Below are 1,138,181 nucleotides of genomic sequence, written 5' to 3'. Positions count from 1 at the left end.
ACTAATATACAGACAGAAGGCCCAGTAACTGCCTCTATGTACCTGTGCTCTTTTTTGCTCCTTGCTAAAATCCTTAGTTCAAATTATTCTTTTCCTAGGTTTTTATTTAAATTCCAGTTAGTTAACATACAATGTAATATTAGTTTCAGGTATACAATATAGTGATTCAACACTTCCTTACATACATTGTCTGGTGCTCATCACATGTGTACTCCTTAATCCCCATCACCTCTTAAACCAATCCCTCTCAACCACCTCCCCTTTGGTAATCATTAGTTTGTTATCTATTAAAAAAAAAAAAAGAAAAAAAAACATGAACAAGAGCAAGAAAAAGAAGAATTTTGGGCTTAATAAAATAAAACTAAAGAAAATCATAAAAAAAATCCTTAGCCCAGACCTGTGAATCACTGGAATTGCTGCAAAAATTGCCAAAATAACCTCTGAGAAGCAGATGGTTACGAAGGCTTCTGTCCAGATGCCAGAACCCCATATGCTTGCCAATCTGTGTTTCCAGCATGCACCATTATACTTAAAATTATATTTTTCCTTTTCCTGCCATGTTCGCTCTACCATAATTAACAAGGTTCTAATACTTTTCCAGGAAACTAGAAACATCACAGCCTGTTCACCTTCCTTTTAGAAATAGAAAGGTGAAAAGCAAGCGTTAGATGCCCCAAGCTTTCAACATAATCTGCGGCTCAACTATTTGGGACTCGTGTTGTCTTCATGAAGACTTTTTATAGTTTTTTATTTCAGCTGTACTATTGTCTCCCCAGGGCCTTCCAAGGATCTCAGTACTGAGAGGGCCACTCTGATTCCTTTCCAAGTTGACTAGCAAGCAAACACATGAAAAACCCCAATAGTTTCTGGAAAGAAACTCTTCACAGGTCTTCTGTTGTCTTTTTTTCCAGAAATATGAGGGAAGATGTTAAGGAAGCAGTTTTTCAGGACAATAGTAGGATTTCTCGAGCCAGCAATACCAATGAATAGACTCCATATACCATGACACCAGAACCTTTGGCACCAACCCAGAAGCTAAACTTCTAGATACCAACAACATAAGCACTTTGATCAGCACCTAAGGTTACACACCACAGGGAAAATTAAAATATTTGCCAAATCCAGTATTTGGCCCTTTGGAGAGTTCAGAGAAACACCATTGTTCAAAGGTCAGTCTTTCCAATGATCAGTTTCTCTATTGACTTGTTTATTTGGTTCTGGACTAGATTGCTCACCCCCTCCAGGGTCTGGCACTAATGAACATGGAAAATGTCCAAAATTCCACAAGTTGTCTATTTCTGTAATAGTCAATTTGGCATATTTACATGGTGTTCCATTGTAGGGCTTTGAAGCTACCAATCATTATACACAGCATTCTCTCACATTTTCTATTTTCCCTCTAACCTGTGTACCATAACTGTGATATTGGAAAGGAAATACCCTTAAACATTCGACCTTTTAACCAAAAAGAAGCTTAAATTCCTTTTACTGAGTATTTTGGAGTTGTAGAACTGAATGTTGATTTCATTAGTAAATCTAAAAAAAAGGTGGGTTTTTTTTGTTTTTGTTTTTGTTTTTTTTTGTCTCCTGTAAGGAGGCATGATGTTCCAGAAAATTTTCGATTACATTGCAATGTATAAATCTGAATCAGCAATTTTAAAATAAGCATTATGCACTTTAATCACATTTTAATGATTAAACCTTGGAAGTGATGCTGATAAAGTCAAAATAACTTTTGAAGGTGTTTTTCTTGCCTCCAGCTATCTGGATACCTGACAGGAAGGAAATAAAAAAAAAGAGAGAGTAAAAAGAAAATGGTGTTCTAACCATGAAAAAAAGTGGGTTTAGGGGTTCTGTTTAATAATTGAATTGGGGCGGATCCCTGGGTGGCGCAGCGGTTTAGTGCCTGCCTTTGGCCCAGGGCGAGATCCTGGAGACCCGCGATCGAATCCCACGTCGGGCTCCCGGTGCATGGAGCCTGCTTCTCCCTCTGCCTATGTCTCTCTCTCTCTCTCTCTCTCACTCTCTCTGTGTGTGTGACTATCATAAATAAATAAAAAATAAAGAAAGAATGTATGTTTAAAAAGAAATAATTGAATTAGGGCTAATAACCACAATGGGAAGATCTAGTTACAAAGAGCAACATTTGGACATGTTTCAGCATGCAGGACACTATGTTTTCATTTACTTTATGAAAAGCCAACATTAAGGATAAAAAATTAATAACAAAGACAGGAACACATAATTTCTGTACATTTACACACCCTTCATCCCACTGTCCCATGATCTTATGTTTAGTTCTGCTTGGACCACTAAAAAAAGAAGAAAGATAAGTTTGGAAAGAGTTTCCTCATCAGAAAACTGAAACTAAAATTCAGGGGGATTACGTGCAAACACTGAAATCCTAGAACATTTTGTTCTCAGCATTTCTTCCTTAGGAAAGAGGCAGCAACTGCAGAAATATAAATGATAAAAAATGTTTACTTTTGAAAGGTAACAATATGTGTTAAAGGTAAAGCCTTCTTAAAACACTGCATTTAGGAGTGCTTGGGTGGCTCAATCAGTTAGATGACTATTGATTTCCGCCTAGATCATGATCTCAGGGTCTTTGAGATCAAGCCCCAAGACAGCCCCAAGTGTGGTTCCAAGCTCAGCAGGGCATCTGTTTAAGAATCCCTCTCTCCCTCTCTTTCTGCTCCTCCCCTCACTCGCACTCACTCATTCTCTCTCTCTCAAATAAATAAATATTTTTTGAAAATTGCATTAAACATACTGGCTTTCTATAAAAACTAACAAAGGGCTAAAATGAGTCCAAGCATGAATAATCTAAAACAAATTGGAATGGATAGATAATATGCTTCCTTTGGAGACTGGTGTTTTATTTATGAAAAATTTTTCATTCATTTTGCTATGAACTTCCTAATGATATTTGTAATTTTGGTCATAAACTTAAGGCTACAACTGCTCTAAAATTTTGCATTTTATGAAGCACACTGCCCGTGCTTCTGGGCCTTTGTACATGTTAGTTCTTCTGTGGAGAATTTTACTCTATATAATCCCTGCCAGACAGAAGATTGACTAACAATGACATTTCTCATTCAGATAGAATGGAAGAGAACCCAAATAGTGATGTAGGTATAAGATAATTTTTTTATATTATAAAGATGGTAATTCAAATCAGTAGGTTGTTTAGTCCATAACTGGTATTTTTAAATTTGCTAATTACTTGGAAAATTAATAAATGTAGACCCCTGCCTTAAAACTAGATTCCAGAGGTTCAATGGTATGAATAAAGAACAAAATTATATCATAAAAATATTAGAACATTGTTTAGGGAAATAATTTTTATAATAGGCATGTACATGAGGAAATTCAAGGAAAAAAGCAAATAATTAATAAACATATGAGAAGACAAACTCAGTAATAATCAGTTAAATATAAATTGAAATACCTAATCTATACTAGCTTTCAGTTATTATAATAATCTTACTAATAAATGAGGAAATAAAAAAATCATCTCAAATGTTGTGTGTGAAATTCTAAATCGGTATGAGGACTTTAAAGGGCAATTAGACAATAACTTAAAATTCTGAATATGCATACATATTAACCCAAAGCTTTTAGTTTTGGAGAATCTATCTTATAAAAATACTCCTATATATCTATAAAGGCACACATGCACACACATACATTAATTATAATATCTTTTGTTATGGCAACAAAATGAAGACAATAAAAGTCCACCAACAGGAGGTTGGTTAAATCAATTAGAATTCAAATATACAACAACAACAACAAAATGGGACCACTATTAAAATGAATGAAGTACATCTGTATCTACCTAGTTGGAAAAATGTCCCAAAATACACTTTTAAGCCATAGAGAATGTTTCAGAACAATATACACTAAATCTTTATATATACAAACACAAAATGTATGGTTTGAATGTTTTATAGGTACACTTACAGCTGTTATAATTATATATGTATGCTTCAACCTGCATAAGTGCCATGTCCTTTTGTCCTTTCTTGATCCCCCTATGAATATGATCCCCACCTCTTCACTTAATTCCATACCTTATACATACACCTATAATTCCGCTACAATCACACCCTATAGTTTCTGATCAAATAACAATCAAATTTTTTTTCAAAAAAAAAGTTTTTCAGTGGGTATAGGGTGCTGAACTTTCAGAAATATATGCTAATTTACCACACTATAAATATCAAATCCATGTTGGAAATTTAAAAAATCAGAGACAATATCCCAACAAATAGTTGGATTCTTGAATGTTTGCCTAAACAGTCTCCATATGATACAAGAGGTAGGATAATGGACCACAGCATGCCCATGGGCATGGCACTCCACACCCCATAGAAAGCAGACAGATTCCTGGGAGGAGAGTGGGGGAAATCTCCCCTCTAGGAAGCCTGCCCTTTGTAATGGTCCCTGACTTTTAAATATCTAGTCAAGGGTGGGCAGGTAAGAGCCAGAGAAGAAGAAAGAGTGTGAACACTTTCCTCACTCCCTCCAGCACCCTCAGCAAGGAACAGTGGGCAGTTCAAAGAGATGTTCCACAGCTATTCGCCTAACATCTGCTCCCATCAACTCAGTTGCCAGGCAAGATTTTACAGACATTAGGATTATGCTAGTGGCTATAAATCTAAAGATCTGCTTGGTTTGAGGAGGACTGACTAGAAAGTATATAGTATGAGGGAAAGAAAAGCAAATATGTTGAGTCAATCCAGAGTAACCATTCACATATACCTTACATTTTTAAATAGCACCAGTCTCATATATTAGAACATCTCAATGCTGAAACATCTCTGTAAAAGGACAGAATTAGGCAAGATATATGATGTCTTTAAGATTTCCTACAAATTTTCCTTTCCTATCTCTCTGTAAAAGCCAATGATGGGTCACTCACCTCCACCTAAGAAAACTACTGTAATATTAAAGCCTCAGAGGGGCTCCTGGGTGACTCAGTTAGGTGCCTTTGGCTTGGGTCATGGTTTCGTGGTCCTGGGATCAAGCCCCATGTGAGACTCCCTGCTAGGTGGGGAGTCTGCGTCTCCCTCTCCCTCTCCCTCTTTCCTTCCTACCCCCCTTGTGCTCTCCACTCTTTTTTGTGCTCTCTCAATGAATAAATAAATTTGTTTAAAATTAAAAATTTTTTAAAAGCCTTAGTGATTTTCCCCCAACTTCCAATCTGCTTCTAACCATTCATTTCCAACTTTAAGCTTAAAATCGCTAATATATTTAGAAGTTTAACAGAATGCAAATCAATACAGCATAAAATTATATTTTATAGATGATAGATATTATAAAAACATGTATATTTTGGTTATAAGTGATTCATTTTTTTGTTGGTAGATGAAACCCAATGTGAAAATAATTGCAGAGAGCATCTTACAGTGATGTTATAAAATGTTAAGGTCATTTTTTTCTGATGAATTACACAGAAAAAGTAAAAATTCTAGCCAAAGTGCAAACTGGAATAAAGCAAAGAAATCTTGTCTTAAAGTCAGAGGGATCTTCTAATGTAATGGTTCTCATAACGTGACCCCAGAAAGCAGTATCAGCAGTATCGACATCTCCTGGGAACTTGTTAGAAACGCTGAAGGTGGGGCCCAACAATATGGATTTAATGAGCCCTCTAGGTGATTCTGATGCTCACTCAAGTTTGAGAACCACTGTACTCATGTTTATGGTTTTTTAGGCACTGATAAGCTCAGCTAGGGGTAAAATTGACTATTTGTGTTTGGTTGAGTTGGCTTACTGGGCTTATTCAGTGTCTAAGAGGGAATCATTGGTCATTATAAATACATATATTTTTAAATGAGCAAGTATTTGAATATGAACAACTGCAACAGTGGAATATGTAGTCTAACTTTTTTCTGATTTATAAATGCTTAAATTTGAAGACATAAAACTATGACAATTGAATACATTGATTTCTAGTTAACAAATTATTTTTATTGAAAAAATATGTGGTAATTGGGCTTATCCCAGTATATTTCAATAGCCATATCTAAATGAAAAACTAGACAATATCTGTTCTCATTATAAAAGAAGGCTATTGGTAATATGTCTCTTCCTTGAATTCAACTCTACTTCTACAGCTCTTTCTTGCTATCAGAGTAAATGGATGATTATCTTTCTTGATATCCTCAAATTATTAACAGTCCTTTGTGGAGCGTACATTAAATTTATGACACAGATTAAAACCCAGTACTTTCTTATTACAAGTATGTTGGGGGAATTCTTCTTCCTATACAGCTTAGTGTGAGTTTTTCAAGTCTCTAAATGGTCTAAACCTCGGATGGATTTTATATAAAACCATGGTATAAAGTCAATGCTCACATTTCTTTCTCAAGTAGTTCAAAGGTTAATCAATAAGATGAAAGGCATAAAAATGTACATGTAAATTATTAGTATTTGCCATTGAGTCTAACTAAATTTGAAATCACAAATACCCCAGGCAATATTGTAATCTTGATTATGAAAGAAATAAGTTGTATTCTATTAACTCCAAATACTTTGATAGAAACACTAATTATATTGTAACTTAATTGAAATGGTCAGAAGTTCAGATGATTATATAGGGAAGCAAATAAAAGCAATAAATTAACAAACGCTTTATAGAATTACTACAGTGTTTAGGACACGATTAAAGTGATTTTATTCTTATTTCTGATTTGTCTTACATCCTTGCATTAATATTCCTAAAATGAAGGTTAAGTAATTGGACATTCCCATAGCTCTCTCTATTTTAACTTGCTGTTCATTTTGTCTCTTCAGTTTAGTCTTTTAACATAATATATATAAAATAAGCCATAAATATTACAAGCTATGGGTTAAAGTCTCCATTTGATTTCTGTACGTGTTATGTTCCTTTAGATTCAATTAATCTTAATTTTCATATTCAAAATCAAATAACTCGGTGATCCCTGGGTGGCTCAGCAGTTTAGCGCCTGCCTTTAGCCCAGGGCATGATCCTGGAGTCCTGGGATCGAGTCTCGCATTAGGCTTCGTGCTCAGAGTCTGCTCCTCCCTCTTCCTGTGTCTCTGCCTCTCTCTCTCTGTGTGTCTCTCATGAATAAATAAATAAAATCTTTTTTAAAAATCAAATAACTCAGCAATTATAATTAAAATTTTCTTTCAGCTGGGGTGCCTCGGTGGCTCAGTCAGTTAAGCAACCGACTTTTGATTTTGGCTAAAGTTATGATCTCAGGATTGTGAGATAGAACCCCACATTGGGATCTATACTGGGCATGGATCCAGCTTATAATTTTCTCTTTCCCTCTGCCCCACCCCCACTCTTTAAAAAGAAAAAATCTTTCACCTAATATCTCAATTTAAAATGCCAAACCATGGGTGCCTGGGTGGCTCAATCAATTAAGCATTTGCCTTCAGCTCAGGTCATAATCCTAGAGTCCTGGGATCGAGCCCCACATTGGATTTCCTACTTAATGGGGAGTTTGCTTCTCCCTCTCCCCCAAGTGCTCATTTTCTCTCTCTCAAACAAATAAATCTAAAAAAAAAAATAAAATGTCAAACCAAAAGTAATATTTATCTTTAGGGAAACATGACATGTTAAAATGTTTTACATGATGTGGATTACATAGAGACTTGAATTCCACAAGCCCTAAGTGAAAAAAAAAATATCTGCCACCATATGAATATACATCTTAATTTTGAGGCAGGGGGTGATAAATAACTTCAAAATATTATTTAATGTCTATCTTCTAAGCTTTAGTACACCTCTGACTCTTTCTCATTCAGCAAAGCCAGTGCTGAGAATAGGTGGCAGTAAAAAAGAAAGGCTGCCTTTGCAGTTTGTTTCTACTCTTGGCTCCTCCTTGCCCTGAGCCTGACATAAGTTGCAGTTGTCACCAGCAGCTCAGGTAACAGACAGAAACCCCAGCCTGTTCTGAGACCTTGCCAAGAGCAGCAATTGTTTAGCACCAGTGGGTGCAGGAGTACGCCTGGCACCTCCATGGGAGCATTCTGAGCTGAAAGAGAAACCTCTATTAATGGTGCATACTAATGATCTTTACATTTTAATTAGAAATGCTTGAGTTAAGATCACTCGCTGAAACCTTAATGAGCAAAGGAAGGCTTACTACCTCTTGCTCCTCTGCTTTTCAACTGCAAGAAAAAGCAATAAGCTGACCTGAATCAGGTCAGAGCAAATATCAAGAAAACTCATTAGAAATCTGTGATTTAGTCCAAGCTGGAAATACCAGATATTTCCACTTCAAAGCCAGGAAACATAAGGTTAGCAAAGGAAATAGTCCACAGAGGTCTCTCTCTCTGTTTCCATTCACTTGCACGCGCATACATTTTTGACTTTGCCATATCCAATCCTTTCAATATGCAGAAACCAAAGCCACATGCTTAAATCAATGTCTAGAGGCTCCATCAAGTTTGAATATTTTCCTAAGCAGTTTGAAGGTTTTTGTTTCCTTTGTCTAAAAGCACCAAGTTTATGCTAAATAAACTCAAATTTATTCCTTAGCTATTGAAATAACAAAAAAGGGTAGATTTAATACTTTGGAAAATATTTTTGGAAAATTTCCTTTAAACTGAAGACTAACAGGCCCCCTTTGAAAATGGAGACAAGACATAGGCAGTTTTAAAAGATGATTTTATTGGGGAAGAAAGTTCTATGAGGTTCTGCTTTCCTAATGCCAATGACTTCTAAAGCACCATCATCACCATGGAAGCTATTGAACACTTGGTAAAAAGCTCTCAAATGTGGAGAAGAAAGTATCAGCTCTCGGCTCCATACCAGGAAATGGCTTTGAGCTTCTCCACCAATAGAAATAAATGCATGATGAGCAGCATCTCTTAACTATTCCACTTCTGTACAATTTTAACCCAGATGTTGCCTCAACTTTTATTCCTCAAATTTGTGGAGGAGAGTTTCCTGAAGTGAAGTTTCCAGACATTTAGGGGTCAATCAAGTAGTCTTCAGCTAAACATGAAAGCTTTAGAAGAAAAAGCAAAGGGACAATTATGTTAACAAGCATTTCATAAACTTGTGATGTGAAACAATTTGATTTTCACAGAAATCTTATTACATGTAAAATCATCATCTTATGAAAATTTGTCATAGGCACCATAAGTGTGTTTATCAATTCTTCTTGCTTATTTTTCGGTTAACAGAATACATTTTTGTTTCTGCTGGTGAATCATTCCACTATTTGTGGTATATTTTTTCTAATCATGAATTTAATATTTTCTATTTTAAATATCATGCTGAGTTAATGCCCTTATTTGAAAATTTGGATCAATGACTCAAAAAGGGTTCAATGATGCATGAAAGTAATGATGACAATAATAATAATTTCTATATCTCAGAAGGTCATTCAAATAAAGAGAAAATGGAACTCCATGGCAAATAGAGATTATGAGTTAGTATGTATTCGAATCTGCTTTTGTGATGATTTTCTATAAGCAGATGAAAGGAGACGTGAATAACTGAAAATGGATATTTTAGGGAAACAACAAAGGTATTGGATCCTAGTCCAATTCTATTTTCTATTTTGAAACTTTTTCCCAAATAATGACATAAACCCACAGAAGTTTCATTTCTAAAAATAGCAAAGTGATTTCTTATGAAAACAACTTGACTTAACACAATACAAATATTTAACAATGCTTTTCAACATAAAGTTAATTTTGTCATCTGGCCAAAAGGGACCAAACTAGAGTGGCATCATTCACCTTCCCATAAGCCTAGATCTTTTTGTTCTAACAATAGTGTAAGTCTCTTAAACCATTAATAGTCTTAAACACTTGCTCATTAAATTCTTGATTTTCTATTTTAGATTATTGCATCATTTACATATAATGATTTTTGCCTCTGCCTTTCCAATAGTTCTCATTTCCAATAGTTCTCATTTCTACTTTTTTTTTTTAAAGATTTTATTTATTTATTCATAGAGACACACAGAGAGAGAGAGAGAGAGGCAGAGACACAGGCAGAGGGAGAAGCAGGCTCCACGCAGGGAGCCCGATGTGGGACTCGATCCTGGGTCTCCAGGATCACACCCCAGGTTGCAGGTGGCACTAAACCACTGTGCCACTGGGGCTGCCCTACTTTTTTTTTTTTTTAATTCAAACGTATTGCTTGGGCTTAGTTCTTGAGTACAGTGTTGAAAAGCTGCAGTAGTAAGATCTTCATCTTATTCCTAAGAAAGCTTCAAAAGTTACACCATTTTCTGTGATGTTTGCTATAGTTAGCCCATGTTACCTGTTAACACATTAAGAAGCTTCCCTTCTTCAGAGGTGCCTGGGTGGCTCAGTCAGTTAAGTGCCTCCCTTTTGCACGGGTTATGATCTCAGGGTCCTGGGATCCAGCCCAGTGTTGGGCTCTCTGCTCAACGGGGAGTCTGCTTCTCCCTCTCCCTCTGCCCCTTACCCCACTGCTTGCATCTCTCTCTCAAATAAATAAATAAAATCTTTTTAAAAAAGAAACTTCCCTTCTTTTCCAAGTAAAGAGTTTTTAGTATTAATTGGTGTTAGATTTTATTAAATGTTTTTACAGGGCATCGATTGAAATCATTATATGGTTTTTTCCCCTTAATTTGTTTCTATGTAGAATTGCATTAAATTTCCTGATGAAAAATCTGAATTAAGTTATAACCCCTACCTACTCATACCTTCAATACTCTGCTGCAATTTCCTTGCTAATAACTTATTTGAATTTTTGCATCTTTATTTATAATTAAAATATACTAGAAGTTTACCCTTTTTTGTATTAAAATCATACTGTTTTGATATCACTCTAAAGCTAGCTTTGGAAGGTTGATTAGATAGCTTTCCACCTTTTTTTTAAAATTTATGATAGTCACAGAGAGAGAGAGAGGCAGAGACATAGGCAAAGGGAGAAGCAGGCTCCGTGCACTGGGAGCCCGACGTGGGATTCGATCCCGTGTCTCCAGGATCGCGCCCTGGGCCAAAGGCAGGCGCTAGACAGCTGCAACACCCAGGGTTCCCAGCTTTCCACCTTTTTAAATCATCTGGAAGAATTTCTAAAACATGAGAATTAGTTATTCCTTAAAATTTTTATAAAACAGTAAACCATCTGGCATCAGTTTTTCCTTTGAGAGAAATTCCTGACTACGTTTCCAATTTCTTCTACAGTTATTTATTGCTGATTTTAAATTTTCTACCTATTTTTGAGTCATTGCTGTTAATTTACATTCTCTTAGAAAAATAATAGCAATTTTATTGGCACAAATCTGTAAATAGTATTTTGTTCAATTTTGTTCGTCTTCACAGTTCCAGTTAATAGCCCTATATCTTATATTCTATCACTATTTTAGTATTCATGTTATTCCCCTTTGATCAAACTTAGCAAATATTTATCAATTTTGCCATCTATCGCTATTATTGATCAATAAGATTTTTATTCCATATATACTTCAAATTTTATGTGTATTAATTCTTTCTCATTATTTATTTCTTTATTCATCTCATATATAAGAATTGGGGCATAATTTCAATTTGATAATGCTATTCACTTAGATCACCTGATTAACATGGGATCTATCATGTTTCTCTAAAGTAAAACTTCTTCCTGTTTTATGAGAAGGTACTATGAAGCCATTTAAGTACCCTGTTTCTTATCAAGCTTTTAGTCCATTCATTTAATTGTATTATTATGGACTCATGATTTCCTATTTTATATGGGCTATAATCTACTAATTGTTTTGATACTCAAATTGAACTTTGTTTAGCCAATGGGAACCCCTCCGAGAAAGCTTTTATTTTTTTGTGTGTTATAAGATGACAGGCTTATCAAACTTCCCGCCTCAGGCCTAAAAGCAGCATTTCTCAAAGACCCCTGAATTCTTTCTGTGGAGAATGGTTGCTCCAGGGTACTCTCAGCAAACAGACCTAGGGAATATGTATACACAACACATTCATAGACACACACACACACACACACACACACATATCAATATTCAGTGAGTTTATAAATATATAACTATATTTATTTTTAGTTATCTATCTTCTTCAATCTATACTGAGAGTCATAAATTCACACCAACAGTGAAAATCCAATCTACAGGGTCCATTCTAGTTTTCTCTCTTGCTATGTTTGTAATGCCTTTTCAACCATGGGGAACTGACTCCCATTATCTTTAATATATGCGTTTATTTAATTATTTCTTCTTTAGTATAGCTAATGTTCCATCTCTGCCACCACCCATTCCCTTTCTAGAGACTCAAACTGAGCCTGGATATTCTCTTCACCCCAACTGGGTCCTCACTTCCCATGCCGGCCACTCCACATACCACACACACACACACACACACCCCCTCAGCTTGCTTGGACTCTGACACCCTACAAAAGGCTAGCCATCCACATGGATTTTTCAGGTTCTGAATAACCATGAGGGGCCACCCTTATATGTAGAATCTCTTCTTACCCTGTGAGACCCCTGACCCAGCCCACTCTGGACCACCATGGCTCCCCATTACTAATGACACCGACACCTTTATCAACCTCATCTGAATTATTAAGGAAGGAAAGGGAAACAGGAAAAAAACCTTCATTCTATCCTACATTGATATTTCTTAAATATTATTAAAAACTCAAGAAAAGTTTTTACAAGGATAAGTATTTATTCATATAACTCAATCAACAAACATTTTTGGAACACCTGTTGTGTGCTCAACTCAGGTAATGAGAAAGAAATATGAAAAGGTTCTTGTCATATAGCTACTTGAAATTAGATTGGAAACTGAATAAGGAACAGAATAATAAAGGTTCATTATATTTTCTATAACAACAGGAACGCAAAAAGGAAAATATATAACTATTAGATTCTCAAATTGTTATAATACATAGTTTGCTTTGAGGTAACCTTTTCACACCTGATGTCTACGCCTTTTCTTCCAATTGCATGGAAGCTCACTTAGCACCAAGCTTTTTATTAATGCTTCAAAATGGATGGTGGTAAGTTTCACTCTGTTAAATTACTGGAGCAGACACTATTATTATTTTAGTAGTACTGTCATCAGAACTAAAGCATAATAAAGTCACAATACAATGCAAAAAAATCATGACTTAAAAAATAAAAGAAGAAAAGAAATATATTGCAGAGTAATTCTTAAAATGTGCTTGCTGTAGGTTGGTCTGACTCAGAAATGCAATTTATATTTTAATCATTTCCATAAAGGTCTACATTTCATTTTAGAAGTATAAAGCCAAAAAGCATAGCTCCCTGTTCTGGCTGAGAGGATGGAGGTTGTGATTGTGGACACATGCAGTCCTCTACAGGAGGATTAAAAAACAGAACAGGTACCCGCAGGGAGAGGAAAAGGTGAGGAGCCAAAGGAAACAAAGGAAAAGAACAGTCTGCTGGGCAGCCCTGAGGAGTGGACGGAAAAAGGAAGTAGCTGCTGCCAATTGCTACTGTCACCACAGCTATCATCATTTTTGATGGTTCAAAGAGAATTGCGGTCACTGTGTCTTAGTCTACATGGATTTTTTTTTTTAAAGAGTGATTACAGTGGCTAAGCATATAACGTCATAGCTGAAGGCCAAATACTGACTAATGTCCATAGCAAGACATGACAACTGTTATGAAAATCATTAATTGTTGTCCTCAGATACTGCTTCTGTCAAGGTAAGTGTGTGGAAATTATCATAGAAGCAATTATTCATGCTTTTCTATTTTACAAGTATGTTTGAACATTACTCCCTTGCTTTCTACAGGAGTGAGTGAGACTCAGTATTTTTTTTTTTTTTGAGAGGGGATAAGGGCAGAGGGAGAGGGTGAAGGCAGGTGCTAAACCACTGAGCCACCCAGGCGTCCCAAGGGCACAGCTTTAATTAAGGTACAAAATATTTCCCCCAAAATATATCCTTCAAAGAGGAACTGAAAGCTGATTCCTGAATGCTCTGGTTGTCCTTCCTTGTAATGGACAAAAGCTCCCATCTGGTCTTCACTTACTGCAAATGTGTTCAGTCTTACATTCATTATATGAGATCTTTATAAATGCTGCCTCTACTAAAAGCCTTTCTCTGAAAGCCTACCTGGTAGTCAACCTCTAGGACTCCATCTCTTTTGCCTAATTTTTTCTGTTAGGTAGATACTCACCCAGGCTGGATTTATGTGATCCTCCCTCCTGTGAGTTTACATTAGGACTCAGGGACTCTCATCACTTACCTGATGACCCTGAATTTTTAAGAATCTCTAACTGTAGGGACTGAGGCAACATGCTTCATGTTTGTATTTGTAGTTTTTACATGAAGAAGCAAAGAAAAGTGATCTAAACGTGATTTGAAGGTGAAGCAGACAGGCATGCAGAAACAGGACATCTGTCTGTCACGTTTCCATTCTGGAGCCTTCCAGGGGGTGAAATTCCACCAATTCCTATTTATTTATTTATTTATTTATTTATTTATTTATTTATTTATTTATAAATTTATTTTTTATTGGTGTTCAATTTACCAACATACAGAATAACACCCAGTGCTCATCTCATCAAGTGCCCCCCTCAGTGCCCGTCACCCATTCACCCCCACCCCCCCCCCTCCCCTTCCACCTCCCCTAATTTGTTTCCCAGAGTTAGGAGTCTTTATGTTCTGTCTCCCTTTCTGATATTTCCCACACATTTCTTCTCCCTTCCCTTATATTCCTTTTCACTCTTATTTATATTCCCCAAATGAATGAAAACATATAATGTTTGTCCTTCTCCGATTGACTTACTTCCCTCAGCGTAATACCCTCCAGTTCCATCCACGTTGAAGCAAATGTCCACCAATTCCTTGTAAACAACCCCCACCTTCATCCTGCCTTATATTTAATCTGACTAGAACTAGACAGAGTTGAGGAACCTTTTTGTTCCATGCATTTATTTGTCAGTGGTTTACAAGTCTAACCTCTCACTCATTGACCTATTGTTCTCACTGGTGGCAGCATGTACATGGAACACCAGTGAGATTTGTTTATAGACCTACAGGTGGCTATCAAAGGCTCCCTGAGCACCTGATCACAGCCTCATTGCTCAGGGCCTCCTTTCCACTCAAATTTAATACCATCAGTCCTGGAGCAGATGATCCAAGTAGTAGCACCCAAGACTGGGAAGTTCTAATCAGCAGCTTAGAGTATCTCTGTTCGAGGTACTTACTGGAGATTTCAATGTTTCTTTCCTACTCAGGTCCTGAAAAGTCCATCTAATTTTATTAAGGCTATGGAATATGCTAGTTAATTATGCTAATCATCGGATTGATTATGCTAATTACCTAGTTCCTCAAAGAAAAGCCTCAACAAACAAGTTTTAATTACGTCAGAAACACTGTGCACCGTGTTCCCTTAGAATGAATGTACAGGAGATTGCCTTAATGAAGCTAGCTTTTTAGCTTTCTTTTCCCCAACCCATTTTTATTATTTGGCTCTTATTGTTTCACTTTGCTTTTCATGCTTCTTTGTTGTTTTTTAGTTTGGTTTTTATTGTTTCATTACTGTTTGTTTTTTGTTGTTATGTTCAGTTTTATTTTATCTATACTTTTTTATGGTTGATGTCCTCAAATTACTCTTGAGTAAAATAATAAAAACATAATAGTGAAGTTAACTATGAGAGGAGAAAACTGTTTTCAGATTCATCCTCTTTGCTGATGAAATGTCCAGAGATGTTGGAGGCACCATGAGATGAAGCATCATGCAGAAAAGAAGCTACTGGATTCTTTTTCCTGCAAGAGTAATGATACCATGTGCTGCCATGTGCTTGGGCCTCTTTCAGGAAATTTTATCCATGTGAATAATTAGTGAATTAGTGAACAATTACTCTCTACACAGGAAACAGAAGTGAAGAAGAAAAATTCCTTGAACTTGAGGAATTTAGTCAGTGATAAAGACATGAAGTTACCTAATAAGAACATAAGAAAGAATGAAATGAGCTCTAGTAGCAAGGCACATTTGCATGATAAGATAGTGAATAAGCAGCTGTGTCATGGACCGGACAAACAGGGAATGGTATTTAAATCTGGCCAGAAAGGAAGGATACGTTGAGAATGGAGGAAAAAAAACCCTTAAGGAAATCAAGACATCCCAGAACAAAGAGATATTCTGAGCAAAAAGGTACAAATGCCTAAAGATTCATCTTCTGTTTGAGAAAGAGTGAAAAGCCAATCAGGAAAATCTTAATTTTTTAGACTTTGTTAGAAGTGTAATCTGTTCAGAAAGCTATGTTAGGATATTTAGACTGAAGACATATCAGATCATGAATCCTTCACTCATAAGGCTAAGCTTTTGTCATTTCAAGGGCTTCTGAAATAAAAAATAATCTAAAGAGAAGGAATAAAATGAGGAAACTCAAGCTGCATTGGTGGGAAGACAAGTGAAGAAAATACACGATAGGCCTCAGGACTGAAACCTGCTGTTGCTGTTTTTGCTGTTGTTGGGATCCCAACATCAGTTCAATCACGACCTGAATAGCTTCATGTTCTACCAACTGGGCGAGTCAGCTGAAACCCACTTTTTAAATACATTCGTATCCCTTATAAATCTTGAGATCAAATGTCTCCAAGGTAACTGATCTCCTCCCCTCATATGCCAGATGACCAATGTATAGCTATAGTGGCATCACATTGGGATTCTTAATCTTTCTGGAGTCATATACCATCCGAGAGTATAACATAAATACATAGAACAGTCATCTCCTTTGATAAAGTAAGCATCCCTATTTTCACTAATAAGACAAATTTGTACATAAATACAGGATGGACATTTAATGTAATAAAATCACTCATTTTTCTGTTCAAAACACTTCATTTCTTATAAACTAGATATTAAAACTTTTTTATATCACATAGACATGGTTCTTAATTCAACACAAAACAAATTAACTAAAAACTAATTTATAGTTTGTGCCCCAGGAGCTACTTCTGTCTTTTTCCTGGAGGATATATATTCAGCACATCACATCTCTTCTTGTCAGTGTATGGGTGACAATATGCTACAAGGAGACACATAACTAAAACTGTCAAAACTAAGCTACTGACAGCACATTTGTGTGACAGGACAAATCTAGGTTGACATACTGTGATAAGAAAGGCAACCCAGTCAAAGGGCCACAGGGCAGCTATTCTAACACCCAGTGGATGGTATCTGTCCAAAGCACAAGGCAGTTCTCACATGTTGAGATAAATCCGTAATTTTTAAAGGGAGTTTATGGGATGGCCTTACATTGCAATTTTTCACAAGTACTCATTTAGAGGATACCTTATAATGTTGGGTAAGGTAAGAAATGGTGGAATGGAGAGGAGAGAGAATTCCACTGCCAAACAACTACGGAGGCTACATAATCAATTCGGTGCAAAGGCAATTGCTCTTCAGTCATCTCACACTGTCCTCCAAGGCCTTCTCTCTCACTGCAGTCACAGAAAGTATACAAATCTGCAAGGAAAATCTGTACATGCACAAGCAAGCTCAAGGAGTTTCGGTTTAGTTCTTATCATTTATTTTGTTTCTGGAAACTACAGTGAAACAACACATACGATCTATCTACTGGAAATCAGCCAGACTTTGGCCCCCCTCTTAGCACCTTCACTTGTACAGCTGCCTTTGATCTATCTTCATACAAAAAAAGAAAAAAAATAAGTCAACAGGAAACTTCAGAGGAACTGATTACTAAAGGATTTGAAGGCAGATATAAAGATTTATCAGTTCTTGCAGAGAATTTGCGTAGTGACACATTTATGATGTGTCCTTACAGAGAAGAAACTCCTATCCAGCCAAGCAGAGATTGGAATAGGATTAAAAAACAACCTCATAACAGCGTCCTTTGAGGCCCACTGTTCTCTTGCCAGCTGGGCTGCTCCCTTCTCCTGTTGAGGAAGCAAACAACTGGGTGGCAGAGGTGCTTCTGGACTCGTGTCTAGGGCTGGACTAAAACAGATCAGGGAAGAGTGCTCTGCCCATTGTCAAGTGTATCAGCATCGCCCGGCTGTATGGGAATCCCCCGCCCATCATCCTGCACCTCAGAGACTCTCCAGGCATAAATAAAAAACATTCCACCCACAATCTATTATTTACAGACCTGGGGCTTCTCCAAGTTTATCAGTAGAGGCACCAGATGCTCCATTAACCCCTTATCTCTGAGTTCTTCCATGGACAGTAAGGGAGCATTAAGTATATGATTACCACAGCAATTATCTGACAGTCAGACTTCCAGCCACTCAACTATTAAAAACAGCTCCTCCCTGTATTAAACAAGGAGAGGTCTCTGAATGACAAGGAAAGACTTATTTCCTTTCCATATGGGAGAGACAGTGGAGCTATTATAAATATTCATTTGACCAAAAAACTATTGATTTAATATTGTACCTAAAATGAAGGCTATCGATTGAATAAATTAGATTATGTTCATGCTAAGCGTTCCCATTCTACCCTAACAGAGGAGCACACATTAGAAATGGCAAAGGTTGATTGAAGCAGAACCAACTGACAAAGGAAGCAATGATACTTGAGAACAAGAAAGGAAAGAGGAAAAACACCCAAGCTTGGTAGATAAGAATGTAGGGCCCAGAACCAGACTTTCTGTGTTCAAATCTGTCTTTACCATTGGCTGCTTTATGAATTGAACCAGGTCCTAAACTTCTCTGTGCCTCAGTTTCCTCAGTTATAAAGTAGGAATAGAAGTTCACACCTCATCTGGTTGTTTTGAATGAGTTTAAATGAGTTAATTCCTGTGAAGTGCATAGAACTGCATTTGGCCCAGAGAAAGTTCTTGGTAATTATTAGCTATTAGTAAAGATGGTATCAAGGAAACACAGGGTTAAGAGAATTTGAATAAGAGCAAAGGATCTTACACATCACAATAAAGCCAAAGGGGACTCTGTGTTAGAGTCTACAACAGACAGTAGTTGGTATTTATAATACAGCTCCTGAGTACTTCTATAAAAAAAAAAAGGTTCAAACTGTAATTAATATTCTATAGTCTGATTTTTTTTTATTTAAGGTTTAGAGAACATATTCCTGTGACATTAAGCATAAAATTCATCATATGGTCATGGGCATATCTTGTGCCAGTTTCCCATTATCAAGTTTTTTTCAATTTTTGATATTGATAGATGTAGTGAGAAGAAAAACATCAATTTGAAAAAAAATATATTACACAGGGCTATTTCTATATACCAGCAAAGATGGTTCTTTATTTAGGAAAATATTTGGAAAAGTTTCTTTGGATATGAAAAATAATAATCCATTAATGATCTGAAAGAAGAGGAAATTTCAAGAAGAAAGGTGACTGCCTTGCATAGTAAGGTGAAAGGAATTTTGTTTTTCTTTGGTTGCCAGGGGAGAGTAGATGGGGCTTGGGATTGAAGAGGCTCCACAGGGGAGAAGTGCTCTGGCTCCATGACTAGAATACATGAAGTGTGGTAGGGCTCTATTGAGGACCTACTGGCAAGAAATTTCCCAAGGTGTAGGATGATTTTCTAGTCATGGTAAAATTTGACATTGACATTAAAGCTGTTTCTGGTTAGCATGCTATTACTTCCCACTGTTATCCCTAGACCCGATTACCTCCAAGCAATACCTTCAAATCACTGGTAACAAAGGGAATTGAAGGAAGATCCATGTCTACTGTGGAGAAAAACAGTTCACCAAGAAAGGTCAACAGACAACTTTTCTAGCAGTGAGATCTTTAGGAGAGTCACTAAACTGCACTGTGCTTCAGTTTCCATCTTATAAAGTGATGATACTGACACTCATTTCAGATAGTTGCAATGTAAAGTTTAAATATTAGAAAGTGGCTGGCAATAGTTTGTGTTCAATAAACATTAACAATAAAATCTACTCCAGGGATCCCTGGGTGGCGCAGCGGTTTAGCACCTGCCTTTGGCCCAGGGCGCAATCCTGGAGACCCGGGATCGAATCCCACGTCGGGCTCCCGGTGCATGGAGCCTGCTTCTCCCTCTGCCTATGTCTCTGCATCTCTCTCTCTCTCTCTCTCTCTCTGTGTGGCTATCACAAGTAAATAAAAATTTAAAAAAAAATAAAACTTTAAAAAAAAATAAAAAATAAAAATAAAATCTACTCCAATGATTGTACACATCCCTAATTCAATTACTGCCTACAAAGTTCCCAAAAGAATTTCTAATAAAAATTTCAGGTTTTTCTTCTTCTGCAGATAAAAACTGAGAAGGAGTCAAGAATTCAAGTGAATACACAAATACTAGAACAAATGTGATTAACTACATATAGTATATAATCTTTCCAAATTCTTTTCTGTAAGAAATATGCACATAAGATAAACATTGTAGAGATAAAGAATAGACTCCTAAAAAAAGAAAAGAAAAGAATAGACTCCTATTAAGGACCCTACTTCGTATCAATAGCCTTTGTTTACATGTGATATTTTTCAACCAAGCAAAAATTATAGAAAAGAAGACTCCTAAAATATCTAGAACTCTGCCTAATTCTAATTATTTCTAAAATACAGTTTTCACTAATAAATATTGAGTAATGTTAAATTATACAGTATATATTCAATTTAATAAGGCAGAGAAGTAGGCCACCTTTTAATTGTTACTTATTTTTTCTAGACTTTATATATTTTTTTAAGATTTACTTATTTATTTGAGAGAGAGAAAAAAAGAGAGAGTGGAGGAGTGACAGAAGAAGAGAATCTCAAGCAGACTCCCCGCTGAGCGTGGAGCCTGACACTGGGCTCAATCTCAGGAACCTGAGATCATAACCTGATCCAAAACCGAGAGTTGGTAACTCAACTGACTGAGCCACTCAAGTGCCCCAGGCCACCTTTCTAAAGAGGGCTTATTCAAAAAGCAAATATATGCTTTGAAGAGTAAGTTTCACTTATTCAGAAAATTTAGTTATCTAGAATAAGTCATCTCCTAAAAGTGCCAGCTAACTTAAGTTCTAGTTTACTACTCTTCTGAGCTTTGTGCATTTCATCCCCCTCATGAAAAAAGCAACTTGCAGAAAGTTTTTCCAGCTATTTATTCTTTCACTGGCTGCAAGTATTCATTTACCCATTCATCATGAGGCCAACAAATACTTATTGTGTAGATACCATATGTCAGGAATTGGGCACTGTGTGGGGATATATTCTGATTTCAGAGTTTGGTTTCACTGAACATAAGTCTACATATATATGCTGTTGTCCTTTGGTTATGCAGAGTACATACTCTTTTTGCTTGCCAACTGTCATGAAGGATAGCTTGGGAAAATTTCAACAAGGTCATTAGTGCAGACTAAAGAAAGGGCTTCACTGGAGACATGTTCAAGCCAAGCCTGCAAGGCAAAGGCCCCACCTTTTCATCATTCAGCAGACATATGTGCCTGGACACACCATGGGTGAAGTTTCCAGACTTCCTATTTATTATTAAAGCTATCATATTATTATGTGAGCACAATATCAGTGTTGTCCAAAATGTGCAAGAGATGATTTTACTTTTATTTTGATGTATATTTAAAAAATATACAACCAGTGCTTCAAATTTTTGCAAATATTGCTTGGGATGAGGCCAAAGGAGCAATAAATTTTAAAAATAGGTGTGTGTGGGGGTAGTTGGTTGTTAAAATGTGTAAAGGAAATAATAAGACAAACAGAAGCCAGATATAACTTTAAAATGTTGCTCATATGGTATGTGAATTACAAGTATGGGAAACACCACTCCCGGCCACTGAATCCTAGCAAAATTCTGTGAGGCAGGCATTAATATATATTACTGTCAGAAAATGGGCTCAGAGAAATCTAGAACACTCTTGAGTTCCTCAGGACATGAAGGACAGATTTCCTGGCTCCACAGCCCTGCACTGACATCAGGAATGCCAACGATCATCAAATATTCTAATTCATGTAGGATTTTCCCAAATGCTAACCCTGTGTAATTAACTCTCTATCCCACAGAGCAATCTGGAGCCATCATGCTGAGGACCATGAAACGAGTGGCAACTTGCTTCTCCCTGCCAGGAATCAATTGCTCCGTGCTAGTAGCATTTACTGTGTCTGTGCCTGTGCATCCCCAAAACCTGAGGGCAGTTACTTTAAAATTCAGGAAAACATCTACCAATAATCGGTGGTCCCATGGAGAGGTTTTCCACCATAGGAAAAATCAAGGAGAAGAGGAACTAAATATGGAGTGAGAGAAAACTGCTGAGCTGGCTTCTACCATGAAAGTCATTAACCAAGTTGGATTAGTAAACTCTTCCAAAGCCACATCTGCCCTATTAAAGCTTTAAGGGCCATATGCCAAAGTGAAAATTAAATAAAGCAACAAAAAGACTGTGCCCAAATGAATTTGGTTTTATTTTTACTACACAGAGTGAGGCTCTGCACTATAAAGCAACCACAGAGAGACCTTGCCAAGTTGTGGCGGTTTCCCAGAATGCATTAAAAACTCAGGAGTCTCCACCATCTCCACTAATGATGCTAGCTACTGGATCACAAAATGACTTCTATTCTGACTGTTACGGAAAAGCCCATCTAGTGAAAATTTCATCAAGCAGTGTGAAATTTGCACATCAATTTCAGGATAGTCTGTTAGACATGGCTTAGAATCCTGCAACAATAAAGGTTTTAAAATGCCTTGTTATAATCAAAAAGTCTTATTCCTGTCCTAATCATCTCTTTTGCTTCCAAGTTTACTTAGTGGTTCATCCCATAAGAGAAAAAAAAATCTTGGCTCTACATTTGATAAAGGACAAAAGATATATAGCTCCACAGAATTAGATCCTATGCTCAAATGCTGCTATGATTGCAAAGAACCTTCCCTGTGTTGTTCATTGCTGGTGGAACGCAGCATCAGAACAACTGTAGCCCTAGAAGAGTTTTAATATTGCCAAGTATTGAAGCTTAAATTATTTTCAAATTATTTTCATAGTATAACTTTTGTGTATCTTCACCAATTTTGGCAGATGATAAATCTGAACTGTGAAATATTTGTTTTGCCTCGCTTTGCTTCTTTCATCATTTTTTTTTCTTTCAAGTATATGCAGTAACTCAAACCAGACCCCCAAATTTTCCTAACAATCTGTTTCAGTGAATAAGAATAATAAAAATGATTTCTAATTAGTGCAATAAATGTTCTTGCTCTCAAGCGCCAAGAATGGTTTGTTCACCAAATTATAAAGATGTTTTTAAACCAAATTATCCTTCCCAATCTTTGTTCTATAATCAGTAGAAAAATCAAATTGGTAGACTATTACATAAAAAAAAATTCTAATATAAACATTTGGAAAAGCTGGATGAAATATAACAAGTTCATTTCTCAATACACAGAATAGCTTAATAAAACATAAGGGTAGAATCTTAGGTGTTAAAACTCGAGAGAGTTCTGAAAACCAATGCAGTGTGTGTATGTGTGTGTGTGTGCGTGTGTGTGTGTGTGAAATAATACTGGAGGTATTCAGGGAGACAGCATCAGTCTTATTAATCTAGGGACTTGGCTTTTTGTGTTCAGATAGGGACTAAAAAGTAGTGGCATTGGATTCCCCATGGTCTCAATGCTTGAGACCCCAGCAAAAAGTCATAATATTTGAATCACTGGCCACTCCATGAATTGGTGGCTTTAGAGTATAGGGGAAAAATTATTAAATTCCTATGGAGGGACCCACTCACAACTTAAGCCACACAAAACTAGTGGAAAAGCCAACCTTGCTAAAACTTACTTTGCAACCAAAGGTAACATAATGCATGGAAAAAAATATATCCAAGCAAGACTCAAAAGACATGACAAATAAGATTTGATCCCATAGAATTTTATGTAATAGAACAATAACCCAGTTTCTAGGTAAGCTGGAGTCACTTATGGCAGACCAATATTTTTTACAAGAATAATAGGAAAAGCTGGATAATAACAAGAATGATATGTTTGGAGATAGTATTAGAGGACTACAGATCAAGGAAATCCAAGAGGGTCTAGATTTGGGGGACAGTAGAACCATAGAGAAATGAGCTGACTTTTTACAGTTGTCTTTTCTCTAGCCTAGTTGCTGATTTGGGGAACCAGATGAAAAGCGAACCATTCAGATTCTTCCCGGGCAGAAAAATTCTTCTAGGAATAGAAAAAACATCAGATTTTAGTGGTCTAAAAAGATAGATAAAATTGGAGACTTGGTGGTTTTCTCCTATTGACATTTGCCAAATTATGAAGCAACACAAGGAAGGACAATGAAGGTGTGCCAAAGAGGGAGCTCAGAAAAGCAGAGCAGAATTGTCTGGGAAACCCATGTTTCCAGGTAGAAAGTAAGCTAAGGTTCAAAAAGTTCCAAGGAGAGGAGTCCCAGGACCTAAAATAGGCTCCCAGATGAATGCTCTGGAGGGCTATGACCTAGAGAGATGAATGAGGGGTAGACTCCACAAAAACTGTAACCCAGTTTTGAATCAACTTAACTTCTGATTGAATTAATGTGCTCAGCCCCACTCTATCAGACTTGTGAAGGAAGAAATAAGTCCCGATGGAGGAATACAATAAGCTCTGGATCTCTGTAATTTAACTTACGTGGTATCAGGCATTCAGTCAAAAGTAACTAGACTTTCCCAGCTTTTAGCTACTGTCCACATTCCTTGGTTTGTGGCCTCACTGCCTTCAAGACCAGCAACCACACGTCTCTAACATTGCTTCTATTCTCACATCTCCTTCTCTTACTCTTATACCTTCCTCATCCATCTTTGAAGGACCTTTGTGATTTTATTGGGCCTACTCAATTAATCCACAGCAATCTCATAAATATATGAGATTATATATATCTCATAAATATATGAGATATATATCTACACACTCATATATTTATGAGATATATATAATTCTGGGATTAGGATACAGACATTGTTAGGGGACCATTTGTGTGTCTACCACAAGAATGAAATTTAAAAAAATAAAACAACAACGAAATCTGTTATACAGCAGGTTAGAAAATATATATTCGCCTATTGACAGCAAATCTTGGTAAAATGTAATGTAAAGGGAACTTTTTACACACTACTGGTGAACATGTAGAATTTTATAGTCACTTTGGAAACTATTTTGACAATATCATTTCTTGGTGCCTACCCTAGAGAAAAGAGTACATGTGCACAAGGAGACAAGCCCAAATTTACTTATTGCAGCTCTGTGAGTAAGAGTGAAAAGGGAAATAATCTGTTTTTTAGTGAGAAAAAGGGAAGTAATGGTGGTTTATTTGTGCAATGGAATTCTATACTTTAGATATAATCAATAAGATGTATATTAATACAGTAACATTTTATAAACTATTCTTAATAAATGTTAACATTATCTAAGTATCAGAAACAAAAAAATAGGGGGAAATTATTGGGTAAATTTATGGAAAATCATGGTAATGAGGAAGATGGAGCCAGTTCCCAGTACTACATTTACTTTTTTTTTTAAGACTTTATTGACTTATTCATGAGAGACAGAGAGAGAGAGGTAGAGACATAGGCAGAGGGAGAAGTAGGATCCTTGCAGGAAGCCTGATGCAGGACTTGATCCCAGGACCCCAGGATCATGACCTGAGCAGGAAGCAGATGTTCAACCACTGGAGCCACCCAGGTTCCCTAGACTTAACACTTTTAAAAGTACATGTGCAGGGCACCTGGGTGGTTCAGTCGGTTAAGTGTCTGACTCTTGGTTTTGGCTCAGGTCACAATCTCAGAGTTGTGAGATCAAGCCCCGCGTAGGCTCTGTGCTCAGTGTAGAGTCAGCTTGAGATTCTCTCTTGCTCTCCCTCTGCCTCTTTCCCATGCTCTCTCTCTAAAATAAACAATCTTTAAAAAATAAAAGTACGTGTTCATTTTCCGGTATATACAATAGTAGTATTTTGCATATGAATACATATCTGTATAAAATAATACCCCAAAATTTCATATTATAGTTGTTTCAGAAGTGGAAAGTGGCTGAAAAAATAATGTAAGAGAATTAGATTTATATATAATATTTAATTTTTTAAAATTGTGTAATAGTGAGGGATGCCTGGGTGGCTGAGCGGTTGAGCATCTGCCTTCAGCTCAGGGCGTGATTCCATGATCCTGGGATCAAGTCCCACATCAGGCTCCCTGCATGGTGCCTGCTTTTCCCTCTGTCTCTGCCTTTCTCTCTGTTTCTCTCATGAATAAATAAAATATTTAAAAAATAGATAAATAAAAAATTCTGTAATAGTGAAAAACTAACTTCTACTTAGTCTACCAGGAAGTGTATTTTATGATGTTTCCAATGATTTTTCTTCATATTTGCATTTTTAAAATAATAAGTATATATTAATGGTAACTTTCTTTTTATTCCATTTCCAAATTACACAACCTTGAAATTAAAGGAATCAATGTAAGTAGGGATTGACATAAGCCAAATCATATGCATATTCGTGAATAGGACATAAAATTAAGCATAACAATACAAGTGATTAGAAAACAGTGTTAAGAAAAGGAATTACTAAATCTTACTGTGTGTCACAAGGCTAGATGTTTTTATCCAAAGTATTACTCAATGTTTATGGAACTTCCACAGAAAATCTATCCAAGAATAAGGGTTCAAAAACTTTAATGTCTAGCAATGTATTTTTATATCTATCATAGATTAGCATTTTCTCTAGAATATATTATATTAAATTCAGAATTTCACCCTGCTATTTCTACTCTTTCCATCATTCATAATGAGCTTTTGTTTTGAGGGGGGAACTGTTGGAGAACCTCCCGCTCTCTGTCTCATACCCTCTCATGGCCCTGCTCCTGAGACTTGATTGATACAATTTTGTTCTTTTTGTGTATGACAAAGAATGTGAAGAAAAATTTATTGACAAACCTAATACAAGAAAATCCATGCCAAGTAAATTCCTTGTCACAGTCAAATTGGGTCTCATAATATTTGGATCACACATAGGACTATTATACCTTTTGAACCTGCCTCAATTTTCAAACTTTCCCTATTTTAAGATCTGCTTCTAAAGTTGGTTAATTTTCCTCCAAGCTCAAATTGAGAAATAAAAGTCTAGAACTTGGTGCTAGCTCCTTCTGTCTTGCTACAGGAGTTTTAATTTACCCATAGATGAACAATAATAAATGAAATAACACAATTGTAATATATGTTGCTTCCAAATTCCAAGTTACAGCAGCCTGTCCTTTATTTTTGCAGAAACTTCCCTGTAAGACCCAGACTGCTAGGCCTCAGAAATTGTAATAAGGAAGCAAGCCTCTGTTTTCATGGAATTGCACTCCAGTCTTCTGGCATGCATTTTGCATTTTTTAATCAAAACATCTTGATAAGAAATTTGCTCTTGGTTTTCAATGTTGGTGAAAGAAGAAACATGAGGGCCTTCTATATAGTTCCTTGTATCATAACAACTGTCACTCAAAGATTGAGGAAGCTACCAATGAGAATCTACCATTTGCCAACTATATTTATAACAATTATATACACAGAACTTGGAGCAGAGCCAGATAAGGGTTTTGAGGCACCCATGAGCTATCCATGAAGTTGAAGTAGATCAAAATTCCTTTCATTTGATCCACATAAGCCTCCATTCTGACTGGTGGATGAAAGCAATGCCTGGGACCCAAGGATTTATGTCTGTTCAAGTTCATTTCCAATGATGCCTGAAAGGTCTGATTATTTCTCTTTTCCTAGTACATAATTACTATGGTAAATGGCCACAGAACATTTTCGAAGAGACTTAGGAGGGGTCTGTACATGCTTGTGAGATTTGCACCTGCTCCTTCCTTTTGTCAGATGTTCTAGTCTGTGAATAGACTAAGATTTGAGATTTGGGTGAAAAGCTATGTCACTTAAGTCAGAATTCTGTTCACTAGACTCTTCTTTTTAGGTTATAAAAGTCAAGTAGGGTATTGGTAGACTTCTTAGTTTTTGGGGGGGGGCAGGGATCAATAACCAATTACCCTTTAACATATTTTACTGTGAGTTAAAGCTCTCTAATGATCACATCTATCCCTCTGTCAATTATTGCAGCCATGACTGTACCTCTCACATTTAAGGGCTGCTATGAGGGATCCACTGCTCCAGGACCCCATCTCTGCATTTGAAATGAAGCATTCCATTTCAATAGCAGTGTCTCCTACTAGTATCCCAGGCCAATAGGAAATAGTTTTCAGAACACTTATCAAAGATGACAGGGCAGCTCTCACTAATGCATTTTTTTAAAATTCTAGTATGTTTAATATACAGTGTTATATTAGTTTCAAGTATACAATATAGTGATTCCACAATTCTACACGTTACTCAGTGCTCATCATGATATGTGTACTCTTAATCCCCTTCACCTATTTCACTGGTCTCCCCACCCACCTCTCTCCGGTAACCAGTAGATTGTTCTCCATAGTTAAGAATCTGGTTTTGGTTTATCTGTTTTTTTCTTTGTTTTGTTTCTTAAATTCCACTTGTGAATGAAATCATATGGTATTTGTCTTTCTATCATTGACTAATTTTGCTTGGCATTATATTTCTATATCCATCGATGCTGTTACAGATGGCAAGGCTTCATTCATTTTTATGGCTGAGTAATATTCATATATATGAATATTCATATATATAATATTCCTATATATTCATATATATATCACATCTTCTTTAACCATTCATCTATTGATGGTCATTCGGGAGGCTTCCATAACTTGGCTGTTGGAAATTTGCTGCAATAAAAATAGAGAGCATCTACCTTGTCTGATCAGTGTTTTTATAGTCTTTGGGTAAATACCTAGTAGTGTGATTACTAGATCATAGGTTAGTTCTATTTTTAATTTTTTGAAGAACTTCCATACTGTTTTCCACAGTGGTATACCAGTATGCATTCTCACCAATAATGCATGAAGATTCTTTCTCTCAATAAACTTCCCAACACTTGTTTCTTATGCTTTTTGATTTTAGCCATTCTGACAGGTATCTCATTGTGGTTTTGATTTGCATTTCCCTGATGATGAGTGATATTGAGCAATTTTTCATTTATCTGTTGGCCACCTGGATGTCTTCTTTGGAGAAAGAACTGTTCATGTTTTCTGCCCATTTTTAAATGGGATTTTTTGGGTTTTTTTTGTGTTGAGTCATGTAAGTTCTTTATATATTTTGGATATTAACCCCTGATAAGTTCCATTCAGTAGGTTGTTTTTGATTTTGTTGATTATTTCCTTTGATGTTTCAAAGGTGCTTATTTTGATGTAGCCTCAATTGTTTATTTTTGCTTTTGTTTCCCTTGACTTAGGAGACATATCTAGAAAAATGTTGCTACAGCCCATGTCAACAAAATTACTGCCTGTGTTCTCTTCTGGGATTTTTATGGTTTCAGGTCTCATATTTAGGTCCTTAATCCATTTTGAGTTTATTTTTTTGTATGGTATAAGAAAGTAGTCTGATTGCATTCCATCCTTTTGCAGGTAGCTATCTAGTTTTCCCAACACTATTTGTTTTTTTCTTCCAACACTATTTGTTGGAGAGACTTTTTCTAATTGCACATTCTTGTCTATTTTGTTGAAGATTGATTCACCATATGATTGTGGATTTATTTCTGGCCTCTCTATTCTGTTCCCTTGATCTATGTGTGTTTTTATGCCAGTATCATACTGTTTTGATTACTATAGCTTTGTAGTATATATTGAAATCTGAGATTGTGATACCTTCAGCTTTGTTCTTCTTTTTCTTTTTTTTTTTCAAAGATTGTATTTATTTATTTGAGAACATAAGGGCACGAGCAGAAGGGGAAGGCAGAGAGAAAAAGAGGGCACAGACAGAAGGAGAAGGTAGAGAGAAAGGGAGGACAAGCAGGTTCCTCATTGAGCAGGGAGCCAGATGTGGGGCTCAATCTCAGGACCCCAAGATTATGACATGAGCCAAAGGCAGACACTTAACTGACAGAGCCACTCAGGGGCCTGTTCTTCTTTTTCAAGATTGTTTTGACTATTTGAAGTTTTTGTGATTCTTCATGAATTTTAGAATTGTTTGTTCCAGTACTATGAAAAATGCTCTTGATATTTTGATAGGGATTGGATTAAAACTGTAGATTTTTTGAGGTAGTATGGACATTTTAACAACATTTTTTCCAAGCCATGAGCATGAAATATCTTTCCATTTGTTTGTGTTGTCTTCAATTTCTTTCATCAATGTTTTATAGTTTTCAGAGTACAGGTCTTTCACCTCCTTGGCTAAGTTTATTCATAGGTGTTTGGGGGCACCTAGGTATCTCAGCATTTGAGAATCTGCCTTCAGCTCAGGGTATGATCCTGGGGTCTGGGATCGAGTTCTACATCTGGCTCCCTGCCTGTGTCTCTGCCTCTCTCTGTGTGTCGCTCATGAATAAATAAATAAAATCTTGGGGAAAAAAAAGGTTTATTCCTAGATGTTTTATTATTTTTAGTACAGTTTTAAAGGAGATTGTTTTCTTAATTTCTCTTTTTATCAATGCATATGTAAAGAGAGTCTTTTCCAAAGGCCACTTGGGAAATGCAGGGGAGTAAATTAATGTGTTTTATGTGAACAATCCACTTGAAATTCTGATTTCTCTAAGTCTTTAGATTCCTTCCCAAAGCCTAACTTTCACACAAGAGACCTGACATGGCTGTGAATTTAGCTGCAAATAGTGACAAATGCAAGGTCAAAATATGGTTTTAGGTATTTCAGCCCCATGATAGAATTAATAAAATATTTTTTTTACCAGGGAAATTCCATGGCTTTCTTTCTCTCTCTTGAACAATGGATTTTGGATTTTGAGTTTGTAATTCTTTTTAGGTTGTCATGTGCCATTAGAATCAAACACTCACTCTGTATTCCTTGAATTCTTTATGTTCCTGCATATGATTCTCTGGCTGTGGCTCTGGTTCCCTCAAAGACTCGCATTCTGTGACTACTTCATTGCAGGTGTCCACTGATGAAAATTAGAAGGCTGTTTCACACTGCTTGCCAAGAGCATTTCATATTGGCTGGATTTCAGAACTTTTGGCCTGATTCAGACCAGATAACCAATTCCAGATACCTATTTGCTGAGGTTCTGTTTTCTAATATGACTTCTGGAGTCATAATCTATATAAGTCAGAGTTATTGGTTACAAACAAAAGAAGCTAATTCTGATAGCTTAAGCAGAAAATGAGTTTATTATAAAGATTTGGACAGCTGACAAACTTTCGAGAGGGATGGAGGAACAGGCTAAAGGTTAAGATTCCAGAAATTATGCCCACAACCATATCACAGAACTGGCCCAAGGAGGGAATAGTCACTGGCACCATCACTGAGCACTTGATACTTGAATTTATATGACTGCCAGTGATAAGACTTTATTTGCATCTGATACTAAACACACTTCTATGTCAGGAATTCATTCCTGAAGACAATTCATCCCTAAGAGCCAAATGTTTAAGTACTGAACTAACGAGAGTGGTAGTAAAATGGATTCTTCACAGAGCCTCCTTTTCCTATGTTGTTCACTTCTGAACCACAGTCTGGCTCCAACTAGTTTAATCAGATTTACCTATATCACACTTTTGTGCCTTAAGTGCAAGAGAGGCTAACAAAATGATTTTTCTGATTTCTACATCGAGGATGCAGAACACATAAGTAGGAAATTCTGCAAACATAGGAAGTTTTTTAAAAATGCTAGATAACCAGAAAATATGATAAATATTCACTATTACTTATGTGTACTCTTTTATTTTTAATTTTCCTCTGTGAATAATTTTGTCTCAAGTTTATTAAGAATTAATAAATTGCATAAAGTCCTGTCTTTGGGTTTTGTTTTTTTTGTTTCTGGTTTTTCTTGTTTTCTTGTTTTGTTTTGTTTTTTTGTTTTTGTTTTTGTTTTGTTTTTGGTTTTTGGTATTTATGTTTTCTTTCACTTTCTCATTTTATTTTTCTTTTATAATATGTCTATGTTACTCAAGTGTTCTTAACATTTTTTTCTCATGTAGTTTAAATTTTCATTTTCAGTGCTTATCCTTTAAGTTAAATTAACTTTTAGAAGTTGAGCTATTATTTCTCTAGTACAATCAAAGAAAAGAAATCTCCCATCAGCAGGATAGAAAATTTAGCCTACATTTACTTCTTTCATTCTATACTCATGGTTTTCAGTAAAATTTTATATCTAAATTATTTTCTCTTACTGTGTCCTTTCTTGATAAAATAAGATCTTGACACATTATTTCATAACTATGGTAATGATTTTTTTGAAACTCAAATTTTCTGTGTAACTTATAGATTTATTTAGCCTCATTTATTAAGTAGCAAGAGAATGTTTTTTGGCAATTTTTTCCAGGAAGGCTATTTGGGTTGTCTACTTTCTAAATCATTGCCTGTCTAAAATTCCTTTATAAAGCCTTCACTTAAAAGTATAAATTCATAGGTTATAGAATACTTTGTTCACAATTATCCCCTTAAAACTGAAGAAACTATGTCACTGCTTCCTTCATTTAATGTTATGGGGAATTTAATGGCACCGTGTGTGTGTGTTTCCTAACTCCTTGTTAGGTAACCTGTTTTAGTTTTAAAAAGCTGGGAGGGAGTTTAACTATCTGCAAAACCATGAGTGGATTTTCTTTTTATTCTGGAAATCCAGTTTTTACCAAGATTTATTCTTAGTGTGTCATTTTTGTTAATTTTACCTGTTTTTAAAATCTGAAAGTTTGATGATATTCTCTGTCACTGAGGCTATAGGGAAACAGTCTCATATATTGCTCTGTTGAATAATAAACATAACTTCTCTGGCAGATAATTTATTAATATCTATTGAAATGATTTATATATTACCTTCTGATCAGAAATTCTAAGAATTTTCACCAAGATACCCTGGCAAAAGTATGAAGTCATTTACACAAAGTTATTCATTGCAAGATCATTACCTTATAAAAACCTAAGTGTCCTTCAATAGAGCTAATTAAATAAAGCATGGGTATATCCACAAAGAGGGCTATGCAACTCTAAAATGGAGTAAGGGATTAGATGCTAATATGGAATGACCTCCAAGAAATATAGTATAAAAAAATTAAAAAGCAAAGCGGAGAAAATTGCATACAGAATGCTATCATTTGTGTCAGAAAGGAAGAATATGAACATTATTATGTATCTTCTTATCTTAAAAAGTAAACAATAGAAAAATTAACCATAAACAAAGGCAATGGTTTCCTTCAAAATGAGAGAAAGAGTATAAAGAGTTTACATTTCCTTGGAAGTATCTTATTTTTTAGATTTTTACATAAGTAAAACTATTTTTAAAGCAATCCTTGACAAATGAAAATAAAAGTTGGGAAATAAACAATGTGCATTTAGTTGATGCTCAGAGATTGTTCCAAGAGACTTAAAAGAACAATAATTTGTATATCCCCAGCAGGATATACTTCAGAAAGTAAAAGAAATTAAAAACACACTTTTTAGCAATCATATTGGAGGTGAAATGTTGGTATTGTTAGGTTGAATTCTGCTGTGGGTGTATTTTGGGACAAAAAAAAATGTGAATGTGATATTTTTGTTCTACAATTTTTCCATATTGAGAAGCAGGATTCTCAGCATGAGAAAAAGGAGGTACAGATGTAATACTGAAACGTTTAAGTAAAATCCCTTATTATTTTGAATTGCAACTAAAAGCATCCACGCAGGGACATCTGGGTGGCTCAGTGGTTGAGCATCTGCCTTTGGCTCAGGTCGTGATCGTGGGGTCCTGGGATCAAGTCCCACATCAGGCTCCCCATGGAGCTTGCTTCTCCCTCTGGCTATGTCTCTGCCTCTCTCTATGTGTCTCTCATAAATAAAATAAAATTTAAAAAATACAAGTGCAAATTTGTGATGGGTTTTCCTTTGGAAAAAGCATTTCCTAACTCGGAATAGTAAAAAAGCCAAGAGAGAATGACCAATCCATTTATAACAAATGCTCTTAGCACCTAGATTATGGTAACTACATACTACTTCCCACTAGAAGTAATCAGGGCTCCTTGGAGAAATGACTGATTCCAGGGCTGCAGCAAAATTTTACAAATTTCCCACTATACTGTGCCATACCATATAGCAAGGAGACTCTAACACTACTATGGTCATATCAGAAGACTTTGAAGTCAACCTAAAGAGACTCATAGAGGTCAAAGATAGAAATTTTCAGGAATAATAAGATAAATAAAGTAGTGTGAAACTCATCATAAATACTTAATCTATAGGTGTCTATGATACAAAAAAATAAGTTTATAGGATGTTAGCAAAACAACTCATAATTTTAAAAACTAGTAATAAAGGGAAGGAATAACCAATCTCTTTTGCCTTTCCTTTATAACATTGCTTCTGGGTGACCAGATATTAATGAGGGAGATTTTTTTTAGATAACAATTCTAGCTAATAACTAAGGAATAAATGATAAAATTGTAACATTGCTATTTTTCAAACCATAAAGGATCTAGGCATTGATCATCACCGCTTGTAATATCACAAAAAGACAAAAACTCAAACACTATATGCTAAATGATAGAAACACAATGCTACTCATGAAGTGGCCTTTTTTTTTTTTTTTTTCAAAATGAAAAGAAAAGAAATCAATTTTTTTTTTTTTCTTTCTGCTCAAACCTCTCCATCCATGTATTAACTTTTAGGAAATTCAGAGGTTAGAAGGTCTTTTTTTTTCAACACACCAGGGAAGCAATTTGAAAAATGCAGACTAGAAAACTACAGTATAAAAAAACTATGCTTCTTCAACAAATAATCATAAAAATAAAGAAAGATATAGACAGGAAACATATTTTTAAAAAGGCACTTAAGATACATATTGGGCAATTCCTCTGTGAGGACCTCTTTTGGAGCTTGATTTGAGGAAGTGACAAAAAAATTTTATAATATTGAGACTAATGCAAATTCAAACAATGGATTTAATATTTAATGATATTAAAGAGCTATTAAAAATTAAATCTTAAGAATTATAATGGTTATACTTTTAAAAAGTTTTTGTTTTAGAAATAAAAACTAAAGTATTTATGGAGGAAATGATATGGTGTCTCTGAGATTTGCTTCCAAATAAATTGGGAGGATGAAATCGGTTTGAGTGTTTCACATGAAACATGATTAGCTAAGGGTTAATAATTGTAGCTGGGTGATGGATAGATGAGAATTCAATAACCTATTCTGTCTACTTTTGTATAGGTTTGCGATTCAACAATAAAAAGTTCAAAAGTATCTGCTACTTAATAAATTCTATGATTCTGAAGATGTGAACATCTGCATTTGAGGGCAACTAATTTAATATCTGTTTGATTTTGCTTTTCTATTTTGCCTTAGTTCTTGACATTTGGGATTCCTGTTGTACACATTTTGGATATACTGGCTCTATCTTTATGGGCTTTTGTGTTTTCTCTTATTATAGTCTTCTCTTCATAAAGGCTTTTTCTCTGATTTAGTTTTTGAACTTTTATTTAACCCTAACACAAATTAAATTAGGTTTTTCTTCAGTATCCGAACTTTTATTCACTACTTTTATTGCACTGTTTTATTTGCTATTACATTTGCCATCTCCAAAGCAATGAATTTCTTTCTCAATCTCATAGAGAATATTATTTTTATTAAATAATGATAGTAAAAAGAGTTTCATTAAATGTGATGTTTCATATAAATTTGCATCCATTATACTTTTACATTATTTATATTTAACAGACAAGAAACCTGGGGTTTATAAAGCTTTACTAATATCATAGAGATGCAAGTTGGACTTGGCTGGGCTCACTCAACAGTTCTGGGACTGATATAGGTTGGATGATCAAGGTGAAATTACCTCGGGTAGTTCAACTTTGCTCCATGTGTGTCTCTCTTCCTCTTGCTGAGTCCTATGAGCTACCCTACACACGGTCATTTCATAGTAATGGTAAAGATGCAAGGGGACAAGTAAAAACATGCAAAGTCTCTTAAGGCCTATTCTGGGAAACTGACACATCATCAGTTGAAGCAAGGAAATATGTATCCTGCCCCTTAAGTGGGAGGAATCTCAAAGTCACAGAGTAAAGTTCTCTGCACATGAAATGACAAAGCCAGAACTGTGGACAAAAACCTGTGTCCTTAACCACAATTTGCAAATGAGCTTTTTAAAGTTTTCTGCTGATTTTTGTGGTATCTTTCTTCCAAGGAGAGGCACTCTCATTGATATAAGTGGTTGTTGGGATCTGTTAAATCTATCCACACACTTGTGATTTTTTTTTTCTCTTTTCTCAAATAGAAGAGTGAGGGACATTTTTTTTTTTTTTGTACAGTATTATGAACTGGGATGGTTTTTAGGTTTGTGCATGTGTTGCTTTCAATTTTTTTTTACATCAGGTAATTAGAAGCATTCCAAAAGATCTCATAGGATTATAAGAATTAAATGCAACATCTGGAAATACCTGGCACATAGTAGTAACTTGATTATCCCCATTATCTCCCAAGAGTTCCTTCTTCTCTTACATGTAAACATGAACAATGCTTTCTCAATGTTCCTCAAACTTTCATCAACACTACCTTCTATTTATGTTCCCTACTTTCTCATGTCTTAATTATTTTTCAGTCTAACTTTCCCCAGCCTCCATCTCTTAGCCACCTTGAAAAATTGAGCTCTCAAGTGACACCAGTAATCCAATTTTCTTCAATTCCCATGTATTCCTCAGACAGCTAACACTTCATAAATTATTTTGGGGGTCACCAACATCCTCCATACTGCAAAGTCAATTATCACATTTCTTTCCTCATAGAATTCAAATCCTTAAAAGTATTTTACACAACTGATCACTTATTCCTTCTGGAAATACTCTCTTCTCTTGCCCCATGACTTCATACTCCTTGAGTTTTCCCCCTTATCTCTCTGGCCATTCAATCTTTCTCTCTTCTACAATTTCTTCTCCTCTACTCAATCTCTAAACACATGAGTTCCCCAAGGCTCACACCTGGAATCATTTCTAATTTTCATAATGTGTTTCATCCTTTCCAATGGCTTTAGACAACTTCCAGATGCTGAAAACTCCCAAATTTATATCTGAACCTAAATCTCTCCTTCAAATATCATGTTCTTCCCTGACATAACAAAGTACTTTAGTATGTCCATAGATAATTCTTGACTTCTACTATTGGCTCCGAACAATTCTGACAGCCATCTCTTGGAGACATTAACCTGAACTAACTATCCCAAAACCCTAATTCACGTCACTTTGTTTTACTGTATTACCGACAAGAAAAAAAAAATCTAAAATAATCCTTTTTCCCATTTATTTGCATCTTGATTGTTTTCTATCTGACCATTAGTGTAAGCTTCATGAAAGCAGAAACTTTGTCTGTTTTGCTTGCTGCATTATCTTTAGTAGTGAGAATACCGCCAGCCACATAGTAATAATGTAGTAAATATTTTTGGAATGAAAGATTGAATGTTGTCTTACTTTGGTTGGTTTTCTAAAGAACAAGCTGAGATATACTAAAAAGTATATTAATTATTGATAATAATTACTCACTTACATATGCTGTGTTATGTTTTACAAATATTTTAATTTAAAATGTTTCATTTAATGATCATAGCAACCCTGAGAATAGAGATTATTGTCCTCATTATAAAAGTGAAGAATATTGTGACCAAGAGGGCTCATACAGATGTGAAGCTGAGTTTTGATTCTAGGTTTCCTGATTCCAAGCTCACTGATGTTTCTATCATACCATCACATTTGCTATTTTTTCCTATGGTGTCAATAAGCAAAGAAAATTTTAAAATGCATAACTTAAAAGAAAAAAGTTATAAAAGGCACATAGTAATAGCCAATATTCATTCATATAGATATAAACCATGATATCGATAGTTTTTCTGTTGTTGAATTTTTTAAATACCTCCATAATAAAAGATATGTTTAGAGTACTATGCTCAGTGACTTATAGCATCATTTTTCACCTGCAATTTTTTTAATGGTTCAAAGAAAAAGTTTCATGAATCAATATGACTGGATCTAAATGACAACAACAATCACAGTCTTCATAACCATTATAATGTTAATGCCTTTGTATGATATTTCGTATATTTTCACTGTGCTTTTATGATATCTGCCCTTTTGATTTTCACACAGACTATAATGTGAGATATTCTGGCTAACCTAAGCAAAAGAGGAGCTATTAGAAGGTTATTGAAATCTTGCAACACAAAGAAATGGAAAAATGTTCCATGTTCATAGATTGGAAGAACAAATACCGTTAAAATGTGTATACTACCCAAAGCAATCTACAAATTCAATGCAATCCCAATCAAAATAACACCAGCATCTTTCATAGAGCTAGAACAAGCAATTCTAAAATTTGTATGGAACCAGAAAAGATCCCATATAGCTGAAGTGATGTTGAAAAAGGAAAGCAAATTGGGGAAGCATCACAATTCTGGACCTTAAGCTATATTTCAAAGCTATATTCATCAAGACAGTATAGTATTGGCATGAAAACAGACACATAGATCAATGGGAGAGAACAGAGAACCTAGAAATGGAACCACAACTATATGGTCAACTACTCTTCAACAAAGCAAGAAAGAATATTCAATGGAAAAAGACAGTCTCTTCAAGAAATGGTGTTGGGAAAACTGGATAGCAACATGTAGAAGAATGAAACTGGATCACTTTCTTATACTACACATGAGAAGAAATTAAAAATGGATGAAAGACCTAAATGTGAGACAGGAAACCATAATCCTAGAGAAAAATACAGGCAATAACCTCTTTGACCTTGGCTATAGCAACTTCTTAGTAGACAGGTCACCAGAAGCAAGAGAAACAAAAGCAAAAATGAACTATTAGGACTTTATCAAGATAAAAAGCTTCTGCACAGTGAAGTAAACAATCACCAAAACTAAAAAGCAACCTATAGAATGGGAAAAAATATGTGCAAATGACATATCTGATAAAAGGTTTGTATCCAAAATCTATAAAGAACTTATTTAACTCAACATGCATAAAACAAATAATTCAGTTAAGAAATAAGCAGAAGACATGAATAGACATTTTTCCAAAGAAGACATCCTGATGGCCAACAGATACATGAAAAGATGTCCAACATCACTCGTCATCAAGGAAATACAAACCCAAACCATGATGAGATACCACCTCACACCTGTCAGAACAGCTAAAAGTCAACAACCCAGGAAACCATAGATGTTGGGGAGGATTTGGAGAAAGGAGAACCTTTATGTACCAATAGTAGGAATGCAAACTGGTGGTATAGCCACTCTGGGAAGCAGTATGGAGTTTCCTCAAAAAGTTAAAAATAGAACTACCCTACAATCCAGCAATTGCACTATTAGGTATTTACCCAAAGGATACAAAAATACAGATTCAAAGGAGTACATGCACCCTGATGATTACAGCAGCATTATCAACAATTGCCAAACTATGGAAAGAGACCAAATGTCCATCAACTGATGAATGGATAAAGAAGATGTGAGACATGTATATGTATCTCACATCATATATATATATATATATATATATATATATATATATATATATATATATATGATATTCCCCATACTTGTATATATATGAATGACATGGATGGAAGTAGAAAGTATTATGCTAAGTGAAATAAATCAGTCAGAGAAAGACAAATAACATATGATTTCACTCATATGTGGAATTTAAAAAACAGATGAACATAGGGTAAGGAAAGGAAAAATAAAATGAGGTAAAAACTGAAAGGCAAACCATAAGAGACTCTTAATATAAAGAACAAACAGGTTGCTGGAGGGAAGGGGGGGGAATGGGCTAAATGAATGACGGGTGTTAAGGAGGGCATTTATTGTGGTGAGCACTGGGTGTTATATATAAGTGATGAATCACTAAATTCTATTCCTGAAAAAAAAAAAAAAAGAACAACAAGAAGAAAATAAGTCTTGCAATACAGTTTGAAGGTAGGAAGCCTAGTGAAGGAGTTGTGTAGGGAACAAACCAGGCTATATAATGGACAATCAAGCCAATACAACATGACTACCATGACGAAATCTATTTCTAAACATAATATTATTAAACTAGATTGAAGAGGGCATCCAAGTCACTTCTCTTGGGTCATGTGCTGCCTTTTGGCTAAGGGAGGATATTAATGTTAAAACAGACCCACAAAAAAAAATAAAAATTAAAATAAAAAAAAATAAAACAGACCCACAAGATCATATTTAGTGAAGAGGTAATTATTTGTGAGTGAATAGGAGGCTAGTTTAAAAAAAATGATGTTTTAATAATGAAAAAAATCTTCTACAGCCCACCTCTTTGACTACACATTATCTGTATGTCTGAACTGTCACATATACAATGCCAACAATATCCCTGTATGACAAAATTAATCTGTTCACCCAAAGAGACAATCAAAGTTCATCCAGTCCATGGTTTCTATCATTGTTCTTTTCCTCTTCTAGTTCCTTTATGATCCCCTCTCACTATTCTACAGTCTAGAAATCAAATGGAAAATGTAATCACCACCATAACATCTTTTATAAAATAGAGGGGTAGTGAAAGAAAAAGAGATTTTGATTTAAAATACAGAGATGTGTGCATGACACCCATGGAAGAAAATAATGGTAAAGTTTAATTCCATAATTTCTGCTACTGGTCTTGAAGCTGTTTCTTATTTCTTTCCTCTACAGGTTCTCATGGCCTTAAGCCAGTATCCCAGCTGGTAGAAGTTATTTATTTTATAATGTAATCCAAACTTCCATTCTGAGAGATCTCTGTGCTTGACAGTACTGTATATATAGGAATGTAATAGTCTTACATTAACTTATTCTTCTAGCCATACTAAAACAAGTTGATACCCTAAATAGTCTCCCAGTTTCCTACCATTCATCATCCTGTCTTGACCATATTGCAGAAACCCTAGTTCCCCTAGATAAGCAGGGCCAATAACCCTATTAATGCCATAATTTGTTTTTCGCAATTTTCCCAGTTTCATGACAAAGACCAAATTACTACATGGTAGTCCCAATGCAATGAACACATTGCTATGTTTCCAGGTGGAAACAAAAATTGAAACAAAACTAAAACCTGCATGGAAGAGTCACGGTATCAGAAAGTGAATATCAGCCCCGTCCACTTAGTTTTTTTGATTAATAAGTCCATATTTTCTAACACTAGGGAATCACCCATTTTACAAGATAACATTTGCCAAATGGAATCATAACTGAACCTTTAATAGTTTATTAAGCTATTTTATGACACTAGTGAATTCTATGGACATGAGCCTTTGCTTTTTACTTCTTTAGCTTAAACCAAATTCCTTGGTTAAAAGTAATGAAATTAGGGACATCATTACAGGGTATTAGGAATTTCATCAATATGCGGAGTCATGATGTGGAGAGTAAACAAATGCAAATTCAGAACAGATATCTATCCCAGTGAGTATGAACTGCAAGCAGTTCCAAGCATCATTAATCGGCCAGCATGGTCATAGAGGAACAAAATTATATTAAGACCCCAGGTTGTAGCTTTCTTGCAAACTGGACTCCCAGTAATTGTAATCACCACATCACCTTGGTGAGAAGTATATACTCATGGAGTCTATCCTACCAATATGGCTACTTTCTTTATGAGCTCATGAAACATTAGAGTGGCATTAGTTAAATGGTTGACTGAAAATCAAAGTGGACATCCTATCCATCTGATTTTTATGAACTTCTTTTATAATGGAGACTCAGATGAACATTTGTGGACTTAGTCTGAGAGATTCACCTAAATTTTTTTCTAAAACTTTTTGTCACTACTTCTCCAATTATATTGTTTTCAATTTTCCAAACATGTGGCTAAACCATTAGCTATTGCCCATTACTTTATATAAATCTCCACTTCATGGCATCATTCCTGTAACACAGGCCACATATAGAACAATTGTACAATATTAGGATGATTATTTCTTGGAGAAGAGGGTTGTCAGGCAGCCACAGGAGTGGAGGATTGTGCTGGGCATTTGATGAGCTTCTTTCTTTTCATTATCCAAATTCCTTTCTAACATCATCCCAGAAATCTTGACAAACTATTTCCAATTGAATTATTTTGAATATATTTTAAAACCAGAAAAACAAGACAGATGTGGCAGCCTTGCAACTTTCTGTCTTCCCAGCTTGTCATGGTAAAGGAGTATGTGGGAACCAGATGAAGAAGTTCAAACCAAGAATAAAGAGTACACATTTGACCCAAGAACTTCCTGTAGTTTATGGATAATCCTCAGTATAGTAATTGGCAATTGGACCATATCTATTTTACAAAAGTAATCTTAAAAAACAAAAATCAGGAGAATGGAATTCTAAAATCTAAAGAATCCTGACAACCAAATTCCAAAATAACTGCCTTTTCCACAGTATGATGTGGATTCTTAACAATCCTTGTTCACTATTTTGCGTATGTACAATATTTTATTCTTCATCATTTTAATTGCTTTCTCTAAGATTTGGGGATGGTTGGATACTTGGGAATATTGGAAGTTGCCTAGTTCTCATAATTTCTTATATTTCTGGAATTTTATTCTTTTTTTACATCAAAAATAATTATATTTCCAATTGTTCTAAGAGCACTACCATGTTTCCATGAATTTTAGCGATAACATCGGTGAACTTTTGAGTTCTAGTTCCAATAGTACTAGAGACAAAAATTTATTTGGGAAAGTATGTGATTGAATCTCTATAAAATATGCATTGCATTATAAATCATGACTACCAGTGGAAGTGTATTATTAAATGTGCATAAAAGATGCAGCAGTTATTAATGCTACTGTGCATTCAGTCATCTGTTTAAGAATGTAAGCTGAAATTCCTAAATTGTAGGTCCGGTTAATCTTTCAATCTAATGAGCAGACTTTTGTATCTATCATTTTTATATTTATCTTCATCTTTTAAAATTACAGGTTATTAATTTCTTCTGGTATCAAGCCATCAGCCTTAAAGTTAGTTTTAGATTCTAAAAATCTTTTCAATGACTGTCTTTATTATAGATTGCTGGAACTGCTAGAAAAGAATATATTTTTACCACTTTCCCCTTGAATATGTGACCTGTTTCTAGGAAAGTGAACCATTTTCAAATTCTCAATGATTCAGATCTATTTCCTCATCCTGAAATAGCTACATGCAATGAAAATGAGGAAAAATTTATATCTACAAAATGGTGACATATCACCCTGAAAAAATTTCAGCATTCATGAACATCTGATTTGTACATGAAAGCTGATAATTGAATTTCAAATAGGTTCGAATTATTAAATGGTTAACTTCACATCTCTCTCACTTTTTTTTTTTTTTACTAAGATTTAATTTTCATTCCTACAAAAGTAGTTGAGGTTTACAGTTTAACAAAGAATAGAGGTGACTGGGTGACTCAGTTGGTTAAGCTTCTGACTCAGTTTTAGCTCAGGTCATGATGTCAGGGTTGTGAGATCATGCCCCACACCAGGCTCTGTGTTCAGTGAGGAATCTGCTTGAGATTCTCTCTTTCCCTCTCATTCTACCCCTCTCCTGCCACTCTCTCTCTCTAATAAATAAATAAATCTTTAAAATTAAAAAAATTAAATTAAAAATAAAAATGAATATGCTAGACAAAATGATAAATTGTCTTCTGTCTCCTCTCGCCCTACTCCTGAGTCTCCTCACCAACAATTGATTTCCACTCATAAGAAGTATCCACTTTCATCATTTTTAGTTTTTTGTTAGGGCATTTGCATTCAGGTTCCAAACTAACATGATTATACTGATATTAATTATTTAATCCTTATATGAAAGAGAAAGATTAGCTGTCTTATGTGCCATTCTCTATACATGAGTGCATGCAAGTGTGCGTGTGCATGCACATGCACACTCACACTCAAACACTCTTCACCAAATATGGTGATGGTTATATCACCTTTTTGGGTTCAATTAGTATTCAATGTTTACATTATCATGACCAGGTAAATATTGTTTACAATTAATCTGGTAAGTGCACTATTATTTCATTTTCTTTCTTGTACAAACTCTGCTTCTCTGCAGATACATTTGCAATATATTTTGTATTTTATTTAAAATGTATGTATATTGGGGTGCCTTGGTGGCTCAGTCAGTTGGGCATCTGCCTTCGGCTCAGGTCATGATCCCATCAGGCTCCTTGCTCAGCAGGGAGTGCACTTCTCCCCCTGTTTATGCTATCTCTGTCAAATTAATAAAATATTGAAAAAAATAAGTGAAAATAAACTGCATGTATATCTACAATTTATCCGAATTGCTCCAACTTCTAAATACATTTACCCAAAGTTCTAGCAATATTATCTATTCATTGGAATTTCCCTACTAAATCTTTTGTCCATCTACTTCAAACTGCATTGTTTGATCTACAGATTTTATCCTAAAATTTTGTTTAATCAATTTTCTTGCAAATCCCCTTTATCTCTTTTAGTAGCATTCTGAAAAGGGGTGTTTAGGAGGTAAAATATTCAAGATTTTACATGTCTGACAAACACCATTCTTCTACATCCATGGCTGATTTGTAGTGTGGCTGGGTTGCATTATCAGTTATAAGTCATATTTTCTCATAATTTTGAAAAGATTTTAGGTTTCCAGGTGTTGGCAAATTTTCTTCTATAAAGAGCTAAATATTTTTTTAGCCTTTGTAGGCTGTGTGATATTTATTGCAACTACTCATCTGTGCTGTGGCAGCTCAAAAGTAGCCATAGAAGATGCATAAACAAATGGACATGACAATGCTCTCATAAAAATTTATTTACAAAAACAGGCCAAAATTTGTTAGTCTTTGTTTGGGATTCTAATGTTACTTAATGCCATTGTGATTTCTGATTCATTTGCATGTGACAATTTTTTTTTCCTTTTAGAACGTTTGAGTTTTAAAGGTTCTTTAGTCTGAACTTGACATTTGAACTATCCAGATGATATATTTTGTTAGGCACTTTAGATTTCTTGCTGAAAACTTAGTGGATTTTTCAAACTGGAGAGTCTAGAGAAGGTTCGTATATTTTGGTAATTTCCATCCATCTCCTTTCTTTGTTCTCTCCTTTTGGAACTCATATATTAGTGGAATGTCAGGCCTCCTGGATTTATCATTTTTAACTTAACTCTATTATTTTCATTTTACTTCTTAGAAGATATTTTAAAATTTATATTCCAAACTTCAGTTTGACTTTTATGTTACCAATTTTTTTTTTAATTTCTAAGAGCACTTTATTATATGACTGTTCTTTATTTTATGGTCCCTTGTTCTTATTTCATGTGTACAATCTCTACCAGGATTTTTTTTTTAAGATTTATTTATTCATTCATGAGAGACATAGAGAGAGAGAGAGAGAGGCAGAGACACAGGCAGAGAGAGAAGCAGGCTCCATGTAGGGAGCCCGATGCGGGACTGAATCCCAGGACCCCAGGATCGTGCCCTGGGCCAAAGGCAGCTGCTAAACTGTTGACCCACCCAGGGATCCCTCTACCAGGGTTTTAATTAAGGTGGGGTTGTGTGTGTCTATGAGAGAGAGAAGAGTCTGTTTAGGCTGCCGTAAAAAAAAAAATGCCAAAGACTGGGTGGTTTAAAAATAGCAAACATTTATTTCTCTTAGTTCTAGAGATTGGGAAGCCGGAGATCAAGGTGCCAGAAGATCCACTGTCTGGTGAGAATCCACTTCCTAGTTTGTAGATGGCTATCTTCTCACTGGGTCCTTACATAATTGAAGAACTTTTGGAGGTCTCTGTTAAAAGGGCACTAATCCTATTCATGAGGGATCCACCCTCTTGAGCTAATTGCCTTCCAAAGTCCCACCTCCAAATACCATCCCATTGGAGATTAGGTTTCAATATATGAGCTTGGGAGGGACACATACATTCAGGTTATAGCAGTGTGTGTGTGTGTGCGGTGTGCTCATGCATGTACACATGTGTTTGTCTGTCTGTTACCTCTATTTCTTCTGATTTTATTCTCGCCTTTTCTTTCCCTTCCCTTACTCTATTTTCTTTCTGTTACAGAGGTTTCCTTGAAAGTTGAGTGAGTTCATTATCCCTCAGTTCAGAACTTGTCTCACTATCCATAGTGAGAAAATTTGACTCTAGTCTTCTTTGTGGGTTGGAGAAAGGTAGTCATGTGTGATCAAGAAGGGAATCTAGAAGTCTGATGCTTTCGAGACTTTCATCAGATCTTCTTTTTTTTTTTTTTTTCAGTTCAATCCTATATCTTGTCCTGAGGTACCTGATACCACCAGTTCTTTAGTCTTTCCAAGCATCCATAGTATAAATCAGCTTAGTTCTTGATTCTCCCACTAGCAGACTTCGATTTAAGATTACTGTAGTTTGATATGTTAATTACCACTCATCTATCAGCTTCCCAGAATTTACAAATTTTGTTAATGTTTTTAGTCTATCACAGTTTTCTCTTTTATTCTTTTTTTTCTCTGTGGTTTTTCTTAAAAATCTTTTTATTTATTTGGTGTCATTTTAGTAGGATTTCAGGGAGGACCAGACATAAATTAATATGTTTAATCTAACATGTTTCATGTAATTATATTCCAAATTTTAGGAAAATCATACCTACACCAGCTATTTAAAAGTTCCAAAGGGGGGCAGCCCCTGTGGCTCAGTGGTTTAGCGCCACCTTCAGCCCAGGGCCTGATCCTGGAGACCCGGGATCGAGTCCCATGTGGGGCTCTCTGCATGGGGCTTCCTTCTCCCTCTGCCTATGTCTCTGCATGTCTCTCACCTCTCTCTCTGTCTCTCATAAATAAATAAATAAAACCTTTAAAAAATAAAAAAATAAAAATTCCAAAGGAAGCTCTGAAGCTGGAATGGACCTGAAGAGTTGCTCTAAATTAAAAAAGGAGGACTGGGCTTTTATATATGAGCATTGCCCAGTCAATGAATGCCAGATACCCTAGGGAGGTGACACATTCTTAAGCAAGGCAACTGAGGGCAATTCCAGGACAGGGCTTGGAGTTGAGGCCTGCTAACTCAGATAATGGGGACCTGGACAAGTACAGATATATCTGCTACATGTGTCTTTTAGCAAATTTAGTATATGAATTATCTGTACCAATAAGTAAACTTGAAAAAAATTAAAGATCAAGTGATTTATTTAGCAAAGAAAACTAATGCTTCTTTTGAGACAGGCAGGGTTACAAATTCTTTAATTGTGGAGATGACATATAATACATCTCTTTATAGCATATTGCCTTCCACTTGGTTCATAGTTAATCCACACTTAATATTTATTTAATAGTTAAGTGACATTAGTAAATAGGTTTTAAGAATTAGCTTCTATTCAAAACTTATCCCTCATGTTGACATTATCTTTTATAAAAATAAAACACTTTTTCCTGAACAAAAAATTCAGTGTGTAGCAATCAATGAAAAGAAGATTGTAATAAATGGAAGAGTTTGATCCATGAGACACATCAAAATCGAAAGGCCACAAAATGTCACCATTGTCACAAGTAAGAGACAGAAGAGATATCTCTGTCTCTGATGCCTACAACCATACCAATTTATTTTTTTGACAAAAAATAATTTGGCTTATTTAGGGAAGTAATCTAATGGCCAAGAATGTTGGGGATAATTTCAAGTCGATAAATGGATTATCTTCTCATCTTCAATAAAATCAAGGAATGGAAAGAGTCGGGATTAATGATGCTTAAAAAAAGTGATATTTAGAATGCAGGAATAGATTCCCAAGCCATTACTACATAGAGAAATAACACTGCAGAGAAGATCTCTCTGCTTTCAACTACCTGTTCTCTATTGGCCAGTTTACTACGTCTGGATAGTTGAGGAGCACAGATCCCCCTGGGCTTGTCCAGCTCATTTACATAGGCCAGTTGTCCCAGACTCAATGGTCACATGTTAAACTAGCAAATAGCTAGAAGAAAATGAATCCCTTTCAACACATATAGTTCAGAGTCATATTTTTCTCATGTTGATGGCTTGGAGAGAGCGCTGCTTCCCAATTTTGTACTTGATGCTTAATGTTATGCTGCATCAGTCAAATCACATTATATCAGGTTACAGAGCAGGTCAGCACAAATGGTCGTGTTCAAAGAAGTCTCTGTCTTCCTGCCAAGTCGTTTGGCACTGCTCAAGTTGTCATCAATTTGAATTACTTGTAGATCATTTCAGGAGATATTAAGATAATTATTGGCTGTTCTCATAAGAGTAGGAAGCCAGCAAAGCACTCACTGAACCTCTGCATTCATCTATAAATTGAGAAACACACTATATCTTAAAACAATATAATTCATGTCATGTTAATGTATGCACCATTTCAGTTTATATTCTATTATCCTACTCTTAAATTATATAATATATTTGGGTAATTTATCCAGTTGATATTAGAATGCATGCAGCCTTGTATTTAAGATACTTTCTCTTAGTGCTTTGCTGAATTTTCCCACAAAATAGGTATTAGAGGGTATACGGCACCTTAGTCAAGTTACATTCAAGAAACAATCGAAAATTGGGTTTCAAAATTTCTCTTTTTAAAAGAAATATGTGCACAACAACTACAGAAATACTCTCCATTTATAGTGAATTACATTCCAAAAGTCTGTTCAAACGTTGGTTGACTAAAATGACATTTCACACAGAAACAATACAATTATGGCTCCCATAATCTGGTTATGGTTCAATAATGTCTTAATAATGATGTCTTATTTAAAATGTTGATGCTGTGAAGAAAGCCACTCTATCCTAGAGGAAGCTTTAAGACCTCATATCCTGGCATGCAGAATGGAGAATAGCTCCTGGTAAAGGGGATTCATTTCCCTAAGTCAGTAACTTTTTCATGAAGAATGGAACTATTTACTTCCTCTCTCAATGTCAACATTTATTCCACAGTTTCCTTCTCTACTCCTTTAAAGCTTATCTTTCTGTCTCTTTTCTTTGGATTACTTATTCCAATATATCAAAGAAAAGTAGTTAAAAGTGCAAAGTCAGACTGGACTAAAATAGACTCATTGCCACAAGACAATTCTCCATGGGTCTCTCACATTTATGCACATCCCTCCAGCTAAGTAAGGCACTGACAGCCTTTACTTGGGAATTTTTTTCAAAGCTTTTTGTATGGTGAACAACCTTGGAAAACAGAAATAATCCACATGTCTCCAAACAGAAAGCATATTAATTTGCTGTCCACTACAATAAAGATAACATCTCCATCCAGGGCAAATGTTGGACAAGTTTGCATGCAACCCATTAAAACCACCTGGCTCCACGTCCACATTACTTCCCAGGTTTGGGGGCAAGGGTAACCAACAGGACCATGATACCCATGCTGCCTGCTCTGACCTTTGTCTTTGACCCAGGTGTTGCATGTTTTTGCCAGCACCCATGAAAATGAGAGGCTAACATGTTACTTACAAGTAAGGTAAATCTCAGACCTGACACTCTGCCACTTACTAGGCATGTGACCTTGGAAATAAACCTCCAGTTTCACATGGAAAGAATGAAGTTAATGATAGTCTTTGCCTCACAGGATTCTTAAATAAGAAATTGTACAAGAAATATTTAGGACAGTTTCTGGTACTGTAAATGCTCAAAAGTAAGTTAACTGTTATTGATTTTGTGTGTGTGTGTGTGTGTGTTTAAAACATTTTTGGCTTAAAAAGTATTTTTGTTCCTCTTATATGTGTAATTCATCTTTTTGGGAGTACATATTTATCTTTTCCTTTGTTTTAACCATATGAATATTTGTATGGAAATGGAAGGTAAAAGCATTCAATAAAATACAATAGAACCTAAGATTTGTATACCTAAGCACCATCCAGAGATCTCCAGAGGCGAGAAAAGGAGCTTATTGCTTTTGCTCTCACAACTCACACAGCTTTGGGTTTAGCTCCAGATATGAATACAGAGAAAGTAGAGAAAGTGTTGTGCAATAAAGAAAAATCTCAAACAAATTAAATGAGTGCCCCCAGGCACTGACAGTCCCTCCATATTCCCCCAGGTGACCTAATGTTCAGCTGGTTGAAAACTACTGTGCTGGTAGAAAGGATTTCTTTCTCATCTTCGAAGATGGTGGTTCAATCTTGATTGGACATACCTGGAGAACTTTAAACAGTACATATGGATGCCTATGCCACATCCCAAAAGTTCCAATTTAATTAGGTTAAGTGACTTTGGCATCAGGATATTAGAAACGTCAGGTGATTTGAATCTATAGCCAATGTTTTAAGCAAAAGAAGCAGCCAGAAGCTAGACTTCTCTTTTTGAATATTTCAAGGAGGTATGGCAAGGGATGTAATAGAAGTATGAAAAATTGAAAGGATGAACCCATACTTTCTCATACTTCAGAGTTTTTAATGTCCAAAATTAAGTTGAAGACTTTCCAAATCATCACTCCAAGTCAACTAGCTTTGCTTTCAATGTGGTCAAAGTGGTGCTGCAATTCTTTCCCAACAGAAAAACTAAATTGTGGCACATTGTAAAATAAGCATTGTGTATTTCCATGTTGATGATTCAAACAATTTCTGTAGCCAAGTGTGCTATAAGCAGGCATTAGTCAGACGAATTGTGTAGACAAGTCTGTAGTTGATCCTCATGATTTGGGAAGGTTGTGTTTGTTCTGAATGAACGAGTCTTTGTTTTTTACATCAGCATGTTTCACTCATATGTTTTTAAAATGTAATACTATCCAGGGTAAGAAACTCAAAACAAGATTGTTATTGAATTATCTGCAAAATAAACAGTTTCATCTAAAACACTCGGTTTCAGACCACCCATAGACAAGACTTTACAGGGATCCTTCAAGTTAAACATGAATGTTTAAACCATAAAAATATGGCTTAACAAATGCTGTTTGAAAATGAGGAACTTGTGCAAGCAATGTAGAAAAAAGTATTATTTAAAAATTTGATTGGTGAGGGACATCTGGGTGGCTCAGTAGTTGAGTATCTCCCTGAAGGGATCCAGGGTGTGATCTCAGGATCCAGGATCAAGTCCCACATCGGGCTCCCTGCATGGAGCCTGCTTCTCCCTCTGCCTATGTCTCTGCCTCTCTCTATATATGTCTCTCATGAATAAATAAATAAATCTTAAAAAAGTTTTTGATTGGTGATCAACCTCATAATTCTTCTCCCCAAAATCAAATATATTGATCAAGATAAGTGAATCAATATTTCATTTTATTCCTTATTGGTAACATTAAAAATGAATTAACATTTGAACAGTTTATGTATATGCATATATATGTACACATATGTATGTGTACATGTGTATTGTTTAAAGTTCTCCAGACACTTTACCAACATCATTTCACTTTCATGCAGACAATAGCTCTATTTGGTGTTGTTATTACTGAGGCTCATGGAGCTTAAATTGCCTGGAGTAGTGTGGTGAAGGTAGGAGTGGACCTCATCAGTCTCACATAAAATTCTCACTCTTTCCCATAACATCACTTGGCATTAACAGTGAACTCAACACATAAAGGTACCTAATAATGGTGTTATGAACTGAATCGTGCCCCCCTCCTTCACAGGTTGAAGCCCAAGTTCCAATGTGACTGTATTTGGAGACAGGGACCTTAAGGGGGTAATTAAAGTTAAAGTTAGTCATAAGGGTGGAGCCCAAATCTTATAGGACTTGTGTCATTTTAAGAAGAGACACCGGAGATCTCTCTGTCTCTCTGTCTCTCTCTCTCTCTCTCTTTGCTGCTGCTGCTCTGTGAATGGAAAGAGAAGAGGCTATATGAAGACACAATAAGAAGGTAGCCAACTACAAGCCAGAGGCCAATTCTACTGGTACCTTCATCTTGTACTACCAGCCTCCAGAAAGTAAATTTCTGTAATTTAAGCTACCCAGTCTATGATATATTGTTATGGTTATAAGAGCAGACTAATCAGAGGGAAATGGATCTCTGATTCACTTATAACCCAGCTATGTATGTCTAGAATCATGAACTGCTGAATAGTGAAGAAATCCCTGGACCAGGTGTTGGAAGATCTCATACCTTCTCCTACTAATCATATGAGCCCATATCATGTAAACTTGGACATACCAAAAACTCTTTGAGCCCCAGCTTACTTATTTGTAAATGGACATTCTGCTATCTGCTCAGCCTACCCTTCCAAATTATTATGAAGATAGAAGTACTAGGGGATCCCTGGGTGGCGCAGTGGTTTGGCGCCTGCCTTTGGCCCGGGGCGCGATCCTGGAGACCCGGGATCGAGTCCCACATCGGGCTCCCGGTGCATGGAGCCTGCTTCTCTCTCTGCCTGTGTCTCTGCCTCTCTCTCTCTCTCTCTCTCTCAATCTGTGTGTGACTATAGTAAATAAATAAAAAATTTAAAAAAAAAAAGATAGAAGTACTAATGCTTTATGAATTGTATGGAACAAAACAAGCATAAGGGCAAAGCATCAGTAAAATCTAAGTACATGTGCTATATACCCAGAAAATATCAACTTCCTTCAAACAAGCATGGAAAATATTTATAATACCAAGGTACTGACAAGAGTTACACTCAGAATAGATTTCAAATGGCCTGTTCTAACATATAAAATCTAAATTTCTCTGTCAAGTGCTTAATCTCTTAATAGAATGCAGGAGATCGCTTAGGAGTCTCCAGGTGAGCGGCAGTAGGTGTGCAGACTTACAACCCCTCCTTATGCATCACCAGCTTTTACATTCTCTTATTAGTCTTCCTTTCAAGGGATTTCTCTTCTACCTGCAGCATATTATAGGGTTTATTTCCTAAGTACCCAAGAATCAAAAGAGCTGCATTCTTATCCCAGAAAAACTACATTCTAACTATGGATACTGGCATGTTTAACCCCTGTGAACACAGCTTCTTTATCTAGAAAATGAACATGTTGGGCTATGTCTTGGGTTGCCAGAGAAAATACAAGAAGCCTAGTTAAATTTGAATTTCAGTTTAACGAAAAACAGTTTTTAAGATTTATTTATTTGAGAGAGAGAGACTGGCAGGGAGAGGCAGAGGGAGAAGGATAGAGAATCTTAAGCAGACTCCATGCTGAGCATGGAGTGCAACATGGAACTCAATCTCATGACCCTGAGATCATGACCTGAGCCAAAACCAAGAGTCGAATGTTCAACCAACTGAGCCACTCAGGTGCACCAAAAAAATTTTTTTAGTAGTAGTATATTCTGTATTTTTATTTACTACATTTTACAACCCTGACTGAGTAACTTTTCAGGTCTTGCATTCCCAGAATGGTATTACTTCAGAAGATATAAACTAATAATAACAATAACAATAGCTGCTTTTATTTAAAGTTTACTCTGTACCAGGCACTATTCTCAGTGCTTTAACATATATAGTCTAAGTCAACTTTCAACAAAGCTGTGTATGGTGGTATGACATTAGAAACATAATCCACAAGGCTACCCTCATTACTGACACTAATTCAAAGCTCAGAGGTCCTCAAGACAACTCTTAGTTTCAATTATTTACTAGAGGGACTCACAGAACTTACTGAAAGCTATCATATTCACAGTTTACACTTTATTATAAGCTAAAGAATGCAAATTAAAATTAGTCAAGGGAAGATACACATAGAGCAGAGTCCAAGAGGGTTGCACACATTGAACTTCTAGTTGTCTTCTCTCTATGGAGTCATGGATGATATTAACTTCTCCTGGCAATAATGTCTGATGGTATCCACAGAGCTTTGTCAACCAGTAAAGCTTACTTGAGCTCTAATGCCTTTACTGGGGCTCTATCAACTGCCATATAGCTGACATTAGTCTTCAGTCCCTTTATAGATCAAGCTAGTATTGTAGGACTCAAAGTCACTACCATAAATCTCCTTTTAGACTTTTTGACATGGCTCAAAACCCCCAGGTAAACAAAGACACTTTTATTAGACAGCATTCCGAGGACCTAGAGATAACTTCAACTAGTCAAGGGCAAAGGCCAGACCTTTCTTTGGACAATTCTAGTCTAGAATTAGGAATTCTTACATATTTAGCTAAAATAACATCATTACTAAAACCCAATAGTTATCACATATATCATGCTACCAAGAGTAGAGAAAACTGAGGACCACAGCAGTTATGAGGAGGCCAGAGTCATATATCAAGTCAGTGGCTATGCCATCTTTTGTATATACTGGAGGGGTAGGGGAGAAGGAAGATAGGAGAGAGGGAGAGAAGGAGAGAGGAAGAGAAGAAGAGAGGGAGAGAGGGAGCAAGAGAGCCAGAGCCAGAGAAAGACTTTACTCCAGATAACAGAAGATTAACCAAAAGATAACAACAGGAAGCAATCAGCTGACACTCAGTCAAACATGAAGTAACTAAAAGATTAATAGCTTAGGGAAGATTTTCTGAAACCAACAGATTTTTTTTTTGCTATTGTTGTTTACACTTTACATTTTTCTTAGCAACACGTCAATAAAATGGTCTCTAAAAGGAGTATTTTGTTGTTTGGACTGAGTTTTTTATTTTATTACTTTGTTTTTATTGGAAGATATAGTAAAAGATAAGAGGAGTAGAATTTGAATTGTTGGAAGTTAGACAATACAAAGGCTTTTTTGTCCTTCTAGTTTTGAAATAGTCTCACAACAACATACTACCACCTTTGTAGTAGTTCAGCCACCAGTATACCAAGGAAACCAACTAATTAGGTTCAGACATCACCAATCAGTCCATATGCTGGCCATAGGTCATGGGTTTGGAAAAACAAAGATACTGAAACATGTGAATGCCAATATTTTACAACTTATGAGTCCTAGTATTTATTGAGCATTATTATGGACTGAATATTTGTCTCTCCCTTCTTCTAAATCCACATGTTGAAATCCTAACCCCCAATGTGACGGTGTTAGGAGGTAGAGCCTTTGAGAGGTGATTATGTCATGACAGCAGAGTTTTCATTAATTGGATTTGTGTCGTCATAAAACAGACACCAGAGAATTCCCTTGCCACCTCTGCCATGAAGGACACATCAAGAATATGGCCCACTATGAACCAGAAAATAGGCTCTTACCAAATGCCAAATTTTTGGGCACTTCGACCTTAGACTTCTTAGCCTCCAGAAATGTGAGAAATAAGTTTGTTAATTTGTTGTTCAAGCCACCCAGTCTATGGCATTTTTCTTATAGTAGCCCGAACAGACTAATCAAGCATTTATTTTTAATGGGCCACCATTTTACAAACACCCTATAGAACTTAATATTCCTAAATCCCATTCTATAGATGAAAAAACTGACATCTAAAAAGGTTAAATAACTGCCCAATATTTCACAGCTAGTAATTGGCAAAGTTTGAATTTGTACCATTTCTGCAACTTCTGAACCCATAACACATAAAATTACCTCATTATATGGTGAAATAATAAGATATATTGGCTATTGATTGGACATTATTGATTGGATGGTTTGGCTTGGTTCATTTTGGTTTGTTTGGACTTAGTTTGGTTTTAAGCTGACAGTCCCAAAATAAAAATACTGGAATCAATATTTTGGTTTAAACCACTTTGTCTTGCCTCAAAGCAAGACATTTCAGCACATTTAACTTGTCAACCAAAATTCCACATATAACATTTCACATAATGAAGAAGCTAAAAGATTTAAACAAATAATAATAAGCACTTGTAAAGTACTTCTCATCTTCAAAGGGTTTACCAGTAGTCAGCCTATTAATTTTCTCAGACCTCTACATTTATTCTCACAGGTGACTGAGGAGTAAACTCCAGAATGAGGAAGATGGGCATGAGAGAGCTATGCTTTGTGGGAGCAACTATCCTCAGATCACAATATAGCTTTGTGCACCTGGCTATTTGCAAAGATTGTATAGCATGGAAATGCCACATTGATCTTCCTTCCTACATCAAGTCCAAGTGGACTCAGACTCATGAGGAGGGAGACAGTTGATTAATGCTGCACTTTTCCCACAGATGTTGGGGAGATCCAGTGCTCAGTAAGGTAATCATTCCAACATGTGGATATATAGGAGGATAAACTCCACTGAAACAAAAAGTATTACTGCAAGGCAGGAATTAACATTGAAATTAAATATGGAAACAGTTGTTTAAAGAATGGCTACATTAAAAACAATTCAAGTATGAAGTTATTTGGTGGAAGACCAAATCAGCATTTCTCTTTTGGTTATACTGAAATATACCAATGCCTGGTGTTACTTGACTATACTGCTTCAGCATATTACAGGAAAAAAAAAAAAAAGAAGTGCTAAGAGTCAGCAACAGATCAAGGAAAATAACATGGAGATGAGGGCACATTATTAATTACACTGTGGTAACAATCGTGTAAACATGTTGATAAAAATCTAAGCCGAGTGTTGAATGAATCTGAAAGGCTTTCTTCTCCCAGTGTTAGCTTAGATAGCAGTTTACCTGCAATCCGAGGACAAAAAGAGTAGAATATTTCTACATCATCATCTGTGTGGGTCACATACCTGGGTCTCTAAATTGGGCAGTGGAGAATAAAATAAATAGCAACCAAAAGGAAAATATTGGGGAAAAAAAGGACATATTCAAGAGTCATCAACGACAGTTCATCTAACACCTGTGTTTGGAACTGTGGGTATTAACAAGCCGAGTTGCAGTGTATATCCAAACTCCAAAATTGACAAATCATAGACATGCCGGTTCTCACAGACGCATTAAGTTCACACCTAAAATCATCTCATGAGACTGTTCATCATTCCAAAGCCTACGAACCACACCAAAGAGTGACAAGACCAAGTTGCATGATAATATCAAGGTTCATTCCAAAGGTATTTCTTTGGCTTCTGAAGGAATCTAGGATATTTTGTTTCAATACAAATGAAGTCAGACTAGCACGTTATGAAACAAGTGCACTACATATGACTATTTTAAGCAAATGAGCCACTTACAATTTCTTTCCATCATTCCATATCAGCATCCACTCTAGTAATCAGCACAAAATTGGCCCAGATAATAATGATTATGGTGAGGTTTCATCAAATAAATAGCAATGGTTAAAATTCTATGCCAACTTGCTACTAATATTTGCATATGGGAAATAAGTAGATTTATTAGAGATTCAGGGTTGAGGGTAAGTGAACCTCTTCATTTGAGGGGCAGAAATCATATCAACCAAATTTGCCAGAGATTGCCCCCAGCTGCTACAGCAGCCCCACACCAATCCAGAAGAAAGTTTAGCTGGGTTTAGTTCCATCTGGACTCCGAGATTGAAGCCAATGAAGAGAATTAAACATCACTGTAGAATGGAGACCCCTAGAGTCTGATTGATTTACTTTGGAAATGGCTGATGGGTTTGGAAAAGGAAACTAAATTGACCATTTGTTTACTTCGTATCAGGACGTTTTGGAGAGAAATTTACTGTAATATGTGTCAACCCCTGTGTTCCCTAAGATTGTGCGTGTGTTGTTTTGCTTTGTTTTAAAATTCTGGTTTCACTACATATGTGGCATGAATCCTACTTAATCAGGAATGGCTTATAGGCTGCAGTAGTGGCTGACATTAAAGCTGTCACTTAGTAAAATAGTACTAAACTCCTGGGAGAGAATGTGGCATTGGAGGAAGCCAGAGCCTTAGCAGTGGGCAAGGGCAGCTGCCTTATTGAGAACAGAGATAGATCAGAGGGGCAGAGGAAAGGAACAGACTACAGATGTTTCAGTGGATCCCAGAAGCCTATATTCAAAATTACCCCAATGATAACAATGTGGAAGTTCCTTAAATTTTAAGAGTTAAATATACAAAAATCAGCAATTTAACTTTAATTTCATAAGTGACATAAAATGTTTTTTTTTTAAAACCCCAATATTATGTCCTAAACTTTAAAGTTTAATTTACACTAAAATTCTGTCCTACATGGCTACGGGGTATATTACTTTCAGAAATTATTTCTTTTGCTAGAATATTTTTGTTTCTTTGTACTCAGGTCACCCTTCCTCATTCCCAGCCCAATCTTTAGGTAATTACTATTAGCAGCCCAGAGTTAATTGTTTCACATCTTCCATTATAAATTCTGCTTATAAATATAAAACAGTAATTTATAGTAATGTAGAGAAAAATGATTGGAAAAATAACTAACATTTAAAATAATTTAGTTTTTCTTGCCATTAAAAAAAATCAACTTTTTCTATTTTAAAAGCAATCGTGAATATAAAATAGAGAAAGAAAAAGAAAACTTCCACAATGGCTTATTCTAAGATGATTATGCTAATATTCTTGAAAATATCTTTCTTGAATTATTTCTCTTCATAGATTTAGGTTGTTTTCTATGGCTGATCTATCTATCTATCTATCTATCTATCTATCTATCTATCTATCTATGTATCATCTATCTAGTTTTATTATATAGTTTTAAAGCCTTATTAAATTTACCCACAGCTTTCAATAAAATTAAGAATTGGTTTTAAAGACACTTGTAAACATCTGCATAATATTCTACTAAATAATGCATTATGCATGTGGCAGGATGAGTCCACTCAGCACCAGTATCCATGTGCTTCACTTCAATCCCAAGAGTCCTTGCAGTTAGACCCACTATATTCTAGTCAGTGGAGCATAGATGAGAGTGGTGTTGGTCACAGCTAAACCTGTCCCCAGCCTCTTCCCCATAATTCCTTGTGTGCTGTCTTCTTTATTCCCTCACCTGGATACAGAAGAGCAAGTTGAAGACTCAAGAATCATAGAAGATGAAAAGAATCTGCATTGTTGAATCACTACACAAAAGGCCATTTACCCAATACCTGATGGGACTGTAACACGAGCAAGAATTAGGACTTTATTATATTATCTCATCCGGGTGGTTGGTTGTTACATCCTCAACCCTACTCTGACTAATGCAGCTTACCTTAAAACTTTACCTTCTAGACATATTGGTGATATGCTGTCATGGAGGTGTACTGCTCAGATCTCCTCCTGGAGGAAGTGCAGCAGTTAGTATAGTTAACTGACACCCCCAACTGACAGTTCCTTTGGCTCTGCCATAGTGTTCACACCAAGGACAGGTTCTCCAGGGCTGTTCCCAGCCAATGACAGACCACAGAGTGGGCTCTAGAGCCAGAATATTCCATTCAAAGCAGAAATCCCACAGCCTTTGTTCAAGGACCCTCATCATTATAGCCAAGACTTTCTAAGACTCTCCACTCCAGTCTGAGGCTCATTCTATCCAATCTTTTGTTCCTCCTCTCCTTTCACAGGTGTCAGAAAACTGTATCATAGTCTGAAAGCTCTTCCATCTCCTGCTTCCCATTATATTTCAAAGGAGTTTCATCCAATAAATTTCTGACATGCATAGTCTCATCTACATCTTTGTCCTGTAGGATCCAAGCTAATATAGGTTATTCCAAAACTTTTTCACTCCTATATATAAAATTGTGATGAAAATAGTTATGCATATTTTCTTGAATTTCAGACACGATTTTCAAAAGAGATTCTTTAGTAGGTAATATGAACATTTTTTAAAACTCTTGGCACATATTGCCAAGTAGTGTCCTAAATTGTTATATTTTACTCTGATACAAATAACAGAAGTATTTGTATCATCACATCCTCAACAGAACTAAATATTACAGTTAAAATTTTTTAGTAATTGAAAGGGCAAAAATCATCATTCATAGTTTTCTTATCATGCACTTCTTCAAACCCAGCAAACTTGAACATAATTCTAGATATTTATATATTAATTGCATTTATTCTTTTGTGAGAATTCTACTTGCATCTATTGCTCATTAACTCTTACAGATCCAGTTATTTTTATAGTTTTAACATTTATTTTTACTCACTAAAATCTCTAGTCTTTCTTTAATTTCCTTTAGAAAAAAATTAAAATGAATTTTAAAGATATAGTAACTAAACAGAAAATGTGTCTTTATACATACATCAATGTTACATGTGGCTAATGATAAAATATGAGCTGTTTTTAAATAACACCCTTCCAAAGTGATATAAGCTCCTCTTTTACCAGAATGTCAACATCTATTTTTTGGCAAATTTTAAATGTTAACGATGAAATATGTTGTAGAATTACCTATCATGGAAAAACAGAACCTGTGCTAAAGATACTTAAGAAAATAAATGTTTTAAATAAATTTTGTTTTCCTTTTCCAAATATAGCACTGTTGACTGTTCTTTACCTATTTCTCTAAGGCAATGAACTCAGTTGTGATTATTCTTCACCTGTATCTTTAGTTGAAGAGACCGTAAGGGAAAAAATCACAAGGAAAAAGGCTTATAGTTTTATACAAAATCTTTGTTAGACCATTGAAGTAACACATGCTTGCATGCACACACACATATACTTTTAAGTCCTAATGTTGATATACAAACATATAGAAAATAATGTTACAAACATCTTTGTACTCACCACAAGTTTAAGAAACAGACACTGCAGGGTACCTGGGTGGCTCAGCAGTTAAGCATCTGCCTTTGGTTCAGGTCATGATCCTGGAGTCCTGGAATCGAGTCCCACATCAGGCTCCCCGTGGGGAGCCTGCTTATCCCTCTGCCTATGTCTCTGCCTCCCTCTCTGTGTCTCTCTTGAATAAATAAATAAAATCTTAAAAAAAAATGAAAAGGACACTGTAGATCATATCAAGGCCTCAGATAATTTCTACATCTTTCCTGTCCACTCCCCCAGATATCTATTTGGAATTTAATATTTATCATTATTGTGCTTGTCTTTACTCTTTCGTGACATATGTCACACATCAGTAAAAAAAATATTTGCACTATTTAACTTTTATGTAAATTGTATCAAATCCTACATATCCTTCTGTAATTTATTTCTTTGCTCAAAGTTTTACTTTTGAAATTTATTTATCTTGGCAGGTATGGCTTTGGCTCATTTAGTTCTCAGTAGAAACTTACTACTCCAGGGGTGTCTGTGGATCATCAGCATTGTGTCCCCCAGGAGTCTGTTGGAGATTCAGAATCTTAGGATCCACCCGAGATCTACAGAATCAGAATCTGTATTTTAACAAAATCTCTGTGTGGTTTAGATGTACTCTAAAGTTTGAGAAATACTGGCATTCTATTCTATTATGTTAAAACTTTACAATTTATCCATTTTCTGCTAATGGATATATAGGTTTTTCCTATGTTTTTAATATGCTGATTTGACATTTTGCTTGTTTTAATGTTTTTAAGACAACTTTCCCATCCACAAAACAGTAAAAGTTTCATGAATGGTCCCCATTTAGACATGTAAATCACTTACTGAAGGAGTAGTTTTTTATCTATGGATAAAAATGGATTAGTAACGTATATAATCTTGCAACTGTTGACCAACATCAACAAAATGCTCAATATCATAGTTTTTTATGGCTTACTCACCCTCACACCCATTATATTAGAACCTAAATCCGCAAAGATATGTCTACCATGTGGATGGTAAGGATGCTCCCTGACAAGGCCTACAAAACCCTTTCAAAAGTCTGTGGCTCCACCACCCTCAGCATTAAGCACCAACAAGGATGAATTTACTGAGCCTAGTGGCCATCCACCTATAGGCAGACATTCACATCAAGGTCCTGTCACTTGCAGGATGCTGTGTCTCAGCCTTCCTTCATCAGATCACTTGCAACCCTTTTATTTCCCTTCTCAGTGCTTGAGGCATCAAACTCTAGGGTAGGGCGATTCCCCACTGAGCAAAGTATATCTTGCTCTTTGGGTCAACTCTTGCGTGCCTGAAACTCTGTTTTTCATGTAAGTCTGTTAATTCTCCTTTGGAGACAAAGGAGAGCTCAGATCTTGAGAAGAATCCCAAATTAAGTCATCTTGTTTCTTTAGGGAGAACATACAAGATAGAAAAATAATGCGAGGTACCAATTCATTTCTCCTAGCTTACTCTATTACAAGCTTAACATTTGCTAAAGTTAAAGGATCTAATTCAGGGAGAGCCAACCAAGTTCTCTTCAGGACCGACTGCCCTTAGCACTGAGTCACTATTATTTTGGTTTAAACCCATCTTCTCCACCTCAATACCTTCCCTTTTGTAAATTAGGAATTTGGCTGAAAAGAGTTTAAATGGATTAACCAGTGTCCCCAGCCTGCTCTGGAAAAGATGGAGTCCAGAGTTCTTCTGGAAAACATCACTTCAGAAATGGCCTCATTCTTTTCATGTAGCATAAAGTCCAAAAGGACTCCTCTTTCCTAGAACTATATGGGAGTTCACTCAAAATGCTTCTTCACCAATGAAGTTACAATCACACAACCAGCCCCTATTATCAAGGAATTACAAAGCAAATTTTTAAAAATGGAGCATTTGATGCCTAAGCAAAGTAGAAATGGATCAGAGGAATTGTTAAAATTGACAGGTTGTGTGAAGGCAAAATCCCATTAGTCAACAATAATTAAATACTTGTTAATGTGGAGAAGCTAGTTGATGGCAGAGCTAACAAAATTCTCAGCCTTGCTGCCCAGGCAACTAAGTCACTAAACATGTTCACCGCCTACGAGGTGCCAAGTACTCTATACTTTATCGCACTCACTCTATAAAGTCATCCTGTAGGGCAGTACAACAATCATCATATTACATATAAGGAAGATAAAAAAGGATTTATATACTTGATAAGAAACATAATTGGGTTTGCTTTAAGGGAGATTTCTGGTTGCAGGTCCAGCTCTCTTTCCTGTATACCTCACTAAATACTCAATAAAAATACCAGGCAGTTATCAGCCCAAAGTCAAATTAACAGTAATCATCCAGATCGCTTGATCTTTGACCCTTTACTGCTCTGTTTGACTCAATCCACCTGAAAAGAAGCTAGGAGACACGCTCTGGAAAATACCTGCTCCTACCCCGACACAAATTCTGAAGTATTTCTTCTGATCAGACAGGCACCATTTTTCTCATCAGATATTCACAGGACACTTTCATCTCTGGCCACAGCTGGGACAACAGAGAACTCAAGATTCCAGATTTGCACTTTGTTCTATTGTGTTATAACAAAGAATTTCTCTATCCCTCTCTCTTTCTTCTCAATCTCTCTCTCTTCATTCTTTTATAGAGATACCCAAATACAGCTATTATTATTCTTCACACAGGCCTTATATCGAAATTGCTAATCATTTTTACCGAGATCTTTGTCCCTGCTCCCAGTCACCATAGTACTTAGGCACAAGTCAAATGAGGGCTTTGACATATCTAAGGGACTAGCCGTCACTTAAAGTTATTTCCCCTATAGTCTCACCTGTATGATAAATAGGTAATATGTAATAGTCAGGCTTCTTGAATCTAGATTCTTCTTTTATCAAGGATCCCCATATTAAGAGGCTTCTGGACATCCCACACCACCAGTGTTTGGCAGATATGATCCAGTCCCATTTGAGGCCAGCCCCAGGAGAGCCTCACAAGGATAACAGAGACAATATTTATTGGGTTCCTGCCCTGAGTAAGCCCTGGGTCAAGTGTTGTATTTATATTAGTTATTCTTTTCATAAACTTGAAGTAAGTATTACGTACCTTCATTTTTTATAAGGAAACTGAGACTTGGAAACTTTAAACTGCCTGAGCTTGTACAGATCATAAGTAAATCACTATTATTTTACCTCAAATCTTCCTATCTCTGAAACCTAGTCTATGAGTTATGTCTCCTCAAAATTCTTATGTTGAAGCCCCAATCCTCAATAAGACTGAATCTGGAAATGGAGTCTTCAGGAGTTAAGTAAGGTTAAATGAAGTCATAAGGATGGGACCCTAATACAATAGGACTATGGGTTTTTGAGAAAAGGAAGAGATTTCTCTCTTCTCTTCTTTCTGTCTCTCTTTTTCTTTCTCACCTTCTCCTCCTCTTCCTCTCTTGTAAGGATACAGCAAGAGAAGACCAATTGCAAGCCAAGAAGAAAGGTCTCACCAGGAACCAAATCAACCCAGACTTTGATCTTGGACTTTCCAGCTTTCCGAAATGTGAAAAATAAATGTCTGTTGTTAATTCACCTGGTCTGTGCATTTTGTCAGAGTAGCCTCAGATGACTAAGACACTCATTCTCTTACTTCTATGTCTATGTCTGTATAATGTGTGTATGCATGTGTCTCTGAAGTAGCTTCCAGGCCTTTCTATTCTCCCCGCACAAACACTCACTTACCTTATGTGCCCAGTGCTGTGTGTGGGAAATATAATGATAAGGAAAAAAAGACATGGCCCCTACCATCATGGAGCATACAGTCCAGTGGAAGAAGTAAATAGGAATCAAATTACCATACACTATATATCATAAGATTATTAATATCAGACTCTTTGGCCCCCGAGTCCATCAGGCATATCTCTATGACTCTAAAGGCAATTTGTAAATTCAAGAGTTATTTTTCTAAGAGACTTCTTATTCCCTAGGTTAATTAAAAGATACATAAAAGTTTCATTAAAGAGGGACATGATTCACCCAACCCTACCACTCAGATTCATCCAAGTTCAGTTAGGGTAAATCTAGATGCTGCGATGTAGCAATTAGTCTTAAAATAAAAATTACTCTGGGAGAGGTAGTACATGACTGCACTGGTACACTGAGGTATAAATCTAAAAGCAGACATTCCTGAGAAAAATTTTGCCAACAGAGTACGTGCAACTATTTCCTATAGTATCACTTTGCCTTAGGCCTGTCCTGAAGGAGAACTATGACTTCAGAAACTCAATACAAGTTTAAAGTCTTACTAAGGTAATTGTATCGCCATTTTATAAGTCTTGTGTACATTTCAGATAGTTTTAACTGCCTTGGGAAAAAATATTAGAAATGAAGGTTGGAACATTTCCTTTGAAGGAAAACACTCATACTATTAGACTGTTTGGAGAAAGGTTACTTATGGCAGAATGATTAGGAGAATTTTAAGATAATTGCTGCTCAGTGCTCCAGTTTAGAATTTGAGGTTGGAGTTTGAAAGGGCAGAGTTGGCAGAAACTTTATGACATCTTAAATAAATTAGAAGAGAGCACTTTCACCATATTGAAAAGAGCATTATTTTTCAGAACCAGAGAAAGTCTCTCTCAAGGGCACATTGCACCTTTAACTGTTATAGGGTCAGTGAGTAACCTCATCTCCAAGATGCCTGCAATGGAGGGAAATGGTTGCTGGTATAGGGCCCTAGGATCTTTAAGAAAAACAAGTAGAATTTTTTTTTTAAGAAAATTTGATTGGGTAGGTCATAGAGGCTTGGCTGCATTATATATATATATATATATATATATATATATATATATATATATATATATAATATATATTATTTATATATATATAATTATATATTATCCCATATAATAAAGGGCCTATGGATTGGTCAGGGTGATCCTTCCACAAGCTATATAATTCTGTTTCCCTTGGGAGTTCGGAGATGAAATTGGAAAGGAAGTGGCTCAGAACTCTGCCCCTATCTTTTTCTGACTTGTGATAGCAAAACACCCAGAGATTTGATGAAGAAAAATCTTGTGGCTTCCTTGTACTTGGAGAGGAAATGATGTCATGCCAGAAACAATGCTTACTCTCACAGTGAGTCACCTTATGCTGGACAGTCCTTGAGGACATAGACCCATGTTTAATAGCACATCAGCTGACAGGCTTCAGTAGGGAATAAAGATGCTGCCAGTGAGCAGAGAGCTCATTAAAATAGCTCAATCTACACATCCAATCATGCCACTCTCCTGCTCAAATTTCTTCAATGGCCTCCTGATGCCCACAGAATAAAACCTAAACTCCTCAGTATGGCATATTTCTATCTAAGTGCCTTTTATCTACCTTAGCTCTTTCCCATACCTGGTGATTGAGGATGCCACCATACTCTCCACCATACTGTCCTGGCCTCTGGGTATTGTTCTCACATTTCTTCCCTCCTACCCTGTCCCCAACTTTGGAGTGCTTTTTTTATCCTTTGGGGCTTGACTCCAGTATAATGTTGTCTTCTCTGAGAATATTCTTGTTCTAGCAGGCAAGAATACAAAAATCACAGCACTCCCCATGCCTCCCTTATAGCTTTTCTTATCTCTTTGTATGGTCATCCTTTGCCTTGTTATGAGACTATAAGGTCCCTGAAAACACGGCCCATCCTGTAGTCTTTCTAACTTACTAGTTGGGTGACTTTGGGCAAACTACTTTGTATCTCAGTTTCCTTGCTGGAAGGTGAATATTTATGCCCTATTTCCTTGTACTTTGAAAAAAAAGTAGATAATTGTACGACTTGCTGATGCTGAGTGTAAAGAAGTTGTACATAAAATTCACAACAGAAAAAAGAAAAAATTCACAACAGAGGAGGTATAACTGAGAAGTCAGAACTCAAAAACTAAAGTGTATCCAGAAAACTAATTCCCTGAGATCTCTGGAGATATTGGGAAGGACCACAGGGTTGGGGTTCAAGGAAACCTGATTAAATCTTGAGGAGTAAAGTTGTCCCAAGAGACTGAAAGACTTAAGGTTATCTATCCCAAAAATAGCTATATACACCTGTATTCCCTAATACTATATTATTGGTTTTGTCCTGATAGTTTCTATCTTCAATCTTTGCCCCAGGAGTTAGTTCTAACTTCTCTAAAGCCTTCTATCAGATTATGTTACACACAAAAAAAGACATTGGTAAGGCTTTCATAAAGCTCGTCTGGGTACTGGGTAAATGCACATGACTCAGCACTAATTAATTCAGAAGGCAATCTCTTCAGAGTGTACCTCAAGACTGTAGCCTAGAAATACTCCAGACTAGGAACAGTGAACCTGTAACATCTCTAAATCTTGATCTAGTGATCTTTATACGATAAGTATAACCATTTTGAGATGGTTACCCTGGTGTTTTTAAATTCATGAGGTTGACTCCATTTTAGCACTGATAGCATCCTAAGAAGGATTATCGTCACTTTCATCTATAGTGTCTGAAACATCCTTAGGTTAGTCAGCCAGTCAAAATACAGACCCTTGATATCTCTGGATGAGAAAGATACTGCTACTGTGACTGTTCCTCCAGCCTCATAAAAATAGCATCATAATTGAGGAAGAGCTCATTGTCACCTTTATATTGGCCCTCCATGACCTAAACTATAATGGCAAAACTTCCTTAACCTCCACAAAAATGCAAACCATTTTGGGATGGAATCTAAGAAAAAAAGTTTTCCTCCTGAAACAGTCTTTTAAAATCAGTAATGATTCTTGACTCTTTTCTTGGTCACCTTGGAAATTTGGTGTTTTCTCCAGGTTTGAATATCACTATCTTTTCCAGATCGTGAGGCATTGTTTCTTGCTAATGTTTTCAGGTAAACAATATCTGAAAATATTATGTATGTATGGTTAACATCTTCTAAAATAATATTTTGCTAGAAATAGAAATATGGTTTCATGTGTGGATAGTTCACATTGAATGCTTATGACAGTGTGAATCTTGAAGCATGAAGGCAGGTGAGGTCAAAATCTATCACCTGGGAAAAGTGGCAGAGAGGTGGGAGGCTTCAAAGAGGAGAGTTTACTTTCATGAGTCCAGCATGGTCTTAGATTAGTATCTTTAGCTTGCTAGGTTCAAACTTCAATTGCCAGCACGCTGAAAGCACCCTCCTATCTAGAGGGGAAATCCACATGAGCTAAACACACACTATTATCAAATAAGACAGAGTATTGTTTCTTTCTTACATATAATAATTCCAGAGGTGAGAACGAGGGCTGTTGTAGTGGTTGCGCTATCATCATAGACCTAAACTCCATCTCTACTCCACTATTCTTACAATTGACTTCCACCATCAGGGTTGCCTCATTATGCAAGATGGTCACTGGAGCTCCAATAATTATGTCCACATTACAGAAAAAAATAAGGAAGAAGAGGTAGAGAGAGAGGGGAAAAAATGACGTGGTAGTTTTTGGTCTGTTCTTTAAGGAACGTTCTGGAAGATTCACCCAACATCATTACCTACATGTCCTGAATAATTGAAAAGGTAGCCTGGATATTTAATATTTTATTAATTCCCCTTGGAATAAAATTGGGGTTCTATTAGTAAGGTAGAAGTGGAGAATGGAGATTATTTGGTAACTAGCATATCTTCCACAAATGTATGAATCAGAATATTAAGTTACTAATTTACACCAAGAATTATTACTGCATTATATTTAGGAGTAGGCAAAATTGGGATGGAAAGTCAGATCAAGCCATTAAATAGGACTTGGCTGCAGGTATGTGGAAAGAAGTTGCCAAGAACTGATCCCAATCTAAGCAGGTGGCCACAAAAGAACAAGGGAGAACAGAAGTCAAATAAAAGAGGACAAATGAGGAAACGAATGTCAGTGCAACAGAATAGCAAGGAAGCAGACACAAGAAAGGCAAACCAGATCAAAACTCAAAAAAATGTGTAAAAGAAATACATTTGCAGAACTAAAAATAATTCTGCTATAATAAGGTGTCTCAATCTCAGTGTTATTGACATTTCAGACTGAATAATTCTTCATTGTAGGGAGTTATCTTGTATTGCAACATCCTTAGCCTCTACCCACTAGATGCCAGTCATGACAATCAAAAATGTTTCCGGATATTGCCCAATGTCTTCTGACCTGGGAACCCTGTTGAATACCATTGTACTGGAAGCTTTGCAGGTTTTGTAGTTCCAACTCTGAAAATGCTTTAAAGGCATCAAGTTACTGCTATTTCATAGATCTTCTCTGAGAAGATATGACTCTCAAAAGCACCGATTGTGGCATCAGGGAGTTGGAAGTGACCTAAGAGAAGTGTCACTAGGGAAGGAGTCATAAAGTGGTGTGGCTGCATGCTCTGGAATTCTAGGTAGCTGGTGGAAGCAAAGATCTAGATGGATGTACAGCCACATGGGTTTAGCTTTAAAACATGATGTTGTTTGTTTGTTTGTTTTTCATAATTAAGGGAGAATCTATCAAGTAAGTGTATAGAAGTTTAAAATACAGATACATACAGATTTTACAAGAATATAGATTTCTAAAGTACAGGTATCAACCATATTAGAAGGGATGCTTATGTAGGGATAGGGACTGGGATTGGGAATAATAGAAAACAAAATTAAATTAAGGATGAAGCCTTGTATAGTACAGTGAGTTAGTATGCCATGAACGAAAGAGTATAACTAAATTGACTCTCAGTAGTTGCTGTTCAATAAGAAAAAAAAAAAAAAGGAAGAAAAAATGACACTATCTGAAATTCACATTTTCACTAGATGGTTGACATATTGTCATGGCAAAGGTCCTCCTGGCACCAGGCAAGCTCATTATTTGTAGATAAGTTATGCAGCATCATGCTGATACCTTCCTAATTATGATACAGCTCCCAGGCTCTCAGTCATGTGAATAATCAAGACTCATGACAGAATGTGAGCTAAACTTCTACAGTACTAACTGAGCTCCATTTTGATTATTTTAATAATCAAGCTATTTTATCATCATTCTTTATGTAGACTCTGTATTCTCCTTCCCTGAACTGGACACAGAGCATTGGCGTATCACTTTTTGCCCTGATGAGTAATATTTTGCATGGAACTTGTTTTCAAACAATGGGAAGCATCTATGACTCAAACTGTTGACCAGCATTAGCCCCTCTAAAGTTAGTAGGTGGTCATAGAGATGATGTTTCAGCCGTGGATGGCTCAGGTGGTGAAGCCATTTCTCTATTCTAGAGTGATGCTGTCCTGACCCCTTCTTGAGCTGTTCATTACAATTGGCCAAAGTGATTGAGTCAGGAGGCATTGTTCAATGGCTTTATCATAAACTCAATATGCAAGAGAAGCCAATGAGGAAAATCTCCAAAAATGTTAGTGCTAACCTAGAGGTACAATTTTATAAGACTGACATAAACTCCCACAGCTGGCTCTTATGAACCTATGGCAGTTTAAACCTCTGAATGGTAGCTGGCTGTAGCAGACATCAAGATGCACCACTTAAGTTTCTTTAGGAAAGGACTCGCTGCTTATCTGCAAGGACTATGATTAGTAGATAGCCACCAGCTTATATCTCCTTAGGATTCCCTTTAAGAATTACCCCCAAGGTCTCACTATAGCCCAGAAAAACTTCAGTGATCAATAGAGCAAGGCAGCTGTTTAAGGGCCAAGCCATTCCTGCCCAGTGTGAGACTCCTCCAATAGACAACCTGAGCTGGAAAGTCCCCCACCATTGCATTAGCAGCGTTTTCTCAGTCCTACATAGTTATCTGGCTCCTCCTACCTGCCCAACCCTATTTCCTCCCCTTTTATTTCTACAAGTATTTTCCCCCCAAAATGCTTTAAATCTTCTAACTCCATCTAAGATCTACTTCCTGTGACACTTGTGGTCCTGCTGAAAAATTATCACTGATGCATTTCATATTCCTAGAGAACTTAGTTGGACTCAAGGGGAGATGAAAGTCTTCAAAACCCTAAAATCATATTAAAATATGTGTGTGCATATGTGAATTTTTTGAAAGGGGTCTTAGCTCTCAAAAAGATTCTTAAAGACATCTGTCCCATGGAATGATGATTGCCAACCTTCCCAATATCCATTCTTCCCTTCATTTTTGAAGACCAGAAATGGTCATTTCTGAGACCAGAAATGTCTTCCCAATATCCATTCTTCCCTTCATTTTTGAAGACCAGAAATGGTCATTTCTGAGACCAGAAATGTCAAAATAAAGACTGTATTATTCAGCTTCCCTTGCAGCAAGGCATAAAGAGGTGGCCATGTTACCAAATAAGAAGGTAGTATCTCCATCCTCCTTCTATCCAAATGATGGGCTGAAGCTTCACCAGACATCCTGGTATGTGAGGTGGAAGTCAAATGTTGAAGATAACAGGAAAATACATTAGAAGTCTACAGCCTTGGCAATCACGAAGGTGACATTCTAGTTACAGACTGCCCAGTTTTGCAGGAAGTAGAAATAAACTACCACTTAGTTTAAACCATAGAAGTTTGGGATTTTTCTGTCACTTCTAGCTAAATCTAATCCTAGCCAACCCAAGGTCCATGCCTTCCCCCCAAAATTAGAAACTATACAACAGTTCCTCAAATCGTCTAATTTGTAAACTTCTTGAGGTCAGAACCATCTCTTATTCATACTGTACAACAGTGTACCCAGCATCTAGTTGAAATTCAGTATGTATTTTGATCTTGAAAAATGTATGGTAAACGTCTAAGCCCCACATATTGTTGGGAGCTACACGTTTCAGCTCAAGACTTTCCATTTAATTTGTTTCTAAATTCAATGAAAGCCTCTCAAGCTATAAATCCCAGGAGGTGGGCTTTTGTCATCAAACTGTTGAATATGTCCCAAGATATCTATTTTAACCTCAGAATCTGATCTGGTTCCAATATTATTTCAGGGTTGATTTAAACTGTATACAATTATCCCGCTTTTTAAAATGGAATTGCCTTTTTATAATGGAAAAGATGCTCCCTTTATTGAATCTCTGTGAAATAACTAAGCAGATGACAAGCAGTTTGTCCCAAGATAGGGCTTCGGCTGGGAAATTACCATACATTAGTGAAGGACCCCTTTCTCTACACTGGCCAAATCACAGCAGCCCAGGAACTCAAAAGAGCTAAAATAAGAATACTGAAAGTTGATGTTTTATGACAATCACAGCCAAGAACAATTCAAAGTTGTTTTTTTTTTTTTTTCAACTTTCAGTATTCAGCCATAACTTACTTTCAATCTATTTCCCACTATCCCACTAACTATCAGTTCTGGGTTACATTTGAGGTATAAAATGCCCCCAGTTTTCTACTAGTAAATTCCATGTATCATTAAGATAAAACAAGCTCAGTTTGAACCAAGTGTCTCTGGCCAGTTTTGTATCTGACAGAGAAAATCTGAAATTTGAGTAAAGCAATCATTTCCCTCAAAGGCTTTGGAAATGAGTGCTTTTCCTTTTATGGCAAGTAGCTTCAGTCACTCCTCTGTTCTCTGGCAAGTCTAAACGACAACCTAACCACTTTTGTACTTTGTTCAAATCTTGGATAAGAAAAGTTATTCGAGGACACAGTGCTAATGCTTGAAGTTCCACCGCTTTCGCCAGAATGAATTACAACCTCTGCGAGATGCGGAAAGAAAGTTACAACCCCCAATGTTTTTACTTCCTTCCATGCCACCCTGGCCACCACAGAAGCCTCTAGAGGCTCAGCAGCTGTGTCAGCAAAGCCACACGAGGCCCCGTGTGCTGACTCTGCCCGGGGATTCGATCAGGGCTCCGGTCCCAGGCCCTTGGCTGGTGTGTCATGTTTGACTGCAGTGAATCCTGTGCTGACACAGACTCGAGAATGTGTCCTCTCTGCCAGTGGTGGCTTCTTGGAGCCTCACACTTGTGAGGCTTGTGACCAGGCTGCAGAAATTGCCAGAGGAAGTCTTGCACTCCAGTAACAGTTTTCCAAGAGAGAGAGAGAGAGAGAATCGCCCAGCACTCCAAACATGGTCCACACCCTTGGAGACACAGCGTGGAGCCAGGCTGACTGGGTTTGAACCTCAGGTCTGTCATTATTCACCATCTGATCCGCAATAAGTTACTTGCCCCTCCACGCCTCACTCTCCTTATCTGCAAATTTAGGATAATAGGACCTAACTCTTAGGCCTCTTATGAAGACCAAAGGAATTAAACTTTGGAAAGCACTTGGAACAAGGCCTGGCACATGGTAAAAATGACCTAAGTGTTGGTTAAATACATTTTTTTGTTTAAGGTTCATCCAGTAGAAGATGCATCCAAGGCCTCGTTTCTCACATGGAACAGGCTACTCAAGTGTGGCTTCTCATGAGATGTTAGTCTTGCTTCTATTCTCCAAGATAAAATTCACGGCGCATAGTTAAGATTCAATTTAGCTCATTTCAGCTGATTCGTACGGCACCATCAGTGCCGAGGCACTGGGCACCCCCGAGCACGCCCCAGCAGGTGCCACAACGGCGCCCCTCGGGGATGCTATCATGTACTAGGTGGAACAAGAAACTGTGTGATCTTAGGCAAGTCACGTAACCTTTCCCTCTGAGCTTGGCTGCCCAGGTGCCTGATTATAACCGATCTCAGGGGTATCTTCCAGCTTCTCAAAAATCAAATAATTCAAAATAAAAGGCTGACAGCAAAGAACGAAAGGAGAAGTGCAAAGTGCCGGGTGGGCCCAAGGGAGGGAGGACTCTGTGCTACTATTTCTCTAGGTTTAGTTGTAATAGGACGCTCGCCGTCTCACCTTGAGTTGTTGCCCCCTCTCTACTAACTGAAATCATCGAAGGCATGCAGGTTTAGGTCAGGGAGCGTATTCTTTAGCATCAATCAGTACAATTTAAATTATGAGCTATTTCCTAATTTTAATGACTGAGCTTTAAATGTGGAGCTCAGAGAGAAGTCCCTCCCTGGCAGTGTAGGGGAATGTTTTGCCCCTAGCCTAAGTCACGCAGGTCTCTACTTGAAGGGACCTAAGTTGCCCTGAGTCTGGCTCCCATCAGCTTAAGCAAGAGCTCTGGCACACCCACACCGGACACTCCCTGTCTGAGGGGTCCCCGTGAGGGGTGTCACGTGTGCTCGCCCACCCGCCTACACACCACCGTCCAAGCTGCTCCCCCAGGCACTGCTGTTAACCTGCTCACTGTGTCTACTTAGAACTTTAGTGCCTTCTCTGGGTACGGCAATCTCTCCCTTAGCTGGGACAGGGGCCCCAAGGTGCCAGTGACAGCTGCACCAAGCACCCAAGCTGCCTTGTGTTGCTTCCCCATGGGGGGTCCTCCTCCCTGGAGGTCCCTCAGACTCCGCACAGTCCCATCTAGGCGCCCTCCTGGGTCTGCGAGGTGTCGAACTGCAAGGTCATATTGTGCGACAGGAGGAAGCTGGCTCTCCTATTCATGTTGAAAGCTACTGGAATGGTTCCCCAAAGCAATGTGTCTTGGGTCAAAAATGTTACAGGTTTTGGTAAAAACAGTTCTTTGGGGTGTTACACAATGCTCCTCGTCCCAGTGACCCAAACATGCTATCAGTGGTTAGGTGACAGTCACCACTGTGCTGTAGCTGTGCTACCCCCTTCCAAGGCAAAAAGGCCTCTTCTTCAGGCCCTGCTGGCCTTCGCAGCCTTCTTGCCTTTGGATGAGATCTCCCCGGGGAGGTCCTTCCCTCTGCACAGACTCCTGTTGGGATGTTCACCAGTTCCCCCACATGCCTCGAGGTTTCTTAAACTTGGCAGTGAACACGAGTTACGTCCTTTCCCCGGCATCTCCTCGATTCTCAAGAAAATGGGCTTCAAATAATAGTGCTCAAGCTTTGAAGGAAAAAAAAAAAAAAAACACTTAATATAAACCAAGTCTTCAGGTAAACCTCTAGAGAGGTGGGTGGCCAAAATTAGGAGGAAAGAAAAACGTAAAGGAAGTGTGGCAGCTTGTGAGTTATTCCTCCAAAATCCATTCTTCCCTTCTTCCAAATTATGAAAGTTTAGCTGGGCATGAGGCCGCCCAGCCAAGACGGCTTTGCCCAGGGCCCACTTCTCCCAGAAGTCACTATGTGGCTGTGTTCTCACCCACAGGACATGAGTGAAAATCCTATGTGCATTACTTGTGCCATTTGCTTAAAATGAAATCTATGCTGCCCCCCCCCAACCCTTCCCATTGAAAGTAACCAAGTTTCAGTCACCCAGAAGGGGACAACACCCAAGGGAAAATGAAGCAAAGGTATGGAAAAGCCATATACTTGGAAGCTGCTAAGAGAATAAATCTTAAATGTTCTCACCACACACACACACACACACACACACACACACACACACGTACACGTGCCACACACAAGTAATTATGAGAGGTGATGGAGCTATGAACTAACCTTAGAGTGGTAACCATTTCACAATACATACGTGTAACAAGTCATCACATTGTACACACTAAACTTACCCAATAAATCAATTTTATCTAAAAAAAAAAATAGGGGAAGGAAGACAACAGCAGAGTCCCTACTAGGAAGATCAACACTAGCATAAGAATGTCTCTTGAGGGAAGAAAAGTTTTCTCTGGAAATCGAATATTTATGCTACTGGTTCTCGAACTTCAGTGTGTGAATGACCTGGGGAGTTTGTTAATATCAATTCAGAGCTCTGGCTCCTGAAAACCTCATTTCAGCCAATCTTTGGTAGAGGTCTTAGGACCACATTTTTAAAACTCTGCTCTCAGCAGCCACAGCTGTGCCATCAAACATCCAAATATGTCTGCAATGCCTAGAAAACCCCACAGCAAAGCATAATCAAAGAACTGAAGAGATCTTGAGGACAGGGGAAACCTGTAAGAAGCCTCAGGAAATAATAGACTCATTTATTACCTTCCAGCCAACTTTACTTGTAGGATGCTCTTCTGAGCAAATAATATTGCTTGTATTTTCTCATACAAAATATTTTCTACAGGGCATATATCATTATTTCGAGCTTTCTATTATTTGCTTGTTTCCAAGTTCTTCTTATGATGAAGATTACAAAGAGATCTCATGGACTCATCTCTCCAAATTATTTTTACCACCCTAATTATGGAAACCTGAATCGATGAAGTTCCCTCCAAATCTTTCTACCTCAATTTCTGTATCATTCATGGAAGATAAAACTGCTTGGTGCTAAAAACCTTTTGATCTTAGTCCATATTAGAATCAGAGATTTAGGGATGCCTGGGAGGCTCAGTGGTCGAGTGTTTTATGAGCCCCGGATCTGGGATCCAGTCCCACATTGGGCTCCTGAAGGGAGCCTGCTTCTCCCTCTGCCTGTGTCTCTGCCTCTCTCTCTCTCTTGTATTTCTCATGAATAAATAAATAAAGTCTTAATAAAAATAAATCAAATTAAATTTTAAAAAAAGAATCAGAGACTTGACAAATCATGAATTTCCTACCTGATCTCTCATTTTGATACGAGCTGTTTCTAACTTGTTAATCCGATAGGCTGCCAATTCAGCACTTGCCTCGGCTTCCGAAGGAGGAGTAGATTTAAGCCATGGCCCACTGGAGGCAGAGTGGTGCATGTCACCTAGCCCAGAGGTCCTTGAAGTGTGGAACCCAGACCAGCAGCAGCAGCTGCAGCATCACCCCGGAATGTGTTAGAAATGCTACTAAGCCCCAGGCCAGAACTACGGAGAACTCGGGGGAAAGGGTGCTTTTAGGTACTCCCATTGCTTACTGGAGTTTGAGAACCATCACCCTACACTTCTCTCTCCTGTGTTTTCTAAATAGTAAGTGCACATCATCACTGTATGCCCCTTACTATTTCTATCAGTTTCCTCTTTTCCTATCCCAGTCTAATCCCTTATCATATGTCATCCATGCTCTGGAAGACACCTCTAGGTGGTCTCCCTGACTTTAATCTTGCGCCTTCTGTATCCACCCTCCACAGAGACTCCAGAGTCATCTTCCTAAATGCTAATTTGCCCGTGAATCTTCCTAAAATCCTTCTGACACCTACAAGATAAAATCCAAATGCCTTACCTTGTCAAAACACCCTTTTTAATCTGGCCCCCCTTTAAGGCTTTATGCCTTGAAAAGCAACGCTCCTTCACCCTCTTTAATGTTTCTTGCCTTGGCATATGCTGTTCCCTCTGCCTGGAATGAAATAGCTAAGCCAGAAACTTTAATTTATAAAGTTGTGCACATCTATTCCCTAAAGCAGAATTTCCTCTCCTTAGTGTTCCCTATTCTAACCGCTGCTGTCATCTCATGTACACCCTGTAGCAAAAACAAAATCCTATTTATTTGTATAAGTCAGTCAAGTCTCACTTCCTCTGGGCAGCCTCCCGTGATCACTCCCGGAAGATTCAGCTGCTCCATCCTTTGTGCTCTGAGGTACTCTAAAAAGGTCTCTTCTGAGCCTCTTGTGGACTTCTTGCATCAATCACTATGATGTTCTTTCTACTGAGGACAGGGACTGTGTTTTGTTCCACTCGGAGTCTCAATAACGCCAGAACCTAGCATTGTACACAAGGACCAAAGAAACCAAATGAGGCTGTTAATTGGTAAAACCAATGAATGAATGGAGTAAATGAATAGCAAATGAGGGGAAAGGAAATATCCTGGGCTTTGAAGTCATTTACAACCTGGACTTCTATTTCCTGCTACGTTATTTTCCAGGTTGCAAACCAGTAGCCAGCAATCCTATACTCTCCAAGGCCGTGTCTTATTTTATCAGTACAGTGTTTAAATTTTTTTCAAATGCCTTTAGGTGGGACATGTACCCTTTTTCCAGCATCTAGTCCCCTCCATCCATTTTTGTCTTGTTTCTACCAGACCCACACATTCATGTCACCAGCTTGGTTCATGAAAGCATGTGAGTCAGCACAGGCCTCATGCATTTTCTGGACCTTTGGTCCTTTGCTCCTGTTTCTGGGCCATAGCTCTTGCACTCCAACTCAGCTGCTGCCCAGGTCCTCCCTTCTGCCACCAACTGGCACACTTACAGACGCAAGTACACATTCCAGAATTCTCAGCATCTCTTTCTGGCACTCCTGGTGAGCCTGTCTGAGTTTGAGACCTGCTATTTCTCTGGGTTGGTGCCTTCTCGTGGTCCCAGCTCAGGCTTCTCCCATCCCCCAATACATGTGGGGTGAACTTTAAGGCACGCACACCGGCTCTAACACATTCAAATTGTGTGCCCTCGGAATTCTCTATTTCTAAGCTTCAGTTTCCTCGTCTGTGAGAGAAAAATCATATCCTCCCTGTAGATTTGTTGGAAGAATTAAGAAATTCTTATAATTAAGAAATTATAAGTCAAAACATGTTGTATAGTACTGCAAACTAGTAGAGCCTTATATAATTCTATCTGCTTCAAGTTGGCTAAGGCAACACAGCTCCTATAACATAATTAAAGAGCATCTACTATGTGTTGCTCTGTTCGGTTACATATTTCAATGAATTCTTCCAAACAACCACAAATGTGAGCTGGTACTATTATTCCCATTTTATACAACAGAAAATTGAAGCTCAGAGAAGTTAAGATATTTGCCCATCAAAAGAAATGTTGTACACCAGTAAGGAATGCTACAAGTAATGAAAGTATTTTTTTTTAACCATCTTACAAGGAATTAGAAACGAATAACCTCAGGGTTGCGTCAATGAATTCAACCAGGTAGGGGCACCAGGTCAGGGTCATAGGCATCTTCTAGTTCCCCCTTCTTGGTCAGAAGATAACTACGACCATTTTATCCACTTACAGATCCAGTTCACAAAGAAGCAGGGGTGGTGGCAAACAGGAAAGGACTTTCTTCTCATGTAGTTCTCTCTTGTTTTAGGAAAATACTTTCTAGAAATGCCCTAGGACCTTCCCCTTAGAGCTGAATGGCCATAAGTGGACCACACAGCCTAGTTGGAAGGCAGGCTAGGGAAGATAGAGTCTTACCTCTCAGCCTTTCTGTGGAACGTTGGGGGAAGTGGAGAAGTCTGGGAATGGGTTTGGAAGGGCTGAACCAATCTGGTACTGAACCAGATTCCAGTACAATCCAGTTTGACTTCAAAGGTCTCATCTCGGGATGCCTGGGTGGCTCAGTGGTTAAGCATCTGCCTTCTGCTCAGGTCATGATCCCCCGGAGTCCTGGGATCAAGTCCCACATTGGTCTCCCTAAAGGGAGCCTGCTTCTCCCTCTGCCTATGTCTCTGCCTCCCTCTCTGTGTCTCTGATGAATAAATAAATAAAATCTTTAAAGGTTTCATCCCTTTCACTATACTCTATGTTGTTATATAAATGTAAATTATTTTACAGAAATTTAATATATTGGTAAAAAATCCAGACTAAGATTTTGTTTTTGTTTTACCATTCTGAACTCTTTCAAAGAAAGCCTGATTACTCTCTCTAGTGACCTATGATAAAAATGGCATGTTATAAATAAACCACTGTACCTTTATGGAATAGGATATAACCCTCTTAAAATTTGTTTCCCCTTTGATATCAAAAATATAAGTGATGGTATAAAGCAAGAGTCATCACATTGGCAATAGACTTCAGATAAATTTAAATTGGAGAAGGATGGATTACACGTTTTTCAAAGATCCATTTTATATTTTCTATCATAAATTCATGTAACCTAGGTAACATGTTTCCACTACATCTTTCAACCAAATATGTCTTCAACATTTTCAAATTTCAAGCCAGATTCTTTCTCCAAAGGATTTTTGTGTGTATTTGAGGACCCGAGTTGCATTTCAAATTATTTTAGCAATCTACTAATATTCATCAAGATGTGAATATATAGGAACTAGGATATTTCAATTCAATTCCTTAAAGATACATATTTACTTAACTCAATTGCAGTGCTGAAATGCAATTCAGATCCAAGTCTTATTTGAAAGTTAAAATCGCCATTCAGTTTTGTAAGAAATGATTGTATCTGCTTTATTAAAAGCAAAGAAAAGGAAATGTCTGCTTATTTAAAATTTAACAAGAGGTTAGTTAATTTAGGACATAAGAGAACAATCCCTTCTCTCAGTCTAAAAAAATCATCATAGTTAACTAGACTAGTTGCCAATGATGGAGTAGTTTCTCTGGTTTAATATTTCACATTTTGATTCATGGAATAACCTTCTCTGTGTTATTGGTAGAGTAGGAAGGGATGGATTATAAATACTGTGCTCAGATTTGTCATCTAAAAGCAAGACATTTATAAAAGAACACGAAAGCAATATCATCTGCAGGGGTGCTAAAAACACCCCCATTAAAAGAAATTTTTAAAAGACTTCATGTATCTAATGAAAACAAGGTTTATATTGAAGATGATTACAAAATACTTGATGAATGCTAACTATGGTTATTGATCTGACTACTGATGAGCAGCATTAAGTTTAATGCTGCAATCATTAGAAATGCACTCAGCTCTTTGCAACAAAAAACTAAGGGTGGCTTCACTATATAAGAGTGTATTGTTTGAGGATGAGGGTGCTGGAAAGAAAAAAAATTGCAGTTTTACACAATAAGAAAATGAGAAAAGGCAAGATGGCACCTATGTGATCTCATTAGGGGCCCAGGTCCACAAATCTTAGTGTACAGGCCTTCATCCTCATGATCAGAAAGTAGCAGCTTTCCTGCCAGGTAATGATTCTCGTTCCAGGTGAGATGAAGAGGAAAGGAAGGTGCGAGGTCTGGCCGGCAGTCCTAGAGACACCATTCTGAAATTTTATGACACAATTTTAAAACCATCGATTCTAATCCCCTCATTTTTCAGTGGAAAAAAAAAACCCTAAAATACTGTGATAACAAAGGGCTTGCCCTAGGTGGCCCAGATATTATATCTAGGACAAGAATAAGTCCTTTTAGTTCTTGGGCTGATGTCATCTCTCCTGCACCCACCACTCTCTGGCTGTACATGGGCTTCCTTTGGAATGCTAGTAATGACGTCGTTGAGGACCTCTCCATATCCTAAAGGGGACAAGTTAGGAAAGGTTGGGTCTCACTGATGCATTAGAACCTTTACAGTATGGATACCAGGCAAATGGGGCATTCTTCTCTCTCATCCTTCTCTATGATTCCATGTTTTTCTATTGTCTACAGAGTCAACTCTTGGCTTCTTGGAACCAAAAGGCTGGAGCATAAAGAAACCTCAGTGAAGATAGCAGTGGTCACAGTTACAATGATCCTCACAGTTAAGAGGATCATGATGGTAAAGATGGTAGGACCTGTGGAGGAAAGAGAATCCAATTTATTTCAAAATGTAGATGTACTTGGCATCCATTTTCCTCAGCTTTGGCTACCACATTGAAGCACAGGGACGAATGCAAAGGTCTTATAGGATCCTTTTACAACACAAGAGAAGAGAGCTCATAGTTACCATTACAAGTATACAGGCGGCCTAACACCTCAACCACTACCAAGCAGGTTCGGTAGTTCTGGTTTGAGAAGAGGACGGAATCCTGGTTATCAAAAGAACTGGGTCATGTAGTTCGATGGGATGACTGAGAGTGGAGCCACGTTGTTACTCAGAGCTCCATTTGGGGAAGCTGAGACACATCCTGCTCTGTGTAACAGCAGATGGCCTCAGCACGCCTTCATGCTTGGTCAGATGTTATTAATCTGTGACCAGAGAAGCAGGTGGCAACCCAACACCGCGTGATTGCCTTCAGAAGGCACCCGAGCTACAGAAAACTATGCACCGTCTCAACATGTTAAAATCTTCACAGTGCTTATTTTTAATAATTGCACTTTTTAAGCAAATGGAAATGAGGAACTGACATTTTATCTCCGTTTTCTTGGCATCTATGAAAGACTCCATTGCATATTTAAGTGAGTAATCACTCACTTAAATACTCACTGGACAAAAGTAATTCTAAAATAGAACATTAACTCCACATTTAAAGAAAAATTCATTAAATCTGAGTAGTTCATTACCATGAAATGCATTTGATCCTATTTTATAGCATGAATAGGAGTTTCCCCAGTATAAAGCATTCAGCCAAATGTTTTACAGATTAAGGTGTATTAGGAATGTAAATTATTCTAAACCAAAGACTATTTCCTTTGTGGTTCACTTCTCTGCAGCCCTAGGATATCACCCTAGGATGGGAGAGAGCAACACCTCCAGGAGTCTTCCTGGAGGAAGGGTCCTAATAGGCCTCATCAGTCCATCAGTCCGCATGGATATATTTCCGTAAAGCAGTTAAAATACCAGCATCACAAATTAAAACCTTAAATTTATTACCTACAGTTATTAAAATGCCATGGTCAGATGCTGTTCAGCATCCCCCAAATAGCTTTCCTTTCATATTATTATTTGTATTAGTGAAAGCCATTTAAAAAGAAAATCCCATTTCAATTTATCTTTGTGTTTAGATTGTTGTTCTGGCCTAGGAAAAAAAAAGAAAAAAACTAATCCCTTTACAAATGAAAATTGCCTTCTTGTGTTCTCAACTAATTTAATCTAAATTGTTAACTCTGCAGAAGGTGCATTCAGAAGAGAGAAATCTCATCCCAAGGGCTAGAGAGGTAACAGGTTTATCTTACTTATGCATCTGGTGCCCTAATTCATGAAGACTCTGAAACTCTGGACTTACCACACAGCTCACAGCCAGCAGCGGCCCCCTTCTCTTCAATAAATTCTGCAGTGGCAATGCAATAAGATAATAAGCTCAACCCAGTGGAGTGTCCAAGATAAATATGGAGCTACGACATAAACCTTCAGCAATTGCAAAGGAGCAGCTGTTCAGTATCACGGAAAACTGCCTGGGGTTGAAGTTTGGGAGGTAGGAGGAAGGCGACCGGGAAAGACAACAACTTCACTTTGCCCAACTTGCAAAGGGCAAATGCAGCATTCCAAAGCAAACAGCTCTGAACCATAAGTATGAAGTCTGGTTTTCCTATGTGCACGATGGCCAAAATATGTTTATTTGTAGGTCTTAGACTCACCTCTGCAAAAACAAACATATATTCTATATTTGGAGCAAAATGCTGAATGCTCTCTTAGATAAATCCACCCGAGGTCTGTTTCTCCATCTTGTATCAACAGAGAGCCCCAAGTTGATGGCCTAGGTTGCTTCTTTTCCACCTCCCACGTAGAGCAGCATTATATCTGGGATTCGGAAACCAGACCCTGACAGGAGTTTTAAAGAGCATAAACAAGTCTTCTATCTACAAGGAATTCGTTCCTTGCCACTCTTCCTCTTTAAAGCTCAGCCCCTGACACAAACAATTAGAAAACCCCATTTTACTGGATTGTGGTAAATGATTCCATCGTAATTTGCTTTCTAATTCCAGTTGATTTGAAGGAGGAGACATGGAAGTCATGGCTAAGATTTTCCCCAAGCCGAGCCCTTGAAAGAAGCGTCCCAGGCAAGTCTGTTCCTGCCTGAATATTTGTTTCACAGAACTTGAGAAACTTCTGTCAAAGTAAAGCTGTTCGACAGGTTCATGTTGGAGAGCTCTGGTAAACTCCACTCTTAGCTGCAATTACAGCACCTACTAAAAATAATTTACAGAGACTTGCAAAGCCCGAGTGTGAAGGTGAGTATTTGGAATATTTCTGCCTCCTGTAAGCAAGATAAAACAGCTTATCATTGTGGTTGATGAAGTCCACAAAACTACTGAGTACTCCCCTAACTCTGAAGCAGCTTGGATATTAAGTAAGAAGACATTTGATGTGTCAAAGCCCCCAGGTGGGTTCCAGCCGCCTCTTTCTTTAAGGAAGTCCACATCCATGAATGAATTCAGTATAGGCAGGAATACAGGACATTGTCTGGAGTCGTGTCTTCGCTCTGGGTTATAATGAAGGTGCCTTCATCAGAAAACAAGGAGCATGAACACAGATGGGTCCAGTGCTTCCAGGAGAAAGATCATGTTCACCTGTTCACATCAGCTTGGGGAGATTATAAATACAATGCAATGTGGCTGCTGACAAAACTAGGACTGTTGAAGCATCTGCCACTTGCTAGCGTGGCAATCTTGGACTCGGAAAGCTCTCTTTTACAGTTTCCTCATCTGTGAAATGTGGATGATAACTTCTGAGATTATTTTTAGGACTAAATAATAGACAAAACGCTCAGCATTGTGTTGATTCAGAGGATGCTTTACAAACCTTACTTTTCCATTCCAATCAGATAACCCTCCCTCTCTGTGGGAGGCTACAAAAGGAACCCTCCAAATGGTATCCATATCCTAATGCCTGAAACCTGTAAATGCAAATTCTTTGCAAAATGGGTCTTTGGAAAGGTTAGGGATTTTGAGAGGAGGAGATTTTCCTAGATTACCTGTGTGGGTCTTAAATCCAATCCCAACCATCTTTATAAGACAGAGGCAGAAGGAGAACATGCATGGAGAAGAGGAGACAGCAATAACCACACAAGCAGAGGTGGGAGCGATGAGGCCTTAAACCACGGAGAGCCAGCACCAGCAGCAGCAGGGAGAGGCAAGGAGCGATTCTTCCCTAGAGCCTCTGGAGGGAGCACAGTTCTGTGACACCTGAATTTGGGGCTGTGAAACTGATTTCAGATTTTGGCCTCCAGGACCGTGAGAGAATCAATTTCTTTTGTCTTAAATCATGACATTTGTGATTTGTTATAGAAGCTACAGGAGACTAATACTTCCCTAGCCTCATCAGTGTCACACACTGTGCTACCAGACACTGGCCAGCCTCCTTTTAAGGCCTTTTGCAATCCACAGATACAGCCATCTTGTCTACTATATGAAATGTTGTGCACTTTGGTTGGAACATCCAAATAAAAAGTATTCATTTTCCCTTTAGTTGCATACTTTTCACCTCAAAATAAAGAGGAAATCCTAGGAGGTTTAGGATACACTACACCATCAATTGTGTTGGTTAGAAGGCATTTTTGCAGCCTACACAATCTAATTCCAGCTGAAAGCCCACCATTTGTTTGCTCTCAAACCCTCCATTGTGAGGGCAGTTCCAGCAGGTACTCCAGAGCATCTGGCTGGCTGTGGCAGGACCAGCTTGTCCTGCACAGAAGAACGTCTATTTTTCTCTTAAATTCCATATTTCTATGGTCGTCAACAAAGTTCATCGAAATGATTGTAAGAAATATAGCAGATGGTTTTTAGTGGTACATGGACACAGAATTAAACAGCATCATTTCAATTCTCTTTCAATCCTATTTACATAAGGAGAAAAATCTAATAGCATGTATATTGATTATGACCTCCTAATTATGGCAAAGGTTTCTTTTTTAACCATTTTTGATAATCATACAAATATCTGTTTTTAAACAAATGTATTTAAGTAAAACATGGTGAATCAGTTTAAACAAAAGTATTAAAGAAGTGACACTACAGGTATCAGAGTAAAGCTAGTCCTCCAATGCTTAACATTTGGGGCACACTACCCTAAAAAGATAGGAACTTCTGTGTGAAGTCCATGAACGACTACATCCAACTCCAAACTTTCCCAGACCATATACCAACTCACAACAAAACCTTACCCCCGCCTTAAGCCCCAAACTGCTCTCAGACAGTTTCAGTAGATTTTGCCTAAGAATCCCAAAGTATACTTGAAGGGCCCTGTTTACCTGGAAAGCACCCTGGGCATTCATTTGATCCTGCTGAGTCAGGCTCTGGCACATCTGAACTGCATTGTCCACCCACTCCCTCAACTGTCTCTATGATTGTCAGGAGAGTCATGTATATATGACATATATATACATTTCTTAATATAGAATAATTATAATTATAATATAGAATAATATACTAATATATATATTTCTTAAATTAAGCATTTGTCCTATATGATTTTACTATCCCCTATCTTTCCAGAAATAGAAAAGTAATTGGCTTCTACATTTATCATCAGAATAAATTATGTGGCTGAAGAGATTTGTGTTCAAATGGTCATTTAAAAAAATGCAGTACAGCAATCTTAAATAATTCAGGAGTCATGTAATTATAGTAATTTTTACGTAGAAAACAAAACAGAAACCACTTAGATAATCTTTGGTTGAGTCATACTTCCACTTTTTACTCTGATTAGTGGAAAAACGATAACAACATACCTAGAATTTATTTTTTCCCCCTACGGATGGTAACAAAACTATACTCCAGAACCTTCAATGCACAGAAAAAGAAAATTACTCCCAGTCTTTTGGGTACTTACATTAACCACATGTGCAGGGAAAATGCTGCTCCCTTAACTTATCTATTAAGAGTTAGCTTCCCTCCTGAGTCCTACCCACAAAGTGGCAGAGAAAATAACCAGTCCAATAATTAGTCCAATAGAGTCATCCCAGGCCAAACCCATCATTGAAACATCAATTTAGGCCACATAGTCTTGCTCCGATAAAGGCTATTCTTTATCTTTACTCCTTTCTTCCTCAAGTTGGCAGTAGGTATGTGACAGAGACTGACATGCTATTAGAGCAGCAGGTGAAGAGGGTGGCATACTTGTATTTGTGTTTTTTGTGTAACTCTCCTTATGCTGAGCCTCCTAACAACTCTTATTAATTAGTAAAGATTAGCCCATCACTTATCTACCTCTTCATCTAACTAGGGTTCCACAGGCTTCTTAAGTTGACTCTTGATGATGGTCTGGACAACCTGAGGTCTAGCCCAGGCAGTTTGCAGTGTAGGCCCTGGTTAGAGGATCACTTCATTCTTAGCAATGATCATCCTCCAGATTCTAATCCCAGATTGTGTTTCCAGATCACTGCTTCCTGCCTGAGACCTAGGGTAAAGCTAGTGAACATGCTAGTATCTGGGTGTCCAAATCTATAAAATGGGGAGGGACTAATGATAATGGCATCTACCCATCAGAGTTGCTATGAGGATGGATTAATAAAGATAAAATTTTTGACCAGTATCTGGCACATTTAAGTGTTATATAACTATGACAAGTGCTGTCATTGTTGAGCTAGGAAGGTATCTAGCCAGAGAGTCAGCTTACTTCTACATCTGCTATGGGAGCATGTGAGAACCTCTAGATTCTATTTTGATCACATATGAGCCAAAGGAAAACCCAGATCGTTGCTATGGTAGGCCATGGTGCATTCTCAGTTGTAACCAGCTCCAGGATAGTAGGAGAGCAAGCTATGAGGCAGTCTTCTCCTAGGATCCCAAAATGAATCAGGGAAAATTTGGCCCCATCATTCCCCATGGCTTGTCTGATCACCATGCCCAGGCCAAAGCCAGAGAAAGGAGCTGGGGCTCAGGCTCACTTTATCTCTCTGGCCACTCCTCCTCTTCCTCTCCCAACAAGCCTCAAAATGCTATCAGGAACTTGTCCCTCACTTTTTCCTCCTGTCTTCCTTCCCTTGCATCGTATTTTCCTCTTCTAGACTCCAGGTTTATCAGCTATGGCACCATGGTGAAAAGATGAAGGAGAACTTATTAACAATGAGACCTAAACTAAGAAGCTTTCTAAAATATCATACATACTGCACTAGTTTATAAGCTAAAATATAGCCAGAACCATCTTCAAACACTTAGCAATAAAAGGGGAAAAAGGTAACAATACTCTATGAGACTGAAGCCTGGAATTCAGAGAAGTTGCAGGAATCCAGGATTTTTCAGCTCATGGGAGCAATCTTCTGAAGAGACCTCTCCAGGCCTTCTTCCAGTGACTTTTGTGGAGAAGGAAGGACATTTTCTGCAAGAAATGCCAATTTCTAGACTTCACAATCAATACTTATTTTTTTAATGATACCCAAAAAAATAGCTAAAAAAAAAGGAGAATCACTCAGCTCCTGGTAGCATCCTCCTGTGATCAAATAAGGTAGACCACATGACAGGTTCAAGACCTTCCTGCTCACCATTCTGCAATAGCATGAAAAACCATACTGTTCTGATACAAAGTGCTTTGGGACCTCTCCAAGCTACTCTACTAAAATATAAAAACAGAGAAGATTCCACAGAATATATAAATCTAGAAATACAGATATCTCCAAGCTTCAGAGCTGTAAATCACCACAAGGACCACCAGTCAACAAACTGCAGTGTCTCCTTATAAGCAGACGTCACTGCTGATGGTTCCAGATGCAAACTACACAGTCTCTTCTAGTAACACTGCAGCCACAGGTATGCTGTATATTTAATTTCCTGAGGTTCTATGTGTGTGTCCATGCACATGATGAAAAAGTTAAACAGGCTCAAAGTCAGAAAGAAAACTTTGGTACTTCTAATTGTGTTGCCTATTTCTGTCTGCAAGGTCATTCATTAGCTGCAATTTTATGAAAGTGGCAGGCCTTACTCATTAAAGCTATTGGTGTTTTTTAAATGGAAATGGTTCATAACAGTTTAACAGAAGAAAAAAGCCCTGGGGTCATGCAGAAGTTTCTTCATTAAAAGAAAATTAACCCTGAATTTGTAGCACCGTGATTTAATAAGCAATGGTAATGCTTGCCCCAAATTTACAAGATCAAAAAAGTACCATATGGCTTGATTATATGCAGTAATTAGGATGGAATTGGGAAGTAATAGAATCATAGAATTTTAGGCCCAAAAGAGTTGTAACAGATCATTTCATCCAATCTCTTTAGTTTGTTCCTCCCAACACTGTCCCCATCCCTCCCTCCCTACAAACACATTTTACAGACAAAGCAACTGAGTCCCAGAAAAAAACTCCTTTATCTAGGTTGCATTTTTAAATATTATAACTAAAAAACAGTATACTCATTTCAGCACAGAAAAGGACAAAAGAAATTCTAGTGTACACAACAATCTAGAACAAAAGTTTATATTATATAGGATAAAGTGGTTAATAATTTTAATATATAAAGAATTTTCCACTAATCAATAAAATGTTTAACAGCCCAAAGTAAAAATAGAGAAAGCACATTCATAGAGAATTGAGAAAAGCATCCATAGGTATTCTCGATAAATATTCAATCTTAATAGAAAGCAAAGAAATGAAAATTGAAATAAAAGTTCATGTTCACCTATCCATTGATAAAAGATTTTTAAATAGGTTAATAGTATTGCTGAGGGTTATAGAAAGGGGTTCTTGTATAAGGGGCTAGTACTGATGAAATTTGGCACAAACTTTCTGAACTTCGGTTTAGTAATATATCAAAAGGCTTAAAAATATTTACGTCCCTCCACCTACCAATTCAATTTCTAAGCGTTTATTCTAAGGACTAATTAGAGGTACACATTAATAATTATGTAAAATGCAATGTTATAGAGTGAAGAGTTGAGATCACTGAAATGTCCAATAATAGGGATTTCATAAATACATTTTTTACATTTATTCAACTGACTACCACACAGTAATAATGTCATATGACAAAATAAATTTCATGCCACAAAAAAGCTTATAGAAATATCAGATTATGGAAGAAAGGTACAGTGTGATTTAATAAATTATTCTATCAATAAAAATAAAATATATGGAAAATAGCTAAGAAAATGTAAGGTACTAGCATTATAAGTATTTTTCTTCTTTATTTTCCATAATTTTTCAAAATTTTACCAATAAGTATGTATTACGTAAAGACTGAACCCAAACGATTTAAATGCCAACAAAGCATCTATTAAGATAAATCTGACTTGTTTATCAAAGTGGAAGTAGAATGTTATAATCTCTAGGGACCCTTCTAAGGATATCATTCTATAGTTGAAAACTAAGACTTTGGAAAACCACTCTCTCTGTTGATTCTGCCTTAGTGAGAATAAGACAAATGATCACACACACACACACACACACACAGAGAATTATTTTCATACTGCATTTAACCTTTTGACAGTGTTGGGGGTGAGGAGAAGGACCCAGTGTCCTTTTAAATCTTAAGCATCACTTTGTAACTTCCATCACTGAAATAAGGTCACTGGTTTAAATGCCTTTAGCACCTGATTAATTAGTAATCAGGACAGAGTAGATAGTTTTTCTGCTTCAGAGCCAGTAATTATCATTCCTGACACAGAATTCAACTTTTGGTAGGCAGCAGGCACACTGCTGTCACCATTATACTCTGCTCCACACTCCAAATTTATTTTAAGGTTCTGTTTGGAAAAAAGAGAAAGAATCCTTGTGAAGATTTTACCCAAAACAGCCTCTTAGTGGAGTCATGTTTTGTTTTTTGTTTTTTTTTAATTTCTATCAGATCAGATTATATTATATAGGTGATGTAATTGATTATTTGCCAAAAGCAAAGAAACTGTAGAACACTAGTATGTAGCTCGGGGTTATATTAAACATTTTTGAAACTCATATCATGATTATTAAAACAAAAAAGGGAGGAGATGAAATGGCCACTGTATTATAAGAAAGATTCCTAAAGCAGCATGGAGAAATTAGAAAATCTGGCTTTCCCCTTTTTAATTTTGAATGTTGTACCTACAATCAAACATATGTGCATCTAAGGCCTCTTAATTAAGGAACCTTTTGGGGAAACACCTGTACTGAATGGCTAGCATCAAAAAGACAAGAAATAAGCAGTGTTGGTGAGGATATAAAGAAAAGGGAACCCTGACACCCTGTTTGAGGATGTAAATTGGTGCAGCCACTATGGAAAACAGTATGAAGTTTCCTCAAAAAATTAAAAATAGAAACAACATACAATCCAGTAATTCTACTATTGAGTATTTACCCAAAGAAAATGAAAACACTGATTTGAAAATATACATATACCCGGATATTCACTGCAGTAGTATTTACAATACCCAAGATATGGAAGCAACCTAAGCATATATTAATAAATGGATTAATAAAGAAGATGTGATACACATATACACAAACACACACACACACACACACAATGGGATGTTACTCAGCCATAAAAAAAAAAGAAAAAAATCTTGCCATTCATGGTAACATGGATGGATCTAGATGGTATGATGCTAAGTGAAATAAGTAAGGCAGAGGAACACAAATACTGTATAATTTAAATGTGGAATCTAAAAAAACAAAACAAATGAACAAACAAACAAAAAAAAAACAAAGGGACTCATACAGATAACAGACTGGTGGGAGCCAGAGGGGAAGAAGTTGGGTGCATTAAGTGGAATAGGTGAAGGGGCTTAGAGGTACAAATTTTCAGTTATAAGTAAATAAGTCACAGAGATGAAAAGTACAACATGGGAAACGTAGTCAATAATATTGTAATAACTGTATGATGACAGATGGTGACATATTCCTCATGGTGAACATATAGAATTGTCAAATCACTGTGTTGTATTCCTAAAACTAATATAAAAATGTATGTCAACTGTACTTCAAAAATAAACAAACAAGCAGATAAATAAATAAATACACCCATAATAAGTTAACTGCCATCGTATATGGAGTGCAAGTAACCAAACTACCAGCTATATGTCCATTTTTTCCTCTTTCAATGTTGGGTGCTGAAAAATACAAATGAAGAAACAAAAAATAAAACTAAAACACAGCAAAAAATCTTAAAATCCCTGTCCATGAAAGTGTAGTACCACTGTGCAGAGCCATACAGTCAAACAAGAAAACAGACAAATTCAGTGTACTATATGGCAGGTCCTTATCTGGAGCGAACCTTCAGAGTCCCATTCTAATTACAATGCTAGACCTTTTGTGCTCCACTGGCATTTGTTGCCTTCCAGTTGGAATCTTGGGATATGCAGAGTCAGGCTTAAGAGGCATTTTTTAAATACTGTAAGTAATGTAGGATTCCATGATCAAAATATCCTTTACAAGAGTCTAAGTTTAGGGGCGCCTGGCTGGTTCAATGTGTAGAGCATGCGACCCTTGATTGCGAGTTGTGAGTTCAAGCCCCACACTGGGTGCAGAGTTTACTCAAAAATAAATAAAATCTTAAAAAAACAAACAAACAAAAAAAAACAAAAAAAACAAGAGTTCAAATACATAGACCTCAGAAATGACGATTACCCATTTCCTTAAGATGCTGATGTTCTAGAGGGAGAGAAGGAAGCGTGTGTGATGCATAAGTGGTGGCTTGATGCTCAGAAACAGAAAAGTCCTAGGTCAGAGCAGCAATGCAGTATAGCAGTGACTCTATGGAAGCCAGACAAGGGGAGAAACATGCCAGCAGACAGCACAGTGACTCTGCGTCTTTGTGTTGAGTTTTGGACAAAGACACTGAGGATAAGATGAACAGGTTGTCTTGGAACCTGGCATGGTATTAATAAGGATCACTTAAGAAAATGCTAGGAAGGCTGTTAAAAAAGAACTATTGGAAGATGTGGTATAGTGAGAATGAAGGTTTCAGAAGTCTGCTCAGGTAGCCCGCATAATCATCCTCATATGTCCAGTTCTCTGACTTCCAGGAGCTTCCAGGCATCCCTATGGGTATAGTCATGTGACTATTTCTGGTTAATGAGTAATAAGCTGCCTATGGGAGACACTCAAGCTCCCTCTCACTTTTTTTGTTGTTGTTGTTCTTCTGGCATGGTAACTGGCCACATTCAAGATGGGCACTTTTCTCTCAACCTGAGTTCCTAAGGGGTTATGATGAATCTAACCTCCTGCAGATCCATAATACACATGATTGATTGGATGAGGAATAAAACTTGGTTATTCGAAGCCACAGATATTTGGAGTTGTTTATTACCTCAGCATAACCCAATATCCTAACTGGTATATACAGTTACATTCAAATGGATATAGCCTAGATAAAGCTTTTACTAGCCACTCAAGAAATCAGATATAAATGTTGCAAAAAGGCCCAAAGGGAGGATGCCTGGGTGGCTCAGTGGTTTAGCGTCTGCCTTCAGCCCAGGGCATGATCCTGGGGTCCAGGGATCGAGTCCCATATCGGGCTTCCTGCATGGAGCCTGCTTCTCCCTCTGCTTGTGTCTCTGCCTCTCTCTGTGTCTCTCATAAATAGATAAATAAAATCTGAAAAAAAAAAAAAAAGGAAATGTTTAAAAAAAAAAAAAGGCCCAAAGGCCATAAAAATCCTAGAAGATTTAGAAGTGAAGAATGTAAAAGGGCTAGCAACGCAGCCTTGAACTGATAGATTGGGGCGGGGGGGGGGGGGGGGTGTGCAGGAAACTGCCAGAAGAGGAAAGGAGTGAACCAAGAGCTACAGGCATAAATCCAATCCATAATTTCCACATAGAAATTCTCTTATGTTTCCTATAGTTTTTCAAGCAAAGCAAAAATAGCTCGTAGAATAATTAATTTTTATAAGTGCTTAGAAATAATCTCCTTACTTTTGATACATAAATGCACCATTCCATCATTCTGACACAACTGTCACTCATTTTCTATGAACTACCAACTGAAAAGCTATAGGATCATGGTTTTATTATACACACAAACACCCTGCCAACCAGTTAATCTTTCATCCTAAACTAGCTCATTTCTCAAAAAAAAAAAAAGAGATTAAAAAATAAAAATATGGAGGATATGGATTTCCATAAAGCATTTAATTCTGGTTTTACCTTGTTAATAACAAAAAAAAATCTCTATTAATTTTGAGAGATTGAATTTGTGCTACTTAAATCTGGTGGTTTCAGTATAAAAATATATTGGAATGATGATTTCTATGATAGTCTCATTTCATAAGTGAAGAAAGAGATGCCCAGAAGCATCATGAAGTCAGCGAAAATGCATTTAAGGATCCATCTTTTAGTATTATTCAAAACTTCTGAAATGCTTGACATTCCTTGGTTAATGAGCCCCTACCATGTACTAGGTGAGCAAGACATACTCTAATGGGTAAGACAAGTATCAGTTAGTAAAAAGACACAATGGTAAGAAAACTGGAAGAGAGAGAGCCACAGAGAGTCATGTAACCCAAGACAAGGGGCTGAGGGAAGGATTCCCAGTAGTGATATCTAAGATGACACCAGACTAAGGGAGCGAAGAGCGAGAATTTCTAGGAAGAGCTTAAAAGGAAAAAAAAGAAAAAAAGAAAAAAGAAAAGAGCCTTAAGTAAAAGAGAGTGTGGGCTATTGGTCAGTAGCTTGGAGTCCTCATAGGCCAATGGAGACTGCCCAGAGATGCAACAAAAGAGGTAAATTTGACAGGATTCAGATCTTGAAGCTCCTTTTAGACAACATAAAAGGAATTGTACTTTTGATTAAAAACCAGGAAGCCCTTGAAGGATTTTCAGCAGAGAGCCTGCTGTGCTTGTATTTGAGCTTCAACAAGGTCATGCTGTCTGTGCTCTAGAAAATGGATTGGACAGGGCAAACCTGGCAAAAGAGTGGCTGATTGGGAAGCACCTTAAATAATCCTAGTGAGCTAGAGTCTTCCAAACTAGGATGGTGGTGGTCAAGATAGAGAAAAGTGTATAGTTGGAGAGAAAAAAAGAGTCAAGAGAATGTCCACAGGTCAGAAGGTAGGAAGAACGGTCAAGGACATCCCCCAGGGACTCTGGGCTTACTTGCCTGGTGTGGGATTCTAGATGCACCGCTTACTATTAGGTGACCTTGAGGGCCTTTCTCAACCTCTTTTGCAAAAATTTCCTCACGTAACAAATAAAGATAACAATCATACTTACCTTATAGATTATTTTGAGTTTAGCAGTTCCATTAAGTATTAACACATAATAAGTCCTCAATAAATATCAGGCCTTAGGTTGCAAAGTAAATGAAATAGGATTAGGACCAAAAATATCCATTAATTCTGTGACTTTGGGGAAAATAACTCCAACATTGAAGGGAGAGAACTGAAGTCACGTTGCAGTGATCTGAGGAGTAAAAGAGATAAAGGACAGATGGACAAATATGGTTAAGTCCCAGGAGAAGGAAGGATAAGAGGCAAAATAGCTCCCAGAAGGAAATATGAGACCAAAGAGGGACTTAAAAAAAATTTAAAAGGTGATATATGTAAGGATTAAGTGCTGATAAAAAAAATAGACAATTCAGAGAGGAACATAGAAGCTTCTGGAGATAAAGGGCATAAGCAATGGCACAAGCTCCTCAAAAAGGAGAGAGAAATGAAGATCCAGAGCACAGCTGGGGGAAATCAGCCACAGAGGAAAGAGAAGAGCAGCTTTTTCAGATTCCAAGTCTTCCCTACAGCCTTTTTTCAGACAAATTGTTTATATTCCAATCAAAATATTTTTGTTCAGTTGGATCCTAAGAAGAGGACACTAAAACAAGTGACACATAGGACTCAACCCAAAAAATCACGTAACTGTGAGCAACAGTGAATGAACCTGAGTTGTAGGTTGTTTGCAGCTCACAGCGCCAGCTCCACCCTAGTCTTCTGGATGTCAGTGATAGAACCACGGGGAAGCCACCGTTCAAAGAGTCCTTATGAGGTCAGGGAGAAGGGGCAATGATGGATTGGTGAGCAATCAGGAGGATTCAGCAGCAGCACAGTAAATTATACCGAGCCAAGAAATATATAGATAACCAGAAATTAAACTCTGAGAGCAAGGATTTATATAATATAAGGAGAACAAAGTGTTTAGATACATTTAAAGGCTAGGGCAAGAACCAAGGTGGGTTCTTGTACAAAATATTTATCGGTAGAGAATATTTAGACTTCAGTATTTCCTCAGAAAATAGTCTACTAGGCTCTGTTACAAAGCAAAGGCCTAGGCTCACAATGCCTTCCAGGGTCAACATTCTATCGGGGAAGCTTATAATTGAAACTCAAGTTCACATGGTCATTTGCAAGGCTGTTAGCAATGTAGCGACCGCAAATGCCACTGGTACACAATTGATTTTCTGGACCACAGTAGACATATGTCAAACTTCATACTCTTATTCATGATTACCTCAGGTTCCTTCAGAAAGCAGCATATTAGAAACCTACTTGAATGAGCTTGGTTTATATTTTTCAGAAATTTGTCTAATGGATCGTGCTGTGAAATATCATGGGAACATGAAACTATCCTTTCAAATTATAATAACAGCACAAAAATAATAAGAGTGCTTGGATGTTAAAAGACCAAAGAGCAATTCTTTTCAAAATGTTAGGTACTTCACTATAAATAAATTTAGAAAGCAAGTTAACGATATGCTTGCTGAAATATTTAAGGAGTGAAGCGTACCAATATCTGCAGCGTCTTTTGAAATGCATCAAAAATTAAGATGCCGTGATGAACAGAGAGAAGGATGGATAAATGAGATACATAATAGAGCCAAAACAGGAAATGCAAAATGCTAGTCGTAGAATCTAGGTGATAGATACAGGGTTGCTAACTTCACAATTGTTTGACTTTTCTGCCTATTTTAAAATCATCACACCAAGATCGCTAACTTCACAATCGTTTGACTTTTCTGCCTATTTTAAAATCATCACACCAAAATGTTGTAAAAAAAATATTTGTGAGTAATTATTTCACTCAGGTTCTTGGTTTCATCAGCTACCATCCTCTCAAGGGCCTCGTTTCATACATTTGGTCTGTCTCACACCACTTTCTCATTTTCTCTCTACTTGTTCTCTCTACCTCTCAGCACTTTTAATTGTGTGTGTGTGTGTGTTATAAAAATAGAAACGTATTCCAATTAGTCTTATAGAAGAAAGGCTTCCATACTAGCAGTTTTCAAGCTACAGAAACCTAACTCATTCTGACTCAGGCAAAATGGAGAATTCACTTAACTCACAAGTCCCGCTGCAAGAGGTGGGGTATCTGGAAGCTTCAGGCACAACTGGAACCAGGAGCTTAAATTAGGTTGTCAGGTATCTGGCTTTCTCTCTCCCTTCCCTTCATTTTACTACGTTGGTGTCTTTTCAGGCACTGCAAGATTTTTTGAGAAGCAACTGTATAATGGGAAGGATTGTAGGACTGTCTGACAGGTCCATTGTAACGACCTCTCCTATTCTGGAAAACTCTACCTTTGAATCTGTGACCCCTTGTAATTATCACCTTATCCCTTGCCACATTTTTTGGAAGTTTCATCTGTATTCATTTTCATTCTTCCTCAGCTCAAAACTGCTCCTTGGTTCTCTGCGATCTGGATTCTGCTCCTGCAGCTTCACGGAAACTGCTCTTACAAAAGTGACCAATGACATCCCTTTTGAGGAAGCCACAAAAAAGTTTGGTTCTTATCTTATTAATCCCTCTGTGCAGCATTTGACTCTACTGGCCACTTGCTTCTTCTCTTACTTTTTATTCTCCCATTTAGCAGATCCTGAGACAGGATTTGGGGTCAAGCAGTTTATCTGAAAGATGATCTAAGAAGCATGAGTGAGGAAGCAGAAAGAGTGAGACACAGAAGGAAAAAATGACACTAAAAAGGCAGGCCTTCCTCAGTTTTCCTCTGGACTGCAATAATGGTGTCCTAATGGGCTACCTGGCCTGGGTTTTGCCTGCCTGAATCCATCCCTCAAAATGCGGTCAGGGAACACGACACACCTCTGACACCCCACTCCTTCTCCAAGGCTTTTCTTATTTAAGGTCCTACCAGATAAATCCAAGCCTCTTTGGCATTCAGCACAAGGCCTCCTACCACTTAACCCTCATTTACCTTTCTCGTCATCTCTTGCCCTGGTCTCCACCTGTAGTGTTGCACTCCAGTACTCCGTGACCAGGGGACACCCGATACTCTCACACCTTTTTATCTCTACCAAGGTTCCATTCCTCTGCCTACAGCAGTCTCCCTACTCTCCATGCCCAAAATGTCTTACACAACCTCCCTGACTAGACCAGACAGGCTTCTTCCGTGTCTCATTGCATCTTGAGCAAACTCTGACATTGGCACCATTAATGCTATCGTATCAACACAATCTGTTCTCTTTTTCCATCTTGCATATTAGACGGTGAGGACCTCAAAGATAAAGGTCATCTATTATTCAGCAGGCACTTAATAAATAACGAGCTGAACTGTAAAAATACTAATAGTACCATTACTGACATCTCTCAGTTCAAGCGTATAAAATTGATTATAATTTCTTTTTGGACAGCTACAAGAGCTATATCCTGAGGGAGTGAGGGAGTGCGCAGCAAAGAGGTCTGTTTCACTCTGCATACTAGTGTGTTGGAACCAGCAAAATGCCTATGGCGTAAAGGCTGGAGCTGATGAAGGGGGAGGCCAATAATCCCACTTTGTGCTCCTTGGCACATGCTGGTGAATTGGCCAGGGTTTCCCGGATGTGGAATTGGCTCTAGCTCCTAGACTGAAGATTTGTTTTTATAGATAAGTAACAAGAATTTAAGCTGCTCTTCATCTTACCTATTTTAGCTAGACATAAACTTCTACCAGAAAAAGTGGGTGACTTGGGGCATCTGGGTGGCTTAGTCCGTTAAGCGTCTGCCTTTGGCTCAGGTCATGGTCCCAGGTTCCAGGAATCGAGCCTCATGTCAGGCTCCCTGCTCAGCGAGGGGTCTGTTTCTCTCTCTCTCTCTCTCTCTGCCCCTCACCCTGCTAGTGCTCTCTCTTGCTCACTTGCTCTCTGTCTCTCAAATAAGTAAATAAAATATTTTTTAAAAAAGGAGGGGGAGGTGACTTGATTGCATTACTTGAGATTCCCAGAATGGGTTGTTAGTAGAAAATTTTTAGTCAACATTCTTCATTCATTCAACCAATATTTTGTTTTATTTTAGTTCATTTTGTGAAAAATAAACATAAATAGTAAATAGTAAAAAAAATAAAATAAAAAGGATATAAATAAAAAAAAGGATATAAATCAGTGCTATCCAAAACATCATTCTTCAATGAGGAAAATATTCTGTATCTGTGCTGCCCAATACAGTAGCCACTAGCCATATGTGGCTATCAAGAAATATGGCTAGTACAACTGTGAAACTGAATTTTTTTAATTTCTTAATTTTAGTTAAATCTAAATAGCCACATAGGACTAGTGGCCAATATCTTAGTGCAAGATAGATAATAAAACCTCTCTTGCCCTTTGTTTCCCCTCAACCACCAAGTCCTTCTTCTCAGAGATATCCATTATTATGAGATTCTCAAACATTTTTCCCGTGATACTCTAAACATTTATAAAACATGTTTGTGCACAAATAGCAACATACAAGTTATACACACAACCACTTCGAATTCTGGCTTTTCCCTTAAGATATTTCGTCAACATTTCTAGAATACATGATTGTCTCATACAGAAGGACTGCAGAGTATCCCATTTGGTGTGTGTGCCATCACTAGTCCTCTCTATTCACAGACATTTGGCTTGCTTTACAATTTTTCTATAAAAATGATTTATAATGAGTGTTTCACAGATCCCCAAGACCACCCATATATTTCATGATTCATTAGAACTTTCAGATCTCAGGATATAGTTGTGCTCACAATAAGGTTTATTACAGCAAAGGGGTACATAACAGGGTCAGCAAGTGGAAAAGACACAAGCAGAGCCTGAAGAAATCCATGCGTAGGCTTCCTACCATCTTTTCCTCCAGTGAGAGGACACACTGTGCCCCATTCCTCAGCAGCAAGACACGCAAGAACATGAATGCGATGTTTCTGTCTGGTGAAACCCAGTAGAGACTCACTGCTAAGGTTTTCCCTGGGGACTGGTCACATAGATACCCCCTGCCTAGCAACTGAAACTCCACATTTCCATCAAAAAAGCAGTTGTTCAGTGCTCCAAGTGGGTAAAACAGTCTTATCACCTTGGCAACATTTCATATCAGGGAACTGTTTACCAGCTAAGTTTCTGGAAGCCAACCAAGAGCCAACAGTGTAAGCAAGCCCTTCTAAGACAGCAGCCTCAGACTTGCTATGTGTGTACAAAATGGATATCTTTGCACATACCTGATTTTTCACATGTGCAAGTGTATCTGTAGAACGAACACCTACCATGAATATTTCAAATATTAGATCTTGCTGAACCACACCAATTTACACTTGCAGTTGCAATGCATTGGAGTATTCTCCTAATCACCACAAACACAGTGAAACAAAGATTTAAAAATATTTACTATGTACAAAGCAGCATTCTAGGTACTGGGAATTGAGCATTAAAGAAGGCAGAAGTTCTGGCTTACATTCCCTAGGACAAAAGGCAGAAACAAACAAAGGAGTATGTGAACAGAGTAATTTCATATAACAGTAAATCATATGAAAGGAAAAGTAGAATTAGATCACATAATATATGGGGGCAAAAAAAAAAAAACTACTTTGGATTCGTGGTAAAGGAACTTCTCTCTGATAAAGTGATCTTTGAGAGATCTCAGTTACACAAAAAGAGACAACTATCTCAAGACTGGAGGCAGAGGCCTGCAGATAAGCCTGAGGGAATAGTCCATAGGCCACAAAGCAGGAACAGAAGAAAGGTCTCTATGACCACAACACAGTGCTGGACCAAAGGAGAGAATGGCTCACGTTAAAGTCAGAGAGAACGATAGGGGGTCTCTATCGATGTAAGAACTTGTGGTTTCATTCTGAGTGCTGCTGGGAAAACTAACTCCATGCATGCAATCTTTTGATCCCCTTCTGGCTACATGAGAATGGGACCTGGGCTTTCCTTCCCAAAAGCTAAGTACTCACAGCCTCACAGTCTGTGCTGGGCTTATCACCTTGTGTGGATTTATCTTTCCCTGTTTCAGACTCAACGCATCCTCTCTTGGTCTGCTTAAGTGTGTGGGCCCTATGGCACCTGGTCTGTCCCATTATTATACCTGTCCCACACAGTGAGGGGACAGGAAGCCCAAGAAGGGCACAGACAGGCCAACTGCGCAGCATTGGCTGTGATGGAGGGACCCACTGGCCATCAGATGCCCACGACTGAAGCTGATCTTACTGTTTCTTCCCTTTATGAGTAAAGCGTTGTTCCACCCAGGGCTCGCCAGCATTGCGTTTTCTTGGCAACCCTGATACCAAGGTGCATGGGGCAGAAGTATTCAGACTTCCACCTCTGGTAATAGGTTAACAGAGGCCACTGGCTCATCAAGTACAATGTGACACTTGTGGAAGATTTTAAGTAGAGGACAGACAGTTCAGTAAACAACTGTGTAGAGAATAGATTTTAGAAAAGCAGAAAGAATTTGGAATTTATTACAGCATTCCAGGTGAGAAACGATGGTGATTAAACTGTAGGAGTGGCGGGGGGGTGGGGGAGCGGTTGGAGGAAATGAAGCCAACAGGAGTGGCTGAGAGTTTGGGTGTGTGTACATTGGGGACTGAAACGAACATGATTTCTGTCCCTGTGTCAAACAATCATAGGACCAGGCATATTTTCTTTTCCCTATGTTAAACACTAATGAGGACAAGCATAAAATAACTCAGCTAATTGCTTGAGAAAACACTTGCTCCTTAAGCACAGGATTGTGGAACCAACTTGATAATTTACCAAAGGAGACTAACAGTATCAATTACTGCCTTGATGTACCTATTTATCCAAAGCTATTATGTCATAAACTCTGTCTAATCTCAACTAGTTTCTTGCTTTGTAAGACCTACCTTACAGGGATCCCTGGGTGGCGCAGCGGTTTGGCGCCTGCCTTTGGCCCAGGGCGCGATCCTGGAGACCCGGGATCGAATCCCACATCGGGCTCCTGGTGCATGGAGCCTGCTTCTCTCTCTGCCTGTGTCTCTGCCTCTCTCTCTTTCTGTCTGTGACTTAAATAAATAAATAATAAATAAAATATTAAAAAAAAAAAAAGACCTACCTTACAAATCACCCATCCAAGGCCCTGAGACCCTGTAAATATCCTCCCTGAAGGTCCAGAAGGGGTTGGGAAAAAAGAGAAAGAAGCAAAGAGAGTCTTCTGGAAGATTATAATCTTATTGCTATTACTGTCGTTTCAGAATCTTAGTGTGAGATCCTGGTAGAGTGAGTCCTCGGTTAACATTCAAAATGCTTGGTCTCTGGCAAACCCATTGACTTAAACATCCCAAGGCCCCAAGCTCCTCTTCTTCTAAGTAATGTACAAATATAAAGTTAAACTCCAGTCCACCTTCAAATAATATGAAATAACGTATGTAAAAATGGAGTAGCTTGAGGGGAAAATTGAACTTTATGAAATCAAGAAACTGTATTATTTTCTGACTGGAGCGCAATGTTTGACTCACATTCAACCATCTATCTCTTGAAGTACAAGATGAGATTTTCTGATTCCTCAGGAAGTGCCTGGAAACCAACCTAATTATGTTTTACATGAATTTAGATTCTATCAAAATAGGTGACAGAAGTAGCATCTGGGTGCTAATTTTCCTTCACGTACTAGGAAATAGATAATAATCTCAGATCCAGCAGGGCCTTAAAAATAGACATAATCCTAAATCACACAGAATAATGGTATATAAAACAAGGAGTACAAATATTGGCAGGTAACCATATAAGGCTTTATTCAGGTTATGCGAAGTTCAATTTTAAGATATTATGTTTCTCAAAAGAACCCATGCTTATTATCATAGGTATATTAAAGTTTGGGGCTGACTTCGAAATGCATAGAAATCTTTGTTCAAACGGAGAGAAAATAATTATACTTCTCTGTGGCTTGAATTTATTTTTCAGTGAATATTTCTCATCCTTATACATTGCCTGGACCAGATGCTACAACAAACCAGTATAAATCTTTTCAATGAAAACACAATAGTTACTCAGAAAAATGAAGGCCAACAAACAGTGTGTTGTGGTGTACCATCTTGCAAAATCTAAATATAGTGCTGGGTCAACTCCTTTAGGTCACTAAACAGAACTGCTGGCACATCCAGACAATTACTTTTTGTATTTTTTCCCCTGAACATTTTCACCACCTGTCTTCATGTCTGACCTCTCCAGTCATTTCAAGCAGTTCACAAAAGGAAGAAGGAAAAAACCTGGCAAGCCCATATGCCAAACTAAATCATATCCAGGAGACCAAATGCCTGCTGAATCCAAGAAATGGTTATTTATAGACCTGTAATTAGTGATTAAAACCCCAGGGAGTATTTTGTTTTCCTTTTAACCTTAAACTCCTCTCAGCTTCTATGTATTCTCATACTAAATGTGATGCTGTACAGCTCTACCATTTATTAGAAAACAACCTAGTAATTATTGTGGGAAATGTGCACTTCACAGTATGTCTCGTTTGCCTCATGTTTTTAGTGGTCAATTATTTTCCAAAATAAGATCAGAGCCTAATTTTTCCTGATTGGCCATCAGAAAACTCAGCAATGTTTCCCCATGCAGAAATTAGGAGATAGATTAAAAAATAAAAAGCAACTTTTAATTAGTCGTGATATTTCGATATATTTAAGCCAAAATGGTGTTATTTAAGAAATGGGTGTACAAGCAGGAAAAACAGAACCACATGTACTGTATCATCACAGATTTAATAACTGAGAAGTGAGTAATGTTGGACTAAAAGTATGCCTATCTATTATCAATTGTTCAGAATATTTAGCAAGTCCAGGAGTATATATTTGCTTAATTAAAATGTGCCCAATAGAAACAGGCATTTCACATTCTAGCAGTGAGAAATCAATACCAGAAACCAGAACAAGAAAATGAATGACTAAAGATCCCATGCAAAGAATTTCAAATGATTCACTTTAACCTTTTACCTTAACCTTAACTCCATCTGCCTTCCAGGAGGGAGAACATAATGCTTCACCGCTTAAGTAAGGGCAGTGCACTGTGACTTTCTTCCAAAGAACCCAGGATGGAAAGGCGGAACAAGAGAGAAGCTTTGCAGTGGAGAAACCTGACAAACACTACCTCAGCCACATGATCAAGGTCAATACCAATAGGGATGACTCATGATGACAGTATGTACCCCTAATATGATATGATGAGAATGGCATTTCACCTCTAGATATTGCTCCCCCAAACCCATAACCCCAGTCTAAACATGAGAAAAACAGCAAATTCCAGTAGAGTTGCAGCCTATGAAATACATGGCCAGTACTCCTTAAAACCTTTAAGGTCATCCAAAACATAAGAAACTGTCACAGTCAAGAGGACCCCAAGGTCACATGACAACTAAATGTCATATAACATCCTGGATGCAATTCTGGAACAGAAAGAGGACATTATGCAAAAACTAAGAATATCTGAAGAAAGTTTGGACTTCAGTTAACAATATTTCAATATTGGTTCATTAACTGTAATAAATGCACCACATTAATACAATACAAACTCTGCAAACTACTTTTCTAATTGTATCCATAAATCTAAAACTCGTGTTGAAAACAAAATGCACTTAAAATGATAGTAATGCATATGAGCACGTGAGGGCCTGGATCTTGGTTTCTAGTACTAACGAATGTCAGTTTTGTTACAGGAATGTGACTTGGGGTACCCGGGTAGTTCAGTCAGTTAGGCATCCAATTTCTGATTTTGGCCTAAGTCCCGATCTCAGGGTTGTGAGATCCAGCCCCAAGATGGGCTCTCACTCAGTGGGGAGTCTGCTTGAGATTCTCTCTACCTCTCCTTTTGCTTCTCCCCCTCTGTGTTTTCTCTCTTTCTCTCTCAGCTCCTTAGACAAGAGGCTGATTCTTGGACTAGAGCAAGGAATAAAACCTGGAGCATCTTGTAACATCAGAAAGTAAGAAAATGGTCACATACGCAAACACACACACAATGAATAGCGCTCCTAACAGACAAAGCTGAAAAAATTAATCATTTAGCTTTTACCGCTGATACAAGGAGGAAAGAAATGAATATTGATGGCAGGCTGTTTGTGAACCAGGCACTGTGCTGAGCATTCATGCTGCATTTAATCCAAGGACGACTCTATGAGGTAGACGTGATTACCTTAACTTTACAAACGAGGAAGCTGAAGGTCGACAAGTTTAGTTAACTTGACCAAGGTCACACAGGTCTCAAGGACACAAGCAGGTTTTAAGTTGTAGGATTGCCTAGCTCCTACATCCAGACTTTTTTCACTACCCAGTGCTGCCTCTAATTCAAATTCAATCTTCTTCTGGTCATGAAACTCAGTTCTAAATCACCTAAAGTTTTCCGCTAAATACCCCTTAAAGAGTCTTAGAAAATGGATGAGGGAGGGGAATCTTATTTTAGAATTATTATGATTCTGTTAGTGATCATGATGGACAAATTATAAACAAACAAGCTGCAAAGTGGAGGAAATGATAAAGCCAATCAAGGGACTCATGGCTTAACTGTTCTGGGAACTATAATTTGCATCCCAGCAGTGACATCTAACACTTAGTCTGCTCCTTAAAAAGCCGAATGTTTCTGCTTCATTTCTGTTTACATAGCCTCCAGGAGGATCGGTTTGTACTACAAACTGTTCATGAGTAAACAGCTAATAGAACCTTGGTGTGACCTCGTCAGAAGAAACAACCCAACATACCTCATAAGGCTGCTCCCATCAAGCTGTCACTCTAGAAAAGCCAAGAGGAATCTAGTTAAATAGAGCATCACTAGAGTGTGTTTTACTGTAAAAACACAACCCAGCATAGTATATATGCCCAAGTTGGGATTAATTACATACCACATATCTCCATTCCCATCTCTCCTGCCTGTCCCCACCAGCCACATCACGTGTTTCTGGCTTACCTTGTCACCTAAAGGCCTCAGTACCCAGATGCTGACCCAGTGACTTGTCACTTTTGTGTTTTTTTTTTTCACTTTTGTGTTTAATCAATATTCTTCTACATTGCTTTTGTCGAAGCTATTTCTACTTTAAAGATAATTAACTCACATTGGTTGTTTTTGGACTGTAGGAGTTTTATTTAAATGTTTCTTCCTTTGACCTCTATACCTAATGGCCCATTTAATCACATTTTCAAGTTCTAACCTAATAATTGTCTTGGGAATTGTGTAGCCTGGAAAGTTTAAGTCCTAGAGAATGGTCAGGTCTAGGATGTATCCCTTAATATAGATTTCTCACTTTGGGAGTATATCCTTTCAGATCCCCTTTCTTCCTTCCAAATCATGTTCTTTACTGTTACTCAGTTGGTTTTCTATGTAGGTCATTCTCATTATGTCTTTATTAACAAGCACTATATAGTATATGAAAGAACTTTTAAAATCTTCTTAGGGTCATGCTATTTTACAATTTTCTTTTTTTTTTAAGATTTTATTTATTTATTCATGAGAGACACAGAGAGAGAGGCAGAGACACAGGCAGAAGGAGAAGCAGGCTCCGTGCAGGGAGCCTGTTGCAGGACTCGATCCCAGGTCTCCAGGATCACTCCCTGGGCTGAAGGCAGGCGCTAAACTGCTGAGCCACCCAGAGATCCCCTATTTTGCAATTTTCTCTGCAAATAAAACCCTAATCATTGAAGAACAGAGTAAGAGGTTGAAAAATATCAGGCCTTATTACACTGAGAAGGCATCTGAGGCCTTCCAAATTGGGTTTACAGACTCTGGGAAACTTTTATGAGGCCACAGACTCATGCCCAAAAGGCTTGATGTACAGTAAATCACTTCAAGTTTCTGTGTCAAAGAAAAAGTCCTGCTATTTGAGATCACTTCTTGGGGGTGGGTGAGGGCATTAACCAATAAAGATAACCAATCTTTTTGCAAATAAATTATGAAACAATTTTAAACAATTCATTTTCCTTTCTTAAAAAAATGTGTGGCTAACTTCCAAATAAAATGTATATTTTGCCCACCTTATAGAGATTAGCAAGAGTATAGGTGACAAAGTTTTATAATCAGAGTTTGAAAAATATTATTTCTAATATTTTCTCACAGCAACAGTCTGGGGAATATTTGTTCTTATGAGATAACCAAGAAGCTAATTCTGTATAATGTTCTGGCAATTTGCCTCTTTGGACAAGGGTGGGAAAAGCAAGTATTCAAACTCTGGGAAAAGCCATCTCCAAGGTAACCCCCATGTTTACCCTTCTTTGGGGAAGTTGTATGAGTGCAGGACAGTTGGTGTCTAGGCAGGTGACTGGCAGAAAGAGCTTTCAGAGAAGGGTTCAACAAAGCCCCTTCCCAGCAAATGCCTCAGGCAGTCATTAGCTTATTAGACTTCTTTGGTAATTAAATGTCTGTGTAACAGCCCAAAGCCACATGCTAACACGAAAAATGAAAACTCTGGGAATTTAGCCCCTGAATCTAATGGCTGACAGAGAGAAATGGCCAGAAAGAGAGATGGGGTTGAGGAAAGGTTGGAACTAGTTAAAAAATGAATGGGGTCAGAGCTCAGAGGCGCTCTCTCTCTCTCTCTCTCACACACACAAGCATCCGGTGTTTCTAATTAAATTTGGATTATTTGAGAGTCATTCCCTTTCCTGTCACAAACTATTTTAGAAAGGATTAAGCATGATGCTAAAGAAGAGATTTGGGGTTCACAAACCACTAAACAAACAGCACCCTTTTAATATGATAGGTCAAATAAAAGCCTGCCTGCCAGTACAGAAAAACCTGGGAAATGTACATACTGGGTCTTACTATAGTTAATATTAGATTTTGTACAAAAAAGGGTGAAAGAAATAGCCAAATGTATCATAGATGTAATTCTATGCTACTTGAATCCCACTCAAGAGAGCTTCTAAATTAGAAAAACAACTAAAAGGATTCTCACAAAGACTAAGATTCTATCATTGTTCATCAAAGGAGCATGTTGTCTGGCAGGGTGATGAAGAAAGTGTATTCTAGAGTCATAGCAGTAATGGGGCCCAGGGAATGTAGAACCTATAGGTTTAGAAGAGTAAGATCTTTATGGGCAAAGCATATCTGAAATAAGCTACAAAGGAGAAGAACATACATTGAGTCTTGCTAGGTGGAGATAGGAGAGATAGCATCCAGGGAAAAAGCAATGGTTAAAAATTAATAATAATAAATATTATTTTAGGTACAGAGAATTGGTAATTTGTTTAGGGCAGTGATTATTAAAGTATGGTTCCTGGACCAGCAGTACCAGTACTTGTTAGAAATGTAAGTTCCTCCAAGGAAGATATTCAAATGACCAGCAGGTACATGAGAAGGAGCCCAACATCACTAATCAGCAGGGAAATACAAAGCAAACCCACAATGAAATAGCATTCCACACCTGATTAGGCTGGTAATCATCAAAAAGACAAGAGATAACAAGTGTTTGGCAAGGATGTAGAGAGAAGGGAACCCATGTACACTCTTAATAGAATTGTAAATTGGTACAGCCAAGATGGAAAACAGTATGGAGGTTCCTCATTAAATTAAAAATAGGACTACCATACGATCTAGTAATTCCACTTCTGGGTATTTTTTCAAAGAAAACAAAAACATTATCTCAAAGAGATATCTGCACCGACATATTCATTGCAGCATTATTTAGAAGAGGCAAGACATGGAAACGACCTGTGTCCATTGGCAGATGTTTGGATTAAAATGTGACAGATATAATGAAATACTATTCAGCCATAAAAGGGAAGGATATCCTGCCATTTACGACAACAAAGGTGGATCCTGTAGACATTATGCTAAGCAAAATAAATGAGACCAAGAAAGACAAATACTACTCAATCTCGCACATACGTGGAATCTAAAAAAACCAAGTCATAGATTGGTAGGTGCCAGAGGCTCAGGACAGGAGAGGGGAAGGAGGGAATGACACATTTATTCTCCTCTTGTAATGGTTGCTATTCCTGCATTCTTTTAACTCTCTTATTTCATAAATATGTTATTTTTGGGGCTATTCCAATTCATTTTTTGAGATAGCTAGAAATTAATCATGTACATAAATATTATAAATCTTTCCAGTTCTGGGAAACAATAGATGCAATGCTGATTATTTCATTGCAGACTGTATCGTAATGAAGGGATGTCAGTATTCAGACACTAATAACTTTTAGTTATTTTTGAAGTAATTTAATGTATATGCAGAAGGAACATGTAGGAATAAACATTGACATGAGCCAAAAGAATTCATACTCCGATCGATATTCAGTGCCTAAGTGTAGTAATCTACCCAGGTTTTCTGGGCTGATTCAATAAAAGTTCTCAGTGTGAGAAAGCTTCCTTAGCTAACAAGCCAATAAATAGTAGAACTTATATCATTTATGGAGAAAATTTGTTACACTTGGAGAGAAGAGGGAACTATGAAGTAGGGGGTAGGAGTTTTGGCTTTGAGCTTGAAGGGGTTCACATTGATCTCCCCAATTTGAGTCTCCAAGTAAATAATAAATGCAGTGGATAATATTTCACTAAATAAAATAGGAATCCAGGAGCCTAAAACTATAATAAATGAGTGAATGAATGCATACAAGGATAAATGAGGGGTACCGGGGTGGCTCAGGCAGTTAAGTATCTGCCTTCTGCTCAGGTCATGATCCCTGGGGTCCTATAATCAAGCCTCGCATTGTGCTCCCTGCTCAACATGGAGTCGGCTTCTCCCTCTCTCTCTGCCCCTACCCCTGCTTGTGCTCACTCTTAAATAAATAAATAAATAAATAAATAAATAAATAAATAAATAAATAAAATTGTTTAGAAAGATTTTAAAGAACAAAAACTTTGATAAGAAAGTTACCTCAAACTGCCTTTGCAAAAATTACTTCTTAACTGCAAGAGGAAAAGAACAATTTTATGGTGGAGAGACCTGTCAGGCACCACCTTGATCAAGTGATCAAAATGAAAATCATTAGACATAGAAAATACTGAAATTATGTGCCACCTGATGGGATGCAATGATAAGAGCACACTATCGCTTCTGAGATAGGCCTGACAAAGATGCCCGAATCTAATTAGAAAAAAAAAAAAAAATACAAACCCATATGTCCACGTAAGGGGCATTTTACAAAATAATTGGCTGGTAATCTTCAAACATTAAAGCCCTGAAACGCAAGGAAAGACTAAGAAACTGTCTCAGACATTAAGATACATGACAATTAAATACAACCTATGATTCTGGACTGGATACTTTTGCTGTCAATCCATTACTGAAGGAAAACTAAAGAAACTAAAGACACTTGAATGGGATCTCAGAATTAAACGTTAACAATATGTCAATGCTAACTTCTTGATTTTTATAGTTGTATTATGACTCTGTGAGAATGTTCTTGCCCGTAAGAATTATATAATTAGATATGCAGAGGTGACAAAGCATCATGTTAGCAATTTACCCTAAAGTGGTTCTGTAAAAAAAAAAAAAAAAAAGTTCTTTTACTATACTTGCATCATTTTGAAAATGTTTCAAAATAAAAACCACTAATAAAAAATTAAATAAAAACTTTTGGTTTTGGAAAGGACTGCATTCATTGCCAGTGCTTGAAATCCAATGTAAAATTACAAAGCCAATGCATAAGCAGGGAAAGTTCCAGTTGTAGGAGTAGGACAGAGCACCAGGAAGTTAATCTGAGTCATTAAAGGAGGCAAAGTGCCTGTAGGGCGAGTAGTCAGTCCCAGGGCAAGTCAGGCAAGAGTCAAAACTGTATTACTAAAAAAAAAAAAAAAAAAAAAAAAAAAAAAATCAAAACTATTTTCCTATGTGAGGTTTGGGGAAGATTCCATGGAGTTTAAGGAAAGTCTGGCACAGCAGCAACACAGAAGCCCAGCTAGCCAACCAGATCAGATAAAGCACAGCGTGTCATCTTCTGAAGAGGACTAGGAATGGTGAGCGTCTGAGGCCCAGAGCATTCCTTCAGCTCTTTCCCTCTATTCATTGCAGGATTCTTTTTAATAGCAAAAAATACTAGGGAAAAAACTTAGAGGTTCATCAATAGGTGACTGGTTAAATACATTGTATGGCTGTATTACACTTAACACTTCACAACTATTTAAAAGATGTGCCTTACCATCCTGTCAGTCCAGGGAGCAGGCAATTTGTCTATACCATCACGTCCTGCTCTATACCTGGTGCCTGAAAAGGGCATGGCATGTAGCACTTGTTCAATAAATACTTGTTGAATACTTGTTGAATACCTTTTTATACATAAAGGAATAAATATTAATTTTTTTAAAAAGTTTGCAAAGTAGTATGAGTAGTCCTATCTCATCTAAGTTTTACATGGAGGTCCCAAGTTCTCCAGTTTTTTTTTTTCTTTTCCTTTATTCAAATTGAACTACTCTAGCCCTAATCACTTTTAACTTTTTTTTGTTTTGTTTTGGTGGGGGCACATTTCTAGGGGAGAGTGGACTTACCCTCTCTTAGAGGCTGCCTGTCACCTCTCATTCCAATTCCCTGCTCAGCCCCTTGCCAGCCCTCCCTCTGGCATGTCTGTGTCCTGTTCCCCACCATGTGGCACAAGCATGGACTGTCCCCTTCTTCATTCCCTCTATAGCTACGAAGAAAAGGATGTTTTATACCGTGTATTTTCATTGAAGATTTGTGAACAAGGGATGGTTCTTAGTTCAGAGAACAATTTGAAAATGAACATGGGGCATCACTCACTATTCCTAAAAGCACAGAGCAGGCTTTCTGGCACTTGTCAGCTTCCCAATCCCCATAAAACCCCTTCATCAGCTCTTTACCGCTGGGTCTGCATGTCCATCTCCTATTGGCCCATATCCAGGGCTCCCTTCATCACATACACACGCCTGTGTTCATGTAGCTCTAAACAGTGAAAACAGCACCTACTTCATAACGCACAGCAGTTTTGGTTTCTTCTGGGTCTTAAGCGCTCTCATTCACCTAATCCCCAAGCCTCTACTTTTCACAGCCACTACATCAACCCACTATTATTTTTCTCCCACCAATATGCAGGGATCTCCCTAAAACAATTTGTGCCTTCCTAGATCAATCTACTCAAAGCTAAGGCTGTTTTGGAAATAGCAAATGCCCTCCCTTCATTATGCACAGATATAATAAAAAAGAATATATATGACAAACTGTTAGCAGTAGTTGTGTCAGGCAGATAAAGCACCAAGTGTTGAAATCATAAATACCTACAGGACGAGGGAGGCAACAAAACCAAGCGAATCAGGCTGACCTAAGAAATTTCTTCAGGCGAAGCAACAAAGTTTGCAGGAGCACTGCTTTCCCAGATATGTGCCTAATTTACTTTAAAAAGTTACAGATATTAGTATAATGTAGTCAGGCTACCTCAGTGCACGTAGGTTTCCCTAAAATTAATGTATAAATACTTGCTTCAGATTTTCATAATTAAAGAATAGTCTACCTAAATCCTTAACAGAGCCCAGAAGAACCAGATCTGGAGATTTTTATCGCAGACATCTGAGATTCAGATAAACTCTTCTGACCTTTAAGGAATATTTCATTAAAAACAAAAAACAAAACAAAACACACACACAAAAAAAACAAAACCTAAAATCTGGCTCAGTCAGGGAAGTCTCTGCCTTCAGCTCAGGTCATGATTTCAGGGTCCTGGGATCAAGCACCGGGTCGGGCTCCCTGCTCAGCGGGAAGCTTACCTGTCTCTCTCCCTCTGCCCCTCGCCCTGCTCCTGCTCCTGTGCTCCTTCTCTCTCTCTCTCTCTCTCTCTCTCTCTCTCACAAATAAGTAAATAAAATCTTTTAAACAATACTAAAATGACAAATCACCCAAATGTTAGGCCAAATTAGCTAAGCAAACATTTCTCCAAGGAGGAAATACGGATGGCTATGAACAACATGAAGAGAGACCATTCACCATCAGGGAAAAATAAATTGAAACCACAAACTGAAAGAGGATGCCACTTCATACTCACTAGAATAACTAAATTCAAAAAGGCAAATAACAAGTGTTGGGGAGGATGTAGAGAACTTGGGACCCTCATAAACTGTTGGCGGGAACGTAAAACAGTGCAGCTGCTTCGGAGAATAGTCTCGCAGTTCCTAAAATGGTTAAAGAGAGTTACCCATGACCCAGCAATTCTACTCCCAGCTGTATACCCAAGAAAAAAGAAAACAAACATCCACACCAAAACCTGCACACGTATTTTCATAATAGCCAAAAAGTAGAAACCTCCCAGATGTCTACCAACTGATGAATGAAGAAACAAAATGTGGCTACACCTATACACTGGAATTTTTTTTAATATTTATTTATTCATAGAGACACAGAAAGAGAGAGAGAGAGAGAGGCAGAGAGACAGGCAAAGGGAGAAGCAGGCTCCATGCAGGGAGCCTGATGCCGACCGACTCCATCCCAGGTCTCCAGGATCACACCCCAGGCTGCAGGCGGCGCTAAACCACTGCACCATGGGGGCTGCCCACACTGGAATATTATTTGGCAATAAAACAGAATGCAGAACTGACACGTGCTACAACATGGGTAAACCTTGAAAACATTATACTAAGTAAAAGAAGTCGGTCTCAAAAGACCACACATTGTATGATTCTACTTTGATTAAATCTCCAGAGTAGACTTCTATAGAGAGAAAGTAGATTAATGGTAGCCAGGCGGTTGGGGGAGGGGGGGGATAAGGAAAAATGGGAGATAACTGCTCATGGGTACACAGTTTCTTTCTGAAATAATTGAAATTAGTTTTTAAGATGTTATCTATTTTTTTGAGAGTAAGAGAGAGTTTGCACACATGCTTGCATGAGCAGGGAGATGAATAGGATCCCCACTAAGCACAGAGCTCAGTACAGGGCTCTTCCCAGGACCCTGAGATCATGACCTGAGCCAAAACCAGGAGTCCGACTTCCAACCAACTGAGCCACCCAGGTGCCCCTCCTCAATTATTTTTATTTTAATAAAAATAATGAAATCTCTAGTTCCTTACAGTTTGGTTTTATCTTAAAGATTGGAATGTAAGCTTCATGAGGATGGGAATTTCATCACTGGTGAATCCTGGCTATCTGACATAGAGCTGGAACTCAGAAATATCTGAGAAGGAAGGGAGGGAGGGAGGAAGGAATAAGATTCAGGGACCTAGGGCTGAACTTGCAGGTGGGGATTAAGAACACAAAGCTAGGGATCCCCAGGTGGCTCAGCAGTTGAGCGCCTGCCTTCGGCCCAGGGCATGATCCTGGAGTCCTAGGATCGAGTCCTGCATCGGGCTCCCCACAGGGAGCCTGCTTCTCCCTCTGCTTGTGTCTCTGCCTCTCTCTCTCTCTCTCTTTCTCTGTCTCTCATGAATAAATAAATAAAATCTTAAAAAAAAAAAAAAAAAGAACACAAAGCTATAGCACCTATAGGGCTGCAGAAGCCAGGAGTCACGTACTCTGGGGCCTTCATCCCAAAATTTCACCTCCTTCATTCAGGCGTCAGTGTTTACCTAAGCCTAACCTCAATTTAAAAGATAGGCAGTGAGCTGAGGTATAAGTGATTCACCGCAAGGCAATCCCTGAGCCCTGATTTAAACAATTCCAAATGACACAGATGTAGTAAGGCCACCTACACAGCGACATGGATCAACACATTGAATCAGAGGTCAAGTGGCAGAGAGTCAGAACAAGCCTCTGTGTGCAAGGAGGCGACAGGGTCCAGTCCTGTGTCTTGGTGGACCCTGACAGCTTGTGCAGCAGCAGACAGTGAGGTCAGGGTGGGAGGCAATACCGCAAGCTTCCTGGGGTTTTGTCTGCAACTGGGTAGTGCCTATAACCCGTGTCCCTCATCTGTCAAGGACGTCAAGAGTTGCACAGCATCCCTGCGACAGCTGCATTCCCGTAAGCCAAGCTGCTGACCACATCTCAGGGTGCTCCTTCCGTGACTTCACCCTCACCTCGGCTCACATCACGGTCTCACGTCCTCGCCTCCCCTCACACTCCACCTTGTTCCTTGAATGGACTTCCAGAGGCAAGGGCTGACATGTTTTACCTAAGGACAGAGTCACAGCAGTGTCTAAAGGAATATCCAACCTGATTCTGCTTTTCAAGCACACAATCAAAGAACTCAGCAATTGGAGAGAAATTTCCAAGAAGCAGCAAAGAAACCAGAACAGTGTTTAAGTGGCTCTTGGCAAGAAATCCCGCATTATATTGGCATAGTTCTTGACACATAACAAAGCACTTTCACATATTTAGCCCATCTGATCTTTTTGAATCCTGCAGGCATTATCATCTGGAATCTGAAGCTCAGAGAAGGGAGATGATACAAAAATACTGCGGACTGAATGGAGTGTTTATGCGGTCCAGGCACTGCTCCTGGTGTTTAGATGTGTGAGCCCATTTAATGTTCAGGACAACACTGGTGGGAAGGTGGTTATTACCCGGCCAGGGAATGGGGCTCTCAGAGTGTAGTCAAGATCCCACCAGCAGACACAAGAGCCAGCAGACAGGCAGGGAGGCAAACTCAGCCTGGCTGGCCCCCGAGGCCCTGGCCGTGGCCTCTGCGCTCAGCCGCCTCCGTCTGTGTGTAGCAGAAGCAGAAGCCAAAAAAACATCCTGGCAATTCCAGAACTTTTCTCCCATCCGTTCGTCCAGGTCATTACTGCTGGAAGTGGTAGTGCTGGAGTGGTGGGAGTATTTGATTTGAGTTTTAATAAAGGTAGATGATTTATAATCCTGTCTTTCTGAACTTCCATATCCTAAAACTAAGTGCATATGCACCCGCACACATGCGTGCGTGCACATGCACACACACACACACACACACACACACACACTATACTTGTATGGACTCATGAATGAGTTTTCTTCTGCCTTTGGTCATTGAAATAAGAGGCATGCTAATTAGTCTTTGGAGAAAAGGGTATTATATACCTTCCCAACTCCCCTTCCTGAAGAAGAGGAAGGAGCTGGAGGCTAAACACAGTGGCTGTGCAGGTGTTAGTGAAAGAGTGGGATGGCTGGAAAAATAGGTGCAACAAGACGTGCTTATTTTGCTTCTATTATTATGTGTCGAACTCTGGCAACTATAAAGATATTCTTTTCGAGAACTGTCCCTTAAGAACTTTGCATTGTCAAGGGGACAAACCTTGCAAATATAAAATAATTAGAGAACATCACTAACAAAAGTGCTAAACAGTGTGGTGTAGACAAGTGAATCTCATCCTGGGCATGAGGATCTAGGGCCACGTATGGTTTATTATGTAAAAGTGATACAGTTGCATATGGCAGCCCTATAAGGAGCCTTTTGTACATGGGGGGGTGGGGCACAGGAAGGTGCATGATGGTATGATTATGATTATACTTTCAATCTCTAGTGATTGAGCAAATACATGTAAGTGTAGATGGATTCACGAACACCTTGGAATAAGAATGCAGATCCCCCTTGAATACAGAACCCTCATGCTTTAAACTAAAAAAAAGCAAAATGAGTCCGAAAAGATAGGAGACCGTGAGAATTAGGATATACAAAGAAAAACTAGTAAAATGTGGACTGAAAAATAAGCCTGAAATCATTCAGCGCAGAGTGAAGATGAAGCTAAGGCTTAGATGCAGGCATAAATTTTTGAATTTGGGGATTTTATATGGAGTAATGCCATTTTTGACTGTGACTTTTTTCATGGATTTCTCTGGTCATAATCTAATTTAGTCAAGCAAGTACCTACTTGGAATGAAATTGTCCTACATACTTTCTTGGACAAATAACCATGGAAGTTATTTGTGTAGCTGCTTTTCCCATCACAATGTTTCTACTTAGGTAATTCACAGCTGAAATGTATGGACCAAGCCAGATCATCTTTAGCACATTGTTTATATTCTCATTGGTTGGGAAATTCTAAAGTGAAAACCATAAAATGTCACATACTGATTTTGATAACTACCCAAAGACAAAATTGTGTATATAACTGAGATTCTTTTTAGCAACATCTAGTAAAATGGATCGTGCCACGTCTGGAGTAGTAAGCCCTCTGGAGGGGCACAAAGGCAGTGCTGCATTTACCACCAAGTCACCCACCTATTCATTGCACAATTGTCCTGAGAGATACCAGTGATTATTTCTGATTTTCCAAAGCAGATGAAACAATAGGGGGAGAAATGATTAAATTCTTCTCAGTGCACAGGGCAACCTTTTTAGCTTCATAGCTTGACATCTGAGATTACACACAGGCAACTTTCGGTTTCCTATAGCCTCAGGCTCACAATATTTTATATCCCAAAAAAGACTGTTGTTTCCCGGCTTCAAGATAGAAGCCCTAAAGAGGAAAAAAGATGTTAGACTCTTTTTTGTGTGTCCCACTAATCCAGAGAAATGGTGGCAGAGCCAGAGGTGCAGGACTTGTGCTGTTCCACAAGAGAGAGCAGAATGGAGAAAGAAGGATGATGTATCAGTCAGCTCCTGCTACAATAATGCAGCATAACAAAATATTCCAAAACTCAGGGGATTGCAACATAAGCATCATTTTTTCTTATACACAGGCATCCGGTTTGGCAAACATGACAGCTCCAGGCTGTAAATGGGCTCCAGAATGAACACTGGGACCAGATCTACCCCAGATGTCTTTCATCTTCCCTGGAAAGGTAACTACCTAAAGCAATTTCTTCCTAACACTCAGCAATTCATTATATAAAACCAAGAGTCAAATGTGAGAAAAAGCTGGTGCTTCTTAAGCATCTCTTGACACATAAGAAGAGGAAAAAACATACTATTCATGACTTGGGAATCAAGGTTCTCTCCAAACAGGGTTTCTGACCTCACATATTTGCTCCCACCTTCCACATATATTTTATGATGGGATTCTCAACTTTTTCTACTCCTTAAGATCTGCTGATATATGGCAAAATTCATAACTCTAAAAACATTGATGTTAAAGAAAAACAAAGAAAGAGAACAGACACCCTTCGATAACAAATAACAGACCACTCTTTGTAAATTACTCATTTCCTATGAGCCTCAGTCTCTACAAAATGCAATTTTTTGGTGGAGACAATATTGGCAGCCTAAAAGCAGAAAAGCAACTTAGAAGGGAATAGAATCCAAAGTCTTGAGTGCCTTGCTGAGAGAAATGCTAGAATTACACAAATTTAGCAGTATCTTTTCCATAAATAAAAATCACAACTAAGAGAGTTTCTAAAGCCCTAGTCTAAACCCAAAATAAATATGTTAAGAGATACTTAAGGGAAGGGGAGAGATACTTATTGGAACAACTGCCCTGAGAAAGAGATTTCATTTTGCAGCTGAATTTATGTTCTCCGAGGGTGGGTGTCAGGGTAGGGAGAGAGATGAGGAACAGGAATGAAGAAGGCCAGGAATGATTTATAGGACGCAGGTTTTTTTCTTGCAGTAATCACAGGTGCTGCTAGAACGCTATCCCCATCCCCATCGAGCTCTGTCTGTTCCCCACACTCCATGCAAATGAGTGAAGAGGGGGATCAGAGGGCGTAAGCCAGCAGAGCCCATGCAGGGGTGCTGGGTGCACTGGTCTACCTGGGTCGTGGCAAGTGGTCGGGTGCTGCATTTAGCCCTCTACAGAACAAGTTCACAGGCCAAACAGACAAGCTGCTGTGAGTTTCTTCCTACAACCACTTACCTCAGGTGATGAAGAGCAGAGCATGGCGGTGAAGCCACCTAGTCCTTGCCCTTCTGCTTGTGCTGTTCAGTCTGGGAGGTGTTACTGCCATGGGACTCCAGGCTAAGACAAACACCTCAACCTGCCGGAACAGCACAGTCTTGTGTTAATCCCCAGAGTCCTGTCAGCTGCTGGAGGAAGCGGAGGCTCCTATTCCTGGGCAGTCAACTTGGTAGGAGGCACCGGTAGGCAGCAGACCCAGTTCTCTGCTCTGGGAGCAAACGGAGTGGGGAAGGGGTAGCCTCATGTGATGGGTAGTGGGGAAGGTGCCAGCTCTCATGTTGCTGCCCTGAAGCTGGAAACGGATTCCCTGATAAGGTGAGCAAAACTCAGTCCCAGTCCTTTAGGATCACCTTGCAGCATGGGGATGGGGACCAACCCCTAGCCCAGAGAGAAAACAAGCAAGAGTAGGATCATAAGACTGCCAGCTGGATGATTTCTGTGCTCTGGGTGTTTCCTTGGTATCCTTTTCTTGTGTTCTCCCTCAGTATTGACTAAGAGCATTGTGAAAAGTCATGTCAGCCCATCTCAGTGGTGAAACTTGCCAGAGGAAACAGGCCTCCCCCAACCCAGGGCTGTGCGTAGTGGCAGTGGTCACTGCATGAGAGTGCCTCGGGGGCAACGGGGCTGGAGCTGTCCTGTTCAGGTGCATTTCCCCAGAGCAAAAGTGGTTAAGTTTCCATTTGAAGGGAAGGATCTCCCTCTCACAAGGGACGGCGTGTCATTTGTTGTATAGGGAAGAAGGTCATTCGGTGGCCAAAAGTGTGGTCCCTGGAATAAGACCTATTACTGAATTTGGTCCCAGCACTTACAGCTGTGTGATCTTGCATAAGCTTCTTAATCATCTAAACCAGTTTTGTCACCTATAAAATGGAGATAATTATTATAACTTACAAGGTTGTTGTAAGGATTAAATAATGTAATGCATGTAAAGTTTTTGGCACGAGGCCTAGGAGAACTGAATATATATTTATCAGCATTACTATTATCATTATTATTACTCCTTATGCTTTCTGGAAATTTGGAGAACAGAGGTAATATTGTCACTCAAAAAGATGTGGGATGAAAGGAATTGCTAATTCTTTCACTTCCCACTCCTACTTCTTTCTCCCCATCATAAGTGAACTGCTGATTCCAAATAATTTAATAAAGGCCACACTTTCCCAGGTGGGAGAGAGAACAGTCACTTAGCATTAGTGAAGCTCTTTTGTAAGACCTGCCGGCTCCTGAGATGAGCAGGAAAGAAAACGAGTGTTCCTCGTGTGTCCTGGTGCAGAACTAGGGCCTGAATGTTGATTAAATTCTCAGGAAAAACAAAAATGAAAAACAAATGACCCTTTCACCAACACTAAAATTTGCTTTTGGAGGATAAGCTTCTCTTATTAAGCATACATTTTATAAGAACTGTCCGGAGGAAAACTTAAACTGGGGAAGCCACAACCCCCGCCCATGGAAATGAAACCCCTCCTCTCCCATAATCAAAGCAGCAAGGTTCGCAAATAAAAAATAAGAGAAATGATCCAAGGGGCCAGATGTTTTACTTTGAGGATGGGTATTTTTAGATCATCTGAAAAGGACAGGAGTGTCTGGGGGATGGGAGTGGAGAACCTGTGCACCGGGGAGTCAGATCAGAAGAAAAAGGAAGTGTCACCAGAGACCTCCCTGCAACATATTTTATACAGTACCTCCGACTTCATCAGGCTTTCCCTATGAGAATCAGTAGAAAATCTAAAATAACTGCACTAGTCTTCCAGTAGAGAGAACTACTTATATCTCCAGAGGACAGAATGCCAATGGTGGTGAGACTGAAGATACCCGGTGGAAAGACGGAGGAAGGGGTCCTGCTTGGGCCTATCTCCAAGCACACCTGAGAGGCAGCAGCCAACTGTCAGGTGAACAGCATCTTGAAATTCCAGGTGATCAGCGGTACAGGTTAACGAGGTCAGCAAACTCCAAAGAGACAGGAAGACTCAATAGGTCAGAGAAACACTGGAGGTGAGGGGCAGGGAGACGTAGACATTAAAAAATGAGGAAAACTGAAATCAAACAATAGCTGTTACAGAAACAATAGCGAACCAAAGCTTGCTCGACCAGAAGAAATCAGGCTAAGAAAATTATGTAGGCAGTTTTATCAGAACTTCAAGTAACTGATATCAATCTTACAGAAATTGTTTCAGTGATCAGAGACAGTAAGAAAGCTACTTAAGTCGTTTCAGAATGCCAGTATAGCCTAGATACCACAACTGGATAGTGACAGCACAATGAAAGAAAAATTATCTGTCTCACTTTAAGCCTAGATTCAAAAATACGAAGTAAATAATAGCACATCAAATTCAGCACATCCCCCCCCCCCCAGCCTGTTTTAAAAAATGAGAAGGGTTACTTCAGTCTTAAAGTTTCAGGGTTTTGTCAAAAGGAAACAACCCTAAGTTTTTGAAAATCAGAAAATCAGGGCTCAGCGGTTGATCATCTGCTTTCAGCTCAGGGTGTGATCCCAGGGTGCCAGATGGAGTCCCACATGGGGCTCCCCACAGAGAGTCTGCTTCTCCCTCTTCTACCTATGTCTCCGCCTCTCTCTCTGTGTGTCTCTCATGAAATAATAAATAAGATCTTAAAAAAGAAGAAAGAAAGAAAGAAAAGAAAGTCAGAGAACTTCCAGTTTTTGCCAACCTGATGAGGAACTCTATTCCATAGTACAAAGCTCCAGGGAATGCATAAAGGGCACCTAAACAGGACCTTAAAACCATTTGCCTGATGCTTCAGTCACCGCATTCTGACACCAACCAATAAGAAGGGCATGACTCCGCCTTTAGGTGCACCGTCCTCAAAGCCTCATGGAACATACATTTACATACCATTGGCTGGAACTTTGTGAAATGTCCACCCTCAACTTCAAATGCAGATGGGAAATGTCTTTGTTCTAGGCAACCCTATTCCCAGTTAGCTCAGCAGATCCCCTAATAACATAGAAAGATGATGGATGGATGGATGGATAGATAGATAGATAGATAGATAGATAGATAGATAGATAGAGATAGGCACAAAATGGATAGAAACACAATAGTAAAAATGTGATAAGGGTGCCTGGGTAGATCAATTAGTTGAGCAGCCAACTCTTGATTTCACTTCAGGTCATGATCTCAGGGTCATGAGATCAAGCCCCCATGTCTCAGTGCAGAGTTTGCTCATCTCTCTCTCTTCCCATCTGCTTCTCTGCTCATGCACATGCACATATTTATGCACATAAATAAAACCTTTAAATAACTAATGTAAAAAATGTTTCCACTGATAATATGGTACGTAGGAGTAAATCTAAAAATCAGCAACAAAAAAAAATATGTGGGCAAGGCTCAGTGGTTTAGCACCACATTCAGCCCAGGGTGTGATCCTGGAGACCCGGAATTGAGTCCCACGTCAGGCTCCCTGCATGGAGCCTGCTTCTCCCTCTGTCTGTGTCTCTGCCCCCCCTCCCCCACTCTGTGTCTCTAACAAATAAATAAAATCTTAAAAAAAATATGTTGGCAAAGATAGTTATTAAAGAATGAAATGGAAAATTTGAATAAGTAGAGAGATATACCATACCCATGGAAAAAATGATTCAGTAGCACAGTTTATTCTCATAATATTAATCAATAAATTCAAAGCAATTTCAAGAAAATTTGAGCTGGATTTTTAATGAAATCATCAAGTGAGTCATAAAATTCACATGGGAGGGACACTGGGTGGCTTGGCAGTTGAGCATCTGCCTTTGGCTCAGAGTGTGATCCCAGGTGTGGGGATTGAGCCCCATATCAGGCTCCCTGCATGGAGCCTGCTTCTCCCTCTGTCTGTGTCTCTGCCTCTCTCTGTGTGTAGTTTATCGCTGTATACCCCAATTCAAAGGCTTTCCCTGTCTACTTCTGCTCTTTCTCACCTTTATCTTCCTCCCCAATAAATCACCTGTACTTCTTACTGTTTTAGCTTCTGCTTCCTGGAGGAACTAAATTGACGTTAAGAGAAATAAATATTTTTGCCTCAAAGGAACTTATAATCTAGACTATAATATGAATTAGAATATAATATAAATCTATATAATATATATACAACCCATAATATAAATTATATTACTATGGAAACATGCAAAATTTAAAAATACATATGGTCAGTCCACTGAAAAACAATTATAGCTTAATTCCCACCACCAAAGCTAATAAAATTCAATGACTTAATATATATATATATATTTATATATAAATATATATATATATATTTCTCAGTCTTTCTTTCTATGATACTCTGAGAGCAACAGGACAAGGTGGGGCAGTAATGCAGAAAAATATCCAACTTTTAATTATTGGATCCTACCATCACTAACAAGAATAGTAGCTATAGTTACTCTAACCAATGCTACCTGACACTATTGAAATACTTTCCTGTTTGAAGAATTATAGGGTGTAACTGACTTTTACTTTTCAATTCCAAGAGACCATTCTTGAGATTTATTGATGGCTTTTTGAATTGATACAGTACATACAAGCAAGCTATAAAAATGGTGTTTGAGAAAAATATGGCAAGATAGCCAATGTATTTATTTATTCCACCAATATTTGCTGTACCGTATGGGCAAGGCTCAACATTACTGCTATCCTATTGGAAAATTATAAAAATGAAGCAAATGTGCATTTCCTCAAGGAGCTTACAGTCCAGCTGGAGGATTCAAAATTATTTGGCTATTTCCTTTTGGGGGGAGGATATTTCTTTTTTAAAGTCATCCTTGCAAATTTGGAAATATTTGAAAAGCAAGGAAAAGTAGTCAGGAGAAAAACATTTAAAAAATAAAGTTGTGGGATTCCTGGGTGGCTCAGCAATTGAACGTCTGCCTTTGGCTCAGGGCATGATCCCAGAGTCTGGAATTGAGTCCCACATCAGGTGCCCTGCATGGAGCCTACTTCTCCTTCTGCCTGTATCTGCCCCTCTATTTCTCTGTGTCTCTCATGAATAAATAAATAAAAACTTTAAAAAAAATAAATAAAAAATAAAGAATAAAAGCATTAATTTATTTAAAAGCCAAAGATAAAATATTTTGGGAATTCAGAATTGGAGGAAATACTTCCATCCAGGTTGAGAGAGGAGAAAAAGATTATCATAGAAAATTTCACAGGGAAGATGGAATTGAAGATGGAAGGGACAGGATTTAGACATCAAACATAGACATAGAGCCATGCCTGTGGAGAGGGAAGTAAATATGTGAGGCAAACAGAGCAGCAAAGACATGAGGAGGTTATGGAGGATGGGACGGGGAGGACATTAATTCAGGTTTTCTGATACAAAGAATAAATCAAGACATATAGTGAGAAGTTGGGTTGGTGAGGTAAACTGAGGTTGGAATTGGCAGGCCTTGAGGGGTACCTAGATGGCTTTTATTTTTAAAAAGGTTTTCTAATATCTTTCTCCATAAAAATTATAAGATTTCATATCTGAGAAGGTTTGTGTGCAAGAGGACACAGCATATTCAAAGCTTCACTTAGCTTTGAGTAGCAGATTTAGGTTCTGCATTGTATCAGTTAGAAAGCTTTAAACTCTTAGGGAGGAAGTGAGGGAAGGGAGAAGGAAGGAAGGAAAGAAGAAAAGGAAGGAAGGAAGGAAGGAAGGAAGGAAGGAAGGAAGGAAGGAAGGAAGGAAGGAAGGAAGGAGCCCAACTCAATTAATAACGAATGACTGCTTCATATAACTAGGAATTCAGGGCAAAAAGTTTCTGAAACCGGTTAATTCAGCAGCTCAACAACATCATCCAGAACCCCTCAATTTCCATCCTCTGCTTTGCCATTCTCAGCATGCAGCTCCCTTAGGCTAATGCCCATCATGGTGACAAAATGGTCGCCTCAGTTCTCGGCACTAAATCTCATTGAGCAACGTGCAGCTGAAGAAAGGAGGGTGTGTGTGTCTGCTTTCAGGAGCTAGAGAACCTACACAAGAAGCTCCTCAATAGATGTTCCTTCCCACTTTGTTGGGCACTTACCAGCGGGGGACAAGTTGACAAGCCCCCTCTTAAGGCTGAGACCCATTGGATTAGCTCTGGGTCAGTAATACAAGGGCGGACACTTAAAAAAATCAAAATCAGCCACCAAGAATGAAAGGCCTTGGGTTGACAACCAACAACGCCTGCTGTATCATCTACCACTATGTTCTTGTATGATTGTGTATGACATTTAACATCTCTGAGCCACAATATCTTCATCTGTAAAAGAAGGAATTTCATAAGTTCCACATGTTATTTTTTTTCTCTAGTTGACACAATGTTACATTAGTTTCGGGTGTACAACATAGTGATTTGACAAGTCTATACGTTATGCTGTGCTCACCGTAAGTGGAGCTAGCATCTGTCACCACACGATGCCATTATATTCCCTCTGCTGCACCTTTCATCCTCCTGACGTAACTGGAAGCCTGTACCTCCTACTCCCCTTCACCCATTTGGCCCTACCCCTCACCCATCTCCTCTCTGAAAACCACCAGTGTATTCCCTGTGTTTTATGGGTCTGTTTCTGCTTTTTTTTGTTTGTTTGTTTGTTCTGCTAAGTGAAATAAGCCACATGTTAGTTTAAAATTTACTGTTAATTATCCCACATGAAAATTTATCTTTGTCTTCAAAATTCTTCCCTAGAGTTGTATGTGTCTTGTTTTCCTTTTGACTGAAATTCAGTAATAGATGAGTTAATGTTGCAAAGTATTTTAGATAAAATTATGATGAGCAGAAAACAAACTGGTAAAACAAAGCATTTGCCATTCACACGCAGAAAAGGGGCTGATTTCACATATATGTAATAAAGACAGAAAGAAAGAGAACTTCTTCAAATTGGAAAGAAAAAAAAAACAATTAAAAAATGGGTAAAGTTCATGAAGAGATAGATCCTGAAAGAAGAAATGCGTGAAAATGACACAAACGTGGTTGTAATGAGAGCAGTGATCATGAAGGCTACACTGTCATGCCATTTTTTTAACCTGTTGGATTGGCAATGGGCCAAAAGTTTGATAATGCCTTCAGTGGGCAAAACTTCAAAACAGCAAGAACCACATGTGTTGCCTGCAGGACCGGAGACCAGGGAGACTCCTAGGAGGATAACTTGCCTGTAGCTTTCCAAATCACAAATGATCTCTCTGTCTCTCTTATGAATAAATAAATAAAATCTTGAATAATAAATAAAATCTTAAAAAATAAATAAATAAAACCAAATCACAAATGAACTTGCCCTGACCCAGAAAAGCCAATTTTAGGAAATGATCCTGCATATGTACCTTTGATAACAAGATAACTCGTTGCAAATTTATTGTTTTTTAATACCGAAAAATCTAAGTGTCCATTAATAGAGGATTGGTTAAAAAATAAACTCTACAGTGTCAAAACAAATAAAAATAAAGTACACTACATACATACAGAAAAATGATATAAACCTGAGGAAAAGCAAAGAGAAAAAGAAAGACTAAAGTGATAATGTATATACTAAAGTGAAAATATCGCAAAGAAGCACATAAAAGAATGCATATAGTATTCCATTCACTACAGAAAAGGAGAAATAGCTTAGAAATGAAGTACATTGATTACCAGCGTGGAAGAAAATTTGACAACTGGGGAATAGAGTTGGGAGAAAGAACTTTTTTTTTTTTTTACTGTAAATTATTTTCTATTTTTTTGAGTATATGAACGTACTGCCTATTCAAAGGTGAATAAAAACACTTCTAAATTGTTATGAGAGATGCTTATATATTTAAAAAGGTTGTTCCCACCTATCTCACCGAATGTCACAGTATTCATCATAGGTTGAAAAAAAAACAACAACAATATATATTTCTATCCAGAAAAGGTCATTTCTTTTAATTTAAGAGAATATACAAATAGACCTTCTGACTTAAAAACAGTCTTTTGCTCTCTAATTATTGACTGTTCCTAGGAACAACACATATGGGGTAGCTGATGTTGATGCATAAAACTGTTCATCTAGAAATCTATTATGTACAGAAATCTAAACTTCAGAATTCTACAATCAGCTGCTGTGGCAGACATGTAGTCCATGCACAGGAGAGCCTTCAGGTCAGGAAAGATACCAGTACCTCTCCCTGTTTCTTGGCTCATCTGCCACAAACCAGGAGACCATGACCTGGCCATAGATAAAGATCAACCCTAAGCTTCACTTGTATCATTAAGGAGACTGGATTTTTCTTAAAGATGGGAATCAGGATGACAATTTAGGTGAGTACACATAACATTTATTTTGAATGCTGGGAAACAAGAAACTCCCCTCATTTTAGTTATAGCAAGCTATTTGGGGAAACTCTAAAATAGTGGGAGTGTTGTCCAGAACAGTCTAGTCAGCCACTGCCAGAAATGAAACTCCTATTCATACATTTCTTGTTGCATGGCAGCAGTGGAAGTTTCTTTACTTCATATCCTTCATATCCTATTTACAAATGAATTTATTTGCATATTATCTACATGTACTTCTTTAGTGATAAATTACATACATTATGAAATTTGCACAAGAAATAGCAATTTATAAAAGATCAAGAAAAAAACATATATAAAAGTTCTAATATTTTCTTTCCATACTCCAATATTATGTACTCCCCTTGATATGAACACCAACATAGGATATCAAAAATTAAGTAATTTAGCTATTTTGTCAAAATTTTCATACTATTGGACATTCTTCTTTGTGAGTATAATTACAATTAATATCTGTATCTAAATAGACATGGTGACTTATTTATCCAAAAAAAATCATAATCCTGAACTGCACAGAAAGCTGCATTCCACATGCTTTGAATGAAATGCTTTAAAGTTTAGAGGGCAGACAAAAGATAATTTCAATAGGAATCCACAAGAAAGACTTGACTAAAGAGGCTAGGTTATATCTTGGCTTTGAATCATAAGAAGGTTTTCAACTGATAAAGAAGGATGCAGGCAGAGCTGTTATTCCATGTGAGGAGAACGGCAGGAGCAATATGGTAGAATGATGAGAGGTCTCCGAAGGACAAGGAGAATGAAGCTGGAAATGTGAACTGGAGTTAGGTTGTAAAAGACCTCTAATTGTTGACTAAGAATTTTTTATGTTCACGTGATACACACTAAGAAAATTCTAGAGAAGTTGTGAAGGAATTAAAAGAATTCTAGAGTAAGAATTAGGGCACCTGATTCGAGTGCCACTTACATTTATTTGACATCAAGACCATTTCTCAATTTCTCTAAACCTCATTTCCCTTCCTAGATGAAAGTTTCCTGTATCACTAATAGTCTATAATTCCTCATGGACTTCAGAGCCTGCCTTGGCTTAAGCTGGACTCTGGTTATTGGTATATCATAATAATCCAGAGAAAGGTCATGGTGGCCTACATTGGGGATGGGGCAATGGGAGAAAGCAGCAGTGTCTATTAAGGCAAAATTGCTGTACTACTGGCTTTACTTACAGAATTGTTCAAGCAGGAATGGGAAAGAAGAAAGAATATGAATAACATTGCCAAGATCATGCCACTGGATCTTACTGAGTAACTGGAACAGGGCAATGGGGGAGAGAAAAATGCAAGAGTATTAAAAAATTGTTAGCCTACATTACCAACAGAATTTTAGCAACATTCACAGAGAGATTGGGATATTAAAAAATATGTATTCTAGAAGGAGGAGGTGAAGACAGTTAGGGCTTATTGAGTTTAAGTGGGCAGAAGATTGCTGAGGTCAAAATGTCCAGCAAGAAGTTGGTAACTTGAAACTAAAATGATTGATTTAAGAGTCATTCCCTAAGAAGGGAAAATTGAAAATCAAAATATAATAAGAATAAATGTTTTCAAAGGGTTTATAAATACATAGAAAATGTTCAGAAAATGTTTTCAAGTAAAAAAAAACCCCAAGATTATATATACATATATAATACCTATAATATATGCATGTATATTTTATATTATATATGGTGGCAATGAATGCTAATATATGTTCATAGAAAAAGGTTGAAAGAAAATAATCAAAATATCAGTTATTCAATCCATATTAAGAATATATGAGCAATTTTTATTCTTTATACTATTTTTTGGTATTCTAGTTTTCCACGATGAACTTATAAGCAGAAAAGAGAAACAGTTAAAAGAAAAATGCAAAAATAAAGTGGTGATCAAAAAGCTGCTATTAAATCTTGATAAGACATTTTAAACATAAATTTCTCTGAAAAACAAGTCTGTTTCATAAGTGCTCAAACTGACCAAAAAAATCACACTCACCTGAAGTCCAATGGGGCATAATGCAAAAATCAATTATTTCAGGTCTACATAGTTCCAGTTACAAGAATGAGCTGTTTACTCTCACATTCCTGGTAGAAGCAAGCACATTTTACCTGTCTTCTTCCATCACAGGTTTCTGGAAACTTAAAGGAGATGGGGAAATACATCTGGACACCGAGATCTCTGAGGGAGAAAAGATAACACTAAGTTCAAGGTAGAAAACATGAGGTTCAACAATACTGCCCCATTAAATTAACTCTATCAGCAAGCATTAAAACTGAAACTTCATATTTAATGTTATGGTTTAATCCGTGTTGGCAGCATGTATCTTGTTCCTTACCCCCTGACAAAAAGCTGTATCAGGTATAGGTGGAGTCTTAAGCTATAAAAGAGATTCTTTTACTTTATTTGTAAAATATTTTATTTATTTATTTGAGAGAGGAGGAGAGCATGGGTGCGGGGAGAGTAGAAGGGCAGAGGGAGAGGGAGAAGCAGACCCCCCATAGGGAGCCAGATGCCGGGCTCAATCTCAGGACCTTGAGGTCATGCTCTGAGCCAAAGGCAGATGCTTAACCAACTGAGCCACCCAGGTGCCCCAAAGAGACTCTTTTATTAAATCTAGAATTAAGCATCCTAATTCATTAGGTCCAATGTAACCAAAGTATAAAAAATAAAATAAGTAAACTGGTTTTGTCTATTTAGACTCACACTTATGCTGACATTAGGCTAGAGGATAATCCAGTAGTCAATAAGATGCAAAGTTCCAGGATTCTTCAGAATGTGGTATTTTCCCTTCCCAGCTATTTGAAAGGGAGCCATTTGTGTTACACCACGTGGCCTGAGACATTCATTTCTCCTAATGAGAACTCTCCTATCGCCACTTGGATGTAGGTAAAAACATAAGTGACTCATGTGATATCATGAATTTAAAAAATAGGGACAGAAACAATAGTCATTCCTTTGTATAATATTCAGGTGGGAGGTAGCTTGGGTGCTAGGTGCTCATCTAGAATTTCTTAGCCCCATGGGAGTGATCACTAGCTCAGCCTAGGCTGCTGGTCCTACATTTGGAGCACCAGAGTGATGTCCAGCTTCATACCGAACCTAGCCTAGAAAAACTCCTCAAAACAACCATTGCATCATTGTTGACTTTCTAATATCCTCTGCTTGTGATCTCTGTTGAATTTTACAACACAACCATAGCACATTAGAAGGTACACAGGTTTAGGAACTAAAGAGACATGGATTTAAATCCCAGTGCCACCATCTCTTATCACCTTACCATATGATCCTATAATAGTCATTTAATCACTGGGAACCTGAGTTTTTGCATCTGTAGAAGAGTTAGGGGGGAATCTACAACAGCAATAATCATGAGAATTAAGTGAGATAGCAACATATAAATGTTGTAAATATATCAAATGTATTGCTAATAAAGCAACTTGCCACGTAGCAAAGAACTACTAGTCGTCCACTTCTCCAGAGAAGCAGAATATACAGACACACAAATGTTGTGGGCATTTAAAAAAATATTTCAAGATGAATGCAAATCTGACAAAGCCACTATTAATCCTAGTGAGAGAGGTTTGTGATAAGGAATTGGCTTACACAATAATGGAAACTGAGGAGTCCCAAGGTCTGAAGTGAGCAAGCTGGAGACCCAGAAGAGCTGAGAGTATAAATCCCAGTCCAAAAACTGGCAGACTCCAGCCCCTAAAAGAGCTGACATGTGATTGAGTTAAAGGCAAGAAGAGACCCACATTCCAGCTCAAGTAGGCAGGAAGAGATTCCTCTTTCTCACAGGAGGCTTAGCCATAGATTCAAGCCTTCAACTGATTGAATAAAGCCCACCCCCACTGGAGAGGGCACTCTCCTTTACTCAGATTCACATGTTTGTCTCATCCTAAACCACCCTCACAGATACACCAAAATAATGGGCATCTTGCGGTCCTGTCAGGTCAACACGTAAAGTTAACCATCACTACAAAAACCTTAGTGATTTACAAGGAACATTCATCCTGCTTAGACCGGTGGCTACCCCAAGCATCATCTCACAGCGATAGCAGAGACACGAGAATGCCCACTGCATGCACAAACACAGTTAAGCATCTGTTCACATCATGTCTGTTAACACTTGATTAGCTAAAGCAAGCCTCATGGAAAGCTGAACATTGATGAAGCGTGGAAATATATCCACCTCTGGTAGGAGGAATACAGCAAAGCCATAGAGGAAAGGGCTTGGATACAGAGAATGCCAAAAACTGAGGAAATAATGCAATTTACCATGGTAACCCAGTGCCTGGCACCTGTCAGATATTCAACAAATTTTATGTGTATGCCTCTCCTATCCCTCTACTCCAGTTCTACTTGTTGTTTTTCTAAAATTTTCCCTTTTCTTTTTGCAATGTTCTACATTGAATGCAAATACTGTCAACCTTGAACGATGCAGGGATTAGGGGTGCTGACCACTCTCACCTCCACATAGACAAAGATCTACATAGAACTTTTGATTCTTCCAAACTTAACTATGATTAGCCTACTATTTACTAGAAGCCTAAAATAACAGTTGATTAACACATTCTGTGTGAGGGATGCCTGGGTGGTTCAGTGGGTCGAGCATCCAACTCTTGGTTTCAACTTAGGTCATGATCTCATGGATCGTGAGATCTAGCCCCAGGTCAGGCTCCACACTCAGCGAGGATCTGCTTGAAGATTCTCTCCCTCTGCCCCTCCTACCACCTGCATGCACACTCTCACTCTCTATCTCTTTCAAATAAATAAATACATCTTAAAATTAAACATATTTTGTGTGTTGTATATATTATATACTGTATTCTTACAATAAACTACAGAAAAGATGATGTTATTAAGAAAATTAAAAGGAAGAGAAATTACATTTATAGCACTGTACTGTATTTATTGCAAAAAAAAAAAACCTGCATGTAAGTGGACTCACACAGTTCAAACCCACAGTGTTCAAGGGTCAACTGCATAATATTTTTAAGAATTAAGATAAGGCTATTTTAATAAGAAAATGCTCTTTCACCCAAGGAAGGCTTCAGGTACCAGGCAAGTTGCTTCTTTAACCCACAATGTCTGTTAGTTCATTTCCCTGGGATGTTTTACAATCAATTAGGAATGTACAATGTGTGGAAGTAATTTATATCCTATTCTTCAGTGTGCCCTACTTCACATTTCCTTATGTTGAATTTCACCTGCTCTTATTTTGCTCAATTAACTATGTTTGTTCCACAATTATCTAATCTATTTAGTATGTTCTGGAAGTCTTTAAAGCTCCTTTCTCATCTTTTCCCTGACTAAATAATTTATCATCTGTTAACTGCCTTAACCATTCAGCCCTGCTTGTCAGAGAGGTCTTTGAAAATATGAACATTTCAAATCCCAGTGTAGAAGGCAAGGATGTTGTACAATTAATTTCTTTTCATGCTGTGACTTGCCTTTTTCTCTTCCTTGTTTTACTAATCTCTCAACTCGTTCTTAAATCCATAGTAGAATTTTAAGTCTCACCACAATGCTGCCAGTTTCTTTGTGTACTTCTTTATGGAACAAATATGAAGATCTTATCAAGATGTCAACAGTCACAGTTAATAACTTGAGGCAAAGTGAAAATCACTTATAAAGAACTGAAAGGTTCATATGGAATTTTAATCTTTAGAAGCCGAAGTCTAACATAAATGTGTATTTAGCCCATAAGATCTCTTATTTCAAAGGAAGAACATTAATCTTTATTGCTTCTTCTGGCATCTATCAAGCACCGTATGGGCATGGTCAGATAATTTATTTCAATTTAATTATCACCACAACCTTACCAAATTGTTATTTTTATATCTACTTTACAGATGAAGAACTGAGTTAATCTCAGTTTAAAGGATTTGGCCAGGGCTACCACCAAAGATGTGAATGTCCTAGTGATTGATTCCAAAATCCATCTTTCCTCTTCTAAACCTCACCTAATAGCTCTTTCTCATTCTATGACTCTTGGTGGTAAACAAAAGTTCTCAGCACCCCACAGCTATATTGAAAATTAAATATGTCATTTGAAAAATAAATTGAAGCAATAGGACAAAACATCACTTTTTTCAAACGATGTTCTTTCTCTAAAAAAAATTTATGATATGCATTACTATGGGAGTTTCCCCCTTTCAATTTGAGAATCAATCCCTTATAACATTAAAACCTATTATGGGGGGCAGACCAGGTGACTCAGCGGTTTAGCGCTGCCTTGAGCCCATGGCCTGATCCTGGAGACCTGGGATCGAGTCCCATGTCAGGCTCCCTGCACAGAGCCTGCTTCTCCCTCTGCCTGTGTCTCTGCCTCTCTTTCTCTCTCTGTCTCTGCCTCTGTCTCTCTCTCTCTGTCTCTCATGAATGAATAAATAAATTCTTTAAAAATAAAAAAAATAAAAAAATAAAACCAGTTATGGGGTGCCTAGGTGGTGCAGTCCATTCCCACATCCGACTCTTGGTTCCACCTCAGGGCTCACCTCAGGTGGAGATCTCAGGGTCTCTCAGGGACGTGAGTTGGAGCCACACACCAGGCTCCATGCTCAGGGTGGGAATCTGCTAAGAGACTCCCTCTCCCTCTCCCTCTACCTGTCCCCACTCCCTCTCCAATAAATAAATAAATCTTAAAAAAAAACAGTTATAAAAAATACATTCCCCACACCATCTGCAAAATCACTAGGGTTACCTATTGCTCTCACTATACAGTATCTGCACATAGTTTTGGTCACACATCCCTCTTACTAAAATATTTTTCCTATCCATCTCCAATGTAAATATATTGATTCATAAATCATCCTCATGGGCCACTTTGATCTGTATGCTAAATTTTTCATGAGGTTAATATTTTTCCTGTTTTTAGAAAGTTTTTAATATCTCCTCTGCCACCTCATTGTGGGAAGAAGGTTAGACACCAGTGCAGAATTACAAGCTTCTCAAGGTCCTCAACAATGTCTTATTTGCCCTTATCTGACTCTTCAAGACCTGGACCACGGTAGACACAGAATCAAGGCTTTTAAGGCAAACAATGAATGACAGAGCTGATTTCTTAAGATCAGAGCCAAGCCTTTGTTGTACTTCTCTAACTCCAAAATAATATTGTTTGCCAAGGACATATCAGACCTTACATTCTTTCCCCAAATAATATGAATTTTCCCTGTGAAATGAACCTGTCTTGCCACCATTACACTCAAATCCCCACTCTGAGATGGGATGGTTCCTAGGAAAGAGCACTGAAGTGAGACTTCCAGATTTGAGTTTCAGCTCCATCACTGAATGACTTCATGACTTGGTACAGGTCCCTCCAACTCTCTGAGCCCCTTTCTTATCATGTATTAGAGAAGCTTGAAATAAATAATTACGAGCAACCCTGCAGGTGTACCAATCATAATAGGAGAATGCTTATGATTTTTCTCTAAAAGTTATATTGTATATACTTAAATATTTATATAAATATCCTGAAAAAATAATTACTTGAACCAGTCTAATAATGAGAAGAAAAGTCCAAAAGTAGTTCTTCCTTCTTGGTAATCCTTAGTAAAGGATGATGTAAGGATGATGAGTAAATCCTAAGCAAATAATGCCTAGAGGTGAGTATGGATGTGACTGGATTTGGAGTTCTGCTAGATCAAAACATACGAAGTGTTTTGATCATCCTTCAGAGACTCCCACATACACCCCGTGTCTGTAAACTCCATGCTCTGTTCCCCTATGAAGCCTACCCGTCTGGTGGACTCTAAGGAGAGATAAACACAATCCAATTAAAACTAATGAATGATGCAATGAGAACCAAGTCATAAATTTTTTTGTGCTGGTCTGTTTCTTTCTGCTCAAGGAATGAATGCAACTTGATTAAATTACAGGATGCTATTACAGGAAAATACAAATAAAAGAGAGTGGGGGTCAGAGGAGAGATTCTTTCTTAGAATAGCTGAGAATTTCCATTTCAGAAGGAATAACATTTATTTATATAATTAAATACATCACATATAAATCTTTCTGCCAGATATACAATGAATCTAAAAAATGCCTCTTGGAGTTTTATCAGACTTTGATGTTTCAAAAACCACACTAATATGAAACTTTGAAATAAGTTATACTGTATAAATGGAAAATTCTACCATCAAATGGCAATTTTCTATAAGGGATCTTTTGTATTAGATCTAGTTGCCTTTCTGGAAATAAACATTCTTATCAGAGACTGAAGCAATCACAACACAAAAGAGAAAGTTTAAATACTCTAGAGTTTCACAAAGCAGGCCCCTGACTTCCCAGTATTTATTACTTTGACAGAGAGTAAAGTCACATGCAGAATAGAGGTAAAAATAGAAGATGGTAAATGTTAATGTATATTCAGAAGGGCTACAATAGAATCCTTAACTTTTTCTCCTCCACGTAATGGCTTACTTACGGAACTCCGTAATCAAATGTTCTCTGTGACAAAGGCTGCCCATTGGACAATCTCTCAGAAAACAGCAGATTGGGAAAATTCTTCCTTGTTTAAATGTTGCATTCTTTGCATAAAGGGTTCTGTTGCTTTTTTCTATTCTACTACAGCGCTTCCTACCACAGAGGTGAAATCCTGAGCAAGGAGTGCCCAAAGCCAACGTTTGGGTAACTACTAATAGCCAAGAGCTTTCAGTATGTCACCTAAGCATGGATAAGCCAGTATTTTCCCCTTTTTACAGCTAAGGAAAGGCTCAGAAAAGTTCAATGACTTGACCAAATCCAAACATCTAGCAAATGGCCAAGGTCTACTTACCTCAAAGCTCACTAAAGCATGCTAGTATGTGGACAAGCTGCTGACACTCTTGATGTTCCACTTTTGTTTTCACCTCAGCAATGATGGAATAAAATATAATTTCTTCCAAGCATTGCTGTTACCTCATACAAGGTTAATCCTTACTTTCAATGTGACTTTATGTTGTGGGTCTCTTTTAATATTCCAAGTTGGGCACAATTTTTTCTTCTAAAAACAAATCTAACGAAGCCCCAATTCCTTAATTAATCACGTGCTACATAAAGTTTAAATCAGAAAAAATGGGACACCTGTGTGGCGCAGTGGTTGAGCATCTGCCTTTGGCTCAGGTCGTGATCCTTGGATCAAGTCCTGCATCAGGCTCCCTTCAGGGAGCCTGCTTCTCCCTCTGCCTATGTCTCTGTATCTCTCTGTGTGTCTCTCATGAATAAATAAATAAAATATTTTTAAAAATCAGAAAAAGTGTGTTACATGGATGTATAAAGACTACTGTAACATGTAACATTTCTACTATAGTAATAACTTTCTCCTTAAGAACTTATGGTGTATCCATATCTATCATCCCACTCCTTACAACATCTCTCTACAAAATCTAATTACCACATCTCATGATTAGTCATCGTTTCCAAAGACTGCTTTCGCTAAGCTAGCTCATTCAAAGATGTGGGAGGAAAGAAAGATTTACTTCATTGTCTTAGCCTTAGCAAAGGCTTTTCCTAAATAAAAACAGAATCAAGGATGGAGAGTATATGTTTTAGTTGAATATAACTCTAACCTACCCATACCTACAGCTCAGTGGCTTTTCACTAAGGAGTACTTCTTTGTGTTCTGATTCTGCTGCTTCTTTACCTTTTTCCTCAAAGAAAATTAGGACATAATTTAGAATCATGATCAAGTGACTTTCTCCATCATTCTCGCAGCATACACAACGCACATGCTCCTTATTTTATTTACTTATTATGTAGAAAAAATACAGCTTAGAAAAGCTACAATAATATGCCTTTCCTTACTAAAGCCTGGTGATTACACAAGCCCAGGCAAGAAGAATTTATCATTTTCTCTGGGATTCCATAAGCTTTGAATTTCTCACAATTTTCTTTCCTTAAAAACTAGTGAGTAAAGCACCACAATTATACAGATAAAGCAGGGTTGGGGGGAGCCGATATACATGACTTTAAACAAAACTAGACTAGTAATTAGACTCTGAATTTGATAATGAAATCAGCCTCAGGAAGTTTCATATGTACTCATCTCATTCCACATGTCCTTAGCCTGCTCAAACATAAATTTTCATGGCATTTAATAGATATTCACTGCAAAATGGGCAAAGGATTAGAATATTTTCAGTTTCAAACACAAGTAAAATAACACTAAGATCTACTCAAAATGCACAATATGGCCCTACTGTATGGCTCAGAGTTCCTGGAATAAGAGGCTTCATTGCCCTCCCAAAGCGAGTTAACAGGTCACCATGTGAGTTAATGATGGGGTTTCACTACTCATTGTCTCACTACCATACCGAGTATCACTGATCCAAGTGATATTTGCTCTTATTAGGAAACATATTTCATCCATTTGCTAAAAAGCTGTCCTTGTGCTTGAAAAAGAGTCTTATAGAAAGGAATGCAATCCAAACTGGAAATAAGAACATAACTTGATCTCCAGCTTTTCTTTTAGATGAGAAAGATATGAGTTTAGAAGTATCTTTATGACTTCACTTCCATACACCTATCAAATAGGATATCACAAAGAAGGAGGCATGCATAAGAGGGCTACCAAACTTCCCTGATTTGTATCTATCATTGTGATAAATACCAATGAGTTTCCTGGCAATACACAACTCTTCTCTACGTGGTACAAATGACACTGGTCAGAGCCATGCCCATTTTCCCAAGACATGTGTTAGTTTGCTAGGACTAACAAAGTAACAAAGTACTACAAATTGGGTGGCTTAAATAACAAAAATTTATTGTGTCACATTGATAGAAGCTGTAAATCCAAAACTCAAGGTGTCAAGAGGCTTGCTTCTGTCTGAGGGCTTCAAGGAAAGATCTGTTCCAGCCCTCTCTCCTTGGTTTGTAGACAGTTGTATTCTCCGTGTCTCTTCACATCATTTTGCCTCTGTGCACACTCTGTGTTTAAAATTTCCCTTTTTATTGAGACACCAGTCATATCTGATCAGGACTCACCCTAATGACCTCATTTTAACTTGATTACTTCTGTAAAGATTCTAATTTTTTTAAGATTTTATTTGTTTGAGAGAGAGAGAGTACAAGCTGGGGCAGAGGTGGTGGGTGGGGGGTGCAGACAGAGAGGAAGAAGCAGACTTCCCATTGAGCAGGAGCCTGACGACACAGGGCTCAAACCCAGGACCCCAGGATCATGACCTGAACCAAAGGCAGATGCTTAACCGACTTAGCTATCCAGGTGCCCCAAGATTCTATCTTCAAAGAAAATCACATTCTGAGATACAGGACTTAGGATTTCAACACATGAATTTGGGAGTAGATGCGATTCCACCCATAACTAGAAATTACTAATTAAATATCATGTACACTTTAAGAGAAGTGGACCACATTTTATGCAGTAAGTTATTGATATTATCACCAAATTTTAAGAAGAGATTGGTGTGTGGGCACCCCGTTGGCTCACACTGGCGGTTTAGCACTGCCTTCAGCCCAGGGTGTGATCCTGGAGACCCAGGATCTAGTCTCATGTCTGGCTCCCTGCATGGAGCCTGCTTCTCCCTCTGCCTGTGTCTCTGCCTCTCTCTCTCTCTCTCTGTGTGTGTGTCTCTCATGAATAAATAAATAAAATCTTAAAAAAAAAAAGAAGAAGAGGCTGGTGTGGATACAGGAGATTCAAATAGCATAAGGCCCAAAGTCTGCCCTCAAAAACTAATCTAATTTAGAAATTGGATATATATACACAAGATAAGTAATAATATGATGTGCTCCTGAAGAATAATAAAATAATATTTTATAAGCTAATGATATTTTTCTATATCCTTTTGATTTTTTAAAAGGTTTTATTTATTTATTTGAGAGAGAGTATGAGTGATGAGGAGAGGCAGAGGGAGAAGAAGACTCCGCACTGAGCAGGGAGCCAGACTAGGGCCTTGTATTTCCTTTTGATTTTAATTATGCATTTACCAAACACAACCAAATCTGACTTGTTTGAGCAACCAGAGCAGCAGCTGCAGCCGTGATTTAATCAGAGGGAGTAGAAGCCAAATAGAAATAGAAAAAGTATCTGGAAATTGCCTAAAGGTGTAGTAGGCCAGTATCAGAGCTCAGCGCACCATTATACAGCCATAGAACCTTTATGTCTGGTTTACTTGCGCTCAATGCTAGCTGCCATAATTATGCTAGCAGTGAACACAAGTGCCTCCCATTACACAGGTCATTTTAGTTGGTTTCCCAACACTGAGAGATGTGTTGTAAATTTATAAATTAAGACACTGGAATGTGGGATCCCTTAGTTGATCTGGTCAAGGTTATACCAAAACTTGGCAGTAAAGACAAGTGTAGATCTTGAGTTCTTTCTGCTTCTCCACACTCATCTGCTTCTCATTCAGTGAAGGTAGAAGATGCCAATCTTACATGGGTAAGTTTGTTTTGTGCAGTTTTTCAGCTCATATATACCTGATCCAGGCAGCTGTCTCATAAATGTGTTTTGTGAGCTACAAGGCTTATCAGTAAAAGGTTGTGGGGGAGTCAATAAAAACAATTCAAAATTAATGCTCTACCAATTTTGGATCAAGAGCTACCTAGTCATTTTCTTAGATGAAAAATGTACTTATAATTATATTACAGATAACCAATTCAAAAACTGGCATTCTTTAGGGCTACTTCTGTTCCCATAGCCTTGATACAGAGTTTACAAATATGTTGCTATAAATCCATGCATTCCCACAATAAATACCTACTTTTCTGAGTCTTATTCCTCCTGGCTTTAAGGAATAAATGCAGAATCAGGACATTTGCAGAGTGGATGAAAGAGAGAAATACAATAGTCATTGGAACAGTTGAGTTTACACAGTGGTGATTCTCAAACTAAAGGAGTCATGTTCTTAAGGAAACCCCAGAATCACCTGGTATTTAGATTATGCCCCCAAATGATGGCAGTAATCCCCTTAGATCCCCCATGACCTTTCACAAATGTGATTATATCTTCCTCTCATGGAAAGGTTGTGTCTATTTCCCCTCCACTTAAAGTTTGTGCTGGCCTATGACTAAGTTTGACTTCAGTGCTCTTTGAGTTTTGGATGTAAGTCATACCAGAATTTATAATTTCTGTTTTAAACTTCTTGGAAGTGGTGCACCATGTAATGGAGCAGGGGCTAGCCTACTGACTGACTAATGGCCATTTTCTCAGCCTTCTAGACATCCTCTTCAATGCTCCAGACATATTAGTGTGGGCCAGGCTATCTTGAACCCTCCACTGACCTGGATGCCAGTTGAATTCAACAACTTGAGTGGCCCCAGGGAAGACTAGTAGAAGAGCCACTATGCCAACCCACACAATCATAACAAAATCATTGTGTTTGGATTTGTTTTTCTTTTAGCTACTCAATCGTCGAGTGCCTGGGTGGTGTAGTCAAGCACCTGACTTGGTTTTGGCTCAGGTCATGATCTCAGGGTCCTGGAATTGAGTCCCTGCATTGGACTCCATGCTCAATGGGGAGTCTGCTTGAGAGTTTCTTCTCCTTCTGGCCCTCCCTGCCACATTCTCTCTCTGTCTCTTTCTATAAAATAAATAAATACAATCTTTAAAAATAAATAAACTACTCCAGTTGTGGGGTAGTTTGTTATACAGAAATAGAAACCTGAAAAATCTGAGTTTTTCAAAAATACCCATACATCCCTAACTCCTTCTTTTGGAGTTGATTCACTACCCACCTTCCTAGGAACTTAAGACTTAACATGTGAGAATCAATAACATGACATTTCTTGTCCTCCAGTTGTTCATGTGAGGATAATTAGTCATAGTACAAACCAGCTTATAGTAAGTGCCACTTATAGTAAGTTCCATAATTTAGGACCATAAAAATTTTATACTTTATCAGGTGTGCACCTCACCCTGATTATCAAAATAAAAATTGAGAATGTCTGTTTTAAAGAATCATTAAAATTTATTCTTATTAAACAACAAAAAATCAAACAACCTGATTTTTAAGATAAAAAGTTTTGGTTAGGATATGTAGAAAAAGAACTCTCATGTACCATTGGTAGGAATGCAAACTGGAAAACACTATAACCATTCCTCAGAAAATTAAAAATAAAACTATCATACGATCCAGTAATTCCACCACTGGGTATTTACCCAGAGAAAGCAAAAACATTAACTTGAAAAGATATATGCACATCTGTATTTTATTGCACCATTATTTACAGTAGTCAAGATATGGAAGCAACCCAAGTGCTCCCTGATAGACGAATGGACAAAGAAGGTATGTTTTATTTATATATAATGAAATATTATTCTACCGTAAAAAAAAAAAAAGAATGAGATCTTGCCATTTCCAACAATACAGATGGACCTACTGGGTATTATGCTAAATGAAATAAATCAGAGAGAAAAAGGGCAAATAACAGATGATAAACTGGTGGTTGGCAAAAGAGAGGTGTATTAGGGGATTAGGTGAAATAGACAAAGGGTATTAAGAAGTACAAACTTCTAGTTTTAAAATAAACCACAGAGATGAAAAGTACAGCATAGGGAATATAGACAATAATATTACAATATTATTTTTGGTGATAGATGGTGACTATACTTATTAAAAAAATGGATAGTGGACTTGAATAGACATTTCACCAAACAAGATACACAAATGTCCAACAAGCACAAGAAAAGATGCTTATCAGGGAAATACAAGTCAAAACCATAATGAAATAACACTAGTATGGTTTTCACCCATTTTTATGACTATTATCCAATAAACCAGAAAATAACAAGTGTTTACAAAGATGTGAAAAAAATGGAGCCCTTGTGTACTGTTGGTAGGAATGTAAAATGGTATAGTCACTGTGGAAATCACTGTAGTATGGAAGTTCCTCAAAAAATTAAAGGATTGGGATGCCTGAGTAGCTCAGTGGTTGAGTGTCTGCTTTAGGCTCAGGGTGTGATCCTGGGGTCCTGGGATCGAGTGCCACATCAGGTTCCTTGCAGGGAGCCTGCTTCTCCCCTGCTTATGTCTCTGCCTCTGTGTGTCTCTCATAAATAAATACATACATACATACATACATATATACATAAATTCATAAATACAAAATTTTTTTTAAAAAATTAAAGGAATACCATATGATCCAGCAATTTCACTCCTAGGTATATAACCAAAAGAATTGAAGCAGGAGGGACTCAAATGAAATTTGTACACACATGTTCACAGCAGCATATTCATAATAGCCAAAAGGTGGAAACAACCCAAATGGCCATTAACAGATGAAAGGTTTTGGTATATACACGCAATGGAATATTATTCAGCCTTAACAAGGAAGTAAATTTTGGTAGATTATATGACATGGGTGAATCTTGAAGACACTGTGCTAAGTGAAATGTTGAGAATCACTATGTTCAATACTGGAACTATCATCAGTTAAAATACGGAGAGAATGGAGAGGATCACTGTAACTACAAAATCATATTTATATTCTTAAAGACCTTTTCAGTTACTAATATAATATTTGATTGAAGCTATATTCAGATGATGCTGAAAACTAAAGCCCACCCATTCATTTTTTCATTCTGCAGCAAATGGAATTGGTATAATGTTAGGAATTGATATAGTTTTAGGAATAATAAATACATAAATAGGTATCATCACACAGCCTTTATATTATATATAATTAATGTCACCCTCTCACTTCTTCCTCACATTGCTCCCAGTTTTTAATTGGCTTCTGCCCCACATGAGGTTTGTCCAAACTTGATTCTGCAAAACTGCCTAAATATATTAGACTCTGGGAAAAGAGGGGTTGATATCATTTTTACCCCTGAGCCATCCACTTGGCCCTTGTTTTTCCTCACCAAGATATTATCTGTATCATTCTCCAACCTGATCTATAGTTTATCACTTTGCTGGTGACCTCTAGAGTGCCTGGGTACCAATCCCCCTCAAAGGCATGCACATTCTCTGTGTGGGCATCCATGGTGAGCTGAACCAGGTCCATGCCATGTTTCCCAATATTTTCATGTCCCTCATTGCTCTCCCACACACACACACATCATGTAGAGCTGAATAGGCTTATCACAAATTACTGAAAATTTGGGGAGCTAAATGAAGTAACATTGCAGCACTGAAAACAACCATAAAGAGGATAATAGACATCTCTAGTTTCAAAAAGCCTTCAACGATGTGGAGCAATTAGAACTCTAGTAGGAATGCAAAATGGTACAGCTACTTTAGAAAACAATTTGGTAGCTTCTTATAAAGTTAAACAAACGTTTACAATGAAATCCCAAAATCCACACTTATATATTTATCCAAAAGGAATGAAAGTTTATCTTCAAGGAAAAACCTATTCACAACTATTCATAATTGCCAAAAACTCAACTACCCTTCACTGATAAATGGATAAACAAACTATAGTATATTCCTAGCATGGAACACTACTTAGCAATTACAAGGAGCAAACTGTTGCTACGATAACATGGATAAATCTCAAATGCATCATGCTAGGCAAAAGAAGCCAGGCTAAAAACTCTACATATTCTAATTCCATTTACATGATATTTTGAAACAGGCAAACTTTAGGGACAGATCGATGGTTTTCAGAGGCTGGGGAAGGAGGAAAAGTAGACTATAGGGGGGTACTAGGAAATGTCATGTTGGGTCATAGAAGTGTTCTATATCTTGGTTGTAGTGTTGATTACATGACTGCTGCATTTATAAAATTCTGGTAACTGTACACTAAAATGGGTGAATTTTATCATATATGAATGATACCTGAATCCTTGATTTAAAAAAAAATTAAAACTCTCCAAACATAGCAGGGACAATGGGCTTTATAACCCCAATGCTTATCACCATGACTAAAATACAGTCACTGTTCAAATAATATAAACAGCCTCCTGGTAGTACACTAATATTTCTCACCAGTCACCCATCTCAGCTGGTTCCAGCTGCCTGTCATGTCCTCTGTCTTCTTCTCTCTGCCTGCTCTTCCTCTTGCACTCTTTTCTTCCTCTCTACTTCCCCAAATTCCTATTTGTTTTATAGGCTGAACTGTTTACCTATTTCATTTTTTACAATTTAATTATTAGCCCCATGATCTTGAATAGTGCCTAATATAGAAAAAGAGCTAAGGAAAGGAGGTCTTCCAACCTTTGCCCAGGGACCAAAGGTAATAAATTTTGACCTTCAAAAGTTAGAAAAATAAGATACAGGATCTTGAAAGGTAGTAGTAGAATGGCCAACAGATCATCAATATATGTACATCTAAGGGGACACTTTTGTTTTCTAGAAGTACTAAATAACATAAATAGAATAAGATAATAATTTTATCAGAGAAATGATAGAATAAGATAATGTGGCAAAAGAATGAAGAAGTAGTTCTGGTAAACTGCCTCAATTTCCCCAATGCAAATGGGGGTCATAAGAGGAGATTAGGTCTGAGAACACTCAGATAGAAACATATGAAGATCTTAATTTTGTGAGAATGGCTTTCTAACATATATCCCATCATTCATCATGACCAGGAAGCTTCCTGGTAGAACTGTAAAAGGCAGGCCTATGCCATACCAACAATGGGTAACATAAGGGAGGCACTCTATATGGTTTCATATCAGTCTATTCTTAATCACAATGAAGAAATGAGATATAGATAGAAATGAAGAATGAATAAATGACCGATCTCTGTCCTTGGAGCTCAAGTTTAGGAAGGAATTACACACCAAGAAATGCTGACCATCCAATAGTACTTGGCGTAATAGGGGTATGTATGGAGAACCATGAGAATACAAGAATGATCCAGGCAATCAAAGAAGATCTAGGAGAAGAGATATGGGGGATTTTTTTGTTTGTTTATCTTCTGTGTGATAATAACTTTTAAAATTTATTCTCTTAGCAACTTTCACATGTGCAACATAGTATTATTAAGAGTTTTATGTTTAACAATCATGTTAAGCCATCAAGGAAATATAACTAACTGAAAGCCACAGGATACCATTTCACACCCACTAGAATGACTAGAATTAAAAAGACAGATAATTAAAAATAAAATTTAAAAAAAAGACAGATAATAAGTGTTTGAGAATTTGGAAAAATTGAAACCCTCATATACTGCTGGTGGGAACTTAAAATTTTAAATGCTTTTGAAATAGTTTGGCAGTTCTTCAAAAAGTTAAACATAGAGTTACCATATGACCCAGCAATTTCACATAGGTATATACTAAAGAGAAATGAAAACATATACTCACACAAGAACTTGTATACAAATGTTAATAAAAGCCAAAAAATAAAAACAACCTAAATGTCCATCAATTGATGAATGGATAAATAAAATACGATATGTCACTGCAATGGAATATCATTTGGCAATGAAGCATTTGTACAATATGGATGAACTTTGAAAACATTATGCAAAATGAAAGAAGCCAGGAGCTGGAAGGGAGGAATGGAGAACTTCTAATGGACATAGGATTTCTTTTGAAGTGGTAAAAATATTCTAAAATTTATTAAGAATATGAATAAAAAGCCATTGAATTAAATAGTTTAATGGGTGGATTTTGTGTTTTATGAATTATATGTTAATAAAAATATAAACAATTTCAGAAGAAAATAAGACAAAAATCATTGTTTCTAAATCCTTGGGTTGAGGGAATGGGACGAGGGGAGAGCAGGTTATTAATTTAAGTTCTTCAGAGGAAAATATAGGAAGGGAATTCCAGGATAGAGAAGAGCATTATCCAAGGCATGGAGGCATCAAAGACAATGTTGTACCGAGGGATTCGTGAAAATCCATATGGTTCTAGATGAGCACGCAAAGTGTGGAGGATAAGACCCGAGGCTGGGGAGGGCTTTGTATATTTGGTAAGTGAATTTGAAATTTGTTTTGAAGGTAACTGAGAACAATATGTTTGTAAGCAAGAAAGTGAGTCATTTTTGAGGAATACTTTTTTGGTGCATGAGGTGAATTATTGAGGCAGTGACTGGAGACAGAGAGACCAGTGGAGGATAGCTACAATAACCAGCATGACAACAGTCAACGATTTGACACACTGTCATAGCAGTTGAGATGAACAAGGGGAAAAGGATATGAGAGTTAGTTATGAAAAAGTCAAATAGACTTGAAAAGTCACTTATGATGCTGAAATTTCTAGGTTGAAAAACTAGGCCAACACTGGTATCAGCTTTAATCCCAATAGTAAAAACGAGTAAAGACCAAATTTGGGGTGTAGTGTCCATGAAAACGCAGCAGTGAGAGTAATGATTGAGAATTCCAGAGGCTCTGAATCCCCCACTGTGTTAGTACCAAAGCTGTGTGCTTCCCCCAGGCTCAGCCAATTAATTATGATGTGGTAGGAATACTAAGGCAAATCCTTCCTGCAAATATGACTCCTCTAATGGCAAATTTGACTCAAGAACTTCTTGCTGCAGCTTTCTTAGAACTATGCAGTGATCTGTGGTTCAGCCAGTCCCATCCTTACTCCTTCTGTCTCCTACACAGAGGTCAGACCTGCATTGGTCTAACAGCTCTTTCAGCCTCTTCCAGCTCTCTCCCAGGTTCCTCTTACAAATTGTTAATGATTGAATATGTCCCCCCAAACTCACATGTTGAAATCTGAACCACCAATGTGATGGCGTTAGGAGGTAGGGCCCTTAGAGGGTCATTAGATCAGAAGATAGAGCCCTCATGTATGAACCCCCTCCCCCTTACGCCTTCTTTCATGTGACAATACAATGAAAAGATGGCCATCTGTAACTCAGAAGAGGCCCCTTACCAGAATCTAACCTGCTGGCAACCTGATATTGGACTTTCAGCCTTCAGAACTATAAGAAATAAATCTCTGTCATCCATAAGCCACCCCATCATGGTATTCTGTTATAGCAATCCACACTAAGAAAGAAATCAGTACTAAGAAGTGGGGATCCTGCTGTAACAAATACCTAAAAATGTGGAAGTGGCTTTGGAGCCGGATAACAAGTAGAGTCTTGAAGAGCTTTGAGGTACATAATTTTAAAAGCCTGCATTGCCAGAAATAGCCTGGTAAGGGTGACTGTAGTGACAGCTCCCAAAAGAGAAGAGGAGAGGTGGGCAGAAAATCTCCATCTTCCTAGGGAGTATCTAACTAATCATGAACAGAAGGTTGGCAGAAATGTGGACAGTAAAGTCCATCCTAATGAGGTCCCGGACAAGAATGAGGAACATGTTATTGGACAATGGATAAAAGGTAATCCTTGTCATAAAGTGGTAAAGACCTTGGCTGAATCGTGTTCATGTTCTAGTGTTTTGGGGAAGGTAGAATTCGTGAGCAATGAAATTGGATATTTAGCTGAAGCAATTTCTAAGCAAAGTGTTGAAGGTGCAGCTTGGCTCCCCCTGACTGCTTATAGTAAAATGTGAGAAAGGAAGAAATGACTTAAAAATGGAATTGATAAGCAAAAAGGAACCAAAGCTTAAAGATTTGGAAAATTCTAGGCCTTTGGATACTACAAAAATAATGAGATAGCATGATAGAAAGAGAACAAACACTAAGGGTGTGGCCAAGTGACCACTTAATAAAGAGGTTAGTCTAAGGACCTAGTCAGGTATTTCAACAGAAGCCATTCTCCAAATGGAAGAATGATCCCGAAGGCAATTCAGAGAGCACCAGAGTTACCACAGCCACCACAAGCCCAGAGTGCAGGGTAGGGGTGAGAGGTGGGGGGATAGGAGGGGCTGAGTAATTTCAAAGTCAACAGACCGGTGCCTATGGGACCTCCATGCATATGAGCTGCCCAGTGCTGCCTCACATTACAGCTTCCAGTCCCTGCATTCCAGTGGCACTCCTTAGCCACCCCAGGCACAGCTCTGGAGGCCTTGGTGCATCACAGGCTACACTGGCTGCCCCTATAAAGGGTGAGGCAGCATCACTTTGGCAGCCTCCATGTGAGCTTGGGATGCATGGCTGACTCCACCGGGATCTCAAGAGGCAAGGCTTCCCAGGAGAGCCTCTGGCTCAGGACTCCAACCCAGGAGAGCCCAGAGGCCCAAGCAGAGAGCTGCTGCAGGGCCATCCCACTGAGCCATGGGAGGTGGCATTGCCTTCTCCATGGGCCTGAAGGAGAGACCAATCCTTCAGTCAAAGAGGATTATTTGCAAGCTTTCAGATTTCATAGAGTTTGCATGTAATTTGTACCTATTTGGGATCTCTGTTAACTCCTTTCTTCTTTCCTATTTCTCCCTTTCGGAATGGAAATGTCTATTCTGTGCCTATTCTACTGCTGTATCTTAGAAGCACATAATTTGTTTGGTTTCACGGGTTCACAGCTAGAGAAGAGCTTGCCTCGGATGAGTTGTACTTTGAGTCACTCATATCTGATTTAGATAATATTTAGATGAGACTTTGAACTTTATACTTTCGAGTTGATGTTGCACCAAGTTAAGACTTTCGGGGCTCTTGGAATGGAATGAATATTTTGCATATAAGACGGATATGAACTAGAGGGAGGGCAGTGGTGGAATGCTATCAATTGAATGTTTGTATCTCCCCAAAATTTACATGTTGAAATCTTACCCCTCCCCAGTAGGTTGTATTTGGAAATAGATTCTTTGGACAGTGATGGTCATGGGGATGGAACCCTCATAAATGGGATTAGTGCTCTTATAAGAGAGGTTGCAGAGATCTGCCCTGCCTCTTAGCCCTGTGAGGACACAGCAAAAATATAATTATCTATGAACCATAAAGCAGGTCCCAGAAATTTGAGAATTACATTTTTGTTGTTTTTAAACCACCTCATCTATGAGACTCTGTCGTAGCATTCCAAATGGACTAAAAACACAGGTGTTTTCTCCAAGCAATTTCTTACAGTCTAAGTTTATCTGGGTATCTCCTTCTCTGAGCACCCAAAATAATAAATGGGGGAAAAGAGATGAAAATAATGCTCCTTATTCCTTTAGCTAATTTTCATTGAAATTCAACATTCATTGAGCATGTATGTTCTGAGCACCTATACATACAAAGATCCATAGAATAACTGAAAGAATAATACAAAGAATTTCTTGGTGACAGTGTTCTCCAAGGTTCTGTGGTTTTGTTATTACATATTAATGACTTGGCCTTGGTTCAGTACACCTTTTATATTGTAGAGGAATATCTGTTATTATAGAAAAAAAAACACTGTATAATACTAAGAAAAAGATAACAAAGTGAAAACCTTAAGGTTGCCCCCAATTTTTTAAATGCATTTTTGTATATATAGAGAGAAGACCAAAAGAACATAACAACAAAGAAGAATGTTGATTTCTGAGTGGTAGAATTTTGGGTTATTTTCTACGTTTACTCTCTTCTTCATTATATTTTTCTAAATTATCCAAAATTTATGCAATAAACATTTTGGTAATGAGCAAGATTTCTATTTTTTGAAGTTACCTAAAGAAAGAACTAAACTTCTGGAAGCATATAAGATTATTTTCTAGTTTCAGAGACCTTGGCTAGACTCATTTAGTGTGTTGCCATGGGAATGAAAATAAAAATAAGAATTGCTATAATTTTTTAAAAATCTAGAAAGATCCATATATAGTGTTGAATCTCCTAGATTATCTGAATCATTCCCCTGAAGTTCTGTGTAAATGTTTTCTTAGGTCTTGTTATTAAAACCAGGTTTGAGAACTTACCGCTACAAATTGTGCTATGAACTAGGAGAACTAGGAGAAACCACCCTTTTAAATACAAGAATAAATACATGCCCAATGCTCACTAATGCTGAAGGGCTATTTAGATTCAACTCAATTCAATTGAATATTTAAATGCAATTCAAAAGAGAAAGTTTTGGGGTAGTAATATCTGCACCCCACATGCATTTCAGTTCCCTTTCCACCACACCCCCACTTTTTTTTTTCCTTTTTGATCTTTTTCATAAGAATTCATCCCTTCACCTTGGCTCCTTTTTTGCCCACAGCAAGAAAGTAAGATGTGGCACAAGCCTGTACCTAAAAGATAAAAAGTAAAGGACATTATACTTTTATCCTTGGGAGATTTCATTTTGCTTGCTTCATTATGTCCACAGCAAGCTAGTCTTTCAACATTTGTGCCATTCGATTTCTCAACCAGAATCCAGTCAAGAATAAAATATAAATGCTTTATAACTCTTGCCAACACCCTGAACAACCATTCAAATAGAACTCCAGTTTAAAAGATCCACTAGATACAGAAAAATGAAGGTTACCATTCAAGAACTTTAGAGCAAAAAAGCCATTAAAGTAAGAGAAATAATGGTGTGATTAGAAATATAGAATCATTTTCCTCTCTTTGAGAAGGCTAATTTAACTGTGTAAAAGACTATATTCAGTTTGAAGTATAGATCTCTGGGCCAAAATCTCCTTTTGGAGATTTTACGCAGCTTTGACCTCTTGCTTGACTTTCAGCCAGGATCAGTGGGTGCAGGTAGCTCTAGGTGAATGGTGAGAGCGATTTGATTTTGTGATAGCGCTAAGGAGGAACATGAGTTTGGAAAATATTGAGTCTATTCTGGAGGAACCAGAGTAATCTTTTACATATTGCTACAAATTTAACTAGTGTTCTCAATCTCAAATTAGCATCATTTTAAAAAAGTAAATGTTTCCATTACACAAAACCAACAGGACTCATTTCACAGCAACTACAACAGCAAAAATAAAGCAGGTTCTTATTATAAGGTGGACCTTAATCAGTCACAAGTAATATAATAATACTGGATTGAGAATTAAAGAAAGCCAAATTCTAATCTCGGACATACCCTCTACTAGTTGTGCTAATTAAAGCAAACAGACTGAACTTTCTTATCTCTTCATTTACAGAATGGGTTTAGTAATACTTGCTCTACCAAAGTCAAGGAATTATTTGAGATTTTAATAAGAAAACAGCATAGGGACACCTGGGTTGCTCAGCAGTTGAGCATCTGCCTTTGGCTCAGGGCATGATCCCGGGGTGCTGGGATCAAGTCCCACATCAGACTCCCTGGCAGTGGCCTGCTTCTCCTTCTGCCTATGTCTCTGCCTCTCTCTCTGTGTCTCTCATGAATAAATAAGTAAAATAAAATAAAAAAAGAAAGAAAATGGCATAAAAGTGCTGGGACATCATGAAGCATTACTCAAAATAAAGATGATTATTACTTCCAGCTGTAGTAAATAATTAACATACAGTAAATGGGAAAGGTGGCAGTGTGAATCCATACTCCATAAGTCCCCATGGCAAGGGACTTAGGACAGAAAGAATTAGATAGAATGCTTTCTCTCTCTCTCTCTCTCTCTCTCACACACACACACACACACACACACACACACACACACCCTAATCATTCAAAGTCAGCTATGAACATTGGGTGATGAAAGAGTAGTACTTTAGAGCAAATTAAAGATATTCTTTCATTCATTGAAGAAAAAATTCTTAGTATTTAATATATCAGTTGATAAAATATTTCTTTCTTTTTATATGCATACATGAGAAAAATAATAAAATTAGAACTCTACTTCATACCATTCACCAAAATGAAATCTACATGACAAGAAGAAAGAATTTTTTTCATTTAAACCAACCAGAAAAAAAAAAAAGATGACTAAACATCTCATATGAAAATGAAAACTTTCTGAGCACAAAAGCAAAGGTAAAAATCATAAAATAAATCACTGATAGAATTTAATGAAATTAAAACTTTATGTATATCAAAACAAAATTAACAACAATTAAAAGGCAGATAAAAAAAAAGGCAGATAGATGATGAATTGGGGAAATACTGATAACATATTTACATAGTATTAGTATTCCTTTTTTTAGGATTAGTATTCTTAACATACAAATAACTCAAAATCAATTAATATAAACATTACAATAAAAAATCTGATGACAATATAATCAATAAAACATATTTTTAAAAGATCAATTTCACCATAATGAAATGATAAATTAAAATAAAGCATAATCATTTTTCTCCTATCAGCTTGGTAAAGGTTTCAGGAAGCCCAGCATAACCATAAATGACTGATGGGAATTTAAGTTGTTACAGCATCTATAAAATGTCATTTGGCCATATAAAATAAATTATCTCATTTGTTTAAGATATATTTTCTGAGTGTTAATACAAATCAGATACTCTGCTACAGACTGGGGAGACAATTCATGCAAAATCCCATCAAAAAGCTCATGATCTGGTGGGGGAAACAAGCATTAAATTGTTTTTACAAATAGCTGTAGTAATGTAGCACCAGTAAGAGATGACTGAAAGAAGGAAATAGGACTTGAGATCTATTTTGAATATAGATTCCGTAGACCTTAATGTGCAGTATTTGCTTCAAGAACAAGTCTCTAACTTGAGCAAGTGACCAGTGAGTCACCTGGGTAGGCAGTGGCTCACTCATTAATAGAGGTCAAACCTCAGAGATGGAAGGGTGGGGGAAGAGGAGGAAGACATTGGGTCTGAAGATGTTAGATGTGTCATGCCTGTGAGACATTGAAGGTGAAGATGTGAAAAAGACAGGTCAGGAAAAAGATATGTATGGCCAATAGAAATTTTGAATTGTCAACATACAGTTTATATTAAAGGATTTTTTTTATTTAAAGGATTTTATTTATTTATTCATGAGGCACAGAGAGAGAGGCAGAGACATAGGCAGAGGGAGAAGCAGGCTCCATGCAGGGAGCCGGACGTGGGACTTGATCCTGGGTCTCCAGGATCACACCCTGGGCTGAAGGCGGCGCTAAACCACTGAGTCACCCAGGCTGCCCACGGTTTATATTTAAAGCCAAGGGAGTAAATAAGATAGGCTAAAAAGAGAATAGAGAGAGAAATTGGTGAAATTGCTGAATTATGGAGGAAAAAAAGGGTGGGTGCAACATTTCTGAGAAGTCAAAAAAATACAAGAATAAAAAGTGTCCTTGGGATTCTGCAACCTGGAGGTCATTGGTGTTTTAGTGAAAGAGTTTCAATCACTCTATTTCTAGGAATTTATTCAAAGGAAATAATTAAAGGAGCACAGAAAGCATTGGGTACAAAGATGTCACAGAATCATTTCTAATAGGAAACTATTAGAAATTATCTAAATGAATGAAAAGAAGTATTTAATTAAATTATGTTTCTTCTATAAATAGAATACTGTTTAGCTATTCAAAATGGTTTTGAAGACTATTAAAGTATACAGGGAAATTTTCATGACAAAATGTTTTACAAATCAGACAAAATATATAGCATGATTTCAAATTTTGTGAAAATGCAAATGCGAATAACATAAACTATATTTGAAAGAAATATATCAGATTCATCTCTGTGTAAAGTTATTGATGATTCTATTTTCTTATTTTTTTAAGGTTTTCTCAATATTTCTACTGTGACTATGGGTTACTTTAATAGAGAAGAAACCATAAGTTATATACATATTTTAATAAGATTCTAAAGATGCTACCCATGTACCTCTGAGCTCCCTAGAGTTTTTAGTGATACTAAAGTCAATTTTTACAATTCAAGCATAAGTTTCAAATGATGTGTCTGACCGGGCACCTGGATGGCTCAGTGCTTGAGCCTCTGCCTATGGTTCAGGTCATAATTCCGGGGTCCTGGGATCAAGTCCTCACTGGGCTCTCTGCGAAGCCTGCTTCTTCCTCTGCCTAGGTCTCTGCCTCTCTTTCTGCATCTCTCAAGAATAAATAAATAAAATCTTTAAAAAAAAATGATCCATCTGACCAATCCAAATGGTTTTTTTATAATAACAAATGTGGCAAATATTGGTCCAAAATTTTTTCACATGCGTAAAAAATCCAAAAATAGCAAAATTAAATCCCTCAAGTCAATAAATAGTATTCAGTAAGAGTTTACTGCACATATAAAACAGCTTCTGAGCTGCAAGTTTTCAAATTCAAAGACTGATATGAAACTCAGGGACGTGAAGTTACCAAATGCCTTACATAGTGAAAATGAGGAAGCTATTAACTCTTTACAATGATGGGTTATTACAACTCAAGTTTTTAGATGGCAGGGTACTGGTTAAAAGTGATCGTCTCATATAATTTTTAGGAAGATGACTTAAGTTCCTTTTATGATTGTCAGAGGCATTTACAAGTTAAGTTTAGCTTATGTTCATGAAATAAGCTAGTTTGCTTAAGGAGGCTAAATGGTTTTGTCTGCTTGAGAGGATTCTCAAGTCTGGTTTCGATTTTGTTTTTAATTTTAACACATAAAATAAGCCTATGTTATAGGAAAGAGATGGGAGAGAATGTATGACCCAAGGGACAGTCAAGGAGAAATTCTAATGTTACATAACAAAAATTCAATTGAGTAAATTTGGAGATCACATTGGCTTTATTCAATAATTTAGGAATCAAGCAGCATCTCATCTAGCAATATAAAGGAACTCTACCAAGCTGTGGAAAAAGGAAGTTTTTTTTAAGTTGGAAAGGGTGCAGAAAAAGGAAGTTATTGGTAAATAACAGATTGATTCAGACCAAGTCCCCTTTCTAAGGGGAATGGATGGGATCTATGGAATAGATTGTTTTACTAGTGCTGACCAGGTAATCCCATGTTGACTGGCTTAAGGTTATATTCCTTGGGATTTGAAACTGCAATTAGATTAGGTAAATCTTGATTTACTGACATGGGATTTAGCACAAGTAACTCTATTTTGGTCCTGCCATCTCTCCATTTAACATTCAAAAAGAAATAATCTCTTAGGTTTCTTACAAATACCAAACCCTAAACTCAGGAAGGCCAGCCCCTTGCATGCCTTCAGAAGAGCTGCAGAAACAGAGTGAATGAGCAAGCCTCACATCTCAAGCCAAGACACTTCCATTTCTATTTCTTTAGCCAATTTAGCTACTGAAACTGCTAACCGGTCGAAAAGCCAGAAACTCTCTACCAAGAGTTAAATTTCTGTATCTCTCTTTCTAATGTGGTATAAATTAAACTAGCAAACATCAGAAAGAAAAGGACAATAATTGATCTAGGCTTCTGGCTTCAAAACTCAGTGTTCAAATCCACTGCCTATCAAAATGACACTTTAGGGAGGAGGCTAATACATTTAGATAATAGCTTCCAGCTAAAAAACAAAAGAGCAATAGAGTAGGTTTTGAAAGGGTCATTGAGTTTCTGGCCTGGAGCAAGTCACTTTGCTTTTCAAAAAAAAAAGAAAAAAAAATCAGTTTTCTACACTGTCAACATGCTTTCAAAACAAGAATTGAAAAAAAAAAAAAAGAGGAAGTTTGTGATAAAAGACAATACCTCCTTGCAAAAAAGAAAAAAAATGTATGGTAAAACAATTATAGAAAATAGACAAAATTTTCATTACACAACCCCATCACAGATACACACACACACACACACACACACACACCTGTCAAAGATAGATGCCTGCTTCTTCATTCTGGATTGAAAAAATATTGAAAACCTGGTGGCAAAAATTACTGCCAGTATACCAAGACAAAGTTTGAGATAAGAAACCTAATATTTTGTTACAAACATCATACTTTGTTATTATTATTATTTAGATTTTATTTATTCTTGAGAGACACAGAAAAAGAGGCAGAGACACAGGCAGAGGGAGAAGCAGGCTCCTCGTAGGGAACCCAGTGTGGGACTTGATCCCAAGACCCCAGGACCAGGCCCAAGGGAAGGCAGACACTCAACCACTGAGCCACCCACGTACCTCCCAACACCCTTCTTTCTGAACACTTCATATGTACTTTTCTACCCAACCATATGCCCTCGAAAGTTCTCCAGCACTACTTATTAACATGGAAATCCCTTGGTTCTACTTCAATATACCTTAAACTGAGGTTATCCTTTATTATCTGCTTTGCTTGCTTCCAAAGAAATTCTGCATTGAAGCAAAGAACTTAAAAAAAAAAATTCAAGTATAAGTTCATCTGTTTTGTAATAACTTCAATCATAAAGGCTAATAAGGAAAATCACCTTTTTAATGGAAAGCATACATTAGCACATTTAAGTTTGTAATGTTAGAATATCTTTCTTGGTAATCTTACCGCCTTTCTTATTAAAAACCTATCATTTTTTAGTTATATTTAACTTTCTGCCTCAATTCTTAAGAGACATTAAATGTCTATCTTTCATTCTGACAGACTTCCAACTTTCCAAAGTTTTCATCAAAGTGGACTGTTAGTAGAAGCTTTAAGATAATTTACTCAGCATTTCCTTCTACTCTTTATCTCCTTATTACTATTGACTCAGTGTCCAGTAGGTCTCTAAAATATATCTGCAAAGTATGATAATCCTCTCAACAGACAGAATTGCTTATTTTCTAAGTAATGGTTAATTTTGACCACAGTAATACAAGAACTTACCCGTGATTTTAAAAGATTTAGCCAACTTATTAAATCTAAAAGATTTTTTTTCTGATTATTTAAAAGCTGATTGATACCTGAAACTTTAGTTTGATATCAAAGCAGAATATTTAATTTATTAGTTTTACTTGCTCCCTAAATCTAAGGACAGGTGCATACACAGACCAACTAGACCAGGATTTCCAAACGCAAATGCCAGCCAGAGTCAAGAAGGTCAAGAATGTGAGAAAAGAAGAACTGCATTTCTCAGTAAGATGACAGGACCCACTAAGGAGGTCACTACCTCTCAGCACTAGCCAACTTTTGCCAGGAGGGATCATGGACCAGATGAAACCAAGACTTTGGATTTACCAAGAAAAGCTAGGAACTCAAATTTATATATATTAGCTACTAATGATTAAGAAGAAAAATAAAAACTCTGAAGGTTAAACCAAACAAACAAACTAAAAATGTTTGTGGCCCATGTCCAGCCACCATTTTGCTTCTTGTGGTGTAGAAATCCATACATGAAGTAACTTGGTGAAAATTTTTCTCACACTATGCCTGAAACTCCCACTGTACTTCCTCCTTTAGACTATAAATGATATAAAAGATATAAATGAGAGGCATCTGGGTGGCTCAGTCAGTTAAGCATCTGCCTTCGTCAGGCTCCCTGCTCAGTGGGGAGTCTGCTTCTCCCTCTCCCTCTACCCCTCCACCCAGCTTTCTTTCTCTCTTGCTCTCAAATAAATAAATAAAATCTTTTTTTAAAAAAAGATATAAATTATGGTTAAATGTAATTATGCTGACAGGAAAAACATGAATAATAGCATTTATCATACTATCTTAGCTTATAAAATCAGAAAAAAATTAACCTGAAACTAACATAAATGAAACACAGAATCAATTAATCAACTGATAAATACAGTATAGAAGGAGAGTTGCTCATTTTTATTTTCATTGATCATGTTAAAATTAAACACTATGCAGAGCATTCAAACATTTAATAATCATATTATTAAACCACCACCAAGTCTTGGCAACCAAGACGCAACAAGGAATCAAAGCAAAAGAGGAATTTTAATAGGTCAGCAGCTGGTGTTTTTTGCAAGCCAATTTGTTTATAGGTATTGGGTAGCAAACTAGAAAGTTCTTACAGGACTCAAAAAGGGGCCAAATACTGAGATAAACCTAAATTACATATCCCAAGTACCATGAGGTCAACTCCCCCAATCTTCACTTCGATTACTTCTAATCTACTTGCACTCCTTTGTTTTTTTCTGATAAAGCACAAAATTCTCCTTTATTATGGCACTTACCATAAGCCGGCCTGTACTATGGTTAATTGTGTTCACTTGAACAACTGGAGGGCAGGAAAAGGTTATGTAATTATCACTAGCATACCTAGCAGAGTCCCTGATAGAGGACACTGGCTCGGCTCCATAAACTCTGACATGAATCAGAATAATGGTGGCATTTCCTAATGCTTACTGGTAGCTCCTTCTTCTTTAGCTATTCTCCACTAAACATCTGCTCTAGCTTCTTATCTGGCTCTGCTGCCAGCCTTATCAAGAATGGTCTCACTTCTCCCATCAGAATCTGCCATGAAGAAACTGTTTACAGAGTAGGCTTTTCATAATACTCTTACACTGGCTCTAATGTTGTGTTTTGGTATTGAAAATGGTCTTTTAAAAACTAGCTTATCCTTCACATTTTAGAAGTTATTCCTGATATAAAATTTTCCCAATCTCCTATAAAACCTAAAAACTATTAAAACTGTCCAGGATAGCCAATAATCTTCCTAAGGTTTTATGATGATAAAGACTTGAGCTCTGTCACATTTCACCTCTAAATTTTCTAGTTTTGCAAATTCCTACCTCTTCATAACCATTATTTAACTCTCTCTTAGGACACGATTTGGTCCCTAACAGGTACTGACTCTTCTTTCTGGCAGCTCAAAGACACCTTCATCCATAGCAATAGACAAGTTTTAATTTCTTTTCTCTCTGCTAAAATAGCTGCTAAGAGAGATGACATTGCTGAAAAGTGAAACCAATTCTTCAGTTGCCCAATAAATCCCTGTGCTTGAGAGGGCATCCTGAAAGCCTACCAGTGACCTCGGGAGAGCACAGAATCTCATTGTGCTTGAAAAGAACCTTGACAGAAGAAGCACACAAGATTGGTGCTTGTTAAACTTTAGTGTGCATATGTGTATGTGTGTACATATGACTTACTGGGGATCTGGGTAAATGCCCATTCTGACTCAGCAGATCCAAGTCTTGTATTTCTCACTTGCAACTGGGTGCTTCTGTCTGGACCACACGTACCACATACACCACACTTTGAGTACCAAGCATCCAGACAGTGCTATGAACTCTTCTCTGATGCTTTTTCCACTTTTCTTTCCTCCAAAGCACCCACCAAACACTGCAATAACCTGTCCAAGCTACCATCCATGAACTACCCCACCTCAGTTCCTTATTATCCTCTATCCATCCTCTGTATGATTCCTGTAGGGGCCTGCCCTCAGTAGGTCACAACATTGCAAGAGAAAGCTAGTCAACTAACTCACATGAAATATTAATAGCTGTTTTTTGACCTATCCTTTATTTTACCAATCTCTAATTGATCCAGAGGCAGTGAGAGAAAGATTCTAGAGCTAGGATAGGGCCTTTTTCTGGACTCCTTAAATAGCAATCCATTGAAGCTACCTAAATTCACCTGTGTCAGCTGATTCACTTTTGCTCTTGTACTACACTGGAAATTTCCATTATTTGGCACCTCTCAAGTTCCTCTGCCTGGAGCAACTCTGATTCTCCTTATTTTCTCCTAACCCACAGGTTGCGATGCCATGACAGCTTACTCAGGAACTGAGACTGTTAGAGAGGTTGAAGAGTTTCTGAAATCCTATCAGACTTGGCAATATTACAGGGATAAATCAGACACAGAAGAATGTTCAACTTTTGGCTGAAATGAGAATGTCTTTATCTAAATTCCATTAAACCTGGCACCTCTCAAGAGAGTTCTCCGACAGGAACAAAACTCAAACACAGTGTCTGCAAGCCTGCCAAGTTCCCCTTATCGGAATAACCTTCGATTTAGGGCTGGTCTATATCACTGACTTTAGAAAATTACCTGTCATTCCATTTTTGCTTCTTGTGTAATTTAGGTTTTGTTATTGTCAGGTTCAAGTATCATTTACAGCATAACATTAAAATTCCTTTATGGTCATTATTTTAACCTCCATAAACATACATGTCCATGAATGAGAAGGAGAAGAGATTTTAAAATTAAAAAATTTAAAGACTGCATGATTAACTGTTCTTGTACCAACACAGAAGAAACCCCAATTTTGGTTATATTTGTTCTTGAGAAATGTTTTGAAGCAGAGTTGAAGGTTGGGTCCTCCATGAGGACACTCCATCCATGGATGAAAGTGTCCTTCCTCTTTCATGGATTAACCATCAATAGACACAGGACACATCAAGACAACAATAAATGAACCGTTTCACTAGGCAATGAAAAATAAGAGGATTACCAGAATAGGAATCAGAGAAAGTAGGATATTTGTATCAGGTTTCTTCCTTAATCCACTAGCGTGATTCTGATTAAAGCTCCTATATTTGCCTCTTTAAACAAAGATTATCTTAATTATCCTAATGATTTTTTCAACAATTATTTAGAAAAGCATTGCCTCACTTTCCCAATTAAGCAAACAAAAATAGGATGTGATTTTACAACATGGGCAGGATGAACTCAGCCCCATCCCAAGGTCAGCAGAGCAAGGCACTGACAGGCACTTCTCCTGAACTCCTAAAGGCGCACGAACTGTTTCCTACTTTTCCAATTCTGGAACTCCCCAATTCTTTCTCCTTAACCACAGAAAAGTTGAGACCAAAAATGTCAGTCTAAAATGGTATACACTGGGCATGGTAGAGTGATGTGAGGAACCTCCTATACTTCTGAGTACGTCTAAAGCTGACCAGCCTTAAAAGCTGGGATGTTCAATCTCACAAAATCCTGGTTACCTATGTGACTGAATTATCAAGAAAACTCCCAGCTGGCTTCAAGGCTCTGGCTTGGAAGGAATAAGCAAGAAATCATTAGTTATGGAGCACACACAGCAAGCATGTGCTGGGAAGTTATATAAATCCAACTAGCTCTCTAAATCTGAGATTTAGAGCTAGAATCCTGGGATGACCTCTTAGCTTCCCACCAGCAGCCTCTGTGGGGTATGAAAAAAAAGAAGCAGTGAAGCTAAGGCAAGTTAGAAATCCACTGTGATGGATTCCTCTGTGACCTTGGAGGATGAAGAGAGGGCTCTCGGGTGAAAGCCCTGGAAGCCTGCAGCTGTGGTGACTGCCTAGCAGTTGTGAAACATAATCCCAGAGTCAGGAGCAGCATCTAACAAGCATGAGCTGCTTGCAGGTTCCATATGTCATCCTTAATAAATGCATATTAGGTGTCTATCATGTGCAGGGTTCCGGTCAGACAGAAGGAGAGATAAGTATAGCAAGGTCCTTGCCCTGTTATCCTCTTGTTTACTTTATCTATAAACACCACTCAACCCCTTGGCCCCCAAGAAACTCTTAGTGAGCATCTGTTGAAAAGGCATATAGCCCAGAACTGAGAATGGGAACATTTCAATAGATTAAAGGACAAGAGCCAACAGATCCACTTATAAATTAAAAAAAAAAAAATTGGAAGAAAGAATTGTAGACAGAAGTTGGCTTAGTGAGTCTGGAAATTAATCAAGTTACCATCAGTATTATCTGGATTTCAAAGACATGGCATTTTCAGAAATTGCCTTCTCTTAATTATAGAATGCCTAAGTTTTCCTTCCTGAAAATTACCAATTCATGGAATAAAATATGTTATATATACAATATATGGAGATGTATTTCTCCTCTATTCTGAACTCACATGAAATCTGGTCTGTTCTGTTTGAAAACACACTTAACAATACGCAGTTTTACAAATATCACCAACACTTGATTATTTTATATCACTTCTTCAGGAAGTAGGCCTAAGGTAAAATGACAGAAATATGTTTTACTCTTCACTCAGCAAAGACCATTATATGCCTAAGGCAAGCAATTATTTGCCAGACTAAACTATTAAAATATTTTATGACTCAGAACCGATTGTCAACAGTATAATGCAAATATTTTAGGAAGCTTGATTACATAAGACTAGCTCATGAATGAGAAGTTCAAAGTATATTTATTTAATAAATATAATAAATATGTATGTTGATCAATAAAATATTAGAGGTAGGTTAGGTTTTTTAAGGCATTTCCATTGCAAAACAGAAAAACAGCTATTGCCGTTATAGTGCATTTTGCTGTTCAATGTCCTCTACATTAGTAAAGTAGAATATTACCCAAATATATAGAAAGCCATACCCTAGAATAGATAAAGACAAGGGTCAGCAAACATTTTCTGTTAGAAGCCAGATAGTAAATATTTTAGATTTCATAGGCCATATAGTCCCTGTGGCAACTACCCACCTCTGCAGGTGCAACACAAAAGCAGCCACACATAATATATAGAATGAATGTAGCTGTAAGCCAATAAAACTTTATTAACTAAACAAATGACAGGCCAGATGTGATCAATAGACCATAGTTTGCTAACTCCTCAGTAAAGCCAAACCCCAGTATAAAAATTGAATCCCATAATGTTGTCAAGATTTACCTAATCATTTTAGCATTTGAAGTTTACTCCAACTGCATTTTCAAATTATACTGACCTTGTATTTTCACAAATAGGTAGGGAACAAAAAATTCTGATTAAGCATTAGGTCAACAGTTTTTTAATTAGTATCCATTAAACAAGAATACATCACATAATATTACGCTATTAGATTATGTAGACAACTGCATGAAAAGTGAATAATATTCTGCCAAAATATTATAATCATGACACATTTCAGGATCCTAAAATAGGCTGAAATGTAACATACACAATTTTCATTATATAATATTGCTAAAATATAATTTCAAAAAGGCAAATTGTGGCTCTCAAGCAAATATAGAATGAACATGTTAGAAGATTTTATTTAACTCGTTATTTAATGAGAAAACCAGTAAGATGGCAAAACTAATCCAAAGAGCATTTGAAAAGGTGTATGTAGGTAATTTAATAAGAAAATGTTAGGATAAGATTACTGAGTTAGATTTAAAACTGGTTAATGACCAACAACAGAGGTTATCTGTCCCACTGGACAGAAATTATTTGCATATCTACCTGACAAAAATCTGCAAGTTAAACTTTGTCCAACAGAGCTGTGAAAGGCTCATTCAGTAGAAGCCCATCACTGCATGGAAAGAACACCCCATAATCTCCTTTACCTGTTTGGAAGTTTCACATAATTTTCCTGACAATATTGGAGATTAGCCTATATCTTCTCTGCATCTATGAAACATCCCGAAATGTATTAACACATTCTAAGTCTTACCTTATTGTCCTATATTTTTTCCCCATTAAGAAAACAGAGTTAGAAAATAGGTGACCTTCTCTGCATCATAGCACTATGAAGACTCAAAAAATTAATGACAACAAACAGCCTTCTCCCAAGTTGCTCTGCACACCCATGTCCTTGGGCTTTACTGTTCTGAGAGTCTATTTACACAGCCAACGGTGGACAGCTGAATGGATGATGGGATATTAGCCCCATGGAATAACCGCAGCTGTTGCCGTCATGTTGTAGAAATATTTATTGGCATGAAAATATGTTCACAATACATTCACAGGTGAAAAAAGTAAGCTACTAAATGGTGCAGATAGGCATTTCTTTCTGTATGTACATTTTCTCAGTTTTCTGCATTACTTTTAGTTTAAAAGTTTATAGTTTTTAAAGTTTAAGATTCTCTCCCCATTCCTGTCATGTAAATCGTGCTTAATAACTTCCTTGCAAAAAGTCCTCTATGGAATGGTGGGAAAAAGGTAACTTTGCAGTGGAGAAACTTGATAAACATGACCTCAGCCAGGTGGTCAAGGTCAGTATCAACAGTGATAACCCATGTTGGTGGTATGTACCCTTGTCAAGATGTGATGAAATGGCATTTAATCTATGTGATCTTCCCCTTCAAAACCCATAGCCCTGGTCTAATCACGAGAAAAATTTCAGACTAATCTGAATTAAGGGGATATTCTAAAAAATGCCTAAATTATACTACTCAAAACTATCATGGTTATCAAAAACAATAAAAGTCTGAGAAACTGCCACATCTGAGAGGAGCCTAAAGGAGACATGATGGCTGAATTTAATATAGCATCCTGGAACAAACAAAAGGACATTAGGGGCATCTGGCTGGCTCAGTCAGAGGGGCATATGACTATTGATTTTGGGGTTGTGAGTTCGAGTCCCACATGAGAGGTAGAGATTACTTAAATAAATAAAAAAATTTAAATCTAAAACTTTTAAAATTTAAAAGTTTATTTATTTTTTTTTTAGATTTAAGAATCGCTATTTTTTGCATCATTATTTTTTCACTCAAATTTCTTTAAAATTTTTCATTCTATTTCATTTCATTTTATTTCCATAAGATATTTTAAGAAAGGGAGGCATATTCTGTAAATTTATGTATTTTCAAAGCTGCCTTCTCAAGTCTCAAATTCTCTTTTCTCAGGAAAAGAATGCTTATATATGTGTCACACCACAATATTTTAAACCTTTACTTAAACATTCCCTTTAAGAGAATTTTCCATGAAAAATTATAATTTTGTTTTTTTTTTTAAGATTTTATTTATTTCTTTATTCGAGAGGGAGAGTGTGTGTCTGTGTGTGTGTGTGTGTGTGTGTGTATAAGAGAAAGCATGAGCAGGGGCAGAGGTAGATGGAGAGGGAGAAGCAGGCTCTCTACAAAGCAGGGATTACTGGTGTGGGGCTCCATCCCAGGATCCCAGGATCATGACCCGGGAAGAAGGCAGACATTTAACTGACTGAGCTACACAACCCAAGAAGTGTAACTTTGATATAATGAGATTTAGAATTCTTCATAAGGCTCACATGGTTGATTTCTTATCACATCAACTATCTTCTGTAATAATATTTTACTTTATGAATATCACTCTGATAACCTAAGTTTAATCAATGCAGCTTTATTGGTAAGGTAAGAAATGAACATATGAAATGCAGGTTTTGCTTTATAAACATTCCAGAACAGGTTAATGTGACAGAGGAATCAAAAAGCGAGAAGTCAGAGTTGATTTGTGTCTCAAACTTCACTCCCTATTTATTGAGAAGTCAAATTATTTATGTGCTAATTTATTTTAAGCATAAATAATATGATATATATGTAACTTAATTTTAATCTATATCCCCACAGTGGCATATTAGTGTTTGGAAAAACCCTCCATTCAGAAATCTACATAACAGAGGAGTCCACTTCAAATGCCATCTTTGAAATCAATATCAGAATATCGTTAATTAAGTATATCTGGAAAACGATTTTCATGGGTGAAATAAAAGATGTTCAATGGTATTTTACCTGATTATATAGATTGCACCACATTTGAATGAAGTAGGTATAAAGTCGGGAAGCCCAACACTCTAAGCCTACTGCTCCATTGGGTTCTCGGTCCTCCCCATTCCCCAGGTGACCTTGTCGTCTGACTGCCCCAGAACACTGGTTGGTCCACTAGACCAGAGGATCATTGTTTGTGTCCAGGTCAGTAGTATTTAAAATACTATTTTAAAGTAAAAACAAACATTTGTCAATCACCTACTGTATGTCTGACACTGTTCTAAGCCTCATACATCTAGATACTCATTTGGTCTCTCTAAATCCTCTAAAATAGGCAAAGCTATATATCGCAAAAAAAGAAACAGGCACAGAGAGGTTATTTGACTTGTTGAAGTCTCACTACCAGTAAGTGATGTGAAGGAAAGAAGCTCTCCTAACTCACTGAACTTTATTATGTCCTGTATTCTAAAAATTAGAAAGTCCAATAATAATATCTTTAAAATGTTGACTCCCTTGATTATACCAGGGTGATATGAAAGCTCCAAGGTCACACTCTCCTCTGTTCTTCTGAAGCAACACTTGAATCCCTTTTATTTCAAATGGTTTGTTTATGGTGATACCCCTTCGTTTTAAAATGTTTGTCTAAATCTCTTTTGCAAATGTTTATTTGACCTTTTTTCATTGGATCTCCTAAAGTTGTGAAAGTAATACTTTGCTTTTATTTTTTTTAAAGATTTTTTTAAGATTTTATTTATTTATTCATGAGAATACACAGAGAGGAGAGAGAGAGAGAAAGAGGCAGAGACACAGGCAGAGGGAGAAGCAGGCTCCATGTAGGGAACCCAACGTGGGACTCGATCCCAGGTCTCCAGGATCACTCCCTGGGCTGCCGGCGGCGCTAAACTGCTGAGCCACCGGGGCTGCCCAATACTTTGCTTTTAAAGTGCTATATTGAAAACGATTGTGTGATAATCCATGGACTCTGGTCAAAATGATTGAGCCATCATTTTAGCCTCTAAAGTGACAAATATCAAATAAATTTCCACATTGCACTTTGGTGTAGTCTTGGCCTGACCTGGCATAATAGATCCTGACAAAGAAGAGATTGGCTATAGGAAAAAGAATCTCATGTAAAAAAATCTCACAGAAAAGATCTCGTGAAAAAAAATATCACTTCCAAAAACCTTCCTTGAGAAGTTTTCACTTCAAAAGGCTTTCATCATTTCAAGTAGGAATCATACTGAGCCCATCTTCTGTGTTTGCTTGTTCTATCTTCTATTCCTTCCCACCACTTAACATATTTTCTGTAAATATTTTACAAATCATTTTTTCTAGGTAGCCTATTTTCATAAATAGGCAAGACCTACTTAAAAAAAAAAAAAGATTTATTTTAGAGAGAGAGAACATGAGTGGCAGAGGAGATGGGAGGAGGGAGAGGGAGAGAAAGAATCCCAAGCAGACTTCTTCCCAATGTGGAGTTTGATTGCATGACTTGAGATCATCACCTGAGCCAAAACCAAGAGTCAGATACTTAACTGACTGAACCACACAATTACCCCCAACAAGACCCACTTTTTATGGGCATTCTCTGTCCAACAGTCAGAAAAGTGCAGCCCCAGCCTTGCACAATTATTTTTAACCGAATGGCCAAATGGACTCCATTCTGAATAATTGGTATACTAGAGATGACCCAAAGTATTCCTTTGATTACTTCTAGGACCATCAATGACATGAATCACCTAAGAGAAAACAGTTTTTTGTTTTTTTTTTTTTTTTTTGCCTAATAGAAAAATTTCATCCAAAAAAAAAAAAAAAGAAAAGAAAAGAAAAGAAAAATTTCATCCTGGCCAGATAAGGTCTGGTATCTATGGAAGAAGAAGCATACAAAAGAAAACCAAATTTTAGTTGACTCCTCAGATGCTGGAGTCTGGAAAGCTTAATGAGTACAGAGAGACAAGAGACAGAGTAAGACACAGAGAGACAGAGATAGAGAGAGAAGTTGGGGATAACCTTGTAAATCTATTAAAAGCCCCCATTCTCCATCCTTTATGGGGAGGCTCAGGTCCTCCCACCAGGCTATGGGAGGAAACACCTAACTGTGAAACACCTGGTATTGATGAAGAGTATCCAATAACCTCAATAACCTTATACTTTGTTCCTAGACTGATGAACCACCCATGCAGTGAGCCCCTACCAGCTTCCAGATTTCCTTCTTCAGAGATGCCAGAAAAGTTTCTATACAATTAGTTCAGCATAAGATTAAATATTCAAACATTATTATTGAAGTTCCTAAGCCCTGAGGAGGTCACACCTTAGAAATAATAGCCAGTAGTGGCTACTCTGCTTCAGAGTGAATGGAACAAAGATCAATCCCTAGGAAAAGTCTATCTTTCAGAAACCAATTCCTTTGCTGTCCATTCCTTAACTTTAACTTTTAAATGATAGGAAGTAGATCAAAATAACCATTCTCCTAAAGTAAGCCTGAATTGCAAAGGACTGTGAGATAAAAAAATTATTAGTCCAGCAGGAAACAGTGAGTACATGTTGATATCCAAACAAGTTTAATTGTAAGCAACTCTGCTTCAGGTTGCAATGTAATTTCTCTTTTATAGATAGATACAATTAGGTGTTCTCCCTAAAAATACATACATACATACATACATGCATACTTGCTTGGATAGTTACAAATATAAATTTACTGAATTACAGATGATGTTAAGAATTTTTTAAAGAATCTTAACTGCCTTTTTGGGAAGCAATACTCAAATACATTTACCTTACAAAATTTCTATTTTTAAATGTATATGGTTAAAAAGTATAAAATATGTTGAATCTATATTAGAAAATTTTGATGACTTCTGCACAGCAAAAGAAACGGTCAACAAAACTAAAAGACAACCTACAGAATAGGAGAAGATATTTGCAAATGACATATCAGATAAAGGGCTAGTATCCGAGATCTATAAAGAACTTATTAAACTCAACAGCAAAGAAACAAACAATCCAATTATGAAATGGGCAAAAGAGATGAACAGAAATTTCACCAAAGACATAGACATGGCCAACAAGCACATGAGAAAATGCTCCGCATCACTTGCCATCAGGGAAATACAAATCAAAACCACAACGAGATACCACCTCACACCAGTGAGAATGGTGACAATTAACCATTGTCACCTGTAAGGCAGGAAACCACAAATGTTGGAGAGGATGCGGAGAAAGAGGAATCCTCTTACACTGTTGCTGGGAATGTGAACTGGGGCAGCCACTCTGGAAAACTGTGGAGGTTCCTCAAAGAGTTAAAAATAGACCTGCCCTACGACCCAGCAACTGCACTGCTGGGGATTTACCCCAAGGATACAGATGCAGTGAAACGCCGGGACACCTGCCCCCCAATGTTTCTAGCAGCAATGTCCACAATAGCCAAACTGTGGAAGGAGCCTCAGTGTCCATCGAAAGATGAATGGATAAAGAAGATGTGGTCTATGTATACAATGGAATATTCCTCAGCCATTAGAAATGACAAATACCCACCATTTGCTTCAACGTGGATGGAACTGGAGGGTATTATGCTGAGTGAAGTAAGTCAGTTGGAGAAGGACAAACATTATATGGTCTCATTCATTTGGGGAATATAAAAAATAGAGGGAATAAAGGGGAAAGGAGAGAAAATGAGTGGGAAATATCAGAGAAGGTGATGGAACATGAGAGACTCCTAACTCTGGGAAACGAACAAGGGGTAGTGGAAGGGGAGGAGGGCGGGGCGATGGGGTGACTGGGTGAAGGGCACTGAGGGGGGCACTTGACGGGATGAGCACCAGGTGTTTTACTATATGTTGGCAAATTGAACTCCAATAAAAAAAAATATACAAAAAAAAAATTTTGAAGAAATATAACAGTTGATTTTTTTTTAGCCAGAAATACAACTAGTTGATTTTTTAACCAGATGAAATAAAACAATTAATTTCTTTTTAAGATTTTATTTATTTATTCATGATAGACATAGAGAGAGAGAGGCAGAGACACAGGCAGAGGGAGAAGCAGGCTCCATGCCGAGAGCCCGACGTGGGACTCGATCCGGGGACTCCAGGATCACACCCTGGGCCAAAGGCAGGCGCTGAACCGCTGAGCCACCCAGGGACCCCCAACAGTTAATTTTTAAACCAGATTCATACACATAAAGTGAGTGTATGAAAACTTAAAAAATAAAATAATCTAAAGCGCAGAAAGAAAAAGTTATCTTTGGTTTGGTAAAGACCAGCAACAAGCCAGTAATTGATAACAGGCTTGTGCCTGAGGCTAGCCTCTGAAAGTAAATAAAAAGAGAGGGAGGAAGGGAGAAAAGATGCCAGTTTACAATCTGCAAACAGCAAAGGCTTCAGCCCTCCAGAACTGGAGAAGGGGGTGTGACCTAATTACCTCCCTCTTTATTCATATTTTGTCTCATTTTTATTTCTCAAACATTCATGGCAAGTTTGAGGGTGTTTTCGTTGTTGCTGTTGTTGCTTCTGCTCTTTTAAACACCTCTGTTAGGAAAAACTTAGCCAATATAAGGAAAAAAGGCCAAAGGATGGCTCAGTCCTTTCATAGTTGTCCTGGAACATTGGTTAACAAGCCAGCTGCCTATGGGATTATACTTTTTGTTTGCCTTACTATTTACCATTGATTAAAGTTCAGACTCTGTGAAGTTAGGCATTAACTTGTAGAAGATTGATAAGCTGCAAATGTTTTTGATCTGGCAGAGATGTAAATAATTTCTACCCCATAGAAAATACACCCCCAAAAGATTAAAGCTCTATTGTCCCATTGGGCACCTAATTAATTACTCTTATTTCAGCATTCTTTTTTGAATCCTCCTCGGATCCAACTTTGCCACCCTGCTGGTTCCCTTTTTAAGGAGTTAAACATATCTTTGACTCACTTTACATTTGCATGAGAATTTTGTTTTTAACTATGTAAGTATTATATTTTGACATCTTTAAATCTAAAATTCCAATTTTAGAAAATATTGTATAATAAAAATGAAATTCTATTGGTTTACATAAGTTTTAAGAAATACAATTTTATATTGTACTCTATAGTTACAAGCGCAATTACTATAAAGTACGAAATTGGAAATCTTGAGCATGGTATATTTGTTCCATTTTAAGAATTTGAATTTCTGCACTATAACTAAAGAGCTAACATTTTATGTAAAACATGATATTTCTTTCATTTGAAATGAATTGTAACTGAAATGTGCTGCAGTTGTAAACCTGCATGTTTTTTATGAATACCATTCTAACAAGACCCAGATGATCTGAAAATTATATGAATCCACAGAAAAGTTTCCATTTGAATTTCTTGAGCATAAAATCTGCCACATTTTCCAATTATTTTTTAAATCGATTGCATTTTATTTTTATATACTCTTGATGTTTTTCTAACATTCTTAGTTGGATTTTAGAAGTCTGAATTCATAAGTCATAAGAGAATATCTCTTTGTATCTACCTAAAGGTTTCTGAAAAATAGTTGTGTTTATTAGACCTGTTATTAAACTAAGGACATCAATAATATATATGAAGTGGTTTTGACCCATTATTTTGACCCATCATGACCCATATATAGAAGCCTATATATCCATGTTTTTTGTTCTTTGATAATCGTAAGAGTTGTAACACAGGAATTATTGCCTTGATATTCCTGAAGCAAAATTAAAGACTTTGCCTGAATGGCTCAGTCAATTGAGAGTAGACCACCTGGCCCTCTGTTTGGGGTCAGGTCATGATCTCTGGGTGGTGGGATGGAGCTCCAAGGCAGGCTCTAAGTTCAGCAGGGAGTCTGATTGAGATAACTTCCCCATCTCCCCAACTCCCCACCCTACTTACTCTTGAGCTCTTTATCTCTTTCAAATAAAAAAATAAAATCTTAAAAAAAAAAAAAAAGACTTTGATGGCACTAGGTTAATATGATCCTAATTGGGAGATTTGGATTCATATACTTTAAACTTGTATAACAATGTAAGTCATGAGATGTTGGATTTTTAAGGGGATACGGTAATTGTAAAATAAAAAATAACTTGTAGCTCAGAAAAAGAAGCAAAATAAATTTTAAAACTTGAAAGATCAGGAGATGATTTAGCAGAGTTTAAAATATATACAACTAAATACATAAAATATATAGATTCTGATATTTTAGAAATTCAGTAATATTTATATTTATAAATATAGTTTAATTATATGTTTTTATTAGGGATGATGATGTTATAGATGATGTACAAATTTCAAAGATTGAGCTATTTGCATTTTATTTTATCTCAAGTAGAGCAGACTCTTCTCTCTTGAGTTGACAATAGCCACCAAGAAAAAAAACTAGCAGCTAAAAGTTTCCACTGCTTTAAGAATTTGGATTATGAGCTGATAATATACCAAAGTCCTCAAAATGAAGGCTAATGAGAACATGTGAACCAAACTATCAATCACTTGGTAATTATATAGACACACAAAGACTATACAATTCTAGAACAAAACAATTTACTGCAAATCCTTAGAGTAAATGCAGTTTAAAATTAAAAAGAAATACATAGAAAGTTTAGACTTTGTTCTAGTCATTTTCTTGTTTGTATTAATGTTGTATTTTTATGTTGGAACTATGATATTGTTAGTAAATAACTATGTTGATCGGGTTAGGAATCTAGAATTCTATAAGATATACACAAAAGTATACTATATATTGTATAGTACAAAAGAAAGGAGGCAATATTTTAAAATCAATAATTAAGTTTGGAACACTAATGATAGAATGGGATTGGAGATTTCCCAAGGGAAATACACCCATGAGGCAAAATTATCTCACGTCTTTATAAAATTTAAAAAACAATACAAAATGAAACTCCCCCAAAACTTTCTTTTCTAGCTCTGTTATGTCACTTCTAAAATGTCACTTCTAAAGCCAGGCACCAGGTTCTATGGCCTCCCATACTATTTTTGCCAGGCTTCTTAGAAAAATAGTTGATGCCTCGTCTAGGACAGGAAGGTACAAGGCAAATGAAGATCACTCTACTGGCCAATGAGCAAGAGAGCTTTTAAAGTTTATGAGATCACGTCAAAATTATACCAGAGCCAAACAAAATGAGGGTCCCATTGGCCAAAATTATGATAATCTGAGAATAAAAAGGAGAAAACTGGCTCAAGTTCATTGTCATACTTTAAATCTGAAAAGCCATAAATCCATAGTAATACATGAAAAAGGCTAAAAAAAAATAACCTCAGAGAGAAGAGCAACAAAAAAATGGGGGTTTCTACCCAGTTTTATATTCAGCCAAGCAGATCTTACTGAATCATTTTTTATATCCATGAAGAGTATAGGAACAAATAATTATAAATACATCAGTGAAAAGGCATATTCTGATTCATGGAAAATATCAGTAAAAAGACTCCATAAGGTATGAGGTATAAGGTAATATATGAAGTATTTGGGACTGGGTGGCTCAGTGGTTGAGCCTTTGCCTTCGGCTCAGGGCGTGATTCTGGTGTCCTGGGATCAAGTCCTGCATCGGGCTTCCCCTGCTTCTCCCTCTGTCTATGTCTCTGTCTCTCTGTGTCTCTCATTAATAAAAAAGTAAAATCTTAAAAGAAAAGAATATGAAGTATTTTTAAGAACTGTATGATTTGAAGAATATAAAGGAATACATGATTATATGAGATCCCAAGACTTTGTATTTCCCAGGATACCAACATGAGAAAGAGACTGACTTGGGTGGGAATGGAAGATTCTACGGCTAAGCAGAAGAATTTAGGCAAGAGAAATAACTGGAATTCAGGGATATGGGCTATAGGATCATCATTCTCTTGAAGTTACAAGAATTATTAAAATAACAATCATAAATGGGGCTTAGTATATCGTTGAAAAAACCATATGGTTGATGTTCCACACATATACCTGTGACAGTTTTATATGTCAACTTGACTGAGCCACAGAGTATCTAGATATTTAGTGAAGCATTATTTCTGGATGTGTGTGTGAGGGCATTTCTGAGAGAAAGTAAAGCAGATGGCCCTCCTCCACGTGGGTGAGGACCTGAATAGATCAGAAAGGTAGAGGAAGAGAGAATTCTCTCTCTCCCTGACTGCTTGAGGTGAAACCAATTTTCCCCTGCCCTCAGACTGGACTTACACTCTAGGCCTTCCTGTGCTCAGGCCTTCATACTAGAACCTACACCACCGGTCTTTCTGGTTTCAGGCCTCTGGACTCAGAACACACCACTGGCTTTCCTGAGTCTCCAGCTTGCAGATGGAAGATTGTGGGACTTTTCAGCTTCCGAAACTGCGTGATCCAGTTCCAAATAATTGCCTACTATAACACGAATACAACATGACAACAAGGAAGTCTGGAGTAAGTGCTTGGAGGCACAGGACAAATAACCTCAGGACCATGTTGTATATTTTAAAAGACATTCCCTAATAGTAGCTATAGGAGTCATTCTGTCTTCACTTCCATGATAGTTGTAGTTTGCTGCTGCGTGACAAGAGGTCCCTTCTAACCCACGTCTTACCACATTCACCTTCCTCGAGTGTTTCTTACCATGAACCGTGATAGGGCTTGGAAAGGTAGAGTTAAGACTAAAATATATATAAGCATAAATGTGTGGATTTTTATACCCAAAAAGGAGATACTATGATGACAAAACCAGTCCCTACATCATCAACAGAAATGTGTATGAAGTGTTGTAAAATTTAAAATAGCAATTTGTCTTTAAAAAATCCTTTATTTTTACATATTTTCATGGGCGCTTCAATGTCCTACTGTTTTTTCGTCCTTCCAAAATAATACCATGATTCCCATTCTTTTCAATGTGCATCTGAATTTTTTTCAGGTCTGTATTTACTTTATTTACTGGGTCTCCCTTTTTTCAAATATATATTTTAATTTTCTCAATTCCCATTTAATTTAGTGTTAATAGTCCCATTTTCAAAGCACATACTTGAGTCATTTTTAGTGTCCTAAGAACTGAGGTGTCTGATTTCTGGCTGAGAGATTATCCCTTGTTTTTTCCTGCATGCAAATCTTATACGGGTAACGAAAGATTGATTTTCAAAAGCCTGAGTCTATAATCTTTTTCCATATCTGTGGCAGAACCTGGGCATAAAATCTGATATCTCATTGATTAATTGATGACAGGGGATAGGGTGTTTAAGGTTCAAGAAGGTTATATGGTACCCCTCCACCAATAAGTAATGGTTTGCTTGATAGAATTTGCCTAAGACTTATTCTCATTCTAATATACCCCTGGCACATGGTGGTGGGAAACAGACATGGCCTACAAGATCTTGAATCACCAGAAGTTCCTATTATTTATTGGAAGAACCTAATGATTGGTGAACAGCTCTGATCATGGCACAAGACTATTTTACTACATTAAGTATTCTTACTGACTAGATCAAAGTAAATCAATAATCAGAATTCACACTGTATTTTGTGCAATAATATTGGGCAAAGTGATTTTTCAGCTACTTTTATAAGCACCTAAAAAATAAACAGGCTGGGCAGCCCAGGTGGCTCAGCAGTTTAGTGCTGCCCTTCAGCCCAGGATGTGATCCTGGGGTCCTGGGATCGAGTCCCACATCGGGCTCCCTGCATGAAGCCTGTTTCTCCCTCTGCCTGTGTCTCTGCCTCTCTCTCTCTATGTCTCCCATGAATAAATAAAATCTTATAAATAAATAAACAAACAGGGTAAAGTTTGTCGATTAATCAATAAAATATGTTTAAATTTAACATATATTGATTTCTAGTCATGTAGTCCAATTTTTAAAAAGTCCATATGCCCCTGGAAAGCCAGGAGATCCTAGATCCAATTCTCTTCCTGTATTACTTTGAACAAGTCATTTGGAGCTTAGTACCTTTTTTTATCATTCCTGTTTCTTAAACTATTGTGGTGAAAATCAAATAAGACAAGATATGGGAGAGTCCTTCAAAAATTTTAAATCAAATAAATAAGGCTACAGCTCTCAACATCATTTTCCTACCAAAGCACACATAGCAGACGACATTAACATACACTATTAACTCCTATGAGAATATTGATGTATTTTACAAACAGTCACACAGTCCTACTATATTCTAGAGAGCATTCTCAGCAATTTGTAAATAACAACTCATTTAATCCACACCCCCCAAAAAGTAGATATCCTTATAATTTCTATTTTACAGATGAGGAGACTTAGGCACAGAGAGTCATGTAACTTGCCCAAGATCATGCAAGCAGATGAGTCACAGAATTAAAATATAAGCCTAACACTGTAACTCCTTAAGTACCATGGGAAATAATCTCTAACAAAAAAGAAGAAGAAGAAGTTGTTAATCATGCCACTGTTTCTGTTTGTTGTTTGCTTTTGAGTTTTCAGCAGTTATACAAAGTCACATGAGAGATAAAGTCAGCTATTTGAAGACCCCAAATGGTAATTTTTCATGGAGAAAATAAAAGGCCTGTTTTAAAAATTAAACTTTTTTTTAAAATGTCAATTTTTAAAATAAACTCCTCTCTTCTCACTTCAAGGTAATAATAATGATACAATCACTTGGGAGGTACATGGCATTGGAGTAGAGAGGGAAGTTTCCAGAGTTAGACTTCAGAATAACTTAGCACGGGAATGAATCCCTGAAAGATCCTGTAATTGTGAGACTTGAGTATTTCAGGTCAAAGAATAATTTTTGTGATTTTCCTCAATCAAGACCTGCTGCTGAATCATTTCCCACAGATTCAGGAACCCCAGGGCCTTTTATCTATTCTACATGGGAAAAAAAGAATTGGACATGATGCTTTTCAGGCTATAATATAAAATTCCTATGGTCTTTGTTGTTTTCTTTCTAATCAGACAGATAATGTTTTAATCATTTAAAAAAAAAAAAAACCAAAAAGAGATCTTTTTTTTCAAGCAGAAGTTCTAGTGATAGCTGCTTGTAAGGTATTTAGTGCAGTTTAGTAACAATGGATTTCCTCTTCAGCTAGTGTTGTCACTGGTAGACACTCCATTTTATGAATATTTCAGCAAGATAATGTTTCAGAAATGATGCCTTAACAATCCTGCATCCTTAACAGAAACAAAGAGCTGTAAGCACTAGAGCAAGAATAATGTCTCAGTTCTTATCATACAATAACCACTCCTGCTCATCAATGCCTATATGTGTCAGGTCCCCCACTCATCAAGGGAAAACAAGATAAATCATGGAACATGTCCTAAAAGACACCCCACAGCAGTGGTGGAAACAGTCGTAGGAGTAAATAACAGGATGATATGATTCGTGTTCTGACTCTGGCATATAAAATATTGTAGAAACACTGCAGGTGAATAGCTCCATCATCCTGGGGAATCACTGATGAAATGACCTTTAGTTTTGCCTTGAAGGGCAGTAGAATTTTAATAGGTGCAGAAGGGAGGCAGAAGGTGTCGATATTTCAAGGAGGAGGAACAGCACAAGAAAGGGCACAGAGGAATAATAGGCAATAATTTGTTTGTGGGACTGATGATAATTCCTAGTGGCTGGAGAACAGTGCCCAGGGAGGAGGTTGGTGGGAAGTGAGACTGGAGAGGACTATGGGGGTGACTCGTGAAGAACCTTGTAGGGCATTTTAAGGAGTTTATATTTTATGCCATAGACAAATAGGGGATTTTTTTTTAAGTTTAAAAGCAAGCCAAATAACACTTTTAAAAATTGTAGTTTTCAAAGGTCGCTCTGGTGATAATGCAGAGGTTAGAGCAAAGGAAGAAATTAAAGATGGGAAGGCTCACTAGAGTGCTGCAGTAATCCTAATAGAAGATAATAAGGGAGTAGCCAAGGAGATTGAAAGGATGATCCAGGTGGACTTCACAAGTAGATCAGTGGTAGCTGGTGACCATTTGGTTAATTGAGATGAAAGGATGACTCACAGGTTCATGGCTTGATCATTGATACCACTAGCTAAGCTGGGAAGAATACAAAAAGATAAATGTAGCCATAAAGTAAAAACTGAAAACATACCTGGAACTCATGCTCTGCAAGAAAATGACGATGGAGAGTCAATGAATCAGTCTCCGAAAGGAGTATTTGAATGCAAAACACAGAGAAATAGGAGGGGCTAGCAGGCTTAGAGGTTGAGACCGTGGATGCAGGAGAGAAAAGGAGAGTGGAGAGAAGTCACCAACAGAGGCAAGAGCAGTCGAACCAGAGAGGGTGCTCCATCATTGTCAGAGCCCCTCCAGAGTAAGGTTGCTGGCTTTAAGGAGAAGAATAAGTCCTAGAGGTTCCACTGGGCATCCAGGAGTGCGGCAGGTCAATTCCTGACCTGTAATTGCTGACCATATGGCTGTTCCAGGTCTTCTACTCTTCCCCCTGCATCCTGACAACAAACACCTAGCACCTGCGTCAGCCTGAGCATGTCCTTGTTTCTTGAAAACAAACAAAGACCAGGAATACAATGTGCAGCACCTTTGAGAGTTTCAGGACAATTAAACTTTTCTTTTTTTTAATTTCCCTATTTATTTATTTATTTATTTATTTATTTATTTTTTTTTTTTTTTTTTTTTTATTTTTTGAGAGAGAGAGCAGTGGGGAGCAGGGGTAAGGGCAGAAGGAGAGGAGAGAGAATTCTAAGCAGGCTCCATGTTCTCAGCTCAGCATGAGCCTGATGCAGGGCTCAATCTCACAACCATGACATCATGACCTGAGCCGAAACCAAGAGTCAGACGCTCAGCCAACTGAGCCACCCAGGCACCTCAACAATTATACTTTTCAAATAGTAACTTACGTTATTTCTTTTTGGTGTTTTTTGTTTTCATATTGCATATTGTTTTCATATTGTCTGTTCACACAGACACACAAATACAATAAACTACACTTATTATTGACTTTAAACTCACGCCATTGGACTTTCTTAGCAAGCACCTCTAGAGATTTGATACTATACTGTATGTAATGATATTCAAGGAATAGATCCTTCTTAGAAATTAATTTCTGAAAAGCTCATGCTTTTGAGTTTAAAATTTCATGGTCATATGGATATGATTTTAATGCTGATGCAACTTCAGTACACAAAAGCTATCCTACAGACACTGTACATGGCTTGCTAATTATATCTGCCCATAAATTCTAATTCCTTTGCCTCTCACGTTAGACCAGGGTTAGCTGTAAGCTCTGAAGTTTTATTTGAATCTTAATAAAGAACTTGCTGTAGGAAAGTACAGGATAGATGATGTGGCTGCTTCAACAAATAAATCAGAGGGGAAAAAAAGAAAGAAAGGGTATGAAGCCCATAAATTGAGAGACTTAAAATCATATTTATCATAATGTGGGGGCCTGATTTAAGTTATTTAAATACACTTAAGTAAAAATGCAAGTAAATATAGAAAAACTATGACATTTATAAGACATTTGGAAATTTGAACACTGGGTTTTGATGGTGAGGAGGAATATTGTTAGTTATATTTATTTGTAATAATGCTTTGTAGTTATGCTTAAAAAAAACAATCCTTATCTTTCAGAAACATATACTAGTATCTGGGATTTGTTTCAAAATAATACAGGAGGAGGGAAATTGAGGAAATAGATGAAATAAGATCAGTTATGAGATAATTATTGAGGCCGGGGATGGAGATTTATACTATATTTTAATTCCTTTTGTGTATATTGTAAAATTTCTCACCATAAAAACTTAAAAAATCAGTAACAACCTTTAGCATCTGCCCTTTCTGAGCCTTGATACTATATAACATAAGTAGAGAATTTTGTCTCCCTCCAAATATGTGTTTATATGTATACATAAAAATATGATTAGAAACAAAATACCAAAATATTAATAGTGACTATATGTCAATGTTAGGTACTTTAGACTTAATGTATCCTTCCCACTACCAAAATTCTTATGTTTGAAACTACTCTCCAATGTCATGGTGTTTGGAGGTGGGCCTTTGGAAGGTGACGAAGTCATGAGGGTGGAGCCCTCATAAATGGGACTTCCAAAGAACTCCCCTGTTTCTTCAGCCATGTGAGGACACAGTGAGAAGATGGCTGTCTATTATGAGGAAGCACATCCTCACCAGACACTGAATCTACTGGCAACTTAACCTTGATCTTTACCTAAATATGTAGACATTCCCAACAATGAGACTCCCAGTGGAAATATATGTATGTGGGAATTAAGACAGAAACACAAGCAACTATAAATATAAGGCAAATATAGTGGGGAAAATAAAGGAGGGAACAGATTCCTTCTAGTGAGCTACTTTTGGAATTTTCTTGGAGTTAGTGGCATTTGAGCTGGGCCTTCAAATGTGGGTGGCATATAATAAGCAGAAATGCATAGAAGGATATTTCTCCCATTGTCTAGGAAAAGCACTTTGGTGTTTTCCTTTACTCATATATTTAATACCTCTGACACCAGATGTGTGGGTTTTCCACACATCAGGCAATTCTCTATAACACCAAGTGGATGCTCTATAATTCAATTCAATTGTAACACTATTTGAAGTTAGCATCACATCCCCTAAGTTAAACGCTCAGTCCCACAAGACTGCTTCCGTTTCAGACACCAGTCTCAAGTCTCAGATTGTCACCTGTATTTCTGACTCATTGTCCATTATTTGAGGTTCCCACTACCACCCCCTTGGGCTCAACACTTTGTTAGAATGGCTCACAGAACTCAGAAAAACACATTTACTGGTTTATTATAAAGGATACTATAGAGGGCACGAATGAACAATCAGATGAAAAGACATATAGATTGAGGTCTGGAAGGGTCTCAAGTATAGGAATTTCTGTCCCTGTGAAGGTAGGGTGTGTACCCTCCTGGCATGTAGATCCAACAGCTTTTCAAACCAGTATTATTGAGATTTTTACGAAGATTTCATCATATAGGAATGATCAATCATTAACTCAATCTCCAGCCCCTCTCCCCTTTCCAGGAATGGGGGAGGTAGGGCAAGGACTGAAAGTTCCAAGCTTCTTAATCACAGCTTGGTCTTTCTGGTGACCAGCCCCCATTCAGCTCACCAAAGGTTACCTAATTAGAACAAAAGACTCTCCTTATCACCCAGGAAATTCCAAGGGATTTAGGAGCCTCGTGTCAGCAACCAGGGTCAAAGACCAAATATTAGAACAAAAGATGCTCCTAGTGCTCTTATCACTTGGGAAATTACAAAGGTTTTAGGAGCTCTGTGTCAGGAACCAGTGGAAGTGACAAATATATATTTTCTATTATTTCATACTCTCTGATTAAGGGAAAGGACTAAAGAAGCAGTTCAGCAGCACACAGCATTCAAGAGTCATGAGAGACAGGCCTGGAGAGATGAATTAGAGTCAAATCACAGGCAGCCTTGGATGCCATATTGAAACCTCAATGCAATTTTTTAAAAATGCAACTAAAAAATTAAATTTTACTCCGATGCAGTTTTATTGGTGTTATAATGGTCTCTAAATGTAATTGTCTAGTTAATGATCATAATCAATACCATTGAAAATTTTGTTCAAGTGGGCCCCTCAGAACAATTGGACCCAATGCTTTGGCTGGATCAACTTAGTTTTCCACTGACAGGCTCATTCTTGGCAATATCTACATAGTTAAGAAATAAGTAAAATGGGAGGGAAAAGCATACTAATTGAAGGAATATCCCTCAAATTTCTTTGAGGTTTTTGCTTAAAACTCATGTGATACTTCTCCTCCCCATCACGTGTCCTCTTTCTGGTGTCTTATACATGCTTTTCCCTGACCTCCTAGTTGACATTCCTTCAACGGCACTGGGGTCTCTATGGTCACTGGGCATAGAAGACCTAGCTTGACTCTGAACAGGCCATATTCTGGCCTTTGTATCAAAGCTCATATGCAAAGAAATATTGTCCTTCTAAGGACATAGTTTTGATACTACCAGTGCCTGTGACAAATATTAAATTAGTAAAATTCCACCACCATACATCCCAGGTGGACAGAATGGAAAGCATTGTACATGATCCCTTCTTGAATAGAGCTGAAAGAACACAACTCAGGCTGGTCCATGTTCACTGAGCAGACCCAACTTGGAGCAGGACAGAAAAGCCCAAAGTGAGAATTTTATAATCAACAAATTTCTAAAACAAGCAGTTATACAAAGCAGCCTTAGGCGGCAGTATATACAACTGTGTGTAAACACAATGGCCAGTATTAAAATAAAATCCAAATGTCAGGCATAAAAAGTGCATTTTCTTACCTTATTCTGAAAGAATGCACCAGGGAGAAATTCAGCAAATAAAACTTGTTGAAAAAATGAGCCTTCCTGCAGGCTTATTTCCAGTGGGACATTAACACAGGCTTGCAGTAATACCTCTATTAATGAAGAGAATGTGTTCCAATGACATACTTTTTCATCAGATATTTCATAAGCAAGACAGAAAAAAACTACAAAAGATCGAGATGGTAGCTTCAGAACTTCATGTAGGAGGGTAAAAATATGACATATAATATAAAAATATGACAAAATACTAAAGAAAATAGCATCAAATCTGCTGGAAAACATGAAATAGGACTCCTACAATTTAGTACAGAAGTGAATGGGGAGAAATCATGCTAACAGATTTTAGGAAATAAACCCAACAGCAGCGTTGTTGTCAAGGTAGGTGGAAGGCTTGGGGGAAAGGTTGGTAAGCAAAGGTGCCCCAGGTGACCTGCTGAAAGGCAAGGCAGTGTAGGTTTCAGTAGGTCACAGTGATGAAGGACATCATTTCATCTAGATGCAGCCTTCTCTGTAGCTGCCACTGGTGACCCAGGGAGTAGAAAGAAGGGAAGAGTCTGGGAGGGGTATTCTAGGGAAAAAGCCAAAGTATCCAATAGAAGTAACTGGACTTCACTTTCATGACCTAAAGACCTCATGCATGACTTGAGTCTCTAACATACTTGTTTCCCGAGATCTGATAGTCTTTTAAGAGGAAACCAAAACTTTCCCTTCACAATTTGAATGAATACGTAAAGAACTTAAGTTCATAGGACGTAAGTGCTATTTAGGATAAAATTGTCATCAGATACAGGAGTCAAAACAAATGCTCATGAGGGCCAGCAGATGAAGCAGTTGAAGAATAGGAAGGAGACCCTTAACTGCAGAGGACGTGCCCTTCAACAGTGGACAGATGTCACTCACCCAGTTTCAATTGAAAGTGGCCAAGGGAAAGTCTAGCTGGTTACAAGGTGGTTCAAGAGAGATGCTGATCTTTATTTTTATGTAAAACGTTTGTGCCTTCAAACATTGGTTCCCAGCTCACAAAAGCCAACAAAATGAAACACCGCAAGGGCAACCAAAAGAGTTTTGCCGCCAAACTCAAGACATAGATTGCCATTTTGCAACGTGCTCATCAAAAAGTATTGAGTCAACTAGTCAAGCTGGTGGAAGTGAGAGTTAAAAGCTTCCTCTTTGGGCAAAACTGAGAGTAAAGAGAACAAGAAGGCACTGGTTTAAGGGGGTAAAGCAAAAAGAAGGTGAAACATATTTTGGAAACCTCACAATTTTGCTCATTCTAGTCCTGTCTGCCTGTATTTAGATGGAACAATTGGAAGCTGTGCAGATCCATTTGTCAAGCCTTACCACATACAAAGCTTCACTTCCCACAGTTTTAATACTGCCAGTTTCATTATAAAGTAGATTAGTTCCCAGAGTTCTCACTAATCAAGGTATCACACTATATGTTTTTTGGCACAAAGCATATTCATGAATCACATTAAGTTCCATCTACAAGGATGATTTTTCCAAGATGCCACAGACTGAGTGTGGTTTTAGATTCTGCAGCCCAAACAATCTGAGATACTGGCTTTTTTTTTTTTTTTTTTTAAGGAATTAAATTGTAATCTGCAATGCAGCAATAATTTACTACAGAGCTTTGGGCAAAAAGCCTGCTGCAAATCGTCAGTCTGAAATGTTATTAACACATCAGCTATCAAGGTCAACAAAAGACACTATAGAAGTTTCTTTTACTGTTCTTAGATAGTGAAATATATAAATCACTTAACTGGTGCACAGAAGTTGTTTTAAACAAATAAATTCAACATTTGCTATCAATCGATTTCAAGGAAAGGAGCAAGCTGACAAATAGTTCTTATGATAGTAAGAATCCTAAAGCTTAGGTTAGGTAGTAAGAATCATTCACAATGATATCTAAAGATACACATATACCTCTGAGTAAAAGGAAAGTATATATGTTTATAGGTATATGCATGAGGTATCTGTAGTATATGTGTGAGTACTTTCCTGGAGAAACTAGAAACATTCATATGGTTTCACTATAAATTTTTTAAAGCTGGTACTGCTTGCTCGCTTCCATGCTTTTTGCACTCTGCTGTAAATTTATTTCTATACAAATAAATATTATCTCATTACCAACCATCTCCATTAGAATCTAGCAGACCATGAAATAGGCTTTGCAAGATCAAGCAATGCACTTAGGCCCAAAAAGACATTGTTTTGGCTTCTAGCTTAAGAACTCATGGAGAAATAAAATTTTACATAACAGTTTGGAGAAACATACACTATATAATCCTTCCCAGTCCAAGGCATTTCTAAAAAGGACAGCAGATTACTCATAACTGTGAAAAATAAATGTTTCTATTTCTACCTACTTCTTCTTTGTCTACCTTTCTAGCATTTCTAACTTTTACATTGTTTTCAACAATCCATATTTGAGTATATTTTTGCTAATGCAAAAATAACTTAAGAACAAAATGTCCTGCGATTTAAATCTACTCAATTAAACAGTAAGTTAAGTGATCAATTCACTCTTCCATTCATTTTAAGCACATAACTTCCAAAGATAATGCCACTAAGAATATTATAAAATTCAAGAGCACGTCAGAGGTCACATTCTAGATGCCATTCTGAAATGCTGCTAAAATATCAACAATGATAGAACATATTCCATTAATTACGAAAATGATGCCTAAGAGCAACCACAGCAAATACACACAGTTGATTATGGCTACAGGCATTCATTTAAATCTTTATTCAAATTGCATAAATTTTAGTACCTTTCGTATAGTACATGTGCAGAGTTCAAGTTCAAAAGGAATATTTAAGTATCCTCCCAAAGAAACAAAGAGTTACGTTTTTGCCCAGAATTTAAAGTGAGTGGGAAATGTAGCAACATAAATTTTTGCAGCATAAGTTCTATTGCCAGGTTTAGGAACTGGCAAAAAACCAGCAACCATGAAAGAGGCTGGCAGAGAGGGAATGGTCAGTTTTGATTGGCAGAAGGCAAGCCTTGAGAGGCACAGGAAAGCACACAAAAGCACACTTGTGTTCTGTGTCCTGAGAGCCCCAGAAAAGAGGGATTGTGAAGGCCCCTGGACATTTAAACAGCAAAAGCCAACAGTTCTGCAACATGAACAAAACATATCAATATTTCTACTTACTTACTTATATTCCTACACACAGGAAAGTTTTAAAGGATTAAATTTATACTTGAAGAAAAATTAATCTGTTAAATCATTTGGTCTAATACCATGTTTCTATTGCTTATTATAGGAGGACATTGATTTGGGATGGCTATATTTCAAAGTCAAAGACATTTTTCACATACTCCAAGAGATTTCCAAAACTAAATGTATTTAAATATGAAGTTATATAGACAACTCTTTTTTAAAAAGCGATCAATCTAAAAGTTCAACTGCATGGTAGTTACCATAAAGCATTACCATAAAGACTATAGTTTGGATGGGAGAAATGTGGCTTTGTGGGGAGGAATCCGGCTAGGGCCTCTTACTCAGGGATCAGTCTTGGCATGATGATGGAGGGGCAACCATACATCATGTACTTTCTAATGGGATGTGTTAGGAGCTAGGTGGCTTCATTCCTAAAATATTTGTGCACAAAATGTTCAACCTGAATCTAATCACTCCTAAAGATCAAATTTTTCACTTATAGTAAAACAGGAGCTGGAAGAAGGAACTAAATCAGCACCATCAGGAATCAATTAAATAAATTTAAAAAGTAGGTTGTTCTACAAGTGTCCCAGTCTCATCATAAAGTTAATATCATGGAGAGGTAAGGAAGTAAGGGAAGGAGCGAGGAAAAAGCAGGTGTGGTAGATAAAAACAGTCAAGAGACATCACAAAAAAATGCACCATGTGTCCCTCTATTAGGATCCTGGTTTCAACAACTGGCTATAAAAGACATGTTGGGGACAGGACAGGATATTTGAATATGGGCTTAGTACTAGATAGTGTAAAGTAATTATTATTAAACTTTTAGTTGCAATAGTAGAATTGAAGGTGTGTGGGAAACTTCCTTCATTTTCTAAGAAATCCATTCTGAACTATTTAGGAATAAACTCTCATGATGTCTATATTTTACTTTAATAAAAGACTTAAGAAAAAATAGACAAAGCAAATATGGAAAAAATTTTAAGAATTAAAAAAATCCAAGCAGTAGGTATATATGTATATACATATACACATATAAGTAATATATACACAGACATATATATGTATGATACATATAGTATTCTCTGTATTTTGGGGTATGTTATAAAATTACAATAAACAAAACAAAATTATTTATTTTTAAGTTACTTCTGTTACAACCTTTCTTAACTTTAGATATTCAAAGCAAGATAGTCTCTGTATTGTATTTAGCTATCTTCCTGTCCCATAAGTTCTAATAAATATTTTTTTATTTCTATTTATTCATATTCTTTAATGCATTTCAAAAAAGCAGCAGCTTTCTATGCCTTGATTTGATAACTTGCACGAAACTTGTAGGAATATATCTTATTCCACTACTCTAAAATACAAATTAAACATATTTTTTAAAAGGTAGCAAGTCACTCAATACCATCATCCGAAAATGACTGTTAATTTTAATATTTTAATCTTTTTTAAGAGTAGATATATTTCTATGTACTCAAAATATTACATACACCTTTTTATTCTGCCTTTTTCATGCATTGTGATAGGACCCAGGCATTACAGTCTTTTTCTAAATAGTTTAAATGGTTTTAAAGGACTCTCTAACCACAAGGTAGATTCTACAACTATAGCACACTTAAGCATACAAAATAACTTTTTTCCTAGCCGCAGCAATCAGACAGCAAAAAGAAATGAAAAGCATCTGGATTGGTAAGGAAGAAGTGAAACTTTCACTCTTTGCAGATGACATGATACTATATAAAGAAAACCCGAAAGACTCCACCAAAAAACTGCTAGAACTGATAAACAGATTCAGTAAATTCACAAGCTACAAACTTGCATTTCTATACACCAGTAATGAAGTAGCAGAAAGAGAAATTAAGAAAACAATCTCACATATACAATTGCACCAAAAATAATAAGATACCTAAGAATAAACCCAACCAAAGAGGTAAAAGACCTGTGCTCTGAAAACTGTAAAACATTGATGAAAGAAATTGAAGACAACACAAAGAAATGGAAAGACCTTCCATGCTTATGAATTAGAAGAACAAATATTGTTAAAATGTCTATACTACCCAAACAATCTATACATTTAATGCAATCCTTATCAAAATACCAACAGCAGTTTTCACAGAACTAGAAGAAAGAATGCTAAAATTTTTATGGAACCACAAAATACCCTGAATAGCCAAAATAATCTTGAAAAAGAAAAGCAAAGCTGGAGGCATCACAGTTTTGGACTTCAAGCTATATTACAAAGCTGTAGTAATCAAAACAGTATTGTACCATTTTATACAAAATAGACATGTGGAACAATAGGACAGGATAGAAAATCCAGAAATAAACTCACAACTTTATGGTCAATTAATCTTTGACAAAGCAGAAAAGAATATCCAATGTGAAAAAGACAGAAAGACAGTGTCCAACAAATGATATTGGGAAAACTAGACAGATAGCAATATGCAGAAGGATGAAACTGGACCACTTTCTTACAACACACACAAAAATAAATTCAAAATGGACTAAAGACCTAAATGTGAGATGTGAAATCATAAAAATCCTAGATAGGAGTAGAGGCAGTAATTTCTGACATAGGCTATAGCATTTTTTTTTTTCTAGATAGGTCCCCTGAGGCAAGGGAAACAAAAGCAAAAATAAACTCTGGGGACTACGTCAAATTAAAAAGCTTCTGCACAGAGTAGGAAGCAATCAATAAAACTAAAAGGCAAACTACAGAATGGGAAAAAATATCTTCAAATTACATCTGATAAAAGGTTAGTGTCTAGAATATATAAAGAACTTATAAAATTCAACACCCCCAAAACAAATAATCCAATTAAAAATGAGAAGACATTAATAGACATTTCTCCAAAGAAGTCAGGCAGATGGCCAACAGACACATGAAAAGACGCTCATCATCACTTATCTTCAGGGAATTGCAAATCAAAACTACAATGAGATAGCACCTCACACCTATCAGAATGGCTAAAATCAACAACACAAGAACCAACTGGTGTTGGTGAGGATGTGGAGAAAAAGGAACCCTCTTGTGTTATTTGTGGGAATGCAAACTGATGCAACCACTGTGAAAACAGTCTGGAGAATCCTCAGAGAGTTAAAAATAGAACTATCCAACAATCTAGTAGTAAACACCCTATTTGGTGTTTACTCAAGATTATAAAAACACTAATTCAAAGGGATACATGCCTGCCTATGTTTACAGCAGCATTATTTATAATAGTCAAACTATGGAAGCAACCTAAGTGTCCACTGATAGATGAATGGATAAAGAAGATGTGGTGTGTGTACACAGTGGAATACAGTGTATTGCTATATATATATACACACACACACAGTGGAATACACATGTATACTATATTCCCCTGTGTGTGTGAGTGTGTGTATATATATATATATATATATATATACACACACACACATACATAGTGAAATATTATTCAGCCATAAAGAAGAATGAAATCTCACCATTTGCAACAACACGGATGATGGATGGAGTTAGAGAGTACAATATTAAGTGCTTCTCATTGTTTGCATCCAGCCCGAGATGCCACCAAAGGTTCATTCCCTTCAAAGCTGCACAATACTGACAACCAGTTTGCTTAGGTTTACACAACTTAAAGCAATTTACCCTCGGGGGATTCTCCTTTAGAAAGGAATAGCTGTGAAGTGAGATAATGAAAATTACATATAGAGATAAGACTTAGCTGAACCCAGAAGAAAGCACGGCATGGATACTTGGATTGGGAGTCAAGGTGAAGGTAAGAAAACAAGGGAAGTGATTGAGTTGGAGAAGCATTTGAAAATGGGTATCTCTGGCAGAGACAATATAAGCAAAGGCGCGGCATTGCGAAATGCACCTAGTACAGCCAGACACCAAGCTATAGCAGAGAGTATAGTCTGAGGAGATCTAAAAGACAATTTTTGTAAGTAATATTAGACCAACGACATAAGATGACCTGGAATGGCAGTCAAGTTCAGTTAGCTTTGAAACTTCAAGCAGGATAGTTACTGAAAGTTCTCCAAGCCGAAGAAAGCCACAATGAAAGCAATGTTTTAGAGAGATAAACCTGGCAAAAATGTGGTGAACTGGGGGTAAAGTAAAATCTGGTAGAGGAGTGAAATTCTATAACAATAATGAGTCAGTTGAGGTTTTGTAGGTATGGGACTAAGAAGCAAGAGACTTTTTTCACTGTAAAGAAAAGTAAACAGGACCCCATGGATAATTAAATAAGGGAGATAATGAAGAGGAAAAAATTGAATAATGCACCCCTTAGTGACCAGAAGAAAGGTATGCCCTAAAAGAAAAGAGAGTGGATGATGGGACAAAATTCCAGGTGAAAGGGAGGCTTGATTTGGGAAATCTGAGTTTGAGCTGGAAGTGGGACATGCATGTGAAAATACTCTGTAGGCATCTGGAAAGATGAATCTAGATGCAGAGTGTACTGGGGAAATCTGACAATAAAGTTAGGTAAAGAGTTTCATGAGTAGTTTGCAGAATCCAGCATCTTAACTGAATGGAACTCCTTATATAGGTCAATAGCTTAGGTGGTCATTGAAATGAAAGTAAGGGACAGCTGGGTGGCTCAGTGGTTGGCTGCCTGCCTTTGGCTCAGGGTGTGACCCCGGGATCCAGGATGAGTCAGTCCCACATCGGGCTCCTTATGGGAAGCCTGCTTCTCGTTCTGCCCGTGTCTCTGCCTCTCTCTGTGTGTGTCTCTCATGAATAAATAAATAAAATATTTAAAAAAAAAGAAAGTAAAAATGCATTCATTCATTCATTCATTCATTCAACAAATACACATTTACTTTCATCATCAATGACATCCTAATCTCATTCTCATTAAGAAGATTGACAAGTAAAATTCAAAGTACCTGAGAGTCAGTTCAGGATATCTAGGGAATATGTGCTGTCCTCTTCTATGTTGCAAATTGCTTGTATGTTAATCAAGGCAAACTGTTTTCCTATCATGGAAAATATAATGTGAGCCCATCTCCACAGTTTGACAACACATTCCGACCATTTAATAATATATTAGCAAACCCAGTCTTAAAATGCTATTGCATCTAAATTCAACATTGCATTAAACCCACTTATAAAAAATTCCCTGCAATCATCTTTGTGATAACCGTCAATATTACTCAGACCCCATTATCCACAATATGATTAAGTCCCATTGAATCTATTCCGACTGTCTTACATAATTATTCATGGCATTTCTGCTAAGTCTCTAACCCAGGTAAGTAGATCACATAACAATTCACAAAACTGTCAAAAAAAAAGTGAATCGAAAAGTCATTAATGTAACACCTTAATCATTCAAAAATGAGTGGTAGTAGCTTCAGACAGGCAAGTCATACCTTTTTAGTATTCTTTCCCACGGTATCAAATTATTGATTTTCTTTATCCTGTGCCATGATCTAAAGGTCTTAGCATAGCTTTAACTTTTTCATGAACATGTTAATAAAAGCCAAATATCAGAAATAACCATTTTTAGTATTTCATTTATCAGCTGATAATAGCTAGAATGTTTTCAGCTGCAAATAAAAATCTGATTTAAGCTAGTTCATATAAAGATATGTATCATCTTATACACCTAGAATTCCAGGGAAGGCACAGTAGTTTTGAAACAAGTCAATAGCTCCAGTCCTATTTCTCCATAATTCTCTCCACTGAATCCTATGTGAATTAATTTCATCCTAAGATTAGCTTCTGAGTAATGGAAAAAGAGCTGTGGCAGTTCTGAGCTTTTTATCTGCATCTCCCTGATGACCAGAGAAAGAGAGACTATCCCTTTTGACTGGCTCTTTTTTACTTGCAAAGAAATTTCTTTCCTTGAAACCCTCAGCAAGCCTTTCCTCACATCTTGCTGGCACAAAGGGTCACATCATATACCCATTTCTGAAGTAGTCACTGGCAAAGGAGAGGGATTATTTTGTTCATGACACTAATCCCTAGAACTGGGAAAAAAGGGTCTTTTTACCTGAAGCCCATGGTCTGGAAAGGGCAAAAGGGATATGTTAACCAAAAAAATGGGGGGAACCATGAGAAAGGAAGAAATGGATGCCAAAGCAGAGCTTGTTGGTCTGCAACTGGCCATTAACTTGTTTTTTAAGAGGGGATATTTGGTGTGTGGTAAAAGAGAAAATGAAAAAGAAGCCACTCGACAGTTCTTATGGTTATCCACTCCTTCTAATTACCTTAATTTTTCTGTTTTCACATTCCTCAAGATACTTTGCCTGCCACGGCTCTCCATGTATATGTCTAATTGCAAGTTTAATTTCTCAGTAAGATTAGTGACTAGGATCCCATATACTGGGACTACTTCTTCCAAGTAATTCTTTCATGTATGTATTTTTCTTTCTTCTATTTTTGGAAATATTAGTAAAGTTCCTAATAGTTGGAGGGAAAATTCATCAAGAAATAAAAACTTGCTGAGTGCCATGTCAAATCTTTTCCAGGGATGGCAGTTATGTGTGGTATTTTAAAAATAGCATCAGTTTATTGAAGGAAATCTCACATTATCACTGCTACAATAAAAGGTAAAATTCTAAAACACAATATACTTGAGACAAGTTGGATTTAATCTTTCCTCTATCTCCTACATGCTGCTTCTGAAAAGGCTGGAGGTTCATCTATTGCCTTCTGAGGGCCTTCAGGCACTGGGAGCATGCCATCATCGCACATGCCCCATTCTGCAACTGGGATGAAGGATAAATCCCTTGGCCCCAGTAGGAAGGTACCTCAGTTACTCCTCATATCAATCCTGCAACATAAATATTACTTAATTACTTTATTCCTGAGAAAACTGAGGCCCAGAAAAGTTAAATCTCACGAAGTTATCAGACAAATGATTGGTAGAGTCAAGATTCAAATAATGTTTTTCTGATTCAAGGGCCATATTATTTCCAATGTGTCAAATAGCTTCTCAATTCCAAATGCCCTTCAACATTTTTTTTAAATGAATACATTTTATTTTCTTAGAGCAATTTTAGATTCATGGCAAAACTGAGCAGACGCGGAACAAGAAGTACAGAGGTCCCAAGTATCCTCTGCACCCCACATGCATCACCTCCCCCACTATCGGTATCCCCAACCTGAGTGGTATATTTGTTGCAGTTGATTTACTCTTGTACATTCTATGAGTTCAGACATATGTGTGACACAAGTATCCACCATGGCAGTGTCATGTAGAATTAGCTTCACTGCTCCCAAAATCCTCTGTGCTCCACCTATTTATCCCTGCCACTACCCTACTTCTGGCAACCACTGATTGTTTTACTGTCTCCATAGTTTTGCCTTCTCCAGAGTGTCAGATAGCTGGAATCATAGTACGTAACCTTTTCGAATTGTCTTCTTTCACTTCGCAATATGCTTTTTAGGTCCCTCAATGTCTTTTCATTGGTTCATAGCTCATTTCTTAGCACTAAATAATATCCCATTGCTTGAATGTATCACAGTTTATTTATCCGTGCACCTATGGAAAGACACCTTGATCACTTATAAGTTTTGGCAAATATGAATAAAGGTGCTATAACATCTATGTGCAGGCTTTTGTATAGACATAAGTTTTCGATTGAAGCAACAATTTCCAATCACTTCCATCCCCAACAAATCCCTTAGAAATACAATTGTCACAAAAATATACTGCAGGCTTGTGCTCTGAGTGGGGTTTCCCAGGGACATAAAGAACTCTCTAAATAAAATGAAAATGTTTTAGAAATATAGATTAGCAGTTAATATTTTATGAGATAGTTTATATATCCTGATATTATAAAAATTGAATTTGAAGAATATTAGATTTATGTAGATTAATTTTCACTATTCTTCAGTTAATAGAAATGCAAGTCACAATGCCAAATGAAAATGACAAAGAGGAATTATTTTCCAGGAATTATATATTCATATACCATCCATTCTTCGTACATACTTGAGGGTAAACATATAAGGGAAGGGAAGACACTTGTATAAACAAACACAGGAACCTTATCCTCAGAGGTCTTAGATCCTGTGCTCTCATATGGCAGGTGAAGAGTGTGATATCTGTGGAGAGCAAAATAATTCCATATCATAAATTCTGCTGAGGGCTTAATGCCCAACATGGGCCAAGACGATCATGTTAAAACAAGGACACATAGGATAAATTCCATTCTTCAGTACAATTTTAGGATTTCAAATCAATTTGAGGGAGGGAGGCAAGATGGCAGAGGAGGAGGGATCTTGATTTATCTGGTCCTCCAAACTTACCTAGATAACTTTCAAAGCATCCTGAACCCTATGAATCCAATCTGAGATGTAAAGAGAGAACAGCTGGAATGCTACAGAGAGAAAAGCAATCACTGCTGACAATGTAGGATAGTGGAGAAGAGGAAAGGCAGGAGAGGGGAGCTGTAGAAAGCTGGGACAAGAAAGTGGAGCTAGGGACAATTGGGAACTTTAGAAATCTGTGCCTGAAAGAGTCTTCCCTGACTGAAAAGCACTCAGTGGGGAAATAGGGTGAATCGCAGGAGGGGCAGTGAAGTCTCAATATTCCCAGGGCCCAGGAGAAAGCTCACCACAAACCGTGGCTCAATGGCGGTAAAGGGCTAGAATACTGCAACCCTCCCAGGGCAACTGGGAGAAGCTGGCCAATCACCCTGGCCAGTACCAGAGCTCTCTTTACCCTAGAGCCCGGCAACGGACAGAGGCGGGCTGTCCTCCGTTCCCTTCAGAAGTGGATCCCAGGAGCATCAGTCCAGTGGTGCAGGGCCCTCCATCCAACGGTGCCCCAGTGGACAAAGCCAGGTATCTTCCCTTCCCTCCAGGACAGGTGGAACCGAGGAGGGCAAGGGACAGCAAGAATTCTCCTGTGCTGGGCGCCCTTCAATTTGTGCAAATCAGCAACCTGGTGCCTGCCCCAGGAGGATGTAGGCCAGTGTGCATGGAAGACTGCGGTTTGGTACACTTGGGGAGCTCTTGGTTCTGGGGCTGGAGATCTGGCTGCCACCATTTTTGTTTTTCTTTTCGCCTTTCACCTGGGAGAGGTGCATCCTCTAGGGAACAAAGGCTTTACAAGATAAACAGCTCACACTGAGCCAGGCCACCTGGTAAGGGGAGGAGCATCTCCACCTAGGCACAGACACCTGAGAATCAACGCAGCAGGCTCATCTCCCAGAAGAACTGCTAGAAGAACAAGGAAAGAGCAAGTTTATGGACCAAGCAGCACTGGAAAGCTCCAGGACTGAGGGAAAACAGTATATAGAACTCATAGTTTTTTTTTCCTTACAATTCGTTTATCTTTCAGGTTTAAAATTTCTAATATTTTTTTCTCTTTTCCTGCCTTAACTACAATATTTTACCAACTCTTCATTTTTAAGCTTTTTCCTTTTTAATGTTCATATTTCTATAATTACATGTCTTAGATATACTCTTCATTTTTGGATTCCTTTCAATGTATTTAATTTAATTTTGGTAGATATATTAGTTATTGGTTTTTGTTTTTGGTGGTTTTTTTCTGTCTAGTTTTGTTTTATAATGGTGAAAGTTAGTACCTTCTAACATATGGACCAAAATACATCCAGAACCAAGTGGGAAACTGTCTTAGTTCATTCTGTGAGACTATATTCTCCCTTCCCATTCTGCCCCCCTCTTTTATCTTATTTCTGTTTTTGTAGTAGATGTTGGGCCTCTATATAAGTTTTCCTGGTTTATCTAAGTTTGGAATTTAGCATCTTCTAACATACAAAACAAAATACACCCAGAGCCAAGAGTATCACCCTCTAGGTCTACTTGGTGAGACTATATTCTCTTTCCACCACCACTTCATCTCCACTTTTTAAAAAAATTCTTACTATTTTTTTTTAATTTGTGTTTCACTTTTGTGGTCCTTTTGTTGTATTTTGTTCTGTTTTTCTTTTTCTTTTATTTTCTGGTCTCTGGCCTCTTCTGAATTGTCAAGTGTCTAGTTTCCTTAAGTGGTTGATATTCTTGACTCTGCTCACTCATACAGCCATTCTGAACTGGACAAAATGACTAGAAGTAAGAATTCACCACAAAAGAAAGAACTGGAAGTAATACTCTCTGCCATAGACCCGCTAGATGTGGATTTATGTTCCATGTCAGAGACACAATTCAGAAGTACAATTATAGAATTATTGGTGGTTCTGGAAAAAAGCTTAAAGGACTCTAGAGATCCTTTTACTGCAGAATTAAGATCTAATCAGGCCAAAATTAAAAATACTTTAACTGAGATGCAGTGTAAAATGGATACTCTAACTACTAGGGTTAATGAGGTGGAAGAGAGAGTGAGTGACATAAAACACAAGTTGATGGAGAGGAAAGAAGCTGAGGAAAAAAGAGAAAAACAATTAAGAATCCACAAGGAAAGGCTCTGGGAATTAAATGATAGCTTAAGAAGGAATAATATTCATCTTATTGGGATTCCAGAAGAAGTAGAGAGAGAGAGAGAGAACCACAAAGTATATTTGAACACATCATAGCTAAGAACTTCCCTAATCTGGGGAAAGATACAGGTATTCATATCCAAGAGACAGAGAGGACCCCCCAAAATCAACAAAAACCAATCAACATCCTAACATATAATAGTGAAGCTTGCAAAATTCAAAGATAAAAGAAAATTAGTTGTGAGCTCTCCTCTTTCATTCATGATTTTTTAATTTGAGTCTTCTTTTCTTTTTAATAAGACTGGCTAGGGATTTATCTATCTTATTAATTCTTTCAAAGAACCAGCTCTTGTTTCTTGGTCTGTTCTAAAGTTTTTCTGGTCTCTATTTCATTGAGTTCTGCTCTAATCTTTATTATCTCTCTTCTTCTGCTTGGTTTAGGCTTTGTTTGTTGTTCTTTCTCCAATTCCTTTAGGTGCAAGTTAAACTTGTGTATTTGAGGGTTTTTTTTTTTTTACCAGTTTTTTGAGGGAGGTTTGTATTGCAATGTATTTCCCTCTTAGGACCACTTTTGCTGTATCCCAAAGATTTTGAACAGTGTACTTTCATTTTCGTTAGTTTCCATGAATCTTCTCTAATTTCCTGGTTGATCCATTCATCTTTTAATAGGATTCTCTTTAACCTCCAAGTCTTTGAATTTCTTCCAAATTTCTTCTTGTGATTGAATTCTAGTTTCAAAGCATTGTGGTCTGAAAATATGCAGGGGATAATCCCAATTTTTGGTATCAGTTGAAGCCTGCTTTATGACCCAGTATGTGGTCTATTCTGGAGAAAGTTCCATGTGCACTTGAGAAGAATGTGTATTCAGTTGCATTAGGATGGAATGTTCCGTGTATATCTGTGAAATCCATTAGTCTAGTGTATCATTCAAGGCCCTTGTTTCTTTGGTGATATTCTGCTTAGAAGATCTGTCGTTTCCTGAGAGTGCTGTGCTGAAGTCTCCTACTATTAATGTATTATTATCTACGTATCTCTTTACTTTTGATATTATTTGAAATATTTGGCTGATCCCATATTAGGGCATAAATATTCATAATTGTTAGGTCTTTTTGTTGTATAGACCCTTTAAGCATGATATAGTGTCCTTCTTCATCTCTTATTACCATCTTTGGTATAAAATCGAATTTATCTGATATGAGGATTGCTGTCCCAGTTTTCTTTTGAGGACCATTTGAATGGTAACTGGTTCTCCACCCCCTCATTTTCAGTCTGGAGATGTCCTCAGGTCTAAAATGAGTCTCTTGTAGACACTATATAGATGTGTCTTGCTTTTTTATCCAGTCTGATACCCTGAGTCTTTTGACGGGATCATTTATCCCATTCACATTCAAGTAACTATTGAAAGATATGAATTTAGTGTCTCTATACTGTCCCTGTTTCTGCAGATTGTTTCTTTGGGCTCACTCTTTCTCTTACAGGGTTCCCTTTAATATTTCTTGCAAAGCCAGTTTGGTGATCACATATTCTTTCTGTCTTTTCTGGAAGTTCTTTACCTCTCCTTCTATTCTGAATGACAGCCTTACTGGATAAAGTATTCTTGGCTGCATGTTTTTCTCATTTAGTACCCGGAATATATTATGCCAGCCCTTTCTGGCCTACCAGGTTTCTGTGGATAGGTCTGGTGTACTCTGATATTTCTCCCCATATAAATTAAGAATCTCTTGTCTCAAGCTGCTTTTAGAATTTTCTTGTTATCTTTGAATTTTGCAAGCTTCACTATTATATGTTAGGATGTTGATTGGTTTTTGTTGATTTTGGGGGGTCCTCTCTGTCTCTTGGATTTGAATACCTGTATCTTTCCCCAGATTAGGGAAGTTCTTAGCTATGATGTATTCAAATATACTTTGTGGTTCTCTCTCTCTCTCTCTCTCTCTCTCTCTACTTCTTCTGGAATCCCAATAAGATGAATATTATTCCTTCTTAAGCCATCATTTATTTCCCAGAGCCTTTCCTTGTGGATTCTTAATTGTTTTTCTCTTTTTTCCTCAGCTTCTTTCCTCTCCATCAACTTGTGTTTTAATTCAGTAATATGGCAGGATACAAAAGCAATGCACAGAAATCAGTGGCATTTCTATACACTAACAATGAGACTAAAGAAAGAGAAATTAAGGAGTCAATCCCATTTACAATTGCACCCAAAACCGTAAGATACCTAGGAAAAAATTAACCAAAGAGATAAAGGATCTATACCCTAAAAACTACAGAACACTTATGAAAGAAATCAAGGAAGATGTAAAGAGATGGAAAAACATTCCATGTTCATGGATTGGAAGAATAAATGTGAAAATGATTATACTACCCAGAGCAATTTACACGTTCAATGCAATCCCTATCAAAATACCATGGGCTTTCTTCAGAGAATTGTAACAAATAATTTTAAGATTTGTATGGAACCAGACCCTGAATAGCCAGAGAAATGTTGAAAAAGAAAACCACAGCTGGGGGTATCAAAATGCCTGACTTCAAGCTATGTTACAAAGCTGTGATCATCAAAACAATATGGTACTGGCACGAAAACAGACATATAGATTAATGGAAGGAGAATAGAGAACCCAGAAGTGGACCCTCAACTCTATGGTCAACTCATCTTTGACAAAGCAGGAAAGAAGGACACCTGGAAAAAGGACAGTCTCTTCAATAAATAGTGCTGGGAAAATTGGACAGCTACATGCAGAAGAATGAAACTGTACCATTCTCTTACACCATACACAAAGATAAACCCAAAATGGTTGAAAGATCCAAATGTGAGACAAGAATCCATCAAAATTCTAGAGGAGAACACAGGCAACACCCTTTTTGAACTTGGCCACAGCAACTTCCTGCAAGACACATCTATGAAGGCAAGGGAAACAAAAGTAAATATGAACTATTAGGACTTCAAGATAAAAAAAAGTTTTACACAGCGAAGGAAACAATCAACAAAACTAACAGACAACATACAGAATAGGAGAAGGTATTTGCAAATGACATATTAGATAGAGGGCTAGTATCCAAGATCTATAAAGAACTTATCAAACTCAACACCTAAGAAACAAACAATCCAGTCATGAGATGGGCAGACATGAACAGATATTTCTCCAAAGAAGACATAAACATGGCCCAGAAGCACATGAAAAAATGCTCCACAGCACTTGCCATCAGGGAAATACAAATCAAAACCACAATGAGATACCACTTCACACAGTGAGAATGGCTAATTTTTGTTAAATTAAAATTTAAATCTTGTTAACTTTAACAAGACAGGAAACAACAAATATTAGAGAGGATGTGGAGAAAGGGGAACCCTCTTACACTGTTGGTGGAAATGCAAACTGGTGCAGCCACTATGGAAAATAGTGTGGAAGTTCCTCAAGAAGTTAAATATAGAGCAACCCTACCACTCAGCAATTTCACTATTGGGTATTTACCCCAATGACACTGATGTCATGAAACGCTGGGACACCTGCACCCCAATGTTCACAGCAGCAATGTCCACAATAGCCAAATTGTGAAAGGAGTCACTATGTACTTCGACAGATGAATGGATAAAGAGGATGGGGTTGGGACGCCTGGATGGCTCAGTGGTTGAGCGCCTGCCTTTGACCCAGGGTGTGATCCTGGAGACCTGGGATCGAGTCTCACATCGGGCTCCCTTCATGGAGCCTGCTTCTCTCTCTGCCTGTGTCTCTGCCTCTCTGTGTGTGTCTCTCATGAATAAATAAATAAAATCTTTAAAAAAATTAAAAAAATAAAGAAGATGGGATATATATATATATATATATATACACACACACATACACACACACACACACACACAATGGAGTTTTACTCAGCCATCAGAAAGGGTGAATATGTACCATTTACTTTGACATGAATGGAACTGGAAGGTATTATGCTGAGTGAAATTAGTCAATCAGAGAAGGACAATTATATGGTTTTACTCATATGCAGAATATAAGAAATAGTGAAAGGGACTACAAGGGAAAAGAGGGAAACTGAGTGGTGAAAAAATTAGAGAGGAAGACAAACCATGAGAGGCTCCTAACTCTGGGAAGAAAAATGTTGCAGAAAGGGAGGAGCATGGGGGTACGGGGTGACTGGGTGACGGGCACTGAAGAGGGCACTTAATGGGATGAGCACTGTGTGTTGTACTACATGTTGACAAATTGAATTTCAATAAAAATTTAAAAAATCAATTTGAATCTGATGAATTATGTTTAATACAAATTTTTATTTGTAGAATTCATGTTTAAATCATTCTTTTTATTATAACTGTTAGAGTTACAGATAAAAATTGTTTATAGGAAAAGAAGTATTGAATCAAGTCCTTGCAACCAGTAATTTCAGAGTCACTGTATAGAGATTGTATAGCTATGCATCAACCAAGAGGGATCGACCCAGTGTGCAAATTGGGTCTAGGAAAGGGTAAGGATGGAAGGAAGAGAGCTGACTCTACTCTAAATCATGTGAAACACAAACTTGACAATGACAGAAGTGGTCTGACAAATGGAAATAACTTTATTTCTCCTTTTGAACTTAGAAGAGAAATCAGTCAGGTAACTCACATTCCTGCAAGGACCAGGAAGGTACCAGGTAGGGACTGAAAAAAACTGGAAAATTCATGCCTAATCTAAGGTGGCAACTGCTATTCAGTTCCAGACAACTATCGCCATGTAGGAATGAGGATTCAGTGTGGCTGGATCTTATTACTTGGTGAATTGTCTTTTCAACCCCTTTGCTCATTTTTAAATTGAGTTACTTGTTTTCTTATGAAGTTTTGAGAAAGTTTATATATGCTGGATGTAAGTCTTTTATCAGATGTGTGCCATGCAGATATTTTCCCCAAGCCTATGGCTTGTCTTCTCATTTTCTTGACAGTGACTTTTGAAGAGTAAAGATTTTTGCATTTGATGAAGTGCAATTTATCAGTCTGCTCTTTTATGGATTGCACTTTTGGGGTTGTACGGTAGTCCTCCCTTATCTGTAGGGGATACGTTCCAAGACCCCCAGTGGATATGTGAAACCGGGATAGTGTCAAACCCTGTATATACTATGTTTTTTTCCTATGTGTATGTGTCTATGATAAAGAGTAATATGTAAATTAGGCACAGTAAGAGATTAACAATAATAAAATAGAACAATTATAACAATATATTGTGACAAAAGCTATGTGAATATAGTCTCTCTCAAAATATCTTATTGTGCTATATTTACCCCTCTTCTTCGATGATGAGATGATAAAATACTCAAATTATAAGATAAAGAGAGTGAATGATGCAGATATTATGACCTAGGGTTAAGCTATTATTGACTTCCTGATGATGTATTTTCTGCTTCTGGATCACGGTTGACAGTGAGTAACTGAAACCTCAGAAAGCAAAACAACCTTAATCTAAGACCACAAAGATATTTTCCTATGCATTCTTCAAGAAGTTTTATAGTTTTAAGGTTTACACTTAAAACTCCATTTCAAGATACTTTTATTATATTGCATGATTATAAATCAAGTCCATTTTTTTTGCATGTGATTTCTAACTGTTCCACTAACAATTGTTGAAGACTTTTCTTTCTCCACTTTATCACCTTTGCAATTTGTTAACAATCAGTTGTCTAGACTTTTGCTACCAAGAAAATAGAGCTAACGCCCTTTACCCTATTTCCTCCTTGAAGTACAACTAGAGACTCTGAACATTGTATATAAAACAAGGAGAAAGAGACGGACTCTGAGGGATGGAGAGAAAAAGACAGATTGGCTAGTGAACTTGGGACCCAAGGAATGACAAAGCAATGGGTTCTATGGGCCCTCTTTTTGCCTCATATAGCCCAGGCTTGGAGCTGAAGAAATCAATCATCCAGAAATGGCAATGGATTCAGACAATCAAAAAAAAAAAAAAAAAAAAAAAACCAGCAAAAGCCTACTCCCTCTATCTTAAACGATCAGGAAAAGAACAATGTAGAAAACAGAATCTTTTATACAATTATCACTACACTCTGGCCAAACACACACACACACACACACACACACACACACAAGCAAGGCCTCCTTCACATCCAAGCCAGCAAAGGATGAGTGGGGAGCCTAGAGGTCTAGCCTGATGAAGATGTAATGGGGTGCTCCAACTCTCTCTGGCCCTACTGTCAAAGAAGGCAAAGTAGGAAGTAAAAACTTCCATACTAGAATAAACATCCTTGTCTTGCATAGTTTCTAACAAATCTGCTGTCAATCTTATCTTTATTCATCTCTAATGTGTTTTTTTCCCTTTTTTCCTCTAGCTGCTTTTAAGATTATCCTTTTATCATTCTTACTAGCTAATTTAATTATTATGTGACTTTCTGTCATTTTCTTCATGTTTCCTGTGCATGGAGCTTCTTGAATCTGTGGGGTTTAAAATTTCAACAAGTCTGGAAATTTTTAGTCATTGTTTATTCAAACATTTTTCTCTACCCACCACCCCCTCATTCAGAGACTCCAATTACAAGCATACTAAGATGCTTGAAGTTGTTCAAAAGCTCACTGATGTCCTCTTCTATTCCTTTCTCTCTCTTGGTGGTTCATTTTGGATAAATTTTACTGGTACATCTTCTGCTGAACTCATCTTTTTTTCCCTTTCAATAGCTTATCTGCTGTTTATCCTATTCAATATATTTTAAGGTCTCAGTCATTCTGGCTCTCATCTCCAAAAGTTTAATTTGGGTCTCTTAAAGATATCCTTTTTAGCTCTTTGAACATATGGAATTGAGTTTAATAACTGTATTAATGTCCTTATTTTAACCCAGTTCTGCATCAGCTTCAATTGTTTGACTTTTTTCATCATATGGGTCATATATCCCTGCCTCTTTGAAAACTGGCAAACCTTTTATGCCAGGCATTGTGAATTTTATATTATTGAAGGCTGCGTTACTTTGTACAAATACTTTTGAGCTTTCTTTTTCAACACAGATAAGTTACCTGGGAAAAATTTAATCTTTTTTTCTTTTGTTTTTCAGATTTGTTATGTAGAACTAGAATAGCATTTAAGTTTAGGGCTAAGTATTCTCCACTACTGTGACCATTTCGAGTACTCTGCTCCATGGCCTGTGAATTGTGAGGTTGTTCCAGTGTGGCTGATGAAATCAGGTCCTCTTCCTAAGTGTATGAATACCAGGTTCTATGACCTCTAATCTTTTTTTGGATGGTCCTTTCCTTGACCTCCGCTAGTTTCCTCACATGTATGTGTTGATTAGTACTCTACTAAATCCTAGAGGGGGACCCGCTGCAGATTTCCAAGATGTTCTCTTGGTGTAGCTCTCTCTTTTCAACACTCAGCCCTATAAACCCACTGCACTAGAATTTTTCTGGACACCCAGAAGCACCTTCTTAACTCAGGGAGTCCACTGCTCTGTGCCTTAGTTTTCCCTCTCAGCACCACAGCCTGGAGACTCTCTTGGACAATGAAACAGGTAATAGTAGACCTCATTTCATGTGTTTCTCATCTTCCCATCTTTTAAGTATCACTATCTTTCATTGCCTGATGCCCAGAGCCTTAAAACTACTCTTTCATATATTTTTGTCTTGTTTCCTACAAGAGGGTATCTTCAATCTCTGTTATTCTCTCATGGGTGAAAGAAGTCTGGTGATACCTTGAAGAAAACTAGGTTTGGAAATTGTAAGTCAGAAGAGAAAGGGATTCTTTAGTGGAATTTAGCATTCCAGTAGCCATCACTAAGCAAGTTTCCTTACCTTCCTAGTCCCTACCTTCACTGACTCCTAGAATGCCTCAGCCCAAGGGAAATGTATGATTAGGAAAAGGGGGATAATTAGATATTGGACCTGGATCATATTCCTCTGTATAGGAATAGACTTTTTCTGGAAAGTCAGTGGAGATTCACTCAGCATGCTTTCAACAGAAGCTTGGAACTAAGGATACAGACTTGAGATTAGGACCTGACATTTCTCTGTGAAGACCTCAATTTTTTTAATGTATTTTCATCCAGATCTGAGAAGTGCACATGATCTGAAGCTACAAACTCTTCTAGGGAGAAATCAGGAGGAACTTATGCCAAAATCTCCCCTTTCCTAATATATCATACAATAAGCATCTCAATTATTTAATTTTTCCCAGAATAGAGTATAAATAGTAGATTCACAAATACAGGGAGAAGAAACTGTGGTGAAAGTCACAAGTTACTAAAGTTAGACTCATTTGTTTAGTCTGAGAGATTGCTGAAACTCGACATTTAGAGTGCAGTGTTTCCTGGCTGTGCAGAAGCAAGTTTGTTCTTAGAGCAAAACAATTAAAGAAATGACCATTGCTGGGGTGCCTGAGTGGCTTAATCAGTTAAGCATCCAATTCTTGGTCATGATCTCAGGATCCTGAGAAGGAGCTCCGCATCAGGCTCCATGCTCAGCACATGTTCTCTCTGTCTCTCTCTGTCTCTCTCTCAAATAAATAAATAAATAAATCTTTTAAAAAAAATGACCATTGCAGAAAAAAATGGGGCATCATACTGCAACTTGCAACACATGTTGCAATGTTACCTAAACCTGCCATTCAAGGTGAAATTCTAGTAAAAAAAGTTAATGCTTGTGACTAACCAGCACCTTCTTCCAAACACTACTCAAACTTCTTTTTCAGAGAAATTCATTCTGTTTAAGTAGACATATATCTTATATCCTCATGAAGTCCATTCCTCAGGAAGACAGCCAAAAAGGAAGAGAAAAGGAAGAAAACTATACTTGTATTACTTTGTTTGACTCTCATAAAGAACCGAAGACCTTGATCAACTTTATGAGAAAACCATGAGGTCCTAACACTAACATTCAGTCTTAACTACAGATATCCTACCTTTTCATAAAATCTAACTCAAGTCTTTCAAATGTATAGAGATGATTTAAAATAAATTCTTGCTTCATTAACCAAATGAAAAAAATCTCTACTAGAAACCCAGTTTAGTAAATAGCTATAGTCACTTCTTTGCTTCTCAAAAATTCTTTGTCTTCACTTGAATCTGGGATATTTGCAATAGCCATGAAATAATAACCTGTAAGTGACGACAAACACTTCCTCACAGAGTGTATAGGTGTCTGGTGTGCTCCAGGCCCCTTTGTAGTAGTTTGAGTACATAATTTCTTGTCCTATACTAAGATTGGACCTCAAACCAGCTGGTAAGTCTTGATTTTCCAACTTCACTGAAGCATAGGTATAATAAGTACTTTAAGGCCCCCAATGACATGGGACTGGCAAATCCTGCCTCCAATAGAACTAGAAAGAACTTCCCTCTGCTCCAGAACATCGAGGTACCATATAATCTTCTAGCTCCTAGTGCTACATACTGCTCTTAGCTCCAACTCTGTAGTAGCAATCTATGCTCCTAGTCATTTATACAACAGATATTTATTGTGTACATTTTATGTGCTAGGTATTGTGCTAGATGATAGAGACACAAAGAGAACAAGTCAGAAAAGGCCTATTATGTCACAAAAAGCAGAAGGTGAAAACAGACAATAGATTAGTATAGAAATAAGATAATTTCAGAAAAGTAAGGACTTTAAAGGATACAAAACAAGGTAATTGTAAAAGAGTACTTTGAATGCGGTGTGGAGGTACTTTTAAATCGAGTGGTCAGGGTAGACCTCTCTGGATGGTGACATTTGGGCTAAGATGGAATGCTAGCCACACAAGGATTCCAGATAAAAGCATTCTCATAATTAAAAGAGCAAGAAGGGCAAGGTAAGGCTCTATAAGACCCGGGCCAAACTGCTAGTCCTTTTCTGGTGTTTTCATCTCCTGGACATCAGGTGTTATGAACACTGACTTTCTGATTTGTGCTACTATGACACACTTGTTCTATTCCCAAACTCTCCCTATGTTAAGTGCAAGCCCTAAGGATTCCCATCTCTTTCAGAAGAGTCACGTCCCAGGTCTAGCTGTCTGTCTGATAATGACCAACACTCCATCTGCCACATTAATTTTATCTTTTAAGTCTATGTAGAAATGATCTTTGTGTGTCTTCCCAGCCAGGAGTTAGACCTGTGCTAAAAGTACACTTACGAAAAGAAGCAGAGACAAGGGCAGCCCTGGTGGCTTAATGGTTTAGTGCTGCCTTCAGCTCAGGGCCTGATCCTGGAGACCTGGGATCAAGTCCTACGTCAGGCTCCCTGCATGGAGCCTGCTTTTTCCCTCTGCCTGTGTCTCTGACTCTCTCTCTCTCTCTCATGAATAAATAAATAAAATCTTAAAAAAAAAAGAGAAGCAGAGACAAGGAATGGGGAAACACTGATATTTTCCAGACCCTGAATTTACTGTCTTCCTAAAGCCTGGCCACATTCATGTTTTGGAGTATGAGACACTTATAATATAATATAATATAATATAATATAATATAATATAATATAATATAATATATATTTCACATATGCTAAATTGAGTTACTCTCTGTTACTTACAATCAAAGAATATTAACCATAGCACTCTCTCCACTTTTCCCTCTACCATGCAAGTATTTCTCTTTAGCTATGTACCCAGTGATTTAATATAATGATGAGCGACCACATTTGGTCAGCTTTCTCATGCACTTTCTTCCTGATGGTAGAGAAGTTTCACCACACAGTCTGCTATTTTTTAAGTGCTAGTGGCTTGTGCTCTTTTCCAAATATAATACTGGAAGTATCTAGCCTTCAAATTGCCCAGCTGCTATTTATATCATATTTTTCATCTGATGGCTGTGCCCTTTGATAACATAATGTGTTCATTTTCCTGGTCTTTTCATGTTTGCATGTTTTTCTTAATGTTCATTTTGACATTAGAGTCTTATTTTTCCCCCTATAAATATTTTAACAAGCCTTCTTATAATATTTGCCTTTATATCATTGAAAGTTTCTAGGTGAGTTCTATTGGAGCAAAATACCCATACTCTATTCTTTGATCTGTAATAATGTCTAAAAGAAATGTCACTTTTCCTTCCCACTTATTAATTTAGTTCAGTGTACTTGGTATGTAGTATAGACGATATCAATTTTAATCTCATATACAAATACACAGTGAAAGCAAAGTCAAGACTAGATGCTAAAATTTTACAGGAAAGGGGGCACTAGAAACTATTTCACAAAAAATAATTTAGAATCTTTTCCTGGTAAGGGCAAGGTTTCCTGAGGACACAAATTCTCTTTTCATGGTATCCATTATCATTTCTACTTGTAAGGAACAATTTTAATGGAAGAAGGTTGTTGAAAACAAACAATTGTTGCAAAGTTCAGACTTATAAGTCACTTTCCTTCTTACTATCAATGAATGATCCTTGTTACTATTTCTAAGATGATTTCAGCAATCCATCTACATTTGACTTAATTAATTATGGCAATAAATATTCTTAATTCAAAAAATAAACTTCATTTAAACAAGTGATATCTAATGGAAACTGGATCCAATTTCAAGTGTATAAAGAAAGACTTTGAAGATGTGATGTGTTCCTATTTGGTGTTTGAAGTTCAAAATGTAATGGAATAATCTAGGAATCTACTATATGTGTCTAAGTGGGATTGCTTATTTTCAAAATACTAGACCAATTCATTAGTCATTTACCCTATTCTCTTTCAAATGCCACCCCCCACCTCCAGCCCCAACACACTGAGCTGAGATCTGGCAGCCATTTCTGCAAGTGGCAATAAAAAATGAGCAACTGAAATACATAGTACATAGAAGACAAAAAGTGCCACGAGAAAAATAAACCAAGGAACAGGCATAGTCATATTCAGTGAATCTTTTCCACAGGAAAACATTCATGTTCTGTTTCAAATGTGAAAATAATTTTATTTCACAAATATTTGAGAGAAATTTGATGAGAATCATGGTGAGTTTAGGATCTAATAGAATGAATAACTACTTAGAAACTTAGAATAATGTGCAAAGGAGGGACGATATTATAATGCTTTAAAAATAGTTCCTATAAATAAAAAGGATTTACCAAATTCTAGAGAATAACAATTACTTAGCAACATGGTCATCCTCCACATTCATCTACATCAACACCACATTCTCCTCAACAAAGAACACACCACACACATACACAAATATGCATCAAAGCAAATATATTTCATTCAGATACTAAAAATCCCTCACAGGAAAGTATGGAAAAATAAGCCTAAGAGGAACATTATCCCTTGGTTTTACTGTCTGCATCAACATGTTTCTCATACAAAGTGTGCTATGACCCACCACAGCTTACAGAACATATCCAATCCTTCGCTAAGCTTTTAATATAAGTCATCTTGCTTCACACTATAGTTATAAATGTTCACTTCCCATCATGCTGACAAACTTCAATTCCTTAAAGGCAATTAAGGAAAGTATTTATTTATTGAAAGTATTTATTTATTGAAAGTATATTTTTAAATATTTAACAACTCTTCAGTAACTTGCTCATTAAGACTTATCCAATGATATAGTATTTGCTATGTTAGAACATATTTATTTAGAATATAAATTTTGAGAATTCTTAAAATATGGTTTTTTAAGTATATTCTAAAGACCACAATAACTTTATATCAACTTGAAACTATAGGAAATTGCAGCTGTAAATGTCCTTAGGAATAATTTAATCCTTCTTCCCTTTAAGAAGAGAAAATTGAGAATCAAATAAACAAAGTGATTTTCCCATGATTATTCAGCTGACTAGTGGTAAAGAGAAGCCTCAATCATGAGTATCCTGGTATCCAAATCATATCTCCTTTCTCTAAAACTTAGTAAATTCCTTCGGTCTTAAAATTTAATACTCTGAATTATTTAGCAAACTGAATCTTTTTAAAGAATTAGATAAAATATCCTTAAAGTGCTTAGATATACTCTGAGAATGTATAGCTCTAAATATATTCATAGGCACCACTAGTTTTAGCATAGCAAAATAGCAGCATTTAAATCTTCTCTGGCAAATCATGTTTAACAGAAGTCAACACAGCCTTTGCCTTGAGGTAGCAGCCATCCTGAACTTGTCACATCATTGTCTACGATGCAGACATTTAGGTAGACATCGTAGTAGCTCTCAGCAAAGAGCATCTATTCTGAAATCCAAAGAGCTAATTCAACCTTAAGGATGAGGCATTTTCTCATGTTATTCTCTAGGCTCCAACCTCAAAGACAAAGAGAGATTATTTGTGGTGACTCAGCTCTAGAGTGGCAGCAAAGGAGCTAAAAGGTGAGTGCAGATGGACTTTAAATCTGAAACATTATAAGAGAGGAGATTAAAAAGAGTTCTTTTAAGACCTTGGGGTCCATATGGAAATCACATTGAAGATTTGTGAAGGACTGCCTCCCTACATGTTGCAGAGTAAAGCACACAACTGGAATGTTATGTTTCTGAGTAGAGATCAAAGAAATGTCCAAATGCTCTCTTTCCTTCAGCCAACCCATCTACTGACCAAGCAGGCACATTTATTTACAAGGCAGCTGCTCAGAGGAATAAGGGGAAAACCCACAATTTCCCCCAAACTTTTAACTTACAGCAAACTAATGGACGAATGATTAACTGTGATAAGACAGCCCAAAGTGATGTAATTTTAACTCTCTTTAAAGTGGTAAAAGTGAACTTGCTTTCCTAAAGACTTCAGATGAAAATAGAAGAAAAAAAATTAATGAACGTGTCTCACTTTTTCAAATTAGGCTTTTCCATCCTTTAAGAATGATTTTCAACAGTCTCTTATTTGGAAACAGTCTAAAAATGGTTGGAGCATTTCTTCTTGGTCTTGTTGGAGACAGGAGGTGAATAGATGAAGGATAAGTTCCTGTGGTCACAACTCTTCTTCTTTATCTAGTATCTCATTTATGTAACTCCAGGTACATTCATCCACAAATAGAAATGCCCTCCAAAGAAAGGACAACCTCTCAAAGTGTGGTAACACGTACAAGCATATATTTTGTTCAGCTCAAGGCCTGGTGCAAACTAACTTTTTAGTGTCAAAAAATAAAATGGTGCAAGGCAAGTATTGAAGATCACATCACAGACATATATTTTTTAAAGCATCAAGTTGTCAGAAACTTGCCAAAAGGAAACAGATATCACACACACTGAAAAATCTTGCCAAAAACTTGAACAAAGTTGAAAGATCTGCAGACCCATAAAATTTTTTGCCAGTAGCATTAAATATAACCTAAGGTGGCATATAAACTCAAAAGCTAATCTCATCCGATGGGTCATTTTCTAACGTGACTTTAGAGTATCTTAAAAGCAAACACAAAACAGATATGAACGTTACTTTTAGCAGTTGTCAATATTCAGATTTAGAATTTTTATTAAAACCATATATAAAGGGTAAATAAAAAGTTCAAGGCTTGAATTCTTGGTTTTAAAAAATCACTTTTTTTATCCCTATAGAAAGCACCAAAAAAAAAAAAAAAAAAAAGCAGTAAGTAAATGTTTCTTAGTTAAAACAATTTAATGCTAGTTAAGTAAAAACTCTTATGAAAAAGAATTGCTGGGAATTTCAATTGGGATCCAAACTACTGACCTGTTTTTTTAAAAGGCTTCTTCATGCAAAATAATATGACATAAATAAATGTTATTTCAAGGACCAAATTATCTAGTTAGGTTTTTGACAGCCTGGACAGCATGTCAGAATAACAAAAACATTGCTAAAGATCTAGAGAACTTAATATTTTTTTTTGCCATGAGCACTAAGATTCCTCTAGTTTTTAGAAATGGTAACAGCATACTTATAATTCAGAATTTAGTTTTATGAATTCAGTTAAGGGTGAGCAAATCATTTTCTCAAAATCAAAACTGAAAAGCCTCTACTTGAGAAAAGTATGCATTGCAAGAAAAAAATTAGAATCTAGTGAGAAATTCAAAGATACTTCTTATAGATTAGAAATTACCAGAGCCTGGGGGAAAGGGGAAATAGAGAGTTATTACAAAAAGGGTAGAGTTTTGTTTGGGGTGATGAAACATTTTGGGAACGATAGTGGTGATATTTGTACAATACTATGAATGTAATTAATACCACTGAGTTGTACACTTAAAAATAGTGAAATGAGGGTGCCTGGGTGGCTCAGTTGGTTAAGTGTCTGCCTTCAGCTTAGGCCATGATCCTCGGATCCTGAGATCCAGCCTTGCATCTGGGTCCCTGCTCAGTGAGCAGTGCTCCCTTAGTAAAAATCTTTAAAAAAGGGTGAAATGACAAATTTTGTTGTATATATTTTACCACAAAACATGAAAAGGAAGAAAAAAAGACTCATGACATGCAGGGAAAACAGCACTATAAATCATCAATTATAATATAAATATTTCTTTGAATTAAAATTCATATCTCAAATTAACATTTGTTGTACAATCAATGGTGTCTTATACTTGCTGTTTGCCAGGCAGTAGTTGTGAAGCAGAGGCATTGCCTGCACATGTTCAAATTTGGTTGCTATTCACATTATTATTGGAAAGATAGAATCCTAACACTTCACTCAACACACTATTTAAGAACCATTTCTGAAGGAAAATGAGTCTGTTTTTTTGTTTTGTCTTGTTTTTATCTGAAACCTATTACATCTACTGATAAGTTCATGAAAGTGCCAGCATAAAGAATTAGAGAATTGGTGACTATGGCTTGAAAAAAAAATTCTAATGACAGTAATGAAGAAATATGGCTCTGAGAAATATGACTGCACCAATGTATTTGATGACACAGATGATATATAGTGTGGAAAAACATGTATAGCAAGGGCTCTGGACAGAAAAACTGAGTTAGGAGAGTTGCAAACTCCGAATAAAATGTTTTATGAAGGGGCACCTGGGTGGTTCAGATGGTTAAAGCGTTTGCCTTGGGCTGGGGTTATGATCTCCAGGTCCTGGGATTGAGCTCCAGGTCTGGGATCCAGTCCCATGTCAAGATCCCAGTTTAGCAAGGAGTCTGCTTCTCCCTCTCCCTCTGCTTCTCCCTGATTGTGTTCTCTTGCTCTGTCTCAAATGAATAATAATAAAAAAAAAATCTTTAAAAAAAAAGTTTTGTGTATACCTTAGCCAATCTGTTTTGCTTATATTTACCTTTTAGTATACATACCAAAAAAAAAAAAAAATCTGAGCAAGCTATTTCAATTAATATAAATTCTAAGTGATAAGACTCATTGTGAGATAGCTTACTTAACACGGTGTTTTTAACCTCCCCCCATTAGGAGTATATAAAATAATGGTGTCCTATAAGTAATGGCATCTTAATGGGCAAGGGAGGGACACCTGGGGGGCTCAGTGGTTAAGGATCTGCCTTAGGGGGATTGAATCCCCCATCAGGCTCCCCAGGAGAGCCTACTACTTCCTCTGACTGTGTCTCTGCCTCTCTCTGTGTGTCTCTCATGAATAAATAAAATCTTTTAAGAAATGGGAGAGGGATAAGAATAAGCAGCTCACAAAAAACTAAATGGCCATCAGACTCATTGAAAAGATGGTCAGCCTCACTGAGGCTGGAGCTGGAGTGTTCCGGGAAGACATGGACTTCCTACTCATGTTGGAAGAACAGTCTAAGAGCGGCATTCCTGGTGGGTCTTCCTCACTGCCCCAGTGACTCATCTAACTGGTAAGTATGGGAAAGGGAACTGATTGGGTGTAGTTCAGCCACTTTCTCTCTTTCCTTTTGGGATATGATTGTCTTATGAATCACAAATTCTGTTTCTTCATCTATGTTTTCCAAGGAGACTGCTAATGGCAGGTCTGTTATTTTCCAATATTGTCCGTGATAAAAAAGTGAGGAAGATTAATTCTAGGATATAGGATTCAGAAAACTGTTGTTATCACAGATACAGGCCAATCTGTTCAACAGCTTTATCAATAGCATAGGTGATACTCCATGTTTTGATTCCTGCATCTGCCTCTTAATTTGTTCTAAATCAGACAGGAACATAAAGGGGTGTAACAAATCAACAAATTATTAAGGAGTGCAAATAAAAAAAAGGACATAATATTTAATTTTGGTAAAAATAAAAAAAATGGTGTTGGCAGGTAGTAAGAGATCCATTTGCTTACAGTTTTGGGGAGTATAAACTAGTAAAGGCCTTTGGAGAATTTAGAAGCTATATTTATAAACATACACATCTGTAAATAAATGAATAAATAAACAAACACATCTTTGACCTGTCAATTTCACTTCTTACAGAAGTACTCATACATGTACAGGATTATTTATATAAGGATGTTCATAACAGTAATGTTTAATAGTGAAAAACTGGACATGATTACCTAGAGAAATAGTTAAAACAAAATATGATGATTTTTATGCAGAAATACTATGCAATAATTTAGAATAGTTTGGTCAACTGCAACCCATGGGCTAAACTTGGCCTGTTTTAATGGCAGAATTTAGTAATTGTAACTAAGACTACATAGCCTGCCAAGTCTAAAATATTTATTATCTGATCTTTAAAGAAAATCTTTGCTGTCTCGATTTAAGAAAATGAAATAGTCATTTAAACTAATAGGCTGTGAGGTCAATCATGAAAAACAAAACTGAAAACAGCTGAAAGCTCACATGATCCCTATTATATAGTAAGCATGATCTTCATTATATAAATAATCTATATGTGTGTTTACATAAATCCAGTCCAACACAAACAACATTAACAGCAGTTACTTATTTGAGGGAAATAAGGGCTTGGGTAGGGGAAGGGAGCTGATTTTAATGTGCATATATTCACGTATTCCTTTTGGACAGTTTTGTTTAGTGTAGACATCAAAAAGGGCAAAAAAAGGGTGGGGGGTGGCAAATTAAATGTCCGGATCTATCCAGGAATTTCTCTTTGCCTTCTGTAGGGTATCCAGTATCTCCACTAAATCCTTGCCTAACACCATGTTTTGTCAAGCCAAGAGTTAAACTCTTTATCTGACTCTACCATTTTTACTGGGACTGTCACTTTCCAATGAGGAGGGTTGAGATGAAGTGGTTTATTAGTAGTAGTAGTAAGATTGCATATTTTGCCATGTCTTTTCCCACTGTGTTTCCTCTTTTGAGAATTCTCAGTAACACTTAAGTTATACAAACTGGTTCCATTTAATTTTGATCAGATAAACTAAGGAAAATTCTAAGTGAAACCATGAGCTGAAAACAAGTAGCCATACCTAAAGTATCATGGTAACTTACCTTTTTTTCTTAGTTTTGATATTTCAAAAAAAAAAAAAAAGGTGAAAAAATAAGTTAAAGAATGAGAATTAACTTCACCAAAAGTTTGTGAAGTTTTTGCCTGCTGATTATAAATTATTATTCTATAAAGCAGGAGAAACTGGAATCCCTTAAAGTTATAATTTTGAATCACATCTTTGGCAATTTCACCTAAACTACAAAAAGTTTTCCAAAAATATCTGCTTCTCCCCTTCTGCTAAAAGGATTTAATCTGAGGGATGCCTGGGTGGCTCAGGGGTTGAGCATCTGTCCTTGGCTCAGTGCATGATCCTGGGATCCTGGGATCAAGTCCCATATCAGGGTCCCCACAGAGATCCTCCCTCCCCCCCTCTGCCTATGTTTCTGTCTGTCTCTGTCTCTCTCATGAATAAATAATCTTAAAAAAAGCAATTTAATCTGAGTTATAAAGAGATAAAAGTCATGGTGGTCATGCACGGACAGCAAGAAGCCAATTTTTAATTCTTAAATGAAGCTCCTTCTCTCTCTGGGCAAACCATCAATGTTTATTAAAATACACTTGTATACTGCTTTGCAGCTACAGTCTTACTATACATTACCCTATCTGTCCAGTAAACTTACAATAGAGTCAAAGAGGAAATTCTGAGTTTCCTTGATGTGAACACTGTCTCATAGACGTTAATTTGTCTAGGGTAAAAACTGGTAACTAGTAAGAGATTGAGACTCTCCTTCTCAGAAACATCTAAGTATACATTTTTAATTGTTTCCTCACTTTTTAATTGCCTTTTCTCAAATGACTTAAGAGAAACATTATATTGTTAAGTGTAAGATTCCTATTTATTATGGTTTGAATAACAGCAAGTGACTTTTTTTTTTTTTTTTTTTTTTTTAGAGAGAGAGAGAGAGTGTGCATGAGAGGGGTGGGGAATGGGGAAGATCAGAGGGAGAGGGAGAAGTAGACTCCCCACTGAGCATGGAGCCCAACACAGAGCTTGATCCCAGAACTCCCATATCATGACTTGAGCAGAATGCAGACACTTAACCAAATGAATCACCCAGGCGCTCCAAGATAGAATCTTAAGTAGGCTCCACAACAGCATGGAGCCCATTGTGGAGCTTGATCTCATGACCCTGAGAGCATGACCGGAGCTGAAATCAAGTCAGATGCTTAACCAACTGAGCACCCTGCAAATGACTTTTTTTTTTTTTTAAGATTTTACTTATTTGAGAGGGGAGGAGGGGCAGGGAGGGAGGGAGAGGGACAAGCAGACTCTATGCAGAGCGTGGACCCCAGAGCAGGGCTCAATCCCAGGACTGCAAGATCATGACCTGAGCCAAAATCAAGAGTTGGCCACTCAACCACCTGAGACACCCACGCACCCTGCAAATGACTTTTTAAAAGAATAATTGATCCTCAAAACTTCATCACATCTAAGAGTGAAACAATTATCATTAACTAGTTCCATTAAGGGCACAATCTGCTTGTAACTCAACTCTTAGCTTATCCTACTTTTCCAAACACTTGAAAATAAATGGTCTGAAAATCATTACATAAAATGACCACAAAAAATATATATAGTGTCCCAGTAAAAGTGAGAAAATCAAAGAAACTCAACCCATGGTATTACTATAAAAATATAGGCATTGATTTAAAATAAACTCTAAAAGGTTGATTTTTAAAGTTGCTGATGACAGCTAAAAACACAAGCTTTTAAAGCAAATCTCAGAAAATATATAATTTGGGCTGGGTGTGTTTTTCTCACCACTCCCTCCCCACCAACTCAGTATTACTGATTATTCAAAAAATGGAAAGACAACCTCCATAAACATCCTTGGAATGCTGCAAGTATAATGAAGTAATTTAGGTAACTAAAAAAAAAAAAAAAAAATGGATGAAGACATATTACAGGAAACTAAAATAAATAAGAGTACAAAAAAAATTAGAGTCCACTTAATGACATTGGAGGGCCATTAACTTTCAGATTAAAATGAAATACTGAAAGATCATTGCTTTTGTAGTCCTGTCTTCATCTAACAGCCTATAAGACTTCTTTCAATATTTACTTAAACATGTGATACACATAGAAAACGAAAAGCTAAAATTAACAAAACACCATGCCTAACTGTTGAGCTTAGTTTTTAATGTCCCCTTACAAGGGAGACTTTTTTACGAATATATATTCTTAGAACTTAGAGTACAGGACAAGGCCTACAGTTTCAACAATATCTGTGGGATTAAAAAAAGGTGAAAGTAAACAAAATTTTAAAGGCTGGTAGATTCCCTAGAGAAAAGATATTTGTAAACTCATTATGAGAACAGTATTGTGGGAACAGTAATCTTACTATATAGATCTAAGAGAAGTCAAAGGGAAAAAGATCTTACTCCTTTATGAGATTTTGTTTTCAAACCTTTTTCATGTCTCTTCTGAACCCTGACTTCCACTTCTTGACCTTGTCTGTATCTCACTTGGGATTGCACTCTCATTGCACTCATAAATCTCCTCCAGTAATTTATAGCAATTGAGGAAATGCATATGAATGTGTTTACAATTATATATACATATTCTTTCCTTAAACTATAACTTCTGATTCTCAAGAGCTGCAACATGGTATATAGTAGAAAGAATATTGAAGTCAATCAGAAAATCACTGTTGAGACCCAGGTCTGCCACTATTTTTGTGATCATGGGCAAGTAACTTTTCAAAAGAAAAAGAACTAAAATAGGGATGCCTAGGTGGCTCAGTGGTTGAGGATCTGCCTCTGGCTCAGGGCGTGATCCCAGGTCCCGCAAATGAGTCCCCTTTTCAGGCTCCCTACGAGGACCCTGCTTCTCCCTCTATGTCTCTGCCTCTCTATGTCTCTCATGAATAAATAAAATTTTTAGAAAAAAAAAAAAAACGAGAATACTCTTACTCAAAATTTAGACATGTAGTTAACTTTGTATAAAGTATATAACCCAGTATAGAATAGGTACTTTTGTTTTTTCCACACATTAAAACAAAGTACACACTAAAGTGGATGAAGTTATCTAAGATCTTATTGTTTAGTTGTTCGAATCTGTTTCCAGTTTTAAAGTTGATTTGTTCGAATCAGGATACAAAGGTGACATTTCCATTTATTCTGTATGTTAAGATTCTTTTAATGTGAAATTTGTTAAACAAAACCAAGTCACTTATCCTGCAGAATTACCCATGTTCTAGATTTTGTTGACTGTAGGTCCATGCTATCTTTTAACACTTTTCCTTGTGTTATAGATCTCCTATTAATAGATCTAGGGGCTTGATCTGATTTTTTTTTTCCTTTTCTTGCCAATTTTTTTTTCTCCTTTTCTTGTGGTGCTGGATACTTTTCTTTGAGTCACAGTATAAGGCACATCATTAAGATTGACCAGTGTGTTCAGGTCTTGTCATCTTCATCTATCCATACAAAGTTCCTCATTAGCTTTTCAATTAATGGCTTCAGTAGCAACTGATGAACATTGTCTAGCTCTCCTTTTATTAGGAATTATGAAATGGTGATATTCTAATACTCCTTCTGCATTTAACTGTTATAATTCTATATATTTTATGAATTCTTCTGGTGAATTATTTGATTACCCTGGGGTAAGGCAGGATGAATGCTTCTTTGTCTCCAAGTTACCAGTTAGTTTGCACACTAACCCCTTAATATCCTTCCAAAGGTGAATGGATTGGTTTGTCTTTGTTTGCTGTTAGTATTTTGAATGCATAATTTACATATTTACAATGTTTTGGTCCATTTTAGTTATTATCCTTATTGATCATCAAATTAAATCCCTGTATATAGCCAGCAGGATCTTGAGTTTTTGAGAAAAGACAGTGGTATTTGAGAATTTTCCTGCTTTGGTGATGCTGAGGTATTACTGTTAATTTTTAGATGTAAAATGGTAATGTGATTTTGTTGGAAGAGAAATGTATATCTCTGAATCAAATAACATTTCAGATTTGCTCAAAATAACCTGGGGTCAAGTAAGTTGGGACATAGATGAAAGAAGTTTGGCCACATGTTTGCTAACTTTTGAAGTTAGTATAACCATAGTTAACTATTGTTCCTTACATTATTCTCCTGTATACATTTGAAAAATCCCATGTTTTATTTTATAACTCCCATTTCAGCAGTAAAAGTTATCTATTACAGAAAAGAGTCTACTACAGAAAAACAGAAGAAAACACACAAACTTTAAGTCCAGCACACTACCAACTGGATAGTTTCTGAAAATGGTATCATAATACATGCAAAAGGAAAAAAACAACTTATCTACACAACCTCACTTTCCATTCAAAAACATTTGGATATTTGAAGTTAAGAGATAGTCTGAAAAGTGTGATTCTTAAAGTATTCTTTATTAAGATCATTAAAAGTTGTAGAAACAACTTTATATTATAAAGGCACAGGGAGACAGTTCTGATAAAATATTCAAATTAAACAGTAACTTACAGTACAAAAGACAATTTTAATGCACATACAAACCCCAAATGTCTGATTCAAAAATATTTTACTGTGTCTATTAATGGGCAATGATTAAAAATATAAATTGCTGCTGTATAATAAATATCTGATAGTGAACATCTTGATAGCAAAGTGAACAAAATATTTATTGCTTTTCACGTACATATTTTTCCCTGTAATTTAAAATTCCTAATTCTTTTACTATCTTCTCAACTTTTTCCAAGGATAAAAGAAATTCCACATAATCTCATGGGGGAAATGGTAGTTTTAAGAACTACCTCCAGTAGCAATCACTGCTGGCAGTATTTTCTCACTTCCTTTTCTGCAATCACAATCACTTTTCCAAAGTAAGATAAAGGTTTGCTAAGCCGCATAAAGACAACCCTCTGTGACTGGCATTCTAAAGTTTGTAATGAACACTTATCAAATATAAAAGGTGCTCTGTTTTGAAAATGTGTATTTTATTTGAAGTTCTGAGTAATGGTGAATGACAAATAATTTTACCTGCTCCCCTCAAAAATTTCTGAAGTTGTAAAAAGTCAGCTTTAGTAAAATTTCTAGGACTTAAGTGTTTCTTTGAGGGCTAGTTGATACCTGTAATATATGGATGTATAGAAATTAACATAATGCAATCTATTTTATAATGGAGAGACCTTACTTTTCTCCTCCCAGTTTTATACTGGGGTTAACAGTATTCATTTCATCATGCTTTTTTGTAGCAACCCAGTTATAGATGGTACAAGTAGAATTTCTATCACAACAGTAAAATAACATGAATGTACCACACTAACTCAATGCTATCTCAACTTAAATACCTACATTGAAGTATTTGATAATCATTGTAAAGTTACTTAACCATATGTCATGTTCAGACAGTGTGTAGCAGCTAGTAATGTGCCTGGCACAGAGTTGATGCTCAATAAATAGTTGCTGAATGAATGAAACAGAAAAGAAAAACTTGGCTTTGGTTGTGCATATTTTAATCACTTTCTGATTTAGAATAAAGTCAGTTTAGAACTAGATACTGCGTACTATACCAAATTTTGCCATAAGTTAAAGCAGTAACTAAAAAAAAAGTTATCACCTATGTTAGTGATAGTCAATTTATATACTGTAACTTTTTAAAATAGCCCACAAATTTCACATAGTTGTTAATTTTTATCCAAGTATTTAAATTTGATGTTTTGATGCTTAACAATGGGGTAATGAAGACCAGGCTGGGCAGACTGGCTAAACTATGCTTTTGAATAAAAATTACTAGTCCATCAATAAATAAAAAGTTATGATGCCCAAATAAACTCAAATGATGACTATACTGTGTTAATTTCTGTTACTACCAATGAATATAAAGTAGGATATCTTGAAGTCACATATGCTTGGAAGCAGTAGCTTACCTTTGCAACATAAAATAACCAGTAAGATGTGAATGTAATAATGACATAGTATTGGAAGTGTGACAGTAAGAATATGTAGGTGATCAATTTTAAAGTCTAACCGTGACACTAGATCTAACATTTCTTTGGCATATGCATTGGACTATATTGGACTAGTTAGCATTTAAAAAATACTGTTGTTTTTTTTCTCAATCAAAATTAACATAAAGGTGTAGATTGCTAGTATACTCTTCTTAAAGCCTTTTAAAGGACAAGATGACATTTTGTAACATATGCCAAACTTCCGTGTTTAGTGTACACTTATAGGCATAGAGGGATGTAACTGTTAAATAACCTTGAATGATTTCATGCAATGGTGAAACCACAGAAAGTGGGGAGAAAAGTATTTACATAATAAAATATTCAGCTCTCTGAAAATACAGTAAACCTGGGAATCTTGCCCTACCAGGAAATGTGTACCGCATAGCACTGAACAAAAGCTAGTTCAAATTTAAATAAACACCTAGAATAACCTGAATGTGTGAAATTTAATAAAAAACATAAAAATGGGGGGAAAAATACCTACACATCAGAAGGAAAAAGTGGCCTATAAAACAGGCCAATCTAACTTGACATTCAAAGTAAATGCAAGAGATTCACAAAATCATGATAGTAATGCAAACTAAGTCAAATACCAAGTACCCTTTGATACACAAGCCAATGTAACTATCAGACTCATTTCCAATAGCTTCACAATATTTAATAATCCACTCAGGCATTCAAGGGAGCAAAGCAGTCAATGATAGCTCAAGTCTCCAAAGTGTAAGAACAAACTTATTTGCAGAAGCATCATGTGATTTTTGAAGTAATGTCTTATTTTGATGTTAACATAAGATATCAGTGCAAGGTTTATCATTCTCTGAATGTATTACTTCCAAATTTCATTTTTCCAGATAGTTTTTGGTGGTTTAGTTTTAGCCAGTGCTATTTAAATGGAGAAAAGAAAAGTTCACCATAGACTACCTCACATTGTTACTCAATTGTGCTAGGTATTCACGCAGTTCTTTTGCAGCCTGGAATCTGCCATAGCGCTTCTTTGGGTTGGCACACTCGTCCAGCAAGGCCTCTAGACGGCCATCTTTGGCAATTTCACTTGGTGGATCATGAAGAAGTCCTCCAGAAGTGCCACGCCAGGTGGCATGTCTGGATAAGAGGTTCTGACAAACAGCGTAGTAATTGTGGTCCACAGTTGCACGAGCACAAAGAATTTCTTTTGAAAATGATAAGCAAGCCTCCTTATCACAGTCATCAAATTTGCTTTCGTACCACACATCCCAGTTTTCAGGTTTATCTGTAAAAGGGGGAAAAGCAGAAAGAGAAAAATACATTTTAAGAGAGTTTCCATTCCTTCCCAAAATATTTTACTAATTAACAGAGTAGTATTTGTTCCTAAAATTGTATTATAATTTTAAATACTGAAATTTATTGATTTATATATAAACATGGGAATTCATCAATGCCAGAGCAAAAATCAGAAGAGGTCTCTAACTATTGAAGGGTTCAGTCTAGATGGAAACTTTCTATCACATAGAGAAAGTGCCACACAGAGAAGCAGGACGCAATGCTTCAAGAATACAGAGAAGCAGTACTTCTGCCTGGCACTGAAGAAAGCTGTGTAGAAAACATGTGATTTAGGTCTTTACTAAGCAAATGTGAAAATAAATGAGGGAAAACTGTATTTTGGGCCCAGTATAGTTTGTGCAAAGGCATACACTTAAGGGTTTGTTCAGCTGATTCAGGAGACAGTAATAAGTTCATGGAGGCTAACCTGTGAGACAGCTACCTGGGGAGATGGTACAGATGAGGCTACGAAGAGATGATTATAACAACCTGTAGTCCAGGAAAAAAAGCCAAATTGTAGAAACACAGGAGTTTAGTTTTGAGTAAAGTTTAAGGTTCTAATTGGATGGCAAGGTAGATACTATTTACATACTAGTATTAATATTTTATATATAAATAGAGAGTAAATATAAAGTAGCTATGAGGTATTCAGGTGGGTATATCACATATGCAACTAGAAATAGACTTGAAACTTAGAGGACTTAAAAAAAGAAACTTAGAGGACTTTGAAGTCAGAGGTACAGTACACATATTTAGAACACATCAACATACAGGTGCTTAATGGAGCCAAGAGAAGAGCTGTATTATATTGGAAAGCATGTTCAAAGCAAATGAAAAAAACAAAGACAGGGCAGACCCTTGGAACTTAAGGGGTTGGCAGAGGAAAGATAAGTGAAAAACATTCATTCAGCAAGTAACTATTTGCCTACTCTATAGCAGGCAAGGGTATATACTGGTAAAGAAAATAAATAGATGGTTTCTGCCCTCACCAGCTTACAATCAACTATGTGAAACAGACATTAAATAAATAGATAAACAAATAATGGGAAATGCTACAAAGGAAACAAACCTTTTTATAGTAGAAAGGTTATGAAAGAAACAACCCTCTAGCATTAGATATACTGGTCAAATGTAACATTTAAGCTAAGGTTCAAAGGACAAGTAGTTAGCTGTATACAGAAGAAAGAGGAAGCATTTTTTAAATTTATTTTTATTTTATTTAAATTCAATTAATTAACATATAATGTAATATTGGTTTCAGAGGTAGAGGTCAGTGATTCATCAGTCTTAAAGAATACCCAGTGCTCATTTCATCATGTGCCCTCCTTAATCCCATCACCCAGTAACCCATCCCCCACCTCCTCCCCTCCAAGGAACTTCAGTTTGTTTCCTATGGTTAAGAGTCTCTTATAGTTTGTCTCCCTCTCTGATTTCGCCTTGTTTATTTTTTCAAAACTCTTTCTCTATGATCGTCTGTTTTATTTCTCAAATTCCACATTTGAGTGAGATCATACGATAATTGTCTTCTCTGACTGATTTATTTTGCTTAGGATAATATCCAATAGCTCCATTCACATGGTGAGATGAGGCATTTTAGGCAGAGGAAACAGTATATAGAAAAGCCCAGAAGCAAAAAGGTTCATTCAAGAAACCAAAAGGCCACTGTAGCTAAAGCATCAAGGGCAGTAGACAGTGGAGTATTAAAACTGAAGCAGATTGGGCCCTGATTAAGAATTTTTTTCCTGGGGATCCCTGGGTGGCTCAGTGGTTTAGTGCCCGTCTTCGGCCCAGGGCGTGATCCTGGAGTTCCATGATAGAATCCCACATCAGGCTCCCTGCATGGAGCCTGCTTCTCCCTCTGCCTGTGTCTCTGCCTCTCTCTGTCTCTCATGAATAAATAAATAAAATCTTAAAAAAAAATTTTTTTTCCTTTCTTTCTCTTTAAGGTTCCTTTTAAATATTAGAGAGTATTAGTCTACTTTTGTTTGAAACATTCACATTCAAATGTTACAAAACATAAAAAATTCGTTCACCCTAAGCATTTTGTAATTTAAGTATAATTAAGATACAATATTATGTTAGTTTCAGGTGTACAACATATTGATTTGCCAATTCTATACATTATTCAACGCTCACTATGATGCTGTCAACTGTCACCACACGTTACTACATAATTGACTATATTTCCCATGCTGCACTTTTCTTCTTTTGACTTACTTTGTAACTTTAAATTTATATACCTTTATCCCCTTTATCTATTTTGCCCATCTCCCCTCTGACAACCATCAATTTGTTCTCTGTATTTAAGTGTCTGGGTTTTTTGTTTGTTTTTTCCTTTATTTTTTTATATTCCACATAAGTGAAATCATAGTATTTGCCTTTCTCTTTGTGACTTATTTCACTTAGTGTAATACCTTCTAAGTCAATCCATGTCATTGCAAATGGCAAGATCTCATCCTTTTTTATGGCTAAACTTTCATTTTGTGTATGTATGTGCGTGTATATCATATGTATATGTGTGTGTGTGTATCATGCGTGTATACACACACATATACCCATCACTCCCTCTTTATCCATTCACCTTGAATTCCTTCCGTATCTAGGCTATTGTAAATAATGGTATAGCAAACACAGGGGTGCATTTATCTTCTCAAATTAATGTTATTGTTTTCTTTGGATAAATACACAGTAGTGGAATTACTGGATCATATGGAATTTCTATTTAATTTTTTGAGGAACCTCCATACTATCTATTTTCCACAGTGGTTGCACCAATTTATATTCACATCAGCAATGCATGATGGTTCTCTTTTCTCCACATCATTGCCAACAGTTGTTAATTGTCTTTTAGATACTAACCCTTCTGACTAGTGTGAGGTATTATCTCACTGTGGTTTTGATCTGTATTTCCCTGATGATTAGTGATGCTGAACATCTTTTCATGTGTCTGTTGGCCAGCTGTATGTCTTCTTTGGAAAAATGTTTAATTGAATTCTCTGCTCATTTTTTGATAAGATTACTTGTTTTTGTGGTGTTGATAGAATGTAAATAGGAGCTTGATTTTTACTTAAAGAATAATGGGAAGTTAACCCTACCATGAGACACTTGGAAAGAATTGGTGAGAGTTAAAGTAGCACTGGGGCAATGTTCACTGTATGAATATACTGGTGTGGCTGTGTTCATCCAAGATAAGGAATTAGTTGGTATAAAATTGTGACATATTATTCCAAGAATGTCTGCATAAAAAAAGTTACAAGAAATTATTTTTTTCAAAGAATTTTTTTTTTTAATTTAGTCAGGAGAGACACAGTGAAAGAGAGAGAGAGAGAGAAAGAGAGGCAGAGACATAGGCTGAGGGAGAAGCAGACTCCATGCAAGGAGCCCAATGTGGGACTCAATCCCAGATTCGGGGATCACACCCTGGGCCAAAGGTAGACACTTAAGTGCTGAGCCACCTAGGTATCCCAAGAAATTATTTATACAAACACATTTCAGTGTTTGTAAATTTGTAAAGTTTTGAAAATTTTAAAAGTTTAGGCAAGTTGCACAACTTTGTAAGTACACTAAAAACCACTGAACTGTACATTTTCAAAAAGAAAAGAATGGTATAGGGCAGCCCCGGTAGCGCAGTGGTTTAGTGCCGCCTAAGCCTGGGGTGTGATCCTGGAGACCGGGGATCGAGTCCTACATCGGGTTCCCTGCATGGAGCCTGCTTCTCCCTCTGCCTGTGTCTCTGCCTCTCTCTCTCTCTCTCTCTGAATAAATAAACAAAAATATTTGTATAAAAAAAAAGAAAAGAAAAGAATGGTATAAGTTACTGCAACATTCACAAATGTAGGAAGAAGTGGAGAATAAAACACTCCAGCAGGGTGTTTACTCCCTGTAGGAGGATCTATGTGGCAAGTCAAGAAATAATAGTTTCGTGAATATGGAATCAGAACAAGATACTGGGAAAAATCAAGTATTTAACAGGATCAAGGTAAGATCATGCCACATCTAAGCGTCAACATAATAAAATGCTGTTGTTGCTTTCACTACATTCCCCAGGTGCCACACATTTTTGGACTGGGTTCATCAAAAGATCCTTATATGACAGGGGAGAAGATTAAAAATATAAGACCCTCACACCATAAAACAACTACCTTTCAGTTTCTTTTATTAAGTAGATTAATTATAGAGTTACAGGCTTTGTCCCTGGCACTTTAAAATTCCTGTGCCATTTAATTTTCAAAAAACTACAGAGAGTCTGCCCACCTATACCTACCATACAAGCTCACAAACCAATGGAGAGCTAAGTTTGGGAAAGATGTAATATCAAACCAAAGTTAGGGGTCTGCAGTGCTAGAAATTATATAAATGGTTAAAAGAAAAAAAAAATCACCACAGGAACCCCAGAAAACAATGCACAGAACATCACTGTAGTGACCCCACAGAAAAATAAGACCTCCATGAGAGCATAACAGTTTCTCTGGTAGTCTGTAACTAAATAAAAACCTAATTCTTCATTATACTCCTAAACTACAGAATGTAGATTAGATTGTAAGAAAAAGATGTGCACATACACACACATAGACACAAAGTATATCTGTGTCTGTTTATATCCAAAGGATATTTTATGAAACATGGAGAAACTGATTAGGAGTACAAATGTAATAAACTGGTATGCATTTACTGATACTGGTCAACTAAAACAATGAGGCAAGGCTTCCATCTAAGAAGGAAATTAAAAGTTTGTTTCATATAAATATAAACTTTGACATAAAAAATGTATACAAGAAGCAAATATAAGTTATGTACTTACTTTGTCTAATTAACCTTTTGTCAGCAACCAAAACATTTTCAGCATCCACAATGATTACCTTCCCATCTCTAGGACCAACTGCAAAATTGTCAAAGCTGACATCCAGGAGGTAGAGTGCAAATTCAAAGTCATTGTTTGTAAGTTGCTCTGCTATTTCCATTAATTGCCAAGCGAGGTCAACTCGTTTCTCCCATGGTGCATTAAAGTAACTCCACAGTTCTTCTCCAACATAATTTACAGCCACCATTCTTCCACAAGCTCCAAGATATTTTGCAAATGGCCAACCTTCATCAGATGGAAAACTCTACAAAAGAATTACCTTAATATTATAAGAGATTCAGATGAAAATATTTTAGGTCTACCCCAGATCCTCTCAGCAGACATTGTTACTAGGTATATGCTTGGATGTTCTGTTATATTCAGGAGCTGAAAAGAGATAAACTTGATTTCTTTTCTAATTCTACCATTACTAGGGAGGGACCTGAAAAAACTTAAATAGGTAACTTTACATTATAAAGCTAAAACAGAATAAATAAGTCTTGCTTATCAAATTGCAGAACCAAACTGATAAACATATAAGGCACCTTCCTTATTACCAAATCTAGAAATATTTACATTTTCTTGTATCTTTTTGACTTAAGTACAGTCAACCATCCTTACTTTTGAATGAACAGCACTGCAGGCCTATTAGTCAGCAAGTATTTACCAGGCACCATGCACTGTGCTATGCTGGCAATTAAGAGTGAACAAAACAGAGGGTCTCTAAAATACAAATTTTTGAAGAGAAGACAGATACTAAGCAAATAATTTTGAGTATAAGCAGTGTTAGTTACTAAGAGTAGTATAGGCCCTAAGAGAGCATTTATTTATTTATTTATTTATTTATTTATTTATTTATTTTTAAACAGAATTATTTTTTAATTTTTTATTTTTTTATTTATGATAGTCACACACACACACACACACACACACACACACACACACACAGAGGGAGAGAGAGGCAGAGACATAGGCAGAGGGAGAAGCAGGCTCCATGCACCGGGAGCCCGACGTGGGATTCGATCCCGGGTCTCCAGGATCGCGCCCTGGGCCAAAGGCAGGCGCTAAACTGCTGCGCCACCCAGGGATCCCCCTAAGAGAGCATTTAATAGAGACTTTACCTAGCCAGCCCACAAGCAGGCAGGGGTACAATTTACAGAGAGATTCAAAGAAGTGTTTCTTAAGGTACACCCAAAGGTTGGTTAAGAGCAATCTGATATCCTATTGATGCAACCTGCACTCTACGTACCTTTCCCAAGTCAGTCTCGTTTCCCTTTCTACTGCCACTATATTTTCTGTTCACCTTTAGTTCAATTTCAAAATTATTTATTCGCTTAATCTTAGCAAGGTTTCCTAATGGATTTTATAAACACTGGGAAATTAATATCCTAAAACAAAAGTCTTTTGTGTTGATGAACAAGTCACTTTAAACTTAAAAGTAAGGCTTTATCTAAGATCTTTCCAGTGCTAAAATGACCACCTACAAAATAAGCACTGTGGTGCAAAAGGATGGGAAGTAATGTTTTAAACTTCTTGGAAAATAACATGACTACATGAAGTATAGAAGAAGCCTAGCACCTTTCCTTAAGTTGGGGGGAAAAAAAATTACAAGATGATATTTACACAAACACTGTAACAGAAACAAAGCAAGACACTGCAGAATATAAATATAGATTACTTCAATTGCTAAAAATTGAACAATCTACATACATTTAAAGAGCTAGCGATGAGGCTCTTCTTATGAAAATAAGTAATATTAACTTTACCTTGAACGTTCATAAAATTGAAAAAAAGTCAGTAATATCCTTAATATTTTTATCAACTATAAAACAAAACGTTCTTAGAACTAAACTTGATCCGTAATTACCTATTTTCATTTGTGCTTCCTTTCAACTATGACTATTAAGGCATAGTAACTATAACTTGTTTCTTTAGATGTGTAACTTTCTAAAGATTTTATGTATTTATTCATAAGACACACACACACACACACACACACACAGAGATAGGCAGAGACACAGGCAGAGGAAGAAGCAGGCTCCCTGCAGGGAGCCCGGTGCAGGACTTGATTCCAGAACTCCAGGACCAAACCCTGAGCCAAAGGCAGACCGCTCAACCACTGAGCCACCCAGGCATCCCCGTATATGCAACTTTCTTTTAAATTTTAATATCTGCAGTTTTGTGATAAAACACTAATTATGTAAATTAAAAATTTAGATATGATAGTATGAATCTTTAAATATAGTAAGTGAATTGAGTCCATCTTAATTCAAAGGCAACATCCGATTCTTTAGCAAGAAGGAAGAGGGAAACACATTTCTCATCTTATACATGAGAATTTTTTTTTTTTTTTTTTTTACTTCCTTGGGTACTGGGAAAAGTGAGATTGCTCATGTCCAATGTAAACTGCAAAAAACTGTCTGCTAACCAGGTTATTTTCAACTTTTTCTCTCAATTTTAAAATGCTTCCTTGACCTTGAAAATCTACACAAATTGCAAAAGATTTAACTCTTTCCCATTAGTATTCATGTACAAAGTCCCTGACGTAAAAAAAAAGGGGGGGGAGGGAAGACTAAAAATTGGTAATATATGAAAATGAAATTGTATAGTTTTGTCCCACAAAAAAGTAAAACAAAATTCCTCCATACATTATTGGTATATTATTCACATGCCATACTGTAAAACAGATACAAACATATCTTTGTGAAAATAAAATGGTCTTTGACAACAGGAGAAAAGGGAACCCTGCCAACATCTGCACATGTACAAATGCCTCCTTGTTTTTGGAGCCTTTCCAACTGGCAAATGACAGTCAAATATACACTTCATTACCCAAGTCCCTAATAGGAGAAGATAAAATATATGAACAAATGTCACATTGAGCAATTTTGTATTCATACAGTGATTTCTGACAATGTTAACTGAAATCCTGTTATGCCTCATTGTAAGAGCACTACAATTCTTTCATATAGCTTGTTACCTAATCTTTTGGAAGAACTTTAATAAATGAATCCACATTACTACTAGCTCAGATGACAAACATTTTTATTGTATAATCAAAATAGTCAGATTTCATTAATGATTAAGGAATTGTATTGAATACACTGTAGTACAAAGAAAATGCTCAAAGGAAGCCGAAACATAATTTTTATTTAAAACAATTCTGGCTTAGAACCAAATTATCATAGTCAAGCAGAGTTTGAGAGTTAAAATGTTAAGATGTAACAACATGGATTTGTTAAATATATCGAGCAATGAGAAACCTAACTTCTTACTTTTTGATTATCAAACTCTCAAAGGGCAAAATAAAATCCAGTGTAGCTGGAATAAGAATTTATTGCTGAGATCCACAGTTTTTATTTTAAAACAAATCTTAAAATCAGATTTTCAAATTGCCTACAACAGGCACGTGGTCTTCATAAAATGTGTGTATTTTAAGGAGTTATTTACAACTGAGAAAATATGTAAAATACTTTTCATTTGAAGGAAGGAGTCTTTAAACTTGGAATGGTTTAAATTCTAACTGGACTGGAGGCTCTTGAATTATCTGTCCAGGGCTTTAAATCAGGTGGAATGTACATCGAGGTGTAATATGTAAAGTTTTTAAAAGTAAATTATTAGTTTAAAATTCTACGGAGTTATAAAATAGTTATAAAACTATGTATTTCCTTCCATCACTGTATTTTTTTAATTAAATTGGTGAGCACCCAAAGACAACTTCTATGATTATAACTACCAATGTAAAAATTAAAAATGGAAACTTAAGATTAACACTCTCAACTGGTAAGATCTTATGATCCATTAAATGTCTCTTGTTATGAAATCTAAGATAAATCAGTATGTCCCTTTATCTCTCTCTCTTTTTTTGGTAACAGAAAACTGCAAGCTACCTCTTGGATACCATAAAACTCAATACTAATAACAGTATTACAAGCAGTGACAGTAGCTTAAAGCCAAAGTTTCAGAAATAAGTAAACAAAACCACTAAGGTCATTTTCCATTTTAAAAGAAAATGAAATCAAGGTGACAAAATGCACATACTTGATATTAAAATAACGATTAGGAAATTTAGGTATTTTATATTCTTTATGGTATATAACATTTTATAAAATTTGATATTTAAAAGACAACAGAATATACAGGGAAATAATGAACTTGAAATCACAAGGGGAGCTTGAAGGTCCACCTTCACTATGCATCTCATAAATGTGACTGTGGCAAAGCCAAAACTTCTTAGAGTTTTAGTCTCTTCCTCTGTAAAACTGGAATATTTGTACCACCATATATATTCATCAAGGCAATCCAAGAGCCAAAGGAAAAAAAGAGTATGAAGTGTACTTTGCAGATTATACTACCTTATAAAGAATTGCTTACCAAAACATATTATCCTTCCTATTTAAATAAGAAGTCCAGGTATTCATCAGGTTATGCTTATTTTCATATTACATACTAAAAGTCAGCTACAAACAATGAACAGCTTCCAAATATAGTCAAGAACCACCAAATTAGAAAAGCATCACCACTATCCTCTAGCAGTTTCTAATTTACAATGAAATATATAAATTAGCTACCAAACTTTAAGAAGGCTTACTGCTATGAAAAATGTATAGGGCATCCACAAGCACCAAAAATACAAAAAAAAATTAAACCTTGATACCATGTATACACATAAACTTAGCATTGTAATTTGATTTTCATTTATATGAAAATAAATTCTAAATGCTGAAGTAATCTATCATCTATTTATTGATCAAAACCATCATGTTAGGTTATGTGATTCATAACGGGGATATGAAATCTAAGAATTCTTGAGTTGGAAGTACATGAGTTGTAAATCAAGTTCAATCTTACAAGCACAGTTTAAATGATTTGCCTAAAGTCATACAGATAAAAGAGGTAAAGTCAGGCTAGCTAATACAACCCCTCAATCCACTATCTTCATGTTTCAGAAGTTTCCAAATTTTGGAAAAGTTAATAGTGCATATATTGCATACTCATGTTATGGAGAGTCTGGGAAATATTATGTTGTGAATATAATGTAAGCTTATACATCCTAAATGGGATAAAGTACATAAAAATCTCATGTGCTTTTATATTTTTTTAATTTGACAACCCCTATTTTTTACAGGTTTTTAAGTCTGGAATTGCAATTAAGGGATTGGAGGTTAACCCACATTTCACTGACTGCTTACGCAGCTAGAGTAAGAGAGAGTGTCACTGTAGAATGAAGAGAATACAAGTTTTGTATAAAAAAATTCTAGATCTACCCTAACACCATCATGAAATGCTAAGTAAACAGTTGTAAATAAACAGTCCCTACTCTCAGGAAGCTTTTTTAACTTGAGTTGGGAGAAAGGTTACTAAATACACATAAATTATAAATTACAGATTTATTACAAATTATAAGTAGAGTATGGTGAAAAAGAAACATAGGGATCTATTTCAGATTGATAAAGGGCAGCCTAAGAAAGTGCTACTTAGGCTGAGATCAAAAGGATGAGTATAATATTAGACAGACTGGGGAGGGGGCAGTAAGAATGTCCTAGGCATAGCAGAGTCAGAAACAGTATTCTCAGTACTGAAAAAAAGGCCAAAGCAGCTTCAGAAAAATGGATGAGGAAATGGCTTGAGGTAACAGTTAATAAGGGGAGGTAGGGATCAGATCATGTTGGGACTTAGAGAATGAAACTCAAAACTCCACAACATGGTTGATGTGCTTTGAAAAATAAAAACCCCAAAGCAACCAAAAAAAAATAAAAAAATAAAAAAATCTTTAACATTCAGAAACATTGTACATACTGGAATTTAACAAATATCCTGTGATATATAATGCTCTTCTTAAAACAAGGTTTTTACAATACCACAATACCCTTTGATGAATAACCACACTGTCCTACCAGATTAATAAGATCATTTTATTCTGTCAGAACACAGTCACTTTAAAGACATACAGCATGTGAGTAAAACTGATAGATTAAAAATAAAGTCAACTCTAGAACTTGTGATCTATTCTTTTTCCTTCCTTACATGACCAAAAGTAGGGTTTGCATACTAAATTTAAAAGACTGGGGCACCTGGGTGGCACAGTGGGTTGTTTCCAACTCTTGGTTTCAGCTCAGGAGGGGATGGATCTCAGGGTTGGGAGAGCCAGCACCTTGTTGAGCTTCCTGCCCAGCTTAGGAGTCTGCTTAGGACTCTCTCTCCTCTTCTGTCTCCCTCCCCCACACTCACTCCTGCCCTCCCGAGTGCGCTTTCAAGTGCTCTCTCTAAACTAAATAAATCTTTTTAAAAAAATCATACTTTCTTTAATACAAGATATGAATATTTTATAAAAATGCCATTTACTTCCTCACAACATTCCATTAAAAGGAACATAATAACTTTGTAGTTTGCCTAAAGAGATATATTATAAGACATTTTTTAAAGGAGGAAATTCCTAGTAAAAAGAGGCTGACTTGAAAAAAGATCTACTAATAATCAAAACATACAATCTAAAATCTAGTTATAGGTTTTCTACAGAACTAGCATTTCTGCACACACACAAATTTAAACTTGAGAACACTTATAGAAAGCAAATGTTATCAAAAGAATAGAAAATGCTTAAAGGTTCAATTTAAGTTTCAAATTATTTTTAAAAGCCCAAATCTGAACAAAATCCCATTGTAGTAACGCATGTTATAACAGCTGTTCATAGAGATTAGTCAACCATACTGGTGACAGACTAATGTGTTCACAGTTTTGTGAACTGTCTAGAGGGGGAATATAGTAAAATTACTGGAATGATTTAATGGTTACCTAATTTTTACTAAAATTTCTCTAAGACCGTTGCTTCTTAATTTTTACTGCTAAATAGTGGCCAAAATCCATTGTAAATACTGTAGAATCTTAATAATCTCAAGATTTTTCAAGTTACAGGATATGTTCCATTTATTTCATTAAATCATTTCCTGAATGCCATTTTCCACCCACCTAGAATTCCAACAATATTAAGCAATGCCTTGAAAATAGCAAGGTTATGTTATTTCTCTGAATATCATATCCAACAGCTGTTTCTAAAATTGGAAACTAATGTCAAAACGCATCAACAACAAATCTACATAAGTTTAATAGAAATTAATAAACTTTAAAACTAAATAGCTTAATAAATGCACCCCCCCCCAACCAAAAAAAATAAACATCTGGCCAAAGAGATGCCAATTAGTGACAACTTAATTAATTAATGCCATTTAAATATGCATAAATTTACTAGTCTCAACTGATGCTTTACCTACAGTCACAATCAGCAAGTGTGATCCACATTTCTAAGCTGAAATACCTATCTACAAACACTATACTCAAACATTTACTTCTAGTAAGACAAAACTTCAAAGAAAGAAAAAGGATATAATAAGCTTTTTTGGACCCAATAACCCAAGAATCCTTCCTTGCTTTCTTTAGTCAAGACCTGATTTCTTTAAAATCTGCCAAGTACTAACTTTTTTTTTTTTTTTTAAAGATTTTATTTATTCATGAGAGACACAGAGAGATGTAAAGACATAGGCAGAGGGAGAAGTAGGCTCTCTGCAGGGAACCCCATGCGGGTACTCGATCCCCATCCTGGGATCATGCCCAGACCTGAAGGCAGATGTTCAACCGCTGAGCCACCCAGGCGTCCCAGTAAGTACTAACTTACTCCCCTGGTTCCTTTAAAACATAAACTGAATTAACTTCGCCCTTCCAGAAAAAAACAAACTACCCGCTAGTAGCACAGTATCTCTCTCTAGTAAACCTGGTGCCTAGTTTTAAGATTTGTTTTCCTGTTGTTGCCTTAATTCAATATATACAAGACAAAATTCTTGGTTCCCCTACCCCAAAGCCATTCCTTCTCTGGGCTTACACATCATAAGAAGGATACACATCATAAGAAGGAATTATTCCAGTAGTTGCTCAGACCCAAACCTCAGGAGATATCCTTTATTTTTCCCTTTCCATCTTACCTTTCATCAGCAAGTCTTGTCAGCTATTTTTCCAAAATATTTTGGTTCTGACTTTTTATAACCTTCATCGCAACCATCTTAATCCAAAGCACTATACTTTCCCATAATCTCGCAAAAAAGTTTTTCAGATTTCTATCTTATCCTTTACAACCCATTCTGCCAAACCAAGTCCTACTAAAAACACCTCTATTGTTTCACATTACCCTGAAAATAAAACTCTAAACTCATTAAGTATGGTTACACAGCTGTATTAGGTATGATCCTTGTCTACCTCTATGACCTTATTATACATGCTTCCTACTCTTCTGGATTTGCCATATCTCTTGTCCAAAAACACTCCGCCCTCAGACCTTCGCATTACTGGCTATATCTCTCATCATCCACTACTCAGCTGAAATGTGACTCTTCCTGACCACCCAATCTAGAGTATTCTATCCCCAATCCAATTCTCTATCACAGGAGTCTGTTTTGTTATTTTTATAGTACGTAAAATCTGAAATTTCCTTTGTTTTTTGTTTGTTGCCCGCACATAGCATCCCAGAACACATCGGCTGCACGAATTGTACCCTGGCCTGCCATCTTCACTGTATCCTAAGGGTATATAGATCAGTTCCTGGAACTACTGAGCAATGCCACACAATTCTTGCCAGATCTTTTCACTTCAGTTAAAAATCCAAATGTGCTCTAGAAAGGCAAAATATGGAGAAGACCCTGAAGCATCTATCTTTTAAGATTCTGTCTCAGAGTCTAAGAAATTAGACCAGACTTAACCTTTTTTTAATTATCGCTTGTTACTGTACTAATTAGAATTACTAAACTATAATAACTTAGAGAAAAATTGAATTATTTGCTTTGTATTGCTGAATCTTTATCTAAACCCTATTTTCTACAATATTCTTTCTATTCAAAGTAATTCGTATGGGACAAATCCCTAACCCTCTTTTTAATTACTATTCAAAAAACCTATAGCCTGAAGCAGCAACTACATAGGTATTTATGATGTGTATATATGTAAATAAGTTAACATTTCAAAGTTTGTCATAGGAAGAGTAAAACATATATTTCTAAGATAGATGTCAACATAATATACTAAAGAAATTTTCAACTCTAGGTATCTAAGAATGAAGTAAGTTGATCTGCAAAGTAGTAACATTGTAAAAAACCTTTCCAATTAAAGATATTACATATATATTATCTGAATAACCCTATCTCCTTTAATCTTTAAAACAATATTCTTATAAGTAACTTATAATTCCTATTTTATTGATTAAAAAACTAAGGTTCTGGGATCCCTGGGTGGCGCAGCGGTTTGGCGCCTGCCTTTGGCCCAGGGCGTGATCCCGGAGACCCGGGATCAAGTCCCACGTCGGGCTCCCGGTGCATGGAGCCTGCTTCTCCCTCTCTCTGCCTGTGTCTCTGCCTCTCTCTCTCTCTGTGACTATCATAAATAAATAAAAAAACATTAAAAAAAAAAAAAACTAAGGTTCTAAAACATTAACCATTCAACAACTTTGAGTTAGTATAGAATGCCATTTCAATACTACCCCCACCACTCTGCCTGTCCCCCCACGCCCCTACCCCTGACCTCATTCATGGACAAAATCTCATTTATCCTTCAAAACTCAATATGCCTATGAAATCTTCCCTGGTATCCACACCTAGAAAGGTACACTCAGATGTCCCTCCCTAAATGAGTCATTTGACAGAATATAGGTATCTTTTAATAGGACTTATTATGCTATACTTATTATAATTATTCTTTTATATACCTACCTCCTACATAGTACACTACTTGCTGCCTAGACAGATCCTTTGAATCTCAAGGCCTTCTAAAGGGCTATTTACCAAATGAACAAATAAAGTCCAGTTCTTCTGATTCTAAATCCAGGGCTACAAAGTCCAAAGAGCTTCCAGGTATTTCACAGATAACTCCCCATCAAAAATCTATTTTAGTAAAGACATACAAATTGGACAAAAGATTTGCTTACATAATTTAAAACCTTTCAGGGTCTATGTCCAGGATGAATAACTATCCACATCTTACACTAGTAATTTACAATTACTTACTAAAGTTCATTGTATATGTAGGGAAACTGCAGGGCCTATATTCTAAGGTCACATTAGTTCAATATATGCATAATGAATGAAAAGTGAAGACAGAAATAAATATCAGCCGTTCTGTGAAGTTAGCAGCGATGACTGCAATACAGGAACTAGGCCAGAGATCATAAACCAGAAAAACAGAAAATAAAAACCAGTCTGATGATCCCAAGAAATTGACTACCCATGTCTAGAAAGTAGATACCCAAAACATAAGCTTTCTATTCCCGACTAACATGTGTGAGGAATATGTAGTTATCCATATGGTGGAAATATGAAGGAAAACAGTTCGAAAATTAGACGAAAGTACAGAAAGAAACTCAGAATTAATAATGGTGAGAAGCGATGAATAAATCCAGAAAATAGGCCAGTGGAGCAAAATAATTTTGCTCCACTGATCTGGAAGTGGTGCTATCCTAAGGGTGAACGCCTGTTTCTTTAGGCTTTCCAAAATAAAAGTCTCCTTGGATGTGAGGTACACAGAAATATTATTTTTGTTTTTTTCATGAAGGGTGTTCAAGTGTCAATGTCTCTTCTAATTTAAAAAAACAAAACAAAACAGGAGAACACTAAACCTCCAGATTTAAGGTTATGATTACATAAAAAGTGCTCTACTTAGAACTACCTATGCAGAACCACCTCTGAAAACTAAATATGGGAATGCAGTTACCACCTTACCACCAGTAGCATCCAGTGGGAAAGTAGGTGGCTCCCTAAGCTGTTTCTTGCAAAGAAACTCCTGATACAAAGTCTGGAACATCTTTTCATAATGCTATTACCCCACATGACACTTGGCTACATTTAACTCCATTTTTTTTTTTTTCCTTTAAAGGCAAACTCTGTTTTTTTGTTTTGTTTTTCGTTTTGTTTTAAAATCTGATTTCGTGTGTGTAAAAATTTGGGAGGAAAACAAGCTCAAAAACAGGGTTATCTACCTTGGCCTCCCTCCCATACCTTTTAGCAGGGACCAAGTACCAAACCCCCAATCCCCTTTTAGAAGTTTAAAGCCACTAGTCAAAATCAAACTCAGAAGAGAAGTAGAGAAACAGTAATTTCTCAAATCAAGGGTTTGAGATTCACAGGATACTGGGGCTAAAAAGGAAAGGACCTAATTCATTAGTTTCATTTTATAGGAAAGACCCATAAAATAGTTTACCAACTTGTCCAAAGTAAGGCAGCTAAATGGCCATAATCTTTTGTTTACTTCAAAACCTGTATCTTAGGCAGTGCACCTTAAAAATATTTTCCTCTTTAGGAAGTATTTTTAAGGACAAAACAACAACATTCACTCAAGGTTTTCTATAAAAACTCATTCTGTAATAAGGGATGAACTAAACCAATGTAACTAAAGGTACGGTTCATAGTCTGAATCGTAACTAATTTTAAGGTGATCCATATTCCAAACAAGCTTCAAAACAGCTGATTAAGCAGATGGTTAAAGTTACTTTTACCTTATTTAATGTCTAACACTTACTGAGTGCTTAATAGGCATTTAGCACTATACAATGCATTTTGCATGTACTATGTCATTTATAAGAATTGGAATAAAAGATAAAAATCTATGGCATAAGTGACAGCTACATACGGTAAAAATTAAGGAACTTCTATTAAAACCATGATTCAGGAAATTTAAGACAAAGTCCTATAAATGTAGTGAAACATATTCCTAAATCCTCCATCCTAAACAAACAGCTTTGCTTCTTTAAGTAAGATCATCGTCACTAGGTCTCTAGGTCATCAAGTCAGAGATAGTTTGGGCTTCAGGAAATCCAGACAGTATTTTTCTGTAACAAACACCCAACTTCTATAAATTCAAGAATAAGTAAGTGCAAATATTGGTAGAAAAATTTACCAACAAAGTAACAGAAAACATCTTGACATCTTGCCAAAACAGTTCAACATCTTGATTTTCCAATATTCCAAGAATGCTATTACACAATATAAAATCCACAAAGTCCCTCTCTCCATTTGCTTCATAGGATTATGGTACTTATAATCAAAACAAACTTCTTGGTGAAGTAAAACCATGAAGGAAGGAAGGAAAGTATCAGTGGAGAAGATAATAGTTCTAGCGTTATCTTGTTGTTTGAGGTTTATAAATTTTTTTAGAAAATGATAATTCTATGGCCAAACTACTTTCCTTTAGTTCAAAGGAAACTAGATAAGCTGCTGTAAACTAGTAAAACTATCCAATGATGGGAAGAGTTGTACTTTCACACCTTTTCATACTGGTTAAGTCTATATTACAAATCTACACAGCCTTAAGTAGATGAGGTATGTGCGTTAATAGGTCTTACAGACACTTAGTACCTTTCAAAGTCTTCTTTCAAGGCATAATAGAAAATGCAATTTGTTACTGTTTCTTAAAATCCGAAGAGGCAAATTTAAGTGAGCAAAATCTACCTACATTTTCAGTTCTTTCTTTAGTACCTATCAAAGGAAATCTTTAAATATTTATTTTGGAAGCATATTTACCACACTGAAACTTTTAAGAACAGTTTGATGAAGTCAGTTCAAAAGACTTTTTTCCCCCCTAAGTAGTTAATTTTAGGACAATATAAGAAAAATCTAATTTGTCACCAAGTGTCCAAAAATTCAATAAGTAGCTCCCTCTCCTGGAAAAAAGAAAAATGTGAGTTCCTCTTCAAGCTGTAAAATACATGCTTCGATCTTTAAAATATTTTTTAAGGTACATGAACCAAAATACATAGTCAAATTTGAGTGAGGTTTTCAATCATTGTTAATACCGCATACTACCATAAACAGCAATTAACAGTTTTATAGAAACCTATATAAATACCAAACTTGTATGTCTCGTTAGCAGAAATAACGAACATCATGATTTGACTTAATAATGATCTTTGTACCTGATCACACAATTTTAAGATTCACTTTAGTGGTTTTACTCCATCATCAAACCTCAAGTGCATTGTTTATACTTCTTAACTCACTAATATTTCCCCCAGATGAAGTAGTTCTATAAAGAAAGTAGCATCTCTGTGAACATTTATTTGAAAATAAATCCTATTCAATGTGCTTGTTCATCATATAAAAAAATAAACATAGCAATAGGAGTACTGGTATTAAAGACCCCAAATTTATATTTCACAGAGCACTTAACAGTTATAGAACTGGACTGCCTAAATTTCAAATGCAACACACAGAAGTCAAAATAAGAAATGTTAACACGTATTTCCTCACATACTAAAACCAAACTCTTATTCCATAACCCATCTATCCACTCATTTAGAGCAATTGTGTCACCAAGTCTAAATTACAAGACTATAACTGATTTTTTAAAAATTGTTTATCACCAAAGATGAAAATAGAGAAAGATTGAGGGAAAAGTTAGTCAGAAAACAAGATACAAGCACACCTGACTATCTCAACCAGAAAGTAAACTGAAAATGTCAAGACAGCTTCAAACTTCAAAAATTCATATAAAAGCTTCCCAAATAAAACAGATTTTCCTTAGTGCAAATCAAGCGCGAAGCTATCTTTACAAAGAGCTGGACCTAGAATGTTCTTAAAATATCAGTCCTAGTATTTGTTGTTGCAACACATGCAAATGTCCGTGTTGAATACATCAATATTCAGAGTTACTTGATAAAAATCTTTCGGTAGGCACCCACTATTACAAGTGCAGAAGATGTGTACTACTACTCAGATAGGTCCTTTTAAATTTCTGGGTCCCAGGGAATTTGACAGATTATCTGCAAATACACTGCTAAAGCTTTCTACAGGGATCAATCTTCCTAATATAAACATCTATTCCTCAAAGAGAAAAAAAATAGTTTAAATAAAAAAAAAAAAGTTGAGGCAAATGTGTACTACAAATATGATCTTAAGCTTTATAGGGTGACTAGTTGCATTGAAACTACTTAATAATTTCTTAGAGGAAAGTTTAACCAGTTTTATACCCCATTCACTGTTAAAGTGTTTAACATACAATCTGTACTTGAAATGTGACCCATTATGTACATCCTATCACAGCTTAAAATTAACTAAGATCCACACTAAAGTTTTGAAAAGTAGTTATTTTGTGTTGAAATTATTCGGCTGAACTAATCAAATGAAGCTGGTTTCCCTTACCTAAGATGGGCATTAGGGAACTTGAGAAAAGAAAGCAATATAAATGAATACTGTACATTCCTATTGCACTTGACTTTTAAAAAAAAAAAACCCACCAAGAATCCTGTTACAACCACACCCCCCCAATAGTAACATTCTCAGCCGCCCAAAGAGCATTAAGTATATCAAAGTTAGTCATTACTAATTTTAAGTCATGCCCCCCTCATATTTGATAAACAGCAAAACTGGTATGGAAAAGGGGCAAGGTAACTTTCCTGCAGTTACAGGAAGGATCACAAACCCACAACTGTAACCACTATTCAAGAACCCCGCACGAAAGCGGGAGGGAATGTGTGGAAACTTGGGAACTACTCCAAAGGTCAACAGTTTTTTGTTTTGTTTTTTTTTGGAGGGGGGGGGGTTCTTTTTTTTCCCTGTCACCTGTTAAAAAGATGCCAACCTATTCCCCTAAAAGGTGTGTTTGTTTTCAAAACAAAATCACGAGAAGGCCAGTAACTCAACTAGACCAGAGAAAAGAATCTCTTTCCCCTGTTTCTCACCCTGGCCTAACATTTCATCTCCTTCCTGCAGCCAAATCACTAGATGAATAAGGCAGGTCACAGAATCAGGATGCAAATGTCCGTGTTGACCTCAAATCCTCGCAGCCCCAAGTCCGACGATGCCTCACTTTCTTTCCTTCCTCTTCCTAATCCCACGCAAAGCACCGGCCGAGGATTAACCTGACCGCAGCCTCGATTCCCCCAGCTTGCCCCCCCTCCCCCCCAACGACCCGCCCGCCAGGTAAACGAGCTAAAGGATAAAACAAAGACTGTGGGGCCGAAGTCAGGCCAGGCAACAAGAGTACTGCTACTAGGGGGGGAGCAGACGCTCGCTCTCTAGGGGCTGGAAACACTGCAGAAGAACGAAGGAAGCTCCGAGGGCTCGTCCACAGACTGCGCTGGGGAAGTGCAAACCCCGGCGGATAAAAGCAGAAAGGCGGAGAGAAGGGCCCCCAAGGAACACTCACAGGAGAGACATTTTGGGAACGTACGAGACGAGACGCGCTGCTCCCTCTGGCGTTAAAGGATCCGCAGTCAAATGCGAGGCGCGCCCGAGTCGAGGTGCCAAGAGCCGGCTCTCCAGCAGCCGGGCCGCCGTCCGCCGTCCGGGGTCTCCCCGCGCCGCCCCCTTCCCGCGCTCGCGGGCTGGCCCAGCCGGGCCGGGTCCACGGCGGGCGACCAAGGAGCGCCGGCGGGGCCACTTCTCCGACTCCAGCCCCCGCGCCCCCGCCCCGCGCCGCCCCTCGCGGCAGGACGCCCCCCTCCCGGGCTCCGCGCCTACCTGTAGCACCAGCGGCTCGGGGTTGAAGGCCAGGGTCAGCAGCAGCTGCATGCGCTCCGAGTCCTTGAGGTTGCGCAGCAGGAAGCTGCCCGAGTCCTTGGTCTCGGCGTAGCGGCGCACCAGGCGGTCGAGCAGCCGCTGCGAGGGGCAGTGCACCAGGTCCGACCAGCCCTCCACCGCCTCGGGCGTGAGCAGCCGCACGTCGCCGTTGAGGCGCGCGAACTCGGTGCGGGGCATGGCCTGGAGCAGGTCGCAGCGCGGGCGGCCGGTGGCCCGCTTGCAGATGCTCTGGTCGAGCTGCGCCAGCTCGCGCTGCGAGCCGAGGCGCTTGAGCACCACTCGGCGGCGGCCGCCCTCGCGGGGCTCGCCGTACTGCGCGAAGTAGACGTTCTTCACGTTGAGGAAGTCCAGCAGGCGCAGGCGGCCCCACGCCTCGAACACCACCTGCCCGTTGAGGAAGCGGCGGCACCAGCTCGTGCCGAAGCACGCCGGGCACTTATTGAGCTGCAGGAAGCGCCGGTCGGCCAGCTCGTTGCGCTGCCAGGAGGCGAGCAGCGACGGCGAGTGCAGCACCATCAGCACCAACAGGCTGCCCAGCGCCGCCAGCTTCAGCGAGCGGGACAGGCGGCCCAGCTTCGGGGGCACCAGGCGCCACATCCCGCCCGCCGCCCGCCGCCCGCCGCCCGTCCGCACGCACCCGGAGGGCGAGGGCACCCCGCGGGCGCCCCCGCCGCGCCGAGACCCGGGGAGCGAGCGGCAGGGGCCCCGGGCGAGAGACGGCGCGGGGCGCGGGGCGCGGGTCCGGGGCGCGGGTCCGGGGCGCGGGCCGGGGCGGCAGGCGGCGTGGGTGTGTGAGGCGGAAAGGCGGGGAGCGGGCAGGAGCCGACCCGAGCGGGCTGCCACTTCCCCCCGCCACTAGTCTCCACAACTCTCGAGCTCCCTCCTCCGAGCTCCCCGCCCTCCGACTCCGGCGGCGCCTCCCGCACGCCGACCAAGTTATAGAGGGCCGGGCCGGGCGGGGGAGGGAGGGAGCGCGGGGACCCGACGGCCGCGCGCGCGCGCACGCGCACTGCTCGCTCGGGGCGCGGGAGCGGCGGCGGCGGCGGCGGCGGCGGCGGCGGCGGCGGGCGCCTGTGGGGCGAGCGGGGTCTCCGAGGGGCGAGAAACAGGGACTCACGGAAGGGGAAGAGAAGCTGGAATGTCTCACACCGAAAAGTAGCAACAGTGTAGGAAGGTGGGGAGGAGGAGGCGCCCGCGCGTCCCTGACGCCTCACGCCCGGATTCGTACGCGCCGGCTCTCCAGAGGGAGGGAGCGGGGCGCGGGCGCGGGCGGGGGCGGGGGCGGGGGGGCGGGGGCAGGGGGCGGGGCTCCGGGGCGGAGCCAGCGCGTCGCGCGCCGCCCGGAAAGCGTAAGCGCGAGCCCGCGGGGGAGGCTTGCGGGGCCCGCTCCGCGGGGGCGGGGCTCGGGCTGGGGCTCGGGCTCCTGGAGGAGGGAGGAGCTGGCGAGGTCGGGCGCTGAAGCGACTTTGGCTTCGCAGCTCATCTTTTATGACCGCGGAGGCTTCCTGGGGTGGCCTCTCTCTGGCCGTCACGGAAACCGTCCTGTGAGGGGGAAGGGGAGAAAGAGACGAATCGGCGGAGGCCGCTCGCCCGCCCCGGGACTGCGCGCGCCGGGGGAGGCGGAGGGGGCGGGGCAACGTGCGCCTCGGCCCTCGGGCGGGTGCGGCGCGCGCCGGGGGGCGGGGCTGGGGGCGGGGCGCGCCTCTGGGGGCGGGGCTGGGGGCGGGGCGCGCCCGGCGGGACTTGGCGGAGCCCGGGGGCCGCGCGCCTCCTGGCCGGGGGCGGGCCTGCGCTGGGAACGTGGGAACTCGTTGGGGGCCGCGGCCTTGGCGTCTGTTATTATCTGCGGAGGCCTCTCAAATTTCCTGAGCGGGTTGCGGGGGCTGGGGGGGCGGTTCAAAAGGCAGCTAAGTGGGAAGTGTGGTGAAGCGAGAGGCGGCGCGGCCCGCGGTGGCGGCTGTGAAGAAGCGGGGAGGAGCCACGTGGGCAGGTTCGCCTCGGCCCCCGGCCCCCGCCCCCCGCCCCGGCTGGTTGCGCAGCCCGCGCCTGGAGCCGCTTTCCCTGCTCGGAGAAGTGAGTTTCCCGGCGCCGTCCGAGCGCCGCGGGCTGGTGTTTCCAGCCCCGCCCGCGGCGCCCCCGGGGCTGGGGGCTGGGACCTGGGACCTGGGACCTGGGACCTGCCCCCGGGCCGCGGCGCGCTGCTGTGGCGGTAGCCATGGGGACGCGGCGGCCCGGATTCGCGCCACGGCTGCAAAAATAGCTCGGAAATGCTGAACCGTAGAGCGCCTAGTTTTGGTGTAAGTTTCGGGGCTCTAGCAGCAAGCCGGGAACACGGGAGCCGCTCCGTGTTAGCGCCCTAAGAGTTCAGAGGAGTAGCTGGTCTGAGAAGAAGCGAGTTCCCGAGTTAACTTTAGGGACCGAGCCGTGATTTTTAGAGGACGGCGGTGCCCGGCACGTACACAGGCCGACTGACTGCGGGGGCAGCCCCGCTGCAGGAGCCGAACCGCCTCCCCGTGGTGGTCGCAGCCGCTATTTGATCGTCCCAGTGAAAGGCGCAGCCATCCTCTCGTGGAGGACTATTGAGTCCTTCCTGATACAAGAATTCAAGCTTAAAAAAAAAAAAAAAAAAACCATCCTGTGGACAATTCAGTATATTCAACACAGAAGTCGTTTTTAAATGATGCTACATCGGATACAGGCACATTGGAAGATGTAGTGTTCAGTTTTGTGTAAAGCGGCTGAGAAAGCTGGCTGCTACAGCTAAGGACTTTTTGCCCCCCTCCGGCAGTAATTTTTACATAACTTGCCTCCCAGCGTCCCCCAAACTCCCATGCAATGTGAAATCATGAGCGAAATATCAAACGAGGACTTCCCAAAATAAAGCGTTTGTTGTGATTAGTCTGGATGTGTCCACTCTGCTGCCGCTGCTCCTACTCCTGCTGAATTGTAAACTAGGCAAGTCTTTCCTAAACCGCAAGTTTCCTATCCCTAATCTCTTTCTTACCTGTCCCGTAGGTGTGTTTGGTTAATACCAGATAATCAATGTGGAAATTCTTTTAAAAAGATAAAAGCATTACATACATACATTTTCGTATTTATAGATAGAATGGATGATTCCATTAGCATTCTTGAGGGTAAACTGATTAAGCTGAGAGAATTGGAGCATAGAGACTATTTAGGTGACTAGTAACAGGATTTAAGAGGTAGCGCTCCTCTGTATGGAAAAGATCTTGAGTTCTGAAACTATTCTCAGCCTCCAAATCCTTGGATTTTTATTAAGGCATTATCTGAAGAGTGGAAGTAAAAAAGGTTACTAGTTTATACAAGTTGAATTTTGAAAAGTATTTGCTTTGTCTCTAAATATTTTGCATTTGTTTAAAAGCTCCGATACTTTCAGTTAAGGTTTCTAGACCTTTATTAAGAAAGATCCAAAAATTTAATGACATTTTAAAGTATATTTTAAAAATGGCTTACACCTATAAGAGAGAAACTTAGAGTGTTCCAAGTACTTACTATATTAGGGTTTGGAGAAAGATCAGTAAGTGAATGTTAAAGTACGTTACCCACCTATCCTATAAATTACAGGATGCTTTTGGCTAATGGATTATAAACTAACATCCAAAGCTTTTCCCCTTAAGCTTAAATAATGGCAAATAATGTAATTTCCAGTGCACCGTAAAATGTTATAATATAATAACAGTCACTTTTAAATGTGTGCCACGGAGTGAAATACGGTATTTTGATACCCATCATCCATTTTTAAAAAGTGAACTAACACTTTGATTATGTAAGTATTTTATTGTATTGCTGTTTTATTCTTTGCAGTAGTGATTTTCAGGAACTATTGCCTCCTTCCCAGGGGACATTTGACCATATCTGGAGACATTTTTGGTGTCCTAGCCAGAGAGCAGGGGCTACTGGTTATCTAGTGGGAGGAAGCCAGGGATATTGCAAAACATCCTACATTGCACAAAGCAGCCTTCAACAACAAAAATTCACCAGCCGAAAATGTCAATAGTGCTATGCTACTGAGAAACCCAGGCCTACAGAATTCTGCTCTTATGTAGAATGGTTTGGGACATTAAAGTCTTAGTGTGGTTATCATTCTTTGTTGCAGCAAAAAAAAGTTGTGTATATTGCCTGCATGTCCTGTGGTCATAATGTTCTAAATGTTAAGTTAATCCAGGGAAATTTTTTTTAGCACTATGACTATTATTAATATACAACTGATCAATATATAAATATTGCAATTTTGAATAATTATAAAAAACTATACTTTATTGAGATGTATTTCTTGGTAAGATTGGGCTCTATCATTTAGCTTAAGTTTTCGTGGATGAATATTATTTATTGCTAGCATCTGACAGAGTTCAACATCAATTCTTTTTCTCCTTTTCATTTTGTGAGGTGTAAAGGCCTAAACATCTTGTTCTTTTGAGAGGAATAAAAAGAATTGGTAATATAGCTGTGTTGTTCAATTCCTTTTATTCCTATTGAGTTATCTGCCAAAAATCATGGCATATCATGATTCTGACGGCCCATCATATCAATTAGATTCTTCAGTTAAGTTCGGTTTAGAATGGAAAGTATTAGGATCACAACTTGGAAAATAATACCTGACCTAGTTGTTTATTTTCTCAAAATTGACTTTTAGTTGCCCTGGCAGTTATGTCCTGGAACAATGCACCATAGTGAGATTCAGAATAGATAAGAGGTATTTATTTCTTTTGTAAAGGCTAAAAGGGCAATTCTCTGTGTACTGAAGTATCTCAAACAGTATCTGATTTAAGTAGTTTATTAGTAATTATTGGACGGGTGGATGAATAAATAGTTGAAGGAACACTTTAGGATTAAATATTATTGTCATAATCCAAGCTAGAAATGATGGGTGATGCAAGGAAGCTGGTGGGAACACTGGATATATTCTGAAGACAGACCTGACATAATTTACTCAAGGTTTGGATGTGAGAGAAGGAAGCATCGGCTATCACTGTGTGGTTTTTATCCTAAACTACTGGAAGATTTACTCTTTGCTGCTATGGGAGATGCTGAGAAGAAAAGAATGAGGCAGTTAGAAATACACTTCCCCCTGTCCATTTTCTTTAGTGCCATATTTGTGCTTCTAAGTGTAAAGTAGCTGTTGAAGTTTTTAGTTACCTATCAAAATATAAATAATATTATACATTACTCTCAGTCCAATTAAGACGTCCCACAAAATGATGGGGTCTTTTCCTTTGTTTCTAATTCCATTGCTTAAAATTCAAACACTTGACAATATTAATTGTAACTCTTTGCTAAGCAATGTTAATCATCTGATTTGTGTATATTAGGTTACCTTGAGGACAGCTTTTATAGTTGAAAGCTGCTCAGTGTTTTATTTATTTTTTATTTTAGGCAGATTGTATTTTAAAACAATAACTATACACAAGTACTTTTTTAAGACAGGTTCAATGTCAAACAGTTGGCTTCATTGGATATAGAAAACCCAAACACTCAAATTATGATTTTATTTTGATAATTGAATCATATAGTTTTCTGACTTGTGCAAAACAATGCAACTTAGTTCAGATGCAACTGCAACCTGTGTTTTATGATTTCTATTAATTCAAATTAACCTTCGATATTATTGGCTAGCCTAACCAAGAGAGGCACATACTTCTCTCAGTAAATTTTTATACTTGCTTTTTTTCCAGTTTGTTTCAGCAAAGAAAATAATATATGCAAAAACAAAAATTAACACCATTTCAATGACCGGTTATTTTCATACTCACTTGTTACGATCTTTTGAAAAGTTAGCCCAAAATGTGTACACTTGTGTAAATTAACATTAATACTACCTATTTTACAGGTTGGCATATGTACTGAAAGTGCCCCTTAAGTTTCACCCAAATTCAAGAGTCTGGGGGTATGGGTTCTCAGTCCAGTGGATGAGACAGATACATGCATACCAGCTTTATTACATATCTGTGATAAATGTTGAAGTATAAACAAATATTGGAGCGTAAGCAAGTTGGAAATTCCTGTAGTTACTGGCATTATATTTGCATTGATAGCTCTCAGGAGAGGGAGTTGTGTGCACTAGGATAATATTGCTTCTTTCTCCTTTGACAGCCTGTTTTCTTCTTAAGCCTCGCATCATCCTATGTCTCTTGCCTCTCTGAATCTACTAACTTGTGCAGATGATTTTCCTGTCACCTCTAGTGGATGATGACAGCTGCAGCCCATTTCTCTAGCCAGCCAAGCATGCCAGAAAGCTTGGAGAACCTCAACTGCCCTTTACAGAGCAAAAGCATCCTCTGAGTAGCTGAAGCTCAGACTTCTAAATAAGGTATCTTTACCAAGATCCCTTTATGGAAACCACATGTAAAAGACTTGCCCTAGTCTTCAGCCTGCTGGCTGTGCCGGTTGTAAAGATGAGCCACAGGTGAAGAAGGCTATTTATGTTTTGCACTTAGGTATCAAATGTAATATGTATTTAGTGTTCAAAATTATATGGTTCAGATGTTTTTGTTTGTTTTCCTTACAAAAGGGCGTATAAACCCTGTAGTAAATAATTAAGAATTCCCATTTTGGGAAACTTAAAGATCCTGGCCAATTCTAACATGTGGGGTGTGTGTGTGTGTGTGTGTGTATTTATGTATATGTATGTATGTATTTATATGTGTGGAGGGGTGGTTTCCCACGTCAGCAAGCAATTCTCCCAACCCCAGCTGAGTATCCGACAACTTAACTCAATTCTGATACTATCTACCTGGAGATAGCATCAAATTCCACAGGTTAAGGGCTTGGTCCCATAAGACACCAGGTGCAAGTCCAGGTAGTTACCTATGCTTCTGAATGACCAGCTATAAGTCAGAGGTTCCCACGACTCCCCCCTTTGGGTTACAGGTTAAGGGTTCAGTCCTATAAGACTTTCTGTTCCCATATCAGATGCCAGTAGCAAGTCCAGGTTGTCATCTATGCTTCTCTCACATAACCCCTCCTCAGGTTTGATTAATTTGTTAGAGTGCCTCACAGAACTCAGAGAAATGTTTTATTCACTAGATTACTTACTTATTATAAAAAGACATAACTCAGGAATAGTCATATATATGGAAGAGATGCATGGGGCAAGGTGTGGGAAAAGGGCTAGGAACTTCCATGCCCTTCCCAAGTGTGCCACTCTCCCCTGACCATATGTTCACCAACCTGGCAATTCTCTGCACATCTTTTTGGAGTTTTATAGAAGCTTCATTACATAGGTATGATTGATTTGGTCTTTGGCCATTGGTACTGATTCAGCCTCCAGCCCCTCTCCCTTCTCTTTCTTTTCGTCAAAGAGTGGGACTAAAAGTTCTAACCCTCTATTCCTGGTTGGTTTCCTTGGCAACCAGCCCCCATCCTTCTATGCTATTCAAGTCATCCATTAACATAAACCTAGTTGTGGTGGAAAGAGTCTTGTTATGAATAAAAAGACACTCATTTACCTTTATGGCTCTGAAGTACTTTCAGGAACTGAGGACAAAAGACAAAATATTATAACAAAAGATGCTTCCATTGTTCTTATGCTCAGATATTCCAAGGTTTGGGGGATCTGTGAGCCAGAAACCATGGATAAAGACCAAATATGTATGTATTATAAATCACAGTATCATAGAAACTAATTGCAGGGATGTCCTGTCATCCAGTGTAATGTAATTACAGAATGTGGCCCATTAAACTATGGGTTTATGGCAGATTTACCATCTTTGAAATGTAACTGATTCACTGGTCTATCACTTTGACAGATCATCTACTACTTTCTATCTATCCTTGTGCTACCATGTACTTACTGTAGAGAGTAGACTGATATGCAGGGCTTTTTCCTACTCCCCCCCCCCCCCCAGGAAATAGTAATGCTTTAGTTATTTTTTTAAGAAGCCAGAAATTAAGAATTGAAATCACAGAATTAATACATGTCTTTATTATAAGTAAGCTTCCTTGAAGATTTGCCTTATTCTTAGAAAGTAGAACTTGAATATTTATAGAGAAAAAATACTGTGTGCTGATCTAATCACAAGATAACACCATTAGAATGTGTTGACAAACTAAAAATAACAACTTAGTAGATTAAACTGAAATTTCATAATAATTTGTATTTTTATAGACGTTATATCATTCTAAGGTAGTGTAACATTTAATTTCAGTTTTGAGTTTGCAGACTCAGGAGTAAATATAGTTTTGAAGTTATAGGACTTGTTTTATTTTTTTTCTTTTATTTATTTATTTTTTAAGATTTTATTTATTTACTCATGAGAGACACAGAGAGAGAGAGGCAGAGACACAGGCAGAGGGAGAAGCAGGCTCCATGTGGGGAGCCGGATTGGGGACTGGATCCCAGGACTCCAGGATCACGCCCTGGGCTGAAGGCAGGTGCTAAACCGCTGAGCCACCCAGTGATGCCCAGGACTTGTTTTAAAACAAGCTTTAAATTTTCTGTAAGGGTAGGTTTTAATTTTTTTATTAGGTTTTGATTCCCAAGTCTTTAAGGCACTAATACTTAATTTCGAAGAGTATGTAGTGAAAGACAATTGAAAAAAAAGTTATGTAATCTCCAGTATCAAAAAGAAAAAAATAGTTCCGTGTGTTAAAGTCTCAAATATCAAAGAAATGAGCAACAGTAAATAGTAAAAACTTTCCTACAAAAATTATTAAACTGTAGCATTTCTTTTATTTACTTTTTAGAGCATATGTTCCTACCATGATGACTACCAACGAATTACATTTTTTACATTGTTCTTCTCTTGAAACTGGAAATAACTGCAAAGGAAATTTCAGGGAAAATATTTTTTTAGATTTTATTTTAAAATTATTTTCAAATTCCACAGATCTCTTTAAAAGCCATGCAGGGAGCCCAATGTGGGACTCGATCCCAGGACTCCAGGATCACGCCCTGGGCAGAAGGCAGCGCTAAACCACTGAACCACCCAGGATGCCCTAGCCTGTCTTTTTTAGATTTATTGCTTGTATTTGGAAATAAAGTATTTTTGTTTATTGTGTTCATATTGGCAATAATGTTGCATTTCTTATTCTGATTGAAGATTCTTTGGGTTTTTTTTTTACACACACCATTCATAAATTATAGTAGCATCATTTAAAAAAATAATTTTTAGGAGTAAATCTAAAGAAAGAAAAATGGACAACTCAATATTGAAAATTACAGATCATTATTGAGAGACAAGAACTAAATAAATGGAGATAGTGATATACCATGTTTGAGAAATAGTAGACTTAATGTTGTAAAGATGTTAGTTGTAAAGATGTTATTTTATAATTCAACATAACCCCCATCAAAATCCCAACAGGTTTTTTAGATTAAATTGACAAGCTGAAAACTCATACAGATATACACAGAGCCAGGAATAGCCAAGTTGTTCTTGAAGAACAAAAAGCAGGAGGGCTGAGTAAATACAAACAGTAAAAACAAACACATAGGTAGTCAGCTGATTATAACAATCTTGACCTGTGTCTTCACATGCCAAATACCAAAATCCAAAATCAGTTCTAAAGGAATTAAAAACTAAATGTGGATGATAAAATACTAAAGTTTTCAAAGGAAACAACATTTGCATGACCTTTGATAGGCTATGATTCAGAAAATCCCTAAGACCACTCCCAGGTTCAGTAATTCACTGGAAGAACAGAATTCAGCAAAGCTAGTATACTCATGGTTTTAGTTTACTATAGTGAAAGAATACAGATTAAAATCAGCAACAGGAAAAGGTGCATAGGGCAGGGTGCAGGACAGACCAGTCACAGAGAGCTTCCAGTTTGTTTTCTCCCAGTGGCATTATGTGAACAGTGCTTGCTTCTCCCAACAGTGATATGTGGCAATGCGCACAGAGTCTTGTCAACCACTAAGCGTTAGTGTCCAGGGTTTGTTTGTTTTGTTTTGTTTCTATTTATATTCAATTTATCAACATATAGTATAATACCCCTTGCTCATCCCATTAAGTGCCCTCCTTAGTGTCCATCACCCAGTCACCCCATCCCCCTGCCCTCCTCCTCAATGTCCAGGGTTTTTAATGGGCATCAGTCCTCATAATCATGGCTCTCTTCCCACATTGCTAATCTTAGTCTCCATTTCCTCCAAAGGTCAGTGTGATACCATAGGGGCCAAGGCCCCCCCATAAATCACATTGTTACTATAGACTATTTGGCATAGCTTAAGACCCCAAGTAAACAAAGACACTCTTATGAGGCAGGACATTCAAGGCTTATGGGTTACCTCCTGGGAGTCAGGGATAAGGGCCATACTTTTCTTTGGACAAGATTAATCTTTTGCTACCCATAGGTAAACAGAGTTCTTAAACAGGAAGTATCAAAACCTCTAGACATAAATATAAAATGATAAATTGGTCTTTATTAAGAACTTTTATTCATTCAAAGAATGATTAAGTAACTCAGTTTAGGAGAAAGTATCTCCAATGCACACATTTAACAAAGATGTATCTAGATTATGTAAAGAGCTTGTAGAAATTAATAAGAAAAAAAAACCAATGATGGTGGGGGGTAGGGGCACAACAAGCAGAACACTTAAGAAGTTACTTTAAAAAAGATAAACTTCACCTTTATTAAATCAATAAGAAAAAAACTCAGTGATGGTTGAGGGTTAGGGGGACAACAGGCAAAAGACTTAAGGCACTTTAAAAAACATAAATCTCACCTTTATTATCAGCCTAACAAATTAAAGTCATAATACTACTATGTACTTAGACAAATGACTAAAAGGAAAAATATAATACTAGACTTGGCAAAAATGTGGAGCAATCCTACCTCTTATACAATGCTGGTGGGAATGTCAATTAGTACTTTGGCAGAATCTACTAAAGGTGAACATAGGCGCTGAGTGAAGTAAGTCAATCGGAGAAGGACAAACATTGTATGTTCTCATTCATTTGGGGAATATAAATAATAGTGAAAGGGAATATAAGGGAAGGGAGAAGAAATGTGTGGGAAATATCAGAAAGGGAGACAGAACGTAAAGACTGCTAACCTGCGAAACGAACTAGGGGTGGTAGAAGGGGAGGAGGGCAGGGGGTGGGAGTGAATGGGTGACGGGCACTGGGGGTTATTCTGTATGTTGGTAAATTGAACACCAATAAAAAATAAATTAAAAAAAAAAGGAAATTTGCCAAAAAAGAAAAAAAATTACCATAAAAAAATAATAAATTAAAAAAAAAAAGGTGAACATAGGCGTACCTTATGACCTGGCAGTTTTATTACTAAGTGTATACCCAAGAGAAAACTCATGCATTCATTCATCAACAGACATATTCTAGAATGTTCATTGCAACTCTATAATACAAAAAACTGAAGAATGGTCAAATGTCCTTTAACAATAGAAAATGTGGTTATATTCAAATGGTGGAATATGACAGAGCAATGAGAATTAGCAATCTACAACTGGGTAACACAATATGGATGAATTTCACAAAATGTTGAAGGAAAGCCAGACCGTGGATTCTGCATTATTGTACTTACATAAGTACAAAATCATAAATTAAGAATCAATTTAGCAGTTATTCTTAGGCAATACAAACGGCATATAGTGACTGGGAGGTGCACAAGAAAGGTTCCAAAATGCTTAGCTTCTCTGTCTAAGGTATGTACATTCAAGGTATCTGAAGTTTTCCTAGATGTAAGTAGGTACTTGATTTTCATTTGCTTTACAGGCCATTCTTAAAGAGACAATCTACTTTAAAGGTAATTAACTTCTTAAAAGGTAGACATAACTTATAAATGACTTTTTTATGGTTTGTATTTATGAAGGTTTCAAAAGCAGTGTGCCACCATTTTGCACAAACATGAGATGATAAAATATTTTATCTTTGTCCCTGGTTCCTGACACAAAGCTCCTAAAATTTTGGAATTTCCTCAGTGATGAGGCAGGCCCCTAGTAGCTTCAGGATGGGGCTGGTCACTGACTGGAAAGACCAAACCATGATTAAAAGCTTGGAACTCCCAACTTCCAGAAAGGGGAGAGGGGCTAGAAACTGAGTTAATCACTAATGACAGAATAATCAGTCATATCTATGTAATTAATATCTTCATTAAAAACCCCTAATTGATGGGGTTCGGAGAGTTTCCCAATTGAACTCATTAAGGTGCTGAGCATGTAGTGCACTCAGGGAGGAGTAGAAGCTCCATACCCCTACAACCACCCCTATATCTTGCCCTATGCATCTCTTCTATTTGACCATTCCTGAGGTATGTCTTTTATATTAAACCAGTAATCACCAGTAAAATGCTTTCCTGAGTTCTGCAAGTTGTTCTAGTGAGTTATTAAACCCAGGGAGGCAGTCAGAGGAACTCATAAATAATTTAGTTTTGCTAAGAAGAAATGCAGGTACCCTTGGCATCTGTTTCCCTAGCTTCTGAAGTGGGTGCAATCTTGAGGGACTAAGCTCTGAAACTTGAGGAGCCTGATGCAAACTCTTAAGAGTTGCTGCTAGAATTGAACTGAATTGAATTGTTAGATACCTAGTTGGTAGAAGAATTAGTTGATGTGAAATAAAAAACTCAACAAATATCTCTTCTTACAGTGACATTATTTACGATCTGAATTGTGACTCCTCTCAAGCTCCAGTTCATGGTGAAATCCTTATCCCTAGCACCTCAGAACGTAACCATATTTGGAGATAAGGTCTTTAAGGAGATGATTAAGTTAAAATGAGGCCACTAAGGTGGATCCTAATCCAATCCAATGTCCTCATAAAAATAGGAAATTTGGACATATAAGCAGAACCAGAGGTGTGTACACATGGAAAAAACAAAAAAAAAAAAAAACGTGAAGAGGCAACAATGTACATCCTCTACAAGCCAAGGAAAGAGGCCTCAGAGGAAACCAACACTGCTGGCACATTAATCTTAGACTTTCAGCCTCCAGAACTTTAAGAAAATTAATTTCTGCTATTTAAGTCATCCAGTCTGTGGTATTTTGTTATGGCAGCCCTAGCAAACTAACACAACAGTTTATTATTCTCTGATTTTATATGCTTATTCCAGACCAGATTCATTGCCACTGACTTTATATGCATATTTCAGACCAGAGGTGTTAGCCTGGAAATTTTAGGAGAGCCATTAACTAGTATCCCTATCTCATGCTATCCCAACCTAAGGATTTGAATCATGATTTTCATACTTAAAAACAACACATGAATCATACATCAGTAGTTGTAGCATGAAAGATCAAGTGGAGGAATAGCTCAAAGCACAGAACAAAAACACAAACAGATGGAAAGTATGAAAGAAAAGATCAGAGAACTGAAGGACACATACAGAAGACCCAAAACTAAATAACACAGGAGTTCCAAAAGGAGGAAGAATAAAGATGAGAGAACATCAATAATTAAACATTTTATGGGGAAAAAACTGCCTTGAACTGGAGAAAGCTGTTTGTCTACAGAATAAAAGAACTCACTCAGGATTGATGAAGAAAAATGCTGTTGTGGAAAATAAGAGCATAGGCTAAAACTTAAAGTAAGACTTTGTTGTTTACTAAGAATGACACGGCAGAAAAGGAGGAGAGTTCCCATCAGCTATTGCAGGGTGATCATAACTGATTTCTTAATATATCAAAATTACTGTGGTTTGCTTCTATACAATAGTGCAATCCAACCCCAATTCCAAGATTTACATTTATAATCAACAGGGAAGACACAACTTCAGTGACAGTTAACAAGAAAGGAAATACCAACAGTCACAAATCAGCAAATGATTACCTGAAAGAAGTGCCAGTATCATACAATTAGTAAGTGTCATGGAATCTATTAATATCTCAAGGACCTATCATTTTAAAAATGTTTTTAAAGATTTATTTATTTGAGAGAGAAAGCATGAACAGTGGAGAGGGGCAGAGAGAGAAGTAGACTCCTCACTGAGCTGGGAGCCCCACAGAGGGCTTGATCCGAGGACCCTGGGATCATGACCTGAGCTAAAGGCAGCTGCTTATCTGACTGAGCCACACGGGTGTCCCATTAAGGACTTGTCATTTTGTTGAGATTTCAACTTTTTTTTCCACATACTGGCTTAGTACAAAATTTTTTTATGGACATGTTAGAAATAATCTAGTTAAATTTCCAAGTCCAGAGAATAAAGAAAAAGAAACATTAGCTAATGGAGGAAGAATAATTATGAAAGAAAAAGAATCAGACCAGAACCAATTCTTTACTTAGAATATTAGAAGTTAGAAAGTTTAGTATAATTTATATTGAGAAAAAGGACTATATGTATGACTGTAATACAATCAAGATAATATTTATCCGCGTCAAAGAAAGTTGTTTATAAAGATGTGCTAGAATATATCAGAAGCACAACTGAGGAAATAGCACAGGAAAGGACAGTAACCAAACAGCAAAGAAAATACCTCTAGACATGAGAAGATGAGTAAATGAAAGAATGATGAGCTCTGACACATCTGTGACCTAGGAAGATATCTAAACAGATGTAGAGTGAATGAGTATGTGTAATATAAATACTAACTGGTGCCTCTTGAAATAAAAGTAGCATGCTGCATAGGAACCCTGATAATAGACTCTAACTAACGGGAATTAAAATATATCAACAAATCCTAGTTTGTAGGTGGGGAGAGGGGAAGTAAAAGTGTTTTAAAGGGCTCATCCAGAGAAGGAAGAGAACACACAGCAAACAGAAATAGTTGGTATCTTATTTGCTTATAACCTTTACTTTCATATGGATTTCATTTTGACTGTATAAAAATATAATCACCAGTTGCATGAAAAAAGTACAATAGAATTTCATAATTAAAAAGAGGAAAAGATAAATAATGATCAAACAGGAAAACTAAGGGAAATACTTAAAGTAAAATAGGGAAATATTTTTAAAAATGCAAACAAACAAAAAATAAATAAATAAAAAATAAAAATAAAAAATAAAAATGCAAACAAAGTAGGGTGAAAGGAATAAAATATGAATGATTAATCTCTCCAATGTATAAAATAGTTTCTCAGATTGGGTTGAAAAAAATAAAATCTATCAATATACTCCTTAAAAAAGAGAGTTTAAATGAAGTTGAAGAAATGTTGAAAATTTAAAAATCGCATAAAAGAGAAACAACTACATACAAAAAAATGGAGGAAAGACAACAATAATAGATAAAAAGAGTTAAGGTTAAAAGTTCTAAATAAGATAAAGACTGGGCAATGACAAGGCACAGTCTACAAAGAGCATGTATAGTTATAGCCACTTTTTAAATTATTATCTCTCAGGTTCAAATTTACTGTTCTGTATTTTGCTTTTTTTTTTTTTAAAGATTTTATTTATTTATTCATGAGAGACACAGAGAAAGAGAGAGGCAGAGACACAGGCAGAGGGAGAAGCAGGCTCCATGCAGGGAGCCTGAAGTGGGACTTGATCCCAGGATTCCAAGATCACACCTTGGGGGGAAGACAGGTGCTAAACCGCTGAGCCACCCAGGATCCCCTGTATTTTGCTTTGTAATGCTGGAATCAGAACTCTGAAATTTGCATTTCTTATTTGTCGGTTTTCTCTCTGTTAAGCTCTGGCAATAGGGGGCATTAAGGGTTATCACAACACAGAAGATAAAAGAAATTATTCTTTTTCTTACCATTTGTATCTTGTTCCTATTAGTATCATCTTAATAAGCTTTACTCTGAGTGACATTTCCTCAGTAGGAGCAGTTGACTCTAGTTTGCAGTTTTCTGAACACTGTGCTTATTGTGCCACTTCAGGTAAACCAACAGCAGTGGTCTTCCAGTTTCTTCTATGGTTGGACCCCAATCCCATGAATCCACTCATCTGAACTCAAATACCAGCATCAGCCAAGCAGTACATACACCCTTCTTTGGCATCTCAGCTCTAGATATTGTAGTTGCTTCCTACAGTTTCTAGAACTGTGATATTCGAAGGCTCTTGTTATGCCTTTTGGTTCTTTAATATTTAATTAACTTTTTAATATTGTCTCAAGTGAGATTTTGAGAAGATAGTCATGGAGATGGTAGCATAGATTTGAGATTTTTTTGAATTCCCACATAAAAGCAGACATTACAATTATATCATCATATTATAAAGCCAGCAACAAAAATATTTACAAACAAATAAAACAACAGTATGTCCTCACAAGCTTCAAAATACGAGCAGGTGGGAAGAAGCCATTAATAGTCACAAGACCTGAATCTTGTGGGTATCTATGCAGGGAAAAGCAGAAAGAAGCAATGGAATATCTGATGGACCTGAGGACAGAAGAGCCCCACATAAACTAAAAAGTATTCACTGGAAGTCATGGCAATTCAATTTGAGGACAGTTAGCTAAAACTGGAAGAGGTTTAGCATATTTCAATGACCAGTAAGTCTTAAGAGCTGAGTAGTTCTCATAAGTTCTCATAACTGACCCAGAAGGGCTTCCTCCAAGTTCAGGCTTCATACTGAAGAGAAACTGCTTTTATGAAACAAAATTGTTCAGATTAGGAACAACTGAAATGAAGGAAAAAGAAGGTCTAGATAAAAGGGAAAAGGAGGCAGCTAGAAACTGCCCCAAGTAAGCCATTGTAGTTATATGCACTACAATGAAATATATGAAAGCAACATAAAAAGGATCTCATAACTAGTTAGAAAAGCTATCTGAACTAAATCTTCTAAGAAGTCATCAAAATTAAATCTACATAAAAATAAGCATTAGAAAACTAAGTAAAATACTAGACAAGTAACTATAAGAAAACATGACAAACGAACTAGGGGTGGTAGAAGGGGAGAAGGGCGGGGGGTGGGAGTGAATGGGTGACGGGCACTGGGGGTTATTCTGTATGTTAGTAAATTGAACACCAATAAAAAATAAATTTAAAAAAAAGAAAAAAAAAGAAAACATGACAAAAATAGAATAACCCTGTGGCAAAGAAAACACACTAGAAAGGCATGCTTAACATATATGCACATTGAAACATGCCATTTCAAAATGAGTTAAAAATATTAGGAAAAGATATAAGATTAAAAAACAACAAAAATCAGAACTAGAAAAACTCAAAATTAGCTGATAAAACTCAAAAAGAATTAAAAAATGATTTCAAAATTAGTGAATAAACTAGAGAAAGCATATACTTCAAACACAGCAAATAATATCTTATTAGGATAGTAGATTAGGGATGCCTGAGTGGTTTGGTGATTGGGCTTCTGCCTTTGGCTCAGGGCGTGACCCCCAGACTGGGGATTGAGTTATGCATCAGGCTTCCTGCGGGGAGCCTGCTTCTCCCTCTGCCTGTGTCTCTCCTCTCATTCTGTGTCTCTCATGAATAAATGGATAAAATCTTAAAAAAAAAAAAGTAGATTAAAAGAAGAGAGTTAAAAACAAAAATAAAATGAAAGTATAAAAGAAATTTGAGAGAAAATGACAAATATTGAAGATATAAAAAGATTCAACATACAGAAATGGCAGTTCATAAAAAAAGGAAATCTAGGTAGTAGAACAAATATTTAAAACCTGCTGAAAGTATTATTATAAAATGCATTAAAAGATCACACTGTTACCTGATAATATCAACCCAGAACAACAAAGACCAAGACATATTCTAATAAAATGACTAGACTCAAAAGAAGAGAGTCCAGAGGAAGAAGATGGAGATAGGGCCATGACTAAAGGAATGTAAGAAATGCAGCTCTAATCTCTAGAAACAAAAAAGATCTCACCTAGAACCTTTGGAATGAGTATGGCCCTGCTGAAACATCTATTTTAGCCCCAAAAGATTCATTTCAGACTTACAAATATAAATTAAAGAAACAAGCATTCGTTTCATCTTTCCTAAATGAACCATACTACTTGGTGAGTAGTAAACAAGGGAGAATCTTGTTATTAACTTATTCCAGCTAATAAATAAAAACATTAGGATATCACTATTTTATAAATATCAATGAATTAATGAATTTAGACATTGAATACACATGACTACTAACATCAAAACTGAACAAAAACACACGAGGAAATAGAAAAAAAATAGAACGTGGAATTATACCATGAGTATGTTATCAAAAAAATCCAGACTGTGAGAAACCAGAAAGGAGAAACATCTTACTCCCTTAACAGATAAATAATAAAAGAAAGGACATCAAGAACACCTGTATATAAAAGGAGACTTTTAAAAGACAATCCTAGTTAAAAATGGGTTAAACTAAGCTGTAGTGTCTAAGGATGTCCACTTGGATGATTAAAAGTCATAACAACAAGGACATGGGTATCATAAAAGTTGGGATAGGGGATATAGGTGGGAGGAGACTGTCAGTGGGAAAGGACACACAGAAAAGTTTCTAGGATGGTTAACCTTTTTTTTTTCCTTTGGCAAGGTGGTGGTTATAAGGGTATTGTATTAGACCATTCAGGCAGCTGTAACAAAATACCACAAACTGGGTAGCTTATAAACAATAAAAACTTATTTTTTACAGTTTTGGAGGCTGGAAGTCCAAAATTGTAACATTGGCATGCTTGAGTGAGGGCTTTCTTCCCAAACACAGACTATATCGTCAGTAGGCAGAAGGGGACAGGGAGCCCTTTGGAACCTCTTCTAAGAGCACTAATTCAAAGTTCCACCTATGAATACCATCACCTTTGAGGGTTAGGATTTCAACATATGAATTATAGAAGAGGGGGACACAAACATTTAGAATATAGCAGGTATTTAACCTTATAGTAATTCACTAAGCTACATTTTCTTTTGTGTGTTTTTATGTAATTTTATTTTATAATAAAAAGACAAAAATAAATAAGCAAGTAAGAAGTACTGCACTAATGCTCCCACCATAAACAACTAAAAATTTGGACAAAATGTAGGAAAGAACTGTTTTGAGACTTTGGAAAACAGTACAATAATGTGATCCTAAAGAGAAGAGAAACAAATAAAATGAGTTATTCCATCATTCTACATTCCTAATTAAAGGCAGTTTACAAACTGGAAAGCAAGAAGGGAGAACCTGAACAGGCCTAGGAAATATTTGAGCCAGAATGGAGGACATTATTGAGCAATCAAGGCATTCAGTCGAGATCCGCAAATGGTCTTACTTTAGTAACAGGGTTAAATTATGGCCATATTAAGAATTCTGTCATCACATGAACAAGCTTTTTAAAAAACCTTGCATAGATGAAATACCCAAGCCACAGGGAAAATCAGCATTCCTTAAAAAAAGATTAAAAATTCAGAATCAGCAACATAAAAATCATATTCAGCATTGGATCCAAATTTACTACACATGCAGGGAAAAGTGTCTAATAACTAGAAGTGCAATTAGTTAATAGAAATAAACCCATAAATAAAATAGATGATGAAATTAGCAGACACATTCTTTAAAATAGTAATTATAAAGATTTTTAAAGATTTAGAGAAAAACATGAAAATGAGAGGAATGGAATTTATGAAGAAAATCAAATGAAACATTTAGATCTAAAAAATATATCCAAATAGAGAAAAACAAAACCCAAAAACTAAATGAGCTAAATAGTTGACTGTACACTAAAATAAAAGATATATGAACTAAAGATATAGCAAACAACAAACTGTTCAAACTAGAGGACAAAGAGCAAAAGGGCTGAAAATAAATGAACACATTAACTCCTGTGACTGTGGGACAATATCAAGTGATCTAAAATAAATATAGTGTCCCCGAAGGAGGGGGAGCAGAAAATTTTTGGATGAAACAACAGTCAAATATTTTTCAAATTTGAAGAAAATTATTTATGCACAACAGACTAAGATCTAGTGAGTCCCTAGCAGAGTAAACACCAAGAAAATCATACCAACAGACTTAAATTATTGAAAATTAATGACAAAAAACTTTAAAAGAGCCTTAGACAAAAAAAGACATCTTACTTGTATTTAATAGAATAAGAATTATTATTGACTTTTCATTAGAAATAATATAAGCTGGAGGGCAATGGGAAAACCTCTTCAAAGTACTGAAAGTAAGACTCAAAGATCTATAATCAGATTCTATATCTAGTTAAAAAATCCTTCAAAAAATGAAGGCAAAGACATTTTCAGACAAAGCTAAGAAAATATATCACACTCCAGCACTATAAGAAATGATGAAGTTATTTTAGGCTTAATAAAAGTAATGCCAAATGGAAATTTGGACCTCCACAAATGTTCTAACAATCCAATTAGAGGCAGAGATTTTCTGGCTAGATAAAAAAGAGAAGAAAACTTTATGGTGGGCACAATAATCACTTTGAATATAAAGACAATGGTAGGTTTAGCTGTAAAGCTAATATGGCTATATTAATATCAGAAAAATAAACTTCGGATGAAATGATCTTACCAAAGTAAAGAAGGTCATCTCATAATAATTAAAGGATCAATTCATCAAAAGAGTATAAAAGTCCTGAACATGTATTCACCTAACAACAGAGTTTCCAAATGCATGAAACCAAAACTAAGACAATTGAAAGGAAAATCACATTAATCTATAATTATAGTTGAAGATTTCAACACAGTTCCAAAACTGATAAAAGAAATTGACAGAAAATCACTAAGTTTATAGAAGATATGAATATCATCCTGCTTAGCCTAATTGAAATATAGATAACTACATCCAACAAAAATTACATGTTCCCTTTGAGCACACAGGAAATATTCATCAAGATAGATTGTACATTGAACCACAAAAAATTCCAATAAATGTAAAGTAATCAAAATCATACAGCATTACTCTCTGACTACAATGAAATGAAATTTAAAAATAACAATAAAATTTATCTGTACATAAATACTTAAATATTTGATAATTAAACTACACAGTTTTAAATAACCCATGATTCAATGAATAAATAACATGGTAATTTAGAAAAAAATGTTGAGTTAAACTGAAATGGAATGATATTATTTTTGAATTATAATGAGAATACACATCAAAACTTGTAGAGTGCAGCTAAAATGATTCCTGGAAAGAAATTTATAGCTTTAAGCTAATATTTAAAAAAAAAAAAAAAAAAGAGGAAACATTTAAAAGTCAATGATCTAAGTTTCTATTTTAAAAAGCTAAAAGAAAAAAAAAACTAAGCCCAATATAAGTTGAAACAATGAAATAAGGAATAGAATTATGAATTAAAATAAACAATAAAAGAAAAAATCAATTGAACAAAGAGCTGGTTCTTTGAAAGATCAATAAAATTGATAAACCTCTTGATAGACTAATCAGAAAAAAAAAATGAAGGAAATAAAAATTGCCAAAGATAGGAATGAAAAGGAGAAACCTATGGATCATACATTAAAAGAATGATAAGGACCTATTTTGTGAAAAAATTTTACTACTTAACATTGATAAAATTGAAAATAATCTGAAAGATCAGATTAATAAAACTGGAATAGGAAAAAAATATATATGTGAAAAACTCTCCCATTAAAAATGAAATTTAGTTTTTAAGTACTCCCTACCTCCAAAATAAAAACATCAGTTTTACATGATAGGACTGGTAAATTTAAGAAAATATTTTTTTTTAATTTAAGAAAATATTAAAAGAAAAGTAACACTAATTTCATATAGACTTGAGAAAATAATGGGAATGAAATACTTACAACTCATTTTAAGAGGCCAACATTATCATAATACCCCAAAACCAGACAGAGAGATTACAAGGAAACAAAATTACAGACCAGTATCCCTTATGAACATAGGCGCAAACATTCTTATCTTGGAATACTGTAAATCCAATCCAGTAATACGTAAAAATACTGTAACATTACCAAGTAGTATTTATCCCCGGTATGCAAAATTGATTTAATTTTCAAAAAGCACAGATATTTAACTTGAAATGGATCAGAGATCTGAACATAAAAGCTAAAACGTTATGGAACTTCTGGAAGAAAAACGAGGAGAAAATTATTACAGAACTGAGGTAGACAGATTTTTGAGATAAAACACCAAAAGGCTCCTATCATCAAAGCAAAAAATAATAAATTTACTTATCAAAATAAAAACTTTTTAAATTTTGAATGTCTTTTGTAAACTTTAATACATTATTTAATAAAACAAGGAATTAAAGCGACTGTGAAACTGGTCACAAAGGTTAAGAGAATGGGCAAGTGGGATCTGAGATGTAATTTTTGGATATGTAAATTTCAGGCATCCATGAACAGATCATCCTGACTCTGTTGACCTCCTGAAGTAATGCTCAATGTCAGGAAATCTCTTTGACCTTTAAAAATCTGTTTGCCAAGGTAAGGCCACACTTCATCCCAAGGTAGAATGCAAAAGCAGCCATATGCCTTAGGACTCATTTAAAATCTAACATTCCTTTGTAAACATCATTTACTTTTTGACTCTGAATCTCTTACTCTTTTTCTCCTTTCCAATTCCTTAATTATAAGCTGTTGGTTTACAATGCTCATCCAATTTATCCTTACTGAATTGTTCTTCTTTGCTTGATGCTGTAGAGATGCTGGAAGATCCTGTAGTGATAACTGCCTTTCTTCTTTTCTTCTGTGGCTTCCCATTCAGGATTGTTTTATAATCCTTTTCCTAGGTGTAAACCTGTATTATAGTGTATTTTGGGTTTTTTTCCCCCTTTTTTAAAAAGATTTTATTTATTTATTCATGAGAGACACAGAGAGAGAGAGAGAGAGAGAAAGAGAGAGAGAGAGAGAGGCAGAGACACAGGCAGAGGGAGAAGCAGGTTCCATGCAGGGAGCCTGATGCGGGACTCCATCCTGGGACTCCAGGATCACGCCCTGGGCCGAAGGCAGGCACTAAACTGCTGAGTCACCCAGGGATCCCCTATAGTGTATTTTGTTATGAGACAATTACACTCTTAGTTCCTTTTGGAGTGGTTTTAATAAACGTTATTATTTTAGGTTTTGCAATAGTATTTTTGTTTTATTTTTTTCTAGTTTTTTTATACCTAGAGATATAATTGACATATAGCACTATATAAGTTTAAGGTTTTTAGCATGATTCAACTCACATATTTGTGAAAGGATTACCACAATAAATTTAGTTACCTTCCATAATTTCATATAGATATAAAAGAATGAAAAAGGAAATGCTTTTTTTCCTTGTGATTAGAACTCTTAGGATTTATTCTCCTAACAACTTTCAAACATATCATACAGCAGTGTTAATTATAGTCATCATGTATGTTATATCCATAGTATTATTTATCTTATAACTGGAACTTTGTACCTTTTGACCACCTTCATCCAATTCCACCCTCCCTGACCCACTATCTCTGGTATCTGCAAATCTGATCTTTCTTAATGAGTGTGGAGGGTTTTTTTGGTTTTTGTTTCTTCAGATTCTGCATATAAGTGAAATCATATGGTATTTGTTCTTTCTGTTTAACTTATTTCACTTGGTATAATGGCCTCAAGGTCCATCACTATTTTCCCAAATGGCAGGACTTTGTTCCTTTTTATGGCTGAATATTCCTCTGAATGTATATATGTATATGTATTATACATGTATATGTATATATGTACATATTACATATGTATATGTGTGTATATATATATGTATATGTATATGGACACTTAGGTTGTTTCCATGTCTTAGCTATTATAAATAAAGCTACCATGAACATAGGGGTCAAGATATCTTTTTGACATAGTGTTTTCATTTCATTCAGATATATTCCCAGATATAGAATTGCCGGAGCATATGATAGTTCTAATTTTAGGTTTTAGTGAAACCTCCTTACTGTTTTCCATAGCTGCTGTACCAATTTACATTCCCACCAACACTGTACAAGTGTTCCCTTTTCTCCACATCCTTATGAGCATTTGTTATCTCTTTACCTCTTTGGTTATGGCGTGAGGTGATACAGTGATTTTTATTTGTAGTTTCCTGATGTTTAGTGAAGTTGAGTACTTTTTCATGTACCCATTAGCCATTTGTATATTTTCTTTGGAAAATTGTCTATTCAGATTCTTTGCCCATTTTTTAATTAGATTATTTGTGGGTTTTTGCTATTGAGTTGTATGAATTCTTTATATATCTTGGATATTAATGCCTTAGTAGATACATAGTTTGCAAATATTTTTTTCCATTTTGTAGGCATCTATTCACTTTGATTTTTTTTTTTTTTTTTTTTTTTTTTTGCTTTTGGTGCAGAGCTTTTTAGTGTGATGTAGACCCACTTATTTATTTTTTACTTTGTTGTTTTTTACTTTAGGTGTCATATCCAAAAAATCATTGCCAAGACCATTTCAAGGATCTTTTTTCCTGTATTTTCTTCTAGGAGTATATGGTTTCCAAAATTCTGAGGGGGCCACAGAAGATAACTTGAACTAATTTGCTCTTTTCTAAATATCAATATGTAGTTGATAGATTATACTTCTCCAGAGAGTATGGCCCTCCACACCAGAAGGTGATATCTTCAGGAGCGATTTCCTCATTTGGGGGCCTATATCTACTTAGATCCTAGCTATCAGATATCCTTAAGTTTCAGGGGAAAGGTAATGTTGAAATGTTGCTGAGAATAGCAATATAAAAACTGTTTTCATTTATCTACTTTCCATCATACAGAGGTTATGAATCATCAAAGCCTTATACAATTATTAGTAATTCCAGGTCAGTCCAACCATTTAATGAGAATGATCTCATTCCTGTCATATCCCTTTGTCTAGATAATTTCTTTTTCTATATTGTGTACTAACTGTTGACATAGAGTTATGGTTTGGGGTTCTTCTGGTAGCAGACCTTTTAACTATAAACTAGTTGCTAATTCTTTGTTACCATTTTTATTGCTAAATATATCTTGTTAGTATCTCCTGGAACCGGTTTTCAAATCTCTCCTTTAACCCATATGCAATCCTATGATTTTCTTTCATACAAAGTGGAATTTTCTGGTTTTTTCTCTTTAAGACCTAAAGAATTTCTGGCTATGACATTTGTACATTTTTCTTGCAGATGATCTGGTAGTTGTAACTAGTGATAGAGTGTTGAATTATATCAAGTATTAAAAGGTATTTGAGCAGTAAAATAGCACCACATTTTATATTTCAAAGTCCTATTGAACTGCTCTAAATCTCAGCCTTAAACAATCACTGTTGACAAAATGATGGATGTTATACTCCTTTAAAAGTTTCCTTATGAGATTATTTAAAATTCCCCCTGCTTACCCTCCCCCATCTGTCTGGAGTGTCTGTACTTCCTTGGCCCAAATCAAATATTGCTTTAGGATTTTGGGCAACATAATGGCCTCCTTTGTCTTTTAGACCCTTGGCTAAGGTAAAGTTTAAAAGTACATCATTGAATGTTAAATCATCCTCTGTTACACTTATAAAACTGGATCATATTCCCCAAGTCTATTTGCCAATGTTATTCCATATCTAGAATCACCCTATTGTTCTCTTAAAGTGAGAAAATAAAAGGTGCTTTATTATAAAGAGCATAAACATTTTTTTCACTTAAAGACTTAAAGACTGTACAATCTGATTCAGTTTTCCTTCTTGTTCCTCCTTAACTGCTTCTGAAAAACAAGAGACACAGCCCATTAGCTGATAGTTCCTAGGAAAGAGTAAACCCCTAAACAAATCCTGGGCATTGTTAAACACAAAGGACTTATTAAAATAGTAGTTGTATTTTCTAAAGTTGCCATAATAAAGTATCACAAACTAGGTGGCTTTAAAAAAGAAAATACAGAATGTATTGTCTCACAGTTTTGGAGGCTTGAAGTCTAAAAGCAGGTGTCTAGAGGGTTATGATCCCTCAGAAGTCCATATGGGTATCTTCCCTATCACATCATTCTAACTTTTGGTAGTTTGCCAACAATTTTTGGCATTCTTTAGCTTATAGATGGATTACTCCAGTCCTCCATCTTCATGTGGTGTTCTACCTATGTCTCCTGCTGGCAGCACTCTTCCTTTTGAAACTCAGACCTCTGGACCAGTAGAATGTAAGGTTGTGGGTATGGGAAGCAAAAATTTTGCTGGTGGATACTAGGAGTAATAGTGAATGATGCCTCTCCCATATCCTTCAGGAGTCTACTTATGTCTAAATTAGCATCCAGTATATGATGTTGTTTTTCCTTTAGCCAGGATTCACAGGTCCAGGAATCAAGGGATAGAAATGGGATTGAATCCATTTACCGTTTAATAAAACTATTTTCCATACTCCAAACGTTGACCAATAATAGTGTTTTGCTGATTACTTAAATTAACTCTTAAAAAAAACTTTCAGCAGTAAATAATTACTAAAATAAATAAATAATTATATATTTCTTATGCTGTACATTTTATAGGAGAGTTAAGTTGTTGCTTATTTGTCTTTTTTTCTGAATTCTTTATAGTTTTCTTTTTCTCCATTTGTCAGTTATTACTCTTTAGTCTTACCATTTCAAATATCTTATTTTTCCCTATAAAAGAGGGAAAAAGATACACCCAATCACCTTAACAGCTCACAAAAAAAATATAAACTAATACCACCAGAGAAACAAGTCAAAAAAAAAGAGAGACAAGATTTTTAATTTCATATTCTTGAGTTTGCTATACTTTTTCACTAGCTTATTATAGTGAGGTTAGCATCATTATCATTCACTTTGAGTTCTTGAGTACAGGATATTTATTTACCAATAGAAAAATATGTGGAGGGGCATCTTGGTGGCTCTGTGGTTGAGTGTCTACCTTTGGCTCAGGTTGTGATCCCATGTGGCTAGGATTGAGTCCTGCATCAGGCTCCCAATGGGGAGCTTGCTTATCACTCAGCCTATGTCTCTCCCTTTCCCTCTATGTCTCTCATATATAAATAAAATCTTTTTCAAAAGAAGTATGTGGACACTATATTGTGGTTTATTTACCTCTCTTTTATGTGTAATTTTATTTTTTTGAAATATTTTTACATATATATATTTTTAATATTTTATTTATTTACTCATGAGACACAGAGAGAGAGAAAGAGAGAGAGGCAGAGACACAGGGAGAAGGAGAAGCAGGCTCCACACAGGGAGCCTGATGCAGGACTCGATCCCAGGTCCCCAGGATCACGCCCTAGGCCGAAGGCAGGTGCCAAACTGCCAAGCCACCCAGGGATCCCCGACATATATTATTTAGACAAAAGACCTTTGAAGTAGATTTATTGCCTAAGAAAGCTAGATTCAAGGCAGTTAAACGATTTGTGGTCTGGTATGTAACTAGTTTATTGGGAAATATGAAGCTCAAAATCCTCTTTTTTTTCTTTTCCCTCCTACAACTCAGCTTTGAAACACTTTATAAATGGAATAGCCTAGGAAATATTGTAATAAAGATTATTTAATGTATTAAAATTCTCCTTTTAGCTTTTTAAAAATTGATGCTACTTCTATGACTCTCATTCTAAAAAATACAATAGCTTAAAATCTAATTTCCATTCATCATTTACTTCTTTTTTTAAAAGATTTTATTTATTTATTTATTTATTCATTTATTTGAGAGAGTATGAGTGGGGGGAGTAACAGAAGAGGAGGGAGGAGGGAAAGAATCTCAAGCACACTGGCACTGAGCACAAAGCACAAGGCAGGACTCGATCTCACGACCCTGAGGTCATGACCTGAGTCAAAACCAAGATTCAGAGGCTTAACTGACTGAGCCTTTAACTGATATCCCTTTTTATCATTTACTTCTAATAAATACTCTTGCATTATTTGAATGAATATTAAGTATATGATAAAATAACTTTAAGAAAAACAGTTATAGCTGAGAATTATCATTTCTTAATCATGAAAAGTTTTTTTAGTTATAGTCTAAGAAGACCTCATGTATCATCCAAAATAATTTTCACAATTACTTTCTATATCCATTCTAAGGACATTTAAAAAGTTGTAAGGGCAATATTCCCTTTTATATATGTTTTCTGTAGTAAAGGAGTGTAAGTCAGCAGGTGCCAGTATTTAGGTCATAGATATAAGTCCCAAAGGAAGTAATATACTGAGAAAGAAAATGACTGCCCCACTTTGAAAACAGTCTGGTGTGTTAAGAGAGAAAAAAAGTATACCTTTATGTAGAGATGATGATCTAAATATATATCTGAAGCCTTGATAGCTTCTCTGAGCTCCAGATGTGTGTATCTGCCATAATGATCTTATCCACTGGGATGACCATTAGGCACATCAAAACTTAATCTGGTCCTACCAGAACTCTTGTGTCAGCCTTTTGTCCTTGTTTTCATAGAAGCTAAAATCCAAGAGATTCTTATTTCTTCTTTCCTTCACACTCTATCTCCAACCTATCTGCAACAATTGTTGGATTTTCAAATTATATCCCAACCGCTTCTGGAAAACTCTACTGCTACTACCCTAGTTCAAGTTGCCATCATCTCTTAACCTAACTACTGCAGTAGTCTGCCTGCTTTTATGAGACTATCCCCCTACCATCCAGTCTTCTCATGGAAGCCAAGGTGATATTTTATATTTTTATAACGTAAATTAAACCATATCTGTAACTCCACAGCCCAGAATGTGGCCCAATGTCCTGATCTTGATTGAGGACCTAAATAGCCTGCTGTCTGGCCTCATCTTCTACCACTCTCCCTGTACCACTGCTGTCACCATACCATCTTTCCAGCTCTTTGTGTGAACACACCAAGCTTGTTCAGACCTCAGGGCCTTCCCATTTGGTATTTCTTTTGCCTTTCACTGGAGATATTTATGTAATTCAGTCCTTCACATCATTCAAGTGTCTGGCCAAATGTTCCCTGAGGAACTTTTGCTGGTTGCTCTATCTAAAATGCACTCCTCGGGGAGATCCCTGGGTGGCTGAGCGGTTTGACACTTGCCTTCGCCCCAGGGCGTGGTCCGGGGGTCACAGGATCAGTTCCCACATCGGGCTCCCTGCATGGAGCCTGCTTCTCCCTCTGCCTATGTCTCTGTCTCTGTCTCTGTCTTTCATGAATAAATAAATAAAACCTTAATAAACAAATAAATAAAATGCACTCCTCCACACTACTTAATTGCTTTTGACCCCTTGATTCATTTTTTTCATAGGAAGTGTTTATTTTTTTATTTTCACACTAATTGTTCCCCCTGCATGAATAGGTTTGTCTTTTTCACAGCTCCATCTCCAGCACTTGGTGCAATGCCCAGTGCTTAGACAGAAATAAGTATTTTTGAATGAATGGAGGAATGCATTTATTTAAATATTTTATCTAAAATGGAGGCAAAATAATTTAATTTAAAAATGTATAATGCTGGCTTAATAAAGAGTTACATTGGTTTGGAAAAATCATAGTTAAAATTGTCTGCAATTTGCTTAAGAGTTGATTGGCTGAGTGACTCAGCTATTATTAGGCACACCTGGTGGCAGATGCAGGCATTGCAGAAATAAAGACAAAACAGTCTGTTTTCATCTACTACAGTGGTTCTCAAACATGGTCATACATTAGAATCATCTGGGGAAGTTGTAAGAGTCTAATAACCAGGCCAAATCCCAGAACGAATAATTCAGAATCTTTAGGGTTGTATTTAGGATTCTATTAATATTTAAAAAAAAATCTCCCCATATGATTATAATGGATATCCAAAATTGAGAACTACTGATCCATGAGGCAAGGAGTTTTGCAAAACTATTCCTGTTGCCAACAACAACAGTATAGGAAGTATTCTAATACCTGTTAAATTAATTAGTGAGTTAGTTAATGAATGAATGGGTGAATATAAAGGGTGTTGATAGCCAATCGAACTGAATACCACTTGAAAAACATTCAGAGGGCTTGGCCTACCAATAGAGTTACTAGATTTAGTAAATAAAAATATAGGACATCTAGTTACACTTGAAATTTAGATAACATCTTTTTAAAAAGTAATGTAAGTCCCAAATATTTCAAGGAGCATACATATATTAAAAAGTATATTCATTGTTTGCCTGAAATTGAAATTTAATTGGGCACCCTGTATTTTATGTGGCAACCCTACCTATTAATGAGTGAACAGTTCAGGTTCTCTTGTAAAATGTTATTAAAATATTTAAAATAATTCACTGTTGAAGTGGCAATTTAATCCTCTCTCTTCAACTATACAAAACTTCCATAAAAACAGTCTATTATCTATCCTTAGGAATGAATTTAATTTTGCCTTTTTAAGCTATTAATAGAGTAATCATAAAAATGAGGTGAGTTCTTGCATATTATAGATTTTCCAAATGAACTTAGAATTAAAATCTTCAGTATCTGTTTTTTGAACTATCAAATCTAACACTCTAGAGTAAAAAAAGAAAATTCAGTGTTTTTAAGACCTATGCAGTATACTCTCAGCATAACTTCTGAATCAGAGACTATATCAGGTGCTGTATTTTGAATTCTCTTTGTACCTTTATGAAGTGTGAGAAAGACAGGAATCCTTCAGGCTATAGACCTGTATTTCTACCTAGCTATTCTCAACTTATTATACTGACCAATTAAAACTAAGATTAATGTGAATAAAACTGGAGTTTAATGCTGGAAAAATAAAGTGATTGAAGCAAATCAATTGAATACTCGATCATACAAGCAGAAGTCTCAAAGACACTACCTTTTTCTTAAAGGATTGATAAAATTCCCATATTTTGCAAATGGTGGATAACACCTTTCTACCAACAGGTGGCATACTCATGTGTTCAGAAACTCTCCCATGGGTGGGTGACCACCAAAGATATCAATTATGGTTCATCATGAGAGTGGAAAGAATGGAGTGATGACAATATAAAAAGGAAAAACTATTCACATTTCTAACATTTTCTTTCTCCATTTGGGTTGCACAGTATGGGGTAGATTCTATGCCCTGCAGAATTTGCAGGAAATGACTTGCTGAGAGTTAGTAAAAAAAAAAAAAAAAAAAAATTTATTTGCACAGTGTCTTTTATTGATTGAAGACCCCCTCTTCAAAATTTGCCCAAATGTAACAAAAAATAAACTTTTGCAGCAATTTTTCAGGTTACATGCCATTTCTTTGTAGACATTTTAAGCTACCATCCCTAAATCTAATGATGGATAAAAAAACAAAACCAAAAAATCTGAAAAGGATGAAATCTATGCAGACAGAAATTCTAATTCATCCATCCCATAATTCTGAGATGATTTCAACAGGGGTAAAGTCAGGCAAGCTATATATTTTCTGCATATCGCTCTGGCTGACCATCTGCAGTAAAGATACAAGAACATTAGAACTCAAATTGATTTTTCTGGCATGAAGTGTATCTGGCACCAGGTTCTTTCATAACATTAGTGCACCTTTCTTAGAGCTTGAGATGAGATAATTGCTGGATTTGTACATTTTCAGTAACACACACTATTTAAGATATCTGATCTAGATAGATATTACATAACTTTGAAATATAAAATTTTAAACTGTGTTTTTAGAAAGATTGTCCTGGGAAAGTGGATCCAGGTGGGAGCACTTAGCTCTATCTTGACTTTTAGTAGTCCTCATATTTACTTTGCTATTCAGTACAAAGGTAAATGCTCTCAATTCAAGATGGGACACTCTTCCTACTCTTGCTGATACTCTACTATATAATAACTGAAAAATACATAATTTGCTCTAAGTTTTTAGGCCTTTAAAAAAATCATAATGTTATCTTTTATCATTCAGACAATGGGAATATAGAGATTGCATAACCAAATGGGAATATAGAGATTGCATAACCAAATAAAAAAATAAAGAAACCAATATTTTTTAAACTATCCAAAATGTCTGATAAAATTATAGACTTAATTGTACATTTGGTGCATTTTAAGTGAGCAAGAAAGCTAGTATTTAAAACTAGAAGTATTTTGAACAACGATATTACATGGAATTATTATTTTTACTTTTAATGTTTAATTTTTACCTCAAGTATTTACAAAATGCACCTCGCTAAATATAAATAAGTCAATCAGTTAGTGTTCCAGATGTCTTGGGAAATATCCAGATGTTTGTGATCTTAAAAAAGGATATTTTCAAAACAACCATTTTATTTTCCCACTTTTCAGCTGCATGTGTTAGCCCAGCTATTACACTGACTTAGCTATAATTTGCTTTTTAGTGTAAAATAACCTGAATCTTTTCAAAGGGAAAATCCAATTCCAAAAAATATAAACTTTAGATCACTTTGAAAATATTTTAGAAAATCAGAATGGAAAGAAAAGGAAGGACTATCTAAACCAGGGATTGGTGAAATTTTCTGTCAAAAACCAGATAGTGAATACTTTAGTCTTTGTAAGTCACGTGATCACTCTTGAAACTATACAATTCTGCTTTTGTAGAATTGATAGGCATGGCTGAGTCTCAAAATTTTACTTACATAAGCAAGCAGCAGTGGGCTACGTTTGGTTGGCCTGGGTCTAACCACAGTGAAGATACCAGATATATTCTATTTTGGATAATAAGTAAACATTTGCCAACATAAGTTAGAAGAAATTTCAAAATAGTGGGATCTATCACTATCCATGTGGCCTTGAAGATGTAATAGTGATACTTCATTTGCCCCCAACTACTTACTCCTCCTGCTCTGACCTCCTTTGTCCTCAGGTAGCTGACTTTAACAAACTACATCCCCCTTAGACTTTTGGGTGACATCAACCAGATGTGAGAAGTTAGAAGAGAGAAATTCTTACAACTTTGGAGTGATTTACCTAGGTATATCTATACTTAACTGCCTTCCAAATCTGGACTGCTGTGTCCTAAGGGAAATTCACACTGCGCACAAATTTTCCCCCTCTCCTCCGAACTGCTTCTCTATTCTCTCAGGGTAAGCTTCCTGCTGATTCTCACTTAGAAACACGTGATACATCTGCTGAGTGTTAACTACTCCTCAGGGAGGGATTTCTCTTTATTAGAGGATTTCAAGAAATGTCTTAAAAAGTAAATAAGGAATTTATAAAGATGGTACTGACAGCTACTCTGTGGAATGTGGGGGCAAAAGAGCCATTCTGGCAACTCTTACCTTAGAGAAAATCATTATCCATAAGGTCAAACCTTGATACTAGTAACACACCAAGATTTGGGGACATTGATGTTTTTGTATCGTCTCACCAATTGCCAATCAGGCCTTTTTTAACAAGTGATGTAATGTTTATTCATCTTTGATACTGCCTTAACCAATATTCTCTTTCTATTTTTTAATTAATCTAAATTGCCAGCTACTATGGTACCCATGATGTAATTAAGAGATGATGACATAGAACAAAGTGGTAATTTATTTCGTGTTATCTTAATAACAATTAGAAATTGCTAGTTTGACTAAGTATGTGTCTACAAAGAATCTGCTGTTGAAAAAAAATTACTTTAAAAGTCTGTTAATGAACCATTTGTACTTTTATATTTCCTGAAGTGCACTTCTTGGAACACTAATCTTATGAGTCTCTATAAAGGAGTGTGGACATATTATCTATAGCCTGCTCTTAAAGGATGGCAATGCACAGGAGCAGATTGAAGGCTCTGAGAAGTATTATAGTAACTAATGTGTTTAAGTTTCTTCACAAAATATTTCCCAAGCCTACTTAACCATGAAATCTTATTTTGAATGTGATTTAGTAATACTTCATAGAACTTACTTTGGGAAATGCGGGTAAAGGGTATTAAAATATCTGGTTTGGGGGCACCTAGGTGACTTATTTGGTTAAGCATCCACTCTTGGTTTCAGCTTAGGTCATGATCTCATGGGTCAGGAGATTGAGCCCCCTTCTTCCACCTCACCCCCACCCCAACCCAGGTCCTCACTCAGTGACAAGTCTGCCAATAGATTCTCTCCCTCTACCCATTCACCCATGTGTACCCACGAGTGTGCTCCCTGTTTCAAATAAATAAATCTTTAAAATTTCTGGTTTTAATCACTAGGAAAATTGCCACTATTCCATTTGATTATTTTTGGCATCTATCAGTTGAATATTTGTTGTTTAAAATTCTTGTCTTTGAAAAATTTAGAAAGAAAATAAGTAAATAAGACATTTCCCCAAATATCTAGTAAACATAGCTTTTGCGTGCCTCCAGGTATTAGGACTGCTTAAGTCAGGTCACCAATAGTTCTTGAGAAGAAGTACTACCTATCCATGTTCAACATTCAACTCTGGTTCCTTTTTGGAAGCATTTTTGACCCATGATCCAGGTACTTGCCCCTTCCTTTACATTTCTCTTGTTACAACATTTAATGATTGTGTTTATAGTCCATGATTTACTTATCTAATTCCATACCCACTGGATCAGAAAATCCTAAAGGGTAGAGACTATGATTAATCATCTTTGTTCCTATTATATAACACAGTATTTGATTTTAAGTAGATATTTAACAAAGTGAATTCCTATGACAGTTCTACATGATTTGAGGCTCCTATAGAAATAGTTTGCACTCTCACTAGATATTTTGGCAGTTATATGCTGGAATTGACATGTGCCAACTCATGAGAGTAGATTGTCAAAATTTGAGGAAATTTGCAAGTTGGTTAATTTCACAGTGGTACCTTGATATCTGCTAATGGTGAGAGTCTTTTCACCACAGAAACTATAAATCAAGGCTTTTTGTTTGGTCCCAGAGAGCCAGTTGTTAAATATTTTCCTGCATACCACTATATATGATATGTTTTATTATTTTAAAATAGTAATTTAATAAAGAATAATAACATAAATTTAATGTTTTAAAAATAATTTCTAAATGAGTTTTTCTGTCTTCTCATTTGTATTGCAGATTCTCTGGGGAAAGGGCTATTGCTTTCTTTTCCACTGCCCCAGTGCCTAGGAACAAACATAAGCCCTCAATAAATAATTGTATGAGGAGGGATTAATGTCCTAAATAAGCTTTGTGTTTTGAGGAGTGGACAAAGGTGGGGTGGGCATGGCAGCATCTGAAAGGAATAAAAAATACAAGAAAATATTTTGAGTTGATCTTAACACTGAATTTTACGTTCAGAACTTTGACTATACCATATATTTTTTTCCTTCTAATTTTATATTTACTCTCAAATTTTAAACATGATGAAAAGTTTATTAAAACCAGTGACATAATCCTAGCCACAAATGATAATCTCAGGGATATAGAATTTTGTGGTGGTTGGACTACAGACAAAGACATAGTTTCACTGCCACAAAACTGCAGCAAAATTAGCTGGAGTTGTGGAATTGCATTAGCTTCCCATTTAAAAAAAAAAAAGTCTTAAAAGACCATTAATTTCCAGGGATATTATCCAACCTCATGAACTAATTTATTATATGGAATGTGATAAGAATTTCAATACAAGTTTATGACCACACATGAGGAAAATACTGCCTGCATATGTAATATTTATGCTTATGTTATAAATGAGACAATTCCTTGAAGTCAAAGGCATCTAAATCTAGAATTTTACCTAAGCAAAATATGTTTTTTAAAAATATTTTAAATTAAGTGATATTTTACATATAGAAAAATACACAAATGTTAAAAGTAAAGCTTGATAAATTTTTATGTACATACAAAACTTCCAACACCACTACCAGATCAAGATGTAGACATTTCCACCTTGCTAGGGAGTTCTTTTCTACTATTTTGACAATGTATTTTTTGTTGTTGTTAGCAAATATATAAAAAAGGAAAAATTACTGTTTGGGTACTAGTTTGGGACAAATGAATATAAAACAGATTAGTGGATATATTTAATAACAATAATAATTAGGTTGGACACTCAGGTACCTAGGAATACTTTATCAAAGTGATTTTTAAAATATCTACCAAGACTTTAGGTGTTGTCGGTAGCTACTGATTTTATTTACTCTTTGCCTACGGTTCAATTAAAGTCATGACTGTTACTGTAAGAAGAAGTTTTTTATATTCTTTGAGTCCATTGTTAAAAGACCAGAAGTAGAGATTAGACATATACACTTTTGTCAAGAATTTTATAATCTGATGTCTGTAGATCTTACATGCCTTTCATCATTCACCATTGTTTGCTTTATTAGGCTTTCTCTCCTAACTGGTATGTTTAAAGTCAGTCTAGTATTGGAATCTGGTTCTCCGCAACTTTTACCCTCGGGTTACATCAGCCTAGTAAAAAGAAAACTAAAAGATCTTTCCTTTAACAGTGGGCCACAGAGATGTAGCCACAAAGCCAAATACTCTTGTTCAAGTGGAACATTGTAGGCCCTGAACAGATGGTTTCTGGGAAAAACATAAAGGGCATGATTTTCCACAATGTGTCTGCACAGACAAGATGGACTTCAGAGGCTGGAATGATAATAATTATATTTTGTATGGTCTAGAATTTCCCTGCTTCCCAAAATGTTTTGGAGAAGGGGCAGAATGTGAATGAAATAAGCTCCTCAAGACAGCATTCTTTGGGTGTTGCTTTTCTGGGCTGCTGCCCAACTCTGAAACACCGCAATTCTGACTGTAATTGTCAATGGGGGTTCAGGGTAGAGATCAACTAGACCCTCTGTAACTTTAATCTCTTCATCCAGTATTCTATACTGGCTATTACTGTTGGCAGTCAACATCACACCCCCAACTTATCCCTCTATTCTCTTAATGGAGGGTAACAAAAGCCTTACGAAAGAAAGTATAGTGATTTCTGTATCTTCCCTTTAATCTTGTTTTAATTATTATTCCCTCTAAAAAGTCCTGTTTTTTTTCAAAGATATTCGATTCAATCTGGTTCCTTCAATATCTCAAACTTAAAATTCAAGTTAAAAAATGTACACCTGGAATTTTGCCTAGATAATTATTTTATTTCTCTTAGTTCTTTTTATTTTTTTTAAAGATTTTATTTATTTATTCATGAGAGACACAGAGAGAGAGAGAGAAAGAAAGAGAGAGAGAGAGAGACAGGCAGAGGGAGAAGCAGGCTCCATGCAGGGAGCCTGACGTGGGACTTGATTCCAGGTCTCCAGGATCACACCCTGGGCTGAAGGCAGCACTAAACTGCTGAGCCACCCAGGCTGCCCTCTTAGTTCTTTTTAAACTTAATTTAAATGAATTCAATTAAATAAATCTTTTTTGGTTTTTGTTATGTGCCTAACACATACCTGAAGTCCTGGGGAAACGACAAAGAAGATCATAGTCTATAAGGCATAAGTTCTCAGAGGAGCCGAGGTCAGGGAAAAGGAGTAGATCTGGGAACATTTTTCTTTTTAAAAATATTTCCACTGTACTGGGAATTTTGGGAAACAAAATGTAGTAAATATTGTGGTGTGGGTATCTCCCCAGCATCTATTTGTTTCTTTTTAGAAACCTTCCTAAACTTTCATTTTAGTAGCCTTGACTACTTCATACACCTCTGGCTCTTGGGTAGGGCAGGAATCTCAGGTCTAAGATAGATACCATATTTTCATGTTTTGATCTCAGTGATTGGTTAATAGTTGCACCACTATATGAAAGCCAGCCTCAGCATAGAAGACATAGAAAACAGAGACCTGGAAAGGAATGAGTCTTTAATTGAACCAATCCTAAAGCCCACTGAAGCCCTAGACTTTCCAGTTACATTAGTCAATAAATCTCTTTTGTTTTCAAATTTGTTTCATCTTATAGTAAATATTAAGCTACATTAGCTTAACAATTCTTTTTTTTTAATATTTTATTTATTAATTCATGAGAGACAGAGAGGGAGAGGCAGAGACATAGGCAGAGGGAGAAGCAAGCTCCATACAGGGAGCCCGATGTGGGACTTGATCCCAGGAATCCCAGATCATGCCCTGAGCTGAAGGCAGGCGCTTAACCTCTGAGCAACCCAGGAGTCCCTAGTTTAACAATTCTTAACAAAGAAATAAAAACCAAAACTGATTGTTAAAATAAGATGGTAGTTTATTTCTTGTGTAATAGTTTGACTTCGTTATTTAAGGGTAAAATGCAGCTTTGTTAAATGAAGTCATCCAGGGACTGAGAATCTGCTACATTATTACTCTGCTATCACTAGGATGACCTCCTTTGGGGGATGGTTGAAGCTGGGTCACTGCCACATCTATAGCCTAGCATACAGGAAAAGGAGAAAGAGAGATTGGGGAATATATCCCTAATGTTTTAAGGCCAAAGCCTAGAAATGGCAAACATCACTTCTACCCACATATCATTGGTCCGATTCATTACCTGGCCATATCAAACTACAAAGAAACCTGGGGAATGTAATCTCTAGCTCCATGCCTACCTAAAATTTTATTACTAAATAAGAAGGAGAAAATGATTTTGGAGATAGCTAGCAATCTGTCACACATGTTTAAGTTTTTTTTCTGTTCGTAATAACATCATAAGTTCTAAGACATAATAGCAAACATTCATGTTAACATTTGCATGTAATGAAGTAGACAATAAAGAGGAATTTTTCCTTCTAGGTCTTGCCTTGATAAAAATTACAATTCTAAGGAACTATTTCTTCCAACATTATTAGCAGGGCTGATTTAAGCCGCTAGAAATTTCTTGGTGATGTTCAGAAATTTTTCTTTGACTCATTGTCTCACAGTTCTTTCTAACCTGATCTATTATCTGTTTTTCATTCAGTCTCCTGCTTTACTTCAAAGCACAGTCTCCAGAATGGACATTTATTGAATATGTTGAGTCATTGTCTTTCTGAGCACATGCAAAACAAAACAAAAAAAATGTTTTCCAATGAATCATTACTTTTACTTGTTTAAATGAGAGTACAGAAATAGTCAATGGCATTTATAGAAAAGTACTTCAACAAAGCAAAACTTGGTTGATATTTATTATACTCTTTGGGCCATCTATGTGTAAATGGCTCATTTTGGTCATATAATTTCACTGTAAAATTACAATAATGGAATGTTTTAGTTAAAACCTAAGGAAAAGATATTATAATTTTATTTGAAAAAATATTTGCTTCCTATTAAAAAATAGTAGCATAGCATAGCTTATAGATTTTTTAATAGACTTTACTTTTTTTAAAGCAGTATTAGATTCATAGCAAAACTGAGAGGAAAGTTCAGAGTTCTCATACACTTCACTGGTCCCACACATGCATAGTCTCCTTCATTATCAACATCTACTGTAAGATTGATACATTTGTTACAATTGATGAACCTGCATTTACACATCATGATTACCTAAAATCCATAGTTTATATTAGGGTTTGCTCTTGGTGTACATTCTATGGGTTTTGACAAATAGATAATGACATGTATCCACCAGCATAGTATCATACAGAATAGTTTCACTGCCTTAAAAATCATCCTATCCTTGGCAACCACTGATCTTTTTACTGTCTACATAGTCTTGCCTTTTCCAGAATGTAATATAGTTAGAATTATACAATATATAACCTTTTCAGGTAAGCTTTTTTCACTTAGTTATATGTATTTGTTTTCTTGATCAAGAGATCTCAAATATAGCTATCACCTTTTTATAATAGTCCAGATGATAATTTTCACTTGAATTAATTTTTTTCCATTTAAAATATTCTGATTCCACATTAGATCTAAAGTGAGGTTTTTAAATGCTTTGGGAATCATTACTGAGGTTTCCCAAGAAGCTATTTTCTTCCTTTTAACTACTAATATTTTATTTAACCCTTAATCTCAAAGAATTGCTCCTCTATGAAAGGAATTTCCATTGTAGCATTACTTCCTTCTCTTTTCAAATTCTATATGGTTTATGGATACAAACAGAGACACAAATTCATTTATTTATAGATATGTATATGTTTTTAAATTTTGAGATTTTTAGTATCTTTAAAAATATTTCACTTTACTGAACATATCCTTAACAACTAGGTCTACTTGCCTTTTTCATTCATCTTCTAAAAAGTTTTTCAAAAAATTATTAGTATAGCAATAAGATTAATTATAACAACACCACTTCCCTTATTTTTTTAAAAAAATTGGGTAAAGAATCATAACTATTAATCGGTCAATATTTTATCAACTACATAATAGACACTATATAATGACTATTCTGTATATTGTATTGGTACACCATTAACTTTATTTCATATTGATTAGTACAAAGGTAAAGAAATAGTAAATAAATATTTTATTTTATAGCTCTATATTCTCTGTCAGAATTCTAAGCTGGGATATTTATTTCATGCCATATATCACTCGAGTTATCAATCTAAAATCGTAAGACAATTTGGTGTCTGGACAATTGTCTAAGTTTGAAGAGAAATATATATCTTCTTAAGTTGTTTTCTTACATTGACATGTAATTCTTAAATTCACATTACATTTTGAAAAAGGTGTATTCATCTGCAAAATAGTTCAATGGATACACTTGCACTTTACAAATACACTGTTTAAATATCAACAGGACAGATGCATTAAACATTGAACAACAGGTTCAGTGGTCTTCAAAGTGAGACATGCGAACACCTTAGTTGTCATGCAAATTGATCCGGGGGTGTGGCAAGAATATATTAGAATATGTATTTCTTACTAACTTTTGGAAATATTATTTATTTAAACTGGCTATTTTTAGGAATTTCCATAAGATATAAGATATCAGTATAGGAACACATTTATGTAATTTATAAATAAATATATCTAATGGGTATAGTACCTTTTCTCCTATTAGCATTGCGCTTTAAAAAGTTTGTAGACCCTGACTCTAGATATAAACCTCATTGTTCTCTGTTGTATGGCTCATACCTAATACAGTCCTTGATACAAAGTAGAGATGTTCAGTAAATATTTGTGAATGAATAATTAATCAGAATGGGTAAAGAAGGGCTCCATGCATTATTTAAATCTTGGAATGCCATGGAAATAGGCCCAATATATAAATAGGTCGCAAACCTTTTCTAGACCTGTTTTTTTTTTTTTTTCCAGGACACTTAGACTTTTAGTGATTGCTGTGAAGCTAGATTATCCCAGAAAGCACAGAACCCTCTAAAATGCATCCCCCCATTGTTTTCTCTTAGCTTTACTGCAGAACAACAACAACAAAACAAGTAGTTGATATACTAGAATCACATTTGGACTTAACAATGAAGAGACAATTATGTAAGAATTTACTATTGAATCTAAAAATGTTGAAAAGGAGCAAAATGAGGTGTTGACAAGGATACTTACAAAGACACATCTTCTATAATATTCAAAGCCTAAACCTTTAAGAACAAATCTGATGTCATTAATTTAATTTATTAATTTTAATTTTAATGTCATGAACAAATTTCTACAAGGCTTTATACCTTTAAGTTTCTACAGTTTTTTTAGGGTCTTTAAAATTAAGTGAAAAGGAGAAATAGGAATTTAGAGAACAATTAATTTTAAAACGGAGTGAGTGACAGCATGGCTTCTTATACAGAAATTATAGCCCTGTTATTTTGGAGAAAGTGGTAGTATTTTCTCAGGAACCTATAGTGTGGGACTCAGCAAGGTGTTGGAAATAAAAGAAATAAGATTGCTTATTGACAGTTAAACTTGAAGGTCAAAGCAGAGAGGATAATTGCATAGGTATGCAAAGTCACTGGAAAGACAGTCTTAGTTGTCCCCAGACTGAATGAATTATTATGTCCAAAGAAAGACTTGCTAATAATATGGGGGCTACTCAAAGAGCACAGCTTACCTAGCTGCTAGACTTGAGTATCTGTCCTCAGATGAGTTCCAGTGTAGTTATGGATGCAGGGGGTGTTGCCAATGGACTTTCAAGGGTGTTTGGGGTTTTTTTGTTTTTTTTTTGTTGTTGTTGTTGTTTTCTTAAACAGGATCTTCCCCATCCTGAGGTTCAAAATAATGTTTCTGCTTGATCTGATTTTATTCCCCCAAGGGGCCTCCTGAACAAGGGTCCTTCTTCTGATTTGGTTGCTCAGCTGTACTCACCTACAAGAAGAAAAATATACTGATTATATGAATTTGGGCCCCTTTCAATTCCTGTGATAGTGGTTTCTTAAAGTGAACCAATTAAGTGGTTTATGATGATATTTGGTGTTCAAGCTGAGAAGGTGACCATGCCAAAGATGCAGGCACTCCCATCTATAAAACAGAGTTTTTGTTTGCATGAGCTGGTGTTTTCCTTCAGTCTGGATTCATTTTAGGAACCATGAAAACTTCTCAGATCTTATTATTACTGAGAGAACAGAAATAAAGTATTTGGCTTTATTTTTTTTTAAGATTTTATTTATTTATTCATGGGAGACACAGAAAAAAGGGGCAGAAACATAGGCAGAGGGAGAAGCAGGCTCCCTGTGAGGAGCCCAATGCAGTGGTGGGGGGAGGGGGGCTCAATCCCAGGACCCTAGAATCATGACCTGAGCCTAAGGCAGACACTCAACTGCTGAGCCACCCAGGCATCCTGTATTTGTCATTTTAAAATGTTAAAAGATTGACCTGAATCCAAGATTTGGTATACAACGAGTTCCACCCAGCTTCTGCTTAAAGAATTTAGTTTGGCTACCTCTTTTTGTGTTTTCTCACTTACTCTGAAAGGGAATTGTGCACAAGCATAAAATACTTTTGTGTCTACCTAAAAGAACAAAAAAACTTGGCCTTTGGTATTTTTTTTTTTTAAAGAGTGACACAGTAATTTCACATTGTGCATTTTATTTTAATTTTTTTTAAGATTTTATTTATTTATTCATGAGAGACACACAGAAAGAGAGAGGCAGAGACACAGGCAGAGGGAGAAGCAGGCTCCATGCAGGGAGCCTGACATGGGACTCGATCCTGGGTCTCCAGGATCCCGCCCTGGGCTAAAGGTGACCCTAAACCGCTAAGCGACCAGAGCTGCCCACGTTGTGCATTTTATAGTAAAGCTTCTTCCAAATCTATTAGCTCTCCTCAATGTTTTCACCCTTGGAGCAGCTCTTTAAAAATCAATCTCTCTCCCTACCCCGTTTTCTTTGCAAGTGGTCTTCTTTCTTGTACACACAGTCCTCAGCACAGACCCTACCCCTTTCAAAGTCCCATCTAACATCAGGCCTGCTCTCCCCATGCGAAGAGCAGTCTTGTCTCTGAGTACTCTCCTTCTGCTGAACAGTCCCCCTAAGATTCTGAAGAAAAAAAATTCCATTACCTCAGTACAACAGTGAGAACAAAAACTTCCTTAGAAAGACAATTTGAAATGATGTAACATTTTTGTTTTAAAAATAAGCAAGTGGGGATCCCCGGGTGGCTCAGCGGTTTAGCGCCTGCCTTCGGCCCAGGGCATGATCCTGGAGTCCTGGGATCGAGTCCCGCATTGCGCTCCCTACATGGAGCCTGCTTCTCCCTCTGCCTGTATTTCTGCCTCTCTCTCTCTCTCTCTCTCTGTGTGTCTCTCATGAACAAATAAATAAACTCTTTTTAAAAAAATAAAAATAAGCAAGTATCAATTGGGTGATTTCTTTAGCATCGGCACAAATTCTTTAAAAATGTGAAAATTAAAGCAAGAGGAAATAATTATTTAAACCTTTGAGTTTGGTAATGAATGACCCTATCATATGTGGGTAAAGCAGGAAGGACTTCGAAAAGAATTCAAGGGGTAGGGATGTTTGAAATTGTTAGATAATGAAAGAATACATAAATAATTACATTTATTTTTTATATTATAAAATTGGTTAATAGAAAGACATTCCTCTTAATCTCAGGCCATTATCCAAGTTATTGCATTTTATTTTTTAAATAATTTGGTGGTCTTTTGTTTTTCTATTATTACATACTATGAGGTCTTTATACATATTTCCTCCTCTAGATTTATTGATATGTAATTGACATACAACATTGTATAAGTTAAGGTGTACAACATGTTGATTTTATGCACTTATATATTGCAAAATAACCACCCCAGAGCATTAGCTAAGACTGCCATCACACTCTCTTTTTTGTGGTGATAACATTTAAGATTTACTCTCTTAACAACTTTGAAAGGTTATTATATTTTGTTTTCATTTTATTCTAAGGAAAATCACTTGTCTAGTCTTCACCCAATGTCAAGCAATATGATACTAGGCAAGTCATTACATTTCATTGAACTTTAGTTTCTTCATCTGTAACAGGACTAATATTTGTACTGTTACAAAGATTAGATGATATAATTAGTATATGTATAATAAGGAAAATTTTAACAACTTCCTTTTTTTTTTTTCTTTTTTTTTTTTTAACAACTTTCTCCATAAACTTTTCCAGGGAGGAAGTTAAGGGACAATTGCCTATTTATATGCTAGATTATCAGGTGAGACTTTGGGTTTTATTCTTCCCCTCAACATCATTTATCCCTTCCAAAAAAATAGGAACCTTAAATTCAAGTCTTATACATCTTCTTTCAATAGTTTCACGTTGGACAACAAAGAACTATTTGGGGAAGATTTGTCTGAAAGAGCTTCGATCAATGTTAATTTCACTTGTTTATAAAGGCCACCTGAGAGGCTTAGTTATAAAGAAAAAAAAGGAGGCAAAGAAATTTAACTCAGCTATAATCATTATTCCCCAGGGTGACGTCTGATTGTAAGTGTTGAATGTCATTGTAAATAAGGCTTAAAGGTCACCTTAAAAAGCAATAAATTAAATGATTACAATGGGGAACATAAATAACAAGTTCATTCTTATGACTTGGGATAAAATTTCAGTATAAGCAGTCTGGCAGGATTAAACATGCTGTACTTCCAACTAGTTAGAAAGAAATGAACTTGATGTGTTTCGGAGAACTATGTTAGATGACTTAACAATGGCTCTATTGATGGCAAAGACACCCATGTCAAGTGTGAAGAATTTTCGTAGACTGTGAGAACAAGGATAAAAACCCTGTATTATAAAAAGCAGTATAGTCCTATATCATCTGTGTTTTTAAGTATAATTGTGTGATTCAATTGATACACTCAATATTTTAAGAAAACATTTGAATGTGTCTCCTATATCAATCATTTACTTACATATTCAAGTTGGTCGGAAACTAAAGTTTTAAAGGGCATCTTCTCTTTAGGAAAATGCATTCTTGGATCGCATATTCAGGTACAGATGGTATCTTGATGAGCATCTTGTTAGAGAATTTGTGGCTCTAGAAGAAGAGAGGAGTTTATTTGCCCCTGAAAGTGGGGAGCAAGAAGAGAAGGAGGCTATAATCACCCCAAAGTATGGGGAGATGGAACAGTGCACATTCCCAGTGATGGAGAGACTGAACGACAGGAAAAGAATAGAGATGAATATGTGCATCTAAGATTACCTGTGTACTGCAAAACCCCTCCCAAGTCTCCCAACACCCCCTAACTCTTCAGAAATCTATACACTTTCATGTGCTTTGTGAGAGTAGAGTTTTTTGTAGAACTCAAGAAGGGGGGGGATGTCTTACATCTGAGGTAGCACTGGAACTGGGGCAGAAGGAGCCTGGAGGCAAAAATGATCTTAAGAATATAGACTATTCCCTGCTCTCTCACCTTGTACTTAATGGAAAACTTGAGGAAAGCTCAGAGCTTTCACAGGAAGCCCGCCACAGGAAGGGGGCACCAATGACATGTAGGACAGAAACGTGTGTGTTAGGAGCACTAAAGCACTTAATAAAGTTATTATTATTATTATTTTCTGTCCAATAACTTGTATCAGAGTGTTAACTACTTCTGATATAAACACAATGGAGTATTTTAAGTGTCTAATTCCGACCTTAAGAAAACTTATTATGTTTGAGGCCTTTGTATATTTTTAGAACTCGGGTTAATTTTCTTTTATCTCATTTGAGACCTATTTTCAAAGAAAGAAATTTGAGTAATTGATTGTTAATTTGAAAATAAGTATTTATGAAATAATAATAGAGCGTCACAGTTTATTGAAACCAAACCTGTCACTAAGTGGGTTTAGATCTTCCTCACTTAGTTTTACATGAAAATTAAGCGCTTTTGCTAGAGTTGCACACTTTCTCAATTTTTCTGTGTACCAATTTTATAACTCATTTTTATTTTACAAAGAGTCATATGAGAAGTTCAACTTCATTATCTATGTTATCAGAGAGCTTTTCTTAGGAACATGAATACTGGGAGTAAAGAACATCTAGGTCATTGAACCCAAGTGGAGGAAGGCTCAGATAAAACATTTAGGAACATTACTTTTCAAAATTAATGATAAAAGCATTAGCTTTAAGAATCATAACCTATTCTTTAAAATCAACAAGATGGAATTCAAATATGTTCTAATTTTTTTCTAAAATGATCTTCTTTGTATATCTCTAGTTTCCACAACAATAAAAGGAGCTTTAATCAGTTTGGTAAAGAAAAGTAGCATTTTATAAGCTTTGGAAAGAAAAGCAGTTATATGAAGTTCCTTCTGTTATTAAGATTGCTAAATTAGTCTTATTTGAGCCATTTTACTTCTTAAATAATTTTAAGCATGTATCTGTTATGAAAGCATGCACCTAGCTTATGCAAGACTGAATGATTAAGGGAAAAAATCAAGTTAACAGCTAGAAATGCTTTGCAGTTTACTGTCCTGTACAGTAAGGATTTATTTTTGAGCATATTTAAGATTGGAGGAGTGGGGACGGGCTGAATGACACTTTTTTAGTCTTGAAAGGGCTTTTATCGTGATCCTTATGTTTCTTGTCTTGAATCTATTTCTGTAAAACTTGTAGTAGCTATTTTCTAAAAGAAGAATTTGAGGCACAACTGCTGATATATAATTACAGCCGTATTATTGTGTCTCTTGGTATAATCCACTATAATCAAAGTTGTTTACTCCCTGATTATATATCCAATTGTTCTACCAACCATGAAACAGTTGCTAGGAATGTTCTTGAGAACCATTTTTTTCCCTCCTTCTCAGTGCATGAAATCTGCTTCTGTGTTTCCTATAAAATCTGGAAGAACTTGTCTCTTAGACACTCATCTTCTATACAAATTTCATATGAGGAATTTCTTTCAGAATTTAATTTTGAGGCCCCCAGTTTTCTCTACTGACAGAGAAGAATGAGAATTCAGAGACACAACCAGGAAGAAGAAACTAAAAAAATAATTCAGAGAAAAAAATTATCCTTGGCCTACCTTGTTTAAAGATTTTTTTTTTTATTCATGATAGTCACACAGAGAGAGAGAGAGGCAGAGACATAGGCAGAGGGAGAAGCAGGCTCCATGCACCGGGAGCCCGATGTGGGATTCGATCCTGGGTCTCCAGGATCGCGCCCTGGGCCAAAGGCAGGCGCCAAACCGCTGTGCCACCCAGGGATCCCGGCCTACCTTGTTTATAATATTTTTGTTCTTCACACTGGAAAGCTTTTTTTGCTCATTCGTGAGGACTCCATTTTGTCCTGGGGTTGGAGTAGCATTTCTAATCCCAAGTTCACATGCTGCACACTCCACTTCTGTGCCTGTGACCAACGTTGCTAGATAATCTAGATTTTCTTTCATAACATGATCTCACAATCCCTGTCAATACACAGCATTGGCAGCAATTGCCAAGCAATCAATTGGCTTACAAGATGAAACCCATCTGTCACCTTCAGGTTAGAGAGTATGAGTAACAACTCCCCTTTAAACACTTTTATTGATGTTTGTGTGCAAATACTGCAACCTTCTTATCAAATTTGCAGATGACATCATGGTGTGAAGATTGATTGTTATAAGGGCAGCTTAGTGTTGGGTAGAGAATAGTGGCCTGGGTACAAATTCTGATTTTGTCCCCCTCCCAAATGTGTGACACTGCACAAATCACCTTCCTTCTTCTGTCCTATTTCCTCTTTTAGAAAATGAGTATTGTAATGTACCACTTAGATCTGTAGTTAGAAAATTTTTAAATAATGGATGTGACAAGCTTTGTAGATTGTCTAGTGATATACACATGGAAACTAGTATTATCTTTATGTTTTCCTTGGAAAACTGATTCAGGCATGTATTTTACTCTTTTGTCTTAGTTTGCTCAGGCTGCTGTAACAAAATACAACAAGTTACATAGCTAAAACAACAGAAAATTATTTTCTCACAGTTCTGGAAACTGAAAAGTCCAACATTAGTGTCTGGCAAGGTTTGAATTCTAGTAATGGCTTTTTTTCCTGGCTTACAGACAACCATCTTCTCACTGCACCTTCACATCGGAGAGAGTAAAAGCTCTGATGTCTTTCTTACAAGGACACCAATCCCTAATGATCTTGCTTAACCTTAATTATTTCTATTAAGGCTCTATCCTCAAATACAGTCACATTAGGGGATAGGGCTTCAACATATAAATTTCATGGGGACATGGACATTCAATTGATAACATCTGTATATCTTGAACCTTTGACCTAGGAAGGCCTGACAGTCACATCAGCCAGTATGAACCTGGGCACAGGGAAGCCATATCTATTTTTACTATGCCAGAGGAAATCCAGGAGGGCTAGCTTGATAAGTGTAGTTCTTATAATAGTAGGAGAAGGGACGCCTGGGTGGCTCAGTGGTTGAGCGTCTGCCTTCGGCTCAGGGCATGAACCCGGGAGTCCCAGGATCGAGTCCCACATCAGGCTCCCTGCATGGATCCTGCTTCTCCTCCCTCTAACTATGTCTCTGCCTCTCTCTGTATCTTGTGAATAAATAAATAAAATCTTAATAAAAATAATAGTAGGAGAAGCCAGAGAAATTGGAGTTCTGTTAATGATTCAAAAGAAAGAAGTGAGATCCGCCTTTGGAGGCTGGCTGAGGGTACCGGAGTATTGGGCCCTGGCTCACCTTTTCACAGAAACCTACTCAGGAATTATATAATGGAAGGCTAGAGGCCTAGAGAGACCCATGCCAAGGATAAGGAAGCCCTAGGATATAGCAGTCATGAGATCCTATACAAGGGGTAGATATGCTGTTATCTGCCCATTATCTCGACAGAACTAAAGTTAAACAGAGCACTCACCCCTAATAGGCAACAGAAGCAGGTTAGTCCATTAGACCCAAAGAAATTTTCTCTCCCTTCCTCTTCCCCAACCCTCTTCTTCCCTGTCTCCTTTTTCCTCTATCTTCCCCTCCTTTACATCTTTCTTCCAAAATATTTCAGGGGAATATTCAGCTAAAGGTAGAGAAGACTCCCTTCTCTCTGCCAGCCCTCAAATAAATTAATAAACGTTGATACACCAGTGAATAAAAGGTTCAAAGGCCAAGAGATAGACATTAGTCAAGTTTTTGATAAAGTTGTTTCATTGTCTACTCAAGAAAAGATGAAGTGATAATTATCAGATGTTACCTGCACAAGTTTTTCATCCCTGATAGATGAGTCCTTGCTTCTTCAGTTATTTTAAAGATCTGACCAAAAATGCATCTTAGGAAGGAAAGACTCGGATCCATGGTCAAGATTAGTGACACCTGGTTACTATTCCCCCCTCCCTGAGATGAAGTATCTCTCTTCTTTTATAACCCAAATGGATAATTAATAGTGAAGACATCATCTACAACTTTCCTGTTCTTTCTTGGGATGACAAGGTCAGCTTCCTTTATTCTCTTTTCCTTCTGACAGATTAGTTTACAATCATGCAAAACTACAGGACAAAGAGTGAGCTATAAGGAATATTATGCTTTTGTTCATTTCCCCTTGCTTTAACTAATGTAAATTACTTCATGGGAATGGACCAGGTTAAGCTTGCCAGGTAAGACTTTCGTGGAGAGCAGATTCCCATTGTATGTGTTCACTGACTGCATGAGCCCGGATGCTCTTTCTGTGTGCTTTACAGGATTAGGTAGAGGACCCTTTGAGTGGAACATAAGAGCCCATTCTGAAAATGAAATCTCACACAAGATCCCAATGTGAAGAGCAGATGGAAGTGTGAATGCTTTGCTGGGAGGGGAATGAAGGGGTGAGTTCAGTGAGAGGCACACTTTGAGAACCCTAGCTTTGGGCAAGGGCTCACCAGCAGACTCACTTAATGGATTCTATCAAGCATTATGGAGCTAAGAGGAAGAGCCTGGATGTTATAGGACAGGATTTAACTCAGTTTGAAAGAAAACAACAACAACAAAGAAACAGAAACAGAAACATCTTTGTTTACAGCCTATGTAAAAATGGAACAGGCTCTTCCACAAAGCAGTGAACTTCCCAACACTGTAAGTATTGAAGGGATGGTTGCCACATGGTAGTAGAGTTTTCCTCATCAGGTGAGAGTTTGGCTCAGATGACATCTGACTGTTTATTATAACTCTAATATTAATGGATTTCCTAGTTCTATAGGACATCTTAGCAGGGGACAGAGACCACAAACAACTGAAATATGGAGAAGTAGTTAAGTAAAATAATGTTGAGCATATATAATATAGAATTCTATGCGCTAGAAATGTATGTGCCAGTTCTAGCCACAGAAATTTATCAATACCAACCCACAAAAGCTGTCTGCAACTGGTGAGGGCTACCTCAGCCTTCCAGCATTTATATTAGGTCAGCATAATTTGCATATGTCTAATAATAGCAAGAGTGTAAAGAGCAGTAGTTCTGGGTGAAACAGTAATAGAAAGGAGCAGTTCCCTACAGAGAGCAGAACCCAGGCAGTTTCCTCAGAAAGAAAAGACATGCATACCTACAAGGTGACCAATGGACCAACGCAGCTACCCTACTGGAAACTCTACCCCTAAGGAATATACTGTGGGGGGAGGGAAGTAAAGTATTAATAGAAATGGTTATACATTTATAATATAACTCTATAATAACTGTAAGAGAAGGCTACTCTGGTCAATTTCCACTTATTACATCAAGGCCGTGGATATTACTCTATTCACTATCCATCTCAGACCCACCAGAAGCTTTCAGGGATTAATTTCAATATCTCAGTACTTTGGAGTCATTTCCAGAGAGTCCCCCACTCCAGGGTTAAACTCTTCCGGGAATCAGAGAGCACCTAGGGATTTTATTAACCAAGGTAAGTCTTACCCCCAGATCCACTCTGCTGAGACACTGAGACCATCACTGATAGATCTGCAGTCCCATTCTGGTTGATTCTGACTGTAGCAGGACCAAACAGGGGCATTAGGAGCTTTCATCTTGCCAATGGGAGGACAGTAGGAGGTGGAATGGGATGTAGTTTTAGCTTAATATATTCAGCAAGCCTTGGGGCTCTATGTATTAATAGCTCAGGTCTTCCACAATAGTAAGTCCCTGCATTAAGGGACTGATGAAAGTCAGCACTGTTTCTACCTCAACCTTCTGTTCACCACTCCAGTTCTCTAGAGAACTATATAGTCTTAAATAGTCCTTAAGCCTGGGTAGAAAGGGCCATTGCCTCAAGAGCTGGGTTTTGGGCAGCTTGCATATCAAATATCAAATTGTGGAGACTATGACAATTTTTTTTGGAAGATTGGTAACTGATACAAAAAATGCAAATTATAAGAGAGGGATTTATGAGCTGAACTGGGTGTCCATCAAAGCCAGGGGATTCAGGGCTGAGAAAACTTCATCTGTGATAGTGGTTGGAGGGTGGGGAAAGAGTGGGTAGAGAAAATCACAGATTCTGCCTGGGAAATCGAGTAGTTGTTTTTATTTGCTGCTGACCCCTATTCATTTAAAGTAGCACCTAAGCAAACTGGATTCTATAGATAATTGTCCCTTTCTCTCCTTTGGGAGGCACTACAAATTCTGAGAAGGAAAAATGCATTGTGGGGAGGAGAACTGTCTCCCTTCAGCATTCTAGGGAGCTGTCTAGGTCATCAGGCATGGGCCCAGTTTCTGCTCTGTGCTGCTATATCCCAACAGATCTGTGCAATATCAGAAGAGGGGCCTGATCCCTTTGTCATCAAGGCTCCAGGATAACATATGGAAAATTGGTGGGGGAGAGGGTGCCTTGCAGCCCCTCATTACACTTTTTCCAATTCCCTGTGCTCTGTTACATGAGAGAGACTGTTTCTTGAATCTCAGACTCTGATCATGGTGTGGGGTCTGATTCCATAAACTGATTACCTAAAAGAACAATGATATTGCCAACTCTTTTGGGTTTGAGTTGTTATTGCCTAGAACCTTCTGCTGCTATGTCCTTACCCCCTAACTCCTAACATCACCACATCACCACCATGACTCTTATATTGGGTCATCTTGGATAACTTGGTAAGCCTGAGCTAAACCCCAGTTTGCCTTGGCATATTGAATATCAGGTAAAATTAATTCTCTCTTAACTCCATTTTCTCCCAGACTTGATTTTCTAGTGAAAATTGAGGATTTCGGGATAGTTGCAGACTAGATGAAAATTCTGGGTTGATTACTATAATTAGTTTTCTAGAACTATCATAATCAGTAACACAAACTGGATGGCTGAACAGAAATTAATTTCCTTGCAATTCTAGAGGCTAGAAGTCCAAGATTGAGAAGTTGGCAGAGATGGTTTCTCCTGAAGCCTCTCTCCTTGACTCATAGATGATTGCCTTCACATAGTATCCTCACATGGTCTTTCCACTGAGAATGCACATCCTTAATGTCTCTCTCTTCTTATAAGGATGCCAATCATATAGAATTAGAGTCTATCCTAATGATTTTATTTTAACTTAATTACTTCTCTAAAGACCATGTCTCCAAATACAGTTACATTCTGAGGTAGTAAAGGTTAGAACTTCAACATAGGAGTTTTAGAAGGGACATAATTTAGCCCATAAGTGTCACTTGTAGACTATGTGATCTTTGGAAAGTTATTTAATCCTTCTGAGCCTCAATTTTTATAATTGTAAAGTGGGGAAAGGAATATCCACCCTACAAGGTTATTATGAGAATGAAATATATACTATATGTAAGTAATCAAAATGATCGTTGGTACAGAGTAAAACCAGAGACCCTGGGATGCCAACTTGACTACTGTGGAGTGGATGAATATGTAATCAATGGCTTCGCTTACACAGATCACTCATACTCCAGTGTCTGTATGTATATATGAATGTGGGTAGAAAACACTTGACTTCTAGATAACTATTCATGCATATGTCTTTTTAGTGTCTGATATGAATATTTGTAATTTAGTTTGAGGAAATAGCCCTGTACAATTTCAGAAATGAAAGTTGCAATCAAATTCACGTGTTAGAAAATGAAGGAAAGCGTGTTTTCATTTTGCTGCAGGTTTTTTTTTTTTTTTTTTTAATCTTTCAACACTCTAACTTTGGAGTGAAGCAATTCAAACTATGTTCCCTAATAATTTTTGGTGTGCATTTTACCAAGTTAAGAAACAGAGCAAAACAGAAGAGAGAATGTACCATTGGTATAATAGAGTTCATTTTTCTTGTTTCTTTTTCAATATTGTTTTTGAAGTGGATTCCCACAAGAATAGAATTTCCTTCATGAAAGTTGAAATGAAACTGAAGAGCTCTTCATATACAGAACACCGTGTGATTCCAAATGTGCTTCCTATTTCTTTCCATGTTGAGAATGGATTTTCTGTGACATCACTCTGAGGAATGTGTGCACTATGGCTGGGGTTATTCAGTAGGGGAAGGTCCATCTCAGGGAACAGCAGCAACAAAGAGAAAACGAGCTAGAGAATTTGCTTTTCCTTAGTGTGCTTGCCATGCACAGCTGGTAATTTCCAGAAGCTTTGGTCGAGAGCTCATCTGGAGACAGGGCTGAGCAGAGCCCACTCTAATTCAGGTCAGTAGAGCAATTCAGGAGGAGTGCTCAGGCCCAAAGCTACTCCTGCAGCCTGATACAGGGGACAAGGCGTTTGCACCTAAGGGAGGGTGTTCTATTCCATAGGCACTAGCACATTTAGGAAGTAAGGAAAGGAGGCCCTGCATTGCTAGTTTGTCTTTTTAAAAACATTCTGGGGACATTTTTAGGATATCTTTCACTCATTTTTGGTAGACTTTTCCATTCTATCTAATAAGATAGTTCTTTTGCCCTGGCAGTTAGTCAAAGTGCAGATAGCTTTCCCTTATGCCTATAATCCACTTCTCCCATCTCTCTGAAAGCCCAAGACCCAAGCCTCATCTCTGGGCAATGGCTATGTCTTCTCACTGGTCTCCCCAGCCTTTCTCAAATCCAAGCTCCATACTGGAACCAAAGTGCCCAAATCCTTTTTAGATCTCATAGTAATGCCAGATAAAATACAGGATACCCAGTAAGTTTAATTTAGATAACAATGATTTTTTTTGTATAACTATGTGCCATTCATATTTATTTTAAAAAGTTTTTTGTTGTTTATCTGAAACTGAAGTTTAATAGGGCATCCTGTATTTTCATGTGCTAAATATGGCAAATCAGGGCCCTACATACTCTGGCCCAACCTTACTTTTACTTTTTTCCTTATCACAAGTTCTCTCTGTTGGTTAGCTGCTTGGAATCCCCCAAACAGGCTGCTTAGTCTGAATTCCCCAGAGCAGACCTTCTAACAAGGACTGATGTGCAAAACCATGTGCTTATTTGGGAAGCACAGGAAACACTGGTGCAGAGTGAGGCAGCAGTGACACAGGAAAAGGAAGTGAGTGCCCACAGTGGGGAGTGGAGCCAAATCCCTGGGGAAATTCTGGGAAACATTGTGAAACACACTTAGAATTATTCTGTCTGAGCGGAGAATGAAGAGGGAAATTTACATATCAATTGCACCACGCTGTCATTGGTTGAGGACAACTCTCGGAGGTGTCATTCCTCCTAGGTTTTTTATCAGCATTTCCTAGAAGAAGGGAGGAAGCTTTTCTGCCTCCTGGGGGAAAACTCTCAGATGGGGATGCAGATGCAGGCAGATGAAAGTGCACTACAGAACAAGGAAATTGTCAGGCCCAATGGAAATGGGCAGGGCAGCCACCTGCTACACAGGTACTATTTGTCCTCTTCTAGGGCCTTTTCTTTGCTACTCTCTCAGACTGCTCCCACCTCCCCATTGCCCTGTGTTCTACTCATTCATAGTATTCAATTTAGATGTCACTTCTGAATGAATGCCTTCTTCTTCCACCCCCACTCACTCATACATTCAAAATTCAAGTCTTACCCACATCCTTGTGATAACTTCTCTTACAAACCTGAGTAATTTTCTACTGCAATGTTGAATAAGATTTTTCAGGCAATTTATGAGGATGTGTCAAAGGTTTATTAGAACTTTGCTATGAGGAAAAGACCTATAAGAGTATATTGGTCTACTTAAAGATGCTTTCTTGGCAAGAAATTTTACAGTTTGAAGAATGATTAGATAATTCTTGTTGAATCAGATAAAAATAAAAGAAAAAAAAGGTTAAAGATCATCAGACTCTTGATAGACAGTCATCAGGGTAATTGATCACTTGATTCCCTAGAGCAAATTTTTATCTATTAAAATTTGTAGGGAGGGATCCCTGGGTGGCGCAGCGGTTTGGCGCCTGCCTTTGGCCCAGGGCGCGATCCTGGAGACCCGGGATCGAATCCCACGTCGGGCTCCCGGTGCATGGAGCCTGCTTCTCCCTCTGCCTGTGTCTCTGCCTCTCTCTCTCTCTCTCTCTCTCTCTCTGTGTGACTATGATAAATAAATAAAGAAAAAAATTTAAAATTTGTAGGGAAATTGCTTAAAAATTAATTAGGAGTAATACTTTATTGCAAAAGAACATCATGAATTACATCACTCAAAACATGTTCTTTCTCAGATCAGGATTGGGATAACTTTTTCTCTTTTAAAAATGTGATTATATGTTTCCTTCTATCTTCCCTCCCCCCAACTCTTTGAGGTTGGTAATTATAACTGGCTTCTATTATATATGCCCTGTAACTAGTATAGTTGCAGAACCCTCAATACACAACTTATCCCAACTTTGTTGGGACAAAATAAATGCATGCTAAACAAATATTTAGTATTCTCGTAGTCTGTTACTAGGCTGGTAATATAGCCTTGAATCTTGCTTCTCAGCTCTTATTGAAACTATGTTTCTGAAAAATAGTTTCAGCAGGGACTTCTGGCAGATAGGCCAGCATGTAAGGAGCCTAGAAGTGCACCACTCTGTCCCAATAACAAATAAAAAGCTGAACAAACCGGAAAATCCACATTTCTTCTTAGATCCATCAGAGCTGTGAGTTAACAGGGTAATTCAGTGCCCTAAAAATCAATCATAGTCAGTTTGGGCTACTATAACCAAAATACCATAAACTGGGTAGTATAAACAACAAATGTGTATTTCTTACATTTCTGGAGGATAGGAAGACCAAGGTCATGGCAGCACCAAATTTGGTGTCTGGTGAGAGCCCACTACCTAGTTTATAGACAGCTGTCTTCTCACTGTGTCCACAGAATGGGGAAGGGCAAGAGAGCTCTCTGAGATCTTTTTTATAAAGACACCAAACTAAAGACCTCAATCTCATTCATAAGAGCTCTATCCTTATGACCTAATCACTTCCCCAAAGCTACATCTCCAAATACCATCACATCACCATCACATCCAAATACCAGGTTAGGATTTCAATAGATGAATTTTGAAGGGACACAAATATTCAGTCTAGAACTTTCCATCTCTGGTCTCCCAAAATTCATATCCTTCTTGCATATAAAATACATTTATTCCATCTCAACAATCCCCAAAATCTGAACTTAATCCCGCATTAACTTTAAATTCCAAATCTAAAGTCTCATCTAAATTAGATATGGGTGAAACCCAAGATAAGATTTATCCTGAGGCAAATTCCTCTCTAGCTATGAAAGTTATGTGCCTTCAAAATACAATGGTGGGATAGGCATAGAATAGACATTTCCATTCCAAAGGGAAAACTAGGAAAGAAGAAGGAGCTAATGGGTTTCAAGTAAGTCCAAAACCTAACAGGCAAATAACATTAAGTCTTGAGGCTTGAGAATAATCTTCTTTGGCTCAATGTTCTAACCTCTGGACCCACTAGGGTAACAATATCACCCTCAAGACTCAGTAGGGTGTTATCCATGCCTTGTTTTCTGTGGTGACACTGCCCTTGCTGCCATTTTCTGCTGGGGCCCCACCACTGGTCAGGGGCATTTTAGTCTACCTGAACTGGAAAGTCAGCCTCACTCTTTGAAACTATTCTGTTTCCTGGGCCTTTTCAGTCTGGGATGTGGTAGAAATGGCAGCCACAATGATCTCTGCATCACCTTGAGTGGAAGGGATGTCATTTGATCCTTGTCTTGAAAAATAGCACCTGGTTTTTGTTGAGATGGCTAGTTCTATCCATGGTTTGTATCCACAGTAATCTCTTCAAATGATCTCTTGGCTGTACCCTTAAAAGAGTGTCCTCTTCTGAACATGCTTCCTCAAGTTTTTATAATAAGGATAGCCTGAGAATTTTCCAAATCATTAGGTTTTGGTTCCTTTTTGCTTAAAAAAGAAAAAATTCATTTTCAAAAGATACCTCTCTTGTCAAATTTTATTATAAAAAGTCAGGAGGGACCAGGCTACTCCTTCAATATTTTGCTTAGAGGTCTCCTCAGCCAAATATCCAATTTTATCGTTCACAAGTTCTACTTCTATAAAACACTGGATCACAAATACAAATCAGTCAACCTTTTTTTTTTTTTTTTTTTTTGCCATTTTATAACAAGGATTTACCTTTTCTCCAGTTTCCAAAACCATGTTTCTCATTTCCATCTGAGATTGCATCAGAATGGCCTGTACTGTTCACATTTCTACCAACATTCTGCTCAGGATTACTTAGGTATTTTCTAAGAAGATTAAAGCTTTCTTTACAGCTTTTTTTTTTTTTTTTTTTCTGAGCTTTCACTAGATCATCTTTAATGGTCTATTCATGGCAATGTAGCTTTTAACTAGCATGTACCTCAAAACTCTTTCAGCTTCTACCCATTTCCTAGTTTCACAGTGCCTTCACCTCCTTGGATAGTTGCAATAGCAGCATTCCCATTTCTTGGTACCAATTTCTGTGTTAAGGTTCTCCAGGGAAACAAAATCAATAGGAGACTATGTAAATATGAAACATAAATATGTATAAAATGAGGAATTAACTAACAGGATTATGGAGGATGAATAGTCCCATAAACTGCTGTCTGCAAACTGGAGACCTAAGAAAGCTAGCAATATAATTCAGTCTGAATCTGAAGGCCTAAGAGACAAGGGACCTAATGGTGCAAATCTAATCTGAGGGCAGGAGAAGATGAGATGAGAAGTTCCAGCGGAAACAGTGAGGCAGAAAAAAAAAAGGAGCAAATTGCTCTTCCTCTGTTTTTTGTTCTATTCAGGCCTTTGATTGGAGGATGCCCACCCAAACTGGATCAGTCTATTTTAAAGATTCCACTGATTCAAATGCTAATCTCATCCAGAAACACCCTCAGAAATACTCCCAGAAGTGATATTTAATCCAGGCACCCCATGGCCAGACAAGTTGACATATAAAATTAACCATCACAATCAGAGACAACCAGATGGATACAGAAAATCACAATTTACTGGATTAGAAACCCATGATAACTAGTGCCAGAGTAGGAAAATTTAAACTGTAAATGATGAATTTCTAGAGGCTCAGTGTGGACGAGTTTCAGAATTAAAAATTCCAGGAAGACCCAATAATAGGGATGTCCCTATGATATTTTAAGGTTTACCTCCAGGAACTCCACCAGATCCTTATAGTGAATATCAGAGACAAATCCACTCATGCATCCAGCAGGAATAGATGAAAAGGAACATTTTCAAATACACCAGAGCATTCTGTTCTTATTAGCTAATCCTGCCCTCAGGAGAAAGTATTTTACTAGATCCTAAACTTCCAGGCAAAACCTAATCTATCTGGGGAAAGGGAAATAACCAAATCTAGCTGGCTCTAGCCTTCCATGGGGGGGATGGTTCTAGCCTCCCACGTCAAAGTAGGAAAATACCCAATTCTTGCCCCTTCCACCATCCTATCCCATCTATGATGGGGGAACTGAGAAGCACTGGTGAAATTCACAGTCCAGGGTCACAGGCTCATCAAAAGACTGAAACCTAATCATAAGACTGTAGAATGTTTCACACCTCCACACACCTTACCACTACATTATTAAAGGCCTGTTTACCACAGTTCCTTTTTACCCAGTGCACCGTATCAACCTTTCAAAATTACAAGGCTTGCTGAAAGGCAAAAAACATGGAAGAGACTAAACAGGTATTGGAACCATGTCAGTTATGGCAGAAATGTTGGAATTGTCAGATCAGGACATTTTTTTAAAGCTATGATTAATATGCTAAAGGTTTTGATGGAAAAATAGGTAAGATGTAAGAACAGAATGATAATATAAAGACAGATGGAAACTCTCAGGGTTGGGGGGGAATTTTAAAAAGGCTAGAGATAAAAAGCACTGTAACAGAAATGAAAACTGGCTTTGATAGGCTTATTAGTAGACTTGGCACGGCTGAGAAAATAATCTCTGAGCTTGAGGATATAACAATAGAAGTTATGTTCTATTGTTACATCCTCAAGAGATAAAAGGATATATTTTTATCTATAAAAAGATATATTTTTATCTTTTTTCTCAAAAGAAAGAGAAAAAGGGACTGAAAAGAAAAACCAGAACAGAATATCCAAAAATTATGGGACAATTACAAAAAGTGTAACATATGCATAATGGTAATACCAGAAAGAAGAGAAAGATAGGAACAGAAGAAATATTTAAAGCAATAATGACTGAGAATTTCCCCCAAATTTATGTTAGATATCAAACCGCAGATTCATGAAACTCAGAGAACACTAAGCAGAATAAATGTCCAAAAAACGCTCTACATCTGGACATACCGTATTCAAACTTCAGAAAATTAAAGAACAACAAAAAAATCTTGAAAGAAGCCAGAAGAAAAACATACCTTACCTAAGACAGAATCAAAAATAAGAATTAGGGCAGCCCGGGTGGCGCAGCGGTTTAGCACCGCCTGCAGCCCAGGGCCTGATCCTAGAGACCTGGGATCAAGTCCCATGTCAGGCTCCCTGCGTGGAGCCTGCTTCTCCCTCTGCCTGTGTCTCTGCCTTTCTCTTCTTTCTCTGTGTATCTCATGAATAAATAAATAAAATATTTTAAAAAATAAGAATTACATCCAACTTATCCTCAGAAAGGATGAGAGCAAGAGAATGAAGTGGAATGTGTAAGTCTTGAGACAAATAAACCCACCAACCTAGAAGGCTGTGCCTTGCAAAATTATCTTTAAAAAATGAAAGAGAATAAATACTTTCTCAGACAAACAAAAGTTGAAGGAATTTGTTGTCAGTAGACCTACTTTGCATGAGATATTAGAAGGAGCTCTACAGAGAGAAGGAAAATAATATAGAAACTTGAAGCTACACAGAGAAAGGAAGAACACTGGAGAATAAATTAGTGAAGTTAATTTCTTTTCTTATTATGATCTAACAGTTTGTTCAAAGTAATAACAACAATATTAAATTAGGAATGCTATGTATAAATGAAATCAATTATAGCGATGATACAATGGATGAAAAGGAGGAATTAGGAATATTTTATTGCAAGGCATTACACTAATTATGAAGTACTATAGTTTTATTTGTTTTTTTTAATATTTTATTTATTTAATCATGAGAGACACAGAGAAAAAGAGAGAGGCAGAGACACAGGCAGAGGGAGAAGAAGGCTCCACGCAGGGAGTGTGATGTGGGACTTGATCCTGGGACTTCAGGATCACGCCCTGAACTGAAGGCAGGTGCTAAACCACTGAGCTATCCAGGGATCCCCCCTCCTTTTTTTTTTTTTTTTTAAGATTTTATTTGTTTTGTTTTTTTAAGATTTTGTTTATATTTATTTGACAGAGAGAGCATAGGCAGGGGAAGTGGCAGGCAGAGGGAGAGGGAGAAGAAGGCTCCACATGGAGCCCAATGTAGGACTTGATCCCAGGACCCTGGGATCATGACCTGAGCTGAAGGCAGCTACTTAACTGACTGAGCCACCCAGGAGCCCCCTATAGTTTTATTTGAATGTGGATTGGATTAGTTGTTAATATATATTGTACCATAATCATTAAATTTTTTTAAATTACAACTGAAATACTAAGAAAGGAATCATGTAAAATCCTTAATTAAAGCCACAAAAGGCAGAAAAATAGCAAGAAATAAAAACAGGAACAAAGAACAAGGGCAATAAATCAAAAACACTAATATGGTAGATATTAATCAAACTGTATCAAGAATCATTTTAATAATTTACAGTCTATATATACCAATAAAAGGGAGATTGCCAGAGGAGATTAAAAAACAAGACCCAACTATATGTTTTCTATAAGAAACCCACTTTGGGGATGCCTGGGTGGCTCAGCAGTTAAGCATCTACCTTTGACCTAGGACGTGATCCCGGAGACCCGGGATGGAGTCCCACATCAGGCTCCCTACATGGAGCCTGCTTCTCCCTCTGCCTGTGTCTCTGCCTTTCTCTCTCTTTCTCTGTGTCTATCATGAATAAATAAATAAAATCTTAAAAAAAAAGAAACCCACTTTAAATATGGAGATGCATATAGATCAAAAGTAAAGGTGTAATAAGGATATACTAATCAATATACATTGCTATATTGTTTAAGATGTAGGATACTAATTAAAAAAAAAAACAAAACACCCTGAAACTTGCTATATTAATTCCAGACTGAATAAAGAGTAAGGAAAGTTCTCAGGGATAAAGAGGGGCATTATATAAAGATTAAGGGAAGATATAATCATTTTGTGTGCCTGACAGTGTATCAAAATACATGAGGTAAAAACTAATAAAACTACATGGAGAAATAAAGGAATACAAAGACTTTAACACTTCTCTGTCAGAAATGTACAGATCCAGGTGACATAAAATCAGCAAGGAGTTCAACAGCACCAGTAATCAATTAAATATAATTGACACAAATAGGCTACTTCATCCAACAACAGCAGGTTACACATTATTCTCAAGCTTAGACAGAATATTCACTAAGAAAAACCACATTCTGGGCCTTAAAAAACACTTATCAAATGAAAAACAATGGAAATTATACAATGTCTACTCTCAGACCACAATCAAATTAAATAGAATAAGAATCACAGAAAGATAATCAGAAAACTCCCCCAACACTTAAAGATTAAACAAACCACTTTTGTTTATTTTTAAAAATATTTTATTTATTTGACAAAGAAAGAGAGACCACAAGCAGGGGGATCAGAAGAGGGAGAAGCCCGATGTGGGGCTTGATCTCAGGACCCAAGGATCATTCTCTGAGCTGAAAACAGGCATTCAACCAACTGAGCCACCCAGGCACCCCAACAAACCACTTTTAAATAATACTTGGGCCAAAGAAGAAATCTCAAGAGAGATTAAGAAATTTTTGAACTAAATAAAAATGAAGACACAACTTATAAAAATTTGTGAGATCCAGCAAAAGCAGTGCTTAGAGGGAAATTTGTAGCCTTGATTTCTATGTTAGCAAAGAAGAAAGACGTAAAATAAATCCTTTAAGCTTCTAGTTTAGGAAAGTAGAAAAGGTGGATTAAGTTATGCCCAGAGTAAGCAGAAGAAAATAAATAAAAATTGAAGGAGAAATTAATGAATTGAAAACAGAAAATCAACAGAGAAAACCAAGGAAATAAAGTGATTCTTTGAAAAGTTCAACAAAATTGATAAGCCTTTAGCTACACTAAGAAAAGAGAGTATAATACTTCATATAGTACTTTGTAAGTAGTGCAAAACCTTATAAAATATTTCTAAACTTTTATTATTTTTATGTTTGAAAGTTTTATTTATTTATTTGAGAGAGAGAGAGAGAGAGAGAGAGAGAGAGCATGAACTGGGGGAGAGACAGACTCACCATTGAGCAGGGAGCCAAAGTGGGGCTGGATCCAGGATCCTAGGATCGTGACCTGAGCTGAAGAGAGATGCTTAACTGACTGAGCCCCCCCCCCCCCCCAGGTACCCTCCTAACCACTTTTTGATACAATACCAAAAGTACTGTGCATGAAAGAGGCAACTGACAAACTATTAAAATTAAGACTTCTGAAGGGGAGTGATGTCACCAACATAGTGACATAGATCACTCCTGACTTTTGCATCCCATCACAAGAAGGACAACTAGAAACTATTCAAGATGAGAACATCATTGAAAGAATTCTAGAATATGAGGGGGAGTCTGAGGCAGCCCCCTGAACCACAGAGACAAGATAGACTGCGTTAGAAGGATAAGAGAAGTGAGTACATATTGATCTCATTTCACCTCCCACAGAGAGATCTTCCCTGAGCCACCAGGTTCTCCAGTGAGAAAAGAAAACCCAGGAGGAGACAACCAGTCCACCCCTTCAACCATTGGGGTTGCTTTGTGGGGACCTGTACTCCAATCTCACCCCATGGATTGCCCGGGAATGTGGGGGCTTGACCACTGGGATTCTGACTGTGATGGAGAAGCAGGGAAGATCTTATAACAACCAGCACATGGATCTTGGCAGACTGAGTTTTATCTGCAATGGCCAAATTGTAATCTCAAACAGTGGTTTTGCTCATTTGAAGAACCACACTGGTAGTGCACTTTGACAAGGGAACTCAGTGGGGTGCAGATCTGCCTGATTTGGATTTTCAAATAAGGAATATTGCCAGCCTCAGAGCCTGGTTTGCCCATGCCCAGGCAAGGAGATGAATCACAGCCCTGTCCGATATGGAGAGTGTCTCCTGGCCATATCTCACTAGAGGAACACCTAAAAGCCATGTAGCACAGTGATGCTCAAACTAAGAGGGGGGTAGATAGAGCTGTCACCTCCAGAGCAAAGCCAGTACCAAACATGAGGAGTTTCTGTGCTACACATAGACAGGAGGATTGATCCATAGCCAAAGCTGAGGGAATTCCCAACTAGACAATCTATTTGGGAAATTGAAAGTAACCCCTCCCTTTCCTGGCCAGATAAGGGAGCAGGGACATAGCCCCACCTGCTGTGGCTCCCAGTCCCATCTGACCAGAAGGGCTGGCAAGAATGCTTAGAAGCCGTGTGCCTTAGTAGTGCTTAGGCTGAGACACAGGCAAGAAGAACCAATAGTTTGCAGAATAAAACTAGTGGTCCTTTTCAGCCAGGGAATTTGGGGCATAGGCTGGCTTGCATTTTAGACAAGAAAGAGCTTTATCAGCTTTTCAGCTGCTGCTCCCACTATGCCCAGATAGGGAAACTAAATTGTAGCCCCACTTATCACTGAATACAGCCTCCAGCCTGCATAACCAGGGAACCTAACCAAAGCACATTGGAAACTGCATAATCCATCCAGCAGCCCTACTTACAGTAATACTTGAACAGAATCATGTGTGGCTTTCCCTCTCTGCAGAGAGGAGCTCATCTGAAAAGTGAATTTAGTGCACACTTTTGCTTCATTCAGGTTCCCAAACAATGAGCTCAGGCCCTAGGTCCTATCCTGCTGACAAGCCAGGGCAGAAAAAATAATTCATAACCCCATCTATTAATGAATATAGTACCCAGTCCTGACCATCTAGTAAGTCTAACCAGAGAATCCAGGCAGCCATGGAGCCCATTTTACAGCCTCACTTGGGTAATGAACCAAACCAGTAGTCCTATCCAACTGTTCTTAGTCAGTGGCACCCCCCTCATAGCTGGCTTCAGAATGTGGAAATTGCCTCACTTCAAAATAAATCATGATAGTGGTTCCCACCTGCCCAAAACATTATCAGCAGACATGCCCAGAAATTCAAACTGCTGACTATTTGAATCTGACTGTTGAAGACCTATCTCTGCCAAAGCAAATCTGTAGTCTGGAAGAGGAATGTGATTACTCAAATGCACAGACACCAATATAAGGAATCAAGGATCACAAAAAAGCAGGTAAATATGACACCACCAAAGGAAATTAATAAAACTCTAATAGATGATCTTAAAGAAATGATGATCTATGGACTGTCCAACAAAGAATTTGTAATAGTCCTTTCAAAGTAGTTTAGTGCACTACAAGAACACACAGAAAACTAAACAAAATTAGGAAAGCAATGCATGAACAAAATGAAAGTTTAAGCAATAAAAATCATCAAAGGAAAGAAAGAAGAGAGAGAAAAGAAAAGAAGACAAGAAAAGAAGGAAGAAAAAAAAAATCTAGAGTTGAAAAATATAATACTAGTGAACAAGAAGGTGGCTGAGTAGGTGCCCAAGTCAGTGATGTTTATGTGTCTGGATAACCTCTGTCAGTCATCCATTGCAGAAGCAGTTTTCAGAAAACTTGTAACTGATCAAAAGCTTTAAGATAATTGGAGAATAGACAGTGTAGCAATATCCAGATATGAAATAGGAAACCTTCCTGATTATTGAGGGGAGAATTGCATAAAGAAGCATGGTATTCTCATGAATCACATTGCCTGGTAGTTTACCAAAGAAGACTTTGTCACATTTGATTATATATTATTTATGGATGAAAGCAATCTGGGAGACTTGAATAGAAAAAGTAATACCTAAACTGAAGAATTCAATAGAGTTCAAAAGCAGACTCAACCATGCAAAAGAATTAGCAACCTGGGGGATTGGACATTAGAAATTATGAAATCGGAGAAACAAAAAGAAGAAAAGAGAATGTAAAAGAATGAAGAGTTTACAAGACTTATAGGACACAATGAAAGGAAACAATATTCGCATTACAGGAATTCCAGAAGAAGAGAAAGAGAAAGAGAAAATATACTTCAAGTATTAATAGCTGAAAAATTTTCAAAACTGGGATAAGAAATGAACATGCAAATCCATGAGATCTGAAGGATCTCAAGTAGATTGAATCGAAATAGGGCTACACAAAGACAAATTATAATTAAATTGTCAAAAGTCAAAGACAAAGAATTTTAAAAGCAGCAAGGAGACAAGTACATACAAGGGAACCCCTGTAAACTATTGGTAGATTTCTCACCTGAAATATTTCAGAACAGGAGAGAATGGGATGACATATTCAAAAATATTAAAAGAAAAACCCATCAACCAAGAATACTATACCCAGTGAAGCTATTCTGCAGACATGAAGGAGGGATAAGGACTTTCCCAAAAGTTGAGGGAGTTCACTACCGCTAGACCTGCCATATAAGAAATGCTAAAGGGAATTCTTTGAATGGAAATAAAAAGGTGCTAACACCATAGAAACACAAAAAGTTAGTATAAAACTCACTGGTTAAGGTATATATAACCAAAGTTAGATTATGTAATTTGTAATTGTGGTGTATAATTTATTTACAACTATGGTTTAAAGTTAAGAAAGTGAATATAATAAAAATGATCATAACCACAATAATCTGTTATTGGTTACACACTATAAAAATATGTAAATTGCAATAGCAATGGCCTAAAATATGAGAGAGTAGATAAGTAAAAGTGTAAAATTTAGGAATTCTGAAGTTAAGTTTTGTCAGAACAAAATAAGAAATTATAATTTTAAGATATTTTATGTAAGGCTTATTATGGTCACCCTAAGGGAATAACCTGTAGCAATTATACAAAATAATAATAATAATGAAATCAATGCATACTGATACCAAAAGACATCAAAATATAATAAAGACATCAGGATACGAAATGTGGAACAATGGTTATACAAAACAACAAGAAAACAATAAGCAAAATGGCAATAGTAAGTCTTTACCTATCAATAATTACTTTAGGGGCACCTGGGTGGCTCAGTAAGTTAAGCATCTGACTCTTGATCTCAGCTTGGTTCTTGACCTCAGAGTTGTGAGTTCAAGCCCTGTGTTGAGCTCCATACCAGGCATAAAGCCTATTTAAAAATAATAATAACAATTACTTTAATATAAATGGATTAAATTCTCCAATCAAAAGACATAGAATGGGTGAATAGATAAAAAATAAGATCCAATGAAATACTGCTTATAAGAGATTCACTTTATTTTCATTCTTATTTTTTTAATAAACCTTTTACTTTGAAGTGATTTTAGGTTTTACAGAGAAGTTGTAGAGATGATGCAGAAGGTTTCTGTACCCCTTGCTCAGTTTCCCCTGATGCCAGCCTCTCAGGTTTCCACAGTACTTTTGTCCAAACCATAGAAGCAGCACTGGTTCATTGACTGACAGAAGGCTCTCTCCCCTAGGCATCCTTCTTAGGCCTGGCCAGGCCAGGCCCCACCTCACATATAGCAGTTCTTCTGAGCCTTCTTTGGGCTGTGACAGTTTCTCAGGGAGCTTTATTTAGGGTCTGCCTGATATAAGGTGAGGTTCTGGGCTTTCAGGCAGAAGACCACGGAGGTGACTGCCCTTCTCATCACATCATAGTGGGAACTTGCAACTTCTTGTCACCAGGATGCTGGCCTGTGGCCCCTCTGTAGCCACAGTGGCTTTCATTCTTTCTCCAAAAAGGTGTGGGCTTGCTCAAGAGAGTGGTAGTGTTTCCTCTTCTGTCTTTTTCTCCTTAGGAGGAAACAAGGGTCCTGCAGATAGGGTGGTTGGTGTTGTTTTCAATTGAAGGGACAGCTGGCATGTGCAGACTTCTCAATAGTGCCAACTGTCACTGTGCCTTGTTTTTTCCCTCAGGACCCTAGGTGTTGCTTCATTCTAGCCTTAAAGACAGACATAGACTCGGAGTGAAGGAATGGAAAAAGTCATCTCAAGCAAGTGGTAGCCAAAACAAAAAGAGAGAGAGACACCCACACATAGAGATAGAGACAGGGGTAGTTATACATATATCAGATAAAATATATATTAAACTGAAAATGAGAGAAAGAGATAAGGTCATTACATGATAAGAAAATGGTTAATCCATGAAGAGGATATAACAATTTGTAAATATATATGTGGCCAACATCTGAGGACCTAAATACATAAAGCAAAAACTATCAGAAAGGAGAAACAAACAATAATACAATAATAGCTGAGGATTTTAATACCTCACTCTCAACAACAGAGAGACCATTCAGAGAATCAATGAAGAAACAGCAGATTTGAACAAATTATGGACCAAATGGACCTAACAGACATACAGAACATTCTAACAATAGTAGAATATGCATTCTTCTCAAGTGCATGTGGAACATTTTCTAGAATAGCCATATATTAGACCACAAGTCTTAGAAAACTCAAAGAGATTGAAATCATACCAAGTATCTTCTCTGACCACAATAACATAAAATTAGAAATCAATAACAAAAGGAAAACTGGGTAACTAATAAATACTTGAGAATTAAATATTCTCCTTAACAACCAATGGGTCAGATTATATGATTCCATTTAAATGCAGTGTCTAGAATAGGCAAATCAATAGAGGCCAGAAAATAAATTAATGGTGGCCAGAGACTGGGAGGAAGGGCCATAGATAGTGATAGCTTAGGAGTAAGGGTTTTTCTTTGGAGTATCTTAAAGTAGATTGTGATGATGGTTGTACTAGTCTGTGAATGTACTAGAAACTATAGAAGTGTGTGCTTTGAACTTTCTGGTTTGTAAATATATCTTAATAAAGTTGTCTGATAAAAAAAAAAAGGATGAGGCAAACCAAGAACTAAAATGACCATGGGGTGTAAGGAAGGGGAGATGGGAAGAGAGATTGAAAGGAGAGGAGTTTCCTGGCTATCCTCTGAACTCCAGCCTCAGAGAAATCTCCACTTGGGGATTCTTCATATTTTAAAGATTAAGCTTCAAGTTTCTAAGAAACTATTGACAAATAAAAGTCAAGAAGACAATCCTGAATCTCAGTCTTTCTGTGAACTATGTAGGGATTGGTATAATCAACTTGAATCAAAGGAAGAGGCAATTTTGCACATACTTCTGGACTCCCTCTGCATGCCTGTCTATCTAACAAACAGCGAGGCTGTTTGGGACCAACTTCCATTCACTCTAAAGGGAAATTCACAATAGGGAGTTACCTATTTTTGAATTCCTCTTGATGTTTTAAATTTTAACATTGGGTCAAACATGAACCTTGGAGAGCTATGTAACCAGACTATATTCTTTGGTCCTCATAAAATTGTTTTTATTTAATTGTGCTTTGTCATTTTGGCACCTTCCACTATTGAAGAGTGTATTGAAAGAAACAGCACTTGAAACTCAGCATTATCCTTATTGCAAAGGTGGATCTTTAGAGCATGTTTGTAGACTTGACTACATCAAAAGCACCTGAAGCTCTTGTCAAATGCACAGATGCAAAGCTACTCAATCATAAACCTGAGACCGGGGCCCAGGGCTATGATTCTATATGTTAACATATAATTGTGTATGTTAACAAAGGTCCCCTTCTGTTGCATATCCCAGCTGAAAAATACTATACTACATCATATATTCTTCTGTTATAAGAAACTATGAAAAACATCGCCCTTACTTCAGTTCAAGGAACAACTATTTTGAGCAGATTATCCCACTCCCACCTACATTCTAACCACCACCAATATAGAAATTAAGAGACAGTGAATTTTATAACTGATCATATTTTTCTCTTTAATTCACCTATCAGGATAGTCAAAAAACAAATTTTCTACCTGTTTATATGTGATCTGCTTGTGTCAGACTAAACTTGTTTTCCTTTTATTCCAATTACTGCATTAATTTATTTGATTCTGCTTGTTATACATCTTTGTAGGTCATCTCAAATGCTTTTTTGTAACAAAGGGGTATAAATTTGTTAATATGCAGGATCTTAACCTAAAGCACCAGAGGCTTACTTCATCTAGTCCTATACCTTTTTTCCCTTGAATGTGTTATGGCATCATTGTCCCCAGGGAACAATTGTACATCATTCTTGTCTGAGTAGCTGAAATGCACATATGTTATTCCTTAGTTTATTAGTCATAATATTAATTATGGAGATACCATAACACCCCTACATTTTTAGAAGAAACTGAGGCCCAGAAATAATAACTGATTGGCCAAAAGTTACTCAGGGAGTGAGAAGGCTGGGATAAAAAGGAAATTCTTAATTCTTTTCTTACTGTACTTATATCCACATCACTTACCAATCTTCTAATTTCTAGGGGTCAATCAAGGAGGACTCTTACTTCTCATTACAAGTAGACATATTCTATACACCTCTAAACATGAGAGAGATGCTCTGGATGACTCAAGAATTAAAAACTAGTAATACCTTATTCTTTGGGGTTAGCACATGAATGGAGTTGGTAACTAAGGGACTCTAGAGAAATCAGATATTAAACAGACCAGAAGTCCACAGGCTTTTGCCTTATTGTCCACTAGGTTTGTTTGGTTCTCCTCCCCGCTATCCCTATAATTCCAGTGTCTCTTCTCCTTTCAGTGGGAATATCTCTTAGAAATAAGAAAATCCTCATAATTTCCTTTGAGCAGCTCAGTATAATATGAACATTTTCAAAGAGAAGATAGTTCTTTGAAGAACATATTATTGATGAGATTTTTCCCCTTAAGAAACAAGAAAGGTTTGGTCTGAGAAGTCCATGTATTAGATGGAATCATTCATACTTTGGAGTTTCCAGGGACCAAAGTGCATACAAAATTACAACACTCAGAAGAGCAATTTATTTATATTGTATGTTCATTAGTAATATGTGGATGTCCTAAAGTTGGTTATGGTTGTATATTATGATAATTTCTAATCTATTACTCATAAGGTGACCAGTGAAATTACAAAATACAGCAACAGACTTGATTCCTCTTGAGTCAGTCCACCCCCATTCTGGCTCACATGTTCACTTTTTCTCTACACATGCACACATACACAGAGTACATAACTCAATCACTCAAAGATGGAACAATTTGGGGATAAAAGTTTATACATTTCTAGGTTTGAAGGTCTCTTAAATAATTAAACACATTCTGAAACCACTTAAATTTTCATAAATCTCATTTGCTTTTTTCAAGTTCTCTTCTACCTAGTTCATCAAGGGGGAATGTCTTGAAGAAAAGCACTTGGGGTTAATGTCCAGATGGTTTAAGAAATAAACCAAGCCACATTAAAGGTGATCTACATTTGTAGCAATTATCCAACTAATTTGATTCAGTTGTTATTATTCCAGAATTTATGCAACTGAATATAAGACTAGAGTTCCTGGTCTGTTCCTTGGACAGATCATGTTTTGGGCTGTCCTGTAAGTTTTTGAGCCTTAATGGAAATATTGGAAATGTGACCTTACTTCCCAGAAACTGTCTCCCCATGTAGTAGTTTCTATACTACAAGTTTGTAGTGAGAAGTAGAGATATAGATGTAAATCACTTAGAATGTGCCTGGCACATAATAGGAAGTTATTATTATTATTACTGATAGTGGCACAGAGGATCTTATTCTACCATAATAAGAAAAATCAGCTTGTTTTATAGCACAATTAGAACAATTATATAGTCTTCCTCAACTTAGGAAGTTATAGAGTTGAGTGCCAATAAAACCATCATGAGTTGAAAATATTTTAAGTAAAAAATGAATTTAATACACCTCACCTACCAGACACTATAGTTGAGTGTAAACTACCTAAAAGGTGCTTAGAACAATTACATTAACTTACAGTTGGGTAAAACCGTCACAAAGCCAATTTTATAATGAGGTATTGACTTTTTTATGTAATTTGTTGAATATTGTACTGAAAGTGAAAGCAGAATAGTTGTGTAGGTAGAGAATGGTTCTAAGTGTATAGCTTGTTTACCTTTGTGACCACGTGGCCAACGGGAGCTGTGGCTTGCTGCTACTGCCCAGCCTCACTGAGAGTATGGTACTGCATATCACAAGTCCAGGAAAAGATTAAAACTCAAAATTTGAATTACAGTTTCTACTTAATGCCTATCACTTTCCCACCATTGTAAAGTTGAAAAAGTCATAAGTTGAACCATCATAAGTTGGGGACTATCTGTGTAGCTAGAAACTACTTTCCATATCATTCTACAAGCATCATCTTCATTTTCCTTAAAATTCCCTAGGACTTCTTCTTAAATGATTTTAGAGTATTTATACTTCAAAATTTTCTGTAAAATTATGCACTGGTAATATAGCATATTGACACTTTTTTTTTTGTGATGGTGTCTCACATCTATTTAAATAAATTAATGTTATCTTGATTAACATCTTTGATAGAAGTAAATGTAGGAGCCAATGAAAAAGCTGATCCAAAATGTCTTTATTAGCAAAATTCTGTTTTCACGTCCCTTACTTTAACATACTTTGAGATGCGCCAAGAGTTTCTTCTTCCTTTCTGGTTGTGCAGTCAGTTTTAACCTTCTTCTGGCATTTTGTATACTAGAACCATGTCACTAGACAGGTACTTTTTAAATAGACCTTATCTTTTAAAAGCAGCTTTAGGTCTTCTGACATCAGTCCTGAGCAAGATTTGATGCTATAGCTGCTCCCTTCCTCCATGTGATTTGGCACAAACAAGGTTGCAAAATGCCAAGATTCACATTCTAGGGAGATGACACAATTGCAATAAAATAAAAGTTTTGCCCAGCTTTTGTTGAGTGAGTTATAGGATTTATAAAGACAAAGATACATTTCTTTATATTTTCTGTTTTTTTTTTTTTTAAGATTTTATTTATTTATTCATGAGAGAAACACACACAGAGAGGCAGAGACACAGGCAGAGGGAGAAGCAGGCTTCATGCTGGGAACCCGATGCGGGACTTGACCCTGGGTCTCCAGGATCAGGCCCTGGGCCTAAGGCGGGCGCTAAACTGCTGAGCCACCCAGGGATCCCCCTCTTTATATTTTCTTAAGAATATGAAAGCTAAAAAAAATAAATAAATAAAAATAAGAAAGCTATACAACAACAAAAAGGATCACAAAAATATCAATGAATATCATCTTTTCCTATTAGTTCTTCTAGTATTCAATGATGAAATATTGATAATGAACATTGCAATACTTTATAATTTCCTTATTTGGATACATTTCCAGAAATTGATGTTTTAAAAATCAAAAACACTTAACAAGATCTATAAATGTTAATATTCAAGTATTGTATTAGCTCAAGTTTCCATAACAAATATCATAGACTGGGTGACTTAAATAATGTAAATTTATTTCCCAGAGTTCTGAAGTCTAAGATCAAGGTACAGGCAGATTCAGTTCCTGGTGAGGGCTGTCTTCCTGGGTTGTATATGGCTGTTTTCTTCCTGTGTTCTCATATGGTTGAGAGGAGAGGAGATCTATTCTGTTTCCCATCCACCGCCACCCCCCGCCCCCGCCCCTGCCACCAAACTAACAATCCTATCAGATTTGGAGCCCACTCTTATAACTTCATTTAAACTTAGTTATTTTTCAAAAGCCCTATCTCCAAATACAGTTACACTGAGGGATGGAATTCAATATATGAATTTTGGAGGGACACAATTCAGTCTACATAAGGTATGTTTTTAATATAAAAAATAGAGTAGGAAGGGAGGGCAAACAGGCAGGGAAGGGAGAATTTTTCAGGGTACAAAGAGGTAAATATTGGTGTTTTGGCTTTTTAGTTATCCAAATATGGGCTGGATAGTTTATGGACTCAAGATTTATTGGTACAAACAACTATTAACTAAGAAACATTTTCTGGCATGCTGTCTCACAAAAAGGTGTGAACCAGCATCCTTCTCACAAGTTTCCACAGAATTCTCAGCTAACTGGCATTGTTATAGCAACTGGAGTGCCAGTGGAAGCAGTCATGGTCTTTATCATCATCATGTATCACTATGGCAACAGGAGCCTCTGGAAACTAAAAGAAAAAATCTTAAACTGTCAACTGGAATCAAAGAGGTTTGTGAGGGAAAAAAGGTGGAGGCTGAAATGAACATGAAGCTGGAGCAAAGGCCAGAGCAAAGAGAAATGATTGTACAGAAACTGAACAAACAAGAGAGAAAGGAAACAATAAGCAAAACAGAGGGCAGAGACGTGGCTTGCATAGGAAAGAGGAAGGCAGGGAGAAACATGCAAACATAAAATAGTGACAAAACGTTTGCAGTGAGAAGGATTTGTAAAATTTATTGATTTGAATAGCTCAGCTATCCAGAGATACATAAACATAGGATGTTAAAGTCTATATTGTTGGAACAATCCAGTATGCTGTTATTAACATTAAGGAAATATTTAGAATGAGGCCACAGATAGTAGGAAAGGGTAAACCAATCTGTGGAGTGGTCTTGGCATAGCATACTGCTGACTAGGAATTCTTATAATATTTGGTGTTCAGAGGCACCACATTTAAATGCGGATCTTCCTTTATTGGACAATATGATTGCTTTAGACAAGGGCATGTTGCCATTTGGTCCATTACAAATATATATTTCCGTCATTAAAGGATCTTAATGGATTTTTTTTCAAGAGAGAATTAAGATAATTACTCTAATACTATTAAAAAGTAAGTGGCAATGTCATTTGGAATAAAACATTTTTACTTAATATTTTCTGTTTTATTAGTGGTCAGACAGATCAAAGTTTTTATGGCCCAAAATTACTTTTGTGAAGGGAAGTGTATAGTTTATTAAAAGGTGTCACTAAAATATTGATAATTTTTTTTAGAATTAAGAAATGATTTTGAAAATTAGAGGTTGGAGAGGAAATGGAGACAGAAGCAGGGAAAGAAGTGATAATTGTAGTCTTAAAGAAATAAAGCAAAAGAAAAATAACAAACCTTGAGATTAAACCACAGAAATAAACCCAATTGTCTGATCTGGGTGCTTTGCAGAAATTCAGTCCCAAGGATTTTAATAGGATTTAATATTTTTTCCTATTTTTAAAATATTAATTGCAACCATTTCTCTCCAGAACTGTATTTTAGGTGTCATTTGCTAACTTGGCAAGGGGTGGTTTGTGGCCATTTCTCTTCTGCTCAGGAAAAGTCAAATGGTTGACAGTAGGGACGAACAGACCTCTTTAAGAGGGCCTGAATTTTCAGTGGCCAGAATCCCCTGCTGACCTGCTTCCACCAGAAGTACAGACCAAGCCCCAGAGTACATCACAGGACAAACATCCATCTGGTCTTTGGATCCATTCCAAAAGCTTGGATACCAACAACAATGGTGCCTCTTTCTTCAAGTTCATGGTTTTCAAGCTATGTGAAGCTTTGTACTGGATAATTCTCACTTTAAAATAAATTTCATTCTTCTTTTCAATATGACAGCTATTTTTTAAAATTTTTTCCTATTTTTCTGCCAAAACACAAAAATGCCATTATTTATAAAATATGCATAAAATTCAATAAAATATGGAAATAAAATAGCCAATTCTAAATATTCTAGTTACTTAAAACATGAAACAAAAAAGTGAAGAAACATGCAAACAGAAGTCAAATTAGAGATTATACAAAATGTAAACTTTTTTTGAAGTATCCTGTATAAACAAAAGTGCATAAAAACTATATGTTGCTTGATGCATTATCTTGTAGTGAACAAACCAGTTTAATCATCCAAATCATGATATGAAGCATTATTATTATACCTTTTCCATGGTTTTCTAATAGTGTAAGAAAAGAGCTTTGACATACTTTGCAACTACATATATTTAGACTTTTAGATAAGCAAAACAAAAATATTCCATTGCAACTTCTAAGAATTTTTGAACCATGTGCAAAGAGAGACCCCTGCTGGAACAACTTTTTTTTTTTTTTTTTTTTTTAGAAAATGTCTAACCCAACCCACAGAAACTATAGAGAAAAAGAAATAGTTTTGACTCTACTGGCTTTAAAATAATATTTCTGAATGGATTTTATTACAAAAATAAAAATGTTTAATTTCTACAGAAAAAATTTTTAATATATTTATTCCACCTCTTTTTAAATTTTTTTTTATTCATGAGAGACAGAGAGAGAAAGAGAGAGAGGCAGAGACACAGGCAGAGGGAGAAGCAGGTTCCATTCAGGGAGCCCGACCTGGGACTCGATTCCGGGTCTCCAGGATCAGGCGCTGGGCTGAAGGCAGGCACTAAACCGCTGGGCCACCCGGGCTGCCCTGGAAAATTTTTTTTTCACAAGATTCTATTTATTCATGAGAGACACACAGAGAAACAGAGACATAGGCAGAGGGAGAAGTAGGCTCCTCACAGGGAACCTGATGGGGACTGGATCCCTGATCCCTAGATCCCTGATCTCTGGATCCCTGATCCCTGGATCCCAGGATTGCACCCTGAACCAGGGCAGGTGCTCAACCACTGAGCCACCCAGGTGTCCCAAACAATTTCTACAGTAAGGGAGGCTTTGGGGTTTTCCTTCATATTTACTTCTCTGATTTTCCTTTGATCTCCAAGCTTGGGTAAAAATAGGATCTAACTTTTTCTGCATGTCTTGAGATCCCTCCCTATTCCTTTGCTCCCTGCTGGGCTGATCCTACTCCTCAACTTCTCTTTGGCACTATTACCTAGTTTTCAAATGCACTGTCTATGGAGGTGGCAGTTGATTCTAGAGCATAAACCACAGTTTCATAGTTGGATGGGATACATATCACTTATACTTTACCAACTAATTCATTCCAAGTTAGATACTATGTGCTTGCTCTTTATCATGGTCCTGCTGGTGGTATATCTGGAGTGTGCTATTGCAAATCATGATGACCGATTTTCCTACTCAGTCCCCTGATGAGGAGTACCAGCTGAGATGGGAAACCAAGAGAATCCAGATTTGACATGATAAGTGCAGGAGGATGTTGCTTATCTTGAAGTAGGAAAGTGAAGGCTAGAGCAATTCCCTGCCCCAACTTCCATGCAGGTGGGAAGAATTTATCAAGAGTTCCTTAGGCAGAGAATGGGGCATACCCAGAGGGAATCAGGCGTACAAAATGTGGGAATGATGAAAATAATTTTAGAACCTGCACTGCTTTAATTTTACTTAAAGTCTCCTTCCCCTAAACTCCATACTTACAGTCTTTCTGTGTTTCCTGTCTCAGCAAAATACTACAAAATAGCTTTTCTCTCACCCCAAAATGCAGGCTACCTGCACACTCATCTCTCTCCTTTACCTGAACAGCTCTTAAAAAGTTACCAAGATCTACTGAACTCCAATTCCTATCATGTTCTGTATCTATTCATTTTGGCTTCTGGAATGCTCTGGGGTTCCCAGTGAAGACATCATGATCTTTCACCTGGACCACCATGACAGTAAAGAATTAGTGTCTCCAACTAATCAGTTCTCCACATGACAGGACTAAAATCATAGCTCTCTTATAATGAAAACATTCATAATGTATACAAATATTGAATTATAAAAATGTATACCTGAAACGAATAGGATATTATATATCAATTATACTTCATTTAAAAAATTAAAAAGAGAAAACCCATTCTATCTCAGTCTTCAGTGTTTTTATGGTCAAAATTTCTTGGTACAGCATAAAAGGCCCTCCATTATCTAGATGCTTTTTGGGTTTTTAGTTCCATCTCTTGGTAGGCATTTCCTCACAACCCTACACTCTGACATTCTCAGCTGTTTGGGGTTTTCTGAAAAGCTGTTTGCATAAGCTATTCTAATAGGAACATCATTTTCCTCCCTTATTTACCATGCCAACAGCTTGTGAGGATCTCCTTTTTGAAGGTTTTGTAATCCTTCCCCTCCCACTTCAATTAAAAAAAGCCATTTCCTCTTTCATGCTATTATTTGAACCTGTATATTCTTTTATGGTCCCTCCTTTGCCGATTTCTTGAATCTATTTATTTACCTGCCAATTTCTCCAAGCTGGAATAGAAGAGTGAACCACACCTGATTGATATTCTTAGTGTTTAGCCCAGGCTCTGACTTCTGAAAAGAGCTCCTTAACTATTTGTTAAATGTGTAGTAAGATGCTTTAAGGCTGAACCTTAGTTTTTCTGAAGGAATGATTGCAGGAAATGTAGATAATTTGTCATTTTAGCTAAAGGGCAGACAAAATTTATTTTAAGAAAATCTATTAACGGGCCTTTTGTTGTGCAAAGGTAAAGACAAATTCAATTCTAGAATGTCCAAGTCAGGACATAGAGAAGCTGAACTGAGCCACATTAGTACATGCAGATTGTCTTCATTTTGGCCAGAGTGGTACTTTGTTTTTTGTTTTCTGTTTTTTGGCTTTTTTACAGAGATTATCATGGCATTCATTCAATGGACACCAGGTGGGAGATAGGTTGAAGTAAGAAAATAATATTTCTTCACCTTTGTGACATGGTCAAAGGCACTTAGAGGTCTGGGCAGTAGGCTGTCCCTAAAACATAGAATCTATCTGAGGGCTAAAGAGATAGTGGAGTAGCAGATAGGCCCAAGGTAAGATAAGAACACTGATAGAGTTTTACTCTTTCTTGTTTCTTTTTAATTTCCTCTGTAAGCTCCCAGCCTCCAGTTGTATTTAGTAGTCTTTCAGTTGAGTTTTGGGGATTGAATGGTAGTGAATGGTGGTATCCACCTAGGACAAAGCAGCTTCTTGGAGCAGTGAGGGTACCTCACAATGTGCCCAGAGAAGCTCTGAGTTTAGAGCAAAATGACCTGGAGAAAGCTGCTGCTAGCTCTTATGGCACCCCTGTAAAAGTTAGAAGAAGGTGCCCATTCTTCAGGACCCCTTACTTACCTCTGCCAGGAAATTGATCTAATATACTTATGTTATGATTTTTTAAAATTTATATTTGTTAAGTGGAACACAGAGTGCCAGATGGTGATCTGCAGTTCAACAACAGACCATAAGAAAAATTCAAATAGAGAAGTTTATTATTCACAACCCTGGAGGAAGTATCTGGTACTTTCAACAGTTATAACAACTGTTCCGATGGTTAATGAAAATTGGAAATGGGTAATTATTTTTGAGCTTTCTATGGATTCTGAGTTTCTTTCCAATAAACCAGCTTTCAGTGTAAATAGAATGGAATTTTCTTGCTTGTATCTGAAAGTTCTGCTCTCCATCATAGCTAATTGTCCTTTGGTTTATAAAATGCAATATTCTTTACTTGCTCTGGGTGAAGGGTGTGTGTGAGCATATACATACGTGTGGGGGCTTAGGATAGGCAAATATAATGTTTACAGCTCTAGAACAAACTACCAATTTTGAAAAATTTGAAAATTTTTCAAATATTTAAGATACCGTATTACAGGATATGAGGAAAGGAACTAGCATTTGCTGAGGGTCATTGACTATACCAAGCGTGTTGTGTATGTTATTTTATTTAAACTCCAGAACAACTTTTGTCATAGGCATCAAAAATACTACAGAAAGTTTCAACATAGCCAGAGTTGCTTAGGCATGCTTTAATTGCCCTTTCTTAGAAATTTTAATCTCTACTTTATGTAATATTCTCTCCCTTCAATATCTTTATTCCTGTTTTGTTGTTATCTTTGAATTCTTCCCTGTGTTTAATACAATACTTCTTACATAGTAGGTCCTCAAAAGTGTTTTAAAAACAGCATTGAAGTCATATGCCATATGCTACCCCAAACTGCCTTTTTCAGAGTAAGTAAAAAGCTACTTTGTATTCACTCGATTATAGCAATGGGTTTTCATTTTCTCCTGGACAATGTACAACATAGCAATTTTGATGTCTCATCAAACTTGTTAAAAGAATTTACCTATGTATGTCTGTGTATGTATAGGTCTTTTGTTTTAGAAAACGACAGTGACTGTGATTACTATCTGCAAATATTTTAAATGACTGCTATATAGTTAGCCATTATTTTCTACATTGTACACACAAAGATTCCCATTTGATTTTAACCCATTGGTGCTATTTGTGGGCTGTTAACTTTTCTCATTGTAGATTGCACCACTCTAATTTACTTTCTGGCAGATTATTTTATGAGACAATTGGGAATCTCTTGTCCCAGTAGCTCCTAATGGTGCTGCATTCATTCATTCATTCATTTAAAGACTGTTTATGAAGCACATATTTTGTGCCAGGTGCTGGGGGAACTTTGGCACTATTTGGACTTCAATGAATTGTGAGCATTGCCTTAATCTTTTACATGGGCCCTTGGTTTTTATATTAGTAACATGAAAATCTATGTTGTTATAACGAAGAACCTAACAAACCAGTGGATTAAGGAATTTGATTCTTATGTAATGGTCCAGGATGGGTAGCTGGACTCTCTGTACCATATAGCCATTCATTCACCTACTTCCTTCTCTCTTGATTCTGCGGTAAATCAGCACCCTTAATTGAAGGTCAAAGGTCTGTTACAAGCACTTTCCTGTTCTAGTTCACAAAAAAGAAAAGTAGGAAGGAAGCTGCATGTACATTTTTTTTAAAGGCCCAGGCTTAGAGTGACGCACAACACTTCTGTTCATAGTCCATTGTCCACATCTGCATGCAAAGGGGCTAGGGATGTGGTAATCTCTAGCTAAGTTTTCACACACATAGGTCCAGGTACATTTGCACATAGGAAGGGAAGATGGAAATTTTTCTGTCACAGTCTCAGGACACCTAGGACTCCTTATGCTTTGCCTTTTGTCTTTTGTCTTTTGCCTTTTTAAAATCACCACCATTCTGAAGCCTCACTTTTTTTTTCTATTTTTTTAATTGAAGTATAATTAACATACAATATCCTATTAGTTTCAGGTATACAACATAGTGATTCAATATTTTGTATAACATGAAATAACCCCCACAATAAGTCCAGTTACTGCCTGTCACAAAATTGCTACAGTAGTATTGACTATATCCCCTATGCTGTCCATTACATTCCCAGGACTTATTTATTCTATAACTGGAAACCTGTACCTCTTAATTCCCTTTACCTATTTCGCCTATCCCTCAATTCTTCCTCACCCTGAAAACCAGTAGTTTTCTATATCCATGGGTCTGTTTCTGTTTTTTTTGTTTGTTTGTTTGTTTGTTTATTTGTTCACTCATACTATGTGATTTCACTTATATGTGAAATCTAAAAAATAAAACATGTCTTTTTCTGTTTGAATTTTTTCACTTTGCATAATGCCCTCTAGGTTTACCCATCTGCCACAAATGAAAATATTTTTTCTTTTTTATGGCTGAATAATATTCCATTATATATATACATATATATATATACACCAAGTGTGTATGTATATATACATATATGTGTGTGTGTGTGTATATATATATATATATATACCACATTTTTTTAAAAATTTTTATTTATTTATGATAGTCACAGAGAGAGAGAGAGAGAGAGAGAGGCAGAGACTCAGGCAGAGGGAGAAGCAGGCTCCATGCACTGGGAGCCCGATGTGGGATTCGATCCCGGGTCTCCAGGATCGCGCCCTGGGCCAAAGGCAGGCGCCAAACCGCTGCGCCACCCAGGGATCCCTATACCACATTTTTTAAATCTATTCATCCATTCATCCATAGGTTTCCATATCTTGGCTATTGTAAATAATGTTGGAAATGAACACAGAGGTACATATATCTTCTTGAATTGGTGTTTTTGTTTTGTTTTTTTGGATAAATACCCAGAAGCAGAATTGTTGGCAGTTCTATTTTTAATTTTTTGAGAAACCTCAGACTATGTTTCATAATGGCTCTACCAATTTAATCCCCACCAATAATGCAGAAGAGTTCCCTTTCTCTACATCTTTACAACACTTGTTATATCTTGTCTTTCTTATTATAGTCAGTCTAACAGATGTGAGGTGATATCTCATTGTGGTTTTGATTTGCATTTCCCTGATGATAAGTGATGTTGAGCATCTTTTCATGTACTTGTAGACCATCTGTATATCTTCTTTGTAGAAATGTCTATTCAGATCCTTTGCTGTGTGAAATGCTTATGTTTTATATTTAGTGTTTATTTTCTGATTATATAGCCGGGCCTTTCCCTTCCCCTGCATTGAGTTAAGAAGAGGAGCTATACTGAAACCTGGAAACAGAAGTTACCTGATGTTCTTGCTTTTAAAAATATGAGTTAATTGAATGGATTGTATTAGGTCAATCTGTCTCAAAATTAGCCTCCCATCAGAGTCACATGGAGGGCTTGTACAAACACTTCCTACCAGACCCTTACCTCAGAGATTCCAGTTCAGTAGGTTTGCAGAGGGCCTGATAATCTACATTTCTAGCGAGCTCCCTAGGTGCTGCTGATGCTGTAGCTCTCAGGATCACACCTAAAAATCCCTGTAAGACGGGTAAAATGGGGAGAAGAGTGTCCTAAGAGTATTTCAGAATCACGGTAAGAAAGAAAAACAATTTCCTTAGACTGAGAAGGAGTCAGAGGCTCCAGGGACCTGAGGCTTTCTAGATGTCCTGGGGAGATGTCAAATGTCACACAATAGCTGCCAGAGTCAACCATCTTAGCCCAAAGAGAAGCAGTGCCCCTGATCTCAAGGGAACATGTATGTTTTGCTAACTTACATCACAAAGAAGGACCCAACTCCTGGCTGCCTCCCATTCTTCCAAATGTTTTCTTCTGTGTAAGATTCCCTAGACCTTCCCATAACTCTCATGAGCAGGCCTAATAATCCTGAAGTTCAATTTCCCAACATCTCTGGCTGATCAAGACATAGACTTGAGACTGAATTTGATTTGAGTAAAGAAATATGACATTCTTGCACATCTGGATCTGTAGAGTAAAATTCTTATATGCTTTATTGACTAGGTTACTAACCAGGAATTGGCTTAAGGCACCAACCTTTCTCTTTATCCCTGTAAATCTTTTTAAGGCCACAGGGAGAGTACCTCAAAAGATTACATATAAGCCTTGTGATTTAGATCTGAAAGAGGACTGGAGCAAGAAGAATACATTCTTGAGCCTGTACTTATGACCCTGGCCCTGGCCCTCTGCCCATCCAGCTAGCACAGGTGTTCTGAGGGAGGTAAACTAGTACCCTGATTCAGCAGCCGTTCATTTGCTTTAAACTTCAGGGCTACACTCTGCTGCCAGACATCTAGAAACACTTTTACATTTAAGCACAGGTGGAAAACTTTTGCAAAAATTACTGTTCCCCATTCCTCCCAAACAAAAGGCCATTTTGTATATATCAAGATGTTTAAAACAAGTGTTCTAAATCAGAAATGCTTACTATCCAAACATTGTAAAGAAAGACACTTTTCCATTTGCCAGGTACTTACCCAAATAAAGTGTTTTCTGGAACAAAGTTTCTTCTGGGAAACATGTGTCAGGGAAATCTCCAAAATATCTGGAGTATGTCATATAATGCTTTTTTCTGTCCTTTCAAAATTACCCTTCATTTTGGCTTTGGCCTGTTTTTTACTGATTGAAGTTCTAAGCATAGCCAAAAATAGTGCCTGGTTTCTGAATTATTTTCTGACAGTTTCATAGAAACATGGAAGGAGAGGGTCACTATATTTAAAGGAACTGACAATAGAAAGAAAGAGTGTTATAAATAAGGCTTAAATACTCATCAGGTTTTGACAGTGAAGGAAACCACTGTGAAAGAAAATAGAAATGTCTGTATTATAAAAGCATGATGTTCATACTGGATTAATTCATATTTTTTTGTGTATAGACCACACAACTATTTGACATAGAACTTGCCAAGTTTGGTCCAGGGCTAAACTTTACATTATTTGTGTAGAGGCCACAACTCCTCACTTTCCGTACCTAGATGAACCCCTCAGGTCACATACTATATGATTCTACTGGGTGTGGCAAAAATGCAATACAACATGCAGCACCCCTTCAAAAGGCAACGCTGAATTATTATTTATCTACTGTAATATATTAGGTCCAATACACTTTTGGTAGCTGTGAAAGAAAATCAAGCTGCACATCAGAGACTGATACTACTTCACAGTTCTAAATTTGAAGTAAATCAGTAAATGTAGCAGCTTCTGCAGCAAAAGCATCACAGGATCCAAAACTTTTAGCAAGAAGAAAGAAATACAGTGTATGGGGGCACTTCTGAGTCAGCTGAACAGTCAGCTTCTGTCTACTGTGGTTTTCAGTTCTTTTTCGGTTAAAATGTAGGGAGTTCCTATATATGTCATTTGGTTACCATTTAAGGAATTTTTAGACATTGTGCTAGGAGATGCACATATATTTGTCATTTAATCCTTCCAATAATGCTATGAAGTTAGTACTTGTTTTAGCTTAGGCTACCATAAGAAAATACTATAGTTTGGGTAGCTTAAATAACAAAAAATTATTTCTCACCGTTCTGGGGTCTGGAAGTCCAAGGTCAATGTGTCACAAGAGTTAATATCTAATGAGAGCTCTCTCCTTGTATTAGATTACCACTTTATCACTGTGCCCTCACATGATGTTTCCTTGATGTGTCTGGATAGAGAGAGAGAGTTTTCTGGATGGAAAGAGAGTAAGTTCTCTGGTGTCTCTTCTTATAAGGGCACTAATCCCAACACCCTTATGACCTCATCTAAACCTAATTATCTCCCAAAGGCCTCATCTCCAAATAATATCACATGGGGGCATTAGGACATCAACATATGAATTTTGGAGGATACAGCTCAGTTCATAGCAGTACTACTAATATATCCATTTTATAAATGGAGAAATTGGAGCCCTGAGAAGTTTAGTTAATCAGTGAAGGACCCAGGAATTGTATGCTTTCTGATGCCTTAGAGACCATACTACCCCCATGGAGCCATCACTAGGGAAATTTCACTGGCTGTTGTCAATATCATTTAATTCCCAGGCCTCAGCAGCTTATATCTACAAATGGAGTCACAGTTCCAACTTGACATCTTTTCCTGATCATTCAGGCCCTCATCCCTTATAAAGTGTAGCCCTCCAGTCCTTCTGGGAGATGACAGGCAGATATTTCCTATGGGCAACAATAATTCACCTTCAGTAGGACTATCTCTCCTCAGGCACATATCCTCTCCACCCTAGTCCCAATGTCTCACCCTGGGCTGAGATCTTGGAGACTTCAAGCTTTATGACTTCCTACTGGAAATGTTTATTGAATGTTTTCTGTGTTTGAGATAGAATGTAAACAAATGAAAAATCAAGTATATATATGACTCCAAAATATAATACATGTTTGCATGTGTATTGCAGAGGGCAAAAGACATCTTTCTTCCCCTTTTTATAAATGTATTGAGGAAAAATACCCATACTCAGCCATCAAAAAGAATGAAGTCTTGCCACTTGCAATGACATATGGAGCTGGAGAGTATTATGCTAAGCAAAGTAAGTTGCTTAGAGAAAGGCAAATCCCATACAATTTTACTCATATGTAGAATTTAAGAAACAAAATTGATGAACACAGGGGGAGGGAAAAAAAGAGAGGGAGGCAAACTGTAAGAGACTCTTAACTAGAGAGAATAACCTGAGGGTTCCTGGAGAGGAGTTGGGCACTGTGTTGGGCTAAAAGGGTATTGGATATGAAGGAGGGCGCAGTTGTGATGAGCACTGGGTGTTATATATAAGTGATGAATCACTAAATTCTACTGCAACCAATATTACACCATATGTTAACTAACTAGAACTTAAATAAAATTTTGAAAGATAGAAAAAGAAAGAAAGAAAGAAGAAAGAAAGAAAGAAAGAAAGAAAGAAAGAAAGAGAAAGAAAGAAAGAAAGAAAGAAAGAAAAGAAAGAAAGAAAGAAAGAAAGAAAGAAAGAAAGAAAGAAAGAAAGAAAGAAAGAAAGAAAAAGGAAGGAAGGAAGGAAGGAAGGAAGGAAGGAAGGAAGGAAGGAAGGAAGGAAGGAAGGAAGGGAGGGAGGGAGACAAAAACATCCAAAACTTGGAAAAAAGCAAAAAGAGAACTGTGTGCTCTTTTAAAATCATATTCTAAACCAGGGGCAATTTTGTCCTCCAGGAGTCATTTGCTAATATCTGGAAACAGCTTTAATCGTTATGATTGGGAGATGTTCAGTAGATAGAGGCAGGGGTGCTGCAGAACGTCATATATGACAACCTCCAATAACGATTATCTAAATTATCCAGCCCAAAGTGTCAATAGTACTAAGGTCAAGAAACCTATACTAGAGCATTATCTACCAAGCCTGATTGAGGGTCATCTGATGTTCTAGCAGACTGCAAGTTTGACTTTCTATTTACTATTGATTATGTCTCCATTATGTGAAGTTGGATGTTAACTTCTAGAAGATTGATAGGCTGCCAGTGATTTCTGTCTAGTACAAAAGTTTTATTGTACTACTAGTTATAGTCACTGGCCACTTTTTTAAAATCTAGCTTTGCAATTTTATTCCAGTGTTCTTTTTTTCTCTGACTTATATATAATTGGTGCTCAGTATTTATGGCAGTTACATTCTATAAAGTCACTGTGAACACTGAATTAGTGAATAATGAACAATTAAGTCTCTACTCTGTAAAGTTGATGTTAAATTCTAGAAAATTGATAAGCTGCCAAAGATTTCTGCCTAGTACAAAACTTTTATTGCATAAATACATGGTTAGATTCCTTCAAGCTTCTTATCACATTTACATCAATTAACACATAACCTTGATTGATGTGTTTTTTAAAAAGACAATTCATTTAATATATATTGTTGATTCATTAACATTGAATTCACAGCCAACAGCACCATAACTCATGTTTGAAGGAAGCTTATCTAATACACATATTATCTCTGTAAGGCAAATCATAGTTTCCTTGAGCTAAAAACAATAGATGGCATCCCAACACTTCATGTAGAAATCATTTTGAACAGTATGATCATCAGGAAAAATATAAAAATTTTTAAAAGGTGGAAATAGGGGATCCCTGGGTGGCTCAGCGGTTTAGCGCCACCTTTGGGCCAGGCCATGATCCTGGAGACCCGGGATCGAGTCCCACGTTGGGCTCCCTGTATGGAGCCTGCTTCTCCCTCTGCCTATGTCTCTGCCTCTCTCTCTCTCTCTCTGTGTCTCTCATGAATATATAAATAAAAATCGAAAGAAAGAAAGAAAGAAAAAGAAAACAGACCTCAGAAAGGACACTCATTTATAGTATGAGAGCTGAATCAAGGAGGCAGTGTCTTACTCTTTGATGGCAGCTGGGAACTTAAGTGTTGGGAAACTTAAATTTTTTGTTTCTTTGCACCACACTACTGCATGTCTATGAAAGCTACATAAATAACCACAAAAGTGCCATGAGTATTGATTTTGGGGTTACAATTAAATTTTAGTGAGTAGACAAGTTTACAAATATGAAATCTGTGAATAGTGAAGATCTGCGATTTTAGTTTCTTATATTCTTTTTTTGAACCAGATTTTCATCCTGTTAATTCCTTCATTACCGAATTAAATATTTGACACATGCTTACTACATTTATAAGAGAGCTATGTTCTTAACTTTTTGAATATTAAAATAGAAAATTTAACACTTTTGGGGTATCAAAATTTATTATTAGGTAGACAAATGCATGATATCTTGGGGCATGAGCATAGTGGGAACTAGACCCAGAGACCAAAGTACATGGCAGATAATTCACTATGTTCACAGCCTTCTCTCTCCTCAAGTGTTTCTGAGCTAAGTCCCCTGTGGCTGTCACTTATGTCCCTCAGGGTGAATTTTCCATTAGGAGTTTCTTAGTCCTTGGGAAAAAAGCTTCTACTGAGCCCACTGCACAATTTCCAGAAATGTCACATATGTCTGAATCCCAGGATAAATGCAAGCCTGAGACTTCTAGAGACAGGTAGGAAGCTGCTCTTCGGAGTCACAACAAGAGTAAGGTCAAGGAGGCTGAGGTCAGAAAAAGTTCAACAAGATTAAACGAAGAAGAATTGTGAGGGGATTCACTCCCCCAGAGTGAATCTTCTGGGAACTAAGGAAATTTGCTTTCATCAAAGAACTTTCTGGAACCTAAAGAAGTAAGGCCCACAGCCTGTAGCAAAATAAATGTATAGCATCCTCAGCATACAATTGAGAATCTACCAGAAAATTAACATGTAAGAAGTCTTTGCAAGTAGTAGGTGCTACATTATATTATGCTGCTAAAAGGAAGGCTGATTTCTTGAGAACCAAAAGTAACTTTATGATCCCTATGCCCTTAGGATCCATGTGAGTTGTATATTTTGATACCATCATATACTTTTTGTTTGGAGAGTTTTTATATTACAAAGGTTATTTGTAGTATTTTCTTTCTCTTTCCCTTCCCTTCTCCTTTCTTATCTTTTAGCAACCTGGATTATCCTTAGAGTTTTGTGAAGATTGCAGGGGTGCTGTTTTCATCATCGGCAGCAGTCGTTCTCAATCTGGATATATTTTTGTTAAGGGTGGATAGGGAGTGATCCAAAATATCAATAGTATCAAGATTTTGAAACTGATCTACCTAGGGGTCAGCAAACTATTTCTGCAAAGGAATGGATATTAAGCATTTTAGGCCATACTCTTTTGCAACAACTCTACTCAGGTTGTAATGTGAAATAGACAATGTGTAAACAAATGAGCATGTCTGTGTTTCAATAAAATTTTATTTATTGATAAATAAACAAGGAGGTCATTAGGTTCAGGTAGCTCTATTGCCACAGTGGTCTACATAAGCAAACTAAAGTCTAAGCCTGTAAATGACTCAAATTTATGAAATTGAAACCTCAGGACAACCAGTTACAAACAGCCAAGTATAAGCTTTTAACTAGCCAATCAATAATTTCCTTACTTTGCTTCCCTCTTTTCTCTATAAGTCTCTCCCCGAGTCCCTTGTCAGTGGAGATCTGCTAATTTAGCAATGCCCAATTACAGTAGATTTTTGCTTAAATAAATTTATTTAAAATGTAATATGCCTGTTTATCTTTTAGCACCATTGAAATTTGAACTTCATGTAATTTTCTTATATTACAAAACATATTCATTTGATGTTTTCTCAAAAATTTAAAAATATAAAAGTAAAATCATTACTGAGCCTGCAGCCCATGAAATAAGAGGTGGCAGGCATGATTTGGCTCATGGTCCCAGTGAACAGAAAGCTTTTTGCTTCCATCTATTTCAGAGGAAGCACAGTATTTTCATTCAGCAAAGCATTTTTTTTAAACTCAAAACATTGTAAAGTATGATCTCTGTTGGGTATTAAATACCAGTGATTCAGCTAAGAAGAGCTGTGGATGAAGAATAGTCCTTTTTATGCAAGCAATCATGTTATGTTCTGGTCATTAAGAACTGAATATTTAATAGGTTCATGGACTGAGGAAAATTATTCTTTTTCTTTAGTGTTTATGATTTGCTTATTTAATCTTTGTTCCCCCTTTCATCCTTTTTGGCTTTTTTTTTGGCTCAGTACTGGATTTTCAGAGTGAAGCAGACCCAATTTTCTTTGGGGTTGATATTTCACCAGTGGTGAGAGTTCATTCAGATTCTGGGTCATTTACATTTCAAGCCTGCAATTTGATCTGATTATCACTGGCTGAAAAGAAACACTAAGAGCTTTATTATGTGAATTGAACTGGATAACCCATCCTAAGGGCAGGGGTAAAATTGGGAGAAATTGGGAGTCTGGAGAGTAGTTGCTTTCTTTTTATTTCTTTGCAGTGGAATATCATGGAAAAGTTTCATAAACACCATTTTCCAAAGAATAACTGAAAAAAACTTGAATTTTTGCTAAAGAATCAAGGAGGGAAAACTACCCTTTCCAGGGTGAAAAGAAGAAAGAACGGGAGGAGTACAAAGAGGGGTTATTATGGAATGGCTGAGACATACCTAAGAAGAGGAACCGGGTACAGTATTGTGCTTCTAGTGCTTTATCCTTTCCTAAGTGGTGTTAAAGGGTACCAGAAAAAAACTTCTAGAACTGATAAAGGAGTTTGCTACAGTACTCAGATATAGTATAAAATATATAAAAATCAGTAGTTTCTCTAAGTTTACCTATTAGAAGACATGGTAAGGAAAACACAGTAACCCATTCTTGATGTTAACAAAAGGCATAAAATAGCTAAGAATTAAGCTTATTAAGGATTATACAAAATGTACATGATGGAAACTACAATATTTTACTAACAAGTACAAAGAAAAAAATAAATAAATGAAGAGAAATTATTTTAGTCAGGATTCTATTAGTGAAGCAAAACTATTATAAATGATGGAGAGTAAAGGATTTATTAAAGAGCAAGACTTAACTGTGGGAACCAGTTGAGAAATCAATGTAAGGCAGTTGTTTTTGCATCTGGCACTGGCCTTGTGTCAGCAGAGTTGGCAAATGGTAAAGAAACATGGTCTGAAGTGGAAAGAAGAGCAGGGAAAGACTGAGAGTTGTGTTTTTCTCTTGTCATCTCCAACCTCAATGATATGGGTGACCTGTAGGACAAGCTGACATCCTTTCCCATGGTGATCCTGGCACATGAACTTGACCCAGATTCAGTGTGGCATTAACTGGAAGAGCTGTAGGCCCAGCTGGTGCTTCATTTCTTCCCTTCAAATCTTGTCTACATTTCTTCTGTGGACAACCATAACCAGAATATAGGGGAGGAGAGTGTGAGAAGCATAGGTCCAGCTTAGCTAAGTTGACCCTGTATAAAGCAACCATACATATCATGTTTTAATAATACAGTAATAGAAACACATAGCATGTGTTACATGTTAGACACTTTTCTAAATGTTTTTCATTTGTTAACTCTTTTTAAGCCTCACTACAACTATCTGAAGTATGATGATTAGCCTCATTTCATAAATGAGAAAACTGAGCTTTTAGAGGTATTAGCTAGCCCACAGCCACAGAGTTTACAAGTGGCAAAGCCATCATTCAAACCCAAATGGTCTGGAAAAACTGCACTTTTTAAAATGTCAAGCCTTCCCAGATTGATGGATTTTAATATAATCTCAATTAAAATTCTAATATGCTGAGTGTTGAGAATTTGTGACATTTTTCTGAAGATGGTATCTTGAAGAGTGAACATGTAACCACATACTATAAAAATTCAAATAACTGAAATACGGAAATTATATTTCATAATATGAAATTATGGAAACACCATATTTTAAAAGAATCAACAAAGAATCAAAGATAGCCCTAAGCAGAGTTTAACATATACACCTAGAAAAAAAAAAAACAAACAAACAAACATATAGGCCTAGAGAAGAAGAAGTTGAACTTGACAAATGCACCCTTGGGGATAACAGGCTTCTGGGTAAGAATCTAGTGAGACCTCATTCCCTGTATTACACTGTGATCGACATTGAAAGAGATGAGGCAACATCAGTCAGTTTCATACTTTTCTCACTGCCATCCTTGTGAACCTGCCTTGTCAGCATTTTTCTTCCCATATACCTGGGTACTGTCCTGGGCATGTAAGTCCCATCACTTATCCAACTATTTCCGGATTGATGTCATAATCAGTCACATTCAATCATAAAATGGAGCAGTGGTGAGGAACAGAAAATTCTAACTGACAGGAATTGAGGTATTTTGAGCCTGCTTGCCATTGTTGTTACAGATGTCTAAAACTGACCCTGTTGTGCAAGGGTTTTCTGTTTGCTACTCTGAGTCCCCTGCTGGGTTCCTTCCGCAGAAGAGCTTCCAATGGGCTAATTTCTACCTCCCCGCCTTAGTCTTTCTCCCTTTTCTCATGACTTCTTGATTAAGATGTTAGGTTACCAACCACCTTGATTTACTTGCGACTGAGAGGTTTCCCAGGATGTGAGACTTTCAGCACTAATGTTGGGATAGTCCTGGACAAATCGGGAGGGTTGGTCACTGGAGAAGGTCCCTATTAAATAATAACTCTGCACCACCATACCTGTCCACATCTGCCCCCTGAAAAGTAAGCACTTTTGACCCACTATTACTTCCCAAATGCAGGCTTTGCTGCCATGGGTTACTTTGGCTAATCAGTCCCCAGGAACTATTGGCAAGTGGCTTGAGTCACCCTAGTACTCTGAGTTCCCAAATGCCAGGGAACTATATACCTTGCTCCCAGGATGGCTTCCTAGAAGCCCTCAAATGGGCTTCAGATAAAGAGGAAGAGTTCCTAATTTGTGCCGTAGCAGTAGGTGTGGGACTTACACCAAGTATCTCTAAAAAGCCACCCTCCCTTGACTTTTCATTGTCAATCTCTTTAGGCCTTTTTCTATGGGTTGGTTAAGGGTCATGCTCTGGTGTTCGTCGCTCTTTTGCTAGTGCTACTAAGGCACTTGGGAATCTGGGAGCACTTGCCACCCTTTTGTTTTTGTCATAGCCTCTGTAGCCCTTAGACAAAAATGTGACAGGAAGAATTAGAGTTTTAATATCATGTTTATAAACCCATTAACCACAAAGAAAGAAAATATCAGGACAAGAGAGGATGAAAATAACTGACTTGATAACCTGGAAATGCTAAATCAAAACTCATATGTCAAAAGTCATATACCAGTTATGAAGGTTAAATGACAACCAGCAATGTATTTCCAACAAAATAACAAACAAGAGACTGATAAACATAATTATATATTTTTTAAAGTTTACAAATAATAACCTAGAGTTCACTTCTCATCACTTGTCACCACTTCCCCTTCTGGCCATGCTTAAACAATTTCCTGGCCTAGAAGCATAGAAATTTAGGTTAATAGATATCTCCCGTACCTCCTTATGTTCTTTTCATAACCAACAGTAGGAATGAGCCTTTAAACTTGTAAACAAGATCATGTCATTGCTCTATCTGAACTTTTTTTATGTCTTTCCATTACATATAAAATGAAATTCAAAATCCTTACACAGAGTGGCACAGAAGGCCTCAGGCCATCTGGTTGCTGCATTTCTGACCTTATTTACAACCTACCCCTCTGTGAAAACAGGGGCTTTGTTTATGGCTATCACTCAGCACTTAGAACTGTGCTTAGCATGGGGCAGGCTTTCACTAAATTTTTGTTGAATAAATGAGTTAATGGATGGATGACTGGAAGAAAAACACCAGGGAAACATAAGGAATTTATTTAAAGAAAGGATTCATCACTGACTAGTTGATAAGGGCACTCTCATATACCACTTGAAGAGATATAAATTTAGACAACATTTTTGGGAAGTAATTTAGAAGTAAGTTATGTCACGTATATGAAGTTCACATCATTTTAAGATTTAGTAGTTTTAATACTAGAAATCCAGAATATGACACATCAATTGATTTAGGTAAAAGGAGTTCATTAAAGCATTATTTATCATAATGGAAAACTGGAAACCACCTAAATGTCCAACAATAAGGGAAAAATTTAGTAAATTTTTATTTACTCACATGATGTAATACTAAATAGATACTAAAATGATTTCCTTTATTGGCATTTTTTTTAAAGATTTTATTTATTTATTCACGATAGTCACACACACAGAGAGAGAGAGAGGCAGAGACACAGGCAGAGGGAGAAGCAGGCTCCATGCAGGGAGCCCGGCATGGGATTCGATCCCGGGTCTCCAGGATCGCGCCCTGGGCCAAAGGCAGGCGCCAAACCGCTGCACCACCCAGGGATCCCTAAAATGATTTCCATCAGATTTTTACTTCTAGGTAATTCTTAGGAGAATATGCATACAAAAATGCTCAGTAAGAAAAAATGTAAAATTTTAGATATCATGTGATTGTACTTTTAAAGATCTTTGCATAAATGAAAGATTGGAGGAAATCCTTACAATGTTAACTATAGTTAATTCTAGTTGGTGGGATAGATTTTCTTCTTTATACTTTGTTTAAATTTCAAATTTTGTTATTTTTAGAATCATGAAGGTATATTAATTAATTTTAAAAATTATTGCAATTGCCAGAGAAACTACTGGTCAGTGGATGCTCGTGGTCCTTAACACTTTCATAAACAGGTGTAGGCCAGTAGATTGATGAACATGAATCAAATGTGCATGAGATTAAATTCATTTCCTTAGAAAACAAGGCCAGAGAATGATATGATAGGATTTAATGTACTCCTATGGTCAAATGTGCATAAAAAGGACTTCCTTTATTTTTTATATCTGGTCCTATATTACTCTACCTTTTTGCAAGCCTCTTGATGATAGAAAATATTTGATTTGTCAGGTTAATTGTTTCCATCTCATCCAATTTAAAATAGTATATTTTTTATAATTATTCCGTGTTATTCCATCTTTTCCTTATGTGGTTGATGTAAATCTGGGAGCATGTTTCATGAGTTATCTCTAGAAGTGTTTCATTTCATCTTTGTTGGCCCTGGTTACAGTTTCTCACTGTATCTCCCATTTGCCCTATCTGCCACAATGTCTTTTGCCTCTTAGTGACTGGGATCCTGCCCTGTCAACTATGGGAGTGAAGCTGGTCTATCCTGGTATTAAGGGCAGTGTTTGCAACTGATGTTTATAACAACTAGCTTTTATTGAGCACATACCATGTGAAAGGGTATTGTTCTAAGAACTTGAGGTATACTAGCTTGTGTAATTCTCATAGCAGTTCAGTGACATAGATACAGATAAGGAAACTGAGGCTCAAAGAGATGTAAATGCCTTGCCCAGAGCAAGTCAAGTCAGAATGTTCATGAACCTTGCCACTGCCCCTCATTGTCAGCTCTCCTCACATTGCAGCTTACTCAGTTGACCCAAGGACTCCTTGGGACCCCTTTCTCAGGTTCTAGAACACTTCGCTACTTTTCCACAGGCTAGCAGAATGGTCAGGCTCTGTGAATTGTTCTGAGATGTCTGTACCTTAATTCTCTAATCATTGTTGCCTTACCTTGCCCAGGCTGGATTGGAGGCCGGAATGAGAGGTTGGAAGTTTTCCCAGGGTTCTCACAGAGAAAGAAGATAATTTGTTTCATTGATTTCAGTTTTCCAAAGCCTGTTCTCCCACGGACTTCCAAGAGACATGCTCTCTCACCAGTTCTGTTCCTTTCGCCTCTGTAAGAGCTTTTTCTTTCTGAGCTTTCTTCTTTCTCCTTCTTGTCTGATCTTCAAACTTTAAACCTTAATGTGTGAAAACTCAGATATGGGATATTTGAGAAAAACATTGACTAGTTAGGTTTTTAGGAGAAAAAAAAAGAGAGACTCATTAGGAAAAAAGTTCAAACAAGTTTTCGCAACTTTAGGTGTTACTTGAGTTTGTTGCTTTCTTGATTGGTCTTTATAATGAAAAACCGAAGAGGGAAAAACAAAACAAAACACCTGCATTGCACAGAAAAGACACTGAGTGGTATTTGACAACATTACCCTGCTTCTCGTCATCATTAACCCTATCAGATCCGTGTTAGCCTGGCTATTCTCACCTTCCTTAGTCAGTGGTCCTGCCTCTCTCCTTCCGCCAACACACTCGAGAGCTATTAGTATCTGAATTCAGCCATTCGCATCCACATTTGGAAAGCTCTTGGATTTCAAAATGTTCTTACTTCATGGTGGCGAAAGTAGAACCTTAAACATCAAAACTAACATCTTAGCTATAATTAGGTTGCATGTGACAAGTAAGAGTGGGAGAAAGGACATAAAGAGGAAGCCCATAGAAGGCCCACAAGAGCATCAGCATTTTGCCCAAAATACCCTCTTCTTTCTATGATGAATGTTCTCATTGTACAAAGGGTTGTGCTACCTGTGCAGAAAATTACTTGCAGGCTAATTTATCTATGGGGCAAATCACTATCACAAAACTAGTGATAATGAGTCTTGTTGATATCTTTCATTTTGTCCATACATCTAGATGCTAGGTTATGTTTTCCTCATGCAGAGGAAATAATCAGCATTCTCTTTTTATATCAAAGCATTCAGACTCACATTATAACTCTATCCTCCTTCTAAAACTCAAGGCTGTTATTCTACTTCAAGATTAAGATATATATAATACGTTTGGTTCACACCTCTTGCCACCTAGGGCAATTGGAGAGGCAGGATGAAAAGACACAATGCTTATAGACTACAAATTTGGGGGTTATCTGGGTCCCTTTACTGCCTTGTAAGACTCCTCTAGAGTATGGCAGAGCAAGGAAGGAGGGAATCCAATTGGTCATTTGGGTTACTTATAAGGTCTCTTGGAAAGGCTTGAGGTAATGGGAAATGCTCCTTCATCCTCTTTGTATTTGCCATGGTGTCTACTTCCTATTCTGTCTTACTAAGCTCAGTATCGTGGAAAATCCAAAGTTGGTCATGTCCAGAGTGGTTCATCATAGCCTGATAAGGAGACTGCTTTATTAGCCCTTTGGTTTCAATGGATAGTCACCTTCCCCTTCTCCCGTGTTCACTGCCACAAAGCACCCCAAAACTGGCTGAACAGGATTTTCATCCTCAGTTAGACTTTTAGCTGATGATATATAACCCAAAGAATCCTATTCTATAATTAAAAATATATTTTCCAGTTTAGGAATATAACAAGATGAGTAAAAGGATCAAAAAAGCAAACCATAGATTGTGCTTACAATAGAAGAATCACTTTTACAGGTATTTTTACCATAAAAATCTTTTTTTAAAGAATTTATTTATTTATTTATTTATTTATTTATTTATTTATTTATATTTCTTTAAGAGAGAGCTTAAGCAGGTATAGGGGGCAGAGGGAGAGAGAGAATCTCAACCAGATTCTGAGCTGAGCATCGAGCGCCATGCAGGGCTCAATCTCATGACCCTGAGATCGTGACCTCAGCCGAAATCAAGAGTCAGGTGCTTAACCAACCAAGCCACCCAGATGCTCTTACTATAATAATTTTAATCAAAACAGTCTTGCCTCAAAATTGGGAACAGTCTATTTCCCTATGAAATTCATTTCTTTCTTGTTTTAAAAGACTAGGAGGCTGTGGGTGGTTCAGTTGGTTAAGTATCTGACTCTTGGTTTCCTCTCAGGTCATGTTCTCAGGGTCCTGGGATTGAGCCCCTTGTCAAGCTCTGCACTCAGCATGGGGTCTGGTAGTTCCTCTCCCTCTGCCTCCCCCGCCCCACTCTCTCTCATTCTTTTTCTCTCAAATGAATAGGTAAATAATCTTAAAAAATAGAAAAATAAAAGTCTCAACTAAAGGGTGGAACAGTCCTACCCTAGACACAAAGTTTTAGAAGTTGGAAGTTCACCTAAGTTAGCCTTTTATGGTCTTCTCCCTTCTTCCTCCTTTGAGTATTGTCATGTACTTGATTCCTTAAGTTACTGAAAATAAAATTCCTCTCTTTTCATTTGTTTGCTCAGAGCTATTTTAATATGTGAATCATGAAATTAAGAAAAGAAAACCCCTCTTTTTTTTTTTAAGATTTATTTATTTATTTATTTATTTATTTATTTATTTATATATAGAGAGAGGCAGAGACACAGGCAGAGGGAGAAGCAGGCTCCATGCAAGGAACCTGACTGGGACTCGATCCCAGGTCTCCAGGATCCCACCCCGGGCTGCAGGTAGCGCTAAACCGCTGTGCCACAGGGGCTGCCCAGAAAGCCCCTCTTTAAAAGATATTTCTTCTCAGGATGCCTCGGTGGCTCAGTGGTTGGGCATCTGTTTTCACCTCAAGGTGTGATCCCAGGGTCTGGGATCGAATCCCACATCAGGCTCCCTGCAAGGAGGTTGCTTCTCATTCTGCCTGTGTCTCTGCCTCTCTCTCTCTCTGTCTCTCATGAATAAATAAATAAATAAATAAATAAATAAATAAATAAAATATTTTAAAAAATAGATGATTTCTTCTCTGATGTTCATTATTTTAAGATCTTGCCCATCTTAGGTCCTGTCTCTGTCTTTGCTTTAGACTTCTGCATTGGCAATGGCATCTAGGGTATGGTTGTGGATATCTGCCAATGGATCAGAGCTGGTTCATTGCAAGAAGCAAAATAGCGGTAGTGGTGGTGGTGGTGGTGGTGGTGATGATGATGATGAAGTTTTTGCTTGTTAAAATAGTCCTTGAGGATAAAAGATATGAATACACAGTTCAAAGAAAAGCAAATATAAATATCTCTTAAGTCACACATACACAGATGCACAGCACCATTTACCATGAAATAAACATATATTACTCAAGGATGTTATTTTTCACCCAGTAGACTGACAAAGATCAGATAGTCTGATAATATCCTGTGTTAGGAAACAGGTTAGAAACAGCCACTCAGAGTTGGTGCTGGGATTTAGCAAAATCTAACAAAATTGCCAATGGTTGTAATTGTTAACCCATATATTCCACTTCTAATAAATTTGTCCTATAAATATACTCCTATACATGCAAAGTGAGAGATAAAGAAGATTGTTTATCACAGAGTTGTTTGTAATAGCATTATTGGAAACAATCTTAAATGTTTGTTAACAGGTTACTGGTTACATAAATTATAATACATCCTTATATTTGCATACTAAGTACCCTTAAAAAGACTGAGAAAATATATAGAGAGATACATGATAATCTCTAAATATAAGTGAAAAGAGTAAAATACTGAAAGGGGGATACCATTTGCATAGAATAGTTGGAAGAAAGGTCTATGTATATGTATCACATTTTCTTATTGCAGCAAAAAATAACTCTTGGAAGACTTACAGGAAACTGATAATATGTCTTGTCCCAACAGAGGGGAACTGAAGGTCTGGGGGGTAGGGAGTGACACTTTTCACTATATTTCCATCTATATACATACATGCACAAATTATTTTTTGTGTGACCTACAAATAATCTATTTAAAAATTAAATACACTTTGTAAGCAGAAACACTTTTATTTTTAAGTAACTATGAGCTGTTTTTACTTACAACACTTCTAGTATCAAATGTGTGGTATTTTCCCAGTATCGACAAATTCTCCAACTCTCCAGCCATCAACTATGTATTCTACAGTTCAATTCAGTTCTGACACTAGCTACCCAGAGTTAGTACGGACCACACAAACTAAGGGCTTATTGCCACAACAGTCCCTATTTCAGATACCATTTGCATCTCCTACCCTACTTCTGACCAACTTTCTATAAGAAAATTAATGATACATTGTTTCAGGCCACTAAGTTTTGGGATGGCTTGTTGTTATACACCAATGAATGAATAAAACGGGAAATTGTTGAAAGTTTTTGAGAAGACCTCTGGGGTACTTTCATGAAATAAAGGCAGCGATGCAGCTTGATGTCAGGCACAGCTAGAGGCAGATTGGTCACTTCCACAATTATCTCTCTCTCTAGTTTTTGCCCTATCTGTTGGTCATTGCTGCTTCTCTTTTCCTGGGTATCATTTTTGCAGGTCATGTGGCTTCATTTGCATGATAAGCTTTCCCAATTCCCACTTCATAAGAAGAACTAAGGCTCTTTTCTTAGTTACACATACATACTAGCCCCTGTGGCACAGCGGTTTAGCGCTGCCTGCAGCCCGGGGTGGGATCCTGGAGACCTGGGATCGAGTCCCAGTCAGGTTCCTTGCATGGAGCCTGCTTCTCCCTCTGCCTGTGTCTCTGCCTCTCTCTATAAATAAATAAATAAATAAATAAATAAATAAATAAATAAATCTTTAAAAAAGTTTTAGTATAGTATGATCGCTAGTTGATCAGTGTGTGTTGAAAGGCAGCTGTGATGGGAAGGGAAGTGGCTTCAGCTTCCTGGTCCCTGGATCACAGAATTAGCAGTGAGTTTTGAGGTGACCCAACCCAAATGTCATCTTCTGAAGTCCCATGTCTCTATATATGTCAGAGGTAGCAGTTCTCTTGGCAAGTGTGTTGTATGATGTTGACTGGGAGTTATTTCTGTACCTTACTCCTCTAGTCTGTCCAACACTTACATAAGCATCCAACTTCCTGCATTATATTTTTTAAGCTCTTTTTCTTGCAGATAAACTGACTGATTTGGACAGGGAACCACAGAAGTTGTCTCCCCTGTTGCTGTCCTCTGTCAAATGATTAATTTTTCTAATTTATTCAATATGACCTTGCTGAACTTCTCTTTATAATGGAGAACAAGAAAAGGAGGGCAGACTGAGTGTGGGACTACTGATAAAAAATGATTCCTTGAAAACTAACAAGTTCATCATGTGCACGGGGGGAAAGTCATTTTTCTGCTGTAGTACCATTATGGAGGTATATGGGATCAAATAGTTAGAGTATCAAATAGTTAGAGTAAATAGGTAGGTTAGGCCTACCTCAGCATGATCATCTCTTGAAAAATCTCAGTTGACTATGTAAGTTATTGATAGCTATTTCCACTTAAGCAGAAAGATTCAGATCTCTTTTAGTCTTCTTTGCTGTGCCATCTTGAAAAAATGACTCTTTAACGCTTCTCATTCTTCATCAACATTAGCATTGGCTTCTCAAAGTTGTTCTCAGCCCTCTTATTCTTTCTACCTTTCTCTACAGAGCCTAAAAAGCCATATACCCACTGCCTTCCCTTTTCTTGCCCTAGCAAGGGTCATGTGATCTAGTTTTAGAGTAACTCTGCCGGGGATAGCTTCTTAAAAAGCTTTTGTTTTCCTTATAAAGGAAATCATGTCGTTAGTGTGGTTTCCTTATACCTTGAAAATAAATATGTTATCTGGAGCCATAGTAGCCATTTTGTGAACATGAAGTGACACCAAAGATAGCAGAGGGAAAAAACAAAATTCTAAATCTTTGATGACACCACTGAGCCTCTTTATCTGCCCTAACCTATTAACCCTGGGCTTTTCCTTAAGTGAGGATAATAAACCCCTATTTGTTTAAACGAGTGTTTTTAGGGTATTCTATTTCTTGTAGCCTCATTCCTACATAATATGTTATTTATACCTCCTAGAGTTTTTGTGAGGATCCAATAAGATTAACTGGTGTGAAAGTACTTTGAAAAACTATAAAAAGAGAACGAGTTTTAAAGTCTTATTTTAAAAAGAATCAGATGTTTTCTGAGTAGCTCAAGGTAGAGGAAGTTTCAGTGAAATGATAAATGATTGAAATAAATATGCCACATATTCCTTTCAACAACTCAGATGAAGGCTTGCTTCTCTCTTAAATCATTAATAACCCCATTTAATACTTTCAAAGTGCTTTGGCATCATTTGATATTTAAGCCTCAGAATTTCCCTAGCAGATTGTAAAATCTCATTTTACAAGGAAAGAAGTGAAAACAAGGTTTTTCAAAGACTTTCTCAGAGATATATGCCTGTGGCAGACTCAGAATTAAAAATCAAAGAATCTAACAGTCCAGTGTGTAATTGGCTTTCTCCTGTAAGTTTGATATGCGGGGTGTGACACAGCCCATGGAAGCCCTAAGCATTTAAAATTATATCTTATATGTATACTCAAAATAAAGTCCAACTAACCTATGATACTTCTTATACTTGAGAATAAAATGCCTCTATATAAAACATTAGAAGAGGGCAAAGAAAGAATATCTTTTACCAGTAATGAACTTAAGTCTACTTGATACTACCATAAACTACATAATAATTTTGTACCTCCCCCCGCCCCACCCCAACCTACAGCCCCTGCAAATTCCTTATGTTGAATCCTAATCCCCAATGTGATGGTATTAGGAGGTGGAGCCTTTGGGGGGGGCGGTGATTAAGTCATTAGTGCTCCACCTAATGGGACTAGTGCCCTTACAAAAGAGATCCCAGAGAACTTGCTTGCTTCTTTCACCGTGTGAGGACACAACTAGAAACTGTTTGTGAAACGGGAAGTGGATTCTCACAGGACACCAAATCTGCTGGCACATTGATTTTTGGCTTCCTGTCCTCAAACTGTGAGAAATAAATTTCTGTCGTTTTTAGGCCACCCAATCTGTGGTAATTTGTTATAGCTGCCCAAATTGATGGTAATACACACCAAAAGCCTTATCCAATGCTGACATCAAGTAAATGAGTCCAGATTACTTTATTGTTTTCTTTTTTCTTTAAGATTTTATTTATTTATTCATGAGAGACACACAGAAAGAGGCAGAGACCCAGACAGAGAGAGAAGCAGGCTCCATTCAGGGAGCCCGACATGGGACTCAAAGGACTCGATCCCAGGACTCCAGGATCATGCCCCAGGCCAAAAGCAGACGCTCAACTGCTGAGGCACCGAGGTGTCCCTACTTTATTAATTTCTTGATATACATTGTTATAAGCAGTAAAATGGCTCTTTTGATTACTACATGTTGGGAAAAAAACAGGGGCAAAATAAAGTCAGATTTCTAACTGCCTAAACAGGAAGTGGGTTCATGCTCACCCTTAGAAATGGAAGCAAAGAATAGTGATAAATATTTCTTCAGAAGTGTGGTAATCAGGGGCCCTTGGTGGCTCAGTGGTTGAGCATCAGCCTTCAGCTTAGGTCATGATTCTGGGGTCCCAGGATTGAGTCCCACATCGGGCTTCCAGCAGGGTACCTGCTTCTTCTCCCTCTGCCTGTGTCTCTGCCTCTCTGTCTGTGTCTCTCATGAATAAATAAGTAAAATCTTAAAAAAAAACAAAAACAAAGTGTGGTACTCAAAATATTCTTCTGCCTTCAACCCAAGAAAGTATTCTGGAAACTTTAACCTTATTTTTTTCTGATGAGACAGAAATTTCACTTTTAATTAATGTTATTTTTGAGAACAAGTTTATGCATTTCATAGCCTTTTATCCAAATTCTGACTTAGTAAGATTTTTGTGATAAGAGATCAAAGAGGGAAAAAAGAAGAAAGAGCTCAAACAGAAATAACAAAAAGATCTTCAATTAAGTCCATATTTTCACTATCATTATTTTCAAATCCAGAGATGGATATAAAGGGATTTTCTCTCCCTGTTCTACTACTTTCTAGTTGTAGGACTTTGGACAAATGCCTTTCCTCTGCACTTAATTTCCTCTTCTTGCAAATGAGCATAATGATAGTGCCTACTTCATTGGGAGAATGAGCTAATTGTATGAGTCAGTATGGTAACAGTAATGTTAGCTATTATTACTACCTGTAAAACAAAACAAAATGAAACAAAACCCATAAAGCAATGGGAAAAACTATGAAATGGTCACATAAGACAAATACTATAAAAGTTGTCTGAACTTCTAGCTTGGTTGGAGTGGCAGTGAAGGTGGAATGCATTTCCAGGACAGCACTGCTGCATCTTCTCACTTTGGGAGTTTGAATTATTATTTAGATCTGTTTCCTTGACTTGTTAACAAGCCTGTGTCAAATACATTTTGTAATCTACTAAGGAGCAGATTGTTGAGGAGTGACAAAGCACACATTGGTCCAGTTCTGCCATCCTTAAGGGTGATAATAGTTACTGGACATTGAAGCAGGGGGGCACAGTTGAATCTGAGGAATGACAAAGGTGGGGTTCCACAAAAATCAGATGTGTTCCTGAATAGAAATCCACTGTTAATGGAAGAAAATTATCAAAACTATTGAGGAATTATTATCTGACACAATAGGAAGTAAATGGCTGCCCAGAAATGTGCTTTCCAGAAAGCCAGAATAGTAGAATTACAACATGCCCTCTGGATTTCTTACTGATACTTAGGAATTTATAGGAATAGTATACACCTTGGGAAAATGAGAATTCCGTGAGATGTTGAAATCTGTGTTACCTGGTGATTTAAGGCCGTTGCATATGTCCATTCTGTTTGTTAACCACCTCTTCTGCAATAGTTTTACAGTAATGCAGGGTTAGGGGCGCATGGGTGGCTCAGTTGGTTAAGTATCTGCCTTTGGCTCAGGTTATGATCTCAGTGTCCTGGGATCAAGTGCCGCATCAGGCTTCCTACAGGACGAGGAGTCTGCTTCTCCCTCTGCCTCTCCCCCCACTCATGTGCGTTATCTCTCTCAAATGAAAAAAAAAAAAAAAAAGAATAAGGGTGTAAGGTTATAATCTTGCCTGTTTTATATAACAGATATTCGCAAAGTGTAGTGAAGCTGGAATTGGAGAGATAGGAAACGGAAGCCAGAGAAAGGAAGTGCTTGATACTAGAATAATTAAATGGGGTGAACTCCAGGGGAAAAAGGTATATAGAACATAAGCATCAGGCCAATCCTGGCTTGCAGATATTGTTATGGCCAGGAGCACCCAGTACAGGACTTGACCCTTCACCTCAGGACACCTAGTGTTCTCAGTGTACCAAAAGTGCCTTGCATATTTCCTGTCTGCCTCCCAGCTGGCTTAGCCTCTCCTGACTAAGTTGGTCTGCAAAGGGAAATATGCTGAAAGAAGGGTGAAGGAGAGAAGACAAGGGAAAGACAAGGATCTGATGAAGAATACAGGAGTGAAGGGAAATTTAAGAGAAAGGGAAGAGAAAGTAAATGAAGGAGTAAAATGAGATAACACATGGGGAAGAAAGAAAAGAAAGCCTGAGGGTGGGACAAGCATGGAATCACAAAGATGTCACTAGACAGCTGGGACTGGAAGGTTGAGGTAGAACCCAATGCATAACAGGTGAAAGGGAACATTGTATCTGGAGGAGCTTCCTCAGAGTAGAGGTGTTAGGGAGATAGGAGAGAAGAAAGGATAGAGGATAAGAAAACACTTTATCTCACATATCTGGATAATAATTATCTTTATGCTTATTGTGTCAACGTTCTTAGTGGCCGTGTGCACAGATCCACATTGAATATTATTTCAAAACAGCAATATACCTTTTCATGAGGCAGAGTGTATGAGGGAGAGAGGGGAATCAGGTAAATGATGAAGGAAGAGAGAGGAGGCCAGTCCTATGAGACACTGCAGACAGAAGCTGGTGCTGAGCCCTTGGGGATGCAAGTGATGCAATGCCTGGGAGAATGAGCAGGATGTTTACTGTCTTCTTGTACACTTAAAAAAAGAAAAGGAAAACGTTGTAGCACTGGCTACATGCAACTGTTTCTTAAATAACAACACATTGGCATCCAATTTATCCACGAGTGGGTTAATTAGTATCACCTCCAGGTTTTGCATGTGTGGTATTATTTACACGCAATGTTATGCAACAATTATTTCACTATGTATTTTTAAACCAGACTAGCACTTTTTCATCTGTGTATTAGATCTTTTCACTGTTTGACATGAGTCATTTCTTGTTGTATCAGTACATCCATCTATCAAGGCATCTCTTGGACCAGCAATTCTCAAACTTTAGTGAACATCCGTATCTCCAGAGGGCTTGTTAAATGCAGATTTCTGGGTTTTGCCCCACCAAAGTTTCATATACAGTGGTCTGGGGTGGAGGAATCTGCATTTCTAACAAATTTCCAGGTGATGCTAATGCTCCTGGTCCAGACTTTACTTTGAGAATCCCAGTATTTGGCAAATAATAGTGCTCCTACTATGTGAAATTACTATAACCACAGAGATATGAAATATGAGATTGTATTTCAAGGATGGAATTCTTAGAGTTTAGAAAACTTTATTAGAGTCATTACTATATAAAGTTATCAATTATACTATATGAATAGTAAAATCAAAGGGTTCTGTGATATTTTGTAGGGAAATCTTCTGAATTTGTGACTTTCTTTGATTAGATGACTCATTTGAAAGTCTGACCTTCCCAGTACACTCTCTTCAATTTCAAAACCTCAAACTTAAGAGTTGTGGAGGAAAATTTCTCTTCTTCACATAATTCCATCTTGGCACAAAGGGAGAGACATATTCACCAACACTTCTGTCCTTTTGGAATAGTCCTGGCCTGGAAGCTTATGTCCCTCCCTCTACCCCCTTCAGAGCGTAATACCTATTAAGTCATATTGGAAGCTGAAGGACTATACTCATGACAGAGGAAGAGTCCACTTTTCTCTCTTTCCCTGACCCCCTGAGCTTTCAGGTACAAAAGAATTAACCTCCACTTCTGTGGCAAGGCATAAGCCCACTTGGGTAGCATCCTTCTGCAGGCAGTACTCCTTACTGGAGACAGCACCCAATGTAGGCTTGTCCTTGCAGCTGGCTGGGTGAGTGGACACACAGTCTTATCCGCAGCCTGAACACAGCCCCATGGTGAATGTGCAGATTCTAGATCTAAGAAAATTTCATATCTAAGCTGCATTCTCCAATGTGCTTTATAGCAGACGCACTGCCATTATTACAATTGGCTCTGTGTTTTTGTGTTTATTTACTTCATCAGTCAGCACCCTGGAGGAGAGCAGGAGAAAATTTGGGACCCAAAATACCTCTAAAATATGGGCTGAGAAACAAGTATATACACAAAATGGGCACTTGGGCAGTATAAGGAAACCTTGGGAGACTGAGGATATTAGTGTAGGACTTGGTGGTGAGCTTAGGCTGAGGTAGCTCATAATGGCTTATAACATATCCACAGCTGGTACATCAGACACAAGGATGCTCAGAAGCAGAGTTCCAGTTAGAGAGTTCCACCTTACAATAGGTGATATTCACTATTTGAAGTCTTTTTATTCTTTTGATAGAGAGCACGTGGGGCATGTGACGGGAGGAGGGGCAGAGGAAGAGGGAGAGGGAGAGAATCTCAAGCAGGCTCTCCACTGAGCATGGAGTCTGACATGGGGCTTAATTGCACAACCCATGAGATCATGACTTGAGCTGAAATCAAGAGTCAGACGCTTAACTGACTGAGCCATCCAGGCATCCCTGCTATTTGAGGCATTTTTAAACATTTGTGGAAAGATTATTGCTTTCATGGCATCTTTTATCTTCATATAGTGCTTCTTCACCAGGTCTGCAAATTAAGTTTCCCATAGGGCACAGGGTACTTCTGTGTTCATTCTCTTCTCTAGTTTGTAAGGATCAGGCCTCAGTAGCAAATCTAGATCGATTGCTTCAATTCTGACTTCTTTACATCAAGAGCCAAATAATTTCTGGGGCTCATGAGGCTACTGCAGAGAAAACACCCCATCTCTACCTCCAGTCATAAATTGGTTCTGAATTGAGAATGTCAGGAATTCTGCTCATGAGTGTGGATTTCAGAGACTCTAACTATAGTGTTTTATTTTTAAGATTTAATATTTATTTGAGAGAGAAAGAGAGTGTAAAAGAGAGTGAGCATGAGAAGAGTGAGGACAGGGGAGAAGCAGACTCCCTGCTAAGCAGGGAGCCTTATGTGGGGCTCAATCCCAGGACTCTGGGATCTTGATCTGAGCCAAAGGCAGACACTTAACTGACTGAGCCACCCAGGTGCCCCATAAATATACTTTAACCATATAAGGTTAGTGGAACAAAGAAAGAGGAATAACCGACCTTCTCCAGTAGTGACTATGTCACATTTTTAAGTGGAAGTAGAGGGCAAAACACAACCATCTTTATTATGAACCAAAGGCCAAGGAGGAACAATTTTAAGAATTTCACCATGGAACACTGTCATTAGGAATTTTGTTTGCTTAGTGACATATCAAGGAAAGAAAACTCTTTGGAAAGAAGTTTGATCTTGCAATCAGAGCATAATTGGGAAAGGTGAAAGCAAATGAAGGCATACATATTGAGAAAGAGGTGAAGTGAGATCGAATTCTCAAAAAAAAAATAGGACTAGGAGAAAGGGAAATATTTTAGTTGTTAATCAAGGACTTTGGGGAGCTCAAGAGAACAACTAAAATAAGTAAGATGGAAAGAACTTAACTGTAACTCCCCCAGTGAGAACCTACATGGAGAAGACTGGGAGAAACTATTGGGGCACTGGTGGGTCAGTTGGTTAAATGTCTGACTCCTAGTTTCAGCTCAGATCATGATATTAGGGCCATGATCTCAGGGTTGCAGGATGGAGCCCTGCAGCAGACTCTATTCTCAGCATGGAACCCGCTTGAGATTCTCTACCTCTCTGCTCCTCCCCCTGTTTGTGAACTCTTTCTCATAAACAAATAAATAAATAAATAAATAAATAAATACTCTTCTCATCCTTTTCCTTTTTTCACATTATTATTATTATTATTAATTTAAACTTTTTTATTATAGAAATTTTCTAACATACGCAAGAGTTCTCCCCCCAAATCCCAGTACCTGCTGGATTATTTTAGTTTCAGATATCATGTGATTTCTTCTGTATTATCTTAAAGAAATAAGGATTTTTTAAAAACCAAATTTTTAAAAATATTTTGTTTATTTATTCATGAGAGACACAGAGAGAGAGAGGCAGAAACATAGGCAGAGGGAGAAGCAGGCTCACTGAGGGAAGCCTGATACAGAACTCGATTCCATGACCCTGGGATCATGATCTAAGCCAAAGGCAGATGCTCAACCACTGAGCCACCCAGCTGCTCTAAAAAAAAAAATTTAACCACAATATTATTTCTCTTTTTTTTAAACCACAATATTATTTCACATCTAAAAGTACTGATAACAACTCTTGGACCTAATAAATGTTTATAGCAAGGTAGCAGGATATAATATTAACATATTAAAGTCTATTGTTTTTTCATATACAAACAATGAATAAGTGGAATTTGAAGTAAAAGCATAATATTATCACATTAACGTCTGAAGACATGAAATATTCAGGTATCAATTAACAAAATGTGTATTAAATCTATATGAGAAAAACTATCAAAAATCCAATTAATAAAATCAAAGAACTAAATAAATGAAGACATATCTCATGTTCATGGGTAAGAATACTTAATATTGTCAATATCTTAGTTCTTTACAAGTTGGTCTATAGATTGAATATAATACTAATAAAAATCCTAGTAAGTTATATGATGGATGCTGACAAACTAATTCTAAAATATATATGGGGAGGCAAAGACTCAGAATAACCAATGCTATATTAAAAGAGAAGAACAAAGTTGGAGGACTGACACTACCCAACTTCAAGACTTATCTAAAGCTACTATATTAAGATAGAGTGGTATTAGTGAAAGAATAGAAAAATAGATCAATGGTAGAGAACGGAGAGCCCAGAAATAAATATCTATAGATATAATCAATTGATCATTGACAAAGGAGCAAAAGCAATACATAGGAGCAAAGATAGTCTCTTCAAAAATGGTGCTGGAAAAAAAATGGACATCTACATGAAAAAAAAAAGGAAAAGAAAGAAAAAAGATCTAGGCACAAATTTTACACCATTAACAAAAATTAGAGACCTAGATCAGAGACCTAACTGTAAAACACAATAATGTTAAACTCAGAAGATAACATAGGAGAAGACCTGGAGTCCTTAGGTATATTGATGCTTTTTTAAGATACAATACTAAGGCACAATCCACGAAAGAAATAACTGATAATCTCAATTCCATTAAAATTAGAATCTTCCCTGTGAAAGACAAGATCAAAATAATGAGAAGACAAGTCGCAGACTGGGAGAAACATTTGCAAATGACTCATCTTATAAAGAACTGTTTAAAATATATAAAGAAGTCTTAAATTCAACAATGGAAAAAAAAACAATCCAACTTAAAAAAATGAGCAAAAGATTTGAACAGACACCTCACCAAAGAAGATATATGGGTGGCAAATAAGCATATGAAAAGATGCTGACATTATATGTCATCAGGGAAGTGCAAAGTAAAACAACAATAAGATACCACTATACATCTATTAGAATGGCTAAAGTCTGGAATAGGGACAACATCAAACGCTAGTAAGGATGTAGAGCAACAGAAATTCTTATTCATTGTTCATGGGAGTGCAAAATGGTATTGCTACTTTGGAAGACAGGTTGGCAATTTTTTACAAACTTAAAACTACTCTTATTGTATGACCCGGGGATTGGAGTTGAAAACTTATGTCCGCACAAAAACTTATGCAGGGATGCTAATAGCAGTTTTATTCATAATTGTCTAAATTTGGAAGACACTAAGATGTTCTTCAGTAAGTGAATGGACACATCTGGCACATCCAGACCATGGAATATTATTCAGTGCTAAAAATAAATGAGCTCGGGGATCCCTGGATGGCTCAGCAGTTAAGCATCTGCCTTCTGCCCAGGGCGTGGTCCTGGAGTCCCGGGATCGAGTCCCACATCAGGCTTCCTGCATGGAGCCTGCGTCTCTGCCTCTCTCTCTGTGTGTAAATGAATACAATCCTTAAAAAAATAAAAAAAAAATTAATGAGCTACCAAACCATGAAAAGACAGGGAGGAACATCACTAAGTGAAAGAAAATAATATGAAAAGGCTACATACTATATGATTCCAACTATATGACATCTGGAAAAAGAAAACAATGAAGATAAAAAGATCAGTTGTTGCCAGGGTTGGGTGTAGGGGGTGGGAAGATGACTTTGCAGAGCACAGAGGCTTTTTAGGACACTGAAAATGTTCTGTATGATATTATAATGATGGGTATATGTTATTATACATTTTTCTAAACCCGTAGGATGTACGACACCACAAGTGAATCTTATGGACTTTGGGTGATTATTATGTGCCAATGTAGGTTTAGTTTTTGGTAAAAAAATGTACCATTCTCATGAGTGATGCCAGTAATGGGGAGACTATGCATGTGTGGGCAAGGAGTATGAGGGAAATCTCTGTTCTTCAACTTAATTTTTTTTTTAAGATTTTAATTTTATTTATTCATGAGAGACAGAGAGAGAGAGAGAGAGGCAGAGACACAGGCAGAGGGAGAAGCAGGCGCCATGCAGGGAGCCCGACATGGTACTGGATTCCGGGTCTCCAGGATTCCACCCTGGACTGAAGGCGGCACCAAAACGGCTGAGCCACCCGGGCTGCCCTTCATCTTAATTTTTTTGTAAACATAAAACTACTCCCCCCCCCCAAAAAAAAAATAAAACAACAAAAAAACAAAACTACTCCCCAAATTGTCTTTAAAAATATTAATAATAACTCCTTCATATTGTATGTATGCATATATATGTATATAAATCTTGTGGAAATGCTGCACTGGTGTTTACAGAAAAAATTGGACAACATAAAAGGACTGGAAGATTAGCGAAAAACGCACTAAACATTGATAAGTTTGAAGGTGATACAATCATTTTAATTGGCAAAGCTCCTATGGCTATGATTTGGGGAAAGATGTCAGGAAATTTATAAGGTTAGGACTCTGAACAAGGATTTAGGAAAGATAAGATACCATAAAAGGAGCCCAGTAGTTTAAAAGATAACGCTCAAGCCAGGTTAGCTGCTAGGCTGATGGAAGGTAAATTATAGCTAGAATTTTCCAACCTAGAATGAAGAGGATGACTGGATATGTTTTTTTTGTTTTTTTGTTTTTTAATTTTTTTTTTAATTTTTAATTTTTATTTTTATTTTATTTTATTTATTTATTTATTTTTTGGATATGTTTGAACAGTGAACACATTTCATTGATCCAGAACTCATTGATCTTGTACTGGGGACCCTAGAACAATTAATTGTCTTGTCTGAAAAGAAGAAGAGGTCAGGAGCTCTAATTCAGCTATCAGTACTACCCAGGAGAAAAAAATACGAAGCTCTGTGATCTTGTAGGATTCATAGAAGAACAGAAGGGAATGGAACACGAGAGGATTATCAAACTGCTGTAAGAAAGGATGTATCTGAAGGAATAGTTCTATCACTGATTATGTGGGAAAAATGTATTCAAGGACTGGAAAGTCCAAAAGCCAAGGAAAGGCAAGGTTTCAGGGAAAAACACATGAGAAAAAAAAAAAAAAAAAAACATAAAGCAGCAATCAAAGAGAAATAAAAAATTCATTTGAAAAAAATTTTATTGTGGAAGTTTTCAGCTCTCATAAAAGTAGAGAGAATAATACAATATTCCCATCATGCAGCCTCAATAAACCATACAATTTTTGCCATTCTTGTTTTAACTATTCCCTCACATGATTTTATGGTGGAGTATGTTAAAGGTCCAGATGTTTATCATTTCATTAATAAATAATTAAGAGGTTTTCAACAACAACAACAAAAAGAGGTTTTCAACATACGGGGGTGGGGGTGGGGGTGGGCGGGGAACCAATAAAGCCATGGGTAAAACTGGAGGACTGGACTAGAGGTGTCCTCAGTGCACATTTCATAGTTTTAAAAGAAGATAGTATTTTAAATATTACGTTCTTATGGTGAGATAGTATATTCAAATGAATTTCCTCATTGGTGTAGGAAACACAATGTGACAATGAATGGACAATTTCTCCATTGTGGGTTTAAATTCACTGGTAATGGCCTTTGGACCACATGCCCAGATAGACATCTGTGTTGGTCAGCCTGATATCAAAATATTTTACCTGTAACTTTGTATTTTCTTCACATGCCTGCTTTTCCCGATGATAAAACTCTCAGCAATGTTCTGTGGATCCTAACAAATATATAGACTTGGGTTGTACTATTTACAAAAATGGGGACAGATAATTTTGAGTGGGATGATGCTCTAGTGGCACAGGAATTTCTGGCTTGTTTTTTCTTAACTTATTAGAGAAAGTCTGGTGCTGTGATTCTCAGGCATCCTGTTCTTTGGCACACCAAAATGAATTTGTGGCTGGATTAATTTAACTTTGTATTTACTGAAGAAGCGATGGTCATCTCAGTGCTGCAAAGATGGCCCAAAGTACCACAGCTGCTGAAGGAAATCTGGCCCCATCAGAATGAGACCAAACCAACAAAATCAGAAAACAGGAAAAAAATGAATGTAGTTTACAAGGAGAAAGGGAATTTGATTTGGAACTTTAGATGCTTCCTCTTACAACTTAATAAATAATTAATATTCAAATTTGGGATGTTTGTTATTTTATGGCTTTTCATAAGTGACTTTTCATCCTTTGGGGTGAAGTGGAGTTAAGGCAAATTTATAAGTTCTTATCTCTTCTCAAGGGCTTGGGGGCAACAATAAGCCCACTCAACACACTGGTTCCAGGAGGATTGAAAAAGAAGCATTCTCTTGAACATGGGAGCAGGACTGCTTAGACACCATGCTGGTTTCCTCTCTGGAGACAGCCTAATAGCCTTGGCAGTCGAATCCAACAGGTTTCAGATGGGGAGTGCTCTTGCTACTTACTATCCCTACATTTCACAGTGGTCTATGCAGGAGAGAGCTTCTATCTATACATCTGACCTTTTGGAAGTGCCATGAGGGAGCTTCCTTGGAACAGGAATGTTCAGTGGGTGATCCTGCTATCGTATCAAAAATTGATACAGACAATCGTATCAGTTGGGCAACACCTTACTGGAGTGAGTTTCCAGCTCAGGAACAGAGAAGGTTGAAACTTTTGTCTCTTTCTTTGATCATTGCCGTCTAAGTAAGACCTGAAAGTTGAAGGGTAGGTAGATCCCTAACATTCTTCTCTTCCTTTTCCTGCTGTGTCTTTGTAGAATACAACAGCTAAGTGCATGGATGTGGAGTCTGCCCTGCAGACTTAACTCAGGACTTACCTGCAAGTCTTACCTCAGGATCTGTGTCTTTGAAAGTGCTCTCCTCACCTTCCTTGTAGATCTTGGGTGAGCTGGGAGACCTCTGGTCTAAGCCAGGCTCTCAGATGTAGCTCACCAAAAGCATAAAGCTTGCTTACAATGTTCTTGCTCAGCTATTTGGGGTTTTTTGGGGTGTGTGTATATATCATCCTTTTGTTAAGATGATGGATGGGAGGAACTGAGGTTAAATTGCTGAGTCCTAACAGAACAATTCCATATTCACAGGGCTATAAACCTAATTGTAAGAGTAAGTTTTGTTGGAATTCAATACTACTTCAATCTTAAATTGCTGACGACCAATTGATTCTGCTTTTTCTTAATTTAACATTTCTGAAGATTATAGTGAGTTAACAGACAAGGTTCAAAGTAGAGATAGGAAGACATTTTTGTTTTTTTTTTAAAAAAATTCTTTAATTAACATTTACAAATTGTGTATTGTTTATACTCCCTCAATTGTGGAGTCCAAATGTCTGGAAAAAACAATTTTTGTAGAGAGAATATGGAGTGAGTATATATTGTCGATTTTTTGAAAATTGTCAATTTTTTCAGGAATTTTGTTAAGGAATCTGAGGACCTTGAAGAGCCTTTCTGATAGCTGCTATAATACAATGTTCTCTTGTTCTCTGTTACAACTTCAGCTGAGGTTTATAGGTTCTGATACTATCTTGAGTTAACAATTTTTCCCCTACCTAGTGCCTTAGTCTGTCTGGGCTGGTTTTTCCTTTTGTTTTTGTTGTGGGCTTTTTGTTGTTGTTGTTGTTTTCTGTTTTTGTTTTGTTTTCATTTATTTCTCATAGTTCTGTAGTCTGAGGAGCCCAAAATCAAGGTGCTAGCAGACTTAGTGTCTCATGAGAATCCTCTTCCTGGTTCATAGTTATTTTTAAGCTGTGTCCTCACATGATAGAAGGGGCAAGGGAACTTTTGGGGGCTTAAAAAAATTTTTTTAATAAGCCCACCAGTCCCTAATCGCCTCCCAAAGGCCCTATCTCCAAATATTATCATGCTAAGGATTAGGTTTCAACTTATGAATTTGAGGGGGACATATACATTCAACTGGAGCTTAGAAATGAGAATGGATTATTACCTACTCATGTCTTCTAACTGGATAATGCAATTATTTGCATATCCATACTTAGTCTAAGTTAACAAAGAAACATTCTTGGATCTAATGTAATTAGAACAACAACAAAAAAATGCCATTGAAAAGCTCTCTTGTGAATTTGTTGTTTTTTCCCCACAGTCATGCAGGACATTTTTACAGAACTAAAATCACATTGTCCTAGGACATCCCTTAAAACTTGTGAGGCTGGATTAAAATGAATATGTAGCCACTTATTGTTGACTGAAACTTTATTTGAAGTGAGACATTGGGGTTGTGTGTAATGTATGCTTGTATGCACATTCTCCAAGTTACATAGTCTTCAAAGGGTCCCAGGGTAGCTTTAAACTTTTAATTTAAAACTTTAACTTAAAAAAAAATAAAAATAAAACTTTAACTTTAGATATGACATAATCATCATAAAATAACATTTCAAAGCAAATTGAATTTCGTCTCCACAGGTGATTAGGGACTTTAACTCTGTTGGCCATAGGGCATGATTTCCTTTCTTATCTAACAGACCCATGTTATTTGTCATGGAATTCATTATGTAATTTAGTTGCCTTAAGCATTAATAAAATTAATCTTAGGTGCTGCTTAAGGAATGTTTTCAGCATGCCTATAAATTACTAAATTTTCAACGTACATAGACCCTAAAAGATATGGATGAAATGGGGAATGGATTAGACTACAATGAGGCTTATAATTTTATTTCTGAATAATAGCATTTCCTAGTCTTTAGGCAAACTTTCTCACTTGCGATTCCTGGGATCATCTAAATAAACAATCTGTGGCTGAGTCCTTGTCTCAGGCTGTGCTTTTGAGGTATCTCACATTGAGATATCATCCAACAAAGTCTGCCTCAAAAGATGGATTTTTAAAATAGATTTAAGAGACACTAGAGGCATTTCTGTCAAAACCTGCTTGTCATTTACATACTTCATTTCAGAAAAATATTTTCAAGATTATTCAACTTCACCTTTTTGAGAACTCTGCTTTCTCTCCTTCTATGTTCCTTTCCCTCACTAGAAAAAAAAAAGTGTAGAAATCAGGGGAAGGTAAAGGGCATGGTGCCTTTCTTTGTTAGTTCATATAAAAATTTTATAACTTAACAGGGAAGTGATAGGGCAAAATGTATTTTAGCTAATGAGATCAGAATCATTAGTTTTTAAGACATAGAATAGAAATTATATCCTGAGAAGAATGTTAATTTATAATGTGGACACTTAATAGGAAATCAAAGAAATAACGTTTTTTCAGATCTTTGATTGCTGGAGATTTTTACTTAAATAGCCTGCAGCTTAGAGTGGCAGTTTTCCATTTTGTCCTACCTGCCCTTGCCTCCAGAGCTCATACTTCCCTTTATCTCTGAAGCTTCCCTCTCGGTTGGGGGAAGCCAGTATGGCCAGCTTGACTTACTTTACCTTGTGAAAAGTTGACAGAGATGAAACAAAACCAAAAGCCAGTCGGTGAAAAAAACCAATGGGTTTCTCAAGCCTGACTCTTCCAATATGTGCAAGACAGAAGAGGGGAGCAATGGACTGAAGCTTGTTAATTCTTTTTTTTAACCTTTTAAAATTAATAAATAATTGACATGTAACATTATTCCTTGAAGAGGTACTCTCTATACATGGAAAGGGATGATGATGTGCTGCCAAGAGAAAGCTGGGGACAAAAGGGAAAGAAGAGGTTGAGTTAGGAATTGAGGGCTATCCACTTGGAACCCTTTTAACTCCTGAGGTTTTAGCTGTGAAGCCATTGAACTTCAATGGAGTAGGGCTGACATGGCTAGTTTAGAGGCACAAGAAAGATTTGCTTTCTTCCCACCCCATAAAGCTTTGGGATTCTACAGTGAACAAATGCCTAAATAAAAAGTGGAGTTTGGTATGTGTTTGCTGGGGCAAGGCCAGCAAATGGCATGCAATGCAAGTGCAAAGGAATCTCCCTTCTCTCTGCTTATCCCTGGATGAGAGACCTTCTTATGTACCCCTGGGCGTCAAGGATCAACAATCCAGAGATAAGTGCTCCCCTGGGAAAACAGTGATAACTGTTTCCCAATTTTCCCACTTCAGAGCACTGAAGCAACACACCTTGTAGGATAGAAGAAGGAAGAGATCCTCATTCATGCCACATGTTTCTGTACATGAGTTATTTAAATAAAATTATGCAAATTCTCTCATTTCCCTAGTTTGCAATGACTTTTATTTTATCTTGACACCATAATGAAGAGCAGTGTAAAGAACATGGACTTAAGGGTTATGTCTTTGGTTTATGGCCCTGTGTTCCAGAGACCTAAGACACTGCAGAGGTGGAAAAAAATACCAGGTATTGGGTAGTGCATTTTTGGAGGAGTTAATCCTGTCTAAGTGTTTTTCATGGAATTTAACTTCCCTGTGAAGTTTTTGAACTCTCATTTCTCTGTGGAATCTACCAATGGGAGGGGTACATATTGTTCAAATTATGGGCATTTTTGTGCTAATGTGACTTTTTTGGGGTAGGAGAAGCTAAGATGTGTTAAAAGATAAACTGAGGTACATTAAAATTTTCAAGAGTTTCTTTGAGTATGCATCCATTCAAACTGGGCAGCGCTAAACTGAAAGTGTTTAGTAGGGGTACTCCACCAACAGGAACTAAGAAGTTTTTATAGAAAAGATATGGGGATCCCTGGGTGGCGCAGCGGTTTAGCGCCTGCCTTTGGCCCAGGGCGCGATCCTGGAGACCCGGGATCGAATCCCACATCGGGCTCCTGGTGCATGGAGCGGGCTTCTCCCTCTGCCTATGTCTCTGCCTCTCTCTCTCTCTCTCTCTCTCTCTGTGACTATCATAAATAAATAAAAATTAAAAAAAAAAAAGATATGGATGTGAACCCAGGAAATTGTTTATTGACTATGAACTTAAGTGATTGCCTTACACGGGATAGTCTAGGTGGCTAGAGGCATTTGGCTCTAAGCAAGAGCACTGGCTCTTGCTTATATGTGGTTTCCTTGCTACCAAGCAAGCTACCAAGGTGTTAGAGTCACCCCGGCCTGATGGTCTCCTTATTTAATAACTTTAACAGATGGATTTATGATGAGCTTGACAATAGAATAGGGGGTGAATTTTTGATGCAGGACATTGTATGGCCTTTAAGTAAACTTAATTACAGCCCTGCCCTGGTCCATTTCAGAAGTGTGGGGGCAAAATATACAACCCCACTCTCACTGGCCTCAGAGGGGGATAAATATTGATGGAGAGGCCAAGTGAAAGAGACAATGGGTTGACTTAAGAATTTCTTGTTAAGCCCAATGGTTGAGAGAGAACTTGGCAGGGTGGGACTCCAGTAAGTTAGGAAAGGGAACTCTCAGCATCTCTCCTCAACCTAGGAACATCTCCCTTCTTGATCCTCTGAGCCCACAGTCTCCATTTTCCTTCTGAACAATGAGGAACTCTCAAATGATTGGTTAGATTCTGAAACGCAGTCTAATGGGTTCTAATTGGTCACATTCACTAGTGGCTGAGATTACTATGCTATACAAGGTTACCTGGCCTGGGATGCTCTTCTCTTCAAATCTTTCCTTCCATGTGCCAGATGGGCAAGCTAAGGCAGGGCATACTCACTATAATGGACTGAGCCATCTTGTTTTTCGCTTTACTTCCTCTTACCTGCGTGTTACATCTTGCAGGAAGAACTTTTGATTCACTGGCCACCAGATTTTAAGACTGGGATTAAGGGAAAATCAAGAATGTTTCTTTGGGCCTAATGCCTTAAATTCTGGGTTCCATTCCAACTTCATCGGCGAACCTGGCACTAAGGGTTATTGTTACCAGCTAATAAAAGAATGCCTTAATTTTTAACTGATATTCATTCATCTTTGTGTGAATTCTCCCTCAGGAATGTCAGAAAGAACAGTTATTATTGACAGTACAGGATTTTCATGTTTTGGAAACCCTGGCTGTTAGGATGACTGGTTTGCCTATCAGTAAGGAATTTCCTGAGGAACAGGACTTTCAGTGCTAAAACCAGGAAAGTCCTTGACAGGCCAACATGAGTTAATCACCCTGCTGAAACAGCATCTCAAACCATTAAACCTCAGACATAAATTTAACTACTATTAGTTGTGCAACCTTGGATATGTTATCAACTTTATCTGAGCCTTCAATTTCTCGGTTGTAGAAGGGTTTTTATGAATATTAAATTAGACTAAATTAAATTTCCTAGACTATTTCCTGGTCTGTCATAGACGCCATGTTAATATGTGTTTCTATTTTTTTTTAACTTTTATTAATGCAGCAGAAGATAAAATGATATTCTGAGAAAAAAAAAACACAAAACAGGAAAAATTGAAGTGCTTTTCTGATTTAAAGAATTGGAAAGGCTTTCTGAGTCTCCTTTTCTTCTCAGCTTTCCAACCTAATGGTAAGTAGCATCAGGACTGGACAATGAAACAGTGAACGTATTCCATTCCTATAATAAAGTAGGGGCCACGTATTTAAATGACTACAGAGGCTATGTGGGAAACATGAATGAATGAAATGGGATGAATGGGGCTTGTGGCAAACAGATCGTGGCCCTGTGGGAAGGAGAGCCCAAAATGTGCCAGATCTTACCAGTTTTCTCTAGAGAAGCCATGTATATAATTTTTTTAAAAAGAGATTTTATTTATTTATTCATGAGAGACACAGGGAGAGAAGCAGAGACACAGGCAGAGGGAGAAGCAGGCTCCACGCAGGGAGCCGGATGTGGGACTCCATCCTGGGTCTCCAGGATCACGCCCTGGGCTGAAGGTGGCGCTAAGCCGCTGAGCCACCCGGGCTGCCCTATAATTTTTAATTGTGAAATATGCTTATTTGAATATGTTGACATCCAGTTTAGGACTTTTAAAACAATGTATTAGCCAATCGAAAACATCCCAAGGACCTTTAATCCTCTCATTGAATTGTCTTACTGGGGAAGAGAGTGCAATTGGATGTCACAAAAAGACAACTGAAGAAAGTCTATTCTACCCAAATAGAATAATCATTATTATTAAAAGGAAACCAAGGTAACTAAATGATGATTGAAAGAAAAAAAAAAAAAAAAGGAAAGAAAAGACAGGGAATTGTCAGGCTTTGAATCTGGGTTATCTTGTAAATCTAGCAACTCAAGACTAAACCTGTGGGGTTGCAAAATTATAAAGGTAGGACCTGCTAACAAAGCTTCATGATATTCTTGCAAGCATTACCTGACAGATTTCAAAACAGTTTGAATATTAGTCATCACAGATATGCCTGCCAAAAAGGGTAGTGTGTTAAAAGAACATCTGCAGCCCACATAAATACCCCCTGCTGAGTTAAACTCAGAGAGGAAATCGCCTTCAAAAGTTGCAGAAAGCAAAGAAGCTGAAACAGCAGTTTCACAGTAAGTGGTTGATAGGCTTTCCTGTGGGTGAAACTGTTATGAGGAGTTAGTTAGCTCCTAATATATTACATGTTTGACCTTTAGCTTTTGGTGACAAGATCTTTTGAGGATATATTTGGACTCCTCCTACTCAAGGAATGGTGTACACCATAAATTGAATACCAATTCTGTCAAGTATGGGGATACTAAATGATTAATACTCCTGAGTTAAAATAATACCATGAAATGAAAAAAAAAAAAAAAACCAAAAACAAAACCTCACTTAACCCTTGAATGTACCTAATTGCCTTATAGAACCAATAAGGCAAACAAATCATAACAGTTGCTAAAAAACAGCATAGCATAGTATTGTCTTGAATGTTTTCAAACAGCACAAAAATATAAATTCAAACAGAACCAGCCTGCCAAATGGAAGGTGATCTGAAGAATCATCGCTGGTACTGTCTGAGCCTTGTGATTTCTGAAGCCTTCACAGCTGATGGCAGACTGTTCCTTAGTGACCTAACCACATTGTTTTGCCACAGGACAGAGGAGGTTTGTGATTTGCAGCACATTTCTGTGGATCCTGAATGTCTGGGCTAGAAACTATAGAGAAATCCATGTATGTGGTACTACTGAGGATGGTGGTATAGTTTCTTCCATCAGAGATCAGTGTTTAGTGTCTCTTCTTTTTTGACTCAACATATCCAAACAGCACAGCTGTAGAGATGGGAACAGGATTTTCTTTCGGTCTTTTGCTTACATTTATTCTTGTTAAAAGGGAAACAATTGATTCAGAGTTTAAATGCTGTGCTTGTGACTACCAGTTACATAAAGCCAGAGAAAGAAAGAAAGAAAGAAAGAGAGAGAGAGAGAGAGAGAGAGAGAGAGAGAGACAAAGAATCATATCCTAAACTCCTTCTTGCTTCTCAATTTAAAAGAAAATTCCTGTGAAATATCTTTAGGTCAAATCAGAGCTGTCAATCAATCCCTATCACATTGGTAGACCTTGGCTGAAGAGGAGAAATCTGGCCTGTGAGTGAGTGAGGGTAGGACTCGGGAATCAGCCTCTTGAACTTAGAAAACGTTGCTGATGAAAGGTGATCTGTTTGACTCTTCATCTACGATTCACCAGTTATCCAGCTTAAAGAGCTCTGCTCCTTTGAGACAGTAAGAATCATGATTCGAGATCTCGGGAAGATGACTCGCAGGGCTGTCCAACGTGAAAGATAATTTCGTGGAAATGAATCATTGAAAGACATAAGAGTCCCTGATGAAACTACACCCTGGAGTTTGAAAAGAGCCAGGGCTGCTTTAAGAGAGAAACAGGAAGTTGTAACTAGAAGCCATCTGAATACTAAGCCAAGGCAGACGCTCATGAAGTAGCAACTTCGGTGGCAGGGCTTATTCTGAAATCTCCAGGCGGCCAGCCCATCTCAGCCCATCTGCAGATCCTGATGAAATAGCCCATATCCAGGGTTTTGGCTTCAGGGGTCCCAAGAAGACCCGAGAATGGAGAGACAGCAAAGGTTTATGTCAGAGAAGGATGAGTATCGGTTTCAACACCAGGGAGCAGTGGAGCTGCTGGTCTTTAATTTTTTGCTCATCCTTACCATTTTGACAATCTGGTTATTTAAGAATCATCGATTTCGCTTCTTGCATGAAACCGGAGGAGCCATGGTGTACGGTGAGTGCAGAAATCGCAGGATTGATGTGAAACTTGTTGCTTGGTCGCAATTAGAGACTTGTGCTCAGATGGCAAAGTACTGAAACTGGAGAAAATGTGCTGATTGAAATGTCATTAGCTTGATGAAAGGTGCCGCAGCATAATGAATGCTCATCTCTCTCCAGATGAGCTGCCGAAAATTTGCCCTGTCACAGGAGTAAGTGTCACAGTCATGTTATGTTCTCACGCCGCACAGAACGCGAGCCTGTTGACAGATGCAGGGCCATTGTCATGTGGGGAGCCAAAGGGAGCAAACTGTTTGTTTCTGTAATGATAGATATTGGGAAGTCATGGCTCCTCAGTCACAAAGAACAGCCCGTCTTTCACAGGAGGGACTGAGAAGCACTATAAAGTCCTAGAAATGACATCTTTTAAAAAATGTACGGAGTAAATCCTCTTTTTGTCACCTAGTTTCAAGGAGGAGATGTGCAGAAACATACCCCACCCCTCCTATTGGGATAATTGTACCCAAATCCATTTTAATTACATGGGCAATGTTTTCTTTTCTCATATGAGAGTTTCTTTCTGCAATACTTCTCATTTCTTAGGCTGATTTCAGACTTTCTAACTTGTAATTCTTGCCATTTTAATATTATGTGCGATGTGTCTTTTTTGGGAGGAGAGGGGGCAAGACGTGGAAAAGCATTTTACAATTTAAACTCCCAAAGTGTTACTCCTTCTGTGCAATTTACCATGTCATGCCTTTCAAAAAGTTGAATAAAACGTGACAGAGATTATCTGTACTGTACTCTCATCTTTGAAAGTAAAACGCAAGGCACTAGTAGTTTTAAAACAAATTCAGCTTGATAATAGGAATTTTGAACACAACGAAAACAGTGAAGCATTGCTGTAATTCATTGCAAAAAATGTACTTCTATATTTTATTTCCCTCATTTTGAAGTCTTGAAACTGTTTCTGTCCCTGAGGTTCAGGAAACAGGATCAATGAACATTTTACATGCAAACCATGTGACGTCCTGATGATAACAATGTACAGTCATGATTTGAGACCATGAGAAATTCTATGCCTTAACTGGATTCTGCTGTGAGATACAAGCTAGGAGCTACAAGTTTTAGGCTAAGCAATATAATTTCTTTCAGGAGGCTTGATGTGCTGATTTCTTCAGAGCATAGAGTTAAATTCCTTTGTATTGAGGTTCTTAAAGCACAAAACTCTCTTTTGAGAGGAGAACACAATCAGGTTGAAGAGAAAGTCAAAGAGAAAGAAGGTGATTCCATCAGATGTAAAGCCCTAGGCGGCAGTCATTTGCCCTTCTCCATCAAGAATGAACCACGATATTTCTCTTGACTTGGCTAATCAATAATCAATGAGGATATGGGATGTAATCTAAGAAGCCAGAAACAATGTAATTCTTGGCATAAAGTCTATGTATGGTTTTGTAAGACAACACAGATTTTAAAATCATAAACTTTTATAAAATTACTTCTAATAAGAAGAAAAGATTTCTTCACAGCACTAAGTTTGATTAAACTATGACTCCTTTTGCCAATTTCAGTTTATCTATCATGGAGATTCCATTTTGTAAAACTTTTGATTAAATTTTGGTGATTTATTAAAATTCAACTATGCTTTGTACTCACAATAAATACGTGCAGCTTTTACTTTTGAGCCTGAAAAAATCCCAGATTACCTTTAATTCTCAAAACTTCATGAAATACTTTTAAGTTATGATTAAAGTCATAAAATATTAGCATATTGCACATTAATTCAGATAGCACTTCTTTAAGTTGCTTTCTTAAAGCTTATGGTTTATAAGAGTGGGATTAAGTTGTCTAATTACTGTTCTTTCATGAACTTTTTATATGTCAGTTATTGAAGCAAGTTCTGAAAGCAAAGTAAAATGATTATAAGAATTGTGAGAACAGGGTCGCTTGAGTGGCTGACCCTTGATTTTGGCTCAGGTCATGATCTCAGGATCATGAGATGGCCTCAAATTGAGCTCCACACTGAGCATGGAATCTGCTTCTCTCTCTCTCCCTCTCCCTTTGCTCCTCCTCTCACTTGCCTACATACATGCTCTCTCTCTGAAATAAACAAATAAAACTTAAAAAAATTATGAAACATATATATATGCATAACTATTCCTTTACTAGGATCCTGAGTATCCTTGGGTTATGTTGAACTATATAAACCAATGAAAAAACTTTTATTTTATTGTTTAATTTTTTTGTTGGTATAGAATTATACTTGTTGAAATTTGAGGGGATCTTAGAGGTTATCTTCTCCAGCTCCTTTGTTATACAGAGGAAGAAACTAAATCTCAGAATAGTGAAGTAACTTCCTCAAAACTGGACACTCATTCATAACAAGGTCCATGTGCTTTTATACATCTATACACATGTCTAATAAGATTGGTTCCTGTTCATTGTTACCAATAGTCTCTGAAAACAGTCTATATGGATGGCATTAGTGACATACCATGTTTCTTCTTCAGGGATGATCTAAATGTTATATCTGAAATGTTTATCAAGACTTTCTGTCTGTGATAAAATAGTCTGAGACTACAAAAAAGGAACAGGATTGGACATTCTAATAAACATGTTTAAATGAGAAGGGATAGGAAATGCCAAGTGAATGAAGTGACCAGTGCCTATAAAAGAATTTGAAATTCATGAATTGGGAAGGGGTCTTAGAGATGATAATTCCAACATCTTAATTTCACAGGCAAGGAAAGAAAAACTTATACAGGCGAAGGTCATGTAATTAGCTGCTGATAGGGAATTCAACCTCATCTCTACTAAGACATTCTGCCTTTCTGCTGGTATTCTGTTGAAATATGTCTAAGATCCTTAATATCTAATAGATGTTAATGCATTTTATCAGCATATCAGGAATCCAATTTAAAAATTCTAAGGAGCAGGGGCTTAGGAAAGTAGTAAAGGAAAATGAGGGGGAAAGTTATCAAACAGCATTTAACTGTTATTGTTAGAAATAATTTCCAAGTTGTCAACCTTAAAATATCATCCAAAGGGTTGTAGCGGCCACGAAAAGTCATGTGTAGTGTTTGGTTTGATTCCCTGTTCATTGGAGGTAAATCTGATGTTCCAACTACAAATAATCTATTATATGAAAAATGTCTTCTTTTTTGACATAAAGGGGTCCTAAGATGCTTTTGAAGAGCAGTGGCAGCATTATAATAATATTTTTGCTTCATGAGGAACAGTAATGGGTAATTGTTTCTCATGACATTCTATGGCTCTCATTATTTCAGAATTCAAGGATTGGAATCTATAAGTGGTTTAATATCTAAGCAATGATGATATTCCTTTAAATTGGACTAAAAGCTTAAATGACTATTAATGGTCAAAATATTGATTGATAGCAGCTGGTGCACTTAAGCCTGCTCACTTAGGACCCTGTGTCCCATGTTCATTGTTCATAAAAGAAAAATTGCTCCATGTTCCCTGATAGCATTAAGAATTTCGTTACCCATCACTGGGGGCTCTCATACTCTAGAGGATATGCATAATGCTATACGTTTTAGGATTGGGATCTAAGCTTTAGGATGGAACAATTTAAACCTCTTAGAATTCTATCTTCGATTTTTATGGCCTTCCGATATGAGGGACAGTCTCTGAACTCATGTGGAAATTTGCTCACTGTTTAGTGGACAGAAGGAAAATTTCAAGCCACAAACTTTAGATTTTGAATTCATTAAACTGTGTCATATTAAACTATGTAAGCTATGTCTGATCTTTTAACAGTACACTTAGCAATTTTATAGGATCAAATAATTCACTCAATAGCATGTTTTTTTTTTAATTTAAAGATATTATAGTTACATGATGAATCACTAAGGTTTTAAAAGCTATCTTTCTTGAAAAATCGTAGGTTCTTAATTTCATCGTAGCACTGCTTGGAGGTTCCTCAGGATAAAATTGTGCTGCTGAACACGATGTGGCTCCACCCTACTGATCCATGTTGCTGCGTTTCCAGCACTGCCTTCCTGGCTGCTAGGACCATAAAAGATGTTTATTACCACTTTGCACTCCTCCCCCTGCCTGGAAGGCCCTTCTGAGGCTTCGTACTTACTCAAATGTGCTGTGCTTTATGGAGAAAGCATTGGATGCTCTTGTGGGGATTTGGGTTTTAAAATCCTGATGATTTTTTTTTTTTTTCAGTAGCTAGATGCATTACTTTGGGCGAATGACTTAATCTCTGGCCTTATTTGTTTCATCTGTAAAATGAGGACGAAAGGAAAGCATACTCCCAGCTGCAAAAGTCCTTCAAAATTTAGGCCAAGACTAACTTCAGCCATCAGGCATCTCTCAGCCACTCCAATCTAAACCAGTAACTTTCTTCTTAGAACCCTCTTGGACAGGGATTTAGTTAGTGTTATTTCACCACTCTTCTTGTAGTTCTGCTCTGATTTTGTAATGGGTGCTCGGGAAATTTTATTGAATTCCTGTCAGGAGGGTAAGGAGAGGGGTTCCTAGGTGGCTCAGTCAGTTAAGCATCTGCCTTTGGCTCAGGTCACGGTCCCAGGGTCCTGGGATGGAGCCCCACATTGGGAGGGTCCTGGGATGGCTCCCTGCTCAGTGCAGGGAGTAAGCTTCTCCCTCCGCCCCTCCCCCTGCTTATGCTCTCTGTCTCTCAAATAAAATCCCTAGAAGAAGAAGAAAAAAAAAAGAAAGGTAAGGAAAGCAAGTTATATCACCAGAACAGAGAGGGTAGGTTGAGGATTCAGGGGTTTATGGATGCATGTTCTGTGAAAATCAGAGTGGTTCTGGTTTAATTTGAAGGGACCTGCAGGAAAAGTAATTAGAGTTAAGAACCCAATGAACTGAACTTGCTCTCCCTTTAGTGTAAAAAAGTTGATTTTAAGGAGCTTCAGAGATCAGGGCAAGGTTTTCCGTGCTGTAAAGTGAATATTCAAATAAATGTTGAAAAGTAAAAAAAAATCCAAGGTATATTGCTTTCTGTAGGTTTTCAAAAGTTGATTTTAAGAAAATAACCTCCTATACATTCTGTTGTGCTTCTGATTCTCTAAGGAGCTGCAGAGGAAACCCTGAGTGCAAACTATTGTGCTGCCTCGGAAGATCTTCTCTCAGGGTATTAGAGGCTAAGGAGTGTACATACCAAGAAAATGAATCTATGATTCAAACTTCTTATGATGTTTACATATAATCTAGATTGGATTAAAGTTATATGGTTAGGGAAGAAGAGATATAAAGAACTAACATTTGTGAAGCACATCAAAATATAATAGTAAAAATAGCTAACATAAATAGTGTTTACGATGTGAACTATGTTGTCATAAGGGCTTTATGTATGTTCACTCATTTAATCTTCACAACAACCTTTTTTTAGATGGGAAAACTGACGCATCAAAAATCAAATAACTTGTTTAAGGTCACATAACTACAAAATGCCATAGCTGGGACTCAAACCTTGGTAGTTTGACTCCATGTGACCACTGGATATCACAAACCTGGGTGTATTCATGTGTGCATGTGTGGGTTGGGAAGGAGGTATTATCATTTTCATATTACAAATGAGGAAACTGATCCTCAGAGACATGAAATAACTTGCTGGTAACAGGGCTGTGCTTCAAGCCCAGGACCGTAAAACCCACATTCTTTCACACAACTAGCCGTTATTTAATAAATGTCTACTCTGTGCCAGGTGATAGTATCATAGGAAGTTTACAGAAGAAAGATAGAGGCTGAGATATCTAACTGTAAATATTGCTAATCCTTACCACATCCATGCAAAATACAGTACAAAATAGAGTTTGGATATAAGGACGAAAAAGCTCAGAAAATTTACAACTTTGGCCAAGGCTTCACAGAATAATTGTCAAGGCCATTTTGAAACCTGGGACTCTCAAATTTTGTTCTCTCACCGAAGTCTGCTGCTGATATATAGGCAGGAGTGGGGAAAGGTTGGGGAAAGGAAGCAAGTAGTTAAGTTTTCCTTCTACCTTAAGGCCTCAGAAATGTTATCCTATCATAGCAAAAAGCCCAGCATGAGAAATACAGTGGGAGCAATATTTTGAAAGTACATCCATGCCAAGAAGCTGGGTTAAAATATCCCAGGGAGAGTGATGAGGCTGCCCTGGAAAAATCTGCCCCAGCATCAGGGAAAGCAGTGTTGCAAGTCCACAGTCGCTCTGGTTTTAAATGTCTGGGGCTGTCAGGATGGGTGGGGGAAGTTACTGTAAATGCCTTATTCTTGTGAATCATGCAAAATAGGCTTTCATCGGATGTTAGTTTAATTGAATTGAATTTTAGGAAAGAACTGAAGGTAGAATCTTTAATTATGCCTCTGGGATCTCCATGCTGTTTGAAACCTGTGTGTATGAGCCTGACGTGGCATGGACATTGACAGAGTTCTGTGACTGAGATGGTACTCATATGGTAGAAACTATTTGTTGTCTTTTAAAAAAAAATAATTTATTTATTCAGGAGAGACACACCAAGAGAGAGGCAGAGACGCAGACAGAGGGAGAAGCAGGGAGCCTGATGTGGGACTTGATCCCAGGACCCTGGGGCCAGGACCTGAGCCAAGGGCAGATGCTCAAACACTGAGCCACCCAAGTGCCCCTATTTGTTGATCTTCTATGACAGTGCTTCTCATAGCATCAGCATCACCTGAGAAACTTAGAAATGCAAGCATGTGGGCCACAACCCAGACCTACTGAATAGGAAACTTGGGGCAGCGTCCAGCAATCTGTATTTAACAAATCTTTCAGAGATTTCTAATGCACTAAAGTTTGAGAACTACTTTTCTAGGAAAATAAAGTTGAACATGGTGGTTCCTGCTTTTGTGTCCTTTACTTTCTTCTATCTCTTCTCTTTCTCCATTACCCTCCTATGATGAAAGTGGGTTTGGGAGAAAATCTTCACTTATTAGAGAGTTCCTTACTCCCCTCTGCTCTTTCATTATTTATATTACTTTGTAATGTTTCCTCCTCTGGTCTAAGGAAAAAATAGATTGTTTTGTGTAAGCATTATAAAGTAATGGGGATCCCTGGGTGGCTCAGTGGTTGGGTGCCTGCCTTCGGCCCAGGGCGTGATCCTGGGGTCCCGAGATCGAGTCCCACGTCGGGCTCCCTGCATGGAGCCTGCTTCTCCCTCTGCCTGTGTCTCTGCCTCTCTCTCTCTGTGTCTCTCATGAATAAATAAATAAAGAATCTTTTTTAAAAAGCATTATAAAGTAAGAAATCATTTTATTTTAGTCAGTACGTGGCTAGTTAGATATCTCTACCTCTATATTTCTTCTGTAAACTTCCTAAGATGATTGCAAGGAAGGATGGTAGCTATGCATAAGCTGGTGGCTAAGATAATTTCTAGAGAAAAGTTACCTATAATCCTATGTTAGGAACCTCAGAATGCTGTGAAATGTGTGGGATGTGTATGTCTGTGTGTGTGTATGTTGTGTGCATGCGTGTGTGCCTATGTATGCTGTTTGGTGTATACCAAGAATGGGGAAAAACGTTGGACACCCTACCATGATAGAAGATCTGATTGGTTGTTTCTTTCCGTCATTTCCCATATGACCCTAACTTATAGGAAGATAGAACTTTGAATGAGGCATCCTAAGGTGGGACAGGTTCATGGACCCCTTTCCACCTTGGAATATCATGGGATACTCAGACTGGCAGGTGTCCCAGACCTGTTCTGAAACCCTTACAGGATTTTTTTCTTCACCAAAGCAAGATGACAGTGATCCAGCACAGAGCAATAAATTGTGTCCCTTTTAGCAACACCCACAATTTCCTTTAGTCCTTTGAATTTAGAAGATTGGTGGGAGGGCAGAGAAGGAATGGAATCCCTAAATAATCAGAGAACATTGTATATTTTTACTTTCGGTTCTATCTGTGATTAATCTCAGTGTAAAACTGAAGTACTCACAGCAAAATTTAGGCAATACATTTAACATTTGAAATTTCAAACCCATATCATCTCTAAATCACTGTTCTGGTAAAGGTTTTGATAAGATGGGGGAGGTACATAACTATTGAGCAAAAAGGTAAAAATTGTGGAGATGACACTTAAAGTCTACTATTTGTGAATACTATCTTGCAGGCAGTTAAATGGTGTCCACTGATTTGGCTTCCTTACAATATTTGTCACACCGTTTCCTTCTTCATTTCCACATTTTTGAATCCCTAATTCATATTTTTTGAATCTGGGTGACTGAAATAGTACCTTAGAGTCTCTGCTTTAAAAAGTCCTAATAGGGGATCCCTGGGTGGCACAGCGGTTTGGCGCCTGCCTTTGGCCCAGGGCGCGATCCTGGAGACCCGGGATCGAATCCCACGTCAGGCTCCCGGTGCATGGAGCCTGCTTCTCCCTCTGCCTGTGTCTCTGCGCCTCCCTCTCTCTCTGTGACTATCATAAATAAATAAAAATTAAAAAAAGAATCTTTAAAAAAATTAAATAAATAAATAAATAGTCCTAATAATGGTAAACAACCCTTGGGGTTAATTTTACTACTGTCGTCTTAAAATTCCTGTACTCAAATTCCTTTGCTAAATTCTTCCTCAGGAAAATTAGACAAATTCTAATGTTAACTTCCTCTCCATGTCCTCACCGTATCTTAATTCTTATTTTTCCCTTCACATAATTGTCTCCCAATGGTTTCCTTAGCTAAAAATCACAGTGAATCTTTCTCCCAACAAGAAGGTCTTTCTCAAGACCTTCTTGTCAACCATCTCTCCTTCTTGAATACCCTCTCTGTTTCTCAGCTGTGGGGCCCCTTGATCTCAGCTACCCTAGTCAGCCATCCCAAACTGCTTGATGTGCCTGATTAGCACCATGCTCACTGATTTCTGAATGCTTCTTTCTGGAAAGTCCTTGCCCTCTACTCTACCTGGAGAATGCCTACATATCCTTAGAACCTCCTATGTGAGGCCTTCCCTAACACTTTGGGGAGTGGAGTTTTAGTCTCTCCTTTAGGGTTCCTTAGGACTTTGTACATTTACTTGTTTAAAAAATAGCTTACATATATGAGGATGCATTCAGTTGCTAATAACAGAAACCTTGACTGAAACAGACTTAAGCAATAAAGACATCTATTATCTCCCCTAACTAAAACTCTGGAGAATAGTCTTCAGGGCTGATTAATTCAGCAGCCCGTTTTGTCGTCAAAGACTCAGGTTCTTTCCTTTTCTTTGCTCTGCTATTCCTACTGCTGACTTAAAATCACATGAGGAGTAAGATGAATATGGAAGTTCCTGGTATCCTAACCAGGCCCAATAATATCCTGAGGAAGAAGAGAGCTCATCACTCTCTATCTCTCTCTTTTAGGATGTCAAAGCTTTTCTAAAAAGCTCACTAAGCAGCTTCCCTTCATTTTTTATTGACTAGAATAGAGTCATATGCCATTCTAGTACCAATTATCAGCAAGGGGAATGGAGATACCCTTGGAGCGGAGGGAGAGGTCAACTTACCCTCAGTACATAGCTGTGTGAGGAGAGGTGGACAGCTGAAGAAATCAGGGCTTTGTTGGGAAAAGAGGGGGAGACAGATGCTGGGTTGGCAATCAACAGTGTCTGATACACTAATCAAGTTGATATATAATATATAGGATCAAGATTTATTTTCTTGTTTTAATAAGGGGCAATGCTCCATTTATCTAGGGTTATTCTTGGTAGCCACTCAATGCATGCAGAATGAAAGAACTACAAAACTCATTTCTTCTTTAGTCTTCACATATTAATAACTACATGCATTTGCTTTAGGCTTCTAAATTCTCTCTGATATCATGCTGCATTTAAATATGTACCCATGGACTAGTCTGATTAGATGCATATGTATAGATGGGTTTGTTGCATTGTGCTCCAGGGGAGCATCTGGAATCATATAGAAAAAGAGTCTAAAGGGAGCCTGCTGGAGTGTGCCATGCAGTATGGCAGTGTGTGTGATAGTGTATGAACACAATCATGGATCGAACAGAGCCAGAGAGATTTTAACACTTTGTGTTTTCAAAATCATTCTGTAATCTGTTTATTATATATAAATATAATAATTATATATAAAAGTAAATCCCCATCTATATTCCTCTAAGAAAAACCCCTTTAGGAAAATGCTTCAGCATCATATAGAATGACTGTCAATAAGATGCAGGGGGATTGGAGATGAAAAATAGCCTTAATAGAAGAAGACACAGGAAATACTTGTACCTTTTTATTTCTGAGAATCATGATCACAGGATTGGGCAAGAGGAAAAGGCCTGGTAGGATTAAAATATTTTAATATTTTACAGTCAGGACCATATTTTTTCATTTTTATAATTCTCCCAAGTCTTAGAGCAATGCCTTGTGTGTCTGTGGCATGAAAGCACAATGAGGGAGGGAGTGGAGTTTTCTTATATTTTCAATGTGGAGAATGAAGCGAAAACCAGTTCAGAGAGACAAGGCTCATATTTCTAAATGTTTCTCTATTGCGTCCCATTAGGCACTTTTTCCTCCCTTCATCTCTCCTTTCTTCTCCTACCAACATCATATCCATGCCTGTTGGACATCTGTTATGGGTGTTATATTGCAAGCTCTGCAAGGAAAGGAACATCACAGCATTCAGTGTGATGTCCCTTACATTTGACATTTTGAAATTTTGGTCACTGACCAACTACATAAACTTGGAGGATCCTTTTCTTCTTGACTGCAAGGGAGTTTGTGGGCTTAGAGAAAGTTGGGTTACAATTCTGCCTAAAGTGTAGCTTTTCTCAAGGAAAAAGAGAGGAAGAATAGCACAGAGCCTCTGTCCTAAACAGTTGCATTGTCTCGTGGGGGAGACAAAGCCAAGGTCTGCAAAGCAATGCTGAATGAACAATGTAAGCCTTTATAAAATTGGGCCATAAAGGGTGTGGTTTAAGCTGTCAATGCTGTGAGAACTCAAAGATGAGGGAACTCATTGAGCACAGGCTGTATCAGAGCATGGGCCCCTCACAGTGGGACTTGAGATGGGATTTGTAGGACTATGAGTGCTTTAGGGATGAGGTATATTGTCCAAACTCCATCCAGGAGCTTGTATACTGATAGGGAGAGGTCAGAGTTCACTAGAGAGCACATCTATACTATTGTCATCCCAGTTGTCCAAATATATCCAAACTTGCAGGGGCAGGGGATGCATCTGGACTAGTTTTGCTTAGAGAAGGTGATGCCACCAGCTGACTAGGGAGCAGAGCTTAGGGAAATGTCATGCTTGTGAGAATATAACCTAGAACCAGGCCTGTGCATATGTGCTCCATGGCGTTGCTTTGCTGGGACGAGCTGCCTCTTTTTTCTCCTGGGAAGGTAAGGTCAGGGCTTTGTGGCTTACCACTGGGATTGGTGGTTTGTGTCCATAAACTGTGGCAGCCGGTCTCTTTCCTTCTGTGTATAGGTGGCCAGTGCTTTCTTTATCCTACACCTTTGTGGGGATATACAAACAACCCTTTTCAACAGCATTTTCTTCCTATGAGCACTCCTACTCTGTCACCTGCTTTCAAACAATATTGTGTTGGAGTGCCTTAATTCAACTCCCCCTATTCATTTCAACATATGGCTAAAGCACTGAATGGACGTTTGGCTGTCAGAAGCATCGTCAGGCTCTATGGGCAGGTGTCTGGCCTCGGACATTAAGAATTTTCCAGCTGCTGCTACTGTAGTGGGGTTGCACAAATGGGTGTTTGCATTTATTAACTGAGTACACCGTGCCACTTCAGTTTCCCCACTGGCCATCACACTGTGTCAAGATGTTGCTTCCTCTCAAGACTTGGGGTCAAGGGGAGCAGGACTAGAACCTTTTGTCAAGTGTGTTCATTTGGATCCTCTGAGGAGCAGACACCGGGAAGAGATTAATTGTGTGAAAGATTTCTTGGGGAAACTTTTCTGAGGGAAAATGGGGAGGGTGCTTTTGGATTCTGAGACAGCTGTCAGACTTTGGTATAGCAGCGGCCCCTGTGGAGGGAGGGAAGGAGGAGAGGAAGGCTGGGTCGGAAAAGGCTTAGATTATGGCACAATTCCAAGAAAGGTTTAGCAAGGCTGATGAGGTATCCTTAAGCCATGGTGACCCTTCAGAGCAGCCCCACCTCCCTGCCTTGATACCCTTACTGAACTCAGTCATTGACTGGCTTCAGTGAATTCGGTCGTGGACTCCGGAGCACAGTAAGTAGCTGACACCATCGATCAACTGCAGTCCTCAGAGTGGGAGATTTATTTGAGAGATGCCATTACACCTGGTCACCCCTGTTGACAAGCATCTTACTCCATTTAACTCCAGCATGCCTCTTGTTGAAAGCTGGGACCAGAGCTCTTACAAAGGTCCAAGCAGGGCCGTTCAGGTTTTGAGGACTTGTATGAATTTAACCACAAGGGCCCAGGTACTACGCACTCATTATGACAAAAAATTGAGTTCCCTGCTTGGGAATAAACAGTGGACACTTCATGTTAACTTGTTATTACACTGAAAGCATATTGCAAAAATAAGTGGCTCACCTTCTGGGAATTTTGAATGGTATTAGTATAGGTTCTCTCTATTCGGGCCCAATGCAGATAGCGCCTTGTGCTTCCTTTATTTATATCCCACTTAAATAGAAAGCACAGGTCATAGAATCACTCATGGTACCTGCTGAATAACTTAGAAAATGAATCCTTCTTAGCCAAAGAGTATTGGAAAAGTGATGTTCTTCACAGGTACCCTAAACCACTTGCAGCGTAGATAATGTGTTTTCCCTTCTCTTTCCTGATTAGTTTTATTGTAATTGTTTGACATGGCACATGACAGTCTGCCCCCTGTTTGATGGTGCCTTAAGCACTCACGGTGGTTAGGTACCCATCACTTATATTCTCTGCTAACGAAGGTTAGGACACTGTATTTCTCTATTATGGAGGAGTGGGCCAAATACTGAAACTGGAATGAGGTAAAAATATTCTTGAAAGAAATCTGTTTTTATTCTCATCCATCATTCCCTTCAGTTCTCCACATTGTTGCCAAAGTGACAGCTCTTACATAAAAATTTTATTGTTTTATGTTCCTGCCTAAAATATTTCAATAGTTTTAGATTACCATCAAATTAAAAATAAACACTTTATACCATGACTGAGGAACTTCTTTATGACTTGGTCTCTGCCTATAGTCTGCGGTCTAGAGTTTTCAACCTCTCTCTTTCTTTCCATCTCTATGTCTATCTTCGTTATCTCCCTCCATTTATTCTCTTCCTGCACCACTGCTTACTCTCTAAAACCAACGTATTCCTTAAGTCATTCTGTATTTATAGATAATCTTCAGTACGTTATCCTGGTTATAGTTAACACATTAACCCTACAATTTCGGGAACAACACAACAGAAGTTAACTTTTCATTCACATAATAGTCCAATGTAAGGTATTCCTGGTTGGCAGATAGCTTCCCCCCATCTGGTATCTCAAGGACCCAGACTCCTTCAGTCTGGTGGCTCTGTCTCTCTATATGGCTTTGTTTCCTCCCCATCTGACACATCCAAAGCTGTGTTCCAGAAGTGACACCTATCACTTCTGCTTATATTCCATTGGTGAGAACCCAACCAGATACAAGACAATCAGGAAACACAATTTCTGGCTGAGCATCTACGCTCCTGCCAGCTTATGCTACACACTTGTGTGAACAGAAATCCTGGAGATCTTTTAGCTGTCTCTGCTGTTATGTACTGCCACCCACGTGTGCAACCTGGATCCCAACTTACTCCCTGATTCAGCTTATCTGGACAAATCTTACATGACCTTTTAAGATTCATGTAAAGCTTTGCATCATTCAAAGGGCTTTGGACTGTTTTCTCTCTATACTCATATAACACAGAGGGCTTACCAGCTGTCATAGCACATGTCACATTGCATTATAGTTGTTTGCTTAAGGGTTTTCATTTTACAAACTTTAGCTCCTATAGGACTGGGGCTATATTTTTATTTTAAGTCTGGAAATGTCTTGTAAAAAATATGCACCCAACAAATTATTAAATAAATGAAAGGCTATTAGGTGACTGGATTCACAAGAGTGGTAAAACCTTCGACATTTGATGTTTTAAAGACTGAATTGTGGATTTATCCTGAAAAACACATACAGCAGTCCTAATTTTAAATGGAGGAATGTACAGGCTTCTGAGGTTTCTTTGCTATTTATTAATAAATCTATAATATTAGGAGAGTTTACGTTACCAGATTACCATGAACATCCATCCTAACAGTATATAAACCTAAGAGTCAAATTGTTACTTGGGTTTAACTCTTCACTGAAAGGAATGTTCTATCTTTAGAATCCATTTACTACAGATAAACAGAAATTTGATTCAAAGTTGTTTGAAAAATGAAAGAATGTATTGTGTCACATAACAAGAAGTCTAGAAGTAGGGTAGCTCCACAATAGGTTGATCCAGTGGTTTGGTGAAGACGTTAGGACCTAAGTTCTGTCTGTATCTTGGTCCTACCATTCTCAGTATATTGACTGTTTTTGGACTGGGTCCCCTCATCGTCATAAGAAAGCTGCCAACAAAAAATGGGGAAACAAATTGCCTTTTTCATATCCCAAAAGAGAAAACAACACTTCTCTCCCAACCATGGTATATATAAGTGCTTCCTTTTAGTTTGATGGCACTGTCTTAGATATGTGCTGATTTGTGGACCAACAACTTTTTGGGAAATTTGATTCCTGACTGATTAGATTACTCAGTATCTGTTATAGAACAAAGGTTTTCTCGAAGCACTTAGTTGGATAGAAGTGGGTAGCTTTTCTTTCTAAAATGTGTGGCTCCATTAGGAAGTGGGTAGCATTTCTTTCTAAAATGTGTGACTCCATTAGGAAGGAAGGGCAAAGGAATATATGCTGGATATTTAAGCAATAATGTCCACACTACAAATATCTTAATACAATCTATTGAACTTAATACAATCTATGGCAGAGTTAACAATTTTCTAAGTCAGGTAATAACATAATCTTTCCTCCTGCCACTTCTACAAGTTCAAAATCATATATTTAAAAGCATCCAATAGTGAGCATTTTAGATTCAGTTCTTCCAATGCAATTGTTTATTCTTTATTCTAGGCCTCATAATGGGATTAATTTTACGATATGCTACGGCACCAACTGATATTGAAAGTGGAACTGTGTATGATTGTGGAAAACTGGCCTTCAGTCCATCAACTCTGCTGATTAATATCACTGACCAAGTTTATGAATATAAATACAAGAGAGAAATAAGCCAGCATAACATCAGTCCTCACCAAGGCAATGCGATACTTGAAAAGGTAAGGATTTCATCTGGTCTTATATTTTTGTTTAAAGAATTGAGCCATCGTATGCAACATATTAACACACATGTATATGTCCTTTTTAAACACCACACTATTGCGCCAATTTAGTTGACTAAGGGGATATACTTAATATAATTGTTTATCAAATCATAGATACATCCCATAAAAGATGGTAATACTTCTGACTCTGCCTTTCATGATACTTGTTTCAAGTTTTTTGTTTTTGTTTTTGTGGGTTTTTTTTTTTTAGAAGGAGTGAGCAGGGGAGGGCAGAAGAGAAAGAGAATCTTAAGCAGGCTTCACACCCAGGATGGAGCCCAACTTGGGGCTCGATCCCATGATCCTGAGATCATGACTTGAGCCAAAATCAAGAGTTGGACGCTTAAACCAACTAAGCCACCCAAGTGCCCCTACTTGCTTCAAGGTTTTACATGTGTTCTAAGTATCATTGTATATATTGCCAGCTGGCTACTCAGACCAAATCTCCCTTAAGTCAGAAGAAATACAGAGGGGAGTGAAAAAATCTTCACCTGTAAACCTTGATTTAGGATGACTGACTTTGGGGCACCTGGGTGGCTCAGTAGTTGAGTGTCTGCCTTTGATTCAGGTCATGATCCCAGGGTCCTGGGATCAAATCCCACATTAGGCATCCTGCAGAGAGCCTGCTTCTCCCTCTGCCTATGTCTCTGCCTGTCTCTTATGAATAAATAAATAAAATCTTAAAAAAAAAAAGGATGACTGGCTTTTGGCTGCCAACACAAAACACTGGCCACTTGGCTATTTATAAATACTTTTTTAAAATGCATTTAAAATAATTTTAATATGAATTTACTCTAGTTCTGACTAGAGCTGGTGTTATCCAGAAATATGTTGGTGTGATGGTACAGAAGAAAAAGAAAACAATGAAAAATTTAAAAATGGAAATATGAAAACAAATGCTAAATATTTCTGATTTTCAGAGACACCTGGGTGGCTTAGCGGTTTAGCGCCTGCCTTCAGCTCAGGTCGTGATCCTGGAGTCCTGGGATTGAGTTCCACATCAGGCTCCCTGCAGGGACCCTGCTTCTCCTTCTGCCTGTGTCTCTGCCTCTCTGTGTGTGTCTCTCATGAGTAAATAAACAAGATCTTTAAAAAAAATGGTTTTATTTTTGCAAATTTTGAACTGCTTCAGTTATTGGAAGGAAGTTTCCCTCTGCTCTCAGAACTCTGGGTCAGAAAACAGAATTCTTTTTTTTTAGATTTATTTATTTATTTTAGAGAGAGAGAAAAGGCAGGGATGGGGCCCTGGATCCCATGACTTTGAGATCTGGAGCTGAGCTGAAACCAAGAGTACAATGTTTAACCGACTAGACCGCCCAGGTGACTCAAGATTACCTCTTGGAGTGTGTTATGCATTCTGGATCGGTCATTGGAATAAGGAATAAGTGAAATTGTGTTTAATGATACAAGTACATGCTAAGAACCAGGATCTCATGTGACTCATTCCAGAACATTTTGAGTTAGACCTGAGAGCTTCCTTGATTTTATGGAAGTTTGTTTTATTACTTTCACCCATACAGATTTAGTTTTCTTTTAATATATAGGCATTTGTTTCAATTTTGAGAGTTTTGGGGTGGGAGGGGGAAATACTTAGTCTGTAATTTTTCCTCATTCATGATAGATAATTTTTAATGGCACTATTTTCATGTTATCATCCACTAGCATATTTCTAGATTAACTTCCTTCTAGCACTTGATGAAGGCTCAGTAAAGTCAAACTAATTATAATATTAGCCTAAGTCAGACTTAGGAGAGTGAATTGAAGCATGCAAAAAGCAAATTAAATAATGTGTTTCTGAAATAAATAGGAGCAACTTTTAGATTTTTTGCTCTTTTGGATGATTTCTTCCACATGATTCTTTCTGTTCACATGGATAATAGAAACTTATGTATCTTGAAATAAATAATTTTTAAAAGGCTTTGTTGGCAGCATATGACTTTAATTAAAACCACACTCTTCAGTTTACCTCTCTTTAGCACTTGGACATAATTATTTTTTTAAATAATTTTTAAATAATTTTTTAATTTTTTTAAAAGATATATATATCTTTTTTAAAAGATATATATATACATATATATATATGTACATCCTCACTCTCTTACCTATTTTTTTAAAAGATTTTATTTATTTATTCATGAGAGACAGAGACAGAGAGAGGCAGAGACACAGGCAGAGGAAGAAGCAGGCTCCATGCAGGGAGCCTGACATAGGACTCGATCCGGGGTCTCCAGGATCAGGCCCTGGGCTGAAGGCAGTGCTAAACCACTGAGCCACCAGGCTGCCCTCTCTTACCTACTTTTATCTACATTTCTAAGCAATACTATTTTACCAAACAAGTTGACACCCAACTGATAGCTGATAACTATCTCTTTTACTATAACAATTTTTTTCTAGCTGGATTGCCAATAACTGATCAGAAATTTTGTTACTGTGTTGTTGACATATTGATTCCTTTATATCAGCAGCCAAACTCCAGTGTTTGCTTTTGAAAAACTAAGGCAAGAGTTAGAAAAAATGTCCAGGTTGCTGGGGCCTTCTTTGTTCTTTAATTGGGTGTTATGAATTCTATACATAAAAAGTTTAATTGACCTTGAATGGTTCAAGTATTTTCTAGATTAATGTCTAAATCATGTGACTCATTTGTCGTAATTAGCATTTGTCCCTCAAGGTAGCCAAGATTGGCGATAGGCAACTCAGTACCCAGAGTAAACCCTTCCCTCGTTACTGGTGGGGAAAGAGGCATCCACTGGTACACTTATCATATTAGATGACTTAAAGTGGAAAGAACTTTGTTATCAATGGCCAGAGTATATTTTAATGTACATTTGTTTCTTATGTGCTAGTGTTGGGGGGGGTGCTAGTTAGTCTACGAAAATAAAAAACCCACAGTCTCTTTCTTACTAGGAATTCTCCACTGCACTCAACTATTCATATCAATCAATTATTCAACCAATCTATCTCAGATGCAAAAGCATTCCAAAAAAAGGTTCATACATTGGATGCCTTATAAGGAAGCAACATGGTGTAATGGGAAAAAAATTCAGGACCAGATAGATTTTCTCAATATCCTTAGTAAGTTCCTTGAACTCCAACTTTCTTATTTGTAAAGTGGGGAGATTACAACTATTTTGTAGGGTTGTTTTAATGTTTAAATGAGATGATGTATCTGATGAGTCTGGATACCACTAGACCCTTTACATTGTACTACTATTACTGTCTCTGTTATTATTATTATTACTGCTGCCAATTCTACTACCACCAGCAGTACCGTCACCACTGCACTACCTCTAACACCAATGCTATCATTGATTGCTATTACAAGGTAATGTTTAAATGCTTAGCAAATGCCAGGGATTAAGGAAATGTGTGGTTTTTTTCATTCCTTTAACATTTCTTGGGGAGAAAAGATCAATATATAATATATACCTGTATATAACTCAGTTCTAAATTATATCACATAGATTGTGAGGACTGTAAAATACCATATGCCAAGCTTGTTTCATTCATGCTCAATACATATAGAAGTGTAGAAAAGAAAAAAATAGTTTCACTTAGAGATTTAAAAAAATGATATTTTCCTATACATTGTGAACAACTGATGATCTCAAAACAACCTTCTGGGAAAATAAAACTAAGTGGTATTTCTTTGTATTTATTTTGTTCATGTTTCCAATTATTTGGAAGCCATTAATTATTCTGTGGACCCCAGTTATCTTTAACTGGTTTTAGCTGAGTGGGGCCTATATTCTGTTATATGATGGCTTTATGTTAATTTGTTATGTAATATTTAAGAACACCAAAATGTCTACTGAGAATTTCTGAATTTCATATCAGTAGGGAGTTTAAAACTTGCTTTTGAAAAGCAGATAATAAAATAAGTTTCCATCACTCATTCATTCTTTCAACACAAATGAGTTGGGTGAGTCCCATCAGTTTCAATTCTGAAATAAGGAATCATGTCAAGGAGTTTATTAATGAATCAGGGGAAAACACAGCAAATAAATAAATGAGTTAATGCCCCACAAAGCTGGTATTAAGGGAGGGGGCCAAGTACCACAGACTATTCAGGAAGGACAATGTTATTTCTTATTAGGGTGATAGAAAAGATTTCAAAGGAAGATAGTTGACGGACTCTGGTAGTGGTGATGTACATAATGTGCGGAGGTGGAGAGTCATTATAAGCAAGGCAGGGATCCCTGGGTGGCTCAGCGATTTAGTGCCTGCCTTCGGCCCAGGGCATGATCCTGAAGTCCCAGGATCGAGTCCCACATCGAGTTCCCTGCATGGAGCCTGCTTCTCCCTCTACCTGTATCTCAGTCTCTCTCTCTCTCTCTCTCTCTCTCTCTCTCTCTATCTATGTGTGTGTGTGTCTCATGAATAAATAAATAAAATATTTTTAAAAAAATAAGCAAAGGCAATAACATGATACAAAAATGGAAAGAAAAAGATAGAGAATATTCCAAGAAAGAAAAAAATTTCAATTTGTTGAAGTATGGAAGACCAATGAAGCATAGGGCTAGAAATAAAGGCAGAGTTTGATTACAGAAACCCTTGAATGCCAGGTTGAATAATGTATACTTTATTTGAAGTCAGTGGAAGAGTGTTATGTTGACAAAAGCAAAGGGATACTTTGCCTGCTGTGTAGAGGGTAGAAAGTGAAAGCAAGCAGAAAATGAGGCCTAAACTTGGATGATAACCAAGGGGCAGATGAAGAGAAGCAAGGAGGAAGGTGCTGTAGAATTTGGACCTAGTGAGCATGAGAAGGGAGAATGGCTTACTCTGCTACTAGGTCTTGTGGGTTCATAGAGATGGTAGGGCAGAAATAGGGAAGTTAGAAGTTAGGGGAAGATGCTGGTTACGGGAAAATAAAAAATATGGTTTAAAATTGATGAACGAATAAATCAATCTAATCTCATCACTAATTTATCTGTTATTGATTTAGCACATTGTTTTTACCATATTGAGTTTGGGGGAGTCAGCAGGCCGTTTGGCTGGAAAGGCTTGCAGATCTAGTCCATTTCCAAAGAGTTGTCAGCACAGTTAAATTTATACTTCCTATCATTCATAAATCAGTTGACTGTAATGTAAAAAGTCAAAGGAAACTACCCAGTGAAAATTTTGCCAAGTCTTCACTTCCTGTGTGACAAGTGACACTATCATTTGGTCAGGAAAGTTATTTTGGAGTATGTTACCCTGCTGAGTAATCAGTCCTGTCTGTTGTTTCAATGAAGAGAATTGCTAAGCTGCAAATAGGTCACACTGAGGCTATTATCAATTGTGTTGGTAATACTTTATATTTTAGAGATATTTTAAGGAAGCCTTTACAGCAACAGCTAATCATGTGACTTTTATAAATAATTTTATATTTGCAGTATTAAAACATCAGTGTCTTAATTTATTCTCAGTGTCCAACTTTTTCTAATGGTTAATTTAGACTTTTTGTGGTTCAGATCCTTAATTCTTATGTATTTATTTGTGAACTATTTTTGTTCTTTCCAGTTTTTCCCTTTGCTTGATTATTCTGGCTTCAGAGGCCAGAGGGCAAAGCTCTTCTGGTAACAGGAACAGCTTGACCAGAGTCACTGGATCATGGGATAAATATGTCCAGTTAATGCTAGGACACTTTTGGGAAGAATAAGAAAAGGCAGGAAAGAAATCTCTAAAATTGTTCTCAGCACACTGAGAGAAGAAAGCAGCACAATAGAATAGCACTTAGGATTTGGAGAAACATTTGTAGAATATTATCAATTATTCCTCCATTTCTAGAGAATATAGAGACCTGGGGGATCTCAAACCTGCCAGTGAATGGGATAAGGCTGTCTGAATAGACTTAGCTATTTTCATCCTAAACTTTGGTTAAGAGATCTATTGTTACTAAGGAAACTTAACATTTTTAAAAGTGTTTCTTTCGGCCTGAGAAATGATTTCAAAAATATCTCAAGACTCTTAAGTATTCCATTTGGTTTTGGTTTTTCCTTTTTTTTTTTTCCTGTGAAAGTATTTTTATTTTTTCTAGTCTTATTGAAATATAATCAATATATAAGATTGGATTACAACATTAATGATTCGATATATGTATGTATTGTGAAATGATTACCACAATAAGTCACTATCCATTACCTCATACAGTTATAATTTTTTCTTATGATGAAAATTTTAAGATCTACTCTTCTAGCAACTTTCACATATACAGTACAATATTACTAACTATAGTCACTATGCCATATATTATATCCCCAGGACTTACTATCTTATAATTGCAAGTTTGTATCTTATAACCACCTTCACTCATTTCCCTCACCTTCACCTTTCACCTCTGGCAACCACCAATCTATTCTGTTTCCGAATTCGTTTTTTTAGGTTTGATTTAAGTGAGAACTTACAGTATTTGTCTTTTTTTTTTTTAACATTATTTCACTTAGCATAGTGTACTTGAAGTCAATCCATGTTGTCACAAATAGCAGGATTTCCTTCTTTTTTTATGGCTGAATAATATGTGTGTGTGTACCACATTTCTTTACCCATTCATTCATTGATGGACACTTAGTTTGTTTTCATATCTTGGCTTTTGTAAATAATGTAAATAATTGTAAATAATAATATTGTAAATAATGCTGTAATGAACATGAGAGGGCAGATATCTTGTAAAGATGTTAATTTCAATTCCTTTGGCTATATACCCAGAAGTGGGATTATCAGATCATACGGTAATGTTAATTATAGTTTTTTGAGGGACCTCCATACTGTTTTCCACAGTGGCTGCACCAGTTTACATTCCCACCAGCAGTGCACGAGGATTCCTTTTCCTTCATATCTTTGTCAACACTTATATCTTGTCTTTTTGATAACAGTCGTTCTAACAGGTAGGAAGGGTAGCTCATTGTAACTTTGATTTGCATTTCCCTGATGATTAGTTCCATTTGGTTTTAATTTAGTCATTGAATTTATTTTCTTCATTCATTTAGTCATTCAACAAATATTTATTTATTGGACATTCATCACATGCCAGGTACTTGTTTTCAGTGCTGCAAGGACAGTAGCAAACAAAACAAAGTCCTTGCTCTCATGCAGTTTAGATTCCTGGGTAGACATAGACAGGGGACAGTTTCGGACAATCATTTATAATGTAATTTCAAGTAGAGTTATGTGCTGTGAAGAAAAGTTAATAAAATGAGAAAATGGGGAGCAGAGTGTATTTAGGTACATGCTGCAGGAAAGAACTCACTGAAGAGGTGAAATTGGAGCTGAGATCTGAATGAAGTTGAGAGTGAGCCATGCAGAGATCTGGAGGAAGGGAATTTTAAAGCAGGGGGCAAGATAAAATAACATTAGATGCCTTTGCTTTCTGGAAGTCATTTTTTTCCCTTGTCAGATCTTTGCTATATTTTTCATCAATATTTAAGATCATTTTGTCTATACCAAAAATCCTGGAAAAGTTCTATTTATTGTGGTAGGGAAGGGTAGAGGAGAAGAGACATGATTGACTTGGAATTGGGATTGAAAATGCACAAAATGCAAAAGTAACGAGAAGCCTGGCAGGTTCTACATGATGTTCTAGCCTGTTTTGCAGGCTTCCCTTCAGAATGCACAGCCCAAACACCAGGGGGTTGTTCTACTATACTTTGACTATAACTGGGAGCAGCCCAAACTGCAGGATTAAGAATTACCATAGACAGCATTCCTTTTGCAGGTATGTTTGGGAGAGTTTGGGTTAAGGCCTTGCCCCTTGGAATGCAGCTTAGCTTTCTGATACAAGGCTATGGACATGGCACTTGGAAACTCTTCTGACCTCTAGATAGAGGACTTTTTTCTTCTTTGCAAATCATCACTCAGGATTTACCTTCTAAGGAAACTAACCATTGGAACATTTATTTGGGGGCAGTGATTGTGTTTCAACCAGCTGTTCAATTTTATCTCTTAACAAAAACCCTAGCTATTCAAAACAATACAAAGGCTATTAATGACAAAGGGCTCTTGGAATGCCATGTGATTTGAGCACAAAGTTTCACACTCCATCTTGGTTGGGAAAAGAAAGGAATCATGTGATAGTGTATAAGTATGTTTAATACTGGAGTTAGTATTCTTTCTAACATGACAAAATTTAGTAAGAGGTAAGTGGCTAGGAGGGAATGAATTCTCAAGTTTCTGGCTTCAAGCCCTAGGAAATATCCCAGTGGGAAGAAACAACTGGAATTCTCACTCATCTCTCAATCACCCCTGCCTTCTGAACTATTGCCTTATCTGGGACCATGTTAGGTCACCAAGAACATGACGGTAGTTCTTGAGCCTTTGTAACCTTGGCCATGCATAGAAATCCCATGTTTTATCCTCTGACTATCCACTTACTACTCTCAGAAATGACTTACAGTGTAGTACAGACACATCTAGGAACCATGGAGCCAGCACTGCAGAACACACCACAGACCAGTGCTTTGTGATGCAGAGTAGTTGCCACCCATTCAGGTACCAAAGGACAAGTTTTCACAGCTGTTTTGGGAGGAGATTGGATGGCTGGGACCTTGGAAGCTGTTCTTTCTACTTCTCTATCCTACTGAGTTCAAGGTCATGATAGATTATGTTCCATGGGAAGCTGATCTTTGGAAAGTATGACTCATACTTTGTTATTGGATACTGTTTCCATACTTCTTAATAAGCTATGTATTTATTATGTGTTATTCCCAAAGTATTCCTCCTAAGTAATCTTCCCCCAAAACCTCAAAATATTATTCTTTTGAACATCAACACATACGTAGTGGCAATCTGGCATATATAAGATAGCTCAAGACCATGCTTAGAGTCCCACTCTACAGTTAGAATACCGGAGTTCAAATCCTCATGTCTACCTTTAATCTGCTTGGTCATCTTCAGCAGGTGAACTAACCCTCGGTGTCTTATTTTTGTCAAGTGAGGCAATACTAGTACCAACATCAAAATATTATTATTAGGGCTAAATAAAATTATTCATAGAAAGGGCTAATATGCTAGGCATATAGTAAGTTCTTGGTAAATTTTAATTATTATTATTATGTGGCAGCAAACTGATAACTACTTTAAAACACTGATTTCCAAACTTCTGATTATGCACCCCATCAGTAAAACACTCTTGAGTGTAGGTATCTAATACATGCCTATTTACATACAAATAAAATGCAAGTACTATTAATATTGTATATATATATATATATTGTGAACATACTACCAGACCGATATATTATGTATGTTATGAACCAGTATCAAATTAGAATTTTAAAAATATAAGATAAAAATGAGATATGAAAAGATCTTTGCAAGGGATCCCTGGGTGGCTCAGCGGTTTAGCGCCTGCCTTTGGCTCAGGGTGTGATCCTGGAGTCCCAGGATCTAGTCTTGCATCAGGTTCCCTGCATGGAGCCTGCTTCTCCCTCTGCCTGTGTCTCTCTTCTCTCTGTGTGTTTCTCATGAATAAATAAATAAAATCTTTAAAAAAAAAAAGAGGGGGATCCCTGGGTGGCTCAGCGGTTTGGCACCTGTCTTCGGTTCGGGGTGTGATCCTGGAGTCCCGGGATCGAGTTCTGCGTCGGGCTCCCTGCATGGGGCCTGCTTCTCCCTCTGCCTGTGTCTCTGCCTCTCTCTCTCTCTCTGTCTCTCTCTGTGTGTCTCTCATGAATAAATAAATAAATAAAATCTTAAAAAAAAAAAAAGAAAAGGAAAGGAAAGATCTTTGCACAATCTTTGCCTCAATTTAGAGACCAATAGAGCAGGTAAGATTTTATTAAAATTTTATTTTTATATTAACTGTATTGGATATCTTTCTTTAATAATTATGCTGTTTTCTGAAATCTTAAATACTGTATTTTGAGTCTCAGCAGTGCTAGTATATATGTGGGCTCTTGGCCTGAGATAAGAATATTCTTAGGGGTTGATTAGCTTTGTGGAAACACTGGTTCTCATCCCAAGTAACTCCATGCTGCTATATACCAGTATCCAGTTATTTTGTTTCATAGCTCTACCTATGGTTCTCCCACTAGTATCTTAGCTGAATTATAAGTTAATATTTGTATCTGTGATGTTCACATTGATTAGACTATAGACTATAGCCACTAGACTGTAAACTCCAGGAAGGCAGGGACAAGGTCTGTCTATGGTTATACTGTATTTCCATCTCTAGGTGGGATGCCTGGCACATGGTAGATGATGCTTTGTGGATGCTGGTAAGTGAGTTGATGATATAATGAAGTATCAGTCTCTTTTTGCCAGCTGCAACTTCTCATTGCTACTCTGCACTGTCTTAGTTGCTGACCATCTTACACTCAAGTACCTATTATAGGTTTCCTCTCAGTGAAGAGCCAGGGCTCTGTGGTTGGTTGTTTGCTACTCAGATGGTTGAATTGCTACAAGTCTCATCTCCAAATAATCAAATTGGGATGGAGGGAGAGAGAGCAATAGAGGCTGGGCACAGGAAAAACAAACAGGGGAGAGGGAGAAAGAGATTTCCCATCAGACTTTTAGTCTGAATAGATGAAATGGATCTTTCAATTCTTTCTCCCTTTGCTTTGTTCCTTTTAAAAGATTAAACTGTGACAAGAGTGTACACTTATCATTGCTGGCCTTCAGTGAGTTCTTACATAAGGTTCCTTCCTACTGTATTTCCTGATTTTTCCCTAAGGTCAGTAAAAAGCTGCTCATTAGTAGCTTATACAGTCTGAAGCTAGGACCTACGTCCATCAGCACAGGAGGGGTGGAAATCATCAAGAAGGGTGGGAACCATAAGGAAACTGTGCATTTAAATGACTTGTCTCCTGTTGCTATTTAAGCCTATGTTGAGTTAGGTGTCTCCCAGCTGCTCCTTTGAGATCCATTTCCAATTGTAAGACTACCTGGACACTGTCTAATTTAGAGAGTTCTGCCTCAGGTGGGGATGTGTGGAGCAGAAATTTCCTGCAAGTTTAGGTGCTCTTCACTTTATCTCTGACTGTTGCATATTGGGTTTCCAAAGAAGTAGACTCTGAGGTGGAGTTTAGTGAGTGGAATGGTTAAGTGTCCTTGAGATCAAGACATGAATGAAAGAAAGAAGGTTGAGTGGGCCAAGGGAGAAGTTAAGCTGTGGTACAAGCCCAACAATTTTGGCTAACTCCTTGGGAAGCTCTGGAGTTAGAATGGCTCTTCAGCCTTATACCCAGTTGGACTGAGATGGCCTGGCCTCTAAAATACCAAATCAATCTGTCTTTGTATGTGGACTACTCTGAAAAAGGGCTGACCTTAAGTGAGGTGGCTATTTGTAGCACTCCTAACAGCAGGACCAGCAAGGCCTTCACTGAAGGAGAATCCCAGTAGCCAATATACTGAGGAAAAAAAAAATCTTTTTTTCTACCAGTGTAGGTTCTTGACTAGGAATCTTAGTCAAAAGATGGCTTAGAATTTAGGCTTAAGTATCATTTTCAGCTAAACCAAAGAAAGAGGGGTATGGGAAAGGCAAGTTTTAGGAAGATGACCAGGAAAATTAGTGTAAACAAGAATAAGGTTGTCATGCAGATTTGTCTATGCCTTCTTCATTGATAAGTTCCTTATGATTTAGGGTTATACTTTTCTTCTTGGTACTGAGAAGAAGACAGCCTTACAAATGGAGATTTCCTTAATGTAAATTTTCCTTACAAAAGGAAGAATGCTCAGTCCTCAGAGCTTCTCCTGTTTCTCAAAATAATCAGCTCAAAATAATCCTTAAACCAAAAAAGATTTTTCTTCAGGGAAGGGGAGGGAGCATATTGTGGTATTCTATAATTTATGTAGGCTGGGAACCTTATATAGATTTTGTGCTTAACAACAGTACCCAAATAATAAGTTAACATATGGTCAGAGTAAAATGACAGAGTGGAGTACTAGAGTAGGCTTGTCCTGGCTTTTGAGAGCTGATTAAATATCCAGGTATTTTGTAAAGCAGTTGTTAAAACATTAGTAGATTGAAATGTACCATGGTAGGAGCATTATTTACACCACAGAGATTGTCAAATCAGGGATGCCTGGGTAGCTCAGTGGTTGAGTGTCTGCCTTTGGCTCAGGACATGACACCAGGGTCCTGGGATCAGGTCCCACATCCGGCTTCCCGCAGGGAGCCTGCTTCTCCCTCTGTCAATGTCTCTGCCTCTCTCTGTGTGTCTCTTATGAATAAATAAATAAAATCTTTAAAAATTTGTCAAATCAAAGCTTGTGGGCTTTTTTCCTTCACAAGTATGGTTTACCAGCACACCACTGAATATATTCCTATATAATCCCATTTTTAGGAGAATTGGAAATATCCAAACACCTCATTTTTCACCTTACCAACAAGTCATTTCCCACAAAATGATTGTCTTAAAATTCTACTATTTGAGCTTTATATTATCAGCTTAAACTCTGCCTTCAAGGTGATATAAGGACATGCATAAGATTTTTGTTTTAGTCTGTTTGAGCAGCTATAACAAAAATGCCATAGCCTGGGTGATTTAAACAACAAACATGTTTTCTCACAGTTCTAAATTCTGGGAAGTCTAAGATTAAGTCACCAGCAGATTCTGTGTCTGGTGAGGGCAAGTTTTTTGGTTTAGAGATGGCTGTCTTCCCACTGTGCCTTTATTTGGTGGAAACAGAAAACTCTCTTGTATCTCTTTTGTAGGAGCATTAATTCCATTCACAAGGGTTCTACCCTCATGACCTGATCACCTCCTAAAGGCTGCACCTCCTAATACCAACATCTTGGGGGTTGAACTTCCATATATGAATTTTGAGGAGACACAAATATTCAGTCCATTGTGGTTTTGCAGTTAAGCAGGCTGAATCCTATCTCTGCTACTTCCAGCATTGAGACCTTGGACAAGTAAACTTCTCATATTTGTGTTTATCTATAATATCCACAAAACAGAGACTAGTGATACCTACTTTAGAGGGTTGCTTTCAAAATAAATGAAAAAAAGTTATGTTTAGTATTAGGTATGCTGTAAATATTACTCTGCTTCCTAAACATCTGCCCTTGATGGGCATGGATTTCCTCTTTGCGATGAAATTTGAGGTGGGCATGATGGAGAAAGTTTAGTGTTGTTTTTTAATGCACCATTTTTAAGGTGAATGCACCATCATTTTAATTTTAAATCAAGCTGTTTGGCATCTACTTTCTGCTGATTTCAGCACCTGTCTACCCCCTACACCTTTTCAAGCAAATCTGTGGTCCTTGCTGACTCAGCCCTTCCCTATCCAGCTTCCCCAGGCCAGTTGCTTCCTGGTGAAAGCTTGTGATGGGGAAGCTGAGCACACACTTCAAAGCTAAGGCCTGTAAAGATTATGCAAACTGAGAAAAATTGTAAGGCGAAATGGAAAACTCTAAGGGACTGTAATGCTCCTGTATATTTTGAGGAATAAAAGGCGTTTCTTTTGCTTACAAATAAAGATTGGCCAAGATTGGAATCAATTCCAGAGTGGGGGGGAAAAGTCCATCTTGTTGCAAAAGTTTTCAGTTGTGTTGTATGTCTCTCCTTTTGCAATTCTCACCTGGGTATTGAGAAATGAATACTTGAGGTGGGATACTATGCCCTTCTCACACCCACTTGTTATGTTCCCTTCTCTTGCTGATATCAAGTTAGGCTTAGAATGGTGTTCCACTGTCATGTCAATGCTACGGCTAGTGAGAGAAATAGGTAACCCACACAATGAAGAGCAGGCCCACAGGGGACCAGCAGCCAATCCAAATTATATGCAGTTTGTTAAAAGGCCAGGAATCTAGATCTAGGATCAGGAGTAGGAAACAATATCATTTGTGATAGTGAAGTAAAGGGGGGCAGGGCACGATGGATAATTAGGCCAGGACATTATCTGGAAGTGTTCTGGTGAAAGCAAGATGAATGGCTACCTTCATAAAGAATCACAAAGATAATAGAGGTAAGTTTATGTGTTAAGAATCTTATGCAGAAATGTAGGAGACCCTCTGACCATTGATGACTAGGTGCCATGGCAACAATCTGGAAAACCTAGGTAGAGTCAATCTATTTGCAGCTAATGAGGACATATCCAGCAGTGGAGTTGGTAACCTAAACCCAGGAGAATGGCAAATGGAATATTGTAGTTAAGAGGATAGCTCCTGGAGCCTTGTTATTTGGTTCAAATACCACTTACCAGTGTATGATTTGGGGTGAGATAATAAATGCTTTAGTCTCCCTATTTATAAAATGGGATAATCCTAACTACTCTGTAGGGTCATTGTGAATTGCAAATGAAAAAGTACATGTAAAGTACTTAGAATAGTGCCTGGCTAAAGATACTAGGAAAAATAGAAAAAAGAAGGAAAGAAAGAAAGAAAGAAAGAAAGAAGAAAGAAAGAAAGAAAGAAGAAAGAAAGAAAGAAAGAAAGAAAGAAGAAAGAAAGAAAGAAAGAAAGAAAGAAAGAAAGAAAGAAAGAAAGAAAGAAAGAAAGAAAGAAAGGAAGGGGAACGGAAAGAAAGAAAACTATAGGCCAATATCCCTAATGAACATAGATGCAAAATCCTCAACAAAATATTAGCAAACTGCATTTAACAATACATTAAAAAGATTATTCACCATAATCAAGTGGGATTTATCCTGGAGATGCACAGATGGTTTAATATTTTAAAATCAATCAATGTGATACACCACATTAACGAAATGAAGGATAAAAATCACATGATCATTTCAATAGATACTGAAAAAGCATTTGACAAAGTACATTGATTCATGATTAAAAACTCTCAATGAAGTAGGATTAGAGGGTACATACCTCAACATAATACAGGCTGTATATGACAGAGCCACAGCTAACATACTTAATGATGAAAATGGGGAGCTTTTCTTCTAAGATCAGGAAAAAGAGAAGTTGTCTACTCTTGTCACTTATATCAAATATAGTACTGGAAGTTCTAGCCCCAACAATCAGACAAGAAAAAAAAATTTAAAAAGGCATTCAAATAGATAAGGAAGAAATAAAATTGTCACTATTTGCAGATGGAATGATACTATACATAGAAAATCCTAAGGACTCCACCAAAAAACTATTAGAAGTCATAAATGAATTCAGTAAAGTTTCAGGTTACAAAATTAATATACAGAAATCTGTTGCATTTCTATATACTAAAAATGAAGTAGCAGAAAGAGAAGTTAAGAAAAAAAAATCCCATTTACAATTGCACCAAAAAGAATAAGTTATCTAGGAATAAACTTAACCAAGGAGGTGAAAGATCTGTACTCAGAAAACTATTGAATATTGATGAAAGAAATTAAAGATCACACGAACAAATGGAAAGACATCCTATGCTCATGGATTGGCCCAATTAATACTGTTACAAGTGTTCATAGTACCTAAAGCCATGTATAGATTCAATGCAATTCCTATAAAATACCAATAGCATTTTCACAGAACTAGAACAAATAATTCTAAAATCTGTATAGAACCTTGAAAGGGAGAACTAAGTTGGACCTTACATGCATCCCTCTATTTATTGCAGTATAATTTATAATAGCCAAGATATGGAAGCAACCTAAGTATTCATCTATGGAAGAATGGGTGAAGAAGATGTGGGCAAAATATAAGATATCATTTTAGTAATGATTATACTGCCAAAAATAGTGAAAGGTGACAGACCATCAACAATAGTTCAAAATAGTCCAGTTAATTTTTCCAAGTTGCTTTTTTATGCTTGTTTATATTTATAAAAATTCTTTCACTTTGACAGTGCATAGCAGAACTGACCTCCTATGGTTAGTAGGATTAAAAACTGCTGTGTCTCATCTTATTCTGAATTTTAGATAGATAGAGCTGTTTAAGATAGTGTATTCCTTTACATGATTTTTACACTGGCCCTGTAGACAAAATGCCTGAGTGTGAATACTGGCTCTGCTAGAGAATATGACTAAATTGCTTCTAGTATAATATTGTGGAGTAGTAGAATACAAGCAGCAAGCAGGAAGCTCTGAGGTCTAGCTTTGCCTTTACCCTGGCTTCTTGTGTGAATTTAACGAAAAATAAGAAATGGTGGCTTAAAAGGAAGAGAAGACAAATGGTAAACTTCAATGCCAGAGAATAGACTATACAACTTAGAAGAGATCATGTCATACAAGTAAATATACTTGTAACTCTCCAATTTTTTAAGGATTTTATTTATCTATTTATTTTATTATTTTTTTAAACTTTAAAAAAAAAAGATTTTATTTATTCATGAGAGACAAACAGAGAAAGACAGAGACATAGGCAGGGGGAGAAGCAGGCTCCCTGCAGGAAGCCTGATGCGGAACTTGATCCTGGGACTCCGGGATCATGCCCTGAGCCAAAGGCAGATGCTCAACTGCTGAGCCACCAAGACATCCCTATCTATTTATCTATTTATTTTAAAGAAAGGGAGAGCATGAGCGGGGGAGGGGCCAGAGGGAGAGGGAGAGAGAGATTCTCAAGCAGACTCCGTGCTGAGCCCTACGTGGGGATTGATCCCATGACCCCGAGATCATGACCTGATGCAAAACCAAGAATTGGACACTTAACCAACCACCCGTGCACCCCTGTAACTGTCCAGTTTAGTGACCATGGAACAGACTTTAATTAAAAATATGGAGGATCCCTGGGTGACTCAGCAGTTTAGCGCCTGCCTTTGGCCCAGGGCTGATCCTGGAGTCCTGGGATTGAGTCCCGTGTGGGGCTCCCTGCACGGAGCCTGCTTCTCCTTCTGCCTGTGTCTCTGCCTCTCTCTCTCTCTCTCTCTCACTCTCTCTCTCTCTCTCTCTGTGTCTCTCATGAATAAATAAATAAAATCTTTTAAAAAATTAAAAACAAATAAAATACAGAAACTTAAAAAAATATGGAGGCCAGCTATTGATACCTATTTAATCTCTCTCTCTCTTTAGAGAGACAATGCAGTATTATTCAGCCATAAAAAAAAGAGTGAGGTCTTGCCATTCATGGCAACATGAATGGACTTAGAGGGTATTATGCTAAATGAAATAAGTCCGAGAGAAAAAGACAATTACCACATTCCACTTTTATGTGGAACCTAAAACACAAAGCAAATGAACAAACAAACAGAAACAGATCCATAAATACGTGAGCAAACTGATGATTGCCAGAAGGGAGGTGGGTAAGAAGATGGGCAAAATGAGTGAAAGACAGTAGGAGATATGTTTCCAGTTATAAAATGAATGTCATGGGAATGAAAGATACAGCATAGGGAATATAGTCGATGAAACTGTAGTGGCGGTGTATGGGGACAGAAGGTAGCTACACTTGTGAGAGTAGCATAATGTGTAGAGTTGTCCAATCATTATGTTGAAGCTAATGTGACATTATATATATATTAATATTGAAGCTAATGACACACATATATATATATATGTGACATTATACTTCAATTAGAAAAAAAAGAATAGTACCTGACTCATAGTAAATGTCCAAAGTATATTACCTATTAGTTTTGTTAGCATTGTTATTAATAAAGCAATGGACTTGGAAGGTAGAGTTTGAGTCTAAGTCTTGCTACTTACAAGGTATGTGACTTTGGAGAAGTCACTTAACGCTCTGAACCTTGGTTTCACCTCCATTAAAAGGCAGTGTTCAGAATACTTATTTCAGAGGGTTGTTGTGAAGAAAAAAATGAGAGACTATATATGAAGGCATCTTTTCAAACTGTAACAGCCTCATGGAAATGTCAGTTGTTATTTTTTTATTAACTATTATTATGATTAATTGACAAGTGGTAACTGTACCATTCTAAAAGTGAGGAAGACGGTCTCTGAACTTCAGCCCCACCTAAGTTAAAATGACCGTGTATTCTCTCTTCCAAGGTAGTTTGTTATTTACAAAGGCTTTTCTTATTGCAATATCCATTTCTTTAAAAAAAATGTTTATTTTATTTGAGTGTGAATGCATGGAAGTGGGGAGGAGAAAGGGAAAAGAGAGAGAGAGAATCTCAAGCAGACTCCCTGCTGAGTGTAGACCTCTCCACACACACACACATGGGGCTCAATCCCATGACTCCAAGGTGACGTGACCTGAAATCGAGTCAGTCACTTAATGAGCTGAGCCACCCAGGTGTCACTGTGGTGTTCATTTCAATCTCACCATTATTCCATCAGGTGAAGAGATATTACCCCCACGCTTCAGAGTAGGCAACTGAGGTTCTGAAAGCTTATGTGACTTGGTCAAAATTGATCTGTGATAGAACTGGTTTTAGGACCAGGTTTTCTGACTCAGATTTCAATGTTCTTTTCAAAATTCCCTACACTGGGTTAAATATTTAGAATTATAAAAATGTTTTGTCCTCAATTCTTCACCTAATTTTACCTAGAGTTGCAAACATTTACCTACCTGTGTTAAAATACCAATATTTATATCTGTCATTTTTGCATGTATGATGTTCATAATGTATTTCTAATTTCTGGAATTTTACTTACTTCAAAAGTGAACATAGTTTTGTGGTATCATATTCTCATAATTTCTCAATGATAATTTAGGATTATTAAAATTTTCTCTTCTTTAAAAGTTCTCCTTTTGCCATTCCTCTGTAATTTAGTTCTTCTACAAACTGCAATGCAAAATGCTTACATTTCAGTGGTTCACCACCATTTTAAACCATTAACATTCATAATACTAGGTATTCTAATTGAGGGGAAGTATTTTTAGCCTTCCAGGAATTTTTGAAAAGAATGAAAATAATTCAATAAATTGGACATGACATGAGTTAACTTTTTTTTTAAAAGATTTTATTTATTTATTCATGAGAGACACACAGAGAGAGACAGAGGCATAGGCAGAGGGAGAAGCAGGCGCTTTGCAGGAAGCCCAACGTGGGACCCAATCCCAGGACCCTGGGATCATACCCTGAGCCGAAGGTAGATGCTCAACCACTGAGCCACCCAGGTGCCCCATGGGCTAACTATTTAAGGAGCACTGATTGCTCACTTGCCTGATTCTGTATCAGACCTTTTTTTTTTTTTTAATTTTTTTTATTTATGATAGGCACACAGTGAGAGAGAGAGAGAGAGAGAGAGAGGCAGAGACACAGGCAGAGGGAGAAGCAGGCTCCATGCACCGGGAACCCGATGTGGGATTCGATCCCGGGTCTCCAGGATTGCGCCCTGGGCCAAAGGCAGGCGCCAAACCGCTGTGCCACCCAGGGATCCCTGTATCAGACCTTTTAAGATATCTTATCATATTGCAAATTATAACACATCTGGGTCCTCAATTCTTAACTTTCCCTCACATATTATTTATAATGTTTTATTGTCCCTTAATCTTTATAAATGTTCCATTCTATTTTAAATGTTCATAATTCTAAATGATAACTTTACAAGATGTTCATTTGGGACGGACTGGAAAGGTGTTTTTTTTCCTTTAAATAAGAATTCAAATAATCCTACAACATTATGCAACCACTATAAATTAAATAAATTTCTATCCAGTCTTTTTACATATATATTTTTCCATGTGGCTTAAATCTGATGGTCTCTAAAACTTTGTAACTTGCTTTATTTATTATCACAACCTAACCCTTTCCTCAGGCTTTTAAAAATTCAGGATAATGGATGTAAATGTGCCTGAGTTTTGAGTTGTTTCTAACTTTTCACTAGTGTAAATAATACTTCAGCGAATACCTATGTCTATAAAGCTGCTCTTATTTTGAATTATTAAATAGGCTATTGGGTAATAGATATCAAATATTTATTAGAATGAATGTCTTATGGATCTAAGAAAAAGCACTGGACAGAAGAGTCAACTAATATCAGTGGAAAAAGGATGAACTACCAAATACTTATGCATATCTCTGGGAAAATTGGCTCTCCATATGGAAGAAAAAGAATTTGATTCCTATTTCACATCATACAACAAATAAACTTGAGATGAATTAAACAATTATAAACAGCCAATTTTTAAACTTGAGAATATATATTTATGACATTAGGACAGGGAAAGATTTTCTTTTTAATTTTTTTATTGCAGTTCAATTTGCCAACATACAGCATAACACCCAGTGCTCATCGCACCAAATGCCCCCCTCAGTGGCCATCACCCAGTCACCCCAACCCCCGCCCACCTCCCCTTCCACTACTCCTTGTTCATTTCCCAGAGTTAGGTGTCTCTCATGTTTTGTCACCCTGACTGATATTTTCACTCATTTTCTCTCCTTTCCATGTATTCCCTTGGAAAGATTTTTTTTAAGAAGTTACCAAAAGTGAAAATCACAGGTAAAAATGGAATAAACTTTACTACATTAAAATTAAAACAAAAAATTCTGTGTGAAAAAGTCCACAATGATAGAGTTAAAAGACAAAAGTGAAAAGTTTGAGGAGGTGACATAATAGAATATATCTGAAATATAAATAACCAAAACAGAATAGTTACAATATTGTATGATGAACTAATCAGCAAGAAAAAGTCATCCTGGATAAAAGATATGGCTCCAAAATTTACTAAAGAGATATCACAAAAGATCGGGAAACAAGGACAATGTGCTCATTTCATTAATAAAGGGAAATACAAAGAAAACAACAATAATGTGATAAGAGCTCATACTTCGCCAACTAGCAAAAATTAGAAATTTGTCAATACTAAGTGTTGGATAGAATGCAGGGAAAAACTTTTATACTCTCATGTAGGAATCTACATCGGTATAACCACTTTAAAATATTTGCCAGCACGTATTAAAGTTGAAGATTCATACACCTTATCATCCAGCCCACCTCTGGGTATTTTACACTTGTAGAGAATCTTTCACATTTATGCACTTAAGTACAAGAGTATCCATTGCATTATTTTTAGTAATAGCAAAAAATAAGAAACAAACTAATTATCCTAATTCCCTTGTTAGAGAAAGGAAAAAAAACAATGATGATATATTTATCCAATAGAATACTAAACAGTTTGAGTGAATGGACAAAATCCACATGTACTAATATATATAAATCTTTTAAAATACTGTTGAATGTAAGAAACAGAATGCAAAAGGATATTTATGGTTAAATTTCTGTAAATTTTTAAAATACACCAAATGCAATATAGTATTTATATGTATATTAAGCTTCTGTAAAAAATTTAAATATACTGATTATATATAATATTCTGTACTAAAAAGAATATCAATTATTGCTCACAAACACATATATGTGAAGTACAAGAGCATAGTCATGGAAAGAAAAAAACACTTTCTAACTTCAGTGTATTGGTTACTTCCAGGGAGGGGTGGAGGGAAGGACTTTAACTTTGAGGCATCATTTAAGACATTGAGGCAAAATTAAGAACATAAATACCATAAAAGAGAAACAGCTGTGGTTTAGGATTTTTTTTAAGCTCAGTGCTGCCTCTGAGTGGCCCACTGACCTTCCACATGTTCCTTGAACTTTCTTGGGGGACAGTAATAGGTCGGAACTTAAAACTAAACATTTTTTAGTAAAGGAACTCTTCATTCAAAGAAAATCTAATGCTTCTTCACAATGTATAAAAACAAAGCTGCTCAGGCAGAAACGGGAGGGCAGATCCAGGGCAGGTGCCAGATCACTTGTTCCCACTTCCCATCAGCCCACCCCTTCCACGCAGCCCAGACATGGGCAGAGATCAGTTTGCAGACCCCAAGGTTGGGTGACCTATAAGGCAGCTTCTCCCTCTGACAGCCTGTGTGTCGGTGATATTAAGGACTTCTTAAACATCAGCCTATATGAGGTATTTCTTTGACGGATGCTTGTCACATACAAGGGCTCTGGAGGAAACATCCGGAGGAATGGAAAAGGCTTTTTAATGTGGATAACCATTTCCTAATGGGGCTGTGCCACAGATTTGAATGTCCAGAGTAGGATTTCTCCCCATTAAAAAAAAACAACAACCATGAATTGGCTTTTGCTGCTCATATCACTTATCTCCCTAAACTTATGCCCTTACTATTCTATGTTTTGATCCTCTCCTGCCTCCTTATCTTGTGGCTTTTGTCTCTTTGTTTCCTCCCTATTTCTCCATCTCCTCTACAAGCCATTTATCAGGTTCCCAAAGGACCCTGCCACCAAACCTCCCAAATGAGGGACCAAGACCACACTGCTTCCACTTTCTCATCACTCACTTTTTCCTCAACTCTCTGTACCCACTTCCTTGGTTGAAAATCAATTGAAAGCAACCACTTCCTAATTATGAAACTTAAAGGATTTCTTCTTAGCTCTCAAACTCCTTATTGTAACCATGGACATTAGAATGGGGGAGGTGGAGTCAGCTGCTCCTCTACTGTTCCCTCAGTCAGCCAGGTATAAAACACAGGTTCATTTTGGGGTCTTTCATTCTTGCCTCTGTCTCTACTTACTGAGTTTCAGATAAATAATTAATAATTGAGAAATGTCCCAGATGTGGTACTAAAGAATTATTCTAGAAAATAATTATTTATCTGAAGTTCCAATTTAACTGGGCATCCTGTATTTTTATTGGCTAAATCTGGAAGCCCTATGTTAGGGAGTAGCACCTCCTTCTTACGCTACACTTCTTCCTGGCTTTATGTGGCCCTGAGCTTCATTCTCTCCCATTCTCTGAATATTTCTTCATTGTCTTTGTCTCCCTCCCTGGTAGTGCCTTTCTTTCCAATTCCAGGATTTGGTCCTTGGTCCTCTTCTCTTTTCTATGGTGCTCACTCTTTCAGAGATCCCATCTACACTTGTCAAATCATTTCCTCTATGCTGATGATTCTGGATCCTTTCTCCGTGGCCTTAACCTTTCTTCAGCCACAAATTTTCGAGTGTCTCACAGTCACCTTGGACTCCATAAGCAGAGGTGTCAATTTAGCCCTCAGCTTCTCTGACCTCTCTTAATCTCGGCCACATCAGCTGCTCCTCCCCAATCACGTTCTCTCAGTAATTGATCCAGGTGGCAAAACCATGGCTTCCTTTGCTGCTCTATTTTACCTGCAAGCCCTGCTCATTCTCCTTTCCACATGTGTGGCTTATTGTAAGTAAACACTTGTTGAATGTATGGTTATCTCTTGGGTTTGCTTCTTCCTTTCCATTCTGTCACAGCCACCTGAATTCACATGGTCATTACCTTGACTCATTTTGGTAACTGGAGCTTGACAATGGTTTCACTTTATTCAGGCCAATCTTGAGGCCCCTCCAAATTAATCTGCCCAAGACATCTTCTTAAAAAAAAAACACATTTTATTTTTTGATTGGGTAATACATTCACATAGCTCAGTGTTCAAAAGATACAAAATGGTAAGTGAGAATCTTGGAGAGGTCATTCAAGATCCTCTCGTTTCTCTACTAGTTGTATCTCTTTCGTAGCTAATTGAGACATAGGTACAAAAGTGAGAGAGACGAAGATCAAAAATTAGTTGAAACAGTGAGGACTGGTTTTGAACTGGCTTGCTCATATTTCTCTAGAACTAGAAAGACTTACATACCTAGCTACAGACTCATCTGGAGTGTATGGGCCTTCCTGCTGAGCTTTGCTCTTACAAAACTTAGGGCTAGGGGGAGCCAGGCTGAGTGGCTACTCTCAGCAAGCAGGCTGATTCCAATGTGGAAAGAGGATAGCACTGAGCTGCACACACTCAATTCCTTTTTTCCAACTCAGTGACCACAGTAGTCACTCTGTTTCCTGGTTTCCTGGGGATGAGTGAATGAAAGGTGGGACCAGGGCCAGGAGTGTTAAATCCTGCACAGCACTCCTCAGCTGGTGCATGATGGGTTATATGTGTGCCACAACATATCAATCCCCTCATCCTTGGGCTGAGGATGGTCAGAGCCCCAAGTCTGATCCTTTCAGTCCTGAGTAGTCTCATCAGAACCCTAATTTTCTCCCCACTGACCCAATATAATCATTTTCTGTGTCATGATGGGGAAATGCTGGATGCACTGCTCTAAGCAGTGGTCATCTCTTTATTTATAGATACAAAGCCAGGACACAGATAATCACCTGCTCACTAAGCATACAGAAAATCCTTCTTCCAATTTCCACCTTTCTTTTCTGCCACCAGTTTCTCTTTCCTAGCCTCACAGGAGGCAACCAATGGTTTATGTGTGTGTGTGTGTGTGTGTGTGTGTGTGTGTATGTGTGTGTGTGTAAATATTCTACATCCCCTTTCCTTGCACCAATCTTGGAATTAGCAAAATGCCTTAACAAACTACCCCTCAAATCTCAATGATTTAACATGATAATGGTTTATTTCTTGCTCATGTCCCAATCCATTGTGGACTTTGGGCCAGTGAGGGGAGTACTACAGTCTTCAGTAGCTGTTAATCATCCCAACTGACTTTAACCTACTGGCTCTGAAGTCCCTGGGGATTTGAGCCCTCTGCCAGATGCTCTATATGAGCTCACAAAGAAAGGAATAGAGCATGAAAGATTTAGGGGATTTTTAGGGATCAGGCTTGGAAATAATTCATATTACTTTGGTCCACATTTAATTGGATAGATAGATCTCTGTCTTTGACCCCATATGACTACAAGGATATTAAGTCTAGGTGTCTGACAAGGACAAAAATGAAGTGAGGTATGGTGAGCATATAGCAATCTTTGTTATATGCACCAGACATGCTGATCTTATTATACCTTGCTCTTTTGACTTGACAACAAATTATAGAGAGCAACCATTTCAATGCATAGTTTCCTCAGCCTTTCTAAAAGTTGTATTGTATTCACTTTTATGAATTATGCCATAATTTAACCAGTTCATCCCCAAGATCTTCTTTAATCATCTCCAAGATTTTTTTTCATGCTTTTATCTGCAGCGAATGCTCTTGTTCTTATGCTACTCCATACATATACAAGCATATCTGCAGGATAAATTCTCAGATGGAATATTGTTGAATTGAATGGTATAGACATTTAACATTTGGATATCTATTGCCATATTACACCATTAAGAGGTTATACAAATTTATACTCCCACTGGCCATTTTATTGTTTAATTCTACCTCTATAAAATAGTTTTACTTTTCTCCATGTTTGAATGAATGTAGTTTAAATCTATCTCCACAGGATCAGAGAGAGCTCATAGTCTAGGTAATATCCATCTGCATTAAACTCCTCTCCTATCTCTCAGGAGCCCTACACTGTCTATTTCTATTTCCCAAGTGTGTCTGGCACCTCCTCTCAAAAGCATAACTTAGGGCAGAGGAAAGGAAATGCATACTCTTGAGCTGTCTCTAGGTATGTCTCAAAGCTGCCTGCCCTGAGCTAGCCAAGTTTTCTTTGAAGTCTCCTATTTATAGTAAAAGCACATACAGACTTTTTGAGATTTTTTTTTACTATGCATTTATTTTAATATTTAAAATGTTTCAAATCACTTGCTATAGAGTATAACTGAAACTCCAGGAAGCTACCAGTTTCCTCTGTGGCTTGGTGAATTGGCCTACTGCCCCCAGGACAGACAAGGGATCCTGTTCTGTATGGTGGTGCCCCATGGATAGGCTTCTATCTATCCTTCAAAACCCAGTTCATATGCTGCTTAAACATCAAACCTCCCAGGGTTGGCAAGCCCAGAATGGTGTTTCTGCCTTAAAGAACTCTGAATTACAGCCTAGCCCCATGCCTTTTACTGTGCTTGCATATCGTCTTTCCTTTCTCGGACTATAGCCTTAATGGATTTAGTAAATCTATCCTATATCTTTAAGTACTTTGTAGCTGAGAAAAGACTTGTTATATTTTTAATGAAAAAAAGATGATTGAACACATTATTGTGTTAACTACTTCTACTTTTCCAACAGACTCAGGAATTACCAAAATAATAAAACCCACTTCTGAGTCCCAACTCCTCTTAAACACTCCTAGATCTTATTCTAAATAGTTAGGTTAGCCTCCTGGTTCCTCAGAAACTACACATTTAGTTTGCCTATGAAAATACACTCAATTCTCAGTGATCTGCCTGTCACATTGATTAGCCCTGAGCCATTCATTTCTTCTCCTGTCTCTGGAAAATGGGCATAAATGCATTTGCCAGCTACCACTCGGGAGATGTGAAAATAAAAAATTCAGTCCTTCAGTTGCACTAGCCTGCAATTCAATTACTAGCTCATGTGGCTAGTGGCTACCATATTGGATAGTACAATTAGAGTATATTTCCACCATTACAGGAAGTTTTATTGGACAGGGATGGTGTTTACACTCTGTATCTTAATGGACTGATGTCTTAGCTGAAATAATTTTAGCTTTTTGCTTTCACTTGTTTTAGATTTTTCTCCCTCATACTATATTGAGAAATTTTAATTGTTTGGGCCTTAAAAACAGTCTCACCTCCAAGGCCATGATTTGAACACAAAATCTGAGGAAAATGACATGTGGAATCGCCATCTGGAGATTGGTACAGCAGCAGATCCAGCCATTTCTGAGAAATTGTCTGGGTTTGGAGTTACTCCCAGAACTCTGATTTAGCAGTTCCTAAGCTTATAGCAAGTCTGAAAGGAACACAAATCTGTTTTGTATATACAAATAAATCCTCGTATGCTGCATGCCATTCTCAGCCTGCCAGTTTCATCTGGCTGCTCCAGAAAATATAATTCAATAGCACATTAGTTAACCTGCATGCAGGGAATGGGGCATTCTGATTATTGAAATGTTCTGGTTGAGTGATTAACCTGATTTTTGCAGAAAAACTGCTGAGGCAAGGGATTTTCTGTCCAAAATGTTGGTGCCACTGTGTTTTTTTTTTTCTTCCAGATGATCACAGCTGCATTGCTTCATTCCTGCAGCACTCAGAAATATATCTCTTTGCTAAAAACTTTCAAATATGCAATTGATATACTTTCAAAGAGACCTCATAAAAATAGATCAATAATAGTATATCAGGTAATCTTAGAAAAAAGAGCAAACTTAGAAGGAAACATAAATATCTTGGCCCAAATTTTACACAGCCATAGCCTTCAAGAATTCCTAACAACAAGGCAATTTCTTCAAATAGCATAACTTGCAAAATATTTTATTTTCTTTAGTAATAAGTACTTAAAAGTGCTTACTAAATATTAGGCAATGCAGCAAGGGCTTTACAAATATTAATTGGTTTAATTTTTATAACCACCTTAGAAATAGATATCACATTATTATATTCATTCCAAAGATGAAGAAACTAAGGCACAGAGAGCTATGGATGGGCCATAGTTGATCCACCTGAATGCTCATTGATACAAGCCGTGTAGCATCAATGGATGACTAAGGTTCTGAGAAGGGACCTGGCTGAGTTAGGTGACTCCTACTTCCTGCACCTACCCCTTCTCAAATATTACATGAGTAGAGTTGAGGGGCTGTTACGGAAACAGAGAAGGAAGATACAAAGTGCTGAAAGAGCACAGAAGTGACTGGGAAATCAAAGTGGATTTCAGAAAAGAGTAGCTTCTGAAATCCAGCTTTAGAGATGAGTTAGAATTAAGGCAAAAAAGGGAGAGAAAATTAGATACTATAGTTGTGAAACCCATACATCTGAAAGATTTTATGAACACTGTAATGGTAAAAAGGCCCTAGTGGTGAATAATGAATACCATTGTGTCTGTGTTTGTGGAGTGGGGTAGAGAAAGAAGAGGATGAGTCTAAGTGAGATTTAAATATTAAAAGAGTTTAATTTTCGGACTTCCTAGCAAATAGTGGATATTGGATTCAAGAGTCTTCATATTTCATTTCATTGTATTTCACAAGTAATTATTTTTTTTGCCCAAATTTAACATTTAAATAAAAGCCAATAAACAAATATCAGAAAAATCCATTTTCATTTTCAAATAGATTTTTCCGTAAATAATATCTTTAAAAAAAGAGAGAGATGCCTGGGTGGCTCAGTGGTTGAGCATCTGCCTTCAGTTCAGGGAGTGATCCCGGTGTCCTGGGATTGAATATTGCATCAGGCTCCCCACAGGGAGCTTGCTTCTCCCTCTCCCTATGTCTCTGCCATTCTTTCTGTATGTCTCTCATGAATAAATAAATCAAATATCTTTTTCCACAGAGTCTGGAAAATGTTTTAAACTCGGGAATTGGATAAAGTAAGGAAAACTAAGACCAAATTTTTAAAAATGTTTTATTTGGGAAAAGTTTAAATATATTCTTGTCAGAAGCTAAAATGTTTGAGCACTACCAGAAAATTTCTTGGACCAGAAAAAAAAGAAAACATTTAAAATGTGAAGAATGAACAACTAACCAAAATAAAGGCAAAGAGTTTTCTTTGCCCAGAGGGTTTTTATTGAGTTATTAGCCATGGAATGGACTATAGGCTTTACATTGAATGTATTACTTCGCAGTTGTATTGCATTTATGAATTTCTAAGCTTGCATTTTTTCTTACTTTCACCTGTGTAATTTAACAGCATGCTAATATGCCTCATAGAAACTTAGCAGAGATGACTATAACTGTATTTTTAAATCACATTTTTTAGTGACCCAAAGGGGCATCTTCCTAACTGCTCTTTTATTTTTTCTGGCAGATGACATTTGATCCAGAAATCTTCTTCAATGTTTTACTGCCACCAATTATATTTCATGCAGGATACAGCCTGAAGAAGGTAAATACACAGTGATTGTTTTTTTCTTTTATCCATAAGTAGAGAATTGTACCAGTGCTAATGAAAAAACAACTATTTTATGGGTTTATTTGTTTCATAAAGATATCATTATATTAGATTATGTGCTAAAGATTCAAATTCGACATGCTTAGAATTCTTCTAAATCTGCTCTGCCCAATATACTGGCCATTGGTCACATGTAACTATTAAGCCCTTGAAATGTGGCTAATTTGAATGAAGACATGCTGTAAGTGCAAAATATGCACTGGATTTCATAGACTAAGTATTTAAAAAGAATGTAAAATAGCTACATTATGTGATATTGATTTCATGCAGAAATGATAATGTTTTGGATATATTGGGTTAAAGAAGATATATATTATCAAAATTCATCTCACTTTTTAAAACTTACTTTAATGGGGCTACTAGAAAAATCTTAAACAACGTCCATGGCTTACATTATATTTCTATTGGACAATATTATTCTAGATGATTGTAACCAAAGAGTTAGCTGTTAATTGAGATAGATACTGGGTTTTTCAATCAGAGTGAAACCTCAAGAGGCCTTTGCTGATACTTAGCTGTTGATGCTCATAGAGAGAAAGCAGTTTTGTGGCTTCTGTGCTCTAGCCTCCCATTACTTAGGTACCACCCGACTGTGCACATTTCAGAGATTAGTAATTCCCTGAATAGTTTTAAGTGCTAGCACCCCCTGTACCACAGACTGAGGCTCTGGCCTGTATGAATTTTGAGAGGCAGAGGTAGTGCCACCGCTTTCCTGCTGCCCACACCCTGCCTCCGAGACTGGGGGACTCCCATCCCCTTGGCCTGGCGGCTCCAGCAGCCAGGCAGCTTGTTCAGCACAGACCTGATTTTCTCACGTACTCCAGGCTCCCTCTTGCTGCTGTCAGTTTCAACTGCTGGGCTCCCACTTAAAGAGCTGGAAGGGAGCTTTCCAAAGCCAGCATTGCAGGAGACTTAGAAGGCTGCGTTTACTCAGGTCATCCTTCCTTATCCCTACAGCCTTAATACTGGGCATCATTCTGTGCGATTCATTAAAATAAATTGTCGGAGGTGATAAGATTTTGTTTCATTACATTCAGAAGAAATATAAGTCAGAGATCCAGTAATTCAAAGGCAACTAAAATCTTTTAGAACCGTATTTTTAAAATGCCCAAGGGGTTCCACTGACAACAAAATTTTTTTAAAAACTTTGTCTTCCGTTAATCATTCCAGAGTCCTGCATGGATGCTGCCCTGACTCTTTACCCTCTCCCTCAGGCCCAGCCAGTTTTGGCGGTCATTCTCTCATCTCTACCCTGTTGTTTTCTGGATGTATTTGTTCCCCCATTTCTTTGAGAACCCTCTGTCCTTTGCAGTATAAACCAGTTCAGCCTTATTTGTACAGTAAGACCAGGAACTAAGACTCCAAAGCCGAAGCTTGCCTAAACAGAGTGGGAAGGGAGGGTCCATGGTGTGTGCATTTTAAAAAATTTCCTGTTAAACTAAGAAAATACATGGATGTGCTATATGAAATATTCTTTTCTCCCCAGAGACACTTTTTTCAAAACTTAGGATCTATTTTAACATATGCCTTCTTGGGAACTGCCATCTCCTGCATCGTCATAGGGTAAGTGACATCCGGAACTCCTGTTCCAGGTGGCTGGGGGGCCAGTGATCTGTGGGAGGAATCTCACTCTTCCTGGACTCACACTGCCAGGGTGAATCGTCTACCTTTTTCTGTATATCACATCTTTACACATTTTTCTGACTCAATTCCAAAGCTTATGTGTCTTCTGACAAACATAAGCCTTCAAATCAAAGCAAACTGGAATTAGATTGCTGGCTTTGCTCTGTGAGTTTTGGACCTCTGACTTAGGGAATGTGGATAATTTGGTTTGAGTTATGTGAAGCACATTGCATTCCCCACCTTCTTTTTTTTTTTTTTTTTTTCTTGAATAATGCAGGTAAGCACACTGCATTCTTTTTTCATCTTCTTTGCAGGACCCTACCTGTATTTATTTGCAGGAGTATAATAGTAGCTATATGTCAAGGGTTTGCTTTATAAGTGGAAGTTTATAAGAGACAGCCTGAGACAGACATTTATAAATATCAGCAGAGCTGCTTAATGCTGGGATGGCTTTTCAGTTAATACACTATAGAATGCAGCCTTGTTTCTTTCTCACTATATTTTATTTGTTATGTTGCTAAGCCCCCAAGTCTAACCATACAGACTCTGGCTTGCAGCTCACCACAAAGCAAAATATGATGCAAAATCATGACGCCAATCCAATTCTCTTATAATCCTATCTAATACGTTAAATCTCCACTGAAGAATATATGTTTAGCTGCTATGACTCTGATGGTGTGGATGTCTTAAATTGTCTGATACAGCCAACTCTACCCTTGCATTTTACTGCATACAGCTGTTATAGCCCTAATGTAAGAAGCTGAAGCTAAAAACACATGTTCCTCACTTATTCAGTTCTTCCCTTATGAAGTATTCCATGTATATCACTAGAAAACTAAGGAGGTATCATTACTTGGACAGGGGAGTGGGCGGGGGGCAGGTTATGTTGAATTCTCTGTTAAATTTTTATTGATTCAAGCCTAGAATGACTCAGGCTACATTACATGAAAATGTCCAGCATAGTTAGGGCAGTGAGATAGCTAAAGATTTTAGTACCTGACGGTAGAGGCTTGCAGGAATATAGATTAAGTCTGAACACCTAAGAGGTCTTTAAACTATGGCTGAGAGGCAAACATGGATTTTATCCTTCTCAAAGAATGTTTAGAGGAGAGCTGTTCTATTCTGTGGGTATGCCATAACTAAATATTCAAATTTCAAAAGTGGCAAGAGCCTTAGAGATTCATGTATTAAAGCCCCTTGTTCTGAAGATAAAGAAGGTAACATCTTGAAAATTTAATCAGTTGTCTTAAGAAATATGTGTGTGAATATATATATATATATATATATATATATATATATATATATATATATGGCCATGGTCAGGACAGAATTCAGACTTTGGCTCCTGATTCAGCAGGTCTTACCATCATCCCCTCTTTCTTTTGGAATTCCTGTTCATCCCTCTACATTGTTCATATACATTGACAGAAGGCTCTGAAATGTCTGGACTCTCAACAATGTGCATCAGTTTGTAGCAAAGATTGATGATTAGCAGTTCTATAATGGGATCTGAAATGTATAATGGATCTAAATTTTCTAAACTTGTGGACAATGCTGTTAAATTATGGAATAGTCAGTTTTCATTATTACCCTATTTCCTTTGTCTAACTGATTGTAAGTATACTTGAGTATATTATTTTATGCAATATGCTTTCACCATCATGAGAATTCTATAATCTATTTTTTAAAAGGAGCAACAATGTAGTGTGTGTGTGTGTGTGTGTGTGTGTGTGTGTGTGTGTAACTGACTTTTCTAAAAACATTCAGTTCAGGAGATTTGGTAAAATTCATTTACTGGAGCTGATAACCTCTTCTGATTTTAAGGCTGCAATCAATGATTTTTGATGGAAAGTGATTTGAATAAAAGTATAGCCCTGGGAAAACTTTTACAACCCTTTGCTTTGTTCGAACTGGCATAATCTGAACAACAAAAACTTGTAGGACACCTTCCTAATGTGGGTCATTAAAGTGCAGAAGGGATAGGTAGTTTGAAGATTTTAAGGTCTTATTCAGCAAGGTAAAAGAAACCATTAAAGAACTTTAGTTTGAGGGTGACAAGGTCAGATTTATACTTAAGAAAAGTCATTCTGGCAGTTGTGTGAAGGAGAAATTTTAAAGTGGGGAAAAGATGGCAGCCAGGGGACAATTTAAGAGGTAATTTCCATAAGCCAGGTTGAAAACTGTAAGGGCCTGGCCTCAGACAGTGGCAGTAAAGATGGACGTGGAGTCATCAACATGTTGAAATCCTGAGAGATAATGGAGTAATCCGAGGCAAGTTTATGGAGTGAGAAGGAAGTTACCTGGGCAACAGCATTATCTGAAGAACGGGAAGAGATAACCACAAAGGACTATGAAGTAATGGGCCCAAGATATAGGAAGAAAATAGGCAGGACATGTGTCTGGAAGTCAGTGGAAGAGAGAAAGGGAGGGTAGACAGTGTCTAACACAAAGAGGTTAAATGGGACAGGAATTGGAGTATCTGCTGGATTCAAACCCTAGGAGCTGTGATTTGTGATTTCACATTCATCCTATGGGCAGAAGTAAAGAAAGTATTGGCAACTGCAGTTGTTTTGGGTGCTGTGTGATGAGAAACAAGAATTTATTTTTATGCTATTGTTCTCCAGATACAATTTCAGAACTTCTGAAGGAAAGGCACAAACTTGAATTCAGGCCAAACTGACACTTTGGCAAGTTAGTGATTCTCATTGTAGGAGTTGTTCAAACACACACTCAAGCCTTAGAAAATAACTGGTTATACTTTCCTGGTAAATTAATAGTTGTAAGAACAACACAGCAAACATTCATTGAGTGCTTGATACATATGTAGCATGCCCTTTTTTAAAGTACATGGATTATTTAATTTAATCCTCAAGATAACCCTATTTAAAAAAAAAAGATTTATTTATTTATTCATGAGAGACAGACAGAGACACAGGCAGAGGGAGAAGCAGGCTCCATGCAGGGAGCCCGATGTGGGACTTGATTCCAGGACTCCAGGATCATGCCCTGGGTGGAAGGCAGGAGCTAAACCCCTGAGCCACCCAGGGATCCCCAAGATCACCCTATTAAGTAGATACTATTATTACCCTCATTTAACAGTTGAGACATCTGAGGTTTAGAGAGAACACAGTGTAAGTAACAGAGCTGACATTAATAACTAAATAGTTTGGCTCCAGAGTCAAATTCTTAATGCCCAAAATGTGCTTTACTTCTATTTATTATCATTACTGAAAAAATAAAATGTAAAACATTAAACTAAAAAATAAAATTGAATACATCAGTCAATATTCACTAACATACCACATGTTTCTTCACTAGCCCCATAGGAGTTCTCACAGATATGAAAGATTTTCATTTGGGAATCCCATTCAAAAGGAATTCACATTTTTAAGAGGTAAAAGGAATGCCTGGGTTTATGCAGGTATACTCATACTTGCATGAAATGGGCAGAAGCAGAGATTCAGGGCAGCCCTAGATTGAACTGAGAAAAATGTCACAGAGGAGGTAGATTCTGGGGAGTCACTGAGTGGAGAGGGATGAGGTAGTTGGATTTTCTATGCCTTCAGGTACATTAGTCCTGGTGGGTGCGGGAACATTGCATCAGATTCAAAGCTGGAAGGTAGGTTTCGTAAGCAGCGTAAGAGAGTGTAGAAACTAAAATGCTGGAGAATCAGCTGACAGAGAGCAGTGAAGCCTGGCATCAGGAATTTATGAGAATGTGAAGGCTATGAAGAGTGATTTGGGGGCATGAATGAAAACTGAGCTAGTGGGCCGTGGTCTTTTGTAGGTAAAGACTGGATTGAATCAAACTACAGGTTGGTTTTAGATCTGGACTCAGATGCTTTATAGGAATTGAGGTCATTGGGTCTGTTTGAATGAAGGAAATTCATAGTTAAGTTTTATTAACCTCACATAATTTCAGAAATTAGATGTAGACCATCTTTTATATTTCATGAGAAAGTTCAACAATACGACTTCTGGCAATAAAATCAAAGAAACTTTAGAAAAAGTTTAATTTTATTTATTTTTTTTTAGAAAAAGTTTAATTTTAATTTGTTTATGTTCTTCAAGAATTTAACCACCTCCCATCTTACCATTTAAGAAAAATCTTAGATACATCTCTGTTTTTAAATAAAACCCATATATTTAAAATATTTCTCTATTCATCTCCTCCACGTTTGGAGACTATTCCTTTATCTTTGGCCCTATGTCTCTACCCTTGTGTATGACACAGATGTATCATCACAAGGACAACCTACCTAATGCTTCCTGTCAGCACATACATTTTGTCTTTAGAACTTACTATTTTCAATGAAATGCTTCTTTAAGAGTAATGAAAATTACATTGTTTTAATTTTTCTGTTAGTGAGGAGTTAAATTCCATAATTTCAAAAATACTTGGAGAAAGGAATATGGATCTAAATGATGAAGAATGAGGTGTTAATTTTAAGAATAGCTTACTTTTTAAATTTCATCTCATGTGCCAGACACTGACCTATGCTTTTTACAGACATTGTCTCATTTTATTATCACAATGCCTCTGTGAGATAGGTACTATCATTAACCTTACTTGACATGGAAGGATGTTGAGGCTGAGATTTGCCCAGGATTGCACGATAAGTGAATGGTAGTAAATGGCAGATCCAGTCTCACTTCAAAACACATAATCTTAGAATCTCCTTATCCTGCTTCTTTTCCTAATATGATACTTTACATTTCTATAGTGTTTTACTATTGGTAACTATATCCGTCAGACAGACCATATCTTCAATAATTTCACATTCTTACACTTATCATGGTGGCTGACAATTATAAAAAATCTGAATAGTTAAGAATGAGCAATAAAATTGCAAAGTAGAAATGGTACCTGTCTTTTCCTAATGGAGGTAGTTAGAGGGATGATATAATTCATTTTACTTGGTTAGAATTGCTGGTCTCTGGGTAACCTGGATTCATAAATGTGAGGTTGTTTATATTATTTATCTTCCTCTGGAGTATTGATTTTCCCACTGGGGTGTTTAAATGCACACCACAGAAACTAAGCCTCACACTGCCCATCTGTCCATCAGGCATATGAGTGAAGGGGCCTCATGGAAGCTCTTGCTTTGCCTTCTGGTATCATCATGCCTGCTGACCTGGGGACCTTTAGGCCTAAGTACCCTTGGTGCTGGTTGTGAAATTACTGCTATTCTATTCTTAACTAGGATAAAGTGTGTTGAGTGTTAGTATTCTCAAAATGCTGATTCCTAAACCTGGAAGAAGGAACACATTTTCTAGTCTAGAGTCAAAACCTGAACAGGTATGGTTCCTAGATGGAGGCTAAGGCATACCTCAGTTCCTTAAATTCTAGCCCTGGAAAGAGAATGATTCAAGAGAGTTAGGAACTCTCTTAACCCAGAAAACATGGATCTGAGATGATACAGAAGGACTTTAAGGAGTCAGTGAGCCCCTTTAAATTCCCCATGAATTTTTCATGGGAGAGGGTCTGCACAGATTTCACTGTTAATTCAGATTTTCTAGGAAATTGCTATCCACAAACACAAAGAACTAGTATGTTTTTAAGCGCCTGAGCAGAAGTAGTTGGGACAGGAAGGATTTTACATATTGCCATATTTAATTAGAACTGAGGAAGTCTCTAGGCTGCATTCAGGGGAGTCATAAAGTCTGGAAATATGCATACTATTATTTTATCATGTATTATAATATAGTAACAATAAACCAGTTATTATGTATTTGTCTGTGTTCCCAGAATCTGTGGCCATCCCATGTATATACCTAAGGGTGGAAATGCCAGGTGGTAGGATCTACAAATGAACATTTATTTTTACAATGTAATGCCAGATCATTTTCCAAAGCAGTTGTATCAGTTTTTCCTCTTAGTTTTGGCAATCTAATAGGTGTGAAATGAAATTATTGTATTGTGGTCTTTATTTGTAGTTCCTTGATTCTTAATGAACTTGATTATATTTTCATATGATACTTGCTCAGATTCTTTTCTCCATTTTCCTGCTAAATTGTTTTATCATATTTTCATTAATTTGCCACACTTTTTATATGTTTCATATTTCATTGATTTGCCATATTTTTTTATGTGTCAACCCATATTCAGCTATATATGTTGCAAGTATTTTCTCCTACTTTGGTCTTGTGCTTTTACTTTGTTCATGATGTCCTTTATTAAACAGAAGTTCTGAAATTTAATGTAGTGAAATTTATAAATTTTTTCTTTTATGGGTAGCATTTTTATGTTTTGCTTAATAAATCCCTTCCCACCCTAGAGTTAGAATCGTATTTTCTTCTGAAGTGTTTTTGAAGTTTTGCCTTTTACAGTAAGTTCGTTTTCTGGAACTGATGTTTTTACATATGATATGAAATAGAAAACCAATTTTTCTTTTTCAGATGGGTAACCAATTATTCTAACATCATTTATTGTCTAGTCCTGCCATTCCCCAGGACCTACTATGCCTCCCGTACTATGTACTGTGGTTTCTTTCTCTAGACCCTTAATTTTTTCTGGTTCTGTATTTGGTCTGTAATCCATTTCTGCACTACTGTCTCACTATCTTAATTGCTATAGTTTCATTATAAGTCTTTGTATCCCATAAGATAAGGCAAAAAGGATACTCTTCTTCAGGATTACATTTTATTACTTTTTAGCTTGTATAAATATAAGTATATATCTAGGAATGTATAATTTTTAAATTTATAAATATATTCTTATATACTTTGTTCATATTGATATGCCTTATAACTCTGTTTCTTAGAATTTTCCTTAGGGAACAGTTTGCACATATGCACTAGGAAACATGCATAAAAATATTTGTAGCAGCATTGTTCACAATAGCAAAAACTTGAAAACAACTCATACTCCACTAAAAGGAGAATGAGCAACTAAATCTGTATAACATGATATTACCCAGCAGTAAAAAACCATGAAGTAATGTTGCTTATGATAGTGTGGATGAATCACAGAAACCTAATGTAAGATCAACAAATCCAGTCCCATAAGACTACATGTAGTATGGCAAGATTTTTATAATGTCCATAAATGATGAAGATTAAACAGTATTAAGTGTGCATGCATGTAGGTGAGAAGGCATAAATGCATTTGTGTAGTAAGGAGGGGAATTAAAAACAAAAATTCAGGGAAATGGTTATTTCTGGGGGAGAGGGAAAAGAATGGGATGAAAGAAACACGTAAAAAAAGAAAGAAGTTGTTAGTAATATTCTGGCTCATGGATTAGAGTGTGTTTTCGGGTGTTTTATATAATTTGCATATATTTTCTATATATTTTCTTGCATGTATCAATTATGTTAAAAAGAAAATAAAAGAAAAAACAAATAGAAGGTGCTATTTAAAACATTTATAAAACTCTGCTTGATTATGCTGCTTACTTCCATTTCTGGGAAACACTGATTCTTTTATTGTTTCTCTTTGTGTGTTTTAATAAGAACAACTCAGTTTGGCAGGCAGTAACAGGGAGGCAAAGGCGCCAAGAGTGTATTTGCCAGTATCCCCCTGGTTCATTCTTATCAACCACAAAGCCCTATATTTTTCTTCTCTTCTCTCATATATCTCCACCTTCTCTCTTCCTTTTCCTCTCCCCTTACCCCCTCCCTCCCAACCATGTTTTTCTCACCATCCCATGAGACAATGTCTGGGCTGCTGCTTCCTGAGAGTCCATTTTCAGTAGGCTGCAAAACAGCAGAGCTCAGGGAGGCTGTGTTGAGTCAGACTGGAAGGCCCCATGTCTCCTCTGTGCATTCATTTATTCTCTAGATTCGGAGCTGGCACAGTAATAGCTGTCACTTGTGTCAAAGAGAAAAATAAATACACTGCTGCCCTGACACAGCCAAATAAGAAAAAATAATCTCTAATCTGTCAAGTATAGCCCAAGCTGCTTAGCAGTGTGGTTTCTCATATCCATATCACAGCATGTATGGGCTGTATTTCTGGCAGTAGAGAGGAGAGTGAAGTTTTTGACGAGAAGAAACAAAAGGTAGGATGGAGGGGACTGTGGAGAACATCAGAGAAGTAGCTTGGAGATAAAGGAGTTGTCAGAGCCATATGGATCTTTGCATTAGTCACCTGTCTAGTTCTACTATCACACCCGTAGATGTCAGTGATAAGAATGACAGAACAGGACAGAAAAAAATAAATTCTGAAAGAATCAAGAAGGAAAGCCTATAAAACCTAACTCCAAATTAAGAAATGTTGAACATCATGCAGAAGGAAAAAAAATTAAACTGTTGAGGCAAAAAAATAAATGTACTAATGAAAGAAAAAATGTATGAGAATAATTGAAACATACTCTTTCTGAAAAAAAAAGAATTTACTGAGAAGTCTGATTATTAAATAATCCCTACTAAAAGATTCTAGCTGTAGTATTCCTTTGAAATGAAATAGTCAAGTCTTGGAATTTTCCAGATCACTTTCATTCTTCAGCACTGTCAAATTAAAAATTTTTCTCAATGTGTCCAAAATCTGATGGAAGAGCTATAGTAAATGTGGCCCAGCTTTTACACACACACACACACACACACACACACACATACACACACAACCACCACCACCACACAACCCCCCTTGGATAAAAGATAATCAATTATCTATTGCTTTGTAACAAAACACTCCCAAAACTTAGTAGCTTAAGACAACAACCATTTTATTCACAATTTTGTGGCTCAATAGTTTAGGTTGCACTCAGTTGAGCAGTTCTGTGGTTCTCACCTTGCGTCACTTATGTGACCACAGTCATCTGGTGCTTGACTGGGATTAGGTAGACCAGGATGAGCTCGCTCAGATGTCTGGTGGCTGATTCTGACTATTGGCTAGTTGATCTGGGGACTCAGCTCTGTTCTATGGAGCCTCTCATCTCCCAGGAGGCTACCCTGGCTTTTTCCCATAGTAGTCTTAGGGCAGCAATCCAAGGTGATAGGAACAGAAATGCAAGACTTCTTAAGGTCCAGTCCCAGAAGTCACATAATATCACTTTCATCATGATGTATTGGTAAGATTATCATAAGAGCAGCCAAGATTCAAGGCATGGGGATATAGGTTTCAGCTCTTGATGGAGAGATATGATGAAGCCACATTACAAAGGAGTATGCATACAGGGATGGGAAGAATTATTGTGGTCATATTTGCCACATATTTGTGGTCTACCACTGGAAGGAATTATAAAATATCTTCAGGGATTTCAAGGTAAGGGCTTGCAGTAGCAAGAGAGATTCAGAACCTGGAATAAAGTCTATGGCTACAAAAGAAAACGATGGAAAATCAAGTCAACCATAGAGAGCCTAACTCACTGGCTTTCTCTGTTAGGCTTCCCGATATTCTGGAAGTGGTAATAATGAATTCCTAGCCTGATGACTTAAGTGACTTACTAAGAAATATCTTATAATGCTCTATCTAGGTTTCGATATAAAACTTTTATGGAAAGATATAGATATATAAAGCTCAAAGGAGATAAGGTAGAGAGAATGAGTCACTAATATTTTATGCTACTAGGGGACATTCATGGAAAATTGGCCCTTGCTCAGATAGAGCAGGCAATTATGGAGAAGTTTTGTTTAAGTCGGGAACTCCAGTTGCTCTTTTTACCATAGTGATGCAGAGAATGTAGAGGCGGAAATGTGGCCATATTAGTCATAAATGCAACAGTATCTCTGCTGAGGGGATTTCTTCCATGGCTACCCTTTCCTTGTCAAGGGCTATCACATCAAGCCTGGTTTGCATCCACATTCATTTGGCTGGTGGTGGTGTTCTGGAAAAGAGGGTAGCTTTGGAGAGGGCAAAAGCTTGATCCTGGCAGCTTATTCACTTTGCTTGAATAGTTTAAGAAGAAATAAGGTTAAGGAACTATGCCACATGGATTTTATTCCACCCTTCCAGGGTCTTGAAGAATTTCTTAAAAATGGAAGCCAATGAGTTCTTCACCTAACCATAAACTACATTATCCAAACTCTCAAACTTACCTGTGTATATTCCTCCCTATTCTCCATGATCTCCCATCCCTAGGGGTAAACCTTATCCTGAATTTTACTTATAGTGTTTCCATGTACTTTGGAGCTTTATAAAAATATTATTGTACTCTTTGTTGTCAAGCCATTCACTTTTTTTCCACTCATGACTTTTTTTAAAAAAATCCACCCATATTTTGGTTTTCAGCTATAGTTCATTCACTTTTATAGATAATATGCAAATATGTGAATATTCCACATTGTACCTATTCTATGGACAGAGTTGCTTCCGTCTATGAATATTCCTGTACAAGACCCCCGGGGCCCATGTAAAAAGATCTTTTAAGTAATGAATTTGGAATGGAATGTGCAACCAAATTGTTTTCCCAAGGGATGTCCCCACCAGCAGGTATAAGCATTTCCATTGCACCAAATCCTCACTAATGCTGACTTTTGTCAGACTTCTTCATGATCAATTTCTCTAGCCCTGTGACAATACCATCCTATTTTAATTATTATTGCCTTTTAGTAATTAACTCTTAATACCTAAATCTTACCTCCTTCCCTACATTATTCTTCATAAGTATCATAACTATTTGGATGTTTTTCTTTTATTGTAAAATTTTAGACTTATCTAATTTTTTGACTCACCGTGTTGGTATTTTGATTAGAATTGCATCAAATCCATAGATTAGTTTAGCGAGAACTGACATATATATGATACTGCCTTTTTGTTCCTAAAATCTGGTGTCTCCCTTTTATGTTTCCTGTAAGTCATTTAATAAAAATTGAAAGTTTTCACTCTAAGAGTCTTGCACAACTTTTATTCAGTTTAATCCTAGGAATATTGTATAATATTATAAATGGTTTCATTTTCAACATTTTGTTTTCTGAGTATTGCAGTTGAGCAGCGTGATGAGTAAGAAAATGGCCCAGTTCCAGGTAGCCTGGAGCTTATAGTCTATGAAGGGGGCAAAAGTACAACTACAGTGAGTCTGAGCAAGAAGTGAATGGTGCAAAGAAATAGAGTTGGAGGGTCTGCTTGAAGGTAGGGTCTGGTGTGGTAGGAGCTACAAAGAGATAGGTAGAAGGGGCTGTGGGAGCACACTCAGGGGCCAGGAGGAGGCTTCTGGGGAAATGACTGCTAACCTGAAATCTTAAATTTATTTCAAAGGAGGTAGCCAGGCAAAAATCTGGGAGATGCCCTTTCAGGCAAAGAGGATAGCATGTGGGAGGCTAGTAGCAAGATGGAACTTCAGTCCTGCCTTTTGTCAAGGGAGACCAGACCAAGGACAGGAAGCAGTGTGAGATAAAGATGGTGGAGAGGGAAGTTAGATTCTGAATGTAAACCTTCTTTGGGAGTTTGGACATGGTTCTGTAGGCTTCAGGGTGCTAAATGGGGGAGATGTATTTTCTAAAATGTCAGTCTGACTAGAATATAAAAATGGATGAGAGGAAGTTGAGGTAGTACGCAAGAGAACAATTAGGAGGTGATGTTTGTTTAAATCCAGAGACTACTTGGTTGGAGCTGAGAGCAGATGGGGAGATGCAACTGACAAGGCATGGCTATTGAACAGATTTAGAAAAATAAAGGCCATTATGAGTGATTATCCACTTTTTGGCTTTAACCATAAGGTCACTCTGCATTTGACCGTCAAATCTGATACAGTTTGGATCTCATGTGTTATTCTCTTCCATCCCTGTTTTATGTTCCCTAGTAGACTTAATCTCTTAGTTATGCTTTTTTAGTAGGAGTTAATAAGAGTTCGTGTATTGCCAAGTGATCAATGAATTAATGAGATTTGAGAAATACCTATCCTTTCACTGGCAAAAAGGTAACAGAAATAACAAAAGTTACAACAAAAGCTAGCTTTTTTGGGTCCATTTTCTATGTTCCTGGCTTTGAACTTACCATTCTGCATTTATCATCTCACTTAATCTTCACAACACGAGTAGAAATAGATACTTCTATTATTGCCTTTTTTAAAAATTAGAAGTCTGAATCTCAGATTGCTTAAATAACTTCCAAGGTGTGACTGACTCCAGAGCTTGTATGCTACACTCACCATTGCAACTTAAATTACATCCATTGACCTGCAGGAACAGCACCTGGAACTTTAGAAAGGTAATCTTAGGTCTCAACCCAGACTTCCTGAATCTTAATCCGCATATTACCAAAAGCCCTAGATAAATTTGCTATTCTATCCTCCCAAACTGATAGAGAGGTTTAATACCTTGCTTAGTATTTAGTAAGGACAGATTTATAAGAATCAAGGTAATTTTAACCTACGTTTAATCTATATTATTCAGGTATCTTTGAAACTAAACCAAATCAATTATTTTTCTATTTTGCATCTACAAGATTAATATGTAAATCTGTGTCCATGCACATGTCCGGGTCAAATATTGTATGTGTATTATGTAGAAGATAATTGGAAGAATACTGTCAGTCAGGCACACAGAGCCGTCAATGAGAAAAGCCCAGTGTTCTGGTCTAGGGACTTTAGTACTACCAGTGGGGGAGGCGCTCAACCTGATTTAGCAATTACATTCTGATGTCATTAAAATGAAATGGCCCCAATAAAAGGAATAGAAGTCAATCTTGACTACAATTCTGAGATGCTTTATTGCTCTATCTTACCCTTACTTACTAAATCCCACTGCATGAGAGGTAGCTATAAAGGTTTCCAATAGGCAAGCTACATTATCAACAGAATCATGCATATGAAAGATGACGTAAGTGTTTTAGCTTCAGTGAGTAAGTGTAATCTTGAAGGTCAATGCTACTGGATCATAGGTACCTACGGTCGTTATTTCCATATGATTCTTGACTCTTTTTCCTGCGGTTGCATTCTCTTCCACCAATATGTAAGTGTGATTTTAACATCTATATGAATTTGACCTGATTTTCACTGGATTATTTTTTGGAACCTCTGTTCCAGTGGTTTGTAAAATAGATTACACGGTCTTTTCCTCAGATTCCCAAAGATACCGTATATCACCTTCCCTCTCTTTACATAAGTTCTACAAGTATGAAAAGTGTTAACTATAATGATGACAATTGCTTGCATTTATTGAGTTTTTACTGTGTGCCAACCATTACCATGTACTTTATATTGCATTAAGCTCATTCATTAGCCTAATTCCCCATTAAATTTTTTCTCATCATAAGAATATATATTTATATCTATAATAAAAATTTCCTCACTTTATCAAAACAATTTTTAATTTTTTCCTTAGAATGCTAAAGAGGTTAGCAAAATATTTTCATAAATATTCTTATTTATGGCATAGACTCCTGCTGAGTATTTTAACTTATGGTAGAAGCTTAGAGTTCTTAAGAAAAAGTGTCCACAAAGACAAAGAGTGAACCCTAATGTGAACTATGGACTTTAATAACCAATGATGTATCAATATTAGCTTATAATAGGGGATACTGAGGGTGGGAGTGAGAGATTATATGGGTACATATTTAGAGGTTGAATACTTTCCATGTAATCTTTGTGTGAATCTGAACTTACCCAAAAATAATAAAGAAAGAAAGAAAGAAAGAAAGTCTGTTAATTAAAAAAAGAATGTCGACATTATAAATCTTTAACGTAACCTCTTTATCTGACAGCAAATAGGATATACCAGATATTTTCTATGTCCCCCATGGTCCAATACTGGATGAAAACTGGAGACTTTTAGTTCTCATTAAACCTAGGACTCTAATTCTTGTAGGCTCATGAACTCCCAAAGTGCACCTGGTCTGTTTTGGTGGTAGTACCTTTGTTGACCAGTTTGGCAATGCCCTTAGTATACGCTTCGTCTCTATCAGTGTATCAGGGATCTGAAGAGTAGCACTGAAGCTGGGCTCTTATGGCTAATGGAAAATTTTTCCTCTGGTTAGCCTTACCTATACAGTGGTCTCCTTCCCAATGCCTTAGAATAGATGCTGTGAGACCAAAGATTTCTTAATTGCCCAAGTTAAACTTTACTACTTCTATTTTACGGAATGGATATTAGCCCTCTTGAGGGTCTTGCCTCTCCTCTCTAAGTGTCCAAACTACCCTATTGATAAAGTCATGAGTGGATAAGAGATTTCACGAAATGTTCATATGTTCATATGTCAATGTATTATATTAATTGACTGTGGTTCATTAATCACATTTTTTCTTTTTTTTAAAGATTTTATTTATTTATTCATGAGAGAGACACAGAGAGAGGCAGAGATATAGGCAGAAGGAGACGCAGGCTCCCTGTGGGGAGCCTGATGCAGGACTCGATCCCAGGACCCCAGGATCATGACCTGAGCCAAAAGCAGACACTCAACCACTGAACCATCCAGGTGTCCCTCAATAATCACATTTCTGAAGATCATTTTCTCCATCGCTATGATAATAATGGCTTCCAACATATACAGCTAAGTTGCTGACATGATTGTCAGGGTGTTGCTTTTAATTTGGAGGCAAAAAAAGGTATTTATTCTAGGTTACAAATTTAAGGCCTCTACAGAAATCAATAACCTGATTATTTGATAAGTTATTCACTGTGCTTCACAGAGCTAAATGCAATTACAACCTTATCCCAGCAGAGAGAAATTAAGAATGTAGGAAAAGGTAAACATTATCCTCTAAGAGTGGAAAATAAATGGAGACTCATTTGGAAAGTGGTTATTGTGAATGTCATTTGCTTTAAGAAAGAATTTCAAAATGAACTGTTTATATAGAGAGGATACTCTAATGTTAGAAATATAGGCAAAATGTACTATTGTCATAGTTTTTATCCTCTTCATATAGTGTTTTCATTTGCATTTCATAAGCATACAGTATAGGTAAGGACAGAAATTATCCTACTTTATGGATAAGACAACTGAGTGTTAGAGGAATTACTTTCTCCAATACTGTTCATTGATATTTATTAAAACTGAGGATGGTATTTATTTTTTCTAATTCTTAGATCTCTGCAAATGCTTTTTATAATGTATCAATGACCTGTGTCCTCCTTGAAATTCATTCTCTTGTTAATCACTCAATATACAAGTAAAGTTTGAGACTTATGGTAGATGGGGTAATAACCATATAATATATATATGGTATATATATACATAACAAACCTATGCATACATATATACACCACTTTCAATTTTTAATGAACTGTTTTTTTATATCTATTATTTCACTTGTGCATCAAGTCACTTGGGCTTTGAGATTTCCCAAAAAGCCTCCCCGAGCTAGATCTAGAAATGAATATAAATACAGTGAAATTGTTTGGGACACAGGAAGTATAACTTCATGTCACTGTAAAAGTCCCACAGTGGTAATAGTGCCATGTTCACAGAAGTTTGGAGAACTGTATTTAGGTAACCTCTAGAGTAAATTACATGCACAGAGCTTGCGAGTCAACTAGCATTAACTCACTCAATTACAGCCCAAATTATACTTTTTGGGAGTTGTGTCTCTAATCTTTTCTTAGACTCAACTGATCCATTACTTCAACTGATGTGCAGTTTAGCTTGGCTACTTGTAATGAATAACTTTTTGTAAGGAAATTGGTTTTCCTGTTGGAAAAAAAAAGTACAAAAATCTCCCCAAAGATTTTTCTCTTTTTCCTTCTAAATTTAACTAATTTTCCATATATCCGATTAGGAAAATACAGCTATTTTTAAAGATATTTTCTTACATAGATTTTCAACCCTCCTTTTTCTCTTCCTCCCTGCCTCCCAAATGGATAAGTTTACCAGGGACATACTTAGGCATTGTTATATAGTTCCAAAAGCCTTTTCTTATTCAGTTGCTCCCCTATTGAAGAATTTCAGCATTTAGTAATAGTTACAAGATTTTTGTTTTAAAGTTTCACAAGATGGAAGGGACTTTACTTACACCTTGAGTTATTCATAGCTATTTAGATATTTTGAAGCACATTTTGGATAGTGTCAGTACTCTTTGGACAATGCAGTTAGGAGAACACATCAAGTTTTTTACCACTTTAAGAGGAAAAGCCATCAACATAATGCTATTGGAAGTGCTGTCTGCAGATCTGAGCTGGTCTGTGGCTAGACGATACTAGAATGAGAGGAATAAGTCACAAAAACTGAGAATATGCATTTTAGGAATGTCCTCAGTGATTTACCAGAATCATTTTATATCTGCTTAATCTAATAATGAAATATCTGGGCTTGTATTTGTATAATATAAAAATACCATTTATCCAGCATTTCATTTTTATTGTATTTTACACAAGTATTAGTGGCAATAGTTTTGAATAACAGTAACCAATTGGTTAATTATTGCTACTTCGCCACAGAGAGTTTAAGAAGCACTGCTCAGGGAGGTCAGTTCAAAAAGTTTTTCATGGTAGGGGCATTTCATATAGAAAAAGAAAATGGCTAGAAAATCATTTTTAGGTTATGATTTAAAAAATAGTTTGGTTAAAGTTCCCTAGATCACTAGTTTTTCAGAATAAATCTTAATTTCATTAAAGCTCATCAGAAAATTACTCAAGCATTTTTAAGGGATGGCATTTTTTTTTCTAGAAGGATATTCTTGATAAAAAAATTATTCTCACTCAAGTAACTTTACTTCAGGTTTTCTTTTATTGGTGTCAGAGAAGAGGGAAGCAGTTCATTCAGTTGGAATACCTGGAATCTGAGTTAACTGCATTCCTTCCTTCCTTAAGTTTTCCATATTGAGTAAGTTTTTTTTTTTTTTCAGGCAGTTGAGCTTCAAGTAACTCTGGTTGTCCAGTTTTCAATGAAATAGCTGTTTTTCAGGAAGGGCCCAGTAGAACTGAGCTTCAAGCATGAACTCTGTGATGGGTACACCAGTATCAGCCTGGTATGTCTGAGGAAAGAATGAAGCTAGGAAGAGGTGACAAAAATGCTCTTTAGTCACACCGTTTGTACTTCCAAAGAACTAAATTAATTTCTTTTACCAGGTAGATATTCAGTTCCTTATGTTATGAGTTGTTTCTCCAAAAGATAATTTTTACATCAAGGGCAGATTTTAATGCTCCTTATAAGTGAGTTTACCAAATTCTTATGATGCGAGGTGTTCAAAGTTTGCCATCTTTCTAAAATAACAAACATATGTAGGGATAGATATTCCTCAGTTGAAGCATTCCTACCATGGTGTGAAATTCATTCACGTTGAAAGGGAAATAAAATATCGCTTTCAATGATTACTTGTGATTGAAAAGAATTCTGATGTAGAAAAATAGCCCCCACTTTAGATTCTCTCAGATTTTTTTAACATCTAATAATATTTATGAGGCTTTTTGTTTTATTAATTTGAATTAATAAATAAAATAAAATAAAAATAATTTTGAATTTTAGACTTTTTGCTCTATTTACATAGTTTATAGAAATCTACGAGTCTATAGAAGTTATAATCATGGGAAATAGTTTTTATATTATAAATAAATAATATGTACATATTATATATAATTTAAATGACATATTACCTGTTCTCTCCTTTTAAAAAGAGCAGGGGGTGGGGAGGGTAGGAAATATAACAAATTACATTTCTTAGAAATAAAGGAATTGACTGTATAATGCTTTAGAGTTTATTTTCACCACCTGCTTTGCTGTTAAGATTTCATGATTTTTCACTAGTCTACAACTGCTCTATGAGTCCATTAAATCACAATGAAAAATGTCTCATACTAGGGAGAAATGCCCCTAACAAAATTTGGTATGACTAGAGACAGGGAAAATTCCTCCGACACAAAGATTGGAAAGGACTTTAATAATGATCTTTATACCTATTTCCTTCAAAGGATAGGAATAAAATATAGTTTGCAATTATATGTATTAAAATCACTTCAAACTGCCAATATTTTAAATAAACACATATTTTGAGAAAGCAGAAAGGAACGGTAAATTAGTTTTAAAATGTGCTGTTTTGGGGATGCCTGGGTGACACAGCAGTTTGGCGCCTGCCTTTGGCCCAGGGCGCGATCCTGGAGACCCGGGATCGAATCCCACGTTTGGGCTCCTGGTGCATGGAGCCTGCTTCTCCCTCTGCCTGTGTCTCTGCCTCTCTCTCTCTCTCTGTGTGACTATCATAAATAAATAAAAATTAAAAATGAAATAAAATAAAATGTGCTGTTTTTGATTTAAAAAACCTACATTAAAGTTTTGAAGGTGATAGATTTTCTTTAGAGCATGTAAGGACATGCACATTTCTTCAGTGTCCCAAGGATTTGCATATAAACTAGATTTAGAGCACAAAACAATTGGAAAAGCTACACCCATGCTTTTTAACCACTAACATCCACACAAAGTTGAAGTCAGATTTTAGCAGTGTTTAAAAGCACCACGGTGTGTTATCATAACTTTACATTTCAAGGGCATTTCAAAGTTATAATGTCTTGCCTATTGGAAAGAAAATTTGGAAGTTTAAAAAAGGTCTGTTTCAATAAGCAGATGTGAATAGACTTTTTGGTAAAATTATTTGCAGGTTTCAGACTCAGGCAAATCCTAAACATGTGAAGAATGGATTGTGGATTATATTAAAATGGATGTTAAACAGAAGGGGGCAACTCTCACCACCTAGGAAGCTGAAACTCTATTCCAAAATCAACAGAATGAAATAATTATGCACAGTAAAACGCTGCGCCAGCTGTAACACAGCAGCCATTGGCTTTTATATTGTGCCCTCTGGTGGGAAAATTTATAAATCACAATTTTACCAGTTTTGAACTGACCGAACTCAAGTGGGCTTGTGGTTTCTTATTCCTGGGCTTTATGTATAGTCAAACTTTAGCCTGAGGGAAAATACTTGATGATTTTTGAGCAGAGTTGCTTTAGGTATCAACTAATCTAACCACCCAACTTTATCTGGAGGTGATAAATGATTTAGTCAGACTTGAAAGTAGTGAACTATTTATTATTCAGTTCTCCTGTGTCCCAAGGAAAGTATTAATTATTGAATACCTCTTAAGTGCCAGATACTGTATAAGCATCGTTTCACTTGACCTCGTTAACTCTGAATTTAGTCCAATGCTTTTCCTCTTCATTTCCCTGTTACCTTCAGGTCTTCCCAGGGCTAAAATTACATCTCCCGTCTATTCATACTTGCATATACAGGCTTTAAATGTTATTTGATTCCTATCCCCCTTCAGGCAGGGGCCTCTGAGGGTCAAGACTGGTAGGGGTGGGTCCCAAGAGGTGCTGCTATCTCTCAGGCTAATGAGATCAGAGGCCTGAGACCTGGGGTCCTTCACATAAGTTAGTAGTGGGACTGAGAAATTTAACTCCAGACTACCTTTTCTAGGCCAGGTGGGGACAAAGGTCCATGGTGAAGGGTTGCAGTGGGGTTTGTGAAGACAGGAAAGCTGAGGAGAAAAGAATGGAGAAGGTGAGTGAGAGGAGGCTAAGTGGGTCCGAGAAGGGGGTGGGAACACACTGGGGCATTTTCATTCAGCCTTCAGGTGGGCTTATCCACATGGACTAGGTCAATTTGAAAGACTCAGAATGGGCAAATGTGAGTAGAATTTTTTACAATTAGAAAATGTTGCTACAATATGTAGTTCAACTTTTGGATTTTTAAAAATTGTATTTTTTTTCTTCTTTATAATATGATACACGATTCACATAAAAAATTAATAGCTAACACTTTTAGGCTACCTTTTATGTATTTTGTTCTAAGCAATTCATATATCTTAACATATGCAATCTTCACACATACCCAATGAAGCAGGTAGTGTTGTCCTCAACCTGCCGATGAGGAGATTGCAAATCAGAGGAAATAAGTATCACGGCAGGTGTCACATGCACAGTAAGTATAAAAAACTGAGGTTTGAACCCAAGCCATCTGGCTTCAGTCTGTGCTCCTAACCAATACTCTATGCCTACCTGAAATTATGAAAGCATAATAAAAAACCAAACACCTATAAACCCTTAAGTTAGTTCAACTTAAGAAATAAAAGACATCACTGGTACCAGTGAAGGCCCCCAAACAACATGCTTTTCCCAGAAAGGCTAAATGACTGGGCCACAGTTGGTTATTATATCTCACTGAGCTTAAAATCCAACTCTTAGGGGCAACTGGGTAACCCAATCAGTTAAACCTCCAACCTTTGGTTTTGGCTCAGGTCATGGTCTCAGGTGAGATTGAGCCCCACATCAGGTGCCACACTCAGTGCGGAGTCTGCTTGAGATTCTCTCCCTCCCCCATCCCCACCATTTGCATGCACTCACTCTCTCTCTCAGATAAATAAATAAAATTTTTAAAATATTCAGCTGTTAAGCTATATGGATGTTATATAGTGGCAAAGATAGAATTTATCAGTTGATTATTTATTGATACCAACAAAACAAAATTTTTGCCTTATATGTCTTTTTGCCTTACTTGGAAGGATTACACCTTATATATCCCTAAAGTGATTTTAAACAAACCTGAGTGTTTTATTGCATTTGCATTTGGAAAACTTTTGGGCTCCAATAGTTACTCATTAACTAATGAACTAATTCACCCACCAAACATGTAAAACACCTACCGAGTGGCAATCACCATGCTAGGGATAGGGTGATTATCAGTGGCACCCTGGTGTAGCTTATACTGGCTCATGAGAACCAACAATTAATATTTCAGGATTTTTGTGAGTCCATTGTCAAATGCATTATTAAATATTAAATTAATATAGAAATATAGAAATACTTAAATTATATTTTTTAAAAAGTTAGTAAAGGCCTCTTGGAGACCACGGTGATGCCACGAATGTTTCTAATATAACTTGGTGAACTGGCAGTTTTTCACAAACTGATCTTTGGAGCAACTAACCAGCTTGCTTATTAGCTCTTCACAATAGTGGTCACTACTCTTATTTTGAGGTGAAAAGGTCTTTTGAAGTATTTAACTAGTAGAGTTTAAAGTGCTGTGGTTTCTTGCAGGATCTGCTTTTCACTTCAGATAACAACAAAGCAGAGAACATGCTCAGAAACAACCACAGAGCCTCTGGGCTTACAGAATAAACCACACATGACTTAACCTGGAATTTAAGGCCCTTTTAACTACAACCTTTCTTCTCAAATATCTATACTGAATTCTACTGACTGTTTTGTAATCCACAAGCTTTAATGTGCCAGAAATAAAATTTTCTTTACTTTTTTTCTATAACTAAAATTAGTTTCTGTTTTGAGGCTCTAATATTCTGGGTGGCTGAAACTAAATGTGTCTCCCTGGGATTGTGTCCAATACTAGAAGATTTTGAAGCAGGGGGTATCAGGGGCAGGAGCCTCCTGGATTTTATTTGGATATGCTGATGTTCACAAAGACAACCCAGTCTGGACTTCAGGCATTGGTCCACATGTTTCACTTCTCATACCCTTACTTGTCCTGGCAGCAAAATCTCACCAGGGCTGCCAGGAGTGTAAGTCATGTGTGTACCATTCTAGGGCCTATGGGAAACATTATGTTGTCCCCCACTGCCCAACACACACACACACACACACACACACACACACACACACACACACATACATTCCCAGGGTCCTCTGAGGCTGCCTTGGATCCATCTGTCCAGGTCTAAAGCCCAGCTGTGGCTCAGCAGGACCATCTGGCCATCCTTGAGCATTTCTTCTTCCATTTCTGCTGCCCAGCCTGGTGGGTAGTCTGGAAAGGAAGCTGTTTTGTCCTATCAATTCAGAAATGGGATGTAGTTACTCCTCTGCCCCCTGGTAAGTGAAAAGAGGAAATGAAGTCCTTGACTGGCTACCTTCAAGTGATGCAAGAAGAGAAAAAAGTCTGAGTCATTTCTTTCACAGCAAAATATATGACAAGGAAAGGCAACAAGAGTAGAAATCATAATGTCTTATTAACTGTATCCACCCCAAAGTCAATAAAATTCCTGCCTATAATTAATTCATTTCCTGGAAATTCAATTACAAGTTAGGCTTAAATGGGACAGTTCCATATAAAAAATAACTTCTGATTCAGTATCTTTAGTTGTCCTTGAACTTGAGATCTCAGCCTTTCCCCCCATAGCATCTATTCTTGTAAGCTCAGGGTGTCTGTCTCCGTGTATGTTTGTGTGACTATCAAGAATATTATTAATATGGAAAGACAAGCTTCACTCATTCTAGTCTCCCCATCATTGCCCTTGTTTTGTATACACCATGCACTAGATGCAATTGAATAAGAATCCTACTCAAAATGTCAAAAAACCAAAATAAATATCACAAAGGACAGCATCTTCACATGGTTGGCATTCAGTGAATATTGGTTCTATTTAGAGAACATTCCTTTCTCTATTCCCTACAGTTGCTCTTATCAGCCACTGATAAGCCACAATTCAGACCTGTTATGAGATCCCCTTGCTTCTTTGCATTGTTGTACTGTTATGGACTGAATGTTTGTATGCCCTCCCACCCCTCAGTTAAGGATGTTGAAGCCTTATAAACCTTGATAATGATGGCATTTGGAGGTGAGACCTTTGGGAAATAATTAAATTTAGATGAGGTGATGAAGGTGAGGTCCCTATGATGAGATTAATGTCTTTCTTTTTTTTTTTTTTTTTGATTAATGTCTTTCTAAGAAGAGGAAGAGAGATCAGAGCTCTCTATGTCATGAAGATATAGGTATCCCCAGGCCAGAAAGCAAGCTCTTAACCAGGAACCGAATCTGCTGACACCTTGATCTTAGACTTCCCAGTCTCCAGAATTGTGAGAAATAAACATCTGTTATGTAAGCCCTGCAGGCTGTTGTATCTTGTCATGGCAGCCTGGAATATAATGTAATGTGTACTTGAAATCAAGAATCCAAGTACAACACTATAGGGGAGGCATTTTTTTCTTCTACACACCTTTTGATCTGATCTTTGTCATATTGATAGATGCAGAATAATAGCTTGTAGTTTTCATTTCCATTTCTTTTATTATAAGGCTGAGCATCTTGAAATTTATGTAAGAACCATTTATATTTTCTTTAAGTGAATGACCCTTATCTTTTGCCTATTTTATTTTGTCTTTTTCTTATTGAATTGTAGAACTCTTTAGACTTCAATGAGAAAAGTCCATTGTGATGTGAGTTGCAAATATTTTTCACCCAGTTTGTCATTTGTTTATGATGAAGGCTTTTCCCTGCCAGGAATATCTTTAAAAAAAAAAATAAAATTGGTGTTAGTTATCAATATTGTATTTTATTAAGATTTAGGTCATTCTTACAAAGACATTTTCCAGTCTTAAATTTTATTAAAACTTTTTTCCTTGCTTGCTTTAGGTGCTTTCATGTCTGTTGGTTTGTGTTTGGATTTTTGTTTTGTCTATCTCCGATTTCTCGTAGGTACAAAAGTTGTGATATAAGGTTCTAACTTTATCTACCCTCTTTCCAACCTCACACACAAGATAGTTATCCATTTATTCCTATAACATTTGGTGAACAGTGCATCTTTTCCTCATCTATTTAAGATGTGATTTTTCTCATATGCCATACTCAAAAATTTATTTGGGCCTGTTCCTGAACAATGTAATTTATTAATTGTCTCTTTTTCAGTACCCTGCCTCACTATCTTAATTGTTATGGCACTGGAATAGGTTTTAATATATGATAGATCTAGTGTCTCTTCCCTTTTTTCCTAGAATTTTTCTGACTGTTCTTGCTTGTTTATTTTCAATATTAACCTATGAATCGCTTGTTTAATCTCATAGCCAAATCATCCAGAACTAGATGCTTTTACTAGGATAACATTAAATTTTATAGAATAACTTGTGAAGAAATTATATATCTATGAGGTTGAGTTCTCCTCTTCGAGACACATGACATGTTGCAAGTAATTTATTATGAGTGATAAAGCATCAATGAGAAAAAAACAATTTATATTCTTTACATAGTTAAAATGAATTCCACACTACCACAAGCACTTATACTTACTTGCATTCAGATACACCTTCCCTTGACTCAAAGAAAAAAAGGACCATAGTTGCAGCTAGCTCCCTATGAATTCCACACACCTTTTGGCATATCTTATCTCTGCACTCAAATGAGTGAATTCTGCATGTAAACACCATCCATCTCTATGTCATATTATGAGGGGAAAGGTTTTGAATTGCAGCCAGAGCATATGCTCTTATTTATCTAACACAGATTGCCGTGCTTTATTGACCTTTTCCTGGAGTACCCCTCACATCACTATTGGCCTAACTTGCTGCTATAGTTTTTATTTTTTATATGCTCGTATGTACTTTTTATTCATTAGCTAACATGGAATTACAAGTTAGTACAGCTTCCTGGAGATTTGGGGGCTACTCTTGGAAAATAGCAAAAGAAATCATTTATTGTATAGTGTGGAAAAGAAACAGTTCTCACATTTTCTAATGTTTTCTCCTGGTTTTGCTTTTGTTTCGGAAGAATACCTTAGGGACTGAAGAATAAAACATTAAATAGACTGGGCTGGTATCAGCAACTGAATTCAACATGGGCTTGTTTTCAATCATGTTAACATGGGTAAGGATTGTATAAATCCATGGAGGGGAATAAAGAGACATTTAGGTCTCTGAATATAGAAAAACCATGATGCTATACAGAGTCCAAAGCAAGTTGCGGCTGTGAGAGTTAAAGATACCAGTCCTATGTTTTTAAGATTATAAAATATAATTTTGCTCTCATTTACTTTGGCAACTACTGTTTCTTTTTTTTAAGATTTTATTTATTTATCCATGAGAGAGAGAGGCAGAGACCTAGGCAGAGAGAGAAGCAGGCTCCCTGTGGGGAGCCTGATGCAGGACTAGATCCCAGTTCCCTGGGGTCACTACCTGAGCCAAAGGCAGATGCTCAACCACTGAGCCACCCAGGTGCCCCTGGCGACTGCTGTTTCATCTTCAGTTGCTAGTAGTGACAGTATTTAGTGTATCCACCTATGTGTCAGTTGCTAAGTATTTTACATATATTTTCTCCTTTAATATGATAACTCTATCATGTTGTTTCTTCCCATTCTACAGATGAGGAAATCAAAGTTTAGAAAAGTTAAATAATTTGGCCAAAGTCACACAAACAGTAAATGGGGGCAAATGAGTGGATACGTGAACTCTTAACTAGTAAACCTTGCTTAACCTTTTATACCAAAATAAAAGATCTTATTTTTTTAAGCACTTCATATTTAATCTGAAACCTTTTTCTCAAAGTAATAACATATAAACATTCATATTAACTGTTGCACAGAGGTAAGAATCTAATTGTGTTTTAAATAAAATAGCATTAGTATTCTGGAATTGGAAACTTGGCTAAGAAATCCCATTTCTCTTCATTAGCTTCCATATTTTGCTGAATGAAAACATAATCATACCATTCATTCAACAATTACTTTTAAAGTATCCATCATATGCATAGCCTTGATTATCTCAGTAGCTACACTATATAGAATCTGTATTTCTTTTTATATGCATGAGTAGAAGCTCTTTTTACCTAAAGCCTTTTCGTATCTCAAACCAGTTTCCCCTATGGTTTAGATGAGGTACACACACCATCCAGTTCCAATACCTTTTATGTAATGTTCTAGAACTAGAATCACACGCTCAGGGGGATATGGTACATCTGATTCCGAGAGAACAATCTTTAATTTTCTTAAAAAAAAAAGGGGGGGGGGGAACGCAGGAACGCCTGGGTGGCTCAGGTGGTTAAGTGTCTGCCTTTGGCTCAGGTTATGATCCTTAAGTCCTCGGTTGGAGCCCCACATTGGGTCCTTGCTCAACAAGGAGTCTGTTTCTCCATCTCCCTCTGCCTGATGCTCCCCCCTTATATTCACTCACTGTTTTTAATCTCTCTGTCAAATGAATAAATAAAAAATTTTAAAAAATTGAACAACTTTTTGAATATCCATAACTTGGGGATAAAATACAACACTGATTGTAGTGAAGATTAAATGATTAATATATGCAAAATTCTTAGGACAATGCTAGGAACATTGTGGTATTCTGGTTGCTTATTATCACATTCATAACTATTATTTATGGGTAGAAATGTTTGTATGGATTTTTTTTCTTCTGCCTGAGAGTCATTTAGAGAAAAGCCCCTCATGTGTGTATAATTGGCAAGTGAATGTTGTATGAAAGTGATATATGACAGTTGTATGAAAAGGAAGTGGTATAAAAATAAGAGGGTAATGGAAAGAAGATGGAGAAGTTCAGCTGGAGGGACAAATGGGAGCATAAATAGATAACAGCTACAGAGATATGCTCCATATCTCTGTAGCTGTTATCTATTTATCTTTAATGCCTGGTACACACTTTGCAACAAGTAGACAAACATTAGAATTCATACCAGCTCTTTTCAAGAGAACATACTTTGATCATTAAGAAAATTCTGAGGGAGTGAAAGACTAGAAATATATAATTACTGCCTGTATAGTTAATTCTAAATCATTAAGTTTCCCGTTTATAATCTTTAGGTTAAAAGATAGAGAGGTGTCATAGAAATACATGAAATGATAAAGATAATTGGGAAACTAGACCTCTATCTAAATGGCCATTTCATTATGGAAATAAGTTGTTATTTCTAAATATTCATTGAATTTTTTTTAAAAAAATCATACTATAAAGGATGGAGGATGATTCGTACTTACTGTTGAAGACATTCTCAACCATCTCACCTCTATAATACTAAGGATGCACTAAAAGTTCTTTACCACAAAAGAGGAGAAACAATAGAACATATTTGTTGAGGGTCTACAGTGTTCATTCCAATGGGCTTGAATGCTACAGGTATATAAAAATGAGATGGGTCCCTGGTCACAGAAAGTTTTCTAGTCGAGATTAATGAGACATTTGCCCATGAAACTATCTCTCTTCTCTCAAAACACAGTAGGCAGCTAAAGCAGCCCTTGAAATTAATTTATTTTTCCACACTTGAAATTTATTTTTCCACTTTACAAATACACACACACACACACACACATTGTTCATTTCAGTAACCAAATCACCTTAAGGGCAGTGCCATTTCATATGTGTACATGATGAAGAAGGAGTAAGTAAATTTACTCAGTATGGGAAATTGCATATAGGTGAGAGATCATCTGAATATTCAAGGTTCTTGTTACTCAGTCCCATCTGAAGATACCCTAACATGAATAACAGGCATGAAATTTCCCATGTTATTCTGGTCAAACTTCAGTTCTTTCACTCTGTTCCCTGCAGAAATATCCAGAGATCCAATCAAGGAGCTTGCCTTCTAAATGAGACATGTATTCTCAACTCCCTAACCATATTATTAGCGTAATTCTCAAGAGGTATTCTTCAGCTCAGCACACCCAGATCATAGTGATCTTAATTCTTTCAATCCTGTTGTCTTATTGCATATAGCAATTTGTAGGATGGCTACAATGCCTTTTAAGGTTTGTTTCACAAAATGATAAATCAGTATATGAAAATAATATAATTATGGGATATGTGGAAGAAGCTTTGGAACTCTTCTAGTATATCCCTCCATTTACAGCTAAAAATAAAACCCCAAGACCTAGTTGTAGAAATGATCTATTTGCAATTTTTAAAAGAAATTCATTATTTTAAAATCCGTAATAGGAGCAAATATTGGGTGGTAGCCACTTTCCTCCATCAGAATCCTTTTCTTCCCTACATTTTAGCTAAGTATGGTTATATTGATTCTGACTTTATTGTCTGATATTATATCCTTTTCAACTTTCTTAAAATGTCAACTTATGAAGTTGACATGAAGAACTTTCCCCATAAAGAACTTTCATACCTTTGTCTCCTCTCGCTTTCATCTTTCATATCCCAAACTATAGTTCTCCTTTGCTCAAAGATTATTGTTTTCCAATAAGAACTTCCTCTGGTTAACCCCTAAGCTATTCCAAAACTGAATGTGCATCCCCATCAGTTATTTGTTTTCTCTATAATGCTGCATACATAACAAACCACACAAAACTCACTGGCTTAAGATATTAATAGCTTAAGAACCTGATTGTCCACAATTCAGGCTTTGCTCTGCTGGCTGGCTCTTCTTGTGCCAATTTGTCTTATCTAGGCATGTTTTCATGGTGATGGCAGAAGTTTGCAAGAGGAAACAGAAATGTGCAGGTGCCTTGTTGGGCCTCTGTTTGAGACAAGTCTGTTAATATCCCATTGGCCAACAAGCCACATGGCTGAGGCCACAGGCAGAGTGAGAGGGAGGTGCAAAGAGAGCAAAAGAATGGAAGGATGAAGAAGTTTAGCCATTAGTGCAATTATCTCATCATGCATCTTAAATAAAAACTCAAATCTAACATGAAAGTAATACTGAATTTGGCTAAATAGAGCCTAGGGTGACTATGAACCACAGATTTATACACTGATCACAGACTTATAACTTTTATAGGTAGCAGTCTTTAGTCCCAAGTGACAATTGATACCTTTTTTTAATAAAGAAAAATTATAATGTAAGTTAAATATTATTTATTTCAATTTAATAAGCATTTATATACCAAATATGATGTGCTGGTGATGAATAAACAGCAAGCCTATTGAGTAGTATAACTATAACTAGATGCTTATTGAACCCCAAATGCTCCTCACATCTTTCTATGCAGCATATGGATAGAATGATGACAGACTCATAAAGTCTGACACTGAGGAGTTAGACAACAGGGATTTCTCTTAGTTCAGTGATCTCTCAGGAATTATTGCTGATGGACTCAGGTGCCTGAAACAAAATACCAATGTAACAAAAAGAAGATGGAAGATTCAGCAAGGAAATTCTTAGCTTTTCTATAGCTTTGGGCTGGTCACATGAGGTGGTAGCTATGTACCCAGAGGTTCTCCAGAAACTACTCTGAGGGCAGCAGTTTGTACTACTTGTGGAAGTGTGACTTATACTGCATATTTTTTATTTTTCAAGGGGAAAAAAGCTCAGAAGTGGTCTGTCTGTAAAACGACATGCTGTCATTGAAATTTCTCCAGCTGGCTACACAGAAACAGTCTGTATTCACCCTAGAAGTAAATGGAAGCCCCATGATTTATTATGTCTTTTTAACCTAACTGAGAGCACTTAAATCAATTGTTAGATACTATCAGCAACTTTCTCCATCAAACTTTTGATGACAATTACTAGAGGAAAAAATGGTCTTTTCTGAGCAGCAGTTCCTTTCCCTACCCAGTCAGAGTGGAATTTTTTAAAAGCAGTGAAATCTTTTAATATGAATTTGGCAAAGGAAAGGAGGAAGAACCCAAGTAACCTACCTACGATGTGACAAAAAAAATAGCTTTCAAGAGTCAGAGATCTTAGTGGAGAAAGTCTTTTAATAATAACCTAGTAAATGTGAACCATTTCAGTTAAAAAGAAACATTGACTTATTGTATCAAACCCTCAGTAAATACATTTGTGTAGAAAGAAAAGAAAATCACTCATCTGAGTTAATGGCTCCATCCCCACGTTTCTTGTGTTTTAGATTTTATAAGTTGCCACTTGAAAGATTCCACTAGGTGGAGATCCTGAGCCATATTCCATTTGCTTCATTTAAAAAAAAAAAGAAAAAGAAATGTGAAAAACATTTTATTTTGCTTTTTACTTCACTTTTAGGGCATTTTTTTTCTATTTTGTCATTTTTTTCCTTTGAAAGATTGCAGAGTGGAATTATTTATCAGTTGGCATATTAAAGAAAATTTGGCATGTACAAACAAGCACTTCAGAGGTTTTTAGTAACACCTATCATAAGAGGCTGAATTGATGCCAGAAACCAGGAGTGTAAAATCTGTGATGGTATTTTATTATAAAAGAGACATACAGGGGTTTGTACATTTCTTTAGAACCACAGTGGCCAAATCACATATCAATTATTTGAACTGATCTGTTTATAAAGGCATTTACCTTAAATCAGAGGACTGGATTCTTTGAACTCAAAATTGTTCAGAGTCTAATAAGATAAAGTCAAGATGAAAAAAAAAGTAGAAGGATATAAATTTCCAAGGCTTGTGACCGACCTGGCTCTTACTTTAGTGACTAACACAGATAACTGAATGTCACTGTGAGTTGGTTGTATCCCACATACCTTATCTGGGTTCTGAAGGAAGAGAGGTGCGGAACTCCCTTGGCTCCCAAGAATAGCATATGAATTTCTAGTTCTCCCCACTCATTAGGTAAGCCAGTAGAAGCTGTTACCAAGGGTCCTCCAATAGGGAGGCTAGCCAGGTCTTCTAGAGGCATCTAAGGACTCTCCAGGAAGTCAAGAAGTCCTTGGGGCCAACACTTCCTCTTTTTTATGAATAGAACCCTAAAATATAACTCGATAAATGGCAGAGCCTGGACCAGAACCCCACCCTCCAATGTGCAGCCATTCTGCTAGCTGTCTCTCACCTGAATTGATCCAAGTTCCTCCATTCTGAAGGTTATGAAACTTGTAAAAGTCATCCATAAAGCCTTCTCAAAGAGGTAAAATGTAAAGAGCTTTAAATATCAGCAGATTGAAGATCTAGTGCTAACCTGGCTACTAAATTGTATGACCTAGCTTTTTAGACCTTAGCATCCTTATCTGTAAAACGAGGAGGATGGAGAAGACAATCTTCTTATTCTATCTGTGTTCAACCACAGGCATATTCATTGCTCAGACAGGCTCAGGTCAACTTGAAAAAATAATCACAGGTATTATCCTTGTCTCCATTTTCCTCATAAAAATATAGATCATGTGGGAGTATTGCTTTGAGGATCATCATACTAATAAAAAAAAACCCACTGCAAATTTTTATTTGAGGAATAGCAGTTGAGCTTCCATCAGGGACTATTTAATTATTTATTAAGGATTGCAATAGAATTCCATTTTAATGAAATTGGTAGACCATCAAAATTGCTCATTAACATTAAAGTACCAAAATTTCAAAATGCCATTGAAATCCACTCTAAAAATAAAAGAAAAAGGGCACTGATGATAATAGATATGGTGGCTATTATTATCATTATTATTAAACCATTTCCATAATGCAAATGTGTACTGTCCTCACTGCATTTACAACAGTACCAAACTCATCAGGAGATGCTGTCTAAAGAGGGCTACTTGAGGAATTTAAAATTTAAAAGAAAGGCATATGAGAGTATGGCTCTGGGTATATTCATTTGCCTGGTTGCTATGTTGTATGTATATTCATTTTCTCTTCTCTATTAATTCCAAACATCTTCAAGTCTGCATATCCCTGAGACTTTCTTACTTTCTTTAAAGATATGTGTGGGTCATTAGTCTATCAGAGGGAATTCCTACAGCCATTAAGTTCCCATAGGTTACAACATTCTGCACTCAGAAGAAACAAAGGAGGCCTACTTTGAGAATTGATGCCAGATTTACAAAGGATATTATAACATGCAATCATCCAAAAGTAATTTCTATTTTTGAATGCAACATTATATCTCAATAGTTATATTAACTAGATTGACTGAACAATGACTTGAGAATACATCTGTTCTACATGAGTTTCCCATTTTAAGAAGCTAATTATATCCATAACAGCAACCTTTGGTTGATGTGGCTGTTGACCATGAGTTGGCAATGGCCTCATTATGTAGAACTGGATGTTATAAATGGTAGTCATTAGACAGGGTTCTACTTTTATTTAGGGGCCAAAGATACGAATGCAAAGTTTCTCAAATTGGACATTCTGGGAAAGTTCCAAGATGATGGAAAAGGATGAAAGAGAGCAGCTTTGAAAAACTGTATAGTGGTAGCAATAATAAAAATCACTAGTCCAGTCTCTACTCACATACTTTCCCTGCTGTTTCCTTTGCCTAGTGACTGCATTGACTCGTCCTTTGATCATTTCCTCCTCCTCATCTCATTATCTTCATATTTCCTGCCAACTCCTTCATCATACCCTTTCTAATTCGATGTAAGACAAAGGAAAAGTTTGCTATTATACTGTCCGTCTTTAATCCTGAAAATCATGTTATACCTTTATCATGAAGAAAGAAAAATACAAGGTGGAATATGAAAATGTCACGAGATAGAATAGATGCGCTACAAAACGACACTATGGTTCTCACCTTGGAGGGCAAGAGACACATGTTTGAAATTTGTAGGGTTGGGGAAACACTTTCAGTTGTCTGAATGGTGTTATAGCTTTTGGTTCTTGGTAGACTCAGATGTCCAATGACCTGCAATGCAGCAAAGCTCTGCTTAGTGAAAAATTGTTCCATTCTAAGTGCCAGTGGTTCTGTTGTTAAGACACTTTATGGAGTAAAATATTTTGATTATTTAGGTTGGGGGGTCACAAAATGGCCATTGAGCCAACAACTATGGTCAACAGATGTGTTTTATTTTCTTTGAAGCATGTTTTTTAAAAATTTAAACTTGAATGGTGTGGAGATAAATTCCCCATTTACCTATAAGGCCTACCCTTATAGGTAGGGTTGGGTTTTTCACCACTTCGTTCAATTATGCTACCTACTTGAAACTTGAAAGCATTTGAATCGGCCCATTGATTTTTGATTTTTATTTAGGTGCCACAGATCTATATTATTGAAAAGAAAAGCAAATATTGAATTCTCCTTGTTATTGACTTAGTCTTTCTTCCTCTGGCATTTGGAAACTGGCCCTTAGACCATATGTGACATTGTTTCCAAGGGACAGTTCCTGGGATATCACAAATAAGAGCATTTATTCTCTTACTTCTCTTGTACCCTGATATGGATCTATTGGTTCCTCCTCCAATTTATCGCAGCCCCTGTGGAAAGCACTTTTATTTTCTTATTATTGTTTATATGTGACTTACAGCTTTTAAAAAAGCTTATAGTAACAGGACAATTAAAAATACAAACAGAACCATTTAAGATATCAATTAAAAGGAGTAGAACTACCAGTATTGTTACTCCAGTCAGACATTTAACTCTGTGCTTCCTTAGATAAACCAAAATATGGATTATTTAATACTTATTGCCCAATTAAGGGAAGCATACAGAGAGACAGATAGATTTTTTTGAGCTTATATTGAAGTCTGAAACTATTTTAATGCATAAATTCTTATAATGTGACTACTCTTACTAGTGTTTTCAGCCTATCTGTATTTATTTCTACAAAAATGGGTTATCCATCCAACAAACCAACACTGCCTTGAGTGCCCTGGTTTCTAATGTACAAAGATATGGAGCCCCAGTAAATGCTTGTGAAAATAATTCCTTTGAAAGGCTTTGGGTGTTTAATATACATAAAGCATATTTGCAAAGATTATAAAGCGAATGGATGTTTGGGGCATAGATATTATTTAGGAAGCCACTACAAATATGGTACTAGAATTTGATATTGTGTGGAGGCAGTTATAGGTAACTCCCTTTTCATGGTATAGCCCTTTCCTGGTAAGTCAATGTCTTTAATTGGTTTATTCCAAGGCTTTATAAGGCCTGGATACTGCCAATGTTCTTGGAAAAGAGCTTTTCTTTCCTAAATCCTGGGGTCTAATTATGGGATTGTGGCCTTCTTGCTTTGTGACCACAGGCACAGAAAGGCCTCTATTTTCTCTTTATGAGACAGTGTGATGGATGAAAAGTGATTTGTTTGATTTTGTGTGGCTGCAGAGAGGAGGAAGAAGATCTGATTGGAAAGAAATGGTGATTTATCTGCCATGGTGTTCATAGAGACTCGGTCCCTGGAGCCTTCACCGCATTACCCTAAGACATGCCACTGAGCAAGTTTCTTACCAGAACCTCAATTACCCCAACAGTTATATGGTGTCTGTCATCTTTTCTTTTCTTTTTTCTTTCCTTCTCTTTTCATTTCTTTTCTTCTTCTAGGAATCTCAAAGAGACATTTAGAACCAAGCAACTTTATTTTTATCTTATTTTTTAAATTTAAATTCAATTAGCCAACATATGTACATCATTAGTTTCAGATGTAGAGTTCAGTAATTTATCAGATACATAGAACCAAGCAACTTTAATGGAATTCTTGATATCCAACATAATTCTCTTGTACTCTTCCCCTCATACATTTTAAAAATTACATACACACAAAGATGCATATTTGCACATATATATATATATAATATATATTTGGCATAATATATATTATGAAAGTTTATTCTAAGTGACTTGAAACTCTCTTTGGAAGTCAGAGTGGTATATATTACAAATAAATTAGACAAAGAAATGAATCATGATATTTGTTTTTAGTGTTTTTTAGCAACCCTGCCATATTTCTCTTTATCTTCCAACTGACTGCTTAACAGGACATTTCTGTGTGGCCATATAGGGGCCTCACAATAAATAGATTTTTAAAAGTCTGAGTCTTATTGCTCTCACAAGTTTCAAAACAGAACTTCTACATTTTAATATTAAATTACTATGACCAAGGTTGCATACTGATTGAGGCACTCCTTTCCCTGTGCCCTTGGATGTAATGTGGAAAACTCTTCCTTGCTCTGAGATGCCTGTGAACATGACAAACACTTGAAGACACACCTGTTGTCATTTTGGAGCTCACTATCTTAGAAGATCACTAAGTCTTGAGGTTGTGTATTCCAGTGTGGATTCAAACATGTTCTCCCTGGAGAAACTAAGGCAGTGAGCCTTGGCAACCTACTGATAGGGGAAGTGTCTTCAGTGCCATTCTGATGTGGCTTGGGGGTGGTTGGGGAGAGCGCACCAGCCCTTTGTTCTCTCTGACAAGGTCTGAAGGCTCCTAATATCATCCATTGGGTAAACCCACCTATTCATTGCCAAGTTATGGTTATGAGATTATACGTCTATACCAAGGTTTGATGGTGCTGTAAACCACTTAAGCCCAGCTCTTATAATTTATTGAAACATCTGCTCCTCTCAAGGGAATTACAGGCCAATAATTACCATTTGTCCAAGTACTATGAACCAAGTTGAGCAACTTCGGGTTTCTCCATGGCAGACTGAAATGCAATGTTGTATGTAATGAGAGGGGAGAGAATGTTTATTAAAACTAAACAATTTGACAGAAACCATGCCATCCAGATGGGGTACTTTTAATATACATACTCCCTCATCTATCCTCAACACCCACCCTTGTCTTAATCCCTGAATATTCCTTTTTTGAAGGAACTTCTGTGATAACCAGCTTTCCTTTTGAACATCTCAAGAAGACTTTATTTTCATCACAGGCTTTGTTTCAGCACTTCTGGCTCAGCTTCCACCCCTCTGTTTTCCCCCTGTCACTTTCCTCTCCTGGTGTCTGCCTCTTTCTGACTTGGCCTTTTCAGCGGCTCAGCCTTTTCAGTCACCAGCTCACATGGGGAAAAGTCTATTCTGCTCAGGGACCCACTGAGGCTTCCATGTCAATAAACCAAATTGATGGCAGGTTTAACACATTTCCCAATTATTGTCTGCAGATGCTTTTCAGAACAAACAATCCCTGAAACCCTTCACACACAAGAAAACACTCCCTTGGCAAAATGATCTTGTTGGGAGCTTGAAAAGGAAAACCCTGACAAAAGAAGAATAGAAAATATTCACTGGCAGGAGCTTCCTGGCTAAAGACTGCTCACTCCTGTTCAGAGGGATAAGAACAGGAAAAAGTCCCAGAGCATCATAGCCTGACCCTGGAGTTACCATTTTGGAACTAACTGCTGCAGGGAGAGAGGCTATAAGAACACTTTCCCTTATTTTGTCATATAGATGGTTATGTGTTTTGTTTTAGTTTGTTTTCTATTCCTTTTGTTTCACTGTTCTCTGTTGTGAATCAGGTGATTGACTCTGCCAGCTACTTGTCCCTTCTCCATATTTTTGCTTAGAGACTCTCCAACATAATCTCTGACAGGTCTATCCTGAACTGTGGAGGATGATTGGACTTCAAGCCCATCATAACTTTGAGAAGAAGGAGAAATCCTGAGACCTAGACATGCCCAATTTTAGGGAAAGATTCAGCAGATGTGTAGGCCTGTCCCCTGTCAGCCGGCAATCTCTGGAAAGTTGTTTATTGACTTTATTAACTTTACTTTTTTTTCCTCTTTATTAAAAAGTTTTGTTCTTCTATATCCCTTTTGCCTTCCTCTTTCCACATAAGGAATTAGAAATTAGTTTCAAGACCTTTTCTTATATCTGTTATTATTACACACCCTCTGGGCAATGTTGGCTTGCAAGTGACCCCAGCAAGGCTGGGGTTGACTGAACTGAAGGCCCGAGAGGACTAAGTCCCCTCTGCACCCAGCCACATGTGTCTACAGTGAGGGGCAATCAGGGTCTCACAAAGCTCCAGGAACTGCTGTGGCAGAGGACAGCATCCATCCCCTGGAAACCCTCTGAGAGGCTTGCCATGGATAGTCCCTATTCTGGAACTCAATTTGTGGTAACCAGTGAGGGTCCTGAAGGGTACTAGGAAAGAACAAAAGTCTGGCGCTGCAACAGACCCAGGGGGACAGCCTTTGTTGGCTTCCTTTCTTTTCTTCTCTTGGAGGAAAAATGCTACCTTGTTCTCCCACCCATCTGAAGAAGGGGCTGGAACTCTGCATGGCTGCAATCAATGGGAGATAGGGAAAAGAAAGTAGACCCTTCAATCAATGCTTGGTCCAGCTAGTCTGCTGCTCCCCAACTTGCATGCATTTGGAGTGGGCAAAGTGAAACATCTATACCTTTTTTCACATAGGCCAAATCCTAATTACAAGGAAGCTGAAAAGCTTTCCAAATGTGGCAAAACGCAAGGCAGAACTACAGCCTAGGGGAAGATATGAGCTTTCTAAGAGCAAAGAAAACTTCTTAGGAGTCATTCTGTTAAGGGGAGTGGGGTAAGAAAAGGAACAAAGGTCTGAACTTCAAAGAAATGTAAATAAAACATTCCTCCTGCTCTGATTTTAATCTTTTCACTGGACGCTTTCTATGAGGGGGTACCTAAGTGAGTGGATTTGCCTACCCCTTCCATAAATCAAAGCTTTTTTAGAGAATCATCGGTGGGGACTCTTTACCCCAGGAAACTGTAATTGGAGGTAAATATTAATTCCAGAGGAAGGCCTCTGAGCCCAAGAAGTGCAGCAACAATGTGCCTCCAAGGAGCCACTTCTTTTTTTTTTTTTTTTCCTGTAGCCTTTGGAAGCAGATTGTGGGAGCAAAGCTTATCTCCCATTTTTATCCGTTTTAACAATGCTCTGCCTACTGCTAGTTAAACTGAGCTGCCTTAAGCTCAACACAAAAAGCTCTTTTCAGAGCATCTAGCAGATAACTTTTAAAAAAAGAAAAGGAACCTTTTCACACAGCTCTCCTGGTGCCTTTTTATGAGCTGAGGCTGTGTGCAGACAGCCAGGCCTGAAATGGCTTTTGGGGACAAAGACATCACCAAGTATTAGGTCTACACTTATTCTTTCAAGTTGCCGCTACGCTTTCGCTTCTACCTCTGCCTTTCTTATAACACCTGCCCCCCCCCCCCACTCCCTCTAGATGGGCAGGTCTATGTTGTCAGCTGTGGTGGTTTTTTTCCTTGCATATTGGTCAGTAAAGCCCAGCGAGGCTCTCCTGTATTAAATCACGGTCACCGTCATCAGGCAGTGGTTTCTAAAATTCATGGTCTCACCTGGAGACTCACCTGACCTCCTGTGGTGAAAGTGATAAAAAGACAAAAAATGGCCAGGATGGTATCGAGATTCTACTAGAACTCTGTGAGTAGTTTGTTTCCATATGAGTAGTGCTAGAGATGGGCTGCCATTCTCTCTGCTAATGAATTAGATCCCTGGAATGCCGTTTTCCTTCCACGGTAAGGGCAGGGGTGGTACCTATCCTGCTGGTGCTGCTGCTGAGGAGATTTCTGACAACTCTGGAGTTTATTTTAAAATCTCTGAACATCACTTTGAAGTAAAGCTTCTTTGAAGTAACTCTGAAGCTGTTACTGAAGAGTTTGATGAGTGTCTGGGAGGTGATTAAAAAGACTCTGAATGGAGGAGTAGCCCCCTCCTTCCGACCCCAGTTGTCTTTCCTTCTCAGTAGCAAGCCAAGTCGGAGAGAATAGATTTTTCAACAGTCAGACTCATTGAGGATGCCCCAGGCTCTGGTCCAGAAACTACTGGACTCAACATAGTCTGAGGAGAAAGGAAACATTGCCTACTTCATTTTATTTTTATTTTATTTATTTTATTTTATTTTATTTTTCCTACTTCATTTTAGTATTCAGTGTGGCCTAGTCTCCACCTGTACCTCCAAGTACTCTCTTTCACCTCCTTTTAGCATTTACCTATTGATGCCATGCCCACCTTGTTACTCTGATCTTGATCAGTATCATACTATTTACTTCTTCTGGAATGGGACTTCCTGTCATCTCTGTCATGGGTCAGTTCCCCCAGGAAGCCTATTCCAAAGCAGAGGTTAATGTGCAGAGATTAGGAAGTGCTCTTGTGATGCAGGCCTGTGGAAGGAGGTAGGAAAGGCAGAGTAAGAAGTAGAGCTACAATGCAGTCCCAACAAAGGCCCAGCTGACCCCAGGAGGATGGGAGAATCTGATGAGGAAGCTGCGAAGAAAACCAACAAATGTGTACTAGTCTGGGAGGGTACAGCCAAAGACCGGAGCTTTGGGGAAATGAAGTTCAAACTGTGCCCTACAGAGAACATGGCTCGAGAACACTTCCAAAAGCATGGGGCTGAACACTACTGGGACCTTGCACTGAGTGAATCTGTGTTGGAGTCTACCGACTGAGACTACTGTGAGCCCTTGCCTCCCCTCCTGCCTTTGTCTCTTCAGTCCTCTTATTCTACTTCCCAGCCCAGTCCCACTTGTGTGTGTGATCTCAGAACTGTGCCAAGCTGACATTGGGACAAAGGAAAAACACCTTAGTCCCTTCCCCAGTCAGCCTGGTGCTGCCCTTTATTCCCCTTATGTGCATATGATTAAAGAGTTATTTTGGAGCCAGGCTGGCTTTTTGGAGTTGTCCTAAATTGACATGAGGAGGCCAGGTCTTTATATCATTGGAGGTAGGCTGCCCCTGAAAGGAAGTATGTCCTTGGACAAGGTGAGTCTCTTCAACTAAGGCTATCCCTATAGGGAGCCAAAGGCTGAGGGTTGTCTGTCTTTGCAGCATCAGAGGAGTAAGTTTTGCATTCCTGAAGGGAGACTAAGGCTGGGCATTGTATCATCTACCATGGTCTCCACATTAGACCATTATGGGGGCCTCCTGGGAACATCCTACCATGAATTTAAGGTGATAGATGCTTAGAGAGGAAGATGCCTTCCAAGAGTGTGCCTTCTCCTTTCCATGCAGCAGGAACCTGATAGAGCAGTGGTAAGAGCCTTGCCTCACCCTGCAATGCCAAACTGGAGTCCCAGTTAGCCTGGCTTCCAGCACAGAACTGCCCATTAATGATGACTTCATATCTCACTGAGGCAACATTTGATGTGAATCCTCTCCAGCAGGCCTGGAAACTGGTTCTGCCAGCTGGAGAGAAGAGAGCCAACATTTAGACTCAACAGGAAGCCCAAATTTCAACAGAGAAAAAATATATAAATATTTATCTAATCACATAATTAAAGGAAATCCACTGTCCCTGTACAGTTGCAATCTAAATGGCCCACTTCATTAAAATGCAAAAGTTTTTGTGAAATACTTTAAACTCTTCCCTCAAAAGGTTCTTTTCTCCATGGATTATTTTTTTCAAAGAAAAAACAAATATTTAGGTTTTTATATAATATATATTTATATATTTAATATTTATATATTCCTTATAATATGAAGGGAATATATGTTAAATATATATATTTAATTGCATTTCACTTTTCTCCTGTACCTTCCTTCTCCTCATTTTGTCATAGGATGGTTACCAGTTACTGGTATTTAACAAAGATATTATCAAATAACATCATGAACCATTTCTTCTACATTACCCTCATAGGACAGTGGGTAGACTTGTCTACACAGGTGAAGGAAGTGAAAAGCTGAATTATTCAATGACTTTGATTAATGTTTATGTCAGAGCAGGAACTAATGTATCAGTAATAGGGAAGTTCAATTAGTGTTCTAATTAATTAGACTTCTGTTTTTAGCTCCATTGTGAACGATAATTATTTGTTGGCTTTGCTTAGGACCTGTGTGAAGGCCTTGATTACAAGTATAACAAAAAATATAATGCCATGAAGATTGGGGTTCTTTGAAGAAATGTGAAGTTTGTGAGAATAGAAAATGTCAGTAAAAATTCAAACATGTTATAATTTACTAAAGCTCTTAAAGTTTCCATTGAAAGTTAGAATAGGGGATCCCTGGGTGGCACAGCGGTTTGGCGCCTGCCTTTGGCCCAGGGCATGATCCTGGAGACCCGGGATCGAATCCCATATCGGGCTCCCAGTGCATGGAGCCTGCTTCTCCCTCTGCCTGTGTCTCTGCCTCTCTCTCTCTCTGTGTGACCATCATAAATAAATAAAAATTAAAAAAAAAAAAAAAAAGAAAGTTAGAATAGGAGCACCTGTGCAGCTCAGTCACATAAGTGGGGCTGCCTTCAGCTCAGGTCATGATCTCAGGGATCCAACCCCATGTTGGGCTCCCTGCTCACTGGGGAGTTGTCTTCTCCCTCTTGCCTCTCCTTCCCCAAATAAATTAAAAAAAATAAAAAATCTTTAAAAAAAGAACAAAGTTCAAAATAAGTGATCGTAACTGAAGATAGGATTGTAACACCCCTTTGATGCATTAATTATCTTTCATTTGAATTTAGGGTCACTTTTACCTTCAATAACAACACAATACAGTATGATGCATTTTACCAAGAAGCTGACATGAGAGTCTTTCTCTCTCTCTGCAAGAAACTTTAATCCTTACAATGATAAATCTAACAAATATTAAGATCATAGAAGCTTAATATTACAACAAAATAGAGTAGCACCTGCAGGGGAGCCTGCATAATTTAGATTTCTACCCCTACTCACTGCTAGGGTTTAATCATATCTGGAAGGCAGAGTAATTTAGATGTCTAAGCATCTGCATATAGATGCTCCTTATTTTAGTCTGTCCAGTGGTCTTCAAACTTTAATGGTGAGCTCAAGGATTACTATACAGGGTGTGCTCTTGTAACCAGTATAGTTGTACCTCACGGACCAATTAAGAGATGTTCAAGGGCAATTTTGGCTGAGAATGATAATAAGAGACAAATCAACTATTGGGCCACATGGGCCTAGAAATTAACTAAAGATCAAAAGTGTTGGGACATCTGGGTGGCTCAGTGGTTGAGCATCTGCCTTCGGCTCGGGGCATGATCCCAGATTCCCAGGATGGAGTCCCACATCAGGCTCCCCACAGGAAGTCTGCTTTTCCCTCCACCTATGTCTCTGCCTCTCTATCTGTATCTCTCATGAATAAATAAATAAAATTTAAAAAAAATCAACAGTGTTACCCCAAGTAGCCATTCTCCTCAACTCTGCTTATAAGATCTGACACAAATAATAGGCAATTGATAATGTGTCGAACATAATGAATGATTTGCTTTTTTCCTTTTGAATGAGGTAGAGAACACTTAACATCAGTTTTATAAAGTAGCATGCTTCATCTTTGTCATCTGGGGATGGTTTCTTGAGTGGAAGAGAAGGAATTCCAGCTAACTCTCCTGATACGAAATTCTTAGCCTAGCTCTTTGATGCTATAGCATTTTGCTGTGGGTTGTGACTCTTTGAAATTACTATAGTGTTTCTGAACTATTATATTACAGCTATTTTTCTTCTTAACTTTAACCGTAAATACATTTTTCAAAAAAGAAGGAAACACAGAACAGAGGAAGAAAACATCGTGATTGTGTATGCTAAAGAATAACACTATAGCTATTTGTTTTTAATGTCACAAGAGTGGCAGTGCCCTGTGGTGGACAAGAACTTTTCCCTTATTCTCTTCTAGGTGATTTGGCTGTTCTAGTTATCATATTGACATGAGAGATTAACAGAAGGATAAAAACAAATTTAATTTCATATATACAGAAACCCCAAAGACATGTGGCTCCCTGACAGGCAATTGAGGCTTCTGTGCCATTCTGAGCTAAGAAAAGGGTAGTGGTCTGGGGCTTCAAAGGGGAGGAAGACAATGCACAGGAAGATGAGAAGAGCAGATGTTTGGTAAATTTTTTCTATGCCATGCAGAAAAGTCTTTCTGATGTAAAAAGTTATTTTTGGCCATAACTCCATTCCTGCCCTCCCCCCATCTAAATTATTTCAGGCAATTAAGGGAGAGGTAAAAGGCTCTTCTCAAGTCTTTTGGACTTTGTCTTCAGCTTAAAATAATACAAATTCTCATTCTGGGGCAGCCTGGCTCTGAACCTCATCACTCCCAAATAAGGCAAACAGGTATATGCAGCATTTATGGATATTAATTTAAAACAACAAGCAAATAAATAAAACTATGTGTTTCTAATATTTAGAATAGCAGAGTACTTTAAAATTTCTTTAATAGTCTATACTTGAATTCATGAAGTGAATGTAGATCTACAAAATCAAAACTTACAATATTAAGTTCAGGTAAAAAATAGATATGCCATACTTAACTATTTTCTGTTAAAAATAACAGAACAGTAGCTTTTATTACTCATTTACTTATATAATGTTATCATGCTCATTTTTATTATGTTTGAGGTTTCTTGGTCTACAATTTTAGCTTTTTTCCTATCTTCAATTAGTATCATCCTTATTTTTATATCTTCTTTTACCCCAATTTCAACTATTTTATATAGTTTAAAGAAATCTTTCATATTTTACATTTCCCTTGTAGGACTTCTGAAATCTTTTTTGTGAAGTGCATGTATGTATGTATGTATGCTTATATATGTTTTGGGAAAGAGGATAGTGCTAACAAACAAGCAAGTAAATAAACAAAGACATTTTTAAAACCATATAGACATATGTGGCCTTGTACCTCTTACATGGCAATACTTGAATGGATAAATAAATACAATCAGGAAGAAAGCTCTGTTTGATTTTATATGCATTAAATATATGTATTGGGGGATGCTGGGTGGCTCAGCGGTTGAGTGTCTGCCTTCAGCTCAAGGTGTGATCCCAATCCATGGATCAAGTTGCGCATCAGGCTCCCTGCAAGGAGCCTGCTTCCTGCTTCTCCCTCTGTCTTTTTCTCTGCCTCTCTCTCTGTGTCTCTCATGAATAAATAAATAAACAAATAAAATCTTAAAAATAAATAAATAAATGTACATATTGGACATACATATTCATTGGGCTTATTGGATGTACTTCTCACTTGCAGGAAAGAGACAATTGATAAGATGTGACCCCTGCTTCATATGAGGGGAAAATGAAGTATTGCAGTACCAGATAAAGCATGAACATTCTTAAAGCAAGAGCTAGTGAAGCCAGAAGGTCATGATCACACATCCTATCAGAGGGAGGGGGAAGGAGGACCAGCATTTCTTAAGGGCTTCATGTGAGATGAGTGACCAACCTGTTTAACTTTCAGAGCAACCCTATGACCGGTATTCATTCAGGAGGTAGTTATAGAGCAAACACTGTGCTAAGCACTGGGAATGCAGCAGGGAACTAGCCAGCAAATCCCTGCCCACAAGGGGCTTCCACTCTACTAGGAGAAAAAGTCAATAAGTGAGCAAACAAGTGAACACAAAGGTTCTAGTAGGAAGTGATGTTATGAAATGAGCCAGGGAGTGGGCCATCAGGAAGTGATAATTGAGCTGGGAGGTATTTGGAAGAAAGTATCCAATCCTGAAGAGATGTAAGGATGGAATATTCCAGTTAGATATCAAGGACCCCCCAATGGAAATGAACACTGTCTAGAGGAGACGTTACTAGTGGAGACATCAGGGATGAGGGAGGATTCTGCCTAAAAAATCTCAACAGATTTCTTGCTGAAGGCAAGTCTAGGTGATTAGATATTGAGGATGGAGATTCTTAATAAAATGACTCAGGAGGATTCTTGCCCTTAAGGACAATACCTAAGGACAGACCTAGGTGAAATAGGGTAGGGCCCTGACTCAAGTTTGGTCAAGGAGAGAGACTTTGTCAGTAACGGATCTGATTGTCTTGTTAAAAAGATTACTTTAGCTGCTGGGAAATGGACTGGGTGTGGGGGTAGGCAAGAGTAGAGACTCTGAAGTCACTGCAGCCAGGCAGGTAACAGGCAACTGAGGTTCCATGAACTTAAAGAATGTGCCACCAATAGTGGCAGAATTAATGCCCAGTCTGATTCCAAAGCCTCAGTTCTTGTTATTGGAGCCTGTCCCCTCTTGGCTATAGCAGTGTGCAAGAAACTTCTATAAAAAGTCTGATCAAGGAGTTCTAGAACAAAGAATGCTCTTTAAGCTAGCTATCAGACAGTAGGACAGAGGAAGTCACATAATGTCATCTTGGTGAGTCCAGACCTATCCACGAGTCTTTAACATTTGTGGAGCTCAAGACAAGAGTGTAGATGGATACCTACATACCATGTGCCTACATATTTAAAGTTAAAAGTCAAGTCAGAAGACTACTAAGTAAATATGTTCTTATGTCTACCTTGACTAGTTTACGCTAAGTTCCAATTTGGAATTTCCAAGACTCCAACTTCAGTGCCAGAATAGTCAATTAGATTATGGGACTCTGATCTCTGGCTACCAGCCCACTGTGGCTCCATCTCAGTCTTAGGAAAAGGGCCCATAGAGTCCCAAGAAAAGGCATTAATGGTATGAGATCACAGAATCTCAGACACTGGAGTGTGGTGTGAATAGGGCAGTTGTAGATTTATATAGGGTAGCCACATATCCTTGGCTCCATCCACTCTCCACCATGTGGGGAGGGCACTTCTGGGCCAGGTCAATAGTTGGGTCTCTAAGGCACAAGACCTTGGATAGGTGATCATTTCACCAAGTCTTAGAGCAGTGCTGCCTGTCCAGTAAGTTGAGATGTGAACTGGGAAGCTACAGAGGCAGAAAGCAGATCAAATCTCTAAGGAGAATTCTTAAAAAAATAAATCAAAGCATAGAATTGCTGTATTACTTTCGTACGGCTGCTGTAAAAACTATCACAAATGTGGAAGCATAAAACAACTGAAATGTATTCTCTCACAGTTCTCATGGCCAGAATCTGAAATTAAGATCACTGGGCCAAAATCAAGCTTCAGCAGGGCTACTTTTCCTCCCGAGGTTCTAGGGAGAATTAGTTCTTTGCTTCTGTCAGCTTCTGGTGCTACTGGCATTCTTTGGCTGCTTGTGGCTACATCATTCTAATCTTCAAGGCCAGCATCTTCAAATCTCTCTGTGATCTACTTTCATGTCTCCTCCCTGTGTGTTCAAGTTTCTCTCTTCCTCTGTGTTGTTAAGGATATATTTAATTGCATTTATGGCCCATTTGAATAATACAGCATAAATTTTCCACCTCAAGATTTTTAACTTTTTAAAAAAAGATTTTATTTATTTATTCATGAGAGAGGCAGAGACATAGGAGGGGAGGAGCTTGCAGGGAGCCTGATGCAGGACTCGATCCCGGGATGCCAGGATCATGACCTGAGCCAAAGGCAGCCCTTCAACCACTGAGCTACCCAGGTGCCCCCAAGATATTTAACTTAATCACACCTGCAAAGTGCCAGTTTTCATATAAGGCAATATTTACAGGTTCTAGACATTAGTATTTTGTAGGCCCATTGTTCAGCCTACCACAGTATTGTCATTATCTGATGATTCGAGTTATAGTATTTGGTCAAAAAGGGATTTAAAAAATACTACTTTTGAAGGAAAAAAGCCATTGGACTTATCACATGGTTTACCATGGAGAGAGAAATATTTTTATCTTGGATGTTGTAAAGACATCCAATGAGGACAAAAATGTTCTATTTGGTCATCTTTTTCTGTGGTGAGGGAGGAAAACAGAGAGCAGATGATTGAGAAAGGAAGGATTTCTAGCCAACTGTTTTCTAATTTTGTTTATATAATTGGTGCTATTTTGGGGATGGGTAGGTGGCAAACTGCACCATGTTGGAAAGGAATTATTTGAGCTCTTTAAAAAAAAGGTGAATGTACACAAAAAGGCAGAACCTGATGACAAGCTTTTTTCCTGAAAATTTGAGATAGGAGTCTTGAATTCAATTCAACATTTCAATTAAACTCAAAAACATTTATTGAGAGACCGCTAGATGCCAAGCACTAGGCTTTGGAAATAGAAAGATAAATTATATCCCATACATGGCCTCCAAGAGCTCACAATTTATTATGTGAGAGTCACAAAAACAAACAATTAAGAAAATAAAAATACAGTGTGTTAATGTTGTGAGGCAGTATGATTGAAGCACTGGAGATAAAGGTCTAAAAGGAGAAAAGAGATGGAATGTATCTGACACTCAAAGGGCACTCGGTAAATATTTGAAATGAAAGGACCACTTCCCCTTCCTCCCATACCTCCCCTACCCTACTCTGAGTTTGAGCTACCAGCATCTCTTGCCGGAACCACTGTAATAGTCTCTAAATTTGTCCCTGGTTACCACCCTCATTCCCCTAAATCCTTTCCCTATGTGGGAAATCCATATTTCCTCTGCCTAAAATCCTTTGTTTCCTACCATACGAGAATAAGATTCCATCTACTTGCCATGGCCTACTAGGTGACGTGACATCTCTGCCCACCTTTTGATTGTTGCTTCTGTTCACCTTTACCCAGCCGCACTGGCCTTCCTTCTCTTCCTGGAATCTCTGACTTCATTCCTGCCTAGAGCCTTTGCTCTTGCCTTTTCCCTTGTTCTATCTTAACCTCCTCCTTTCTATCCAGTCTCTGCTCAGGTCTCCCCCTTGTTAAGGAACTCATCTGACTACTGATCTAATTTTTTTTCATAGCAACTATCAATTTCCAAAGTGATCTCTGTGTTTATTTATTTTCTTCCTTTTCAATTGAAATGCAGTTTCCTTGAGGCAGGAACCTTGTTAATCCTCTACAACATTGTATCTCCACTGGTTGTCACACAATAGATAAACATTTTAGCACCTGGCATGGATATGAAAGTTCAAAATCTATACTGCCCCAAATCAGGGCCCTGATGAAAAGAATTTCCAGAAATATATACAGCAGTCCTAGTGTTCTAGGCATTGGTGACATTATTACCCAAAACCTTTAGACTTAGGAGTCAATTCCATAAAGGCCGCAGTGGACTGCTATAAAATTTTCATGAAGGATGATTTTAGTGTTCTTTCCAGACTCCTAGGCTAGTCATTGAGCTACAATTATGATATATCAGTAAAAATGAACTTTAAAAAATAAAGTATCACTTTAAAATTAGAACAATGCAAGAAATAAAATTGTGTCAGGATGTCTGGGTTGCGTAGTGGTTGAGTGTTTGCCTTTGGTGCAAGGCGTGATCCCAGAGTCCCCGGATAGAGCCCGACATCAGGCTCCTTGCACTTCTCCTATCTCTGCCCTTCTCTCTGCCTCTCTCTCTCTGTGTCTCTCATGAATAAATAAATAAAAATCTTTTTAAAAAATAGTGATAATTTGAATTAGGTATTTGGAAATCTCTCTTCTTTCTTTCTCTGGAATCTTTTTCTTGTACCTCAACAATAAAAATATCTGTAAGTGGTTTGCAACCAGAGAAGCTTATTTTAAAAACATATCTTAAAAAAACATATCTTGGGTGCTTAAAAATTCTCACTGGTCAGTACTTTTCATTTATCAGTCTCTGTGCTGTGTTTTGTCTGGAAGCCTCATCTGTTTCTCCTTTGAGTTATTGCCTAAGCTTCAAACTAGTATATTTTGTTTGCCAGTCCTATTATTACATTAGAGGTTAAACTGAAAAAGCTCCTTTGTGTAAAGGTCAAGCTCCTTTCAAAAGCTTCTGGCATTCAAAGTTGAAGCAGTAAACAGCGAAAGAGGATGGTGAAGTTGAACAAATGGGCCTTAATTGGCCATTAGACTTGGACTGATTTAAAAACGAATGTTTAACTCTGTGTTCTGGGTATCCACCATATGTAAGGTAGTTCTCCTTTAGTGGGCTCGCTTTAGATAACTATCATTTAATTCCGTTCTCATTAAAAACTTCCTTTGGATGTTGGCATAGTAAATACCTGGTATAAAAAGCTACCCCTGGCTCACACCCCTTTCCTCTGATTCTCCACTTAATCAGGCTTAATCATTATTCATTTGCGTAATTCAGGAAATGTTTAAAGCTGTTTTTCACTTAATCATTTTGACTAAAAAAGCCTCTAGACCAGTAGAGATTTTTAAAGCCTGTTAAAACCATTAGAGCATAAAATGGTGAATTTTAATTATTATCTAAAGTTGGGGGGAGGGGAAGAATCATGAAGTACTTTTAATGGTGAAAGGAATACATGTAGGTCCTGGGCAGACTGGTGAGTGAGCAGAGATGGGGCTCTGGGGAAAGGAAGAAGATGGGGCCCTGTGGCTTAGGAAGGGGTTTTGACTTAGGGACAGCTATGTGGGAAAAGACTATGCAGGCAACTGTCATCACCAATTAACACAGCCTACAGTCCTGTGATGGGGGAGCCACATACTGGGTCTGTTAGAGAGTCAGTCTCTCCAATCAAGAGGTGCCATGAGGGATGTCTTTGATAGGTGTGAAGCAACCTTTGCCAATATTCCTTTTTTTTTTTTTTAAAGATTTTATTTATTTATTTGACAGAGAGCAAAAGCAAGCACAAGTGGGGGAGCAGCAAAGGGAGAAAGAGAAACAGGCTCCCCACTGGGAAACAGGGAGCCCAATGAGGGACCTGATCCCAGGACCCTGGGATCACGATCTGAGCCAAAAACAGACTCTTAACTGGCTGAGCCACCAGGTGCCCCCTTTGCCAAAATTCCTAAAGAGGACAAGGGCATCAGTAGATGTCTGAGGACACTGAAATGAAGGGCACAACTGGGACATTGTTATGCTGTAAAGAACTGGCATTACCCTGGGGCATTAAGGATTCTAGACTTTTCAAAATTACCTTGAATTCTATATTGCTGGTACCCGGGACATGGTTAAGTATTTAATTGATGTTAGTACTATTATTACTATTAATCATATTAGCTACTCACTACCTATATCCACAGAATAATAAAACCTGGATAGTCACCTGGTCCAAACTTCTGCCTTTAGGGGCTTAAATGTGTCAGAAGAATTTGAGGTGAATTTCTCATTTGCATTTATATCTAAAGAATTGTGTAGCAAAAAAAAAAAAGTCTTCGCCTCACACTAATACTTTCATTATTGAAATAGTTAGGAATGCCATGAGAAATTAACACACACCAACAAGCACATACCAATACCTTTATGCAAATTATGCAAAGATGCCCCCTCTGTAGTGGTGCAGCCTATTACCTGAACCACAGGCTAAATAAGCAGAGTGGGGGTTGGGGTTTAGTTCCAGCTCACCTTACTAAACTGGAATAAATTGCCACAATCCTACACAGCAGTATATTAGAATGAGCCAAAGAGAGTCTCCTAGAAACAAGCAGCAGGTTCTCTTGGAGAGGTTGATATATTTATTTTAATTTTTAAATAATAATAAACTATATTTTAGAGCAGTTATAGATTTATAGAAAAATTGAACAAATAGTACAGAGTTCCTATTGCAGCTCTTCCCAACCCCACATATGCAGTTACCCTTATAATTAACACTTTATATTAGTTTGGTACATTTGTTACAACTAATTGAACCAATACTGATAAGTTATTATTAACTAAAGTTCAGACTTTATTTAGATTTCCTTAGTTTTTACCTAGTATCCTTTAACTTTTTTAAAAAGATTTTTATTTATTTATTTGAGAGAAAGAGAGAGAGAGAGCACCTGCACACTAATGGGGGGAGGGCAGAGGGAAAAGCCTACTCCCTGCTGAGCAGGGAGTCCCACCTGGGGCTGGATTCCAGGCCCCTTGGAATCATGACAGGAGCAGAAGCAGATGTTTAACTGCTGGAGCCACCCAGGCATGCCCTAGTGTCCCTTTTCTGTTCCAGGATCCCATCTAGAGTGTCACATTACATTTAGTTACCGTCTCCTAGGCAACTCTTGATTGTGATAGTTTCTTAGACTTTCCTTGTTTTTGATGATTGACAATTTTGACTACTGGTTAGATATATTATAGAATATCCCTGTACTGGAATTTGTCTGATTTTTTTTTTTTTTCATGATTAAGACTGGATTTGAGGAAAGAAAATCACAGAGGTAAAGTGCCATTTTCATCACATCATATCAAGGATACAAACTATCAACATGATTTATGACTACTGATGTTGACTTTGATCACGTGCCTAACCCAGTGTTTATTTTTCAGGTTTCTGCACTACGAAGTCCCCATCCCCCTTCCATACTCTGCTCTTTAGAAAGAAGTCACTTTGTGTAGCCCACACTTAAGGGATGGAGAGTTATGTTCTCTTTCAGTAGAATATATCTATAAATTTGTTTTGAAATTCATCTACATGGAGAAATTTGTCTCTTCTCCTCATTTATTAATTTATTCAATTATTTATTTATTTTAGCCCAGACACAAATATTTATTTTAAGCTTTGGTTTATAAGTCAGTACTACTTTATTCTATTGCTCAAATTATTGAAATACTTTGACCATTGGCTCTGGCCATTGGGAATTCTTTTGGTGGGCTTCTGTGCTTTATTGACAGACACATTCCCATCATTTTGGAGTTTTTAGGGAGGTGAGTCACTTCCTTATTTTCTGCCAGTGTAAGATGCTCCAGACTCATGTTGTATATTTCCTGATCAGTGCTAGAATTAGCCATTTCTCCAAGGAGTACCGGTTCCTTTTATTGGAGGGTGATTAGATTATTAGAAACCAAGATCTGGGTGCTAGGTGTATTCATTGCTCCTAGTGTCATTTCTTTTAGGCACTCTCAGCTGACAGAGCAAGAAATATATACATGTTTGCTGTGTATATACATATATCTATAAGTATTTCTATATGTAACCATCTATAACTGTATTAACTTAGAAGTGAGTTCTTACCAATAATGTCTCCAACTCTAATCCATTACCACATGGATCATGCTAGCCTCCTCCCCTTCTGATCTATAAATTTTCTCTCCAATAGGAAGAAACCCCTTATTTACTTATTTAATTCTAGTACACATGTATAGCAGTATGAGCATTTTTAACCATATCCCTATGGAAAACAATTTTATCCACTAGTAATTATGGGCAGCTCTTTTGCCTTTAGTTTTACTTCAGTCCTTTTCCTGTACCCCCTTTAGTGTGGCTGCTTTATACATTTGTAATATAGCTAGATTCTCTTGTCACAGTCTTCGTTCTTTCCTGGGATTCCTTAATGCGTTTTTAATTTTAATAAATAAATTAATCTAGTGTTTACCAAACGTATCATTAATGGTAAGCAAGGTGGTTTTTAAATAGATTTCTTTATTTTAATAGATATGCATATATTTTAATTTGAAATAAATAGAAATAAAGTATATAACTAGCTTCTAAAAAACTATAATTTTATAACTATTACTGATTAGGATGGAAGTAAATATATTTAATTTTAAAACTAAGTCATATTAATGAAAATTGATAGTGACAGGGGAATGGCTGAAGTTTGAGAAAAACTAAATCAGTCTATGCACAGGACCCATCATGGTACATCATACCTGTATCTACTTTTAAAGAATAGCCAGGTGAGAATCTAATTTCAGCTTCAGATCCCAAACCTCTGGCATTCTTGATAGTTCAAAACAGTAATCTAGTATATAGATAATGATAATCTGATGTACGTTATCCATCTCTTAATTTTTTTGTGTAAAGTAGCAATGCTGTTCTTTCTGTTCTAGACTCATAAAATTTTATACTACTCATTCCATAAATTTTGCCAGCTACTCACTGAGTTCATAGCTCCTTTAAATGGCATAATCTAGGGAACTCCAGAATCTCCACATGGAAGAAGATGGACTTTGTCAGAATCTTAAATAAGACAGTCCTGTTGGCAACACTAAAATTCTAACTCACTAAATAAAACCCAACTGAGAGAAATAGCATCTCAGATGATAGATGGATAGGACCAAGATACTCAACATGAATGGGGATAAAGATAATATTTTAAAAATGACAAAAAAGTCTTGGGGAATTTATTTAAACAGATTACTGAGCCCCATCTTCAGAGTTTCTAATTCAGTAGGTCTCCATGGGGCCCAAGAATCTGCACCTCTACGAAATTCCTAGGAAATACTGAGGTGTTGGGAATAGGGAGGGACCATACTGTGAAAATCATTGGTCTAATTGTTCAGGCAATGGCTTAAAGAAAGCAAAAAGGCAGATTACCCCAGGATATGTTATTATAGAAAATATCATTCCTTGAAGGCAAAATCCTCAAATGAAATTTTAGTTACCTAAGTGAAATTAAACTTGAACCCTGCAGTTTCTTTAATTTTATCATGGTTATTGATCATAAGACCAAATAAGGTTAGTAAGGAAATTTCAACTTGTTAATTTAATAAAAGTGAAAATTATCATCATCACCTTTGTTGTAATTCTTTCGCTGTCATGGCAAAGAGCTTCAGATTTTTAATGAACATTAAATAAGAACTATTTAGTTTTGACCAAATGTGGTTTTTAAAATCAGAGATGTTGTTAGTTTAGGGGATGGTAGTTGACAGGAGTAAGTAGCTGAGGCAAGAGGAAAATTTTTTCAATATATTTTTTCTTTTGGTTTGAAAAAAATACCTCAAATTTGTTTCATTTTTCATACGCTCGTTTAAGGTTATCTTAAAATATAAGCATAAAAATCTTAAAAAAATTCAGAGCCTGAGATCTAGTAACCTAATTTTTAGAAATCTCTCTTTGTGGTACAATATGAAGTATAGACAAAGTTTGAGAACAGAGAGGATCACTTCAGCATTATTTAAGGGTAAACATTGGAATTCTCCCCAATGTCCAATATTAAGCGACTGTTTATTTATATTATGTTACGTAAAATGGAATGTTCTGTAGTTCTTAAAAGTCAAATGTGCAAATGACAAAGAAAATCTTGACATCATGTAAAAAAATTGCAAATTGAAACATTTTATAAATGACATGGTCACAAATGAGTTAAGTGCATAAAAAATTACACTGGCATAAAACATGCCAAAGTGATATACAGTTTATCATAACTGTTAAAAGTGCTACCTCTGAATACAGACCTCGTGGGCATAAACCTAAGCCCTAATACTTTCTACCATGTGACTTTAATGAATTTATTAATTTCTTTCTGTTCTCCACTGTGAAATGTCAGTTGTGGGGTACAACGGGAAATATATATCTGGCCTTTGTCCTAGGTTCCTGACACAGAGCTTCTAAAACCCTTGGAGTTTATGGAGTGATAGGAGTGTCTTTCATTATTCATAACATACTTCTTCCAATCATATACCTGAGTTTATTCTTATGAGGTACTCTTTTGGGTTTCTAGAGAGCTTCAGGATGGGACCTGGTCACCAGAAAGCCCAAGACTTTGAATCTTCAGCCTCACTCCCCAACTTCCAAGGAGGAGAGGGGGACTAAAGATTAGCTTTAGTTACCAATGGCCAATGATTTAGTCAATCATGCTTATGTAATAGAACTTCCATAAAAACCCCTAAATGATGGGGCTTAAATACCTTCCAGGTTGGTAAACGCATCAAGGTGCTGGGAGGATAATGTGCCTGGAGAGGACTTGGTAACTCTGTGCCTCCCTCTTGGCCCCATACTTTGTTCTATGCATCTCTTACATTTGGCAGTTCTCAAGTTGTATCTTTTATAACAAATTGGTATAGTAAGTAAAGAATTTTCCTGTGTTCTGTGAACCATTCTAGCAAATTATCGAACTAAGAGGAGTTTGGGGAACTCCCAATTTACAGCTGGTTGGTCAGAACTGCAGGGGCCCCAGAGCTTGCAACTGGCATTAGGGCAGTCTTGTGGGTCTGAACCCTTTACCTTATGAGATCTGATGTTGACCCAGGTAGATAATATCAGAATTGAATTTAATTGGACATTTAGTTGGTGTCTGGAGAATTGGAGAATTGGTTGTTGGTGTTGTAAAGTATCTTACGAGTTATATGATTATTTAGTTTAACACTAATGGTTCAGTTGGGAAAACAGATCCAGTATAGGTATTTCAAAAAAAGGATGTAATAATATTTGAGGACTTGTAAAACTGCTGGAAGGGCTGGAGGGGAAAGTCAAGAGGGTGGTCATTAGATTTTGCAGCTGTGTCTCAGAGAGTAGGGGAATTACAGAGCCCATTCAGTGGTGAAGGACTATGGAAAACCTTGATGTTACCTCAGTTATGTCTAGGCTCCTTGGCATGTGGCTGGAAGAGGATTCAGAGATCACTGAAAGACTAATTTCTGCTAAAGCCCACATATTTGCCACTGCAGGGGGAAATGCAGTTTCCTCTTGTCTCCCAAATCTAATGCTAGAACATTTTACTAGCTGGCAAAATGTAAACGGCATGCAGAACCTAAGTGGAAATGCAGTCTAGGGCATATAGTTCTTGGCCTTTCAACCACTGTAATAAAGGGAAAAGCACAACAAAGAATGGGGATAAAAGCTAATCTTTAAAAATAATTTTAAAAATCCAGCATACTATTTTATAGAGTTTTTTGTGAGAGTTAGATAAGAAATGCATGTAAAGTATTAACAGAGCATGTGGATACATTTTAAGTATTCAGTTACTGTAAGCATTGTGATGATAATGATAATGAGGATAAGGTCTTAGCAGGTGAAGGAGACCATGTGTAGTCTGTCTTGCTGTACATTTCCCCCACACTTTCAAATTTTCTATAGTAAAACCTTTATTATATACTTAGTAAGTAAATCCTAACATAAATGTAAGAAAATCATGTTTCCTATAAGTGCATATAAAACATTAGTGTAAGAGCATATTAGAAGAAATTGTAATATTAACTCATAAGCAAAGTATGTTTTCTACACAAGCCAAGTACATAGACCTTCGTTCTGCACGTTTGAAACTTGAGGTTGATATGTGTCATCAGCAAAGTCCTTTCTCGCTTTGCTATTCATGGCAGTTTAAAAAAAAAAACTTTTTAATAGGGTTCTTATTTTAGATATTGAGTGAATTCTGATTCAAGCCTTACTTCTGTGATTCAAACTTAATTATTCTACCTGCTGTCTTCCAAAAATAAAAATGGTTCCAATTTTATGAGAACATCTTGGTAAAAATTGGAAAAGGCAAATGACTAACAGGAAGAACATTAAATGTACCTAGAACATAAAGAGTAATAAGAAAACGAAAAGACCTAATTTTTCAGGGAACACAAGGAGACAATTCTAGTTAAAGGACTAATTAAAATACAGATAATGTTGTTTTCATTATGAAATGATGTAAAAGACCTAGAAAGCATGATCCTTCCAGAACAAATTTTAAAATGAGACATACTGCCTTGACATTTTTAATGTGGCATGAAATCTATTAACTATTACCATAAATCTTTAATAATATAAAATATTGTAACTTGGTATTTTAATCAAAGAATATTAGTAGAATGACTCAATATCTGAGCTTTGCTCTACTTAGTGTATTAAAATAATTCTTTCAAATGTACCAATTATGATTGTCAGAATAAGTGGAAAATAATTTATTTAGGAAGTAACCGCATTCTTAATGTTCCCTACCCACTGACTCAGAGCTGATTAATACTTTACAAACCAGATGTGATTAGCCAGCAGCCTGGCTCAGAAGCGTTGTCTCATTACTGGCCCATTATTGTGTTAGCCCTTTGCTCAAGAACTGATTAGTGAGCCAATTAACTACCCTCTCCTTGTGTTCAGGAGCACAGAATTGTGTGTTTCTCTTTTACACATGGCACCTACCATAGTTATTTATTTTGAATAGCAAATAGCAAATAGAAGAAAGATGTCACAGTCTTCAAGCTTCTCACTCTTGGTCTGAAAAATACCCCAGAAATTTAGGTGAAAATTGAAAAAGGTAGTTACTCGTTATATACTTCCACAGATTCCCCTATTTAGGGTGAGCTCTGTGTCCATTCAACATTTATTGAACATATGCTTTCACTAGAACATATATATATATATATTTTTAAAGATTTTATTTTATTTACTCATGGGAGGCAGAGAGAAAGAGATAGAGAGAGAGAGAGGCAGAGACACAGGCAGAGGGAGAAGCAGGCTCCATGCAGGGAGTCCGACGTGGGACTCGATCCTGGGTCTCCAGGATCACGACCCGGGCCGCAGGCAGCACTAAACCTCTAGGCCACTGGGGCTGCCCTAGAATATATTTTAACAGGGCAGGATTTTGTTTTGTTTACCTTGGAATCCAAATCCTGAAAATTCTGCCTGGCATGTAGTACATATTAAATAAACATGTCTATTTAATGAACAAAGGAACACTTGACCTGATGCTAGTGTATAATGGCAAAGAGAATGTGGTTTTTGCCTAAAAGGAACTCTCAGGCTAGAAGAGAAACATGCACAAACAGATAAGAATATAGGCAAATTATAATACATATGTAATAATAATGAACGTCATAATACAGATATAAGGAAGAATGTGAGGCAGGGAGAGACTAAGTTTGTGTCAGGACGAGGTGGAGGATTAGGGTAGGGGCAAAATTCTCAGGGATAGAGACACATAGATTTTAAAGAATTGAAAGGAATTCAGCAAACCAAATGGAAGGTTCCAGACAAGGAACACAACATATATAAAGGTACAGATTCTTGGAAGATCAATGACTATTAAAAATATAAGAGAAGTTGTTTGCATAACCTACAAATGTTTGAGGTTTTATGGTTATGACTTTCAAAGAAAGAAATGACAACACATGATAAAGAACAGGTAAGTTGAAAGGAAAATCTGAAAGTGGCATATTAAAATCATTATTGACCCTCAGTTTGTTTCCTATGATTAAGAGTCTCTTATGATATGGGAGATGGGTGGGGGGATTGGTAACTGGGTGATGGGCACTAAGGAGGGTATGTGATGTAATGAGCACCAGGTCTTATATGCAACTGACAAATCACTGACCTCTACCTCTGAAACTAATAATATGCTATATGTTAATTAATTGAATTCAAATAAAGTTAAATTATAAAAATGAAAAGTGAAATTTTAATTAAAAAAACCTTTTGTGATGATCATGAAATCCGACAAAAAGAAGGCTTATAGTTTGAATGTTTTTTGCAGAATCCTTCTTTCCCTTTAGCTTTCCTTAGATTCATTGCTTCTCTGTTTCATTCAGCAGTTCCTAGCTCATGTAGCCAGGCACAGTGCTGAGCCTGATTCATAACGGTCCTTGTCCTGAGCTTTGTAGGACAGACAATAAGAAATGTCTTAATCTCCAACTCTCCTTTCCCAGACTCACTGGAGTGTTAATGCAAATCTAATTTTACAAATAGCATATCTTTTTAAATCTAGGATTCTAGGGTTGAACAAAATATTACTTGAGTAATTCCTAGAGTTTCCCAAAAGGCAAGAGTCCTTTTATTTAAGGACTTTAGGGGCTATTGCCTATTTTTCTGCTTCTCATTACTGAAGAAGCTTTAATCATTATTAAGATTTTCATTTAGGTAGTTGGTTCTCAAAAGCCATTCCATGATTGCTTTCTATTTAGGGAATGGGGGGAAATAAGAGAGTTTACTTTCATTTTTATTTTACCAACAGAACAAGAAATGTGGCTCTCAAATGTATGAATATAGATTTTGTCGAGGACTGCATTCTATGTCCTAGTGAATAGACTCTTCCTTCTACCCCAAGCAAATATTTGATTCTGAGTATGCTAATGATTGCATTTGTTAAATGGATCTGATTGGTCTGTAACCAGATTAAATAGTGCACATTGGCCAAAATCCACGTGACAACACAGTTCACGATCTGTTCATCTTTATTATGACTTAATTACAAGCTACATCACCTGGAACTTTCTTTAGCCATCTAGAGAATGAGAGTACAGGAAAGTGCATGGACATTTTATTTGACCTTAGTTAACCCTTCAACTTGGCCTGTCACCTCTGTGACTTTGAGCACATTACTGAACTCTGATAACAGAGTTTACTTACCCATGTGCCTCTCCAACAGGATATTTATGGGGATTAGAGATAGTACCTACATATAAAGAAGTCCTCAATAAGTGCTAAGTGCTGCTATTATTATCTAGGACCCATAGATACTTTGTTCATTAGTATAGTAGCAAATATGCATAGGAGGACATGAGAACATTGAAAAAGGGAGAAGAACCACAAGATTATTTAGAAGGTTGAAGAATGAGCTCTGGGTGGAAGATTATAGAGACTGAAGTACATGATATTAGAGATGAGAAGGAGAAGAATCATTTATTAGTGGTGTTGAGCAATATGAAGGGTTATTATCATAAAGATGGCAATCAGCTGTTTGCTACTTAACTGAATACAAAGTAGGAAAGTTGGAGTCTACACTATAGAATGAGGAGTAGAGGTTAGGTAAGCTGATATGATGCTTGCACACACTGGACTCTTGATCCAGTAGTTGAATGAAAACATACATGAAATAATGAATAAATGTAGAATAGTTTCCTAGTATTTACGTTTCTAAAACATTACAAAAAGGGATTGAAGAACTCTTCTATCTGGTGAAATAGATTAAAGATGTGATTGAAGAGGGGTCTTCGACTGCCTTGACAGCATTTTATTTCTGAGTTGGGTAGGTATATGTATGTGTTTATCATAGTTCTGTATTGATTTATTCCCCATTTCTCTTTGATGTTTGGCTTATTTTGCTTAACATAATGTTTTCAAGTTTCATCTTTGTTGTATGTGGCACATGTTAGAACTTCACTCTTTTATGGCTGACTAAATTTTGTTCAGTATAAGTCCATTGAGTATCTACATTTTCACAGCCCTGGATTAGCTAAACAAACATAAATAAATAACACATGTTCTGTACTCTTAAGAAGTTCATGATGCAGAGCGAGATGAGGGAAGGAGGGAAGGACTCATGGAAGGTGGGAAACAAGTAAATCAGTCATCATTGATTGTACCATATGCTAAGCATATACACCATGTAGCAATGCTGCAAGTAAAAGACCAATGAACAAGAACAATTCAAAATGCCTTGAACAATAAGTGGATTTACTATTTCAAATAGCCAGGCATCTGGAGGTCTCACAGTTGGTTAACTGGGCGACTTAAATCCAAGCCATTTTCCTTTCATCTTTTTTTAAAAGATTTATTTATTCATGAGAGAGAGAGAGGCAGAGACACAGGCAGAGGGAGAAGCAGGCTCCATGCAAGGAGCCCGACGCAGGACTTGATCCCAGGACTCCAGGATTGCGCCCTGGGCCAAAGGCAGGCGCCAAACCGCTGAGCCACCCAGGGATCCCTCCTTTCATGTTTTTGCTTTGCCATCTCCAGTATTTTCCCATCAAGTTAACTCCCCTCCTCATGGTTGGACAGTAACTGACACATTTCCAGGCAGCTATTTCTCATACACAGACACCCAGAAGCTGAAAGGAGGATTACCTTTATCTTGACTCTCCTTTTAAGAGCTAAGAAACATTTTCTACCCATCCCCTAGCATATTTCCTCTGATGTTTCATTGGCTTAAATTGTCCTGCTTCATTCCTGGGTATGGGGCCTGCCTCACCCAGAGTGCACTGAGGGAGGCTACCTGAACAAACTCAGGGTTCTGCTGGTTAGGTAAGGGCCTAGGATGAGCAACTAAAAATTCCTGCTATATCCTGCCACAGAAATGCTCACATCAGCATGCAGAAAGGCCTAGATAGGATCTTTTCTTACTGAGGCTCATAGACTGGTTGCTTACATTGAATTCTTCTTCCTTTTGTAATGAATAGTTTTATTTCTCATATTAAGGTCCACATGTTTCTTGTAAAATGTTTAAAATTTTAAAAATACGTAAAGAAGAAATAAAAATAAGACATAATTATGAAGTTTTTATGTATTTATTTCACATATATATAACATTTCACCATTCCAAGTATTAGTTTTTGCTCAGCATATTAAATCTGGGACAACCGTGTGTTCTGGCTAAACTTGTTATGGTGAAAATCATGTTATATTTTACTACATTTTGTTTCTCTGATCCAAATTTCCTTTCACTGGAGTTCATAAATTGGTCACTGTTATTTTCTGTAAGTAAGGAAAGCTCCTTTAGAGAAGATAGCTCAGTGGTGCCTTGGATTCCCAGGAGGTATCACTGGGGAAGAGGTTAATGAAGTATTTAGATGGACTCTATTGAAGCATGGATTTGTCTATTGTAAAATTGGACATTAAACATTTAAGCAATGGCTTTGTTAATGAGAAGTTAAAGTCAAAGTGGTCAGAGGCTGTCCTCAAATCCTCATTCACAATTCCCATAGGTCTCTCTGAGACATTCACACATACAGCTAGAGGCAACATTTTATAAAGTTCTTTCTTTGAGGTTAACACTATAAACACACACTTTTGTTTATGAGAAAAGGGTTTTTAATGTTGCTTGAGGTATCTCTGCCACATGGGGAGAGAGCAATAAAGAGTTGCTCCACTTTTCGCCTTAGACTCCCTACTTTGTCCATGACCAGATCTCAGATTAAACACAAACTAAGATGTTTACAGATGGAAATATAAAATAGGACTTAGTAGGCTAAATTAAAGGACTGGATATTTGACAGAAGCATAAACTGACACCAAGTTTTAGACAAAGTAAAATATTTTAAATTCATGGCACAGTGTGCTTATCTTTTGAGGTGTGAGATCTGGGCCTTCTGTTGTCATCAAGTTCATCTTCTGAATCCATGACACATGCTCCAATAAACATCAAGTGACAGCTCCTAGTCAGTAACCAACACAGGGTTCTTGGAGCAGATCCAATCCTTAGGAACAGAAGCCATGTAAATAAACTCTGTTGAGCAGGTCATGCACTGAGAGCAAACCAGACAAAGACATCAAAGCAATTCCTGGACATATTGCTGCAGCTGAACAGATGGCAAGCAAGAGAAGTGCTTAAAGGAGCCACTGGAGCACAATTTCAAGTGATGTCTCACATCCTTTGACAGTAGGAGAGTGATAGAAACAAACAGATCATGTGGATATATTACCACTTGGAAAGGAATGATTTGGTTCAAAGATGATGTAGGCAAAAGACAGTGGAATCTGCTCAGAAAACGGTAGTGGATATGGAGAGGCGGCTACAACTTGGGCATCAAAGACATAACCTGGGTCAGAAATAGAGCAAGTATGACTGGCACATCTTAAGAATCTCATGTTTATTGTGGTACGTTGTAATCCCCATCATCTTATCAGTAAGAAAACTTGATATTAGAAGGGGACAGGTGCATTTCTGGCAAGAGCTGCAGCCATTTTACAACTACAAAGGAACCAGTCTATGTTGATCAGGTGAAAATGCAGAGGTAAAATTACCAGTATGAGTCAAGGATTTTTTTTGTCACTTGTAGTCTTTAGATCTTAACTGGCTAGATTTTTTTTAAGTCATAATGACTTCAGAAAGTTTAATAGACATGGGGAAGTGAGATGGCTTAGCCTATAAGGCCATATCTTCTGCTCTATCCATTTGTATATCCATCCATCATTTATTAGGTGCTTAAAATATTCCAGTCACTTAGATGAACATTAAAGATGTGAAGATGAATTGGAAACAGCCCTGCTCTTGCAGTGCTCACAACTCTGTTAACAGATGATAATATGATATAATAGGAACATAGGAATGTACAAAATGTCTTGGTACTCAAGAGTAGAGAGTGATACATTCTTATCTCCAGGTCAGATGTAGAGAAGTACCTACAGAGAACTTGCCCAGCAGAAAGTATGTTCTGGGGAGTGGGAACTGTAGAAACAAAGAGCAGCAGTAAAGAAATCCCGATTGTTTCATCCCTAACAATAAGTCCTTGAAGAAAGGCAGGCCATATGGAAAGGTCTTCATCATAAGGGATGCCCAAAGAATGGTAAACAATAACAGAACAGAGGTCAGTTTATTTAGATACTGAAAGAGGAAGAAGGTAGATTTGAAGAAGGAGGGAAGGTGGGTTAGAAGATGAATCCTTGCTCTTGAGTTACACAGTCATGCCAAAAGTCTCCAAAATACTTCCCTTTCAAAGGGTGGGGGGGTTTCCAGAAGTGAGCATACTCTCTGAAGTCTTCATGACCCCCTTTCTGGTTCTGATTACCAGAATCATAGAAGTACTTTTTTCCACCCCACTTGACCTTAATATGTACATGTCAGTTCCACAAACATTTATGTAACAAACAACTTGCTATATGTGATACAATTTGAAGAATGAGATGTGGACTTAAATACCAGGCATAATAACTGAGGAGGTAACAGGATAAAAGAGAAAATATGGACATAATAAATACTTATCATACATTAGGAAACATTATAATAAAAGTAAATACACAAGTAGAATTCTTCATAGATATAATGAGGGGAGACTGGACAGATAAAGAAAGTAGATTATATTTCTGTTGATGCTGAATGATAAGTAATAATAGTAGTTTTCAGGCTGGGGAAACTTTTCCAGATGGAAGAACCAACAAAAACAGGGAACCCCAGAACAAAAGGGTGCCCAAGGTGAAAATCTTCTAGGGACAAGAAGTCACAAGGAGCTGAGTTGAGGGGGTTGGCACAGAGGAGTGGATGGAGTGGAGTCTGAGGTGACGGATGGGAGAGGGTTTACAGATCAATAAAAATATTATATGCCATCTTGAGGAATCTGGATTTCATTTATTATGTATGCATCAAATATCTCCCATGTGCCCAGAACTGTTTGGATTCACAGATAAAAACACAAGACACAGTCCCTGCTCTCAAGGAGGCCTAGACCAGTGGCGCAGATAGATACATGGAATACAGTAAGGAGAGGTAACATTTATAGATCCTTGACTTTGTCCCAGTATTCTATCTAGAATATATCATGTATTCCTTGCAACATTCCATGAGATAGATACTATGCTGATTTTACAAATGAGGAACTGAGTTATAGAGAGGTCAAGTAACTATTCCAAGACCTCACAGCTAAAATATCAGAGTTTTAATTCAAGCCCAAGTCTATTGAATTCCAAGGCCAACACAATAATTTGTAAGTTTGGAAGCTCAATGCAGTGGTACTTATCTCAGGCTGGGAGTCAAGAAAGGCTTCCTTAGGGAGATGATGCATAACCTAAGTTTTTAAAATAAGAAGGAGTTGGCCAGGTAATGAAGGGAGCGCTCTAAGCAAGGAAAATAGCATGTGCAGGAGTGTGGCAGTAGGGAACTGCCTGGTCGTAGAGGGAATTAGGTGTTAGTATAGCATATATCATGAGGCAAGAGGGCAAGAAGATGAGCCTAAATATGTCAACTAGGATGAGATTATAGGTCACCTTGATATCAGAGGATGATCAGACATTGTCAGTCCTAATTTACAAAGAGGCATTTCAACTATATCGCTGTTACTGGCTCCCTGCAAAATATCTCCACCACGTCAGTTATCGGGACCAATATTTGTTAAAGCTAGACTTTGAGAGTCACCCTTGATTTTTCCATTCCCCAATTCCTTATTCAGTGCATCAGAAGTTATTTCAATGAGGTTATTTTCTCTTCTAAATATAATTCTAATCTGCTCCCCTCCCTATCCTCACTGCTACTCCTGAAGTCCAAGCAAATTATTCTCCACCTGGATACGAGAGCCTCCTTTGTGACCTCTGAACTTCTACTTGGCAGCCACAAATATCTTCTAAAAATTTAAATTAGAAAAATAAATAGGGCAGCCCCAGTGGCTTAGTGGTTTAGCGCTGCCTTCAGCCCAGAGTGTGATCCTGGAGACCAGGGAATGAGTCCCGCGTCCCGCTCCCTGCATGGACCCTGCTTCTCCCTCTGCCTCTCTCTCTCTCTAATAAATAAAATCTTTAAAAATAGATAATAGATAGATAGATAGATAGATAGATAGATAGATAGATAATAAATAAAAATAAAATATTAACTAGGGCCTTGTACCTCCCCATACCTAATTGAAATCTTGTGGCTTCTCTTATATTTCAGATGAAATCCAAATACTTGGCATGACTCTGCCTTCCTTTCCAAGCTCACCTCACCCCTCTCTCCCCTTCATCAATTTTGTTTTACTTCCTTCTGGGAAGCAGAGGATGCTATACTTCTTTGCTGTGAGGCCTTTGTCCATACTTCTCTCCCTGCCTTCAATGATCCTTTTCTAGATCTTCACATGACTCTCTCATTCCTATTCTGCAGATTTCAACTTAGATGATGCTTTACTTGATTCTTCCTTCTATTTCTCTCCATCCCCCTCCAATTTGTTATCCATCATTGGTATTGTTATTTTTGTAGCATCCTCACCATAAGCAGTCACTGTGTGTTTGATCATTAAATGTCTATCTCTTCTGGGGTCTGTAAATTCCAAAGAGGGCAGCACCATTGTGTTTTGTTCACCTTCTACCCTAAGTGCCTGGCCCAGAATGGCCACAGTCCCCAAAATGTGGTTGTCTCTTGTTAATTGTTTAGTAATAGCTCCACTTACTAACAATTGGGGCCCCCAACAACTTTAGGTAATAGTATAAGATGTAGAAGAACATGGAGAAGAAATAAAATCTGTATAAGAAATGAAGGGAAGCATAGTGATAACTCTGATTTAGCAGGCATGGCATGCGGACACGGGGACTACTCTGGACAGTGCCTGGCACAAAATAGGCATCAATAAATATCTGACACATAAATTAATGTTAGCTAAATGATTGAATCTGTTGATAGATAAGTAATTCAATAATAACAGCCTCCATAGTGGCAAGTAAAAGTAATAGCCCAAAAGGATCATTGTCAAAAGCATTTTCTTCTTCTATGAAGGGAAAGGATTTAGTAAGTTAATATGTTTTATTTGCTCAGCTGTCTTTTTTTCTTTGCTATACAAATTTGAAGCCAAGATGCACTTTGTTGTCAAAGTTGAGCCCTGCTAGCCAATACAGTTCTGACAGGATGGAAGTAGAAGCCTTTTTCTGTTAGTAGTAAATAGAATATGTTTCACTGAAGAGTAATCTAATAATTGTGAGAGAAATAAGTGTCAAACCTAAAGAGTGGCCAGGACATTTTTGGTCCTCATAAACTAATGTAGATAGGGAGATACTTTAATTCTAAATGTTTGCAATTCAAATGTTTATAATTTAAATGGCACAACACTTTGGGTCATTTGAGTTGGTTCTTAAAAGGTGACAGTTGTCCCACTGATGCCCCAAGTAGCATTTTTATTTATTTATTTTATTTATTTATTTTTTTTCCCAAGTAGCATTTTTAGAGAAAGTATCTAATAATGCAGACTTTCTTTATTGTTCACCACTTATATTTGGAAATGTAATCTTTTTTTAAAAAAAAAAAGATTTTGTTTATTTATTCATGAGAGACAGAGAGAGACAGAGACAAGCAGAGGGAGAAGCAGGCTCCATGCAAGGAGCCTGATGTGGGACTTGATCCTCAAACTTCAGGATCATGCCCTAAGTGGAAGGCAGATGCTCAACCACTGAGCCCCTCAGGCATCCCATGGAAATGTAATCTTATACTTGAACTACCTTGGTTAGAAATAATGATAAGATTTAGAGAGTTGTATCCTTTTCTCAAAGTACTTCAAAACTTCTTTTTATTTCTACTTATCAGTCAACAAATATTTATTGGATATCTGCCATGTGCCAGACAGTGTTAATTAAAGTTTGTTTCTCCTTTGTTATGTTAAAACTCTAGGCCTTTATCATTTGTTTACCCTATAATTAGGAAGGCAGCTTCTTTTCTTACTATTCATTTTGTTTTTTTTCCAATTACTCATGATTTTTTGTGAGGGTAGAGATCTCTTATGTTCAGAATCCTTTATGATTCATCTCAATCCTCAAGTGATTATTAAGAAATCCCACCGAAGCAGTAAATCCAATCTTAGAGGCACTGAGATGAGTCCTTTAAACTTAATGCTACGTGCTTTTGCAATGATGGATTCCTTGAGAATTAAAGAAAGATAACTACTATCCTCGTTACTATATTTCCAATCAACCATATCCTCCCAGAGTATTTCCCTCAGGCATTTTAGAAAGGAGATGGATTTTTTCCCCAGTCTATGAAGATATTATTTAATTAACTGGGTCAATACTTTTTAAAACTCTGGCCACAAAATGTACCTGTACATCTCCATGCCTCTTATCTGAACATATTTATATTATAGCTTATTCATGGGCAAATATTATCCACTAAAGAGATATGTCACAGACTGTATACAGAATGTTCAGAGGCAAGCATAAATCTAATAATGTGTTAGAAGACAAAAAATTAACAATATGTGTGATAGTTATTTTATGTACCTTTTAAAATGAATTTTATCAAGGTATAATTCTCAAAGAATAAAAGGCACCCATTTTAAGTGTACAATTAGGTGAGCTTTAACAAATATATGCACCATTTAAACACTATTTCAATCGATGCAGAGAGCATTTCCATCGTCCCCAAAGTTTCCTTGTTGCCCCTGTGCAGTCACCCTGATCCTCACTGTAGGCAACCACGGATTGTAACTGTGTTCCTAACTTTATCCTAGTCACTGGACAGTATAAAGGACAAATCACATCTGCCTTCAAAGCCTTTATACAATAGTAGGAGAGGGAAAAATGAACACCAAAGAAGTTTAACAGCAAAATAGTGATATACTCAAGTATAAAAGTCAGAACATGGGAGTTCAGGCACCATCTCCCCAGGGTGGGAGGAGACCTGGATTCAGCAATACGAGGCCTGGGCTCTTTTTCATATGATCTGTTTCTAACTGTCTTGGTTTCCCATCTATAAGGCAAGGAGCTTGAACCATCTGACTTCTAAAGATCTTTTTTTTCATTGTACCTTTGTATTTCACCTGTGAGGAGTGAATACTCTAGTCCCTGGGAATGCCACTGGTTTGGTAGTCTTTACCCTGTGGTTGGTAAAATGTCTGACTTCAAATACATTTTCATAAAAGTTAATTTTTTAAATGCTTTGTATATTAGGCTCTTCTCATCAGAAGCAATCAATGGAGTTTTATTGTAGTCTATTTACATAATTTGAAATAATTTGAAGGAGCTATTTTTTGGTTCAGTTTTGAGAAATATGTTAATTGCTGTTTTCTAGCCAGGAATTAGCCACAAGAGACTGTCCTCAACTGTCCATCATCTCCCCTATTGGCCAATCTCCTTCACCCAAAGGTGGCTTTCCACAAGGTTTACAGAAATTTCCACAAATTTCCAGAAAGTTACAATTCATCAAGTCAAAGAATGAGATAGGGAGTGAACACATGGAAAAAGAGAATTCCACAATGACAGGATGACTGGGTGGCTCAACGGTTGAGCTTCTGTCTTTGGCTCAGGGCATGATCCCGGGATCCAGGATCAAGTCCCACATCAGGCTCCTTGCATGGAGCCTGCTTCTCCCTCTGTCTAGGTTTCTGCCTCTCTCTCTCTCTCTCTCGAATGAATGAATGAATGAATGAATAAATAAATAAATAAATAAATAAATAAATAAATAAATAAATAATAAATAAAATCTTTAGAAAAAAAAGAGAGAGAATTCCACAATGGGCTTCAATTCCCACAATGGCAAAACTTTCATCTCCAGAAGTCAAATAAATGGGGAATTATCTGAACATTCTTCTGGTATCTCTGACCATTGGGGTCTTTTATTTTTATTCAATAGGCAGTGCTTCTTAACTTCTGAAACTCTATTCACCTGGGAATCTTGTTAAAATGCAGATTCTGAGTAAGTCTGAGGTAGGGCCTGAGATTCTGCATTTCTAACACACTCCTAAGTGATACAGATGGCCCTAGACCAGGTACACACTTGGACTGGTGATTGGAATGATGAGGTGTTTGATAGCTTGTCTTCTCTGTATAATTGTTCTACTGACCACCCTCCTTCAAATTCTTTATGTTATAAAAGGTGCATAGTTAAGAAATGTCAGCTTATCCAGAAATATGTTTCCTGTGTGTTGAGTTCAGTAGAGTCAATACTCTGACAGTGCTGCAAATGCCTTGAAATATATATTTCTATAGTGCAACCAACCTGTTAGCCTAGTCTCCTCATTAGAATATGTTTCATCCTTTGGATTAACATGAAAAGTATGAAAATCATTTCAAATCCCCAGAGACCTGTATTATCAGATGTGGAGGTCCCATCCATTACCATCCTGGCCTTCTGATGGACTTAAACTTGAGGCAATGGCAGATTTGTGTACCCTCTACCCAGAGCATCTGGTTTTGGAGTTTAGTATCCAACTCTACGTGTGTAAGAGTCGATCAAATGTTTGTCCTGACCTTGCTTTTAGGAATACAGTTTTGTTTGGTTTTTCCTGCTTATTGGTCTGTTGATTTCTAAAAACAATCTTTGTTTCATCAATCACATACCCAGGAAGATACATTATTTTTATCACCTAAAGAAGGCAGATGCTGAAACTTAGAGCAGATTTATACATTGTTGGTTTGTTTATCTGTAGGGGTGCCAGAGCTCAATCAGCCTGTTGGGTTGACTTAGAGAGGACTGAAGTGGAGAGTAATCATCAAACTATAGTCAGGAGACCGAGGGAAAAAATTACAACTTGGAAGTTATACAAAAGGAATAGGCAGCATTAGCACTAGCTAGAACTGATGATGTGGGCTAAGGATTATACAGGAATGCATTTTTATTTTATTCTTATTTTAATTTTCATTTTGGTGAAGGGAGGAACAAAAGGAGAAAGAGAATTCCACTCAGGCATGGAGTCTGAGAAAGGGCTCCATCTCACAACCCTGAGATCATGGCCTGAGCCGAAATCAAGAGTTGGATGCTTAACCGACTGAGCCACCCAGGTGCCCTCAAGTTTTTATTTAAATTCTGGAAGGAAGTTAAGGGAATGCTCTTACGGGAAAGTTACCCACCTCCCCAGCCCATGTAATAGTTCCTCTCCCTGGAAGCCAGAATGGATTATTTGGCATACCTCTAGTTCTTCCCCTCCACTCCCCTTTTACTAATTACCTCTTTTCCAGAGGTTCCATCCCTGAATCTTCAAGGCATCCCCAGGTTTAGATAGTGGAAACTTATCACATCTAAGTATTTCTTTATACCACACCACAAAAAGGACGAAGAAATGGAAGTCCTCAGCATTTCTCCTCCTTCTATCTGCCCACAGAACTGATTTCTGACTTAGTGCTTTCCTAGAACTCTCTCTCGGGGTGTTGGATATGATTGCAGTAAGTTGGAGATATAAGGGGGCATTTTAAAAAGTATTGTTGTACAAAATTTGTATATGATGACTTGGACTTTGTTCTTTTAAGTAAGGTAAGGCTTAAGGAATACTTAAGGACTGAAGTATACATGGGTTGTAGTTGCAAAATATTAAATTGTCCTTTCCTGTACCTAGATAGCCAACATGCTCATTTACCCATTCTTTTGCCTTTCTAAACCAGACTTAGAAAAGAGATTTGAACATAAGAATCCAAGAAGGTGTTTTTCAACACTTTGCCTATTTTTCTGTTGAAGGCTACATATGTTCCTGAGGGACAGGTAGATGGAAGGTAGAAAGTAGAGGAAGCTGAGTACTGTTGGAACCCACAGAAGGTGGAAGTGGAAAGGATTTCTGGCTTGTTGCAGTTATAAAGGGTGTATCAGGACACATGTAGGCCTAGCAGACATTTTGGGGAGCCTTTTACTGGCAGGAGGGCCTGCTTCCCTGATACCTCTTTATGTCTTGGTTGAATTAAAAAAAAAATAGAACTCTGTACCTGCTCATTTGTTCTTTCCTCAGCAAGTGAGGTCCAAATGTGTCCTTCTCAGGTGGCTTCCCCTCACAGTAATCCTGACTTTGATTGCCAGGGAAAGAACAGTAAAGAAAAACTCTGAGCCTGGGTAGGAATCTGTCTTGTTGTTTTGTTTTGCTTTGTTTTTCAAATTATTTGTCATGTGTATAGTTTTTTTTTTTAATTTTCATTTATTTATGATAGTCACAAAGAAAGAGAGAGAGGCAGAGACACAGGCAGAGGGAGAAGCAGGCTCCATGCACCGGGAGCCCGATGTGGCATTCGATCCTGGGTCTCCAGGATCACGCCCTGGGCCAAAGGCAGGCGCCAAACCACTGCGCCACCCAGGGATCCCACATGTGTATAGTTATATAGATAGAACTCTTGGAATAGTTGCCTCAAAATTCCAGTAAAGAACCCAAACATGGCATGTTTTGTGTGTATGTGTTTGTGTGTGTGTGTGTGTGTGTATCAAAATCTTTACAAATATCAATTGGGCTTAATTTAGAACATTCATTTGGAAGCTTTTTGAAAAATGCTGCCAGCTATTAGGGTTAGGAATTACAGCCAAGTATGAGAGAAAAAGTAGATTAGTTATCTAATTGAATAATTATTGGGCATGTACTTAATAGTAGGAGCAATAATAGAAGCAGTTTTTCAGGATGAATCTTAAAGGAGTGTTCATGTGGGAGGGCCTCTGATTCTCTGATTGAAAAGTTGGTCTACAAAAAATGTTACCATGTTCAACCTACATGCATATGTGTTGATGAGTGAAAAATAGAGGGTAATATTCCAGAATAAGAAGAGGGCCTTACACAGGAATGGGATTGGGGATAATTCAACACTACTACTATAGTATTGCTTTTTTTTTTCATTTATCATAAATGTTTTGAACAATATTTAGCATCTCTTAAATTCCAGGCACTGTGCTAGGTATTGAAGATAAGAAGAGTAACATATGGTACCTGCCCCCTAGGGCACCCGCAGCTTAGTTAAAGCAAGTAAATAATGTTACAAAACAATATGACAAGCTATATCTACCATGGAATCATGGATAGGAGAAGAAAGGAGAGAATACATAATTACTATCTCGGAAGATCCAAGGTAAACAGTGAGCAGGTCGAGATGGCTTCCCAAAGATAGCAGCCACTCAGTTAAGACTTGAAGGATGAGTAGGACCATTTCAGATGGATATCAAAGGGTGGGAGTGGTAGAGGCAAAGATATTTCACTTGAAGACAACAGCAAGGTACCGTGGTGTGATTTTATTAGCCCTACATGTTTTTCAACAAGGAATATCACACACATATTTGCATGTATTTTATATTCAGATAAAAATATGGATGCTGGTATTTTTCCAGACAACCATCTCTTACATGTTAAGATTCTTACCATCTCCCTGTTTGCAAAAAAAAGCAATACTCAAATAAAAAAAATGCCTAGCTTAATTGAAGACAAGGTAATTAAAAGCTGAGGATTCAGAGCTCTATTTTTTTAAAAAACTAATTCCTATTCCTGAAAAGGCTTACTTGAAAGCTAAAGAATATATTGTGATTGCATGGCTTCATCTGTATTTTTATTAAAGACACAAGAAAAGAAGGCTTTTTTTTCTCAAGTGAAAATGATTTAAATTTACAATTTACTTTATCATTAAGCATCATGCTTGAGCATTTGGTGCCCGTGGGCTGCTGCAGTCCAGATGTCTCCCCATAGGAATGGAGAGGCCTTGAAGGAGGTACAAGTCTTGCCCCAAAGATCTTATAGAATAGAAAGCAGTAAGGTACCTGTCTGCATGAGGGAAATCAGAGCTCTTTATCTGCCATGGAATACAAATTCGCAGTTAGATCCCCTCAGTAATTGTGAGTTGTGTTCTATAAAGAAGCAAATGTGAACCAAAAGAACACGTTAAGAAATTAATGTCCATGAACACATTAGTATGAATTTTTAAAATCTGGTTAAGATTTGACAGCCATTTTTTGAGCTACCTACTGTGTGTTACCCTAACAACTCTCCGGGTCAGTATTGTTATCCTCGTCATACGGAGGAGGAGACTGACATTCTGAGAGGCTAAGTTATCTGATTAAACAGCCTCTAAAGAGCAGTGCTTGGAGCTAAAGCCAGAATTTCTTACTGTTAATGCTCTTTGCTCTATATTCGGTTGTCACTTTGAAACTCAGAAAGCAGAGTCCTAAAGGAATGGAATTCATAATTAATAATTTTTGACAAAAGGATTGAGAAAAAGGAAATTTTCAAACCATGAGATACCATCTGGGTAGGCTGATCCAGGTGAGCTGTTATAGAATTGGGCCTGTACCGGTAAGGGTGCTCTGAAGGGATCAAGGGCAATAAACCTGCCTGTCCAGGTGGTATGTGGAAATGGTCAGGGGAGGTATTAGGATTGAGGCATTTCACTGCATAAAGGATTCAGCTCCAGATAAGAGCTGCTGGTAGAGTAGGGACATGACTGAGACTGATCCAGTTGTGCTGGCACATTGCTGCCTGCACTTTTCATTCAAACCTTGGTTCCATAGCAAGGGCAAAAATATTTACTCTGTGAGGACTTTGTTGGTGTTCTGGATAATGTTTCAACAAAAATATGAAAAAAATTATGCAAGGAAAACATTTTCCCCTGAGCTTCTCAAAATCTTATGAGTGGGGGAAAGAAATATGTAAGAATAGAAAAATGTAAGTAAACAGTGCAAATCAAGCCAGTAGGCGAGCTTGTATGTCCAACGATTGCATGAAGAAAAAGGAGTTATTTTAGCTTTATGTTGTTTTCTGAATGTTTCTTTTTTGTTCTTAATGTTTTCAAGTCAGAAGCTTATAAACTTGCCAATTCCTAAGAAATGGCTTAGGTGAGATACACTATCTTTTTTTTCCTTAGTTTCAGTCATTTGTTTCTCTCCTGTTGAACACACCATAACCTATTTGATCTTCAATTTCTATGATTTGAAATTTCCATCACTATCTAGATCCTTTAGTCACCATTGAACATGAGTAGCCTCTTAATTCTTATCACTTGAGAATGTTCCGTCCACATTGTGTAGTGTAGACTGGTTGACCCTGCCATTGTATATTCAGCTGTTCACTTTTTCTTTTCTTACCTGCAAATATATAAGGCCAACTTGCAACATAAAATGTGTTCTTTGTGGGCTCTTTCCATCCATAATGCCAGTAACATAGCCCTTCAAAAGTTGTATTGATAACTGAGCAGACTTTACTGGGAAAAAAATGTTCTTCTAATAAATGGGGTGCATCTTGGTTCAAACTAGTATATCAGAAATCACAAACACATATGCAAAGAGGAATCATGCAGGGAATGTCAAAGACCACAGTCACATAGATATAAGAGTAGGTTAGACTGTGGCAAGATAGAAAGTGCATACCTCACGTAAAACAGGAAGCCGCCAATGGATCATTCCTATGAGGGAACATTGTCTAACACTGCTAGATCTTATTTTACAGGATAGGTTCATAGTCTGAATTTTTATGTGTAATCTTTTACTGTGAGCCAGTTATCCTAACAATTTTGAAAGCACTCAATTGCTGCTCAGCAGCAGATTACAGCCTCTGTAGTAGGTGAGGAATGAAAGAGAGAAGTCGTGCTCAGATAGTGCCATTCATTGGAAAATGACTACTTTGTATGTAGTTTAGGACCTTGCTACTTAGTGTGGTCCATTGCCCAGCAGTATCCATATCACAAAGGAATGTATTAAAATTCAGAATATAGACTCCACCCCAGACCTACTGATTCTACATTTTAACAGGATCCGTAAGTGATTGGTCTGCACATCAGAATTTGAAAAGCACTGATATCGGTAAAAGGTTATGTGTAGTGTAAGGAAAACTCTGATCCTTGAAGGGGAGCTTCATCAGGGTGTGCCTACCCTTGGAGAGGCACTTCACCAGGGTGTGCCTACCCTGGGAGGACTAGGAGCTATAAGTTATAAAGCAGATGAAGGCTGTGATTTATTTGCAGTTCTTCTCTCCCTCCACTCTTGCTTTTTCCTCTGTACATTCTTGGTCTCACAAGTTGTAGTCAATGAAAATATTGCTGTTGCCCAACATAGACCTCTTGGACATCCACGCTAACAGCAAAAGACTAAGAATTTCCTAGATTTTCACTGTAGAATTATTTCTCCTTTCTTCTCTTCAGACTGCTGCACATTCCCTTACTCACCATCTCCCCCTTGATCATCATCTTGCTTATTTTTTTGTCTGTTTGATCTTGTTTTGCCTCAGCCTTGTCCATCACCATTCGATCTGGCAACCCCATTATGAATTGATTTCATAACTTTGACTTTATATGCCCTTAGGATACCTTTTCTGAGTGTTCTTCCTTTTATTGATTCTTACAACTTCATAACAAGAGAGACTTGCCTGAGTCTTGCATAGGCTCCCAAGCCAATGGTGGCCACTTTATTTCTACTTCTCAGGAGTCTGGGATGAGACACTTTAATCTCCTCTTTGACATGAACAGATGAACCTGAATTAACAGATAATAATACGAAATTAAGTATGTGTCCCTTTTTTGAGGGGGAGGGACAGAAGGGGAGGGAGAGAGAGAATCCTTAGTAAGCTCCATGCCCAGTGTGGAGACTGATGTGGGGCTCGATCTCACAACCCTGAGATAATGACCTGAGCCAAAATCAAGAGTCAGATGCTTAACTGACTAAACCACCCAGGAACCCCAAGTATGTGACTTTTCTAAAAATATTGACAATTGCATCTTGAAGAAAAAATGCCATTCCTCTTTAGAAAATAGTTCAAGGTAACACTAATATGAAATCCAGTCAAGTTGCTATGGACTGTGATGACAGTAAGGAAGAAAATGACTTACTCTTTTGGGTATAAACCTCTTCACATTTTGAAAATGAATTCTAATTGAGGATACCTTCTTTGACAAATAATATCCTTATAAGATATATCCTGCCAAACAATTTTTTGATATCATGCTTTCCCCAGGTTTTCTATGATGGTGACAGGACCAGTCTATGTTCCCACACTACAAAGCCAAGTTGCAGTATGAGAGTCCTTGGTTTGTGATGATTCTGGTCACTCTGACCAGGGCTCTCTCACTCCTGCCCTGGTCTTCCTACCTCTGCTCCTCTCCACTCTCATCATCTCTTTTATTTGATAAATAGCCATTGAGTACATACATGTAAGTGCTCTAGGGACTTGGGGATAGCTAAAAGAAAAACGGACTCTGCCCTCATCCAAGCAGGAAAGACAGACATTAAACAATCAATCACACAGTTAATTAATGAATTCAATGATAATGGGGAATTATAACCATTATAAAAGCTTCTATTGAGCAGATTTTATTTTTGTAGGAGGGTGCAGGATAGTTTCCTTGAGTGAGTGATGTTTGAGGACTAATTAAAAGATGTGGACAGGGAAAAGAAAAACCATAGGGGTAGTCCATTTCCCCAAGGTTAGTAACAGCGGGGCACCATTATCTGAAGGGGAAAGGGATGAAGTGGTAGTAGAACCTGAAAAGAGATCTGTGTGACAGGACCAACTAAATGGAGCTGTGACCTTTGACTGGAGGACAATTACAGTCCATATGGGCCCTGAAGGGAGGGAACTGAAATAATAAAAAATAAATACCCTAACCTAACTCTTATAACCCACTCTGATCTCCTACCAGTGTCCTTTCACCTCCATTAGTCAAATCTACCGAAAAGCCAGCGAATAAAGGAATCCATACAAGTCAGTCTCATGGGGCACAGAGTAGGATGAAAAGGATGGAGAATGGACCTGGAAAAGAATAACTATTCACAAGTATTTGGGCATCTAATCTAAGAGCAATGGGGAAGTCATGAAAAGGTTTTGAGCATGGAGATACATGGTCAGATTTGTATTTTTAAATGACTCTGACTACACATTGGCAGGAAGTGAAGGAGATACAAAGACACCATTTCAATAGACAGAAATATTCAGAGGAGATATAATTAGTCTGGACTGGATAGTGGATGTATTTGAAATCAATTCAAGAGGCAGAATGGCATTTTAGTGACAGATTGCACATGGAGAGGAGCACATCCAGGTAGAGATGTGTCCAAGATGATCTCAGGTTTTCTGAGTGGGAGTTGGTGCCTTAGCTAAGAAAAGATACACTGAAGTAACATCTGGATTCTGGATAAGATCCTCTATTCAGGTTCGGAGCTGGTGAGTTTGAGGTGCCTATGGGTCTCCTAGATGTCAGAATAGGAACCTTGGTATTAAATATGGTAGAGAGGCTGCTAGACATCATATTTAATGTTCTCTGGGAAAGCAAAATGAGTTGTTCTCCAGTCTTGAGGAATTAAATGAGTTTTGTGAATGTTTCCTTCTATCTCCTGAGAAGGTTGAGGTGTTTGACACAGATAGGGATAACTTCATCTGTTCTAACTCTAATCCCAAACCAAACACTTGTGAAGAAGCTATTGTCAAGTTAAGAAAACAGTTCTAGCTAACAAAATCAGTTCCTGGCATCAGATTTTAGGTCCTGTCAAACTTGTCTTTATTTTTACTTTGATAACTGGCTAAACTCTAAAAATATTGTCAATTACAAAGTTTCTCATCATTTCTATTGGTCTTTGCTTTTATTTTATTTCAGATTTTTGTAAAATCATAAGTTTCAGAGTGTGGAATCACCTTAAAATCTAGTTCCATCCTCCCCAATTCATTCCCTCAAGTATCTTTTTAATAGAATAAACCAGTATCCTTTTTGTAGAACACTTAAGGGATGCTTAAATTCCTCCATGGAGGGAAACTAACAACCTCCAAAGTGCATTTCCAGCTCATTCTTTGGACAGTTTTTCAGTAGTCTGATCTGACTCTAATGTCCTCACCTCCCCCCTCTTTTTGCCCCTGGCTTTCTGGAGGAACACAGACTAAATCCTCTTTCTCCCTTCCTATGACCACCATCCAGTTCCAAACTCTGGGTGTCATGTTGCTTGTTGGCCTTCTCTCAGATGCCAAACCCAGACCTACATCTCTTGCCCATCTAACATGTTTATAACCCCTTAGTTTCATAGGGGGCATTTCCAAATGGTTGTTTTGAACAAGAAACTATTTTAGCTGAGATCTGTCCAATGTTGAATATAATGGAATTATTATGTCTCAAAGTCTGCACAAGTATACTTCCATTGGGGGTACTTGGATGGCTCAGTCAGTTAGGTATCCAATTCTTGGACTGTTGATTTCAGCTCAAGTCATAGTCTCAGGTTTGTGGTCTAGCCCCAGGTTGGGCTCTGTACTCAGCAGGCAGTCTGCTTGCAGATTCTCTCTCTTTCCCTCTCTCTCTGCCCCTCCTCCTGCTCATAGGCATATTCACTCTCCCTGATTCTCTTGCTCCCTTTTTAAAATAAATAAATATATTGTATACATATATATACAAGCAGTGGACAAGAAGGCAGCTGGAGCTGGCAAAGTCACCAAGTCTGCCCAGAAAGCTCAGAAGGCTAAATGAATATTATCCCCAATACCTGCCACCCCAGTCTTAATCAGTGATAGAAGAAAGGTCTCAGAACTGTTTGTGTCAATTGGCCATTTAAGTTTAATAGTAAAAGACTGGTTAATGATAACAATGGATCGTAAAACCTTCAGAAGGAAAGGAGAATGTTTTGTGGACCATTTGTGGGTTTTTTTGTGCGTGTGTAGCAGTTTTAAGTTATTAGTTTTTAAAATCAGTACTTTTTAATGGAAACAACTTGACCAAAAATCTGTCACAGAATTTTAAGACCCATTAAATCAAAAGTTTAATGAGAAAAAATATATATACATACACTATATATATATAAGTATATAATATATATAATTATACAAGTATATAATATATATAATTATATATATATATATATAATTATATATACTTCCATTGATACAGGTCTCTTTTACCTCCACTACTTACTATTCCATAGATCTGTCTTTTATTATTTTATCTTGTCACTTCATTGGGTCTTAGGAATTTTGTAATATCTGTTTGAATATTTTTAGTATATGGGTGACTAAGCCAATTAAGCTATTTGTGACTTCCTGACAAATGTGTTATCACCATCTTTGATTACTTTCTTCAGGGAAATCTGAGATTGGGATGTGGTGGTATCGAAAAAAGTGATGTCTTTGATTTGGGTTATTTTTGCTGCCACCTTCTGTCTTTATTTAATTGAGGTATAATTAACATACAATATTATATTAGTTTCATTACAACATAATGCTTTGATATTTGCCTATATTGTAAAATTATTACCACAGTAAGTCCACTTAACATTCATCACCTTACGTGGTTATCAATTTTTTTCTTGTTATGAGAATTTTAATATCTACTCTCTTGGCAATTTTCAAATATCCAGTACAGTGTCATTAACCATAGTTGCCATGAAGGTGGTCGCTTTGATGTGTGCCATGCCAAGGACACTAGATCATGTATGAAGAATCACTTAAAGGGTAATCTCTTTCTAATGACGTTGCATCAACTTTCCATAGTGAAATTAAATGAAAATATGTGTTTCAATACTGAAAACAACTTATTAAAATCTTCTCTTGAAAGCTCTGAATCTGAGCCTTTCTCAATTCGCTGGTTCTCTGAGAGAGATATTAATGCTAAATGGCCTTTTGTGTTTCCCACCAAAAGTAATAGCTGGAAGAACTAAGGAACCCCTTGGATTGTTCAACAGTAATCGCAAAAGGATAACTATTATCATACTCACTTTATGGGCAAGGAAACTGAGGAAATGATGAGATGGCTAACTTACCTAGAGTTAAAGAGCTAGAAATTGACAGAGGCACTTGCCATGCTAGGTTTTAACAGGCTGTTTTTTCTCTACATGCCTAAAAAGGCTGCCCAATACCTTTTTTTTTTTTTCCATTTTATGCCCAGAACCCTACCAGGTGCTGGGTATATAGTAGACATTCAATGAACAGTTTATTATGTGGCTGACTAAATAACCCTGATTCCTTCTTCTTCCTCTGAACTTTATTTTTATAAAGAAGACACTTATTCCTTATGTGTTGTGTCCTTAAAGATAAAACCACACTTGATAATGGCATGTGTTTGTTCTCCATAGGAATAGAGTTGTTAAGAAATGAAATCATTAACTATTGGCCAATTTACCTGGCCTTCATCTACTGATAGTTCACTTTACCAATTTCTGTCTTATTGTTAAATTCAAAGTCTATTCAATGCAAATCACATGGGGACATGAAGAACTGTCTACATTTCAGTTCAATGCCCAGTAGTGTAAAGCCAATCCATATATCAAGAGGATACAGGTTAGTAGATAGAAAATAAGGGCATAGATGAAGAGTAATTTATATTAATTGTCAGGTATAGAACAGACATTGTATAGACCAGATGACTAATGATTTTCAGAAATGTTTCCATAGATTGGTAAGACTGGCCCCATGTACATCTAGTCCTAGAGTCCAGTCAGTTAATATGCCAAAGATACTTGGGAGTAATAAGATTTAATAAACCAAATAACCTTCTTTAGTAGATGCTTATGTTGCTGGGGTGGTGTTGTAGGAGTAGTGATCTCAAGATCAGGATATATACAAGGGAATAATTACTTTATGGTAGTAAATATTTCATTATTTTGTTGTTGTTCTTTATGGCATTTTGCTGATTTCTTCTTTATTTGACTAGTGGGTAAACTCTGTTATTAAAAGAGAAGCCCTTAAGAATAGTCTATCTGCTCTGAAAAGTGATTTGAAGTGTTACCAAAAAAGTTCACTGTACAACTACAAGGGAATTTCAAGTAATAAGTTGTATTACATGCATCATAAGCAAAACAGGCCATTTGAAACTTTCCATTCTTGATCAAAAAGTTTTTGAAAATGTATTGACATGGTTGACAAAGAAGAATTGGAGCAAGGAATTAATATTTAATTTTCATTACTCATAAGATAAGTTGTTCATTATATCTTGTCACCAATAATGATAATAAATCCTAAAACTATCAATCAAACAGTAAATAGTATAACATCTTAATTTGAGCTAAATATGTTTTAAATATCTACATTATTTATGAGCTTTCTGCTTGCTGGAAAATTTATCTGATTAGGGAAAATCCAGAGAGTTGCATTTTCTTGTTATTTACATTTTATTACAACCAGCAGTTGGCTTTGGGATTCCAAATGATAGAACTATAAAATATAAATGTGCTTTAGGGTATCTGAAAAGGGATGGGAAATTTTCTGGGAATAAATTATCAAGTTATATTCAAATCACAGATTTTATTTCCTTTGCTAAAATTCCAGGCAGCAGAGAATCTGTGAAAACTGCCAATTCTGCAAAATCTCTTTAGAAGAAAACTGGCATTCCAATCCTGGCTTTCTACCAGCCAGGTTCACTATTTTGACTAAGTCATTAACCTAGATGGACATGGTTTCTATATTTTTAAATAGATATTCTGGGCTAAATATTTTTTACGTTTTTTTCCCCCTGATGTAAACAACTGATTCCAACCAGTGTTTCAGTTTCATACTTGAGGAAAAATGGCAGAGCAGAGTCTATAAGGTGGTAGGCAGGCCTCTAAGCTCCTTGAGGTAGATCTTCATCTGTGAAAGAATAATGGACCTTGATTTTATCCAACTTCAAGGAAGAGTGAGAGCAAATGGGATAACAGTCATGCATGTGTCTTTACAGTGAAAAGTAGTGGCCAAGGACCTGCATGTAAAGGGCAGCAAAGCGCCCTTCTTGCTACTTTAGTATAGATGAATTTCATACTTTGAGATATTTTGTGCAAGCTTCTTGTTTTTAATAAAAATTATTGTATATATGTGTATACATACACATGTACTTATACACAATTGTACCGCCAATCAAAGCTTCTGAGTTGATATAGCTCATCCCAAAGCAAAGAAACCTGTTTGTTTGTTTTTTTATAAAGATTTTATTTATTTATTCGAGAAAGAGAGAGAGAGAGAGAGAGGCAGAGACACAGGCAGAGGGAGAAGAATGCTCCATGCAGGAGCCTGACATGGGACTTGATGCGGGGACTCCAGGATCACACCCTGGGCTGAAGATGGTGCTAAACTGCTGAGCCACCCAGGCTGCCTGAAACCTGTTGTTTTATTTAACTGGTGCAAAACTGCTTTTAACAAACATGCAGTTTCTGCTAGAATTTTTAAAAATATTTAAAAAGAAAAGTTTGAAGATTCTCTCACCGGTTTTGAAAACTTGGTAGGACATTGCAGTTACCGGCCTCAGGTGAGACCAAAATAATCATCCGGTTCTTTCCCTCTGGCAGGGAAAAGAGGTTCTCTGTACCTAGGAAGAAAGTCTCAATGGAGCTGTAGATCACAGGCATAACAAAGGTCTGTTAAACTTTGTATTGTAGTGGGTGAGACATCCTTTCACTCTCTGGCCCCCACCCATTTTTATTTTCTTCTACAGGGAGTTCCAAATTGGAGCTGAGAAGTAATAGCACCTTGAATCCTCACGCGCTATGTCTGGAAGACCAAGTCACTAAGCTATAGGTGTTAGGTGCTTTCCATATGTGGATCTGTAACCTAACTGCATCTCAGGCAAGCTCCATTTATGAATTCAAAGTGCTGCCACATTACGGAGTTTACCATCAGAACCAGAATGCTCACCTATGGCTGAGCCATTTTGCTTAGTTAACGGGGTCCTTCCTCATTTAGAGTCTCTTACTCAACGTGTGGCCTGGGACCAGCAGCACTGGTACACCTGCAAGGTTAAATATGCAGAATCTCAGGTCTTACCCCAGATCTTCTCATCCCCAGGTGATTGGTTTGAGCATCAGAGAGAAGATGTAGTGATTTAGAACACTTGTTCTAGGTCCTGGCCACATTTCAGAACAATGGAAGAACTTTTAAAAAATACTGATGCATGGGTTCCATCTACAGAGACTGATATACTTGGTCTGGGATGTAGCCTGGGCACCATGATTTTCAAAGCTCCCTGTGTGATTCTAATATGCAGCAAAATTTGAGAACCATTGAATTAGACTACATAACAATGCATAATGGAAGAATTCATCACCCTGAGTTACCCAGCCTTCACTTTCCATAACTCCTGTGTTACCACCCACTTGTTTTATTAGCCTGTGTTACCTTCTTCTGTGCTGATTACCCCTGTTACTCCTCCTCCTACCACAACTCAGGTCTGACCCCATCTACCTTTCAAGAAAAATTCATCTCCAATATCTTCTTCCCCCAGGCCATGTTTTCCATACCTCCTTTGAAACCCACATCACTTTGCCTTTAGCTTTTTTACTGAAACTACAGTTTTTTAAAAATATTTATTCATGAGACACACAGAGAGAAAGAGGCAGAGACACAGGCAGAGGGAGAAGCAGGCTCCATGCAGGGAGCCTGATGTGGGACTTGATCTCAGGACTCCAGTATCATGCCCTGGGCTGAAGGCAGGTGCTAAATACTCTGAGCCACCCTGGGATCCCCTGAAACTACAGTTTTTCACACAGTAGTCCAGTCATTTATACACATGACTTATCCTTTCTCCTAAGCTATGAGCTTCTGGAGGGCAGAAGCCACATCTGATTCACCTTTGTAACTCTTAGGATCTAGCAAGACTGGGTAATGTGTGCATAGAACGGAGATGGGAGCAGAAGACAGAACAGCCCAGATACGCTCTCTTCAAATTAGTTGGGTAAGATGAGCCCACAAAGAATGTATGGCTAGAATCTAAGGCTTTGATGAAATAGAGGAGAGAGCTTTGTAAACCACATCAGAGGATGAACAATGGGGATACAAATTGATAGAGGGATGGAGGCAAGAAAGTAGTGATTGTATCCAGTGAGCACTAAGCATCGTTTTCTGAAAGGAGGAGAAAGAAGTAGAGAGTAGAGTAGAAATGAGGGAGTAGGAGAGAAATGAGGAATTTAAGTTACTCAGAGAATTTAGGCATCCCAGCATGCTGGTGCAGGCGGTCATTGAGTAAGTGTGGCTCAATTCTGCACTGACTTCCATTGTTCCTTTCAGTCTTCTCAGAAGTGATCCCCTTTCATGCCTGAATGAGCCAGCATGCTCAGATAGCGGATGTGAGTCGACACACAACATGGATGCTTGGTTAAGCTCTTAGCTGTGTTTAGTTCATCTTTCGGTAGATCTCTACCTCTTAGTGCATGTCAGCATTGCAATTTATGCCCATTCCATATTCATGCTTGGGATTTATATCCCATTTCCTCCAAGAAACTTGAAGTACTTTACAGAAGGGAGGATTGATTGTCCGAGGCAATTGCATAAGTTGCTGTAGAAGCAGGAATTGTCATAAAAGTGCACAGGTGAGTGAGGCCTCCAGGAAAGGACCAGTAAGGTGGCAAGTTAAGAGGCAGATGGGCAGTAGAGTATTTGAGAAATGTACTTGCTTAATTTTGTTCCAAGGGACCCATGGTTTAGACCAGAGCCTTAGGCCCCCGCCATGGTTAAAAACAGTGTATTTCATCACAACCTCCTCTCAGCAGCTTTTCTCTTATTGAAAAATGTGGCCATTTCTGGCTCACAGGAAGCCAGATATAGAACTGGCTTAAAGGACAAATCATGGAAGGCATGGTGCTTTCCAGACCCTTTTACACTCTAATCAAATGCCTGAACAGAAGGTCTCCTAGGCCACTCCTAACCCTTGAGGAGTTACTCCCAGTATAATATCATGTCAAAGACATTCTATCAGGGACAAAGAATATAGTAATTGGCTTCTTAAATTTGTAAAGCCAAGACAGAGATATCTTAAATTTTCTACTTGGCATTCAATAGTAAAAAGTAGAAAGTAGTAAAAAGTAAAAATAGTAAAAAGTAGAAAACATGTATTTAAATTTCACTTCTATTACTTGTTGGGTTTCCTTGTTTATAAAATAAGAATCATCATGACTGCCCAACTGGTATGTGTGTGTGTATGTGTATGTAAATTGAAAAAACATATAAAATGCATTAACATGGGGTCTGGCATAGAGAAGGTACTCAACAAATGTTCAGTTGTTTGTTCTCTCTTTCCTTCCCTCACTTTTATTCCTATGACAGTCTTCTTAAAATCTCAGGGCCACTTGACGGGATGAGCACTGGATGTTATTCTGTATGTTGGCAAATTGAACACCAATAAAAAATAAACTTATTATTAAAAAAAAAAATCTCAGGGCCAGAGAGCCTACAAATCAATGGCAGATAGATGGCTTGAGAAAAATCAAGTTTCCATGGAGTGGTTGGCAGCTAAGAAAAGAAGAGAGGCCAGAGATAGAAAACAAACAAACAAACAAATATGGGAGTGTGGTCATTCTGGTGATGGCTTTTGCAAATAAAATTTTTGAGCAGTCAAATATCCTAGCATAGAATTTCCTTCCTAACCTCAACATACACACACTTAGGCCCTTGACAATTAACCCTCCCCTTATTGCTCTCCTTCCTCCTACCCATTACCTATTCAGCTTCCTCTTTCAATTTGGGACATTAAAACTGAGGGCAACTTTCCCCTTCCTCTAAAGTCTGTCTCCCTCCAACCCTTTCAAAGAAGAGAAGATGAAGGGCAGATACTTTTGACATGCCCTCAAGCCACCCAAATGACTCTTTAATCCACCCCCACCCCCACTGGCATCCCTCCCATCCCAACCCACCCCAACCTTCAATAAAACAGAAGAAACAAAGTCTTAAGATTGGTGGGAAAAGTAGAATGGGCCAAGGAGGCCATATTGTATTGTGAGATCTGAGTACCTGCTTCAGTTACAACAGAGTCTCAGGATTCATGGGCTCCCAGAGGCAGAGCAGCCTGGACTGGGTGCTGAAGTGAAAAGCAGGAATGGAGTCACAGCTTAGTTAGGAAGGCCTTTTTCCCTCATCTCTACAATGAGTGGCAGATGGGAGATGGGTCCCTGGATTGCCAAAGGAAGGGTTTCATTTGTTTGTCCATTGGATTTTGTACTGATTGAAGAACAAGCCACCTTCAGTGGGAAAGGTTTTGCATTTTAGGGAAAAAAAAATCAGTAGTTGGGACATCCCACATATTGATGCAACACTGCTGGCAGTTTCCTTACTTGAATGTATATTTCAGGTTCAGCGGATATGCCACCTTCCTCTCAAGCCCTGTCCTGAGTTTCCAGATAAAACAGTTTCTTCTCTTCTGTGATGTTAGTGCACTTGATCTGCACTTCTTCCAGGGCTGTTATAGCACTTTCTATCATGTGTTCTGCTTATGTAGGTGACCTGTCACTTCTCTCTGAGGGTAGAAATCATGTCTGGCTTATCTTTGTATTTCTCATAAGACTAAGTAAAGTGACAAAACAATGGCAAAAGAAGAGAATCGTTTCTTTGACACCTGTAGGAGCCCACTGTTGTATAGACTATCTAAAGCTCATATCATTCCACCCAAAGTCAGATTTACCACCTAATGCCAGTAATCTTAACAAAGCAGAATTACTGTTTTGTGTCCTCTGTTTATGAGTTCTCATGAGATGTGAGCTTCTTTACAACTTCTTCCTCACACCTTTATGATCAACTCAAGTCTCACTTCAATCTCCCTTCTCTCTCTGGAGACAGGGTTGGCTTCCCTCATAGCCAGACTTCTCAGAGGAGTTGGGTATGTTGCCTGTCTTAATTTCCTCATTTTTCATAGGCTTTTCAACACTCCCTAATCTCACTTTAGCTCCCACACTCCTAATGACATTAAATAAAATGGCCTGTTGGCAACATTCAACTCTATCAATGCCCTTCTTCTTGAAACACTTTCTTCTCTTAACTTCTGTGACACTCTACTCTACTAGATTTCCATTCACGTCTCTGACTGATCCTTGGTATCCTCCACTGCTTCATCATCTTTGCTTCATCTTCAAATGCTGGATCTAGGCCTCCATCATGAGCCCTCTTCCACTTTATGTTCTCTTCTGACTTTCATGGGTACCTAAGGCTGAAATAACATACAACACACTATGTCTGCACTTAAATCTGTGTCCTGAGCCAATCCTTTACTGAGATCCAAATCTGTATACCAGTCTCACCAGCTGCTCAATCTCAACATTTCTTATTTTTTTTATCTCAACATTTCTAAAGTTGAACTTGTGATCTCTTCCATAAAATAAAAATCCCCCTTTAGTATTCCCCAACTGGAGAAGTGTGCACATGTGCAGTCTTTACTTCTCTCCATAGGATTTAGACACGATATTAATAAAATAATAAATTATAAATTAGCTATTAAATACCTGGTTCCCCCAATAAAATGTAAACTCCCTTGGGAGGAATTATATCTTTGAGTAGTTTTTTGTTTTATGAATGAGTCAATGGGCAAATTAGTGAATGCATGAGTGAATGAATAAATGAATTTGGCTAGAAGACCTTCCCAACCCCATCCAGCCCAGCATTAAGAAATTATTAATTTTCTGATAGAAATAGAGAATAGATTGGTGTTTGCCAGGGGGAGAGAGGGAGGATGAGAGATGTGAATGAAGATGATCAAAAGGTACAAACTTCCAGTTAGGAGATGAGTAAGTTTGGGGGATGTAATGCACAGCATGATGACTATAGTTGATAATACTCTATTGAATATTTGAAAGTTGCTAAAAGAGTAGATCTTAAAAGTTCTCTCCACACACAAAATATTATAACTGGGAGGTGATAGGTATGTTATCTAACTTTTTGGGTAATCGTTTTGCAATATATTCATTGTATATCATGACATTGTATACCTTACACACAGTTATATGTCAACTGTGTTTCAATAAAGCTCAAAATAAAAAAGAATTTATGAATTCTCCAGTGGGGTACTGCTCTTGAATGCATGCTTCAGAAAAAAAAAAAGAAATGTGAGATATATACTATTAATAAAGTCTGAACAAATAAATAGGGAAAGATATTTATCTAAAGGAAAATGTTTGGGTACAGAAATTAGAACTCTAGATGTAGATTATAACCTTCATATTGCTTCCAGAGCCTGTTGGTTTGGGATTTTCCCACTTCAGAGTGAACTTCACATAGTGGCCTATTTCACAGGCAGGGATGTGGTTTTTCCAACAGTTAAGGGAACTGGTCCACACAGCTGTATCTACAAACTGACAACTCCCTTAACTTATCCCTAGCAATTAAAAAGAAACTTGCCTTTTTAGTAAATCTATTCATTACTTGATTAAAACTATTTTTTTATAAGAAGATATTTTTTCTTTAAAATACTGATAGAGATTAAGATGGCATACTTAAAAATCATCCAAGCAAATAAACCTTCTGGAACTTTTTTTTCTTTTTTTGTGAGTTTTTATTGAAATTGTAATTAGTTAATATCCAGTGTAATATTAGCTTCAGGTGTACAATATAGTGATTCAACACTTTAATACAACATCCTTTGTTCATCACAAGTGCCCTCTTTTATACCCATCATCTATGTAACCCATGACCCCACCCACCTTTCCTCTGGTAATCGTCAGTTTGTTCTCTATAGCTGAGAGTTGTCTTCTAGGTTTGCCTCTATCTTCTCTTTTCTATGTTTCAAGTTTTTATTTAAATTCTAGTTAGTTAACATATAATGTAATATAGGTTTTGGGAGTAGAATTTAGTGATTCATAACTTAAGTATAACACCCAATGCTTATCACAAATACCCTCTTTAATACCCATCACACATTTAACCCATCTCTCACCCACCTCCTTCCATTCACCCCCCCACACACACAGTGGAATATTACTCAGCCAGTAAAATGAGCGATATCTTGCCATTTGCAATGAATGTTGTGGATGGAGCTAGAGTGTATTATGCTAAGTGAAGTAAGTCAGAGAAAGACAAATACCATATGATTTCACTCATATGTGGAATTTAAGAAACAAAACAGATGAACACAGGGGAAGGAAGGGAAAAAAAGAGGGAGGCACACTACAGAAGAAGACTATTAACTATATGGAACTTTTTTCACAAGTCTTTAGGTGTGGAAATTTAATAGTGTAAAATATCCTCATGAAATTTAAAAATGAGTTCTCATGTCATAAACACTCAATAAAGTGAGTGTGTAGAGTATTGTATTGGGCATTTCCCCAAATTCTCTTTTACCCAAAGCTTTCTATTAGCATCAATGACATGATTGCCATCCTGTAATACTCTACTTTTTGAGAGCAGGTAATGGATTTCTACTTTTAGGTCCTCCATAGCACAAGCACTTTGCTTTTCAAAGAGTAGAACTAAGTGGATATTTGTTAAAATCAATGTTATCAACAAATACGGTTTTTATGAGGTAGTTCTGCTTCTGCCCATCCCTATAACCCAGCCTGTCACTAAACACAGACTGACCCCTGGGGGACTTTTTATTCAGGTCTATCATCTTCACAGCATTGCACGCATTGGACTTCACCAGATTCTCTATCTCCATCAAGCCATATCCCTCCCAGAGCCTTCTGAAACACTTTCTGTGAAGTGCTAATAGAATGTACCCTATGAGAATATGGTAGTTGCTAATGGTTTCATTTTATTAGCTTCCCAATTAATATAGTTATAACTAGTTTTTATTAATAATAATGTAGCAACAATGACAATAGTTACCATTTATAAAGGAGGGTGTGGTACATGGTATATGCACACTAATCATTGGAGTATTATAATTGCCAATGATGATGACCATTGTTATTAGTATTGAGCTTGTACTGGACTGGACTTTTTTTTCTCCTTTTTTTAGTATTATCTCAAGTAAGCTATGGAATGATAGGTACTTTATGTCCAGGAGTTGATTTGAAGAAAATAAACAAATCATGTGTGTAGGTGTGTGTGTGTGTGTGTGTGTGTGTGTGTACATTCATGTGTGTTTCTCCTGATTTCAAAGCAATTAAAAAGCTTTATAGAGTTGGTGGTTAATGATGTAGGCTTAGCATCCAGCTCCCTGGGTTCAAATCCAGCTAACTTTTGTGACCTTAGGCAAGTTATTTAACCTGAGTCATAATTTTCTCATTTGAAAAAGGAATGATTATAGCCCCTAACTCAGAATTTTGAGGATTAAGTGACACAGTAAAAGTCTATTGTGTTACATAATAGCATTCACTAATGTATGTTATTTGGTTTTAGTATTATCAATTTTTTAAAAAGAACTAGAAGAATAAAGAAAAGCAAAAAAGAAAAGTTGTCACATTTAATTCCTTTAACCATTATTAACTTTCTAGACTATATACTTTTCATCTTTTCCTGTTTGTATGTATGCCTAAGTATGTTCAATTTTTATAAAATTAGAAATTATTTACCACTTAATAATTTGCTTTACCAATTTACTTTTTCTGTGTCTAACATAAAGTCTTGTATATAGCAGTATCAATTGCATATGAGCCCATTTATATGTGTTTTGTAATTTATTCACTGGATATTTAGATTTCTTTGACTTTTTTCACTCTTACAAACAACAGAAATCTGATGTAACCTGAATATACATGTTTTCGTATATGTTTGATTAACTTTTGGCATAAATTTGTAGGCAACCATTTAATAAGCTATAGAATATTTAAAAATTAATACTTTCATTAAGACTTTAATTTCATTTACATCAATAGTATATGAGGCTTTTAGTTTCTATATAATATTGCCAAGCCTGGGTAGTATATATGCATGTATTTTTTATTTTACCCAATGTAATGGCTTCTGTGCAATATGGGAAAAGTCATTTTAATTCTGAGCCTAGGTTCCCAACCTGTAAGATTAACTAATGGGTATAAAATTCAGAAATATAGTCACAGGTCATAAAGTTTATATTGATTCCAGAGCCTGTAAATGCTCAATATTTGAATGTAGCTCGAATGGGAAAGGACTGTGGTGAAGTTGAGTTAACACCAGAAGATAATTTTTATTGCTATTTGCTAAAATGTATGCTTCCTAAGAGCGGGGATCTTTGTTTTATTCACTGATGTATCTTAAGCACCTAGCATGGAGCCTGACACATTGTAGGGGTTAAATAATAAATGTCTATTAAATGAACATATAAACTGAATGAAGCTGCCCTACACCTATCAAGAGGCTGCATGACCTGATTGAGGCCTCTGGTACTTGCGTGTTCCCAATAACCGTCGCTGTGTCCCGTGACGTAGGCTTTCTCAGATGTGTTAACACCTTCAGCCTAATTAAGATTTAGCCTCCCCAGTATAGTCCACACTCTTCACAGTAATGTTGCCCACCTACTCAAACCCACTATGTCTTAATAATTATAACTCAGAGGCTTGTATTATTTCCAAGTTCTTAAGGATACTCCATTGTTGTGCCTTTGTACAACCCAGGACAACCACCTAACAGGATAGTGGTGATTATATTATATGGGATAATATATAATGTAAAATATATAACTGTTCATCTAGGCAATATTATGTGGTAGTTAAATACCACATGGTATTTAACTGGGCTCAGGAGCCAGTTCTCCACAGTTCAAATCTGGATTTTGCAACTTAATAACTGTGTAATCTTGAACAAGTTACCTGATGACATTGTGTTCAGTTTTCCAATCTGTAAAGTGCAAATAGTACCTTCCTCATAGGATTAATGTGTGGATTAAATCCATTAAAGTTTGTGAAGAAATATAAAAAGTAAGTAAATATTACCTATTTTGATAAATATTATTAGCAATAATAATAACCTCATTGAGACTGTACTCTGTGCCAGAAACCAAATGTATATTATCTCAGGAAATCCTTAAAATAATTCTATGGGTTATTATTATTATCACTATTTCATTAGTAAGGATATTGAGGCTCAGAAAATGTTATTAACATCCTAAAACCATATAGCTGGTGAGTTGTAGAACCTAGATTAAATGCAGATGTCTCCAAAATATTTTCTCATGGAGAAAAAGTTTTTAACAGAATCTGAAACATCTGCATTCTCATTAACATTATAATTTCTAATATCTCTTTTCTACCCTTTTTAGCCATGCTCACAACCTTAGAACATTTTTTAAGAAGTTAACTTTCAAAGCATGTAAATATTTAAACAACCATCTATTGATCTGAGGATCTACAATTTCTAAGGACTCTTAGAGTCACTTACAGTGATTTTACTTTGGTCCTGTTCAGAAATCTCTGTATATCCTCTACTAGGATTTTGACAAAAATCAGTCCGTTAAATAAATACAATTTAAAAGCTATAGGGTGGCAAATAATGACCAAGACAGACAAATGGTGTTCCATGATGTGAGCTTGGTAAGCTTATAATCTCATGAAAAGAATAGCTATCCTTGCAAGATTAAAACATAAACCTTTCAGGATTCATTTTCAACAGTGTATTGAAGTTATAGGGCTCTAACCTGCCAGTGATTCTGTACCCAATGTGGCAGTGTCTTGACACTAGCAGTAGTATATATTGTAAAGTAACTGGTTGGCTGGGTGTGCTGTGTGTGACCAATATCTTTCTCATCGGAATGACAGACTTGAAATTTGAACACTTTTCAGGCATGCAACCACACAAAACAATAAAACCTGAAAAGCAACCCATTAACAGATGCTAACCTGGCTGCTCTATTTGTGGACATAATTTGCTATGACATATTTGACAGATTATTTTATATGCTTGAGATTTATTTATAATCATTGAAATATTCTATAAAATGTTCTGTTACTTTTTGCTAGATGATTGAGTTGGAATATTTGGTAAAAGTGTCTTTCATCGTCAAGAGTTTAGATAATGTACTGAGAGCCAGCATGGCCATGAATCGGCAGAGTGGTGGTAATTTATGCATGATGCTTATTCAGGAAACACATTAGGATGTTAGCTATGATAGCATGGGTTTGCACAAGATTCAACTTGATGTTTGAGGATCTTATTTTTCTCTTTAACAGGTTAATTATGTATGGCTTTGTGAAAGCTATGGTATATGCTGGCCAGTTGAAAAATGGAGACTTCCATTTCACTGACTGCTTGTTTTTTGGTTCACTGATGTCTGCTACAGATCCAGGTAATTGCTCAGATAGTATTTTTTTTTTTATTTAAGAATCAAACATTTAAATTAAATGTTTCTCTAAAGACTATCATCTGTGTCCACATCATAATAATTCCTTATTTCTCTTCACTTGCAATTGACACATAGATTAGTGACTAAAAAAGGAAAGGAAAGAAATAGGTGAATATTCTAATGGCTTTCAAAAAATGGATCTGAAAGCAATTTCAGTAGTGGGAATTTCAGAATTTAAAATTCATTATAGCTTATTTTTCTAGGATGTATAGCTGTTTTGAGCTGAATGTCTTAGTTTTTTCTCCAACGTCTTCTTTCAAAAGTGATCTATTGAATTAAATGGTAAAACAATACTTTCGAAAAGATTGTTTACTATGGAAATTTTCAAACACATGAAGAGTAAGGGGAATAATAAAAAGAATTGTCATATACCCTTCAGCAATTACCAAATATGGCCAATTTTTTTGTCTATACCCCCCTACACTCCTTTTATCATGACTGGATTAAAGTAAATCTCAAACAGTATATCATTTTATTTGTAAATATTTTGAAAAATGAGCACTGACATTATGAAACCTAAAAATACTTATAATTATTCTTTAATATTACCAAAGAGCTATTATCTGTTCAAATATCCCAATTGTCTTTTTTATCATTATCATTATTAGTTTGTGTAATAGTTTGTACAAATGGGGGCAAATAAGGTTACATTTTACAATTGATTAATATGATTATTGAGTCTCTTTTAATTTATATGTTCCTCCTCCGTCTTCTATTTTTGTCAGTTATTTGGGGAAAAATAGGCAGTTTGTTTCATGGTTGAACTGAATATGGCTCCTTAAGATGTTCCTCTATACCATATATTTCTTGTAAAACTGATGGTTAAATCTAGAGATTTAAGGAGATTCATGTTCTTTTTGGGAAAAATTACTTTATAGATGGCGCCATGAGTTTCTATAGCAAAACATCACATAGTGATTAGTGACTTAGCTGTCAACCTGACTCATCACACTATTTTAGTTTCTCCAACAAAAACCACCAGAACACACCTGTAGCTAAACAAGATGTGTTTATTACATGTTATGATGAGAGAAAATGAACCCCAGAGGAAATACTGGGACCTTTCAGAGGGTGTTAGAAAGGACTTATTATAGGCTTGGGCTTATGTTTGATGATTTTAGGGAAGGTTTAAGGAATTGGAGCTTTGCTCTGGAAAAGATGCTATCAGGAAGTGGCAGTGATTGGGCATTTTATTAAGTCTTATGCAGAATGAGGGAAGACTGGATTGAGCCTAAAGTTAAAATTGGTAAAGAAGTAGTGAACTCTTAAAATAGCCAGAATAGGGGGATATTTGGTCAATTTTGTGGTTTGGACAACGTTCATTATTTCTGTTGAAACATATTATGCAGTAGTCTTGTTTTTGTCTTTTTAAAAAATATATATTTTTTTAATTTATTTGACAGAGAGAGAGCAACAGAGACAGAGACAGAGAGATAGAGAGAGAGAGAGAGAACACAAGCAGGGGGGAGAGGCAGGCAGAGGGAGAGGGAGAAGCAGGCTCCCTGTGGAGCCTGGGATCATAACCTGAGCTGAAGGGAGACAGACACTTAACTGACTTAGCCACCTAGGCACCCCTTTGTCTCTCTGGTTTTTTTTTTTTGTTTTTTTTTTTTTGAGATTTATTTATTTGACAGAGAAAGAGAAAGAGCTCGGGGAGAAGGCAGAAGGAGAGAGAGAGAAACTCTCAAGCAGACTCCCGACTAAGTGTGGAGCCCAATGTGGGGCTTGATCCCACGACCCTGAGATCATGACCTGAGCCAAAATCAAAAGTCAGATGCTTAACCAACTGAGCCACCCAGATACTCGTTTTTGTCTTGATCTATCATAGTCACAGAGTGACCTTGTCTGATACTGTTCTGTGAAATTATCTGTGTATGCAGAACGCCAAGGTTCAGATAATAATACTAGGTCAGCCCCCAAATGTCAGGGGCTGTTTTGTCTTTCTTGGATAGCCTCTGACCAGTGGTATTGGCACCATGTGTTTGCTTGTTGTAAATGCAGAGTCCCAGGCTCAACTCCAGATTTACCGAATTGGATTCTAGAATTTAAAAGGGAAGCATTACCTTTTAGAATTCTCCATTTTAGCTAATGATTTTAGTATGTATTAATGGCTACTGCTTAGTTAGCCCAGTATTAATTAAGGGTTACAAGCTAGTAGTATGCTAATTCTAGCTGATGTTTATATTTATTGGCCAGTGCTCTCGTATAAATAACTATTTAAGTACCCCATAATGTCATTTGAACAAAAAAGCAGGATAAATGATTGATTCTTTCCCTTTATTTACCAATTTTCAAAATAATGAGTTGTTTCCTTGGCATCCTCCACATATGATCAAGGATATTTTTCTTTTTTAAAGTATTATTTCAATACATGGATTTTAACATGGCTGACATGTTTCTATCTACTGCTGTCATTATTCTTTTTGATGTTCAGAATACTCCAACATGATAACAGAGAACTTCTTCAGGTTTCTTCTATTTCCTTTTGTCATGACCCCATGGGTCTTTCATAGCTTTTTTGTCGTTGGGTAAGACTAGATGTTCCAACTTTAATTTGTGTGTTTCCTGCACCCTTACTTAGAACCAGTCATTTCTCCCAGAAGCCTTAGTTCTTTATAAGAAGGAAATTTATTTGGAGACCAAAATTTGGGAATTAGGGGTTTTCATTGGTACTGGATTGGTCATTGTTTCTAGATATTTTTATTTGTTTTAAAGGAGAAATAATATCAAAAATGTATATTAATATTTTCAGCTCAAATTTAAGATTACAGAAATTTTACTTAAATGCCTTAAATTTTTATTTTATTTTTTCTTCTGCCTACTTTTCTTCTTCCTATCACATATATAATTTCTTATTTCCTTAAAATAAATATTTTCAAAATTATAATATGCATATTATTATTTAAAAATATGATTATTGAAAACGCTTAAGATTTCATTGTGGTTCTTTTTAACCTTTGGATATATCTAACTGGGATGAACAGTTAAAAATTACTGTTCTAAGAGCTCTTGAAATAATTCCTCTGTGGATTGTATATTGTGAATATACAATAATGTTCATTTGTTTCATTTTGTTTTTAACTTTTATTTTAGAATTAAATAGCTACAGAAGTCCAAAATGAAAATCAAGAACCAAATAAGAGACATTGAGCTTCTATCCCTGTCCCCTCTACCCTAACTTTCCAACCATTTTGGTTGGTTTTTCTTAAAAAACTTCTACTTAAAACTTCTACTTTTAATCTAAGTCAATACACAAACATAAACATACTCTCCTAAATGCTACCGTACACGTTTCCTCACTTGATTCTTCTTTAACAATATTTTAGAGAATAGTCCATAGCAATATGTAAAGCTCTCTCTCTCCTTGTTTTTTAGAACTCCTTTGTACTCCATGGATTATTCAACCAGTTATCTGTTGACAGACATTTACTTTTCTTCTTGTCCTTTGCAATTATGAATGGCGTTGCAACTATTAACACTAAAATAAATACCTTTCCACATTTTTACAGTGTTTTAGAACTGGGATAGATTTATAGAAACAAATTAGGAGGTAAATGCATTTGTAATTTTCCTAGATGCCGAATTCTTCTCCATAAAGTTTGTGTGATTTTGCATTTATACCAGCAACATATACCTATTCTTTACAGCTTTTCCAATGCAGAATTCTATCACAGTTTTGGATTTTTACTTATATAGTTGGTGAGGATTTATGTCTCCATCTGGTTTGACTTAATACTTCTCTTATTATGAGTAAGGTTAAATATGTGTTCATACGTTTAAGAGACATGTGCTTTTATTTTTTTCTGAAAATGAACCATTTATAAGATGGATTTGCTCTAGTAGGGTTGTTAATTTTTATTTTTCAAGTTTTAGAGGACTTTAACATATTAGAGATATTAACCTTTTGTCTATAATAGAAGTTATAAATATTTTTCCAAGTGTTTTTATCTGTTTTTTTGGTTTATGCTATGAAAAAGGAAAAATAATCTTTTAATGCATGATGTTGACTCATTTCCTGGAAGAAGATGAAATAAAAGTAGGAAAAAAAAGAAATAAAAGTAGGTCTCAGATTAAGAACTCACGGTGTAGATTAGAGGACCAGAGCCCCAGAGTCATGTAGAGGTACAGACTGCTCCATCTTAGGGTTAGAGATGACTCAACTCCCAGGTCATTGCTGGAAGATCTCATGCTACACTCTCACAGCTCCAGGGAAATGTAGAAGTTCCATGGTAGTGGTGGGAAGCATGAACTCAAAATGAGATATTTTCAACCTATTAGTGATTTCTAGTTATGTAGGGTTAGTCTTTTCTGCCCATATATTGACATTTTGCTTTTAATGGTCAGGTCCCATTTCATGTCACCTTTGCACAAATCTGCATGTTAAAAAGCATTGTATCCAGAGTTTCTCCATCCTAGTGCCAAAGGCCAAGTTTGTTGAATCCTACTGAGTGATTCAGTCAGCTCCAAGCACAATTGTATTTTGTTAAAGCTTTAATTCTTCTGTGGCTGGTGATATCCCTGAGGTTATGTTTACATGACACAGGAAAATTGATTGAAATAGAAAAATAAATCCAACTTGGTAAGATGGGTATTTATCTGCATTGTGTCAAACAATTGGGCTGACTAAACTTAAAAAAACAAACAAAACAACAACAACAACAACAAAAAAACAGAATTGACTCATAGCCATGAAGAGAATCCTGGGAACCAAATCTACTTTCTAAGTCTGGCACAGACAATCTGTGCAACTTTGGGCACCATTTAGCCTTTCTAGATTTTATGCGTTCTTGGAAGTGGAAGATATTTGATCTCATTTCTCCCAACCCTTTCATTTTACAGATGAAGAAACTGACTTTTCATCTGTAAAATGAAAAGTTTTGACTAGAGCCCTTTCCAGCTGTAACATTCCCTGTTTCTTATTTCTATAAGCTTGGTTTTCATTTTAAAACAAGCTTTTGTTTTAAAGTACGTTAAAAATCAACCCAAAGCCCCTCCACTCAGGCATTCTTGGGTTCCAACACTGATTCAGCAAATGTTAGAGAAGATCTTATGTAGTAGAGACCCACATGTGAACAGGAAAAAGCTTTCTTCTTTTACTGGGAGCTAATTGTTATATTAAAACACGCTGAACCTACTCTGCAATTTAAGATCTTCAACAGCCTTAAAACACCTAGTTAATCTTACCCCACAATTATTCATTTATTGTCTAAATTATTGTGACTCACTAATTTATGAAAGAAAACCTGTGCTCCCCAGGTCTGACTTTTCTTGGCCTTCTTTAAATTAATTCTTTCTCATTTAGCCTTAGCTAAATCTTAGCTAGGTGTTATTAACTATTCATATTTTTCGTTTATAGACACATATTTAGACTTAAACCTAATTCTTCTTGCATGTTTGACTCTCCTCAGCCAATTTTCAGTTTACCTCCAGTTAGGATGATTTGACTATTATTTAATTGATTTAATTTCCTCTTGTCCTCACTGACAAAGATCCTACTGATGATGTAAAGGTCAGCAACAGCACTTAACAGAAAGTGGATGATTAAAGGCAGAGCCCCCAAAGAGATCATGTATGGTAAATGGCAGGATTAGGAGAGGAGAGAAGTACTTAGACGGCTTAGTCAATGAGTCTGCTCAAGAAAAAAGAAAAGACAAACAATATGGCAACAACTAGAAATGTTGCTTTGGTTAATATTCTTCAATTTACAAATGATTAAAGCCCGTAAGGGAACCCTCTGACCTTATACTATCCTCCTGTCTCTTTCATCATTGACTTGGCTCCCAGTTTGGTAAATTTGACTACCCAAGATAGTGGATTTTTATTGATAAGTCTGAAATGTCCCTTTATATATGGGCTAGGTGAGATTGAGAGGTCCTTAAGGTGTACAAAGACATTTGGGAGTCCTGGTGTACCCAACACATCAATAATGTTGCTGCCTCAGCACATTTGCATTTGTTGTTTCTCCCTCCTTGCCTTCTTCAGGTATTTGCCCAAATGTTACCTCAGAGACCTTCCCTAACCATCCTATCAAAAATTGTACCCTGTCTCCTCTGCTACACAGTCACACTAAAATCGTGATGCAGCCCATCCCTTTTCCTTGCCTTACATTCTTGTACAGCACTAATCACTATTGATCTACTATTTATTTCCTTATTTTTTGTCCCCTATGAAGAAGTTTTTTTTGTTTTCCCCCACTTTTCACTCTTATATTTTTAGTATCTAGAACAACAGATTCTTAATAAATACATATTAAATTAATAAATTAATACATTTGTGAAAGAAACTGCTGGAGTAAAGTGTGAAGCTTGAAAGGGGATCTTTTCTCAAATAGAATGTGAAGCACTTAGTATTCCAGATCATTCTTAGAGATTTGGAGTCTCATGACCCCAGGAGGGACAGTGACTCAAGATGAGGGTAGAACTCATGCACATGGCTGAACTTCCAACTGAGTGGCAGTGCTGGTTTCTGTCCTCCAAAAAGGATACGTTCAACTAAAACACAAATACATGTCTTTCTTTGTGTCTGGCCATGCAGCCAATATTTTTTCCCCATGTTTACCAGTTGGTCATTGGTTTAAAATTTTCTAGAGCACCAAGCCATAGATTGTAGAGCTGCAAAAGCAGTTATAATAGTGTGGGAGTTTTTTGTTGTGTTTTTTTTGGGGGGGGGGGTTGTTGTTGCTGTTTTTTAGTTTGGAAGATGTTCAAAATAGGAGCTTCCTTTAGGAAAAGGAAAAACTCAGCACATTACATTAAGTATTAATCATTCAGAAGATGCCAGAAACCCATCCTGGTATTTACAGGGCTGAGATTTCTTTCAAGGTCTGCAGGAAGCCACTCATTCAAGCACATTTGGGCTGTGCATTTTCTCACTTCATCAATTTCTCTGTTTCCTATTTGGATTAAAGTGTCTTCATTTTATATGATGCAGCTGCATTGAGACTCAAATACAGCTGTGCTATTTTGAACTCCAGAAGTATTAGTCCAGTATTTAAAACTAGAAAATAATTCTTACTTCATAGACTTGTCCTATTTTTTCCAAGAAAATGGTTGTCCTGATTTAGGTAACTTCAGATAGGGCTTGCTCAAAAATTGCTCTGTCCGATATGATGGCTACAAACCACATATGGCTACTTGAAATGTGGCTACTCCAAATTGAAGGGCTATTAGTGTAACATACACCGTAGATTCAAAGACTTAATATGAAAGTACAATATCTCATTGATAATTTTTATGTTGATTACATTTTGAAATTATAAGACTCATTTCATATTGAGTTAAAATATATTATTAAAATTAATTTTACCCATTTTTTTTACTTTTTTAATGTGGTTACTAGAAAATTTAAAATTACACATGTAATTTATATTATATTTTTGTCAGACCGTACTGCTATAGAGCAATATAGACATGAGAGCTTTTTTCCACCTTTATTGAGATAATGACATATGACATATGTACATTTAAGGTATACAATGTGATGATTTGATACCCATATATATAGCAAAATGATTACCGCAATAAAGTTAGTTAACATCTCTATCCCTTCACACAATTACCTCTGTGTGTGTGTGTGTGTGTGTGTGTGTGTGTGCACCCATGCAGTGTGTGTGGTAGCAACATTAATGATCTACTCTTTTAACAACTTTCAAGTACATATTATAGTTTTGTTAACTGTATTAACATGCTATATCTTAGATCTCTAAAACTTATTAATCTTATGGGTGGAAGTTGATACTCTTTGACCAACATCTACCCATTCCCCCCAGCCTCTGGCCACCAACATTCTGGTCTCAATTTCAATGAGCTCAACTTTTTAATATTACATACAAAAATATGATCCCTAATAAAAATACCACAACAATTTTAAATTGAGTAGAAAAATTAAGCACAAATACAATGCACTGCACAAATTATGGCATTTTGGTGAAATATAGGCACTTTATTTCTCTGATTTTGAACTAGTATGTCTGAAATTTTCTTCCTAATGTCTCTTTTTTCCAGTCTTATTTTTCTGCTGTAGCACATAATAACCCATAAACTAGCTTCACCCATGCTTCAGAATCAAAGCAAAGAGAAACAAGATTAACTCTGTATGATTTAAATATCATATATGTGCCATTCAAAACTATAAATACTGCAACCTCTGACTTGAGAGAAACAGATTAAATAAGTTCCTGTCCAAATGTCTCAACTGTGTTTATTCCCTTAGTAGAAACATAAATCACAAGTTCCTAAAGTCTGACAATCTGAGTTGTTTTTTAATGCCCATTACTGTTTTGTTTTATAGAGCTTGTCAGAAATCCAAGAAACTTGACATTTATATTATGTTACCCCTGTTCCAAAGTATGTTGACACATTTAATGGCCCTAAATTGGGTGGACTCAATATCAGAAATAAATATTTACCTCGAAGAAGTAAATAGAGACTACCTGTGTAGCCAATTGGGAAAGTATAGTTTATAATTCTTCTCACTAAGTTTAGAATTTAAAAATCTAGTTCATGTAAATTATTAGTTCAATTCTCCAATTAAGCAAGTCAAAATATATATAGTACTTAATAGGATCCATTTCTTTCTTTTTCTAGATTTTATTTTTAAGTAATCTCTATACCCAACATGGGGCTCAAACTTACAGTCCTAAGATCAAGAGTCACATACTCTACTAACTGACCCAGCCAGGTACCCCATATTTCTTTATCTTCATCATCAGAAGATACTTAATGACTAGATCTAAGAAAGCATCTATAGATCTCAAAATATAAAAATCCTGTTGAGTTTTACACAGGGCTAATAAATATTTACTGAATCAATAGAATAGTCATTGAATATTGATTAAGAGCACTGACCATAGAGTGGAATAGGTCTTTGTTTAAATCCACATTCTGTCTGGCCTATTTGAGCCTCAGTTTCTCCATCTATAAAATGAGGATAGTAGGACTTATTTTAAAGGTTCTTTATAAAAAAAAATAATAATAAAAAAAAATAAAAAAATAAAAAAAAATAAAGGTTCTTTATAAGGATTAAATGAGATAATAATAATTATTATTATTACCACTATTAATATATTGTTATTTTTACCATATACTAAGATGAGGCCATTTTACCCTCAGCAAGTAAGACATGCACTTTTTTGCCTGTTTTCTTAGTAGCAGTAATGGATTTCCATGAATCTACATACTTGGTTAGTAGAATGCTCCCTTGACCAACTAATATTTTTTTGTGATTTGCATGGCTATAGCTGGGAGCATAATATATGTAATGTGGTAATTTTGCTTTTATAAAACACAAATATATAATATTTTTAGAGGTAACAGATAGTAATATATGAAAGCAAGTCTTAGACACTGTCATTTTATCCACATGTATTTTGGTATACATTTCTATAATTATGGGCATTGTTCTTATGTAACCATTATCAAACCTACAAAATTTGCCATAATCCATTAGTATCATCTAGCACCTAGTCTACATTCAAATTTCTGATTTTCTTTTTATTATAGTTGACATACAGTGTTATATTAGTTTCAGATGTAAAATATAGTGATTCAACAGTTCCATATATTATGCTATACTCACCATAAGTGTAGATACCATCTGTCACCATTTAATGCTATGACAGTGCCTCTGACTATATTCCCTATGGCGTACCCTTCATTCCCGTGACTTGTTCATTCCACATGGAAGCCGGTACCTGCCTCTTTCCTTCACCCATTTTTTCTATCTCTCACCATCTCCCCTTGGGCAACCACCAGTTTTAGTTTTTTCTCTGTATTTGTGAGTCTGTTTCTGCTTTTTTTTTTTTTTTTTGATTCTTTGTTTGTTCTTTTGTCTTGTTTTTTAGATTCCACATGTAAGTGAAATCATATGCTATTTGTTTTTCTTTGTCTGACTTACTTCATTTATCATAATACCTCTAGGTCCATCCATGTTGTCACAAATGGCAAGACCTCATTCATTTAAAAAAAAAAGATTTTATTTATTTATTCATGAGAGACACAGAGTGAGAGAGAGAGAGAGGCAGAGAAACAGGCAGAGGGAGAAGCAGGCTCCATGCAGGGAGCCTGACGTGGGACTCCATCCCGGGTCTCCAGGATCATACCCTGGGCTGAAGGCGGCACTAAACCACTGAGCCACCTGGGTGCCTGACCTCATTCTTTTCTATGGCTGACTAATATCCTATTTGTGTGTGTGTGTGTGTGTGTGTGTGTATGTGTGTGTGTATCTCACATCTTTTTTATCCATTTATTATCAACAGTTAGGTTGCTTCCCTATCTTGGCTATGGTAAATTATGCTGCATAAACATAGGGGTGCATGTATCCTTTCAAATTAGTATTTTCGTTCTCTTTGGGTAAATATCCAGTAGTGGAAATTACTGGGTCATACGGTGTTTCTATCTTTATTTATTTTAGGACCCTCCATACTCTTTTCCTCAATGGCTGCACCAATCTGCCTTCTCACCAACAGTGCACAAGGATTCCTTTTTCTTCATATACCCATCCACACTTGCTGTTTCTTATGCTTTTTTTTATTCTAGCCATTCTGGAAGGTATAAGGTGAGATCTCATGGGAGTTTTGATATGCATTTCCCTGATAATTAGTGATGTTAAGCATCTTTTCATGTGTATGTTGGCCATCTGTATATCTTCACTGGACAAAAGTTTATTCAGGTCCTCTGCCCATTTGTTAATCAGATTATTTGTAGGGTTTTGGTGTTGAAGTGTAAATTCTTTATATATTTGTGATGCCTACCCCTTATTGGATAAATCATTTGCAAGTATCTTCTCCCAGTCAGTAATTTGCCTTTTTGTTTTGTTGATGGTTTCCTTCACTGTTCAAAAGCTTTTTGTTTTAATGTAGCCCCAATAGTTTAATTTTGCTTTTGTTTCCCTTGCCAGAGGAGATATATTTAGAAAAATGTTTCTATGGATGATATCAAAGAAATTACTCCCTGTGTTTTCTTTTGAGAGTTTTATGGCTTCAGGTCTCACATTTAGGCCCTTTATCCATTTTTAGTTTATTTTTGTGTGTGTTGTAAGAAAGTGACCAGTTTCATTCTTTTGTATGTAGCTCTCCAGTTTTCCCAACACTATTTGTTGAAGAGACTTTTTCCCGTTGTATATTCTTGTCTCCTTTATCATAGATTAATTAGTCATAAAAGTATGAGTTTATTTTTGGATTCTGTTCCATTTATCTATGTGTTTAGTTTTGAGAGCTCTGTTCTTCTTTCTCAGGATATCTTTGGCTATTTGGTCTTTCGTGGTTCCATACAAAGTAGGAGTATTTGTTCTACTTCTGTGGAAAATGTTGGTTATTTTGACAGGGATTATGTTAAATCAGAAGCTTGTTTTGGGTAGTATGGACATTTTAATAGTATTCTTCAAATCTATATTGTTTTTTTAATCCACTCCTTATAATATAAAAAGAATATGCTGATCTTATCTGGATCCTTGATCAAATAAAACAGCCATAATAAATTTCATTTTAAACATGTAGTTTAAACATAACCCCAATGTCATCATCACACCTAAATTATTAACAATAATTTTTGTTGTAGGCAAAATAATGGTCCTTGAAAGATTTCCTGGTACTAACCTCCAGAACCTGTGAATATGTTACTTTGATGCCACAAGGCCTTTGCAGATGTGATTAAATTAAGGACCTTGCAGTGTGGATATTACCTGAATTATCTGGGTAGACCCAATCTTCTCACATAGGTCCCTAAAAGCTTGAAGGGGAAGATGTGACAATGGAAGAGAAGCACAGAAAGATATAATTTTGCTGATTTTGAAGTTGGAGGAAAGGGGCTATGAAAAAAAGCATGTGGGTGGTCCCTAGAAACTGGAAAGGAAAGGAAATGGATTCTCTCCTAGAGCCCCCAGAAAGGAATGCGGCCCTACTGACACCTTGTTTTATCCCAATGAGACTCCTATCAGACTTCTGACCTACAGAACTGAAAAATAACACATTTATGCTGTTTTAAGCCACCACGTTTGCAATAATTTGTTATAGCAATGATAGAAAACTATTGTAATTTTAAATGTTATCAAATATATAGTTAGATTTAAATTCCCCAAGTTGTCTCATAAAATTTTTTATAGCCATCCTATTCAACCAAAGATCCAGACAATTGTCGACACATTGCTTTTAGATGATATAAGGAGTGATTTAAAATTAAAGAACTGTAAGACATTTTTGCAGAAAGAGACTTTAGGAATCAATCCAACACCTTTATTTTATAAAAAGAGTAAACTAAAGTTTAGTGATGAATGACCTAGCCCTAAGACAGTAATGTCAAAATAGCATTATAATCCCTTTGAAAAATTCATGAAGATTGGGCAGGCTGTAGCTCAGTGGTTTAGCACTGCCTTCAGCCCAGGGTGTGATCCTGGAGACCCGAGATCGAGTCCCACGTCAGGCTCCCTGCATGGAGCCTGCTTCTCCCTCTGCTTGTGTCTCTGCCTCTCTCCCTCTTTCTGTGTCTCTAATGAATAAATAAATAAAATCTTAAAAAAAATTCATGAAGATTAACAGTAGATTCCAGGAAAGATGTGACCTTAACTTGACCTCTTTGCCCTTTATTTACCCTCTCCATCTTACCTGATTTTACTAAAACCAAATATATGTCTACATTGTAGCTGAATGCTGGCGAAGTCTTGGGCTCTATGCGGCCCCCACAGAAATAACAGATACTGAGCTTTCTCTGTCATGAATAAGATGAGCACCTATGCACTAGCTTCAGAGATGTTTTTTGATAGAGAATTACTTCATGGAAATCCAAGTGAGTCAAAAGGGTGGAGCTTAAACTTTTTAAATTATCTTTTCACAGCTGTGCATAGCAGCCCTTTGAAGGTTGTACCTTCCAGCCTCCCTCACCTTCCTTCCACAAGCAGCAATCCAAAACAGCCTTCCTTCTTCCTGGAGATTTCTTGGCTTTTCTTGGTATTATTATTTTTATCTCTTAGTGCCAATTCCATTTTTCTCTGTATACTTCCTCTATCATTGAGTTTTTGGGGAGCAAGACAGTAACCTGTCCTAGCTCACTGTCTTGGTAATGAGAAGAATGCTTTAATAAAAATGCCACCTTTTCCTAAATTAATATAAAGTTTTAATGCAATTCTCATGAAAATCTAATACTTTAAAAATTGGAACTGGACAAAATTATATTAATGTTTATGAAGTAGAATAAAAGCATTAAGGAAGGGACACCTGGGTGGCTCGGTGGTTGGGTGTCTGTCTTTGGCTCAGGGCATGATCTCTGTCAGGGGATTGAGTCCCGCATCGGGCTCCCTGTGGAAAGCCTGCTTTTGCCTCTGCCTGTGTCTCTGCCTCCTCTCTGTGTGTCTCTCTCATGAGTAAATAAATAAATCTTAAAAAAAAAAAAAAGCATTAGGGGAACTGCCTAACCAGATAAAAGAATATATTACAAAACTATTATAATCAGATAATATGGTATTGGCCTAGGATTAGACAGATCAGTAGAAAAGAATAAAGGATCCATAAACAGATGCCAGTATAAATGAGAATTTGACAAAATCAAAAATTTATAATTATGCATATAGTTATAAAAGTTATTTATAAAAAGAGTTATTCATAGATAGATAGATAGATAGATAGGGCTATATACAGCTAACAGGTATTTAAATTCAGTGGGAAAGGATTATTTATTTAACAAATGGTACTTGCACAATTTAGAGGATAATAAAATTGGACTTATCTAACCATTTACAAAATATGTTTAGAAGAACTAAAATATAAATGAAAAATGAAGAAAAAGAAGTAAAACAACTCCTGCAAGAAAATCTGTAAATCTTTATTTACCAACTATAGATAGGAAAATTCTTGTTAAAAAAGAATGGAAACCCAGAATTTATAAATAAAGAATAGACAGATTTGACTAAATAAAAAACAAATTTAATAAAAGATAAATAAAAAAAATCCACAAACAGCACATTGGGGTAAAAGCATTCAAATATAGAGGACCAAGTATGACTATTTCCTCTTTTTTTTTTTTTTTTTTTTAAGATTTACTTATTTATTTTAGAGAGAGAGAGAGAACAAGCAAGCAAGCAGGGGAGTGCAGAGGGAGAGAGAGTCTTCCAGCAGACTTTCTACTGAGCACAGAACTCAAGGTGGGGCTCAATCTCAGAATCCTGAGATCATGACCTGAGTAGAAATCAAGAGCCTGAGCCAACCATCCAGGTGCCCCCAAATATTACTATTTCTAATATAGAAAGAACACTTTACAATGAAAATCTGAAAATAAATAACAGAAAAAATGGACAAAGATTATGAAGAGGAAGTTTTTAGAAGAGTGAATCAATGTGGGGTTCAAATGTGCAAAGTTATTCAAACTCGCCAGAAGTCATAAAAATCTAAAAAAAGTAACAGCATATCATTTTACCCCTAGCAGTTTGGCAACAATTGTAACACCAAATAACAGTCATTGCTGGCAGGGAGGCAGGGAAAAGTAGACTGTTACACATTTCTAGTGAAAATTTAAATCATTAACAGACTTTTGGAAAGTGGTGTGGCAACAGCTATTAGAATTTAAAATACATAGTTCCTTTTGACTCAGTGATCTGACTCCTGGGAATCTGTTCCACACGAGTAAAAATATTGGATTCTTAAGGATATATGGTCCGGGATGTTTATTGCAACATTTTTGTAAGTGGAGGGAAAGAAAGCAAGAAGGAACAAAGTAAATCCTATCAATAAGGGAATTATTGAAAAGGTTGTAGGACATCTACACAATATCATGTAGCCATTAAAGAGGATAAATTAGTGCTCATCCAGCTAACTTGAGAGTTTTCCAGGAGGCATTGTTGACTTTGTAAAGCAAGATGTAGGAAAGTATATATAAAATGTGATTCTAATTTTTAATATATAGATGAATACGTATATGTGTATATAAAGCAGAATTCATGGGATATAGCCAAAGAAACTGCTTTTTTTCTTTCTACTATTCCTTTATTATTAATTTTTAAATTTTTAAAAAAACATTTAAAATTTTAATTCCGGTATAATTAACATGTTATATCAGTGGCAGGTGTACAATATAATGATTCAAAAATTCTGTATATTATTCTATGCTCATCACAGTAAGTATATGCTTAATCTCCTTCACCTATTTCACGCATCTCCCTACCCACCTCCCCTCTGGTAACCATCAGTTTGTTCTCCATAGTTAAGAGTCTGATTTTTGGCTTGTCTCTTCTTTCTGTGTTTATTTCTTTTGTTTCTTAAATTCCACATATGAGTCATATCATATGGTATTTGTCTTTCTCTCACTGACTTTCTTCACTTAGCATTATACCCTCTAGATCCACCCATGTTGTTGCAAATGGCAAGATCTCATTCTTTTTGATGGCTGAGTAATATTCCACTGTATATTTACCCAGTCATCTATTAATGGACACTTGGATTTTTCATCCATTTATCTATCAAGGGACATTTGGGTTGTTTCCGTAAGTTGGCTCTTATAATTAATGCTGTAACAAGCATAGGGGTGTACATATCTTTGAATTGGTGTTTTTGTCTTCTTTGGGTAAATAGTAGTGGAATTGCTAGATCATGTGGCAATTCTATTTTTAACTTTTTGGGGAAACTTCATACTGTTTTTCTTGGTGGCTGCACCAGTTTGCCTTCCCACCAACAGCACACAAGGATTCCTTGTTCTGCACATCCTCACCAATGCTTGTGTCTTGTGTTTTTGATTCAGCCATTCTGGCAGGTGGTTTTTTTGTTTTTGCTTTTTTTTTTTTTTAAGATTGTGTTTATTTATTTATTTATTTTTTTGACAGAGAGAGAGAGAATACAAACAGGGGGAGAGGGAGAGGGAGAAGCAGGCAGGGAGCCCAATGTGGGGCTTGATTCCAGGACCCTGGGACAGTGAACTGAGCTGAAGGGAAACACTTTAACTGACTGAGCGACCCAGGCACCCCCTCTTGTGGTTTTGATTTGCATTTCCCTGATGATGGGTAATGCTGAACATCTTTTCATGTGTTTATTGGTCATCTGTATTATGTCTGCTTTGGGAAAATGTCTGTTCATTTCCTCTGCCCATTTTTAATTGGATTATTTGTGCTGATGGTGTTGAGTTGTATAAGGTCTTTGTATATTTGGGATGCCAGCCCCTTATTAGATATGACATTTGCAAGTGTCTCCTCCCATTCAATAGATTATCTTTTTGTTTTATTATTTCCTTTGCTGTACAGAAGCTTTTTATTTTGATGTAGTCCCAATAGTTCAATTTTGCTTTTGTTTCCTTTGCCAGAGGAGACATATCTAGAAAAATGTTTCTATGGATGATGCCTGAGAAATTACTGCCTGTTTTCCTCTAGGAGTTTTAGGGTTTCAGGTCTCATGTTTAAGTCCTTAATCCACTTATTTTTGTGTATACTGTAAGAAGGTTGTCCCATTTCCTTCTTTTGCATGTAGCTGTCCAATTTTCCCAGCACCATTTGTTGAAGAGACTGTCTTTTTCCCATTGTATATTCTTGCCTCCTTTGTCATAGATTAATTGATCATATAATTGTGGGTTTATTTCTGGGCTCTTCCATTCCATTGTCTCCCATTCTTTAAAAGTATTCAGTGAGGTTACATTTTTTTTCCACCCGCTGGATAAAAGCCTTTGGTCTTTAAGTTGCAATTGGAGTTTCAATTCAGCAGTGAACATATCCAATCCCGTGTAATACTGGCAGTTCTCAATTTAATTTAAGACCCTGCCCTACCTCCCTTAGCCTGCCCTACTTCCGTTGAGGCAGGCTGCCACCTTTGGGAGAAGAGGTGTGGTTGGGTTCTTCATCCTTTCTCAGGCTTCTCATCTACCACTTGCTAGATGTAGTTTCTGAGTCCTAAAAACATAGAGGCAGAGATGAGGTAAGGGAATTTTTTTTGACTGATAATTAGGTGCCATCAGAGCAACTGGGCTCATTAGATTTCTCAGGTGAGAATCAAACAGTATTTCACTGTGTCCCCAAACTCTAGTCACAGAGTAGGCTGTCTGATAGCCTAGCCAAAGTCCCTCTTCATAGGCTTGAGATAAGGCTTGTGATCCCACTCCCAAGTGGGATTCACAGTTCACAAGTAGCAAAACAACTCCCTTCATAAATCTTAACCTCTAGATTAGAGTCTAGAGAGAAACACTTTCTCATTCTCCATGTGGGTGAGAGGTTTAAGGGAGTCATGTAACTGGCTTTTGGATATTTTAAAATTGTGTATCTCACTGTTGGATATATTTTTTCTTCTTTAAACTTCTGATTTAATATCTATTACAAATCCTTATATTCTTATTAGAAAGAAAATTTGATGTAAAGAGATTTTGGTAGGACATATACTAAATTATAAATTGGGTTAGTTAAGAGGAAGGAAGATATGCGTTTAGGAAAGGAAAGATGAAGAAAAGGGAGACATGTTAAAAAGAAAAAGAAAAAAAGATAATGAAAACCAAGCAAATAAACAGAGTGTGCATGATGTGGATCACATTTATGCATTTATATGGATGTACATAGATGTACGTAAAAAAGAACTCTTCAAAATTTCATACAAGTGAGAAAATTAACCAATCACTTTTTATATCATGTTAGTAAATCACTGTGAAATGTGACAAGAAGATCTTAAAGGAAAATCTTCCAACTCAATATATTATTGCACATGCCATGAAGTAAAAAAATATTCAATGACTTTGTATATTACATGTAAGTCACACATCTTGACTTACTCTGGCAGCTAAAGTGTGCTAAGAATCCCAAGTGCTTGATGAAGCCCTGAGCGCTGGATGTTGGCTTTCATAAGGAGACTACTAGCTCTTGTTAATTGAATTTAGAAAATTCACTCTGGCATTATCCTGTCTGGAGCCTAAATTAAATGCATGAATGATAATTCATTTATTGAATTTAGAAGCCAAGAGGAATATAGATACAAAGTCAAAGTCTCTGCTTTCCTAATGTTGAGCCCAACCGGCTCCTATTTAACAAGTGTCATAACACCGTATTATTTTTATTACTGGGACTTGGGAGATCTGAGATCCAGTTCGGTTCCTGCTACTAATTCACAGGGCAAATCAGGTGGCTACATTGCCTTTCTAGGTTTAGTTTGCTCATATATTCCTAGAGGAATTAGATAATTGCTGAGGTAAATCCTGCTCTACTCAGTAGTTCTCCAACTTGAGTGTACTTAAAACTCACCTGGAGAGTTTTTTAATATGCATATTCCTGGGCTCCTCCTCCAGATATTCTGATTCATTAGATCTGGGGTGGATTCCAAAACTGCAATTCTAAGTGTCCAGTTGATGCTAATGATGCTAGTCCAGATATCTAATGGATATAAGAATCGATGGTAAATATTTGCATTTCTCAGTAAACTGGTGAATTATAGAGTGAAGCAAGCTACTTACTGCTCTCTGAGACTTCCACCACTTGCAGTAGGCACCTCCCTTCTGAGATGCCACCAGTCTGGCTATCTCCTGGCAATCTCCATTACCCAGTTCCCAATATGTGCTACTTGAATCACAGATAGGTGTCGCTCTAATTTTGGGGCAAATTGGTCATGAGGAGAAATGTGAGCTAGGACACTAGGGAGTATGTCACCAGCTCCTATGTTTGTGGATTAAATATCTAAGAGAGCTCTTAGGAAATTATCTGCATAAAATGATCTCAATTAGGGATGGGTCATAAACTTTCAATTCCCAGAGGAACTGCCACTAGAAATAAAATAGGTGTGTGATGGGGTAGGAGAGTTACCTAAAAGTAAAGTCAAAATAGGGTCTTCTAGTGGCTGGATTATCCTGAATATTGAAAATATCTGCTTATTAAGGCCATATTAATGTCATGGGTGAAAGGAGCACTACATTTTAGTGCTTTAACTTCTCTGAACCTCACTTCCCTTGTCCTTAAAATAGATACTATAAAAACAAAACAAAACAGAAAGTACCTCCAATGTCTTCACAGAATTGCTGTAAGATCCCATGAAATGCTATATAGAAAATTATTTGTAAATTGCTAACTTATTAAATACATTATTACTAACAATGAGTTCTTCTAAGGCTTTTTATTTTTATTGGCTTTTTAGATAACATTGCCATTACATTCTTATTTGTTTACAATTGAAAGTAAAATTGCCAAGTATCCATTCTTAAGTAGCCATGATAAAATAACTGGTTTCTCAGATTTCATTACTTGTTCATCCACTTTCATAGTTAATCTCCGATATAAAGAGATTTAAAAGAGAAATAAAATTGAATTATATTTATTTTTATGTGGATTCTCTACTTTTTTGTAATATCTGCTATACATTTAGATATTTATAATTCCATGTAGTTTCCCTGTGCTTTCAGATGTTGCTTATAGTCACATGAGGCATTACAAAATGCTGTATAAAGGCTTGTATATCTATTTGAATTATATAAATCATAGTTCCTCAGACAAAATAATTGGGCATGGGTATTCTAGCCTTTATTCTCTGTTCACCCTTTCCTCCCCATTCCATCCTACCCCAACCACAAATTATAAAGTCAAATTCAGGTCTGTGTTTGGGTTGGTACTTCACTGCTTTTTAAAACAAGTTCCACTGTTTCTCTAATGAAAAGCTCCTTTTCCTCATAATTGGACTGCCAATCCATATCCCGAATCACCATATATAGCTTATCCCATATAATGTATGTCTACAGTCACCACTAACCATAGCCATCCTCCAAACACAATGGACACAAAATATGGCTTCTCATCCTGCAGGGCACCAGAGGGTGGAGTTTTCCCTGTAACAATTTCCCCAACTGGGCAAAATGATTATTATTGTCTCCTTGGCATAATCAGATGAAAGCACTGGAGAAATGTATAGCTGAATTTTCATCTTTTAACACTTTGAGGGAATAAGAGTGTTCTAAAATGAGAGATGTTTTTATATACTGTACTTGCAAGTCACTATTTTCATTCAACATTAAGTTGTGGGGGGAGAAAAGCTACCTTTATCCTTTAAAGTTTGCCTCAGTGTAACTATTCCAGAGGCACATGAACTATCTTACCTTTGATCGTGTTGATAATCTGAAGACCCTTTCTATTTGGGGTTACTATGGTTACGGCTGCACGGGTGATGTGTGAGCTGCACTGCTGTTTTGATAAAAATAGGTATTAACTACCAGTCATAGTGCTTCTCATTTCACAGCAGTTCTTGCAGAAGAGCAGCATATAGAAAAAAGAAAGAAAAGAAAAAAAAAAAAAAACCTTTCCAAATAACCATGAAGGAGCATCTGCATAAATAATGGTGATTGATCATGTGTATAAAAATATTTTTAATTAAATCTTTTTTAATTAAACAGGGCATTTTGCTGAATCCTTGTCTGTTATTTGCACCGAGCTTAGCCTTGAGGAAGATGGCTGATTAACAGACCCAAGAACCTATAATTAAAAGTAGAACTGTTATTTTTGGAGAAATGCCTCTCCAGTAAGGGTGACTTAATAGGGCTGTCTCATATTTTTTCATTTTTCATCGAATTCTCTGGTTAGAATTTTGGGTGTTTTTTTTTCTTTAACATAGAAGAAATGATTACCAACATTGTCATAATCAGAAGAGTTTTTATTTCTTACCTTAGTTTTCCTTCAGTCCCTTTGATCACACTTTCCTTTCACTATCACTTTTCAATATTTATTTGTGGTCTTCATTTATTTCTTTTGCTCAGGTCATGTCCTCTTTTGAAAGTCGTATACATTGCGTTTTTTTCACATCTGACCCGCTCTGCCTCTGCATTTCAGAGTTTTAGACTACAGTAAGTTTGTGGTTTCTCATCACTGGTGTTATCAATATTCAGCACAGGAATTCAAGAGAAAACTGAAGAACTTTCTATTTGCAGTCAAAAATACGATGTAATGTACAAAGTGGTTCCTTCAGTACCAGGCTGGCTTAGAGAACAGAGACAACATTCATTTAATATCTGCCAAGCAGCATAGGAGGAGACTGTGATGGTTTTATGCCCACATTCGGAAGGAAAAAAAATTGCTCACGCATAGCTTAAGGTTCATGTCCTTGAACCATTTGTGCAGTTATTTGTGGACAGACTTGGGTGACTCTACTTTTAGTACCGTATTTGGTAGAGAAGTAGTGTATTAATGTTACTGTGGGAGAAGGGAAACAGTGAAGAAATATTCAGGGTCTTTTCTTATGCTTTCATTGAATTCCAGGGGGAGAAAAATGACACCTCTGAGGAAGTCAGAGGATATTAGACAGCACACTTCCCATTGAAAGCAACAGGCTTCTAAAGACTGCAGAGCAACTGGCCATTTTCACTATGCAGTGTGTTTCAAACCTGTATATAGTGTCACTTAACAGAATTCAACTGCATTTTCTGTATCTATCCAATTCCATATTAAGTGCACTGGGGTAGTATCAGTTTAAAAGCCTTTACAGAAACCTAGGTCTATAACACACCGTCATATAAACTCAGATACTATTCTTGAACAAATTTACTCAGAAGTAAAAATAACAGCTTAGATTTATATTGTGTATCTCTTTCAAAGAACTCAGACAGCTTCCACACATAGCACTTCAGTTATTTTTCATGTAGTGCTCTTGGGAAGAGAGGATGCATTTAAGTGAAATAATTGGGTGCAGAGAATTTTTTAAATTTTCTCAAGATTTCACAGAGAAAGATTGATACGAAAGCCAGAACCTCTATTTCCTTAAATAACTAGATTATGTTTTTGCAAGATACTAACAGCCATGTGATCAAAATATATTATTGACTTTAGCTAATTTGCAGCTAGTTCTAAAATCGGTAAGATCTTTATTCTACCCATCAAAATAATGGTGCACTTGAGTCAATATTTAGAAGCAAACCAAAGCCACCAATTGGCAGCAAATGAAAAGCTCCATCTGATTTTTTCTGCTTGGGAGTATGTCATCTAGTGATAACAACCATTAACTAAGTGTGTACACATATATCATCTAATTTGATCACCACCACAGTCAATTATCTCCATTCTAATAAACTGAGGTTCTAAATACTTAAATGGTTTATTTGAATGTACAAGGCTCATAAGTGCCAGAGATGGGAGACAAAGCATGTCCAATATTCTTTTTTTCTAGACCACTGCTACTTCTGAAAATAGAACAGTGATGTGCCAATTAGGCTAAGCACAAAATGAAACCCAATAGTCAAGTTTTCCTTTGATGATTAATTTCACTTAGCAAACATTTATTCAGTACCTGCTATGTATGTCCTAAGTACTATAGGTCTGGTTGAGGGAAGGGGTAATAAACCAGACGCAGATCCTGCCCTCAAGAAGCTCCAGTCTAAAGGGGGCTGTAGGAGCTTCTGGGTGGCACAGTTAGGCATCTGACTTGGTTTGGGCTCAGGTCATGATCTCACATTTGGAGATCAAGCCCAGCTTCAGGCTCCATGCTCAGTGTGAGTCTGCTTGAAATTCTCTCTTTCTCCCCCTGCCCTTCTCCCCACTCTCTCTCAAATAAATAAATAAATCTTTAAAAAAGAATCTGTAAAGGTGGCTGTAGATAAGAGAGATAAGACAATGGTAGTCTAAGCAGTTTGTAAGCACAGAGGAAGGGCCCCATGGGCCCCGGTTCCCTCTGGTGAAAGGGAATCTGGGAAAGCTTAGAGCTCTCTTCACTTTAAGCCAATATTTGCCTGATTGAATAAGATAACATGTCATTTGGAGGAAGCATGAACCATGTTTCTCTCCTGTAAGAGATGGCCCTATGATTAGCAGTTTTTCATTCCCATATAGGACCATGGACAATATGACCTGCTCAAACTTGGCAAGATCTCCCTGGGCTCACACACTTTTGGGGGTGTCCTGACTTGATAATCCTGAGGGTCAGGGTCAACGCAAGGAGGGCACGTGTACTTGCTATTATAACAACTTTCTCCTCACTCGTGCAGACAATAATCAAACTCAACGTCATTTGTCCATGACATTATTCTCTACTTGCTGTTCTGCAACTCCTGGTTTCAGTACTGCACATAGGCTCCATCAGCATAATTAGGAAAATATGTTCCCTCTACATCTACAGTCTTTAGTTTTGAAGTTTAAGTCTGAGAGCCATAGAATTTTAGCTTTGGAAGTATCTTAAAGGCAACCTCACTCATCCTCATTTTTAGATGGGGACCCTGGGTCTCTGAAAGAGAAAGTAAATGCCTAGTAAGAATTAGGTGCTTTTTCCAAGTGCAGAAATTCAAGGAGTAATTTGTGAGAGAGGGAGTCATTTGTGAGAAGAGTTACCATTGCTTCTCTGCTTGATAATATCCATTTTTCTCTCTTGAAGTAATTTTTGAGGGTCAAAGGAGAAACATGCAGGTAGAAGGTATCATTCCATCTTATAATGGACAAACTGTCTAATGATTTTGATGACATAAATAACAGTAATCATACCCACCATTAATTGAGATACAGCATACCAGACCCTTTACATGAATTATCCCACTTAATTGTCATCCAAAACTCTATAAAGAAGGGAATATTTTTATCTCCACTGTACTGATGAACATTACTGAAAGCCTAGTGAGGTTAAGTAACTGGCTCAAGATCACCAAGTTTATTTGCATCACAGCTAGGATCCGAATGCAGGTTGGTTTTATATCAGAGTCAAGTTCCCAACCATCATCTCTGTATTGGGACAGACCTTGGCACAAAGGTGTGTCTTTAGATATTGGAAGCCCAGGTATGGAAAATCAGCTCCACAGAACAGAAGTGGAGAAGATAATAGATGACAACCAACTATATAAATGCTTCAGGATATTGAAAGTAGATAAAGCAAGACTCCAGGTGTTCTGAGGATGGGATTTCAAGAACACACTGAAAAAATCATTTGAAGCAATTCAACAGCTCCGTGGACAGCTGGGAAACAGCTGTGGCTGACAGACCTCTCTGGCTCACTGCTTTGGGGAACAGAATGGCTCTGTTTAAATGAAAGCAGTTCATTCTCAGCAATACTCAAAGACAGACCTGCAGGGCAGAAGTTTTGAAAGTCAGCGTCCAGCCCCCGCGTTCCATTTATGTGCTAACGAAGACATTGCACATTGTGGCAAATTGGATTTGGAAATTTCTTAGAGAGTATTTCCTTGGATGAGAGGCTGTCTGGCTCCCTCTAGGGCTCAGCTTGGCTGACTGAGGTCAAAACCCTGGAGGAGGAAGGCAACTAGGGAGTCGAGCTGAAGATGGCACTTAACTCAGGGTCGTGTAAGTGCAGAGTCAGCATCTGCACAGCTCGGAAAGTGAGTGCCTCCTTAAGAACAAGATGCCCAGAGGAGCCAGGAGCACCCACTAGTAGCAGACTGGGGTTGGGTCCTCTTGCCCTTCACAGCCCCTCAGAGGCCCCTTGCTTTAGAATTCCTTGTGAAGTGGCTTCCCTCCTAGAACACAGCCAAGAAAGGACAGAGGCTGACCTTTTACCTGGGCACTGCAGATAAAAAGCATTGTATTGTTCAATTTATTATTTTGAACTGAAATGGAGACAGATTTTTATAAAAAGTGCTGCCAGGTGAGTGAGTGGGCAAGGAAGTGACTGATCACAGTGGGAGAATATAAGAGAGGCAAGAACTGCCTTGAGGTCTGCTCCTCAAGGAGTTTGCTACATGGTGCATGACCATCAGGCGTCATTCATTCATTCACTCATTTAATCAACAGAATTAATTGTCTACTGCTTGCCAGAAACTATAAAAGGCATCAGTGAATATGTAGATGAACAACCGACAACCAGCAATGACCAACTTTTTATTCAAGAGAACTAGTTCGAGGAAAAGTTAAAATGCTTGCAAGCTCTTTCTCAGGGTTTGCTTTGTTTTGTTTTGTTTTTTAATGCTGCTTTCACATAAGAAAATGCATTTATCTACAGTCGAACTTCTACGTTCTTATATTATTTTCCAGTCCAGAAAGGATTACCATAGAAGGGCTAAAATTTCAGATATGACAAAGTGAGTTCATGCTGCAGTATCTGATGTAATTTAGCACCTCTGAAACTGTTTTCTTTTTCTTTCCTTGACTGACCTTGTAAACTACTGAACTGCAAAGTGTGGTTTGCCTCTTGATATCATATCCTCTACAGTCCAGAGATCTTCCCACTGCAAATAAGATAAATCACAACATTTTTTAACACAAGCGAAGAGCTTCTTGGTTGGTGATAATGTCATTTCTGAGTAATTCAAGACTAAGAGCAGCAGATTGACTGGGTATGACTAGTGAGTGGGGAACACCCCCACCCAGTGTCAGGCACACAGTTGGTGGTTAATCAGTATTTGTCCCAGATAGAAGAACTCCAAGTGGAATTGTCTTCTCAGTGGCTGGATATGGGAGTCTGTTGACAGAGAGAAAGGGATGGACTGGAAATTAAGATGACTGGGTGTGGATAAGATTGCCCAGGACTAATTGGTAGAGTGAGAAGGGAACCAAGGAGATATTCCTGGCCAGTATTTGTATTAAAGGGATGGGTTCACAAAGGAGAGACAGGAAGAGAGGTTGGAGGGGCTGAAGGGAAGCAAAGAGAGGTTAATTTCCTCAGTATTAAAAAAAAGAGACAGAGCAAGAGCACTTGGGAGACAACAAGGGTCTACATGCCCTACTACTAAAGGGCTTGGTAGTCTGGAAACTCTGGAGGAAGTCCTAAGAAGGAGTGTGGGGAGGAGGGTCCTCATGCATTGCTTCCTGAGATGAGGGAAGAGACTTCGAGTTCCACATTTTATCTCCTCATTAAATTTTACCAATTTTTAAAATGACTTTTATCCTTTCTTATCTTACAAGGAATGCATGCTTATTATAGTAAATTTATAAAATACCAAAAAAAAAAAAAAGGTTCAAAGAAGAAAAATAAAAGTGGCCATTGCTTGCTTAAAAGCTGTTTTATGACTTTTGGCTTTGCTCTCTTCAGACTTGGTTTGCCCAGTTGTGCTGACCTCCCATCCTGGTTTAGACTTTGTTATTCCTGCCTCAGCACCAGTTCTTCATGCTGACCATGCTCAACTGTGTACCCTAGATAGGGGTAAACACTGGAAGCTAAAGTGATCTGATGAGCTATGAAAGAGTACATTCAGAGTGAGTGATCTGTTGTGCGTGACAACTGTACTGAGGGTGACACACAAAGATAATTAGCACATAGGGCCCCATAGCCACATATTCCCAAACCACAGCCTTCTCATTGGTCTGTGTTTTTCCTTGCTAAGCATGATCTAAGACATGGATGTATCTAAGTGACTTCTTTTCTACCAGTGGTGGGGTAGAAGAGAGGGGGCAGAGAGGACTGTGGCTTATGAGAAGTCATTCTAGCCACATCCCTACTCAGTAACTCCTATTAAAAAGTCAAATGCTGGGAGGCGTAACCTGCCCATTCATTTTGTAGCTCTTCCTATGAGAGGGGAGCAGAGTGTACTGGTTTGCTAGGGTTGCCTTAACAAATGACCACAAACAGTTTAAGACAATGTAAACTTATTATTTTTATACTGCTGTGGGTCAGTAGTCCGGGTGATTCAACTGGGTTCTCTACTCTGGGTCTCACAAGGCCAAAATCAAAATGTTGATTGGCTGCCTCTTATGGGAAAACTGTAGGAAGAATCCATTTCCAGGGTCATTCAGGTGATTAACAGGATCTGTTCCTTACTGACAGAAAGCTGGGGACACCCTTGCCTCCTAGAGATCTCTCTTTGGCCCTTGTAGGTGATCTCCTGCATCTCAGTCACTCAGTCAGCAACACTGTAGGTATCCTTCTCAAACATGAAATCTTCCTGACATTTTTTTTTTTTTTGAGTCTCTTTTCTGCCTTTTCTTCAGCTGCATCTCTCTGACTCCAGGCAAAGAAGTTTCTCTGCATTTAAGGTCTCATGTGACGAGGTTGGATCCAACCATATAATCCAACATAATCTACTTGTTTTAAGGCAACTTTAAGTATATTCAGACAGTCTCTTTCACCACATATAATATATGCACAGCTTCCCCATAGATGTATGGACATCTTTGGGGGACACTATTCAGCCTACCACACAGAGTGATGAGGAGAATGAGTGGATTCATAATGTGATTTCTCTCCTCATGTTTTTTTTTCCCCTTTCTTTCTCACATGCTCAGTGTTGACTCTCCTCAATATTACTTTTGTTCGCTCTTACCAGCTTTGCTGATCTGCTTAGAAAACAGGAATATTCACCCTTCATTTTGAAACCTTCTTGAATTATCCCTCAGGGTTTTGATCCACAACTTGAGAAATGATAGTAGATGACACCATTTGTTTCATATATTTTTGTAGCAAGAGAAAAATTTGTTTGTGAGGCCCACTTATTTTACGTGCACTGTGATCATGACTAACACAATTATCTCTTTCCTTACAATTGTTACATTTAATGGGTCACAGTGATATCTTTACCTCCAAGTGCTGATTTCTTGGGACTCATCCAAATTTTAGCTGTTTTATGGCTCCACTGAGCTTTTCTCTGAAGTTATTTATAAATAATTTATATATAAATAAATACACATTTATATATATGTAAATAATTTATTATTTTGTGATTTGTAGGCAAACCCTTGTCTACCATGTTCATTTTTAAAATGGCAAAATGCTTAAGTAATGATCCTGATTGGAGAATTCTTGTACAACAGGATGAGTCATCCTCACTCAGATATTGGGCTTACTGCAAAAATTCCCCATTAAACTGCAGCATGGCTCATTAAACACCATTGGTGAGAAAATTGGGTCTTCGTTAAATGTTTATGTTCTGTGCTAATGTTAAATTTAGAATATTCCTATTGTAGATACCTTTGGGAAAAATTTTAAAGTACTAGCTAAAGTGTGAGCAGATTTCAGGCTGTAAATTCCCAAATACAGGATCTGGAAAACATCCCCCAACCCCAGATTTATTCTCAGGTTTCTCTCTTTTCTATCTTTATATATTTTATTTATTTTTCTCTTCTCAATGCCAAACATCATGATCTTCAAATGACCCTTTTATACTCCCTATGACTTCTAAGAACCTTACTTTTGGTTTTTAAGTGCAAAAGAAGGCAGATTATTCTGTAACACCATTCAGCCATGTTTGAATCAAGGACGTGATTATCAATGTTTTTATTATGCATCTAAATATTGAAGAAACAGTCTCTGTCCACAAAGCACTTACATTCCAAAACAAAGGACTTAAACAAATACAAGTACCAATGACAGAAATGTGATTCCAGGAGTGTGTTAGTGGAGTTAATGTGAAAAGAATAATTTCCTTCATTTAAGAGTTCATAGAAATCCTCTACATGTATGCCAAAAGAATCAACTTGTTATTATGTGACAAAAGACATTAAAATCTAGGGAGCCTTACTCAACAGGAATCCAACAAGAGAATTAAGCTTTACAGAAAATGATTTGAGGGACTGTTCTTTCACTTATTTACAAGATGATGCTTATCTTAATGCCTAGAATGTAAATTAATTCATTACATACAAATGCCTTAGGACAATGCTTCTCAAGTTTTTTGTTGTCACAACCCCTTTACAACTCTTCAAAATTAGGGAAAGACCCCAAGGAGTTTTTGTTTATGTATGTTATATCTATCAATATTTACCATATTAGAACTTTAAAATTTTTGAAACATATTTTGCTAATTGAAAATAGCAATCATAGGGGTGCCTAGGTGGCTCAGTTGGTTAAGCATCTGACTCTTAATTTGTCTCAAGTCATGATCTTATGGTCCTGAGATCGAACCCCGTTTTGGGCTCTATGCTGGGTGTGGATCCTGCTTGATTTTTTCTCTCTGTGTGTACTAACCTCCTTCTAAAAATAAAAATAAAAAAATAACAATCATAAACCATTAACATCTCAAATAACATATTTTTATGAAAAATAAATTAATTTCAAAATCAAAAACATTTTACTAGGCAGAGCCACATTGTTTTACATTTTTTAATGTGTGTTGTAATAGAAGACAGCTGGATTCTCACATCTGTGTCTGCATTCAATTGCACTATCTCACATCACATAGCCGCTGGAAAATTCCACTGTATACAGATGAAAGATTAAGAATGAAAAATGCAAGTAATATTTTCACATTATTCTGAAAATGGATTTGACCTTGGGGATCTTCCTGAATAGGTCCCAGAAAGCCCCAGGGGTCCCTAGATGATACTTTGAAAACATTGCCTTGGGGCATTAGAGCTTATTTCTCCCAAGGGTCCCTGGTAAAGAAGACTATAATAATGTGATTGCATATAGTATTTTCTCCACTACTAACTCTGTACCAAAATGATTCATCATATTGATGGCCAAAATAAAATTACAATGTTTTAAGGCTAAATCATTCATGATGTTTTGTGTAACTTCTCATTTAGAGTTACCTCAATGAAGTAACATCTAGTGATTAACTTTCTAGATCTAGTATTGTTTCTTTGATCTATTTTAGAAAGGTGAGGTTTTCTAGTTGCATTTCTGGGATATGATTAGCAGGGCTTGACTGGCAAAACCAATTTGTGTACTGATTCCGCTGCTGAGTCTCCACTGAGAAGGTTTAGGATAAAAAAAAAAAAAATCCAGTATTTCAACCTGTATCCAAGATACTTCAATTTTCTTTGGAAGCCTCTCCTTGAAATCTCACTGTGTACAATATTTCAGAAAAGTGGAGAAAGTTACAGGAGACTGTCTTCCTCTCTCAACCCTCTGAAAAAAAGAAAACACATTTACACAATATTCACTTTTGGAAAAGGAAAAATGCTACCTTGTTTATGAGAATTCCAGGGTTCTCCACCTGTCAGGCCTGACAAAATTCCACTGAACAAGCCTGAGGTATTTGATTCTCCATGTGTCAGGGACAAGTGTCCTACATACTGATTTGCCCGGAAAACCACAGAGAGTACTCTCCAGGGAAAGCCAGCATTTTGACAAGACTGAGTAATAGCTTAGAACAATAGGGGTAAGGATTATTGTGTGGGGTTGTCCATAGAACCCAGGCAGATCTTGTGCCAGGTTGCTGAAAGCTGCTGCATTAAAATATCATTTGAAATGTAAATTCCTTGTAAAACACACACACACAAATATATATATATATATATATATATATATATATATATATATATATATGTCAGAAAGCTGCTAATGGAGATCCTAGGGAAGGGACTGTCATTAAATCACCCTGAAGACTTAGAAGTGACTGAAAGAGAAAGAGCATTGGGAAAATAGTTAAAATGCTAGCATTAAAAAAAAGGGGGGGGACATCTTTTCAAGAGTTGGCACATGGATGCATTGATGAGGTCTAGCAGTCCTCATCTGTATTTTCATCTCCAGTTATGCTTATTATATTTGAGAAGAGAAAGTATTAGTTTTGATGCTAAAATAAGGTTGCAGTAGGGGATAAGACTCTTGGTATGATGAAGAAATTAATCAAAATATATTACTTCACTGTTAGGGCTTTTCTCTTGAAGAATAAGAATTATCCTATATATGACCTTAACAATTTTTCACAAAATTTGAAACATCCCCCCCAGCAGATATTCTGGATATTTTCAACCCTCATTTAGCCTCTAATTCATCCGTTGGTCCCCTTGCACTCAGCAAATGTTCTTTACTGAGAAGACAACTTTATTTCAACTCCTCACTTGTTCTCTGCCTTCTCTTGATCTTGATCCAGCAGCTCCCTTTGTTTTTCCTCTGTCTTCAGCCTCTCTTTCCTCTGGCTTATTCTGTTCAACCTATAAATTAGAAATCTAAGAGAAAGCCCCATATGGCTTTCTACCCCATTGGCTACTACTTTTTTCTCCTTCCTTCTTTCATCACCAGCTTCTTAGAAGTGCAGTCCACACCACTGCCTCATCATCCATGTTCCCCACTACCCCTTGCTATTTGACTACTATAGTTACTTTCTCAGAAATCTCCAATGATTCAATGACATTTCTCAATCATCCACTACTCTCTCCTGGAGTAGCTGTGTGTGTGTGTGCGTGTGTGTGTGTTTGTGCTCATCTATTTAAGCCTAAGATTATAAGTGCTTGTACCAATTTGAGAGACAACATGGGTTTTTCTCTAGCTAAAAAGTCAGATGGGGAGGGTATATGGTGGAGGAGCAGGAGTCCCAAGAACCAGTTGGAGTGTTAGAACCCGCCACAAAAAGATAAGTAGAACTAAAATTTGACAAAAGCAAATATAACTAAATCCCTGCTAAAATCGGAGGTTTAAGAAATTGGATTGTGTCTCCACCCCTTCCTATCTACATGATGTCCAATGTGTTCTCCTCATAGTCTCATAGGAAGGCTCATCTAAATAGGCGTTGCTTTTTGGCCAGCCTTGGGCCCAGGTTGTCCTTACAAACCCAGCCGTGTATGGGCAGAGCTGATGTTTGCGTGTCCACACCATTCCGAGGAGTTATCTCTTAGGAAGGTGCCACGGAGTCTTGGACATTCCGTGTAAGATTGAGCCCTGCCAGTGAGCTAATGAAATGAGTTTTTAAGAGCTCCAAGCTTAGCAGCAAGAGTGGGTTGCTAATTTCCTGACTCACCTATTCAACTCATTTGTGGTCCCAGCAAATATTCCATCTTGTAGGATACACTGCCTGGCTTTATTTCGAATTTGTTCCATTTCTTCACAGGGTAGATAGGAATGTGCACAGTAATAGTTTTTCTCTTTTGTGTGGGATATCGCTTATGAAGTGGAGTTCAGTTCTTTGTGCAAAAAGGAATTATGGGAATGCCAGAACAGTTTTGAACAAAACTGGATATTCAGTTAAAAGCCTTTCCCTCCAAATGCCTAAAGTTCTCACTGAAAAAATGAAGAGTTCCTCTCAGCACAGAGGGGACCCCATAACTGGGGAGGTGGGGAGAGGAACCCATGTTCTTCATCCCTATTTGTGAGCCTCGGAAACCTCTCTGGGAATGCAGATGAGCTGCAAGTCATCTCCAGAGCTTAGAAATACAAATAACTGCAGAGACTAAAGTCAACAATAAAGCTTCAATGATAGAATTTTGTAGTTTAAGAATAACTGCACTTTTATTCCACAAGATCCCAGTAAAAGGAAAATGTTGCTAATTAAAACCCCCAACTGAAACCTCTTTGTTTTGATGAGGTATAGGGTCTTGACTCTATCCAAGAAGGAGAAACAGATTACTTAGCAGAGATAATTGCTACCTTCTCCTCCTACCACACTACCTGCAAAGGCTAAGGGTTGTAGCAAATGTGAACAGCTACCCACTACTAGAGAGTACATCTCTGCCATTTTGCCCATCATAATTAAGGACCTATTCAGCTAGAATAATGAAATTGATTCTACGTCTGGCAAAATGGGATCTGCCTAATTGTCATGCCAATTCATGACATTTTATTTCTGTTGTCTCTTCTATCCCAAAGCTGGTTGTTGAGTTCAATATTCCTTCCTCTGGGATAATTTTTAGTAAATAAAAATCTGTCTACAGAAATTCATGATGGATGTAGTTTCCAGCTGACTTGTTCATGTTTAGGGTCAGGTTTGGCAAATATACCACATGTGTTTTTCATGCTTCTTTTTCTCCATTCAGCCCTCTAAAAATCTCTTATGGACTCTCTTCTTTACTTATATACTTTGCCCAGATGCTCAGCCATTCCTGTGGCTTTGCGTTTCATCTATATGCTTATAACCCCCCAATTTTTTCTTCTGCCTTAACTCTGGACAGTTCCAACCTTTTATTTCCAGCTTTCTTATTGAAATTCCCACTTGAAATTCCACCTATTTAAGTCAACATGTCCAAAACCAAACTTACTAGATTCCCCTGTCTACAAACTAATTTCTCGTTTGCAGCAGCCCATCCACTAATTGTCTAGGATTGAAACCCAGAGTCACCCTTTGCTGCCTTTCAAATACCAAGTCTCATCAATTCTCCATCCCAAATATCTTGGACATATAGTCTCTTTTACTATGTCCTCTCTGACATTACCTTTTATTTATTCACTCATTAAAGGCTTGCTATATCGTAGCCCTGTCCTAAGGGCTACTGACACGTGGGAAAGATAAGAATCCATGAATAAGTGAAGTACAAAGTACTGTGGCCATTGACCTATCAGAACCCAGGATGGTGGATGTTCTGGGTGAAGCAGGATTTCCAGGAGTTGGTGAGTCTGCATCTAGGACTCTTTCTAGCTCATTCATTGGAAGAACTTTCGGGAAAGCCTCTTGCCACATGTTCATTCTGCCCTCTGCCCTGCTGCCTGTGCTTTATTTCCAAAACTAAAATCAAATTGTCACTCTTCTGATTAAAATTCTTCCGTGGCTCCCCACTGCAGCAGAACAAGTGCCAAACTTCTTGACTCAACTTACAAAACCTTCCAACTCAGCTTTTGTTCCCCATAGTGCTATTCTTTTATACAATGTGGTTACTAACTTCACAGTCCATGAAGTAGGAAAGGAAAGAACAGAACTGAAAACCTACCATCAGTATCATTCTCAATCATCCTCTTTTCAATGGATCATTTTCCTAATGATTGCTGTTCATACTCTGCATAACTGTTTCAACTATCAAGACACTGAATGGTTCTGATGAACACATATAATCAGTGTGTGATTATTTACTGTCCTAATGTCTACTCAGAGGCTCCATACAATATGTGTGCATATAGGAGCCATGCAGCAGGCTGCCAGAAACAAGTCCTTAGGTCCTGCTCTTAGGAACACAGGGTTCATGTTTGTAGTTGAGCATAACCTCAAGAGAGAATGAGACCAGGTGCTGCGCTACCTCTCCCGTCACAGGAGTAGGCCATGTAACAACACTCATTCATTAATGTATTCATTCACTCTGTCATTCATGCATCAATCACTTATTGTGCATTTGCCTAAGTACTTTGTGTTACAAAGATGCACCCTGTCCCTAGGGAGCTCACAGTGACTTCTGTGATAAGTTCTGTGATTTGATTCAAATATGGGGATCAAAAAAGATTGAGCCAGATTTCTGTTGAGGAATTGGGGTCCTGGGGGACACTTGAGAGGTTTCTGACTCTTGAAGAATGGGTTTGGAGGGAGCAAGAAGGTGTGTGTGTGTGTGTGTGTGTGTGTGTGTGTGTGTGTATTTAAGGAGTGGGGAGAACGGTAGTTCATGGATGGGAAAGAAATTGCTGCTCTGGTAAAGAGAACCAAAATGCAAAGTTAATTTAGAAAGTACCTGATTTGGGTGATTTGGGGAAATTATGGCAAGTTCAGTGTGACATGAGGCAGGCAGTAAAGGGCGAGCTGAGGACACAGGGGGAGATTCTGGAAGGTAAACAGGGTGCAAACTATAGAAGACTTGTACCAAGGAGCTCAAACTTTATCTGGGAAGCCTAGAGAAATCTGTAAGCAAGGGAATGGTGACTCATCATAATTTTTTAAAAATAAACATCCAGTGTGGATACAGTGGATAGATTTGAGAAGATGAGCATTTAATGAATCCTTTTTAGAGGTGACCACAACCAAGGACAAATCCATTGCTGTGTTTCAGCTAACTGCATATTTGTGTGTTTCCTCCTAGTGACAGTACTGGCCATTTTCCATGAACTGCACGTGGACCTCGACTTATACACACTCCTGTTTGGGGAGAGTGTGTTGAATGATGCAGTGGCCATTGTCCTCACATAGTAAGTACCAGAACTTGGCCTCTGTTTTTCTGACCACATGAATAAAATATGCGTCCTTCCAGTTGGTGATGATTCCCAGTAGCTTTAAAGTACCTTTTCTCTTATGTCACAGAGATGTGGCAATTTCTAGTTTTTAAGAATTGCTACCATAGACAATCTCTAATAATGAGTATAATTCATTAGGTACCTAACTTCTAACACTATTAATGAGTTTCATGTTTCCAACCTGTTATAAGATACTACCCAGAGGGTAAACTCTTTTTTTTCCTCAGGTGCATAGATTTAGCTGATTTACTTAGACTTCCTAAAATGCACATAAATGAGCTTCCCTCATTTCAAATCAACATCATTTCATTTTTTTCTTTCGACAAGCCATTTTCCAGATAATGGACTAATGCTAACCATTGTATTTATAGTAAGTTTGACAAATTGGAGATAGAACCTGAGAGTCAGAATGCTCTTAATTTCTCAGTCCAGTTGTAATGTGTTATAGGAACACACACATCTTTAAATCCGCATATGACATGTGAAACTAATGGAGCTTCAGCTAAGCGCTAACATAATTTTCTCTTGATCCTGGAAGAATTTTCCTTTCAAGATGGGAACTAGTGCTCTTTCCTCACCTCTCCTTTAGATACTTGCCATTTATATTTAATAAATGCTGCTTCGGTGGCTTTCATTATGTCAGAGGTCTCTTCTTCGTTTTAGATTAAGACCAACATTTTGGGCAACTGTCAAATACCCCAAAGGAAAATAGCTATCTGATAATTAAATGTGACAACAGGACTCCATTCCGGGTGTTAATTACCTCAAATGCATTTGAAAATGTATTGTGCAGTAACAAAAGATTTTTAAAAGTCAGATCTCACAGAGAGGAGTAGGAAACAGCAGTGCAGCACTACTCTTCATCTGCCTGATGACATTTCCTAAGGCTGCCACCCAGAGTTGCCACTGAACTCAGCAACTTTTAAGCAAGGTCTTCAAATAAACTCGTATTTCACCTGGCCTGAGAAGTGCCTTTCCAGCATTAAAGGAAAATATCAGTGACTTCAAATTGAGGGCAAAAGCCATGGCAGATTCATGGATACTAAAGGATGCTTTTAAAGAAACACCGAGAACAATTAATTAGGACATCAGGAATCTCTGTCTAGGAAATAGTCGTATCAAAGGAACATTTGGAGTAAAAAAAAATTTAAATCTGCTGAGTCCCTCATTTTTGCTTCCTGGCCTGCCAAGTTGTAAAAGGCCAAGCAAAATGAAACCACGAAAGCACAAATGAGCTTGAGAAAGAGTAACACAGCTACAACCAAGCGAGAGTTTGGCCTTTTCCACTTCCAGCACCATCGTTCACAGTAGTTCCCACTAAAAATGCAGACTCCAAGGATGAATGCTGTTGCTGTTGCTGTTGCTGTTGTACACCAGCCCTGGGGGCATTTGAAGCAGTCTATTCTCTCCTCAAGTAAATACATGGTTATTATGGCAGGGCCTTTTCTCTCATGTACCCATGGGTTGCATGTCTTAAAAAGTGTTTCCCACCATGGCCAGATCTCTTCCTTACTGGGCAAGACCCCTGCCATTCTAGCCAAAATCTTATAGTTCCCAGATTTGGCGATTGAGGTGTCACACTGAGTGACCCCAAAGAGTTCTACCTTTAAAGTAAAAGAAAACTAAGTTAGGAATACGTGACATGGGAACTTCTACACATTCAAATCTGCAGGCTCTTTAGTCTACCTGGTGCACCTGGACCCCACTGGCTTCTTCCTGAGCTCTCCTGAGTAGTGTGTGCCTGCACCATCCTGGGTCTGGACTGTTCGTCCACCAGAGCCATCTGTTGCTGGCCACATCCTCCGCCCTGTGCAATTTTCCACCATGTCATACTCTTCACTTGCTCACTTGCTTATGTGCTTTTTAAACTTTGTGTACAGCACATATGATGATCTCTTTTTATAAATCTACTCTCACACACACACATTTGCTCTCCTTTTAATGCACCATCTCCAGACTCTCTCTTCCACCTACCTTCTTGCTCCCTTGGAAAAGCCCTATTTAAAAGTTGTGCATGACTTTCAGACCAGAAGTTCAAATATTTGGCTCTTCACTTTTTTCTTCCTTCACATTTAACTGTGCATAGCACCCTGACACAACTCTCTGCCTGGTAATAACTTATACCTTTGCACACACACACAGTTCCCTCTTCCCCAACTTTTGTTTCTGTCAAATTAAGTCTTTTACCACTTACCTCAGTCTCTTTGAGGAACCACAAGCCCCTACTTCAGCCTAGCATGAACCTCCATCAGTTCCCATCCAGCATAGCAGGGCAATCTTGGGTTCACACTTATATTTGCCTTTTGTGAGATAGTAACTTTTTGAAGACAGAGTCTATATGCTTGAAATGCATATTAAAAGAACAAATGAGGGGTGCCTGGGTGGCTCAGTTGATTAAGCGTCTGACTCTTGTTAAGTGTCTGACTCCTAGTTTAAGTCCAAGTCATGATCTCATGGATTGAGGGATGGAACCCAACGTTAGGCTCTGCGCTTAGTGGGGCATCTACTTGGATATTCTCTCAAGATTCAAATTTGATGACCACAACTATTGTACACAGCAGCCGGTGGTGGATGGTGTCCCTATGGCTTAAAATGATCCAGAAACTTTATTTAACAAAGAATGTTGAAATTAGCCTGTCTCTTTCTGACTCATACTGTCATTTTAAGTATGTAGGGAATGTCATGCCCAAACATGGAGAATGTGAATTGGTTCATAAATGAATGAATTCCACATGATGGTTGTGCATTTCTAAAGATTGTTTAATAGGTTATAAAGGAAAGCAAAAGATATACTGAAGAGGTCTTAAAGGATGTGTGTTTCTGAATCCCAAACAAAGACATTACTTTCAGAGGCAGCATGGTAGACTACAAAAAGCCCTAGATTGAAGTAAAAAGAGCTGGTGTCAGGATTACTACTAATTAACGGTGCAGTTATTCCAGTTGACAGGAAACCAACCCAAACTGGAGTAAGCAAAAAGGGAATTTGTGTTGGCTGATGTGACTGAATAAAGGAATAAAAATGGCAGCAAAGGATCCAGCAAAGAGCAGGACTCTTATTTTTTTTTTCCTCAGTTTCTTCAAAGTTAGTTTCTTTACCTGGTCACAGGTTGGCTGCCAGCAACTCTGAGGGCTGAAACTTTCTTCAGGAGAATAGAGCAAGAGTCCTTGTCCCATTATTCCCAATCCAAATCTTAATACACTTTATAGATTGGGATGTCTCTTCAGACCCAGTGTGGCCAGGGAAATAAATGTCCTGCATTTATTGGCTCAGCTCTAAGTAGCACACTTCATGAGTTTAAGACTATACCCATTTTCTCTTGGAAGCACATAAACTAAGACTGGGGAAAGGTAGGATTATTGCTTAGAGTAATATTGCCACCAAAAAGAAGAAGTGGATGTTGGACAGAAACAAAACCAAACCTAGAAGAACACGACAGTGACTGTATATGGCTATAAACTCTCCAGGCTTGTTTCTGTATCTATGAAATGTGAGAATAGTTGTTCTATATCCATTAAAAAATTATTCTGAGCAATAAATAAAGCAATATATTTGGAAAGACTCTAAAATCTCTATAATCTATGTAATCTATACCGTATAAAGATATGTATAATTTATATAACCATTTATATCAATATCTTTCATTCTACTTACACAGATCCCTTTGCTTTCATTAAAATGACTAAGGATAGACTTGCTTCTAGTGGAGCATTCTTTCATAAATACGGCATTTTATGATCCAAGGAATATAGAGAATAACCATTTTCACATGTGATTTCCCCCATTAAGAATGAAGCACTTAGTTAAGGCATACTGTCTAAAGTTGATAAATCAAGAAATAGAGGTTGAAGTATATTACATAAAGTTATAAAGGCACTCACAATCAAAATTGATGTTACTCACAGGAGTTAGTTGGAGAAGGGGAGAGGGAAAGGAAGGGATAAGTTAACTAAAATGTCACATCTTTCATAATAGTAAATCAATATATATCGTGTGGAGTTGATAAATCAAGAAATAGAGTTTTATCCATATTATTTAGAGTTCTAGGACAACCATTAGAAGAACTAAAAACATAAAGAGTTAAAGGAAATACTTTGCTTTATAGAACTCGGATTCATATAAAGGAGAAAATGTAATTTAACTGTTTTATAATGTTTTATACTACTTGAATGTATTTAAAATGTTTAAATTTATTTAAAATATTCTTTTATTTAAAGAATAAATATTCTTAGGTGAATATTTATATTTTTTAGGTGATCAGGATACCAAAAGCAGAAACAGAAAAGAAAAGCCAATTTATTTGAGGGCAATAGAGTCCAGCTAATCCTTGCAGGCAAGAGTCACCACAAATAAAATTAAATGTTGGAGGATAAACCAATGAAAGCACTTTCAACCACATGTTGATAGGTTGATGGTCTTTGTAATGTGCAGGATGAATTGTTAATCTCCTTAATATAACAAATTTACTAGTTATGTTACCTTAGGTAAACTACTTAACTTCTCTATGCCTAGATGCCTTGTTTATAAAACAGTGCTGGTGAAAGCACTCACCTCATTAGGCAAGATTAAACATAAAATACCCAGAACTGGCTCATAACACTTAATACACGTTAGATATTAGCTGCTGATATTACTGTTGTTATCAAAGACCGATAAAGAAAAGGTAAACATAATAGAAAAATGGGCAAAGTATTTAAGTAGGTAATGAACAGAAGAAACATAGATGGCCAATAACACTGCTAAATAAGATCAGTTTCACTAGTAATGAAATGAAATAAATTAAACCAATAACAGTATTATTTTTTGATGAGAATATCTTCAAATCTTCAGAACTCATGAAAGAACAATGATACTTGGGGTAAATTGTAGTTTGTTTGTTTTTTTTAAATTGGAGTTTGAGGAAGTGGGAACCCTTCTACATTATTGGTGGAAGAGAAAAGCAATAGGATTTGACAAAGGCAATTGCCATTATTTGTTAAGAATCATTGTTCATTCTCTGATCTACCTCTTTCATGTCTAGAAATTTATCCTAAGAAGTAATTAAGGGCCTGTTTCTCCATATAGATGAATGCATTGATTTGAGCAAGAAGTTGTACATAAGTTACTAGTTGGTTGAGTAAATTATAATATATTAATAGGTAATCTTTATGCAGTCATTTGAAAAGTGATAGAGGAAAATGCATTGATGTGAAAAGATATTCACAATATATTTTTAAAGAAAGTAAGACATTTTAAAATGATATACACAGTAAGACCTAAAAATCACAGCCAAATTTGTATCTATGAGTGTATATATAACATATTATAACCATAATCTATATTTAAAATCAACATGTTAGGTGGGGTTTTAGGTGATTTTCATTTTCTTCTTTTGGCTTATATGTATATTTATTGGAAATAGATTAAGCTACTTATGATCCACTCCCATCCAAAGAATCCCTCATAAACATACTTAATAATAGGCAATCTTCATTCAGATATAGACTCTAGGGACGCCTGATCACTCAGTCGGTTAAGCATCTGACTCTCGATTTTGGCTGAGATTATGATCTCAGGGTTGTGAGATTGAGCCCTGCAGTGGGCTCTGCACTCAGGGGGAATCTGCTTGAAAATTCTCTCTCTCTCTCTCTCTCTCTCTCTCAATCTCTCCCTCTCTCCCCCCAACCTGTTAAATTAAATAAATAAATCTTTAAAAGAAATAAATACAGATTCTATAAAGATTTAAGTCTAAAATTCTTTTCTACCCATGAAAGAGCAGAAAGAGGATGTTGAGTGTTCTTGCCCATTTATTTGCAAAACAGAAATATTGCCAGTATTGTGCTGAAACACCTACTTGTGAAAGAGTTCCACAGTGTACAAATGCCTCTAGATTTTCTTAGAGATAAAATAAGAATCCCATTAAACAGCTGGCTCCTGGATGACAATAAATACACACTAGATGCCTTTGTTCCCTATTAAGAAAATGCTTCTAAGGAAATTCAATGTAGATCATCAAAAAGGAAGGGAAAAATGGAGCACTAATTTTCTTTTTTAAAATAAGAGTGTTAGGTTGCTTAGAGGTTCTTACCAGAATATGTCATTTAAAATATACTGATGAATGCCTGGCAGTTAGAGTGAGTGACATTTTGAAAGACCACACTTTTTATATTCCATGCATCTTAAGCAAAATTTAGCATGGAAGCAAATGGGATGGCTATGAGACTCAAAGAACCATGTGACTAGGGAAACTCAAGACATCTATCATCCATTCATTCAACAAAAATGTACTGAGGATCTATATGTGCTAGACTTTGCACTGAGCATTGATGATATAGATGAATAGGTACAGTCACCCACCTCTGTCCTCACTAAAATAGGTGAACAATAGCTTCTAGCTATTTAATTTAATGTGTGCACAAACCTTGCTCTAAAAATCATCCCAGAAAGTAGCTGTGTAGGGTTGACTATAAACAAATATCACTAAGAAAATTCATTATTTCTCTTGGTGCCATCATCTCTAAATAGATTACAAGCTCCTTGAAGACAAGTTCTACCCTTCTGCATCCCCCACAACACACAGCTAATTACTTGGAAGGTTCTTAAATAATTACTGAAGGAATGAGTTAGTATACCTTTTCAGATGAAGGTAGAGGTATTTTACTAATCCTCTCATTAAAATCTATTCCAGAGCATGGATGTTTCATATTCCTCTTACTGCTTCTTCCAAATATTTTTAAAAGCTTGTTAGTTATCTCATTAGCTCAACTTCCTCTCCCATTTGACCCATAGTTGTAAACACAGAGGTGATACGAAAGTGTCTCCTTTTGATGAGAATAAACCAAAAGTGTTATTACAACCAGAAAACTTATTCCTCATGAATCTGCTTAACTTAAAAATAAGTTTCTTATATCTTGACACATCTTTCTGAAGGTAATTCACTTTGATATTTGCCTTGGAAACTGATCATCAGCATGAAACGCATTTATTTTGATGCCTGTCTAGATACTGCTATGACATATAATTTAAAATAAAAATGTTACAGCCCTTCTTGCTTGTCTGGGCAGTCAATTCCATGCCAACTTCATTTTTTGGACACCAGGTGGCATCACCTAGCAGGAATGGGTAGGCGTCCTGGCATCTTTAAGTGGCTGGAAGGCAGAGCTCAGCTGACCTCCAGCTTTAGTCAGAATGCCCAGGGCTTGCTGCCCACACCCCTGCCTGCTCCCCTGGCTGTTTGTTTTTTCTTATTCCTGATCCCTGGTTCCTGTTTCCGGGCTCTGACTCTGGCATCTCCCTATGCTAGCTCTTAATATCCCTGTTCAGATTACTGGGAAGTGACCTTGGTTTATCCTGTGACTGTTCCTTGTCTCTCATATTAGATCTGATCTTCACTCACTGCTTCTCCATATCTCAGCCTCATGACTTAGAACTTCCTTCGCTCCATGTTAAGCCATGCATGACAAATTGACCTACCAAAAATAAACAAACACACATATTGATACTTTCTTATCTTAATTCCATTGTACTTTATTGGCATATCAGTCAGATGTGACAAAAACCCAATTCAAATTAGCATAGGCAAAAAGAATTCATTGGCCTCTTTAGCAGGGTCTGGGCTAACTCTGGGCAAGCCAGGACTCAGGGATTCAAACGTGTCTATTTTTTCTTTTCTATTGGCTATTCTTTCCTTTTCCTTATTTGGTTCTGATTTCCTCTTAGTGCTAGCCTCACTCTTTCCTAGTACAGATACATGACTTACTGTAACAAGCCGAAGAGAGTGGCTAATGGCATCTCCAGGCTTATCTTGTTCTAGCTCAAAATTACACTTCATACTCCCACTATTTGCATGTCAGACACAGGAAGGACTCCGGGTCTCTGCTCTGGATTGGCTGTGCTCAGATCAGAAGATCACCCCTAGGCCAATCACATTGTATTTTAAGAGAATTAAACATGATGACTGGCCATATCTGAATCATTTCCCTATTCCTGGGGGGGCCAATGGCATGGAATCTATAATTAGAAAAAAATGACTGGAGGGCAAATATAATGGGCATCCCAGAACAGTAACTATGGTATTTCATGATAATAAAATATTCAGAACATGGTGGATTAAAATGAAACAGATAGGCCATATGCCATTATAAACTGAAAGAAATGCTTTGTTTAAAAACGCAAAAATTCCTTTCTAAATGTAGAATTGATTTTGAGGAAAAAGAAATTCCCCAGGTGTAGGAAACAAGAGAGAAATCACTTACTGTGGGAAGCTACCACTGTCAGTGGCCATAGGATTTTGTATGTTGGAGCTGCAGTTCTATTTCCATGTGAAGTTATAGAAATCAAACCTTTTTAAAAATAATTAATTAATTAATTAATTTTTTAGTCAAACCTTTTTGAATAAAGCCTGGAGTCCAGTGCTCCCTCAGTCACATAGACTCCATTCACCAGCCTTAAGGAATAGTGAGAAAACTTGCCATCTATGTGAAATTTGAATCAAAATCCCTGGTCTGTGCACTTGTGAGAGGAATCAGAAGCCAATAAATTAATATAAAAGTTTTCAGTACTATTGAAATGCCTGCCCCAGCCTCATTTCTCTTTCCTTATTTCCTAATATGCTGAACTGCTCTGAAATGAAACTTTCTTAATCCAGGCACATGGAAATCCCACAGAAAAATAGCACAATTTTTCCTGAAAATGAGCTCATAGTAAAAGTTCACAGGCCACGAAGGGAAAAGAATCCACCATGAAGAAAAGCCACGAGATAAACAAAAAAGTAAATCGTAACAAGGACCCCAAACCACTAAACAAAAATTACAAAAATCTGAGAACAATTATAAAATGGACATATTAAAAATGACTGAAGAGATAAATGGAAAAGCAAGGAAAATAGGAAAGAATACTAAATAAGAACTTTTCAAAAAGAAAAATGCAGATATTGGCTTTAAAAGCTGATTGAGAAAAATGTCATACTGAATCCAGCTGGTGACCCAGAAGATAAAGTTGGCCAATGACCCAGAATGTAGTACAGATTAAAAAAATATAAAAAGTTGGCTAAGAGACATGGAGGATAGCATGAAACATTTCAGAATATAGCAATAAGTTCAGAAGGAAACACTAAAGAGAATCAATTTGTGACAATATTTAATAAGGTAGTGGATAATAATTTTTCAAAATTAAAGAAATTGAAACATCACATTATATCCAGAGTTGGATAAATTAAAACTAATTCACACAGAAACATGTTGCAGTGAAACATGAGATCATCAAAGACTAAGTGGAAATTTTAAAAGCAAACAGAGAGGAAAGATGCATCCTTACAGTGGAAAACTTAGATGACATCGATTTTCTCACTTATGATAATAGCTACTAGAGGACAGTAGAATAATATGTACAACTACCAAGGGAAAAAACCAAAAACCTAAATTCTAAACTCAACTGAAATATCATTCAAGGGTAAGAATGATAAAAAGATATTTTCAGGTAGACAGAACTTACCACTCATCAATAATCAGTAATAGAAATAGGAACTGAACTACAAAGAAGTGGGAGACAAGGAGTGGTGAGCAAAAAAGTTGAAACAATCATAAATTTAATAAGGAATGATTGTGACAATAATAATAATGATTATTAGGAGAAGGGTAAAATAGGTGAACCAAACACTCTATTATCCTCTATAATATTCAAAGACAGTGGACACTAAATGATAGGGAGGGAGAAATGGTGTTATATAGAGAAAGTGGAGATGGCAAAAGACCTGTTTAGGAACATAATCCAATTTTCACTCAAGTAGCCATGTTCTTCAAAATGTTTCTCAAAATGGTGCCGGAGATGCTGACAACAGATTTCAATTTGGATGAGAAATGTTGAAATCAATTCATATGTTGAAATCAGTTGTAGTCTTCAATAATTTCAAACTGTGCGAAGGATTCCTATATTTTAGGAAGCTGGTAAAGTATCTTCCCTGGGGTCCTTCCATTTTCTTTGAGATTTTAGGCTCTGGCCTTTGTAGCTATAGTGTTTCCAGTTGTGGAACTCATCATATTCTCTCTCGAGGCTATCTTTCATCTTCCCCATTGTCTTCCTAGTTTCTCTTACTCTCTATTCTGCTTACCTCATGTTCTCTCATTGTCAGATTTATAATCTATGCTAGGAAGCAAGCTGTTCAGTTCTCTCCAATTCCTTGAAAGAGGTTACCTCCATGAGTGGACAGCTGGGGACATTTTGTGCCATACCAGTTGTTGATTTGCTGTAAGATGCAGATATCTTAAAAATTGTCCTTTATGTGCTACAAGTAACTTTGAACTGATGTTCTAGGCAACAAATCAGTTTTGAGAGACAGTTGAAAAGTTATTTCTGGCTCCTGCTATATTTTGTCACTAAGCTATAGGTAGTTCCTTAATCATTTTAGCGTCGGTTTGAAATTTTAGCTTCCTACATTGAAAGGCTTAGTTATGTTCTCTAGTCTGAGTCCAGGAATGACCAGCCATGTAGTAAGAAAGTGACTTATACTAAGCAAGGTACATCTGAGGCAGAAGTAGACACCAGGGTGCTGACATAATAAACACCAAAAAATGACTGCCCCAATGACCAGAATATAGATGCTGGCATGATCAGCTCATTTTCTTTCCATAGTCAAGCTACTTAGAAAACAGAATCATAATCAGCATCTACTTTATTAATTCACCACAGGAAACTACCTTCACTAGAATCTCAAGTAACCCAAAGATCATATGATAAAAGCAGTCTTTCCTATAGGCAAACTTGCACATTAAGGCCAATAATATCCAGAGGGTTGTCTGGTGAGCATGGGGACAGGTGACTGACAGATTGATGACTCAGTTGTTTATCTGCATCCTTCCCAGAAAAGATATTTTTTTCTGATAGACCTTGAAATTTTGAAATGCTTGGCATCCACCCCCAAATCCATACCAACATTTAGGATAACTTAAAACTACCATAGTATGTTAGAATAACTAAAATTTGTTTTCTCCTCTTTACATAGAGCTGGAATGGTCACTTGCAGTGTTTGATTCTGTGATTCTTCTAGATCTTCCATGACTAATCAATCCTTCTTCTGATTGATACATTGTATTTTTGCCACTATACATAAATGCTATTTGTCTTTATCCTAATATCCTTTACTATCTGGTGGGAGGGGGGTTAATAGTGATTCTCTCTTCTCTATGTTGTGACCAGTAGCATACATTCCCAAGACAGTGGCCTAGTGACAGGGAAAAGTTCATAACTAGATATCAGGCCCATCTATAAGAAGAACTGATTATGACTTTAGCCTCAAGTGAGAGTAGATTTAAGGTTGTTAAACTGGCTTCTATTAATAAAATGATCTAAAACACTACACATTAAACTTTTGAAGAGGAGGTCATAAACTTCCTTTAGTGTCTGAAGAAACCTATGGCTCTCACCTAAGGGACTGAAGTGAAGTGTATGTAAACAAAAAGATAAAACTTTATAGTTTTAGGAGCTCTGGGTTAAGATTTTTTTGGTCCTAAGGTATATTTTCTCTCCAATGTGTTTAAGCCTGACTTTATTCCGAACAACTAAGACCATGCCTTTTATTTCAGGTGATCAATTCTGATTTTTTCCTAAAAAACTTTTCCAGGGGAAAAAAAGGGGGCCCCAAATCAATATGCCATCATTACTTTGGCCTAAATTAAAAGTGCTCTCTTGGCCTGAAGAATATAATCTGTTTATATTACTTGGGCTCCATAATGAATTTACATAGCAGGCTTATTGCAAGTTTTATGTGAGCTCTCCCTTACTGGGGCATGTAATGCTCAGGGAATCTGATTAAAACTTTGGGAAGGAGCAGCTGTTCAGCTATAGAGGGTGAACTCAGGGCCCATTTTTCAGAGCCTGACTGCAAGGCCTGACACCCTTGCCAGCTATTGGATGATAAATGAACTGTCTTTGAATGCCCAGCTCCTGTGTTAATAGCTTTAAAATATTGGTTGTTTATGAGAAAGAAGTTGGGAGCTCTTATCAATTTTCCTGACCCAGAGGTCCTCAAATACATCACTTTTTTTTTTCATTGCCGGAATGACAGGCACTGCTGAAGGGAAAAGGAAGACATTTTTTTTGCCATTTAGTTTGTTCTTCGTGGGTTAGCAGTTAGTCTCTCATTGCAAAAGATAGTGGAATGAGTGCCAGTGAAATTAAACAGATAAAAGCCAGACTACATACTTTCTAACATCATTCTGTGGTGTCAGAATCATAATCTAGTTAAATCTGATTCTTCTAAAGGTGTGTAATTCAAATTAGGTATATGGAAGTCAAATTCTGAAGCCTGTGCTAAATAGCTTACTACCGGAATGGCAGTTAAATGGTCAAACTACTTAAAGTTTAACCCTAATATGTTTGGAAATTTATCTTTTTTTATCTTTAACCCCATCTCCACCTGCCTACTTTGTTTTTATGGACATCAGAATATCTTCTAAGTGAGTGAATTCTTAATTATGTAACTGTTGACCATTTAGATTTTTAGGCATTGTCCTTTTCTTATAGCAGTCTACTTTTAGCCTTTTCATTAGCATATTTATAAGAAAAGTAGAAATATATATACATATATATATTCAATTTTCTTTTTATTAGTAATTCTGGTAAATGTTTTGGTGGAAAAAATTTAATCTAGAACATACCTCATGTGTGGATAGTATGTTTTATTTTTTCATGAAGAAGTTAAGGCTGGTCTGGAAGTCTAGATGATGGCTCTGTCCTTTACTAATTTTATACCATTGAGTAAACCAGTCACCCTCTTCAGTCTGTTTTCTAATTTCATAAAGAGAGCAGCTTTAGTATATATATATATATATATATATATATATATATATATATATACTATACTAGCGTGCCTGGGTGCTCAGTCAGTGGGGTGTCTGTCTTTTGCTCAGGTCATGATCCCAGGGTCCTGGGATTGAGCCCCACATCAGGCTCCCTGACCAATGAGCAGCCTGTTTCTCCCTCTCCACCACTTGTGCTCTCTCTACATATATTTTTTAAAAATTTTAAAATAGAAAAATATATAAATCTATTAGGAATTTAGAAGTGAGATTGTGCTGAAAACATAGATTTGAAAAGAGATAAGACCAATGTTCTAAGGAAACAAAACTGCAGGAAACCAAAGCCTAAAACATGTTAATTATTTACTAAGATGGATACAAAAGACTATTTATATCCATAAAACAGGGATGAGTTAAAACTTAAAAAAGTAAAATCATAGGAATTAAAAATATAAAAATCAAACTAAAATTACAATACAAAAAATGATATATGATATGATAAGCATGATTATTTACTTAAAAATATAAGAGACTTGGAGCACCTGGGTTGCTCATAACCTGGGTTATGTGTCCTACTTTTGGTTTTGGCTCAGGGCTTGATCTTATGACTCATGGGATCGAACCCTGCATTGCAGGCTCTGTGCTCAGAAGTGGGCTTGGATATTCTCTCCCTCTGCCCCTTCCCTCCCTCTCTCTCTTTCTCTCTCTCTCTCACAAATGAACAAATAGATCTTCACAAAAATAAAAGAGACTCAAGTGGGGAAATATTAGAGAGCTCAGAAATTTGGCGGCACAGAAGATCAACACAAAAATCAATAGCTTTCCTGGACTTTAACAACAACTGATGATAAAATGTAATGGGAACATTATTTTGTTCCCATTAGCATTTTAAAATCTAAAATCATTAGAATAGCCCTAAGTAATAAATATACAAGATATCTGAGAAGATAATAACTTTAGTAAAGGACAAAAAAAGACCACCTCAATAAAGGGGGGGACCTGCTGTGAAATAGGATGGGGAGATTCAAGATTGTAAAGTAGTCAACTCTCCCGCAAAGTAATCTATGCATTCAGTATAATCTCCCTCCTAAAATCCCAACAGATATTTTTAGGATGATTCTAAAGTTCATATGGAGCTTCTGCTTAAGACATCAGGGTAAATTATTTCCCTAGCCTCAAAACAAATTAAAATTATGAAAAACATTGAAAAATAGAAACTTTTAATAGTCCATGAAATGGAAATAGCCACCGTTCCAAACCATAAACTATGAAAGATTTAAGTATGAAGTATTACTGTCAATAATGTGAAATCTTGAACCAGAAATGGAAATATGCCAAGCCAAGTTGGTTTCTCTCAGACTTGACAGCAGATCACTTACTGAAAGGATCAGCCAATTCCGTTGTTTAGAGAACAGATAAGATCAGGTAAGCGGGCCAAGGGAGAAATGGGGGAAATAGTCTGACCTTTCAAAATGAAAGATGAGTAGAAATCGCGCTGACCAACATTCTAGTTTTCTAGCTAGGACACTGCAAAGGCTATTTACATTGGGGGGTGAGGGTAGCAATTTCCAAATCAAAACATAATTTGTCTGCAACTTATGGGTCTTTTCTCTATGCCACCTCAATTTGAATGCCATGGACTGTGAAAGGATGTATTCCCAGGAGAAAGGAAACAGATTTGGTGACAGATGCTTCAGGCGTTTTAAAACATGGCCCCCAAATTCTTTGACATTCCTTTCATGGAGAGATGAAGTCTATGTTCCCTTTCCCTTGGATCCACAGAAGACAGAGGTAGAGATGCTGTGCCAGTTTCCAAACCCAGGCCTTTAAGAAACCAGCAGCTTCCATTTCCTGTCCCTAGGGACATTCCCTCTTGGAACCCAGCCACCTTGCTATGAGATGGTCAAGCTGGTCTGTGGAGAGTACTACTACCTGGGAAGGGAATGATAGCCAGCAAGACTTCCCAGACAGGTGGATGATCTGTCCTTGGGGCTGACTGCCCAACCCCATTCCACTTGTCCCAGCTGATAATACCAGGTGCAGCTGAAATGAGCTGAAACTACTGAGCTCTGCCCAATTTGCAGGTTGTTGCAAACAACTGATTTAAATAACTGATTGTTGATTTAAACCACTAAGTTTTAGAGTGATGTTACACAACAATAGGTAATCAAAACAAAACCCAAATTAAAACTTAATCAGCCTCTTATTCAACTTTATTTCATCCCTTACCTTGTATCCCTATACAATTCTCTGATAAATAGCCCGTCTCTTTTAAAGATGTGTAATAATCAAAAAGGAGGGCAGGGACATGTTCATCAGAAGTGCAAAATATATTTTTTAATTTAATCCAAAGAAGAGCCCATAATCCCCAAATAAATTTACCAAAGAACTACGGAAAAGTTTAGACAAAAGAATTCTCCATTATCATGAAGGTCCATACAGATTTTCTCTATATCTATATTTATATCTATATCTATAATTCAGGATCTCAAAGAAGAGACATAAGATAATCAAAGGAGATTAAAAATGTACTAAGAGAGCTCAGGAGAAAGCCTGGAGAGATAAATAAGATTACCGAAGATATAAAAGACACTTTACAAGCAACAAAAATAGAATGAACTTCTCTGAAAACACTGTCAGAGACATAAAAAAGAGACTTGAAATAATCCAAAACAAAGTAGAATAGAACAAAGATGTAATAATGACTATAAAGAATATAATAGAAATGGATGGCAGACATTTGAGTGTTTTTGAAGGAGAAAACACATGGAAAATATTTTAAAACATAAAACAATATTCTCTTGAAATGATATAATATGTGGATTGAAAGACTTAAGGAACTCACTGAAAGCCAGGAAATTTTCATTTGGAATCATCCACAACATGAGATAATCTGGCAGACTTACTGAATTTCAAGTTAAAAGAAAGAATTATGGGGCCATCTAGGCAGAAAATCCAAGTCACTTACAAGAGCAGAAATAATCAGGTTGGCCTTGGACTTGACCACAGTGACATTCAATTTCAGAAGATGGAAAAGCAGCACATTTTCACTTATGAGGGAAAGAATGTGAATCCTAAGCCAAATTGTCCTTCCAATATAAAGGCAACAGATTGGCTGTTTTAATAAATAGTATGGGGCAATGGGCTATTCCTTTGGAAGAAAAAGTTAAATGCCTAATTCATACATTCTTAAAAAGAATGGGTTACAGAGCTGAATGTTAAGAAAAACTATGAAAATATTAGGAGACATTTCTATAATTTTGGAATGTTGATGGTCTTCCTAAATAAAATTTAAAAAACAATAAAGTAAAAAATTAAGCAATTTAACTATACAAAATTTTAAAAAATAAATAACAGCAGAAATAAAAAACAAATGATAGACTAGAAGAAAATAATTGTAAAATTTTTGACAAATAGCATTTTAAATACACAAAGAACTACAAATCCATGTGAAAAAGAAAACTGGATAAAAATTTGTATAAATAATTTATAGATCTCTCTGTATATGTGTATATATACATATACAGAATACTTATAGTCAAGTAAAATGATGTTTACTTACAGACAACATCAACATTTCCTTTTAGCTTACAGGAAAATACAGATTAAAATGAGACATTTTTTCATCTAGCCAATTAGCAAACTTTAAAGTTTATTCATGTTTAGATCAGTATTGGCAAGAATAAAGAAAATCAAGCATTCTTACACACTTTTTGTCACTATCACCCAAAATTTTAAATGCACCAAGTAAAACTATTTCTAGTGAAATACCTCAATAAATATTTGCTTATGTAGATAAAGATAACTATACAGTGCATCAGTAGAATGACAACAAAAATGTGAACAGCCAAAATGTCTATTGATAGGGAAGATATTAAATATATTGTACTATATACAAAGTAGGGAAAATTTTTGAACCTTTAAAAAGTAGATGACATAGAAAAATCTGTAAGACATTTTAAGTTACAAAATAATGTTTCTGAAGAATACATATTGAATACTAACACAGGCAAAAAATAACATTTGTACATTAGTTGCATATATATATAATGTCTTTTGCATTTTACTCTACATACTTTCGCTTTTCCTTAATCTTTAATGCAGATAGTATATTTTTGTTTTGTGTCTGCAATAAAAATGATTTAAGTAATAAATGCCTTTTAACTGAAATAAAAATATCTCCTCTGTTTACATAATAGAGGTTTTAAGTTGTGTTTACTGTTACATTCTGGCCTTCTATTGTTATTAAGTCTCCATCTAATGAATGAATGAATAGATAGGCAGTGAGGACCCAGTGGGAGGATGCTTGTAAAAATCCTATATAAGCATAGGTATTTATATTACAGCAAAAACTGATTTAAAATTATGTGAATAAATCTTAGAGATGTGTGTGCCTCTGATGCCAGAGCAATTGATTGAAAATTGAAATCCTTGTCCAACCAACCAGTTTGCTTGACTGATAATTTAGACTTGATTGGCTATTTCAGAACAGAACAGGCCCAACCAGACCTGATAGAACCCTAATACTCCTGCAGAGTTGTGTCCAGGTTTGTAAAAAGGTAGCACCAGGTTCCCAAACTGTGGGGACAACTTATCAAACAGCTAAATATAAGATATATTACCAACTGTGTGAACTTCCAAAAATATAAATGAAATTCTCCTCTACCTTCAAATCAAACCTCCAATTTTCCTTTTAGATTATTTTTTATTTGAAGTTTTGAATTCCTAATCATATAATAATTTTTGATAGGTATTAAATTTATGTATCATGTATTTGACTCAGGAAATACATTTACAAAAGTCACAAATTATTGCTGGTGGCAAGGTGAGAGGAGGGGAATTCTAACTACTTTGGGGACTGGGCAAGTAATGTAAATTTGTGATAGACCAACATAGGAGACAACAAGAGATGGTGGGACCAGTGGCTAAATGGAGAGTGCATGCCCTCCAAAAGTACTTTATTCAATTTTAATTTTAAACAGTGTAATGGCCAAATATAACTGAAGGCGGCTAGTTTGAGACCTCAGGTTTAGTTGCCGTAAACCGACTATTCCATTAGAATCTTCTCATTGCCATTCTCATCTGAGGCTACTCTCATTTCCACCTTTACTCTTTGGTACTTATTGTTTTGTCAGTCAGGAATTCCTTCTCAGGCCTTCTATCTCTAAATGGTAATCATTTTGCAAAATGGAGATCATCCTACCTCTCCAGTAAATAGTCTCAAGAAGCTTCCAACCATAGATCCTCTGTCTGAATCCCAGGGAAAGCTTTATTTGGAACCATGGACTCTCAGAATGAGTCAGGATCTTAAAGATCAATGAATCCAGGGGCAGATAGAACTGCCTTCCGGGATCCCTGGGGGGCTCAGCAGTTTGTGCCTGCCTTCAGCCCAGGGTGTGTTGTTCCTGGAGTCCTGGGATCAAGTCCCACATCGGGCTCCCTGCATGGAGCCTGCTTCTCCCTCTGCCTGTCTCTCTGCCTCTCTCTCATAAATAAATAAATAAATAAATAAATAAATAAATAAAATCTTTAAAAAAAAAAAAAAAAAAAGAACTGCCTTCCAATATGAGCAGCAGGTCAGTCCACCCAGATATGGTGGTCTGTTGGGAAATCAGAACAACTTTGAGTAGCAGTGAGTTTTTTCTTCTACTTATCTCTTACCTGATTCCCTGTATCTTCAAGCCAATGATCCTGGTCCAACTTCCGGGAATCATGTAGTATAGTAACTAGCAGCTGGGCTTTGATGGGCCTCGCCAGTGTTGACTGGCAAAGAGTTTTGTTTTTGTTTTTGTTTTTAGAAACATCTGAATTTATTGCCCAGATGTAAAATGCAAGAGAATTAATGTAAAAACCCAGACCTCTGGTTTCTTTTGAAAAAGCTGTAAGATATATTAATATTGTATTGAAGAAGACAACTTTCATTTCTATATTAGGAAAAAAAACCATTTATATATTAGAAAAATAAAATTATCAGAAGGAATTAATTTTCTCCTCTGCAAATCCCTACTTCTGTTCTATATAAGACATAGTTCCAATTCTATTCATCATCCTAGTTTCCCTCCTGTAAATGAGTTTGCTTCTATGTTTTTAAAAGTGAATTTGAATTTTTGACCCAAATTCAGGGATTATTTTTAATCCCTACTAAATTTTGTTAGGATTTATGCAAGGCACTTGGCCTCTCATCAGAAACTTGGGACTAACATGGAGAACTTAGATGTAAGCAAAATTAAATAATTGACTATTGATTTAAGTAGCAATAAAAGTCAATATTTCTAGCAGCTTGACAGAGAGGTCTATTTAAAGGCTTATTCTATTTAATATTTTTATCAATGACTGAGATCTAGGGATAGATTGCAGGCTTGTCAAATTTGTAATTGATATGAATCAGAGAGGTAGAGCAAATACCCTGGATAAAATATTCAGTTTCCAAGAGACAGCAACAGGCTGGAGAAATAAATTACCACATGTAGTTAAGGTTAGCTTGACATCACTAGTCTCTGAATTATTAACTACTGTATTATAATCATCCTATCAGATTTTGTTTTAGGCTATTAACTAATTAATAATCCTAGGTAAGTGCTTTCCCAGAGAAATATACTTAAAGCAAAGTTTCTGTTCAAAAACTACATTGGAATATAAATTTATTCTTAAAATTTTTCGAATGAACAAATAGAAATTAAGCTATAAATCAGAATTTCATTGTTTCCTCTATGATTTTTATATAAATCATGACCTGAAACGTAATCTCAGATCATTTTTTCACCATGAGCTGCATTATAATTAATACAATGGATGTTATCTGAAAAATTTCACGGTAATTGTCAAGTTAGAAAGAATTTATCTAAACTTCTATGATAAGAGGAATGGCTGACTCTGTGCTCTTACCCATAAGAATCACTTACTTTTCCCCCAAATAAACTGATGTTCAGAGCAAAAAGACAATTCACTGCAGTGTGAGCTTTAGATCAACAATGAATACTTTTAAAAAGAATATTTATATTTAATACTGGCAATTCTAAATACTGTACCCTGATCATAGCACTTATCATGATTTGCAATTACATATTCACTTGTTTACTCATTCATTGTCTATTATGTTTTACTATTTTGTAAACTCCACGGCAACCGTGACCATGTCTGTTTTCCTCATTAACATGTCACCACTCAGCGCAGTTCCTTGCACTAGTAGATGCTCAGTATATATTTATAGAACAAATAATTTATAGAGATCAGATGAGCTACCAAGATTGATTAGTGATTGTCCATTAATTGATGAGTTGAGTGGACAGACTATTTATTTCTCAGTGTTTTCCCCCAATGTAGTCAGTTACATGTGAAGAATATTACCTTTTCCTTTGATAACATCACCAAAAAGTGACCTCTTTACATGCAGATGACCCAGAGGAAAACAAAAGTAGTCATGAATTTACTCAAAAGAGATTTAGTTAGTAAAATATTTGGAGTGAGTCTCCTCTGCTGCTAGCATTTGTGTCTATTTAAACCTTTTTGGCAAAAGAGAAGTACTTAACTGAGCTTTATTTATTTATCTATTTATTGCACAAGAAGTTTTGAATATAATAATCTCAGAGAAAATAAAATAGTTTGACAATGATATTTCAGACATATTTAAACATACTCTTTGGGCCTTATTAATGCCATCTATAATATGAGTGTTGACTAAATGCCTCTTATTTCATGTAATGTGACTGATACCACCAAGGTATGGTTCCGAAAACAATTTCACAGTTCAGAAAATGATTGGCCCAACAGAAATAATCAATTTAAGTGACTTAAATAGCTCTCTATATTCCATCTCACTAACAATGAGTATTGTTAGCAAATTATTATGGCATTTTCCCTATCCTTTTATCCTTCCAACCTTCCACCCCCATCCATCTGTTTAGGGAAATATCTTCTGCTCCCTAGTTTCTCACATTCTAAACAAGAGCATGCTACTTCTAAGAGATCATGAACAATGAGAAGGTAGTGTTTTCCTAAGAAATTAGTGTGTTGAAATGATTAACACATATCCCCAGGGTAGGATACAGACTACATTAAATTAAATAAATAAAATATATTAAATATAGATACATTAAATAAATAATGGCCTGTTCTCCTGGCAGCTCACAGTTTAATTGGAGAAGTAAATATTCTTCACCTGAGCTTGTGCATTACCATTTTCTACTATTTTCTTTTTAAATTTGAATATCTATTGAGCATTTACTATGTTATGTACTAAGTGATTTACATACACCATCACATTCAATCCTCCCAACAACACTATGTAATAGACATTTCTTATCCCTATTTAATTTAAGATGAGACAACTAAGGGTCAGGAAGGTTAAGATATTTGCCCAAGACTCCTCAGCCAGAAAATGGCAGAACTTAGTAAAAGAGCCACTGCTCAGATATTTGGTAAATTCGAAGCAAAATAATTAGAATAAATGTCAAAAGCAAGAGGTCCTACAAGAGAAGGATCTTTGTGCAAATGAACACAAGGGATCATGTCATGATTTCCAGACATAGGGGTCACTAAGAAGAAGAAGGGTTCCCCTCAGTCTCATTGCTGTTCCATGGCCAAGGTACAGCTGTGACAAGGGATTCAGAGGGAAGAGCAGGAGGTGACCCAAAGACTGCCTGGATTGAAGCCCTATCTCTCCCACTTCCTAACAATCCTGGACAAGTTACTTGACTTATTTGACCTGCATTGCTGTCATCAACAAAATATAGAAGCAACTTTTATGAAAACTTAATGAGGGGGCTCTTTGTTAATAGTAAAGCACCATGAACATGCTATTACTTGACTTCTTCTGTTAATGGGACCAGGGATACTGTGAAAGAAAAGATTATTCTTAGAAGTGCTTCACTTCACTTCTTTCTCAAGCTTCTGGCCATGTGGGTAGCCCTCCAGAGTCAGCTGGAGGATAGCAGAGATTAAGGAGGACTAGTTTATCCTCTTACCCAGAGCTATTGTCCTGGTAAAATAAGGATTTATATGCCTTTCCTCAGGATTGACACAGCATGACACCCCAAGATGAATTTTTATCTGGGACAATGCAAAATGTTGTACACGTGCATTACACTAAATAAAAGGTTCTGCAAAGATTTTAATATTTGAATGCTGTGCATGGAAAATATCTGTGCATTATGTATAAAATGCAAATTTTTGCTAATTTGAAAATCCCGTTTTCATCAGACAAGCATAATGGTTCTGGTTTGCTTCGAGTTAGCTTCCTTTCTAAATATTAGTTCCTGTTTGGAAATGTGTTTTCTCTCTCTCTTTTTTCTTCATACACAAACAAAATTACTCTGCTTAGAGTGTTGATCACAAGTTCTCTCAAATACTGAGTATTCTCTGGGACTTTGCTTTAGAAACTGTAATCTTTAGAGTGACAACATTTTCTACATTTCCTTTTTAACCTCCTTGCTTTTCCTCTTGTCTTCCAGTTACTCCTTGTGGACATTCTTCAACATCTCTCTATAACATTAATAAAATATAGTGCTCAGAAAACTGCCTCAGCAACTCTGATGAATGGGTTAGATAGAGGTTCGTGAGTTGTTGAGGTAACATTCTTTCTTTCCTGTAGAGATTCTTTTCACTGTTATGATGGACTTGGCTGGGGGAGGCTATCACAATTTTAAAAATGCAGGATAGCATGCTATGGGTCCCTTTGATGTGATGCACCATAGAAACTGCCATTTCTCTCAGAAGAGAGAAAACCCATGTGTCTTTCATTCTCCATTTTAAGAACATTGGGACAATATCTATAGAAAATTCTATTTACTTGGGTTTCTTTTCTGTCAAATAATTGTTTTGAGATTATCGCTCTGTTTATAAGTGAAAGTAGCATTTCAATTCTTTTTTTTTTCTTTTTTGCATTTCAATTCTTTATAGTGATATTCCCCACTATTAGATGGGAATAGATCCTCATTGCAAGGCTCTGAAGGATCCTTCCAGCAGGAAAGAAATGATCAGGGAAGCTGAGCAGATTGGTATGCCTCCTCTTACAGTGCCAGGTTGGTCCTTAGGCAGCCTCTCTCCCACCATCAGAGACACCATTGGTTTTAGACACAGAATTATGAAACAGTGAGAAGAAGCACATGGATTCAGTACTGTCTTGAGCCCCTGTGAGCTCTCTGTATCTATCTACTAACTTTCCAAATCTGGGATGCACATTGGATCTCATGGTCCTTGACAAAGTTATTTCTCCATTTAACCACCCCGATGTTCTGCTTCTATCTGTTATGCAAGATCATGGCCTCTGCCTTCATGCTTTTTATAGTCTCTTCCAGAGCTTCTCTGCCCCACTTCAACATTTATCATTTCTGAAGTTCCTGATGCATAAGCCGTCTTGATGCAGGTTGATGAGTAGGCCACACAAAATAGGGCCTGCACCTTCTTGACTTTAGGACACTGTTGAAAAGATCCAAGTGGGTTCAGGAAATGGTAGGTGTTAATGCCCTTTCCACACCATTCCAGCATGAACAGTAGTAGTAGCTGGCTTTTGTCAATCTAATATCTCCTGCTCGTAGCTCGGTCCCAGCTATGCTCATGGCAGCCATGTAAATATTCCTAATATTCATTTCTTCTTTGCCTTACCTCTGACACTAAGTTAAGACCTTTCTCAATCTTTTCCTGGACTTCTTCAGCAAAATGAAGCCCATGGACCATCAGTTTATAATTTGCCCCTCGGCCTCTATCCACTCTAACCCAAAGTTCTGTAATTTTTTCCCTATAAATCATCAGATGATAAATATTTTAGATTTTACAAGCCCATATGGTCCGTGGCAACTATTTAACTCTGTCATTGTACTAAAAAAGCAGCCAAACACTCCATGCAAACAGATGAACATGGCTACATTCCAATAAAACTTTATTTATAAAAAATAGGTAGTAGGCTAGATTGGGTACATGAGCTGGCTGTAGTTTGCTGACTACTGCCTAATTAAACTAAGGTATCTGATATTTCTCTACAGACTCTGTGTGATGATAAATTCTCTTTCTTTGCCTGAAATGCCATTTCCTCCTTCACCTACCCGGCTGGCTTCTAGGCATCCCATCAAAACTGAACTCAAGAACACCTGCCTCTATACTGGATTCTTTCTAAATTCCATCTGCATTAGAGGTCCTCTGAGCTCCCATTTTTCCTTGAACACTCTTTCTACCACACTGAACTTTCTGTGTTGTCTTATTTCTGTCTCTCTAACTAGATCATGATTAGGCAAGCATTTATCTAATACCTAATTTATTGAACAAAATGGAGTAATTGATATGATAGAAAAGTAAAAAGTTAGATATCTAATTCAACAATGACAAATTATGAGATTTCTTTTCTTAATCCGTAGTTAGGAGAGGCTTTATCGGAGGTGTTACAAAGTGTTGTTAGGAGCAGAAGCCAGGAGGAACTGTCAGCCTCCTGAGCCTGGAGTTGGGAAAACAGAGGCAGAGATCTGTGCTTAGCTCTGCTAGTAACCAGTAAGTGTCTGGGTCAACTCTGAAACCTCCTGGGCTTCAGTAAAGTCAGCTCAATATATTGATCCATAAATATCCTTTCTATCTCTAAAAGTTTCTGGGAAATTTTCTCAATATTTTAAATCAGGATAGAATGAATATAATTTAACACTATTTAATGCCATAATCCAGTAATAACTTCAGAAATTATTGGGGAACACACAGAACCATTTTTGTCTTCATTCAATGTCTCCAGATTATTCATTTGGTGGGGGGCAAGTGTTTTTTTAAAATAGCTTTCTATTCTCCTAAATTTTCAATTCTAAGTTTTTGCACTTCTGGAAGTCTCTCAGATCTTTCAATTTCACTATTTCTAATATGTTTTACATCATAAAACCAGGTAGTCAACTTTTCTAAAAATCTTAGAATTCTGTAGAGGGTAAGGGTGAAAGGAAGCAGAACACTGTACTGAAAAGAAAACAAACTTTTGTCAAATAAAGATTCAGTTTCTACTTCTGTCATTCACAGTGTGCACCTTTGGGGAAGATACCTTCCAAACAGGTTTTCCTCATCTATAAAATGGCGATAATTATACATACCTCACACAATGTATAATTATACATAACTCACACAGTTGTTATGAAGGTCAACAATCATATATTGTTTACAGCACCTAATACATAGTAAAAACTCAGCAAATGATGCCTCCTACATTTATTTTACTATTTTTATTGGTTCTGAGGTATTCCTGTGGTCATTTTAATGTGTGGACTTAAGCTTTCACAGCCTTTTTTTTTTTTTTTTTTTTTAAGATTTCAAATGTGTGGGCTCACAGCTGTCCTCTGAAAAGCTCAGATTGGTATAGTCAGATAGTACCTGTGAGAACACCAATACCCCAAATGACATGTAAAAGGATTCCATAAATGTGGAATCTGAATTGATAGATCTACCACTCACCACAACAGTGGAAAGTTTCCAATGTCCTAACTATGGTTTATATCTTTTTCATTCTAATAAAGAGACCCCCCCCCAAAAAAGAAAACCACCTTTAATCGCCCTAGATCCCTATTGAATGCCATGTGAGCAAAGACATGATCCAATTATAGCACATTCGGAGAGCAATTTCTCCTCATTTTATTAGGCAATCAGTAAGATGTACTCTATTGTCTGTTGGAGGACTATGAATTAAAGTGCCCAGAATCAGAAGAGAGCTCTGCACAGTCTATTTTCTCCCAAGCTGGAAGTATATCTGAATGTGCTTTGTGGCTCATTAGAAGAGAGAGGCAGAAATGATTGAGAGCCAGAAAGACTGATCAAAGAACTAAATATACAGCTTACCAAATGACGCGTAGCAAGGGTGAGAGGGGAAAATGGGATCAGAAATTGATACAGGCATACCACAGAAGAGTAAAGGAGCTTGTTTAGAGAGCTAACCAGAAGCAGGACCATGAAATTGAGCCCAGGAAATACTAATCTTAACCCTCAGAGATGGTGTACTCATCATATGGTTTGTTGAAGACTCGCATAGGAAACAAAGGAAGAACCCACACTCAGTCAAGCAAAGCAACTGATTGCTGCTCTGGAGCAGGTGGGCAATCGAAAAACACACACACAGGTTATGCTTAGAACCTATAGGAAAAGAATTATAAAATTTTAATAGAGGAGGGATATACTATATTCTTGCTTAGGAAAAGTCAATATTAAAAATGCTACTTCTCCACAAATTAATTTTTAAAATGTAATGTGGTTCCCCAAAACAATAGGACCACTCTTTTTCTAAAATTGGATAAAATTATTGACAGTTCATATGGAAAAATACATGAGTTACAATAATGTCTAAAGCAATCCTGAAAAGAACAGATTAATAGAATGATACAATTACTATAATTATTGCAATGTGGTACCAGGTCAGGAACAGGTCAAAAAAACAAGATAGAACACTCAGAAGCAAACACATGTGTGTCTCAGACATGCATGCACATGTATTAGATGTTTAAAGTAGATTACAGTTCAGTAAAAGGAGATAAAATTGGGCCGTGTTGCTGGCTAATTATGAAAAAAACAAAAGAGAAAGTATGTTACAACTCTACCATCATAACTTACACATGAAAACAAATTCCAGATATTTTAAAATGTAAAAAAAATAAAATAAAATACATAAAATCACCAATTACTACTACTGAATACTACTCAGTAGCACTTAATAAATATTTGTGAAGTGGTGGTCATAAAATACGATTTAAAGAAATGATTTTATTGCAAAATTTGAGATTTTCTCATTTATATTCTAAAGACCCTGGTTGCTAGGGCTTGAAACATGCTGAAATTACCGAATATTTCACAAATTTTGCAGGACTCTGTAGTTAATTTTCTTTTTGGTATTATCTACGGCTGCCAGAAAATTAATCATTTGCTATTGGTATTTGGAATTCCTTTTCTATACTTTTCAATTCTAAGGTGGTTTTTGAAAAGAAAGAAAGGAAAAAAAAAAAAAAAAAGAAAAGCATACCTCAGACCCCCCTGAGTTAAACATTAATCATGTGACTCTGACCACAGCACAGCATTTGGGAGGAAGGTAATTGATCACAGTCAAAGCAGCTTGCCATAAGAAAATGTTTTGTATCTTTTCAGTAGTTCCTGGAGTCAAGGAATCAAACTGAGAGGAGAATACAAGCAGTATATTATTGGGAGGCTATTGCAATCAGCACAGCTGTTTCCAAATTGTTTGTCACATATTTCAGCCCCCGCTGTTTTCTTGTTTTTCTTTTTTTTACATTAGGGGGAAAAAATCCATATTGTTCGGATTTAGCTTTCTTAAAGTGCTTCAGGTTTCTAAGGCAGTTCTTTAAGTAAGTTGCTACTGAGGTAATTCCTTTTGTTTATGTGTAATATGCAAATCGAAATAACAGTACTCCCCTCTATGTGGCAGGCTGGAACGTTTCAGTGAGAGGTGTCATAGAGTTTGCCCTCAGGGAAGTATGAAAATATAACTTGGTGCAAATCAGCTGGGAACTCCCGTGTGTGTCATTTCAAATCAGCTCACACTAGTTACAGGTATTTTGGTCTGTTTTGCTATAAACAAAAGGATACCATGAAATGGAGGTTTGACAAACACTCAGTTCTATTGGGGAACCTTGACATCACCTCAAAAAAAGCAATTATTTGCCTCTACTTTCTTTTTAAAAAAAAAATAATTTATTTATTTAGAGAGGGAGAGACAAATAGCACACGCAAGGGGAGAGACAGAGAGAGAAGGAGAGAGAATCCCAAGCAGACTCCACCTTGAGCTCTGTGTCCCATGGCTCTGACTGAGGTCGTGACCTGAGCTGAAACTGAGTTGGATGCTTAACTGACTGAGCCACCGAGGAACCCCTAACTTTGCTTTCAACTGGGCATCCATATTGGTGGCCTGGCATCCTAACTGCCAGGTTCCTCTTGCAAACCTGTCAGAGCACTAGGGCACCACTCTGAAGGTCAGTGTGACTTAATGCCAAGCCAGCTCCTTGCTAGCCATGAAAGATTATCCATGAGTAAGAGATTGTCTGAAGGCAATGGGATCGCACACGATTTGGCTCTACTTGGAGGGCAATATTCCACTTCAATGGGCTGCATTCAAACAAACTCACATGGGTTCAGAGTTTGAAACTTTGAAACAGGCTACATGCAAATTTTAACTGTTTTCTGTCATATACAGTGATATCTACTTCATCAGCAATCTTGATGCTGCCGATGGCAATCACTGTCTATGTGGAGACAAGGCCAGTGCAACTCTGAAGTGACCTAACCCATGTGGGGCAGACTGGGATGCTGTCTTGAATAAAGGCCAGCACTCACTGTCTTTTAGATGCTTCTAACATTGATGATTAACCCAAATCAGCTTAAGAGTACCCCATGCTTTAATCTCTAATTGCTTCACATTGACCTCTATGTCATTGTCCTTGACCTCTTGATTTTCCTTCCAAGATACATTCTAAGTTAAGCTACTGTGTATTTTTTGGGTTATGCTCCCAGGCCCTAGAATACTTCCTAGTCACCTTATAGAAAAAGATCTAATTTTAAGGCAACTTTGCAGACTAATTGGGTGCAAAGTGATCCGTCAAAAATTCTTTCCATAGATGAATATTCCATTCTGAGGGTTTTTTTTTTTTTCATGTACCATTTTGATTTTTGAGGTGCCACAGATCAGGTTTATACTGCTTTGTTTTCTTCTCTGAGTATCTTTTTGGTTTTTTGCTGTTTCCTCCACCCACTCACACCTCCATTCCCAGAATACAAGGGAAATTAAATGTTCAAAATGTATATTCATTTGAAAAAAAATCTAAATAATCAACATTTAGGATTGTGCCCAATACTCCTGATTGGAAAGGTTTTTAATGGATTGAAGATAAAAATTGATTAAAAATGAATGTTTCTCTCCACTATGTCATGATTTGGTAACCTTTTATATAAAGGATATGGGGTGGTATAAGAGGAGAACATAGAACAAACGTAATAGCCAGAGATTAGTTAGCTGAAGTTAACTAAGGGTTAAATTAAATTTTATAAATTAAAGAAAAAATATCGAAAGACCCAAGTCTGAAAAATTTTAGTACTTGTCCTTGTTTGTATTTTTATTGCTGTCCCACCTTTAAATTAATTGGTGCACTTTAGAAAACAATAAATTGTAGACAAGCAAAAATAAGTACACTAGAACCCCTGCCATGATCCAACCTACTCAAAGACAGCCACTATTATATATATACCATTTCTTTTGCTCATACATATACATAATATATACATATAAACAGGCATACCTCAGAGATATTGTGTGTTTGCTTCCAGACCTCTGTAATAAAGCAGATATTGCAATAGAGTGAATATTACAAGAAAGTAAGTCAAATGAATTTTTGGTTTCCCAGTGCATGTAGAAGTTATGTTTATACTATATATGGTAGCCTATTAAGTATATAATAGCATTATGTCTAAAAAATGTACATACTGTAATTTTAAAAATACTTTATTGTTAAAAGATCCTAACCATCATCCGAGCTTTCAACAAGTCATAATGAGGGGTCATGTGTCGATGTTGATGGCTGCTGACCGATCGGGTTGCTTGATGATTGGGTGGCTGTGGCAATTTCTTAAGATGACAATGAAGTGTGCTGCATCAATTGACTCTTCCTTTCACAGTGATTTCTTTGTAGCTGCTTTATAGCATTTTGCCCACTGTAGAACCTCTTTCAAAATTGGAGTTAATCCTCTCAAACCCTGCTGCTACTCTATCGAGCAAGTTTATGTAATATTTTACATCCTTTGTTGTCATTTCAGTAATCTTTGCAGCATCTTCCCCAGGGGTAGATTCCATCTCAAGAAAGCTCCTTTTTTGCTCATCCGTAAGAAGCAACTCCTTATCTGTTAGTTCAATCATGAGATCGCAGCGATTCAGTCGCATCTTCAGGCTCCACTTTTAACTCTAGTTCTCTTGCTATTTCCACCACATCTGTATCTCCTCCACTGAAGAAGTCTTGAACCCCTTAAAATCATCAGTGAGGCTTGGAATCCACTTCTTCCAAACTTCTGTTAATGTTCTATTTTGACCTCTTGCAATGAATCATGACTATTAGTGGCATCTAAGATGATGAGTCCTTTCCAGAAAGCATTCAACTTACTTTGCCCAGATCCATCAGAGGAATCACACTATCTGTAACAGCTATAGCCTTATGAAATGTATTTCTTAAATAAAAAGACTTGAAAGTTGAAATTACTCCTTGATTCATGGGCTACAAAATGGATGTTGTGTTGGCAAGCATGAAAACAATAGTAATTTTGTTTTATTTCTCCATCAGAGCTCTTGGGTGACCAGGCACATTGTCAATAAGCAGTAATATTTTGAAAGGAATATTTATTTCTGAACAATAGATCTCAACAGTGGGCTTAAAATATTCAGTAAGCCATGTTATGAACAGATGTGCTATCATCTAGGCTTTGTTGTTCCATGTATAGAGCACAAGCAGAGTAGATTTAGCATCATTCTTAAGAGTCCTAGGACTTTTTTAATGGTAAGTGAGCATTAGGTTAAACTTAAAGTCATCAGCTGCATTACCCCCTGATAAGAAGTTCAGGTTCTCTTTTGAAGCTTTGAGACCAGACATTGACTTCCCCTCTCTAGCTATGAAAGTCCTAGATGGCATCTTCCAGTTGAAGCTGTTTTGTCTATGTTGCAAATCTGTTGTTTTGTGTAGCCAGCTTCATTAATTATCTTAGTTAGATCCTCTGCGTAGTTTGCTGAAGCTTCTACATCAGCACTTGTTGCTTCACATTTTACTTTTATGTGACCGAGACAGCTTCTTTCTTCAAACCTCATGAACCAACCTCTGCTGGCTTCAAACTTTTCTTTTGAAAATAGGTTCCTCACCTCTTTTAGCCATCATAGAGTTGAGCAGAGTTAGGGCCTTGCTCTGGAGTAGGATTTGGCATAAGAAAATGTTGCGACTGGTTTGATCTTCTATCCAGACCACTAAAACTTTCTCCATTTCAGCAATATAGTTTCCTATATTTGTTTTCTTATCCTTCATGTGTTCACTGGAGTAGCACTTTTAATTTCCTTCAAGAAATTTTCCTTCGCATTCACAACTTGGCTGTTTGGCACAAGAGACCTAGCATTCAGCCTATCTCAGCTTTCAAAATGCCTTCCTCATTAAGATTAGTCATTTCTAGCTTTTGACTTAAAGTGAGAGACATGCAACCCTCCCCTTCACATGAACATTTAGAGACCATTGTAGGATTATTAATTATCCTAATTCTAATATTGTTGTGTCTTAAGGAATAGGGAGGCCCAAGGAGAAGGTAAGAGGCAGGGTGAAGGCTGGTTTGTGGAACATTCAGAATACAAACAACATCTATCAAGTAATTTCTCCATCTTATATGAGTATAGCTCATGTGACCCCCCAAAACAATTACAATAGTAACCTCAAAGACACTGATCAGGGATGCCTGGGTGGCTCAGCAGTTAAGCATCTGCCTTTGGCCCAGAGCGTGATCCTGGATCCCAGGATCCAGTCCCACATCAGGCTCCCTGCATGGAGCCTGCTTCTCCCTCTGCCTGTGTCTCTGCTTCTCTCTCTGTGTGTCTCTCATGAATAAATAAGAAAAATCTTAAAAAAAAAAACAAAACAAAACACAAAGACACTGATCACAGACCACCATAACAAATATAATATTAATGAAAAAGTTTGAAATATTGGAAGAATTACCAAAATGTGACACAGAGACCCAGAGTAAACAAATGCTGTTGGAAAATTGGTGCCAATAAACATGTTGGAAATAGGGTTGCTATAAACCTTCACTTAGTAAAAAAAAAAAAAAAAAAGTACAATATCTTCAAAGTATAATAAAGTGAATCACAATAAATCAAGCATGTCTCTACCTTATTTAGAGATTGTATCATACCATACAAAGTGTTTGAAAATATTTAACCAATCATCTTTGGTGGGATATTAGTTTTATTTTACTACATGTTGGCAAATTTTCACTACTACAAAGAGGAACAATAATAATTAGTAAAAATAGAAATCGAAAACTCAAGAGAAAGGCAAGAAAATTATTCTGGAAATTGACAAAAATATCCAAAAGCTAAACATTATAAATCAGATTCACTGAACACCCAAGCTACCTATTCATAAAAAAAAAATGTGTTGATGATAATTATATTCTTCTGACTAAATAATCTTATTTAACAAATTGCTTGTACCACCCAGTCCCTTTATTAGGTCCCAATAAAGATTTTGCTGCAAGTATGTGGTTCTTGTGAGAAAAGACCACTTTCTGAGCCCCAGGTGTTCTACATTTAACATACTTCAGATCTACTTCTTGCCCCTTCAACCTGCTATTCTTCTACCAACCTTTTCCTCCAGATGTTAATTTATAGGAATACTCAAATCATTGCTTATAAATTAACTTTTGCACAATCAACCAGACTTTAACATAACACTTAATTGTTCCTACCTTTATCTTCTTAATCTTTTTACTAATTTCAGATAAATTATCTTTCTTTCTTGACTTGGGGCTAGATTCCAGGACCCTGAGATCATGACCTGAGCCGAAGGAAGATACTTAACCAACTGAGCCACCCAGGAGCTCCCTCTTTCCTCCTTCTTAAGCAGTATTTTGGCTTGCCTCTACTATCTACTTTACTGTTAATATGTTTTTCTTCCATCACCAAAACTAGCAAATGAATTGTGTTACTCTGCTTTCTTATATCCCTCTTTAACCCCTATAAACTGGCTTCTTTCCCTTGACTTAACCAAACCTGCTTCTTCATTTCTTTTTTTTTTTTTTTTTTGCCATTTCTTTTATTCTATTCAAACTGCCCTTTCCAAGAACTCAGCCTTTTTTCTTCTCTGAAACATCAAAAACTGTTCAACTACCTACCTGTGAGAGCTCTCCTCTCTTCCATCCATTCCTTTCCCTGCTCTAATCTAGCTTTCTGTCTTTCCCTAAACCCTTGCTATGTTGTCTTACTACTTCTCTTTCTCCTGATCACCTTACGAATGTATCCCTACCTTTGTTTCTCTCTTGGCACTTTTGCCCTTCGGCAAGTTGTCTGTTCTCATAGTTTCACATCCACTCCCTGTTTCATGAATATAGGTTTCTGGATGAATATAGGTTTCATGAATATACTTTCTTGAATGTAAGTTTCTGCAAAGGGAACGTAAGGATCAATTATTTTGAGATACTGCATGGTGAATATAGCTTTATTCTCCTCTCATGCTTAGGATGATACTTTGGCTGGCTATAGAATTTTAGGTTAGAAATCGGGTTACTTCAAATATTTCAATACATGTTTCCTTGTCTTCCAGCTTTCAGTGCTGCTTTCAAAAATCCAATGCTGTATGACTCTGATACCTTTGTATGTGATTTATTTTTTATATTTCAAGGAATTATTTAAATTTTCCTTCATATTCCTTTTGTTTCAAAATGCCACAGTAATGTGCCCAGTATAATGTTCTTTTCTATTCACTGTGCTTTATATTTGGTGAGCCCCACAATTTAGAAATTTATACCCTGCAGTCTTGGAAATTTTCTCATGCCGTTTGTCTGATCATCTCATTTTCTCCTTTTTAATTCTTCACCTATATCTATCTAAGTATCTATCTATCATCTGCCTATTAATATAAACATTTTCTGGAAAATTTACTCAACTTTATATTCCAATTTTGAAAATTTCATTTCAACTCTTGCATTTTGTTATTTCTAAAAGCCCCTTCTTGTTTTTAGGTTGTTTCTTTTTCTAGGATCCTATTCTTATTTCATGAATACAATATCTTCTCTTGCCTCAGAATATTGATAATAGGTTTCAGGATATTTTTTTTAGTGCCTTAAATTTTGTCTGTTTTCTGCAAGTTCTTTTTTTCTGTCTTTTCATTCTGTTCTCTGTTTCTCCTCACCCCATTAGAAAGGCTTAACTGAATATCCATATTTAAGAGAAAGGGAAGGGGGGAGGCCTCAGAAGGCACAGGAAATGAGTTAGGGGCAGGTTCTGAGCTTGTCAACCAGTGAGCCTCATTGAAGGATAATTGGGGAAACTGGTGTTTATTTGGTAGCACCTCCAAATTTAAGTATCTGTGAACCAGTTTCTCCAAATAATTCCTGTACTAGGAGGTATAAGCCAATTACCAATATTCTGGCAGACCTATATGGAAAAGGGTTTGGAGGTTCTCACAGTTTATTACATGGACTTTTGCTTAACCTACCTCTGTATGCCTCTCTTCCTCTCCTCTGTACCTATTGTCCCCGGTCCAGAACATTCCTCAATCAGTCTCCGAAGAAAGAAAATCCTCATGATGTGGGGTATGTGATAATGGCAGGCTGCTCAGAGAAACAGATCAAATATCCTAAATTTAACAAAACAGTGTTGAAGTTTAGAAACATAAATATTCAAAAGTAATGGGTAAAATTATAAAAGTCCTGATTAATGCTGAGGAATCGGCTCTACCAGATACTAAAATGTACTTTGAAGCTCTAGCCATCAAAGTTTGGTGCTTGTGAAGGAAAAGGCTGACAGCTTCATGGAAGATTGAGTCACAAAAAACTCCAAATGACACATGTGGGTATTTTGAATATCCTAAAAGTGTTTTTTTTTTTTTATCTTGTAGAGAAAAGATGAATTATAACAGGATATTCATTGCAATGTTATTTATGAAAGCAAAAAATTAAAAACAATCTAAGTGTTCACCAATATGAAACTTGTTTAATACACATGATAACTTCATACAACACTTGCAGCTGTTCAAAAGAATGAAATAATTCTGTGTGAGCTGATTAGGAAGAGATCCAATACATGACTTAAGAAGCAATTTGCTGACTAATATGTATGGTATTGTGCTCGCTTCGGCAGCGCATATACTAAAATTGGAACGATACAGAGAAGATTAGAATGGCCCCTGCGCATGGATGACACGCAAATTCGTGAAGTGTTCCATATTTTTTTTTGTATGTTGCAAAAAAAAAACAACAACAATATGTATGGTATTATCTCACATTTGTTCTGAAAGAGAGCGTATCTATTTGCTGATCTAAGCATGAAAGATCTAGAAGCATAAGAAATACTAATAGTACCCCAGGGAATGGGAATCCGGGATTGGGAATGGAGGGGAAGAGTCTTTCACTTTTCACTTTATACCCTCTGAACTCTTAGATTTTTTCTTCACTTTTTTTCCCAGGAGAATATATATCTGTATAGCTAAACTTTTGTTAAACATTAATAACTACAACATTGCTAGCTTGCCATCCAAATACTAGATTGTGAAATAGTTTTTAAATGTAATTGAAAAAATATTGATCCTAGGCTGGCCTACCCTATAGCAAATTGGCCCATGAGCTGGGATTTATTTCTTCAGGCTTGTTATCATACTATATCTTTGCCCTCAACAACTCCAGCTGCCAATCATCATGTTTCCTTGCTTGCTTTCTTTAGAGCCAGACATCTAAAGTTCTTAGATCACTCTCTCCAGAATTTTTATTTACTTACCTTGCTGCAACATAAGAGTTACCCAGATATCTGTTCTCCTCAATCATTTGCTACAGTTGCAACAGATCTGTATACAAAACAGTCTTACAAAGAATAGACTGATCTTCACCCCTCCCTGCTTTAACTCACTGGAGTGGGGAAATAGATCACAGTACCCACAAACTACACAACAAACTAGGATCCATCTAGGAAACTAGAGAATTTACATAATTTCACATTTCTTTTCTTCTAGAGAAAACTTTTTAAATGATTCAACTACATACAAATAGATGGCAAATAAAACATATTCATTACCCAGATCATTTTAAAAGATTGATATTATTTCAGAACCGTTTTATAGGAATAAAAATACAGCTGCTATTGTGGTCTTCTTATTTACTTCTTTCTCTAACTCTCTTCTCCCTGAGGGTAACCACAACCCTAAAGTCAGTATGTGTTTTTCCTGACCCTTTTTATATGCCCTACATCTGTATGTACCTATAAACAATATACAACACATTTCTGTGTTTTAAACAATTTACATAAATGGTACTATGTTGTACCTTCTTGTTTCAATTAGATTGCATTCAGCTATAAGTAACAACAACAACAACAACAAAAACAACAAAAAACCCTCTACCAAGCATTAAACAATTGTTATTTGTCTCACATAAGAGAAATCTAGGGAAAGGTGGCTCAGTGGTGATTGAGTGGCATAGTCATGTCATCAGAAATGGTAGTGACATTATCTATAATTCTGTTGCACTATCCTAGTGTGTGGCTTTCTATCTACTGGCTACAAGTTGGCTACCAAACCTTAGGAGCTCACATTCCAGAAAAGAAAAAGAGGGGAGTCAATGGCAGAAAGTCTTCTCCTTATTTTGTTTTTTTTCTTTGAGAAGGGAAATCACGCAAAGATTTTAGTACATCTCATTTGCTAGAACTGATGCACCATTTGCTGTAAGAGAGGACAAGATACTGAGTATTTTAGCTTTTCTGCTTCCTTAGTACAGAAAATCACTGTGAAAAGGGGGTTATTAGTGACTTTTAGGTTATTAGTCATGATGTCTTCTATTTTATTCTTTTACAACTTCCTTTTTCCATTTGCCATTATTTTTTTTACAACTCAGCCATATTGGTAATTCTAGATATAATCCATTCATGTTAATTGCTCTGTAATATTTTATTATATAAATATATCCATTTATTTGTGCATTGTTGTGCCCAAGATTGCAAATCCTAGAGCAAGGAGCTGACACCGATGCAAACACAGGAGGGTTTATTTACAAGCTCGAGCTTGGGTTCAAGTATACCCTACACAGCGGAGCAGGGACTTGGACCCTGAGGCTAAGAGGCTAGAAGTTTTTTATAGGGGGCCGTGGCCAATGAGATTGTAACACACACAGAAAGTTGCACAGTCATGTCGGTCCACACGCAGGTGGCCAGTTGAATTACATTTTACCCTATAGTATCCATTTGAACTGGCCTATTACTTTGGTCAGAATTGGCACCCAGTTTTGGCGGGCACAAGGCGGGGTTACTTTGTTATGAGCCGATTTCCAGTAAGGGTGTGCCCAGCGGCTTGCCTAGGGTGGGGCAGCGCCTTAAGCAATAAGCAGGTCATGTGGGGATGATACAGGAGGTGGCAGGTGCAGCACAAAATGGAGTTAGTCCTGCTCTGCTTGTCCAGGGGTAGGGGATTTTTGTTAAATTTCCTGGGTCGCACATGCATCTTCCTGTTGATGGATCTTTAACTTGTTGCCACATATTCACTGTTACAAAAATGCCATGTGAGTATCCTTGTATATATCTCTTTGTGCTCGTGTGAGAATTTTATGTGTAATACATATTACATAATAGTATACTATACAATAAATGCATTATACAACATATCTTTATGTTTAGTATATTTATATTTATTTTATATTTAGTATATTGTATATTACATATATATTAAGGGGTGCCTGGGTGGCTCATTTGGATGAGCATCTGACTCTCAGTTTAGGCTCAGGTCATGATCTCAGGGTCATGAAATCAAGCCCCATGTCCAGCTTTGTGCTCAGTGGAAAGTCTGCTTGAGATTATTTCTTCCCCTCCCCCTGCAAGTTCTCTTCTCTCTCTTTCTCTCTCTCTGTCTCAAATAAATAAATAAATAGATAAATAAATAAATAGTATAAATCATTTATATATATAGTAGAATAGAATGATAGGTAACATTATTTTCATCTCTGATCTCACACACAAACATACACACGTATCTTATTTTGTGCTTTCAGTGTAAATACTTTTTCAATGCATTTTGTTTTTGCCTTTTCTGCTTTCATTTAGACTATGGAGTTCTTGCTATCCCTTTGTTGATGTTATTCTACCACCATGAAGTGATTCATTTTAGTTCCTTTTATTGTTTTAGTCAATATCCTTAAATTCTAAATGCATAATTCACATAACATACATAATCAACAAAGTCCAAAATAAATCAATGTCTCTGGCATCATCCTTCCTAATTCTGAGAAATTAAAATGCTTTAACTCTTCCATCATTCCTTCCATCATTCATGTCATTAATCATCTAGTATTTTAGTTCCACCTCATTTTAACCATTCAATGATCACAATTATTTTTACAATCAGTGCTTATTTTGGTTTATCTTATGTTTAATATTTTCTTTGCTTAGCATTGCATGTACCTACTCTTCCCTCTGTGTCCAGTTTTCTTCTTTCTGAAGCTTTTCTTTAATTATTCTTTTACTAAAGATATGTGATTAGTAAATTATCTCAATAGTAGTAATTTAGTAGTAAATTACTGTGTTGCATCTTTTCAGTTTATTGTGCATGACTCTTAGCATTCTTTTATATTTTTCTTCTCTTTATTTGCCTGTGTTCTGGATCATTTCTTCCGATCCTGTTCTCTGATCTTCTTTTGAGCTGTGCTGATTTTTTTATTTTATTGTCTGTGGTTTACTTTCTAAATTTTGGTCTGGTTCTTTTTCATATTGGCTATGTTCTTTCATTATGTTTTATATTTACTTTTAAGATATTAGTAATCATTTTAAAAGTAGTTGTTTTTTTATGTCTTTTAGATTGTGCAGTTGTTTTTATTTCTTATCGTACTAGTTCTTTCTTTTAAATTTGTTTTTAATTTTATGCCTTCCCTTCATTGTGGTTACTATTTTTATATTATCGCATATATTTTTTATGTTTTGTGAAACAAAGTTATAATGAAAAGAGAGGGATATTGGTTTATATTGTACTTCAGTTCAGTTAAAGAAAACATACAAACACATCTTTTTGTGAGGCTTTTTCTTTTCTTTAATAGCGTCAGCTGGAGCTTGTCATTCTTGCTTTGAGTTTTCACTTTGTTTCTTACTCCTAGGGATTCCTATTCCTTTATTTTGAGTTCAGCTATGTGTTTAAAAGTTGTTATAATTTACATATAGATTTATATACACTAATACAGGAGGGAATTCTGCATTAGTTTAGTTCTATTGGTTTCTAGAACAATCTATTAATGACTTTCTGAAGACACTTAATTTGCTTAACACTGCTCTGTACTCCTGTCAGCACCTAATGATGTCATGAGGTCATTGAAAACAAATAGTGGTCTTAAAAGTGGTTTCTGTAAAAATTCCTTTAATATGTGCCAAAGATAATATCTGCTAATATGATTGTCTAAAGCGGAAGTAAACATGTAGGCCATCAGCCAGATTCCATCTGTAGACATATTTTGTTTTGTCCATCCATTGTTTAAGTATTTTATGTTAGTTTCCAATTAAAAATTGGCTAATTTCACATAATGGTTAAGAGTTTTAGTGTCTCTTAAAAACAAACAAGCGAACAAAAATAACCAGAAAAACACAGTTCCTCTTGCATCCTTGTGCCAGTATTAAGAGCCGCTGGCTCCAGTATTACAGTTCTCACTACCCTCCTTTGTTTCTACACATAGCTTGTTCCTTTACATTGTAGGTGTGGCCTCGTAAGCACCTGTGTTTGCAATTTCTGGTCTTAAGAATGAAAAATGTTTGTGGATTATCAGCAAATAAACCAGCATTCAGATCCTAATTATGTGTAAGGGCTAATTAATCTGGTTAGCTGTTGAATGTTTTAACATGTAGACACTTCGTAACTCATTAAGGTCAGAACGAGGATCCTGCTTTTTGGTATGCTCCACTGGAAGTGTATTTATTTTGGGGAGTGATCTAAGGTCCTGTATTACTACCTTAACTGTAGTAATAGAACATATGGGTTCTGATGTGGTTTAGGCAAGCAGAAAAGAGGCTTTCATTTCTGCTTTGTATTGGTCCATCTGTATCTTTGTGAGGTCTGGTGGTTCCTTTGGAAGCAGAAGCTCCAGAACTCCCTCTAATTCTTGTTTCAACTGCTGGGCCCCTTGATGGAAACTTGACAGAATCTGTGGGTAATTAATAAGAATTGGACATGCTTCCAACTCCAAATTATTTCTTCTTTCTAGTTTTGCAAGAATTCAGCAGTACTGTAAACTGTTATTAAATAGCTTTATTATTCTTTGGTAGGTTAGTTATTAATTTGGTCAGTCTTAATAGGAAAAAAAATAGCCTTTATTGTCTCACAATCTCTTCCATATAAACTGTGTTCCCAGATACTCAGAAGCATGTGTTTTTGACTCGTATATGAGTATGAGTATACTCATATAATTCTACCTCCATGCCCTGCCCCCCGCCCTTGCTTTAGCTGCACTAAACCTTTCACCATGTCCTAGATGACTCCTATTCTCCCTGAGACCTGATGCCAGCCTCTTTTTCATCAAGACCAGTTCTGGTTGCTGTGTTAAGACAGAAGTCATTTTCTCTCACTGACACTCTCATTTTGCTTTATTGACTCTGTGAAGAGCATGATGGCTGTCACCTAGTTTTATGGTTGACTTTCCATATTTCTGTTCACCACTAGGTTTTGAACTTCTTCTTCAACTTTATTTTTGTTTTGGTTTTGACCTTCTTAAGAGGAAGTCCCACTTCTTGTGTTATTCATCTTTGCATTGCTAGAGCCTAGCAGTCTGCTCAGCACCTAACACAAACTCAACAAACTCAGAATGCTTTGAATTCAACTTAATTACTTCAACAAAGGATATGAGTTGGTTTATAGGGCTAAGGAATATTTATTTTCGAAAAGAATAAGTAAATGTAAAAGATGATAACACATCACTTAAAAGAAAGAAGAATGTGGATATCTGGCACAAATCAGGTTCTTAGTTAACATTAAATTTTGTTCAGAGCCTCCTGGCAACAAGGTGAAAAGGGAAGTACGTAAGTTTTATATAGTTCTCTAAGTCAGTTAAATAAAGCACACAAATCATTTGACAGTGTTGTTTTGTTACTAAACTCTATGAAAAATAGGGCATAGAATGGCATAGTAGGCAATGTCCTTGATTAGCCTTAGGAAAGACCAGAAGTGTTTTTCAAATTGACCTTCTAAAATCCACCCTCCATAAAAGCTAAAAACAAAGCAACAATCCCTAACTGAATAAAGTCAATACTGTAATAGTTCCTTAAAGTTATTTACTGATGCTGTGATATAAAATAAAACTAAATTCTAAGTAACTCTTAGTTATATATTGCTGTGTAACAAATTACCTCAAAACTCTGCTGCTTAATGTGGAAAACATTTATCTCACAGTTTCTGAAGGGCTGTTAGGCTGGGTTGTCTTGTAGGGTCTTTCATGGAGTTGTAGTCAATGTAACAGCAGCACTGTAGTCTATGAAGACTCAACTGGAATGAAGGATATACTTCCAAGTTGATTCACAGGGCTGTTGGCAGAATGCTTTACTTCCTAGCCACACAGACTACGCTATAGGCCTCGGCATAAGTTGGCATTCCCCAGAAAGAGGAATCCAAGAGAAAAATCGTGATATAGCACATGTGAGAAAATGAGAGAGCAACCAAAATGGAAGCTACAGTAACTTTTAAAATCTACTCCTAGAAGTGACATACTATATCACTTCGTCTCTATTCTGTTGGTCACATAGACCAACCCTGGTACAGTGTGAGAGGGACTACACATGCGTAAAGACACCAAGTGTCAGGGATTGCTGGGGGCCATTTCACAGGATGGTGACCAGAGTAAATGCTTGGTACTCATATACTTTTGGCGGTCTTTCTTAAACTTCGGACATGAGCACTTTTACATACCTCATGAAGACCATTCAGAGTTGATGTCTATGGCTAGAAGTCAATATTTATGCTGTTGATTCATGAGAGATGTGTATATCCCAGAAGACAAATGTACTTGGTGTAGTGTGAAAATGTGCAAGCCTGATGTGTGTGTTTCTTTCCCATCTCTGCAGTGATAAGGTCAACAGCTTCCTCAAAGAAATTTGGATATGCTCAAGGGGCTTAGAAGAGCTGCACGTAGATTTCTACACATAGAATCTGAAAGAGAAACTCCTGCCTTTAAAACCTTTAAGCTCACATGCGGTCATAGGCATTCTCAGTCACAAGTCTGGGAAATGCCATTTCCACTGCCTGGCTTTTGGTAGGGCTGCATCTTAAATGGTCCTCAGGGACAGAGCTGAAACTGAAATAAAGAAATGGTCTTATAATGTTAGAGGGATTCCTTTGGAGAAAGTCAGGTACTATTATTGTCTGTATTATACAGTTGGGTTAAGTTATTTATCCCGTATTATAGAGCTAAGTATCAGATATCTTATTCAACCAGGTTCTCTCATTTTAGACTACATGCAGAATTATCCTACTTGTGCCTGTATTTCCTGTAGTTTTTAAAAAGGAAATATTAAAACATTAAAAATGAATGAAATATTAATTAAAAGAACACAGAACTACTATTAAGTAATGTATTTAAGTATAAGAATTTCTAGAGGGTAAAGGAATTGCTACAATTTAACTGAGTCCCTTTAAAGGCAGTAAGTAAATGTTTGAAACAACTGACCCGATACAACTGCCTTTCCTTACTTGGGCGGAACTTCTGAGAGAGCAGACTTTAGCTAAGATGTCAATGTTGAGATCTTGAGAGGTGTTGACCTAGAGTCCCTGGATCTGAGCCAGAGCATCCAGCATGGGTCAGAAGCATGGACAGGAAGGAGGCCGGTGGCTGTGGGGCCGGCTACGTGCCGCTGGTCCCATAGTGAGCAAGCCAGAGATTTGTGAAAGCAAAACAGTTCAGCAGAGGTCCATTCTCTCCTGACTCTTGGCTGCTCTGAAACATTATTTTGAAACATTGAGTAATACAACAGCCAAGTGAATTTTTTATATGATAGTGTTAATGATAAATAAAACCTGTAGGAGTAAGAAGTTTTTAAAAATTGAAGAAAGGCATTGCCTAAGAATTTAAAACAAGTAGGGAAGAGGATGACAGAAGATGGTGGCACACAGACTGAAAATGCTAAATAGCAGAGCCTCCAGTCTTGGGCAGGGTGGAGCAAGGGCAGGGAGGGGTGGTGGGGGTTCTGCAGGCATGGGGCACTGGAGGAGGGATGGACTTGGGGTAGAGAGGCAGGCACAGGGACGGGGGAAAACATGGAAGCAGAGGAGGGAAGAGTGAGACTGTCTTGGGCCCCACAAAGGTGTTTCCTCCAGAAGAGTCTGAAAGGGAGCCTTTCAGTATTCTTGTGCAAACACATGGACACCTTCCATCTGATATAGGCACTTACCAAAACACATAGAACTGGGTCTTCCTTCCAGGTGGTTCTACATAATAGCTAGATAATGGGTTCAATAAATAATCCCTTAACGGTGTGCTCCATAGACCCCTGGTCATGAGGACCTAGGAAAGAGACCACCTGATCTGTTAGCTAGAGGTCTGCTGACACCATGACATTGATCCAAAATTTCAGTAGAACACTTGGGTTCTCTTTGTGAATGAAATAATGAGAATCTTAGTCCCCCTCTGCGTCTTCCATCAAGCATCTGTTTTAGAGGATTCCTATGGCGATCATTTTGCTTTCACCATTTACGAAGTCTTCCCATGTGTGTTCTTATGACAGCCATCAGAGGCAAAAAAGAGTAAACTAACATTTTTGTTCCTTCTTTACAGATGAGGCAACAGAGGCAGGGTAGTAACTCCTCGAGGTTGCCTTCGCAGCCGTCCTACTGTGTATGCTGCACATTGCACTGAATCCTTACAGTGACCTTGGAAGTTACCACACTTAGAGGGGTTGAGTGACTTGTCCAGTAGACTGCAGCCTCCAAGGTAGCAGAGCTCACCCTCAAACCTAGAGGGCCTAATACCAGCCCTCCTTTCTCTCCACTGTGAAATTCAAACATGGTGTTTAAATCTGAACTCTGCGGTACATAAATTAACAATAGGGGTGGGAAGGTTAAATACACAAATTTGGAGAACTGTTTGATACTGGATTTGGAAACCCTACATAGATACACACTTTTAAAAACAATCCACGAAGGTGATATGGTACAGTAAAGAACAGGGATTTTGAAGAAAGATGTCCTCAATTTAAATCCTGGCTCCCCCATTTGCTGTTGAAATGGATTTGGCCAAATCTACAGAATGGAACTCACCACAAAATTCATTTCATTGGAATGTGATGAAACTCAGATGTTGCCTATGAAGTCACTTTTTAATTTTTAAATCTAAATTATTTTTTTAAAGATTTTATTTGTTTATTCATGAGAGACAGAGAGAGGCAGAGACACAGGCAGAGGGAGAAGCAGGCTCCATGCAGGGAGCCCGATGTGGGACTCAATCCTAGGTCTCCAGGATCACGCCCTGAGCCAAAGACAGACGCTCAACCGCTGAGCCACCCAGGCTTCCCAAATCTAAATTATTTTGAATCTTTATGTGGGGAAGATCGCAGCTCATTCCCCATCTCAAAAGACGGATCATTGGTTTACATATTTTTGTCCGTCTCTTTGCCTCCCTGCCTCCCATAGTCACCTGTGTATCCCCAGCATCCACAGCAGTGCTGGGTACTTAGTAGGTACCCGGGAAATATTCATCGAATGAACAAACATGAATCCCAATAGAAATCATCATATTGGAATTTCATCAAAGAAAAGATATTTTTGAAAAATAGCTCCCCTCCTGTCATAATGGAGACTGTTTCCCCCTCAGCTTCCTGCGTCTAAGGGAAATGAAATGTGTGCTCAAACACACTAGCAGCGTTTCCGCTTACATTCCCATTCACCACTTTCTTATGATCAGTTAAAATAAATCACACAGAGCTTCCTCTCTGCATTGTTTTCTGATCTGTAGCAAGCCCTGCCAAGAAGGAGGGAGGCAACCCAGTGGGTCCCTTCTCTCAGCCTCCGGCACGGTGAGAAAAGAGGATTTGAAATAGTAGAAAGTATTGGTGGAGAAAATATTTCAGCCTTATGGTCTCCTTAACTGTCTTTATCTCCTATATTTCATTATCCTAGCTCCTCTCTATGACCATGAAACAATTTCCCAGTCCGAGCCTTAACCTGGTTGCTGACCAACAGGGGTGTTTTCATACTGATGTGTTTTTCTGATTTACTGCACATTGAATTTTAGGACGGTGATTTCAAATCCATTAGAGGAACGAAAATGTCACCAATCTCTGTACGTCATTAATATTTAAAAATAGAGTTATTAGCTTTAAGGGTTGACCTAGCAGTGTTAGTATTTAAATCTGATAAATTGCTGAATTCTATTGTTTATTTCTCACACGCTTATAGTCCACCCAGGGGGGAGCTCCTCTCGGTTTTTGCTGCCTGTCGGGGCAACAGCATATCTGGAGGCAGCATTGGGCTGGTAGGTAAGAGGCCAGAAAATAATAGTTGGAATAGTTGCAACAGTTATTGATCAGCTGCATGACCTCAGACCAGTGACTTCATTCTCCATATTTCCTTTGATTTCTGAATTGAAAAAAAAGAAATGGAAAGAGCCGTTGATTGGTTTCTTACTTTGAGAGATGATGAGAAGGCAGATGAAATATTTTGGTGCACTTTGATTTCTTAGGGGTTTCAAAGGATCCTTAAAGTGTTTGTTTCTTTTACGTATTTCCGTGTCATTATATATTTTATTCTGTATGACCTTTTAACGCAGAACCCACCGTGGAGGAATTTGGGTTCTTTGTTTCTCCTGAAGTGCCTGTTTGTGTTGCAACTGCACAAAGGACAGAAGTGATATTTTGCTGGGTCACAGAGAGTGTCAGTGGCAAGTTAAGATCAAGCCCAGGCAATTGTTTAGCTCATAAAGCCCCACAGCTTCCTGAGGATTATTTGTAGGTCGCATCTCAATCTTAGGTTTAATAACAACCACCACCACAAAGATTGCTGATTACTCAGATGTTAAGAACAGCCGTTATTTCTTTGCAAACAAAGGCCCTCCTCCCAGAATAAAAGAACCACTTATGCTTTCCAAGTAAAGTCTTTTTATTATTAGATTCCTGGGCATTTGGCGATTTATACTGTTCATATTTCAGTGCTCTTGGTAACAACAAAATAGCTGTAACTGACTGTTTGATAAACTATAGAGAAACCCAGAAACATAATTATGTTTTTTTAAGAGTTAAATAGTCATATGAACTGGGGGAGGAGAAACGACGGGGGATGTAATTTCTTTTCAAACCCTTTCCCCATGAGGCACATGCCAGGCTTTCTTTTCCTACTTAATCTGTTGCCACCATCCCACTGCACCTGTGTGACAGCAAGAACTATCGCTCCAGGTCAATGAGGGGGCAGCGAGTTTGAATCCTGTTCAGAGTGAGGGATGGAGGCCATCACCACACTGAAGCTGTGACTTCTCCTCACATAATTTTCAGCATCCCGTTTGCCAAGCAAATCAAGACCCTGAAAACAAAAAAACAAAACAAAACAACAAACCAAAGATTTCTGCTCCCAAAGAGAGCAAGAAATGGCCGCTCCACAGGTATCCCTTTGTCTTTTTATTGTCAGTGCCTCCTGGACCCCACACAAAGAAAACCAAACTCCTTCCCTGCTGAAGGACAAGGACAACAGCAGGTAGCACACTCTTCCTAACTGAAAAGTAGAGAATGATTTTTTAAAATGCCGTGTTGACTTTCTGGCAGCATTTTAATAACACATTGGTAGGGGTAGGAGGGCATGGAACTTCAGATAAACCAGTACTGGGCTAGTGCTGTCAACAGAGCTTGCTTCTGGAATGTTCTGGGGGTAGCATGTGGAGATTCAGGGGATGAAGGTGTCTTTTTTCAAAGGTAGCTATCGGAGTAAGTTATGTAAACAGCATAGCCAGTGATGACCTGGTGCTAAGTACCTGCCTGAGAAAAATGGATGGAAGTTGAACTCTCGTCAGCTCTCAGTGACCCTCCCAGAAGGCCCTATCAGAGCATAGTCACAGCCCCACTTTTGGTTCTGCTTGGATTTACAGCCATGTCCTCTTCACTCTGGCAAAAGGCAGGAGCATCATTACATCTGGGCTTGTTTTATGATGCCTCATGGAAACAGCTGCGTTGCCTGTCTTTGTGTGGATACAGTTTTTAAAAAATGAAAATTGCCATGGCAACAGCTGCAGCCACTTATTACAGAGCAGTGGAAGTGACGCTGATATTTGTGGGGAAAGCTATGCTCTCAGAGTAATGTGTCCCTCACAATGAAGTGGATTTTTCCCACTAACATTTCCATTTTTAAAATATAATAAGGTATGAGAATATGTTCAAAAGAAATTTACTAGGGAACTGGAGAGCTCAGGGAATTGGTAGGCAGAAATGGAGCCTTTGATCTGTGGGCCCTGAGTTAAAATCCAACTGTTCATTACTGGCTCTCAATACTGGGATTCTAGGGAGGGCAGTGCTCGTTGCTTTCAACCTCCCCCTCCATAGACCACTCTGAACGGAATCGCTTCTCAGCAATAACAGTTATGATTAGAATTAATTGAAGCCAGTTTTTCTGCTTCTTTCAGCACCACACCTTTCTTTGAGCTCTGAGGAACCTCTAAATTTGAGACTATAGAAACCAATTTGCTCCCATCTCAGTCAGTAAGTGTGTAATAGTTTAAGAATAAGCTGCAGTTTACCTTTAACTCAGTTCTGAGATAAGTAACATCTTTCATGGGCTCATGCTAAATAGGCTTCTGGCACTTTCTTTTTGCTGAGCTTTAAGAAGGAGAGTGGTGAGGAAGGCTATTGAAGAAAGGTTTTGCCATGACATGTATTCAAGACTTTATACATTGTTGGGAGAGTTCTGTACACGGAGTTTTGAATGAGTCTTCCATATTCCCTAAGCATGATGTCATATCATTTTAACAATCTCATAGATCATATCCTTGATGGAAGCAGCCAGGTAATTCGACAGGAAGTATCTAATAATGAGGGAACAAAAAAGTGATGTCAATATTGGATAATTCTCTCTCACAAGGTTCAAATCCCTTAAGTAAAACTTATCCCATATATTTTTGGTTGTGCGCCCTAAAACTTTAGAGTGTATATTTTTCCACCAAAATGATATTTCATCCAAACTTCACTGAACTATGTTGTGTCCTGGATTATTTTCCTCCCATCACTCAGAAGAAGCAAAGAAGCCCATGGAGAAAGTTTTTGCCCTGGGCTATAGTAAACATATTGCAAAAGGCTCCTTCTCATCCTATTCCAGAAAATGACTAAGAACCAAAAAACCTTCCCTCTTTAAGTTCAGCCGCAGGGATTGTTTTATCTTACTAAAGGACAAGGTAGCATATTAGAATATATTGTGCAGTAAGCAGTATATCCCATCTCCCTCTTTGCTGCTGCCAAGTTTGTCTCCCATTTAAGCCAACCAAGAAATTGTTACACACAAATAAGCCAGAATTTCAGATTAGAATACCACTTGATGGAATCTTTCCAGAGAAGTCTTCATTGCTCTTTGATTGCCCACATTTATTCCACATTGTCACTTGCCCTGGCAATCAGTGTTAGTTTTTCAGTCAATAAATACGAGTTTCATAAGACCTGACCTTCTCTCTTTCTCTCTCTCTCTCTTTCTCTCTCTCTGTCTCATTTCTACACTACCCACACTGCCCTAATCAATTTATTCATGGTATTGCATCACATCTTAGTTGAGAGAGCTAAGAGAAATGCAATTCTAAATGACTTTATTTTCCCTAAACTAGGCAAGAATGAGGGATGTGCTGATTTAAATTCCGATGCAGGAGGGGAAACATTGAAAGGAATGCAGCAATGAAGGGAGATAATCAGTCTCTTCATAAGAAGTCAGTACATCTGCCTGGATATAGTAGCCTTAGGCAGATGTTTGGTAAGAGTTGTTGGTAGAGAAGAGATCACCATCTGGCATAACATGTATCTTAATATAATTAATTTCTCATTTAATAAATATTTCCAATTTTGCTGAACCACCTCTGAGCCAAGGGAATATGGTTCTGCTGGGGGAGGAGGGAAGCATCAGGTCCACCAGCTGTACTTAAGGCCTTTGTTAGTGTGCTTAGGTCAGGAGGAACCACTGCCCCAAACTCTTGCATTTTTCGAAGCACAAATCAGCTCAAAGAGAACTTACCAAGACTCCCATTTCTGGTGACAGCCAGTCTAGATGTCCCCAAGTTCACTTTGGTGGTATAGATTCCCATCATTTTGCTCCCAGAGGAGTCACCTTTTGGCAATACATTCCACTCTGGTAGAAAAATAATGTTTTAATTATTTGTAAAATTTGGTAGCAGCCAAGAACAGATATGCAACTTCCTGCCAGATAGCAAGCAAAACACTCTACCCTTCAAACATAAACATTTTGTTAAGCCTAGAGGAAAGTCTGGAGGAAAGCAACCCTGTTCCACTTCAGTTTCAGTTGCTCTTGGGGCCACTTTTTATTTTTATTTTTATCTTTTGCTGGTTTACTATTAAATAAATACACAAAGAAAGAACTAATGAAATATGTAGATGCGAGTTAAACCAGACAGTTTAAAGAACTCACCAGTAGAGACTACCTAAGGGAAGCACTTACCCATTGGGACCACCACATATAACTAACCTTTTGCTGATGTACAAACTTGCCAACATACAGTTTACTGGGTGGCAGCAAGAGTGAGGGCAACATAAGGAGGTTTGGAACTGGATGGTAATGCCAGTCCTACCACCTACTCACCGCATGACTTTGGCCACGTAGCTTTACCTTCCTCAATTTCCTCAATTTCTCTTTGAAATTCATAGATAATATTATCTCTCCTTTGGGATTATTGTGAAGATTACAACTAAGGTATACAAAATGCCTATCACAGTTCTGTCTTGCAAGAGACCTTCGATAAACAGCAGCTATTAACATTGCAATATAGAAAGTACAAAGCCCAAGAGAATTTTAACACTGAACATATTGCAGAAACAGACCATACAGGCCTTCCAAATTCACTATTTAAGACTCTAAAATTAAGCTGGCATTGCACAGACTGATCGCTCAATTTACCAACAAACTGTCTTTTTATATTCTTACTAGTTTATTCTATTATGATTCGAAAACCGAAAATTATTTTTTCTCTTTCTCATCATTTTGGTAACTTACTGCTTAAGTTCTTTTTTAAAAATCCAGAATTTTAAAGGCTGAACATTTTCAATGTAAATAATTGAGCAGAACCAATGCCCTCCTTCCTCTCACTGCCACCTACACAGACTGTTTGGTCTCAGAGCCAAGGTTTGTCAGGAAATTCCAAGGCAATAAATGGCAGAGACAATTGTCTGGTTTCCCTAGACCTTCCGTTTCATCATAGTCCCCAAATTCTGACATCAGGTTTGCGGGGATTATCATACTTTTCCTATGATGATGTTACCATGTTATCTAGACCTTTACCAGCACATTTCATAAGCATTTATGGTATCATAATCTCCAATTATGCACCGACATCCTCCTGATGAAGTTTCATTAGCATTAAGTGCTACAGCAGGCTTTTCACACACAAAAACAGGGATTTCACTATTCCTCAGCGTGATTTTTTTGGAGCTTTTCTCTTTCTCTCTCTCTCTCTCTCTCTCTCTCTCTCACACACACACACACACACATACACACAAACACACACACGGTTAATGAATATGAAAGCAGCTACAGTCCTCTATTACTTTTATTTAAATGGCATTCTCCTCTCCTATCACTGGCTCACCTCTGTTCCATTTGGCAGCTTTCTAACAATGGCCCTGAGGCATTTTTAAAAACTGGAATTTACCAAGAAGGTGGTAATATGTTTGAATAAGAATCTAATGAATATACTTAATCCAGAGGAGACAGTGAGGTATAATTATTGAATTCTCTCCTTTTTCTCAAAGACTTTGTAATTTCTATGTAACCTTAGTCCCAAGAAGTGCAGTTCAACACCAGCTGGTAGCATACCCATTAAGTGGATAGAAGAGGAATTCTCTTCTCCTTCTGACCCACCTTGGCTACATGCTTCTTCTCTTAAAAACTATAGGAAAGGGACGCCTGGATGGCTCAGCGGTTGAGCATCTGCCTTCAGCTCAGGACGTGCTCCTGTAGTCCTGGGATCAAGTCTCACATCAGGCTCTCTGCATGGAGCCTGCTTCTCCTTCTGCCTGTGTTTCTGTCTCTCCCTCTCTCTGTCTCTCATGAATAAATAAAATCTTAAAAAATATATATATAGGAAAAATTGACTAGTTTTAACCCATTTCTGAACAGTCATCTGTATCCCTAATGCTTTTTATTACCATGGTGTTACTAGTTATTTCATAATTTAGCCCTCAAGGGACATTCTTCCTCCAAATTTCTGAGGGAGCAACAGCTTATTTCTCCCATTTGTTCTGGTAACACATAAACAAAGACAACCATTGAAGATCTTGTCATGGGCACATTGAACCAAGCCTACTTGCCCCACATGTTCTGGTTGACCTACAGAAAGCCAAGTGCTGGTAGTAGTGGTGACAGTGAATACTGGCATGTGACTTTAGATGCATTGAATACATAAAGTTGACATAAGCTCACTCATGAATAGAAAGAAGGATTGATCCAGGCCACATGTAACTTACGCTTCATGGTGTTACCTGCTATGGTTCCTAACTCTGTTATTCACTACCTGTGCAAATATAACTCTCAAAACCTCAACTTTCCATCCACATATACTGAGATGTCAAGAATTGTCACTCTTTCTGACCTGTCGTTACTCACTTGTGTTCTTCTGTACATTACCTGCTAGTCCAGAGCAGCCATATACAGCCCCTGCCCCAGCAGGATGTGTGTTCAAAAAGGTCATGACTTAGATATAAGTTTCCTCCATTACCAAGGTGCTCCTGTGCCTTGAGATGGTTATCTGATTCTCCCTCTTGTCTTACCTTCTGGAGATCACTATTTGACTCAGATTTTAACTACCCCTCCTTGTTCCGCCATCAGAATATGTGTACCCAAGCTTCAGTGGTTTTTTAACCTTTTTGAGGTCATGAACTAAATGGAGAACTTGACGAAAGTTAAGGAATTCCTTTCCAGAAAAGTGCATGTGTGGATTTATGTTGGGTTCACATTCATCTCTGGACTCATGAATCATTGATTTCCTCGCCACCTTGCTGGTTGTTTACTTACTTACTATGGCTTGCTTACCTGGTTCTAGTGTGAAGCCTTCCCCTGACCTCCCTTTGCCCCAATCTCTGAGGGTATCATCTGGCTTGCATGTTTCCCAAGCCTCTGAGCTATTCTCTGCCTAGATGTGCAAAAACCATTCTCCTGATACTTCAAGACTACTTCAGGACCCAGGGCTCTAGCTACTGGCACAGTAGCTTATACTCCTCCCCAGCTCAGCAAAGGCCTTGGTAAATGAAGTGTTCATCCTATGTTTGGCTTCTGACTCCATATCTTGTAACTATCTTTACTGCATGGGGTAGGAGAAGCCTATTAATTGCTTGAGTTAGGAATCTCTTAATTCTTACAAGTTGTATTAATTTGAAATTCAAATATACCTCAAAGTCCACATTCTTATCCCAGATAAAGTCGTGTCCTGAAGATCTACTCTCAGAAATGACTCTTCTGTGAAACTTAAGCATTCTGTAATATCCACTTGATAACAACTGCTAGATGTGTGTAATGTAATATAAAAACATTATGTAGAAGCAAAACTCTATTTGGTAGAACTTGTTGGTCTGTAGGTTTCATGCTTCAAACACAAAACTAAAATCTGTGGCAGTGAGGCAACTAACTTGGTAAAATACATTAGTTTAAGAAGGTAACTATGGGCTTTGCCCCCAGAGATACCCTAAAACTCAAGCAAAATTGTATTTAGCTCTAGAGAGATGGGTGCAGATTCTTAATTAAATTGATTTGTGATTTGGGGCCCAGAGACTCACTTAATTATTAATAAATGGAAGAACAGGGAAGGGTCTGGGGGAGTGAGCCAACCTGTGCAAGTAATTTCCAGGAGTTGCCTGTCGTTAGGTAAAACTCAGTCTGTCTCAGGAAATGGTTTATAATGGGAGTGGGATCTGTGTAATGTGGGAATAAAAGACACTCAGATTAGGAAGGCAGCCCATTGTCTATGAAAAGTCCTTTGACCCAGCCAGAGGAAACTAGCATTTCATTCAGCCACGTCTCTGTCCTCCGCATGCAGCATGCCTGAAACACTGCAGGCCCCAAGGCAAACAAGTGCCTGTTTTCAGATTCTTCTTTATCTCTATGTAGCATGCGGTGAGCTGTGTACTGGTGATCGCCATAAAAGCAAACTCCATTGGTTTCATGATTTTTCCTTGATTGTTGCTAATCCTCAATCCGACACAACTTCATTAGACACCCTCTGTTCACGAACATTTTTTGCCTTAGGTATAGCAACAGGATTTCTGTGGTATGTCTACCTTTCTGTCCCCTTCTCTGGCTAGGCTGCTAGAAGTTCAGCTTCATTGGATTTGCAAGACAACCATGGATCTTTTGTGCTTAGCTATTGTTAACAATTTACATGCATCTCCTTGTTTGATACTATGCTAGTAGCCTTCTGCTCTACAGGCCTCATTAAGAAAAAGATGAATTCAGTATTTGATCTAACTCTAAATGTATTGCTCATTTCACCCCCAAAAGATTCTTATAATGTTCTGACACACTAATTGGAATTCCTAAATGACTCCCATCTTCCAAGAAATAGAGCTTAGTTTTTATCGATTTTTTTTGAGCAAATGGTGAAAGATAAAGCAATCATTCCAATAATAATACTAATACATATAACAGTAACAACAATAATAGCAGCTAGCATTTATGGAGTGCTTTCTATGTTCCAGGTAGAAGCATTGTACACATATTGATACAGTTAATCCCCACTCTGTGAAGGAGGCATAATTGTCATCACCATTTTTCAGGTGAAGACCCTGAGATACAGATAAGTAATTACTATAGAGACAGAACTTAGCATGTGGGAGCACAGAGTGATCAACCACATAGGATGATGGAGCTGAACTGGTGTTAATGTGAATGCCAAGATATTAAAGCCATTTAATATGGAAGAGTGGCCTCCATGAAAAAATCTTGGCCCAGAAGTAGTACCAGGTTGTCAGTAAAACTCTTCATATTGAAATGGATATACGAACAAATACAATTTTTTTTTCTGACAAATTATACCTAAAGTTCCCAAAATCTTAAACTCTGAAGAGTGATCTTTTCTTTGTTCCTATAAAGATGAAATGTTTGCTGAGTTATTTAGCTGTGGGCACACTTGGTGATAGATCCTGATGTTCCCACTTTCTAGCCTGCACTGTACATAGACTTGCAATTGATGAGATCTGAGTTGAATATCTGCTGCTCCATTGACTAGTGAGTTACCTTGGACAAATGATTTACCTTCTATGAGTTTGTGTATATCAAATGCAAATACTTTCTTCATTAGATTGTTAGAAAGATTGAATGAGATGATACATATGAAGTTACTCAATCTAAGCCATAGTTCCCTCATCTATAAAATGGAAATCACAATACCACCTACTTTAGGGGATCCTGTGATGATAAATCAGATGAGTTTGTAAAACTGCTTACCATAGTTCTTGACACATAGTGAATGCTCCATAGTAAAAATACAGGAAATAGTAAGTATTTTGAGGGCTGAATAAATGTTGGAGCACCTGACCCCCTTCTTCATTTCAACATGGGGGATTAATATTTGATCCTGCTTGCACCTGTTAATGATTATATTTTAATTTTAACTAGATTTCCATCTTTAGTGGCTATTAACCTACTTTTCTATATCTGTTTTTAATATCTATTATGACTAAAAGTTTCACAGATCACAGTACTCTTTGGAGCTAAGATTTCATTAGTGATGATTAAAGGAACTGAAAAGTAAGAGAAAGGGTTGAAATTCCCATTAGGTCATAAGAATTAGTCTCTCTCTCTCTCTTTTAAAAAGTCTCATAGTAGTGGGATTCAAATTTCTGTTTCTGTCTCAGGAAAGAAAGAAAGAAAACAAAATAAAAGAAGAGTATTTGCAAGTTACTTTTATCTTTAAGACTATCTCAAATTCACTTCCCTCTCAATATGAGGTGTTAGAGAAAATTTTCTCAAAGCCCACAGACTAATTCAATTCTGACAAGACTTTTCAGACTAAATTGCAAAGTAATTTAAGATGTCCTTTCAAAGAAAATGCACACATAATTCATAACAAACCTCCTTTAACTCTTCTTCCCTTTTAACCAATTTTAAACTCAGGGATCTCTTTGTCACCTTAAAGTTGGAACTTAATGGAGCAGAGCCACTTAGGAATCTGTCAAAGGCTTTATTCCATGCTGAAATTTGTAACTGTTCTTGATGTCATTATCAACCCAGCTCCAGCCTAAATCATTTGTGCCTTCATTGTGTCCCCATTGCAGTAAAGTACTGCTCCTTACTCACTGAGTGTTCAGCCATTTCTAATGGCAGGATTTGGGTTAGCACAGAAAGCAAAGCACCCTACATCCCTCTTCTGATATTCCTGAAGGAAGTTGGAAAAATACGTAGTGAATCAGTAACTCTTGGGGTGAGAATTTCCTAGAGGCCACATTATCCAACATATAGTGCATGGAATTTCTCCATAGCACCCTGGAAAGTAATTCTTTCATCTATGCTTAAGTATCTCCAAGGACAGAGAACTCACTACCTTTTCCTAGTACCCATTTCCTTTTGCATCGGATCTAAAAATTAGTAAATTTTGAAATAATATATGAAGTTGAAATCTTTCTCCCTATGGTGTTTTTAGTTTTGGGCCATAGCTTGCCTCTGGAACCCAAAAAACAAGGCCAGTCCTCGACTACATTACAAATGCTTACTGAAACTATTTCTACTAAATTCATCTGCCCTTTAAACTCTCCTCCTTCCTTCCATCTTCCTCTCACCACCCTACTCCTTCTCCTGTGGTTTGCTGTGGTTTGTCAGGTCTCATTTAGATGATGGCATCTAGACTGATGAAGAGAGATCTGGTCTGCCTCAGCCATTGGGGAATACATACAATGGGACCACGCTGTCTCCTGTTCAATTTCTTCTACTTTATTGACACAGACTTCATCTAAAATATTTCATACTACAGCTCTCCCCAATTGCAAGCCCTCCAGTGGCTGCCTGTTTATCCCTAGAAGAATATCTTAAGACCTAAAAATAGCCTGAAAGCTTCCATAAGACCTGGCCCAAGCCCTATCTCCAGCCCTATCTCCCATCACTCTTCCCCCATTCATTTCGCTCCAGCCACATTGCCGCCTTGCAGCAACTCAGACCCACCGAGCAAGTGCTAGCTAGAAAGCAGAGGGTCTAGAAAGCTCACTCTAGTTCTTTTGATTCAGGACTCCACTTAATAATCTTTCTCAGAGAAGACTTTCTTGACCACACTAACTAAAGCAGTTCCCCTATCACTTTGTATCCCATCCCCTCATACTGCTTTGTTTCTTTTCAATCTCTCTCATTAAATCATATATTTATCTGCTTAGCTATTTTTTATGTTATTTTCTCTACTGGAATGTAAGAAACGTGAAATTAGAAGCTTTGTTGTGTTGCTACTTGATCTTTAGTGCTTAGAAAAATATCTGAACATAGTAGATGAGTAGTAAGTATTTGTTGATGGTGTGAATCAGTACATGTAGCATGAGGCTATGTTATTCTGGGGGCAGCTATGACACACCAATTCATACTTGCCACAGAATTCCCCTTGTCTTTTTCTCTTGTGTCAGATGTCAAAATGGCAAAATGAAATTTGTCAAGGATTTGGAAAATCACACCTTGGTATGAATTTGGAATCTCAGGGAGCAAAGTCATTAACTAAATGGTCCTCCAGAAGCTGAAAGAGTTATTAATGTGCCCTCTGCAAACATGGCTCTCCACCCTGCAGGGTTGTTGGCCCTTGGGAAGGTGAAGCCCAACGGTTCTAACTGAAGCTCAGAGGAACTTCTGGCCAGAACCTCTTATTATTAAGAGGCAGCTCTTCTAACCTCCCAGGGTGCCTGGAATGCCCCCAATTCCTGAAGTCATTATGTTTTACAGCAGGTTCTCTTAACAGAGCTTCATTGGCTTTTGGCAGAACATAAGCCAGAATAATGGGCAGGCAGATGCCAGAATGAATTCCAATGTGTACACACAATTCTTGGCCCCATAAAAATCAATTCCTTATTCATAATTAAGCAACTTCTTGAGAAAGGGCAGGTTGGTATAGTTATTAAAAGATAAATAATAGATAAGGATCCACTTGTTTCTGGTTTTTTTTTTTTTTTTTTTTTTCAGGACAAAACATTTTTTAAACACAAAATAGCACTGTAATTAGTTTTCTTCTACTTTGTTTCTTACCTATGACACTCAGGGCCAACTAAACAGAGGAGCTTTTACCAATTTTCATTTCCCCTCTATGTTGTATTTCTTCTTAAAAATGAGGAAACAACTCTAGATAGGGAGAAGAAAACTAGAAGCAACCTGACATAAAGGTCATAAGCTGTGTCATCCTGTGGGCCTTTTCCTGTTTGCCAAGTTGGGTTTGGGGAGCAAAGCTGAAAACAAAAGCTGATAAATGACTCCATACTAAAAAGAGCAGCAGCTTTCTCTAGCAGTTAACGCCTCACCTCCCAACTAGCTTAATTGGCAACAGAATCAGCCTCATTTCCCTCAACCTCCCCACCATCTCTCTTGACTCAAATTGGTATATGAAAGGGATGGGGAGGAGTGGGGTCATCCTTGGAAAGACTACAGTGTTTGAGGTGTCAAGCTGTTCCCTTTATCCAAGGGGGTGCTTCTTCTATCCTAAGTCAAGTGGAAGGGACTGTACTGGAAGGAACCACCCAGTAGGCTGAGGCTGCCTGCAAAAGAGGCCTTGCCAGTTCATTCCCCAGTGGAGAAAAGAGGCTAAAGCCCTCTCAAAAGAAAGTAAAGGAAGGGAATTCTTAGATGTGGTTTCTTGGAGTGGGAGTACACAAGAACATGGGGACTGGCCTAGAGATTTCTAAAAGGAATCAGTTGGAGCAGTCTGTGTCAGCAGGACATGAAGGCTCTGTGTGTTTAGGGAGTGGTCAAAGTGAACTGGCACAGTGGTCCATGGCCCAATAAAAGGGCTGGAATTCAAAAGAAGGGTGAGAGCCACCATGCTGCCCAGACGGCCCCTGATCTATAAGCCATAGGAAAGGACTGGGAATACACATAGCTGGCAGGGCAGATGGAAGATTGAGTGGTCCCTGTGAGGCAGTTCTCAGCAAAATGGAGGTGCTACTGTGTCAGCAGAGGCCTCTAAGAGAGGGACTGAGCAGGAACCAGCTGGACACCCCCCCCCCTCCGCCCCGTGTCTCCTATGACAGGGGACATAGGTGCTCAGAAGAGACTTGGAGGAACACCGCTCCTGCCTCTCCTCCCTTCCAAGTCATCCTGCCTGATGCTCTATAATATTCTGTAGGGAGAAGAAGAATCAATCCTGCTTTGAAGATTTAGGTTTTAAGCTAGACTCTACCAAGTCTTAACAACCGAAAGGAATTGAATAATGGAATTTGGCTAAGACATCATTAGTGGAACTACATACCCCCATAAAGAAGGATTCGACATAGTACAGCTGGAAGCAGTAATTGGAAAAAAATGAAATAAACCACTTTATATATAATCCCAACTAATCAGGAATTCTTTAATAAACTGGTGCCAGCAGTTAGAATTTTTTTTGTTAGGGATTAAGGATTTGGCAAAGAAAATAGTAGGTCCTTTTGTACATCTTTGGCTATAGTAGTCATTTTCTTATTTTTTTCTTTAATGATTACATTAATAAATCATCTGAAATGATTACAATGTGTTTGCTTAATACTTTCCTTTTGAAAGTTTTAGAGGGACATTGATTTCATGCTCACAAAAGAATTGAGACTAGACTAGGGACTAGGAGAAGCAGGTTGTCCCAGTCAGGCACCCGGGATGGAGAGTAGACTGTGGGAGCTGAGAGGACCAATCAGAGGACAGCGTCATAATGAAAGAACAGCTGCCCAAAGCTGGCTGTTGTTGAGTAATTTAAGTGAATAAGTATGAGGCAAAATATTTTAGCAGTAGCAGTGAAAAATAACAAAGTGGATGGTGTTAGAAATCGAATGACCTTCATAAAGATTGTAAGAACCAGGAGAGAGAAGACTTGGTAGGACCCAGAATGGGAAGAAAGCCAGAGTCATGAGTCACGGAGGAGATGGCATTGGTGGCAGTGATGGTGGTACCATTTATAGAACACTTAACCTGCATTTTATCATTTTCATTTCCAGCATAATTGCATTACCTTCTTCTTTTATTCCTCTTTTTCTTATTTCTTTCTTTTTTCCTCTTCTTCTTCTTCTTCTTCATCTTCTTCTTCTTCTTCTTCCTCTTCTTCTTCTTCTTCATCACTAGCATTTATTGAGCATAGGCATCATACACCATTCCACAAAAAAAACAAAACAAAACAAAACGACAATTTGTAAGATCAAATGGTCCCTGACACTCAGCAATCCTAGACCAGATCAGTCCAGTCAGGGTATAAGAGAGACAGGTAATGACACCTCAATTCTGTTTCAGTTGAGGTGCTGATTGGACATCATCTAGTTTGAGATGCTTGTTTTAGAAATAAACCAAACTCTCAGTTCAAAAGAGAGAAAAAGAGAAAGGAAGGAGGAAGAGCAGGAGGAGGAATGGGTTATTTGAAGAAGGATGATTTACTTAAGAAATGCTTGTCTAATTCCTACTATGTTACAGGTGCCACTTCAAGTGTTTTATAAACATTAATTCATTGAATTCTTGTAGCAGCTTCTGTGATAGTTACTACTGTTATCATCCTCATTTTATAGGAAACCAAGTTGCATATAATTTAAGTAAACTTGCTCGAGGTCACACAGGCAGTAAGTAGCAGAATTGAAATTTGAACCCAGATCCCAGATTCAGATTATATGCTCTTAATACTATCTGAGATGCTAGGTAAGTTCCCTGAAGGAACATCATAAAGATGAAAAAAATTGGTTATTGAGAAACTGGAGTTGCGATCCTGTCTATGAATCTTAAATGATACAGTGAGCAACACAATCCTGATTCATGTTGCTTTCATCAAAGGAATTGAGGATATTTCATCCATTTCAAAAATTGTGAATAAAAGATGCTGCACACATTTATTTCTGAGAACGGATACAATATACTATCATCAAACTCATTTTTGCTGAATAATCTATTCCTGAATAGAATGAATCAATAACCTGGACTTATTTCCAATTTATGAGATGAATATTTAAACACCGCTATGTATTTCTGCTCATATCATTTTCAAGGATATTGGTTTTATCTAACTCAAATATTCTTTCCAGAAATATAGGGATTGTAGATCCATCTTTACCAGCTTGTGTTATAAACAGTACCTCTATGAGTAGTGTCCCAAAGAACAAGCACCACACAGGTTAGCAGAAACTCTAATTCCTCTTCTCCTCCTCTCTCCCTTCCCATGTTTGCATCCACAAATGGTCCAAGCATCTCCCTCAGTGCAAGGGAGGATATGTTTTCTTTTCAAGTCCAAAGGTCTGCAACTGCTGGAAAATGCTATTTCTTCCTTTCTTGGGTTGAAGTTGGCAAACTCTGCATATACTACCCAAACCCCTGTTTGTTTCCAGAAAGCACCCTCTGCAGATGCTGCCCTACAATCCAGAGGCTTAGTGTTGCAACTGAAAACCAGAGCCCAAGGAGATTCCTCCTTCACCAGGATTTAGAGCCCAGAGGAATAGCTTCCTAAATCCTAGCAGTCAGGAAAGATGCGACCTCCCTGACCTCTTTACCTGCTTTCTTTACCTCACTCCTCATCAAAAGCCAGAGGGCTTTGCCTACAGAACATCCAGTAGGGGTGCCACTTAACTAAGCTCAAGTTAAAGAATCTCAAGTGTCACCTTCAGTTTAAGCTGATGAACCTTATAAATATAATATAAATATATATTTATATATATAAATACACAATATAAATATATAAAGTCATTGCTTACTAAAGAAAATCTTGTATATGATGATTCGTTTCAAGACTAGGATCTGCAAACCTCCTTCTTTCCTGCATTTCTTCTTTCTTTCCTTTCTACTTTCCAGTTATCCTGCCTTTATTCCATTATCCTTTTTGGCCTGCCATGTGCCAGGCACCAATGTGTGTCCTGGACATGCAAAGAGGAAAAAGACACAGGCCAGGCCCAGCAAAGCTTAAGTCTGAGAGCCAGACCTGAAAGCAGATTCCCCTGAGAAGCCCCGAGTCTGGTCATCTAGTGAGATGGGGGAGAGGATGATCTCACCCCATACAGTGCAATCTGCTCTATCTTTGCACAAGGGAGGGTGCTGCCTGTGTTCCGTCCAGGGATGAAATTAAAGGTTCTGGTACCTGAACTTCTACTGCGTTTACAATCAGTGCAGCACTTACTCAACTCTCCTGATCTGGCTTCTTGTTTTCCCTGTTTTCCTCCCAACAAAATAACTTTTTGAAGGAAGAAACAAATCTACATTTTTGAACTCAATAGCTCTATGATCTTAATTTCTCTCTTCATTTCTTTGTTTTATAAAAGAAAAAAGAAAGAAAAGGAAGGATGAAAATACCTGCCCTGTTTACCTGGCAGAAATGTTACAGGATGAAATGAAGTTAGAATGCAGGCATAAAGGGGACAAAATGTTATGTAAATGTGAGGATTTTTGTATATGTTTAATGTGAAATTTAAAGCTGAGCGATGTCATCTCCCCATCTCTACCTCCATAGGTGCCCACATACATGGTCCCTGTGTTCCAACCATAACCATATAATTCTGCCTGGAAGTGCCTGCCCTCAACCATCTGCCTTCTTGCCTTTGCTTACACTCTTTCTACTGCCTGAAGTACTCTCTTCCCATCACTGTCTGTTGACTTGCTTCCTTGCTCAAATGCCATCTCCTCTCATCTAAAATAGTGACTCTTGCCTCATTTGCACCATTAGATGTTATCTATCTAATCACACTTAGCACCATGACTAGAGCTCATTGTCATCTACATCTTAGGCCTCTGTGCCTGGATATGCCTTGTATATGTTCAATAAAATGTTTTTTGACTCAAATTCTTCTCTTCTCTATGCTCATTCCTGTCTGCCCCCCACCCCCGACACCTTGCACCTAATGTCCCACCAGGACCCTACTGGGTACCCACCCCATTCATCCTGGGAGTTTTAGGGGCAGCAAATTCAACAGACACGTCTTCATAAGACAAGGGAAGTTAAGCTTTTCCCTTAAGTTAAATCAAACATCACAGGGAAGTATATGAAGTTTGTCCGTACCCTTACTGGGTGGGGATCAGAGCCCAGGAAATGAATGTCTCCCAAAATGCAGACCGAGAACCAATGCGGGTACCCAGGTGATTGTAGGTGACACACAGGTTAACTTTTTATCAAATGTAATAGTTACATAATCTCATATGTATTAAAAAGAAATAAAATTAGCACATCAAATCTATGGCTTCATAAATATTCTTTAATAAAAGCTCTTGCATTCAAATACAAATGAACTGATTTAAAGGAAAACGTTTCATAAATAATGGAAATTATACATAGTGTTATGGCCAAATGATGTGATGATGATGCTTCAAGGTCAGGAAAATAAGACAGAGAAAATTTTTTCTGGAGTGCAGAGGTGGAGATGGGGGTGAGGAGCTACCTTTCTATGGATCAGATCTATTGATGGCCTCAGCAATTAACAGAATTATTCACAGGCTGTGTTACTATGCAGAACTCTTTGTTTGAAAAGCAGAATGCAAATAGAATGTTTTTTCATCACTCTTGTTCCTTCTTTGGAATGAGGAAATATGCTACTGAATGTCAACTCACACATTAAGCTTTGCATTGGGCACCAAGTGTCAAAATGGCCATGGGGTTATACACCCATTCTCAGGACTGTCAGGTACAAAGGATCTAAATATGGGTTTGCTCTTCCATTTTTGTCTGCAAAACACAACACTTTACAAAAAGAAAACACTTCAAAGGCAATCCTTTTCTCGCATACATTTCAAGGGCTCCATTTGAGATCCACATTCATCTTCCTTATCCAATTAATGATCAAAGTGGAAGTGTTTGGCCTACTTTAGGGGTTTAAAGACATCCAGGGAAAAACTAAGAACATTTAAAACTACCTTTTTAAAGCCACATATCTTCCTGTAAAAGAGCTGGAATCCATTCCCCCACCCCCTTAACTGGTCTCTAGATACTAAAAGTCAAATCAGGTAGTTAACATGCTCTAATCACCCAAACCATAAAAGATTCCGTTACATCTCTGTAAAATCCAATCTAATCTCAAGTCAGTGTGTCTAGTATACTTCTTGCTTTCTGTACTGCTACAAAGTTCTTCCAGAATTTATTACAAAACTCTTGATTTTCCTGATTGGTTTTAAAGACCTCATATTTAAAATAAAAACTATTAAAAAAAAAAAAAAACAACTGAAAAGTTACTTCATTTATCTCCCCAAAGCTACTGGTTCTAGCACATCTGTTCATTTTAATGCTACAATACGGAGTTCATATTTTCTAAAATAGGATGTACCTTGTCCTTCTTATGAATATTCTGGGATTTGAGGGCCTGGTTAAAAAAATAGCAAATGTGGTGTCCTCAAAAATATTTAAGTGAACAGACTGCCTATTGGTGGATTGCTTTTTCTCTATAGAAATAAATCTGTTAGCAGCCACCAGAATTGGGGTATAAAAGATAACCTCGGGCAGCTGCTGCCATTTGTTTCGGTGGGAAAATGAGGGTTTTGTCTTTCCCCAGGGGTTAATACTGTGATGCTCTAAGCATCGTCTGGGCTCTGTTTCTGAAGGGTTACACTGGAGAGGAGGAATGCTTTGTGGTTTATGACAAGATCACAGCAGAATATTTTGTGCACGCTGTGATTTGTATTGCCCATTTGTGCACAGGCCATAAAAGTGCACTTTTTATCAGGAGCATTTGTGAATATATAACAGCACTGAAGACATATGGCCACTAAATAATTCACAGTTATCTATCTCCTCAGCAGATTCCTTATACACCTACCATGTTTTAATGCCTAGTTTGCTCAGAAACAATATTCTTTATGACCCTTCCAATATAAAAATGTTTACTGACTGGCAACAATATATGGATACCATGGGATTGGGCTGTAAGGAAAGGGAAAGCTCTCTACTTTCTCTACCTCTCCCTGTCCTCATCTGTTTCTCCTGAACTCTTCCAACCAGCAGCTAACCTCATAGAAGGTACCCTCCTCAAACGTGGGTGCTAACTTCTGACATCTGGTATTTGGGCCGTAAGAGAGAAGTCACTAATTAACCTTCACCATCTTTTCTTTTCAGTTCTATATCCATTTACAGTCCCAAGGAGAATCCAAATGCATTTGATGCTGCAGCATTCTTCCAGTCCGTGGGGAATTTCCTGGGGATCTTCGCCGGCTCGTTTGCAATGGGGTCTGCATATGCTGTTGTCACCGCACTGATATCCTTTGTGCATGTGTGTGGAAAGCTGGGGACTATTAAGAGCTGTCAGTGTCCCTGGAATGTTTCTGAGGATGGACAACTTCCAGGCCAAGCAAGAAATGGCTAAACAGTCTGATTCAAATGTGATCCAATGCCACTGGAGCCATCTTAGTTCTAAGTCATCTTTGAGGCATAAGTTTGGTAGCAGCAGAGGGGCCCAGGATCTTTCTTGTCCAAGGCCTTTCTAGCACTACTGCTACTGTCTGACCCTAAGATAGCAATAATCTGAAAAATTGCCATGTAGGGAAATAGATGGGCATGGCGCATCAGGATTGGATGTATTAGGGTCAAGAGGGAACCTGAAGATGATCTGAGGTCAAGAACAAGACAAGATTGACTGGGAGTGATTTACTAGGTATTCTCTTCTTCCTTTTCAAACTTCTTTCAATCACTAGCTCATAGGACTGGCTGAGCCAAAGATCACTGTGGGTTTAAGCAAACATCCTTAGTGATTTTACTGAAGGGGATCTACAAGCAGGGCAGAAATGACATGTTTGCCATATCTGGGCAATTGTGTCATCCCATTCCCTCTTTTGTAGTAGTGGGGTGGAAGAATGGTAGAGTTCCTAGAGGATTTGAGCCAGGGAATGAGGCTGGTCTAGTGAGCTGTCTAGTGAACAGTCAGATGGGGAGAAATAGGTCAGAGTTGAGGAAGCAGGCCAGAAAGCCAATGTCAAGTGTGAGGGCTTAACAGAGGCCGTAAAAAGAGGCACAACAAAGGATCAAGGACAAAAGACCTTGGGGAAAAGAGAAGGTGCAAGATGTGTCAGGGCTCTACTAAAGAAAGCAAAATGTTGGATATTTTTTCATGGGGACTGACGCAGTGAACCCTACTCACTGAGCAGCTGCTAAAACACTAGGTTCTACTAAGGGTTTCTTTTTAAATATATATATTATATAATATATATAATTACAATAATATATAAATATATAAATAATATATAAATATATATTTATTATATATTTATATATATTGATTGATTCATGAGAGACACAGAGAGAAAGGGAGCCAGAGACACAGGCAGAGGGAGAAGCAGGCTCCACACAGGGAGCCCATGTAGGACTCGATCCCAGGACTCTAGGATCACGCCCTGGGCCGAAGGCAGGCGCTAAACTGCTGAGCCACCCAGGCGTCCCTACTAAGCATTTCTAATATGAGTCAAAGGATAAATAAAATATGACCTTCAATTAGTAACAACCTTGGAAAGACAAGCTCTACAATAAGAGTTGTGTAGAATATTGGTGCTAAACCCATAGCCACCTTATTAGGACTCTAAACATTCAAATGTGGATGAGTCCATTGTTTCTGAAATAGTCCAATAGACTCTTGACTAGTCTTATTATTCTGAAAAATAATTTAAAAAGCAATATTTACATACAGAGAGAGATGTAGGCTTGGCCTGAAATATAGATAGGATATAGACAAAAGCTATGTGATAAGCGATTCAGGAGAAAACCAGCATTCATTGAAGTGTGGGGATAGGGCTGGCATGAGAGATGGACGATGTGCCTGAGAGGACCAGAGGGCTCGGAATGGTGAGCAGTGGAAGATGGGGTGACACAGGTGGGTTGGACTCACCTTGTGGAGTCTCTTAGAGTATTATTCAAAGGAGTCTGAGTTTCCTTCTGTAGTCTACCATTAGCTACTGAAGGTTTCTGCTCAGGAGAGTGACATACTGAAAGCCCAGTTTTTAAACAATAAATGAGGAACTAGTTCATAGGATGAGTCAGAAAAGGATTAGAATCAAGAGAAACTGTGATGATGAGCTGTGGAAGAAACATCAAAGAGACTAAAGTTTAGAAGAATCTCTAGGACTTAATGATTAGAAGAGGGGAGACTCAAAGGCCACTCCAAAATTTTGGCCTAGAAACCCTAAAGAGTGTCAACTCCTTTGACAAAGAGATAATGTAACTCAGAAATCTAAGGCTGATCTCTAATAAAAATAACATTAATAATCTAATGATTAATATCAGTACTTACGATACCTAAGGCCTCTCACTATTTGTTTTATACGCTATACCTCACTGACCCTCACAATGACCATGTCACATAGATACTATTTTTATCGGACCCTGAAGCTTAGAAAGGATAAGGTATTACCCAGTGACATACAGCTGTAAATATTAGAGCCAAAATTCAAACCCGGAGATTGAAACTAAGAAACAGACCATGCATTTGATCACTGATCCCTATTGCCTCTTGATTATTAAGTGGAATTATGATGGAGCCCACATGTTGTTTTGCATAAGTAATGGTAATGATGATAGCAACATTTCATAATGTCTAACATGTGTCAAGGCCTTTGTATATATCTCTTCATTTGAATCAACCCTGTAAGATAGGCCATTATTATTCTCACGCTGCACATGAGGAAACTGAGGCTCAAGGAGGTTTAGTTGCTACTCTGGGTCACATATCAGTAAGAGTGAACGCAATTATTATTACTGTAATGTTTGTAGAGAACTTTACCATTTGCCAGCCATTGTCATTAGCATTTTGCTAATGGATTTTCTCATATAGCTTTTGTAAAAACACTGAGAGGGAGATACTGCTATTATCTCAATTTTACAGCTAAAGAAACTGACACATAAAGGTTAAACAACTTGTCTAAAGCCATACAGCTGAGACATCTCAGGGCTGGGATTTAAACCCAGGGTGGATTTAAACTCCAGAGCCTGCACTGGGTGGAAAAGCTGAAATTGGAGCTCTCTTATGCTCAATATGAACGGACTGTATGGAAACATAAGTAAACAAGTTGGTAAGGAAAGGGGAAAAAATTCCTGGAGATTAGAAGTCTGCCATGAGATTGGAACAAATCTGGAAAAAATGCTGCAGAAATGGAAGAGACAGGGGTTCAGTCTCAGGAGGAAGAGCTGTCATGTAGCACCTGCTGGCCTTGCCTCTCACAAACTCAGGCTGCAAAGGAGATGGGTGCACAGTCATTCCCTCCACCACACTGAGCCTTGACACCTTGTCCATGATGAGGTGGTGCTCCTCCGGGTATAGGCCTGTGAGCTCTATGCAAGCTTGGATCTTGACCCAGAACTAACCTACTTTCTGGAGAAGGTTGAAAGAGAAGAATGTCCTATGTCCTATGTCCTATGTCCACCTCAGCCTTCTCCACAACGAAGTAGAAGAGGGAATTCAGAGGAACAAACCCCACTAAAAACAAAGCCTGCCCTCCCAGTAATAAGAAGGAATGCTGAAAAGGGGCAAAGGGCAACCTGTGTTTTCTTCCAGATAAATAATTGCTTCCAGATCCTTACTGACTCTATTTCCAGAAAAGATGGTTTATGAAACAAATTCATTTAAATCACAAAAAGAGAAAAACGTGCATATTCCTTGTTGCATGCCCAGCACTCTTGTGAGTGCTTAACATGTCATAGCTGGTTTATATAACTAGGAGGTAGGTTGTGTGATTTATCCCCATTTTCAGACAGGGAAACCAAGGCACAAAGTGGTCGAGGGACACGCTGAAGCTGATACAGTGAGGTGGAATTTGTCTTCCAGAGGCTACACTCCCAATCATGAAGTCACTCTGCCTCTTCTTGACATTTTGTGCTTTCTAAAATTTTGCAAGACATTTTAAATATACCTCATCTAATTTTATTCTCCACACCTGGGTGAGTAGGTATTATGCTCATTGACAATTCACACAGGATAGAAATGAGGCTCAGAGAGGTTAATACATTGCTCAGAAATCACACAGCCAGTGACCAGCAGAGTCAAGACTCCAATCTTGGTCTTCCACCCCAGGGGTCATGCTTTTTTGCTTCCCCGCCCCTCTGCTAACCATCTCTTAATGTGCAATCTCTTTTAGATGTTTGTCTTGAAGCATAAAAATGCAACACGACATCTCATTTGTCAGGGCATTTTTTTCCCTAGCTGTGGGCACAGTTGCAATGTAACCCTTTTCTATGGATCACATATTCCTAATCATCTTCCCATAACCCATTCTCTGCATGATTTGGATCAGACCACTCTTCTCTTGCTCTCTGTGCAATTTATAGGCTATTGACCAAGTGTCATCCCAGCCAAAATGAACCATTGCCTCCCGAAGGGCTTCTTGCCTGACCTAGAAATAATATACCTGTCCTCTATCCTACTTATACTAAGATGGCCCCAGTAGTTTCCCTATCACTGAACATAAATGTCCCTCCTGATCCTATTTCCATCCTCAAGAGAGGAGTCTTTTCAGGTGATCTGTCCACAGACTCTCACTCCCCAGGGGGCAGTGGCCTCCTTTGGTGCTGACGCACTTGCAGCAAGTCACTGAGCCTCTGCTCTCCATCCATGGCTCTGTTTTCCTGATGTGCTGCAGTCCCCGAGGGGACACGCCCCAAGGGCCAGGGCCAAATTCAAGAGGCTCCGTACCCACAGTGAGCCGATGCTATCTTCTTACTTAGCAAGACACCTTTCTGTGACCTGAATACAGCTTTGCATTTTTAGTGGAGTGCTGACCCCCTAACGAAGCCTGGAACTCAAGCTGGCCTTCAGCGCAGTCCCAATGAGAGTGACAGTCTGAAAATCGGTTCCCTTACCCTAAAACCATCTCACCCAGATTTCATTTTCCTCAGCCAAGGAGGAGAGGTAGCTGTAAAAGCATTTGTTGTTTCCCTTAACCTGTCTTTGTCACTTGACCAAATTTACCAAACTGTGCGAGTTCCCCATGCTGGAAACAGGCCTGTTTTTCCTCCTGTCGTGGAGCGCCTTCCTGTCTGCTGAGGCCGCAGGCCTGACAGGTCAGTGCTGCCTCCTGCACAGCGGGCTGGGTGTGTGAGGCGCCTGTGTGCTCCCAGAGGCTCCCCTCCCTGACGCTTCTACGGGGTTGGGTCTGAATCAGCCTTTCCTGGGTACCCTGAGGAGAAAAACACAATAATTCATCCATTCTGTACGCAACAACTTAACGGGAAAGTCTCCAGAATGACATTTCCTCTTCTCTCCTGGCTGGGCGGGAGGGGATGTTAAAACCTACAAATGACTGATTTATAGAGGTGATGGATGACTTTATAAATGGAAGTCTACTCAGCTGCTTTGCAGAAAAGGGTGCTGGTTTGCCGTTGGCTGCTAATGGCGAGCACCCGGGTAAGCAGCCTCTCTGGGGTGTGCACATTTCCACACACATCAGTGTGGAGAATCCTTGTCTGCAAAGAAACAAAGAGCTGATGTGGCGGGGCTACAGTGTAGTACCTCTTCCCACAAGAAGTCTACATATAGAATCTCTGAGGTGGATCAGTTAATAGAGAAAGGGGCAGCCCCTGATGTCCCAAGGGATCCTGTGATCTGGATTCGGCAATTAGATTGCCTTTCTGCAACAGTGAGGATTTGCGCTTGGATAGCTGCAACGATTGGGTGCTTTTCCACCTAGAAGAATCACTGTGGCTCTGAGCAAAATGTCAAAGCTGCTTCTGTCCTTTGGCCTAGTTCCCTGCTCCTTCCAGGTTTCAATCCTGGATCCCTTGCTGCTCACTACTGTCATCTTAATTGACATTCAAGCGGTGAGACTGGCCTCCTCCGCCCCTCAATTATTAACTGGGAACAAAGTATTCCTCTCTGGGTATTTACATGTTATTAGGTGGTACTTTAAGTATAATTAATAATAATAGAAGTTGACGTATATTGACAGAGTACCGTGAGCCAAGCACTAGCTTCCCGCCTCTCATGGACATTCTTATTAATTCCCAGACCTAAGACTCAAAATTAGGGCCTACACTCGTTACTGGGTCAACAGTAAGTAGTGGAGCTGGGATTTCAAACTAGGAGATCTGATTCCAGAGCTAGACTCTTGAGGAGCAAGTGTTGCTGCCTTGAATGAAACTACATTTGTGGACTATCAAGCAAGCCCTCATGAGGAGGAAGATATTTGGGGTCTCAGGAGCCTGCCTGGTCCACATGCCCATAGACTGGTTTGGCTCTCCTGTGAAAGGCATGGCAAATCTTTCTTGTAATGATAACCTGTCCTTCTGGGCAGCTGACCCAACTTACTGCAGAGTCACAGGGGCCACCCTGTTCCCACAGGCTTTGAAGGCGTCTGTTGCTGATGCAGAAAGCCATCTGCCAGTTCTTAGGAGACTTATGAAAGCTACATTGTCAGAGCCCGCCCTATGGGCCCTTGTATCTAAATCAATGTCTGTTATGGTAGTGTCTTCTCTTGTTATGAGGGAGGTTGCTGAAGAGCTTATTCATTCCAGAGAAAAGGAACAACAGTGTCCCTTAAATTAAAAAATAAAGGTATAAAATTTATATCAGCCATTCAAAATAATTTTGGTTCCCTTTCCTCCATATTCCATGCCCTTTTCAGCCCTCATCGTTTTGTAAAATGATGTAAGTAATGTTAACAGTAAGAACACATATTTGACCTTCTAAAAAAGTAAAAAAAGTATCTTAACTCACCTGATATTTTTTAGTCTATGTTGAATATTGTAATAAACACACACACACACACATGCACACACACACCCCAGTACCTCAAAGCTGCTTATTTTTATGTGTGAAAATTGCCTTTTTATTTCCTGGTCCGTTTCAGCAAGATCTTGTTTTATTAACTATTTAAAGGTTACAGTCCATGTATAAATGGCTAGTTTACCTGTACCTTGCTCTTTTGCCACCCCTTTCAACCTGATATTCTTATTGGATGGCACACAGACTACCCCTAGAGAGCCAGCATCATGGGATAGGTGAATACAGGTGTGGGCCGCAGAAGCAGACCCAAGAGCCCATGGCTGCACCCAAGGGCCACACTCGCTCCAGAGCACTACTCCAGAGTAAGCAATGTGTCTAATAGGCATTTGATACAAACCGAACTCTAGGTGTAAGCATTTTCTACTGTCATATACCAAGCCTGCTTAGTCTAAATTACTTATGTATTTGTTTGTTTATTATCTAATCCTTGCTTCTTTCCAAATTGGATTTGAGACAACTCATAACATGAGGCATGCATATCATGGGACCATTTAGTTGAGAGTAAATACTCAAGTGCTTTGGGATAGAGTTTTTCTGCAAAATTAGACAGCTGTTTGTTGCTGTGGTTTGGCAATAAATATAGCTCTGAGCTTTCTGGCAGCCAAAGCCAAAAGGGAAACATGATGAGTTATATAGGAATAATAGAGCATTATAAAAGGAAATCATACTTATTTACAAAAATGGGCAAACTTCTTTTCTGGCACTAAAATTTTAGGGGAATTTATCACATGTATCCTCGTATAAGGGACCTTTGAATGCTGCAGTGGACACTATGGACACTATATTTAGTAATACTTTTAAGGGGGACACCCAGGTGGCTCAGGGTGTGATCCCAGGGCTCCCAGATGGAGTCCCACATCAGGCTCCCCACAGGAGCCTGCTTCTCCCTCTGCCTATGTCTCTGCTTCTCTCTCTGTCTCTCATGAATAAATAAAATCTTAAAAAAAAAATACCTTTAAGGAAGATGGAGATACACTCTTCGCAAAGTCATTTCTCATTTCAACCTTCAGTGAAATCTGAGGGAATGGTATCAAATCATAATTATCTAAGGGTGTGTCTGGTAATGATATAATCTTTTTAGTTCTAACCCACCCACAACTAAACCAAGGTATTGGAAGCCTAAAATCTAGAAAACATTTTAAAAAGTCCTTAACAAATGAATACATGGCAATGACTATAAAGAACTAAGTGTAATAAACTATTAAGCCATTTATGAGTAGTTATGGAGGGAAGCAGCATCATGGAGCCTGTCCGGGTTCACGAACAGCACATCATGTAGGTCCGAGGGATGGGATGGGGCAACATGCATTGGTTTCTCAGCAGAATTCCCTGAGCCCTGACATTTCAAAGTGGTGCTCAAGGATGCCCACCAAGTGAGCAGGGCTCTCAACTTGCCACCCCTACACTATCCCTTTTATTGATTCCAAGAATTGGGTTTTCACATAAGATTTTATTTTTAAAAAAGGATTTCTGTTGTTTTAAACAAAGTCCATCTGTTTTAAGAAACAAATTTTTGTTTTTTCTTATGACCAAGTAATGTGTAAACATCATAGACAATTTAGGAAGTGTAAATTCACAGAAGGAAATCGAATTGGAATCACCTGTTTTCTTATTACCTATTAATCGCTATTGTTAATATTTGTCTGAATACATCTAATTATATGCATATCCGTACACTTCACTAAATATGTACATGCAGGTATGAATGTAATCATACTTCTTAAATTTTAAGTAACTTGCTTCTTTTCACTCAAGGATTTATAATGACTTTTTCACAACATTTTTCATCTGTATTATTTAATGGCTGCCTAATATGATATCATACCAACTTGCCACAATTTACTCAATGCTCCTTTTGATTGTTTATAGTTTTCGGTATTATTAATATGATTGCAATGGTTATCCTTTTATTTTTTTTTAATTTTTATTTATTTATGATAGTCACAGAGAGAGAGAGAGGCAGAGACATAGGCAGAGGGAGAAGCAGGCTCCATGCAGGGAGCCCGACATGGGATTCGATCCCGAGTCTCCAGGATCGCGCCCTGGGCCAAAGGCAGGCGCCAAACCGCTGCGCCACCCAGGGATCCCCTGGTTATCCTTTTAGATTGATGTATGCATTTCTATTGCCGGATGAATAGAAAGGCTAACATTTTAATGCCTTGGAAAATTCACCCAAATTGTTCTCCAGAAAATTTGTGACCCTTTATACTTCCACAAATAATGAAAGAGAACTCATTTACTCATATCTTTACTACCCTAAATCGTACCCATCCCTGCTAATATGAAATCAATTTCTATTTCATTGTGATTTACATTTATTTTTTAAAAGATTTTATTTATTTATTCATGAGAGAGACACAGAGAGAGCAAGCCAGAGACTTAGGCAGAGGAAGAAGCAGGCTGCCTGTAGGGAGCCCAATGCAGGACTCAATCCCAGGACCCTGGGATCACGACCGGAGCCAAAAACAGATGCTCAACCACTGAGCCACCCAGGTGCCCCTGTGATTTACATTTATTATATTTGTTCTGAGGAAAGCATTCTAGTGACATGTCATTGGCAATTTCTATTTCTCTTTTGCTGAACTCCCTGTTTCTGTCCTACTCCTTTTCCCTACTGAGATGCTTGTTTGTCATATTAATTTTAGGAGCTTTTTATTTATTTAGAAAATTAACCTTTTGGCTGCCATGTAAGCTATAAATATTTTCCAATTTGTGGTTTTATCTCTTAAATATATTACATTTTGTTGGCTTAGTAAGGGAAAGGGATAGTATGGACATTTTCAAGTTTATGTGGTTAATTTTATCTCCTTAGAAAGCTCAAGGCTTTATTAATTTTTGCATAGAAAGCCTAAGTGTTTATTAATGATAATGCATACTTTCTTTTACGAGTCTTGTTTTATGAATCCAACTGGAATTTGTTTTGATATGTAGTACAGGAGATAGCAGGAACTTGATTATCTTCCTAGAAGATACATTCCATTTGTCCTAACACCCTTCAACTATAACCTATGTATTTATAATATAATGTCCATGTCTATAGGTACATAAACGTATATATATATGTTCTGGGTTTTCTATTGCACCACTTTGGTCTTCACTGTTTTAATCATTTAAGCTTCATTGTTCATCTTAATATCCAGTGGATCAATGCCTCACCCTTCCTTGCCCATTTTCAAGAGCTTCTTTGCTGTACTCACATATTTATTATTCCAGATGGACTTGAAAATAACTTTGTTAGGTTTCAAGCAGAAAATGACTGAGATTATGATTGCAGTTGCATTAAATTTTTAGATTAATTTGAGAAGTGGTGTTTTTACAATGTTGAGTCTTCCCACCCAGGAATATGTTATGTCTCTCCATTTATTCAAGTCATCTTTTATGGCCCTTAGTAAATTTTTATAGTTGTCTTCACATTCAACCTACAAATTTCATGTTAAGTACTTTTTAACTATTTTATATTTGAGGATATTATGATGAATCAAAACCTTTTCCATTATAGTTTCCAACTGGTTACTGTTTATTTACACGCACGCAGACTTCACTAGGCGTTTGGATTTATTCTCTCTGTAGTTCTGAAATCTAGAACTCGAGCTGATGTGTAGAATCAGGATTGATAGGCCAAAGTTGCATCAGACTATCAGGTCCTCCAGGGCTCTATCAGCACCAGAAGTATGGCTGAAGCATTCTGAGCTCATTATCTTTTGAGCAATAGAATGGATGATTTTAGCTTGACAAGAGGAAACATTTCCAAAATCTGAATAAAAGACTGCTTTATAAGATAATGAGTGCCCTGTGCCTGATAATATATGGAAGATTATATATGTCCACTGGTCAGGATATTCCAGGGCAGATTCATACTTCAACTAAAAAATGTATCATAAATTACATTAATCTGCAATTTCATTTCCCTAATTATTAAGCTAAAAAAGAAACATGTAGACCTGAGGAAACAAGAGCCTAGTTGAGAGGAATATAGTAGACATATGTTGATTTGGACTGCCCAGCAATCATTCTTATTTTCACAGGTAATAGCATCCTGATGTTGCTTAGGAAACTGTCCCTCCTCCATCAGATACCATCTTGTTGATCAAGGTGTCTCATCCTCCCCTGCCAAAGAGAAAAAGACTTTAGAAGGAAGGTCAGTCAGACACTCTTTCCCTAGGATGTGATCCTTTAGAAGGGATATAGAAGGAAGTGTGACTGTTGGCACCTGTTCTTTCCAACAACAAAGCCCTATTGGACCCCCCCTATTTACCCCTGACACAGATTCCTGGGGCTGCCTTTGTGCATATTTTCTGAGAGCTATCACTCTTCTCTCCAGTAAATTCTTTTCTGATTACAGTAGCCAGAATTAGTGTTTATTGCTTGCAAACCAAGAATCCTAACCGGTACAAGGGAAGGAATAATCCATGATGTATTTCCACAAATGAAACTAAATAACTTGGTGACAGAACAGAAGGGGAAAGAAGCTCAAAGGCAGTGGAGCCTCTAGGCTAGGACACTTGGGACCCTCTTATGCCAGATGCACAGGGATAGGCAAACCAAAAGGATCAAGCTTTTGAAGACAGTTTGCACAGTGTTCATTATCATTTTTGATTCAGCTTCTTATAAGATTCGTTCTGAACACTTCAGTGTGAGGGGGGGCTTGCTCATTACCACATCTTCTGCTTTCACAGTTCAGTTTTACTAATTTGATGATGATCATTTGATTTATTTTGATTATCTTTCACTTCAAGGGCCACATTTGCAACCGCCTCGTCCCAGTCACTTGGAAATTGCACCTGCAAGTGTTCAATAGTCACATAGAAGAACTTAGTTTTATGGAAACAAGTGGCTTTTAGACATGCAAATGAAGGCTGGCATTTCAATTACCCAGAAGTTTGATTCTCTGGTGTTGGAAACATACAAGTGCGGTTTGAGAAAACTTTTATGTGGGAGAACTGGGCAAAATGTCAAATGCAAGTGAGGAGTCTTTCTAGACGATAAGGGTGTAGAGATAGAAATGGACTTTAGGGAGTTCTTACATGCCAGGAGAGCAGAGAAAGAGAATGTATAAGGATGGGTCTGCCCTACTTACAAAATCAGCCACTTTAGGGGTATGTCTCTGGGTTCTGGCTCTTTGGCTTGCTTGCTGAGGGATGGGAATAAGTCATCCTATCAATTGGTATCTCAATTTTCTTTACTACAAAGTAAGAGGATTTTATTACTTTGTAATAGAAGGACATTGTACATGTACAAAATGTGGCTTCTGAGTAAATACATGACCCCAAGGTATTCTCTCTACGAGGCACCTGGTACACATGCATACCTAATTTCTAATCAGATAGAATTTTTCTTGTGCAGACTTCTATTTTCTAGAAGTCATTAGGTTACTGAGCTTTTATTTTAAATTGAATATTGAAAATAGTTCAGCAGTATTATTTATAGCATAATCTGTAATGGAATTGAATCCTGTCATCGAAGCCGCTTTTCAGTTTATAAAGATAACCAAAAAGCACAGCTGCATAGGCTGTTTGAAGACTCATTTTTATAATCTGTTTCCCCACTGAGACTTTGGGGGTCAGGTTTTTGCCAGAAGCAAACTTTCAGGGACTGTCATTAAACACCCGAAGAGTAAGATTTCTAATGGCAACATTGACACCGTGTCTAATGATTTCTCTGCTTCCAGGTACTGCTGTAATAAAGGCAGCTTCCATTTTTAGATTCCTGGGGCATATTTTATGTCCATTCAAGGCAAAGGCAGGAGAGGGAGGCCCTCAGTTTCTCATGCAAGAAGTTAAATAGAATAGCTCGCTATTTACTCATCTTAGAATGAACCCTATCTAAGAAAATAAACACATAAAAACCTGAAAGAAAAAAAGTCTAATTATTAAGTAATGTTTTTGGACTTTCTGGTCTGATTCTAGACAGTAAGAAACTCTGAAAAGTTTTTTAAATGTAGTAGGGTGAGAATGTATGATGTTGTGGCCCATTTCCTAGGGAACTGACCAAGATGTCTGAAAAAAGCATGCAACACACAGATATCAGGTATGACATAAACACTTAATTCATCTCAATCCCATCACTCAGGCATGTTCTCCTATTGGTCTCAAATGACAAGGGCCTAATTACATTGTCATGAGAAGGAAGAGTTGACACTTGGAAGTTCAGGTTCTGCTTATCAGGTCAATTCTTGATAGGCTTTTGTAGAGTACGTAGTCAGAAAAGGAAACTTGGGAAAGTCTTTCTTATTTACAATAGACAAGGAAGAAAGATTTCCAAATGAAATGACTATTACTGGATGTGTTGAGACTGCTCCATATGAGTAAGTTGGCTTATTACTTCTTATCTCCATCGTCTCTCAGCTTGGAAAAATTTTGTCTGAAACTCTCAAGAAGGCTTTAGCTTAGAGGTGAATGTGTTCCATTTGGCTTGCCAGTGATGCATTGCATGACTTGATGGAAAATATATTTCCAGATCTTCGTAAATAAAACAAATCACTGGGAGGGGACTTGGTTTGAGTTGCTTTTTAAAACAAATCTAGCCAGTTTCAGGCTTCTAAGGACATGTCATTAGCTGACATCTCTTAAAATTGCTCATGCTATCCTATTGACAGAACCATGTGAATCCAACTTAATTAGCCAACAATTCATCAACAAATGAGGTGCGTTGAGTGTTTTCCAAGCCAAAAATAAAATCTGGAGGCTCAGAATATTAGGCATTCAAACTATAGTAATAGGCACCCAAAATTCTCAAGGGGATTAGTTAACCAACACACTGAACCAAGGGCAAACATGCAACGTTGCCGTCTCAATAAACACAGGTGTAACGTACATCTCCTCGCATAATAACTCATTAACTCACACCTGCACTTTCTTGAACTGAATAGCTCATCATTTCAATATTCAAACAACCTTGCACATGTAACTTAAGTAGTGGACAAATTTACCCCGGCTTTTTTCACTGTAAATATTTTCAGTCATTGTTTAATGCCTTCCTCATGGTGCCAGGAGGCATAGGAGCCAAAGAAAAAGAAAGTTCGTTCTCAAAAACCCATTTTCTTTACAGATAGAAAATTGTTAGAAGATAGATGGCACAAATATATAACATACAGGTGAAGGATAAGGTAAGAGTCAGGGATAATTCCTAGACCCCAGTATCAACTTGATCAATGGTTCATTCCACCAAAATGGGGAATATAAATGAATAAATATATGCAATAGAAAAAGGGACACAGAAATTATTTCATCCAAAAGTCTTCTGGATTCTATGAAAATGTAGAAACTACATGGAAGAGTATGATGGGAAATTGGACACGGACATCTTGGGTCAGGTTGTTCGTTAGAGGGTTAGGTGACTTTGGTGAAAGTGTGTTAGCTGACTCCAAGGAAATGAAAACTGAAAAGAGAGTAAGCTGATGAACACCAAGGCTTGAGATGGAATGTCAAGGATATAAGTGAAAACGTGTTTTTCTTCTTCTGCAGATCCCAACTTAATTTGCATAAAGACCCTCTGCTAAATTTTGAAGGAGATTTTTGTTTTAAATGGAAATTTATAAACCTTGCAACATAGACAGGAAGTAACTCTTAAATGCATGCCTACACTGCATTGGAGAAACCAGAAACAAGAACATAGATTCGTGCTGCCTTCTGTATTGATGTTATATTCCACAGATTCATGATTAATCTGCCAACTGTGGTGTTGCCAAATATGGTGAACCTAGACAGTAATTGTACTCTTTGGAAACTTGGAATCTTTCATATTCCCTGAAGGAGTTTTCCATTTCTTTAAAATCTTTAACTTCTCAGTTCCAGGTTCACATTCAGCAGTGGTGGTAGGAAACCTGTCAGAAATGTCTCTTTTTACTAGATCAAAGATAAATAAAAGCGTGGCATGGAAAAATAACCCATCAACTTTAAAACCCCTCAGAGTACAATCTGAGAGCAAGACACATTTTTTCTTTCTCTCTCGCTCTCTTTCTGTGTTCTGATAATATAATCAATATATCCTGTCCAAAAATGCAATATTCTTCAGTCTTAGAAACCCCTCAAGTCTCCATTTAATGTCAAAGAAAATCATGCTCCTTGTGACAGACGTTTATTTTTCAGCCTCTGTATCTGAAGGCTTCATCAACTTTTAATGAAAAAAGAACTACTGAATAATGTTATCAGTAACCAAGACTGTAGGTGACAATATTCTTGAATAAGAAAATTTAAATATTAGAAGAAAATGGACCCGGCCACTAATAAATCCAGATAAACATCTATTTGTATGTGAGGATCAAAAACTAATTTCTCTTGCATTCTCTTTTCAAAATTTTTTAAAATGGAGATTCATTCTTTTGACCAACCTGCATTTCCGCACCCAACGTCTGTGGGCACTGTTATGGGAGTGCAAAGAGGGAGGGTGTTCACCCAGGGCTGGAGATGCTCTAGGTCAAGGGACCTGGTAATCGGTAATTGAGCTGACAGGAAGTCAGTGTGAGGCTGTGGGACCCCGGGTAATTCTTCAGTTCCATATATGCAGACCTTGAAGCCAATGTAAAAACTGAGCCACTCAGATCACAGACATTTAAGACTGAAAAGTGCTTAGAGATCATTTAGAGCAGCGTTTGCCGGAGTTCCTTGACCCTATTGACAAAAAAACAAACCAAACAAAAAAAAAAAAAAAAAAAAAAAACTTTATCACGAACCTATCTGCACAAAAAGGTAATTTTTCAGCCCACAGAGTTACTTACATACTTTAGAATACACAAAAATTCTTTCTAATTAAAAACTGACATTTTTATATTTTCTTCCATCTTTCAGTGGGTTTTCTTTTATATTCCAATTTGATGAATACTAATGCAGACCATCTTCTTTAATTCATTGAAAAGAAAACAATGGACCAGGTGATGCATTTAAATTGCCCCAGTTATGCAACTCAGTGGATGAACTGTGATCAGATAGGTCCCGGGCCCCTTGATGTCCAATGTCGTACATTTTTCCTTATATAATTTACAGCTACACACTGAACCTTGATCATGCAAGCTTAATATACATATACAATATTTAGTAGTACTAATGCTTTCTGAAAGGGTCCAGAAACGGGAATCAAGGATAACAGTGTACATGGCACTCTGTTAACCATAAGGTGTTAATTGTCCTATGAAAATTGATCTCTGTGGCAAGAATGTACTTGCCAGCAGAATCATTATTTTTCCCAAAGAATTATGGAGCTCCTCATGCTGTTTCCTAAATTTCTTTGCTTGCCAATTAATTTGAATTTAGCTGTGTACCTCTTTGTGGTTTCTCAAACAGCTCTTTTAGCTAGTGTCATAAAGTATCGGTTCTAGTTCTTACTTCAAATTGCATAAATGAGTCCCTGCCACCAGCCCTTCAGCGATCTTGTACACCACTAAAGTTCCACTGTGCAGACAGCTTTGAAAGGCAATCTTGAGTATACACATGAGGCAGGAAGTATTATTATTATTTTCTCTAGGCCACTTCTTGATTTCTTTCAGACCTCCTTTTTATTTTAGGTCTCGGCTATTTTCGAGCATGTTCTACTGTCCGTGGACCCAGATGTATGTTCTTGATTCCATCCGTCATTGTCAAGGACCCTGTAAATAGAACTTGAATCCAAGATCTTAGACATGCAATGCAGCCGTTGCATTTAGTGACTGCTTGTTTTTGCAGTAGAGATGGAAACAGGGTGATCAGTTTTTACTTCTGTTGGGAAGGAAGTTGTAATAATGTCTGCCTGCACAGGATAGACATACCAGATGCTTCATATTTCTAATTTTTATAAATAAAAGGATGAATAAAACATGTAAGATTCTGTACTTACAGTAGTTGGTTTGACCATTTTAAGAATACAGTGTAATAGTTGTTTCCTTTATTAAGTTTTTTACATAGAAAAATGTGATTAATTCAATTTGTATTTATGCCCTAACCTATAATTGATTAAAACCCAAAGTGTGCAGGGAGACTGCATGTTTCTCACACATGCCCCACAGCCTCCTACTTCTCTCCCTTCACTCACATTGAATTCCCTACTCCTGACCCTGCATCCTCAAACTTTCTCATCTTTCAAGGCCCAAATGCCTCTGCACTTTTTTTGGAAAATTTTCTCCAGCTCTCTCCCACCTTCTATAGCCCAAAAGAAATCACACTGTCTCAGGATTTCTGTTTTCTTATCACCTACTGCATTATACCTGCTATGTCTTTGCGTACATGTTGTCTCTGTCAGGAGATATAAGGCTGCTTGAGGCCTAAGACCAGATTCATTCCTCCTTGTGTCCCCATAGCCATAACCTGTGCTTTGCTCACGATGACCTCCACACATGAATAGAATCTGAGTAGATGATAGTAGATACCCAAGGTAACTTGCAAAAACCTGGTACCTTAACTGTAGTATTACTGAGAATTGTCTAAGTTTGGATTACTAGAAGTAAGGAGCACATTTTCATTTGTTTTTCCTTGATGCAGGAGTTACTGTGGAAGAAATGGCAAAAAAAAAAAAAATGATGATTAAAGGTATAGAATATGCAAGACATGGACTGGATGCTTTGTACCTCTTCCCCCAGCAATTTATTAAACAGGAAGTATTTAAAATTAATTAAACAGGAAGTGTTGTTGTGTCTATCCGTGGAATGAGCTTCTCTAAGTTGTTTCTTCTTTTCATGTCTTCTTTATTTCATCTACTTCTAGTAATAGTAAAATCTTATATGTATGTACTTATCAATGTTTAGTTTATGAAGCATGTTACTATCCATGATACTGCTTTATACACGGAACAGACCTGTAAGACAGATTGGGTGCTATCCAAATGAGGAAATTGACTCTTAAATGAGCGAAGCCATTGGCCAATGTCACCCCTTTTCTACCTGCAGCCACGACCAGAGAATGGGAAGGATGGAGACATAACAGACTCCAGGTCCTGAGAGACATAACCCACACGGTTACTTTACAACTCTCAATTTTACTAACCAAATCTAGTTTGTTTGTTTTTTTAAAGATTTTATTTATTTGATAGAGGGTGAGCGAGAGAGAGCACAAGCTGGGGTAGAGGCATAAGAAGGAGAAACAGACTCCCCACTGAGCTGGGAGCTTGACATGGGGCTCCATCACAGGACCCTGGATCATGACCTGAGCTGAAGGCAGATACTTAACTGACTGAGCCACCCAGGTGCCCCTCAAATATAGTTTTTATATGTTCTCTTTGACAATTTTGTTTTCACTTTTCTTTTATTAGGTTTTTAATCCTACTTTATTTGAGTCCATTATTGTCTTTTGCCTAGCTTCTTGAGGTAAATAGTCCAATTCTTTTATTTTATTTTTCTAATTGAATGCATGCAAGACTATAAAATTCCCTCTGAATAATCTGGTTTCATCTCATTGATTTTGATAAGAAATGTAATCTACATTTACTATTATTTATTTTTACATAAGCTAAAATTTCAAATTTGATCTAATCTTCAACTCCAACTTCATCTAGAAGCATACAATTGAAAATCCCTAATGGATACATTTTTGTAGATATACTTCTCTTGTTAATTTCCAATTTTATAAAATTATGATCAAAGAATGTGATTTATTTTCCTCTTTAGGAGGAAAATTATTAAACTGTTGACAGCAAAATATATTATCAATTTTATTCCATGCAACTAATTTCTTTCACATTCTAGTATTGCTGGGATTAAAAATAAATAATTCTAAAATAAAAAAATTAAACTCCTTAAATGTCCTTGATAGATAATTGTTCCATGAAATTGAAATTAACTTCATAGAATCATGTCAATTCTGAAAAGTACAGAAAGAAAAATAGAGACTAAAACACAGAAATATAACTTTATTTTTTTATTTTTTTAAAAGATTTTTTAGGGATCCCTGGGTGGCGTAGCGGTTTGGTGCCTGCCTTTGGCCCAGGGCGCGATCCTGGAGATCCGGGATCGAATCCCATGTCGGGCTCCCGGTGCATGGAGCCTGCTTCTCCCTCTGCCTTTGTCTCTGCCTCTCTCTCTCTCTCTGTGTGTGTGTGACTATCATAAAATAATAATAAATAAATAAATAAATAAATAAATGTAAAAAAAAAAAGATTTTTTATTTATTTATTGAGAGATAGAGAGAGAGAGAGGCAGAGGGAGAAGCAGGCTCCATGCAGGGAGCCCAACGTGGGACTCGATCCTGGGTCTTCAGGATCACGCCCTGGGCCAAAGACAGCACTAAACCACTGAGCCACTGGGGCTGCCCAGAAATACAATTTTAAAACATTTTTTTTGTAGTTAGGAAAAGACATTTTGGACCATACAAGGTCGAAGCCAAGCCATAGCAAAGGTGAATTGATACTTAATACCAAATGTTGCTCAGAGATTTGCTTCTCAAAGTGTGATGCTACAACCAGTGGCAGGGACTTTCTTGGTCCTACAAAATGCAGAATCATAGGCTCCACTGCAAGCCTCTGAAGCAGAATCTGCATTTTAACAAGATTCCCAGGTAATTCAGATGTACATTAACATTCCAGAAGCACTGGGTAGATTTTGAAATCTCTCTTGCCTAATCCAGATTCCTGGGCCATCGCTAAGTTTTCAGGTGGGGTCAAGAAGCTTCTGATGTATGGGAAGGACAGTAGTATATGCTGTAAATAAAGCACAGCCTGGAAGGGACAAGGATGAGCAAAACAGCTGAAATACAGCAGAAAGAGAAAAGAAAGGAAGTGGGTTCTTTGGAGGTGAGCTGCTTCTGTCACTTGAACACAGCCATCAAAATTCACCGTTTTCAGTGTCCTTTGACCTGAAAGTTTGTGGTCTAAAGACTTAGAAACATTTTTTTTTTCCTACACAGAGGAGACTTCCTGAGTTTATCTCTAAACCTCATAGCTCCCTTGAAAAAATTAAGTTTTTATGATTAGAAGGTATGGTAATGATGTGTTTTAAAATTTTATTTTAGAAGAGTCATCTGTGTCAAATTAAAAGGATATTAGGAAGTCTCTAAATTGATCTTGTCTTTACCTTTTGAGAAGCTTGGGCTACCTCTACTCCAAATGAGTTTCATTTGGAACCAGTATTAGTTCCTTGTCCTAAACTTAAAAAAAAAAAAAAAAAAGACTAAATTGGGCTGTTAATCCTAGTGAATTAATAAAAAAGTATATAGGAAAATGACAGACCCAGGGAACTGGAGGATATCCACACCCTTACTTTATGAAGAGAAATTTTTCCCACAGCAGCTCTGGCAGACATTCAACCCAAACATTTCAGGTGATAGGGAGCTTCTCACACTCCACTGTAGGATAGTGCTCATATTTTGGAAAGGTCGGGTGACTGGGAATTAGAAGGCACATATCCAGGTGTAACCCATGTCTTTTTAATAGTTTTTGGCCTAACTTAGTCACTGCCCCCAAGCCTCTTGTTCTATCTAATCTAGTGGCTCAAACTCACACCTTTTCAAAATGTCAATTCTAACCATAAGTGGGATTGAAAGGAGACTTGAGTCCAGTCCTCTGGGACTTGGCACAGCATCTCAGCTACCTTTGGCATCTGCCATTGTCCAATTGTAACAGACTACAGGGTGGATCTTATCTCTGGATGACAAACCTTCAGTGGTTTCAGAGAACCATCAACGTTTAGAATGAAAAGGGACCCACTAGTGAGTCCTGGTCAGGAATCAGTCAGGAAAAAAGAAACTAGCTGGCTGTGCCCATAGTTTAGTGCAAGAGATTGGGTATACAGGTGGCAGAGAGCTGAAAATTTTAAAAGGGGACACCAAGGCCATACAGGTAGTGACTGTAGGAAGCAAATGTAAACACTGGGACAGGAGGAGCCAAATGGAAGAGAATCTAGAATTTCCTAAGAGGGAACTGCTGGAGCTGGGACCCAGACCTCTGAGGTCACCAGCTGGCTCTTGCTGCTTTCTCTGAGGGTGGCCCATGAGGCTGTAACCAGCTGTGAAAGCTATGGTGAAAACCGTTGCTGAGATGCGCTGATAGAAGCAGCAGGCAAGCAAGAAGGCAGCAAGGCCTTTTCTCTACTCCTGCATCCTAGCCTCCCTTTGGGGCTCCTATGGGCAGAGCTCAACAGGTTCTGGCAAAGGGAGATGTGGTCTGCAGAGCCCCGGCCCCAAGATCACAGGACAAGCCCAAGAAGATAGGTTTGGAGCAGAGACACTGGCTTGCTGACTCCTAGAAAGAGAACTTGGTGCCCCTCCTTCCCCTTTTACACTGGAGAACGACATCCAGAGCCTGTAAGAGGGTTGTCTAGGGCCTCAAGTAACAGTAGTACAACTAGTGCCAGCAGGCATAGGTATGCAAAAATACAATGACAGCTAAAATGCAATTTTGTAAGAGAGAAAACTTCCAACTCTGAATATGCTTAGATGGCAGAGAATTTATAGATAATAGGTGCATTTAGATGAGACATTTAAGATATGTTTTGGCTTGTAAAAGTCATACTAATTACAGTAATTTGTGTAAGTTAATTAATAACTAAGGTAGAGAATTACGATTATGTAGGCTAATACTAAAGGTGAGATCAACTCAGTTGTTTTATTTTAATTATAACATCAAGCCTCTGGTCATATAGGCATACTTTTCATTGTTTGTTTGTGTGATGTATCTGTACACAGAACTAAAAAAAAAAAGAAAGTATTAGCAAAAACATTGCCTGTTAGTGTTCTAATGGAGGCAAGGAAACAAAAACCAATGGAGCTACTAGGGAATATATCCTGAAACAAGATGCCCAGCCCCTTCAGATATGTAATCTTCATCATCATATCTCGTTTTCCCTGGGACATCAGAAATGATATTTTTTAAATGGTTTAAGATTACCTTAAAAAAATTCACAGATGGTCTGTTACAGGCAGGAAAACACAGGGAGTTTGTGAATTTTGAATCTCAGCTCTGCCACTTTCAAGGTGACCTTAAGTAAATTATTTTTGTTTCTTACTTGTTAAATGGGAATAGGAATATTCATTAATTTATTCAACAAATACTCCCTGAATGCCTATCATGTGCCTGGCTTTGCTCAAAGGCTTAGGGACCAATGAATCCTCCCTGCCCTCAATGAGCTTTCCTTTGCAGTGCTGGAAGGCAGAAAATAAACACATGAACTTATAAAATGTTAGATGGAAGTAAATAATATTTAAAAAAACAAAGCAAGATTAACAAGTAAAGAATGATGGGAGGGATCAATGCATACAGAAGACCTGTCTGATATATAGCATCTTAAGGGAAAAAGAGAGCCATGTGGTTATCTAAAGAACTTTCCAGGGCATCTTGGTGGCTCAGTGCGTTAAGTGTCTGCCTTGGGCTCAGGTCATGATCTCAGGGTCCTGGAATTGAGCCCCACATCCAGCACCCTGCTCAGCAAGGAGCCTGCTTCTCCCTCTCCCTCTGCCTCTCCCCTGCTTGTGCTATCTCTCTCTCTCTCTCTCTCATGCTCTCTCTCAAATAATAAACACAATCTTAAAAAAAAGAAAGGAAGAAGTCTGAAGAAGAGCTTTCCAAACAGTGGGAACCAGAAACTCAAGGGTCCTGCAGTGGAAAGTACTTACTTAGTAAGGATATAGTGTACAGCAAGAGGTAGGTATAGTATAGTAGGAGATGAGCTTAGAGACCTGTGGGAAGAGGAGAAGGGGGCAGGACTAGATCATATAGGCCTTTTAGTTATGGAGATCTATTACAAAATTTAAAGAAGAGGACTGACATGATCTCAATTGTCTTAATGACTAGATGGAAGCTAGACTGCAGGAGGAGGTTAACAGAGGACACAGGGGGACCAATCTGGAATCTGTAATCTAGGTGAAAAAAAAAATGATGGCGGCTTGGAAAAGGTTGTCAGGGGAGGCAATGTTGAGAAGTGGCTGGGTTCAGGTAAGTTCCAAAGGACAAGCCAACAAAATCACTGAAGTATAGAGAGAGGAAAAGTAGACGGTGATCCAGAATTTTGGCCTGAGCAGCAAGAAGAATAGAGATGCTATTACTGAGAAGGGGAGGACAGTAGGAAGAGCTGATTAATAGTGCTAAGCCTATTGTGAGATAATAAATCAATGCAATAAATAAAATGACGTTAAAACAACCAACAGTCCATTCTTGGCCTACCGTAGGCATTCAACCAGTCTTAAATCCCCTTCATATTCTTTAGAACACTTCTTTGTTACCACTTCTTGTTCTCAGAACATTTATGCACTACCCACATGCTCTCCCACCCTTTTTATTCACCACTTCTCTGAAAATCAATATATAATCAAAAAGTTTCCACATCAGTGGGAGGGTCAGCTAAACCTCACCTGAAAAAATCTCCAACAGACTAAAGAATCAGCATAGATAGATAAATTACATTTATAAATAAGGAAAGAAAAATATTTGACAACAAAACAACATGCATGGCAATCTTTTTGGTGCTTCAAAGTACTTAAAGTTCTTCAGTACCCTAAAAGTTTCCCCAGGTCTTGGTTGTTTTTTAATAGAATTTTTGTGAAGAGTACCTTATAATATTTTATAAGCATCCTTTTCTTAGAATTTCTGAAGAGAAGCTAAGAAACTGAAAAGTTACCCCAAAATCTATCGAATGCTTACTGCATATGTATTTCTTGGCAGAATTTCCTAGTCGTTTTTATTCTTTTGCCCAAAATTTTGAAGCATATTAAAAGGAAATAAGTAATGTAAATGTCTATGCACTTGTATTAGGTAAATATGTCCTAGCAATATTTTATCCAAAGCCAATCCAAGTAATAACCAACATATAAATGGAAGCATACAGTCTAAATACAAAAAGAAAAAAAGGAAAAAAGCTTGGTTCTTTAAAATTCTTTATTGTGGATTCATTTGCAATGTCAGTATTCAGTTCACATATCTCTATACTCTTAAGAATCATCAGCATTTAATTTATGAGTGTTTTTAGTTGGAAAGATTCTGCTGCTTAAAATTCAATTTGATCCCCTTGGTCTGACTTGAGGAATACTTACATCTTGTGTTTTTCCCAAAGCCCTCCTTTATCTCAATTTCCCATAATTAATAGAATCTTTAATCCAAAGTAGAATGGCACACCCACCACTTCCCTACCCCAGCTCAGGGGTGATAACAGAAAAGAGCAGCCCAGAGACAAATAAAATTTGTCCCATGGTTGCCACTCCTCTGCCCCCAGGGAACATCTAGTGTATGTATGGCTTCCTGTTGCATCGGAAGCTCGGTATACTGAGGGCTTAAGAAAGCAATCCTAAAGCCAGCCTAGAAGCAGCTGAGGCCCCACTGCGGGTGGGAAGCACACAAGCACAAACCAGCTTACCTGCAAGGAGCGTGTGGTTTGGATGTGCTCATTAGATTCTTCAGCAGAAAATAGAACACCCAGCTTTGTCAAGGAGGCACGGGGGCAAACAGAGACCTTTCTCTCATGCTCAGCAAGTAGAGGTATTGGCAGGGGCAACAAAACCCTTACAGATTTCTTAGATTTGTGACTCTAAAATTATGTATGGCAGGAACCTCTTCAGGTGCTTCAGGGTACCCAGTGAAAAATGTTTGACAAAAGCAAATCCTGATGGTGTTGACCCTATACAGAAAGCCAATGGTTGGACTCCCATATGCCAATGTTTGAGATAAAATGCAAAGAAGCTGTTGGCACTGGCTATGAAAAGCCCCTAGCTGACTATGTGGTCTTTTGTTCTGTTTCCCCAAGTATAACTTTCCTTTTTTTTTTTTTTAATTTTTATTTTTTCCCAAGTATAACTTTCCTAACTTGTGACCAGGGAATCATTTATCCTCAGGAAAAAAATGTGCTTCTTAAAACTTTTCTTTAGGTTAATCCTGTAAGACCCGTGTTTAAAACAAGGAGCAAGGTATACACCACTACAGGATCCCTTTAATTATGGAGACTGGTAATTATGGTAATTATTAGCAGCTTTAACTCTATTGACACCATGTCCGCCTTCTTCTAGCTGATGTGGCCCTATCCTTTGGCTTAGATGGGGAAGAAAATTGGTTTTGACTGGTGTGTTTTTGAATTTCAGGCATAGTTGCTGTTCTCTTCTGTGGAGTCACACAGGCACATTATACCTACAACAATCTGTCGTTGGATTCCAAAATGAGGACTAAACAGGTAAAAGAAAAAATTCACTACAGGCTTTGTCTCTTTTTACGGTGTAATGGTTATGTTGCAATTCTGCAATGCACTCGGAAAGAATTTCATTAGTGAAGGAAGAAAGTAAGCTTAAGGCATCATTATAGGTTGGATATTTATAGATTTTTTTTTCCTCCAGGATAACCATTAACAATTCTCTTGGTAAGCAAAAATATAGTTATAATCGTCTCTTCCTCCTGAGAAATGTGGAACATAGACTGACAGTCTTGAAGATGAAAGCCCCACAGTTGGTAATAATTCAGTCACTTACATCTAAAAGCATTATAAAGCATGTGAGATTGGGTAGTTATATAGAGAGAAGGAAATGAAGAAGAATAAGGAAGCGATGTTTGGTCTTTAATTGGGTGCTTTCGCTTCTAAGTAAACTCAGCTGCCAGTTGTCACACTAGCAAAATGTATCTCCCATATGCCAAAAACACATGTGTTTGGATATTTGTACGTGAACCTTCGTAGATTCCTTACACAAACATGTGCTGCACAGTCCCTCTGCGCCAAGTCGTATGCTAGATACTAGGGATAAAAGGACATAAGGTACGACCTTGTCTTTAAGAGGTTCGTTATCAAGTCTGCTGATGAGGATAAGGATATGGAATGAACAATTAATTATCCACAGTATGATACAGAGTGTGATAGAAATATCTATATAGGATGTTTGGGGAGCGTTCAATAGGGCATCCTCTGTAGTTAGGATTGGGAAGGTGGCAAGAAAATTTCTAGAGATGATGTCTGATCTGAAGCTTGAAATACAAATAGAAGTCAGTTAGGTAATCATTTGGGATTTAGTGGAGGGTGGGCAGGTAGCATGAAGAGCATTTGAAGCCAAAGCTGAAGATGGGCAAAAAATATCTTAAGCAGTTGATCAAAGCACTGTAACTAGTTCTGTGTGGCTAGGGAATGGGGTAAGAGTTGAAACCATAGATAGAACCAGAGACCAGCTTAGGAAAAGACTTCCATACCTTGCGAAGGAGTGTTTAGATTTTGTCCTACAGGTAATGGGGAGTGGCTTAACCAACAGAAAGCCACATTGCATGAGAAATGTAGAAGTCTAAGATCAAGGTGTCAGCAGGATTAGTTCCTTCTGAAGGGCTGTGAAGGAGAATCTGTTCTAATCCTCTTTGATAGCTTCCGGTGGTTTGCTGGCAATCTTTGCTATTCTTTAACTTGTAGACACATCATCTTAATCTCTACCCTCCATGTTCATACGGCGTTCTCCCTATGAGTGAGTCTGTCTCCAAATGTCCCTATTTTATAAGGACGTCAGTTATTCTAGATGAAAGGCCTACTCTACTCTAGTACAACCTCATTTTAACTCAACTAATTATATTTTAAATGACCCTATTTCTAAATAAAGTCACTTTCTGAGGTATCGGGGCTTAGGACTTCAACATATGAATTTGGGGGATGCCCCATTCAGCCCATGATAAGAAGTCACTGAAGTGTCTGAAGCAAAATAATTTTAGGATAATCGGAGTTGCATTTTAGTAATAGCACTCTGGTAGACAAGAGGAGCATGAATCAAATGGCATTTGTATCAGTTACCTTTTGCTATGTAACACAACCATACAACCTAACCTCAGTGGCATCTGAAAATAAGCATTTCTCACACGTCTGCACAATTTAAGCCTAGAGTGGGCTTGGCTGGGGCATGTGCCATTGCCATCTGTCTGTCATTCTTCTCCTAGCAGAAGAGCAAGCCCTAATGTGCAAGTTCAATTCAAGCCTATGCTTGCATCATATTATCACATCCTGTTGGCCAAAGAAATCACATGCCTGAGCCCAAGGTCAAGAGACTGAGCAGGTCACTAGCCCACAGTGGGAGAGCACTGCAAGGTTATATGGTAAGGAGTATGGATATAGAGAATAATGAAGAACTGGACCAAATGATTGCAATCTACCCAAAATGCAAATGGAGGCAGAGAATCTTGTATAATAAGCCCAACAATGCTAAAAATATTTAATGTGATATTGGGACAGTAGGAGTAGAGAAAGACAATGACATCTGAGCAAAACCTATAATTGGCAAAGAATTCCCAAACAGTTTTTGAAGATTTACCATAAAGCTCTCTAAAATGGTTATTATTTTCCTCTCTCTTTGTCATGTCCAAAGCTCAGCAGGACCTGACCCTACCTCCCATCTACCCAAGGATTCTGCAAGGTCACCCTTCCCCCTCTGACCATCAGAGGAATCACAAAGATGCTATTATAGATATTTTAAGGACCCACAGTTTTGAAAAATGGAAGAAAAAAGGACACCAATACATAGAAACCTCCAACGTAGGATCCTTTTCATTATGGAGACTACCGCATTCCCTGGGGCTTAAAGGGAAATGTCTTGGGATGGTTTTTTCTGACCTTGTCTGGTTCCCTGAGCATTTGTATTCTGGAGAACTGAACTCTGGTTGGGGACTTGCACTTTTAAGTCATGCTACCTAGACTGCTCAGCAGAACTTCCAAGATAACTCATCTCATGGTGAGACAGCAACCTAGCACCTAGAGGAGGCAAAGCCAAAATCTGCCCTACAGCCTTTTGTTCTCCTCTGAATGACTTGACAAGCATTCCTTGATGACTGCCAGCATCTGTTTTCATAGTGTTTTCTTTTAAAGAAGGAGACTTTTTGCAAGTTCATTCTTTAACATCCAGATGATCACACCCCTCCATCTTTGTTTCCCCCTTTTACCTTCTTTCCTGGGTGCCTGATTCATAGTAAGAGCTTAATGAATGCCTTCCCTTCCTTTCTAATACCTTTCTCCATTTCTTTTCTCTCAGGATTTGCCATTTTCTACTGATTTTTCTCTCATAACGTATGTATATTTAGCCTTATACATATTTAAACATACATGCATACCTACACACCCATATTTTCCACCCTAGTGTACAGAGTTTGCGGTTACCACTTTGAAAGAAATGAGACCCAGCCCTTTAATTAAGAACCAGACAAGAGGTTCATGGCCACATCTGTGCCAGTATAGCAAGCAAAGTTCAAACTCCATATGGGAAACCAATGACAAATTGCAAAGAAAGGCCGAGGCAGGTGTTATAGAGGTTACCATTATTTCCTTTCTGAAACTGGAAAAGATTTGGAAAATATTATATGATAATATGTGGTTATATAGAACAATATCTTCTTCTGTACCTCCCTATACTGTGTTCACTGTTAGTGAGAAAAGTAGAAGTTACACTGGCTCTGGGGCTCTGTCCCCAGAACTGTTGAAGGGGAACAGAGGAAGTCAGTTAGTGAAGTCTAGAAACAATCTATGAAAATCAACTTTGTATTATAAAATGCATTTTATTCGTGGACTGTGCCTATATCAGCTAATCAAATAGCTACATCTGGTAGCAAAGACTTTTGAGAATTATATATCCTTTATAGCTTCAATAATTAGAGTGCCTTTTAAAAATTGCATTTTCACTTTAAAATATGTTTTGTGAATTGATTTTCACTCCAATCTTTGAAAAAAACTGTAACATCACTATGTGTTAGGCAGCATAATAGAGACACTCTGGTGCTGTTACCCACCACAAGACATATATATTTAAGGTTTTTTATCTGTTTGAGAGACAGAAAGCAGAGCATGTGAGAACATAAGGGTGGGGGGAGGGGGTGTTGCTAGGGGCAGAGGGAGAGGGAGAAGCAGACTCCCCACCAAGCAGGGAGCCCAATGCGGGGCTCGATCCTATGACCCTGGGATCATAACCCGAGCTAAAGGCAGGTGCCTAAATGACTGAGCCACCCAGGCTGCCCCAAATCATTCTAATAAAAAGTATACAAACATGTATGGCAATCCCTTTCCCTGCACTTGCAGTGATTTGCTTCCCTTAGGGTATCCACACATAGCCCTAGAAATAGACAAATAATGTAAACTCTGACTCTTGCCCAAGAAACTGAACACTGTTAGAGATACTCCAGATGGACATCAGCACATAGCAGTCTGTGGGCCTACAGGTCTAACTCTGAACCATCCAGAAGACTACCTACGGGCCCCATGATACACTACTCACACAGATCCCAGCCTGCCTCCCAACCCTTCCTCCTTCATGCCTTCACTTGCTAAGCAGGCCTGGGAGCTGGTAATCTGGGCTAAACTCCAGGTGTTTCCATAGCTATCTTTACCTTGCCTGAGGCTAACTTGCAAAACATGCACTGCCACATCACCCCTTTTAACTAGAATTTCTCCTTCCCTGCCTGCAGTTCCCACCTAAAAATTGTTTTCAACTGATACACATGAACCTATAATATTAACTTAAATAATCAACATCTATTATGCATTAACATGTATGAAGTATTTATTTCATTCACTTTCTACTTACTTTCCTACCTAAGAAGTAACTCTCCTCATTATCACTGATTACCTTCATTCATACAACTAGTATTTTTTGAGAGCCTATTTTGTACCAGTTACTGTTCAAGGTGCTGGGGTACAAAAGTGAATAAAAAAGAATTTCTGGGAACCCCAGGTGGCTCAGCGGTTTGGGGCCGCCTTTGGCCCAAGAGGTGATCCTGGACACCCAGGATCGAGTCCTGCGTCAGGCTTCCTGCCTGGAGCCTGCTTCTCCCTCTACCTGTCTCTCTCTCTCTCTCTCTCTCTCTCTCTCTCTCTCTGTGTCTCTCATGAATAAATAAATAAAATCTTTAAAAAATAAAGAAGAATTTCTTCAGTAGAGGATATTTTTTTGTAATCAGAATGGATATGCTAAATTATATAGTGTATTTATGGCAAGTTATAAGCCCAATAATAAAGCAGAGAAGGGAGTTAGGAATATATGTATGGGGAAGTAGTGTTGCAATTTTAGAGGCGTGGTCAGGGAAGGTCTCAATAAGAAAGTGATACTTGAAAGAAGTAAAAGAGAAAGTTACATGGACATTTGGAGCAGAGCTGTCCAGAAATTAAGAACGACAGATACAGAGGTCACCTGAGGCAAAATGACCAATGTGGCTGAGGTAAAGTGGACCAAGGGAGAATATGACCGTACCAAAGCAGTAACAGAAAAAGGTCATGGAGAGTCTAAACAAGGTGAAGAAACACTGGAGGCTTTCAAGTAAAGGCATAGCATAATATGATTTAAATTTTAAAAGAATGGAGGCATCATTATTAGCCAAGGAGCAATGCAAGATAGCAGGTTTGAGGGACAGTTGGGAACAGAGTGTTGACTTGTTACATTTGAGATGTGGATTAGTCAATAAAATGGAACTAATGAATAGCTTGTTGGACATAGAATTCTGGAGCTCGGGAGAGAGGTTGAGGTGAGAAGTATAATTTTGGATGTCATCAGCATAGAGATGATACTGAAAACATGAAACTAGATAAGATGTCTAAGTAAAGGGGAGAGATCCAGAAACCAAGCCTTGAGGCACTCCAAAAATAAGACTTTGGGAACCAGCAAAGGAGATTGAGATAGTAGCCAGTAGGGAGAAGGAAAATCAAGAAAATATGGTGCCCTGGAAATCAACTGAAGAGAGTGTCTCAAAAAGGAGCATGATGAATTGTGCCAAATTCTGCTGAATGGTCAAGTAAGATGAAGAGCATGAACATCATTGATGACATTGATAAGAGCCTTATTGGTGGAGTGTCAGGGTAAATGCCTAGTTATAACCGGGTTCAAGAGAGGATGGAAGGAAAGAAATTGGAAACTGCATTTAAAGACATGTCTTTCAAAGGAATTTTGCTATAAAAGGGAGCAGGGCAATGAGATACTAACTAGAAGAAGTGAGGCCAAAAAAAATTATTTTCAAGGTGGAAAAATAACATTACTTTTATTGCTGATAGAAATAAACCAAAAATGAGAAGACTGTGTGTTAGAGGGTTTGCCAAAGCTTATAAGGGGCAGAGGCAAGTTTTGAACTTAGATCTTTTGACTTTGTAGTTCAAACAATTTTGCTCATTAGTAAATATTCTTTTATTTCTTCTTCTAATAAAATAAGATTTTATTTATTTATTTATTTATTTATTTATTTATTTATTTATTTAAGTTACTTAAGAGAGAGACAGAGACAGCACAAACATGAGCAGGGGGAGGAGTGGAGGGAGAGGGAGAAGCAGGTTCCCTGCTCAGCAGGAAGCTCAACTTGAGGCTCTATCCCAGGACCCTGGGGTTCATAACCCAAGCTGAAGGCAGACACTTAAGTGACTGAGCCACCCAGGGGCCCCAGTAAATATTCTTTGATTAATAGATGCAATAGCAGCAATTGTGGGGTTGAGCATCATTTATTCAGTAAACCTTGAGTGGATGGATAGATGAATGAATGAATGAATGAATGAATGAATGAATGAACAAATGAATATTTAGTGATCTATAAAAAAAGAATATTTGGCGCTGTATTATATTTCCATTAATACAGGTAATGAGTCATTTATCTTATATTTAATTCTATAATCTTTGAAAATCTAGCAATTTTAGTGCATTTTAATTTTTTTTTCTAAAGTACAGGTTTGGATTGACATGGATATTTTCATGCATTTATTTTTGAAAAGCCAGATTCTTTGTCTAACATTTATGAGCAAACAATGACATCTTCATTATAGCACATTCTTTCCAGATGCTTATTTTATTTCCATTCCCCCTCGATGATATTTTGAGTGTTTATCACCATTGAATGGAAAGGCAGCAATGCAAATCCAAATTTATATTTCCAATAAAAAAAAAAAACAATGGTGCCAAATTGGATGTGCTGTGTGTGCATGACTTTGTAAGAAAACTCAAGAAAAAGATCTGGAATGTGAGAAAGATCAGATGATATGGTGGAAAGAAGCCTGAGCATCCAGTACACTGGACTTTGCTCCTCATTTCTATGACTAATGGTGGAGGCCTTGGATAATTAATTTAACACCTGTGACTTCTGTTTTCTCATTTGTAAAATGAATGACTGAACGATATGACTGGTTTTTAAGGATCATGCTCTAAACCTAATATTCTGTGACTTGACACAGAGCATAACATATGCATCTGTTTCCTTCTCCCAGAGTAGGATTGGTCAGAGATCACTTGCTTACAGACTGCATGCACAAAGATGAGAGTGGGGATCAGAGTTTGCCATTGATCTTGAGGACAAATCATTGGGTAGACCATGTTTAATAAAATGTCAAATCAAAACCAAAGTCCCTGGTCTATCCTGGGGTGAAAAGTTTTACTGAGGGCTGGTATTTCTTCTGGAAATCTCTCTTGTTCCTGAGTGGTTGTAATGGCTTTTTCTAAGACTGTCTATATCCCTGAGGTGGAGAGTACAGGGCTTATATTGTTCCCATTGAGTCTCAAGATCTGACTGAAGGGCTTTCCAGCCTTTCAGTTCAAGCATGGATTGATGGTGGACTAAGCACCACATAACTGCATGGCAGACATCATGCTAGAAGCCAGAGAGACAAAGACAAATAAGACCCAACTCTCATCCTTAGGAGTTCCTGCTATAGCAGGGGACACATACTTGCATATGCACACATATGCATCCCCATGTATATACACATGCTAGCCCACACACGCACAAACAACGACACCACATAACAAATGTTAACACAGAAGGATGTGCAACATGTCATGGGAACCGGAAAACTGAATTACTTCCTGGAGGCAAGGTGTTCATGGGAAGCTTATTGTGAATTGGATGTTTGGATAATTGGAAGATTATCATACAGTTTTCATGGGATATAAAAGCAAAGAGAAAAGAGTAAGCAAAAGTACAAAACTAAGCAAGAGCTCAACAAGTCCCAGAAACAAAGAGGTAATGCATTGTGACTGGGGGTGGGTAGCCTTGAGGAAGTAGATTGGAGTGTGTTGAGGCCACTGGTGTAGTTTAGGGAGCAGAAAGGGAAGGGTGTGGGAGAGAGCTGAGAATTAAAATGCAGAGGTGGTTGCAGGTGGACCTTTTAGTGTCCCACTGTGCTACATTTAGGACAACTGTATTCTATAAGGCTAATAACTGCTTAAGGCTTTTAGGCATAGGGATGATGATAATAATCAGATTCATGCCTTACAAAGATAATGAAGGAAATGACATCAATCCGCGACATCTATCTCACTGCTCACCACACTTCCTTTTGAAAAACTACTTATATATATATAACATCTAAATTTATCTTAACCTTTTGTACCTTTAGACATATTTCTGTCCTGTCTAACCTCTTCGGATGTTGTGGTTGATATGAAAAGTTATGGAAATTTACCACTTGATTTTTGCCTTAAACTTAGGAGTTCATTAAATACTTGCTGAATTAATAAATAAATGAATGAATGAATGAATTATGGCCATGAACATTCCAAGACAAAAAATAGAGAAGGGAAACAATATATGCTAATTAATGGTTTTATTTAATTCTGATATGATGCATTAATTTAAATGTAATGAGTTGGAAGCATAAAGCAAATGTCTAAGGTAATCCTGAGATATTGAAAGAAAGATCAAGTACAATTCCATTACTTATGTGAGTTTCCTGCAGTGTGCCTCCACCTTATTGATTTGCATTACAGTGGTTTTGATTATGGTTTTGTGCAATTTTTCTCCGTCACTTTTAACAAAAGCAGGCACATTCCATCCCAGTTACCTGTTCCAAGGCACAGTGGAGAGAAAGAGAGAGAGAGAGACTGTCATGGGCAACAATGCCCCTGCTTCCCTGGCTTCTGAGAAGTAAGATCAAAGATATCTTCATAAAGCATAGAATTGACTTTTTTTATTTTTTTACTCTAATTACATTTCTTTTGTCAAGATTTCCACCACTTTTCTTCTTCCCTTCATTCAAAGTACTTTAAAAATACCATCCTAGAAGGGTTGAATTTATAAATGATGCCAAAGTGTTTAAATTTCTCCTTAACTAAGCTGGTGATTCTTTTCAATGAAACTCATTATATTGTATAAAGGACATTTAGTAGTTCAGCTAATAAGTGTTCTTTTTTAAATGCTAATGAAAGTGGAGCTCCCACATCATGGCAAGAGCACACTGTACTTTCAGTGCCCAGAAAGAACTATTGTCTGCGAACCCCTAGTTAAGAAGCCTTACTCTACAACCAGTGTGCATTATAGTAGGGGGTCACAAATGACCATTTGGCACCCCTGGCAGTGGGTGAGTCCTATATGCTGGGAACTGAGGCCCAGGGAGGAATGAAACTAAGACATGAATTGTGCTTTCCCTTGAAAATCTTTCACATACATGTTTTTCTTTGATAAAGCTATAATTGTACTGTAACTTCTCAATTAAATCTTATCTACTCTTTCAACCACACATCTGTGTCTGTTTATCATAGTATATAATTGCAGTTGAATTTTTTAAGTCATAAAATCCAAGAAATTCAGGGGCACATGGGTGGCTCAGGCAGTTAAGCATCCAACTCTTGAGTTTTGCTCAGGTCATGATCTCAGGGTCATGAGTTGGGCTGAATCCTGTGTGTGGAGGCTGTTTAAGATTCTCTCTCTACCCCCTCCAACGCCCACCCCCGGTGCATGTGCGCTCTCGTTCTTTAAAAAAAAAAAAAAATCCAAGAAGTTCAGGGTGAGGTGAGACTATAAAGATAAGCATTTAAACTCAGAACTGTATTGGAGGAAACTGAATCCCAAGAAAGTTCATGACTTGGAGGGGTAGAGTCAGTTCTCCAACCCAGGGGCCAAACTGGACATAAATCAGTACTCAAGGGATATGTACTATAAGCTAAAAAATACCTAGTACCAAAAAAAAAAAAATACCTAGTACCTACCTCTAAAAGCAACCTTTGATGTATTAGTTATTGTTGTGTAACAAATTACCCCAACACTTAGAAGCTTAAAACTTGTATATTTCATACAGTTTTTGAGGGCTCTGAGTCCAGGGGCATCAGTTTAGCTGGATAGTTCTAGCTCATAGTCTCTCATGATGCTGTAGACAAGCTGTTGACCAAAGCTGAAGCATCTGAAGATGGAGGCCTGGAGGCCTGAAGGACCCACTACAGGATGGTGTACTCACATGGCTGTTCGTAGAAGGTTCAGTTATTGAACACGTGTCATCCATAGAGCTGCTTGAGTGTCCTCCGTGATATGAACATTTACTTTCCCTCAGAGCAACTGAAACTAAAGAGAGAGAGAGAGAGAGAGGAAGAAGAGAGTTGAAAAGTCACACATTGTCACTACCATAATCTGTCTGTTAGAAACACTAAGTCACTAAGACCAGTCCACACTCCATGGGAGGAGAATTAAGCTCCCCCTCTTGAAGAGAGGTATATCAAAGAATTGTGGACATATTTTAAAACTGCTATGGTGCCTGATGACATTTTTTGGAAGCAATTTCTTGGTAATGGTTTCAATTTCTTATAAGGTTGAATATTCAGGTTTTCTACTTCTTTAGTCAACTTTACTTTCCTACTAAACTATCTATCCTCTCCAGATTTTAAAAAATGTTAATAACAATGGTTGAACTCTATATTGTGCAAGGCACTATAAATATATCTCATTAAATTATCCCAGTTAATATTCACTGAAAGATTCATGAAGTAAATACCACTATTAGTCACATTTCTCAAAGGATAGAATTGTGCATCATAACCCATTATTATTTTTCAATATTGTTTTAATGCATTTGATTATATACCTTTCCTAAAGAAAATAATGTGCATGTATTTTCTCCCTTTCTTCATTTATGAAACTGCATATTATATCAATCATTTTGAGAAACATCTTTTACATCTACTTATCCATTTCACTACTGTTCCCTCTAGTTCATTCTTCACTACTTATCACTCTTATTGTCCTTCCTCTCTTTGGGCTTCTCTTCACTTCTTCTTCACTCTTTCCTATAATAGAGGATATGAACCCAAGTAACCTTTTCCCTGCTGACTGCCACTCCTCCCTTTGCTCTTCTTCTTCTTTTTCAGCTTTAACACTGGCCTCAAAGGAGCTTAATAGGTAGAACCAAGAAAGTCTTTTCATTTTCCACCCAGGTATGGCTGCTATCACTTCTGTTCACCTCTTTATCTTGTGACAGATATTTTATTCCAGTTTGCTACTACTGGTTTTCTTTTTTCAAGATTTATCAGTATTCCTTGCAGCTAAGAATAATTGAGTATTATTAGTTGTTTTCTTCTGATTCTTCATCACCATCATAAAAGGCTCTGTAGTAGAGTCACCTACCAGGACTATCTTTATATCTACCCAATAGGCAATGTCTTTATGGCCCATATTAATTCACCTTTAAATTTATTTTTTTTAAAGATTTTATTTATTTATTCATGAGAGACAGAGAGAGAGAGACACAGGCACAGGCAGAGGGAGAAGCAGGCTCTATGCAGGGAGCCTGACATGGGACTCGATCCTAGATCCCAGGATCATGCCCTGAGCCAAAGGCAGATGCTCAACTGCTGAGCCACCCGGGCATCCCCATTTAGCTTTCTATAAAATTTAATTTTCTTTATTACATTTTCCCCAAAATAATGGCTTTGTATTCTTTTTCACTATGTAGAGCCTCAGCCCCTCAGAGAGATAATTCTCTCTCTCTTGCTCTCATTTTTGTTCTTTGTCTCACTCTTTTTTCTCTTATTCTTTAGCCTTTAGAAAACAAAACAAAACAAAATACTATCATTAATACTTGAATATCAACATGTAAGTATATATTGTCCTTCTATGTATGGGTCTGATTCAATGGGTAATGGAAGAATTTATCTGAATAGGATTTAAAAGATTGGCTGGCTTGGTCCATGCTTTAATGACATTCAGGACAGATGGTTGCTCATTATTACCTTAAAATTTCTAAGGATGGCAATGGCATAACCCCCTTGAATAGCCCATTATGGTTTTATTACCCTGCTTGATAGGTGCAGGTATGAAGGGCTTCAGTCTCATAATGGCATTTTGGGATGATAAATGGAAATTACTGTAATTTTTCTACTCATTTTAATTAAATTTTATTGATGCAGCACAGAAAACATCAAAGCTGAATACCTGTGCTGGAGTGTGTGTTTGTTAAAGAATGTTGCCAAGTTTAAGGATGCCATTTCCTCGATGGTCTTGAAAGATGCAGCAAATGGATTTAATAAAATGCTAAGTCTTTGTGCAATTCCTTCAGAAGAGAAATTGAATTGCTTCTGGAGACAACAGATCAAAAATCCAAAGAATCCCATCAGTGGGGATATGATAGAGAACCCTGATTAAAGTACCTGAAAGGGAAATCTAATAAATGAGAATAAGAATTTGGTTTTAGGAAAGTCACTTAACACAATTGTTCTGGCTTACACTGAGAAAGAGCTTGATTGGAATCAGCAGTGACTGATCTGTTCTTAAGGGAGAAGAGAATGTCCTTTATAATGGACCTGCTTTAGCAGTGAACATCCAGGTAACAAGCTATTTCTGATATATTTTTCCATTGGTTCCAAGTTGTTAAAAGATTATGCTTGAACACTTACTTCTTTTCCTTTTTTTTTTTTTTTCTGTGCCTTGTCCCTTCAAATTAAAGTTTCAAGGACAAATTAGAGGGGCAAAGATATCTGATCAAAAATAAAGGAATTATTCTGTTGGGAAAGAATGTCTAATCTCTTCTCAGTCACTGTAGGTAACTGGATTTGCACAACTCTTCTCTTTCCCAGACACTTTTCCCAGACACTATTTCCCAGCCAAAATGTGGCTGTTGGGACCTCTGAACAAAGTGTTGTTTCTGGTTTCTAGGACAATGACTTCGTATCTTAGCACTTGTCATCCTCCACCTTGCTCTTCCTTTCTAGAGAGGCTGTCCTAATGGTAGAAAATCTCTTGGCCATCTAGAAACAGAGAGACAGGGAGAAGCAGCTACCACATGGGATCAGAACCAGCGAGTGTCAGAATTCTGAGTTCTGACACAGCAAGTTTCTGGACAGTTAATATAAAGTTCTGTGAGTAGCCGCTGGGATCTTCCCTAGGGCCAGAAAGCACACTTACAACTTAACTTTTTATATCCTTATGCCGGTGTTCTTGAATGGTGGTCTACAGGCTGGTGGTGTAATGATTCAGTTTTATGAGACTGCCTATACTCCTTTCTGGCATAAATTAATAATTTGCACTGCCCTTTTAAGGAAAACACCACCATTCTTCCCTTTGTGCTGATTTATTGTTTGGTTTGGAGCTTGCTTTTACATACCAAGTTAGGACAGGTGGTCTACAGGAGTCTTTAGCTTCATCGAAGTGTATTAGAGACCGAAAGAGTTTGGGACCCTCTAACCTTCCAGAGAAAAATAGTCTGATTTTCAAGGGAACCTTTCTTCCTCATTTGGCCCTACTGAATGTTTCATGTAATGGTTATACTAATTGTCAGGACTCAGATATGCACCTGTGGATTAAGGCAACAGCATTCTTTGAGGGTATTCCTTATGTTCTGAGAAGAAAATATTTTATTAAAAGCTCCAGAATATTTTTGGCACTAACACAGGTGTCTAGTTCTAGTTCCTGATTTGCCCAAGGTCCACGCAACCTAAGGGAAGGAGCTTGAATTTTATCTGTAATTGGAATCTAGGCATATAGTGATACATGTGTGAGGAAAGAGTTAATGAAAGAAGTTGGAGAAATAAGGAAACACTTAAGAGAGAAATTTCTATAAATGGGAAGGCATCTGGTACATTCTGAGGATCAGCATCCTCCTGTGGAACCTCGTGAGAATAAACATGGCCCTCCCAACCCACTCACCTGCTGGCATGCCTGCGCTCTGAGGGGGAGCACACTGATGGCAAAATGGGGGTAGCAACATTGCTTCACTGCTGAGACCCTCCTCTTTGTCCAGAATGTTGAGTGTTAAACTTGAGATAATTTAAGCAGGTATCCAAGTAACTCTACTAGGCCATCTCTAAAAGAACTAGGCACAAGAAAATGAAGTTCTCCCCTACTGATTGGAGGGAGAGGGGAGTGTCAGAGACCCAGGAGTCAGGCAGAAATAGTGTATAAGGTGCCAGAGGCAGGTGCCCTGAGAAGTGAATTGCAGATGGCAGGTGGCTGCGGCGTGGGCAGCACTAGGCAGCATGGTCAGCAGCTTGGAATAAAGCAAGAATAGGTATGGTGTAAGCATATATTCAAGTATCAAGTATGGTGTAAGCAGGTCACCATGGCTTAGCAGAGCAACCATACGGGCAGCCAGAGCCGAGGTATGGTAAGCTCTAGACTCTGATCATACATATCATCCCTTTTCCCTTCTGTTGAAAGCTTCCAGAGCACTAATTCTCAACTCTGGGTGCCTGTCAGAATAACTGAGGAAATTTCAAAAATGCCACATGACTGGGCCCCCTGCCCAGGAGTTCTGACTTATTCACTCTGTGTTGGGGCCTGGGCTACAGTATTTTTAAATTTTTACCTAAGTCATTCTAATGAATGGCCAAAGTCGAGAGGCTGGAAAGACACTGGACAGTTAGGCCTGAGCTCCTGTCATTTGACCAGTGGGGGTTTTTATCCAGCAGACTGGAGACACACTGTCCAAATGACTTCATGTGGGAACCACATGCTGGTGGGCTTGAGACACTGATTATCCAACCAGGCTGTAAACTAGATCACCCAGGGAGTTGTCAAAATTATGATGCCTGGTGCCTCCCCCAGGGATTAGATTGAACCCACGTAGGGTATGACCTGGCCAGCAGAAATGTTCCAAACTCCTTGGCTGGTGCAGCCACACTTGAGAACCAGTGACCTAGGGGACATTGGAGTCACTCATAAGGCACTCCTTTGGAATTCTCATAAATATTTAAGAGAAAAGGAAACTCTGGAAGGGATTTTATATTCTATGTGAGTAGGTGGAGGCTTAGAGACATTAGAATTTGGCCGTTTGTATAAATAACTCTATATTTGAAGGCAGGATGTTTTGGAGACATTATCCACTTAAGTATTCCCACAGTTCCTCGATGTGGGGAGGCAGTCACACTGCCCAAATCAAAAAGACCAATTGAGGGCACCTGGATGGCTCAGTGGTTGAGCATCTGCCTTTGGCTCAGGTCATGATCCCAGGATCCTGGAATCAAGTCCTGCATCGGGCTCCTCACATGGAGCCTGCTTCTCCCTCTGCCTATGTCTCTGCCTTTCTCTCTGTGTCTCTCATAAATAAAGAAATAAAATCTTAAAAAAAAAAAGACCAATTGACAGACCCTCTTACAGGATGACTTACCCATCTGAAGCAAACAAATGGAGGTTTCATTTTAAAATTCAGATTCATTACAGTAATCACAGCATGGAAAACTGTTATACTACCTAAAAAATGGTACTTCAACTGGAATGAGTTAGGGGTATCTACTATTACCTCTTTAATCTTTAACTTAGTGAAAAGCAGATTTGACTAATATTTACTGAATATCAAATAGCTGCCCATCTAAAGCAGTTTGGTGAAAATTAGTATATTTAATCTTCATGACAACAACTGGTGAGTTAGGTCTAATTAGCAGCTATTTTACTAAGGAGGACACTAGGGCACAGAGGGGGTAAGTAATTTACCTGGGACCACACATAGATGGGGAAAATGGGATTGGAACAAGTTCCTCTCCTGCCTCTCCAAACTGCCTTTCTTCTATCTCTAGTTCGTAACTTAAAAGTATCCCACAACTTAACTCTCATTTGCTAGTTTTAGTTTCACGTGGCAATTTTTACGTGATAAATTTCATGAAATACCATTTAGAAAGTTGCTAAGTATGGGATCTATATGAATCTAGACTACACTATCTTCTACTATAGGTAATTCTAAGAAAGTTTTTGCACTTCTTATCCACTCAAAATTATTTGGAGCCCCAATAAATAATATCTTCTTACAATCAATACTCTTGAGGCTTAAGAGACTACAATCAAATCTCTAACTTCATCAGCCGAGGAGGTGGTGTTTCTTAAATGTCAGTGATTCTAATTAGTGTACTCTATCAAGTATAAATTGGTAGAAAGCTTGCCATGTCTGTTTCTCAGAAACTACGGCTAAGGTAAACTTTGATAATTTTTCAGACCTCTGTAAAAGGAAAATGAAATGTTTTCTACATAATAAATGTATAAAGAAGAATCAAGTGTGTGTTTAAAGTCATAATCTATGTGCAAATATTACACGTGTTTGTGTTAGAAATTTTAGATTCTTAACATTCTGAAGAGTTTTCAACTTAGAATGCTTTATTCTATTCACTGAATCCCTCCTTAAAGAACACATTTGTATCAAAAGTCACAAGTATGTCAGAAGCTCATATCACCACAAGGAACATATTCAACTACTTAGAAATACAGAAAACCTTGTATCCAAAAGCATATGTTAATAATTTTTAAGGAAGAAATGCAGTGTTTTTCAGAGGAAAGCAAAAAAAAAAAAAAAAAAGATGTAAATTCATTCACAGTGTTCAACTGGACCTGAAAATATACCACCCGAGTATCATTGGCAGAAAGTAAGAGAATTGAGCCAGACTCCCGGTTTCTGCTTTATATGAATCTTTTTGTTCAGAAACTGTATGTGCTCATGGATTTTGTGATATAGAAAGTATTTCCATGACAGAGCACTAAAGTGTTTTAAACTGTCTTTAAGAATTGCTCCAGTCTGTGTGTTCATCAATAGCTTAACTTTACTTTGGCTTGAATATATATGCCTTCTCAGCACTGCCAGGCTTTTAAGTGTTTCTTTTCTAAATGTTTTCCTTGGGTATGATTTATTATTACAATATAAGTGGTAACCTAGAGGAGTTAGGCTTCAGATCTGCTTTTATAAGAAAGATGGTTTCACTTCTATTATTCACCCAAATATTTATGATTAATGATTTATGAGATCAAAATTGCCTTTTCATCACTTTTTTAAAAGGCCTCGACCAGGGATGCTTGGATGGCTCAATCGGTTAAGCAACCAACACTTGGTTTTGGCTTAAGTCATGATCTCAGGGTCATGAGATTGAGCCCCACATAGGGCTTCACGCTGGGCATGGAGCCTACTCAAGATTCTTTCTCTCCCTCTCCATTGCCCCTCCCCACCCTGGGCTAGTGCACACACTTTCTCTTAAAAGAAAAAAAAAAAAAAAAAAAGGAGAAGAAGAAGACCTCAACTTAAGAATTCTATTTCAAAAGAAAATACTTGATTTTAAATTACATCAGAAGCTTTGGTTTTTGCCACAGAACACAAAAAGTGATTTTTAAGCTTTTTTTTTTTTAGGTGTACTGTTAGTTTCCCAATGACTTACGGGTTGCAATTCAAAGAGAAACATAAGCCAAATTGAACATATTTATCCCAAATATGTTTTTCTGATCCCCTGTCCAGCATTGCAACTCTTTCACCAGTTTCCAAATGTCAAGCCAAACAACTGCTAGGGTTGATAAAGAAACACTTATGTGTACGGTTTGGTCAGCACACAGGACTTAGGAGAATGCCAGGCCCCCAACTCTGCACTGCCACCACTTTGTACTCATATACCCAAGTTCTGTGGATCAAAAGGGTCTGGGGCTTCTGAATGCTCTGAAGCTTAACATGAGCCAGTGGTCCTCCTAGGAAAACATGCCCACCACTTGCATCCAGAAAGCATCATTGCCTGACCCTGGGGAGGAGCAGCCCCAGGGTTCTGCAAAAGGTGTCTAATACCATTGTCTCCATTGCCACAGGAATATGAGACTTCAGGTGGTCATGCTGAGAAAACCAATAAAAAAACTTCACATTTTTACAGTCAAGAGTTCATAAAATCACACTTTACCTTTCAAATTTTGACCTTGATGAACATAGAGATGATTTGATTGGTGGCTCAGCTGGACTAAAGTTACACACCATTTAAAAAATAATTTTAGAATTTTCAAATTTTGAAAAGCACAAATAAGTAACTTTTGTGTTCCTTTGACTGCCAGATTTACCTGATTCTCAAAACATCACCATCTTTTAATTGCTATGAGCTGGTGTTGAGTTTCAAAGTATTATCTGATAACTGAGTTAATTTTCAATGTGTAAAATACAGGCTTTCTTCCCATAAACAGAACTGATTTTTTTTTTAGGCGAAATCTGGGCAAGGTAATTATTACACTCACTTTTTACCATATGAAATCTTTAATAAAAAAAAGCCTTTGCTATAGCCTTGTGAATTGTTCCAACCTGCAATATAAGACTCACTCTATTCACAGATGCTTATGTTAGAAATCGCATTATATTTTAGACAATAGGTTTGGTGGACTAAACCGAGACATTTATTGCATTACAGGAAAGATCTACATTATTATTTTTTGAAAAATATGCATAATAGCTCTTCATAAATGTTCACCTCATTAACAAAGAAATGCCATTTCACTTTAGCTACAAAGACCTTTCCCTGACAGAAGAGCATTCCCTACAAATGGTCTGTTTGAATTCTCTCTCTGTCTCTCTCGGATACATTTTTAAAATACCTCTACCTCAAATTGAGTCAAAGATATATGATATTTAAAGATGCAAGATTTTTTTTCTTCTTGGTTATGCATCAGTAACACAACAAAGGTCAGCTTTGCTATGTTTTGCATATAGTATGCTCATATATCTGACTACTTCTATCTGATTAGCCTCACTCACTGTTTTTTTTCCAGATTTCAGTGTGTTTATCCTTTTCAAAACATCTTCTGCTGGGTTGGATCCCTGACTTTTTGAATTATTAACACCTGGCACAATGCCTCCCAGAAGTGAGAGAATAAAAGTACTAAATTCTCCTGTGTGTCTCGAGGTCAGTCTATACGTGACCTTGGCATCTGGGGAAGTGAGGCTGGTAGGGGGACAAGAATGGAACGTGGGCTCTCAGCCTGGGTCTGCTCGTGCATTTGCGGTTTCTCCCTATGCAAAAGACTCTTCTCTTTGACTTTTTACTATTTTTTTAAGCTTTTTCAAAAATTTCTATGTCATAGGTGATTTGCCAGGCCATGATATAGATATACTTCATTAAAATGAAACTCTTGGGTGTAGGCTAAACAACTACCTACATCATTTGGTTGTGTTTTTCCTACTGTTTCTCATCATTTCCACCCACGTACTGTATTTTATAGAGTTAGGCTATAAAGAGGAGAAGTGAAGGAACTCAGTAAAGAAAGGTTTGTGTAGACTGTTCCTTTCAAAAGATTTTTAAGACAAGTTTCCCACATATTATGTTGTCTATGTTGTCCTTGGTTTGGTGCCACTTCTAGCCAAAGGACGGACTGTGGACCGCCCATGGTTTCAGCTCCTTTATTTCCTCATCAGAATCCCTGTCCCCAAAGAAATGAGAAGGCACTCTCAGTCCTCTTTTGAGGAGAACTCAAATAAATAAAACTCAGCAGAAATCAATGTAGGCTCTAGAGAGTTCGGAGCAGTGACCAGGAAAGAGGAAGTTTGGGGGTTGTGGTTTGCTTTCTTGTCAAGAGAGCATTCAAAATCCCAAAAGCTGGGACGCTGGGTGGCTCAGCGGTTGAACGTCTGTCTGCCTTTGGCCCAGAGCATGTCCCATATCGGGCTCCCTGCATGGAGTCTGCTTCTCCCTCTGCCTCTCTCTCTCTTTCTCTCTCTGTTTCTCATGAATAAATAAATAAAATCTTTAAAAAAAAATCCCAAGAGCTGAGTGAGACCAGGGTGCCTAAGAGGAGGCATAAGGGGGTGGTGAATCAAGTTCGTTGTTGAACAGAGATGGTGACAGCTTCTACTTCATAGCAGCAGAGTAATAGTACTCATCCCCTAACAGCACTCACCAAAAAGCTATTGATGAATGAATAGGACTGTTGTGGGGATCAAATTAGTTTGTACCCATTTGTTTTTTCATACTGTTTGTAGCACTATATATGCATGTTGGGTTTTGTTTAGCTTATCCTGTTGTTTTGTTTTTGAGTGCTAGAATTAGGACTTATCATTATACCTTGCAGTTCAAGCTTCCAATCTATATTGGGCTTATCTTATTCTGTGAAATCAAACTTAAAATGCAGAAAGAAGACAGGTTGACACAGACAACTCCTGAATCATGTTATGGCAATTTTTCAATGAATTTAGAGAGTAGCTACTAATCAGTAGCTGGTTAGATTGGAAAACATGCAGTGACTAACGCTTGTCTTAACAGAGCAATGAGAGGCCAGATCTGCCCTTTAGATAGCTGTCTGATCTGATTCTTGTCTCCCTTTTTTATGTGTTGCAACAACTATTTAGTGTTTTTGAGATTTCTGATGGACTTGAGAACATGCATGAGCACTTTTCCATCTGGTCATTAAGGAGACATCTTGACTAGATAATATAACTTGAATATTTTACTAATCATGATAATTCACTAACTTATTTGCCACTTCCTGTTTATTAGGCTCAACTTTCTCAATTCCTTGAATATTCATCCTCTTCCCTGCATGCAGTGCATGTTACCAACTCAATAAATGCAGGCTGCCATAAACCATAAATCTGAAGTGCAGCTGCCTTCCTGCATTCTAAGAACAGATGATGCTCGGGTTAGACTCCAGGCAAGCACAACTCAGGGCTTCTCATTTTCACTCCTCCATCCTGGAGTAGCGCGGGGCTCATCTTTTCCTCTTACTGACAATTCAAAGCTAAGACTTTGTTTCTTCGGCAGACTTTGTTTTGACAGACAAACCTTCGATGGACTTGTCTTTTGCCAAATTTAATAGACATACAGCATCAGATACTTTACAATCTTTCTGGTCTTCTTTGAATTTTTCACTTTTTAGTGTACATATAAACAACTTCATGTAATACTTTATAAATACTATACAAATTTATACAAATATAAAATCCGTTATAAAATACTGTGGTTTTTCCATCTCTCCCTAGAAACCAGTAATCATTCATAGGTCTCGGAGTCCTGGGAATTGAAAGCTATGACTTCTATCTTCTTCTCTTTGTTAAAATTTACTTTAAGTTTTTTTTTTTTAATTTATTCATGAGAGATACAGAAAGAGAGAGAGAGAGAGAGAGGCAGAGACACAGGCAGAAGGAGAAGCAGGCTCCATGCAGGGAGCCCGACGTGGGACTCAATCCTGGGTCTCCAGGATCACGCCCTGGGCTGAAGGCAGGCATTAAACCACTGAGCCACCGGGGCTGCCCAACTTTAAGTTTTCTAAAGAGTTAAAAATCCTTGCTCATATGTGTTCAGCTCACCTAAATATAAAACTATCCAATAAAACAGTGTTGGATCCTTCCAACAACCATTCACAGAGCCTGTCACAGGATGACATTCCCTAAATAAAACATCATAATGCCTTTGTGGTATCTAAACCCCTAAAGAGGAATATATATCAAAAACAATTAAAACTTCTTTAGCAGAAATGGGACCAGGGCAGTCCGGGTGGCTCAGTGGTTTAGCGCCGCCTTCAGCCCAAGGCCTGATCCTGGAGACCCAGGATCAAGTCCCACTTGGGGCTCCCTGCATGGAGCCTGCTTCTCTCTCTGCCTGTGTCTCTGCCGTGCTTGCTCTCTCTCTCTCTGTGTCTCTCATGAATGAATAAATAAATAAATAAATAAATAAATAAATAAATAAATAAATCTTTTTTTAAAAATGGCACCAAAATACTTCAGATGAATTAAGAAATTTTCTTAATTCTTTTCCATAAGCCAAGATGAATTTGGACTGCTTCTCCATCCTGTGTTTTTATCAAATAAAAAATTTTTTGTGTGTATGTGTGTGTGTTCCACACACTATTACAACTATCTCAGTGTTGTAATGCTGACTTCCTTCCAGGAAGACATTTGCCACCCTGAAATAAGATGCTGTGATTCCTGTTCAAGAGGCTCGGCCGGGTCTCTGAACCTCAACAAGTTAGATTATTCAGGAGTCAGTATACCTCATTTACAAGCTCTGTCTCTTCCCTCCATGACCTTGGATCTCTCTTCATCTTTAAGATGAATATGTTCTCCTTCAGGCTTTTTTTTCTTCCTTTTTCCTTAGAGTTAATGCTCTTGCTGGCTTCATATTTCTATCTTTTCATGTTGTTGATTCTCCTGACTTATGAGTCATAAAGATCAACCAAAGTAAAGTTAATAAACTCCTTATTTGTGAAATTGTTCAATGCCTAGCACACAGTCTGTGCTTAAGAAATATTTGTTGCCTTTTCTTTCTTTTGATCTAGAGGGACAAAAAAACATCTAGAGGGAAGTTAAAGCATGGAAAGCTCCTTCTCCTTATCCCCTTCCTCAAAAGGTTAGGACTTTCTACAAAGTTGGATCATGTGAAATTGCTACTATTTGATGGTTTGGGCTTCCAAAAATGGCAATTTCACATAATTCAATCACTAAATCACTATCATGCTGCTAAGCAGCTGGATGTTCAATTTATAAAGAGCTCACTCTTATTGGTAGTGTGACCAACCCACAGTTTGCCTAGCAATGAGGGGATCCTGGGAAATGGTACTTCCAGTGCTAAACCAGAAAAAGATCCTAGAAAAGTGATACTAGCTAGTCACTCTACTCACCATACAGTATGGAAATTCTGCTCTCTATGCTTTATTATTTCTTAAATGTATAATGAAAAAAGTATCACAAACATGATAATATAATAATTAGCAAGATTTATAGAAGGCTCACCATGTACAGACACATGAGTTAATTTGTTTAATCCTTCCAATAAGTCTATAAGTTCTAACCTGTCTCCATCTTACCAATGGAGATTGAAGGAAGCACAGAAAAACAAAGTAAACTGACCAAGGTCACAGAGCTGGCACAGAGCAGGAAGGTGAACATAAGGACTTTGGGTCCAAAGTTAGTGCTCAGAAAAGGAATGTGAACTGCTCCCTTCCTTGAGGGCTTGTAGTGCCTGCAATGCCTGCCCATGGAGGTATGGAGGTGGTTCTGAGAGCAATAGAAATAGAAATGGTTTTCTCCATTTCTCTTTGCCTTTCGTCTTCTTCCTTCTCCTGCATCCATGTCCTGAGTATCTATTTCTGTTGTAGTTAGTTAGCTTTGGCCATCCATAGCCTAGCCCCAGCCTGGTGACATTTCTCTCACCTTGTCCCAGGTACACACTGCCCAGCTCTTGACAGGAGGTGCCACTCTCTTTCCTGCTATGCTTGTCCCTAACTTCTGCCAGGACCACCAGTCCCCATGAAAGAGTTTCGTGTATGGCCCCTACTACCCTGCCCCCACTACTGACATCCAGAAGGGCAAAGATTTAAGCATGGGGGTGGGGGGGGGGGTCCAACCTATTGTTAGATCTTAGAGGGTCTTGCATCTTGAATGTCATCCGAAACAATTTGACTTTTATTTGATAGACAGTAAGGACCCAGGTAAAGTTGGTAAGCAATGACATGACTACATCTGTATTTTAGAAAGATAAGATGAAAGATGGACTAAAGCAGGTAGTCTACAGGATTGTCTTTATTATATGAGAGCTGATATAATTCTGAGGCAGTACTGCTAAACACATACTGTGTGGCACCAAGACAACTAGTCAATTAAATGAAAAAAAAATTAACCTAATCTAGTTACTTCAGCTTTGTGATGATGTTTTCTGTGAAGGAGAGCAACCCATAAATCCCATTTTAATGACAATGTTCAACGTACATGTGATAATGTTTTCTGACTTTTATTCTCCTGAAGCAATAGAAAATTCTAACCTTAAAACAAACACACATTGTCAAGCTTTGTTACCTGTCAATTAAACATTTTAGCCATATGTTGGAACTTATTATATACTCCAATATAGCTAATGCATTTAGATAAAATGATAGTTTATTAATCTTATGATAAAGCCTAGAAAAAAGCAGCTGGAAGACATTTCACACTATCCATAAAAAATGGTTTAAAAAGGCAATATTTAAATCTATGAAAGAGAATTACAGGTGCTGAAATTTGTTATTAAATTATCTTATCACTGTTCTCTATATGCTTGTGGATTTGTATAAAATCACACGGCGGTAGTTTCAGAACTAGAATATAAAAACCTACTTTAAAATAAGAAAATATCACCTCAAATAATCCTGATCCTTATTACCAGGAGGATCTGCTTTTAAATGAATACGACAGTTATCTATGCACATGTCCACGGTTCTCCACGGGGGCCCAAGCTCCGCCCCAACCAGAAATTTGATATATACTTCAACACATAAAATAACATATACTTTGCCCTGTGACTTCCTTTTATGCCTTGCTAAGTTCAAGATCCTTACAATGGTTGCCAGCTCCTAATATTTCAAAGACTGTCTACATTAATATCTTTCAAAGCCCCAAACCCTGGCAAGGAAGAAAAATTGTTTTTGAATCTGCTTCAAGAATTAATATTAGAGAATAGGAGGTTTTCCTCTCAGCAAATTGAAGCTGAATAAATTGTTCTCTGTCTCCTTAGAAATGGAATTGATTGCTGGAGGTGAGTGCTGCTGTGAGGAGGCAGGGTGCAATGCTAGGGAGGGAGATGTGCGGGCTGAGAGGGGCCTTTGTTCTCTTAAAATTATTGGCAGGTCTGTTTCTTTAAACCTGGTGTGGATGCTAAAATACAGGAAGTAAGTATATTAGCTTGGAGTTACATTAAAGACAACTGGAATTGCTGGGCAATTACTGCCTCTTTTCTTTTATTACTGCATGCCCACAGAGCAGCCTGCTCCTAAGTCTTCCTGGGCGGCCACTCGTCCTCGCTGCTGTGACACAAGTGAATTGAAACAGTCCTGTGCAGAGTTGCATTTGGCTTTTTCCCTTGGAACAAGAGAACAAACCCAAGAGACTTTGCTTTGTGGTGCTCCTGGCATCTGCTTTGCCTACTCCCTACCCCAAACAAGCAGGGATTTGTGGTTTGAGGGTTTGGTATAGTTCACCCTGTGGATTTAAAACACCCATCAGAGCTACCTGCCAAAAGGTTTCAGTGATGGCCATGACTTCATTATTTTTTTCTATTTATAACAACAACAGAATCCTTGTACAAAATTAGTAAATATAAAACAAAATAATGAGACTAAAAGAAATCCTTCTACCTAAAAGCAACTGTTGTAATTACTAATATTTTGGCATTTTTTCCTTCCATCTTTCTTAGCTATTTTAATTTAGTCAAGAATAAAACTGCATGTGTATGATTTTGTTTGTATCTTGCATGGTCTACCTGGCAATTATAAGCTCAGCATTTCCCATCAGTTCTAATTCTTCTTTTCTTTCTTTCTTTCTTTCTTTTTCTTTCTTTCTTTCTTTCTTTCTTTCTTTCTTTCTTTCTTTCTTTCTTTCTTTCTTTCTTTCTTTCTTTCTTTCTTTCTTTCTTTCTTTCTTTCTTTCTTTCTTTCTTTTTCTTTTGTCATGACTGGCCAAACAGATATATCTAGATACCATCAACTTTTCTTTTCTTACAATCTGTGGATTTTATCATTTCATGCTTTCTTATTTATATATCAATTTAAATCAAATTCCACAACAACTGATCTGTACTATCTGAATGAGAAGGTATGTTTTAAAGGGGTAAACTATTTCTTGGTACTCACAGGCACAGCAAGATGTTCTAAGGCTGGGTTGAGATTTGAATGCTAATTCCTAGAGTAAATGAAGAAATGATTCCCCAGGAGACTGACAGAGCAAAGAGAAGATTGTGGGAAGATTTAGAAGATAAGATTTATATACTACTCCAGCATTCTATAGAAAATATCTATCAATAAGCTGCTAGAGTCAGAGTCCTTGCTTGTCATTTACTTGCTGTCAGATCTTGAATACATTAACCTCCCTGAGCCACAGAGGCCTCATCTGCAAAATGGGAGAAATAAAACTTATCTCACACAGGGGTACTGTGTAGCATATAATTGGTGCTTGCTGGAGCTCTGTCCTTAGCATTCAAAAGAGGTCTTTTCATAGTGAATCCATGTTAGTTTAAGAGATAGTTTATAAAAATTTTAAAAACGACATTTCCAAAAGCCTTAAAAATGCGAGCACCAGTTCCTAAATTAACTGCATCCTCTTTTGGCCAGCATTTTTAAAAGCAGATAGCCCATATCTTGCCTCGACTGACAATTTCTTTTGACATTGGTATGACATTCAGGGTATTTGTTCATCTTCAAGTAGGGAGGTAGATTCTTAAGAGATCTAATTCCATGAATTGGTCATAACGGTGGGCACTCTGGAAAGACCGTACATTTAGTATAGATACAATTTTGGGGGCTTATTTCAAAATATATGTGCATAAAATGAATTTAGCTCTGTCAAACATTTTCAAAACAGCTACTGACATGTAAAGAAACAACACGCTCAACACACATTCTTCCCTGCTTATTAAAGCTGATCTACTCTCTTCTCTTTCTGTGCATTCTGCAATCCACCCTCCCTTGATGGAGACAACTGAGGCCATCAGTAGAATAGGGACTCTGTTAACCTTGATCCTCCATCTCATTTCAGCCTCTTTCCTTTCCCTTTCCTGTGTCAGCATAGACTTGGGTCATCCTCTCACGCCTTTGTATTCTCAACCTCTCAGTCCCTTCTAGCTATTTCTCCTCAGCGCAGTTGTTCATTGTAGGCAATGGATACATTCTTCAAAACTCCTCTTCACTCGGTTTCTCTGAGACAATCCTTTTCTGATCCTCCTCCTACTTTCTGGTCTTCCCTTCTCAGTCTTCCATCTGCTCTGCTATAGCATCAAAGTCTACATTCAGAAAGGACACCAAAATCATGTCTTTTCAGCATACCAAAGAAACATAACATTACCATTAAAATTCAGTGCTTGACTTGGGTTAAAGAGACACCTATATTCAACTCTTTCTTCTTTTTATATAGCTTATGTGGTAGAACTAAAAATAAATGTGTGCCATCAATATTTCATTCCATCTCATTGCCTTCTTAACTTAGGTATACACAATGTTGTCATATGGCATATACAAATATGCTAGACATCAAGAGGATTACAGAAAAATAAAATGATAGCAGTTACCCTTCATTGAGCCCCTCAGGTTTGCCAGGCTGTATATGTAACAGCTCCTAAGAGGTACAAATTATGAGAAGGGGTAATTACTGGGGTTAGCTTTGAGTTTTGATAAAATTAAAAACAGTTTTTAAAGTCTGCTCATTTGTTTTTCTAAAAGCTAAGAAAAATATGAGTTCCTCAAAATTTTAGAGTTTTGTAAAAGGTAAAAACAAGACACCCCTATCTATACTTTTCTATACTCTTATCTATATTTTTCATTTCAATTTACAAATCATGTTTTCCTACCTTACAAAATCATGTAACTTGAAAGCAAAGATAAGCATTATTTTCTGAAAAATATGAAAATATATTCAGAAAAGACTAACCTTTTGCCAGCCATTCCTAAGACCTGTGGACTAGGGATTTCTACATAGTTCAGGAGGTGCTGAGCTGTGTCTCCGTGATGGCTTGTTAGTTATTGCCATTTTCTCTTTTACTCTCCCTGGAATTCTGGGACTAAGAGAGACCCTGTTATGTAGCCCCTATATGAAAATAAGCAATGATTGGAAAACAAGTGAAATCTGAGCAGGCTTAACAGACACATGAAAAAATGCTCAACATCACTCATCATCAGAGAAATACAAATCAAAACCAAAATGAGATACCACCTCACACCAATCAGAATGACTAAAATTAGCAAGACAGGAAATGACAAATGTTGGCGAGGATGCAGAGAAAGGGGAATCTTCTTACACTGTTGGTGGGAATGCAAACTGGTACAACCACTCTGGAAAACAGTGTGGAGGTTCCTCAAGAAGTTAAAAATAGAGCTACCCTATGACCCAGCAGTTGCACTACCAGGTATCTACCCCAAAGATACAAATGTAATAATCTGAAGAGGCACATACACCCCAGTGTTTACATTGACATGGATAGAACTGAAGGGTATTATGCTGAGCTAAATAAATAAATCAGAAAAAGAAAACTATCAAACATTTTCACTCATATGTGGAATATGAGAAATAAAACAGAGGATCATAGGGGAAGGGAGGGAAAATTGAATGGAAAGAAATCAGAAAGAGAAGCAGACCATGAGAGACTCTTAACTATAGGAAACAAACCGAGGGTTGCTGGAGGGGAGGTGGGGGAGGATGGGGTAATTGAGTCATGGGCTTTAAGGAAGGCATGTGATATGATGAGCACTGGGTGTTATATGTAACTGATGAATTATTGAACTCTACATCTAAAACTAATGATGTACTTATATGTCAGCTAACTGAATTTAAATAAAAAATAAAAAGAAAACATTTCTATCTTCATGAAGAAGATGTTAGTTTTAAAAAAAAGAAAAAGAAATCTGAGCAGGCCTAATGAGAATCAGGAGGTATGCGTGTAATGAGAGTCAGGCTGTAGTCCTAAATGAGAAACTAAACAGACTCTGTCTCTTTTTTCTATTACCATTTCTGTATTTTTCAGGGCAATGTTTTAGGGTGTTTTAACAAAAATTTTAAGCATATTTCCACCTATACTTTCTTACATCATTATAGACTTCTAATATAGTGAATATAATGGCATGAAGTGGCATTGTATAATAACATAGAAAGATACATGAGGCAGTGATAAAGTAGCATGCGGAAGTCCTTGGAAGATCTGGTTGTTTCTGTGCCACCTCAAAGGTGCTCAGTCTCTCCTGATTTTGGGAGCTTGTCATATTTGGTAGGAATAGTAGGTGCTTCGGGTCTTTCTCCTAAGTAAGAGAAGACAAGAAGGGATGATATATGATGACTCAAATGAATTGACAATACAATGTGGAGGTAAAGTTTGTGGCTATTTTCAAAATCAATGGAAAAGAAGGCTGGGGTCAATTAAATGCCTGCCATGGCTGTAGAAGGAAGAGGTTATAGTGCCCACAGTAGGTCTTGGCCATTTCTATATAACAAGACTATAAATCCCTCTATTTGACTATTAGTTCTTTGAAGATAAGAATTGTATTTTACTCTTATTGTATCCCTGAGTGGGTAGGATAGTCTTAACACAAGATAACAGTCAATCAATATTTGGAAATAAATGGGAATTGAATTAAAAGGATAGAAATAATGACCTTAAACTGTTTTTAAGTTTGATTTATGGACAAGATTTGGCTAGTAAGTAGCTCCTAAATGAGAGTCACTATCTCTACAATATCTCAGAAAACATTGATAGGTTCTGGGTGGGGAAAGATTTATTTCCAGAGAAATTTAACAATTGAGCTTACCCTTTTAAGAGTTTGTGGCTTACGTTTATATTGCCGGTGATATTTAAAAGACCCAGACTTAAAAATTAACTTAGAACCCCATCTCAAATTGGAAATATCTTTGGAACAACTGGAAAAAACAAAAATAAAGCATCTTTAGGAGGCTACCCTCCAGGCCAAGGCCATGAAGGTGTCATCTTTGTTAAAGTTCCACCAACATTAGTTCACAGTTCAAAATTAAAAATACACAAGGAAACAAACCACCATGAAACATAGCGGAGATAGCAAACAACAGAGTTAGACACCAGGATTTTCATATAACGACCAGTTAAAGATTATAAAATATTTCTTTTAAATAATTAAAGATAAGAAAAGTGGAAATAACAATATAAGAAAGGAACATAGATTATTAAAATAAGGTGCAAACAGATTAAAGGATTTAAATTCTCATAAGAAAATATTAACAGTAATTCACGTTATACAAAATATATGTGTTGTATTAGAATGTATAACTTCCAACCCAGTGGAGGAATAAGGAAGAAAAAAAAAAAATAAGTCAACCAATAAAAAAGAAAACAGGAAATGGGAGCAATAACAACAAAATCCTAAAGCATAGAAAGGCAGGGTAATTTGAAAGTAGATAGGAAAATTAATTCAATTATATTAATAGTAAACAAAACTGTAAATTGGCTAAACTCATGAATTAAATAGGAGAGGCTGGGTTGCCTGGGTGGCTCAGTGGTTGAGCGTCTACCTTTGGCTCAGGGTATAATCCTGGGATCTGGGATTGAGTCCCACATTGGGCTCCCTGTGGGGAGCCGCTTCTCCCTCTGCCTATGTCTCTGCTTTTCTCTCTTTGTCTCTCATAAATAAATAAATAAAACCTTTTAAAAAAATAAAAAAATAAAAGGGAGAGGCTGCCAGATTTAACTTTTTAAATTTATCAAATATAATATACACAGAGGAAAATACATATAATTGCACAGCTTGCTGAATTTTCATAAACTGAAAACTATGTAAACAGTACCCAGGCCAAGAAACATTATTAGCACCTTATAAGCCTCTCTCATGTCCCTTTCAGCCACCTCCCTGCTCTCCCCCAATAAAATAATCACTATCTTGACTCTAACAGCATAGATTTCAGCCTCCTTCCTATTCTTCCCAAATAGAATAACCACTGTCTTGCCTCTAACAGCATAGATTTTTTTTAGTTCATATTACATTAAAGATGTAAATATGAAAGACAAAACTCAAAGTTTTCAGAAGACAGTTTTTATGATCTCAGAGTCTGCAAAGACTTCTAAAGCACAAAAATATATAAAGGAAAAGATTAATCAGTTTGACTACACTAACGGACTTTGTTCATCAGAAGGCATCATAAAAACAATAAAAAGTCTAGTCACAGACAAGAGAAAATATTTGCAATTTGATATATAACTGCCAAAGGATTGGTATCTAGAATATATAAAGAATTCCTACAAGCCAATAATAAAAAGATAAACTACTCATTATTTTGAAAAACAAAGATATTAATAAGTACTTTTTTCATACAAGAGGAAATCTTAATAGCCATCAATATACCCACAAAATGTTCAACATTCTTTCTATTCACATAGGGAATTCAAATTAAAATGGCAATTACCAGATTGAGGATAAAATGAAATATGTGGTATAGTGGTTAAAAGCACAGACTCTGGAGTCACACTAGCTGGGTTCAAATCCCAGATCCACATACCAGTTGTACGCTCTTGGGCAAATTACAGCATTTCTTCAGGCTTTGGTATCCTCATTTATAAAATGAGGCTAATAATTCTTTCTACCTCATGGAGGCATTAACCTTATTAAGAGCCTTCTAAGTCTTCCATTTGTTCTGGCCAAAATCTTGCATCACCTTTGACTCTATCTTTGATCCTTCAGCAAATCTTCTGACTTCTACTTTCAAAATAAATGCAGAATTTTATTGCCACCACTTTGGTCCAGGTTCACCATCATCTCCCGCCTGGACTATTACAATGATCTTCTAATTAGCTTTTCTACTTTAGCACTGATCTCTGTAGGCTATTTGCAACACAGCAGCCATAATCATGGTGTTAAAGCATAATCGGACCATGTCACTCTATTCCTTCAACCCCTCCAGTGCTTTCCCATCTTCTCCAGTAAAAGCCAGAATCCTCTCTGAGTCCTGCCAGTTCCTAGATTGCCTAGCTTCTAGCTTTCACTCTGATCTCCCTTCCACTCTGCTTTTCTGCTCCAGCCATACTGGATTCCTGGGTATTCTTCAGAGCCTTTGGTTGCTGCTTACTATAATGGGAATGCTCCTCCAGGTGTCTACCTGGCTTGTGTCTTCACTTTTCTTTAATGTTTTTACTTAAAAGCCTTTTCTCAGTGATGGCTTCATTGGACACTACCCAAAATTTCAACACACACCTTGATATTTTAAATCTCTCTGTATTTTTTTTTTTACTTTTGCTCTTATCATCAATATACTAGATATATTTTAGTTATTTATCTTGTTTGGTATCTCTCTCCTCTACAGGATTTATATTCCAAAAGGCAAGGATTTTTGCCAGCTTTGTTCATTATTGCATCTTTAGGACCTAGAACAGTGTCTGGCACCTCATAGGCCCTCAATACCTGAAGAAATAAATGAATAATGAATATCAAATTTGGCAAAAGTATGGAGCAACTGGAATATTTACACACTGCTGGTCAGTGTGTAAATTTGAGCAACAGTGAGAAATAACTTGACAGTGTCCAGTAAAGCTAAAGGTGAATGTACCTTATGACCCTGCAGTTCCACTTCTGGTAGATACTCTCTAGTTAAATGCTTCATATATACATCAAGAGACAGATATAAGAATAGTCAAAACTCCACTAGAGTTTTGTGAAGAATTCCTACAGAATAACATTTCCAGTTTTTTCTCTTATATTGCATGGAAAATGAATGAATCAGAACTATGACAAAACAAATGAGTCTCAAGAACAAAATATTGAGCAATATATGCAACATGATTTCATTTATATAGATTCGAGAAAAAAACAACCAAATAATATATGTTCAGAGAAACTAAGATATAAAACAAAAGTATAAAGAAAATCAAGGCGATAAAGTACACAAATTTTAGGATAGTTTTTTTAGTATATGTGCTGCCGAAGCGAGCACCAAATTTTAGGATAGTGATTACCACAGAAGCAGAAAGGAAGGGACGGGATTACAAAGGAGCACAGAGTAACTTTGAAATGTAAAGTTATGTTCTTTCTCTTCAACTGTATGGGCGGTATACAGATATGTGTTATATTATTTATATTTCATAGTTATAAGTATTTCATAATGTCTACTCAATATATAATAAAAAAATCAGGTTAAACAAAACTCCAAAGAAAATAAATGTTTAAATAAATGGATGTTTATTGAACACCAATTCCAATGGTTAGTAAACATGAGAAATTGCTCAGTATTAATCAGGGGCTACAAATTAAAATAATAATAAGATAATATTAATGAGATTGGCAATTTTTTTAAGTTGATCAAATTAGGTGTTCAGGAGGTTTCAGAGAAACAGATATTCCAATAAACTGCTCCTGAAAAGGTTAAATGATATACTTATTTAGAGGACAGTTTTATAGTATCTGTTAAATTAATGAGGTATAAACCTACAACCAATAAATTTTCAGAACAATGCCTTTTTTTTCTTCAGTATATTTTTTAAATATACCATTTTTTGAAAAACATATACAAAAATAATATTTTGTGAGTATATATATATTTTTTAAGATTTTATTTATTCATGAGAGACACAGAGAGAGAGAGGCAGAGACCCAGGCAGAGGGAGAAGCAGGCTCCATGCAGGGAGCCCAACATGGGACTCTATCCCTGGTCTCCAGGATCACACCCTGGGCTGAAGGCAGCACTAAACCGCTGAGCCACCCAGGCTGCTCAGGCCCAGATTGTTTTATAGGTGAGTTCTATCTAATTTGTAAGGAATCAATCACCTGATTTTATACAAAACTTTCAAGAAAAAAAGATGGAGGAATGCTCTCCCAAATTATTTCATGAAACTATTATAATACTCTTGAAATCAAAACTTGTCAGCAGCAGTAATAAAAATAAAATGTATATGCCAGTCTCACTTATGAATATAGATCCAAAGTTTATGAACAAAATACTATCAAATATTTTGATAATTTATCAGTGTAAAATAAAGTACATTATGACTGAACTGAGTTTATCCTAGGAATGCAAGGATACTCTAATATTAGAATATTGTAAGTATAATTTACCATGTTAACCAATGAAAAAAATATCTCAATAGATATAGAAAAAGCATTGATATGAAAGGTTCAACTTATAGATTATAAAAATTCTTGGCAAAGTATAGAAGAGGACATCCTTTACCTGAGAGAAAATATCCATAGTAAAAATCCATAGACAACATCATACATGATGGTGAACATTTAGAAGTATAATCCCTTTTAAATCATTTAAGATTCTCCTTTTGATATATTTTGATTGTTTTCCATGTTTTTTTAGGCAGTGAACATCCCTATGTGAATCTATGTATACTTGTCATGTTATTTCTTTAGGATAAATCCAAAAGGTAGAATTGGTCAGATAAAGGTTTTAGGTTCTATAAATTTTATTCTATTTTCCTAAATTTCCACATTGAAAAGTTGTACAAACTTACAGTGACAGGAAGCACCAGGAATTACACTTTTATCCATTTTATTAATTCAGCAGATACTTGTTGAGCATTATGATATGCTAAGGTCTCTGCTGGGAGTTGATATTCAATGACAAACACCACAAATCGTGGTCAGCGCTCTTCTGGAGCATACAGAATAGTTTTAGGGTCATTTGTATATCTCCTTTAAGAAACTGCTTGTTTATGACTTTACTTCACTTTTCTGAGTAATCAGTTTGATTGACCAGAAGACAAGAATCTAGAATATTCAGAATCTGAAAGATAAGGGGCTCAAAGAGTGATATCTTTTGCATTAGTATAACTTTGTTTTCCAAACCAGAAATAGAATGGTGGAAAAGCACAATTCTACTTAGATGAACAAAAGTATCTGAAAATAGGCTAGTCCCCCCAAATCTGAAAAGTATAACTTCCTCATCCATGGAAAGGGGAAGAAGGGCTATATACAGAGAAGCTGAGGGCATAGGCCACAAACTACATCATTCCCCTAGTTTTATCTTGAGCAGGCCATGCAGTACTCCTGATCTGAGCTGTAATTGGACTCAAACCCAAAACCCCTGTAAAGGAGAACCCTCAATATCATTTATCATTCTCAATCTGCAACCTTAACTTTAAAAAATAATACAAAAATTGGGAGCACCTGGGTGGCTCAGTCAGTTAAGTGTCTGACTCTTCGTTTCAGCTCAGGTCCTGATCTCAGGCTGGTGAAATGGAGCCCCATATCAAGCTCCACACTCAGTGCAGAATCTGCTTGAGATTCTTTGCCCCTCTTTCTCCCTCCCTCTTAGCTCTACCTCCTGTTCCTGTTCTCTCTCTCTCTCTAAAAAAAATAAAATCTTAAAATAATAATAATACAAAAATCAGTGCTAATAAGAGCAAACTAGCTTCAGCTGCTGCCTCCTTCCTCTGGAATCAAACCTAGAGAAACTACATAATTGAGAGGAAACATAGATCCAAACAAGTTACAAAAGCTATGGGAACACCTGGAGAGGTCAGCGGTGGTCTTAAAGTGGTATGGAGAATGGTCACACCTGGACGGCAGTCTGAAGCAAGAGTGGGAAGAAAAATTCAGTTAGAGATTTTAACTTCTAAATTCACTTCTTTTTCTGATTTTTGGGATGGTCTTTGCCCCCCTCATTTCAACAGTCTAGGGCATCCACTGTAAGTGTCAGTGTTAGCATCTGGGCAGTAACGAAGTTGATGAAGGTGCAGGATGACCAGTTGCCCTGCCCTTGGGCATCCTCTTCTCCATCTCTTGTGCCTACACATCCCCAGGCTGATGAAAGATGACTTGAGATATTACCTCTTCCCAGTGTTCCTTTGTTCTAAATCTCTGACATAGGAATTGGCCAGAGTTGTGAACCCAAATCAGTTTTTCTGGGTGATCAAAAATGTGATGATGCTAAGGGTTTTCTCAACCCTGAAGCTAATCCCCTCCCATCTCCTAAAAATCACTTAAGTTACACTCCAGTGTGCATATGGGCCTTTCCTTATAACATTGTCAAACAAGATTGACCCCAGGAAAATATGAGCTCACAGGTAAAATAACAAGATATACCATGAGTAAAATTACTATAAACAGAGACCAAAATCTAAACATAGGCCACATCAAGTAAAACTATTGGGACAGACTAAGAATTTAAAATGGTCATAATTAGTGTCCTTAAAGAGATAAAGAAGAATATTAGTAACATGAAGCAAGAACAGGAGTTGTAGGAAGAACCAAATGGAAATATCAAATACAAAAAAAAAAAAAAAAGTCTAAATGGAGAAGGAAGAAACACTACTTTTATCCAACACAAAATCAGAACCAGTCAATTAATGGAAAAGTCAGTTAAAGCAAGGAATCATTAAAAAAAATAATACAAATAACTCCAACACTTAATTATCACTTATATAAATGTATATTTGCCAATCTTTTGATAGAGTCAATTCTTTTTCTTTGACTCTTAGAGTTTTAGGCTGTCTTTCTTGTACAATGCACACTGAAAATATATCTACCAGAACTTCCAGTTTCTATTTCTGTGTCTCTAATTCAGAGCAAGAATTTAAAAACATTGGCAAAGCAATATAAGCCAAGAACCCTTCTATATTTAGATATATATATTTGCAACATTTTACAGTTGTCCTGCTCACTACTAATTTAGTAGCATTTTCAAAGGAATTAAATGTTACCAAGTCTTTTCTACACATTTAATTTAGGTTTTTTTTTAAATCAACTATTTCTTTCATATTCATAATTAATCAATCTATATAGTTAAATTATGCAATTACTAATACCAATTTAAAGCAGAAATAAACTGATCTTGGAGCAAGTGGGACTAAACGTTGTTAAGCCTATTCATATGGTGGGAGGAGAAGGGACCTTAACACCCTGGAGAAGAACTCAGTAGCCATCAGCATTCAGTGTGCAGAAGGCCAAAGTCATTGTGCTTACAGAAGGAATGGAGGGTTAAACTAGAGAGTGGCAACTGATGAAGAGCTTTTAGTGCACATCTATAGTAGTCTTTCCCTCTATATATGTATATTATGTTTTGTGTATCATCAAATGTTTTATATATTGTGTTAAAATACACATATATGGCCCAAGAGAACTTTCTGAAGAATCTTTGTGGATTACTTTGAAGTACCTAAACCATTTGGAACAAGAATAAACTTAGCTCTAAACCACCAAAAGAAGTCAAAGCTAAAACTCTCATTCAGATTGATTTATGCGTGCATGGTTTTTATATGAAAATATAACTGCCTTCCCTGAAACAAAAAGAAATGCATTCTCAGTCTGTAATAATTTATAATTTTTTGACATGTCACCTATATTGTCAAGGATGTGCCATAGCTTCAATACAAGGAAGTTTTAAGGAGAGGGGTTTTATAAATCTTACTGAAAAAGAAAGTTCAATGAAGTTAATCAGTGTACAATAAAAGTTTTCTAGAGTTCAGTGAAAGTACTGACAATCTACATCCACTACATTTTAACTATTACAAAGAAATAAGTCAAGCAAACTTAGTTTTTGTCAACTATTGATTTATTGATATTTGCGCCTTCATAAAAATCAGTTGATAGCTGTTCTTCAATTGAATGGCATTATTCAAATGTCATATACTTTTTGTCTTTTATTTTCATTGATTTCTCTGATTTATAAAGACTCTTTCACACTCTCCAATTTCTCATCTTGTTCAGCAGAATCAATGTTCTACTCTAAACTTCATTGAATGCCTTTCATTCAATGAAAGCCATCTATTAAATGCCTTTCCATATTCTACTCCACCATAGTTCAAAAGTTGAATTCAAAATCTTCTGCATAATGAAACTGATTTTTAACCCTTAGCTGGTTTTCTTTCCTTTACCAGTCAAATCAATTAAATCTAAAACCATATGGAGAATGATTAAGAGTTTGAAAATTAATGTTTGCATACAATATAAAGTATGTATACTTTATATATATACACGTACATGAATTAGACATAAAATCATATTGAAAGACACAAGAAAAAATCTGTACCTCTTTACCTTCTCAATTCTGAAGTATCTACCCCCATACGTTATGCAAAAAAAAAAAAAAAATGACCCAAAGCAAAAAAAAAATTTAAAAAGTTGAGCAGAAAATTTGGTCAGCTTAAATAGCAAATCAGTTTAATTAATCTTCAAATTCTTTTCCCTCAAAAGTAGGAAATTGGGGAGGATGGTAAAAGAAAATTTTCTGAAAACTTCTAATTATTGCTGTACCATTACATACAGTAGCATATTCAAAATTAGCTAATTTAGAAAGTCTGTCAAGGGAATTTGAATGTAGTAAGTGCACTATCATAAATGACAGTGTTTATTAGGAATAATGTAACATGAATCAAAGAAGCTCTTGAAATGTTCAAGCTAGTGATACAACTAAGTGTTATTCCAAACAAACTCTTCAACCCCTGCCTCTAAAATAGGGAAGAAAAAGCCTTTCTCAGTGAATACTCATTTGATTCTAGCATTTTGCATTTGTCCTGATGTTCTAATGCATTTCACTCTGAAATAGCTGGTATAAAACAACACTGAATAATGCCCTCAATCTTAAGTATTTTAGTCTCTAACACTTTCATCAAGAAAATGGGACAGTGGGATCCCTGGGTGGTGCAGCGGTTTAGCGCCTGCCTTTGGCCCAGGGCATGATCCTGGAGACCCAGGATCAAATCCCACGTCGGGCTCCCGGTGCATGGAGCCTGCTTCTCCCTCTGCCTGTGTCTCTGCCTCTCTCTCTCTCTCTCTCTCTCTCTCTGTGTATGACTATCATAAATAAATAAAAATTTTTTAAAAATCTAAAATCTAAAATTTAAAAAAAAAGAAAAGAAAATGAGACAGTCTGGAGAGGTCAGACACAGCTCATGGTGTTTGGAGTTTAATATCCTTTCTGTATGTTGACAGTGGTAAATCTGCCTGTAGTAAGAGCACGTTGTTGTCATTGAGAATGGGGAGATATACACACAACCGTGTCGTGGGTGGCTGTCACTCAGATCACTAGCGAGAGCTGGGATATTGGTATGCAACTCAAAGACCTAAAGAAATGACATCATTAGAAATCTTCCTTTTGTGTGTACATTCTTCATACTCTCACTCAAGAAAGAATTTAGCATTGGATAATTACAACGATAAAAAGACACACAGGATGAATAAGAAAGGAAATTCATCATAGCTAAATGAAAAAAGTTAAAGAAATGGAATATGAGCCTTTGAAATTTTTTGATAATGTGTGAATTTCATGCCAGTGCCTAATATTAATAGCAATGTTTCGGTCTTTTCATTAAGAGAAATTTTTTTTCTTAATGAATTTCTGCACAGAAAATATGTTGTTTCAACGAGGTTTCTTTAGCTAGTGTTTATTGGCAAAATCACAGAGAAACTAATTATGTTATGCCATGACTTTTTTCCCCTAAGGCCAGTAGTTTTAGATTTCCTGAGATGATTCTTCTAGAGAACATTGCTTTTAACATAATTCTGATTCTCTAGCCCCACCCCCACCCCCAGTCTTTGCAGTTATTCTAGACTCGAGGTTCTGTATGCCAACCACAAACTCTAAGCAAAATGTTTACTTTCAAGACTAACAAGACTGTGGAATGAAAACTGGCAGTTGCTGCCTACACCATAGAATTGCCTACTACTGCAAGGATTCTGGTTGAAATCCCTTTTCTGCTCTTAGAGCAAAGCAGTATGCAATAAATGATACTGTATTTGACTTTTTTTATGAACCAAAGGAGTATTTGAAAGTGATAGAGAACTACATTTCAACTCAACATAAGGAAGGATTTCCTAACAGTTTTAAATGTCTAAAAATGCCATTTGCTTCCTTGGAAAGTAGTGAGGGTTCTGTTTTTGGCAGTATTCAGTTACATGCTGAGCAGCCCCTTGACAAGAGTGTTAGAGCAATCAAGCATTGGCCAGATGTCTGGACATACATTAAAAGGTGACTCTATCCTTGAAATCTTGTAATCCTATATCGTGGGTGTGTGTGTGTGTGTTTGTGATTCATCAAAATAGATCTAAGTCCAATTTTATTTGGGGGCCGATATTTCTGACCAATACCACGATAATAATCACTCTGTGAGGTTACAGACTTTAGAAATCATTCTTAACTCAATAGTATATTAACTTAAATGAGACCTTACAAAACTCTGTACTTTTACTTTAATATCCCCCCCTCAAAAAAAAAAAAAAAGAGAAAGAATCAAAAATGGAAAACCTCCAGAAATAAGAACATTATTATCAGTATTTACTGGCTATAGTAATTTAGCAAATTCATAAAAAATAACCTTCCCCTTAAGTTATAAGCTCAAGGATTTCAAGAAAATCTGGCTACAGTATTTATTCAGCTTAATGAAGCTGAATTCCTTGTAGCTGTAACTACATTTATTTCCTATATTAACTTTACTTACTTAATGATGCCTATTCATCTTCCTAAAATGTGTTTTGTTGTGTTTTTATAGGCTGTGCTTCTGAAATTCTCATGTTTTTAAAAAGTCAAATTAGGTTTAAAAGAAGACAATGAAATGTAGGAGATGGGAGGGGGTTGGGCAGCAGCCAGGAGTGCATAGGGAGCTCAAGAATTCTGAAAGAAATATAGAACAAAATAGAAGCTCTCTGAACACTTAAGTGGTATGTATACCTTCTCTACTTCAGAGACTGTATAGTCCTAAACTTAAAGAATCTGATCTTCGACTTGGAGCCTACCTCCTGCTGGTAGAGCAGAGAAAGAACATGCACACCGTGCAAAGTTTCTTTTATTTTATATATAGAGATAGATAGATAGATAGATAGATAGATAGATAGAGATATAGATATATAGATATATATTCTTTTATTTTATATTATATATATAATTTGTGTGCATAATAATATATATATAACCATATATAATTATGATGGTACTATAGAGCATAATGCAAAGCATTTCTCTAGGATTGGAAAGTTTTGTCTTAACATTACGGATGCATGGCAAAAGTTCTGTTTTCACTTTTTGCTTTTGGGGGGAGATTGTTCTGGGTAATCGGGTGGTAGTAGACATTGAGAGGAGTTAAGTATCCACCACCTCAAGTTACCATCTGTTCCTTCCACTAGTTGGATACTAAGAAATTTACCTTTCAGATTCCTTTACTTGACCAAAAAATGTGGTCAGAGTCACAGATACCTTCCATGCCAACCTCAAAGTTGATCTGATGATTAAACAAAATGTATGTATTAAAAATATCCTTTGTAAACTCTAACGCCTCATAAATATTCACCAATACTATTGTTAACAAACATCTTGCTGCCCCAGAACCTGAATCTCATATAATGAAGAGACAGCCTAGTCTGGCAAAAATGATTTGGGCCTAGAACAAAACTCAAGGCAGCTCAGTTCTTCCCTTTATTGTGTTTTATATGGGCAGGTGCAGCTTGCCCAACTGTAAAACAGAAAATAAAATTATCAACTTATGAGTTTTGCTGTCATTATAACATAAATTGTTAAAAATTTAAGTAAGTAAAAGCCTTTAACACATTCCTTAGTATAATTTAAATCCTAAAAAAATAGTTCCATTAATATTATTACTATTTTAGAAGTAGTAATACTGCTATTATTACAATGTCCTAAATTTAGAAGAATCTCAAAGGATTGCATATTTAGCTAGATGTAATTATAAATCTTCAGCTTCCTAAGAGAGGCTGCACTCTAGGAACCATGACCATGACAGGCAATAAAGCCTTTACATCATTTTCATCCTAGTGATAAAGTTCACAGATCTTCAGTACAATTCATCTCTTATATTACCTCTAAAGCCTGTAGGAATTATTGGATTTACCACAAACAAATTTCCTCAGGACAAGGACTAAGCAAATATTAGAATACAGAAGCAAAAGTTATAATTCCAGTAAAATATATTACAATGTTTGTTTGCAAATCCACCAATACAGGAATAAAAATTATTCATTTATGCCCCAGCTTATTCAAAATATAGATACTCAATAGTATATAAAAAAATTAAATCTGAGGGACACCTGGGTGGCTCAGTTGGTTATATGGCTGCTTTCAGCTCAGGTCATGATCCCAGGGTCCTAGGATTGAACCCCATGTTGTCCCGTTCCTTGCTCAGCAGGGAGTCTGCTTTTCCCTCTCCCTCTGTCTGCTCCTCCCCCTGTTTGTGCTCTCTCTCTCTCTGTCAAATAAATAAAGTGTTAAAAAAAAAAAAAGAAAAAAGAAAAAAGAAAGAAACCTGAGATGTTCTCTAAAGAACGCTTCCAGTTAGGAAGAAAGGCAAATTTTTAAAACAAAAAAAATTAATCCTGGGACAAAATTATGGAGACAATAAAAGTTCTTTCTTCCTTCTTTCTCATTCTTTCTTTCCGTTCATTTTTATTACAGTTTTGTAGGTTCTTTCACCTCCCAATTAAAGGGGATTCCAGGGTAGCCCGGGTGGCTCAGCGGTTTACGCTGCCTTCAGCCCAGGGCGTGATCCTGGACACCTGGGATCGAGTCCCGCTTCGGGCTCCCTGCATGGAGTCTGCTTCTCTCTCTCTGTGCCTCTCATGAGTAAACAAAATCTTTTATAAAATAAAATAAAATGGATTCCAGTGTATTACTTGGACAAGTACATGAAAGTCAGTAGGTTGTGTCAAACTGTACTATGCCAAATAAAAGCTGTGCTGAGGAATCCATGTGAATTTAATTGGTATTAGTTAAGTAGGGTATGGTATAATGAACTGCTGTAATGTTTCTCTGTACGAACCATAGCAATATGGTAAATTGTCATTTTTTGGCTAATAGAGAAAAAAGCCAATCAGCATTAGTGATGTAATTTTATAAAATAGATGTGACTTTTTAAAATTTCTAGTAAGTACAGTAAATAACTTATACTAAAAAAAAACTATATAGTAAGTCTTCAGAGAATATGGTTTGCTGAGTTAAGTTGTTTAAACTATATCTAAGTTGTTTAATTAACATATGAGTGGTTACCATGAACTTTCAGAGTTTTTAAACACTGATTATCCTCTTATTTAGTTAATATTTCCCTAGTCTTCTTCGCACTATTAACTTCCTTTTCATTTTCTTGAAGAAAAGCTTTGCTAAAAAAAAAAAAAAAAAAGCTTTGCTAAGCAAAGATTACTTAAGTTGGGTTCTCTCCAAACGCTTACAACTAAGAATTAATGGAAATAAAACAAATGTTGATTACTATACTGGATAAATAAAATGTTGAGTCAAGTTTTTTTTTTCATCCACTCTGAGTGAGGATGAAGTAGATATGAGGTTATTTATAGTGAATACTGATCCTGAATCTACTAGTTCCACATTTGTTGTTGTTGGTTGTTAATATTATTATTCGCTTGGAAGTGGAGTTTTGGTTTGTTTATTTTTTTTCCCAAAATTGACCAATGAATCTATTGCCTCAGTAATTAACTAATCCAGGCCACACTCAGGCATTGACGTCCTAATGGTCAAATTAGTTGCTTCTGTCAGCGTGGCCTTAATGTAGATTCTCCTTTTGAAATATGTCTTCAGGGATCCCTGGGTGGCGCAGCGGTTTGGCGCCTGCCTTTGGCCCAGGGCGCGATCCTGGAGACCCGGGATCAAATCCCACGTCGGGCTCCCGGTGCATGGAGCCTGCTTCTCCCTCTGCCTGTGTCTCTGCCTCTCTCTGTGACTATCATGAATAAATAAATAAAATCTTTAAAAAAAAAAAAAAAAAAAAGAAATATGTCTTCAGGAGATTTTTGCATGTGAAACAAAATTGAATTCACCCACACATTTTCATTAAGTCCTCCAAGAAGGAAATTATTACGAAGCCTGTTTATTCAGGGGAATGTTGTCACATGATATAAAGAGACAAAGGAGTGCTAATCAGTGATGCTGCCTTGCTATGAAGAGAAACTTTTTAAAAATGCTAATAATCATCTATAATTTAGAGTAAGTGAGTCTATCAGATTGTCAAGGTTTTTAAAAATTGATAAAAACTACTTTTGGCAAGCATGTGGGGAAAGGACACCCTCTGCGCCATTATTAAAGGTGCAAATTGGCATATCCTTTCTGAAGGGCAGACTGGTAGTATATTGAAAAAGAAAAATTAATGTATACCCTTTGACAGAAGTAGCTCATGTCTAGGAATTACCTAAAAAGTAATCACTTAGTTGGGGAGAGGCATTTGTATAAAGGTGCTCAATGTAGCATTGTTTAAAAGGAAACAATCTAGAAACAACTGAATGTCCAATTATGGGTATGTGAATTAAAATTTGGAAGGAAGATACATAGGGATATTTTGCTGCCATTAAAAATTGTCCAGTGGATCCAAGTTTATTACCACGGAAAGAGGCTTATGAAATATTATTGAGTTAATGAAGTTCCCTTCAAAAATGGTCAGATTTGTAGAACATAGTGCATGTTGTCTATACATCTATGGATCTATGAAAAAGAAATTACTGAAAAAGATGTTCCCAAAAAAGATAAATGTTTTTGTCATTGTTGTTTGTATTTTTCCTCACTTCAAAACAATTTTAAAGAAAATAAGAAAAATATAAAAATGGATAAGAAGGCTTGATAACCTCTCCAAAATAAAAAGATGAAAGTTTGAGAAAGTCTCAAAGAAGAAAACATTTGGAAAATGTTTTATTCTATTTTAAAATTCTTGTTCTAATTTAATCTAGTTTTATAAATTATGAAAGTAATTCAAGTGCATGGTAAAAAATAATAACAGTGTCAATATCCATACTGTAAAGTAAAAGTTATGTGTATATGTAAATGTGTATTAATATATGGATTCATATAAACACAGAAATATCTTTTATTTCTTTTAATTCACCTTTTATGATTTAACCATGGATCTTGGATATCCTTCTTTATCTTTCTATAGATCATAAAATTTATTTTATTATATGAGTGTACCATAATTTATGCAAACATTTCTCATATTATAGATATTTATTTCTAGGCTTTTGCGAATATAAATACTTTATAAAATTTCTTGATTAAAAATCATATACAAAATTACTGGTCGTTTCTTGAATACATTCATAAGTAGTTTTTGTTTTTGTATTTAAATTCTTCATTCTTCTGGAATTTATTTAGGTATAAGGAGTGAGTTAGAAATCCATCTTTAGTTTGGTTATTTTTTTCCAAATCAGTCAAATTTTTCTGCAATCTTTCTAAACAATCTGTATTTTCCCTCAGTGATATTATTAAATTGTCATTCTCTCTAAATTGATACACATATTCTGTGTGTTACAAAATAAAATACCATAAAGCTCTAGGTAGAAAATTGACAAAAAATGATATTATTCACCTGGAAAAATAAACATGCAAGAGCTTGCTGTGAGGGTTTGCTGATGTTAGAACAGCTCTCCTTTAGAAAGCAATCAGAAAAGTTGGATAACATGTGGAAAAGCAGGTGTTCCAAAGGATTGACAAAGAACCATATCATCTAGGGCTTAAGGGCCAAGATACCAATAAAAACAAATTAAACTAAAGCATGTTGAAGATGAGAAATAATAAAAAAAAATAGAGAAATTAATGAGGAGAGGAAAGCAGAATACAGAAAAATCAACAAAGCCAAATTTGCTTCTTAGATGCACTCAGAAATCTAACAAGATTTATCAGGAAGAAAAGACATATTATCAGTATGAGGAGGGAAAGACATAACCACAGACTAAGATATTGAAGATATTACAAACAACCATATGCCAGTAAATATGAAAACTTAGATGTAACAGCAAACACAAAACATACAAAAATAAATAGAAAATCTAACTAATCCTATATCTATTAGAATAATTGTATCTGTAGTCAAACATCTTCCAACAAAGAAAACTCCAAGCCCAGAATTCTTTAGCTGTTTAAAGGAAGAGAACAAGAATCTGTTTTATCAAACTTTAGTAACTTTAATAATACCACCTGGTAAAGACTATGGAAGAAAGAAGCACTATAACATAGTCTTTTGTGATATAGACACAAAAATCCTAATATTAGCTAATTAATTCTAGTGATGTATAAAAAAGGATAAGCATCACGACCAAGTAGGGTTTATTGCAGGAATGCAAGAATGTTTCAGCATTTGAAAATCAATTAATATAATTAATTACATTAAAACAATGAAAGAAAAAAATACATATGATCATCTTAATAGGTAAAGAAAAAGCATTTGATAAAAATAAACACATGCTTGGTTTTTTTGTTTTTCATGTTGTTTTCTTAAAATGTCTAGTCCTAGTATACTAGGAATAGAAGGAACTCACTTATCTGTTTAGGGAGTTTTTATGAATTTAGTAAAGAAATTTTTTCCTTTAAAATTGGAAATAAGACAAACATGCCCCATCACCACTTTTATTCCATACTGCACTGGACGTGTGTTACCTAACGAGTATAATCAGGCAAGAAAAAGAGATGCAAAATATATAATGAATAAAAAGGAAAAAAAATCCTTATTTGAAAACAACATGATTATGAAAATCCAAAAGAATCTACCAATAAGCTATGAAAATTATTGAATAATTTTAGTAAGGCCCCAAATACAGGATCAATAAAAAATTAATTGTATAGGTGTATCTAACAATCAATTAAAAAATGAACTTTGGAAAGGGTACCATCTACAATAATAACAAAAAAACAGCAAATATCAAGGAATCAATCTAACCAAAGTATGCACAATCTTTATATAGAAAATACTGAGAAAAATTAAGGAACACCAAAATCCTTATGAGGATATGTGATGCTCATGGATTCAAAGTTCAATATTTTAAAACTGTGCATTCTATCCAAATTTCTTTATAAATTTAATGCAATTCCAATTAAAATGCCAGTGAGTTATTTTTGTGGAAAACGACAAGTTGATCCCTAATAAGTTCAAATGGCAATGTGAGGAGGCAAAGTGTTAATTAAAAAAAAAAGAAAGGCAACAAAACTGGGTGTTGACAAGAATGTCAACAAGGACTGCTGATGGGAATGCAAATTGGAACCACCATCTTGGAAAACTGCTTGGCACTATGTCCTGACACTTCCACAGAAATGCAAACATGTATATATAGAAGCAAAATTCATTATAGCCCCAACTGGAAACCACCCACATATCTATCAGTAGTATTATAAACAAATAAATGGTGACATTCATATAATTTTTAAAAATGAACTACTTCTGTACTCAACGACATAAAGAATCTCACAAACGTAATATTGAGTGAAAGATGACAAACACAAAAGGGTATATATTGCCCGATTTCATTCTTATTTAACTGAAGGAAAGGTTTTTTTTTTTTTGTGATGTCATTTGTGATGACAGAAGTACTAGTAGTAGTGCATTGGGGTGTGGAAGTATAAGTGGGAAGGGGAACGAGAGTAATTCTGGGGTGCTGGTGGTATTTTCTTACATAATCTGAAATTGTAAACATGATTTATATGCTTTTCTGAGCGATTAAACATTGAAAACATTGCATTTTTTAACATGCAAAAATAATCAGGAAGATTCAGAAGACTATGGGAACAATCTAAATCTATGGAATATTATAAATGTATTATGGATCTACATCATTTACGAAAAGCATGATATTGGTAGAGGAATGGGTAACACAGAAACAAAGAGCCAGTCCAGAAATGGACCTAAATGGAAAATGGAACTTCTGTGCAATGTGTATATAAACAGTTACTTGTAATTTTGGTCAGTACTAGATTTCAATAAACTGAGTTACTACATCAGGTTAAAATCCCGAGTTTTCCAAAGGAAGCAAATCTCTAAACAAATATTTAATACCAAGGGTCTCCATGTAGACATATAAGACAAATTCCAATCACATCTCAACAACCAACAGAAAAAGAAAAAAAAAAAACTTTTTTTTTTTTTTTTCCATTTAATGTAAGGAATAGATTGAAATTGGGGTTGGAAGTAGGGGCAGGGAGTGAGCAAGGGTAACTGACTTTGCTGCTATATGAGAAAAGTCAAGAAGTTGACCACCCACTCTTTTTTTTTTTTTTTTTTAATAACCCATATTGAGTCAGAGAGATGTTTTGCTTTGTTTTGTTAAACCGGTACAGGACTGTGAAGGAATATATATCATTGTAAGCAATAGAAACCTCACCTTTAGCGAAAAAGTGATTTCTTTTTAATTCAATAGTCCAAGGTAGATTTTGCTTCAGGAGAAGCTGAATACAGATTAAGCAGTGTGGTCAGGACACAGCTTCGCTTTCAGACAGCTATTTCCCCTGTGATCACAAGATGGCTAGCAGCAGCTCCCTAGCCTGCATCCTACTGTCTCACACTGAAAATCTGGGGGTCTTTGTCCCAGCATTTCCTGCCAGGTCTCGTTTGTATTTCTTTGGCTCTGAATGCACCACACCCATTTCTGAACCAAACATGTTGGCTAGAGAAATGCACTGATTTGAGTAGTTTAGTCCTAAATCATATATTCCATGGCTGAGCTATGGAGGTTTCAAATGTGAGCTGAGAGTGGGGAAGAAGGTGGACCCCAGAGGGAAATTAGGGTGTGACCACCAAGAAAAGGCTAAATGGATCCTAGATGGCAAAAGGTCCCCTCTACTGTACTTGGGATGGGGACAGGAGAAGAGGCTCTGTGAATTTAATCTGGCATGTGTTTATTAATGTTAAAAACTGTTTAGCTGCAATGGACTGAATGTTTGTGCCCCTCCCATGACCAAATTCATGTTGAAGTTCTAACCAACAATGTGATGGTGTGGAGAGGTGGGGCTTTGGGGAGCTGATTAGGTCATGAGGGTGGAGCCTTCATGAATGGGCTTAGTGCCCTTAATAAGAAGAGACAAGAGAGGATATGAGGATACAGCAAGCAGGCTGCTGATTGCAAACCAGGAAGAGGGATCTTGCCAAAACCTAATTGATTGATTGACACTTTGATCTTGGACTTCCCAGCTTCCAGACTGTGAGAAATAAATCTCTTTTGCTTTAGCCAGCCAGTCTATATAGTATTTTGTTATGGCATGCTGAGCAGATTAAGGCAGTAGCCAAATCTCACTTTTTGAAAAAGTAAAGATTTGATGGGGTAGCCAAGTGTTCCCCATCCCCTATATTTTCTCCCATGTTTTCAAGTTTTCTGTGGTTATTTGGGTGACAGTGTTAAGATGAGCTGGTCTAGAATGTGAAACAAGTCCTCAGGATAATTGATGATTGCTGCCACTGCAGAAAGACCATCTTGTACCACAGGAGCTGTGTCTTTTTTAATCCTTTATTTCTATTACTGGCTCTAAATAATGTTTCTGACAGGATTCTGCTTTTCTTTCTGTCAACTGTCGGTAAGCAGGTATTGGGCATTATTTGTGAGGCTGTAAATACATTACATGAAAAAATAATGAGTCCTTAAAAAGTCAAGAGAAATGCCTCCAGAGACGTTTACCTAACACGGTGATTTATGTAGGTCTGAGAATGAAGTTTCAGAAACTTCCAAATGAAAATTCTGGAACATAAACTAAAGTCTCTTCCAAATGAGTGTTTGATGTAGCCCCTGGACACATTTCCCTTCTACTTCTAATCTGGAAGTTAGAGAACGTTTTTCATGTTCAACTTAAATTGTTTAGTTAATGATCTAAGAATAACTCTTGGGAGCATCCCCCTGCATAGCATGTTATTACTCCATTCCTCTGACTGAATTTGATGTATCTATTGTGTTCTCATTGCATAAACTGATCCCTGGGATTAATCATTTTCTTTTTACCAGCAAGAAATTGTAGACATTTAATGGATATACCTACATCAGTCAATTTAATGAGTCTCATTGTCTGGAGTTTGAAATATACTGATCATTCTAATGTTGAAATATAATTGACATTCATTCTTATTCCAAGTTTCCAAGTTTTCCAAGTTTGCCCTCCTGCCTGCCTGAGAAAGGTAATTTAGCTAAAATTTTTTTTTAAGTTCTTAGGGCCTAGGAACTCAAGGGCATCTACTGAGTAATGCCAGAAGGAGCTAAACAATCCTGGCATCCTCTCCTATGGTATACCTTAAGCAATCACATAGATTTCTATAACAAGGAATATTCTATCATCCAAGTAGGAATTGTTCTGTGGAGGATCATGCTGGCTAATATACCCAGGTGTATCTCTAGCAGCCTGGCAGCTGGAAAGGAAGATGGCTGCCACATCTGTCACTGGGTTGTGTCGGAGAGCCTGACAGGGTAGTCAGCTGAGCACAAGGCCAAAGGGTGGCCTTCCCAGATAAAAGAGGACCATCCACTTACCAGAACAGTTAAAGATATTAGTTGGATTCCAACCTGAATAATCATTAATGGTTTTTGGTTTCTGTTTCGTTTTCAGTTGTTTGAATTTATGAACTTCTTGGCTGAGAATGTCATCTTCTGTTACATGGGCCTGGCACTGTTCACGTTCCAGAATCATATCTTTAATGCTCTTTTCATACTCGGAGCTTTTGTATCCTTTGAAATACAGAACATGGAGTGATGAGGGAAAAGAGTAAACTACTTACTTTTACTGATTATTCTGTTAAATTGTTTTTTTTTTTATTTTTTTTTATTCATTTATGATAGTCACAGAGAGAGAGAGAGGGGCAGAGACATAGGCAGAGGGAGAAGCAGGCTCCATGCACCGGGAGCCTGATGTGGGATTCGATCCCGGATCTCCAGGATCACGCCCTGGGCTAAAGGCAGGCGCCAAACCGCTGCGCCACCCAGGGATCCCATATTCTGTTAAATTGTTAAAGTAATTTCCTCAAGTTTATTGCAAGGCTCAAATTCATGGCAGATATGTAATTTCTAGTAGGAGGGAAAAGATCCCAAGAAACTGGGACCTTTATTAAATGCTTCTGTCTCAAGATAAGAAATTTGGAACATACTGAAAGAAATAAAGGGAGAAAACTGAAGGAGAATAGAATACTCAAAAAACGAATGTTCAAAATATATTTATTTCCTAAATATTCAAAGTATGTTTTTAAATTATGAATCATTTACATAAAAATATCAGTCCGTTCTTTACAGAGAAATATACTTAATCTGCATTAGAGTGTATCAGAATATAGCCAGGATTATTAAGCTTTAGAAATATTTTCATCACAAGATGGTAAAATCTCTTTTCCAGTGAGGACTTTGAAAATAGGATACACAGAGTGAAGATCAGATGAAATTAGCACTATAGATGTGATTTTAATGTCTTATGTAAGTGTACATGTGAGTTTATTTTAATAAGGTCGCCCTTTCCTGCAAGTAAAATAACATAAAATCTAGACTTCCCATTTAATACAGAGGACTTTTGCAGCTCTAGGCCCCAGTAGGAATGGATGTCTATTTGAAAGGATACTGAGTTGCTAGGGATGTCCCCAAGGGCAATCAACAACTGTTGTCCTTTGGAAATGGGCAAATGCCCCTCAGATCACAGGCATGTGATCCTGACAGCCAAAACAGCTGACCCTTTTCTGTAAGCCCTGCTCTAGCCAAGCACCACCATTTGCCTTCTGTCCTCTTTTCACTAAACATTCAGCTGGACACTCCAATTTCACCCAAAGACCTCTACATCTTAGAGGGAAGCTCCCTCTTCCACATAACTCCACCCCCTTTGAGGACAACCTAGAACCTACAGACTCTCAGGGAAGGAGTCCTGGGTGACAGAAGAGGAGAGATGACTACTACTAGTATTTTTGTATATTTTAACCCGTAAAGCTTGGACTTTAGCAAAATGCTTCCTAGAGAAGCAATTGTATTATACATTTAGACAGGCAATTCCTGTCAAAATTAAATCCACTAAGAAAAAAAAAAGTAAGTGAAGTTTGCTAGATACAGGGAGTAGAAACTGATGGAAAGTAAGATAGCAATCATGAGCAGAAGTACATTTATCCTTTCTAAAGTGCTGCTTGAGAAGATAATGCACCAACCCCTGAATGGTCTCTGCCTCAAATTTTACAGCAGAGTTGAGCAAAGAGTCAGTCATCAGTAACATAAATGTGATGAGAAAATTTACAGTGATTGAAATGGTTTGGGGTTAACAATTCTAAACCAAGTAGATATTGAAAGAAAAGCAGAGTTCTCTATTATTTTTGGAAAGGAATTGACATTTAAAGATGAATTTTGGAAGCAAGTTGGACATACACATATTGACATATTTATCCCTGTTTTCTGGGTCATAAAATAGAGAAGCTTAAGAACATAACAGTTAAAGCTCAAGGACTCACAGCCTCATTGCAACAACATTTTCCTCAATGTGTCCCTGTGCTTATCTGTAGCTCGCAATTTTTGTTGCCAGAGCCTGCAACATATATCCCCTCTCCTTCCTCCTGAATCTGGGCCGGAAACAGAAGATCCCTTGGAATTTTCAGCACATGATGATGTTTTCAGGTATGTGAACTATGCTATGTGCTAGAGTTCCTGTTGTCTCACACTTTTCCTGAGGGTGCACATGGAAAGCCCCCTCAGAAGATGTAGAGACCTCTTGGTATTACCACCCCATTGTATCTACTAGTCTTCACCCCATCATACCTAGTGCCATGCCGATACTCTATAAGTTCTAAGCAACCGTGGGATTTCTCTTTCCAAGAGGAAAATTAAACAAAAGGGAATTTTGTTGGAAAATACAGTATCTGCCAGAAACTGACTTTGAATAGGTATTTGACTTTCCCCTGACCTATTCCAGATCAATTTTCATATCAGGGAATCTGCACAGTCATTTCACAAGTTGTGTACTTGAAGGTAAATAGTATGCAAGTGGTGCCATCTTTGCCCAATGTTAAGACTTCTCCCTAGCATCCCTGCTCCTTCCCTATGCAAAGCTCCAGGAACTTTCCATAGTTAATATAGAAGTGAGTCGTATCTAAGTGTTCTCAGTTATTAGTTGAGAAAACAAGTATTAATAGCACATTCCCCTAGTGTGCCAAGCGCAGTTCTAAACACTGGTGGATATAACTGACAAGGTCTCTGCTCTCAAGAAGCTTATGTTCTAATTGTTTAAATCATACCTGAAGGTTCCTTCTTCCAAAAGAAAATAAACCAAATGAATTTTCTGGCCCTGAACTACTCTGGGAATCGTGATTACTTTCTGTTCAATCAATTTTCCTACCATCAGTCTTCCTTATTCAGAGACATTTTCCCTTACATGCGTTCTATGTAGGAGTATACTTACATTACACTCAGGGGCAGTTCATGGGAATATATGTGAGAGTACGACAAATACTCTCAGAATGGAGTAAACAAAATTTGGGGTATACAGGGAGATATGGAAAAACTGAGGAAACTATCACTTATTGAATATCTACTATTTGCCACTCACTGTAGATCAATTCTATGAAGCAGATATTAAACCATTTTTTAGATGGAGAAACTCAGGCTTAGGATCTCAAAGAGGTTATATAATTTGGCCAAGGACAAAAGCATTCCTGAACCCAGGTCTGTTTGTAAGACTCCACTTCGAACCCACCCAAGTGTCTCAAAATCCATATTTTCGGCAGAAATACTAAGATTAAAAGGCTTGTCTCACCTTCCATTCCAGTTTAACCTGTTCTACACAGTAAAAGGTTGGTAGTTCCCAGGTTGAGAATGAGCTATTTAATCAAGGATGAAAAAATGAAGATCCAGAGTTCAAAATTGCCCTTCTGTTGTCTTCTAACAGTGCTTCCCTCCATTTCCAGATAAGCTAGAATGAGAGAAAGAGTCATAAATAGGATAAGTTGAACTGGAAGGTGATCTTTGACTTAGAACAGCAATGAACTTTGGAAATGAGTTGACTTCTATTATGGGAAAACAAAAGAAAAGCTTGATCACTCATAAATAGGAAGTCAGCACTGGGTTGCACTTTAGCAACTCATTTCTAGGAGCTGGAAAGTACTTTCCTTCCTTCCCATCAAAACATCAATAGTTTTACTCTGGAGAATAAATATCTGGCTTATTTTTAAAATCTTAAGTATTATATTTTAAACAGTGCTTTATTTTACAAAGATTATTTTGAGAAAGGTGTGAGGTTTTGAATAGCCATGTTGAAATGTGAAGTGTCTGCCCAAAAAGCCAGCTGGCCTGATGGTTTTTCTGGGGTCTGGCATCTTCTATGTTTGCTTAGCTGTTGAATTAGAGCTGTGCTAAAAACTGAGGCCAGCAATACGGTACGTATGGCCAAAGGATGTGAGAAGGCCCAGAATTTGATGATATCTTTATGATATTCTGAAGGAGGGACTCAGCAAACTATGGCCTTTGAACCAAATGTAGCCCACACCAACTTTGTAAATAAAGTTGAAACACAGCTACACCCTTTCGTTTACATTCGTCTTATCTGTTTTTGCATTACAAAGGCAGAGTTGAGTTGTTTCAGTAGAAACCACATGGCCCCAAAAAACTGAAGTATTTACTATCTGGCCTTTGTTCTAAAGCATCTTCATCCTCTAGAAAGAAAACAATAACCTCATCACATTAAGGGAGTTGAAACTATTAATTTAATTCAGGAGAATGCCAATCAGTTAGCTCCCATCATCAAAAGACCATCATGCCAAATTTTCAAGACATCTACTATTATACATGATTATAGTCCAGAGAATGCCCCCCATTGCCTTCCACATTGAGCGTCCATGTCATCTGCCCAGCATCAGTCACTTACTGTTAGCAGTTCAGCAGCTTGACCTCAAGGGCTGCAGTCATGTTGGGCCACAGTGGGCTTCTTTCCATAGTTTTGCCTAGATTTTTGTTTTGTATGCTTTTCACATTGAAGTGAATCTGAACGAGAAAGAGATTGGGTTACTTCTTCTATTTTTAATGCCATTTTAATTACAAGTTAATAATATTGTTGATATTCCGTGGTATGGTGGAAAGAACATTGGATTTTCCACTAAAAAGATATCTTCTTAGCTTTCAAACGAGGACATAGCAATGTTATGTGGTTGTATAATGGAATCATAGTTGCTCAACTCAAACTCTAACTTTTCTAAGACCTTTAATGAGCAATGTTTTGAGACTCAGATCCAGAGCAAGGTAGGACAGACATTATTAGTCTCTTTCTATAGATTGAAAAGAGAGAGGGAGCCAGAATGAGGGAGATGTGGAGAGTATGGGTATCTTACTCACAATCTTACAACCAATGAGAGATGAAAATGAGACTTGAACCCTAGCCTCTTGACTTTGAATTTAGAGCATCTTACCCGCATAACACTACTTTGGATTTACCCTCAAGGTCATGAGAATAAAAGTTGAATCAAACCTGGCCCTTCCTAATATAGGCCAACCCCAACATATCTAACATATCTCTCACACAAACCTGATCCTCATCCATTTCACAACAAATCAAACATGTGGATGACACCCCTCCCACGTCAGTTCAAGTTCTACACTGCACCCACTGACCCCCATCAGAGTGTAGGAAGCATCAGGTGAGTTCACCATGGGCAGTGCAGTATTTTTCTTCAAAAGAGAATGCTCCAAACTCAGTTTTGATATCTGCATGAATTTTGTCATATTCTACTTCACTCAGGATCTAACATTTTAAATGTATTTGCCAGGAAATAAGAATTTAAAAGGTCAACTTAAGGTAACATAAGCCAGAGAGGAGGTAAAGAAACAGATCATATAACATACTGTCTAGCATTTTCTGGGTGTATGATAGCAACACCTGTGGAAACCAGAAGAGAAAGCCAGTCCCTTTAAAGAATATTTGCCTTTGGGCACCTGGGTGGCTCAGTCAGTTAAGCATCTTATTCTTAATTTTAACTCACGTTTTGATTCAGGGTTGTGTGTTCAAGACCCACGTTGGGATCCACGCTGCACATGGAGCCTACTTAAAAAAAATTTTTTTAAGATTTTATTTATTTATTCATGTGAGACACAGAGAGAGAGAGAGAGAGGGAGAGAAAGAAAGAGATTGAGAGAGAGAGAGGTAGAGACAGGCAGAGGGAGAAGCAGGCTCCATGCAGGGAGCCTGATGTGGGATTCAATCCCGGGTCTCCAGGATCAGGCCCTGGGCTGAAGGCAGGCGCTAAACCACTGAGCCACCCGGGCTGCCCCCTCAAAAAATTTTTTAAAGAATATTTGTTTTAGACTATAGCCTAGTGTTCTTCACTATGCCTAGAGTAGTTTTGGTTATCCAATGGACTTTCTTTACATAGCTCAAAACATTTTTCAGAGTCTTTTAGAGATGGTAAACAATGACCCTTTATCTAAAATGGGAGTATGTAGCTAGTCGGAGCCAACAGTACATTAAAAGGATTATTCACCATAACTAAGTGGGATTTATTCCTGGGCTACAGGGGTGCTTCAGCATCCACAAATCAATCAACGTGATACACCATATTAATAAAAGAAAGGATAAGAACCATATGCTCTCTCAAATGATGTGGAAAAGGCATTTGACAGAATGCAGCATCTTTTCTTGAAAAAAACCCTCCACAATATAGGGATAAAGGGAACATACCTCAATATTATAAAAGCCATATATGAAAGACCACAGCAAATATCATCCTCAATGGGGAAAAAACTGAGAGCTTTTCCTCTAAGGTCAGGAACACAGGAGTGTTCACTCTCACCACTGTTGTTCAACATAGTACTAGAAGACCTAGCTTCAGCAATCAGACAATAAAAAGAAGTAAAAGGCATCCAAATCACCAAAGAACAAATCAAACTTTCACTCTTCGCAGTTGACAGATACTGTATGTAGAAAACCCAAAAGACTCCACCAAAAAATTGCTAGAACTGATAGAGGAATTCAGCAAAGTCACAAGATATAAAATCAATGCACAGAAGTCTGTTGCATTTCTACACACTGAAGCAACAGAAAGAGAAATCAAGGAATCCTGTTTATAATTGAACCAAAAACCATAAGATACCTAGGAATAAACCTAATGAAAGAGGTAAAAGATCTGTACTCAGAAAACTATAGAATGCTTATGAAAGAAATTGAGGAAGACACAAAGAAATAGAAAAATATTCCATGCTCATAGATTGGAAGAACAAATATTGTTAAAGTATCTATGCTATCCAAAGCAATCTACACATTCAATGCAATCCCAATCAAAATACCACCAACATTTTTCACAGAGCTGAAACAAACAATTCTAAAATTTGTATGGAACCACAAAAGACCTCAAATACCCAAAGCAATGTAGAAAAAGAAAACCAAAGCTGGAGGCATCACAGTTTCAGACTTCAAGCTATATTACAAAGCTGTAGTTATCAAGACAGCATGGTATTGGCACAAAAACATACACATAGGTCAATGGAACAGAATAGAAAACCCAGCAATGGACCCACAATTATATGGTCAACTAAGCTTTAACAAAGCAGGAAAGAATATCCCCTGGAAAAAAGAGTCTCTTCAACAAATAGTATTGGGAAAATTGGACAGCCACATGCATAAGAATGAAACTGGACCACTTTCTTATACTATACCCAAAAACAAATTCAAAATGGTTGAAAGACCTAAATATTAGACAGGGATCTATCAAAATCCTAGAGGAGAACACAGGCAGCAACCTCTTTGACATCAGCTATAGCAGCTTCTTACTAGACATGTCTCTGGAGGCAAGGGAAACAAAAGCAAAAATGAACTATTAGGGTTTCATCAGTATAAAAAGCTTTCATACAGCAAGGAAATAATCAACAAAACTAAAAGGCAACCTATGACATGGGAGAAGATATTGGCAAATAGCAGATAAGGGTTAGTATCCAAAATCTATAAAGAACTTCTCAAACACCCGAAGAACAAATAATCCAGTCAAGAAACAGGCAGAAGAAAATAAGATGACACTTCTCCAAAGAAGACATACAAATGGCCAACAGACACATGAAAAAATGCTCAACATCACTTGGCATCAGGGAAATACAAATCAAAACCACAGTGAGGTACCACCTCACACCGGTCAGAATGGTTAAAATGAACAACTCAGGAAACAACAGGTGTTGGCAAGGATAAAGAAAGGGGAGCCCTCTCACGCTGCTGGTAGGAATGCAAAGTGCTGCAGCTGCTCTGGAAAACAGTATGGAGATTCCTCAAAAAGTTAAAAATAGAGCTACCCTATGACCCAGGAATTGCACTACTGGGTATTTATCCAAAGGATACAAAAACAGTGATTCAAAGGGGCACATGCACCCCAATGTTTAGAACAGCAAAATCCACAATAGCCAAAATATGGAAAGAGCCCAGATGTCCATCAAGAGATGAATGGATAAAGAAGAAGTGGCATATATATATGTATACACACACACACACACACACACACACACACACAAAACAGAATATTACTCAGCCATCAAAAGAATGAAATCTCATCATTTGCAACGACATGGATAGAACTAGAGGGTGTTATGCTAAGTGAAATAAGTCAGTCAGAGAAAGACATATGACATATGATTTCACTCATATGTGGAATTTAAGAATAATAATGGATGAGCATAGGGGAAGGGAAGGAAAAATAAAATAAGTTAAAAACAGAGAGAGGCAAACCATAAGAGACTCTTAACTATAATAAACAGAGGGTTGCCAGAAGGGAGGTCGGGTAGGGTGGGGTGAGGGTGGGGGGACAGGGTAATTGGGTGATGGGCATTAAGGAGGGCACTTGAGGGATCCCTGGGTGGTGCAGCGGTTTGTCGCCTGCCTTTGGCCCAGGGCGCGATCCTGAAGACCCAGGATCGAATCCCATGTCGGGCCTGCTTCTCCCTCTGCCTGTGTCTCTGTCTCTCTCTCTCTTTCTCTCTGTGTGATTATCATAAATAAATAAAAATTAAAAAAAAAAAAAAAAAAGGAGGGCACTTGATGTAATGAGCACGGGGTGTCATACACAACTGATGAATCACTGGATTCTACCCCTGGAACTAATAATACACTATGTGTTAACTCAGTTGAATTTAAATTAAAAATTTAAATATAAGATAAAATAAAATAAAATGGGAGTACGAGCTTACCTACACATTTACTCACTCACAGTCCTCCAGCTAGTCATTCAGTGGACATTCACTGACTTGCTCTTTGGGTAGGTGTTTATGTGAACAGAGACAAAGATACTGGCTCTGCCCTTAAGAAGCTCGCAGCCTAGAGAGAGCTTGGTTTTGTGTGGCGTAAAGTTGGTTCCCTGAGACAGTGCACCTCAGGTGGTTCAAAGTCCAGTCAAATAAGAACTAGATCTTTCTGTCTCAGTCAATTACATCTACCATTTAATAAATGGTAGATCTTTTTTCCATCATCTTTACCCTCACCTCCTGCATACCCTTATGGCACTGCAGGAGAACAGCTGGTGATGCTGTTCCCCACACTGAAGTGGGTTCACTTGTGAGGCTATCAAAGCTTTAGCCTCAGTCTTCCTCATTCACACAGGCCCCTTCCAAGATCCCTGGAGGGGCCCTAGATGTGTGTTCTGATGGTGTGTAAAGTTGGTAAAAGGTATTCTTTGTATTATTTTTCCTAAAGAGGGTGCCCAGGATAGAGAAATTTCACCTCAAGGTGAAAGTTTACAAAGTGATCCAGCTGTTTATCACTCATCTTTTGGCAGTGAGTGGGGCCCGCAGTGAGCATTGAAATTAGTAGATAATGTTTTTGAGTAAAGCTCACATTGTTTACGGATGACCCCACTACCACTGCTGCCACCCGCTTCCCCGGCCTCCACCTTTTGCCACTAGAGTCAATTAAACTGAGTGAAGCAATGTCAGAACCCAGATTGAGTTTCTCACCTAGCACAGACCTTACCCAATTTATTTTGTACAGACTAGTAATCTACACACACAAAGCCTTGGAACCTGCAAATGAGGAATGGTCTCAAGGTCAATAGTGGTCCTCTGCCTTGGAAGGCTTTCAATAATGCAAATTCTCTTTTTGGTAGCTAGGTTGCAGTTTCGAGTCAATTGGGGGAAGTTTCCCCTGAGACATTTTTAAGACCTTCTTTAAATTCAAGGCCAGGAGTTCGGAACTGCCTTGGTGTATCGTGTGACACCAGCACAAAGGGCTTAAGAGGAACACTAAGCTCCCCCTGAAACTGTTCCTGTTGCCCTCGAGCACAGCCCCAGTTAATGCCAGGAGTGAGCTGCCCCGCCCCAGCTCTCAGTTCCCCTGAAACCAAAGAGGCAGAGTTCTGTGGTTTAAATTAAAGGAGGAGATGTGCTCCGCACAAATTAGCCTTCCTCTTGATGTGGTGCGTATTACAAAGATCAGGCCTCTTGTTTTAATTCAAATCCATGTGCTGCAATTTTTATTTAATTTAAAACTAAATAAGAGCCGAGAGTTGCTGGAAGGAGGGGAAATGCCAAGCCCAATTGAGCCCTGGCAGCCTTCCTGAAACCACTGTGACTTGGAGACTGTGTCCTGCTGGGCTGCAGAGCCTCCATGCAGAGCTGCTGGGCTGATCTGAACAGGAAGGAGCCCTGGTAGCGCTTGGGCAGGTTGAAGGAGCCTGATGACATGTCAGAGAATATGCTTCTCCAATTTGTCCATTTCTGCTGTGTTTGGAGGAGACATTGAAACCCTGATGTGTACGATTGCAGAAACTAAGAAGAGTTTTTTAACCAGGAAAGTGTGGCCACTGTGTACAGATAGACTATCAAACCTCATCCATGAGCTCATGTGGCCATGAAGACAACAGCACCAGTGTCTCCAGGCTTTGCCCCTAACATTATTGTTGCTCATTCGGGTGTCCACCAGCACTCATTAGCATTCAAAGAGCTGCCGGCATCGAAGGATTAAGAGAAAGTCATGGAAGAAAAAGTTAAATTAAGAAAAATGTCCCATTAGCATTCTTTTTTCCCCGTCAGGGGTGAAGCGACTGCCTCTATGATTCAAGTGTTGGGGAACGCTGTGTCTACGGCTCACAGAACAGTGGTCTTCGATGGAAGGACTGCTTAAGAACCACTGTCGAGGAGTAGGAGACCACCTTTCTCCATGTCTTTTTGGTGAGCCACCAGTCATGCTGTGGTCAGGGCCAATTGGAGGCTGACTCAAAAATGGCCTGACCCAGCAGACTTATCAACTGCAGCCAGGAAGAAAACAAGAGGAATTCATGGAAACGAAGAGCAAAAGTCATTGTTTCAGCAATGCTTAGGAATCTGTGTCTATCACTCCCCAAGCTACTGCACTCCAGCAAGCGACCAGGACTGCCCCCCAACAATTACCAGCCATCAGGTGAAGGGACACTTCCCTGCTTTCTTGGTCTTTAATAACTGAAAATGTGCTCCTGGAACCAGCCACTTTCACTGGTTCGCTTGAAAGCTTCTTAGAAACACTGAATCCAAACCTGCCTTTTAATAAGATCTCCAGGTAGTTCCTGTGCATGTGAAAGTCCGAGAAACATAATCACAATTCATGGTTTTTTGTTCTGAACCTCTTTCTTCGGTCTGTTCCTCCTACCTTCTTCTGTTTCGCCTTCCTGGATACCAGTCTTGCTTCTTGTTCTGCCGTTTGCCAACTGATGAGCATAACAATGTTACCCAGTTATTGAATTTCTTCCATTTCTTGAGCTTGCTGAAGTCCTTCCCTCTATTCACTCAGGCTCTCCCTCTGCTCAAAACCCTTGCCACACCCACCCACCTTCAACTCTTTTATTCAACTAATTCCTTTTTCTCTTCACATCTCCGCTTAGACATCACTTCCTGTAGGAAGCCTTGGTAACTCAGGTCTGGGTTGGTCCCTCTCATCTGTTTCCATAGCACCCAGTACTTCTCCTCTTCTAGTACCTATCACATTCTCCTGTGAATTTTGGCTTTCCTGCCTGCATTCCCTTCTAGACTAGGCCCTTTGTGAGCTCCAAGGCTGATCTGTTTGGCTTATTCTGTACCTCAGCACTCTGCGCATTAGGTGAAACTGAGTAATCTTCCATAAGCAATCGGAGGATGAATAAGCAAATGAATGAACCTACAACATTTTCTACCCAACTAAAATTGTGCATTCCCCTAAAATGACAACTCAAGGACTTTCCATTCCTGTTCTGTCAGCCCTGGGAACATCTAATCCCAGAATTGGTCCTCTAGGCACCTTTCAGACCAAGTTTACCTGGTTCCACAGATGGGAGCTAAGCAATAATTTTAAAGAAGGAGATCAACAAAATACACCTTTCATGTTTTATTTTTTTATTTTTTTATTTTTTATTATTATTATTTTTTATTTATTTATGATAGGCACACAGTGAGAGAGAGAGAGAGGCAGAGACACAGGCAGAGGGAGAAGCAGGCTCCATGCACCGGGAGCCTGACGTGGGATTCGATCCCGGATCTCCAGGATCGCGCCCTGGGCCAAAGGCAGGCGCTAAACCGCTGCGCCACCCAGGGATCCCACCTTTCATGTTTTAAATGAAAGAAAATATTTTTCACCTACTCACTAGGCTAAAAACCTTCCCTGAGTGTTGATAACAGTAAACATTGTTAATACTTCAAAAAAGAACCATTTGGATCTGAGAATATTTCTTAGATCTCTGCTTGCTTTGTGTTGGAGGGATGTGTTTTTCAATTAAAAACCCAAGATCTTATTAAAAACCCTGGGACTTTTATGTGGGTCAGATTATTTGAATCAAGATCAGGCTAACTCTAACTTCAGCTTGGGAAAAGACTTCTTTCAATGTATATACAAAGATTATTTGAGAGTCTGAGCCCCTTAAGCAACAGGCTTTTTTCTACCTTTCCTCTTCCCTTCTTTATAATTCCTGAAAGAGACAGTCTGGATGATGCCATCATACAATCAAGCATTCCTACCCCTTTGCAGCTCCCTCACCCAGAGTCCAATGTTCCCTCATCCTCCCATACTATACACCCTTCTTGCCCTGGGCACATTTTGCGAAATTAATTGGGCCACTAAATAGCTAATGCAGCAGAGCCACAGAATGTTTTCTTCATTAGAGATGAATTTCCACTGAGTCCTCATCTCTCACTGTTGTCTGGGGTAGGCATTGTGAGCAAAGTGGACAACTGGAGTAGATCTTCAGAGATCTTCAAATGCAAAAGAGTTAACCGCTTCTGCGGGAAATGTATCAAGCTATCACAGCAGAAATCACCTTAAATAATGAAAAAACACGTGCACCATCGTTGTGACAAAGCAGACCAGCAGAGTAGGCCCATATGAACTGCAGATCCCATTAAGTCCTCATAGTTTCAAATGCGGAGAAAAGTTTATATGGTTATGATAAATTCAGAACATCTGAGAACTAGCTTAGACTTGTGGCCAAGCCCATAGAGTTGTTTTCTCTTATCATTAGGTCAAAACATTATCATTCTTCACTTTGCTCCAAAACAAATTTACAGTAAAAATTACTAGCTCTTGCATTTTTAAGCAACAAATTAGATTCTGCTATTTGGCACACCATAATATTTTCTAAATATAAGCTACTGTTTTGGTGAAGTGCAATGAGTTCAGACTTTCAAGCAGGCTCGGCTACATGGAGCTATTTGATTAACTCTCCCTGAATCTCACCTCCCTTGACTGTAAAATGGGGATAATCATGCTTACTTTAGACAGTCAGTATTGAAAACCAAACTAGAAAATATATATAAAATGACTGGCACTGGACTACCACTTAAGAAACACTCAAAGGATGGGAATTTCTATCACTTTCTTTAACCATCACAGATGAGACAGCGCATTAGTGCTTCACAGAGACATGATTTATATAAACTCACAACTGCTCTCCGGAAAACCTCCTATGAGAGACTGAGGTTTTCATTCCAAAAAAGGTTTGACTATCAAATCACTGCCAAGGACACTGTCTGAGGCCAGTGCAAAGTGTTAGTGACATGCCCTTGAAAAACAAGACCCAAGGCCCCAATTTCCCTTCATTTGAGGACAGTCATTGACATTCTACTCTTCATTCTAGCAGTGACTCACTCCCGGCACTAAACACATAAATCAAAATGTTATAACTCAAAGTACCAGTTTTTATAAGAAGAATATATTGGAGCCCCCTCTGGAACAAATTGACCCATGCAAAATGTCACAATCAACTTAGACATTTATTGAGTGCGAGAAAGTGGCAAGATCTTGTAGATAACCCAATCATCCTATCTAATGAGATAGTGAAGCCAACAAGAGCATGCCAGCCGCTGAAAGACACTGAGTAATGAAAGGAGACAATCTAGAATGCTTGTCACCTCTCCCTGTTTCAAGGATAAGGTTGTAGGATACAGGAAAAGAAATAATTTTATCATTTAATTCAGGAACTTTCTGTGTACATTTCAGTTTTTCAGTATGTCCAGAATGTCAGAGATATCACAAATATCTGATTGATAATTTTAACCAAATTAACTTGTCCATTGAGGCAAATGGGCTACATTAATTTTCCCCATTTTCTGCCTGAATTTTCTTACCGCTTGCTTGTTTTGGCGTTATGTAGACATAGCCTTAGAAAACTATCAACACACATAAACGGAGTTCAAAAAAATAAGTCTGTCTATGCCAGACACCAATCTCTCTAATTCTGCCCTCAGGTTCTATGGATAGAGTTCAAAAGAAGTCAATAAGATTGACTCAAGTAAGTTATATGTGCAAATGAGCAAGAAGCAGTTACTTTTTAAAATGCCTGTACTAAATTTCTATACAGCCATTAAGTGATTTAGGAATTTTCAGCATTAGTTTTATGTATTGGAGAGGTTCAAATGCTGTTCAGGTCCTTCATAGATAGACCAAACTTCTAGGAATAGGGCTGGGTGTCATCCCCACTGCCCTGCCTCCCCCTGGTTTTGCCTGGAAGCTCTTTCTTCCAAAAGCACTGGAAACTATTTTAGAGACCCATAGTTCCACATAAGAAGTAGACACCAGGTGGGCCGCCAGGGTCGATGAAGGATCTCAAGATGGCTGGGCGAAAACTTGTTCTAAAAACCATTGACTAGGTAGCTTTTGGGGAGATCATACCCCGAAACCAGAAAGCCATTGCCAGCTCCCTGAAATCCTGGAATGAGATGCTTACCTCCAGATTGGCTACTCTTCCTGAGAAACCACCTGCTATTGACTGGGTTTACTACAAGGCCAATGTGGCAAAGGCTGGCTTGGTAGATGACTTTGAGAAGAAGTTTAATGCCCTGAAGTTTCCTGTGCCAGAAGATAAATACACTGTCCAGGTGGATGCTGAGGAAAAAGAAGATGTGAAAAGCTGTGCTGAGTTTTTGTCCCTCTCTAAAGGCCAGGATTGAAGAATATGAAAAAGAGCTGGAGAAGATGAAGAACATAATTCCATTTGATCAGATGACCATTGAGGACCTGAATGAAGTCTTCCCAGAAACCAAATTAGACAAGAAGTATCCCTATTGGCCTCACAAGCCAATTGAAAATTTATAAACTTGAGTTGAGGAGAAAACCCTGATCCTTATATTGTAAATGTTGGACATTAAAAATAATGATATGGTAAAAAAAAAAAAAAAAGAAGAAGAAGAAGTAGACACCAGGATAGGTGCCCTGCCTATGAATGACAGCCTTGCCCTCCCTTTACAAGACCCTCATCCTACTCACCACCCACTTTCCTTAGAGCCTGAAGAGTGTCACTGGACTTTCTGGAGATGTTCTTCAAATTCTGCAAGTAAACACGGGAGCATGCATGTTAACAGGTATTTTTAAATGCATGCCCTCTAGGACGATTGTGTGCCATCCTTTCTCAACAGATTTCTTCCTTCTGATTGTTTTCAATTGTTTTTTTCCTGGCAGGAAGCTAATTTTGGCTGCATGAGGAAATGGGAATTCTGACTGGAGAGTCTAGAACAGGTCATTTTAGATTAGACTGATGCTGAGAACAGGGAGAAGAGAGAGAAGAGAGAAGGAGGGAGAGAGAGTGAGAGAGAGTGCAGGAAGAGTAGGGAGCAAAAGGCAAAATAACTATTTCAAAATGTTGTCTCAGATTGATCTCTGCCTAGGAAAGGGAAAGAAGATTTTCTTCTTTGCATTTTTCCTTAAAACTCAAATTTAAGATAACCATGATGTTTTTTTAAATCTTTGTTATGAGTTAAATATTCAATAGAGGGAATGAAACAGATTGAATAACCAGCCATGGAATTTACCGTGTAACCTTGGCCACTCCATCCCTTCCAGCCCCTATTTTCTCTCCTATTAGAGAAGTATTCTGTGATTCTATAGGGACTTGTAGTGGGGAGAGGGTGGGGTAGGTAGATGTAGAGAGCTTTAGGATTAAGCTAAACTGCTGAAACACAGAAGCTCCCAAAATTCAGTGGTTGAACCACAACAAGTAAATCCTCTCTGGCTCGTATTAACATGGAATCAGGGGAAAAGATGCTTCTCCTCTAGATACGTGATTCAGATATCACGGGGGTCTTTCCATATTGTGATATCATAAGTCCCTAAGTCAAGGGTTCTAAATGTGCGGTCCCTGGACCAGCAGTATCAGCTCCACCTGGGAACCTATTTAAAAATGCAGATTCTTGAGCTCCACCACAGATCTACTGAATTAGACACTGGGGATGAAGCTCAGCAATCTGAGGTTGAACAAGTCCTCCAACTGATTCTGATGCAGCTAAAGTATGGGAACCACTGCTCATTGAGATTTATAACCAGCCAGCATAAGGGGAAGGAGAGACTGGGATAGGAACAGCTGCTTCTTAAAAGCCTTGGCCCAGGAATGACATCTATCACTTCTGCTTTCATTTCACTAGTAAGAAGTAGCCATCAGGCTATACTTAGCTGCAAGAGATGCTAAGAAATGTAGTCTATGCAATTAGAGGAGCATACCATGGATGATAAGAATAGATGACAGATAGCCATCTTTGCCAACATAGCCCTCCGTAAGAGGAACATTATCACCATTTATAATATCGCTTCTATGGGAAAAAGCAATCCAGCATCGACACTAGGGTTTCTCAACCCCAGAAACCATTGACATTTGGGGCGAGTTCATTCTTTTTTGGAGGGGCTGTCTTGTACATTGCAGAATGTTTAGCAGTACCCCTGATCTCTACCCACGAAATTAAGAGTAGTGTCTCCTGTCCCCTAGTTGTAGACAAACACAAATGTCTCCAGACATTGCCAAATATTCCCTGGGGGGATAAAATCACCCAACTTGAAAACCACTGGTTTATACAGAAAACCCGAGTTGGCTTTTGGAATGCAACCTGGCCATAAGTTGGATACTATTCATCGAATATTGACTTTCTTCTGATCTCTGTTAGCCTTTCTTTTGAAACTCTCTGTTGAAGATTTCAGCTAGTGGCAAGGATTATTCCGCAGTTTACTACCACATCCAATTTACCTACATAAAAATAAACTTCCAAAGCCAGAGGCATCTATGCATGTTGACTCAGAGCTGTGACAGAGCTAATCCTATTTACAGTACCCTTCCTGGCTGCCCAAGGCATCCAAAAAACAAACTTCATTTTATGCAAAAATATACCAAAGTCATGTTGCATTCTTTCTCAGTGGCCTTAAGTTTAAATGATTCAAGTTCAGGAAGAGAGATGAAGGAAAGAAAGTTCTGCTTGTCTAATACAGACAGTTTCAAAAAAAAAAAAAAACTAAATTTATTTTTGAATTCAGAAGACATTTCCACTAAAACAATCTGTTGGCATCACTTCCATGTGATAAAATCATGTTGAACTGAAAATGGAACCATGTAGCAAGGTTGTACTATCCTGGAAAATGTAGTTTGAAACCAGACTGACATTTTTGCTGAAAGTAGTTACCCTTTGCAAGGTCACGGAACTTCAGCAAGGTTAAAAGCAATACATAATTCAATTGTAGATCCAAACTAGGTTTTGATTTATCAGATTATTGATGAGAGTGTATTAAATCTTTGAAGTCAACTCCCTCACAGTACTTGAAATGAAAAGAAAGAGAGGATTGCAATTGATTATATCCCAAATGGAAAGAGAGTCAGCAAAATAACTTAAGAGACATTTCTTTTAAGGAATGGGTCAGTTTCTCAGGGACATTTCTGCATCCCTGTCCATCTACTGTCATTTTCTTTTGGATTCCAGTTGTGTTTCATATGCAAAACATGACCTTTCCGTCATCTGTTCGTTCATGTATTCATTGAATACTGGAGTGCCTACTCTCCAGGAGTAGCACTGGATATGCTCTCACTGACCTTGCTTTCTTGTGAAGGGATACAAATCTTAAAGATTAAAAAAAGTGATAATTTCTGATGTTGGTAAGTGCATAAAAGATATACAAAAAAGACCTGGCTGAAAGTGGAGGGAATTTAGGTAGCATGGTCAGACCAGTCTTTCTGAGGACTGAAATAAGGAGGAACAGCCAAGGGGCAGACTAGGAGGAGATTGGAGGTGGGAGAAGCAGCAAATACAAAGGCCTTGAGGCAAGAACAGACTTGGTTTAAAATAAACTTTATCTTCCTACACTCTCAAGCTCCAAATTCCTTTCCCGTCTTCCCACTCTCTCCAGTAAAAAGACTCTAACCTCTTCACTGAACTCCAGACTCTTAGATATAACTACCCACTCAATCTTTTCATTTGGAAAACCAATAGGCATCTTGGATTTCACATGTACACCAAACATGCTCTTTCCCCAGTTTTCCCCAGTTCTTCCAATGGTTTGGCCTTAAGCTTTTGGAGTTCTCTCTCTCTTTTCACACCCTTCATCCAACCCATCAGCAAATACTGTCAACCTCTGAGATTTTTCCAGTGTCTATCATGCTACCACTCTAGTCTGATTCTCTTTTACTTCTTATCCAGACTAATGCAGCAGCCTCCTCACTGACCTCCTACCTCCAGCCTGGGAATCAGTTTTTTATAGCAGAGCCAGTGTGATGCTTTTAAGCATAGAGTAGATCATATCACTACCCTGCCAAAAACCTTCCTTAAGTTTTCCATCTCAAAATAAAATTCAAAAGCCTTGCTGTTCAAGAGCCCAATGTAATCTGGCTCTGCTACGTCTTTGGCATTATCTCTTTCCACTCCCTGCCCCCTGCCACATTCATTCCATTCCAGCCATGCCAACCTCTTTGCAGCTATTTGAACATGCCAGACATATCCTTACCTCAGGGACTTTGCATCTACTGTTCCAGAAGGCTGGAATGCTTTTCTTCCAGATATCTACATGGTCTCTCCTCATTCTATTAGAGTCTCTGCTCAAATGCCACCTGGCCAGAGTGGCTTTCCTAACCACCCTAAACACCTCATATATATATATATATATATATATATATATATATATATATATATATATAGTTTCCAAATAATGTGGAAGTTCTTTTAAGACAGAGACTATCTCTTATTTACTACTATCCCCTGGAGCCTGAATGAATGAAAGGATGAATGAATGAATGAATGAATGAATATATGAATAACACCACCTCATATCTAGAGAACCAGAAACCTCTGCAGTTGTTCAATTTAAAAACATTTACTAAGTTTTATGTTTCAGGTACTACAAGTGTAAGGAAGATGTAATTCCAACCTTTAAAAGATTAAGAATTGAGGGTAAATAGCAGATTAAATTAAACTACTGATTCTTTTCAGAATATCATTTACTGATGAAAGCAGCATGACAATATGTTTTATGGGATTTCTAAGAATGAGAGAACAATGTGGACTGGAGTATTCTAGGAAAACTTCATGGGGGTAGAATATAGGCAGAAAGGAGTGAAAGGGTTAACAGTGGAGTCATAGCACAGAGCTAAGGACAGCAATTGTTTATGGAAGAGGGAAGACCATCTTGTTGATATGAAAAGTACTCAGTGGAGAAGAGGAGGTAAATGGGAAAAATGGGGTAAGGTTCTGATTGAAAGGTTTCTATGGGCTGTAGGAAACCACTTATGGTTGCTAGGTCAGATAAGAACCTGATAAAGCTAGGTTGCAAGGAAACTGTTCAGAGGAATATGGATAGTCTGGAAAGAGGAGAGGATGAAGGCTGTGAGGCCAACATACCAGAGTGCTGGCCAGCAGCATATCAGGGTGTAAGGTAATGGGCCTTGGACCAAGGCAGTATAGTGGAAAATGAGAGGAGCCTGAGCCATCATATAACCCACTCTCTGCTAAATCTAAATATCTAGATTCAGGACACTAGCATCAATAGCTACATATATTTTAAAGTTCCAAACTGATTCTGATGTGTACTTCCAATTAAAGACCATAAGTCTAATCTTAAAATCTCCATCCAGATATGAGACAACATAGATCCAGATGAGTCAACCTGCTTATGATCATGCAACCTATTAGGAACAGGCCTGAGAACAGATCCTGGGTCCCTTGACTCTCAATATAAGGGTTTCAATAAATAATAAAAAGGCAGAAGCTGAACTTGGAGAAACAATTACTCAATCATGTCATTGAACTAGATGGTATTAAGGATTAACTATATGTAATCAGGAATGGAAGAATCAGAACATTTATGCATTCACTGATCAACAAATATTTATTGAGCACCTATTATGTGCTTGGCATTGCTGTAGGCATTGTGGATAAACAACAACTAGCAACAGTAATTGCAGTGTAATGTCCTAAGTCCCCTGATAAGGCAAGCACAGGTTGTACTAGGCATATAAATTAGCCCAACCCAGGCCCAGACTTCAAAGGGGACTTCATAGAGAAATCGATGGTTCAGTTGAGCTCTGAAGATCGGTTGGAATTAGATGAAATTTGAGGAGAGTTATAAAAAGAAAGAACTGGAGACAGGATGGGAGAAGATGACTCAAGCCTAGGAAACCATGTAAGCAAAGACTTCTTTTACCTCACCACTGATTTCAGCTCCTTAAACATTGCATATCTGTTGACAGTCGTCATAATTTGGAACCTCATGAAGGTTAGCCATCTTTTCTTTTCCATCAGACTATACATGCAAAGTATACACTTCACACCTCTAATATACCTTATCCCCACTTACCTGTTAAGAAAGTCATTTTTGTAGGACCATGAGCCCTGGAATAAAGAAGCCTAAACTTCCTCATTACTGCACTTACCCACTGTGTCTTGGGTAATGTGTAGCCCACAGTGAGTGCTCAATAAATGTTTAGTTTTCAACTGTTGCTTTGCACCTTCAGTAAAAATGCCCTAAGGAGTACTTACCTTCCTGTGATTTAAGTGTAGCTGTATTTGACCTTCAACCATTCAGAATACATTTGCAAATTTATAGCAGATTAAGTTTCACTTTTGCTCTTTAAAGATAAACAGGAAGCTGCACAGTTTCTGCAGCAGGGGTCCTTGCTAGAAAGCTTTCTTTGGTTGATAGTCTTCTATTGTTATGAATAGAACATCAACATAATTAACATAAGAATCCCTTAGAGGCCAATTTTAAAAGAAACCACATTTAATTGCAGGTAATTCTTTTATTCCCCAAGATGATGCTAACTCTCCAACTGAGTATGGAAAATATGTCATATCTCTGCAAAGTAAACCCATCTCAAAAGAAATGGTATAGTCTATCAACCCCCAAAAGCATAAAATCATTTCCATTAGTTGACTAAAATAAGGAGAAAAAAAAAAAAGGTAAATCCGAAGGCTCAACATACCCATAAAACGAAACAATACACAAGCTTTGACAATGAGTTCTGGATTTCTTGAGTTTCCAAGCAAAATGGATGTGTTTTTGGAGATAGTGTTTGCTGAAAGAAACTTCTAAGTCATATCTAGTATTTTGCTTGTAGCTGAAGGAACTTATTTCAATCCTAAACCCCTCTGTTTTCCAAATGCATGTTAAATAGATAGGATAGGTGAGCACAGAATCTCCACAAAGCAGATGAACTGAATTGTGTCTCTTGACATTTTTATGTTGAAGTTCTAACCCCAACATGATGGTATTTGGAGATGGGGTTTTGGGGGAGATAATTAAGTTTTGATGATGTTATTGATGTGGGAAAGATGTTGGAGTTTGGGGCCAATGGCCAAGAAAAAAATTCTTGAGACATCTTTGGTGGAAAAGGTGGTTTTATTAACGGAGACGGAGGACGACACGGAGACAGGACCCGTGGGCAGAAAGAGCTGCACTGGAGTCATGAGGAGTAGCAATTACATACTTTGAAGTTGGGAGGGGGTTAGGGATAGCCTCTAAGGAATTTTAGAAGCAAAGTTTCCAGAACTTTGAAGGGACTAGCTATGGTTGGGAAAAGGTTGTTTATTCCTGTCCAATAAAATCTGAGTCATGAGAATCTTTATATGTGTATCCCTGGGTCATGTACTTGGAGGATGACTGCCAACATATACATTGGGGAGTAAAGATAAAGGATGTTTCCAAAGGAATTTTTATAAGTTAAAGTAGGATCCTGGGGGTCAGGCTAAGATTGCCTTTTGCCCCTAGCAAAGCATTAACATCGAGGCAGCTGAGTTCCTAGAGGAATGTCACTCTGCCTGTTTCAAAGACTTGTCAGTGGGCTATAAGTAAGGAAATTTAATTTTTCTTTTGCCTTTGTTTCCCACACCATTATGAGGGTGGGACCCCTATGATGGCATTGCTGCCCTGGTAAGAAGAAACACCATATGGAGCTTGCTTTCAGAAGGTGGGCTTCTGAAAGCCAGGAAAAGTGCTCTCATCAGAACCCAACTACACTGACACTCTGATCATGGATATGCCAGCCTCCAGAACTGTGAGAAATATATTTTTATTGTTGCAACTACCCAGTCTATGGTATTTCACTATGGCAACCCATATGGTATTTTGTTATGGTAGACTAAGACACGTATATGTATTGAATGAAGCAATGAATGACCACTGATTGACAATTATGTAGGCTCCAAATGTGTAATAAATAACTTTGAAATCATAAAGGATGGAATATAGGCATTAGTTCTTATCTGGGGTTCTAAAATAGCTTCACTTTGTCCACTTAGCAACCTCAACTGTCTCAGTTCCATGTTTCCCATGGTGCCAACCTATCTCACAAGTGGCATATGCCATATGTGCCACATGTGACCAGGGCTACAGACAAATGATCCCTTCTCTAAAAGCATCCTGTTTCTGTGGTTTTTCAGATGATTGTTCTATGGAGAATGTATCCTCTTGTCAACATTTTGGAGTTTGGCCCTTTTAGCAGACTTCCCAACCTGCTACAAGTAAAAGGTGGTGGCTGAACTTTTCCTTTTTTTTTTTTTTTTTTTTTTTTTTCATCTTCAAAGATCTTTACATTGCATCTCCTGTAGAAAATCAAGTTTTATATATGAAATATATATTTCATAAAAGTCAAAATAACAGCTATCTTTTGAGTATAGTTTTAAACCAAGAACTGTTCTTGTATAGACAATTGAGCTTTAAGAACCTAGTTATGCTAGTTTAATATAATAATACATCATCAAACATATTTAGAAAAAAAATGACTGTATACTTTCTTGCCCTTGATATCTAATGTGAAAGAATTTACAATAAGCATGATAGAACTACTTTTTCTTTTATTCTAGTCTAGTCTCTTCTTTCTCAGAAAAACTCAGAGTAGAAACACACATATTCAATAAAATAAGAAATACATAGTCTCATCTCTTAATACTTCTAATACTCACCACCTAATTTGGAGTGATGCTGCTTTATGAACATTTCTAGCAATGCAAGCTTGAGGAAAAGAGAAAATGAAAACATCACCTTCTATCTCCAATCTTGTACTGTGATACTGCTCGGAGCTTTACCTTGACCTATAAATTCTCTCCTCTGCTACCCAAAGTCTGTTGCAAGATTGTTTCTTTTAGTTTCTGTTCCCTAATGACACCATTTGTACTTCCAGGAGAGAACATTATTAAAATATTTCCCAGTATTAAGAGTTATTAATATCCCCACTCTTTTGTTCCTAGCTGGGCCTGAATGTATGAAAATCTCTGATGGGGGACTTTTCTTGAGTACAGTCATCTCTAGTGTTCAGAATTTCTGATGTATAAGAATTTTTTTATATTAGTATCTACTTCAAATGTTACCTTCCTTATCTTAAGGCCATTTCCTTGTCTACATGGAAATTTAGAATAATTTCCTTCTTCCATTACATTTTGTTCCTTCAAGGTATTTTATAATCAGAGTGCATGTTCCTCTTTCTGAAGCTTCCTTGTTTCGTGCAAAATATATTAAGTCTCCCTAGCCTAATCCTCTCGATCTTGTGTTATGCCATTTTTCTCTTGTATATTGGTGGCATGGAGGTAAGAAAGAACATTATATCTAAGTCAAGAACCCAGGTTATAGTTTTCATCCTACCTGTGTCCGATTTCTAAAATTCTTTTAATGTATGAATAAAGATTTAGAAATTTAGATATAGTAAATATTATAAAACGTGGAATACTGAAATCTTACGTACATGATTCAAACTTTCTTATAAAAATAACCAAATCCCTATTTCTTTGACTTTTTCTTACTGTCATTATAAATGGTTATTTGCCCTGTTATCTGATATCACAGGGCCCGTAAATGTCTTATAAGTCTTGCGTTACCCAAAAGAGATCTTCCATTTTAACTTTTTTACTTTACTATTTGTGCTTTTATTTATTCTTCTTCAAAGTCTTCAACTCTGTTCTATTCATGTCATCACACTTTGATTTGAAGTTTTAATGTACCTCCTCTTGCAAATACATTTAATGTGGATTCATAAAAATTCACTTAGCATATTGTTGTTAAAGAAGAAAAAAACAAGAAAAAAAGCAGGTTTAATAGATAGTTTAGATTATAGACTTTATAATAGTATGTACTCAGGCTAGAATAGTTCTTAAATGTTATTTAATTATTTATTAATTTCAATGGCCCATAAGCTTGGTTTTCCTTATTGTCTGACACATTTGATTTTTTAAAAGTAATTTGCCCAGAAAGATTTTTTGTAGCTATACACAGTATTATTCTTAAATTTTGTGGAAGGTCAAAAGACCTAGAATAGTTAAAATAATTCTGAGAACAAAATATAAGAATCATTCTATCCAATATTAAAGGCTACTATATATCTACAGTAATCAACACAGAGTACTATTAGTTGAGGGACAGACACATAGATAAATGGAATAGAATAGAGAACCCAGGAATAGATCCGTACAAATATACCCAACTGATTTCTGACAAAGTTGCAAAATCAATTCAATTAAAAAAGTAAATATCCATCGGCAAAAAAAAAAAAAAAAAAAAAAAGAATCTCAACCTAAAATTCACACTTTATACAAAAATTAATTCAAATGATCAGGGACTAAAATGTAAAATGTAAAGCTATACAACTTTTAGAAATAAAATTTAAAAACATAGGGGAAAATCTTTGGCACCTAGAGCCAAGTGAAGTATTCTTGGACTTGACTTCAAACACATGATTCATAAAAGGAAAAATCAAAAGATTAGACTTCATCAATACAAAGCTACAAAATGGGAGGACATATTTGCAAACTATATATACAACAAAGGATATTATCTAGAATATATAAAGAACTCTCAAACTCAATAACCAAAAATCCAGTAATTCAATTAGAACATGAGACTTTTTTTTAAAAGAATGTAAAGAAAAAATAGAAAATGAGATAAAGACATGAGGAGCCATTTCAACCAAGAAGGTATAAAGAAAATAAATAAGCCCATTAAAGAATGTTCAACACCATCAGTTATTAGAAAAATGCAAATTAAGGCCTCCACATTGGGTGTGGAGCCTACTTTAAAAAGTAAATAAAGAAAAGAAAGAAACATGCAAATTAAAACCACAATGACACCTACCAGAATGTCTAAAATAAAAATAGTGACAACATTAAATGCAGGTAAGGATGCAGAGAAATTAAATGACTTCTATATTCTTGGTAAGAATATAATGGCATCTAGCCACTCCTGCAAACAGTTTGGTAATTTCTTTTAAAAATATGCAATCAATGATTATACTCCTGGGCATTTACCACAGAGAAGTGAAAACGTATACCTATAAACACAGCAGGCTTTTTTTTAATAGCCATAAAACTGCCCAGATATCCTTCAACAGATAGATAGTTAAACAAACTGTGGAGCATCCATACAGTGGAATACTACTCAACAATAAAAAAAGATAAACTATTGATACATTCAGCAACCTGGATGAACAGCCAGGGAATTATTCTGAGTGTAAAAGGCCAATTCCAAAAAATTACATGCTGCATGATTCCATTTGATTCTTGAACTGGCAAAGTTATAGAAATGGTGAATTGATTACTGGTTGCCAGAAATTAAGGAAGGGATATGTGTGAAGGAAGTAGATATGGTCATAAAAGTGCAACATGAGGAACTTTGGTGATGATGGGAATGTACTGGATCCTGACTGTATCAATATCAGAATTCTGGCTGTGATATTATACTAATTTTGAAAGATGCTATTACTGGGGGGCAAGTGGGCAAGGGCATGCAATAAGTATATTATTTCTCACAATAGCATGTGAGTCTATAATTATCTCAAAAGGTTAATTTAAAAAAGTAATTGTGGGGGCACCTGGGTGGCTCAGTGGTTGAGCATCTACCTTTGGCTCAGGGCGTGATCCTGGGGTCCTGGGGTCGAGTCCCACATCAGGCTCCGTGCATGGAGCCTGCTTCTCCCTCTGCCTGTGTCTCTGTGTGTCTCTCATGAATGAATAAATAAATAAAATATTTTTTTTAAAAAAGTAATTGTGTTTGTTAGAAAATTATAAAGATGAATACAGGAAAATGAGAATGAGATTCATGCAGATATTCACTTTCTCTTATTCCCTCTTGATTTTTCCTGTAAGGTTTGCGAGGAGCAATAGCATTTGCCCTAGCTATTCGGGACACAGAATCTCAGCCCAAACAAATGATGTTTACCACCACACTGCTCCTCGTGTTCTTCACAGTCTGGGTGTTTGGAGGAGGAACGACCCCCATGCTGACTTGGCTTCAGATCAGGTGAGTGACACTATTTAACAAAGGATATCATTACAAGTCTTTGCTACACTGTTTCATTTCTGGTGTTGCTGATTTGGTCAAGGGTACCATTTGGTCAAGGGTACAATGACTGGTCTATGCATTAACTTTCCCTGGGGTGAAGTTGACTTTCATTCACACGGTGAAACAGTCTGTCCTCTCCTAGACCTATCACCAAATGAACTGACTTTTCCAAGAGTCCTAGAAATCTCAGAGTGCTGTTTACAGTCTGTCTCTAGAAATAAATTTATGTATCTATGAATTTCCCCATCCAAAAATACTTATGGAATACAAGTAATATGTCCTGGAGTTTACAAAAATGAGAAACACACAGGTCTTGTCCTCAAGATACAATTCAACGGGATTTATACAAAAAAAAAGCTGTAATATCATGGAGAAAGTAAATTCGTTTTGTTTTTAATTCCTTATAGCATTTGGGATAGAATTAGGGACAAATGAGATCCTTAAATATATTTGATTAGCGAACCATATGTTTAGCCAGAAGGATCCTATAGACATAGGTTAAACAGTTTCTCAAGGGAAAAGGCAATGAAGCTTCAGTCAGGGGCCCTCCAAGAAATGCCTGGAAGATGATTGTCATAAATCTAAAGTATATAGATAGTGGATAGTGGTATCCATTGATTTTAAATATGTATGTATGATGTATTTATGTAATTATATATTTAAATATGCTTTGTGTTTAGGGAAAGGGCCTGACAGGGTTCTAGTATAATAGGCAAAGTGGAAATTTGACAAAAATGGATAGCTTGTGCCAATTGTAAAAATCGGTGAATCTATTTTAAAATGTTCTTGCCTTTATTTAAGTATATTTTTGACCTGGGTTCTCATTTTCATATCCCTAAATGTAACAGTGCTTCAGGTAAATCACATTTTATCTCTCGATGCCATACATCTTGATGATCGTGCAGCTAGCTCCTCCCTGGTCTCCACCCAATCTCTGTAAGACAAGTCCATACCCATCATATCTAACAGGAAAAGATCCATCTGACTGGAAAATGACTTCCAGAAAGATTCAGACAAGGATTCTTATTCCAGTACCAAAACAGTGCCTAGGACATAGTAGAATTAAATAAATAATTGCTATATAAAACATTAAATGAATAAACCACAAGGTAAATTGCTTTTTGTTAAGCACTTACTGATCATTTTCTATCCATCTGACAAAGAAGAAGCAGAAACAAGACTCAAAACTTTAGTACAAGAGAGCTTATGCTTAAACTGGGCCAAGTGGCCATGCATACATTTAACCAAATTCAAGGAAATAAAAAACTTCTTGAAGTACTGTGAATATCGCTAACCACATTAAAAGACTTTGACCAAAGGTGAATGGAGAGTGTTTTTGAAATGCTTGTTGAATTGTTTTCTAGGCATATAAATGTGACCTGTAATTTCCTTCACAGTAGTAGCTACTTGTAAGTTCCAATGGATGAGCACACATATTGCATTAAACTCTACAACACCAGGTCCCCTGTGAAGTGTTAGCAAGATAGTGGTGTGTTCAAGTTTCTGGAAAATAAATTTCAGTAGGGAGATCCATGCATGGAAATATTAGGGCTTGGAAAACAAAAGTTACAGGATCCTAATCCCTACAAAATAAAAGAATTAAGTACCCTATCAGGTAAATTAGAGTATTCAGAACATGAAGTAGTGACATCAACATTTTCTGAAGTAAATTCAAATGTAATTTATTTTCTACTGTTGTTTTTCTTCATCCTGAAGCAGTCACCCCCAAATCAATAATATGTTTTGCCCCTAAAGTGTTTACCTAACTCTCCCCTAGTGTTTTCTAACGGTACTATTGATTTCAAATAGATGTCATAGCTTATGCAGTCTCTTGATATCCAAAACAACAAGGAGAGGGGAGTATAACAATGGGGCTTTTGGCAGGTTAGAATGACTATCTAGGTTATATGACAGGGCCTAATAAGGAAGGATAGTAACAATGGCATCCACAGGCAACCAGTCTGGAGGTCAGCCTAGGCCAGCATTATTATGGCCTGCTGAGGGGCAAGGCATGGGGGTTGTCAGGACATGGAGATGCCCCAATGGGAATTAGCTGCAAATGGCCCAACTGACTCAAGGCCAGACTTGGCCACCAGCCAGGAGGGGAGAGCATTAAGGACAGGACCATGATGTATTTAGAGAAAGGGGCTCCATTATAATAGACAAGGTGGAAATCTCAGCTAGGAACTAGTGTGTAAAATCTGGAATTGGCAGAAATCCAGTCAGAGAGATCAGACACCCAGTCATGAAAAAAATCAGAGAAGGAAAACTGAAATTCATAGATATATGAATACCCAGGGCCTAAGAATTTGCATTTCTACCACATTCTAGGCAATACTAATGCTTCTGGTTCCAAGGCTACATCTTGATAACCACCAGTTGAGACTTCCTAACCCCAAATGAAGATAGGGCTAATAATAAATATTACCAGATTTGAATGGAGTTGCCCCAGGGCCAGGCACATCTAAGCCCTCAGTTTAAAATTCTTACACCTCTGCTGGATGGAGGCAGGGGCTAACTCAAGAAGGAAGAGTCACAATGCATTGATTAATGGGAGAGAAATAGAACATAATAGAATAAGCATAAAGAATAGGAATAGGAGTTCCTGGGTGGCTCAGTTGGTTGGGCATCTAACTCTTGATTTTGGCTCAGGTTATGATCTCAGGGTTTCGAGTTTGAGCCTCACATCAGGCTCCAATTTGGGTATGGAGCCTGCTTGGGATTCTCTCTCTCCTTCTCCCTCTACCCCTCTCCCCCCTAAAATAAGAAAAATAAATTTTAAAAAAAGAATAGAGACATAAGTTAATATGTATATAAGTGTACACACAAACATGACATAAATTTGATTCAACCATGTATGAACAATACCATCATCATATGCTCTACTTCCCTGTCATGTTTTAGAGTGTTATCAAAAAAATCTTCAATTCAATCATAGCTTCTAAATGATAATTGTCCATTATTTTAGACTGTATTTATCAAGGCTTTGCTTGTTTATAGAGCAATACCTCATTTACCAACTTTCATGTCAGACTCCTTCTGTAAAATACTAGAATGTAAGTAAACTGGAGCTTTAATAAAATGACACAAATGGAGAAGCCCAAGAAGCCAGAATGCAAATGTGATATTGAATAAACTCAAACATTCTCACTTGATATATAATTTATTTGTACACTTTACATTCCCTTCCTTTCTTGATTTAATTTTACTTCTCTTTTAAATTATTAGTATTTACTTGAGTTAGTTTTTGCCCCAATAAAACTTGCCACTTAGCCTCAAACTAGCATAGTAGGATGCAGATGAAATGTTTTATGTAAGATAACAACCGATAGTAGTAAGATGAATTGTACTTCAATGGAAATGACTTTAAAACAGCAATGATCTTGTGCTTAGAGAAATTCAGGATGATCTTTACACAATTCAAGTAATCTACACATTTAATGCAATCCCAACCAAAATACCACCAACATTTTTCACAAAGCTAAAACAAACAATTCTAAAATTTGTATGGAACCACAAAATTCAATGTTGATAAAGAAAACCAAAGCTGGAGGCATCACAGTTCTGGATTTGAAGCTGTATTACAAAGCTGTAATCATCAAGACAGCATGGTAGTAGCACAAAAACTGATCAATAGAACAGAATGGAAAACCCAGCAAAGGACCCACAACTGTATGGTCAACTGAGCTTTGACAAAGCAGGAAAAAATATCTAATGGAAAAAAAGTCTGTTCAATAAATGGTTTGAGGGAAAATTGTACAATATGCAAAGGACTGAAACTGGACCACTTTCTTACACCATACACAAAAATAAATTCAAAATGGATGAAAGACGGAAATTAAATACAGGAATCTATCAAAATCCTAGAGGAGAACACAGGCAGCAACCTCTTTGACATCAGCTGTAGCAACTTCTTACTAGACATGTCTCTGTAAGCAAAGGAAATAAAAGCAAAAATGAACTATTAGGACTTTATCAAGATGAAAAGCTTCTGCACAGCAAAAGAGACAATCAACAAAACTAAAAGGCAACCTATGAAATGAGGGAAGATATTGGCAAATGGCATATCTGATAAAGGGTTAGTATCCAAAATCTATAAAGTACTCAAACTCAACACCCAAAATACAAATAATCCGGTCAAGAAATGGGTAGAAGACACGAATAGACATTTTTCCAAAGAAGACATCCAGAAGTTTAACAGGCACATGAAAAGATGCTCAACATCTCTCACCATCAGGAAAATACAAATCAAAACCAGAATGGATAAAATCAAAAACACAAGGAACAACAAGTATTCACAAAGATACAGAGAAAGAAGAATCCTCTTACACCCTTGGTGGGAATGGAGGCTGGTGAAGCCACTCTGGAAAACAGTATGGAGGTTCCTCAAAATAAAGTTAAAAATAGAACTACCCTATGACCTAGCAATTGTACTGCTAGGTATTTACCCAAAAGATACAAAAGTAGTGATTTAAAGAGACACATGCATCCTCATGTTTATAGCAACACTATCAAAAATAGCCAAATTATGGAAAGATCCCAAATGTCTGTCGACTGATAAATGGATGAAGAAGAGGTGTATATATATGTATATAAGTATACATACTGGAATATTACCCAGCCATCACAAAGAATGAAATCTTGCCATTTGCCACCATGTGGATGAGCTCAAGTATATTATGCCAAGCAAAACAAGTGAGTCAGAGAAAGACAAATACCGTATGATTCCACTCACATGTGAAATTTAAGAAACAAAACAGATGAACATAGGGGAAGGGGGTGGAAAAGAGAGAGGGAGGCAAACCATAAGAGACTCTTAACTATAGAGAACAAACTGAGGGTTGACGGAAGAGAGGTAGGCAGGGGATGAGCTAAATGGATAATAGGCTTTAAGGAGAGCACTTGTAATGAGCATTGGGTGTTATATGTAAGTGAAGAATGACTGAATTCTACCACTGAAATCAATATTACACTATATGTTAACTAATAGAATTTAAATAAGGGGCACCTGGCTCAGTCGGTTAAATGTATGATTCTTGATTTTGGCTTAGCCATGATCTCATGGTTGGGGGACTGAGCCCCACACTGGGCTCTGCACCAGGCGTGGAGCCTGCTTAGGATTCCCTCTCTCTCCCTCTGCCCCTCCTCCTGCTCTTACAATAAATAAACAAACAAACAAACAAAACCGAAACAAAAATAAATAAAATAAATTCTGTTAAGCTTTGTCTTAAGCGCATTCAAATTTCTTGTCCTCAAGCTATTTTATTTTGTTTTTAAAAATAATAAAATATTCTTAATGCAGCATTTCAAAAAAAAAAATCACAGAACTTTGTTTCTTAAAATTCTAGAAAAAAAAGAAAGACTCCTGCAGTATTATTTTGGAGGTTTTTATGTAAAAGAAAGAAGAATGGTTTCTTGATTAGAATCCGGATCTCCTCCCTTCTGTGGAATACATTAATACTGGTGGTAGGAAAAGCCAACCTTCAGTCTCCAAGGATTAGCTTTGCTGTTAGCCAGGAAACAAGAGATCAAGGGTATCAGTCTTCTCCCTACAGAAGCCAGTAAACAGGATTATCCACCAAATGATCACACATGCTTACAAATAAACCTCAAAGATCAACAAGGCAGAGAACTCTCTAGTAGCAGTAACCAATTTGGTTGGTAGCCCCATCCTTGGTTTAGGACAGGGCACCGCATGGAGCTAACCAAGCACATGAGAACGGAGCATATAGACAGTGCAAACCTTTCCTGGGCTCCCCCACATAGGAATGCTGGACCCATCTCTTCAAAATATCTTGGTCACAGTATAAAAAGCCTTATAGACCAGAGCAATACAGAACTTATATTCCAGACAGCATTAGAAAGTGTCCTCAGCAAGATGACTTCTAGAGCTTCCAGAATTTTGGCTTCTAACATCTCAATTAGTAATAGCTTATATTAGGTACTTAATCTGTGCCAGATGCTAGGTAAGAAAGTATAAGGCACATAACCTCCCCGTGACTTAGCCTCTAATCTATAATATAGGATAATAATAGGTACCTCCTAGGGTGTGTAAGGCCAGGCAAACTGCTCCAGGTTTGGGCTGCTGGGCTGCAGAGCCAGACTCCAGCCCAGGCAGCCTGAGTCCAGGCCTGAATGCCCAACTAGCGTATTCTGTGGTCCTAAATAAATGAGCTTATTGCTGATGCCTGCAATCTACCTTGATTAACAAATTCTCGGGGGTGGGGAGCAGGGGAAGAGATGTGCTTTTATAACTAAGACAGGCCTGTTAAAAACAAACACAGGAAATCTTCATCCATCATGAATGATTGGGTTGACTTGCTATGCAGCACAGAAATGTTTTGGTGCAGATTTTCTCTTTGACCTAGAACAGTTAAAGGTAAACGAGGCTAACCCTGGTCCAATGTTGCCAAGTAAGGAAGTTTGTCTTTTTCACTTACAGGAATTTGGAATTGTAGGAATTGGTCACCTGCACACCTGTCTCCCAACCCCATTCAGGATTCCATGTCAGCCTTTTGTTGGCCTCTTCCACATATCACACAAAAAATTAGCAGACGGGACCTGTGTCCTTTGTAGAGTGAATAATTTAGTCCAATGGCTCCATCGCTATCATTAATTTAGTTAAAAATGTAATGCCATGCTAAAATGCTTTCTTTATCATTTATACCTGCTGACTACAAAGTTTCTAATAATAGCCACCATAGGAATACACACAGATGTAATGGAAAAACTATCCTTTGTAGTGTTTGTAATTTTAAACAATAGCAAAGTTAAATATACCTGCTTACAGACTTCATTTATTACTGAGGCAAGGAAATGTCAATTTAATATAATGGAGGAATTCAAATAATTAAGTTCCCTCAATATCTAGCTGTGTTCCATCTCTACTATCCAAAGTCTCATGCATGTTTCACAATTTGCTTCATTGGTATATTAATTAATATACCAATTAATATTGGTATATTAATATAGTAAATCAGCACACATAATCTGAAGCTGGACAGTGTGGGTACTAACCTTGCCTCCTTTTCTTATGAGCTGTGGGACCTTAAGCAATAAATTCAGCCTCTCTATTCCTCAATTTTCTTATTTATAAAGTTGGAATAATAATAATACTTACCTCTTTCTATTGTTATAAGGGTTAAATGTTGCATGTATGAAGAATTTAGGGCACACGGTAAGTGCTCAACAAATGTTTCTAGAACAATATCCAAATGACCAACTATAAACCTTTTCTTATCCACTCTTACTGCTTATGGCATATGTATATACACACATACATACATATAAATATTACTAGTTGTGTTTGTGAAAACACAGTTTACAAGGGAAACAAAAAAATACCCTCTGGAGACCTTAGTGTATTTTTAGTAACTAGATTCATCAATTTTACAGGCAGCTCCTATTTCTGCATTCAAAATGATAAACTTCTTAAAGAAAAATGTTCACAAAAAGCATTACCATTATCTAACAGCTCAGAAAAATTCTAGAGCATGCTTCTATTTTCTTCTTAATATAAGCTTTGCTTAGAATCTTATTTGATACTTAATTTGTGCTGTTTCATCAATTTGTTTAAATTTTATTATTTTACATTGATTTTATACCAATTTGAATATTTTGTATTAATTTGTATCAATATACACACCTCAGAAATAACTTCTGTCATGAAACATGGGAAACCAATTTACTCATTTAAATGTAAACTTATACTTTATATTCCTCAACCTTAACCCCCATGTAAAATTATGTTCTATTTTCTGTAAATTCTTCCAAAAAATGTTTCACAACTCCAGATATTTATTGCTCAAAGCAATCTAGTTTGACACATTCTATTAAAGATATTGGATAACAGTCATAACTTACTGCTGATCTAAAAGTATCCCAGATTTATTCCAACTATATGAACTAGAAGCTCCTAAATTTGCTTCCAATGTCATCTGAGTTCTTTAATATGCTTTCTTTCTGTGTACAGAATTGTCCTAGTTCCAGAGATAACAGCCTTTATCTTCACACTACCAGCTACCCTCCACTAGGCATGTTCTTATTTATCTTCTCCAACATACTCTTGAGAACATCGATATCAATAAGCTTTACCCATTTATTAAGTTTACCAAACAATGAAACTTCTGCTGTATCGAAGAGAATTTATTAGCCTATTATCATAAAGTATGATCCAATATAGTTACCTTACTTTAAGTAATAGATGTATCTTTGCTTTGGTAATAGATGAAGTCTGAGAAAAAAGTAATTTTAAGTTCAATAGATAAAACTTATTATTCAAAAGTCTGTGGAGAGGGTTCCAGTTCTGGTCAAGACTGAGTAATATATACTCCCCCATGCCTCTTTCACTAAATATAACTAGAAGCCCTGAACAGAATACCTGTATCAATTATCTAAAGTCTCTTAAAAGTAAATAGTAGCAGAGAGATTGGGAAAGGAAACCAGAATTCGGAGTATGTACTATCAAACCAGCAGTGAATTTCCCTTTTTTTCCTCTCTGAAATCTCTTGACCTGACTCAAAAGGAGTTCAAAGACCAGAATTATGCAACAAGGAAGATAGAACTGCAAGAGAAATTCTCTGTTTGGGGCACAGGAACAGGAAAGGAGCCTCTGTGGGTCAGAAGAAAGGGGGAAATCCCTTGGTTACATTTTTGTTGTTTATTTCATTCTGTCTCATCCCAATGCCAGGCAATCCTGAGGCAGCAGCAGTGGTGATGGCAGCAACAGTTGGGTAGACCTTTAAATTCCAATCAGAGGAGCTCAGGTCCTAAGACCTTGGGAAGAATTTCCATTGATTTTTTTTCTCTTAATCTTCTCACTGCTTGAGCTCTGATGCAGACATAATATTATGGAAAAATTATGAAAAACACCTAACAGTGTAGGGAAATGAAAGCCCTGCGAGGGCTTGAAAGTGATCCAATAAAGTTGTGTATAAATTTTGGAGCTCACCTTCAAGTTGTGTATACATGTATCTGACCTTAAACAGCACACCAAAGGCTTTGAGAAATAAACTACAAGGTAGAGAATCACTCAAATTCCAGACAAAACACTGGATGGCACACATTCAAGACAGATCTGAATACACTGTAAAGACTTTGAAACAACTGACATTGAAAACATAGGCAACAGAAGATTGCTAAGACTTGTGTCTTGGACCTAATGTGGTTGATTGCCTGGGAAAAGACAGTATCAACATTCTGCATAGGAGAATCCTATGCCACTTAACATATCTAGATCCAGAGACACTTAACATATTACTTAAAATTATCAGAATAAATCCAAAATTAGTCAGCATGTGGAAAACAGAAAAATCTCAATATTTCACAAGGGAAAACACAATCAACATATACTAACCCCAAGATGACACAGATTTTGGAATGAGCGGATCAAGACTTTAAAGCAGCTATTATAACCATGTTCCAGAAAGAGCAAACACAATGAAAACAAATGGAAACTGGGAAGAAGCAGAGAAACAGAAGCTACAAGAAAAAAAGAAATGGAAATTTTAGAACTGAAAATGCAATAACAAAATGAAACATTCACTGGATTGGATTAACAGCAAAATAAATGATGACAGCTATGTCAGTGAACTTAAAGGTAGATTATTAGAAATTATCCAATTTGTACAAAAGTAAGCATAAAATTTTTCACTAGCAGACTTGCTCTTAAAAATAAAAAAGCCAAAGAAATTTCTTCAAGTAGAAGGAAAATGATATTAGAAGGAAACTTTGAACAACAGAAGTGAAGGAAGAGCAACAAAAATGGTAAATATCTGTTTAATATAATAGGCTATATTTTCCCTTGTAATATCTTTCAAACATATATGATTGTTTTAAGAAAAATTTAAACATTGTCTTATGGAGTTTTCTAAAAGGGGAATGGGTAAAGAGACCTGTAAGGTGGTAAGTTTTCTACTTTCTACCTCAAATAATAAAGTAACTAGTAGATTGTGAAAGTTGAATATTTATATTGTAATTTTTATTTTTTAAAAAAGATTTTATTTATTTATTTATGATTTTATTTATTTATTTATTTATTATACACACACACAGAGAGAGAGGCAGAAACACAGGCAGAGGGAGAAGCAAGCTCCAAGCAGGGAGCCCAATGTGGGACTCAATCCCGAGACCCCAGGATCATGCCCTGAGCCAAAGGCAGATGCTCAACCACTGAGCCACTCAGGCATCCCTATATTGTAATTTTTAGATCATCCACTTAAAAAGTGTAAACAAAGAGATATAGTAAAAAACCGAATGGGTGATATGGAGTGCACAGCAAATTCACATAACCCCAAAGAAGACAGGAGAAGAAGAAGAAAAAATAGCAACAAACAGAAAACAAGTAATAAGATGATAATTCTAAATCTTAACAGGTCAATAATTATATTCAATTTAAGTGGTATAAAGATATAACTTTGAAAAAAGAGATCATCAAAGTGGTTAAAGTAAGACTCAGCTATATGCTGATATGCTGTCTATAAGAAATACATTTTAAGTATAAAAATATAAGTAGGTTAAATATAAATAATGGAAAAGATGTAAAATATAAGTACAATGCAAACACCAAACTAAAGCTGGAGTGGTCATATTAATATCAGAAAAATGGTCTTCAGAAAAATTCTCATGGATAAAGGGGACATTACACAATGATAGTAAAAGGGTCAACTTACCAAGAAAGATACAACTATATAAAATGTATATAAACCTAGTAACATAACCTTAAAATACATGAAGCAAAAATGGGTACATCCAAAAGGAAAAATAGACAAATTCACACTTGGTTGGAAACTTCAATAGTCATTCCTAAGTAATTGGTATAACAAGTAGGCAGAGAATCAGCAAAAGAATAGAAGAACTGAACAATACCATTAACCACTGGATTTAATTGACATTTATAGAAAATTCAACCCAATAGCAGCATAATACATATTCTTTTCAAATGCATGCAGATACAGCAAAATAAACAATATGTATTAGAAATTAGAAAATATCTTGAAACAAAGGAAAATGAAAATATAGCATATCAAAAGTTATGGATGCAGCTAAAGCACTGTTCAAAAATAAATGTATAGCACTAGATGCTTATATTAGAAGACAAGGATATTCTCAAACCAACAATCTAATCGTTCAGAATTAGAAGATGAAGAGAGCAAACTAAACCCAAAGCAAGCAAAAGGAAGGATGATAAAAGGTTTGTGCAGAAACTTAAAATTGATAATAGAAGAACAATAGAAGAAAAATCAGCAGCCAAATATGGTTATTTGGAAAGATAAATAATAATGACAAATTTCTAGCCAGACTAATAAAAAGATGAAAATCACCAATATCAAAAATGAAAGAGAAATATCATGATATACCTTAAAGACATGAATAATATGAACAACTCTATGCACATAAATTCAATAAAATGGATGAAATGTAACAATCCTTGACAACCTGCCAAAAACCATTCAGAAAGAAATAAACTGAACTATTTTATATCCATTAAAGAAATAGAATTTATAGTTTAACATCTTCCAAAAAAGAAAACTCCAAGCCCAGATGGTTTCACTGGCAAAATCTTCTTTAGAAGAGGATATAACACTAATTCTAAATAACCTCTCCCAAGACAGAAAAGGAAGACATTTTTTTTTCCAATTTATTATAAGAGGCCAGAATTACTCAAATATCAAAGCCAGACAATGATATCACAAGAAAGTAAAATTATAGACCAAAATCTTTCATGACCATAGATGCAAAATAAAATATTAGCAAATAAAATCCAGCAATACATAAAAAGACTAAATACAACTGTATGAGATTGATCCTAGAAATGCAAGATTGGTACAATATTCAAATATCAATCAATGAAATCTACCATATTAATCATTAAAGAAAAACATGATCATATCAATTGATGCAGGCAAAGCATTTGGCAAAAAAACAATTTTCATTTATGTTCAAAAAAAAAAAAAACTAGGAAACTAGGAATACAAGGAGACATCCTTAAACTTATAAAGGACATCTACAAAAACCCATAGCTAATATCATATTTAATAGTGAAAAACTGAACACTTTCTAATATGTGAAATGAGTCAAGAATATCCACTCAACACTTCTATTTAACAGAAATTAATTTTTAAAAATACTAACAATAGCTCCAAAAAATTTAAGTATTTAGAAAATATAATCTAACAAGCCACATTCAGAATCTGTATACTGAAAACTACAAAATGCCAGTGAAAGAAATCAAGAAAGACCTAAATAAATGGAGAGTTATACTATGTTCATGGATTGAAAGACTCAACATAGTTATTAATTCTCCATAAATTGGTCCATAAATTTAATTCAAATCTAATCAGTATTCCAGCTGAATATTTTGTAGATACAGAAAGTTAATTTTTGAGTTTAAGAGACTAGAATAACTAAACCAAATTTGAAAAAGAAAAATTAAGATGTAAATTCCCATTGCTTGATTTTAAGAATTGCCACAAAGCTACTGTAACAAAAAAAATGTGATATTGATGAAAGAGACAAGCAAACTAAACAGAAGAGAGTACAAAAATAGACCCCCACAAATATGGTTCATTGATTTAACAAAAGTACAAAGGCAATTCAAAGAAATTGATTTAACAAAAGTACAAAGGCAATTCAAAGAAATAGGGATAGTATTTTCTACACATGGTATTAGATAACTGGGTATTTGTGATAGGTAGAAATCTAAAATGCCTGCCAACATTTCCTGTCCTTTCTCACTCTTATATACATGCCTTGCATACTCCTTTGACCTGCAAATATGATGGATTTTACTGCCAAGCATAGATTCCATTATATGGCACAGTTGACTTTAAATTAGGGAGATTATCTGGGAAGTGTTTACATGAGACTTTCTATAAATAGAGAGTTTTCTCTGGCTGGTCATAAAAGAGGAATTCAGAAACTCAGAACACAAGAAGGATTTGATGCACTGTTGCTGCTTGAGGATGGAAGTAAGGAATACAAGGAATGTGAGCAACCCCAATTCCTAAGAGTATCCCTGACATAAAAAAGGGAGTCACAGGCATACAACCACAAGGAACTGAATTCCACCAACAGTGAGAATAAACTTGGAAGCAGATTTTCCCCTAGAGCCTCCAGACAAGAATTCAGACCAGCTCATACCTTAACTTTAGCCTTATGATACCCTGAGCAAAAGATCCAGTCACACTGTGCCAGACATCTGACCTACAGAACTGTGAACTATTAAACGGGTGTTGTTTTAATCCTCTAAGGTTGTGGTAATTTGTAACACAGAAATAGAAATTTAATATAATATCCAAAGATTTAAAAAATGAGTCTTCACTTAAACCTCAGACTTTATACAAAAATTAATTCAAAATGGGCCATAGATCAAAATGTTAAATATGAAACATCTAGAAGAAGGTGTAATAGAAAATCTTCATGACCTTGAGTTAGACAAAGGATTCTTAGATGTAATACCAACATCATCCCTAAAAGAAAAAAAGGTAAATTGTAACTTCATTGAAATGAAATATATATATTGCGAAGGACACTGTTAAGAGAATGAAAACATAAGTTACAGGCTTGAAAAGAATTGCTAGTGGGACATTGCTGGAACATTACTTGGAACATTGCTGTTGGGAACGCAAAATGGTATGGCCAATCTGTAAATCACTTTAGCAGATTCTTATAAGGTTAAATATACAATTACTATATGACTCAGGATCCCCCTCCTAGCCATTTGCCCTTAGAGAATAAAATGGGGATAATAGCATATACCTCTGAAGATTAAATATGTGAAGTTTAATGACAAAATATATGTTAAAGTCCTTTGAGCAGTACCTAGCTCCCATTAAATAACCCTACTTTACTCAGAGCTTTTATTAAAAATGTCAGATGAATTTTAATTCATTTTCAGCATAATCACATAGTTTTTTCTTCTACTTTATTGATGTGATGAAACATATTGATGAATGTTTTGATATGAATTATCCCAATATTCTCAGAATAGCTATTTTTCCTATAATTTTATATCTATAATAATTACTGAAATTAGCCTATAGTTTTATTTTTCTCTTTTGGGGAGTGGAAGCTGTCTTTATTGGGTTAAGATATTAAGGTTGTGCTATATTCATAACATGAAGTAAAGACAATTCTATATTTTTATGATCTGAAATAGCATAGAAATGATCAAGTCTTTATTTTTTTAAGTTTTTATTTTATTTTATTTTATTTTATTTATTCATGAGAGACACGGGGCGGGGGGGAGCGGGTGAGGGACAGAGACACACAGGCAGAGGGAGAAGCAGGCTCCAAGCAGGGAACCAGACCTGGGACTCCATCCTGGGTCTCCAGGATCACACCCTGGGTTGAAGGTGGTGCTAAACCGCTGAGCCACCCGGGCTGCCCTGATCAAGTCTTTAAAGATTAGTTAAAAGTCAGCTGTAAAACCATTTGGTCCCTGAAGTCATTTTATTTTATTTTTTTTTTTTATTTTTATTTTTTTTTATTACTTATTTATGATAGAGAGAGAGAGAGAGAGAGAGAGAGGCAGAGACACAGGCAGAGGGAGAAGCAGGCTCCATGCACCGGGAGCCTGATGTGGGATTCGATCCCGGGTCTCCAGGATCGCGCCCTGGGCCAAAGGCAGGCGCCAAACCGCTGCGCCACCCAGGGATCCCCCTGAAGTCATTTTAATGGTAGATCTTTAATCACCTTTCCAGAGTCTTCTATGGTATTTGGCGTATTCAAATGTAAAGTTGTCATCTTGTAGCTCAAAAATGGTCATGTATTGGCAATTTCATATAGTTCAACCAATTACTGAAATAAATATCCAAATGCCCCTTACCTCACTTTATCCATTGTTAATAATTTTTTCCATTTTGCTTTTTCACCCTTTTTGCATATACATGTATATCACAGATATTAAACATGTAAGTACTTTTTATTTATTCTTTTATTTTTTACTGAATCATTTGAATGTAAGGACAAACATCATACTCTTCTGATCTAAAGGCTGAAGCATACATCTTTGAAAAATAAGGATAGTCTCTTAGATAACCAAAATACTAATATTACACTTAAAAATACTTTAAAAAAATAAATTAAAAAAAATAAAAATATTTTTTAAAAAAACAAGGAATAGTTTTTATCATATCAGTATATGTTCAGATTTCCCCAGTTAATGCAAGAAAACATATATTGTATAGAGGTTTTTTAAGATTTATTTATTTATTTGAGAGAGAGAGACTGCACAAGGTTTGGAGGGGCGAAGGGAGTGGCGGAGAAAGTGAGAGAAGCTAATTCCTCACTGAGCATAGAGCCCAATGCAACTGGGCTTTCCATCTCACAACCCTGAGATGATGACCTGAGCCAAAATCAAGTCACTCAACTGATTGAGCCACCCAGGTACCCTATATAGACGTTTTTAAATTCAGGATCTAATCAAGGTTATACACTGCATTTGGTAATTTTTCTTTCTTTTTTCTTTGTCTTTTTTTTTTTTTAAATCTCTTTAAATCAGTTTCTTCTTTTCTTTCATGACACCAATTTTTAGAAGGAACCAGGTCATTTGTTTTGCACACTATTCCACATTCTAGATTTGTTTCCTCATAGCATCAATTAATGTATTTTTCTCTCTATTACACTTCCTATACACTGGAAACTAGGTCAGGTTGTTCCACTTGGTGAGGCCGAGTTTGTTCATATGGTTACGATAGTAACCTCCACTGTAAAGGTACAGTTTTACCTTTGTAATTAGTATTTAACCATGGCTCAATACTTGAGTACTGTGTGAATATCCTGTTCCCAACAATCTTTTACCTGTTTTTAGCATCCGTTGATGATCCTGGCCTAATTCCATGAGTACATTTGAGATGATTCAGTTTTTGTTTCTCTTTGATAGATAAGTTTTTAAAAGTTTCTTAGTTTACCAAATGATTACAATTTTTGATACCCTTTTTATTATTTCTAAGTGATCAAATTATGAGGAGATAGCCTATAATGATTCTACTTTTAAAATACAAGATTTTCTTTGTGACCAAGTACATGACTGATTTGGGTGTATGTTCCCTGGGCATGCAACAAATGTATATTTGCTACTTTTGAGGGAAAAAAGTTCTATAGATATATATTAAATTGAGTTTCTTGATTATGTTACTCAAATTCTTTATGTCCTTACCTATATTTTTACTAGACGTCAGTTTCTGAATAAGATGCATTAAATTTCCTACTATACTTTTTTTGTAATCAAGGTCTTCCATTCTGATTTTATGCAGCCTTTTATAAATATCTGATATATCATGTGTGATATATCATTTATGATAGTTAAAAAAATCTTCAAATCGTCTGGTATATCTTTCTCATCCCAGAAATAAAACTTAAAATGCTCATATCTTTTTTACATGTTCATGCTCCTTTTCTATTCTCTACTCCTGGTAATGTGAAATCCTAAAATATAGAGTGAAAGCAATATAGAAAAGTCATTTTTATAAGTATGACACAGTGGGACTTCCTGTCCTTCCCTCCATTTTATTTTGGTTATAAGTGAGCGGTGAGCTAGTGTTGCTTGAAATAGATTTCAGTGTTTTGATCAACATCATTTAATTTCCCAGGGTCCTTAACTTATCTTCAGAAAATAAAGTCTTATTTTTTAATCTTTTACCTGCTAGTATGCATTTTAAACCTTAATGAAATGGTTTAGGAAAAATCACTGTATAAAATCCAAAGAGTTGCAATAAAACTCCCATTTTGCATTCACCCTAAAGATCAATTGCATAGCCAAAATATGTGTTTTTAACTGGAGTTTTTAAAAATAAGTGCTGGATTCTATCATACAGAGTCACTTTGAAGAAATTGCTTAAGACAGGGAATTGCCTGTTAGAGGCAAAATATGCTTTAATGCGTGTTTCATTGTACTCAGTACAAGGAATGTTTGGAAGAACATTAGCTCTTTTTTTTCTTGTTTAATAGGAAGAATGTTCCACCCATCTCAGTGCTAGATTTGTAAAGTAGAATATAATTGGTCTGTAGTGAGGTAGCACCCATATTTGGAGATGATGGTACAAAAGCATCTCAGTAGTTGGCTTCTCAGTGGCACAAGCTGCTTTTTTCTTACTTTTTGTAAGCTACAATTTGGACATTAAGGGTCACCTGATGTCCCCTTGAGCCTTCTTGACTCTCTCCTCAGGCACAGCACCCACATATGAGTTCCCTCCACCAAGCAAACTATTGCCTTTGTTTGGAAAACTTGAGCTGAAATGCTGGGAATGAATTCTGGGGCCACCATCACCTGGGTTTCTTACCTGACCCTCTGGTGTGGCCCTCCCAAGGCTCTGTCACAGAATCATGCTGTCTGCAGCCTTTATCCATGTAGGTTGTAGTTCATCTTGGTCTAGTCATCAAAATAATCCTGCCCTTTTCTTTCTTTAATATACTGTCGTCATGGATCTATTCATGCTTGTATAGCATTCTTGTCATTTCCGTGGGATTCTCAAAGAAAGAGGAGAAAATGTATGTGTTTGAAATAGTAATCTCTTGCTGTTTCATTAGCCAGTACCAGGCATTTAAACAGATGTTTATTTTTTTATGAATATAAGCTAATATGTGTTTATTATATATAATTAGATAACTAAAAAATTATTTATAAAGATAAAATTCACCTGAAGTCCTTTTACATAGAGATAATTACTGTTAACATTCAGTATATATTTCTATAGACATTTTTTGGCAAATAATCTTTTATACAAAATTCAGATCTGTTATTTTTTCACTTAAAAATATAGCCTGATAGGGGTGCCTGGGTGGCTCAGTGGGTTCAGCTTACAACTCTTGATTTCAGCTGAGCTCATGATCTCAGGGTGGTGGGATAGAGCTCTGCATTGGGCTCCACACTCAGCGGGGAGACTCCTTGAGATTTTCTCACTCTTTCTGCCCCTCCCTCCATTCACATTCTCTCTCTGAAATAAACAAATCTTATTTTTTTTTAATTTTTATTTATTTATGATAGTCACAGAGAGAGAGAGAGAGAGAGAGGCAGAGACATAGGCAGAGGGAGAAGCAGGCTCCATGCACCAGGAGCCCAATGTGGGATTCGATCCCGGGTCTCCAGGATCACGCCCTGAGCCAAAGGCAGGCACCAAACTGCTGCGCCACCCAGGGATCCCTGAAATAAATAAATCTTAAAAAAAAAATACAGCATGATAAGTTTCTAATTTTATTTTTAAGGACTGAATAACAAAATCATATGAATATACCAAGATTATTTATTTAAATTGGTATTAGAATATATCTTAAGCTAGAATTATCTTCAACTATCATAAATGATACTATGATTACTCTATGTATGCATATACCCATATAAAAATTTTTGTATTTCTGATTATTTTCTTAAAGTAGATCTTTAAACATGAGATTAAGGAGTCAAGGGATAGACTATGCTTTAAAGTTCAAAATGTATTTTGCCAAATTGCTTTCTAGTAAGGTTGAGTTAAACACTAGCAATGTAATTTATTCTTTTCTTGGTGTCTTTCCAGCCTGTTTCTTATGGTCCAGAATTATTGCATGTTTTTGAGGATGCCTAATAGTTTTCTGAAACTCTGCCATAATTCCAGAAGCTCATTTCTTCTAGATCTTCGGAAGATGTTTCTTTTTCTTTATTCTATAGGATATCTTGATAAGCTCTACGCTACTTTTCTTGTCTTTGCTAATATTTTAATATGGAGAAATCTCTCCAGACTCCATATTTGCCAACAGACAGATGTGCACATTGCCCTTGGCTCCCCTCAACGTCCATCTGGTTGTTCATCACATTCTTTTCTTGGAGCCATAGCTAGCAAGTCAATTTGCAACATTTATAACCCAGGTCCTAGGATCAAGCAAATATTCATCTTTGAAGCTATGCCGTATGTGTGCAGAACTTTCTGTTGTCCTCACTGTTAGTTTTCAGGCCCTTTGAGCCAATGTAGCATACTGTTCTTCTGGCATCGCCTCACCTTCATCCTTGGCTACAATTCTACATATGGGACATATACTCCACAGAATGCAGATGCCAGCTTCTGTCCCCCATCTTTTCCCTCATTCAACAAATATTTATTGAGCTATTCTGTGCCAGCAACCAGTAAAGCATAGAATAGACAAAAGTCCCTGCTTTGTATAGCTGGCACAACACCCCCAAGTCCTACCTTCCACCACTGCCCTATGACTCTTTGCCATAGGTTTTTTTTTTTTTTGGTTGGTACAAGTTCTCTAAATTGGGGCCAATAGTGGGGCTAAGAACAAGGTGTGTTTCTGGCAACGATGTGGTATTCCATTAGGGAGGGATAGGCCCCTGATGGCTTTTCTCAAAATAACTCTATAAGCCTTATGATTGTTGAAAACTCTTAGGAGATTCTAACACTCATTTTCCATTGTTTTGGGTTTTCAATGTTATTGGAATTGTTTGCCTTTTCTGGGTGTTCAAAAGCATTTGAGTAGGAATTTAGCCAAGGCACCATTAGGGACTACTAACTGGAAACCATTTTAAATAGAAGTCACACAGGGCATTTGTAAACTGTGACTTTTACTGTTTCCTTTTTCAAGGTAAACTTTGAGGCGATAGTTTTTGGAGAATTTTTTTGCTGGCAACAAAAGAAACATGAAGCTGTAGGAGGAAATGTATTTGTAAAGCTATTGATGTATGTTGATAGCATTGTTTTTATTTTTTGTTTTACTTAATATTTCTGCCTCCAATCCTCAGCATAAACATTTGGCTAGGATTTTTTTTTCAATCACTGAGCCAAATCCCTAGACTGTAATTCAGTAGGATACCAAGGTGATTGGAATCCCCACCTGTATTTATATCTTATGATGAACTTCTCCCTGGATTGTTCAGTGTGCCCTATAACTTATAATATATGCTCTAAAAATAAATAACAACTTTATAATTTTGGCTTCTTCTAAATGTATTTGCAATAATAGGTGGGACTTGGGGAAGAGTTTCAAGTATGTGACATACATCATACGGAAGTAGGAAGGCAAAATGCTGCTGATCATGGAAGTCAACACATGTATCTCTAGGAGTCACTTGGTCACACCTAAGCCCCTCCTCTAAACATGCATGTGTGTGAGTCCATACACATTTGTGCACATGCGCATACACACACGCATACACATAGGTCAGCCACATTGAAATACTTCTATTTGTCCCAAACAGGCCACCCTACCTCCTCACTTCAGGGCTTCTCTCTCTACCAGAACCCTCCTTTGCCCCCCCTCATTACCTAGATGACCCCTATTTGCCCTTCATGCTTCAGTCATCCACTCAGAGAACTTTTGCCTCATTACCAGCATCCTACTCCTCAGCTAGAATAGCTTCTTCCCTGCTTGGTACTCTCACCACAGCCCCCAGGCTTCCTTTCCTAGTAGACCATACTTCACAGAAGGAATTTATAGTTCAGTGATGAATCTGAATGACAGCTCTCTACCTTGGACTGTAAAACTCCTGAGAGCAAGGTCTAGATCTCTTCCCTTTGTCTCTCAGTCTGAGCATAATGCTTAGCATGCAGTAGGCTTTCAGGCACTTTGGGGGCTCCTCCAGCAAGGCCAGACCACTCAGGGCACTCAACCCGCAAACACTTCATGTCCTAAAGTTCCCTCGCCCATTAACATTCCAATTCTGCCAGACAACTTCATTCATACCTTGTCTCCTTCCCACCCCTCCCCTTAAGTCCCTGTTACCTCTTCCCCAACTTTTTCTTTCCAATGATGATCTCCCCCATTCACTAAGAGATCAGAAGCAAGCAAAAGATAACTTCCGCAAATTCTCCCTATATCTACCTGCCTCCTTGCATCAGTGCCCTTAAGTTCCACCTTCCATTATATAAGGAGGAACAAACTGACCTTGCTTCAATTAAGGCCCATCCTTCTATTCATCTGTTAGTCACATCCTCCCTCACTTATTGGAAGATATCACTCCAATATTATCTCTCTTCTCTCTCATTTTGTCATTTGGTCCTCTTCACTGAATAATTTAAAGACCAGTTTAATTACTTTCATCTTTAAAAAATAAAAACAAAAAACCTTTCTTGTTCCAGTACCCCCCTCCAGCCACCGCCTCATCCTTTGCTGTCCTTTATCTCTCAAAAGAGTTTCAACTCACACTGTCTACAAGTCCTGGCCTCTCAATCTCTCTTAAACCTACTCTGAACACAGTGACAGCCATCATTCCACCAAAACTGTTATTAGTCTTGATGCCCCCCATCATGTTGCTAAATCCAATGGTCAAGCCTCATTTTTCATTTTTATTGGACAACTGTCAACAACATTTAATTCAATAGATCCTTCTTCTTATTTGAAACTTTGGTCTTCACTTAGACTCTAGGACACAGTCCCTCTAAATTTCTTAACGCCTTCCTAGCCACTACTTGGCTAGTGTATAAGTCAGTTTTTACTGGAGAAATAATAGTCCAAATATCTAAATGATTAGCAATCACAAAGATATGTTTCTTTTTCAAATTATGTAAAGGTTAGGGGTCAGCTCCAGGGCTACTTAACTCTACTGGGCTCTCATCTGTGGCTTAGCTTATCTAGACTCTACATGGCTGCAGGTTGGTGGAGGTTCTGATATCTGTTTTCTCACTTTAAGACCCAGACTAAGGAAGCAGCCCTAACTGGAACATGCTATACTCCCATGACCCTTTCTCTAAAGGAAAGAGCAAGGGGCTAAAACTCCCAAAGTTTCTAAAAACTTCTTACTTGCTCATGATGTATATCATATCTGCTCACGTGCCATTGGCTAAGGTAGATTTATGAGTCCCATTTCCCATGAGAAAGGAATAAGACAGAGAAGATTTGTCCTTCATCCTAACACCATGAGATGGGATTCAGCAAGACCATTGGCAAACCTGATACATGTCCACAGAAGTTTGAGAGACCCAGTGGCAGACCTGTTACTTGACTCACCTGAGAAACCTAAGGGTCAGAAGCTGGCTAAAGAAGCCTTGAACAGACTGAGATCTACAGTTTGGGAAGTTGACGCATTCCCACCAAGAACATTCCTAAGGAATTTATTTCTTATTGATTGATTGTGTGGTGTAATAGAGAAAGCCTGTGTGGAATTGTCTTAGATCCTGCCCTAGAATGTCACCTAGAGAGGTGAGGTGATCACAGCAGAAGAAAGCCAGGTCTAAATAGTTAGATGTTCAGAGCCAAGGGAAGGGTGGATGGAACACACGATCCATGTCAGGAATCCACAGATTAGAGAGCCCATCAGTAGATGGGCCTTTGAAGAGCCCTGGCAAACACCTGCACAAATAAGCTTCCAATACCTGCCATAGCTAAAGGGAAACAAGGCCACAGATGTGCCAGGCAGACATTATCTTTCTTCCACATTAATCACTCCTCCTCCTCCTCCTGTTCCCTGACCTTGGAGAGGCCCAAGTGGGAGTAGGGTGGAAAGGAGGAGGAGGATAGAAAGAAGGACTTGATCCTTGCAGCAGACCCAAGCTACAGACTCACTTTGAATGAACTTCACATTCTGGTATTATTACATGTAACTGGGCATAGTTGCTGAACTGAGACTATTTCTGTGATTACAAATGACCAGAGGACTCTTTTTTAAGCTATCTGAGATTAATAAAAAGTCACAGGAGACTGTGAAACTGGGGTCTGTGTGTGTGTGTGTATTTGTGTGTGGGGGGGGGTGGAGAGGAAGTATGATTAAGTTATTTTCTTTTGCACTTCCTGAGCCACATTTGCTCCAAGGGCTCTAGACCTCTGTGCTGGTCCCTGGGCTGATTATATCCATCTGCCTGGTTTCTCCATACTAAGAAGTTGCATCACAGTTTTGTGGAAACTAGACAACTTCATTGGCATCTTTGACCATGAGGATCTGGGAGGCCAGAATCTTTAGTTTACTGTTGGTTGGCCTCACATTTGACCCTGTTTACGTAAAAGAAATCTAGGCATCTGGCCAATTCAGGACCAAAGAATTCTGTGGCTGGGGTGTTGAGCTTCATTTCCTTTTTCATTTATAAACGCAGTTGGAGCTGATTCCAAAGTGTTTTCAGGAAGTCAGTAAAAACATCTAGGCGTAACTACTACTGTTTTATGAAATTTCATCTATTGTTTTGACCTTGCCTGTGCTTAAATACAGAAATAAAAAGCTCAGTGTGGCTGTGGGGGCATGGAGGGGAGTTATGTCATTACAGCACCTACTTCAAGTCAGGAAACCCCAAGCCAGCAGTCCATTTCCTACTTTATTAAGCCAAGGAATGCTATCAAGTGTGTGACTAAAGGTAACATGACTCAGATTGAGAACTGGGTCTATGAAATTTGTTCCCTGGCCAAGAGAACTATCGTTCAATTGCTGCTAGAGTTAAATGGAAAATATATACTTTTGCCTTCACTAGAGCTATTGTTACTTTTAAAGACTTGTTGAGAACATAAGATCAAACTTAAACATGATAGCATGAATTCTAGTTATTGGAAACTAAGAGAGCCCTTGGGAATATTGCCTTCCATTCCCAGTTTTACCCATGCTCCGTGTCTGACCTTGGACGTCACAGCTCCATCCTTATGCTTGAAAGAGAGACTTACTGCTTACTAACACTCAACACCAGGCAAATAACAAATGCTCATTTAGACACAGGTTTCACTAATGTGATTCTTCACCTGTGAAGTTATTTGTTTATTTAATCCTTCATTTCTGAAAATGGTACCATCCGCAGAAGCACCTCGGGGTACAAGCAGTACATTAAAACAGTAATTAAAACAGATAAAACATTACAAAGCAGCAATTAAAAAAGTAGCAAATGAGGTTACATCTTAAAATACTATTATGCTTAAGATCTTAAAACAATGCTCTCACCTCATCAGTATAGCAGGTTCCTATACAAGTAGGGCAGGAGACTTTGTGGGAGCTTTGAGAAATCCTAAACAGAAAGCATGATGTGACACAAATGACTAAACTTTGCCTCAAAATATAATTTTCCAGCCTTCCTCACTTTACCCTACTCTCTTCACTTTAGAGATGGCTTGTTGTATACCATGCTTTCCTGTGTCTGTTCAGCCAGAAAGAGTTACAGGGGATTCAAAAAACCTCTTTCTTTCCCAGAAGCTGTAACTGGAATCCTTAGTCATACCTACACTGCTTAAATGGCAGTTGATCATACCTAAGTACTGGAAACAGTCAAAGAATCATAACCCCAGAGAACATTCTTCCCACGAAACTAGGAAAATCCGTGTCCTGCATCCCCAGCTCCTGCCAGGTCAGGCCCTGCAGACCTACAGGTCTCCTTATACTACACCGTGTACTCTCCCGTCCTGTAGACACCTAAACAAGCCTCTGCCAGTCTCCACTACCTGGCCTCACCAGTCCCGTTTCACTTTACCGTGCTAATAAAAATTACTTGAAACGTGTGGCTTTTAAAGGTTAGGATTTATATGGGGAGCGAGCAACTTACAAAAGCTGATAGCACTGTGTCTGGTTTTTAAACATAGAGATCTTGGTGAGCCTTCTGAACTGGGGAACTGAAAATGTATTCTCTGTTTTATCAAAATACCTTTAGCAAGATGCTGCTCTGTAGCAATACACAGAGTCCTTCCAGCAAATGTGTAAGAAGTCCATCTTGTTGTTTGTATAAAGTTGTCACTGTACACTCATTTTGGTCAATATGCGTATCTACATGTACATGTTGCCATCATACTTACAGGGTAGTAGTCCATCGTGCCGGTGCTTGCCTCTGCAGCCCTCATTTCCTCTCCACCTTCCCACCCTCTCCCACTCCAGCAAGGCCAGGCCACTCAGGGTACTCGACCACCAAACACTTCATGTCCCAGTGCTTTTGCAACATGTTGTTTTCCTACCTAATATGACCTCTCCCTTTTGACTAGCAAATATTTTCCATCCCAACTAGATTCATAGGGAGTTAAACATTTCCTTCTCTGTGCCTTGTCCAGGTATTCACTCTTCCTTAATGTAATCTATTTCTGTCTGGCCCCTTCTGTTGCTCTGTGAACGAGCAGAGGGCAATAATTAATTGTGTCCCATTTGTCTCTATGGACCCAACATCTAGTCTGAGAGTAGCATGCAGTTGCGTTTGTGAGGTAAAGAGAACTGGACCTGGATTTAAAACTAGATTTGGGTCTTAGGTCCACCACTTGCTGCATGTCACTTAAGTCCCAATTACCTCATCTGTAAAAGGAGGATAACATAGTACTTACCTTAGACAATCATTCATTTGTTCAATGAATACTTACTGAGTGCCTACTACTGTTAGGTGTTTCTCTAGTCTCTGGGGATAGAGCAAAGAGGAGAAAAGACTAAGATCCTACTTTCCTGGAGCTTATATTGTAGGAAAAGTGACAAGTAGAAAACAAATATGTATCTGTGATCTTACATGGTGATGATCTTAAGTAAGTGTTGGAATAAAAAGTTAAGTGAGGTAAGGGGACGCTACGTGGCCAAGGGACTCTATTTTAGAAAGGAAAACCTTTTGAGAAAGGAACTTTGGATCAGAGACCTGAAGTGTCTCAGTGAAGGAGGTTCTGAGCAGAAGGATAGTGAGCAAAAAGGCCTTCAAGGAATATGAGAAAGCCCAGTTATAGGAGGGATAGGCAGGGGTTTGGGTATATGGGAGCTTGTTAACGATGGGAAGGAGTCATGGGAGTGATGGCAAACTATTAAAAACATTTGAGCAAGGGAATGACAAGTGACCTGATTCAATAAAATGATGAATGGATGGATGGATGGGTGGATAGATGGACGGATGGAAGGAAGGATGGAGGGATATAGGGATGCATGAATATACAACCTGCTGCCTACAGGATATCTTAAAGAACACTTTATATATAGCTAAACTTAGTGTACAGGGCCAAGGTGAGGAATTCTGGGAAAAGGACCCACAAGAGCCTGACATAGAAGAGACTTTCTTTCTGTACAGGCCATCTTGAACACAAAACCCACTTCAATATAACTCTGTCCATCAAAAAATGACAATGTTTTCCTCTAAAAATAAGAGGTACAGATATTGGTTCACATAAAATTAGCAATTACAACGTTGGGTGGTCCTAAATGCTTGAGAGGTATACTTATTTACCTGCGTAGATGCATTCGGCTAACTTGTGGGTGATTTAGGAAAGTTAGAGGTGCTGATGACTAAAAGGAAGTGGCTGTGAGTATATGCTAAGGCATCTGACACAGTGGGAATGGCACATAGTTTGATGCTAAGACTTTTCATCCATGGTTTTTTATGAGCATCCCAGTTTATTTACAAATACATCTTTCCATACTCCTAGCATAGCTCCACACTCTTTTTCATATGAAACACCCTTTCAAGTTCCAAAGAGAACCTATTAAATAGGTACGGTTATTCTACTGCAAACTAGAGAAAGGGTTTGGGAGAAGGGAGGGATTCTAGTTCATCCCATTTATTCATGAATACAAGTGAGATTATCAGTTACTGTTTTCCACTTGGGCAGACAGAAAGTAGAGCCCTGAGAAAATGAGACTTAGCATATGTGAGTTTTGCTGGAAGGGAAGGGCTAGAAAAATGAGAAAGATAAAAAGGAAAAACTGTATAAAACAAGAATATCTATATCAACCCAGTAAGATCATGGAGAAGGGTGAGCCTGGCTGAAAGGGTACAGCGCAAGGATGGATAGACTTCTGACGTACAGAGTAGAGGTGACTGCAATTCAGTAAAGAGAATTCCCAAGAGCAACACTTTTAAATCTGTAGTTCTAGACCGAGCTCTGTAGAATGGCAACTCACAAAAGTTATGCCAGGCTTGTTTAAAGTCTCTTCTATGTGAACATATTTAAACAGCTGCAATTTTGCCAGTAAAAATCCTCTGGGGGATGCACTGTTCAAGTGCTCTTCTACCACAAAGCCCTCAGTGATCATTCTGGAATTTCACATCAAGAAGAAAATCGCGATGTTCAGTAAAGACCCTGCCTTGGGAAGCAAAGGCTTGAAGAACTCAACTCCTCCAGGTTCCTAAGGCTCATTTCATAAATATCTCCATGTACCCAATGGGGTGTGTTCCTACTCTGCCAACAATAAACAACGAGGAAACCTCCCAGAATTCAAGCAGCATTAACATAGCGGCAATTAAAGAAATCATTAGAATGCTTTAAAGGACCTTTTGATTTCCTACAGGAAACATTATGAAATTCCGTGTTTTCAGAGCTTATAAAATCCTGAAGTGGGTCTCCCCTGCAGAGGAAAGTGGCAAACAAAAGTCAAATGACATTCTCGGCTATCATCAGCATGTGTTCCCTTGTTTCCTGCACCATTCACTCCATCTTAACTGTCCTCTTCCTGCTGTAAACACAGTATGAATGTGGCTTAAGTGAGCATGAACACAATGCAACTTGCATTGGTGAATTCCGCTGCCCTGGAAAGCCCACAATGTCAGGGGCAGACTGAATTTGGCACCAGGGTAACCTCTGAACTCCTGAACCCAGAGAGCCATTGTGGTCTTAACTTTAAAAGCCCAGACTTGGGTGCCAGAGCTTTAGAGAAGTCACCTCTGCCCTTAGCATGACCAGCTTCTACTGTGTGATGTGCTTGTTGCCACTCACCCCCCTGAACTGTGTCCACTCCACCTGCCAGGGCTGTAACAGACCACTTAGCCTCCTCCCAGAGCCCGAGTCTGTGTTCTCTACCCAACCCTTTCTTTTCATTCACCTTGTATTTGTGGGGTGCTCTGGGGAATCAGAGGATGGCAGACACAGAAACCAATGACATGATCCCAAAATTTGGTCCTTGACTGGGGGACGGATTACATGTGTGAGAAAGCTGCAAGACTCCACCAAACCAGGGTGTGACAGGGAACCCACTGTGAGGTCCCTCCAGCCTTTGCCTCTGAAACCCCCATGGCTCAGGCTGTCTTTTTTGCCCAGTTCTCCTTCCTACTCCATCTAACACCTAGTGCTGAGTTGTGGCTACTTCTTCTCCATGAAGCTTTCCTGATCCTGCAGAGAACTGACCCCTTGCTCTCTGTGCCCCCATTGGACTCTGAAGGTAGAATGAGCTTAGCAAGAAGCAGTAGGAGGTTGTGGCTAGGAAGATGGGTTCCAGAGGCCCACCTATTGGGGGTGCTAGTCTGGGTCTCCTTAGCTGTGTGACTCGAGGCAAGTTATTTCACCTTTCTGCACCTCTGTTTCATCATCTGCAAAACGGAGACAATAGCACCTACCACATGGGGTTATTGTGAGGATTAACTAAGTTAATAGAAAAGGCTCTGAATGGTGCATGTGATCACTTCCTATGATTATTGCATGTTATTACTGCTGTCAAGCTCTGCAATTCCCCAAAGGATAGATACTGCTCATTTATCTTTATATCCCCATCATTGAAGCTATGCGTAACACAGAGCGAACCATCACACAACTTTAATGCTATAAGAATTGAACAGTTGCGTAAATGACTTAATCAACAAATGCATGCACTTCAGTAAGGACACAGGAAGCGGCATCTTATTGTAGCAATAGCCCTGGTCAGACCAAGAGGCCTGAGTTCAGCAGCTTGGGCCACCAGACTGTACTTCCTTTGCAGAACTCCCTCCACTCGTCTCCCAGCCCTTACCACGCACACCCATGCGCACCAGGGGGGATACTCAGTAGAACCAAGGAACTCTGTTCCTTCAACACAGAACCTTGGGCCCTGCCAAGTCCCTCACAAACCTCTGCTCCGTGAGGGAGCGAAGAGTTGTTGTTCAGAAGCCACCACTCGGAGGACACCGGGCATCTCCTCCCCTCCTCCTTCCCCAGCACACATGTGACAAGCAATGGAATGAATTACCACCTGCGATTGATCCATGCTAGTTATAAACTGTTATGGACCTGGTTAATTGTTTTGCCTGTATAAGCACATTTTGCTTCATCCATTTGTCAAGCTGAAGGAAGGTTGTTTTATAAAAGGGGATTTAATTAAATGTTTTGTCCCAGCCCGGCCTTTCCTTTCCGCATCTGCATTATGCTTGTGTCATATTTTCCCTGGAGGGCAGGAAAACAATTTAGTGAAAATGAAGGATCCATTGATTTACTATTGAAAAAGGAAATGCCAAGCTAACAACTCCCCTCTATAATTTTCTAGTGACCAGAAGAGAGAACCCAGCCATTTAACTTAAAGACAGTGTGTTTTCTGGTGCACCTGGCTCTTTATATCTTCCTGTACCATTCAGGCTGTTATGTTTATAGCCTTGCCCTTGATTGCAATTATTTCATGAATACTCTTAAGAGCTATTTTTCTTCCCTGAACAAAATAGATGTTTCTGGTAAGTAAGGTCCTTTCATTGTTGCTTCCTCCAGTTGGGGGGATGAGCGTGGAGAATCTTTCTTTCCCCAAGACCCTATCAGTGGGATCATGATATGTCTCCCATCATTTAACGAGGGGTTTCCCCTGCTTATAGAATTTAATTTGACCTACTTTCCTGTCGGTTGAGTTGCCTCAGGCCTCAAATGTTCTTCTAGTAGAGATCAGCTGTTTTCTGGGTTAAACTCTTAGATCTTGAACTCAATACAGTGTCCTGTGCTTCAAAGGAAGCAGGATGCATTAACAATCTACGGAAGCTGGATATGATAGGGCTCTTGCTGGGTGTCCCTTTCCTCTCACCACCCTATGTCCATTCTAGAATCTGAGCTGAGGCCAGGGACCAGGATGGTTCTGGGAGCAACTTTTTCATTCTGAGGGGAGGGGCTCACAAGTGACTATAGAAAGGAATGGGGGACTAAGAATCAGGAAAATATAATTTGTCACAAGAAGTAGTTGTATTTTGGGGCAAATTATGTCATGTCTTGGGACTTCAGTGACCTTCCTGGTGCTAACGGTCTATAATTCTTTCATTCAAAGTATATTGAGCAGCCGCTAAGTGGAAGCCACTGTGGCTGGAACACTTGTGGGGAACCAAGGCAGACCTAAGTCCTGCCATCATGAAATTCATAGTCTAGTGGGAGGAACAGGTTGGATCAATTGTGAATTAATAATATTCTGGTAAGAGCTATACATGAATGGCCCATAGGTACCATGAGACATAACAGGAAAATCTAGCTCCAGCCTGGCTATGTATAACCCAGGGAGTGGGGGAAAGCCTTTAGAAGGGAATGATATTTGAGTGTTCTCATTAAGGGTGTGTTAACTAGGAGGAAGGTGGACCCAGGCAGACCCCTTCCAGATAGAGGAGCAGTGCTCAGACAGATATGGTTTGCACATCTCGACTGAAGATGCTTATTCCCCTGTGATGAGCATTTGCCTTCTCTCTTGTTGATCCATTAGGAAACCCATCAGCTGACCTCCAGGTTAGAGTTGGTCAGCCAAAATGCATTTACACCTAATTAGCCACAAATTACAGTCCATGAAGAGGAAATGTTTTATTTTACTGTATTAGACCAAGAACCAGGGCAGCTATACTTTTCCTGTTTCCTCTTCCACCTGCACCATGAAGAAAGCAAGGGAGAAGACCTTGCTTCTGCTATGATTTTCACAAATCATCTGACCAAAGTGGAAGAGACTCATTGGAACAGGACAGTATCTCACCTATCATTTGCTGATGGATTGAACAAGACTAAGCTGAGGCTATTTTGCATTTATAGCACTTTCCACCTGAAGGCCTCGAAATGTTTTGTGAGCAGTGACGGGCAACAGGCCTCATGCTAATACTAAGTGCTCTCATAATAAATTTTCACAGGCCAGGATCTGGCTCATTAGCCAGCTGTAGTGAGGGAGGGGCATGCCAGGGAAGGCGGCCAGATGCTGAGCTCGCCAGCAGCAAGACGAGACCCTTTGCCTGCCACCCAGTGTTCTCACCACAGACACCGAGTAGAAGCCTCGGGCAGGCTGGAACCCACTTCTCTCCATGTCAGGGGGAATCCCCACAGCCCTGGTATTTGGAGAGGTACTGTGAGGGCTGATTGGCAGGAATTTAGAACAAGAGAAGGGCAGAGAGAGCCTGGAGGTAAACAAGAAAGTCCTGTCTGAGGATGAGGGAAGGGTAAGTGACACGTGGATTGGGCCTTGGGGACTGGTTAGTTAGAGAAATACAAGCTGATGCAATCACCTTAAAGGATTGTTGTCCATGTCTGTGACTTTCCTTTCTATACAATTTCTCCTGGCCCTACCTCCAGCCCTGGTATGTCCTTTCAAAGATGGAAGGTATAGAAAATGTCAAGCAATTCTATTTTGTGCATAATTGTGTTTGCCCTCCAGGGGTATTAGTGGTTTAAGAAGAATAGAGAGAAGTATTCTCATGTGCCATTTTGTACTGAGTGACATTCAAACCACGAACTTTGGGAAAAATCTAAATGGGGTTTCCTGTCAACCCTCAAATCCTGCCACTCCACAGGCTGCTCTGGATACCTGCCCCAGACCTACATGCCCCTAGTCTTCTCATTCCAAAGCCCCATATCTTCTGAAAAGCTTGATTTCATAGATTCATTCCTTCAAGATAATTTAGTCAAAGTCTAATGTATCAGGCGATGTGTTAGACTGAAAATGAAGATATCCTCCCTTGCTCCAACTTCTGAATTTCCCAAATATTCTGCAATGAGTCTGCAAATGTTTCTGGGCAATAGAGTTTTCTGTAAAATTATATTTGGAAGTGGAAATATATATAAGCTGAGCATTTTAATAGTATTAGAGAAACAAATTATTATGACTTTTTTTAAAAAGGTTACTTTAAAACCTTGACTTTGATATCTTCTTCACCAAGAAAACACAGGGCTATTGACCTCAGACTCTCTCGCTATCTATCTACAAATGCCTTTCCTCCAACTCAGAGTAATAAGGTGCACTGAATTTGTAATGGGAAAATAAAAAAACTTCTTTCAAAAGGAAAGACATATCAGCCATGCATTCTCTCCTCAAAATGTTTATAAGAAAATCAAACAGGAGAGTAAAGACCGAAATAGAATTTTTTATAATACAAAATATTTTAATTAAACGTAAGACAAGGTTGAGAGGAATAAATGCTTTAAAGGGGTCTTCATAAGGCCCAAGGGTCCTACACCAGTAGAAGGTGTTTACTCTTGCTGAAGGATGAGAAATCTTGATGACAGAGAGGCACAGGGGCCATCGAAAAGAAATCAAGACCCAGAGATACAGACAAGGGAGCTGTTGGGTGGCCAGGGAAGGATTAACAAGTGGTAGGAGAGAGGTCAGAAGGGGCTCTTGGGGTGGACCACATGAGCTCAGTTAGGATGAATCCCAGGGGCCATCAAAAAATGGGAGAGCTGAGTGTGGAGAGGTCATGGAAGGTGCTGGGGATAGGGCAGAGGGGTTTGATTCTCTAGGCAGAGCCACTGAGGTGATAGGAGCTCCACCTGAGTCAAATCTCCCCACAGTAGAGTTTATGGATCCAGGGGGGGGAGAGATGGAAATTGACAGGACTGATGGCAGGTGAGATAAGAGGAGCACCCAACCTAGAGGAGGGGGAGCAGGACAGGCATAGAAAGCATTTCAGAGGAAGAATCAGCAGATTCTGGAAAAATAAGGACTACAGAGAATTTTTCATTTGACCTTTTTGCCCTCAAACTGGATGGGGCCAGCAAGAAGAGGTTAAGGTAGTTAGTAGTTGCAATAAAACACTGCAAAGGAAAATGATAGCATGATGCAGAGGCTAGAAAGGAAAATTACAGGATTTTCTCTCAAGAAGACTTCTTCAGCTCAGAGGAGCTGCAGGATATGCCCACGTCAAGACAACTAAACATGGGATTTCCAAATAAGCAGAAAAGATAACCCATGAGGCTCCTCTCTCTTTTTTTCCTTTTTGCCTTTCTTTCTTTCTTTCTTTCTTTCTTTCTTTCTTTCTTTCTTTCTTTCTTTCTTTCCTTCCTTCCTTCTTTCTCTCTCTCTCTCTTTCTTTCTTTCTTTCTTTCTTTCTTTCTTTTTTAAAAGTCATTAGTCACTAATATCCACTAATATCTACGAAGCAATTACACTGTGTAAGAAACCAAAGAAACACAGTTCGACACCCAGTCCCTGTCTTCAAATGACTCTCGGTGTATTTGCAGAGATAGAACTGCATCCCCACGTCAACATAGCATCACACACCACAGTTCTTAATGAAGGCCACCTTGCAAAAGGTGCTTGGACTTGAAGTGAGCTTGAAACATTGCTTAAATTAGGAGAAACAATGTGAGGAGGGGGAGGAAGGTGGGTGTCGTACAGAGTACAACGCTACTATGTGCCATATACTTGACTTCTTGTCTTGGTTTTGGGCCCACTTTAATGATAAGAAAACAAAGCTAAGAGAGATTGATTTGTTCAAAGCCACACTGCTGATTAGTGGTAGAGCCAGAAGAGCCTGACCCAAAGGCCATCTGCAGCACCTCACCCCCTGTGAGATAGCAGGTAAATGAAAACTTGGTATGCAAAGATATGGAAGATGTAGACTATCGAAACTCTGGTATGTACCTTCAGCTTACTTTCCTTTCCTGTTGATTTTAACAAAGGTTTCTAAGAGATTCCTTCTGCTGCCAAGAATCTGCACATTTCCTCAAGATTTGGGGCCGGGCAGGACAAGATAGAAACACATGTGTAAATAGGATATAAATTATTTCCCTGTCTAGAGTGTGTTTGAGAGTCAAACAGGTTTGTTGCTTGTATTGTTCTTTATGCTTGCCTCCTGAGGTTTATAGGGTTAAGAGACACCCAACCTTTTATAATATCAGCAGATCTCGATTAATCTGGCAAATGCTATAAATCAAGGGACAGTGTGAAATTGGACACTAAATGTATTGGACGTTATTATAAAGAGAGAAATTGGATAATTTCTACTCATTTCTATCTGAAAATGAAAAACCGCCAGGGTAATGAATCTCCTTGATCTGCTAAAATGCCTATCGGTTATAAAGTACTTTTCCATCAAAGGGATATGCAGAGTCGAAACACACAATAAAAATTATTCACCACAATATTTTTTAATAAAAGTAAATAAATCTCCATGCTGCTTGTGGAGGACTTCTCCAGAGGACCAAGTGACCGTCTCTTTAAACAAAAAGCCAAAAAGTTAAAATTGAGAGAAATTCTTGTTGCCCTGACACCTTTGAGTAACGGGAAGAAATCTTGGCATCCATTACATGAACTGTCCGTTTTTACATAAAATCAAGAGCAAACTTATCAAGTTTAAATCCTACAATCAAATCTAGTGAGATTTGCAGGAATAGGAAAGCTGGCCCAGGGGCAGTATTTAAATTCTTCCTTTCATTGTTAAGTTCAAAGAAAGTTACTAGAGCTGTGACTTCTATCCAAGGGAGATGGTTGACACTGTTAGTCCAGTCAGACCATGTCTTGGATTCTGATTCCTCAGCCATAGTCCAAAAAGTGAGAAGTGACTTCAGTTGAGATCAAATGTGGGCAAGATCAGCCTTCAGGCCTCCCATCTTAAGGAAGAGAACCCTGGAAATGCAGATACCTAGGCCGCCAGCTTATTATACCAACGTCTTTCTTTGTAGAGTTCTCCAAAACCTGGAACCATCTGTTTCCCTTTTCTGTATGAATTATAGATGTGCTTGTAATCAAGTAGTGGAAATCAACATTTAAACTCTTATCTTTCCTTTATAAGAAAACACCCTCTGCCATTAGTGAGACTAGTTTGGGTGGGGTAACTGCAGACTCTCAGGGGCCAGGATACCATCTCATTCCCACCACAGCCCCAGGAGCTGAGAGGGTTTGGTGCATGGTACGTCCTCAGTGCCATAGTAATTTTATATGAATCGGTTTTTTCATGCACTCACTCACAAATATTTATCTGCCAAGCACTGTTCTGGGCACTTAAAATAAATTAGCTAACAACCACAACGCACACACACACACACACACACACACACAAAGGCAAAAATTCCTGCCCTCGGGGAGCTTGTAATTCTGGCAAGAGGAAATAAAGCATAAGCAATTCACATAGTAATAGGTAAGCACATAGTGTATTAGAAGATGATGGCTGCTATAGAAAACAATAGAGCAGAATAAGCAGGGAGTGGAGGGCTGGGAATAAGGAATGGGGTCAGGTTGCAGTCTGAATGGGGTGTCCAGACCCCTAAATGAAGGGGTCTCTTAAAAAAAAAAAAAGAAGAAGAAGGGGTCTCTTAAGCAAAGACTTGAAGGAGGGGAGGAGAAAAAGCATCTTATCAGAGGCAACAACTTCTGCAAAAACCAGAAGGTGAGAGGGTGCCTGGCACACTGCAGACCCATAAAGTGGGCCAGTGTGGTTCAAGAGCCAGAAGCTAGGAGACTAGCAGGAGTGAAGGTTGGAGAAGTAAGGGGGGGCGGGGGGCAGAAAGATCCTACAGAGACTTAGAGGCCATTGTAAGGACTTTGCCTTTTACTTTGAAAAAAAAAAAAATGAGGCAGTGGAGGGCTTTGCAAAGAGGAGGGACGTGGTCTGACTGGTGTCTTAAAGGCGCTGTTCCATCTGCTGTTTGAGAATACACCATGGGAGACAAAGTGGAGGCTGGGAATCGGGTTTGGAGACAGTTAAAAGAATCTGAGCGAATCAACAAATAATACATGGTTTTACATGCTGTCATTAGTGGTATGAACAAGGCAAGAGCACAAGGCAGGGAGTGCAAGCAGTTCTCCCAGGGGAGACTTTTCAAGGCTGTGCCTTTTGAATTGGAAAAAAAAGTGGTTTGGAGAAGGGACGAAGGTGGCAGGAGGTGAGATGGAGAGGTTTTGTGGCACCTGACTGGGAAAGGCCTTGAATCTCAGGGCCCATTGCTTGTTACGGAACCAGGAAAATACCCAACCCAACAGCTTAAACAAACAGGGCTTTATTTGTCTTACATATTAAGATACATGGGGGAAGCAGTCCAGAATGAGTATAGAAAATTGATGATGGCAATAGTAACAGGTTCTTCCCGTCATCCTTATTGTGTTCATTTGTCATGGTCATAAGGGGCCACAGATCCATGTTCCAGGGAGAAGGAAGAGAGCATGCATCACTACTCTTTTTTTTTTTTTTTTTTTTAACCTGGATAGCAAATCTCCTAGAAGCCCTACCCAACAGACTTCTATTTATGTATCTTGGGCCTGACTGAGTCACATGATCACCCCTTCGGGAAAGGTAGCTGGACAGAAGGGCTGGTGGACCAGGTGTGTCAGTGACTAACACTACTGTCACAAGTTCTTTCTGCAGCTGATGCAAGTGAAGAGGATGCTTCCCCCAAAGGCCACGTGCAATTCCCCCCACCCCTGCCCCCTGCCTCTTGGAGCCAGGTTCCACCTTCCCTGTGGTCACCCTGCTGCCTCCACAAGGGCCCTGGATGGGCCAGCTGGGGCTTCCATGTCCTGCCTTTCTGCATGTCTGTCTATGAGCATCACTGATTCAGTAGTGGGGTCAGTCCCTGTGCCACCTCTGGAATCTGCCTCTGTGGAGAGGAGGGATGTATGAATGTACATAACACTTGGAATTTCCCTGAGACTGCAGGGCTCGCTTCTATCTTGTCAGAAGAGGTTTCTAACCTGTCGGCCCAAATGATAAGGCATGAAGGCGCATGTGTGGGGAGACCCTTGGCTGTGCACAATTCAGCCACACTGTGAGTTGGCAAAGCTTGATTTCAGTGGCCTCCACCTGTTCCCCCTCACCCTTGGTGCCTACTCCCATCTCTCTTCAGCTTCTTTCCAAATCCATTCTCTAAAAGGCTCTGATGAAGTCATTCACCCTGAAGTATAAATGACTCAAAAGACTGAAAATGCCCCATCTCCTAGGTGTGTCCTCATTTTAATAGCTGCCAAGCCCCTGTGGCCCAGGCCTAAGTGTGGCATGGATAGGGCATCAGAGCATCTAGTTTCTGTGTCTAGCTCTGCCACTCGCTGCCTAGTGTGAATCAGTATATCTCTGGACTTTAATTTCCTCATCTGTAAAATAACAGATTTGGAAGAGATGGCCTCTAATGTCTACGTAGCCCAATATGAACACAGGACACTCCATGACTCTGACCTTGGCTAGAGCTGAGCTACCATGATGGGTGCAGTTGATACAGAGACTTTGCCCTACATACTCTCTGATGACCAGAACTCCACACACTCTGCCTCTCCATCTGCAGGGATGAAGTCCATCCAGGGGTCATAATCCTTCCTTCCAGACCTCTACCTGACTCTCTCTAGAAGAGGGTATCTGGGTTTGGACAGCCATGGAGAAGATCTGCCTGTTGGTGTCATTCTCTAGGCCATGAGCTCATTGAGGGCAAGGACATGTCTGGATCACCATGGTACTTCTGGTATCCAGCACTGTACTGGCACACAGCAGGCACTCAATCAATGTTTATAAAGGTGAAGTGCTGTAACTCTGGTTAGAAGAGTAACACGGATAGACTTCTCTCTCCACTCCTCTCCTTGCTAATAGACTCAGTGGGGTTTTGCCTTCTGCCTTCACCCGCTTTCTTCCCTCCTGTCTCCCTAATACAAGGCAAAGCCTGCTTTACACACAGTCATAATATGAGTCCCAAGTTGGGCCCCTCACCTCGAACATCGGCCAAACATCTTCACAGCCTATAAAACTGCTTGAGTTACCATTTGATTCAATTTCCTACTTTAAAAGTATTACTGCTTTAAATGTCCCATTAATAATAACAACAAATACTTGTAACACCTTTTCAAGTTTTCCAAGTGCTCTCATTTATTCTACCCCAGGTCTCCTGGGAGAGGTAGTTTCTCAAGCCAGTATCAAGCTGTGGCTTCTAAGAGATGAGCTGACAGCCAGCTAAGAGACCCTGGGGGGAAGGAGCCGCAGGAGACATGCCTGAGAGAAATATCAGCATTAAGCGCCAGCAGCCGGTAGAGGAACAAGGATAAAAGATGAAATCTCAGAAGCCAAGACACATTTCACCATTGCACTGTCGCCTTGTGCTGGGCTCAGTTGTAGTAACTATGCCTAGCCCTAAGTTTTCTGAAACCAGCATTTTCTACCCACCCCTCTCCCCACCCCACTCCCTTTACATCACATAACACTTGTCCTTGTTCAATTACTTGACCTATATCGTAAGTTGCCTTTACCTCTAACTTGTAAAAGGATAGGGTACAGGTATGAAGTGCCTTACTTAATAATTATTAGCCATCATTTACTCCTCCACACAAGATGCCCTGATGCAAGAAGATCCAAAAATAGTTTTGAATACCTAAAAAGTAGCCTAAGTATCTGAATAATAACAATAGTTTTAATTATGTGGCAAAATATGGCAGTTCTTTCTCTTAGATTTAGGGTCTAAGGTCACAGAAGGAGGTACAGGCAACTTTAATAATCTCTTATGGTCATGAACGTGTTACACAAGCATAAATTTTGCCATTATTTTCCATGGGCACCTCCTCGGTGTTTAATACTCTTCATGCTTTTGCCTGACACAAAGTAAGCAAATGGAAGATTCCCTGGGAATCTCATCAGCATTGATTGTCAATAGGGATGTGAAGAGACTGCTTTTCAAACCTCTTTTACTTCATTTTCATGGATTTAAAACAAACAAACAAAAATTGGTTTGACCTTGCTCTAATACTCATGTTTTATGGATACTAGTAGACTATAGTGGCTGAAAGCATGGGCTCTAGGGCCAGCTGCCTGGATTTGAATTCCAGAATCACCCCTTGCAAATTCTGTAGCCATGGTCTAATTACTCAGTCTCTTGGCTGAGTTAAATGAATTAATATGTGGATAGCATATACGGTACTTAAAACAGTGCCTAGCACACAAGTACACCCTACGAGTGTTAGCTCTTATAATTATGAATAGTCATCTACTGTTACACTTAAATAATTTCCATTTCTAGTGCCTTTTTCCAACATGGCATTGCTTATTATCTAAATTATCAGCTTCCTTCAAATAGGTTGTGTCCATATAAGGGTGATCATAAAAAGTCTAATTGACCTTGAGTAAACCTCCTGGGAGAGGTAGTTTCTCATGCATACTGCATGTGTGTAAGAATATGAGCCTACATCGGGGCAGCTGGGTGGCTCCGTCAGTTGAGTGTGTGACTCTTGGTTTTGGCTCAGGTCATGATCCCAGGGTCATCAAGCCCAGCATCAGTCTCTGCATTCAGTGGGACATTGGCTTGGGATTCTCTCCCTCTCTCTCTCTCTCTCTCTCTCTCTGCTCCTGCCCCTCTCTGACTCTCCCTCTCTGAAATTAATTAATTAATTAATTAATTAATTAATTAATTAAAAAAGAATATGAGCCTGCATTGAGGTAAAATAATTTATTTAGAGTGAACATGAGCAAAAAAGGTGGTTGGGAATGAAGGGTATGCAAGAAAATTGCTGCCACGTTTCCCAGAAATGGAGAATCAATGAACTCTGAGCAGGGTATTTTAAGAAAGGAAACTGATAGGTTTCCACAAGATGCTTCTTATAAACCCAGATCAGCTTGGAAATTTCCAGTGGCTTAATTGTGAGGGGCCAAAATGGTTCCACACTAGTGACTGAATATAAAAGGGTTGATTAAAATACTTTTTTAGTAGTTCATATCCTTGAAAGTAAAGTCTCTACTACGGCCTGAGCCAGTAATAGTCAGTAAACAGCTAATTACATTATAACGTGTGTTTTTTAATTGTTAATTATAATAAAAGAAGCAACAACCCAACAATAATTCGCCCGTCCGTACATCTGTGAAGTTTAAATGGGAAAATTGCCTCTTGTCTCAGCAAGGATGTAATTGATTCTTGGGCACTTAACGATATAATACCAGTTGCTGCTTGTTCTTTCTTCCTTCAAAGAACTGACACCATTATGTCACTGATATAAATGGAATCTTGAAGGTGCATCAAAAATTTTCTGCCTTTTGAGAAAAAAAAAAAAAAAAAAGCCCATGTGGCTCTTTAGTTAGGAACAGGGGCATATTCAAGTGGGCATCCCAGGGTCAAGGTTAGAGTTCAGCCCCACTGGAATTTTTCACTCTTTTCTGTGGGGTAGCTACAGCCCATTTTGTCATGTTAGCAGTGGTCATTGTGAACCTCTAAAGTATTTTAAAGTAACATTTTGAAAGATGATTAAATGAGAGAGCAGAGAGGCTTTGTCAGAGGCCATCTGCTCTCATGTCAACCAAAGCTAACTGGAAAAGAACTCAGGGTTCTTAAAACTGAATTTCATTAGTAGAGATGAACCAAAAAGTACACATTGTAAAATACCAGCCTTACTCCCCATCCCCAAATTCATCCCTCATAGGGCATTATTGAAGCTTGATATTAAATATCCAAAGGCAGAAAAGAGATAAATTCAAAGAATCAACATCAAAGTGCTATCTGTATTTCCTTTCCAACCAGAACATTGTTTTCATTTCAAGTTTTAAATTTGCATTTTTAATTGAATTAACCATTTTTAGTAGTGGATATACTTTAATCCTTTGTAATAGCCATGCATGTATATGTTTAAACTGCTTAAGAGACATCTTGTCAATGTGGTAATCACTTTTCTTCATACTAATGCCTAGATTATTCCTAACACAATATTTAGGGCTGATACAATGGTTATGTATAGTCAAATGAAAGAAATCTAATCCCCATTGGACTCCACATCAAAAATAACTGTATACCCGAGGATTATAAACATACTGGTATTATTTTAAACTTTCTCAGTCTATAAAATCTCTGGCCAGCTGCCTGAATAATACAATTGACCATATAGCAAATGTTTTCTAGCTGAATTATATTTGTAGCTGAACAAGTCAGAAGGGATACACCACATCTTTCTTCCTGGCATGTGGTCCGTGGGAAAAATAGATCACAGAGAATCCTGTTGCCAGCATGTAATAAAAACAACAAACGGTATTAAGCACTGATATTTGATACTTTATGGTCTCTAGTGCATTTAAATCCCCGAGGATCTGATGTTGGTGCTTCTATCATCTCCATTTTACAGACCAAGAGAGTAAGTCACGAATAACTTAGGCCTCAACTCACATAACTAGTAAATGGCAAACCTGGAATTCAAACCTGGGGCCTATGTTTTTAACCACTTTACTACAATCCCTGCGTGCAGCACCTGTGTTCCTTTTATTTTGAGGTTTTTTTTGGGGGGGGAAATAACTTTTTATTTTGAAAAATATCAAATTTTAAAATAGCTGCAAGGACAGGGGTGCCTGAGTGGCCCAGTTAAGCATCCAATCCTTGGGTTTTGCTCAGGTCCTGATCTCAGGATTGTGGGATGCAGCCCTGCAAAATGCCCACAGTCAGCACAGAGTCTTTTTAAGAGTCTCTCTCCCTTTGACTCTAACCCTTCCCCCCATTCCCCCACCCCACTCTCTCAGGCTTTACTCTCTCTCAAATAAATAAATAAATCTTTTTTAAAAAAAGAGTTGCATGTACAATACAAATACCCTTTTTTCTGAACCATTTGAGAGTAAATTGTTCACGTGATCCATCATCACCTTGAAATACATTAGCATATAATTCCAAGAAACCAAATATTCTCTTACATAACTGCTATACGAACACCAAGATTAGGAATTTAACATTCAAAACATTTCTTCCATCTAATTCTCTCACCTCTTTCAAATTTTACCAATTCGCCTGGTAATGCTTTTTAAAGCAAAAGGCTGCAGTTCAAAATCATGTTGTTGTGTTCACTTGTCACGTCCCATTGGTCCCTTTTAATTGGGAACAGTTCCTCAATCTTTTAACTTTAATGACGTTGATACTTTTGAAGATTATAGGCCTAATATTTTGTAGAGATCTTTCATTCAGGGGTACCTGATATTCCCTCATGATTAGATTCAAGTTTTACATCTTTAGCATGAATATCACAGAAGTGACGCTGAGTTCCCATTGCATGTTTTTGAAGGGCACATGATTTAGACTTGTCACATTGTTGGTGATCTTCACTTTGATCACCTAATTAAGATGGTGTCAACCAGGTTTCTCCGTTGTGAAGTCACTATTTTTACCTTCCATGATTAATAAATATTTTGTGGGGAGGTTCTTTGAAGCTGTGTAAATATTCCAGTCCTTATCGACTTTGAAGCCATTCATTTATTTATATCAGTGTGTGGACTCATGCCTTTCTATTTTATTCAATGGATTATACTGTGTTACTACTATTATTTATTTCAGTGTTCAAGTTGTCTTCAATTTGCCTTTTGGGAGCACCTTCAACCTGTCTGCTCTGTCTTTTTTATGTTTTCCCATCATTTTTAGAGCACTTCCTTGCTAATTGGCACAGTAAGATATGTCGGGCTTATTTTGTAACCTCCCTGCTTCAACCTTCATTTCTCTAAGGATTCCTGGTTCCCTTTAGTGAAGAATGGTATTTAGAAACCAAGATCTGATGGTAGGTATGCTCATTTCTGCTTCAAAGCTGGCCCTAAAGGTGTAAAGAATTAGAAACTCATGTGTGTGAAAAAAGAGAGATTTACATATTTGTTCTTTTCTATATATGGAGTTCACACCAATACCTTTAGCTCTAGTCCAACACCATTCTAGTTTTTCTCTTTCCATATTTCTAACAGTAAGAAACCAAACAACCTGTGTTCTCAACCATTCTACATATTGTCTGCCCCCAGGGGCTCAAGGAAGAAGAGGAAAACTGACCAAACAGCAGAAAAACTAGGACTCAGTCTGGAGTCTCCTCTTCAATAGCTGTATGACCTTGAAAATGTCACTTAACTGCCCTGGTTTGGCATCCTTCATCTATTAAACAACTATGACCATCAATATCCGTCTCAGGAAGCCACACAGGATAGAGGTTAGAGCAAAGAGCCTGGGGCCAGACTGGCTCTGACACTCACTGGCTGTGTGACCTTGAAAACAGTGACTCAACTACTCTGAGCCTTGGTGTTTTATCTTTAAATGTGAATAATGCTACCACCAAGCTCCCAAGTTGTTGCGATATTTAAATGTATCCAAAACCACTTGGCACAGTGCCTAGTCAATAGAAACAGTCAGTAAATAATTCTTCCCTTTACCTTTCTCCTCACCACAATGTTGTAATAATAATAATAATAATAAAAGCATAATTTAATATATACATATATATAGCAATAGAAAGTCCAGCACAAGTTAAAATGATTGTGTAATTTCTTAAGTGGAGTCTAGTGATAACCTTCTAAAATAACAACTGAGTATATAATAAGTTGCATTTAAAAAAAAGTTGCATTTTTATGGCCTTTTCACCCTCTCTGAGTATGTCCAAGGTGAAATAGAACTAGAAGGAGTAGGTGATTGTTCCAACAATAAAGGATATATTCACGAAAATTTTGCCATAGAGTTTTAACTTTCATGTTTAATTCTATAATAATAAATAATGATGGCTTTAGTTAATTGAATGTCTAATATACTAGTAACTTTACAAACTCATTGCTAATCTCTACAACATCCCTGCAAGGAAGGTATTACTTTCTCCTTTTGTAAATTAGAAAACTGCAATTTAGAAAGCTTAAGTATCGGGACACCTGGGTGGGTTGAGCGACTGCCTTTGGCTCAGGGCGTGATCCTGGAGTCCTGGGATAGAGTCCCACATCGGGGCTCCCTGCAGGGAGCCTGCTTCTCTCTCTATGTCTCTGCCTCTCTCTTCTCTGTGTCTCTCATGAATGAATAAATAAATAAAAATTAAAAGAAAAAAAAGAAAGAAAGCTTAAATGTCTTCCCCAAGGCCATGCAGCCAGTAAACAACCAGGTCCAAAATGGATCCTATGGGTGAGAGGCTCCAGACTTGTCTTGTCTCTGCTCAGCCCACTGTCACATTACCCATCACAAGAAACACTCCCAGGACATGACCTTGTTTGACTGTTGTATAGAACTCCAGCCATGTCCCATTTGGTCAGAGACAAATTAGAATTGCTAAAACTGAGCTCAGAACATCACCTCCAGTTCCCAACATTCCATACTCCCCATGTTCAGGAAATTCAAGAGCTCAGTGACAAGAGTTCTTGGCATCTTGTTGCCAGAGTAATTCTCCAATACAACTGGACCAGTTGACATCTATCTACTCAGGAGCTAAAAAGGTTCCCATTGAGGCTGAAATAAATTCAGCATTATTGACTTTTTCTTTTTTCTTTACAGAGCTGGTTTATCTTAGGATCTCGTGTTTATGGGGGTTTACCTGTATCCTTTGTTGTTCTGACCCTGTTCATTTGTTTGATCCCCAGCTAGACTGAGCTCTGTAAATGCAAGGAGAGTGTTTTGGTCAATTTTAGCTCATTTGTACTAAAATGGGGTAGGTCTTTAATAAATACGTATTGGCCAGCTGGATAGATGATACTCCATAATCTTTATCCTTAAGGATGTGGGGGAGTGGGTAGATAAATACAGTGTGATAGGAAAGTAATGAAATGGCACAGTTAAACGTAGGTAGATCTACTATGAATTACCTCAGAAAGTCAATATTGCAGAGAGATACAAATGTTTACCTTAATAACTTACTTTCAAGGGTGCATTAGAGAAGCATAGAAGTACAGAGCATGGACTCTAGAGCAAGGCTGCCCAGATTAAATCCTAGCTCTGATACTGACTCACTCCGTGACTTCATGCACATTGTTTAAGCTCCCTATGCCCTACCTGTAAAATGGGGCTATTGTGAAAAATGAATGAGTTCACGTACACAGGGTGCTTAGAACAGTGCCTGGTGCATAGTATGTGCTTTATAACATGAGCCTCTGTTATCGTCCTGTGCTTTTGTTGTTCTGGCAGAGATTAAGACACCGAAAGGGTAATGAAAAGAAAAATATAGTACCCAAAGCCACATAAACTAAGAAAATGGTTTCTTTGTCCAAAGCATTCCACAAATTAAATTACCATAAACTGATAATTTACACATGTAGGCTCGGGGAGAAAGGACAAGGGAATAAAAATGAAATTGCAACAAGGTGAGAAGACTCTAATATATTGCCCTTTACCATTAGCATAATGTGTCATGAAAAAAACTGGCACAATTGTTGTCTATAAAAGCAGACTTTAGTGCACAATGGACACCTACCTACTCCCTGCCCCCCCCCCCCCCAACAGCCCCACTGCCCAACAAATGAGGACAATCGATCAGAAAGCAACTCCAATGCTTTCTCCCTGCCAACACCGGAGCTGCTGGATGTTGGAAGAAATTCACACCATCAAGCCTCCGTTTTCACTTTAAATTCATAATCTCAAGACTCAAATTGGCACTCAATATTGCTTAACAAGCTAACTAGGTTTCTCTACAAGGTTCATTTTCCCCCTCTCTTAGACATTTAATTCATTCCTTCTCCATCTCTCACAAACCTAACATGGTCCCTCCTCCCTGCTCTCATCAACTGATGACGTTGTTTCACACATCACTGAGAAAACAGAAACCAACAGGCATGAACCCCTCCACCTTCAACTACCAAACCTGCCGCGCTGTCTCCTTCTCCTGATACAGACAGCATTTTCCTTTAGAAGCATGTGCCTAGGCCTGAGCTGCCCAGGCATCTGTCCAGGAGCTGCCACAGGTCCCCTGCTGATAAGCCTGAGGAAGGGGATCAGCAAAAGATAATAACAGCCAACACTGAGTGTTTGCCACTTGCTAAAATTTTGTTTTCATGTATATCTTAACTTTCTTGATTCTTTAAACTTACAAAGTAGATGGATAAGAAAACAAAGGCACAGAGAAGTTAGGCAACTTGCCCTAGGTCACAATACCAGTAAGTGATGAACTGAGGTATCTGACTCCAGAGCCTAAATTCTTAACCAAGTACAAGCTCGCCACAAAGACTGGGTAGCAGATGTGGGAAGAAGAGATAATAAATCATGAATTTTTATGAGAACCTTTTGGTCGCTCAGAACAGAACCTCCTCCTGGTTCTGCATCCTGCTTGGGGGACTGAGTAGGAATCAGCCAAATAGAATGCCATGGTAGAGAAGCACAAGATATGCATGTAATAAAGCTCCTTGGACTGAGAGGGAGACTGCAGAATCCCGGCACCCCTTCTTCTGAAGGTCTCTCATTGTTCCAGCCTCTGTCACTATCACATAAAGCAAGGATGTGCCTTTCCCAAAGTTAGAGTCTCTCTGGGCCTTGGAGGCTACTTGTTCACAAGTCAGTGGCTGCCCGGGCAGAGATCCTGAGGGGTATCTTAGCTCCTATAACAAAATACCACATACTGGGGGTCTTAAACACCAGAAATTTATTTCTCACAGTTCTGGAGGCTGGGGAGTCCCAGCAGATTCTACTCCTAGCAAGGTCCCTTTTTCTGCCCTGCAGATGACCTTCTTCTGACTATAGCCTGACATGGCTTTTCCTCGGTGTATGCAGGTGGAGAAAGATCACTCTTCTTCTTATAAGGCCACCAATGCTTTGGAAATAAGACCTCACCCTTTTGTCCCATTTAGTCTGAATTACCTCCTAAAAGCCTTATCTCCAAATACAATCATATTGGGACTTAGGGCTTTAACATATGAATTTTAGGGGAGCACAATCCAATCCATAGCAAGGAGTATTTCAAGTCCGCTGCTACCATTGCTTCTTCCCTGAGAGCGGGTGAAACAAGGTAATTCCACTTGGAAAGAGCCTCCTAACTGAGTAAAAGTAAAAGACTTGCCTCTTCTTTCTATAGCAACCCTCTCCCGAGCTCTGGATTCTATCCTCTGTCATTTTTCAGATCTCATTTCCTTCAGCTCTCTCTTCCTCCTCTGCTGTACCATCAATATCTCCTTTTAGACTGGATGGCTAATGTCAGGATCCCAAAGTCCACTAAAGTGATGATTTCTTCTTTAACCTCTTCCATCCTCCTTCACTAATGCTACAAGACTCAAGGAATGAACCCAAGCAAGATGGCATTTAGAATCTTTTCAGCTAATTTCTATGAAGATGTGGTTTGATCACTAGGCTGTAGTGGGTATCTAATATATACACATAAAATGTATTTATGCACACATATACACATATGCCTACATACATAGTGCAAATATATGGTATTATACACATTTATACAAATACACACACGTACATATTCATATAGGTATATAGACACACACAAACACAGCCACACATAAGCACACACAATAAAGAGATACAAACACACAGATTGACAGATATACACACAAATATACTCACAAATACAGACATGTATACAGATATACACACATACACACAAATATAAAGACAAACATACCTTTACCCCCAAAAGTACATATAAACATAAACAAACACACATACCTATATAACACATGCAAAAATACATGTATAGTTTTGAGGGGGTTATAGAGGAAGAAAAGGAGATGGAATGCAATTATAAAAATAAATGATTTGAAGTCTGAAAAGGAAGAAAAGATCAGACTTTCTACCTTTTCACTGAATCCTGACTATTCCATTTCAGCACATTTTTCAAGAGCCTGCTAAGTGTCTAGCCCTGGGTGAGGCACTGGCCCTTGCCTTTAAATGGTCCATTTAAAGCAACAGCATGCTTTAATGGGATTCTTAAAGGGGGCAATAGGCTCCTCTCCAGGAAGAGCTGCAGTGTGTTCTCACCCAGGGAAAGCTGCTTGGAGCATGCTAACATATCTTTGCAATAAACGTGCACGCGCGCACACACACACAGAGTTAATAATACTGGTCTCTCTATTTTAATGCCTTCAACATGGCTTCCAGAGCAACAGCAAGAAAATGGCACCAGAGACCAGCTATTTCAAAGGGCCCCCAAGCAAAGAGATGGTTAGACCAAGTCAATATTCAACTATTGCTCACCCAACAGCCTTTTCTTTGCTCACTCTCAAGTCACACAGAGGTCTGGTGACAGGTGAAGGGTTGGTCCCTCAGTAAGTTCTTGTTCTTCTTTCCCTCCACAGCGTAACCTCCTCCCACACAATGATTCTGCGCAGTAGCTCCCACTCCCCTGCCCTGTGTCCAGCTTCTGTCTGTGAGGTGCGAGTTTACAATCAGGGATGAGTAGAGTGAGTCTTGCTGCATTATAGTGAATCACCTTTGAAAGTGCCTTTGAAAGAAAGAATTTTTTGTGTGTGTACTTTATAGGACTGCCCCTTATTTGCTCATCTAGTCTTTCTACATTTTTTGCATTTTTAAAAATTTTATTTAAATTCAATTAATTAACATATAATATATTACTGGTTTCAGAGGTAATCTTTCCACTTCTTGACACAATGTATGTTTTCAAATTTCCTGAAATATTAGGGGCATTTCCCCTCCAAAGTTCATTTTTTTAATGGTTCATGTACAACAGATCTTCTGAGAAGCACAAACTTCTGGGATGGATTACTTTAGCCAGCCGTCTTTGACTTTCCTAACTTTCATGCTCTCAGACAACTGAGGAGAAGGTTCTGCATGAATTTCAGTGGCTGTGACCAACCATGATCCCTGTTACTCCACATCCTATCACTCTTTGTACAATAACACCTCTGTGGGGTAGAAGAAAATAGTTGGAAGTCCCTTCTGTGAATTCAGAGGACTTTTCTGAAGTTGAAAGCCTATAAACTGATGCTTAAGCAGCAGTTCCTCTGTTAAACTTCAGCAGATCTTCATGGCTGTATCTCTTTCCAATAGTAAGAAAAGCTCAGGATTGGTCCATCAATTTCCAGTTTAATTGCTTTCCACTGTCAGTTCAACACTACAAAGATCAGGTACCCAATTCATGTAAGACACTGCAGGAAAAGATAAAATGGAACAAACCAGCAATCTGCCTTCATGTTATTTAAGGCATGGAGGGGTAGAGAGAGAAAAGTACACAGATAATCTGAGAAAAAGCAGGTTCTGTTAAGTACTGCCACTGAGGAACAAATTGGAGCAGCAGGGGCACTGAGGAGGGAGAAATAAATTCCAAGTAAGGCTTCCTGTAAAAGGTGGTATCTGAATTAGAGAATGGGAAGGAAAAAAGAGAGAGAGAGAATGAGAAGGATGCCAAAAGTCAAAGACAGGAAAAGTGGCAGTACTACCAGATGAAGGGAACATGTGCATCAACACAGAAGGGGGAGCACATGGCATAGGCTTGGAGAAAGTGAAGAGTCTAGTTTGATGGAAAACATAGAGCATAAGATATGTGGCCTAGTTCAATGCATTCAGCTTGAGGAGGGCTCAGTTCAAAGGACTTAGAGTCTGGAATTGTGCTCTGGGAAACGGGGAGCCACTGAATGTAATAGGATTATGGTGCATGCACTTTAGGAAGGTAACTTGGAATCTGAGAAGGTGACTACCAGAGAAAAAACATGGACCTTGTCCCCTGTCCTTTTCAATCCCTTCTCTGTAGTCAAAAGTGAGGTTAGAGACAGAGTTCAGAGGACACATGAAGGGGAGAGGATGTTGGAATCTTCTGGTTCCATGGCGTCCAGCAAGGCCTAATGACCAACAGCACAGAAGGGGCCTGAAAGTAAAGGCCTTAGATTTTGTGGATCCCAAAAGAAGCCCATCTGGTAGATATATTTCTCATAGAACAGGGCTATGTCTCTCCTGACTACAGGTATGGAATTCTAAGAGTATGATCACCAGGTCATACACTCTTGGGCCTACATGGGGTTTCTCTGATGAGCTAGATTGATCTCAGTCTGTTATGTTGAGAAAGAATTCAATCAGCACATCAGCCAAAGTTAAGTTTGCCTGCTTGCTGGCCACCAGCTCACAAGAATGGATACTGGCATGCCTCCTGTCCCCTGCTCTGCCATCACTGATGGAATGTCCCAACAGTCTGACCAGTACAGATGTTGAGAGAGCACACAAAATAAGTAGGTAATGAAAAATTACAACCCACTTAAGGGGACTCTGTAACTAGAGGGAAAAAGACCAAACTGAGCAAGTAGAGATGGCAGCTTCATTTATAGTAGAACTAATAGAAGAGAGAGAGAGAGGGCATTAATAAAAGTAATTAGAACACATATATAATTAGAGCACAGAAAAGCCTTTCTGGAACTAAGAATGATATTTCTGAATTTTAAAAGTTCAGTAGACAAATTGAAAAAAATGAATCTTCACTGCTGAGAAAAGAATTCATATTCTGGAAGATCAAGTTAAAAAAACATCTCAAGACACAGAGAACTAGCCCCCAAAGTAGAGATCATATGGAACAAGAAAAGGGACTCAGAAGACAAATCCAGAGGATTTACCATGTTAACAACGGGAATGCCAGAGGATACGAAATAACAAGTGCATGGGAAGTACTAAGCAAATAGTAGAAGAAAATATTCCCTAAACTGAAGAAATACTCAGTACTTCAGATTACAATCCCTGCTGAGTCCTAGAGAGGATGAAATAAGAGGGTAAAGCAACAACAAAAACCTGAGACATAACTCTGGTGCAATTCCCACATTTCAAAGATAAAAAGCAAATCTTACAGACCTTCTGACAGAAGGATCAGGTTATATATCATCTGGAGTACTAGCATCTGAAGAGTACTGAAATATCACCTATAGAAAGAAGGAAGGATTATTAATAGAAACAGATTATGATCCTAAAATACTATCCAGTGAAAGTATGACTCATCCAAAAGAGAAAAGAAAGGGGAAGATTCTCTAGCTATAATCCATTGACATTACAAATCAACAATAGGTGATTGCCAAAAAATTTCAATTAGTTGCAAATTAAGAAGCATTCTTTTAAATTATCTTCTGTATAATAGGTAAGTTCTAGCTAAAATTTATCATTGTCTAGAGACCAATAAAAAAGAAAATATTTCATACCAAAGAGAATAGGAAACAGCTAAATCTGTGTTCAAAGGAAAATGGATAGCTTTAAATCCTTTTAGCATATTAGAAAAATCAAAACAAAGAGTGAAAACAAATAAAATGTTCCTATTCAACTTTTAAAAATTAGAAAAGCAATAGCAAAGAGCAAAAGAGGACAATTCAGGCAGCAACACCCTGAGATTAAGGGTGAAAATAATTCTGTAGCAAAGTGATGAAACCCTAAAATACAGAAGAAGCAAGATTAAAAAAAAAAAAAAAAAAAGAGATTGAGAAGCTGTTCTGGAAGTGGAAAGATCCTGGCATCTGGAAGTAGAGAATAGGAAGTGAAAAGACTTCAAGATGAATAAGAGTTTGAGATTGGGTGACTAGGTTAAAGGTAACACTACCAGTAAAGCATAAAATGGAGAAGGAAGAATAAGGCTGAGAGGAAAGACAAACTTCAATTTCAAATATATGGAGTTTGAAGTGCCTGAAATGGGCAAGACACTGTATGAGGCAACATACTCATTATAAATATGAATATATCCCCTGCTCAACCCAGATTCCTTTGTTATCAGTCCAGGGCTGCAGTTGACACATGCAAGGTGACAAATAAGCCAAAAAGTATATGTTTAATAAAGGCTGATCTTAGAAATGCCCAGCTCAAGCTCTGGAGTGAGGGAAAAGAAGGCTCCACCCCGTCCAACACTCTCTTCTATTGCAGTTCAGAGGGACTGCCTTGGAAATTAGAAATAGAGGGTGGAGGGCAGAGAGAAGCAAGTAAGGGCAGCATTTCCTCAGTTGGACTCCATTATTCAGCTTAAACACCCTAGTAAAAAAAAACAAGTAAGCTTCTCAAAAGACTTTTCCCTAAAGTAAACACAACCTCACACTATTAAATACGACTTTAGCACGTTAGCATAATTTACATCTTTTTGTCCTTCCCCCCCCCACCCGCCCCCCCACCCCCTACCTCTTGCAGCTCACAACCCCAGTAACACATTACTGAAAGATTTAGATCTTGGGAATCAAACAAAAGAATCGCTGGTAAAGATCTCTTAATATTCAAATAACTCTTTCAAACAAATCTTTTAATATTCTGGATTCCATACCAGTCTTCCTGCATAGCTTCTAGGAAAAGCAGCAGGTCAATGATGATATTCACTTGGAAAAAAAAAAAAAAAAAAGGAGCCAAGCAGAGTGCCTCCAAAAAAACAAAAACAAAAAACAAAAAACAAAAACAAAACTCTAGTCTTCTATCCTGTGCCTCTACTTAGGCCAGCTTGATTTCTTCCTTTGATGCAGAAGGATAGCTTCAGGCAAAGTTTATTTGCTTAATCCTCTGCCACTGATTTGTGCCATGTTAACTTACTTAGTCCTTGGTGAAAAGGTTTAAACTGTGAATGAAATGGGAACTTTGAATACTGGCAGCCGATTTAATCAAACCTTCCTGTTGCTTTGTTCAAGGCTGTGCAAAAAAAGGACTGAGAGGCTAAGTCACTATTCTAGACTCCCAGGGATGCTTTCAACGTGGAGACCGTTCTGTTGGTTCTCCTACCATGACCCAGTGTCTGAAAATGTCTGTGCAGTATCCTGAAAAGGGTGTTCCCAAGTTCAAGCCATGGAAGATCAGATAATTATTTTTATGCCTGCCACTTTTCAGTCAAAAGAAATAGAAGGGCATCAGATTATTTACAATTGAAGCTGCCAATGTTTTACCTTGGGTTAACACCAATACTGTACACCAATGGGTACAGTAACCTGATCTCACATCCAAATGAGCCCAGTGCATGCTCAAGGAAAATAAAGACACAAACGTCCAGAATATTTCTGAGAACCACTGACATGTCATTAGAGAAAACTGGTATTCCTGAGCCCAGAATTAAGGAAATTGTCAAAATACATCTGGGAATGCCTTCTTTTATTTTTCTTTTCTTTTTACTTTTATGCAAATCTTTCGTAAAGTCGGTCTTCATTTCTCCTGGCTAGTGAGGTACAAATTAGCAGTCCAAATAAAATGATAGCAAAATGGCCTCATTTTTCATCTGTTTTTAAGCTGTATCTATTTCTATAAGTGAATAGAAGTGTGAATTTGGAAACTCAAATGGGATCTTCCTTCCTCTCTATATGCTAAGATTATTTTTCTCATGTGGTACTGATGTTCTTATCTCTTCCCATTAGCTGAAAATGAACTTTTAATAATGTTTCAGAGAAGCAGTCTTTGGTAACAGATTTTCAGATTTGGAGACATGAAGCATTTGATCTGGAGAATTTCATGTCTTAGAAGAGATCCAGAGATCTGAAAGATACTGTTCAAGGTAGTTTCATTTGGGGTCATTTTTTGAAGAATTGGCTGCCACTGGGGGAATCTCTTCATGTCTTTTTGCTTTCTTTGGTGACATCTTACATATAAGTAGAATGCAGCACTGTTATTGTCATCTGCATCTTTCCTGAACAAGCCTTATTAACCTGATTAGCTGTATCTCATCCCGTTCACCACTGATCACCCTCACTTTTTCCTAAAGCAGGACCTGGGACTTAGACTCTAGTTCCTTAATACCCAAAATGTGGTCCAAAGGCCAGCAGCATCCACATGACCTGATGCAAAATCTCAGGCCCCCCACACACACTTACTGCTAAGAACTGATTTTTGTACTCCCCCTCAAATTCATGTTTGAGGCTCTAACCCCCGTGTGACTGTATTTGGAGATAGAGCCTATTAGGAGGTAATTAAAGTTGAATGAGGTCACAAGGGTAGGATCCAGTAGAATCAGTGTTCTTATAAGAAGATGCACCATAGGGATACCTGGGTGGCTGAGTTGGTGAAGCATCCAACTCTTGATCTCAGCTCAGGTCTTAGGGTCATGAGTTCAAGCTCCATGTTTGGCTCCATACCCAACATAGAACTTACTTAAAAAAAAAAAAAAAGATGCACTAGAAAACTAATGCTCTTTCTTTCTCTAAACATCACAAAGAAGAGATTATATGAGCATACAGTGGGAAGGCAGCCATCTGCAAGCTAGGAAGAAAACCCACTAGTATCTGAATTAGCCAGCACTTTGATCTTGGACTTCCCTGCCTCCAATACTGGAAGCAATAAATGTCTGTTGTTTGAGCCATCCAGTCTATGGCATTTTGTCATGGCAACCTAAGCTGACTAAGACATCTGCTGAATCAGACTCTTCATTCTAACAAGATCCTCGGGTGATAAATATGCATATTATGAGAAACACACTGCTTTAGTTAACCTTGATCATGACATTATTTAAATTCATTCCCTGTTGTCATTTTTTCTATGGAAAGAACTTGAGCCATGGATTTGGTTGAACTTTTAAACAAGCCTTAGGCTTGGGTAGGCCCTGACTCTCTGATTCTAAAGATCCTGGTCAGCTTCAATTTGCCAATCAGTGTCTGAAATGGAGAGAACCTATAGGTTGTGGTTAAAAGAGAAGAGGTGCTCCTTGAAAAGCCCTATACATTTGTAATCCTAGAAAGTTACACTTCTTTTGCAGGAAGAGTGTATGAGAGGGTCACTAGGTATTGTATGTTCAAAACTGAGCCAACTACACAATTCTTTGGATTATACCAGAAGCTTCGTACCACACAAACACATTTATTTTTATCTATGGTATTGACCTGCTCTTCAATCTATTTGGGGGCAGGGGTTGGTGTCCATCAAGTTTATAAGACTATGTTGTTTGGAACCACACTACTTTTAGAAAACCTATATATTTTTTCACTATAGAAGGTGATCAGTAAATACTTGTTTCTTCCTTCCTTTCTCCTTGGTATCAATAATGTTGGGTGAGATAGGATGCATGACCAGTACACAATAGTGACAAGTGTGTCATTATCAAACAGAACATTACAAATAGGAATTGGCATTTAAGGTAACAAACAGATAAGAAATACATGTTTTCTATGGCATGATACCAGAAAAATCCAGACCTCGTTGTGGAGTTGGAAGGAAGAAAGGCTCCACCCTCTCCAAGCTTCTACCACCTTTAGGGGGAATGTCCTAAGTCAAGCTTTCCACCTGTTTGTGTATGGTACAATAGCTAACAATGACTTTTACATTTTTGATGGTTGAAGCAACATTTTTCAGAGAACTTTTTGAGGAATAATATTTCTTGACACGTGAAAATTGAAGGAAATTAAAATTTCAAGTTTCATGATAAAGTATTATTGGAATATAACCATGCTCATTTGTTTACGTATTGTCTATGTATGGTTTCACCTACAACCACAGAGCTGAGAAATTGTAACAGAGTATGGCCCCAAATAGTTACTACTGGCCATTTACATATAACATTTGTTGACTGCTGTGCTAGGATAACTGAGATGGAGGTGAGGAGATAAAACACTAAATTGTTTCTAGATGTCTAGGTTTTCAGACTGTTGGTGAAAATGAAGATTCTTTTAGTTTGGATTTTACTTTAAATGCCAGTTGGATAGCTTAATTTCAGAATCAATTCCCAGAAATAGACCCTTGGTGCCAAATAGTATATGTCTTTTACATATTGCTTAATTGTTCTCCAAAAGAGTTATAGTGGTTCCTTTTTTTTTAAGGTTTTATTTGTATTTATTTATTTGAGAGAGGGAGAGAAAGAAAGAGATAGCAAGAGAGACAGAGAAAGAGAGAGAATGAGCAGCGTGGTGAGGGAGAAACAGGCACCCCGCTGAGTTGGGAGCCCAATGGGGGGCTCAATCCCAAGATTCTGGGATCATGACCTGAGCTGAAGGCAGACAGCTAACTGACTGAGCCACCCAGGCCCCCCATTATAGTGATTCCTAGTAACACTGACGGTTTTACCATATTTTTCCTAAATATTATGAAGTATGCCTTCCTAAAATCAGAGAATATACTTGATTGAGTCTACCATTTCTGCTTCTCACATTAATAAATCCCAGAATGACATGGCAACCTCCCCATTCCTTCTATGTCATCACTGTTCTGCCTTCTTGGTCAGTAGGGAAAGCAAAATAGCAATGCCTTTTGTTGCTTGCATTTTCTTCTGAGTAATAGTAATGAAATTGTCAATAGGAAAAAACAAGAAATAATCAGACACGCTGTGTTAAAAAAAGAGTGGGAGACTTAAATTTCAATGGATATCTGAACCACTGAAGACCAAAGAACAGGAGCTCTTGTTTTCTCTCTTGTTGGTATGTACATATTAAGAGAGTAGCACATCAATGTCTCTATCAGGCCTGGAAATTTTCATCATACTCCCATGATATAATCCTTCCACTTCTCTTTCATTCATGCATAAACAGTCTTTATCTCATTTTTCCACTAAGATTTGCTATTTTCATTTAATTGTATGTCTATAAACACATGTGCATGTGCACAGCACATGGATGTGTGCGCACACGCGCACACACACACACACACACACACAGTACCATTCCTCTATTTGTGATGTTCATTTTGAGCCAGACCTATTTTTTTAAAGATTTATTTATTTATTTATTTATTTATTTATTTATTTATTTATGATAGAGAGAGAGACAGAGACAGAGACACAGGAGGAGGGAGAAGCAGGCTCCATGCCGGGAGCCCGACGTGGAACTCGATCCTGGGACTCTAGGATTGCACCCTGGGCCAAAGGCAGGCGCCAAACCGCTGAGCCACCCAGGGATCCCCCAGACCTATTTTTCTATTAGTCATAATCTAGTCATGCATCCTCCTCATCAAAGATTATCAATATTAAGGAGAAAAAACGGAGGAAGCAAGCATTTATTGACCACCTATTGTTTCCTAGTAAATATGCTGGATGCCTTGTCTTCATCACTGAATCACTGAATATGATGCTAACTCTGCAGAGCAGACTCTATTACCGTCTTTTTATAAATGAATAAATGAGGATTCATAGAAGGGAGGATTCTTGTCCATGGTCACACAGCTAAAAGGAGTGGGGCCAAAATTAAAACTGAGTCATCTTGGTTCCAAAACCATCAGGCACTCTAGCACATCTCTGTGTCTAATGTGTCATTTACATGAATGCAGTACTATAGGTGGTACAATGATGAACTTTTTTATATTTTAAGACATTTTACAAATGATTTTCAGAAGAATAAGAGGATAATGAAAAGCACCTTTATTCAAAATTTTGACAAAAAATATAAACATCAAACACAGTATTTTGTGAAAGAAAGAAAGTAAAAAATCTGAAATGAGCAACATTCTCTGAGTTCAACTAATTGCTCATCAACTATCATACATGCACTTGGAAGATATTTAATTTGTAAATTAAATACCGCCGTAAAACTTATTCCAGATTTAAAATTCATAACTAAGAGCATCTATCTTATCATTACTTATGGATCGTTTTCTTGTACTTGCATTATGAAAATGAAAAACTTAAAGATTTGGGAAGACCTTTTGATTAATCCTAATTTTGTTGAACAGAAGGCCATATTTTAAATTCCAAACTACAAAACATTTCCATTTTAGATTTACAAACAGCAATTAGAATAATGAGTCTTTTGAATTATTTTAATTTCCTTCCACTAATCTTTGTATACATTCCTGATTCAGCATTTGTCCACTTATAAATCATATCGAGTAATTTTGACACAAAAACATCATAAAAGTTGAAAGAATAATGGATATGTCCTTTTGAAACATGGGATAATCTAAGTTCTTATTGAAAAATATTACATGACAAAGTTCTTTCTGTTAAATGACTAAATAAATGGGAATGCCATATTCCTTTATTCTCTTAGAATTCTATTCATCACTTATGCATTCTTGAGTTTAAAATAATTAATCTAAAAAAATAAAAAATAAAATAAAATAATTAATCTAGGACATTGTTATCTGGAGAGTTATGGCATAAGATTTTGCTAATACAGTCAATTTGACTATCATCCCTAGAGTATAGAGTTTTGATGTCTCTTTATATTTGGCTTCTCATTTGTCTAATAATTGTGAAATACCTTTCATTGTAATTTTTTTCTTTTTTGTTATTATGAGTGAAAAAATGAAAAAATTCTGCATTCTTAGTTGCATCCAATGAAAGCTAGGAGACTACAAGGAAAGTGTCTCTGGTCTTTTTTTTTTTTTTAATTATTTTTTAAATTTTAGTTCCAGTATAGTTAACATACAATGTTACATTATTTTCGGGTGTACAGTATAGTGATTCAATAATTCTATACAATACTTAGGGCTGTACAGGATAAGTGTAATCTTAATCCCCTTCACCTATTTCACATATCTCCCCATCCACCTCCCCTCTGGTAAATATTATTTTGTTCTCTATAGTTAAGTCTATTTCTTGGTTTATCTCATTTTTCCTTTGTTCATTTGTTTTGTTTCTTAAATTCCACATTGAGTGAAATCATATGGCATTTGTCTTTCTCTAACTTATTTCACTTAGCATTATACTCTCTAGATCCATCCATGTTGTTGCAAATGGCAAGACCTCAGTCTTTTCTATGGCTGAATAATATTCCATTTTATGTATATATGTATACAGTGGAATATTATTCATATATATATTACTGATATATATATATATCAATAAACACTTGGGCTGCTTCCATAATTTGGCTATTGTAAATTATATTGCAAAAAAACATATTGGTGTATATATCTTTGAATTAGTATTTTTGTATTCTTTGGGTAAATACCCAGTAGTGGAATTATTGGATCATATGGTAATTCTATTTTTAATTTTTTTGAGGAGTCTCCATACTGTTTTCCATAGCGGCTGCACCTAGTTTATATTCCCACCAGCAGTGTACTGGGGATTCCTTTCTCTTTGCATCCTTGCCAATACTTGTTGTTACATAGTTTTTTTATTTTAGCCATTTTGACAAGTGTGAGGTGATATCTCATTGTGGTTTTCATATGCATTTCCCTGATGATTAGTGATGTTGAACATCTTTTCCTATGTCTGTAGGTCATCTGTATGTCTTCTTTGGAGAAATGTCTGTTCATATCTTCTGCCTATTTTTAATTGGATCATTTGTTTATTTGGTATTGAACTGTGTATGTTCTTTATATATTTTGGATACTAACCTTTCATCAGATATATCATTTGCAAATATTCTCCCAAACGGTTGTACTTTAGTTTTATTGATCATTTCCTTTACTCTACAGAAGCTTTTTATTTTAGTCTCCATAGTTTATTTTTACTTTCATTTCCATTGCCTTGGGGGACATGTCTAGAAAAATATTGCTCCATCCAATGCCAGAGAAATTACTGCTTGTGCTCTGTTCTAAGATTTTTATGGTTTCAGGTCTCATATTTAGGTCTTTAATCCATTTCAAGTTTGTTTATGTATATGGAATAAGAAAGTTGTCCAGTTTCATTCTTTTGCATGTAGTTATCCAGTTTTCCTGACACCATTTGTTGAAGAGACTGTCTTGTCCCCATTGCATATCTTCCCACTTTGTTGAAGATTAATTGGCCATATGGGCATGCATTTATTTCTGGGATTTCTATTCTATTCTGTTGATCTATGTGTCTATTTTGGTGCTAATACCATACTGTTTTCATTACTACAGCTTTGTAGTATATCTTGAAACCTGGGATTGTGATGCCTTCTTCAGTTTTGTCCTTTTTCAAGATTGCGTTGGCTATTCAGGGTCTCTTGTGATTCCATACAAATGTTAGTGTTATTTTTTTCTAGTTCTCTGAAAAAAGTTGTTGGTATTTTGATAAGGATTGCAATCTTTAGATAGCTTTTGGTAGTGTGGATATTTTAACAATATTTGTTCTTCCAATCCATGAGCATGGAATCTTTCCATTTCTTTTTGTTATCTTAAATTTCTTTCAACAATAGTTTGCAATTTTCAGATTACAAGTTTTTTCACCTCCTTGGTTAAGTTTATTCCCAGATATTTGGTTATTTTTGGTACAACTGCAAATGGGATTTTTTTATTAATTTCTCTTTCTGCTGCCTCATAAGTAGTGTACAAAATGCGATGTATTTCTATATATTGATTTTGATCCTCTGGGACTTTACTGAATTCACTTATCAGTTCTAGTAGTTTTTTGGTGGAGCCTTAAGGTTTTCTATATATAATTTCATGTCATTTGCAAATAGTGACTGTTTTATTTCTTCTTCATTAATATGGATGCCTTTTATTTCTTTTTCTTGTCTCATTGCTGTGGCTAAGACTTCCAGTACCATGTTGAGTAAAAGTGGTGAGAGTGGACATCCTTATCTTGTTCCTAATCTTAGAGGAAAAGCTGTTTTTCACCATTGAGTATGTTAGTGGTGGATTTTTTTTTTGTATGTGGCTTTATTATGTTGAGCCATGTTCCCTCTAAATCTACTTTGTTGATGGTTTTTATCATGAATTGATGTACTTTGTCAAATGCTTTTTTTTCTTTAATTTTTTATTTATTTATGATAGTCACAGAGAGAGAGAGAGAGAGAGAGGCGCAGAGACACAGGCAGAGGGAGAAGCAGGCTCCATGCACCGGGAGCCCGATGTGGGATTCGATCCCGGGTCTCCAGGATCGCGCCCTGGGCCAAAGGCAGGCGCCAAACCGCTGCGCCACCCAGGGATCCCATCAAATGCTTTTTTTGCATTTATCAAGATGATTGTATGATTTTTATCTTTCCTCTTGTTGATGTGATGTATCATGTTGATTTGCAAATACTGAACCACTCTTGTATCCCAAGAATTAATCCCACTTGATTGTGGCGAATGATTTTTTTAATGTGTTATTGTATTTGATTTGCTAATATTTGGTGAGGATTTTTGCATCTATGTTCATCAGAGGTTTGCCCTATAATTTCCCTTTTTTGTAGTGCCTTATTAGATTTTGGTATCAAGGTAATGCTGCCCTCATGGAATGAATCTGGAAGCTTCTATTTTTTGGAATATTCTGAGAAGAATAAGTATTAATTCTTTAAATGTTTGGTGGAAATCACATATGAAATCATCTGGCCTTGCACTTTTTTTTGTTGGGCATTCTTTGATTACCGATTCAATTTCACTGCTGGCAATCAGTCTGTTCAAATTTTCTGTTTCTAACTGACTCAGTTTTGGGAAGTTATGTTTCTAGGAATTTACCCATTTCTTCTAGGTTGTCCAATTTGTTGACACAATTTTTCATAATATTCTCTTATAATCCTTTGTGTTTCTATGGTATTGATTGTGACTTCTCCTCTTTCATCTGATTTTATTTGAGTCCTCTCTCTCTCTCTCATTCTCTCTCTCTCATGATGAGTCTGGCTAAAGGTTTATCAACTTTGTTGATCTTTTCAAAGAACCAGCTCCTAGTTTCATTGATCTGTTCTATTTTTTTAGTTTGTTTTGTTTATTTCTACTCTAATCTTTATTATTTCCTTCCTTCTACTTGTTTTGGGTTTTGTTTGTTCTTCTTTTTTTAGGTCCTTTAGGGTTGAGGTTAGATTATTTTTTTGTGATTTTTCTTGCTTCTTGAGGGAGGCCTGTATTGCTATAAAATTTCCTCTTAGAACAGCTTTATTGCATTTAAGGATGTAGATCATTGTGTTTTCATTTTCATTTGCTTTCATGTTTTTTTTTTTTTAAATTTCTTGGTTGACCCACTTTTTGTTTAGTAGTGTGTTATTTAACCTCCATGTGTTTGTATTCTTTCCAGATTTTCTATTGTGGTTTATTTCTACTCTCATAGTGTTGTAGTTGGAAAGAAATGTATGGTGTGACTTCAAACTTTTTGAACTTGTTGGAAGTTGTTTTGCAGCCTAATGTGATCTATTCTGGAGAAGGCTCCATGTGCCTCAAAAAGAATATGTACTCTCCTGTTTTAAGATGCAATGTTCTGAATATATCTGTTAGCTCCATCTGGTCCAGTGTGTCATTCAAAGCCATTGTTTCTTTGTTGATTTTCTGTTTGGATGATCTATCCATTGATGAAATTGGGGTGTGAAAGTCTCCCCTACTATTATTGTATTACTACCAATTACTCCCTTGATGTTTTTTATTAGCTGCTTTGTGTATTTGGGTTCTCCCATGTTGGAGGCATAAATAATTATAATTGTTATATCTTCTTGTTGGGTTGTTCCCTTAATAATTATGTAGTGTCCTTTTTTGTCTCTTGTACAGTCTCTGTTTTAAAGTTTATTTTTTCTGATGTGTAAGTATTGCTACCTGGCTTTCTTTTCGCTTCCATTTGCATAATAAATGCTTTTCATTCCTTCACTTTCAATTGGCATGTGTCTTTAGGTCTGAAATGAGGCTCTAGTAGGCAGCATATCGATGATCTTGCTTTTTTTATTCACTCTGTCACCCAATATCTTTTGATTAGAGGATTTAGTCCATTTACATTGAAAGTAACTATTTTTTATTTATTTAAATTCAACTGATTAACATATAATGTATTAATTGTTTCAGAGGTAGAGGTCAGTGATTCATCATTCTTATATAATACCCAGTACTTATTACATCACATGTCCATCATCCAGCTACTCCATTCCCCTATACCCCTCCCCTCCAGTATCAAAGTAATTATTAATAGGTATGTACTCTTTGCCATTTTGTTACTTGTTTTGTGGTTGCTTTTGTAGTTCACTGTCCCTTTCTTCTGTTGCTCTCTTTTCTCACAATTTGCTGGCTCTTTTTAGTGACATACTTGAAATTTTTTCTCTTTTTTTTCATACTTATTACTTGCTTTTGATTTGTGGTTAACACTAGGTTTGTATATAATATCTTATGTATATAGCAGTCTATATTAAGTTAATGGTCCCTCAAGTTTGAATCAATTCTTTACTCATCCCTCCCCCCACTTTTTAGGTATATGGTATCATACTTTACATCCTTTTATTCTGTGAATCCCTTGACTTATTTTTACACATATACTTAATTTTTCTGCTCTTGTTTTTCCTAGTTTTCTTATTCCTGCCTATGGTCTTTTCTTTCCACTCACAGAGGCCTTGTTAATATTTCTTGTAAGGCTGATTTCGTGGTAAGGAATTCCTTTAACTTTTGTTCATCTGGGAAAACTTTATCTCTCCTCCTATTCTGAATGATAGCCTTGCTGGATAGAGTATTCTTGGTTGTAGGTTTTTTTCTTTTCAGCACATTGAATATATCATGTCACTCCCTTCTGGCCTGCAAACTTTCTACTGAAAAATCAACTGATAGTCTTCTGGGATTTCCCATGTATATAACTGTTGGTCTTTTTCTCTTGCTGCTTTAAAAATTCTCTCTTGATCACTACTTTTGCCATTTTAATTACTATGTGTCTCTGTGTGGACTTCCTTGGATTGATTTTCTTGGAGACTCTATGCCCTGGATCTGAATTTCTATTTCCTTCCCTAGATTCAGGAAATTGTAAGCTATTACCTCTTTGAATAAATATTCTGCCCTCTTTGCTCTCTCTTCTACTTCTTGGATCCCTATAATGTGAATGTTATGCTGGATGGTGTTAATGAGTTCTCAAAGTCTATTTTCATTTTTTTCTTATTTTTTTCTCTCTCCTATTCAGCTTGGTTGCTTTCCATTACTCTTTCCTCAAGGTCACTGATCCATTCTTCTGCTTCATTTAGTCTGCTGTAGTCCCTCTAGTGTATTTTTCATTTCAATTATTGGGTTCATCTCTGATTGGTTCCTTTTGTTTTCTCTGTCTTTGTTAAGGGTCTCATTGAGGTCTTCCACTCTTTTTGCAAGTCCAGAGAGTATCTTTATGGCTATTACTTTAAATTCTCTATCAGGCATATCTCTGTTTTTGTTTAGGTCTCTTGCTGTGATTTTGTCTGTTCTTTCATTTGAGATATATTCCTCTATATCCCCATTTTACCTAACTCTCTGTGTCTATTTCTATGTGTTAGGAAATTCAGCTATATCTCCTGCTCTTGAAATTAGTGGCCTTAGGAAGGAAAAAAACCCATAGTGCCCTGCAGTGCAATATCTCCTGTTTGCCAGAACCTGGTGCTTCAGGGGTGTCTCCTGTGTTCATTGGATGTGCCCTGATGTTGTTGGCTGAGTCACTTTTGCCTTCAGTCCAACCAACCACAATAGCTCTTTGCCTGTTGTAGGTCCCTGTGTTGTTAATGGGCCAGTCTGGGGCCACCGTGAGCTTAAGTTGAGCCAGAGCAGGCATTTGCCAGAGATGCAGTAGCATAAACTGCAGGTACTTTTTCTGTTTTGTATCCTAAGAAACTCTTATTGGTGGGTGTGGCCTGTAGTCAGACCAGATGTCTGCCCCCTACCCACTGCTGAGGATGCAGTCATATTTTTGTGTGTGGTTATCTTCCCCTCTTCCCAATGCAGGGGTCACTTTGGGGTGGTGCTACCTCCCTTACAGCTGCTTGTACATTGCTAGGTTGGTGGCACTGCATTGCATGGGCTCCAGCCAAGAGCACTTTTGAGGGGGCAGGTCGGCAGGAGAACATGGGGGCAGGGCAAGTGGCATTAGCAAAGTTTGCATGAGTCTGCTGTGGGAAGGAACTGAGGCAGAGGCCTGGTTGGAGGGGGCATGTCCACAGAGAATGTGGAGGTGGGGCACACTGTTAGCAAGTTCGGTGAGCAAGGGTGGGCATTTTGCTGGTTCCCACAGATATAAGTGGGTCTAGGTTGGGGCCTAGGGGAAGGAAATGGCTCTTACCAGTTCCTTCATTTCCTGGAGAGGTCTCCCAATAATCACTGCTCCTCCAGCATATGCTCTGAGATTAGTAAACAAATCTCCCTCCCATAATACTGCAAGCATTTATTAACCTGCTGCTTCTATGCTTTATCTCTGCAAGGCCATTTGTTATGCTTTCTTCTTAAGGGGGGAAACTCATTTTCTTCTCACCCTTCTGGCTCTTCCAAAGCTGAACCTGCTGATTTTTAAAATTCCAGGTATTAAGTCCCACTGATTATAAAAACTGGTGAAATTTGGCCTCTCTGGTTTTCAAAACCAAATGCTATGAGGACTCCTTTTTCCCGTGTCAGTTTCCTGTGCCTGGGGTACCTGGGGTGAAAGTCTGTTTCTCTCCCTTCTCTGAGCTGATAGCATCTTCCCTCCTATGGACAGACCCACAAATCATTTAGCTCCTGCCCACATCTCCACACTTCCTATTCTCTTAGATAAGAGAGCCTTCTCTCTACATTTAGCTGTGGAGAGTCTTCTGCTAGTCTTCAGATTATTTTCTGAGTTATTGATGCTAATGTGGGTGTTATCTAGTTGTATCCATGGGATGAGGTGAGCTTAGGATCTTCCTACTCCACCATCTTCCCCAGAAGTTGGCTCCTGTCTTCTTTTACATCTTTTTGACAGATGTAACATAACTGAAGGATAGTAAAATAATGATGATTAATTTCACTATTATATCTAGGTCTCCCATCAGTCTTCTTGTCTTTTTATTAATTTTGTATTTTTTAACATCACTAAATAATGATGACATCGTTTTTGGATGATAAAATAGCAAAATTTTTCAAGAGATGGAAAAAATATCATTATCAGTTTATAATATATCTTAGATTTTTAACAGGATCCAATGGACCTATGTAGTAACTATAAGGAAAAAATAATATTTTATTTGCTTACATAAATAGGACCTCTCTTTGTAGTTTGGAGGAAGTATAAGAAATAATTTTTACAAGACATGAAATATCAATACTTATAAATAGAACTACTCAAAAAATAAACTAAAAAACTGGGACACCTGGGTGGCTCAGCGGTTGAGTGTCTGCCTTTGGCTCAGGGCATGATCCCGGAATCCTGGGGTCAAGTCCCACATCAGGCTTCCCATGGGGAACCTGCTTCTTCCTCTATGTCTTTGCCTCTCTCTCTGTGTGTCTCTCATGAATAAATAAATAAAATTTTTTAAAAACCTCAAAAACTAAAATTAGGTCCAATGAATCCTGACGGTATACTGAGGATTAAGGGATATTAAATATGTAGCTCACATAATAAATCACCATTTCATAAATATTATTTAAGATAAACTAAACTTCTAAAACATAAGCTGACCAGAACTTCCAAAATAGAAATAGGTTTTACATAATTTGTCCAGGTAAGCCACTAAACCAATAAACTAACCAAAAAAAAAAAAAAAAAAAGGTAACATCAACTTGCAGTGGGAGTGGGAAAGGGAGCTAATTAAAATCCAGAATTGTTAAAATATATATCTATAATGTCTAGTTTTGACAAAATATTATGGAACATGGAAAGAGACAGTACAGTGTGACCTATGTACAGAAAAACAACAATAAACACAACAAAGCAACAAAACTGCATTTAGGTGGCCCAGATGAAGGCAACAAAGACTTCAAAGAAGCTATTATAAATATGTTCAAACAACTAACTGCAATCACATTTGATAATTAAAGGAAAGTATGATGACAATGACTCATTAAATAGGGAATGCCAATAAGGAGATAAAAATTATATTTAAAAAATGGAAATTCCAAAGTTGAAAAGTTCAATAGCTGAAATGGAAAATTCACTAGAATGGCTCAACTATAATTTGAGCTAGAAGAAGAAAGAATCAGTGAACTTGATGATAGGTCATTAAAAATTATTCAATCTGAAGAACTAAAGGAAAAAAAGGAAAAATGAACAGATCTTCTGAGACACTGTTAAGCACACCAACATGCATGTAATGAGAACACCAGAAAGAGAGGAAAGAAAGGCGGGGGGAGTTTTTCAAGAAATAATGACTGAAATTTTCCCAAATGTGATGAAAAACATTAATCTATACATCCAAGTTCAATGAACTCCAAGTAGGAAAACCAAAATGGAGTTGTATATAAATATATTACAATAAAAATGCTGAAAGTCAAAGAGAAAGTCTTGAAAATAATAGAGAAAAATGATTTATCACATAGAAGAAAATTCCAATAACATGAATAACAGCTAACTTCTTATCAGAAACAATGGAGTCCAAATGATAGTAGATAACATATTTGAAGTACAGGGTGCCTGGGTGGCTCAGCAGTTGAGCAACTGCCTTCTGCTCAAGGCATGATCCTAGGTCCAGGGATAGAGCCCCACATGGCGCTCCCCGCGAGGAGCCTGCTTCTCCTCTGTCTGTGTCTCTGTCTCTCTCTGTGTGTGTCTCTCATGAATAAATGAAATTTAAAAAAAAAAAACATATTTGAAGTGCTTCAAAAAAAGCTGTTAGCCAAGAATACTATAACCAGCAAAATTATCTTTCAAAAATGAAGAACACATAAAGATACTCTAAGATAAACAAAGACAGAGAATGTGTAGCTAGCAGACCTGCCTTCAAAAATTCTAAAGGAATTATTTTAAGTTGAAAGGAGATTACACTAGAGCGTAATTTAATATACATGAATAACTGAAAAAATGCTAGCAAAGAAAATTATGCATCAACTATAAAAGACAGCATAATTACATACTTTCTTTCCCTTCTTTTTGTAATTAATTTAAAAACAAGAGGATTAAAACAATATTTATAAAATTCAGTTGTGGGGCCTATAGCATATAGAGCTATATATTTGACAATAATAATACAAACAGGAAAGGAGACTGCATAGAGCAAGCAAGGAAGTGACATGAGATGATATTAACTTCAGTCCGCAGGGAGAAATGAAAAGTACCAAAAATGGTAAACAAGAAGAGTAATACAAAAACCTTGTTAATATTTTTCTGGGTTTTTTCTTAGTTTCTTTTTCATTATGTAATTCATTTTTATGTAAACTATGTAAATCAACAATTATAACACTATATTTTGTTTGAAATATATATAGATGTGAGACCACATTATATACTACATTACATAGTACATTACTATTGTGTACTACATTATATACTACATTAATAGTACAAAGGAAGGAGAAGAGAATAGAATGGAGCAAATTTTCTAAATCTCACTGAATCAATGTTGTATGTGTCTGAAATAGAGTCTGATAAGTTAAGATGCGTCATGTAATTCCTAGAGCAATCACTAAGAAAATAACTCCAAAAATATATTTTAAAAGCCATTATAGAAATGTTTAAAAAACATAGAAAATTATCCATTTACTACCAAAGAAAGCAATAAAGGAAGAACAGAAGAATAAAAAATATATGAGACATAGGGAAAATAGTAAAATGGCAGAAGTAAACCTGATTATATTAATAATAACATTATATGTGAGTGAAGTAAATAATGTCATCAAAAGGCAGAGATTATCAGACTAAATTAAAAAAAAAAAAGATCCAACTAGATTCAAAGATACAAATAGGCTAAAAAGCAAAAGATAGAAAAAGATATACCCTGAAAACAGTAACTGTAAGAGAACTGGAGGGGCAGCCCAGTGTCTCAGGGGTTTAGCGCCGCCTTCAGCCCAGGGTGTGATCCTGGAGACCCGGGATCGGGTCGTCTCAGGCTCCCTGCATGGAGCCTGCTTCTCCCTCTGCCTGTGTCTCTACCTCTCTCTCTGTGTCTCTCATGAATAAATAAATAAAATCTTAAAAAAAAAAAAAACTGGAATAGTATAGCAATAGCCGACAAAATGGACTGTGACATACACATGTTACTAAAGACCCTTTTATAATGATAAAAAGGCTCAATGCATCAGAAATCTATAACAGTTATAAATATGTTGATAAGAAGAAAACCCCAGAATACATGAAGCAAAACTGACAAAATGGAAGAAAGAAAGAAATACTGAAGAAATAATGGTACACGTGACTTTCAGTTCTGTAAAAATTCACAAAGGTGCTACGTGAATGATCAGAATTTGAGAAAGACCACATCACACCACACTATAGCCATCTTGCTTTTAAATTTCAAATTCACTCTGTACTGTTAAATGCTGACAATTGGGGAATAGGCATCTTTTACTAATTTCCATGTTTTAATCTTTCCTTCTCCTGCAAGTTCATTCTCACTGAAGTGATTTAAAAGGTTTTATCATCTCCCCATGCTTATTCATTTGTTTGCTTCAGGTAGGCAGCATACAAAGTTGAAAGGAAACAACCTGAATCTAAAAACTGGTTAAAGTTAGACACCTGGGTGGCTCAGTGGTTGAGCATCTGCCTTTGGCTCAGGTCATGATCCCAGGGTCCTGGGATCTAGTCCCACATCAGGCTCCTTGCAGGGAGCCTGCTTTTCCCTCTCCCTGTATCTCTACCTCTCTCTGTGTGTCTCTCATGAATAAATAAATAAAATCTTTAAAAAAATTGGTTAAAGTCTTGCTTCTGTTACTTACTACCTAATACCTTCTGCCAAGTAATCCCTACCAAGTGAATCTTTATGGATCTTAGCATTTTCATTTTTAAAGTGATATGGTAGGATGACATGATCTGAGGTCCCTTACACGTGTAGTTCTGAGCCTGATGTGAATTGTTTCCACCAAGCTCACTGTTAGGAAGGTCAGCAGGATCTAGGCTGCTGAGCCTGAGTTAGTGAGCTCCACCTTATTACTACTCCACTAGGGTACAATTTCAGTTTCTAGAAGACTTCTGAGAACGGTTAACATTTCTACAGAGTTCAGTAGTTTAAGTTGGAGCATTTAATAAAGCATGGTTGCCATTGGGCATAATAAGTGGGTTCTACTCTGGAACACTTTCATTCCTCCTGTTTAGGTCTTCTGGTATGATCCGTACTCCTCACATCTGCAACTGGCAGACGCCACAACTTATATATAAATTCCCTGTGAAAACCTGATCCTGCCTAGGGCTTGGGACAGCGTATGTCAAATGGGCAGGAATATTCAGGCTCCCTAGAGAGACAGTAAAAAACAAACAAACAACAACAACAAAAACACCAGTGTAACTTTAAGGCTGGAAACAAAGCTCTGTTTAAGATTTATTAAATTCAGGAGTTCCTTAAGAAATTTCAAATGCCTATAAACTTAAAGTTCCCAGTTCAAGCGAGACCTTTCTATAGCTGCATGCTTATGGATGTGAAACTTTCCATATGCAGGAAGGAAACAAGTAGCACATCCAAACTGAGTCATTTAAAGAAAATTAATAAAGGGGATATTTACAAAGATAGGGGCTGGTTTTAGAAAACCAATGAGGGATAGTGCAGCACCCCAGGGTCAGAATCCATGGGAAGTAGTTAATACTCTTTACTCAAAAGTGCAGAGAGAAGTATTGACCAGAACCCAGGGAGAGCAGCTGCTGTGTAAAAAAAGGCTGCCCGATTCAAAGCTGAGGCTTTGGGAGAGGGAGACAGACAACCTTGGTGACCTGGCAAGGAGGGAGCCTGAGGTATAAATATCTTGTCTTCCCTCTCTCTTCCCTCCTCCCAATATCCTGCCATTGCTTCTTTTAGGCCGGAAGCAATCCAAAGTTAGAGGGCAAGAGAATGCATTCAGTGTAGTCCACATCAGGGAGCATCCTGGAGCCCAGAACAGGGTAGGGGAGACGGGGAGAGTCGAGTTGCAAATGAAAACAATTGTGAGGCAACAAAAACAATTGTGAGGTTATTCCATCCAGGTCAGAGTTAGGGTTAGTGAGGCAAACCTAGCACTCAGGATGCAAAAATCTACATTCTCAGGATCAGACAAATGCTCAGCACTTGCGTAGCCCATGGAGAGAGGGTGCCTCGCTTACCTCACCTAGTCCCAGCTCTGATTTCACCTAGAAACGTAGAGTTGTTTGCCATAGAATTAAGAACAGGAATGTATTATCTTTTAATCTGCAAGCATTACAAGAACATTTTGATAAAAGATTTAAAATATCTCTTTAGACTTTTCCCCAAGGAAGGGGCAGGTAATATACTACTCATATGTCCAGAGGCTGGTGTGCTTAATGGTCTGGTGTTGTTATCGAGCACTGGATTTTGATTATTTTGTGTGGGTGCGTCTTTGATTCCAACTGCACATTTTTTCACATCTTAACATTTCTAAAGTCAAGATGTGTCTTATAATGAATAGTATCAGAAATATAATTAGCAGCATGTTTCTTCTTAGAAATACATAAAGTGATAGTGTGCTTCGTAATTGATGGCACCTTTGACTTAATGAAATTCAGCGTAAGTACTTGGAGGATGTATCTGGTTTAACACATTTTTATATCTATCAAAATATCTAACATGTGATAATGGTCATCGTATATCTTCAACCAGGATTTCATGAATGAATGAAAGAAGTCAGTAAAGAAGGGAATTAATGAAAGAGTCCACTTGTCCTAGCCGGTATATACTTTTAGGGCTTAGGTAGTATGGTGTCAGGAAAAATATCAGTTCATATCAATAGTTGTTTAAGCTGTCATCATGATCTTCTGGAATGATAGACTGAAAAAGCCTGAATGTTGCATTTGCCATGAGCATTCACTTAACTCTCATTATTTCATTTTCTGCCAAATTGATGCTAATTCTGTTCCCATGCTGTGCACTTTCTGCGATCTTCATGGTAATTTGAAAACCTGTTTTATAGCAGATTTTTATCCATTCCTTTCGTCTTCCCCTTTTTTATCTGCTCTAAGACAACTTCTTCCCAATGGCATTTTCACTAATTCTTGTCTCACATCCCTGATTTTAACCCTTTAACTGTGAAATCAAAGTGCAGTTTTTCAATATAATTCTAGCAGTAACCATGAATTCTTTTACTTTTTAAAGCTTAAACATTTAATTTCATTTCAACACAGCCCTAAATGCAAGCCTGTGCCTCAGCCTCATCGTAATAGCAGCTGGTTTGGTCAGAGAAAAACATTATTTTTCTAGTGATTTACTTTAATCCCTCTCAGCAAGAAACAAATTATTTTCCTCTCTTTTGATGAGTCATGCAATAGCAGCTTCCTAGCTTACCCATTATCTCTACCTGTCAATTTCCCTTTTAAAATTAAGATATTTATTCATGTTTAGCAGAAAAGCAAGATAATGCAATATTAAGACTAGTATTTCTGATTTAATTTTTCTTGGAATAAGCAAAAAGTGTTTTTATTGAAAAAGGTAGTAGGGGTGTATCACAAAGCTGGATACTAATTATTAAAAGCATCACATGGCCTTCCAAAGTGGTAAGTATCCCAAAGGAGAGTGAGATTCCAGTTGTTTGTGGAGGTTATAGACAATAATCTACTTCCAAATGTGAGCTAAAATGATTTTGGTAACTATTATTTATCTCAAAGCTATTTTAATTTCTATTTCAGTGATGTATTAGTGTTGGTGAAACAATATTCCTTGGCTACTTTTTCATGTTTTAAGTATACATAATTAGTAATTGTCTACCATCTCTAGGATGTTGGTGATAGCCAGAAGCGAACGATTTACTGATGAAAAACTATTGCAGAACCCAGTTGCAAGGGTTTTTTAATGGCTAACTTATAGAAATGGATTATAAATCTTTCTTTTTTATTTTTAATTACAAAAATGTATAGTGTTACAATGATAACTTCAGATCTTCTTCCCAACCTCCATATGCTTTAGGTGATACACAAATATTACCTAGTGCACGTTCTAGCACTCCATAAGCACTCAATAGACGTTAGCTGCTACTGTTATACTTTTACAGCTCCAACTAGCTTTTTATCCTCTGCCTCCCTTACTTCAGTGCCCGCTCTCAAAACCTGGTGTCCTTTTGCCCTTGGGATTTGTTCTCACCTATTTCCATTTTATTCCTCAGGAGTCCATTTGATCCACTGGCTTGTACCTTGGGTGCATACAAGCCCTAATATTACCTCTCCCAAGTTTTTGCCTTTATGTCTAGTCCTCAATGAGGAATGAAGAGCTTTAGCTCATGCTAAGAAAATTTAGGATTAGAAATTATAAAAGGTCATGATTTGGGTAGGTAGCTTTCTCAAAACCTCTTGTAAATCACCTGCCCTACTAACAAGTAAAATCATTTGGGGACGAAGAGGTCAGAACCAACCATTGGAGTTGACCTTTTTCATCATTTGTGCTGTAGGTAAATGTCCATCAGCTTTGCAAAGTTTTGTTGTTCTCCCCTTGATTACTTTCAGGACACCATCTCACATAAATGTCTCCTGGTCATCATTTCCTTTGACTGAGTCACCTTTTCTCCTGCATTATTGCATAAAGAATTTTATGCTTCCCTAAATGTATGTTCTATTTATTTCCCTTCATTGTTGAAGTTCATTCTTGATTTTGGTAGATGATTTCTTATACAGAAAATATGTTCCTCGTATCCAGAGAACACATTCCCATCCAGGCTCCTTCCCACTGAAGCCTGAGCACATCAAAGAATAACAATATAAAGACTTGCCCTGAGATGACACTTCAAATCCACATTGTACACCAAGCATGGTCTTTAAGGGAGAGCTGGGATTAGGCCACAATTACACCAGGAGTTCTTAATAGCTGGGGATGGTTTGGAGTGAGAGGAGATGCACTTTTGATACTGCCATATGAGCCTGTTTGACTATGAAATAACCATGATGGTTTCTAGGTTTTAAGTTTTCCACTTCTCATTCAGACCTCTGACAGTTTGGGATTTATTTTCGACCACTTTTAGTTTCATACCAACATAGAAAGCAGACTCCTACAACAACCTTATATTCAGTAATAAGTTGTCTCCTTTTTTCTCATACAACATCTTCAGTTTGACATTAAGAAGATGCCCCACACAGAAACACACTAGAATTTAAACAAGCTAATCCACTTGAAAGGATAGTTTTTCTGGGGAATATGCACTTGGCTCTGATAAATCCCTAATTGCCCAAGTAGGGCACCCTGAGTGAAGCCTTAGGGAAGAAAGTCCCAGTAACTTGATAAGCTATTGCATCTATCTTCCCACCAAAGGATGTAGTGTGCTTATGGCTTAGGTCAAAACAAATTAGTCTAAGTATTCAGTCTCAATCCAGTTTCTGATTGACTGTATTCTGCAGCCTGAAATTAGCTTACATCTTGGCAGAACTAAGTCCTCCAAATTCAGAGGAAATCTTGCCAAACTTAAAGAACAGGATGTAGATCTGTATTTGTGTCTGTGACATGTACTTGTTTATTGGTGTTTATTTTTCAAAGAACATGTTTTCCATCTACTTATATGTTCCTGAATGTATTTCTAAATTGTCAGACATTGTAAACACTAGCCCCAAGGCTCATCTACACATCCAAAGCACACCTACTCTAATTACTCCTTACACTGTAAATAAGCCTTCAATGGAGCCAGACTCACAAGGAAAGCCTACTTTAAGATCAGTTGAGGAAAAGATCAAAACTCTTTTTTTTTTTCAAGATTGTATTTATTTATTGAGAGAGAGAGCATGTGTGCGAGCCAGGGAAGGGGCAAAGATGGGGTGAGAAAATCTCCAGCAGACTCCACACTGAGTGCAGAGCCCAATGTGTGGCTTGATCCCACAACTCTGAGATCATGACCTGAGCCAAAACCAAGAGTCAGATGCTTAACTGTCCGAGCCACCCGGTGCCCCTAAGACATAACTCTCATGCTGGAGATATTCACAGCTAAATCTTCATTCAAAAGGCCTACGTAGCAAAGACAACATCAACAACCACCTTAGCAAGAATAGCAGCTACCACCTCTAAGCACTTTCTAGGTGAAGCCCTGTGCTGAGCCCCTTGAATGCATTATCTCACAGTCACTCCTGGAATAGTTACTATTCATATTCCATTTTATTAAAAAGGATATTGAGGCACAGCCTCTTGGCAGCGGTCACACACATAAATGATGGGACTAGCTGGTCAGGGTGACTAACTCCTGATGATTATGCTATGTAGCTCTTATTAGCTGTTAGCTGGTATGTTCAGTAAACTGTGTCAGCACAGGTTAGAAACCAGACCCTTCTTTACTCAGGTCAGCATGATGATGACCCACCCATTATCTCTAGGAGAAAAAAAAAGAAATGTGGGCAGCCATTGGACACAAGGACAGGAATATCACATGAACCTTGATCCAGCCGGTTTCAATCTGGTAATCAGACATGTCCCACATATGGGAAAGTGTAACCTAGGAAACCAATCAGGAAACCAACAGATGACAGTGTGTCCATGCACTTGTGGAAACCCAGAGTGGCAGCTCTGCTCTCAGCAGCATCCCCAGACTTGTGTCTTACTCTTCTATGGGAGTTCGCAGTCATCTCACATGCTTCATGTCCCCACATTGTAGGACATTCTTTTCTTTCTTCACTTCACTGGCACATATGTCACCCTATCACTTCCCAAATTTAAAATCAGGGTTGCCTCTCAGTACACAGTAACCTTGTGCTCTAAAACCAGTCTTCTGATACAAGTATAAAATCACCTACCCAGTTGCTGACCAAGACACTCACTATCACACCTCTGATATAATCATCTTTTGCCTGAAAGCAAGAAAGAAATGGGGGGCTGTTATTTTCCCTGATACTGAGCCCACGCTGACTACATCTGGGTATCTCCCACATGGTTCTGTCCCATGTAGTGCATATTAGTCCAAACCAAAATTTTCTGCATCTATTGCTACTACATTCGTTCAGAAAATGTTCACCTCTTTCCAAGGTTATGAAAAATTACTCTCCTGAGCCTCTTTCCTACCAGTCTCTCTGTAAATAAGAAGCCCAAACTGTCTTCAAATACCAAGCATGACACCCCCTTCTCTAGCTTCCATTAACATTCCCAGTCCACTGATCTTGACCTTGAAACATCCATTATACCTCCTTTATTCCTTAGACTTTACTGTTTGATCTCAACCTCCACTCCAGACAGCAAGTAGCCAAAACTCTGAAGGGGAGGAGAGGCTATTTTTCTGGAGCTAATAAGAATGTGTAGAGCTAACCTTGCATCACTCACAATAGATATGCTCAGACCCCACTGACCCTGAGCTTGTTTCATTTTTCTAACAGGATATATACCTCAGGAGAAATTCCCACACATACTTCTCCTATAATATGGTTAATGGCAGGGGTGAACGGTTCTGGTATCCTGAGTGGAAACTCAGAAACATTTCAGCACTTTCCTCTCCTTCACTTCACGGTCAGTTTGGCATGTGCCACCACCACCCCTCTAAATATACATGCCTCAGATCCATCTCTTCTTTACCAACTCTATCTTCCATTAGGCTCAAATGGACTCTTGGGCAGCCTATCACAATAGTCTACTACTAGATGACCTTCATGCGTCCAGTTTCTTTCTTTAAAAAAAAAAAATTATTTATTTATTTATTTATTTATTTATTTATTTATTTATTTGAGAGAGAGAGAAAGTACACACACAAGCAGGCAGGAGGGAGGGGCAGAGGGAGAAGCAGACTCCCCGCAGCAGGGAGCTTGATTCAGGGTCCCATCCCAATAAGATCATAACCTTAGCCGAGGGCAGATGCTTAACCTACTGAGCCATGCAGGCGCCCATGCTTCCAGTTGCTTAATATCACAATTTTGCTACCAGTGATTTTTCTAGAACATAAATCTAATTATTTCAACTCCTACTGCCTGCAGGAAACAAAAAAAAAAAAAGAAAGAAAAGAAAAGAAAGAAGAAAGAAAGAAAGAAACTTTCCCTAAGCATAGCATTCAAGGCCCTTTATAATTTTTCCTCAAGTTACTTTCCATTCTCACTCAAATTAACTGCCTACTTCACCATGCTTGAACCTTCACAGTCTAGCCACACAGTGCTATTTACCATGCCTTAAACCTCCTTGGTACTTTTTAAACTTCTATGCTTTTGCCCATGCTGTGCCCTCAGCCAGCAGTGCCCTCTCCCACACTCCTTTTCACTCACCATTAACCTCTGCTGTGATGGCTCAAGTCTATTGATAGTGATGTTGTGGGCTAGGAATGCCTGAAGCACACACCTGGTTGTATTACTCATACAGAGATCCCACAGACATTTTCTCCACCCGGGCCAATGTTGTGCCTGAACCAGCCCTTGTGATTTTCATCATGATTTCAAGATGCCCGCACTTCAGCAAAAAGCATCAGGAAACTGGGACGCCTGGGTGGCTCAGCAGTTTAGCGCCTGCCCTTGGCCCAGGGTGTGATCCTGGAGACCTGGGATCGAGTCCCATGTCGGGCTCCCTGCATGGAGCCTGCTTCTCCCTCTGCCTATGTCTCTTCCTCTCTCTTTCTCTGTCTCTCATGAATAAATAAATAAAATCTTAAAAAAAAAAAAAAAGCATCAGGGAACTTTGAGGAATAAGATTTATTACTTACACATCCTGGAGGGCATACTCAATATGCTTGAGGCCATGCAGCAAGGTTGTGGGCAGAGAGAGAGAAGGAGCAGAACCTGGGGTTCTGCCTTTATAAGGGTCCAATGTGGAGTATCTAGGTTTTCACTTTTTCACTCTTCAATGACTAATGTAAAGCACAAGAGCAAGAACTAGGCCATGGGAAATCAGAAGTGGGATCATTCAAGTGCTCAGTCATCTAGGTTACCCAGGGCTTTCTGAAAGGGGAAACTTTATGAATGGGACAGCTTAATTCCTTGTCTGGTTGTTTAGCTCGTAGCTGTATCATACAGCTGGCAATATGTTTATTCAGGATGGATATATTTTGAAATGGATGCCTCAGCAAACAAAAGCTTAATGTCAGGCACTTGCACTACCAATCAAAAACCTCAATGTCAGGCACTTCCACAACACTCACTCTTCAATATCCTACTCCTTTGTGAAATGTACCCAACCTCTCTACCCATCTTGGGTGGGCTATTCGTTGGTGCGCTCAAATAACTCTGCGTACCAAGCTGATCTCACCATACCATAGCTCTTTGTTTCCAATGCCTGTCTCCCTATTAGACCTTGGGCCATTGAGGACAGGAATCCTGTCCTTGACCTTTAGATCCTGGCATATGTCATTTATAGAAAAATCTATTCTTGGCTTTAACCTATATTGTATTTACCATATTACCAGTGCAGGGTATATCAAATTTTTCCTAACAATAACAAGAACAATAAGAACATCAGCAAATGTTTCATGAGAGCTTTGGAGGTGGCAGCCAATATTTTATACACTTTATATGTATAAACTTATTTTATCCTTATATTAGCCCATAATGTGTATTTATATATATATATATATATTTATATATATACATATATATACATACACACTTCTTATCCCCATTCATTTCTGAGAAAACAGGTTTAAGTAATTTGTCCCAAGGTGACAAATCCTGTAACTGATAGAAATGAGATTTGAACTCACACAGCCTGGCTCCATGGTCCCAACTCTTAACTATTGTGCCACATTGAAATAATGGAATGGGGGATCCCTGGGTGGCTTAGCGGTTTAGCGCTTGCCTTTGGCCCAGGGTGTGATCCTGGAGTCCTGGGATCGAGTCCCACATCGGGCTCCCGGTGCATGGAGCCTGCTTCTCCCTCCTCCTGTGTCTCTGCCTCTCTGTGTGTGTCTATCTCTATCATAAATAAATAAATAAATCTTAAAAAAAAAAAAAGAAATAATGGAATGAAGCGAGATGAGTTTCTTTGTGTACTTTAGTTCGTGTTCTTATTTCCTCAAAACAAATTTAAAATGTTTGAATGATTAATTAAACTAATTTTGGTCATACTCAAGCTCCACTAGTTATTTACTCAAGTGAGATGGGATGGAGGTGATGAAGCACCAGATTTCGGCCCCTGTGTGATGTTCTCATACCTACATGCTAGTCCCCAAACGTCTCTCTGGAGGTGTCTTGCACACTCTTCCTTTGTCCTGCAATATTTATGTGCTTAATATCCAGTCACTTTTCCCTTATTGAAAATGTCATTTTTTTATGCTTAGCAGTCAAACACAATTCTTAGAGAAAATGGTTTCTCCTCCCCCACCACCCAGCCCCTGTCAGCAGGGGCTCAAAGAACCAAAATTGCACCTAGGACTATTGGGATTCACACAATAAGACTAAGCCCTAGAAATATTTCATTGCTTTTCTGGAGGTGCTAAATGATAAGGATCAGAATGGATTTTGTTGACTTTAATGGGAAAAGTGAGCCTTTTGTTAGTTACTCCTCTTGCTTCCCCTCCAAGAAAAACCCAACTCTGGAGCATTCTTTTCGGCCATGACTGGATATGGGAGCATCCTGAGATTTCAATATGTCTAATAAAACTCACCAAAGAATGGAGGAGAGATAGGAGGGGAAGTGCATTATGGTAGCACAGAGATGTGTTTTGCTCTGAAAATGGAGCTGGATGCTCATTGTAAATGAGGAACCCGGAGTGAGATGTTTGAGAGCACAGCTGGGAATATCTGCGAAGCTCACTTTCATTTTCATTTGAATACCATAGAGGCAGCACTCGACTCGCTTAAAATTAAAAGGTACATCAGGAATGCAAAACATTGTATAAAATTTTAACCAGTCTTTCTAGTTGCTTTTTAATCTCTTTCTGGTTCTTCATCTCTCTGTATTTTGATAAATGTTTTGGGGGCTGTGTGATTGTCCATCCATCCACCCCTGGCTTCCCCTTTCTAAAGCTGCAGGCACCTTTGCAATTCTTTCCCTACCACGTGCACCTCTCTCTATAACCACCTGGTGCTTCCTTTTCACCTTCCGTCTCTCTCCAGTTTTTCTGCTCAGCTCCACCCATACCCTTCTCTTGCTCTTGGTCTTCAGACACCTTCCTTTCCTTTTTCATTGCCCTCTTACTCCACCAGCCTGCCAGGAAGTTTGTAATAAATTCCAATCTGGGAAATTTGGCTCTCCTTAAATAGAAATGATGCTTTACTATGAAATCCCTGATGTGCACTGGCCACTCACTGTGCTTAACTGTAGGTATTTCTATACTTTCAAGGGTAGTCCATTGCACAGCTGGGGACTAGGAGGGCTGATCTTGAAATTAGTTACCAGTGAGCATGGTAGTGAGCATTGGCCCCAACGAATCTTTTTAAGTACTGATAATAATAAAAATAATAACAGGGACAATGGCTGCTAACATTTCTTGAGAGCTTACTAGGTACCAGGTCCTAAGCTAACCACTTTTATAAGTATTTTCCCATATAACCTTTACCAGAACCCTGGGGAGCATGTTCTGTTATTATGGCCATTGTGCTAATGAGGAAAATGGAGCACAGTGAGTGATGCAGATCACACGGCAGTGAGAGGCTCTGAAGAGCTGTGTTTCACTGATACTTCAATAACCATAGGGTAGTTGTGAGTCCTGGGTTTCCAGCTAGGGCCAGTATATCATGATGAGCACTGGCTTGGCCTGTATGGCTGCATATAACCAGACAGGTGAACACAGGTTGGGCCAGAGTTGCCATAGTCAGAGCAAGGTGATCACAGGTGCCAGAGAATGGGTTTGGTCTGGGAACAGAAAACAGAGTTGGAGATATACAGCTACTTAGAGTCCAAGTCAGCAAAAACATTATGTGATGGGGGATCCAAACCAATATAGGGCAATAAGATGGATGGTCCATGGTGGTGATCAGAAGGGGAGGGACAGTAGTGGAAAGTTCAGGAAAGGAGGTGGTGCACCAGAGATGCCCAATGGTGGCCATGCTGGAGTTTGGAGGGAGAGGATTCAGTCAATGGGAGAGGCATTGGCAGATCTGGGTAGGGCTACAGCTCCAGGATCCTATTGAGTAATAGGGCTCGGAAATAAAGACAGGTCCAGTTAGCACCCTGGGGCGCGGTGTCCAGATCAGATGAACAGAAAGGGTAGCTTAACACCAGTTAAACAGTGCAAAAGAGCCTTGGATATCACTAAGGAGGTTGGACTTCATCCCATACACCTGTGATCTCTTACCTGGGGAGCCGCTGCGAACACACATGGCACCACAAGCTTTGTGACATCGTGTCTTCTTTCCATTCATCTCTCAAAACCCATAGTGTGTAAATGATCTTTCATACCTAAGAGTGAGTGGATTCAAGGTTAACCCTAAGAGAATGCCACTTTCACACTCTGACTTGCTTTCTTGAACAGAAGAATAAGAGGTACAGAGGCAGCTGGCATGTTTGCTTAACCCTGGGGATGCTGTGTGAAGGTGCCAGGCATGCTGATGTCAGTTTATACGCCACAATAGAGAAAAGGTAGAAAATTGCCCTCGGAAGCAATGGGGAGTTAGTCTGGGGAAGTAGGGCAGAGAGTAGGGCAGACAACAACTGTGTTTTACTTGTAAGAACTTCTATAATGTTTCAATTTTATTGTTTTACTGTGTCTGTGTCTATGTCTGTGTATTATAAACTTGAAAAAATGTATTAAATTTGACCATCAGGTAATCAGTTCTGTGCTGAATTAAAAGGTAGGAGGGAGCACAGAGCTCATCTGCGAATGTACGGTTGCAGGCAGGAAATCAGAGCAATCTAACTGGCAGATGATAAGAATTTTAAAAAGAGAAAGAACAGTAGCCAGGGACCATTTAACGTGGGCATAAAGAGGTTCATATAGCACTTGGAAATCATTGTAACACAGCGAGTGTTAGACTTTATGGGGCCAGTGGTGATGCTGAGACCTCCAGTAAAGATCTGAGTATCCCCATCACTCCCTGTTTAAGGAGGCAAGGAGCCAGGTAATATAATTTAGCAAGATTTTTATCAAAAGGAGCTAAAAATCACAAGTAAAAGAAGGCATTGTTCTTATGACAGTAAATGTTTTAGGTTTTTCTAATTCAATCTGCCAAACTGCATGCTCTGTGAGGGCAGGAACCACATGTGCTCTGCTCACCCCAGCTGCCCCAGGAGGGAAGTAACTTCTACGGAGTTTCTCTTTCCTCAAGCCACTCGAGATGCTTAGTCTGCTCCAAGCCAAGAAGGGCTACGGGGCCGGTCCCAGGAGCAGACCCTGACCTTCCATGAAACGGGAGCAGGGAGGAGGCATTGTTCTTGCTCCCAGTAGAACAGCATTTCTCAGGCCTCTGCGGGGCTCTTCACCGAGTCCCCCATAAAACTGAAGAACTTAATCCACTGCCATCATTCCTCAGCTCCATCTGGCTGCTGGAATAATTGAAACTAGAAATGTCTGCTTTGATTGCTGCTGGAAAGGAAAACTCAAATTTTCGCGGAAAACCTCAGTACTGCCTCAAACCTTCAATATGGGGTTTCTTGTGAAATTCGATTTTCTGTTCTTTCCGGTTCTCTAGACAGGGAACCTGAAAGAGGCCCTAAACAGATGCAGCAGCAGGAAGGCCCCGGGGTTCCATTTACAGCTCAACAGGTGCCAGGGAGCCCTCTGGGGAAGGGCACGGGAGATGGGGGATCTGGGCTTATGGAGAAATAAAGGCTCCTGGAGGCTCCCAGCATCAGCCACGGAGCTCAGGCCCCGCAGAGCCTTGAACATGACCCAGCCTCATGAGAGAGAGGGCCAGGGTGTCCCCACACTCGTGCCTCACTGTTCACAGTCACGGCCTGGACCCGCCTTGGGAGGCTGGGCCTGAACCCGCCCTCCACTCTCTCTCCCCTACCCCTCCCTCACGTCCTCCCTCTCCCTCCTCCTCTAGCCTTCCACCCTCGGTGCCCCTTGGCCTGCTGGGCTCCTCCTGGACTTCTCTCTCCCCCCTCCCCTGCCCTCTCCTTCCTCCCTTCTCACTTTAGGAGGCCAATGCCTTATCCATGAGGCCACAGGGTGACTCTCCCCTCTCCCTTTGTCTCTCTCCTCACCCCTCCTTCTCTCTCCCCCCTGACCCCTTTCCCTCCCACCTTCCTTCTCTCTCTCTGACTTCAAATAGATCAAATGGCTCTTTCTACTCAGAGAAAATCAAAAGTGAGTCCCCACCAGAGGCTCTTCTCAGTTCCACATACAATAAATAGCTACCCATTTCACCCCCTGGGTTAGAAAGAAGAGGCTATTCATGCCCAGAAGACACTGATTTTTGAAGTATCGGAGGTATTTTAAACAAGCTGTCTCTGCACCACTTTCCTTTCACAGGCCAGCAGTCTGCCAACTGGTGGCTTCTGACCCTGCTTTCCCCTCCCCCACCTGGAGAACAGGACTGCAAGGGGACCAAAGAAGTCTTTACGGGGGAGTTAAAGGGAAGACCCTAAAGCTCTAGGAACTGCGGTGTTCACAGGAAAGGCTCTGGAGAGCTTGAGCCAGGTGTCTGAGGTTCTGAGCTGTGCCTCCCCGCCCCGCCCCCTCCAGTCCCCCCAGCCTACCCCCACAACAGTCAGAGGCCCACTCTGGAGCGGAGGAAATTCAAGCTTCAGGCCCCTCAATTGCTCTGGCCCTTTCGAGGCCGTGGGAAGAGACCCAGCATCGTGATCCCATGGTCCTGTGTTTTTGCAAGATCTGCAGAAGGAATATATTTTAACCACAGTTGGGTTTGATGACAGTTTCTTTCCACTACTGTTTCCCCTCAGTTGTACCTCTCCCCTGGTCAAGTGGCCCTGGAGTGGGCATTTGGGGGATCTGACTACAGGGAAGCTGAGCTGGGAATGCATTTAGTTTATATTTAGTAGGATAAGTGTGTGTGGTCCGCAGTCACTTCTGTGCGTGGGCAAGTCGTGGCTGGCCATCCCAGTGCAGGGAGGACTCACAAGAATAGTGCCACAAGGCTGAAACAAAGGTGGATGTGTCCTACGGCACCAGGCTTCAGACGTCTGTGGGCAGTGTTAGAAAAACAAGGCTTGAAATGCACTGAGCCTAAAGCTAGTCTGGGGGAAATTCTTCTAATCACGAGATGTGTAAGATTCCGAGTGGAGGATTCCATTCTCATTGGTGCCCTATCAGAGGCAGAAATCAGGAATATATTCAGTGATGCAGTATGCACACTGCTAAGCACACTGCGCTTTGTACATGGGACTCGTGTGACATGAAGTGTATCAGGAATCTTGTGTTTGCAGGGCATTAACCTCGAGCAGCACTGCACACAGCGAGCATGTCTGGTAAGGAGGCATGCTTTAGTGCCTCCCAATCATCAATAATTGTGATCGATCTTGCTAGAGAAAAGGTTACCTTATCTTCCTATTCTCTCTTGTACAAAATCATTGCCACATAAAGGAAGCATCAAAGTATACAGGCAAAACTTACAGAGGAAAAAGTTATTTTAGAAGTATGCCAGGCAGTTAATGAATCTGAATATTATTTATTTTATGGATTTGGAGATGTCTGCTGCATTTGCCGGATTTTTTTAATAAGGAAACGTTTTGTAATTTATTTTTTCCTTTCTCAAGAGTCACTTCCAAACCTAATTTTATAGATGTATTTTTGTATTAATTCTCTTAAAGAGAGGCCCCCTCCCCAAATTGTTTAAGCCTGAGGCCCTGCAAACCTGGATCGTCTCGACTGGGCAGCCTCAGTGAGCATCTGGACAAAAGAGTGGGGTTTCTTTTGCCTCCAGGAGGCTCCATCTCGAGCCCCCACATTCCCAGAGCAGTTTGGTCAGCGAGTTCTACGAGGTTAGCATGATCTCTATTTTCCATGGAGGTCTGTTTTTTTGAGGGCTCCTATCCCAGGTTCTCAGGCTCCTGCTCTAATCTGGAGACAGCAGTGAGGAACAGCTGGTGGTGCTCAGTCTCACTGGCAGTGCTAAGGCCCAGCTGTACAAGTTCTCATTCTGACATAAATCCATTTGAGGTTCTTTGGATTCAGGGAGAGGCAGGATGGTTTTCTGTCAAACTTTTCCTCTGATTTGTACCATATTTGGTTCAGGTGTCCGGCCACCCAAAACTGTCTCGTGTATCTACAGCAAGGCCCTTAACCAGCTTTCTGATTTCTTTAACAGAGTTGGTGTGGAGCTAGAAGAAGAGCTGAAGGAGGCACCCACCTCACACCAGGCAAGTCAAAGAAGTCAATTCATAGAGTATAGAGATACGAAATGCTCTGTCCCATGGAATGGTCCATGCTTGTCCAGCATGTGGCCAAGGGGCTCAACCTGGAAGGGGTTGCATCCACTGATAAAACACATTCAAGGACTATAAAATACCTGGGAATTCAGGACATCAATAACCCTTGCATCACCTTTAGAATGCTTAGAACTAGCATGCCCCGCACCCTCTCTGAGGCAACAGGAAGCTGGAAACTCTACAGCGTAGAAGCAAGAGCATGGATCCGGGAATGAGGTAGTGTGGAGTTCAAATCCCTGCTGACTAGGTAATCCCAGGGAAATGTAGTCAATGCATGTCCAATGCATGTTGGGCACACAACAAATGGACCTCTTTCTCCCACATGGCTCCTCATTAATCGCGTCTAGGTGTATAGAACTATTGAAACATTGAAAATTTGCAAAAGCACAGCAAAACTGTCTAGGTGATCCATTCCTCACTGAGCTGAGCAACCATTATCTGCAGCGACCTGAAAATCCTTAGGGAAATCTGCTCTGAACGATATGCTGTTCCCTCGAGTGCAGGAAGTGTATTGTCCTAACTCTGAACTGGAACCTGACATCCCAGTAGAATCTGCCACTGGCAATTTTGCATCAGCCATTTTTAACTGAGTACTTAAACAATTGTGTGGAAATGTTGCCCCTTTTGTTGAACTCGTAATCCGATAGACACGATAGAATAATGTCATAAATAAGTGATGTTGCTTAATGACTCATGTTATGATCATACCTGGATTTGAAGAGGATCCGTCTCTCGTTTTGTGATTTTTTTTTTTTTTTTTTTTTTTTTTTTTTTGTCTATCATGCCATCAGCAAGGCACAGCTGGTTAGTGCTGCTGAACAAAATGCTGCTACCTTCCTGGTTTACATAGACATAAAGAAGGAATGATCCTGTGCTCTATAAAAAAGGGCTGAAAAATTAAGTTGGTGATGATCCTGGCTTATTGTACTTTGAAATTTTTTTTGTAACATGTGTTTCAAGGCCAGGCCGATGCTTGTTTTCACAGACTCGTATCCCAGGAAACACACCTAACTGCAGGAGTGAGCACAGCAGGGGTGCCAGCACATTGGGATTGGGGCCAGCTCTGTGTGACCTTAGGAAGGAGATCAAAGCCCATCTCCCTATACGAGTGGGCTGTAATGAGTAGTTAGTAAGGTCTGGTGGTGGCTGATTTTTGAAAAGCATTTTCATCTCATATAGGCCAACTAATCCATTCTCCTACCTTCAAGCAAAACTTTTATCTAAATTCTATCTTTCTCTTCTTTTTCTTTAAAAGAAAAGAGATAGAATAAGAAAATTCATCAAAGAAAATTCTCTGTCTTTCTCTAGCTGCCTATATTTTGAAATCACATATAATTATTGTGAAGTCTGGGCGCCTGGGTGGCTCGGTGGTTGAGCATCTGCTTTCGGCTCAGGTCATGATCCTGGGGTCCTGGGATCGAGTTCTGCATCAGGCTCTCTGTGAGGAGCCTGCTTCTCCCTCTGCCTGTGTCTCTGCCTCTCTCTGTGTGTCTCTTGTGAGTAAATAAATAAAATCTTTAAAAAAATAATTTTGGGGGGAGATGACCTACCAGCTTAACTCCTTCCTTTTACAATTTAAACATTTCACTTTAGCTCATTTACAGGATTGTTAGTTAATTTATTAATAACTCCTTGGTATATTTTTCTGTTAGAGAAATGAGACAGTGCAACCAGGTACAGTGAAAACTACACTGTATTTGCATCTTGGACAGATTTTTTTATGTCTTTGGGTCTCAGTGTCCCTATCTGTAAAATGTGGACAATAATAATGTTTACTTCCTCAGGTTGGTATGACAATCAAGTGAAATTATATTTATGAAAACTATGTAACTTAATTTAGTTAAACCCACCTCTTTAGGGCAGTGAACACATATACTAAAATAATAGTATAATATTTTGAGAGATTTTCAAATTCAATAAATAATATTAGTCGGAGCAAAAAGTCAAAACCAGAGGAGTATAAAGAATCATGAATGAGTAAATCATAAGGTCCTATGTGCTTGCTTAGTCAAACCACAAGTAAGCTTTGGTAGCCAAAGGGGAAAGGAAGAAAAATGAATGAACAATATATTAAATTATTATCATTAGAGGGAAAAATCATACTCTCAAGTGGTACAAAACTCCACAGCCCACTGTTTTACAAGAAATTTCTCACTTGGGGCTTCCCGTACAGGACACATAAAGAGCTACACAAATGTTAGCTAACTAATCTTATAAGTCATACCATTCCTACTGAACTGTTGCTGCTTAAAAATAATGTCTTTAAGAGGTGTCCAGGCAGTGTTCTTATCCACAACAATGTTTCACTCCAAGGTGGCTATATTTCAGAATGTGGTTGCCCCCAGACCTTGAAATAATTCCTATTTTCAGTGTCAAGTATAGGAAACAGTGAGATCGAGCTAGGAAAAAAAAAAAAACCACAGTGTCCATGCAGCTGCCACCTAATCTGGACAGGTTTTTTTCGGTACTTTCCAAACCATGTGTCAAGAACCTTTTTGCCCTCATTTTGCCTGACAGCTCTTCTCTTATTATCAACATCTGTTGCTCTGTTGAACTGAAGAGCATAAACTCTAACTCTTAGGAGGATTGCATGTTTCCACTCGGTTTGCATTTATTAAATTGGGCTTGCGTTAACAAATAACATGATTTTCACACTGGTCAACTTCTAAAAAAAAAAGAAGACTGTTTTTACCAAAAAGCTAAAAACTTTACAGTTATGCCAATTACTGATCATATACCCTCAAAATCAATAATAAATATGATATTATATTTTTTAAGGAACCTCCTCTTTCTCTGTTGTAGAGAGTGAAACAACCTTTGAGAAATATGAACTTCTAGCTGTGACTAACTCATAACTTTAGAGTGTGAGTGGTATTACAGTCTTGTACCAGATCCAGAAGCTTCAGAAAGCAGGTTCCACATGCAATTATTAAAGTTTAAATATATATTCTATGCAAATGTGCTTCTTTGAGAAATGGGAGATAATGCAGTTGGGAGATAATCTTATGTCTCATAAATTCAAAACAAAACAAACAACACAAAAAAACCTCTGAGACTCCTCCTCCCCCTCAACCATAGGAAGTTTTCCTTGTAATTGATTCTGTGTCCTTGAAAGCAGAGCAATGCAGAGAAGTTAAGAATCACTGGAGCACCACACTTGCCTTAATCTTTTAATAGTATTCCTGCTGCCCAAGAAGGGCTTCCACTATTGCTTCTCTTTTTCCTTTTTTGCCGTTTTTCTCATGATCATCCTAATATTTGTTGAGTACAGACTATTGTTAACACCTCTCACCTTATCTATATTAACTCAATTTCCAAGATAACCCTATGAGTGGGTACTATGATTATCCCCATAATACAAATAAGAAAACTATACACAAATAAGTTAAATAGCTTGCCCAAGGATACATAGTGGAAAGAGGTGGAATGTTAAACCAGACCATCTGGTTCTAGAACTTCTACTCTTAGGTGGAATGCATTCATGCATGCATTCATTCATCCATACAACCCATCATGTCAAGCACTAGTCTAGGTGTGAAGAGGATGCAGCAGTTAGCAGTTCAGAGTTTTCACCCTCACCCTTAGAGCTTGTACTCTAATGGGGGATGCTGATAAGGAAAAAGGTATGCAACTACATAAGTTCAGATAATGATATGAGTACAGCAGATGAGAGGATGGGGAACAACCTCATCAGGGCAGGCCTCTCTGAGGAAGCGGCATTTGATCAGAGGTCTGATGATGTGTAGGAGTGAGCCATGTGAGATCTGGAGGAAAAAAAACAGTCCAGAGAGAAGATACTGCAAGGATGAAGACCATAGAGTCTCAGTGGGTTATGGCATGCTCCATGAGTAGCAGGAAGGCCAGTGTGGCTGCGGCTTGGTGATCAAGGTGGGAGCAGATAGACATGACTGGGAAAGACACAGAGGGGTCGCCGGATCATTGGCCATGGTGATGAGTTTGACTTTATTCTACATGCAATGGAAGTAAAAACTCCTCCAGATTTGGAGCTTGGAAATTATGGGACAAACCCTTTTTTAAGAACTCCTTTTTCTTCCATCTCTCTTTCAATTGTTACAATGAGGTTAATTTTCATTTTTTCTTCTCACATAACTTTTATTTTTTAACACTATGCGTGCTTCTCAGTGTGATCTCTCTCTTTTTTTTTTTCAATGTGCTCTCTTAGTGCTAACTTCCAATTTTCTCTTTGCTTCCCATAGTTCCTTCATTGAAATTCTGTTTTTGGTTGTCACTTATGCTTGTGTGTAACCTGTGTGGATCAGTTCTGGTCACTGCCGCTCAAGAAAGTCAGAGCGGAGCTGAGAAAGGTCCAGAGAAGGGCAACTTCAATAACTTAGCAGGGGGAGATTAAAAGGATTACTATTTCTCCTGCAGAAAGATTAGCACTAAGAAGGAATACAATGAAGTGTCTATAAAAATATGAAGAGTGTGAGTAAGGTGAACAAAGACTCATTGGCTAATTCCCAGAAAACCATAACCTGGAATACCCCCTGAAACCTGAAAGAGCTTGTTTGGGGAAGAATAAAAGGATTTGTTCTTCTGCACAATTGATACTTATTACTCATGGTCATCTAGAGTTGCAAAGGCTGGAAATATAAGTAGATTCAGGAGGAAAAGAGATTAATTAGCAGATGGTGAGGTCATTTCATCATTAAATAATTTTTCCCCTGTGAATATTTTCAAATATCCTAATAAACTTCTAGAAAACAGAGTAAATATTCCCATATATATTCCCCCAGATTTAACAATTATCAACATTTTTCCAAACTGCCCCCTATGCTGTTGGAGTTGATCTCATAGAATATAAATTCCATACTACACTTCCACAACTATTTCAGAAATAGAATACTAAGCTCTATAAAATTGATCTGACCCAGATGAGGAGTTTTTATGTTGCAATGTAACTAATAATATTTTGAGAAAAATAAAAGGCGTTTTTTAGAGCGAATATCTTGGGTTTTCCTTTGGTAATATTGATTTTATTTTGGTTACAATTACTTGGTTTTGTACATCCAAAAGTATATTTCCTCCCACTAATTTTCTACTGCTTAGGACTAAATTCCATATACTTATCTATACATTCTACCATTGCCTGCTCTAGAAACCAGGAATGATCATGAGAAAGAGAAAGTGGAGGAAGATGGCAGCACTTTTTACGTATTAGGTGCCATCTGTATAACCACGTTTCTTTACCTTGACCCATCAAGTCACCTCTTATAACCCCCATTTTAAAAATTATGAAATTGAAATTCAAAGAATTAAAGAAACTTTCCCAAGATGACAACAACAATGACAAATTCAAGATAACTTCAGCAATACCCAAACTCCGGTCTCTAGCTCCTCAACTCGGTGCGGTGGCTGCCCTCTGCATGGACTGTTCGCTGTTTGGACTCTCCTGTCTCACACTGCAATTGGAATAGGGCCTCCAGGCAGAAAGTTTAAGGAAAGTGGAAGCTCACATCATTCGTTTTCCTTCTCTTGAGAATCACAGCCCTTCGCTGCCTGTTACCTAATACTATCTATAGATATATTCATAAATATAGATAGAATTCTATCTATATTTATGTAACTGGTTATTCTGTAATAGTCAACCATTGCATATTTTGGAAGTAGTTTGGTAAGCAGAAACATTGTTTTGTTTTGTTTTCAGACAAATGCATAATATTATATATTCAAATCACAAGCCTCAATGTGAGACTTATCTTTGCTGTAGTGTTGTGGTTTGGGCACTGTCACTAGGGGACACCTTGAGTTAGGATCTTATTCCAAGGTGCAATTGCTATTAGGATGTATGTGTATGAGTGTAAGCGTGTACATGTGTGTGTACATGTATATAAAGGAGTTAACACACTATCTAAATTATGACATAAATGAGGCATTAAGAATACTGTGAATTAAGTATAGTGAGATGATGTGAACTTCCTTCTGCCTCTAAATCGGTCCATCATCTTATGTCTTGCATTCAATCTAAAATCCATAACATGGTATACTGCATCTAGGATAAATTTTGATATAATTTTAAGGGGGGAATATACCTTCTATACTTTTGTGGATATACTTTGTAAGCTACAAAAAATTGTGCCTTTTCATTTTAGTATCTCTTCCCAACTCCCACTCCAATGCCTTTTACGTGTTGGACTTATGATTCCAGTATATAGTCGGATTAGCTTTCTATTGATGCAGGACAAATTATCTCAAAAATTAGTGGCTTAAAATAAGAAACATTTATTATCTCACATTTCCTATGGGTCAGGGATTTGAAAGCAACTTAGCTGAATGTTTCTGACTCAAGGTTTCTCAGGAAGTTGCAATCAGAATGTCAGCTAGAACTACAGCCATCTGGAGGCTTGACTGGGGCTGGGAAATCCACTTCCATGTTGGCCATCAGTTCGCTGCTGACTATTGGCAGGAAGATGCAGTTCCTCACCACCTATATCTCTCCGTACAGCTGCTTGAGTGTCCTCACAATATGGCCACTGACTTCCCTCAATTGGTCTAAGACAGACAGGGAGAAGGAAGCCACAATGCCTTTTTTATGACCTTGTCTTGGATATGACACAACATCACTTCTGCCTCATTCTATTGATTAAAAATGAATCACTAAGTACAATCCACACTCAATAGGAAGGGAAATTAGGCCCCATTTTTTAAAAGAAAATATGCCAAAAAATTTATAGATGCACCTTTTTAAACCACTGCAATATTATATTTACCTGAACCAAATAATTTATTTTCCCTTGGATTAACTTGGATCTCCTATCCAGAAAAGCAATTTGAACAGGACTTTTCTCTAATTAAACCATGAGTTTAGCCCATCTTGTAGTTTGCCTATGTCTACATGTCATCTCAACAGTTTTATCTGTCCTTGACTAGTTATCTCCTTCATTTTTTTTCCTCCCTAAGCATGTATTTTCTGACTATACCTTCTTGAGAACATTTATGAATTTATCATGACACGGGGAAGGTGGAAGGTAAGAATATTTGTATAAAGTGCTTTCTATGCGGAGGCTAAAAATTAATGATTTACCTTTTAAAATGTAAATTTGAAAAGATTTCCTATTGACCTTCAATTATATTATGCTCCTTCTTGAAAATCCAAAAATTTTTCTCTTTCGGGGCATACAATCTGATCCCCTCCTTGGAAATGAGAAAATTAAAGCAATAAACTTGAAGTTATTATATAAATACATTCCAAACTGTGGGCAAATGGCAGGGCACAAGTACTATTATCGAATTCTATTCACACGTACCACTTGAAAAAATGCTCTGGAACCCATAAGGAGCTCTACAAATTTGTTATGATAATTATTTGTCTTTATTACCATTCTGTGCAACTTCTACTGACATTAATATTGAATATGAACTCTGAAGAAATAGAAAAGAAATCTCTCTCTCTTAATCCATTGAATCCCCCTGAAATGAGGAACAATCCCACATGATTATCCCAGAGCAGAGTTCATCCAGTTCACTTAACAAAGGCCCCACATTTGAATATTGATAGAGGAGTGTATTTGCATTTGCTTAGTCCTTTTTCATTAGGGTTAGTACAACAAACAATCCCTTCTTGCTTCAGTGTCTGGTTTGCAGAGATTTCTGGCCTGAGCCTTTTGTTTTCTCCCAGGGGTCCAAATAAGCATAAAACAAAGAGTACCTTCCTAATTTTCCTGTTGCTCCTTCTCTGGGGTAGTGCTAAGGGCGAGGGGGAGGGGGTCACTTAAAAGATAAGGACTCATTCCCTACTGTGCTCAGTCACTTCCCAACCTCTGGCCTATTCCTTTGTTTAAGGAGGAAAAAGAAAGATATCAAATGTCCCAGTCACTTTTACCTTTTCCCAGAAATAGAAGCTAATAAAGGAACCAGAAATTGCACATATATCAAACACTCTGCTTCTTAGAAGTATCAAGGGCAAATAAAAGTAAAGATTCAATGCGCTTGACTCTCCAGTTCCCATTTACAGTGTGAAACATGAGGCTCAGAGTTGATAAGTGTATTGTTATTAAATGGTAAATGGTAGAGAGTCAGAACTCAAATCTTGGTTTTCAGTTTCTGAATCCTCTGTGTGTTCCAAACATGCGCACCACATCCCCGCTGGGATAAAGGAACTCAAAAGAAAAGAAATACTGTTAGTGACAAAGAAAATACCATCAAGTTCCAGATTTCGCTTCTAATGATCGCTCATATCCATTGTCCTTGGGTGTGAGTTGATCTCTGCTTCAGAATAATCTTGGTAAATTAATGCTACCTGCTGTCCTCTGCCCATCTGGACCCTCCCAGAAGCTTGCCCTCTGTGCTGCCTCATCAGATACCTTCCCTGTTCCAGGGTGAATGCAAAGCCTGGCCTTCCCTTGGCACATTTATCTTCAACCCCCAGTGAACAAGCAGAGCACACAGTAGACTAACTCATTTATTTCTACTCATTTATTGATGGCCTTTCATAACCGAGTTATTAAGTCATCAATAACTTCAGAGAAATAAATGAACAGATCCAGAACTGGGCCAACAGATATTTAAGATACCCACTGAAAATTTTGTCTAGGATCAGCAGAAAAGTCAATGCTGGGTCGTCAGTGGCATTTCCCTCACCTGGGAAAACATGGTCTGTGTTTTATTCTAATTAAAACCCAGTCCACTTCTTTATAAACTAGCAAATACCATCACCAATCTCCCAAGTAAAAGAAAGTCTGAAAAAAAGATTACATTTGTTAACATTTTTCTAGATGCTACCTAATATGTGTTGCTCTTATCAGCTGTCAAAAAAATATCTCTGAAAGTTTTGCCAGAAATAGAGTATAAGATCTTTCACGAGTGCTTGTGAGTTCTGGTATATTCCCCTCAGGAAATAAAATAAAAAAGATCTGGAAGGGGGAAAGAAGGGCAGAGAAGTTTCCTAAGACCTTGGAAAATGCTTGAAACCGGTAGGAGTCTAGAGGAATTCCTAACACAGACGTTAAGTTTCTATAGGGACGCTCTTCACAGCCATCAACACGTTACCCATGCATCTTCATTATGTTTTGGGGTGTAGGTAACTGCTCTGTCTCAACCTACATGATCACCCCAGAATCCAGACCCCATCTCCCTGTTCAAATATTCCCTTACCTTAGTTTGCTCCCCACTTATACCTTGGGGCCCCATCTAGATGAGAGGAATCTTGGCTGCTGAGAGATCACAAACATGCTTGGAAGAAGACTCTCTGTGCCTCAGTTTCCTCATCTGTCAGATAGGAATAATAATAGAACTAACATACTTCATCAAATTGTTATAATAATTAAAAGAGTTAATACATGAAAAGCCCTTAGAATAGCGTCTGATACATGGTGAGTATTCACAAAGTGTCAGCTGTTACTGCTGTTGTTGTCATTAATAAAAATATAATGTTTTCCATAAGATTAGAACCTTGGAGTCCAGCCAGTCCCAATTTCCTCAATTCGTTTTGCAAGCGAGGAAACTGTAGCCCAGTAACTTATCTTGCAGTGTCTGTGCTTTCCAGAGTTTAAAGACTAAATGAGATAACTTGCAGAAAAAAAACATCATCTTTGGAGTCCAGCAGTCTTACATTCAAAGTCTAGCTCTGTCGCTTGCTAACCGTGGGACTTTGGGCTCCTCTTTTCCCTTCTGTGGGGCTCTCCAGGTCCTCACTAGTAAACTAGGTATACATGGCCACCTTTCTAGAGTGTTTTGAAAACCGAGAAGTAATGACTGAAAAAGTTAATGACTGTGACTAGTGTGCTGCCAAGGAATTAAGGAGCATTCGATAGCTGGAGACTATCACTATCATCAACATCATTGAGCGGGGCAAAGAGGGTGCTAGACCTCCGAGTTGACTGCCAGGCAAGCTCACCATCACATAGCCCACGTTTACTTAAAAACAACCAACCAAACCAAAAACATGAAGTTACTTACACTAAGTTCTCTCAGTTTTCTTCAATGACTATCTATCTTGTCACCAGTAGATATTATCAAAAATCACCTGTGCCTGCTGATGGATAAGATTTTGTAAGTCCTTTATTGTTCTTAGAAAAAGAAAAGGAAAAAGAGAGAAAGAGAGAGGCAACTCCCCACTGTTGGGTCAGAGTTTTTCTAACTAGCTTGTTTCGGGGTAAGCAGTTTTCCTCTGCCACCTGAACCCCAACAGACTGTGCCTGTTGGAGAGATGGTGACTCAGAAACAACTTACAGATGTTATAAAATAATAAAGGAAACACTATGTGCAGCAGTGATTTTGCAAATCTGAAACCTTTGTTGGGGTAGAAATGGCTAGAGAAAGATTCAGGGAAGGACAGAAATTGAACCGACACTCTGGTTTTCTTTTAGGGGGAATATGATGAATCAATTCTAACTCTAGATAATAAGGCACAACACTCAGGTCTATCAGAAAACAGATTTTTAAAACTTCATGTCCATGAAAAGATCACAGATGTCCCATGCACCGGGGGGCTTGGGAATGAGGAATGGGTTCCATGGCCAAGTAAGTTTGAGAAATACTTCCCTCTTAAAGATTTTACAATGCTGATTTATAAACAAGAGTCTCTGAGAAGTCCTGTGTTAAGAAACCTTTCTGGGTGGCTCAGTGAGCATCTGCCTTTGGCTCAGGGCATGATCCCAGGGTACTGGGGTTGAGTCCCGCATCAGGCTGCACAGAGGGAGCCTGTTTCTCCCTCTGCCTGTGTCTCTGCCTTTCTCTGTCTGTCATCAATAAATAAATAAAATCTTTAAAAAGAAGAAGAGAGAAGAAGAAGAAGAAAAGAAAGAAGAAGAAGAAGAAGAAGAAGAAGAAGAAGAAGAAGAAGAAAGAAGAAAAAAGAAAGAAAGAAAGAAAGAAAGAAAAGAAGAAAGAAAAGAAAAGAAAAAAGAAAAGAAAAGAAAAAAGAAAAGAAAAGAAAAGAAAAGAAAAGAAAAGAAAAGAAAAGAAAAGAAAGAAAAAAGAAACCCTTCTGACACTATCAAACCCGCATTTTCCAAGCAATGAGAACAAAATTTCCATCAACACCATATAGGACAGTGGTATTCTAGGGAACACTATTCAGGAAACCATACAAGATTTGAAATCAGAGATCTTAAACAACCAAAGAGAAGAGTTTCCAGTTTGGATTTTAATTTTATTGTGAGTCTCTGCTTCAACCATTTTAGACAAAAGATACAGACTAGAAATGGACCCCATTTGGCTTTCTTGTATTCCCATTTTATTTCTGGGGGCTGGAATTACAGCATCTGCTAGTACGCATGTTTTAGAGAGCAGAACAGAGCTCTTTAATGTTAACCATCAAGGGAACTGTCTGGGAATGGGGGAAAAGTAAATAAAATAAAATGAAAGCAAATTCACTTGGGTTCATCTAAGCGCTATCTCAGGAATAGTCAGGGAATTGCCATTGTCTTCCATGTCATAGTTTCTTGAGAGTGTTCACGTTGTTAATGGGCTCTGAACAAGTGTTACAATTTGGGGGTGGAAACTGTGGGCCCAAATAAAGCAATGAAGTCCCTGTGTACAGATCTATAAATGCTTTTAATGATGGAGAAAGTTACAACCAGTTGAAACCCAGGAGTCTCTTTTCTTGATATGCAAAATGGGATTCACAAAAGAAGTAAAAATGCCACTGGATCTCCTTCCTACCACAGTGCAATCAATCTTCATTGTCATCTGTCTGTAAGGTTCACAAAAATTTTTCACCTTCTTTCCTTTTTCTCACATTCATCCTCTACTCTCTCATAAATATACATCAAATACTTTCTCTTCTTTTTTTGTTGTTGTTGTTTAGTTTTTATTTCATAGTCATAAACTTAACTGTGCAATCCAGCTCTTGGAGGGGAATAAGGAAAATATGGAATCATAGACCTGCAGTGAGAGCACAAAGATTATAGGCTATTTCAAGCAGGTGGGGGTGAACGGATACCCTCCAGAACTACAGAAGGAATGGTCTCATAGTTGAGATAAAACACAAGTCAAATGTATTAGATTCATCCACAGTCAGGAATGGTGATCTTCTTGTGGGGTCTTAACCACTCCTGGACCCAAACCAATCCATGGCTTCCACAATATTCATGCCCTCTCTCACTTTGCCAAAGACCACATGCCAACCATCCAACCACTCAGTGTTGGCAGCACAGATGAAAAACTGGAACCCATTTGTGTTAGGTCCAGAATTTGCCATAGGCAAGATGCCAGGACCTGAGTGCTTCAAGACAAAATCCTCATCAACAACTTTGTCCCCATAGATGGACTTGCCACCAGTGCCATTATGGCGTGTGAAGTCACCACCATGGCACATAAGTCCTGCAATAATCCTGTGAAAGCAGGAAACTTTATAAACAAATCCTTTCTCCCCAGTGCTCAAAGCACAAAAGTTCTCTGCTGTCTTTGGAACTTTGTCTGCAAACAGCTCGAAGGAGACAAGGCTCAAAGGCTTGCTGTCCATAGTCGTCAAAGAACACAGTGAGGTTGACCATGGTTAGCGACACAGGTGGCTCTGGGGTTAGTGACACAGGTGGCTCTGGGGCAGCGGTGTCAGCAAGGCTGAGTGCTTTCTCTTCTTAATTCCCCTCCTACTTTGGCCCTTTTGAAAAAAAAGAAATAAAAGGACAAGCACATTCGAATATTACAGGCTTTTATAAGGAATATCTATTTCAAAACTCTTAAAATAGAAATAGAAAGCTATCAAATATTAACCATAGCCTTTGGTAGTAATCACAAAGAAAAGGAATGAAAACTAGCTTAACAATTATTAGACTGTTATCACCCCTTTAGACTTGACCTTTTGGTAAGTCATAAATAAATACCATCCAAATTTGACAGAAGTAAACAGCAAAAATCATGCAACAGCAATCTGACAGAAATATCACTTTTATTGATGTCAAAAAATGGCATTTCTTAGCTGTTTAATAAAATAGGGATTATGAAGAAAAGTAAATGTTGAATTATGCCACAAGAGTCTCATCCACATGGCAAGATCTATGAGCTAATTTGCTTGGCAGCTGCTTCGCCATTTAGATAAAAATGCCTACAACCTAGAAAGTTTCTTTTTAAGTGGTTACATTTAATTTGGTTTGACATGTATTTTTATAGTGAAAATATATGAATATATTCTATATTAATTTATATTGATATTAATATATATTAATATGTATTGATTATTTATCTGATACCTTTTTCTATTGTCTTTCTCCAGGAAGCAAATAGCTTGGAGAAAAACACAACCAAAACAGAGAGTGCTTGGCTCTTCAGAATGTGGTACGGCTTTGACCACAAATATCCTTTGATAATGATAACCTTCCAGATCCTGCTGCCTGGTAGAGACTAACTTCAAGCACTTAGTCATTGAGGTATCCGCTCTTGCTCTTCAAGAAACCCAGAAAGGTAAAGTGAATTCATGACCAAATTTGTCAAAAAAATAAAAAGCTGTATAGTCTATACGTAAGTAAACTTTATAAACAAATATACGTAAGTGTTTTACTTACTATACGTAAGTGTTACAAGGAACTAAAGTGAAATCTCTCAGAGTCAAATGAACTTGGTGTATTCATGGCAATCTAATATTTCCGAAATGCCAGATGATAAAATATTTCAGTCCTGAGGACTGATCTACTTTACTAATTTTACTATTCTTCCCTTTGCAAAGATCTTACTTCTGGTCCAGTTGGCCAAGGTAACTGGACAAAAATCCTTCACCCTTCTCCCACCCCATTTGTGTGTGCTCTTGTTTCATGCTATAAGAAAATGGAGTGGGGCTAGGGGCAAAGGGAATGAATGGTCTGAGAAGAATGAGTCTGATCACAAGATTATAAAATAACATTACTTTGTTTTCCAGAAAGATTTGAGTAAGCCTTTCCTAGTGAAGGTCAATTTTACAATTCTCCCAATCAGTACAAACATAGTGGCTCAGTTCCACCTTGCCATGTGACTGGCAGGGCTGAGAAGTCAGGCCTGAAGGGCTGTGCCATTGTGAGGTGCAGTAAGCGGTCCATCTCTAATCCCAAGCAAAAGCGCCACGGAAGAAAGGAAAGAACTGCACTGAAAATTGAATGTGTTGGGTCTTTGTAGTTAGTTTTCCACAGTCACAAATCCTCTTCCTTTCAGGGAGAAAATGTCAGTCACTGGGTGATTTTAAAGTGCCCAAGCAATGATTAAAACCACAACAGATCAGTAGGAAAGGAAGAAGAATTAAGAATAGGAAAAATAAATTCAAAGAATAAGGTGAAGAAGAGGTAAAATGGAAAGGGGAGAGGAGGCAAGAGAAGTATAGGAAATTCACAGTGGGAAGGAGAGGAAGGCAAATTGGAGGAATTGCTACATTAGAAGAAAATTAAATAAGAATGAAGAGAAGCCAACTGAAAATTGCAGAAATAAGCAAAACAGGCGAGAATTTATAAAGCAATTCTGCAAAAGTAGAGCATTCCAAGAATTACAAAATGCACATGTGGAAGGTAGAGGGTTCTTGAGTCTACAGTTTTCTTTTCCCACAGCTCTGCTCTCTATGGACAGATAGCATGCCTTGCTCAATCTTGAGCCTTTATGGACAGTGTAGGTTTCCAACACCTTAAAAGCACTCCCTGTTGGCCGTTAACTACCTCATGGAGGTTCTGGTATCTCATTAGCTACCCATCGCCTTGCCTTCTTGGTCTCTCTAAGGGAAGCTGTTTCGTAGCAGGTAATGCTGGTTTATGTTCCAGGTTGATTTCTCATCTGGAAACACAATTTTCCCCTGCCATTGCGTCACCTAGCTGATAACCAAATTTTAAGAACTTATAAAAATTTGACAGAGGAGTACACAAAAGTCTGCTTGATTATGAAAGGTATACAGTAAGAAAATGTCTTTTTGGGTTCCTGAACCCAATTTTCAAGCTCCCAAGATTGTTACTTATGTGTCTGACCCACTCACTACAGATTGGAGGTTCCCATGACCTCCTCTTTGGGTTCAATTAATTTACTAGGGCGGCCCACAGAACTTGGAGAAATGTTTTACTTACTAATCAATGGTTTATTATAAAAGGTTAAGAGATACACAGGGCAAGATATGTGGGCAAGGTCACCTAGCTTTCATGCCCTCTCATAGCGCACCACTCTCCCCAAATCTCCATATTCACAAACTAGAAAGCTCTCTGAATCCTGTCGTTTTGGGTTTTTATGGAGGCTTCATTATATAGGCACGATTGATTAAATCATTGACCGCTAGTGATTGAACTCCATCCCTAGCCCCTTTCCCCTCCCAAAGGTGCATAGAGGAGGGGAAATTAAATTTCCAGCCCTCAAATCACAGGTTGGTCCTCCTGGCCAGAGGGGTCCAAAGCCCACCTCATTAACATAACAAAGGATACCTTTCTTCACTTAGGAAATTGAGGTTCTTAGCTCTGTGAAACACCAAATATATGTCTTATTATAAATCATAATCACACAAAATGGTAAATCAGAAATGAGATGAAAAATGTTTTTGCTCAAATCCTGACAATGCTGTGAGGAATGCTTTATAAGGAAGAAAGAGGGTAAAAGTGGAAAAAATAACTTGGAGACCAGAAAGGAAAGTGGAAACTCACCCAAATTTTTAGCTTAGAGCAGTGACACCAAATTCAGATGATGTCATAGTTTTTGTCTCACTTTTCACCAGGGGTTTATTTCCATATGATTATGGACAGACTTGCAAAAAATGAAAGTAGATTTACTCTGTCAGTAATATCTCTTCTCATGGTAATTTGTCCTCCTGTGCATTCATTCTAGAAATTGCAGTGCTACCATCGCTGCACAGATATATTTTCACTTAGACAACAAAGTTTTTATATCCGAATTACGCTCTGAATTCATACCCAGAGAATAGCAAACCAACCAGTCTTTACCCTGTGACCCCTTGATATATCTGTATTTCCAGAGACAAATTATCCACTTGCCATTTATGTTTTTTCTACTGTTCACCTAGAACCCAGGTGATGTGCCCTTGGACCCTCATAGGTAGGCTATTCCAGCCACCGTCAGTGTAGGGATGATCCCTACCCCAGGGTTAGGTGGCCTGGCCAAGGCAAAAAAAGAAATTGTTGCAAGGCTGAAAGAAACTGACTCTGAAGTTTGGAGCTGCTTGAGTTTCATTTCAGCAAAATTGCATCATGCAAATGAGGCATCATGAAGAATTACTGACAAAAGGAAAAGAAGAATAAGCCTTCATGTGCACCTGTATCAGTCAGCATTCTCCAGGGAAACGGAAACACAACCGGTAGGAGTACACACACGTACACACACACACAGAGGCATAGATACACATACATATTCATACACATATACACATACATATACATAGACACTTACATAGATTTATTTCAAGAAAATGGCTTTATGGGTGATGCAAGTGCAGAATTTGTAGGGCAAGCTCTCTGGAAACTCTCAAGCAGGAGTTGATGCTGCTGCCTTGAGGCAGCTCAACTGTCTTTCTTCCTTAAGGAAACTTCAGTTTAGCTCTTAAGGTCATTCAACTGGCTGGATGAGGCCCACCCACATTCAGGATTATCTCCTTAAAGCAACTGATTGGTAACTCAGATGGGGACCACACCTACTGAATAGTTGGGTAGGCTAGTCAACTATTGGGCAGACCCATAAAACCAAGCATCACAGTATTCAGTTTGCATTCAATTTCTGCCCAAAATTGAGACCCTAGAAAGACCCTCTTAATTCACCAATGGTATCAGTAAAACAAGCCACTGTTGCTTGAATAGTTTTGTTTTCTTTTTACTTTTTCATAGCATAATTAATACACATATACATTTCCATAACATTTTCCCAAAAACTACAGGGGTATAAAAATAATAAAAAATTAACATTCAATGAATAATGGCCCAAGTACTATGTTGAGTGCTTTACATTGATAAATTCACGTTACCCCCACAGCTCTGCGGGAGGTTAGGAGGGGCTAGAGCATATGATGCAACCCAAATAGATTGCTGATTGTGTTGGCCATTGCTGAAACAACCTGGGCTCCTTTGTTCAAGAGCCTTGCTGGAAGCCTATGGTGCCAAAATTGAGGGTTAATTAAGATTTCATTGTGATTCAATATGGGCAGCAATTCTGAGTCATCTAGTGCAAAGGAGCAACTGAGAAGGGGAGAGGAGAAGGGAATCTATTTTACTGACCTGCTGCTTTGCCAGTGGATACATTATTTCACTTAATCCTCATAACCACCCTTTTTTGTTTTATTTCATTTTACAACCACCCACTTTGAGTGGACTCAACGAGACACCAAATTCCTAAATCATTATCTATATCCCTGGGGAGGATTATCCTTTCCCTGCCACAAGAAGATTCAAGTCACAATCTGGCCTCTCATGGCCCTCTATCCATCTTCTACTCTCACTCCCTGGCTCACTCTGCTCCAGCCACCCTGGCTTTCCTAGGATATATCAAGCACATCTCTACTTCCAGGCCTTTGCACTGACTCTTCTCCCTGCTTGGGATGTTGTTCCCTCAGACATTCCCATGCCTACCTCCTTCACCTCCTTCACTTATTCTTTCAAATTATCAGTGAGACCTTCCTGGCTCCATCTTTAAATTAACAGTCCCAAGAGCACTCCCTCACCCTTCATTTGCTTCATTTTTTACCTTAACACTTGTCACCATCTGACACAGTATATAGTTTATTTATGTGTTTTAATAGTTTCCTCCAACCAAGATATGTGCCTTCTTAGCAGGGACGTGGGACACATCTCATTCACTGATGTGTCCTCAGGACATAGAACAGTGCCTGGCACATAGTGGACATTCAGTAAATATTTATTGAATGAATGGATGGATGGATGGATGAATGAATGAATGAAGCAAGCCAGCAAACAATATTTTCTGTTTATGGCACCTTTATTCTAGACATTGATGTAGCAGGAAAATCCAAATAATTATTTGAAGATTGCTAAGTGAGCTGGAAAGCAGAGCAAGGCAGAGTGCATCATTTTGGTGTTTCCACCCAGACTGCCATTTGGTAACCAAGGAATATCTACCACCCAAACCTCAGTGTCCCTCTCCCTAGGCAGGGACCACCACCCCAGCAGACTTGCATCTGTTTCTTCACTGACTTCCTTCCTATGGCTGGTTCATCCTTCCTTAGGTTTAATTAGTACACCTGATCTGCTACATGCAGGCCTGGATCAGGTTTAGAAACCATTCTCTGTCTGGGTGACTTTGAATACATCTTATCTCACCAATTGTGTGTTGATTTTATTAGTATACAGAGCTCAAAACTTTAGAGCCGCCTATCATCCTCACTAGCAATCTCTTATAATGATGAGGTTAGAAACAGAAATTGATATCCCTTTATCCATATTTTCTAAAACATCAGATAAAATGATTTGCTTAGATCCACATTGTTACAGCTGGCATGGGAATCTTAGGTTGCCTTATTCATAGGTGACTAATGACCCTGCTCAACTGTCTGCCTCTTACAGCCTCTTTCCATTCTATCATTTATCATCTCTCTCCTTAAGAGATGTGTATATATTAGTCCGTAAGCATGTGTATATATTAGTCTTACAAATGTGAATGACACAGGATAAGCATGACCTTTTCCAAAACAAAAAGGGCAGCCAAAATCATTTTTAGCACTTCCTGTATACCGACATCAACTGAAAATAAGAAGTTATTATGTGGTTGCCAACATTTTACATAAGCGTAAGAAAGTGCAAAGATAACAATGGATTGGCGAGTTGACACAGTAACAGAATTACATAAAGCCACGTGGATGGAGACTTCCTTCCCATCACTGGTTTGGAATGAAGAGTGCACTGAGGTATTACCAGCAAAATGAAAGGCCCATGGCAGATGTGCGGATGCTACAGCTCTGGAGTTTTCCATTAAAGTGTCTGGCAAGGAAAGTGGCAGATACCAGACCCCCTCCTCTACTGAAGTGTGACAGGCTAGGGCTGCATTCCAGGAAAGTAAACACGAACATGAGTATCATTCAAAATGACACTTGCAACCAAGTATTCAATGGGTTTAAATGTAATGGCATTATAGTCCTGGAAAAAAAAAAAAAAGAGGGGGGAAAAAACCCTTCCCCTCCTAAACCTTGACAGAATTCATTATATCCCACACAGCCAAACTTATTTTAAATCGTAGGTATGAATATTGTGAGCAGCAATTTCCATTTTAAATGATAATCACTGCATTGCAGTTTTACTTATTCTGACTAGCAGAAGCATCCATGAATTATTTATTGAGGTAGGACTGTGGCCTTGTGAATGACTTGAGTTTACTTCACAAAAAAACTCTCAGAGGAAAAAGGACTGTTAGCTCTATGATCCCCGTTTTATAAATGAGGCAACAGAGCCCAAAGGGGGGGAAAAGGCACATCCAAGGTCACTGATGGACTTGGAGGCGGCATTCATAATCAACAAAAAGCAGGCTGCGTCCACCTAAAGAATCCAAGGGTCCTGGTTGTGGTGGTCCATCCACTGAGTTTTGGTAGCATGAATGTATGTGTGATGTGGTTGTAAGTGTGCCTGGCATACAATCAATAGCTTTATAGGATAGCTTCTTTGGTAGCTTATCAAAAACTTCACTAGTTTGGAGGCAGGGTGTGTTTCACTTTCAGTAACAAACAGGAGGGCTAGCAGAGGATGTAAGATTTCCTTCACTCCGTTTTATTTAGTGCCTACTATGTGCCAGGCAATATCCTAGCTTCTGGGGGCCCAGCAAAAAACAAGGTGGATATCGTTGACCTTCATGAAGTCTTGCTTATTTGCCTGGTTAAAAAGAGTCATGACCCCAAAACCCCTTCAAACAGCAGGTAGTCCTTAGCATAGGAAGGAGGGACACTGGCATCCCTAGAATTTAACTGGGAAGAGGGGGACCTCTGGGGGCCTGGGGGGTGGAGGAGAGATTTCTAAGGAAGCCGTAAATTAAAATAATTTATAACCCTCACTTTGCAAAATGTAACCAGATATTTCCACAGGTGGTTTCAGAAAGCAGATTTCGAGATATTGGAAGTGTAACTAATCAGCTTTTTAAAGACTCTCTCTGCATGATAACTGTCCCCCTGAGAAGCTGGCCGTAGGGAGGAGCTAAGCTTGCACTGGGCAGGAGGGCAGCTACCACTCGCATCCAAATGGATCATCCATTGGGTATTCAGCTTGGCTTTTGGTCATCCTTGTTCTCATAGGTGCTAGTGTAGAAAGATCTTGTAGGTAGCCCCTGACATAGCATCTAAGTGAACAGAAATTAAAATTCACTAAAAGAAAACACTAGTTTCCTGGATCCTTGTGTTCCCACAACTCGTTGGTGAGAACCAATGAGGAGAATGTTAAGGGTACCCGGAAACATGGGCTGTTTTGTGTTCAGGTCATAACTTGGGTCTTCCATGATTTTTTATTCCATGTAGTGGGAATAATAAATACTGTCCTCTGTTTTGGCTAAATCTATGAGAAAAGTTGGTGGGTTATTAAAACTGTTTTTTACTAATGGTAACTTTTTCATTTACCTCCAGGGACCAAACATGATTAAGACAGTTAAATAGTGCAGTTTTCTCAAGTTTCTATAACCTAAATACACTATAGTATTCCATAACTGGACTAAAACTCTTCTGAAGGCCTGAGAAGTGACTACAAGTATGACTTTGTGAGCTGTTGCCTGAAAATGTTAGATTTTCCACTGTGAATATGAAAAGCTGTGGGTCCCAAGATTATAACTGAGTTTTCTACAATAATCTTAGGATTCTACAAGAATTGAGATGCCCCTAATTTATTTTGTCTTTTCTTCTGTAAAAGTTTTAATGATATTCTTATTAAGTGCACGGGAATGAGAATTCCTATTAAGTGAGAATGTTTTTTCATTTCATCTTTATTTTAAGCAAATGATATGAAAATCTGGATTTATGCAAATGAGAAATCAGACGGTGACTCTTCTTCTAGAATGGATTCATAAATTCCTTTAAAACCAATTTTTAAAGAATTTGTTGAGCACTTTCTCGTTGCACAGTACTATACTAGATTCTCCCCACTTAGTCATCACATATTTTATTAAGAGCCTACTATGAGCCAAGTACTGTCCTGGCACTAAGGATACAGCCGTTGACAAATTCTCACAAAACTTACATTCTGGTTCTGTTTTAAAATTTCTCATTTACAGATGTCTTTTCAGGAACATGATTGTGGTATAAAGGTATACACACTTAGACATTCCACTATTGGTTTTTATCAAATTGAGGAAAGTCTGGCTCACAAGTCAGGATGTACTGATTGGTTATTGTAGCCTATCTACTTACTAGCTGTGTAATTTGGGGAAAGTTATTGACCATCTCTGTGCCTCAGTCTCTAAGCTGCAAAATGGGAATATGGAAGTCCCCATCTCATAGGTCTGTTTTGGGAATTAAATGAGTTAACACAAAGCACTTAGAAAAGTGCTCAAAAAATATTAGCTTTGTCATATTATCATTACTACCTGTTAATGTCTACATCTCTTAAATGGAGACACCATGTAATTTGTTTAGTATTCATTGTCATTTATTATCTCTGAGTGACCAAAGTATCTATTATTTTGTATGCCTGTAATAATTTTCAGTTGCAACAGCCATATTTTAATATGATAAGAATATCTCCAGTCTCCACATAAATGAAAGTTTCCGCATAGGCTATAAATCATACATAATTCTTCTTATTTGGTCTTGAGTCAATGGATGTAGCTGGATGCTAGGCAATTTCTTTGTGTCCTCTGTTCTGCACATGTGATTGTTTCATTTATGATTTTTCTAAGTTATAGTCCATCATCCCATAGTTATTTTTCTGGAAATTACACCACAGATAGCAATTTTGACTCAATAGAGAAGTGCAGGCAATTTTTCTGTTCCACAATGAAAGCAATACAAGCCTTTGATGATAATTATTCCTCTTGTCCCTTCTCGTGATAAAGGAAATCTTTCAATTGCACCTTTCAGGTGAAGCTGTGGTGTTTTGTCATTAGCAATAAGATGTTATGTTTGAAGATTTCTAGGTCAGCATTGAATCATTTTATTTGAAAAAAAAAAGAAAAAAGGAAAAAATGTGAAGACTGACAAAAATATATGTATTACCTCCCTCAATGTTGCCAGTTTTGAATTTAGTTTTAATATTTCTTGCCTATGAGAAAAGGAGTATTTTGCTTAAATTTGCTTCAACGGTTACTTGGTCACTCGTTCTCAACTGTAGGAGCCAAGATGTTTACCGGCTGCCAGCAAATTCATGAGCTACCAGAGACACATTATCAGCATGAGCCATTGCTACCAGCCCCACATATTATCACCTGACAAGGAGACAGAGACTGGTGTATCCTGGGGACCACACTACTCAGCCCTTGTCTGCATGTGAAGCTGTGGTAGACACAACACAAAGCATGTGGGCAGCCAAGACTCTGCCTAATTAAAGTCCACTTCACCAGGTAGATGGTGATGACAGATTCTCAATGTAAATAAAAGTGGACAGAGAAGTTTGCTGGTAGTTAATGGAGGAAGAGACTGTTGGCGAAATAAATACCGTTCTTTTAGTCATGTGGCAAAGAGACCACAGAGGAATTGGGAGTTCCTAACATGAAATTAAACAACAGGAAGGGAGGAAGAATGTTCTGAGCAGAGGGAACACTATGGAGATCCCATGACAAGTGTGGTATGAATAGCTGAAAGGAGCCTGAATGAGTCTGCCTGCAAGACACAGAATTGGAAGGTGAGAAAGGAGGCCTTCTCCAGAGAACAGTGCAGTCAGCCTTTGAAGCCGAGGATGAAGCTCTTATTCCCTACCCCCAGTATTATCAGAATTCTCTCTTTTTGGTACGAATTTCATATTTTTGTTTGGTAACTCAGGTAGCTAAAGGTAGAGAAATGTACCATAGGCTAAAGGGCCTCTAAAGTTTCCTTTCTGTCACAAATCTGATTCATCTGTGTGACAGCCATTTATCAGTACCTGCATGATTAATGCTTCCAGAACTGGATTTAGTTTTAATATTTATTCCCCTGGGGGGGGGGAGGGAAATGAGTATTTTGTGTAAATTTTCTTCATTTGTTTTAACTGAATTTAGTTTTAATACTTCTTCCCTAAGAAAAAATATTACTATGTCTTCAAGCTTCTTTTGAAGTCACAAAATAAGAAATGGTAAGATAAGTTAAAAATGCTAGTTGTCCTCAAGATGCCAGCATCCTAATGAGGTGGAGACAGCAGCCAGCCATGCAGTAAGCACTATATTAAAGTCATGAGCAGAGGGTTATGGAAGCCAGAGGCCAGTATAGCCAACTAACCAGCTGTGGAGAATCAGGGAAGCCACACAGAAGGCACTTTGCAGCTGGGTGGGGAAAAAAAAAAAGTAAGAATCTCTAGGGAGCTGGGCTGAGGTTGTGGGGGGACTTCCTGGCAATGGCAACAACTCAGGCAACAGCACAACCCGGGAGTGAGGTGTGTGAAAAATGGTGAGAGTGTCAGTGTGACTGGATCAGTGGGAAGTGAAATTGGAGAATTATCATGTGGACACACTGGGCAGGACCACATGTGTCACGGTCAAGAAAATGGATTGTGTCTTATCGACTGCAGGAAACCAATGCGGTGCCTTAAGCACAGAATCACACAGTCCAATCTGCTGTAATGAAGAGCACTCATGGCCATGTGGAAAGTGGTGTAATGGGGAGAGCGAGAAACTTAAAATGATTCTGATAGTTGCTTCCGAAGACACCCACCAGTTTCCCATATAGATAAAAATGAGGACAGCAATGTTTTCATTCTTCTTGGAAACATCCTTTGGAACACCCATTATGTGTTTCAAAATATAAGTGCATTAAATTATCAAGGTATCATTTCAGTACGAGATTGGTTCTTAAATTTCACTAAAGAAAATGGCCCAGTGGTGTAATTGTTAGAGTCTACCAAAATGTTTTCTAGGTTTTTTTTAATTATTAATATGCTATTTATTTGTACTCAAGGGAAAAAAATAGACTGATATCCTCTGATAAAGGAAAAAAAAAAAAAAAGCCAAACAATCCAACTGGACTTAAATATGAGAAAGAGAAGTAGGATAAGCAAAAAAAAAAAAAAAAAAAAAAGTCTTTTGAAGCACAAACTTTGATTTTCATACTTGGGGTACGATGCTGATTAGCTGGCAGCCAGCAAAAAAAAAAAAAAAACAGTCAGGGATCCTGTCCTTGAGCAGCCAAGTGGCTCATCAAAAGAACCGTTTCAGTTGTTTGTTTATTCTCCAGAAGACCCAAGGGGTTTCACTTGGACACTTAGGAAGCAGGCAGTCTCTGCATTAGGTCCCATCCCGGTATCCTTGGTCAGCACGTCCCGCCCAATTTAGGCCAAGTCTGCATTTTCCTTATTTAAACTGTTCCCTGGTCATCAAAAAGCTAAATTAAAGAAGCCAAGGCAATCCAGATTTTAAACGAAATTGCAAAAAAAGAAAAAATACACTTCCCCTGTGGTAGATGCAGCAAGTCATGGTGGGGCTTGCTTTCCCGTGTGAAGTTGGCCTCCCCCTTGCTACCTCACCTTTGCTCCCTGGCTAGCAACCTGACCACCTGGTCTTTCTTCAAGATGTGCCTGTGCTGGGTACTGTGGAGGTGCCCGACTTTTTCCTCTTTTCCTGTTTTGGCACTTACAGTCCTGCCTCCTGAGAAGCAAGCCCCTGAGAAAACCCCTCAGGCCCAGGCATGGTGGGGCAACTGGTCACCCCAGTACTCTTCCCCCTGGAATTTAAAAATCAACTCCACACCGCAGTGGTGATAAGATCCAGGAGTGCTGCCCCTTGAAGAGGTTTCTGGAAGCATTTGCATCTTCTATCAAATTCTTTCAGTAATACTCTTTCATTGTGGTAAAATATACAATACATAAAATGTGCCATTTTAACCATTATTTATTTATTTCTCTCTTTTTTTAATTGAAGTAGAATTGCCATACTGTGTTAAATTAGTTTCAGGTATATAATATAATGAATCATCAATTCTTTACCTGACTCGGTGCTCATCAAGATAAGTGTATGCTTGATCCCCTTTATCTATTTCTATTTCCCGTCCCCCACCCACTTCCCCTCCGGCCACCACCAGTTTGTTCTCTGTATTTGAGTCTGGGGTTTTGGTCTGTCTCTAAATGTTTCCCAGTTTACAGAGCCAACTCAGTCTTTCAGCTCAGCTTCTCATACTTCAGTTACCAACCCATGGTCAGAAGTGAGAGAATTTCTGACAGAGGCTTTAACTAATCTAACAGAAATATAGAATTCAAATTTACTTTCAGAGAAAAGGCGTTTTTTTTTTTTTTTTGTTCCTAAATTCCTGCACTAGCATGCCACCAGCCCTCAGTCCACACTCAGCTTTTTGGGACAGCCACTTGCCAACGGTAGCTGATGCTGTAGGCTTTTAAACGTAGGGGAAGTAGCACTAGAGAGCTAACCTTTTTCCGAAGGAAACAGATATATCCTCAAACCACTGCTTTTCACATCCCTTGAAACCATTTCCTTAAAATTTCTTGAAGTCCACCAGTGTGTTGGATTTCACTGACCTGTGCCCTATAAACATGACCAGAGCTGATTTCCAGCTTGTATATACAGGCTCCTAAGCAACTCTAACTCTAATCTTTTATTATGTGGTTGATAGCTGGAACAGGAAAGACCATAACTGCTTCTCCCTTTCCTCACTACTCCTTCCCAGCAATAGAAAACACCTCTTCCCACATCCCACACGAGTGCGTAGGACTTGGACTGCGGGTGCCAAACCCTTTGCCTTTCTGTCCCCTGCTTCATGTAGACACAGATCATGCTTGGAGCTCCTGAAAGCAGTGTGCCAGCGTCAGTCAGGAGAAGTGGCCCGCCCCTAGGCTGGCTGCACGCACTGAAGACTCTGGGTGCTGAAGGAAGAGAGGACCACACTCAGAAGCAGGTACCCCACGTTTGCGAAGCTCCAGCAGCACAAGCTCAGAAGCCTGATCTTTAGCTTGACCAATTCTTTTTCTGTTTTGTTTAGGGGTGTGCTTTTTTAAATTCTTAATTTGAAGTCCTCAGGCCTTCTCTGAACAAAAATGTTCAGAAGATGAACATTATGATAATTGGTAATTGTACAAGCACTTTGCAAACATCAAGTGCTTCATAAAGTTGAAATGATACTAAATTCAGTGACAGGTTTATAAGCCTGAAGGCCCTCAGACTCACTGTGCAGATATAAACAAAGAATTTTATTAGATTTTTATTATTTTTAAATTCTAGCTGATTTTCTGCGATATTCAAGATTATGATGAGCATATAAGTCTCCTCTCAGTCTACAGATATGCCTTATTGAGAAATCCTCCCTAGCTATCTGGCACCCACAAATTCCATTCCTTTGAAGATGGCTCACAATGAAATGGATGTGCCCCATGCCTCCATCAATTAGTCCATGAAGAATCCCTATCCCTTAAATTCCTAGAAACACAAAACTTCCAAACTCAATGAGGAAGAGATAGAAAAGTTTAAACAGAACAATTACTAGTAACAAAAGTGAATCAGTAATCAAAAAACTCCCAACACACAAAAGTCCAGGACCAATGACTTCATAGATGCATTCTACCAAACATTAAAGAAGAATTAATACCCATCCTTCTCAAACTATTTCAAAAAATAGAAGATGAAGGAAAGCTTCTGAATTCATTCTATGGGGCCAGCATTACCCTGATACCAAAGCCAGGTAAAGAAAAAAAAAAGAAGAAGAAAGAAGAAAGAAAAGAAAAGAAAGAAAGAAAGAAAGAAAGAAAGAAAGAAAGAAAGAAGAAAGAAAGAAGGAAAGAAAGAAGAAAGAAAGAAAGAAAGAAAGAAAGAAAGAAAGAAAGAAAGAAAGAAAGAAGAAGGAAGGAAGGAAAGAAAGAAAGAAAGAAAGAAAGAAAGAAAGAAAGAAAGAAAGAAAGACCTGCAGGCCAATATCCCTGATGAAAATATCACCAAATATTAGCTAATCAAATTCAACAATACATTAAAAGAATCATTTGCCATGATCAAGTGGGATTTATTCTAGGGATATAAGGAAGTTTCAATATTTGCAAATCAATCAATGTGATACATCACATTAGCAAAAGAAAGGATAAAAACATACGATCTCAGTAGATGCAGAAAAAGCAATTGACAAAACACAACCTCTATCTGTTCGTGATAAAAACCCTCAACAAAGTGGGTTTAAAAGAAATATACCTCGACATAATAAATGCCATGTATGAAATCCCCACAGCTAACATCATACTCAATGGTAAAAAACTAAAGGTATTTCTTCTAACATCAGAAACAAAAACAAGGATGTCCACTCTAACCACTTTTATTCCATATAGTACTGCAGGCCCTGACTGTAGCAACCACACAAGAACAGAAATAAAAGACATCCAAATTGGTCAGAAGAAGTAAAACTGTCACTATTTGCAGATGATATGAACTATATATAGAAAACTCTAAAGACTCCACTGAAAAACTGTTAGACCTAACAAAGAATTCAGCAAGGTTGTAGGATACAAAATGAATACATGGAAATCTGTTGTGTTTGTACACTCTAATAATGAAGTGACAGAAAGAGAAATTAAGAAAAGAGTTCCATTTACAATTGCACCAAAAAGAATAAAATACCTGGAAATAAATTTAATCAAGGAGGTGAAATACCTATATTCTGAAAATTTTATGACACTGATGATAAAAATTGAAGACACAAACAAATGGAAAGATACACTATGCTCATGGACCAGAGAAACTAATATTGTTAAAATGTCCATATTAAAAAAATCCATATTACCCAAAGCAATTTACAAATTCAGTGCAATCCCTATCAAAATACTAATTGCATTTTTCACAGAACTAGAACAAATAATCCTAAAATTTGTATGGAACCACAAAAGACCTTGAATAGCCAAAACAATCTTGAAAAAGAAGAACGAAGCTGGAAGTATCATAATCCAAGATTTCAAGATATTCTACAAAGCTATAGTAATCAAAATAGTATGGCACTGGCACAAAAATAGACACATAGGTCAATGGAACGGGATAGAGAGCCCAGAAATAAATCTATGCCTATATGGTCAATGAATCTATAACAAAGAAGGTAAGAATATACAATGGGGAAAAGACCACTTCTTCAATAAATGATGTTGGGGAAGCATGACAGCTACATGCAGAAGAATAAAACTAGACATTTTTTATACCAATCCCAAAAATAAACTCAAAATGAATTAAAGCCCTAAATGTGAAACCTGAAACCATAAAAATCCTAAAAAGAAAACACAAGCAGTACTCTCTTGGATATTGGCCTTAGCAACACATTTATGGATATGTTTCCTCAGGCAAAGGAAACAAAAGTAAAAATAAACTATTGGGACTACGTCAAAATGAAAGCTTTTGCACAGCAAAGGAAACAATCAACAAAACAAAAAGGCAACCTACTGAATAAAAGAAATTATTTGCAAATGATATATCCAATAAGGGGTTAATATTCAAAATATATAAAGAACTTACACAAATCAACACCAAAACAAATCTAATTAAAAAATAAGCAGAGGACTTGAATAGACATTTTTCCAAAGAAGACATACAGATGGCTGACAGACTCATGAAAAGATGCTCAACATCACTAATCATCGGGGAAATGCAAATCAAAACCACAATGAGATACCTCCTCATACCTGTCAGAATGTCTAGAGTCAAAAAGATGAGAAATAACAAGCATTGGTGAGGATATGGAGGACCCTCGTGCCCTGTTGGTGGGAACATATATTAGTACAACCACAGTGGGAAGCAATATAGAGGCTCCTCAAGAGATTAAACATAGAAAGACCATTTGATCCAGTAATTGTGAGTAATTACCTACAGAAAATGAAAACACTATTTCAAAATGATATATGCACCCTGATGTTTATTGCAGTATTATTTACAATAGCCAAGATATGGAAGCAGCCCAATGTCCATCAAATTCATAAATGGATAAAGAGGGTGTGATGTACATACACAATGGAATATTACTCAGCCATAAAAAAGAATGTGATTTTTGCCATTTTTGACAACATGGATAGACCTAGTGTCTTATGTTAAGTGGAATAAGTCAGACAGAGAAAGACAAATACTACATGATTTTATTTACATGTGGAATCTAAAAAAAACAAAGCAAATGAACAAACAAACAAAAAAACCAGACTCTTAAATACAGAGAACAAATTAATGGCTGTCAGAAGGAAGGTAGGTGATGAGATAAATAAAATAGGTAAAAGGTACTAAGAGGTACAAACTTCTAGTTATAAAAGTGTCACAGAGATGCAAAGTACCACACAGGGAATATAGTCACTAATATGGTAATAAGATTTTATGGTGACAACATTTATTGTGATGAGCATTGAGTAATAAATAGAATTGTTGAATCACTATGCCATATACCTGAAATTTACATATAATTGTATGTCAACTATACTTCAATTTAAAAAAAAATCCCTAATCTTGTATAACCTCCCTTATATGTGGAATCTAAAAAATTCAAGGTCATAAAAGTAGGAAGTATGACAGGTTCCCAGGGGCTGGGATTTGGGGAAAATAGGAAGATGTTGGTCAAAGGGCATAACATTTCAGTTAGGCAGGATGAGTAAGTTCTAGAGATCGAATACACAGCGTGGTGACTAAAGTTAACAATACTGCAGGCGTTATAACTGGGTGTTATATGCAACTCAGGAATTACTGAACTCTACATCTGAAACTGATGATGTACTCTAGGGCGGCTAATTGAATTTAAATTAAAAAACAGTACTGTATTATATACTTAAAATGTGCGAAGATAGTAGGCCTTCTGTATTCTCACACATACACAAATGGTAACTGTGAGGTGATGGATTTGTTAATTAGCTTGATTGTGGTAATCATTTCACAATGCATTTGTACATCAAAACATCACATTGAACACCTTACATTTATACAATTTTTTGTCAATTATACCTCAGTAAAGCTGGAAAAAAAAATAATCCCTATCCTTGACCTTCTAGCAAGTAGAAGCAGATGTTCTTCAGCTGAGGCCCTTCCTTCCTGCCCTAGCCATTGTGAGAGCTGTTTGTGTTCCTGTTAGGAATTACAGATTAAATGCCCGATGAACATAGCTCTCTCAGTCTTTTGCAAATCTTTGAAAATGTTGTCTAGGCCATTTAGAAGAGACAGATTTTGAAATAAATCAGTAGGAGAAGGACAATCATCTTATGGTTTCACTCATACGTGGAATATGAGAAATAGTGAAAGGGATTATAAGGGAAAGGAGGGGAACTGAGTGGGAAAAATTAGAGAGGGAGACAAACTGTGAGAGACTCCTAACTCTGGGAAACAAACAAAGAGTTGCAGAAGGGGAGGTGGGTGGGGGATGGGGTAACTGGGTGATGGGCACTGAGGAGGGCACTTGATGGGATGAGCACTGGGTGTTATACTATATGTTGGCAAATTGAATTTAAGTTAAAAAAATTTTTTAATAAAATAAATCTTTAAAAAAAAAAAAATCTAAACCAGAGTTTTCCAAACTGCTGATCAGAACTCACTAAAGGTTCTCAAAATCAATTTAGTGGTTCCTCACCAGCACTTTTTAATAGATGAAAGTAGGCTAAAGAAAATATGAGAATGCACTGCAAAATTAGAAGTAAATATTATTTCATAAACTTGCTCAGGCAGGTTGGGGGCGGGGGGAGGTGGGCATGTGCATGCGTACTAGTTGGTGATATATAATGTGTTTCTTAATTGGAGTCATGATCAAAAAGATCAAATACTTGATCCGTACCGGCCTCGAACCCTTATCCAGGAACTCCCAGGCCTTTTCACCTAAGTGCTTTGAGCTCCGGGTGAGGTGGAAGGTGCTGTGAAGAGCTCGAGGAGAGAGAGAGAGACATTACTTCAGAAGAGTTCTTGGAGTCAGCAGATGTGAGCTGGACTTTGAGGAAGAGGTAGCATTTGACAAGCAGCAGTTAGAGGGAGGCAGAGGAGAGGCCAGATGCAGGAAAGAAGAATGCAAGACAGAGCTACAGAATAAAGTGAATTTGAAGATCTGGCTCGTAGGCCGGCCTCCACCCCTTAGCTACAGAACCTCAGGTTCTAGACGTGCTCAGAGCCAATATTTTCTAATCTGTGAAGTGAGTATAATTGTATCTGCCCCTCTCTGTAACCATAATTTTTATGGAAAAAGGGTAAGCGAAACCACTTTGAAAACTATGAAGTACCAAATAATGCCTATTAAGATAATGCTCATTAAGTTTTTTAGGCAAAGCAAAGGTAAGAATGTGGGGAAGTATGTATACTCGGGATAAAATGAGGATGGTAGCTTGGCACGTTTAGGGTTGGGTATTAGGGAAGAAGGGACTAAAATGCTGAGTTTATGCAACTCTGTAAAGATTTTGAGCATCAGGTGAAGGTGTCTGGATTTGAGTCCATAGATAATGGGGAATCTGATGATTTGTAGGCATGAGAGTGACACAGAGGCTTGTTTTGAAAGATTGATCTAACAGCATTGATTCAGGAGAATTCACAAGGACCTAAATGATGGTTGTTGCAATAGGAAAGGAAGAAAATGGGTTTATGCTAGAAAATTCTGGCCCCAAATTCATAGAATCCAAAGCTGTCCCCCTAGGGGTAGCAGGGCTGCAGAGAGGAAGGGCCAGGGAGGTGCAGTTACAAGGAAGTGGAGGACTCGGAGTGGCTGGGTGGTTCCAACCCTCCTGACTGTACATCTGTTCCTGCCAGCCACAAAAACAATGGAGGCAGGGGACACCTGGGTGGCTCAGTGGGTTCAGCGTCTGCCTTTAGCTCGGGTCATGATCCCAGGGTTCTGAGATGGAGCCCCACATCATCGCATCATAGGGGGGCCCAGCTTGGTAGGAAGTCTGTTTCTCCCTCTGCCCCTCCCTCCTGCTCATGCTCTCTCTCTCTCTCTTTCTTTCAAATAAATAAGATCTTTCTTTCTTTTTTTTTTTTTTTTTTTTTAAAGGAGGCAGGAAGACTGCTTTTGGGGAGAACACAAGTGGTTGTTTTACCCCAGGTGGAAACTTGTTTATATGAGCCTGCTCTGTCTTCTTGCTGGGCCTATTCTTTGGGATAAACAAGCCACTCACCCACTCTTGCCTCATAAATGGATTTCTCTAGACCTTTGAGTGAACTTTCTTCTTCTGAGCTGCTCTCTCATAAGGAGATGCTCTGCAATTAAAACCCTACTCAAAAGGAGACAGCACACTTATTTTAGTATTTTGTAAAAATTCAGTCATATCAACCTGTCATGTTTATAGACTTCACTTAAATGAACCCTCGGGTTAACTTATGTCATGAATACGTCACTGATAGTATATCCAACCAAGTCAAGTTCAAACCCACTGGTCTGGAGCAAAATGGAGTCAAATAACTAGGTTTAAGTCTCTGCCAATTACAAGCTTTGTGATGCTGAGGAAGTTACTTGAACTCTTAGAACCTTGAGCTCTTAATTTTTAAAATGGGGTTGATGATCAAGATAATACCTATCTTTCAGGATTGTTATAAGATTCATTATATTAAACTTAGTAATTATACCTAACGTAAAGCTTAGAAAAAAAATAGGTCAATAGCCCTCAATACAGGGCTGCTATTGTTATTATTATTTAAGGGCATGAAATACCATGCTCCACCCGCCTTCCTAGCACACACAGAGTCCTCTCCCTCATTCCAAGAGATGAGGCCTACCCAGGTTCTGCCCAAAGAGAGGAGCTTCCAGGGCTGACCTTGAATCACCCACCTCTATAGGAGCTAAAAGGCTATCTGCCCCCCTCTGCCCTCAAGTAAACAACTCTAAGCCCACCTACAGGCTTTTTAGGTGAAATAACTTTGTTCCAGCCCAACAGTGGCCTAAAAACACCACGTGTACCTCACTGGCAATTAATACACAGAGGTGGGACCACTCGATATGTACCACTCCAGGTCTCCCAGTAGCCAGGAGCAAGGTATTTAGAGCAGAAGGGGAAATTGAATCCCCATGGCTACAGTCAGCCGAGAGCTGGGGCAGCATGCAGTCGGGCCCCAGGGATCAGAAAACAGCTAGATTATGAATCAGAAGTCCTGATTTTGGACTCAGTTTCCCCATCTGTACAGTACATGGAATGTAATTCCTATGTTTTATTGATGAGAGAAACTCCCCCGCTGCACAGCAGTCTGGGTACAAGTTCAGGACCCCTGAGGCCTTGACAACTCATGATTCCCACACAGTATCCTCCATGTTTCTTAATCGGCTTTGGAAATTAGAGCTCACTTTTCAGGCTTTTATGTCTATTTATGCTTTCAGCCAACGCCATATTACACAATGGAAGTGCTTAAAACAAATCCTTCATTCAGAATTTGACCAAATAAAAGCCACTCTTATGAAAAGGAGTATATGTTCTTTCGTGGTTTTTGTGTGAAGAAAGAAAAGAGGTGCCTGGCTCTCTGCTGCACACTTGGAATCTGTTTTCCAGAAATAGGGCACACTTGTCATGTTTTTATTCTAACAAACTTAACAGAATGTAATAGCCCATTTTGATGGCACACAGTTAAGAAAGGCACGTTCTTAGACTCCCAGGAAGTAAATAATTGACCTATTAACTTCCCATGATTCAATCACAGGAAGCATAAATGAAAATGAAAGAAAGAAATGGAATAAAATCCAAAATGCCATGACCAGTAGCAGCTCACGTTCTCATCTAGCTTCCAGAATGGCCTGATATTGCCTCATTTCTGATAGAAACAGAGAAAGCAATCTTACATTGCTCCTGACAAGCCACGAACACATCTTTTTTTTTTAAAGAGGTTCCTTAAATTGTCACCTTACAAATATTTTTTTCTAACTAGACCTTTTTCATCATCTTGGCTTTGGAATAATTCTTTTAAGACAGATTAGAAATAGCTGCTCCCTCACAGGTTATCTGTAAAATACATCTCAAGTGTTTGGAAGAAGTGTTGAAAAGATAGCTATCCTAAGTAGGATGGCTGTGGATAAGGGTGGGCAGGTGACAACTCTGGTGGCTTTTTTGCTTTAGCACAGACCAAAAGGCATTTCTCTCCTTTCAGGTGGGGACACAGAGACTCGGCAAAGCTAAGAGCATGGGACATCCCCATCCAGGAGCCCTGTCCCTATCTTGTGCTTTATACCTCTGGACCACAGCTGGGAGTAGTTTCCACTTGGTTACTTGGTTTCAGTTTAGCCAAAAAAAAAAAAAAGTCTACAATTTCTTATAACAAATTCTCTTTGGAGCAATTTCATTTTTACTCCTTCTCTTATCTGAGTGATCTTCCTGAGTTCCCCTTTTCTATGTCTCACCACTCCATTTGTTAACACAGACAAACACAGCTATTCCTGCTCCTTTCACACACCACCATCTGATTAAACCACACTAAAAGCCCCTTTCCCATTAAAACCCTAAATTACTGGTCGCCATGCTTGTGAAAGTGCCTAAGCTAGCACGTGGTCAAGGTCATTGACAGAATATACATTGGGTGTTCCTTGCTGAGAAAAATCTTATCCATCCTCTCCTAGGCTCTCACACCCTCACATTCTGGAGTTCTAGCAATTGCTTCAGTGTATGTCTCTTGCCAGATTCAAGTTCAGGTCCTTGAATTGTGAGATGTTTTTGTTTATTTGAGGTTTAGTTGGTAAGGAGAAAATTCCATTTCCTTTCATTTGCTTTTCCGGAATAACTAGTCATTTTCCTTTCTGGAAAAAAAGAAAAGTTAGATTTGCCCTTGGCTGTGATATCACCTATTATGTAGCGAAGGAAATTGACAACAGTCATCTGAACATTTTGCGGAGTTTGAATGCAAAGTTCTTTCTCACTGTTTTTCTCTTGAGTTTTGATGTGAGTGTTTCATTTCTTTCCCTTTCATTTTATCCAAAGGTTTTAGTAAAAACAATATGGCTTAAAAACTCACATAATGGGCTGCCTGGATGGCTCCGTTAGTTAAGCATCTGCCTTTGGCTCAGGTCATGATCTCAAGATCCTGGGATCCAGCCCCACATCAGGCTCCCTGCTCAGCGGGGAATCTGTTTCTCCTTCTCCCTCTGCTGTACACACCAACACCCCCCTACCCCCCCGCCCCACTTGTGCTTTCTGGCTCTCTCTCTCTCTGTGTCAAATACATAAATAAATTTTGTTTTTAAAAAGTCATAGAGTGCAGAAAAAGAAATGAGGCTTTTGGATGATTATTTTTAAGAATATTTTTTTAGAACACCAAGTATCACTTTCCCCAGCAATTAGCTCAGCACTCATTTTAATGAGAATAATGAGAAAACTAAATGAGGTTCCCCTTTGAGTCAAGTTATGATTTTTATCTTCTCTATTTTTTTTTCCTCATCTGGACTACAGTTTTTTGTGCACAATGATGTTCCTTTACATTTAACAAATGAAGAGAGTATTTTTCCCACAAATTTATTATGCTGAAAGCGTTTTGACTAGCATATAGGGAGAAATCTGTATTCAGATAAGAATATATACAAGCCTGAGCTTGTCTTTGAAATTTGTTTTGTCCTCCTATAAATTTGGAGGGAGAGGAACAGTTAAAATTAGACTTCATTCTCTTTTGCCCTTTAGGATAATCAAAAAGAAATTGTTTATACTTAATGGCTTTAAAAATTTATAATTTTAAATAAGAAATATTTTTTTCTTCTTCTGTGGACAAGCTGTACTACAGGGGCATGTGACTAGATGATCTCCTTGTTTGACATGATAAGGACTCCAGTTCACTAAGGTCTATCTTTTCTCTACATTTCCTTTTTTTAAAAAAAAGATTTTATTTATTTATTCATGAAAGATGCAGAAAGGCAGAGACATAGGCAGAGGGAGAAGCAGCAGGCCCATTGCAGGGAGCCCACTGAACTCGATCCCAGAACCCTGGGATCATGACCTGAGCCAAAGGCAGATGCTCAACCACTGAGCCACCCAGGTGCCCCTTCTCTACATTTCCTACACTGAATTCATGCTCTATCACTTCAATAACACCCTTGTAAGCACCCTAGATTCCTTTGCTCATTCTTTTCAGTATACAAATCTGGCAAAACCCCAAGCAGTGATGAAGCCAATTCTCTGCTGCTGGGGGGACCCCATCTGAGTAGCTGAGCCCTGTTAAATTTCCATACCTGGAAGGACTGTTTCCCTTGTAAATTATTGATCACCCACCTCAAATGGACCTGTATTGCCCAACTATTTTACCTCACATCTATCATAACTTTTATCTTTAATTACTCTTCAGAACTAATCTGCTCTCCTCAAACTTCAACTCTCCAACTGTCCAACTTGCTCTCAATAAATGAGCTCACTTCCTACTTCATAGGGAATATAGAAGCCATTAGGTGGGAACTCCTCTCATCAATCTATCAAACATTAAAACTAAACTGCTTCTATACTCTCTCTTCTTATAACATCAACCAATTCCTTTCCAACTAAATCCTTTGAAATGGCTTTTAAGCATGCCTAAGTCTTAACCATTTAACAACAACATAAATAAAAGCTTCCAGGAACCTCAAACAACTACATCAATAATCTTCTATCACTTTCTTTTTCACAAACTTCTTAGGAAAGTTGACTATACTCACTGTCTACATTTGCTCTTCTCCTACCTCAGACTACTTACATCTGGCTTCCACCTCATCTGCTTTACTAAAGTGTCTTGTTAGGTCAACCATGAGCACCATATCCCTAAATTAGATGGATATTTTTTAGTTCTCATTGGACATATCTTTTTTAGCAGCATATGATACTATTGATTGTTCCCTTCTTATAAGTCTTTCTTTGCCTTGTCTTCCCTGACTCAACCCTCTTTGAGTTTTTCCTACTTCTCTGGCCATTTTTAGACTCATCTTCTCTTGCCCATTAAACATACTATAGTTAATCAAGATTCTATCCAAGGCCCTCTTCTCTTCTCTATCTCTAAGTGATTCCATCTATATTCTTAAATTAAAATAGTATGGAAACAGCGATGAGTCACGGATTTATAACTGTCAGAATCCAAACACATAGACGCAACTTACCTGATACTCCATTTTTCTACCTTAAAGATTCATTGCTGTTAATATATCCAAAACCAAACTCTAGAATCCCCCTCCAAACCTAATCAATGTCCCGTATCTCCTTTATTCTGTTATGCAAACAGAAAGCTCAAGTGTTTCCCTGAATACTCTTTCATCCTTCTGCTATGTAAAGCATCCTTCACTAGTTTTACTACTTTCATAATTTACATTCAAGGTAAATTCTTTAGAATGTTCTGATTGTTATTGTTTGGTTGAATTTTTTTTAAACAACTACATAACACCTTTTTTTCCTCCAACACACTGAAACCAGAAAGGATTATAAATGGGAAATGATCTAAGTGTAAAATACTGCAAAGAGTCAAGTATTTTTTGAAAACAAAACAAAACAATGACATGCCAGGAAATACTTTGTTTTTTAAAAGAGAAACATTAATAGTGGGCATTATCCTTGTTACTTTCTCAAGGTCAGAGTACTAAATTCAAAGAACTGAGGCACATAAAGGACTGCAAGCTTCACCAAGAATTTCAAAAGGTCTAGGTAGATTAGTAACTTATCTTCTTAGATACATATATTTCTTACATTTGGTAGAGTTATAAAACAGTTTAAAAGTTAATTTTCTATCGTAAAATCTTATAAATGGGCATCATCATCATATTGGATTTCTCAAGAGATCTGTAACTTGGCCTATAAAAGAGATGTCTTTTAATATATTTTAAAATTATCCTAAGCAGAAAGCACTAGAGTTAGAATGAACATTTTATCCTATTCTAGATTGTATAATACTAAAGAGAGAGATTCTTCTGCAAAGCTTCCTGAGGATACAAAGTATATCAGCATATTGAATTATTGGGGAAAATAAGAGTTACATTTTTGCAAATAAACCCTGTACCTATATTGAAAGCTCAGTATTCACAGGAGCTTTCCCAGATAATATGCCTCCTTCTGCCAAAATACAAAGCAACCTCCATCAGTTAATAATGAGCATGACTAATTATTAACCTGAACAACAGATGACATCAGAGAAAACTGGCATAAATTATCCCAAAATGAACTGTGAGTGAATCTGTCCATTTAATGAATCTAATTTACATGATTCTTCTCCCTGCTGTTCCCTTTGTAAATAGTCTTTCATTTAAATAATTTTCAGCCCAAAAGCTAGAATCATAATTATTCTGGGAGTTATGTGGGTTTGATGGATAAGCCACTCTTTTAGCCATAACTTGCAAGCTGTTCAGATCATTGATCACTACACCTGGCTGATAGTTTAGATACTATATTGCTCAGGTATTTGGCTCAGGACTCAGTTCAGAGCTCAGATCACAGATAAACTCCTTAAATGGGAACTCATAGGACATAGAACCATGCTTCCAAGGCAGTAGTGTTGGGCAAGTAGCCCAGGTGAAAATACAGACAAAAGTGCTTCTTTTGTACATAAGCACGAACCATCTTTGACACCATCTGAGGAATGAGTGGTAGACATGCCACCTTCACAGTCCTCCAAGTTCCAGAAGACCCTTTCAATTCATTCTGAGGGGACACAATTGGGTCTTCTGCATTTTCTTGCCAAATCTGAGACCACATTATGAAGCCATGTCATTGCTTTGATCAAGTACCCCTTGTGGCAATTCTCCCCTCACTTTTGAAACTTACTTTTTCCTCTTTAAATCTTGGTAGAACACCTCATTCTGAGAATTGGTTTACTCTTGCCCTCTATTCCCACCGTCTGCCTGGAAAAAAAAAAAAGAAATTTTAAAAGAATACTCTTCTGTTCCTATCACCACAAAAGGAAAAATCAAAAGGAATTTAATATTTCCTGCCACACATGTACTTATGTGCACAGGTACACAATTAGTCTTCTTCATAATAAAGAGGAAAAGAACCAAGGGGGGAAAAATCCATAACCTCTTCGGTATTAAGTCCATGGGATACTCTGCACAGTCAAGCCATCTATTAAGGTCAAAACCATAATCTCCTCTTCTGGATGTCTAAACTGCCCATATCAATCATTTCAGTGAATACAGGAATAAAGACTAGAAAATAGGATAGTTGAAGATTTGAGAAATAGTAGAAATGCCAGTTCCGTGGATGGCAACAGTACCACTTCTATTATTACAGTCATTTTTATATTACTAGAATTTGAGGATTATATTATCTAGCATTTGAGGATTGTTTTGACAATTTGTCCTAAGAGAGATAAAATAGACAGAAGGAATAATCTTTTCAAGAAGAAGCACATTTGTGTGTGTAGGTGTGTGTGTGCATGCATATGTACTTCAACATGCACTAGATACATCATACCCAATCTGAGTGATTCAATAGATCACCTGGTACATAGAAAATGAAGCTAATTTTCAGTTTGCTTCATCTTTTGAAATATGGTAATATGTTATGGTGTCTACAAGCATTGTAGATTGTAACAATGCTTATCTTGCTCGAGTTAATCTTGACAAATCTAGGTCCTAGCCTAGATTTGGCCTTGGAAGGTATTTTATTTGTAGATACTGCTCTGGTTGCTACATAGTTGGTGGCATTGGGTGGAAGTATTTTAAATCTAAGATAGGGGGATCCCTGGGTGGCTCAGCGGTTTAGCGCCTGCCTTCAGCCCAGGGCATAATCCTGGAGTCTCAGAATCGAGTCCCGCATCAGGCTCCCTTCATGGAGCCTGCTTCTCCCTCTGCCTGTGTCTCTGCCTCTCTCTCTGTGTCTCTCATGAATAAATAAATAAAATCTGAAATAAATAAATAAATAAATAAATAAATCTAAGATAGTTCAATGGATAAATAGGAATACATCAGCAATAAGCTTTGAAAATGGCCTCATGAGAAAAAAAAAAAAAAAAAAACAGTAAATACTGAGAGCCTGTTGGTCACAAGGAGGTAGAAGTCCTGGTGTTTGTTTCATTGAGAAGCCCCTTCCAAAAGAATCAACAGTAGCTTCTAAGATGATCAGCAAAGCACTCCAATATGCTATGTGTGAACCTTAGAAAAAGAGTTTTCACACTTACCTTTGCCTGTCCCCTCCTAAAATGAGAGAAGAGTTGGGCCCTGCCCATGACATGGGTTCTCATAATACAGCTCTAAATATCCAGAAGTAGATTCACCAAGAATCAATAACTCTCAGGGCCCTTTGCTTGAAGGACTCTCTTCATAAAAGATCTATCCTTATTTTATATTCAAAAGTTTTTATTTTTTATGTTAAGAAGGGTCCCTCCAAATCGGGTATCCTTCAGGCTCTACAAAATCTGGATCCACTCCCATCTATGTGAGTAAGCATGATAAAGAACATGATGAATTTATGGCCTCACTGTAATATTATGATATATCATTGTGAAAGGTTTCAATCTCTAGCATTCATATAAGCACCATTTTCTGCATTTGCTTATTGGAGTATTTTTAGTAAAAGAATATATTTTCAGGGATCCCTGGGTGGCGCAGCGGTTTGGCGCCTGCCTTTGGCCCAGGGCGCGATCCTGGAGACCCGGGATCGAATCCCACGTCGGGCTTCCGGTGCATGGAGCCTGCTTCTCCCTCTGCCTGTGTCTCTGCCTCTCTCTCTCTCTCTCACTGTGTGCCTATCATAAATAAATAAAAAATTAAAAAAAAAAAAAAAAAGAATATATTTTCAGTTTACTTGACCAGGGTTCAAAAATTCCTCAGATAGTTTAATTTTCAATTTGGTGTCTGAAGCCATTATTCCTCTCCACCTCTCTTCCCAACCACTTTGCACCATTTCTCCTGCTCATCATACCATGGCAAACAACTTGGCACCTCCTGAAAAGTGTGTCTAATTCACAGATACCCAATAATGGTTATTACAGGATCATATAATATTATACTCTAACTTTGTATTGTATAGCTATGACCAACCTAGAATGACTCTCTTACCCTCCTTTGCAACTCAATCCAGTTATGAATTGATGATTAGTTTTAAATCCTATTCTGGATCCACCAGTCCAGCCTTTAAAGTCTTTCATGTTAAGCATTGGAGGCTCCCAAACTGGTCCCATCTCAGGTATACTTTCTTATAACCAAAAGTTCATGGGAACTAAGCACCTATGAGCCCTCTGCTCCAAAAGGCCTGCACAATAGAAGCTAGAAGAACAGTGAAAAAAATCCTAATTAAAGAAAATCACCTCCCAATCATACCAAATTAGTGCTATCCTGAGAGAAACTCAGAGAAAAGAACTGATTATATTCAATGTAAGTACCAAAAGCCACTTGCACAGACTTTTCAGCCTAAACGAAGATGGTGGGAGAGTTAGTCTTAAGAATTTTGTTAAAGATTTCTTAAGAATTTTCCTAGAATTAAGTACCCCTTTCAGCTTTAATTATGATTCTGCTACTAGCAAGAATGATAACGTTCAGATAAACTTAACTGCACAAAACATGTAGAAATTAATACAAACTTTTGTGCTGATGACTGACAAATTACAATAAATTTCCCATCTCTTTTTTACATTCCTCATACTGACCTATTCATACTGTCATCTTAGAAAGAACAAATGAAAGGATACCTGCTAACAGGTTTTTGGGCCTTATGAGAATCTTGACTGAGTGAAGGTCTGAGCAGAAGACCTTTTCTGAATATATTCTGAAATATAGACAGATGAATACAGTCAGGGCAAATAATTATTATAAATTGCATTTGAGGGAGAATTGAGGCCCCCTTTCCAGCAGAAATCTTAAAAAAGGTGCAGAGAGCACTGGGAAAGCTGCCAAAGACATGAACCAAAACCCTTTTGAGAGAGTCTCTAAAAGATCAGCATGGTTGAGATGGGGACTCATCTGGTTTTCCATTGAAAAACTCCTGCCACTCACTTAATACCTGTTTCCTGACCATGATAGCCTCAAGGCTTACCACTGTGCCTGGCACATAGCAGGTGTCGTAGTACATGTCTAATAAATGTTGAATCATCAAGTCATCAAAAGTCCTTCAGTTAAATGATAGAAAAAACACTGATGTATTCCATTCAGAGTCTTGCTCTATTTCAGGTTGATGTTGGGCATTGTCTTTTGACCTCTGCCCACTCTTTTATTTATTTATTTGCTTTTCACTTAATTTTTGTGGCTTGGCGTGGTTGTGCACAAAACCTGGAACCTAAGACTATTAGGCCAGTCAAGCAGGAAATTATAGTTTGTTGGCTGACAATGTGCAAGGGTGTCCAGGAGACTAAACATGATATAATAGTACAGGGGGCTTCTAACATGAATTTAATCAACCATGATTCCAGGTGACTTATTATTTTGTTTACAATGTCATAATGCAAAAGTTTTTATGTTGTGTCCTCAATGCTTTTGAGATTTCTCCTATGCATTAGTCTTCGACATGGTTGCTTTCTTTCCCATGTCAGTTAACACCTTTTTAGGAGCTGTAACTGTATGTAGCACAGCCTCTAGTTTAGGTAGCACCACCCTTTTACAGAAGCAGCTGTCATTCCCAGAGTCATATTAATAATTGTAAGAAAACAGCGAATTGAGCAACAGTTGTTAACGTGAACCTAATGATCAGAACTGAATATAGCCAAGATCGGCTTTGGAACAGGAAAGGAAATCATCAGAATAGATGTGATTGTTGAGAACTCCAGAGTACACCTCAACAATCTGCACTTTTAGTAATAACTATTGTTCACCGGGCACAACAATGGTTTTCAACAATGTGGCAATATCGTGTGATGGAAAGCCCTAAGAACACCAGTAAAAAGGATCTGAAGAGTAATTTATTCATGTTAGAAACAGAGTAGTATGTCAGTGTAGGAGGGAGTGGATATAAAGAGAGGTAGGAGGAAAAAAGAATGCTGTGCATTGAGCAAGAATTGCCACTTGGGACTCAAATAGAAGATCCTCACCCAAGGCTTGAGCCAAATAGGTGAGCAAGAGAGCTGGAAATTGCATTTCTTCCCTCCAGCCACTCTGCTCACATGCAGCTGTGCAAATTGTAGTTAATTACAGAAGAAAGAGATGGCTGCCAATACATACTAACAGTGAAGGAGGCTGAGGGCACCTGTCCAAGGAGCCACGTGATGAACCTCCACACCAGGAGGGAGCACTAATGAGAAGATTGTGAGATAGAGCAAAGTGGACTTCCAAGGGACTCACAAATAATTACTGGTGATGATTAAGAGTGAAACCATCAGTGGCAGATAGTGGCATGGGGAAGCCAAAATTCTATCCCTTGGGCTGTCAGATGACAGAGTCTTGTGTAGGAGGAATCAATAAGATTTAAATTATGGAGTCTGAAGGTTTCCAGCATTCTCAACCACTCCTTGGCTATAATTCCAGCCAAGAATTGAGAAGAGAAGTGAGGAAATTCTCTGAACACCTAACATTTTGTTATGTTGTAAGTTAAAGGTGGTGTAACATTGTGGAACTTAGAAGGTCTTTGGATTCAGAACAATGGGTTCAGACCCTGTCTCTTTCACTTGGGCAAGTCACTTAACTTTTTCAAATCTCTATTTCCTAATCTTCGAAATTGGAAGAAGCTGTTATTATAATGGTAAAGTGCCAAGCATCATACCCACATTCATGAAAATTTTAATAATTTGGAAGCCTAGACATACAATCCTCAGACTGTTTTAAGTTTGGGGATTTTTTTTTTAACATAAAGGTGATTGCTTTGCCCTGGGCCATTCTATTTCGTATCTTCTATCCAGTGATTGCTGTAAGCAGAAGCAAGCACCCTGTAAGGCCATCATCTGATTTAGGATATAGTCCAGTGTATCATTATTTTTATCTTATTTTTATTTTTTATCATTATTTTTAAAGACCTATTTAAAAATATATGTATGCAGGTGCCAAGATTTATACACTCAGTTTGGGCTGGGAATGAGTTAAACCAAAAAGAAACGATTAAACAGAGTTGACTGGCTCCTGCTTGCTTCCTTTCTCCCGCTCTCTATGGGTTTCACAAAAGTGTTTGTTAAATCTAACACTGCCCTGTCTGCCTGTCAGGATTTTCAGTTTGACACAGAAAAACACAAAGACCAAATGGGGCCAAAAATGTTTAAAATGGCCTTCTCTTTGCCACACTCCTTGTGCAAACTGAAATATTACAGAAAACAAGATTTAGTTTTATTTATAATGAAACCTCTTAAAATGTATTTAGGCACAACTGCTTTGACAACCATAGCACTTTGACATTGCAATCAAAATGAGAGCTCTTTTCTTTCTTGAAGTTCTCCAAGACCACTAAGATAACATAGCCAGTTCTCAGCCTGGTACAAGAAGTACACATTCATACCTCTTCAAATATTCATGAGCATGCATTTTAATAGGACTATTCATTTAAAGGGACATCCATATCAGTCTCTTATATACAAAAGTTACTTAATTGACATTCAAGGATCCTTCCTTGCTTCTTTTATCCATTTCCTTAAGGACAGAAGAGCAAAAAGCACATTGGATTCACCTTCATGAGGACTTGACTGGTTCTACTCTAGCCCTAACAAGAAGCAGTTATGAGTTCTAACATCCAAAGTACCAAGGAAGATCCTTCTCTGCCAGCAGAGAGGATACAGATTTTGGAAGAAAGGAACATAGGGTCAGGGTCACCACAGGCTGGGGATTCTCCTTACAAATACTTTAGTTCCCCCAAAAACCTTTATCAGGGTTTGTCAAGCTCCCTGTAAAGTGGAGGCAGCTCAGAATCCACTGGGGCATTGTGGTTATATGTTTAGATCTCTAGCCTTTCCCTTGAAGATTCTGATTCAAGCAGCCTGGAGATAGGAGATCTATATGTCTAACCAGTATCCCAGGAGATTCTGCGATAGCGGGCTGACAGGAAAGTCCAGATGTTCTGTGAAAGAGCTGCCCTGTCAGATTCAAGTAGAACTTGATTGACTACTATGCCCATTTTACAGAAGATAACACTGAGGTTCAAAGTCACAAAACAAGTAAAGGGCCAAATTGGGTCATGAACCCAAATCTATTACAGTCCAGAGTCCATATTTCACTCTTATTAGGAGTAGTCCCCCCAGCGCAGCAAGTGACTAAGTCTTAACACAGCTCCTCTGCTGTGGCATCTATTACTTTTCAACTCATCAGCTTCCAGCAGCTCTCTGCTGACATATGCTGTCAAAATCTAGTAACCAGGATTGTGAATTCATAAACCTCTCTTTAAACCCATTTGAAGTCTATTGGCCATAATATAAGGACCTGCAAGTAGATCCAGACCTCTCCTGAGAGTCAAGTTCATGCGGTTTGTGACAACTTTTTTCTGCTATATTCAGGCCACTTTTTCCAGACATGCATAGGATCAAAATTGGATTTCCAGATGATTAAAACTGAAAGAAGTCCAACTGATTGACATATGCAAATGTTTTACCCAGAGATTCCTTATGTCTAGAGCTCTTCACACTAATTATAGCCTTTATTCTTCAAATAAAATTAAAAGCAAAACTTCTCTGGTTGAAGACGGGATAAATATTCTAAAGCCTAAAGTTCAACTCCCTCTTCCACCTTCTCCTCCCCATGACATCCACTGAGGTCCCTCTTACCCACCAAGGAATCTTGGTGATCCACAGAACATAGCTGGAAATTCAAGGTCCTAGGGTCGCCTTCCAGTAATAAAAAAGCAAATGCAAATGAAATGTGTAATATTTTGCCAATAGAGTAACTCATAACAAATCAATTTTTACTTGGTTCCATCGCTAGGAATTAATATGATCTGATAATTGAAGGCATTAGACTTGGACTTAGCAATTCTGCACTCTGTTGTGCATTCCATAGCTGGCATTTTTAGTATCAGGACAAGCCACGGGGCTCACCTGGATGCAATAACATGCTCCTCTTTAAGCCCGACCTTCATGGCTTATTATCCAAGCCAGGAAGCAGCCTGCTGGCTTGTAGAGGAGATACAGGTTGTTTAATTAAACACACATCATGGGTGCTGGCTCTTACGGCTGCCCTGATTTTGTACAGATTCTAGAACTGAAGTTCCAGACCAAGTAAGAACTTAGTGTTTCCCATGAATACTGCTGCTACCACTAGCTCTCTGCTTACTAGTTCTGAAATGATCCAGATTATTAGCCAGCCACAGAGCATTATTTGGTTGCTAAATAACAACTGGTGAAACAAATCCAAATTTTATAGACATTTGCAAAAAAGACATGTGAGTGTGTGAATGAATGAATGAATGTGTCTCTTAATTTTAGAGGTTTCTTTGTACTGTTTGTTCACAGGAATCACAACCAAACAAAATGCATCTAATCTAGGGCAATGATACGATATGGATATAAGGAAGATTTGAGCCAAACAGAACACAAAGTAAAAGCACAGTTCCTGATGGGTGAGAATGACCATATCCTGACCCAGAGAGAAGTACTCATGTTCCCATCAGACTTCTCCAAAAAGACTACAATAAGTATAAAATCACCCACTTCCTGGGCCGGAGAGCCTGCCTAGCCTACCCCAGAGCAATGGTACTTAGGTTTTAATTTTTTATTTATTTTTTTATTTTTAAAGATTTTATTTATTTATTCATGAGAGACACACAAAGAGAGAGGGGCAGAGACACAGGCAGAGGGAGAAGCAGGCTCCATCTCCATGCAGGGAACCTGATGTGGGACTCGATCCCAGGTCTCCAGGATCACACCCTGGGCCAAGGGCGGCGCTAAACCGCTGAGCCACCCGGGCTGCCCGGTACTTAGGTTTTTAGTTTCTGAAAATAAATTTGATCATACCCAAAAGTAGCAATACACTACCCAACTGCTGTTATTTCTCCTAACATATTTTCTATTTCTTATATGTGATTTAAATAAAAGTCCTGAAAGTAACATGGAAGCATGAAAAGAATATAGCTTTTGGCATCAGATTGCCTTAAGATCTTCAGCAAGTTACTTAAGGTCTCTAGGACTTGGTTTACCTCACTTGCAAATCGAAGATAATGAACACCTATTCAGAGGATTAATGTGGGAATTAAATGAAATGGATATATCCATATATGAGTCAGTTGACAGAAACACCAAGAAAGCATAATTGTTATTAGCAGTATTATTTGAGTAAAGACCAAACAATGGCAAATCCTTTCCCATCTTCCCCAAACTATCTTCTCTCCTCCCCAAGCCCATACTGAAGGAGAATCAAACTTCATTTGTTTAGTGAATATTCTCATTAACTAATAGCCAGACAAGGGATCCCAGTTCATGGTACACATGAATCACTTGGGTTCATTGGTTGGAGGTGGGACCTAAGCATAAGACATTTTGTTTAATATTTATTTATTCATGAGAGACACAGAGAGAGAGGCAGAGACATAGGCAGAGGGAGAAGCAGGCTCTCTACGGGGATCCTGATGCAGGACTTGATCCCAGGACCCCGGGATCATGACCTGTGCTGAAGGCAGACGCTCAACCACTGAGCCACCCAGGTGCCCCTAAGCATAAGATATTATGCTTATATTAACAAGTGCATGAGTATTTCAATATGCATCTGGGTTGAGAACCAATGACTTAAACTATTAAACAGCTTACTATTAGTTTTCTAATAAACTAAACTATTAGTTTTCCTGATTCAAAAATCCCCCCACTCCAATCCATTCTCTAGTGTAGTAAAAGAGTCTCCCCAACAACAATCAGATCTGGCCTCGTAATTCCTACATTTAAAAACCTTAGTTAGCTTCCTTTGGCTGTAGCAAAGATGACGAACATACTTCTTTTATGTACCAATTCCAGTAGGTTGGGGGTGGCTTCCTGAAGCCTTGTGTAGAGAAGGATTCCACGGATTGGCCTGGGCTCAGCCGGAAAAAAATGCCATTCACGGCAGATTGAGGACATCTGTCATGAGGATAGAAAGTGCAGAACTCTGGGATTTGCCATTCCCGATATATGAAATACAGCTAAAACTCTAACATGGCAGAGAAGATCTTACACAGTTTATTTCTCTAGCTGCATTTCCTGCCTGTGCAGCCACAAGCTATATTCACAATTTCTTATTTTTCCCCCCAAGCATGAACCCTTAACTTCTTTACTTTGCTTGCACTATTCCTTTGTTAGGAATGGCCCCATCCTTCTCCCCTCCTCACTTAATCCCCTAATCCTTCTTCAAGATTCAGGCTGAATGTCACCTTTTCTGGAAGAATTCCTATGCATATGCCAGATATAATTAGTCTCTCTCTCCATCTCAATGCTTGTGAAGGAGTTTTTCCCCTATCTTTATAACTGACATTGTCATAATACCATATGGTAAGTTACTCTATGTTTACATATTCAAGTCCCCAAATATATGATGCACATCATTAATGCTCAGTAAATGTTGATGAATGAATAAATGAATGAATGAATGAATGAATGAATGGACTCCTTGGATGCAGATACTATCACTTACTCATCTTTGTTTCCCAATGCCCAGCCAGTAACTGACGCATAGTAGGAATTCAGGAGTCGGCTGAGTGACTGAGTCAGTGTCTACAGGCTCCGCTGCCACCCATATGGCACAGTGATCTGGGCTCATTCTGAGTCACAAATCACAATCTGCCAGAAAACTTCCATCTGGAGAGATCGCTCCCCGCAGCAGCTTTTCCTTTCAGTCTTTAGGCCTGTTTTGTTCCTTATTCAACAGGAAATAATTGAATGCTAGCACTGACTCAAAAATAACTCGGGAAGCTATAAAAATTGTAAAAGGTCTATTAGTAATATTGTGCAGGATGCTTTATGGCAGCCCTGCAGAGCGCCATGCATCTAGTTCCCAGGGTTTCTTTATGCATTTATGTTGCACACGCTCTTCTTATCCAGGTGGTCAAGGCAGCCCACCAGCCCCTCACCACTCTCTCCTGCACAACTCGGAACTGTGGACTGCTCAGTGCAGGAAAACCAATCAGCTGGCTATGTGTGGGATAAAGGGGAAGTGCTCAGGGCACGCTCAGGATGATCCCTGATCAGGTAACATTGTGCGAAGGAAAGGCTACATCCATTCTTTCTCACCCCGTCCCACTTGAAGCATAAGTGTTGTACCCTCTCCACTGAGAGAGTACTGTTGTACTCTTCTCTAAGCATGATAATGCTGAGATGCACAAGGAGTTAAGCTTTCTCGATTCAGTGTGGTTTACTCATTTAAATCGGCATCGCTACAGAGCAGAAACTATTTTAGCTCTATGCATAAGTGGAATATCTAATATAGAATTACATTATAATGAAATATGCATTAATGCAAGCCTCATAAAATGCTTTTCATGTTCTGCAGGCATCCAAAAGTTGGAAATGCCTATAATCTTATTTTACTTGCAGCTCAAATGATGACACATCAGGTTAATATGCTTAATTAAAAGTCACATTTGAAACATTCAAAAGGATAGTTAATTCACTATTGACATTTGCTATAACACAGTTAAGTATTGTGGAGACAAGACAATGGGACCTGTCACTCCTGCTAGGAACAGGACGACAATATTTTATGATTTTTCAGGAAACAGCATGTGCTTGACACCCAAGAAAATGCAACTAACCATGCCCTAAAATATTTGCCATTAATAATAAAGTTTTGCTTAAAGAGACATTGTCGAAATAATATCCAAACTACTTAGCTGTGTACTTGTAAATGAAGATTAATGAGAAAAAGATCGTTCAGGTGCCATTTATTCCACATTTGGGGTTTGATTAGTCGACTGTTGGGCACATTCCTCAGAAATGGCCAAAGGCTGCCTGAAGACTGTCCCTTTCAGCTTCTGATAAGCAAGCTGTCCCCATGTTGAATATGAGACTTGAAGCCAACAAAGTCCCCTCCCTGCCACTTGACACTGAATTTTAAATGAAACAACAATGCATATTCCATTTACAAATGGTTGACTTCCCATTTTTTTGACTTCCCATTTATAAAGCTTTATCTTTTTATTCTCCTGCCCTAAAGTCCATGTTGGTTTCGGATGCAGTTGGACAGTCCTTTGCTCATCAGAGCTCTTGTGGATGATTCTGGTTGGTCCATCAGATGGCACACCCCGTTCCTCACTTTACCATCTGTCTCCTCCACCCTGGAGTCAGAGCCTGGCCACATTCTGCTTCCCAGAAATTGCACCTACAGTGGGGTTTTTTTTTTTTACAAGTATTGCGAAGGTTCTTTCTTAGGATTTCCTCTTAATTACTCTCCCTCATGTATCCTGGAGAAAAAAAGAATACTACAGAGCAGTCCTGCAGGGAGCACAGGTACAGAAGAGAAGCTGGAGGAAAAGTGAGTGCCTTGGCCCAGGAGGTGCCACCCCAGATCCAGGGATCTGGACCTGGACTCCAGACTCCAAGGCCCTGCCAACAATGACTTGGCTGTCCCTGTGGAGGAGGGAAGGGGCCTTCCGAGAGGGGGAAGGGCTGGACACCCCGAAAGATGAATGGAAAGAAAATGGAGCTCCTCCCGGGGGGCAAGAGCATTGGTCAGCTCCAAGAACTGCCAGGCGAGAGGAGCTGCCACTGGGTCAGAGAGGCCACCGAGAGAGTGAGCTGGAGGCGCAGGTGTCAGGCATGCCTGCTCTGTTAGTGTGTCGGGTCGGGGTGAGAGCAGCTTCACCTGTATCTTACACACACACACACACACACACACACACACACACACACACACCAAGAACTTGTTAATGATTTCAAATTTCCTGTCAATAGAGATCTGCAGCCACCAACACAGAGGGGGGTTTCCTTTATAAGTTCTACAAGTTATTTATTGTTCATTTTGGCTATTTTGCTCTTCATGGCTCTACTGAGTTCCCTGTTCTGCCCCTCGAATCAGGTTCTCATCTTTTTTCTTTTTTTACTCACTCATCAAAGTGCTACCACTTCTACCCCAAACACACACATACACACACACACACATGACCTTCAAGGGACAATAAATGATCAGATCTGTAAGGTGCTCTAAATAGAAAACATTGGTTATACCACAGAATTTACTGTGAGTATTATGGAGCAGTGTGTTGTTTAGGTTATGGCTGCACTGAGGCTCGAACAGCTCCCTGCTCTTAAGCGGTTGGATTCTTAAAAGTCAGCTGTTTGTCTTCCTGATCCTTTCACCACAAATACCACAAGCAGAGGTCAACTTCAGCGGAAAGTTCAGAACCTACATCAGGCAATAAGGTTATATTTTCAAGATTCTTTGACAAGATCTTTAAAGGGTCAAATGTGGTCCTTTAAAGGGTCAAAGTTGATGCAGTATGTGAAACGTGCAAGCTTGCAGGCAGGCAAGGAACTGCCTTACCAGAGAGGGAAAAACCCATGTTCTGTTGTAGCAGTCCTTGGGGTCCATAACAAATAGGGTGTTGAGAGAATGGATCAAGATAATCAGGGAAAACAACCCAAATATCCTACAGCAGCTACAGCTAACTTGTGGTTAAAAAAAAAAAAGAAAAGAATAAAGAATTTAAAAAAAAAAAAAAAAAGAACAGGCGAAGCCCTATGTACAGCATGCAGAAGCAAATTACCTCCAGGTTCAAGAATGATAAAATTACTTCCAGGTGGAGAGTTGGAAGTTCTGATAGGGAGATCACAGGGAGCTGGGATTTGAATGCTGTGTTGGGGTTTGAATCAAGGAGATGGAGGAAGGGGAATGTGTCAAACATAACCAGGGGCATCTAGACTCCATCCAGTGTTACATCAGCCTCCCATTAAGATGGCAGGAGAATTTCTTCTGTTTCTTTATGGTTCACTGTTGTAGTGTTTTCAGGCTGTTCAGAATAGTTCAGCAGAACAATCTTCAATACCATCAAAGATCTTAAGACTGAAGGGATTATAAACTACTCTGTATGTTTTTAATTACTAGACTTTTCAGGGAAGTTTTTGTTTTACAGAATTTTAAGCAGAAAGTACAAAGTTCCCACATACTTTATCTCTCTCTGCACAAAGTTTCAAAGTTAATGTTTATTAACATTTTGCATTAGTATAGTACATTTGCTATGATTGATGAGCCAATATGGGTACATTAACTAAAGACTATAGTTTACGTAAGGTTTACTAAAGTCCATAATCAACATTAGGTACATGTTGTACATTCTACAAGATTAGAACAATGTATAATGACATGTATCCACCAGTTACAGCACCATATGTAATAGTTTATTTTTTTTAATATTTATTTATTTATTTATGATAGATAGAGAGAGAGAGAGAGAGAGAGGCAGAGGAGGAGGGAGAAGCAGGCTCCAAGCACCGGGAGCCCGACGCGGGACTCGATCCCGGGACTCCAGGATCGCGCCCTGGACCAAAGGCAGGCGCCAAACCGCTGAGCCACCCAGGGATCCCCAATAGTTTATTTTTTTAATGAAAGCTTAGATTCTGATTTCCTGATATCTATTCTTGATTAAAATCCATGGAGGCAGGGAAACCAGTACTTGTACATGCAGCAGAAATATTCAAATAGAGAAACTCACCTTGTTGACGTGCATTCCGACAGGAAGAGTGGAGCCTCTCAGAATCTCTCTTAGTAAGAAGAGCTTATCCAGGTTTGCAACTTTTAGTGGAACATTAAAGGTGGGGATTGGACTAGTTAGTGTTCAAAGAGTTTAGAACAAATTTGGCGTGATTAGCCCTGCTCCTCACAAAAGTTACTACGTGTACTCGATTTTCATTCAATAACCTAGAAAATCTAGTTACTTGGGATGCCTGGGTGGCTCAGGGGCTGGGTGTCTTGTCTTTGGCTCAGGATGTGATCCTGGGGTTCTAGGATCAAGCCCCGCATCGGGCCCCCTGCAGGGAGCCTGCTTCTCCTTCTGCCTATGTCTCTGCCTCTCTCTGTCTCTCATGAATAAATAAATAAAATCTTTAAAAAAAAAATAAAAAGAAAGAAAGAAAAGAAAATCTAGTTACTACCACATTTCAGAAAGTGTGGGAATACCAAAGGTTTGGGGTCAGAATATCCTGTTCATTCTGTGTTACAACCAGAGTATATCCCCGAGCACATTGAACAGGAAAGATATTAGATGATATTTCTATATCTCAAGTAGCTGGCCATAGATGGAAGACATCTGTAGTAGAACTAAGAATAGTGAAGGGGAGATGGGGCAAAGCAGGGGCCCAGAGGAAAATACTTCTAAGTTCAAATGATAGGAAACAAGAAAAGCCTCAGGGCACAAAGAAATAGAATCAATCTACTAGCAGTAATAAGAGGAGATGGAAAAAATAAAACAGACAAAAGCTATGTCTTCTTTTCCTCTTGAATTAAAACTCGTATTTGTTCCACATGGCACCATTATACTAAGGGACTTCTTTTTGTGCTGTCTAATCTAGTGTCTAAATTGGCTTTTCTCCCCCACATTTTAAGAGGCAAGTTCCTTACTGTTTATTCACCCCATTTAACTACCATCCTCCAAGTCTACTTTTATGGATTTCTTTTTCTTTAATTGTGGGAGGCAGTGATTTTAAGAGAGGAAGTTTAGCGCTCATTTGGACTTATTGTCTGCCATTTTTGGAGAATTTAAACTTCCTTCTTCTTTCTGCCCTGTCTGAAAGAGCCTCTGTAAGTGAGTTCTAGTTGAAATTCTAGAGGACTATGTTTCCAGCTCCCCACTGTACTCTCAGAATACTTGCAAGGACCATTTCCGAGCTTTTCCAACTGGAATTATCCTAAGACTTATTTCTGAATGTGTGTCTGCTGACAGATTCAAGAAGATCATTACTGCTGAGGGAAAAAAAAATTATTTTACCACAAGATAGATGAGTGCCTCTGTCATCACTTGTACGAACTATGAGCACAAAGCAAGAGAAAATGGGTCCCCAAAGGAGAGACACGTGACCATTGATTTTAAGTGCACAAAGATATAACACCTCATTGACTAATCTCAAACTTAACATGTTTAAAACTGAATTCTTGAGTCCTCCCTGCCCCCACCCAGTCCTTCCTATCTTTGTAATTGGGACCACCATCTATGTGGTTGCTCAGGTCAGAAACCTGGGAGTCGCTCTTGATTTTTCATTTCTCTCACTCTACTCCCACACCAAAGGCATGAAAGTCCTGCGAGGCTACTTGCAGACGACATCTCAAAGCATCATGATTCCTTGCATCTAGGCACCCTTCTCTCTGGCCTGCACTAATGTAACAGCCTTTTAACTGCCCTTCCGGAGATGCCATACTCACTTTCCTATAATTCACCACAGCACAACAGGAGTGATCTGTACAAAAATAAGTTAGATCACATTATTCCCCTGCTTAAAACCATTTGATGGATGCCTACTTCACTTAGAATAAAATATACACTTCTTAGCCTGCACAATCTCTCCTCCTTATCGGCTTTCTCTTGGACCTTCCTCCTCAGTCATTCTCTCCTTTGCCACACTTTTGACACACAGCTGCCTTTCTGTTTCATAGATAAACACAGTGTTTCCCCTGCCTTCTCACATGCTATTCCTTTCACCTGGAACCCTCTTCTTTCTACTTTTCAAGAGGCTGGCTCTTTCTCATTTTCAGTTTTGGAAAGCCCTTCCCTGACTACCTTCTCTAATGTAGCACTACTTAGACCTAGAGAGAGAGATGGAAATTGCAAAGGAGAGACCCATGAGTAGGGAGGGGAAAGCAGAGTCCTGAGAAGTCAGGTAGAAGAGGGTATAGAGAAGAGTGGCCAGTGTGCCAGTGGGGCTGAGGCACACAGAGAGGGGTTGGCACCACAGAAGTCATTGGTTGACCTTGACAAAATCATTGGAGTGGCAGGAGCAAAAGCTAGTGAGGGTAGATTGAAGAGTGAATAAAAATGAGGAAGTGAAGACAAATATAAATTAACTTTTTGAGTGAGCTCTAAAAGGAAGCAAAGAGATGGGGCAAAATGTGAAGAGAAGTTAAATATGGTAGATACTAGATCTTGTTTGCATGTAGCTGATAGAAATGATTCAGTAGGAAGGGAGACAGCAGTGACAAAGAGCTAGAATAAAAAGGAATTCCCTGAAAATGTGTCAGAGGATGGAATCCAGATCCCATGAAGAGATACTGGCTTTGCGGGGGAGGGGGTGTCAAACCCATGGAAGAAAGAGTAGAGTGTGTAGCCCAGATGGGTAGGAACATGATGGTTGGAAGATGATGTGGTTCCCATCTGATGACTCCCCTTTATTTACAACAGAGGATGCAGTGAGGTCATCCCCTGATTACAAGGGTAGAGCAGGACTAGAGGAAAGAAAAGCAGGCCATATCAGGAGGGAAAACAGGTCCTCTTAAAAAAAAAAAAAAAAAAAAAAAACCCACAGTAGATTATCTAACAGAGCTGAGGACTCAGTTAAGGTTTGTTACCACGACTCAGTTGAACAATTTTCTCCAATGCTGCCCAGAAAAGGGATCATTCTTGCTTTGCTTCCAGCATATGGCTCCATTTGTAAGACACATACACCTTGAGGTATGTGTCCAAAAAAAGTCCTTTTACTTGCCAGAAAATGTATCCCTGTTTAAGTGCTAACGTTAGGTAGCTTCAGAAATGCCTAAGGACTAGAAGCTTTCCATGAAATGGAGCCCAAACATTGTACAGGTACCTGGGAATAAGGGATAGCCAGCAAGAGCTGACAGATGAAATGGATGTAGGGAGGAATTTCTTCTTTTTTATCCCATTACATCCAAAGTATTCACGTCTCTAATAATTGGGTCCAGAGATAGTCAAAATCGCCTTTCCCTGCACATCCAAGATTTATATTTTTTTCTTTCCATTATTACTAACAACTTTTTATTGAATTTTTTGTGAATTTCCACATACAAACCGCTTATATAAAGGACTCACAGAGCAGTTGCATGCATGAAGAGAAAAACCAATATCAAATGGTATCAGGGCTTCAATCATAAGAAAACACATTCAACCTTCTTAAAGAAATGCTTTAAACCAGAATGCATTATGATGCCTAAGGACTGATTGAAGGCATGTGTGTACATTCCAGAACATGCCTGAGTGATGGCTGTTATGACCCTCTGTTTGTTTGCCCTGAGCTGATCCCATAGACAAAGACCAGGTCCGAACAATTCACTCTAAACACCAATAGATCTTCTGTAGCTCCCCTTTGGGCACTGCTGCTGATAGTACTAACTGGCATTTGGCTGTGGGCTTCCAAAGATTTGAAAACTCCACAGAGCCCAATGGGATGTCTTCTGGAACTGGCCAAGGCCTTCCAGGAATGTCTGTGCTACTCAGTTGCTCCTGCCCATAGGCATCTTCACCCTTAACAAGTTAAGGAAGACTTTTATACTGATTTGCACGTGTGACAGGTAAAGGAGGTTCCAGCCTTGGGAGCCTGCAGTCCGAGACAGAAGGACAGAAGGACAAACAAGCTGACTCTGCCAGAGGAAAACTCGACCGGACAATAAATTCCATCTGAACTGAGGCCAAAGACAAAGTTTTGGATTATGGAGGATGAAGAAATGAGAGACATGGTTGACTAGGTTCTACAGATCTGTTAACAGATACTTATACCAATACCAGTATTTGAGGTATTTCCTGGGGCTCAATACGTAAGCACCCATGCTGGTATTTTACACGTATTTTCCCATTTGAACCTTGCACAAACTGTATCTTATCAGTGAAGAGAATCTGGAGTTAAGGCAGGTTCACTGACATGGTGATATGGTGGTGAGGAAAATTCAACCAGACCCAACAGAGAGTAGGCTCAGAACTGTTCTCACCATTGTGGAAAAAGGAGTATTGGAGGCTTGCTTTTTATTTATTTATTTATTTATTTATTTATTTATTTATTTATTTATTTGACTGGTCAGTGAAAAGAGATAGAAATACATTTTAAAAAAAGAAAGAAAATACCAAGTCTCCTATTATCTGACCAGCCAGAGTAAAAGATCTGGGGAATTTTTGCTTATTTTCCAAAAGTTTCTGATGAAGGAGGTGACATTATTTTAAGATGAAGTTGACAGTCGTGTATGAGGTGGGAAAAGCAGCCTCTCAGAGGTTGCCGTGAGATCTTCATGTGGACTAATGGAGATGCAGTTACATTTATTAAGCCCCAACACTGGACCAGCATAGCCCTGGCCTTTATAGTGATGCTGTCCTCACTCAACCCTAGTATGCGGGTATTGCTTCCAAATGGAAGGAGGAACCCACCCAGTGAAGATCACACACTAGTAAAAGGAAGGTCCATGAATGCGACTAAAGCCCAGGTTGGTGGACCTGCATGGTGCTTTCCCAGTGAGCTGTATTGTTGGAGTTTCAATCCCAAGGAGGCTGTGAGGATGGAGAGGAAGATTTAGACCAGGCTCACATGTTGCCTAGGGAGTACTGCAGTGACTCTATGATGCTCCCACACTTGTTTCTAGGTCTTGTACCTAGGTCTTGTTCAAATAAGGCTCATGCTGTTCTCCTGCCCTCATCTCTGCCCCCTCTCAGGAGTGTAGGAGTTTTAAGCTGAGCAAAGGAGAGAGGTGAGGATAACAACAAAGAGCAGTAAAGGGAAGTAACTTCCACCTGGATTGTAACCTCCACCAGCAAGAGCAGACTGATAAATATAATGCAGAGAAAAAGGGATACATTGGAACCAAGTATATAAGACCAATTAAATAATTAGAAAATTAGGTAGCCATTTTCTTAGGCTGACAAACTGAAGACTGACGTAAGCCAACTTTAAGAATCCATTTTTAAAATGTCAGTATCCTCAAGGTGTATGTGTCTTAAAAATGGACCATGTGCTGGAAACAAAGCAAATATAACCATCTTTTATGATCACAATTGTGTGACAAACATGCCAGAAACTCTGGTCTAGTAGACTTCTTTTTTCTTTTAATCTGTAAGTATCTTATTTTGTCCTAAGAAATACCTTAAAAGTAGCCCTTGGCATTTCTGACTTGAAGACACAAAAAAAGAAAGGCCTAGATCCACTGAGGAAGAACTAGTTCACAGGCAAAAAGAGGTACAGGTCCTACCTCCTCTTTCCCTGGTTGTATTAGTCAGGGATCTTCAGAGATACAGAATAAATAGGAGCTATGTATAAAAAGATTTATTTTAAGGAATTGACTCACATGGAGGCTGAGAAGTCTCAAAATCCTCTGTCCAGCAAGCTGGAGACCCAGGAGAGCTGATGGTATAATTTCTAGTCTGAAGGCCAGCAGGATCAAGACCCAGGAAAAGCCAGTGTTTCAGTTCAAGTCCAAAGTCACAGAAAGGCCAGCTCAAAGGCAGTCAGGTAAGAGGAATTCTGTCTTATTTCTGGGAAGTTCAGCTTTTTTTTTTTTTGTCCTATTCAGGCTTTCAGCTGATTGGGTAGAGCCCATGCACATTGGGTAGGGCATACTGTTTTACTCATTTTGCATATTCAAATGTTTACATCATCCAGAAATACACTCACAGACATATATCCAAAATAATGCTTGATGAGCTCTCTGAGCACCTTATAGCCCAGTCAAGTTGACACATAAAATTAACCATCACAATGGTCAACTATGTAAATTAAGGAAAAACAAATGGATGAGGTCAACCAAAAGGTCAGGTCTACTGTCTTCCCAAAACCTGGGCAGTCAGTAGAGAAGTCAATGGAAGTCAATGGAAGAGTCAAGTGGCTTTTTGACAAGCTGAGATGAGGGAGATGATCTACCTACGGCAGAGCATAGGTTCCTGATGTGGAATCCAGGAACAAAAGGCACCATCAAGATGTTGTATGGAGGTTCACCTGTATGGGGAGAGACTCTGTAACATCAGCAGACTCTCCAAGGATCTGTCACCTAAACAAGTCCAAGAATCACTGCTTCGAGTGAGTAGAGTCTTCTTAAGGAGCTAAAATTCAGAATCAAGAACCACTGACATTCCAAAAATATTTGAATTTGTAAATATTCCTTAGTTACGAGAAGGAATATACTTCAGAACAATGTAGGTACTATTCTGACTGGCTCTTTGGACATTAGGGATTAAAATTAATGTAAAAGGCAATGTCCGAAAACATACCTGACCTACAGACCACAGTGCCTCCGGCAGACCCCTTGGTCTCTCTGGAAGCAGAGATATGGAACACACAGAGTAAGAATTTGAAGCTCCAGAATGAAGGGCAGCCAAAGAATAAACAGCTGGACGTGCCAAGTGAAGCTAATCATGGGAGAAACACTTTCTGGAATGTGAAGGATTTTGGGGGGCCATATTCGAGGACCAGACAGACCAGCCAGGATCACAGGGCTCCTTGGCACAAAGAGAAGTCCTCCATAGGTTACACCCACTCCCCTCTCTTCCTATCCTTACCTGTTACCCCTCTGACAAATCTGCTATGATTAAAAACGTCCTGCTTTGCTCTTCAGTGGAAGCCGTAAGTAAGCTAAACTTCGAAGCAAGGGTGAGGAGGCTTCTCATCTCATTTCCCAAAGGTGTCCGGTTGATCTATAATAACGTTCACATATTAGTTTCCTAGAGTTGTAACAAAGTACCACAACCTGGGTGACTTAAAACGACAGAACTTTATTCTTTCACAGCTTTGAAGGCCAGGTATTTGAAATCAAAGCATCAGTGGGGTCATGCTCCCTCGGGAGGCTCCAGGGAAGAAAGCTTCCTTGCCTCTTCTAGCTTCTGGTGGTTGCTATCAGGTAATCCTTGGCATTTTTTGGCTTGTGGATACTTCACGCCAATCTCTGCCGTTGCCTTCATATCATCTTTCTCCTGTTTGTCTGTGTCTCTGTACAAATTTCCCTCTTCTTATAGACACATCCGTCATTGGACTTAAGGCCCACCCTAATCCTGTCTGACCTCATGGTAACTTGATTACATCTACAAAGAACCTATTTCCAGATGAGGTCACAGTCACAAGTACCAGGGGTTAGAACTTGAATGTATCTTTCTGGGGGACACGATTCAACAATTCCAGTACAGAAACTTCCTCTTCTAAATAGGTGTTTGTTGTCATCGGAGTGGTAGTGTAGAGAGGATGGGCAGTCATTCAAGCAATATTCATTAACTACTCAATGAATTAATAACTATTAATAACTACTACTATTCAATAGCTACTCTGCACCAGGCCAGATAAGATGCCTGGCCTCATGGAGTGCACCATGGAGTGAAGAGAAGCAGAGTAGGAACAAGTAAACAGGAAAATAACTTCAGAGAGTGGCAAGAAGGGTCATCCCAGCCATGCCAGCGTGGCCATCCAGGTGGCAGAGAACTAAGTGGATCTCCAATGGGCAAATAGCTTGTGTGTATAGGACACGCTGTGGCAAAGATCTTGAAGCAGTGGACACTGGTGACAGCACCAGCCGTACAATATGCCAGGAAAGCAAAGGGATAGCCAAGGACTAGTGACCCACTTCAGAGTCAGGAAAACAGAAACACAAAAAGGAAAGGCATTTACCCATAGTCCCTCTAGGCCTGCACTCCGCCTGCTACCTTTTTGCCCTGATAATCTTGCAGATGTTTCTAGCAAGGTTTTAAATTTCAATTTCAGCAGAAATCCTTAGTGGCTTGTCATCGTTGCCACTTAGCTTTCTCCCCAGTATGTCTATCCTTTAGGAATTTGTGACTTGCAACAGACTGCAAATGTCAGCTGGGGGGAAAGACAAATGATAATAATACACTGGGAGTTGTAGCCTCTTTGCTAATTCACAGAAGCTGCTTCCAGAAAAACATGGCCTGCTAATTAAACAAACCCCTTTCTTCTGACAGATAAAAACATGGGGAAAGATCTTATCCCATCAGATGGAGAGCAGCCACTGCCCTGTGAGATGGCCTCTCTTTCTAAGGGAATTGACTTCTCAGGAACAGCAGTATAAAGCTTTTACAGTAGGTAGAGCTGTGATCTTCAAAGTACTTGGCAAACATGGACTAATTAATCTCCCCACAACCTGTGGATAGGTATCATTCATTAGCTACTGTTTGCAGGTGGGAAACATGAGCCAACAGCCAAAGTGCTTTTGACAAGGTCAAAAAGGGAACGTACGGGCAGCCCGGGTGGCTCAGCGGTTTCGTGCCACCTTCAGCCCAGGGCCTGATCCTGGGGACCCGGGATCAATCCCACATTGGGCTCCCAGCATGGACCCTGCTTCTCCCTCTGCCTGTGTCTCTGCCTCTCTCTCTCTTTCTCTCTCTTTGTGTGTCTCTCATGAATAAATAAATAAACCCCCCCCCCTTTTTTTTTTTTTAAAGGGAACTCATGGGACACCCAGGCTGCCCAGGGCCCACCCTGGGGACCATAGCCTCTTTTGCATTCATTCTCAAACTGCTTTTAAAACTACATCTCGTCTTCTCCAACACTTCACGTACCAGGGACTTGGGCTCCAGCATGCCTAGCCATTGACCAGGTCTGCAGTGAGTGAGCTCCCATTTTATTAGGTACCATTTCAAGAGCACCAATTTATGGCAATTTCCATTATCTTTACATACTGGGCATTTTATTTTAGTTTGACAATTATTATAAGAAATCAAAGTTATTTATTGTAGGAAACTGAGGTCAAGATAAGAGACCTTGCCAGAGCCCAGAACAAGTGACATACAAAGCCAGAAGACAACCGAAAACCAGCCTTACTCTACCAACTCCTTTATTCAGTGCCACCACAATCTGTACCTTCTCTGCCACCTTCCCATTTCCCTCTCCATCTCGCTGGTCTCTCTCTAGCAAGGCTAAGCTCAAGTGTCTCTCTACCAAGAAGGCCTCTGTTCATGTTAGCGTCTCCCATCACCTCTAACCCCCTTTGTCCTGCCTCTATCCCATGTGACTAGTTTCAAGAATCCTGGCAACAGCTACGCTTGAGTAGGTGGGATGTCTTATACCTTATCCTCAGGCAGGCAACATAACTGGGCATTACAGGCTGAGTAAGGACAGGAATGACAACTGAGGTGCCACCCCACGTCAGAGAGAACTGGTGGGGACTCCGGCAAGTCCAGAGTTGATACCCCGTAAAGAGCAGCCGCTTGTGACAGAGGGTTGTTTTGTTTGATTTGATCCAATGCATCCTTCTAGACAGTTGACTCTTACATTTACTGGCTAATTGTAAGGTTTGTGTGTCGTTACAAGTCCTGCTTGAGTGCATTGTGTATTCTGAATGAGCAAAGCACTTTTCCTCTCCATGTTTGTTTTCTCATGAGAAAAATGCACCTAATAACATTTCTCTCATATTTACTTCACAGGGTTAATTGAATGTTACTTTGAGTTCCTCAAAGAAATAACACAAAATTGCTTGCTTATCTTATTCTAAAAATTGCAGTAATGACAGCTTCTTCCTAATACAGTTTTAATTTATTTCTCATCTTCCCTTTGAGAAAAATCCAGTCTTGATTTGTTGGAAAAAAGGGTAAAATGCATTTGGGAGTATTTATCAGTCAATGGTGAAACAACCTCAGGTGTAGTTTTTAAAAGTAGATTGAGAAAAAGTTAAAAAAAAAAAAAAAGCACAGGCGACTATATATCAACATCAGCCCTACAAATCCCTTTGGGTGGCAAAGGCCTACAAAGAGATTGGGATGGAGAGAGAAGGAAGAAAATGGAGCACAGGACATTTCAAATCTCTAGAAATAAATAATAAATTTTGTACACACTGCTTTCTTTAAGAGAAAGAAAATAGATGTCTATTTTCTCCAGTGCCCAGAGTGTTATATCTTGGAAAAAAAAAAAACTGGTGGGAAGTGTGGTTCACTGAATCTCATCTATCAACCCTCTGAAAGACCTCACACCCTCCTGCTGGTGTGGGAATCAGGAGGATTTTGACTAAGAGAGTCTTTTAATCTGGGTAACATGGAGACATCCAATCCGAGAGAAAAGCAAAAGGCAAATGGGGTAGGACTTCTCCCAGGCATGGACTCAGGAAGAGCCTTGCTAAGTTCTACATGGGCAGCAAGCTCCTCAGGCGGGAGCCTGGCCCTGAGAAGGCCTGGCAAGGCACACCATGTTCTCATTTCCCTGCGAGCCTGATGCCTGGCTGGCCAGAGGGAGCAGGCAAGCTCCTGCCTCATTTCTTTTCTCCTTCAGAAGCAGATAATTAGTGACTTTAATTACTGAGGGGTCTGCAGTAGGTTGGTTATTTGAGGGGAGATCGTTTGTTTTTCTCTTAGAAGACATCTGCAGGAGAGATTTATCTGTGTTAATAAGAGTGGTTAACACATATTGAGTGTTGGCTCTCTTCTGGGCCCTGTTTCTAACACTTTACAATTATGAATTTATTCCGTCCTCACGACAACCCTAGGGTCAGAACTAAGATTGAATCCTGTGCCCCTCACTTAGTATTTGGGTGATACTATACCCATGCAAGCTACTGGACCTCTCTAAGCCTCAGCTTGCTCATCTTTGAAATGGGAATAAAGACAGTTCCTTCCTGGGAGGTGTGTTGTGAGAATTATGTGACGTAACACTTGCAAACGGTTTTAAGTGCTCAACACGAATTTTCTCTCAATATTGTCTATATCCTTCTTGACTGCCTCCCTGGTGTGTCCATTCTGTCCTGCGGATTCTGGCAGAGCTGGCTTTCCCCTTTGTTCTATTTTTAATCCTTGTCAGATAGGTTCTTATCCAATGTCCAGAATGCATTATTTCCTATTTATAAGCCTGATATAGGGTCAACCAGATATTTTCTTTCCTTCCTTCCTTCTTTCTTTCTTCTGTTTTTTTTTTTTTGTTTTGTTTTGTTTTGTTTTGAAAAAGAAATCGGTTTTATTCCTCTTGGCACAGAGCAATATATGAAGGTGGCTATCTCTTGGCTCCATATATCTCTAACACAAAAATGCCCCCTCAGATAGGCCCACTTATTTGCCCTACTTCAGTCTTGGAGAACTGGCAGTTAGTCGGTGGGGCAGAAGGCTTAAGTCTCAGGAAGGTTTTTTTGAGACGTTTTGTGGGAAATTTTGGATCAAGGGGAAAGATTAGACCCAAGAGTGGGTTGCTCATTCCTCTGTCTTCTGAAGGGAAATCCAGATCCCACAGGTTTTCAGAAACAAGGCACCTCTCTAAGCGACCTAGGGAAAGAAAGAACCCAGACCTGACACCTGGGTATAAGGCTGAGGCAGAGCGAAGACAGGGTTAATCGGCAGAGACTGCAGGAGGCAGAGGAGTGAAACCAAGTACTTTCTTAACAGCCTGCAGTACCAACGTCCGTGCAGTCCTAAAGGCACATCTCAGAGGCACTCACTGCATGGAACGTTGTCTGCTTGGCACTTTGCTGCAGACCAGCTCTTAAGAGAAGAAGCTCTGCAATATAGGAGAGGTCCTTTTGCCACCGAGTTTGGTAATAACTGCTTTCCCATATACTCCCAGAGATTCCTATCTAGCCCCTCTAGGAGCACTGAACACAGGGACAAAAGGTGCCTGTTTACTTTTTGTCTCCCACACTAGAATAGGAACAAGTTTGAGGGCAAAGATTATGTCATAGTTAGGTTTATATCCCCGTTGGCTAATAAGCTCCTTGACATGTAGCAATTGCACATCATACAAGTTGGGTAATCAATACAATAAAATATGTGGCCTTTGTCCACATGGCCCACTTGTGAGTGGCAAGTGGTTTTCGACGATGAAGATGAAGGGGAATGTTTACCCCGGTGTAATTTCAGCAATGCCTCATTTCTTCCTCGTAGCTTAGCTTCAAACCTTCCAACTCCCTAAACCCAACATCCCTCAATTTTGACTTCCTAAGCCAAGAATAATCCAACCTTGATTACTCAGAAACTCAGAGTCATATCCTAGAACCCTCTAGATATAGCTTTGGGCATGGGGACAACTCAGTGTCATCTTCCCTCTCTGCCTCTTGATTTCTTTTCACCAGCCAAAGACTCTTCCTGGCTGCCATTTGGAGGTCTTTTCTCTCTATATGGATTCAAGACAGTCTTTTCCAGTGCCTTCCACAGCACAGGGCCAAGGGATCATGTTCACTCTACCAGTACACAATTAATACACGTTTTAGCATTCCCCAGGGAAGCATTAAACACTCAGTTTATTTTAACTCTGCCCAAGTGGGAATTATTCCAATTAAAGAAGATAATGTAAAAACCTAAAATTGGTATAGACAATAAGTAGGTGTCATCAAGTCTCCTTGACCAAAGGCCAGGCAATCCCCTGAGTCTTTTCTATCTTATGGGTCTTGCACCATGATTCTTACACATGGTTTTAAACAAAACCAGGTAGGAAAGTGACTAACTACCGTCTTTCAAGTCTTGTCAGGGATGACATGGATGTTTGGCTAGGGCCAGCCATGTATTTACTCTGTGTGCTAAGCAGCACTGGACAGAGAATGGACCACTAAGTTTGTTTTGTGCCATGTAGCAATCCATCAACTCTTGAAACACAAAGATGCTTTATAGAGCTGAACAGAACAGAATCTTCCCAGATGGAGTGTGTTGCTGCTAGAAGCTCTCACCACCCATCAGCCCTGTCAGGATGAGCCAACTCTATCTTTGCAAAGATCTAATTTTAGAGAGATCAGAGCTTGGTAATATGTGCCCGGTATAATGGGAATAAAATGTGACTTCCATTAGTTAGATGACCAGAAGATGTACTATAACTCGTCTTTGCTGAGGCCTATAGCTGACGCATTTTAAATTTAATTTATTCTCAAAAATTGATTTTCTTTATTTGATTTGCCTCCTCTTCCAGACTTTCTACTAAGACTGCTCATTGTTTGGTCATTAATAACCACAGGACTCTCTGAAATTTCCTTGAGTATCATACCTTGGGGTTATTTGTTTCTGTGAATTAAATTCTTAATTCTCTAATGAGAACATTTGGGAAAACCAAACAGTATTTTATATGTAACTTTCCAGGTGCTAAAAGGTTAATGGAAATAGCATTGCCCACCAGCCTATCAGCTATTCACTTTTGAGTGTCGTGATCGACCAATTCCGAGAGTCCCAAGGGCTGCTCTGAGGTTAATCTCCAAGAATGTGGCTCTTTCCCCAAACAGAGGAAAGCTAGCCTGGCCACCTCAGTCTTAGGTGACATTTTACTTCCAGCTTTGCAGACAGTGCTGGGGCATTTGCTCGAGGCCAGTTAAAATTAGTGACAAGCAGCCAGCAGGAAAGAATTGGGATGCATTTCATCTCTGTGATGTGGGGGACCGTAGCTTCCAGGAGCTCTGGCCAAAGGGGAAAAGCAGGACTAAGGGAGATCTTTTTGGTCTTCAGCTGGAGAAATTCTTCCCTTCGACCAGTTTAGAATGATTTAGAATGATTCGTTTCCATGGAGTTTTGTTTTAAATTCTGAGTTCATTTGTAGTGATACTTGCTAATCAATTTTAAGTGGAAACAGCTGCTGTGTGTCACTCACACAGTGCCCCCCTTCAAACCCCGGAAAACTATAATTCAAACCAGTCTCTCCCCACCCCCAGCCCTCCTCATAATGCTCATTCATATGGTTCTGTGTGCCAGGTTCCTTATGTCTATTCCCTGGGGTCAGCCCCAATGTGGGGACAGGTCAGAGGGAGAAGTCCAGAACAACGTGAGGAGAGGCTGGTGAGCAGTGGGAGCGTGGGATCCCGACATCTCATGTGCTAGAGCAGTTCATGATCTGAGCAGCAAGAGTGAGAAGGGTGATCTACATGGGGTAGTCCTGTTTCTCCCCCCATTGTCCAATACGTACTAGTAAAAAATTACTACATGTTAGCAAACTCCACTGCCTGCTAAGGATGCAAATGAGAAGATGCAGATCCTGTTCTCAAGAAGCTCACAGTCCAGGGGTGAAACAGAGGTTTCGAAAGTCATAATTGAGGGAGTTAAGTACTATGATGGAGGTGGGCACAAGGACAAGGTCACTGAATTCCCTCTCCACCCCGCCTATGCACACCCTCATTCTCGGTCCCACAAAGAGGCAGGTCCTGGCAGCACGGTCAGCTCCACACCTGGGCTTGGCATGAACATTCCCGGGGGATGGGTTCCACCCATGTGAAATCAAGGGAGAATTCCATGCCCTTCTCTGCCTCCCTGTTCTCTGCTGCAGCACTTTCCACTTTGAAGCCCAGCATCCCAACCGGGCTTTTTTGTAGGACATGCTAGGAGAAGAGAGAGATGCTGCTTTGCCCCTAACCAGAAGGGAACAGGAAGGAAGATCCCTTCTAAAAGCCAAGCAGTCAAAAATGGTGAGCTCTCACAGCTTCATTGTTTTTAGAACATGGGTTTCTCTATCTGCAGCATGGGAATAACACTTGGGACATTTTGGGAGAATCCAGGGAGAAAACAGAACTGTTGACATTCTTGTGCTACAGAGCCTGAAGAAATCTTATGACAAGAAGCAGTGTTTCTGGCCACCTAGGCTTGAGCAGGGCTATAGCTTCGATTACTCTTTCAATCTCAAACCAGCTGCTCCCTGGCTGTGTTCTGTGAATTACAGGTGCAGCTACATCCCTATGGCTCCACATAGAGGCTCCCCATGTTGTTCCAGGGGAAGCAACAACCACCAAAAAAAGAGGCAGGGGTAGAATTTAACCTTTCAGATGGAATCCTTCCCCATCACTGGGCCCCTGCCCTCCATGAGTAGCTGTGTGGCCTTAGAATCAGCAAGACACTGGACTGCATGCAGTTCTTCCATTCACAATGGACCCAAGGCTCCATTTCCCAAACTGCAAAAACAGCAACCACTAAACCAACCTTGAAGGGCCATCCTGAGGCTTAACTGTGACAGTCCATGTGGAAGACCTAGGTACGGTGCTCAGTCCATAGTAGAAGATGAATTCTAATTTTTTCATTTTTTAAACCTCCTCAACCTTGGTTCTGTTCTTGTGTAATATTACCAGCTTCATCATCAAAGAATAAGATGAATTGTTTAGCTTTCTTGCCCAGAGAATGAGCTGAAGGAGGGTATCTGAAAGGAGCACGTCCTCTGGGATGGAAGATTGTGGAATTCTCTGAGTCAGCAACAGAAAGCAGAGGTTACCACAGAGCACAGGCTGCCATCTTGGTCTGAGCAATGGTCGGTGAGTGGTGTGAGAGGAATGCTGTCGTCTCCAAATGCCTGATATTATTAGAAAATAGCAAGCAGCTACACTGAAGGAAGATGCAACATGAGGGACTCAGTTTCACGAGTGAGACGACCCGCTAGGAAACTGGAGTTGCACTTTAAGTAATGAGTAGCCTAAAGGAAGGTGAAGAATATTACTTCTCTGTCAGTTGTGTAAGGCAGGATAGGTTTTCATCTACCAGACAGAAAAGCAGGATGCGGGAACAGATGACTTTTCTGATTTTTCTGGGTCTTTTCTAACCCTCTGGCCTGATGTTTCATTCGGAAAGACCATGAACTACCCTGGTGTGGCATTATCAGCCTACCCGCTTCTTGCCTTTGGGACACATTCAGAGATGGTCAGATGGAGACTGTAGCAAAGACTTAAGAACAGCCTCTTTCCAGACAAATGCTCATGCTTCTGAAAACAGCAAGGCCAGACCTTTTGTAGAAGTGCTTTTTGTGACCTTACAATTGAGGGTGAACTTTTGGGCAACCATTTCTGTGTTTCCTCCAAAGTTTATTCCTGCTCCTCTGACTTGCTACTGGTTGGAGCTTTGCAGCAACGCATTTTCAACCATCCACCACCCCTCCCACCCACACACCCACACATCAGTTCTTGTTCAACAAATGACAGAAGTAGGTTACACCATATCCTCTGACATTGTGAGAGGGCAACTGAGTATTTTCCTGGGGTGTTTTGATTCTCTGTAACTTAAAAAAGATTTAATAGACCAAATTGTCAGCATTCAGACTCGTTTCCTCCCTGAAGATTGGGGCTTACTGCTTTGTTTCACCTTCTTATAGACAAATAGAGTATGTTTCATCCCTCAAAAGGACTAGCTCGTTTCATTTTTCTCCATTGAGTAGGGAAGTGTGATGCATTTTCAAAATATTTTCAAAAGCTGAACCTAGAAGGATCTTAAAGAAACTTAAATATGGAATGGCAATCCTCCCGCTTCAGTCCCATAATGTTTAAAGTTGGTATTCAGTACACAAGGGAGCCAAGTCAGCCAGAGCAATAGGCAGAGACAGAAGAACATTCAGAGCCTAGGTCCTCTCCCCACCATTGTCAACACAGTCAGAAAAGACATTTTCCCCAATATTTTATTTTATGTAATAAGATTGGACATATCACCTGCTTCTAAGTAATACAACTTTACTTAGGCCTAATCCTCGTCATTACTGTTGTTTAGTTCTGCAAGGCAAAATGTGTTGTTATTGATAGTAGAAGTGCTTAACCTTCCCAGGAGTAAAGTCTGCTTTTATGTGGGTCCCAAAGAATTTCTAGAAAAAAAAAAAAAAAAAAGAATTTCCCACAACCTGAAAAAATTGAATTATGATATGGTAGCAACAGAATTTTGAGCTGGGATGAGAAGTCCCAGGGTCAAGCCCCACACCTGCCACTTCAGTATCGCCCTTGAGCAAGTCATTCTTCCCTGTGCTTTTAACTTCTTTGTCTGTAGAAATGGGAGCATATGCCTCACCCAGCAGAATTTGGTATACATGAGATGATGTGTCCTCATTAACTAGGTGTTAGACAAATGTATGATAAAGCATGTTATTTACATGGTTTTATTCCATATTTCCCAGCTAACCAAAAGAGAGGGTCATAACCAAAGACAGGGACGTAAGTTTATTCATGCAGAATGTTTATGATCCCATGCCAGAATCATACGCCATGTCACTTCACCAGCCACTTAAGGTCTTCCCTAGGTAGACTCAAATTATCAAAACCAGGACCATCAAGGCATATTCATTTTGATTTCTGGCTACTGGAAATATTTCATTGTCTTTTCTGCTCATTGAGACATCTGTCCCTTTCCTGAGAAAGTATAAACCCTCCCACACAAGAGAAAGATGCTGGGCAGCTAAGACGAGGCCTGATCGCTATAGATAAGGCAGTTATTCCAGGGCAGATTAGTGCACGGTGGACTGGCTTTTAAGAAAAGGCCACCATCTCCCACGGACAGCGTGGGGCAGGTAAGAGGCCACTTTTAGTCTTGGCTGAACTGGATGGGAAAGGTTCTCTGGAAATCAAGTTGTTTATGCAAAGAGTCTTCCCTTTTACAATCTCGGAACTCACTTAACCTTTCTGGGCACCCATTTCCTGATCTCTAAAATAAGAGGCCTAAGGACGTCCGACATCCTCCCAAATAAACAATCCAGTTTGACTTAAGGATGTTCTGAGCCCCAAAGGATTTTAGGCCCAGAATATTTTTTCTAGAACTTACATTTTCATTCTGATTTTCTATTCATGAAAATTATGACCACCGTGTTATTAGTGTTTACACGATCTTATGAGCCTGTGAGGGCTCCTATGGCACAAATTCTTCTGGATACACCATTTCTCATCACTGCCCTCTCTGCGCACACAGGATTATGCCCACTAGCTTTCTTGTCCCTCTAGGGAATGCTCCATCCACCTACACAACTACAACTAGATCTCTGCAACTCTCCAATCTTTACAATCTCTAGGAAGCATCCCTGTGTCAGGTTAGTGGGCAGGAAGCAGAAAGTATCCAATTCTGAAGTAGGTGCAAACCTAGATTCTAAATTAAGATTTTTTTTTTTAAAGCGTGAGACTTTCTGGTTTTGCTTTGTAAAGGCCTCTCCAGCCCCACATTTCACTCTGAGTGTCTCCAAGCTCTCACATGACCTGATAGCAGTTGAAAATGCATGGCAGCCCCGGATTTATGTGAATTTCTTCTAGAAAAGAGATTATTCCTTCCTATTGAAAGGGAAGAAAGTGCCCACTGAAAATTGTCCTTAGTTTACTAACCTCATTCACAGGCAAACTCGAACTGGTTGGCAAATCATAGTTCCTTAGAATTTGAGCCCTTGGACTTCCTTTCTAAACTGTTTAAAATGGAGAAAATGGCATATTGCCCTAAATCTCAGTGAATGCTGAGGGTGGCACCAAAAAACTCTTTCCAGTTGACTCTGAAGCATCTGTCAGGTCAGTAATATTGCAGCCAAAGAAGGTTGGATTAAACTAAGAGAAGAACAGAAAATTACAGTCTTCTTTTCCACTAAAACAATATATGTTTTGTCTGGCCCTGAGCCAGGTCACGTGAAAAGTACAACCTTAAATTAAAAAATAAATCACTCAAAAAGTAAGCTGGATCCATTGTCCAGCCAGGGATCCCTTGGTAAAAGGACCAGCACAGACAAGGGTGGGAATGATTTTAGGAAAGAACAGGATTTCCAGAGACAGGGACTTTTTTTTTTTTCTTTAACTCTCATCCTTGGGAAAAGCTCAAGAATTTCCAACCACCAGCCACATGATCAGATGCCCATGGAGAGGTCTAGTGGGAGTTCACATGGACCAGACCCAAGAAATGGCTGAGAACATTCCTTCCCTCCTGCCAACCTTTTCTTTTAAGGGAATAATTACATATCCTCTAAAGACCAGTTGTGATAGGAGGTAACAAAAGGTTAAGAAGATGTGCCATTAAAGGAACATCTGCTTATTCTTTCTAAAGCACAGAAACATTGCGAAAGGGTCTGAGAACCTTACACTCAAATGGGAAGAGAGGAAACCCTTATCCTTACTAAATAGAGACTACTAGAGAAATCCTGAACCTGAGCATAGGTCAGGTGTCCAGGGTTCAAGAAAAATGGGGACATACTTAGGGAAAAAAATCCAGTGAGCCCAAATGGAAAGTTACTTTTTTTTTTCTTTTCTACTTCCTCTTTCTTTTTATAAGAAATGTTTTAGGAAAGAATAATTGCAAAGTACAATTATAAATGTACCCTCTGGTGTTTCCTTAGGCAGGAAAGAAACAATATAATACTGTGGAGGACTCAGGCTTGATTCTTATAGTTCTCCATCTCATTATATGGCTCCAGGCGAGGTGTTCAGCTACCCCAAGCCTTAGATTGCTCAGGTGTAAAATGGGTTGACTTTTGAATTAGAAGAACTTTAGAAATAATTTAAGAATGCTTGATTTATTCAGGGTTGGAGGGAGAGACTCTTTGATTTGAATGGAACTTGAAGGCCAAATAGCATCCCAGCAAACCCAGGGAGGGAGAAACTGCTTTCAAAAGAACATTAAGACCTTGCTCATATGTATAAATGTCACGGAGTTGGCCGAAACAGATTTAGAGCTGGTAAGCTCTTTAGAGATTTCCTGCAATCCCCATGTTTTATAGAGGGAAAAAATCTGAGCCTAGAGAAGCTGAAGTGACTTACAAAAGATTACTGAATTCACGTTACTGTCAAGGTAAAAATTTCAGGGGTCTGTTCTGGGAGAGGCTGAGCAGGCCAGGAGGAAGCAAGATCAAACCTCAGAAACAGTCATCACCATCTTCTGAACATCATCCCTGGGCCAGGCATCATACTCAATGCTGTTGATGCTTTGGATCACCGAATCCTCACAAATTTGAATGACAGGTGTTATCATTTATCTCCAGAGCCAGCTTCCCGGGCTTGAGAGAATTGGAGTCACAGAGAGACCCCCATTCAGAAGGGCCTCGTGTCTTTGGACACCATCTTGAAGTTCTTCATAATTTTTGAACAAGGGACCCCATATTTTCATTTTATACTGAGCCCCACAAATTATGTAGCTAGTCCTCATTACCTCCATGTTATAGACATGTCAGCCAACAGAGGCTTCGAGAAATTAAATGATATGCTCTTGGTCCTAGTCACTCAACAAAGATGAGGACACAGACACATAAAATCAGCAGACAGCATGAAGGTGGACCTAAGGAAGTGGCTGTGTGGATGCTGTGCTTTGAGAGATTTTGGGATTTCCGTTTATCTACTGGCCTCAGATCTCTCTGTGCCTTGAGTAGGGTGACCAACCATACCAGGCTGTCTGGAACTGTGGGGGATTCCCAAGACATGGGACTTTTCCAGTGCTAAAATGGGGAAAGTTTCAAGCAAACCAGGATGAGTTAGTTACCCTATTGCTGAGTCCCACGCATGGGGCTCCAGAGGCTTCATCTGTTGTGCCATGTTCTGTACCTACGGGGCCGTATGCCAGTCCCCAAAGGCAGGGCCCATCCAGAGGACAGGCTGGAGACTTGATCCAGGCAGAAGGTGGGCAGCTCACTGGCTATGATTGTGAAACTAGGGACCAGGCAGATGAATACAGAAAGACAAATCTGCTTGGGAAAAGACAGGCTGCAGTCCCTATTTAGAGACCCAACCCATACTGAAGATAGCGTGAGTGCAGACAACCAAGAGCAGAAGACAACAGGCTGGAGCAGCACCCCAGGGTACAGGCTCAAGGGATCTTCAGCTTACTCACTCTATGACACTGGGCAAGTCGCTTACTTCGCTGAGTCTAAACATCCTCATTCAAAAAATAAGGGATGCAATACTAGCTTAATGAGATCACTGTCAAGATTAGAGATTTTATATATATAGTGCACAGTTCAGTATGGCCACACTGAAAGTCTCAATTTATGTTTATTGAATTCCATAAATATTTATAGAACCCTATTATGAGCCAGGCTCTGTGGGAGGAACCGGGATACCTTCAGTTCTTATGGGAATAACCAGTGGTTTGCTCATAAATGTTTAACAACCAGCTATCTGGGGGGAAAGTTAAAAACTGCCATGTAGCATTTGCTAATTTCTATGGTATAAATCCTCCCACCATTCGTTGCTGTCCATCTGCTAAGGTGAGGTCACTGAATACAGAGTTGGGAAAAGTTGTGCTTAATCTGCTTGCAGGAGACTCTACCAGCCATTCTCAGTCCATACCCTTGAGTTACTTGCTGGTAGAAAGAACAAACTTATACCTATAAGTATTCTAGAAGAGGGAAGGGGAAAACAGGTCAACATAACTTTTTCCCTTGAGGAAATGAGATTGCTCTGAGACCTGAAGGAAGCATAGATATAATCAGGGGAAGGACTCAGCATGTTTGTAGGTCAGGAGAAAAGAGAGGGAAGAAGAAAGAGGGAAGCATATTTGAGAAAGACCTGGAACAGGAGAAAACAAGGTAGGGAGGGGTAGAGACCAGACAGCACAGGAGCCCGGTTCACCAGGTCCCAGAGCAGAAACTGATGCTAAGGAAGCCTCAGGCATAATACTTCTATTTCAGAATCATCACTCTGATACAGGGGATGTGTCCGGGGACAGAAGGCAAGCAGGGACATCAGGCCATGCCAATACCCCAGGCAGAAGATGCTGGCGGCCTGAGGTCTTCACTGGAAGCATGTGGGTGCTGAAATGATGGCAGAAGGTGGCCAGGTCCTCCGGGGAGCCCTCAGCCTTCTGCCAACAAATCACTGCCGTCCTGTTCAGTGCTCCTGCTACCCTTCTTCATGGACCCCCACCCCCAAAGGTGCTTCTAAGGCACATTTGAATCCTTCAGGAAGAAAGTAAGGCTAGAGTGAGACAGTAAGGAAAACAATGTCCATATTTGTCACTGTCATATTTTAGAATGTTATTTTAAGGAATTCCATTTTCATGATTTTTTTAGATCATACAAAGAAAAAAAATGTTCACAATCTGATTAAATTGCTGATTAGAATATACCACAAAAGGTTTTCTGAGACTGTTTGGTCCATTCTCAGATAAATACGAATTTGAATTTGACAAATAGCAAACATTCTTCTGCACCACTCGACAACTGAGAAATTGAGACAGGCCAGGAAAGAAGCCGAGGAGATCGTTGTATGGTTTGAACTATATTTCCTGCCAGCCCACTTCTGGTTAAAGATGCACATTTCATCTCAGTTATTTATTTATTTTTTTATGAGGTGATGGGCAGTTAGTTTTGATGAGGGGCTTTTAAATAGAGTTGGTCTTCATTAACCAGTTGTGTCGAAATTTGCCAAAACATTTCCCTGAGAGCATTCCACACTGTGGTATTTATATTTTCATTGGCAACCTCCTCCCTAAACTTTCTCTTCCTATTAATTGGCTCTCTCCCAGCATAGCCGCCATAAAGAGAGCAAAACCCAAGTGGTTGTGAACTGTTATCAAAGCAACAAAATTGCCTTCAGTACTTTGAGATCAGATAGCCCTGGTTCGAGTCTTGGTTTCCACCACTTACGAGATCCGTGACTCTGGGAAATAGACTTAGCTTCTCTAAACCTCAGTTTCTCCGCTGTAAAATGGTATTGCCTAGCTTACATGGTTGTCAAGAAGAAAAAATGAGATCAAGAATATAAAGTGCTTAGCACTCAGTTCATCTACTGCTATCATCAACATCAGGCGCTGCTACACCCCAAGGAAGTAATTGTGATTCAATAAGAGGTTTCAAAAAGGGAACAGAAGTCACCCACTAGAACATGGTGAGAAGCAGCAGGAGAAATGCCTAATGGAACTTCTCAAGCAATTGTCGTCAGCTTTCCCTTCCCCAGACTATCCAGAGGGCACACAGCAGTTGGCCTTTTAGGAATCCCGAACACACAGATACTGATGCAAAAGCTGTGAGTTGGCCTGGTCACTGCCTGAGCAAAAGAAAAGGGAATCTTTTTCCTAATCCCCAAAGTATTTCTAATTTTGACATCTGGTCCAGAATCAGATATCAAAACATAAAATATTCTCTAAAGTTATTATCCAATTGACCTAAATTAATTGGTCGACCCGGAGTTACAAAGTTAAAAGCAGAGCTGAGCAGTCACCAGCAGGAGGAGCTAGAAGGCCAAAGTGTGTGTGTGTGTGTGTGTGTGTGTGTGTGTGTGTGTGTAAGGGGGAGTTTGGTGTGGAATTGTGACCTAAGGATGGGGATGCTTTTCACCATGGCTTGCAGGTACACAGTCAGCCTTTAGAAATTAAAACTAAGGTGCTTTATGCCACCAGCCTTAATTTTTAGTAGGAATGCTCTAGAAAGAAAGGGAAGATATTGAACCAACCTTTGCTAAAAATTACTAATATGCAATGGATTTTGAATATCTAAGGGAACATTTTGGGAAGGGTCATGATTCACATTTTCTTCACTGAGAGAAACCTCAACGAGCCCCAGCCTTATCAGCAGTGATAATAGTAATTTATTGGCTTCTCTGAAGACAGACCTTGGGTGTCTCATTTACGAGACAGCCTTGGCTGGACTTTTATCAAGACTGTCAACTTGAAACCAAGTTCTGGCCTGAGGCCTGAACATCACCAAGTTGAAGCCAAGCGTAAACAAGGCATAAATATCCCCTTACCCCAAGGTGCCTCTCTTACAAAACTCCAGGTGATTAACAGACTTTGGGTTCCCCTCTGTTTCGTGGCTTAGACTCATGTGTTTCTCCCTGCTGGAGTGAAAACAAAGGCACTTCTCAGGTGTGGCCACCAAGGCTGGGCAGGGTGGGGCACTTCCTTGAATGTCTCCAACAACCAGAGATTCACAAGATCAACCCCATCAATTTGATTTTCAAGGTTCTTTCTCATCCCCTCTTCTCCCTGAGGCCAGTCTCTCTGTTTAGTAGAAATCTCACCTGTGTATAGCAAACAGGAAATAGAGAAACACACAGAAGAAATTCCATTTTATTATCATAAACAGACCTGGTATGAAGTTCTGTTGAAGGAATAGACCAAAGCAAGTGCATACAACTTGGCTTCCAAAATCCACCTTTGCAGGGGGGTCACTAAGAATGCACAGTCTTCCTGTGGGGATCTTAGAGATGCTTGAGTCCTCTACCCCCCTGGCTCCTGCTTTCCCTCTTTCAGCTGACAGTAGACATGTGTTCTGGAACTCAATGCCAATAAATGCCCAATGGAACATTTTGGTTTAGCTTTGTAAAAAATAACCTGGTATGAATACAGTCCTTCCATTAAGAAATGAAGGAACTCGGGGTGGGGGGGGCGGTGAGGGGTTAATGGCTTTTTGGAGGCCCAAGGAGCCGTATCTGTGCTGGCCTGAATCTAGTCCTTTTTGGCTTTTGAGTGAAGTGAGATGGGCCTAGCAAGTTCTGCAAAGGAAATCTCACAGAAGTCTCTCAGGCCTGAAGAGACCCAGGCTTAGCACAAAATGGAAGCAAATTCTGGTTCTGCCATTAACTATGGGACACAGAACTGGTCATTTATAAATAGCCCTTTAAAGGTGAGTTTGCTCAGATAGAAAAAGCAATGAATAATACCGTTCCAAGGCACTTACTCTCAAATGCAAAGCTCATGTCCCACCCCTGCTTAAAACCAGACACTCCCTATTTCTATAAGGTGACATCTGGTTCTGAGCCTGGCATTCAAGTTCCTTCATGACAGGGAAGGAATCTTCCTTCCATCTCTAACCCTATACCTCACTCGGTCCCCTCCTAACTGCCTTTTACATGAATCGTCCAGCAATACCGAGTACCTTAACTTTTCCGACCTCTGCTCCTTTGCACCTGCTGTTCCTACCCTGCAGAAGGCCTCTATCCTCATTCCACTTTCCCCACCACAAAAACAAAACAAAACAAAACAAAAAGCAGCCTGACCACCCAGAACAGGAAAAAATGTATTTTGCTTATCTTTGCTAAGTCAGTTCAAATAGCACTTTCTGTGTGAAACTTGCCCTAAACGCTGCTCTACCCATGCCCCACCCCCTCACACACAGAGCTGCTGCGGAGAGTCTCTGACTCTGATTCTCGACTCATCTCCCCTGTAGCCCTCTCTAATGCATCTGCCCCAGACCCTCACGGGCCCCTTTTCCTGAGCTACAAAAAGGCTGCGGATGGGCCTGGGCTGCCAGCGGCCTGAGGGAACAGGAAGGCGGCCTAGATGGTGGTGCCTGGAGGTCAGGAAGGGAAATGCCTGGAGACGCAGTAGTGGGAAGGCCGCCAAGGAGGTGCTGGTGCCGCAGGAGGGCCTCTGCTCTCTTGTGGAGGATAATCGGGAACAAGGAGGATTATGCAATTTGAAAACCTCCATTTCCAGAAAACGTGATAATCCCTGACCGTGACCCAGTTCAATTGTACCAGTTTGGCTTTTCCCTGCAGCCCCTGGTGTCTCGAGCCAGAGCCACAGTGGGCTGTCCTGGTGGGGGGGGGGGGGGGGGGAACGACGCACTGCCCCCCCCAGCTTCCACCCCCTGTGGCAGCTCTCCCTGCCCCCTGCCCCCTGCCCAGCTGCTCCTGCTTTCCCTCCACTTCTCACTTCCCTGGTCACTACCCTCTCTGCTGTCTCCTCTGTCATCTCTCGCCCTCTCTCTGGCGGTCCCAGGGGCCTCCTCCTTCTCCCCGGTCCACACAAACCTCACTCAGACCCCCTGGCCTTCCCTCCATCTCCTCCACGGGGCCTTTTCCACCCTCTGCTTCAGTCCCTCTACTGTTTTTAGTGTCAATACCTCATTTTCTCCTTTTGGCCTTGAATAGTGGTTCCTCTCTGTTTTCTGGAAGCCTTTGGCTCCTCTGTGCTGTCTTATTTTACTTCTTTCGGCCCCTTCATTCCCTCCTTCACCAGGGGTCTCGGAAGACCCCCTGGGCAGCGTGCTGGGTGCTAGGGAAGCAAGGCTGTCGGAGCCCCTGTCATAAAGCTGAAGTCCCAGGGGGGCACCTGATGGGATGAGCACTGGGTGTTATACTATATGTTGGCAAACTGAATTTAAATTTTAAAAAAATGTAAAAAAAAAAAAATAATGATAATAAAAAATAAAGCTGAAGTCTCGGCAATCATCCAGAAGCAGCATGGGTGGGACACAGAGTGGACCGAGTGGACAAGTGAGGGACGTTTCCGGGGGCGGGGGGATCGATAAGAAGACTAACCCTGCATGGCCAGTCTTCTCCGCACAGCTTTTAAAAGCCCATTTCTGCTTTCATGCTGATTTTCATGAATTTCTAGCGTGCATTAAGCCTAACCCTTGCGTGAATAGAACAGGAAGCAATTGGTACCATTAAGAGAGGGAAAGAGATAGAAGACTATAGTGTAAATGTGACAGATTTTCGAGACTCACAAAGTATGCATTTGCATAAATGTCCAAAGTTAGTCAGCAAATCAGAACAATTTAGGAGCCGTGCAGCAGGAGTGTTTTTGAAGTCACATCTGACCATACACCAGTCCCATGGTCATTTTGTGGGATTAGCTAGGTTTTGCAAATGAGGGAATATGGAAAATGAACATGAAAAGATTTCCCAAGGTCGCACTGAAGACAGTGGTGAAGGGGATTAGGAGCTTAATGTTCTCTCGGGCCTATTTCTGAGCTACTAGACAACACAGCTTCCTGAATGCAGATGTTAAACAGGTTTTTGCCTTTAAAATAAGGGTAAAAAATGTTCTTATTTTGGCCATATTTCAATGCAAATGTCTTAGGGCAAAGGGGGTTCATCTGAAGGGAAATTAATTATTTCAAGCTTCTGGAATATGAATCAGTCCAATTTCTCCCTGTGCCTTACTAAAGAGGGCTTTGGACTTCTGAGAGAGGTTCTCCAACTTTGCTGCTTATTAGAATCATTTGAGAGCTTTGAAAAACCCTAATGCTCAGGCCTCAGCCTGACCAAGTCAGAATCTCTGGAAGTAGGACCCAAACAGCATTTTTTTTTTAATTCTCCACTATGCAGCCAACTTTGAGAACCAGCTCTGTCCAAATGATGCACAACGGGATCACCTGGGGAGCTTCAGCCATTGGACCCTACCCCCAGGTTGTGATTTAATTGGTTTGGAGCATGGCCTGGGGTTATTGAAAGATCCCAAATGATTCCAATAGGCAACCGGGTTCATGAGGGAGTGCTGAAGAGTCTTGCTACTCAAAGTGTATCTCCGTGGCCCTGCCGTCACCTGAGAGCTGCTTAAAAATGCAGGATCTCAGGCCCCACCCCGGGCCAAAGGAAATAGACCCTGCATTTTGACAAGTTCCTCAGGTGATTTGGATGCGTGCTAAACGTTAAGAAGCGTTCTTTTAGAGCACTCTCCCCTTCAGAAAAAAATTATTTTAATTTTTTACATTTCTAAACAGTGAAGGTTTATCCCCTTCTTCCAATAAGGTACAGGATATAGGCCCAAGGAGTGAACCGCAGAATTGTAGAAATGGAAATAATAACAGCTAATAATACCTGCGCAAGGCACTGTGCATGCCAAGCATTCTACATGCATTACATCATTTGATATCCACCGCAAACCCATGATAGAGGTACAAACACTGTGCCCATCTCACAGCTGACCAAACTGAGGCAGACTCCTAAGCGAACAGCTGCAAGACCACACTAGGCAAAAGGAGGACTTACCCTAAGATTTTTAGGACATAAGAGCACACAAGCTCTCAACCCACTCGGTCAGACTTTCTCAGCCTGCATGCCAAACACTCTGGATGGGTTGCAGATGTGCCAAGGTATTGATCCCCCTCCGCCCCCACGTCAATCTGGCAGGGCCTGGGGGTGGCCACCCACTACAGAAAAAACCATTAGGAAACTCTGCTCTAAATGACACTTTTTCCAAATTATACTTTTTGCCTGTTGTTGGACAAAGAAGCTGTATCTCCTGGGGCTTAAGTAACTTGCCTAACTAAGGTCAGGCTGCTACTTAGAGACGCAAATGGGCCCGGAGCCCGGGAGTCTCAACTGCCCACACACCTCCTCCCAGTAAGTAGTGTTTCTTCAAGGGTAGTCCCCAGACCAGGAGCATCACCATCATCCGGGAACTGTAAGACATACAAAGGTTCCCGTCCCACCTAACAAGCTGTTTTAACAAGCCCTGCAGGTGATTCTGATGTTGGTTTGTTGGAGATGGGGAGCCCCGATGGCCTTGCCATGCGCTGGCCTACAGCTCCTGGGGCCCCTGCTTCTCGGGCTGCGGCTTCTCTGCAAAATAGAGATTTCTTAAGGGGCTTAGCTTTGAACTAAGCTAAAATTTACATGCTGATTTAATCCACCTAGGGCCTTCTTTACCTCTCAGAAAAGAGCTGTAATGCTTTAGAAAAGAGAAAGTAAATGATGAATAACAGATAAAATATTAAACACCCTTTCCATGCCTTCAACCCACTTTCTGCTGGGACAGCAAATACGTGGGCATCAGTAAAAGGAAAAGAGAACGGACATTCCCTGAACACATCCCGCATGCGAGGGACCAGGCACACAGTGATGCAAGCACATGCTTTGCCGGCCCATCGTCTCATCGAATACAGTGATCTCGGTCTGAAAAATAGGCAAACTGAGGCTCAGAGAGATCCTAAAGCTCATAAAGTGGCAATAGTGGCAATGGCAGCCCCACGGTTTACCCCACAGCCTGTGCTCCTGTGTTCCTTGCTCTCCAGTAGGAAAGGTAAAGGGCTTAGGACCCTCAGTACGTGCAATGACTGGTTTCCACACTTCTCAGAGCAAGCTCCCAAACACAGCCACCTACTCAAAGCCCCCAGGATGCCCACGTCAACAACCCCTTCCTGTTTTCTGTGTTTTCACTGCACTATGAAGCTGCTCTAAAGATATAAGAATAGATCAGCCAAGAAATAGTTCAGCTGTGCTCGAGCACCCCAAAACCCTTAGAAATGTATTCCTAACTGACAGCATCTGTCTCCCGGCAGCAGATCCTTTGTCGCCAATGCACTGCTTGCTGCCTTGAGCTTTGCTCTTCAGGAGACCGGGGAACCTCTTTGCCGCATCTAGAACTTGGGAAAGGAACTCCCAAGAGAAAGAAGCATATGAAGGTAGTGCTGGGGAGCCACATCCTCTCCACCTCCCCCAGGAAGCGCTCATGTTCTGGCCATGAAATGCAACAAGGCTCTGAGCTATGATCCAACAAGTAGAACAAAAAGGACATTGGCTAAGCCAACTATAGAATGGAACAGACGCCTGGTTAAGCGTCAGTGTTGGGCCATGAACCCATGCAGACTTCCTTCCCTGACTGTTTGTCCCAGTGCCTGCCCAGCACAAGCTCTGAACACCCACTTCCTAGTCCTCATGCTCATCCACAGTGTGGACACACAGTAGTTAACCTGAACCCTGCGATGAGGGAAGCTCTTTCAACATTCCTAGGCCAAAGGCAGGCGCTCAACCACTGAGCCACTCAGGCATCCCACTCTGAGTGATTTCGTTTGAATTTTATGCTTTTGCCAAAACGCAGGTCAGTTACTTCTATAAGGGCCTCCGTGGGCCATCTTCCCTCTTGTTTGAGGTGAAGTCAGTCAGGCCTGGGACTCTGAAAACCTGCATCTGGCACATGGGTTACGATTTGCTTGTCCCTATTGGCACTCCAAGTTCGACTCCTCACTGCCCATTCCACGTGCATATACCACCACCACAGCTGACGCTCAGATTAAAATCAGGAGGAGGGACGCCTGGGTGGCCCAGTGGTTGAGCGTCTGTGTTTGGCCCAGGTCGTGATCCCGGGGTTCTGGAATTGAGTTCCATCAGGCTCCCTGCAGGGCAATGCCATATTATTAATTATTGCAGGCCCTTTGAAACAGGAGTGACAATCGAACGATCCCCAATAGTAGCCAAATGCCAGAAAGCTCAGTGGCCTCCCTTCTCAGTAGGCCAAGAAGGGTGCCAAGAGCAGCTGTGTGAAGGAGTGTCAGGGGTGGAGGACTGGAGCCTCTGCACATTTTGCTCGATTGTTCCACTTTGTATTATGAAAAAATGCTGCTATGTAATTATAGTAGTGTTGGAAATGGTCTGAAGCACAATCACAAATTACTTGGCTAAAAAAGGCATGAAAGGGAGGGGGAAATGGTCTAGAAAAGGGCATAGGTGGTTAGAAAGGTTAGCTGTGAAGATAGCTATGAGAGGTTGTGGGTACACTGTCAGTTAATCCACTGTCCTCTGTGGATTGGTGCGGGGGTGGGGAGGCAAAATTTCTTTAAAGAATGTTTTCCAGAATGCCTTAGGATCAGTTAACATATACTGAGCATAGTATCATGGACTATTTTACTTAATCCTTCCCAAACCATCCGCCATCCCCATGTAACAGAAGAGGAATCTGAGATTCAGAACGATTAATGGGCTAGCCTGAGATGACAGAACTGATTAGTACCATGGTAGTTTCTTGAACGCAAGTCCCTATTCTTCTAGCTGCTACTGTTTTCTGAATCATGAGACCCACCCAAAGGTGCCTATGCCTTCAGGGACAAGGTAGGCAGTGCAAATAAGGGGAGTTACCAGATCGGAGGGGGGAAAAAGAAGTAAAAGCAATCAACATAAGCTTCAGTCAGTGAACATTTGGGATTGGTGGGGACTATGGCAAAATAGAGAATTGCGGACAGCATCTAAAGTGAACAGCTGGTTCTCAGAAGCAACTGTCTGCTACCTTTCAGGAGTGCAGACTCAATTGCCAGATCTGATGATGGTTTAAGAAAAACTGGAAGTCAGATTTTTATATAAGCTGCTCTGTTTGTTTTAATGTTAGCTTAAAAAAAATTTTTTTTTTTTTAATCTTAAACATCAGACGTTTGTCTCTTCCATCAACAGGCAAAACAAAGCCTATCTGCAAACCAAATTCAGCTCGTGGACTACCAGAGGTGGCCTCAGCTTTTTCTAAACCAATGATCTCAAATCGTTAAATTTTATTATATATAGGACCTCAGTGATCTTCTGATCGGCAGCTTTATCTTACAGATGAAAATGTTACAAGTCATAAGCACAAGTTGAGTATAAATATTAATCCTCACGATAATGTTATTTTAGACATTCTATTTCCTGCATGGACCATGTGTAGGAAGAACATGTTGTCCCACGAAGGCTGGAATCCCAGTCCTGCTAAGTAGGAGTTGTATGACCTGAAGTAGCTTAACCCCTTGGAGCACTCAGGTTCTTCATGTGCAAGATGGAAACGCTGACATATAAATTACCAAGCCGAGATAAGAATTCAATAAGGAAATTATTAGAAGTTACAGTATACAAGGCCTGCCAGAGAAGCCTGGGCAAGAAGCTTAGAGATTGCTACTGCCCACTCTCCTCCCCTCCACCCGGCCTTGTCTGTGAATTCCTTTTCTTTTAGTATCTGGACAGCCCATTTAGAATCCAGCCAATTTCCTTAAAAAGTTCATGTAAAATAGAAACTGGAATTTCTAATTTTATCTGATGCAGGCTCCTCCACTAGATTTCGCGGCTTCCTTGTCATCCCCTCACTGAGAGTACCTTGTTTGGTGATAGTCTTGCCTTGTCAAGATATGAAAATGCACTGTAAGGATTTGAGTCTTACCCTACCGGAAAAGAAAGACCTAGTTTTTTTTTTCTTTTCTGAGTGGGAAAAAAACAGTTCTTCCGTACTGTGTTTCTTCCTTGTGAGCCCCCTGTACCATTTCCATGGCACACTTCACTTCTGATACTTCTGATCACCAAATGAATGGCGGCTTTCCTCACAACAACAAGCAGGTCTCAGACACCAGCTGGATATCCTAAAATTAAACTCAGTTTTGACACTGTGTGCCCAGAGATTAGCATCAGATCTCACAGGGAAGGGCTCAGCCCCACAAGACTGACCCCTCAGCTTCAGAAGCCAATCCTAAGTCCAGGTTGTCACCTGTGCTTCTGACCTACCAGCTATAGATCAGAGGTTCCAATGACCCCTCCTCAGGTTTGATTTATTTGCTAGAGTGGCTCACAGAACTCAGGAAAACACTTACATATATTCACCAGCTTATTAAAGGATATGATAAAGGATACAGATGAACAGCCAGATGAAAGGTAGATACAGAGAGTTCTAGGAGGGTCCTGGGCCCAGAAGCTTCTGTTCCTGTAGAGTTGGGGTGAGCCACCCTCTTGATATGGATGTATTCACCCACCTGGAAGCTCTCCAAACCCCCTGCTATTGGGATTTTATGGAGGCTTCCTCACATAGGCATGAAGGAAAGAAGCCCATCTTTCCTCTCTAGAGGATGGAGTGGAGCTGAAAACTCCAAGCTTCTTATCATGCCTTGGTCTTCCTGGTGACCAGCCCCCATCCAGGAGCCCACCCAGGGTTGCCTCATTAGGACAAGAGATGTTCCTAGTGCTCTTATCACTTAGGAAATCATAATGGTTTCAGGAGTCCTATGTCAGGAACCCAGTGTGAGGTGAGGAGAAGAAAGAGACTGGTATTTTCTATTATCTCACACCTATTCTAGGTGTTTTTTGGTTGAAAGCAGGCAGAAAACCAAAGCCTACATCTCTCCCCCTTCCTCCATTAGCTGCATAAATTCAGCATGTCCTTTCTCACTGTAGACACCAACAATTACAAGAGAGGGTAAGCAATTTGGGTTTGGTTTTCTTTAGTTTTACATGATGTTAGGTGAATCCCACAGCAATGAAAAATCAATACTGTATTTGGTCAAATAGACATTATTAAAGCACCTAAATTGAATGAAATATAAATAATAGTTCATCGATTTTTTTATCCTACTTTGTAATTTAGTTTACAAGAAACTAATGCACCAAGCGCTTAACTTGGCTAAGCGTATTCTACAACAGTTTATACAAATTTATGTTTTATCATTCCATCTTATTTGTCCTATTTGTTTTTACAGAGGTATAAGAAAAGAAGTTTATAACATTTTTCTTTTTTTCTTAAACTCTCTGGTCCCAATGAATGTTTGATTTTAACAGAATACCTCCTGCAAGGGTTACAGAGGAATTCAAAACATTGACTGGCTAAAAGATGCAATTCTTCAGTATTAGTAAATACTGTAGGAATCACATTTTAAAATCTGATCATGGAGATTAAGCCGACTTCCAATTCTGAGACTACCCAATGCTCGAGTGTCACATTATTCAGGAATTTCCATTTCCAGGCCAAATAAGACTCAGATAAGCTCCTGTGATTGACACTAACTTACTAAAATTCACAACCGCCAACCTCAGTCTCAGTCACATTCAACAACAGAAAGTGAACTTGCACAATGCCCAGTCCTCAGGTGGATTCCATCTCATAAGCACTGAGGATACCAAAGCCAATTATTGGGAAAATGCCAATTATGCCAATAACAGGACGAGCCATAGAATGATAAACAGCATGAATTAGTCTCTCCTTCCCAGGTATTTCCAAAAGTATCCATTTATGACAGTTTTCCTATCTAAAGGGGTGATGGTAAAGCTAAATTTATGCACATACTATTGATTTTTGACAGAGTGACGTCAAATAATGCTTTAAAAGTGTAAGAACAAGGAATACGTGCAGATGCACATATCTGCCGGGCCACTTGTTAAACCCTGCCTGAACCAGTGCACACAAGTAGGTCACTGAAAGTCAATGCAAACCAGAGCAGCTCCCCTGGCAGGAGACATTAACCTACAGGAGGAATCTTGTAGACAAGTGATACATTTTAGCCAAGCAGCTATATATTTTATTTATGAATTGATATAAGCATCAGATATATGGAGAGGGGACTGCACATAATATGTATCGTTAAACACACTCCAAAATAAAGATAGTTGGGAAGAGAAATTTAACACCCACACATTCTCCAGTTTAATAGGTCTTTTGCCCCCACTCCTAAACCCTCCAGGCAGGGGGGTGAGGGAGAAGAAAGAAAGAAAGGAATCAGAGCTCTAATTACAGCTCTGGGGCCTTAATATGGTTAGTGCCTTCTATTTTGTCCCCACAGCAGGTGTAGCATTAACCAGCCCCAGTGTCAGTTAAGACCACTTTTGCTGTAGCCAGAGCAGTGCCCTCAAGCACGGAGGGATCAGGGGACTCACAGATGTCACTTGGTCCAAAAGGTGCCAGGGGCTTGCATTTTAGAAACGGGATCCTACAGGAGACAGATTATTCTTCCTAAGTGACTGCTGAGGTGTGAACCCCATTTTAGACATTGGATCACATGCTTGCTTTTCATGGAATGCAAGGTCCAGAAGAACCTTCAAGATCATCTAATCCATAATCATTTTACAGCTCGAGGATGTCCTCCAGCCACAAGGGCTGCTCCCCAGACACAAGAAAACACAAACAGAGGATCTCCATGTGGCCTGGAGGAGGCAGGATATAGCAGAAAGCCTGTGGGCTCTGGAACTAGGCCAAGTTGGGTTCCAGGCACAGATGCAAGAATTGAGCCAAATTCCCTAACCTTTCTGATCTGGGTTACTCACTTACACATGGAAATAATAGTACAAGTCTACAAGTTGTCATCAGTAGTTCAGAAATCCAAACTGCCCTGAAAACCAAAGTGTTTCCTAACTCATTTGGTAGCCAAGTCAGCCCAGACTGAACTTCCTTAGAGGTAAAATCTGCCTGAAGTGATGAGGCTACATATCATCATTCCTTATCCCATGGCAGCCAAGCACCATGCCAGGGCCTAATGCTCAGGATTCTAAGTCAAACGGAAGGCCCTCTGGTTCTGTGTCCTCCCCCCCACATGCTCAATGGAGAGGCCTCTGCTGCTTCTAAACCTCCAGCTCAAGCCTGCTGTTCCAGTTGGAGTAATAGGTTAGGCCAGGAAGGAGTCCAAAGGATGACTCTGCTTTGTAGGAGCAAAGGAACCTGTGTGAGAGGCCCTTCAAGCCCCACCCTCACTGGCTTAGGGCAGCCCTGCGGCTGACCATCTCTTCAGCCCAATTCACCGGGAGCTCCGGTTGACTCACATGCAAAATTTCACTATGACATTTCTTGACATTTTTCCCACTCTAGGTGGGAAAAGGGACAGTGGAAAAAGAGACTTGTGACTTCACGGAATTCTTTTCACTTTATAATAAATTTGAAAGAAGGAATGGTATCTCAGAAGAAAAAAAAAAATCAAAGTTACCCTGCAAAAAACCTCTTGAAGAGAGACTTTTTAAACCTGCTCCCTGGGAGATGGATTGAACTGGTGATTGCTGTCTTTTTTTCCCTCCATTACTGGGTAGTTTTAAGTTGAGTTTGTGCTTTTCTTTCCTGATGTCTCAAAGCCAAGATCCTCATCCTTTTCCTCTCTGAATGCTTCCTTTAAGTGCTGGAGAGAACATTTGGCCTTGGTACACCATCAGGGCCAGCCTTACAAGTGAGTCAGGTGAGAAATGCCACATGTAGTAGAGGGGGCAAGATCCTGCTTGGCGTAAGCCCTGCCACCTGGCCCTCTGCCACTCACGCTGCATTCTTTTGAGGCCAGGAGAGCATTAGTCAGTGGGAACCATCTAAGAAAACATCACTAAGACTAAGCCCCGTCGGCTTAGCATTTTGGTGAACAGACACTGATAGTCAAATCCTGTGGGCACGCATGCTGGGAAGGTGGGATAGAAACAGGGTGTGAGGCCAAGGAGGGCACCGCTTGCAGGGAGGGCAACCGGCCATGAGAGATAAGCTTCACCAGCCTCACTGTTTCCCATGTCATCCTCATGCAGTTCAACTCCTTCCCCATTGCTAAGGCCGCTGCAATGCCAGAAGGGCAGGGTTACCTGGTTTCCCCCAAGCCCACGTTCTTCTGTCCTCAGTTGGATGCATGACATCCTAGTCCACATGCAACAGACATTTGTTGAGCATTGACTATGTGCCAGGCAGTTCCCAGCCTTGACAATGGGAAGACATAAAGTACAGCTCTGCCCTTGAGGGACTCAAAGCTTTCACCTACCTAGTGATGTCTGGCCAACATGATTTCATTAATTCTCAAAGTAGGTTCCACGGAACATGAAGTCTGGGAGACAAGAGAAGTAAGGGGATAGGCCCTATCTAAATTTGAGAGACACTGTTTACTTTAGAATATATAGAAAGGTTTTAGCAATAAAGACATATGCTTAATTTCATGACTTATTGGGGCCCAGAGCCCATTTATCATGTAACGTGTCCTAACATCATAAGATGCTTAATCTGCCATGAAACACAACTTGGGACCCGACCCATCTGCTTCATTTGAGCCAGATGTGCCTTGGAACTCAGAACTTTGAGAGAGTTAGCAAGGTAGCCTAGTACACCCCTCCTGGGTGCTATTTGTGACGGCTGGGGGCTGCTTCAGAGAGGAAACAGAGATCTAGCTCCATTAGACATCCAAGCCTGCCAGCAGGGTTTGGGGACAAATGGCTTCCCATCTTGTGGGACCACATGACCAGACTCCTATTTGTTTCAGTCATAGTCGTCCCTCCCTCCACTCATTGAACAAAAAAAAAAAAAAATGTATTGAGCACCTATTATGGAAACAACTACATTGAAACTGGTTATTCTCTGTCATCAGAGAACTTGCAGACTGCCTCGTAGGGTGAGGGGAGGACTGACCAGTTGACATGCAATTTGAAGGTGTGATAAATGCCATGATTAGGGTAACCATACATCCCAGTTTGCTTGGGTCAGGCCTAATTCACACCTGTTGTCCTTGTGTAACATGTACAGGTGCCTCCTTTTACTCCTGTGAGTGTCCCAGTTTTGACAATACATGACATCGTTACAATAGGTTCAGGCTGTGGAAGTCCACAGAGGAGGGAGAGTCATAGAGAACTTCTCCAAGGACCTGATACCTGAGCTGAGTCCTGAACAACTGAGGAAGAAGAGGTAGCCAGGGACGGTGAAGGCGTCAGCACTCAGGTGGAGGAAATAGCAAATGTGAAAGATGAGAGAAGACAGGACTTAGCACGGGCAGTCCATTGAAGGAGGCTGGAGATGGGTCTCAAAGGGTCCAGTTTAGACTCCCCAGGGCCATGGGAAGCGTTTGGCAGAGCCATAGGTAGGGGAGATCATAATCTAGCCAACACTACGGAAGACCCACTCTGGCTGTGAATGGGAACAGGGTGGGGGGGTGGGGGCAGTGAGCTGGGGCTGCTCAGCAGAACCCCTAGACCAGTGAGGAGACTGTCGCAGCCCCCAAGAGGAGAGATGCTGGCAGCCTGAGTGGTGGCAGCACCTGTGGGCTAGAGAGAAGTGAGTGGGTGGGTGGGTGGGTAGGTGGTTGGGTGGACGGATGACAGGGATGTCTTTAGCAGGTGGAATGGATAGAACTTGGTAATTGATTGACTGTGATGGGAGGTCAGAAAAGAGAGATAAAGGTCAGGCCCCCGCTTGAGCATGACAGTGCGTGGTGAAGCCTTTAAGGAAACAGGAGGGCAGGAACAGGGCTTGGGGAGAGGGAGACGAGGAAGTCAATTTTGGTCAGGACAAATGTGAGGTGTCCTTGCTCTGTCTTGGCCATTTCCAGAGCTTCGGGGCTGACAGGGTAAAGACAAAGGAACGTTTTTAAAAACTATTCAGAAACATTCTTGAAACTGAATGAAACAAAAAGCCAAGTCAAAGTGTACCAGAGCAGCCTTGTTACTGGCACGACATGTCACTGGCTGCTGTTGTTGGGAGGCAGTAAATTGAGCCTCCGACACCAAGCTCCTCTGTTTGGCCCTACAACAGAGCAGGTGTCGACAAGGGCCCTGTAAGCAAGTCTCCCACCCACCCTGAGCACAGAACCATCTGCCTCCAGCCTGTGCTACCACTGACAGCCCCGCTGAGCAACCCAGCAGCTATCAAGTGGTCCCAGTCCCTCCTCAGGCTGAGGCAGGTTTACGTTCCAACAATGCAATTCTCTCAAAGCCTTCCATCAGCCCCTGCACCATCCACCAGCAGTGTTGGTTCTCTTGCGACTACTTCCTCATCATCCTTGGGGCTGTCATGCAAGCTGGATGAGGGCAAAAACATGGGTATTTGGTTTGCTTTTGGCCGGGAAGGATCAGAGCTTTCAATTGCCAATGGCAGCCCTTGGGTCTTCCAAGGTCATTTGAAGTTCTCTACTTGACTGTCTGACCATTTTGGCTTTAGGCTCTTGGTTCAAAGTTTATTAATATTACTCACATGGGTTATGGTCTGAGAAGTTACGAGTGACTGGTAATGAGTCTAGTCTTTCCACACAAAGAACAAGAAACATCGCTTCATGGAACATCACTGTTACCAGGCTCCGCTCCGTAGTGACGCGGTGGCAGGAGGCATCCCCTGTGCAGCAGTGATGGAATCATCTCACTTTGGACTGTCTGGTTCAGAGGCTGGAGTGAGCCTATTGTCTGGAACCCTGAGCCATCTGCGGATGTATTATTCACCCCCAAAGGCTTCCTGTTGTAATCCAGAGAGCCAACCTTTGCGTGCAAAGCAAGAAAATTCCAGATTCAAGTTTCATTTCATAAGTTGTTACAGTGACCCAGGGCCAGGGTACACCTTTTAAAGGAAGGCTACATAGAGTTCTTGGCCCTGAAAATGCAAATAAGTGGAACCTGAACTGTATATTTCTATTTTACTCAGCAGTCCCAAGAAACCTACGGGAATTTGGATTTTAGAAAGTGTGATGTGTTCTTCGGGTTTTGTTATAATGGGAGCCTAGGCTTAGCTTTTTATTCCATGCTCTCTCTGTGTATAGCTGGAATTACAATCATCATAATCAAGCATTTAAGCAAACAAAAATAATCATTTGAAAGCTATTTTCCATAAGCTCTTTAGTTCTCAATTCACTACAATTCTGTTCAGAAGGAAATGTTCCCCTTTTCCCTATTGTAGTACTGTCCACAGTAGAAGCAATGACCAGTTCTGCACATATAAAATTAATTCCATTTCAGCTTTTCTGAATAAAAACAAATCTATCAAAAGCTCAAATTTGTTTTTCTTCCAGGAAGACATTTTTTTTTTTGGTCCAGGCCAAAAATCTGCTACACCCTAGTTTTACTTAAACGTAAGCACTTGGTATAATTTTGAGCCCTCTTGGAAAACCCAAACGGTTATCTCTGGGAAAGATTTTAATGTTTAAAGTTCCCTTTGGGGTCCACGTTATGCAATTCTCTTAACCTAGGCCATTTCTAATTAAAGTGCAAAGGTCCATACATGCAACAATTCTATAAACTAACTCGCTATTATTTCATTACCGCTGGAGGACAAGGTGCTGAGCAGAAAATGAGGAAATGATTGTACTGGCCGGCAGGAATAGCAGGAATAGCAGCAACGGGAATTAGTCCAAACCCTGAGGGAATAGCTATACAGTCAGCTCCTTCACTGTGTAGGCAAAGAAGAGAGAATTTGCAAGGATAACTCAAAACAATGGGCAATCTGCTCCAGGTTCTTCTTTCAACTTCAGGAACCTGTGAATCATAGAAATGAAACACCAAATCACAAGAGAAGCTGGCAATGGTAAGCACAGGAAAAGAAACTCCCAGAGTGTAACGAAGGGGTAAGAGGAGTTTTGCTCTTAATCTATAGCGCCCTTTGATGTCTGCCCCTTAAGAGGCTAGTTTTTGAGTCATCAAATAAATCAGTTTGCCTTCTTAGGAATCTTCTAAATTGGCAAAGAAAAATCATTTGCCCAACGTGTGAGCTGGCCAAGCCAAAGGTCAAACACAGAATAAGAAATGTTGTCAGCTTTGCCACTTCCTGCAGGTCATACCAACTCTCTATCCAGAGCTACCTTGCTGGGCGTTCTTAGGCCTTCCCTCCTTGCCAGCAATTATCCCCCATTTCATGCCAATCCAGCCACCAGGACAGAGGAAGACCCGAGAGATGGAGATGTTGGCACACACTTTGTGAGGTCCAGAAATAGGGGAACCACATTTTGCTTTAAGACTTCTAATGACCTGGGTTACAGTGACTCAAAAGTGACTTGCATTTTCTAAAGAGTCTGGAATTAATCTGAGCTATTGTCTTCCTGGAGGAACACCAGAAGATTCCATCCTGATGGTTATCTGCAGTCATTGAAATCTAGTGTGGTTGCTTTCCAGCTCCACTTATATCTAGAATTGCATCCCTAAACTGGGAAGTATCAATGGGAGAAAAAGAATATCGCTCTATGGTGCAAAACGATGTAGGATTAGCTTATTAGCAAGAACACTCTGTGAGTCCCCAGCTGAAAGGAAGTTTGAGAGCTGGAGGGATGTCACCAAGGGGTAAACCTCAGTGATCAGTGGGGACTCTGGGCACTGCCTCTACTAAGAAAGCCTTAGTCTCCTTTCAAAATTTCAGATTCACACTACAGGCTCTGAACAGGAGTCCTGTGCCCCACAGAGGCCAATAGAAAATGCCCTGGATGCTTGGCCTCCTCTAAACCTTTAAGAAGGTCACAGAGCCTCCATGTCCAGCAGCACTGTGTGCACAGGCCCAGGGCCTCGCCTTAGCTCTCAGGCAGGACCTAGGAGGGTGTACTGAGACCCTCACTCCTTCCCTACCACTACTACCTCCGGAACACACACACACCTCTCTTTGCAAACACTCTTAAAATCAGCAACAACAACAAAAAGCCCAATTAGGAGAAAATTACAGCTATCATTCAGTCGGCAGATGGCATGTGTAATATGAAAATTTTCCAACTTCCAAAGTCACTGATTTTTGAAAGCCCATGACCTCTCTTTTGTTGGATAAAAGAGAAAAGAATCTTTCAGTTCTGCGTACATTGCTAACCTCTATATTTCAACCTGTCCTGGGTTCTGGGTTATAAGCCACATCTCATAACCTCTCAACTGTGTATCCAATTCCTTAAATGCTTGAAACACTACTGCTTATGAATAGAACCTCAAAACTATAATAGAAAGCGGGGATTATGAGAAAGCTCTGTTCTTCCATGGCATCTCTATTTTGCTTTCCTTCTATTCTTTTTCCTCAAACCACCCATGGTGGTTTTCCTCAAACCGTCCCATGTCAGTGATACATGGGACTGAAATGTTAAAACTCCAACCATTGCAACTGGAAGTCCCCAGTAAATTCTCCATGGCAAATACCAAATTGTGGGTAATTCTCCCAACCCAGGCTCACAAATCATGCCACAAAGTTTCTGGGCTACTGTTATCTGTTGGGTTGATGGCCTTAGGTATGAATGGTGCCAGAGTAGCCTCAGAGAATTCAAAAAAGTGAAGATCTTATCTAAGATCTTCAGATTTTATCTTATCTACCTCAGAGTCACCTCTGAAGACTCTTTTCAAGGCCACTGATATGCTCATGCTGCCCTAAGCTCCAGAGTCAAAGAGATGGAGTTGTCAGGCTGACAGTACAGCAGCCTGAGTTCACATCCGGGCTTCCCAGTTCCTAGCTGTATGGCATAGTCTGGCTCCTTTGTCTCCCTGTGCCTCAGTTTCCTCACCCATTAAATGGGGATAATGATAAAGCTACCTCTCAGGATCAAAGGGGATTATTCATATAAAGTGCTCAACACAGTGCTTCCAATACACTTAGCGTTTAGTAAATCCCAAACACCATTAACATTGCAATTTTGAGCTTGAGGGTCAGAGAGACATGAACTTACTTCTTTTTTATTCTAACCCAGGTCAAAAACTCAACAATTTTGCATAGAATTTGAAATTGGAGAGGCAACAGTAGCAGAAACTCATCTCTACTATGGAAAGGCCCATTGATATCAGCATATATTTACCTTTCCCATCCCGACTTGCAGTTGATCAGCAGGGATGCAAGGTTATTTGAAACTTCATGAACAGCCAAAAGGATGAGGCTGTCTGTCTCACTGGGGTTGTCAGTAGAAAGTTTTACTAGGTTTGACAGCTTACCCATAAATGATCACTTCAGTGTGAGATGGGGAAAACCCCTGAGAGCACGATGGAAAAGCAAGGACCCTCCCACCACCACACAGTGGTTCCCAAAGGCTTCAAGTTTTTCTCTAGACACCAAGGTGGAAATCTCTTAAGATCTATAGTTTCCTTGCCAGATTCGAATTCCTAAGATTCAGGTTGAGCTGGAAATGTCCTCGAAGTAATCATATTTCTGAGAAACTGCCAATACTTCCCACCCGTGACCACTACTGAGTAGCAGAGGGATGTAAATGAGGGGAAGTTCTCCATACTGCTCAAATATTTAGAGAGGAATTCTGACTGAAGGTCACAATCAATTCAGCCTTCCCAGTTCCTCAGGGTGATTTCAAATTGGGTTTCAAAAAGAGGCCAAGAGCCAAATCCCACAGAAACTTCTGGAGCTGGCATTAAATGAATCTTTCACAGAACTCCTAGCAGCGGTTAGATATTAACAAGGAGAAAAGAACAATTATCGTTTGGGACTCCAAGTGCCACTTTATGTCACTTTAAAGAATGAATAGACTTCCAGCTCCACTCAGCTGTCTGCTCACAATTACAAAGCAATGGTAAATAATCATGGCAAATGGAAGGTTTGATTTAGGAGAGTGAAGTTGTATAACGACTCAGTGCTTTCTCTTCCTTTTCTGTGGCAAGTGGGACAGTTCCTGCCACTGGTTTGGCATCTGTCCAGGTCTGTGACTTACAGAAAAAGGCCCTGGAACTGTTTATTAAAGCAGGCACACAAACCCACAGAACAAACCTACCAAAACATTTTTTATTATTTTTACGAGGAGAGAATAATCATATTATGAGGCATGGTTTAATTTGCTCTCCAGTGGGGTTTTTCTTTATTTAGCCAAAAGATTGTATTTGTCCATGCCAATAAAATTTTTGAGTGGCTTTAATCGAAAGTACGTCTTTCCATTTTCTCAGTACATTGGTTTCTGAGTACACCATCTGAGCTCTCCTCCTGAGAAGATGTATTGATACGGTGCATATGGGCTGTACTTCTCTCCTTTTGCACCCATAATTCACTAGAAGGGGAAGGCAGGTTTTATACCTGCTCTGAAAGCGGTCTAGACCCTGAGCAGTGAAGACTTTGATCTAGGGCCCAAAAGCATCTTATCCAAACATGCATTCATTTAATCTTGCAACTCAAGAGTGACGGACCCTTCCAAAGTGGTTCAGGAGGACCAAAAGGACAGGGTTGGGGCATACAGGAGGGACTGGCAGGTATGCCCAAGGAGCCAGTTATCTGTGATACCCAGTCTCAGGAGAGAAGCTTTGCCTTTCAGAGAGGCAGGATGGGCAATGTAACGCATTCCTAATGCAGGCAGTCTCCTTGCAGGGCTTTCCAGGGGAGTGAGGTTTTGTATACAGGGAAAACATAACAGCAAAGGAGAGCCACCCTTGGGAGATCCAGACTGAAATCCATGGCTGCAGTTTTTCCCACCTTCCCTTCCAGGGGTCAGTCCGGCCCTACTCATCTCTCTCAGCCCATCCCTAAGACTCCCACCCAGTGCCATTTCCCATGACTTTATTTCTTGCCAACTAAATCCCAAATAAGGTTCAGGTTTCAGAAAACACCTTTTCCAAAATAATTTTCATATTAACAGAAAACCCAAAATGCTTTTCAAGTCTCAATTAAATTCAACAAACATCAATAGAGAACACTCATTTCTGGTTACTGGGCATTAATCACCACAGACACAAAAAGGAATGAAAAACTGTTCCTCCCTCAAGGAGCTCACAGTCTAACAGAAGAAGAGATATATAGGCAAATAATTGTGACGTATTATGATAAATGTAATCAGAAAGGTCTGAGTCTGAAGGTCCATGGGAGCCCCAGTGAAAAAGATTCTCTAGTTAGAATATAGGGATAGACACAAAGAGGTACTATTTGCATTGAGCTGTGTCCATTAGGACTATGTTTGGCTGCATATACCAGAAAAATCTAAATAACCATAGCTTAATCAAAATAGAGTTCTCATCCCATGTAAAAGGAGTCCAGCATTAGGCAATCTACAGCTGGTAATAGAGTTCCATGATGTCATCAATATTTCTCTGGTCCTTCTATCTCTCTTCTTTACATCCTTAATATACAGCTTCTACCCTCAAGTGTACCTAATGGCCCCAGTATGGTTCTTGGAGCTCCAGACAGCTTGTTTAAGTTCCAGGCAGGCAGGAAGAAAGAGCAAAGCTGATGCTGTCTTGAAGGAACTTCTCTAGAAATTCTACCCCACAAACTGTTTCCATTTCACTGGCTGTTCAATCTGCTGAGGAAATAGAACCTCCTTCTGTTGCTTCTGTTGTAAGAGAATGGAGATTGGGTAGGCAAATACTAGTGATCTATTCCACAGGCTTTAATGAGTAAACAGGTCTCCCTGAAAGATAAAGTGAGGAAAGACATTCCTGGTAATGGAAACAGAGGATACAAAAATAAAAGTCTATAAAGTATTTGGTAGATATGGAAACTGTGAGTCGCCAAGAAAGGCCTTCCATGTCAACCTTAGTAAATTAACCATGTTTTTTTTTAAGTCAGTGGGTTTTCTAACTTTGATGTATGTGTTGTGGTTATTGTTCATAGGAATCCTTTTATCGGGATGAAATTTTATGAAAAAAAAACTAAAAGAGGGGCACCTGGGTGGCTCAGTGGTTGAGCATCTACCTTTGGCTCAGAGAGTGATCCCGGGGTCCTGGGATCGACTCCCACATTGGGCTCCCCACAGGGAGTCTGCTTTTCTCTCTGCCTGTGTCTCTGCCCCCCCCCCTCTCTCTCTGTGTGTCTCTCATGAATAAATAAATAAAATCTTTAAAAATGAAAAAACTAAAAGAGAAGCAGCTCTGGCTCAAGACAAGATTGGAGGGGAATTATACTTTAATAACCATAGGGTAGAAATACAATAACTATAGGGTAGAGAGTGGTAAATCCTAAGAAAGCAGTAAATAAAATACCAATAGGATTTCAGAGGCAGTGGCAGTTGAGCTATGTCTGAATGAATGGATTTAAGATTTCCAAGTACCAGCTAAAAAGAAAAGTTGTTCAAATGGAGGGAACAGCATATGCAAAGGCCCAGAAACAAAGTGATACATAAATGGGAATCAGCTCTTAATTCTATTTCTTAGGAACTAAGGTTTGTGAAAGAGTGGAAAGAATAAGGTTGGAAACATAAGTGGGATGGGATCAACAGAGGGCAATGAAGTTCAAGTGCCAAGAATATATGAGGCCTGAATCTGTAGCCACATACATCTAAAAGGCAAAATCCCACAGAAAGAGTAAGTTCACTACTCAATCACCTTTGGAACTAGTCCCTGGCACCTACCCCACCAAAGCAATCGCAACCTAGTTCTCTAGGACCCTAGTCTCACAATGACTTAGTCCTTATTCCTGACATCAACCAACTCCAGAAAGTTAGGACCCTGATGACAGACAGTGCTGGTATATGTTCTCCCTCCACTATGGAGAGTCCTCTATCTACCTATATTATGGGGCTATCAATGTATCAGATGATTTGGGAAAACAATTTGCAAACTGTAGGAGGCTACACATAATGGATCATGACCAGCATTTCTAAACAACAAATGAAACAGAAGAGAATACTGTATTAGTCAGAATAAGATAGACTATACCATGGTAACAAACCTTTCCCAAATCTCAGTGGCCCATCACACCGTTTATTTCTCTTGCACTTAAAGGCTCCAAAGGATGTGTGGGCAGTTCAGTGATCCAGGCAGCTTCGGCCTATGGCTCCACTATCTCAACCTGAGGCCTCCTTTGGTCACTGTGGCAGGGAAGAAGTCAGCTGCAAGGTTTCATGCCACCCCGAAAAAATCACGGATTAATCAAAATAGAGGTTTCCAGTCAGTGTTTCAGTGTAGAGATGACACTAGCCACTTATAACCATGCACATTGGCCAAAATTAGTCATCCAGCTACCCTTCCTTCAAAGAAGCTGATGCAGTTACTTCAGGTATCTGAAAAAGGAGGAGACTTGGATATTAATACACACTAGTGATATCTAGTATAAGCATAATAGAAGGCAGATGGAATGGAATTGGGTAAGATCGGATAGGATAGGGGAATACGATAGGATAGGGAATAGGAATAGGAATAGATCCAAGTGCATCACCGAAGTTTTTTTAGTGTTATATATGTATGATATATAACTGAGCAGATGTTAGGGCATGTACTGAGTAGCAATTGTAAAATGTATTTCCAGGCAGGGGTTGGAGGAGAAAAAAAGAATAAATGAATGAATGAATGAATGAATGAATGAATGAGAGAGAGAGAAAGAAAGAAAAAGAAAAAGAAAAAAAGAAAGAAAGAAAAAGAAAAGAAAGAAAAAAGAAAAGAAAGAAAAGAAAGAAAAAAAAGAAAAGAAAGAAAGAAAAGAAAAGAAAAGAAAAGAAAAGAAAAGAAAAGAAAAGAAAAGAAAGAAAAGAAAAGAAAAGAAAAAAGAAAAGAAAATCTGCATCTGAGAGAAAAATGTGCCTGGAGAGGAGAATGAGATTATTTATGACATGTGACCCTGTAAGAACAAAGAGCTCTCCTTTGGTGTCTTGTCAGTCAAAGGAAATAGAGCTTCTAATGTCTCCTGAACGGGCTTCATTTCATAGCTCAAAAATAACTTAATGTCACATACCCTGATTCCCATATCCATAACAAACTTAGTGGGTTACAGCAGTCAGCATTTCTGGGGTGGGGGCGGGGGAGGGAAGGAGGATGAGAGAAAGTTTTGTCTTTTTCAAAGACCACAAGGCATGCATTCTACTGAGTTTGCTGAACGATCAGAGAAGGTGTCCTTAGAGTACAGGAAAGTTAGAGTGGCCTCAAGGACAACCAAGGCCCAGAGAAACAAAGGTGATGATAAGACAGGTCTGCTCTAAGGTGACCTTAAAAACCTGATGCCCTCTATGAAAACACCCACCTTCTGAGCAAGCACCTCATTCCTTTGGAGATGGGTCATTCCTGTGTCAGGACTCTCACAATAGAAATGCTCCGCTGAAATCCTGCTGTCAGGAAACAATGAGCCGTGCCTCCCTGGGCACCCTGTGTGGGGCATTGCTCCAAAAATAGAAGGGGATCTTCTGAAAGAAGCTTTGCAATATCTGTCTCAGGGCTCCAGCACCCAGCGGAAGAAATATTATGAACTCTGTAGGGTATGTGGTGGATGTTTCACAATTGACTTGGGGGTGTTTGAAATATATTTCTAATACTTACAAAACTCCTTAAGGGAAACAGTAAAAAATAATAATAATAATGTTAACTAATATTTATTGAGTGCTTATTATATGCCCAACACTGTTCTAAAAATTGTATCTATTTTCATCTCACTTAATTCTCTTTCCTATGAGGTCACTATTATAAGCTATTTCCGTTCTAGGGATGACAAAAATGAGGCTCAAAGAACTTAGGAAATTTGCCCACTCATAGATAATAAGTAACAAAGCTATGATTCACACCCAGCCTTTTTAACTATTACAAAAAAATTAAAAATAAACAGAAGACTTGGGATTTTTCAGAAGAAGCAGGAAGTTATAGGCTGAATAATTTACCCCCCAAAAATATCTATTGAAATCCCAACCCCCAGTACCTCGAAATGTAACCTAATTTGGAAACAGGTACATTGTAGATGCAATTAATTAAGGTGAAGTCATACTGGAATGGGGTGGGCCCCTAATCTAGTATCACTGGTTTGCTTATAAGAGAACTTTGGGCATAGGAAGATACAGAGAAAACAGTATTGGAAGATGAAGGTAGTGGTTGGAGTAATGCATCTCCAAGCCAAGGAAAACCAAGAATTGCTATAACCAGAAGCTAGGAGAGAGGCATGGGACGAGCCCTCAGAAGGAACCAACCCTGCCAATAACTTCAGCTCAGACTTATAGCCTCCAGAACTGTGAAACAAAAATTTTCTGTTGTTTTCAGCCACTCAGTTTGTGGTACTTCGTTACAGCAGTCCTGGGAAACAAATAATTGCAGTATCTGAGAAGTTACCTAACCAGATCTAACATAGCACCATGTGGCTCCTTAGGATGAGAAAATCAAGGGCATAAAGAGTTGGAGATTTTGCTCAAATTGAGAAGCAATCACAGCAGGCAGAACCTCAGCCATCTGTGTTTGGTGTCTGCTATCTCCCACCCCATGATTATTTATGACATGTGACCCTGTAAGAACAAAGAGCTACTACTAGCTCTGAAGGTAGTTTTCACTTTCATGCTCTGAGTCCTGACCCATAGGCTCCACACTGCAGTTACCAATACAGAAGGGCCTGTTCCTATTTCCCCAGATGGAGAAGATGAGTACAATTATGCATCCCCCATGGAATACCTGCCCATGTGCACATGGAGGTCAGTCCCTCTCAGACATGCACTCTTCTGAGAGTTGAGGGCCCCAGGGCCTGGCTCCATGGGGTAGTGAATGAGAGGGCTTGGGCAGGGCTGGCCACCTGTGTGTTAAATGTGAATTCTGGGTTAGCCAGCTGAGACTCCAGCATTCATAAGACCACATCCAATCAGGGTTAGAGGTGGAAATCAAATAGAAATTTCCCTCCAAACCAGAGTAGAGACTTGGAATGCCAGAGCAGAGTTACTTCTCAAAGCCCAGTTCTCTGACACACTGCCAGGAAGGTAACTCATAAAGATCTGTTATCAAATCACTGTGAGCTAACAGAGGGGGACTGGCAGTTTTTTTCATCAGAGGCCACCAAAAGCCAAGATGCACTCCATGTGAATAGCAGCAGCATTTTTTCTCCAGAACCGTTTTCTCTCAAAACACCTTGAGCCAAATGTAGCTTTCCATATGGCACAAGTGGATTTCAACTGCATGTGATAGGCAGCAAAAATTCCTGGAAATCTGTTGATTTCCTGTGTCCAAAGGGAAAAGTTCTGAGGACAAAATAGTGGGAGGAGAAGCAATACTAGTAAAAGCAAAAGTGATATTATTTTTATCATCCAGAGTCCTTCAATGTGATATTATTATTACACATCCAGAGTCCTTCAATAGACCAGATGGTATTCTTCTCTGCACTATTTAGACCAGTGGTTTTCAGGGGACTGGCAAAATGCAGATTACTAGAAGATCAGGATCAAGACCCTGGGAATCTGCATTTTAACAAGCAAAACAGGAAATTCTGGTACAGATGCTCAGGTGACCACACTTGAAGAAACCCTAGGTTTAGACTTTCTAGTCTATTAATATCTGAGACTTTGGATCAGATGAACTCTCAGGTTTCCTCCAGCCTCATGATTCCAACATTTCCCCTTGTTTATCTGATGTTCACTTGTCCTACTTACGTTGGTTGCTTTGGTATTCTGCCACTGTCGTCTTTCCTTTAACCTTTCCAACAAATTCCACTGTCCTTTTACTGTCTCTGGATTGTCTGTCTGGAACAAAGGGGCCCAAAAGAATTATCTTAACATTTGATAGGTAGATCTTAGAGATACCACTGATAAAACAACTTCCAAAACAAAGAGGGTAGCAAGTACTCCACTTTATTGGCCTCTAGTCTGCCCTCATCCTTAATACTTAATTGCTCCTGACCAGAGTTTCCTAGCTCAGAACCTCTAAGGGAGCATGAATGTACTTCAATGCATCTAGGAACTCTTTAAAATGTCATGTGAAATTTTATGTAAATGATGAGCATATGGACAATTTTTCAGGCTACTCAGTCCAAGGCCAGGGGAGGTAAAGAACCCTTCTCCATTCTGGGAAGATGACAGTGGCATCAACAGCAGTCTTTCAATCTCTCTAAACCCTTAGATAAAAGTAGGCAAAATGAGTAGATGATAAAACCAAAATCCATGGATACATTTAAAACAAAACTAAAGACAAGTTTTTTCACAAACTCCAAATTACAAGTTAGTAGAGACAGACTACCATTAATATAAGTGTCCACGAAGTGGGAAAAAAGAAGCAATAGAGTAGTATCTGACGGACCTGAGAATTGGAGAGCTCCTAAATAGCCAATAATATTTCCTAAAAAGGGTAGGTGGACTAATTTGATAAACATCTCTGAAACTCAAATTGGGCAGGGAGTGCGGGGTATTGCCCTCTCTACTAGGAGTAAATGAAAGGTCTCAGTAAAAAAGGATGAAGAGCTGGAACGCTCAAGAGCTCTAAAAATGAATCCCTCTCAGGGTTCCCTCAGGGTCCTGCACTCAGGAGCAGCCACCTGGAGTGGAATAAAAATTGAGCTGGACAAAGACAATAGTGATGAAGGAAAGACGAGGTCCAGATCAGCTGAGGAGAAAAACTGGTCAGGAAAGTCAGTATGCAAGCCACCATGCTTACCATTATACAAAAACAACAGAAGAAGGAACTAGGAAGTTGAAAAAGCTTTCCTGAACACTACCTCCTTCAGGGAGTTTAGGAAAACTAATTTTACATTTTTAAAAAAACCTACAGGAAAAGACAGAAGTCAAATCTCATAGAGAGTTATTGAAAGAAAAAAAAAGGATAAGAAACAGAATAACATCCCTATAGACAGTGAGAGCATGCCAGAAAGACATGCCAGAAGTAGGTCAAAATTATAATATACTATAATAAAACAAGTTAAAACATTATAAAAATGATGAAATGGAAGATCAGCACAAATCAGAAATAGAAAAAAACTCTGAAAATAATTTCAAATGAAGAAAAAACTCATATCAGAAATGAATAGTAAATTAGAAGAAATAAAAAAGCAAATAAACACAATGGAAAATACCTTAAAAGAAATAGCAGGTAAAAAGAAAGAAAAAAATTTTTAATCAAAAAGAAATGAATAAAAAGATAAAAAGGATTCAAGGGTAAGTGACAGGGCAGCCCGGGTGGCTCAGTGATTTACCGCCGCCACCTTCAGCCCAAGGCATGATCCTGGAGACCCGGGAGCGAGTCCTACATCAGGCTTCCTGCATGGAGCCTGCTTCTCCCTCTGCCTGTGTCTCTGCCTCTCTCTCTCATGAATAAATAAAATCTTAAAAAGAAAAAAGTGACAAATATTGAAGATAGGCAAAGATGGACAAGAAAGCAAAGCAAAGAAACAGAATACGAATACAAGCGAACTTCGCTAAAACACAACACATTTAGCACATTTGAAACTATACATTGGAAGAGCATATCATGTACCTGAAACGTTCAACCTAGAACAACCAACATCAGAAAAAATTTAGTGAAATTAATGAGTTTTTAAAAAAAGTCCTTTGGCATCTAGGGGAAAGGGCCATTTGATTTATAAAGGAAAGAAAGTGGGCAGCCTGGGTGGCTCAGTGGTTTAGTGCTGCCTTCAACCCAGGGCGTGATCCTGGAGATCCGGGATCGAGTACCATGTCGGGCTCCCTGCATGGAGCCTGCTTCTCCCTCTGTCTGTGTCTCTGCCTCTCTCTCATGAATATATAAGATCCTTAAAAATAAATAAATAAAGGAAAGAAAGTTATATTTTCATTATACTTTTAAGGAGCAACTACTTATGTCAAAATAAACTAGAAACATACATGAGATAATCAAATAAAGAAAGTTATAAGCCAATCAGTTTATTTCCAGAGAAAGACTTTCAAAATATAAAAAGCACAAACTGTTATCAATGTTCAAGAACTCAAGAATTTTTCCATGAGTCCTTCCTGAGCAATCTACTAAAGAACAAGCTTCAGGCAATCAAAATGAGCAGAAAAGCATGGATATAAGGCCAGAGGGTTAGTATTAAGTATATAGTTACCCAGGGTGCAAGCACTGAACAAGACCTAAGAGAGACAGTACAGGATGTAATGGCTATCTGATCTGACAATGTAGATGTAGCATAACTATATATAGTTGCACAATAGTGTTTTTTTTTAAGATTGTATTTATTTATTCATGAGAGAGAGAGAGAGAGAGGCAGAGATACAGGCAGAGGAAGAAGCAGGCTCCCCACAGGGAGCCCTAAGCAGGACGCCACTGAGCAGAAGGCAGATGCTCAATTGCTGAGCCACCAAGGCATCCCATAGGGTATTTTTTTTTAATGGGAAGTTAAAATAGAGGGAGGATACACAAGTTTTTAAATGTATTATGTAATTTTTGATGGTGGTACTATCAGTATTATCATTCTGAGACTACTATATATTTAATAAAGGATAAAACAAATGAGTAGTTACGGACTATTCTAACATTCCTTATGTCCTTGAGAATCAGAAATTCTTAAGCTTGAATTGGAAGTATCCATAGTAACTCATGAGATACATAACTAGTGGCATGATGAAGTTGGTCTGCACTAGCTGGTGAGAACAGATTGTACACTTCTTGTCCCAACTCCACATTCAGTGACTTCATGTTGATATATAGAAATCAGCCATAATGGGAGTGTTTATACCATGGAAACTGGGAAATGCTACAAATCCAGCTTTAAAAAAGAAAGAAAAGAAAAAAAAAAGTCAGTTATTGAACATTTACCAGTACTTCACTGTGTATCATAACCCTTTGGTACCCAGAGTTTGCAGTTAAAACACCATTTCTCACTAAAAGAAATCAGAGAATTTTGGAGAAATGGTTGGTTTGAGATCTGAAAGAGGCAATGTTCAAGATGAGCCTAGAACAAGTTGTCAGGCAGATGACAAAGAAGCTATCAACAGACATCATGTCAATAGGACTCAGGAGCCAATTTGAAAAGACTCCCACTGATCAAAGATGGGTCAGTTTGAGCTTCAACAATGAGCATAATTGCAATCAAATTCATTTAAATTCATTACACTTTAATGACATTTAAACAAAGAATCATTTTCAGAGGATGATAATGAATCGTCTGAAAAACTGGTAAATGGGTGGAATAAACCAAGCATTTATCTTGTCTTTCCTATATTGACTATTCCACTGAATATGCCAATAGAATAAATGAAAAATGTCTCTTTATAAAAGTATTCTATGTAATAAAATAATAAATATACATATATGTATCTTGTATGTATATATAAAATTAGAACTTCACTATTTGAAATCCTCAGAGAGCAAACATATATGGTTATAGCACATAAGTGGCTGCTCAGACCACACAAAGAGACACAACCAGAGATGATGTGCCTTCCTTCATCTTGCCAAGGAGATGGAGAGAACCTGAATCCAATTTAATCTCTGGATCCACCTGGCAATTTACAGGAAATACCAAGGGCAGGGGACCATGCTAAGCTGCACATCAGCAAAATTCAGACCATGGAAAACTCCGCAGGTCAAAGGGGCCAGGTTCTTCAGATAAATCGTAAAGAAATTAAAAGGGTAGAGGAGGAATCTACAGACTAAAAGGCATAACACATTTTTTAAAAATAGGCCAGACTGAACTGTAGTGTGTAAGAACACACACTTGAGTGCTAAAATTATACTATAAACTCAAGGAAGTGATTAGTATACAAATCAGGATAGTAGTTCCTTGTGGGGGAAAGGGCGGAGTCTGCATTAGGATGAGACACCTAGAAGGGGCTCCAGTGCTGGGAGACAAAGTTCCATTTCCTGGTCTGGGTGATTTCCTTGCTTTATATTGATCCATTAGACTATACATTGGCCTACACTGTATAATCTGATTTCCATTCTACAATATGAATATTTTGTTAAATAATAAGAAAGTTCTTGCCCTCAAGGGGCTTAGAAAGAGATGGGGATGTAAGCAATTAGCTTTCAGGCAATGTGACGAATGCTACCAGACAGACGCATACACATTGCTACAGAACAGCCATGGAGCTGAAGCAGTTCAGCACGACAGGTCTGAGAAGGCTACTGGGGGAAGGGACACACCAGCGTGAAAGGAGAGCCCTTCACCAAATAGACATAGGAGTAGCAGAGCTCAGAGACAGGGCTGAAGGGGGTTGCGGTCACTCCATGCTGGCTCCCTCCAGGCAGGTCTGCTTACCTGTCAGGTGTTTATTCTGGCATTTGCTGCTCTCTTTCTACCCCAGCTGTTGTCTAAAGCAATTTCCTTTAAGATGGTAAAGATTAGGATTGTTAAGCAAAGAAGCATATGTTCATCAGTGTATGTGAATAGAGGGTTTCTGCTTTTTCCTTATTTTAAACCATAACTCATGGACAGCCTAGGAGGCGCCATCTTGATAGCTTGTTCTTGAAATAGAGTGGCTGCTACAAAGACAGGATCCTACTCCTATGTTCTCTGCAAGTGCAGGGTGCAAAACTGGATGTCCACCCTCGAGGTAGAACAGAGGGATAAAACAGCTCAAAGAGGAAGGCTTCTTGTTTGGACTCTTAGAGCCTTCCTCCAGCCTGAACCCTAAGCACCAGCTCCGCAGAATGGCTCTTCGCAGGCTCATCCAAAATGGCAAGACAGTGAGTGTTCAATTACAAAATCTGATATATCCAAAGGAAAGAGGGAAAACACATTCAATTTGTTAGGGCACGTTTCCTGGGAAACAAAGCAGAAGGGGTGTGATTTGTGTATTGGAATCAAAAGGTGATAGGGTGTATAAAATGTGGGGTGTCCTCTGCGAGTTTCATTCATGGATGCTGTGTAAACAGCAGTGTAGGGACTCAGCAAATCAATAGCAAGTGGACCTGGTTTTCTGCATGAATGTATGGACTTGGAGGGCAAGGTTGATTTCCACTACAGGATATATTTATCCTTCCCCACCCACTTGTCATTGATCCCTGACTATTTGGTGACAAGCCAGCACTGGAAGCTAAATGCACTCGGGAAAAAGAGGCAAGAATAGGTTAGAAGAGGAGCTCCGGGGTGGCTCAGTTGGTTAAACATCCAACTCTTGGTTTCAGCTCAGGTCATGATCTCAGGGTGGTAAGATCGAGCCCTAGGTTGGGCTCCATACTCAGCAAGGAATCTGCTTAAGATTTTCTCTCTCTCTCTCTCCTTCTCTCTCTCCCCTCCCTTGCCCTTACCCCCCTCACATGCTCTCCCTGCTCCTAGATAGATAGATAGATAGATAGATAGATAGATAGATAGATGATAGATAGATAGATATTTTTTAAAAGAATAGATGAGAATTGAAAAACCATCTGTTTACACATTTCTTAATCTGTAAAATGGGACTATAATTCTCACCTACAGCTGTAAGGAGAAAATAAGACATATTAGAAATGCTTTATAAATGAAAAAGTGCAGGATATACTCTTGAAAGGCCTATACAGAGATAAATGTGCTTTGTTCTTTACACAGCTATGCAGTGATGAGTATTTTATCCAAATAACAAGACTGTGTATCGAGCTCACACATACAAACACATGCAAATGCTCCCACAAGGCACAAAGTCTTCCTATACAAGCCCAGATATGGTGCTTCATTAATTTACTCTCAGGTGTAACATCATCGAGGCTTCACATTTTTGAGCCAACTATCTGACCCCTCCCCCAGACAAGACGGAACCTTTGACAAAGGCCATTACATTAGATAGATGTGGGTTCTGGGCCAAATGGACTTCCCTTATACCTACCCTTACCCTAAAAATGATGGCTTTGAAGACATAAGAGACCATGTTCTTTTTCTTCCCATTTAAAATTTGAATCCCCTATGGAGGGCAACACTCCAGAGAGAGAGCAATATGTTCTATCCATCCTTGCCTAATCACCAGTCACCTGGGGCACCTAAAATACAGATTCTCCATAAAATTGAGTCCCAGGCCACTTCCTGGACCTGCCAAGTCAGAATCTCCAGGGGAGGACTTGGAAATCTGAATTGTTAACAAATATCCAAGCCGATCTTCATGATGAGGCAAGTTTAGGGAAGCCGAGATAGAACATAGCTCTTCAGGGCTCTCAGTGATTTTTCAAGAGGTCCAGAGAGGAAGTGTGTTAGTCTGCCCAGGCTTCCATAACAACATACCATAGACTGGATGGCTTATACAACAGATACTCATTTTCTCACAGTTCTAGAAGGTAGAAGTCTGAGATCAGGGTGCCAGTATGATTGGGTTCTGGTGAGAACTCTCTTTTGGGCTTGAAGATGGTCACTATCGCACTGTATGCTCACTTGACCTCTTCTTTGTAGATATGTGGAGTAAGAACAAACAAACTCTGGTATCTCTTCTTATAAGGGCAGTAATCCCATTATGGGGGCACCCCCCTCATGACCTCATCAAATCTAAATAACTTCCCAAAGGCCCCAACTCCAAATACAATCATATTGGAGATTAGGGCTTCAGGATATGAATTTGGGAAGGATGCAAACATTCAGCCCAGGGTAGGGGGCAATGGAGATGACTCCCCTCAAAGGGCCAGACATTCATTGGTGGAGCTGGATCATTGTTGAGCATTTTTGCATCTCACCAGTCTATGTAGGATTATGTCATGTGAAGCATAGGCATGAGCAAGCTGTATGCTGATTAGTTTTGGCATCTTATGATGGGTAAAACATGAGGATCTAAAATAATTAAAACAAAAACCAACAAACAAAAAAGAGAAAGAAATCAACATTACCAGGAATTTGGGATGTGAGTTCAGTTAAGCACATAATTTAGCTCTGGACCTTCTGATTACTCAGGCCAAAGGAGAAAATGGCATCTGTTAATTGTCTTCCTTATTGCACGCATGTTAAACTCTGGGTAGAATTCTGGCTTTTACTTACATCTCCTGAACCAAGCTGCTATTCCCAAACCTCTGCCCTTTGGATGGGAAAAGCCATTGTTTTTCTCCCCCAGAGCTTCACATTTCATCTCGATACATTTCTAGCTTATTAGAGAAGCAAAACTAGCTGCATCAAAAATACCCAGTGGGGAATCTCCCTCCCCAAACATATACTAGAACCTGATGAAAAAAATAACACATTTTGCAAAATCAGCAGTTGGGGTTTTTATTTTTTGTAGATCAAAAGAGTTTTCTTACTCTTTAATAATTTAGGTAACCCTGGAGATCCAGCCACTTTCCAGACATTGCTCAGCAATAAAGAACTCCAAAAATCTCTGATTCCTCCATTCCAAATCAGTTGTCCAATCTGACAAGATCTGTTACTTGGTGTGTCCGTAGCAGAAGAAAGATGGCCTGTGTGACGGAAATGTCCTTGATCCCAGGCCCAGATCTGCCATTAACTATCTGGCTGGGCTCCACTGAGCAATTCTTTTCTTCTCTCTGAGCCTGTCATCTTCATTAATTCAACAACTATTTCTTGAACTTCTAAAATGTGCCCAGCACTGTGTCCAGGTGAATGGGACAGCCTGCTCGCCCTCAAAGAGACTACAGTCTTGAGACAAGGGAGCTTCCCATTCTATAAGGCAATTGTCCATTTCTTTGTGTGGATGCCTCACTGGATTAGTACATAAAACAAAAATAAAAACATGTGAGCATATGAAGGAACAAATGAATGAGTGAGTAAAGCATAAGATTATTTTTAACCACTCTATTTCATGTCATTCCCACTCTTTCCATGGTCCCCTCAGTCTAATAACTCAGGCCCAAGAGGTTCATCTTCAACTTAACCTTTCTTAGCCTTTTATCCTCAGAAAACTTCATTTGATGGCTATAATCTGCCCCCTTCGTCTTCTCTTGTCAAGTTACTCAGAATCTACTTCCATCACTCATACCACCCCTTTATATTTCCTAAGTCAGAAATTCAACAAACATCCACTGAGCACATAATATGTGGCGAGCACTAGGCAAACCGAGAAGTTCAGCAAAGATTCTGGGCCAGGCCACATCTGCCGTGGCTCTGCGTGGAGCTTGGCACATCCTACTCACTGCCACACTTTGACCCACAGCTACTGAGACACCAGAGCAGCCAAAATGGTATATCGTGAGTTTCCTAGAAGAGTCATACATCAACAAATTCTGCCCACTTCTCACCTACCACCTCACACTAACTGCCTGTATGACAAATTTTAACCCAAATAACTACTTTTGGTGTAGGAGTGCCTTAAATTTCCCACCTACGACATAGCCTGTGAGTTCCAAGGCCAAGCCAAATGCCTGGAGTGCCATTATCTTGTCTCTCTCTCTCTCTCTCTCTCTCTTTTTTTTTTTGTTTGAGATTTTATTTACTTATTTCAGACAAGGGGGGTGAGAGAGAGAGAGAGAGAGAGAGAGAGAACGAGTTGGGGTAGGGACAAAGTGAGAAGCAGATTCCCCACTGAACAGGGAGCCCCACATTGGGCTCGATCCCAGGACCATGGGATGATGACCTGAGCCAAAGGCAGATGCTTAACCAACTGAGCCACCCAGGTGCCCCCCATTGTCTCTCTACCCTCAGTCTCATTCCCCCATTATTATCCAAACAACGATTGAGACAACATTTCTCAGAAGTATTGCTTAGAGAATAAATTTTTAAAATGAAATAAATAGCATTTGAATAGTGCATAGAGTTTAAAAACACTTTTACATTTCCCATCAGTATTCACAACCTGTCCAGAAGAGGCCAAATGGTACCTGATGTGGTCCAGGCCCCACATTCACAAAAAGCTACAAATTTCATCACTAAGTGTTAGCTCCAATAACATTATACATTAGTGTTAAAGAGATACCTCATCAGGATTAAAAGAGAAAGTTTATTACACAATTCTAAATTTGCACTTTACCTTTGTTCCATTATTGTGGCATTTTGGCATTTAATTTTTCAATATTCTGAGAACCTCAAACAGTGGAAGCCACCCAGGCCTCTTTGAAACTTTTAGAGCCTTGACAAACCTCTTCAATTTTTTTACATGACATCTCTAGAAATGTAGCTTACCTACTGTCACTTCTCCATCTTGAAATAAAATTGGCTGGATTTTCCTTGATTTACACTCTAGTTGTACATATATGTTACCCACCATGCCTCCCTAGAAAAGTGTTTTTTTGTTTTGTTTTGCTGACCTACACCATAAACCCTAATAAACCACGTGTCCTCATGTGCCCCTGTGTGAGAGGGTCTGCAGCTTGCCAGCACGGATGAGGTCTGCAAGCTTTTCTCTCTAGAGAACCCTCTGGTCACATGCATGATTCTGCCCTGATAATTTATCTTTTGCTAGCGATGTTGGTGGTGGATTCAAACAGCAATGAGAGCCTTTGGATTATTTAAAATCATTATATCTCTAGGCCTCAATTCCTCCAACCATAAGATGAAGGAAATAACAATTTGTAGTGAAAATTAATGGAAGACCATCACAGGATTTCCAGAGTCGTAGATAGGCTCAACAGATATTACAAGGAGGGCAGCCTGGGTGGCTCTGTGGTGTAGCACCAACTTCAAGCCAGGGCGTGATCCTGGAGATCCGGGATCGAGTCCCACATCGGGCTCCCTGCGTGGAGCCTGCTTCTCCCTCTGCCTGTGTCTCTGCCTCTCTCTCTCTCTCTCTCTCTGTCTCTCATGAATAAATAAATAAAATCTTAAAAAAACAAAACAGATATTACAAGGAATGCCAGGCTCTCAACTTTAATATCTTCCTTGGTCCTTCATTGAGCACAGCAGCTGCCCATCTGAAAGGAATTGTCATGTTTTCCATTTGCACTTGGAATTACAGACTTGCTTAAGCATCTTTGCAGTAACTCCCCTGGCATCGTCACTAGGCTATATTCACAGGCATCCCCTGCCTTATCACCACTTCGTCGGTGGAGCATTTGAAGCCAGAGACACCGAGATTCCTGGCCCCCGGAGGCTGCATCTTCCCTCTGTCCTCACATGCTCAGGGCATCACAGGAATGACAGAGCAGTGGCCAGCTCTAGATGGCCTCCAGTAGGGCCATCTCCAAGATCTCCTCACATCCTCGGTGCCGGGGGTGACTTCGGATCTTTACAAGCCAACCAATGCTAACTGCTTTCCACTTTTTCCCTTTCCCTATTTATTAGTTTTTCAGAAAGTTGATGAGGTGAAATATTCTCCAGCAGAGGAAATAATATAAAGCTTAAAAGTTGTGTCTGATGGAACGGTGAAATAATTCCACCACGTTCCTTTGAGCAAAGAAAAGAAATACTAAGGCAACCCAAGGCAGCTTCTAGGGGTTTCACTATTGCTAGATTGGAGGGAAACAACGGCTTTAGATGAACACGGTTTTCTTTGAACTTGTTAGAGCACTTTGGGATGAAGAGAGAAGAAAGACAAGTGCTAGACAATAGAATGAACCTGGCACCAGTTTATTTACATAATTTCGTATGGGGATGCATTGATGTCTGAAGTATAAAGCGACTGTGTTGAATAGTGAAAATAAAGTATTTTGGAAAACAACCTATGTTCACTACCCAGTTCTAAAACGACTGAACATTTTATGAAATACCTCTTGCTTCTTTGTGAAAATTACTGGTGGTTTAAGCACTGTGTGCAGTTTTAAGAAAACACAATCCTTTATGCTATTGTTTAAGATAATTCTTAAGAAATGCATTCTCAAGCAGATGAGACATTGAGGGAGAGGGGGGGAGGAGGAGATGAACATTTACCCCCTCGCTGATGTTGGCTGGCCCAGTCCCCATTTCTTCTTGATTAAAGGCTACCAGCAGGGATGGAAAAGTGTGTGGAGCAAAGATTATAAACAGCAATTTTTGCAGGCCAAATTGCCTCCTAAATGAGGGAGTAGGGGATTTAAAGGTGAACATAACTGTCTCTTTCGCTGCATGCGAAGGTTTGTGCTGTGTGAAAAACGAAATTCTAACTTCCTTTTCTTGCCAAGTATTCCTTAACAGGCCTTGCAGATATCTGAAACCAATTTTAACCCACTCTGGCCCTCCACTGACCACTACATTACCTGAATGGTGTGGTCCAATTTCCAGGCTGCTCACCAGTCCTCAGGCCTACGGGGTGAGTAACTACCCTGGGTGGGACAGGCTGCTGGGTGCCGAGGAGCCCAAGAACCTCAGGGCTGTCACTCCCCAGCTTGAGGAGGAAGCGTTTTAAAATTCGCTGCACCGAGAGGCATTTCTCTTTTCTTTTCAGATGTTGCTGATGTGGGCTCATTCTTCTTTTTAAAATGCAAGTTTTTTTTATTGTTACCAATATTTTTTTAACCATAAAATGAATTGAGAAAATGTAAACGAAGTCATATGTCCTCACAAACTGCTGTGTTCTGAGGTTTTAAATATTAGGCCTGCCTGTGCTTTATAGCTCAAGGGAGTGGAATAAAAAATGCTGAGAAGCGATTAGAATCTTTACCAACAAACCAGTGTCAGGAATTGGAGAGGAGCAAAATCTTAAGGGTTTGTGGCACTCTTGGAGGTTGTCCAGCTGGCCACCCCGTTGCATAGACAGAGAATAATGCATCTCAGATGTGCTCCAGGCAGAGCAGCCTAAGGCAGCGGTTCTCGAAGTGTGTCCCCAGACCAGCAGCCTCAGCATCACTTGCGAACTTGCTAGAAATGCAGATTATCAGCTTCCCACCCTCAGAACTCTGAGCTTGGGGCCCAGCATCTCTGCTTCAATGGACCTTCCAAGTGATTCTGATACAGCCTAATACTGGAAACCACTGACCTCGGTCACCTAGCCCGGGCTCATTCTATGAGTAATTTTGTATGGTCTTCCCAAAGCCAATGAAAGAAGAGTTGAGATCTTAATTCTTCCCTTCAAGGAAAGCTCTGTCTGAGGAAAACTAAGTTGACCAGATCTGGTTAGTTTCTGCCATTATCTACTCTTGGGACTTCCAACCATTTTGAGCTTTGTGACACTCATCCCAAGAAACATGCTGTGGGGACACACTTTTCAAATAAAATACAACAGAAACTGCATTTGGAGAATTTAGTGATAGGCAAGAGTGTTACAAAACCAACGTGGAGAATCATTCTGTACACTGAGGGGCCAGGATTCTCCTCTAACTCCTAACTCCTCTCAACCTAGTTAAGTACCAGTCCAAGAAATCCACTGAATTTTAATTCCCTTAACCCAAGGAGGCATTCAGTCAGCGCGCCCTCTCTACCAACTGTCACCTCAGGCCTGGAGCCCTCACGTGGCTGTGTTAGGGCCCCCAACGTGGCAAGGCGGTGCCCACTGCCACAGAACCTCAGCCAGGGCAAGCCAGGCCCATTAAGAAAGGAAAACAAGCCCCTGTGGTCTTACACAATGGGACAGCTGTGGTTTTCTTCATCACAAAGTGACCTCTCTCTCTTCCCAAACTCTAGGAACAGCTAAAAGAGGAAGACGTGGAGTGCATTGTGAATCAGGACGAACTGGCCATGAGCTACCAGGAGCAAGCCCCCTCGCCCTGCAGGCCTCCTGCAAGCCTGAGTCTGGCCCAGAAAGCCTCACCGCAGACTCCAAGCAAGGACAACATTTATGAGGGGGACCTCGGCCTGGGAGGCTACGAACTCAAGCTTGAGCAGACCCCGGGTCAGTCCCAGCTGAACTAAGGGGAACAGCACCGATGTGACCACAAGTGATGCGAGGCTCGCAGCGGGATGCTTGCCAAGCTGGGGAGGCAGTGTAGGAGAGAGGCTGGACCATGTGGTAAGAGCATCCGTCGGAGAGAATCACAACCTTGTCACAAGTTATCCTCTGGTGCCTGAAGAAATAAGAATTTCTTCTCATCCCTCTATATTATGCAACTGAATTGAAGTTTCTGGCAGCAGCCATTTTTATGAGCGGATCGGTTGGGGTGGGAAGGGCGGGGAAGGAGGGAGTCAGGAGTCTGGCTGCTGGAAGGATGGAACAGATGTGCTGCGTCTGCAGGTGTTTCTTTTCGGTGTGTAGCTCTCCAGGCCCTTTCACTTTGATTTTGGATTTTACTCCCTTCATTAGGGAGAGTTTAAAAATCAGAAGAAAAAAAAAGTTTCTGAGCATAAACATGTGGCTTCTAAGCTGAAGGGAATGCCCAGTTATTTTGTTAAGTGGAATTTTTATATTATAAAGACCTAGACTCCTACATGCTCTTAATGACTCCAGGGCTGTTTGCAAAGCCCAGGCAAGGGATCGATACCACTGTCGGTGGCCTTGCAGAACCCACGCTGTGTGGTGACCCACTGTTCTCCTTGGCATTCTTTTCAAGCCGCTTCTCCTATTAAAGGCAGGGGTTAGTTACAGCTGGGCGTACCCTGCACTCAATGCAGTTCTGCTTTCCAACTTGGTAGGACCCCTTCCAGGGAAAGCTGTTTTCTCTTCCCCCATTCTGTGTTGTATTGGAAGAATGAGCCTTTCTGTCCTGCTTGCATTTAAGTCACTTCTTGGCCCTGTGGCAGGTCCCCTCTGTATGCTGGGTAATGAGATTCTACAGCACAGGCCGGTCTCCATGTGGCAGGAGACGGTGCAAGAGTCCCGACCCATCCTCCAGTTCCAACACTCACAGCTGATTAGCAAAAGCAGAAGCTAGAGGAACAGAGCTGATGATGCGTACACCAGACTGAAGGGTCAAGGACACGGCACCAGGACTCCCTTATGACAGGTGGCTCACGGCCCATGACAGAGAGACCAACACAATAGCTTTTAATTCAGCTGCATGACCTGTGCCTTTCAAGCCATAAAGATACCTCAAGCCTAGCTTCTCTTGAAATACAGATGTTAATACTAGATTCCAAAAAAAAAAAAAAAGTCGGCTCCAGTCTTAGGTGCCCAGACTATGATGAGCCTGCTTCTGAAGGAGGTAAGAAATGATGTTTTCCTCATCACTCCCCAAAGCTTGGAAGTAACATACGCTTTGCTAACCAGTTGTTAGGCTATTAACCGTGGCGGTGTCAGGCACACCGCTATGTACGTCGATTTTCTTACTTTCCAAACAGTACAGGGCACAAATTGTTTTATACTCAGCTAAGTATAATCTGGTCATTCCAGGTTAATACAGCAAAAATGGCAAAGCATGAAGTTTTCTAATGTGACCTAATCCTAATAAACTTTTGTTATAAAGTATGATTGTGTTGGCCAATGCTTTATTTAGAGACATTTTCTCTGCCCATGCTAATTGGCAGTTCTTCGCCTTTACACTTGAAATGCCGGATGAAGCAAGCACCAAAAGATAATGTAAGGGAACTGCAAGGGTCCTCTGGCCTGAGGAAAGCCATAGGGGCTGGCCCACCAAGCCACTGGAGGAATGAGAGAGAGCGGATGGCAGCCAGAGAAGGGAGAGCTAAGTCAGGCCCAGTGGAACAGCCTCCTCCTTTTGCACTGCTGGAGACCAGAAATGCTGTAGAACTTCAAAAAGAGAGGGAGGGGGTCCTGGAGGAGAAGAAAAAGGAAAGTCAGAAGACAAAGACTCATCTCTTTCTGCCCTAATGTGAAAGGAAGAGATGAGAACTTGGGTGCTTTGTGTGTAGTTGGAGAAAGACACGCCAGGGAAAGAGAAGATCCTCTCAAAACAGACAAACATTAGCATGGGCAGGAGTGGAGAGAAGGGAGGGAAATATGACATATGAGATGGAAATGAGAAGGGGGGGAGGCACACAAACTAAACCCAGCACGAACTCACGAAAGCCCGTGACACACAACACAGCACAGCCATCTCATGACACACAGGAAAGCCCGCTTTCTGCATAGAAAAAAACTCTTCCCAGCTGAACATCACGAACCATCACAAATAAGGGGAATCAGGGGCTGTTTAATCTGGGTCGAGCCACGTATCCCGCTGACTCCAAGTAGGTAAAATACTGCAAATTTGAGGAAATTGTGCCCTGTCCAATCTGTAAGACAGACTCTAGATTCAAGACGTGATTTCCAGCCTCCTTCCCTCGGAACCAGCCCAAGACCCGAAGAGAGGCGAGCTAGTGTCCCAGTTAACAATTCATAAAACCAAATTCCCTTTATGCTCCTGTTGTGAGGGATAATAATTTATGATCTTAAGATCTCTGTGCTTTGATTAGCAGCATGAGGACTGTGAAATTCAAACCTATTACTTACTGCCAGTTTCTAATGAATAATAAAGGCAAAGAAGCTTTATTCAAACCACTAATGCTTGCACTCATTATTAGAGCTTTAAACAGGACTCTAATTAATTAATTGACTGATGGTTTTTCCTTGAGCTTCTTACCATGTGTACATCACACACACACACACACACACACACACACACACAGTTCCACTCACTGTCAGGCTCCCAGCTAGATCCTCTGTAGTGTCCCCCTGGCCCTCAGTACATGTCTGAGCCAAGTTGGAAGCCTGGTGGCAAGCCTTCATTCATGAAGTTTCTAGAAACTTCTTGGAGAGCAACTTAATGATATGAGTCAAAGCTGAGAATTCAAATACCCTTTGACCCACCTATGTCATGTGCAGAACTTTTATTCTAGCTATTTAAGAATATTATACATAGAAAGAGTATTTAGTGAAACAACTCTAATTGCCATCCTGGTTAAACAGATCAGCACAGCCATCTCAGGACACAGCATCACATGTACTGCTATAGAATGATCTCCAGGACATATTGTTAAATAAAATAGCAAGGTGCAAAACAGAATGCATGGTATGCTGGCATTCTGGAAGATTAAAGAAGAAATTGGTAGTATAATTGCCTCTTAAGAACTGAGGGAAGACTTAATTTATCACTTTTGTACCTTTGGGGTTTTGTACGTTAGAGATGAATTATTTATTCAAAAACAAATTAAATAATAATAAGAGTCCTGTGTAATAACTCACTGAAGTACTGAACTACAATAAAAAGTGGAATAAAAACCAGAAAATTTGTTATTTGCACCATGATCTTTGAGACCTTGAGAATATAAACGGTAGCATCAATAGTGCCAATGCCTTCTGGGTTTACTCATCTGCATCACCCAAAACACATGGAGACAAACTATGAAAAGGTCTTTAAAATTCAAAGACAAATAGGACTTGGTCCCATCCACCAAATATCTAGTAGGAGAAGACAGCTGCTAAAAAGCAATAGGCTCCTCATAAGACACCAGAACATACAATTAAGCTATAGTAACCAAAACTGTGTGGTATTCACCGAGAAATAAGAAAAGGTATCAAGAAAATCGGGGGGAGGAGCAAGATGGCGGAAGAGCAGGGTCCCCAAATCACCTGTCTCCACCAAACTACCTAGAAAACCTTCAAATTATCCTGAAAATCTATGAATTCGGCCTGAGATTTAAAGAGAGACCAGCTGGAATGCAACAGTGAGAAGAGTTCGCGCTTCTATCAAGGTAGGAAGACGGGGAAAAAGAAGTAAAGAAACAAAGGCCTCCAAGGGGGAGGGGCCCCGCGAGGAGCCGGGCTGAGGCCGGGGCGAGTGTCCCCAGGACAGGAGAGCCCCGTCCCGGAGGAGCAGGAGCTGCACCGACCTTCCCGGGGGAAAGGGGCTCGTGGGGAGTTGGAGCAGGACTCAGGAGGGCGGGGATGCCCTCGGGTTCCCTGAGACAGTAACAGAGCAACTGCGCGCCCAGGAGAGTGCGCCGAGCTCCCTGAGGGCTGCAGCGCACGGCGGGACCCGGAGCAGCTCGGGGGGCTCGGGCGGCGGCTCCGCGGAGGGGGCTGCGCGGCCCGGGAGCGCGAATCCACCAGCGCAGGCCCCGGAGCACAGCGCGCCGGGACACAGCCCAGGATCCGGCCTCCCCCCAGGACAGGCAGAGGCCGGGAGGGCCCAGGACAGCGAGGACGCTCCTGCCCCAGCTGAGCAGATCAGCGGCCCCGCCCCGGAGCCTCCAGGCCCTGCAGACGGAGTTCCTGCCGGAGCTGAATCCAGGGCTCCAGAGCTGCCCCGCCACTGGGGCTGTTCCTCCTGCGGCCTCAGGGGTAAACAACCCCCACTGAGCCCTGCACCAGGCAGGGGCACAGCAGCTCCCCCAACTGCTAACACCTGAAAATCAGCACAACAGGCCCCTCCCCCAGAACACCAGCTAGACTGACAACCTCCAGGAGAAGCCAAGGGACTTAAAGAACACAGAATCAGAAGATACTTCCCGGTGGTTCTTTTTTTTGTTTTGTTTTGTTTTTTTGTTTTTTTTTTGTTTGTTTGTTTTTTTGTTTTGTTTTGCTTTTTGATTTGTTTCCTTCCCCCACCCCCCCTTTTTTTTCTCCTTTCTTTTTCTTTCTCTTTTTCTTCTTTTTTTTTTCTTTCTTCTTTCGTTTTTTTTTCTCTTCCCCTTTTTTTTCTCTTTCTCTTTTCTTTCCTTCTTTCTCTCCTCTCTTTTTCTCTTTTTCCCAATACAACTTGCTTTTGGCCACTCTGCACTGAGCAAAATGACTAGAAGGAAAACCTCACCTCAAAAGAAAGAATCAGAAACAGTCCTCTCTCCCACAGAGTTACAAAATCTGGATTACAATTCAATGTCAGAAAGCCAATTCAGAAGCACTATTATACAGCTACTGGTGGCTCTAGAAAAAAGTATAAAGGACTCAAGAGACTTCATGACTGCAGAATTTAGAGCTAATCAGGCAGAAATTAAAAATCAATTGAATGAGATGCAATCCAAACTAGAAGTCCTAACGACGAGGGTTAACGAGGTGGAAGAACGAGTGAGTGACATAGAAGACAAGTTGATAGCAAAGAGGGAAACTGAGGAAAAAAGAGACAAACAATTAAAAGACCATGAAGATAGATTAAGGGAAATAAACGACAGCCTGAGGAAGAAAAACCTACGTTTAATTGGAGTTCCCGAGGGCGCCGAAAGGGACAGAGGGCCAGAATATGTATTTGAACAAATTCTAGCTGAATACTTTCCTAATCTGGGAAGGGAAACAGGCATTCAGATCCAGGAAATAGAGAGATCCCCCCCTAAAATCAATAAAAACCGTTCAACACCTCGACATTTAATTGTGAAGCTTGCAAATTCCAAAGATAAGGAGAAGATCCTTAAAGCAGCAAGAGACAAGAAATCCCTGACTTTTATGGGGAGGAGTATTAGGGTAACAGCAGACCTCTCCACAGAGACCTGGCAGGCCAGAAAGGGCTGGCAGGATATATTCAGGGTCCTAAATGAGAAGAACATGCAACCAAGAATACTTTATCCAGCAAGGCTCTCATTCAAAATGGAAGGAGAGATAAAGAGCTTCCAAGACAGGCAGCAACTAAAAGAATATGTGACCTCCAAACCAGCTCTGCAAGAAATTTTAAGGGGGACTCTTAAAATTCCCCTTTAAGAAGAAGTTCAGTGGAACAGTCCACAAGAAAAGGTATCAAGAAAATCTATTATAAACTACAGAAGCAGGGGATCCCTGGGTGGCTCAGCGGTTTAGCACCTGCCTTCGGCCCAGGGTATGATCCTGGAGTCCCAGGATCAAGTCTCACATCGGGCTCCCTGCATGGAGCCTGCTTCTCCCTCTACCTGTGTCTCTGCCTCTCTCTCTCTCTCTCTCTCTCTCTCTGTGTCTTTCATGAATAAATAACTAAAATCTTTAAAAATAAATAAATAGACTACAGAAGCAGACTCATGAATATAGTTAGAAAGTTAGTTCATAAAAAATGGCATTGTAATTTGGTTTGAGAATAAATAGGCTGTCATTTACTAAGTAGTGTGGATAAACTGACTTTCAGTTTGGAAAAAGAAAAAAAAATCAGGTAATGCTCTGAAAAAATACATGGCCCTAAATTCCAAGTAATTTAAATGGCCAAATGCAAAAAATAAAAAAATAATTTTAAAAAACCCAAAAACTATAGGATAGCAAAGCAATAAAATAGAATATGTAAATAACCGTGGCATGTGAACAGTTTTCCTAAGAAAGACAGAAACCAAAAGCAAAGAATGATAGATTTGGCCACATAAAAAACATAAAATTTCTTATGACAAAGACAATAAAATTTTATAAGACAAACTTGGAGAAATACAAACACACACACACACACACATATATACATTTATGTATGTTCGTGTATATATCAGAATAAGGATTATTCTTCAAAATATACAAAGAACTCTTATCAATGCATGAGAAATTAAAAATATACTTTCAAATATAAAAGTATCTTTAAAAATAAGTAGAATCGAACATGTATACCTTCTATTCAGACTTCTACTTTTAGGCATCTCTGCAGAAAAGAAGCACTTGACATCTGTGCATAAGGAAGCATACAAAATGATATTCTTTGTGGCAGTGTTACTGTAATTATTGGGGAGGAAAATATCCATCAGTATCAGAAGAGTTAGCCACAATACTCTCATACTAGAGAATTCTCTGCAGCAATTAACTACACTCTGTGTAGAACGGGTCCATAAGCACACACTCACATGGAAATATTTCCAAGATAAACTGTCGGTGAAAAAACAATCTGGAATGATCTACAATAAGCTGATAAGCAAGAGGGAAGTGAGATTGCAAGGGCTAAATCGAGAGAGCCTTTGGTTTATCCACGTTATTTTTAAATTTTATAATGATATCATATTCATGTATGGTCAGTTTTGAGAGTGGCTCTGTCTTCAAGATGTGGGAGGGAAAAGAAGGCATGGTCAAGAAAGGCTTTAAGGAAGAAGTTACACATGAGATCTTGAAAGATGAGAGGGTTTAACCAAGCAGATATGATTGGTGCTGGTCTGTGGGGCAGGAGGTAAGACTGATCACTAGAATATGGGAAGAGCATTCCAGTTGAAGGGAACAGCGTGGGCAGAGACAAAGGGGTGTGAAACACCCTGGCACATTAGAGAAATTGTAAGTTATCCCACATGGCTACCATATAGCCTGTTTGTGTTTGGGGGCAAGAAAATGGAAGAATAAGATAATTTTGGAGCTGTAGATCAGAGGAGTCTGAGCCATGATCTTGTGAGAATGGGGGGGCTATTGAAATTTTTTAAACAGGAAAGATAATTAGATGGATTGTAGGGAGATAGGGTACAAGTAAGCCTGGAGGAAGTATAATAGCCCAGTTGGGGTGTTATTTCAATAGCCCAGGAAAGAGATGATGAGAACTTAAATAAGACAGAATCAGGGAGGATGGACCAGAGTATAGGTTCTAGGTAAGTTTCCGAGCTACAATCTACAAAGTTAATAACTGATAGGCTATGGAAAGTGAGGAAGCTGGAGGAGCCCAGGATGACCCCAAGCTTAAGGCTGAAATGATGGCATTTTGATGGTTCCATTCATTGAGGGTATTGAGAAGAGGAACAGATTTGGGGGAAAGCCAACAAATTCAACTCTGTACATGTTGAGCCTGGGTTTCTGGTGGAGAGCTGCATGGACAGGTCCAGATGCTATTTACATGGATCTGAAGTTTAAGGAAAAGGTCTCACCTGGAGATGTATATTTGGAGGGATGAGATGTGCCTCACAACTTCACCAAAGAGGTTCTCAAATACCACATGAACTTCCTCACCTTTCTCCAACTCGTGCAGAGAAATCCCGATACGCCCTCCCCACAAAAGAATCATGCCAGCATCTTTGCAAGGATAAGCACATTTATCTTCAAGGCACCATGGATGATTTTCATTCAAACCCTGGGGAGAACCATTGACAAGAAAAGGAAAGAGGGAACAGAACAGAGAACCAGGGAGTGCTAAAACCAGTGCATGGACAGAGTATGCACCTGGGAAACAACCCTTGGAGAATCCCTTCCAAGGAGATCTGGCACTCCTGGGAACAAGGGTTAGAGAGAAAAATAGTGATTTCTGTTACTGTGCTTGTGGTCTTACACAAGTGCCCAACCTTTCCTCAGCTGTGATGGCCACAGATTCACTTGTCAACCAGACTAGGATAAAATCCCCAATTATTCAATCAAGCACTAATCTAGGTGTTGCTACGAAGGTATGTTTTGTAGGTGTAATTAACATCGCAATCCGTTGACTTTAAGGAAAGGAGATTATGCTTCGTAATCCGGGTGTGCCTGATTCAATCAGTGCAGAGGCCTTAAGAGCAGAACTGAAGCTTCTGGGAAGAAGGAGAAGTTCTGCCTTTGAACTATAGTTTCAGCTTGTACTGGAGAGTTCCAGCCTGCCCATTCTGAAGGCCTGCCCTGAGCTGAGACTTCTTTTCCCTCATCTGATCTCCCCCGCACCTCCCCGTCTCCCTCTACACTGGAGCAGAAGGACAAAGGTTGTAGGAGGAATACTCGCACGAAATTAAGGAAACAGGTAGATTATCTGCTGAATTCAAATGTTTTTGAAAGGAGCACGTCAGGGATTTGTTTCTAAAACACACACGGCATGCTATATTCTGATTTACCCAGGGTTGATCCGGTCTCCTACCCCTTCTCCATCTGTAGCACAGTTCAAGGATGGCCCTGAAGCAAAATGTCGAAGTACTTGTGAGATTAACAAAGAAGCTTTTCAGGTATTTGTTATTCAGAGCAGGGCAGCTTTTAGGCTAGGTGTAGGGGAGGTGGCAAGGAGTGAGAAGCTTACCTATGGAAGGTTCCATATATTTCCCAAATATTGTCCATCAGCCTGTCATTCATTCAGTTTGACAAACATTTATTAAACCCTTACAAAGTACTGCTGATAATCAAGGTTAGGAATTGCCAATGTCAGCATCATTAATGGGATAAATAAAGATGGAACAGATGAGCAATGATAGAGTCCAGGAAGCACATCAATTCAGAGATGTCTTGGCTCACCTCACCACACAGATCAATTAGGTAAAGGAGGGGAATGAACCATCTGAACTGCAGGGGTCAGCTTCTTCCCGGAAGGCATCCTCCCCAAGGCTGCCCACCCCTACAATTGGTCTGTGGGAGGCTAGTGCCTCAGCAAGGATTTAGTTGTGAGAGATCAGATTCAAATATCCTCTGCTTCAGAACGTGGCCTAAGGCAATGCAGTCATACTGTGAAACTCACCCGCCCTCAGTTAAGCAAAATTACCTCCCAGAAACCCCATTGTCCACTCATCATCTTGCAGATGCAGGCATTCAGGATATGCTAATTTATCAGAACTGAACTGAATTCAATCCTGCTAGGTAGAGCTCTAAAGTACCTGGGACCGTGTCTAGAAAGAAAAAGGAAAAAATAACCCTTTAATATGAGCCTCGCTTTTCCATATGTGATATCTCATTTCATCCTCATGACAGCCCCGGGAACATCACGTTTCAAGTCCTGCTTTAGGTGCACGGAGCTGGGAGACAGAGATGTTAAGCCCTTGGCCTAAGATCACACAGCTGATTAATGGCAGAGAGGAGTCTTGAACCCAGAACTGTATAGGTCCAAAGATCATGATTATATCCCCTGTCCCAGGCTGCAGGCAGAATTAGTACAAGTCTGTCAATATGCACTAAGAACTCTTGATGCCTCAGCACCAAGGACAGAAAACTACATATATGCCCCTCAGCTTCCTAGGGTTTACAGTAGAAAGACCAGAGACTGGAGAATGACCACACACAGAGCAGTGTGAGCCAAAGCGAGCTGGGGGGCCCCAGGCTTCCAGGCCCTGGATTAGTCAGGATTGATTTGGTACAAGAGGCAAAAATCTAGGGATCCCTGGGTGGCGCAGCGGTTTGGCGCCTGCCTTTGGCCTAGGGCGCGATCCTGGAGACTCGGGATCGAATCCCACGTCGGGCTTCCGGTGCATGGAGCCTGCTTCTCTCTCTGCCTGTCTCTGCCTCTCTCTCTCTCTCTCTCTCTCTCTCTCTGTGTGACTATCATAAATAAATAAAAATTTAAAAAAAATTAAAAAAAAAAAAAGAGGCAAAAATCTAGATCAATCTAGCTGAAGAATGAAGTCTTCACTAGGATAACAAGTCCAGGAGCTTTGGTGCAGCTGATTATAAGGGCACAAACCAGGCCATTAAGATATTTCCTCTCTCCGTTTCTCTCTCTCTCTCCTTCTCTCTCTCTCTCTCTCCCCCCAAACATACACACACTCTGTTCTTCTCCATTTTTGCCTTGTTCTCAGCAGGCCCACCCAACAGTTTCAAAGATGTCCACCAGCAGCCCTGGACTTCCATTATTCCCACAGCCAATAATCCCTACACCAAGAAGACATTTTCTCTTGATCGCTCTAGCAAAATCCTAGGAATTCCTAGGAATCCTAGGAATAGGTTGACCTAGGTTGTGTCCATCACATGCCCATTTTTACACCAAGACTATTCACCCAAGGGACATAGTTATCCAGTTGGCCAGCCTACATCACATGCCCATCCAATAGAGGATCACCAGAATCATTTAAATGACTGTCCCTCCAGTAAAGAAAAGGCAAGTCCTTTTTGTTGTCCCCTCCCACATTGACCTGTGTAGCCAATATGATAGTGGAGATAACGGCACATAATTATAAAAGACATTTCACCTTCTGTCTTGCTGTCTTGGATCACTCTGAGGGGAAATAAACTGCCATGTTGTAGTGACACTCAAGCAGTCCCATAGAGGCCATGTGGCAAAGAATTGAGGCCTCTTGCCAAGTCAGCACCAACGTGTCGGTCATGTGTGTGAGCCACCTTGGAAGTGAATCATTCACCTCATTCGGCCTTCCTATGACCACAGTCCTAGATGACAACTTGACTGCAACTTCATGAGAAAGCCTAAGCCAGAACCACCCAATTAAGCCACTCTCGGATTCCTGATCTACAGAAACTATGTGACTGAGTGTTTACTGTGGTTTTAAGCCACTAGATTTTGCAGTAATTTGTTATGCAGCAAAGATCATTCAAACGAACAGTTTCTAAACAGACAAAAAGACGTCTATAGTCCTCTATCCCTCTAAGTATGCTTTTTTCCAGCAAAATACAATTCTTTCCTGAGTGGATAAAAGCCTTGGAATACCAGAAATATTGGCATATCTCAGCACATATAGATCTGACTTCTCCTACCTCTAATCCCTGAACCCAGAAATGGAACTGACGGTAGCAACAAGAGCCACAGTAATCACACCCCCTCTGATCAAGGTCGGTGGCCACCCTAGGGCCCCACAGCAGGGTGAATGACTGGTAAGAGAACAGTGTGCAAGTTCCCTGAACTACATACTAGATGTTATTGAGGGATACAGAGATAAGAAAACTCTGCCCCTGATTTCTGGAAGCTTATAATTCGGGCACAGAGATAAAGTGAAAGCAGTGGCCTCTTGTGTGATACATAGCAGAGTTAGGTTTAAGAGGAACTTTGAAGGGAAAAGGATTATGGGACTACTTCTCCACCCTTGCTTAGCTCTGGACTCACCTGGTGAGCTTTAGTCTACTGATACCTGGGTCTCAACCGCCTAATTCTGACTTAGTTGGTCTGGGCTCTGGCCTGAACGACGATAGCTCTTAAAGCTTCCCAGATGATTCTAATGTGCAACCAAGGTGGAGAACCACTAGAGCACGAAGACTTTCTAGGAAGGAAAGACATGATCCAGTTGCAAAAACTCATCCAAGTCTTCCAAGAGGAAGTGGTGATTAGGATGGGCTGTAAAAGCTAGAAATGTGGGGAGGACTATCTAAGGAAAAAGAAGAACAAACTGGAGCAAGCTGGGACAGCAGGGGGCTTAGGGCCTGTCCAGTGGTATCACAGTTGCTGGAGCAATAAGGAGCACATGGGCTAAAACTAACCAAGAGGTGCTGAGGACGCATATTCTCAACCCTTGGGCTATAACTACATGCACCGCTGAGACCACTGTCCAGCTAGAAAAGCACCAACTCACAAAACCTGTGAATCATCAAGTTCTAAATCCCTGGCATACAACACATTTGGGATATCATTTATAGGGAGCCACAGCTGCTGCCTGAACAAAAGAGGAAAAAATAACTGCTCCCTTCAAGCCCCTGTGACCACGCAACATCATCTGCCAAATCGCTTCAAATTGCTCCTTTTCATAACACTGGATCCAAAGATGAGAACTGCATCAGAATTTGGCCCAACCTTGGCTCAGTCAACCTTGGCTATGGGTCTCCAAGAGCATCCTTTTCCTGGTGAAACCTTGACCAAGAGCCACCCTATTCCCCACCCCCACCTTACAGTCTGTGCCCGCCAGAAATGAAAAGCTGATTACTGGGTCAGTGAGGGATTGCATAGGGGCGAAAAACTTTTTCATGTTTCCCTTCTAGGTTCTTCGGCCTATCTAATAATTAAATTGACATAAGACAGATTAACAAGAGAAAAACAAATTCTGTATACATACAGGAGCCCCATAAAAATATGGGGAGCCCCCCCCCCCCCGCCACCCCGCAGTCAGGTAATTGAGGCTGATAGGTCATCCTGAGCTCCGAAGGCAGTAGTGGTCTGGGCCTTCAAAGAAGAGGAAGACCGTTCACAGGAAGATGGGAAGAGCAGATGTTGGTAAACTTTTCTCTGTTACACAGATAAGCCATTGTGATGTAAGAAGTTATCTCTGGTGACAGCTCTGGGGGAGGAGGGCAGTTTAGGTGCAGGTAAAAAGCTCTTCCTGAGTCTGAGCTCAGAGTCTTCAGTTCAACAGGATCCACATGGCCAAAGTAGCATGTTCAGGGTCCTGTTGCTACTCCTCTCCGACTGCCAATTCAGTTGGTGTGGATTGACATCCTTAAGGGCTGCGAGGCTGCTGTTCTTTATTAAGAGAGTAAGTACACCTTCCTGATACCCATCTTTGAAAGAGAAGCCTAGAATAGCTTCTCAGACTTCAATGTGCATTTGAATGCCGTGAGGACCTTATTAAAACACAGATTCTGATTCCAAAGGTCTGGGGCAGGCCCCTAGATTCTGCATTTCCAGCCGGCTCTCAGGTGATGCTGACCTGCTGGTCCCTGGACCACACTTTGAGTAGCTGAGGCCAGAGCAAGGTTTCTCAGGCTTGGGATTTGGTTAACAGGCGGTCTTTAATGATCTGTCGAGGGGTCTGCAGGCAGGTTGGCAATGAAAGGACAGAGCCATTTGGTTCACAGCCAGGCCACTCATTTTAAATGGAATATTGACTGTGATTTTCACAAAAATCCTCCCACTTTTAAAGTTTGTCCATGACTGATAAGGATAGTACTGGTCAGCTTGCTCTAGCAACCCTTCAGTTAGCTACTCTTCAGTTAACAGGGTGCAGCTCATCTCGATTAACATATTTTCTCCTTATTTATGCATCACTCTTTACAGTAGTCAAATATACGTTTTGGTTGTTAGTATCATGTCATCACAATTCGTAAAAATGGATCAGTGATTCCTAAGTTGTTCACTGGAGCGTTAAAGTGGAGACAGACACAGTAATGTAAACACTATGATTCAAAATGGTATGTGTATACATAGGTAGCAAACAAGACTCAAGTGAGAACATGGGCTGTGGCTCCAGTGGCTGGCCTGGCAGGTGAGTCCACAAGGAGACACGGAGCAAGAACATCTGAAACTCAGTAATAATCACCTCCCTCCACCTCAGAGGACATCATCTGGTACAAAACTTGTCAGAGGAGGGTATAAAGCCTTACTTTCATTGTCAGAGCTCAAAGAGCTCCTCTTTTCTCTAGTGAAGCCCTTGAATCTGTCTAGAAAAAGTACAAAATAGCACATTCCAGTACAAAATTGACATATTTGGCCCAAAGTTGAAGAAGGGTCATAAGCCACAGACGCATCATTCAAAGTTGTGTGCCTAACAGTCAAATGGGCCAAGCCATACTTTTGTCAAAAGGTTTGTTAAACTAGTTTCATTATAAATACGCTCATGAGGAAAATATGAATAAACTTTAGCACCCAATTTTTTTTGTCGTTTTTTTAGCACACAATTTTTGAGGTGAAAAGCCTTTGTGATCACATATGTTTGCTAGTTGGCATTTTCACTTCTCCGTTGGACAACACCACCAATGAATAGAATATACATCAGCTCTTGGCTTATGTGAGATAAATAAATGAAGTAAAAATGCCCCGTAACATTTCATTTTCTTTGTTACTAAAACAACTTGCTACCGAAAAGACTTTCCAGTTTAACGGTGATTGTTTTACGCCTCATCAAGTAGACTAGAAAAGGTGTGTTAAGATCATACTGGCAAAATACTATTAGGATAGCCAGGGAGCCCTTTGCTAGGCAAATAAAAATGTCCATCCACATACTACATTATTCAGAAAGAACCTCAGTGGTCACCAATGTACATCTTGACCTTTATTCATCAAATATTTAATGAGTACCTACAAGAAATATATCAGTCACTGTTTCAGGTACTTAGTTAGGATACATGAGTGAACATTAAGAACAAAAATGTCCTACCCTCATAAAGCTTACATTCTAACAGAGAAAGACAGACTTTAACAATGAATGTATGTATATGGTGAAGTGATACACTATAGGAGAGGAAAATAGGGCTGGATGAGGAAGGTTGAGAATATATGGTGAGGAGTATGTGGAAGTTGGAACTTCAAATAGGATGATCAGAGTAGGCTTGTGAGAAGGCACAAAAAAAATGACAAAAAGACAAAAAGACAAAGACATTTGAGCAAAGACTTGACAAAGGTGAGGGAGCAAGCCATGGAGATATCGGTGGGAAGAAAGTTCTAGTCTTATCTGGGACGTTCAAGGACAGCAAGGAAACAAGTGAGGCTAGAATGGCTAGCATGGAGGAGAGTTGTGGAAGACGAGGTGAGAGAGGAAATGAGAAGGGGAGGAGATCATGTATGTTCTTATAAAGATTTTTGTTTTACTCTTGGTGAAATGAGAGAACCAATTGCAGGAACAACAAAGAACTGATAAAAATCTGGCTTTTAAGAGGATTATTCCACCTTCTGTGTCGAAAAGAGATTCCAGGGAGATAATGCTAGAAAGAAGGTATTTCTGGCTGTTGTTGCTACATAACAAACAACCACAAAATCTCAGCACCGCACACAGTAAGCATTTATTCAGCTCATGTGTCTGTGAGGTGTTGGGGTCTGCTAATCCCAGCTGGATATAGCTAAGGTGGCTTCGGTGCCACTTAGGGACTGGTCCTGCTATACCTTCTATTCCTCTGAGACCAGTAGGCTAGACCTACAATTTTCTTTTTGTGAGAACCATCAGCATATAGATGGCATTTTAAGCCATGATCTTGATTTAACATTTAAAAATTGCGTATCAAATCAAATTGTTGTATAGAGTTTTTCACTGTGTCATGTAAAGACTGGACAGTGAGTCTTCTATGCTTTCACTCACCCAAATATTCTGAATGTCAAGGGGAAAGGGACTAGGATTTTTTTTTTTTTAAATGGTGAATGTTTTTGACTTCATGACTCTGGAAGCCAGTAGAGAGCATCTCTATCTATAATTGATCATCTAACTGTTGCTCAAGTTATATATCACAGTCATTTATTCAGTGTCTTGAACAGCGTGAACCCATTACTTCGGAGCTGAAATACCATACTTTTAATATTGGAAATAAGACATGTAAAATTTTGAGAAACAACCAGTGATGCAGACAACTCCATCCCTCCATCCCATTGGCTATTTTCCAAAAAATTATATTCTTCTCTCCTGAGAGAGAGAAATACATGGTTTCTTAATGGCCACATTTAAAGGCCATATCTAAATGCTACAAAAGAATATGAAGAAGACTTACAAATACAACCAAAAAATAAATAAGGTCTCCGCTCACTATCATCTTTCTTGTTGAAACATTACCACTTCCACAGTAGGACATACTAATTGAAAGAGGGGCTGATGCGTATCAAGACAATCACGAGAAAGCACTCTGTAATTTTGGGTTTATGTTCTAGTCAGATACCCAGAACTATCTGACAGAGAGATACCCTACATGTCCCTGCGTTACTAAAGACATATTACGAATTCAGATTTCCAAATGTAGGAGAAATATGAACTAAAAAGCAATCGACTAGATAGGGAAATTCATCTGTGGCTCAGACTCTCCATCACTGGACAGGTATATTTCTGGGGTCTGTATACATACGTGGATTCATTAGTGAAGGATGGCAAACCCTATCATGTCTCTCACGAGGATAAAACTGTTGTTTTTCATTCTGAACACAGTTTTTATTTCACTTTTTAAAATTTGTATTGTAGGGGGTGCCTGGATGGCTCAGTGGTTGAGCATCTGCCTTTGGCTCAGATCGTGATCCTGGGGTCCTGGGATCGAGTCCCTCATTGGGCTCCCCTCAGAGATCCTGCTTCTCCCTCTGCCTATGTCTCTGCCTGTCTCTCATGAATAAATAAATCTTCTAAAAAAATTTTGTGTTGTATCTTTTTGCCTATGAAAATGGTGGTCCACGGGTGTATCAAATGCCTGCTAGTATCCTTATCTGCTAACAATGTTTTGAGAAAGACATGCCAAGAAGCTGCAAGCAAATCCAATTCAGTCATTCACCTACCACAAGTCAGGTTATACTAAGTACTTTTGACAGATAACCGAGGAAGAGGTAGAGGAGACTTTCCATTTGAAGGGGAAAAAATTACTCCTAGTAATGTTCAGTCCACAACACCCAGCTGTGCCAATAAGCCAAGCCAGTTTTAAGAAAGATGAAACAAATACAGCCATAAAAACGGTGACCCAACCACATTAAAAAGGAAAAAATACACACAACTCCATTTAGCAGCTCAATTAAGATGACCTCCAGCCATCACACTTGTTACAGTGACAGCGCCTCCCTCCAACACCCACTAGGCTTGGCTTTCTCGGGTGGCCTGGAACCGACAAGGGAATTATTAGCTCTTTCTATCCAGGCATCAGCATTTTACAAGCATTTATGGTGGCTTTAACCTCAAAAGGGTTCCTGCTCTGAGAAGTAAACTTTTCTCCATTGTGTATAATTAGCCCAGTGATGCATCTCTCACACTGTGTGGATCCCCTGGAGAGCAGCATTAGTGGGTCAAGTTCAAGTGATGAAGACACATAGCACAGCTGTGTAACATGAGAAAGCTCTCTGTGGAGACAGGGTGGGGCCTGAGGGTCTCTGAACAAATACTGATGCCCCCCAGGGGGACAGGACAATAGTTTGAACCATATGGCTGGCATGTGATGGAAGTGTTGGGGTGTAAGGGGCAGGGAGCATGTGATTGGGATGTGTCGGTGTCGTCGTCTATCCTCTTCAACCTTTCATAGAAATTCTGAGCCAGGGAAGGCAGAACTGGCTGTGATGAGGGCAAAGCAGGAGCAGAGAGGGAGACCAGAAGCTATAAGGTATGTAGGGCCCCTGTAGGATGCCAGGGGGAGAAGACAACTATTGTTTTCAAGTCAATGTTAATCAAACACAATTACAAGAAAGAAGTCACAACCAGCTCCAACCGAAATAGCAAATGATTGGAAGAGAATAAAAAAATACGGATCCTAAACCAAGCAAGGCTGAATTAGCACAGTCTCACTGAAGACTGAGATGCTGGGACGGAAGTGTCATTAGCAGTTGAGTTGTCCCTGAGCGCTCAGCCGTTTTTCTGTTCTAGATTGGTGAAGACATGGGGATTTTGCATTGTTGTAGAACAAAGAGAACCATGACTTGAGGTTCTTGAGTTTTGAAGCTGAGTTTAGACACATCTGATGGTTCTAATCCTATGTCAAGCCTTACAATTCCCTCCCCATTCAGAAACTTGGAGGGAAAGAAGAAAACGTGTTCTCTGCCCCCCTCACAGGCACCATGCTACTGGGTGGGTTTCCCGTGAGGAGAGTAGGTGGCTCCGTTCAAAGTGAGACCCTCACCACGGGATAAGTCATGGGAGTAACCAGAGTACTCAGCAAATATTCAGGAATAAATTTGCCCTCTGAGGCACCACCTGTAAAACCCATACATAATGCATGAATTGAGCCATCTGTAGAAATAAGCCAAAAGATGGTAAATGTGTGACTGAAGAGATTGGGAACATTCAAAACTCCAATCAAGGGAACCAGAGTGTTATTTCAAAGAAACAAAACTGAACTGTAATTGTAATTTAGAAAAATAAATCCTAATCAATTGTATTGTACCCGGTGTTTAAGAACAGGCTCTGGAACACAAAGGGGTTTGGTTGGCCTGGAACGCACGGTGGGGAAGCTCAGAGACCCCCTCGCTGTTTGTCCAGCCCTGTCAGTCGGGATGGGAGAGATACCAAGGCTGGCATCAACAAGGTGTATTCTGATATGGCACAGGGCTCACGCACCCAGCCTGTCCCTGGCAGAGCCACGGTGGCCCTCCAAGGACCACCAGGGGCCACCACAGGTGAGAGGAGGAACCCCCACCCCGACACACCCAGAACAGCCCTCCCTTGCTACTGTCACATATCAAACTTTGCCAAGCATTTTTTTAAATTTCTTCTTTTGAAAACAGTTGTCCCAAATTAAATATCCTCTAAATTTTTATATATTAATATCTTCCCTTTGTGCTGACTTCACAGATGCTAAGCGAGCTTCTGATAATAATCGTTCCCTACTAAAGGGAAGAACATTCCCAAATGGAAAGTGTAAATACCAGTCCCTGGCGTTAAATATACTGGGTAGGGATGGATAGAAGCAAGTTTAATCGCCAGCTTCTTCTGAGTTTAACTGGCTCCAATAACACCCAGTCCTATCCCGGGTCCAGTCATCCTCCTGTCCAACCGAGACCCAGTACCGTGATGAAATCAGGGTCCTCAAGGCCCTCAGTAACCCGGGGCAAGCTGGCCTTCCACTGTGATCTCCAAATTACAACATAGAAGTGTGACTTAACTTTGTATTGATCAACTGACCAGACCTCTGCTCTACAGTAAAACCCGGTGACAGAGCAAGTGGACAGCTTTCACTGGCAGCTGCTGTGGCAAGGGGACCATTACTAGTGTGACAGAGAAAGGGAGTGGAGAACAAGGGCCTTGCCAGCGAGGGGAAAGGTTTTTGAGGATGTGCACAAATCAGAAGTTATTCTCTTTCGTCTTAAAGCCAGAGGAACCCATGATGCCCACCTAGATGGAGCAGGGGGAGGTCACGCGTACACCTCCACAAGCCCCTCACTGAAATGCTGTGTGGCAGGTATTTGCAAAAGGCATTTGCTGAAGGAAAAAAATAAATCCCTCCAACATCTAAGCTTTGGTCTGGAGCATATGCCGCTGTAACAAATTACCACAAATTTAGTTGAAGACAACATAAATTTATTATCTTACAGAGCTAGCGGTTAGAAATTCCAATCAGACCCATTGGCCTGAAGTCAAGGTGTCAGAATGGGTTCCTCCTGGAGGCTCAGGGAGAGAGGCCATTTGTCTGCCTTTTTTCTACCTCTGGAGTTGAGGCAGTGTGAGGCTCATCACCACGTCCCTCTTGCTTCTGCTATCGTGTTTCCTTCTACTCACACTCAGCCTCCTGCACCTCCTCAGAAGAGGACCTTGTAATAATTACACTGGATCCAGGAGAATCCGGATAATCTCCCCTACCCCTTAAAATCCTGAACTTAATCACAATGCAAAGTACCTTTCACCATGTGGGGTAACGTGTTCACAGGCTTCAGGGACTAGGACACGGACATCTGTTGGGAGTCATTTTCAGCCTACCACAAGCAGATAGCTATGGGGGCCGCTAAGAGCCAAACGAGGCATATTAAAATTTTTCACTTGTACTTGAGCAAAAATCTATTGTAATGGGGCACCACCCAGCCAGAAGTGGTTAAGAGCATTCTGTTTGCTGACAGGTGCTAAAAGAAAGACTTAGAATGAGAAAGTGTGAAAGCCAAGAAAGTATTTGATTGGCTACTGCTGAGAGCCTCGTTGGCTCTTTGGGATTGGTTGCCTTTAGCATTTTGATTTTATAACCTTGAGGCATCTGCAGGCTTAGATTTTGGTTTGCTTACATAGACAGCAATTATGGCATTAGAGCCACCTCAGTCTAACTGGGTTCTTTGTTTAATTAATTTAACAATTGGAACAAGAGTACATGGCATGACTGAAATGGAATTGATAAACCTTTCAGACTGAGTTCCAAGTGGTTGCATTCTAAAAGAGAACGCTTTGTAACTGGGATATCGACTCTGATTCCGAAAGAAGAGTACACGTCTCAAGTGGGCTGGCATGGATCAATGTGGGACACAAATCACCACAGGACATTAGCACAGATCAACAGAACTCCTAGGACTCACACAACATACGGAGCGAATACTAATAGGCCCTGGCAAACGCCCCCTAAGCCCAGCCAGCTCCACATTTTACCAACTAGTAATTAACACCAGATGCTCAAATATAAGGAGCATCCAGTATGTTTACAATATGTGTGGGTTTATTCTGCAATATATAGGCTGGATGAGAGCTGTGTTCTGCACTGTGTCCTTAAGGATTCCTTCTTGTCTTTCGAAAGTTCTGGGTTGAGAACCCTTTTAGATCTTGGTAAGCAAATAACCTGACCAGAGGCCCCAACTGCAGCTGATGGTCGCTATGCCTGGACCCAAGGTGGGCAGCACCACATATCATTTATTCCCAGTGAACTCATCCTTCCCTTTCAATATCAGGCAGGCTGAAAAGCCCTCCTTAGCCCAAAATATCTAGCTGATCAGACCCACCACAAGCCTATTAATGAAGATCTGTTTCATAATCAAGCTGCTTTCAAACTGGGTCTGTCTGAATGCAGATTTATTCTCTGTCTTAGCTATGCGATGGTGAACTTAACCTTTCTGAAACTTGGTTTCATCGTCCATAAAATATAGACTGAAATCTCTACCTTGCAGGTTATTATGATTATAAGGGATAAAGTAGAATTAGAGTCAACATTAGAGCGTAGCACTCAATAAATAGTAGCTATTACTACCGTTGATAGTATTTTCTGATCTGTAAAACAGGGATGCTAATATACATTAGATCTGTGTAAGGAGTGAGGTAACATGTGTGAAGCATCTGACACAGTACCTAGCACAGAGAAGTTACTCAGTTATGATTCATCCCCAACCCCTCCTTCCTTGCAACCCTCACAACCATTCTGTTGGGTTAACCAAAAAAGAAAGAAGTGTTGGCTCCAGAAAACTGGTATTGGAATGTAAACCCTTTTCCAGAGACAATCCTCTCAACATCTCTCTCCCAATGGCTCATGAGCATGGACTTACTTCTTAGGTGAGCTCACCACACACCACTGGCCCCAAGAGCCTGTCCCCAAGGAGATAGGACAGGTCAGTTTTAATTGGATGGTACATGAGTGTGCACAGGAAAGTATTCACCAGGAACCTCTTATGAAAGGATCCTATGAGTTACAGAGACACAGCTTTAACCAGCTGGAGGAAAGACAAGTGGGAGGGGGGGTATTTGTTGACTAATGTAACAGAAAAGTCTGATGGGCATATCTGATGAATATGACTGGATCCACACACTCAAAAGACATCAGGAAGTAAGTATGTCATGCTCAACCTCTTGACACCGCTTCCTTCTGTTTCCCTTTCTCAAGAAGCTACCCTCCTCATGGTGACCCCTGGGCCCCAGCTCGGCAAAAGCAACAGACAGAAGGAACTTCTTTCTCAATAGTTCCAACAAAATCCCTGAGCCAGAATTCTTAAGATCAACTTGAATAAGGCGACCAACAACCCCACGCAAGTCACTGAGGCCAAAGAGATGGAATATGTTAATTGGATAGGCCCAGGGGACATGTCCGTCTTGGAGCTGAGATATATAGATGTTGAGGGAGCAGGTTAGTAACGGGTTCCACCTGAATTCCATGGATTGAGTGCGTGATGAGTCGTTTGTCAAAGAAAAAACACAGTGCTAAGATTAAAAGAAGCAGGAGTGGATGACAGAGAAGCAAAATCCTCCAGAGGATCCAAGAGAGGGGGGCCTGGGTTACCTGGGCAACAGGAGGTCTCCAGGCCAATGCAGCAGGCCCTAAAAATGGGAGAAAAGATATGTAATGTCTAAGCAGCTCATCCTCTTAGAGTTCTAGCCCTATCTGCTTATTATCAAGTGATCATCACATCCCATCAGCCTTTCAAAACAGTCTCTAGAATAGCTATGATTCATTTTCTTTATAACACTTTAGAAGATTCTACATTTTCAGAATGTGAACCAAGAACTGAGGTTAAAGCCAAACAGCCACCCAACCTTGCTGCCGCTCTGTCCTGGACAAGCTGCCTGGGACAAGGACGAGGGTAGAGAGCTGGTTCATTAACCCCATCTGCTTAAGGAGCCTTGTTTCTCAGAGGGTGCTATGAGGTTGGGTAATTAAAACGAAGAGGAACCTTAAAACTCACGACATTTGTTCATCAGATCACTGTGTGGGTCCCCAGCAAAGTTGGTTACCCTGAGAAATGCCCATATGTTCCTAACTCGAGCTGTTCTCATCCCGTGATCAGTCCTCAATCCCTGGCAGTTTTTCACTTCCCTCCCCAGTTACAAGTTCCCTTATGAAAAACTTATCAAAGGCTTCTGAAAAAAAAAAAAAAAACCAAATAAATTACAGCCACTGGTCCCTTTTATCCACTGCTTTATTTCAAGAACTTCTGACAGGTTAAAGAGACACAATTTTCCTCACTCCAAAGGCATGCCAGTCTGTTCCATTCAAGCCCTACCTTTTCCAGCTGCTTTAGAAGATGAGAGCTTCAGTTTGCTTCATTTGTCTGGGCCTCCTTACAGAGAAGTCAGATCATTAGTCTGTGACTCCCGAGGCTAGGCCAGCATTCTTCAGCATCTGCAGAGTACAATCAATGTGGCTTAAATTAAAAATAGAGCAAAGTTCTGACCTGTTTGGCCACAATTCTACAAAGCCTGCTTTTAAGGATGAAGTGGTTCTGAACCAAATCGGCAAGAGAGCCAAGAATATTGGTTCTTAACCCTGGTCATACATTAAAATCATTCAAAGAGATGTTTTTAAAATAACCATGCCTAAGCCTCGTCTCAAGCCAATTAAATACAAATCTCTGAGGTTGGGGCCTAAGTTCTGGAATCTTCTTTTAAACATGCAGCCAAGAACTACAGCATGGAAGATGTTGGAATTCTCAGGGCATCAGTCCAGGACATCATTTCTGATTTGTCCGCAGGCTGGTGTCACCTGGGAAAAGACATCTGCAAGCATCCTAGGAGCTGTGTGTCCCATTCATCGTGTCTTGAGTACCTGAGGATGACAAGCTTATGAATTAAAGGATCCTGAGGTCAGCTTTAAAGGAGGCCAAATCCCCTGTGCTTATAGAAGAAAACTTCACCTAGTCACAAAGGAAGACAGTGGCTGATAAAGGAAGTGTGTCATCTAAGCTATAAAATATCAGGCCATTAGGGTACAGTTGACAAAATTTTGCAGTGACAGCATGTCAGGGCCTGGGTGTTTATTCTTCCCAGACTCTGACACTTAACTTGCTATGCGACCTTGGATCAATCTATTAACCTCCCTTGTCAAGTTTACCCACTTGAGGAATGGGCATGGCCTTCTTGGCACTTAAAAGATCCTCTCCATAGAAATAAAAGGCATTAGCCCTCATCTAAAAGTAGCTTTTGACCTATAATAACTGAATGAAAGAAAAACAGGAAGTTTTTCATCGACGTTGTTCATAGTCAAGAAAGGGGCAAGTCCTCCTAATAAATTCTAACTCTATCCTCTCCCCATTGCTTTAATTCACTATTCACAGAAATAAGGGACAGAAGTACTAAAAATGCACCAAACGAGGCAAAGGACCCGTTCAAACTCCCTCAGTATGCCGAAGATAAATGCTTTGAAAATTAAGTTGATCAGAGCTACTCAGAACTGAAATACATTTAGGGTAAATTAGAGATTCAGAAGTTTCAACAATCTGATGAAAAGCATAAAAACCCACAAGCTTTAAAAGAGCACCCCAGATCTACAGAGATATCCACATGTTGTCAAAATTTCTTTTTTGTTACCGAGAAACAGGAAACAATGAAAGAAAGGGAGGTGGAAGGGTTGTTATTAATCATTATAAGGCCACTCGAAAATAAAAATTGATACAGAGAAACTGAACAACATCCAGAGACAAAGGCTGATATTGGGGCCCATAGACCAACCCATCCTGGCATTCGTTCCCTCAAAGTCTTCAGTATTTCTAGGTCAAGTGGCTGAGAAGATGGACTTAGACTCTTTATATGATCTCCATTGTCAGAAGGACAGAACCTGGGAAGCAGACTGATTTACCCTTCCCAGGCCTGGCACCTGGCTCTAGAAGACAATGGTAGTTGATTCTGGAGGGCACAGCGGGTTCTGTCCATGTGTAGACAGCCAAGAGGGCACACAGGCGATTTATCTCCCAATGTAAATTCCAATTCGACTGAGATGTCGACATCAAGTCTCAGAGGACCATCTACCTTCTAGACTTATTCCCATCAAGATGATCCATTCCTTCCTTCCTTCTTCTGTTTGCTCTTACAGAAAATATACTCTATTTCTATTGTGCGCCGGACTTAATGCTAGGTACGGTAGATGCAGAGCTTCAAAATAAATTCCTTTCCTTTAAGGAGTGTGTAAGAGTTACGGAGAAGGAATGCCTAGGGCACACCATGCAATGGGAGGGAGAACCTAACCCAGATTTGAGAATAGAGTCAGGAAGGACTCTATGGGAGAGTCAACTAAGCAGAAATGAATTACCCAATTCATTAATTAATAACACAAGGTAAAAATTAGGGAGATTGCATTCCAGACAGATGGAAGAATTTATGCAAAGTTCAGGAGATGGCCATTGTTCAGGAAGAGTGTTCCAAGCATTCCCATGTGGCTGGAATGGGAAGAATTTGAAGGCAAAAGGGAAAGCCCCTTTGTAGAAGCAAGAGAGGTAGACCAGATCAGGAAGGGTTTTGCACGTCCTGTTAAGGAGTTTGGATTCTACACTGAAGTTAATGTGGAGCCACAAAAGGTTTTTAAATAAATAAGAATGGGCAGCCCGGGTGGCTCAGCGGTTTAGCGCCGCCTTCAGCCTAGGGCGTGATCCTGGAGTCCTGGGATCGAGTCCCACGTCAGGCTCCCTGCATGGAGCCTGCTTCTCCCTCTGCCTGTGTCTCTGCCTCTCTCTCTCTCTCTCTCTCTCTCTCTCTCTCTTTGTCTCTCTGTGTCTGTCTCTCATGGATAAATAAATAAAATCTTAAAAATAAATAAATAAATAAGAACAACAGAGGGAAGGATGGACTGGTAGGTGGAAAAAAATAGAAACGAGGCCAGTTAGGAATGCTCATTACAGTAAAGCAGAAATCCAGGGGACACCGGGACAGGAGTGAGGGGACGGGCGGAGAGGGCAGAGGACCAAGAGCATCAGTGAATCCCTGGGGGTGAAGAGCCAGAGAGCAAGCAGGGCTGGGATGAGCCAGGTTCTGCCGTGGGTGACTAGGGGCCCCCGTGAGAGAGAAACCATGGAGGTAAAGCGCATCTGGGGAGAGGAGAGTGAGTTCAGTTTCGGTATTACTTGCAAGCTGGGTCCGTCAGCAGGTGACTGGCTAATTCTGGGCTGGGAAGAGAGATTTCGCTAGAAGTAGAAACACAGAAGTAGAGCTACAGGATGGAGGAAGATGCAGTCGCCTCAGAAAGCCTGTTTTTTGAGACAAGAACGGGGTCAAGGCCAGATCCTCCCTTGGGGAACGTATGGGTTGACAGTGATGAAATCGGTAGGGACAAAGAAGGAACTTAAAACCCATAAAATGCATAAATAGGATGAAGCAGTGTCGGCTACCAGTTATTGAACATTTAGCAGGTGCCGGGCAGTGCATGACTGTGCACAAGTGATGTCATTTCACCCTCAAGCACCCAGGAAGGTGTTTCCTGTGATTACCCTAATTTTTCAGAGAAGCCAACCTAGATTTATAGAGGTAAACAAACTTGTCCCAGGTAATACATTAGTAAGGGAAGGAGCCAGGTTTGAAATCTAGTCCTGTCAGATCATGGGGCATGAACCTTGAACTAATGTATGTGTGTATTAAACCACCACGCGCTATTTGCAAAAAAAAAAAAAAAAAAAAAAAAAAAGAAGAAGAAGAAAAGAAAAGAAAAAGAAAGAACTTTCCTTTTCTTCTACTCTTTATGAAGATGAGAGGTGAAATTTAAAAACACAGATATTAGAAGAAGAAACGATGATTCCAGGGCTAGGAGAAGCATGCAGAAAGATGTGGTTTACTAAAGTCATGTCACAAAGTGTCTCAGCTTCACGCTGGCTGTGCCGGGGCCAAAAAGGAATCATGGGGACCAGCTAGATGTCCCTTAGTCCAGCCCTCCCTTCCTGCAGCCAACAAGCACATGCTGCCATCATAATATGGTTCGTGCAGCGCAGCAAAGATCTCTGCAGGGTGGGTGGGCCAGGGACCGAGATGCTAAAGAAAACAAACTTTCAAGGCAGAGTGGAACTTTGCCAAAAAAGTGTTATTTTCTTCAGCAAACCATCAAAAAAGGAAAGTGCTGTTCACTTGTTTGACATCAGATAAGATGATTCTCACACTTTTTTTTTCTTTTTCTTTTTCTTTTCTTTTTTTTTTTTTTTTAATTTTTATTTTCCTCTGGAAATCTGTATCTGCACAGGGCGGACTGGCCTAGAGCCTGGTTTTGTTTTCCAGGATTCGCAGTGTTCGGACCGCAGGCTCAGCTGGAGCCCGACCTCATCTCAGAGATGGGGTCCTTGAGGGGGACTGTCCCCGTGAGCCCCTTCCACAGAGTCCCACCAAGGCCCGTGTTGCCTCTCTGATTTCACACCGCTGCCCAGAGCACAGCATTTCAGAAACCAACTGTTTTAAGGTGAGTGATTCTCTTCGCTAAACTCAAGACTGGCAACCCTAGCACACATGCACACACACACACACACACACATACACACCCCTCTTCATTTCTAGCAGTATCTTATCACCTTGGTGAAGAGTGCAGTGAAGCAGAAAACAAATTCAGGAAGTGACAGATGACACAAGCATTTGTCCAATTAGCAATAAGAAAATCACAAGCGCCAGTGGTGAGCACTCATGTTGAACAGCCAGCTCAGCAAAGAGCCTTGCTCCGCGTCTCTCTGATCTAATTAGAACCATTCAAGCCACGACTGACCAGCTTTTCCCTGCATTTTTAGTATCCTGCAGACCCTGTGCTCTCTTGGGCGTTAATGAGGAACATGAAGCCATCAATAGTTTTGATTAAGCCAAAGACCATTGCGCTATTTAGATGCACCATATTTCATCCATTCAAAACATGCCTTTTCCCTCCCACATTTTAACATCTTTAAAATCAAAACGTGCCTTAGAATCAAGGCAATCATGGTACAGTTGTCATTGCCTCTGCGTGGCAAACTTGGTCCCAGCTGTTTATATTGTCATCTGAATTTCAGCTGAGTTCAATATGTGGTTGCAACAACGGGTATCGAGGTTCAATGCCATTTAAAAGGCTCCCGAAAGATTATCCTACATTTTGGCACTCAAATAATGAGCTATTGTGTATGCATAAAGAAACAGAGGAGTGGGGTGTAAATTGACATTTGTGAAGCAAATATTTGTTGTTATAGGAACAACTGCAATTCTATACTTTCTCACAAAGCTACAAGCGACTGCTTTCAAGGCCTTAAAAAAAGAAGAAACCCACAAGAAATGAAGCAGTTATATTTGCCCCACACCATGCGATGCAATGGAAAGCAGGAGTAATGACAGAAAACCCCTCGGAAGGGATGAAAGAAATTTCACAGCAGTTAAGGGGCTAGTATTACAGACTCAAGGGCCACATACAACCACTGTTAGGACACTGTGTTAGAGTTTAAAATAACTTTCTTATCTTAGAGGTTCATAAAATGATGGTGAATCTTATACTCCATGGCTTCTTAGGTTTGGTGAAACCTAGCATGTCCAGAATCACTTGCACCCAAGAACCCTCAGCCACCCTTTAAAGTACTTGAGAATCTGCCAAGAGCAAGCCCACATTTCATGAGAAGGTAGCCACTTGCAGACTTCGACTTGAAACAGAGCTGGGGCCGCGTACCCAAAAGCATCACCTACCCTGTGGCAGATGTCATTATTTGACATCTCGTCCCCTCTTCTCCCTGCGGACACAACTCTGACTTGATTTAAGCCATAGGGGGCCCTGTACTTCAGAGGAGCCTCATTTCCTCTCTACTCTAGGGAATCTCCAGTAATCAATCCCAACATGATGATCTCTTCTCTTTCTCATTGGTTATTTTAGGGGTAGCAGGTAACCCAGTTTTGACCAATGAGATAGGAAGGAAGGGAAGAGGGTGGGTGGGATCTTAAAAACAAATATGCATGAGAAGGAAAAAAAAATGGTGTCTTTTCTACCTCTGGGCTTGCCGACGCCTGGAGCTACTGCAGCCACCTACAATCATGAGGGAACTGAAAGACAAAGACACACACTGAAGATAGAGAGGACCTACATCCTTGATGACATCACTGAGCTTCTTTCTTAAGCAAGCCTAAAGCCTGGTTTCCATCTAGTTTCACTGGTTATGTGAGATATTGCAAATCTTTATCATTCAATCACTGTCAGTAGTTGGATTTTCTATGACTTGCACCCAAACTCATGTAACTAATCCACCCCCTACGCCACCCCCACGCTGCCATGATACCACCTTCCCTTCTATACTCCTTGAAGTATAGCAGCTTAAAGCAGCTTAAATAGCAGCTTAAAGCAACACACATGTATTTTTGCACAGCTTCTGAGGGTCAGGAGGCCAAGAATGGCTTATCTGGGTCCTCTGCAAAGCTGAAATCAACGTTCAGTCAGAGGCGGGTTCTCATCTGGAGGCTCAACTGGAGAAGGTTCCCCTCCCAAGTTTCCATGTAGCCATAAAACGCACAACAGCTTGCTTCTTCAAAGCCAGCGTTGGAGATAGCAAGACAGTCTGCTAGGGACATGGAGTCTTATGTAATTTAATTGTGGGAGTGACATCCCCTTTGCCACATAGTATAATATAATCAGAGGAGTGACAACCCATTAGCCTTGGCATATTCCATAGGTTAGAAGTGGCTCAGTGGTTGAGTGGCTGCCTTTGGCTTAAGGCGTGATTCCAGAATCCTGGGATAGAGTCCCGCATCCGGCTCCCTGCAAGGAGTCTGCTTCTGACTCTGCCTGTGTCTCTACCTCTCTCTGTGTGTCTCTCGTGAATAAATAAGTAAAATATTAAAGAAAAAAAAAAGAAGTAAGTCTCAGAACTCACCCACATGAAGGGAAGGGAATTACACAGGGGCATGAACACCAGAAGGCAGGGGTCATGAGGTCATCTTAGAGTCTGTCCAATTCACACAGTCAGTGGCTCTTGTGGATCTGGAGACCAGTCCTATTCCAAAACCCATTCTCTTTTAGTTTAACTACGAAGCCTGAAAAATAGAAGAATATGTTTCTAAAAATGTAGAGCCTTCTGAAAATAGAATATACTGACTGTAGAGGTCCTGAACTTTCTGTCACTGGAGATGGCTGTGCTTAAGTTGGGCAGTCATTTGAGGTGGATGTGGCTAAGAGACTTGCCTTTAGCAAGAGTATCCTGGGGCAGGAGCCAGGGAGGAAGTTGAGTTAGGTGACTTCCAAGGTGCTTCCACCTTGCACTTCTGATTCGTTCAGGCACATCATAGAATCACAGAATGTTAAGACTGGGGGGACTCTTTGAGATGAAACCCCTGCACTTTACAGATGAGGAAACACGTTTAGAGAAGTCAGCACCTGCCTTGGGCTCATCGAAATTTGTTGGTGAAACCTGTTGCTGACAGGTTTCAATGCAGAGGGTGAAAACCAGGACTTAATACCTGTCTTCAAGAAGCTTATAATCTAACAGGGAGAATGCAGTAAAAATAAAACATACTAGACAATGAACAGGTTCTATGATGACAGTTTGAGGCACCCCAGAAAGCCAGAGGAAGAGAGAAACCTCAGGAGCAGGATGAGTTGTGAGGACAGATGGTCAGGTTAGATTCAGACCAGCAGACGTCGAGTACTTTGGGGACGTCCAGGTGATGAAGTCTGGTACAGGGCTTCTCAAACCTCGGTGTTCACACAAACATACCCAGGGACTGCGTTAAAATGCAGCTTCTAATTCAGCAGGTGGAGCTTGGGGTTCTGCATTTCAAACGAGTCCCCAGGTGATACAGATGCTACTCATCCTCAGACCAACACAGTCTCAGTAGCAAATCTAATAAAGCAGCTGCATAATCAGATCTCAGATACTGGATCTTCAGCCCTTTCCCCCTCATTCCATTGTCCACTCTGTATAGGGTCAAAACTGAAGGAGAGACACCAAGGGGACTCTCCCCTTGGAGCACCAGATAGGAGCACCTTCACCAGAAGGCCACCATGGCTAGCCACATCACCTGGGAAGGGAAGATGCCTTTTAGGTGGTTCAAAGAATTCATCCCCATTTCTAACCTTCAACTCACATTTATGAAGCCTCATTTTTGAGACAAAAATCAATGACTCAGCCTAGCACTGCAAGTATTTAATAATGAGGATCAGGAGCGGCTGGGTGGTTCAGTTGGTTAAGTGTCTGACTCTTGGTTTCGGCTCAGGTCATGATCTCAGGGTCACGAAATTGAACCTTGCATTGGGCTCCACACTGGGCACAGAGCCTACGTTTAAGATTCTTTCTCTCCCTCTCCCTTTGCCCCTCCCCTGCTTTCTTTCTATCTCTCTTTCTCTCTCATAATAAGTAAACAAATCTTTAAGAAAAATGATGCAGGGATGCATGGGTGGATCAGCGGTTGAGTGTTTGCCTTTGGCTCAGGGTGTGATCCCAGGGTACTGGGATCGAGTCCCACATTGAACTTCCTGCATGGAGCCTGCTTCTTGCTCTGTCTGCCTCTCCCTCTCTGTCTCTGTCTGTCTCTCTCTCATGAATAAATAAATAAAATCCTTTAAAAAAAGAAGAAGAAGAAGAAGAAGAAGAAGAAGAAGAAGAAGGAGGAGGAGGAGGAGGAGGAGGAGGAGGAGGAGGAGGAGGAGGAGGAGGAGGAGGAGGAGAAGAAGAAAAATGATGCAGATCAGCGTGCTTGATTAGCCAAGAATTGTAGCCGTGAGGGCAGGTGATGTAACTGGCCGGTTTCAATGCAGAGGGTGAAAACCAAAAGAGGATGGAGCAGGGGTGGGGACAGAACACTAAAAGGAGAAACAGGGCTGAATTGAGAGGAAGCCAGAGCGAGAAAACAGTCTCCTAAGATGACCTTTCCCTTTTCCAGACAGTACCTAGGCCCACTCCTGCTATGTCAGAAATGCGCTAAGTCCACAATCCTATGAGACTATTTTCTCCATCTCACTCTAGGCCCAGTGCCCGTGTCTCATAAGTTTTTCAGAGACCTACAAAACTGTTGGAGGCCAGAATATAAAATCATTGGCTCTGAAATGTGAAAAGAAACCAGCAAAATATAAATTAATACATGTTTATTGCCAAAGTATAATATTATTTTAACCTCATTAATAATCGTTGGGTTTAGTATTCATACAAATTTCATTCCATTTAAAATCACTTGTAAGTTACTTCTGCGCACTTTGCAAAAAGTCCTGAGTAGGCATAGTGATTGCCAAGAAATCCTAGTAAATTGTCAATTAAGTAAGTTTCCAGCAGCCAGTAATTTCTAAAGCATCATGCAGAAATCTTTTCATCAATTTACAGCAAAATATTTTTTAATGCGGGCTTTGGTTTGGGTGTATATGTAATGCTATATGAGGTCTGAGACCTGGTACTGACCATAGGAAGTGTCAGCAATTTGCGAAAAACCATTAAACTGAAAAGGAAGCGAGATCTCCGGGTGACAATAATTGTCCAGGTGCAGACTATGGAATTTCTAGGGTTTCACTCCAAGTAGCCTAATGATAAAAAAGACGAATTCATTGACTCATTAAACACTTTTATACAAAGTGATACAATAGCAAAGAAGTTAGAAAAAGCAGCAGATTGCAATGTACCTTGAGACAGAGCTCACTAAGCCACGCTCACCCCACCCGCACCCCCACTCCATGCTGAGGCAGGCTCATGTGACCTAATGGGAGACAGACCTCCAGGATTCCATGGAAGGTCATCCCTGCTTCCTCAGAGAGAATGAAGAAAATCTTATTAAGTGCCAACCTTGTGCCAGACTACGCAAAGTACTAATTCCTTTCTGTTAACCCCCTTGACAGTTCCATGGGTTCCTTTAGTTCTCATATTAATAGCAAGGAAACTGAAGCTCAGAGAGTCTAGCCACCTGCCCATGACCAGATAGCTCATTAATGAGCAGGTCATTTGGGATTCAAGCCCAGGTATGTCTGACCCCAAAACCACACTCCTTCCCCATGACACCATTCCTGAGTGTTGGCTAGCCCTGACCTCCTCACATTTGGGAAGTTCTCCAAGCTGGCCTGACTGGTGAGAGCCAGAAACATGGGGCTGTGCCTCTGTCACTCCCAGGAGACATGTCCCACCCAGGCCCTGGCTGTGTCAGAGAACCCCTGGCAGCCCTAGAGGTGCTTTGTCTCTGGGATCATTACCAGCCCCTAGACAAACACCTGTCTGGCCTAGGGCAGGGTTGTCTGGCATCTGGGGAGCCCTCCCATCCCTGCCCTCTCCGGCCCCTCCAAGTCTTTCACCTGGTTGTCTGCAGCTACAACAATGCTTCGCCTTAGGCTCCAAGATCAACTGTCCTTTGCGTCTCTGACCAGCGCAGAGAACTCCTTTCCTCCCTCTGGGTGTTTGGGTTCGAGGCCGACCTATCCCTGGTGGTGCTGCTCAGCCAGCCTCTCGTCCTCTCTCCTCCCCAAGCCCCCTGCTTTTCTCAGGGTACACCTGTGCCTGGCTGTCTCTCAGCCCAGGATGCCAGGAGCACTGGGCACAAGATTTCCCTCAAGAGCAATTATCCAATGGGCCTTAACTTCTCACTTCCAAGTACCCCCCGAAGAGCGGTCCCATTCTGCAGGCTGCTGGGGAAATGATGAAGGACCCTCACGCCCCTCTCTGGTGTCCCTTTAAGGTGAGGACAGAAAGCAATCAGGCTTCTGCTTCCTTTTCTGGCTTTCATCCCCTATTTTTTCCAAAGTAGTTAAGATGAGGAAAGAGGCAGTAATTACACTTCTTTTCCTTCCTGTAAAAGAGCTATTCTAGAAAGTTTGGGGGGTTGCACACACCAACATAAACTAATTCTCTCTCATTCCCCCCACTCTCTTATTTCCTCTCCTTCTCTCTCTCTCTCTCTCTCTCTCTCTCTCTCTTTCTCTTCCCCATCCCCACCCCCTCTCTAGCTGGCTCAATGTCCACACTCCTGGTCTTTCCACATTGTGTCCAAAGCCTCACCTCCACGCTCCCTTGCAGCAAGGCCGAGGCAGGCTCCTGTCTGTCCTGCCAGCTTCCCTTCAGCCGGTGAGGATTTTGGACAGGGTGACAGAGATGTGGTAGCCAAAGCAGAATTTCAAACAATGAGATCCATCAGTTTAAAGAGGCCCTACATGCCTCATTCCTTTCATCTGTTTGGGATTTATTTTTATAAATGATACTGGATGAGAGTCCTCTTTAATTTTCTTCCAGACAGATAGCCTGTTGTGCTCACATTATTTATTAAGTAAATCATTCTTCTTCCACTGGGTCAAAATATCACATTTTCATATATAAATTCTCATATAAAATGGGATCTATTTCTGAATTGTCCATCTGTGCTGTGATCTATATAGCTGTCCCCATGCCCGTATCATATTGATTTATTATGGTGGCTTTTTAGTGTTCTAATACCTAGTAAAGTAGACGCCGCCTTGCTATGCTTCTTTTTACACATTCACTGGCTATTCATAGGCATTTTTTTCCTCCATATGAAATTCAAGATCATCATAATCAATTATCCCCCCAAAAGCCTTCATTGGAATTCTAATTGGAATTGCACTGATATATTAATAGTGACATATTTGATTTTATATGATACTAACTCTTCCATCCAAGAACATGATACATTTTTCCATTTATTCAGTAAATTTATATCCTTCTATCTCATATTATCATTTGTTCCATGTATGTGGGTTCTGTATTTTTCTTTTCATATATTAAAATTTTTGTTGGTGTTGTAAATGGAATGTTTTCCCATTTCCATTTCTAGATTCTTATTTCTAGAACATAAAAAGCGTGTGTCCAGCATTACCAAATGCTCCTATTTGTTCTAGAAATTTTCAAAACTAGAATTTCTTGGGTTTTTAAGGTTTGGAATCGTATGACAAGTTTAGCTCTTTTTTTCTCCAGTACTTATGCATGTATTTCATTATTATTTTGTCTCATTACATTCAATAGAATTTCCAAAGTTATATTAAGTAATAAAAGTAGTAGTTGGCATCTTGTTTCTGAATTTTATTGACTTGCCTTTATCATTTCAGGACTTAGAGTGATGTTTCCTGTTTTGTTTTTAAAAATAATCATTTCTAAATAACCTCTTTTTATTGCCATTTATTTAGAAGTGTTTTGTAAGAATAACTGCTGGGTTGGTGTTTTGTTTTGTTGTTAAACCAAATGCCCTTTTAGCATTTATTGCTCTGATCATATGGTTTCTCTTTTAATTTGTTGACTTGATAAATTATATTGATAAATTTCCTGATATCCAACTACTCTTGCCTTTCCATTCAGTTACTATTTTGCTATATTCTTTTGCTAATATATCATTTTTTATTTTTGCAGCTATATCCATAAGTACCAACGATGTATACGTTTTGCATACTAGTTGTGTGACAACCGAGTTTGCTATTAACATTATGCTGGCTTCACTAAATGAATTCGGGAGATTTCCATCTCTTTTCTGTGGTCTGTAAGAGTTTTCAATGGTCAGAAACGTTGGCATTATTTGTTCTTTAAATGTTAAATATTATTCAACTGTTGAAACGAGCTGGCCCTGGTCTCTTTTTTTTTTTTTTTTTTTTTATTTATTATAGTCACAGAGAGAGAGAGAGAGGCAGAGACACAGGCAGAGGGAGAAGCAGGCTCCATGCACCGGGAGCCCGACGTGGGATTCGATCCCGGGTCTCCAGGATCGCGCCCTGGGCCAAAGGCAGGCGCCAAACCGCTGCGCCACCCAGGGATCCCCCTGGTCTCTTTTATATTAGTAGTTCTTTAAGTATTGTTCTAGTTTCTTCCACAGTGATTGTTCTGTTCAAATTACCCACCTCTAGGGACACCTGGCTGGCTCAGTGGTTGAGCGTCTGCCTTTGGCTAAGGTCGTGATCCCAGGGTCCTGAAATCGAGTCCCACATCGGGCTCCCCACAGGGAGCCTGCTTCTCCCTCTGCCTGTGTCTCTCATGAATAAATAAATAAAATCTTTAAAAAAAAAATTACCCAACCTTCTTGGGTCATGTTTACAAATTGTATTTGTCTGGGAAAATCATCATTTTCTTCTAAATCAAGTCAGCAAACAATGCTCATGGGCCAAGTGTGGCCCACCTTCTATTTTTCTACAGCTATTGAGCTAAGAATGCTTTACACATTTTTAAGTGGTTATTTAAATACCTACATAATATCTTCGATTTATCTCTTGAATTGAAAAGCCTAAAATACTATCTAGCCTTCTACAGAGAAAGTTTGCCAACCCCTTCGCTTGATTTTCAAGTAGTTTGCTGATGAGTTGCATAACATTCCCTTATTGTTTTAATCTGCATTCTCTGTAGCTCTTTTCTTACTCCTAATCTTATATATTTTTGCTCTCATATTTTTTTTCTTAATCAGGCTCATGAAGAGTTTATGCAAACATTATTAATCTTTTTGAAAATCTAGTTTTTATAGTTATTTATACATTCTACTCTTTTGGTTTTCTATTTCATTAACATTAACTTTTGGCTCTGTTACCACATTTCATCATTATTTCGGATACCACTAAGAAAAATACAACACTTTCACATAATTTAGGACATAAGGCCTCCTTATCGCTCAGAATGTTATTTTGTATTTATTGGAAGAGTTGTTGTTTTTTTTAATTCACAAGGCATAAATTTTGATCATATTTCTCCTATGTATCCCTAAAAGGAAAATACAAAATTGCTTGAGATTTCTAAGTTGTTTTCTCATTGAGAACTCAGTTCTTTCAAACCACTGTCCACTCATTAATGTTACCTTTTTTCCATTTAAGGCTGTCCTCTGTGCTGATGACTCAGCACTGTTTAAAAGGATGATCTCCCAAATTGCCAATACTCCTTCTGCAAGTTTTACTGCTAGTTCTCTTCCTGGAAGTGTCATTCAAAATATTTCAGACATCCAACAGCATTCACATCCCTTCCTCAAATAGAGCTCAAATGGTTTTTTGACTGATGTGCCAAGGCATTTCAGTAGTGCTACCAGGAAGAACAGCCAAGTTCTTATATGCACAAGAAAAAAAAAACACACTATCACACTGCGGCATGGTCAAGAGAAATTGAGGACACGTTCTGATTTCAGAGGTGTCACAATAAAAAATAAAATAGATCTGAGAATCAATGAAATATGAAAGGTATTTTGTTTATTGGGGATTTTTCCTCTTTTTAAAGATAGGTAATATGTTTATTTTTAGTCCTTCTGTATTAATGAGGATATTTAAGGTTGTGAATTTTCCTACGAGAACAGCTTTTGAAATGAGGTTTAACCATAAAGCTTTATTTTTATTGCTTTTACATAGTCATAAATCATCATTTTTACTTTTGATTATATCAAGTGTTTCCTATGTAGCAATATTTTGGTTATCCTCCAGTATTTTTGTTTTGTTTTGTTTTGCTTTCTCCAGCATTTGTTCTTTACTGTACTGGATCATGACCATACAACTTGCCTTGTAAGATCTCTTTTAAAATGTAATAGGATGGGGACACCTGAGTGGCTCAGCAGTTGAGCATCTGCCTTCGGCTCAGGGCCGAAGCCATGGGATCCAGGATCAAGTCCCCATTGGGTTTCCTTTCAGGGACCCTGCTTCTCCCTATGTCTCTGCCTCTCTGTGTGTGTGTATATCTCTTATGAATAAATAAATAAATTTTTAAAAATGTAATAGGATGTCTTTTTGTAACATGTATAACTAATTTTTAAAGTTTTTATGGACATACAAGAATGCATATTTATTCAAAAAATTAAATTAAATTTAAATCCACTAAGAATTTAAGTCAGTTTGATAATACTTTCATTCAATTCCTCATTGTCTTATTTTTTTTCTACTACTTGTGAAAACTAGAAAATTAAGAAATTTCAAGGAGCCTAGAGTTTCTGGGTAATACGGAAGCTTAAGTGGGCCAGAGGAGGGAGATTCTTTTTGAACCACATGGTCAAGTAGAGGTCAAGGTACAACCACAGCATTAAAAGTCAGGCAGGCAGGTACTCCTGCTGGCTTGTGACTGAAAAGGTCCACGAGGAGAGCTTCTGGGATCCTGCTAACACTCTGAGTGTTTGAGGTTTCTATATTCACATGCCGGGCATGTTCAGTTTCTGAAAACTTTGTGATTTTCATACACTTCTGTCTATATTTTTTTTCAAGTTTTTTTTAATGCAACCATAGGATAGAGTTATTTCATGTCATTTCTTCTTTCCCTAGTCCCCATTCTCTTCAACAAATATCGATCTAAAAGAAATATTGATTCCACCTTTAGACCTCCAACTGCGAAAACTGCTTCATGCTCCTGTTCCTTCCTTTCTTCATAGTTCTTTTCCCATATATTAGGATAATTTAACCTATGGTTTAACCCAGCATTTCTATGGCTGAACTTACTCCCGCAAAGCCCTGTATGGGTCAGGAGAAACTTCCTCTTCTTTGTCTCCATCTAGAAAGTATGACCTTTAAACATCATGGCAGCAGAAAAAAGAGAAACCTAGAGCATCCATCTGGCTTTTAAGAGCAGGTATGCAAGTGATTTACCCCACTTCTGCCCTCATCAGATGGCCAGAACCCAGTCATAGACCCAAACTAATCACAAGAGTGGCTGAGAAAAGGGGGCTGTAACTTTGCTTCTGGTTACACGCCTTGATGGCCTAGAAGAACAGTTCCACACATCAACCCCACAATCTTCTCAGCTGTTCCAGATATCTCTTAATCCTGCAGACCAGCTCTTTAATTCAAAACTGGTATCTTAATCCCTTTGTCTTCATCATAAAACTAAATGATGTATGTAAACATTTTGCTTCATAAGGAGCAAAAAAGCAAAAAAAAAAAAAAAAAAAAGATTCCAGTGCTTGTCTCTAGTTGGGTTTGGGGTGCGAAAGGGAGAGTTTTACTTATCTATTTGATTATTTAACCTCTCTAATTTTTCTTGCATATTCCTTGTCACTTGTCCAATTTTACCTTTGCTATTCCCATATAACCAATATGTTCAAAGAATCAAACCCATATGATATAATAAAAAATGGCTTGATCATTTTTTCCTCCTACCTATTCAAATTCATTCTGGGGGGTTAATTTTTCCCCTGCCCACTGGATGAAGTGTAAGGCAAGTCTCATGGATTTATGGTCAATTGTCACCATTTTTAAAAAAAAGTTTGTTTGCTACCTGTAGTCATGAAAATGGTCTCAATTCAATAATGAAAATATCTAGCCCTGTGTCATAGTCACAAGATTCAACTCTGTTCAAAATTTAATCTTTTACCTGTGCCCCCAGACAGACATGCTTTGAGAAGGAAACAGGTGTGGTGAACTCTTTCTATTTCTTCATCTTGGGCTTCTATTCTCCTCCTCCATTCTCCAGGCTGCTTCCACATCCTCTAGGCTGAGAGTGCAAGGAGAGGTGAGGGTGGAAACACTCTTACTAGACAGATACTGTTACAAGTTGGTAACTATGAAGGTGAATTCCAGCAAGCCTGGAATACACCTGAGCTTTTCTACTCAGATAAGAAATATATACCAGCATGGCACTGAATCCTGGCCAAGGCACAGTTAATAGTCACTTTATGGCCATTTGTCCAAGTTTGGGGCTGGTTTGTACTAGCTTATCAGCACCGTTTCATGGTAACAGTGAGGTTGATGATTTGTGCCTGCTCTTACCAAGATCCCCAGAAGTCTGGCCATTGGAGCTGGTCCCGGAGCAGAAATACACCTATAAGACCAGCAGAGTATAAGAAACCCTGGTCAGGACTACTTTGGGTTCCCTGTGCACGTAGCAGTGGCTCCTGCTCTGAGAGAGCTAGGACATCTTGCTGTGGCCCTTATAGAAAGAAGATAATTAGAGCTTGTCCCAGTCTTTCCTGGCCCCTGGCTGTGACACAGCCTGTGGTTGAGATATATATCTTTCCTTTAATGCTGCTGCTATGTTTTATCCTTTTCCTGTAACAAACTACAATGTAAACACTGACTTTTGGTGACCTTGAGTCTTCTTCAGCAATTTGTACCCCACCTGTCACCATCAGTGCGGTTGACACCAGTGCCTCCCAAAACCTGCAGCCGTATGTGACCGACTCTTTGTTTTGAGGAGACTTTTGCTCTTCAAAGAACCCCCTCCAATCCTGGCTTCTCCCATACAACTGGGTCCAACAGTTCCAAACTCTCTGCTGGGTTCACCTTGTCCTTTAGGCAGTCTTCTTGATTGGTATCTAAGACAACCCTTCCCAGTCTTCTAGGACCCCCAAGCAACCACTGTCAAAAGGAAACATATATTTTTCACCCCAGTCAACTTGGGAGTGAAAGTCCCCTTCTTTGCAGCAAAATCTTTTCACTTCTCTCTCGGCGAAGCAAAGCAACAACAGTCTACCCTTCTGCTTTCTCAGGTACAATTCAGATTTCAGTCCATTGGGACACACAGCAAACTCAGTGGTGGTTCCATTGAAGATCTTCTCCTTAGGCTTGAGGTGAAAGAAAAATGCTCCACTTTTCCAAACAAAAATCTTTATTAAATCTCTATTCAACCCTTTTAAATCTTTGGTAGCTGAGGGGATAAGAGACCCAAAACTGGTTTTGGACACTTTCTTGAAAGTCCCCTTGATAGTTTAATACATCACTTTGTAATATAAGTTAATAGCATAGTCACCTTGAAACCCTTGCCAAAAGTGATACCATGAACGATTTATCTAAACATCCTATTATGCTGATATAAGTGGAAAATCAAGGATTGGAACCCACACCTACCTGATTCCACAATTCATGTTCTTTCTACTATGCCACCAACCTTCACCCATGTCAAATTAAGGATTTAATGCCATTTAAGTTTATACCATTTAGAATTTATTTAGTACTTTTTTGATAGTCTTCATTTTAATCCTGGAAAAGATGCTTTTCCAACTGTGTGTGTGCACCACACCCTTCTGTTTTCTTTCTTCTTCTTTCTCTCTCTCTCTTTTTTTTTTTTTTTACTTTACTTTACCAAGGGATGAAAAACCAAAGAAAGCTCTTGGTTTCCCTTTTCTTGGTCATGTGGAAAAATTTAATTAGCTCCTATGCTCAATAAATGGTGCAGTTTTAACCTTAGTCTTGTGGCATTTATTCTTAGAGAAATGAAGAGGTTTGGTGGAGTACAAAAAAATTTTTTTTTCCTAAACAATTGCTTGAAAAGGTGTTTGAAAGCTTTTGCTGCAGGTTACTGGCTCTGAAGCCTGTGGTTTCCAAATTTTCATTTCCAGCTAAGCCCATATCAACAAATGTGCAAATTTCTCTGCATGCTGTGGGTGCATTGTGAGCAGTAAATTCAAGGCTGACTCCCCTTCTCACCCTGAGCTTTAACCATGTGGTCAGCTAGTACGAATCACTAGGGACATGTCTTCACACAGCTTAATTATTTCCCTCATTCATTCTGTCCATCTCTTCCTACAACTGCTCCACAGTGGAAGCAAATCAAGAGATAATTTTGTACAAAACACAACTGTTCCTCTTTTCTAAATACAGAATAATCAGTCTTCCCCAGTTGCTCTTACCCAACTACATAAAAAGAGCCAGCAGCCACCTCTATCTAGAAACAACTTTGTAAGAATGACCCACAAATATAAATCTCTCAAGCAGAGACTTTGACAGAACAACATGGGTTTCTGATCCTGAACCCTGGCCTCCAAAGCTTTCACCTGTATGGTTTTGTTTTTTGTTTTTTTAGAGAGAGTGTGGAGGTGGGATAGGGGGCAGAGGGAGAGGGAGAAGCAGGCTCCCTGCTCACCAAACACAAGCCTCCAACCCAGGACTCCAGGATCACGACCTGAGCTGAAAGCAGATATTTAACCAACTGAGCCACCCAGACATCTCTCAACCCTGTGGTTTAAATAAGCACTTTCATATTAGCTACATCAATTTCAGGAAGACTTGAGATAGTTTTTTCTGTACATTAAAAAAAAAAAAAAAAGTTTTTCTATTATAAGTCCCCCAAAAAGATGTTAAAGAAAAATTAGGGAGACAAACCATGAGAGACTCCTAACTCTGAGAAACAAAGGGTTGCAGAAGGGTGAGACCGGGGGGGTGAGGGGGTTGGGGTAACTGGGTGACAGGCACTGAGGAGGGCAATTAATGGGATGAGCACTGGGTGTTATACTACATGTTGGCGAATGAACTTCAATAAAAACAAAAAACAAAACAAAGTGTGAACGCCTTCTCCCTCCCCACCTCTTAGGAAATCAAAGTTAGAAGCTTGACCATTTATTTTCCCACCTTTTTCACAATAATTTACACATTTACAAGCATATATGCATCTGTACAGGGTAGATTCTTTCACAGATATTTTTAAATCGCATCATGTTGTGCACATTACAACTGAATTTCTTTTCCTGCTTAGATAAGGTATTAATTGGGTGATAAGTCTGGCTGCAGGTAACAGAGATCCAAATTAAGAAGACAGAAGTTTCTTCCTGACTTCAGCATCCCTAGGCAGACAGTCCAGGGGCCTTCTGGAACTCTGCTGCACACAGTGAGTCAGGCATTCAAGCCTCTTCTATCTTGTTGCCCATCCTCCCCAAGCAGTACCCTTCATCCACATGGCCTGTTAGTTTGCCACATTCCAGGAAATAGGGTGGAGGAAAGAGGGGGGGAGGGGTAATGGACATTCCCCACCTCCTTCCTCCTTTTCAAAACACAACACAGAAGTTGGCCATCTCCCAACCCCTCACTTCTCATTGACCAGGACCTGGTCACCGGGCTATACCTTGCTGCAAGGGAAGCTGGGAAATGTAGTCTTTCCCCCCTGACAGCTAAGTGCCCAGCTAAAAATCATGGAAAAGGGTAGACTTATTTGGAGGATGGAGGTAGTAGCTAGCAGCCTTTGCCCCAGCAGAGCTTTTACTATAACACACATTGCTCTGAATCATTTTTTTAAATAACTACTCAATTTTCTTAAGTGTGGGTATATCATTGTTTATCCAACCACTCCCCTCTATTTCTGAAAATTTATGTTATTTCTAGATTTTTGTTGTTTTCCCTTTGCCACACAAGCAAGAGTACTGGAATTTGAGAGGAGATTTACCAACTTTATTTAAAGAAATGAGTCACATTTTGATTCTCTTTGACTGACAGGTGGAGAGACTGTCAAGTCTCTCTTCTTTTATATTAAATAACTGTGAGAAAAGACGAAAAAACTCATGTAAAAGGCCACAGCACCCTCTTGTCTTCCCTTGTCTGCTGGGTGCTCATTATTCCTTCTCATTGAAAGGCGCTGTTGGCGATCATGCAAACAGAACCAGACATATGTACTTAACTAGGAGGAGGCTGCCTTTAGGGAAGACAATGACCTTGCTTATTTTCTTTAGATAAGAAGAGATTCTGAGAGGTAGACCCTCTCAGTTTAATTTATCCTTCAGAGCTGAGGGTTTGTCGCTATGGGATTCTTGGCAAGAAAATGACTTTGGGTTAGAACAGGGATTCTCTGTAACCTGAATTCATCATAATACAGTCTGGCCGGAGGTGGGGAGGGGAGAGAATTAAAAGAAAAAAGTTAAAGAGAGAGGAGGAGTGATGGAGAGTGAGGGGAGGGGGAACAAGGAGAGCTGTGCGGCCAGGTGCAGGCACCAGAAGCACGTTCACGCCGAAGGACCTCTGTCTGGTTAAGTCTCTTTGGTTGTAAGTAACAGAAAATTCCTCAAGTTAGCCCACAGGGAGGAGGAAGGCTTTATAAAGATATAGGAGTATCTCAGAAGGCAAAAGGGAGGTGGCATCAGGAAAGGGGGGAAGCCCAAAAGAAGAAAGCTCTCTGGAAATCTCGTTTCCTTCTGAAGACCTGCCTTTGATGCTTCTCTGCGCATGTGTGAGCAGAAGGTGAGCACGTCCCAGGTCCCAAGATTCTGACCTCTCTCAGCAAAAGACCTGCCCAAACTGACTGAGTCATAGTCTCCATTCCAAGTCCCCAAGAGAAAAAAATCTGGTTGGTTCAACTTGGGTCAGGTGACCACCCTTGTTCCCAACAGCTGTGTCCAGAGAGGCAGAGTCAGGGGGTAGAAAGCTGGCTGCCAGAACTGTGATCCCCGGGAATAAAGGCGTAGTGCTCTAGAAGGCCCGTGATTGTGAACTGGGAAGACCAAACCAAGTACCTACTTGAGTCTCTTACTAAAGGGATAAGATATTCCACCTCAAAATAAACTACAATGGCCATCTCTGGATAAATGTTTCCTGGATTAAAGATTCAGATTACCCAGTTAAGGCTTAATTATACTGGATGCAGCAGTCCTTGCCGACAATATGTGCAAATCTTAGCATCCAAGCCAATAAATCAGAAAGGGATCATCAGTTCTTGTGCAACCGTCTGAACACTACCCTAGCCCACAGGAAGGGATGTCTGGGGTCTTCTCGCCACACTCGGACCAGCTATCAAGAAAGTCATTTCAATCTTAGACATTTCAATCTTAGACATAAAAGGCCTACCTGCTCCTAAGAAGGTATAAGCCAGGATAGAAACAAGCTCCGGAAATGAGAGAGAAGTTAAATTTAAGAATGGTACCCCCTACACACAGCCTGGAGGTGAACTGATTGGAACACTGAAATAAAATGTTCTCCAGTATTCACAGGATACACTGTGTGGCCACTCCCACAGATCCATCCATCCATCCACACGCCTCTCTCCCAGCCCTTCCAGCCCCCAGCATTCTGAGCTTTCTCCTGCCAGGCCTCTGACCAACCAGTCAACCCATTCACCACTGCCTAGAGTCCAATCATATTCTTTCCTTGAGTTTCTTCTCCTCCCATAAAAGTACACAACTATATGCACCCCTCAAAATTCTGCCCTTTGAAAGGGTTTAGGTCTTTATCAGTTATACTAATCTCTGTCATTCCCCACCAGGTTGCCATACTGTTTCTTCATTCACAGTTGTTTATTTGTTGCTGAATAACAAAATACCACAAAACGTGGTGGCTTAATACATCAACTCTTGTAATTATTTAGCATGATTCTGTGAGTTAATAGGAGCTTACGTGGATTGTCATTTTGTTGGTCTTGCTTGGTGTCTCTCATGCAGATGCAGTCCAATGACAGCTGGGACTGGAGTGTCCAACATAGCTACACTCCCATGGCTGGTACCTTGGGAGAGAAGGCTGGTAGACTGAGGCCTCTCCTTCCACGTAGTCTCATCATGTAGTTACCTAGAGCTTCTCCATATGGCAGCTGGATCCCAAGAGCAAGCATTCCAAGACAAGTACCTCTGTTCAAACTTTTTTTTTCTTTTTTTGGTTTCCAACACAAAGCTAGATTCAAGGTCATTTAAAAAGGAGTCAATTCTGGGGTGCCTGGGTGCTCAGTTGGTTAAGTGTCCGACTCCTGATTTCGGCTCAGGACATGATCTCAGGATCATGAGATCGAGGCCGGAGTCAGGCTCTGTGCCCAGCACAGAGTCTGCTTGACTTTCTCTCTCCCTCTGCCCCTCCCCCAGCTCACATTCTAAATAAAAAAATAAATAAATAGGAGTAGATTCTGCAAGAAACCAGTGAAGGACAAAGCAGCAAAAAATTGGGAAGCAGAGTCCCCTAACAGGACCTGAGAAGACCCCCTTTTTATAGGCAAGCCAAGCAAGGTAAACCTACGGGGCTGACCCATTTCCCTAACTCCCAGTATCCACTTGTGCAAACTCTTATCAAGTCTTTCCTTGTATCGTGCCTCCTTATATCCATTTTCTCAAGTTCAGAGTCAATGTTGGAGGGGTTGATACAGAGGTATAAATATTGGATGGCATAGTTCATTTAGGGTCACCAAAGAAACTGCCTATTTTGTCATTAGGAGGAGAGCCGCTCCAAAGGCTTCCACTTGGCTTTTTCCACTGCAATATCCCTCAGCTTAGAGGCCATGGAACAAGTACTTAGTACATTGTCTCTAGCACACTCACTTCTCTGATCCTTTGATCCCTCCTACCATCTGCTACACAGTTGTGGCATCTCTCCTTCACTTAACATAGACCATCACTTTCTCCAAACTTCTAAGAACAATGTGCTAGCAGCATATTAGCATCATTCTCCAAGGTTCTCTCCAGAGTGTCAAGCCACAGGTCCTGTGAGACTGTTCCCATATCAATAAACTCTTCTTTAGCCAACTTTGTATTTCCCTTCCCCCTCACTCCCCTCCCTTGATCCCCTCAGCTCTTCTAGTTCAAGATACCACAGATCCCCAAATTTTTGCTGCTCCCTTTCCTCCTGCAGCAGACCCAGTACTTCTCTGGCCAGGTCACATATGACTCAACTCCAGTTATCGATCTAGAGAAGAGCCAGAGATAGATCCTAGAGGTGGTCAGGATGAGTACCTCTGCCTTGTGTCAAGAAAAGTGTGAACTAACATTTAATAGTGAGGACTATGACCATTTCTACAGGCCTAGAGAGGTCAGGGGACTCTAGGAATTAAAATTTTCATTTACATTAACCCAGGTGACCCCATCCCAAGTATCAGAGATCCACACCTTTCTCATCGGGACCCTGACCTTAGGATAGCAGACTTGCCAGGTTTGAGAATTCAACCTCTTCTGGAGCTCCATCACCCTTAAATTAAGTCCTAGACCTGATGCTGAGCATTTTCTGCCTTTTGGCTGTAGGTAATGGGAGTCTCTCTCTATGCTGCCAAGGAGGCCCTCTGCTTTTTACACTTCACCTTAAATGGGTAATTAATCACCCTCAGCTTTTCATTTTCTCAATGCCTTGATATCCCCAAATAATCACCAGCCAATTTCATCATTCCAATTCTTTTTACTTTCCCTGACCTCTCAAATACTCCAATATTGGGGATCCCTGGGCAGCTCAGTGGTTTAGTGCCTGCCTTCAGCCCAGGGCATTATCCTGAAATCCCGGGATCAAGTCCTCAGGAGGGAACCAGAAGGCACATCTCTGCATCCACCCTATAGCCCAAAGAGGAGAATGTACAGCACAAACCTAATCCTCTCCATGCACTTCTTAATTGATAATAGTGAGATATTAGGAAATTATAATGATGTTTCCAATATTACCTAAAGGCCCGGCCAATACACAATCAAGGCAAAACAGAGAGAACTCCAATCTAGAAAGAAGCAGCTGGTCCGTGGCTTCCTTCGAGTTGCCAAGCTGCTCTAAAGCAGAAGCACAAGTCCTCTCTCCAAGCTGAGTTGGCCTACGTGGCCATTCAGCTGGTTTCCTCCATTACCTCTCAAAGGTTTTCCTGATGGACTTTCTCCAAGGCTTGTATTGAAAACGTCCTTGGTGGTCACTCCCCTTCACCCAGTGGAGAAGTTGCAGATGAGTGTGCGACCCGGGAGCCGCACCCTGACGAAGACGTGTCTCTCCAGGGTCCAAGTTCCATGCCCAAAGATGATGCAGAGCCTTGGGGCCACCATCGCATCCTGCTGAGACCCCCCTCAATGTGCTGACTCACCTGGCAGAGAGCAACTGGAGCACCCCTCCGAGACCCCAGGAGCCTGCATTCCTGTGGACAGGTCCAGAGCTCATGAACACCCCTATGCGCCACCACCTGCTGCTACAGAAGAGTCCCTTTCAGCAGCAGAAGTAAATAGCTCTGAGGGCCTAGGAGGCTGGAGGCTTAGGGGACAGGATTCTATGAATGTGTCCCAGGAATTCCCTGGCAGCCCTCCTGCACCGATGATGAGGGGCAGGGGTCAGCAGTGGGGGCACCAAGAGACATGGCAATAATGCAAGGTCATACATAGCTTTGCCATGAGGTCAGGGGTTCGTTCCACCCAGGGGTCCACAAGTAAGAGCCCCCCCACATATCCCCACAATTAGATCAGGAAATACAAGAAAGGCCAGCAAGGAAGGGCTGTCTCGTGATTCTTTCCCACAAGGAAGCCAGTGGCATCCCACAGAGAATTGGTCAGGGTCTCTCCCCTTGTCTTCCAGTACTCACCCTACTGCTCATTGCTTTATACCTCCTCGACCTCCGAGTTTCAGTCCATTTCTTGCTATGCCTATTGCTTTTGCTCCACCCCCGATATTGGGTCCTCTGCTGCCTTCTTATTTTGCCAATTTTCCTCGCTGGGGCACGTGCACCCCCAGAGAGAACAACCAATGACAATACATGGAGGGGAAAAAGGGTTGGGGGAAGAGGTGAAAATTACTCATTTATGTTTTTATAGTTGAAACCCCCTATCTTCTTACACTTTGCTTAGCACTAATGTGCCTTACATGCTTGAAGATTCAATTAAAATTCTAAAGTTTGAAAAAAAATAATAATGGCAGAAGAGTGAAAAAGAACAGAACTTCAAAAGCCTGAAAACCTCAAAATCCTACAATACATGATTAGTGAGAGAAACAAATTAAAAAATGGATTCCGCCAGAGCCATTGACTAGGCTTGAGTTTAAATCACCCTGAACTTGAAAACCAGGTCCCATGCCAAAACTCTACTGTTTATCCTGCCATCTAAGATGCTCTAGTAAAATTACTGCTACCCTGGGAAGGTATAAGAAATAAGAGTGAGAATGAGGGTGTGGATATGGATAGAAACAATAAAACGTTGAAATCAGTAATGTCATTGTGAGAATAAGGCCTGCAATCTTTGCAATATTCCACAAGTTTATCTCCTTCTTAGGGTGTTTAGAACATTTAAGAGAATCTAATATACTGGAGGCACGAAAATTAACTGTTTAAAATAGCTTCATCAAATAAGTTCCTAAGTCTGGGAGGAAAAATATCATGTCAAACTCCTAAATTTTGACTGCTTAGTCATGTTAAGTAGCGTGAAAATATTTTGAGAAGTATTATTCAATGTTTAAAGAAATATCTATTGCTTCATAAAGTCCAAAAAGTTAATAAACTGAGAATCAGTAAAAAGGTAGCAGCATGTGTTCCTCTCTAAGCAAAAAAGGCCTTCAGACAGTAAATCCTAGAATCAATAGAGAGGTTATCCCCAATATGAAATTGCTTTACCTCAGGCTTGGCACAGAATACATATTTGGTATAGGTGAGTATTGTTTTAACCATAAAATCCCTCATATTTGGGGGATCCCTGGGTGGCTCAGCGGTTTTGCGCCTGCCTTTGGCCCAGGGCGCGATCCTGGAGTCCCGGGATCGAGTCGGCATCAGGCTCCCTGCATGGAGCCTGCTTCTCCCTCTGCCTGTGTCTCTGCCTCTCTCTCTCTCTCTCTCTCTCTCTCTATGTCTATCATAAATAAATAAAAATGAATCTTTTTAAAAAAAAATCCCTCATATTCAAAATACAGTACCAAACAAAAGACATTTCAAAGCCAAGTATCAGTACTTGGGTATTGACCACAGCTTTTACCTGTTTATATCCATCATGTCCCATTCACCAGGCAATTGTGGGCTGACTCTACAGGCAAACATTTATGAAATGCTCTTGATTGGCCACAATCCAGGGGGAGTTCTTGATCTGGCTCTCAAGCAATTCCTTCCATCCTACGTTCTTCGGGGAAGGCAGCAGATAGAGCACGTTCCAGGGTTGCAGTAAGTGTCAGCTGGGATTGGTAATTATTTAAGACTTTATCCAAAGTCATTTGCACAGAAAAGGCTGCTCTACTTCCAGGGTAGAAGGAAATCAGAAAAATCAAAACAAATTCAGATTTATTTGTGATGGATGCAATAAACACAAAACACTAAACGACCGACACTTCAGAGAAGCCAAGAACCAGGCAAAGATTCAGATTTTAAAATCAATCCCTTCCCAAGTGTGTTTTTAAGTACCCAGGCTTCCAAAATTCATGCTGTACGTTCAAAGCAACTCTCCTCAAAATATTAGAACAAACCCCAATGAGTTTATTTCCTTTTCTTTGTAAAACATTTAAGCTCTGCACCTGCAAAGGGAGACCTCTGTCCCTGGACAATAACCCCTCTTGGAAGTTTTTAAGCCTCAACTAAAATGGAGATGTGAGGGCTTCTTGGTCTGATTCAAAGCCACTTTAATGTTGAAAAGAAGCATATGCACAATGTCCACTTCGTTCTCATGGATTTGTTTGTGTTTGGGGGTTTTTTTTGTTTGTCTTTTTTTCAGATTCTTGATTTCATTTTCTGTGGAATATTTACTTTTCCAATCACTTTCCTGATCCAGCTTGTCAGCAAACATGAGCCAAATTGGCCTAGGGCTGCCCTGGCGAGAGAGTCGCTGGTGGCATTGCCAAGCCTGACTGCCATCCTTGAGCACGTCCTCCTTCCCTACAGAACCACAAATCATGGAGACCATCCCCTGGACAAAGGATTTTCTTGTCCTCCAAGGTAGCTTTCCATGAGATGCTGTGAAACAGAAGGAAAAACATCTCTGGTCTCTCCAGCACCAGCACCACCACTAGCTGGCTGTGTGACCTTGGGCAAGTCATCTCCCCTTTCTATGTCTGAATCCTCCTTGGTAAAATGAGGGCGCAGAACTGGATAATGTAGTAAGTCTGACTCGTCTATTATCAGCCCTCGGAACTGACACTTTTCACCTCACCTTCCACCTCCCCCTTCTTTCTCAACATTTGGGAAAGCTCAAAAAAAAAAAAAAAAAAAAAAAAAAAAACCAGCCCAGGTATTCCCCGGGGCAGTTTTAAGTCTCACAAGCCTCTGTCGGCAGGAACCCTCACCACAGTCCTGTACCCTAAACCACCCGAGAAACCCCAAGATAATTTCCTTTCCCTCCTCTCTCAAGCCATTTTTGGACCTGCCCAGGATCTACTCTACCCTCCCCAGAAGGAGGGTATGATATGCAGCATAATCAGTCTTGACACCTGAACCAAATCTGGAGCTAAAGTCCATCGGTTTCTAACGGGTGGCCACCACAATCTCTGAGATCTTCTTCCAAAGCAGTGCTGTCCAGGAGAAATGCAATGCGAGCCACACACAGGAATTTAGAGTTGCTAGTAGCCACTTTAAAAAAGTAAAAAGATGAAATCAATTTTAATAATGTAGTTTATTTAACCCAATATATCCAAAATATGATCACTTCAACATGCTATCAATTAAAAAAAGTGTTAAGGAGACATTGTAGCATTATTTTTTTCCATACTAAGTCTTCAGAATCCGGTGAGCATTTTGCACTACAGCAGGTCATAGGGGGACTCACCATGTTTCAAGTTCCCAAAACCCACATGGGGCTAGTGGCTACTATGTTGGAAGACACGGTTCTAAGATAGCCCAACGCAGGCCCTAGATTCCTGCCACTGTTGTTGTTTATAGAAAGTATTACCATATTCATCAAAACTAAGATGCCATCAATTATGAAATATAACATATATCATTTTAAAAGTCATAATTATAAATGCCATAAATTGTCAAATGAATTCAAAGCTCGGATGTTAAACTCTGAAAAAAGTGTGTACCTTAGAAATGATCTTTTAAAAAAAATCTATACATACGTGTAAGTCATTTCCCTAAAAGGCCCAAATTCAGGGAAAGCTGAAAGGTGAGAAAATCCATGTCTTTGGTGCTATCACCCATTTCCTACAAGATTCTGACTCTCTCCTTTGACCCTCTCTACTTAATTCCTGTCAATCCTTGCTTTAATTATCATTATGTGATGAAGGAGTCCTCATAGATAAGCACGTATTGTATTATAGGAATCCTTGATATGCACTTGAATTTTCAAAGAGGGTATCTAAAATGAGACATTTATGAGCACTACACTAGGCAGTGAGCTCATCTAATCCTTCCAACAACACTATGAGTTAAGCATTATCTTCATTAAAAAAAAAAAAAAGCAGCAGACTCAGAGAGGTTAAGTGACTTACCCAAGGTCAAACAGTGTCTGAACAGCAACTTCAGCTTTCCAATCTAGATCTGTCTCACTTAAGGGGCCAGGTGTTTTCTCTATAACCAAAAAAAGGGAGGTGGAAAAGGCAGACGACAGGTAGGGCCCCAGAAGATGACTGCTTACCTCCCCTCTTCCTGATGAGACCACTTCACCCCTTCACAAATCCCTAAGGGTTCATAAAGTTGAGGATCCACTTCTGGATTCTCTATTCTGCTCCATTGATCTATGTGTCTGTTTTTGTGCCAGGACCACACTGTCTTGATGATCACAGCTTTGTAGTACAACCTGAAATCTGGCATTGGGATGCCCCCAGCTATCTGGGGATTTACCCCAAAGATACAGATGCAGTGAAACGCCGGGACACCTGCACTCCGATGTTTCTAGCAGCAATGTCCACAATAGCCAAACTGTGGAAGGAGCCTCGGTGTCCACAAAAGATGAATGGATAAAGAAGATGTGGTCTATGTATACAATGGAATATTCCTCAGCCATTAGAAACGACAAATACCCACCATTTGCTTCAACGTGGGTGGAACTGGAGGGTATTATGCTGAGTGAAGTAAGTCAATCGGAGAAGGACAAACATTATATGGTCTCATTCATTTGGGGAATATAAAAAATAGTGAAAGGGAATAAAGGGGAAAGGAGAGAAAATGAGTGGGAAATATGAGAGAGGGAGACAGATCTAGAACAGGAGAGACACCTAACTCTGGGAAACGAACAAGGGGTGGTAGAAAGGGAGATGGGCGGGGGGTGGGGGTGACTAGGTGACGGGCACTGAAGGGGGCACTTGATGGGATGAGCACTGGGTGTTATGCTATATGTGGCAAATTGAACTCCAAAACAAATAAAAAAAAACAAATCCCTAAGGGTTCCACTGTCAGTGGCCTCCTCCTCAGAAACACTATCAAATGCCAGCTCTGGCCACCCGTGGTGATTCAGCAGGTTTTCCCTGCAAGACTGCAAGAAGCCCTCGGAACGACAAACCCCTGGAAACACGCACCATCCCGAACTCCAGGGAAATGCCTCAGTGAGCAGATACAAGTGCACAGAAAAAGAAAGGGCCGCGTGTGCATTTTTGGAGGTGAGGCTGTGCACAGCTGAGTGCTCATGGCCCATCGCTCATGACACGATGGCTACACAGCTGCAGCTCTCCGGAGCCCGGCAGCCCAGAGCCTGGTGGGCAGACTTGACTTGTTTTTCCTCCTCGGGGCTCTGACAGAGGCAGCCCAAGGACTGGGCCAGACAGCCTGGGTCCCCAGCAGGCTCAGAGCTGGAATGTGAGAAGCAGGGACTCTTCGGGATAACCAGGGCCGAGGGAGCACAGCCCCTAAGTGATGCTTCCAAACACACAGGAAAGCGCCCCTCAGCTAAGCCCCTCAGCTAGAGGTGTGGGTGGGTGTCCAGTCTGCTCTTAAGCACTAGCCTGTGACAGGCCATGACTATCCGGGAGGAAGTAAACAAGAAAAGGGCAGTTGGACGTGTTCATGGAGAAATAAGACAGTGCGAACAAAGCAGACTGGGTTCTAGGAGGGGGATTAGAAGCAGGCCATCTGCCGAAAGTGTTTCTCTGCCCCTTTGAGCTGGGAGGCAGGCGCTCAGTAACTACTTCTCGAGGGATCATTTTATCTTCACAAAAATGCAATGATGAAAACCTTTTTTTTTTTTTTAAGATTTTGTTTGTTTATTCATGAGAGACACAGAGAGAGAGGCAGAGACACAGGCAGAGGGAGAAGCAGGCTCCATGCAGGGAGCCCGACGTGGGACTCGATCCCAGGACTGGGGATCATGCCCTGAGCCTAAGGCAGATGCTCCACCGATTAGCCATCCAGGTGTCCCTGATAAAAACCTTTTTATCCTAATTGTACAGATAAAGAAACAGAGTTGGAATGACTGAAATTCGATTTTACAGCAAATAGGTGACAGAGCCAAGATCTGAACCTGGATCTTTAGGACCAAAACTTAGGCTATAAAATATCAAAGGGCAGTTAGGAAGCTTTGACTGAAGGTCCCAGAAGTTCCAATGCAAACAGGCTTAAACAATGAGGAAATTCCCAGGACATAACAAGAAGTGTGCAAAGGTGGTGGCAGCTCGGGGACTGGGCATCACCAATGCTGTGCATCACCAAGGACATAGCTTCCCCATCCTTCTCTCTTTGACCGGCCACCTTCAGTGTGTGGCTTGTCCTCTCGAACTGTTGGCTCTCCTGAGAGTCCTAGGATGGGTATCGCAGATGGAGGCACCACGTGCAGACAACAGCATCCCAAAGCAGCCCTGAGAACCACCCCGTCCTGCAAATCTTATTAAGGATAAGGGGACATGTCCTGAAAGCGGCCCCAGCAAACTTCACTCCTCTTACAGGCCAGGACTGAATCTCCGGGCCACACCTAAGGTCAATATGTAGTAAGAGAAAGGACATGACCATAATTAGCTTAGACAAGTCAAAAGTCACCCTCAGGGGGTTGGGAAAGGGCCACAGCCCCTCCTCCCGGACCTAACTGTGCAGAGGAGGGCAAACAATTGGGGCTTCATCAGTGCTCGAGTTATTACTGCCCGTTAAGAAACGTCCTTCAACTGAAACCAACGCAGTAACAGATGCTTTACCCTTCCACCCTCAGGAAACGTGGGCTGACCTGCCTGATTTATGAGCTTGCTTTGCAGAGGTTGACTGACCACCAATAAGACTAGTTAAGACTGGGTCAAATTGGGAAGAATTCTTGCATTGGCACAGGAAGGATGAAGAGCGAAGGAAAGTAACCTGTGTGACAGCACACGGTGGGCCTCCGCACACGCGCACACCCATGGCAGGATTATGCTGCTGTTTAATTACTGAGCAGGTGTCCCAGGAAGAGACAAGGTTCCAGACTGTGCATGCTCAGAAAGGAGGCTGCCCCCCACCCTTTGTCCCTGTATCCAATCAGCATGTTGCATTCAGCCTACATTGCCTGCCCCGGCATGACAGTCCGACACCCTTGACCTTAAATAGACACAACCCCCAACCCTTGGTGAGGTGGGTTTGAGGCCTGCCTTCAGCCGTGCCCGTTTGGCTGTCTCTCCAATAAACTCTTTCTTGCTGCGTACTCAGTGTCTCCGTGATTGGCTTTGCTGCACGTTAGGCATACAAACTTGGGTTTGGCCATAAAACTTAGTGGCATAAAACAACAAAGATATAATTATTCTTACAGATAATTCGGAAAGGGCACAGTAAGGGTAGTATCTGTTTCACCATGTCAGAGGCATCCGATGGGACCACTAGAATGGCTGGGAGGGCCAGAATAATTACCCAGAGGCTTCTTTACTCACATGTCTGGTGCCTGGGTGGCAATGACTCAAAGGCTGAGCTCAGCTGGGATGGCTAACCAGAGTCCCTACACACAGGCTTTCCGTGTGGCTTGGGTTCCCACACAGCATGGCAGCCCTGGTCAGGCTTCCTACCTGGCTTCCCTGGGCTCCCAGTGTCCGTGAACAAGGAAGACACTGTATCACCTTCCTTGATTCAGCCCAGGAAGTCATATAGCATAACTTCTACAATACTCTGTTGGCTGAATCAGTCAGAAACCCACCCAGACTCAGGGGAGATTACAAAGACCCTATCTCTCAAGGGAAGGAATATCAAAAAAAATGTGTAGCAATTTTTTTTCAATCCACCACTGTTAACAAAAAAAGGCAGAGACAAACAACAGGATCTGCGTTCAGATCAGAAATGAACTACATTTTCTGAAAACAATCACAGGATAATCTCACTTTTAGAGAGCTGTCAGCGTCATGCAAACTTTTCCCGTAGCTGATTCTCTGTTCAGCAGTGTGGCTGTGCGAGAGACCACCTACCCATTGATTTCATCTATAATTTAGCAATCGGCAAAGCTGGTACTTTTCAAAATATATAACCAATACATTTTCTGCTCCCTAGGAGTTATAAAGTTTAATGAGAAAAAAATGGGCTGGTTTACAGCTCCCTTTCTTTGTTGTTGGTTTTTTTTTTTGTTGTTTTTTTTTTTTTTTTTTTTTTTTTTTCCTATTTGTTGGAAGTTCTCTCTGAATCCTGCCTGGCTAGCTCTATCACCTGCCTCAAACGGCCCCCTGTGCTCTGTTAGCTCTGGCTTAGCCATCTGTAAAATGGAGCTAGCCATCCTGGGAGGACCAAGTTCTTGTGACTCCTTTTCTCTGTTCACAACAGTCTTGAAGGGCCTTGGAGACTGTGCTGTTTAAATGCAAAATGTTGTGACTATCATTTCATTATCTGAAAAGCTAAACAACATGAGGATGCTTTTGTAGCCACGTTGCTAGGTTACCGACAGACCTCCCTGCCTGCGTGAGATGTTGAGCCTTGCTGCAGCTTTGCACCAGGGCAGCCTTTCTCCCGCTGAGATGAAGGTGGCAGAGAGAGGTGGTTGACCTGGAGTCGAATTGCTGTGGACACCACTGCGAAGGGAGGGTATTTAGCTTTCAGGTACCGTGGCTGGATTTGCTTGCTCTTTGAATCCAGCAACCCCAGCTTGTTGTATCAATGCTAGAAATGGCTCAAGACCCAACCGATGGGCTTAATCCTTACCAAGTTCAGATTGCTTCTCTAAAGAGCCAAGTTCAGACCTACTTTATTTTCCAGAGATTAAGGGGTGAGATAATCAAATACGGCAAGCAGGCAACACTACCTGGAACACCTGTCATATTCTCAAGGCATGATATCACCCTTCTGACACATTTGCCCACAATTTTTTTAAAGGGGGAGGGAGAGTGGGAAATGTCATGCCATTAATATTGGACCATTAAAAAGATTCTTTCCAAGGCTGAGTCCTCTCCATGGTGGCAGTCCCAAGGTGGATGCTATTGTAAATGTCTAAAGGAAGATAAGCTCCCCCAGATATGACATTTAGATATGGTGACAAGTAATTGCACACACCCAAGAAGGAGCTCTTGCCCAACGTACCTCCAGGTGAGTACTATTTAGTGAATATATTCTACTGCTAAGGAAAACTTCCCAGCAGCTTTATCCTGGTGAGCCTTTGTCTCTTTAATAATGATTTAAACCTGGCAGCAGCAGCGTCCCGACTCTCAAAAACCCAGGGATATTTTCTCCCTGGCCATGTAACCGTGAAGAATAATTTTAGAAAATTCTGAAATGATCTCATCAATGGGGATGTGATATTCAGTATTCATCTGAAGTCCTCTACCCATCTGTTTCCTTCTGGAGAAACATGGGAGAGAAAAAAAAAAAAAAAACAAGGAAGCCAATAAAGTTGTTACAAATGAACAGGGGGAAGGGAGGAAGGACAGAGAAAAGGAAAGAGAAAGTAAAAAGGAGACAGATGGAAATCAAGCTGTTGGGGAATTTTGCCTGGACAAGGCAGGAGAATGGACACCAGTCACCCTGGGAAAACCGCAGAGTTCCCCTGTTTGTCACCAAGGTTTCCCGGGTGCCTCTTCTATGGCCTGCCTGTTACAGGTGCAGGGAGCGGCAGAGAGCCCTGACCACAGCCTGGTGGGAGAAGCCAGTAAGCACACAAGTAAATGCACATCCAGAGACGGCGGTGGGAGGCATGAAGGAAACCTGCAGGATGCCTTGAGCGTATCTAACTGTGAGATATAACTTAGCCGGGCAGGTCTTGGAAGACCAACCTGCAAGTTAATGACATTTGCTCTTGAGGAAACGTGGGAGCCTGTGGTGTGTGGCTGAGAAAGAGATGAGCCCGCAGTGAGCCCTGGAATCTGACCCCTGAAGGTGACCAGAAAAGAAAGCAAAGCCTATCCACTTGCACAATTGCATCTGGACTGAGAAATCCGTGATGAGCTACAACTGTGGCACTTGTTGTGCCCCTCCTTCCCTTTGCCAGAGCCCCCGAGGGAACAGTGGTTGGCAGGGTGATTGGTTTACAAGACAGCTTTCTTACATCTGGAATGGAGTCCAAGAAAATTGTCTGTTGGGTTTTCCAATTTGGTGGATGATCCTCTCTTTCAATGGTGTCACTTTTCATAGCATTTCCATCATCTTTTTTATCCACACGAAGTGCCCCTCCCTCGGTGTGTAATTAAATGTTTCCCAAAACCTGGCTATAAAGGAGGCTTTGCAAGTAAGCTGTCTTCCACAATGAAATGCAAAAGGATGTCGATGAGTATAAACAAGGTGAATTTATGTTATGCCATCTTTAAAAGGGAAAAGAAACGAATGGTTTCTGGGACTGGGAGAAACCCATTCATTTCTCCTGATGCTGAAAGAGTTGCTTAAGTTGTTCACCTTACAGAAACCTCTAATGGTACTATGTCAATTAGCAAATTAAGTTAAAATCATATAAACTTTATGGAGAAGGCCTAATATTGTCTCTCGATCCCTGGAATCATTTTTCTTAATGCAGCATGGTCACAGTTTCCAGATGCTGGGAGCCTGGACAGAGATGGGAGGCAACATCCACAAGAACCGGCTCCATTTATTCAGAGTCACATCTGCCATCCTGCAATAAACATTCTATATGCAAATTGCCTCAAGTGACTCTCCAGAAATTGACTAGTTTCTTATGCTGTATCTTAACACCAAAAGAAATTGAAAACATTTTTATGGCTTATGTCCATAATACATTCCTCCAGTGTGTGCTGTGTTTTTATCTGCCAATATATTAAGCTCTTCTTTAGCACTTGCTTAGGTATCACCAGTTCATTTTTTGTGACAATGAAAAAAAAATTTCAAAAATATCTGTCCAAATGAGAGCTGCCAACGGCCACCCCCAAAGGGGGTGCTAGCTTCCATTGTTCTTGAAACTGAATTGCTTCGAAAGCGGTAGGAAAGTTGTGCAGATTAAAACCACTTATGATGTAGAAATTAAGCCCCATTTTTCTAGGGATGAAAGGTTCTGAAGCCCTGCTCTGAGTTATCCCCTCTTGACCATAAAGCTTTGGCCACTTTGTCTCAAAAACAATTGCCATCTGAGGTTTATAATCCAGTTAAGGAGAGCAGCAAAGCCACTGTCCTTCTGTTTTCTTTTTAATGAGATGAAGATGATTGTGTTTTTTGTTTTGTGGGTTCCGAGGGGGTATTAAATGTTTAGTCATGCTCTTAGAAGCCTCATTTTCTTCCTAATCCTGTTGCTCTTGAGAGATTGGCAGGGATATTCCTTTGTTTGGCTTTCCTGGAGCTTTGCAAAGTGGTAAAGGTAGTCAAGAGCTAGGGTTAGAGTCCATGTCTCCAACAGGAGGCCAGCTTCTTCCCACTGGGGGCTCACATCCTGCCCCTGCTTGGGAAATGCAACAATGGCAAGATTTCGATAAAAAAATATTTAAATAAATTGTTTGGTTACATAGAGAGATAGATAGATCCATATAAATAAAAGGAGGAGAAAAATTCTTAACCTATGGAAGTCTTACAAATACATTATTAAGAGAGAGGCATACTAACAGAATAATAGGCAAAGATGGGAAAGGAAAAAATGACAAAAGAGGAAATGCAAATGGGCTAGGTAGATAGGTATTTAATCTTGCTAAGAATTAAAAATGCATGAGATAAAAATGCTGAAAAATATTTTCTCCTATCATGCTGATAGCAAATCTTTTCTTCACAATCTCTCTTTCTCTCTTTTTTAAGATGATATGCTACATCGGCCAAAAAGGAATTTTTACACACTAACAAAAAGTACATCCATTGAGACAGCATCAAAGGAGGGACAGTTGGCCTGCACGTATCAAAAGCTTCAGAATGTGTTGAGACACTTAGGCCTATTACCTGCTATTCTAAGAATTAATTCAAAGAATTAGGAGATGTGCAAAAACAAAACAAAGTGAAGATTTATGAATGAGTTTATTTCTCATAGTACTATTCATAATAGAAAAACTTTAGAAATATTCCAAACATCAAAAGTGGAGAAAAATATTGCACCATAGTGTACCCATGCAACCATCAAGGATCATGTTTTGGAGAATATTTAAAAACACAAGGTATAAATTTTTTTAAGTCAAATAAAAACTGTACACATTGTATGCTACCTAATTTTAACCTTTTATCTCAGTGGTGGAATATTGAGTGATATTTAATATTCTAACTTCTGAATCTTTCAAATTTCTACAATGATCTTATATTCACAAGAGGAAAGATATATGTTACTGGTAAAATAGGCATAAAATGAGAAGTTAGGAAGAAGCCAGATCTGGTCCAAGGGTAGCATGCCCAGCCCCTTCTCTAAATAATCGAGATGTAAATAGTTGCTCTCTATTCCAAGTCCTGGAGGTCTGCTGTGCTGCTAATGGTGATGGCCGGACCATAACTTTTTAAGATAACCAGGGGCTTGAGGAGACAGTTCTGGCAAAGGAGTTAAAAACAGTCTAGTCTGGAAGCGACCAAGACATCCTTCACTAGGTAAACAGATAAATAAACTGTGGTACATCCAGACAATGGAATACTATTCAGCAATAAAAAAGAAGTGAGTCATCAAGACTCGGAGAAACTTTAAATGCATATTACTAAGTGAAAGAAGCCAATCTGAAGAGGCTGCTTAATGTGTGATTCCAATAATATGACATTCCAGAAAAGGCAAAAACTATGGAGACAGTAAAAAGATCAGCAGTTGCCAGGGATTGACGGGGGAAGGAAGAGAAGCACAGAGGGCTTTTTGAGCAGTGAAAATACTCTATGTCCTAGAGTAACAGGTACACGTTATCCTACATTTGTACACCAGGATTGAATGTAGACTCTAGACTGGGTAATTATGATGTGTCAGTGTAGACTCATCAGTTGTAACAAACATACCCCTCTGGTGGGGAATATTGATAGTGGGAAGAAGGGGGTGTATGTGAAACCTCTGTACCTTCCCCTCAATTTCACTGTGGACTTTAAACTGCTCTCAACACATAAAGCCTTCACTTGAAACAAAAACAAAAACCCTCTAGGGTTCCAATGTACACAATCAGCAGCTTTAAATATACATGGCAGAAGTATCACCTGTCAGACACTATCCCTCAAGCCACACTTGGACTTATTACCATGCCTTTGTCCCTAAAGTCTTCCCATGATACTCACTTTATTCTGGTTTCAGCTGGATAAAAATACACGAGGTTATATACGGGGAGCAAGCAGTGTGAACTGCCCCCAGAGTATGAATAGCTCGGAGACATCTTTTTGGAAAGGAAAGATGGTAAGTTCTGCTGTAGAAACAGATCTACTCAGCTGCAAAAGAAATTTACCTTAGTGGCCCATATTTTTAAAATCTGATCCTTTTTTTACAAATAGAAAGAAGCCACCAAGTCTCAGCAAACATTTAAGGAAACTGACAGCATGAAAAAATCCCTAAGGTAAACAGAGCGAATGACTACAAAAGTGTATGCAGATTCAAAAAGAGACAGTGTCCATCAAAATTGAACAGGATATTTGAACATGGTGCAGAGAACAACCACAATACTTTGGCAATTAAATATATAATTGTCAAAAGAAAGATCCATAGGGGGGCCAGAAGACAAAATCACAGAAAGGCTGAGGTTTAAAATATGGAATACAAAGAAAAGAGAAAGAGAAATGTGTTTTAAAGGAAAGGAGGAGAAAAACTTAAGCAGAATGGTAGGTCTAACTTCCATCTGAGAACTCTAACACCAACTCCACAGGAGTTCCAGAAGGAGAGAGGAAAAAAAAGAAAGAAAAGAACTGAAAGGAAGAAAATCAAAAAAATCATGGAAGAAAGTTTCCTAGAGCAGATGTAAACACAAGTCTTGGATGCCCCCATTACTGAACCAAAAGGCCCCTACCCCTAAACATAATCTTATGAAGTTTAGAAATATCAAAGATGAGGAGAAGAACATAAAGCTTCCGGGAGAGGCGGGTGTTGAAATATCTCCAAAATAACTGGCATCGGACCTCTCATCAACTATTCTGGAAGATAGTGGAGCAACCCCAGCAAAGTTCCGATACATTATTTTCAACCTAAATTCTAGAGCCACGCAAACCGTCAACCAAGTGTGGGGGCAATATGATGCAAGGACTTTTTAAACATGCCAGGATTCAGAAATTTTACCTTCCAGTTGCCCTTTCTAAAAAACTTGTCATTGTATGCCAGCAAAAACTCACATGAAACAAAAGAAACAGAAGACGCGTGGACCAAACCAGGAGTACAATAAAATAAAATGTCAAGATGACAGCTCTGCAGCAGCACTAAACCCGAAATTCACATTGAAACAGGAAGTCAGAAGTCCCCTCCAGCCGTTCCCTCCCCCACTTCCTAAAGGCCATGAATTTAAAAAATAGATTTATTTCAACGGCAATGTAATTAAGAAGGTTGATATGCTAATTGGATAAATATATCACATAATTAAAATCTCCATCTCCAAAATCAGACAGCTTTTGTTCAAATTACCAAAATTACAAACTAAGTATGTGACCTTGAACAGTTACTTACATTCTCTTTGGCTTAATTTTCTTGCTTACAGAATGGGTATAAAAATAATCTCTACTTTATAGGGTCATTGTGGGTATTGAATGAAATAATGCACAAAATATTTAGTGCCTGGCCCTCGGTAACTTCCATAAGAAGATTTATTTTATTATTATTATATTCCTATCAACAAGAAAAAAGAGGCCACTAGAGATTTTGGAAAAGGTAAAGAAAGCTGTCAAGAAATGTCAAATGTCAAATCAAAGCAAATTAAACCGCAGTTATGATTTTAGCAAGTAAAGTAATATGAAGTGGAAAACAGAGAACTCATTTGACCTTGAAGATTGAATCTTTTCTCCTGTGAGTGCCATGAGTTTGGTAATTTAGGATTATTTTTCTTTCTTTACAAGTCTAATCAAACTACTTGGTTCTCCACTGAATAATATTTACATAATTATAATTTCCAATTGCCATTTAATGGTTTTCGATTTTAAGAAACTAACCTATCGTCAAAGCATAGAAAACTTAATTATAGTTACAGATCAGAATATAAATGTGATAAACCCTAATCAGGTAAAAGTAATGACCCAAGTTGAGGGGGGGAGGGGCCTGAGACTAGGGGAAGGAAGTGTCTAAGGTCCACATTTTCTCTTCTTAGGTAAAGGGGACCCAAGAAACAGTTATAAAGGTAACCAAAAGAAGACATTCTAAACAATAATATAAGTTTTAATAATAGAAGAGGAGAAGAATGATATTCATGGACTAAGTTTTATGTTCTAAATTCTACAGCTTCCCAAACCAACTCACTTCTTGGGAGTAGGATCTGGAGAAGGCAGGAGGATAATTTACTATTTATTTTATGCCTTGATGTTATTTGAAAATTTTCTCATGTGCTTGAAGTACTTATATTATTCAGTAAATCAAAAGAACTTTCAGTGAGTCAATAAATATCTAGAGTACATACTCTATGCGAGGCCTTGTGGAGACCCTGGGAATCACAAGATACAGTCTTGCCTTCAAAAAGCTAACATTCTGGTGAGGAAATTAACAGTAAACATAGGAACAATTTGATGAATAAGCAAATTTTAGAGGCTGATTGCAACGAAGAAAAAGAAGTAAGGGGATACAGGGTATCTACAACGGGGCAGGTGACATCTCCTTCACTAGGGTATTCAGAGAAGGCCTCTGGGAGGAGGTGATTTGAACTGAGATGTGAATGATGACACCAGCCATGCAAATGTTTGAGGGAGTGTCACATTCAAAAGCCTGAGACTGGAAGGAGCACTGCATGCAGACTTGAAAGAAGGCCTGCTGGTTGGAACAAAAGTTAGAAAGTCTCTATTAGAAAGTCAGAAAGTTGCATGATTTTTCTCCAGAATCACTCGGGTCCTCAAATGCGGGCATGGAGTGCATTGATGGTTGGGTTTGACCAGGTCAGGAATATTGTCAGGAGGAAGGACGGGATGGGGGCGGGGAGGTCCTGGGGGGGGGGTTGGCAGGTAAGAGAGCTACAAGGGCTTGCAAGGGAGAAATTGTAGTGCTATGTTCACGATTAAATTAGGTTTCCAAAGATGGCTGACCCAATACCCCCGCATGCACATGCTCTTTTGTGGCTGTGATCCACCAAGGGGTAGAGTCCACTTACCCTCCCTTCAGTTCTGGGCTCACTGTGTATTTTTCTTTGACCAAAAGAATGCAGCAGAAGTGCTGCTGTGTACCTTCTGAAGCTTCTAGTTTTGCCAAGTACAATACTCCCTCTTGACATCCAGCTGCCATGTAAAGAAACCCAAGACAGACCCTGGAGGCAACCCTGCATGAACTGCGAGTGAGTGAGAGAGAGCAAGAGAGAGATCCCAGCCATCACCACCAAGGTGCCAGACCTGTGAGCGAAGCTGTCTTGCAAATTCCAAGCCCAGCCACCATCTGACTACAACCTCCTGAGGGATGCTGGCTGATGCCACATGGAGTAGAAAACCCATCCAGCCAAGCCTTGCTCGAATTTCTGGCCCACAGCATTGTGAGCAAATAAAATGTTTGCTGTTTTGAACCACTAAGCTCTGTAGTGATTTGTTATACAGCATTAGATAAATCGGGAAGCAGGAAGCAGTCCCTCAGCTCATTGCCATCATCCACTGAAACGAAATGAAGATTTGTTTTTTTGGAGAGAGGAGGTGTTGATACTAGTGAAATAACACAGGGCCAACAGCATTTGTCAGAGTTGAGGCTTTCCTGAGGTGGAGGAATTTCTGAAGTGGAAGTACTACTGTGGAGGGTTAGAAAGACAGGAGGTGACGCCACAGAGCGGAAAACTCGAAATCTATCCGGTAATGCTGTTATAACTGATGACAAGGCCATGGGTGTGACCGTAGAAGTAGGTAGGTGCGGTCGAGCAGAGGAGCCAGGGAGACCAAGGTGTCAAACAGCCCTCTGCTTAGGTGTTAAGGTTGCCAAGAACATCGACAAGGAAACAGCATCATGTAGGGTTTAAGTGCACGTGCTCCAGAGCCAGGCTGCATTTCCAGCCCCGACTCCCCATCACTAACTGTGTGATGCTAGACAAAGTATATGAGTCTCTGTGCCTCAGTTTACTCATCTATAAAGTGGGGTGGTAGTTGTACCTATCTCAGAGCATTATAGAAATTAAACAAAATAAAGCTTTTGGAGAGTTTAGAAGAGTTCCAGGAGAAGAGAGAAAACTCCGTGGGGGCTGTCATTGTCATTTTCACTGGCAGTAGAGATGAAGACAGCAAAGCAGGTGCTGGAGGCCCCAAGGAGTAAGGTCAGTGAATGACAACAAGGTGGGGTAGCAGGTGGTAACATCTGATGATGTGCTTCAAAGGGGCTGAGGGCTTTGAAATTGGAAGCAAGAGCAATGATTAATTAGAAGTCGCAAAGGCAAGTAGGAAGAGACTTGCCCTTTCTCCAGGCTTTAAGGTCCATGGGGTATGAAATCAAAAGTCTCTCCTTGAGAGGACGGCAGAGGAAAGTGTCCTCAGGGAGAGCCAGGTTCTGGGCAGAGTTGAGAGAGTAAAGGGAACGTCCAGGGGAGGGGATGAGACCGTGTGTGTGCTGATGACAGAATGACAGCCCAGGAGCTCCAGAGGGCAGAGAGGAAGGGTTTCTGCACAGATGAAGAAGAGCAGAAGAAGGGTCATGTTTCAGGACGTACAGAGTAGTGCAGGGATAAGGGAACGTGCCTCGAGGGCTTATCTGATGGGGATTAAGGATTAAGGCAAAAAATATTCATGACCCACATGAGGCTGGTCCAGGAAGCCTCTCCGGAGTCAGTCAGGAAGTCTCTCACATTTGTGGGAAGACCCAGAGCCGGTCTGTGGGTCTAGGGAGTAGCAGGGGCCTCCTCAGAGTTGAGTGGCTGGGCAACTCACTTCCCTAGGCAAGTTTTTAAAAGTACAGGGGATGGTGAAGGTGAAGGGGCTATTATTGTTCCCCTCCAACTCTAGCTGGAAGGGTGAAGGATCAGAGCAGCCATCTGTGATCCATTTGTGGAAGCCTTAAGGGTGATTATTTCTCTTTCCAGGGCATAAAGGCTGAGCCACCCAACTCTAGGCGATGAAAGGGTACCAGGGGCTCGACATCACGCATAGCAAAAGGAAGGACCATCACTGGCCTTATAGTGTGCCTTACCCCATGTGAGCTCCTCTAACAAAAATACCATAGGCTGAGTGGCTTACAAACGTTTATTTCTCACCGTTCTGGAGGCGGGGAATCCCAGAACCCAGCACCAACAGACTTAGTGTCTGATGATCACTTCCTGGTTTGTAGACAGCCACCGTCCTCACTACATCCTCATGTAGCGGAAGAGGTAAAGCTCTTGGAGGTCTCATTGATGAGGGCATTTGTCCTCATTTCTCATCCCTTCCCCTCACCCTTCCTGCTCCAGTCACACTGGTCTCCTTCTGTCCTTGCCCACATCAAGCAAATTCCCACCACAGGGCCCTTGCTCCTACTGTTTTCCTGCCTCTGAAGTATGTACCTGGTTCGTTTCTGCATTGCCTTCAACTCTGCTTAAATATCCCCTTGTTAGAGATGACTTCCCTGACCCCTTCGCACATAAAATAGAACTGTCATCCACACAAAGGTTTTCCATCTCCTTATCCAGCTTTCTTTTTCTCCATTACACTTTTCATCATCTAATATACTATATTCACGGGGGGGGGGGAGTTGTTCCCTGCTGTATCGCTGGCACCTACAACTGTTTCTGCAACAAAAATATTTGTTGAATAAATAAATATTGAATATTCAATAATATTTGTTGAATAAATAAATTCGTACTCTCATTTCAATACATTCTATGTGCCTCACCTTACATATGAGGCTTACATTCTCTAAGTCTCATTTCCATGAAATGGTGATATCAAAACACCTATCTCCTACTGTTTTTGCTCAATTAAGTGATACAATATGTGCAAAGTCTCTCCCATGGTGCCAGAATCTGACAGAAGCTAAATAAACACTTGTTGCCATCGTTGGGAGTTATCATTAGTTAACATTACTGTGGCAAACTGTGTCCAAGAATTTAGTTTTTGTGTCTGCAGAAAACCCTCCTGACCCACTTCTAGAAGCTTTAGGGACCAAACACTATCCCTATGCTTGCCCCATTCTGGCAGACATCCTTCTGACACCAACCCCCTCCACCAGACTCAGGCTCTCACACCAGCCAGAGCCCTTTGTGGAAGTACTACGTTTTCTCAGGGAGAAAATAGCTCACCCATGTGACACCAATTCCATCTTCCAGGACACCAGGGTGGTATTCTGTGCAATGAAAGTAATTTACTAAATGGTCCTCTGGTGCCATCGAAAAGTGAATTCATTTTGCACAGGTCACAAGTTTACTTCCAGAGAGCAGTTTCCTCCCTGCCGGAGCAGGCCCAAATCTAATGGAAAATTGAAGAACAGCATGGAGGGTCCATGCAACAGTGGAGCGGGAGCCAGTTGAGGGAGAGAAACAGGAGGAGCAGTGATGACTGTAAGAAGGCCACGCTGATCTCCGTCTTGCTCTTGGGCCTGTTGACTTCTTATTCAGAGGGGCCAAGAGTTAGGGGGAGTGGTCACTACCATGGGGAAGGTGTGGGAGGAGAGGACAAAGTCAGAGCCCACAGACACCACAATCAGAACCAGTTGTCCAGAAACACAATAAACCCAAGCCTGACTGGTGTTGAGAGAGAAGGAGTTCTGGTAGAGAGAATACAATGTTCTTAACCATATTCTTGGAATGTGGTTGGGAATCCCAGCCCAGACATAGATAAATTATAGCATGGAGTGATTACCAGGACTGCAGAGCTATCAACAATAACAAATGCTTACATCAAGTTCTCTCTCTCTCTCTCTCTTTTCTCTCATTTCTGTTTTAGAAAGATCTCCTTTTCACATCTGTGTGTGCACTCCATGGCTGTTCTTCTCAGATAAGTAACAGCGTTTCTCACCAGATCTGGATTTAGAATCTGCCCTTTTTGAACATTGAGAAATCACTCTAAAATGTCAAACAAAGCAAGGCTATTTGAGGAGCTCTTTACAGCACACACAGGGAAGGCAAGTGAGATTCACCGCTACTCTTCCCAGATTTGCATCGAGAGCTGCCTCAAATCAGAAAGAAATCCAACAGATGACGGTATTTGGCGACATGCCATGCTGGGAAATGCCCGTTTTGCAGGTTATTGTAGACCTTAGAAGGTGAATTTGGACAGTACAGGCAAGAAGATGACAGACTGTATCTACGTTTCACTTGTTAGTCATTTTCTTCAGTTCCTCCCCGCTTTTCACTTGCCTTCTAGAAATCTCAGAGACAACACTTTCATTTTAAGGAACCAGCTCAAAATTGTACAACACAGGCTCTATCTGTTAATAAGTGTTTTATGAAAAAAATACTAATTTCTTGGCCAACTTAACTTGGTAAATTTTAGGTTGAAAAAAGTTGACCAGGTGTCTTTACCGAGGACTTTTTGGTACCTTTAAGATGTGAGCTGTGAATCTCAAATATATGGATATAACATGTGATGTTCTCTAAACTTATTTGATGATAGAAACCTTTTTTAGGGAGCACCCTATAGGGGTATTCCTGCAGAGAACACATTTTAAGAAATGCTGATTAAATCTTTTCCTTTTATTGGCACAAAGAAACATTAATGGATTCTGCTATAATAATATTCTAATCAGCAGAATTTTTAAGGTCAGGACTTACATCCTAGGCATTTTGAAAATGTTGGTTTAAATGTTTGGTACATACTTCAATTCATAATATGGAAATCTCAACCTCACAACAGTGGAATTATCATAAACTCGAGCCTTCATTGAATGCAGACAGCCTGGTACAGTGGTGCAGGCCACAGACTCTGGAGCCAGATTCTCTGGGTTTGAATCTGTTTTAACCCCATTTATGACCTGTGCAGCCTTGTGTTAGGTACTTAACCCCTCTGTATCAGTTATGCATCCCCATATGTATAATGAGGTGATAATAATAATGGTACCTACTTCATAGATTTGCTTGAAATTTAAGGAGTTAACTATTTATAAAGTAGAATGGTAAATACTAAGCTTTTGAAAAGGGATATGTAAAAAAAAAAAAAAGAAAAGAAAAGGGATATGTAATACAAATCATTTTAAGCTCTCAAGGACAAAATGGTACGCATGTCATTAGAGTCAATAAGATATACCTCGTGCTCTTCCCCATCTAAGAACTTTCCTATTTTCAATGCAAAAGAGAAACAATAGAAATTTAAGTTCAACATTAACAAAAACATATTGACTGAAAAATTATATAAAATTCCAATGTAGAATGAAAGGTTATTCAGTTTGGGAAATTTTAGACAAAATATCAGACATGGACTAAATACAACTTAGCCCAAATCCACAAAGTCTCAGGGCCTGGGGATATTGACATTCAATGCCTGCAGACAAGTATGTACAGGTGTTTCTCTAGAAATGCTGAGCACTTATTTGAAGATTTTGCTATTTTTAATTGCTAAATTGAAAAGATACCTCTTTGGTATCTTTGGAAAAGATCCACTCTGGGTGTCATAAAACCACACTCATATCAGTGTCACGAATCTTTCTTTAGCAAACACATATTTCAACATAAAAGACATGACTAAAAATCCTTCAGGTTCTCTAACCTCGGTTGAGGAAAGACACTTTATATCACACAGGTCCTAGTTGAGGCAGGGGCTCCAAAAGAAGCCTACAAACTCACTTCAGACCTATTATTGCTTGTTATTTCAAAAGTGGACATGTGTGCATTGTGGCTCATTTGTTTCCTCCCCCTACCGGCGTCTATCCTTGGTCCTTGTCCGTGCCAGCTCAGAACCCTACAAACCAATCCCTGTGGTCTGCATTTACCAGGCTCCACTACCAGCTGGCTCTTGGGTGGGTTTGGCCAAGGGAGGCACCTCAAGATGAGGCAGGAGAAAAGGGAAGACAGGACATTTCTTTCCTGCCCCCTTCCTGCTCCAGGCCATATTTTCTGGCAGTGGCTATACCCCTCCCTGACTTCAGTTTGCACTGGACTAAAGTAATGGACTTTGGGACAGTAATGGCTCCCACCACTGCGAATGCCCGGGTACTTCACCATCCTTTATTGTTCCCTTAGCCCTGCCCACACCCCTGTAAGCAGCCTCTTATGTACAGTCTCTTGAACCATGTGAATTGGGTTTTGTTTTTTGCTACAGATACAGAGTGATACAGAGATGTAGTAAAACTATAATAATTTTATATAAATAATGATCAATGTGATTGTTAAGCAAAGAGTAGCATATTTGCAAGTTCAGATAACCTCAAAGGTAAGGAAAATTCAGTATTGTTTCTACTCAACTCTGCGACCCGGATGGACAAGGGACCCTCCCGTAGCAAGTTATGCCTATTGCAGATATCTTAGTTCTTTCAGGAGCCTTAAGAAATATTCATGATTCCTAAATGACTGAAGTACTTCAGACATAGCACGCACTTACCACTTATAATTAGAAGCCATTTCAAAACATATAAAGTAATGTTATCTTTTTTAAAAAAAAAGTTTATGTTGACATTTTTAATCTAAAATCTCACAAAATTAATCCACTTCAGCAAACATCTTGGGTCCCTTGCCGCTGGTCCTCCCTCTCCCTAGATTTACCTCAGGTCTCCTCATGCCTGACTTTTTTTGTCGTTTAGACCTCAACTTAATGATGACCCACTTAGAGAGGGCTTACAGTAGCCATCTGTCTTTCATTCCAGCATCCTAATTTAACACTATTTATAACAACTTTTACTACTTGGTATTTTTGCTGCTATTTCTTGTGCACCTTCTCCCCCATTAGAATATAAGTTCCACTACAGCTGAGACCTTGTCTATTTTATTCACTGATATATCTTCAGAACTTAGCCCATAGTGGGTACTCAAAAAATACTACAACGTAATGAATGAATTGGCATTTTGCAGAGATAAATGGAATAAAATACTGTTCCTGCTTTCAAGTAACATAAATGAGAGAACGAAACACACCTAGAAATTTATAATAGAAGAAAATGCTGTGATAGAAGAGTCCCACTCTCAGCTATAGCAGACTCTGGTATAACAGAGCAATCATCCCTCTGAATAAATTATGAAAGTGTGATAAAATGAAAACGTTTCTGTTGAAAGACATTAGGAACTCTCAGGGAAGCCAGGATTTGCATGGCCAGGAGCCCAGAGAAAAGAGAAAGTCGTGGAGGTGAGTCCAGCATTTGGTATTTCATATCTCCTTGGGGCATTCGCTGATCCATACATGGCATGACTGGAAAGGCTGAGAAGCCAAGCAGAAAGCAACTACTCAGAGGCAAAAATGCTAAGCAGAGATTTCATCATCTCAGAGAGATATGGAGACAAAACTTGGAGTTCAAGGCCAGACAGTTAGGACTTACAGGGCCAAGATCCAGGAGAGGAGGAGAGCCAAGAGCAGGGAGCCCAACAATCAGAGCAGCATTTCCTCATGTAGCACTTGCCGCTTCCTAAGGAGCAGCTCTGAAGAGGCAGACAGTGGCCTCTAAGTCTCTGGGAAGCTGAGCAGAACTGCCAGCAGTGTCACAGTCCTGGAAGATTTTTTTATATTCTCTCTGGAGGAAGAAAGTTCCATATATAATCTCTGCAGGTTTTTATATACATGGCTGGAATTTCATAAAATGTTACCAGATATCCAAAAGAGACGACCAAGGTGGGGGGGGGAGAAAAGACCATAGGAATAGACTCAAGAGAGTCAAGGAGTTATTGAAATACTTCAAAACCCCAATGATTTCTAGAGTAATGAAAATAAATGGTAAGATAATTGTAATCTATAAAAAAGAGTCAAATGTAAGTTCTAAAACCCATATCAGAAATTGAAAACTCAATAAATAGATTTGATAGATTAGACACCACTGAAGAAGGGACTAGTGATCTGGAAGATAGAAGAGTGGGAATTATCCAGAGTGAAGCACAGAAAAGGAAGATGTAAAATACAGAAAGAGGCACAGAGAACCCAGTAGATTTATATGGAATTAGAGTCCCAAGGAGGGGAGTAGGGGGGAGTGGAATAGGGAGGCAGAATAATATTTGAAGAAATAATGACCAAGAATTTTCCAAAGCCAACAGAATACATTAAGCCACCGATTCAAGAAGTCCCTCAAACCCCAAGCAGGATAAATACAAAGAAAAAGCACCCCAACCCACAACATTGAAAATCAAATGCAAAGAGAAAAACTTTGGAGATAAATACAAATTGGTATAGCTATGTAAAGGAGAGAATAATTTTGCTTCCAGGGATCAGATAAAGATTCACAAAGAAGGCAATCATTCAAGGGGCACGTGGCTGGCTCAGTCAGCGGAGCCTGTGACTCTTAATCTGAGAGTTGTGAATGAGCCTAAAAATAAAATCCCTTTAAAAAAAAAGAAAGGTATTACCTAAAAATAAAATCCTTTTTTAAAAAAAGAGATTACCTAAAAATAAAATCCCTGTTTTAAAAAGAAAGGCAACAATTCCTTTAGTTATTCACTCAACAAGAGGAATTCATTGAGCACTAAATATATATATCACTAAGTTGAATCTTAAAAAAAAATTAAAATAAAAATGACATACTCCCTGCTCTCTAGGAGCTCTAGTTGATGTGCAAGAGAGACAGAAATGCAAACAAGGTCCCCATAAAACCTGCCACAAGGGATTGTTTTTTAAAACCTAAAAGAAAGAATGGTGCTTGGGGCAAATGGGGGTGAAGTACTAGGGGAAGTTACAGGACAATGTATGATGTCTTGCTGAAGGCTCTAGGGGAGAAAACAACCCAAGCAAAGGACGAGGAATGAAAGTGAGTATCTCATTGAACAGTAATCAGCTGTTCTCTTGGGGTTCAGTATGGGAGACGGAAGGGTGTTGCAGAAAATACAGCTAGAGAGTTTAGATTAGAAGCAGATTCAGTAGGCAGTGGGGATCCACCACAAGTCTTTTAGCATCACCTAAGTCACCTTTTAGGAAGAGCACCATTGGGGGGAGGGGGGTGGTTACATGAAGGACATTTTTGAGAGAGAATCTTGGTAGCTCATGAGACCAATTAGACAATCATTAGTTGCTATGACCCAGGCAGGCACAAAAGGGTGTGACCTAGTTCAGCAGAAATAGAAATGGGAACCTGAGAGAGTATTCTCTAAACATTTCAAAAGTCTGAATCAACAGGACTTGGCCACCATTGATTATAGGAAACAAAAAAATAAGTCAAAGTTGATTCAGGTGTGTCGAGAGCTGTCAATGGCATTAATGCAAATATTGCTAGGGGATATATCATGAGGTCACTTTTAGCTTGTTGAGTTAGAAATATCAATCAGACTCTTCTAAAATGTTTATCAGGGAGCTAGAAAGTCCAGACTGGAGCCCAGAAGCAAGATCAGGAGCTGACACCAAGCTGCATGGACCCAGAAAGGAAAGCCTAGCCGAGCAAGCCGGTCTGAGTAAAGACCAGTGACTCCAAAATGTACACATCTTGGTAAATACAGATTATTCTAACAAAATATCCTTGGATTTTTCATCCTGAGATAAATGAAAATATATTAATTGAAAAAAATCATTAGGATGCTCATTACACAGGAAAGCTATTTGAGAAACAGATCTATCACCCTTCATATTTTATGTTTTCCTCGGCCTTTGCTAAGCTGCATCCCAATTTTTTTCTGCTTAGACAGCAGAAACACTAATGATGTGAGCTGTAGTTAAAAGTGCTTTCCAAGTTGGCTGGTTGAAAGCTCCAGTATGAATAATGTCAGAGGCATGGGGTGGGGGGGATGGTTTAAAGACTATGTCTGTATCATATTTTTAAAATAATACACATCACACTGAGAAAAACACCACTTAAAACTGGAATAATTTTTCCATAATATTAACCAATTACTTTAAGTATACACACACACACATTGTCTACTGTCTCTGGGGAAATTTTTCTCTGCTATCAGCTTCCCTAATTCCAGATATGATTTATGGATAAAAATGTAACTTTGTCAGTGAGATTAGAAGCATTTTTGCAGCCCCCATATTATCACAGAACACTAAAGTTCAGGTCAAGAACAACAAACTTCCTTCTGCTGCAAAAATTCTCTCACAGGCTTACACCGGATGCAGTTTGAACTTTGCTGTTTTTCAGCTACTTGTGGTTTATTTCTTAAAAAGTCTGTTGATCTGCCTCAAGTCCCTGGAGGACTAGAGAGAGGCGACCTCAGTTAATATTTACACTTTTGGTCTTTGGAGATGACGGCCCCAAATTACTTTCCTACATCCCTAAAAACTAGCGCCTTGTAGTATCTATTCCATAATGAGCCTAATTAGAGAGTAAAAAATTAATAATCACTGACTTCCTCCTAAGTGCTCAACCACTTCATGTGACAAGAAGCAAAGAAGCAATGGTAGAGATGAGCTCCGAAACAAATAAAGACAGATGTTATTAAAGAAACTAACTAAAAATAGCAAGACACTATAATCAAGGACTTGAGCAGCGCCAAGTAATAAATGCTGTAGGATCTTTTGTAAAGGAGTAATGTGTGTGGACTACACAATCTGAAAGATTCCATGGAGGAACGAGAATTTAACCCTGGAAACTCTAATTCTCTTTGGTCTGGGTGTATCATCTGTGTTTTTCTTTCTTTTTTTTTTTTTAAGATTTTATTTATTTGAGAGAGAGAGAAAGAGCAGGGTGCAAGCAGGGGAAGGGAAAGGGACAAACAGACTCTGTGTTCATTGCAGAACCCAACTTGACCTCATGACCCTGAGATCCTGACCTGAGCCAAAATCAGGAGTCCAACGCTTAACCAACTGAACCACCTAGGCAGGCCCCTGTGTGTGTTTAATTTGCCAACCAGTCAAAGATTGTATTTATCGTGGACCTGGTATTTAGACCTGCTTAATTTATGAAAATTCAAAACTTCTGCACACACTGGAGTAAGTGGTCAAAGCCACAACTTCCCTTGCTCCCAAGCCCACATTTTACCTGCCTCCCCCTGTCTTACACACACACCTGAGCATGCAAGAGGTCAAGCAAGGAGGGGATCCCTGGGTGGCTCAGCAGTTTAGCGCCTGCCTTTGGCCTAGGGCCCAATCCTGGAGTCCCGGGATCGAGTCCCACGTCGGGCTCCCTGTATGGAGCCTGCTTCTCCCTCTGCCTGTCTCTGCCTCTCTCTCTCTCTCTCTATGACTCTCATGAATAAATAAATAAAATCTTTAAAAAAAAAAAAAAAAGTCAAGCAAGGAGATGGGGGGTGATGTTCCCTCTAGGCTGCACGCCTACAACCTGATTACATGCCAATCCCAGGTCAGATGACAGCATGATGGAGATTGGTCCCAAGAGCCCCTAGTTCTATATCCCTTCCACTAGCCCTCCTTTACTGTCCTTTAGCTTCTCTCCAGAGTTTTTCCCCCTGTAGATTTAGGTCTCATAGGTTATCATTCACTGAATATTTATTAAGCACCTACAAAGTACACCACATGGAGTAGGTAAAAGTGTGTGCCCAATGAAGGGATTGCCTAGAAGTACACTATCTTTCAGGGGAACAGACAGAAAATTCTAAGGCTAGGGGCACCTGGGTGGCTCAGTGGTTGAGCATCTGCCTTCAGCTCAGATCGTGATCCTGGGGTCCTGGGATCGAGTCCTGCATCAGGCTCCCCGCAGGGAGCCTGCTTCTCCCTCTTGCCTATGTCTCTGCCTCTCTGTGTGTGTCTCTCATGAATAAATAAATAAAACTTTTTAAGAAAAGAAAATTCTAAGGCTAGTAGGCAGTAGAGTGTGCTAGAATTGTGTACAGACAATACTATAGGATGATGTAAACATTAAGTCTACAGCTACAGAAATTTTTAAAAGACTTGTCCTCCACTAAGAGCTTAAGGGTAGGTAGGAGGGGAAAGTTCATCAACCAGTTCCGTAACATATAAAATTTACAAAAGAACTGCTCCAAGAATTACCTTGGGTCAACAGGGGAACGGAACCTGGATGACTCTCGAGGGAGAGGAGGGATCATTCGATTCAATATGAGAGACAAGGGTAAACCTTAAAGCTGTAAATGATTAAAAAATAAATCCAAAAGGCAGGAGGGATACTGATGACATATGCTTGAAGGAATTCCCAGTGTTTTCCCAATAAAACTACCATGAGTTGTCATATCGCTGAAACTGTACCATTCTTTCTCTAACTCTTGATGTGTAATGTCCTCTTAGTAAAGCAGGAGCTGGTTTCTGCACGAAGGGTCACTAAGGGAGAGAGAAATCAATTGGGAAGTAAGAGGAAGACGTTCTGGAGAAGGTGGCATCTTAACCCAGCCCAGTGGGCAGACTTGTTAAAGATGATGATGGAGAGAAGAGCACGATGGGAATGAGGGAGAAAAGTGAGTAACGTGTTCAAGAGGAGTCAAGGACTCCAGAAGAGCTATATTGACTTGTGGGGTAAGATGGGAGAAGTTAGGAGCCCAACCCAGAAGAACAGCCTGAGACTGGTTCCTGGAGAGCCTGCACGCCAACTAGATTGTTTAGACTTAATTATGTAGACCCTGTGGAGCCACTGAAGCTTTCTGAGCAGGGATGGGGACTTGATCCCATCAGACAATCTACTGAGGTCATTGATGCCAATTCAGGTGCTGACTTCCTAGAAATACTTATATCTCAATTAAATACTTCTTAAAGGCAAAAAAAAAAAAAAAAGTGTTTGCTAATTGAAAGAAATAGAAGCCAAATGAGACAGTATCTACAGAGGATGTAGCTTGGAACAGGGGCCTCCACTTACTTCCCAGTCCACTCCTTGAGCACCAAAACAGCATTTCTTAAGGCTGAGATATAAAAAAGGTCTAGCCCAAAAGTTCCTTAACCCTTTCTTCCCTGAAACACTCAGTACAGACAATGATCACCTACCATGGCTGCACCCAGGCTTTCATGGGAAACCAGCTCCGAATGGTCTGAATCAGGCGGGATTCAAATGGAAAATAGCCTTGTTTTCCTCAGCCACTGCTCTCACCCTGCCCCATAAGATATCCCTTATCTATCCCTAGACCACACTTGACAGATCTCATAACTTGAGCCATCGCCAGTTCTAAGAAAAACATTTTGATCATCAAGGCTCTCTCTGGCCTAGTCCAGTCTTAATCAAACTATCAATCCCATGGGGCACCAGGGTGGCTCAGTCTGCTACGTGTCTGTCTTTGGCTCAGGTCATGATCTCAGGGTCCTGGGATTAGGCCTTGTGTCAGGCTCTGTGCTTAACTGGGAGCCTGCTTGAGGATCCTCTCCCTCCCCCTCCCGATTCATGTTCTCTCTCTCTCTCTCTCTCTCTCTCTATCTCTCACTCTCAAATAAAAAAATAAAATCTTCTAAAAAATAATTAATCCCTCGTAATTGGCACTCAGCCACGTCTCCCTAAACAACGTGATCACCCCCTCTTCCACCTTAGCCCTGACCTGCATGGGGGTGGAGAGTGATCTGCACTTCCACTGCCCTTGCATACCTTCTCCAACTCCACCCATGTCTCTTCGAGGGTAAGAGCACGGAAAAGGAGGATGGTGCAAAGTAGACTTACATTCTATCTCATTGGCGCTCATTGGTGATGCAGTGTTGGGTTCCTGGAGGAGCCCCTACCCTAGGCTTGGAAGGAAAAGCCCGGGGGATGTGATTCATTTCCTTGATGATCCCCCTTGAATTTCAAGTCTTCTCCTCATATAAGTTGGAGGTGGTTGTTGGGCTGATGATCACTGGGCTGTCTGGCCACATCATTAAGTGTGCTATAGGGACATCACTAGCAGCAACTCCCTAGGAACAGAAGTGCCCTTCGACATCTGATGTATATGCAGTTTACCACTTACTCATTGCAACAAAACCTTCCTCTCCCACTCATTCATGAAATCATATCAAATGCAAGTCAGTGAGGACAAAATTATTAAACAGCAACTCTTGAATATATTCTGCTTTATATTCTGTATATTTTATGAGCAAACTTGAATGCTTTAATCATGACCAATAACCCATTTGTTCTGCACACCTCATAATTGATGTTTTGCAACAGAAGTGGAACTTTTTCTGTACTGGGGCAACTATAATCTTATTCCAAGGTGAAGAAGGCAGCAGAGAGAGGTCCATTGATGTAGATATATAAGTTCTGAGATGTCACTTTGCATCTCTGATTCACCCCTCTGACTGAAGCAAAGAGGAAAGTGACAGGGAATCACGACTGGACAAGGACCATGGCAGAGAGCACGCGGCAGAGAGGCAGTACCGAGGGCTCACATGTGCAGCCTCCACAGCATGCTTTGTAGTGTTTTCTAGCCACTGGGTTGTGAATACTTTTGGTCTCTGTGGCCTAATGTGAAGTGTCCCAGCATTACAGGGATTGCCTGAACACCTGGTCAAATGCACCAGTGCTTAGACACCAATACCCATCCTCATTCCTCAGCTTCTTGCTGAGGGTCCTCATCTCCATAGTAATTTCTGACACCACTGCAGTGTGCATTAGCCTCCGCTTCTGCTGGGCAGAAAGAAGTTAATAAGAGATAGCCAATTTTTGTCAATTATTTTCATTTCCTCTCAGTTGTCAAAAATATTTAGAATCACAGGCCAGTCAATCAATCAAAAACATCTAAGAAAGACCCATTAAGCTCAAGGCCCTACGGGACCCCCCAGTTCCATGAAAAAGTACAAGCCAATCTACCCCTAAGACTAGAGACCCTTAACCAATGACTCTACAGCTCACAGTATATTTTCTTTAGGTATGAACTTCAGAGTATGAACTTCAGAGTGTGTTGTGGGTCAGGAGGTGAGGGAAGAAAGGAAAAACTCATTCAAGAGCTGGAAGAAATAATTAATTCCTAACAGAAGATGCTCAACTAGTAGCTAGAAACTAGGAACTATGAAGATTTAGGATTCTTAAAAGAAGACAGGTCTAGCAATATGGTCAATCCCGATAGTAGGAAGTATGATTCGTAAACGAGTCAGATGTGTCCATTCGACAGATCAAGTTTAAATGACTTGTAAGTCCTCGCCACTCAAAGCACATTCCACAGACTAACAGAATCTGTACCACCTGAGAACTTGTGAAAAATGCAGAGTCTTATGCCCCATCCAACAAATTATGACTCAGAATCTACATTTTAACAAGATCCCCAGAGGATTCACAAGTGTGTTAAAGTATGAGAAATACTGGCCTAAGTGTCAAGCACTAACTGTACATACACATACAAATGGAAACCAGGAGATCTGCTTGAGCAGACCCTTCTGAGCTGCTGAGAAAGAACTGGCCTGAAGCTTGTTCTGCTCCACCACCAATCTAGAGAATTCTCAAGTCACCAGGCCTCCCACCTGGCACCTGTTTGCTTCAGTGTTGTCACAGCTGCTTCCGAACTCCAAACAGCCTGCTTTTCAGTTACTAAGACAGGAGGAGAGATGCAGAATTAGAAGTCAGTATGCATTTTTCTTATAGAACAGTGTTTGCTGGGGTGCCTGGGTGGCTCAGTCAGTTAAACATCTGGCTCAGGTCATGATCCCAGGGTCCTGGGATTGAGCCCCACATGGGGCTCCCTGCTCAGTGGGGAGCTTGCTTCTCCCTCCCCACCCCCAACTGCTCATGTTCTCTCCGGTTCTCTCTCTTGTTCTCTCTCAAACAAAATCTTTAAATTAAAAAAAAAAAAAAAGGAAAGAATAGTGTTGTGTGTTGTTATGTGTTGGCATTATTTATACTTCCAAATTAATTTATATAAATTATTTATAATTCCAAAAAAGATCTGCAATGACTTGCACCAACAGAGATACATTGAATAAGACCATTCTAATGCAAAAGAAAAACCAGACATCAGGTAGGGGAAAAAAAGAAGCAAAAGCAAATGCCTCAAGCATGTGGTTATTTAGACTAAGCAATAGTGGTAGCCTTGAGGTTCCTGGTAGCCAAAGCAATAAAAGAAACATGATGAGTTATGAGATTCTCGTTATCTGAAACATACCTCTCAAGGGAAGTAAGAGGTATTCTTGTAGTACCTAAATATCAATGACAAGAGGAAGAAGTCAAGTTATTTAGAGAAAGAAAGATTAAGGAAACAAGTCTGGCCCAAAATCTGCAGACAAAACAAAAGACTTCAGGCGGGGTTTCAAGAGTAAATGGTTTGCATTTTACATACATCCTCTAAACTCTGTCTAAAACTCTTCAGGACAGGAAATATGTTTCCTAATTCTCTTGTGCTCTTGCCAAGGCACCAAATACAACCTGCAAATTCAATCTGGTAAAATTATATTTCCTTCCTTTCCTCTCCCTTACAGACTAAGAATTTAAAACACTCAGATTTTCAAAGCATTTTCAAGTGTTGTATCTTACCGACTTCACAACATCCTTCTGAGACTGTTTCGTCCACCACACAATGAGGAAGGCAGGTCCAGGGAGGTTATGTCTCTTGCCTAATATCAGCCCCAGAAGTTAAGCTGGAATCTATATCCCCAACACCCAGTCTGAGGTGCTTGACTCTACAACAAGTTGCCCATTCCTGGAAGTCAAGACTTAATTCCAGGGACCCGTCCGAAAATCTCCTTTCCAGCTACCAAATGGCAGATTCGGAGGGGCAGTAACTCTTTAAGGCAAGAGGAAGATGGATCTGATTGCTTGCACTTGGGGAGCTCGTTCTTAAAAGGTTCGGTGGGAGGAGGGCTCTCTATCGAAACATCCAGGCACTTGATAGCTCCAGCTGAAAGGCTAAGAGGTTTTAAAGTCTAAAATGACTCTGAGAAGGGGAAGGAAAAATATAAGTCTACCATAATCAAAGAGAAACAGCCAAGATGAATGAAAAGAGACCTCCGCTGGGATGGGCCTTTCAGCAACAAGCTTGTCTGGCCAGAATTTAACTCGAGAAAAGGTGTCAACATCAAAACTGAAATCACAGAAAAACAGCAGGAAGATGAACCGTGTAGCGAGAACAGGCTGAGCACACAGAGGATGACCACAGAGACCCGGAATACAAATAATGCTGTCTCCACGGCAGGGAGTGCCCCAGCGCCTCTCCCTTCCAAAAGGAGACTCTCAGTGTCTCTCTGCCAGGAAAACCAGCCAAGGGGGGGGAAATCTCTGGTTCCTTTTCTCCTCACCACTAATCCGTCACTCAGGCAAACAAATTGGAAACCTGGGCCTCTGAACAACAGATAGCAGCCCCAGACACTGCTTTGTGATAAAGTTAATCTGCTCTGTGGGCTCTCTAGTAACAAATCACATTTCTCTTTTCCTTGCTGTGACCAGGGAGCTCAGAGCCCAATCTGTAGCCTGCCTCCACCCAGGCTTCAGGACCAAATGGTGTCTATCTCGTCGTGGCTTTGTTTTTACATTTCTTTCCACACCATTTTATCCAGTGGTTGACATGTATTTTTATAAGCCACATTAAGTTGGCTTTGGGAAGAGGTGGGGTAAAGATGATAAATGATAAGAGAAGAGGGAGGGAAGGAAGGAAGGTAGGAAGGAAGGAAGATAAGAATGAAAAGAAAGGAAAGCAGACCCGTGATTGTGCACATGAGAGACAGAGAACGAGAGCAAGAAAGAGCAGTGAGGGGAAAGAGCATATGTGTGCGTGCGGAATCCAAGTGCATCACTGTGGGGGACAATAAGAACATCCCAGCACCTGCCAAGGGTCTCACATGAGTCCCAAGGGACCCTACTGTCAAAGGGGATGGCTAAGCCACTGGCTTATTGGGCAAGAGATCAAAACTAAAACCCCCAATATCATCGTCCGTGCCCGAGCCATAGCCACCATTCCTGAGAAGTTACCACACCCTGTGTACTTTACCATGATGTTCTGTTGTTTTTAGAAATAATTTACATACAGCAAAATGCACAGATCTTTAATATTCAGCTCCATGAAGGTGGTGTTTTTATGTTTATTTTTTCGTTGAGGTATAATTAACATGCAGTGTTATATTAGTTTCAGGTGTACAATATAATGAGTCAATAATTCTATCCATTAGGGTTTTGACAATTATACAGTGAGTTTTGACAATTGTACACATTTCCATAACCATCAGTCCAGTGGAGACAGAGATCCTGTCTGTCATCCTACAATGTTCCTTTGTCCCACTTTCCACTCAGTTCCCTCCCACAAAGACAATTGTTTGATTTCTATCACTATGGGTTCATCTTGTCTGTCCTAGAATTTAGCATAAATGGAATCATGCTGTAAATTCTCTTTTGTGTCTGATTTCACTCAGCATAATGAGGTTCACCCATGTTGTTATGTGTCAGTCATTTGTCCTCCCTATTGCTAAGTAGTGTTCAATTATAATGGTTATCCCATAATTTGCTCATTTTTTCATGTTGATGAACATCAACTAGGTTCCTAGTTTCTGGCTATTATGGGCGAGACTGCTCTGAACAATCTTGCAAAAGTCTTTCTGTGGACGTAAGTTTCCACATCTCTTGGATAAATATCTATAAATTTTAAGTGCTGAGTCATAGGATAGATGTATGCTTAACTTTGTAAGAAATTGGCAAACAGTTCTCCACGGTGGTGTATGCCACTTAAATTTCTACCAGCAGAGGGTGAATGTTCCAGATCTTCTACAGCTTGGTCTTATCAGTTGTTTTAATTTTAGCCATTTTAATGGCTATCTAGCGGTATCTTATTCTGGTTTTAAATTGCTTTTTCCAGATGAATAAATGTATTGATTCTCTTTCCATGTATTTATTATCCATCCATATATCTTCTTTTTTTTTAAGCTTTCTGTTCAAATCTTTTGCCCATGTTTTATTGGGTTGTCTTCTTATTGTTGAGTTTTAAGAGTTCTTGGTATTTTCTGGATAGAAGTCTTTTGTCAGATATATGCATTACAAATATTTTCTCCCAGTCCTGCCTTTTTATTTTAACAGCATCTTTCAATGAGCAGAAATTCTTAATTTTGAAATAGTCTAACTTACCAATTTTTTCTTTCATGATTAGTGCTCTCCACGTCCTGACACTTGCCTGCCCCAAGGTGACTCAGATATTCTCTTATGCTTTCTTTTACATTTATGATTCTGGTTTTATATGTTACATTTATAAACTATCTCAAATGAGCTTTTGTATGTGGAGTGATGTAGGGGTCAGGCTCATTTTCTCCCCATATGGATATCCACTTGTTTCAGCACCATTTGTGGAAAAGTCTTTCTTTTCTCCCATTGAAACAATTTGGCACCTCAGTCATTTGCCATGTATAACCTTCATAACCCTATGATGGGTTTTCTGTATTTTGCAGATTAGGAAATTAAAACTCAGAAAGATGAGATAACTTACCCCAAAGTCATAAAACCCATACAAATGAGCATGTGATTCACACCCAGGACTGCCTATCTATAAAGGCAACACATTTAGATACCAACAGATGCAGCCTCCTTCCTTCAAGGATCCCCTCAAAGCCACTTCCCCCAGGAAGACCTCCCAGCAATCTTAATCTTCTTCTCTCTCTCTCATTTTTCTAAACTCCAATTGCACTTAGCACATAAACTTAGTTACAGCCGCGTCAAGGTTATACTGACGTGCACCATTTTCTAACTGATACCTACATTAATTCCCAAAACCTGCTTCTCTCTTTCCAACAATATTGTTTTGAAATTAGCAGAAGCCAGGTCTTAAGTTTGATCATGCCTTCTATATCACCAAGCACCATGTTGGGATATAGTGGGAAAATGCATTCATTTCAAGGGTGGAGCCCTGTGCCTGTCCTAACTTGTCCAAGGCACATCAACTTTCACATGGTGTCACCAGATCCTACCTCAGCACCCAGACATGAATAGTGTCATTGCCCTCACATGCAGAGGTTCAGAAGGAAGCAGGGCAGACTATTCACTGGCTCACTCCCCAAGTCTCCACATTGACAAATGCCTCCAGTAGTTTACGTAAGCAGGTGATGATGCTAACAGATTAGCAAAAGAGTGGCGGGCTTTGGAATTTAAACGGAATTAATTTCAAGAAGCTTTCTAAATGCCCCCAAAATTCATAAGCAAAACTCAAGTTATGAGCATTCTGATTAATACAATGACTTTTCTCCACAACACATTACCTTCCTCAAGCCCATCCATAGTTTACAATTTGGAGAGATTCAGAAGAGAAGGCTAACACTGAGCTTGTTTTGCAAATTTTGCAAATTTTGCTCTTTTAGCAGGAGAATTCACCTATGCAAAACTTGGAAATTAAGGAAATGGACAATTAGCAATTAAAGAAAAGGAGAGTTTGAAGGTAATAGTGTAACCCCCTTCAGAAATAGTTAAATGCCCAGAAAGCCGCAGCTTTGTCATAAATGTGAAGCATGCCAACGCTACTAGGCACACTGGAATCTCAAAGGGGATTGAAGACTGAATCATGGGCACTGTTGGACAGGGAGGCTTCTGAGCCATCCTGAGGAAGTCTTTTTGAAGAATTAAAAAGGCCCATCTCAACAGAAGATGTCAGGTTCTTGAGCTGAGCTGCAGGCCCCAGAGGCCCACTCTGGAAACACAAAGGGCACCAAGAAAAACAACTAAGAATTAGCACCCTCCTAGGGCAGGGGTGTCTGAGAGTCAGAGAGGCCCCACACCCGGAGGCCCACCGGAGGTGGTTAGTTAGAGGTTAAATTAATTTTTCAAAAATGCCTGTCCCTTTGGAGGAATTGATGGAGCGGGTTTCCATCCCAAGAACGTTATCTGCTTGAAATCATGAGATGGCTGGGACAGACCCTGAGGTCACCAGGAAAGAAATCAGGCAACCTCTAGAGAAGCACGGAGGTGATAAATCATGAGTACAGAAGGGCAGTGTCCAAGAATTCAAAAGGGATGAAAAAGCAGAATGGGAAAACTCATGATGAAGATATGAAATCTAGGTCATAGAAAGGAAAACTCTCCTGATGCCGAAGCCCGGAAAGAATTTAGCTTTAAAGTCACTTTGGTGAAAAAAAAAAAAGTCACTTTGGTGGGATCTGTGGGCCTCCCCGAATACCGGGCCACAGTGGAACATTTCCGTCTCCACCAAGTTAAGTGGAGAATTCAGCAAATCTCCGGGAAACTGGGGACAAAGAAGCCAGGCTTTTTTAAAAAGGACTGCCTGTTGTTTTCTTCATCTAAATTAGACTCCATTTAGAATATATTTTCAGCTCTACCTTTAGAGCTCTCCAAATAGAAACTTGCAGATAAGGGTGAGTCTCACCACTTCAGTAACTCAAGAGGAAGTTAGACTGTTGAGTCAAATCGGCTTATTAATCAGTTTTCCAAAAGCCTCCTCAGGTCTTTGCAATCTTTTAGAATTCTCTGAAGATAATAAATAAATAAATAAATAAATAAATAAATAAATAAATAAGCAGCAGCAAGTCTCTCACCAGGTACAAGGCAATGTACTAAAAATGTACGTATGTACACAAAAACTCAATCACGCTCACAAATAAAAGGAAATGCACTTAATTCACAAATGGCCATTAAGCCATGCGGTATCAACGGCCACCATGATTAAAGGTTGGCCATAGTAGGGAAGGCCCTATGCCATGCACCTCATGTACAGGAATTTAATCCTTAAAGAAAATTTTGTGCTAATAATAATGTTGGTGACCTATGTTAAATGATCTCATTCAGTTCTCAGATTAAACCTTGGAGGAACCCGCTACCGTTAATCCATTTTACAGATAAGGAAAGATTTGAAAGACACTAAATACTTTTCCATGGTCATATAACTATTGAGGGTGGACCGGGGAATCAATCCAAGTGTCTCATCCCATTGCTTGTGCCTTTACCAACTAGACCCTTCCTACACTTTACAGACATGAAAACTGAGCCCTAACGAAGTTAAATAACACCAAAGAACATACAAATGGTGAGTGGCCACATCAGAATTTGAATTCTAGTCTTTCTCATTCCAAACTTCCATGCTTTTAAACTCCATGTTGTATTAAATTGACCTGCACACCCCACCTAACTTCTACTTGGATCTTATTTGAGGATTTCATAAAATGTGAAATCAGGGAAATTCCAAGGGCTTCAACTCAATATCCAAACTCCACAGTAAAAAGCTGTCCCAAAAGAAGGTCCAGATGATCTGCCCTGACCATGGACTTTACATTGCCCTGAAGGATGGCCTCGAAGTACCTCTTGGACAACAGTAGAGCCAATCACATATCACAGTCTATTCACACCTGCCCTGTCAGGGAGGACATAACTATTTAGGATTCAAAGTGAATATCTGTAGGGAATATGGGGAAAGTTTGCCTATTGCTTTGTTTTTTTCATTGACAAATTAAGTTAGAGCTCATAATAGATGGATGGAAGATACATACATCATAGAAAGTAGTGAACATCTGCAGCTATTATCCTCTCCCCTTTGGTGGGGCTCTATTCAAGGTTCTCGGACTTCCCTCAAACCAGGAGTAGGAATGTGACCCAGGCTAGATCAGTGGAACCCTCCCAGAAGTCGAGTCTTAAGTGGAAAGATGGAGAGAGATTTCTGCAAGTGATTCATTCTGGTACCCGTGGCCTGGACCCAGGGACAAATGGTTCCTGCTACCAAGCTCCCTAGAGCTTCTAAGTCACTGTTGTTCAGAAACAGGGTCCAGCAGCTTTCTCTTTAATTCTGTCATCTATCACATATCCTCCCACACATTCCTGTTCTACTCAAGTTGGGTAGGGTTGGTTTCTGTTGCCTGCAACCGTAAAATCCTAACTGAATCTCCGGTTGACCAAGGTGAGGCATCTTGACACTGGAATCTCAGCATCAGAATCCACTGTAGATGATGAAATGAGCACTGGGTGTTATACTATATATTGGCAAATTGAATTTAAATAATTTTTTTAACAATCCACTATAGAGATCAAGATGTAAGTGGCTAATGTGGAAAAATGGATGAGAGGAGAAATGAGGGCTGTTTTGAGACATTTTGTGGGTTTCTGTATAGTTTTACACACCTGAAATCTTCTCTATCCCTTGCATGATTCACACCTTTCACTGTTACTCATCATTTAAACCTACAGATTTATTGTCCTGGGAGAAGCTTCTCAGCTGTCTAAAGCACGATGTTAATGAGGACAGCTCTTCGGACTTGATTTTTTGTGGGCTGGTTACCCGAGTTCTGAGTCACACACAAGAATGGTACTTGAAACCCGATCAAAGCTCTTTTGACATTTCATAGGGCTGGAGTAATGAAGCTGATGGACAACACTAATCACCGCCACAAAATCAAGTTCAGCTCATATTTCTTAAGATCCTGTTTCATGCCAGGTAGTGCATTAGGCATCTCACATGCATTATCTCATTGGCCATCAAGCAGGCACTTGTGAAAAATAGATCCAAGTGTATTACAAATGAGTGACATAACCACATCGAAGAGGGTGAGAAGGGGAGGAGCTGAGCTAAGTAACCTTGGAAAATAGTATCTTGACTCAGTACTCTAAGGCTAAAGATGAAAAAAGGAAGTCATAAACACTGTACTCTAGTTGGTAAATTTGTCTCGTACAGGAGTATTGGGTTAATAATTCTGAACTCACTTTATATGTATGCCAGTGTGGAACATATAAGAAAATATATTGCAGATAATGGGAACCAAGTTTCTTACTGCTAGAGAAAGAAATTGTATAGAAGGCAAGGGGGAAGCTAGAATAAACCCTGCAGTGTTTGATGGGAGTGGGAAGGAGCAGTGTGAACTTATTGCTATTTTTTTAATTATGGTCAAATATACGTAACATAAATGTTTACTATTTCAACTCTTTTTAGGTGTATAAGTCAATGTCATTAAGTACATTCACATTGTGGTGCGACCATCACCACTATTCACCTCTACAACTTTTTCATTTTCCCAAATTAAAACTCTGTACCCATTAAACAGTAACTCCTCAAAAATAAAAATAAAAAAATAAAAAAATAAAAAAATAAAAAAATAAACAGTAACTCCTCATTGTCACACTGCTCTGCTATTGTAGTGTCTTTGACTTTGGTATCAAGTCTAATAGTTATTTTAGGCAATAGAAAGATGATGATAGATGTTAAATGATAGGTAAACAGATGAGATAGATGATAGATAGATAGATAGATAGATAGATAGATAGATAGATAGATAGATTAGATAGATAGATGATATACATGTTTGCGTAGCTTAGGATACACACATGTGTGTTCTAATTCAGTCTGTCTCCTGAGAGAGCCTACAAGTAGTAATAGCCCAGTAGCAATGAGTACACCTAGTGTCCTGATCTTGGTTTCTAATACCATGTTCCAATGAAAAAAAGAAGTGCTCCTTGGAGAGATGGTTGATTCCAGGCCTGGAGCAGGAAAAATCCAAGATGAACTGGGAGCATCTCATGGTGGTAAAAAGTAAAAAAGTAATTAGAAAACAGAAGAAGAGAAGGCATGTTAAAACGCACAGGATTCAACTTGAAAGACCTTGCAATGACTGGAGCTGGAGCAATCTGGGCAATAAAATAAATAACAGTACTATTGGATTATAACCCCCCAAAATAAATATTCCTGAGTCCATAGTAAGTAAATGATTGAATGAATGAATGAATGAATGAATGCATACATACATTCATAGATGGGAGAGAAAGTACAACCCTTGCTTACAGAAGAATTCCAATTAATAAATGTAAACAGAATCAGAAAAATAGAAAATCTCTATTAGAACACCACAGGAGTACATGCTGAAGGCATAATCCACTGAGAGACCCTGGAAGTAGTGAATGAATATTTAAGAAGGAACAAGATATTTCCATAATCTCAAACTATTCCCCTCCCCAATAAATATTTATTAATTTCAAAGGTTAAAAAAAATGGTTATTTTACAGAAGGGAAATCACTTTAGCCAAATGATCAAGGCTAATATCACTGGTGACGTTATTATGATGGGATGTGCCACCTGACATGATCCACTGTGAGGGGCAGACACATCACCTCTGTAGCATTCCTTCCCCAAATCCATAACCCGTATCATCCTGAGAAAATGGCAGACAAATCCGAATTGAAGGACATTCTACAAAACAACTGATCAGTATTCTTCACCACTCTCAAAGCCATGAAAAGCAAGGAAAGAGTGAGGAACTGTCCTCAATAAGGTAGGGGTGGGTAGGCCGAGGAGACATAATGCTCAAATGCACGGTAATGTTCCAGATTGGATTCTGGAACAGAAGACTTCAGTAGGAAAACTGGGAAAATTCTTCCATCATCTGCAGTTTAGTTACTAGCATTGTGCCAAAGTTAATATCCTAGTTTTCATAATTATACTATATTTATGTAAGATTTTAACATTAGGGAGAGCTTGGTAAAGAGCCTAACTGGGGAACTCCCTGTACTGTTTTGGCAACTTCCCTATAAGTCTAAAATTATTTCAAAATAAGAAGTTTGTAAGGAATAAACAATAAAAGTTTCTTAAGCATCTGAAAGAAGATGAAAGCACACACAGAGTAAATACACCATCTTTCTAGACAAAGAAGGCACATTTTCATTTTTCATGAATTAGTCACTCATAGTAGGAGTTCACCATCCCTCCCTCCCAGGAGTGTAGAAGTCTAAAGGGCAATTGGTCAGGCAATGTATTTAGGAAGCACTATGGCATATGGTGAGGCAGATCTAAATTTGAATTTGGGGAATTGGCCTCGGGAAAGCTGTTTCATACCTCCAAAAGGTAAAAATATCCTTCCAGGGTTATTGTGGAAATTAATTGAGGTCATGCTAAGAAAGCATTTTATCCATAATTGGCACCCAATAAAAATCCTTTCTTTTCTTTTCTCTTGCTTTAAACATTTTTGAATACAAAAGAAAAACAACATGTGGTAGCTTTTACATCAAGCCCTTATAATCTAGACTGAGACAAAATATACGCATGTGTGAAACAATTACCAAAGAACAGCTTTACAGTCTGATGAAATCAAATGCTGAGTTCCACGGGTGGGGGGATGAGGGGGGTGGCCGCAGTGCATGCTCGAGTGCAACCCACACTAAGGCAGAGATGGGAGCATTGGGAGCTAGCAGCCAGCCCCCCTGGCAGTCTTCAAGAGGATGGTGTGCACAGACAAAGGATGCGACTGGGAGGGACGTTTGAGCCCAGAGGGAAGAAAGCAAAAGCCTGAAGACTGGAGTGGGTCTGGGGGGTAGAGGGGTGCCAAGTATTTCCACCTTGCAGATTAAAGCAGACCAGTGGAAGATACGCTCATTTGGATCACAGGGGTAATTAATGTAGGAAAACCCCAAAACCATCCTGACTAACAAAGGAATGGAGCCAGATTCTGGGGGGCCTGAAAGGCAGGCTGAGTCATTCTTGATGCCAGAGGCAAAAGTGGCTGTGACAAGCCCGTGAGTAAAAGTGGGGCTCAAGGGAAGCAGATAATGTTTTCGTTTGAACTGGATTTGGTAGCCACAGAAGTGTTTTAGGCAGAGGAGATGTGTGATCATAGCATGGTATCTCAGGCAGGGCTCTGTTGCAGGAAATCGGAACCGCTGTGGAAGGAATTCGGTGCTTAAAAAATCATTGAAAGGCCTGGAGGATTGAGCCCTGGGCTGTTCTATTAGAGGCACTGCAAACTGGCGAAGCCTTTTTGAAAAGCTGTTGGTTGGCACCTATCGAAATGAGATGTGTATAATGTTTGACCCAGGAATTCCATTTTATAAAAAAACCTCAATTCCAGAAACATCTGTCCAGGAAAAGATATTTGTGCATCAACACAAAGCTAAATACACAAGACTGTTGGTGGGAACATTTATTTTTTTCAACTCGTGAAAAATTAGAAACTCTTAAATGGGAAAGGTTAAATAAAGTAGGACACATAAAGGTTAGTTATTTAGGAGGTTAAATAAAGAGGATATGTGCTCGTTAAGAGAATATATGGAGCCTTTACGGAAGGATATCCCAGATAAATTGTTACTTGAAAAAATAAGTCACAACTAAAAGTCATAGTATGTCCCAGTGATGTGTTTTCAAGTGTACAGATTGAACAAATGCAAAGCAGCGTTCACTGTGCCTGCCACGTGGGGCAGGAGGCAAGAGTGATGGGGAGACAGGCCTAGAAGGCTACGGTGGTTTCCTCTGAATATTCCTGCGTTGTTTGAACCTTCTATGAGGAGGACGCACTTGTGCATGACCTGTGTGCTAAAAATATCACTCAGTGGTCACTTTCTCAGAACTTGTCCGTCCAATGCAGTAAAGTAAACAAGCTTGGCCTTAATTCAGATCACGATGGGTGGGGGGTGGTGGTGGTGGTGAGCAGTGACATTCCTCTTGGGTAAAAAATGAACTATTGTCCATCTCAGGTAAAAACGATGATGGAAATGGAGTGCCAAGCCAATGTCTCCTGATTTTTCCCTAGTGGCTTGTGCGTAGGGCGGAGGGGTGGGAGAGTTCATGTTTCCCTCGTGTGCCGGTTAGGTTGTACCAAAAGAAACATATTGAAAAGATAGGGGCACTCGGGATTGTTGGGAAGACTGAGGAGCTAGGCTTGGAAAGCAGACAAAAAAGGGGAAGCCAGAGACCCCAGGAACACAGAAAAGCTCCGATCCAGGCGGAGTGTTGTCAGGCCATCCCCACTGGGGCCAATGCCACCCAGCTCTGTCTGCCATGACTTCTCTCCAACAGACTGTGCATCCTGCATCACTCCCTAAAAATCCCAAGCTTTGGTGGAAGTTCTTACTTGCCAAGCAAACAAGGAACAAGGAATGAAAGGTATTTGTCACCCTCTTGGTTTTAGGGTGGGCATCTGGGTCCTGCCCCTCTCCAGGACCCCACAAGGAGAGATGTGTCTCCAATAAGGAGGATGGATGCTCTGATGCTGAGGGAGCCAACAGTGACAAATGTCAACCACACTTGGGTTGACTGAATATTTCACCTGCTTATTAATCTGATGCCCCACCTGCCTGTTTGTTTGTCTAAGTCTAGAAAATTCATTTGCTTCTGATTTCTGAGGACTTCAAGTTCACTTGACACTATACCAACTGCATGAAGAAAGAAGGCTCCGTGGAGAAAAGGGAGGCTCGCTTCTGCAGAGGGCATCAGTAGCGGCGTCCATGAGACATGTATTTATTGAGCTCGGGAGCAGAGGAGGTGACTGATGCCCTATCCCCACAGGTCTCAGATGAAGCTATGTGCCCCATTTCAAGTGCCCCATCGTATCAGGAAATGAAGCAAATGATTGGAAAGAGTCTAGGCTGGCTGGCTGTGAGGGCTGGGGGGGTCGCATTCATTGCCTTCAGCAGGCTGATAGGTTATATTCCAGAAAGAAGTTATTCAGCCTAGACAGGGAGACAAAAAAGCAAATTCAATTGAGGTTCATAAAACTTATGAAGCATATGCTGAAAAGTGTCTCAGCAACTCACTCCTCAGCCTTGTCCCATAAATAACACAAGGACAAAGGGGTAAGGGAAATGAAATTGGAGACAGGGGGAAAAAAAAATCTCTTCTGCACAACAAGGAGTTTAGATGAGGAGCAGTAGTCGCCAGAGCCCGCGAGATAGCAGAGTGTCTTTGGAGAGGCCCATTTCATTTTGATTTTTTTTTTTTTTTTACCACTTTTGGCATTTGCAGGTATGTGGTATTGGCACTTCTTGATTTAGGATGCAATTATATGTTTATTGGAAAAGGAAGGACTCAGGGGGTGATTATTTCCCACATGTAAGAGCAGGTCATAAATGCCATACTCACTTCTGCTTTTCACCCCAGGCTCTCCATATGACCCTCGGCACTTTGAGAAAGGAACCGCGAGAATTTTTTCTCCCAGGGAAATCCCTGGGCGGATGCGGCCCCGAGCAAAGAGGGGTCTGGAGATCTAGCCACATCTTGGCACGCATCGGAGTCCCTGCGTGCGGATGGCTGAAGCAACTTGCCAAGGCCGCTTCCAGCATTCTCTTGCTTTTATTTTACCAAGCCACCCGGAGGAGTGAGGAGGGGAATACCAGACTCCAAACTGCAACCGTACCCTAAAAGCCCCTTGCCTAAAACTACATCCCTCTTTCTCCTCCAGGAGACCAGCAGCCAAAATAAAGGGGCGAGAAGATGCAGTTAATTAGGAATGTTGTTGAATCTTTTCCTACGGGGCCCAGGAAAGCAAGTAGGACTATGGCTGTTCTCTCTCTGGCCATTCTCTTGGTTTTAGGTCGAGTCACTCCCGGTCAAAGTGAAGAGGCAAGAACTGCCTCTGAAATCATAAGAGAGCAGTATCAGTGTGGTAAGCACAGCCAAGAAGCTGGGGCTTGTGACCAAGAAGAAAAGAGGCAGGACAAGAAATCAGGCTAAAACAGGAACAGAACGAAAGCCCAGCCAGATCTGGAAACCCCGTGGCCTGTCAGTCAGTGTCCTCGCAAAGGACTGCTTCCATTTAAATTTTTTTAAGGAACAAAAGACATAGGAGGCCAGATGCCACAATTTAAGACAAAGCAAGAGCCAGGAAGGCCAATTCTCCTGCAGAGAGCTACATTATCTATTGTTTCCGTTATCCACTCACACACCCTCTGTTTTCACATAAAATCTAGTGCCTATTTCAAAAAGAGGAAATTTATGTCAGCTAGCCCATTGTTACGGAAGTTCTTGGTATCAGTTAGAAATGTGCACAGCCGCAAAGAACAGAACACCTGAGCACCAAAGACTTCAATAGATAAGGATTTATTGGTCTTCTGTGAGAAGCAGGCTGGCGATCAGAAGTCGAGCAATAGTTCAGAAACTCAACATTGGCATCAGGATCCCAGGCTCCACGCTACCTTCTGCCCTACACGCCTTCTGCTTTAGGCTTCCAGCCTCATGCTTTGTTGCCTCGTGCTTCCAAAACAGCTGCAGCACCTCAGTCTTCCCATCTACGTTCAAGCGGGAAGAAGAGGACAGAACAGAAAGGGGAAGAGTTTGTATTGAGAAAGCAAATGCTTTCCTCTAAATCGCTTAGCAGCATTTTGCTTACAGCCCGGTGACCAGCATGGCATCCCCTAGCCACTCTCAGCTGCAAGGGAGTCCGAGAGGTGCGCATTTTTAGCTGGACATATGGCCCACCCCTAACAAACTTACCATCCTGTTAAAAGTGAAAATGCATGTCGGACAGACCACCAGCAGGGTCACCAGAACAGTCGGCCTGTGCGTCGTGCACAACCACAAGCAGAAGCCCAGACAAGCAGCGAGTCTGCCATTCGGTGCGAGTGTTGTCATCTGCTGAGCTCCGAGGGTTGTGTGAAGAGCACCGGCATCGTATCCTAATGTGCAAATGTATAACGCTGACAAGTTTGCATATGGATTGGTCTTAATGGCTCAGGCTGTCACATCTATAAAGTGGGTCTAAGCAGAGCTGGAATTATCTGGCGTGAAACATGCGTTTCATTTCGTTTTCTCCTCAGTTGCACAGAATCTTCTATTTTTGTGATTGTTTTCATAATTACCCAGTTTCCAATTCCTATAAATAAAAAAAAAGCCCCTAACGAAAGTCTGCCTTTATGATTGTTGCTGTTAAGTGAGGGGGCATGGATCACACGGATCTTCGAGTCCTATTGTCAGAGCTCCTGCATCCCCCCCCCCCCCCCCACTGCTGCTGCCGCCAGCCCCTGGGCCCTTCCAGGCCGAGGCAGAGGGAAGAGAGGGAAGTGAGAGAAGGGGGTGAGTGGTGGGGAGCTGACACAGAAGCTGCTCTGGCACCTGGTCCGACAGCCCAAGCAGTTCCTAGACGCAGGTCCCGAGGCCAGGGCTCTCCAGAGAGGCTCTTGGGCCCTCGGGGATGACGCTGGGCTGGAGGGTGCTCAGATTGGAACCGGCGGCAGCTACAGAGGGCCCAGGAGAATCAAAGTCCCTCAGCCCTGGTCCCTCTCTGGGCCTCACTTCCTCGATCCACGCCTCCAGAAAACAATGAACCATCGGACACGGAGGGCACGGGCTACCACTGTGCACTGTAGTTTCTTCCAGAGGATTCCTTCTAGAATGCACCCCACTCTGTGTGGGATGACCTTGCTGACAGGCCACTGCCGGTGCTCCTGCGGCTGTGAAACAACCCAGTAGCTCAGGGAGTTCCTGACCACAGGACCATGTGACAGGTCTGAAACCCTCTTGAAGGTCTCTCTTTACCTTCGACTCTTGCTACAGGCTCTGAGCTCCCTAGGCACCATACTAAATATCATTTTCTCCGAGAGGCCTTCCCTGGCCACCCTCCCTCCCACGTTAGCTGTTTCCTGGCTCTCCTTCGTTTTCCTTCAGAGCACTCCTAGGACAGCACGTTGCCTACGTGTCCGGGAGCACTGTGAGGGCGAGCACCGAGCCAGCACTCTCCCCTGGGCCTAGTGCAGGGCCTGGCATGCTCGGTAAATGCCAGCCCCATGATGTGGGAGCAAATCCTTACGGAGACACCTAGTCATGACCTTAAATGCTTTGCAAACATTAATTCATTTAATTCATTTAAACTTTATAGCAACACTTTGAGGTCAATGTTGCCATCTCATTTTTTCTGGTGAGAAGAGTGAAGCTCGGAGAGGTTAAGGTCGCAGAGAAACTGGCAGAGCTAGATCCAATGCCAGACAGCTGCTTCCACATCGTAGAAGTTTCCATAACACGGTGGGCTGGGCCGTTAGCAGGGTACGGGGATCTCACTCAGCTCCGCTGTTACCTTTTTCTCTCTTCTCAGACGTCGCTTCCCTGCAGCTTAAAGTGACCCTAGATCTCCATTAATACTTCATTAATTGGGCACAAAAAGAGTCACTGGTAAATGTATTTAAAACAGTCTCAAGGTCCTTAAATGCTCGGGAGAGTCCTAGGTTTGTTGGAAATAACATTCATTTTAAAGCCAGCTGTGAACATGGTCATCTCTTTCTGCTCAAGGAATTTCAGGGACAGCAGAGAGAACTTATTGAGCGCCTACTGCATGCCGACAGTAGCAGGGCTAAGGCTTTTCAGATCCTTTCAACGATCCTGCAACGAAGGCAACATCATCCCATTTTCAAGTTGAGAAACAGAGGTGTCACGAGTTTCAATTAATTGTCTAAGTTGTGTCATAAGGAATAAGTAAGTGGGGGACTGGTATTCCCATTCCCCAGGTTTCACCATTTTGTGAAAGAATTAAGCACCTACCAGGCCTGAGGTCCTCACAAAGAAAAAAAATCTATGAGGCAGGAAACATTCGACCACGGTCTCAAAGGAAAAAAAAAAAATCCATAAGGCATCATACGATCCGTGAGAGGGTTTAACAACCTGAACTTCTCCATCCCAGTGAGAGAAGGTGCTACATTTCTTCCGACGATTGTGCCATTTCTGAAATGACCACAGAGCCACTTCACAAATCGCGTAGGGGAAGGAGCATCGTGACTGGGCTGATGTATCCCTGCCCAACTTCTCCCAGAGAGACAGCCCACCTTCCTCACTGCTCCTTTCTGCAAAGATTTGGTGTGGGGTTTTGGGCTTTGGTTTGTGTGTGTGTGTGTGTGTGTGTGTGTGTGTGTGTGTGTGTTTTGTTGTTGTTGTTGTTGTTGTTGTTTAGTTTTATTCCAAAGACCAAACCCATCCTCACAGGATGAAGACTGGCCCATCACTAGAGATGGTGATGAGGTTGTAATTATCTCCATTTCACAATGGAGGAAGTAAAGACTTAGGAGCTTGAGTAAATTGCCTGAGGTCATTTTTTTGTGGTCAGCACAGCCTCCACAACCTCCATGGGATAACACTCCATGGATAACCTCCATGGGATAACACTAAACCCTGGCTTTTCCTCCATTTCGAAGAGGAGCTTCATTGTCCAGCATAGGATGGAGAGGCCAGGTAGAAGGAGGAAGACAACCATGTTGTGGGCATTGGCAGCATCACTGGAATAAGCTCAGATTTTGACCTTGGAGGCTGCCACATCTACATGTGTTAAAAAGCCACTGGATTACTTCATTGTCCCAACTCAAGAGGTTTCATTAGTGAAGCATGGGTGGTTCTTGCCTCCATAGAGAAAACGTCATCAGGCGCTCTCTGTAAAATGCATTCCCCTAGACATTGGGGCTTAGAGATTTCTAGAATTACTGTTCCTCAGTCAAGCAAATGGTATGTTTGAAGGACCTCTAGGTCCTTTAGATGACAGACCACATATCATGGTGGTCATGATGGCTTGGAGCCTTCCATGGGCTCTGGAGTCTGACTTCTGGGTCCAGCCCCCAATCTCTGCCACCTATCGGGTGAATCACCTTGGTATCTCCCACCAATAAAATGGGAGTGAGCTGGAACATTCTTCTGAGGGGCCGAGGGGGGCCTGGGCTGCCCGGCCACCTGACCGTGTGCTGAGGAGTGGATAAGTTCATGGAAGCCAAGCCTTGAGCACAATGCTGGCACTCAACAAGCTCTGCTATTATTTCTGCCCCTTCCAGCTGGAAGTCAGGGGTCCCACAGGAGCCACTTCTGTCCAGCTGGGGGCAGTTAACAGGGCAGAGGGGGCCTAAACTGCTCTTCCCTCAACCATCAGCAAGACATTGCCTTAGGGTGCTCTGACTCCAGACTGAACCACACCGGCTCCCCACATGAATCACTCGGAGTGTATGAGCCAGGAAGCATCCCTGCCTCCTGCCACCACGGCCCGTGGGCAATGTTTGCCGAGGAACACCATCGCTCATGGAGAAAAGCGACGCGAAGGGAAATACCCAGGAGCAGCTTGTTTGCAAAGCAACCATCCAGAATCTAAGTACACTTTTTCAATAAAAATGCACGAAAATACTGTTTTCCTTTGTTTATACCATTTCTAGCAACGAAACGTTGTCTAAGAGACACATTACCATAACTGCAGTCACCCTCTGTGCACATAACCTGCTTCTTTCACAAAATATAATTATTCCCACTCTCCATGCTTTTAGCCAAAGATTAACTTGTAGCAATTTAAAAGGTCAAAGCTGGGATCACACTGCGTGTGTTTTAATCTCCAAAAAAATGTAAATTGGGCAAAAATTTCAAAAATAACAAGCCCTGTGGGTAGACTATATATTCATGAAAAGTTTCCCATGACATATGAACTGGTCTTTGGATAACCAGCTTTGCATCTGAGCAGCAGATGTAACCTCTGATGAGGTATTAGCCATGGTACAGAAAATGCTGATGCTTTATTGAAAAGGAGCAAACAAACAGAATAGAACTATCGTGGCCTCCGAAACATTCCATGGTTGAAATGAAGGTTGTCTCCAGGACGGTGGCCACAATGATTTATTCAGCCAAATGTTTAAAATAAATGCCTCGGTATGTTTGTATTGACTGTACTTATTTTCGCTGACAGAAATCATATCTGCCAACCCCACGTGTGGGTAGAGGGGTTGGATCTGGAGATATAAATTCCACCAATGGGCGCCATAAACCGTCCTGAAAAAATGAGCTCCACTTTGCACAGAAACAAAATGCATTCCTTTCCACATGGTTGTTCTTCAACAAGAAATAATGAAGGAAAACAGTGCTGAAATGTGCGGTGCGGTTCTTAATGGCATTTTAATAGTCTAAATTAGGAGCAAAAGGCCTCTCGGCATGCGGTTTCGCATAAACATTGCCCTTTCGTGATATTAATTGGGATGGGGAGAGACGTCAGGCGGCAGGCCTCAGCCCTGCACACGGTCAGGTGGCCGGGCGGCCCAGGCCCCCCTCGGCCCCTCAGAAGCAGCAGCCAGACCTGGGTCACGGTAAAGCAAATCCTATCCGCACCCACCCCTCCTTATGAGATGACTTACAGTGTGAAGTACACTCCACACACAGTTGACAGCTTGCTGGCTTGGATGCTGCAACCGCTTAATTTATGTAATGCTCAGCTAGGGAAGAAGGCTTGAAAGTAAGTAAGAGGCAAATGACTCTTCACTTGCCACCAAAATTCATCTTTTCTAATCTCTACAAAGACAGCGAGCATAATAATGAAACTCCAAGAGACAGGCTGCTATGGGAGCATGTGGGTTTATAATTTGGTGATGTGCCTGAGACCACAGCATACCAATGAAGGAGGGCCAGAGACTTGTTGCTTCTGGGTAAAGTTGACAGCTCTACATACGAACCCGACACAGACCTGTTGTAAGACAGGTTCCACCAATTCCGGTTCTAAACCTTGGGTAATGCTCTCACAACCAAAACAGACGAGGTCACTGCTTTCAAGGGGTTCCCAGGTATCAGGTAAACAAATCAACAAAATAATGTCAGATAATAAGTGCTATGAAGGAAACGAAACTGGAAGACAAGGAAGAGAGCGCCTGTGCGGTCAGAGAAGGCTCGCGGAGAAAAGTATATTTAAGCTGAGACCTGAACGGCAAGAGAGGAACAGGCATGGAAAGATCTCAGGAGATAAACATTTCATGCAGAAGGTACTGTAAGTGCAAAGGCCCTGGGGTGAGTCTGTGCTATGTTCTCTTCCTTTCACCATTCAAGCAGGTCATGTTAGGTCAGATCTTCTCACTGCGACATTTCTTGAACGGACGACCTATCTCTCCAGGGTAGAACATGGGCATGTTTCTCATACAGAAAAAGACCACCTTACTGAAGAAGTGAATGTGGTGGTAGGGGATCGTAACGGCACAGAATCCCAAGAGAGTTGGAAAATATAATTGCTGTTTTCTGGGTGCAAGAACTAGTTTATAGAACTCCTTCTGAACTCTCTAGGGCAATTACCAACAGCAACAACACAGGGAACTGAAAGTCCTGGCAAAGGGAGAGGGAGGACAAGAGAGAATCCTGAAAAGGAGTTTGACAAACACCAGACTGTTTGTTAGGTTTTTTAATAAATACTGACAGATAACATACTCTGCTGCCAAGGCGGCTGATCCGGGTCAGTCATGAGTTTCCCTCTGTCCCACAGTTCTCACGATGGCAACAATACCTGCTGTTGGGGGGTCACCTGTGAAGGGGAGTTGAAATTAAGGATTATCAGCTGGAGGAGCAGAAGCCACCAGGACGATGAGTCTCTGTGTACTGAAGAGAGAGAAGTTGGCTGTCTCCACAACAGGAACTCTGGATGAAGAAATGATGCTCCCAAGTGGCTTCAAAATGGTATTAGATTGTGTCTCGAGAGGCTAGGCTAGAAGTTGAACGGACCCTGGTTTTTCAGAATACAATTTTAGGGGAAGCACTGCTCCTATGAAGCACCCTTCTGTTGAAATAGCCCCTCGAGGCACAGAGGAAGTAGTAGAGGCATCTGGATGGCCTTTCCAAGCCTGATGGGGATGCTCTTCTCTTTGGAAGGACGATGCCATTGTCAAGTCTGGTACACATCCTATTCAGGTGTATCTCTTGAACAGGGACTACTTTTTATAATGACAACCCAGGTTTGATCATATCAGGAACCGCTCATCTTTTAGGGGAACCGGCTCAGGCAATAGCAACAACAAAAATGTTTTTTTTTTTTTAAAAAAAAATGGATATAGAATTCCTCCTACCTTCTCTCTAGAAGTCTTGCATTTTCCTTCTTAATCTATCACTTGGCACCAGATACATCAAATACAATGTAGAAAAGTTTCTGACTTTCTAGAGAAGAATTAGGTGTTTTGATTTATATGATTGCTCTAACTGTATTACCCGTGTGGGAAATTGTTGGCTAAATCAACATGATTGAATCATGTTGCAAGAGTTTCCTCACTGCACTCTTGTTTGAGCTATAGAGTGAATTTGATGAGGAATCCATAGCAGATGAAATAGAGACATCCCTCACCAAAAGCTCACCAGAATAGATGGGTTTTTGCACTGGGACGTTTGGCCTTGGAGTTCATAAATTACCTGTTGACTATGCATATAACTCTATGATATCCTTCAGGGAATAGGTGTTCCAGCATATCAGCTATGCTGAGACTTGATATGACTCAACCATCTTGACAAATGCATTACAAACTGGGAAACTGAATTTCTAACTAAAGTCGGATCTACGCAACAGCACAATTGTTTAAAAAATGAAAAATGCAGTTAGTTAATTAGGATCTAACCATGCCAAACAGCTATCCAAACTGATTTTTGCTCCACTAAATTGAACAGTAGCCTGAGCAAATGGTTTGAGTTAACCAGTTGATAAAGAAGAAAAAAAAAAGAAGAAGAAGAAGAAGAAGTAAATAGATATAGTATACTTGCAGCAACATGTAAGTACATAATCGGACTTAGATCATCTATAACTCATCCCTTTTTGGCTATAGTAGCAATAAATTTTGGTGTTCATAGGTAAAAAGATGAATTGTTTTTTTATTTTTTTGAATTGTTAGAATAATAAGTGTTGCATAAATATTTGCTGAAACATAGTAAATAAAATTAAACATAAACACTAGTATTTCTGTGACCAATAAAATTTTAGCTTATATTCTGATACCTCAGGTATCAAAAATAAGTGGATGATCAAGAAGTGACTGAGCAGAAAAGAATGAAAAACAGCAACACACAACCAAGCCCCCCTGTATTGAGGTTTTGATTATTCTGGCTTATAACCATATCTAACACCCAGATCTTAATTTCTAAATAACACTTTCCAATGAAAGGAATCTTGGAGAAATGGCTAATTCCAGGACAGGGAAGGAAAAGTAAAAGACAAGCCCAGCTCATCTTATGATGCCAAAAAGTAAGACATGCTCAGGTGTGCCCTGGCTGGCTCAGTCAGTAAAACAGGTGACTCTTGATCTTGGGGTTGTGAGTTCAAGCCCCATTTGAGTATAGAGATTACTTTAAAAAGAAAAAGAAAGCAAGACATGCCCCAAAAATGATGGATATGTCAAAATGACACAGTTGAAACCAACTGACCAAAAGTGGGATAAGCATAACAATAAGATTAACAGTGATAGTAATAGATAATTGCCCATAGAATAAAATAAAATTCATTAACCCATACCAATATGCATAACTGAATCAACAAATAGATGAGAGAGAAAAGAAAGCTCTTTTTTGCTATTGCAAAAATTAATGGAGGGAACCCCGGGTGGCGCAGCGGTTTGGCGCCTGCCTTTGGCCCAGGGCGCGATCCTGGAGACCCGGGATCGGATCCCACATCGGGCTCCCGGTGCATGGAGCCTGCTTCTCCCTCTGCCTATGTCTCTGCCTCTCTCTCTCTCTCTCTGTGTGACTATCATAATTAAATTAAAATTTTTAAAAAAATTAATGGAAACAGAGAATTGCCATTTGACAAATGCTATAAGAAACAAGAGATTTACATGGGTCTCAGAGTATCTCCCCATAAAGTACTTACTAATTGCAAAGGAGAAAATAGTAACCCTTCACTGGAAAAATCTGTCAGGCATCACTTTAGCCAAGTTACCAAAGTTAGTATCACCAGCTATGGAACAGGTCAATCTCACACGCCTCTTGATATGTTGCACAAGAAGGACATGATATCCCTTCTGCAGTGTTCTTGTCAAAAAAGCATAATGTGAATTTAATCATCAGGAAAACTGGGCCAATGCTAAGTGAGGGAAAATACTGAGTACTGGCCACAAAATAACTGGCCAGTACTCTTCAAAAATATCAAGGTCATAAATGATGAAGACGGAGGAGCAAGCTGTCACAAATTAAAGGAAACTAAAGAGACATTGCAACTGAATGTAACCTATTAACCCTGACTGGATCCTGGACCAGAGAAGCGACATTTAGATGGACAACTGGAGAAATGTGAATAAGGTCTCTAGATTATACAACAGTACTGCATCATGTTACGTTTCTGATTTCTATCATTTTACTGCAGCTATGTGAGATGGGTTAACATTTGGGGAATCTGGGTGAAGGGGCTCCGAACTTCCTTTGTACTATTTCTGTGACACTATGCAAGTCTGAAATCATTTCAGAAATCAAGTATTAAAAAAATAAAAACTTTCTAATGGTCTCGGTTGGGGTTTGGCTAGAGTTGGCAAGCAGGAGGCAGGATGTTACGAGAACCAGCTTTGTAAAGACCAGACTGTGTGGTCTGTCAGAGAGCTGAGGAGTGAGCCACCAACAGAAGGCAGCAGTGACCTGAAAGTGCAGAAGTTTAAGTAAAACCCTATACCAAAAAAAAAAAAAAGAGAGAGAGAGAAAAAAAAAAAAACCCTATACCAACCTCATCCCATTCCTTTGGCCACACTTACCTATTTATACCCACCCGTGTTTCACACTGCACCCCGCTGCTCTCAGAATAGAGAACAAACTTCTTCATGGGCCTTGAGATGAGTTACTGAATCTCTTCCCTCCTCGTCTGTCAAATGGGGACACAAAAGCAGGTCAGCACACAGTCGGGCTGTGGTGAGGACTGGCTGAGGTCATGTGAATGTACTCAGCACAGTGTCCCACATAGAGGAAGCTCTTGATAATTGTTGGCTCTGCTTAATCATCATGATCATGATCATGATCATCATCATCATCATGCTCTTCCTTACAAAGCCCTACGCCCTGCCGCCCAGGACTCTAGTTCCATGGGAGTGGACACTAGGCCCAGCCCGGTCACCGCTGCAACCCCAGCATGTCACGCAGCCCCTCCACAGAGCAGACACTCAGCGTGCTATTCAGTTGGAGGAAAGAAACATCTGGCCCCAGCTTCCCTCCTGAATTACGGTGAACGTAAACATAGCCACTCTCCCTGAAAGCCCAATTACCAGGAACTGAAATAAGACAGAAGTGTATTTGTCTTTCACAAAACCATCTGGAGCCATGAGCTGTCTGTGACTGTAAGGTGCTTCCAGTTTCCCAGGCCCTTTCCCAGGGCAGGGCCATCCCCAGAACGTGTATGTCGTCATCCCCCTTCCAGCCGGCAGGAAGCAGGAAAGGCAAGGAGGAAGGACACCCTCTCTAAGGGCACAGCCAAGAGGATATGCGCATCACTCTATTTCCTTCTCACAGGCCTGAACTTGGGACCACACCCAGTCGCGAGGGAGGCAGGGAAATGTAGTCTTTATACTGGGTGGCCACGTGTCTCAATAAAATTTGGTGGTTCTGTGACTGTCGATGAAGAAGATTATGCTGTGGGGAAGCCACGGGCAGGCCTGCCAGGCTCTCCAGCTTCGTCAGGCACGTCTACAACGCCAACTCTACTCCCCTGCCCCCTTGGCGTTTGCACACACTGCTCCCTCTGTTAGACACCCTTAATGTGGTCTCAACTCCGCCCCTCTAGAGAATTCTTCTTCCACCTTTCAGACCCCTGGAGAGGCATCACTTCCTCCTTGAAGCCTTGAACAACTCCCCAACCACCACTACCCAGTAGGAGTTAGCTCCTCCTTCCATGTAAGTTTTCCTTCTTCCCTGAACTCGTCCCACAGTGGCACTTGTCACACTGTGTCTGAACTGTTTATTAGTCCATCTCTCCTACTCCAGGGTACACTCCAAGAGGACCGAGAATATGATTGTCTGTGTCCCTTGCACATCTCAACTCTGTAGTTTCTGCAGAATTACGAACTATATACTGCTGAGAACCTATATTTCACCTTCCAAGCTACTGTTGCTTGGCCCAGTGGAAAAATATTCGTGGCATAAATATGACCACCCCACCCCAGACACAGGCAGGTTGTAGATAAGGTACCAGTGAAATGAGATCCACTGCTTAACAAAGAAAGGAATCCAGATGCTGTGGGCTCCACAGGACCCTGAGAATGCTTGTCCAACTCCTTACTTATGTTTATGTCCAACTGAGCTGGAGGATAAGAGAGACCCATGGCCAACGCCTCCCTAAGTGAAATCAGCTGGGCTGGGGGCTCAAGACAGCACATGCTCACTTCCTGGGCAAGGAGACTTAGTGTGGCAGCATCAGGACTCTGCTGGTTGAAGTCACAGAGCAGATGGCTTATGAACATGAAAAGACTGTTTAATGTTAAAAGCCTTTGATTTTTTTTTCCAGATGAATTCCTTCAGAGCCCTGCAAGCTGTAGGCAAAATTATATGAGCCAAGGAGAAAGGGCATTTCAACCAAAACACTAAATTTCCTTGCTTAATACCATTTCTGAGAGTTCCAAGGCATAGTCTTAAATATATGTTTGTGGATTCCAGGTTAGTTTTGTTTGTTTGAGGAAGGGGAGTGAAGGAATGGTTTTAGGCTGTTTAGTTGCCTGAGTTTTCAACAAAGGGGAAGAGAGAAAAATACCAAGCTCCGATGGAAGAACAAAGAGAAGTAACTGTTTGCTAAAGATGTCCTAGCAACGAAACCTAATCTTAAACCTAATCCTAACTCACTATTACCGGGCTTGGAATTCCTGCCTCGCCCCCTCCGTTCCTCATCTAACACTGTTTCCCTCACTTCCAAGTCAGAATTTTATTTATTTATTTATTTATTTATTTATTTATTTATTTATTTATTTATTTATTTTTAGAATTTTAAATATGGTTCAGGAGTGAGGGTTTGCTTTTGTTTGTTTAAGGAAGAGTTCCTTCGATCTTAGACCATCCAGCACTCTAAGTGTTGGCCCTACTGGGAGTTTCACCTCATCTAATTTTCTTGCCAACTATATAAATTCAGTAACAAAACAGGGTTCAAAATGGTCCTCACACAGTTAAAAGACAGTGTCTTCTCATCGGAGACCACCACCTGGAAAAAGAAACTAAAGATACAATGTTTTCTCTGAATAGTCAGGGAAAGTTAAGGGGAATCCAAGAACTCTTTCATAAGGAAGTAAATAAGCCATAGATCATTCTGGGTCCTTTGCCCAAACTAGTCTGTGATGTTGCCAGTTGATAACATCTCTTTTAGTCAACAGCAACCTGACTTCTTGACTCTTACTGGCTGCTCAGTGGGCCAAAGGGATTTGTATTTTCTGGATAACCAAATCTATGCTCCACAGCCACCTCCTTTGTCAGTGAACACAGAGCTATGACATGAAAAAGTAGTAGCTGTCTCACACACACACACACACACACACACACACACATTGTCTGTACCCTTATTCTTAAGTACGTAATACTGTAGATTTTGTTTTCAACCTACTGTAGACATCATACCATATCTTCATAATGCCTTGAGGACCCAATCTCTAAAACACCAATATCCACATGTGACTATGTTTTAAATGTGGGTCTTTATTAACAGTGGGGTCCTTGAGGTCCCCTGCTTAGACTTCTGATTAAGAAAACACGTAAATAAGTCCTCCTAAATCATTCCATGTTGGCTGATTCTAAATGGCCCCCAAACAGAAATATTTTTTTTCCTCATGCACCCTGAATATGATTGACACAGACAATCATATTCTCGGTCCTCTTGGAGTGTACCCTGGAGTAGGAGAGATGGACTAATAAACAGTTCAGACACAGTGTGACAAGTGCCACTGTGGGACTGAGTTCAGGGAAGAAGGAAAACTTACATGGAAGGAGGAGCTAACTCCTACTGGGTAGTGGTGGTTGGGGAGTTGTTCAAGGCTTCAAGGAGGAAGTGATGCCTCTCCAGGGGTCTGAAAGGTGGAAGAAAGGTTGGGCATTTGCATTAAAACCATTCATTTGATTCAAAATATGGACAATACATGATGATGATTCAAATAGGAAATTGGGGGATGCCTGGGTGGCTCAGTGGTTGAGCATCTGCCTTTGGCCCACGGAGTGGTCCCGGAGTCCCAGGATCGAGTCCTGCATCAGGCTTCCTGCATGGAGCCTGCTTCTCCCTCTGCCTGTGTCTCTGCCTCTTTCTTTCTTTGTGTCTCTCATGAATAAATAAATCTTTAAAAAAAAATCAGAAACTAGAGGGGCACCTGAGGGGTTCAGGCCATTGGGCATCTGACTCTTGAGTTCAGCTCAGGTTGTAATGTTGGGATGGTGAGATCAAGGTCCACATGGGGCTCCACGATCAGCACCAGGTCTGCTTGAGATTCTCCCTCTCCCCCTCTCCCTACTTGTACTCTCTCTCTGTCTCTCTAAAAAATAAAAAATAAAAAATAAAAAATAATCTAAAAAAAAATATATATATATATATCAGAAATTAGGTCCTAATTAGGATTAGATAACTTGAAGTTTTTTCTTTTTTTTTTTAACTTGAAGTTTTTTCTTAAATATTTATTAATTTATTTGAGGGAGAAAGAGAGAGCACAAGAGGGAGGGACAGTGGAAGAGAGAAACTCAAGCAGACTCCCTGCTGAGCATGGAGCCGGACTTGGGGCTCTATCCCATGACCCAGAGCTCACGACCTGAGCTGAAATCAGGAGTCAGACGCTTGACCAACTGCATCACCTAGGTGCACCCTGAATTTCTCTTTAAACAACAGCAACCTGAAAAAGTGAAAAAACAAAGATTGCTCAGTCAGTACCCTGGGTGAGGAAGGAGTTATGTGATGTTTTCCTCTTCTCGGCAAACAATCAGGCCTAGTCTATGTTTTTAACTTGACAGAAGGTAGCCATGTCTGTCTGAGATGAGAATAATCTCTAACTGGGAAAAGAAAGTTAGATGGTAAGACCTTGGGCTCCGGGCTGAGATGGCTGGCTCTACGGCCGCTAGTGTGCAACACTGGGCAGGTTCCTCTACCTCCTTGAGCCACCATCTATCTGTAAATGGACATGTGTAGTGGCTGCGTCAGGGGATAACCGTGAGGTTGAATATATGCACGGCACCGGTGCTACCACAGTACATTCAGTCAAGGTAGGCAGATTATTATCATCCTCTGGCAGTCAACGCAGAATCTTTTGTACCCATTCTTTGCAAATACAAAGTTGCTTTTGAAAAGTGAACCAACCACCGCCTTGGCAAATCTAAAAGGGCTGGTACCTCTCCTGGAGGAAGAAGGCATTATCTGCACCATTGGCTATTAGATTAAGTACCTATTAGATGAGATACCAGCCATTAGGTGTGCTTAAGCCCAAAGTGGAGTGTTTAGCTCCCCTTTGTTCAGCTCTGATGTGTTGAAATGCTATTTGCCAATGAAATAGTTTCCTTAAAAATCCATATGTGTATTTATTTAGATAGACGGATATAGCATGTAAATAACCATCTCTCGCCATGCTCTTGATTTTTCCCCACACTCAGGGCTGTCTTCAGCCTTCACTGGTAAGAGCCGGTGTAGCCAACTGTACCTAATTCTTCCAAGGAGCGCTTCTCCAGGCTACCTCAAGTTGAATGTGTGTTCCACTGTGCGTCTTGTCTAGTCAATAGTGGCTTTGCTTTCTACCATTTATTGAGTTGTAAACCATGTTGGTTGTCAAAAATTGTGTAAACGAAGGCCCTTAGAATGAAGGGTGCCCCAAAGAAACAAAGGATGAGTTACATGTTAGATATTAAAATGCAACTTACCACACTGGGTTATTTTTATCAGAGTGGTAAGGTCACAATCTATAAACAAGTAAGAGCTCATGGAAGTCCCCTGATAGTATCACCAGAAAGTTACTGCAATCCAGAGAACTGACACACAACCGACTGACAATTGTAGACCAGAGCCTGGAAGAAATGGTGGCCAAAATTCTGAATTATTTCAGGTCTTTTGAAAAGCCTAGAAGAGCAAGTGCCAATGGCAATGCCAGAACCATGTCCCCGTAGGGACAATGCTGAGTCAGTCATCGCTCCCACTTCCAGGACAGCAAACTGCAGTTAGAGGGATATGAGTGTGTTCTTCTTCCCCCAGCTGAAAGTCTCCTAGCAGCCATTTTTAAACAAATTCTCAAGTTGCAGAAAAGAAATGACTCATTCTTTCTGCCTCGTGTTATTCAAACATTGTACAGATCATTGATGTCACATGTACACACGTATAGAAGACACGCAAATACGATCCTTACATGAGATCGTATTTGGTTTCCTAAATTCAGTCAGACTTCATGTGCTATGGCTGGGTGTAAACCTCATGGTAAAATACATTTGCACTAATTGGAGTGAGCAGAAACGGGGGGGCGGGGTAGATCTATATTGCCCTTTAATAGCTAACATACAATTTTTAGGGGGTCTGACAAGCCACACTGTCTCCTCACCTGAAAATAAGCTACGAAATGAGAATGTTCCTCATCTTTTCTATTTACACAATAATTGTCTGCCTTTACCTCTCCTAATAATGCATGCTCAAAAAGACTCCTAAAAACCAAATTCTTGAGTCAGCTACATGGCTAAAACATTGCAGGATGGAAGCCCAGAATTCATTTTAACGTGTAGTATTCCCTAGACTGTGACAGTTCAGGTTTCAATTAGCCGCCTCCAGGCTCCCAAAACCAGAAAGAATCTAGTGGGTTGTTAACATATTCATAAATAAACAAATGCTCAGTCTCTTGGCAGGCTGCCAGGACGTGGTGCCGGCGAGGGATCCAGGCATCTATGGTGAAGCCATGGGGGTCTTTCACTTCCCTCCCTCAATGGGACTGGACCAGCTGCGGATGCCACTCCTGGCTTTCTGAGCATCTTTATCTATACATTTATGGAAAGTTGTGGGCAAAATGCCCATGGAAGAGGCCTGACATGCAGCCAGAATTTACTGAACCAAGGTGCTGCAGCATGTGCTCCATCACTCCAGGCTGGATGTCTGCAAAAGGAAGTCGTCTATAGGTCTGCAGAGCAGTCCTTCCCAAACTTTAACGTGCATAGAGATCACCTGGGGATCCTGCTAAAATGCAGATCCCAATCTGGCAGGATAATGGAGCACTGATGCTGCTGATCTGAGGACCCCACTTTGAGTAGCAACGCTGTAAAGTGAGGTCAAGACCATTCGGTTCACCATTAAATAAATATGGTTTGGAGAAGTCCCAGGTGCCAGGCAGTGTGCCTTCTACTGAAAACACGAACATGATAAGACGAGGGCCCTGCTTAGAGGAGCCTGCCATGTAATAGGAGAGGCAGTTTATAACACAGTATTCATTGAGATTCTTGCCATTTACAAGGAAGAGAAAGCTCATCCAAAATGGATCAAGCAGGAAAAAAGGGACTGTAACTGGCTCCTGAATTTGCAGAGTCCAGGTGAGAGCGACTTCAGGTCCAGTTTGAAGCAGAGCTAAAATGACATCACCAATACCTAGTTTCTCTCTCTCCATCATTTTGTTCTTCTTCCTGGGGTTCAACTCCTTTCTCCTCAAGGCAACTTGGATGCCAGTCCATATACCCTGTCCTAATAAGAGTGCCTATCAATTCCAGATGTCTCTGAAAAATTTCAAGTTATCTCATGGGAGCTAATTGGGGCATGAGCTCAGCCCCAATCATACCAATCACTGTGTCCTGAAAGGTCCGACTTTCAGGCTGGCAAACCGTAGAGTTTGGGGTGGAGGTGGCTCCAGCAGAACCCCATGTACCAAGAAAGCAGGAGGCATGGATTCCCAAAAGAAAATCAAGGGTTGGGTGCAGCCAAAGCCCACCATCACCACTACAAAGGCATGATAGAAGCATGTGCAGGGAGGCAAAGAGAGCACGGAGAAAAGCACGGATGCATGATAAATACTATCAATGATGTGGAGGGAGGAGAACAGACCAGCCTCAAGGCAAAGCATGCGAGGTCCGGAAAGGACTGGGCACGCACTGGTTTGCTGGAGGCCTTCAACTCAACACTACCCCCACCTCCACCTCCACCACGGTATGATTCAGTCCCTCCAGAAATATTTCATTACACTACTTTCTGTGAAGGAGATAAGAAATGAAAAGTGTGGTTAAATTGCTCCTGAGATTAGAGGTAAATTGGAACGCAGACTAGACTGACACACATCAAAGATTTTAAAGCCAGTATAAATACGATGCAGCTGAGTGCTAATTTGCACTCAAAGGAAAAAAGCATTGGTGTAAACTTCTTTTCCATTGGTGGAATAGAAGCTTCCACGAAGCACGAGCACACCGATGCGGATTTATGCATTGGGATGTGATGAGACCAAACAAGTAGTGGGCAAGGACAGTGTCATCTTCAGAAACCAGGGACACCTGCAAGATCTGAGCACTCTGATCAATGACCTCCTCTCCACCATGGCCTCTGCCACCATTATCTGTGACTTCAAGATTCATGTTGGAAAAACCCGTCTGACATCTTAGCCCTTCAGCTTCTTAACATTTCCACCTTTGATCCAACACAACTCAACTGTCTTAGCCCTTGACCAGTAACAACCACAGGACTGGAGGTTTCAAAAATTCCTGATCAACATTCTACATCTTATCCTGTCCAGATTACTTGATTTTTTTATTTTTATTTATATAAAATCTCAAATCTTTGATCTCATTGACAGTCTGAATTTAGTATCCCTCCTATGTTTTCCCCTATCCATTAGCCATTTATCTGGTGAGCCATCTTCTCCACACCTAACCTAAAACAGTAAAACATAGCTAGAGAAACATGCAACTGGTATATTCATCATCACCACAAATGCCCAAAATAGCAGTGATAATGATGCTGCTGCTGATGGTGGTATCATTATCATTTCACATTTATTGAGTATCATTATGAGCCAGCCTTTTCCCTGACTTTGAGTCAGTAAGTTCATAATTCTCTTTGGCTTAATTTAGTTCTGTGTTTCTCAATAGAACCACTATTGGCATTTCTAGTGGGACAATTCTTCATTACGTGGAACTCTTCTGTGTATAGTAGAACATTCAACATTACTCCCCAGTCATGGCAAAACACTACACATACACACACACACACACACACACACACCACTGGCCCCCAACCCACCCTCCGGGTAAGATTGTAGAAACAGTCCCACACCCAGTTGAGAACTGCTGGCTGAATGAAAAGAGCACTAACTTGAGCATCAAAAGTGACATCGACTACACTGTGAGACCATGAGCAAACAACTTAGCCTCTCCGACCACCGGGTCCTGTAAAAGGTGGATCAGGATCTTACTTCTGCCTCAAGTGATCCAATAAAACATCGGTGAGAATATTTAGTATATTCATTAAGATTATGTTTGGCTGTGACAAAAACATTGGCAGCAAGAGCGGAAACAATTAAATGTTGATTTGTCCCACATCACAGGTATTCTGAAGACTGGCAGTCCAAAGCCGGCTCCCCTGTATCGCCAGTGTCCCCCGCTTCTCTTTCTGCAAGCTCCCCTTACCTTCATGGCTGCGTCTCACTCACAAAATAGAGGCCCCACTTCAGATTCAATCTGCAGGAAAGATGAGCAAGAAAAGGAGGGAGGGAGAAAGGAAGAAGACAAACCAGGCAAGAAAAAGCTCTGTGTCAGAAACATAACACTGGCCCCCAAATCCCCAGCAGACTTCCATTTACCTACAACTCACTGGCTGTCACGTGATCATACCTATCTCCAAAGGAGACTGGGAAATATTTTCAGCTGAGTATATTGTCTCCTTGAACAAAATGAAGGTTCTGTGAGTAAGAAAGAAGGGGAGAATGGATAGTGGGTGGGAAACCAGCTTTATCTGCCATCCTGGGCAAGTTACAAAGCCTTATGGAACTATAGGGTGGCATTATTACTAAAACCTGAAGGAAAGCACATAACAAAATACAGTATCTACATGAATTTTGCTACATAAATTCCATCTGGAGCCTCATTTATCCACATTACTTAAGACAAAATTAGTAAATGTTCTTATTTATGTCCAACAGGCATGGTGGCCCAATTAACTAATGAGGCACAGCTCTGCCTCATTTTAACACAACAATGCGGAGTGAGCCACCTTGTGTGTAGTGGACTCTAAAGAAAATAGCCCCCAATTATTCAAGATAACAGGAGAATAATAAGTGTGTAAATGAATATAAAAGACATTTATTGGTTTAAAGCCACCTGGCATCCATCCCCCTACTTTTGATAATTGCATTCTGATTTTCTTGTGGGAAACTACTTCCCCGCATTGTGTGCAGGTGTCCTGCTCAGATGCCAAGGAACAGGCACCTGACCCAACCTCAGCCAATGCAGCTCTCTCACCCAGCATTTTAAAAACTGAATGTGTGAAGCAAGGCAAAGAAGGGAGAAAGGGAGAGAGGCAGGGACAAAGGGAAAGGGAGAGGGAGACAGACAAAAAGGAAAGTAAAAAGAAAGGAAGGAGAGAGGGAGGAAAGGAAGAAAGGAAGGAAAGATGGAAGGAAAGAAGGGAGGGAGGGAAGGAGGGAAAAGAGAAAGAAAAGGAGAGAGAAAGAAGAGAGGAGCGGAGAGGAGGACAGGGGAGAGGGGAAGAGAGGAAACCAAAGTGTCCAGCCTTGCTCCTTAGCTGTTCTTCAATTTTGTAGGCTCCACACATCTTTTCCAGTTAATCTGCTATTTTTTCAATGTAGATGAGTCAGTTTTGCAACCAAAGGACCTTGACTGATGCCCAAAAGAATGACATTTTCAGACCACCCAGAAACTCAGCCTTCTGCTTTGCTTTCAACCTCATCTCCTATTATATCTTGACCAGAATCCCAAAGGGCACTCCTTCTCTGACCCTAGACATTCTATAAAGACATTGAGAAACACTGCAGTGGTCAAAAGACTGGTAGGAACCAAGAAAACAAAAAGTCCTAGGACGAGAATATGTCAGAGCCCCCTCCACCCCCCACCCCCACCCCCTGATTGGGAATCAGGAGCTGTGATTTCTAGTTTGTGCTCCTCTTCCAACCGGGGACACGGAGCACATCTCACGGCCTTTCTGCACCTCAGCTTTCACACTTGTAAATGACTGAGCTGACTCTGTCACACCAATTTTTATAACACACCAATACTTCCCGACTTCGCTAGGTCTCCAGACGCCCACCGCGTTCCTACCCTTGAACAGTTAACAAGCCATGTATATCAGCCTCCTGACATTCCCCTTCCTTGAGCTGTGCTCAGGCTACCTTGTCCTGTATAACTTAGATGAAGATTGCCTAGAAGCCTCATCTCACTCTGGGAGAGAAAATCCCCTCCGTCCCAAATTCCCCCAGGGACTCCTGGGATAAGCCAACACTTCCCAAGTCAACTACAGAATTTGCAATTGCTTCTCTGCATTTCGCCTCCTGTGGTCTCTTGCCCCATGCCAGCCGGGCTAGCACTACTCTGATCCCTTCCGCCTGCAAAGCAGCAACCACCCAAGGTGAGGCATGTAGCAGCCTTTACTGGAGGTTTGGGCCACATAGGCAGCTACAGTGCTGCTCAGTACGGCAAATAATGCCAATTTTCCTGCCCCTGGCCATTCTCTTCTGGGGAGCATCCTTGGACCCCAACATCCTGAGACCCCTGTCACATTGTTTGTCCCCTGTCATTTCCTCCTTTAGCTCTCCCATCTCCATTCACTCTCTTTCTCCCAACTCCCAAATGTCCTGTCCAGGTGTCACACAGATCTTCCTCCCACCCCCCAAATGGCCCGTTACTTGTTTGGCCAACGAAGGCCATTCTAAGAGGAATTTTGTCCAACAGCACTGAAACCAACAGTTCCCTTTCTCTTTCTGCTGCGTAAAAACGCATCTCTAAAGGTACAGATCCATTCCTGTTTTTTGGCTGAAGGCATAATGCCTCCAGCATTCAGGAGGTACTCCTCAGAAAGCATTTTGGTGGGGACAAAGAGACTTGCCGTTTTGTTGATACCCCTTAACGAAACAGTGTGATCTCTGATCCACCAAGCAAAAGGAAAGAGGCTTTGTCACTCACTAGCTATGTGACCTTAGGAAAATGACCCATCTGAATCTATATTGTTCTTCTGGAAAATAGGGACAATAATAATACTTATTCCATAGGATTGTTGTGAGAATAAAATAGAATCACACAGAAAAAGTGCTGTGCACAGTGACTGGCACATAACAAATGATCTACAAAGGGTAAACGATGGTATTATGATTATTACCACCACTACTGCTACTGACGGCACTTAAAAGTGAAATTAAAATGGGGATCGCAAGTTATAAAGAGCACAGCACATCAAGAAGTCACTTGGGAAATGGGGAAAAAATAAATGAAAAACTATGTGCAACAAAGACTTAACCTAAAGAAAGCACACTTGGAATTCACGTCCTGGGAAGGATACTGGTCTCACCAGCAAGTAGGGCTGGTTAAATAACAGGGCTAAAACCTGTAAATGCGGATGCCATTGTTCCAGAAAGAAAATGTGTTTCATTTATATGTTTCCTTTTAAAAAGGAATAACAGATAATACCCTCCTTCATCTAAAGGTACTGAGCACCAATATGAGAACATCAAATATTTCAATTCCTCCCAGGAGCTCGGTCAGCCCTCGAGAGGATACGAGTTTGCCAGGGTAACTGGGACATCTGGAAATGGAAATGGAATATTTAGACCTCCATGTTGTTTCTCGAAAATTTCCAGTCCCTGGAAAGGTTAAAAGAGAATCGCAGTGGAGGTGAGCTCCACGTGTCAAAAACAAATACACAGCCTCGGCCTCCTTTACAGTAATACATTATCCTACTGGGCTCTTTAAAAATTGCCTCATTTCTCTTTGACCGGGGTCCAGTTGTTATTTTTCTTTTTGTGGGCCTCCATTATGGTGTCTCTGTTTCAAACACTAATATGTTAGGATCGCATTTGAGGCCTTTCACAGACATTATTTGGTATATTATTTTCGTCTATATTAATGTGCCTTCTTTTTCAGCCTCTGTCTGCCACACATATGTAGTTCAAGACATCATGGTACTACTGGGAAATGGGTGCAAAGGTAGGAGTTACTGTGTGCAACTGTAATTAAGGCAAAGGCATCCTAGCGAGACAGATGCACTTTGCATGAAGGAATTCTAAGGAGGGGAATGCACACATGACAAGTAATCCTTAGTAATTGTGGCAGGTGATTGTACTACTCCAAAGCCCCTTGGACACAGCGTCTGCCCCCCAATCCCTTTTGCTCTGTCTTCTTGGGCTACATCTCCTATTTTGTGCTCACTTACTAAAGACCTGTGTTGGGGAGACACACACGCAAATGGGCTCTGGTCCCTTCCCTCCTGGAGAACCTAGACTAGGAGAGGAAAAAGGCAATGACCAGAGTCTCAATCTACAGTGGCCCACACCGATAGATCGATCTGTGCCCGAGGCAGTAAGGGGAAGTAGGGAACAGAAAGTTCTGCATCTTCGAGGAGGACCCATAAATAACACCTTTGGAAAGATCCAGGACCTTCAATTATGAGTAGGAGTTCACAAAGCAGAAAAGAAATGAGAGGCAGGAGAGAGGTGGTGAGGGTGGAGAACTGCTACCCGGAGGGCAATGGGATGTATCACACCTATAATGAAAATAAACTTAGCCAACTATACTTAGCACGAGGGGGCACCAGGTGGCTTAGTGCATCTTGCACCTTTACTCCTTGAGTTTACCGTGACTGGACCTTTTGCTCTTCCCTACGGTAGACTTTCCCTCTCTATCATACACAAAGCAAATAGAGTCCCGTGGTAGTTCCAGAAGAAACATTATCATTAGTGGAACTTGCCAGTATCCACATGCTGAGGACGAGGAGGGAGTGCATTTTCCATCTTCATGGAAGATGTCTAACCTGTTCTTATGGCCGTTCGCACAAATACACAAGCTGTCTAGGGCCGGACCAGTCCTGAGAACACTCAGCCTCAAGTGTTCTCAAGCCCAACTGATGACTCACAGGGGCTTGTCAATCACCTGCCACAATTACTAAGGATTACTTGTCATGTGTGCATTCCCCTCCTTAGAATTCCTTCATGCAAAGTGCATCTGTCTCGCTAGGATGTCTTTGCCTTAATTATAGTTGCACACAGTAACTCCTACCTTTGCGCCCATTTCCCAGGGACTTGCAAGCCACCATTACTTGCTCTCTCCTGCTTTTAGGCATTTCTGTCTCCACACCTGGCTGCAGGACTGCCTCCACGGCACACAAGCTGTGCAGATATGCAGGCCCCACGCACAGAAGGACCCCGGCTTGGTTTAATTCGTTGCTGTTGCTGAGTTGAAATGCTTCAGAGTTTTTTAAAAGAGGCTCCCCACTTTCATTCTGCACTGAGCTCCATAAATTACACATCTGGTCCTGTCTAGAGGGCTAAGTGCTTCACGGTGTGTTTCTGTCAAGCCCTGCCTACACATCCCCAAGATGGGAGCCATTCTGATCATCGTGATCATCTTCACCAGTCATTCACTCGGCAGGGTGATGATCACAAACTGCAAGCTTGAGCAGCCCCAAAACACTTTGACATCTGATTACAAATAACTGGTTTGACCAAAAGTCAAGCTTTGGCCTCAGCCATATAGGTTCTCGTTGTCTGTCATCCTGCCAAGTACGCAGATAGGCCCTCACTCCTTCCAGGCTCCTTCGGGTTTACAAACAATACCACCTCCAAACACCGGTTCATAAAGTTTCCCATTCTATAAGCTTAATGTGTTATTCAGAATTTAACAGTTTCCTTAGCATAATTTGATTAAGGGTGTGCAGAATTGCATCAGCTGTAATAAAAGTCAAGCCCTGTAATTTCAATTATTAAACACTTGTACGGGAGCCTGTACCCGAGCAGCTCAGTGGCCGTGAGCTGGAACTGCACACGTAGCAGCTGGGATGTCCAGAAAGGAGGGAAAGGATCCCGTGACAGATCTGAAAGGGCCTCCTCAAGGTGAGTGACAGAGGGGTCTGTCAGCTGCACATCTGCCTCAAGCCACCCCGTGACGCAGCTCAGGCCGATCCTCGCACTGCGATTGTCATTCACTAGCTGTCCACCCACACCGGACCCTGACACAGATCTGTCAGAGGTTCTGATAGAATCATTGGCCACTCACTCTCCCGAGGCCCAGGATCAAAAGCATCCCTCCCCACATACCTCTCCGCTGGCACTTAGTCTCTTTTCCAGACCTGAAGACAGTGCAGGAACTCAGTTACCCCTGTGGGTGCGCGTGGGTGTTGTGTGTGTGTATGGTGGGGGGGGGTGGCTGGGGGAGGGTAGGAAAGTGACACCTCGGCCTCATTCACGACTACAGATAAGACGAGCCTTTTTATTTCCCTCTCGGTCTTTCTCAAGTCATCTCTAGAGACGGGGTTTCAAACATGATCTTTATTTCATTGCTCAGACCCAGGGAATATTAATTAACAGCCTCACTCAGATTCACATTAATGTCACACCGACAGTGTAATCCAGCCGCAACTATACCGTTTGCAACGTGAAATCCTGGACAGCCCTGGCCACAGGCAGCCGGGGATGCCCGGGAACAGGCCGCCTGGGTCTCATGCAGCGTCCACAATGGGCCAAACTCCCTGAAAGTAACTATTCCTATGCCTGGCCGAAATCCACCTCCCGGTCCTTTAAACTGTACGTTCGAAGCACGCAAAATAATAAATAAATATTACGACCTTATCGCCCTCCCTTGAGTACCAAGGCAGCATTTGTTCTGCAGGGATGTTTCGATCCCTGCCTTTATCTTGTTAAAGCAAGTGGGGAAACAAATAATAAACGCCAAACCCCTCGTTTGGAAATGTTTACTTCTTCTCCACGCTCAGAAATTCTGCATTTTTGTTCCTAATTCATCTGCGGGAAATCCTAGCCTCTACCGGGTCACCGTGGAAAAGATCGAAGATGTTCCCGTTGCCCACTCCCCACATCTTAGTAGAGCCCAGGGCCCCCTTTCTCGGGCCAACTTGGGGGGAACGGCCTGAAGATTTTTCCAAACAGGTAACACATTCTTTCCACTCTTTCCCTTCCGAGCGCTTTGCAATTTTAATAGTTCTGTGTTTCATTCACTTACTCGTTGAGTGTTTACCAAGGACTCCCTAGGCGGTGGACACCAGAGGGCAGAGGATTTGCCCCAGCCCCTGCCTGCAAGACATCCACGAGTCAGCCTGAATGAGGCCTTTGAGGGCCTCTGAGCTCCCTGAAATTCAAGCCCCCAGCCAGTGCCACTGCCTTGTTCCAAACTCATATTTGTTGACTAAATGCACCCGGTAGACTTCGTTATTATAAATAGAGCTTTCTAATTAACAAAGGCATTCCAAAGGCAAAGGGGTAGCTCAGGCGTGCTATCAGCTGAGCAGAATTTGAAAATAAAAATCACTCCGATAACCTGCTCTGAAGATTTCCTCCCGCTGATGGCCAGAGCGCCAAGTTGGGAAATCTGAAAGGATCTCCTTTCCATGTGCTGCCTCAGAAATACTCACCACGGGCTCTGTTGCAATTTGTTGTGGCACAGGTCTGCTTGCACCAGGGGCTGACAGGAGCTTATTAACACCAAAGGGAAAAAAAAAAAAATGCTGCTCTCCTTCTCAAACCCGTGGAAGCTGAATGTCACCGATACGGCTAGCTCGGCTGTTAGGGGCAACTACACCTGTCTTGCTTTCCTAGAATGCAGCTAGGTACAAATCTCCAGGAGCAACAATTCACCTTTGCAGATCACAGAGCAGCAGAGTGGAGAGAACGCATCTGCCACAAACAAGGGTATTGGGCAGAAACCCCGTTCAAACACAGCAAGGAGACAAATATTGGTGTTTATGCTTAAAATTTCATCTGAGCAGAAGCCACAAATGCTCTGCAGGCTGCAAAGGCTCCACACAGCATCCAATATTTCCTTAAATACAAGATCCCAAAACATCGCAATTCTACTTTAACCCCAGGGACCTAGATATACTGAGGGAAGAATGAATTCAACTGTTTAGAAATCCTTCACTCCGAAACGAAGCATGAATTTCACCGTGATTAAGTGCTGAGAGCTGATTTCTAACGCCACATGAAATTTGTTTTTAGATGGTTATTTTATTCAGAATGGTTGCTTTTTAATGATGCTGCCTTGATTTCCTGTTAAACCTGTTTCGTCTGTAGTCATCCAACATTAATATTTATTTTGTTCACTTAATTTTAAAGTATTCTTAAATTAAAGCTATTGCAAATATTCTACTGTGGCCGATGATAATTCAGCAGAGGTGCTACCATGAAAATATCATAGAAAACATGATCAGTGTGTTATAGCCGTAATCCGGTTTAATAAACACAGCACTATAAACTACTTTAGGACGTTAGGAACTAACCAATCTAGCGTGTGTTATAAAACCCACTGCTAAATACAACTGTTTTTTTTAAACTTCTGTGCTTTTTTTTTCATCTTGAATTCTTAACAGTGTAGTTAGATTTCACATTGTAATGAATATTATACTTGAGAATCATCTTGTGTTAAAGTCTTTCCCATGTACATATTATTCTCCATATTTTCCTTAAAATCCCCAGCATTGAATCAACACAGGTTGGCCTACAAGAGGTTTCACAATAAATTATAGTAAAATAAAGCCATGATGTTATTGAACTTGTACCGTATATAATGAGATAAATAACTACACTGCCTCCTGTTCCTGTTGGGGCTCTGTGACTTCATATTGTAATGTGACATTCCACAGAATGCTTCCATAGAAATAGGCTCAGGACAGCAGCACACCATTGCCACTACAGGAAAACTGGCATGGTTTTCTCCCTGGAAAATACCAAATCTCCAAATCCAACACACTTACTCATAATTCATTTTCATTTCCTCTTTCCCAGAATTCATTTTCATATCTAAAAGAGGCTCTTGGCTGAAGCCTTATACTGTCTGCAACATGTTATAGCTTCTTGCAATTTTACTTTTAGGAAACACAGTAAGGAAGGAAAAGTAATGCACCCCCATGGGCATCCCAAGTTAAGCCATTATAAATTCACATTCTGTTTTGCACTCCTTTGAATGGGAAGCGAGGAAGAAAAGGAAACGCCTGGGAGTGCCCTTATGGTTCTCAGGTAAAACTTCCTTTTCAAATGCCTCCATGTACTACTGTTGTCACAGGCAGAAAAACACTCCAGACATAGATACTTGTCATTTTTCTAACCAAAGTAGTGGCTACAGTCGTCAACAATATGTTCACTCAGATTCTTTGAGCTCTGTGTTTTAATCAGAATTTTTTGTTCTTATAGACTTTTCTTCAAAAAAAAAAAAATCCTTTTTCTGAACTAAGCTCAGAACCAAAACAGGTCTCTGCTTCAAGGTTCCCCAGTCTTAACTGAACAGTAATCAAAACCGAATGCCTGCAAATCCCCAAGGGGGGTCGCTTCTTCCTTTCTGAGCTCAAAGTGCAACAGGAAAGTAGTGGGAGCTTTTCCCTCCACTGCCTCGCTTGGGGGGTTTTTTTGCCTTTAGAATTTGAAGGTTTGTTCCCATTCCTGCGCACCTGACAGGCTGTGATTTACATGTGAGAAAACAACTCCAAGGTTCTTATGGAGGAGTCAGAAGCTGCTCCCACCCATCTCAGCGGGTTTTCTAGGAAACAGACTGGGAAAAGGGGGTCGGGGGAGGGGAAGCAAATTCCGTCTGAAGCTGCACAGGTAAACCCAAAGTAATGGAGGCAGATAGTAAAAAGAATATTATTTATTATCTTTTTTTTTATTAATACTCACGAATAACCTTTGCTTTTTTTTTTTTTTTTTTTAACACAATCTACTTTTAGAAGAATGCCTCCTCGGTTTATCATGCCCAATCGGGAGCTCTGAGCTCCTGGACGACTTCTCCTTTCTCCACCCCACCCCTCACATCCAAATTACTCTTTTACATGTTCACAGATACCACGAACGTTTTGTAAACAAGATTTAGGGGACTGGGCCTTGATGGAATCAACATCCCACTTCAAAGCGGAAGGCGGGTAGGAGAGAGGGGAGGAGAGGGGAGGAGAGGGGAGGAAAGGCAGGGGAGTGGAGAGGAGGGGAGCGGGTCAGAACTTTCAAGTCTTGCCTTTTCTGAGATGGGTGTGTATTGTGGCTGTTCCTTGAAATTCAATGACTCAAAACATTGACAGCAAGTGCCTGTGTGGTTATTTATATTATATATCTATAATAGAATATGTGGGCTTCCTCAGTTTTGGGTCTCGGCTGTTTTGTTTAAATACACCACAGTCCTCCCGTAGGTGTTGTCTCCACAGGGAGTCGGGTCTCCCAGGAAACCCTCTCAGAGCCGGGGCTTCCGGAGCAGGGTCTTACTGAGGTCTTTGACCTCCTCGGGGCTATTGACCCGCTCGTAGCCCAGCACCGCCATGGGCTGGTAGCAAAACTCCTCCACCTGCTTGATCTGCTGGAAGGTGAGGGCCGTCCGCCAGGCGTTGGCGGCCTGCGTGGCATTGCGCGCCGACACCACGAAAGGCTTGGAGGAGGAGCCCGAGCCGCTGGTCATGTTGAGGGCGAACTGCTCCATTTCGGGGCTCACCAGCAGCCCCACAAAGTCGTACACCCGCCGCAGGGTCTTGACGGGGTCTCCCACCAGGTCCTCGTACCGCACTACCAGGTAGTGGCCCTGCAGCCAGTCGGGGGGCTGCAGCGCCGTCTGCAGCGTCTTGGCCATGCTGTTGCAGATCACCTCCATCGCGCCGAGCGCGTGGTAGTCCGCCGGGCCGCCCACGCCCTCCTTCTTGACGCCCAGCTTGTGGCCGGCGGCCTCCAGGAAGGGCATGCGGTGGGCTCGCGGGTCCCGGCTGCGCACCACCTGGAGGCTCTCGCGGATGAGCCCGTGGCGCGAGCGGATGCGCGAGGAGGCCACGGCGCGCGGATCGCGCACCAGGTGGATGACCTTGAGGTCCAAGGCAGGGTCGCGCAGCAGCGGCGCCAACACGGCCACGTCGAAGACACGCACGCCCTTGATGACCAGCGTGCGGTACTTGCGGCACTCCTCCTCGAAGCGCGCCAGGCGCTGCGGCGGGCACTTCTTGCACACGCGGTCGTCCACCAGCCCCACGACCTCCTTGCGGTAGGCGGGGCAGAGCGGCGACGAGCACACCACCTTGTTGGTGGCCGCCCCGAAAATGCCCAGCGTGGTGAGGTTGCGCCCCCCGCTGCCCGCGGGGCTGTACAGCTGGAAGACCGAGAGGTCGCAGCGGTAGAGCGCGCTCAGCATGTCCCGCGCGGCCCCTTGCAGGGAAACCGCGTCCCCCGGGTACAGTTTTTGCCACACGTGCCACACCGGCTCGTAGAGGAAGAACACCTCGGGGTTCTGGTTGAAGAGCTCACCGAAGAACGATGAGCCCGAGCGCCACGTGGTGAACACGTACACCAACTGCCTCTTGTCTCCGCCAGCCCCGGGGCCCCGAGTGCCATTGCGGGGAGGGGCCCCGGCCCCCCCGGCCCCCGCGGCCCCCGCGGCCCCGGCTGCTGCGGCGGCGGCTGCGGCTGCGGCGGCGGCTGCGGCGGCTGCAGCGGCGGGGGCCGCCCCGACGGCGGCAGGAGGGCGGTACGGAGTACGGGGGTCCAGGCGGGTGTGTGCGCGGGGCGGCGCCGCCGGGGGGGGGCCCGGGCGCCCCCAGCCGCCCCCAGCAGCCCCCGCCGCGGCGCCCGGCGGCCCGTCGGGGCCGCACTGCTGCAGCGGCTCCTTGTGCCACTTGTAGTCCAGGAGGTTGAGCATGGTGAGCACCAGCAGCAGCGCGTAGCCCGCGCACAGCACCAGCGCCTTCCTGCGGAACACCTTCATTCCGAGCGGGGACGCGGGCCAGCGACGGCCCGGGCGCCGGGGCCACGGCGAGAGCAGGGCGCGCGGCGCGGCTGCAGGCGCGGCCGGGAGCAGCCGGGGGGGCGCGCCCGGGGGCAGGGCTCGCGGCGGGCTGCGGCTCATCACAGGCACAGCCGGGGCCGGCGGCGCGGCGGAGGCGGCCCTGCAGCCCAGGACCGGGACGCGGCGGGCCGGCTTCGGGCGCGGGGACTGGGGCCGCGGCTCCGGGGCGGGCGCGGCGGCAGCGGCGGCTGGTCCCCGACGCCCAGGGCGGGCTCTCCCATGGCAGCGGCTCCGGGAAGGACCTGCGAGGGCAAGCGGAGGGAGCCCGTGAGCCCCAGGCCTCCTCCCCGTGCGCCGCCTCCACCTGAGTAACGCCCACCCTCGGGTCCGCCGGGCTCCCCGCTCACCTGGAGCCGCGGGCGCACCCCGGAGCCGCCCGGGATCACGGCCGGCTGGTCGCTGCTGCTGCCGCCCGCTCCCCGACTTCTCGCGCACGGTCTGTCCCGGGAGTCCCCGCCTCGCGGGGGGCCGCGGGGCCGTGCAGCCCACGCCCCGGGCAGTTTCCGGGCGGCGGGCGCCCCGCGGCTCGGGAAGGGAAACTTTCACGGGGCCTGGAAGCCCGCTCCGCGCTCGCCGAGCCCAGCGCGCCCGGCTCCAGGCGCCTCCGCCGCCCTCTCGAGACCGCAGCTTCCTTCCTCGCCCCGGGGGGCGAAGCCGGCGGGGGGAGGGGGCTCAGGCGGGACCCAGCTCCCGGCAGAGCGGCTCCGCCTTCCCGGCTCTCGGCCTCCGCGCCCGGAATCTTCCCATCCCTCCGGCGGCGGCGGATGGGGCGCAGCGCGACCCCGCAGCGGCGGCGGCGGCGGCGGCGGCGGCGGCGGCGGCTTCTCCCATCACTCGGAGGATGCCCGGGCCGGCATTGCCGGCGGCGCCCGCCGCTCCGCAGCCTCCGACTGGCCCGGGAGGGCTCGCCGCGCACAGCAGTCGGCCGGGGAGCCCGAGTCCGCAGCGCCCCCTTGCCGGCCCGCCCCCCGGCACCAGCCGCTCCGGGCCAACGAGGTCTCGGGGCAGAGGAGGCAGAGGAAGCCGCCGCCGCCGCCGCCGCCGCCGCCGCCGCGCGAAAGCGGCGCCCGGGAGGATGCTGCTACCCGACTCCCCCTACGCCGAGCGGCTGCAGCGCGCCCGGGCCAGCCTCTGCGCGCTCCTGCCAGCCTGCGCCGGGTTGGTGCGCGCCGCCGTCCGTCGCCGCGGCTCCTCCCCCTCGCCGCGCCGCCCTCCTCCGCCGCCCGTCCCGCGCCCGCCCCCGCCCCCTCGCCGAGCCGGGCTCCCGCTGCCGCCGCCGCCGCTGCCGCCGCCGCCGCCGCCGCGGGGGCTGGAGGTCGGGGCTCGAGTCCCCGGACGCCGCTCGGGCCGCCGCCCCCACGACCCGGGCCGTAGCTCCTGGGCGCGGGCGCGGGCGCGGGGCTCGGAGAAACTTGGGAGACTCCTTGCGGCCGCCGGGCTCAGCCGCACGTTTCTGCGGTCGGAAAGAGCCGGCGTTAAAGTTCGGGCAGAAGCCCGCAGCCCCGCCCCCCGCGCCCCCAGCGGCCGCCCCGTCGGCTCCCCCTCGGCGTCGGCACCGCCCGCCCCTCGCGGGCCCAGGACGCCCCCGGGCCCGGAGCGCGCTCCCAGGACGCCGAGCGCCGCTTGCAGGCTTCCCGCTCCCGGCTCGCGCGCCCCGGCCGGTCTGCGGCTTCTCGCTCGCCGAGGAAGTAATAAATCTTTCTGACCCCGGGGTCAGGGGAGACGCGTCAGTTTTGGGGAGGAGTGCGCGGGCGGGCGCCTTGCCCCGGCTTTCCTGCCGCCGCGCAGCGGGCCGCCTGGGTGTCCCTGCGCCCCCCGCACCTGCTCCCCGGGCCGCGGCCGGGAACGACGCGTCCGCCGAGGGCGAGCGCTCGGGACCCGGGGTGGGGGGGTCGGGGGGACTCTGTGTCCCAGTTCACAGTAAGATTCCGGCCTTGCTTCTTGCCTTTACAGATGAGCGCAAATGATTTGGCCAAAAGGAGAGCCGGTCTTTGGAAGTAAAACGTGATTTTGAGTTGGTTTGAGTTCAGTTTAAGTTCTTTTTTTAAAAAGGTGAAAAATCTCTCGCCGGCTCGCGCTCTCTCTCTCTCTCTCTCTCCTCTCTCTGTCAAGAGAACCAGAGACGACTAAGCCATACCCTCACGTGCATCCGTAAAATAGGGACGCGTATCCTAGCATCCAGGAATTCGACGGTGATTGGGCGATTTACGATGATCAAACCCCCTGGAGGCCTTGCGTAAGTTGCCGCAAAACCCTGGGAGTCCTGAAGCTCTGGAGCTGCCCGTAAACAGAGCCCTGATCTCCTGGAGGATGTTCTGTTGCCTCCTGCCCCAGGAAGTTTTTGGAAGTTTGACAAAGTCGCTGCAAAACTGTATTTGTACTATTTTGGGCAGCTTCTCTCAGCCAGAGGATCCTTCTAAATTTAAAATGTTGCTGTTTGCGCTATTATTCCTCCCTGAGTTTTATAGACTCTTAGGAGTGCAAGGACTCTTGGAAAGTGACTTCACTCACGTGGGTTTTCAGAATAGAAAGATGTTCAAAGAGCTTGACCTAACCGCATTTTCTAGTAAAAAGCCACAAGGCCCGAGTAAGTTGATTTTTACTTTTTCCCACTGTGGTTCTGATACAGGGTGAGGATGAGGTGTTCCTAGGACAGGTTTTATGCCATTAGGTGAGGCTTTCTCAACTGGCAAGCGCGTCACCTCTAGGAGCAGGTCAGACACGTCTTTAATCCCTGTTCGCAGGAAAGTGGTAGAGTCTAACTGAGTGACTTCCCATCACACCATTTCTGGCCCACCCACCTCCCTTCCCCTGCTGTCTCAAAAGTCCCTATACCGTTTCCCCACAGTCACAAAAAGAATAAGTGATACTGGCTCATTAAAAGAGAGAGGGGGTAGTGGAGGAAAGAAAATCTCAATCTTACTATTCGGCATGATTCCAAGGAAAGTCATTTCTAGTATTTTTAATTTAGTCTCCGGCTTTGTGGTTACTCAGAAAGCACCATGAGTTGCAGTTATTTGATGTAAGACCCTTTTCTAAACAATCGTTTGCATAGAGACAATTTTGTTGCAATTTTCTAACATTTTACTAGAGTTGGCAAACTAGTCAACTTGCCGTTCGCCCCCACAGTGAGTGCTCAGATGTGAGTGCTCAGCTGGCATAAATTTACAGGTTCCGACATCTCCACCCTCTCCTTGCTTGCAAATATTTTGCCATTTTGCATGGTGTCATGATTAATTCCAAACTTTGTGACAACTAATGACATCCGAAGACTTGATAACGCCCTCCTTCCCATATTTGTTCAGAAATTCTTTTTTATTTTAACCCATTTGTCTTTTTAGCATAGTGATGACCCAGACATATAATAAGTCACATAATCATTTCATTGGCAGAGGAGCCAGTCGTGCCGCAAGGCTGTCCTTGATTCAGCTTGTTGTTTAGTTTAGCAATTCAGAGTATTTTGCAGGATGCTCCTTTAGTCTCTCTTCTTTGGTGCCTATGATGTGGAAAGGAACCGCTATTGGAAAGTTGCCATGACTTTTGCCCAATCCTGGACAAATAGGGGCCTAACATCCCCGGGGTGCTGTAGGCTTAGTACATGGCCTGTCAAATAGGGTAGAGAAATCTTCCAAGACCTTCCTCCATGATCAGGATTGGGGAAGAAAAAAATGTAAGGGTGGGTCATCCGGACAGCTTCTGGCCAAGCCTGTCAGTGTCGCCGGAGCCTGCAAGATTCAACTTTGGAAAATATCTGCTCCTGGACACCAATATAGATTGACTCACTCAGATTTTCAACAAATGTGCATTTTCAGTGGGACTTAGCGCACAGAATTGGATTAATCACAATCTTTGATTTAAAACAACCATCATTAGTCCAAGGATGGCCCTTTCCTATTTTATATGATTTTAAATAATGAGTACTGGTGAGCCCTCTATAGAACCCAGAAACCTCCAGAGATAGCCACTCTACTTAATTGAGTTTAAAAATTTTAATGAAATGGTTAAGTTCCAAGAAAAAAAAAAAAAAAAAGCTTGCCTTAATTGTCAAAAAAAGAAATAGCCTAAATAGTCATGACTATTAAGGAAATGAAGCAGCCATTTAAAATCTTTCCATAAGAAAAACAACAGGTCCAGAGGGCTTTATCAGATTTTCTACCAGACTTTCAAGAGCTAAATCATTTCTCTCCTACACAAATTCTTCCAGAGAAGGAAAAAGAGGGAATACATCCCCCTAACTCATTCTAAGGGCCTGATAACTAGAAAGAGATTTCAAAGGAAGAAATAGGTCCTTTTCATTGACTAATGTACATATCAAACTCCTAAATAAAATACTAGCAAAACAAATCTAAGACAGTGTGGGAATAAACAGAGAAGATTGACAAAAAAGCCTTGGAGTTTCTTCCTGCAGATTTTCCTTCCTGACATCAGGGACAAGCTAACTGGACAAGGACATGTTCCCCTGCCACAGCCAGAGACCCCACCTCCTCAAGTCCACCAGCCACTTCTCTGCTGCCTGTATGGGCATCCTCCTGGGTTCTGCTGACCCCCATCCATTCTCACTTCCTTTGGGAACAGTGTCTGAACACCACACCCAATTGAGTGTGGCTTTTCTTTTTTTAAGCTTTTTTATTTACTTATTCATGAGAGACACAGAGAGAAGCAGACACTTAGGCAGAGGGAGAAGCAGGCTCCCCAGTAGGACTCAATGGATCACAGGATCCTGGATCACGACCTGAGCCAAAGGCAGACGCTCAACCACTGAGCCACCGTGGAGTCCCTGAGTGTGGCTTTGATGGGAACTTCTGCCAAAGTATTCCTCTTCTCCTCCAGAGGGATGTGAGACCCAAACTCAGCAAGTTAAATGTTCTGTCCATGAAAGCTCCATTCATTCATTCATTCATTTGATCTACATGTATTGAACTCCTACTATGTGCCAATCTGAGCCTCCATCAGAGAGACTGGAAAACAGAAAATAGTTGCAGCCCCTTCATCCCAACAGTGAAGTCCTAGGGAAATGCCCTATTACCCTTTTAGGGGGGGCCCTGTCTTTAAACCTATTAACTTGGAGGGGTTTTTAGATCCTGTAAGCTACTCCAAATGCATCCACAAATCCTCCCCTCTCCCCCATTAAGTTTGTCAGAATCTGTTTTTGTTACTTACAACCAAAAAATTCCTAATTGACATGGTGTCTTACTGCCTAATTACAGATTTAATTTCATTCAGGCTTTGTCTTTATGCCTTATTCTCCACCTGCCCTCAAAGCTGTGCTTTCGCTTTGGAGCTTCCACCTTTAAATTCTAGTATCTAGCCAGGCAGCCTTCAGAAGGAACTCCAGCCCAGCCCTCACATAAGCATCAGGGACCTCACCACTCACACCTTTCCTCGACCTTATTTATCACTGGCCAGCCTGCTTACTTGTAACCCCTAGCGCCCCCAGCCACACAGCCAGGACTGCTCTCACATTAATTAACATACCTTTAGTCAGATTTACTCCCAGTAACCACATCTAATCATCAGTACTTCCTGACCTCTGGTCCCAAGATCTACTGGGCTCCTTTATTATTATTTAATTATAGACCCCTTTAAAAAAAAAAGATAGTAGAGATGTGAGATGGCCCACAAAGGTAAATACAAGAAAACTCATCAAAGGGAAAAGTAACATGAAGCCAAGGGTGTGGTTCTCTATAGCAATTCATTCCCTGAGATCCTATTCATTTTTTTAAATTTTGTATATTGACTTTTTTTCATTTGTTTTTATTGAAGTTCGTTTTGCCAACATATAGTCTAACACCCAGTGCTTATCCCACCAAGTGCCCTCCTCAGTGCCGGTCACCCAGTTACCCCAATCCCCGCCTACCTCCCCTTCTGCAACCATTTGTTTCCCAGAGTTGGGAGTCTCTCGTGGTTTGTCTCTCTCTCTTATTTTTCCCTGAGATTCTATTCATTTGCTAGATGTGAGCCAGAAAAAAATGGCTCTGAGCTTCCTAGTAGCCAGTAAGGAAGGAGAGTCGCTCAGGAGAGAGAGAGCTTTACCTGACACAGCAAACCAGGAAAAAAAAAAAAAAAATCATCTTCCTTCTTTTGTAAGCTTCATTCATGTGATGTCTTGGTTCACTACTCTTTTCCCAATACTAGCATAGTGACTGACATGTAAGTGCTCAGTATATATTTATTGGCTGACTTACTGTGGGGTCCTCATAAAAGAATTATGCAGTATAGAAAGCGGACTAAGTCCTTAAATGTGTCTCTATTATCTACAATAAAAACAACTACAGAGGGGCACCTGGGTGGCTCAGTGATTGAGCATCTACCTTTGGCTCAGATCATGATCCAGGGATCCTGGGATCGAGTCCTACATCAGGCTCCCCGCAGGCAGCCTGCTTCTCCCTCTGCCCAGGTCTCTGCCTCTCTCTCTCTGTCATCAATCAATAAATAAAATCTTAAAAAAAAAAAAACAACACTACAGAGTTGGGGCAGAACATGCTGGTTCCTATAAGACCAATCAATGCAATCCCATGGCATAATGTCAATGCTCATTTCACTAAAGGCAATGTAGCGTGGTCTGCGTCCCCCCTCTGATGATCTCGGCGGCTGGCTCATCCCAGCATGCTGAGTGAAGCTGTTTGTCATGCTGAAGTGCATAAGGATGAATAACCTCTAGGACGAGGCTTTCTTGGAGAAACTAATACCTGGAAACAAGAGACCCAGCTTCTGTTATTTCTTGCCACATCTCCATGCCAGGCATCACCCAGGGGCAGTTAGAGCTGGGCCTTGCACCATCCTGAGCTAGAAAGTGGTCTTGAAGCCTTTGCAAATCATTTATTTGCCCTGGCTTTCCCCCTCAGTTTGTCAGGACTCGTGACTTATGAGCACACTAACTCATAGTAGAAGTAGAAGCTGGGAGCGTGCAGGGCGCTTTGCCCTAACCATGGCCCCTCATCCCCACTGGGGAGCTCCAGGTCACAGGAATTCCTCCTTGGGGTAAGCCTGTCCTCTCCTCAGAGGGTCTGTCCCCTGACAGGTACCCAGAGGCCAAGCCTCCCTGTATCTGCTGAGAGGTGGCCACCCCACTTCCCGCAGACTGCCTGGACCCATCTCCATGCCTCTGCCCATCCTTACCAGTCAACACAGATGACTCTCAGTATTTTGAGATCAACATTCGAAAGAGTAGCTTTGACACTGAAGTTTTAGCCCTTGATCAGAAATGCTTTAAAAACCATCAACCAGTCACCCAAATCAACGGTCATGAGGACGCAGAGATAACATCGCATTATCAGAAACTCCATGGGACACCCACACGGTTCTGCACTAATAGGATTCTGTTTAAAACAAATAAAGAGATGTCTACTGTAACACCCTCGTGCCTTCAATGTGACTTCTGCCTCAGATGCCACAGTATCTGATTAAAGGCTGTCAACTGGAAACCCCTCTATTTATTAACAGAAAGAATGAAGTTCTTTGAGATTTAAAAACAGATAGTGGCTCATGTACAGAATTCGGAATCAGCCCTGGATTTAATTCCCTACAGGTCCACTTGCAAGTTTGATGTCCTTGGACAAGATACGTAATCTCTTTGAGCCTCAGTTTCTCATCCGCAATAGAGGGTAATAATATATGGATAATAATATCTGTCTCGTGGAACGGACAGGAGAAGCCAGGGAGAGCGCAGAGGTCAAGCACCCAGCACAGCACTGAGCAGCATGGAGCCGTTAGGAGGTAGGCATTCCTTCCCTTGCGCGGGGCAAAAGGCCTTTTCTCTTTGGGGAGGAATGGCACAAGGTGAAAGAACTCGGGATCTCCATGAAAGAAGAATGTCCTACCACCTTTTCTCCCCCTCTTTTGTTCAGGATATTTGGGGGTTTGGTTTGGTGAGGGCTTCTTTTTTCAGAGTGGGGAGAGTTCTGGCTGAGGTTTGGAGGGGCAGCAAGATGGGGAGAAGTGTTCAAGTGGTTAGCAGAGCGGATGGAGCCCATCACAGCTGGAGTTGACCTGTGTGTTTCATTGGCCTTGAAGTCTACTGTGGATCAGCTGGACCGAGGTCCCCTGAGAGCTTGTTAGAACATAAAATCTCAGACCCCAGACATCTTGCATCGGTATCTGCATTTTAGCAATAGTCTTGAGTGACTGATCCACACATTAAAGTTGAGGAAGCAAAGTAGCAGCCACTTTGATGTTTAATGGTGGGTGAACACCTACAATTATTTACTCAGGGTCACGCAGGTGGGTGGACTGGTTCCCCCCACCCCATTCTCACCTGTGGGCTACGGAAGATTATCAGATGGCTAGTAGAGGAACCTTCTGGAGCAGTGCCAATTGAAAAGAGATGCCTTCCTACCCCCATCGCTGCCCCAGGTACAGGCCCATGTCCTGGTACACAGCTAATGAGCAGGTGCCGGAGCCTTTGTGCTGGATACAACCTGCACCATCACCTGAGAGCCTGCTCTTAGCACAAAATATAAGTAAAATAATGCTTACAAATTCCCAGAACTAGTTTGTCACTCTCAACTTCTGTGTTTACCTAAAGCAAGAGAAATCACTGTTTTGCTTGCATTAAACGGAAAGAAAAAGAAATTATGGCAGCACTTAATTACAAGAGCAACATATTGTGACATTGGTTCTTCCTGCAGAAAAATGAGTGTTTGGGGCATGCCACGAGTCTCACAGTACACGTTGCCACACACAAAAGCCAATTCCATTCTAGGTGGTGTGATCTGTGTTCTTGTAACTTATAGACAAACTATTATACAGAAACATCGCAATTTTCCTTAGGTGACCTCGGTGCTTATGTATGTAATTCCTAAGATGTGTTGGGGAATGAAGTGGAATGTACAATTTCATACCTGCATCGTTTTGGCAGTCACAAGGTAGCCAAGCCTACAGGGGAAGAAATTGGAGATAGAAAGTAGTCCTCAGCCTGGATCATTTCATTCTGCAGCTCCTCAGCTCTATAGTTCATCTTTTGCCCCCTCTCATTTTCTGTCCAAATCCTAATTCCTGAAGTTTTATGTCAACTCTTTATCCCTGGCTCAGCTCCTGCCTAGTTACATGTTAGAAAGTTGGATGTGGGGTACCGGGCTGGCTCAGTGGTTGAGCGTCTGCCTTCAGTTCAGGTTGTGACCCCAGGGTCCTGGGATCCAGCCCCCCATCGGGCTCCCCTCGAGGAGCCTGCTTCTCCCTCTGCCTGTGTCTCTGCCTCTTTCTCTGTGTCTCTGACGAATAAAGAAGTAAAATCTTTTTTAAAAAAAGAAAAGTTGGATGCAACTTTGGTTCAAAAATGCAACATCTCATTAGTTTTCAAATGATATATCCTTGTCCTTTTACAGATCCCTCTTTTCTCAGTCACGACACAACATGTGGTTTTACTCACTTCAAAGAAGCAACCTTTCGGCTCCACTGCAGTTTCTGTCACATTCGTTTCTAGAGCACAAAATGTTTTGTTGATTTGTTGAACTGTTTCTTTTCCTTTGCCTTGTTAGCTGTCTATTTTTATGCACGATTTCATTGTTAGGGCACAACTTATTATGCAGAAAAGTCTCTTCTGCAGGTCTGTGTCCCACTTACAGTTTTTTTTTTTTTTTTTTTTTGGGAGACAATCTGCATTTTAATGCCACAGGTCAAATTCCAGTCCAATAAGTATCTAAACTCCTTGCCTTCATATGAAAATATGTTGCTTTCTTCATCTCCAGCCAGTGCCCCATTTGTTATTTATTTCAGGATCTAATCGACCTGATGAAATTTCAGTACAACATAAGAAATTAGGGCCTGATTGTCCTAAGATATCTCTTCTGGTTTTTATGACAAACACCTGGGTTCATTCAGACTTATTTTTCCACTGTTATTTTAATGATGGATGTGTCATTTCTTTTCCCCCAAAATCTCCCCTGCACAGAACGTCAGAGACTGCGGGGCTTTAAACATCCTGGTTCAGTTATTCCCTGTACACTTATTATGGAAAACCAATGCTCAGCCATCGCCATGGCCTGGACATTCTCTGTGCCCAGAGAATGAAGATTTGATGTGCAGCATCATAACACATAATACTGTGCTTGACACAATAGTGGTGCCGACAAAGTGGGAATAACAGTCGCTGATGAGAGAAAGAAGCCCTCTCCCTCTGGTGAAAATTAATTGTTCTCAATTAATATGCATGGCACTGCTCTGGAAGCTTTTGGATGCCTGGTTTATTTAATTCTGTCCAAAATGATGTGGAGGCCACAACATCTTCACATATTTACTGCATTTCTGCTATGTCACCAGGTCAGGACACTCGGGTGTCCATCTCTCAAATTTTATCCTTCTCCTTGACATGGCATATTGGAAAAGAACCCAAGAAAGATGGTGCCATTTGGTGTGTTTTGGCTGGATGGCTTTGTTTCTGTAAACAGCTGGATTTGTCCAACCATGTTGGCCATCAGCTTGGTTGTTTATGGTCCTTATGAAACTCCCATATCACTCAGGCAGGCAATTGTTTACTTATGTTTTGCTGGAAACCCTTAGAAATATGTGCTCAATAGCTGCAGATGTGCCCACAGCTTGCATACAGTCCCAGCCTGGGTCAGCAATCTTTTATATTCTTTTAAATAACCCACGCAGAATATCCCCTAACAGATTATTATCCATCTGGTAGTTGAAGGCAAAGTGCTGAATATGCACTGTGTGCATTCGGGGCTCACATTTAGTTTAATCCCATGATTCCTCCCGATTCGAAAAGTCTTTATTTACCTACAAGACTCCCCACATTCCTGATTCTTGCTGTCAGGAAAAGGTAGATAATGTCATCGGCTTACACAATCATGGTTCATTTTCAAAGCAATTTACAGATGCTCATCCTTATAATCACTCACCAGAGAAGGATAGATGTTTCAAGAAGACTGGAAATGAGGCACTAATTTTGCCCATGAATTGCTAGGTCCAGTAGAACTTTAGCATCCTGACCTCATGGTGTTCCCCAAGGACCACTGAGAGCCTAACCCTGTACTTGTCTTAGATAGAAAACATGAACAGAGAATTCAGATGAGAAGATCTCTCTCCAGCCTCCCACATCCAAGCATTCTCCTCCCAATCTCTCCCACGAAAATGGTTCCCAACTGGTAGCTGCTATGCACGGAAGCCTCATGGACAATGGGAGAGATGTAAATGTGCTGAAACGGAGCTTAGTCATCAAAGGCAGTGAAAAGCTGAGGAAAATGGAAGCACCTAGTTGAACTGCAAGTCCGTGACCACAAGAAGATGAACACTCCAAGCTCAGGGCTTTCTGAGCTTCTGACCTCCAGCTCTGTATTTATTCTCTAGATTCACAGGCCTTCTCAAATTGCCATCCAATGACCTTCTCAAAATGAGGTTTAAACGCTCCCTTTCTCCCCCTCACTGAACATTACCTCTGAGGGTGAGTCCTGGGAAAGCCCCTCTGCCAATTCTTAACTCAGGGTGCCACGGGCACCTGCAGCAGACCCCCCTTGACCCTCAGGTTTCACAGTCATTTCCGCCATCTGGAAGGCCCTTGCTCCACTGCCAGTCTCCATCCACAGAAAGACTGGCTGAAGAGCCTCCCCCGGGGCCTTCACAATTACCAAGGAAAGGAGAGGCGGCCAATACCCCCGGCTTTCTGTGGTTCATGCTCCAACCACAGAGTTAGCTGAGCAAAGAGCGTGTGCATGCGTGCCTTCCTGCTCCTTGTGGTTTCCCAAACTTCATGCATTCCACTGCCACCTCCCCTCTTTCTTGCCACGTGCACATCCTGCTTATTCCATTAGGTATTTACTCTTCTCTTTCATCTGACTCCTTGTTCAAGACCTAACCTAGGTTTAAAAAAAGACTGTATGGGACGCCTGGGTGGCTCAGCGGTTAAGCGTCTGCCTTTGGCTCAGGTCGTGATCCTGGACTCCCTGGATCGAGTCCCGCATTGGGCTCCCTGCATGGAGTCTGCTTCTCCCTCTGCCTGTGTCTCTGCCTCTCTCTTTGTGTCTCTCATGAATAAATAAATAAAATCTTTAAAAATACATACATACATACATACATACTGTATATCATATGGAAAACCATTATGTTCCAGAAATGAAAGGTAACCAAAGACAAAAGAAAGTCATGAAATTCTAGTTAGATTACTGTCCATAAAAGAGTTAGACATGATCTCTAGGTTGTTGTTGTTTTTTTAAAGGGGAAGATTAGCAAGTATTAAAACACATTAAACCCAAGACTAAAACCCAACCCCAGACTAAAAATCATCCTTCATTCTTCAGAAAACTATCTGACATGCCATGAGTGGTAAGGTTCAAATCTTTCAGAAACACTGCCCCAGAAATGAAGTTCCTTAAGACAAAGACCATATTTTGTGGGAAATGTAACAATTCAAAGGCAGGCATGTTGCCACTTACATAATCAACGTAAACGTTTATAGTACTGCCCATGCGCATCTTTAAAACTACTTTAGGACTTAGCACGAGTGCTTTGCATATGGAGTACACTGAGCAAATATTTGTTGAGTGAATGAATGAAGGAATGTGCAAACATCCTGCCTGTAAAATTGATTTTGCAACTTTCCTCAGCTTAACTGCTCCATTAACCTTTAGTGGTTCAGTTCAGTGTCTCCCTCGTCCAATCCAAGTTCTACCCTATGAATTTCTTTCCCGTGTGATGAGTTCCAATTACACAATTCAAGTAGACAGCACCTGATTTGCATGTGATTTGAGTGCGGTCAGCATGCTCATTAAGGGAGGCTTTTTTTGTCTGTGTGTTTGTTTGTTTATTACACTTTCCATCTTGCGCGCCAAATCACCCCTTTCATTTATGTTCGGTCATGAACCACACGGTTTATTGGAGCCTCTGGATGGTTTTTATGTTTGGATTTGGGTTCGGGATGGTGTGTCTAATATTAATCCCTTAGTAGCCAGCTTCCCTGTTGCTAAGGGTTTGTGTTTATGCCTGTGCACCTAAAGTGGTTTCACTCAACCTGCAGCTCCAGCTCCAGCTCCAGCTCACTGAACAACTTCTTCATGCTATTTTCTTATTAACTTAATGGTAAATATTTTCATTTCTGACTCCAGAGCGTTTGCAAGGGTGCTTGCAAACTCCATGCATCCAAAATCCGATAAATCCTTTGAATGCTTCTGTAAACTATATACATACATACAGTTTGCTCTTGCTGTTAAGGCTTATAGTTAATAGTTTCCTAAAACACTCACTTTGCCTTTAAGTGTGCCTGGGCCTTCTTTTCAGAATAGCATATAATCAATTATTTTCAAATATCAGATCTATATGGGTACCACACATACAGTTACAATGATAAGGGGAAATACCATTCCGCTTATTATTACACTTGGCATTTTTATCATCCAAAAGATTCATATATTCAGCACGTACTTTAGGAGCAGCTACAAGAGGCACAAGGTCAACATTCCATTCCCACCCAAGTTAAATCGCAAAACATATATAGAGCATTTTTCCATTCCAAATCTTGTTATGACCCACTTGTGGGAGAGTACTTGGTAGCTCACGTTTTGCAGAGTTCCATTTGCTGTGATATATCTAAATTCAAATTTTAAATGTTATACCCAGAGAGTACTGCTTCCACTAATAACAACTGTGGTTATTCAGATCAGCAGCCCCACAAACTACAAAAGATTGGTGGATATGTAATGTAGAGGGCCAAGAAGAAGCCAACAAAAGCTCAAAGGAGAACAAATAGGAAGACTTGCTCTTGCAGATATAAAAACTTGGTAGAAAGCTCTCATTATTCAGACAGTATGATATTGGTACAGGGACAGAAAAATAGACCATAGACTAGAATAAACCATCACAGACTCCATCACAGACTCATGCATATATGGACGCCGAGTGGTGACAAGTTGTTACTGCAAAAGGAGAAGACAGAGACAGTCTTTCAATAAATGATGCTTGGACAACTGGATGTTCATACGGCAAAATGACAATGAACACCTACCTCATATTATACACAAAACTCAATTCTAGCTAACTTATAAATCCGAATGTTAAAGGTAAACAAAATAATGCTTTTAGAAGATGATGTAGGAGAACAGCTTGATGATCTCGATAGGGGAAAATATGTAACACAAAAGCCCTAACCACAAAAGAAAAAAATATATGTATTTAACTACATTTAAAATAAAGGTTGGGGTGCCTGGGTAGCCCAGTCTGTTAAGCATCAGACTCTTGATTTTGGCTCAGGCCGTTATCTTACGGTCATTGGATTGAGCCCTTACCTCAGGCTCTGCGTTGAGCATGGAGCTCACTTGCGATTCTCTTTCCTTTCCTCTACCCCTTCCCAGCTCGTGTTCACACACACACACACACACACACACACACACACACACGTAAATAAGGGCTTCTGTTCATCAAAAAAGAACATAAAGAAAATAGAAAACAAATGGGGTGGGAGAAGATACTGCAACACATATAAGTGACAGAAGATTTCTAACCATATGACAGCCTTCCCACAGATCAGTAGGGAAAAGACAGGTAACCTAACAGAAAAAAAAATGCTGATCTGAATGGGCTCTTCACAAAGAAATAAATTGAAATTACCAATATACGTGAAAAGGTGCTCAATTTCATTAGCGATCAAGGGGATGCAATTAAAAACCACAATGAAATATTGCTACACACCACCAAATTGCTGAAGACGTCAAAATATCTGGCAATGTCAACTGTTGGTAAAGATGGGAACTCTCATTCGCTGCTAGTGAAAATCATCAATTATGGATATTATGGGGAAAAGGTTTTGGCATTATCTAGTAAACCTGAAAATGCTTATACCCTATGACCCAGCAATTCTACTCAGAGGGCATATTCGCTAAAGCATCTGTGGACTTGCACACCAGGAAACCAGAGTCTTCAAGACAACAACACTGTTTATAAACTCCAAAACATCAAAGAGATAAATAAATTGTCTAGTCAAACAACAGAATATGAAATGAAAAAAAGATGAACTAGAGTACAAACAAAACATGATGAAGCTTACATACCCTGCTGACTAAAAGCAGTGAGACCTATAGTATTATTTATACAAATTCCAAGAACAGGTAAAATTGTACTATATTCTTTTGGGATATATACATAGGTGACAAAATTATATTTTTTAAAAATCAAGGAACTACTTTCCATAAAAGTCAGATGGGAACTACTTTCCTTCTTCTCTGTGGAAGAGAAGGCATTTGGAAATGCTTGAAGGAGACTCGTGACATTACATTTCTTGACTTAGATGGTGGTATGGTGTTCATCTTATCAGTATTAATTATAACATATATTTTACATTCTTTTCTTATGTGTGGTGCATTTTACAAGATAAAAGGAAATAGGTTGCCTTTTAGTTTTGCCTTTTAGTCTTTTAGTTTTGTTGACTGTTTCTTTTGCTGTGCAGAAGCTTTTTATCTTGGTTAAGTCCCAATAATTTTTTTTGCTTTTGTTTCCCTTGCCTTCATAGATGTATCTTGCAAGAAGTTACTGTGGCCAAGTTCATAAAGGGTGTTGCCTGTGTTCTCCTCTAGAATTTTGATGGATTCTTGTCTCACATTTCATCCATTTTGAGTTTATCTTTGAGTATGGTGTAAGAGAGTGGTCTAGTTTCAATCTTCTGCACATGGCTGTCCAATTTTCCCAGCACCATTTATTGAAGAGACTGTCCTTTTTCCAGTGCGTAGTCTTTCCTGCTTTGTTGAATATTAGTTGACCATAGAGTTGAGGGTCCACTTCTGGGTTCTCTATTCTGTTCCATTGATCTATGTGTCTGTTTTTGTGCCAGTACCACACTGTCTTGATGATCACAGCTTTGTAGTACAACCTGAAATACGGCATTATAATGCCCCTGGCTCTGGTTTTCTTTTTCAATATTCCCCTGGCTATCGGGGCCTTTTCTGATTCCACACAAATCTCAAGATGATTTGTTCCAACTCTCTGAAGAAAGTCCATGGTATTTTGATAGCGATTGCATTAAATGTGTAAATTGCCCTGGGTAGCATTGACATTTTCACAATATTAATTCTTCCAATCCATGAGCATGGAATATTTTTCCATCTCTCTGTTTTCCTCAATTTCTTTCAGGAGTGTTCGTAGTTTTTAGGGTATAGATCCTTTACCTCTTTGGTTAGGTTTATTCCTAGGTATCTTATGCTTTTGGGTGCAATTGTAAATGGGATTGACTCCTTAATTTCTCTTTCTACAGTCTCATTGTTAGTGGATAGAAATGCCACTGATTTGGGGCATTGATTTTGTATCCTGCCACACAGCCAAATTGCTGTATGAGTTCTAGCAATCTTGGGGTGGAGTCTTTTGGGTTTTCTATGTATAGTATCATGTCATCTGCAAAGAGGGAGAGTTTGACTTCTTCTTTGCCTATTTGAATGCCTTTTATTTCTTTTTGTTGCCTGATTGCTGAGGCTAGGACTTCTAGTACTATGTTGAATAGCAGTGGTGAGAGTGGACATCCCTGTCGTGTTCCTGATCTTACAAGAAAGGCTCCCAGTGTTTCCCCATTGAGAATGGGAAAAGATATTTGCAAATGACATATCAGATAAAGAGCTAGTATCCAGGATCTATAAAGAACTTATTAAACTCAACAGCAAAGAAATAAACAATCCAATCATGAAATGGGCAAAAGACATGAAGAGAAATCTCACAGAGGAAGACATAGACATGGCCAACACGCACATGAGAAAATGCTCCACATCACCTGCCATCAGGGAAATACAAATCAAAACCACAATGAGATACCACCTCACACCAGTGAGAATGGGGAACATTAACAAGGCAGGAAACCACAAATGTTGGAGAGGATGCGGAGAAAAGGGAACCCTCTTACACTGTTGGTGGGAATGTGAACTGGTGCAGCCACTCTGGAAAACTGTGTGGAGGTTCCTCAAAGAGTTAAAAATAGACCTGCCCTACGACCCAGCAACTGCACTGCTGGGGATTTACCCCAAAGATACAGATGCAGTGAAACGGCAGGACACCTGCACCCCAATGTTTCTAGCAGCAATGGCCACAATAGCCAAACTGTGGAAGGAGCCTCGGTGTCCACAAAAGATGAATGGATAAAGAAGATGTGGTCTATGTATACAATGGAATATTACTCAGCCATTAGACACGACAAATACCCACCATTTGCTTCAACATGGATGGAACTGGAGGGTATTATGCTGAGTGAAGTAAGTCAATCAGAGAAAGACAAACATTATATGGTCTCATTCATTTGGGGAATATAAAAAATAGTGAAAGGGAATAAAGGGGAAAGGAGAGAAAATGAGTGGGAAATATCAGAGAAGGTGATGGAACATGAGAGACTCCTAACTCTGGGAAACGAACAAGGGGTAGTGGAAGGGGAGGTGGGCAGGGGGATGGGGTGACTGGGTGACAGGCACTGAGGGGAGCACTTGACAGGATGAGCACTGGGTGTTATACTATATGTTGGCAAATCGAACTCCAATAAAAATATATATACAAAAAAAGGAAGTAAAAGGTGAAGCAGGATCGCCACTGAGCAGGGAACCCCAATGTGAGGCTCAATCCTGGGACCCTGGGATCATGGCCTGAACCAAATGCAGGCACTTAGCCAAGTGAGCTGCTCAGGCGCCCCCTGCCCTTCATCTTCTTAAAGGTACTGTATTTTGAAGTGTACTCGCTACAGCGGGATTCTCTTTTGGTTGTCTACATTGCAATTAGGAGATTTCACACAAAAATTCAGATTTCTGTTGAAAATGTGCATTTCAGCAACACTGGACCTGTATTCTTATACGATGATCTTTCAGAGCTCAGTGTTAGCTGCCCCCTCAGAGGGGCCACGTGATGGATAGCTCACCAGCGTCCCCACCTGGTCCACTTCATTCTCTGGCTTCGGAGGAATTTACAACTCCAGGACTAAATGCACTTTTATCAATCCATTCCCCTGACCCAAAGATTTCATTCACTCCCCACTGCCAACAAGATCTTGCCCAGCCTCCTGAGCCCGACGTGGGCATGAGAAGTGCTGCAATCTCACCTCTCTGTGCTCGTACTCCTAGAATCCACGTCCGTACCTTTGCTCCTGCTGGATCCCCCAACCAGAAAGACCAGTCTCCTCTCTTCTCAGGGCACAGCACCCCTGTAAAGCTCCTCAGTGCCCAGCAACCTTGTCATTCTCTAAACTGCTAGGACACAAATGGTCTGTGCTTCTCAAAGGATCACAGAACCTCAGAGTTGGAAAGAACTGTAAGGAAAGGAGATAGGGATGTAGGGAGAGTGTTTGAAACGACAAAACCAGGTAACGGTTGAATTCTGGAGGGGAAACCTTAGACTCCCCAATGCCTCGCAGTTTTCACCCCATCTCATTCATGAACCCTTCCAAGCCAGAGTTTCATAACTATTTTTTTTATCACAACACACAACCAATTTTACATTATAACCATACACAGACACACAATTCACGAAACATGAGCTGTAGTCTGACATTCTCCAGTCTATTCTATTTTGTTAATGTTGTTCTGGTTTCACAATGATTTCCATAGCCCACTGATGGCTTATAATCCACAGTCTGAAAAGCAGTCAGCTCTGTGCTTCCTCCCTGTCTGGCCAGGAGCTCTGCTTATCTTCAATCCTAGATCCGCCGCATAAGGAGCTGGGAGGCCTTGGGCAAATTACTTAGACACTTTGGGTCTCAGGGTTCTCATCTGTAAAATGGGATAATAATGTTTTCTTTACTAGATTGCTGTAAGGATTCAAGATCATTATTATTAGAGGGATTTAGCACACAATGCCTTATGCATAACGAGTAGTCAATAAACCGTGATCTTGTTGTGTATCAGGGACAGTGTGTCCTGTCACCTTCTGGTCTCCTGCCTTGAGGTCTCAACCTCAAGGGTCAGCTGATAGAGTCCAAATGGGAACCAGGGATGATGAAGTGTGGAAGGAAGAAAGGAAAGAAAGGGCAGAGTTTTCCTTCCTCGGAAGCCTGCGAGCACTGACCATTCCATCCTCCTGGGCACAGATCCAGAGGCTGTCAGAACTACAAAGGGTCTTCAAGATGATCAGAACAAAATTCTTAATGTGGGGTCCAAAGGGAACACTACCTGGCAGCAGCAGGAAGCTCAGATTAGCACAGTGGTACTCAGTTTGGGGAGGGGCAATTTTTTGGGAGGGCAGCTTTTAAAGATTACAACACCCAGGCTCGCACAGCCACACACATGCACACATACGCACATGCTGAACCGGCTGGTGAGAGCAACAGCATAACATCGTGTGACAGCCTCGTTTCATAGATGAGGAAACGAAGGCCCATGGAGTGACTGGCTGAAGGTCACAAGTTAACCCAGATCTGGGCCAGGAACAGAGTTCTTTTCTCAGTCAGTGCCTTTCTCTCTGTGCACCTGCCAGCTGCATGCTTGCAAACCCTGCCCCTGACGCCCACTCCGCTTCACTCCCCGCGTCCAGTGAGCTTAAACATATCGCTTGTGGAAAGCCATGGGCACTTAACCTTCTGTTCCTATTTCTGTAAGAACCAAGGTTGGTTTTGTTTTGTTGATTTTTGTTTCTTAAATCTCTGAGGACAGTAACAGTGATGACACGTGACGCTGGAAGCACATAACCATTCTACGGGCCTTGGCCTCTGCGTTAGCAGCTGTGAAGCCTCCACAGTGAAAACGTCTCCGTGGGTGGTCCTTTCTGAGGGTGCTGCAGTGGCCACATAGCAAGTGTCTCTCTTCCCAGCGTCACGTTTGCCTCATTTGATTCTGGAAATCAGAAAATAACGGCTGAACCGCTAAAACACTGTGGAATCGCTGAGTGATGAGGAACCGAGCAATCTCATTGGCAGCTGGCACTGCTGGCTCCCCAGCCAGTCTGGGGGGTGCAGAATGTCCGGGCTCTAACACAGGGCCGGGGGCCAGTCCGCTCGGTGCATCACGCAGGACTTTCCCAGATACAGGAGGCCGAACAACAGCTCAGGCTCTAAGTTTCTAAGCCTTTGTCAGTGTAAGTTAGGACTTTAATACAATTTTAATAGGTAGTGATTTTATTTTGTATCTAATGGAATCAACGGAGCGTGAAAATAGACATCAGAATTTGGAAGATAATGAGTCTGTTAGCTCTGCTGCCAGCGTAGCTGAGCGAGGTGGAGTACTTAAGGTACGAAGGATAGACGGCTTCAGAAGAGGCTTTTATTAGCTTCATTAGGGTGGTCATCAAATGAATGATTTCAGAGCAGATCTAATTAACCAAAGAATGTGCAGGAGCTGCATCTTCTTCCTGCTAATTGGGCATGTAGGCGCAAGGCATATTAGCTACCTCAGAAATTTAGCACACAGATAAACTTGATAGATTCTTTGTGGGGAAGCATTTCACGTGGGAGCATTTTAGAGCAGAATTTTGAACAACTTGGAATAAAAACTTCCCACCCTCTGGCTCCTGACGCTGGGGCTGAGGACCCAGGGCCGCCTCATCTCCTGCCCCGGCCACCAGGAAAGGCGGCACCAGCAGACAGAAGTTTTGACGAGTCCCTGACGAATGGCCTGACCGGGGGACAGAGAAAGGCAGTGCCAGATGGTAGACGTGAAGGGGTGCAGGTCGGCCTGAGGGAGGTCTGGAGAAGGGGCAAGTCCTGCCAGACACAGAGGGCTGTGTCCTGGAGCAAACCATGGGATTGCAGGGAAGGAAGGCACAGAGGCCAGGCAGGCCTCCCGGCAGGGCCTACACACACAGGCCGTGGTGAGGGGGCTACAGAAGCCCTCCACCCCAGAACGAGACCTCCTAACTCGGGCAAGTGTGGGAGTCCAACACTTGGCCGCCGGCCAGTGTGACTTGTCAATGTGCCCACACGGTTGGCCTTTCCATGTGCCCCATCCACTTATATGAAGGCACCAGGCTCCTGCTTCAGGAAATCTCAGACCCACACATCTCCAAAGGAAGTTCACGTCAGCTACTGGGGGCTCCAGAAAATGGTCAATCCGGGAGGAAAAAAAAAAAAAAACAAGATTTTGATTATATGAAAAGCATGATCATCAGTATAAAAAGAATAGAAGGAATAGTGGGAAAGATTGAAGAATGAGCTATTGGTCTCAAAGGCAGAGTCAAAATCTCCCAGAATATAGAGTGGAAAGACTAGGAAATCTGACAGAAAGGTAGAGAAGGGGAATATATTCAGGCAGTTTGACTTATATCTAAAGGTAATTCCAGTAGGAGTATATGGTCACACCTCAAGAGAAGAAGTAATCGAAATTATAATAAAAGAAGATGGTCCTGAACTGAAGAAAGATGTGTCTTTTCAGACCGGAAGAGCTCACCAAGTTCCAAACAAGATTAAAGAAAAAGAACCTCATCGTGACACATTCTGCTAACATTTCTTGACTCCAAGGATAAAGAGAAAAATCCTAAAAGATTCTAAGGGGGGAAAAAAAGAGATATTACCAAAAAAGAACAAACATTGGGCTTTTCTCAAACAGCACTGGATTCTGGAAGATAATCTTGCAATGTATTTAAGCCTAGTGAAAAATTATTTTCTACCAAGAATTTTATGCCCTGGCAAATTGAATCAAATCCTAGAGTAAAATAAAAATATTTCCAGTCAAATAAATACCAAACAAGCACCAAAAGATTTATCATACACATGCCCTGTATGGAAGAACTAAACAAGCAAGATTCGGTGAAACAAAATAAATCTGTGTGAAGCAGTAGAAAAGTGGTCACTGAACATGAGCCCATATAAGTGAAAGGAGCTAGGAGAATTTAAGGGAAAATCCATTGAGATGAGATGCTTGGAAAAGTGTTCAATGAGCAGGTTTTTTAAGACAAAGATTATGCAGGGCATCTGGGTGGCTCAGTGTTTAAGTGTCTTCCTTCGACTCAGGTCATGATCCCAGGGTCCTGGGATCGAGTCCTGCATGTGACTCCCCACAAGGAGACTGCTTCTCCCTCTACCTGTGTCTCTGACTCTTTCTCTGTATCACTCATGAATAAATAAATAAAATCTTAAAAAAAAAAAAAGATTATGCGTTCAGCTATATGGCTTAAGTCATAGTTGGCTCTACAATGACCAACACCTACCTAATAACATTATTGTAAATGCCATTGATAGGCTTTCAGTTTTTAGAATTAACCTAAAGACAGGAGGGGAGCCTTAGACAGATGGTCCCAACTTACAATGGTGCAACTCAGTATATTTTTTGACTTTATATTTGATCTTAGCCAAAAGGCCGAGAAGCAATTTTTTTTTTTTTACTTTATGATGTTGTGAAAATGATACACTTTTCAGTAGAAATCAGACTTCAGATTTTTTAATTTGGATCTTCACTGGCACTAGTGATACACAGTACAGTCCTCCCTTGTGATGCTGAGCAGCGGCCACAACTCCCAGGCCACCATCACGAGGGTGAGCAATTGATACACCAACAACCACTGTGTTCCCTTACAAGCATTCGGTTTCTCACTTTCACCACAGCTTTCCATAAATTAATGAGACATTCAACACTTTATTATAAAACAGGCTTTGTGTCAGATGAATTTGCCCGACTGTAGGCTGATACAAGTGTTCTGAGTACGTGTAAGGTCAGCTAGGCTAAGCTATGATGTTTGGTAGATTAGGAGCATTAAATGCATTTTCTACTTAATGATATTTTCAATTTGCTGTGGGTTTATCAGGATGTAACCCCAGCTTAAGTGGAGGAAGGCTGGACTGATGTGAACAGAATGCAATTGTGTCAGATGGTGACACTGTACCTATAACAAGCATATACTGGGAGGTAAAGAAAGAGGTCATGGGGATATAAGGGAAGATGGAAGGAAGAGTAAGTGGGTCATCTGTGGGGATTCCCTCGGCTGATGTAGGCAATGACTAGAAGAATTCGGTAAATCACAGGCAGCAGGTAGCCAGTGCAGAGCTTGGGAAGTGGATAGAAGCATGAGTGAACCGAAGTCATCTTTCCGGATGGCAGGAGGTTAAAAGTTTCCATTTAAAGATGATAAATCAAGAACTAGAGGTACAAGCATATTACATAAAGTGATGGTGGCAAGTGCCAGAAGAATTTATGATAGAAACTATTGACAATGGTTACCTCTGGGGATGGGCCCTGGTAGTTGAAGAAGATTTTTAATCTCCTTTTCTCTCTCTCTTCGTGAGGTTAATAAGAACATACTGAATTGAATAGTTTCATGGCTTTCACCAGATTTCAAAATCCACTTATCTTCAAAGAATTTTATTTAGTGAGATGTTAAAGATGAAAATGAAGCCTTAGAAATTTTTCTTTTTTCTTCCTGAGAGAAAAAATGAGTAGCTGTCTGTAGGAGAACTCTAAGTACACACACACACTCACACACAAATAAGCACTTTTAGGCTAAAATAGAAGCCTAAGCCTCCAAAGCTATTACTTTTGCCCCGAAATATTTCATGCCAATATTAAGAAAAAAATGTGCAATGTTTTTTCCTTTCTCTCTCTCTCTAAACAATAAGCTCTTTGGAAGCTTGATGATAGTGATGATGGTGGTGGTGATGCTGATGATGGTAATGATAATGGTGAAGACCATGATGAGGATGGTGATGACGACGTGTATATGTCTCCTTAATAGGGTTGGAGGAGACAGCTAGAGACCAAGGAGAAGCCCTAAGGAAATCCCAAACCTCTTTGACTTCTAGGATCTTAGCAAACAATATCAGAAGTCCCCTTTCCACAATTCCTCTGATGAAATCACTGGAAAATGTTTCTCTCTTCATATCCATTAAAGATGCCATTAAAGCCCTGGCATCTTTGTAGAAAAGCAATAAAAATGTATCATCTTATATTGCGTTATAAGCAAGGCTCTTTCCCTCTCTGGTGTCAAACAGTTTCAAGCAAGGCCTTAAAATCTCAGCTCTGGAATGTACGTCCTGGTGCAAAATCTGAAGGCGCACCCATTGCTCCCCACCTTAGACGTATGGCATCAGAAGGCAGCTGTAACCCAGAGCTGGGGAGAAAGTCATGTGGTTCAGATCATCTACCTGAGAATTACTATTTTTTTTTAATCTCAATAACAACCTTGACGGTTGTGTATACATGTGGTGAGAGAACAAAGTTGATGTTAGAATTGCTATTAGAAAAATACAGACTTGTCTTTTAGTCGGGAGTAGGGGAAAACATCCGTCCTCTGTACTTAATGCAAGACCAAATGTGTTCCCAATGGTGGTTCCAGAGTCCCAGGCCCCACTGTCTAAATGCACACCAGAAATCTTCACGGGAATACCTAACACTTACAGCACACTTACACTGCAACAGTTCTAAGTGTTCTCAATGGATCTGTGTTACTCAATAGCCACATGACCCTAGGAAGTAGGTGTTATTATTAGTGTCCCCACCTTCTAGATGAGATAACTGAGAGGCAGAGAGGTAGAGGAGCTTACTTGAGGTTACACAGCAACAAAGAAACGGAGTTGAGATCTGAATTACTAGGCAATTGCCGTCTCCCTTAAGCTATGCTGCCTCCAAAAGCAACACTTTCACATCCACAACATTTTAAGTGCAAGTGATTTTTTAAGAATCACAGTTTGTGCCAGAAGAGAATTTAGAGTTTAGGCAATGATGCCTGGCACTCTCTCCATGATTCACACCCCCTCTGTCCAATGTCCTTTTGTTGCTCCCTTCTAGAGAAGGAGTCCATCTCCCTACTCTTTATACCTGAGCTGACCTTCTCGATGCTTTGACCAAGAGAATGCAGTGGAAGCAAATACCTAACACTTGTGACTTCACTGTGTGACTTCAGTTAGGCCTTAAGGGGTCTTCCACATTTCAGCCTCGTCCTCACCAGAGACCCTGTGACCAACCTGGCAAGAAGCAGCCCAGAATAAAAGATCTCACGTGGAAAGGGGGTCCCAGATGTCCCTGGCCAAGCACCTGCTGAGGGCTGATCCTGAGTACACAGGGGGAGAACGGCAAACAAAAACCCAATTAACAAATTTTGCAAAATTGCTGTTGCAGGCCACTAAGGTGTGGGGCGGTCTGTTCGCAGCCATAAATAACTGATACAGAGATCAGATAGCACAGCCCACCAATTTTACAGCTAAGGAACCAGAGGAAAGGCAATTTACCAAGTCCTTAATGGTGGAATCTGATAGAGGCCCCGTGACTTTCCGGCTGACACAGTGTCTTGCTATGAACAGAATAACGCCCGTGTTGAGGAAGCCACTAGGTCTTGTGGCGTTTGCATCCACCACACCCTGGAAGGATGAGTGAGCAACCACTGGGGGAGCAGAGCCACAGGTGGAGGAAATCCCAGGGGTCAGACCCTCTCCTTCTCTGACGTGGCAAAGTACCAGGAAACTGGGGGATTAGGGTGTGGGGTGGGCGGTGAGGGGTGGTAGGGAAAGGCGCCCACCCGCCTCTGGATGCTGCTGGGTTCCCCGCCTTAATCACAGAGCCTGAGCTTAGAGGTTGGCAAATGAGAGAAACAGTAGAAAGCATCTAGGGAACCCTCCTGATGACCTGAGCCTCAGCTGAGAGGTGCGGAATTGGAGTTTCACTCCACATTCATCCCTCTGTCGGGGGCAAGTAGCCTTGGGAGCCAGACAGGCCCGAGTGGAAGTGAGGGAGGGGTCAGGGCACACTGAAATGCTAAGAGCGGGGAAGAGGGTACAAGGAGAGAAAGAGAAGAAGCCCAGAGAGGGGCTCCCCGAAGTGCCCTGTCTCCCACCCCTTCTCAGCTGACCTCTCTACACCTGGTGGTGTCAGGAGTGGTCCAGGCCCTCCTCTCCAGCCCCACCTGCCACCCTGGGGCCCTCTCCCTAGGCCGTGGCAGGAGGCCTCTCCTGTCCCCAACCTGCCCTGCAACGGCACAGGCGGATCTTCCCAAAACTTCCTTCCTTTTGGGAAAGGGGTCCTTCCTAAAAGAGGATCTGGTTCCTTTTTCCTGCAAAAGCATGGCAGGCCCCATGGTCCCCACCAGCTACTCACACACCTTTGAGAATTCTGTTCACGGACACCCATACTACGACGTAGCACTTTTCTTTAAAATGACTCACTTTCTGACTTAAATAATCATATCCTGGGGCACCTGGATGGCTCAGCAGTTGAACGTCTGCCATCTGCTCAGGTCGTGATCCCAGGTTGGTGGATCAAGTCCTGCATTGGGCTCCCTGCACGGAGCCTGCTTCTCCCTCTGCCTGTGTCTCTTCCTCTCTCTCTCTCTCTGTGTGTCTCTCATGAATAAATAAAGTCTTAAAAAAAATCATATCCTCATTCTAAGCCCATAACATAATAGGAATCCCCATAACATGGTAGGTTTGATGTGCTGTCCACCACTTGCCCTGATACGCAGTAAAATAATTACGTAGCTGCCCAATTCCCCAAATGATCCCACTGACTGTATTTCACTCCGGAGCCATCCTGAGAGTACGTTAGAATCCCTGTGTTGCAAGAAACAGGAACAGAGCCTGACCACTATAAATAAAAAGAAGATTTTATCAGAAAGCCACGGGGGCATAGTCCTTCATAGTCCATGAACAGTCATGAAGGACTGGGCCGCAGGTCTGGTCACGGGGTGGCATGCCCAGGAAACTGAGCTCAAGCCCTATCCGGGCCCCGACCCTGGAGGGAAGGACAGCCGAGCATTTTCTGTCCCTAAATCACACTGTGATTCAAATCCCAGGAAGGGATTCCCGTGGGCCGGCTTGGGTCCCTCATTCACCTCCTCACTACTGGCTCAGGTGCAACTATACGATGGATGCTGCACCAGCCGAAAAGCACTGTCTGCTCTTGTTTCCTTCTTAACTGAAAACTGATCCTGCCACAATAATCACGGGTACAGTATTCCACCAACTTCTCACTGAAGGTGAAAATAATTGTGTGTCTTTTAAGCAGATTTGGTTCCTTTTGGGGATTTTTATCATGTTACCTTGTTTGACGTTGGAGCGTTTTAGGAAGAAGGGCAACAGAGAATATTAATAGCACTAAAATTGTCTGGTTTTTAAAAGTAAATCTGATTTGGGGCGCCTACGTGGCTCAGTTGGTTAAACATCTGCCTTTGGCCCAGGGCATGATCCCAGGGTCCTGGGATCGAGTCCCTCCTGGGGCTCCCTACTTAGCAGGGAGTCTGCTTCTCCCTCTCCTTCTGACCCTCCCCTCCACTCGTGCTCTCTCTTGAGCTCTCAAATAAATAAAATACTTTTTAAGTAAATCTGATTTAAATAGATTAAAAGTACTTTTATCATTGTAATCTACTGATTATCTTGGCCCTCCCCCAAAATTCCTCTGGCTCATGATCTAAGACCAGTTGGGCTCCTCTTAGTTTAACTAGAAAGCTCCGAGCCAAACGTTGGTTACTGATAGTAACTGTGTGGTTTTTAGCCACACTCCACGTTTATAGATCTAGACTTATTTTTCTTTTTTCTGTCACTCCTTCTCAGCTCTACCCACTTACTTTTACAGGTATTGTTTGGGTTTTTTGTGTGTGTGTGTGAAAAAAAGAAAAAGGTAGCTTGAAAGCTACCTTAAATTTGATACATAACATTTGGGAGATGTAGATGATGATGATGAACATTTGCATACACACACACAACACGGTAAGATGGGTTTCTTTCAGTCTCTACTTTGGTCAAAGCTCCATGTGGCCAAAGCTCCATGTGGCCAAGAACAAATCAATAGGTGTCAAGTACTCCCACATTTCACACATTAGTACTATACTGTGCATGCAAGACTTGCAAAAGAGGGACTCCGAAGTTGCTGTCCTTGGGCCAATACCATCTTGAGGGTATTAAAGGGTTGAGATGAAGAGGTTATGGAGAAAGCCATCAGCAGAATGAGAACATTTCCTCTCCCCGCTTCTATGGGGAGAAATGAAGGGAGAGAGAGCTCGTAGGAGACCAAGGGCAGGAGGAGAGAGTAAGTGTTTTTGTGAGTCCTCAGGACTCCCAGTCTTCCAACACATCAGTCTTAACACTCAGAGTTGAGATCATACGGATCAATTCTTCACACCACGTTGGTCCCAGGATCCCTGTGTGCCAGTCTGCATGACTTCCATGAGAAACACTATCACTAAAATAATTGAAAGCTCTTACTTGCTCTTGTACCATAGAATTGTTCTAAATCCAGCAGAATGCCACTCCACCCAGATGCCCGGACTCTCCCTAGGGGGTCTCTGGATTTTGTTTTCATAATCCGGGAACTCTCCGAGATTTCTCTTGTTTTGCATTTGGTCTTTGGAGGTAAGGTCTGGAGAGCTCCTTCTCCCTTCTCATAAAATCTGCTGACAGAGGTCACTGCCCAGTGGCTGGCAGTATGTGACACAAGTATGTGCCCCTCTGGAGAGGGAATGGGTAGAGGAGAGAATGGAGCCCCAGAAAGGTATGGGCTCAGCCAACAGGGGAATCCCAAGAGGTAAATCTTAGCAAAGCCTGTGAAATATCTTGACCAGATCATCAAGCCAGAAATCAGGTGGTGAGGTGTCCTTGCCTGACTTCTCCAAAGGCTGGGAGGTTAACCGGCTCTGCTCCTTGATGAGACGCAGTAGCTAAATGCAGTGCTCTCGCAGGAGCGAACCCACTTCACCTAATTGGTAAATGCTTCGAGATTAGGTCTTTCCACATCTCCTTAATGATAGGTTGTTCGGAATGTTCAATACATGTTAATAGATGTGGTAGGAGAATGGATTGTGCAGTTTAAAGCAAGTGGTATGAAATTCCAGCAGATCGATGCACTCTGGGTTAAACGTTTTATTACAATTACAGAAAAAACTAAGACACTCACATAATGGGCTCAAACTAAACTGTTCCTAGGTTTTCTGAGGTTATGGCTTCAGAACATTATCTTTTCTGATCATTAAAAACACAACAAAAAAGGGTTTTTTTCCCCTCAATTGTTTAATTATTTTCCATTCACCTCTGGGAATAATCCTGATAGCTAGAAAAAGGAGAGATCAAAGCCTCCCAGGGCTCCTTATTAATTCCGCACACCACACATTACCAATAACCCTATGTAATGCACTGCTGACAATAAATATTTTAGTCCGAGAAATAAATATATTTAATTTTAAATTTATGGTTTGGGGATAAGCTGACTCTCGGCTTCTTAAGCTTTGTATTGTTTCCCAGAAATTTCCCAAATACAGATGTTAAGGAAGGACTCGTCAGAAATAATTTTTAATGGATTATCAACTCGATAAAGAAATGAGCAAACGATATGAACAGACACTTTGCCAGCAATCAAATCCCTTTCCCCTATTTGGAAACATTTCAGCATGAGTCCATCCTCGTAGAGAAGCCAGAAGGGATGACACACGCATTCCCAGACTCTACACGGAGCAGCCAGGCCTGTGACCTCATGCAGCTAAGAACTGTGACTCTTTCAGTATCAAACCAGGAATGCGGGGACATTGTGCTCGGTCGGGCAGGGCATTGGACCTTAAACGTGCCTCAGTTTCCCACCTACAATATGGAACTGCTAACACCGGCTTCTATTTCACTGAATTCTTGCAAAGCTTGTAAAAATGCAGAATTTCTTAGGGAATATTAAGTGACATGGACAAAACAAGTATGCATACATGTTTTTGAAGCAGCATATTTTACTAAAAGGAATGAGAATTTCAAAGCCAGAAGAGAAGACTTTGTGCAGAAATGCCATTCATGATCTGAATTCCAGTCCCTTCAGGCAGCGGGTGGAAAGCCAGCCCACGCCGCAGCCAGGGTGGATTTCAGAATCGATGGAGCCACCCGGGGGGAAGAGTTCCTTCAGGGACCCAACAATGCCATCCACAGCTTTGAAAAGCATTCCACGTGGCCATGATTCTACCCGTGTCGCAGCTTCTGTGCGTTCCCTCGCCCTGTACCTTTTTCAAGCAACGGAGATACGTACAGGATCGTGGTCTCCTAAGAATTCATCAGTTTGAGCCTTTTTCTTCTCACCAGCTGTAACCTGCAATCATAGCACCCAAGGTAGAGGCTCAGGACATGGTCATCGTGTCGCAAAGAATGAGGCCAGAAGGAGAAAAAGCAGCAAATGCAAGGAAACCCTGCACGTCTGAGGCCTACTCTTAAAGAAAAGGTCATTTACAGCGGAAAAGAGAAAAGAACATTGAATGCAGAGCACCTGGGGAATATTCCATTATTAAGAGTTCCTTTTTAGGGGGAGCACCTGGATAGCTCAGTAGTTGAGCGTCTGTCTTTGGCTCAGATCGTGATCCCGGGGTCCCAGGATCGAGTCCCACATCGGGCTCCCTGCGTGGGGCCTGCTTCTGCCTGTGTCTCTGCCTCTCTCTCTCCCTGTGTCTCTCATGAATAAATAAATAAAGTCTTTAAAAAAATAAAAGAAAAAAAGACTTCCTTTTTAATCCTATAAGGTCGGGGTACCTACAGCCTTTCGAGAATATCACACACTCAGGGGGCCGTGAAAGGCCTCCCCTCGATCAGAGATGGGCATTTCCTTTGCATGCTTCCAAGGTGTATGAAGCCCCCTGAGCTTCAGCCGCTGCACGTTCCAGCAGCTTCGGCCCTTCGTTAGCCCTAGCCCGCAGAGAAGAGGAGGACGGTGGCGCCGACCTGGCCTCCGTGACGGTGCCCAGCATGTCCCCGTAACATCCCACGGTGTACCCCGGTGTACATCCCCCACGGTGTACCCACAGCCCATTCTAGCAGCCCCAGCGCAGAGAACCCTCTTCAGGGTGTTTCAACAATTTGTGTTAGCATTTTTCAATATTATTCCTGGATGAGACACAACTTTATTACCATCTCTAGCTGCCCTTTCCAATTCTAATATTCTCATAGTCTGCGCATCCCATGAGGCCCCTTTCCTGACAAAGATATTTACCTTAGATATGTGTAACTTCCAGGAGTCTAAAATATGATCATAAAGCATTTGCTAACACGGTGGCTTTTAGCTTCTTCAAAGCAGAACTCAACATCCTTAATAAGTCTTTTAGGATATTTATCTTTGCCAGGCTTTCCTTTATCCCCCAGTGTGGGGAGGACTTATTACAGACTATATGCTGGCTCCACCTGGGAAACACAGAAATGAGGCCTGCATGGCATTTTATTAGCCCAGTAGATTATGTTCATGATGGAGAGGAAGGAATAGCAAGTTAATACCCCCAAGAGACTTGTAATGGTCCAAAGCTTTTCCTTCGGGCTGAAACAGGGGGGAGAAGCCCCAGCCTGGGCAAAGAAAATGTCAGGGCTCACTTCCACCCTTGGAAGGCCAGACGGTGTGCAGCTTTCTGGAAACCAACTCGGAGAAGTCGCCTGTGGATTCAAAGTTGGTTTAGACAGCAGTTCTCAGTCTTGAGCACCTGTCAGAATCACCTGGAAGGCTGGTTGAAACATAAATTCCTACCAGAATTTCTGGCCCTGCTGATGTACCATGGGCTCAAGAATCTGCATTTTTAACCAGTTTCCAGGGCTCCTGCTGCTGCTGCCATTGTCGGTCCGGGGACCACTCTCTAGGATCCCTGGACTTCTAAGATGCGTCACTGTGTTCGTACACCCTAAGGAACCAGCAAACACAGGCTCTCACGGGTGCCTCAATCCAGCTGCAACTCAGGCCCCTGGTTCTCACTGTGATCCCTGTCTTCAGAAGTCCAGACTTCCCTGGACCGGCCCAGGCCTGTTCCCTTTGATCTCAGGGCCAAGTGCTACCCATGCAGCAAATCCCTCACCGCAAGGCCAAGTGCTGCTGCCTCTGCCCATTCCCCACCCCACCCCACTCTCCACAGGAGCCAGCTACATAATTTGTGTGGCCAAATGGAAGATGAAAATTTGGGACCCCTTGTTGAAAAATTATTAAGAATTTCAATATACTGGGGCGCCTGGGTGGCTCAGTCAGTGAAGCATCCAACTCTTGATTTTGGCTCAGGCCATGATCTCAGGGTTGGGGGGTTGAGCCCTAGTCTGGCTCCCCATGAGCATGGAATCTGTGTGGGATTCTCTCTCTCCCCCTCCCCCTCCCCTACTCATACACTCTGTCAATCAATCAATTGATAAAATCTTAAAAAAAAAAAAAAAAGAATCTCAATATACTGACAAGAGATCATTAAGTTCAGCATGCGCCTTTTTTCCCCGGATGTGGTCTCTGGGCCTCCACAATTCTGACCCGAGAATTATGATGATCCTTTCTCACCCTGTCCTACTGTCCCCCTCATGTCTTCATACAAAAATCCATCCTCCCTCCGCACCACGCCCCGCCTCCTTGACTCCACAGCTCCTGTCTCTCGAAAAGAAGGCATTGGTATCTATTTGGAGGGAAATTTGAATATCTATCAAAATCATAAAACATTTCTACTCATTAATACAGCAATTCCACTCCAGGGACCTTATTTGTCCTCCCGTGGGTAGATCCTCTGAGGTCTATGCTCTCACGGTGCTCAAAGGATGCTCGATGATACAGTATTTGTACTAAGAAAAAAAAATGGAAACAACTTGAACGTCTATCAATAACAGTTAACGAAAAGGAATAGTTACAGGTAATGACGAGGAAGTATATTCGAGATATAGCCAAGTACAAAAGGCAAATTGAAAGCATCTGTGTGTGTCTGTGTGTGCACGCAAGTGTGTTAGCGTGAGTAGGAAAACCCTCGGGTAATCCCAACGACAAACTGTCAGCCGTTACCACGGGGAAGGGTCACTGTAGAGCGTATACACTTTCAATTTTTTAATATTTCATTATTTCTTGTATTATTTCTGAGTACATGTAGAACTACAGAAATGTGTGTCTTCCACCCCGGCTCTTCTCCGCCAGAAACCTCGAGCCCCAGGCAGGGCAGCTCCCGGTACCCAGCCCCTGGCCGTCCAGCCCCGTCCCTCCTGCGCTGCCACACGTCCCATCCCTGGAACTTCCCACCCCCGTCGCCGTGAAGCCTCTCAGGTACCCCATAAAGTGAGACCATGGCCAGTTCGGGCAGCCCCGGTGGCCCAGCGGTTTAGCACCTGCCTTAGGCCCAGGGTGTGATCCTGGGGGTGTGATCCGGGGGTCCAGGATCGAGTCCCGCATCCGGATCCCTGCATGGGGCCTGCTTCTCCCTCTGCCTGGGTCTCTGCCTCTCTCTCTCTCTCTCTCTCTGTGTTTCTCATGAATAATAGATTAAAAAAATAAACAAATTTAAAAAAATAAATAAATACATTCAGTTCCCAGAAGGGAAGAGTAAAAATCACACTCCTCTGGTCACATCCTACTGGCCAGAATTTGGCTTCGTAGGCCTCTAACTCTGCGGGAGAAGAGCATGAAGCGTACGGCAGACAGGAGAATGGCCCCCAAAGATGCCCCTAGAACCTGGGTTACCTGTTCCATGCCAAAAAGGACTTTGCAGATGTGAATGAGAATCTTGAGACGAGGAGATTGCCTGGGCCTACATGGGTGGGACCAGTGTAACCACGGTGTCCTCCTCAGAGAGGTGCGGAGGGTGAAAGGTGGAAAAGGGAGATGTGAGGGTGTGAGCGGGGCTTGGAGGGACGACCCTGAAGACTGAGGGAGGAGCCCAAGCCAAGGAACACAGGTGGCCGCTAGAAGCCGAGGAGGCAAGGCTCTCCCCCGAAGCCCCCAGATGGAACAAAGCCCTGCCAATACCTTGATTTTCGGTTTCTGACCTCCTGAAATATAAGTTTGTATTGTTTTAAGCCACTAAGTTTGTGGCAATTCGTTACAGCAGCAATGGGGCCGATACAGGTGGTCGGGCTGTGTGCTAAGGAGGACAAGATGACAGGCTGTGGTGAGTAACAGCGGCCTTTACACGGGTGGGTAAATCCATCCTGCTCTTGCTGCTGCCGCCACCTCTGTCCAGCTCCTGTGGCCTTTCTTCACCTGACCTGTGCTTTTGGCTGCCCTCTCACTGATTTTACCTCATGCCAACCTCTTTCCTACACAGCTGCCAGAGCGGTTCTCCTGAATCACAGGTCAGATTGCAGCGCTCTCTTGCTCAAAACCCGGGTAGTTCCTACAGAAGAAAATCCAGAGTTCTCAGGCCAGCATTCCTAGGCGTCTGTGATATGGCTCCTACTTGCCTTCCCATCTTACCCCTCACAGGGTCCTCTCTGCCATGAGAGGGAAATACTGGCAAGTGTCCAGGAATAGATGTCAAGAGATGTGGGTGAAAGAGGCCTGGGTAGGTGGACTTATCCCTTTCCTCATCTTCAGCTTCACCTCAGGCACCACCTCCTGTCAAGAGAGAGAAAGCCAGGGCAGGGCCTTCCAGGTCCTGGGGGCGATGGAGGTTGAGAAAATATGCCTCACATACCAATAAACACAACCCAAAGTAGCTTGTTCTTTTTTTTTCTTTTTTTTTTTAAGATTTTATTTCCTTATTCATGAGAGACACACGGAGAGAGGCAGAGACACAGGCAGAAGGAGAAGCAGGCTCCATGCGGGGAGCCCAGTGTGGGACCCTATCCCAGGACCCCAGCATCACAACCTGAGCCACCCAGGTGCCCCCAAGGTAGCTTGTTCTATGGTCAATCACGAAAAGGGCAAGCCCCAAACACATTTTCATTGACATACCCTTGGTTACTTGAATAGATTGAAGCCAAATTCCTCAGCATGCCAGCCTGGACCACCATCCTTGCCATCGAGCCACATTCTTTGAAATCCTTGGTGTGAAAACTCTCCGAACACTCCCTCCCAATGAGGAAACGCCATGCTTTCTCATGCTTATAGGTGAACTGTTTGTGAGCCTCATGAAGACAAAGCTCAGGTAAGACTGAAGGGGAGGCACAGTCATGTCCACTGTCACCACCCTCCCCCCGGCCCTTCTCAGCCTGCTGCTCATACCTCCTGTTACTCCCCAGATAATACCCAAACTCTGGTTTCTGCCTTATGCTCTCTCGCCTCTCTTCCCTAAGCCCGGTTGTTTCTAAACAACAAGGGATTGCATGGCAGTTAATCATGCAACAGCACAGACTTGCAGAGTTTTCAAACACATGTGTAACTAATTTGGGGACAAAAAATTGGAAAATGGGGCGGGTAGAGAGAAATCACCCATTAGGCTACTAACCAACTGCTATCATTTTGGTATACTCCACTTTAAACATTTTCGTGTGCATATTTTAACATAATGTCCTAAGTAAAATTTTGCATCTGGCTGCATGGTCCTCCCAGGCATCGTTTAATGGCCTCATGATATCCCTTCTAGTAAATTCTCTGCAATCTACCTAACTACTGTCCTATTTTTAGATGCTTGAGCCATGTCTAACAATTTGCAAATAAATCTTTGATGCATGCATTTTTCCACTTTTAAAATTATTTCCTTAGACCAGATTTCTAACAGTAGGATTTCTGGGTCAAAGTGTGTGAAAATATTTAGAGAGTGATAGATTGGATCAAACCGCATTTTAAAGTTGGACCAATTTCCAGTGAGCTAGGAAAAGAATATCGGTCACCGAAATATATCTTTATTTCATATAAATATTTTAAAATAATTTCAAATATATTTCTGCTACTTTAATTGGCAAAAGGAAAACAAAATAGAATTTTGGAAATGGAAGGAAAGTCAGATTTAACCCAGTGACTCCCAAATTTGGCTGCAAATCAGAATTAACTGAGGTGTCTTTTAACAGTATGTCTTCCACTAAAGCTTGAGAAATGTTTTAAGTGGGGAGTAAATCATGTACAAGATGAGCCTGGAGAGCTTGACATTTCAGAAAACAAGGAAGCTATAAAAGACCGTTGTCATGTGTCAAAAGAACTCAAGAGACAACCTGAAGAAACTCCCACTGGCCAAAGACAGGAATTCTAAGAATAAGAATTGCAATGGACCGCAGCACATCAAATATGTTAAAATCCATGAGGTTAGAATGATACTAAAAACAATAAAACCTAAGTGCTCATTTAGGAGGATGGTAGTGATAATCTCAGCATCAGAATGACTTTGAAAATTAGAAATAATGGGAAAGAATTTAGGCTATATTTCCTAATGAACTGTACTGTGGAATAAGCAAACAGTAGGGGAAGGGAAGTTTCTCTGTGTTATTCCAGCTTATAAATGACAAAGAAATGATAAATTTAGGATATCATTATTTGCAACCATAATGAATTAGTGGACACAGGCAATGACCACCAATGGCTGCTTAATGTTACAGAAAGAGACACAACCAGTCATTATGTGGCCCTAACAAAAATGCACACCACCTCTTACAAAGTATCCTCTCCCCAATTTTTGAATCCACAATCAGAACTCTAGGTCAAATTACTGCTTTATAGAAAATAAACATAGGAGGTGGGGGTGCAACCAGCAAAATCCAGACTACGGGAAAGTCTTCAGGACAAATAATCCAGTTTCTTCAACAAAAGATTTAAAGGGAAAAAAATTAAATTAAGGAACACCAGTGTATTAAAAGTTACTTAAGAGATATGTTAACCAACCATAATCCATGATCCCTATTTGGATTTCAAGTCCAACAAAATGAAAAAAAAAGAACTTTTTATCAGATGATTGTAAATTGGGATCCCTGGGTGGCGCAGCGGTTTGGCGCCTGCCTTTGGCCCAGGGCGCGATCCTGGAGACCCGGAATCGAATCCCACGTCGGGCTCCCGGTGCATGGAGCCTGCTTCTCCCTCTGCCTGTGTCTCTGCCTCTCTCTCTCTCTCTGTGACTATCATAAATAAATAAAAATTTAAAAAAATTAAAAAAAGATAAATGTAAATTTGTAAACATTGATGGAAGTTTTTACGATATTAAGGGGTACTGTTAATTTTTTTCTGTTATACAATGGTATTGTGAATATTTTAAAGTCTGTATCTTGTAGAAAAACATACTAAAATACATATAAGTAATTAAAGAATAATTGTTGAAGCTGGGTGACATTATATCAATATCTATATCTCTTAAATAGAGGGTTCATTATACTACTTTCTCTACTTTTGCATATGTTTGAATCTTCCATAATTAAAAGTAAATACATATATATATATTAGGTGCTAGACCCTATCCCAGGCCCGCTGAACCAGGATCTCAGATACAGGAACCAGGAATCTGAGCTCTGAGAGTCCCCATCTGACGCTCATGTAGCTAACCTGTGGGCTAGTGTCTAGGAAACTGTGATTTGACCCACAAAGAAATTGAGGCCCAAGGACAGTACATTTCCTACCCAAGGTCACACAGCTAGTTCTGGGAGAACCTTAGCCCATGGTCTTTTTCAAGATAATAGGCAGCCTCTTGAATACAAATACCCTAGATCCAGAATGTGTTCCCCTCTTAGGCAACATGATGCTCTGGCCCAGTTTGAGTGCCCATGTTTCCAGAAGATGCCCTGAGAGTTGTCTAGGATCTTTTATCTCTTTACAATCATAGTCCCATGGGGCTACCCATGAGATCTCACTATCTATTTAACAAAAAAGAAGGGGGACTTCTGAGATGTACCTGCACTTAGGAACACAAACTTAAGAATTCTGGGGTTATTTCCAAAAGAGATTATACGGGGAGATCACAAATCTTCCCCAGTTGCCTTCCAGGATTCACAGTCCAATAGTGGCAAAGCCCCTATAGCTTCAACGTCTTTTCTAAATGGAAACCAGAAGACAATAGGAACATCCAGGAAGGAGGCTGAGGACATAGGGAATTTTGCTTCTGTTCGACTGTGAACCCTGGACAGAATGGGGGATGTTCAGCCTGACATGTATTAAGTGTTGGAGGTGGTGTGGGAGTCTAGGGCTTCTCATGACAGCTGGTAGGACCTGGGATAAAGAATTGGATAAATACAGTCTTGGTGGACTAAAGCAAAACAGTGGTAGGAGTGGTTGTGAGAAGTTGTGAGGAAGGAAATGAGAGGTGTCTGTGGTTTTCTCCCGACCACTGTGTAATATGGCTTCTTGACCTTTGAGGATGGGGACAGAGGCTTAAGGGAGGTTCACTGCTAATCTGACCTCTGTTGTTAAAGGGGCAAACCCACACCAAAAGTGCTGGGTCCTCCCTGGCCCAGAAACTGGGGGTGTCTCACCACCCATGAGGAAGGGAGCAGGAAGGTTAGGGGAGATACGTCCCACTCTCCAACCTCACTACCACATTTGATGTTCAATATTGCTACTATCTTAATTAAACACAAGATTTGTAGGATAAGAACCTTTTTTTCCAATTTTTTAACTCTTAGTGCAGGAAGAGCTACAGCATTCCATCTCAGGAGTCATTTGGGGGTGCCTGGGTGGCTCAGTCAGTTAAGCATCTGACTCTTGATTTCAGCTCAGGTCATGATGTCAGGTGAGATCGAGCCCTCTGTTGGGCTCTGCACTGGGCATGGAGCCTGCTTAAGATACTTTCTCCTCTTCTCTCTGCCCCTCCCCACCTGGGTGCTCTTTCTCGCTCTCTCTTGCATGCTCTCTCTCTCTCTCTCTCTCTAAAAAGAAAAAAAAAAAAAGGACACCACATTGCTTGGCTTGATTTTTTATTTTTTAATGTACCAGAAATATATTCCTATCACTCCCAAACCTCATCCTGCAACACACAACCACACTCCTACACTTTATACACATGAAAAACTAACCTGGAAAATCACATATAAAATTTCAAAAACAGCTAAGGTCATCCAAAAACTTACATTTAAGTTATTATATGATCTCTCTTCTAAAAATAGTATAAAATAGTGATTTAAAAAAAAAACTGAGTTATCATAGATTCATATTGGGAGTCTTTTTGGCCTTTCAGCTCAGCTGTCAGAGGCCGTTAGTGTGGATCTAAGGACATGGCTATCACTCAGTATGGTTGGTGCAAGTGGGATTGCTTCAGACCCACACATTTCTTCAGATGACTAGACTAGTTACCTCACTCATCCATATAGCCTGCCAAAATCACCCTCTGTTTTATAGATTCCAGAAATCTCCCCAGCTGGGAGCAAGTAATTTCATCCAATTTGAATTTCTTTTGAAGTATGTGTCACAAATTCCCAATGCTGGCAAAGGTTTGGTGAAATACCCACCCCCCCCCCACCATCACAGAAAGTCTAAAATGGTATAATTTTGGAAGGAAAGTTGGCAATACGTAACACATGAGCTTTAAAATGTTTATGTTCTTTGACCCAATAATTCCATATCTTAGAATCATCCAAAAATGATTTAAAATAGTGAAAACAAAAATATCATGCATAGTGATATTTATCACAGCATGATCGAGAATAGAGAAAGGTAGAAACAACCCAAGTTTCTAACAACAGGGTGTCGGCAAACTACACTAAATGATTGTTTGTAGCCATTAAAGTTTAATTTTCTAAAAGTTGATAACTGGGGATCCCTGGGTGGCTCAGCGGTTTAGCGCCTGCCTTCGGTCCAGGGCGTGATCCTGCAGTCCCGGATCGAGTCCCGCATCAGGCTTCTGCATGGAGCCTGCTTCTCCCTCTGCCTGGGTCTCTGCCTCTCTCTCTCTCTGTGTCTCTCATGAATAAATAAATAAAATCTTTTAAAAAAATAAAAATAAAAATAAAAGATGATAATTTGGAAAGCTAGGTCCATCTGGGGCCACCTTCCTGCAACCTGAACCTTCAGCAGAAGCAAGTGGCTACCGAAGGCTGGAGCTGTGATCTGGGTGGGCAGCCTGGCTGGATTCTGGCTCCCTCGGCCCCCTGCTTTCTCCTGTTCTGCTGATTCCCACATCTGGCTTGCCAGCTACACTTCAATCCTCTGAGATTCCATAGGCTTCCACTGAATTCCTTTTTGCTTAACTTAGCTAGAGATGTTCTCTGTTGTTTGTGCCAAAGGACATAGACACATCAAACTAACCCATTAATCAGATCATCAGACTCTGAAAAACAGTTGCCCAATTGCAGCTTGAAAGTGTTTTCCAGTCTAGTCAGTGGGACTTTAGCCTTCTGACATCAGAACAGTTGGGAGAAATATGACATAATGTCTCCTGCCTGGGGATACAGAGCATATAGTACTGCTGAAAACGCCTATTAGCCCAGGGCTTCCTAATGTACTTGACCACGCACAACTCTTTTCTAAGTAACACCTAGTAACACCCTGCAGTGAGTACAGGAGGTAGGAGCAGCAGTGGGTGGTGGCGCACCGAATACATGAGAGAATGCTTCTGTAGTCTTCACAACTTACAACTTCCTCATCCACCAGCCCCAGAGCAACAGGGAGCTGCGTATGTCCTGATCTGGTTGGGTTGGTTTAAGAGAGGCCAAGTGATGTTAATCTCAGGGTGAGTACTTAGCCTCTGTTGGGGGAAAAGAAATCACAATATCTAAGAAAATGATGAGAGGAGGGGTTGAATTATTTACCAGGGAGCTGCTGTTTGCTTGGGGGCAATGCTGGATACTTTAAAGACTGTTTAATCTTCACAGCCAAGAACCTCCTAACTGGTTTCCCTGCTTGTCCCCTTCCCCCTTCCATTCTCTATGCACAGCCACCAGAGTGATCTTCTGAAACGACATTGACGATGGGTCACTCCCTTGCTTAAACTGTCAAGTTCTACAGAAACTCATTTCATACCACACCTTCCTTTCCCCACTGTCCTCAAGCCACTCGGCCTGCTTTCAACTGCTTTTCCATTCCTCAACACACCAACACTGTTCCGCCCTTCAGAGTTCATACTTGCAGCTCCCTTGTCCCAGAGGATTCAGTGCCCTGTCTTCACGTAGTTAGCTCCACCTTATTACTCAGACCTCACCTTATTACTCAGACCTCAAATTAGCACCATTGGGAGGGCCTCTTTGACTACCCTACCTACAAAAATACCTCTCAGCCACTTTGTCTCACCATGGTGTTATTTTGCAGTACATTTTACCATCTGAAATTATTTTGTCTGATGCCTCCCACTAGTATGTAAATTCCAAAAGACCTTGTCTGTCCTAGGCCCTTGGTGCCTAGAATAGTGCCTGGTGCACAGTAAATGCTCAGCTTGTTGATGACCTCTGTAAAGTGGATGGCACACTCTGCTGCAGATGAGGAAATGGGCCCAAAATGCCTTGGTTAAGCATCTTGATCAAGGCCACACAGCTGGAAAGTGATCAAAACCCATGCTTTGTGATGGCAGAAGACCGATTAGCGTCTTTGGGTCTTTGGAGTCCAGTTACTATGTTGTATGGTTGGCCAAGTCCTGCTGGGTCTCAAGATACAAAGAGCTGGGTTTTCCAGGAAGCACTCGGCTTCTGTAACTTTCTGCTTGTCAAGCCTTGTAGAAACTAATGTAGATTTATTAAAGATGATCAAGGTCAGAAATTCATCTTTAGAAATCATGTTCCAGGGATCCCTGGGTGGCGCAGTGGTTTAGCGCCTGCCTTTGGCCCAGGGCGCGATCCTGGAGACCCGGGATCGAATCCCACGTCGGGCTCCCGGTGCATGGAGCCTGCTTCTCCCTCTGCCTGTGTCTCTGCCTCTCTCTCTCTCTCTCTGTGACTATCGTAAATAAATAAAAATTAAAAAAAAAAAAAAAAGAAATCATGTTCCAAAATATCCAGAGCTCTGGTCTTGAGGTTTGAAACTGGACTCATTCATACAGGAGATTGTGGAAGTGATTACATCTAATGTTTCATAACCTCATCCTAGTCTTTTTTCTTGCATTGGGCAGTATTTTGGTCAAAGGCAAAGATCTGTACAAATTATCCAGCGAGAAATATCACTTTAGCCAAAATCAGATATTTTATCATATTTACTTTGCTGCCTGCAACACATTCTGCAAGGAAAGAACTAAAAGCTTCAGAGCAAGTGGGGAAGAAACAAAAAGCACAAGTCAATCAGATGCAGTAAGGAGAGCAGGACAAGTCCTCTATTTCTGCCAAAAGCACATTATAGCCTCCTCCATTTTCATCAAAAGGGTGTGTTCCAACAGAGGTAAACCATCTTCCACACAGACACAAGAAGCTTTGCAAGGTCCTCAAGGGCCTTTGGACCCCCCAGTGATTGGTGCACGAAAGGACACACGACAGACTGACAAAAGGTCAAAGTCAAGGATAAAGAGGTGTAGGCATGAGTGTACTCAGGCACTAAAAATAACTTGAAGGCTTTTTTCCTATAACCCAAGTTATATAAGGACAGAGGAGGTACAAAGAAAGCTATGAGGAGGTGGTGATCTGTGTAGCTAAGTACTTTGAATTCCACTGTGATAGGCTATGGCACTTGAAGAGAATCATTTAAACTCTTCACTGGATAGGATAATTATCAGTGTATGTACCATTATTAATCATGAAGAATATAAGATAAGCTGTTCTAGAATACTAAACAAATCTAGATAGTTGAATTCTGCACCTTATCACAAACAGTATTATAAGCTCTGAAATACACAGTAGGCAGAGTAATTCTTTCTCAGCACCAAACCTTTCTCTCATTCTTCATACGTTTAGTCATAGTTTTATTATGTAATAGGCAAAGAATACACTAGGTTTAATTACAAAATACATGCAAATAAAGAATATTCTGAGGGGGTTTGACAATTTCCATGTGAGTCAGGAAACAGATAAACAGATCATTCCTTGCTTAAAGACTTAGCGTACACCTGCTATTTAAGTAAACTAAAGCATGCTTTTAGGGCAATCAATCCAGAATTAAACCAGTATTTTTAGAGGTTGATGCCTCTTAAGTACTTGATGAGTGATATTTCTGCTGGGTGGCACCTACACATATATAGTATTTGGCACAGAGTTGGACATGCTACAGATTTTTCTGGGGAGGACATATTTTTAAAATAAGATGGGATATATCAGAAGTTGTAGATAAGCACCCTATAAAATAGCACCCAACGGTACACATAATATGTGATCTTGAGAGTTGAAATTCACATTAGCCAAATGTGATGGGAGAATATAAAGATTAAAAATCGACTTAGAACACCGTTTGAGTTTTGATACCTCACAACACTCTGTGAGGGAGGCCTATATATTAGAACCAAAGTTTACTTTTCCAGAAGTAAATGGACAGTTTGACAGATGCTTTAATAAAATGTTAGCATGGCCAAAAACCATCCAATACACATTTTCCTGAATGCTCTTAACCAACTGCTCACACCTAATAGCTATTGCAATGCAATAAAACAAAATACACTGTAACATAGAAAAATCATCTAATAGCACTTCATGTAATAGGGCTATTTAGCTGCAAAGGTAGCCAATGTATAGTGAGGTGCTTATTCTTTTCAATTTCAATGTTTCAGCTTTATGGAAGACCAAATAGTGTTTTGAATCAGTTTTGCTCTTCCAGATTCATGTTTGTGCAGTTGCAAGAACTCCAAATTTACAAATGTCCTGAGGCCATTACTACAAGCCATTATTTCTGAGCAGAATTTAAAATGTAATTTCCTTTTCAAACTCCATAGTTTCATCTCTCCAGTCTTTTTAGGTACATTACCCTAAATGTATTATCCCTGCATAATCTGAAAATACCAACTGTAACATGCAAATATACACAAAACACAAGAGTTCAAGTCCACTCACATCACTAACCCTCTCCTTCGTCTTCTCTCAGGGATACTGTTCTCTATCCACTCACCTTGTGAAAATTTCCACATGGCTGCTCACTTCAGGTAATTTGTGATTTCTTATAGATTTTTTTCTTTGAACTAGGGCAAAAAAATCCAGTACTTCATCACATTTTATACTATCTTCCATGCTCCTTGCCCCATATACCATATTTAAAATTGTTCACACTTAGATTTTCCTATATTATGGGCTTCCTTTCAGAAACTTTGATCACAGAGCTCTACAATAAGTGACAACTAAGAAGTATTTTTTAAAACTTAGTTAATAAATTTTTTTCTTAAAGGGGATTAACAAATGTCATATCGTACAACTGGGACAGCAGTATATGTACTGATATTCAATATGCAATAAACCAACATATCCCCAATGTAAGTTTATATATTCTATTACAGTGCTATGGAATTGTAGAGTTACCGTTTTATTTTAGTTACAAGATGTTCCCATCATTAGCTTTCAGAAATGCTGTTAATTTTAAATACCACTGTGTGACAACCATGTCATGACTTACATGTGATTTCACTGTTAGGATAAACACCCAAGGTTATTCCCCATTTTATATGTGAGAAAATTAGATTCTGAAACATGACACAACTAGTGGCAGGGAAGAGCTGGTATTCCAGTCCAAAGAGGACTCCACAGCCCCAAGCTCTTCCTCCTTTTCCTCCACTCTAGGCCATGCCGTATCTCGTTTAAAAATCAAAACGCAAGTTCCTTGAACAGTTTGAAGCTCTGTGTTTTCTTGATAAAATAACTTAAATGAGAATAGGTTTTTTCTTCTTTGTGGCAAATGAGTATCTAATCCAAACACTGTGTTTATTAAATGCCAAAGTTTTATTTTCAGCAGGCAATAAATAAAACTAAAAAAAAAAAAAAAGAAAGAAAAAAAAGCATGAGTATGGTCATTAATACAATTTCAAAGTCACACAGCTTGCTTTGAAAGTATACTTTGTACCCCATGCTATGAAATGTAAATATGAAATTATACTAACCATTAAAAAGAACAGCACAGAAAGTGATAAAAATGGTAAAGAATGTGGTGTGGAGTGGTTGGCATATATACTTGGTATTACTTTGTTTTCTTTTGAAGTTTTTACTCAAAATAGAAAATGCTAATGTGCCATTTGGGAAAATCCTTTTCAAATTCTGTAAGGAAATAGAGAAACTTTAAAGAAAAAGTAGGTTTTAAAAAAAGAACTAATGCACATGCTACCACATGGATGAACCTTGAGGACATTATTATGCTAAGTGAATTATGCCAGTCACAAAAAGACAAATACTGTATGATTCCACGTATTTATCTGGAGTAGTCACTCCCAGAAATAAAAAGTAAAATAGTTGCAGGGTGGAAAGGAGATGAAGAGTTGCTTATTGTTATAATTTCAATTTTGTAAAATGAAAAATTCTGGAGACTGGTTGCACAATGTGAATACACACTTAACACTACTGGATTATACACCCCAAAATGGTTAAGATGGTAAATTCTGTACGACAATTCTACCACAATTAAAAACCTTAAAACTTTAAAAGAAACAAAAGGATTACTTTTAAGGTAATGATATTGTGATTATGTTCAGTTTTAAAAAGAAAACATTCGGAGATACATATATGCAGGTTGATAGATATTTGGAATGTTCATTCTATGTTTTTTATGTTTGAAATCTTCCCCAACGAAATAAGGTGGAACAAAATAACTCTTCAAAAAAGGGGAAACCAATCATAAAATTTCCTGATCAAGAGAATCATCTATCATGAAAATATTTTATTAGAGTTTAAACATAGAAAATGTAACATTTTAGCTACAACTGATAAATGTGACACATCACTTATTCCACTTGAGAGAAAGCTGCTGATAACCAGACATGGTTTACTGGACTTGCATTAGAAAAACTACATGAAGAAAAATTACATGAACAGGCTAAAGTTTGCTATGAAAACAACGTATTTTTATTAAAGTAATTAAAAGTCAAAAAACAACAACAAAAGGGAAATTCCACAACCTTTGCAACTATATAATCTTTATGTAGAAAAACTATAAAGTGACAGTCTGGAAAGCAGCTCCACAATAAACTTAATCCTTACATCAAGAGTAACTAAATTATGGAATCAGTTCACCCAAAAGAAATTGTCTTGCTGCAAAAGATTTCAGCTGAGCTGAGTTCAACTATATTATTCTCATTCCTGAAAAACTGTCTTTCCTGATATTTCAAATCACCAGAGATATAACGTACAGGAGCCTGCTGAAGTAAAAAGGATAAAACAAATACTCCAAGCACAATTACATGAAAATGAATGAGGGCATTTTATCTATAGATCTACAAAACTATATAAATAACCAATTATACACATAATCCATTTACACTGAAGCTCCATGAGGTGGTACTGAATAAACACTGAGGCATTGAATTTTCAACAATGGAACATGGCTCACTCTGAACAGCAGCACATTCCCACCTTTCAGTCTATCATCACAACACTTCCCCTGGGATCTGCATTTGTGGATATCTAAGTCCTGGGAAGTTGATGACAAAAATGGAGGAAAGAAAGCCAAAAGGGTAACAAATTAAATACCCCCTACAATCTGCCTAAAACCTGCATGTGAAATACAAAGAAACCAAGCACTTTGTGAGTTTTTACAGTCACATGTTCTTTTATACTAGTGTCTTCAATACTATCTGAACTGTATTTTCTGTAACTAGCTTTTCCATTAAAGTATAAAAGGAAACAGAAAAAAGCTATTTCATAAATGCAGTCTTAGAAAAGCGGTACTATTTATTTTTAAAAACAACCTTCTCTGTTGAGGAAATCACACTGTTGTGGTCATTAGAATAGCTTACGTCACTTTGGCAATACAGGGATTTATTTTTTCTCAGTTTTAATAATCATAATGATAGGCTATTATCATGGCCATATAACGTCAGAATTTATGTGATCACAAAGGCAAATGTGTGAGAAAATGTCTAATAAATTTAAATCATGATTAGAACTTCTTAAAAATATTTTCAAGAATATTAAAATTGGGGGAAAATACAGAAGTCATAAGCAAGTATTTCTTCTAAGATTCTTTAATTGGGATAAAAGTCTCAGGGTTAGCTCACAGGAATGGTCTGCAATAAAGAAAAATTAGGTCAGTGTATAGTAATTTCTGCAAACTTTAGCAGAAAAGCCAAGAACAATCTGAGCATCATAAAAGCATTCTTTTGGGTCAGGACTTTTTGTTGTTTTAGTTCTTTAATCTCTAACTTCTCAACATGTTACAGTTTAGAAATGTCCATATGCTTACTAATGGTAATAATGAAATACAATGTCAAAGAAAAGATAAACAAACATGATCCTTTTCAATCATAGGTCTCTCTTTGGTAAGAAATAGACCACCATTTATTTACTTTCTCTCAGTGTAGGAGAAGGAGACTAAATGGTATTAACCTGGTAAGAAATCCCTGTTTCTTATGTTAGGATAGCGGGTAGAGTTTAAGCCACGCCCTTTGTAAGAAGAGTAGGTTAACAGAGGATTTCTTCTTACTTGGTAGAGCATAATAACCATCTATTACAGAGCTGGAGCATGGTATTTCCCCTAACTAGGAAGTTACCCTACAAAAATCTTAGTCAACTTGTAGAAATTCTGCTATCTAATGAAGAGTGTTCTTTAGATGCAAAACAGATGAATAATATGCTATTTTTAAAAAATGGTAAAGTATCTCCCACCTTAGAATTCACCAATTTCTCATCCTGTTAAGCTTTCATAGAATCCATGAAGAATTAAACAGATCTACTCTACATATTTTCTCACTAAGACTGGAAATAACCTATGCAACAATACCATTTGCAATTCCAGAAAAAAATCCAATATAATCTAATACACACATTAGCAAACTTTAGAGACTATATACTCTATCAAGCCTAAGCAATCCCCACCCACCTCCCCAAAAGGAAGCCAGTCTTTTCCTCTGTAAGATATTTGTTGTATCTGGATCCAAATTAAAAGAACTGCTAAATTCCATTACAGTAGCAAAAATACTACAAATAAGCACCCAAAACTGACCTAACAATTTCTACTCACCCCTCCTTCTCCAGGATATATATATATATATATATATATTTTTTTTTTTACTTAGAGAGAAATAAGCATTCCTTGTAACTTGACTGAAAAAAAACATTACCTGATCAATTATTTCTAAGCTATACTAGATACCAACTAATGATGGAATGCCCAAATCACTAGCAACTCAACATTATTTTTGCACAGAAAGGTAATATATAAAATTCCCCTCCCTCCAGGCAATGAACAGAGGAAAAAAAAGCATGTTACTTTAAAAATGGCTGTATCTGTAGGTTTTTAAAAACCAGCACCAAATGTTCATGTTTAATTATTCTGAGCAACATTTAGGAATTAACATTCCCTAACATTATGGTCAAACAAGAGTGAACAATAAGGGAATAACTTTCAAACATTATTGCATGTTGATAAGAACTATTAAGTCAAATAATCTGATTGGCTCATTTGTAAAGCTGCTGTAGGTTTTCCCCAATTTGGAAATAGCACGCCTCACTGCTCAGGTAATAAACCTCCTCCCCAAATCATTGGTACAGCGTAATTTTGTAACTAGGTAACATCAAGTAAAATTACATGAAAATATAGTTTTAAAAAGGTTACTCAAAACAATCCCTTATTATAATGGTTTTCTACTTTCTCTATTAAGGGGGTGGGGATGAAGGGGGGACATCAAACCACAGCATAAAGTGTCTAGAAAAGCTGAAAGATTCACAAATAGTAGTAATATCAGTTCAAGTCTACATAACCCTTTATGACATTATATTGATAGCAATATTATGATCAACATTATACAAGTTTTCTTATTTCTTCCTCACACTGTAGCAATTTTATTCCCATTATAAAACAGATTTTAACTCTGCAAATTGTTTAAATCAACTTTTTGCACCTTGAATTTACAAACCATTAGATGTTAAGTTTCCTGAAAGCTATTTTTACTTTTAAGCTTTACTTAAACTAAACCTAAAACTCAATTCTTGAAAAAAACAAAAAACTAAGGTGCTTTAAACAGAACTTTGTAGAAATATACTGATACCAGTGTTTGAAAGATAAACTACCAAGAGCTATAAAAGGGCAATTATCATATAAAAAACTTCTATGGCCAACTCTTGTTAGAAAATTTATTTTATAAATAAACTTCTTTCATGATACAAGATGAAATCAAAAGATGGAGATTAAATTTTTCCCTAAAAATAAGTAGTTGCTCAGGACATAGGCTGAGTATACTGAAATCATATTGCTTCTTTGATGAAAGAAAAAATATTTTAGCCAGGCATTCCATTAACAAAAAAGACCATGACACCTTTCCCTAGTCTTTTGATCTCTGGGTACTACTATTACCCAAGATAACCTCATTGAAAAAGTTGGTTGGCAACCCTACCTAATAGGAGTCTCAGGTCCCTTAATTTTGATAGTCATCTTGGTAAATATAAAACTTTAGCTACTTGAACAATGGAGCTTATAAAGTGCATTAAGTATAAGAAACACAACAGAAGTGCTGAACTCACTTGGTAGGACTTTAAGGGACTTGATGTCACCAATAGGGCAAAAAAACAACATTATAGTTTTCTGTTCAGATTTTATTTGAAATCTAATTCAAATTGTCAAAGCTACAAAAGGGGGGAAGACATCTGTATTATTTTTGCTAAGTCACAACATCCTAAAACAAAATACTACTACTGCCAGCAGATCCATTATACACATTTCTGATGAAATTCATTAGCACAATAAAAATTTCATCTTGAGAAACAGCCACAACGAAAGTAATTTATACAATATAAAACAATGACAGGTCTACAGATGCAGTTACTCATGAGTTTACACATGCATTCACAAACAAATAAACAAAAAATCCAGGAATGCTCTTTCATTTGATTTTTTGTTGTTTTTTTTTAAAAAAAAAAAAAAAACAGACCATTCAGGCACAAAACAAAACTGCATTTCCAATAAGTGACAGCATCTTAAAAATTTATGTCAGTGTTTGTTTTTCTTTGACTTTTTATGAGACCTGTGTGGAGATCGGGACTGGGATCTGGATTTCTTCCCTGACTTTTTAGGGGATCTAGACCGTGATCGCCTAGACCTTTTAGGTGTCCTCGAGCCAGATGGTGATCTGAGGAAACAAAAACAATTTATCAAAGTCATATAATCAAAATGGACTATCCTTTAATTATCTAAAATGATCTTTAAGAGAGCGCAATGAAAGTCAGAAATAAAAAAGGTTGTAAACTTTCTGAATTTATACTTTGCCTACTTTACACACACACAATTTTGTACCACCTGTGCACTGCATCAATGATTAGTAGTGTGCTTGCTTAAAAAGACAGATTCCTGGGGATCCCTGGGTGGCGCAGCGGTTTGGCGCCTGCCTTTGGCCCAGGGCGCGATCCTGGAGACCCGGGATCGAATCCCACATCGGGCTCCCGGTGCATGGAGCCTGCTTCTCCCTCTGCCTGTGTCTCTGCCTCTCTCTCTCTCTGTGTGTGACTATAATTAATTAATTAATTAATTAATTAATTTTTTGGAAAAAAAAAAAAGACAGATTCCTGAGACCTACCACTGCTCTATTTAATCAAAATCCCAAGAGGTAAGGACTGGGAATTTGCATTTTTAATAAGCTCCCCAGGTTACCAATATGCCCCAAAGTCTGAACCTCTAAATCTACAAGATAAAGTTCAAAATGGCATCTAAGATCATTCACAAAATTTTTAAAACACAGCAGCACTGCAGCCTATCTTGAAGGAAAAAACACCGACTATTGCATATCATTCAAAGCAATCATTTAAGATACCATAATTCTGTAAAGTACAGCTCATGAACATTACCAAAACAAATGCCATAAGAAAAGGAAAAATTTATTTTATAAAAATTTTATTAGAAATGCTCACAAAAATAAATTTTTAGGATACAAAGCAGTTTTAGTTCTCAGGAAAATTCCACTATATAACACCAAATGAATAAAACATTTCTTAACCATTTTTCTGGAACTATAAGGAAAAAAGTATATAACACTAAATTACCCACTGAAGAATGGTATTTATTTCCACAAGTCTCTACCCAAGAACCTGCTAATAAGATGCAGGGGCAGGAGGAAGAAAGTAATGTTATCTTTCTCTCAGCCTTGACAAAAATCAAAGAATATTCTATAGAAACTGAGGAACAGAATGAAAAGTAAAAGCAGCTATATCTAGTCCACATAAAACACTGGATATAATGTTTAAAATTCTTGGCTGGTCTTTACTTGTTGGAAGCCGCCTTGTGCTTTAGTCATGAGAAGACTAGGGTAGGGAGGTGGGAAGGAATAATCTAAAATGAAAGTATACTTCTCTGGTTTTCTAAAGCCCTTAAAAAATGGCTGCCAGCCAAATTATTTTCAAAAACTGGTACAATGACAACGAAACTGGCATTTGAAATATTACAAAAAAATAACTTGCATTTACCTTTTGGCCTTTTTGCTAACATCTCTAGGAGAATCTTTGTGAGATGACCTGGACCGTGAGCTCTCTTTATGAGATCTTTCTGAACGCTCTGATCGCTCCGATTTGGGTGAAGGGGATTTCACTCGTCTACCACTGCTACTGCGAGATGGGCTAGGGGATGTGCTGTGTCGCCTCTTCCTATGAAACAAAGCCCCCAAAATATTCCATAAGTGAGCAAAGGATCAGGTATTCATTTTCCTTCTACTAAATTAGCTATTAATTCCTATCAGTTTACACTAATTTTATTTTCATTAACCTTGTTAATGTTATTAATGTTATATCCAACAACATTCATTAGCCTTGTTAATGTTATATACAACAACATTCAAAGCCCTTTATAAAGAACAAGAAAGTCTTAAAGATAGGTTGACCAAAACAAAAACTGGATTCAACTAATTGGATATTCTTTAGCTAGAAGACTGGGACAATAGATAAAATTTCATTAAGGTCTCTGGTTAGATAACAGTGTTTTCTTAAGGTTAACCCTCCAATCTCTAACTTTTATTGTGGTTATATAAGAAAACAGCGCATCATTTGGCAAGTTACTCTTAAATGGTTGGGAAGAGGGAAAAAGAAGGGGGTAAAATTAAGCAGAAGTAGAAATATTTCAACATTTGGAGAATGTGGGTGAAGGATATCTAGGAATTATTTATACTATCCTTGCAACTTTTCTATAAATCTCACAGTATAACAAAATAATAAATATAAAAAACAAACAAGTGGTAATTTAGCATTTAACCAATTAGTATACCTATGTTATTTGTAATTACCTGTAGAGTAACTAAGCCAGAATTTATTTGCATTCACTTGGTTATTAGGAAAATCTCAGTTAACTAAAGCAATTCTCTCTATTAAATGAGATATTTAAGAAATGTGAAAATAAAAACTAAAAGAGAAACAATTTTGATTAGAATGAAGACTTAGGGATCCCTGGGTGGCGCAGCGGTTTGGCGCCCGCCTTTGGCCCAGGGCGCGATTCTGGAGACCCGGGATCGAATCCCACATCGGGCTCCCAGTGCATGGAGCCTGCTTCTCCCTCTGCCTATGTCTCTGCCTCTCTCTCTCTCTCTGTGACTATCATAAATAAATAAAAAATTTAAAAAAAAAATTAAAAAAAAAAAAAAAAAAAAGAATGAAGACTTAAAGTGAGGAGCGAGTCCCTATGGCTTATGTACACAAACTGCTTTTAGACAGGATTGGGAGACTCAAGGTTACAAAGGCAGCAGCCTCAGCACAGAAGAAAAGCTTATACTGGAGCAACAAGGAGGATGTAGCAAGCCTGTTTAGTTATTTAAACCTTAGGTTTGATATCTAATATGGTAACTGAATTCTTGCACTTAACTAAGGCTAAGGTACCATACGAACCATGTAATGGGATGATGTCCCAATTAACAAAGTGCCAACTAACTGTCCCATTTCTCAGTTAATTCCGCCTCTCACAGGCAGGAGCCCAACATGTTTATCATGAAAAAATACTTTTCCAGTTTGTTGGCATCAGGGATGAAAAGATTACAAAATTAAACATCATTTCAAAACTTGAAAGCAGTGTAAGTATTAAATGAGAAATGTATACCTTTCTTTCCTTGTTGGAGTACATTCATCTTTTTCTTTCTTGTCTTTGGATCGAGATTCCAATTTTTCTTTATCCTTTTTATCCCTTTCTCGTTCTCTTTCTAATTCTTTCTCTTTCTCCTGTTTTTTAAAGAAAGAATATTTAGTCATTAAAAAAATACCAATTATTTATGCAATAATATTTTAACTACTTTTTAAATCACTACTAAAGGTATAATAACATTGTTTTAAAAATACCTACTCTTCCAGGAAAACTAGTTATTTCTTCTACTTATACTGAGTGATAATACCAGTGACAGCAGCTAAACAGTTGTTGAATCCCTATCATAGACCAAATAATTACTAAACAATTTTCTATATACCATTTCATGTAATACTTCAAAACATCTTTAGAAATATTACTATTATCCTCATTCAAGAGATTAAAAATGAGACTCAGGAAGATTAAGTACCATGTTCATAGTCACACTGGATGGTGTAGTCAGGATTTGAGTCCAAGCTGTAGGGCCAGGACTCTTAACTACTAACTCTGTCCTTCCACTAAAATAACAAAAGAAAAAACGAAAAAGCCAACAATACATTGACCTTTCTATCTTAGACTACAATAGAACAGTCAGTAAGCAGCGATTCTATAGCACGCTGATTTAATCAAAAGAGAGTTCTCTCCAAAGCAATAGACTGAATAGGAAAAATAGTCACATTAATCATCCATCAGAAGATCTCATTAGTAACAACTACCATTTTTATTGGAAATTTTAAATCCTAATTTATAAAAGTACTGACCACATGATTATACAATTATATAAACCAGAAAGATGACCTACCTGCCTACTCCCACTGCTACAATTGCCACTCCTCACTTGAAATTATTTGTTAATAATATAATTAAGGGAGTAGCTACAGCAAATGAACTCACAAAGCCAACTTAGTTCTTCATAAACAGGAATTTAATTTCTCTAAGATTTGTATGCATCAAGAAAGCTATCTGGTAGCTGATAAAAAGCCTATCCCAGAAGCTGCAAATATTTTTTGTTAAGAACTATACAGTAAATATTTTCTGCTCTGTGGACCACATTCAGTCTGTTCCAAGATTCACCTCTGTCACAATAGGCCAAAAGCCACTATCGATAATACATAAGTGAAGGGGCATGGCTGTGTTCCATTAAGCTCATTTAAAATGAGGTGATGGCCTGTGTGGTGATGAGTCTGCTGACCTCTGGTGTATACCTTCAAGAAACACATCCTCCTCTCCAGTTACAATTGTGGAATGCAAAGAGATTAAAATGATAATACATGCATTACCACCATCAGGATCAGTAAGTATCTCAAGGTGTAGTCCTCCATGCAGATCAAATACCTGCCACCAATTCCAAAGGGACTCATGGAGTACAGATCTATCTTTTAAAAAAATCTCATTTTCTTTTTTTGAAATAAAACACAGAGTACAGAATTAAAGAGTAATATAGAGGACACTGTCTTCCTCTAGTGATCTGGATATATTTTCCTGTTTAATAAATTTATAGGAATTAAACTAGTTAAAATACGTGAAATATTTTAAACAATTTAATCCAATAAAAGAGTAATAGTAGCTATTATCTCACACTCCTGCAAAATTGAGACTATCAACTTAGTTTCACAGTGAAATACAGGCTCAGTGCCTTGTCTAGGAGTACACAACAAAGGGCTGCACCAGCAATGGCGCTGCACAGCGCTTAAGGTCTTTTACCATACTGCTCCCATCACCAGTTCGCTGTTAATAGCTTTAGTGATTCTAAGTTTTGTTCTAGCTTGTTGTTCTTTCTCTATGTAGTTTTCTTTGTAATGACAGTCAAGATACAGATAAAAATTAAGAGCAGTCCCAATAAAATTCCTGGATTCTTCCAACAATTAATATGTGGGCTTCCTTGTTTTAAAATTCTCTGTATATCGCTACATATTTTTTATGCATAAAGAATACGAGGCTTAAAATTCACTGATGAGGTATTTCTACCACTTGGTGTCCTTCTTCAGAAACAATGGAAAAAGAGTCCTAATAGAGCTTCCTAAATTAACTCCATCTTTGTCTTTGTGCCACTTCTGAAGGCTGCTGGTGTTTTACCGTCACAACAAATGCTGATGCTTCATATCAGGCCTTTTAATTCTGAAAGCATGCTTTTAGCAGATTTTCTAGTCCTCAGGTAGTATATCCAGAATAAAACTGTGTGCTGTTGCTCTAAGACCCTTTTCTAAGTTGGAATAATAGTAAAATATCAAATTTCAAATGTTCCTAATTGTCTACCAGTATTCAGCATTTTACACATCAAAGGATGTAATGAGATATACTTTTCCTTAAGTATACCAATATACCAATATTGTAGGTAGTCAAACAAGTATCTTTGGAAAATGCATTATTATTCCTTACTCGTTGAAGAAGTTTATCTCTGTAGTGTTCTACTTGCTCCTGAAAGCTCTGGCCTGGTTTTTTGGGTCTTTTTCCAGATTCCAATTCATCCTGAAACTTCATAACTTTAAGCTGTGAAATAAGACATTTTAAAAATAAATATTTTCATCACTGTAGCTTTTCAAGCAGTGCTTTGCTCCTTTAAAAAATTTTTTTTCTTTGAAATAAATGTTTTAAAAAAGAAAATTATAAACACAGCAAAGTAGTAACTGATTAGGACTCAGTCAACATAAAGCTCCCTCATGGGAGGGCCACTTGCTAGATGAGCCCAACTATGCAGATCCAAGTGATCAGACATGGGCCCACATGCTATCTGCACAGTCACATGAGATGACTCAAAAACCCACGAACTGTAGCTCATGCCCTTAAGAACCTACTTATTATTCTCAACACAATGATAATGAATTTGCTATATGGCTCCCCAAATGTGAAAGGCAAGGTTGCTAAATGCAAGCACACCTCCAACAAAACAGGACAGCAGGCAGAACACAAGAAGATAAATAATTTTTTTAAAGCAGCATTCTTTACAGTTCACGTAGGACCAAATACAGAGCTGCAGAGTTTAAAGGTTTCACTGTTTATAATACAGGGCAATCAATGTTCAACTATAGACATTTTTATTACAATATATTTATAGAAGAGCTTTCAAAAGAAAAACTACAGTATACAATATGCTGTAATAATATACAGTAATATGACAACAAACATTATAACAATGACTTTATATATATGTGTATATACATATATACATATATACACACACACACACACACACACATATATATTCCTTATTGAACTAAGGAAGGACATAGAAGGACTAAGAACAAGAACTTAAGAGGATGCTGGAGGCAGAGGTGGAGAGCACATGGATCCTGGATCAAATATAGGGGCAGAAAGAGTACAGGAATGAATCTCATGAGCCCTGAGTTCTAGTTCACATTTGCCACCAGTAGTGAATCTTTATTCCACACAACTAAATCTCAGAGTAAACAATGGAGAAAAATTAGGTAACTCTAAAATGAAGCCAAGGGGTGCCTGGGTAGCTCAGCTGGTTAAGCGTCTACCTAAGCTCAGGTCATGATCCCAGGACCCTGGGATCGAGCCCTGCACATCCCTGCTCAGCTGGGAGTCTGCTTTACCCTCTCTCTCTGCTGCTCTCCCTGCTCATTCTCTCTTTCAAAAAAATACACAAAATCTTAAAAAAAAAAAAAAAAAATTCAAAATGAAACCAAGACCTAGGTTTGAAAATTAGGGATTTGGTTGACCATCTAAATCTCAAAAGGGTAGTAAGTTGTGAGAGGTAGGCACTAAAAGAACAAGAGAAACAAGCACTGAGTAACAATGGAGAGGCCAGATTATTAAGGAGCACAGGAAGTATGGAAATGTGTGTATGTAGATGCGTATCTCTCTCTCTCTCTCTCACATATATAGATACAGTGTGGAAATAATAATGTTCACAAAAACCATCTAAGTTACCAAAAAGCCAAATTATGTGGTTTTCTTCTCGTTAAGCCAATAAGGAAACGTAACATTTAAAAACTATCCAACAGTCTGTTTTGGCATTTAAAAGGGGTAACTTCATTATCAAGAAAATATTTTTAGAAACGCCTGGGTGGCTCAGCAGTTGAGCATCTGCCTTTGGCTCAGGATGTGATCCCGGGGGTCCTGGGATTGAGTCCCGCATTGGGCTCACTGAAGGAAGCCTGCTTCTCCCTCTGCCTATGTCTCTGCCTCTCTCTCTCTCTTTCTCTCCATGTCTCTCATGAATAAATAAAATCTTAAAAGAAAAAAAATACTTTCCCTGTTAACATTCTGGCTTGGTGATATCCAAGAAAGAGTTGGGCAAAAACCTGTAACAGCCCAACAGTGATTAGAGAACTGGAAATATGGTAACTACTATGGTAGATATTATAAAGTAGTAAGAGGAAGAATCCTGACACATAATAGGCATGCAAAATACTGTTAATTAAATTAACAGATAAAGACCTAAAATACACTCTCATATACACTTTTGAGACTGGCTGACTGCTATCTATACCAATATTTATCAGGAATGTTTCTCCTTGGGGCAAGGAATGAGGAAGGTTCCCATTACAACAGCCTTTCCTGATATGTCTGACTATTTTTGGTAATAAAAAAAAGGCACTGAAAAAGAAGAGGGGATTGAGGGAGGGAAAAATCTGCTTGAGATAGTTTGGACTCATTCCCATAAGTTTTCCCCTTCTTACTGTTAAGTCCCACTTAACGCTCACTCTCCCCATCACAAAAGGATGCAGGCACTTAAAATGGACCCACTGTCATAAAATGTACACATAATTTGAATGTGCCAGAAAATATCTTACTTTTCCTTGTTACATACTATGTACACTCAAATGTAATGGGACTTCATATTGCCAAATGTAATCTATTCATTAGAAGAATTAGTATCTTCAGAGGATCTCCTATGTGCCAGATACTGTATTAATGATGATGAACAGACAACAGACATGGCCCTTTCCTCCTGTAAATCACAGCCTAGTAGGGAAGAAGACCTTAAACAAGCAAGCTAAGAACAGAGAAATAAAACACAAGCCACAATACATGTAAAATCACAAGAGAAAGTAAAAAGAGGTAAGCAAATGCAGAAGTGTAAAAGAAGGATAGCAGGAGAGAAGGGATGCTTAAACTAAAAGGCCTATTAGAAGTCAGCTGGTATAAAGATTTCTAAGCAGAGAGAACACAGCATGCAAAGGAATGATGCCAAGAGGGGAACTTAGGTCAGTGGAAAAGTGACAGAAGACCAGTGAAGTATAGTTTCAACTTCACTGCAATACTAACCTCAATTTCACGAAGTTTAGCTCTTTTTTCCTCGCTCATTTCAGAGTACTTAGAAAACTTGGACTCAGTCATTTCTTCTTTGATTGGGTTAGAGTACAAATGATGTTCTTCTGATTTGGAACTTTGAGTATCTTCTTCATCTTCACTTTCTTCTTCTTGACTTTGGAAATAAGCAGAAGATATTGTATGTCAAGGCAGAAAAAATGTTACATTTTACAGTCTGGCTTTTTTATATTTTACTGCCTTAGACCATAAATAATATTAACAAAACAGAAGAGTCCAATTCATCACTAAAACATTTCCATAAAGTATTTTACCAAATAACAAGCAATTTTCGTAAAACTCTTATGTTTCTTCCACTAAAAAGTCTAAACTTCAACATAATCACTTAAAAGAATTCTGTGTATGTTGATGTTATCTGTGTGCCTTTCATTCAGCAACAAACTTTCCTTACAGTGTTAAGTGAAACGAATATTAGACAATGATTCCCCATACTTTTCCAGTTCAATTTCAGGAAGTTTATCGTTAAAAAAGCCAAACATATTTATTACTCTTTCTTCAGCAGAGCCACACACTAGAAAATACATGAGTTTGTATCATACAGTTAACTATGAAACAAGGTAGCATGTAAAGACCTTATCTAATTAAATTAGCACATAACCCCAGGAATAAAGCAATGTACAAATTTTAAATATTATCATACATTAGTACTCATAACAGAGTTGATTCTGAAAATTGTACTGGTTGTACATCAGATAAGAAGAAAACGAAAAACTAAGTGATTACCATGAGTAAGGATACAAAGAAGAAAAAATCTGCTATCCCTCCAGAAGCAGTATAGTGGAAACGGGCAAGCAACTGTGTGCAAAGTTGGTGGACTTCATTGCTAGACTAGGATTGAAAAAATGTTCCTGAAACATAAATGAAGACACTCCCAAAAAAAAAAAAAAAAAAAAAAAAAAAAGTTGTGGGATCCCTGGGTGGCTCAACGGTTTAGTGCCTGCCTTCAGCCCAGGGCGTGATCCTGGAGTCCCAGGATTGAGTCCCACGTCGGGCTCCCTGCATGGAGCCTGCTTCTCCCTCTGCCTGTGTCTCTGCCTCTCTCTCTCTCTCAATCTCTCATGAATAAATAAATAAAATCTTTTTTTAAAAAGTTGTATGCTCTGGTACAGGGCTTTGGTGTGTACATATGTCAAATCTGTGCAAAACAAGTCATTCACACATAAACTCAGAATATTCATGTATATGCAAACAAAATTCCTTTTACAAATAATATTGTGACATTAACATTACTGGCACAGCCTAGAAAACATGCCATTTTCCCTTTAATATATGAACCTTATTTGTTGGTATTTGGGTACTAAACACATTCTGCCAAAGTAGGAATCCTTTCAGTACATATTTAAAATTATTCATAATAATGTAAAAGTAATTATAAAGAAATTCTTTCCAAAAAATTAATTATTTGAGAGACTGATAAAAGAACTCACACACTGATGAGAAAATTTTAAGCAAGGCAGATAAAAAGTGTTGGCAATTCAGAATCAGAAACATGGTACTAAGAGAAGACTATGCTACTAGCTTTGTAATTTCTTACCCAAAGGTAACATTGCTAAAATGCTTTCCAGAACATTTCTAAAATGCTTTACAAACTGTATACTCTCAGAGCCCCACAAATCATTAGTACCACATAAAGGTACACCTACTACAATGCTTAAAGAAGAAAATAGTAAAAGCAAATAACTTTTAAAAACTATATTCTTTTTAGAAATAAATATTTTATAACACTTCTCATTAATTTATCAGAAACTTCCTAAATGCAGTTTTTAGTTAATTTTTTTAATCACAATTGTCTTTTATGGTGCATAAATTTTTTACAAGTGTTTCAGACGCTTTTAAATGGTTAAACTATATATGCATGTGTATGTATAAATACAGAGGTTTGCTGGAGGATTATTCTGGAGAGAGTCACTCAAAAAGGATAAAACATAATTAATTACATTGTGGTATCTATGCAACGGAAATGAATTAACCAATTCCAGCTTGTTATTTACAATTTTTCAAAAATTTTTTTCAAATTCAAATATTCCTTAATTAACATCTTTGTACACTTTCCTGAATGCTTTCAACTACAGATAAATATAGAAGAGATTAACTATGGATTGACACAGAATAATGCCCATGACACTTAAGTGAAAAATGGAGTCTTGGAATAGTATGTGCAGTATTATACAATTTATGTTTAAAATAGAGAATACATGTTTTCCATATACAGAGAAAAAAATCTAGATGGCAAGACACGAATCATTAACCATATTTACTTTTAAAGTGAGCTACACTTGATAATCTAAAATACATATTCATTTTACAATTGCTATGTTAATTTTTCAGGGCCCAAGCAGTCTGTTCTAATTGGTTTTGACTTTAGCTCTTAGTTACCAGTTCTAGGTTCAGATCTCATCACAGCTTCATCTTACTCTTTTAAGGAAATGGAAATTCAAGTCTATAAAACCATACAATATTCACTATAAATGAAATTAAATTAGTATCTGGAAGTTTTCTACAAAATAATAGTAGGGCTAAATTCCCTTTCTGCCATAAAAAAAGAATTACTAGTTTCAAAATGGCATTTTGGATTCAGCCACTAGAGGACAGTAGTAAGGCATAAAAAATTTTCAAGGACCAGAAAGTTCTACATGAGAAAATATACCTTTTCCTTGCTTTTGTACTTTTATAAAGTTATTTTTATGTTATCATGATTTATTTGGAACTCTTAAGAAAAATCCAAAATAAAAATTATATTTCCAGTGATCCAGGCCTCACTGTATAAACATGATTATTCTGTCAACACTAAAATACAGTCACATTCCAAACATTAACATAAATACCGACTTTATACAAAAAAAGTTAATACCTTTAGAAACAAAACCAACTGAAGAAATATCTTAAGTTCTGCAATGGCCTTCTCTACCTTCTTTCCCCTTAAATTAAATAATTATCTCATAAATGCACATAATTATTTTAAGCCAGTGATGCTACAATGGTGAAAGATGTTAATAATGATATTGTAGAGATTAAAAAAGGTTAAAGCACTGTTTTAAAGCAAACTCGATTGTCTCAATTCCTGTACTCCTAAACACCCATAGAGAAGTATTTTCACCAGCAAACCACATCTACATTTTGCAAGTATTTTGTCATAATCATTGCTGACTTGTTCTGACCATCTCAATGTTTCTAGAAAACATCACTGCTGCCAAGTTTCCTCCACATATCAAATTGTGCTCCCACATATGCTGATCAATCACATTCCCTTAGCAATCTAAATGCTACTAATACCCATTTTCTGAATCCATAAGTCCCATACAAATGGGACTTAAAAGAAACTTTCCTTTGTTCACTTTTCCATTTGAGAACCATAAAAAAAAAAAAAAAAAAGATTTTTTTTTTTTTTAAAGCAGAAACCTCTGCTTTGTGTTCCTGAACTCATCTGTTCTCCCATTTAATAAAATTAAGTTCCCTGCAATGATTTAAAGCAGTATCAAGTTCTACCTAAAATCTACCAATACAAACTTGCCAGGAGAAACCAGGAGCAGTATTCCTATAATCACATTCAATGTTAATGCAAAAACAATCTTGGGGTAGGGTCGGGGGCACCTGGGTGGTTCACTCGGTTAAGCAGGTAAGCATCTGCCTTCGGCTCAGGTCATGATCCCAAGGTCCTGGGATCAAGCCCCACATTGGGCTCCCTCTTCAGTGGGAAGCCTGCTTCTCCCTCTCCTTCTACTCATGCTCTCTCTCACTCTCTCAAATAAATAAATAAATAAAATCTTAAAAAAGAAACAATAATCTTGGGGTGATTATCAAAGAGCAAAATTCAAAATTATAATTTCTCTGTATGTTAAAGCTTTTTTTTCCTTTTATTTATTCTTTAGTTATATTATTTAGTTCTTCTGAGATGTTTATATTTAAATGACAGAATGGCCATAATGCAATGTTTTTCTTAGCAAAGTACAATCCAAATAAAAAGTGCATAACTTTCCCATTCACATTTAAAAAATCACTTTTTGCGGAGCCAAACAACACTTGTTAACAAAGATCTGAAATAAATGCAGTTGACCATTTAGTAACTACCCTGTGAGATTATACACACCTAGCATAGAAAAATCAACTCAGAAGCAAAGAGAAACCAGATCCATCAAGACCAGAAACCAAAAGCTCTTTATTCATTGGATAAACAATGACGAACTAAAAATGATCCTCTCAAGTTTTTTTAAGAGTGAAATTTTCCTCTTCACTATTATTTCAAGTATACCTAATGAAAAAGGGAGCATATATGGAATAAGAAACTAAGTATATTCGAAACTTAGATTCTTACTTTTGATTTTCTTCTTCTTCTGATTCTTCATGCTGGTCAAATAACTCCCATTTAGAAGTTGTTACAGCTGAACGAAAGAAAAAAAAAAGGGGGGTGTAATTCCATAAGGTAAATTAGCATTTTTGCAGTAGCATAGAAGCCCAGCTTTAGAATTCAAAGTCTATATTACAGAAGTTATCCACAATTATCTATTCTTTGAATAGCCATTTCTCCGTACTAAATTTCTTTCCTTACTCCTATAATTTTATTCAAATTCATGAAGTGAAAGTAATGTTATCATTCTTATTTCTGTAGTGGATGGTAAGACTTACTTAATTAGAATCTACAAATATTAACAACGACAGATTATAAACACTAAGGACACATGTCCAAAAGTAGGAAAGGCAGATCTAAATTACTGCATCTAGCAAGTCAAGCATCACAGGAGGATCAAAGTCTGGTTTCTCCAAAACTGACCTCTAAGCAGATTTCCAAAGAGGTATACCTTCCCCATCTACATTTTCTATTAAATTGCCTTAATCCAAAAGTGTTTAGTGATTTATCTGATTACTCTCAAAGCATCCAAACTGAAAGATCTATGAAAACTATAAGAGCAACTATGATGAATACTTAGCCACTAGACAAAATATAGTAACTCTGGGTCCTAAGATTAAAATGTTCTAAAATACAAAAAGAAAACACACACTGATTAATTATAAATACTCAATTTTTAAAATCTTAATACTTATTGTACTTTTACTCACCTTGTGCTTCCAATTCAGATTCATCTACAGCTTCCCATTTTGATGGGGCAACTTTAAATATAGGCTCATTCTTCTTTGAGTCCTCAGCTGCATCCACTATTAAGGAAAGATAAGCCATTAGCCCTGACTACTAGGGGATGACTTTAGTAGTCCATGTGTATTTCACTATATTATAAAAAGTAAAATAAAATAATAATAATAATAATAATAATAATAATAAAATAAGGCCACACATGGACTAGTGTTAAGAACAAGAATTAGGACTAATCCAATTCTCTGCACCTAAGGTCCAATTTTTAAAACATATATGTCAATTCAGAATATACAAGGTATGATTTCAAGCAAATGGAAAAGTTGGGGCAGTAAAAAAATTATCTCTACCTAATTATTAAACTATACAATTCTTATACTGTTCAATCTTCTCATGTAATTCAAATGTGCTAAAGACTGTGTACACTTCCTATTTCCAAAAATGATTCTAGACATCTAGGAAAACTGAACCCACAAACTATGAATAAAAAGAGAACTTATGAAACAAAGCATCTGGGATTATAAATAAAACTGAGCACAAGATTTTTCCTGACAATTAACACAAAACAGAAACTTACTAATACTATATGAGGTTGACTATCCCCAAAAAGAAATGTAACCAGAAAGCTTTTTCTTGGCAGAGTCAAACATATAACAGGGTATTTGAATTTTGAAAAGTCAGATATAAAAGAAAAAAATTAAAGACTGACACCTTAAGCTTTTTCCATTATCAGCATGCATAGATATAAAAGTGTTTTGGAATCCAACTTATTAGCTCATCAGTTTGAAATGTGAACTTACAAGGCACTCCATCAAGATCATCATCAAGACTCTTTATAGGGACCCCATCAAGATCATCAATGGGAGTAGCATCAATAGGAATTCCATCCACATCTTCTAGAGGTGCACCATCAAGCTCTTCCTCAATGGGGGCACCATCAAGGTCATCTGGTACATCCTACAGAAACATACAAACTGCTATAATATTCCCCTTTGCTTACTAGTCATATTGCTACAAGATTAATTTGCAATCCAGCACAAACCAACCAGCTGGATATCCATATTCCCAGGTAAAATATGAGGACATAATTAGGATATAATTTATCCTCTTGTATGACAAAGAAGCAGTCATTCTTTCATTATTTATGAAGTATCTACCAAGTGTCTGCTAAAGCCAGGTACCATATAAGACATCAAGCATACAATGATGAGCATAAATAAGTTTGTTTCTTTAGGTCCCTCCTGTAATAGGGTTTAAAGAGAACATATCTTAATCAAGGCCATATATGAAAACCTACAGCTAACATCATATTCATGATAAAATACTGAAGTTTTTCCTCTAAGATCAGGAATAGAACAAGAATGTCCACTCTCAACACTTTTATTCAACACAGCACTACAAGTCCAGCAATGAGATTAAAAAATAAATAAATAAAAGGCATCTGAATTGGTAGGGAAAAATAAAACTGTCATTATTTGCAGATGACACTGTTCTATATATAGCTTAAGGATTCCACCAAAAAAACCTATCAGAACAAATGAATGCAGCAAAGTTGCAGGACATAAAATTAACATACAGTAATCTGTTGTATTTATATACAAATTAATAAAGTGATAGAGAAATTAAGAAAACAAGCCCATTTACAACTGCACCAAAGAAAACAACACACCTAGGAATAAATTTAACCAAGGAGGTAAAAGATATATTCTGAAATCTATAAAACACTGATGAAAAAACTGAAGACTAAAAAAACCAATTAAAAGATATTCCAGACTCATGGACTGGAAGAATGAATATTATTAAAATGTCCATACTATCAAAATAATCTACAGATTAAATGCAATCTCTATCAAAATGCCAAGAGCATTTTTCACAGAAATATGGAACCACAAAAGACCTCAAATAGCCAAAGCAATGTAAGAACAAGGTGGAAGTATCACAATCCCAGATTTCAAGATACACAAAGCTATAAAAATCAAAACAAGGTAGTAATGAAGCACCTGGTGGCTCAGCCAGTTAGGAGTCCAACTCTTGGGTTTTGGCTCAGATCGTGATCTCAGGTCATAGGATTGAAGCTAGCAGCAGGCTCCGTGCTTGGCAGGGAGTCTGCTTATCCTCTCCTCCACTTCTCTCCCTCCCCCCGCCCCGCTCATGCTCTTTGCTCTTTAAAATAAATAAATAAAATCTTAAAAAAAAAAAAAAAAAAGCAAAACCAACAAGACAGCACAAAAATAAATACATAGATCAACAGAACAGTACGAGAAAAATACCCAGAAATAAGCCCACACTTATATGGTCAATTAATCTACAACAAAGGAGGCAAGAACATACAATGTGGAAAAGAGGGTCTCTTCAATAAATGCTTGGGAAACTAAACAGCCACATGCAAAACAAAAAACAAACCACTTTCTTACACCATACACAAAAGTCCACTCAAAATGGATTAAAGACCTAAATACAAGACCTAAAACCATAAAACTGCATAAAACACAGGCAGTAATCTCTTGGGCACTGGCCTTAGCAACATATTTATAGCTATGTCTTCTCAGGAAAGGAAACAAAAGCAAAAATCAACTACTGGGACTATACCAAAATAAAAAGCTTTTGCACAGAAAAGGAAACCATTAACAAAACAAAGAAGCAACCTACCAAAGGGAGATGATGGTTGCAAATAATATACCCAATAAAGCATCAATATTCAAAATAAAGAACTTAGACAACTCAACACCAAAATAAAGCAAATAATCTGATAAACAAATGAGCAAAGAACCTGAACATATATTTTTTCAAAAGACAACATAGATTATCAACAGACACATGAAAGGAGGCTCAAAATTATTAATCATTAGGGAAATGCAAATCAAAACCATAAGGAGATGTACCATCTCATACCAGTTAGAATGGCTAGTATCAAAGACAAAAAATAACAAGTGTCGGCAAGGATGTGGAAAAAAGAGAACCATCGTGTACCATTTGTTGGTGAGAATGTAAATTGATACAACTGTGGGAAACACGGATATTTTTCAAAAAATTAAAAATAGAAATACTATATGACCCAATAATTCCACTGTTGGGTATCTACCCAAAGAAAACAAAAGCACTAATTCAAAAAAAATACACTCCTACTTTTTTTCTTAGCATTATTCACAATAGCCAAGATATGGAAATAATCCAACTGTATACTGACAGATGAATGGATAAGATGTGATGTACATGCACATACATATTACTCTGTCATCAAAAAGAATGGATTCTTGCCAGCTATGACAACAGAGATGTACCAAGAGAGTATTATGCCAAGTGAAATATGAGAAAGACAATATAATTTCATTCATATATGGAATCTAGAAAATCAAAACAGACAAAAAAACACAGGGACTCGTAAATACAGAGAACTGGCGGTTGCCAAAAGGAAGCAAAATAGGTGAAGGAGATTAAGATGTACAAATTTCCAGTTATATAAAGTAAATGTCACAGAGATGAAAAGTACAGCATGAGGAACACAGTTGATAATACTATCATAATAACACTGTATGGTAACTACACTCATCAGAGTGAGCATTAAGTAATGTACAGAATTGCTGAATCACTATGCTGTATACCTGAAACTAGCATAACACTGCATGTCAACTGTACTTCAATAGTTAAAAAAAAAAAAAAAAAAAAAAAAAAAGATTGGAGGAAAGAAAAAAACAAAAACACAAAGATTGAAGGAAAGAAACCCAGTCACCCAGTTTTCACATAAGATCACAAAACAGGTAATTCCTGTTATACATCATTTCATCTCCTGGGCTCCAGCAATTCCAGCAACAAAAATCCACAAGTTAGTGGTAAATAGTAGATATTTTTCACAAAGAAATGCTACTCACATCTGTAACATACCACACACCCACTGCATTCCCAGAAAACATTTCTAAAATAATCACATAAAGACATTGAGTGCCCACCTCTGTTTCCTTTTCTTCAATAATATTTACAAGTCCTAAGAAAATATTTTGTAGTTTGATCAAAAATGGTTCTGGATAAATTGCCCAATCCTCCCATGCTCTGAAGCAGGTCATTACCCGTTGCTAAATAAATAGGAAAAAGACAATGAATTATTATTTAGGGCAATATATCTCAAACTTTATCTCAGGATAATGGCCATCACAATTTGCTGAATTTTGCTTTAAACCAACATCCTTAACAGAAAATAACTATCATTATATTTTTAAAAAATCAATGTCACCTCCTAACTAAAAGGGAATAAAATTAGAAATAAGTATAATGAAAAAGAAACAGTAACTGTTTGGTTCTTGACCACCTAAGATTAATGTCCCATATCACTAGTGGTACACATGAGGCCACACTCTGGGAATAAAACCTTAGACATTTGTGAAAATTAGGTATCAAGGTAGTTTTGATATTCCTGAATTCCTTTATGGTCCAATGAAATACTTCCTGATTCTGGCTAATACTTCTTCCTCTGTCCCATCTCTAAACTTTTCTATAAGCTCTGATTTACAGTCAAAATTTAAAGTAAAAGAATTTTTAAATGGAGTTGTTTAAATTCCCTAAATGATGGGGTCATTGGGCATCTTCCCAGGCTGAAAATTTCCTTAATAGAAGTCTTCCTCCCATGAAAATAGCATCTATTTATTCCATTACATGCAAGGTATTTTGTTTGGCTTTTCTTAACACTGGTCCACAGCTAAAAGATTATAAAAAATAACTAAATATACTTTCTAAACATGAATAGCTAAAAGCATGTTCCTACTCCAGCCAAATTATACATACCATTCAAAACAAGTGATATTCTGAATGGTTTTTTGTGAAAAGACTAATATTTAAAACATTTAAACAAAACACTTCAAACTAAAACAAACACCCAATCAAGTAACACTACATAATATATTTCAAACTTTCAGACATTTTTGATACTAAAGATAAAATGGCAGTAAATTTTAAAACAATAATTTCTGAAAAATACACAATGTGTCTTAGACTTGTCCTATGTACTTTTCTAACCCTCCAATGTGCTTGCCAGCCCCTACCCCGTTTAACACTAGGGAAAAAATAAAACAATAAACATACCTTGAAGTTTTCAGACTGTAAATGGCCTTGAATTGTACGATAGGTAGCATTGAGGTCTGAAAATATCTGACATAACTTTGTTTCAAAACTGAAATTCAAATAATATATATTTACAATAGAATTTATTCAAAAAATCCGTATCTATTTCAGCATGCTAGCCAATGAAAACCTCTCTAGAACTTTAAAAAAAAAAAAAACCTTAAAAATAAATTAATCAAGTAATTCTTTAAAAATCAAGAACGAGGGGAGGAGGGCGGGGGGTGGGAGTGAATGGGTGACGGGCACTGGGGGTTATTCTGTATGTTAGTAAATTGAACACCAATAAAAAATAAATTAAAAAAAAAAATCAAGAACGAGGTGTCTTAATCCTTAAAACTGTAATTAAATGCCTTAACCTAAATTACTCTCCTGCAAAAAATTAGTTCCCTTGATTAACAAGGAACTTTACATTTAGGATACTTTCTGCTACCTAAACTGACCTCTTTGTTTTATAATATAGGAAAAGTAACTTGTCCAAGGGAAAAAGAAAAAAAAAAAAAAAAAAACCTAATAACAGAGCTAAGATTAAGACTCATATCTCCAAATGTCATTTCAGCATCGACTTCTGGAGAAAAGTCTCCCTGATTCATAAACACCAAAAAGGAACTCTGAGGAGGAAGTATATATTAATTACAAGAGAGCAACATAATTTCCTACTGCCTCGGAAAACAATCACAGTGAACTACACCAATACAATGATGATCAAAAGAGAACATAGCTTTACAAACAGTTCATGTTCTGTCTTTGGTCTCTTCCTTTATGCCTGCCACTATTTCTATTGTTTCCGTTTATTTACTACACAAGTGGCTAAATGTTCGATAAAAATAGTTATTTTTTAACTCTTATTTGTTCTAGTATAATTTATCAAGAAACTGATATGAAAACTTTCTATACATTAAAGTGGTTTAATGAATGCAGCAAATTGTTTAGAAAATTCTATAAACTAAGAAAAAATTCAAATTATTTATTACTGAGACTATTAACTAACAGAACAGTCCTCTTTTTTTAATTCCTTACCCTTAATGTTTTATTTCAGGAATATCAGCTTACACCATTATACTTACAATTTTCTATAATATGAAGCATTGGCAACTTTGGCTGAAGAGTTATACAAAACATCAGAAACCAAATATAATCTGGCAATCTAGAATACCAAAAGATAACATAAAAGAGATTAAAAATAAAAACCAGCAGCAAATAATGTATCTAGAAAAAATTCAATACTGAAATTTTTTTGCAATCAGTGGTGTAAGGCTAATGTTTAGCTACAGTAAAAACAGCTAATTAGAAAAGTTATAAGAAACTCAACATTACCAAAGCCACTACTTTGGCAGGGATAAAATATGTAACTTCTTTACATTTCAACCTGTTGATAACCTGTATATAGAATTAACATAACAAGTTTCCCCAGAGAGGAGGAAAATAAGACTACATGGGAAAGATCTCTTCAGTCAAGTTCTTCATGCAAAAACAAAACAAACAAACAGAAAAAAAAACCACCAATTTCAATCCAAAAAGAAATCAACTATTATCTCTCTTTTACTTAATTAAATGTTCCATAAAGAGAAATCACTTCCATACCTTTTTGGGGAGGGGTGTCTTTAAGATGGACAATGACTCAGTAATGCAATCCACTATTTCTTCAGCAGCTTCAGCATTATTAAGACAGAAAACCATTGCATCTCCAATATCATTTTTCCTTGGAGTTAACCCCCGTAGGATTTCTTCTAATTTGTCCCTCTGTCTGAATACAAATGTTTTTAGCTTATAAATATTTACAGATATAAATTTCAAATTCCATTATAGTTTCTGCTCACAAACTAATTTCTTTAAAGCCCAGTTGGATAAAATTCTGAAGACTAAATTGTGTTAAGTCTGATTTAAATCCCCCAAATAGAATACATTTCTTTGAAGAGCTCATGGGGAAAGAATATTTCCTTTGTGAATAAAGGATTCCAGTGATTTTTAGTTTACAAATAAAGTAAATTTTAAATTATGGGCATTTGTTTCAAGAATGTTTGAGAGTGTCCCAGTCCTATTACCCCATTACAGTGGGGGGAAAAAAAAAGGCCTCCATGTTCTTCACTCTCTTTTGAAGTCAGTTACTTTAGCACTTCTGAAATAGAACAGGCTAAAGCAGGTGCTGGCAAACTTGGTAAAGGATCATACAGTATATATTTTAGGCTTTACAGGTCATATAGTCTCTCTTGTAGTTACCTGATTCCACTGCTATTAACATGAAAAAAGCCATAGACAACATATAAAGGGGGTAGGGGGGATCATGATTGTGCTCCAATAAGTCTGTTTACAAAAACATGAGACAGCCAGATTTAACATACAGGATGAGTTTGCAGATCCCTGGGCAAAAGTAATGATGAAAATACCTCTTCAGAAGCAAATATGTTTCAAATACATATAGCTCTGCATTAGCAAATGCTTTTACAAACAATGCATCAATGCAGCTAGTATTCAGAGCATACGCCACAATCTTTTAGCCGATTTTTTCCCATGAAGCATACAGAACTTCCTCTTAATACTTAATAGTACTTGTTTCTGCTTCTTAAACCAGACTAACTTCACTGTACCCATGCTGACTGAACTGAAGACTAACAAATATGTTTTCATGGTGGCCACACACTGCAAACTCTTGTGGAAAGACTGCATAACCAACCATCAGACTTCACAAAGCTCTACAGTAATTTTTTCTTCTTTAATGTTGCATTCAGAGAGCCAAGAATTCTAAAGGTCCCAAGATAATTTCTGTAAGAATCACAAATACTTCACTGCTAGAGAATCATTGCTAAGAGATCACCACCAACCGATGAGAGGTTTAGAAGGTTTTTTATCAAAAGGAGAGAAAAAGGTCAAAAGGACACACACTTATACTTGCCAGGACATTTCAAATTACATAGCACATGATGAGAAATGTTAATATTTTAATCATTCACACAAGTAAAAGAAAAAACATTTTATTTTAGGGCTAACATCTCAGTAAGACCATTAATTAAAGCGATTATTAAAGCAACTTTTCTGAATATGTAACAGGAAAAGAAAAAATTCTTACTCTTCCTTAAGTGCTCCCTTTTTACTGGGCTCCTCTACAAAAGCTTCTGTTTCTTGCTCTTCTGACATCCCATGCAGGTATGGATTTAATGGTGGTGGCCTCCAGAAAGACCCATTTTTGAACATACGAAAATCTTCTGTCCGCCACTTAGTTGGAGAATCTCCCTAATAAATGTCCAGAATGTTATTAGAAAGGCAAAATATCTCAGAGCTAAAGTTAACAAAGTTTTGATTCCACTTACCTGCAGAATAGAATAAAGCTTCCACCTATAGTAAACATGGGCTGGTGTCTGGTTTTCAAATAAGAATCTAAAACAAAACAAACAAAAAATTAAACATCATACACTTTAACAAAGAAATGTCTTCAATTAAATGTAAACAAATGAGAAATATTATTTGCCTATTTCATTTTAAATAAAACCAAAAGCAAAGATCCCTAAAAGAAATCCTCACCCACTGCCTTCTGCCATCTATTCCCTTCTTCACCCTAGCCCCCAGACTGCCTTTGTGATGAACATTAGTTCTCAGAAGGTATGTATGCATCTTACTGAGTCTTACAACCAATTTTATTGAACACTTATGTCAGGTATTATATATGGCAATGGATTTTCCCAAAACAGAAATTTCAAAAGGAGCGGGTTTTAGAAGACTTAGGAGTGTTAAATAAATGTCTTAGATACCATACCTATCAGAAGATAAGCAATTTTCTATAAAGCTCTATTGTTCTACTATGAAGAACTCTTTCACTGGAAAACATAAAGAGTAGTATTTTCCTCCCAGAGACTGCTAAAACCAATGTTATTTAATTAACCTAAATTAAAATCAGATGGAAAACTGACCCAAGTACATCCAGTCTAATTACTAAAACTACCTTCTCAACCCATTGCAAAAATCATCACACACTTTTAGAACTTTATTCTTGGAAATATTTTTAATTCCAAAAAATAAGTTAAAAGTATTTTTTAAGTGCACACCTGAGGATAAAAAACGTGGTAAATACATGCAATGGACTAGATTCAGCTTTAAAAGGTAAAGAAATTCTGATACATGCTTCGACATGGACAAATCTTGAAGATCTGCTTAATGAAGTGAGTCTCAAAGTACAAGGACTGAATGATTCCACTTATATGAGTTAACTAGAGTAAATAAATTCAAAGAGACAAAGTAGAATGGTGGCTACCAGAGGCTGGAAGACCCAGGATATAGAGTTACTGTACAAGGGGTACAATGTCAGTCATGGGAGATGAGAAAATTTCTAGAGATAGTGGTGACGGTTTGCACGAAAATGTGAACGCACTTGATGTCACTCAACTGTACATGTTAAAAATGGCAAAAATGGTACATTTTCTATTATTTGTATATTTTACCACAATAAAAAAATGCACACCTGAACATAGGATTGTTGATTTCTCTGTTCATAATCATAGCTTCAAACATTGGCCCTTCACGTACAACAAACTCTATCATTCGATGTATCAGGGCGAGCAAATTCCTACAACAACAACACAGTTAAAGAAAATGGATTCAGACCTACCACTATATAAAACTATACTTGACCTAAGTTACTATAAATGTGCAGAAAAAGATTATTCTGCTGACTAATACAAAATTTTATGCCAAAAAATAACCTGGAGCATATGTTAATGCCTTGTGCATTAAGAGGGAGTGGGACAATGGGGATAAGGGAGTGGGAGGGGAAGGAAAGGTGAAGGGAAGGTGGGAAACCACAACACAGCTTCATAGCAATAAATATTTTTTTCTAAATGCCACTTAATTTTATTTTCCAAATGCAAAACATTAAATTATGAATCACAACTAATTGGAAAGCTGCAAATATATAAAATCAGTAAACTTACAGCTTACATGTTATCATAGCCATCTAAAAACTTACACACTATCTCAGTTTTAAAAGAAAATATTCCTAAACCAAGCACTTTTGTGGTGGTATTGAAATGTTATATACATGACTATAATTTGTAAAAAATGCAAAACTAATTAACAAGTTTAAGGCCTGATTTAATAAAAAATCCATCCAACTCTAGTGCTTTTCTGGTACACATACAGCAGACAGAGTTTTTATTGAATCTGACCTTTAATGAGGCAACATCCCTTTGGATCACACTTCAAATGGTTCATACAACTCATGACATGTATAATTCTGCCTGAATATTATGACTCAATGAAGCAATTATATTGCCAAAGCCTTAAATGGAGTCCTCTTTCCAAAATATTCCAAAATAAGGGACATGGTGAGATGCCTTTCCCATTTTTCAGAACAATTACTTTCCAATATTTAAGCCAAAAAGAAACTTCAATTTTTTAGTAGTCATTTTATTGGCTGGGTTCATAAGAAAATCTTTATTTTGAAAATCTAGGTTCTAAAATCATGTGACATAAAACACTATTTTAGACATTGATTACAGCATCTAGCAAAAATGACTCAGCTTATTATAAGCTGCTTTTGACTTCTCACTTCACCAGTCCCCAGCATATAGAGTAAGCAAATGGTAATTGGGAAAAGCAAAAGGATATTGGCTCTTGGTACAAGGCACACACTAAATTACACCTTTAGCATTCCCAGCTCAAATTAAGTTCATGTAATTGCTAGAATATAAATAGATATGTAGTTATAGAATAAGACAGATTTTTTTGGCTCTATAATGCCCTGCTTCAGAGTACATAAACAATAAAATAATTTATCTCATGGTCACTGTAATTATTTTCTCACAATTCAAACCAACCTACTTAAATGAACACTAAAATCTCTATATGGTGAAAAAATTTAATTTTTTTGACCTCCACTAGGTCAAAAAAATTATACGAAAGTTTAAATCTTTAATAAAGGGGAAACTAATATTTAAAACTATTAATTCAACCTCAAATTGTTAAAACAAACAAAAAAGCATCACTGAATTTTATATCTAAAAATTACTTGTCTTTCACAGAAGTATTAATTATTCTGCAAATATGCAGCTCTTGATATCCAAATGAGAATGTATTCTCAGCACCCATATAGGTATATTATTTTGAGAGAAGGGAGATAATGTAAACTTATGATTCAGTTCCAAAACTCCTGCTGGTATATGTCAAATTCAAGTGAAGGGATATTTTATGCAAATATCGTAATATATAAAATCAATTACTGGGGGACAAATACTATACATCCAGAAACTTGTATGAATTAAGTCAAATGCAACTTGACTTGAATATTATAAATGAAAAATGGTTTAGCAAGTTTAAACAAAGGATTCACTGTAATGGTGAGTTAAGAAGCTTCAACAAAATGTATACTCAAATTTTAGTTTAGAAATAAGCTGAACCACTGTAAAGCTACTACTGGAATATGCTTTTTGAATGCTACAAAAATACTTTCCTCTGAATGCTTTATCAGTGGAAAAATAACCCACTATAGTTTTAAACAGGCTTGTAAACTGGTAAAATGTATTTTTAGAAAATTTAAAGTTTAAAAGTTTTAAAATGTTTCATGTGATTATTTAAAATCAAAATCTGACAATTAGTTGTTACTAGCTTGAATTCAAGATTATTAAAGAATTGTAATCACATTTTTATTTAAAGATTGTGTATTTAACATCATTTTTAAAAGGGTGACTTTTCTATCAGAATGAAACAGTGTAGTACAAAAAGATGATATATTTTAAAGTGCATTATTTTATTTTAAAATGGCAATTATCTTACTCTGGGCAACAATAACAAAAAAAAAAAAACCAAAAAATTGTCTCTAGTTATAATAAAACCACATTTATTGGAGTCGATCGTACCAATGTCTGGTCAAAAACTGTATACTTTCCCAATCCATCCCATGATGTTTTCCTGGTCCCCCGCTGCCGCAGACAGTTCAGCTGGTGTTGCTCACCAAGGCCAATGTCAAAGAGAATTTGGTATTCTTTTGTGTTCATTTATTATTCAACCAGTGTTGTGTTCCTGTGTTTGGGAAAAGGCTTAGCTTGACTGAGCAAGAGCATACCTAGAGCATGAATTCTTCTGCTTTATCATTATGTTGAAAAAGAAAAAAAGGAAGAAAGGAAAATAAAAGAATTCCAAACACCTTTGTTACCACGAAAAAAATTTCTAGTATGTTCAGTGTTCATGAAAATAATAGGAATTCCTAATCAATTAGAAAAAACCAAAGCTATGCCCTTCCATAAGGAGAACTCAAACTAAGGTTGCATATTAAACACAGTAATTCAGGAACCAAGAGAAAAAAAACAGATTGGGTCAAATTGTAACATTATATGCAATTTAAGATACATTAAAACACCTATTTTCCCATCACAATAGTCTAATATTATCAGGCTAACAACTCCAGATTAAATCAAACACATTCTAACTACTAAAGCTATAAAATTCCCTACTTTGACAACAATAAAAACAAAAAGATAATGACATAAAATTGCAAAGTATACTAGAGTTAGTCACATATCCCCCCAAAAAAGTACTGGGAAGGAACCATTGCTCAGTCAAGATATTACCTTTTCCTCAACACCAGTTTTTTTTTAATTCAGAAGGGGATATTGTCTATATTTAGATCAGTAATAATAAAGAAAAACATGTACCTTTCTGTTGGGATAACCACTTTGACTATGGCTTGCGACAGAGTCTGTATATGAAGTCACATCAGATAATAAACATAGAATATGTGAGTATTGTTAACAAGTAACAAGCAAAAATATACATAATGCATTGAAAACACTACACATCTAATCACAAAGTTTTGCAGGCAATCACTGCATTTGAAGTAATTATACACTAAGCAATTACATAAATGCAAATGGATGTGTTCAGTGAACAATAAATGTTCACCAAATGCAAAGAATCAGAACATTCCTGCCAGAATGCACATCAATGCACTGAAATAGGTACTACACTGAGAATTATCAGATAAAGATTTTAATTTGTGAAATAATTAACTGTTTGCCTCTGACCATACAGTTTGCTACTTTGTTCCCAAGCCTTTAAAACCAGCCCTGTCATTTTAAGTGTAATTATTTCATAATAGAACCAACAAATTCTTATAAACTTGAAATTAAGTTGGTTTTATGTTTAATAAAAAGAAAATACTCACCCTTTGCTTTTAACTAGAGCAGTTAACTGTTTTAAAAAACCACATACGCTCTCAAATACTCTAACATCTCAGATCCTGAGAACTAAGTTAGCTAGCAGCCATCCAAACAGTTTAACTATTTAGGTTTTTCTAATTGAAAAGTCACTTAACCAAATACAAAATATCACTTTCTCAGAACAAAGTAAATTTAGATACTGCACTTAAGCAAACCTGGATACAACAGTGGACAAAAGGGAAAAAAACTTAAGTGGTCAAAAAAGGAATGGTAGCCACAAATAAAAATATGACCTAGTATTTCAATATAGGGTTTCCATGGGCTAAGGCAGGGAACACATCTACTTATTTCTTTCAGAGTTGTCAAACAGAATTACACACACACTTTCTATAAAATTATTGAAAAGAAAGACTACCACAGATTTAGTATTTACAAATTAAGATGCGGCCCTATGTACATTTTTTAAATTACCTTCTCAAAATCCTCCTTGTTTTTAGGTGGCGGTAACATTGGAGCATTAGGGTTTTTTAACCTCTCTCTAGGCTGCGCATTAAAAGGCAGTCCTGATGGAGGTGGGGGAAGTGTATGTTCCATCATAGAAGGCGGAATGTATATTGGATGTGGAGGAATAGGCACAGCTTTACCCCAACCTAACTTCATTTCAAAAGACATAATCATCTTTCCTACAAAAAAGAAAAGAAAGGTCACCCTGGTTAACTCTCAAAAGAAAAAATTTCTGTTAATTTGAATTATTTTTCATGTTTAACCTTTCCAGTTCTGGTCCATTTTCCCCCTAGAGGTGTTTTGTTTGTTTGTTTTAAAGATTTTATTTATTCATTCATGAGAGACACACAGAGAGAGAGAGAGAGAGAGAGAGAGAGAGAGAGGCAGAGGGAGAAGTAGGCTCCATGCAGGGAGCCCGACATGGGACTAGATCCCGCGTCTCCAGAATCACATCCTGGGCTGAAGGTGGCGCTAAACTGCTGAGCCCCCAAGGCTGCCCCCCCCCCCCCCCCCCGAGTTTTTATAAATACTTTTCAGAGCCAGGAAAAAAAGTGTATTCTATAGTAGACAATAAAAACTTTCTTACCATTTAAATTTTTTAAAGCTCTTTCAGCATCTCTTCTATTCATAAAAGCCACAAAGCCACAATTTCTCTCTCTTGCTCTTTCTTCATCAGTTCTAGGCCACATAATTTTCACACTGGCTAAGGGTCCAAATCTTCCAAATTCTTGACAAAGCATTTCTTCATTCATCTATTAAAAAGCATATGAGGGGTTTTTTTGGTATGCAAATAAAAGGGGGAAATTCTATCCAAAAGCAAGCAAATGTTTACAAAATGAACAGTGAGACATATCAATGCTACAATTTTCCACTGAAGCACCAGGACCTCTATACAGTAAAATCTTGCCCTCAGGTGACATTCACAAATCTTTTCATACCAGAAACACAAGTGTTCAGGGTGAGGAGGCTTGGTGGCTAAATAAATCAAAAGTACACCTCTATCTAGCTCTCCTCCTGTTCCTTTTGAGATCTTGCATATTTAAAATAAGCTGTTCTTCGGCACTGGTTTGTTTTTGCATTTAGCAACGTTTATCAGGCAACAGTGATTATCACATTTAAGACAAGTAAAAAATATATGTTGGTAATGAAAGCAAAAAAAAAGATCTGATCACTTTCTCTTTTTCCAATACCCAACATTATCAAGAAGAGAGAAAAGAGTAAATACACAATGAGGTCCAAAACATACATAATTTAAAAGAGCATATTATGGATAACTACCACTACATTCTTCATAACACAAGTAACGCTGAAGTGAGGAAAAGAATTAAGAAGAAGCACAAATTACTAGTTTGCTATCGTGAAAAGAAAAAAGAAAAAGGATATCATTAAGGAAGCAAGCTATGCATAAGGTAGTCTCAAAAGAGCACTGTCCACCACAGATCATGATTTGATAAATAAAAAAAAATCAGTACACAGTAAGACATTTCAAATTCAGACAGTCTAGTCAGAGAAAGACGAGATAAGCACTGTGGCAAGACAGTTCAGCCATATCAACAAGCCTCAATTTTATAAGATAATTTTAGAGACTTCTATAGTTTCTGAAGTTCCATCAAGTCTGCTTACTTCAGGTGCTTGATTTTATTTTTTCATTGACAAGGCAGTTTTCTTCCATAATTATAAAAAATATGAGCCAATGTTCATCTAACTTTTCTAATATTACCTGTGGATTAATGTTTCCAAGATATAAATTAGTAGTGCTTGGATCTCCTACATCATGTGAGCCAGGTGCATAATCATCAAGAACTAGGACAAAGAGGGGGAAAAGAATTATAACCTGCAAACTACAAAATTTGGACAATTTCTATTAATTAAAAAAGCAAAAAACTGTATTACCACCAGATGATCTATTTCTTCTGGAAGGCGCATCCACTTTAAAGGAAGGAAAAGAAAACAGTTCTTAGTTTTTTAGAATAGTTAATCACAAATATAAACATTAAAATAAATGCCACTTACTAGAACGACGCTGACCATCAGAATCTGACTGAGGAGGCTCAAATCGGCTTAACCTGCCTTTTGTCTTATGTCTCTCATCACGCTCTTCCTGAATTCTGTTGAAAACATTTGTTATCACTAATAATGAGCCAAAAGTTGTTCATTCACAGTTATTAAGAATATAAGTTATCCAGGTACCATGTTCATATAACTTGAAATATTTGTAAGTAATTAAATGCCAGCACTAACAACCGAGATTAGAAAGAAAGTCCCTCAGCTATTAGTCATGAGCAAATTTCTGATATGTCATGCAAGCATTAGAATACAAAACCCACTTCTAAGGTGAGGAGCAAATTCAACATTAAAACCACTGAATCTGTCCTTTCTTGGTTAAGTTTGCTCACTCCTCACCCCTACCTCAGTGACTACATTGTTTCCACTGCAAACAGGACTCCGGACATTAGATAAATCAATTGAATTGCATCCATATTTTGTTACCAATCTAGATGCTGGATGACATGCTAATACATTTTCAAAAACACCCTAAAAAAATCACTAATATCTAAAGCAACTTCACCATAGGTAAGGGAGTTAGTGATAGCTAACTGGTACACTATACCTGCTTCTCCATACCTGCTTCTCTAAGTATCGGCTCAATATACCTATGATAACCATTCTCCATACTATAAAACTTACTGTTTCAATTCTTCTTTGAAGAGTTCCAAATTGCTTTTTTTCTTTTCTTTCTCCCCTTTCTTCAGTGGCTATGAAGGATATGACAAGTTATACTTCAAACAAAAATGGTTAAACAAAACTAATGGTTCAATAATCAGATCATTTTAAATAATTTTTATTTTAGTGCCAATTATGTTCAAATTAAAATGAATGCTTCTGTTCTCACTGCATTTCCTTCCTGTTCTCTCGAACTAAGAATTTAACAATTTGATTATTAAAGCAATTAAAGAAAATGACATGCAGCAGTCTTAAAGTAAAGCAGCCACAAACTTTATCTCCCAAAAGCCTGTGATACTTAGGCCTGAATATCGTTAGAGGGAATCAGGGGGCAAAACTAATGAACATAAAGGAATTGAACTGCCAAGTAACCACCATGAGCAACTACCAAAAATACGCTCTTCAAAACAGTCACCTTAAGAGGACTACGAATTATTGAAATAATCAGTAACATCTTTGGAATTCCTCTTTAAAAACTACTTTTGAGGGGCACCTGGGTGGCTCAGTGGTGGAGCATCTGCCTTCAGCTCAGGTCCTGATCCCAGAGTCCCGGGATTGAGTTCCATATCAGGCTTCCCACAGGGAGCCTGCTTCTCTCTCTGCCTATATCTTTGCCTCTTTCTTTGTCTTTTGTGAATAAATAAAATCTTCTTTAAAAATCTAAAAATAAATAAATAAAACTGCTTTTGAAATCGCTCTCTTAAAAGTGCCAAAATAATTTAAGGGGGAAGAAATAGCCTATTTTCACAAAAAGTGTGAGAACCATCGAATATCCACATGCAAGAAGAAACTGGGGTTGGAACTCTTCTTCTCACCACACACAAAGATTAACTCAAATGACTCAAATACCTAAATTTAAGCACTAAAACTATAAAACTCAAAGAGAAAAACAGGAATAAATCTTCAGGATTTTGAGGCAATAGTTTCTTAGATATGACATTAAAAGCACAAGTGACATAAAAATAAAACTGATAAACTCACTTTCATTACAATTAAAAACTTTTGGAAAAAAAAAAAAAAAAAAACAATTAAAAACTTTTGTGCTTCAGGGTGGCTGGGTAGCCACCTTGGGTGGCCCTGGGTGGGCCTGCCTTTGGCCCACAGCGTGATCCTGGAGTCCCAGGACTGAATCCTGCATCAGGCTTCCTGCATGGAGCCTGCTTCTCTCTCTGCCTGTGTCTCTGCCCACCACCCTCCCTCTGTGTCTATCATGAATAAATAAATAAAATCTTTAAAAAAAAAAAAAAAAAAAAACAACTTTTGTGCTTCAAATGACACTATCAATAAAGGACAAAGACAAATCACAGAATGGGAGAAAACGTGTGCAAATCAAATAGCTGATAAAAGACTTGACTTCAGGAAGCATATAATACTTTTACAGCTTAATAATAAAAAGACAACAAATCGCCCAATTAAAAAATGGGTCAAGGATCTGAAAGACATTTCTCCACAGAAGACTACAAATGGATGATATAAACATAAAAAGATGCTCAACATCATTAGGGAAGTGCAAAACAAAGCCACAATTAGGTACAACTTCACACTCACTGAGATGACTAAAATTTTAAAAATAGAGAATTTTAACAAGTGTTGGTAAAGATGTATAAAAATTAGAACACTCAAATGACGCTGATGAGACTATAAAATGGTATAGCTAATTTGAAAAAGTTTTGGCAGTTTCTTAAAAGGTTAAACAAATTAATTACCATATGACCTAGCAATTCCACTCCTAGGTATATATAAGAGAACTAAATACATAAGTCCACAAAAAAAAGCCTACGTACAAACGTTTATAGCAACATTATCCATAATGGCAAAAAAGTGGAGACAACCCAAATGTCAAGTGATACACAGATAAACAGTATGTGTTATATCCATAAAACAGAATATTATTCAACTATAAAAAAGAATGCAGTACTAATGTGCCAGAATACAGATGGACCTTGAAATATTATGCTAAGTAAAGAAGCCAGAAACAAAAAGCCACATGTTGTATGATTCCATCTGCATGAAATGTCTCAAACAGGCAAATTTCATACAGACAAAAAGTAGATTAGTGTCTGCCAGGGGTAAGGGGTGACTAAAAATAGGTATAAGGTTTCTTTCTGGGGAAATAAAAATGTACTGAAATTAGAGATTAGTGATTGCTGCACAACTGTGAATACACTTTAAAAAATAACTGTATACTTTATAAATGGTAATGTGAATTACATCTCAATAAAACTGTTTTTTTTTTTCCATTGCTTTCAGAGCTATTTTCCAAGTCACACTAGAGAAGTGAATCTCATCATTCAATGTAATCATATTCCTTCACCAGTGAGGCTCCAAATGACATGACCCACATCTATCTTCTGACCCCCATGAAAAATCCCACCATCAAAAAATAAAAAATCTTCTAACACTGAGAATATTTAAAAGAAAGTGCCACTAGCTCATAGTAATTCCAAATAAAATTCAAAAATGTGCCTAGGCTAAAGATACATTATTGGAATACGTATAAGTCTTCCAAGGTAACTGCCACTACACATGTTGGTATTATTTCAGTTCAGGATTACTTAAAAAGACAAACCCGTTATTTTATATTTATACCTATAGTCAACATTTTACTTGCAGTATACTCTTAGTATAACACCAAAGGTTCACTGCTCAAAGAATATAAGAAGAATATTGCCTACATGCCCTACTCTAATTTATGAACTCTTCTCTAGGAAGATTAAACACCAAAACTCAACATCTACTCCCAAAATAATTAAAAACAAGAAACCAAAGTCCTGCTTACAGTGGAAGTACTAAAATATCATTGGCAGTATGATCTCTGAACATAAATAGTCACCTATTTAATTATGACTTACAGGTTTTTTGGTTTCTATCACAAGAAGAGACGGTGGTCTTTCATTGGATGACTGATTTGGAGGATTTTTTTGATCTGCAAATCTTGAAGATGGTTTATAAATTTTACCTCTTTTTTCATCTGTTTCATGTTCTTCTGAAATTTAAAACACTAAGTTTCAAAACTAATTTTCAAAAATAATTTATTATTTGGAGTTTTATTATTTTTTATTTGAAAATGAACAGAAATTAGTAAAATGCTTTTAGCACTAAGATATAATATGAAATTAAATTCACATTACCTACGACCTTGCTCTCAAAAATACTAATTTAATCATTTTATAGTAAAACTATGAAATATATTAAAATTTTTGCAAAGTGCTCTGCTATATTCAACACTGAAAGGTACTAAATATTTTTAAAATTTATCTGGCTCCAATTTCTCGTTAATCCACATCTGGCCATTTATTCTGCTAATTAATGAGTAATATCAACACTAGAGGGTGCTGATAAAAAAGAAATGTGAAATTCAAAAGACACCAAACATCTTTCATAATTGCCTACAGTCATTCTACCAAGAATTTTTGGTTTTGTTCAAGGATTATAATATTGACACTAACCTTTAGCTGCATTAACCACACCTCCACGCACAAATGTCTTCACTTTATTACCATCACTTCCTTCAAAAGCAGCAAGAAATTCCTCATAAATCTCAGCAGCTGCCTTTTCATCTTCCTAAATACACATGAAGATATTAATATCACTTAAGATGAAAATTACTATTGTACACGGGGTGAAACTCATTAGGGAATAATGTAAATAAAACCTTTCCCTTCACTAGGAAAACCTAATAGTTAATAATATCTAATGTTTAGTAGATATTAGATACAAATTAACACTGAAACTAAGGGAGACTTTGATCCTCTACTGGCAATTTATGAAACCAGTAAAGGACCCAGTAAGTAAATTTGTTTAGAGACATCAAAAGTCAAACTGTATGACAACTAACCATATAAAACATGTAACTCCATGTTTTTGACATTTTCAAAGCATGACAATTTAGTTATTATAAAGATTTCCCTCAGAAACCATGAAAGACATAAGTATTAGAAGTTGAAGCAGCAATAACCCTACAGTTGGCATTAGGAAAAAAGCTCAAAAAGAACCTGGACAATTTCAATTATAATTCTTCTCAATGTACCCAAAACATGTATGCATAAAAGGCCAATGGAACAGAACAGAAAATAGAGAAGTAAGTCCAACAACACTAGGAAATATAGTATTCAATAAAAGGAGCATCTCAAATCAATGGCGAATAGATCAACTTTTCAATGATGTTGGGATAACTTGATAACTATTTGAAAAAATAAAAATAAAAATGAACCAGTTCTCCACATCATATACCAAGGAAAAACTGCAAATGAACCAGATTTAACTTTAAGTGAAACTATTAAAGTATTACAAAAAACATGAGGAAATTTCTTTACAAGCTCCAAGAAAGAAAAACACTGAAAACTAGAAATCTTAAGGAAAGTTGTATAACAATAAACAATTTCTGCATGGAAAAAAACACAAGCAGCAAAATAAAAAAACAATCGACAGACTGGGAAAAAACACTGCACCTTGTGTCATAGACCAAGTGTTAATATATTTAATATACAAAGTTTCTAAAAACAGAGATAACCCAATAATTTCTAGAAAGACTGGGTTAGATATACGCAGACAGCTAGCTCACAGAAACACAAAAGCTGTTCAACCTTACTTACAAGAGAAATGTAAATTTAAAACTACATTGAGATACTATTTTTTACTGAGCCAACTGGCAAAACTTTAAAAACATCCTCTGTTGGTAAGGCTATAGGTAAACAACCTCTCATACATTACTGAGAGTAGGTGGAAAATGGCCCTGGCTTTATAGAGAGCAATTTGTCAATATTCAACAGAGCTACATTTATGCATTTACCATTCAACCCAGTAATCTCACTTACAGGTATATATCCCAAAGATAAACTAACAAAGAAACTATATGCATAACACTATCCATTAATAGCATTATTTGTAATGGCAAAAGACCAAAACAAAAATGCCCAACAGAGTATTAGTAAATAAGTACTGTATGTCTCTACACAGCTATTTAAAAAAACAAAGGAACATTTCAATTATACCTGCAGTAATCTCTGAGATACAATGTTAAGTGAAAAAAGCAAGATGGAGAAAAGTACACTGTATATAGCATATTACTGATCATCTGAGAAAAAGGAATACAATATATTTTTACACACACTTGCTTATCAAAAAGAATAGACCAGAAAATAACCAAGTCTTACACAGAAGAAGCCATGGAGGGGACAGGGATACAAACAGGACTCTTCTAAACGTACCTTGTGTTACAGAGTTGACTTGGTGGTGGGAGCTGAGAATACCCCGTTCAAGAATCTTTGAAAAGTATTTCTCTACACCCCCTGCCTTACTTTGACACCATTTCCAAGGATAACTCAAAATATAAACATTACCTTTTTCTTTAACTCTTCTTGTTCCTTCTTACTTAAGGTTCGCTTAGCTGTACTCATTTTTCCAATACTGAATGCTTTAAGTTTGTTTTCGAGAAGAGGCTATAAAAAGAAGTAAAAAGCATACCTTTACACACACATTCTTAATGCTATCTATAACTCAACTGGTAACCAACTCTTCAGGTTAGAGGACTTTTAAAAAGAAATTTCACAGTAAAGCAGAAAAGCTGAGGCTATTCTTAAGCATTCTTAAGCTATTCTGAAGTGCCTACCTTGGGCTTGATTCTCATGTAAGTATTTCTTAAAGAATGTCTTCATTTGCTAGCTAAAGGTTAATAACATACAAAAGCCATTTTCTTTTAAAAAGGTAAAAAAAAAGGGGGGGGCGGAAATCCCTGGGTGGCTCAGCGGTTTAGCGCCTGCCTTTGGCCCAGGGCGCGATCCTGGAGTCTCGGGATCGAGTCCCACGTCAAGCTCCTGGCATGGGGCCTGCTTCTCCCTCCTCCTGTGTCTCTGCCTCTCTCTTTCTCTATCATAAATAAATAAATAAATATTTAAAAAAAAAAAAAAAAAGAGAGAGAGAGAGAAAGAGATGCTAAAGGCTTAGAACTCATTCAACCTACTTGCCCACAGCAAGAATAAAAGCACTTGAGAAAAAGTACAGATGGTTCCAGGCAAAAAAAGCAGTGATGGAAAACAGACATTCAAATAGGGAAGAGGCAGCATATATTTCCAAAGTTCAGTAGCAGGAATCTAAATACCATCTATAACCTTCACTTCAGGTCCTACAAATCACATCACTTCCTTTTATAATTCAGCAGATTAACTCATTTTTCATCAGTAATACTGATGTTTATGATTATAACTGTATTTCAGGTTTCAGCAGAAGTAAAATCATCTATAGATCTTTAATTGTTCAGTTATTCATTTAAATGTTAGATTTTGATTCATAACCTTAAAGAAAGTAATGTCTGTTAAATACAACCTAAAATGTTAATCTGTAATTGAGGTCAGCAAGTTTCACTCTTGCCCACCTAAATTTAATTTAACTAATTAAAATTTAGACTTTATCAATCCCCTGGTTATTAAACAGGCTTGCCCTTGAGAGAAACAGAAGAGTAATATTGCTATCAATTATTTTAAAGTTACATTACAATCACTTTGAAAAAATAAAAATTTATAACCCAAAAGTTGAAATAAGGTTTCAGGAACAGATTCAAAGTACATTTTTTCCCAAAGTAGAAAGAAAAATGTTTGGCCACCATTCAGCATCTGTGGTTTTAACTTTAAAACTTTAAAGAGGGCAGCCCAGGGATCCCTGGGTGGCGCAGCGGTTTAGCGCCTGCCTTTGGCCCAGGGCGCGATCCTGGAGACCCGGGATCGAATCCCACGTCGGGCTCCCGGTGCGTGGAGCCTGCTTCTCCCTCTGCCTGTGTCTCTGCCTCTCTCTCTTTCTCACTGTGTGTCTATCATAAATAAATAAAAATTAAAAAAATAAAAATAAAAAAAAAATAAAAATAAAGAGGGCAGCCCAGGTGACTCAGCGGTTTACCGCCACCTTCAGCCCAGGGCATGATCCTGGAGACCCAGGAGCGAATCCCACATCAGGCTCCCTGCAGGAGCCTGCTTCTCCCTCTGCCTGTGTCTCTGCCTCTCTCTGCCTCTGTGTGTGTGTGTGTGTGTGTGTGTGTGTGTCATGAATAAAATAAAATCTTTAAAGAAATGGCAAAATTACATATAAATTCAATGAAAAACATAATTTTACAAAACAAAATTGGAGGGGTTCAAATTCTACTTATATCCTAACAGCTAAACTTAAACACCCAAGAGAAAAATGATTATGGAAATTATGGAATGTTTACACCAAGAATATAATCATCCATCAGGAAGTTTCACAGAACTTTTGCTAAAATTAAAAAAAATTAGAACTGAAAATAGAATATTTTAAAATATATTCCCATAAAACAGATCTTAGCAAAGTAAAAATATATTTTTATGCTAAGAAATATTAAACAATAAAAATTAAGTGTTATCAATGTTAATACTGGCTGGTGAGGCCTACTTCCATTTTATTTCCAAATTTAATTTCTGGGATGCCTGGGTGGCTCAGTGGTTGAGCGGCTGCCTTTGGCTCAGGGAGTGATCCCGATCCTGGGATCAGGATCGAGTCCCACATCAGGCTCCCTGCGAAGAGCCTGCCTCTCCCTCTGTCTATGTCTCTGCCTCTCCCTCTGTGTCTCTCATGAATAAATAAATAAAATCTTTAAACAAAAAAATTTTAATTTTTATTCATTCCCCAAATTTAATCACATGAAAAATTATATGAAACAAAAAAGATTAAAGAGCATGAGAACGCTTTGCAGATACACGTAGTAAAGAAGCTCCTTCTTTGAGTTCTCATACTGCCCTGGGCACTACACTAACCAGAGTAAATAGTACCTGCTCCTATTTACTTCCCATGGTGAGACTATAAGCTCTTTAAAAGCAAAAACTGCATTTTAATCATCTATTTATTTCCAGTGACTGGCATTTGGTACTTGGTTCGATGTTTGGTATAAGGGAGGAATAATGAACGTAACCATTAACCATTTTATATCCAAAAACACTTCTTGGTTTCTTAAATAACTTTTTAAATTTTAAATGAAATCTATCTCACATATAAGCTAAAAAAATTTTTTTCCTTCCATGACCTTATCATTAACTCAAATACAACAAAGAATGTTTTCAAATAGTACATGATAAAAGAACCAGTACAAAACCAAAATATTCAACCATTAAATTTGATCAAGGACAAATTAAACTCATTAATCCTTTCTTATCTTTATCAACACTTACTCTTGAAAGATTTTGATGAGGAGAATCACAAAGGCTTTCACGGGCACTCTCATTCCTATAATTATGTTTTCTTGGGCTCTTAGGTCGGGTCCGACTTGGCATGTCACTATCTGAGGGTCCAGATGCATCCATCTTCAGGAAAAGTAAAAGAAGTTTTTCAAATCACATATGTAGACAACTACAAACCACCCAAATGTACAAATAGTGACAAATTTCACTATAGACTATCAAAACTCTCATCCCTTAAAATCACTGATTTCATCAGAAAAGTCCTTCAATACAGGGAAAGTTTTCTGTAATTCTAACTTGTACCTGAAAGCTCAAATTTGATGTAACAATTTTCTTTGAAGTAACAGGTCTGTTTCCTTCATTTTCAAGAGGAAACACCCACGTCTGATTAACCACAGTTTAGTTGTTCCGTCAAGTAAAAATGATGTTCCATTAAAAAAGGAGCCAGTTTTCAATTTTCAACTTACATAATCCAACAAGTACCTTTCCTCAAGGCAAACATCATGAGAAGAGGTAATGCCTTATACTTTCCACTTAATCACATAAAACATAAAAAAGACCCATACACAAGGAAAAAATTTAATATTAATAATTTTTACTGCTTCATCAAGAACATTCTTAAGTGAAACTAGCATACTTTTACTTTTATTGTGCCACATTGGGAAGAATACAAGGACTGCTAGTACATTTTGACAACACTGGCTTAATTCATGTTAGATGCCAACAGTTTACCCATCAATTACTTTTGTGTCATTAATGCAAATGTCAACATGATAAAAAAAAAAAAAGGCAAATATCTTTGCATTATTATAAAACAGTTGAACTCACAAAGCCCATGAAAAGATTCTCAGTAACCCCGAAGGGTCTCAAAACCATACTTTGCGCACTGTTGTAATAACATGTAAAGGAAATGTCTACTGAAGAATTATTCAAAATGTCAAAGAGCTTTAAACAACAAACATATGCCCATCAATAGAGAAACAGCTTAAAAAATCATTTGTACCTCCCCCTATGGAATATCATGATGCCAGCAGAAAGACTACAGTAGAGCTTTAACTGTTGACTTACAGGGACTTCCAACAGGTACACCGTGCAGTGAAAAAAGAACGAGTGTGGATAATGCAAACCATAGCCAATGTACAAGTATACACAGTTGTGAATGTGCAGAACTTTATAAGCACAATAAAAATATAAAGATACATACATACTTGGTTTCTAACATGGTCTGAGGGAGCCAACTTATGCAAAAAGAACACGTAAAAAAAGAGAGCACCTAGCTAAAAAACATGACAGAAAATAGACACATACAATATAATATTCATTTATCAAGTAAAATAATAAATATAGGAATAGACAGAGAAAGAAATTAAATGTTAAAGAAAAAAAGACGAGGACTACCTGGCTGTCTCAGTCCATGGAGCATGAATGAACCTCTTGATCTGAGGGACAGGAGTTTGAGAACCACACTGGGTGTAGAGATTACTTAAATAAATGCTTTTTAAAAAAAAAAAAAAAAAGACAAAGATTGCCTTTTATACTCACATGTGCATCTGAAGATCCAGATGAATGAACATCTGATGATCTGGTCTGCAATTATTAAGAAGTCAGTATTTAAATGATCTGAAAATGTATTATGTTAACAAAGCAAGTTTGTCTCAAGTTAATCTTAATTAACAGACTTAATCTTCCCAAACTTGTAGCAATTTCTACTCACCTAATAAAACCAAACAAATGAAATCTAAGACTTACAAAAAGGTTGAGATCCATAATACATGTGCAAGTCAATTCTGTAAAATTGAGAATGCATATTGCCAAAATATGGTAAAAATGAGAGCAGAATATATTTCAGGCATAAAACTTTTAAACCGTAGACTGGAAACCTAACCATTACTTTTACAACAGAATTTTTGTGCAAAAGCTCTTCCCAAGTCATAAGATACACTGTTTACTGCCACAACACTGACAGAGAGCAGCAACTTCTTGCTATGCAGCAAGAAGCCTCCTTCCTCCACCTTCCCAATCATATAAAAGATGATTTTAGTAACAAGAAAATTCACATATAAACCCTTAATGTAAAAGGTATAAATGTCACTGCAGAAATAGTTCAATAAAAAGAAAACCCTAGGGGTGCCTGGGTGGTTCAGTCAGTTGAGCATCTGCCTTCAGCTCAGATCATAATCCCAGGGTCCTAGGATCCAGCTCTGCATCAGGCGCTCTGCCACTCTGCCTACTTGTGCTCTGTCAAATTAATTAATTCAATCTTTAAAAAAAAAAAAAAAGAAAAAGAAAACCCTGTTATCAAATCCACAGCTGGCCACAATTTACAACTTGTTTTAGGGGGCTGCTTCTAATTCAGCATGCCACTACTGCTGACTGTTGCACTGAAAGAGATTGGTCTTCAAATAATGGCACATTGCAGCAATGTCAACTGTTAAAATTTCATCTTATTTTTTCTTAATTGATCTACAGATCAAATTACATATGACATCCAGTATTTTTTTCACTATACAAAGAAGCCAAGTTGTAAGACCATTAACTAAATAACGCGTGGTATCTGTCTGACATTTTTACTTGGAATCCCAGAATTTAACTCAGTCACAGAGTTTTTATTTTGCAAGGTACTGGGTAGTGAGATTTTACTTATTTTTATGTATAGCCAAATGTTAAAAGTGAAACCAAGAATCTTGACACCACAAATATCAGACCCTAGTACCAAGTTTTAGATTTCAAAAAAATGCACAAGGCATTATATTAATTTTTAGGAGAAAATTGAAGATTTGTATGACATATGAAAGTGCAAATACAGTAAAACCCATGTAAGTCTACATGGTATTGCTTTACTTACCTTCTCTAAACTTAAGGTAATAACATCTGGTCAGATTTTCACAACTGAATCGATTTGTTCCTCTGAACTCTACTGTGCTGGGCCCTAAGCAAAATAAGCCCAAGACGACCAAGCACTGAGATATCTTCCATCACTGTCTTTTCTATCCATTTATCTCCGACTTTAATTGTGTCCTTCCTTACTTTCTTCTCCCATCTAACGTTTCTTAAAAGGCAAGATGGTATAGAAGAAGAAATTTTTAATAAATTTAATTCTCTGAAACACACTTTGAAATGCAGTTTGCAATGTGTCCATTTGCAAAATCCAAGAGAGTAACTATTCTCAGAAAAGAAAAAAAAAAATCAGTCAAGATGCTAACAGATGAGAAAAAAATCAACTGCTTGCCAATATACTACTATCAATCTGCTAGGTAACAAAAATAATATCCTAATTACAAGAGTCACCAAAAGTGTAAAACACCTAGAAACCAGCAAAAGAAATGTATACAACCTGGGTGAAGAAAAGACCAACTATATAGAAGGATTCAGTTATTCAAGTCACCTTGTGAAAAGATTCATCATATTCCTGGATGGGAAAACCCATTATTAAGACAATGTCAATTATACCCAAACTTATTTACACACTTAATGCAATTTCACTCAACAACTTGATACTGAAAGGAAAATCTTTGCAAGGGGCATAAGGGTTGCCAAAAATAATTCTAAAGTTCTCCCAGAAGAATAAGCATGCAAGAGCAGCTAAGTAGTGCTAGCCTTTCTTTCTTTAATCTTCTATGCCACATCCAAAGCACCATTTCTAAGATTTAAAAATAACAACATGGCTTATGAAGAGGCATCAGCTGATTTCAATTAACCTAAGATGGCATGGTCACATTTACCGCAAACCAGACATTTCCACTCATATGCAGCTATAACTGCACAGCATTCAGAATGGAACTTCTTTAGGATTAAGAGTTAGATGTAAATAGTTAATAAAATTTTCAAAATAATCAACTTTTAAAGCTAGTGGTCCAAATAAACAGTAAATGTAATGCTACTTCAGAAGCTGAGTCTCTCCCTCTCCCGAACCTAGAACTGACTATATTATTTACCTTGGTTTGGTTTATATATTTTTTAACTGAAGAACAACATATTAATGATGCTTACAGATCTTCTGAAGTCTAGCGCACAATTTTTCATCCATATAAAAAGACCCAAAAGCAAGAAATGAATGAGCAGGATAAGGAAAACTGAAAGCAATAAGGCAGCAGACATATGAGAAAGTTACCTCAGGACAGAGAAAGCAGATAATGCAGATGTGGTGAAGGATGGCAAAAGAATCCAAAAGAAAAATGGATCATTCTCATGATTGCTAAGGAAAGGTAAAGCCAACTACACTATTAACGGCCCTGTATGTTGGTGGCTGATAGTAAAAATTTTTTTCTATTTAGCAACCTACCCGTAAGAACATTCCTCCAAAACCGCCATTCTCCATCATCAGCTTTCCATTCCCATTACTGACTCCTAAAATGTCTTTTTTTCCTCTTATACTCTAAAGCATCATTTATATCTCCACAAGTTTAACACTTTCCTATAGGAAGCATATCAAACCTTTATTGTACTGAGATGACTTCTAATTCTTTATTTTCAACCTTAGTCCCTCTCCTGGGTTCCAATCTGTTGTCAAACTACCTCCTGGACATCTACCTCCTGGACATCTTCACCCAAATGTCTCCTAGCTCCTCAAACTCAATATATTTAAAATTCCTTCCAAACTAGCTTCTCCTATTGATCTTATTTCTGATACTGGATTATATCATCTCTCAATCACTCATAATATGGAAGGAGTAAAATGTTTTTAAGAGGACAGATTCTGGAATCAGACTTCCTGGTTTTAGCACTTACCAGTTTTGTAACCTTGGCCCTCGTTCCTCCATTTATAAAGCTGAATAGCATCCTGCCTCATAGGATTGTTGTGAAGGACAAAAACTAAAGCACTTAAAACAGTGTCTAGCAAACAGTAACTACTCAGTGTTAGCCAGCAACAATTATAACAGAGGATCATCCTGGACTCCCTTTATCCCCTCACAATCACGTGAGTCAAATTCTGTTCATCAGGCCCCTAATACAGCTCTTCTAAAGGGACTCTTATTTTTCTTTCTAAAGACACAATTGTGGTCCAGATCTTCCCTTAATTCAACCACTTACTGGTACTATGCCTTATATTAGTAAAATAAGACATACCCCCTGCCTTTAGAAGCTAATAAAAGAAAGAGTCGTTAAGAACTGGGGAACCTAGGTGAAAGATATACAAGGTATACATTATACTCTGCTTTCATGTGATTTTTCTGTAGAACTGAATTTTTTCCAAATAAAAAGCTGGGTAAGATACAGTAGGCAGGAAGTAGGGTGGAGGGAGAAAGAAAAAAGAGAAAGGAAGAAGGAGAGAGAGGAGAAGGGGAGAGGAAGGGAAGATGGGAGGAAGGGAGGAAGGAAGGGAGGGAAGGAGGTCCAGCAGGAAACATCTAATGATGAAAGACCCTTAATCCTCATTGCTAACACCAGATTTCCCTGATATAAAAGCTTAAATATAATGTTCCCATAATCACAAATGGACACAAAACAAGATACTAAGATATAAAAGAAAATTCATCAGTGCGTTTTATAAAATTTGGGATTAATCTTAATAATTATAAACTCAATTTTAATATATTTATATAATGAAATAAGTAGCCATCAAAACATTATTTCAAAAAGTACTGGAGGACACAAGAAAACACTCACAATGTAATATTGAGTCAAAAAAGCAATAAATAAAACCCTGTGATCTTCATTTTCATTTTTTATTATAGCATTATTAACATACAATAAAATGCACAGATCTTGGTGTTCAGTTTCAGGAGTTTTGGAAGTTGTGTACACTAGTGTAACTACCACCCAAAACAAGAAATAGAACATTTTCATGACCCCCAGAAAGTCCCCTCCTGCCTCTTTCCAATTGATTCTCTTCGTCCATTCTCTCTAGGCAACCATTTTCTTACTTCTATTTCTATACATTAGTTTTGCTGGTTCTCGGACTTCATATGAATGGAATTATACATTATTTACTCTTTTGAGTCTGGCTTCTATCCCTCAATCATTAAATCACTATGCTTCAAGTTTCATTCTTGTTGAGTTTTACGAGTTCACTATTTTGTATTGCTCAGTAATATACGATTGTATGATCACACCATTTTCTAAGTATTCCATTGTTTGTTTTTCTTTCTCCCTGTCAATAAACATTAGACTGTTTTTAGCTTTAACTGTTTATAAATAAAGCCAATATAAGTATTTTTTAAACAAGTAAAGTAAAACAATGGCCACTAGAGCAGAGGTAGCAAGCAAATCTTAATGGGGGTAGGGAAGATGTTAGGAAAAGCTTCTCAGAGAAGATCTGAGGTGAGATTTCTGAAACAATCCTCAATATTTATCAGGAGCACTGCAACAAACTTCAAACTGATCCTCCTCACTCCCAAATCCTTTTAAAGTATGTTCCAAGAATTCTTTCCTAAAGGACTTTGCTGGGCAGCCCGGGTGGCTCAGCGGTTTAGCGCCACCTTCAGTCCAGGGCCTGATCCTGCAGACCCAGGATCGAGTCCCACATCAGGCTCCCTGCATGGAGCCTGCTTCTCCCTCTGCCTGTGTCTCTGCCTCTCTCTCTCTCTCTCATGAATAAATAAATAAAATCTTTAAAAAAAAAAAAAAAAAAAAAAAAAGGACTTTGCTGCCTCAAATTTTCCATGGCTCTCTAATTTTACTCTGTAGTATTCAAAATCTCCACAATTTATCCCAAACTTACCTTTCCATTTCAGCAACTTTTATTCCCTATGCAAGCGCCCTATGCACTGGCTAATACACGAAATCATTTACCAACCCATTTCCCAGATTTATTTTTCTTTACCTCACCCATTTCTTTTTATATCCCTCTCTCCACCCTTCAAACCTCTGCTCATTGTTTAGAAGAACTCAATCAAATTTCTCTATTCTTGGAGCCTTCTCCTTCCCATCCTCTATTAACCAGCTGTCACTTCTCTCTAAACTTTTAGATACCTCTACTCTGTACTATTACGTGTTGATTTTCTTCCACTAGAGAGCATACTCCCCAGTTTGTATAGTCTTATTCAATGTTTTCTTCCTCAAAGTTAAGCACAAGACCTGCAAGTAACGAAGACCCAATACACTTGTTGGCTTAACCTACTGGAGTAAGTACCTACCCAACAAAACTAAGTTACGCTCTACCGTCTAGATACTTTGCTGTCCACTCACTAACAAGTAGCAGCTACCTACCTTAATACCACTCTCCAAGGCAAACCAAGGGCCACCTCTCAAAACAACTTTATAAATCACTAAGATGTGTACAATGTTAAGATAAAGTGAAATTAAAAACCTGAAATGATCTTTAAAATTACATTTAAAACACCACCAATACACAAAAAGTTGTAAGTACATTTTGAATGTCCTGTAGTCAATCTAAACTGAGGAAAGTTAAAAAATTTAACTCCTGAAAGGAAGACACAGCTAACAGTACCATATAGCCTCAAGTGCTACTGGCAAATGCATCCTGCTTTTTGAAAAGTTATTTCAGCAAAATATCTAACACATGGCTGGTCTGCAATAAAATATTAAAACTACTTAATAGTAGTAAAAGAGGCAAGTTATTTCTTTCTTTTTTTTTTTTGAGGCAAGTTATTTCTAATAGTAATGTTTTCAAGTTTAATATCCTGTAGCCAAGTTTTTATTTTTATTTAAAAATAAGAAAAATGAGGGCAGCCCGGGGGGCTCAGCAGTTTAGTGCTGCCTTCAGCCCAGGGCGAGATCCTTGGATACCGGGGATCAAGTGCCATGTCGGGCTCCCTGCATGCAGCCTGCTTCTCCCTCGGCCTGTGTCTCTGCCTCTCTCTATGTCTCTCATGAATAAATAAATAAAATCTTTTTTAAAAATTAAATTAAAAATGATGCTCTTCATAAAAAAGTGGTAGAGAAGCAGGAGTCTTCAACTTGCACACCAGATGAACCCCCTCTTTCATATGCCACAAAGGAAAATGAGAATCTTCCATAGGTTTACCTTCCAGAAAGAATAAACCTTCAGGAATAAAAATAAAAAAAATAAAAACTGCGCTTTCAGAAAACCAATCCAACAAGATAGGAAATTTTTAAAAACATCAAGTCATATTCAAGGAACAGTGCTACAAATACTCAAATTTCTAAGAGTATCAATCAACAGAAGTTGTAATTCCACTCTCCAACCAAAAAGACAGCCTTCCACCCATAAAACTATCCACCTTATATTTTAAGATAAGGTTACAGTCACAGCATAACAAATTTTCACTCAAAGCTGGAAACCATGAAGAACCTAATTTTCAAGATTTGTGTTTATTTAAATGTTACATATTTTCAGGTACCAACAAAAGAGTGTACACAAGCAGTAATAAATACCTAAGGATCACAAGCCTTGAATGTATCTTCATTTTACTTATTTCTTAAAAGTGAAATGTTTTTGTTAATCAGCAATTAAAACGGTTCCCTAACCAATTTAGCACTAACTGTCCAAAGCAGCCAGCACTCTCTTCTACCTGCTCGTAAATTTACCTAACCCAGTTTTTGACAATATGGCAAAAAAGAAACGCTGTCAGAGAGGGAAATAACAGGGCACGTATTGGGACGCCCAGGGGGCTCAGCGGTTGAGCGTCTGCCTTGGCTCAGGGCCTGATCCTGAGGCCCCAGATCGAGTCCTGCATCGGGTTCCCTGCATGGAGCCTGCTTCTCCTCTGCCTCTCATGAGTAAATAAATAAATAAATAAAAATCTAAAACAAACAAACCAGGGCACATAATTCCATTATATTAGCAGTATAACCCACACAGGACATGCGGAAGTAAAGAAAATATCACATTCTCTTCATATCTTCATTTTGCTGTGCAAGCAAATAAAATTCTTAAAATCAAAATATTAATCTTTATAAATTAAATTCTAAGCAATTATGTTTAACAACTTTCTAAGGGAACAGTTATTATCTCTCTTCCCAAAATCAAAGCTACAACATGATACTAACAACCCTTTCCTCTAAAGCAATATTTCTGTCTGGTGATAAACAGAAACAAATGCATAGAAAATAATTATTATTAAGGCACATCAAATAATTTTGCCATCGTCAATTTAAAAAACTCTGCATATTGAACAGTTTATTTTTTAATTTATTTTTAGTGAAGTACAATTGACATACAAAAAAATTGTTTCAGGTATACAACATAATGACTTAGTATCTGTACATATTACAAAATAATCACAATAAGCCTAATTAACATGTCACCACGCAGAAGTTTTTTTTCTTGTGATGAGAACTTTCAAAATCTCTTTGCAACTTTCAAATATGCAATACGGTATTATGAACTATAGTCACCATGCTGTACATTACATTCCCTGGTACGTTTTTAAAGTAATATTTTCCTCAATGTGTAGAACTATGATTAACAAACATCCCAACCTATGTCAATGGGAATTCAACTAACAAAAAAGAGCATGAAACTGAAGAATCTGTTCATTCCATCTGTATTGTAGAATGTCACTTATCTGCTCTCCAAGAAGAAGGAAAATCAAACCAGAGATCAAAGGCTAGAAATTCCAAATATTTGCCAAAATGATCTAATACTCCAATAAATTCTAGATTTTTTTTTTTTTTTTTTTAAATTCTAGACTTTTATATGAGAAACAGAAAGCAGCAATCTGGGCAGTCATTATATGATAGTTAGAATGATAGAATCAAAGTCTTGATTCTAACTAAACCTTAGATTAGAATTTAACCAACATTTTGAAAAGTAAGCACTTTTTATTTCCTCTAAGGACAAAAAGGAGAGAGGAAAAAGGAACTAAGATTTATTATGTACTTTGTAGACATTAATTCGCTTAATCCTTACATCAACTCTGTAAAACAGAGATTACATCCATATTACAAACGAGAAAAGTGAAGCTCAAGAGTTTAAGCAACCTGCCTTAATATCGCAAATATACTTATCAATTCAAGATTTAAATCCAAATGTCTTTTGCTTGTTATCAAAATCCATAATCTTTAACTGCGTCATGCAGCCCTCCACATTAATGGAGAATATCACATTGGTATCATCTGAGTCCTGAGATACTGATTCCTTTTACAACATGAACTGTAAATAATACAGTTCTTAATAGCATGAACTGATGATAATCTAAAGCAATACACAAACCGAAAAGATTTATTACTGGAAGACCCAACAATTTACTTATAGGAACAGCCACACATTCAGGACCACCAGAGGTACTACTTTAGAAGGATGAACATGTACATTAAAATGTTTTCAATGTATCCAAGGCATCGAGTAGGAGATACTTAAAATATTACCTTGAGAAGAAACTAAAATTGCGCGGCTTATGCTCGAACTATTATGCGTGTAGTAGCTTTAGCAACGGTTCCCTAATAGCAGCAAGCAGGGCTGTTTTTGTAAATCTTTGAGAAAGTGGCCTGAGTGATGTACCCAACTATCCCCCTCCACGCCGGCGGATACAGTGCTGCAAAGGGAAGAAACTGACAAGGAGTAAAAAGCAGGGAGATAAAACAGCCGAAATTGACCCTCTACCATAGTTTCTACAAAATTAAAGGATGAGTGTGGTAAAGACATTACTGATTACAAACTAATTATGAACCACCATTCACAAAATGGCATAAAGGATGTGATTAGAAACTGACAAAGCTCTTATAAAATGGGTTGTTTCTCACAGCAAACTAGAGGTAGGGCTCGCCAGGTCCACCGTAAACCTAACTTCCTAATAACCGATTTAGGATCATACATGCTCTGCAAGATGTTAACAGCCCCTGGAACCTGGAGCGGTTATGCAACTTCCTGCACTAGTACCGAAAAAGCTTAAGAACTACCCCGGGCAGGATCTATTACTTGTAATATCGTCTTGGAGATGAGAAACTCAAAGAAGAAAAAAAAAAAAAAAAAAAACTTAAGGACCGACCCAAGATGGCAACGAGGAAGACCTGATGCTGGCCACCCACCTAACCTACCGCTAAACTACTTCTACAGCTCAATGGTTTCTCAACACTTGCACATCGTTCCCTGTGGACTCAAAAATGAATTTAACAGTCGGTCTTAAGCGGCTTCTAAGGGCTTGGGTGGAACACACGACCTGGTGATGCAGGGGACCCCGAGTCCTTGAAAACCAACCCTCAAAAGAAGGGCTCGTTTGATACTTCCTCTTAAGTGAGATAAGACCACGTGTGGGGCGCAGCTTTAACCTTGGCGACGCGGCTCTTGCAGGCGAGAGCCGCTCCCGCCTCTGCACTTCCCGCACCTCGCGCGCCCCTCCACCCTCGGCCCTCCCCTCACGACTTGCAGCCCGAGCCGTCGTTATTTACTCCCCGGAGGGCAAGGGGGGAACCCGAGGGCGACCGGAAGCGTGGCGAGATCCAAAAAACCGTAGAACTGAGGGAAGGGAGGCAAACGCTCAGGCACCGGGAGGCGATTCCCGCCTCTCCCCAGGTGCTGTCCGGCGGCCTCAGGGCTCAACAAACAGGAACGCACGGGCGCGTTTTCGCGGCTTCGAACCTCAATCTAAATCCCTGGTTTCGCTCCAATGCCAAACGCAGGCCGAGCTACTCACGCCACCCAGCCCGGGCCCGCGGGTCTCGAGCCGAATCCAGCCTGGGACTGAGGGGAGATACCAGGCCTCTCAACCTGCGCACCACAGTGCGTCGGCGGCGGGGCCTACAGCCGTGACCAGAGCGCGGACCCCCATTCCAGGCTCCTCCGGCTGGCCAGAAGCGCCCGTAGGCTCCAGATGACAGCTATAAACTCACTGACTTACGAAGTCCTCTAAGAAATTACCTTCGAACTGGCCTTCTGAGATCCGCCTGGCGTTTTGTCCGCCATCTTGAGCTTTGCCCCTCCTTCGGCGGCCGCAGCAGCACGGGCGAGTCGAGCGCCGAGAGAGCGGATCTCGGCGGAGCCCGCCAGAGGCGCCTGCAAGACTGAGGAGTCGACTGCCGAGATAGGGAATGCGGGCGGAGCTGTGCCACGTGACTTCCGGTGTCAGCAATTTCCCCGGCCCAGACCGCTTTGCGCGATTTCCTGGGTGTTCCCGGGGCTCCGCCTTTCGTGCGGTTCTGGGATTTTGGAGCGTCTCCTCGTGCTGACCTTCAGGACCGGCTGAGGTTTCACTTGTTTCCCGGCGCCAGCCCCCGATAGGCGCGAGCCAGTTGAATTTCCTGGGTGAGGAGGGAAAGGATCCTTAGAGAAGATACGCGCTGGGTCCGGGGGCGGGGCGGGGGGGGTGTCCCGCGCTCAGCGGCCCAAGACGGGTTTTGCGACAGCCCCGGAGCTTAACCCCATAGCGCGCGAAAGGCGAACTCGCAACTTGCTCTACGTTACTTTTCGCATAGAACGGTGCCTGGAAAGTGGAGAAAAAGGAGCGTTTGACCCAACCTGAGAATCCAGCAGTGGAGTTTCCGATGGACTGTTCGGGGATCTGCAAAATGGGTACCTGCAGGGACGGAGAATGAGAGAAAATCATAAATAGACGGTATTCTAAATCTAGCGCACTTGAAAGCTCTGTGTCATTTAAAAGCGCATTTCATGGTTTAGTATTGTTTTTTTTAAGATGTTATTTACTTATTCATGAGAGGCAGAAACACAGGCAGAGGGGGAAGCAGGCTCCACGCAGGGAGCCCGATGCAGGACTCGATCCCGGGGCTCCAGGATCACGCCCTGGGCTGAAGCTGGCGCTAAAGCTCTGAGCCATCCGAGCTGCCCTGTTTTCATTTTTAATCACACAAATGGAGAGGAGCACCGTAAGCTTTTCCGTACTTAGTACCTTTTTAAAGTTCTTAATAGGATCTGTATTCAAAGAAGGAACACTTGGGGTGCCTGGGTGACTGGGTTAAGCCGCTTCCGACTCTTGATCTCAGCATAGGTCTTAATATTAGAGTTGTGAGTTCAGGCCCCGGAGATGGGCTCCACACTGGGCATGAAGACTACTTTAAAAAAGGGGGGAGGGGGACTTGCTTAAGATCTTGCCTCAACTGAGCCAGGTAAGGAAAATGAAAAGGGCATTCCAGGTAAAGGGAATAGTTGAAATTAAAGCCTGGTGACGTGAATCATTACAGCCGGTGTGCAGTCACCATAAGCACTCAAGTTTTACAAGAAGGTATAGAGAGGGTCATGGCTAGAGAGATGGGTGGGAGTACGTTCACATAGGGCCCTGAATGAGCAGGGTGCTTAGGAGTTAGAATTCTAGTCTGAGATAAAAGTGGCCTTCAACAAGGTTAAGTAGGGCTGTCATGTCAGACTTCATGTTTTAAAAGATTGCTCTCGGGGCTGCTGGAAGGGAAGAAGGATTCATCGCTTTCTCTCCCAAATTCAGTTATTCAAAATATTTTTGAGCCCCGTTTTGTGTGTAAAATCCTGTCCAAAGTGTTAAGAGGTTTACAGAGACAAAGCTAAAAGAATGGAGGAAAGGAGCAGCAGGATTAGATTGATGCCCTAAGGAGAAATCAAAGCGTGGGAACTCTAAAAGAAGTAATTCTGAGAGTAAGGATTGGGTAAAGAGATGGGGAGGTTTCACAGAGAAGGGAGCATTTGAGCCAACTCTGAAGAAGTAAAATTTTGTCTGCTGGTTGGTGTTGGGGAGGGGAGAGGGAAAACCATGAGGGAAGCACTTATCACAGGATCTGACCTATGGCAGGCCTTCAGTAAAAGCAGTCTTGTGGATCTGGCACTGAGGAGTCAGCAGATGGGGCTCCTGCTCTGCGTGAGCAGATGGGGAGGGAAGAACAGACAACAAACAAGTAAGCAAACAGGACATAATCAAAAAGTGACAAGTGCTGGGCTTTGAAATTAAATTGGAATGATGCTCTGCAGTCTCCAGTCCAATTGAATTTATTTCCAAGTTTCAGATTTTATCACACTTTTTCAATTCCAGGCTTCTTCTCCCACCCTCATCCTGGTCCCTAATTGAAAGATAATCAATTGCATGCTCTTCCTGAAGATGTCACTTCCTCCAGAAAGCCTTACAGACCTCCCTCCCTGCCACCAAGTCTGCCTAAGATAGAGACTCTGCTTCTGTTTCCATAGGAACCTAATAGGTTCCCACTCAAAATGCTCATCAAACTAGACCTTAATTGTTTACAATCTAGGGTTAGAAAGTGAAATCATCAGCTGAGATGAAGGAAGGAGTGGGACTGGCTGTGCCTAGCCATGTTCCAGCAGTGCTGCAGGCTGATTGTGTCTATAAAGTGAATAAATGCATGCTATTCATTCAAATCCCCAAAGTTCTACTTCTCAGAGAGATAATTTTTGCCAAATGATTTCCCCTAAAGAGTTAGAAATAAAGGAACACAGACTTCTTCCTTCTCTTCTTTTTCATACAGTGAAGTCCCAAAGGAAGCCAGACAAATGTGACTTGACAAGAAGGAATACATAGGTCTTTATTAAGGCCTAACTAAATACACTTTTAAAAACTCACAATCATGATTATGAGCAAAGTTTTCCTCAACACATATGTGTCACAAAATCTTGGCCCTATTACTCAAACCACAAATTAAGGAGGATGACGTAGCATGAATCTTACGAATGGAATATTACAGAATCTGAAACTTTTAGATTCAAAATTACTATTGACAAGGGACTACACCTAAATAGTAAGAAAATCCTACAATTTACTACAGTTAGTATTACTTTTTTACAGTCACACTAAAACCAGGCTCTTTGTCTCCTAATAATGTTGGTTCTCTAGTCCCTGTCATCTGTTTAAAAGGGCTTTCCCTGCAGCTATGTTCAACAGAGATTGCAAGTCGTGACAGATGCAGTCCACAGAGGTGTTTTATTTGCTTCACCCAAGGAGGTTTTTGTTCTTTGAAATTTCAGCTGGCACTTTAAAACTGGCAGATTTTATGTTTTTATACTTAAGTTTTCCAGTGTTCCTTGAAAAAATAGGAAAGCACTAAGGAGGGCACTTGATGGGATGAACTGGGTGTTATACTGTATGTTGGCAAATTGAATTTAAATTTAAAAAATAAAATAAAACCATGAAAAAAATATTTTTTTTAAAAAAAGGGAAGTCTAACAATCAGTGGAGGTGAGCCATAGCAACCTCTTGGTTCACCAGAGGACAAATGCCCCACATCTGGCCTGCTTGAAGGCATTTGAGTTTTCTACTTCTCATGTACAATTTAAGTCTTACTAGTGATGATGAACATAATATTCAATAATCGGTCTCCCAGCACCAATGAGAACCACTTACCCATTAGGCACAAAGGCTCAGTGCCTAGGACCCACAAAGCTTTTAGGGACCTCCCAAATGTTAAATTTCTTTTGAAATAGGGGGATAAAAGGTGGATTGGAGAGGCTGAAACAAAAGTATCATTTAACAGTACATACAATGAAAGAGACCTTACAAAGGATTGCCCCAAAGCCAAAGTCTCCTGTGGTGCGCCAATAGACTGTTTCTACTTGGTGGTGCTTTCATTCTACAGAATTTCTTAAGCAGCCTCTCCCTGCTCTCTAGACTTCAAGATAGAGGCTGGTGAAAGCATAATCTCATCCATTTGTTTATTTGGCAGTTACTGAATTTCTAGCATATGCCAGTGATGAAGGATAGTTGGAAGGCAGGCAGACAGGGAGGAAACCACCCTCCAGGATTTTACACCTGGAAGGAGCCCTCCATCCTTTCCCATGTGATAGAGAGATGGCAAAAACCTTATTGGATGACAGACACAGGGAGGGTTAATCCCATTAAAACCGTCCACCAAAAAAAAAAGAAAAAAAAAGAAAAAAAAAAAAAAAACCGTCCACCAACAAGCCCACAGAAACCCCTAGACTTAGGAACTCCAGTGGCAACCCTCGAAGTACCCCCGCTCCGGGACTTTGTACTATCACTTTGCTGTCACTCAATAAACCTTGCTTTTCTGGCCACCACTCTGGTCTACCTCTTCATTCTTCGAAGTGGTATGACCAAGAACTGTGGGCACTGACAGAGAAAAAAATCCTATAACATTTACGGGGGCTCATCCCAGGATCTCCACCATTAAGGACAACTAACCGTGAGTAGTGGGCAACAGGTATCTCTGTCTCCCCCCCCACCTCCATTTTGTTTGTTGAAACAGTGGGCACCCATCAGCCATGTAAGAGCAATTAGCGCAACTGCCATTCTGAAGTCTCCGGTGACAGGCTCTCTGGGCTCCTTTCCGACTGATCCCCAACAGAATTTGGGAATGTTGATTTGGTAAGGATTCAGAACTCCTTTCAGGGTACACCAGATGTAAGGAATATAGAAAAAAATGAGCAGCAATTGAGGGACCTAACGAAGGTTACCCTTTGGATACCCAACGGCTCTCTTTCCTTACTTGACCATCCAGGCATCCAAAGAGAAGCCCCTCTACTATTTTCTCATCTGATTCTTCCCCTATGAGAACAAGTAGGAAAAACCAGGACAATCCCCCAGACATTCTCTTGTGAGTGGTTAGAGTGGCCTCCAAGGGATCTTAATCACAGTGACATGAGAAACTGTCTCCTGTTTGTGACCCCTCCTATCTTGGGCAGTACTAGGACACCCCTCAGACTGGCTACAACACCTATATGAGGAATGGCCAGGTAGGGCAAAAGAACTAAGATCTAAGGGATCTCCCAACTTTGTGGTTCCATCAGGGCTTATCCCAGCTGGATTTCCCCTCCCTGGGTGTCCCATCTTGTCCCTCCATGTGGCTATACAAGACAACAATTCTACTAAAATCTGATTAGGTGGCTATGCCCAACAGAACAACTCTACTAAAAAAAAGTCTAGTTTGTCCATTGACTTCTAAGGGAGTCTTATGAGTGGGGGAAACCAGTCATTCTCTGGAGGTAGGGCCAAGCCTGGGTAAACAAGACTACTCCCAGCACCCCCACAAAGAGGACAGGGGCTCTGGCCTCAGTTGTGTGAGTAGCTAGGGCCACACATCAGGTAAAGATGAGGAACTGAGGTGGAAGTTCTATTCTTGTAGATGGGTAATTCCTTGACAAGAACCTTACTCCTTTAGAGTCCCTTTCCTGACATAGGCTATAGGAAGTGAGATCCATATAATGAGATCCAGGGATCCCTGGGTGGCGCAGCGGTTTGGCGCCTGCCTTTGGCCCAGGGCGCGATCCTGGAGACCCGGGATCGAATCCCACGTTGGGCTCCCGGAGCGTGGAGCCTGCTTCTCCCTCTGCCTATGTCTCTGCCTCTCTCTTTCTCTCTCTGTGTGTGTGACTATCATAAATAAATAAATAAAAATTTTTAAAAAAATGAGATCCATAACTCAATAATCATTTACTTGGATGACTTCCTGGTTTTAACTGGGCAAAAGCAACTCATTTTCCTTTGTTCTGGCACATGGTCACAATACAAGTTGGAGGATGAGACACGGCTACCTGAGAGACTTTGCCTTCTTGGTTTTAACTGGGGAAAAGGTGGTTCATTTTCTTCTGATCTCAGCAATGTAGGATTGATCCCAGCCTCTCCTGGCTGCTCTCTTCTGCCCCTCCTCCCCACCTAACCCCCCCACTCACCCGGTGGGGAGGAACAAAGGAACACTACATCCAAAGTCCATAGGCAAATGGAGTCCACAGGGGAGTCTCCACACTTGGCTTCATCCTTCCTAGGGTAAGATCAGTTCCCCTTACCTGTCCTGCCCTATCCTGGAATTCTTGCCTGTGCTTGAGGGCTTTATCCTCTGCAATAATAGGTAGTGCTTGAAGATGGACCAAGGGGAGGTGCCACTACAAGACCTATGACAAACAGGGACCTCAAAGTTTTCCAAATTGGGTGTAATGCTTCTGTTAAATCAGACCCTCTCTGAAGCAGAAAAACATGGGATTCTGGCCTCTGCTGAAAGATACGGGGATCAAAGGCTGGGTGAGGCCAGGGGTGGCTTCAGTTTCAAACTGGAGGCCCGGCTATACCTCCTCAAGACCCCAGCTGGGATCCTCTCAAGACCTCAGACAGCTGGTACCCATCTATTAATGTGGGATCCAGAGTCAGAGAAAGCTTTTTTAAAAAATCTCAAGAGGGCCTTGCCAATACCCCAGCTTTATAACTGGTATGTGACAGAAAAGGAATGGCTTTGGGTGTCCTAACCCAGGCCCTGAAGCCAGATCAACAGCCAGTAGGATATTTAAGCAAAGAGCTGGATCTGGTGACTTGTGGCTGGCTGCCATGCCCAGCTTTTTTTTTTTTTTTTTTTTTTAAGATTTTATTCATGAAAGAGAGAGGCAGAGGGAGAAGCAGGCTCCCTGCAGAGAGCCTGATGCAGGACTCAATCCCAGGAGCCCACCTGAGCCAAAGGCAGACACTCAACCCCTGAGCCACCCAGGAGCCCCCTGCCCGATCTCCTGATTTCCAAAGCTACAACACGAACTATGGAGTGGGAAGAAAGTAACTCTGGGATAGGAAAAGAATAACCCATTCTCCCATCCCCAAGTCCCCAGAGGCATACAGCCGGGAAGAGGTTACCCTGGGGAAGATTGGCAAATGGACTTCACACATGCCTAAAATACATGGGTACAGCTACCTCCTGGTTTGGGTAGATGCCTTCACACACTGGGTTGAGTCCTTCCCCCATAGAACCAAAAAAGCCTCAGAAGTGATAAAGGCTCTAGTAAATTCCTCAGTTTGAACTCCCCCAGTCCCTTCAGAGTCATAACAGAATATCCAAGGTTTGGGGCATTATCTATCACATTGTATCTGAAGACTTCAATTCTTGGAAAAATTAAGTAGCACAGGAAAAAGCCAAAGGGACACCTAGGTGGCTCAGTCGTTGACTGTCTGCCTTCAGCTCAGGTTATGATCCCAGGGTCCTGGGATCGAGCCTTACATCAGGCTCCCTACAGGGAGCCTGCTTCTCCCTCTGCCTATGTCTCTGCCTCTCTCTGTCTCTCATGAGTAAATAAAATCTTTTAAAAAGGAAGAAAGAGAGAGAGAAGCCAAAATCGGGTGTCGACTCCCTATTGCCTTACTCCAAATTAGGAACATTCTCATGAAAAAGAGGTTGAGCCTATCTGAGATATGACCTGCTGATAGACAAGAAAGTCTTGGATAAATCATTTTATCCCTCTTGCAAGGAGCTTCCCAACTTTCAGCCCCAATATAACCAACCTGTCTCATTTCACCCCAGGGACCCAAGTGCTTGTTAGAGCCAGTCTGGGAAGGCCTGTATACAATTTTAGCCATTCCAACAGAAGTCAAAGTACCTTAATTTGAAGCCTGGATCCACCATTCCAGAGTCAAACATTGGTCCCCAATGGGGACTAATAACAAGGAACCAAAATCCATCTGTGAACCAAGAGAGGACCTCAAATTCATCTTGAAGTGACAAGACACAGATAAGTCTTTTTCTCCATATCCCATCAATTCTTACTACATTGCTTTCACCCAACCTCTCCTCACAGTATGTGGGGAATTTACCAAAACACCCTCTATCTCTTGCAGGACCCCTAGCTATGCTTGGTCTTGCATTGTGCTTTGGGTAATTGCCTCCTTAATGGCCTAACCCACTTTATATCTTCCAGATAAAGGTCATCAAACTCCAAATGGTAGTTCAGATGGAGCCTCACATGGTGGTCAAACCAGACTTCTACAGGGGACCCCTTGATAGGCAGAACTACAGGAACCTTGACTGCCACTCCATCCAACCCAACCCTAATCACCCCCCCCCTCCACCCCCACCACCACCACCAGGAAGTAGGTAGATCAGTGGTCACCCTATTTCCCTAATAGCAGTTAGGGTTACCTCTTCAGAGTGGGGAATGATGAAGGATAGTTGGGAGGCAGGCAAGGACAAGGGGCCTCCCACCCTAAGAGGAAACCAAAAGGATTTTACACCTCCCTGGAAGGATCCCTGCATTCTTTCCCATGTGATAGAGAGATGACAAAAACCTCATTGGATGACAGGCACAGGGAGGGTTAATCCCATTAAAACAGCCCACCAACAAGCCCATAGAAACCCCTAGACTTAGAAACTCCAGTGGCAACCCTCACAGGCCCCCTCCTCCAGAACTTTGTACTATTACTTTGCTATCATTCAATAAACCTTACTTTGCTGTCCACCACTCTGGTCTACCTCTTCATTCTTTGAGGTGGCATGACCAAGAACTGCAGGCACTGAAAAATCAGGCTCTAAAAAAAGGAAGATACGAGGGAGAAAGAAACAGCTAAAATTCAGACTTAACTCTTGTGCTTAGAGAAATCCCAGCTGCTTCTAGGAATAGTCAGGGAACAGCCTTCAAGGAGGATGTGTTCTGTGTGAGATTAAGATTCTGATAAACTTGATCACCTGCCCCACCCCACAATGCTATCCTGACAAGATTTCAATGATAATAGCAGTTTTCTCTCCTTTCACCCTCCCTCACCAAAAAAAAGTACCCAAATTACTTATTGATATCTAGAATTCCTTTGACAATAGTAATTAGCAGAGGCTTTTTTAAAAAACTAAAAGTGCCTGAGAAATAAAAGATATGTAAAAGTGGTGTCAAGAAGCATAGAGCCCAGAAATGGGCTGGTGACATGTTGAAGGCAACAAAAATTGCTATTTTAGCTATGATCCTGGTGAGAAGACTACCATGTAGCAGTTATTTTATCAACAAGATAAAACTTAAGATGGTCTAGATGGCATATGCTAGAAATGGTGTTCCTAAGTGAGTGAGTGTGTGTGTGCATGTGTGCATGTGGCAAAGGTGTACGTAACTGAAGGTACGTACCTTGTGGCACTTGATGGCAAATCAAGACAACCTAGCAAAGGGCAACATCTTGGAAGTCTCATTGGCCATGAGCTGGCAGTCCAAATGGAGGCTTGGCTTAGATCACCAAGAGATCACGCCTCAACTTGTGACCTACCTTGTGCCATTCAGACCCTGGATATCCCCATGAAGATAATTTTTTTTTCTTTTTAAGATTTTTGTTTTTTTATTTGAGACAGAGCACAAGGGGGCAGAGGCAGAGGGAGAAGGAAAAGCAGACTCCCCGCTGAGCTAGGAGCCCAACACAGGGCTTGTACCAGGACCCTGAGATCATGACCTTAGCCAAACACAGACGCTTAACTGAGCCAAACAGGTGCCCCAAGACTGAAATTCTTAAGACAAGACCAAGTAATATAAAGGCTAGGTGAAGAATGAACTTATGAAGAGAAAATAAATTATTTCCCTTATCAGTTTCACTTGGTTGCCAAAAACAAAAGTCCAACTGTAGTGGTCTTAAACACAAGGCTTTATTTTGACATTGTTATCATGGTAAGTCTCAAAAAATCTTCTTTTTCAAAAAAAAAAAAAAATCTTCTTTTTCAAGTTTTGTTCTTAAATAAGAATAAATAAGACGTAGGCAAAGTCAATGTGAAGGAAACAAATGTGTCACAATAAGAGTGTCATAAATGAAAAAAAAAAAAAAAGAGTGTCATAAATGAAGACTGAAATGTTAGTCTGATTTATTTACTGCTGTATCTGCAGCGCCTAGAACAAAGTAAGCACCAAGCAAGTACTCAGTATTTGTTAATGAATGAAATCTGTATCAGAGGCAGTTTAAGGTAGCTCAGAAGATTGGCCCTGCAGAAGAAGAAAGGGGAGACCTCATGAAGGATGCTAGAAAACTTTGGGGCGTGTTTTTCTCAATCTCAAGCTTCACCTCTGGAGCAAATTCCCAGGAGTTACCTAGAAGCTGCACAGAGATCAGAATGAGGACCTTACAAAATGTCTCATTTTAAGAAAATGCAAATTTTTCTATTTGGAAGGACTTAAACATCTCCCTTCGTGTACAAATTTTTAAGTAATGCAGCTCTCCTCTCATCTCCAATTTAAAAACAATTTTCAAGAATTGTGTCACTTCCACATAAGCAGGCTCAAGTGACAGCAAACATCTTCTACTGTTTTGCCACCTGGCGGCGCTGCTGCAGCCGGTAAACAAAAACACCCATCATCCTTTGTAGGTATCCCATGAACACATACAGAACACCTGTGATGATGTTGGTGCACTTGCCGTATTTGTTGCTACAATGAAAAATTGTTCTAATATCCTGTTGTCCACCAAGCTTTCATTGAGCAATTGTGCCAATGCTGTTGCTTTAAAAAAAAAGGGGGGGGATAAAATCATGGAATACTGTGTTGTTTATCTAGGGGAGAACAGTCCACTAAATATTAGAGATAGTATCTTCACAGTCAGGCCTGCTCTATTTTTCTAGGAAGGCAGGGTCAGGGCTGAATCCCAGCACCTATTTCCATACCTGGCACACAATAGGCAAACAATATATATTTGTTGAATAAATAATAAATAAACATGGAAGAAAAACAATAAATCACCTTATGGCTCCCAACCACATATTTCTCAGTTTTATCTCTGTATAGAGACCCGCAAAAGTTCCTGAAACCAAATTCCAAAATCACAGGAATAAGTTTCTAAATAGTTCAGCTCGGGTCAACTGCTCATTTGTGATCTACTCAACTGTGCTAAGGAAAATAGTGCCACATAGTACAAATGGCTCCCAGAGGCTTACCTTGGGATGAATGAAGATTGCAGGGAGGGGGATGTGTGAGCCAAGGCTAACTGTAAAGCATATGAATAATAGGTGTCAGATACATATACAATTATTTTTCAAATGTTTGGAGATGCTGCTGTAATTGATAAGACACAATTTATTTTACTATGGTCAAATACACATAAGATTTGCCACTTTAACCATTTTTAAGTGTACAGTTTGGTGGCATTAAGTACATTCATGTTGGGCAAAGTGTCACCACCATCCTTCTTCAGAACTTTTTCATCTTCCCAAACTGAAACTCTATACCCATTAAACAATAACTCCACAATATCCCCTCCCCCCACCCCAGGAAACCACCATTGTATTTCTGTCTTTATAAATTTGACTATTCTGGGTACCTCACATGAGTGAAGTCATATACCATTGGTCCTTTTGTGACAGGCTTATTTCACTTAGCAGTGTCTTCAAGGTTCATCTGTGATGTAGCATGTATCAGAACTTCCTTCTCAAGGCTGAATAATATTCCATTCTATGTCTAGACTACAATTTGTTCATTCGTTCAACTACTGAGGGATATTTGGATTGCTTCCAGCTTTGGGGGATGGTGCATAATGCTGCTATACACATTATCAAAGCATTCTTGAACTCACAACAGCTCTTTATCATCATGCATACTCTCAATTGATGGGCCTAAAAGTATACCTACTATCATGCGAGGATCAGCAGAAAAATTGGCTCTCTTGAGTATCCTCATGCTTGCTGTCTTTAGAATCTTAGAGACAGAGAAAGTTGGGGTCGAAGAAGTCTTAGAGCCCAGATATAATTCTCCTCCTTTCTACAGTCAGTTCTCATTTATGTATTTTTACAGAGAAATGCTTGTTTCATTAAGTTAGATTGTTCCATTGTTAAACAGTTCTAGAGGTTAAATCATTATTCAGTGTATACTTGGTTTGATAGTTATTAATGTCATGTCCTCCAGGTGAAGTTTGAATCTGATAAGCTATCTGTTGAGTGGCTTTAGAAATCCACACAACCTTAGAGGAGGACATTACCTAAGGTTATAGTGACAGGAGCCAGAACAGATTATCAAGGACACTGACACCTAAACCAGGGGCCCCTGCCCTTTTATGCATAATGTACTAAGAGAATACCCTGGTAAACCCAGAAATTTATAGCAGAGCCTTGTTCCATTTTCATTTAATAAAAACCAGTGACTCCAATTTGTCCTGTTCATTAGCTTTTCTTTTTTAGCTTTTCTTCTAGGATTTCTTTTTTCCTCTTTCATTAAAATGTGTGGGGGGGAAATGCCTCAAGAAGCTGTGGAGAAGTAGACAATTCTCATCGTTTGGAATTAGAAAATAAATAGGTGCAACCTCCCTTGAATGGCAATTTGGCCACAGTTATCAAAATGTGTGCGTGTATACCCTTTGACCCAGCAATTCCATTTATAGGAATTTACCTTCCAGATGCATTCTTAAACTGGTAAAGATGTGTAGCAAAAGATCAAAGACACCCTAACTGCCCATCAATAAAGGACTGTTTAATAAAGGCATGGCACATCTAAAAAGATCTCAGTATGGAGTCAGGCCTGAAATCCTATGCCTTTGCTAGAAAAATAAGCAGTCTTTATGAACTGACTTGGAAATTGTTCCAAGATGCAAGATACACTGTTGTATGACAAAAACAAGGCGGGAAACATTTTTGTGCTTTAAAAAAAAAGAGGCATCTATAGATAGAAATATAGTATACATATGTGTGCTAAGTATCTTCTAAGTTGACCCCAATGATTTCCAACCCCCAGTAACCATGCCCTAAGTAGTTCCCTTCCCTTGAGACTGGGTTCAACCTAGTGACATACTTCTAATGGACAGCAAAAGTGAAATATTTTTTTTAATTTTTATTTATTTATGATAGTCACACACAGAGAGAGAGAGACAGACAGACACAGGCAGAGGGAGAAGCAGGCTCCATGCAGGGAGCCCGACGTGGGATTCGATCCCAGGTCTCTAGGATCGTGCCCTGGGCCAAAGGCAGGCACCAAACCACTGCACCACTCAGGGATCCCCTGGACAGCAAAAGTGAGAGAATGTCACTTCTGAGGCTTGGTTATAAAACAATTTGGGGGTGCCTGGGTGGCTCAGTAAGTTAAGTGTCCAACTCATGATTTCAGCTCAGGTCTTAATCTCAGGGTCATGAGATGGAGCTCTGCGTGGAGCTCCATGCTCAATGGAGTCTACTTGAGATTCTCTCCCTTTCCCTCTTCCTCTGCCCTTTCCCCACTCATGTTCTCTCTCTGTCTCTATCCCTTTCAAATAAATAAATAAATCTTAAAGAAAAAAAAAAAAAAAACCAGCTTCTGCTTCTTGTCTTCCTTGACTTTTCTGGCTTTTCTTGTCTATTTGCTCTGATGAAGCCAGCCATCAGGCTGCAAGGTGCCCAATGCTACTCACATAACAAGAAACTGAGGGGGGCCTCAGGCCAAAAACTAGTGAAGGCATGAAGCCATCAGCCCAACAGCCTGTGAGAAACTAAATCCTGCTGACTACCCCTTGAGTGAGCTTAAAAGCAGATCCTGCCTAAGCAGAGCTATGAGATGACTACAGCCCCAGCAGGCAGCTCAACCACAACCTTGCAAGAGACACTGAGCCAGAGGCCCAGCTAAGCCACTGGATGCCTGACCAAAGAACATGTGAGATAATAAATGTTTACTGTTTTAAGCCACTAAGTCTTGGGGTTGTTACACAGCAGTAGACAACTAATACAAGACGTAACGTGTGTTTATGCATATATACAATATATTTCTTTAAAAACTGGCCACTGTAATTGCCTCTGAGGAAGGAAATTTAAAATCCTGGAGATCAGGGGTGGGAGGAAACTTACTTTTTACTATATACTCTTTGGTCTATTTGAATATATTGTTTATTCAACAAGTGAACAGAGACAAATAACATTTTTTTAAAGATTTTATTTTATTATTCATGAGAGACACACAGAGAGAGAGAGAGAGGCAGAGACACAGGCAGAGGGAGAAGCAGGCTCCATGCAGGGAGCCCGATGCGGGACTTGATCCGGGTCTCCAGGATCAGGCCCTGGGCTGAAGGCAGTGCTAAACTGCTCAGGTTGGTCCCAAATAATAACATTTTTAATACTTTCCAATAAAACAGTAATTCCAAAGACCATTTCTAAAATTCTCATATGAATTTTTTTCTATATCTGCATACATTAGCTACTCACGAAGAAATTTTTTCATACTTCTCTAATTTGGGCACATATATCATTACACATTTAAAAAAGAGAGAGAGAGAGAGACTCCTTTTATACTTTTTAAGGAGATGGGAAAAAGGCCTTCTTTTCAGTCTCCTTGTCTGCCTCTCCTGGTCTGATTCCCCTGTGCTCCAGCCACACCAAGGTTCCAGTTCCCCCATTAGGCTGTTGTTTCTTGTCTCTGCCCCTTAACTCACACCTCTCAATTTGGAATACTTTTCCTCCCAGCCCCCTCCCCTGACTAGTTCTTATGCAAAATACAAGACCCAACTCCAGGCTCCTCCTTTGACACCCTCAGCCCACTCCTGCCACAACCTGCTTCTTGCCCAACCCCCCGCCCCCATCCTGCAATTCTCTTTCTGGCTATGCATCCCAGATAAGTTGGTCCCTCACTCCTTTGGGCTGTTCATTATATTACACAGTCCAGGATAGGTCCTCACCTACTCTGCTGCCATTTTTCTGTCTTGTCTACTAATCAGTAAGCTCCAGGAGATGAGAAGGGAAGGGATAGAAGGGCAGGGATGTGGGAACTCTGGTACAACATAACTTTTCACTTCCCTATTCCCAGTGCAAAATCCTAACCAGAGCAGTGGGAGTGGATATGTTTAGCTCACATATAGGTCACTCACATTCTTGACACAAATTCACAAGGGATATTTGAAGATTCATACATGCACCCCTTAGGGTGTGTGGATAAAATACCTTAGGTTGCAATTGACAGAAGCCTCCTCACTTGTATAGCTTAAACTGAAAGGAAATGTTATTTCACCATTAAGAAGCTCAGAGGGAAGACTGCTGCAGGATTTGTTAATTTAGCAGCTCAGTCTCATCAAGGACCCAGTTCTTTCCATCTCTCTGCTCTGCCATCCTCAGTGGACCTGCCTGCCTTTCTGGCTAATTCCCCTCAAAAGTCACAAAATGGCTACCACAGCTCCCAACACCACACCAGAAGTGTTCCTTCCTCCTGAAAACTTGTATATCTCTTTCTTTAGGACCGAGGGAAAAATTCCTAGAAGCCACTTCGGTAGACTTTCCCTTTATGTTCATTGGCTATAAGTGGATTGATGCCCGTGCCTTATCTATCTGATGGCAAGGAGAGAAAGACAGATGATCATGATTGGCTTATGGAGCACTTGGCTGATTATGGCACACATTATCTGAAAAAATCTGTCTTCCACTAAAAAGAAGGAAGGGGGTGGGTAACAATAGTGTTGTCTTCTATATTGAGAGTACCTGGGCTCTCTTACTTTTTTTTTTCTCACTGTTATGCTAAATTGCATATATTATAATTAGAAAACACTGCATCACTCCCAGCACCTGCAGATCTATTTTTAAAAATACCACACATGTGACCTAAATCCAGCTGAGAATATGGATTTTTAAAACTTTGACCACTGGTGCTACTAGTCTTATTTGGGAAAGATGACAGCCTTTGAGTGAGAAAAGTGAGGCAATTAAAACTGGGACCATGCTGGTGTTTTCCAAGGGACTGGGGTGATGATTTTCTCCCCTTTCCCAACTGACCAGTACTCTTCAGAGAGTTTAAAGAACAACCAGACCAGAAGCTGACAAGCTGGGCTTGTTGTAGAATAGAACACACAGGCTCTCTAGCCAGATTAACTACTTTATTTTTTTTTTATGGTGAAAAAATTTATTTTTAGATTTATAGCTGGCTGGACTCCGTTTAAATGATCCCAATTTTGTTGGTAACATCCAAAGCATCATAGTCAGGAGCCAGTCAAACACATGCTTTCTTCTCTCCATCAGGCCTGATCAAGGTGTTGACCTTGGCCACATGAGTGTCATAGAGCTTCTTCACAGCCTGTTTGATCTGGTGCTTAGTTGGCCTTGACATCCACAATGAACAAAGGTGTGTTGTCTTCTATTTTCTTCATGGCTGACTCAGTAGTCAGAGGGAACTTGATGATGGCGTAGTGATTAAGCTTGTTTCTCCTGGGGGTGCTCTTTCGAGGATATATGGGCTGCCTTTGGAGATGCAGGGTTTTGGGTCATCGGAATATAGGTGATGTACGGATCTTCTTTTTTTGTGTGTGACTGTGCACACCTTTCAGCACCGCTTTCTTAGCTTTCAAAGCCTTTGCTTTGGCTTTGGCTTTGGCTTTGGCTTTGGCTTTGGCTTTGGCTTTGGGAGGGGCAGGGGCTTCCTTCTTGGCCATCAGCGCCATCCTCCTGAAAGGGCCAGATTAACTACTTTAAATCCTAACTCCAACACTTAATATCACATGAAATTTGAGCAATAATATTACATTTTCTGGGCCTCTATTTCATTAAGTGTAAAACAGAGATAATAAATTTTGCTGATTTCTTTTTTTTTTAATTTTGCTGATTTCTGAGAGGATTAAGTGAATATCTGAAATAAAAGCATACAGCAGAATGCCTATAACATAAAAAACTATCAAACCTATCATAGTAAAGACAAAACAAACAAAAAACAGTGTTATAATAGCACAAGAATCACAAGAATTGACAAATTGGCCAATAGAATAGAAGAGAGATCTCACACATAAACCCATTTGCACAAGGGAAGTTAATGTACAACAAAAGTGTCACCAGAAATCCATGTGGGAAAGGATGAATTATCCAGCAGATGGCGGTGGGGAAAATGACTCACTGAGAAGAAAAAGAAAACCTGGTACCTACCTAACACCACACGCCAAAGTAGGTTCATTGGACTGTGGTGCAAAAGTCCCCTTTCACCTTCCAAATTAGCAAGATGGTTTCAAGGTTTCAAGATGAATGAAGAATCTAATTGTCTAAGGAAGAACTCTAAAACTGATGGCAAAAATTGTAGTAGGGTGTCTTTGTGACCGTAGTTAGTTGGGAAGCATTTCCTAAAAAAATTTCACAAGCACAGACCATAAAACAAAAAGTTGCATTTTAGGGGCACCTGGCTAGCTTAGTTGGTAGAGCATGTGACTCCTGATCTCTGGGTTATAAGTTTGAGTCCCATGTTGGGTATAGATATTACTCAAAAAAAAATTTAGAAGGGGTGCCTGGCTGGCTCACAGTAGATCACATAACTCTCAGTCTCAGAGTTATGATCACATTCAAACCACATGTTAGACATGGAGCTTACTTAAAAAAAAAAAAAAAGTTGATGCATTTGATTGCATAAAAAATTAAAGAATTGGATCCAACAAAGGCTATCATGGAAAAAATAAGAGATTCTATGATAGAAGATATTTGTAGTATGTAAATATGAAAAGGTATTAATATCTACAATATGCAAGAACCACAAATCATCAAGAAAAAATTGCAACTTCACAAGAAAAATGGGCAAAGGACATGAACAGCAATTTAAGAAAAGGAAGCCCAAAGTCCACCAAACATATAAAGAAATATTCAATTTTATTAGTAATCCTAAAGAAATCCAAATGAAATAAGGTATCATTTTAAATCTATAGGATAGACAAAAATTAGAAAGCTGGATGATGCCAAGTGTTGGTGAGGATGTGAGACATATCATACCCTGCGATGAGGAGTTACCACTTGTCTTTTTTTTTTTTTACCTATCAATTAAGTGCATAACAAAACATCTAAAATTTAGTGGCTTAAAACAACAACCATTTTGCTTAGCTAATAATTCTATGGGTTCTCAATTTGCACTGGGCTCTGCTGGGTAGCCAAGTCTGGTCCAACTGTTCTCAACTCAGTTAGATGTCTGGGGCTTCAGCTAAGGTGGCTTCAGCTAAGGTGGACCCACCTGGGTCCTCTTTCACATGTTCTCATCCTCTAGCAGGCTAGCCTGAGCCTGAAGACATGATGGTAGAAGGGCTCCCAGATCAACAACAGGAATTGTAGGATATCTTGAGGTCTAGGCTCAGAACTCAACCATTTTCTGCCGCCTTCCATGAAAGCAAATCACAAGGTCAAATCAGATTCAAGTGGGAGGGAAATAGGTTCTACCTTTTGATGGGAGTTGCTACTAAGAATTTGCGAACACTTTTTTGCCCTCTGATATGATGAATGCATTGGTTCATCCATTCTGGAGAACAATGTAGAGTTATAGTCAAATCAAATACACTTATAATCTATAGCACAGAAATTTCCTCCCTGAGTATATATTCCAAAGATATTCTCACTCAGGTTCATTAGAAGACAGCATTATTTGTGGTAGCAGAGAATTAGATACGCACCAGGAGTATTATGCAACAATTAAAAATAATGGATACTTTAAAAAAAATAAATAAATAAAAATAAAAATAATGGATTAGAAGTACACATGGCAATATAAAGAGATCTGAGAGACATATGCTGAAAGAAAAGAAACAATGAGTACTACAATTACTATATAGGACAGTACAATTCAATTGAAAATGCATGTACAGGGACGCCTGGGTAGCTCGGCAGTTGAGTGTCTGCCTTGGGCTCCCGGAATCCAGAATCCAGGATCAAGTCTCACATCCGGTTCCCTGTGGGGATCCTGCTTCTCCCTCTGCCTATGTCTCTGCCTCAGAGTCTCACTGTGTCCTTGATGAACATACAAATAAATCTTTTTAAAAAATACATGTACACAGAGCAATATACATTTTATAAGAAATATGCCAATGCACATTAAACACATTGTTATGGTTGCCTTTGGGGTTATTCTTAAAAGGAAGCAGATAAGGGAAGAGAAGATAATAAATTATTTAATGAATAAATCAATGACAAGAGGAGCCCTGCCCAGACCAACAATGACAATGTAACCTGAAATTTGAAACCTCTGTGTCTGAGGTCCAAGAAGAAAATGAGGTACAATAGCTGCTTCATCTCTTCCATCCCTTCCTGCACTAGAGTTTCTTTTCATCATGAAACATTAAAGAATAGTCAACTTCAGAAATAGCAAGAGCCAAGGAAGGGGAAGGGCTAGCCCAGGGACAAAGTCATATTTAAGGATCACATCTCTTTGCAAGAGCCACTTTCACAGGTGGCAAATTCAAGAAAATGTGACATGTTAATATCCTAGAGTCCAAGGGCAACAGGCATGGGAATTGCATGTTCTTCCTTGAAAAGTACTCAACACATATTCTATTTTCCTACCACTGACCTGGGTAGAATGGTTGGTCACTCTCATCAAGATGGCCACAACTCATCCCTCTCTGTGCTGAACTCCCTCTTGGAAAAAAAGTGCTTTCAGAAGATCACATGCCAACTTTCCATAAGCCTCCCAACCTCTTCAAAGTGGTCCTGGTTTACCGTGATCAAGCCCAAGGACACTTTGCAAATGAAGAACATTGCAAAACTCTCTGTCACACTCTTAAAAATGTCTATGAATTTTGTTCTTAGATCATTTACTAAAATCAAGCATTCTTTCATTTACCAATTCCAAAGGCTATTTACTTTGGATGCATCCTTTGTTTCTTTCATGGGCAAATTAAAGCCATGGTCAGTTTAGTTCTTTACTTACAATCCAGTTATCCATACGTAAATCTAGACTTGGAAAATCACATTCTATCTGTGTATTTGGCTTCAGAAAATTGGATATTAAAGGAAATTAAACATGTGTTCAACCATTCTCTTTGTTAGTTACTATTTGTTTCTGGCTTGCGAAACATATCTGTTGTAATGGGCTGAATGTTTGTGCCCCCCGACCCACAGCAAAATTCATGTGTTGAAATCCTGTCTTTCAGTGTGATGGTATCAGGAAATGGGGGGCCTTTGGGCGGTGATTAGGTCATGAGGATGAAGCCCTCAGGTATGGGATTAATGCCCTTATAAAAGAGGCCCCAGAGATCTCTCTTGCCCCTTTTGCCATATGAGGACATAGTGAGAAGATAGCTATTTACAAACTAGGAAACAAGTTTTCACCAGATACCAAATCTGCCAGCATCATGATTTTGCTTCCCAGCCTCCAGAACTATGAGAAATAAATGATTTTTGTTTCAGCCACCCAATCTCTGGTGTTTTTGTTATAGCAGCCTGCAGGGACTAAGACTCCTACTTTGTTTATGTTTCTCACCACTTTTTTATTTTTTACATTAGCACTTAGAGTTTTCACTCAGATTTTTTATTTTATTATTTTTTATATTTTATTTAAATTCCATTTGCCAACATACAGTATAACATCCAGTGCTCATCCTAACATGTGCCCTCCTTAATGCCTGTCATCCAGTTACCCCAGCTCTCCACCCACCTCCCCTTCTGCAAGTCTTTGTTTTTTTCCCAGAGTTAGGAGTCTCTCATGGTTTGTCTTCCTCTCTAATTTTTCCCCACTCAGTTTTCCTCCTTTCCTTTAAGTCTTTGATTTTTGAGGAAATGAGGGGTTGGCGAAAGAATAGTTTGTTTTCTTTAACCACTAGAGGGCACATTGCATCAGATGTTTTGGTTTTTTTCCATTTCTATTTAATTTAAATGTGTATTTCAAAAGAATGTTAAAGAATAAGAGAAAGAATAAGAGAACTTTGATTTTTCAATGTAAGTGATTTTTTAAAAAAACTTTCATTAACTAAATAATAAATGATTAAGTAGAAGAAAGAGACAAAATAGAGGGGGAGGGAATAAAAATCCTTAAAACCTAAAAACTGATAAATCCAGATACTGTACTTGACAGTCAAATAAATAAATACACAAGTTTTTCTCTTCCATTGTTAACCAGAAAGAGGATAACTCTGACTCTCTAGGGAGATAAAAAGAGCATTGCAGCACCAGAGAAGAGTAAGTGTGAAGTGTACACAAAAGAAGCTCTACAGGGCTGTGATGAGAGGAAATTCTGTACTTCAACAGAAGTCATTAGATGTTTTATTTAGTTTTATTGAACTAGCAATATCTGTATATATAATAAAATAAATAAATATAATAAAATATATAATAAAAATATAAAGTATATTTATAAATATATAAATTATAAATTATATATTTATTTATATATTATATAAATTATATATTATATATTTTATATATTTATATATTATTTATATGATATATATGAAAATTTATATTTTTATATATGGATAAAATGTATATATAAAATGTAAAGCTACAAAATATACATAGTGAAAGGAAGTCTCCCTTCTCCCCACAATACACAATTCCCCTCCTTGACAGCTACCCTTACTATTGATTTCTTATACACCCTTCAGAAAACAAGTCTGTACATTTACAAGCATATAAATGAGCAAATATATTGAGTTTTCCTCCTACAGAAGCAGCAGTGTGTTATATATGATGTTCTCACTTTGCTTTTTTTATTTAAAAAATTTTTTGTTAAAGATTCTACTTATTTATTCATGAGAAACAGAAAGACAGAGAGGCAGAGACACAGGCAGAGGGAGAAGCAGGCTCCATGCAGGGAGCCCGACGTGGGACTCCATCCCGGGTCTCCAGGATCACGCCCTGGGCTGCAGGTGGCTCTAAACTGCTGAGCCACCCAGGCTGCCCTTTATTTGAAGTTTTTTGAAACATGATTGGCAAATTAGTTTCAGGTGTACAACATAAGGATTTAATTTTGTATATATTGCAAATAATCACGAAAATAAATCCAGTTAACATACATCATACATAGTTACAGGTTTTTTTTCCTTTGATGAAAACTGTCAAGATCAACTCTCCTACCTACTTTCAAATATACAATACAATACAATATCATTAACTACGTCACCATGCTGTTCATTACATCATGATTTTGCTTCTTTTTTTTAACTTAATATATCTTGGAGATCCTTCTTTGTATATATAGATCTGTCTTATTTCTGTCTTATTATTTTTAGTAGCTGCCTGAAATTGAAATTACATAATTATTTTAAATTCTGTTTAAAAAAAAGAAAAAGAAATTGTTTCAAATATACCCTTCAATTATTTAAACACTCTATTAATGGACATTTTCTTTTTCTACCTGGTTCCTTCTAAGTAGGCTCCATGTCCAGCATGGAGCCCAACATAGGGCTTGAACTCACAACCCTGAGATCAAGCCCCTGAGATGAACTCAAGAGTCAGACACCTAACTGACTGAGCCACTTAGGCACCTCCTTTGCAAACTTTTTAAAAAATCAAACACTATTGCAATGAATCCCCTTTTACATATCCCATCATTTTAGACTATTTATATAAAGAAGTAAAACATTGAGGTATTATCAGCCAAGTTAAGATCAAAGTGGTGTACATTTTATTTTATTTTTATTTTTTAAAGATTGTATTTATATATTTGAAAGGCAGTGTGAGCACAAACAATGGGGAGGGATAGAAGGAGAAGTGGACTCCCTGGTGAGTAGGGAGCCTTATGCAGGACTCGATCCTAGGACCCTGGGATCATGACCTGAGCCAAAGGCAGATGCTTAACCTACTGAGCCACCCAGGCACCCTAAAGTGGTATATACTTTAATGAAGAAAAGCATCTGAGAAAGTCCTGAACTGGCCCTATAAAAAAGACCCTTGACCTCACCCTGCAACGCCTATACTCAGGCCCATGCTATGCAGAGACACCATCCCCTCCACAGATCTCATAGGAGCCCTCCCTAATAAACCAAGATCAGATCAGATACCACTTGGGACCAAAATGTACCCAAAGCCTCAGCCCTGCTCCGACCTGATCCCCTGCACTTTTTAGATCAACTCTGTCCAATAGAAATATAATTCAAGCTATATATGTAACAACATTTATTTTCTAGGAGCTACATTAAAAAATATGGAAACAGTTGTAATTGCTTGAAACAATATTTTTATTTAACATAATATATCCAAAGCATTATCATTTCATCATTTAATCAATATTAAAATTTATTAATATCTTACATTCTTCTTTTTAGACTAAGTCTTTGTAATCCACTGTGTGTTTACACTCACACCACGTCTCATTTTGGACTAGCCATAGGGCTCAACAACAACATATGGCTTGAACAGCATTGTTCAAAGGACCTTTATGCAATGATAGAAATGTTAGGTCCTTGTTCCTATAAATACCCTTTACCCTCCTATATAGTCAGCCTTTCTGAAGAGCAATTTTTTCCTCTTCCTGTATCAGTAAGATCCAGGCTCTGCAAGGTCACTGCACCACTTTGGGCATTTCTAATGGAGGCCACTTATTCTTTTATCTCCCAAACCACTAGAACCAGTCAGTGCCTCATACAAGCTTCAGTCCAGATCTGTGCTGTTCAATATGATAAACATGAATAAACATGTAGCTACTTAAATTTAAATTAATTAAAATAATCTCATTTTCTCAGTTGCACTAACCTCATTTCAAGTGTGCAATAGCCACATGTGGCCAATGGCCATTGTATTAGACGGCAGAGGCCTCAACCATTTCTCTTCCACCGTCAGATAAAACTCTCTCTCCTTGGAGACTTGTGTTATAGAGCTCTAGAACCTTCACAATGCCCTCAGGGAAGTCATGGAACTACCTCTCGATTAAAACATTGAACCCTTGGTTCTCTTCATTCTTCATAGCCTTCAGAACACCCCATGGTGCTCTACCCCAACTCCCAGTATTATATGGGCTTTTAGCATCTATGTACTTCTAGGTAAGCTTGGCTGAACATTTCTTGTACCCCCCCCCTTTTTTTAAAGCTTTTTATTTATTTATTAGAGAGAGAGAGAGAGAGAGAGGCAGAGGGAGAAACAGGCTCCATGCCTGGGTCTCCAGGATCGCGCCCTGGGCCAAAGGTGGCGCTAAACCGCTGAACCACCGGGGTTGCCCTTTCTTGTACCTCCTTAACCTTAACTTTACCTTCACTCCACCTACTCACAGAGCCTGCACTGATCTGTCATCACCCAGCACTACTCCACCTCAGAAATCTTTTTTATTCTTTTATTTATAACAAATGAACAAGTAATACATACTACAGCTTTCCCAGAAAACAATAACAACTGAATCATACAGCTAAAGGGGAAGTCCTTGGCCAGCCCACTCCTGGTTTCAAGCTTCCTTTTCTTTTTCTTTTTTTTAAGATTGATTGATTGATTGATTGATTTAGAAAGAAAGAAAGAAAAAGAGAAAAGAAAAAAAGAAAAGAAAGAAAAGAAAAGAAAAGAAAAAAGGAAAGAAAAGAAAAGAAAAGAAAGAAAAGAAAAGAAAAGAAAGAAAAGAAAAGAAAAGAAAAGAAAAGAAAAGAAAAGAAAAGAAAAAAGAAAAGAAAAGAGTGTGCGCACAGGTGGGGGGCGGTGGGCAGAGAGTCTTAAGCAGGCTCCACTCTGAGCAGGAAGCGGGATCCAGGACTTGATCTGCCCACCCTGAAATCAGGACCTGAGCTGAAACTGAGTCAGTCGCTTAACTGACTGCACCACCCAGATGGAGAGGTAGTATGTTTGCACAGTTAATGCTCAAAAGTACAAAAAGATGTATAATGAAGTTCCCATTCTTATCCTTTATCTATGCCATTCCCATACTAGTTTCATAAATAACCACTTTTCTCAGTTCTGTATTATAACTAGTTATTCTTCATGCATTTCAAGCAAATATGAATATAGATTCTTATTTCCTTCCTGTTATACTCCCATTTCATGCACATTCTATA

At 38.8% G+C, this 1,138,181-nt stretch overlaps 5 protein-coding genes, 4 long non-coding RNA genes, 1 other non-coding gene and 1 pseudogene across 46 annotated transcripts; 4 read left to right on the top strand and 7 right to left on the bottom strand.

Annotated features, from left to right (window-relative positions):
- Positions 1-8,633: 8,633 nt before the first annotated feature.
- On the bottom strand, positions 8,634-58,816 carry LOC118352138 (uncharacterized). The gene is made up of 2 exons (XR_004808736.2): positions 58,677-58,816; positions 8,634-8,993 (listed from the first exon to the last, which is right to left on the bottom strand). It is a non-coding gene; the product is annotated as an uncharacterized LOC118352138 (long non-coding RNA).
- A 14,374-nt stretch (positions 58,817-73,190) lies between these two features.
- On the bottom strand, positions 73,191-80,449 carry LOC112661119 (uncharacterized). Its single transcript, XR_003137440.3, has 3 exons — positions 78,092-80,449; positions 76,477-76,664; positions 73,191-74,002 (listed from the first exon to the last, which is right to left on the bottom strand). It is a non-coding gene; the product is annotated as an uncharacterized LOC112661119 (long non-coding RNA).
- A 134,856-nt stretch (positions 80,450-215,305) lies between these two features.
- Positions 215,306-245,902, bottom strand: DIPK2A (divergent protein kinase domain 2A). Of its 3 annotated transcripts, none has more exons than XM_035704901.2 (3): positions 245,783-245,902; positions 223,008-223,311; positions 215,306-218,156 (listed from the first exon to the last, which is right to left on the bottom strand). In XM_035704901.2, exons 2-3 carry the CDS (start codon positions 223,252-223,254, stop codon positions 217,825-217,827), a joined length of 579 nt encoding a protein of 192 aa, XP_035560794.1. In that variant the 5' UTR covers positions 223,255-223,311; positions 245,783-245,902; the 3' UTR covers positions 215,306-217,824. The 3 variants fall into 3 exon arrangements, with proteins under 3 accessions (XP_035560794.1, XP_025304949.1, XP_025304950.1); XM_025449164.3 differs by lacking the exon at positions 245,783-245,902 and adding an exon at positions 238,535-239,206; XM_025449165.3 differs by lacking the exon at positions 245,783-245,902 and adding an exon at positions 238,221-238,362.
- On the top strand, positions 239,629-894,094 carry SLC9A9 (solute carrier family 9 member A9). Of its 11 annotated transcripts, XM_049100056.1 has the most exons (20): positions 239,656-239,768; positions 243,249-243,308; positions 244,706-244,922; positions 356,181-356,306; positions 358,232-358,953; positions 374,016-374,218; positions 402,631-402,708; positions 404,261-404,337; positions 495,523-495,638; positions 530,124-530,229; positions 594,106-594,244; positions 598,923-599,028; positions 618,706-618,794; positions 668,199-668,312; positions 670,114-670,225; positions 694,367-694,520; positions 778,414-778,465; positions 791,712-791,796; positions 890,967-891,067; positions 892,378-894,094. In XM_049100056.1, the coding sequence occupies exons 5-20, from the start codon at positions 358,779-358,781 to the stop codon at positions 892,603-892,605; spliced, it is 1,935 nt and encodes a 644-aa protein (XP_048956013.1). In that variant the 5' UTR covers positions 239,656-239,768; positions 243,249-243,308; positions 244,706-244,922; positions 356,181-356,306; positions 358,232-358,778; the 3' UTR covers positions 892,606-894,094. The 11 variants fall into 11 exon arrangements, with proteins under 11 accessions (XP_048956011.1, XP_048956013.1, XP_048956014.1 ...); XM_049100054.1 differs by lacking the exon at positions 243,249-243,308 and having other exon boundaries at positions 239,629-239,768; XM_049100057.1 differs by lacking the exons at positions 239,656-239,768; positions 243,249-243,308 and adding an exon at positions 239,893-239,943.
- On the bottom strand, positions 509,526-580,166 carry LOC112661232 (uncharacterized). Of its 18 annotated transcripts, XR_004808401.2 has the most exons (13): positions 579,912-580,166; positions 578,919-579,032; positions 577,447-577,731; positions 564,231-564,371; positions 563,040-563,175; positions 559,293-559,324; positions 537,591-537,720; positions 536,884-537,072; positions 525,208-525,321; positions 520,692-520,765; positions 516,279-516,432; positions 513,882-514,010; positions 509,526-512,549 (listed from the first exon to the last, which is right to left on the bottom strand). It is a non-coding gene; the product is annotated as an uncharacterized LOC112661232 (long non-coding RNA). The 18 variants fall into 18 exon arrangements; XR_007405339.1 differs by lacking the exons at positions 525,208-525,321; positions 536,884-537,072; positions 537,591-537,720 and having other exon boundaries at positions 516,279-516,590; positions 579,912-580,164; XR_003137524.3 differs by lacking the exons at positions 536,884-537,072; positions 537,591-537,720; positions 559,293-559,324 and having other exon boundaries at positions 516,279-516,590; positions 579,912-580,164.
- LOC112661238 (U6 spliceosomal RNA) lies at positions 564,859-564,965 on the top strand. The gene has a single exon (XR_003137544.1). It is a non-coding gene; the product is annotated as a U6 spliceosomal RNA (small nuclear RNA).
- Positions 789,710-791,098, bottom strand: LOC112661231 (peptidyl-prolyl cis-trans isomerase A-like). Its single transcript, XM_035704710.2, has one exon. It carries the CDS (start codon positions 790,959-790,961, stop codon positions 790,542-790,544), a length of 420 nt encoding a protein of 139 aa, XP_035560603.1. The 5' UTR covers positions 790,962-791,098; the 3' UTR covers positions 789,710-790,541.
- A 41,706-nt stretch (positions 894,095-935,800) lies between the features above and the next one.
- On the top strand, positions 935,801-940,028 carry LOC112661051 (proline-rich protein 32-like; annotated as a pseudogene).
- Positions 940,029-1,009,114: 69,086 nt separating this feature from the next.
- CHST2 (carbohydrate sulfotransferase 2) lies at positions 1,009,115-1,015,729 on the bottom strand. Its single transcript, XM_049099861.1, has 2 exons — positions 1,014,962-1,015,729; positions 1,009,115-1,014,856 (listed from the first exon to the last, which is right to left on the bottom strand). Exon 2 carries the CDS (start codon positions 1,014,672-1,014,674, stop codon positions 1,013,025-1,013,027), a length of 1,650 nt encoding a protein of 549 aa, XP_048955818.1. The 5' UTR covers positions 1,014,675-1,014,856; positions 1,014,962-1,015,729; the 3' UTR covers positions 1,009,115-1,013,024.
- A 43,936-nt stretch (positions 1,015,730-1,059,665) lies between these two features.
- LOC112661217 (U2 snRNP associated SURP domain containing) lies at positions 1,059,666-1,114,007 on the bottom strand. 6 transcript variants are annotated; one of them, XM_025449127.3, is made up of 28 exons: positions 1,113,818-1,114,007; positions 1,103,638-1,103,682; positions 1,102,087-1,102,218; positions 1,099,255-1,099,353; positions 1,097,362-1,097,476; positions 1,096,765-1,096,898; positions 1,093,877-1,093,944; positions 1,093,202-1,093,296; positions 1,093,082-1,093,117; positions 1,092,909-1,092,991; positions 1,091,775-1,091,940; positions 1,091,156-1,091,367; positions 1,090,181-1,090,224; positions 1,086,994-1,087,098; positions 1,085,849-1,085,915; positions 1,085,608-1,085,771; positions 1,084,125-1,084,287; positions 1,083,608-1,083,687; positions 1,082,505-1,082,592; positions 1,081,379-1,081,501; positions 1,078,232-1,078,388; positions 1,077,401-1,077,496; positions 1,076,658-1,076,724; positions 1,072,283-1,072,442; positions 1,069,427-1,069,537; positions 1,067,027-1,067,145; positions 1,065,415-1,065,591; positions 1,059,666-1,064,087 (listed from the first exon to the last, which is right to left on the bottom strand). In XM_025449127.3, exons 1-28 carry the CDS (start codon positions 1,113,860-1,113,862, stop codon positions 1,063,949-1,063,951), a joined length of 3,090 nt encoding a protein of 1,029 aa, XP_025304912.1. In that variant the 5' UTR covers positions 1,113,863-1,114,007; the 3' UTR covers positions 1,059,666-1,063,948. The 6 variants fall into 6 exon arrangements, with proteins under 6 accessions (XP_025304912.1, XP_048955548.1, XP_048955549.1 ...); XM_049099591.1 differs by having other exon boundaries at positions 1,093,085-1,093,117; positions 1,113,818-1,113,978; XM_049099592.1 differs by having other exon boundaries at positions 1,096,765-1,096,895; positions 1,113,818-1,113,975.
- Positions 1,114,000-1,122,060, top strand: LOC112661218 (uncharacterized). Of its 3 annotated transcripts, none has more exons than XR_004808462.2 (3): positions 1,114,000-1,114,201; positions 1,114,372-1,114,511; positions 1,121,119-1,122,060. It is a non-coding gene; the product is annotated as an uncharacterized LOC112661218 (long non-coding RNA). The 3 variants fall into 3 exon arrangements; XR_003137516.3 differs by lacking the exon at positions 1,121,119-1,122,060 and adding an exon at positions 1,115,910-1,117,026; XR_003137515.3 differs by lacking the exon at positions 1,121,119-1,122,060 and having other exon boundaries at positions 1,114,372-1,114,525.
- Positions 1,122,061-1,138,181: the final 16,121 nt, after the last annotated feature.

The sequence above is a fragment of the Canis lupus genome, chromosome 23 (genome assembly GCF_003254725.2).
Source record: "Canis lupus dingo isolate Sandy chromosome 23, ASM325472v2, whole genome shotgun sequence".
In the NCBI taxonomy this organism is placed as follows: Eukaryota; Metazoa; Chordata; class Mammalia; order Carnivora; family Canidae; genus Canis; species Canis lupus.
Note: the sequence above shows the minus strand (reverse complement) of the source record. Positions and strands in the feature narration are given on the sequence as shown.

What these genes read in the sequence shown, in the direction of transcription:
- DIPK2A (XM_025449164.3), bottom strand. Translation starts at nt 239,191, where the DNA reads ATGTGGCGCCTGGTGCCCCCGAAGCTGGGCCGCCTGTCCCGCTCGCTG. An exon ending in CCGAGCCGCTGGTGCTACAG is followed by an intron (nt 223,312 to 238,534) that starts GTAGGCGCGGAG and finishes ATTCTTTTGTAG; the next exon opens with AGTTTTCCATCTGATGAAGG. An exon ending in CAAAAGGTTAATTAGACAAA is followed by an intron (nt 218,157 to 223,007) that starts GTAAGTACATAA and finishes CCCCTTTTACAG; the next exon opens with ATAAACCTGAAAACTGGGAT.
- SLC9A9 (XM_049100054.1), top strand. Translation starts at nt 358,779, where the DNA reads ATGGAGAGACAGCAAAGGTTTATGTCAGAGAAGGATGAGTATCGGTTT. An exon ending in CGGAGGAGCCATGGTGTACG is followed by an intron (nt 358,954 to 374,015) that starts GTGAGTGCAGAA and finishes TCTTTATTCTAG; the next exon opens with GCCTCATAATGGGATTAATT. An exon ending in CGGCTTTGACCACAAATATC is followed by an intron (nt 791,797 to 890,966) that starts CTTTGATAATGA and finishes CTTGCAGATATC; the next exon opens with TGAAACCAATTTTAACCCAC.
- LOC112661231 (XM_035704710.2), bottom strand. Translation starts at nt 790,961, where the DNA reads ATGGACAGCAAGCCTTTGAGCCTTGTCTCCTTCGAGCTGTTTGCAGAC.
- CHST2 (XM_049099861.1), bottom strand. Translation starts at nt 1,014,674, where the DNA reads ATGAGCCGCAGCCCGCCGCGAGCCCTGCCCCCGGGCGCGCCCCCCCGG.
- LOC112661217 (XM_025449127.3), bottom strand. Translation starts at nt 1,113,862, where the DNA reads ATGGCGGACAAAACGCCAGGCGGATCTCAGAAGGCCAGTTCGAAG. An exon ending in TTGGAAACATTAATCCACAG is followed by an intron (nt 1,091,941 to 1,092,908) that starts GTAATATTAGAA and finishes GCTTTTTAATAG; the next exon opens with ATGAATGAAGAAATGCTTTG. An exon ending in GAAGAAGAAGAAAATCAAAA is followed by an intron (nt 1,072,443 to 1,076,657) that starts GTAAGAATCTAA and finishes TTATTTCCAAAG; the next exon opens with TCAAGAAGAAGAAAGTGAAG.